The following is a 1,153,433-nucleotide window of genomic DNA, read 5'->3' on the forward strand; positions in this document are numbered from 1 at the left end:
TTAGCAACACTATTAACAATGTCATTGTGGGAAGGTGTACACCCCATGACTTCAGTCTGCAGTCATCTCCCACCCACACTTTGCAATTTTCAAAGAATCATCCTTGAAATAGGAACAAAAGGCAGCCTTACTAGTTGGTCCAGGCAATTTCCAGGCCAGAATTCCCTGAAGTCCATGCTGCCATGTCCTTGGAACCAGCTTTCTTTACTTCCTTGCCCCACTGTGTTGAGGCAGTGTGCCTGTCGTCCTGTTGCTGTAAGTCTCAAACCCTCTGCTGTGAGTGAGCAACAGGGCAATTCTGAAGGACCTCAGTCTCATGGATTATGGGCCTGTGCTCTGCTCATGTCCTGACAGATGTGGATGGCAAGTGGAACTTTAAGCCTATTAGGTTAATCATGGCCTAGCCAGTCAGCACTCACAGTGTGTTCTAATATAGAACTTCTCAGCATTTACTATCTTGGGAAGCGGATTATTTTTGCACGTGCTTATGCTTTTAATTCTGTTCAGACGCCTGCCATATGAAACCTAGAGAAATGAGCCATAATTGCAAAAAAGCTCTGGAAGAGCTTTTTGTGGAAGAGAAAAGAAGGCTCGCCGGCTACAGATCCTGGCAGAGAAGTGACCTTCACAGTTTAATAAGGGCAAACCAGCCAAGTGTGCTCCAACCTGCTATTTTCAAGGAAACCCCAAAACACACAATTGACAGTAATTGAAGCGATGCGTTGTTGTTTGTGTGACTTTATACAAACACCATTTTCTCTAGTGCTAGAGAACTTCTCAAAATAAGACAGTGAATAAAGGCAAGGTGGCTTTCCTTTACACTGGAAAAGTGAGTTTGATAGCAGGGAAGTCATCTTCCCTGGTGTAGAGGGGAAAGCAGAGAAAGCTCACTGCCATATAAAACTCAAGGCTGGTCCCTGTGGAGCAGAGGGGTTTAGGGAGGCAATGTTCTCAAAGAAAGAGGCTTTTAATTAAATCTTACTCATAGGAAAATAAGCCAACCCTAGGTAGTGGGGTGCCATTTGGTCATTAGGAGTAGAATGTAAGGGTAAATTGTATTTTCCTTTTCAAGCGCAGCTTTGACATAATTTAAGCACAGAGCTCTTGTTCATAGTGAAGGGGAGTGTCTGCCCATTTTAAAACTACTTTTAAACTTTTTAAAGCTGTCAGTAGTTTAGAGCAAGGAGTCGAGAGACTTGGGTTTAAATCCTACTCCTTCTCTTTTTAGTTGGGGGAGCTTCCAAAGTTATTTAACTCCTGAGGCTGAGCCCATCTTTGGAGTGGGGGTAATGGTACCTACTTCATGGAACTGTTGTGGGGATTAAGTTGATTAATGCTTAGTAAGTGCTTGGTTCAGTGCCTAGCTAGTGGGAAAGAAGAAAAAGAAGAAAAAAGAAGAAAGAGAAGAAAGAAAGAGAAAGAAAGAAAGAAAGAAAGAAAGAAAGAAAGAAAGAAAAAAGAAAGAAAAAAGAAAGAAAAAAGAAAAAGAAAGAAAGAAAGAAAAAGAAAGAAAGAAAGAAAGAAAGAAAGAAAGAAAGAAAGAAAGAAAGAAAAAGAAAAAAGAGTATAACCACTCTGGTAAACAGTATGGAGTTTCCTCAAGAAGTTAAAAATAGAACTACCCTACAACCCAGCAATTTGTGTTACTAGGTATTTACCCCAATGATACAGATGTAGTGAAATGATGGGACACCTGCACCCCAGTGTTCATAGCAGCAATGTCCACAATAGCCAAACCATGGAAGCAGCCACGATGTCCTTCGACAGATGAATGGATAAAGAAGCTGTGGTCTATATATACCCTGGAATATTACTCAGCCATCAGAAAGGATGAACCTACCATTTACATTGACGTGGATGGAACTGGAGGCTATTATGCTGACTGAAACTAGTCAATCGGAGAAAGATAATTATCATATGGTTTCATATGTGGAATATAAGTAAAAGTGAAGGGGACCATAGGAGAAGGGGGGAACTGAGTGAGGAAAAATTAAAGAGGAAGACAAATCATGAGAGACTTCTGACTCTGGGAAACAAAGAGTTGTGGAAGGGGAGATGGGTGGGGGGATGGGGTAGCTGGGTGATGGGCATTAAGGAGGGCATGTGATGAGATGAGCACTAGGTATTATACTATATGTTAGAAAATCGAATTAAATAGAAAAGTCAATAAAAGGAAAGTCTCCAAATGGAAATAAAATTAAAAAGAAAGAAAGAGAGAGAGAAAGAAAGAAAATGAAGAAGGAAGGAAGGAAGGAAAGAAAGAAGGAAGGAAAAGGAATTCCTTATTCTTTTCCCCCTGGCATCTAAGCCACTTAGAATAATAAAAGTCATAAGAAACTTCAGTAATTAGTCCAGGACCAAGCCTCAATCCTGAATCATCTGGAAAATACTGCCTATAGGAGGGCTTGCAGCTCTGGATGTGGGTTTTGGCACTTCTGTGCCTGCAGAATGGCCCCCTGCCCAGCACATTGTTGCCTCAGGCTTTCCTCATGGTGTCCTTCTTCTCCTCTTAAGCACACAATTCCCATCATCTGCACTAGGAAGAAGGCATTTTATCGAACCATTTCTCATTTTTGCTGGTGGCCAATTTTTAATTTTGCTAATAGAAAAAAAAAAGATCGCATTGAGCATCTCCTGAAGTTTCTGAGATTGGACTTGATATGCTGGCTTTACAGTTTTCATTTTTCTCTTACAGAGCCCTGGACAACTGATAGAAATAATACTATGGGTGTCAGGATGGTTTCAGAACCAGAAAGGACATAACATGCCTCCTGTGCCGTGAGCAAGTTGGAGATGGGCTACTGGAGCTGTGTGCAGAGCCTGAGCTTATCACAGCCCTATGCCCCAGAGTGCATAATTAATAAAGTTATCCGATCTGTTTATTTGAGGCTGAACTCATGGGAAATACAAAGCTGACTCAGTGCCTGGGGGCAAGCTGTGTTAGGCATTGAGAAGTTGTTTCATTTGTCAGGCACTGGACTGGCTTAGTAAACAAGTGTGCCATGTGGGAAGATTCTTCTTTCTTCCATTTAATAGGGTGGAAAGCTCACCTGGAGGGTTCTTTATGTAAATTCTTCTTCTCTTGGGATTTGGGGCCCTGGTCAAGTCATCTTTATGAAAACCGTGATCTAAGGGGCTAAAAACATTTCTAAACTGATGATCAGAATAAAAGTATTTGCCTGATCACTTGCCATCAGGGAAATACAAATCAAAACCACAGTGAGATACCACCTCACACCAGTGAGAATGGGGAAAATTAACAAGGCAGGAAACAACAAATGTTGGAGAGGATGCGGAGAAAAGGGAACCCTCTTACACTGTTGGTGGGAATGTGAACTGGTGCAGCCACTCTGGAAAACTGTGTGGAGGTTCCTCAAAGAATTAAAAATAGACCTGCCCTACGACCCAGCAATTGCACTGTTAGGGATTTACCCCAAAGATTCAGATGCAATGAAACGCCGGGACACCTGCACCCCGATGTTTCTAGCAGCAATGTCCACAATAGCCAAACTGTGGAAGGAGCCTCGGTGCCCATCGAAAGATGAATGGATAAAGAAGATGTGATCTATGTATACAATGGAATATTACTCAGCCATTAGAAACGACAAATACCCACCATTTGCTTCAACGTGGATGGAACTGGAGGGTATTATGCTGAGTGAAGTAAGTCAATCGGAGAAGGACAAACAGTGTATGTTCTCATTCATTTGGGGAATATGAATAATAGTGAAAGGGAATATAAGGGAAGGGAGAAGAAATGTGTGGGAGATATCAGAAAGGGACACAGAACATAAAGACTTCTAACTCTGGGAAATGAACTAGGGGTGGTGGAGGGGGAGGAGGGCGAGGGGTGGGGGTGAATGGGTGACAGGCACTGAGGGGGACACTTGACGGGATGAGCACTGGGTGTTATTCTGTATGTTGGTAAATTGAACACTAATAAAAATTAATTTATTAAAAAAAAAGTATTTTCCTGGAGGATCAGCTGTCAGATAGCTCTGTGCCTTGTAGAATGGTTTTCTTAACTATTCCAAATAATTTAAGAAATTCTTAAATTTATTATTCATTGCCTCTCATTTTTTGTCAAGACTAATTTTTATTTTTCTTTCTTTTCAAACTGAGTTTGCATCAAATGAAAAAAAAGTTACTTTGAGTGGAAATGTAAGATGACCCAATTATTTTAGAAACTTGTGTGACAGTTAAACTTAATACACATCCTACACCCACCTTATGACCCATTAATTCCAGTTCTAAAAATTTACCCAAGTGTATTGAATGGATAGGTCCTCAAAAGGGACTAGCAGAAGAATATTCCTACAGCTTTATTCATAAAACCTTCAAGTTGGAAATAATCCAAATGTTTGTCAATAGAAAAATAAACAAATTAGGCATAATTGTACAATGGAATACTTGCCAGGAATAAAAGGAAGAACCTGCTGAAACATGTAACAACATAAATTTAAAAATTACTATGCTGAGTGAAAGAAGTCAGGCATAAAGGAGTACATGTGAAATTATTCCATTTATATAAAGTTCAATACTATGCAAAACAATCTATAGTTACAGAACTCAGAAAAGTGGTTACCTCTGGGAAGAGTTATTAACTGTATATGGGCATGAGAGAATTTCTGAGCGTAATGGAAATATTCTGTATCTTGACCTGGGCAGTGATTATATATGTGTACAAACTCCTTGAACTGTACACTTAAATTGTGTGCTTCATGTATGTTAACATACACACACCAACTAAAATGCAGTGCTGTATGCTTTACTTTGTGCCCAAGAGAGTCCCAGCTATAATGCTCTTGATCTTGGAGAAAAGCCCCTGTATCGGTTGCCTACTGTTGGATAACAAATTACCACAAAATTTAGGAGCTTAAAACAGCAAACGTGTCTCATTATGAAACACAATGTTTCTGTGGGTTGGGAATTTGGGAGCAGCTCACAGGGTGATTCTAAGGGTTTTTCATGAAGTTGCAGTCAAGACATTAGCCAGGGTTGCAGTCATCTGAGGACTAGACTGGGGCTGGTTGACTTGCTTCCGAGGTAGTAGTTCATTCATATGACTATTGACAGAAAGTCTCCATTCTTTGCGTGATGTTTACAGGAGTTGTCAATTCATCAGGTGGGCCTCTCCATAGGCCTGCTTGAATGTCCTTGCAACATGGCAGCTGGCTTTCCCTACAGTGAATTGTCCAAGAGAAAGCAAGAAGGAGGCCACTCTGTCCTAGTCTCAGGAGCCATATGCTTCCACTTTCTCCACATTTTATTCTTTGGAAGCCAGTCTCTCAGTTCACACTCAAGGAAAGAAAATTAGGCTCAAAAGGTTGCCAAAACCTTAAAAATGGACATATCATTCACAGGTTAAACCATGACATCCAAAACATAACTATGTATAGTAAATAAACATTAACCTACTAAAGGCCATCCTTGCCCTTCAGCATGTTAAATAAATTCTACACCATTTTTAAAATCTTGTGGCTTTGAACTAATTGATCAACAAAAGATGGACCTATCAGGGCATCAATTTTGAACCAATACTGTAGATCATTTAAGCAATCTGATAAGATGTCTTATTTCTCAAGTTCTGTAAGTGTCACTAGTGAGCTCACCTGAACCTAAGAAACATTTCCTACTATCAAAGGCCTTGGGCATATCCGGTCCTTCAGATCTGAAGGGATTATCTTTGCACACAATTCCCTGATCCAAATGTGGGATAAACAGGCAATATGCAACTGTTGTGGTGAGCTATCAGGAAAAAGGGGCTAATGTTTGTGTTGCAGGCATGGTATTAGGAATGTTGCTGAACATGGAGCCCAACCTCAAGAGGGGTCTGCTTGAGATTCCCTTTCCCTCTTCCTCTGCTCCTCTCTCTGCATTCACATGTGCTCTCTCTCAAATAAATATTTTTTTTAAAAAAGAATCAAATCTACGCAATAAAATAGCTTCTCTTATTATGTAAAAAAATGGATAAATTTTTGCCAAAATTTGGAGGATACATTTAGAATACTTTGATTCCAAATATAAGCTACATAGTATAGACGAAATTTATTTTGTTGGATCCTCAGAGACACCTCAAGGAGTTAAGCAATACATCTCCAGAAGTAGCATAAAACATCTGTGTGACTACTGATTTGTAAGCCATGCATATGAAGATTCAGTGAATATAGGGTTTCTGATGTGATCACCAAAAGAGAAGCTACTTAGGGCAGACACTTGAAGGTCACATGGTGATTTCCGATAAAATTGCTAATCATATGGGGGCATCTGGGTAGCACAGTTAAGCATCTGACTCTTGGTTTTGGCTCAAGTGGTGATCTTGGAATGGTGAGATTGAGCCCCGCGTTGGGCTCCACGTTCAGCCATTGTGGGGCTTGATTCCAAGACCCTGAGATCATGACCCGAGCCAAAGCCACGAGCCAGCTGCTTAACCGACTGAGCCACCCAAGTGTCCCATATACACTTAATTTTTACTTAAACAAACAACCTCCAAATCTCAGTGGCAGTGCATGAAAAGTTACTGCTGCCCACACAATGTTAATGTAGAAGTTCTTAGTTGAGTAGCTTTCCTTCAAATGGAGATCCGGGCCCTTCCATGTGGAAATGTCAACAGTTTTCATACATGACCTCTAAGGCAAAAGGGAAAGACTGTGGGGAAGACATACCAGTACTCAACTATCTTTGCTGGCAGTTGAAACCTAGCATTGCTGCTCACAGGTTAATGTCTAGGACATGTCCCATGGCCTCACTTAGATGCGGATAGGCCAGCAACATCTCTATACTGTGGAAGGAGAGCCCCAACATTGGTGACCAAGTAATCTCCTCTGCCACACCCAGGTTTCCAGATGAGGACACAGAGGCTGAAAAGGTTTGGGTAACTTGCTCAGGTCATATAACTAGCATATAGCTGTTGTGGAATTTGGACCCTAATCTCTCTGATTCCAAAGCGAGTGTTATTCCTATGACATTTTTTTGGATAAGATACCAGCATTTCAAGCTTCACTTAGGACTGATGGTTCATCTCACGTTAGACTTTCCAGTCACACGTTCAGATTCTAGTCCACCAGGAAAAGGCTGGTAGGAGTCTATGAGAAGTAACTTTGGATTTGCTCTGCAAACCAAAGAAGCCCTCCAGGTTGCCCTTCTACATCTTCTCTATCTCTGACTAATCCCTTTGGATTGATGACTTGGCTAGATGGTCATTGATTTTAATTTTGTCCCTGGATAGGGACTTTCAGATAACCCCTAGCTCTAAATTCTAGATTCCCACAGGAAGTCCCATGCTCTGCTACCTTTGACCTCAGCCCAGATTCTGGGTCACTGACCCTCGGCTGGTTCATCTCCTAGGATGCCAGCTAGCCAGAGTGGTGGTTGGGACCAGGGAATTGAACACGTAAAATGGCTTCATGTTAACTACTGATTAAAGTTGCTAGCAGAGGAAGATGAAGATTGGACTTCTATTCCCAAAGATGTTTTAAAGTAAGAGATGTTGATTTCAGCAAAAATGCTGGCATTTCATAAACATGCTTGCATTTCACAAGCATTGTAATTTTATTTTTGCTTATTACCTACCACTCTTTTCTTCTACTTGTATATATATTTCGCATCACGCCATTATCCTTGTTCGCTAAAAACACATTATAAACATTTTCCATGATACAATGTTTCAAAAATACTTAAGGGAAAAACTGTTTTGTATATAATCAGGTTAGCAATCTCTTACTTTAACAAAAAGATAAATAGCAGAGTCCATGGGTATAAATCAAAGTAAAATTTATGAATTTGCTAATTGTTCTTCCCCCATGCAGATGTTTCTCAGAGAGAAGACCTTCACAGAAATGCATATAGACATCACCACACATACCTACTCTGTGGCATAGGTGAATTGGAGAAGAGAGAGGGTGACCAAATATACAGGATGTGTCTGAGAAGTCCACGCCTTGCAAAGATGAACATCTTGAAAGTGGGGGAGGTAGGCACTTAAACCTCATATCTGGCTGATTCTCAGGCTCCTTTTTTCCCCTCCATATGTAGGTTATTTCTATTTTAAGTAATACTTAAATATCCTTGCAAATAAATCTTTGATCACATTTGTGATTACTTCTTTTTTTTTTTAAATTTTTATTTATTTATGATAGTCACACACACACAGAGAGAGAGAGAGGCAGAGACACAGGCAGAGGGAGAAGCAGGCTCCATGCACCAGGAGCCCGACGTGGGATTCGATCCTGGGTCTCCAGGATCGCGCCCTGGGCCAAAGGCAGGCGCCAAACCGCTGCGCCACCCAGGGATCCCTGTGATTACTTCTTAAGGATAATTTCTGGATGTGGAATTGCTTAGCCAAAGAATGTAACCATTAAAATAATTTAATTGATTTAATTTTTCTGGAATAGTTTTAAACTTATAGAAAAATTGAGCAGAGAGTTCCCATATATTCCTCGTCAATACAGTTTCCCCTATAATAACATCCTACAATAGTGTAGTATGTAGTATATCTTTTATAATTATTAAACCAATCATAATTATTAGCTAAAGCCCATACTTAGTTTTTACCTAATGTCATTTTTTTTTTCTGCTTTTGGATCCCATCCAAAAGACCACATTACATTTGGTCATCATGACTTCTTAGACTCCTCTTGACTATGACAGTTTCTCAGACTTGCCTTGTTTTTGATGACCTTGACAGTTTTGAGAAGTACCAAACTGTTGGATGTCCCTCAATGGGGATTTGTTTGATGTTTTTCTCATGATTAGACTGAAGTTATGGGGTTTTAGAGGAAAATCATAGAGGTAATGTGCCATTTTTATTACATCATATCAAGAGTACATATTATCAACATGATTTACAACTGCCAATGTTGACCTTGATCACTAGTCTGATGTGGTGCTTGTGAGACTGCTCAGCTGCAAAGTTTTTTCCCCATTCCCTTTCTCTACTGTACTCTTTGGAAGTATGATGGAAAGCCACACTTAGGGAGTGGGGAGTTATACTCCCCCTGAATATAAATATTTTTAAGGCTTTTGGTACAAATTGTGGAATTACTCTCCAGGAAGAGTGATTATACCAGTCTACATTTCTAGCAGCAGTGTGCATATGTATTTACTTTATTGCAAACTTGCCAGCATTGGATATTGTCCTGTAAAAAAAAAATCTGCTGATTTTAAAGAGGAAAAATGGCATCTTGATTCTATTTGCATTCATGAATTTATTGGAGAGTTTGTGTATTTTAAAAACTATATGCTCTGCTGGCCACTTGCATAGGTTCTTTTGGGGATTACCCATACATCCTCTGTTCATTTTTAGAAAATGGGGCATTTATCTTTGTTTTGTTAATTTTCAAGAGATTGGTATTTCATTTGGTCATATATGTTGCCATATTACCAGTATTTTTTTAAGTTTTCCTTTTTTCTCCTAATTTTATTTATGATATGTTTTGGAGTATGAAAGTTTTCATTTCACATGATCCACTCTTTGGTCTTTTTCTTTATAGTTTTTAACTTTGTTGTCATGTTTTAAAAGGTTAAATTTATATCTTGTAAAATACTTGGACAAATTTACATTTGGGAAGTTATTAGTATTATTTTAGGAAGTTATTATTTTTAAATGTTGGGTTCCTGTGAAATGTTTGTCTCGGAACAGTTAACACATTTTAAGGACACATTGGAAATGGATACATTTCAAGATGGATAACTGTTAATCCTAGCCTCTCGAGAATTTCTGGGACTGGTTTTAATGTATTAAAGAATTCTTAAAATGGGAGTAAACTGGCTGATGTGATACCAAGTTCTTTAGGGCCACAAAATGGCAAACTAATGGGGTGACTTGAAAATGGGTTAAGTGAGCATTTTGGTGAGACATGAGCTTTAAATTATATGATGATAAGAAATGTGATTACTGGGGCACCTGGATGGCTCAGTGGTTGAGTGTCTGCCTTTGGCTCAGGTCCTATTCCTGGATCCTGGAATCGAGTCTTGCACTGGGCTCCCCACTGGGAGCTTATTTCTCCCTCTGCCTATGTCTCTGCCTCTCTCTCTGTCTCTTATGAATAAATGAATGAAATCTTAAAAAAAAAACATGATTATTAAGAGGTGACTTTGATCACCATCCTTCAGAAATTTACATATCCAAATTAGTAGTCAGAAATGGGGAGATGGGGGCTTGGGAGTGGTGGGATGCAGGTGGCCAGAAACATGTATTTCCACATATAGCTATTCCACAAAGCCCCCCAATTTTTAGAATAGTCTTGTTTAGAATTTTCTTCTAAGCCAACATTAGTCATGAAAAAAAAATTAGTCTAATTACAGTTAGTTGTGCCTCACAAGGTAAAACAGTACATGGAAATAAAGTAGGCTGAGACGTGGAATGTTACTTGGTGTGCTTTTGTCTCTTATACTCATTAGATCTTTTCAGCACATCTCAGGCCCCTTTCCAGCGAAGCACCAGAGAGCAGGTCAGTGAATCACTGATGTCGAAGTTCAAGGGCTCCACTCAGGTATAGGACAGAAAAGATCTGCAAAGGGGTTGGAGGAGACAGACAGTGCCCCTTCCCCTCTTCCAATAATTAATGAATACCTGGAGCTAGGAAAGGGTAAAAGTTGGGAGAGAAGCCACAGGAATATGTGTGGATGTGGGACTTCTGTACCTGTCTCTGATCTCAAGGTCTCATCTGGAGGCTCTGAGAGAAGAGGTTCTTGTGCCCCCTTCCTGGGCCATAGCTTGATGCCAGGAGATAGCAAGCCAATAAGTCTTGTAGGGAAATGCCTCATATTACCTCAAAATAACAGAATAGGAATGCTGCTGTAACATGTCTAGGTATAAAAGGATGGGAGACTTCCCCACCCCAGGCTCCCACAGGTCAGACTGGCATAAGAGGACCCCTATAATGTCCTGAGGCCTTCCATATGAAACACATTTGCCAGAGAAAGAGAGAAAGCCTGGGAGTCAGCCAGCCCAGGATAAGGATGAGAATTGGGTGAGGATAGAGCTGCCCTCTCAGTGGAGAGAACTAGTGGGAACCCCCTTATGTTCCACAGACCACCCAGATCACCTCTTAAGGGAACACATTTCATCTGCTGGACAGGACAGATTAAGACCAAGAAGAGGGAGGGAGTCCTCGGATAAGCCTTTGAGAGCTGAGACTGGTTCCAGGGAAGAGAAGCAGAGGGAGAAAGAGAGAGTTTTAAACCTAATTGTGACTGAATTATAAACTTGAATTGGCTAAGAAATGACTGAATTTGAATGAGTTTATCTGAGAGCGACTAGATTAAATTTTCTCTGCTTTGAGGCAGAAAGGAGGCACAAGGCAGAAATTACACTCAATTATAGAAGAATAGAGAAAATTACATTTTTGCACACTCGAGTCAGTGACTGTGAAATTTGTACTGGCTCCAATAATTAGAGGCAGCCAGGTGTCAGCAAAATCTCAAGAATAGACCACGGAATCCATAGACTGCTTTTCCAAGTTATTACCTCATCTGTTGCTGCAGCTCAAAAGGTCAGCACAATGACATCTCATCAGAAATCATGACAAAATCCATTCTAATTTCTGTTCAAAATGTTCTCTTTATATCAGAGAGCAGAACTAACACCTGTTAGTGGGAAAAGGAGTTTTTGGAGTTGGTAGAAAAAGAACAGTTTTTGGAGTTCTGAGGAGGTCCAGTCCAGGTTAGAACCCTATGACCCAAAGGGGGAAGATATGAAATTGCAGGTCCTGCAGGATATCTTCTGTTTTCACCCTCCAGATCCGCTCTCCACACTTGTGTGCCCTTGTGGATAGGGAGGTGGATCCCTATTGCTCCAGCCCCAGAGAGGCATTGACCAGCTCTTGGAGGATTAATCATTCTTCTTCCTCTGCCATTGCTGCCAGCAGCCTCAGGGGTAGGCTAAAAGTCTTAACTATTTCTCTGGCCCTTTAAATCTGGTATCCATAGCACCAACAGCACTATCATTATTATGTATTTGCTGCCAGTAGAAAAGCAGGCTGGTGCACTCAAAGGAAGGCTCCACCACAGGGAGTCAAGTCAAAGCAGCCACCACCACCCTGGCTTTCTGTAATTGGAATCTGCATATGGGCCCAAGGGAACCCATTATGAAAACACCTATTTTCATAGACTCCCGACCAACACTCTAAACAATTTGTGCTCTTGCTGAGGAAGATCCATGAGAGATTGAATTTTTTTTTTCTGGGTGCCATTGAGAGGACAGTGTCATGACTGGGTAAGTTTCATTCTAAAATGAATCTCCTGCCCACCCAGGCCTCTGATGAAACCTCATTTGTGCAAAGGCACAGGTGAGCATCCTGAACAAAGCATCCGTTATTTTAACAAATTAACATGGGTTTCAGGAGTTGGACATATGCTGTGAGGCAATTTAGACTAAAACATTTTACAGAAGTGTATCCTTTCCTACATAATGACACCAAAAAGTAAAAAAGTCAGTTCAGTGCTAAAAGCCTGAATGAAGTATTAAAAATGCTTCACAATCCGCTCATTTTTTAAAATTATTTTTTACAGTTGATGAGCCAATACTGATACATTACTGATAACTGAAGTCCATAATTTATATGACAGTCCACTCTTCGTGGCGTATATTCTGTGGCTTTTGACAAATGCATAATGTCACATATCCACCATTACAGCATCATACAGAATGGTTTCACTGCCTTAAAAATCCCTTGTGCTCTACCTTCCTCCCTCCCCAGCCCCTGGCAACCACTGATCTTTTTACTGTCTGTCTTATTTTGCCTTTTCCAAAATGTCATAGAGTTGGAATCATATAGTATGTAGCCCTTTCAGATTGGCTTCTTTCTTTTAACAATATATATTTAAGGGTCCTCCAAGTCTTTTCATGGCTTGATAACTCATTTCTTTTTATCACCTTAATATTCCATTATATAAATGTAGCACAACTTGCATATCCATTCCCTTATTGAAGGGCGTGTTGGTCATTTGCAATTTTGGGTAATTATGAATAACTCTGCTATAAACATTCATGTGCAGGTTTTTGGACGCAAATTTTCAAATCACTTGGGTAAATATCTAGGAATGAGACTGCTGCATCATAAAGTAAGACTATACAGTACTTGGCTTTGTAAGAAACTACCAAACTGTCTTTCAAAGTAGCTCTACCATTTTTCATTCCTATCAGCAGTGAATGAAAGTTCCTTTTGTTCCACATTCTTGCCAGAATTTGGTGTTGTCAGCGTTTAGGATTTTAGCCATTCTAACAGATGTACAGTAGTACCTCACCATTGTTTTAATTTGCAGTTCCCTGATAGCATATGATGTTGAGCATCTTTTTTTTTTAAGCATCTTTTCATATGCTTTACCTCTCATCTTCTTTGGTGAGGTCTGTTCAGATCATTTTCCTAAGGAATTATTTTCTTACTATGGGTTTTAAGAGTTCTTTGGTCTATTTTGGGTACAAGTCCTTCATTAGATATTTGTTTTGCAAAGATTTTTCTCCCAGTCTACGGCTGCTTTTCATTCTTTTAAGAGGGTCTTCTGTAGGGCAGAAATTTTAAGTTCCAATGAAGTCCAACTTGAGTTCCATTTTGGACTTAAGTTCCAATAGGGTGGTGTATCTTATATTTGGTGTTGTGTCTAAAAAGTCATTACCAAATGCAAGGTCATTAGATTGTCTCCTATGTTATTTTCTAGAAGTTTTAAACTTCACATTTTACATATATATCCATGATTCATTTTGAGTTGGTTTTTGTGAGAGATGTAAGATCTGTGTTTAGATTAATTTTTCTGTACATGAATGTCCACTTGTTCCAGCACCATTTATGGAGAATATTATTCTTTTCCCATTGAATTCTCTTTGTTCCTTTGTGGAAGAATGGTTGATTGCATTTGTATGGTATATTTTTGTGTGGGTATATTTTACTCTGTATTCTATTCCACCAGTCTATTTGTCTTTTCTTTCACCAGTACTATACTCCCTTGAAGACTGTAGTTTTATCCTAAGTCTTTAATTCAAATCTTGTCAATCACTTGACTTTGTTTTTCTTCAACATTGGGTTGGTCATTCTGGGCCATATAAACTTTGGAATCAGGTTGTCAATATCCACAAAATAATATACTGGGATTTTGATTGGAATTGCATTTGAATGCATAGATGAAATTGGGTAGAACTGATTTAATCCCGAGTCTTCGTATCCATGGACATGGAATAGCTCTCCATTTATTTAGATGTTCCTTGATTTCTTTGATGAAAGTTTTCTAGTTTTCCTTACATAGATCCTTTACATATTATTAGATGTATACCTAAGTCTCTCTCTTTTGATACTGTTTATGGTGTTGCTTCTAATTTCAAATTCCAATTGTTCATTGCTGATATCCAGGAAAACAATTGGCTTCTGTATATTGGTCCACATTTCAAATATTTTCTTTGGCTTTTCCTTCTTTGCTGCCTTCTGTGCCTTGAAAGAGAGGAAGGAACTCAGGATTTGAAGAAATATATCAAATTATTTATTTATTTATAAAAAATATTTTATTTATTTGGGAGAATGAGCAGGTGGGGGTGGGTGGATGGGAGGCAGATGGAAAGGGAGAAGCAGGCTCCTGGCTGAGCAGCGAGCCCAATGCAGGACTCCATCCCAGGACCCTGGGATCATAACCTGAGCCGAAGGAAGATGCTTAACCCACTGAGCCACCCAGGTGCCACACTTTATTTTTAGAGTAGTTTTTGGTTTACAGAAACTTGGACACAGTACAGAGGGTTCTGTAAGTCCCTTCTGCCCCATTGCAGTTTCCCATATTATTAGCATATTGCATTAGTGTGGTATAATTTTCTATTTTAAATTTAACACAGCAAGGAGGTATGGAGTGCTTTTAGGCACACAAAAGAAATGTTCCCTGCTCTCATGGAGTTTATAGTCTCACTGGAAACTCAGGACAAAATACTTCCATATGAGTGCCTAGTATACAATGTGTGCTTCTTTAGTGAAAGAGAGAGATTAGAGAGCTAGCTCTCCATAGATGAGGGGAGATGTAGGAAGGGCCTGAAGGATAATAGGATTTGGATGGGTGGAGGCAGAAGGAATGGCATCTACAAGGATGCAGAGGTGTAAAATGACCTCAAAGAATATCAGTGTGAGTAATCAGAACTTAATAAAGTGCTTAGAGGTGAGTTTCTAAGCAGATCCTTTGGGTTCAGTTCTTTTACGAACATTGGGTTTTTGGTTTCACATATACCTCAAGGCAGATATTCTGAATAATTTGCTTCTTTGAATACGAATTACAGGTTAATGCTAGGAAGTGTTTCTAAAGAGAAGTTCTCCCCTTCTAGGGAGAAACAACCAAATGAGGCTGCAGGTTTTTCTTTTGCTCCAAGAGTAGAATTTCACATACAAGCACATCAGGAAAAAAACAACCTATTTGGGAAGTCAAAAATAGTGATGCAGATGCCAAGGGAAGTTCCCTGAGTTTCCCCAGGCCCCTTACTGGCTGGCTGTGTTGAACTCACTCTCTTTGAAGAACTCAGGCATTACTGGGGGGCAGGGGAACCCTGTGGGGTCTCTCAGGAGGGAGGAAAGCAAGGAGGGAATTGTATGGAATTCCAAAGCTTTAATCTCTTCTCACAATTTAGGGAAGAGCAAAGAGGGCATTAAATGCCCTAATTTATTTTTTCTTGGTCTGACTTAACTTACTTCATGAGGCCTCTCTAGAGTTACATGTAATTGCTTATTCAGGTCACCAGTAATGGCTCTGCAGGGATTCAAGGAAGTTTTCGTAGTGAAAGGCCACATTCATATTCACAACTCCAGTCATACCTTCTCCACAGACATTACCTTCCTCCATAACTTATCTCTGCATCCAATTTTTTTCCACCCCCATCCCCACCCCCACTCTGAGTATAGCCACCCACCTGACTATCAGGACAGCCACCTAGCAGATCTCCTTGACTATAGAGTCCCTCTCATAGTGACTTGGGGTCAAAACCTCAGATCCATTCTTTTCCTTCCCAAAGGCTCATTCATTCTTTCTCTAAAGCATACCTTCCTTCCCATCCCCACCTTATCCCAGGACCCCAGCACTTTACCTCTAACTGTCCCAGATATTTTGCACCAAACATAGGCTCTTTGGTCTGGATCTTAAGATGTTCCAATTAAAAACTTACAAGATGGGGATCCCTGGGTGGCTCAGTGGTTTGGTGCCTGCCTTTGGCCCAGGGTGCGATCCTGGAGTCCTGGGATTGAGTCCCACGTCGGGCTCCCGGCATGGAGCCTGCTTCTCTCCTTCCTCCTGTGTCTCTGCCTCTCTCTCTCTCTCTCTCTCTCTCTCTCTCTCTCTCTCTATATATATATATATATATATATATATATATATATCATGAATAAATAAATAAATAAATAAATCTTAAAAAAAAACCTTACAAGACTATCCATGATAGTGTTGCTCCTGTCTTGGGTCCACTGCCACTCATGTTTATCCATCTGCCTAGTGTTTTTCTCTTCTTTCTTGCCATTTTAAGCAAATAAAATAACTACATATCCAACTAACTTTGAATTTCAGGTAGACAATAATTTAAAAAAAATTTTGGTACAGGGGGCACTGGGTGGCTCAATTGATTAAGCATCTGCCTTTGGCTCAGGTCATGATCTCAGGGTCCTGGGATCAAGCCCCATGTTGGGCTCCCTGCTCAGTTCGGACTCTGCTTCTACCTCTCCCTCTGCCTCTCACCCCAGCTCAAGCTTTCTCTCTCTCTCTCTCTCTCTCAAAAAAATAAATAAAATCTTAAAAAAATATTTTGGTACAGACTTATATTAAAAAATCACTTGTTATCTGAAATTCAAATTTAACTGGGCAGTATATATTTTATGTGTTAACCTTACCATAGTGGAAACTTTTCTTAATTATCCAATTCTTCCTTATCTGATATTTTTTTAGTTCCTAAAATTCCTAATTGAGCCTTTCATTATATGCTATCTTATAATTATTGATTATGTAAGCAGTATTAACACTTATTGAGCAATGATTCAGCATCAGGCACTGTGCTTAGTACTTTTTATACAATAGCTTATTGAATTCTTGCAAGAAATATGTGATTAGGTGGGTCCTACCATGATACCAATTTTATAAATGAGGAAGCTGAGTCTTTGAGAGGTTACTTTATTTGTTCAAGGTCCCAAAGCTAATTAAATTTGAACTTTGATCTGTCTGTAGGGTGACCAACTTGTTCTGGCATCTCTGGCACTGCCTTGGCTTTTAAAAATGAAAGTGCCATATCCCAGAAACCCTTTCAGTTCCAGGCCAACCCTATATGCTTGACTTTAAAGTCTGGAATTTTACCTAGCTTCCCATTTTTTTTGAGTTTTAATTTCTTTCCTCTCAGGTTAGAAAGTTCCCAAAGACAGGGTGATATCTAATGGTATTTATAGACACTAAGAATTATTTAGTAAGTGCTTGACAAATGAGGACCAGAAGGTCCCCTCAGAGGCCACGCCTCTTTTCTTGAGCCTCTTCAGATTGCAAGAACTGTGGACTGTGCTTGAGGGTGGCTAATTTTAGATGCAGCTGAGACCTGAGCATGACCAGTGGCCTTTGCAATAGAGGCACAAAAGTGATCATGATGTCACTGGCCTTTGCTTACAAAGATACTATGCTATTGTTACCAGCAACATTGCCTCTAAATTAGTGAAAATGCAGCTCCTTGGAGGTGTGAGGTGCCTCTCTTTACAAGCTGAACCTTGAGAGACTCCCTGCTTTGAAGTCTGAGTTAAAGCTTAGATGAGGCTGGAGAAACAGAAATTACAGTGCCAAGAAAAGTGGAGTACAATAGGGTGGGTAGCAAGTCCATCAGCACCTTGCTGGATGGACAGCACCCAAGGACACAAAGTGGCTGGTTTTTTCCTGGGACTGTGCTTTTTTTGTTCAATGCACGCATATCCAAAAGATTATTATGTCATTACATCATTATATAATAACTGAGTTGTTAAAATGGTGATATGTAGCTGTTACTGTTATGTTGCAAAGTGGTTAATGGGGTGCAATGGGAAAGGCAGAAACAATAAATTTCCATCCCCCAAAGACATCTGTATAACTTGTCTCAACTTCGTTTTGAATGCAGGTCATTACTGTGCATACATTACACTAAGTTAAATTAAGCTTTCTGTGGAGATATCATTTGTAAAAATAATTTGCTATTTAAAAGAACTAGTTAGGGATCCCTGGGTGGCGCAGCGGTTTGGCGCCTGCCTTTGGCCCAGGGCGCGTTCCTGGAGACCCGGGATCGAATCCCACGTCGGGCTCCCGGTGCATGGAGCCTGCTTCTCCCTCTGCCTGTGTCTCTGCCTCTCTCTCCTCTCTCTCTGTGTGTGTAACTATCATAAATAAATAAAAATTTAAAAAAATAAATAAAAGAACTAGTTAAATTGAATTCATAAAGGCTAACACTCTTAAGCCAACTTTATTTTTAGTTGCTAAATTTCACTTCGAAATGCTTGAATTTTTAAGTATGCTTTTGTTTTAGCCTTTTTATTAAGAGAGAATAACAGATATGGGAGATAAAGGTTAGATAGGAGTTTCTATTTTGAACAGTGCTGACAGGTTCTATGGAGTTTTTCCCTCATTCCCACAACAGTCTCTTAGCCTCCTGTGTGACATTCGAGACCATTCTTGATCTAGCCTCAATCTCCCTTTCCAGTTCATCTTCTACTGGTCTATACCACAGGCTCTGTGCCAGCTAGACTCTTTACTATCCTTCAAATGTATAGTTAGCTTTTCTGCTTCCAATCCTTTCTCTTGCAAAGGTTCATGCTGAAGGGTTTAATCTCTTGAACTAGACCACCTGGGTTCAAATCCTGATTCTGCAGTTTACTCTGATATTTTTTAAAAAGATTTATTTATTTATTTGAGAGAGAGAGAGAGAGAGAGAGAGAGAGAGAGAGAGAGTAGGGGGAGGTGGGGAGAAGCAGAGGGAGAGAGAGAGAACCTTAATCAGACTGAGCCCCATGTGGGGCTCCCTCTCACAACCCTGAGATCAGGAATCAGCGATCACGACCTGAACAGAAACCAAGATATTTCTCTTTAGGAGTAAAATAATTCATGAAAGTGCTTAGAACAATGCACAGCACTATTAAGACCTCAGTAAATGCTAGCTCCTCATTTATATAACTGGAGCTCATAATGCTCCCTACTTAACTCAAAGTATATCTCTTCCTTGAGGCCTTGCTTGATCACCCCATCTAGCAATGTGTTCTTCCACTTGGGAAATCCCTAATACTAACAGTGTTTCTTTGGCAGGTTGTTGGTGTTCTTTTCTCATGCTCATGTTTCATGGCCACATGCTATAGTTTTCACCTAGGTATTTACTGAGTTCCCTTGGCATCAGGCCTTGTATGCATGACACTTAGACAAAGGTGGTTTTTTTTTTTAAGACTTTATTTATTTTAGAGAGAGAGAGCATATGAGTGGGGGGAGGGGCAGAGGCAAGAATCTCAAGCAGATGACCTGAGATCGTGACCTGAGCCACCCAGGGGCCTTGGAGGCAGGTATTCTTTTTTTTTTTTAATTTTTTTAAGATTTTAGGGGATCCCTGGGTGGCGCAGCGGTTTAGCGCCTGCCTTTGGCCCAGGGTGCGATCCTGGCGACCCGGGATCGAATCCCACGTCGGGCTCCCGATGCATGGAGCCTGCTTCTCCCTCTGCCTGTGTCTCTGCCTCTCTCTCCCTCTCTCGCTGTGACTATCATAAATAAATTAATAAATAATAAATAAAAAATTAAAAAAAAAAGATTTTATTTATTTCTTCATGAGAGACACACAGAGAAGCAGAGACATAGGCAGAGGGAGCAGTGAGCCTGATGTAGGACTTGATCCCAGGACCCCAGGATCATGACTTGAGCCAAAAGCAGATGCTTAAGCACGGAAACACCCACGCATCTCAAGGCAGGTATTTTTGATATCATTTGACAAAGGAGCAAACTAAGGCTCACTCAAGGTTGGACATGATTGCAGCCTCAACTCTCTTTCTCCTATCCTAAAAAACATGGGGTGAGTCTTATACTGTGGTAGAGTCTATACTTCCATTCAGCTGGGAGGCATTCAGTTTATTTCTGGTGATTTGATGGACAATATGCAATTTGGTTGCCTAAGTGTCATTCAGTGCTTATGGTTTTGATTATTTTGATGATAATAATGGTATTGCACATGATTTTTTGATGGGCCCTAAAAAGATAGACTGTAACTTATTCTTCTTGGGTTGAACCCCATGAGAATCTAAAAATACAATTCACATTTATTTTTGCCTTAACTGTTCCCTGCTGTTGCAAATATGGTTAGATGAGGAATGTCAGAACCCACCTTATTATCAATGCAGGTTTTGTCACAAAGGAGACTTTCTCATGACTCAGTACCAGCTAATTGGTCTGCCAATGGCTTTCTTTGTTAGGTAAGTCATTTGCTCCATTGTTGACATGATGCAAACTGTTCTCTACCCAAGAGGGATGCTCCAGTGGGTCTGACATTCTTTCAACCCTTAATCAAGATGCTATTAAGCAGCTGATGGTTTACAGTGAACAGGGATGAAACTGTATTGGTTTTGTAAGCAGCTGGTGGAAAGAACTTGATGGAGCTTTGGTGATGTATGAATGCTTCCTATTTTAGAGTGTGTGCATGCACGTGATACACAGGCAACTTCTGTGATTTCTTTTTTTTTAATTTTTTTTTTATTTATTTATGATAGTCACATAGAATGAGAGAGAGAGAGGCAGAGACACAGGCAGAAGGAGAAGCAGGCTCCATGCACCGGGAGCCCGATGTGGGATTCGATCCCGGGTCTCCAGGATCGCGCCCTGAGCCAAAGGCAGGCGCCAAACCGCTGCGCCACCCAGGGATCCCAACTTCTGTGATTTCTAAACTCCTTGGACATAATAGTTATATCTTTACTGAGACAGAAATCTTAAACAATCAGGCCCTTCTATCAACAAATACTTCTTGAATTTGTATTATGTGCCAAGTATTGTTCTAGGTACTGAGGATACAGCACTGACAGAAATAAACTAAAATTCCTGCCCTCTAAAGCTTTCTCTCTTGAAGCTTTTTATTATGGAGAAAATTTCAAATTTATGCAAAAGAAGAAAGAATAATATACCCATCATTCAGCTTTAATAATGATCAATATTTTGTCATTCTTGTTTCATTTTTCCCTCCCACCATACACATACTTTTTAAATTGAATAAATTTGACATGTAACATTGTGTTAGGTTGTATATTGTATTATTTTGATACATTTATATATTATAATATGATTGCCAATGTAGTGATATTTGTCACATTACATAATTACAGACAATATTATTGTCTAGATTTATTACATTGCATATTAGAACTCTAAGACTTATTTATTATTCATTGTAAGTTTGTGTCTTTAAACACCATCACTCTTATTCCCCCACTCTAGCCCCTGGTAATCTCTAATTTTTATAGTTTTAACTTTTTTAGATTCTACATAAAACTGATATTGTACAGCATTTGTCTTTTTCTGTTTGACTGACTTTGTGTAATTGCTCAAAGTCCATCCATGTTGTTGCAAAGGGGAGGATATCCTTCTTCATGCCTGTATAATATTCTATTGTGTATATGTATCACACCTTTTTTATCCATTCATCCACTGATGGGCATTTGGGTTGTTACCATCCCGTGGCTATTGAGAATAATGCTACAAAAAATATGGATGTGCAGATATCTTGTTGAACTCCTGTTTTCATTTTCTTTGGATAAACCCAGAAGTGGAATTGCTGGATTGTATAGTAAGCCTATTTTAAATTTTTTGAGGAACCTCTATATTGTTTTCCATATTAGTTGGACTAATTTGCTTTTCCATGACATGCTTATTTTTAATGGGCCACTTTAAAGCAAATCCTGGACATTAAACATTTAAAAAATTTTTTTAAAGATTTTATTTATTTATTCATGAGACAGAGAGAGAGAGAGAGAGAGAGAGAGAGAGGCACAGGCAGAGGGAGAAGCAGGCTCTATGCAGGGAGCCTGATGTGGGACTTGATCCTGGGTCTCCAGCATCAGGCCCTGGGCTGAAGGCAGCGCTAAACTGCTGAGCCACCTAGGCTGCCCCTTAAACATTTTATCATAAATACTTCAGTATGAATCTCTAACAGATAAGGACTTCTTAATAAAAATATGATCACAACATTATTTTTATACCTAAAGGAATTAACAAAAATTTCTTGATATAATTTAATGTTCAATTCAGGTTAATTTTCCCCCAATTCTCTCAAGAATTTTTAAAGATTTTATTTATTTATTCATGAGAGACACAGAGAGAGAGAGGCAGAGACATAGGCAGAAGCAAGCTCCCTGCAGGGGGGGGTGGGGTGGGGGTGGGGGGGCGGAGATGGCAGGGGGAGCCTGACGCGGGACTCAATCCCAGGATCCCGGGATCATGACCTGAGTCAAAGGCAGATGCTCAACCACTGAGCCACCCAGGTGCCCCTCTCAAGAATTTTTTTACATTTTGTTGCATTCAGATCCAAATGCTCTACACATTATAGGTTATATATAGCTGTGGATACAGCTCTTTATCTCTCTTGATCTATACCAGTTTCCCTTAGTTACATTTTGATTGTAGGAATAGGTTATTTGCCCTGTAGAAGTTTCTGCATTTTGGATTTGGCTTATCGTATCCTTACGGTGTTGTTTATGATATTCCTTTATGCTTCACATTTTCTATAAAATTATATTTATATCTAGAGGCTTGGTTAAAGTATGTTTCAATGGGGGGTTGGGGACATTGGAACTAACATCTTAGCGGACACTGTCTTCATGCCATTACTGTATGTCAGAGATGGTTCTGGAGGTGTTTTGGTGGCCCAAACTTTGAGCAGCCAGTGTGAAAAATTTAGTTCTTGCACTGACCGTTTTAATACTGAGGCCATGAAGCACTCCCTTTGTCCTTCTTCCTTTATGTTGGCCCATAAGGAAGACTTTTTAAAAATGTGGTTGTGTCATGGGGTGTTTGGGAGTGGCATCAACTGGAGGACCTGCTTCAGGAATGAGTCAAGTTTGAAACCCTCACTTATTAGTGTCTTTTGGGGAATTAGATTAACAAGAGACTCTACATTAGGCCAGTTGAGTTAGAATATATGAGGGAATATCTAGGGTTTATTTTGTGAAAGATATTCAGGACATTCAAACATGCAACTGGAAATGAGAACATGGATTCAGATAATAAGGCTTGTCCCCACCTGAAGCTCTGAGAAAGAAAAAGAACTGGGTCAGAGGGAAGTGACCCTGGGTCACAGCTGTAGGAACTTCCTGGAGTCTCTGGTGACTATTGATTTATAAGGACTTCAGTGGTATTGATAAATTTCTTCATCGGTAAATGATATCAGGGTAGGGACACCTTGCTATCTCAGGAGGTTAAGCATCTGCCTTCTGTCCAGGTCATGATTCTGGGGTCCTGGGATCGAGGCATTGGGTTCCCTCTTAGCAGACAGTTGGCTTCTCCCTGTCCCTCTGCAGCTCCCCTGCTTGTGCTCTCTCGTGCTGTCTGTCAGATAAATAATAAACAAAAATCCTTAAAAATATATAAATAAATAAAAAGAAATGATGTCATGAGCTTTTTTTAAAAAAAAAAAAAAAAAAAAACGGGGAATGGGACTTGGTTTGGGAAATCCAGAACTATGAAGGGAAGGAAGATGACTCCAGTGAGCAAACAGAAGAATCAAGCTGTCATTTACTGACACGGAAAGGTTGTGGGGAAGGGTTCTACTCTAAACATGCTATATTTGAGATGCTTATGATACGCTACAGATTAGATGTGGAATAGGCAGTTGGATACATGTCTGACGTTCAGGGCTAGAGATAGAAATTTTGGAATCATGAAAATAGACACAGCATTTAAAGCCATGGATTGGATGAGATCATCTAGTAAATGAGAGAATGGCTTCCTGGAAGTCACCTGAAGAAGGTTACAAACGGGGCACCTGGGTGCTCAGTCAGCTAAGTGTCCGACTCTTGGTTTCCACTCAGGTCATGATCTCAGGGTTGTGAGATTGAGCCCTGCATTGTGTTGGGCTCTGTGTTCAGCAAGAAGTCTGCTTCTCCCTCTCCCTCTACCCCTCCTCCTGCTTGAGCTCTCTCTCTAAAATAAATAAATGAATCTTTATTTTTTTTAAGATTTTATTTATTTATTCATGAGAGACAGACACATAGGCAGAGGGAGAAATGGGTTCCCTGCAGGGAGCCTGATGCAGGACTCCATCCTAGGATCCCGGGATCATGATCTGAGCCAAAGGCAGATGTTCAACCACTGAGTCAGCCTGGTGCCCCAATAAATTAATCTTTAAAAAAAAAAACCAGAAGATTGCAGTTTCTCTGAGGCATACATATCTCTAGATTGCTGAGTCATAAGGCATGCTGATACTTTTTTTTCTGTAAATACTGCCAGATTGCTCTATGGACTGTATTTACCAGTTTAAATTCCCATCAACGGTGCAGGAGGATTCCCATTTCCCCATATTTTTGCCAATATTTGGGATTATTTTACTAATTTTTGCCAGATGGATGGGTGAAGCAGGGGTTGTTGGAACTGGCTCATGAGAGCAGACTGGACACATTTCTTCTGAACTTCTTGTTCAATGGCCTCATGCTAGTAGCATGGAATCAGGAGGGGTGAGAGTTTTTGCACTACGGAAGTTGGTAAACACTAAAAATTAGCACTGCCCCATCCCCTATCCCCTACCCTGAGAGTGGTTTTTTTCAATATAGCAGCATCCCAGCAGCTATAGGTAGTACCATACTGTTTGCATTTCTATTCTCTCTGGGTTTGGGCATCTCTCCTATGCTTGTCTGCTATTCCAGCTCTTCCTCTGTGAACTGCCAATTTCTATCCTTTTCTCATTTTTAGATTGGATTTTCTGACTTTTTTGTTGACTTGCAAAAGTTCCATTACATATTTCAGAGTTAATCCCTAGCTGCTTTTGAACGTATCATATATCTTCTTCCAAATTGTCAGCTGCTGTTAACTTTTTCTATGGTATGCTTCACAGGAGAAAAGCCTTAATTGTGATGTAGTCAAATCTCCCAGCCTTTTGTTTTAAGGTTTGGGCTTTTGCAATCTTGTATTTTTTTTTTTAAAGATAGATTTATTTATTTATTTATTTATTTATTTATTTATTTATTTATTTATTTAAGCGAGAGAGAGAGAGAGAGAGAGAGAGAGAGAGCAAGCAGAGGGAGAGGGAGAAGTAGACTTCCTGCTGAGCAGGGACCCCAACACAGGACTTGATCCCAGGACCCTGAGATCAAGACCTGAGCCAGAGGCAGACACTTAACCAACTGAGCCATGGAGGTGCCTCATGCAGTCTTGTTTTATGAAGTAAATCTCTACCCTAAATTCATAAAGATATTCACCTACATTTTCTTTTCTTCGTTTCAAATGTAGGCTCTTAATTCACCTGGAGTTTACCTTTGCATATGGTGCACATATAACTAAGCCAGTTTCCACAACATTTTCTAAATAATGTATGTTTTTCTCATTGATGTGTGGTACTACATTTATATGTTGAGGTCTCATGGGTCTGCCTTTGGGTTCTCTATTTCACTGTTATTTGTTCCTGTACTAGAACCACATTATTTTTTATCACTATGTGGTACTAACAATATTTGGCAGGGCAGGTTTCCTCTCTTTCCTCTTTTTGCTGCTTTTCAAAACTGACTTAATTCACTATTAAACACTTTACTTTTTCCTTATATATTTTATATTTATTGAACTTCCATAAAATTTGAGTTTCTGTTGGAATTTTGGTTTATGCAACACTGAATTTAGAAATTAAATGGATTTTTACCTCAAGACGTCCTATCCATGGCATATCTTCACTTATTCAAACTTCTTTTACATCCTTAGAGTTTGAACATTTTCTCCATAAAGTTCTTGCAAGCTGTCAGGTTAATTCCTGGATATTATGCTTTAGAGTTTTATTGCCATTGTGAATCTTATTGTCTATTGTATTTCCTGGTTGCTTACTGCTGACGTAGAGGAAACTACTTTTAGCAATTGATCTTGTACTTGGCAACCTTAGTGAACTCACATATTACTGCTAATAGTTGAGTTTGTTAGCTTTTCTATGCTGATGATCATATCATCTGCAAATATAAAGATTTTAGGGGCTCTACCCAGTGTTCTGATATTTTGCATTTAACTACTTCTGCTAGTTGGGCTCCAATTTGACACCCCAGTTCTGATAGCTGAATGTCTTTTGTGGTCCTCATGCCGTGTATGACCAGATTCTGGAAACTGAGTCCTTGTTTTCTTCTCCTGTGAATGATATAGTATCCTGCCTGATATCTCAGTCCACATAAGCACAGTGACTCGATCTTCTTTTTGCCTATGTCTCCAACTCTTCTCATGGCTTGGGTCCTGTTAGCTGCTGAGAGGCCTTTTTGATGCTGACTTTCTGTCAGTCTGAATTTCTGAATGATCCATGCTGTTTCACACAGCGTTTCTGAGTCCTGAATGCCCAAAAGGACATGCTGTGCAGGTAATACAAAATAGGGGATCAATACAGGACTTTATATCAGACAGAATTAGGTTTGAATCTTTTCCCACCCCAGGGTACATTGAGCAAGTTCACAACCTCCTGGAGTCTGCTTCTTTTGTAAAGTGAATGCAAATAAAATCCCATAGGTAAAGGGCCATGTAGTAGTCAATCAGTAATGCTCCTTATCCACATTGGTGCTGATCATCAATGCTGATCACCTTCTGGGACTGTGGTTTATGCTTCATTGTCTAGGAACATTGCCATGCCTTCAGATATAATTGTGTCTTAGTAGGCCCAGCTGGACCATATCCCCATGTGCCTTCTCATCCCAACAGATGGTTCAAGTTCCAGGTTCTGGTCCTATATCACTGCCCAGTCCAACTCTTGTTAAATGAGCAATACCTGCTCATACCCATATGACCCCATGGGGTATTCTCAGAAGCATTACCCCATAAACCACCTTGATGATGGTTTATGGTGTAAATTCAGTTTTTTGGATAAAGGCAACCAGGTGAGTAGGAGACTCTTTGCCCAGTGGCTTGGTATCCTGGGAAATTACCTCTCTACTATTTTGTATTTGGGTGTAGCAGAAAAAGCTAGTAACTTGGCTGGTTCTAACAGCAGTTAAAAACAACTCACCTACCCACACCCTGTCACCTGCTAATGGTGGTATCTCAGAGGGATAATTTAAATCAGCAATAAAAGTGAACTGTATACCTCTGGAAACTTCACCAATAGTATCTTCTATTACATACAGATCTTTAGTTTTTTTTTTTTTTTTTTTTTTTTTTTTTTTTTGTGGCTCACTGACAATAGGACTCATTTACAGTTGCTGAAAGCCAACCAAAGGCAGATTGCATTTCTTCTTCTAACCAGTTAAAGAGGTGGCAGGGCAAGACAAGAACAGCAAGATGAGAGCAGGGAGAGGGAGGTGGAACTGCCAAAGAGAGGAAGCATCTGTGTCACATTATGATCCCCAAGAGTGCATGAAGATGCTGAACTTGCAGGGACAGCGGAGCTGGCTGCTGACCAGGGACTCTGTGGGATGGTCATGGTGTTTAAATATTGCAAAAGTTCTACAGATTTCAGTTGACAGTGTGCTCCACCTGATTGAACAATGTAATGTGACTGCTGCAAACAACTATTTTGATATTTTGAGCTATGCTAATAGAAGCACAGGACCTAGAAAGAGGTGAAAGTTTCTATCATCTGCATGCAACAGACAGTCTTGTTCATTTGTGAACTCTAGACAAGCTGGGGTGCATCCATAAAGAGTCCTTTAACATGCTGGTGAGTGGGATCTTGATCATGTCTTATAAGGAGCAGTCTAAGAGACAGAGAATGTTTGTCCTGGATACCTTGGTTTGGAGCCAAACATGATCTGGAGATCCCCAGGTTAGAAACTCAGAAAGGAGGAGATGCAGAGAGCTGGATTTAGCTCAAGGTAGGAAAAACTTGTCGATAAGGATGACCGATGATAAAATGACTGCTTTCAAAGGAAGCGAGTTCCTGGTTACAGGGAGCATTCAACTATAGTCATTTGATGAAATGATGTTGTAAGGGAGACCCAAGCAACTGGAAGGGGGCCTTGTAGTCCCTGGAATCAGTGATTTTAACAGGAAATGATGCTCTGGTGTGCCCCCAGCACTTACCTTTGCTCCTGCAGAGACACAGACATTAATTCATTCAATATCTGCTATTGCCAGGCACTGTGCTTGGTGAACACAGAAGTACAGTGTAGTAATCTGTCTATCAGAGCCAGAACAAGAAGGCCTCAGAGAGAGTTGCTACGGTGTAACACTAGTGATTCATTGCTATAAACCTCAGTCGGGAGGAAACAATGGACTCATTAAGTTCCTTCATTAAGGGGACTCATTAAGTGTCAAGTAACACCTTCCCTTCACTTAGATGACAGAGAACCAGGATGTCAGCATTTATGTCTGTTTGTTGTCACAGTGTCATCATCACCTTCTGGCTCTTGGGGGATGGAGACAGGGACCAAGACAGAAGAAGGTGAAAAATGAACAAAGCAGGAGGGGAAATAAAGTTCTGGGATGACTACTTAATCCCGTCTTCTGCCTCTACACTGACACCTTTGGGTGGAATTATTCAGCTTGGGTATATACTATCGACTAGGCATTTTATGGTTTAAGACCCCCAAACAGGTTAACTGGCCGATGAGCTTACTCTGGGACAAGCACCGGGTGAGACCCAGGGAAGTCCGAGCAGGTAAAACGCCAGCCCCGCCCTGGGGAAGTCCGCGGGGCCTCTGCAGCCGCAGGCCCTAGCCAGGGGCTCTCCCGGAGGAGGCCGAGAGCGCGCCCCGGGCTGCTGCCCCCAACCTCCTCGCAGCCCGGGCGCGGCGGGGTTGCTCCCAGGGCCTCCCTCCAGCTGCGGGGGAAATCAGGGGCGTCACTGCCTCCACGCAAGCTTAACCCCTAGACGGTCCTGATCTGGAGGCGCAACCTTGCGTGGGCCCGGGGGCGCAGGCGGAGGCGCGCGAGTGCCGACCGTCCCGGCGCGTGCGCGGGGCTGGGGCCGAGGCTTGCGCGCGGCCGGGCTCCTGCACTGCGCGCGCGCCGACCCGCGTGGGGCCCGGCCCGGCTCGGCGCGCGCGGGGGCGGCCGGCGGGAGGGGCCGGGCGAGGCGGAGGAGCGGCGCGGCGGGAGCTCGGCGGGAGCTCGGCGGCCGCTGGACACGGTCGCGGCGCGGGGCAGCGCGCCTCTCGGCCTGGCCTCCGCGCCTCTGCGCTCGCCGCCCGCCGTCCCGACAGGACCGAGGAGCAGGTGCGGCGGGAGCGCGCGGGGGCTCGGGGCCGGCGGGGCGCGGGGGAGGGGCGCGGGCGCCGGGGGGGGGCGCTGCGCGCGGAGGCCGGTGCCGCGGGCTCCCGCAGGCCTCCCTGGGGCGGCGCGGCCCACCCTCGGGGACGTGGGCTGCCCCCTCCGCCGCTCGCGGGCGGCTTAACTTTCGCAGGAAGCAGGTGCGGCGCCGCGTCGGGGCTGCGGCCCCCGCTCTGCCCTGGCCCCTGGGGGGGGGGTGCCACCCGCGGCCGCCCTGGCACCTGGGGGGTGCGACCCGCGGCCCCCCTGGCACCTGGGGGGGGTGCGACCCGCGGCCGCCCTGGCACCTGGGGGGGGTGCGACCCGCGGCCCCCCTGGCACCTGGGGGGGGTGCGAACCGCGGCCGCCCTGGCACCTGGGGGGGTGCGACCCGCGGCCCCCCTGGCACCTGGGGGGGTGCCCCACGCGCCCCTGCGCTGCGCGCGCTGCGCCGCCCTTGCTCGTCCCGGGGCGAGCCTCCGCACTCCCCTCGTGCCTCCCCCTTGCTTCCGAAATTGTTTGAGACCTTTTGGGTTTCTTAACGTGCCAGGGGGAACGCGACGCTGAACCAGATGACTTTGCTTCCAGGCATTTGCCGTAGTCGGGAGGTTCCTTAATTCCAGATCGTGGGAATTGGGAAGGAAAGTTGGGGGCGGCGGGTGGGGGGGGGCACTTGGCGCCGAGACCTGCCCTAAACACACGTGGTTTTAGACCCTCATCCTTGTAGATTAGATTGATGGGTTTATACGTCAGCTTTCTTTTAGATGTCAGCTTGTTCATTCACCCGGAGACTAGAGAGGCAGTTTGGATTTAAACTGGAGACAATGTTTTGATATGTATCAGAGGATGATAGTCTCATGGGTTACTAACTTACTCCGTGCTCCCAGCTAAGCTGCGCTTTATCAGTTTGCAGCAACATCATAGTATCAATCGGTGCCCTTGAAATATTTCAATAAAGAAACATCCCCCAATTACTTGTACTTCATTTTCACACTGGCGTTTGTCACTTATGAGCCTTCTGCAAAATTTAAAGCAAGTTCGTCCTAATGGCGGAAGATCAAGTGGTGTGGGACGTGGAGCAACTATGGATAGAAAGCAGAGAGCTGTAAATGGCAGAAGTCTAGCTTTCTACATTTTTATTATGGGGAACCCTCCCGGTTCTATCTTATTTTGCTAACGTTGATGCGCATTGTTAATACTTTCGTTTGATAATGGACTACGCGTGCTGTAAGATTAGATCTTGATGTGTAAGGCATATTTTTATCTCAATTTTATAGAAGGTTTAGCAAGTGGTATATTATTTGTAGTATTTATTTCGAATATTTCAGATTTACCGGATACAGTTTTCACTAGCAGGCCTTTTAAAAAAGTGATGTTTATATGGTGTCTTTCATTGTTTATAATGACTCTGTAATTGAAACATGCACTAGTGATCTTTATGTTATAGAATCAACTCTCTCTGTTTAAACCTACAAATATCTGGTGACTTGCAGGCTTATGGTTCCCTTGTTAATTATGTATAATTAACTGTGCTGCTGTTGGCTTGCTTTGTTTGTTAACCTTTGTTTCTTGTTTATTTTCTCTTCCGGAGTTTGAACAGCACTGTTTTCTTTCAGTGATATTCAGTAGAACTTTCTGCAAGGAGGGAAGTATTTCTGCACTGTTTCAGCAGGGTAGCCACTAGCCATGTGTGGCTTTTGAGTACTTGTATGGGGTAGAGAAATGGAGGAACTTATTTTTTTTTTTTAAAGTTTAATGTAAATAGCCACATGTGGCTGGTAGCTACCTGCTTGGACAGTGCAGATATATATTTTTTTACATTCTATTTATTTATGATAGTCACACACACACACAGAGAGAGAGAGAGAGAGAGAGAGAGAGAGAGAGAGAGGCAGAGACACAGGCAGAGGGAGAAGCAGGCTCCATGCACTGGGAGCCCGATGTGGGATTCGATCCCGGGTCTCCAGGATCGCGCCCTGGGTCAAAGGCAGGCGCCAAACCGCTGCACCACCCAGGGATCCCGGACAGTGCAGATATATAAACTCTTAGTCCTTCAGGAAGCTTTCACTGGGCTTCTTGAACCTAGCACTTGTTACAACTATACAGTAAGTGCAGTTTTCTTATAGGAATCCTATACTAGGCCCTAATCCATGTGAGGACAAGGGCATACCATTGCTATACCTAGCCTAGGAGTTAGTATTTGTTGAGTGACTTCATGAATTTCTTGAGGGCAGGTGTCTTTTATAATCTTTCTAGGGCTCAGAGCCAACTAAGCATCAAATACTGTAAATACCTGTTTAGTGATTGAATAGATGTGTGTACGTAACACATAAATGGGGTAACTGGAGATGTGACATTTTCAGATTTTTTTCTTACCTTTTTTTGAAGTAGAATTAACACAGTGTTGTATCAGTTTCAGGTATGCAGTAAAATGACTTAACAATCGCTGTATTACTCAGTGCTCATCATGATAAGTGTATTCTTAATATTCTTTATCCCTTTCACTCACCCCCCCACTCACGTCCCCTCTAACAACCACTAGTGTTCCCTGTTTTTAAGAGTCCGTCCATCCTTTCTTCCCTCTCTCCTTCCTTTCTTCCTTCCTTCCTTCTTTTTGTTTCTTAAATTCCACATATGAGTGAAATCATATGACATTTGTCTTTCTCTGTCTGACTTATTTCACTTAGCATTATACCCTCTAGGCCCGTCCATATTGTTGCAAAGGGCAACAATGACTGAGTAATATTCCCCCTCCCCCACCCCCAAACACATCCCACATCTTCCTCATCCATTCATCTATGGATGAGCTGCTCGGGTTGCTACCACATCTTGGCTATTGTACATAATGTTGCAATAAACATAGGGTGCATATAGCTTTTTGAATTAATGTTTTCATTTTCTTTGAGTAAATACCTAGTAGTGGAATCACTAGGTCATATTGTGATTCTATTTTAAATTTTTTTCTATTTTTAATTTTTAAAGGATACTTAGAGATATGATTTAAATGCTTATTTTGGTTACAGCACTTTTTCCTGGAATCTAATGAACATAAAGACTCCTGGCAAGATATGATATGAAATTGAATGGAAGGGCCTCATGATTTGAACATGTGTGGATACAGCTTAGATATTCTCTTAGTTGAGTAGCTCAAAGATGCTGCCCTTGAACCATATTCCAAATAAAATTGAGACTTTCTCTTGATTTCAGTGAGGTTCCTTAGTGAGGCCTACTAGCCCTGAACCACTTTGAAGAAGTTAGTGGGCATCTACACTCACCACCATTCTGTGTTAGGGCATGGGCTGGGAAGCCTTAAAAAGTCATATATATTAGAGCCATGTTACAAGTTGCATTTTTTTCAGAGCTGATTTGAGGTATAGAGGAGGGTGGGATTCCTGTATAAAACTTTGATTTATTTGATTCTAGTTTGACTGAGTTTGATCAGGATCCTAGGTGTCTTAGATTGTTAGATCCAGATTGCTTTCAGTAAGGATCCTAAAACTTTATCAAAGTTTTTAGAGGTGTGCAGTTTTCCTAAGTGGGGCAAAAGGTAGAATGTTTAGTTTTTCTTTTTTAAAGATTTTATTGATTTTTTTCATTAGAGATACAGAGAGGCAGAGACATACGCAGAAGGAAAAGCAGGTTCCTTGCAGGGAGCTCTATGCGGGACTCGATCCCTGGACCAGGATCACTCCCTGAGCTGAAGGCATACACTCAACTACCCACTGAGGCACCCAGGCATCCCTGTTGAGTTTTTCTTAAAGAAAAGGAAATGGGACTAGGGAAAAATGCAATGGAGGCACAAAGTACAAAGAATGTTCAGTACAGTGATCAGGTAATATTGTAGCTTCTCTGGGCTTGAAGTATTTAGCATGTAAAATGAATTTATTTTATCTTGTTGAATGAATCATCTATCTACCTTGAATCTAGGATTTAATTATTAAATATGTGTAAGACACTAATCTAGCTCCTGTGGCAGGTGACAGTTGTGCAATATACAGTTCTTTAAGGATCTCAACAGCCTACACAGAAATGTCAGGTGGTCTCAGGATCACTTTCAAAAAACATTTTTGGGTGAGAAACTCTGCTCTTTGAAAGGGAGGTTTTTAAAGGTGGCATCCTCTTGACCAGCTCAGAAAGATAGCCACTTAATATAGGGATTAGGAATATAAAAAACATGACTGAGTTCCAAAGTATGATTGTAGGAGAATTAGGAATATGGGCAGTCCGGGTGGCTCAGCAGTTTAGCGCTGCCTTCGGCCCATGGCGTGGTCCTGGAGATCTGGGATTCAGTCCCATGTCAGGCTCCATGCATGGAGCCTGCTTCTCCCTCTGCCTGTGTCTCTGCCTCTCTCTCTCTCTCTCTCTCTCTCTCTCTCTCTCTCTCTCGAATAAATAAAATCTAAAAAAAAAAAAGGAATATAAAAACATGACTGAATTCCAAAGTGTGACTGTCATCAGATTAATCTTCCTAAAACACAGTTTGAATCAGGAAACTCTCCTTTTAAAAAATCAGGGGTTTCCAGTGCTTATGGAGTTAAGTGGTTTGGTCTTTGTTTTTTAAAGATTTTATTTATTCATGAGAGATGCAGAGAGAGGCAGCGATATAGGCAGATGGAGAAGCAGGCTCCCCATGGGGAGCCTAATGTGGGACTCCATCCCAGGCCCCTGGATTCATGACCTGAGCCAAAGGCAGATGCTCAACCACTGAGCCACCCAGGTGACCTAAGTGGTTTGGTCTTTGATCAAGTATATAAAATACTCCCAAGTGTAGTTCTAAAAGAAAAGTTACAGCCTTACCACCTACACTGTGCCTTGATGTGCCCAAGTTCCAGCCTATAGTTCCTCTAACATGCTCTTCTTTTAAATTTCTGCCCTGGTTTCTGCCCATTCATCTTTCAAGACCCATCTCCGGCAAAGCTTTCTTCACTGTACCATTTCTGATCATCAGGAGCGCCCATGGCAAATGTTCCTTGACCTTCTGTTTTGGAATGTGTCCCATTCTCTCTCACCCTCTATGGTTATTTGTGCTATTTTTAATTCACCCTCGTAGATGGTAAGCTACCGAGCAAGCGTGGACTGTTACTTTTGTATTCTCTCAAGTATCTATCTAGAATAGTGTGGTGCCTTGTACATAGTGGTTCTTTAATAGCTATTAAACCTTGTTTCTGTCCCTTGACTTTATCTTTTTTTCTGTGTAAAAAGGTAAGTTTTTAGTAAAGTACTGGGACAGAACCTATGGCAGAAAGCACTGCCTGTGTCCCTCAACTTTGAAGGAAGCTTCATACCGTGTATAGAATATTTTGCCCCAATTCGCTGCCAAGGAAGCAGAGGCCAACAAGTAGAAATCCTGAGTTAACTTTTAGCACTGGGAAGCCATAATATTGAAGAACGGCTGTTTTCAGGATGTGTGTTACTTTTTGGAATTTAAGTATTTGAAGAAGATCACCTTGCTGTGTGGTACTAGTCCCTTGTTATTTTCCTGTTTATGTGGCAGGGTTACTATTAAAATGATTCAAATCATTGGGTGACAAGTAACTTTAGCATCTAGGAGAACCTGAGTACCTTTAACATAGTTAACACTGGATTAGCTTCTTTAATATAGAATATGCATGCATCATATAAGCATGCATTTATGAGAAAAAAAAAAAAGAAATCACTTTACCAGTTCCTGCTGGTCTTCAGAAAACACAAGAATCAAGTTGGACAGAAACCAGTTAGCTCAGAGAGGTGACTGTTTCTTCGGAGGAGGGTCGTTATGGTGGGGGTAAAGATGGTTAAGTTAGAGACAGGACTAGTTAACTAAGTCTAATAGAACACACAGTAATACCTAGCATGGCATTATCTGGTGACATAAGCTATCAGTTAACTATCTTGATTTATTCTTTCTACTAAAATGGCCTAAATTAATTTTTATTTAGTTTTTAATACAGATTTTTGCTTATATTTAAAACAGACATAGAAATTCATAATATTTCAGATTTTAAAGATTTGATACAAAAGAAATTGGATGCTTTTTACCTTTATAGTTCAGTTTTACTAACATTTTCTCCGCCTTCTGTGCCGTTTCTATATGAGCTAGGCTGCAGCAGCAGCCCCTTTTAGAGCACATTTAGTCTAAGCTCTCATGTTTTCTGGGAAAAAGAGGTAATATAATTGATGTGGTTTACAAGGCATGGCCTTCTAACTTCTGCTCGGATAGACTGAATAGGTCTTATACATTGGTAAGAAGTGAACAATGGCAGTAAGCTCTTAGACCCATATTTGTACAAGCTATGTGATTGATTTTTCAGGAAGGTTTTCTGGGATGTCATAAAATAATGAGAACATCCTAAACTAGATTGTTTTCATGTGACGATGAGCACATGACATGAGCTATTGGATGATAGATAATATAACCTGTGTCAGATCCCATGATAGAGATATATCTACAAGGAATGTTATGTCCCTTTGTTAACTGTGAGTAAAGAGAAGTTCATCCATTTAGATTAACTCAGCATTTTAAAAAAGTTTTCATCTATTATTGGGAAATACATAGCTTTTTATATATTGAGACTTCCCAAGCTTTGAGTAAAAGGATTACGTGTCTGTAAGAGCTGTGTGAAGCAACATATATTCTTCAACAACAGTTTGCTGAAAGGAAGTTTTGTTTTCCCCTTCCTCTCTAAAAGAGATTTTTGAAGGTTGAAATTTACAGTGTCAATAGATTGGGGTACCTGGCTGGCTCAGTCAGGGGAGCATGCAACAGTTAATCTTGGGGTAAGTTTGAGTCCCATGTTGGATATAGAGATTCCTTTCAAAAATAAGATGTTAAAAAAAGTTAATAGGTTATATATTAAAAGAAAATAGGCCTTTTTTTTGTGATTGAAGGCAATCATTCTATGTTGCATACAAATATAATAGATACACTTTTTTTCTCCCTCTCTAAAGGTGGCTTTCTAGAAGATGACCATAGAGGACCTTCCAGATTTTCCAGTAGAAGGAAATTCTTTGATTGGAAGATACCCATTTTTATTTCCAGGTTCTGAGACACCAGTTGTTTTTTCCATATCTGCAGCACCCATGCCTTCGGACTGTGGTATGTCAGGTAGCTGTGTGTGATTTCCTGTGACCTGGAGACTTGACTTTTATGGCATTTGCGTTCATAATTTTTCCTAAAACCCTTTGCCATGGTTTTCATAAAATTGCTAGTTTTCCTTTTTCAAAAATACAATTGCATATTGCCTTTTTCTGTGTCTTAAGCTAAATGCCTTATTTTGCTGTCAGCATTTTTATTATGTAAAAACGTTCATTTTAAGCACCATGATGGATTTAGAGGATCTTATTTTTAGAATGCAGTAGTGCTTAGACATCTAGCATTCTTTTGCTATTGATACATTTATTTTGGTTAAATATTCTGACTTGCTTAAATATATTTAAGACAAAACAAAATATTGTGAGCTAGCCATCTCTAAGGGCCCTGCTGTCTCTGAAATGCTAGGACCTAACTTACCAAATAATCACTGCTAAAATGATCCAAATTTGGGTGACAGTGTAACAAGTTATGTGTTTCAGTACATAAGCAAGCGTAATTCAGTACATAATCCTGTCTCAGTTGTCTTCCATTGTAATTACAATGTATACACAAATATAATAAAACTTAAAAAAAAAAAGCCATGTTACTTAGATAGTGTGAGATCTTCCCCTGGAATATGGAGAGGGATTGGGTCATATTTCAATCAGGTCACTTAAATCTCCTTTATAAAATGTAAATTTATAACTACTCTAGTTTTTACCTATTTAGGCTTATTTTCCCACAACTGTATTTTACAGGTAGTTGATAAAGGAATAAAAGAAAACCAGTAGATAAATTTGATAGGTTTGTTACATTTTTAGTTTATTTAGAATTTTTCAAGTCAAGTATTGGGTCATCATTTCAAATTGTCTTTGGAGGCAGAGATTATGCAGTTTCTATTATTTTTTGTTATTTTTTGGTTTGGAAATGCAATTTTTAAATATTAGTAGATACAAAACTATTAGACGGAGAATTTTTCTCTTTAGTCATATCCATTCTAATAATTACTCATTTCCAAGTTCAGATTCTATAGCAGCTTACCTTGCAGTCATCAAAAGTATTACATAAAACCTGTGCCTAGATCATGGGCGTTATTTGCATCTTTTACAAAACGTGGACTGGGTTTGTTTTCACATATAACAAAATCAATTATGTGGGAAAAACCTTAACTAAAGCACTTTGTACCTTGCTTATGGCACTTATTTCATTCTATCCTGAGTCATAATTGTCTTATTTCCTTTCCTAGACTATAGCTCTTTGGGATGGGTTAGCAATCAATCATGCTTTGTTTTTATCTTATTAGATCACTTACATTAGGTCACTAATATAGTGATCTGTTGATTAGCTACTTAGTCAGTGTTTGTTGAATAAATATATTGAATGTAAGATGATAATGGCCATTGACCCCTTTGTATAACTGAAATTAAGCATTACCTGTATGCTTTGAATTATACATTCTTAGAATGTACCTGTAGGTCAACTTTCCCTAGTCACTTCTTAGTCTAGAAATTCTATTTTCAGGATCTCTGACAAATAACCACTCAGCCACTTGGATAACTTCATTAGTGGGAAACTAATAGTCCATTTCATGGTTAAAAGGTTTTAGTTGTGATATAATTGTTTTTGTATCTAGACTCAAAGTATGTCTCTGTGAAACTCTGGCCAACCAGTACTAGTTTTTGATATGTGGAACACACTTCTTTATAGGATAGCCTTCATATTTGGAGATAATTTGAATATTTTTATTTAGCCTATACTTCCTTAGGCTTCATCAGTGCCTCGGTGTCAGGATTTCTGGGTCCTTTCATCCTAGTTGTTGCCTTCTTATAGGACAATATAGTCTGTGTCCCCTTGAAAAGTGGCATCTTGAGTTGTATTTACTAGGTATTTATTGAGGGCCTATTATGTGCTAGGTACTGTCCCGGATGCTGGGGATAGCACAGTGACAAGGCCAACATTTTAGTGGGAAAAGACGATAAGCAAATTAATAAACAAAACATGAATATTATAGATTTTAATGAATTTTGTGGAGAAAAGAAACGAGGTGCTTAGAGGATATTGGAGCAGAGTGTCTATTGTAGATGAGGTGGTCATCTGGAATCAGAAGAACTTGGTCACAAGAGGAGCCTGGAGAGAAGTGTTCCAGGCAGAAGAATCCTAAATTAAAGGCACAGAGTTGGGGGGAAAAACTTTGGTATATCCTAAGAATTAATGGAAGGCCATTGTGGCTGAGAAGCAAAGTGGTTGAGGGGCAGAATGACAGGAGAGGAAGTTGGAGAGGAAGGCAGGGGGCAGATCATGCAGGATTATTTAGGCCTTGGTAAAGAATTTGTATTTTATGCTGAGCCTAATGAGGACCATTGAATGTGAGAGATTAAAACAAGAAACAAGGACAAACCAACCTGCACAAACCAGAGCTTAAACGTGCAGTTCAGTGTTGATTCTCCACGTGGTTACCCTGCAAGGCAATAAAAAGATTTTTGGAATCTTTTGCTTTGAATGTCCTCAGAGCCCGTTTACACAGAACGTATATCAAATACGCTATAATCCCTATGACACGTTGTTACTATTTTTCCTAGAGAATGAGTTCCTTCTTAAAGGGATTGAAGTAATAGTAACACATCCTATTTGCCCATGTAGTTACCATTTTCCAGTATTCTTTATTCTGTTGTGCAGATCTGGATTTCTAGTTGATACCATTTTCTTTCTGCCTGAAGGGCTTCCTTTAACATTTCATGTAGTGTGGATCTGCTTTTGGGGATCGCCTGCAGTTTTCAGATGTCTACGAACATCTTTATGATACCTTCTCTTTTGAGGAATATGTTTACTGAGTATAGAATTCTAGGTTAATAGTTCTTCTTTCAGTGCCTAAAGATGTTCTGTTGTCTTTTTACTTGCATTGTTGCTGATAGGAAATCTGCTATCATTTTTTGTTTCTCTGAATGTAATGCAGCTTTTTCCCCCCTCTGGCTGCTTTTAAGATTTTCTCTTTTATCATTGGTTTTGAGCAATTTTACTATGATGTTTCTTAGTGTAATTTTCTTTGTGTTCTTCTGTGTGAACAGAAGAAGGGTTTATGAAGCTTCTCGGAACTGTGAGTTTCAGTTTTCATCAAGTTTGGGTGATCATTATTTCTTCAAATATTTTTTCTTGCTCCTGGCCCTTTCAGACACTCTGGTTCCATGAACATTAGACCACCTGAAGCTGTCCCACAGCTCACTGATACTTTTGTCATATTTTAAAAATTCTTTTTGTATTTCATTTTGGACAGTTTCTGTTGCTGTGTCTTCAAGTTCATTAATCTTTTCTTCTGCAATGTCTGATCAGCTGATGATCTCATCCAGTGTAGTTTTCATCTTAGATGCTGTTTTCATCTCTCAGGTTTGATTTGGGTTTCATATCATCCATGTCTCTAACCTTTTGAACATTCAGAATAGCTGTTTCAATGTTCCTTTCTGTTAATTATACTTTTGTGTCAACTCTAGGTATGTTTCAGTTGGCTATCCCTCAAAATGGGTCATCTTTTCTCCTTTCTTTGCATGCCTGGCAATCTGTGATTGGATGTCAGACATTGTGAATTTACCTGTTGGGTCTTGGATATTTTCCTATTCCTGGAACTATTCTTGAATTTTATTGTGGGATGCAGTTAAGTTCCTTGGAGAGATTGACCCTTTTAAGTCTTGTTTCATGATTTGTTAGGTGGTTCTGGAGCAGTGCTAATCTGGGACTAATTATTCATCACTCTTCAGTACTCTACCCAGTGCCCTGTGAATGTTTTTTGTCTTTTTTGGTAGGAACTGGCACTATTTTATTTTTTAAATTTTATTTACTTTTAATTTAAATTCAATTTAATTAATATATAGTGTATTATTAGTTTCAGAGGTAGAATTTAGTGATTCATCAGTTACATATAACGCCCAATGCTCATTCCATCAAGTGTCCTCCTTAATGCCTATCACCCAGTTACTGCATCCCCTGCCCACCTCCCCTCAGTGTGTTTCCTATAGCTAAGAGTCTCTTAGGGTTTGTCTCCCTCTCTGTTTTTGTCTTATTTTTCCTTCTCTTCTATGTTTGTCTGTTTTGTTTCTTAAATTCCACATGTGAGTGAGATCATATGATATTTGTCTTTCTCTGACTTATTTTGCTTAGTATAATACCCTCTAGTTCTATCCATATCATTGCAAATGGCAAGATTTCCTTCTTTTTGGTGGGTAATATTCCTGTGTGTGTGTGTGTGTGTGTGTGTGTGTATGTATGTGTGTATACCACATCTTCTATATCCATTCATCTGAACAGACACTATTTTAGACCTTTTATGAGCACTGGGCTCTGATCTTTTTAATCCTTTAGGATGGTTCTTTCTCTTACCTCAGGTGCTCCTCATAAGCATATGTTAAATATTCAAGAAGACCCTCCATAGATTTTTTGGGTTCTCTTGCTGTGTATCTCTCTCCTCTCTGATGCTCGTCCCTTTGCACTGTTGCTCCCCTGATTTCCTTGGCTCTCAGTGTTGTCTCCTCAACTCAGAGAGTCTTCTGCACTTCTCTTGGTTTCCCCCTCTCTGCATTGAGACCTAGAAACTCTCCAGGCAGATACCAGGGGTAATTGTAAGACCCACCGTATTTGTGTCCTGTCTCTTATCATCATTGTCTTTCATTGCCTTGATGTCCAGTATCCTTGAAAACTGAATTTCATCGATTTCCTTTGGTTTTTTGTTGTTTCAGGCAGAAGGGTTTATGTGGTCCTCATTACTCCATCCTGACATGAAGTGGGGCAATCCCCCTCCCCACTTTCTTTGGATTAAAGCTTTTAAAAACTTTCCCCTGTATGGAAGCTTAAACTTTGGATTTAGTAGATTTGTTAATATGTAGTATAGCATTGACTCAAACACTTTTAACAGTTGTGTGATCTTAGGCAAATTACTTATTTTCTCTGTCCCTTATTTGTTCCTTCTATTTCCTTTTTGATAAAATAAGAACAATAATAGTACCTACCTCATGTGGTCATTATGAGGATTAAACTAGGCAAAATATATAAAGTGCATAGAACAGTCCCTGGCTTCTGTTAAGTACTTAACAAGTGTAACATACTGTCATTATTTAGTACCTACTGTTTGCCAACACCTCAGTATATAATTACTGAAACATTATTATATGCTTTATTATTTACTGGGCTACTGTCCCCTCTCCCTATTCAGGTCATTATTATTTTTTTTAGTTCAAATATTCTTGTTTATTTATCTTACATTTACTTTTTAGATTTTTGGTACTCAAAGTGTGGTCCTTAGTTTGGTAGAATTGACATCACTGGGAGCCTGTTATAAATGCAATTCCAGGCCCCACTTGAGATTTACTGGGTCAGAATTTACATTGTAACAAGATTCCTAGGAAATTCTTGTCCACTTTAATATTTGAGAAGCTCTGCTACTGATGAACCATAGAATAATTTTGTATCTCCTCTCACAGATAAATCCTGGTGAGGTTTTTGATTAGAATTGAAATTATTTTAAATAAATACTGTTTGTAAAATTGACAGCTTTAAATATTTTATTTTTTAGTTCAATGACATGATTTCTCACTCCATTTAAATCACTCTCCTCTTCCAATTTTTAAAAAACAAGTCTCACACATTCATTGGCATGTTTGTTACTTTTATTGAGTTGTATGTGGGATGCTTTTCCCATTGTTTGTCATTTCTAAAAAATAGGAAATCATATAAAAATGCACAAAATATAGTAGTAGCAAACATATATGTCACACATACCCACCATCAGAAAGAGTAAGTATTAGCATTTTGTCATTTTTCCTGTAGCTCTTGTTTTTTAGTTACAAGAAAACCTTAAAGTTGAAATTCCTTCTGTTTTCTTTTGGTCCTATTCCCCTTGCTCTCCAGAGGCAACCACTATCTTATATTTAGTATGACTATTCCAGGTTGTATTATTATGTATTTACTACATAGGTGAGCATACTTAAATAATATGTAGTATTGTTTTGTGTATTTGTAATTTTATGTAAATTGTAGAAACTATATTATTTTGCAGCTTATTTTATCAATCACTATGTTTTTTGAGACCTATCATTATCAACTCAAGATTTAGAGATCTAATTCATTTCTTTCATTGTTAAAAAGCAAAAGATGGACTATGCCAATTCTATCCATTCCTTTATGGAGAGATGTTTCAGCCCAGCTTTTTTTTGCCATTATAATTAATGTTAGAGTAAGAATTCTTGAACGTATCTCCTGTGGACACATGCAGAAGAGTTTCTAGGTATATATTTAGAAATTTATCTACTATAAATGCGCAGTGCTTAGAAAAGGGACTAATCCCTAACTATTTATTGAATAGATACTCAGCTAGACACCCCTACCCCATCTAGTCAGCTGCTGTTTATAAGAAATGTACCCAAAGTGATGTTCAAAAAACCATGCAAGGTATTTCTCTATGTTGGATACCAGTTCTTTTCTTAGTCTTCCTTTCTGAACCTAAAGGGCCATTCTGTTATCTAAGGTTTTAGATACTATCTCATTCTAGTTTTTGGTATTTCTGATTCTCTCCCAATGGACTGCTGCTCCTCCTTTATATACACATCCATGGTTTTGTGCTTTTCCACTCACCTTTCAGTTATCCTGGTTCTAAAAGTATGAATTGTCTACATAGTATAATTTTGGAAAATATCTGAAAATGCAAACAGCATAAAAAAACCCCAAAACCATGAATCCCACTACTCATGTATTCTGTTAAAAGCTGACTTCAAAAGTGAATTCTCTTAGGCAGTGTAATAGAGGAAAGAAGATAGACTTTGGGTGCAGATTTGGTTGGTTTTCTATCCTAGATGTGCCACTTACTAGCTGTGTAATTTGGAGCAAGTATTATTTGGTCTGAGCTTTGGTTTCTTTACCTGCAAAATGAGAAGAATAATACCTCCCAGGTAAGGTGTTTGTGAGGACTCGTAAGGTGTTTGGTAAATTGTAAGCATTCAGCAAATGTTCAGTAATGCTTTCCTTCTTTGGGTGCTTCTGGTTTTTTAGACCCCACCCCCCACCGCCCCTGCCTTTTTTTGGATTATTTGAGAGAGAGTAGAATCCATTCTCTTTCGTTCTCTAGCCATAGGATGACCAAAGTTTTTTTGTGAATCTTAGAGAAGTCTTAAGAGATATTTAGATCATGTTCAATTTTGCTAGCATTCCTATGTTTTTACTAATACAAATTCCCAAATGACCAGGCATTCTGTCCCAAGGTTTCACTTCTGTATTGCCAGATGTTGCCTTACCAGTTGGCATGGCAGTTCTCATGCTTTGTCAGCAGGTAAAAAAGTAATGCCTGTTTCTTATGGAAAATTAGGCAAATACAGAGAAGTAAAAAGAGTATTTAAAATTGTACACTACTTGATATTTTGGCATTTTCCCCGTCTTATGTGTGTTTAATTATAGATGTGAATCTACTGTTCATGATATATTTATGTTGAGAACTGAAGATATTGATAAGATTTGATAAATTTTCTGTGCTTTAGAAGTAGTTCTTGGAAAGTTTAGTGTTTGAGATAGGTGAGCTCACATATTTCTTCTGTCTGTAATAAAATGTGGTGTTATACACAGAAATCTTGTTCCCACAACAATTCAGGAATGCTGCATACTTTCTGGATCTCTTGACTTTGGTTTTGAAAATTGCTTAAGGGAAAACCTACTTTTTCTAGCATCTAAAAATATATGTATTATTTGAGCCCTGGTCTTATTGTTTATTATTTTCAACATATTTATTTGGAACTTTTAATAAGTTTAATTTACACCTTTTTTTTTTTTTCAATTTCAAACAGAGTTTTCTTTCTTTGATCCTAATGACACATCATGCCAGGAAATTCTCTTTGATCCTAAAACTTCTGTATCGGAATTATTTGCCATTTTAAGACAATGGGTTCCTCAGGTCCAGCAAAACATTGACATTATTGGAAATGAGGTAAGGAATTCTTCCATTTTGTATTGTTAGAATTGTTAATTGTATAGATGCTCCCCTCTCTACCCTCAAACCCCATCCCTGAATGGAAAGGTGGTGATAAATGAGAAACCTTTTAGAGATTCTGATGGTTGGTCTTTGTATCTCCGGGCTTTGCATGGGGCAGTTGAGTTGGTATTGTACATTCTTTCCACTGTTCCCTCATGCTCTTCTTGGTTATGCCTGGAGTTCCCATGGTAGAGATTCTTGGTGGCAGCAGGCGTTTTTCCATACTTCTTTATTTGTACAAGTTAATTTTGTAGACTTAATTAATTAATTTTAAAAAGATTTTTAAAATTTATCCATTTGAGAGAAAGAAAGAGCATACAAGCAAGGGGGAGGGTCCTAGGGAGAGGGAGAAGCCGACTTCCCGCTGAGCAGAAAGCCCTCATCCCAGGATCTTGGGATCATGATCTGAGCTGAAGGCAAATGCTTAACCAACTGAGCCACCCAGGTGCCCCAATTTTGTAGACTTAAAAAAAATATATTTCATGAGGAGATTTGATTACCAGTATATGTTTTATCTATACTTTTGGGTGGTCTGGTAAATATCTAGGCTTAAATAGAGTTTTAAAAAGTATTTGATTTTTTGAAGGAAGGGAGAAAGAATAACTTTTTTTTTTTTTGACCTGCATATCATCATGTTTTAAGAAGAGAGATATTGTCTCTCATGTAAGAAGATAGAGCTTATGTAGAAAGACAATTTTGCTTATCCTTTGAGAAGTTAGGGACATATTTGTAGTGCCAGATTAGCTTGAAATAGTCTTTAAGAATTCCCTTTAGTCTAGTGACAAATTATTTTCATTATGGCTTTTGGATGCAGAATTTAAAATTTATTTAAGAGAAGCCAGTTCTAGCTACTCATTTTATTGAGAACTAATTCCGATAGGATTGACTAACTTGATTCTCAGCATGGGTTTGAAATCAGTTTTTAATAGTTATATTATCATATTTTCCTGGGTTTCCTCAGATTCTCAAGAGAGGCTGCAATGTGAATGACAGAGATGGATTGACAGACATGACTCTTTTACATTACACTTGCAAATCTGGAGCTCATGGTATTGGTAAGTGTGTGGCGAATCTGCTAGTGGCTTCAGGATCTGTATTTGTGTTTGTATAAGCTATGTTTAGGCCAACCAGAGTCCCTGGGGGGCACCTAGCCGATGATGTAATACCCCCTGAACAGGCAGGCATTCAATTGATTCCTCCTAAAAATCTTGTTCCCTACCTACCTTTTTCTCAGTGTGTGTGTGGGAGTGTCGTTGTAGTCTCCTGATATTTCCCACGTTTTCTAGAGCAGGCTTCTTGGCTGCATTCTCGCTAGGTGAGAGTAAGTGGTAACACCCTAGAACATTCCTGAGAGTTTACAGCAAGATTAGACAATCCAAGCTTTTTCCCAAGCATCCCAGTCCCCACAGACCTCAGTCTTTAGGCCTAAGGAGTAGTCCCTTATATCTAACATATATGCATATATTTTTCCAGATTGGTGTTCGGTGCTTTACCATTGTATAAACCTGCCTCTGTTACTTAACTACATATTATGAATATCTCTCCCTGTTTCAGTAGTCTGATATAGTGCTTCTTAAGCTGTTGATGGTGAGGGACTTTTCCCCCCTACAATCCATAACAGACTGATTCTTTTTGTTAAAAAAAAAAAAGGAATTGTAATAGAAAAATTAAATAAAGACATGAAATACAAGCCCAATTGTTTTTCAAAATGCATGAAATTACATTTCAATTAATATATTCTGAAGAAATGATTTCATGAGGAAAAAGAAAAGGGTTATCAAAAGGACAGAGAAATTACAGTTTGGGACTGGTAGTGGTCCACTGAGTAGCACTGATTTAGTGCATTGCTTTTAATGGTTTTATAGTATTCCACTATGTGGATCACTTACAGTTTAATCAATTTCACATTATTGCACTTTTAGAATAAAATAATTTATTTTTATTTATTTATAGAGTAGTCCAGTTTTTAAATTTTATTCATAGTAAAAAATGCTGTGATGAGCATCCTCACAGCTAAGTGTTTATTTATCCATATCTGTAAGAATGATTATTTTCTTAGAACACATTCCTTATAAGTGAAATTTTTGAGGTGTGTGGGTATATTCCATATGGTATTTGCTTTGGCTCTTTAAATAAAATAGTAGATAGTCACCCATTGGAGCTTCAGTTTGTACTGAAAAAAAAATAATCTAGAAAACTTTCTTTAGGTGATATTGATACAGCTGTAAAATTTGCAACTCAGCTCATTGATCTGGGAGCCGATGTCAGCTTGCGGAGTCGCTGGACCAATATGAATGCTCTGCATTACGCAGCTTATTTTGATGTTCCTGAGCTTATAAAAGTGATTTTGAAGATGTCTAAACCAAAAGGCAAGTACTACAAGATCACCTTTAGACGTTACTGATTGACTATTTTATTAGTGGCATAAAAATTAAAATTCAAAGAGATTTTTGCTTCTGATCCATCTTGTTCCTTATGACCTCTTATCCCATTTTTTCCCCAGGAATAGTTTAGTGTATCTTTATTGAAGATTAATTGCTGTCATTAAACAGAAGACAGTACAGAGAGATACAAAACAAAGTCATGTTCTCTGGGTTTTTTACATCTCTGCAAATTCCCCAGTATCACATGGATTTTATCAAGCGTAATTGAATCTGTATAATTTTGGCATATAATTCTTTTGTCTTGAATAGCCAGAAATAGACTAGGAAAGCTGTCAGAGCTAAGCATTGGAATCATAAAGAGTATTTTAGATTGCATTTGGTTCTGAAATTCCAATTCCATTAAAGGATACAAATTCAGGGTATTTTTCCCCCTTCCCGTTTTGGTAGTGATATCCTAAAATTGAATTCAGACTGTCAAAATTATGGTCCTGGTATTTTGACTTTCTCTCTGGTCCTCTCAGTGGGTCAGTTTTCTTTCTTTTTCTTTTTTTTAATTTTTTTTATTAGAGTTCAATTTGCCAACATATTGCATCACACTCAGTGCTCATCCCGCCAAGTGCCCCGCCTCGGTGCCCATCACCCAATCACCCCAACTCCCCGCCCACCTCCCCTTCCACTACCCCTTGTTCATTTCCCAGAGTTAGGTGTCTCTCATGTTTTGTCACCCTCACTGATACTTTCACTCAAATAGGTCAGTTTTCTATTGAGGAAAAAATGAGACAGTAATATTACTCAGTTAAAGGTGGGCAGTGTACAGGGTTTTCCCCATTTGTATATTTGTTTTAGAGATTCAGTAGCTGAATTTCCCAGAATGTTTGTTTCTTACTCTCATTTGTAATATTGTCCATTTTATCTTTAACTTTTACCTTTTAATTTTTGGTTGATGTTATGAAGAAAGCCTCTTGAAAATACAGTGTCTTTAATAACTCAGGAAGCTTTGTCCTGAGTATGTCTTAGTTGTTTGGGATTGTAGGCAGGACACGTAGGGCAGTATGGTTTAGATTAAGGTAGGATTAATGCAACCAGATATATGAAATCCTTGTTACAAAAAACATGAAAAACAGGATTCCCAGATCTAGGAGATTTCTTGTATCTGAGTATAGCATCATGGTGATTTATTGAAAGTTATTAAAATGTCCTTAGAATTGCAAGATTCTTTTTTCCTACCATGAAGTCCAAATGCCTTTGCTGAATAAAGTATTATGAATGAATATGATTTGTAAGCATTTCTGTATTTAGTCTTTAATTATTCCTGATTTGAAAATTCTGCATTGTTTTACTTACTACTTTTTATGTAAAGGGCCAGATAGGACATACCATAGGCTTTGGGACCACTGCAGCTATTTGATTTTGCAGTTATAGTAGGAGGCTAGCTGTAGAGAACGTGTGAATAAATATTTATGGCCATGTTCCATTAAAACTTTATTTATAAAAATGGATGGTGAATTGTGTTTGGCCCATGGGCCATAGTTTGCTGGTTCTTGACCTAAACCCTACTACTTCATTGTAGCTGTAATGGCATACATGCAAGAGGGTAATGAAAAATTGTATTAAGATCGTTACTTTTACAAATGTGATAGTTGGAAAGTCTATGATAATATCAGTGCATGTTATAATGAAATTTTATTGTACTAAGAAAATAATTGGTAAGCCAGATTGTAATATGAAGATTTAGTTCCATCATGAAATGGTGCTTCTAGTGGGTGGATTTAGGTCTCATAAATGGCTTAATAAAGTTCTCTCCCCCCAACCAAAAACAAAAACAAAAACAAAAACAAAAAAAAAACCCCACAACCAAATCCTGACTGTCTCCTTTTATATATAATAGTTAAATTTAAATTTTTAGTTAATATACTTGTGGTGTTTAATTGTAGATGTAGATGCCACTTGCAGTGACTTTAATTTTGGAACAGCTCTGCATATTGCTGCGTATAACTTGTGTGCAAGTACTGTGAGATGCTTATTAGAGCACGGAGCGAATCCTGCATTTAGGGTAAGAGATTAATTTAAAAGAATTAAAATGTCTAACATCATTTTCCAGTAAAGAGTTGAATCTGGATGTTATTATAGGGCTAATATGAGCAAAGAATTTATGTTTTTGTGCTGCATATAAAGAGTAATGGTGATCAAGTTTATCTCAAATAAATATAAGGCCTAGCAGTGAATTTCAGTCCCCTCATACTGATAAGCTCTATAAAATTTCTTTTCATTCAGTGAAGTAAAATGTTCTTAATGTGTCACCATTCTTGATTTTAAGTCTTTCATGTAGTTTTTTGATAAATTTATAAAAAGTTAGCTATTGAATTAAAATGTGTATGTTAAAGTGATATTTCTGTATTAAATCATATTTTAAATTCTGTTAGAAGTAAATATTATCTCAGAAAAATTTTAAAAATGCACATTTAGAGCAGAGTAAACCCTTAAAAATTAAAGAAAAAATGAATTTTTTCAAGGTAGTCATGTAATTTAGTAAATTTACAGTTAACACACAGGATTGAATTTCATAATCTTCAAGTCTTTTGGTATTTTATTGTCTTCACAGAGTGGCTCTCAATGTTCATTTCCTAAATAGTAATAGCAATGACTTGCTCTGGCAGGGGTTCTTAATTGATATGATATTGTAATAATTGGGTCTGTGCCGTCCCTTCAAGGGACGGGGCTGGGGCTGGGCAGTGTTTGAAAAGGTCTCCCTCCTCCCTCTTTTCCTCTCCCTCTGCCTACTTTCTAGTTCTCCTCTCCTGCCTACTTCTTTCTGCCACTGTTCCCTCTGCTTTACTGCATCATTGGTTAATTAACCCTCTCCCCTTTCCTTCCCCCTGCCCCTCTCCCTCCTTCTCTATTGTGTATTGGGCACGGGGAGAACACAACAATAAATAAAAATCTTTGTCTCCAAAGAGAGTGTAGTCTAGAGGGGGGAGGATGGATGAGTACTTGAACTGTGGTGTGTTGTATTCACTCAGTGGGTTACGATGTGGGAGTGGGCAGAATGCCATGGGCTCTAAGCCTTGGGAGAGCTTTCCGCCAAAGGTGACGTTGAGCACTTACACATAGTTGAGAACTGGCCAGTTAGAGGAGGGAGGTGCAAAAACCTTTTAGGCAAAGAAAAGAGTAGCATTTATGAAAGGCTAGGGGATGATCCTGCAGTTTGGTTGGTATGTGAAGGTGATAGATATGCTTTTGCTTTTCCTAGTAGACTGTTGACAAAACCTCCTTAGTGGAGAGACTATTTTGAATTTAGTAAGATGCAGTGAGGCATGCTATTGAGGTAAATTACCACCTGAAGCCAGAAACAATAATTATTGTATTCTGAAGTTTAATATTTACAAAAAAAAAAAAGCATGTGGGGCAGCAGTTGCCCTTGGTTCATATTCTGGTAACCACAATTTTAGAAGAGAATAGAATTCCATAATTAATCATGATCAAGCCTTCTTTTTTTTAAAAAAAAGATTTTATTTATTTATTCATGAGAGACATAGACTGAGGGGGGGGGGGGACAGAGACACAGACAGAGGGAGAAGCAGGCTCCATGCAGGGAGCCCAAAGTGGGACTCGATCCCTGGTCTCCAAGATCAGGCCCTGGGCTGAAGGCGGTGCTTAAACTGCTGAGCCACCTGGGCTCCCATGAGCAAGCCTTCTTGTGTTAACATGACATCATCATTGTTTTTATTTTATTATTTTTTTTAAACAGAAGTTTTAGTTGCCAAATTTAATAGGAATAAGTGTCATCATCTTTGAGTTTAAGTCTTTCATTTAGTTTTTGATATATTTATAAAAATATATAAATATTTCATTCTAGAAAGGTGAAGACTTAAAAATCTAAAGTAAGGGATGCCTGGGTGGCTCAACAGTTGGGCCTCTGCCCTTGGCTCAGGGCGTGATCCCAGAGTCCCAGGTTCGAGTTCCGCATCAGGCTTCCCGCAGGCATCCTGCTTCTCCCTCTGCCTATGTCTCTGCCCCTCTCTCTGTGTCTCTCACTAATAAATAAAATCTTTTAAAAAAGGGACGCCTGGGTGGCTCAGCAGTTGAGCATCTGCCTTTGGCTCAGGGCGTGATCCCAGAGTTCTGGGATCAAGTCCCATATCAGGCTTCTTGCATGGAGCCTGCTTCTCTCTCTCCCTGTGTCTCTGCTTCTCTCTCTGTGTCTCTGATGAGTAAGTAAATAAAATCTTTTTAAAAAAACTAAAGTGGAATAGTCATTGTAAATATAGCTTGCGACTTATCAGTACAAGGTTTAAAAAAAATTCCTCCCGTCTTTTTATCAAGAATACATAATTGTGCTATACATACCTTCAGTATATTTTGTATATTTTCTTTGAAATCTGAAATTCTTTAAAATAGTCCTGTCGCCATCCCAGAAAGTTGGTAACATGCCTTCTGCCATATTTCTACTTGAGACCAAACTGACTTGAATTTTAAAACAGAAACTGTGAGGCACATGCAAACTAAGTGTGTTCTAAAAGCTTCAGTCTTTCATCCATATGGAGCATTTGAAGATAATTATCAGCAGAGAAAACAAGGAAAAGAAGTTTCTCAGCAAAAGAATCTTGATTCATCATATTAAAGGAAGATTATAGTCTGTAAATTCTCTCATAAAATCTAAGTTTTTTGGTTAGGGATAATAGAGGAGGTATACCATGTTTGAGGGAAGGATAGCCCTAAGTAGGAGAAAGGCTGTGTCTAGTGGGTCATAGACATGGATTCAGATGTCACCTCTGCCAGGAATCATGTAAATGACTTTGAATGAGTCATTAGCCTTTCCTTGCTAAATTTCCCTAATCGGCAAACTGGAAATGTTAGTAGTATTTTATTCGGTTAATTGGTTATTGTCTCTCCTACTACAATATAAACTCTCAGTGGGCATGGATTTTTGTCTGTTTTATTCATAAGCTTTTTCTTGATGGGAGAATCAGATGAGACAATTTATATGATAGGATTTGGTTATATAAACACCACACAAATACTAGTGGAAATATTAGTGGGCTGGTAACAACCATTTTATCTTGTTGCAGGATAAATCCAAGGATGCAGTCTCTCCTTTATAGTGAGACCAGAGCTCTTTTTTTGATTATAGCCCGAATTTTAGAAGTATTGAAACTGTAATTTCTGTTCCTGAAATCTGAGTCACTCCATGAGGGGGCAGGATAGGTCAGGTCCCACAGCCGTGGAGGCAGCTGTGGCAGAGTGGACAGAGTCTTGGATCTGGGTCTGGGAGGCCAGTGAGTGCCATGACCTCTGTCTTTGAACCCGCCTCCTCTGAACCTGTGCAGCCAGGCATGCTGTCCACTCATGACCTCCGCACTTGTCCTTCCCTGAACCTGGGCTGCCTCCCCCGACCCCTCAGCCTGTCTAGTCCTCCCATATTTCCCTGGGCCTCTGCGTACCCGCATCTTAGCTTTGCACCTTCCTGCAGCTGCTCTGCATGCACACACGCCACTCTCCTGGTGTCCCTCCCCCACCCGTCCCTTCCCCCCCGCCACTCTTCACCACTCAATATAATATACCATATATTTTACTTGTTTGATTGTTCGCAGTCTGTCCCTCCTCCCAGAAGGTGTGCTTTCTGAGGACAGGGCTTTTTCTCTTCACCGTGGTGTCATTAGCATTTAGAGTGGTGCCTGGCATGGAGTCGATGTTCAGTAAATTGTTTGACTAGATATACACGACGAACGTATTTAATTCCAAAAAAAATTTTTTTTTTTAAATTTCAAGAATTTTTTTTGACTTTTATTTTTGAAAATGTGTCTGACTGCATCGAGCTGTAGGTGATGCGGATTTCTCTGTATCTGTAGAACGACAAAGGACAGATCCCGGCTGATGTTGTCCCCGACCCTGTGGAGATGCCCCTGGAGATGGCCGACGCCGCGGCAACTGCTAAAGAAATCAAGCAGATGTTGCTGGACGCGGCGCCGCTGTCGTGCGAGATCTCGAAGCCGCTGCTTCCAAACTGTGAGCGCATCACTAGCAGGGCGACGCTCACGTCCCTTGGTCTGAAGTTGGGGGATCGCGTGGTTATCGCGGGACAGAAGGTAGGGGAAGTAACTGTGGTCTCCGAAGCCATGTCCGAGGTCGCAGTGTGGGTGGCCCGTGTGCCACGGCTGCAGACATACCGGTGTGGCCAGAATTTTGAGGTTTTCAAAAAAGGGCAATGCGTAAACAGAAACATACTTAATGAAAATGGGGAAACTGAGGTGCCTGCTCACTGTGAAGTATGACCCAAGAACATAAGCTCCTTGGGCGGAATAATGAGGCCTCTCTGTTGGGGTGGGGAGAGGGGAGGAGGTAGTGCTGCTGAGTGCATTTGGAGGCAGGCGCTGAGCCATTGCTGGGCCTGGAGGGTTTCCCTGCAGCCCCACGGCCACCCTCAGGGGGTTTTTCTGCTAGGACTGCCTGGGAGCATTGGAGCAAAGGAGACTCTTACCATTCATAGATGTTTGGCCTTGAGATCCTATAAATAGAAGAATCTTAGATATTATTTCAACCTATAATAGAAAATGCACATGGAAAAGGGGACCCACCCCCTTGCCCTGGCCTATCGAAGATGCTCCAGATCCATCTATTCTGCCCCCCCCCCCGCTCCCCGTGTTCTTATGGCACTCTTGTTGCCATTCTCTCTTTTTTAATACCTCATATGGAAGGGCCGTTCCATTTTCTTTAATTTTGGGGTTACTAGGGAACTGGGTTCGTCATAGAGAATGGAATGGGGAGTCCTATTTCCTGACACAGTTTAATGTAAATATTTGGGTGGGCTTGTGGGAAGGTGACAAAAGGTTTCTCAGAAAATGCCGAAAACTGGAAGTTTGATTTACTGAGAAAAGTGCTTCAAAGAGGAAGGTAAACTCCAAACAAACGATTGTGTTGAGAATGACATTTACCAGCTTCCAAAAGAATATATTCATAGGACATTTGTTAGCTTTTTTTTTTTGAACTTGGGATTAATATTCACCCTCTCTAGTATTCCTGTGCTGTGTCTAAGAATGGATATTTAGAAGAGTTATTCTGTTGTTTTATTTTACTTTTTATTTTGGATAATTTAAAGCTATACTAAAGTAGAAGCTGAGCATGTATGTCCCATTTCGCTGGGTTTAACTTGATTGTGTCACGGCTAATCATGCTTCTGTTATACTTTCTCTCATTCTGTTGTTTGCCTTTTCATCCTCTTAGGAGTGTCTTTCAAAGAGTAGCAGTTTTAAATTTGATGAAGTCCGTTTTACCAACTTTTCCTTAGACGGATTGTGTGTGTTTAGCATAGCTAAGAAATTTTCTACAGTGTCATAGGACAGTAGAAGATATAGTACATAGATATTCTCCCAGAGGTTTATAGTTTTAGATTTTACATTTAGTTTTATATTTAATTTTGAGTTAACTTTTGTAAAGTACTAGGTATAAAGTTTCTCTCTCTTTTTTGTATCTGATTGTTCCAGCACCATATTTTGAAAAGACTATTCTTTCTCTCTTGAATTGCCCTTACCCTTTTGTCACCTGACCTTAGATGTATGGGTATATTTCTGGATTTTATTCTACTCCAAGGTCCAGTGATTACCCTTTCTTTAGTACTACCCTGTCATGATTGCTGTAGCTTTATAGTAAGTCTTACAATCAGATGTTGTTATGCTTCAGGTTTTTATTTTTCTTAGTTTCTTTGTCTTTCCATGTACACTGTAGAATCAGCTTATGGATTTCAAGTCATACAAAGAAATCCTGCTGGGATTTTGAATGAAGTTGTGTTGACATAGATCAGTTGAGGAGAATGGCTATTTTAAAGATATGGAGTCTTTAAAACACAGGCACAATAGAAATGCCTGCATGGCTCAGTTGGTGAAGTGGCTGTCTCTTGATTTTTGCTCAGGTCATGATCTCAGGGTCATGGGATCAAGCCCCTGCATCAGGTTCTGTGCTCAGTGTGGCATCTGCTTGAAATTCTCTCTCCCTCTCCTCCAGCTCATGCTTTCTCTCTCTCTCTCTAAAATAAATAAATAAAAAACGCCACAAGTGTAACATATCTCTATTTTATAGGTTTTCTATTTATTTTGTTATTTTTATAGTTTTAAGCATTTATTTATTTATTTAAATTTTAGGTAGCTAAGGGTTGCCTGGGTGGCTGAGTTGTTTAAGCATCTGCCTTCGACTCAGGCCATGATCCCATGATCTCTAGGTACTGGGATCTGGTTGAATCAGGCTTCTTGCTCAGTGAGAAGTCAGTTTCTCTCTCTCCCTCTATCCCACCCTTGTGCTTTCTTACTTGCTTTATCTGAAATAAATAAGTAAAATGTAAAAAAAACCCCTTTAGGTATTTAATATACAGTGCAATATTGGTTTCTAAAGTAAAATTCAGTGATTTGTTACTTACATACAACACCCAGTGCTCATCACAATCAAGTACCCTCCTTAATCCCCATCACCCATCTAGCCCATCCCCCACCCACCTCCCTCCATCCTCCTCAATTTGTTCTCTATTGTTAAGAGTCTCTTTGGCTTGTTTCCCTCTCTCTCTTTTTTCTTTCCCCCCTTCCCACATGTTCATCTATTCTCTTTCTAAAATTCCACATATGAGTGAAATCATATGGTATTTGTCTTTCTCTGACTGGCTTATTTCACTTAGCATAATACACGCTATTCACTTAGCATATACACACATAATACACACATCATTGCAAATGGCAAGATTTCATTTTTGATGGCTGAGTAATATTCCACATATATACGTGTGGGATATATATATATATATCCCACCTCTTTTTTCATTAATCAGTCGATGGACATTTGGGCCTTCTCCATAGTTTGGCTGTTGTTGATAATGCTGCTATAAACTTTGGGGTGCACATACCCCTTCATATCTGTATTTTTGTTATCCTTTAGGTAAATACCTAGTAGTGCAATTGCTGGATTGTAGGTTAGTTCTGTCATTAACTTTTTGAGGAACTTCATACTGCTCTCCAGAGTGGCTGCACCAGTTTGCATTCCCACCAACAGTGTAAGAGGGCTCCCCTTTCTCTGCATCCTTGCCAACATCTGTTGTTTCTTGTGTTGTTCATTTTAATTATTCTAATAGGTATGAGGTGGTATCTCATTATGATTTTGATTTGTATTTCTCTGATGATGAATGATATTGAGTATCTTTTTATGTGTCTGTAAGCCATCTGAATGTCTCCTTTGGAAAAATGTCTATTCATGTCTTCTGCCCATTTCTTACCTGGGTTATTTGTTTTTGGGTGTTCAGTTTGATAAGTTCTTCATAGATTTTGGATACTAACCCTTTATTAGATATGTTTTTTTAAAAGATTTTATTTATTTATTCATAGGGATGCAGAGAGAGAGAGAGAGAGGGGGGCAGAGACATGGGCAGAGGGAGAAGCAGGCTCCATGCAGAGAGCCTGACGTGGGACTCGATCCAGGGTCTCCAGGATCATGCCCTGGGCTGCAGGCGGCACTAAACCGCTACACCACCGGGGCTGCCCAGATATGCTGTTTACAAATATCTGCTCCCCTTCAGTGGGCTGCCTTTTGGTTTTGTTGATTTTTTTTCTTTTGCTTTTATCTTGATGAGACCCCAATAGTTCATTTTGCTTTTGTTTCCCTTGCTTATGGTGACATGTCTAGTAAGGAGTTGCTACAGCTGAGGTCAAAGAGGATTCTACCTGTGTTTTCCTCTAGGATATTGATGGTTTCCTGTCTCATATTAAGGACTTTAATCCATTTTGAATTTACTTTTGTGTATGGTGTAAGAATGTGGCCTAGTTTCATTTTTCTGCATGTTGCTATCCAGTTTTTCCAGCACCATTTATTGAGGAGACTGTCTTTTATCCATTGGATATTCTTTCCTGCTTTGTTGAAGATGAGTTGACCATATAGTTGTAGGTACATTTATGGGTTCTGTTCCATTGATCTATGTGTCTGTTTTTGTGCCAGTACTGTACGTCTTGACTATAGCTTTGTAATGTAGCCTGAAATCTGGAATCATGATTCCTTCAGCTTTGTTTTTCTTTTTCAGAATTTCTTTGGCTATTTGGGGTCTTTTGTGGTTCTATATAAATTTTAGAATTGTTTGTTCTAGCTCTGTGAAAAATGTTGGTGGTGTTTTGATAGGGATTGCATTAAATGTGTAGATAGGTTTGGGTGGTATAGACATTTAAACAATATTTATTCTTCTAATCCATGAGCATGGAATGCTTTTGCATTTCTTTGTGTCCTTTTCAATTTCTTTTATAAGTGTTCTATAGTTTTCATAGTACAGATCTTTTATTTCTTTAATTAGATTTATTCCTAGGCATCTTGTTTTTGGTGCAATTACAAATGGGATCAATTCCTTAATTTCTTTTCCTACTGCTTTCCTATTGGTACATAGAAAGGCATCATATTTCTGCACATATGTTTTTATATTCTGCAACTTTACTGAATTCATGTATGAGTTCTAGCTATTTTTTGGTGGATTCTTTTGGGTTTTCTGCATAGAGTATCATGTCTGCAAATAGTGGGAGTTTGACTTCTTCTTTGCCAAACATAGTTTTAAACACTTAGATATTGCTATATTTTGTTAGGTTTATACCTAAGTTTTTCATGATCTTTGGTGCTATTATAAATGGTGGTGTTTTGGAAGTTTCATATATAAATGCAGTTAATTTTTGTATATGGACCACACATTCTGTAACTTTGCTAAATTTATTAATTCTTTTGGCCTTTTTTTTTTTTTTTTGAGTGCTTGTGGATTCTTTGGGATATCCTATGTAAATGATCATATTGTCTGAATAGAGACAGTTTTATTTCTTTCCAATCTGTATGCCTTTCATTTCTCTTTCTTGCCTAATTTCATTGCCTAGGACCTCCAGTATAATGATGAGCATAAGCAGTAAGAACTGATAAACTTGCCCTGCTCCCAATAGTAAGGAGAAAACCCAGCCTTTCGTCATTAAGTATGATAATTGTTAGCTGTAGATTTTGTGGGTATCTTTTATTACGTTGCGGAAGTTCTTGTCTAATCCTGGCTTACTGAGAGTCTTAAAAAATTATTATTATTATTATTTTAAAGATTTTATTTATTTATTCATGAGAGACACAGCCTGACGATGGAGGAGGAGGAGGACAGGCTCCATGCAAGGAGCACAATGCAGAACTTGATCCCAGAACTCTGAGATCATGTCCTGAGCCGAAGGTAGAGACTCAACCACTGAGCCACTCAGGCATCCCTAAAAAAAATTATTATTATCATGAAAGATGTTGAAATTTTCTAAAGCCTTTTTATGTATATGTTGAGAGAGTAAGTTTCTTTCTACTCCCTTCAGTCTGTGAATATGATAAATTATATTGATTACTTCTCAAATGTTGAACTAGACTTGCTTTCTCATGATAAATCTTACTTGGTCATGATGCTGGATTTGATTTGCTGTATGTTACTGGATTCTGTATATTGCTGCGTATGATTTGCTCTTTTGTTGAGGATCCTTGTTTCTGGTTTTGGTATCAAGGTAATGCTGGGAATGAGTTGAGAATTAATCCTTCTGCTTTTATGTACTAGGTTTGTGAGGAATTGATTATTTTTTCTTTAAATTCTTTGGTAGAGTGCAGCCTGGGTGGCTCAGCAGTTTAGCACCACCTTCAGTCCAGGGCCTGATCCTGGAGACCCAGGATGGAGTCCATCGTCAGGCTCCCTGCATGGAGTCTGCTTCTCCCTCTTCCTGTGTCTCTGCCTCTCTCTCTCTCTCTCTCTCTCTCTCTCTCTCTCTCTCTCTCAGGCTCCCTGCATGGAGTCTGCTTCTCCCTCTTCCTGTGTCTCTGTCTCTGTCTCTGTCTCTCTCTCTCTGTGTCTCATGAATAAATAAATAAAATCTTTAAAAAATTCTTTGGTAGAATTCACCATCAGAGTGTTTTTCGTTGTTTTTTGGAAAGTTTTTTTTTTTAAGATTTTATTTATGAGAGAGAGAGAGAGTGTACAAGCAGGGGAGCAGCAGAGGGAAAGGGAGAGACAGGCTCCCTGATGAGCCCCAAGGAGGGGCTTGATCCCAGGACCCTGGGATCATGACCTGAGCTGCAGACAGATGCTTAACTGACTGAGCCACCTAGGTGCCCCTTTATGGCAACTGTTAAACTACAAATTCAATTCAAATGTGAGCTTTGACAGTTTGCATCTTTCAAGAAATTGGGACATTTTATTTAATTTGTTAAATTTACAGGCAAAGGATTGCTCAAAGTATTTTCTTACTATTCTTTTTTTTTTCTTACTATTCTTTAAATGACTGAGGGAATGTAATAATGTCTGCTTTCATTCATGATGTGTGTAGTTTGTGTCTTCTCACTTTCTTTTGTTTCCTTGGTCCCCAGATAGAAGTTTATTAACCTTATATACCTTTACAAAGAACCAGACTTTGGTTTCACTGATTTTTCTCTATTGTTTTTCTGTTCTTAATTTTTTATATTTATTGTTTCTTACCTTCTGCTTGCTTTGGATCTTCACCTTCTAATGTCTAAAAATGGAAGTTTAGATAATTGATTTGAGACCTTTTCTAATACAAGTGTTTAATGCTATAAATTTCCCTCTAAGTACTGCTTTTGCTGCATCCTACAAATTTTGATATATTGTGTTACCATTTTCACTCAATTCAAAAAGTTTTTAAATTTCCCTGTGATTTTCTGTTTAATCATGGGTTATTTGAGAGTGTATTGTTTAATTTCAAAATAGTTAGAGATTTTCCAAAATCAGTTCGTAGGTGCATACAGATTTAGGATTTTTATGTCTTTTTGGTGAACTGACTCTTATTGTTATATAACACTTCTTTTTGTCCTTGGTAATATTCCTATTCTGAAGTCTACTTTGAGAGAATTGTTTTTAAAAACTTCCGTGGTAAAGTTGCAAGAGTAGCACATTTAGAATTACTAGTAATCCTCAAAATTATTGTGATTCGTGTTTTCTTTAGGTTGGAACATTAAGATTTTGTGGAACAACTGAATTTGCAAGTGGGCAGTGGGCTGGCATTGAATTGGATGAACCAGAAGGAAAAAACAATGGAAGCGTTGGGAAAATCCAGTACTTTAAATGTGCCCCCAAATATGGTAAGATAGATACTATCTAACTTAATGATTTAAGATAGTCGAATTACTTTATTTTTATTTATTTACTTTTATTATTTTTTAAAAAAGATTTCATCTATTTATTTAGAGAAAGAGAGCATAAGCAGCAGGGAGGGGCAGTGGGAGAGGAGAGAGAATCCCAAGCAGATTCCTCACAGAGCTTGGAGCCCAGTGTGGAGCTTGAACTCATGACCCTGAGATCATGATCTGAGCTGAGATCAAGAGTCCACTAAATCAATGGGGCCACTCAGGCACCCCTACTCTTTTATTGTTTTTAAGTAAAACTTTCCTCCTCGTTACCTGTGTTGTTAATGAAGGGGCTGCCCTTTTCTTGCTATGAGCAGTGCAGTGATTGGGAGATGGTGTCTCATTAGGAGTACAAATCCTCCTATAAATCCGCTCAGGTGCTTTTATGGCTGAGGGAGGGACTTTGTTATCAAGGAAGTACAGAGCTCTGGGGGTTGACAAACTTGGAACCTTGGAAAAGCAAGTGAGGCCAACTTTATAATGTATTCTTGAGGTGGGATGATTCTTTTTCTGACAGATGTTTGTTTAAATTCATATTCTTTCTTTCTTGTACACACACACACACACACACACACACACACACCTCTTGACATTGAATTAAATTTGTTTGTCACTTGCTATGTTGTAAAGATTTTTCTTTGCCATGAAATATTCTTCTGGAACATTAACTTCCCTGGTTGCACAATATTTCAGTTACAGCTCCACAGGGAGGCACTCTGATCTGGTGCTGAAGTCCTTGCTTGGAGTCTGTCAGCTTTTCTACCTACCAGCTATGTGACCTTAATTCTCTCCTTGTGCTTCAGTTTGTCTTCTATAAAATGGGGCTAATAATACCTCAAGAGTTCATATGAGAATCAAATATGTTGATAAATGTATAAAGCACCTCAAATAGTGCTTGATTCCCTGTAAGCACTCAGCAAATGGTAGCTATTGGTTAGCTGTCATAAATTTATCAAAATTACCACTTTCCTTTTGTGATAAACTGAAAATGGAGCATGATTGTTTGGTCTATTAATTTTTTTGTTTATAAAGATATTTATGGTATAAAATTTGAAAAACATAAAGAAGGTTAAAAGGAGGAAATAAAATCACTTGTATATTTCTTCTGTTTAATTCTTTTCACAAACTTTGGGTTATGTATAGTTATATATTTTGCATTTTTATTTGACATTTTATTAGAGTTCCCCCAAATCATTAAATATTGTTTGAAAATGTGATTTTTAATGGCTCCATTTCCTTTAATTTTTCCAATTTAATGGGTAAAAATTTCTGTTTGAATTCATATTTCTTTGTGGTAAAATAAAACACTTAAAATGTTCTGTTATTTTATATATATTTGTATATGTGTATATATAAGATATGTGTTTTACACAGGATAACACATGTGTATTATATAAAATATTTATTATATATAATATAACACATGTAACATATAATAACATATATTATATATAATACATATATAATTATATAATATATATAATACACACACACGTGTGTGTGTGTGTGTGTTATCCTGGCAATTGCCAAGAAATAGTTGTTCATATTACATATTCATTATATAATTGAGATAGTGGGTTTTAAAAAACTTTAGAAAACAAATACATATTTAAGGTTTTAAACTCTTATAGTTATTACAGATATTTTGCCCAGTTTGTCATTTGCCTTTGAACTTCATTTGAAGTGTTTTGGCATAGAGTTTTATGTAGTTAAAAGACTTTTTCTTTATAACTTCTTTTTTTTTTCTCTATAACTTCTTACATTGGTTGTATGCTTAGATAGTTCTTTCTAATCCAAGGATTAATTTAAAACTATATATTTTATTCTTCTGAGTGTTTTACTTTTTACACTAAATTATTTAACCCATTTGGAACATATTGATTAGTTATGTGGAACTAAGAATTTAATTTTAATTTTCCTCTATTAGCTAATTTTGGCAACTGTCAAGGAGACTGAGGGCAAGATCAAAACTACTAGCAACACACAGGGCAGATGTAAATCAGATTCATGGGAAATGCTTAGATTGTAACAGAATGCATGTTGTCCCCAAAATCTCATCATCCCAAGGAGAAGCATACTTGATGAGGACAAAGCCGGATACCCCAAGGACCCTGCTTCTGTCCCTTTTACATGCTTAAAGGCGAGTTTTGGGGGGCAAGGTTCATGTGTTGGATTATGTAAAAATGGGAGTTGCCTTGACTAAGCAGAAGCCAAAGAATTTGTCTCTTCTCAGCAACAGTTTTGTATTTTCCCTTTCTCTCTCTCTAACTCTGTCATTTTTCCTTGGCTTGCTGTGCTTCCTTTAGTATAAATTAAATTCTTATAAATGCTATAGTCTGTTTCAGGACTATTTTGTTCAACACATATTAGATTTTTTTCAATTGTAGAAATTTTAAAATAATGTTTAAGTTTTTTTTTTTTTTAGAGCAGTTTGTGTTCAAAACACAATTGAGAGAGAGGTGGAGTAATTTCCTGTGTATCCCCTGTTCCCATGCATGCAGAGTGACTCCCATTGTCAGTGTTCCTTCACCGGTGGGAACCTTCCTGCAAATAGAGGAACCTACACTGACTCATCATCATCACTCAGAGTCCATAGTTTACATTGGGGTTCACTCTTGTTTATGTACATTCTGTGGTTTTGGATAAGTGCTTAATGACATGTCTCTCTCATTACAGTGTCATACAGAATCTATTCACTGCCCTGAAAATCCCCTGTGCTCTGCCTGTTCATCCTTTCCCTGCTCAGACCCTAGCAGGCAGGGGGAGGGACAGAGGGACAGGGGGGAGCACACTTCCCACTGAGCAGGGAGCACTACTTGGAGCTTGATCCCAGGACCTTGGGATTGTGACCTGAGCCGAAGGGAGATGCTTAACCAACTGAGTCACCCAGGGTCCCCTAGAAGATTTTATTTTTAAGTAATTTCCTCACCAGACTTGGGGCTTGAACTTGCAACCCCAAGATCAAGAGTCACATGCCTACTGACTGAGCCAGCCAGGCACCCCTGATTTTTCTGATTTTAAACACCTACTGACTTCATACTATGAGGAGAAAGATTGGGTGCTTTCATTATTCTAAGTCAGTTTTTTTCTTGGTTTATTTCTTTGTTTTGGTGGAACACATCCTCTAGTAGCTTTTGACAAAGGACTTGTGGGAGATCAATGTTTTGAAATCTTCCATTCTAAAAATATGCTTATTTCTACCCTTTTACTTCATATGATAGTTTGATGGGAAAAGGAGCATTAGGTTAGAATTCATATTCTCAGTATTTTGAAGGTTATATTCTATTGTCTGATGGAGTTTGGCAAATTTTTCCTGTAAAAGGCAAGAGTAAACATTTTAGGCTTTAAGGGCCACACAGTCTCTTGTTCAATTATCCAGCTCGCCTATTGTAGTGAAGAAGCAGTTGTAGACAGTGTGTAAACATATGGATTCCAGTAGAACTTGACAAAAAGAGGTTGCAGGCAGGATGTGGTTGCTGGGCTCTTAGTTTGCCCACTACTCTCTTGAGCTTCCAGTGTTGCTATATAGAAGTTTTAAAATCTTTCTTCTGTTTTTGACCTTTTACTTCTCTTTGGAAGCTTTTAGTATTTTTTCTCCTGTTTATCATTTTCTTTTTAGAGTTTATATTGTTTTTATTCCTAATTAATATTTTGGTGGTGTTTTGGGAAGAGTTGTGGTATAATAAAATGGACCATGTTTATCTAGAAATTCATTACTCTTCTCTTTAAAAATAATCCTTCTTATGTATTTGTTTTAGTTAAGCTGTACAATTATATGTCAAGATCTGAGAAAAGACCCATTGGTACTTTGATTAGCATGAGTTAATCCATATTAACTTTAATCCATATTCTGCGTGCATTTTGGGCTTTGGTTGTAGCCAGTCATTGCTCCAAATTTAGTTTTGGTTCTCCCAAATGATTCATTTTATTAAAAAAAATAGAAGAATGAGAACTTACATCGGTGAGGTTTCACATACTATTATAAATCCTTTAAAGCCATAGAATTAAATATTTACTTTCTAAAATATTATGTGGAATAAGATTATGTAGAAATTTTCTTAAGACCTTGAAAGAAAAAAAAACACACAACTGTCCTCAGATTAAGAAAAAAACGTTCATTAAACAACAGTATTATGATATTAATGACAAATTTGAAAGATAAATCGAGAGTAGTCCGTTCTCATAAATATGTTTTGGTTTACAGTTTTTGCAGTCTTTCTTATACTCACACAAAATCTTTTCCAGATAAATCATAATGTAATTAGATATATAACTTCATTTTTATTTTCTTGAATTAATTTTCATACTTTGCTATATTTCTCTACAACTTTTATTGTTTTACCTATTGGTGATCCTGTTGCCAGATATTTGTTTTCTCCTACTTATGAATAATATTGCAATGATGACATATTCATGTATACAGTCTTTTCCTCCTGTTTGGGTTATTTTTTCCTGATTAATGTCCAAAGGTATAATTGAGTCATAGTAGTAAACTAGAAATTGTTTTGGCTCTGGAAATTTATCTTTTCCTTATAACATAAAAACATAACTGTGTAACTTTTGTGCACATCTCTAAGCATTTCCTTATAACTGATGCCACAAAGCGGATTCAGTCAGAATTTTTGTCTTCCAATAAGATTGTATGAATTTATATTTCTAGAGTATAAAACAATTTCTGTCTTCCAACCTTTGGCAATTTGTTGTAACTATCATCACACTGTTTTGTGTGTGTGTGTGTGTGTGTGTGTGTCTGTGTGTGTGTGTGTATTTGACAAGGAAAAGAATTAGAGAAAAGAATAGAAACTCAAGGAAAATGTGATAAGTGGGAGAAGAGAGAACATTGTGGATAAGTCAGAAGATGTAGGAAAATCAGGAGAAAGTAATGTAGAATCTGAGGGAGGAAAGCATTTCATGATCAGTAGAGAAAGTCATATAGTTAGCCCTTTTTAGTTATTAACAAGGCACTTTTGTTTGTTGATTATTGAGCATTTCTACAAACTATTTTAAAACAAGTTTTTAATAAAGATTTTATTTATTTATTCATGAGAGACATAGAGAGAGTCAGAGACATAGGCAGAGGGAGAAGCGGGCTCCCTGTAGGAGCCCGATGTGGGACTCGATCCCAGAACCATGGGATCATGACCTGAGCCAAAGGTAGATGCTCAATCACTGAGCCGCCCAGGCATTCCAAAACAAGTTGTTTTTAATGTATATATTACATTCTAGTCATAATGTGTCCTTGTTAAATTGTAAACACCCAATGGAAGAGTGTGATATACACATTATGACTTTTTTTTCTTTTTAAATATCTTAGCCAGATAATCTATGTATTTATAGTCTATATTCACTATCTCTGATGTCTGTGCATACTTATTTATACTGGACATTTTACTGCCTGGATAAACTCCTTTCTTAAATGGAATTTTATACTCCAGCCTGCTGTAGATGGGCAGCCCCCCTCTACAGCCCCCTGGTCTGTATGCCTCCCTTCCCCAGCACACAAACTGTACTGTTTCTGACTGTCAGGAGCTGAGGGCTAGCCCTTTTGGGAGGATTACATTTTATACTCAAGAATATTTGTTTATGTCTTGACTGTGTGTAAGGCACTGAAATTAGGTACAGTGTGGGAAATGCAGACATGAGTAACATTTGAATTTTGTCTTCCAATGGTGTACAGTCTGGAAGAGAGATAGGACATGACATAAAAAACTGTCATGTGGGGAGAATATTGTTAAAGGGGACACAAAGTGACACAGATAAAAGTGCTTATACTGTAAAGTGCTCTGTTATTTGCCAGTAGCTTAGTCAGAAATCATTATGATGGAAAACTGTTACCTTCACTCATTTCTCTTTACCCTGAATTTCATGTAATACCTGATGGTGCATCTTTTATGTGATTCTTAAATTACCGTGTATGTTGTTTATCTTGACAACTAGATTGTAAGCTCTCTGAGGACAAGTACTGCATCTTACTTTTTTCCTGTCTTTACCTACAGGACACCTGGTAGGCATTAAAAAAGAATTTAAAGATCTATATTACTAAATGGTTGTACTTACCCTTTTATTTGATGTACTTTTAATTGCTTAACACTAACTCAAGCTCTGCATCCCTCTCTCAGGTATTTTTGCACCTCTTTCAAAGATAAGTAAAGCAAAAGATCGAAGGAAGAATGTAGGACACACTTCTGGAAAAACTGTGCCTCTCATCAGGTCCCAGAAAATCGATGTAGCTCATGTCACGTCAAAAGTGAACACTGGTAGGTCAAACCAGAGAGTTAAATCTCTTCTTCAGTGTTTTTATTTCATTTGCAGAATGCCTTATATTTAATGTGCTTCACGCTTTTTTTTTTGTTAGGTAACGGTGGAACCTGCATTTAATAAAATCTGCACCTTATGTGTTTTTAAATGTCAGTCTCATGGTTTATGATTTTCATTCCTGACAAGAGTTTTACATTTTCCCTTTCTTTTCTTTCCTATCACATGCATCCCTTCATCACCCCTTAGTCTTACTTCCAAGCTAGATTTTATACCTCCAATAAAGCCTTGTAAACGCAACTAGCTCTAGCTTTAGGTTTCTCACCTATTCAAGAAGTTTAGCGACTTCTTTTTAAATCAGAAGTAGTCCCAACTCTTTAAACTGGCAGTCTGAGTCCTTCCTGTATATAAGGGAGTCTCTGGATACCTTCATAGTTGAATTTGAGTCCTTCTTGTCCTCACTCTTCCCTACATACTTTGTCTCGTGCTATTTCTCTGAGTACAGTAATTTGACTTCTGCCTTTGAAGCCCTAGCTGTGCTTTACCTCCTTATTCATATGCTATTTCTCTAAGAAAACTTCCCTGGTGACCCAGATCACTTCTATGCCTCCATTCTAACTTTTTGTACACTTGTATCCCTACCACAGAATTATTTGTTAGCTTGGGTCTTGTCCTCCAATTGCTTTATTTGTTCAGATCTTTTATTCTCTCAGCAGAATTTTAAAATTTAAATGGACTGTGAGAGTATTTTGTGCTTTTGTATTCACTGGAGTAGTACATAGCATAAAATAGGTGCTCGGGAAGTACTTGCTAACTTATCAGTGGCTGAAGCAGACAGGCTTCCTGCCATGATTCAAGGATTTTGTCCAAGAATTGGTTGGCCTTTCCATTCTCTTCCATTGAGTTATTTAAATAGCTCTGTGTCAGTCTGTACTTCATAACTCCCATAGTTTAAAAAAAATAAATCTTGATGTCTTGTAGAGGAAAGCTTCCTACCTTATTCTTGAATAGTGTTTTAGCTGTTTGGATCCTTGTAAATCCACATTTCCATATAAATTTTGGAATTAGCTTTTAAGTTTATTTTTAAAAATATCTGTTGAAATTTTATTGCATTTAAACCATTAAGTCAGGATGAGCACTGGCTGTTATACTATATGTTGGCAAATTGAATTTAAATTTAAAAAATGTTAAAAAATAAATCATAAGTCAATTTAGGAAGAACTGACATCATTACAATATTCAGTCTTTTAGTTTTAAGCTTGGAATATTGCTTTATTTAATTAGGTCCTTTAAAAATATGTCAATAGGATTTCTGATTTTCTCTACAGCTATTTTATACCAGTTTTTTCAGGTCTGTTCCTAGACACTTCATACTTTTTGATGCAATTGTAAATGGTATCCTTTTAACCTGAAACCCAGAAGTTTACAGCCGTTATGGAAAGAAGGCCCAAAGAGAAGCCCTCTATTTCTGATCTAAGGTTCAGGGAAGAGTCTTCTACTAGATAGAAAATGGAGGAAATCCCTTTTTTTTTTTTTTAAAGATAGCGTCTTTTTTTTTTTTTTTTACCCTTTTGGTCATTCCCACGCCAGTCCTTAGGCAGTCCTGCATGGTGTTATAGCAGCAGTAGATAGCAAGGCACCTGAAATCCCAAGGGAGGGGAACACTTCTCTCTGACCAGAGAAACTGTGGTCCCAGGAATGTGGATGGATTCCCAATAGCTTGTCTTCTCTTTTCTCACTGCTTGTTCCTAGAGGCAGAGTCAGTCCCAGGAGACTATGACAAAGTAGGGATACTAAAGCCTAGGTATCCTGCCCAGATATCAGGAAGGGGTGCCTCTGGACACAGGGAAATGGCAGGGAGACTATGGAGAGGAGGGAGCTCACAAAGCAATCTCAAAATGTTGGGTGTGAACTCCTGGCTTGCTCTCAAGTTGTGCATGTGGATCTGACCATATAGGCTTTGGTCTCTGGTCTCCACTGCCCAGATCCCAGGTACTACTGGATGGCGCAAGTGAGAAAGATCCCAAAAAGCCTTTGGAAACTCAACTGACATTGGAATACAGTGCACAGAAGGTGGGTAGAGATGTCCAGCCTGAACTGGACTGAGTTGACCGCTTGATAATACAAAACAAACATTCTCTATAAGACTTAAATAAGACCACAACATAAAATTCAAAATGTGTAGGATGCAATCCAAAATTATTCAAAATATGAAAAACCAGGAAAATCTCAGTATCTCTGAAGGAAAGAGACAACCAAAGGTTGCCAACCCTGACAGGACACAGACATGACACAGATAAAGACTTTAAAGAATATATTATAACCGTGCTTTAAGAATTAAGGTTAATACTCTTGAAACAAGTGGAAAGAAAGTTCACAGAAATGAGGATATAGAAAAGAACCAAGTGATACATAAGTGCACATGCACATGTGCACGGACACACAAATGAGTATGGTTAAAACTGGGGCATCCGAAGACTGGTGGATTATATCAGTGTTGGTATCCTGGTTGCAATGTTCTATTATAGTCATGTAAAAAGTTACCTTTGGGGAAATTGGGCAAAGTGTGCAAGAGATATCCTTGTATTACTTTATACAACTGCATGTGAATCTCCAGTGACTCAATTAAAAAACTCAAATAAGAAAGGTCCAAATGGATATGTTAAAACTGAAAAATATAACTGAAAAATAAGAGGTGCATTCTGTGGGGTGCCTTCACTGTCTCTCTTACCCATTCCTCTGTTCAGTTCATGCCATTGTCGTTCTGGTCCTCATTCCACCTATTGTAAGAACTTCTCCCTGGTCCATGCTTCTTGCCTCTGCTGCTCTCACTTTCTTCTAAGCTATGCTGTCAGGGTGATGTTACTCCCCGCTCTGTTCATGCCAACCCTCCTTCACCAAGTCCATCAGAGGCCTTCAATTTATCAGAGGCCCATTCCTTCCATCAGAGTTCCATTCCTTCCATCAGAGGCCCATTCCTTCCATCAGAAGCCCAGGTCCTTACCTGGCCCTGTCATCCTCTGAGATTTCATTCTGACCTGTCTATCCAGTTTTACTTCTACCATGTCCCAAAATTATTCTTTATTCCAGCCATGCTACTCATCTGTCTCTAACTCTGTCTTTAAGATTTTTCTTTTATTTTCATCCATCTACAGTGCCTACCTTCAGTTCTTTCTGGCCATAACTCCAAGTATGCTCTGGAAGAAGTCTGGTTTTTTTTTTTTTTTTTTTTTTTTTGGATTTATTTATTTGGGAGAGAGAACAGGAGCGAGAGGGAAAGAAAGGGAGAAGCAGGCTCCCCACTGAGCTGGGAGCCCAACTCGAGGCTCGAACCCAGCACCCCAGGATCATGACCTGAGTTGAAGACGGATGCTTAACTGACTGAGCCACCCAGGCGCCCCTGAAGAAGTCTTATCTGTCCTTCAGAACCCATCTCAGAATTTGATCTCCTTGATGAGGCATTAATTTATCTTTGTAGCCACAACTATTGTCTCTTTCCTCTGTGTTAGTGCTTATCAATAAATGTTCTCATATTTTAGTTATTCATGCTCACATCATTCTACCATTCTGGATTGAAAAGGTGCTTCTTTTGGGCTGGGACCATGTCTTGTTCACACAGGTGATGCTCGGAGTGCCGGGTATCATCCTTCACTCAAAAGCTTCCTAATTGAGAAGAATTGAAATGGGTACTTGATGGAATTTAAAACTGGGTAAAGTCCATTAGGTTTCTGGTTTAAATAATTTGGATCTGCCGAATGGAAACAGAAGCCTTCATAAGGCAAAGTATTACTCATGGACTTTTTCTTTTTTTCAAGTGAGTCTGTTTGTGAGACTTGTGTGTGGTGATACTGGGGCCATCATTTTCAGAGTGTCAGTGGCAGAGAGTGCAAGGCTTCTTACTGTCTCACGTTCACTTTCATGACTAGTGGCTACAATGGTTTGCAAAACTTTTTACCCAGAATTCATTATCTGAATAGAACATCTGCTACAAATGATTTGCACACATATGAGTGAATTCTATATGTTGTCTGCAAGTCCTGGTGAGTGTACGATGGTTGTCCTTCAGTTGTGTGAGGTTTGCTGTACTTGCTGGCATTGTGCAGATACACTAATGAGTGTATAAGGTGTCAAACAACTAGGTAACTAGGCTTTAACTGTTTTATAGTATTTAGAATTCCTTTGTGGATTGTTAAATAGGTCTAAAAGAGACTTGAGTGGTGATGGAGGAAATTGAGGTTTTCAGAGGGGCTAGGAATGCATTTATTTTTATTTTTATTTTTTAATTCATGTGAGAGACAGAGAGGCAGAGAGCTAGGCAGAGGGAGAAGGAGGCTTCCTGTGAGGAGCCTGATGAGGGACTTGATCCTGGGACCCTGAGGGATCATGACCTGAGCCACCAAGGTGCCCCTTCCCCCCCCCCTTTACATATTGAAATATTAGATTGGCCCCTGCTATCTGTGAATTTACTATCCAATGTGTTTCCAGAAATGGATAAGATTTAGATGATGAGGGATGTCTGTGCTTTCAAAAGTAAGCACATTTGTACGTTTAATGTCGAAGTTCTTTCTTGCTGAAAATGTCTTGTTTCTCTCTGCTTAGGATTAATGACTTCAAAAAAAGACAGTGCTTCTGAATCAACACTTTCATTGCCTCCTGGTGACGAATCGAAACCTGTAACAGAGAAAGATGGTAAAATAATTTTATAACTCTCATTCTAAAAATTTAATTTGCCGATGGAACTTTAAAGTAAAATAGTGATAAAGCTTCTATGGGGGCTAAGTTTTAAAGTTTTTAAGAGAAAAATCATTGCAGCAAAAAATTACCCTTGGAAATACCTTAAGCAGCGCATCATAAAGTGTAAACATGACTTTGGTTATAAAATGCTGTGTGGTGCATCTGTGTACACTTAGATTAGAGAGCTACCAGGTTAAATTAAAAGAGAGATGAAAAGAAAACATCACAGTGTAGACAGCTTGGTAAAAATGTTTAAAGTGGTTGTCAGCTCTCAAATCATTCGGTGAATAGAACACGAATAGAACATTGAAGAGTATTCCTGTTTGCCTTCAGGTTGGCTCAAAACATTTTAACACTACCTTTTTGTTATCTTAAAACAAATTAATAGACTTTTTAAGTGTAAATCAGGTTAGATTCCGCTAAGCCATCTAAAGTGGGAGGTGAGAGAGAAAGTGGGTAGAACAGGGAGGTCATCGGTTTCTGTTGGCAATGGGTGCTACTCTCCTGCGTGAGAGTGTCCTCCTCCAACGTGAATCCTTACAATACAATTGCTTGGGATATAAAATCTTCTCTGTATGAATTACGGCACAGTTGGATGAAACCAGGCACTTAAGTCAACACTAGATAATCCACAATGGAGAAAGCTAACTGGATGAGCTTCAGAGGGTTTTACCTGGAAAGCCATCTTTTTGGTTCACTTCTTGTTTTCCAACCTTTGATATGTTCTTTTCCTTTACCTTGTTTTAGTTACTCTGCTTGGATCCATCAGCAGCTCCTCCTCCACATCATCTTTGGAACACAAACCAGGCTACACCAAGAAACTGAATGCACGTAGCAATCACAAGAAGACAATGAGCAAAAGCCCGTCTGTCTCATCTAGAGCCAGTGCTGGTATCTATGGCTTTTTCAACCAGGCTTTCTTGGTGTTTTTTATCTTGGTTTGTTTGTAAGTAGATTTGATCTTTTTAAATGTGTAGAAGGAACATTTTACTTCAGTCAGATTGAACTACTTGCCCTCTTCTGTCTTTCCCTTGCCCCGCCCCCGTCCCCCCTATTCCCCACTGCCCCCCATGAGTGTCCTTGGTCTCCCTGCCTTCCTCCCAGTGCTCCTGCCATGTTCCTTGTCTGGACTCCCCTCTTCCCTTCCACATGCTTGTAATGCCTCTGACCCTTTAAGGTGCATTTTAGAATTTTATGGTAGATCCTTAGATGTGTGGAAACCATGTGGTTATTACCTTTCTTCTTTTCTAATCTAGACCTAATAATAACTAACATGTATTGTATACTTATTATTTCAGGTTCTATTCTAAGCACTTTATAGACCTTATTTCACTTAACTCTCAAAACAAACCTATGGGTAGGTACTATTACTATCATCCTCATTTTATGAATGAGGAAACCGAGGCTTAGGGAGGTAAGTCATTGGTGCCTGACGCCAGTTTCCAAGTGGCACAGCTGGGCTTCACCCTGAGGTCTGTCTGCTGCTTTCTCTGCTGCTGGTATGGTTTTGCCTCCATCCCAAGCACTTTCTGCTCTTCTTCTTGCTCCCGGGTCTCCAGACCCCTCAGGGCCAGCCTGTAGAGAGCCAAACTGATGCCCATGGCACAATTACGGTGTAAGGCTTCTCCTGCAGGGTGGTGACCACACTGTGGACCCGGCCCATATGGAGCCTCATGCCAGCGCTCTTCATGTTGCTGCTTCACATACGACTTTACACACATTCTCACTTAGTTTAACACTCGAGGTTCTATCCCTCTGCATTTTGTTTCTTATATCTTGCATATTAGCTTTTCCACATATTTTTGTATCATCTTCATATTTAAAGTTCAAGTCCTTGTTTAAAGCTAAATAGGAGAGGTTCAGTGGCTCTCCTGACAGGTTGAAGACGGTAACCTGTTTGGATGTGGCTTTTTAATTCACTCTGAGTTCTGCATAACCTTATTCAGTCCCCCTTTCTCCAGTTATGTGTAAGGTTATAGGAAATGCTTCATAGCAGGCATCTTGCCACAATCAACATACATGGAGTACATTGCATTCACTTATTTACCTATGTAGCAGATGTATCCAGAAAAGAAATGGAACCATTTTGACATAAATTGTTTTCAATGAACCTCATAATAATTACCAGGTTCTCTTTCAAATACTTTTAACAGTTGTACTGAAGTAATATTTTATTATAGAAAATGTTCTGATGGGATTATTTTCTCTTTAAAATACATACTGTACAGTGATGGGGAGGAACCCTCAGCAATAGCATTGACATGCCAAACCCACAGGTTGGGAGACTCTAAAAGTAGAGAACCTAGAAGCTTTGCCTCAAACTGTTTACTTATAACTTGTATTCTGAGTAGATGCTTTTTCCTTATCAAGCATTTTCAGGCCTGAGGAACAGAGGTGTGAGGACTGTGACGTAGCACTCCTGCTTATCCTCATTTTATTCACGTTGCAAGGCCTCCTTCACTTGGAACTTGGGCTTTTGACATTTATTTGATTTTAAAATGTGTATGTGGGTGTGGAAATACATTTTTTTTTACTTTTTTATAAAAAGTAGTTTTTAGTGTACCTACATATTTAACTTTTTTCCTTTTTCACAAATTTAGGCCTGATATAGGCTTAGATAGTAGTAGGTGAAGAGACCTGTCAGAGTGAGAAAGCAGACCTCTTAGGAGGGGAAGGAGAGAGAATGGGAGATCCCTGAGAGAAAGTCCATGTCTGGGGCCTCAAAGATGTTTCCCTGGGACACTTTTCTAGAGTGAGTAGATACTTCATTTTCTCATAGGTTTGCATTTGAGGGATGCAGACATATTGGGAGGTTAGGATGAAGAGCAGAAGGAAAAGGTTAGGGGTATGGCAGAGGTAGAGGAGGAGGTCTGTTTTCTCAGCATTGCTGTATCCTGTGATGTTGAATGTGCTGCCCTCGGTCCATTGCATAGCCTGCGAACATGCCTCAGGACTTGTGGCCTGGGGGCCCAGGCTTTAATCCTGGTGTGCTGTCAACTGCCTGCGAGCACCATGCCTTAATTAATTTCTGAGTGTGTATCTTCTCTATAGTTAGAATTCTATGGCAAGCACTTTGTAAACTGTGAAGTGCTATGGAAATATTAGCTATTATGAGGACCTGGGAGTTTTAGTATAGCACTTTATCCAGACATTCTTCTCTCTGGGTTTATGTTCCTCATTTGTTGCCATGGCTTTAGATTCTCTCCCTTTGGTGGTGTCTTATCCTCTGTCCCCTGTCCCCACAGAGGCTTCTTTAGGCCTTTCTAGATGATAACTGTTAAAGTCTGTTTATGGGTTGATGGAAGAAGCATGAAGGGGCCCACTCTTTCTCTGTTAGAATTGAACCGTTTTCTAGACAGTATTTCTCTAGGACTTCTGATGTTTAAATTATTTCAGGGATTAGGCTTGAATCAAGGTGAGGGGGAGTGGTTTGGTTCCTAATAAGGAAATCAGTTTGAGCTCATTGGAAACTTAGAGCAGTTTTCACGTTCAGATCACATTCCTGTATGTATAACTCACACTGAATCCCAGTGAACTACTCTAATTCTAGCATTTTAGTAGATAAGGATTGGTACATTACAGCCATGAGCCAAATCCAACCTGCCACCTATTCTTGTAAAGTTTTACTGGAACATACCATGCTGCCTGTTTTGTTTGTGCATGATTTTGTGCTATGGTAGCAAAGCTGAGTGGTTATGATAGACATGATATGACGTGCATAGCCTGAAGTACTCTCTGGCCCTTTACAGAAGAAGTGTGCTGGCCTCTGTTCTAGTAGAGCGTGCCCCAGGCAATCTGGATAGAATCAATACTTTACCAGGAACCATGTGTCTCAAGTTCTTGTGGCAATAATTTTTTCAGGAAACCCTGCAAAATTTCTTTGAATATCTTGACCTCACATGTGAGAACCACAGCTGTAAGTGATGTATATAATGAAAGGTGTCATACACTGAAATCTCCAACTAGCTAGACTGGTTAGAATACATGGTGAATTTTTGGCTAATATACTTTTTGAGATTGTTTTTTTTTTTTTTCCTTTTGCTTTTTTTCCTTCTCTTTTCCTGTCCTCTTCCCTTCCCCCACCAACCAATTAAACAGGTTTGAATTCTTCAGCAGCATCTGTAGCAAATAACACCCGCTGTGCAGGAGAGCTCCATCTCGGAGATAGAGTACTGGTGGTAGGCCAAAGAATTGGCACCATTAAGTTCTTCGGGACAACAAACTTTGCTCCAGGTAACTCATCTGTATATTCTTTGCTCCATTGGGTGCTTTAGAATGCAAAAGTTTAAAATTTTACATGGAGGTAAAATTTAATTATAGAAAATTCTTGATTGACAGTTCTTGTGGATGTTAGCTATGGCGCTGGAGAAGCGAAATGGTGATGGAAACACTGTACTCAGGTGGACTGTCATCTGTTAAGTTTTCTTGCCAGTTGTGTTTTAAATTGTCTAATGTTAAAATTAGTTGTCATTCCCAACTTCACTCTCACTGACTGCCAAGCATGCTAAATAACAGAAAATATCAAATTTAGATTTTTGCTAAGGATATTCTTTTTTTTTTAAATTTCAAGTTTTATTTAAATTCTCTTTGACTTATATGGTAAAGTTGGTGTTAGGTGTAGACTTTAGTGATTCATCGCTTACATGTAACACCCAGTGCTCATCACAAGTGCCCTCCCTTAATCCCTATCCCCTATTTTGCCCATCCCCCACCCAAGTCCCTCCAGCAACCCTCAGTTTGTTCTCTGCAGTTTAGAGTCTTTTACAGTTTGCTTCCCTCTCTTTTTTTCTTTCCTTCCCCTATATTCATCTGTTTTGTTTCTTAAATTCCATATTTGAGTGAGATCATATGGTATTTGTCTTTCTCTGACTGACTTATTTCACTTAGGATAATACAGTCTGGCTCCATCCACATCATTGCAAATGGCAAGATTTCATTCTTTTGGATGGCTGAGTGATAATCCAGTGGATGTATATGCCTCATCTTCCTTATCCCTTCATCAGCTAATAGATATTTGGGCTTTTTCCATAATTTGGCTATTGTTGATAATGCTGCTGTAAACATTGGGGTGCACGTGCCCCTTTGAATCAGTACTTTTATATTCTTTGGGTAAATTGCTAAGGGTATTCTTTTTTTCTTTTTTTAAGATTTTATTTATTTGTTCATGAGAGACACACACACACACACAGAGAGAGAGAGGCAGAGACACAGGCAGAGGGAGAAGCAGGCTCCATTCAGGGAGCCAGATGTGGGACTCGATTCCTGTATGCCGGGATTACGCCCTGAGCCGAAGGCAGATGCTCAACCACTGAGCCACCCAGGCGTCCCTCTAAGGATATTCTTAAAATGGTTCACAGCATATAGCTTTTATCTGAGTGGCTTGGAGAAAAAAGCCAATAAAAGGATTCAAGAGAAAATGAAAAACTTCTGTGCACCCTGGGACTTTAAAGATATATGTTTGTGTATTTATAAATTCATTCCAATCTAGACTTAATATTGTGTTTCCAAAAGTACAGATTAGCTTTCTTTTGCCTTTTCAGTGATTTTAATTTCAAATATAGAAGCCAGTTGAATGAAACTGTATTTTTCAAATGGCAATATGCTATTTTGACACATGGTGGCATTGTAGCCTTTTAGGAAAAGGTTACTGAGAACATTGATTTTAAATTTGTAGCATTCTGTCAAGAACTATGAAGGATCTGAGATTTTACCCTACTAGTGTAAGCTGACAAGTTGGATTGCCACAGTTTCATAGATGCTGCTGGAAGACGTTAGGCTCCTGACTCAGAGACAGGACTTTTGTATCCACAGCAGTGGCAGAAGCAGAGGGTCAGCATTTTCTTGCAGTTCCTTCCTGAGCCCCAGTTCCCAGGGGGTGATGCCTGCACATCCATGTTTTATGCTGCACAAGAAAAGCCCTGAGCTTAAGGAATCTGAACTTTTTTCCTAGACAGCAAGCATGCCTGTATTTTGTGCTTGGCCTGCCACCTACACTGTCTCTGCCCTCCAAGGCTGTCCTCTGTGCAGACCTCCATGAAAAGACAGGCAGTGCCTCTGTTCATAAGACATGCAGAAACATGAGCGAGCCATGGAGAATTGTCTCCCAGTACAGTCTTGTATCATTATATCACTTATAATTGCAATTCAACTAATTGATTTGAGATGGGCTGTGTGTTGTATAATTCATGTCTCTCACAGGTCTCCAGGTAGTAATTGAGATTAGTTAGACTGGTCTTAATATAGTTCTCAAATAAAAACTTAAGAATCCCAAAGGTAGGGTATTTTTCACAATCTCCATGTCTTCCGAGTTTCCTTTTTCTATATTAAACAAGGTTAGAATGATTTGATTCACTGGATACAATTCATTGTTTTAGGTTGACTTTTAATTTTTAGATTCCTAAGATTATCTAGAAATTTGGGAAGTCATAAGCAAACATAAAGTTGGAAATTTTTCTGTTAAAGTCATTCTGTCCTTTTAGAAAGTAGTAGCATGTATTTCTTGTGGCATCAATATTTAGGTCAGTTCTAGAGAACAATGGTAATATTGAGGCTTTTTAGATAAGATCTAGACCTGAAGGAGGTAATTTTTAAGCCTCTTTTGCCTTTTTATCAGAAAAAATTTCCATTTAAATAGGAGGTGATAAATACCTCAACACTTCCAGAGGATGCATAGTCAAAATTGTTAACTCTTGTCATAATGTCTTTTTCTGTGGTATGTTACATTTTTATAGTCATATGGTAAACATGTAGCTGTTATATGGTACACTGTGACATTGAACATTATAACTGTGGCACTCTGAGAAATAAAAATAGCAACCAGACGACCCTGGTTAATGACATTCAGAAATGTGATGACCTAATTTCAGAGCATTAGTATGGCCAAGCAGTAAGTTTGTGTACCTTACTCTGTACTCCTATGCTGTTTAAGTACAGAAGACTGTAGTCCTGCATTAGTCTTTCAGTGCTAAAGTATCTAGAAATGGGCTCAAATATCATCTTTTTGAACATAAGAAGAAAAGACTGAAGAACTTTAGGTTGCCATTTTTGAAGTTATAGAGAGTCTGAATTAGTAGTCTGAAAGAAACAATATTTTTGTGTTTTGGATCTGTAATTTGCAGTTAAAATTTTCAATATCTATATTCTGATTTTTTATTTGATACTAATTTAAGAGACCAGATGCAATTACTACTTTATTCTCCCTTTAAATAAAAATGAATGGATGATTAGGCCACTTCTAACTGGTCTTGAGGTAACCCCAGTTTGAGAATCCTTATTCCAGGAGTATGTATATACCTATACTAGGAGTAGATGTCCATTTACCTAATTCTCACGATCTCACTGCTTTAATTTTGGCTTTCTAGAAAAGGAAGTCCTCTTATTTTCCTCAGTGTGGGCCCTTTTACATGCTTAAAAGCTTTTAGAAAATTCTTCCAACTGGCTAATCTCAGTCTTTTCACCAAGGTTAAATATGATTTTTCTATTTATCCTGTGTAGGGAAACAAGGAAAAAGAAGAGTCACCCATGAAGTCTAATTGTATTTTCCATATTACTTTTGTCCTTCCTTAATTATTTAAGAACTGTTTGTGATGTTGGAATGCTGGGAGAGTAAAAGGGAAAGATTGCATATGCACTTTATGATTAATACAACTCAGTATTGTATTGTACTTCTCTCACTTAAGCACACCATATCACTGAGTCAAGGACAATTTCTTTTTCATTATGGCTTTTAGATATATTGTGGTCGTAACACTGCTTGCATAATAGCTAATTCATGCCAAATTTATGTATTTTATCTCTCTCCTTTAATGTATAACTCTGTAATTGTGCTTGTAAGATGTTTTTTCCTACTCATTTTTTCAAATTTTCAAATTTTATCATTTGAAAGCTCAATGATCATGATGCTCTTTCATCATTTTGGTCATTTTGTGAAAATGTTAAGCCATCTGGGCTTTGGATTTGTATGGTAGCATAACCATTTTGGAGAAAATGCAGATGCTTTTAAAATCCAATATTCTTTTTCTAGGATATTGGTACGGTATAGAGCTTGAGAAACCCCATGGCAAGAATGATGGTTCAGTTGGAGGTGTGCAGTATTTTAGTTGTTCTCCAAGATATGGAATATTTGCTCCCCCATCCAGGGTACAAAGGTGAGAAAAATGAAATTTATGTTTATTTACAAAGCTTTTCTGTAACTTGCAATGGTTTATAGAGTTCCTCATTTTATATTAAAGACATGCACCGACTATAGCTTGTGTCTTCTTTCAAGGGGTTAACCAACCACCTTCTTCAGAGAGAAGGCTCATGGAAAGCTAAATTTGCTTTGCTGAGGATTTGCAATTTTAAAACCCTCCTTTATTCCTCATTTGCAAACCCTATGAGTATGTGTAGGCTATTAGAAGTGGCGTTTGCTGCTAAGAACAGTGAGAGCAGCAAGCTTAATCTGTCATGCAAACAAAAGTAAAAATGCTCTCTGATTGCTTCAGTCACATCCTAACTACATTAAATTTCCTGCCAGCAGGCACCCCATTCATTCTCCTCCAAACCTAATGGAACCAAAATGGCTTTTTCCTCTGATTTCTTTAGTTTTCAAAAATAGATAGTCAGTAGATCTTTGGGGGAAGTGAAGCTTTAAGGATTTATATATAATGTACCTCCTTGGTGTTTCTCCTTAAGATGGTACACTTCTGTACCAGCACACTCTGGCTTTTAAAAAAAAAAAAAAAGGTTGAGCAGAAACAAGTCCTTGTGAAATTCCAGGTACCATTATGTGAAATGACTTGTCTGCTGAAAGAAGTTGGCTTGGCATGCTTTTCATTGGATGGGAAATGGGATACTCATCTTTAAATAGGAAAGAACATATATGGTGTAATCACACTCATGAGTATGGATCTGCCATCACATCCTAGAGTCCCATCTAGTTGCCTTTTAGCTAGACTGTGTGACTGCCTCCTGGCAGATTTTAGAGTTTTTATATCTGTCTTCTTCCTCACTTTGCTTTTCTTAATAATTACACATAGTTTTATTATTAATTTCCTTTTTCTTTGATGTATTTGATATAATTTTTTCCTCATTATTTATGACAGTATAGTATTGAATATATACAATGCTTTGCAGTTTATGAAGTATCTTCAATTGAATGTTGTTTCATTTGATCCTAATAAATATTGGGTCAGGTAAGCTAGAAAATAAGAATAACTATGACAAACATTTATTGAGTATTTAGTAAATGGTGGGCTCTGTACAGTGTACTTTAGATACATATTTCATCAATCCCCCTCAAACCCAGTGAGTTGTAAGGTATTCTGATTGTTTCATTTTGCCAGTGAAGAAAAGTTTCAAGAGATGAAGTGACTTAGCTGAAGTCATAGAGTTAGCGTAGGGGAGCAAAAAGTTTCCTCTACCCTTTTAGAGTCAGTAAACTGATTAGGAGGTGGTGTGTGTGTGTGTGTGTGTGTGTGTGTGTGTGTGTGTGTGTGTGTGAATTAAATTGACGGCAGATAAATTAACAGGAGAAAAGGCATGCAAGTTTATTACATTTAAATTTGCATGTACCTGGGCATCACAGAAAGAAGTGAATTCCCAAGTAAGTGGTGAGATTGGAATTTTTATAGATCATCTTACTAGGAGAAAGAGAGGGAGAAAAAGGCCACTTATGAGAGGGCAGATGGTTTTTAGGAAAGATAAGTGGATGGGAGATAATAGTTTGTGACTGTGTCTGTCGGGATGTGGTGTCAACTTCCCATCTCCTTGCCTGTGAGAAGAGTCAGTCTTCCCTGCTTGAAGAGACTGCTCCGGAGGGGGATATGTGACAAGAGTTCTTCTTTTGGAGCCCCTGGTCTAGGCAGATAAGGAGAGTTCAGAGAAAGCCTCTTCCTGCATTTGTTGATTCTCAAATGTCTTTAGCTGAAAATAATCCTTATGCCAGAGTGGCTTGTTTTAGAGTGGCATATTTTGCTCTTTCCTACACTAGTTAATGATGGGGTTGGACTCAGCCCAGGTTTGTTATTTTGTTGTTTTTTCCAATCCCTTGGTTTTAGACACTTTGCTGTTTTTGGTAGGCATTTTATAAGTAAAGCAAAAGAGATGCTAGTCAATGAGCAGCACTTACAGGTGCTGGCACAGTGTATAGCTCTCTGTGTATTATTCATGCCTTTGAAGCTCCCTCTGAGTTAGATCCTATAATTATCTCTATTTTACAGGTGGGGAAAGTAAGGCACAAGGAAATGAAGTGAGTTGTGTAGGTGTACACAGCTCCCAAGTGGAGATTTGAACCCAGGTAGTTGCATGTGTGTTCTTAACCAGTACAGTGTAATGACTAAAAGAGGACTTTGTTTAGGATGAATGTCTTATTAATGATTGATTTGGGGTAAAATCCATGTTGAATCCCCAGTCTTCTGGGTTCTCCTATTGCCTTGGACAGATCTTTACTAACATACTGCTACAAGTTTTATTTGTCTCCTGGTCGTGAGGACTGGGGTTCTTCCTTTTAGGTTTGATTATCCAGAGGCCCACTTACCAAATCCAGTGCAGTGTGTCTTTATGTTGTAATAGCTTTTCCCCTTTTGATATTATGAAGCCACTTTCTTTCTCATGGTTTTGTGTTCTTTTTCTTGCTGTTTATTGAACACATGGTTTTTACCTTTGTTTTCTTTGCCTTCTATTTGGTCGTCTTTAAGGTGATTCATTTAAAAGCATCCCCCTCTTAGAAGATACAGGGCTCTCTCTGTAAATGAACTGCTGTCTCGATCCAGCTGTCTTCCTGTCATCTTCTGATTGTCTCATTCATCATCATCAAATACTATTAAGTGTCTTTTAGCACTTTGTGCTGTGCTAGGCATTCTATAAGCAAATAAAACAGACATGGTCCCTGATTTTGAGGAATTTCTAATTTAAACCCGCTTTAGAGCTCTTAAAAGACACCAGTGATCCTCAAGAAGAAAAGAATTTTAAATTAGGGACTGCTTGAGGACAGTCTTAATAAAGTAGTGACCAATCACAGTATCACTCCTCCCAGATTGTAGTTGGCTTACCCCCTCTCTTTTCCATTAAGGAAAAAAATGTGTCTCCTGTCTGAGACTCTGTGCACATGTTATTCCCTCTGCTTGGAGAGCATTTTACTATTGCCCAGCTTTCATTGAGTTCATACCTTTTCTTCTATTACTAAATAAATCATACAATATTTCTTTGCAGAAATTCTAAGAAAACTTACCGACTGGATTTAATCTTATCTTTCTACCTACCTACCTACCTACCTATTTTTTGCCTAAGCTTCATCAGTACAGTAGTAATTTTCTTATTCTTTAGTTCTCATGATTAGGTACTTATTATTAATGAACTGATCACTTTTAGAATTAAGTTCTTCTCAGCTGCCCATTACCACCTAATTATCTGTCCTCTTCATCAAGTCCTATTCTTCTCGTTCATCAGTCTCTCACTGATTGCCATAGTGTGTATATCATGTAAAGACTATGCCCATGAGTTGTAAGATGGAATAGCAAATACTGTGAGAGTTGCAGAATTACTTGGTGGTGACCAAATGTCCTGGAGGAAGCGATTGACAGATGAAGGCTTTGTGGGTTAGGTCAGTAAACAACTGAAAGAAAATTGGCTTTTAACAATGAAGAATTATTTGAATATTAAAAAATAAAGACAGACCTGTTAGGAAAGTTACCTTTATGATTGTGCTGAGAGTCAAATATAAAGTCAAAGATGTTGAATTGTATTTAGCTATGCAATTTCATCAGAAAATCACATGCATACACAGACTGAGTCAGATCTTTTTTCAATTTAAAAATTGTGCTCTTCTGTGTTGTAATTGCCTATTTCTGATGCCAACTAGAAGTTGTTCATTCCTGGCTCCTAATAGATGCTCAATAAATGTTGAATAGGTGAAATAAATAACCATTGGTGTGAAAACCTCAGTTAACAGCCAGTCTCAAATCTGAAGACCTGCTATTTCTTCTTATGAGGTTTGCTAATTAGGTTTGTTTTATTCACAGGGTAACAGATTCCCTGGATACTCTTTCAGAAATTTCTTCGAATAAACAGAATCATTCTTATCCTGGTAGGTTTTATACAGTGTTATGTTCCAATAATTATTCCTTTGCTTTTATTTATCAAAAAAATTTTTATTGTGAAGTATATGTGTATACAAAAGAGTGTATAAATGTGTTTATATAGTCAATTAATGGTAAAGCAAGCATCTGTTACCTGCCCCCTCACTGAAGATGACCTGAATGGTCATATATATAGTATATACTTATATGTAACTATACATACCAGTGTCTTTAGTCATTAAACTTCAGTTTAATATAGTATACATATATAGTATACTACATATACTATATATACTATATGCCATATATACTAGTATACATATGTATACTATAGGTAACATATATATGTATGTAACTTAAAAAAATATATATGTAACTTTTTAAAATATATATATATGTGTATATATATATGTATATATATATGTATATATATATATACACATATATATATATACTGGCTTCAATCAAGAGATTCATTTAGCACATCTGGTCTGCCATAACTTTCCAGAACTGGAAATCTTACTCTTTTTTAGAAACATCTTTTTTTTAAAAAAATGTACCTTTTGTGAAATATATTTTAAAAATAACTATCATTTGGAGATGCCAAGAATCATAAACTCTGAAATTTATTTTTCAATATTTTATAAATGAGATATTTGGTGATAGTGTTTTCTAAGCCATTTTTATCTTCTCATATGATTTATTAAGATTATAATATTTGAGAATAAGAAGATTCAGCCTTATTAGTCTAATTTAGTTTTATTTGGTTTTCAAGAAATTTTATATTAAAAACCTCCAAATGGAATGTCATGATCTTATTTGTACATATGCACAGTTTGATGAGAAACGTAAGATAAAAATCTGTCTAAAAATCTAAACCACTATTATGTTCTGTGTGTACTTTTTTTGCTTTCTGTTTCCAAAGAAACTTTTGACAGGCTAGAACACCTGTAGAAGAAATGATAAAATATAACTTTGAATGAGAACTGCAGATGTGTGATTTATTTTTCCTCTTTTGACCTTAACTTTGACATTTAGGTTTTAGGAGAAGTTTCAGTACGACTTCTGCTTCTTCCCACAAAGAAATTAACAGAAGAAATGCTTTTGCCAAGTAAGTATTCAGAAGATTTAGAAAAACATTTTTCCAGATGAACATGGCAGGGATCTGTGAAGAAATAAAATAGCTTCTGTCCCTTTTTACATTGCTTGGTGGAATTTCTCTGCCTACGAGAAAAGGTGTGATGAGTGTATTAAGAAGAGCCCTCCCTGCCTCCCCGCCTCCCTGTCTCCCCCTCAAGCTCAGTGCAAAATGTCACCAGTGACTAAGTAGTGTGCCACATGGATTTTTGGGGAGATTTAGTACCATTAGTGAAAGTTGGAGGAATTTACATTTTGTCTTACCATTGAATAGGATGGGTTGATTTTCAACTGTTTACTTAATTAATCAAATTTGACTTCATATTTTCGGCAACATGTTAAAAAAAATGTCAGGTCTGTTTGCATGAAGTGATCTTAGTATTATTTAAAAAAAATATTCCCAGCTCCTCCTGTAGAATATACTGCTCAAAATGCTTTTTTTTGGTGGTTGTTTCTTTATAGAATCTTTTTTTTCTTTTTCATTTTTATTTATTTCCCTCAGACCCACTTTACTCCCCCGGATATTTTCCTGACACTTTTGGAAACTTTTTTTTTTTTTTTTTTTTACTTTTAGAAGAATATGAGGCTCTTCTAGATTGATTGGGTTAAGGGGTTCTTTTTTTATTTTAAAACTTCCCAGTTAATCTGAAGACTAATGCCTGGGGCTGTGGAGGGTTGGGTGTGGAAGAAAGGATTAGCTGAGTAAGGAAGCATACATCCTTGCTTATTTGCGGTGTTCTGGAAGCTGCTAGAAAGTGGAGCCCAGGAACTGGAACTGGGCAGTCAGCTGAGCAACAGGTAGGTGGTTTACATAGTCTGGTGAGAAGTTAGTCAGGGCATCACAGGAATCTGAAATTTCACTTGCCAACCATGATTGTCCTAAGACATTGCTAGGTACTGTTTAACAGCAGGGTTGGCTAGGGGGTCTGTTTGTGTTTTCTTTCTTTCCTCCATACCTTCACCATTTTCAGAATGCTGAAACTGGTCTCCTCACTTGCGTAGCTGAGAGCGTTAAGACTCGCTGCTCTGGTTTCTTGAATATATCCAAGAGTTCTTAGGCAGAATGGAAGAAATACCAGGAAGAGACTACTGAAGTACAAAGGAGCCAGGGTGGGTGGGCAGTGTCAAAGGCCGTATGCAATGCTGGGGGTGGGAGAGTGCCACATCCAGGGAACCAAGGGAAGGATAAGAAATGTGAACCATGGGAATGAATTATGCAGCGGGTATAGGTATGCACAAGATCATCTGCTGACATGAGGGAAAATATGGGGATCTTCTCTTAATTTTCTGTAAAAATGAAATGAGGCTTTACTGATATTTGTACAGATTGAGACTAGTACCTGTTTTTTAAAAAAGAAAAATACTTTTATTGAGGGTATAAAATCAATTTTAAAAATAATTGATTTTTGCTTATAGAGTACAGGACTGAAATATTCAGTGGCTGCTGTTCTGAGGAACAAAAGGCAGGCTTTGGTGTTGGCGGGTGCCAGGAGAGCTGTCTGTGATCTTGGGCTAGAGGAGACGTTAGAGTGACAGCTGGCCTTCTGCTGAGGGCACAGAGTGGATCGGATCCTGTGCTGGCCCTAGGTTGGAAGCATGATGTGTTCTGAAGACCACGTGTTGAAAAATGAATTCACTGAGATTCCCCACACACTACCATTTTCTTGTGCATCCACATGGAAATAAATGATCCTTCCAGAAGAAACATGGAAAACATGGAGGTTATGAAAATTCCTGGGGAGGACGCCTGAAGGATTTGGGGGAAAGGACTTGCCTGCCCCACATAAAGGAGGACGTGAGGAAAGGGGAACAGGATCTGGTTTTCTCTGTTGTTTGTCGAGATGACAGTGATGAATGCATTTCCTTCAGAGGATGAAATGATGGCAGGGGGCTTGAAGCAATCCTCCTGTCTTCAGAATTCTGTGTGTATCTAATGTCAAGAATGGGGGTAGAGAGGAAGCAGGCTTGGGATTTGAACCGGGCACCACAGCAACCTGGTAGTCACCAGGGGTCTGTCCTTTCCCACCTGGCATGCAGCCTGCATCTGTATCCTGTCACCACACTCAGCCTGGCCCTTGCCAGCTCCTCTCGGCCCCGCTCTCTGTTATGGCGGCGCATCCCGCCTGTGGAGTCCAGCCTGTTGACACGGTTTACGTGGTCAGCTCAAATCTGAATGTCTTTAGGCAGAACTCACGTAATCCAGTTGGCTGCGTGTTCCGTTATGTCACATCACCTGTTTGCGTTTGCTGCTTGTCCCTTGAAGCTCTCCATTCTCAAGCCCAGAGTGAAGTCCAGATCCCCTGGCACAGAGCATCAAGGCCTGCCTGCGTGCACGGCTCCCGTCTGGGTCCCGTGACTTTGCTCTCCTGTGAGGGCCTCACAAGTGAGGCTGACCTGTCACTTCCTCACTCAAGTTTCTTTTCTGGCCTGAAGGGAGGACGGAGTTCTTCCCCTTCTCATGCTCCTTCAGCACTGTACGCAGTCTGCATGGCAGTGTTTATGACATTTTACTGATTTTAAATCAGCACAAATCTAGAACTAGCCGCAGGCCTGCCATTTCATAGGTGGTCAGTTAACGTTTCTGAATGAGTAAACATAGCTCTGAAATATACCGTAATTCCAAGTTTCTTACTTCCCTGAGCTTTGAGAGCTTTGATGTAACTTGAATCAAATCATTCTCTTTGTTAACTCTTCACCCAAAACATGAATTCGAATGTTAACTCTTCACCCATACCATGAATTTTTTAAAAATATTTTATTTATTTATTTATGAGACACACATACACACACACACACACACACACACAGAGAGAGAGAGAGAGAGAGAGAGAGAGAGAGAGAGAGAGATTGGCAGAGACACAGGCAGAGGGAGAAACAGGGTCCCTGTAGGGAATTTGGTGTGGGACTCGATCCCAGGGTCACAGGATCACACCCTGAGCTGAAGGCAGACACTCATCTGCTGAGCCACCCAGGTGCCTCCCAAACCGTAATTTTTTGGTTTAAATCCTGAATTTATTTATTACTTGTTTCTTTCTTTTAAAACTTTTTTGGTCATGAAAGTTGATTATACAAAACTTGAAAAATTATAAAAAACTAAGTGCAAATAAAGATCTTCTGTAATTTTTATCACCTAGATGGGATTATCACTCCCATTTTGGTAAATACTTTTCCAATTTTTGTCCCAAAGGCATATATTTGAATTTTCAACCAAATTGGACAATTCATACTTTACATACATTTTGAAAGAAAGCTTTTACCCTTAGTAAATCCCATATTCTTTAATAGTTTTCCTTAGTGTGGATTTTGCAGTGTTTAAAAAGACTGTGTGATATGGAAACATTTCTATGGCATAATAATAAATGAAAAAAAATGTAATTTAACGAATAGTTGATGCCAGACTCTTCATACATGTATCTGTTTCCCTCTCTGCCTACGTGTGTGTGTGTGTGTGTGTGTGTGTGTGTGTGTTCAGGCAGATACCCAGCTCTATTTCCTTCTGGTTCTTTCCTGTTTTCCTAGAACGTATTTAGGTATTTAATTTATATGGAATTTATTTTAACATACAGTGAGTGGTAAGAATCACATTCTTTTCCCCCAAATTATTTTTTACAGCACCCCTTGTTGAATGTCCACTCCTGTCCCACTGATTTGAAGTTTTCCTTTTTAATCACATAAAAATATGCATATTTTTCTAGGTTATCTTTTCTCTGTCGTGTAAAAGTACATTCTTATGCCAGAGCCACATTGTTTTAATTATAGTAACTTTAGAATTTAACACAATGGCAATGTAAATCTTTGCTTTACATTTATTGTTATTTTATTTTACAGTATTGTTATTTTTCACTTTTGTCTTAATTACTAATACCCATTTGTGGTTGTAAGCTCCTGGCCTTTGTCCTTGGACTGCCTTGCATGGGAGCCCCATCCCTCCTCTTCACCATCTCTCTGACCATAGGCAAATAGCTTAATTCTTTTGATTCTCAAATTCTTCTTCTGTTTGGAGGGAGAGAATATCTACATCAATGGTTTGGGTGAGGTTGGATAGGATAATAGATGGAAAGTGCTTGGCACAGAGTAGGTGCTCAGGAAATGATAGACGGTGTCATTTTTATGTGAAATTCAGAGTGATTTTGTGAGGTTGCAAACAGTATCCCTCTAGGGGGTGAATTTACACAGAACTGACACATGTATGCTTCTATCCAGAAACAAAGGTTGTATGTGTTTCTTTTGTATGTTCTTCAGTAAAGATCTGTACTTTTCCTAAAAGGTGTTAGATATTCTTTGTTAGCCTTTTATTGTATGGGTGCATTTGTGATAAATAGTACTTTTTTTCCACTATATTTTCTTACTAAAATTCTATCATGTATTGGCAAATGTGGCTTGGGGCAAGTCTTTGGTCCTCAGTTTCCTTGCCCATAAAATTAGAGTGGTCTTCCTTTCTTATGGGATCGTTAATGGAGGGAAATGAGATGTGTGGGTGATAGTGTATTAGGAAATAGAGACGTGAAATAAAATAGAGAAGTAGGACCCAGCTTCTTTCAGGTACCATGCAGCTTTGGTTACAGGTTGGTTCTGCATTGTCTCACCAGGGAGGATGTGAAGGGTTTGTTTTCAGAGGAGAAGTGGTGTGCGGATAGAGCATGAGAGGCTCCATTGGTGGTGGCTTCAGGGGAACTTTTTGGGGAAGTCTCAGGTGATATATGGCAACAAGAACTTGGTGATGTTTTTGTTGTGAGTGACTTTCAGGGTCAGCAACTTCTCAGTGACAGAGGAGGAAGCTCTGGGGCAGTACTGGCATGAGGTCTTGGATGAGTTCCCTGGGTGGATGCTCTGTAGTGTTGTTATCAGGTCAGGTTGGTGGCAGGTGCCAGGAGGAAGTGCCTTGTAAATCACATTTTGTAGAGGAAAGAAGAGGAGTCCTCTTGGAAACTAAGATCCTCCTTACTGTTAGTGGCAGGGAGGGTAGGGAAACCCTTAAGTGTGGCTGGAGTTCACTCATGGTATATGTGTGTGTGTGTGTGTGTGTGTGTGTGTGTATAAATTTATTTTATAAAGTTATAGATTAGGAGTTTTTTACATTGTTTTCAGGTAAATAAGTGTTTAAAAAGTGAACAAAAGGTCATTTTAATTTGCCACAGCCCTAATGCTATGTTTTTGTTTTTGTTTTTTTTTTTTGTTGTTGTTGTTTTGCTTTGATAATTGATAGCAGTTAAACAGGTTATAAGTATATTTTCTATAGTGGATGTTTTACAGAAAATAAAAAGTGTGTGTATATGTGTGTGTGTGTGTGTGTGTGTGTGTGTGTATTTAGAAATTACTAGTGAAATCTTAAATCCAGATTAGGGTACTATTAAAATACCCAAGAGAGAAAAATGTTTCAAATGTTGAATGGAAGTATATCCTAATATTGCTATTTAGAATAAAAGCCATCAGGTTGTGAACATACAGTATTTTTTCTTTGTGAATGAGTTCTGGATCTGGTGGTAGAAATGGATGTGACAAATTGCCTGTGTTGCTTTCATGGTGAAGAGTTCCCCTTGCTCTTCTGCCCAGCAGATCTAAAACTGCCCTGCGCCGCAGCTGGAGCAGCACCACCACCGCTGGAAGTGTTGAAGGGAGCGTGAAGCTGCACGAGGGGTCCCAGGTCCTCCTCACAAGCTCTAATGAGATGGGGACCGTTAGGTACGTGGGCCCCACTGACTTTGCTTCAGGGATCTGGCTTGGACTTGAGCTTCGAAGTGCCAAGGGGAAGAATGATGGAGCAGTGGGTGACACACGCTATTTCACCTGTAAGCCCAACCACGGAGTCTTAGTTAGGCCAAGCAGAGTAACCTATCGGGGAATAAATGGGTCAAAGCTTGTGGATGAGAATTGTTGAGTTACACTTCTGACACACTAAATGAGCTCATATACATACATGAAATATAGAGCCCATCGCAAATGGTTTATTTAGCCATTCTTTTAGATTTGAAAATAGAGCTATCTTCCTAAAAACCATTATAACAATTCAGAGAGACTCCTTTAGAGAGCTGAACTGTGGGAATCATGGTTCTCTTAAAACAAGTTCAAAATAAGCATTTTTAAGAGCTTTTAAAAAAGCTTTTTTTTTTTTTTTTTTTTTTTTTTAAAAAAAGAGCTTTAAAGCCAAGAGAATTCTGAGACTTAGGGGGAAAAAGTGTGCCATTAGGTAGCCAACTGATGTTGCTTACTCTGTTTCATTTTGCACATAATATTGGATTTTTCATAGGCTGTCATAATGAGGGTTTTCACAAGCTCTGGTTTTAACCTATGACATTCACATGACCTTTGTTCTGTCAAGTATTTTTGGAGCTTTTATTTCTGTACTAATAAGTACAGTAAGAGAATAGCATCTCAATGATTAGTGTATTTTTCATATCGTTTTCTTTGTGTGTGCGAAATGATTTGACCTTTCAGGAATGCCTCATCTAGAGATATGTTAAAATCCTGGAGTTGGGTGGGCCTTCTTATGCTGAGCCTCTCAGCCAATAACAGATAGAGAAATGGAAGTTCTAGAGCAGCTCTTCTCTTACCCAGGGGCTTCAATTAGCTGATGAACAGAGCTAAGAATAGAGTGTGGGTCTCCTGACCTGTGGCTCATGCTCTTTCCTCTATACAAAGTGTGTAATCACAGATTTTTCTTGTGTTGGCAACTGCCCCATCTGAATGAACAACAACCCCGTCATTAGGCTTATGAATTCACGTCGTAATTGGATTTTTTTGCACATATTTGTCTAATTCCTTATTGGACATATCTATAATATACATGAAGCACTTTTAAAACAATGCACTTTCATCTTTGTGGAAAATTTGCCATTATTTCTTCCTGAGATATGAAAAACATTTAGAAAAATTATATTTAAGAGAAGAGAGTAAATTAAGATGTTAGGAAGAATATAATAGTTATTCATTTACATGTATATGGTTTCTCAATGTTTTTGCTTCTATTCATAAAACTGGTGTTGTGTTTGCTATCTTTGCTGTTTTTATATTTTCTGTTGTTGCAGAATTCAGCCTGTTACAAAGCTACAGAACTGTATCATGTTTTTGTATTTCTTTTGGAGCACACCTTAACAAACTAGGCTTCAAAATAGAGTGATACAATGTAAAACATTTGTGTTGTGGATATGTATTGATGTTTCTGTCCTATGTGTAAAGATTTATCTTTTATTGTAGATATTTAGACTTTAAACTACACAGAAATATTGGAACAGTTTACTTTATAAGATTAAAAGTATCCTTTAGAACGGAGCTCGCTTTGTGCTTAGAAGTATAATATGTTGAACTATTTTGCAATATACTATTTAAAGTCTAAATTCTGTTGCTTTGCTGCCTTTTTAAAAAGAAGTGTGGTATTTCAAATATTGCCAGAGCTATTTTCCTGATATACATTTGCAAAATATGGCTGCTTTATAATCAAGGAATATTTTTATTGATTGAAGAAAATGCCTGTATTGCAATTCAAGAGTAAACTTATTTTATTATACAGCTTATTTCTTTAAAACTCTGTTTATACCTTAATATGAAATTCATGACTGCTCTGAACTTGGGTGTCCATAATTCTTCTTGTTAAATATGAAACCCTCTCAGAAACAGTAATGCCAACTCTAAGGTCAGGGAAACAATTGTTCTCATATTTAGATTAGGATCATTAAATCCATATAATGTGTATGTTTACATATACTATACTTACAGATTAGGTGTTTTCATTTGTGTTTTGCTTATTAAATGTCATTCACAGTTCAATTCTTGAGCATTAATAAAAAGGGAAGCTGTTTTGGTTTTGAAATGTTATCTTGTCATTACCCTTCCTGCATCTCCCCCTTCTCTCAGTAACTCAGAGTGCATGGGCTTCATGCTTAACTTTTTTGTCTTACCACACACAGTGACTTGGATTTGTCCTATCCTTCTAGAGTCTTAAAAAGTATCACGCTTCCTACTCAACAAGTAAAATTATGTTTTTAGCTACCCTTCTACTATATCATTTTGATAGCCATTTAAGAGAAGAATGGGTTTCTAGAGTTTTCTAAAATTGCTTTGCTTTCTTTTATACCAGTGGGATTTCATTTGTTTATTTCAGATAGAATACTTTGAATTTATTTTTTTATTTTTAGTTTTTAGATTTTTATTTATTTATTCATGAGAGCGAGAGAAAGAGGCAGAGACACAGGCTGAGGGAGAAGCAGGCTCCCCACAAGGAGCCCGATGTGGGACTCGATCCTGGATCCTGGGATCACGTCCTGGGCCAAAGGGAGATGCTCAACTGCTGAGCCACCCAGGTGTCCCAATACTTTGAATTTGGATTAAAGAACATATAAATAATTACCCTCATTTTATCACAAAGCTTTATTTTTTGCTTTAGGGTAACTTGGTGGTAATATTTTTAAGTGCTTAAGAGTGTTCAGATGCAGATGTTTGCCGACTCTGAACCCTGAGACATTGCAGTCTTGGTCTGAGACGCTTGCACCCTCCTCTCCAGAACCGTATATACCCCCTCATGTTTTATTTTTCTCCTTAGTATTTACCATACTTGGTCATGCTAAGCTTTTGCTTATTTCTCTCTTCCCTTACTAGATGGAGGGATGGATATGACTGGTTCATGTTTTATCCCTGACACCTGGAGTGATACTTGGTACCTAGTAGATGCTCAGTGAATGTGGAATGAACAGAGGCAGTGAAGGCCGTTGATGGTTCAAAGTAGGGGTATTATCAGGTGGCCTCAAGAGACCAGGCCATGCAACAGGTAATTGGTGCTCGGTAAGGGAGGGAGGAGGACAAGGAGGAGGACTAGAATCATGTGAGTCCGACTTTCCCCCAGAACAGTGACATGCAGGAGGTAGGAAGGTGCTGGGTGCTGGGTAGGAGGAAGGAAGGAATAGCAGGATCACCGGTGTGTGTGTGTGTGTGTGTGTGTGTGTGTGTGTGTGTGTGTGTTTTCCCTGGGGATGGCTTTGAATTTCTGTTTTGACAGGATGATAATTCAGAGAACATAGTCATATGCATGGTCAAATACTGAACATGCACAGTGTTGGTCTCTGGGGCCAGACATTTTTATTTTGGAGTTTCATTTTGGACCTATCCACTTAGAACATGTGATAATACTATTTAAACCACATAGACCATTGACTAGAGACCCAGTGTGTTAAGAATCATTCTTAAATTTTTTTTTTATTTTTATTTTTTTTTTAATTTTTAATTTTTTTTATCTTATTTTATTTATGATAGTCACAGAGAGAGAGAGAGAGAGGCAGAGACATAGGCAGAGGGAGAAGCAGGCTCCATGCACCGGGAGCCCGACGTGGGATTTGATCCCGGGTCTCCAGGATCGCGCCCTGGGCCAAAGGCAGGCGCTAAACCGCTGCGCCACCTAGGGATCCCAAGAATCATTCTTAATTAAGAAATAAATCTAGTAATTGTAACTACTCACTGGGTAGTTTTTATCTAAATGATTGACTGAGACATATACTATGTATCACCACATTGCAAGCAAGGAAGAGAATTTATTTTTTATTTTTCTTCATGCCCTGTGCTTCACTATACTTATAATACAAATACAGTAGTTAATACAAAACTCACAGTATCACATATATCCTTAGTAATTATTTAATAGTATCCCTTGATACATAGGCCCTTATTTACAAACGATGTCACATATAAGCTGCTCGAATATACAACGGACATTCCTAATGACGCTCGTGTGTAGGCTGATCAAGTTAAATGGGACACATTAAGATTTTATTAGAAGCATGATGCCTTTGCATAGGCAAAAAGGATTTCCTCTGCCAAAAGTTTTGCTAACGCTCCTTTTCACAAGAGGGGGGGAAAGGTTTATGTGAAGGAATTAGGTTGGTGGGCACATGTTACTGACGATACTGTATTTTCATTATGCTTGATAGGAATGAGGCAGAGTTTCTGCTTATGGCCACTCCCTTGTGGAGAAGGGCACGAAAAGGTATGGGAACCTTTCTTCTCTTGTTCCTTTAGAATACCTTACAATGAATAGAATTTTCATGATAAAGCAGCAGCAAGTTTCAACATTTTCATCATTTACTGCACAGGGAAGTGTGGTGGTCATGATGGTGCCAAGGGAGCAGTAAAGTTCTGAGTGATGTTAGCAAAGGTATTTTAGGTGTTTAAATTGAGGCTATTAGCTTAAAATAGAATGTCTTCCTAAAGATCACTAGTGTCATTTTAAAAATGCTCACAAATTTGGCTTAAATTCAGCTCTAAAATCCTAAATGAACCCAGACAGACACATTTGCCACTACTGTAGATACTAGGTATTTCCTTCCATGTACACACCTGTGGGCTTCTTCGTCTGGAGGAATGTGGTCTCAGGATTGTCAGAGTTGTTTGAACTGGATAGGTGACAATAAATAGGGAGTCTCAGAAATCTACTTGTACTGCACTGAATTTGAATTTAAAGCACTTCTAATGCATAGGAAGTGTAAATACCCAGAAGCTGTGTCTTCCTTGGCGGAAGCCAATCTCCTAGAGCCCAAGTTCTTTCCGCTTCAGCCCACCAGAGTTCAGGCTGAATGGACTTACCTTCTTGAGGACTGAACTAATTATTCCTCACATGACAAATCAAACTGATGAAGAAGTGAATCCTGATAAAGTGATACACCGAGCTTCCAACCCTCGTTTTACTCTTTCTCTAATATGACTCCTGAGATTCAGCTTCAGTCTCGGTCTGCAATGTTCCAGATGGTGGTTGTCCCTGACAGTTCTGGTCCTGAAGGAGAGGTGTTACTCTCCAGCATCTTTGGAAAGAATATCCTAAGATGGATTTTAACAAATTTTAATAGGCACAAAAAGCCCTGTATCGATGGCAGGGAAAACGGATTTTTGCATTATAGACAACAAAAGAAGAGTCAGGTGTTAAACCTCAGTTCGCCTTCACCAAACCTGCTAATAAAAGCAAATTTCTAGTAAGAATTCCAATAGGTTACATATATCAGTTAAAAAGAATATAATTTTCTGAAGTGTTCTTTGAATAGAGTTTAGGGAATAATGAAATCACATGAAGTTTCAGGAGGCCTCACTTTACGCTGCCTGGTGTGTGACCAAGGAGAGTCCAGCGTGATGCTCTGCACTAACTTCTGTCTCGTAGGAAACTTCACTAGCTGCTTACTGGTGCGTATGTGTGCAAAACGGACCTGCCTTTACTATCACTCTGTTTCTTCTGAGAACTGTGAACTACTTTATAAATATTATTTGGAATAATGCAAAAGGGCTTAAATTGTCCCCCCACCCCCCAAGTATTAGAAGTACTAAAATGTAAAAAATTTGCCTGCAGTCTTCACAATCTTATCTTTTGGTAGGATATTTGAATTGACTCTCTTTGGGGATTTCCTATTTTTAGATTCACTATAAAGCTATATTATTTACAACATGTTTCAAAAAATTGCCATCCAGTTGCAGTAGGTGTGTCTCTAAGCCTGAAAAGAGGGATTCTCTCCAATCCTATGTAATTGGGAGAGAGGACTCCTGTGATGAATGAATGCCTTCTCATAGTGGGACCGTGACACTTGTTTTAGGGATACCTTACTCTACAGATGCCTCCTGGTGCCAGACTTGTAGCTTATTCTGGGCTTTGTATCTGGCTCTTGGGATGGAGGTGCAAATTGACAAAAGACAGCAAGTGCATCAGACCTATTGTGAAATATCAGGTGTGCCAAACCTTCCGAAGATAAATTTTATGATTTTACTTTGCTGGTAAACATGCAATTGTAGCAGACATAACAGAAGTTAAATGAGAGGTATGACACTGAAGGCATATAAAGTCATTCAACAAACATGATTCTCAGAGTCCTACAGCTTTGCTTCTTTCAGGAAACCATCCAATTAACTTTTTTGCTATGTTGATAATTTTATGATTTTTTAAAGAGATCTTTGAATAGAATAAACAGAGAACCGATACTGCACTTCTTTCTGGTCTACTTCTGTATAAAGACTAAATATGATTTGGCTCACTGGGAAGGCACACTGAATTAATTTGCTTTGGCTCTGAATGCATTAAGACTCAAGAGTCAAGGTGTCAAGATTATGGAAAGGAACACACATGCACCCACACACCAGTCCTGGTTTACAGATTGTGGACCAGGGGTTAGGATTTGCCTTACGTAGAGGTGAAGTCTTACAGAATCATTGACCTCAGGGCAGCCTGGGTGGCTCAGCGGTTTAGCGCCGCCTTCAGCCCAGGGCCTGATCCTGGAGACCTGGGATCCAGTCCTGCGTAGGGCTCCCTGCATGGAGCCTGCTTCTCCCCTCTGCCTGTGTCTCTGCCTCTCTCTCTCTCTGTGTCTCTCATGAATAAATAAATAAAATCTTAAAAAAAAAAAAAATCATTGACCTCAGAGTTGGAATGGGTTTTGAGACCAAATGGCTAGTATTGTTAAATGAGAAAGTGAGAGTTCATGGAACTTGCTGGAGTCTAGTACCTGGGGCGCTCAGCTCCTGCCCCATCTGCATGCTGTCTCTCAAGAAGGGACAGAGTGCTAAACCATCCTAAGTATTGTAATCAGGTGAAGTTCCATCTGATATTCATCTACATTGGCAAATAACATCTCTTAGAGTATAAATATTCTAGAGACTATTAACATACACTATAGTTGCTGAGGCTTAGAGGGAGATAAGACTGCCTTTTAACCTAATAGCAGCAGCTTGTGCCTATGAATGAGCATTTGAGTGATGGCAGGATAAATAATTGTCATTGCTTTCAAGGAGGCAGTAGTCTTGGTAGATGGATGCAGTAGGGAGATAGCTGGAGAGTGTGGAACAGAGGCATCTGAGAAGTGGGCATTGGGCTGGCAATGCATGTGGGCCTCGGTGCTTGCAGCCTTTCTGAGGTTAACCAGGTAGTGCCATCTTTACATGGAAGGGGTACCACACTCATTTTACATTTCCTGAGTACCAAATGGGGGACATCATTGCTTTAACTTTGTGGCTGTAGTTCATGTTCTTTCTCTCGCCGCACCCCCCCCATTGTATGTAATATTCTGTTCTCACACTGAGCTTTTCCAATGTTTTAAAGTTAAGCTAGAGCTAAAAATAATTTTGTACTTGAATAGTTCCTAAAAAATTAAATACACCTACTCAGAATACCAAAAGAAAACAGAATCTTAATAGAAGCCTTACTGTTTGTTCTCAATAATTCTCTTTTATTTTAGGGCATCCTGTGGAGGATTACGGGAATGCTGGGTTTTGTTTTGCATGTTCGCACAACACAGGGAACCATCTGCCGCAATGAACTTAGGAAAGTCAAATTGTATGTTCTTTGGGGACCTATTTAAGAAGTCATTAGCTAAAGACAGATTGACAACACACTTCATGCGGTTTTATCAATCTTGTCATGGGGAGTCTGTTATTGAGAGTGGTCTGAATTCACATGCACCCTGTTTTTAGGTCTACAAGGCTCATATGAACGTTAATCCTGCTATTATTGGAGAACATCTATTAAAGTAGCCTGATCACTTAGAATTTCATGTGGAGTCAAAGTTAATCTGCAGTTATATAATAACTTAGAGAGTTTGCCAAGTATTAATGAAGATGCTGGGAATTTTTTTTTAATTACTCAAGCTGATTAAATACCTTCTTTTCTGTGATGCTTATTTGTTGACATTAAAAAAAAAAACAGTTCTGAGTGTGGGAGAGTCTTTACATTCTTTTGGGCTGGAAAGGACTGGGTACTAGTAGGGTTTTTACTCCTGTTATGAAGTGAGTGACAGATGAAATCAAACATGGCACAAATGAGAGAAACCAGAGGCCCAGAGGGGTGGGTGCTAGCACTCCCACAGAGCTTTAGTGGTTGAGAGACAGGGATGTATAGGCACATTCTGACTTGAAATTCTCCTCACGCCCGGCCCAAATCATTTGGGAATTGAAGAAGTCTGCGAGGGAGTGCTGGTGCTTACACATGGTTTGTAATCTTGTGGGGCACTGAGGAAGAGAATCCATTCTCATTGGAGATGGACACATGGGTACAGGCAGGTCCAATACCCCAAGGAGAGCCAGGATTCATGACCTAACTGGTGGGAGAGAATCCAGTTTTTTGACCACTGAATAGATCATACTCTTTTTAAAAAATTAGGTTTATTCCTGCTATTTTGATTTGCTATAATTTTGAGGTACACATATTAATAATTAATCAGTTAAACTGATCATTCCCTTACAAACTGTTAGTTTCCCAGTGGTATGGGTGTGAGCTTTTGATGAGCTTATTTATGGACATGGAATATAAATACTCTAGCTTACAGTTTAATTAACATGGTTTCTATAAACTCTAATTGTGCCCGTGCTCTAGGTAGGACTCTTCTGTCATAGTTAATAAGTAAGGACATCCACAGAATCTGTACAAATCGCTATAGCCATATGGGTTAAAGCAATACTGAGTGGACAGTAGTCCAGGTTAATTTCATGGTGATACCTGGGGCTTTCAGCAAGTTAAATGACACATCTTGAGGTCATCATGTCTCAGTGTGGAGTTGTTTATTTACTTATCCATGTATACAGGCTTTTAAGACTTGACTATCATTTACATGAAGATTGATACCAGTGAAGACAATTAGAATCAGCAAATCAAACTCAGTGGTAGTAAGGCACAACCTGAAAAATGTAATGGATTTGTAGTTTTTAAGAAGAGAAAGGGATACGATTTTTTTTTTTCTTCCCCATTAAGGACCATAAAGAGTTGGCTATTTAACCATGTAGCATGCTCCCTGTTTAACTGGTTATTGGTGTTACAGATATAAAATGGAGAAATTGTTCTCAGTTCTTGTCAGCTCCTCCATCATTATCTTTTAGGAGAGTGTTTCTCAAAGTATCGTTCTTGGGCCCCTTTAGGTGGTTTATGAATTAATGTTTGTATCATTGGACTATTTACTTCTGTGCCTGGTATGAGCCAAAACTTTACTGATATGGGTATTTAGAGATGAGTTTGTTGATGTTTCAGCATCATCTGTAATCTGGTGAAACTATTTGGGCAGCTAAGATAAAGGAAAAGTGGTGTCCAGGGTAGGAGTGCTTCTACGAGATGTGCAGGACCACCAGCTAGGGCAAGGTATCCACCACAGAAAGAATGGACACTTGGCTAGTATTGTCCTGGAACGGAATGGCTTTCCCACATCCACAGGGAGCCTTGTGATGTAGGTGAAAGTGAGGAGGTGGGGGAAAGGTGGAGATATATATATATATATATATATATATATATATATATATATATATACAGTCCTGTTGCTTGAGAATGCTTAGAGCCTAGCAAATAAAGAAAAATGCTCTCCTGCTCTCCATCCCAAAGTGATGTTTTGGCATAGCCACCAGCAGGAAAGAAGCTGAGCAAAGGAATGGCAGGGAAGCAGAAAGAAAGAATGAAATGAAAATTCACTGATAAAGCATTATTGTGTAAGTACGGGGGTGTAAAACAACACATTTCCAGTTCGCTTTGATGGAAATAAATGTTATTTGTGAAAACCAGGTTCGGAGCCCCCACTATCACATGCCAGCATCCATCTCCACACTCCAGTGCCCGGCTCTTCCTCTGCCACCCAGAGGGAAAATTCTGTTTCCATCTCCATTTGGTAGCTATCTAAACAATGCTGTGTGTATCTGAACAAATCATGACCCCATGTACACTGGGATCGCATGCTGCAGGAGGGCCGAAGGCAGGGGAACACTAGAAGGGCGGACACTGTCCCTCTCAGGACTGCTGAGGGCCTGTTGTTCCAGTGACCCGCCTGCCGCTGCCGGTGGAAATGTCTGTGTGGTTCACCTTCATGATGGAAACTGTTGGAAGATATTGGCCTGGGATGTATTGACACTTAGGCCCATGAAGGGACAAGTTTCTACACTTCGATCTATCACTGCTGCTTAACATTTTTGCTTTTAAATGATCAGAGTTGATTTTAATTAGTGGAAGGTGTTACATGAAGTAAGAATTCAAATCTTGCATTTTCAATCCAGTAGGAAACCTCGCACTCAGTCCCCCTTAGGAGGGTTTTCTTAAGGCATGAGGTATATTGACAGGATGTTCGAATCTCTGGATCTGTAAGTACCGTGTCTTTATCATACTCAAAGTACGCCGAGTATCTGCTTTTCACTCAGATTAGTGTATTTACATTTTCTCTATGGTACCATAACTATTCATCACATTTTTACAATCATCAGTGAATCAACACAATCGAGAGCGTCCCAACGTCATCTAAAGGGACATTTCAGCTAGTCGTCTATGATTTTTTTCCTTTCCCAGTAAAGAGAGTCTTTTCCCCATGCCAGCTCGTTCCAAGTAGCTCCTTTATATCTGTTCCCTGCCCCCTTCAAGTGGTCCGGGTCCACGCCAGCAAGGTCAGGAAACACCTATGACTCCCGACCGGGAGACACGTGAGCAGCTGATGCTGCCACACTGAAGCCAAGCAGACACGATCTGAGAGAAGTGGGAGGAAGTGGCCATCAACCATGCATAAAAACCTTATGCAACCGAACTGGGGCCTTGTAGTCATCACTTGTCTTGATGATATTTTCTTCTTTTGAAACAGTAAGATGAACCCATGCTCAAAACCTTGTTTTCTAAAGCATTTTGAAAATATAGCTGTTTATGTGGCACTTCAAGACAAGTTGGCACAAAATGAAAAGTGACATTTGGTCTCTGGCTGTGGAGGAGCAATTACCTGTCCCTCCTCCGTGGGCTCGGGGCTCCCGAGGAAGAGAAACAGAGTGCCAGGGGGCTCAGGGCCCAGGTGGGTTTTTCAGAATGGCGTCCTCGTAATGGCTGCTTCCGGGCGCAGTGGTGCCCTCTAAGGGTAAGCCCTGTTGCTGGTAGCCATAGTTGACGTTGCCACACGGGAAGTGACGCAGCCTGAACAGAGGCACTTCCTTCATGTTGGCAGTCAGCGAGGATGGTTCTAGGAGCAGAGAGGCACCTGGGAGTCTGCCAGTTGCAACGTTAGGTGGGACAGTACAGCTTCCCTCACGCCCCAGGTTCCCCCTGTCGTGGTGCTCCTTCTTTGCTGGAGGATTGTTCTTTTTGGTGGGTTTCTCTGTAAACCATGAGCCGTAAGTTGGGTTCCATAGGCTGGTCGGTTTGTTTCTGGATCCCTGGACTTTGTGCAGCTCTGACGGTGGGTTGGACTGAGAGAATGCCATATTCACGTGTCCTCCTTCCACAGCTGCTCCTCTAGTGACTCGAACGGAGAGCTCCGCAGCCGTGGGCTTCTTGGCAGCTTTGCCAGAGGAAGTGGAAGGCAGGGGAGGCGGGGCAGCTGGATCTGGCCCTTCCTCCCGTTTAGCTTGTGGAGGAGAGACTAGTAGAGGAGGAATTCCCTCAGGGTCTTGGGGCCTCATGGGCACCTTCTCCTCCTCTTCCATGAGTGGGCCATACTCTATGGGCAAAGCAGTGTTGATCACATCTGGGTCCTACAGGCAGGAGAAACGAACGGATTAAGATGTTGAATCGCAGACCAAAACTGCTGGATCTGGAAGCAGATACCTTACTGATGGTCTCATCCAAACTGATTTTACACGTGAGGAGACCATTCAGTGTTGATTGGGGATATTTTAATTCAGAGGCACCAGGGAATAGGAGATGAATAGGAAATCATCCTCATCCTTAAAGGACGTGGAGGGGAAGCACTCGTCTAGAGGTGCCAGGTGCTGGGATGCAGCCAACCAACCGCCTGGCTTGGGGGAGTGGGATCAGGGAAGACTTTGCAGGGAACCACCTTTGGGAAAATCTGACAGATTCATGGATTTAAAAAGATTATAAATCACTTTAAAAAAAACTTATCCCAGTCTGTTCCCAATAAACTCCCTGCCACTGAAAAGAAAAATCTGGTGTTTGACTTCAGGTCGGTGTGTGTGTACACATGAGGGACGAGGGGAGGGGAGGAGAGACACACACTGTTGGCTCACAAGGTTTCTCTCTTCTCTTCCTAGCTACCTTCCATTTTCATATTTGGATGGGCTACACTTGATTATCATGTTTGCTGTGTTACATCATCGTATCGTTCTGTGTGCGGAAAACACAGTGGTTCTTTATCTGGTCTGGACCTGACCAGGCCCTTTGTGAAGTCCAGGAAGTACTGCAGTGCTATGAGGAAAACCACTTACAAAACCAACTTTGTGCTAGATCATTCTTACAGCAATGGATATATAGAAAAGCAGAAGCAGTTGCCAGAGATATGAAGAAAATCTGTGGAAGGAAACTCAAGCTTGGGGGAATTTAATTCTTTAATATTTTATGCAAATTGGGAAAACCATTGCGTCAGTGTAGCAGAAGAGCACTTTGGTCCAGTATTCATCAGTAAAGAGTATAAGAATAAAAATACCTTCTGCTTCTCTTATTCTTTAGTTCCTTCCCTGTTAATTATTAATCTCTATGGAGACTCATTCGAAATATGCATGTACAGAATTACCTGCTTTTAAGAGGGACGTTATCTACTTGGGAGAAAAATGACTCCAAAGTATATGTATTTAAGTGGGTATATTCTATTAGAATTACAACATAACAAGCTAAGATGCCATTCACTGAAGAGCAAGTTTTCTGAAAGAACCCTACATAACTTGATAAATGAAGTCCATCTAGATAAAGACCCATCTCCGCACTTCTGAGCTGAAGTTGCTGGAAGAGCAGGGCGGGAGTGCTAGGAATGAATGATGTGGCTTGAACACGTATTTGGCTTCAGTCACAACCAGGATGGGGCGATTTGGGGAGGTAGTGGTGCCTGGCCCGACTTCTGAAATACTCTCTGGAGTTAGATATCCTGGCAGAATGAGAGCCAAGGGAGGGAGAGAGGCTGATGTGTGGAGAGGAGATCCTGCCTGCGGAGGGAGGGTCCCCGGGGAAGCTGGTGGTGCAGGTGCAGGGGCTCCTCTGAGGGAGGGGACGGCCCCCTCCACTGACTGGTGGGGAAGAAGGTGAGAACGGGCGTCCATGCATAGACAAGAGGGTAATGAGTTCTCAGGCTCTCCTTTCTTGAGGTGGGAGGCAGGGTCTGCTAAAATGGTGTAGAAAGGGAGAATTTCGAGTTATTTCTGAAGGAAATGGGAGAAGGATCTGCACAGGGACCAGTGGTACTGCTAGGAAACCGTGAGGCTTGGAAAACCTCTCTAATCCTCAACTCATCTGGAAAAGGGGAATCGTTTATGTATCTCCCTGAGGACAAAATGAAATAGATGAAAAGTGATCTGTGTATTTAGATGCTGTACTAATGCTATTGAGAATGTTAAAATTTCTCCAGCTTACTTTGTTCCTTCCTTGAATCCCTCTAATATTTATCGTTGAACCTCCCATTTAACAATTATATACAATTAATTATTTCACATTATTATCTCTGTAGCCACACCATAAGCTATTTGAGAGCACATGTTTCCCATATTTCTCGGAAGCTCCAGTTTTGTCTAAAAAACCATTACCTACCCAGGAGGCATTTAGTTTAAACCTTGTGATTTGAACTGATTCCCTAATGGTATTGGGTGTTCTGCAGCTGTGTCATGTTGTTGGCAAAGGAAGAGGTAGTAATTAGCATTTATTTACAAAATGGGCAAACCGAGGGACCAGTTGTCTTACTATAGATAAGCAATCCTCGTGATTATAACTCACATTTTCTGGCTGGCTTAACTTTCATTTCACAGTTTGGTATTTGCCATCTTTTCCATATAAATGCTCGTCAAGGGGAAAATGTTTATACCTGTGTACAGTATTCAATCCTCTCCAAAATTATGGCAAAGTTGGGCCTATCTTCAGGCTGATGTTGCCAGCACTGGGTCATTATCCGGTATCTAAAAGAAGAGTAAACACGCTAATTAAAACTAGGAGAACAGGGATGCACACATTTTTCCCAGCATTTTTCTAAGGGGGACCAGAGGAGGCCGTCTTTGAGTGACAACTTATCTAGGTCCCATGTGGTTGGCATCTGCTGCCCTCTGCTGATGGGCCAAGGAATCGTGCCCAGGTGTAAAGGTACTAGAACACCAAAGCTCATTAACAGACATCCTGCTGTTCACGTGAAATCTGGCTCCTCTCCTTCCATTTCTGAATTAAAGTCACCTCTGGGGAAGAATATTCTAATTATATTTCCCATCTGCCTTGCTTGTGCGAAGGAGGTGAGTGATGCCAGGCAGGACAGCTAAAAATGCAGAATATTTAAAGGAGACTTAAGACAGATGGTGTTGGGCAGCAGGGGTGGAGTCTGGGACACAGATTCCTAGGAGGTGTTGAGGAGTGTGAGCCTGGTGAGTCCACAGTCTCCAGCCAGACAGTAGATAACTTTACAGACGTGACATTACTGCTTTCGAGGACTCGGAAGACTAACCCGCCTCACAGAAGTCACAGACACACCCCTATCCTGGGGTGTATTAAAAGAGGTCAACCCCTCCATCTTAAAACAAAAAAAGCATATGTGGCTGCAGTATATTTTGAAAAGGAAAACTGTCCCTATTGTAGAAATGTTCCTAAAAGGGTCATACACAGGCCCAGGACAGTTCTTAGGTGGGTCCATCCGTCCTCCGCTGGTGACGAACTCCAGAACTTCCTGGTTGCTTTTGCTAGGGTATGGCATGTATCCAAGAGAAAATATTTCCCACAGCAGCACTCCAAAGGACCTGCGCACAGGACAGAAGATATCATATGGGTACACGTATACACAAGTATGCATGTACACAGATATATACTCATACAGGGACACACATACACACAGATGTAAAATTTAAATTCTATTACATATCTTTCCACAATTGAGAATTCTTAATATATAGAGAAAAAAAAACAAAAAAGAATGAGAAAGTAGCCACATGTGATGCTCCATAAAAAGATAACCCTTGTTAGCATGTTATTTTTTTGTTCCCGTCAAGTTTCTGTACTTCGATTTCTTTTACATAATTGCAGTTATATTTCAAAAGCAATTTTGAACCTTGACTGTTTTTGCAATTTCCATTATAGCATAAGCATTTTCTGTGCTCATAGAAACATCTGAAATGGCCATAAAACATTTCATTGAGTAGTTGTGCCACAATTTGCCTTATCATTTCCATATTGTCTTCAATTTTAAAATTATTTAAAAACTGTAATGAATATCTTTCAAATCTGTGATGTATTTTTTAAAAGGACAATTTCCTTAGGACAAATTCTTCAAATTCAGGATTAGGATAATATAGATAATCTAGGATAATTCTAATTGAATTACTAGATCAAAAGAAATGTAAACACCGAAAAATTCTTGGCACATAATGTCCACTTCCACACTCCAAACATGTCAAGCAGCCAGCATTGTGCATCAGACACTCTCATCAACATTGACTATTCTAAAAAATAAGAACTTTTATAGATTTTAAAGTAAAAAATGGTAGAATCTTTTAAGTTATGTTTATTGACTTGATAATTAACACGGTTGAGTGTTTCTCAAGTACTTATTAATTCACTTCCTTTTTTTCTCTATCAATTGTGTATCTTTTGCCCATTTGTATCTACATATTGTTTGGGTATTTATCAAGTTTCTTTTTGATTTTTAGACATACTTTATCAGAGTTGTGAACCTTTATCCAAAATTGAAATACTTCTATCAATTGCTTTCTAATTCTACCACGTAGTCAAATCTATTTTTTTAAAAATTTTGTGATTTCCTCCCATCTGTTTTATAGATTATGCAATCCTCCCTTCACCAAAGATTAGATGAGTGTTTGCTGTTTTCTTCTAAGTTGTATTTGTTCCTCCTCTCCAGCTGGATCTGAGAACTTAGTTTGCTGTATGGTGTGAAGTAAGGGTTCTAAACTGAATCGTTTTGCAAACAGTCACTCTTCTAATACTATTCATAGAATACTTTTCCCCTTACTATTGACTTGTGAGTAAAAACAGGTTTCCGGGCTCTCTATTCACTTCCATCTGCTTCTTGCATTGACACCATTCTGTGTTATATTTTGTGTGTTTATGTATTAATATCTGGTAGGCACTTTTTTGATATTTCTCTTTTTAAAGAAATATAGTTGAATTCTCATTTATTATTTGTTTTAAATGAGCTTTAAAATGATGCTATCATGTTTCAGAATCGCCTTTCATATTCTGACAAATTTTTATTTTAAACCTTTAATTTCATTATTAGCTTTTTTAGCAAAAAAAAATGCCTATTTTTGTTTTTGTCTTTGGTTGTAGTTTTTGAATGTTAATAAATATTCTATCAAAAACTGTAGAGAACTACACCTCCTCCATCTCCGAAGGAACAAAAAGTACATCAGCTCAGCAAAATTTTAAAGTCTCTTGTGAGGAGCATCGAGCAAAGATATTTTCCATATTTTTCAGGTGAGAAGGCTGAAGCAGAGGTTATTATACAATTAATCTGAGACAGACTGGAATACATTATTAGATCTCTCAGCTCTGCTACCTACAAATTGCCTGGTACATATATAATTATTTTTCTCTGTTTGGTGGTTTGTCTTCCTCCGAGGCAAAACAAAATAAGCAAAATCATGCAAAAGCCTGGCAGCAAGGCCTCAAGAGTTCCAGCTGTTTTCTGCCTGTCTACATAGCTAGAGAAATAGATTGTAGTATCCTTTGAGAGAACCAGCATGGAGACGGCAAATAGATGTTTATTTTCTTGGTTTGGAGTTCAAAGGAGCAAGAAGTACTGTTGGTCGTAGAGCTTTGATAATTTCAGGTAAGGAGAGTTGTCAGATTTAGTGAATAACCATACAGGACATCCAGTTAAATTTGTTCCAGACAAACAAGAAAAACTTTTATTAATTTTTATTTTTTTAAGAAAAGTTTTTAGAATATAAGTACATCCCAAATATTGCATGGGATGTACTTGTACTAAAAAATTATGCACTGTTCATCTGAAATTCAATTTTAACTGGTAAACTTTTATTTTATCTAGCAACCCTACAGATCAAGTAAATCTATATTTTGTGTGCCAGATGGTTCTTTAATCACCTATAAGCCTGTCTTAGAAGGAGCAATAGGGCCCACCGCTTTGCACTAAAGCATTCAAAGTCAAATAAAAACAAGTATTAAAGAAAATCCCACTCTCCTCCTCTTGGCATTAAACTTGCTCTGCCTGAAATTATAGAAACAGGTTAAGTGCTTGCTGATTAAATTATTTTAAAAAATGTGAATCAATGAAGATAATCTGATGAAAACGTTTTAAAATCATGAATTGTGCTGTGCTTAGCAGTCTTTTAAAGTTACATTTTATTTTCCCTTGTTCATAACCTGGAAGATTGTCTTGAGATGTAGTAGAGGGTAGAACACAGATTTTGGAAAAAGGGGAACCAGAGCTGTATGGTTTCCGGTTATGGAATGAGTGAGTCAGGGGGATGAAAGCAGAGGGAGTAGAGTCAACAGTACTGTTGTACTGACGCTGTACAGCAACAGATGGTGGCGATGCTTGTGGTTAGCGCAGCATGGCATGCAGACTTGTCCAACCACTGTGCTGTACATTAGGTGTCAACTATGCTTCAAGAAACGAAAAAAAGATTACAATGTTGGATTCAAATACCCAGCCAGCTGATTCCACTGTCTCTTGTAGTTCTCCTGGGAGCTTCAGACTCACAGATCAGAAGCCCACTCAGCATCTCCACGGGCCTGTCTTACAGGCATCTCACACTGGACTTGTTTAAGAGCTCCTTCCACACCCAGCCCATCTCCTCCGTTCTCTCTAGAGGCAGCCAGCTAAGAGTTGTCCTTGATCTCACTTTTCCACACCTCCCGCTCCACAGCCCATTTTTGTTAGTCCTATCAACCACCACTCAAGACAGAGCTTGAGTCCCACCACTGCAAATGGCTTTCCCTGCTACCACTAAGCCTGGCCTCTCTGTTCTCTTACCTAGAAGTGGGCAGGATTTCCCCATCTTCACCTATCCCACTCTCGTCTCTTTTCATTGGCAGCCAGTGATATATATATATTTAAAGATCCTGTCAAACTCTGGTTCCAACCTTTCAGAGGCATCCCATTGTGCACTAAATAAAGCCCACATGCCCTAACCTGGTTCCCCTGGCCCTCCATGTCTTGCCTCTGCCGGCCCTTCTATCTCAACTACCACTGACCCCCATGCTCACTAACTCTGGCTTTGAAGACTCGTTTTCTTTCTTCAAACAAGTTCATCTTGTTGCTGCCATTGACCTTTTATACTTGACTTTCCCCTCAGCCTGGAAAGCCTTTCAGGTCTTTCCATCTTTTTGCCATCCAGGCATTGGACCGTCACCTCCCCCACGGAGCCTTCTCTACACGAAACTGTATTAAACAGTTTCCTCCCTCGGGCCTTCCACCCCTACACTCTTGATCCTCTGCTTTTTGTTTCCATGGCATTCATCAGTATCTGAGGTTATGCAATTTACCTATGTCTTTAAGGTTATTTCCTAATTGGAAATAATTTAATAATTCCTCTAAGAAAGAAATGCAATTTAATTGATACTTATGTACCTAGATGTTAAACTCTTATTTGTGCCTGTCTCCTTTTCTTTTGGAAGAAATGTAGTAGATACAATCATGTCTCACCCCTCCATTGGAGTGAGAAAAAAGTTAGAAGTTACAATGTATAAAAAGCATAACCAGTAAAGAACCTGTAATACAGACTTGATTTTTGTATTGTAAAATTATATACTATGACATCCCATCCCTTTCTGGAACTTGTCTTTCTTTCACTAAAGCTGGGTAGAGATTTATCCAAGTTGATTACATGTAGATTTAGTGTGTTTGTTTATATTGCTAAGTAGTTTTCCAGGACATCAGTAAACCACAGTTCATTCCATCCCTCATTTGAGGGATACTTAGGTTGCTTTGTGCTTTTTTCTCTATTATAAACTGTGTTGCAAATGAACATCCTTGCCCAAGTCCATTGTTGTCAACCTCTGTCTAATGTAGACACTTGGAAGTAGAATTGCTGGGTCATATGATAGACATGTGTTCAGGACAATTACCTAATTACCTAACTTACTATCCGCAACCTGGTGTGGGGGGAATCACCTGGAGGGCTCCTTAAAACACATTACCGGGCCCCACCCCTCGAGTTCCTGTTCCATTAGGCCTGAGGTGGGGCTAAGAACTTGTGTTTCCAGCATTCCATCATGTCCCGGGTGCTGCTGGTGCTGCTGATCTGAGGACCACACTGAGATCCACTGGGTTTGGGAAAGTCAGATCTCAGTGACTTAAAACAACAAAGGATTCTGCTCACATAGTCCAACATGGGCCAGAAAGGGGGCTCCGATCATTATGGCTCCTCCATCTTGTGATGTTATCTTGACACAGGCTTTCACAATTTGGAGGACTTCTGTCCGTTGTCTTCTTGATTTCCTGTGTTGCTGTTGAGAGATTCAATGCCATTTGGATTCTCTGTTTTTATCTCTGACCATTTTTTACCATGGTTATTTTATTTTTCTCCTTAGAAGCTTACAGAATCTTTATCACCATTGGTCTGAAATTTCATGATGACATGCTTTTGTGTGGTTCTTTTGATCCACTGCACTTGGCACTTGCTGGATGCGTTCATTCTGGAAGTGTATGTCTTTCTGTTCTGGAAAATCTTCTTGAATTATTTCTTTGATGTTTTTATTCCCTTCATTTCTACTGTACATTCTTTCTGGGATTCCTATTTGTCAGCTAATTGGACCTAATGGTCTAATCCTCCTAATTTTTTCCCCTTTCTTTCCTATGTATCCCATCTACTTTTAGTTTATTTTCTAGAAAATTTATTCAACTCTTTCTTCCAAACTTTCTTTTACTTTTACATATCTATCATCATGTTAAAATATACATTTCTTGATGACCATTTTAGATTGTAAATAAATGATGCAGGTAATGCACAGAGTTCCCATATACTCCACATTCAGTTTCCCTATTTTTAGCATCTTATATTCATATGGTACATTTGTTACAATTAATGAGCCACTATTAAGGCATCATTATTAACTAAAACTTACAGGTTTATTCAAATTTCCTTAGCTTTTGCTGAATTTACTTTTCTTGTTCCAGGACTCCATTAGAATATCACATCATATATAGTTGTCATGTTTCCTTAGGCTACTCTTGACTTTGGCAGCTTCTCTGGCTTACCTTGTTTTTGATGATCTTGACAGTTTTGAGGAGTATTGGTCAGGGCTTTAGTAGCATGTCCAGTTGGGATTTTTCTGCTTTCCTTATGAACAGAGTGGAGTTGTTGGGTGTGGGGAGAAAGACCACAGGGGTTATATGTCACTTTCATCACATCAGATCAAGGGCACATGCTATGAACATGATCTATCACTGCTTGACCTTGATCACCTGACCTGATGTTCCTGTGTGCAGCTCACACAAGCTGCAAGAAACTAATGCTCCATCTCTTTAAGGGCTCTCTCTTATTCTTATTTCTAAGAACTTTTTTTTCTCTCTAAAAACTGTGTTTGAAATACTCCTTTGTCCTTACATTATGGTGGCAATAATTTATCTTTCAGAGGTTATTACAGTTTTTAGAAGTTTTCCTAAGCTTTCTGTATTTTTCTTCCTCAAAGTTCCTCTTTATATGATTTTTCCTTCAGATTAGAATCGTTTTTCAAGCATTTGTTGGTTCTTGGCTGGATGTTCATATTTTATGACTGGGACATTGCAAATCCATTGGGAAGCTTTTACAGATCTTGTCCGTTGGGGGGCAACTGGCTTGCATGTTTCACTGGGTATATCCGTTTCCTGTAGCTTCTGTAACAAATTGCCACAAACTTGGTGGCTTAAAACAACAGAAGTTTATTTTTTCACTGCTCTGAAGGCCAGACATCTGAAATCAGTACAGTATCCTGGGATAAAATTAAGGTGGATAAAATCAACGTGTTTGCAGAGCCACACTTCCTCCAGAGGCTCTAGAGGAAAATCTATTCCTTGCCTCTTCTGGCTTCTTGAGTCTTCCAGAATTCTTTGACTTGTGGTCACATGTCTTCCACCTCTGTGTTTACACTGCCTCCTCCTCTCTGTATATGGAATCTCCCTCTACCTGCTTCTTATGAGGACCCTTGTAATGACATTTAGGGCCCACCCAGATAATCTAGGGTGACCATCCCACCTCAAGATCTTCAACTTAACACATCTACAAAGACTCTTTTTTCCTTATAATAACAATTATAGGTTCTTGGGATTAGAACTTGATGTGTTTGGGTGGCCAATACTTAGCCTACTACCACTGGCAGTATCTAGATTTTTCTTTTCATTGGTTAGTTTCTCCAATGAGGAGTTCTCTGATCAGCTCCTACCTGTGGCATGTTCTTGGTGCTGAACGGAAGAAGGGGGCATACATTTTTAAGTAGGTAGACTTAAAATATATATCCCTATTTATAATAGAAAATTCATACTCTATGATGTCTAATGTCCCCAAGACCAGAAAGGCTTTCATTCAAACTCTTCACAGAGGGAACCCCTGGTTTTGTGTGATAGTAGGGGAGAGATGGGGGTGAAGGAATAAGCCAAGGATCTGGTTATTTTGAAAACATATCTATAACTGATTTTCCTGTCTGCAGCACCTCTATTTCCAGCAGTATCTGGCACCTTCAATTTCTGGGCCTTTCTGGGGCTTTCAGGCAGAGTGAACCAGGATGTTTCTGGATCTATATGTCAACTTTCCAGTCTCCTAAGTAAGGTATCACTTGTCCATAAACTTCCCAGTTTCCAAAATTTTGTCATTGTTGTCATCTTTGTCTTTGTGGGTTTCTACACAACTAAAAAGATTCCCTTTAGTGTTGTGTGTGGGTATACATGTATGCATGTGTGTGTGCATGTGTGTGCATATGCACACCTGTGTGCATGCATGTGAGTGTATTTTGGCAGACAGCACAAGTTTAATCTGCCACTTAAAATTATACGTTGCTTTTATAGACATTATGTAATAAAGTATGGAGATTTCCTCAAAAAATTAAAAACAGAACTACCTTAAGATCCAGCTATCCCACTTCTGGGTATACAGGCAATGGAAATAAAATCAGTATCTCGAAGAGATAGCTGCATTCCCAAGTTCACTGCAGCATTATTCATAATAGCCAAGATGTGGAAACAACCTAAATATCCATGGACAGATAAATAGAGAAAGAAAATGTGGCATGTATATATACAGTGGAATATTAGACTTAGAAGAAAATCCTGCTCTTTATGGCAACAGAGATGAACTGTCAGACCTGATGTTAAGTAAAATAAACCAGACATAGAAAGACACATACTGCATGATCTCAATTAGGAGGTGGAATCATAGAAGCAGAAAGTAGAATGGTGGTTGCCAGGGGCAGGAGGAAGGTGGACATGGGAGATGTTGGTCAAGGAGCACAAAGTTCAGTTATTCAGGATGAATAAGTTCTGGAGATCTAATGTACAGTGTTTTCCACCTTATTTTTAACCATGGAATGGGTCTCAACACCACTAAATCTGGAGCGCTTTTGTGCCAATAATTATTTTCTTCTTTCTTCTGTTAATGGAGAGAATTTCATTGATCAATTTTTCTAATCTTAACTCAATGTTTCATTCCTGGGATAACCCCAACTTTGTAGTTAGGTGGAAAAAAAATCAGATGTGTGTCTCAATGTGTAGTCCCCCGCCAGTGGCATCAGCGTCACCTAGAAACTTGTTAGCGATGCAAATTCTCAGTGACTCCTAAACTCCCAGGGTGGGGAGAGCAATCTGTGCTCTCTCAGGCCTTTCTGCTGATTCTGATACATGCCAGCCTCTGACAGTCCCTGTTGTAGAGGTGCATTGACTCATCTCTTACCCTTTCCCAGGAGAGCGTGGGAGCACTGGGCCCAAGAGCAGTAGTGTGAGGCCCACAGTGAGACCCACAGGAGGGCAGCAGAAAGACTCACCAGGTGTCTGTTTTAGAGGTAAAGATCCCTTCCATGAAGGCCTCGGGAGGCATCCATTTGACTGGCAGCATTGCACAGCCTCCTTTTCGGTAGTAGCTCGCTCTGTGGGGGAGAAGAGGAGACCCAAACTTGGTCCTGGAGATGGCTCCGAGTGGGAGCTCTGCCAATAAACAACAAGCTGTAGCCATTACAGGACTGAAATGAATGAGGGGTTCATGTGGTTCAGGAGGAGAGCAGAAGAACACAAGTCATTGTTCTTAAGTTAAGAACTTTGTGTCATTGAATAGGAAGCAGCCTGCTGGAGGAATGAAAAGAAAGATCTATGCAATGACTACAATATCCAGTAGCAGGTGGGTAGATTTTCCCAATGGGTTTCATGTATTTTAACTCACAATGATACCGATACTCCAGCCTGTGCCTGATAATCCACAGTAATGGAAGATCCGACTTGGGGGAACTTGGAGCAGGGCCTATGTCTTGTTTAGATCCTCTGTGACCCTCATGCAGCATTTTGCTCAGTATAGGCACTCAACAAATAATCCTGAGAGCTAGAGGGGCACTGCCTCTACTCTAGCACACCCAGCAGAACACAGGGCTGGTGGCAGAGCTGGCTCCAAAGATATGAGTTTTTATGATTATTAGTTTTTATCATGAGCTGCATTAAAGACATCACTGACAAAAACTAATGAATTAGCTCATACCTTTTTTTTAAAGATTTTATTTATTTATTCATGAGACACACACACACACACACACAGAGAGAGAGAGAGAGAGAGAGAGAGAGGCAGAGACACAGGCAGAGAAGCAGGTTCCATGCAGGGAGCCTGATGTGGGACTCAATCCCGGGTCTCCAGGATCAGGCCCTGGGCTCAAGGGGGTGCTAAACCGCTGAGCCACCCGGGCTGCCCTAGCTCATACCTTTGAAGCCAGCTCTACCCCTAGCCCTGTGTTTTCCTACTAGGGTGTGCTTAGGGAGGCAGCTCCCCACTAGCTGCCTAGATTAATTAATTACTTCAATAAACATGTACAGTGGTCCCCCCTTATCCATGGGGGTATACTCCCAAGACCCCCAGTGGATGCCTGAAGCCACGGATAGTACCAAATCTTATATATACTAGCTTTTACTTACACACAGGTACCTATGATAAAGTTTAATTTATAAATTAGGCACAGTGAGAGATTAATGACAAAACTAATAGAACAATTATAACAATATCATGTGACAAATGTGAATGTGGCCTCTCTCTCAAAATATCTTACTATCCTGCACTCACCCTACTTCTTGTGATGATGTGAGATGATAAAATGCCTATGTGAGGAGATGAAGTGAGCCTAATGACACAGGCATTGGGATGTAAAGTTGGACTGCTATAAAACTTCCGCTGGTATGTCAGAAGGAGGATCATCTGCCTCCAGACTGCAAACAATTGAGACTGGGAAAAGAGAAAACGTGGATGAAGGGGGCCTCCTGTACCGAGTGTTTACTCTGCTAAGTGCTGAGGACATAAATTATACTCTCTCTCACCCCAGCCTACGGTTTAGTGGAAGAAAGGCACACAGACACCTGAGTGTAGAACAGTGCATACAGTGATGCAGGTGAGTACAAAGCTCAGTGACACGGAGGTGGGGCTGAGGTCCAGGAAGAGTTTCTCAGGTGGCGGCTGGTGGGGCTGAGTGGTGAGGAGCTCTCCTGGAAGACCATTCCTGACATGTGAGATCGCACAGGGCAAGTTGGGGTGGTGAAGCTTAGGGCCAGAGAGTGTCAGAGCTGAGGATGGAGAGGAAGGACCCAATCATGGAGGGCTTGCTCGCTAAGTCTTGCTGCAACATTTGTATCTTAAACCAAGGATAAAATAAAATAAAAATAAATAAATTAAAAAAAAAATAAACCAACCAAGGGCAATCTTGCGTATTCTGAGAGAGGAGCCGGAGGGGTGCTGAGACTCTGAGAGGTTAAGAGGAGAGTGGAGCACCCAATCTACCCTAGAGTAATGGGGTGCCATCAGCATTCCTACCTGTGTCAATCGCAATCAGTTCTCTGGGGGCCTCTGGGGCTCCCCCTTACTCTCCAAGGAGTGAAAGCTCCATGTGACCATCTCTCCTCACTCCACGCCTGGATTAGGGGCGGTGGGGGGTGGTGTAAGTAGTGACCATGCAAAAGAGTGATTTGCTTAGCTCATGCAGCAAATCACAGTTGTAAATAATCAGCTGAAAATGAAACTAGGGGTTGGGGTGAGAAGAGTAAGGTACATATAATAGAAGGGTTTTCTTTTTAATTAGAAAAATTATCTTTTTTTTAATGTCTTTGAGAATGGGACAGGGAAAATGAGATGAAGTTGAGCTAAGTACCCATGGGCTTTGAACCACCCTTCCGTGGTTCCTGGTGTAGAGAAGACCGGGGAGCTGGCCCATTATGCTGCTTGTTCATGAGTGCTCCTGCCCAAGTCCATTTAGAATTCCTGAATATTGAGGAGAGGCATTAAGTAAAAGTTTACTGAGAACTTTCTCCATATCAAGTATCCAGGTTACTCTGTGTCTGAGAACATTCTGGGATCAGGAAGTTGGAACCAGAAAGACAATGTACTTGAGAACCTGGTGTCAGTGACTGCAGTGTGATCCTAGAATTAGACCACCAGACATGGGCACTAATTAAGATGTTGTATGTCCCAGAATGGGACTTAAGGAAATGTTAGGTGACAAGTTGACAGCATACCAGAGATGACTTAGGGCATAAGCATCCACATCCCATTCTCTTGAGGGGATGGGGCTTCGCTAGGTGATGGCCACCATTGCTCACCTGTAGATGTCCCGGGCCATTCCAAAGTCTCCAATCTTGGCCACTCTGCCAGGGCCTGGACAGGTTAAGAGGCAGTTTCTGGCAGCAATGTCCCTGGTAAGAAAAAAAGAAAAGAGAAAATACACTTCCTAATTTTATTTCCAGGAGGATAAACATGTAATATTCATCACAAGGATTTTCACCTCTAATCTGATGTTCAAATAGTTCCCTTCTCTGCCCTCTATTTTCTTTACTACATCATACTTCAGTATGAGAGGAATAGCTCGACCAATTCCAGCCCTCAGAACTAATAGGCGAGTGGAAACAGATTAGGGAAGATGATTGAAAATGTTTAATGGGATAATAATAATGAAAGTAATGATAATAGGAACTAGAATGTATTGGCCTTTTATTCTGTGCTAAGCATTGTTCTAAGTGTTTCATGGGTAATTATCACAACAACCCTAGAAGATACAGGGTGCTATTCTCATTTTATTAAAAAACTTTAGCTAAAAGAAGATCATATAGGGGCATAAGAAATGCCATTTGGCCTAGGCTATGGTTTTGTACAGATTGCTGTTGGTTTCTGCCAGTTGCCTGAGGAGTGTTCTGAGACAGCATGACTTGCATGATACTAAGTTCGAGCAGTCAAGGTATTCTCCAATAATTCTAGTTGTCTTTTTAAATAAGCTACTATTATTCTTACATCCATGATTTCACTAAAGCCTTTGCTAGGCTGTATGCATCACAGCTCTGTGGCTGAAGAATGCCTTCTTTCGAGTCATAGGGTTATCATGTCCTCTTTGCTGTTGTACTCTAGATGGCCTGTTTTCCTATAGCATGCCTGGAAGGCATGGTCAAAGCTCTCCAGGACTCATCAACTCATCAACTGCTTACCCATCCTTGACATCCATGTGGGAATAAAGGATGCATCCAGAAGAAGTCTGGAGTGAGTCTCTAATAATATTACAGTCCTGGACAGAAAGAAATAGGAGTACTTCTTAGGGAGTACAGGTGGTGTTTTCATATTTTCATCTGGTTTCCCAAAGATCTTGATCTTTGGTGGAGAAATAAGGACACGGAAAATAAACAAGATCTGGACTGTGGGTCATTAGGACAGTTAAGACACCAGAACAATGAGTCAGAGTGGGAGATGGATGTTGTTAATGTCACTGACCTGATGCAGAAGGTTTCAGTTGAATTTTGAGGAGCAATGGTGCATAAAATGCCCTAATAAAACTACAAAAGCATAACATATATGACATCAAAAAGAAGAAAAATAGTAGGATATATAGCAATTGCTTCTCAAGAGAAATATACTGAAGTAGACCAGAAACAATATTTATATCTCCAGGAAGGTCTTTACGCTGATGTGCACGAAATGGTTGCTTAAAAAAGTGATCTTGAATTTAATGGCAAGAAAGTGAATGTGATATCATAGAGCACACGAAGAATTGGTAGAATGACCCATAATTCTTGAAATGGCAATAAACCATGTCCAAAGGAAACAGGTCTAATAGAAAAATGGGAGCGTGTGAATCTGGGGAAGGAGTTCCACTTTGAATTCAGGAGGTGTGCATGCAGGGGAGCCTGTGAATCTTGAGGCGGATGCCAGGGGAGGAGAGAGGATTAGAGGTCACAGTGCTGTGGGAGTGTGCCACAGAGCTCGCAGCCAGCGAGGAGGTGTAAAAGATGATTTCCTAATGCCAGTTACCCCAGCAGAGAAGCTTTGATTGGGACAGACAATTGCTGCTGGAAGTTGCCTTTTGCTTATAAAGCAGACCATCTGATGCATTCCTGATTTGATCTTTGACAATCTCTAAAAAAGATAAAAGTAGCAACAAACTATTACTCTGGGATCTAATTCTGACCTTTGGTAACTATTTACAGATGTGGAAGTGATAGGAATCTTGAGAGAATGTGATCCTGTTATCTCATTATCTGTAATAACAGAGCACTGGACATAGTCAAAATATGCTCTAGGAAAGCAGATTTCAAAATGTCAGAGGAAAGAAGAATGGGGTCCCTTAGCCGGAGACTCTGGATGCTTGGTGATGAACATGGGGCAGAGATGAGAAAGCAGAAACAATCTCGGTGAGAAGGGAAGGCAGGTGTCCGGAGTCACCAAGGTGACCGCACAGCTTGCTCTCCAGTAGAGGATACAGACAACAGGTGGAAAGATGGCTCTAGCCAAGGATGAATTCCAAGAAGAGCACAACCTTGTCCTGTCTGAGCACCAATAAAGGCCAGAGCTGAGATTTATGGAAAGTTTTGGGCACAACGAAAAGGTCACGAACAAGGACAATGCTACCTGGGGCTTTGAAGCAAGGGCATAGCTTTGGAGGGGAACCTGAAGGATTGGTCTCAGCTCCTTTTATTTCTATTAAGCACAAGACCTACAAGTTGGGCAGAGTCAGGATCAAGAGGAAGATCAGAAAACCAAAGTGATGGAGTCACAGTGAAAGGACATGCTGGCAGGAGTGTTTTTTGCCTTGTTTGAGGAAGGACTTTAGGAGCCTAGGTGAGTGCATTTCTTGGTCTTTAATTTCTCCATTTTTATTAGAGCAGAAAGCATAGCTTGCTCTCTGCTTACATGCTTTTCCATTTCTGAACTCATACAGCTTCTCTCATTTCCTGCTTTGTAGTTACATATTCTAATTATTATGAACATGTCTTACACTCTTTGAGGACATGGGTTAAGAAGTGATTGTTCATTCACCAGGCTGGTATTTACTAACTGTGAAGCATATCATTAGGAGGAGCTTTGCAAAGAGCCTAACAGTCTATTTGACTTTTCAGATTTCAGAATCAAGGTGTCAGCTGAGAAAGTCATCAACATGCACATGGAAAGAAGTATGTATAATCTATCATGTCTGTAGCATTACATGTGGGTTTGATGTCCCAATCAAACACCTATTTAAACATAAGGATCCTATAGAGTAGAAGAAATGAAGTATGGAAGCAAATAAAATAATCATTATGCTTCATTTCAGAACATTTTAGAAAAAAGTTTAATGTATCCAACAGACATTAATTGTGCCCCACAATATACCAGGGATATGAAGATGAATAAAACAGGGTCCTTGCCTTTGAGTTACCCAAAGTCAAATATGTGAAAATATGAACTCCTCTAACTTCCCTTAAAGAGTTTGGTTCTCTAGATGGGAAAAATGTTAACGTGATGGAGGCAAGAATCCCTGAGGCGAAGTGGTCAAGGGCAGCTCATCTAGATCTCCAGCACTGGGATGGATATTTTATGATACCCATTTTACATATGGGGTAAATGAAGCCCCGACAGAGTAAGTAATTATCTTAAGGACAAGTGAAGCCGAGTCATCCCAACAAGTCTGGAGAGAGACCTACCATTCTACTCTGAAGGGTGTGGTGGGGATCTGGGCTCTTGAAACATGCAGGGGAGCGTGCAGAAGGTAGAGGGAAGAGCAGGGTCACGTAGACTCACCGGTGGATGAAGTGATTTTCCTCCAAATACTGACAGCCACAGGCGATGTCCTGAGCCACGTGCAGAAGGTCCAGCATGGCCAGGGAGGAAGGCTGGTTCTGTGGGGAGACAGAAGCGATCCACTGACAAGACGATCACGGGGAGAGAAAATCTGAAACACAGGCTTCAAGCTGAGGTCTCAGCTCTGGCCGCACATCAGAAATCACTCAGCGGCTTTAAACACAGATGCCCGGGCCTTGATCCAGACCAATGAACCCATCTCTCTGGGTGGGCCTAGTGTTTGCAGGGGTCACAGCACCCCCCTGGGTCAGTGCAACATACAGCCAGGGCTGAGAGCCCCAAACTAGAGCAGCCCAGGGTGGGCCAGGATGGGTTGGCTCCTGTCCCCTTTTAATTATTTTGCACATTTTTCCACCTTAATCTTGACATTCAAACCTCCCCAAATTATAAACAAGCCTGTGAAGAAATCAAGGGAGAAAATGCTTTTAAAGTGTTTAAAATTATTTAAAGAAATAGTCTTCAAGAAGACCCAGACCTAAAGTGGGATGAAAAAGAGAAAATTTCAGGAAATGCTGGGCAGGTGAAGAGCTATCTCAAACTTTTCTATCTGAAGTCTCTCTTTTCAGGTTTTTAAAATTTATTTATTTTTCAAAGAGAGAGAGAGCACAAGCAGGAGGAGCAGCAGGTAGAGGCAGTAGCAAGCTCCCCAGTGAGCAAGGAGCCTGATGTGGGACTTGATCCCAGGACCCTGGGATCATGACCTGAGCTGAAGGCAGACACTTAACCATCTGAGCCACCTGAGTGTCCCCATGTGAAGTCTGTTGTGTAAAAGGAGGCATCACCCCGCCCATGGGGGTGGACTTGCCTCAGCTTCCTCGGCAGCCTTGCTAAGCACCTGGAAGTGTTTTCTGAAGGTGACATCCCATCTTGGTGTCTCTCTTAATTCCTAAATCCCTGAAGTCTGCAGCAGCATGTTATCATGCAGTGTCACATCCACTGCTGTTGGGTTTCTTTGACCATATTCCTATGGAAACTGTGAGGTCTCCAAGCAGGGATTTCAGCGTCCACTTCCACGGTATAGAGCACGATGCTCAGCACACTGCAGTGGTTCAGTGAGAACTGAGAGCCAAGCATAGTTGATTATAGTTGAACTATGATTTACCAGAGGCTGCCTGGGAGCTTTCTCTGCCACAGGTCAAGGCCTCCTCAGGACTCCTTGGAGCAATAGTATGGGTCTAGGGGAGGCAGACAGGAGTCGTGCTTCTCTGGGGCATGCTTCAATTCTGAGGAGGACAATTTAGGGAAGGGAATACCTCTGCCCATGGAACATCAGGCAGTGCCTTATATGCAATAGAGCAAGTCCATGCGCATGACCTCCTTTGGTGCAACATCCTGTGTGGACGTAGGGAAGAAAGGGTCTCTCTATATTAAAGAGGAGAAGGCTGAGGGCTCAGAGAAGCTAAGTGACTCACTCCAGAGCCAAAACTGCCCAGAGCTGGGCTTTAAGGATCTGGATTGGGCAGAGGCAAGATTCTAGGAGTTAAAACTGGGCTGCTCAGGACAATGTGTCCTAGAAGGGATGGAGTATATATGGATACAGTGCAGAGTACCCACCTGAATCAGAATACAACACACAAATGCCATGAGCAATATAATTCAGTGGCCAGTTGAGCTGACTGACATGGGCTTCATCTCTGCTCATCCTCTACTGACTGTGACCTGGGACTAACTGCTTTGCCTCTCCCCAAGCCAGTGTCTTTGTCTGAGAAAGGGGCATGACACTCTCACCCTCCCTAGATTGTTATAAGGCACAGAGTGAATCCTTCATGAAGGGACCTGCAGTTATGGTGGGGCTACCGCCTGGAGGCCATGGTAGTCTTGGGAAAAGGGCCCTGTGTTTGGCTTCTCTAGGGAGCTTGTTAGGGTCAGAATCACTGGGCACTGTGAGAGAGATACTACCCATTTCCTGGGAGGAAAAAAGATAATATATTTCCAAGGGAAATATTAATCCATTTTGCTATAGTATTAGGAATATCTTCTTTCTGTCCAGGAAAATGTTTTATAAAAGAGGACCGGTCACAGTTGCCCCTGAGTCTCTTTGTGTCTTAGCGCCCATCACTCAGGGTGCAAGGACCATTGATGTCTTAAATGCCTGGCATGCTGTAGGGACTAAATCTTCCCAGGCACTAACCCATGGGCTGCGTTTATCTGAGCTCCCTGTCTTTGGCTGCTTAGAGCAAATTAACTGCTCCACTAATCAGTCTGCACAGAATTGGAGTGTTGGCAAGCTGTGTGTGTGTGTGTGTGTGTCTGGGGGAGAATTGGGGAAGGTTTAGATGTTGTGTCAAAACTGATAGTTAAAATAACAATGCAGAGCATACCTAGTGTGTGCAATGGCATTTATATCAATCCTGGGCAAAGAAGGAGTTGGAATTTGGTTTTTTTTTGTTGTTGTTGTTGTTTTTTCCCACTGATTTCCCCCTGAGTATGGCATTTCTTTTGGTAACCAGACATTCTTTGGGCAGCCATGGTCATGGACATAAATATCCTGTCCCAAAGCAGGCTTGTCGGATGGAATTTGATCAAACAGGAATGAGAATTTCTGGGCCAAATCGGTTTCTTGAACACAGGAATTATCGGTCTTTGCTATGCTCTGATGTCCATTGCAAATCAGTAAGAGAGCTGTCTGCATGCCTCTGAAAAGTGTTTGATCACACGATTCTTTTAAGCATGAATGTTGAGTGTGTAGCACCTCAGGGCACTGTTATTCCCTTCAGGGACACTGTTTGGACCAAAATCCTATTTTACAATAGAAGAAAACAGGCCCAGTGAAGGAGAATCATTTCTTTGGTCTCAGTTTCTGAGAGGCTCTTCCCAGGCAGTAACATATGTCCTAATAAAATGCAGAGTAATATTGATACCTTTTCTTTCCTTAGGTAAAGAATCACAAGGAGACGGAGTGGACTGTTTCACCAGTAAAAAACAGAATAGGGATATATGTTAAAGATTTTACTTATTTATTTTAGAGAGAGAGAGAGAGAGAGCGAGCAGGGGGACAGGTAGAGGGAAAGAACCTTAAGCAGACTCCCCCTTGAGTGTGGAGCCCGATGTGGGGCTGGATCTCATGATCCTGAGAGCGTGACCTGAGCTGAAATCCAGAGTCAGATTCTTAATCAACTGAGCCATCCAGGCACCCCCCCGAATAGGAATATATTTTAAGTCAATGCAGATAAGGGCAAGAGAGAAAGGAGAATGGAAGAAGCAGATGCAGACAGGGAACACAAGGTCATTGTCATAAGTGATGAGAAGTCACTGCTGCTGGAGACTCGTCTTTCCTGGCTCCTGACGTGGTCGACTTTACAGGGGCACCAAATGCCCCTTCATGCATGTCGGAGCCAACACTGGTCTGGCAACCTTGGAGCCACAGATTTGCCCTTGGGCATGAACCCAAAGCAGAGGCTCTGACCTGTACACTGTGACCTCTGGATCCGAGAGCCTCCTGTGTACTGAGCATCTTCCCCAGAGCTGCTGCCCACAGGCATTGCCATGTTCCAAATAGGTACAGACACTGTTGCGGTTAATGACGGCCACCTGTAATTGATAGACTACTGACCCCTCAATGGCTTCTGTCATTATTGATTAAATCAATGGATACCAAAAGACAGCCCTTGGTCTATATCTGGCATATCTCAAACCCTCGATAAATATTTGTTGAATAAAGATTGGGTCTGTAAAATTATTTTGACATTAAAAAGGGTCTTTCCTCCTTGAGAAGGTGGGGTCCTGGGACCAAATGAGGTTTTCATCTGTACACATGAATTTTGCTTCCATGACAGATGTGGTTGGCCAGGATCATTCTGTCCCTCTGCATCTGTACATCTGTTTTGTCACTTCATGTCCGTGCATATGTCATCCGAAGCCAGAGCCTCTTAGGCGGACCATCTCTGAGGTCCTTCGATCCTGATCATCTATGGAACTGCTGGACCTCAGGGATGGCAGGAAGAGAAGACCATAGACCTTGTCTGATTCCAAATGCCTAGCTAAGCACCTGCACACAGCAGGTCATCAGGTAAGCCCCGAGAGTCTTGGGGGCTTCAAACAAGTGAGCCAGCTGGAACTCAGGCCTTTGAATCCAGAGAGTGTCACAACTCTACCCACCATCTTTTGGTGTGTGTATTTCTCCAGCTGCGATGCCCACCAGCCAGTCCCTCCCTCCTTCATTCCGTGAAGGGTTACTGGTGTAGCCCCCTCTGTCCACCACAATGCATGTTCCTTTCTCACAGTCAACCTGATCCTCACACAGCTAACCTGGATTTTGTGGTTCTGAGAATGCATCGTGCCTAGCAAGTCTCCGGAACACCCAGGGTAGCTGCTGCCATAAACACGTGGGCATGGGCTCACTCTGGAGGGCTATCATCCAGCATTTAAAATCACCTCTTGTGGGCAGGCATCCCCAGAAGGACCAGCTCCCCTGGGATGGGTGGGTGTGCATGAAGGTGAGGAGCAGGATGATTGGGGTGCTACCAGGATTTGGGGGGTGTGGCGGGCAAGGAGAGCCACACAGAAGAAGGGTGGGGTCAAGGGTTAGAAGAGTGGATTTGGTGAGTGGGATCCTGACCCTCAGAAGCGGTTCTTCCAAGGAGAGTCGACCATCTTCTGGCTGTGGGCATCCCCTGGGCAGTGCCTGCAGTTCCAGGTCACAAGTTGGGATCAGGCTCCTCGTTTTGAGTCTCTTTAGGGTGACACAGGGGGTAGGAGGTGGTTGAGGTATGAACGACCTGCTTTTCCTTGCTGGTACTCTGTTCTTTGGGACAATATACAGATCCTCTTTATCATCAAAAGAGAAAGATGTTTTTGCCTCCAAAAGAGAGGGAAAATCCCCACCCACAATGCCCTTGGGCTGACCAGGTATGGGGATTTCCCCTTTATGAGGAAATCTGTCCTTGGCATGCACAGTACTTCCTTCTCAAGCCTCAGGAATGTCCAGTGGGAAACCCAGAGCTAGGGCTCTTCCCAAAGTGTGATGCTATGTGTCCCCATTTGACCTCTGCTACAAGCACTGCCGAGAATCTCAGAGCACAAGAGCTGAAGGCTCTGCTTTGCTGAATGGTGGTGGGAAAACCCATGTCTGTGTCCATACCCTGCAGAGATGTCTGCACGGCTGGTGGTATTGGTTTTCAGTGACCCAACCTCATCTTGGCACTGCATGGTTCCCCAAAGAGCACCATTGGGATAAACAGCATGGTAGGTTGGAGAGAGCCCCGAAATCAGGAATCCCAAGTTCTGAGTTCCAGTCTCAGTTCTGCCGCTTTCTGTGTGGCCTCAGGAAGTCATATAACCTCTCTGAGCCACAGTGTTCTTATCTGTACAATTAAGGTGAGATCTACGCCGTCTACTTCACAGGGTGACTTTCAGAAATGTGGCAACTAGGAGGAAGATGAAGATAATGCGGATGAGGGTTATTATGGTTGGTCCTTCTCCCCCTTCCCCCCATCCTCCTGCCAGGGGTGCTCAGGTGTGCACACACTCTTCTTTTCAGGAAGTTAGACTGGATTCTTCTTAGGTGCTGAGACAGGTCACCCAGGAGCTTGTAGGCATCGTAGGGAGGCTCCCAGGGCTAAGGTATTCTAACTTCAGTCTGAACGACCATGGGGATTAGAGCAGGTGTGATCTTTCATGGTATCCACCTCCCGTCTGAGTCCCAGAGAGCACAGTGTTCAGTTCTGGGCTTTCTGTAGCAAGGCTGCTGTCGTCTTCTTCTGCTTTCCTGGGGGTGGGGAGGGTGCAAGTCTTCCTCATGCTCTTCATGGTCCACAGCTACTTGAGGAAACTTCTGGGTCCTAGCTCAGGGTTCTTCTCTGCTCCAATTCCTGGAGCCCAGAGCCTCCTGAAGACCCCGGCAGTGACAGGAGTGGGCAGCTGGACTCTGGGCATGCCCCATGTGCTATGTCTTATAACTTAGGACCACCTTAGAAAGATTCTAGTCCAGCCCTTGGATTTCACAGTGCCGATCCTGTGGTTATGGGCTTCACAGTCCTAAGCCACATGGTTGTCTAACCAGGGTTGGTGGATGGGGGGGTGGGGTGGGTGGCATTCCTGGGTCTGCCCAGGTTTCTTCACTCCCCCAAGCTCCAGCCCCTTAATCATGACACACATGCGAACCTTCATAAATATTACAGTATTTTATTTTGACAGTAAAGGTACAAGGTCAGGATGTCCCCACTTAAGAAATGAGGTTAGTGGGGTCCAGAATGAGTAGATGTAGAATGTCCTGCCCCCAAATCAGTTGAATTAATGGCATGGCTGGCATGAAAGTCCTCCTCTGTGCTTGTCCCTAATTCTCGGAATCAGCAGGTCGCAAAAAGGGATTCAGGCTGGAGGCCCCATTGCACAAGCCCTGCTCAAGCTCCCCAGGGTGGGCTCAGCCCTCGTCCACCTTCTGTGCAATCTCTCCCGGCCATTCCCCCAGATACAAGCCCCAGGGCTGACTCCCTCGGTCCCACTGAGTAGGTTGCTTCTCAGGCTGCCCACTCTTGCCCCTCCCGCCTTCTGCTCCATTCCCTGGCTCCAACCACTAGGTCAAGACTGGTTCTCACTCACCGGGCGAGGGCGGGTCTCCCGGAGGAAGGACTTGAGGTCTCCTCCTGCCATGAGCTCCAGGAGGATAAATCGAGGCAGGGCTTGCAGACTCACCCCGATACAGCGCACGATGTTCTGGTGGTTGAATTTGCTGCAGAGCAGAGGGGAGTAACCAAATTTAACTGAGCTGAGTCTGGGAAAATCTTAAGGAGGAAGAGCAGGATGCAAAGTTATGTTTTCAGCAGCTGCATTATGTAAATGCCTTCTGTCATGTGGGTAGCCGGGTCCCATGCCCAGCCTAGGCCGGGGGGGATCTCACTCCTAAGCAGGTGCGAGAACCGGAGGGCAGGCCGGGCAGGAGTCCAGTCTGCATGAGAGTGTTTGGTTGGAGGCAGGAGGCTGCTGCACAGGTACTTAGTAAGGAGGTGGGGTCAGAGGGAGGGCGGGACGAGAGAGCGGCCAGGGTCTGGGTCAGTGGGGACAGTGGTGCGTGGACTGCTTGCTAGGATTCATGTGTGAGTTCTTCGAGGACGCGTCAGGCAGAGAAGCTGAAGGAACTGCTTCCTCTGGGGACCGAGGGAACCCTGCCAGGAGACCGTGTGTGAAAGAGAGTGAGGAAGAGGCCTGTGCATGCATCCCCCATGGGTGCTCATGGGGAGGGACTAAGTCTGGCCGAGAGGCCCTACGATTTGGGTTTTCTTGTTAATGTGATCCTGCTAGGACGCGTGGGGCAGGGGGGCGGGTGAACTCCGTCTGGGCACACACACGCAGAGCCGAAGGTCTACATGGCTCTATGCTGAAATAGAGTAGTGGCGGGTTATCAGCAAGAGTGAGATTGAGTGATTTGGGTCTCCTTCCATATCATCTTACACTTCCCAAGTGTTGTTCAATAATCATGTATTACATGTGTAATCAGACAATAGGTTACCCTTAAAGCAAGGCCCTGACCCTGCTTTGCATTCTTCTGTGGACAACACAGGCACCTCACATACTGTCCACTTCCACGCAGGGGTGGGGGGACCCCAGGCCACTCGCATGTGTCTGGATGTTTGAGGCTCTCCAGCATAACAGGAGGCTATGAGTGTGGCGAGATCTCAAGGTCAAGCACCTGTGTCCTCCTTAAGGTGGTCTGCGGCCGGAGCACATGCCCTCCCAAGCCCTGGGCACTGAGATTCCTAGTTAGGGGACGCCAGAGACACACGTTAAAGGGTGCAAGCCAGCTGGTGGGGAACAGGATGCGGTGGCCTCCATCACATCTAGGGGCACACTTCTTTTTTGTTTTTCAAATCAAATTATTTTACTTAAATTCAATCAGCCAATATACAGCACATCATTAGTTTCAGAGGTAGTGTTCAAGAATTCATCAGTTAGGGCCGCGGGTCTTTACACAAGATCTAAGAGCTGGAACTGGGGAGGGGCTTTGTCGAAAAGTTACCTGGGGTGTAAGTGTGTCTTCCACTGGCAACAATTAGCATTCTCTATTCAGAAAAGGGGGGGGGTTGGGGAACATCCCACTGGGTGACACAGGGGTGCTAGTGGAAGGCAGAGGGATATCCCTCGGGTTATTAGGCCACAGAGATCTTTCTTCTCAGACGACCACCTGGGGCTATTTCACTCTGGTAAGACGCGTTAAGAATCTTAGGGAGCCTCCTGGTGGGGAGGAAGGGGATGCTGGAGGACAACACCATTTCCTTTGGAGACAGACAGAAACATCTAACAGGGGGCGTCTCTCTGTGGCTTTATTTACCTGATAATCAGGGCTTCCATGAGGAAATCCAGTTCGTCCTGTTCAGAACACACCTCAGGCAGCGTCTGGGTACAGAAGGGGAGGGTGGAAAGGAGGAGGAGGCTGTGAGCCGCAGGGGTAAGAGGTTGTGGTCCAAGAGCTGAGGCCATAGAGACTGCCGGCCAAGATCAGGGCCATGATGGAGCCGCCTCTTACCTTTACGGCCACTTGCAGGGGGCTCGGGTCGCTGGGCACTCCAGACACCTGACCCTCATACACCTCCCCAAACGCACCGTGGCCCAGTCCCCTGTGCAAAGGAAAAGGCAAGGTCAGGCAGAGGGGGCGGGGTGGGGGCCAGGAGAAAGAGGCACACGAGAGGCAGAGGGTTTCCTGCAAACTGAGGAGTAACACCCTCACCTGGCTTTGCCATACAATGCCAGGCCTCCCCTGCCTTATTATTCAATGAAGACGAACTAGGTCTTTGATATCCGTCAGGGTCATAGGGGTGAAGAGGACAGGGCCCTGACCGGGGAGAGGCTCCCACTTGTTGGGGAGGGACAGATCCCTGGCAGACATTCCTGCCGAGTGTGCTCAGTAAATGATGGAAGAAGGCATGGGGTGCCCTGGAAGCTCAGAGGAGGACACTTTGCTCCACCTGGAGAATGAGGGGCCCAGAAGACTTGGGAGGGGGCGCTTCAGGGGACTTCGAGGAATGTCCTGGTTCCCTGTCTTGCTCTCCATTCATTGTGCAAACCCCGTGAATATATGGGGTGTTAAACAGTTAAATACCTCTCCAAATGGCCCTAAGCATTAAACCTGGGAGGGCTGGAACTGCCCTGAGCGGTGGTTGTGCTGGCCCCTTGTGGCTGGAAAAATCCATGGTGTGGGGATGACCATCCAGCCGGCTGGAACTCGTAGCAGGCCGGCACCACCCCAGAGTACAGTGGGAGGGGGGCACTCACCGGATGAGGGTGATGTTTTTCCGAGGCACCTCCTTCAGGTCACTGATGGACGAGGTCTTGCCAGCAAAGCAGTAGTTGGGGTTGTAGTCAGTCATGATGGTCGAGGTACGGAGCTTGCTCAGCTTATACTCGGGGCTCTGGAGCTCCATCTGCATGGCTTGCAGCTCCTGGTGTTTCCGGCGGTACACTACAGGCAGATGAAGGTTAGCTACAACGTGGCCTGGGCCAGGCAGCCTGGCCCTTGAAGCCCAGCACGGGCTACCTCCTCCAGGAAGCCTTCCTGGATCTCCATCTCCTCCTCTGGGATCTGAACATTTCCATCACACTTAGTGATTCTAACAAATAATGAAATGAATTCACCAACGTAAAATGGCTTTGAAAAACTCTACCGGTGCAAGTGACCATCATTGCTGCTCTTACTATATATCTGTGAGAATATTCCGTGGGGCCAAGTCCGTGGGACACAGGATGAAACTGTGATGCACAGCGTGGATTCTGTTTTGAAAGCCCAGTGCTCCCAGTTATGGGCCAGGGCAAGTAAGTCGATGGCTGTGTACTCAGGCCCCTCCTCTCTCAAATGGACCAAGCATGCTCAGAGGGTCAAGTGAGGATTCAGTGAACTAAATAAAATGTGTAAATCACCTGGCATGTGGTATGCAACAAGCGTTAGCTTTCATCATCCTGTCCCTTTGAAAGATGGCATCATATGGGACCCACGCACCCCTTACCAGCCCCCAACTGCCCTAAAGGGGCTGGTCTGAAAGCGCTGCCGGTACTGAGCCTTCCCCTCTGCCTTCCTTCATGTCCCTGCCCACCTGCCCTGGGCACCTCCCGCAGTAAGAGCCTGGCTGGACAGCGCCGAGACCTCTCCGCTCACCTTGGCTCACAGGCCCAACAGAAATACTGAGAAGCCAACTTTGCATTGCCTGCTTGATGTGGGGACGGGTGAGGCTGGAGGTGTTCCCTGGGGAGTGAGCCAAACCCTATGTCCCCTGAAGCCATTTGCACTATGTCTGGCGGCAGCTGGAAGTGAACTCTGGGGTTGAGGGTAAGCTTTGGCTACTGTGTCCTCCTCAGCAGAGTGCCTCTAGAAGGCTCTACGGGGAGGTCAAGGAGTGGAAGCGGCAGTTCAGCTAGGAAACAGAAGTGGTGCTGGGGGCTGGGGCAGGGGGCTTCTGTTTCAGGCTGGCCTGGGCTGCCCTAATCACCTCCCACCCACAGTGACACCTCTGCCTCCATGGCAAAGCCAGAATGTTGCTCTGTCCCACCAGATCTGCCTTCCTTGGCCCCTTCCACACCCCTCCCGCCCCACCCCTGGAAGCCCCAGGGCTCTGGCACACTCACCAATCATGATGCCGGAGAAAGCCAGGACCAGGGCGGCCACGAGGGCTGAGGTCACGACGGACAGGACCAGTGAGAGTGGCAGGTGGGGCTCTGGGGTGGGGGATACTGCAAGAAAGGTCCCCATGGGGCACCGGTGACCATGCTGGTCATCCTTGGTGCTAGCTCCAAGGCAGAAATACCCTCCCTCTCCAGGACAAACACCACCTGCTCCTTCCAGACCCTGGAGGCCTTCTTTTGCAGAGGGCCAGGGGCAGGAAATGGGCTGTTTCTGGTTAACAAATTTTAATAGCTTCTGGGTGGAGGAAACATGTGACAGGGATAAATGTCAAATTCTGGACATTGATCTCAAACATTAACTGCACAATGGCAGGATGACAGGGGGGCCAGTGGTGGTTATGGAAGAGATTCAGAGGCCTGAGGTGACCAGTACAGACTCCATACGATGCTGGCACAGAGGGGACCCATCAGGAACACTTGGAAGCTGCGTTACTGCCTGGGGCCCCCAGAGCACTGGGCCCAGACTGAGGGAGGGGGGGTCTGGGTGCACTGGGATCCCCTGCCTGGTCCTGGACACGACATCTCGCATGGACACTGGTCACCAGAATACTCGCAGACGTGGGACACAGATAGGGAAGAGGCATAAAACTGTCCTGTGTGAACTGATGGAAGCAAATGGGTTTTTTCATCTGGAGACTTGCAGGAGGAGGACACAGCTCTGTCTTCCAACCCCTGCAGCGCCTGAGAGGTTCTGCAAGTAGCAAACCTCAGGGTGGAAATGGAAAGGAACAGGATGCGACTCTGGCACTCTTGACGGATCAGCGTGCCTTGGGAGTGCGAGGTCCCTGGCACTGGGGGTGTTCCAGTGCAGGCAGGATGGCCCCTTGGTGGGGATGTGAGGGTTGATGCCCTGGGTTAGGGGTGGGATGAGACAAGTGAGGGGTCCTTCATGAGCCACTACCTGCCTTTAACAAACAGGACCATCTGCCCAGTCCTCAGAGCACCCATGTTGGGACAGTCAGACGGGGGTCAGAGCGCTGACAAAACTGCATCTGGGGCGTCCCAGATGGTGAAACTAGCCACAGCCCCTGCAAGTTCACACTCTGGGCCCCTTCCCTGTCACCGCCCTCACGTCCCTCCTACCGATGCAGGAGACGCCATCCTCAGCCAGCACTGTCCCGTGATCACAGAAGCAGATGACCTTGTGGCTTTCTGGGTCCATGTGGCACTCGTCTCCCTCACAGTGGCTGCAGTTTAGATAATGCTTAATATTCACTTCCCCGTGGCCCTCCATCACTGGTGACAAGAAGGGAGGATCAGCTCTGGGTTGAGGCGGAGAAGACCACCCCATACCCTATTCCCGGCCTCTGTGCTCTATCGCCAGCTGGTCAGCGTGGGTTCTCTGGCTCCTGTCCCTACGTCCCACTGCCACTGAAGCACCAATGTGTGGAGGGACATCCCTGATGCATCTGAAAGAGCTCAGACAGAGGACATGTGGCTCATTTTTGTGGGCAGATGGGAGGGTCCAAGTGTGTGACCCTCGGGCCGGCTGGCGCCGGTAAGGGGACTCCTGCGGCAGCGTTTTCTAGAACCAGCCTGCCTCAAAGTCAGTCTTCCGTCTTCACATCCATCTCAGACCACACATCCTGACTCCCAGAAAACTTGCCGAGATGAGCCCTGGGAAGACTTGCCTGTGAGGGACCCATAATCATGCCTTTGGGTCTTGGACTCGCGTCCGTGGCCCTGACGTTCTATCTGGGTGGGAGAACTGGCCTGAGGAGGTCACTCCTGCCGCCTGGCAGAGGGGATACCTTTTAAAGCTGGGGTGTACAGGATGCCCAGCGGACTGATGAAGGAAACCCCGTCCTCCCCGTCCATCTCGGGGTCATTGTTTGAGGCCGCGTTGCCGCCTGTACCAAACCAGAGAAGGGTTTAACCCAGAGAGGCAGGGGGCCCAAGTCTTGACACATTTGCACACCAGCGGGGCATGCAGGGGCCTCGGGGTGGTGAAGGGCCTGGTGGGGGGGTGGTTGGGGAGGGAAGGGAGCCCTGGGGCACAGGGGTGGCACTTGGGGTTTGGCATCGGGTTCCCTCCAGGTCCAGGCTAGCTCCCACTGGGGAGTCCCCAACACTGCACTGGGGCTGCTGGGAAGCAGGTCATGTGAACAAGAATCAGAAGGGGTCTGGTGTCCTCAGGCTGGCCTAGCCCCTTGGTACTTCTTTCAGAACTGGCCAGGCCACTAGCATTGAGGAGTTGCTCTCCAGTCCCATGGGGTCAGGGTGGGACATGGGGGGATGGGCCCCTGTGCCTTCAGGCTCCCGTCCCTCCTTTCAGCTGGACTGGGTATCTTTGGGCTCCCCCCTCAGGCTCCTCCCGCCCACCCAGAGTTTGGAAGAGAAGAGCGTCTGGTTAACACAAGCATCTGACACACAGCGTAAAGCAAAACACAGACAGAACATCACGGTGCGTGCATGCGTCATGTCCTAATCTGTGGGGATGATGGAGCCGCCCAGCCCCCCAGCCTCCAAGCCTCCCAGCCTCTCGGCTTCAGAAGGCTCTTGTGCTCTGCTCTGAAGCTCGGAGGAGGGCTGGGCCAGTGGCTGGTTGCTGGCTGGCGGGCTGGGCTGGGGCTGCCCATCAGCATGGAGAGGGCAAAGTTCTGGAAGCTGGTGGGCTGGGGTAGGGAAGGGAGAGGGAGCTGTGAGGCTGGAGGCCACCAGCCAGGCCCTCAGGGAGGGAGCTGGCTTGGCAAAGACTTAGGCCAGGCCATCCAGAGGGAGGCACAGGCCCGGGGAGCGTGGCCTCCAAGGTTCTCGTGCCAGTGCGACTTCAGGGCTGGCTCAGAGAATAGTCTAGGTAATCAAAGCCCTTTATCATTGGCTTTGGGAGAGGTGGGCATCGAGAACACACGAGATCTTGAGGCTGTTGCTATGGAAGCCTTGAGGCAGGATGCTGGCTCGAGAGCCAACACCCTGCCTCTGGCTGGTCCTGTGGGGCTGAGAGGAAGGCGTGCATGGTGACATCACATTCCACACTTGGGGTGGGCCAGGGGGAGGGCAGGCGAGGGCCAGGGACAGGACGGGGAATGCCTAGGACTAAGAAGGGAGGGAGTGACACCTTGAACACGAATCATCTTTACCTATATATCCTCCGCCTCCTCCACCTGAGGAGCACCCCCCGCCACCCCCTCCGAAACCCCCTCTTGTCTCCCACCCCCACTTCTTCATGGCCTGGGGGCAGGAATGTCCTCCGGTGGCACCCTCCAGCAAAGATTTTCCAGACCAGAGCAAGGAAGTGTTATCATTCCAGCCACCTCCACCACCTGTAGGAAGAGACGGAGAAAACCCTGAGTGAGAGGATTCTGGCTAGATTCGGTCACCAGGGCCAAGTAGGGCCTGGGGGCTTTGGAATCCACAGCTGGAAAAACAGGAGCGTGCCCTTTGCCCTGGTGAGATCTGCTTTGGCCACAGCCGTGTGCATCCAGTTGGGACCATGCTTCAGACCCACTAGGTCTTTGGATCACAAGCTGGGGAGAATGCTTGGTTAGGGATGGAGGAGTTGGGGGCGGGGGGGCAAGCAGCTTGACAACTAAACTCATTCCTCTGTCTTCTTTCCATGCCCCCAACTCCTGAAGTGCTGGGACTTTGTTTCATTAATGCTTTGCATCCCAACAAGAATGGGGACCTGCCAGTCCTTGGACAGCCAACTATCAAAATCCTGCTGGGCTCACTGCAGTGGAGTTCCTTTGCAGGAATCCTGGACTAGGTCGGACAAACTAATGGGCTTCATTTTTACTGGCTCTGAGACCCTGGGCAAGGACTTCCCCATTCCAAGCCTCAGTCTCCTTATCTGTAACTTGGGGATAGTAAGACTTGCCTTATTGGGTCCATGTTGGGATCAAAGGAGACAATGGGCGTGCAAAATGCTTCCCAAACCACACGACATGTAGGGATGTTTGGGCATAGGAGGTAGAACACGTGTGCAGAGGGCTTCACACTCTGAAGCTTCTTCTTGCTTGGCTGCTTCTAAGTTGCTGCTCCAAGGTCAAGGGCAGGGAAGATGGGGGTGGAGAAGGGGCTGGGGAAGGGGTGGGCAGGACCCTTATGATGACAGCCACTGGAGCTGTGCTTCCCAGTGCCTGGGGCTGCTTTGAGCTCTTGCAGAGGAAATGCTATTTACAGAGCTGAGGTTCAATGCAGCTTTATCTTAAGGCCACAGGCTAACTAACCACAATCAACCTCTCCTGCTGGCCCCTTGAGATTCCAGGACTCCTTTTGTCTCCCCCTATGTTGCTTCGTATGACATCGCAACAGGCAGTCTACTCCAAAAGCTGCACAGTACTTTCTGTTCCTGCACTTGGTAGGTGGTGAGGACCTGGAGAAACAGCAGCGCGTGGGTCTGCGGAACCCCGAGGGTTAGCTAGCCTGGAAGGGGCATCTGGAAGAATGGGTGGCAGAGATTCTTCTGGACCCCGAGCGGGCAGCAGAGGGATGTCTAGGTGGGGGAAGCTGAGCATGGAGATCACTATTGTGCTAGAGAGGAGGAGCTGGGTTGTAGGAAAGGAGGCCAAGGTCAGGAACAAGCTCAGTCTAGAAGAGCGACGATCAGAACAGAATGGAAACCCCCAGGCAAATCAGCTTTGGAAGCTGCAGGGCTGTGGCACCTGGCTGGGGTTTCAAGCATCTGGCCTTCCTTCTGCCAGCTGGAGAGCAGCATGTGGGCCTTTCAGGGCTGTTGGTGTCTCGTGGCAAAGGGAAGGCCCCTCAGCAACATTAGGCACCTACAGTGGGCCATGGGCATGGTGAATAAATCAGGATGACCCAGCCCTCTCTCCCCTGTGCCCTGCACGGGTCCGGGCTGAGGGGTTTCTGACCCCCTACTCCGTCTTAACAGCTTCTAAGCAAATGTATGGGAAAGAAAACAATCCGCATAAAGAGAAAAACAAAGCAACCACAATGATGTTTTTTAAAAATGAGTATGAAACAGTACGGCTGCTTTGAGAAAACCATCCACCAACTCTCTGAGCTCGCTGACTCTTCTGTACAATGGGAATAATCACTTGGAAAGCCCCACGGGGCAATACTGAAAAGCAGATGTGGAGGGGCTCCGGGGGTTATTCCCTGCTGTCCCGGCGGGAGGGGTGCCAGGAAGAGCACTGGGTCACCCTCTCCCGGGCCGCACCCCCTGTGTCTACCCTTCCTCCTCTTCTAGCCGACTCTCACTTGAAGGGGAAATTTGAGCATTTGTTTGATTGACCTTGAATCTCAAACGCCTCCAAAGATCCTTGGTCAGATTGTGGAGAAAAGAAAATCCAAAAACGAACTGCATTTTCTCTTCAGACGTGGCTGGCTTCGGAGGAGTCAGAATTCACACCCCTTCAGGGTTGGTCTCTGACTTCTGAGCGGCTGGCTCGCCCTCGCGAGCTCCGATTGCCAAGCTGGGGAGATTCCTGGAAGAGCTTCCCCAGGGAGATGTGCCAACTGGTAGCCCAGCGCCTGGAGGCACCGACCACAGGACCATGACTCTGCCCACACTCCTTCCACCTGCTTGAGTCCAGCTGCACTGGAGGAAGCCCAGGGCAGCTGGGCTGCCGGTCCCAATACGGCCGCCTGGCTCCCTTGCTCAGTGACCTCTGCAGTTCGAACCCCATGTCAGCAAAGATGCCTCCAGGTCCCCAGGCTGCGGCCTGGCCTTCCTCCCTTGATGTGGGTACCGGTATCCAGAGCTCCCGGCTTCTCAGGTCCCAGCACCCGAGACGCAGGCGTGTGAGGGCGCGGGCCGAGGGAGCTCAGGCCATCCCCGGGCCTGTCCTGGGGAGCGCGGCCTCGGCGCCTTACCTGCCGCTCCGGAGTTGCCATTCAGCCCCAGAACCGAGGAGTTATTCTCCAGTCTCTCTGGGTGGAACGTGTCTGTCTTGGCACCGTAGGCCCTGCCGCCCCCGCCGGCTGCAATGATCAGGGGCACTGGCACGCCGTCCTTCATCTGCCCGGGGAGATGGGGAGATGGGAGACTGAGAAGGTGAGCCGGACTCCCACTCTGGGGACCCTGAGCCACTTCGGTGCTTAAAGTGTCTGTGTATTTGCTGGGCTGTGGGGGACCTCCCGGTGGTCTGGAGGCTGCGACCATCTGCCCTCTCCTACCCCAGCTCCCGTGTCCATCGGGGTTCAGTCAGAGGAGCAAAAGCACCAGGAGATCGAAACATCCACCAGGAGGTGGGACGGATCTTACCTGAAGCTTCTGACACTAGCCTCAGAGGACTGGGTGCTGGTGCTTAGAAGCGCATCTCTCTGCTCCCTCTTACCTCCCCACTCTCCGGGGTCTCTGGCTCTGACCTCTACAGCTTCAAGGTTAAGCTCCCAGCATCCCTGTCACAGTGGGAGGACCCAGAAAGAAGCCTTTGCTTGCTTTTGCTCATGTCAGGAAAGCCCAGCTCAGCACAGGGGAGGCACCGTGGGACCCTCTGGAACTCTGAGGTAGCAATGGCAAGGCCTGTGTGGGGACAACGGGCTGGTATGTCAGCAAGAGAAGAACCTGCCTTTTCTCCGACAGACAGGGACCCCTACATTCCTCTGGGCCTCACTTTGCTCATCTTTAGATGGGGCTAAGGACACCTGAGGCATTCCATTCTCAGGGCTGTCATGAGGGTCCCACATGATGGATCCATGACTCACGGAAGTCACTGCCCATGGCGTGCTGGCACAGCTGGCACACTCACCTTAAATACGTAGGTGGCTCCACCGCCTCCTCCGCCCCCTCCTGCCCACTCATGCACACTTCTGTTCACGCGGATTTCTTCTTCTATCACGTTGTTCTCTCCAATGCAGACTTTCTGGATTAATCGGTTTGTCTGTAGAAACAAAAAGCATCTCAGGTTTGTAAGCTCAAGTTTCCTTCCCAGCACACAGACCTCCTATGCTTCATGATAGGCTCTGACCATCTCTCCAATAGCTTACAGTTGAGTTGAAGAGACAAAAATAAATACATATATATATATATATATATGTATATATACACACACAAGCACACACACAGATAAGATATATATATATATATGGACAACTGTCACTAGAGAGTATTAGAGAAAGACCATAGGATAGCGTAGATAGAAAATGCATGGGGATTTGGGGGACACCAAGCAACTTTGTGCTGACTGGTGATCAAGGAGGACTGCCTGTAGGAGGTGGTGTTTAGTTGGGCTTTGAAGCATAGGGAGATTTAAAAAATAGAGAAAGGGGGAGAGTTAGAGCATTCCAGGGGAAGAGAGTAGCATGAACCCAGAGAGAAGCAGATGAGAGGGGAATGTGGGGAAAAGCAGAAGGAGTCTCTTTGGTTTAGAAAAGTCCACTTTAGGACAGAGAGACAGTCCAGGAGGACCTGTTAGGATCCTCTGGACTCTGAAGAGGGGATGACAAAGGCCTTAGATGGTGAGGTAAGGCTGGAGGGAGTGTAAATGTGAATGGGTAGGGGAATTCAACTGGACGGTCAGATAATGGCCAGAAGCCTTGATTACAATCAGACTTAAATCTCTAGGCAGTGGTGATCCACTGAAGGTTTTTTGAGAAGTGGCTGTTTTGAAGGATCAATGGAAGAGAGCACAGCAGTGCGAGGCCAGGCTCAGCTTTATTCCCAGCCCATCTAGGGGAAAATCATTTCTCCATTTTAGACATCTCTTCTCTCCCATCTGGGGTCCCATACCTTGCCTCCAGAAATCCCCCGACGCAGCCCTAAATGGAGCTTTCTGTGTCCATCACAGAGAACAGGATGTGACCCCAAGAATCTGCAGACACCCCTGGGCAACTGAGGAGGAGGTGCTCACCCTCTCTGACTTCCAAGTGTGGAATGGGAATGCAGACACCACAGGCTGTACTTACTCAGGATGGTACAGAGAGGTGTCTAGGATAGCGTCTCATGTGTTAAGGACTGCATAAACAGCTGCTGTTGTTTTACTTAGATTCACTTCTGGGCCCACACATGGTCCTGGTGTGGGCCCAGGCATCTAGGAATCCCTGGGGGTGTGCAGGAAATCCCCATGATACAGGGGATCCCTGAAATAAAGAGGGCAGTCCTTCAGGAAGAGCAGGTCGGCCTGTCAGGCACAACAGCTAAGAACGCTCCAAACATCCACCCGACTTCAGAGGAAAATGGCTTTGCTTTCACTTATTAGAAAAAAGGCCGATAAAACATCACATTTCCATTGAATGCTGCTGTGTAACCAGCCAGTGGACATGGCAATTCATCTTGAGCCACTCCTTATGCTAAAGCACTCAGGGGTGCCGGCAATGAGTACTAGAGAAATTTCCAGATAAATAGCCAAGATGCAATTTGTTTTATGGCATTTTGGATTTAATGATGGAAATAATTTGATATTTTTTAGAGTGGATTTAGTGTGGGTGGAAGGTTCTGAATTGCTATTGTAGAGAGCTGACATTTCTCTTGTGTGTGTGTGCAGTGCTGTCCAGGTTGGGGGGTGGTGCTGGGGAGGAGCAGTGGGAGGAAACCCTGCTAACTGCTGCCTGGGGTGGGCATGAGATGCTGGAGGCATGTCCGGAGGGCTGAGCCCAGGGGCAGGGAACCCAAATACGGTTTGCCCACTGGGCAGGGTCCAATCTGGCTTCTTGACTGGGTGTGCTGGAGATTTGCTGAGCCATGTTGGGTGAGGCACCTCACTTCCCTGGCCCTGCCTCCTCCTGTTTAAATCGAGCAGCTGTCCAGTCTGAACCAGTGGTACCAAGAAGGTCTATCCCTTCAGACCCTGCTCTCTTCCTCCTCTCTGTCCAACAGCAGTGGGGTCTCCACCTTGGGGGATGCCCTCTTCCTGTGAACAGAATCTGCAGATGGCTGAAGAATGTAGGAGTGGGAAGAAGTAAGCCGTCGGGCTGGGGAATGGTCTTTCCTTTAAATAGAGCCCAGGCTCGCACCCATCCCCCGCTGCCCCTGGGCAGCTCCTCTAAATTGGGTGGGAGAGGCGAAGAAGGATGGATTCTCAGTCTGCCTCTTGCTGGACCCAGCAGCAGCATTTGGCAGACTTAATCATGTGTCCATGGCAAGACTTTCTTCACCTGATTTTCAAGAGGCCACATCCTCTGGAATCTCCTCTGACCTCCATGGCTCCTTCTCCTCAGCCTCCTCTGCTCTTCTTTTCCCTGACCTCTAGATGTTGGGGGTCCCTGGGGCTCAGCCCTTCATCTTCCTCTTAATCAGTCCTGCTCCCTAGTCAATCTTATTCCGGCTCAATTTTATGCTGACGTCTCCCAAATTTCTATCTCCACTCTAGACCTCGTTCCTCAAGTCCAGTGGCCCATCTCCATTGGTTACCAGAAATCTCCACCTGGCTGTCCTCCAGATCTCTCCTGAGCTTGCCCCACACCTGCTCCATCCACAGCATTCCCAGCTCAGGTGATGGCAGCTCCTTCGTTGCAATGGCTCAGGTCTCATTCTTGGAGTCATCCTTGATCCTTTCTTTGTCTCAGTTCTTCATCTAGATGGGCGGGAGATTCTTTTTTGATTTTGTGATCCAAATATGCCCAGAATTCGGCCACTGTTGTCATCTTTGTCCCAGCCACCATCATCTCTCTCCTGGACTAATGCAGCAACCACTGAATTCATTGTGCTGCCTCTTCCCTTGGTCCTAAGTGAGCTATTCGCTGTACTGAGGCCAGAGTGAGTCTTACGATATGCAAATCACAGCAGCTCCTTCTCCCACCTTATTCACACTTTTAGGGTCAAAACTGTCCTATGGCTTCAAAATGTCTCTATGGTAGCCTGATCACCTCATCTCTCACCTATTCTTCCTCTTGCTCCACCTCCCTCCCCGGTGTTCAAGAATAAACCAGGAACTCTCCCAGCTCAGTGCCTTGGCTTCTGCTTGGCTAGCATCCCCAGATATTTTCCTGGTTCGATCCCTTTCAGGACTCTGCTCAACTGTCATTTGTTCAATAGGCTTCCCTAGATCACCCTATTTACAATTGCAACCTGCCCTACACACCTGACTCTTGTTACCCTACTTCTGTTCACTAGAACACTTGCACTTCTGGGCATTCTGATGGGCTGATATTTACTAGTCATTGTTCATCCCTCCTCCCCCAGTGGGAATGTTAGCTTCTTCAGAGCAAAGATCTTTCTTTTGTTCATAGATTTATTTCAAGATGCTAGAACAGTGACTGGCGCATAGAAGGCACTTGATAGATATTTGCTGAATACATTCGAATGACTTGGAGGCTGTCTGGGTGTGGGCTGACCGCTCACAATTTTTACCTTGTGAGTGATGGTTGTTGTGAAATTTAACATTTAGACCAGTGGTTTTGCTCACTTGGAGACATCTGGCAATGTCTGGACACATTTTTGATTGTTAATACTTGGGATGCTATTGGCATTGGGTAGACAGAGGCCAGTGGTGCTGCTAGAGAGGCTGCAATACCCATGACAGTCACTCACAACAAAGACTCACCTATTCCAAAATGTCAATAGTGTGGATGTTAAGAAACCCATACCATCAGATCTGGGGGTCATGCCAACAGATGAGGCTTAAGAGGAATTGGAGAAGCTACAGGAGCTGAAGGGGTTTCCAGCAGCTGGAGCCCATCCCAGGCGCAGGTGTAGCCAGGCACATAGACAGAGTGACTCCATGCAGATGTGCCGTTGAACCAGGAAAGCTGCCAAGTCCTGCAGTTTAATTCTTAGAGAGCACTCCATTCTTTAGAGGATCCTCTCTAGGCATCATTCTTCTGCCTATCGAGGACTGGAGGTTGAGGTAGTGCCCCCAAAAGGTCTTTCTTTCTCTCTTTCTCCCAGTGACTCCTGAAGGTCAATGTGTGGAGCTCGGGGAAGACCAGTGCCCAAGTGCCCCCCCTTCCCCTGCTATGCCCGGCCCCACCAGCAGAGGGGGCTGCCCTCCATCCCTGGCTGAGAATGGGCTTCAGAACTCTCCCTGTGCATTCATGAAGTTTGAGAGCAAGTAGGTTGATTAATAAGATGATAAAGTGCAGCAGCCCTGAGGAACAAGTAGATTACAATTGAATTAAAAAAAAAGGACTTGGTCCTGTGAAAAGACATAACTGATTACAATCCAATCAAGTAAAAGTCCCTTGCAGAAGTCAATGCAATCGTTCTGCTTAGATGAAAGAATTACATTAGCACTCAATACATTCCTGTGGAAATTACAGCAGCCTGTAATTTAATGACTTAATATATTATATCAGGTTCGAAAGTCCTGATTATAGTTGCTAAATAAAAGCTGGATTCCAGACATTTCTCATGTGCAAGTGCTAAGCTTACTACTTTTGCTTTGTTTTAACCCGGTGAGGTAGGGATGGGGGGATGGGTGCCATCCTTTTCGCCTTGCTCTCAGACTGGTGCCCAGCTTTCAGGACTCCTAAGTTTATTTTGTGGAATTGTACTGCTTTCTGTGCAGTCCTTGGTCCTACATCTGTCCCCCAAGGCTACTCATGAATAAGTTCTTGGAGAAGGGGCCCTCGGTCCTGGGCACTAGAACCCAGCTCCCCACCCTGGCCCCATCCTAGGTGGAAATTGTGATTCAGGTGAGGGTGGGGCCTCGCCTCACCATGCTGAGTTCCTACCAGGACAGCTCGGACAGCTTACACCGCCAGGATCCTGTCTCCTCCAACACAGACAAGAGGCAAACAACTGGGATGCCCGGTGCCTGCACTGTTAGTCTTCAGTGGCTCATTCTCCTGGCTATTTTATTTTATTTTATTTTTAAAAAGATTTTATTTATTTACTTGAGAGACAGAGAGAGCGCACAAGGAGAGGGAGAGGGAGAAGCAGACTCCTTGATGAGCAGCACCCCCCCTGCAATGTGGGGCTCTATTCCAGGACCCCAGGACCATGACTTGAGGTGAAGGCAGCTGCTTAACCAACTGAGCCACTCAGGTGCCCCTCTCCTGGCCATTTTTGACCACTACTGGCTTTCTTCAGTCCTGTTGTTGGAGCGTGCCCTATTTCACAGGTGGATACCCCAATGGGGCCAGAAACCAGAATGGCAGGTTGTCTCTGGAACTGCAGAGGGTGGCAGTCGGGCTTGTCAGATGATGGGCTCTAAGGGGGAAAGGGGTGAAGGGCATAGGCCCCGAGGCCCAAGCCAGTGTGTGGCACAGCACAAGCAGGAGCTAGAGTCCTTACTCCGTGCTGCCTTGTGAGTGGCTTTGGAAAACTCCCTTCCTTTCTGTACTCTCAATTTTCTCATCTGTAAAATAATAACAGGGCTAAAGATGATGGTGCCCTAGCAAAGAAGTTTAGGAAAATGGGTTCAGCTCGTAGTCTGCTGAGAAGAACAACCATTTGCCCATTCAAGTAGGATCCGGTACTTTAGTTTTAAGGGTCATTCTTGAAACCCATGCCTCAGCCTTTGTCCCTGTGGGGCTGTGAAATCCCAACAGCCATACCATCTTCTTTCTCATACACCCCAATGGGCCTAGAGGGGCATTTGCAGGCAGAAGGAGGGGGTGAGTCCTGCCATCTGTGACTAGGAGCTCCCAGGAAAGTGTCCGGGCATTGATGCCCTCAGGGGGGCTGTGTGGGTCGTGGGTGGTGTGGAGGGGAGGTCCCCACTCCTGGCACTTACGCTGGGGCAGGCGTCTTCCCCCTGCTGCCCAACCAAGATGTACAGTGTGTCGCCTTTCTCAAGATTGAAGATGCCCAGCACAGACACGCCGTGGGACCGCATCATGGTGTTCTTCCCGCCTTTCCCACCAGCAGCTCCATAGCCTGAGATGCTGCAACACAACAGAGCACATGAAGACTGACTCCCCTCCAGCCTGCCCTGCAGCTACCCCTGGGGCTCAGTGTACGACCATTGTGGTCCTGAGGGTTCTCCCCCGCATCAGCCCCTGAGGCCGGCAAGCAGGCTTCTTCTTCTTCCCACAGTCAGGAGAGGACAGTCTGGTTTATAGAGGGATAAGCAATTGCCTCATTCCCAGGGCTAGGGAGGTAAAGAACTAGGACAGGACGCAAGAGAGAAAGAGAGGGGGGAGGAGGAGAGAGGGAAGACAGGGAGAGTCTGTTTAACGTGGAAGGTGTGGGGGTGATGATTTCCTGAACACCCGGGATGTCCCATTATGGTTTCTCTCCCTATCCAAGATCAAAGGACTCATGTGACCTTAGACAAATGACTTAACTTTCCTGTTCCACATCTGTAAAATGGGGACAATAAGAGAATCTACATTCTAGCAAGTGTGTATATGACATTAAAGGATTAAGACATGTAGCCACCTCAATTCTGTGGCTATATGTCTTAATCACTGAGGCTCAGAGAGACTAAGTAACTCATCTGAGGCCACACAGCCAGTCGGTGGAAGACCCTGGTCCAAACCCCCATCCCCTCAAAGAGGTCATTTTCTCTCTGACATGCTGCTGCCAGGCTTATCTGGATGTACGGCGAGGGTGGTCTGAGACGCTGCTGGCTCATCCTTGCTCCTGACGCAGAAATGGAGAAGGTGGCAAGGACTATTAAAAGAATGAGGGAAAAGGAAGGCTTATTGGTGACAGGAAAGCAGCAGAATTATTTTGCTCAGAGGAGGGAAGCCTGGGGCAGGGGTGAGGGGTGGTGGGGTTCCAGGGATGGTCTGTGCAGACTCTAGAGATAGCGTGTGGTCGTACCCGCCACTCCTCCCCTCGCCTTGGTCCTGCTCACTGTTTCTGGGGCTTCATCAGGTTGCATTGGGAAAGGATTTGAGAAAATCCTTTCAACCTGAAGATGTGGTTTGATTGGAAAACTGCTGCCTGAGACAGAGACTTCGTCCTGCCCATTTGTGCTACGGCTGAGAGGTAAGCCGTACCCTGCTCAGCCCTTCTGGCATCATTTGCATATTCATTTGCATCAATCTGCATACATTATGAATCATTCTGAACTCTTGCACATGATTAAATTTAGTGAAATTATATTTTAGAAGTTGTTTGTCCCTGACTCCTTTTTCCTCCTGACCCCTTCTTTCGTTTTTCTCCTGCTACCTCCGTACCCCAATGTGGACCCCAGCCCCCAGCCCCAGCTAGGTCCAGTCCTAGGAAGTCCTAGGAAGTGAGTACTGAATCATATACTGGGTGCTTTGTTGACTGTGTGCTTGGGGCAAGCTGGTAACCTCTCGGAGCCTCAGCTTCCCTACCAAGGGTAAAAATGAGGGCAAGGACCCCTGCCCTCATGAGAGGAGAAGTAATGGATTGGAAAAGACTGCACGCTGGTGCCAAGTGCAAGGTAGGAGTCTGGGCTGGGGCAGCTCTACAGAGTGGCTAGTGGAGCGTGGCCACCAGCTGTCCACAGTTTTACCTTCCTGTGTTGGCCTCGGCACCACATTTCCAGCCTGGACTGGGGACTGACTTAAAGCCAGAGGAGCAGGAAACCGCCTGCCAGGATTAATTGCAGGAGAAGCAGCGCCTCCCCCGTCAGCCCTCTGAGGCCTGAAATCCCACCATAGAGCTGCACTCCTTTGGAAGCTTCTAGTCGCTACTTACAATGCTGATCACCTCTGGAGTGAGCTCTGCCGCAGTGAGAAAAGCATGGGCATGAGTAGAGACAGACTCCGGATCCAATTCCAAGCTGTTACCCAAGGCCAGGAGTGGGTGAGGCACCTCCCTCCCAGGTGCTGACCCCATACCCCACCCTGAGAGCCAGGAACTTCTTAAATTTTGTGCCTGAGGCACTTTGCTTATCTCTCCTGGTCCTGGCCCTGCCAGCATTACTCATTAGCTGTGTGACCTTTGGGTGAATTATTTACCCTCTCTGAGTTCCAATTAGTTTCCTTGTCTGCAAAAGGAAGATGATACTATCTACCTTGAAAAATTGTTGTGATGATTAAATGAGATAATACCTACAAGGGACCTAATTCAGCCCCTGGAGGGTAGTCAGTGAGCAATATAGCGGCTGCTGTTCTGATGCACCCCTGAAGGTAAGCCTGTCTGCTCCTCTTCTGGGGTGACTTCTAGGAGGGGGAAGCGAGTGAGTGAATGAGGCCTGGATTTCTAAGAACAGGGCAATTGTTGGAGTGGGGTGTGGCCAGAGGAGCCTGAGGCCAAGGACCCACCTCTGTAGGGAACCGGCGGGGGCACAGGCGCCTTGGCACTTCTGAGGACCCCCTGAGTCCTACGAATCATGCTATACTAACTCATGCCAGAATAATAACCTCAGCCCGACTCTCCAAAGCGTCTCCCCCATCCCTTGTAAACAATTTATTTTTGATGGTTGACAAATGACAACAAATTAATATACCTGCCACTCAAGTGGGGAAAATGACTTACAGCGCTTCCAATTTACTGGAAATTACAAGATACTGTTCTTGACGAGCTGATGCTGTAAATTTTTTTTTTTTTGTTTTGTTTTTCCTCATCTCAATTCATGCCCCCTGGTCAGAATGGATGTTTATTGGGCTTGCGTTTTGTATTATTGACTGTGAGCCATTGTTACCTGATGTAATTGAGTTGTGAATCTTTTTAAAATAAAGAATTAGCAGCAAATCAAAGTGGCTGCCTGCTGGATTCTGAAATGCAAGGGGGCTAGTGTGCGGCACAGTGTCAGCGCCACTGCGGGGACATTGGAGGAGGACCAATGGGAGTGAGCCAACCCCACTTGGAGATATGTGAAGCACCCCCATTCCTCTCGTGTACCCAACTCTGGGCTCTGCCTCTACTTCCCAGTGGGACCTTGGATGAGTCCCTTCTCTCCTTTGAGTCTGGGTTTTCTCCTCTACAAAATCAGGGTGGTGAGACCTGCTGTGCCCATCCTAGCCCTCGGGGTTATTGTGGGAGGGTGTAAGCATTTGGTCAGTGGGAATTTCTGTTTAGATGCATAGTTGCATTAGCTAGATGGGTCATTGGAGCCATCAGGAGATACTGTTGGGGGTGGGTGGTAAAGGGCCAGTGGTGGAGGCACGTGCTTCTTGCAGGCCCAGCTCTGTTCTGGATCGCTCTAGTGAGCAAGGCTCATGGTTCGCTTCTTCCCCCAACCTTCCTGACCAGCACAGCCCTAAGTGCCTGGAAATATCAGAGCTGGAAAGGATCTCAGTAACCTCTCTCTACAACCCCTCCCTCTACAGGTAGGGCCACTGGAGAGAAGGGGAAGCACGGTTTCAAGGTCACGTGGCGTCAGTGGCAGTATTTGGACCCAAAGACCATGCTGCCCGCAGCCCATCAATCTTTGGGCAATCTCCCTGCCTCTGACTTTCCCTGCTCTGTGCTCCTCATGGTGATGGCTCTCTGCACAATTACTCAGGCAATTGATCATGCCTGTGACTCTCTTCTGCAGTTGTCTAGAACTTTATTGGCATTGTGGACTGTTTAACATCTTTGCAAAGATGGTGAAGCCCCGGAGTCTCCATGCTCTCTGCAAGTCCTGCGGTGCCTGGTCAGTGACCGGCACACAGTAGGAGCTCCACGGCTGTTTGTGGATTGGGTTGAATGACGGTGCCATCCAGCTGCACACACCGGTCCCTGGAGCCAGGTGAGGAAATGAGTGTCAGTGATGGAGACCATCAGGAACAGCTGTGGCCCAGGTCAGCCGGCAGGATTTGGTGGCTCCAGCTGGGACCCGGGACCTCTTGTACACTATGTCTGAGGAACAAGTGAACCATGAGAGAACTGCCATCAGGAGCTGTGGGCCGTGCTTGACAAATATTTTTATAAATGATCTGTGTGTGTGTGTGTGTCTGTGTGTGTGTGTGGCGGTGGACAGGATGGAGGGCTAGGAGGGATGCTGAGCCCTAGGGAGGCGGAACGGCAGGCAGCAGGGAGAAATGGAGGGATGGACAGGAGAAGAAGGCAGGGAAGGTGAGAGGTGGTCGCCGAATCTACCGAGTGGGCGCCATGTGGGGTGTGTCTCAGAGTCGCACAAAGTTCCCAGCAGTCTATCTCCAGCCGGTGGTGAGGCTGAGACTTCCACCTGCCCCAGCATCCCTGCCCTTCCTGTGTACCACTTTGGCCACCACTGCCACGGGCACACTCTAGACATTGCCACTTGGAGCTGTGACCCAGAAATCTCCCTTCGGCAGGTGCTGCTCTGGCTATTGCCCTAATCCTTGTCTGACCTTCTCCACCAAGCTCCTTGAGATGGTAACTGTTGGTCCTGTCCTGATTCCTCAGCTCCCAGGCACGGCTGTCATCAGGGCTCTACCTACACCCACCCCCTCTGCCCAGTCCTGCATTCAGGCTGAGGCCACCTCTCAAATGCTTCTGGGCCCCGTTGGGCCCCTCTGTGTGTGGCTCCCCGCCCTGGCTTAGCTCTTTAGGACTCTGCCCCGGCCGCCTTCCTGGGCTCTCTGGCCTCCAGGCTCGCTTCTCTCCCAAGCTGGCACCAGGGGGAGCCAATGGCATTTGGGATGAGAGGCTCCAGCCCCAGAGGCTGCTTCCTCCTCTTCTTTGTGGGCAACTCTATCACCTTCAAGACTCGAGCTCAAGCTCCATCTCCCTGGGGAAACCATTCGAGAACTCAGGCCCTTCCCCCCATCAGCAGTGCCTGATGTAAACCTCCACTGTAGTTGTTCCTACATCCCCCCGAAATGCTTTGTTTCTATGTCTAAGACCCATCCCCCCGCAAACACACCTCTGTCCTTGGTTGGGGCTCCTCGTAGGCAGAGAGTGGATCTTGTGCACCTTTACATACTTAGCGTCAGGCACAGTGTCCTACGATGTGCTGCATGTGGTCCACTGAGGTCTGGTAAGCAGGAGGGGCTCGGGTCTGGACACTGGGACATGTGTACTTGCAGGGAGGGAGAGCATCACTGTTTTGACAAAGGAAGTGGCAACTCCAGGGCCAGGGGAAGCCCAAGGCAGGAAAGCAGGGAGCTGGGGGCAGATGGGGTTTAGGTGTTGTCCCTGAGCCCCCTGAGCCCCCTTTAAAGGCTGTAACGGCTATTTCTGATGTTGACCCTGGATGAGGCTCAGTGCTTGGACAGCAATGCACATTGATCATATAACTTAGTATCAAAGAAGCAGACTGCTTTATGATTTGCTTTTTAGACCACGTCAAAAGGTCCCCAAGTCAAAATATCCATGTTGAGAAGCCCCTCAAGCCTGCTGTTTCTAGCTCCCCAGCCTCTTTTTCCTCTCCCTTTTTCTGGGTTTCTTCCTTTGTGGTGGTAGGCAAAGGAGTGGAGGGTGGGAGATGGACCCAGGATATCTGACCGGAGAAGAGCACACTTTTCCCTGTGTGCAGTCCTGAGGAAGGCCCCAGGCAATGATGGCCCCACCCTGGCATACAGTAGGCATATGGGAAGTGTCACCTCTCTTTCCTTCGACTCTTTGATCAGTAGTAAAGAAGTCACCTGGAACAGTAATAATGCCAGGCCTCAGGGAGCAGCCAGTCAGCGCTAACTGAGCACTCACACTCTTCCAGGAACAGGGTGAGGTCATAAGAAATGCTCCCACCCTTTCTTACCTTTTTCTCACCTCTTGAGAAAATATGATGTGTTCTCTGTTTTTCTCACTAGATCAACTGCACTTAATAAACAAGAATTAGTCAATATGGAGAAAAGGAGAAAAGGTCTTCCAGAAAGAGGGCTTCTCAACATGGATATTTTGACTTGGGGACCTTTTGATGTGGTCTAAAAAGCAAATCATAAAGCAGTCTGCTTCTTTGATACTAAGTTATATGATCAATGTGCATTGCTGTCCAAGCACTGAGCCTCATCCAGGGTCAACATCAGAAATAGCCATTACAGCCTTTAAAGGGTCAAAAACAAACAAACAAACAAAAACCAAAAAAACCCAACCAACCCTAGGTTTCAAAAACAACAGCAAAAACCCAATGTTTTTCAGTTTTGACTCTTCCCTTTTTGATACGGTGCTATCTCAGGCTAGTTTTAAAAGCTCTGTGGATCAAAATATCACCTTTGCCAACATTGGACACTTTGAAGCGTCCTGCCTCAATAGCAAGATGGCCCCTTGTTCCTGTTTCTAATGAGTATTCACCAGGCAATGCTGGGGGCTGCGAACTCTGTCTCAATATTCCAGAGAGAAATAGAAATAGTTTACTGATTTGGGTCGGGGTTCTAGCAGTGAAGTGTGGCAATATGTGGCAATTCATGCAGATCAGAAACCTGGCTAGGCTTAGATGTGGCTGTGGTTAATAAAAAAAAGGGGAAATGAATTAATCATCATTTAATAAGTACAATTTGTCTGCCAGGTGAAATCTTTCGAAGCATGAAGCCCCTCTGAAGAAGTCAGAAAAAGGTCCTTGGAAACAGAGAAGTCAGGAAGCACACTCTGTGGGATCAGTCTGTCCCTGGAGATGCTTTCTGGCCACTGCCTGATGCTCTCACTGCTCTGGCTGATTTCCTGGCCGGAGGGCCCGGAACACCTCGTGTGTGTAGGTGCTGTGTGAGGCCCTTGCATATAGCCTTCGCAACCAGCTGGGCAGATGCTAGCAAGCCCCGACCCGGCCTTTTACAGATCAAGAAACAGAGTCTCCAGGGATTAAATGACCTGCCTGAGTTGGAAGTGGTTCTGATTCATACTATCTCAGGGGGAGTGCAGCCCAAGAGTAACCCCTTACGTGGCACCTCCTATTTGTGGATCTTTGTGGGAGGGGCAGTAAGGGACTTTCAGCCAGTCTGGCTTGGGACTTGCCCTGAATGGGGATGGGACAGTGGGTCTTGTTGGGGGCTTCTCTGCTTTCTTCTCCACGTATACAAGGGGATCTGCACGGAGAGGTGGGCCGGCCAGTATCCCTTCAGGTGGTGCGTTCCCTCCCAGGCTTTCATTTCCAGACACTTCCAGCAGGTGGGTGGTGCATGATTGCTATGTCTACTTCCCTCCTTCCCTCTCTTGTTCCTCTTGTCCCCTGCCTGCCCCTCAGAGTCCAGGTGTGGGTTTCAGTGGAAATAATACACAGGCTTTGAGCCAGAGGACTCTGGGTCTAAATTCCAGCCTGTCACTGCTTGTGTGGCCTTCGATCTGTTGCTAAGCTGCTAACTCTAGTTTCCCCTATGGAAACGAGGGAATATCAAGAATCATAGCAATGACATCTGCCTCACTGTTATGGGGGAGAAATACTGAGGGTGAGTCCCCAGCAAACATTCATCTCCATCTATCTCTGACCTAGGGAACCTCAGCCAGGCAGAAGGGGAGACCTGGCCTGCTCAGGGTGGCAGGTCCAGGGGTGGCTGGGTCTCTTCCACCATTACTGGGGATGTGCAGGACCTAGAGCAGCTAATCAGATTGTAGCCAAACCTTGTTATTGCATTCCTGCCCAGGATGTCATTTAAAAAGCACTTAGGGCTCTCCCCGAAATGCATTTGCACTGAGGTCCCAGGAGTGGGACTGCCCAGAAACCAGGGCAACCTGAGAAGTTCCTTTCCTTTCTGGGGGGCTGATGATGTGCTGGCAGCTGGGGGCTGGGGGCTGAGGAAGGGGAAAGAGAGCTCACCTCCCACTGCGTTCAGCATCGGGGGGCGGGGGGCATCTGCACCAACACTTTCATGATGGTGCTGCTTCCGGTGTAAGCCTACCGTTTTCCCTGTGCCTCAGAAATCTGGGGTTGAAGGTGCTTTCTGGACTGCTCGTCTGTGGGGAGGCTCCTGACTCCCTGAGTCTCAGTTTCATAATGAAGACTGCAGTACTGGCCTTGCCCACAGAGCTGTGTGAGGACTAGATGCAAGGGTTCCACCTAAGTCCGTCATTCTCTGGGGGCTGCATCAGCATCCCCTGGAAACCCACTAGAAATTCATATTCTCAGTGAAGGAATGCATGAATACAACTAGCATGCATGAACACCCCTTCCCAACCTGGACCCAAGAAATGCCAGTATTTCATCATATTTGCTTCATTCAGATAAAAATGTTTAGCATAAAAATTTTCTTAACATTCCTATTCTTGGACCCCTCTCCAGACCTGCAAAATCAGACACTCTGCAAGAGGGGCCAGTAATCTGCATTAACCCGCCATCCCTGTCATTTTGATGATTGAGAACCACTCATCTGAGCCTTGGTGTCAGCTTCACTTATAAGCTAAGTGGCCCGTTGGAGTCAGGCCTCCCTCCAGCCTGGCCTTGCTCTGTGGAATATCGTGCAGGTAGGGTTGGGTGTGGGACAGGAGTTTGAGAACAGCTATTTTACCTGTGAACAGTGAAGATCCAGGAAAGGAGGCTCAAGGACAAGAGCATCATCTTTCCTGTACATTGTATGTTTGTTTCCCAAACATTTTACATGCACTGATTTGTGTGAACAGCATCAAGTAATATTCAAAGAGTCCACTGAAATTATAATTATTAGTGCTGAAGAATGTTCTGAAGCCAGCTCATTCAAGTACATCATCTCCACAAATAGTCTGTGAGCTCCTTGAGGACAGAGAACGCCTCTTTGCTGCCATATCCCATTAGCCCAAATCTCCCCATTTCCAGCCCTTATGCCCCACTATGGGCCAGTGTAAATGGCCTCTGAGCCTTGGTGTTCCCCAGGCACACTGAGGGCATGCACCCGCAGGCAACACCCCATCATTTCCAGAAGGGTGCATCTCCTCCTTGGCCTCCCCTTCTCCCATACGCACCTGTAGGTGTCGGTGGCTGGCACCTTCCAGGTCTGGATGCCCTTCAGGGGGCCCTCGCTCCCCACCACCACGCTCAGGTTGGAATTCCGGTAGGCGTTGTTACACTGGGCCTGTGTGGGGCCATGGGGCCCACTGGCCCCACACGTGGTGAACAGCCAGTGAACTGTGGCACAAGAGGAAAGGCAATCACTCACTTGGCCTGGCCCTCCCTCCTCCATAGGCTCCCCTGGGCTGCCTCTGAGCTGTCCCCTCCATGGCCCCAGACCCATGTTTCAGGATGGCACCCAGGCCAGGGCAAGAAACACTGATTAGCCATTCAAATTGGAAACTTCTGTCGAGGATCTACTATGTGCCAGGCCCTGGGTCAGGTATGAGGGGAGAGACACAAATGGAGCTGACTGATCCAGCCTTAAGAAGCTTACAGCCTACTAAAGGAGTCCAAAAGGGATGCAACTATCTATACCACAGGACTATAAGGAGAAAAAAAGACAAAAAACAAAAAGCCTCCCAGGGTTTGGCTAACACTGCACTTTGAGAGTTATCAGGAGGGAGAAAGACCCCATCAGGTAAGACAGGCATGGTCAGTGGCTGGGCCCTCTGCTCGTTTCTCACTGAGTCTGGAACAGTGCTGGGCAAACAACAGGTGCTCAATCTATGCTACTGTGACTGCATTTAACCTGCTCCCAAAGGTTGGACATACACATATAAGATCCTCTTAGCTTGGAGAAGCTCAAAAGAGTAAACTGGACATATACGTCGTCAGCTCCATGACACCCACCCTCATTGGCCCAGGGACCCAGCATGGTGGTAGGAGCAGGAAGCCTTGCACTCTTGGCTAGAGGCTCTGGGAAAGTACAAAAAAAATGGGGAAACAGGTCACATTTGTCTCTGGTGCATGCTCTCCTTTCCCAAGCCCCTCACTACTTCCTGGTGCTCTGTCTTCACCCAGAGCACCCAATGTCTTTATGTAGCCTTCTGGGGGTGGCTCAGGATCATTTAGCACACCCTATCCTTCCACTGCCACTGGGCCGTTTCCTTTGAAACTTTCTATCTTTGAGCCAGGCTGGATCTTGACGAATTATCAGATTTCATGTTGGCCGGAATTCTAACATTTTTATAACCTATAAAAACTTCTTAAAAATGTGTTCTTGATAAATCACTTTTACTTAAAATATAAAAATCTCATTATAAGATTGCAGAAATTATTTCCCTCTAAAGTAATTAAGTCAAATTCTACCTATAGAAAATTATGGAAAAATTAATTTGGTATACATAGTTTTGCTCACTAAAATGTTAAAGTGAACAATTTTTGAAGACTTTCAACTAATTTAATGATGTGGAAATGAAACCTTAATTTGGGTTGCTGATTACAAGCAATCAGATTGACATTACACTAGGTAGTTTTGATAATCTGAAAACTTGGCCAGTGTGGTGGGTTTTTGTGATACTTTCCTGACCCCAAGGTCAGGAGACCTAAGTTCTGGTTGAGATTCCAAAGCATATGACTATTCAACACTGCATATTCAACACTTTTCTTGGCTGGCTTTACTGTTTTGAAATGAAAGTGTTGATTTCTACTTGGTTCCTAAAGGTTGTTTCAAGGGCGAGAAGGTGATGAATCCATTCATGTTTGATGTGAATGGCTGGTTGTTAATTTTCTGATCTTTTTGTATTCTAAAGGGGGGTAACCTGTTAATTCAAAGAGCTAACTCTTTGAACTGAGGGCATTTTAGCAGAGCTGTCTTGGCCAGTTGCCCTTTTATCCTCTCCCGCACCCAAATCCTAAAAGTGGACTGTGCCCAAGTGGTGAATGGAAAAGGAAATGGATTTAGGGGCAGCCTTATCAATTATTGGTTGTGGGACTTTGGCAGAGCTCCTTAGTCTGTAAAAAGAGCTGGATTGGCATGAGGATTAAAGAAAGCAAGGGACATAAAAGGCCTTTGTAAAGTCCAAAACTCTAAAAATATGAGTTGTGTCAATGACTACTGCTATACCCATGGCAGGTGCTTTTCTCAACAATGTGAAATGTGGCCAGGGAAATATCTGTGAATATGGATCCTCCATCAGCAGCACCTATGGCGTTAAACTCAGTGACCTGAGGATGAGAATGGGGATGTGGGAAAAGACAATCCTGGAAAGGGAGTTGAAAAGTCCACTTGCTCCACATGATATTCAGCTCTTTGAAGCCTATACTCAGATCCAGTTTATGCCTTAAAGCAAGCATCCTGTGTTTGGGGAGCATACTTCTCAGTTTGGGCAGAAGCATGACAATTCACACAGTTAATTCAGTCCTGGAAATGAAAGAATATGTGTGTGTGTTTTCTTTCTTTTTTCCTCAAGAATGTGCTGAGGAAGAGAGCTAAAGGTATAGGTGTGGTGCCCTACCTGAGCATCTCCTCTCTGTGGAACCTACTTCTAACTTTGGTCTGGGTTAACATTGTTCTAAATGTCCTGAGACATTCCCAGAGATGCTGGACTTCTACTTCTTGGCGAAGTAGAGCATTTGGTGAGGTAGGAAGAGAATCATGGGCTTTGGATCAAGATGGGCTAATTTTTCCTATCCTGGATTTTGCTCCTGATACCTATGATACCTAGGGTAAATCATATACCTCTCTGAGCCTCAGTTTCCTAATCTGAACAAATCAAATTTGGACTTAGTTGAGACTATTAAATGATGACCTAAGCACAGTGCGTAGAATAACATCTGGCATTAGAGATGCATAATGAATACAGTTTAAAATTGCATAACTTCCTGTTCAATTTCTGTCTCTGAAGCAGAGACACTCAATTTCAAGATTTATGTTCCCATTCCACAGAAGGAGGGACATTGGGGCTGTTTCTCAATAAAGGGATTAGTATTTTCCCAACTCAGTGGACATATATTAGTCTCAGGTGGTTTCTGTACACAAAATTTTATTTTTATTTTCAGCCATTTCTGATGGGAAGTTCCAGAGAGAAAATTCTTTCTCGAGTGGATTCCATGGGAACAGGATTTGCCATCCCAGGTCAGACCCATGATTTATACAGCTAGAATTCTCTTGCTTTCAGCAGTCTTCAGGCATGGTGGTCTTCCCTGCTTCCTTGGATGGCCCTGACCCTCATAAATCTGCCCAGAGTTGCTTGGAATCAATTTATGTTTCCCACCAGCTTTACCTATTTGGAGTATGGGCCTGTTCCCAGGGCTGTCCTGCTTCTCAAGTGTGTGGGCTTGTCTTGCTCAAGCTTCATCCAGTTGGTTCCCTTTGCTCATTCTGTCTGGAATCTGACATTATAGAATGTCACAGCAAGATGGTATCTTAGAGATCACTGAATCCAGTGGTCCCCAAACCACCTGAGGACCTTTAAAAGTATGAATTTCAGAGCCCTGGAGCTTCTGATTAGTAGAAACTACGTTGGGCAATGGTGGGGGAGGACAATACTTGCATTTTGCAAAAAATTTCTCAGGATAATCAACCAGATTTGTGAACTAAGTCCCCATCTACTTCAATGTCTAAAAGGAGAAAGAATGTTCTAGAAAAGGGAATAGACTTTTCTGAGTAAATCAGCCTTAGAGAAGGAACTACAAATTGGGAGTTCTTCCTTCTTTGTCCAATGATCCTTTGATGGTGATCAAGCCCTTCCCAGCTTCCTGTCCTGAAGACTTCTAGTCTCTTCAGATTGTCCCTACATGAGTCTCTGATCCTGTGGCCTTCCTAGGACTCTAATGCTAGGATTTATTTTTTGAGTTAAGGTTATCAGAACTGTAGATTCCTGTGGCTTTGTATAATGGGACAGGGACAATTGCTATTCTGCTTTATTTCTACTGTCCCTCTAAAGTGCCTGACACAGTCAGCTGAGCATTGGGTTAAGGCTTGCTGAAGCAGACTATAATAATTTCCAGATCCTTGCTTGAGGGCTGGGTTCACAGATTTAAATGGAAATTACTGTTGCTCTGGGTCTGGTGGTATTAACTGCCATGGGCCTACGAGGGCCCCAGAGGAGGGATCTGGAATGGGACCCTGGGAGCAGGAAAAGTCTAGCCATATGTCAGGCAAGGTAGGCATGAGATCAGTTCTAAGCTAAGGCAGAAAGAGTTAGAGCCATGAGAGGGTAGGCAAACACTAGGTTGATTTTTAGAAGTGTCTTTGGGGAAGTATTAGATACAACCTTATAGATCAAAGCAGGCAGGTCCAGAGGCAAGAGAATTAGTGACAGCAGTTCCAGGGGGCAGGAGAAGTCAAGGTGAGCTTTGATCCTGGGGTAGAAGCCATTGTTTCCCAACTTGTTCTATGCTTCATTCTGTGTGTATGTTGGATGGGGGAAGGGCTGAACCTCAGACACATGAGAAGTAAACTCCTCCATGAAGAGGGCAAAAACCTCTCAATATAGAATGTGTACATTATATGAGTCAGGAATTGTGATGCTATATATGTATTAAATTTAAAAATCAGGAAATTCAAGTTCAGAGAAGCTAGGTGACTAACCTGTGGTACACAGAGTGAATAATCAGTTGAGCCAGGAATTAAGCATTGATTTTCTGAGTTCCAGTTCAAAACTTGAAAAGGTGCTAGACTCACCAGGAAATCCTCATGGAACTTGTCTGAGAGTCTAAGTGTTTTTCAAGTCCATAAGCCGTGGGCTCACTTAAAGCCAGAACAGACCAAACCAATCTTGCTCAGTCCCAGAGAATAAGCAGGCCAGCATGAGGGGAGAGGTGAAAATCTGGTCAGGATACTTGGTGGGTAGACTCTTAGTCCCAGAGGTGTGTCCCTATTGTATCATAGCCTAGCAGAGTGCAGGCTTGAAGATCATGGGAATAAACCAGGGAAAGCAGGTGCTCAGCATCAGGACTCTGGTCCCCAGAGAGGTCATGGGGAGCCAGGATGTGTCAAAAGAAAAATTCAGTAACTGGCATGTTTACAAGGCCAGGAAGAAGAGATATAAGAGAGAAGGAAGGGTCATGAAACAATAATGCAAGACCTTGGTTTTTGGCCAGGAGACCATGGTCACAGACCAGTAGTGAGATAGGCTTGATGCTGAGCTGTCAGTCTGAGAGTACAAGGGTCCTCATATTCCTCTAGATGGGACATTGGTCCCTGAGGCTCTGTGGAGCTATAGGAGGATCAAATGCACCCCAAGGAGGAGCTTGGATTGGGGATTGTGGAAGGAGGAAGCCTGGTTCTTTTCTCTTTAAAAAAAAAAAAAAACCCTAACAGTGCAATTGCTGGGTCATAGGGCAGGTCTATTTTTAACTCTTTGAGGAACCTCCACACAGTTTTCCAGAGTGGCTGCACCAGTTCACATTCCCACCAACAGTGTAAGAGGGTTCCCTTTTCTCCGCATCCTCTCCAACATTTGTGGTTTCCTGCCTTGTTAATTTTCCCCATTCTCACTGGTGTGAGTGGTATCTCATTGTGGTTTTGATTTGTATTTCCCTGATGGCAAGTGATGCAGAGCATTTTCTCATGTGCATGTTGGCCATGTCTATGTCTTCCTCTGTGAGATTTCTCTTCATGTCTTTTGCCCATTTCATGATTGGATTGTTTGTTTCTTTGGTGTTGAGTTTAATAAGTTCTTTATAGACTGTTAGGGATTTACCCCAAAGATTCAGATGCAATGAAACACCGGGACACCTGCACCCTGATGTTTCTAGCAGCCATGTCCACAGTAGCCAAACTGTGGAAGGAGCCTCGGTATCCATCGAAAGATGAATGGATAAAGAAGATGTGGTTTATGTATACAATGGAATATTACTCAGCCATTAGAAACGACAAATATGCACCATTTGCTTCAACGTGGATGGAACTGGAGGGTATTATGCTGAATGAAGTAAGTCAATCGGAGAAGGACAAACAGTGTATGTTCTCATTCATTTGGGGAATATGAATAATAGTGAAAGGGAATATAAGGGAAGGGAGAAGAAATGTGTGGGAAATATCAGAAAGGGAGACAGAACATGAGAGACTCCTAACTCTGGGAAACGAACTAGGGGTGGTGGAAGGGGAGGAGGGCGGGGGGTCAGCGTGAATGGGTGACAGGCACTGAGGGGACACTTGACGGGATGAGCACTGGGTGTTATTCTATATGTTGGTAAATTGAACACCAATAAAAATTAATTTATTAAAAAAAACCTGAAAAAAAAACCCAACAAAAATAAGACCAAAACTATTGTATTAAAAGTCATTTAGGAAAGAAAAAAAAAACAACTGCTTTATCTTGTTCTACTTATACCACACACTAGAAGCCTAGTTTAATACTCATTCACGTCTAAATTGTATAAAGAATCCACAAACATCAAAATACTGATTGGTTATAGACAGCCGAGCAAGAAAAAATCCATTAAACACTGGGTTTCGTTTTAAGTATATTGCAGTACCCTCCAAGAAGAAACAGATCAATTAGTAATATGCTGCACAATGCTAAAAAGTAGGCTAGACAGTGATTGTACTAGTTTTATTACTGTTGCTAAGCTATCTCATCTGCTCAATTGAATGCAAAGAAATAAAGTGTGATACCAAGGAAAATAAGTTTTCACCTATTACTATTAATCACAATAATAAGGATCTGCCTCATGTTGAAGGCCTACGTGGCTATACCACAAAAGAGCACTCAATGGTGCAGATGGATCTTTTGTACCATTTTGATTCTGATCCATGGAGTTAAATTCTATCTGTATCTGTTGACTGAGCTGAACTTCATGGGAGCTGTGGCATATTGAACCATTTTGATGGCCATTGTAGATATCATTAAATAAAATCATGACCAAAATCTAAGTGAATACAATCACTCACCATCCATAAATGTATATGACACCATTCTTTACTATAAATTGAGACAAATAATCCTTTTTTGAGTACATGATGAAAATTAACAAGTTGTTCTTATTAGGGAAAGATAAAAGTAATACACGTATTGTAGCAACTGTGAGGTTAAAGTAGTTCTATCATCTGTCTCACCTCTTTAAATAATGGAGCAGTATCCCCTTCTAGATATATGATCCATGATTATTGCCTTTTTTTTCTCTTTTTTTGGATGTTAGCAGTTATTGAAACTTAATGCTTAGCTCCATTTATTTATTGGGAGGTGCAAAATAATGATATTCAAATGATATCTTTTTCTCTTATTTAATAGTTTGAATATATAAAGAGATGCTCCCTTTCATCTACTATTTGGTTACCAAGTGGTACAGTTCATACAGGAAAGGCAGGATAAATGCTTAATTCTTCCACCTTATTTACAGTTTTCAAGATGATGGATTCATTTTCTATCATCTTCTAAAGTTGACCAATTAGTTGTTTATATATCATTATTAACCCATGAGTTTAAACATATTTTTGAGTTTTAATTAATCACAATTACTATCCTTTTAAGGTTCATATAATCACATTTTTGCTCAGTGATAGCTTCCTGAGTTATTTTGCTTCCTTGCTATCTGTATGAAATGTTTCTTTTGCAGACCTGGTCTCAGCCGTTTTCTCAAAAGCTTTGATTTATTTTAGTGAAAAACCATTCTGTAAGTACACAATCTAGGTGCCATAGACACTGCTACTGGGCTGGTGATTGTTTCTAGGCTTCTTTACAGGACAGACCTAAGATGTGTGTCAGTAAAAACATACATACATATGAAGAAGATACATATGTAAATGACAAAATATCTCATGAGCTCACAATACTTCCAGCTCAAATTCAGGACTACAAGATTTTAAATTTAATCTCTTCTCTTACATCTGCATTTCTTTTTTTGACACTGAGAATCTCGCTTCTCAAGAACATAGGTAATAAAGGGTTTAGAATATTCTATAATTACTCAGTTACTTTATCCTTCATAATATACACAATAGTATCAGAGTTATAACACTACTACCTTACCATCATCAAAATAAAAACTGAGATCAGGGGAAGTCTGGGTGACTCAGTCAGTTAAGTGTCTGACTCTTGATTTTGGCTTAGTTCAGATCTCAGGGTCGTGAGATCAAGCCCTGGGTCTAGAGCCAGTTTGAGATTCTCTCTCCCTCTTCCCACCTCCACCTACCCTCATTCCCCTGCTGGCTAGTGTTCTATCTCTTTCTCTAAAAATAGAATAAAATAAAACCAAAAAATAAAAACCGAGATCAATTAAAATTTTTTTTGGGTGTATGTGCTTTCCTTTCTCCTATAATTTCCTGAACTTGTACTCTAGCTACTCTGTTTGGGCATATCATCTCATTAACCTTTAGTTCATCTCACTTCTGTAAGTGCATATGTTTAATGCTCCTAACCATCATGTTGATATATCTTTAGTCATTTTGGTTGTCTGAAGCTTGATTTCAAGTAGATTCCTTAGGGAGGGCTCATGGGAATAACATTCTTTGAGTTCTTGGATATTGATAATATTTTTTCCTTTGAGTATATTAAATATATTACTCCATTTTTTTTCTGGTTTAAAGTAGTACTATCAAAAACTCTGGGGGCACCTGTATGGCTTAGTCAGTTGAGCATCTATCTGCCTTTGGCTCAGGTCATGATCCCAGGGTCCTGGGATCGAGCCCCACATTGGGCTCCCTGCTCAGCGGGAAGCTTGCTTCTCCCTCTCCCTCTGCTATTCCCCCTGCTTGTGTTCTCAATCTCTCTGTCTGTCAAATGGAATAAAATCTAACCTCCCCTAAAGAACTTTGATGATAATCTAAATTTCATTCTCTAATAAATCACTTGCTGTTTTTTCTTAGATGCCCAAAGTCTTTTTCTTTAATTTCCAGCAATTTTACTAGAATACCTTTTGGTATAACTCACTTGGATTAGTATTCTCAGCAGCACAGTGTGCTTTTTTATTAATTAGATTCAATAAGAATATTTTCCTTCAATTATAGCTTTAAGCATTTGTTTTGTTCCCTTTCTCCAATCTTCTTCTTCAGGCACTCCTGTTATCTGCATGTTGGATCTTCTCTGCCTATCTTGATGGATGTCACCTTTTTTATTTGAAAAATTTTCTCTTTTCACTTTCTATTTTTATAAGGCATTAACTGTCATGTTTATTTGCTCTAATTTAGTCTTCAATTTTGAAATTACTTTTCCTCTTATCTCAAATTATTTTCTGAGTTCTACCACTTAGTTTTTGATCTTTTGTAACACTGGCTTATGCTATTTTTCATGTCTTCTATCATTATTTTAGTATCAGCTCATTTGGAAATAGACTATAATTTTGATCTCTTTTGTGGATATGTCTTTCTGATATTCTTTCAATTTTTTGTGGGGGTGTTGTTTTGTCCTCTATGCTCTTTTAAAATTCTTATTGTAATGTGGATGGGTCTTGATACCTACACATTTTTACATGAAATTAATTTTCTAGGACTTTTAGAGTTCAAGAGCTTTTCTAATTTCACAGAGCTTCCTTTATTCTTTTCTTCATATAGTGTTGAAAAATATGGCAGTTTGCTTTCAAAAGTTTCTGGCTCTATTTCTTTTCTTCATATATACCTGGATATGTATCTATCTATCTATCTATCTATCTATCTATCTATCTTCTATCATTCCTATCCTACTCAATGTTGATTTGACATCTAGAAATTTCTTCTTAGTATGGACTCTTTCCTGGAAAGGAGGCTTGATGGCTAGGTCACCCTAGCGTCTTCAGACATTACCTTAGCCCTTTGCACTCACATACCCCTGGACTGGACAAAACCTCTCCCAGATTCAGCAATCCTTCTCAGATTGGTTGTCAGTCATTTCCAGCATGTATCTGTCAGTGATTTTCCTCCTGTTCTCAGGTTTATAAGACAGCCTGTTGCCTTCAACTCCTTTCTTTTGTTCAGATGCTGATATTAATTAGGCAGGTCTTATAGTTGTACTTTGCCCTCATCGATTTGTATTTTAGGTATTTTTTTAATCAAACAATTTTGTTGTAAATGTTCATAGGTTTTCAGTTTTGATATACAGTTGCTTTGCCTTTAGATTCAGAGAGATAGACAACTATGCTGGTACTGCCATCACTGCCATCTTCTCTTTTCCTTGAGAAAAATTGTAAAATAGGAATCACTTGAGGTCACCTGTTATGATTAGCCCTTTTATATCATCTGTCTGTTCAGGTCTCTCACCTGAATTTCTACTCCTGGGGCTGCAGAGTTTTTCCAATTGCATATCAGGGACATCTCCAATGACCATGGACTAGAATTTGCTGTTACATCATGTCTGCCTTTTTTGGGATACAGCCCACTCAGTATAATTTAACTTTTCCTTTGATAGTGCCACCCAGATGTAGCCAGTTGTTTAGGGACATTTGTCCCTTCATGAATTGGCCCCAGGTATAAATACTTATACTAATTCACTTTCTTCTCTCTCATTGTTACATATGCTTTCCTAGTGCTTCAGCATGTCCTCCTATGTTTAATCTTATTTTATACTCAATGTTGGGTGAGGGCATGAAAGTGGTCCCACATCTCTGTATCAGGTTGAGGGCCAGCTACCTGCAAGAAGCCTGTATTTCACAGTTTCAGAATGTATTGATATTTGGGTACTTCTATTTGGTAGATGATGGAAGGTCCTGGACATCTAACCTTAGGGAGAAAGACGTTACTATGATTTTGAGGGAACAGGGCTAGGACCCTTTAGGCCTCTAATTTCCATGTATTTAATTACAGAGTATTTATGTAGCTGTAGCTCCATCCTCCAGCAAGTTTAGCTCCTGACAACCACGTCAAATCAGTAGACAGGGTAGAATCATTTTTATCTTACCAGAGAGGTGACCATGTAGAAAAATTAAATCTGGGGCTAAGTGAGGAGAGGCAGGTCACATTTACTCTTTCTGCAACACAGTCAGTTTTCAGTTGGTGAATTTCCCATGTTCTAGTTTGCTTCTCAGACTATTTTTGCATGACATATGCACACATATGCACATGCTCTCACACACACACTCACACCCACCACACAAACTCACATGCACACTCTCACATGTACCACACACTCACGCACATCACACAGTCACACCAGACATGACACACTCACATACACCATACACACTCTCACACCACTTATGACACACACACATACACCCCCCACAAAACTCTCATATGCTCACACACACACCACACACACTCCTACACAACACAATGACACCCTCACAAACTCACATACCACACACATTCATACCCACCACACAAACTCTCACACATTCACACACATAACACACACTTTCACACCACACATATGACACATACACCCATCACACAGACCCATACACACTCATACACACACACACCACACTAACACTCATCACACAAACTGTCACGGACCATACCACACTCACCCCCCCCACACACACACACCATGTTCATTTGTGCAAAGCTTTCTGGCCATTTTTCTTTTGTTCTTTTTTGATGATGTGAAGTTAGGAGGTGATAACAATAATGAAAACACCAGCCCTATCTTTTATGCTAGATATTCTCATGCACATGCTCTGTGTTTTACTTTTATATCATTGTCTCCTTTGCCCCTCACACAGTTCCACTAGACTGGAAGGATGCCTAAAAATGCTGAGGTCTCCCAGAGAACAAAGACTAGAAGCCCATGTCCCTCTCTGTTGGGAGGCAGATATTTCTTCATAGAAGGGAACCTCTGAGCAAGCCAGATCCCCATCAACAGGGAAACAAGTCAGGGCTGTTGAGATAAAAGCTGCTTTCAGGACGGAATTACCCTAAACAGCTCTGACACCCGGCAATCTGAGGGAGTTTTTAATGGCTCCTGTGATGGCTACTGTGTTGTGTTCTCAGCCACCCCCTGCTCCCTGAGGGAAAGTCAGTAACACATGAGAGAAGAGAAAGGTCACAGGAAAAACACTCTCCTGAAAGCATAGCTGTAAAAATTAAGTTAAGGGAGTCCTCGGGGCTAATTTTATTATTCCCAAGTTGGCTTCAGGCCAGAGTTGTGTTAATAAAGTATTTGGTAGGGAGAGGGGTGTTGTAGACTCACCCATCTGGGGGTTACACATAGTGGATTTGGTTTTAAGTTTCAAGTGGAAAGTGATGGTGGTTCAAACACCAGTGTTACCACATGCAGGCCTGAAGAGTCATTGATTTCTGCCCTTATATGCTCTTGTCCATGGACTTGGACAGGGGAGAGACAGTCTGGTACTTTGCCATAGGCATTATGTTAACAGGATTCACTGCCTCCAGAGAGAGGGGCAATAGTACAGGAAGCCAGTCTGGTTCCAAGTCATTAAGGGTGAAATCCTTATAAGGCCCTTGTGATTGGAACACTTCTGACAGACGGACAGATAAAGGGCTAGCAGCGCAACTGGCCAAGTGATTTGAAACTAGAAAGAACAAATGTCCTGATTTCTGGGTCTGGGTCTTGGACCCTCTTGGGAATTGGAAAGAAGGATACCTGAGAGGTGGAAAATCCAAATGTCAAGGGCAAAAGGGAAAGTAGTGGTGGAAGAAATAGGACCAAATGGTGGACCAAGAAGAGAAGACAATGTATCTGAGAGGGCTAGAGAGAAGAGGGAGAAGAGACACTTCTTTCTTATTCCTGCCTATGATGCCACCATGGTGGCCTGGGATACTGCCTCTTAAGAAACAAGCATGGAAAAAGGCCAAGAAGATCACAGAGATGTGAATCACCCATCATCAGGCACTCAGTTAACGACACTAGTCATGTATAGGACCACCAAACTAATGTCAGCAATCATCTATAAAGTGCTTTTTGTTATGGGACTGGACCCCTCCTTGGGCTCCCAGCCATTGTCTGGGTCCTACTTCAATCTGAATGAACACTTCGATTTTTTTATAAATTTATTTTTTATTGGTGTTCAATTTGCTAACATATAGAATAACACCCAGTGCTCATCCCATCAAGTGCCCCACTCAGTGTCCATCACCCAGTCACCCCCACCCCCTGCCCACCTCCCTTTCTACCACCCCTAGTTCGTTTCCCAGAGTTAGGAGTCTTTCATGTTCTGTCTTCCTTTCTGATATTTCCCACTCATTTTTTTCTCCTTTCCCCTTTATTCCCTTTCACTATTTTTTATATTCCCCAAATGAATGAGACCATATAATGTTTGTCCTTCTTGAATGGACACTTCTAGAATCAAGATCTCCCACCTGCTTGAGGTAAAAAACCAATGACCTGAGAGAGACTCTTGCTGCTATCCCTCAAATAGCGATGTTGGTGGGGAACCAGGCATCAGGGTCACTCCCTCGTCCTGGCCTGGTCAGCCCTGGCATGCTCCCCTTTCTTCACCCACCCTCAGCTATATCTATACACAGTTCATGGTCAAGGCCTTTAGTGTTTATGAGAGTTGTAGCTACATCATGAGGGCCTTGGAGGTTTTCCCAGGCTGCGTTAGCCTAGGGGTAAAAAGTAGGACCTTAATGTTAGTAACAAATATTATTATCTGGTTCTGCTCTGACACATACTTGAAGGAACCTGAAGTCTTCTCTGTTAACACCCCTATCATGGCACATATGCACATACCACATATGCTCTGCCACTGTCACTTGTCTACTTAAATTGCTTTATTTTCTTCACAAAACATCACTATCTGAAATATATCACCTGTATACTTGTTTGTTGTCTGTCACCCTCTCTGGTGTGTAAACTTTATGAGACTAAGTGAGGCTTAGTTGATTTAGTTCACTGCTTTGTCTCCAGGACCTAAAACAGTGCCAGTCATGAAGAAGGAAGTTAATAAGCCTTTGTTGAGTGAAGAAAAAAACAAGAGAGAAAGAAGAGGGTAGGCCAAATACCAGCCCTCAAACCCACTTGAGGGGTCAGAAGGAGGAAATCATGCATGCTGAGGGTACTGTGTGTGGTTTGGTGGGAACACTATTGGCCCTTTATGTTCTTGTAGTAGAATTAGAGCAATATAGGTTGGAAAAGAGCTAGGGTAGTCCTGGTGGTATAAATAGGTGTTTGTTGAAAGGTTGTTTTTTTTTTTGTTGTTGTTGTTGTTGTTGAAAGGTATTTTGTCTCTTAGCCACAACTGCAAAACAGAAAGGGGTAGGTCTTGAGGAGACATCACACATCTTCACATAGTCATTCACACACATACCAGCACACACTCCTATACATATAACCACATCCACATTACTGAAATGTAGGGAGCCCCACAGTCTTTAAGAGAACACTTGAGGGCAGCCCGGGTGGCTCAGTGGTTTAGCTGCTGGCTTTGGCCCAGGGCCTGATCCTAGAGACCCGGGATAGAGTCCCACGTCGGGCTCTCTGCATGGAGCCTGCTCCTCCTCTGCCTGTGTCTCTGCCTCTCTCTCTCTCTCTCTCTCTCTCTCTCTCTCTCTCTCTCTTTGTCGCTCATGAATAAATAAACAAAATCTTAAAAAAGAAAGAGAACACTTGAATCCTATCCCTTAGCAATGTGGACACTCTACTGACCTGATGACTGATGGAAACTATCAATTGATAGACGGTATGGACTAGTTAGGAGGATCAAAGTCATAAATCCAGTTGAGGAAAAGTTCTAGGAAGCTCATCTGAGGCCCCGGAATGTTTTCCTGATTCTGTTAGGTTGCTGGACAAGCCCAAGCTGTGCTTATTTTCCTCACTTGTTAACATTAATCCTGGAATAGGATCAATTTGTCAGTCACTTAAAAAATAATAACTAAATGTTTAAACTGTGCTCACATTATTATGAAGATACTGTCAATATTCTCTATAAAAACCAAATCAGGCCTTTCAGATCTAATCTCCCAGGATTTGTTTAAAAAGCTGTTCCTGGAGAAAGTTCTGGAGGCCCCATTATGACTGAGATCTTGACAAGCTTTAAAAGACTAAAAATCCTCTTTCAATTTATATCGGTGAGTGGGTCTTCGTGGGGCAATCCTCTATGGCCCCATAAAAGTGATTCATTTCCCCCAAATGAAGTTTCAGGGTTTCATCTGCAAATTGGAGATGAACTGTGTTGATTGAACAAGAGGACCCACAGTGCAAAATACTGCCCCTCCTCTTTTTAGTTTTAAGAATGCAGAGCTGGGATTTGCTTGAAACTTTTGCAAAAGAATTCAAGAAAAAATATATTCAGAACACACACTTACATATTATCAAAGGTGTGTAGCTCATAATTTGGGGAGGATGATGATTATAAATACACTGAAAATTTATAGAAGACAACATATGGAGGGATGAGCGAACTGGCCCAATCTTTTCCCTTATATATTTTAATAATAATGTTAATAACAACATCACAACAACATTTTATATTAGTATATTCTTAAAGCCTGCTAGAAATGAGTGCATTTGTTCACTACAATAGCTGCTCTGAGAAAGAACTGTGGCAGATAACTATTATACCTGCTGTACACATGAAGGAAGAAACTGGGGCCCAGAATGTTTGATTCTACTCAAATTGCAAAGCTAGAACCTTAGTCTTCAGGATTCTTGACCAACCATTTATGATCTTGCTGTGGACTGGCACTTAGTAGGTATTTTGTGAATATTTAAGTGTCTGATAGGCTTGAGAGCACTTTCAGGAACTCTTGCCATCAGCCTCCACCATGAGTTCTCAAAGCTTCCTGGTAGTTGGGTGATCTCTGTCACACAGAAGCCCACTGCAGGTAGGTTCTAAGGAGATTCCCATTGATCTCTGTGTCCTGGTAGTCAGACCTTCCTTAGTCTCCTCCCTGAGTATGGGTGAGACCTGTGTATTGCTTCTAAGCAATAGAATATGGTAATGGTGATGGGATGTCATTTTCATGATTACATTACATAAGATTGTAACTTTCATTTTGCTTGCAGATTGTCCTTCTCTTTCTCCTTCCTCCTCCTCTCTTTCCAGGTGTCTCAATAACTGCCACAATCATGTGAACTTGGGAGGGACACCTTCCCTGGTTGGGCTTTCAGATGAGACCCAGCCTTAGCTAACACCTGGATTGCAACCATATGAGAAATTATAAAGCAGAAAACCCAGCTGAACTGTGCTTAGTTTCCTGACCCACAGAAACTAATATAACACATGTGTGTTGTTTTAAGCTGCTGCATTTATGGTAACTTGTTATAAGGTAATAGATCACTATCTAGCCACCCCAAAACCCCACACCAGGACTTTCTCTGGCTTCCTCATCTTCTGTGTAAGCACCCAGTGTGGAGGGCCCTGGCTAGGCTGTATTCTTCTGGGTGTCTTCTGTCTCCTCCTCGATTCAGTGATGGCTAGGGTGATTCCACCTCTTGTTCCTTTTTCTCTTGAAAATGGAGCAGCAAGTGGGGAGGATCCCTTTATGTAATCTAGAGTTAGTATTTCAGCCTTTCTCCTCATAGTTCCTCTGTCCAGCTCTAGGCCCAGATGAATTAAAACAAAACAAAACAAAACAAAACAAAACAAAACAAACAAAACAAAACAACAGTCTCTCTGCCCAGGACCACTGAAGCTTTGCTGCAACAAGCAGAAATCTGAATAGGCTCCAAGGGGATGCAGGGTTGTTTTGCAGGCTGAACCAGCAAGTCTGGGAGTAGGGTGATAATTAAAAGTGGTCTTCCCCCTCAAACAAATACTTAATGTATTTGCACTGATGGAGGGGCCTTTTGTGTTCTGCTGGTCTTGGAGCTAAATGATCTTAATCAAGCCATGCTGAGACCAGAGTTCTTGGATCATTTGTTGTCTCCCACATATGCAACGTTTCACTGAAACAAATGGGTAAAAGCAACATGTTTTCTTAGGCCATCCAGGAGAGAGAAAGGCAGTGAATCCTCTCTTCTGCTAACAGGAGCCATGGCTTGGTGTTAAGGCATTTTGTCTGTAGCTTTACCATGATTTCAACCAGCATGTAGCATTAGACTGGCTGTTCGTGAGGTGGTTTTGAGTCCATCAGAGCTGGATGATACTGTGCTGTTCTCCAGTGGGACACAAGGTTGGGAGGTTCTGCAGTAACAGCATAGATTCTCTCCTTTCCCAAAGGACACTAGATTTCTTTTAAAAAATAATGATCATTTCAGTAGAATCTGCAATGCACCAATCATGGATGAAGACCTCCTCACCATCCAGCACAGGATGAAGTCAGAGCCATGGAGTGGGGGGAAGTATTCTAATTCCAGATGCAATCAGAGTTAGAAATTGGAAAGGGAACCAGAATCTCCCATGTGCTGAGAGAGCAGTGGTTTCATACCAGGTTTATGTGGACCCAACTCTGGGTGGTGCATTTTTCAAGAGTGGCACTTTGGCTCATTCCCAGTTGCATGTCCTGAGGTACCCAGCACAGGGCATGGCACAGTGCAGGCATATGGCACATGCTCATTAAGCTTGTTGAACTGAACTCAGGCTCCCATGATTTTTTTTTTTTAAGGATTGGGATTCAGGGAATTCTAAAAACACTGACTAGAAAGCAATGATGTTTTCTGTGTTAAATGCTGAGTTGGGTCTCCTGAGTTGGAAAGAGAAAACCGGTTGACCTGGATGCAGCTAGAGCTTCTCCCTTGTCAGTAGCTGGGTGATATTTGGGATTGTTCCCAGTGGGAACGGGGTTACAGTGGTAAGACTTTGGAGTGAGCAGCTTGAGTCTGGATCCTGGCTCTGCACTCAATTGGTGGGACAAGTCACACAACCTTTCTGATACTATCTCCTCACTTCTGAAATGAGGAAAATATTAATGGCTCACACAGCTCACTGTGTTCTGCTCCTCTTTCAGCCTGGGACAGGCATTCACTCATCTAATCCTTTTATCAAGCCTATGCACTGATGATAAAGGCACCATTTTTTTTTTAATGTGGGGAAGGAAAGGCACAAAAAAAAGAAGGAAGTGGCTTAAAGTAAGTGGCATAGCTGGGACTTGAATACAGGTAGTCTGTGCTCTTGAAAAGCATACCAGACTCAGATGGATGAAACAGCATGGGAGGTGCAGGGTTCCAGTCGTGGAATGAATAAGTCATAAGGAGGAGAGAGAGGTATAGCATAGGGAATAGACTTAATAGTATTATGACAGTGTTGTGTGGTGCCAGATAGGAGCTACACTTGTGTGAGCACAGCAGAACGTATATATTTGCTGACTCACTGTGTTGCACGCCTGAAACTAATGTCACATCTATCAACTATACTTCAATAACAAACAAACAAACAAACTGTGATGCCATCGTCACTTTCTGATAGTGATGTCTATCCTCGGGGAGCTTGGGGGTCTGTAAGGACCCAATGAAAGAAGCTGAACATGCTTAGTGACCATGTACAGATCTAAGGGGACAGCCTATAATGTGGTATATTCACCCTAGAAGCTGTTGCTGGTGGGAGCTCTGTCGGGGGAGCGAGCTTCCTACTCGGCCTTCCCCTCCACCCGGTACTGTCACTGGGGACCGTGGATGTGCTTTCTCTCTCTCGGCCACCACGCAGGCCACCTCTTGGGGATGCCAACTGGGTCTCCAATGTATAAAACCTCTCTCCCTGGAAGAGACTCATTAGCGTCAGTAATGGGCATCATGGATCACGACTTAGTTCCATGCACCTCTCTTCCCGGAGCATGGCTGTGTTAGCTCCCAGGGAGGGAAGGGAGACACTCTCAAATGAAGAGTGACATTGTAATTGGGAGGGCACTGGACCTGCCACCAGGACTGGAGGCCCACAAGCCTTGTTAAGGCTGGTGCTTCATGAGTCATCCCTAGTTCTCTTGCTATAAATAGGTGATAATCTAAAATTAGTAAAATAAGAGAGAACACATAACGCTTGGTTAAAAAGCCAGCAGTTGAACAGGAAAAAATGGCCAGCCACCCAAAGGAGTCCCAAGGATTCTATCTGTGGCCTGTGCCTGCTCAAGTCTTAAATTCTTTCCCCCAGTCGAATGGGTGCTGACAAAAGGGTATTCCATGGGCACCCATGAGGATCAGGGTGCACAGAGGGGTGCCAGTTAGCTGCAATTATTAGCTTCCTTATGTGTGTGTGTGTGTGTGTGTGTGTGTGTGTGGTGCATGTGTGCCTGGTGTGCCGTTTTGAATAACAGTGAAGATGCTTTAAGCAAAAACTTTAGAAACGGAGGTATTTTCAGAGACAAGATTCCTCTAGAATCTTGAAGTAGGATTCCTTGAAGATGTATCACAATTTGCCCTTCTAAATGTTACGTGGCTGACAAAGCTTAACTTTTCCATATGATTTCTCAAAAGACCATGTTTTTTAGCCTTATACACAAGTTGTATAACTTCAGGCAAGTTATCCTCTGGGGGCCTGCTCAGCTGTAAAAGAGGGATTGTATTATAGTGCCAACTAGTGAGATCATGAAGACAAAAGAGCCCAGGACAGTTCCTGACACCCAGCATGCCCAGTGACTGGTGGTTTTTAGGTGTGTAAAGAGGGGATGTCTGGGTCGCTCAGTGGCTGAGCATCTGCTTTGGCTCAGGGCTTGATCCCAGGGTTCTAGGATCGAGTCCCGCATCGGGCTCCCCGCAGGGAACCTGCTTCTCCCTGTGCCTATGTCTCTGCCTCTCTCTCTGTGTCTTCCATGAATATATAAATAAAACCTTTAAAAAAATAAAAAAAAGAGGAGATGACAACATGATTTGCTGTTTGAGAGATTAAAACTTAAAAGCATTCCATGTGACTCTGAACCAGTCCCCACCTTCCCCAGGCCTAGGCTCCTCGTCTGTTTTAAAGAGGTCAGGCTGCACTTTGCAGTTGCTAAACTATCTTTTAAACCAGGCTTTCCTTGAGAGTCTCCTAAAAAATGCAGAGTGTGGCCTCTCCTTCCTAGACATTCAGATTCCACTAGGGACTAGGAAGCAGCATTTCTGGCAGGGTCCTCCCTGCCCTAGCAAGGTGACCGGAAGCAGATGGTATGAGGACACATGTGGAGAGAGCTTGGGGTGATCTGGGTCCCTGCTGCATGAGGAAGCCCCAGGTTTTGACAGTGGGCATCTCAGGGGAAAGCTGTTAACGATACACTGAACCCAAGAGTTCAACTGGAGTCCCCCCAGGGTGAGTGGGGCTCCCCGGCACCTCTACCCTTACTTGTTTCCTGCCCTCCCCATGCCATAGGGCTTCCTGCCTCCCAAACTGGCATGCAGCAAAGAGCTCAGGCTAAAGCAGGATCCCAGCTTCCTCAAGCTAGGTAGTTGTCTGAGGTGCCAACAAGTGATAGGTTGCTTTGATTTGTTTGGGATTGGATTAGAATACATTTATTTGTTCAAGAACGAGGTCAATCCTCACTATTTGGTTGTGTCGCTGAAGTGAACCTGGCCAGGTCTGCAGCACCCGAGTGCAGAAGGCTCTGGTAGAAATGAGAAGACAGGTTCAGAGCGAGGGGGCCAGACCCTTGGCAAGCGTGCCTTGCAACAATGCCGTCATCCCCAGAAGGGCATGCTTGGACCATAATGGCTCTAGCTACAAATTCTATTAACTCTAATAGTTGTTCTGTGGTGAATGGATAATGCATTTAGCAGAAATAGACTCAATCAATTTATATGAAACACATAAAACTTTCTCATTGAAATTGGCATCTGTTCTTGAATCATAGGAGCATGTGTGGAAATGGACAGTCTGTCACCCTTTCTCCTGGGCGCATTAGCAGTGTCATGGGTTAATTAGAGAGATGGGCCAAGATAGCTCTGGCTCTCTCACGCCATATCCCTTCAGCCCTTAAAACCATGGGGCTGGTGATTGGGGAGGGACCGGGAGATTATCTACTTTAAACTCGACTACGAAAAGAAGTAATTTCCTTGCCTTTGTCTGTGTTGACATGAGCGCGTCTCCACTGAGCTCTGCTACTTGTGGGTTTGCTGACCTGCCCAGGTGGTCAGAAGAGGAGAGAGAAGACAGGCAGAGGCAGGACCCACCCCAGGACCACAGCTTGCTAGTGCAGGCCTGCCAGGATTGTACACAGGGCTTCTGACTCCTGGTCCAGTGCTCATTCCGTGATCCTACACAGTTTTAACTGTCCCCCCAGCCTTTGGCAAGAGATGTGTACTCAGAGAATAGTAAACCAACTGTCACTAAGCAACTCAGAGGTAAGATTGTGGTTTGATGCCAGGGCTCCATTAGTTCCAGACTCCTGTGGGTTGGGCCCAAGGTCTGGGCTGGTTCTTACATACTCTGAGCTGACTCCGTCTGTCCTCCCTACACAATGTGTGAGCTCACAGGAGAAGAGCGGGGTAAAGAGGCTGAGGAAGGGTCATGGGCCTTCAGGGTCCTGCCTGTCCTTATCTGGGCTTTGTAGGGAGGGTGGCAGAGCTGGCTTGCACATTCATTACTGGAGAGAGAGAGAGAGAGAGAGAGAAAGAGAGAGAGAGAGAGAGAGAGAGAGAACTCTGCATCCTCGTGATTGCATTATCCTAAGCATTTGGTTAGTGTAATTGTATGTGCAAAGCTGACAAATGTAATTTCCCCAGACTTAATACTTGCCCCATTTTCTCTCTGTTTCTTCATCTGATTAGCTAAAGTGACTCAGGCTTCCGAGAATGCTTCACAAAGCACCTGGACAGGCTTCTCCCTGCCTATCTAGGCTCCAGTGGCTCAGGTCTGCCCGGTGGGCTTGGAGGTGAGGGGACCCCCAGACCCGGAGATCACGGCCTCGTCATGGGGCTGACCTAGGGGACATGCAGTGTTTAGGGAGGTCTGGGTGTTTTGTGAGTGACTGTTTTCAAAAGATCTATTGTAACCTTTGGAGCTGCTCTAGCACCTGCCAGGAGGTAAAGCTGAAATGCCACCAGCCGCCCCTGTTCCAGTCCAGCAGAGACTGACAGCGCTGAACTTTGGGAAGGAAATCTTGTTATTTTGTCTCCTCCATCCTTTGTTGGAAGGCTGGGCGCTAATGTGCTTACCGGACATGCACGGCCTTTTGTCTAGGATGCTCCCCTGCTCTTTCCATTTTTCGTGTTTATCTCTGAACCTGGATACCCGAAGTGGCCTAGTTGGCTGAAAGAATGTAGACTTCAGGGTCACATCCTGGCTCCGTTCCCTACCAACTGCGGGACTCATTCCTCTAGACCATCTTCTCATCCTACAGTGGTAATGACAGCAAATATCCCCGGCCAGAGTGAGGTCTGGATGGGTTGTGTGTGAAACACCCCTGCCCAGCGTCAGGCATGCGTGCTCCTTGATAGCTCCTTCCCTTCCCAGCCCCCTCCCACCACAGCCCTCCCTTCTTCTCTAGAGTTCCTCCCAGGCAGAAGCTCTGAGCTAGGTTATGCTTCACCTTGTGGGCCAAGACCTGCTCGTTCACAGGCCACTCCTCTCCTACCTGTGCTCTCCTCTTATAGACTGGGAGTTCTTTGAACACCTGACCTGGGTTTTGTTCAGCTCAGCATCTCTGAGCAGGTGACTGGCCACAGAGGAATTGTGCAAGGACTGTGTGTAGGTCTAGATGAAAGCTAGGTGAGGGAAGGCCTTAGCACAGCTCCAGGGTGGCCTGTTCTCCTGACCATGAGGCTGAGTCCTGGCCAAGTGGAGCCAAGGGGCATGATGGACCATGTCCTGTGGGGGGTGAGGAAAGGCAACCCTGCTCCTCCTTCTGCCGATGAATCAGAAGGTGCTAGGGGTGGGCAGCGTGGTGGGATTGGGACATCTTTCAGCAGGCACAGGAGCTGGGAGCCTGCCTCAACTTCTCTCTCCCCTCTTGCTCCTCTGCAAGAGTGAGATCCTGGGAAAGCCCACTGAGGCTGCTTGGGGGTATATTTGCCTCAGTGTCCTCTTCCCTTGGAGTTGGAGTCCTTTCGGAAGGGGATCTGGAGGCAGAATGCTAACCCACAGCCCCCTGCCTGTCCCTCCTGCTCTGTGGCTGGGTTGGGCAGCCGAGGAAGCTCCAGCCTCTTCAGCAGCCCCTTGCTTCTGATTTTATTGGGTGGGGAGGTGGGGAGGGTCAGCGCTTTCCAGCCACCGCGTGATTTCATTAGTCTAAGTGGCAGACCCTCTTTGATGAGCCTTTTAGGGACAGTGGGAGTTACATGGCAATAAACCGGGAGTCACGGCGGGTGGATGGCTACTCCTGAGTGCTGGTTGCCAGTATCTGAGAACTGAGTTGAAGCCTCAAGCGTCACCCACCCCAACCTGCCTCCCTCCGCCCCCACATCAGTCGATACATGTTTCTGGAGCCCCTGTCATGTAATCAGTGCTGGTGGTGAGGTGGGGCCCGGGCTTGCCACGATGTTTGCTCAGCGTGTCCTGAGTGCATCGCAGGGGGGCAGTGGCTGACCAGGGCCTAGGGAGTCCTGGAGGTCTGACACCAGGGTGGGGTGGTAGGGAGGAGCAGTGACCCTGGATGGAACGCACCTCCCTCACTTTTTCATGAACAATGAGGCAGAGTAGGGAAATAGAGACAGGTGACAGGTTCCCCCTCATGTGGAAAAATGAAAAGGTGTTTTGAGGTTTTAGTTAAAGGTGAAGGGGGGAGAGGTGAGAGGTGAGGGGAAAAGCAATGAACCCTTTGCCCTGGTCTGGCCGCTAGATTGAATCAGGCAGGAATCAGGGACAGAGAGAACTACACCTGGGGCAGCCTTCCAGGCAGAGAGGAAGGGGTTTCTTTCTTCAAAGATAAAGCAAGGCTAATATTTACATAATAAGTTGAGAGTCAATGAATTTAGTGTGAAGGTAAAAGTCTCTCTCTCTCTCTCTCTCTTTTTTTTTGGACTTTTCACTAAACAATGATTTCATATGAAAGTAGAAATTAGACATTTCTCATTTATCTATTGTTATTTTAATAGAGTGATCTTTTATAGAACAGAGTATATGGGAGTTCATTGTATGGGTGGACAGTATTGTACACCTGCTTCTCCAAGTTAATTACTTTACTCCCATACCCAGGTGCCCACGCCCAGTTGGGGATTTGAACCCCTTGACCTGCTGGTTTCAGGCCCCAGCTTCTCTGGGGCCAGTCACACAGGTCTAATAACTGTTAACATCATACTGGCTTTGGGGACTGATTCTAAGAGACTTCCTCCTGGCACAAAGAATAGCTGTGAAGTCACACCATGGTTTAGGGCCAGAGGCTGAAGAAGCCTGTGTTTGAAGCAGCAAGAGTCTCTATGAGAGAAGTCTTTTAGCCTGGAAGATGTGGAGTCAAATAGCTTTGGAAGGGAGCCAAGCTTTGAGGAGATGTGTTGAACCTGAAGCTTTTGTGCCTTTCCTCATGATGGGCTAGTCTGGCTCTGTGCAACAAATAATGCTGGTTTGGGGCCCAACCCTCTTTATGAGAGGAAGAAATCTGACATAAGGTTTGCTCTGTTCAGTAGATGGGGAGTGATATCAAGAGACCAAGTTTGGGGAAAGATCAGCTTGGTTCTCCCGTATTGGTGCCTGGGTATTCCCCAGGCATGGAGGAGAGTTGCTCCTTTGCACAACTTCCAGACACTCCATTTGGCCAGGTAATAAGACACCCCAAACAACCTCCTCTTACAGCCCCATAGCCAGGGTATAGATGATGTTCCTTCTAAAAGTTGACTGTTATAGTCTTTAAACCCAACTCCCCACCACAATCACAGCCCGTATCTTTCTTCTCCCTTTTGCAACCAAAAAAAAGACTTTGCTCAAATTTGTAAGTTGAACCCTTACCTGTAGGGTCAAAGACGGGGGTCTCTCTTGTATTTTCCCAGGGTCTCGGGTCCTTGTTTGGGTTTCTCTCAAATAGATTTCTTGATTTGGGTGCTGTATTCTGTGGCATCTTCTCCTCCCCACTGACTAGAAAAGAGAAGAGCCCATGGGCTGAGTTAAGGGAGACTTGGTCTAAGGGAGAGAGAGGAGGATGCCCCGGGGGAGGTGGGACAGGCAAGTGGGCTTAGGTTACAGAGGGATAGTGGGGCCTGGGGTTGTCTGGGTTGGGGGCAAGTGCCAGGGACAGGGTGAACTCACTGGTGAGGTAGCAGTCCAGGCTGATGGAGATATTGTCAAAAGCCACGGTGGCTCTGGATCCTTGCCCCCACCACGCAACAATCTGCAGCCAGAACCTGTATGTGTGTTAAGAGGAGTGTGTGTAAGGAACAGTGTGGGTTGGTCACCTGTCAGGACGTAGCATGGTGGACATGTACCGATGGCTGGTTCATTGCTGTACTTTGTGTCAGCCTTCCCTGATCCCAGAGCAGTTAGTTGTGAGAGGGGAGCAGTCCACAGCTCCCCCGACTTCACCCACACAGAGCACTTCCCTTCCTGAGGGGTTGTTCCATATGTTAACCCATTTTGCAGTTTCGGGCTTGGCTCCAGGACTCCCTGAAACTCTGAGGAGACCTCTTTCACTTTTTGGCATTGAGGGTAGGCAAAAATGGGTAGGCTTGACAATCAGTGGGCACTCCCTGGCAGAGGCAAAGTCATTATTAAAATATTAGAATGCTTCTGTACCAACTGATAAAGAGCAACTGTCCCTAAGTGTCCCCTGCTTGTTGCCTCAGGCAGCCTGGCTCCTCCCCTGGTACCCCTAGTTTCTCCCATTATTCAGCAACTAAAAGGTCAACCCCTTGCACAGTGAGGGGGATCTCAAGGATCTGGTGTCTCATCCACCATCAGTCTCCATTGGGGCTGCTCCATGCAGCGCCCAACCATTGTTAAATATTAAATAATTCGACTCTGAATTATTTAATATGAGTGGGAGTGTCTGTAACCAACGTAGAGCAGTCTGTAAATATTAACAGCAAACCCACTGAGGTCTCTTCACAGAGAAGGTAGCATTTAAGTTGGTTTTGAAGGAAGGTGAGGACTCAGATATGTGGATGTGAGGAGAGGGCATCTGCAGCGGACGAACTAGAGTGGGGGATAGCTCAGAGCAGGGCAGGGCCCTCGTGGCTCTCATGTGAGGGGTGTGGAAGGATGCAAAGATGGGGAGCGGCATGTGTGTATCACACACAGCATCAGGCTTCTCCATGAGCTTCGGGAAGGTCATGGTTTCCTTAGATTATCCCAGTGGACATGGTCCTTGGATGAGCTCCCAGCTCAAGCCAGTGTAACCTGGGACCCCGCCAGACCTGGGATTCTCGGGAGGCAAACAGGGGCCCTAATGCTGTCATCTTGTTCTGTTTACAGCAGTTGCCAGGGTGAGAGAGATGCTGCTCAGCAGGAGAACAGGTGCACAGGGCCATGTGGGGGACTAGCAAGAATCACATCCCTGGGTGGAAGAGTAGTGGGTAAGAGCCCCACAGCCCACCTTTCTGATTTCTCCACTCTGAGTCACCACCTCCTAATCCATCATCCGCATGCTGAGGGGTCGGGCCAGGTGCTGAGCATCACCAACATACCTTCCAGGCGGCTTGGGGTACCAGAGTGAATGAACTACCCGCGTGTGCCCACTTAGCATGGAGGAGAGGGACAAAAATCCTGTTTTGCCCTGACTGGACCTTTGCAGGGAGACTGCATGGCTCTCTTCCCCTCTCTGCTCTCTCTCCCTCCTCTCTGCCCTCCTTCATTACTGAGAGATTAGGGCTGCAAGGTTCTCAACCCACTACTGGGCCTCTTAGCATGGATGGCATGATGCAGGCTGGGGCTGGAATGGTCTCTAAATAGAAGAGTTTCTAAAGTGCTCTGCAAGGCAACAGCAGTGGCAGCTGCTGTTTAAAAGAGTTTGATTGACACAGGGAATTGCACATAGTTGGAGTCAGGAACACTCCTAACAATCAGGGAAGACTCAATCAGATGTCGAGTCAGATGTAAACATGCACTGCTGCCTCCGTCCACCCCAAAGGCCACCCTGCCAATCCTGACTCAAATGCTCCAGACTCCAGAGGCTGCAAGGAGGGGATGGGTGGCATGAGGGTGGGTCATGCTGTGGGGTGTGGGGAGGGCAGGGGTGAAGCAGAGGCATTCTGTGTATGGGGTCTGGGGATGGCAGGTGTTGGGGCAGGGAGGGGACAGCAGGACCCACCTAGGAGTTTCTGTTCTTTTTTCTTTCTTTGTAAATTTATTTTTTATTGGTGTTCAATTTGCCAACATATAGAATAACACCCAGTGCTTATCCCATCAAGTGCCCCCCTCAGTGCCCGTCACCCCCACCCCCCGCCCACCTCCCCTTAGGAGTTTCTGTTCTGTGGGGGTACTAGCCAAGGGGCTGAGTGGCTATCAGGGCCCCCCACATTCAGGAGATTCAGGATTCTCTGCTTTCAATGGTACTTAGTTGTACGTCTTCAGCTGAACCTTAGGTAAAGAAGAGATTGCTTCTGGCTCTGCTTCCCCCCAACCTGCTGAAGATGGGTGAGACATCCTCGAGGCTCTCAGTCTTTCAGATACAACCAGTCTTTCCTGTTGTGCTCCCCCAAAGGAACAGATACCAAGTCATCTCCAGGGTCAGTTGCAGCCTCGGGTCTTGAGTTCTAATATATACCAGGTGGATTGCTTTGGGATTGAGAGAAAGTTCTGGTATGCACCAGGTGGAGTGCTCTGAGGCTGAGAGAAAGTTCTAGCATGCACCAATTATACTGTTCTAGGATTGGGGAAAGTTCTAGCATGCACCAGTTAGACTGCTCTGGGCCTAAGAGAAGGCAAGGAATCCACATTACTGCCAGGATTATGGGGGTCAGGTGGTTCTAATAAACATATAGGTTATTCTACTGCACTTTATCCTAAAGCCTTAGCTCCATGTGGAGAAAGAAAGCTGAGCCCCTGTAGCTAGAAGAACCTAACCCTCCCTCTCCATGGGCAGCCTGGTCAAGGAGAAGGGAAGAGTGAGCTCTTTGGGGGACTTCCAGCTCCCTCACTGATTTGTGCTATTTAAGAACATGGCAGCTGAGCTCCTCTAGCCTTTAGCAATTGATTTCACTCCCTGCCCCTCAATAGTTCACACCTGCTCAGCTGTTTCCATCTTTCCAAATAAGACACTTTTGATTGCAAGGATTATTGTTGCTTTTTCTCTTTTTTTTTTCCAGCTGGTGGGGTTTGGAACTTGTTGATAAAACAGACTTGGCTAAAGATCGTGGTTGGAGCCTGTCTTCGCACAAAGAATGTACCCCTTGACTCTATCTTGCTCAGCTTTACAGATAGGCCTATTGAAAGCTGGCCCAGGGATTTGGGGGTGTGGTGGCCACTGGGGCAGTGGGCCCAGTTTAGAGGACACAGCCTTGGAATTGGGTGTCTCCCAGACTCACTGGGCAGATCTCTACAAAGGAAGCTCTGATGCTGCTCATGCACAGCTTCAAAAACGTGCAGTCTTGCTCAGGCAACAGACTGTTAATGGACATTGAGTATAATGCCTTATTTGCCACCCTGGCAGCCTTAGGGATTGACAAACCTAATTAAGTTCACTTAATGATTTTAAGTAGCTGACAAAAAGGTGTGTGTCTGAATGTGGACTGAGGGAATAGCAAATGCTTTAGAGAGAGAGAGCAAGAAAGAATGGCTGGCCTGGGTAAAAGGCATTTATTTAACGGATGGGCACCACATCTCAGATTCCTCTGGACCATTTAGTGGGCTCGGGAGGAGGGGGGAGTGTTCTGCATCCCTTTTCGCAGCTGGGGCTTGTCTGGGTTCTGGCCGCTTAGGATAGAACTAGAAGATACTGCTGAGGAAAAATGCTTTCTCCAATTTCTCACTGTGCACTTGATTTGCTCAGCAAAAGTCTTCTAAAATGGACTGTCACAAAGCCCGGGTCGCTGTATGCATTTCTATTAGAATAATGTATGTGATGAAAAAGCCCTGCCGCATCCATCCTATTATCTGCATAATTGACTTCAGTTACCAGTTGAAGAGGAGGGGCCGGTGGCCGGCTTTGGGTTCCCGGGACCAGCCTGGGTGAGATCAACATGACCAGCACTGGACATGGGTGCCCTGCTTGACTCTATAAGTCTGTAAAGTGAGGCTGGACAGTAGAGTGAGGCTGGACATTAAAAACCACTCTCAGTAGTTGGGAACACCCTCTCTTCCTGCTCAGCCCCAACCCTCAGAAGTAATTTACCATCTTCTGACTTGGTTTCCCCTCTGGGCATCATGACACCCAGAGCATGATGGGGAGTCAATACAGAGAGATTCCCAGGTTGCCAAGGCCATGGAAATCTTTCACAATGAACTGGCTTCTGTAACGGAGCCCTTTGGAGTAGATTGGGGAGAAAATGAGTTCTCAGCCAAGCTGAGCAAGCACAGAGAATCCACTCACACTCTTCAACAATCTCAGTCCCAGGCTTCCAGGCACTGGCTGTCTGTGACTAATTGTTCTGGTTCCCACATTTGCCCTGGCAGGCCACCAATTGGCAAGGCCTGCCACAGGAGTGTTCACCAGACTACAGGGTGGGGAGAAGCCTTTCTCTGGCAAATTCCTATTTTGCTATTTCATTTTCTCATTTTGGGTTATGTATATTGAGCTCTCCTGGGCCCTAGGTTTGAGGGGAAAGGTGAAGGGTAGATCTCGCTTCTTTGTAGCCCTGGCCCAGCAGGGGAGGTGCCTGGGTACAAATATACTCACTCAACAGGCTCAAAAGTGTCCAGTACCCAGAGGGAGGAAAAGTAACGCACTTCTTCCAGGGATCTCTTGGAACAACTGGGGGCCTAGAAGGCTGTCCAGAGCTAGATGGCACCTGCATCCATTCTTTTCAAGAGACTGGAATGTCCACTCCACCTTTCTCAGGTGGAGAATGTCTCCATTTCTCCAACACAGAGACATTTCTAACACTGGCCTCTTCTTCTACTCTTTGCTGCTCTGTCAGCCTATGGCTTTGAGAGCTGAGATAGTGCCAGAGATGGAGGCAGTCTCCATGGTGAGAAGACCCAGGAAAGGGGTGGTTGCTGGTTCCTTTCTCTCATAAAGAAATATCTTAATGAGGAGGAATTAGCAGCTTTCTCTGCTTTGTGAGGGCTGAGTCTCAAAAGGTAGAGTGGAGTGGCTACTGGGCTACATTCTTGGCAGGGCCCGGGTAAGTCACTGAAATTTATTAGGCATCATCTTGGTTAAAAAACGAACAACAACTATGTAATGTGGGTATTTTTTTTTTATAATGGAAGCTTTTCTTTAGCGTGGGAGATTCTAGTTCATCGTTCCTGTTTTATATTTTTTATTAGAAATCTGTGCTTCCTCAGGAGTGCTAGAAGTTCCATATATCTCCCCCTCTGCCTTTGAGCAAAGATTTTTTTGAGCTCCTGCTTTGAGATCAGGCATCATCTCTGCAGCTGGGAATATAGAGATGCACAAGACATCAACCTTGACCTTGAGGAATTTAGATGACTTGTGATTTGTATTATTCAGTGGCTAGGAGATTTCTAAACACCTTTTTAGTTCTACATCCACAGAGCTGGAATTGCACAGACTGGGAAAACATTGAATCTGGGCAGTGAGAGAGAAGTCAAGAAAGACTTTGAAGAACTGAATGCCTAGGGTAATGGTAGAGCTCTGGACAGAAGAATCTCATGGGAGCAGGATGTACACAGGGACATACTGAAGGTATGGGCAGTTGGAAATCCAGGTATGGAACTCAGGTGAGATAAAGACTATGCATCACCTGCACAGAGGTGAGGGTGGAAGAGGTGAACACTGATGAGATCCTAGAGAACAAGATGTATATAAATGGATTCTGCTTTACTTCAAATATCAGCATCACAGTTATCTTCTAAATTCCAAACTTTGTGCTTGGGAAGAGAAGGGCCAAGAACTTAAGTCTACATTTTCAGAGGCACTAAGAGTTATAAAAACATGTGCATATGTTGACTTGAATATTGAGCTGTGGATATTACCAAGAAAATCTTTAGCAGATCTGAATATCCTGTTATTCTAAAGGGGTTCACTTATTGCCATTTTGAGCAACTTCTTAAAACCAGGCTCACAGGCAGGATCGGTCTCACTGCTTTGCACTCTTGATTGTGGATACTTAGCAATCGAAAGCAGCAACTTGTCCCAAACGTCACAGTAAATCAGTGTTAGAAATAGGATTTAAAGCTCAGAATTGCTAATCTACTACTTGCTCCAGTGATCTGGGATATTTTCTGAGAAAGAAACAGGGCCAGATCCTTTCAGAGTTATGAATGTTTGATTTGTATGTATCTATGCCTGGCTGCACATTACATTGCTGAGCCACCAGCCACATTTCTCCCCCTCTTCCTAGAGGGCTGGCCCAAGGCTGTACTGGGCCAATGGTGCTATTTGGAAGGTGACAGAAGAGGCATCTTCTCCTCCAGCCCCTCTGCCTCCTTTCTAAGGTCTGCTTCCATGCTCAGAGCATTTCACATTTGGTTTCCCACGGAGCTTTCAACAGTCTCCTTGCTCTGGTTTCCCATCCTCCAGCCTATCACTGTGTTCAATGACTCTCATTACCCATAGTGAAGAGTCCAAATTATGTGTCTTAATATTCATGCTCACCTTCTCCCAAGGAGATGGCTCAGGATTCTCTGACACAACCTAGATGACTCTTCTTGAACCCCCATAAAACATTCCTGCCTATAAGCCTCCATTAATCCCAATGGCCTTCTTTGGAATGCTCTTGCCCCTTTCCTACTTTTGGATGATCTAAATTTTCCTCAAGGTCCATCTTGACTCCTGTTAATAATCCATGTTCTCCATGAGATGCCCCCTGACATGAGGTCACCATGCCATCTGAACACTGGCCATGCTGTTGGACTCTGCACAACACTACATGTGTTGCTGTTTGCCTCTCAGTGCATATGCTGTGTCTCTCCCCACACCCAGCATGCAGGCCCTGTGATGGGCAAGAGCCTGGGTCACATATCCCTTTCCTTCCCCTCTGCTTGATGGGGGCTTAATATATGTTTGCTGACAATGTGGCAATGATACTTCCCTAGTCACTCAATTCCCTGTTTTGCCCACAAGACATTTGAATCTGACATTTTATGCCAGTGACTTCCAAACGTGGTCAAACATCAAAATGACTTATGAAACTTAAAAAAGTATGTATCCTTGGCCTAATATGTGACCTACTGAGTCAGAATTTCTATGTCTGGAGCCCAGGGCTCTGCATTACAAACAAAAGTTAATTTTAAAAATCATGTTTAGCCAAGCTTGTCAACCATTATCCTATGGTATCCTGCTAGTTTTAAGCCTTCTCAAAAACATCTTTTGTTTGTTTATGTTTTGATTTTAGAAAGGAAAAATTCAGTGAGGGAAATTCTAGGGTGATTTCTGCAAGAAAGTCAGGTTTTGCTACATCATAAAATTTGGGAATGAAATATTCATGCTTTAGAATAGGTCCTGGAGTTGATTTCAGCCATGAATTATGAAGGTTCTAGAAAAAGACTAATCAATGCTCAGAGTAGCTAAACAAGAAATTGGTATTCTCAAGTGACACACTGATAGATGCTCAGAGATAGGGGCTATATTCCTTGGCTTATTCATTTTAACATATCTTTTCATTTTCTCCCCATCAAACCCATTTTTCCATCTTCTGGACACACAGCTAGACTATATTCCTCAGCATCCGCTGCAGTTAAGCATAGTCATGTAACTGAGTTCTAGCCAATGGAGAGTGAGTAAAGTGATGACTCACAAAAGTCTTCCTATGTGAGATACTTCCATGCTCTTTCTCCATTGGTTGTCTTAATGCAAAGGATTCTAAAACTGGAGAAAAGGATTGAGCCACAGAAAGAAGGAGGCTGGGACCCGGAATGACCAGATGAAAGGCCACTCTCAACTAGCACACTCATTTTGGATTTCACATGGGCGAGAAATACGTTTCTTTTTGTACATCCCTGAGGATTGGAGATTTAATATTACTTTGGGTAGTGTTACCCAACTAACATATCATGTAGCACAAATCTAGTTACTTAGGTGTTCTCCATGTATCTGACATGGTTGAACTGATGACTAACCCACTGCTGGGGGTAGGATGATGGGTAAAGTTAGCACTTGGCTGGCTGAAGTACACTTCCCTCACACTAGGGTACAGCCATCCCCTAATACACACTCTACATCATGCCAGGACTAGGGATATGCCTGAGTATGGCAAGGTGAATTTAAGGAGTGTGGTCTAGTGCTCTGGGATGCTAGTTCCCTCATCTCTCTGAGAAAGGTAAGGGGAGCAAGGTCAAGCTGTTCATGAAGGGCTTTGAACTTGCCAGCTTGTCAATGCTATTCGCCCCGTTTGGCCTAATATTGCCCGGGAGCCTACCATTTTCTCCCAGTTCAGAGAACTGACTCAGGCTGATGTTAATAAGCACACTGAGATCCCCACCCCTGTAGCTTCAGGAAGGGCCACAGTTGGTTAGGGGCAGAGAACACTTTTTTTCCCTTACCCACTGTGAAGAGGGTCCTGGAAGTGCTGAGTTTTGCCTGTGTACATGGACTCAAGGCAGTCAGACTCACTCAGGAGGGAAAGGTGCCACCTGAGAAAGAGAGCCTTGAGATCTTCCCCTTCCTACTGCCCCCATCTCTGACTGGGAAGCCTGTGGGGCCACTCCCAAGAGAGTCCCTGATATGCATATCTTGATAGTAAATGAATAAACAAATGCAGGCTACCCAGGGTGACACTCATTGCTCTCTGCTTCTGTTAGTGTGGGCATATCTGGCAGAAGGAGAACCCCAAACTGGCTACCAGAGAGAAGCCTGTTTGGCAAGCAAAGAGCTTCAACAGCTGTGGCTTTATTGAGCCTCATGCTGTTCTCTCTGTCTGTGCTTCCCTCTTTCCTGGCCTTCACTGCCCTGTGATGCAAAGGTCTTGGTTTCCTACCAGGCTCCCCCTGTAGATGACAGTCCTAGAGGGCTGAAATACATTGCTTGTCCAGGTAAACCTGTCACCTGGCACTGGTTAGGGCAGTAAGTGTTGGCTGGATAAATACATAGTATCTGGATGACTTTGGAGGTTAGTACCATTTTACACTAGAGCTTTTGTAGGTGTTCTCTGGTGGACTGAAAGGAGATGGAAGGAGCTCTGAGGAAGAGCCTTTATGTTTAACTACCTGTACCTTGATTTAACCCTTTTGTGCCTCCATCTTCTAACCTGAGAATGAGGGATCACATCTGCTCCAGCTATCCAGAATTATGGGACAGAGTGGTCACCTAGAGTTGTGATGGGGTAAAGTACTCAGGGAGGCAGGTGCTTGGTTGCTGTGGGAGCAAGGAACAGTGGGCAGAGTATAAGGAATTCTAGGAGCTGCTATGATGGTTCATGCAGCCTGTCTAGTAGAGGGCAGCAGACACTAGTTTGTGGGATTTGCTGGGGTGATGCCTGCTCCTTTCATAGGCATCTCTCCTTCCTGGAGTGGCAGAGGAAAGCAGCTACAAATGGAAACTTTTGCAGAAGGGAAGGCAGGCAGAAGGTGAAGAACCAGGAAGGGCCTGACCCTCTGCTGACTTCTCCTGGGGACTGTGTAGCCATTGTATGACCTAGATTTTCTATGTCAGTCCTTATGGAAGTGAACTTTACTCTCTAATCGAGGGTGATTTGTTAAATGTATAACTAAATATATTTTATTTTTATGCTTTTGTTAGACATGGTACATTAACACATTTGCAAATGAAAAAAAGGGGCTATTATGATGTATGCTCTAGTTCTGAAGTGGAGATAGTCAGAGACATGCAGGAGGGGTAACTTGAAAAGCCATGTGGAGGAAAGGCCATTGTGTCCCAGGAGAAAAAAAGAGAGACTCTCCCTATGCTGGTGGTGCTGTGCAGGCTGGAGGAGTGAAAGAAGGAGAGCAGGCAAGGGCTGGATGAGGAGTGGTCTTCAGCAGGACCTGGGCTGGGGAAATAGACAATGGATTTCAGTGGTGGAAGATGCAAAGGAAAGACAATAAACTAACTCAAAATGAATAAGAAGTGTGGCCTAAAAAAATCTAAAACCGAAGTATTTTGTTCATAACAATGGCTATCACATTACATTTTCTACTACATGCCAAGCACTTTGCCTTCATTTCCTCAGTCATGTATGCATGAAATAGACTAGCCTAAAGGCTAAGGGAAAATTATTTAACCTCTTTAGAACCCATGTTTCTCTTTTAAAAAGGAGGATTAATTATAGTATCTATTCCAAGGGCTGTTTTAAGGATGAAATGAGATAATGCATGTTAAGTACTTGTGACAGTGACGGGCATGCAGTAAGTACTCAATGAATGCTAGCTCCAATCACTATCATTTATAACTTTGCTCATGGCTCTATGAGGAAGCTGTGATTCAATTTACAAAAATATGAATTAAACATAATTTTTTAGGAGTTTGTCCAGACGTGCAAACTGAGGCTCATTGGAAATTTCTGGATTTATTCTCCCTGGAAGTTACTACTTCTCTACTCAGGCAAGAATTAAGTAATGAAAATATCATTCTCATCACAGAAAGATGCTACACAAAGGAAAAGTATTGTTACTTATAATACCCCATCTCAAGCAGAGGTTCTGTGGATGAGAAACAAGAATGGGATATGAGAGAAATTTTGGCTCTGTGGAGCTTGGCCCAAGTACATAAAGACATAACTCTCAGTGTAACAGATCCCATTCAAAAGATGCATTTGTCAAACACACTACTTGTCATTTAGGACAAAGGATACAAAAGGAACAGAAACCTAAATATCTTCAGATGGAACATTTTTTCTTGTTAGACTATGTATATAGGGTACAGCTAAAAGCCTTTATAATGATAATGCTAGAGAAGAGAGCCTCCACATGCACATTAAGTTATGTACTTTTTATCTGGCTGTATGATTGCAGTGATTTATGGGACAAGGTTTGATCCATGGTATTTCCAAATACATCTGGTAATGAGTTGAACTTAGCACCTGCTTTTGCTCTGTAAGCACGTCAAAGCTTAAGATGGTGTGGGATATATGTGTTTAATTTACTAGGATATATGATTATAAAGAGGAAAACTAGGGGAATGTTCCTATAAGAGACTGACAGATTAAGAGGAGAGGCTGTGCCTTTCTTCCATTTTGAGAAAAGGTAGGATTAATTCCAACAGAAAGAATGGCAACTGAGTGGGGAGGAAATAAAGAAAACTAGTTATATGAGGCGGGTGTAAAGTAATGAGATAACTTTAAGCACATATCAAGCCAATATTTGAATTGGTGATGTCCTTCAAAATTAACTTGAAAGCACATATCTGTATTCCAGGGATGTTGGCACTGCTCAAAACATCATGGGTATTACTTGTGGAGATTTTTCTTGTTAGTCTCTATAGTATGGTGATATCATAGTTGGTTAATATCACTTCATAATGATGACAGACTGTGGCATTAATTCTATCCCTTCACCTGTATGTAAATGGACAGAAGAAATACCATTCCATGGATCAGTGTCTCCTCATAATCAACCTTAATATACTGATGGCATATTCTCTGAGCCTTCACAGAAGGACTACTATGTGGTGGAAACAATGTGAATATAGCTCTTTGCTCTCAAGTGCTCAGCTCTAGATCTCTGCTCACAAGGATTAGGGCGCACAATTAGGATCAAAGTCTTTCTTATAAAGTGACTCTGACAGAACAGTGACCAGAGATAAAGGAAGCACAGGTACCAGGCAAGTCTCTAAAGAAAAGTCCTCGTCATAAGAGTAACAAATGCTGCTTGGGTTCATCTGATGGGACATAGGTGCTGCTTTGATATACAGAACACTTTGTAGCAGTATTTATTGTAACTTGATTTTATCTGTTTTGTTAGACTGAATGCAGTATTCCAGCAGTGAAATTCTCAGTTAATTCAGCTGGAGTTTGGAAATGTATGCAATTTCTCTCAACACATCATTCTGTAAACACACATTTATTGGCATATGATGTGTTAGGCATAGTTCTAGATGCTCAAGGAGGCAGATTTGATCCCTGCCTTGTTAGTATGTATATTCATGTATTGAAAAAAAAAAGGATATCTAGGTGGCTCAGTGGTTGAGCATCTGCCTTTGGTTCAGGGTGTGATCCCGGGTCCAGGGATCGGGTCCTGCATCAGGCTCCCTTTGAGGATCCTGCTTCTCCTTCTGTCTACGTCTCTGCTGTTCTCTGTGTCTCTCATGAATAAATAAATAAAATATTTTAAAAACCCAGATAGTAAACAGTGACAAGTTATTATAGGGATATTTCAGGAGCCATGAGAAAATATTGTATGTAAACTGTTTAGTCTAGAAATCTTTAAAAAGTGAAGGAAGAGTGGTAGTTAGAGAGAAAGAAGGTAGAGAAAGAACATTTTAGGTGGAGAAAATGGAAGGTGCAAAAGTCTCTAAGTAAGAATCTAGCAAGGTACAACTGAATTAAAAGGTTTTTAGAACCTAGGAGCAGTTTAGAGCTAACCTGTAAACCATAATAAAGTTGCTTCCACAAACTTTGTAATGTATGTAACGTAACATAATATTGCAGAACCTAGCAGCGGAGGAGTTTTGGGACAGCATTGGGAATAAAGTTCCTGATCCTTCAAGGTCCGTGGTTGAGGAACTGTCCAGGTGCTGAATAGGGTGCTGAATAGCTGAAGCCAGGACCTGCCTAAGGAACAAGGTACAAGGTGCTAATGCCTACCTCTGAGTGGGGAGAAAGAGAGTTGGTCATTGTCATTTATCCATTTTCTTTCTCTTTCCCTTATATATTTCCTTCCTCTATCTCTCCCTCCTCCCATTTTCATTTTCTAGCAATCTGGCAGCTATAGCTCACTCTCCATGGGAGGAAAAGGAAGAATGTGTTTATTGCTCTTCCTCCATCAGTGACTTCCCCTTATAAGGAGTCTACACAACATTGATGACAGCAAATTCAGAACACTCACCCCTATCTTAGGGTTTCATGACTGGTTACTATTGCTAAATTGGCCATCCCATCTTCCTCTGAGGTTTTAGGTGGGGAGACATTATTATTATTATTATTATTATTATTATTATTACTATTATTATTATTATTAGTAGTAGTAGTAGTAGTAGTTATCACTCACTGAGCACCTACCTACTGTGGGCCAGGCAGTTGACCAAGCACTCTACCTCCCTAAGCCTCAGAGGTAAATATTATTATGTCTGTTTTATAGAACATGGCTTAACTTGGAAGATCAGTGGTTGTGATTGTGCTATTTTTTCAATAAGTTATCTGAGACTATATAATTGAGGGATGAGGATGGAGGATGTGGGAAATAAAATTCATTGACACTTCTATAGATAGATGCTTTTGACAGTTGTTTAGTCTCATAACAATGTGTGAAGTTGTATTGTTATTATATTTACTTTACAGATGTGGGCACCAAGGCCCAGGGAGGTTCAGTGATTGGTTGGGGTCACACCACTACTGAGTGGCCAAGACAGTTTTAAACTTGGGACTATCTGGTACTAAAGCCTATATTCTTTCATCCACAGGGCTTTTTTAGTTTTATGGGCCAGTCATATCTATTGGCAAGTGGCAAGTGTTTTTAGTAACTGAAAGCGGCTATGCCTCATTCTCCTGCAGTTCTATTTTCCTCTGGGTCTTGATGCCTTTTATATAATCTCTAGCTTTGGGTAGGGGGAGTAGCTTCCTATATCAGAGCATGTCAGTGGTGTGCAGGCTCTCGGTGAATGGGGGTACTCGTGTGCTCTGTAATTGCACACTTACTAGGTCACAAAGCATCATCAAACCATGCTGGCCTTTGTCTAAATTCCCACTAGACAGTTTGGTCTCAGTATCAATATTGGAAATGTCAGTCTGGTAAACAGCCTTTAACAGGGAGGATGGAGGCTGAGAACAAAGTCTCCTTCAAATGAAACTCTAGTGGATGGGAGTGAACAGAATCAACATCTTACTTGCTCTAAATCCCCTGGAGTGGTTATGAAAGAGAGAGGACTTGCTGGATTGAGGAGGGAAAAAAACCCTTTGATTCATCTGAATTAATTTAGTGTCTCCCAGGAGGGATGGCTCTGGCATCATCCTCCTGTTCTCCATCCCCTGCATACAACCCCCACAATCCCGAAGGACAAAAGACCGGTCTATGGTAGGGAGTGCCCACACTGCCCCTTCCTCCACTTTAATTAAATCCATTTGTCCTGGGGGCAGCACTGAGCCTCAGGATGTCCAAAGGCTTTGATCTTTAACCCACACGCATCTGAAGGAGTGGGAAGCTGGTGCTCAGTGTGAGGACAATCATTTCTTCCTATGGCAGCATAGCTCAAGTTTTGAGCTTTTGGAAATAGCAGACTGAAGTTTGGGTGAAGAATTTGAGACCTAGCTTTATATTTACAAAGCTACGTGCCAACTGGCATCACCCTTGCCTTGCCTTAAGGCCTTTGTCCTCATTTTTCAAAGGTGGATCCACTGGGATGGTAATTTGAATGGGTTTTAAGAGTTTAATGTAGAAGCTGCTCTGGATTGCTGGGCTTGACATTTAGCCTATTAAAGGTGGCTTTCTCCTCCAGATCCATTTATGTGCCCCCTTTATAGAAATAACTCCTACCCTCTGCCCCCTGCCTTTATTGGTCTGGAACAGATCAGCACGCCAACCATCCGGGATTCTGTATAATGCATCAGGGGGTTACAGGAGCTGCTGTGCTGGGCACTGCTTGATCCAGGCCAACTGCAGGTGGCAGACTGGTGCCATCCTGGAGAGACAAGTGGCAGCTGATCTCAGTGGTTACTGCTTCATTTTAGAGTCACACAGGGTCAATGATCTTCTAGTCCAACCCTCAGTTTAAAGATGAGGAAACTGAGACCGAGAGAGGTTCAAGGTCACAAAGTTACCACTGATAGATTTCAGATAGGAACTAGGGCCTCTGGTAGAAGCACTCCTCTGTTTACTGAAGAATTTGTCATCTCCCTTATCTATCTTCTTTAGAGACTTGACTCCACAAAATCCTGGACTTGTACTAACCTGAGCACCAGTCCTCACTCTGAGGCCAACTTGTTGATGTTGAAACTCTTTGGCTCTTGATGAGAATCTTGCAAAAGGGCAGGAATGGGGAACATGATAAGGTCTTTATTACCCACATCACAGATTTTGTTGTTAATAAGGAATAAATAAAATGTCAAATGGAAAATAAGGCAAAATATATTAATTAAGAGAAAATGAAATATACATAGAAAGCCTGATTATTATTTGGTAGTAATATGAGTTGTTCAGTTTTATTTCTTCCTGCTACAGAAACTGGAGGCAGCCAATAAGGCCAGACCAGATGCAAGAGATGAGTGCTCATTAGCATAGAAATCTCACAGAGAAACTCAGTGCTCCCTCTATGTCTGCAGTGTGTGCATGTGTAATTATGTATGTGTATATACGTATTTGTGTATATGCACATGTATGTGCTTATCTGGATGTGTATCTTGGGTAGAAGTGATGGGGAGAGGGAAGATATGATCCCTTTTGGCATCCTGGCTGACAGAGGAAAAGAGAGTGATAGGAATGGGTTGAGGCTCACCTGTCAGCCACATCGAGAAGAGGCAACACTGTCCACTGCCACAGGCTCAAGCCTTCATTGGTGGCAACATGCCAGACCATTCTGCTTTGTTCCTTCCCAGTTTTGTTCTCCACCAGCACCAAGGAGACATTTCCCCTCAAGACTCCATGGATGAGCCAGGACATTCGGAGCTGCAAGGGGGAGAAGAGCCAGAGGACAGGTGTTAATGTTAAAAGGAAGCCATAGGTCTCCTTCCTGGAATTCTTAAGGATGTTGGAGACTCAGCCAAGGTGTGCCCGGTAAGGAAAGCTGGTGGATGCCTGATGTGGCTCAGTCTCCCCAAACGGCTTTTATGAAGGTTCAAGGAGCTGGGCAGAGGCGATGATGGACAGCTTTGGAGTTTTGTTCAGGTTATTCCTAAGTTTCATAAGATTCTGTGTCAGATGTGATATTAAAATCAATGGGATATTAAATGAACTTCTTAAAGGGGATCCAAAGATTCTTGTTTGTGGCCCCGATTCACTTTGTGACTTGGCACCAGTGACTTTGTGACTCAATTTCTTTAATGCCTTAGGTATCATAGATTTTTATTCCTCCCCCAGACTCTAATAATCTTAATTGAATGATACCATACCATGTATCAGCTAACTTGAGACTCTATGACTTGATACTTATGGCCACTGGTAGGCAAAGGCTAGACAAAAATCTACATATTGAGATACTTCCACAGAGTTGTCTTTCAGAATGAGGGTGTCCATTTTGACAAAAGGAAGCTAGTCATATGTCTTCATTGTGTCTTTATTAAAGGTTTCATAGACATATAAAAGGGACTGTAGCTAACATTTCTAAAAGAGTTTAAGTGCAGTCATGCCAAGTCAGTATATACTATAAACAAGGTCTCTGGTGTTTGTGTTTGATAGGAATAGTCTGTAAACAACATTTAAAACTTAGGACAACTATAGCATAAAATTGCATCAAATATACCTATTTAGATCTTGTAATAAAAAAATGGCTATTGCAGACTAGAAGGTAAATTATGTTCTCTGGAAAGCTAGAGTTTTCTTCCACAATGGTGCCCCCTCTTTTCTTTGATTTTTATTGTTTGAAGACATGCTTTTCTATAAATCACCATTCCTTTGTCTCCCAGTCCCTGAGCTCAAGATTTCCTTACAGTTTGATCAAAAAGGTCACATGTCATGAACTTCCCACTTTGTTGCACATGACCTCTTCACTAACAGGGTCGTACCTGGCACTGGCATGCCCAGGTGCTGTTCTACTTCTGAGAGCCCAAGTCAGGTAAGCCTGGTCTATAACCATAACCTGTTTCCTAATACCTTTCCCATTTCCCAGACCCAGTGTAGCAAGTACTTGTCTCCAATGAGAACGCCCAGGATAATTTAACGAACCTGTTAATTGTTTTTTTCTGACCTCACCTGGCTTTCTTGTTCAGTCTGGATGCCATGACTAGAAATTTTAATTCTACCATTGCTAACTAACCTTTCTCAGCCCTTAGCCCATGCTGCAGTGCCCAGCTTGGGAAATTGCTTGCCACATCTTTTCTCTCCTTTTTCTCCTTGACCACGGAATATTGCTGATTTGGACTTCTGTGAAATCATACTGTTGAACCTCAATCCCCTGGGCAGTTGGTGGTACTTATTCATCCACTGCTGATTTCCATAGTTGATTTCTGAACACACATAGCACAATGGATGTTTCAAACTCTTCCTCAAACACTAATGCTGTTACCTCTTGGTCCCCAACTCCCCTGACCATTATTTTGATTCTTACTTTACTGATAAAAATTTACTATATTAGGTGCAATCTCCTTCAGCCTCTCTGCCTCCGTCCCTCCCTTTCTTTCTTTTCCTCCCTCCCTCCCTCCTTTTTTCCCCCTCCTCTTCCAGCTCTCCTCCTCCTTCTTCACATAGGTGTTTATTTATCCATTTTCTTTTTTTTTTATCCACTTTCTTTCTTCTTTTTCTGTCTTAGAGGAAGATGTAGCCTTCATTTTTTCTATGTTAATCCCTCATGTTTTACCTCCCCCTAGTCTTGATCTCTCAAAAACTGCTTCCAGCACCTTCAGATTCTTTCTGCCTCTGGCTTTTCTGGCTACAAATAAAATCTTTATTTGCATTCTTTATTTGATTCTGCTAGCTTCTCTGATTTGCAACCTATTTCTGTACCTCCATTCAGATGTTAACATCTTGGAAAACTGGCATGTAGCTGCTTTTATTTCCTTGTTGCCCATTCTTTCTTTGAATTCTTTCAACCTGGCTTCTATCCTCATTACTATAACAAAGTAGTACTCACAATGTCCTTTATAACTTACTCTTTCAACTGTCTCCATGGCCTCCTAAAGTGTCTCTCCCTCTCTACTTTCTCCCTTCTAAATTCTTTTGTATATCTTGATCACATCTTTCTGTTTACCACTGCCATCTGTGGCTCTTCAGTGGTTTCTCACTCCCTATCAATTAATATCAAGACATTTGTGTTCCTCTATAACCTAAGAAAATAGACTTTTTTAGTTATTCAATGAAAATTTATTGAGTACTTAGGTTGAACCACATGTATCCTCTACCCTAGAATGGTCTAAGAGTTTGAGTTAGAGAGATCCGGATTCAAAAACCATTCTTGTTACTTTGGTCCTTTTGAAACTCAGTTCTGTATCCTCTGAAATGAGAATAGGTTTCTACCTTATAGAATTATAGTGACAATTTAAAGATAGATAACAAATAGTGTAACAAAATGTTAAAAAGAAATTTTGGCTGAAGCACTGAGGCAATAGACACTACTTCAAAGGGACGTCTGAGAGCACAATGATTCAGGACTTTCATGGGGGGGGTTGGATAAAAACAGGTTACACAATTCTTAATCTCTCATCTGTACTTTGGATTTTAAAAAAAGTTGGTGGTTGACTACTAGAAGAGTTATTGGAATGTGTTTCTACTTGCAAGGAAGATTCCCCCTTCATGCCAAGTCAAGAGAAAGAGCAGTTTTAATGATACCACCTTGGGCATTTGATATTAATCCCCTGCATTTTGGGGAGCTCAATAGAATACTGTCTAGCTCTTACCTGGAAGATCCAAAGTATGAACAAGGGGCTGGTTAGCTGTTCTGGTGGTAGACCAAAGCAAGGTGGAAGCATTGAATGGCCCGCACTCCCAGAGTTTGGTGGTACACAATATGTGTGAACATTACACATAAACTAGAGTGAGCCATGTATAAGGGAGCCCATGTGGGTCATTTTAGATCTTGTCCAAGAGGACTTCTTGAAGGGGTAAATAGAACTCAGAAGAAAGAAGCTGTAGTCATCTTGAGATGCCCAAGGACAGAAGAAAGAGTAAATGACCACCTGGAATGGAGATACATATGCCCTAGTCAAGGTGAAAGACTCCTAGACATAGTGGAGGGGGTGAGGAGAAAGGTAAATCTCCAAAGAAACTACATAATGCCCCCTGGAAAAACAGTCAGACTTAAACATTTGTCACATTCAGAGAATAGCATTGCCAGATCACTACAACAGTTCTGATCAGGTAAGAGTTTTCTTGCTTCCCTGAACTTATTTTCTTCCTTTCCCTGCACTTGAGACCTTGAAGGGTCACAAGTTAGCCAGAGGACTGAAGAGGAGAGCTGAGTGAAGAAGGATAGAGATCAATGACCACTCTTCCCCTGATTTCAGGCTTCTCATCTGCAATAGTGCCAAATGTGGTAGGGGCAGAGGAGGAATGAAATCCTACCTTTAAAGTTCTGACCAGATAGGCATTTTGATTTCTAAATAAGCCTGTGTTTTGTGTTTTGAAGTGACTAAAAACTTGTATTACCTTAGAGCAACCAGATAAGTAGTTTTCACCCAGTAGTCCACATGTGAGAGCCCAACAGATGTTAGTTCCTAGACTCTTTCACATCAGTCTACATGCCAGCTTTGCACCTGACATGTTTTTACTTCTGTGCTTTTGATCCTTCCATTTTCTCTATCCATTCCTTCCTTCTCAACACTTAAAAAATTCAATCTATCAATTTTTAAGGAGACTTTTCTTATCATCTATGTCAGAAATGACTTTCTCCTCTTCTGAAATCTTACAGTTGAGGCTATTGGGATCATCACAGGACATAGCTCTGCTGCCTTGTCTTTCCTCCATCTTTCTTAGACCACAAATTCCTTCAAGGCCGGGACTATCTTATTTTGTATTCACAGTCATTGTCAAGTGACCACACATGATTGAAGGTGATCAATGTCAGAATATATAAAGATGTGTACATTTCCAGGAAGAGCTTCCTGTCTTTACTAGGTCCTCTCTCAGGGACAGAAACCAACTTTTCATCTGTGAAGCTCCTTAGCACTTTCCTGCATTCTAGGGGTCGGGTTCCAGGGAAGGAAGACAATCCACACATTTTTGCAGCTAACTGGCTGTAGTTGAAACGGCCCAGTTCTCAGCTGTTCTTAGGAAACCTTCAGTCTATAGTAGAGTCTGCTAGTGGCCTGAGCATGTCAGTGAGATGTAGCCTTGTCATATCAACAGTGGGGCCACTGGCTAGCTGATTGGAGAAAGCTGATCAGCTTTCTCCACCTTCCTATACAATATTTTAGGTCAATAGGCCTGGGATGTGAGGACAGAACTGGCTGCTAAGAGATGGCAGCCCCAGCTTCTGAGGAGGTCTACCAGGATCCCTCTTGTTACAGTCCTTGAGATGATCATCCATTCATTCGACAAATATTTACTGCATACCTACTCTTACTGCATATTATATATATATTCCCTGCCCTCATGAAGTTTATTATCTGAATTTAAATGAGTAACTGCAATTGTGCTGAGTGTAGCAAAAGGGGAAATAAACAGAGTCACTTGACAATGAAGACATAAAACATAAGATAGTCAAATCAAGGTCCACCTGGGTGGCTCAGTTTGTTGAGTGTTTGGCTCTTGATTTTGGCTCAAGTCATGATCTCAGGGTCCTGGGGTTGAGCCCTGAGTTGGGCTACTGGCTCAGTGGGGAGTCTGCTTGTCTCCCTCTCCCTCTGCCCCTTCCCCCTGCTTGTACTCTCTCTCTCTCTTAAATAGATAAATAAATATTTTTTAAAAAGTCAAGTCAAGACACTTGATATAAGACAAGTGGACTTGAGTCAAGATACCACCTGACCCAGCTGTTTAGAACTATGGATAAATAGAAGAATTGGAAATATGATTTTCCTTTCATCTTACAATACCACCACCTTTGTTTATAGTAGAAAACATATATCTATAGCTACAACTCAAGCCAAGGCATAAACTCTCTGAGTTTCGGCAGTCTATTTCTAGAAACAGACACAAAACGCTTGAAATGAGACCGAAAGGCAAACTACAGCAAGTGAATGGCTATCAAAGAATGTTTTTCTGCCATTCATTTTTTTGTCCTCCACTAAGTGTTTAGTAAGGTGAGGTATCCAGGTAATATTATTCTTCAGATATAAGCAGTCTAGAACTTCTGGTCTTTCATCTGGCCCACTTCTGACCTGTGGTTATTTTTAGTCATTCCAGACTCTGTCTCTATAAGTCAGTGCTTTGCTGATGAGTGTGATGTTCAGGATGGTATCATGGATATATCCTAGGAACTTATCAGAGATGCAGCATCTCTGGCCTGATCTCGGATTCACTGCATCAGAATCTGCAGAGAAGCAGCCTCTGGGTTCCTGCCCCTGTGCCCCATTCCTTTTCCTTCTGGAATGCCCTGGAAGAAACTGCCCTTTGTATCAACATTAATTCTCAGGTGACTTATCAGACTATCCTGTTTCCTTGCCTGTTGATGATGGGATAACTTGGGGCTTGTGCCCCAATATTGAAGTGAATCAATTGTGTGACTTTAAGTCAACCGCCTACCCCCCTCTGAGCATCTGTTTTCTTTTTAAAAGATTTTATTCATTCATGACAGACACAGAGAGAGAGAGAGAGAGTGTCAGAGACACAAGCAGAGGGAGGAGCAGGCTCCATGCAGGAAGCCCAACATGGGACTTGTCTCCAAGGATCACGCCCTGGGCTGAAGGCAGCGCTAAACTGCTGAGCCACCAGGGCTGCCCAAGCCTCTATTTTCTTACAAACTTGTGATAATAACCATACCTTCCCTGCCTATCTTAAAAGGTGGTTTAAAGACTGAGTTAAGAATGTGGAAGGAGAGCCCACATGTTGTGAATGAAATGGTTATACCAGTGCTTTTTAACCTGGGCTGCAAATTAGAATCACCTGGGGAGTTTTCACAACTACTTGTATCTGAGTTCCACCCCAAAGATTCTGACTTAATTGGTCTTGGGTAGGTCCTGGACTTCAGTAGTTTTCAGATCTCTCCAGGTGATTCTAAAGTATAACCTAGGCTAAGACCACTGGGGAGATGGGGCTATTTAGTGCAGGAAGTAGTCTGACCTTCTCAGTGAGGGGTCCATACTTAGAGTAGCAGGTAATTCTTACTAACTAAAAAATGGCTTAAAATGTGCCCACCATCACCAAGGTGTACAAGGAGTGCCTTTCTTGCAAAAGGGAGGACACAGACCCCGGCAGAAGGCCTTTACTCAGTTGCCATGTCATCCCTGGGCCAAGACTGAGGACAGCCCTGAGGGTGAGCAGGGATGATTTTAGGATGTGAATAGGACCAGAACCATCCTTTTGGATCTACAGGGTAAAGTTCTTACCAATTTCTTAATTAGAAGAGCTGAAGGACTTAAGTCAATTGTTTTTGAACATCCCTTATTCATTATTTTTATGTATAGAGCAGCTATTTGTGGTTCCCAGAGCAAACTGCAGGCTCAAGGCCCTCTCAAAGGCTTCTATTTTCCTTATAAATACAGTGCCCCCCAAAAGAACCCCTCTGATACCATTATATGTAGATATCCATTCCTGTTAGACTCAGCTTGATACTGACAGTTAAGTCTCAAGTGCTCAGAGAGGGCAAAAAACGCTCTTGAAATTTGATCTTAATAAGACCAGTGGCTATCTGGTCTATGGGATAATTTGTTAATTGACTATTTGTGGACTACCAGAGAGCTGTGCTAGACACTTGTACAGATGCTGTCTCATTTTATACCCACAACATTCCTTCCTGTAGGTATTATCATGCCCATTTTTCAGATGCGGAATCTGAAGCTTAGGTAGGTGAAGTCACCCGTGGTCACTGAGTGCACGTGCTGCAGACCTGGATTCCACACCATGCTATGATATGATATGATCTGTGCTGTTTCTACCATATCAATAACGCTACATATATGTAACATGTTATGGCAATGCTTAAATCTTTTGGGCTGTATTGCGAAGGTTTTCTAGATCCTTATTGCTCAGAGTGCGGTCTGTAAACCAGCAGTATCGGCATGACCTGGAAGCTTATTAAAACACAGGGTCTCAAGTCCCACCCTAGGTCTGCTGAGTCCGAATTCATATTTTAACAAGATCTTAGCTCAGAAATACCTTCATAATAGAGGGATTAGGGAGATAGTGAGTTTTAAACCATTTACAACCTCTGTCTCAGCCAATTAGTCATTATGTATGTGTGTGTGTATGTATACACACGCACATACATATATGACAACTGTGTTCACACAAATATGAGAAATCTTATACAAGTACTAAATAATGTTTATGAGAAATAACACTTGTTGGAGCCCGTAATGATAAAAATGTTGATCCTTCTGGACACATCTAGTAGATAGAGGTTATAAATGATAGATTTTGACTAATAAACTCTTTTATATGCAGACAGCAAATGAGACAAGTGAAAAGAGACAACGCCAGGAGCGCGCCACCAGCAATTATATTTTCTGGCTCCAGCAGACCCTTTCACAAGGGCTTTTCCCCGCCTTCCTCTCGGTGGGGCCTGATAGACTTTCCAATTATGTGCTACCAGTGTTTGTCGTTTTATTAATTAAAGTTCTGTATGTAAAGCAAGAGCAGCATTGTGGCTAGGCCTAATGCTATTATTTCTCTCATGGCCCTTTCCTCCTCCAGAGGTAATTACTGCAATTTTATGTCGAGAATATGCCCTGTGTTTGCTATGCATACCTTGTGGCAACTTTACAACACTATCTTGAATCCATTAAAAAAATAACGGTGTGGAATTTAGGCTGAAGTTAGACAAAAGAGGCTCAGTGGTATCAAGTAATGTCCATTCTGCATGCTGCATCCCCAAATGTATATCATGCTATCGGGGGAAAGGTGCTACCTTTCTTCTTCTTTCTGAAGGGCTGCGTGAATTCCTGCAGTACAGACAAAACCAGGATGGGTGCTCTCATGTGTATCACTTCAACAGAAAGAAATGATTTTTAACAGAGAGAGATGCTCAAAGATGAGCTTGCTTGCGGGATCTTGTGTGCTCCTCAGATATTCTCCAGCCAGGTGTCATCCAGCAGTGACTGGGCAACCAGGATTGGAGTTGTTGTCAGGGACATCCAAGCTTTGAATGGAGGTTAAGGCTCCTTCCCAACTAAGCTGCCACAGAACTGTGATTCTTGGTGTGAACTGGTAATTTTTAGAGTTCCTTGGTTTCAACATGGTCTCTTATTAACTTAATTGAGAGTATTGACTCACTGCAAAGCCCAGTGTTTTTGTATGCCATCTCCTAATTCACCTGAAAAAAAAAAATACCAGCTCTCTAGCTATAAATAGCCTAATGAAAAATCAACCCAACACAGCAAGAAGCAGACCAGATGCAGATTTTTGATAACAAGCAAATAAAGTACGCTGGCAAATACTTGCAATTATGGAGGCTTAAGAAATGCTGAATTCCTGGCCATGTAGGAGACTTAAAAGATTGAGATCCTTTCTGAAAACAGCACCCCATGTCTCCTTCTTTCTGAGGCATCACATTGAAGCCAGAAACAGCTAGCCAGGAAAACCAACAAGCCACCGTTGTGGCTTTCACCTTTCACCTTTGTGAAAACACAGCAAGAAAACATGAAGGTTTTATATAAAAATAATAACTGTGGGATCCCTGGCTGGTGAGGTTATGGAGTTATAGGTATTTTTTCCTCCTTTGGTCTCTTCTAAATTTTTTTACAATGAACATATATTACTTTTTGATAACTTGAACAAAAGCAATAAAATAAATGTGGTGTACACAGCTATTAAAAGCATGTTTATGAAGAATAACACCGATACAGGAAAACATAATAGTAAGTAAAGAAAGAAGACATAAAATACTTATATGGTCTGATGCCAAATTTGTATAAACCCTTTCACTATGCTCAAATCTACATCTATGTGTCTGGAAGGAAATGTACCAAAGTGGTAAGAGGGGTTACCTTTGGGGGGTAAGACTGTGGGTAATTTCAATTTTCTTCACGCTTTCCTGTATTTTCCTAATGTTCTGCAATGAGCATAGAGTACTTTTGTAATCAGAAAAAACAATAAACACTATATTAAAAATGGCAGCAAGGGAGGGTGCTGTTGATGCCATTTGAAAGTGGGAAAAAAGAGTGCTTTCTTTTCACCTCCTCAGGGGAGGATCAGTTTCTCTTGCCTGCATCCTGTGGGCTTTTTGAGGAAGACCGGGGAAAGTGGGAGCTTCTGGGGAATGAGTGTTGAGGACAGAGCATAAGCTTTGAAATCAAAGAGTGGGGGGATCCCTGGGTGGCGCAGTGGTTTGGCGCCTGCCTTTGGCCCAGGGCGCGATCCTGGAGTCTCGGGATCGAATCCCACATCGGGCTCCCGGTGCATGGAGCCTGCTTCTCCCTCTGCCTGTGTCTCTGCCTCTCTCTCTCTCTCTCTCTCTCTCTCTGTGACTATCATAAATAAATAAATTAAAAAATTAAAAAAAATTGAAATCAAAGAGTGGTTCTGTCTTTATTTGTGGCATAATCAGTGCCTTGGTCTTCATCTATAAAATGGGTCCAACTACATACTCAGCTCCAGAGTTGCTGGGGGACTTTAATAAGGTTATTAAAGAGCCCAGTGCCCAGCTACCAACCACATTCAATCGATGTTAGTTCCCACCTCCTGCATCGGAAAGGGCAGGCAGGGAACACTATGTTAGAGATAAACAGCTCACAAAAAAATAGGAAGAGACAGGGTGAAGGATGCTGTATTTAAAAATTGCAGTTCAGTGTTCTATCTTCCAGTTTCCCCAGAGAGTTATCTTTCCCGTCTTATGGGAAGAAAAGGGTGATATTTCTTTTGAGTTACATTGCGATGGTATGATCTTGAGCTAAAGCTTCCTCTGTACCTCCTCTCTCTGTGTGTGATAGGGACAATACTGCAAAATAACTCTGCAATCCTCTAAGTAGAGAACGGGATCAAGTCTGTGTAATGAAAGTCCAAGAAGCTTTAGTGATGGCCAGTGGAAAGAGAATGGACCCAGGCACATGAGTGTCTGTTGGGCCCAGAGCCACTTGGGGAGTATTTATTCTGACAGTTGGGGAGAGCTTATGCTTTCAAGGGGGTGCCCCCTGTATATAGGCTTTTTGAATGTATCATAAGGATTGCCAGTAGAAGCCACAAGGGTCCATGATTAGCAGGTGGATTCTGAATAGGATCCAGATCTCTGCCCGGGTCTGGGAGGATTTTATTCATAACCAGGAGCCTTGACAGTAATTCTCTCTATGCCTCAGTTTCATCATGTAATAGAGAAGTATTAATTTTGAATGGCTCAGTTATTAAATTAATTATGTCTGACCGCAATTACAATTGCTGTTGATTACTTTAGTTCATTAGCATGTGTCCTGGCATCATCAACTACATCAAAGTAAGCAGTGGCAGTATACTAGGTGCCAGCGGCTTTTCAGCTCTAGGTACTGAGGGGAGAATTTGGCTCAGAAATCTCAGGAAGGCCATATTTGTTGGATTCTTGAGAATCAGGGAGGAGTCTCCTCATTAGCACCTAACCTGGACCAGGGTTATGCTGTGTAATTAATTAAGATTTGATCAAGCATATTCATGGGGCACATCTTCCTGGGGGCTAATCCTAGGCACTATGCAAAATAATGCTCTTAATCTGCCCGCATGCTGCTATTGACTGAAAAGAGAAAGAAGAATACACAAAATGTCTGAAATCATGGTGGACTGACTTTTTCCTCCCTGTACAAAGTAAAAGAGATAATCATAACAATTGTTTCCATCTACAAACACTGTAGAGATCAAGAAGAGCTTTTACATTTTTGTTTGATCTTTGGAGCAAGAACAACAGGTATTTTTATTCCCAGTTGGGGGGAGTGACTTGCTTGAGGTCACATGAATTATAAGGGACAGAGCCGGGATTCCAACCAAGATGACCCAAGTTAAGTCCAGTGACCTCTAAGTGTTTGCAAATTTGGCTTTGGCAGTAGACAGACGTTGGTCTAAATACTAGCTCTGCTTCTTAGCAGCAGGGTGACTTTGGGCAAGTCACTTAACTTGTTCAGGCCCCAGGGTCTCCACTAGTGAATGGAGGTTATGATTCCTCACAAGTCTGTTTTGGTAATGAGATAAAATAAATGACATTCTTAGTATACTCCTAGCCACACATAAGGGATTGATATTTAAAAAACGCTCCCTCAGTTGGCTTACCAGCTATGAAGGGTCCCTTCCTCAGACTCAGACTAAGGAAGGTTTCTTTCTTCCAGGGGTGTGAAGAGTTAGGGTGTTTGGAGGCTCTCGTTAAGAACTTTGGCTTGTTGGGATCCCTGGGTGGCGCAGCGGTTTGGCGCCTGCCTTTGGCTCAGGGCGCGATCCTGGAGACCCGGGATCAAATCCCATATCGGGCTCCCGGTGCATGGAGCCTGCTTCTCCCTCTGCCTGTGTCTCTGCCTCTCTCTCTCTCTCTCTCTCTGTGTGTGTGTGACTATCATAAATAAATAAATTTAAAAAATTAAAAAAAAAAAAGAACTTTGGCTTGTTATTTGACAAAATATGGCATCCGTTCCTGATCAAAACTCTTCAGAGTGTAGGGATAGAGGGAACATTCCTCAGTATCTTAAAAATGATCTATGAAAAGCCCACAGCAAGCATTCTCAATGGAGAAAAACTGAGAGCCTTTCCCCTAAGATCTGGGATGTGACAGGGATGTCCACTCTCCCCACTATTATTCAACATAGTGAATAGTATTAGAAGTCCTAGCCTCAGCAATCAGACAAAAAGAAATAAAAGGCATTCAGATTGGCAAAGAAGAAGTCAAACTCTCCCTCTTCACAGATGACATGCTACTGTACATAAAAAAGACTCCACCCCAAGATTACTAGAACTCATACAGCAATTTGGCAATGCGACAGGATACAAAATCAATGCCCAGAAATCAGTGGCATTTCTATACGCTAACATGAGACTGAAGAAAGAGAAATTAAGGAGTCAATCCCATTTATAATAGCACCCAAAAGCATAAGATACCTAGGAATAAACCTAACCAAAGAGGTAAAGGATCTATACCCTAAAAACTATAGAACACTTCTGAAAGAAATTGTGGGAGACACAAAGAGATGAAAAAGTATTCCATGCTCATGGATTGGAAGAATTAATATTGTGAAAATGTCTATGTTACCCAGGGCAATTTACACATTTAATGCAATCGCTATCAAAATACCATGGGCTTTCTTCAGAGAGTTGGAACAAATAATCTAAAGATTTGTGTGGAATCAGAAAAGACCTTGAATAGCCAGGGGAATATTGAAAAAGAAAACCAAAGCTGGGGGCATCACAATGCCGGATTTCAAGTTGTACTACATAGCTATGGTCATCAAGACAGTGTGGTACTGGCACAAAAACAGACACATAGATCAATGGAACAGAATAGAGAACCCAGAAATGGGCCCTCAACTATGGTCAACGAATATTCGACAAAACAGGAAAGACTCTCCACTGGGAAAAGGACAGTCTCTTCAACAAATGGTGCTGGGAAAATTGGACAGCCACGTGCAGAAGAATGAAACTAGACCATTCTCTTACACCATACACAAAGATAAACTCAAAATGGACTAAATCTTCAAAATGGATTAAAGATCTAAATGTAAGACAAGAATCCATCAAAATCCTAGAGGATGACACAGGCAACACTCTTTCTGAACTTGGCCACAGCAACTTCTTGCAAGATACATCCATGAAGGCAAGGGAAACAAAAGCAAAAATGAACTATTGGGACTTCATCAAGATAAGAAGCTTCTGCACAGCAAAAGAAACACTCAACAAAACTAAAAGACAACCTACAGAATGGGAGAAGATATTTACAAATGACATATCAGATAAAGGGCTAGTATCCAAGACCTATAAAGAACTTATCAAACTCAACAGCAAAGAAACAAACAATCCAATCATGAAATGGGCAAAAGACAAGAACAGAAATTTCACCAAAGAAGACATACACATGGCCAACAAGTACATGAGAAAATGCTCCACATCACTTGCCATCAGGGAAATACAAATCAAAACCACAATGAGATACCACCTCGCACCAGTGAGAATGGGGAAAATTAACAAGGCAGGAAACCACAAATGTTGGAGAGGATGTGGAGAAAGGGGAACCCTCTTGCACTGTTGGTGGGAATGTGAACTGGTGCAGCCACTCTGGAAAACTGTGTGGAGGTTCCTCAAACAGTTAAAAATAGAGCTACCCTATGACCCAGCAATTGCACTACTAGGTATTTACCCCAAAGAAACAGATGCAGTGAAATGCCGGGACACCTGCACCCCAATGTTTCTAGCAGCAATGTCCACAATAGCCAAACTGTGGGAGGAGCCTTGGTGTCCATTGACAGATGGATAAAGAAGCTGTGGTCTAGTATTCAATGAATATTACTCAACCATTAGAAATGACAAATACCCACCATTTGCTTTGATGTGGATAGAACTGGAGGGTATTATGCGGAGTGAAGTAAGTCAATCAGAGAAGGACAATTATCATATAGTTTCACTCATATGGGGAATATAAGAAATAGTGAAAGGGATTATAGGGGAAAGGAGGGAAAATGAATGGGAAAAATGAGAGAGGGTGACAAAACATGAGAGACTCCTAACTCTGGGAAACGAACAAGGGATAGTGGAAGGGGAGGCGGGCAGGGGGATGGGGTGATTGGGTGATGGGCACTGAGGGAGGTAGTTGATGGGATGGGCACTGGGTGTTATACTATATGTTGGCAAGTCAAACTACAATAAGAAAGGAAATAGATTAGTGTAAGTAACAGAGAAATTAAAAGCGTATTAACAGAACAAAACATGGAAATCATATGATCTCAATACATGCAGTAAAAAAAGTATTTGATAAAAGTCAAGCTGCATTCATAATAAAATTATTCAGATATAAGAATAGAAAGGAACTTTCTTAACTCAATAAAGGATACCAATGAGGATACAAAAAAAAAAAAAAAGAACTTTGGCTTGTTTTTTAATGTAATACAGCTGAGTGATCCATAAGTTACCTGGAGACCAGGACTTGTCATACTGAAAGTAAGTATTTTTAACTTTCCTGCTGAATAAACACCCCAAAGAGATCCCAGATTCTTGTGGTCTATCTACAGCATGGCTGGCCACATGGTGGGTTTGAAATGAGTACTTGCTGGTTCACTGCCTGACTGAGAGCCCTCCGTGACCTTCCCTCCCTCACTCCTGCCAGGCATCTGTGTGCCGATCCAACCCTGCCAAGTTCTAAGCTACATCTGTGATCCTGTCTCTGCAACTGTCCACCCTTTGCATCCTGAGGGGTCTACTCCCTGACTACTTTGGGGAACGGTTGAACAGCTACCTTTAAAGTTAGTTAGGAGACTAGTATTTGAGTCCTGGTTTCTGCATGCCTCAGCCTGTGACCTTGGGGCTGTCTCTTAGCCCTCTGAGGCTCTTCCTCTGTAGAATGGGGAAGATTTCATTCACCTCACAGGGTGACTGGGGAGCTGGGTAGGCTTTGTGGTCTTTGACATTATAGAGGATTCTTAATACAGGATGTGGATATAGTGTTATTACAGGTGTATAGAATCGTCCTTAGAGACTGACAGTGAGGTTCAAATCTCTTAGCCATCCAGTGGGTCTGTGGAAGTCTTTTGGCAATGTCTCCAGAACCACTTCCACCCTCCATCCCCTAAGCAAGTGACACATGCTTAGGCCCCAGGTTAAGTCTCTGAAAGTACTGTCTTCATGACATGGAGTGTGAGTGGCTGCCAGAGCTAAGGTCCTTCTAGAGTTTCAGATACAAGGTCAGAGTCAGGGTGACTGGCAGGGTGGGGAGGGGACAGTCATAGTTGAGGCAGACATTAGGGGTGATGAAGGCAGGGTGGATACTCTTCAAAATGCACCATCTATGGGCTTAATGCTGACCACGGGGCATGGAGTGAGGTCACACAGGTGAGGAGACCTCTGGGCTTCAGAGAAAGGCAGTGGGAACTGGAGCTCTTCCTTGGAACTGCTTAAACTGGGGGGCATAAGCCTTTCAGGTCTTCCTGGTGGGGGGGACCCAGAGCCGCAGGATAAACAGGGTGTGCATCTTGAAGTCTTAGCCATTCCACGTTAAGTAGTGAGTCATGTTTTTGAATCCAAACAAACAGGCATGTTAGAGAGTGAAAGATACAGAACTGGCATTTGTTGAAAGATGTTAAAAGTCAGGCATGTGATGTTCTGCTCTGGATCATTTCGCTAGACTCCCCCCACTGCCTTCGTGTCTTCTCTTTTCTCAGGTCATCCCCTTGTACATTGTCTCTTTCCCAGGAGTCCCCCCAGGGGAAGGTGGACATGCCCTTGTGTCTTAAGGACATATGGCCACACTGTTGGCCAGCTGTGCATGATCTCAGGCTCCTTCCTCATTTGTGGAAGTATGACAATACCATCTCTCTTGGGGTCTGCTGCTGGGATGGAAGTGGGGTGGCGATAACTATGGAGCAAGTGGAGAAAAGGAATTTTTGCTAGATTGGAAGAGGGGGTCCCCATGCCCTTGGTGGTGGGGAAAGGAGCTGGTGGGGATGATGGAAGGGGTGAGGGATCTGTCTGTCTCTGAGAGAGCATTAGATTCCCTGGACCACAGTCACCGAGCTGGGCCACATCCTCCTTCTCCTCTTTGCAAGGTCATCCTGGGCAGAGCAGAGGCCAAATTCTCTAGATTCAGGACCCTCAGATAGGGCAGACACCTGCCTCTGATCTTAGAATCACCACAAAAGTCAGGTAATAGAAACAGTAGGAGTAGAGGAGCAGAAACCACACGGACTATTTACTAAGCATCTACTATGTGTCTGGATCCAGGCTGGGCATCAGTATGCCCATCTACTTGTTTCTCCTGACAGTCCTATAGAGGATCCTGAAGCTGAGAAGAGTGAGGTGATTGCATAAGATCCCCTTGCTACAAAGTGGCAGGATCCCACCAATGTCTAAGCAGCCTCAAGGAGCCCCTCTCCCCACCACACTACACTGCCTTGGCAATGGTCCTTTTGCCTTGGTCCCGTGTGACCATCTGGACTCCCTTGCATATGAGTGATGTCACATCTGTTGGGCAGGAGGGAGCCTGAGGGGTGCTATGTCTCATGTGGGGGCCCATCATTATGTCCTTCCAGACAGAGAGTGGATAATCCTGCTGGATGTTACCTAGCTAGCATGGAGTCCTGCCCTGGATCCCCAAAGGTTCCAGAGCGGGAAGGGGATGGGCACAGAGAACAGAGAGTGGAAAACCACTCCTGGAAAATCCATTTGGCTTGCACTGAGGCCCAGAGCTGTCCGAAGGTGAGCTAGCCTTCCTCATGAGCATGCTGTCACTGCAGTGGGTGGCATGGCATTCGGTGAGATGGGGGGGGGGGGGTTGGATCCCAGTTCCAAATACCTGACCCAAGGGGAGCTAAGGCCGATGTCACCCTGGAATGCCCCTCTCTTGGCTCTGATCCGTATTTACAAAGAGGATTTCTGTAGCCAACATAAAGCATCTGTGCAGCATTGCCTGGCCACACAAGGGCAGAGCCTGGGAAGGACCAGCTTGTTCTTTCACTGGTCAGCAGTCGGCCTGGACACAGGGCAGCCTGAGTGAATTGAGAGAGGAGGTTTCCTTCTCCCCAGATGGGCACATGTTCTCCAGAAAGTGGAACGGATCCAGGAGATGACGACCTTATTCAGGACAGGACCATGAGGCTCCTTGGAATAGCTTTTCCTTCCTGATTTGCTAAGACAAATGAGGCCACATGGGGCTAAGAATAAGGCACACATAACGTTGGGATCCTCTAGGTGAGTAAGAACGTCCCTTTGTCCTCTCAGGATTTAGGCCCAGTGACTGGTCTCAGCTTAGTGATAGATTAAGCAGGTAACTTGTCTGCTACAAAATGGGGCAGAGCTTCCTTCCTGCCTCCAGAGACGAGGGGTCTGTGCTGCACTGGTCAGGGGCTCTGAGTGCAACCAGAGCAATGCCAGTCCTCGGGGATGCTGTGGAGACCCACGGCAGTGCCCACAAGCTGACAAGCTACCATCTGCACCCCCATCGCCCCCAAGGGCAGGGCTATGCAACAGAATATGAGGCTCAGACTATAAGGTCTGGGTTGGCTCTTGATTTTGTACTTACTGGCTTTGCATCTCTGGGTACATTTCTTTCCTGCCTTGCTGAGAAGGGCTGCTCCCATCCCTGCGCAGCCCTGTGTGCGCCCCAACCCAGAGCTGCTCCGTAGAGCCAGGGGAACAGAATGCCTTTGTGGAGGGATCAGTGGGGGCTGCAAAAGGAAGAGCCTGCTACTTCTGTTTTCTCCTCTACCCCAAGCCATCCTATAATAAATTTTAGTGCTCATCCTTATTTTTTGCCTTTCCATGGAGGGTTCTGCCTCTGAGGTTAATAAACTCTTAAAGCCTAACTAACGCTCAGAAAAGAACTTCTCCTCATCTTGTCTGAGAGTTCTATTTGTCTGCCCCCTGTGGGGAGAGAGTGGGGTCAGCCCAAATTACACCAGCCGTGGCTCGCCTTATTTTGCTTTTGAGTTCCACGGAGACACTGGAGAACCCGCTGGCAGCCAGATCCCTGGGGGGATGGGCCCCGTGTGCAGAAATGATCACTGCCATCCTGAAAGGTCTCACCAAGTCAACCAGAGAACAGTTTGCTGAGAAATTCCCTGGCCTCCAGCCTTCAGGGCCCTGTCTGCCCTGGGGGGCCCCTTCTCAGTGGGGCTTTGAGCAGGGCCTAACTGATGACAAAGGGGACTGCAGATGCCAGGCTGCTCTCTCAATCCCTCTGGGCCACATTTACTGTTTTTTTGTTTTGTTTTGTTTTGTTTTGGTTTGGTTTTTTGTTTTTATTGAAGTTCGATTTGCCAACATATAGTATAACACCCAGTTCACTGTTTTTTTTTTTAATTATTATTTTTTTATTGGAGTTCAATTTGCCAACATATAGCATATCACTCAGTGCTCATTCCATCAAGTGCACTGGTTTTAATGACACCGAATGGAGGGCTCCTTCCCTGCAGGCCCAGTTAGCCCCTGCGGACTTGAGGGGGCCTGCTGGTGGTCTTCTGTCCCCATCTCAGTAGCCCCCAGGCTAATGGAAGCTGACTCCTTTATCACCACAGGGCTGACATCAGGGCAGAAGGGCCCCAGGGTGCTCTGTGCCCTGGGGGGATGTCTGTGTGCGTGCTTACATATGAGGGGGAAGGCAGAGGTGGCTGCAGGTCCTGCAAGGTCGGAAAATCAGCTGCTGGGAACTCACCTGCCCTTGGGTCAAATGGGTCCCATCCCACTTCCTGGGCCCCTTTCATTCTTGCAGCTCACAGAGGCAGAGCTGCTTCCATGTTTTGGAGAGGGAACGAGAATGAGGGAAGCCCACTTTTCATCTCCCCAGACGTTGTTCTGTCCTGAGAACACGGGCTTAAAATATTCTAGTCACAGGCAGGCTATTCAAATAAAATAGAATTTCAAACCGCACGGGGCTTGGTGAGACATTCAGGCTTCTGGGCTGTGTGAAAGGCAGGGGGAGGGGCGGAGACGGCCCCCTCCCCCACCCCACCCTCCGGTCCCCTTTATTACCAGCAGCTGCGATGCTAGACACATCCGAGGGTGTCTCCCAGCCAAGGCGAGCGGAGCAGATCTGACAGCAAGGGCTCACATGAAAGCCACCCAAGGCTCCCCTCCCCCGGTGGCAACTTTAATTATTTGAACTGGAGCTCAGCAAAATAAAAATAAAAATAAAATAAAATCGGAATATTGTAAGTGGCTCTCCAGTTTCCCTGCAGAGAATAGCTTGGGGAACACACACACACACACACACACACACACACACACACAATACAACACTCTTTCTTCTTTGTGGCTGGGCTCGGCAACAGTCTTTAAATATTCATGCCCCATATGCAAGTGTGCAGAGCGATGGAGGAGCAGGCGGTGTCTGCACAAGGCCAGCCAGCGAGAGGCTCTGGCCAGCCGTGGGCCTTGCAGACATCTGGAGGCAGGAGACTGGAGCCCGTGGGCTTCTGGAACACCCGGGAAGGTGACTGGCACAAAGGCACATCCTGGCTATGTCTCCACGATCGGTAGGCATCTGACCAGTTGTGAGTGTCATGCTTTCCACGCCCCTTCTGTCTCCACCACCTATGTACCCCCCACCACCCTGTGTCATTTCTCACCACGTTGGACTCATTTTTCTAGAAGGCAAGTTACATCACAGGTAGTGGAGGAAAACTCTCTGCATGGACTCAGAATGTATTTTGGACACAACTGGCAGGCACATCTATGGCCAATGACTCAAGTGTCGTTGTACATCCGGATTGCTGAGGGTGGGGTTTGAAATAGCAGATTCCCAGGCCCCGCTCTGGGGTGTCAGCCTGGTGACCCAGGGTGGGGGACCAAGAATCCGTACCGATTGCATTTTCCAAGTGCCTGCGTCTGGAGAAACAGAAGCCTACCGGTCAGCTTGTATCTAGATTTTCAAGGAAATGCATGGAAGGTGATGGCAGTTCCCTTTTGGGAATCCACTGATGACTGTGGGGTTTCTTGAGGGAGCATTTGGAGATATTCTGGAATTACTTCAACTCCCAAGAGTTGGAGGGACTCTAGGGCTCCCTGAACTGTGTCTATGTTTAGAGAAGATGCTCAGTGCTGGGTGTCAGCCTCTTGGTCTCTGTGGGCTTGACCCTCATCAGAGACCTTCACCCCCCTTCACCTTGTGTCACCTTCCCATACCCAGCCCTAAGGCCAATGAAAGCTCCTTTAGAGTTGGTGGGGTTTGAAGGCCCCTGGTTAACCCCACACAATTTCACACAGCAATGCAGCATCCCCTGTCACTGATATTTGCCAACCTGGGAGGAGGAAACCAACTTGCTGCCTTCTGCATTTAGGATCTGAATAAAATAAATGGCAAGGCTTACCAACCCGGAAATGCATATTTCTATTTTGGTTATTTATTTTTCTGATGAAAACATTTCCTCCAACACTGGGAATTCGTAACCCATCAGCACCAGATGAATGGTCTGCAAACCTGAATGTGAACTAGCGTTGTGAGCTGAGAGCAGAATGGACTCACTGCCTCCCCTTCATTACTCCTGCTGAGCCAAGTTCTGGAAAAGGGCAGGAAATAGCAGAAATAGCCCAGAGCAAATTTGACTAGAGGGGAAATAAAACAGGCCAGTAAAACAAAACACCTGTTTAAGCTATTGATCAACCAAAGGTTATCAAGGAAATGATGAAGTATTAGAAAAATAACATTTTTAACCTTGACATTTCTTACACTAAAATTAGGCTCATGTTAAATCCAGTGAAGAATAAGTTTAAAAATCAGAGACTTTTAAGGATCCCCCTGACCTCTCAGGAAGGCCAACCACCTCTCATTTAGATTTGCCTTTTGAGAAGCCTTCCTTCCCAGGTGTCTGCTTGGAGGCATCGCAGAAATGTCAGCGATGACTGTGCAATCCACCATCCGCATCAGTTAGTGGAATTTCTCAAATACGATTTAATGTAATGAATCTACTTCTTTGTGCCCTGACCCCTTCCAAAAGGACTTAAGGTGGCTCACAGAGATACAAAAACTCTAGTAAGGTAACAAACTAACTAGAAAAGGTGAGAAATTGGCTTGGAAAATCGAGCAGGGTGTAAGACCGTTAGGCACTACACATCACGAACCCCCATTTGCTTACTAAGAGGGGAGCCTCAGATTTAATTTGACCATTCTCCTGATTACAAAAAAAAAAAAATCACTGATAAATGTGTTCCATTCTTATTTGGTTTTGCCAGTGAGTTTGCATTGCACGAGAAGCCCGGAGGGCTTGAGTGTGGCTGCCACAGAAAGCCTGTCTCCCGGCACCTCCCTGGGGCTTCTCTGAGCCAGCGCAGAGGAAGCAAGTCCGGTCAGCTTCATGAAGTTCACAGCCTGAAAGGAGGCAAATTGCTCAGGGGGCCACATAGCTATTCCTGAAACAAAGCCAGGAAGGGATTTCTCCTGTGACTTTCCAGAAAGAGGGGATTGGCCAAATCTAGACTATGTGTCGGCTTTCTACTCGGTGCAAGATGTTGATGTGGTGTCATGTGATGATGCAAAGAAGCACAGGCAGGCGGGACCCTCGGAGAACTTGCCATCTGGTTTTTGGCTCATGTCTTTTCCCTCCTTCCCCATTCTCCTTTCTTGTGTTTACTCAGGGTGCCAGGCACTGTTGGCTAACTACTGTCATGCTTACTTTGTGCCAGACGCTGTGATAAGCCCTAAATACATATCAACCTACTGAATCCTTTCCTCTTTGGGGTAGACATTCCTACTGTGCCCACTTTCCAGGTGTTAAAACTGAGGTGCTGAGACCTTAGGTTATTGACTTCCCAAACTGTACAGCCAATCAGTGGGAATCTGCTTGACTCAGGCAATGGATTCCGGAGTCCATGAGCTTAATCACTGGGCCATGTTTGGGTCTGAGCACATTTCTTGTTCTTTGGAGATTACGACCTTATGCTAAGAAACATGGCACAAGACCCTCGGTCCACACATTAAAAACGTTACAGCCACAGGGACCATCTAGGTAAGTGGCTTTGGAGGTACCTCACTGAATGCCATGGATACCTTTGTGAATTTATGTAGATCAGATTGTTGATGCTCTATAAAATTTGAAATGTATTACAAGAGCTTGATATTTATAAAAAAGGATTGTGTTACTCTCCCCTGTTATGCCTTGGAAGTATTTTCTGGGTTTGCTTACATTGAGGCCCCACTGCAAAGAGTTCAGTGCAGCTGGGTACAGGTGTTTAAGGCAAGATTCTCCACAGGTGGGACTTCACCACTCTGGTGCATGCCCTCTGCCTAAAAGATGACAAAAATGTCATCTTGTCCTCCCCCTAGGAGAACGAGGAACCCAACCGTCCAGGCTACTTGGCTTATGTTTGGGCTCATCTGGAAGTGCCCAAGGTGAGGGGTGGGAGGAAAAGTCCAAGAACTATGGGAACAGCAAGACTTGCCTCACATGGAGAGTTCTTCATTGGGGCAGGAAACGTAGCACTGGTCACTGTAGCACTTTCAGAAGTAGGGACGTCAGTGGTGCTGAGCGACAGGGCGTGGCCTGGGGCAGAGAGGAAAAGAGTCAGAAATGCACCATCTTCATGCACTGAAGGGCCTCAGGATGCAGGGTTAATGGGCTCCGCACTCTTCTTCTCTAGGCTTGGAACATCTTTGAGGACACAGCTTTCTGCTGCCTCCAATGGATAGGACAGTCTACTTGTCACTGTCAACAAAACTTGGCTCACGCTAAGGTCTTCCTTCCAAACACCCTGTAATATCCCAGCATCACACATCTGGGCTGCTGCACACCTGATCTTGCCAGGTCTCCAGCTTTAGCGCATAGCCCAGGAGCAGTCTGGAGCACGCTGGACTCCACCACCCCCACCCCTCCTCATTTCCAATCCTGCCAGCCTGTTGACCTCCAGTGGTCTCCATGACCTTCTCTCTCTCCCATAGGTCATCCTGATCCCCATGACCTGATCAGGAAGTCTTATTCTTTGTGTTTTCTCATCGATCAGTCTGCAAACCTGGAAGAACATGAGCCCCCAACCCCACATGGTGAAGAAGAAGGATCTGTAAACCTCCAGCCAACTATAGAGCATTTTGTAGATGGTCAGTGCTATGGAATTGGATACCAGGGTACACTCACAACATTTTAGGTGCACCACAGAACCCCACATAGGGCTTTACTCATTCATTTCTGCTTTTCTTTCTTAGCAAAGTCTGTTATTGGGTTACTACTAAATAGTGAATTCAAATGGATCCAGGACAGAGTAGCCAAGATAGGCCAGAAAGCCTAGAAAACATGTGACCCATCCTTGAGGAAACTCTGTGACCAGGGAGAGAGAGGGCCCCATAGGGTGGGTGGGTCACAACTAAAGTCTTCAAATATCTGAGGGGCTGCTTTGGTGAGAGAGGGGACAGGTTAGTTCTGAGGGGCACCAGGAGACAGTATGATCCTTGAGCAGAATTTACAGAGAGGTGGAGCTTATCTCCGGGAAAGGAAAACTGATCTTGGATTTGCAGCAGTCAGTGCAAAGAACTACTTTAGGAGGCAGTGAAAGCCTCCTATCATTAGAGGTATCCAGCCAGGACTGGACACTTCCTTGCTGTGGGTGCCGTGGGAGGTTACCGAACTGAGAGCAGAGGCAGGAAAATCATGTCATGCTTTGAGTTCCATTTCTGTTCTTTTCTCAACAGGGTGCTGAGGATGATGCAGTATGGTGAGGATTCCAGAGGAGAAGCAGGAGGTCTGGGGTCTCCTCTCTGTCGAGGGGCCCTGCAAAACTCTCCTGTGGCTGCGGTAATGCATCCTGCATCCTCACAGGCCAAAGCCAGCTCACTCAGGACCAAGGACAGGACTGCGTGGGCTCTGGGATCCCCAGTGGTGGATCTGGACATTGTCCTCTCTCACACTTTGATCATCATCACTATTATCATTGATTCTTAAAGGGATCCCTGGGATATATGATCTCTGCTTGGAAAGAGAGGGATTTGGTACAAGGGGCTCTAGCTCCACAAAGATAAGACAAATGCAGGGGAGAGAAGGAGACAGTGAGCCCTCACCCTTAACCCTAGCTCTATGCTGCAGCGAGGTGGGCCACAGGGCCTGCCCAGGCCTAGCTACTGGGTAGAGCCCAAGGCTGGGCCCATGGCTGGGGGTCTGGCCTCTCCAGCAGCCCAAATCTAGCCTCACAGATGCCAGCCTCGTTGCTCCCTCATTCCATGCCCCAGCCATGTCTCCAGTGTGGAGTCAGCTCACCCAGGTGTGGGTGGCCATCTATTGACTGTGTGGAGGCCTTTGTCCCTCTAGCAGCCAAGCATAGGCAGTGGAAGGATGGGCTCTGGCACTGGGAAGGTGGGAGTTGCTAATTAGAACTGGGCAGGAATGGGAGATGTGGCTGAGGAGGCAAGGCTCCAGGAAATGGGCCAGATGTGGGGCAAGGTTCCCTGGGCACAACCTTGGGCCCAACGACATAAGGCCTCCCTGTGCCTCAGCCTCCCTGTAGGGGGCTATGGTTTTCCTGACCTCTCCGTGAGTTCCGTGCCAGACACAAAGTAGGTCCTTAACAAACGCTTAGTGAATAAATGAATGCTTATTATTGTTGCCACCCTTCTTATCTTTTAGCCAATCCATCCAGGCTTTTATTTTAGGGAATAAAAGGTGACATCTATCTTGGCCTGATTTAATTATTCTGAAGCCCAGGAAGTCTGGAGGGAATTTTGAGCGAGTACCCCAGGGCAAGCTCTGGGCAGTCACATTGGTTTGCCCTGCAGGGGTGGGAGGTCCAGCTGTCTTGGGATAGCGCCCTAAGTCTCTGGTTTGGCCAGATGGGCACCAGGGGGGAAGGAAGGAAACAGAGTAGCACTACCTCGATGATCCTGGACCCGGGCATCCTTCAGAGTCCTGACCTGCCACCGGGGGTTGTGGGGTGTGAGTATGGCCTGGCTCCAGCCACAGAAGCCATTCTCGAAGTTGCAGTAAAAGCCAGCAGGGAGTTGACCTGCAGGGAGAGCACAGGGGCACGGTCATTTCTTGCACTGCCAGAAGCAAAATAGGCCAATATAAAGTAACATTAGCCAGGCATGACCCAAGTATCCCCACCAACAACAGCTCCCCAGCCAGACCCTTGATGTCTAATGATAGTGATGATGATGAAAAGAAGCCCAGGCCCCTAACTTCTACATGTGAATATGTACAATTTTCTGATTTTCAGAAAATACTAATAACAATAATAATAGCACAGCAGCATGGGAATAACCCAGTTTTATATGTGACAGAAGAGAGCTCAAAAACGTTAAGCAACCTGACCAAGGTCACACAGCCAGCAGATAACACAGTTGGCCTTGAACCTGGATCTTCTGCTTCTAAATCTGGGCTCCTTATTCGGACCCACAATGAATATGACCCCAGGAGAAGGTACTATAATACATTTCTAATGGTCGACACAGTGACAAGAACATGATGGTGGTGGTGGTAGTGTTGGTGGCACATGGTTGGGTCCCTCAATCACCCCTGTCTGCAGAGACACATATTGCTCACACTTCCCACTTACCCCCCCTTATTTCCCACCTCCCTTCCAGTGAAGGGAAGCCACATGAATAGCTCTGGCCCATGAGATGTAAGTGGAAGTGATGTGTGTCTTCTGGATTGAAGCTGCCAAGAGGCCCTGTGCAATTCTTCAGTCTCCCTCTCCCTGCTGAAGTGGCCAAGGGGAGTTCTTGGTCCTGAGACCACTGCTGTTGGACAGTGGGGCCCCTGCCAGCCTGGGTCCCCAAGAGATCCTGTGGAACCACCCCCCCCACCGCTTTGGTTCATGGGTACTGTAAATGTTATGTTAGGCCCCTGAAATTTGGGGATAGTTTATTACTGCTCTAACCTACCTTATCCTGACCAAGCAATGCCAGCCACGGGGCCTTTTTATATCATCTGTTGGCTCAGCATAAAGGGCCCTGTTACCCTTTTCTCTACATCAGGCTGACCCCAGATCCCAGTGAAAAGGCCACAATCAGCTTTATGACCGTATATTTCCCAAGTGCCCGCAGAAGGAGGAGGAAAGGAGAAGAGGGTCAGAGAGAGCTCACTTTCTGAGGCTTTATCAGGGAACGGCTGCAGGGAAGACACCCAGCCCCAGGAGCTAGTGGGTCATTGCAGGCTATTCTGATAGCACCAGCAGCCCCAGGTCAGGCTGGGGAGAAGCAGCAGGACTATGTCTCCCGGGCAGGAGGAAAGGTGCTCTAGTTGGACCCACCTCTCTCTGTGTCCTTCCTCTGTCTCAGCCTTCCCGGCAATGGCAGGCTGACAAAGAGGGCCCTCACGTTTCCTGGCTGTGACAGCACCTTAGTGAATTATTACTCATTTCCCCCTGATTCTCTGTGCATTTCACACAGAGGCAGAATTATAAATTAAAACCGGCTGTCACTGACTTTGAGCATCTCTTCCCATTTATACCCCCCTGAAGAGAACATTTTCCCCCCAAGCCCCGCATGTTCCTCTGATTAAAAATCCAAAAGCTAAGGAGATCTTTCTGTTTTATTTTTTATGCCCCCTCAAGGGACCCCACATCCACTTCTTTTGCAAAAACTAACTGGTAGCTGGAAGTGACCTTCCATGAAGCGTCCTTTACAAGCATGCTTTAAACCAGGGACCATGATGGAAAATTCTAGCAGGCAATGGCTCCTGGTAGGAGGAGGAGGCAGGACTGGGTTGAAGCCTTCATGGCTTATCACCCCCTCCTTCTTTTATGAGTAGAGGTAGAGAAGTTAGCCTCAACAGTCCTGGAATCCGGACACCTGGCAGTAGCCCTAACCTGCTGCTTTCTGCTGTGTGATGCTAGGCAAGTCACTTCTTTTCCCCAGAGACTTAGCTCCATCATCTGTAACATGGGGGTAATATTAGTGTCTTTCACAGGGCTGTTTTGAGGGTAAATAAGAGTGTGGAATTTTGTAAGCAGAGAGGGTTGAGCAAATACAGAGTGGTAGTGGCATTATTAATCATCGATCACTCCTGGTGCAGGAGACTTCATCAGAGCATGAACCAAAATAGCCAACATTTCCCTGGGGGTAGAGACAGATATCTCCGCTGCCTCTCTGAAAATGCCCATGGTAGCTCTGCCTATGCCTTCTACCTGGGCAGGAATGAGGAAAACCATTGGCATTCTCTACCTTCTGGAAGACCATCCTTGTCTTGGTTCTGCATAAGATCCAGGGTGAGCTGGGATTGGAAACCCCTTTCTTTTTGGCTGATTGAATAAAGGGGGAGGAGATAGGCAAAATAATTAGGTAAACAGAAAATTTATGTGATCCTGAAAGCCTTGTAGGGTGGAAGGGGGTGCAAGAAGAGAGGACCGCTGCTCTTGCCAGCACAGCAGTTGTGTGCTGAACGAGAAGCCATGCCTGAGGAAGCTGGTGGGGTGGTGGTGGTGGCATCAGAACAAAGACCTTTGGTGCATTAGGTCAGGTTTGGGACACTGCTGCCAGGGCCAATGGCTGAGCATGACTTCAACGCACACAGTTGAGTCTAGTGCTTTCAACTCCTTTGATCATGCCTTTCTCCTCTCATTGACCCCAAGCATCTACTCAGCACTGGGCATGCTGTAGGACTAAAATACTTATTTGCTGAATTAAAAAAATTTTTTTATTGGAGCTCAATTTGCCAACATATAGCATAACACCCAGTGCTCATCCCGCCGAGTGCCCCCCTCAGTGCCCACCACCCAGTCACCCCAACCCCCCACCCACTTCCCCTTCCACTACCCCTTGTTCATTTCCCAGAGTTAAGTGTCTTTCATATTTTATCACCCTCACTGATATTTTCACTCATTTTCTCTCCTTTCCCTTTATTCCCTTTCACTAATTTTTATATTCCCCAAACGAATGAGGCCATATAATGTTTGTCCTTTTCCAATTGACTTATTTCATTCAGCATAATACCCTCCAGGTCCCTCCACATCGAATTATTTGCTGAAGTAAATGGGAGTGAGCTCGGTCATCCAACCCCTTATTACTCAAAATGTGCTTCGGGGACCAGACACACCCATCTCACCATTGGTGAAACCGTTGGAAGTGCAGAATCTCAGGCTACCAGCCCCTTCACCACCTACTGAGTGAGAATCTGCATTTCTAACGTTTTCCAGGTGGTTCCTAAGCACCTTCCTGGCTGAGAAGTAATACCCTAAGCGATCCTTTTACTTCATCTTACTTCATCAGCTGGATGGCCAAATCAGGCTATGTGGGGGTCAATCAATCCTGCAAACATTTGGCAATTATGACACCTGATTCCACTGTAAGAGAGACAAATTGGTAGAGTCACAAAGATGTGGCCTCAGCAGGGCCTGCAGGAAGCTGCCAAGTGTAAACTCCAGGCCAAATGACACTACTTCTTTTCCTTCCTGTGTGACAGCTCTGTTAACATTTTTGATAAATATGTGTTATACACTTCCTTGAAAATATAGTCATGGGAAAAAATGCTAGAAGAAATACATCAACATATTACGGTTATCTCTGTATGTCTGAGAGGGAGGATTACGGGCAATAGTTATTTTCTCCTGTGTGCTTTTCTAGATTTTCCAAATATTTTACAACCAATATGTTTTATTTTACAATAAAGAAATAAACTTAAAAAACTGTTTTTTTGCCTGATAGGAAGAGAGTCCCCACCAAACAGATGAGATTATTGAATACATGAAAGGGAAATGAGCTGCCTGTAATACTCAGTGAGTCAATGACCCATTAGGGGAGGAAGTCGAGACATCTGACCCTTTTCTGGGAAGTTACAGGCCATTGAGGCAATGCTTGACACACAGGAAACCCTGAAGACACCCTTTGATGGGTTCCAGCATCCAAGGATATCTCACTTGGATCAGCAATGTTTAACTGGAAAGAGGGAAGGAGGATGGCAGGTGGTGTGTGGCTTGGAGTATGCAATGTGAAGGGACATATTCATGATTGGACGTAGGGAAGCAAGGGCAATGCCACCTCCATTTCAGGTACCCTACTTATCCTGGTTTGAAATGTTGCTCAGGGTTTAGTCTGATAATCTGAATGAATTTGTGTATGGACTTCCTTCCGGAGCAAGTATGGGAGTTGATGGGATACAACCTACTTTCTCATCCAAAGTCCAACCATGGAAGGGCTTACGTAACAACCTTGGCCAGAGATTAGTGACCCTCACTCATGGGGGTTCCTTAGAACTGGACATTCCCAACAAGGCTTGGGTGACCACCTGTTTAGAGAATACATTCTAACAGATTCCAGACTACTTGGGAAGGACCAGGTGATGTCAAGACCATTGTCCTAAATGCATCACAAACATCAACACATCAGCAGGCATCATATTCTAAGTCATGTTACAGTTGAGGAAATAGGCCCAGAGAGGGGAGACAAATGATCTGAGCTCCCCTCTCCTGCAGAGAAATGTAGCAGAGCCCTGGACCTTCCTTAACTTTTCCTTTCCTGCTCTTCTTCTCCAGTAGATATGTACCTAGTGTTGTGCTTGGCACAGCCAACCACTGGAAACTCATATAATAAATGAGACTGGCCAGTAGTGGTTCAGACTGGATCTGAACTGCTGCTCGGCCACTGGCTAACAGTTTCTTGGACTTTAGGTTCCTCATCTCTAAGATGGGTATAATAGCATCCCATAGGATTATTTTGAGGACAAAATAAGTTCATCTGCGAAAAGGGTTTGGACAGTTACTGGCACACAGTGAATGCTCAATAAATGTTAGCCATCATCATCATGATCATCATCACCATCATTATCTTCTTCTTTATGAGAATGTTTTCTAGAATCAACATCAGTCAATGTGATAGGGAAAACTGTAATGATGCCAGACAGGATGGGGCACACTAAAAACAAAAAGGATATTTGCTAAGAGTACTGCCGAGACCAGAGTAGCAAAAAGATTGAAATAACCCTCCTTCTGAATTGAACTTCTCCTCCAAGCAACTGATTTCTTAGCAAAGAACTCAGTGGGAGTGTTCTCCAGGGTGGAGCTGTCATTCTGAGAGCTGGTCAGAGCAGCTTTTCAAGTGTGGCTGGAAAGGCCTCTGGGCCCCAGGAACCTGCCCTCCATACGGGAGACAGGCTGTCCTCAAGCTTAGAGCTGGCCCTGTAAATCCATTAATGGCAACCCCAGGATGGTAAGAAAATGCCCCAAGCCCACAGTAATGGGCTGGATCCCACAGACTAGATGCTCTAATCATGGCTCTGTTCCTGGCATGCTGTGTGACCCTGAACAAATCAATTACCTTCTCTGTGCTTTCATTCTCCCAATTGTAAATCAGGGCATGGCCGGCCTGAACTGTGTCCCAGCTGGGAAGTGGGAATCAAAAAACTTTGAAAAGGCAGAAGCAAAATCACACAGCTCAGATGCACTGCTGGAAATACTGCAGGGGCCGATAACTAGAGAGACATACACAGACCCCTGCCCAGGACAACGTGGGTGGGCTGGCTTCATTTCGGTCCACGTGTACAGTGAGAGCTTTGTACAAAAGACCAGGAACAGTGTGGGATAAACAAAGGGCTTACCTGCAAGTCTATACTGAGTTTTATCTAAACAACCACAATTCCATCATTACTGAAAAACTTCACTGGAAAGTTTTATATAAAAAAGAAGGTTTTCAAATTGAAAAATGGATTTTCTTTATTGCTTCATTTAAAAGAGAATAAATAAAACCTTTTCTCCCCCCAAGGGAAAGTCTGGCCTCCAGATGATGAGGGGGATAATGTTAACTTTTTTTAAAAAAGATTTTATTTATTTATTTGAGAGACAGAGAAAGAGTGCATTAGAGAGAAGTCACACGCAGGGAGGAGGGGTAGACGGAGCAGGAGATTCTCCACTGAGCAGGGAGCCTGATGAAGGACTCAATCCCACGACCCTGGGATCATGATCCTAGACGAAGACAGACGCTCAGTCGACTGAGCCACCCAGGTGCCCTACCATTAACTTTTAAAAGCCATTTTGCAGGCCATAATGTCTTAGGGCCAGTGTATCTGAGAGGCGAGGTACTTGCTCCTGTGTCTGGGCCCCATGGCATCCCAGGCATATATCCCACATCCGTTCCCTACTGTGTCTCACTCCCTGCCTCCCTGCTGGATTTTCAGCACTCTGAAGACAGGTGCTGTGTTATTCATCTCTGCTGTATTCAGGCTCTAGTATATGATATATGGATTTTATAAGTGTTTGTGGTTTCCCTGGCATAGATGTGAAAACTTCTCGAGTGTATACTCGGAGCCAGGCTGCTGCTGAGAACACCAGATTCAGAGAGAGTGAGCACTACTAGGCTGGGAGTCTAACTCTGTCCCCAACTCCCAGTGAGATTTCAAAATAGTAGTTTGTTTTTGTCTATGGGGACCAACTTTCCCAACTCATTTAGTCATTTTATATTTATTTATTTAAAAAGATTTTTATTCATTCATTTGACAGATAGAGAGTGAGAGAGAGAGAGACAGAGAGAGCACACAAGCAGGGGAGCAGCAGGCAGAGGCAGAGAGAAAGAGGGAGAAGCAAATCGCTGCCCTGCTGCAGAGCAGGGAACCTGACTGGACTCGGGGCTCGATCCCAGAACTCTGGGATCATGACCTGAGCCAAAGGCTGATGCTTAACTGACTGAGCCACCCAGGTACCCCACATTTAGTCATTTTAAATCAACAAATAGTTAGTGCACCACCTAGATGGTGCTAGGAGATATTGGTATGGGGGTGAGTACCAGATTTTGTCTGCCCAGAGAGAGGGAGACAGACATGGAAACCACCTTCATGAAATGGAATGGATGCACGCCCACTAGCCGGACAAAAATAAAAAGACATCATTCTAAGTGTTGGCAATGTAGAGAAATTAGAAGCTTTACCCATTCCTAGTGGAATGTCAGATGGTGTAGCTACTTTGGAAAACAGCCTAGAAGTTTTTTAAAAGTTAAATACAGAGCTGACCCAGTAATTTACTCCTAGGTATATAATCCAAGAGAAACGAAAACATCTGTCCATATAAAATTCGTACACGAATGTGCAAAGAGGCATAATTCGTAATACCCAGAAGGTAGAAACAACTCACGTGCGCATCAACTGATGAATAGATGAACAAATGTGCTATTAGCCATACAATGAAATAGTATGTGGCAGTAAAAACGGAATGAAGTATTTCCATGTGACTTAACAGGGGTGGGCCTTGAAAACATTATGACAAGTGAAAGAAGTTAACAGCAAAAGAATACATAATGTATGATTCCATTGATATGAAATGCCCCAAATAGGTAAATCTATAGAAACAGAAAGTAGATTAGGAGTTAGTTGCTGAGGGCTAGTGCTAGTGGTTCGTGGGGGAGGGGGTGCAGGGGATGTGAGATTGGAGGGAAATGAGGAAAGATTACTAGGGGTTATCTTTGGAGTGATAAAAATGTTCTAAAATTGGATTGTAGTGATGGTGGCATGGCCCTGTGACCATACTAAACAACACCAAAGTGTGTACTTTAAATGGGTGAATTGTATGGTATGTGAATTATATTTCTAAAAGCTGTTAATAAAAAATAATAGATATGGTGGATGGATGCACCCATGGGGGAGTCTAGAGGAAGAGGAACTAACTATACTTGTTGGGGTGATACTTGTGGGAGGTTTCTCAGAAGTGTTGACTCTGGGGGATCCCTGGGTGGCGCAGCGGTTTGGCACCTGCCTTTGGCCCAGGGCGTGATCCTGGAGTCCCGGGATCGAGTCCCACGTCAGGCTCCCGGCATGGAGCCTGTTTCTCCCTCCTCCTGTCTCTCTCTCTCTCTCTCTCTCTCTCTCTCTCATAAATAAATAAATAAATCTTAAAAAAAGAAGTGTTGACTCTGGAGGTGAGTCTTTTTAAAATTTTTTTGATTATTTGAGAGAGAGAGAGAGAGTGAGAGAGAGAGGGGAGGTAGGGTGAGAGCATGGCAGAGGGAGAGGGAGAAGCAGATTCCCCACAGAGCAGGGACCCCAACACGGGGCTTGATCACAGGACCCTGAGATCATGACCTGAGCCAAAGGCAGGTGCTTAACTGACTGAGCCACCCAGGAGCCCTGGAGGTGAGTCTTGAAGGAGCAGATGTGACCAGAGAAGCAAAGCCATGGAGAGGTGGTCTGATACAGCTGGCACTGGGGTACATGGAAGCCTGGGAGGATGGGAGGGCCAGGTGGGTGGCGGAAGATAAGGCCCGGAGAGCAAGGGGAGTGTGGGCATACAGGGCTTCTAACGTCATGTTCCTAAATTAGGCTTTACCCTGTACATCTCTGTACCACGAGGATGCTGAGAGCATAGCTTACAAGATCTTGTTTGGTTCTTAACTTAACCCTGTCTCTTGAAAACTGTGTAGCTTTTGGAAGTCACCACTGAGAGGATACATGGTAAGGAAGGGTGTCCAAGCTCGCATGCCTGGAGCGATGGGGGCAAGGGGATGGAGGCACAGGCTGGGTTGGGGTGGGTGGGGCAGGGGGGCTGCATCTACTCACTGCACAGCTGGCCCTCGTCTTCTCCCTGGGTGCAGTCCTGGTGGAAGTCACAGGCCTGGCCTAGCTGGAGCACCGTCCCGTTCCAGCAGGTGAAGGAGCTCTGCAAGGCCATCTTGGAGCCTGGGGATGTTCCTGGAGAGCACACAGACACACATGCCATCGGTCAGTTTGGGTGGCTCTGTGGGAAGGCTCACGGAGAGCATCACTCTGCCCTGTCGCATTCCAAGGTCTGACTGAGATGCACACGTCTCAGTCTGGTTACACGCGGGACCAACACCAAGAGGCTGAGAGGAAGTCGAAGCCTTAACACCCCACCCCCTAGGCCACTGGAGGTTCCTCACTTTCTAGTGATGGCAAATAGCAGAGTGACCCTAGGTTTGGTCCACATTCCTTCAACGCTGTGGGTTCCTCAAGCCCTGGCTTCAATGTGCCCAGTGGAGAGCCTGTGGGTGGAGTCTCATCTCATCTGCACGCAGACAGCTCTACCCACAAGGTCAGATTTGAGGCCCAGTGTATCTCCCACGTGTGCCTGACTCCAGACTCGCCATGGGAGAGATGCTAGAAACCTGCAGCACTATTGTTAGACCAGCTATGTGATGCTGATCCTAGGCTTTGTCTGGCTCCCTGTCCCGCCATCTATGAAAGGAGGGATTCTGAAAATACTTCTGAGGTCCCTTCTGAAATTTGTATATAAACCATAAATCTCATATAAATCAGATTATCCAGTGGCAGAAGGGAGAAGGAGCAATTTAAAATGAACATATTAGTGGCTATTTCAGTGTCGAGAACAATGGGTTATGATGATGAATTCACCTGTGACCCCAGAGAACCAGGCTTACGTTAGCCTGCACCAGCCTGCCCTTCTAAACTGGGGCGTTTGCCTGGGGACCACCCAGCAGGGCCTGGGGTGTGTTTCTGAGTGTGCCTCCTGCCACCCAGCTGCTGGTTTGTGTGGGATGGGTGGAAACTCTGGCTCCTGTGGAGACAAGCAGGCAGGGCCCACCTGGGTCAATCCCTCAAGGCTGTTGGCCTTGTACTCTGTCCTCTTTTCTTTGCTTTCTCCCTGTGATGGCAGGTGTCTCAGCAGTCTCCCCACCCCCATCACACCCCCTCCATGCTCAGCTGGGTTGGGGAAAGTGTAAACCAGGACCCCACTTGGTCGAGTCCCGCAGACTTTCTTAGCTTCACATAAGGGGTGGGTTCTCCAACCCTGGCTATGAGATTAGACTCACTTTTCTTAGGTTTTAATTTGGTAAAAACTCCCAGGTGATTGTCATGTGGGACCCTGCAGCTTAGATCAACTTTACTAACTGAAATTCCACGATTTTCTGGTTCACTTCAGTTCCCACTGAAACTAACATCAAGTCCAGGCTGTTTACTTCTAGAATCCTCTGTGTAACTCAGCACATCTGGGTCGGTGAAGAGGCTTGGCAAGTCTTAACAGTGGGGAAATAGTTTCCCACTGTTTTCCCCAAAATAGTTTCCTAAGTGAGGAAACTGAGGCAGGGCAGCTGAGTGACTTTCTTAAGGCTAGTAAGTGGGGTGCAGACTCAGCCTGTCAGACTGCAAAGCTGCCCTCTCTAGTTCATGGGAGGGGAGCACTGGAAGTGGCCTTGGGCCCTCTTTCACAGGCCAGTCCAGGTAAGGCTCCATTTGTTAGGGGCTGGCACACGGGCATCAACAGTGTCCGATGGGCCCGGCCTGGCTGAGGATTCTGTGTAACTGCTGAGCATGGGAAACACATGCCCTGCTTCCGTCAGGGGATCACATCCAAACTTTTTAACCTGCTCTTCCAGGTTCTCTGTGCTCTGCGCCCCAATTTCCTTTTATATCTCACCTCACCAGACCTATGCTCGAGCCTTACTTGGTGTCAATTCCATACAACCTAGTTCTAGGACATGTATGCGTGGTCCCATCTTCGTCACCAGGTTGTCTGAGGGTCTAGCCAGTGCCTGGCCACTGGGAACATTCCTGAACAGCCTGCACACAAGCTTACCTGCCTGCAGTCACCCCCAGAATAACGGCCCCCCCATATAGCCATACCCTAATCCCCTAAACCTATGATTATTGTACTTTATGTGACAGAGGGACTTGGTGATATGACTAAGTGAAGGGTCTCTAGATGGAAAAGCATCTGGATTACCCAGGTGTGATCACAAGGGTTCTTAGAAGAAGATGGCAAGAAGGTCACAGAAGGAGGCAGGAGATGTGATCATGGAAGCAAGTCTGGAGAAATGTGAGGAAGGGGTCATGAGCTGGGGAATGCAGGCGGCCTCTAGAAGCAGGAAAAGGTGAGACAACTGACTGTCCCATGGAGCCTCTGGAAGGAGCTGGCCCTGCCGCCAATTCTGCTAGCCCCGTGAAACGTGACCCTATCCATCCCTGTGCCTCAAGACAGCCTACGGTGTTTCCTCCAAATCCCTTACGAATTCCAAGTGCGGGGGACCACACGATGGAGAGTCCCTCCACCTCTCTCAGTTCCAAATACTCAACTTTCAGCATCAAAATACACAAGGAAAGACAGGAGATATAACGCTCATTTTCAAAGGTAAAATGCGAAATTCATTTTATAGCTTTAATTGTGCGTGTGAATTTCCCACTTGTCAGTCATGGTGTCTTGGAAGGTGGGGACACGATGCTTCTAAGGAACCGGTGCTGGTCCCCAGAGAGTGCAGTCATCTCGCCCCTGGCAGAGCTGGAGGAGGGGTGTCCTCCCTGAAGCCCTGACTGAGGTGGATTTGCTGAGGGTGGCTGCAGACTTTGTCCCAGGAAGCAGGGGCACAGAGAGGACACCTGGCATCATATATGGCACACCTGCCACTTGCCAAGCACAGTGCCAGGCACTTTCCCTGCTTGTGCACTAAACCTTAAACCACCAGGACAGGGCGGCTCTGTCATTGCCACTTAATAGTGGGGAGTCCGCATTAAGTGCAGGTGGGGGGCAATGGCAGGCAAGTGGCCTCTATCTGGGTGCTGCTCCTGCGGGCAGACAGGTGTGTCCACCGCAGTTGGGGGGCCCTCCTGCTAGTGACTCTGCCTGTCCTTTCTGCCCCACCTTCAGGACAAAGACATTTATGATAATAAGAAAAATTCTTCATCTTTGCTTGGTGATTTCTAGTTTCCAAAACATTTTCTTTTTATGTCCTATATGTGACCATTACCTAGTTAGGACCTTATTACTGTCACTCCCAGCACTACCAAAGAAAACAAGCAAAATAAAAACATCTGTGAAGTCAGCCTCAACCTATGAAACAAATGAAAGTCGTGTTATGTTCACGTGTCATGATTAGGCCTTGTTTTTCACTGCCTGTTTTTGTGAACACATGTGTGTTTCACGCACCAATTACTTGTCATTCCCTGAATATGTCTCCTAATTTCTTTTACATTCCATCATTTGAAGAACACATGCCTATTGTCTAAAGTTTGAAACCAGGGTAAAAACAAAACAAAACAAAAACAATGCCCAGAATTCCACTGCCCAGAGGTCATCATTTAAAAAAAAATTAAATTAAATTTGTCAGCATGTAGTATAACACCCAGTGCTCATCTCATTGTGTGCCCTTTGTAATGCCTGTCCCCCAGTTACCCCATCCCCCACCCCGCCTCCCCCTCTTAACCCTTTGTTTGTTTTCCAGACTTAGGAGTTTCTCATGGTTTGTCTTCCTCTCTAATTTTTCCACACTCAGTTTCCTCCCTTCCCTTATGGTCCCTTTCACTATTTTGTATATTCCACATATGAGTAAAACCTTATGATAATTGTCTTTCTCTGATTGACTTACTTCACTCAGCATAATACCTTCCAGTTCCATCCACATCAATGCAAATGGTGGGTGTTTGTCGTTTCTAATGGCTGAGGAATATTCCATTGTATACATAAACCACATCTTCTTTATCCATTCATCTTTCGATGGACACCGAGGCTCCTTCCACAGTTTGGCTACTGTGGACATTGCTGCTAGAAACATCGGGGTGCAGGTGTCCCGGCGTTTCACCGCATCTGTATCTTTGGGGTAAATTCCGAACAGTGCAATTGCTGGGTCGTAGGGCAGGTCTATTTTCAACTCTTTGAGGAACCTCCACACAGGTTCCCAGAGTGGCTGCACCAGTTCACATTCCCACCAACAGTGTAAGAGTGTTCCCCTTTTGCCACATCCTATCCAACATTTGTGGTTTCCTGCCTTGTTAATTTTCCCCATTCTCACAGGTGTGAGGTGGTATCTCATTGTGGTTTTGATTTATATTTCCCTGACGGCAAGTGATGCGGAGCATTTTCTCATGTGCATGTTGGCCATGTCTATGTCTTCCTCTGTGAGATTTCTCTTCATGTCTTTTGCCCATTCCATGATTGGATTGTTTGTTCCTTTGGTGTTGAGTTTAATAAGTTCTTTATAGATCTTGGAAACTAGCCCTTTATCTGATATGTCACTTGCAAATATCTTCTCCCATTCTGTAGGTTGTCTTTGAGTTTTGTTGACTGTATCCTTTGCTGTGCAAAAGCTTCTTACCTTGATGAAGTCCCAATAGTTCATTTTTGCTTTTGTTTCTTTTGCCTTCGTGGATGTATCTTGCAAGAAGTTACTGTGGCCAAGTTCAAAAAGGGTGTTGCCTGAGTTCTCCTCTGGGATTTTGATGGAGTCTTGTCTCACATTTAGATCTTTCATCCATTTTGAGTTTATCTTTGTGTATGGTGCAAGAGAGTGGTCTAGTTTCATTCTTCTGCATGTGGATGTCCAATTTTCCCAGCACCATTTATTGAAGAGACTGTCTTTCTTCCAGTGGATAGTCTTTCCTCCTTTGCCGAATATTAGTTGACCATAAAGCTGAGGGTCCACTTCTGGATTCTCTATTCTGTGCCATTGATCTATGTGTCTGTTTTTGTGCCAGTATGGGGTGAGGCTATTATTTTTAACATCTTGATAGGTTTCTAGCTAGTGTTTTTGGCCTATGATTGCTTTCTTTCTTTCTTTCTTTCTTTCTTTCTTTCTTTCTTTCTTTCTTTCTTTCATCTTTTAAAGATTTTATTTATTCATGAGAGACGAGAGAGAGAGAGAGAGAGAGAGAGAGAGGCAGAGACATAGGCAGAGGGAGAAGCAGGCTCCTTGAGGAGAACCTGATGCAGGACTCGATCCCAAGATCCTGGGATCATACCCTGAGCCAAAGGCAGACACTCAACCACTAAGCCATGCAGGCACCCCTGGCCTATGGTTTCAAAGTGTGTATAGTTGTATCATATGTATATAGGCCTTAAAATAATTAGGGTTATATCACAAGATTTTCCCAAGGTTTAAAAATTCCCCATGAGAAAAAAATTTCCCATAAGGACACTTTTTAATGGCCACGATCTTTCATGATGTGTACCATCATTTATTTAAACATTATTCAATGACTGGATTGTTAGGCTGTTTATAATAACACTTCGAAAAATATCTTTGAGTATAAACCTTTGCCCGCATTTCAGATTATTTTCATAGGATAGATTCCCAGAAGTGGAATTACTGAATCAAAGAGTATAAACATTTTAAAGGCCCTTGATACATATTGCCAAATTGCTTTCTAGAAGTTAATCCAATTTACACTCTCACCAGCTGTGTTCATACATGCACGCTCCTCTTACTACATCCTGGCCAACCCTGAATATTATCATGGTTTTTATTTTTAACTCAGAGTATCTTCCTGCTGTTTTATTTGTATTTCTTTGATAGTGAGTGAGTCTGGATATGTTCCCATGTGTTACTAGCTTTATTTTACTCTTTTAGGGATTTGCCCACTTCCTTTTGCTGATTTATCTGTTGGGTTCTTCATGTTTTCCTATTGAAGTGTATGAGATTATTAACAAGGAGGTGAAACGATTGGTTATATGTTTGACAATTTCTCCCAGTATTCTATGTGTATTTTCATTCAGTTTATAATGCATCTTGAAACGAAGGAGTTCTAGACTTCTATGTAATCCAGAACTATTCATGTCTTCCTTGGTGATTGTGTCTTTGTCTTTTGTGCTTCCAGAGTTTTCTGTGTGGGGCTGGTAGGCAGTGCATGGGTTGTCCTTGGTAGTCATAGAGTTGTCCTGCCATTGCTAAAGCTGCTCTGGCTTTTGGGAGCATCCTCCACCAACTCACCATCTTTCAGCAACAGGGATCTAGATCTCCCCAGCCTGACTGCGACATCTTCATGGATCGTCCCATTCGCCCTCTTCCATGAAGCGTCCTTTTACTTGGGCTTCTATGGCACATCACTTCTTGCTGGAATGTGGTAGACATTCTGCTTGATGTTGTAATGAGCTGTTTATATGCCTGTCTTCCTCAGCAAACTAAATGACTTGAAGGGAAGCATCAAGTCTTATCTGCATGAGTCTCCAAAGTTGCCCTTGGCAAAGATCTCCCCGCCCCAATATTTGGGAGTTGAATTGAAACTATGTCTTATCTGTGGGAGGTATCCTTGTGTTCATTTTATAGTGGAGAATACAGAGGTTTGAAGTGCTTACATGGCTTGCCCAGGACTTTGACATCTTCTCTGTCCTTTGTACTGTGTCTGTCTGTGGGGTCCCCCTGGGTGATGAGGGTCCTCAGGAGCAGTGACAGTGGGTACAGAAGGGCAGGAAGTCAGTATCCTTCCCTGCGACCATAAACCTCAACAAAGGAGAGGTCCAGTGGCTGGAACGGTGTGCTGCTTTCACTCTCTGGATGCCCCAGAGTTTATCCCCAGGAGCTCTCTGCTGTACCGCTGCAGCCAGAGAAGCTGTCTCCTTAAGCCCTTCTTCTACCAATGCCTCCCCATCTCCCTCCCCTGGCTGGAGACTTCCAGGCTCCCTGGCATAGCCTCCTCCTCTGTACCACAGGGGATTTTATGCCCGTGAGAGATTCAATTAGATGGACGCTGGGTACTCTGATCTCTACTGCCAGCCCAAACTCAAAACTAATGAGGCGCAACAGAAAACAACCGCTCTGTCTTCCCAAGCTCTTCTCTTTATGGGGCCCATAAATTCCAAGGAGGAAAGTACCCTTGGTGAATGGTTTTAATCAAGGGCCTGAGTTTCCTAACAGCATCCCCTCCGTGGCTGTGAAGCCGTTGTTTCGGCTCTTGCAGTAGGGTGACCTGAGGCCCTGGATGGTCATAGCCCGCGGCCGAGCAGGGATGAGGGCCCTTCCGGATCCCTCCAGCCACGATGCCAGTGTTTCCTGGTAACCACTGAAATGCCAAATGCCAAATGCCCTAATCACAGAAAGGTTATGGAGAGTTGAGATCAAGCCACTGTGGGGAGAGCCGGTGCTTGAGGATCTTTTGTTAATAAGCGTCTTCCCTTCCGGGAATTTATTACCTTTGGACAGGCAGTTCTTCCCAGAATAGCATCTAAGGCTCCGGGGGTAGTAAATTGTCATCATCCCTTACCCTTGCAGAGCATTTTAACACCTTACCATGTGCCTTCCTAATCCTTCTTTGCTTGAACCTCATAAACAACTGGCAGAAAAATATTATTATCCCCATCTGATTAGTCAAAAGACTGAAGATTCGGGAGATTGAATAACGTAGAGAGAAATGCTTTCTAAACAGTAAGGCACAACAAAATGCAACCGTTTACTGGAAAGTGCCTTGCCTGAGGTCTCACTGCTAGCAAATCACAGGGGATGGGCTCAGAACTGAGTGACATGATCCCAGATGGAATCCCTCTCCTAGGATGCAGATTACATCACCTTCTGGGGCAGCTCCCTGACTGCCCATGGGAGTCACTTGGGAAGTTAGAAATACTGTTGATGTTCCGGCCCCACCTGGATCAGTGAAATCAGTCTCCCTGGAGGAAGGGTCCATGGGACTGGGGTTTTAGAAGCTTCCCGGGTGATTCTCATGGACCTAGGGTTGAGACCCACTTCCTTGGAGGGCTGGAGGATCTGTGTATCTTAGGTGGGTCCTGTATCTGCATGGTTCTCCAGGGCGCCCTGGTAAAGTGAGGGTGTAACTTCAAATCCAACCTCCGAGACCGCTTCCTTCCTTGACGTCCCGATTCTGGGGTTCTGGCAACGGCTGTTGGTGGCTCTAAGTTCCTAAGTTGATTTGATATAGTTAGTGTCATCTTTATTAATGCTAACCACTTAATGACTCTCCCCCTGAAGCCTGCTGCCCTGCTATGCATCTTTACTGAGCCGCTCACTTGCCCAGCAAGCTTCCCTTGGCTGCCTCATGCTGGCTTTTCCTGTCTCAGTCATCTGTCATCTGCACCCCGCTACATCTCTCCTGAAATAAACAGCATGCCACATTTGTTTGACCATTTATCTCCTCTGTGGGTGCAGTAGAAATGAGTTCAGATCTGCATCAGAGACGTGTGTACTCCAGGTCAGGTTATATGAGGCACTCTTCTGCACCATGCAGGACTTAGTGGGCTTGCTCCCCGGGAGTGACATCTTTTCCCTAATTGTGCTTTCAAAATAGAAACCCACACATGCTCCCCTCCTTCGGTGGAGTCTTGGAGATTTGATGCTATGAAATGGACACAACTCTCTTCACTCAAATTTCTTTTTTAAATGAATGTCAAATTTTAGGGCGGTTAATTAATTTTTAATTAAGGTGATTTATGTGGCATTAAAAAAGGCACATTTGTATCAGCTTTCAGGCCGTCTCCCACCTGCTTGCTCTTGCCTAACTGATGCCCCTCGTTAAAGGGGGAAAAATTGAGTGCTGTGTCAGCGACAAGGGGCTCTTGCTTTTAAATTAAAGAGAAGGGGAGATGACTTGTGGGAAGAGGCTGGCTTCTAGAGAGTGGGGAGGTCAGAAGTGGGGCTGCAGCTGGAGCCCAGAGGAGGCACCAAGCTCCTCACTGCCAGTGGAAACCTCAAATTTTCCAGAACAAGGAGAATCAAGTGCTCAAGTGGAAAGAAGCCCAGAGATGTGAAAATGGATGGTGGCACAGTGAGGGTGTAGTCAAACAGCATGCACAGATTAATAGTGCTGCCACCACGCTGGCATTAATGGGGGTGTTGAAAGGCCTGTGAACTGTGTAAATTATGCCTGGCAGAGACCAGTCCTGCTGAGGGCTTTGGGCTTCGTAAATTGTAGTTGGACAACTTCATTAAAGAACTGACATGTTGGGTTCATACTCAAAATGCAAACTGGTGGGGAGAGGGCCTGCATATGGAGGGCCCCAGTGGGCTGGGTGAGAAAGCAACCTGCTAGGAATCAGGAGAGCTGCTTGTACCACTAGGCCTCAGACTTCACGGGCAAATCACTTCTCTGGGCCTCAGTTTCCTTGTTTGTAGACCCTCTACAGCCACATTTGTGTTTACCATGGGCTTAGGCTACTGCATTGATGGTGTGTCCACAGAGCCTCTGCATCAAAGTCAGATGAACTCAGTAACTATGCTGCTTCCTGGGCCTCACTGTAGACCTGCAGAGTCAGAATTTCTAGGGGTGAGACTCTGGAACCAGCATTTTCCACAAGCTCCCTAGTTGACAACTGGTACACCAAAGTCTGAGAACCTCTGGTGTTGGAGAAATGAATAGATTTTCAGTTCTTTCTCCCCTTGGAAGAATCTTGAGTCTCCTGGCACCACCCACTCTCTCACCATGATGACTTCCTCCTTGGTCCAGGGTTCTCAGAGTTCCCTTCACACCCAGATTCTTGTCTTTGTTATCACTTTAGCAGGCCCAAAGCTAGTGGTATAAACTCTGACAGTTTATAGGGCTTTTCCCTTCTGTAGGGCGTGGATGCTATCTAATTCACAGGGGTTTCATAGGGATCAAGTGAAATTGCATCCATAAAACAATATGTGGCTTTCTTATGAACTAATTTCAGAGAGCATCTCAGGGAATTGGGGAGAATTGGCCATGAAGGGTGGGTGGGAAGGAATCAGTGAAGCAGTCGAACAGGCCCAATCTTAGGGTCAGACAGCACCTTTTGGAATTCCTCTTCCCAAGGAAGGGTCAACATCTACAGGGCCAGATTCTTTCAACAAAGTGATGATAGAAACAAACCCATTAGTAACTGCAACACAAATTAGCTATGAAAAATACTTGCAATAATGAATTTTCAAGATTATTTGTCTCTGGTCGCACTCCATCACTGGAGTTAACTTTCTGAGCCCAGCTCCCTTTAGGTCCTAATCTTCAGTCTTTGCTGGTTTCCATGGCATTCGAACCAAAGTGAGGCTCTGCACACCTGGCATAGCCCACGTTCCCAGCTTCACTTCCTTTACATTTTTAGCCAAATGCCACAACTTGCAGTTTCTTGAACATGCAGTAAGGGGTATAACCTTTGTGCAACCCTATTCTATTATCTAGAATCATCTCCATCTGAGAAATTCTTCCTAACTCATATGTCAGTTTCCCCAATTGCTTGTTGTTCCTCATTGAAGAGAGACACATATCTTCCCCTGGGGTATGCTGGTGATCGCTTCACATCTTAAACTGTGCACTCACCTCCCCTATTGGGTGATTATGTCTACATTGTTAGTTTCCCTTACTAAATTCTAAGTTCTTTGAGGCAGGGGGTCTGTCTTCCTTGTTTTAGCTCCTGGCAAGTGCCTGACACATAGCAAGCACTATGTTGAAGGAATGCATACTAGATCACCAAGTTTAAGCAGAAGAATAGGGTGGGTGGAATTTCCTTGCTTTCTGGAAATTGCTAATTCCTTTAGGCTGCACTGTAGACATCCCCTGGCCCCTCCCTTCAGTCTTTGGTTTATTGAGCAACTATGTTCAAGGCTTCTACTAAAAACCTGGCACTGGGGTTAGGAGTAGTGAATAGGGGATTACGTGGGTGACCTAGTTTGTCAGGTAGACTGCATGAGTTCTCTCTGAGGAGGTGATATTTGAGCTGACACTGAAGGATCATGTATAAAGGCTCTGGAGGAGTAAGAACAGCAATGCCAAGGTTGAGAGAGGTTGCTTATGATCTAGAAACAGAGCAAAGGCCAGTGTGGCTTGAAGGGTCACCAAGGGTCAGGAGGGCCATGGGGGAGGAAGTCAGAGGCCCAATCAGACAGGACCTTGCAGGGTATGGAGGGATATGGATTTTGCTTAGGGAGTTCAGACAAGTCTCAAGTTATTTGAAAACAATTTGATTAGTTTTCTTAAAAGATCATTCCAAGCAAATTAGAGAGAAGAGCTTGGAGAGGCAACAGAAGTGGGAAAACCAGTTTGCAGGCCACTAAAACTGACCAAGCAAGTGAGGAAGGCAGCCTGCATGAGACTGATGATGGTGGAGCTGGAGAGAAGTCAGTGATGTGAGTTTCATGTTGGACGTTTCCCTGACAGGGCAGGCTGATGGCCTGGAGGTATGCAAGGGGGAGACAGAGGGGACACCAAGGATGGCAGTAGGATGAAACCATGGCTGCCAGCTGATTTGACAGAGCCACTGAGGGTTTGCTTCAAGATCCCCATTCCTCAGACAAAGTCAGTCTCCATATAAGCTCAGGAAGAAGCATAAAGATTCCTGTAGGCCAGTGGTAGAAAAGCCGAATGTGCTTTGTTTTCATGGCTGAGCTCTCCTAAGAAATTAAAAATTTTCTCATCCCTCTGTAGCCTCAACAGAACCTTGATTTTGTTGCATGGCCCTTTCCCCAAGGTTTCTCTATGCGACATTTATCTTCATTGCTTTGCTGAAAAAGACCCGGCAATAATTTTATTTTTAATATTATAAATGACCTCTGTGCACATTTACCATTAATCTCCCTGAAAAGCGGTGATATTTAACCATTCTGCACCACAGCTCCCCATATAATATGTCGTTCTCTCTTCTTGTTTGTTCAGTAAACAATGAACAATTCCAGTCATGCCTTGGAGAATTAGTCCTAATCACAAACAAATTACAGCTACAACTGAGACCAAAAGGGGGACAGTGCAGGTAGCATGGTAGAGAAGGCTGCTTGGAACAGAGAGGAGAGGCGAGTAGGGATCATGCAGAGGGAGGGATCAGCAGTCTTAATGGGGGGAATGGCCTTCGGAGGTGACAACTCTACTGAAGGGAGCTGGGTGGATTCCACCCCTTGAAGACAGATGGGAGGTCATCTTGCCTCCATTCGATCCATGGAAGGTGTAGTGGAAGGGATGGCTGCTTGACGAAGAGACAAGAGAACCATTGGGTGCTGACCCAGATATCAATCATTGTAATAATAACTACTACCCCTCACTCTTTATTGAGTGCCTGTCACCTCCTAGGTGTTGTCTTAAAGGCTTTATATACTGGGACCCATGGATTTGTAAAAACATTCCCAAGGTCATAGAGGCAGGATTTTATGTCCACCTAGCACTGAAGCCCATGCTCTTAATTGGCATGCTAGACTCGCCAGGTGGAAAGGCCATGTTAGAAGCCCCCGGGATAAACAAAAGGGAGGATCATGGATTACAAGCAAGCGAGACACCGGAGAAAGAATGTATGCAGCAGGCTGGAGACCAAGGCTGGGCAAGCAAGCTGGCAGTCTCAGAGAACCATTGCAGGGTAGAGAGAGACGCTAGCTGGGATTCTGGACTGGATTCTAGTCCCTCAAAGAGATGCTAATATGTTTTTAGGGAAATTATATACCCAGGTAAGTACTAAGCCAGGATCCAGGCATGGGGGAAGAAGATGGGACCTGAATATCAGAATTCACAGCTTGTCCCCTGAGCCAGGCAAAAATCTCTGTTGGTGGTGATGGGGGTCAAATACCTAAGGAAGAGTGCTTTGTAAACCACTGAGTGCTAGTAAATTAAGATTTTATTTTTATTATTAAACCACCTGACATTTATACAGGATCTCACCAAAACCACAAGAGGCTCACTCCCTCACCTCCCTGTCTTTACTGAAATGTTAACTTCTCAGTAAGGCATTCCCTGGTGACCTTACTTTAGATCTCTCCCCTGCCCCCACCCTAGACAGTTCCTATATCCCTTCTCTGCTGTGTTGTTTCTCCTTCTATTCACAGTTGGGCAATATACGCTTTCCTTATTAGTTTTTTTATTGCTCGTCTCTTTCCCACTCATGTTATGGGGACGGAATCTCCAGTTCCTAGAACACTGCCTGGCATGAGTGGGTGCTTAATAAATGTTGGTTCAAAGAACAGGTAAATATATGTTTTTGATAAGTAACTTTGGACAATGGATTCAAAAGCAGGATTTATGTTTTATTCGCAGTTTACAATCAATATTTCAGAGAGAGGCCTTTCACTGAAGAGGACCTCCACGGAACCCTGCCTTCCATGACTACATGCTTACAGAGTTGGGATTTGTCCATATAAAAAGCAAACCATGTAGAGGCTCATTGTGGGGGCAAGTGTTGCTAACTCTTTCAGGACCATGGCTGCACATGCATAAGCACAGTGGAGCACTCACAGGGGAGGTAATAAAGCTGGAACAGGTACAGGCTGCTGGGAGCACCACACCCTGGGGGGGGAGGTGGATAAATGATGGTCGATTCACAGTGAGGAGTGAAACTGTCAGAAAGTACTTCCCATTCTGGGCTCCAAACCAGGAGGGAGGCAGGGACCAGGCCCCAAGCTCTCAGTGTTCAGTGGATGGGCCGCTTCCAGCCAGAGTCAAGAGGAAGCTTGGTTTCCTTGGGGGGAAATGTGAAGGGTTTCCATGTTACTCAGTTTGATAAGTAAAGAAATCTAGACAGGAGATGGAATCTCCTATGAAAAGGTCAAGGTCATTGCTCTGGATAGGAGTCAAGGATCTTTGCATTTTTTGGGTTTTGGTTTTTTTGTAATACTCTTATCTTAGAGTCTAACCTCAGAACCACAAAATTGAGAGAAACCTAATGAAGGAGGAAAGCTTGGTGACAGGCAGGGAGGAAGGATGGGACATAATCATAAGATGAAATAATATTCAGTGAGTACCTATTGTGTATCAGCCCTGTTTGTGTGTAGGATCTTTCACCTGATTCCTTAAGTAGACACAACTGAAATACACAAGGAGTGAGTGAATTAGAATGATAACTATAAAAAATAAAATGAAAATATCAAGTGATGGTGAGACATGGAGAAGAAATCAAAATTCCTGTACATTGTTGGCAGGAATGGGAAGTGGAGCAGCTGCTGTGGAAAACAGTATTGTGGCTCCTCAAAGAATTAAAAATAAAATCACTATATGATTCAGCAATTCACCTCTAGGTGTACATATCTAAAAAGTTGAAAGTAGGTTTTCAAAAAGAGGTTCACACACCCATGTTCATAGCAGCATTAGTCACAATGACCTGAAGGTGGAACTAACACAAATGTTCATCAGTAAATGAATGGAAAAAGAGTATGGTATACTGAACTCTACCTCTGAAATTAATAACATATTATATGTTAATTAATTGAATTTAAATAAAATAAAATTAAGAAGAAAACTGTGGTGTATACACACAATACAATATATTTTTAATTTAAATTCAATTAGCTAACATAAAGTACACACTCAGTTTCAGATGTAGTGTTCAATGATCTATCAGCTGCATATAACACCCAGTGCTTATCACATCATGTGGTCTCCTTAATGCCCATCTCCCAGTTACCCCATCCCCCCACCCAACTCCCCTCCAGCAACCTTCTTGGTTTCCTAGAGTTAAGAGTTTCTTATGGTTTTTCTCCCTCTCTGATGACTTCCCGTTCAGTTTTCCCTCCCTTATCCTATGATCCTCTGTGCTGTTTCTTATATTCCACATGAGTGAAACCAGATGATAATTGTTTTTCTCTGATTGATTTATTTCACTTAGCATAATACTCTCCAGGTCCATCCATGTCAATATAAGTGGCAAGTATTCATCTTTTCTGATGGCTGAGTAATATTCCAGTGTATAAATAGACCAGAGCTGCTGCTGGTTCTTCTTTTAGACCACATCTTCTTTATCCATTCATCTGCTGATGGACATCTCAGCTCTTTCCACAGTTTGGCTATTGTGGACATTGATGTTATAAAGGTTGTGGTGCAGGTGCCCCTTCGGATCACACAATACAATATTATTTAGCCTTCAGAAGGGAGGAGATCCTGACACCTGCTATAACATGGGTGAACCCTGAGGACATTACATTAAGTGAAATAAACCAGTCACAAAAAAACAAATACTGTGTGATTCCACTTACATGAGCTAACTAGTGTAGTCAAATTTGTAGACAGAGTGTGGAATGTGGGTCTCCAGAGACCGGGGAGAGGCAAAAGTGGGGAATTGTTTCATGAGTACATAGTTTCAATTTTGAAAGGTCAAAAAGTTCTGGAAATTGGTTGCACATTGTGAATATTCTTTTAAAAGATGTATTTATTTATCTGAAAGAGAAAGAGAGCTTGTGCATGAGTGGCGGGAGGGGCAAAGAAACTCAAGTGGACTTCCTATTTAATGTAGAGCTTGAGTGGGGGCTCAATCCCACAACCCTGAGGTCATGACCTGAGTCAAAATCGAGAGTTTGTTGCTTGGAGGAGGGGCAAGATGGCGGAAGAGTAGGGTCCCCAAGTCACCTGTCCCCACCAAATTACCTAGATAACCTTCAAATCATCCTGAAAATCTACGAATTCGGCCTGAGATGTAAAGAGAGACCAGCTGGAACGCTACAGTGAGAAGAGTCCGCGCTTCTATCAAGGTAGGAAGACGGGGAAAAAGAAATAAAGGAACAAAAGGCCTCCGAGGGGGAGGGGCCCCGCGAGGAGCCGGACTGAGGCCGGGGCGAGTGTCCCCAGGACAGGAGAGCCCCGTCCCGGAGGAGCAGGAGCTGCACCAACCTTCCCGGGCGGGCGGAAAGGGGCTCCCAGGGAGTTGGAGCAGGACCCAGGAGGGCGGGGATGCCCTCGGGCTCCCGGGGACACTAACAGACACCTGCGAGCGCAGGAGAGTGCGCCGAGCTCCCTAAGGGCTGCAGCGCGCACGGCGGGACCGGAGCAGCTCGGAGGGGCTCGGGCGGCGGCTCCGCGGAGGGGGCTGCGGGGCGGGAGCGCGAATCCAACAGCGCAGGCCCCGGAGCACAGGGCGCCGGGACACAGCCCAGGATCCGGCCTCCCCCGGGACAGGCAGAGGCCGGGAGGGCCCAGGACAGCGAGGACGCTCCTGCCCCGAGCTGAGCATCCAGGCCCTGCAGACCGAGAGCTCCGGAGCTACTGCGGGGGCTGAATCCAGGCTCCAGAGCTGCCGAAACCACTGTGGCTGTTCCTCCTGGGGCCTCACGGGGTAAACAACCCCCACTGAGCCCTGCAGCAGGCAGGGGCAGAGCAGCTCCCCCAAGTGCTAACACCTGAGAATCAGCACAGCAGGCCCCTCCCCCAGAAGACCAGCTGGACGGACCAGTTCCAGGGGAAGTCAAGGGAGTTCAAGTATACAGAATCAGAAGATACTCCCCCGTGTTTTTTTTTTCTTTTTTTCTTTTTGATTTCTGATTGCTTCCCCCACCCCCTTTTTTCACCTTTCTTTCTTTTTCTTTCTCTTTTTCTTCTCTTTTTTCCTTTTTTCTTCTTTTTCTTTTTCTCTTTTCTTTCCTTCTCTCTCTCTCTTTTGCTCCTTTTCCCAATACAACTTGTTTTTGGCCACTCTGCCCTGAGCAAAATGACTAGAAGGAAAACCTCACCTCAAAAGAAAGAATCAGAAACAGTCCTCTCTCCCACAGAGTTACAAAATCTGGATTACAATTCAATGTCAGAAAGCCAATTCAGAAGCACTATTATACAGCTACTGGTGGCTCTAGAAAAAAGCATTAAGGACTCACGAGACTTCATGACTGCAGAATTTAGATCCAATCAGGCAGAAATTAAAAATCAATTGAATGAGATGCAATCCAAACTAGAAGTCCTAACGACGAGGGTTAACGAGGTGGAAGAACAAGTGAGTGACATAGAAGACAAGTTAATGGCAAAGAGGGAAACTGAGGAAAAAAGAGACAATCAATTAAGGGACCATGAAGACAGATTAAGGCAAATAAATGACACTCTAAGGAAGAAAAACCTACGTTTAATTGGGGTTCCCGAGGGCGCCGAAAGGGACAGAGGGCCAGAATATGTATTTGAACAAATCCTACCTGAAAACTTTCCCAATCTGGGAAGGGAAACAGGCATTCAGATCCAGGAAATAGAGAGATCCCCCCCCAAAAAAATCAATAAAAACCGTTCAACACCTCAACATTTAATAGTGAAGCTTGCAAATTCCAAAGATAAAGAGAAGATCCTTAAAGCAGCAAGAAACAAGAAGTCCCTGACTTTTATGGAGAGGAGTATTAGGGTAACAGCAGACCTCTCCACAGAGACGTGGCAGGCCAGAAAGGGCTGGCAGGATATATTCAGGGTCCTAAATGAGAAGAACTTGCAACCAAGAATACTTTATCCAGCAAGGCTCTCATTCAAAATGGAAGGAGAGATAAAGAGCTTCCAAGACAGGCAGGAACTGAAAGAATATGTGACCTCCAAACCAGCTCTGCAAGAAATTTTAAGGGGGACTCTTAAAATTCCCCTTTAAGAAGAAGTTCAGTGGAACAATCCACAAAAACAAGGTCTGAATAGATATCATGATGACACTAAACTCATATCTGTCAATAGTAACTCTGAACGTGAATGGGCTTAATGACCCCATCAAAAGGCGCAGGGTTTCAGACTGGATAAAAAAGCAGGACCCATCTATTTGCTGTCTACAAGAGACTCATTTTAGACAGAAGGACACCTACAACCTGAAAATAAAAGGTTGGAGAACCATTTACCATTCAAATGGTTCTCAAAAGAAAGCAGGGGTAGCCATCTTTATATCAGATAAACTAAAATTTACCCCGAAGACTACAGTGAGAGATGAAGAGGGACACTATATCATACTTAAAGGATCTATCCACCAAGAGGACTTAACAATCCTCAATATATATGCCCCGAATGTGGGAGCTGCCAAATACTTAAACCAATTATTAACCAAAGTGAAGAAATACTTAGATAATAATACACTTATACTTGGTGACTTCAATCTAGCTCTTTCTACCCTCGATAGGTCTTCTAAGCACAACATCTCCAAAGAAACGAGAGCTTTAAATGATACACTGGACCAGATAGATTTCACAGATATCTACAGAACTTTACATCCAAACTCAACTGAATACACATTCTTCTCAAGTGCACATGGAACTTTCCCCAGAATAGACTACATACTGGGTCACAAATTGGGTCTGAACCAATACCAAAAGATTGGGATCGCCCCCTGCATATTCTCATACCATAATGCCTTGCAATTAGAACTAAGTCACAACAAGAAGTTTGGAAGGACCTCAAACACGTGGAGGTTAAGGACCATCCTGCTAAAAGATGAAAGGGTCAACCAGGAAATTAAGGAAGAATTAAACAGATTCATGGAAACTAATGAAAATTAAGATACAACTGTTCACAATCTTTGGGATGCAGCAAAAGCAGTCCTGAGGGGAAATACATCGCAATACAAGCATGCATTCAAAAACTGGAAAGAACTCAAATACAAAAGCAAACCTTACACGTAAAGGAGCTAGAGAAAAAACAGCAAATGGACCCGACGCCCAGCAGAAGAAGAGAGTTAATTAAGATTCGAGCAGAACTCAAAGAAATCGAGACCAGAAGAACTGTGGAACAGATCAACAGAACCAGGAGCTGGTTCTTTGAAAGAATTAATAAGATAGATAAACCATTAGCCAACCTTATTAAAAAGAAGAGAGAGAAGACTCAAATTAATAAAATCATGAATGAGAAAGGAGGGATCACTACCAACACCAAGGAAATACAAACGATTTTAAAAACATATTATGAACAGCTCTACGCCAATAAATTAGGCAATCTAGAAGAAATGGACGCATTCCTGGAAAGCCACAAACTACCAAAACTGGAACAGGAAGAAATAGAAAACCTGAACAGGCCAATAACCAGGGAGGAAATTGAAGCAGTCATCAAAAACCTCCCAAGACACAAGAGTCCAGGGCCAGATGGCTTCCCAGGGGAATTCTATCAAACGTTTAAAGAAGAAACCATACCTATTCTACTAAAGCTGTTTGGAAAGATAGAAAGAGATGGAGTACTTCCAAATTTGTTCTATGAGACCAGCATCACCTTAATTCCAAAACCAGACAAAGACCCCACCAAAAAGGAGAATTACAGACCAATATCCCTGGTGAACATGGATGCAAAAATTCTCAACAAGATACTAGCCAATAGGATCCAACAACACATTAAGAAAATTATTCACCATGACCAAGTAGGATTTATCCCCGGGACACAAGGCTGGTTCAACACTCGTAAAACAATCAATGTGATTCATCATATCAGCAAGAGAAAAACCAAGAACCATATGATCCTCTCATTAGATGCAGAGAAAGCATTTGACAAAATACAGCATCCATTCCTGATCAAAACTCTTCAGAGTGTAGGGATAGAGGGAACTTTCCTCGACATCTTAAAAGTCATCTACGAAAAGCCCACAGCAAATATCATTCTCAATGGGGAAGCACTGGGAGCCTTTCCCCTAAGATTAGGAACAAGACAGGGATGTCCACTCTCACCACTGCTATTCAACATAGTATTGGAAGTCCTAGCCTCAGCAATCAGACAACAAAAAGACATTAAAGGCATTCAAATTGGCAAAGAAGAAGTCAAACTCTCCCTCTTCGCCGATGACATGATACTCTACATAGAAAACCCAAAAGCCTCCACCCCAAGATTGCTAGAACTCATACAGCAATTTGGTAGCGTGGCTAGATACAAAATCAATGCCCAGAAATCAATGGCATTTCTATACACTAACAATGAGACTGAAGAAAGAGAAATTAAGGAGTCAATCCCATTTACAATAGCATCCAAAAGCATAAGATACCTAGGAATAAACCTAACCAAAGAGGTAAAGGATCTATACCCTAAAAACTATAGAACACTTCTGAAAGAAATTGAGGAAGACACAAAGAGATGGAAAAATATTCCATGCTCATGGATTGGCAGAATTAATATTGTGAAAATGTCAATGTTACCCAGGGCAATTTACACGTTTAATGCAATCCCTATCAAAATACCATGGACTTTCTTCAGAGAGTTAGAACAAATTATTTTAAGATTTGTGTGGAATCAGAAAAGACCCCGAATAGCCAGGGGAATTTTAAAAAAGAAAACCATATCTGGGGGCATCACAATGCCAGATTTCAGGTTGTACTACAAAGCTGTGGTCATCAAGACAGTGTGGTACTGGCACAAAAACAGACACACAGATCAATGGAACAGAACAGAGAACCCAGAAGTGGACCCTGAACTTTATGGTCAACTAATATTCGACAAAGGAGGAAAGACGATCCACTGGAAGAAAGACAGTCTCTTCAATAAATGGTGCTGGGAAAATTGGACATCCACATGCAGAAGAATGAAACTAGACCACTCTCTTGTACCATACACAAAGATAAACTCAAAATGGATGAAAGATCTAAATGTGAGACAAGATTCCATCAAAATCCTAGAGGAGAACACAGGCAACACCCTTTCTGAACTCGGCCACAGTAACTTCTTGCAAGTTACATCCACAAAGGCAAAAGAAACAAAAGCAAAAATGAACTATTGGGACTTCATCAAGATAAGAAGCTTTTGCACAGCAAAGGATACAGTCAACAAAACTAAAAGACAACCTCCAGAATGGGAGAAGATATTTGCAAATGACATATCAGATAAAGGGCTAGTTTCCAAGATCTATAAAGAACTTATTAAACTCAACACCAAAGAAACAAACAATCCAATCATGAAATGGGCAAAAGACATGAAGAGAAATCTCACAGAGGAAGACATAGACATGGCCAACATGCACATGAGAAAATGCTCTGCATCACTTGCCATCAGGGAAATACAAATCAAAACCACAATGAGATACCACCTCACACCAGTGAGAATGGGAAAATTAACAAGGCAGGAAACCACAAATGTTGGAGAGGATGTGGAGAAAGGGGAACCCTCTTGCACTGTTGGTGGGAATGTGAACTGGTGCAGCCACTCTGGAAAACTGTGTGGAGGTTCCTCAAAGAGTTAAAAATAGACCTGCCCTACGACCCAGCAATTGCACTGCTGGGGATTTACCCCAAAGATACAGATGCAATGAAACGCCGGGACACCTGCACCCCGATGTTTCTAGCAGCAATGTCCACAATAGCTAAACTGTGGAAGGAGCCTCGGTGTCCATCGAAGGATGAATGGATAAAGAAGATGTGGTTTATGTATACAATGGAATATTCCTCAGCCATTAGAAACGACAAATACCCACAATTTACTTCAACGTGGATGGAACTGGAGGGTATTATGCTGAGTGAAGTAAGTCAATCGGAGAAGGACAAACAGTGTATGTTCTCATTCATTTGGGGAATATAAATAATAGTGAAGGGGAATATAAGGGAAGGGAGAAGAAATGTGTGGGAAATATCAGAAAGGGAGACAGAACATGAGAGACTCCTAACTCTGGGAAACGAACTAGGGGTGGTGGAAGGAGAGGAGGGCGGGGGGTGGGGGTGAATGGGTGACGGGCACTGAGGGGGACACTTGACGGGATGAGCACTGGGTGTTATTCTGTATGTTGGCAAATTGAACACCAATAAAAAATTAATTTATTAAAAAAAAAAGAGTTGGTTGCTCAACCAACTGAGCCACTCAGGTGCTCCATTGTAAATATTTTTAACACCACTCAACTGTACACTTACAAATGGTTAGGATGGTGAATTTTATGTTTTATTAAAACCAGGTCCTCGTTAAGATGGCAGGGCAAGAGGATACCAGTGTGGCCTAATGGGAAAAGCCTGTTGCTAGGGCCTTGCAAGGAGATCAGGTTCTTCTCTTTCTTATTCCTTTAAATAGCCCTTCTGTTTGGCTTCTAGTGGGATAAGCTGGTGTGTGAGGCACTGGTTGCGGCCAGAGTGTGCTAGCCTGGTGGTGAGGAGGCCTCAGATCTGCGTGGACCCTGTCAGGTGCCAGCCGCGTGACACTGGACCAGGTACGTGGCCTCTCTTAGCCTCAGTCTGGTTAGCTGTGAAATGATGGCTTAGCCCGATGAGCTCTAAGGGGCCTCAATTCCACTTTTCCTGAGGGTTGAGGTCTCGTTAACAACAGGGAAGAGGGGAGAGGAGTTCCATATGTAGGAGTAATCAGCAGGGTGGGTCAGGGTGCAGGAGGACAGTCCGGTAATAGTGATAAATGTGAATGACAACTTGGGAAGCTTACGAGGACACTCCCCACTCAGCTAGAATCCTTTCAGTCCCCGCTCTTGCTATTAAATGTGGGGCATGTCACACAGAGGGCTGCTTCAGGCCCAGCAGGTCCCCAGGCACACAGGGCTCCATTTCCACTTTTATGAGTATTTCCTGAACACCCAGGGGGTTTCTGCAGGTACTGTATGCTCGAGAGTGAGGCACTGCTGAATAGAGTTTACAATTTCATTTCAAGAAAATAGGTGAAAAAGAGACAGGACTTGTTGGGACACGTCTGTGAGGACACCTACAGGGTTGTTCATGCCCACAGGTCTTGGGCAGACCTGCCAAGTTACAGGGGCACAGACACACACGTCCTCTCCATTCAGGAAGGGTCCCCAGAGAAAAATAGTTCTTCCATGGAACTCCTGGGAATACCCGATAGCCTGTTTTAAATGGACACGATGGAAAGTTTTTTTAAATTGTGTGGCTCTCCTGAATCCCCACTGGTCTTTGTAGTTTGCTGAGCATGCACAGAAGCTAAGGAAATAGGCTGGTTTTGGAGACAGATGGGCCAAAATTGAATTCTGACTCCACCATGTGGTCTTGCACCAAGTACTCCATTCCTGAGCTTCAGCATGTATCTGAAGCTCTTTCCAGGCTTAGAAAAACTGCAGCTAAGCCTTAGTGCACAGTACATAGTAGGTACTCAATAAATGGTAAATGATGGAGAAGACACAGTCTCTACTCTTAAGGTCATCTTGTATGTTGGGGCAGGTATGTGAGCAAATAATAATAATAATAATAATAATAATAATAATAATAATAAATAGTAAAGTGCTATAATAGATGTGTGTTGTGATAGTTTTAGATGTATCTGCATTTCTTTAATAATCCTCTTGGGGATATTATTGAGGGGTGGGAAATCTCTGTCTCCTCTCCTTGAATCTACACAGGCTTGTGGCTGCTTGGACTAATAGCAAAAGATAAAAACCACCAGGTGAAATCACAGGAAGCTAGGCACTTCCCACCTTCCTCCTGGACATTTGGCCTTGGAGCCTGGAACTTCCATGAGAGAAGTTTGACTCTCCCAAGGCTACCATGTTGGAGAGGTCAAAGATGGGTACTTGGACAGTCCCAGCTGAGCTCTGCCTCCCAGCCATCTTTGCAAATGCAGCAGATATGTAAGCAAAGCCATCCTGAACTCTGCACGCCAGTTGATCTGCCAGCTGAATACTCCTGCAGGACCTCCATCAATGCCACATGGTACAAAAGAGTCACCTCACTGAGCTCCACCTGAATTATTGTCCCACAACATGTAATAGTTGTTGTTTTAAGCAGCTATACTCAGGAAAATTTGTTAATCAGAAATAGATGACTGAAATGTATGAATGATAGGCACACAGAGGACAGATGTTTATGGGGGCAAAGGAAGGCTCAAGAAAACAGCTGATGCTTGAGTTGTGCTCAAAGAACGGAAAGGAGTTCATCAAACATGGAGAAAGGACAAAGAGTCACCAGGAAGAGAATAGTATGCTTAAAAAACAGCAGGATGTCTGGGTAACCCCCAACATGAGCTTACCATGGGGGCAATCTGGAAAAACAAGCAGGAAGCAATTTTTGAAAGCCTTGAATGGCATACCAAAGAATTCAGGCTTTAGGCTTTATCTTATTTAGACCATTCAGCAATTCCATGAAGTAGCTGTTTTCTCCATTTTGCTGAGAAGGAAACTGGGGCCCAAGGGTTTGTAAAGCCATTCCTCACAGAGTATTGGCAGAACCAGGATTTGAACAGGTCTGTCCAACCCTGAAGCCCATGCTCTTCACCAATATGGTAGACCCACTAGGGGGGAAGAGGTCATTTTTGAAGTCTCAGGAATAAATCAAGAGGGAGGATTGTGGACTGCAAGCCCATAGGTGACAAAAGAATATCTAAAACACTTTTAAAAGGGATAGGACCAGAGCAGGAGACAGGACTAGGACCATGTTCTAGAGGAGTTTGGAGAAAGGTGTGGGGTGGAGAGGGGAGGAGGTTGGAGGTTCTACTGGTCAGAGAGGGCCATTGCAGGAATCCCGGAGGCCTGGGTCAGAACAGGGCTGTGGGTCAAGAGGAGGGGGCTGATAAGAACTATTTCCAAGGTAGAATCACGACTGTAGGATGGTGGAGGAAGTACCAGATGGCGTTGAGGTTTAGGCATCTGGGCAATGGTCGAACTTTATCTGCAGAGGCAGAGATGAGAGAAACAGGTGGCTGCCAGCTGGGACTGCACCAACAGGCAATGACATGGACCACTCCTACTCTGTCCTCTTGCAGGGCCTCCACGGCCTCCAGGGCAGTTGCTGTGGTGTCAAGGAGGCCCAGGAGGCAGGGCTACACTGGGAGCTTGGGGAATGCTGGAAGGACTCTGACCCGGGCTTGGGGAGCATGTCCCAGATGGTCTTGAGGTAAGGTGCATTCTGGGAAGGCACACTGGCTGCAGAAGGGTGAGGTGTGGCCGATCCAGCCAGCTCTGGTCACTTGGCTCCCCCACCTTAAGCTCCACCCTGTTGCCCTCCAGTCCTTGAGGCTCTGAGAACAGATGGCTCAGCAGGCCCTTTCTATCCTGCAGTCACGCAAAGGGTTATGTCTTATAGATTCTTTGAGAAATTGGAACTGGCCTGAAGATGGAGGGATGCCTTCTTCCCTCCCCTCCTCTGCTCCAGGGTCTGCCTCTTCCTCCACACCACTGCACCATATGCCAATGGTTTGTGAAATGAGCCATCCCTAGCATGGCTGTGCCATAGAGTTTCCTCTCCTGTAAAATGGAGACAATGTCTTTTTTCTTTTGCAGGGTAATTGTAAGGATTAAGCAGTGTTTCCTAAACAGGAAAGCAGTCAGAGAGAGGCTGACTGGTAACATTTCCCTATCCAGTCCTTCCACCTGGGACTCCATCTCACCAATGGAGAGACTGGGCAGAAAGCTCTGTTCTGAGCCCGGTTTGGCAGCCACCGGGCCACCTTGTCAGCTGAAGTCTCTGGGCAGATGAGAGTGGCCTCCTCTGCTCGGCACACACCTGCCTCTTGGTGGACGACTGTAGGCCCTGGTTTCAGAGCGGGGTGCTCTGTGCTGGCTTCCCCTTGTGGTTTTCTGTTGAAGTGCTTGGCACAGCAAAGGGGAGAGGGCAGGTGCCAGGGCGGAGGGAGAATACTGGCTCAGTTGCAGAGGTCTGGGCAGTTCTGCAGTCTGATCCTGGAATGTGAAGCAGCAGCAGAGCCATTTCTGGACACCCCCTGGAACACTGCCGACGTGCTGGCAGAGCAGCCTTCTTGCCAATTGCAGACTCTGGGCCAAGGACCAACATGACCAATGTTGATGATTGGAACTCATCCAAGTCATTAACAGGGCCAGATCTGCTGGTCTGGGATGTCTTATGCCAAAAGTCAGCTCAGCAAAAAAGCCCCTCAGGAAGATGCTTGGCCACTGAACATCTTTGAGCAGCAGCCTACTTGCTGCAGTGTTCATGTCAAACCTCTGAGGCCTCCTGCCGATGGAAGGGCAGAAGAGGGAGAGAAGGGGAAAGGGCAGGCATGGCGGGGTGGTGAACTAGTTCAGCATATTCTCGCTCTACTCAGACTTTGGTGCTGGAGGCCTCAGCATGCATCTCTCGGAGTTGAAGTGTCAGAAAGGAAAGGAGGACCATTTGTCAGAACTTCTCATTACATCCACTTTACTGATGGCAAATTTACTCTCTTCAGTGAGAATAAACAAATTTAAATCTTTGCAGGTAAGAGATGAAAACTTAAACTATTTATGCATTATTCAAAAAAGGATTTGAGGTGACATGTAATGACATATAATAAAAGCATATGAATAAATGAATCAGGTTGATCTATTTTAGTGCAAAGGTGCCATCAGATTTCTACTTGATAACCAAAATTTAGCTAAAGTACACTTCTGTGCTTCCTAGCAGCCAAAGCCAAAAGGGGACCAGGACCAATGATAAGATTAAAAATGTTGGGATGCCTGAGCAGCTCAGTGGTTGAGTGTCTGCCTTCGGTTCAGGGTATCATCCCAGGGTCCTGGGATGGTGTGCCGCATCGAGCTCCCTCCAGGGATCCTGCTTCTCCCTCTGCATCTGTCTCTGCCTCTATCTCTCTCTGTGTGTCATGAATAAAAAAATACAATCTTGAAAAAAAGATTCAAAATGTTCATAGGAAAATGAATGTTATACCTTACATTGAGCTTCAAGAGAAATTGTTGTGAGTCCACATGAGGTGACAAATGACAACATCCTCACCTGCATGTGTATAGTCAGTACAATAGCATGTACATAGTCATTTCGTAGAGTGTGATGAAGCACTTAACTGACCTAAGGGTTAGATTTTAAAGTTTGGGGCTCCTGACTCTTAGCGATAGGAAACAAACTGAGGGTCCTGGAAGGGAGTGGGATGGGGTAACAGGATGAAGGGCATTAAGGACAGCACATGAGAACTGGGTGTTACATAAGACAGATAAATCACTGACCTCTACCTCTGAAACTAATAATATACTGTATGTTAATTAGTTGAATTTAAAAAAATAGATAAATGAAAATAATATTCAGTACTAGCAAGGATGATGTAGTGAGTTTGGGACTGTCACAGACTTCTGATGAGAATATGGGCTGACAGGATTTTCCTAGAAATATTTGGCAAAGTGTTTCAAGTAATTTATAATTTTTGTTCAGACTCTTAGACCCCAAATTTCCACTTGTAGGAAACGTCCTTGGGGAAAGAGAGCGTTACATAGATAGTGAGACCCAAAGGTATTAATGGTAGATTATAACACCATAAAAGTAAAAAGAAGAGGGAAAGAAGAAAGAAAGAAAGAAAGAAAGAAAGAAAGAAAGAAAGAAAGAAAGAAAGAAAGAAGAAAAGAAAAAGAAATCTAATGACGGGGGAATGCTCATAGAAGCTGGCATACCTGTATCATTCAAAGATGTTATTGAAGAACTTTTACTAACATGAGAAAATTTTCATGATAAATTAACTAAAACATAAAAGCACCAAAATCTGGGTAGAATTTGGATGTGCTGAACTAGTTCATCACTCTGCCTTGCCTACCACCTATAGGCAAAACCCGTTATATACACAGGAAGGGAAAGTGGAAGGAATATATCAAATTGTTAACCAAAGTTCCCTCTGAGCTGAAGGATTATGAATGCGTTTTCTTTTTCATGCCCTTCTGAATTTATGTGATCAGTAATGGACATACATAATAATAACATAATATGATAATTAGAATAAAGGAAGTACTCTAAAAGCAGCGCGAGCTTGTCAATCTTCTCTCTCTTCCTAGTCTGATGCTTGCATTCTAAGGATACCAATTCACCCGAGTTTCTATTCATGAAACTCTTCAAAGCACTTTCATGTCCATTACCTCATTAGTTTCTCACTATCACTCCAGAAGGCAGGCAGGGCAGTGATTCCTTCCATTTTTAGAGGGGAAAAATGATCCATAGGAAAGTACCATTTAAATGGAGTCTTTGCTTTATTTTTAAGACTACACACCTCGTCCACACCTCCTGACCCACGCCTGAGAACCTCCTGCTGGTACAGTGAGGACATTGGTAGAGATAGGATGATGGACCCTACCGAGGCTGGACTGCCAAAGTGTTGACACTTCTCAGGGCTACCTCATCCCGGAGACACCCATGGTGCTCTTGCAAGGCCTCTAAATCATGGTTTAGACCTGCACTTCTGACAGGGCACAAATTGCTACTTTGCACTGCAGTGAATCTCGACATCTGATTTCCATTGACAGCTAAATTAACACATCAACTAAACTCCGATGTATTTTATGTCTCATCTTACGCCAGATTTAATGTGTTCCAGGCACAATACAGTGCAGAGGAGTTTGGATTTACTGGCTCAGGGGTAAACTGCAAACTATTCACCACGTCCATTTCACTCACTGAACTAGGAGGCAATTCCTGCGTCCATCTGTCAGGATCTCTGAACAGGGAGGGGAGGAATGAATCAGAGGCGGCTGACCTGGCCAGGCAGTCCCCAAGAGCTGGTTATTCACTTTGCAGCACACTTCCTGGGGCTGCATTACAATCAGTGGGATAATTTCACTCACAGTTTTTTGACCTGGTCAGACTTGGTCTACATCAGCTCCCCTGACCTACTTGGCTCCCTTGAGGGTCAGTGGCTCAGAACAATAAAGACCTTCATGTGCACACACCCGCCACTTTTTGATGTTCAACAACATAAATGATTTCATTTGATCCTGACAACAACCCTGTGACATGTTACTGTCACCTCCATCTTATAGATGAGGAAGTTGGTTTAAGGTCAGACACATAGTAAGGGTAGAGAGGGACTAGACTCGTGGTCTCCTGTTTGCCAGTTGTCCAGTGTATCATTATACACAACTGATAAATTGGACAACTGGACCTGGACAACTGGACAACTTTTAGAACATTCTAAGGATAGGGTCTCTGACTTGAAATTAAGAGGAAGGACTCTGACCACTCCTCTGGAGCCCAGGTGCCCACCCTCTGCTAGAACCTGGTCTTCCAAGCAGGCTTCTGTGCTGGTGAGGGGTATGCTGACCAGGCAGCACGACTCCCAGCTAGCTGGCAGGAGGCTCTTTCCTTTTTTATGTTTTAAAAATATTTGAAATTGTGGTTAAAAAACACATAATAAAAAATTTGCCAACTTAACTGTTTATGTGCACAGTTGAGTGGCATTAAGTACATCCCCATTGTTGTGCAATGCTCACCACTATCCATCCACGGAACTCTTGCCATCTTGCAAAGCTGAAATGCTGTGCCCATTAGATACTAACTTCCGATTCCTTCCACTCTCCTCCCTAAAACTCTGGAAAACTATCCTCCTATCTTCTGTCTCTATGACTTGATTACTATATCTATGAATTTGACTACTCTAGGTCTCTCAGATAAGTGGGATCGCAAAATGTGTCCTTCTGTGATTGGTTTTCTTCACTTAGCATGTCTTCAGGATTCATCCTCGTTGCACCATATTGCAGAATGTCCTTCCCTTTTAAGGCATTCATCCTTATTATTCAAATGGTCCATTGTATGCATATACCACATTTTGTTTATCCACTGGTGGACACTTGGGCTGCTTCCGCCTTCTGGCTGTTATGAATAATGTTGCTATGAACAGGCACAGATATCTATTTGAGGCCTGCCTCTTTATAAAAATGGCAGAGCAAGCTTCTAGTCTTCATGAACCAGCCCCATGATAGTTTGGGGGGCCTGAGGCTGCTTGCCTTTTCCTTTTTGTAAACTTTATCGAGGAATATTTTATGTGCAGCAAACCACACACGTTTATTTTTAAATTTTAAAAATTTTTAAATTTTCAGATGCAGTGTTCAATAATTTATCAGTTGTGTATAATATGCAGTGTAAACCATGTACATTTAAAAAGTACAAATCAATGATGGTGATATATACCTTTGTAAACATCACCATAATGAAAAACTCAGAACATCTCTATTACCCCCAGAAATTCTCATGTCCCTTTGCTGTCTATCCTTTCCCTCTATCCCAGGCCTAGGAGGCTACTGATCTGCATTTTGTCACTCTAGATTAGTTAGCATTGTAGACACACGGAACCATATGCTATGGTCTCTTCTCTGTTTCCTTTTCTATTCTTGATCTTGCTACCTATTTGCTCAGAGCCCAGACCCTGGAGGCTTGGGTGGAAACAGCAATGGGGAAAAGTCTGTTTGAGGTTAGTGTCTACATGTGGAGGAACTCATGCCAAACTTCTGACAGGCCACCTCAAATAGCTTGTGGCCACCACCAGCTTTCAGACACAAACTAGCTCCACAGATTGCCATGGCCAGACCATTCCATTTTTAAACTGACTCTGTAAACCCTTCTGCAACTTATTTGGCACCAATTTTCCTCAAATTTTAGGGCTCCAAGATTCCTATGCCCTTGCCCTAAAGTACTGAGTCCAAGAAGGACTGGAGAGAAAAGGTAACCTGTGTGACAAGGTGCTTCACATAAGCTAGCTCACTTGATTCTCACAGTAACCCTGGAATGCAGGGCTTGCTCTCTCCATATTCCAGATAAGAAACACTTTCCAAAGGTCTAATAATGTGTCAAAGATCATCCAATTGTTTATTTCTAGAGTTGTCTTTCAGATGTAGAACCTGGGCTCCTTCCCTTGCCCCCTGTCTCCTAAATGGCACAGGGGTCCTTGTTGATGAAGACAGTGGAATGGCAATGAGTTCTCTACCATAGCCAATGCCGACATTCCCTTGGCAGCAATTCCTCCTTACTCCAGGCCAGTCTCAAGTTCACCCTGATGTGGACTGTGAGTCAGATACACATCTTTGCATGTACTGACTCTACCTAACTGCAACCCTCCCCAGACTTGTTGTCTGTCAGCCACAGGGTCACAGCTGGGCACTACACATTGCTTTTCTTCAATGCAGGCTTTGCTGAGATCCCTCTGGTGAACCCAGGGCAGATTCCCTCAGTCAAAACTATTACAGAGCACCCATCACAGGTAATATGGGAGAGCTTAGATAAATGAGACACTGCATAGAACCCTTGAGGTTCCCAAGTCATATATGCCAATATGCTGGGGAATACCAGACTAAGCAGAAAGTGTGCTTTGCCTGCTGGCTTCTGGTCACATCCTGATTATTCATTAACCTGGAGCTACCTGTCAGAGCAGAGTTCCCTTCTTAGCAATGAGAGGTGGGAACAGTTCCATTAGCACTTGGGAGAAATACTGAGCAGAACCACTATAGGTAATCATTTGGTTTGGATGGGATGGGGAAGAAGTGACTGGGTGGATGCTCTGAGCTGCTGAAGTCTGCCTGCAGCCGAGACCTTGATGCCTTTCTCAGAAGACAGATAGGAGATTTAGGTCTAATTCTCATTCCCCAAGCAAAAGAATCTGGGGAGCCTCTCTCTTCTTACATATTATTAATTATAAAAATAACTGGAATGTGGTCCCATCCACTCCTAAAATGCAGTGGATGCTTGAGTAGTAAGGGGGACAAAAAGGGTCATAATGGTGGTGGGGGGAGGGGGGCTTTAACCTTCATGGCCTTTCAGGCTCCAGCCCTGGGAATAATGACTCCTCAGGAACTGAACCATCATAAAGCTAACCCCACACATCTGCAGAGAGTGCCCTCCATGAGCCATAAATAAACCACCTGGAGCTGGGATTTACTCCAAGAAAGTGGGTTCTCAGACTTTAGCATGCATCAAAATCATGCTTCTTAAAAAATTCCAAATTTCTCATTCACTAGGTCTAAGGTAGAGCCTGATAACTTGAATTTCTTTCTGATGGTGCTGGTCCTATGACATACCTTTGAGAACCTCTGCTATAAGGGTTTGGTCTTGCAAGGGACTGCTGTTGGGGTTTGCTGTGTCACCTTGAAGACTTTCCCATTAACTTGTTGTGGGCTGGCAAACTTGGCCCCTTAGTGGATAAGGGGAGTGAAGTCTACTCCTTTCTCTAGGAGGCATAGTCTGTTCCAGGTTGAACAGGGGTTGAAAGCATGAGTTACAGGATTCCGCCCCCACCCCAGTCAGCCAGAGTCTCTCCATCTCTCTGAGGCTGACTTGGCACATCTACCCAGCCAGATGGTCCCTCAGGGTGGTCCATCTGGGTCTGCTTAAAAGAATGAATGAACTGTGTTGGTTAAGTACTGGCAGCTCTCCGGAGAGGGCATCTTGGTGCAATCACTCTCATAATAAATGCTTTCCCTTCATATGGTGGCTGTGTGTCCTCAGGGCGTTCATGGGCCACAGCTTATTGGGGCTTTTACAACTTGGACAATTAGGTCATTAGGAAGCAAGGTGAGAGGGTGGCCATGTGTCAATCATGTCATTCTGTAGTTGGAAAGCTGAAGCTCCAACGTACCATTCACACAGCCTGATGAGCCACTGCAGTCAGCCAGTTAGTGGCAGACTTCTTCACCCACTGGTTCTTCATATGACACCAAGTACTAATGGTTGACCTGCTCAATATCCTGGTTTCTGAAACGCTTTGACTCACATTATGAGACTAAATCTTTGTAATAATTGTGTGGGGTAGTTATAAAGAACTAAGAGGTTTCGTTCTTGCCTGGATTGTGTAGCAGGAACAAGGCAGAGCTGAAGGCAGCCCCATTTCTCCCATTTACAGCTCCTTCTGTCAGTATAGACAGTGTTCACTGAGATGCTCCATTAGAGGGTCCCCAGTTCAATCAGAACCCCTCAGTGGGTCCTGAATTGGGTGCTGAAGACAGGCAGCCTGAGTTTGACTCTGGCTCTGTACACATTGGCTCTGTAAGCTTGGGCATGTGGCTTCTCCTTGCTAAGAGTCAGTTTCACAAGTGCATAATGGGGATAAATAAAAGTATCTTCTTCATTGGGTCTTTGTGAAGAGCAATGAGTCAGAGTCCATAAAGCTCTCAGGGTGCCTGATCTGGAGCCAACTATGGATGGTGGCTGGATTACTATCACTCCCCCTGATGAAAGGGCTGCAGGCCACCCACTTTGCTGGCTTGGAGAAGACAGTGCAGTGTGCCTTCTTCTATGAGGCTTGCTAGGTCCTAATTACCAGGAAGTAGTAGTTTCCCTGGCCTGGGGCACAGCCTACCCCTTAGTTCTTGACCCTGTTCTGACTGGTGTTTTGACAATAGGCCTGAGCCTGGCTTTTGGCTTCTGTTTGTGGTCTCAGCTAGGCAAAGTCATTTCAGACTGCTTGCTTGTGATTGCTGCCACATAGTCTAAGATTCATGGGGCAACACTGGCTTAACAGTCCATTATGAGTCACAGTAGGGAAATTAGAGTGCATTATGTGGAGACAATTGGCATGGGAAAGCCCACCAGGGCAGGGGCAGTGGTTGAAGAGAGAGGTTTATTTAGACACAAAACATCTCCATATCCAGGAGGCAGGGTTCTACTACACTGAGGCTGTTTTCAACCTTTGGATGCAAACACAGGTTGCAGCCTCTGCCCAGGCTTGTGGCCTCTCCTTATTTCCAGCTCTCGAGGATGAAGCATCTTGTAGGTGCCATGAAGGATAGGTAGAGGTTGGCTAGGTGACAGCTCATGGGGTAGAACCACGTGAGCAGGGAGAAGGATGGAGACATGGTTTACACATTCAACACCTGAGGATATGCCATGCCTAGTGGAGAGCAGCCTGGGACATATGGTGAGGCCTGTAGGGAAGGCTCCAAACTGGACAAATAGAAGCAGTGCCTGCAGGGGCCCTGTCACCATGGCTATGAGACAGGGCCAGTCAGGAGGGCAGTTTGGCCTAAGCAAGGGAGGAATCACTGAGACGGGAACATCACATACTCAGCGTGGAAGTAAGCAGGCCCCAGAGACCTGGAGCGTGACTGAGAATCTGTAAGAGCATGTACAGTAGGCAAAGCTGATGAATCATTGATCTTAAGGCAAAAGCTTGGGCAATTAGCTTATGCTTTCCAAGTCTTGCTTTTTTGATAGGCATAAACAATCCCTGTCCTGTCTATCCTACACTGTTGCTGGGTTAAGAACTATCCTGTTGCACAACTCCAGGGCATTCTGTGTGAGGTCTCCTGGACCTGGTTGAGGTGATAGACAGAAACCTTAGAGGAAAGTTCTTTGTGAATTTGAAGGAACCATGCAAATGTAAATTATTTTATTCGGTGTGCTGGATGAGAGTGGCCCAGAGCCAGTGGGTATTCGTTGTAGCCAGAAATAAGCTGGAAGTCCATCAGAGATCTCTTGTTCTGGTGAGGGGATGGGCAGAGGTGGAGATCCCAGGAGGGTCCCTGTCCTGAACTGAAATGTCTGAGTCTCCCGCAGAGATGGCTGCAGCTGGCTCCTGCCTTGCTGGGTTTCTGTTAGCTATCAGGAGCCTTCCAGATTTTTTCATGTCGCTATGCATCTGAATAGACCCCTCATGAGTGCCTGCCCTAGAGTAAACTCAGCAGTGGGAATCGACAGTGACCATATATTGAGCATCTGTTCAGTACCAGTCAATGTGTAAGTCACTTTGCATACACCATATGTCACTTCATCCTCCCATCAACCCTATGAATCGGTGCTTTTATCTTTGAACAGATGAAGAAACCCAGGCCCAGAGAAATTAAGTGACTCATCCAAGGTCACAGAGCCAAATTTGAACTATGACTTATCCACACCCAAGTCTAAGCAACTTCTGCTAGCTTGGTGTCTCCCAAACCATTTTCTGCAGAAAATACTGGTTCTGGGAGCTGTTTCTGGTACTTCCCAAGAAGGTAATTTCATGGCAGTAAGTAAAGGAAAGCTACATATTTTATTTTCCCATTGGAGTTTACAATGCACATTAGCAAATTAACAGCTCTGAGAAGTTCTGTGCTAGAGAAATTTGGGTAACATTTTAAAACTCAACATTCGTTACATGTATTTGAAGATGTGGGACTTTTTCACCCCAATGATGCTGGGAAAAACTGAATTACATCATAACTTATTCATTTATTAATTTATTTAATCTAATGTAATTTATTTTTAGTTTTTTAAAATATCAATTTATATTTTTAAATTTTTAAATTTTATTTAAATTCAATTAATTAACATTAATGTATTATTGGTTTCAGAGGTAGAGGTCAGTGATTTATCAGTTTTATATAACACCCTGTGGTCATGACATCATGCACCCTCCTTAACGTCCATCACCCAGTTACCCCATCCCCCACAACCCCTCTCCTCTTTAGTGACCCTCAGTTTGTTTCCTATGATTAAGAGTCTCTTAGGGTTTGTCTCCCTCTCTGTTTTTGTCTTGTTTTATTCTTTCCTTTCTTCTCCTATGACCCTCTGTTTTGTTTCTTGAATTCCACATATGAGTGAGATCATATGATAATTGCCTTTCTCTGATTGACTTATATTACTTAGCAAATACCCTCTAGTTCCATCCATGTCATTACAAATGGCAAGATTCACATCATGACTTATTTAAAAAATCATAGTTATTAAAGATAGATGAAAAATACCTTAATTCTTTTGGAATCTTTAAAAAAGTTTTTAAAAAATATTTTATTTACATATATGAGAGGGAGAGTGAATGAGAGAGAGAGCACAAGCAGGGGGAGGAGCAGAAGGACAGGGAGGAACAGGAGAGGGAGAAGTAGACTGCTCACTAAGCAGGGAGCCCAACACAGGACTCCATCCCAGGACCCGGGGATCATGACTGGAGCTGAAGGCAGACACTTAACTGAGCCACCCAGGTGTCCCTGGAATCATATATTCTTGTAGGGGTTAAGACATACATGAAACTGAAGAGAGATGTATGGAAATTTAGAGGGAGGGCTGACATTCTCACTGAAGGCTTCATAAAGGAGCTAACACTTGGGTTGGGCCATGGCGAATCAGTAGGCACACCTGATAAGGACAGAAGGGAAGATGTCCCAGGTGAAGGTCAAGACAAGAGTAACATATCTGCACTGGATGTGCCAGTCCTGCCGCCTTCACTGTCCTAGGTTCCTGTGTCCTGGAAGGCTACTACTCTATCACACAACACTGATTCGAGCCACATCTGACTGAGCCAGAGGCAACCAATTCGTAGGTTGGTTATAACCTGTGACTTATGTGGTTTGACTCAAAGAAATAAGCTAGAGCAATCAGTTACTCAACTGGGGAAATTTGACCACACACATAATAAGATCTGATGATTTATGATGACAGCTGCAGCTGGAAAGTCTTGGAGGGGAGTCAGGCTGGAGCAGCCATGGTGGGTCAGGTGCAATTCGGTTACCTCCATCGGAAGGAGAGGTGGGGGAGGGGACACAGGTACTTATTCCTTAAGTAGAGGGCTCTAGTTGGAAGAAAAAGAGCCAGAGAAAGGACTGATGCTCAACTGAGGCTGATCCACGTGAAGGGCAGATGTTGGCTTTAAGAGCCAAGAACGTTCCTGCCGGGGTCCCTGTAGTCTCAAGTATTCAGAACCTTCTCGGCCCTGGCCACAGCAAAGCCAACTCTGTCATCAGCCCTGACACTGGCAGTTGTCATCTCTTCTTCTAGCTTCCCTTAGCATAAGGAGTTGGAAACAGTGACTAAGAACAGGGAATTAGAGTATTATGGAGACTGTTCCAGGCCAGTAGCTAGTAATCTGGTTCCAGCTGTGCTGTTGGCCACCCACTTCATGTCTGTGCTGTGCCCTCACCTCCCACACTGCTAACCTGGACACAACAAGGATTGTAGGGAAGAGCAAAGGAGACACCGTGTAGGAAAACCCTTGGTAAACTATCACAAGTGGCACAGATTTATTACTGTTACTAGTGGTGGAAATGTAGATAAAGAAGATAGAGATTCCTTTTAAAGGCTGTGGGGGCGGGGGGCAGCTGCCGCTGCTCAGGGGAGCCACGTGAGACAGTCTTCAGCTGAGATGGACTTTGTGGTTCTGAAGGAAGGCCTCTGCTTGAGGCCCACCCAAGTCTCAATCTTCCACATGTCCCCCCAAAGCCAGATGCCTGCCTAGTGGCAGTACTGCATATGTGAAAGTGAAGGCATGGAGGACAGAATGTCAGATGGTACAACTGAGGCCTAGGAGAGGTCATGAGACATTGTGATGTTGACTAATTAATTGGCAATTAGCAAGTTAGGCACTTCCAGATCTATCTATAGAGTAGTGACCTCAAGGTGCCTAGACTGTGATGGGCAAGAGGAAGAAGGGAGGCCCAAGGGTGGTGGCTAGGGGGTGGGTAGTGAGGAATAGGAAGGATGTGGGAAGGGGGCAGAGCCCAATAGTGCCCCATTGGGAGGGGTGTCTGGGAAGGGCACAGAGTGAGAAGGTGTCAAGTGTGTGGTGGGCAATGGGCAGGGATCACACATTCACTCACAGTTGGCACAGGACTCCCTCTGACTGCCCCCTCTCATTCCAGATTACCCGACCATGTGCACTCTTGCCTCAGTGACTGTCGCTGCTGAGCAGGGGTGAGGGCACACCTAACCGAGAGTTTGTTTTGCAGATGAGAAACTGAGCCCCAACCAGGGAAGGGGCTAGTCCTGAGTCCCATGCTGTTGACAGTTCCCAGGCCTGCATCCTCCAGGTTCTGCTCCTCTTTCCCCTGTGGCCCACCTCTTCCATCAGACCCTGGCTGTGCAAGAGCTGCAGGGTTGGCTGAGGGCTGCTCCAAGTGAAGATAATGAGCTGGATGCATTGTTCTTTCTTCTCAATCATCAATTTTTCACTTGCAATGTATTTACAATTGCAATTGCCCCAATTTCCAGGGAAGAGAGAGAGAGAGAGAAAAAAAAAAACCCAACATAATTGAATAGAAGACTCATCTCTGAAGTTTTCCAACCTGAGAGCACAGAGCTTTCATTGCATTGCCAAGTCTCAGTCTGGCACCATGCACAGCAAGTCCCCATCTAGAGGGCTGAGGGCAGAGGTTTACAAGGTGTTGTCTGAGCTAAAGTTCGCTCCTGTCTATACACCAAGGACAGGTGTTTTGTCCATTACACACTTGCTTTGAGGTGGAAATGACCTGAAGGCAGCATATGGCCTTCAATGTTTTCTGGAGGAGGAGGTCATTGTTGAAGTGAGGGGCTGAAGAGAAAGTATTTATTGAAACCTTTTAGATTGAAATTGCTGGCACTGGACCATTTTGGACTCATGAACATGGCAATTTCATATGATTCAACCTAATACGCATGCTAAATTCTTTATAAACACTCCAGGAGGAAAACATCTTTTCCTTCTTTTTGCCTGATTAGGATAATGCAACTCAAAGAGATAAATGGGTAAATATTGAACATTTCAACAAAGGGCTGCCATTTTGGTCCCTACTTACAGGAGAAACTTAACTCTGAGACAGAGGCACTTGGTTCACTACAGCTAAAGTGCCCTAAACCATCTTCCTAACACTTGCATCTTTGGTATGCCCTTCAGGGAGTTTCATGTGTCAGACACAAAGTCTCTAGGAATTTTATTTCTAAGGGCATAAGGGGCCATTAAAGGACTAGAAACATGTCCAAAAAAGGAAGGATGTTCCAGAAAGGCCAACTGTGGTTTGCTCTCTGCCCTGGCTCCCAAAGAACTCTGCTTTGAGTGGCCAGGTTCTCTCTGTGCTATGTGACCCCTTCCTGGCTGGAAAGGAAGGGCAGTCTTTCCCCAGACTGGCCAGCCACCCATGATTTATTTGCTTAAACAGCCAATCTGGGCCTTTCTTTAGAACTGGAAACTGGGATGGTACTGGTTGTCTGTGTTGGCTCAGCTGCAAGATCCTAGTGTGGATTTAGGGGCCAAGGCAGCCCTTCTGAGTCATTCTCCAGCTAAGGTGAAGAAGAAGCTGGTTGGCAGAGCAAGAAAGCAGAACAGTCCCTACTAGAAGCAGAAGCAAGGGACATGATGCTAACTAACTCTTCATCGTACTCTTTCTTCTCACCCAGTTTTATACAAAGAAAATCTAAAATTCAGAGGCTTTAATAATCCCTAACACATAGGAGCAGAGATGAGATGCTCTCACCTCTCCCTTGAGGAGCAAAATGAAGAGTCACTTTCTGGTTCTAGTCCTAGGCTACAAGTACCCTTACGATTTTCCAATATGGGTGGCAATATGAGTGGGTATCTGATACCTCCCCTAGCAAATAACTAATTTCAGAGGCCTTTGGCCAACCCATGGGTGTTTTGCCACTTCTCTGATGAGTCAAGTTTAATCTTGTCCACCTGTATAGAGCCTTCACAGATACTATTTCACTTGATCCTATAATACTGCTGTGGAAAAGGCATGCCAGGCAACATAATTCTCATATTTTCAGAAGGGAAAACAAGTTATACAGGGCTGGACCTAAAATCCAGGCTCCTGGATCCCAGTCCAGGGCTTTTCCATGTGATCTCTCTAGTTCTTGGGTCATCTTCTAGCAGATAGCTCCTGTATTCATAAGTCCAAGACTCTCAGTCCATGCTGGCCTATGCTTTCCCAGCACACACACACACACATACACACACACACACACACACACACACACACACACACCCATTGTCCTTGAGGGTCTTTGCAATGTACGTCATTACGCCACGCTCCCATCCCTCAGCTGAGGCTTTTTGCCCAATGGGCCCTAGAAGTAATTGAATGGCTGCACTCAGAGGGAAAGCCTTTTAGCCACAGGAAGCAGTTCTGCTGATTCAATCTCATCTAATTAAGAGTCACTGAACTGTCAGACACATTGCCTTTTGGATTAGGCATAAAACCAAGACCCTGAACTCTCCAGACTGTTCTTGCTCCATACTCTGCCCATTGCTTTATGCTTGCCCACCACTGGGGGAAGCTTGATGACAAAAGTTGGGTTACCCTGAGTATACTATAGAACACAAAACCAGAGCTGGGAGGGACCTCCAAAGTCTCTGGGTTCCACACTTGATTTCCAGAGTCCGAGGGCTAGTGGTGTGCTAGAGCCAGTTGTAAGAGCTTATCTCTTCTCATGTCTGTGTTCAGTGACCTCATAATGGTATCTTAAAATCAGCCATTATTGCGAGTATGTACACAACAGAAACTGGCAAACACTAAGATCAGAGATTCTTCTCTCTTATCCCTCTGGAGAACAAGTTGTTAAACATGCTAACTCACCACTGCCCAGGGCCCCCAGAGGTAGCATGAGAGCCTGCATGGGGAACATGGGTGGCAGCAGAAGGGACTGGACTGTGTGCCCCTCAGTCCTGATACAACAGCTCTGTTTCTGTCTGTTCCACAGAACAAGAGTAGCTGATCTTTTTTTTTTTTAATTTTTTTTTAATTTTTATTTATTTATGATAGCCACAGAGAGAGAGAGAGAGAGGCAGAGACACAGGCAGAGGGAGAAGCAGGCTCCATGCACCGGAAGCCCAATGTGGGACTCGATCCCGGGTCTCCAGGATCGCGCCCTGGGCCAAAGGCAGGCGCCAAACTGCTGCGCCACCCAGGGATCCCCTAGAGTAGCTGATCTTGACTTCGCACTAAATGTGTGCCAAATTCTGTGCTGAGGCTTTGCAAGTATTAACTTACTTTATCTCCTTAACTGCCTTTTTGCACATGAGAGAACTGAGGCTCAGAGAGGTTAAGTAACCCACCTCAGATCACTCAGCTAGTGAGGGTGACACCAGGATTTCAATTCAGGCAGTCTAACACTTAGCCCTACACTGTCAATTTCTGTGCTCTATTTCTTCTCCATATCAGATTTAACTTGGGAAAAAAATTCCCCGGTTAAAAAAAATGTTAGAAAATCAAGTAACATTTTCACTAAAGTATTAATTGAAGAAATGGGTATTCCCTTCTATTCTCTTGTGCTTTGCTGTTTCTAGCTCTGAAAGTTAGCAAAAACTGCTTGGTCAGAGTTGGCCCAATCAATAGGTACACTTAGGAAACCCCCAAACTGTTTCATTCCTCCTGCCTGAGTTGGGGACAGGAGACTGAGCAGACCCACTAGGGGGGTGGAATCACTCAATCACACTGAAAATGACATCTAAATAAATAAAGAAAATCAAGCACACCATCTGGGCCCTGCACACAGCATGGGCTCCCACACAGCTGCTGGGTGCTGTTTATTCTGGGCTGTCTTGGACAGAGAAGGAGAAACCTGAGTTGAGCTGAGGGTAAAGAAATTTCTAGATTCCTGGGTATATGAACTGAAACCTATTAATGCCCAGAGTTTTCCCTGCCATTTGTAATCCTCCCTGGACTGCCTTAAGTCTACCTTTCCTCAAAACTCCCAATCCTACCTCTGGACCTTTAGCCACCCCATGCTACTCATTGTTTCCTAAGCAACCTTCTCCCCCTGCACCTCCCACCCCCTGCCAGCTTTTTCCCCATGGAATTGAATGAAAAGATCCAGTTAGGCCATGGCTGTCACCTTTGTTCTGACACATTAGCTCTAGGTGCAGCCCCTGAGTCTTAGGTTCTCTGGGTCTAAAATTGGGATAATGAACTACCACATGGGTTATGGTGGGAAGTATGAGATAACCCATCTGAAGTGCTCAGCACAAAGTGTGGCACCTGGCCAGCACTAAATATGAGTCAGCAGTGATAAATGGTGATGATGCGATGCTAGTGCTTTGCCCTTGTCCCCTCTTCGCCACCATTCTCACTGTCCCTTGCGCCTAGATGGCCCTTTCCATCTCTCAGTCCAAGCTTTACCCATGACCAGACCCAGCATGGGCTGTTCTCCTTTGAAGACTTCTGTGGCTCTTCCAGGGAGAGGCAGCCTCTCTGCCTTCAAACAGTATGTTACAATGCTGCCTCTAGCTTCTAAAAAGACCAGTTCCATTACTCCTGAAATCTTAGCTTAGTGTCTTGGCAAGTTTCCATGGCAGACACTTTGCTATTGAGGGTCATGCCAAGGCCATATTCAACAACCATTCTGTCCTCCTCATCATAGGTGAGTGTCATGGCACACCCTTGGCTGCCCTATTCTTTGGGCTGTTTGAGGTCCCCATGTTGAGGACCAAGCTCCAGTCAGGATTCAGCCTGGTGTGTCCTTTCATGTCAGCATCTGCCTTGAGGAATCCATAGGCTGATTTAGCAGGCTCTTCCTGTGGGGTGGGATGGGTGAAAAGAATTCCCTTCTTGCATATGGTGGTCAAGGGTGTATCTCAGAAACTATACCTTCAGTGTCTGAGATGTTTAACGATATCTCATGGGCTTGGCTCTTTCCTGGGCCCTTAAAAAAATAATTTCTAGTTATCAGATCTCCCTCAGCTCTGATCACTGTGATAAACACAGAATGTGACATATTTATTCTCTTCAGCATCTCTATGAAATAGGCATTATTATCATCACTATTTTACAGATGAATAAGTTGAGGCTAAGAGGAGCAAAGGAACTGACCCAATTCACACTGCTGAGAAACAGCAAGATGGAGACTTGAACCCAAAATGTCAGACTCCAGAGCAAGAGTTCTTAATTAATTTTATATCGAGATTGTCAGGGTGCCTCTGAAGTTGTGTGTGTGTGTGTGTGTGTGTGTGTGATAAGCAACTTATGCCAGGAAACATGCAAATGTGGCAAAAGAGAACAATGGTTGAACAATGGAGATAAGTGTGGTTCTTTGAAATAAGCAATGCTGTCCTTAGAAGATATTTTATTTTATTATTTGGAAATTTAAATCTCTGAATGAGGACTGATAGATGGACCAAATTCTATAATTTTAAATAAATATTCTGGTCTTGGATGAAGGATAAAAAGAAAAAGATGGAGAACACACCTTCCTTAGATAAATATTTAGCCTCACACAGAATGTTAGACATTCAGCCTGCTTCTGTGTAGGGCTCTCAGTCTTGTTTGTCTCCAAATAAGAAAAAAGTCTCTGGCATATGGCCCCCAGGAAGCAGTCTGCTTGACAGTGAATTTTTCCAAGGGCTCCCGAGACACTGTTTTGATCTTAAGTTTGCTCAAGTGTTGGGAAAGTCAATTGTTCACCAATTCTACTTGCATATGGATTTCCTCTGCCCGTGGGTGCCCACTTTTCAGTATAGCTTCTCATCTGCATCTCCATAAAACAAACTGTATGTGGTCTCAGCGAGAGACAGGCACCAATGTCATCTCTCCCATTTGGAATCATCTGCTCATTTTCCTGTTTCCACTGCTTTCCCTCCTGGTGGTACTTCACTCCATCATAATTAGTTGTCATATATCCTTCTCCTTGACTATCCTACAAGCTCTGGGAGGATCAGTGATTCCCTACTATGCTGATGATTCATAAATGTTTGGAATTAATAAATAAGTGGTTCCAGCACAGGGCCTTTGCAACTGAGGGATGAACAATTAAGACTACCAATATATATCTAGAAAGATGGGCCACATCAGAATTTAAAAGGAGCCTTTCAAAGCTTGCACTCTAGTATCTGCACACACACCAAGTGGTTCTGTTGTCTTCCTTGGATCATCAACTCAGAGTTTGTACTGCAGCCAGTTCCCAACCTTTGAAGAGGGACTTATTTAGGCTGGCCCAGCACTTCTCTGCACCCCAGTTCCAGACCTCCATCTTCTTCAAGTGTCACTGACTCTGTGCTGTTAGGCTTTCAGATTGTCCTCCACACACAGCAGGGTTCCTGGCAGGCTTGGTGTCTGGGTGTTCTCAGTGAGGAGCTTAGTCAATTAGTCCAGAAATCCCACTCCTTTTTAAGTGGATGCTTTCTTGTGGTTGGGCCAAGTCATGGTATTTCATTAGGATAATAAAAGGGAGAAAGTCAAACTCTTAGAATGTGAAAGTCTCTCACATAATAAAAGCTGATTGGTAATTTATGGCTGTTCCACCTGAGGGTGACTTTGGGATCAATACACTCTCTAGTTGGACTTCCAAAGACTCAATTCAGCGTATCATTAGTGGACTGCGTCAGCCAGCTCTCCTCCAAGAAGGCAACCAGCACCGTCCAGCTCATCTCTGTGAACGGGTGGTCTGGTTGGGTGGTCTCACCACCTGTTTGTTTCCTCTTTCCACCTTGGAGATGATTCTACTTGACCCAGAGCTTATGTAGCTTGGCCAGTTAGTAGTGCCTTCCCATTTTCAGTCTTTGTCCAAATGCTTCCTCATCACTTGTGGGGGAAAAGTTGTGCATTTCAACTCCCTTCTTACATCTAAGGCAGTACGTGTCCACAGTTTGAAAGGTTGATCAGATTCACGAGTCATGAGTTGGGGCTATTCCTGTTGTCTCAAGTAGCTCTGGCTTCCACCCCACTGACCCTCCCTTGCTGGGTGGAGTCTACACAGCCGCAAGGGAGCTTCGGGGTCCCAGGCTTATTTTTCCCCTGATAGGGCTTTGTTTCCTTCCTTTCTGATTAATGAGCTGCTACAGAATTCAGAGTTCACACGTTATTCTGAATGTGGCCAGCCAACCCACCCCATCACAGATCTAGTCTGTGTGGCCTACTGGGCTTTGCAGAGCTGTAAGTACAAAGGGCACATATTATCTAGAGCTTCCTACACAAGGCTCACCCCCGCATGGCTTTTCTCTAAAGCCATGTATTAAACAAGTTTTTGTCAGTTGCTCCATGTTAAGGTTTTATTCATTGGCTCTCTTTCCTGTGGTAGATGTCACATGCCGTGGAAATATAGAAATGATTCATGGACTCTTATCCTCAAAGAGCAGCAATCTTAGGGCAGATGTGACAGGAGCACAAATAGCAAGGAATTGTGGTAAAACATAAGTGCCGTAATGGTGGTAAAAATAAAAGCCTGCAGACATTTAGAGGAGGAGAAGTTATTTCCAGGTTGACGAGGTGAATTAATTATGCTTAATTTATGTGCCTTATAGTCCAGATGCTTGTATATGAGGTTTGTTTAAATAGGGGTGGTGGGAAACCCACTCGTTCTGGCTTCTTCTAAGAATAGAGTATTTCTCTAAAACCCCACACCCTGTGCACGCCCTGGTTTTGAGGCCTTGAACAAAACAGGCTGCCAGGGGCTTTGGTGGGTGATCAAGTGAAGGAGAACAGCCCCATCTGAGGGAGGCCCCCCTAGAGGCTGCGCTGTCAGAAGCAGAGCAGCACCAGCCTCTCCGGATCCTCCTGGCTGGAGAGACTCTCAGGGCCCCTCTGGAAACTGATGAACACGCGTACTGATCTCTGAGGCCATCTCAAATTGATACCTCTTATTGGCAAAACAGGTCCCTATGCTATTAAGAGTGGTGACAGCTTTCAGACGGGGCATAAACCAATTGTTAAAGACCCCTCAGCATTATTCACCAGGCGGGAGAATTAGTTTTGGTATCCGGGAAAAACAGTCGTTTGGGTAATTACATTCTGTTTCCCTGCGTCTCCTCTAACGCATTAGCAGGAGATAATATTCCACATTCTAAGTCCAGAACCATCCCACAGAGCTGCTATTAAACAGCTGTCACCTTCCTTGCCATAACTGGATGCATTTCTCGGCAGGAAGAATGAGTCCCTGTGTGTGCGCGTGTGTCAGCCGCATCAATCCTGGCATGCAGGAAATGTAGCAACCGAGCCAGAGGAGATGCACTGCAGTGGCAAAATCCCTGTTCTGGGTTTAGCTCCACCATGACTTGTTGTGTGACCTTGGGTAAGTCCCTTAATTTCTCTGGTGCATGGGCTCCTAAGCTATAGCTTGAGGAGGCTGGGACTGGTGCCATCTGCATTTTGGGGTCACTATGTGGGCTCTTTGTCAGGAGAGTGTGAACTCTCTATGACTCTGGCTTTGGGCTGAAGACTCAAAACAGATTGGCCACATTATCCTTGGGTACTGTGGCCTATCCGCTGCCACCAACCACATAGAGCAAGGGCTGTGGAGGCACTGGGCCCAGTTCTTTGTTCCTCATTGACTCAAGGGCTAAGAAGACTGGCTGCCTTTGAAACAAATTATATTTGGCTCATCCTTTCCCTCACTTCATTGTTTTTCATGATCCATATCAGACTTCTGAATTCACTAAAGTAATTTAGGGGGAAGTTAAGAGGGAGAAGGATGGAGAAAGGACACAAAGGCTCAGGTGTAGGATCGAAAGTGAGAAGGGGCAGGAAATGGACAAGGAAATGAGGAAGGGGAGAGGGAGGGCCCAGGCATAGATAGGTGAGGAGGGAGGATTGGAAATTCAGAAAATTGAGAAAGTCATTTCTTCTCTTCCTCTCTTCCTTCCCTCCCTCCCATCTTTCTTCTTCCTTCCTTTCTCCTTACCTTCCCTCCCTCCTTCCTTTCTCTCCTTCCTGTCTCCCTCCCTTTTCCCTTCCCTCCCTCCCTCCCTTTCCCTCTCTTCCTTCCTTCCCACAAACATTAATTAGCAATCCACAATCTGACAGACAATACTCTACATCAATATTCTCAGTGCTAAAGATGCAAACATGAATAAAACATAGTCCCTGCATGTGAGGAGTTTACAGCACATTAGAAGGAGGCAGAGTGTTTAATGTGTGACAAGGTATGGAAACATGAGCATAGGAGGGGTGTGTACACAACAAGAAGTGTGGATCGATTCCACTGTGGGGTGGGAAGGAGGGTCAGGCAGGCTTCATGGAACTGAATGGGTCTCATGAGATAAGTAGGATTTCTGTGCTGTTCTATTACACAGCTCCCTCTCTATAGCTTTGTTGAATTATCTTCCTTCACAGAGGCCCTGAGTTAGTCCCTCTGTCCCCCATATTTTCATGGCACTGTGCAAATCTGCATTTACCTTAGTATAGCAATCACTTCCTTACATGTCCTTCTCACTCACCAGACTGAGCTCTTTAAGGCTAGGAAACTTGGTTGAATTGTTTTCATATTTTTATTGTCCAGGACTGAGCACATTGCCAACAAACGGCAGATTCCAAAAACACCAAAACCCGAACCAAAAAGCCCATTGAATGGAAATGTTATGCACATGGAACAACTCTTCTACTGGTTCCCATCTCCATGGGTTACCATGGTGACTAACCCCCAGGACAGTATTTCCATCACATCACATCACCACCATTTTGAAGAAAGATGTTTCTCTGAATGCTTTTTTTGCAACATCCACATCTTCCCTTCCCCCTTTCTCCCATTTCTTCTTCGTTCCCTCCTCTTTCTTGTGCACCTGCCTCTTCTTCCCCTCAGAGATCCTAAGTAGAAGTGCATTAATCTCAGTTTTCCTTTCATACTGGCCATCTAGAACCTTTCTCTAAGGGTGCTGGGTTTCAGGGAATCTCCTCTCAGTCAGTCTTGGGTGTGCCCTTATACAGATCAGTGGCTCCTGGGAGTACCTCTTTCCTGGGAGCATGGATCCCACATTGGCTTCCTTCTTCCTGGGGGCCTATATCAATAGCTGCTGGGGTATTTCTTGAAAAGAGTATATTCAGGGAACTGGGGGCAAGACCTTTCACACAGAGCAGTGGTGCCTCTCAGATCTGAGCCTCAAAAATGTTGGTGTCATGACTTCAAATCATAGGTGGAAGTCACCTGGCCTTATCTCTCACACTTTCATGAAACTTTCACTTCTACCAGGACATATCTCACTGGACCACCACCACTTCTGCATTAGATGGTTAGCTTGGCTTACACATAGGTTACTCAATCTATTTTTCTGAGGGAATTGTGTCTTTTGATCTTTGTACACAAGCCCAGGGACCTCAGTAATGGAAATATTAAAAAAATCAAAATAAAAAAAAAATAAACGAAAAAAAAAATCAAAATAAATAACTCCTCAATTCATCATTCCCACCTCTGAAAACAGGATTCTTAGAAAGCTGGTACAATTTAAGTCAACAATTCAGATTCAGTCATGTCTTCAGAAAAGTTATTAAGAAATGTATAGAGGAAACCAGATTGCAACCTGTTTGTGAAAAGCATCAGGAGAATATAATAGCTTAGCTGGAAACTGGAGTAACACTGGCATGAACTGGCACCCCCCCATCCCCCTCCCCCACCAAGAGACCTCCTTCATCTTCTCTTTTTGGGAATGAGATTATGAAACTCCCTAATAGTCTCATTGAAATAAATCTAAGCCCTTAAAAATGTCACCCAACTTCATAGTCTTTCATTATTATGGGCTATAAACACAAATTCAAAATAGGGAAAACCTAGACATTACTGAGTTATTGTACTCCACTGAATTGGAATCCTTCAGGATTAGAGATTAATTAAAGGGAGATTTTCTATCCAGATACAGCTATCCCACCTCTATGGCAGACACCTGGAGTTTTCAGACCAGGAAAAGAAATGCTCAGCCTGGGTAATAAAAGCTGGCATGGCTGCTGGGCTCTAGGTGTGGGTACATCTCCTTGTTCACTCTGGAAAGGGAAATGGAGCAGTGCGAGGAGCTGCAATGACTTCTCTGAAATGCAGGGCAGTGGATGAACTGGGGAAGGGCCAGAGAATGAGGTTGGTCTGACATGGGCTTCATGCCACTGCTTAGAAAAGCTAGAAGGCCCTAGCACACTTGCAAGAAAAGGGAATCTGGTTCTGAAGGAAATCCTGGCAGTTCTTTGTGAAGGACACACTGTCCTTGAGGAAAGAGTCAGCTATCATTCCTTACATGTGCCCTGGTTTTCACTGTTAAGGAAACTGAAGGCCCACTTATGGATCTTTGCCAGCCTCTCCCTTAGCAAAATGGACAAAGGAGAGTTGGAGCTTGGGGCAGAGGTCAGAGACCTCCCAGAAGCTGAGCAAAGCCACTCTGGTGAAGATGGAATGTGGAACTGAGAGCAAGTGTGGGTAATGGAGCAATCCTAAATGTCATTCCTTCTCATTAATTCATTCATCCATTTATCTTTCACCCATCTAGCACATCCTTACTGAGAGACTTCTTAAGCTACAGATCAGGTCATTATGTTAGTTGATAGGTCCCAATTTGGCAAGTAGGTGTGGGATGGGGAGGAAAGGTAAACTCTAAGGAGAAAGAAAGAAGAAAATCAACTTTTTTTGAAGATTTCTTTTTTTTAAGATTTTATTCAATTATTTATGAGGAAGAGAGAGAGTGAGTGAGCAAGCAGGGGGAGGAGCAAGGGGAGAGGGACAAGCAGACCTCATGCTGAGTGCATAGCCAAATGTAGGGCTTTATCCCATGACCCTGAGATCATGACCAAGAGCCAGGCACTTAACTGAGCCACTCAGGTATCCCTGAAGATTTCTTGTGCCAACCTCAGTGAGGTTGTCTCACTGAGTCTAATCTCGTCCCTGTGAATTGGCATTACAGTGACTCTCATTTTATGACAGGAAATAACCAGGGCTTAGAGGGGTTGAGTTAGGTGCTGTCTGTGGCTCTAAAATCTTTTCAGTGTAGTGCACTGTCCTCAGAGAGCTTTCTATGTTGATAGGCAGAAACACATTCTTGTGTGCTGGATGAATCAAGAGTTGGTAGAGTCTACACAAAACATGGACCAATGCTAAAAATGAAATCACTTTCTATAAGAAGCCATGACTACTGAATGACTTAAGGCTATTTAAGTGCCAAATACGGAGTTTAAATGATGATGCATGGCAAGTGCTTGTGGATGAAATGAGCATTTTGTGGATGAAAGATCTAAATGTGAGACAAGAATCCATCAAATTCCTAGAGGAGAACACAGGCAACACCTTTTCTGAACTTGGCCACAGCAACTTCTTGCAAGATACATCTATGAAGGCAAAAGAAACAAAAGCAAAAATGAACTATTGGGACTTCATAAGATGAAAAGCTTCTGTACAGCAAAAGAAACAGTCAACAAAACTAAAAGACAACCTCCAGAATGGGAGAAGATATTTGCAAATGACATTTCAGATAAAGGACTAGTATCCAAGATCTATAAAGAACTTATCAAACTCAACAGCAAAGAAACAATCAATCCAATCATGAAATGGGCAAAAGACAAGAACAGAAATTTCACCAAATAAGTCATACACATGGGCCAACAAGTACATGAGAAAATGCTCCGCATCTCTTGCCATCAGGGAAATACAAATCAAAACCACAATGAGATACCACCTCACACCAGTGAGAATGGGGAAAATTAACAAGACAGGAAACAACAAATGTTGGAGAGGATGTGGAGAAAGGGGAACCCTCTTGCACTGTTGGTGAGAATGTGAACCGGCACAGCCACTCTGGAAAACTGTGTGGAGGTTCTTCAAAGAGTTAAAAATAGAGCTACCCTATGACCCAGCAATTGCACTACTGGGGATTTTCCCCAAAGATACAGATGCAATGAAACGCCAGGACACCTGCACCCCGATAGCAGCAATGTCCACAATAACCAAACTGTGGAAGGAGCCTCGGTGTCCATTCAAAGATGAATGGATAAAGAAGATGTGGTCTATGTATATGATGGAATATTATTCAGCCATCAGAAGAGACGAATATCCACCATTTGCTTCGACGTGGATGGAACTGGAGGGTATTATGCTGAGTGAAGTAAGTCAATTGGAGAAGGATAAACATATGGTCTCATTCATTTGGGGAATATAAAAAAATAGTGAAAGCGATTATAAGGGAAAGGAGAGAAAATGAGTGGGGAAAATCAGAGAGGGAGACAGAACATGAGAGACTCCTAACTCTGGGAAAAGAACAAGGGGTGGTGGAAAGGGAGGTGGGTGGGGTGATGGGGTGACTGGGTGATGGGCACTGAAGGGGGCACTTGATAGGATGAACACTGGATGTTATACTATATGTTGGCAAATCGAACTCCAATAAAAAATATACAAAAAAATACAATAATATTATCATGATTATGATAATTATGATTCAAAATATGATAATCATCTGAAGTTTCTTTTTTCCCGAACTTTGTAGACCCACTCCTTCCACCTTCTTCCATTCAGAGTCATTATCAATCTCTCTTTGCAGTGCCTTAGATGAGGAAGGGCAGATATACTTGAAAATATAGATTTTCAACAGTAAGATTTGGACTTTTTGAGAATGAAGTAAATCTTGGAGTAAAAAAAAAAATGAGTCTTAAATACCTAGAACCAAGAATTGAGAAGCCCACAAACAGGCCTATAAAAAACACAGAGTGAAGCAGACATTTAAAGGGTATTAAAGAGACCCTATAGATTGGGAACAAAGAGAAAATTAGAAAAAGAGAGCACTTGAGTAGTCCTGCTAGGACAACAGGTTCTGTGCGCTTTCTATATTTGGTGGAACTTGTTTTGATGGCAGTGTGGGAAGGGGATAAGGGGGGATAAAGACCGGAAGGTATGAGAGGACTTGTACGCAAGACACATGAGCTACACAAAAATAGACTCAAAATGGATGCAAGACCTAAATGTGAGATGAATCCATCAAAATCCCAGAGGAAAATACAGGCAGCAACCTCTTTGACCTTGGCCACAGCAACTTCTTGCTAGATGTCTTCAGAGGCAAGGGAGACAAATGCAAAAATAAACTACTGGGACTTCATCAGAATAAAAAAGCTTTTGCACAGCAAAGGAAATAGTCAATAAAACTAAAAGGCAATTGATGGAATGGGAGAAGGTATTCACAAATGACATATTAGATAAAAAGCCAGTATACAAAATCTATAAAAACTTATCAAACTCAGTCCCCCCAAAACATAATTCCAGTAAAGAAATGGGCAGAAAACATGAACTGGCATTTCTCCAAAGAAGGTATACAAATGGCTAACAGACATGTGAAAAAAATGCTCAACACCACTTGGTATCAGGGAAATACAAATCAAAACCACAATGAGATACCACCTCATACTGGTCAGAATGGTTAAAATGAACAACTCAGGAAACAATAGGTGTTGGCAAGGATTTAGAGAAAGGGCAAACCTCTTACACTGTTGGTGGGAATGCAGACTGATGCAGCCACCCTGGAAAACCGTATGGAGATTCCTCAAAAAGTTAAAAATAGAACTACCCTATGACCCAGTAATTGCACTACTAGGTATTTATCCAAAGGATACAAACAGTGATTTGAAGGGGCACCTGCACCCCAATGTTTATAGCAACAGTGTCCACAATAGCCAAACTATCAAAAGAGCCCAGATGTCTATCAATAAATGAATGGCTAAAGAAGATTATATATATATATATATCTCCACATTGAAGATGTGTATACACACACACAGAGACACACACACACAGTGGAATATCACTCAGCCATCAAAAAGAATGAAATCTTATCATTTGCAACAACGTGAATGGAACTAAAAGGACATTAAGTGAAATAAGTCAGAGAAAGACAAATACCATATTATTTCACCCATATGTGGAATTTAAGAAACAAAACAAAAGAATACAGGGGAAGGGAAGGAAAAATAAAGTAAGATAAAAACAGAGAGGGAGGCAAACCATGAGAGATTCTTAACTCTAGGAAACAAATTGAGGGTTGCTGGAGGGGAAGTGGATGGTGGGATGGGGGTAACTGGTGATGGGCCTTAAGGAGAACATTTTTAATGAGCACTGTGTGTTCTATGCAGCTGATGAATCACTATATTCTACCCCTGGAACTAATAGTACACTGTATGTTAACTAAATTGAATTTAAATAAAATTTTTTTAAAAGGTACATAAGTTAGCTCTAGGTTGTTTCAGTGGAGTCAGGAGAGTGGAGGGGAGCAGCTGGGATGTTGTGGGTAGAAAAGGCCTGAACCCAGAGCAGTATGGAAGAGTGTTGAGGATCTCAGTGTCTTCCTAGAAAGGGTGCAGAGGTGGCCAAGAGAGTGTGGGTATATCTGTAGAGGCCTTGTGGATGGAGCTGGGGTGATCTAGGTGGATCAGATGACCTACAAGCAAGGACTCCTTCAGTTGCACTCATAGCACTGGCCTGATGACCAAAGACCAACAGGGGGTGAACATCTTAGGGGAAGCCAGAGTGGATGGCTCTTTCATTACCAGATGGCACAGAAGCCTTCCCATTTTTACTTGTTCCCCAGAGGAATCAGAAGGGGAGTGGAAAAGGGCATAATTCAGAATAGTCTGATTATCTATCCAAAAGGGATTTTAAAATTCCCATTCAGAGTTGTCTTCAATTCTTGACTTGAGATTATGGTGTTTCCCATCAGTGGAAATGAGGTGTTCTCTGAAGAGCCAAGTTTCATTTTAAATTTTTGCATATGGACTATAAAGTTTACGTTCTCTATATGATGTTTAAAATCCTTTCCAATGGGCTGCTTCTCTTATATTACAACTGGTCTGGCTCTTCTTCCCCTATTATAGCTTTCTTCTCAAGAATGCCCTTTTCCTGACTGAGCGTGGGCTGGTCCTCTCTCTGAAAATACAAGCTGAGATACAAGGTTCCAGTACACTTATCATTTATTTAATACTTTATTGGGATGCCATGTATGCCATTTATTTCAATTAAGAACTCTGACTGAGCATCTGGTCTATGCCAGGCTTTATGCTGCATAGTGAGGATCTGGGACATAGCCCCCATGGAATGGGGAACAGAAATGTGTAGGTGTTAAAGACACTTTCTAATCTTTCCAAGGTTAAGAAATAGCAAGAAGAAATTGAAGGAAAAATGGAATAAGAGGTAAAAAGTCACAAATAGGCCATTTAGTAATTATAGAACCTTAACCTCTTTGGGCCTCAGTCTGCTAATCTGTAAAATTAGGGAGGAAAGAAAAAAAATTCCTTCAGGCCTTTTCCAGATGCTAAATTACATGAACCTTGTGATTTTTAAAAGTGACGAATTATATAGTTAACAGAAGCCCCTGAAGGCAAAAGAGTTCATAGAATGTAGCAGACATAAGTACATTTGCTGTTTGATTCTATTATAATGTCTTTGGAGCTGTGGCAAAGTCCTACCTCAAGCAAATCACATGAGGGTGAGTATGTCACTAATCACCAGTCTGGGTCATCCTAGCAGTGTCAGGATCTAAGGAAGAAGTTGCTAGTTGGTATACACTAGAGGTCCCACTCTTGCAATCATTATTATTAATATTAGTATTATTATTTTGGCAGGGGAGAATCTGGAGTTTAAATATGCTACTGGATATGTTTGCCTTTGCCTATACTTACAAAGTAGAATGCCCACCTAAAATGGTTAAGTGGATAACTGAAACCATTTGAAATATTGACATATTTGCCTGTTTACAATTTTTTGCTGTGATCTCAATTTTCCACTCTGCTTTGCATTCATAGACACTTTCTCACACTGCTCCCTCTTGACTCATTTATACACTCACTCATTCAACACTCTACAAAAACTCATGGAGCCCCTATCGTGTGCCAGGCTTTAAGCCAAGTGCTAGGTATACAGAGATGAGATGGAAAGCACACTACTTAGCAGGAGGGAAACATAACAGAAACAGAAGTCAAACAGGCTGCAGTACTGGGATGATCCACTCTAGCCATATGAAGCTTTGCTGGAGCTCTGTGGATAGAGCACTGGGCTACCTCCATACAACACTTAATGAGGTTGTCTGTTGCTGGAACCAAGGGCTGGGGTAGGGATGTGATGAGAGGAGTCCTACATCTGACAAAAGAACCCATCAAATTGGTGCCCATGACTACCTTTCTATTTTTTATCCACGAAAAGCACAAACAATGATGAGAGGTAGTGGCACTTTGTATGTTAATGGGACTTCTGATAAAGTTGCACTACATAATATAATAATGTGGAAATAAAAATTTGATTTTTAAAAAATCCTATGGAGTTTGGGTTATTTAATGAATTTTTCAGCCTTGACTCTGGAAGCATGGAGTCCAGTTACTTAAGGTGATGGGGAAATGGGAAGCCTAGTTTATGCATGGGGAGAGATACCAGTCAGTAGATAGGAAAATTCCACCTTCCTTAATTAATGCAAGCTCAGAACATCCTAGTTTGGTACAAAAGGAGAACTTTATGTTGGGTAGAGTGTTTACACCTCATAGCTTTTTCTACCTCTCTCTTTTCTTCCCTTCCTTCCTCCCTCTTTTTCTGCAATTTGTTATTTCCTCAGAGAATCCTATGGATCACAGCTGTGATGTTTAAACCCTTTAAAACCCCAGCAAAAGCCCAGACAAAACTTTTGGAGTACAACCAAAGTAACCTGGAATGTTCAACATGACTTTATTTTTTTTTCTTTTTTTTTATTTTTATAAATTAATTTTTATTGGTGTTCAATTTACCAACATACAGAATAACACCCAGTGCTCATCCCGTCAAGTGTACCCCTCAGTGCCCGTCACCCATTCACCCACACCCCCCCCTCCTCCCCCTCCACCACCCCTAGTTCATTTCCCAGAGTTAGAAGTCTTTATGTTCTGTCTCCCTTTCTGATATTTCCCACACATTTCTTCTCCCTTCCCTTATATTCCCTTTCGCTATTATTCATATTCCCCAAATGAATGAGAACATACACTGTTTGTCCTTCTCCGGTTACTGTGGCCAAGTTCAAAAAGGGTGTTGCCTGAGTTCTCCTCTGGGATTTTGATGGAATCTTGTCTCACATTTAGATCTTTCATCTATTTTGAGTTTATCTTTGTGTATGGTGCCAGAGAGTGGTCCAGTTTCATTCTTCTGCATGTGGATGTCCAATTTTCCCAGCACCATTTATTGAAGAGACTGTCTTTCTTCCAGTGGATCGTCTTTCCTCCTTTATCGTATATTAGTTGAGCATAAAGTTCAGGGTCCACTTCTGGGTTCTCTGTTCTGTTCCATTGATCTATATGTCTGTTTTTGTGCCAGTACCACACTGTCTTGATGAACACAGCTTTGTAGTACAACCTGAAATCTGGCATTGTGATGCCCCCAGATACGGTTTTCTTTTTTTAAAATTCCCCTGGCTGTTTGGGGTCTTTTCTGATTCCACACAAATCTTAAAATAATTTGTTCTAAATCTCTGAAGAAAGTCCATGGTATTTTGATAGGGATTGCATTATACGTGTAAATTGCCCTGGGTAACATTGACATTTTCACAATATTAATTCTGCCAATCCATGAGCATGGAATATTTTTCCATCTCTTTGTGTCTTCCTCAATTTCTTTCAGAAGTGTTCTGTAGTTTTTAGGGTATATTTTGAGAACCATTTGAATGGTAAATGGTTCTCCAACCTTTTATTTTCAGGTTGTAGGTGTCCTTCTGTCTAAAATGAGTCTCTTGTAGACAGCAAATAGATGGGTCCTGTTTTTTTATCCAGTCTGAAACTCTGTGCCTTTTGATGGGGTCATTAAGCCCATTCACGTTCAGAGTTACTTGAACTTCTTCTTAAAGGGGAGTTTTAAGAGTCCCCCTTAAAATTTCTTGCAGAGCTGGTTTGGAGGTCACATATTCTTTCAGTTCCTGCCTGTCTTGGAAGCTCTTTATCTCTCCTTCCATTTTGAATGAGAGCCTTGCTGGATAAAGTATTCTTGGTTGCATGTTCTTCTCATTTAGGACCCTGAATATATCCTGCCAGCCCTTTCTGGCCTGCCAGGTCTCTGTGGAGAGGTCTGCTGTTACCCTAATATTCCTCCCCATGAAAGTCAGGGACTTCTTGTCTCTTGCTGCTTTAAGGATCTTCTCTTTATCTTTGGAATTTGCAAGCTTCACTATTAGATGTCGAGGTGTTGAACGGTTTTTATTGATTTTAGGGGGGGATCTCTCTATTTCCTGGATCTGAATGCCTGTTTCCCTTCCCAGATTGGGAAAGTTTTCAGCTAGGATTTGTTCAAATACATATTCTGGCCCTCTGGCCCTTTCGGCGCCCTCGGGAACCCCAATTAAATGTAGGTTTTTCTTCCTTAGAGTGTCATTTATTTGCCTTAATCTGTCTTCATGGTCCCTTAATTGATTGTCTCTTTTTTCCTCAGTTTCCCTCTTTGCCATTAACTTGTCTTCTATGTCACTCACTCGTTCTTCCACCTCGTTAACCCTCGTCGTTAGGACTTCTAGTTTGGATTGCATCTCATTCAATTGATTTTTAATTTCTGCCTGATTGGATCTAAATTCTGCAGTCATGAAGTCTCGTGAATCCTTAGTGCTTTTTTCTAGAGCCACCAGTAGCTGTAGAATAGTGCTTCTGAATTGGCTTTCTGACATTGAATTGTAATCCAGATTTTGTAACTCTGTGGGAGAGAGGGCTGTTTCTGATTCTTTCTTTTGAGGTGAGGTTTTCCTTCTAGTCATTTTGCTCAGTGCAGAGTGGCCAAAAACAAGTTGTATTGGAACACGGGGGAGTATCACTGGTCCCTCTAGCTGGTCTTCTGGGGGAGGGGCCTGTTGTGCTGATTTTCAGGTGTTAGCACTTGGGGGAGCTGCTCTGCCCCTGCCTGCTGCAGGGCTCAGCGGGGGTTGTTTACCCGGTGAGGCCCCAGGAGGAACAGCCGCAGTTGCTATGGCAACTCTGGAAGCCTGGATTTAGCCTCCGCAGGAACTACGGGGCTCGGGGCTCTCGGTTCTCCGTCCGCAGGGCCTGGAGGCTCCGGGGCGGGGCCGCTGATCTGCTCAGCTCGGGGCAGGAGCGTCCTTGCTGTCCTGGGCCCTCCCGGCCTCTGCCTGTCCCGGGGGAGGCCGGATCCTGGGCTGTGTCCCGGCGCCCTGTGCTCCGGGGCCTGCGCTGGTGGATTCGCGCTCCCGCCCCGCAGCTCCCTCCCTGGAGCCGCCGCCCGAGCCCCTCCGAGCTGCTCCGGCCCCGCCGTGTGCGCTGCAGCCCTTAGGGAGCTCGGCGCACTCTCCCGGGGCGCAGGTGTCTGTTAGTGTCCCCGGGAGCTCGAGGGCATCCCCGCCCTCCTGGGTCCTGCTCCAACTCCCTGCGAGCCCCTTTCCGCCCGCCCGGGAAGGTTGGTGCAGCTCCTGCTCCTCCGGGACGGGACGGGGCTCTCCTGTCCTGGGGACACTCGCCCCGGCCTCAGCCCGGCTCCTCGCGGGGCCCCTCCCCCTCGGAGGCCTTTTGTTCCTTTATTTCTTTTTCCCCGTCTTCCTACCTTGATAGAAGCGCGGACTCTTCTCACTGCAGCGTTCCAGCTGGTCTCTCTTTACATCTCAGGCCGAATTCGTAAATTTTCAGGATGGTTTGAAGGTTATCTAGGTGATTTGGTGGGGACAGGTGATTTGGGGACCCTGCTCTTCCGCCATCTTGCCCCTCCCTCCTCAACATGACTTTACTAACAACTGGGAAAAACAAGAGGAAAAAAAATCTTCAGTGTGTACCATGAGCTTAGACATTATATTTTGCTGATCCCTGAAGAGAAGAGAAAGTTTTCCCAAGACTCTCCTTCCTAGCTTCGAGCATCTTCTGTTGTAGCGACTGCAACTTCAGCTACCATTACCCAAGAGCTAACTCTAATTTAAGATTCCATCAAAATCCTAGAGGAGAACACAGGCAACACCCTTTTTGAACTCAGCCACAGTAACTTCTTACAAGATACATCCACGAAGGCAAAAGAAACAAAAGCAAAAATGAACTATTGGGACTTCATCAAGATAAGAAGCTTTTGCACAGCAAAGGATACAGTCAACAAAACTAAAAGACAACCTCCAGAATGGGAGAAGATATTTGCAAATGACGTATCAGATAAAGGGCTAGTTTCCAAAATCTATAAGGAACTTATGAAAACTCAACACCAAAGAAACAAACAATCCAATCATGAAATGGGCAAAAGACATGAACAGAAATCTCACAGAGGAAGACATAGACATGGCCAACACGCACATGAGAAAATGTTCCGCATCACTTGCCATCAGGGAAATACAAATCAAAACCACAATGAGACACCACCTCACACCAGTGAGAATGGGGAAAATTAACAAGGCAGGAAACCACAAATGTCGGAGAGGATGCGGAGAAAAGGGAACACTCTTACACTGTTGGTGGGAATGTGAACTGGTGCAGCCACTCTGGAAAACTGTGTGGAGGTTCCTCAAAGAGTTAAAAAGAGACCTGCCCTACGACCCAGCAATTGCACTGTTGGGGATCTACCCCAAAGATACAGATGCAATGAAACGCCGGGACACCTGCACCCCGATGTTTCTAGCAGCAATGTCCACAATAGCCAAAGTGTGGAAGGAGCCTCGGTGTCCATCGAAAGATGAATGGATAAAGAAGATGTGGTTTATGTATGCAATGGAATATTACTCAGCCATTAGAAACGACAAATACCCACCATTTGCTTCAACGTGGATGGAACTGGAGGGTATTATGCTGAGTGAAGTAAGTCAATTGGCGAAGGACAAACATTATATGTTCTCATTCATTTGGGGAATATAAATGATAGTGAAAGGGAATATAAGGGAAGGGAGATGAAATGTGTGGGAAATATCAGAAACGGAGACAGAACATAAAGACTCCTAAGTCTGAGAAACGAACTAGGGGTAGTGGAAGGGGGGTGGAGGTGAATGGGTGACAGGCACTGAGGGGGGCACTTGACGGGATGAGCACTGGGTGTTATTCTGTATGTTGGCAAATTGAACACCAATAAAAAATAAATTTCTTAAAAAAAATTTCTTGACCCCTAGAGGAAACTGCTGGACCCTCTTACCTACCTAGATCCTTGCCTTTGCCCTGTGACTGACACCAGGAAGACCTCTCACTCAAGACTGTGGTCTTACCCTGGAGGCCTTCTTTAGGATCATCATGTCTTAATGCCTTTTAACACCCCTCACTGTTCATACGCATGTATGTGCCTATGTGAACACATGTATGCCTGTGGAGTGAGGTCTCCTAATGACAGAATGATAGGTGCATGAAGGGAAAGGAAGCAAAATAGAGGAAGAGAAAAAGGAAGAGAGGAGAGAATATATGCTTAGAATAGGGAAGAAAAGAGAGGAAGATTCTTTGTGTGCGCATCTCAGATATGGCCCCCGAGCAACCAATCTAGCCATTTCAGTTGCTGTCCATGTGCCTGTGGTAAAAGCAGGGCAGGCTTCACTGATTACCTTTTCTCCCTTCACAAAAAGAGAGGAAGAAAGTTGAGAAGTGAAAATGAATGAATAGACAAACGAAAAGACAAAGGCATCCAGAGTTTGGGAGAGACAGAGGGCAGGGGGGCTGAGGGCAAAGAGATGTAGGAAGGGCCTGTCCACAAGATGCCAAAACAGATAATAACGATGGGTAATGATCTGTCTGCTTCCACGTATTGATTATCATACAGTGTGAGCAAATGCTACGACTCTGAATTGAGTAAATATTTGGTGCTACAAACAACCACATGAGAGGAATGGGGAGAAAGGAAGGCGGGGGAGGGCTGTGCCAGGGGAAGAATGGAAGAGAATGGGCAGCCCTCTAACATTAGTATGCACGCATGCCCAGTGATATGGGAAAGAGAATACGAAATGCAGCAAGCTAGGGCTTTGCACACTGACAAGAAAGGTATCAGACCTGAGATAGTAAGATAAGGAAAACAGAGCATCTCCTTGTCATTTTCTCCTTTCTGTTTTAATCCATGTAATGTAATTCTGTTGCCTCAGCTTTACAACAGATGCTTTGGGCTACTCCCAGGCTCTCCTTGACCTCTGGAAGTAGAGTGCAGAGAGGTTGCTCCAAGCCTAGCCTTCCAGAGACCAAAGTGACCCTTTCCAATGGTCTATTCCACTGCTGTTCTCGGCTGTGACAGCTCCTTCACCCATGTTCCTGAACCATAAACCTACAGACAGGCAGCCCCTGACCCTAGACACGAGTTGCCTGTCCTTGTAGCATGGGGAAAGTAGTCAGTGCCAATGTTTTAATTATATTTACATCTCACAAATGATGGAAAGGATCAGCTTATAAAAGCAAAAGAAAGTTGGGGTATTCAACCTCTCTGGGCCTTTTAAGACAAAGGGTTATTATGTCCATGTGAATTTCCAGGAAGAAACTTCCAATTAAAGCTTATTGCTTCTCAGCTTCCATTGGTTGGCAATGTGGCTCATCCTTCCTGTTCATTAGAGCAGAATAGGGGTTGTAGCCTCACAGAGTCTGTGCCCACCTTCCAGCTCACTCCCCCAGTGATCTTGGGAGGATCCCAGTGCTGCCATGATGGCCCCATCACCCCCCTGTGTGTGACTTGGAAACCAGACTGGATATTGCACCTGTGTTCTTGAAGGAAGTAAGACCCCTGCTCTACCAGTTGCATGAATGATTAATGAGGGGTAATTAGTCAATGTTGTTAAGCATTTTATAGACACAAAATGCTGGCTAAGAGCTAAATGAAGAAACAAAAACAGCAAAAGCCGAAAGACTTTACATCCACCCAACTGCTGCTCATAGAATCCCAGAAATGTTGGAGTGGAGGGAAGGAGGCATGGAAGAGACTATTCGCCCTGTGACTTGCAAACTGAATTGTGGAGCTTTCTGGGCACAAACCAAGCAACTGTTTCCCTGTGTTTCCTCATAAAACAAATCACAACAACAAAAAAAAGGCAAACTGAAGTTCCATGCTAGCAGCATAACTTGAAGACAGAGAATGCCAAAAACTTCAAAATAACCATGAGTAAAAAGAAAGAGCACCACATCCTAGCAGTGGGAGCTCTCATACTCCACTCTGGAGGATGTGGCCATTTGATTCCCATTGTCCCTGGTGTTGAGGAGCTTTGGCCAGGGGTCTGGGCAGAGAGGAAGTAAAATGTCTCCCAGCTCTTCAGATGCAGGATTAGCACCCCTTTCTGTATCTCCCTTTAAACCAAGCCAAAACAAAAACAAAGCCAATTCTGACATCCATTCTGTCTTTGGGGAAATTAAAGGAGCTTTAGGCCAATGCCCAGGGGACTTTAAAACCTAATATTTGGTTAGTCTGGCTCTGACCTGGTATTTGAATTTTAGGAACTGAGTCCCTCTGTGACTCACTTGGTAGGTTAGGGCCTCCCTGCTAGTCTCAGGTGTCACCTTGGGCCTCAGCCTGCCATCCTGCCCACCTATGGCTTACAACTGAAAGGATATATTCCAACTTGGCTCCAGCTTTCCAGACCTGGCTGTACCTCCTTCTCTTACCCATGTCCCTCTGTCCCCTTAAAGTTGTGCTTCTCCAACATCTCCTCTGATGTGCCCCAAATGGCAGAGAAGGGTGAAGTCACCTCCCAGAATCTGGGGGATCACTTCCAGAAGAAAAGATCTTAAAGCTCATGTTTTATCTTGAAATTTATGTGCAGCACTGAAGCCCAATATAAAGCCCTGTCAATTTAAATATAAAAATATCCCTCTATTTCAATATTTTGGTAAAACTGAAGCTCTGGAAAAATGTACCACGTTGGTTGATTCTGTGGGATTGTGCATGCCCACAACACTACTACATATCCTCAGGGTACAAGTGTACAAGTGTCCGAGTGTGAGAAAACCCTACCACACTCACTCACTTTTACCAACTCACTTGTAGGATCCTGGCCCCTCCTAATTTGCTCACAGCCAAGTGCCCTTAGCCATTTCCTGTGTGGATGGGGCTTGGGAGGCAGGACGGGAAGCCTGATCTCAGACCTGTGGGGCAGGGCCCTGAGAGTGGAGCCATCCCGTCCTTCCTCCAGGGGATGTCCTTAGACTTACCAAGCCTCTGAAATTGTACAATTCACTGTTGGTCCAGTTTGTCTTAATGATGCATACCAATTATTTGTCCCATGGTTAATTAAGAGTTGCCAAGTCCATTGGACCAACATTATCATGATATACTCTTTAGACTTAGGGAGGGAAGGAACTAACCCTGTTTGATTTCCCACTAGGTTGCAGGCACTGTGTCACACAAGGTATACACACCACCTGTTTAATCCTCACATGGATTAAATCCTTATATGGAGTAGGTGCTACTGTCTCCTTTTTACATATTAATTATCTAGCACTTCTAGGATGTAATGGACACATAGCACCCAAACAGCTCAGTTAGGATCCAAATCCATGTTTTTCTTATCCAAATCATGTCCCCTTTCCACTGTTCACGATGCAGTGTTGCTTGCTTTTCTTTCTGTTACATCTTATGCCCATTTCCCTCCTTATGGACTCTATCAAAGAATGAAAGAAACAGAGAGGAGGGGAGGTCAGAATGTACGAATTCTGCTGTCAGCTGTTTCAAGAAGATGGAGAGGATGTGGGAGAGGTGGTGGATTGAAACCAGTGTCTAAACTGACATTTCTCTTATCTCTGGAATTTATTTATTTGGGTCTGCCTCACAGGGACAGATTTTAAGGAATGGTTACAGAGGGGCCTTAGAAACCTGGAGAGGGAACATAGCTTCACTCAGCCCCTCATTCATCATCAGCTGGAGCATTGGTCTCATTAATAACTGGGGCTTAATCCTCCACATTCAAAGAGACTCCCATTACCCAAAACAATAATTTTTTTAATTACCCAGGCAGAATGGCAATCGCATATTGAATACCAAGGATGATTTAAAACTAATAAATACTTTTGGAGATTCCTTGAACATTTTAATGAATTAAAAGTTATGAAATATTTATAAGCAGTAACAACGCCATTTAGTACCATTAATAAAATAAATACATTAGTCAGAGAATGAAATTCATTACTATTTTACTACTAGACATTTATGTCAATGACTGAATATTGCTCCAAATTACTTGTAAAATAGACCAATTATTTTAGTGTGATTAATCTTTTCAATTATTTCTTTTATGTAGTTGTAATTTGAAAGTAATTTTCTTCCGGGAGTACAATGACCTCAGCACACTGGTTCCTTATTTATTTATATTTAAAAATCTTTTGTCTCTACCCCCATTTCCGGGTGATTTCCAATGGTCAAATATTTAAAATAGTCACCCAAGCAATCATTGTCCCTATGTACTTTGTGGGGGATTTTTAATTGGCTTTATTAGTGATTATGAATAAGCCATTCCAGTGTAAGAAGTCTCTGCCAACAGCAGCTGGATGTGGGTAGGGAAAGGAGGGGCCAGAAAAACTCTTTCCTGGTTACACCAGCTGGGGGCCTGGCTGAGTTAGACCCCATCCTCAGTCTGCCAGAAGGATGCAGTGTGATAAGTATATCACAAGATGTTTAGGCTCTTCCTTGGCCACTAACCATCCCCACAGGATTAAACTGTCTTACTCCTTTGCATGGCATACTGGATTCTGGGCACTCAGTCACAAAGGGAAAAATGACTTTATCAGAGATAAAAGCATAGATTGTTGGGGGGAAGAGGGGAGAAGCAGATGCCTTCGAAATCAGAAAATAGATCTGGGCTTTCAGTGTTTCTTCTGGAAGTAGGGTAAACCTGACCTTGGCCCAATGGCTGAGAAAAGGCGAAATGGAAAGGGAAAGGTGACTGTGATCCTGCAAACAAACCATGGGTTAGTTATGATGAATTATTCCACCTTGGTTCCAGAATGAGGACATTCAGCTCAGTCTGGGGGTGAGGAAGGAAGAAGGCAATATTAATTTATTGTGCCAACCTCTGTGCCAGGGGTCCTACATGTAATATATTTTTCATTTCCCAACAAACCTATAAGTATGTATCATTAGTCCCATTTAGTGTTGAGAAAACCAAAACTCAAGGATATTTTAAAATTATTTTGAGCTCAGAAGGGTGTTAAGTGATAGACCTGGAATTCCACACTCATTCTGTCTGATTCCAAAGCCTGTAATCTCCTTCCTACATTGTAACCAGAAAACCTTTATTCAGTGCTTACCATGGGAAAAACACTGGTAGTTGCTAATTGGAGTACAGAGATTAAAAAGAAAAAGACACAGTCTTTGATTCTAGGAATTTAGCATCTATTGAGCAAGACACATAAATAACTCTGGAAAGAAGTAGACTGTTATAAAACGGAAATCTATGGAGACTTAATTCTGAGCTGAGACTTCTTGGAGAAGACAGTATCTGAGCTGAGATTTGAAAGAAGTGCAAGGCTTGGGGAGACAGACTTTGGGGAAGGGAGAGGGAGGGTATGCTACAGGGGGATTAGCTGGAATCAAAGCTTGGTATAGGAGGTGTTTGGGAAATGCAACAGAAAATCACAATTTTAATGCTTTTAAACAGTACAATTCACAGATAAACTATGAGTGGGAAGTTTTAGAAACAGATAGTTAAGGAGGACAATAGTATATAATGGGCCTCACCCATCACATGGAGGGCATGATGAGAACTAGTGGACAAAGCTATGGCTGCTACTTCTCCTTGGCTTTCTCTTCCAAGCAATAGATCCCACCTCTGCATAGATAACTGGGTCCCCTGAAGTGACTGACCTAGGTGGGGGCCACCTGGGCACTGGTGGCAGTTTGGCAGTGCTGTGACTCTCAATACCTGCATGGCATTTGGTTGTTGTTAGCATCACATAATTTTGGAGGAGGTATCAGAAAAGCCAATTTGTTTCTGTAAATAGCACTTTCTCCAAAAGAAACTGAGCAGCAGTGAGAGAGTAAGTATATGTTTAGAGGTTTCAGGCTAGGTAAGTTCCAAAAAGGTCGGGTAGCTCAGGGTAGCATGTACAATGCATCTCCATAGCTATCTTCTCATTAGACCCTCATGATTAAGGTCAATGTTGGGACAACCAGTGACATATTTTATTATTATTCCTATTTTAAATAAAAACAATCAATGTGCCAATTCTGATAGAGACCTGTAATGTCCCTACTGATCTGAAGCGTTGGCTAGGCTATGGCAAATAAAAGGTGGAAAGGGGACTTTGATGCCCTGATTGCTGGTTCAGTGCTCATTCCATGGTATTTCTGAGAAAAGCATGAAAAAAAGTTCAGAGGAAGACAATCTCTACAAATGGAGCACTTATTCAATATCTCTGGTGTGAATTAGATGTAAGTCATGGATGCCCTTTGGGGAGCAGTTTTGTGTGAAATAAAACAGAGATTTTAAGGCCACCACACCAAACTTCAATCCTAAGACAGAAGCAAGTTTGTATCGGTTTCACTGTGTGTTCACTTTAGTACGTGCTCAGTAATGTTTGTCAAATGAATGAGCAAATGCATGGATGGGTAGATGGATGATTCTGCTACATAGAGAGTTTTCTCCTGGCAGCCTCAGTAATCTCCATCTTACAAGCACAGACTGAGGATCCTGCTGGGATGTTGCTTGCTGTTGGAACAGAAAATGCCCAGTTTGGGCCTGGCTGCTAGGAGCTACTCCAGAAGTTGATTGGTTCCACATGGCTGGCCAAGATTAGAATACGTTTGTTCAGCTTCTTTCATTTCCTCTTGTCCTCCTCTTGGCCTAAGGAGGGCATCCTTGACTGGCCATCATTGTCTTTGGTAGAGTAGGAGGAGATAGAGGGGACAAGGCTGTGATATACCACACATTTCTTTTTACTAGAAACATTCATACTAGCTCTATAACTAGCATCTTAAAGCTGGGACTCAGTGAGACAAGAACTTGCCTTGTGTAGATGGGCCATAGCCCAAAGTATAATAGCTTTGTTCTTAGTCTTAATTGTTTAAGGATGGTATAGTTAACGTAACAATTTTTTAGCTCTCACATTTTATGTAAAAACAGAATCTTATGAACAAAAAGCTGGAATTAATAAGAGAGTTAAAAATCAGAATGTCCAGTGGTTCTTATACTGTATTTTATGAAACTCCACAGTGTTTGTGGGGGGTGGTTGTCAAGGCCTGTGGAGCAAGTGGGTTCTGGGCCTCCCTACCATCACTTCTCCGAGGGCAACTCTGCGTGTGTAATTTTATATACTGGACTACTATATATGACTTTATTTGAATTAAGCGTTCAGCCTCTAAAAAATGTTTGACGTTCATAGATCCAGTTTAAATGCCATCATTTTAGGCCCAGAGATGTTAAGATATCTGCGCACCCTCAACTCTTTTGGGACATGTGTTTTAAGTTATCTATGGTGGTGGGACAGCTTTTGGATTCCTCTCCCTTCCTGCACTACAGAAGTTAATGAAAGTACCCCTCATGGGTAGCATGAGAATTATGATATCCTCTCTGCTGAATAGATCAGAGGAGATAATATGTTTGAAAGAGTTTCAGTAGGGTAAGGAACCAAGAGTGCTTCTTGTTAAGAAATTTGTTAGTGAGATGAATGTGGTTCTGACTTAGGAAATGTCAGATGTGATTCTTGTAGGTTCCTGAAAGAGAACACGAACCATAAGGGCTGGCAGAAAAATGTATTTAGGCTTACTTAGATGCTATCTGTAGCTCCTTGATGTTCACGGATGGAGGGGGTCCACTGTTGGCCAGTGGGCAGTAGTACACCTAAATTACCTCTGACCAACTGAGGCAGGGAGAGGGAAGCTCTGAATTAGTTTCTTAGAAAAACTGAGAACTTGACAATCATGAGGTGCAGGCAGAAATCACACTGGGCCGGTCAGTAATTTAGTGTGTTGAAGTTCAAGATAAATCATTGGGTGGTTTGTTCATTGAATTTCTACTGTTAGGGAGACAGAATAGATATTTCCTGGGGTGCTTTCCAGCAGGTAGGAGTAACACATGGCAGCAAGAGCATGAATGCTGGAGCAGATGACCTCTGTTCTAATACCTGTTGTGAGACTTGGGATAAATTACTTAAGTCTCTGTGCCTCAATTTTCCCATCCATATAATGGAAATGCTGATAATAATAGTACATACCTCATAGCATTGTTGTAAGGATTAAATGAGTTTATATATGCAACAAGTTTAGAACAGGGCTTGGCACATAGAAGGTATGGGATGGGTGTTTGCAATAATGTATATTCTTCTTTTTGAAAGATTTATTCTTATTTATTTGAGAGAGAGAAAGAGAGCATAAGTGAGCTCAGGGGAAGAAGCAGAGGGAGAGAGAGAGAGTGAAGGAGAGAAGTAGACTCCTTGCAGAGCTCAGAGCCTGACACAGGGCTCGATCTCATGAACCTGAGATTGCTACCTGAGCCAAAATAAAGAATCAGATGCTCAACCAACTGAGCCACCTAGGTCCCCCCAATAATGTATGTTCTTTTTTCTTTTTAAGATTTTATTCATTTATTCATGAGAGACAGAGAGAGAGAGAGAGAGAGAGAGAGAGAGAGAGAGGCAGAGACACAGGCAGAGGGAGAAGCAGGCTCCATGCAAGGAACCCGATATGGGACTCGATCCCAAGACTCCAGAATCACACCCTGGGCTGAAGGCAGGTGCCAAACTGCTGAGCCACCCAGGGATCCCAATAATGTATGTTCTTATGAGATGCTCAGTGTTTTTCAAATCTTTTTCAAGAAGCTAGTCCTGCCCATTCTGACATGTGTTTTTCTGTAGGCAACTCTGAACATGAGGGGTCCTGATGAATGTGCTGCATAATTCTAGTGCTTTGGGCTATCTGCTAAAGACAGGTCTTTGTGAATGGGTGAAGTGTTCCCTGGGAGTCCAGGCATGGGTGTCTCTGGGGACTGATATCCTTCCCATCACTGCCAAATACACAAACTGGCTTTTTTTAGAGATCAGAGTAAAACCTCTTCTAAGCAATTTCCACCTACTGCTACCTTCTTTTGTCAGTACCAGGGTAATAACCCAAAGCTATAAAAGCAGGAGAAACATTTATCAATTGATTGATTAACTAACAATCAGTGAACAAGTATTTAAGTAGTGTTTTCTATGTGTTTAGCGCTGTGCTAACTATCCCCTGGAGAAATAAAAAGAAATATAAAACAGGATCCCAAATCTCACATTAAGGCCCCAAAAATGCCTAACTGGGAAATAATTATAAAACAGATACTAAAAACAAACAAACAAACAAACAAACAAAAAAACAGATACTAAATTTAGATGTAGAGAGCAAAGTATTTGGAGAAGAATTTCTCTAGCTCTGAATGATGTTTTGGAGGGTTTGGGCCCTAAATTGGATCCTAAATGATGAGTCTGCATTCAAAATGGAAGGCCTGGGACCAAGCCGGCCATTCTTGGTGCAATGTACCAAAAACCAGTCTGACTAGAGGGTTGGGGTGTGGAAGAAGAGAGGACATGACATTGGACAGGTACTGAGACCAGATTGTAAAGAAGCTTAGAAATCAGGCAGAGACATTGGGCATTTCCCAGGCAGGACTGAATGGTGGTGAAAGTACCAAGACCAGAGTCAAGATGGCCCTGATGTCACTCTCAGCTCTACGAACAATCAGCTGGGTGATCTCAAGCCCATCATTTTCCTGGACCCAGGAATGAGTGAGATGGCCCAGTCTAGCCTCCATATTTCTGAGGTGGAAGGGAATAAGAAGTTACAGAGGTCTCATGAAAGTGCCACAAGGAAAGGAAATTTGTAGCGATGTGTGAGGGATGGGTAATGGTATCAGGGAGACCAGCTGGCTACTGCCAAAGCCCAAGAATGCATAATGAAGGCCTGTATAAAGTACATTGCTGACAAAATGAAGTCAGAAGGGTAAATTCAAGAGACAGCAACAGTAGCATCTAGATAGCAAAGGCTAGGATGAAAAACAGCCATAGGTCTAGAGCCCAGGGCTTGACTATTTGGATGTAAGAATAAGAGGATGGGTCAAAGATAATTCTAAGGCTTTAGCAATAAATAAAACCCCTGCCTCTACACATTCATAAAGGTGGTAAAATGTTGTGGACAGAAATACTGGCGTGGTAGTCAGACTGACTTGGGATTGAGTTTGGCTCTATCTTTCCCTAACTGAATGACTTGGACGAGTTTTGAAACTTCTATCAGGTTCGGATTCCCCATCCATAAATAAGGATAACCTCAAAGAGTTAAAAATAGAGCTACCCTATGATCCAGCAATTGCACTGCTGGGGATTTACCCCAAAGATACAGTTGCAGTGAAATGGCAGGGCACCTGCACCCCAATGTTTATAGCAGCAATGTCCACAATAGCCAAACTGTGGAAGTACCCCCAGTGTATATCGAAAGATGAATGGATAAAGATGTGGTCTATGTATACAATGGAATATTCCTCAGCCATTAGAAATGACGAATACCCACCATCTGCTTCAATGTGGATGGAACTGGAGGGTATTATGCTGAGTGAAGTAAGTCAATCGGAGAAGGACAAACATTATATGGTCTCATTCATTTGGGGAATATAAAAAATAGTGAAAGGGATTATAGGGGAAAGGAGAGAAAATGAGTGGGAAAAATCAGAGAGGGAGACAGAACATGAGAGACTCCTAACTCTGGGAAACAAACAAGGGGTAGTGGAAGGGGAGGGGGGTGGGGGGTGGGGGTGACTGGGTGACGGGCACTGAGGGGGACGCTTGATGGCATGCGCACTGGGTGTTATGCTATATGTTGGCAAATCAAACTCCAATAAAAAATATACAAGGAAGAAAGAAAGAAGAAAGAAAGAAAGAAAGAAAGAAAGAAGAAAGAAAGAAAGAAAGAAAGAAAGAAAGAAAGAAAGAAAGAAAGAAAGAAAGAAAGAACCTGCTTTATAGAATTATGGTAATGTTCACATGAGATAACACACTTAAAAGGATCAGCACTTGCCTTTGCACATGGTAGGTGCTCTGTTGATGTTAGCTTTTATTGCTTATTAACTGAGCACTTATTAAGTGTTAAACACTGAGATAGATGTCAGGATTCAGAGAACAAAGAGGCATGGCCTCTGCCTTGATGACACCCACAGATAAGTATCATCTCCTATGCAGGAAGAATGGCTCCAACATTCCCTGTAAGCCTTCTGGGTTAACTAAAATGGTGCCTCTCTTCATGTAGGTGAAGGTAGAGCTGTAGAGTTCTACAGATGTGTTTCCTTTCATATTCTATCTGTGCCTTATCAGGAGGGGACCAAGTTATTATCAAAAAATAGGCCAGGCATTCTGTAGACCTGTCTATAACCCTGGCTAACATGCTACCAGCCCTGTTCACCCCTTCAAAGATAATACTTCTCTCTCTTTCTCTCTTTTCTTTCATGACCTAACCAAAGCAATACATCAGAAAACACAGACATTTGTCTACCTCAAATAAGCCTTGAGCATATCTCTGAAATAACTCCTTCCATTTAAAAATGTGAGTGTAGTTTTCGGATGCTTCTTACATTTGCAACGTGTCCACACCAACTGATGTGCAGTGAAATTGCTCCATGATGGGAGGGAGAATTAGAAGTTCTCAGGAAACACAGGAGTCACTATGGCTTTCCTCTACTCTGTGCTTTATACATCCACACTTATCTCTTCATACCTCTTGGTGGCCACAGGAGTCCAAGTCAGAAAAGGAGTGCACAGAACATCTGCTTCCCCATGGAGACCATCTGTTCTTAGACACAGAGCATCTGAAGGAAGGTAGCTGGGACATGAGAACCTTCCTAGGTCTCTTGGCCAATTTACCTTCTCCAGGGAGTTAGAAACAAACTTCTTTTCTCTGTCCTCTAAGAAACTGTCCTGCCAGAAGACATATGTTTGGATCATTAGAGAAAGTTAGGGAGGTCATCTCTCTTGGTATTATAAAGGTAGAGGAGGATACAAGAAACAGGTCTTTTAAACTTCGCAACAAACTCACTGCAAATGCAACATAAGATACAGAGGAAGAATTTTGGAAGTGAAAGGGAGTTGTAGGGATAAGGGAGGAAAAATTTGCATAGTTGAGATCCTTGACTCAGAGGTATGAGGAATTTTTGCAGGAGTATGGGCTGGGCCTGATATCTGGAGTTTTGTAGTCTCTTATTCCCTTCTTCTGACATTGCTCAAATGAGATTAGGCCAATTCTGGGAACTGATACCTTCTCTCTGTCACATTCCTGTTAACTGGCTCCATTTCAACAGATGGCCTCTTTTGGATGGTACGTAGACCCTTGACATCTGTGAGGATTGATAATGTCCAGAACTATCCACAAATTCCCAAGTTTGTGAACGTGGAAACATTTGTATAAGCTTCTGGCTTTCTCCCAAACCACATGTTTCTTATACTTGCCTCACATCACAGGTTAATCACCTTTTCAACTTGAACTGAAGTTCAATCTATCACTTTATGATGATTTTTCTTTTTCTCACACATAAATCAGTTTTCATTAAGGGAAAAAAAAAACACCTTGTGAAAGTTCTTGTAAGACCAGCAATGAATGAAGAACCATAGCAGCATAAGAAACTGGGTCATCAGTGGTCTCCTAAGGGAGTCCCCTTTGTATACCACCTCTAAGAGGTCCAAGATTCAAAGCTGGGCCTCTATATGCAATAGATCACTGTGTGTATGAGTCTTCATGGTTGTTCATGAACAGTCTAAATTGGCAATATAGGTCTGGGAGTATCACAGTCTTTCTTCCTCTCCATACTTCATTCTTGGTCTTCTCAGACCACAGGTTCCATGGCACACATGAAAGCTCCCTCTCACTGAACCTCTGGGCAAAGGCAGGCAGAGAATAGCAGTAACGAAAGCAACTTCTTCCTAAGGCTCTGTATAATTCAAGCCCATCTCCTATACCTTCTACATGTGGGAAACAATAAAGGATGTTTATTGCTATGACCCTAGGTCTTCTGAACAATCAAGAAAAGATCAACCTTACGTATCTCTTGATGATTCATTTCCTCCTGCTTACTAATCAGACTTGAAGCAATGTCAAATGAGAAATACATATGTGATCTTGAAAACAAAAGTAGAAGGTCAAAAACTCTGTGGAGGGAGGGGAAATAAACTTATCAAAAATATATACAGATATAGTTACTGTGATCGAGTACGCATTTAGTTTAGAGTTTACTGGCAATAAAGGCAAAAAAGAAAAAAAAAACCCAACAAATTATTCTTCAGGAGAGATACTTTTTCTTGGTAACAAATCTTGAATGTGGAGACTTATGCAAAAGGAATTCAATGACAAAGTGGACCATGCCCTAATAGTGTTTACAAAATAAACAGAAGATTCCATGTATAACCATTTCCCAAGCTGCCTCTTAATAATAGCAGGAATCCAGTCATTAAAAACACTTAGTCATAAATTTTGCCTCAGGGGAAAAAGAGTAAAACAATCACTATCAAGTTGGTGGAGTAAGGATTGGGTAGAGATATAGGTAAAAAAAAAAAAAAAGGTAGAATGTTGATAATTGTTGAAACTGGGTTGAGGGTATATGGGGATCATTGCACTATTCTATTTATTTGCATACATTTGAAATCTTCCACAACAAAAAGCAAAACAAAAACAAAAGAAAACAACATAGCTGAAAGCATTTGGCAGCCAGGGAAGTTAAGCTGATATGTTCTCTCACAAAGACTGTATTCTGTTTGATGAGATTTTAAGGTAAACAGATATAATGGTATACTCAATTTTTGAAAATTGATCAGGTGGGCTGTGGAGCACTTGGTAATATTTAGAACAAGCCCCAAGGCACTGTAGACTTGACTATATAAGCAAGCACATTCCTAGCTAATTGTAGTGGCAGGTTACTGACACACTTAAGACAGCAAGCTACCAACGAGTGGTGGGGAAAGCCAGATTCAAATACCTTCACTGCAGTTCTTCAGGGCAAAGAAGTCCACTGCAGACAAGCTTCGGTTGCCACTCGAGATGTATTCCAGGGCCACTCGGAAGGGATTCTCTGGGCGCCCAATTCTTCCCTGGAGCACTGTCCAACTGGTTGCATTGAAAAGCAGAGGGGAAGAGCATAGAAAAACAGTGATGAGAAGCAGGCCTAGCTTGCACAAAGATTCTGTTTCTGCAGTGATTTTAGGACCCACACTCTTCATGGGCACCAAGAGATGCAACCCTAAGAGGCCCTGAGAACGATGACTCTGACAGCAACACACAAACATTTATTTCCTTCTTGTCCAGCTAACCCAGAGACCTATTTCTCCAAGCCACTGATGTTTCTTTTGTCATATTCTTTCAGGCAATTGCAGACCTTTGGACATTTTTAGTAGTTAATCTTATAGGAAAAAAATATATGTACTTAAGAATACCTGCCAGTAGGGTGAAGGAGTAGTCTTGAAAAACATTTATCAGTGTGTTCATAATTAGCCCTAGAAAGAATTTTGGCTTTCAGAATTTTTTCTGATCCCAAAGTCTAATCACTCTTGGGTTTGCTGTATGGTTACTTGAGGGAAGCAAGCTAGGGCTATTTATTTACTTGAGGAAAATTAAAGTGCACTGAAGCATGTATTTTGGGGTAAAAGGTACCTAAGATTGGTGTGAACTCTGCAAAAAGGTGCAAACAGAAGAAGATAGAAGTAGGTCGAATGGTGAGCTCTGCAGGCATCTATGATCAAGGACACTGACATCGCTGGAGAACAGAGAATAAGCGAAATGAACATTATTTTACACCTCACTCATGCTATTAACCTCTGGGAATAGCCTCCTGTCACTGATTGGAACATCAGATTTACTTTCAGCCATTGATTCAGGTTTTTTTTTTTTTAATATTTAGTTATGTTGAAAATTTTGCATGGTGAGTGGAAATTACCTGAACTGTTTCATATTTTTCCTTTATTTTTTTAATTTTTATTTATTTATGATAGTCACACACACACAGAGAGAGAGAGAGAGAGAGAGAGAGAGAGAGAGAGAGAGGCAGAGACACAGGCAGAGGGAGAAACAGGCTCCATGCATCGGGAGCCCGACGTGGGATTCGATCCCGGGTCTCCAGGATCGCGCCCTGGGCCAAAGGCAGGCGCTAAACCACTGCGCCACCCAGGGATCCCCCATATTTTTCCTTTAAAAAACAGTTTTATTGAGGTATATTTGACATACAGTTAAATTGCATGTCCTAAAAATGTATAGTTTGGAGAGTTAAAGAGTATAAATTGATGAGGTTTGCCATATATATACACTCATGAACTCATGATGTTTCATATTGTCCTACCACTATGTAGGGCCTCAGGTAGGTTGGCCCATAAAAGCATGAAGGAATTTAGGGAAAGATTAGCTTTCTGTTAAAAAAAAAATGTTTAAAGTACCCCTCGCCCGCAAGGTATAAAGTGATGCTCACTATAAGAAATATTAAAGATCCAACCATTCAGAAAAGTTGGTAAAGGAAACTAAAAGTCACCCAGACACTCATTATCCAGAGAGAACCATGGCCAAAACTAGTGTAGCTTTTTAGCTGTACTTTTATATAAACAAGACCATTTTACTTGTGCTCTCTGTGACTGGACTTTGCCACTCAATGGCATGTCAGGAGACAATAAGTATAGAGTATGTGATGAGTTCAATGATTGCATTTTTAATGATTTGTGCATTGCTTCCGAATTTTCCTCTTCACGATCATGCTGAGGCTAGCCCTGTGCACTTCTGTAAATACTGCCTTCAGACAAATTCTTGGGACCCAAGTCAAAGTGCATGTACATTGAAAACTCTGAGCATATTGTCAGTCTTCCAACAGTGAATCAGAAAGCCCATTTCTCCATCTGCTTGTTAACACTGGACCTCATCAAATCTTTCCTGACTTTACTGCCTTTCGGTGATGAAGGCAACACCTAAGGCAATCAATGGTCTTTCAGCAGGGCGCCCTTGGATGGCAGTTTTGAGTTTCCAGTCCTGCCATGTGGTGGGGCATGCAGTCGGAATCTGCTGAGTGAAGAAGGTAGTTTTGTTCTCTAACTATGCTCTTCTGTACTTAATTCAGATCACTGAAGCCAATGCCTCAGTCATTTAATACAAGTGTATTAAGTTTCCCCACAATAGATGCTGTTGCAGGGATTATTGCTGTTGTAAAGTGTGTTCCCTGTTACTGTACCCAGCAGGATTTCTATCCAAAATAAAACCAGTGCAATTGAATAAGGAAAAGGAGGCCTTTCTGTTTAAATGTGGAGCTGTCAAAGAAATAAATATTTGAAAAGAAAATGTAAACGTGGGGTTCTTAAGAAAAAAACAAACAAGCAAAGAGAGCAGAATTATTCTTGTCCTTCTGAAGAAATAAAGAACCCTATTTTTGAGGAAAGATGGTGGAAAAACGCATGCCTATTCATATTCTGCCAAAATCGTAGCTCTCTGCTGCAAGGAATGATGGATTTTAATTCCAGGTACACTGTGGCCCTTGACAATGATTTCCATTTCTATATTGGCACTAGCCCTCTGGATAAATGTGTCAAGAGTTTTAGGAATTAGTTTCTGAGTTACTGATGCAATAACTTTTGTCTGAAATTCTCTGGCCTCCCATAGTTTACTGCTGCAGCTTTAATAACTTTCAGAGCAGTTGCCAAACATGTATTTTATGACCAGGGAAATTGGGACAAGAAAAGGGCAAGCTTGTACCTAGGGTCAGCTTTGTTTAAAAGACAGCAGGAACCCCAGGAAAAACAAACGCAAGCTCTCTTTTTGGTCTGACTCCATTTTCTTTGCTCATATCCCCGCAGTCATGAAACTCCCTTATTAGGGTTCTGTTTCCCTCTTTGGCTGAAGCAACTCTAGTTGTGCTTGCAGGAGGGAAGGTTATGTTCTGACCTAGATCCTCCTAGAGACCAACGTGCAGCTGTGTCCATGTCCTGGGGACTTGTGGCTATCTTAGCACGAGTCCTTTAATCAATCAACTTGACGGTGTGGGGAGTCCATCTGGATTCTGGGAAGCCAGAAAAACTATATGAGCAGCCTGTCACCATCCATTATCTTCCAGTTGTCTCTCTAGAATTCTTCACTTCCAGTTTTGGCTCTGCCCCTCAAGTGCCTGATGACTTTGAACAAGGCACTTCACTGTGAATGCCTGAAATTTTGGATGTTTTTTGATCAATGTATTCTCAATCAGAGGAAGTTTCTCCAATTTTGTGTGAATTTGCTGAGAAAAAACAAACAAACAAAACCTGACCGCACATTTTTGCTGAATGGCTACATCATATTGAATAAATTGGAATACAACAACAACAACAAAAAGTCAGAAGGGTTGGTTTGTGAATATTAAGGTCCATTTCTGACCTGAAGGTTGGAAATAGGTACGTATAAAGGATGCTCAGTTGGGGGCAATTCCTGGGTTCTGGTTGTGGACCCCCACAGGTTAAGGTAAGTTCCTATACCTCCTTGGGTTTTAGTTTCTTTGTTAGCAAAATGCAAGGGTTGGATCAAAATTTCTCTAAGGTCCCTTACTGATTGGGTGCTTATATTTCTCTAGCAATTTGTAGGAGTCCTAGTGACAAAACACTTGATGAAAGCCCTGAAAGTTGCAATGCACAAACAATATTCCACAGAGAGTGGAAGGAAGAAGTGATTAGTCAAAGAATTACATATTTATATCTGTAAAGAGACTAAGTTCCATCTCCTTAGAAAAATGGAGAGACTTGCCCAAGGTCACACTTTCAGTTACCTGCAGACCTAAGATTAAAATCAAATATATTATTGCTCCCAGACTGCAAGGACAGGAAACAATGCAACCTACAGATCAGTCGGTATACTCAGTCACCACTCTATATCACTGGAATCCCAGAAATAGAAAAGGAGATGTCTACTTTGCATTAATAGAAGAAACACCAGTCTGGGTTTTAAGGACAAACAGGCCAACCAGATAGTAAAATATATTGTCACAAAATTGACACACAAAACAAAAAATTCCTAAAAAGCCCTGTCATGGTCTTAAGAATCTCCAAGGCTCCCACCACTCCATCACTCCATACCAAGTTAGTCTGTACGTGTTTAAAGGAAATCGTCAGCACAACTGATGTAAGGCAAGCTGCTGACTAGATTCAAGGGTTAGCATCCATGACTCAAGGAGGATGAAGGCATGAAGTTGTTTTTTAAGCCTAGGAGGAAGGGGAACTTTTTGATAGCCTGTGAGGTCTATGGATGGCAGTTGACAAGACAGAGGAATGTGTGTTACTTTGCTACTGTGTAGGATTCTAATAGGCATGATGTTGACACAGGATTGGCTCACAAAAGCAAGCCCTCAAACCCCACATGCTATTCAATGGAATGCTTTTCTTTCTTTTTTTAAAGAGTTTTTTTTTATTTACTCATGAGAGACACAGAGAGAGGCAGAGATATAGGCAGAAGGAGAAGCAGGTTCCGTGCAGGGAGCCCAATGTAGGACTCGATCCCAGGACCCTGGTACAACCTGAGCTGAAAGTAAACACTCAACCACTGAGCCACCTGGATGCTCCTCAGTGGAATGCCTTTCTGAGATGACTTTGGTTGCTGCAATATCAGGAGTCCTAGAGTCAGTCCTCAGCTCCACCATCAACTCAGCTAAGTGACTTTGGGCAAATAATTTAACCTCTCTGATCTTTAGCTTCCTTACTTTTAAGATGGAAATCATAATACCTAGCTCACTGGGTTGTTGTGAGGATTTGTCAGAAGGATATATGCAAAGGAACATCCTTTTGGGGGGATTCTCAATAGTGAGAGCTATTTTTACAGAAGACCACAGCTTTCTTCACAGAATGGCACTGGTCCATGAACCTATCAGCATCTCAACTCATTTATGAGATTTGAGGGGGGAAAGGAATGTAGGTAAAAGAAAGAGAGAAAATCATTTGCAATTCATCAATAGCAGACACCTTATTTATTTAAGCCAGAAAAAAAGTCTTCATTTTTAAATGGATCTTCATGTGTTAAGCACAACCCAAAGAAATCATGTTGAAATACTCATACGACAAAATATATTAGTGACTATGATAGGATGTCAACATTCTGCTCAGAGCCCTCCAAAGGTACTCATCTTACTTTAGAGTAAAAGCCTCTCATTTACCTTTGTATCATCTGTGGTATGTGGAAAGATGCCTTGTGTCTAAATCTCGGTTAGAATTTGTTGAATTCCATTTCTCAGGTATTTATTGGTGTGTTGTTGTACACTAAATAAAGCATTAAATACTCAGGGGATCATAAGGGTTTAAGATTTAGCTTGGCATTCCAGGTGCTTACAGACTGGAGAGAAAGAATAAAAGTAAATACCAACATTTATAGTGAATGGCAGTACAGAAAAGTAAGTGGGTGGCGTAGGCTCTATGTACAATTAAAAGTTAGAAGGCAAAATGATGTGTTCGGGTTGGGTGACCACAAGAGGTGTAACTTAAGGGTGGGTTATGAAGAGAAGGAAGGAATTAGGAATAGGGTGATGCAGAAATACCTTGTATCTCTAGACACAATATTTGTTGAATGAGAGAACAAGTACTTGAACACATTTCTGTTAAATCAGACAAGATTCTGACATTCTTGGATAAAATTTATATTCTAGCAGCACTGAGTTCATCTGAAAGTTCATGCCAGTTCATTATTGTTAGCTCTCATCCATTCAGGTAATGGATGCCTTCCCTGTTAGGAGTAACTTAAGGAGTGGGAAAATTTGGAGGTTGAGGGCTGTTTGCAGGTTGGTTCATCACGTAGTTCTTGTCTCCCAATTTGCCCATAGGTCTGTTCTTTAAAGGGGCAGGGCAAGAGAAAGCAGCCATCAAATTAGCTCTTATGCAAGTGCCCAAGAAAGGAATCAGAGAATTGAAGTAATTGAGACATGGAGGGATCTCAGTGCTCAATGAGGAGAGGTCCATCTGATGCGTGAATGTCCTCTACAAGGCAGGTCAACCTTAAACCAAGTCAATATGAATATTAACAAGAGCAACAACAATAGTTAATACTCCTGAAGGCCTACAGTATACCATGCTTCCAGCTAAGTTTCAAATATTTATTTATTTGAGAGGGGGGTGGAGGGGAGAGTGGGAGAGTGGAGCAGACTCTCCACTGAGCAGAGAGCCGGAAGCAGGGCTGGATCTCCCTACCAGGATATCACAACCTGAGCTGAAACCAAGAGTTGAACACTGAACCAACTGAGCCACCCAGGTATCCTTCTGACTCCCTCCACTGAATTTTAAACTCAGATTATGTGACTCCATAGTCCTTAGATACACTATTTTAAACTGCCTTTTTAGAGCTTCCTGAGGTTAGAAACTGTGTCTTCCTGAGGCTTTGTTCTAACTTCTGGTGCTGATGAACAAGGCTGGGGGCCAGAAGCTAAAAGATGTGGTCATCTGCATGTTCTGTAGTTCTAACAAGAGCAAAGTCATTTAGGTGGTGACTAGGCCTCTTGCCAAGACAGCCAAACTCACGGGTTAAGCAGAGGATGATGGAAACCACATAAATTAGACAACCAGTGTGTCCCTGTCTGGTAGAGATGAGTCACACGACTATCATTGTTAGGGAGTGCAACACTGTCGAGGCCCAGGCTCTGCTGCTGACATTCCTTCACATGTCTCTTTGCTAAGACTCTCTTGACAAGTGTCCGGACGTATGTGTGAAGATGTGAAGATTTGTGAGAAACAAGAAACTGAGCCTGTGGGCGTTCGTGTAGATCAATACAGAAAAAAAAAAAAAAAAAGCCAATTGCACTTTTCTCCCTAATCTCATCCTAAAGGAAAAAAAAACACATAACTTTCAAATTTTTCTTAAAATATACCTTGTAGTAATTCTGCAGCAAATACAAACCATTCAGCACTATTTTTTATCGTTTCCATTAAATCAGCCTGCATTTAAAGCACTTTTTTTTTATGGGAGATAGTAGGGAGAAAATGCCAGATCAATGTAAATTTTAGTGTGAAGTCCTTTGTTGCTTGTTAATTTTCTGTAGTAATAATAACACTTGGTATGTAGCATGAGGTCTTTCATCCAGGAACTCTTGGCTTTCTTAGTCCCTTGCCCTTTACAATTTCCCAAAAGTTAGATGGATGTGCCCTGGAGAAGATCAGATCTGAGTAGAAATGAGGTTTCGGATTGATACTGGAATGTGGCTCCCACTGGCCCATGGTGGCAAAGAGCTGCCTGGAGGCTGAGAGTGGCTTCTGGCTCTGCTGGAGCAAAGGGGGCGCTTGCTCTGGCCACAGGTAGACTCGGTTGAAAATTTAACACTGGCAGCTGGAAAGCAATTTAGGTTTATATCAGACATGCTATATAGGTGACAGAGATCTGGAAGGTTGCCTGGCTTTCCTGGAGTGGGGGCTAAGAAAATGTTACCAAACTGTATTTCTCCTAATTTTTCTCTCATGCTTTCGAGCAAAGAAAAAAAAAAATGAACGGGTTCCTTTTCCTGACTTCTCTTTAGCTTCTTCTCATTTTCCTTCCTTACTTCCTCCCTCTCCTTCCCTTTTTCCTTCCTTCAAAGAAACATATTAAGACCTCAAATTCTGGAGCCAGATTTCATGTTTTACAATCTCAATTCTGTCTCCTTTTGGCTGTGACCTTTGACCAGCTACCTAAACTAGCCTGTCTGTGCCAGTGTTCTGTCATTAAAAGTGGAGATAATAATATAACTTTACAGGAGTAAAAGTGGGACTCTGTGAAGAGTGCATGAGTTAGGACACGTAGGGCACTCAGCTGATACTCAGTACTACTCTTATTATGTTCGTGTTTCTTTTCTCTCCTAAACCCAGGGTGGCAGATGGCCTTTCAAGGAGTGACCTTAGAAGAAGGTGGAATAGGAAACTGATCATGTGGTGGGATTTGGGGAATTGGGGGAGAGCCTCCCATCTCAGAATACCAGGATTTTCGAGGCCTCTTTTGTTCCCTCCTGTGGAGATGAAGAGACAAAATGTATGAATGCAGATATCCCAGGGAACGTTGTTCCAAGCACTTTATTGGTCTGGGTCCATGTTTATTGATGATATGCATCTTTCCAGAAGGGATTTAAGGCAGAACATAAATAAAGCTATTTTATCTCATTTAATATTCACAGTAAATGCATGAGACAGATATTATCATCCCCATTTTATAAGCAAGAAAATTGAGGCTCAGGGAGGCTTACACAACTTGCCCATGTAGTAAATGGTAAGAAGTGATACGAACCTGAGACTCTTTATCTAAAATCGCTTATACTTTCTACTATATTGTGCATCGGTTTACACTTATGCTAAATATAAATGATTACTTTTTTAGAAGAGCTTTTTGGTGGGTTGCAGGTGATTAGTATTTGAAGTTTGCAGAAAAGGATGCATCCAAGAAATATTTTGGCTTCTTTTCAATGTTGCCCCAGACTACCTTATTCCTTTCCTCTTTAGATTCCATATCATCCTAATCCAGGTTGGAATATTCAGGCTTGTGGAGGCAGGCATCCACTCAGCCCCTGGTTGAGATGCTTTCCTTCATTCTTTAAAGCAAGCCAGGAATGGGAGATTGAATCTACCTCTACTGATCTAGCTTCTGAATCTTAGGACTGAGGTGGACAGAAGTGGACTCATCATAGCCACAGCTGCCAAGGAAAATAATGTTTGAAGATGTGTTCTTAACTGGCCTCCATGTAACCAATCAGCTTGTGGAGTCAGCCCAATCTCTGCATTGCGCATGTAGTGGAACCTCCTGGATGTTCAGGCTTACCCCCCCACCCCCAGGACTTCTACACTTCCTACTCCTGTCACCTGAGTTAGATGCCTACTGAGAACAAGTTATTCTTGTTCTCAAGCCTGTTTATGCCATTTGTGCTCATTCCAACAATAGCAAGAAACACTTGAATTGCTTTGTAAAGATTAGTAGTGAGAAATCACTAAACATAATTGCTGTTTAATTTGGTATACATGGGGCAACAGAAAAAATCAGGGGGAAAAAATCTTAAAAATCTACAAGTTTTCAGGTTATTTCCCAAGTATTTTAAAATTACTTCTGGTTTAGAGAAACTGAAATTGAAAATCGTGGATGTGGTGTTGTGGTGTCCTGAACTTGGTTTATGGAGAAAGGTAGAGCACAACTCCAGTCACCAGGCCCACACTGGAAGCAAATGTGTTGGTCTTCCATCAAGAGATTAGTGAATAAGCGTGCATCTAGCATCTAGAAGTTATAAGTAAAGACAAATGTTTAAGATGTCAGTTGATTCCCAAGAAACTATTGGTCCCAAGCTTGTTGTCTAGAGGGCTTTTCTTTGCTCTAGGTTGTATAAAGAAATGCCTGGAGGATTCACTGGGTGTTTTGTTTTGTTTTGTTTTGTTTGTTCTTTCTAAAGGAGGTAACACTGATTACCAGGCAAAAAATTAAGTGAGAGAGAGCCTCAAATCGAGAGTAGGGAGCCTGAGAGTCCTGAAGTTCCTTTTTCAGTTCCTCTGCATTTTGGATTAAGTCCCATGCACGCTACCACCTCCTCTAGCATCTGCTGAATATTCCTCATCAAAGAGGGACTCAGCTGAATTCTGGGCAAGGGATGGGAAAGGAGAGAGGGTTTGGTTGTTACCACATTCCAGGAATCACAAAATTATGGAAGTGAGGACCAGAGGGGATCCCGGTGGGGTTCCTGACTCCACAGGCTGATCAGGCAATCTCCCTGGCAGGGTGGGCTGTGGATTTTCTCAGGTTAGAGCCTCAGGTGATCATTTTGCCTTTCAGACTCCTTCTGTTAGGAGATTTGAGCATGTCACCCACCTGCAGACAGTAGGAATCTGGAATTTGGTTTCCTAACTCTGTTCCTTCCAGTAACTTTTTACCACCATCTGTTCTTTCCAAATACAACCTCTTTTTTTCCCCAAGCCAGCTCAGTGCAGTTAGTCCTTTTTAAAAAAATATATCATCACTAAGGGAAAGGATAAAGACAATATTGAAACTTGGAACATGGCCATTTCTGTAGGACCTTTCCTTCAGCATGTCTGCTTCTAGGTTGAGCTCTCTGGTCCTGAACAGAGCTGGGATTGGAGCTTTCATCATGTGCCCCCACCTCAATACCCATGATTTTCCAAGCCTGAAAGCAATTTTCCTTGTCCATGCTCAAATAACAGCCAGTTGCCCATCTTGCTCCCTAGAGAGCTAGCCTAAATGCCATTTAATGTGTTAATGTATTGATTAGTTCAATACAAATGTAAGCCTCTGCCAAGCAAAATGCTGACGCCCAAGCTCAGAGGCTCCATTTCAGTCATGAATCTCTGGCCAAGTCAAGCCACCCTGGGCTGAAACTGCATAAGGTAGGGTAGACCCTGTAAGCAAATTCTGGGGCTGGGATAGTGGCCAACTGGAGAAGGCTTGAGGGTCCTGGACAGGTAGGGTCAGGAGTGCCCACAGACTTGTCCCTCCTGGAGATGATCCCCCATTCCACATGCTGCACTTGCCCTACCCTTTTGCTGAGTGACCATCCAGGGATGCAGAAGTAATTCTGGAGGCACTGATGGATCATGTTGTGAGCTCCTTAGTGCAGAGGGGCTCACTGGCCCTGCTACAGGTATAAAGATATATAAGATACATATCTTATAAAGATATAAGACTGTCATGAATTTGGAAAGCACCATGTGTCTTCCTTTCACGTGGCAGAGAAAGACAGAGGCCTAAACTATGCACCTCCACTCCACAGACAGAGGAGAGTTCCATTCCATCCTTGCATCCTGAATCATTTCTTTAAAACTGAAACATGACCATGTTCCCCAATGCCCTCAGGACCTGCCTATGGTTCCCAGAGCATGCCAGGATTCTTCCCTGCCTTGTACATGTACTCAGGGTGTCCCTTATTCCCTGAATCCCCTTTATATTTTTTCTCTGCTGGGTTATTCTTCACTGATCGAGATTCAACTTGGTATCCCTAAGTCATCTTGACTCTCAGGTTGAACTGGGTGACTGGTAGAAGAGGATAAGGATGACACATGGCTATCTAAGCCTATCAGGGGTTTTTAGAAGAGCTTCTTGAAGGATGTGACATCTATTATTATTGGCTGGTCCACTCTGGTCCAAGAAGGGATGCCAGAAAAGGGTGGTGTTATGTATTGACTCATATCCCCCTCTAAAGATATGTTAAAGTCCTAACCCCCAATGCCTCAGACCGTGACCTTATTTAGAAATAAGGTCTTTATAAAGGTGATTAAGTTAAAGTGAAATTATTAGGGCAGGCCTTAATCCCATGTGACTATATCCTTATAAAAGAGGAAAGTTGGATGTAGAGAAAAACACACAGGGAGAATGCCATGTGCAGAGGAAGACAGAGATCTGGGTGATGTGTCTACAAGCCAAGGAATTTCAAAGATTGCCACAAGCCATCAGAAGCTAGGAGAAGCATGGAATAGATTCTTCCTCACAGCCCTCAGAAGGAACTGACCCTGCTGACACCCTGAGCTCAAATGTCTAGCCTCTACAGTGTGAGACAATCAAGTTCTGTTGATTAAGCTCTTCAGTGTGTGATACTTTGTTATGATCACTGTAGAAAATGAACATAGGTGGATAGTTCAAAACCATCCCAACTAAGTGGAGAAACAAACTTTAAAATATTTTTACCGACTATGTGTGAAGGGTTATCTTTCTATGTGATGAGCAGCCCATGGACATGTAGTCCACAAGCTACTGAAAAAACAACTCATTTCTCACAAGGAAGCCCCATTTTCCTTGGGGCCAGAAAGAGTGCAGGCCATTTTCCCATACACTTACCTCTGCCTTCCAGGTGAATAATATCACCTTTGCCTTTAGAGAGGCCCATTGTAGAATGATACTAGGAAGGGCTTACTAATAAACCCAGGAATAATAGGCCCATTAGATTCACCTGGGTAATGCTCATACCTTTAAGTCATGCTTGAGGAAACTAATGGAATTTGGACTTCAGGTGTCTACCGTGCCAGCCATTTGGGAGCTTTCTGGAACCCAGCGGCCAGAACTGCTTGAGAGACCATGAGATTGTGCCAATGATGTGTTCACCTGGGAGTCAATTTCTGGGCTGAAATTGCCAACACCAATTTTCACATGACATCAGAGGGTCAGCTCAAAATTGTGACCTGGAACTTTTAAGGCATGCCGAATCTGCACTGGAAGCAGAGGTACATGGGAGAGCCAGAAAGATTTGGGCTGGGGTTGAGGTGAGCAGGAATCTACGGGAGTGCAGCCAACCTTTTCTCACCTCTCCTGGTTCATCTCATACTTTGAATATTCACAATTAGAAAGCTCTAAAAACTCAGAATCTTTTGACATTGTCCCCGCTCCTTTACACCGGACCTGCAATATTCTGGAAAGAGCAGGCTCCTGGTTTTTGGCTGGTTCAGCCCTTCAGTGATACATTTAATCAATAAGGGCTTGGGGAATAGTCACCTACAAGACAGGAATAGCCCATCTTCTTTTACTTGCCTCCCAAGAGATATATGCAAAGTGTCTTAGAAAGAGCTGCCTGCATATCCACTGTATTATAAATGTCACTGTAGCCACTGGTAAGCCTGCAATGCAGTTTTGTTAAAACGAAACCAAGCAGAAACCTCCAAAGAGTCAATAAAAACTGACTCCTGGAGATGAGGTTTTAAAACCTGTCTCTTTGCTCAGGCCTTGTACTCATAGATCATGGAAGCTGGAGTCTATCCAGTTGTTTGGTATGTTTCTCATGGAACCAAGAGGGACAGCAGAAACCCTCTTTTCCTCTCCAGTCTAAGGGCAGAGGACTACAGGAATGGACTGTGACAAAGGCTGAGAAGACAGTCTAGCACATGAACTCCTGGCTCATGTGAGCTCTGTGGGTTGGCTCTGCCAACAGCTCATAACAGATTCAGAGGACATCATTTAAAACAGTGCTGATCCTCTGTCATATGGGCTGATGGCCTCTGCACCAAGCAGGTATGGACACTCACAATGGCTCTTCATACTCACAGAGCCAGGATTGTGTGGCTCGTGCTGCCATGGGTGGGGGGTGGGGGGGTGGGGGTCCTGAATGATGCAGAAGGAATCAGTGGTCTGCTAGCATCTCTGGCTTTGGAAACCTGCCAGTAATGTCATCCAAGCAATGTTGGTAATAATTGTTATATTGCTATTAGATGATTATAAGTATCATAATGCCTACCACTCCTTGGACACTAATGCCATGCCAGACTCTGCGAAGGAATCCGTTACAGCTATTTCATTTGATCCTCTTGAAAGCTGTGAAGGGAAGGTGCTATTGTCCCACTGTACAGATGAGGAAACTGAGATCCCAGCAGATGAATTACCCTGTTCTTGACTTAGTAAGTGACAGACCTGAGATTCAAACCTGGGCCTATCAAACTCCAGGCCTATAGCTGTCTTTGTATGCCTCAGCTTCCCATAGAAGCACGATGCAATCTGGGCTGCTATAGGAATGATGGGAGGATGGCCGCAGGCACTTGGAGATCCCACAACTTCAGAGCTGAAGGGTATCCAGATTAGGCTGAGATACAATAGTTTCTTGGGAGCCTACTGTGGCAGAGTACGGTACTTACCATGTGTATCAGGAGATTTAAATTTGAGATGGATTCTCCTTCTAGAATATTCAGGATCATAATGCTAGTGTACCTTGGGATAGCCATGGGACTTCTGCTTCAGCACACTGACTCCCATCTGAGGGGCTTCGTGTGCCTGCACACACTCTCTCATCTGATTCTTACAATCGTAGGTACTCTTCTTTGTCACACAGCCAGGTAGTATGGAATGAAGGGTTGCAAAGCTTGCTCAGAGGACTAGTTAAGAAGTGCTAGAGCTTGGTCTTGTGATTCCAAGGCTGGTGCTCTCCTATTCATCCCCTGAAGGCTACTGGAAACCAGAAGGGCCTCAGAGCATGGACACTGGCCACCATGTTGTCTGCTTGGCACTGGTACATGTAAAGCCTGACTGATGATGTTCTCCTGTTTCTAGAGCCATCCCTTGGCAGGAGATGAGAGGCATGTGTGTTGGGAGGGACTGGAAGCTGGGACAAACCTGAGTTGGGAGTCTCTCCTTCCCTAGCATTTTTGCATGGGTAAAAATAAACATCAGTTCTTATAGGACAAGGAAAATACATGACTCTTTCCATTCTATAGATGAGAAAACTGAGACATGGGAAACAGAAGGAATTGGAACCCAGGTTTTTAGCTAGGAAAAGAGCATAGACACTAGGATCCTTGGGGCCAGCATCTGCTTAATCCTTGTAGTGTCCTACTGAACTGATTGAAGGTAACTGGGGCCCTTTTTTCCTCATCCATGACTTGGCCCTGTGTATATTTATGGGCATGTGCCTGGGGGTGAGCCAGGGGCTGAAGGCCAAGTTGAATTACATCAGATGTCACTGAATCTTTTAGTATCAAGTCACTTAAAGTTATCATCTAACTTAAAAGATTTTATTACTTATTTTCCTCTATTATAAAAATCTTTTGAATAGATATATGTACCCCTATCTGATATTGATATTAATTATCAGTAAAATTTAATATTTTATTTTTAAATGATACATATTTATATTTATATTCATATTCATATTCATATTTATATTACCTCCAAGGAGCCATTTTGCATAGCCATGGAATGAGTGCACTCTGTTTGGAGATGCACCAGCTTAGTCCATTGCCATGTTAGAAGATCAACCCTCTTGAGTAAGGAAGGTTCTTCTTACTTTGGTCCCATCCACTAATCATTTAATAGAACATGTCTCCCAGTATAGATGACCCCTATGTAGCCTGGGAAGAGTTGCCGACAGTTTGGTGGCACCTCCTCACTGAGGTCAGGGAGTCTCATTCCCTCTTGGTTGCCTCCACCCAGGGACAGGACTCAGAATATCAGTGGATGAAGTCAAATCTCTTTGGTGAATTCCCCCTTTCTCAGCCTGAGCTCTGGCCCCCTCTCAGCCCACTCTCTTCCAACAGGAGCAGATGTTTTTAGCCCACAAATAAATTTTCTTTCAGCAATGATGACTCTGGATATAGAATCATGCATTTCCCCTATACAAATTGCTGTCACTAGATATAAAACACTAAATGACATCTCAGAGGTGGCTTCTTTAGTGACTCCAACCCCCAGCATTCTGTCTTAGTAACCTTCACTACACCCTGTCCTGTTGGGCTTTGGGAACAGGGTAAGAGCTTGCTGTGACATAGCTGTCCTTTGCAAGATGTTGTTGCTCCAGTGTCCTCATTCTGTCCTTGGTGGTGGTGGTAGTGGGCGGGGGGGTGGGGGGTGGTGGTGGAGTTGCTTTCCAATACCTCACGACACCACAGATAGTGTTTGCTTTTACTTTCCCAAAAGCATCACAGGGCTCTCTGGGGCTCAGCTGGAGGATATCTCCCCTCCTTGATCATTCTGATGACTCCTTGAATCATATTACTTTAAGCTATTTTCTGTGGAAGCATTCCCACTCTGCATTTGCATGTACTGCTTTCACAATAAGCTTGGCAAACATTCACATCCTAATGCATCAATGTCTTGCTTTCTCTTAGGGGCTGGGAGGGTAGGGGTGGATGGCAGTGTGGTTCCTAACCTCAATTCCATGCTGGGGAGATGCCTTTCCTAAGAACCCAGGCTCTTTGGTGGGACTGCTTGTTAGACCTGGTGTCTTCAACTGTGGCCCATGGCTAACATCTCACATGTGGGCCTCCGGAAGGAAGTGACACAAGTTGAGTATTCAGATCGGCCAAATCCCGGGGGCCACTATGTGGAAATAATTGAAGTCTTTTAACAGAGGTGTCTAAGAGAGCGATTAAAAGAGAATTGCAATTATCGAGCCCAGAGGTAAAATTTCAGAACTGGCCCATAAATCCTGGTCTGACATGAAATTTAAAACTCCCCAATGGTCTCCAATGCCATATTAAAAGGGTTTTAATACTAAGAAGTAGAAATAATGAATGATAACCAGGGTATTGTTTCTGGGAGCAGGGGCAGCTCCCAGAGTGGGCAGGAAATGGTAGGCTTGTGTTTGGTTGCATTTTACATCTTTCACTTCACAAGAGATAGGTGATGGAAGGGAAGGCAGGCTTGGCTGGGGGGTGTTGAGGGAAAACCCTGTGGAGCCATTCCCCCGTGAACTCCAGCTCAAGCTCTGACGAAGGCCAGAGGTGCAAATGGCCCTTGCCTGCTGTATAGCTGCTCTGGGCTAGACCAGGGAGGCAGCAATTGCCTGCTGAGGCGTGGGCCAGGGAGCTGACCTGCAGAAGAGGCATGGCACCAGGAAAGAGCCCTGGATTGAGAGTCCCAAGATCCTGGCTCAAGACCTAGCTTCTTCACTGGCTGTGTGGCTTTGGCAAGTCACTCCACTTCTCTGTTCATGGTTCCTCCATTTTAACAACTCCTTCCTAGGATTGCTGGAAGGGTTAAATGGTAGAATGAATAGGAGAGCACTTTGAAAACATATATTATCACAGGTTTCTATTTTTTTTAAGATTTTATTTATTTATTCATGACACATACACACACACAGAGAGAGAGAGAGAGAGAGAGAGGCAGAGACATAGAGGGAGAAGTAGGCTCCCTATGGAGAGCCTGATGCAGGACTCGATCCCAGGGCTCCAGGATCATGACTTGAGCCAAAGGTAGATGATCAACCACTGAGCCACCCAAATGCCCCTATTGTTTTGGTTTCTGATGTTCACCTCTCTGTGCTCATTTTCCTCTTGGGAATTACTTTAAATTTATTCCTTTAAAATTTGCCAACAAAAACACAGCTAGATGACTCCTAATGCTCTTTCAGCTCCTGGATATTAGGACGATGGCAGTATCTTGCACTAGTTTGGCCAATGTAGGGAATGCTGGTGTCAAATCTCCCTGGGATTTGGACTCTGTGCCTCCAGTTTCTTGGAGCATTGTCTTTTCAGGTGGCTGCAGCACACCATGGCTTCTTGTTACTTTGGGATTAACTGGAATCCCACCCTCCCCGGACCCCCCCCCCCCGCAGGCTACCCCTAATCCTTTTCCCAGAAACTGTTCCCAAACCATATTCTCCAGATCCTATAAATTGTGGCTCAAAGAAGTAGATTATTTTGAACCTGAGTGCAGGACCAAGACATTTCCTGCAGCCAATTTTAACTGGCTTGGTTTCCAGAATTTAGAACCTGTTACCTGTGGTATTAGCTCTCCTACCAAGCTTGGAATCATCAGCAGATGAGGCCTCCTATGAAAGGAGATAATGAACACAGAGCTTTTAGCGCTGTGGTAGGCTTGCAGTAGGTCTGAGCAAATGTTAGATTCTCTTTCTGCCAACCATCTCAGTCATGCATCAAAAACATACAAGAGCCAAGGGTCAAGTCAGAATCCTTTATTATTTTTGTTGGAGATACCTTCCAGATAGACAAGGCTCACTCACTATGCCTCTTTGTATACAAGTGTTCGGTTGCTGCAGACCTGCGTACCAGAATATCAACGGAAACACTGTCAAACACATTGCTTAAATTAAGAGATTCTGTGTCTGTCACATTCCCTCATCCTACGAATCACACAACTCTTTTGAAGGTGTTTTCCAGGTCCTGTTTTAGGTGAGCCTGTGTTGGCTGTTGGAAACACTGTAAACTACTTCTTCAGGAACTTGTTTAGAATTTGACCGGGATTAATATTTTAAAATTTACGAAAAAGGATTGACTCCCGAAGTAAACAGAATCCTAAAAATATAGCATTGAGATCTTTGCATTTAAATCTAAAAATAAAATTGACTATAAAAGGAAATCAACTCAGACTAGCCTAGTTTCATCTTATACTGAGAGCATATAACAATTTTCTCCAATAGGACATTTTATAGTTCATGCTGGGTTGGTATAAAAAAACGGACTTTAAACAACAATCAACATGGCCAGCCAGCATGTGAAGAGCTTATTACGTAAAATCCATAGCAAGTGTTCTAGTGGTAGAACAAAGGTAGAATAAGACAAGAATCCTACCCTCAAGGAATTTTTAGTTGTGAAGACTAAAGAGGTCATACGGAATAAAAAACAAATAAGCCCAAGGCACCTCTAGGCAAGTTCACCAAATTCAACAAAGACTTATGGAGCATGGTACATACTAGGGATGCGGTAAGTTCTGGATATGGATGATAGGACATAGTTCCTGCCTGAAGGGAAGTTATAGTCAATAATTCATGTGTTGAAACTGCTTAAGTGCTGAGATAATTCAAAGTAATTGGGGAAAGAGGGATCTGAAGGAAGTGGAGGCCAGGGAAAGACATCCGGGTAGGCATCAAGACACGACCGCCAAAAGCAGCACTGAAGTCCCTGAATCTAGCTCCCAAGAGCAGGGATGAGTATCCCCCGTATGGGGCACAAAAGTTGGGTTTCTGTCGCCTGATTGCTCTAGATTCTTAAAGTTCAAATCCCCCCCTGATCGCGACAATGGTAAAAATGTCAAGAGAGAGAGAAGCAAAATTCCAATTTAACAAGAAATAGATAATGTTACAGGTCAGGGAACCCGTTCTGAAGTAGGACTTCTTTTTTTGACAGTGTCCCTTTAAATGATGTGACTCTGGGGACTTTTCCTGACACAGCATCTGCCACCCTACACAATAATTAGCCAGCGACACATTTTCTTTGTTGTTCATTAAAGATTAATGAGAGGCAGAGCGTAAGGCCTGGTTAGATAGAGAAACCCAAAGGGTTCATTTGAACCTTTCATATCTGTTCCTTTTGGAAACTCTGATGAACAGGTTTTCAATACAACAGCAGCCGTCTGCCTTCTAACCTACAATATGTCTTTGGTGGAAACTCAGACGTTTCTGGCAGGCTGTCTCCCACCATCAGCTTAAAAGCACATGCACAAAAAGAGGCAGAACAGATGTTTGCAGCTCTGCAGCGGGTGGAGCGCGTTTCGTGCTGGGGTGATGGGCATTCTCAGCAAAGTGTGTCTCCTCACTTTGTGCCGGGCTCCTAAGGTACCATCAGGTAGAAATGCCAGGGGGCAAGGTGCCACCATGCAAACACAGCAAGGTCTGGCCTATTTGGAGGCAACTCCTCCTTTACTTATTTATTTTGTTCTGTTAGATTTCTGCTTTTTTTCTCCCCCTGCAGACAGCGACGTTGCAAGAGGCTGATAGGTGATAAAGGGAAAGTTTATTTAACAGAAAGGATAAAAGGAAATCTAATAGAAGTTTAAATACTTCTGGCTAAAACTAGGCAGCTGAAAATAATGAAGACGGGAATGATAAAGAAGACCCTGGAATAATGAATGCCCTCCTTGAATTTAGGAGCCCTGGCCCTTTAAGATTAGCTCACATCAATGGCTTCAAGCTGATTTAGATCTTGCTTCTCAGAAGGATGCCTGGTTGGGTCCACTTGCTGCTCTTTTCCATTTTTCATTTTATGAATCTGCATTTGGCACTATTTAGCATCTTGTACAATGCCCTGTACCCAGAGGACTTCGAAACCCATTAATAGATGATGTTGATGATGCCAATAATCAGAGCTGGGAGCTGTGATTTTATTCTAAGCAAAGCATTTGAATAATTGCAGAACCAACAAGGCCCAGAGTGACATTTTTCCACTCCTATCACTGATGAGCATGACCTTGGGACAAGTCAATCCCTATTGTTCCCCAGGATGCAATTCAGGGAAGGGTGGGGCAGCTTTTACAGAAAAAACTGGAGGAATGAAGGCATCACATCACCAAATCTGCCATCCCATGTGTTCCCCAGTTCTCCTAGGAACTCTGACCCCCTGAGCCCCCTTTCCCACACCACTCCATTCTTCATTTCTCTCACCCAGAGCCCTAGGTACTGAGTCTCCTTAGGATTTGAGGTTGGAACAAGAATCTCTAAGGCTATGAGTGAAGTATTCCCAGCCTGTCCTCAGATTTGCCTTGAGTAAACATGAGGCCCCTCTTAGATTCAGAAGCCTTAGCCTGGAGGATGACCAGTACCTCTGAAGTCAAGCCCACTGATCACTGATTATACCTCTACTCATTTGCAGAGCCTGGGTAGACCTTAGAGTGCTGCCCAATTCCTGGACCTTCTCCGTGATAAAGTTAAAACAGATAAGCAAACAAAAGTTAAAACAATTTTCAGGAAAGAACTGAAGTGAGAAAAAATCAGGAGACAGGACCTGCTACTCCTTCATTCCATAGCACACTGGTTTTGTCCATGTGTCAGCTGTCCCTGTTAGCAGCACATCTTATTCTGCGCACTGATTCACAAGCATCACTCAAACTCCATGCTCCATCCTGGACAGCGGCACTATTCCTCAGCTCTGCGACCAGTACTTCTAACTGCCTAGGATTCATAACTTTCTGAGCAAGTTCTTTATCTTCTTAGGAGGGCATATTTTTTTTTCACCAGTCTCAATCATAAATGAACCCATGAATCAGCTTTGTCTCCTATGGGTAAAATGCACAACACTCCAGATGAGGGCTTCGGGACACCTGGGTCTCTAATTTTACCTTTGTTGCTCTTCACAGCCAATATTTACTGAGTTCTTTTTAGGCGCTGGACGTTGTGATAAGCACTTCCTGTACATCGTTTTACTTAACCTTCACCACAACCTTATGAGGTAGGACTATCTTGTTGTGGCAACAGAAATTGAGAAAAGTGAGGTGAGTTGTTCAAGATCCCACAGCTAGTCACAGATGTGGAGTTGGGACTGAAGATACAGGTCTGGCTGAGTTTAAGGCCACTGTTCTTAACTGCTACTTGTGCTGCCTCCTAAACCATGTGGAATGAGGCCAGCCCCCACACATCCTCTTTGACCCTGCAGCCTTTTCTATCCACCTGCTAATCAGAGCTGCCCAAGGTTATATCCTCTTCCCACTGGGCTGCTGACATTCTCTCCCCATGTACTGTATCGTGGTGGCCCAGTCATCACATAACCTGGCAAACTCCATCTTCTTCCGCCTCACCTTCTGCATGAGTGTGGATCTGAGAGAGGAAGGGAACCAAATAAAGGCCAACTCCTAGTGGAGTGGTCTGGAAAGTCAAAAAGCCATAGAGACCCTTACAACTGGAGGCAGAGAAAGATATACTACCAGGATCAAAGGAGAAAGAATGAGCAGGCTGCAGGGTGGGGTCTGAAAAGATTCCTAGAGGCAATAGTATCTTTGTATAGTACCTGCCAGGAGCTCAGGATGGCACTGCTTCATGCAGGACAGCAAGCCAACTGCAGCTCAGGCTGCGTGCCTGTGGGAGAGGTATATGCAACATATCTCAGCCAGGTTCTTCAGGAGAAAAGTCTCCACCACCGGTTACCTTGAACTAGACTTTGGATTCTTAACCTGGAGTCTGCAGTTCCCTGGAGGATAAGCATGCATATCCCTTCAGGACTCATTAAATATCCTTTTTTATTTTAAAAGGGGGCTCATACAATACTCCGATTTGAGAAATGCTATTTAGTCCATCATATGCACTAATGACCTTGGGTAAGCCATTTCATCTCTTCTGGAATGTTCTTCACGTTTTTTTTTTTTTTTTAAACACAGAATAGGGGATAGGAGATGAGATCATTTTTAGTTCTACAAATTTCAGGCTGGGAAGAGAGGCAGGGAGACCCTCTGAGATTGCTGGACATTTGACCACCTCAAGGTTGCCAGTTGTGAACATGAATGACAGTGCTCTATTAGAAAACTGGATCAAGAAAAAAAAGCAAGACTTGCTGATATTTTCTCTGGAATGGAATTGCCCAGGGAGAAGGAAGCATGCAAACATCCTCATCAAGGGGCTGATTTATTTCTGTGGCTTCCACATCTCAACCTACACTCTTTGAAGAAAAAGAGAACCAGAGACTTAATTTGTTGTTGTTTGCATTCTGGAGACAATGGAGTTGCCATCTCAAGCAAACAATAACATAAGTGAAGGAGAAGCACAGACAGGTGGATCTGATAATATGCAACTCAAGGAGGAAAGCCTATATTTATTCCTGTGTCCTCTAAAATGCCACTTGTCCTTTTTCCCACCTGTCTTCTATATATACATCACTATTAGCCTCTAGTAAGGTAAGAGGACAGGGCACTTTTTAATTTATTTGTCTTTCTAAAATGGGGGTGTTCTCTAAGATTGTTTTTGACCTTTCTCTTTTTCCCTTTGCTCTCTGCAGAGAGCTTATCCATTCTCACAGGCTCAGTGCCATTATTTTGTGGGAATGACTTTTTAGTTAGTTCCAGCTCTGATCTGAGGGCTCACCTGGGCCACAAGCACTACATTTCTGCTGCTTTGAACCATTTCTACCTGGATGCTCTCTACTGCATGAAGCTCTCTTCAGTCAATCAGCCAGTCCTTCCATTCATTTATCTACATGTTTACATAGGGTAGGAAACAATCCACAGTCCCAGGGCTTCAGAGAGGAGAAGTCTTTGGACCTTCAGTCTTGAAATTATCACTATTGGCTGGGGCAATGGCCTCCCATCAAGCCTCATTCTCTTCTTTGATGGCCCAAGTCTTTTGCTGACTTTTACTTTGCTTTGCCAAGACTCTTATCTGGGTCCTTGATTTCTAGCAGGCTTCCCACCTGCCTGCTCTATTGGTGACCCCAGACTTATTCTGTTCCTTGAGCTCTGGATTCTCTTGCCCACTTCTCTATTCCATTGCTCATTTCTGGCTTCTCTGGTTGCCCATTATCTATGTGCCCTGTGGGCAGCTCATCTGTTCTGCTTGGATCTTGATCTGATTCAAGTTCTTCCAGTCCCACCCTCAAGCATATGTTCAACCTTCATAATTTCTAGGGCTTGGAAACCCTCACAGAGCACAGTATGGTAAGAACCCTTTTCTATCTTCACATGTAAATCAAGAGTTGAATTGGATAATCTCTAGGATTTCTTATAGCTCTGAAACCCTATGATTTAAAAGCACTGAGAGACCATTCTGCTAAACTCTTCATTTGAGAGATGAGAAACTGAGACTCAGAGAGATCAAGGAATGTGACAGTTTGGGGACTGAGCTGGGATTATAATTTAGGTCTCCCAGTCCAGACTCTTTCTAAAACTCTCCGGTTGGCCATGGTTGCCTGCCTCTCTCCCTGCAGGCAGGCCCTAGTTCAACCCTCTGGCCATCTGCTAGATTGTTGTTTACTTGGAAATAAGAAGGAAAATAAAAGACCCTTGCTCCCAGGTCACATCTTGCATTAGCAGCTTCAAGATGACAGTGGGAATGTGCAACCCACTTACGAGAACAAACTGTTTTTAAGGACTCGGGCACATTGATTGTTTGTGTGCAAGTGGCACCACTAATTACAAATAAGTCCTGTCTATTTATTAAAGCAGGCCCCTTTCAGACATTTCCCACATGCAAATGATCTTTCCCCACAATTAGAGTAAATTAGTAAGGTTTTACTGAACTAATGAGACAATGTTTGTGAGGCTTGTCTTTATGTTTTCCAGACTGTTTTGAGACAAGAGTCTATAATTGGGAGTCTTAAACTGCCACATTCAAGGCAGGCTGCATGAGAAGAGAGGTCATCAAAATCCCTGGTTGCTTCAGGAAATGCCTCACAGAGCTATGGCTCCAAGTCCAGGGGCATGCACACATATATGTGTATACACAGGGTATGTATGCACTTACACTTGCACATATATGCACATATCCCCCCATGTATACATACACATAAAACAAAGTCCCATGTTTCTGTTCACAGTTAAGCTCTCCCTTCCCTTACTAACAAGTGACCATCCAGAATGCTTCAGTGCTGACATGCTGAAATCTTGTCTCATTCATGAGGGATAATAAAAATAACCAAAAATAATAGCAGGTACCTTTAATTGCAAACTAGACTTTTGCTCTATGTTAGCAATTCTCTTCACGACCTTCTAAGAGAGCTGTTATTATCCTCATTCAGCAGGGGAATACACGGTGCCTGCTGACCCAAGGTACATGGTTAGTATGCTGAGCTGGCATTGAAACCCACTATCTTTCCACCATGCCCCCAAAGCATGGTTTTTATCCCTAGTTTTATCTTCTTCCAAAGCTCATTCGCTTCTGTCAAGAACTCTTTTTCCTTTTTAGCATAAAATAGAGTCTAAGCTCAGGTCATTAGCCTTCTTCCAGCCCCTATCTTGAACCTTTGGAACCTCCAGATCTCTGCCCTACAGGAGATAGTGAGCAAGGTAACACCTTGGGATAGCACAGCACTGCTTCAAGTTTTGGAAAAAGCAAGCTCCCCAGTTAGAGCCACTGTGTCAAGGACACAGGCCCAAAAGCTGCAGGTCAGAAGTGGGAGGGCGAGATAGGTACAGAAACAATTCTATGGGTCTTCACAATGTCTGCAGGTGCCTAAATGCTGACCTGCAAATCCAACAAGAAGCCAGGGGCCTTGGGAAAGGAGATTAGGGAATGAAGCTCCCACCTTTTAGCTATTTCTTCAAGTACCGGATTTGTGATCTGAAATAGGGCTTCTTAAAGTATCAAACATGGCGCCCAAGGCTAGGCTTCAGAGGTCTGGTATTGAGTTTTCCAGAAGTCATTTTCCAAGGGATTATCATGATTTACAGGAAATGCTTCTGCAAGAATTATTAAGGAAAGTGAGAGATTTTCAGAGACCACTAGACCTTGGGGATAGTGGTAGGAAGCATAAAAAACTGACTGTGGTGGCTCCATTTGAAAGAATACAAAAGATGTCAGATCTGGTCTCAGGGTCTAGACACTAATCCTTTTGATCCTTTTGTCTCAATTCTCAGGATGCAATATGAGGAACTGCCACAGTCAAAGCAGTTCACTCACCAATATCTTTGTGATCTTGTGCCGATTACTTAACCTCTCCAAAGGTCAGCTTTTCCATCTGTAAAATGAGATTAGACTCTAAGTTCCATGTTGCACCTCTGGTACCTGGTTCCATATCTGCCATACAGTACGCAGCCAATAAATATTTGCTCATAAGACAAAGAATTACTCCTGTCTTACTACTGTTTGGTGCATCTTATGCATTCTAAAGCATCAATCAATGTTAGCACCCTTTCTTTGCTTTGCTAATCAACTTTTGAAACACTTTCTCCTTCCTTTCCTAACATTCCTAAATCCATTTTTAAAATATCTCAAGAGGCAAATTTGTACTGCAAAGTGACCATCCTGAAGATGCTTTGAAGAACAAAGGTTCATACGCTCTTATAATTTCATTTACAAGAGGGAGCCCTAGGGTTGAAAGGAGACCTAGAGACCCTCCTTTCTCACGCCGATGAGAAAGGAGACCAATGGAGAGGGAAGTGACTTGATCAAGATCATGCAGCTAGACAGGGTATGTTCATCCCGAGTCAAGGCTGTTACTGCTGTTTAAATAACCTCTGGCATACATCTTGTATTCACCAACTAGATAATTTCCAACCCAAATAAAAAAAAACCCAGATATGACACCAGGAAAGGAGACTCTTCCCCAAGGCTGTTTCCTCATGCTTTAAGTGCATAAGAACCAGAGCTTCTGTGCTCTGTTCTAGCAACTGCTAAATATGATGGTCTCATGTCCTGGAATATATTCGAACACTTAAGACCAAGAATACACTTACTCTAGTGGCTGGGCTTATAAACTATATGCGTCAGGACATGTTTATTTTATGTATCTGTTCCTCATAAACATGGTTGGAATTCTGTTTTTGAAAATCAACAGAAGAGACCTCAATATTTCACAACACAGGGGCATGGCACCCTTCTAAGTTCATGCTTCCTTTTCTTACCCTATACTTATGACCCACAAGAAATGATTTACTTTTAATGGCTGGATTCAATTATCCCTTTAATTTGAGTAAAACCACAGAGAGCTAGATTTCCTAGTTCTTGACCTTTGCGAGCTGAATAAACTCTACAATTGAAAAATATTCACCCAGACCAGAAAGCGGTCAGTCTCTTGTGTGTTCCGGCTGGTCTAATTCTTAATGGGTTCCAATCCCTTCACCTCAGCACTCCTTGGGGATTCCTGGGATCAGAAAACCCAGCTCTTAGTTTCAAGTTTTTATGCTCCACTATCTTAAGGTGTTTTTGCAACCAAGTATTTCAGAGAAAAAAAACATAATTAGTAACAGATATTTTATAAACTTCCTTTTCTTTTTCTTTTTTTTTAAGATTTTTTAAATTTATTCATTCATGAGAGACAGAGAGAGAGAGAGAGAGAGAGAGAAGCAGAGACATAGGCAGAGGGAGAAGCAGACTCCATGCAGGGAGCCCGATGTGGAACTCGATCCCGGGACTCCAGGATCACACCCTGGGCCAAAGGCAGGCGCTAAACCGCTAAGCCACCCCAGGGATCCCTTAATCTTCCTTTTCAAGTCACATTATTAAGGGGTGAGTTTCTTTGTTTTGGATAGCATAGAAAAATAGAGACTGGACGTTAAGGGAAATTATGTCTGCTATTGATTAACAAGTTAATTTGTTGATTATTCATTCATTTATATACTCATTCATCATTAAAAATTATTAAGTATATGTGACACGAAAAGCAGTGGGCTACTAAAAGTGAGGGGGCAGGTTAGAAATACAAAAAATACATGGTCCCTACTCTCAATAACCCCAGTGGGGAAGATGAGATATCTAGTCATCTCATCTTGTATGTTTGTAATACAAGAAGTTCACTAGATTTCCTGACCCTAGGGCATGCGTTGCAATGTGATAGAGATGGGAGGTGAGGGCCTTCCAGGTAGAGGAATAATCCTGAGTAAAGGTTGCAGAGTGAGAAGGTGTGAAGGTCGATTATAAATAAGGAGTGAACCTGCTTGGCTGGAGTGGGGAATGTAGAGGATTATTAATATGATACAAAACAAAAGACCTTATCTGACCTATGAAGGAGTTTAGTTTTTGTTTGAAGGTCAGTGGGGTGCTTATGGAAGTTTATCATCCCCCGGGAAGATATGTAAGTAAAATGGTCCATGGGAAAAATGTTTTGGCATTAGCAATAATGAAGATATTTAGGGGTTGGGGTCCTCCAGGGCTGGAAGCAGTGGCAACATATCCATGATGGGCCCTTCATGCAAGTGTCAAGCTGTGGGGATAAGACTTGAATTGGTGAGGTGATAGTAGGATGAGGTGGGGGCTACAGCAGGAAAGTCTCCACGGCATCATGCTAACATACTTACATTGCATTTCTAAAGAATGGTGATTAAATTCAGATCTCCCCCAATCTCTGTAACATAGGGACCAAAGGTAGTCAGCAGATGGGAATGAATGTATGTGAATAAAATAAACTTTAACCGGTGATTGAAGGTTTTCGATGCTGCTTAGAATTGGTCAGAAAAACACCTGAGCGCCAGGGGCTTCAATTTTGCCCGGCCAGAGCTGCTCCCAGGTTCATTACCATATTTATTCAGTGGTTATTCTCATTTGAGAAATGCATTCCCGCAGAGGGTTGATTTTTCCTTGCAGCCTCCCACTCCAGGCCTGTGAAACCACAGCATCCTAACATAGCTGGTTCAAAGGAGGGAAAAATCCTTTCCTGTTTAACATTCTGCAAAAGACACAGGCGAATCTCCGAAGTCAATCATCATGAATGAAGCCATTTAAGAGTGAGGCCCGCGACTCCTCTGTGCGGATGAATAACCAGGCGGAGTGAATCGCCAGCAGAGGAGACTGCGGGCGACTTTCTTTCTGCTTTGTCACCCTTTATGACCCGCCTTACGGTCCCGGCGCCCTTCACGGGAATGTCTTGCTTTGCACAAAGAAACAGATAATAACCACAGAGAGGAGAGCTGCAGGCCCCGCAGCCTGTGATTTAAAAAGTCTGGAGGAACGGAATGCTCGCCAGACCTTCCGTCTACACTGACCAACCCGCCCCCCTCTGCTTTGTAATTACCCGCCAGGAACCGCAGCAGAAGCAGCAGAAGGGCTGGAGGCTGCACACCGGCCTGCATCACGGAACTCTCAGGGAGAGCCATGGTCAAGGGTGCTGCTGGTCTTAGTTCCTGTTAGGCCAGGGTGGCCCCGGCCGAACCACACTGCTCTTTGGTCCTCCCTGGTATCCGAAGAGGAAACTGGCTCCAATCCACCCCTTAAGTCAATGGACATGCTCTGCTGGTACTGCAGGATGCAGCCCTGCCCATCCAGAGGCCCGCCCAGCAACCAGAGGAAAGGTTATCCAGACTGAGTGCTGGTGGGAGGCCACCTTTTGTGACTCTCTGGCTGACCAAGTAGTCCTGAGTGCTGCCTCAATGACTCATGGGGGTGGGGAAGGGAGTCTTGGGTGCTAATTTAGCTCGACCACTGAGTCACCAGCATAATGTTCACTCACTCATCCCACATTTGTGGAGCACCTAGCATGCCTCAGGAAGCATGCTGGTAGCTGAGAACATTAAGATGAATGGGAGCCCTCATGGCACAGGGAGAGGAGGCACTTAGAAGGCCATTTGATCCCTTTGGCCCTGTTTCCTTTAAAAGCAAAGGTGCTGAGCATGACTTCTAAGGTCCCTTCCCACTCTAATAGCTTGTGAGTGGGTGACTGGGCTCTCAGACCCTGCTAGAGATGAGCAAAGTATAAGCGATGTGGTTCCCTCCTATACTCAAGAAAGCCAGAGCACCAAGTTAGGTAGGAGAATCCTAAGTGCCAGGCAGTGGTCAGGCATATCCAGTAACCTCTGTCCAGGTCATAGTCACGGTGGGGGTAGAGAAGAGCTCTTACATTCAGATCTCCCTGCAAAGCCCACTCCACAAACCACACTCTACGGAATATACTCTTGTAATATCTTGCAGAAGAGCTTTTGTTTGCTAGAAATTCTAGAAAAGCGACTCCCTTTATTGCCAATGTCTCCTTTTTTAACTTCTAAGAATGCTTAGAATTTGTTTTGAGGTAAACTCCATTCTAGAATTTTCCTGGAAAACTTCATTATGATAAAGCCTATATATTGAAGCTCCTTGGACTTTGTCCATGAGGAGAGGCTAAGGAATGAAAACCAGGGTGCTCTACTAGGAGGGCAGAGGTCAGGCAGGTGAGACTCAGTGCCTCTGGGCCAGGATCACAGAAGCAAATGGATGACTAATGATAAGCAAGTTCTTTCAGAAGAAGCTGATGTCCCCCCAGCAAAAATCAGGTGAGAATCAGGAGAGTTAGTGGGTGGGATCTCTTGACTTTCTCACTAATGGAATGCCCAGGCCCCCTTGGCCTGGGGATAGGCTTGTGACTGAATGCAGGCTACAAATTGGTGGGATATACTCACTTAGAGAAAACCTCATCCCTGATCCTATGGGAGGCCTCGGAGTCCCAGGCTTCTTACCGCAAAGGATGAGTATCACCAGGCATTAGTAAGTCTGGGTGATTCCCAAGGTGCCAGTCGAATGTGACACTCATTCTCCCTCTAAGCTTCCAATACTTGCTTTCTGAGGAATAGCTTGATGAAAGCAACATGGCAATCAAGTTTTTATGTTGTTTTTTCTTTTTCTGTCTGTTTGGGACTTGTTAGATATCCTTCACACCAAGTTTATCACATGGAAATAAGAATGCTAGTGACGTCTCCTGTGAGCAGCTGTTTCTCCACCAGAGCCCCTATCTAAAGGATGGGAGCATTTGGCATGGCCTGAGGCTAACCATTCCTTGAGGGCCCGAGTCTTACTTCTCCTACAGATACTGGAAATCTTTCAACTTAGAAGCTTTTTCAGGAACTGCTTCAAAAGTGGTGCCTGGGTCTGTGACAACACCAAACCTCCACCAGAACAGCGTTTGGTACTTTGTTTTTCCCTGTTCAGTCTAAGGTATCTTACCTGTAAGTGGCAGCAACAATGCTGGGGGTAGGGCGAGGAGGGCATGGATGAGGACTGCTCCCCATATTTTTAGGAGAAATAGAGGATACATTAATGCCATAAAAATGAGGATTTTTTTTTCTGTTTTAGCAGAAGGAAAGGAAGTTGGCAGTCAATCACAGAACACCTTCATGTATCCCAGCATTCATGGAATCAGCTCTTTTATGTGTGTCATTTAATTTAATTCTGGAAGGAGGAGGGGAGGGGGAGGCAGAAACTTAAACTTACTTGAAAGGGACCAAAACTTGCCTGTGAGCCTGTCAGTCTGAGATCAAACTAGGATTTGTATCAAGATCAAAACCCCAGAGTCCTTGCCCTCTCCACCACATAGCATTGACCTAACCAACAATCTGCATCCTTTTGTGACTAGCTACATGGGAGCAATCACTGTCAACTGAGGGGATGGTGGAAATGCATGTCTGGACTGTGCCATACCCAGCTGTCTTCCAGGGTCTGCCCCCAGGTCAGTCTCCAAGCGAGGATGTGACGAGCGGCTGGTAACAGAATACGCCTTTCAAAGTACCTCTTCAATTCTCCCTTCTTCTTCATGATCAAGCTGGTGTTTACTGGCAAATAATCTAAGCAATAAAACTGCCATAAACTGCAGCAGACCAAGCTAATAGAAAATGTACGTCGTAGATGAAAAAGGCCCAGACAAGAGGAACGATACCCTGTTTCTCCTACTCAAGAGACAACAATTAGGAAGGGGTGAGTGATTTCTCTGGACCTTCGGGGACCCACTAGGAGGTTTTGGCTGAATTGAATTCATATACATGTAGGGGGTGTACATATTCTCATGTGTTTGCACTAAGATGACAGTGAACAAAGAGAACAGAGGAGGAAGTCATGTTCACCTTGTAAAATAGTAAGACATTACAGATAAGCCTACTGTTCTCTTTGACCAGCAGGCCGTCTTCCTCTGCTTCCCATTCCCATCCCTAGAGATAACCTCTATGTTGTTAGAATAGATCTTTGTGGGCTTCTTTTTATGTGTGTGTGGGTCTCTCTCACACAAATATGTATCCACAGAAATGTTCACAAGGAGAATAAATTCATGTGTTCCTTGGGTAATGAAAATTTAATTCTAAAAAAGAAAAAGGAAGGAAGAAAGAAAAAAATGGAACTTAAAAAGTAAAAGCTCGCTTTTGGAATGAAGCTACGGATTCAACTTTTAGTGCAATATAGGTAGTTGTCAGAAATAGACTGAGGTACAGTCATACCATGAAGGGTATATCTGACTGAATTTCTTAACAATACAACATGGAACATGACCGACCTAATAATAACCAAAGTGACGAATTGTGCAAAAATCTAATAGCACAGAATACTACCACTACAATCTGTCACTGAAATAAACTTTAAGAGGAGACCTTTGGCCAATTCCAGAGAGCTTAGTGTTCTACTTCTGAACACTGTGGCTATATAATACCCATTGATCTCATTTAATGAATTTAGGATTAAGGTTGTTATGGATTATGATTGTCATTAAGGCAGCAGAACTAATTAGCAGAATCGGAGGTTTCTGTGAAGGTGCAACAATAAGCCTGAAAGCAAAATGCAGAAAGAGTAGGGGTAGCCGTGTATTGATACACATTCTTAGGCTTCATTCACTAGTAATTTTTCTCATTCGTTCTGCTAGCCCCTGTATCCTAAGCACCACGCTGAGCACTAGAGACACAAGGGCGGTGTGGGGAGAGACCCTTAGTGAGGGAGACTTGGTTTGGTCTCTTGGCTCCAACACCTGCTATAGTTGAGATCTCAGGCAAGTCACCGGACCCCTTACACCTCAGTTTCCTCACATGTGGAGTGGTGATAATGACCAGCTCATTGTTGAAGGGACTAGAGATAATAATCACAGGGTAGCATGCGCATCACTCTGATGCTAGATTCCTCATGAATCGCCCCATGCCCTGTGCTTCAGAGCACCTCTCTTCAGAGCTTCAGGAGGAAAACAGCCCAGCCAGGGCAGTGCTGATGTGTCCTATCAGTGCTCCAGATGGGGAATGCGGCTGGGCTGAGAGGCACGCTGAGGACAAGGAGGCTCTACTGCAAAGGGAAAGTATTTTTCTCTGATTGGGGGGTAAAAATAACAGTTCTTGGAAATATAATCACTTCCACCAAAGACAGATTTGGAGATGTCAGACACAAGAGAATCACTATAAGCTGTGAGCCAGAAAGGACAACAGTAAGCTAACTGAAAGTGAAGGAAAATTGATTTAGGTGATTCCATCAAATGAATTCTGATATAAGACAGAAAGGGGCCTAGAAGGTTGGAAAATCAAACCAAATGATAAATATGGGAAGATAACACGCTCTTAAGTTGTATCCCCCAAGAGTCATTAATCCACATTTAAGACCACGTCTATAAGAGAAAACAACAATGTGAAAAGCAGCACATTCAGGCTAATGGATTAAGTAGGAGATGGGAGTCGATCCTCTTGACTCTTATAACCAACTGACTCTGAATTTTAGCCAAAACTAAATCACAAATAGAAAACAAAAGTGGGGGATCCCTGGGTGGCTCAGCAGTTTAGCGCCGCCTTGGGCCCAGGGCGTGATCCTGGAGTCCCAGGATCGAGTGCTGCATTGGGCTCCTTGCATGAAGCCTGCTTCTTCTCTGCCTGTGTCTCTCCTCTCTCTCTGTGTCTCTCATGAATCAATAAATAAAATAGTTAAAGAAAATAAAAAGATGAGAAAATAGAAGTGATGTATTTTTTTCCATTCTTTATGATCTACCTATTCTGGGTACCTAAGGACTGACAAATCAATTTGGTAAAACCTTCCTTCTTGCTCAGGATTCCATGCAAATTGCCTACTTGTTCCTTGACCCAAACTGACTGACAGGTGTGTGTATCATGGCAATGGCAAGCAAGATCAGCAACAGGGACTTTGGAGAGGTTCAAGGAGGTGTGCACCCCTGGTGATAGCTGCCAGTAGAAGCTGAAACTCTTGTGGTCAGTCATTCTTGTGATGGAGGCTGAGTCAATCTGTGAATTATGGAAGAGCCCCCTTAAGAGTTCCACCAGGAAAATAGGAATTGAGGGCCTACTAAGTAGTAGGTGCTTTGGGGACCTAGATATAAATTAGATGTGCACTATGTCTTTAGGAGCTTCCAGGCCACTAGAGGAGTGCTCTGTTCCATTCCATTCCATTCCATTCCATTCCATTCCATTCCATTCCATTCCATTCCATTCCATTCCATTCCATTCCATTCCATTCCCATTCATTAAGTGGAGGAGGCAGCATTTTAGCTGACCCTTAAAGGATGGGGCTTGGGGGAGGGCATTCTAGCACAAAAGGAATTTAAGGTGACCTCTCAATCTCTGAGGCCTAGGTTACAAGTAGGTCTGTGACATACTTACTCTCTGGGATTGTCAGGGGATAAATAACCTTATATTGTCTGATAACAAGGTCATTTATTAGATGATTAAACTTGGTCAGTGTGCACACTGTCCCTGACTCATGCCACAGCATGATACAAAATGGCCATATTCCTACAATTCTACTTTCTCCCTTTGAGAATATGACTCTAAGCAATGGATCACCCAATGGTAAATTAAATATAGTTTTACTGACTGATCTGATCCATTGTGCAGCAATTGTTTTGTGATTCATCCAGACATGCCCTGCAGTGGAGGGGGAATGGAGTGAAGTGGAGGTGAATAAGCACTTGCTAATTAACTTTAGAGACCTCAGTTTGAGCCCCAGCTCTCCTACTCACTAGCCATTAGCTGTTGATCATTTCCTGGCTCTGAGTTTCCTTATTTCTATCTGGAGGAAATAGGTAGTCAGTAAGATCCTTCCCAGCTGCACCATCTATGATTTCACATAATCAACAAAAATTTCCTCTTTATCAGACCCATAGAGAAAATCTCTAATTATTTCCCAAGTGACCAGGCAATGTTTAATGACTGTAAGAGGCTGTTATGACAATATTGGATGCGTGGTAGGGACTTCAGGATGTCCCCCGTGAGTACCCTTTGATTGGCTAAGTGATTGTTTCTCAGACTCCTCTGGTCTGCAGCCATGCTTCTTAAACTCTAATGTGCATGTGAGTGACAGGGGGATTTTGTTAAAATGTAGATTCTGATTCCATAGGTCTATAGTGGGGCTGGAGATTCTATATTTCTAACAAGCTCCCAGGTAGTGCAGATGTTGACCACATTTTGAGCAGCAACTTTCTAAAGGATTTTGAGAAGACATGAGATCACAGAGGTATCAAGAGGTTTGCTACTATACCTGAAAAATACCAAATTTCAACTAACTTGTATTCTCCCCAAGTGCTTACCCCAAGGCCTTGCTCAAAGCAAGTGCCTAGTAAGTGTTTGCTCACTGATTGATGGATTTTACCCTTGTTAAAAGTTAGAAGAAAATGTACCTTCCACCTAAGGCAGTAATAACCCAAACGGTTTCACTTACCCAGAGTATCACATGCCATCCTGCTGCCAATTCCTATTAAGCCTTCCTAAATCTGTTAGGCCAAGTTAAATGGAATATCTGTAACAACAGATTTTAAAACTCAGAGCTTCCTTGACCCTAACCTCTCAATAGTTGGAACCAGTCAATGTGTTTTTGTTAAGTATAGGGAAGCAGTGGACATGGGGATACTTGCTTTTGTCTGCAGTTTTATGAAGGATATTTTCCATATCATTTCAATACTTGAACCTGTACAAGAGTCCCTCATGTGTTATCCTTGCTTAGAAAGGGAATGCATAAAGTTTTTAACTGAATTATTTTCAAAAACTTCTAACTTCAATCTTATATATCTTTAAGATATCCTCCAAATAAAAAAGAAGATGGAAGAACATAATGGGTTGATGAAAATGGGATTGGGGCTACTATGGAGTACCAGGGATAGTTTATTCCTTGTCTGAAAGTCAAGAAAGCAGAATCAGACCCAAGGCCCACCTCCATTCTGCTTTGTCTCCTGGGAATATCCAATTCATATTGATTGCTCTCTGATGAATGATTTGCATGGCTAAAATGGAAACATGTTCATCAATTTAAGCCCTTGCTTGTCATAATGTGTTTCTTCCTGAATATAGCTTGCATTACTTGGAAGCAATGCTAGTTGCATCATAAATATTTCAGCTGCCGATGTTTGGGACCTGTTTCTTTGACCTGGCTCTCAATCAGTCAATAAGTAATAACGATAGTTTGGTCTTTAGAATTTGAGGAGCGCTGACAATCCACATGATTAAAATTCATAAGATAGGCATTTATCAGACTAACACTTTACCCACAAAGGAAAGGCACTGATCAGTCCCCAACATGTATGATATCCACTTACAATGGAGACTAGCCTTCCACTTCTAATGCACATTGCTGGCTGAATGATGAGGCAATTGTAACTTTTCCCATTAGATCAGTGGGGAATCCATTTGCAAGGGAACAGTCAATTTTGGATCACAGATCATTAGAACTGGGAAGGAATAATAGAAATCTTCTAGCCCAAAGCTGTCATTTTACAGATAAGAACACTAAGACCCTGAGAACTATTTGCCCAAGGTTATACAGCTATTTTAAGCACCCAGATCTCCTTGGTCCTTAGGTCAGTAGAGTTCAAGAAAGCACCTGCCTTGTATCAAGCAATGTCCTTGGGAGCCCCCAATTTAGTGGGCCATTGCTCTTTATACCAATAGATGTTTGTGGCTTTGCCTCAACAGAGTGGAAATTAGTGGAGGATACAAATAGAGTCTCTTCCACCTGATATCCTATCATTACACAAAATACGCATTGAGCCTACTATCTGCCAGGCATTCAAATGATAAAATCCCGAGGAGTCACTGAACTCTCTTACGTGGAACTTCAAATCTTATTTTGTTTTTGGACAGAAAGACTCAGGAGTGTGGAGGCCCACCAAAATCATTCTGCTGAATCTTCCTCAAGAGTTATATGTTTATGCACCTGTCAGAGGTGGCCCTGTCAGGTACTATACACAAGAGGATAACTGAGAACAATATAACATCAAAAAGTTTTGAAAAAAAAAAAAGCTTTTCAGCCTCCAAGTGCCATGTCAGGTGCTTTCAGACTCATGTTCTCACCTCGTTCTGGCAGTAACACAATGAAGGATTGCCTTCCTCCTTCATATTAGAAACAACAATAACAACATGAATACAGAATTTTGTAAGAAAGATTTTATACAGCCTATCCAAGGTAAGAAAAGGTAAGGTAAGAAAAGCTGGGGCTAAGATTTGAATACAGGTAAAATTGACCCCAAACAGTATATGCTTTGCCCTCTATTTGTCAATTCTGTTGAGGAACTGTGTCAAGAGCAGTCAGCTAGACAGACCTTCATTCTTAGCCTTAAAGTAATGCTAAAGACTGAATGTTTGTGTCCTTCCTGGGTTCATATATTGAAAACCAAATTCCTAACATGGTGATATTTGGAGGCAGGGCTTTGGGGGCTTGATTAGGTCATGAGGGTGGAGCCATTATGATGGGATCCATTAGTTTATAAGGAGATGAAGAGACCAGAGATTCCTTTCTGCTTGGCTTGACGAAATAGTAAGAAAGTAGCTGTCTACAAACCAGGAAGTGGGTCTTCCCCAGACACCACATCTGCTGGCCTCTTGATCTCAGATTTCTCAGTCTCTATAACTGTGAGATGTCTACTGTTTAAGCCATCTAGTCTGTGGTTTTCTTGTTAGAGCAACTCGAATGTACTGAAGTAGCAAAGGTGGGATCCATGTGGCCATTAAGATTCTTTCCTCCTACTTGTTAACCACTTAGTTTTCTACCTTTGTCCTAGGCATCTTTTTTTCTGTATAATGTATAACATATTCTGGTCTGAGTAATGCTAAGATTTGGCTCTGAGTATAACTTCAGTCCCCTCAAAATGATTGGAAGAGACCAAGAAGGCATAGCAAGTATGGCCAGAGAACTTTCCTAGTAATCCCCCCCCCCAAACAAAAAACCAGAATCCATATACTATAAAACCATCAGTAAGACATGAACTCCTTAGAAAAGTGACGGCCATTTAATTTTTTTTTCTTGAGAAATATCAACAAGTTTTGTCACATCTTCCTGTCTGAGGGAAGCATGGTGAACTGACAGAGAGGAGACAGGAACCCCCTTCCTTCCTCTCACTTCCCAGCACCCCGCGGCCTGTTCCCCAGGGGACTAGTTTCATAATCTCATCATCTTTTAGCTGATAACTTCGCATCAAATTATCACCTCCAAACTCTTCTCCTACATCATTTTCATTAGCCCCTCTAAATTAATTTGATTCAACTGAAGCTATTAACTGAGATGTAGCAGGTATCAAGAGTTCATTGTCTATGAGGATCATGAGGTCTTTCAGAAGAGCCCCTACCAACAGACGCCAATTTTGTTGCTATCGTAGTGATGTTCGCTCATCAGCCTGTAACTCTCTATTAGCCCATCGAGTTCAGCTTTTAATGGCCAAACCATATCTGTGACGGCAATTCAATTTCCACTCTGCACTTGTGGTTCCTTGATACCTTGGAATTCTTTAAACCTGCTTGATTAGCCACCTGAGGTAAATGGCTTAGTCATTTTTAGGTTTTATGAAACATCTGTGCACTTGGATCATAGAGCAGCCAGAGGAGAAAATGGCTCTGGAATCCCCCTCAAACCATTTGGGAAGCACAGCCCCCCGGAAATCCATGTGACAGAGTTTCAGGGGAAGTGAGACAGGATGTTAGGGCCAAATCTGAAGCCAGTCCCAGGATTTGATGAAACTGGTGCCCCTTCAAGGGACTCGAGCGGCAGTGCTTTCTAAGCTGACCTTTCGATGCTGCCTGCGGTGGTGGCCTATTAGGAAGTGGAGTCAACCTCAGTACATTGGAGCTCTTCTTCTGCTCCCAGAGTCTCGGTGGATATGCACACAGCAGCCTCACAAATTCTTTCTCCATTAAATTTCTCATTCGTTTCTCCTTGTTTTTTCTCTCCTTTCCTCCATCTCTCTTACCTACCCTGAGTGCATCTATTTTTTAAAACTCCATGTAGGCTCATGGTCCTACAGAGAATCTGTTGGTTTGAACACATGTATTGTGAGAAAGAAGAAAAGAACACCCCTGACATTCAGAAGCTGGCCTGGCACTCACAGTTCAGCCACGTTATTCTCCTATCAGCCATGAACACAGAATACTGAGCTCAGACAAGGTTAGTCTGCGATCATGATAAAAAGAGACAAAGCAAGGCCACTTCTAAGCATAGACTAAAAATAAGATCGCTGTGTTGCATACAAAATACCAAATACCCCCTCTCTCGACCATGAGTAACTCCTGCTTCCTTACCAACTACCATTACAGCTTTATACCCATTCTAGTCTTCCCTTCCAATAAAGAAGAGTTACTGAGATTCCCAACCATAGAATTGCCCCCACTTTCTGATGGCATCGAATTTAGAGCAAACCTCAGCTTCCCTGTACCTCCTCTCAGACCATCCAACCAAAGCTCAAATCCTAGAATAAGTTCCCGCTAAGACTTCCTTACTGAGACACCCCATGGTTCTCCGTGGTGTTTATTCTTTTGTATTATAACTAATAATCGACCCAACTTGTTCAACTATGTTCTTGGTGGTCTCTGCCTGAAGGCTATTGACATGTGGCAAAAATAACTTCCTTGAAACAGCAACTTAAATTTTAAAAAGCTTTCACACTCATTATTGTGTTCAATCTTCATGACAATGAGGAAGGCAGGCAGGTATTGTTAATTATACCCATTTTCCAGATTGGGAAATTGAGGCTCAGCATGGTTAAATGAGCTATGTAAGCTCAAACATTTATTAAGTAGTGTAACCAGGTGTTTTTTTTTAATTGAAGTGTAGTTGATATGCAAGATATTAGTTTCAGGTGTACAGTAAGCACAGTGCCTCAACATTTACAAAAAGTATAAAGTGATCACCAGGATAAATCTAGCTACCATCTGTCACCATACAAAGTCGTTCCCCATTATTAACCTATTTCCTATGCCATACATTGTATTCCCAGGTCTTATTATTCTTTAACTACAAGTTTGTGCCTTTTCATCTCTTCCCCTCTTCTACCCATGCTCCCCCGTCCCTCCTCTCTGGCAAAGACCAGGCTGTTCTCTAAATCTGAGAGACTGTTTCTCTTGTTTTGTTCTTTTGTTCTTTAGGTCCTTCCTATAAGTGAAATCAAACAGTGTGTGTGACTTATTTCACCTAGCACAGCACCGCCGAGGTCTGTCCATGTTGTCACAAATGGCACGGTCTCACACCTCTTTGTGGCTGAGTGATAGGAATCTGGATTTGAGCCAAATGTTCTTGCTCCATATGCTATGTTTTTTCCTCTTGGCCGGTTGCAGAAAAAATGCCCCTCAACTATCTGTTACTTAGTGCAACAGGAGATTGCAGGTGAGAAGGGGACGAGGCTGGAATATTTTTCAGGAGCATCCATTTTATTTATTTATTTTTAAAAGCTTTTATTCATTTATTCATGAGAGACAGAGAGGCAGAGACACAGGCAGAAAGAGAACCAGGCTCCATGCAGGAAGCCCGATGTGGGACTCGATCCCAGGACCCCAGGATCATGCCCTGAGCCGAAGGCAGACTCTCAACTGCCGAGCCGCCCAGGTATCCCTAGAAGCATCCATTTTAATCAAGGAGTTTTAAGGAAACTAGTTTAATATTTTTTTTTTTTAAGAATGAGGTTTAGGGGTGCCTGGATGGCCTCTGCCTTAGGCTCAGGTCATGATCTTAGGAAACTCTGTGATCTAGCAAGGTTCATGCTCCCTGCTCAGCGGGGGACCTGCTTCTCCCTCTCCCTCTGCCCCTCCTCCCACGTGCCCCTGCCTGTGCGCTTATTCTCTCTCTCTCTCTCTCTCTCTCTCTCTCTCTCTCTCTCTCTCTCCCTCTCAAATAAATAACCAAAACCATTAAAGAAAAAAAAAAGAATGAAGTTTTAACATTTTGTAGCTAAGCAAAACTTAGGAAAAATTTAAAGATAAAACAAAAGCAAACACAGTATTTGTTCGAAGGGGCTTAAGGCTATTCTCCCAGAGATTCCTATCCCCACGCTCCTGAGGTCTGCATTTAGGGACACTTAGATGGAGCTGAGAATTCCATCTGATGTTCATCCATCTGTTTCTGGATCACAGAGCATAGCAAACACCTTGGACTGAAATTCAGCCTCTCTTGTTTGAGTGCTGAGGGCAAACCTGTCCTCAGGCAGTGAGGGTCAATAGAGTAGGGTAAAATGTTTCCTGGGGCTCCTGCTGATTCTGCGGAAGGGGAGCTGTGGACTTGTCTGAGATGCCAGTTATTCTCTAGGGTTCCAGGGACCACCCAAAGTTTTGGAGCTTGGCTATCTCCATACCAGCCCTCCCTGTGGGACACAGGGTAGAGTCTGGCTCCTCCCTGGTCTAGATACTACTGCTAAGAGGCATGGGGAAAGGAAAGGTCCCTGACATAATGGACCTTGACTCCACGCTATGTCAAACCCCAACAATGACCTCAGGGGCATACGCTAGGCTGAAGAGGTACACTGTCCTTCAGGGAATTTGAAATCTGACCGTATGCCCAAGAAAACTCCTTTTATTTATTTTTATTTTTATTTTTTTTTGTTCACAGAAATACATATTTATTTTCAAAGAATAGGAAAAAGATAGCGAGGTACAGTGGGTTTAGGAAGGTTCATTATACTTTTTTTTAATAAATTAATTTTTTATTGGTGTTCAATTTACCAACATACAGAATAACACCCAGTGCTCATCCCGTCAAGTGCCCCACTCAGTGCCCGTCACCCATTCACCCCCACCCCCTGCCCTCCTTCCCTTCCACCACCCCTAGTTCGTTTCCCAGAGTTAGGAGTCTTTATGTTCTGTCTCCCTTTCTGATATTTCCCACACATTTAGAAAACTCCTTTTAACAGATCTCCTCACACATACAAGCTTTGGAAAGCACCGTCTCCTGTCACATCTGGAATTCATTGAGACCCCAGGGGCTCTAGTACTGAAACAACATGCAGCTACTTTAAATAGAACAAAGGAAAATTGTCAAGGACTACCTGAGCCGACAAATTATTTGTGTTATAATGTTATTTAAAAATGTACAACATAAAAGTGGGTATAATCTCCTTATGCTTACGGCTCTTATATGACTATTAAAACCAAACAAAATAATCTAATAATTATTTACAAAGTAAATACAAGCAAATGTACAAAACCATGCAATTTGAATGTGCAGATCAATTCAGGGTGATGGCAGGTGCTGTTTGCTGAAACAACAGCATTGCTCATGGGACAATGAGGGCACACACTACTCCTATTCAGCCTCTGTTATGTGTGATTGTTTCTCCCAAAAAGAGACATTGAAGTCCTACCCCCCAGTATCTGTGAATGTGACCTTATACACGGTCTCTGCAGATTCAGTCAAATTGAGATGAGGCCAATTAGGGATGGCCCTAATCCAATATGACTGTGTCCTTATAAGAAGAAAAAAGGAGAGCCACACAGAGAGAAGGTCATGTGACTGGAGGTCGGGGGGGGGGGGAGGGTGGGGGTTGCAGCTGCAAGCCCAGGAAGGCCAAGGATCAACAGCCACCACCAAAAGCTAGGAAGAGGCAAGGAAGGATTCTACCCAGAGTCTCGGAGGGAGCATGGCCAGCTGACACCTTGATTTTGGCTTCCTGAGGGAATAAGCCATCCAATTTCTGGTACTTCCTTAGGGCAGCCTTAGAAAACAAATACAGGTCTTTTCAGGTTGGCACGCCCATACTACATGGGCTGTGTGAGCAATCTCAATTCTCCCGAGAGGTTTTGCTATGCCAACTACAGCAGATCCTTCTCTTGTCAGGATCTCTCATGGTAGATGGACCATGAAGGGCATGAACCCTTACCAAGGGTGCCTTGTTTCCTTTCTCGTGTGTCATGAGAAGAACCACTCTTTGGTGCCAAAGTGATTGAAAACATAAGCCCAAGGTAGAGGCAAAAATGTCCTTCTTTTAGATTATCATCAAAATGAAAACAGATCATTTAAATTATCAGACGGAACTCAGAGCCCCTTGTGCGTCAATGGACTGTGATCAAGGGGCAGAAACATGTAGATTTTGTTCATTTCTCATTCCCTTTTGTCTCCCCTGGTTCTCTGATTCTTGTTTGGCTTTGGGCCCTGGCCAGTAACTCTTGGAGCAAAAGCCTCTGGCTTTAAAAGACATTTTAGATTTCTGCTCCTCACCACATGTGACCGTAGCTTGGCTTTGCAGTCAGGGTCTGGGCAAGCAGCCTCCAGCATCAACCACCTGAACATTGTAGGAGCTAGGTCTTGGCATGCTCTGCTCCAGGGCTTGCCATGTCACCCTTATAGCCAACAAGTGGGCCCCATACCTGCAGAGTTCTCTGTGAAAAACATTGTCCTCCTTGTACACTTCACTAAGAAATCTAAACATACATGTGATATTAAAAGTATTTAGCAACCAGTTGCCAGTTCCTCTGGGAGTGCCATCTGCCTCAGCAGGGACATGCATGAATGAGGCCGACACACAGAAGACATGGGGGTCTGACTGGCAGATTGGTGAGTGGTTGGGTGCTGGGGCAGCTCCTTATTGGTGTTCATCTGGGCTTCCTGAGTCTGGGAATGCTGGAGAAGTGAGGCGGCATTTGCATGGCTCAAGAAGTGGCTATTTTCCAGTTGATCTGGAAAACATCAATGTTTTAATAATCAGTGCACTTGTAGTGGTGTATGCTATGTGAATATCTGTCCTGACTTAACAACTACAGAAGAACCAATTACGTGCTTTCACAAAGTGCTTTGGAAGGGATCAGACATTTCTCAAGACCTTGATTTGGGTGTTATGAATGTACTGAGATTATGGAGCAATGATGACTTTTCTAACACTGGCAGAAACAGGAATATCCACCATTCTGTGGCAGCCCAGCAAGACCCCTCTGATGCATCCATCTGGCCCATTGTGAGAGGAGTAAAAAGTTATGGTCACAGGAAAGAAAAAAAAAACTTTCAGTTATCTGTCTTGTAGAGACACAAATCATTTCTAAACAAGTTAAATTAGCACTAATTGAGAAGCAGATGTCCAACTCCTTGTGTGGAACTCGCTGGTTTCATCATTCAAATCTCCACAGGCAGCAGGCTCATAGGTACACCAAAGTGTACCTAACTAAGATCGCTAATGACAAACCCAAATCATGCCTTCCCTCCACTCTCCTCTGGCAGGTGTCTTTCCCCCTCTATTATAATCCTCATGATAATGCCACTTGACCAGTAAAAGAGCATCTGTCAGGAGAATGTACTGAATCAAAAAACCTTATAGTACTAGTAACTTTGTGGTGTTAATTACACAAATTGCCCATCAACTCCATTGTTACTCTCTTTCCTTTCATAAATTAAAAAAAAAATGTTGAGACTTCTAAGCATGAAATGCAGTTAAGCCAGAAGTTTTTCTTATAAATATGGATGGGAAACCTGGCTCTTTCGGAAGAGCCATGGCCAAGAGCCCTGGATAGTTGGCTCCAAGGCATGTGGTGTCTGGAAGGTCCACTGCCTGAGAGTCAGGAGACTGGGCTTTACACCAGCTCAGCTACAATGACCTGAGTGAACTTGAGTGTTCTTCTTTCCCCATTATAAGCCCCAGGTTCTTCATTGGTAAAAATGGGGAGATATTTCTTGTTTTCCAGGCCTGGTTGCTATAAGGATGCATACAATAATGAAAGCACACCTAGCCTCCTAAGCATTTGGAAATGTGTGTGCATGTTTGTGTAAGTGTGTGTGCGCATGGACACACCTAAAAACTTTATGCACTACAGTGAAACGACACCGGACTGGATATCAGAACACCTGGGTTTTGATCCTGACCTATTTGCCGTGTGAACTTAGGCAAGTCCCTTAAGTTTCTGGGCTTCAAGTTCCTCATCTGTAGAAAGTTAGTGTTGGGCAAACTATTTCTGATGTCCTTATCAGGACAAAGACCTCTGATTCTGAGAACCTGAAATAGACAATGTCATGACCCTGCCACTGGCTAAGGTTAGGTGCCACATGGTGTCTGCAATGTGACAAGGGTGCAGGGGGCTAGGGAGCACTTCCTGTGTGTCCTGCTCAAAGGACGAGCATGCGGTGAAGAGTAAGGGCATAGGCCTGGAGTGACACCGAGGTAGGTAGGGGTGTCCTTTCCCTTTCCTAGGACACCTTTATTTTCCTTTCCTCCTCTTTCTCTTTCCTTCTGACTCTTGTATCCTTACCCCTTGGATTTCAAGCCCACCAGGAGATTGATCAAAGCTTTCCAAAGTGGTTGAGAAAGAGCATTGCTAAGTGCAAGCTAAACTGATTGCTGGCTTGCTCAGCCATTCACAGGTTGTGGGTGTGAACTGAGAGTGGGTATACACTGAAAATCAGGGCCCTTTCAGTAGTGGCAAAATTAATGGATGGTAATTCAGGGAGGAAGTGGAGAAGGACAGTAAGCTCAGTAAACACAGGAAGTCCTTATTCCCTGGGCACTCCGAGAAGCTTGAGCTCACTGATAATCAAGCTAATAATAACTCCTGGTTCAGCTAGAACATTTCTTCTGAAGCCATCTGCACCTTCCCAGCTATAATTTCATTCCTTTTCCCATTGCTCCTCCAAGGCTGCTCTTATTAGCCTCAGTTTGCACATGGAGAAACTGAGGTACAGAAAGCAGAAAGTCATATCATGAATTGACATTGGCTTTCCTATTTCCTCAATGGTTGTGTCAGATAAACTACAGCAAAGAACCATGAGACTGCTTCTGAAATATTTATTTATGCTGCTCAAATGATTTCTGAGTGAAAGAGCAGGGGGGAAATGATGTACCGTGAGACAGGGAGACAGCAGCTTTCTGTTACCAAGCACTTTCTCCCTTCTCTGTCGTGTTGCTTGTTCTTGGAAGTCGGGTGGTTGTAGGCAGGGACTATAGCTATGGGGAAGGTGGAATGACACTGGCTGGAGCAAGATGCAGGGTAAGCAAGTAGATGAGTCTGGATAAGTCAACTGTACTCTAAAATAAATGACCTTCTCAGAAAGGGGCGGGGGGCTCACATCATCTTGAGATGTCAGGGTCTAGGTCACTCATGGCTCCCAATTTGGATGCTCTTTTATAAACAAACATATGAAAACTGAACAGAATAGGTGCCTAGAGGACAAGAGAGGGCCGAGCAGGAGCAGCCAAACCTGCATTATGACTTTCAAGGGCACAGTCACTTTTGCCTTCATGGCATCCTTCTTCCAGGAAAAAAAAAAAAAATTAAAAATTTATTTTATAATTGCATTGGTATACAGATAAATATATTAATATTAACATTAAAGTACTTTATTCAACTTAAAAGCTCATTTTCCCCCTTATGATTTTAAAATAAATTAAAATGTTTTCATGGGGACCTAAAAGCACCCTAGGCACTGTGCCCGCCATGAGTTGGAGACAAGTTGGCCCTGGGAACATTTGCTGCCTCCTAGGGCTGCCAGCTGCACAGCTGACTGACCTCTCAGGTCTGCCCAAGCTTGTCCAGGCTAAGTTTACCCAAACTTACAGGATCATCCTCAAAGCATCAGTATGAGCTTCCAGGAGGTACAGATGTGTCACTACCTTTATGGAAGCTGAAGTTCAAAGAGGCCAGAGTCAAATTATTAAGGTGGAGGAGTTAGGATTTGAACTCAGCTCTCTGCCTGGCCCCAAACCCCATGATCTGACTCCTGATTCCTGCTGTTGAACACCACTCCCCTAGACCAGAGGCCTTCCAGGATTTGCATCAGATATATATAATATATACATATTATATAGCTTAGTAAATATGGAAATCAGTAATTATGTAAGGGTGGACAGGTGATGTGGATCATAGGGAGAAAAGTCTAAAAATAAATTCTACTTAATGCGATGAACAAGGTCCCACAGAGAAGCTCACAGGGAAAAAGAAATCATCCCCAGAGGATTAATGTTCTAGTAAACTCTAAGCTGCTTATATTTCACCCCATTACTGTAACTTTCAAGTATCTGTCTCAAATAATAAAAAGGTAATTAGTTAGGGCCAGATGCATCACAGGCTAGGTGACACCGTCCCTGGGCCATAAGGGGGTTCCCTTGCACGGTTTCCCAAAGGCAGTGTGGTGGCTGAAGAGGAGCCACTGGACTGGCAGTAAGTGGGGACATTTCACCTCTTCTGGAGGGGATTAGATCAGTTATCAGAGCATCAGGCCTCTGGAGGACCAAGAGGCCTGGACTGGGAATGTCCAAGGTCTCTGTCTAGACGTGAACATTTACTGGCGCATCACGAACAAGTCACCTCACCACTGTCATCCTCTTATTAATGAAGTCCATGACAATCCCACCCCTACTGTGCACACAGATTAGCTACCCTGAGGCTTAAATGGGGTTTGGGAACTACCAAGTGCTGTCCTGTTGCCTGAGACTTTACCCTGCCCCCAAAGATTCCTGTTCTCAGACTTTATTGTGTCCATTTGCTCCTGGATACACTGAACCGGGGGTGGTCACAGCTTCCTCAAAGCTACCTCTTTGCTCTCCCAGCCGCTGGCCCCGACACCACCACCATCGTGGAGCTGGGATGCCATACAATGGCAGTAGATTACACTAATTTGTTTTATTTTATTTGACATACTTAGAATTAAGGCTTTTTGAAAGCACCATGCAAATGTATGTAAATGACTACATTTCATGCAAAATAACATGCAAATAGTGTCCCTGTGTTGGCTTAGAAAAATCTGGTGGCCAAAGGCTGTTTATATCGTCACAAAAAATCAGGAAGAATATTTTAAACTTCAGTTACCCTTCCAGATGTTTAAAAAATATAGATATTAGGGAACCTAGAGTTTAGTGTGTGGCTGTCTGGTTATTATGCTTTTTTAGTCTTTATCAGGAGATCTGATAGCAGTTATGCTAAGTCGTTTGTTCATTAATTATTCAATAATGATGGTACCAGATACTAACTCACCAGAAGAGGAGTGAGATGCCAACTCTCCCTTAAGGACCTCCCTAGCAATGTGGATAGCAGAGCTGCCTGTTAAGACACAGCTGGGGCATTAGTTTCTTGGTGGACATTCATTGGGGGTGCTCAATGCCATCTTGAATAAAGCCCAAATACCTGGTCAAGGCTCTCAAGACTCTTTACAACTTGGTCCCAGTCGACTCTTCCACCAGAATCTCTTCCCCTTCCTCTTTTTGGGAGACCTCTACTCTTCCCAGCTGTTCAGCATGTAATATTTTTATTCTTTCAAACGTGTTTATCCCTCCCCCTGCTTTGTGCCTCTGATGTTGCTTATTTCCCAAATACCAACCCCTGGCCTGGGTTTCCTTTCGGTAGACAAGCAGGAGTGTTTTGTTAAGTAAGGCTTCTAAAACCAGAGAAAGTTAAAGCAGGTGACTATTTAGTGATCAATCACATAATCCAACAACCTTGTTCTACAAATGGGTAAACTGAGGCCAAGACATGGGAAGGAATAGAGCCAGAACAAGAATCCAAGTGCCCTGACTCAACTCCAGGATTCTTTATAAGAAAGGGATGGTCATGGCTCACAGCCATAAGCACAAGAAAATAAGTTGATTGGCTTCCTAGGGGTCATTTAAACAAATCAGGCTATGTTTATTGAACACTACCTTGTGTGGAAAGTACTGAGTGGACAGCCAAGTTCTGGGACAAGAACCTCCCCTCCCAGGGATTACAATATAGATGCTACACAGATATGCAACCAGCTTTGTATTGATAATATTAATAGTAATGAAAACAACTCATACATACTATCTGAGAACTCTGTCTAGCCCTCTTCTACTTCCCCAAAGTCTGGACAAGAGGTTCTCAACCCTGGCTACACACTAATAGTACTTAGGTAAAAGTGAAGCCTATCAGTGCTCAGGCTCTACCCCCACCAATTAAATGGGATCTTGGGGGTGAGGCCCAGACATCGATACTTCAAATATACCTGGAGGAGCCAGGCTGCAAGGAGGGGAGGTGAGCTGGCTCCCTCACTCTGCCCATAGACCCTTTCTGTGTTCTCTGACTGCCACCAAGATCCCTGATTTGGTTCATTCCCCATGGTGCTAGCACAGTTGCCACACTGACTGTCCATCTGGCTACCTCCTGCCTCTCACCCTAAGCTGAAGGAGCAAGCACGCACAGATATCACTTAACCCGACTCTCCAGGGGCAAGCCCTATTACTTATCTAGAGGTTATTTGCTGTTGTTCATTAGAGTGGCTCGTTATGAGTTCTTGCAGAAACCTCTCTGGTAGGTACACCAGTACCTGGGCAGGGAGCGTTCAGATGAAGCCACCGCAGCATCTGGGTAGGATCGGGGCAGAGAGTGCACAGAGAATGCGTCTGCTGACATGTGGTGCTTTTGTCAGACTGTGATATTATTTTGAGCAGCACATCACGCAGTGGTTTCAGAAGGGGGCAAAGATCCTACGTGTTCATGATAATGCAGTCCGAGATGATTGACCCGAATGACCAGAATATAATAGAATTGGTCCTGGTTTGTTGAGCACACATAAAGGAAAAGCAAATGGAGTCGGACTCCGTCCTTCCCTCCACAGTCCACTTCTATTAGTCAATGACACAATTCTGGTAAAAAGAGTGTGGCTGGGGGAGAAGTGCAGCGATGTGACCTTGAACGCAGGTGGACACTTTGTATCTCAGGTTCAATGGCGCAGGTCCTCCAGGTAAGCTCCTGGCTTTGCCTTCCTAACTGAAGACTCACCCACACATCTTGTCTTTGGGGTGGATGGCCTTACCACTCTGAACTTTTCCAAATCTCCTTGCTCCTTGAATTTGTGTGAATTTTTCAGTGCAAGTACTCTGCTTTCTGGAGGCTGAGGAGAAACCGATGTTGCTTTTGGTATAATTTCACAATTGGTGAAGTAAAAGGGTGAACAAAAGGTGATGAAGAGTCGAAATGGTTTTTTTTTTTAAGTGACAAAGGAGAGCAACATTTTTGGTTTCTTGCATTATTGTTTTCTTTATAAATTTAAGGCCAGATGCAGCAATTTATGGTTTATTATTCTTTCCTGTGGCGCTTGCTAAAAATTTCAAAGTTATACCATACTGACTTTCTTTCCCTTTGTATTTTATTGCTAGCGGACACAGTTTGAATCAAATCTCTAACAAAGAGAGAAGGCTCAGAGCCTGCTTGTTTGCTGAAACTGCTGGAAACCTTTTTGATTTTCTAGGAAGCCAGAGAAGATGCAGGGGCTTCTGTAGTCCACAGACTTAATATATGAAGCAATTTAGGAGGGAGGCTGGTTTGGTTTTGCTGGTAATGTGAGTTCATTTGCAATTCTCTTCTCTTCTTAGCAGGCTTGAAAATGAGTATTGAAATTCAGAAGAGGGTGTGTGTGCCTCATGGGCGTGTTAAGCCAGAGGGTGTGTGCTCCCTGTCTTTACTCTGGGGAAGGGAGGACTGGCCATGTGTCATTTTTTACAGCTGTATTTGCACAGGTGGGAAATAACAGTGTCATCCTGGAACAGCAGACACAATGATATACGTGTTCGGGGGCAGCTATAGAGCACAGTGAATCATGCAACATGCAAGGCAGCCCCACTATAAGTCAATCCATGCTGCCCACCAAAAGCTCCTTAGGTAAGTGGAGAGGCTGCCTTCAGATTACTTTGGAAGATGAAAAATATCTCCATATATATTCAGGCTAATAAAGCAGCTATGCAGGTGAATAAAAACAAATCCTGAAATCAGAGACTCAAGGTTGGAAGAAACCATAAAGGTGTCTAGACCAGCCACCCATCCAAGCACCAGTGCTTAAATCCTCTTAACATCTTTGCATATTCTCATCTAGCTTCCGGTTTGAACCCCTTCCATGATAGGGATCTCACTGCCTCCAAGCAATTAACACATTCAACTTCTCAGTGTCCAGACAATTAGAAAGCAAAACAAAACAAAATCCGTAGGTTGTTAAAATCATAGCACCTAGTGCTCTATTCTAGTTCTCCCCACTACTGCACGAAGGGTAAACATGATCCCCCTTTGCATGATGGTCTTCCAGTATTTGCAGACAGCTGTCATGCTCTATAATTTGTTCATTTGTTTATTCATTAACTGCACATATTTTGAGCATCTACCATGTGCCAGAAACCAGAGTCTAGGGATATGAGGTAGATAAGACATACAACCCCATCTCTCCAGTATCATAGGGAATCAGACACCTACTCAACTAATTTGAATTCATTGTGCTGAGAAAAGGTCTAAACAATGTTCTCTGGGGTCCTACAGGGAAATACTTATTTGTCTAGTGGGTGGGTAGGTGAGTAGAAGCACCTCCCAGGACGATCTCCCAAGGTGGTAGCTTTGGTCATGGGCCCTGAGGGCCTCATACTCCCCACCTGCTTTCTAAGCTTGGGAAATTCCTCATTAGGAGATTTACATGTTGGTGTCTGCCTAGCCACTGTGTCAGGTTCTCCATTAACACAGGCCCTGACAGTTACTGCTGTGAGGTACTTTTCTGCTCACAGTCCAGACCCTCTGTTTGCCTGGGTATGCAGCTTGGAAGCAGGCAGGGAAGCCTTGGAGGGAGGACAAGACCCCCAAGGGTCTGGCTGTAGGACCTGAGGGCTCATGGATGTCAGGAGCTCCTTCTCCCACCCAGTCACTTCCCTATAGGAACTGTCTAAGCAGATGAGGTTCTTGTGTCAAAACCTTCATCTGTTTTGCAGAGGAAATCTTGAGGCTACTTTTGTGTTTGTCTGCAACATGACCCATTTAGGAGAAAGGGGCCATGTTAAATTGTAAAAGCTCCTTCCTTGTATGGAATTGGAGGAAAGGTCCTTAATTATCACCCTCTGGACTACCCCAAGTACCTGTGAATTGGGAACGCTCCTTTTGACGATGGGCTAATGCAACAGTTGCCCACTGGTGCAGATCATCATATCTGGGCATTTGACATTGGAAAGATAGGAAGAGAAAGTGCCAGAGCTGAAAATGAATGTCAGTGAGCAAAACTCAAAGGGCAAAGGGGAATATGTTCATTTTGCATCCCGCTTGCTCTCTTGCTCCCCCATTGACAATAGGGCTCCTATGACTCCAGGACGTCAGCATCATCACCTACCTTTCCTGGGGCCATGTGGTGAAGAGCAAAACCTATGGGGTGCTGGGCTCAGAGGTCTAAGTTCAAAATCACTCTGATAGCCACTGCATGCCCTTGAAGATGGCACCTAAACCCTCTGAAATTCAGTAACCTCATCTGTGAAGTGGCTTTGGTAATGACTCTAGTTTGGCAAGGTTACTGGAACACTTGTGGTACCAAGTGGGCTACAGCTCTGACAAGGGACATACATGTGCTAGCTGTGGTGATCCCCAGGCACTGGCTGAGCCCTACTATGTTTGTGGAAGTGACTCCAACAAGGTCCTCATCCTCACAGGATTTTTGGTTATGTAGGGCAGACAGGGCAAAGCAAAATGTCAATATAAGGGATATATGCAATGAGGGTAGATAGATCAATCTCCAAAAATGAGCACTTGGAGGAAAGAGGGCAATGAAGGGGTAATTCTTTTCTTTTTCAGTAAAAAAAAAAAATGTTTTTAAAGAAGGGATACTTCTTTAAGCCCTTTTTTAATATTTTATTTTATTATTTTTTTAATAATAAATTTATTTTTTATTGGTGTTCAATTTGCCAACATACAGAATAACACCCAGTGCTCATCCCATCAAGTGCCCCCCTCAGTGCCCGTCACCCATTCACCCCCACCCCCTGCCCTCTTCCCCTTCCACCACCCCTAGTTCGTTTCCCAGAGTTAGGAGTCTTCATGTTTTGTCTCCCTTTCTGATATTTCCTACCCATTTCTTCTCCCTTCCCTTCTATTCCCTTTCACTATTATTTATATGAGACCATATAATGTTTGTCCTTCTCTGATTGACTTATTTCATTAAGCCCTTTTTTTAAAAAAAGTAAACTCTACCCCCAATGTGAGGCTTGAATTCATGACCCCGAGGCCAAGAGTTGCATACTGAGCTAGCTAGGCACCCTTTTAAGTCTATTTTAAGTGGATGAAATAAAAAGAAAAGCGGAGAAATATGTTACAGTTCCCTTAAATCTACATGATGGAGGTAGTAGGGAAAAAGGCTGATGGAGAGGAACATTTTTTTTATATCTGCAAGACTACAGCTTATAAATAATGAGAAGAAGAATTTGTTAACTTGAAGAAAGTAAGCTTATAAAGACTTGGGACTGGTCAGTTTTTCTCAGTGCCTTTTCTCAGATTAGTGCTCCTTTGTTAAAGTGCAGGTTCCTGGGCCCCATCCCACACCTAATCAATCAGAATAGCTGGAGTGGGGCGTGGGGCTATGCATTGTAGCAAGCTCCCCAGGTGATTTTTATGAACACTAAAGTTTAAAAAACTCCGATTTGGGTCAATATGCATGCACAAAAAGCACCTGTTTATCAAATATCCATATCAAATCTTATGGGATTTATGTGTTAATATTAATTTCATGGTTTCAGTATTTATACTACAGCTCTTTTTTTTTTTTAGATTTTATTTATGTATTCATGAGAAATACAGAGAAAAAGGCAGTGACCTAGGCAGAGGGAGAAGCAGGTTCCCTGCAGGGAGCCTAATTCAGGGCTCAATCCCAGGACCCCAGGATCACAACCTGAGCAGTAGGCAGATGATCAACCACTGAGCCATCCAGGCACCCCTCTAAATGTTATTTTTCAAGCAGCCTATCTTTACATGCTTGATAATGCTTTAGGCTTTAGAAAAATATATGCTGGAGTTGTACCAAGCTCACGTTTGCTTGACTGCAAATGTATTTCCAGCCCTCCCCCGTGGTCCGTCTCTCCCAACTACAGTCCGCCTCCTACAGCACAGGCCCACCCATTTCTCTGAAGCACACCTTTGTGTGTGATAAGGTTACTCTTTTGGTAAAAACCATCAATGGCTCCCCACTGTCTGTGGGATGAAGATAAAACTCCTTAGCATGCTCCAGTGCCTTTCACACTGTATCGCCCACCTGCCTGCTCATCCTCCCTTCATATTCTCCTACATACACCCAAGCTCCAGCCAATGTAGAATACTTGTTAGCTTCACCTTACTTTATGTCTCCCTGACCTCAGCTCATACCAAACCTTTCATCAGGAATGACTTCCTCATGTCAACCCATAAGGATCTTACTCTAGGGATTAAAGTGTTACTTCTCCATGAAACGTTTTCTAATCTTCCAGTAGTCAGTGCTTTGTCCAAATCTTACAGTATTTTTTTCTTGTGCCATGCCCATGTTATTGGCATTGTGTTTATTTGCACATTTATCTACCATCATGAAGCTATTGGAGAGCAGGGCTTTTAACTCGGCCAGCTGTCTATTGCCCATAGAAATGAACACGACGAATGACCTCCAGAAGGCATACACAAGAGCACACCATCCAAAAGAATTTCGTGCCCTGATAGAAATGTTCTGTATCTGTGTCATCCAATAGGGCAGCCACTAGCCACAATAGTGACTATGCAACACTTTAAAATGTGGCTAATGTGACTGAAGAACTGAATTCTTTTTTCACTTTATTTCGATCAGTCAAAATTTAAGTATAAGTAGTAGATGTAGCTAGTAAATACCCTATGGGGCAGCACAGATAGAGACCATATTTAATGAAGGAAGTTGCACTGCACTAAGAAAATTTCGAACTCTCTACCCTGCCTAAAGGTCCACCTGAGCTGGTTCTTCCTCCTTGGGCATCCTGAGCTCCCACCACTTTGCCTCTTATTTTTTTTTTAAATTTATTTATTTATTTGAGAGAGAGAGAGAGAAAGAGAGCAAGCATGAGTCAGGGAAAGGGCATAGGGAGAGGGAGAGAGAGAAGCAGACTCTCTGCTGAACAGGGAGCCCGATGTGGGGCTCGATCACAGGACCCCAGGATCATGACACGAACTGAAGGTAGACACTCAACTGACTGAGCCATCCAGGTGTCCTGGCTTTGACCCTTATTCACTCACTCTTGCCATATCTGGTTTGTTCCCTTTTGTCAAACAGGCCTTGTTCATACTAGCTACTGGGCTCTTGCTCTTGTGTGCTTTGTCTGGAATGCGCTTCTCTCAGATCTCACTCAGCTGGTCATTCAAGTCTCAGCTCAAATGTCACTTTCGCAGAGAGGTCTTCCCTGACATGCCATCCAAAGTAGACCTCTCTTCTGTCACTCTACCTTCTTATATTTTCTTTACAACACTTTCACTATTGAAAACCATCTAATTCATTTCATTACTTCTTTGTTACTTCAAATAAAAGGTAAGCTTCTTGAGTAAGAAAGTGCCCAAAAAACAACATGTAATCAAATCAGTGGGTGAAAGGACTATGAGAAAGAGGTTATTTCTATAGTCTCACACCATCTCCCAGCAAGACACTACTTAATTATAAAGGAGAAAATGGTACCTTTGTTACAGAGGAGAAAACTATCAGATACCACCCTGATGAGGTGTTAACTTCTCAAAGTCTAGCCCAGGATTAACATCACCATGTCAAGACATTTTGACATCATGTACCTCCTTGCTATGATACATCTCCACTGTGATACCCTTCCAATATTGTAGAACCTCAGTCTAATCATGAGACAGTGTTAGACAATCCTAAATTGAATAATGTTCTACAGGATACCTTACTAGTTCTATGCAAAAAAGTCAAGGTGACAATGCCTGAAAGCCATGGAGTAGAGAAAACTAAGGAGATATGATAACTAAACATGATACAGGAATCTGGACTGGTTCCTGGATCAGAAAAAAAGGAGTAGGAAAACTGGAAAAACACCCTGATAGTATCTATAGGATTGCTATTATAAATGTATCAATGTTTATTTCCTGGTTTCAGTATTTATGCTATGGTTATATAAGATGTTGGTAGAAGGGAAAGTTAGGTGAAGGGTATATAGGAAATCTCTATCTTTTTTACAACTTTTATGTAAGTCTAAAATTATCTCAAAATAAAAACTTTTTTTCTAAAAAATATAAGCTTCTTGAGAACAGATGCTTATGTGTTTTGTTCTAGAACAGGAGCTATTACATAGTTACTAATTATTTGTGAACAGGGGGAAGGATGAAAAGGAAGAAAGAAGGATGGCATAGAGGAAAGCAGGAACGGGTAAGGATAAGAGGGAGGCAAGGGAGGAAGAAGAGATGAAGGAAGTATGGGTAGAAAGAAGTGTGTGGCTTTGGGAAGACTTGAGGTGTCCCTTGAAGAAGATGTGAAACACATAGTAGATTGTTAAGGTCCTCAAAGAAAAGGCTCATTCACAGCATCTACCACACACATGGACACACAAAGGCTTGAGAATATTCCCCAGGTGGGGACTGTGGTTATTCATTTTTGTGTTCCCCAAACCTAGCACCCACATCACATTCTACATGTTCAACGCATATTTATTGAATTTGATTTAATTAGTTCATGACCTGGATTAAATGCAATGGTTGGATTAACACAGGCAATGCCCACTCAAGAGAATTGTCCAGCTTTTGGTGGACAGGTTAATAATGTCACCTGCTAAATGGAACTGGCACAGTCTAAAGCCTGGATCCTGAGAGCTTGGGTAAGTGAGTCTCCATAGACTATTGGAAACTGGAGCTACATTAATTTTGTGAAACACAACCTATACTGGGATGACCTACAGAACTGAATCTATTTTCAACTCCCGGATATATAAAATTAGATGCTTTGCTGTCCTCAAATACAAGAACATAAGAAGGGCTCAAAATTTGGGTTGTTTTTCTAGTAGAAGGAATGAAATTTCATCAATCAGTATTATTTTAATTCTACATATCAACAATTAATTGTGTGCCTAGCATCTAGTTAGAGATTTACTTAGTTGTTCACAAGAAAGACACCTCAAGATTAATACTTCGGCCTCATGAAGGAGGAAAACGAAGTTCAGAGAGGTGAATCACTGATCATAATTTGTACAGAACCAAAGACATGAGAAAGAACTCAGGTCCAGTTCTCTCTCATCCAAGGTCTTGAAAAGGGTCTTAGACATCATCTAAATTTGACATTGCTTTGCCCCCGTCTTCCATGCTGATAATAATAAGCATTAGCAGGTAAGACAGACTAGATTTTAAGAGAAAGAGGCCCTTGATCATTGTCTCTTTCACAAAGCACTAAAAAAAGTCAGTGAGAACCATGTGCAGAAAGCCCAGGGACCTGCGGACTAGACTCCCTTCTTGCCTCTCATGTTATTTTCACTGTGGGATCTTGGTCAAGGCATTTGCTCTGTCTGAGCTTTAGCTGTGCCATCTGTCAGATGATGAAGATATGGAAGCCTGCTCCTATGCCAGGAGAGCAGCAATGTGGTGTCTTGTGTCTGGTCTCTGTTGGAGACTCCTGCTGCCCTGAATGCCAGGGATACAGAGCTTGTTTGACTGGCTGAAATACTGTGCCATGCTATACACATCAGTCTCACAGTCCTCTCTTTTTTCTCTCCTCTATTGCTTCAATTTTGTCATTTTCTCTCTGTGTGTGTCTCTCTCACTCTGAGTTTTCAAATAAAAGCTGTACGTTAACTGCACGGTCAAAATGATCTAATTGGCTCCAGAAAGGAGCATGCACGATGTCTCCAGGGGGAACCTTAGTCAGGGTGCAAGAGAGAAAAGGTTAGAGACCACTTGACTGACCAAGAGAAGTAAAAGAAACGGGAATTCAAAAGCCTCTATTTATAACTGGAAACCGAAATTCTGAGTTCTGCTCTTGAGCAGGCAATTACATCACAGAAGCAGCCTGTCCATCCTTGGGTGGCTCTTGGAAATGAAAAGAGACTCACCCAGGCTCTTCTCTTAAAGGGACACCTTCCTCTGTGGTTCGTCTGAGGGCTTGTCACTCTTAAACACTGTGCTGGTGCAAGGAGCATGGCAAAGAGCCTGAGAGCTCTGGATTAGAATTGAGCCTCATTTGCTTGCTAACAGACTGACGTTGAATGAGTTACCCCATTTTTGAACTTCAGTTTCCTCTTCAATAAACTGGGAATGCCAATTCACATGCACTAGGATGGCCATTATTACACCACAAACGCAACCAGAAAATAACAAATATTGGTGAGGATGTGGAGAAACTGGAACACTCATTGCTAATGGGAATCTGAAATGGCACAGCTTCTGGGAAACCAGTGTGGTAGTTCCTCAAAAAGTTAAACACAGAACCACCACAGGATCCAGCAAGCCCATTCCTAGGTGTATAGCCAACAGAATTGAAAGGAGGGACCCAAACAGATACTGTATGCCAATGTTTGTAGTGACACTTTCCCAACAACCAAAAAGTGGGAACAACCCAAGAGCCCTTCAATAGATGAATGGGTAAGAAAAATATACATGTAATGGAATATTATTCTACCTTAGAAAGCAGGGAAGTTCTAATATATGCTACAATATACATGAACTCTGAAGATATTATGCTAAGTGAAATGAACCAGACACAAGAGGAGAAGCACTGTGTGATTTCACTTATATGGGGGTCCCAAGAGTAGTCAAATTCATAGAGACAGAAAGTGGAATGGTGGTTGCCAGGGGCTGGGAGGAGGCGAGAATGGGAATTGATGTTTTAATAGGCACAGAGTTTCAGTTCAGGAAGATAAAATGTTCTGGAGATGAATGAGGGTGATGGTTGTCCAAAAGTGGGGATGCCAGTGAACTTCACACTGAAAATGGTTAAAATGGTAAATTTTATGTTATGTATATCTTACCACAATTTAAAAATGGGAATATTACCACCTAACTTGTGATTTTATTTTGAAGACTAAAGGAGATATATGTGTAACAGCTGGAATAATGAGTGTCAGTCACATAGTACTTGTAAAACATGTATTAGTCTCCTCCTCCATACAGCATATACAATTTTGCAGAGCCTCTCCTTGCCTTCACTGAAAAATGACCACAGAAGGAGATGGATACAATAGCATTTCTACAAAGATGATCACACCCAAAGAAAGAAGACATTAATTATAGGTCAGGCTGGAGACCCCTCTTTCTTCCATTTTATTTCCTAAGAATAATTCTCTCCTTGAAGCAAACTAAATGCAGAAAGGAGCACCTGAGGGAGTATTGTAAATTTCTCCTGAATTTAAAATAGGAATGGAGAAAAACATTTCTAGGTCTCAAAAGTGAAGGAAGGGATCCTTACCTTCCTAATTCACTGCCAACAGACAGTTTAGTACATTAGGGTGTGGGAACCAGAATCTCATCCACCATGCTGAATGGAATTTTTAACTGGAAAGTCACCAAACCTGCCAAGCTATGCTTAGGAGGAGGTAAGTTGGAGGTCAGGTCCTGTCTGAGGCAGGAGTGGGGAGGGTTTTAGCAGCTGGGGGGCAAATTGACTTCTAAGGGGTAATGCTAAAGAGCACCTCTTCCAAATACAACTTTTGGTCTCCATGTTGGAGAACAGGTTGCAGCCAGCAGGTCAGAGAGAACTCTTCCATCAGGAGCTCATGCCAGGCCCTGAGCCCTATAGCACACCTGGCTAGGTTGGGCTGAGACTCTGTCACTCCTTCTCAGATGGTACTTTTGAGCACTATGACTCAGGGAGCTTAGGCTCAAATTGTTTCTTCAAACCTGTCACATCTAAATATAGAAGGTAGTAAAAGTAAAAATAACAGTGGTTTATCAAAGCCCTACTAGGTGTCAGGTGCTTTATATACATTATTCCATTTGATCTCAGTAACAATCTTGTGATGTCAGTATTATTACTCCTACCTCATGAATGAGGCAACTAAAGTTGAGAGGGTTTAGGTGCCTGGTCCAAGGCAAAAGAAAATTCTTATCTCCATATACTTTTCCTTCTGCTCCTTGCTAACTCTTTAGCATCTTGGAGGTACTATTGTTAGGAAATTTAGGAAAGTCTCAGAGGCTATGCTTACAAATAGCCTTTGTGCAAGCCCTAGAAGTGTGCTTAGCTTACAGGAAAAAAAGTTCAAAGAATGACAAATGGAGCTATGCAATCTATTTTTTAAACCAATAACCATGTTGACTATGGGGTTCTCATAGTATGTTTATAATGTGTGCATGCATGTATGTATGTGTATATGTATGTGTATTTACATGTATTGTTTATATGTGTATATATACATACACATACACACATATACAATTAAAAATGTGTGTGTCTATATATGTATATATGTAAACATATATTTGAAAGTCAGGTCATGTTCAGATATGTAACTTGGGACACACAGCCTAGAATGATCATCTATAACTTGATTAATTTATTTAAAAATCAACCAGGAAAGTATCTGCTCAATCATGCCCAGATACCTAGCCTCAGACATTCTATGTCATTATGTTATGTATAACTTTCCAGCATTCTACCAAGGGTTTCATAGTAATTTATCATATGCCCTTCCCAACTCCCTGGGCTAAGGAGATGCCACTAATCATTACAGCTTGAGTTTGTTTTAGGCTATCTTTCTTTTGAGGGACTCCATACCCTTTAAAGATATTACATCAGTCTTAAAAATACCTTCAAAACAATCTTGAAGCTTGAAAATTTTAATGACATAGAGAATGTATTAGATGTTTCCTATTGTTCCTGTGGATTGAATTAGGAGACTCAATGGTGCCTACCAATGCAGACTTGGGTGAGAGTGAATTCATTTCACAGACAGTGACTGAACAACTGAACCATAGCTGAGGCATCCATTAAGATCTAGGTCTCCTGGTGCTGGAGAGAATTGTCAATAATAAAAAAAAGTTGCTAGCATTATTGAGTGCTTACATTGTGTTTGGGGCTGAGCTGAAGAGAAAGTATGGTTGCTGTTCAGCATTCTGCTCCTTTGGTGTTCCCCTTTCTCAAGTGCTCATCTATCCAAGAATACCTGCTTCTCTACCTTATTGGGTCATCCCAAGGCCATAGTTCTCCATTTTAAGGGGCATAAGTATTACTTGGGAAATGCTTTAAAATATGAGTTCCTAGAACCCACCTAAAGGTTCATCTTCAGTGGGTCTGTATTTATAGTTTTAACTATCAATCCTCCTGATACCTAGGTGTCGCACAAGCCTTCTTTGATAATCACTGATTAATCCTCCTGATACTTAGGTGTCACACAAGTCTTCTTTGATAATCATTGATTTAGGACTTTCAATACCATTCTTATTCTCTACTGAAAAATCCCCCTTCATTCACTTCTCAAACATTCACCAAAAAGTTAACACAGTGAAGAATCTCATTTGATGGTGCTTTGACAGTTGGAAAATCACTTCCATATACATCTTAACTGAAGCTCATACCAGTCATCTAAACTCCATCAGGCAGGTATGGGGGCAGACATAGAAGACACCAGTGACCACTCGTCTGCTGCTTCTCCTCTGCCAGCGGGACTCATGTGTCAGGTGGGAGATCCCATGAAACCTGGGAACATGGGCCCACATCTCATCCCCCAGGGAAAATGCTTGATTGGCCCAAATTCATTTTTGGCAACTGATTGACAAAGGATGAGCATGTTCTGGCTAATGACATATAAAAAGGAGTATGCTGGGGAGAATTTACCTTTCTAAATTAAAAAAACAGTTAACTTTGTGAGATGGATGTCTGTCCGTTCTTACTTTCTGGGACTTAAAAATTAATGGCCATCTTGTGACTTTGATGCAATGAGCATAAGGATGAAAGTCAAAATGCTAGCTATGGTGAAGCAGCAGAAAGATAAGTAGTAGAAAGATAAACAACCAATAATATAATTGAACTTGTGAAAAAAACCTCAGCAACTGCATATATTTGAACTTGTTCATATGTAAGAAAAATAAACTTCTGTTTTTAAGTTGCTATAAATTATATATTTTTTCTATAACTGTCAGCTAAAAGCATCCCTAATTGATACAGAGGTATTATAATTACTAAAATCCTTATTTTTTAGAAAACAGCTTCAGAGAGGTTAAGAAACTTGCTCAAAATCTCTCAGCAAGTAAATATTGGGTCCTGGACTTGAACCCCGGTGGACTGACTTTAAATCCTGAACCATCTTTTCTGGAGCCTCACTCTACAATGAAGGGGTTCCATGAGCCCCTTGCATTAGAAATAGAAGAAACCCAGTCAGTTGGCAGTCTAGGTTCCTTTTTCTCTCTTCAACCAGGAAAATTCTTATTAATTTATTTTATAAATTGGACTTTCTGTTAAGACATAATTTCAAGAAAGGGTTCTGCTGTTTTAAAAAATAGTTGAAAATTAAGTGGAATCATGCCATACTGCTTTCTTCTTATATGTAAGGCATTGCAGATACAAACAACTGCAATACTTGATTTTTGCTTTTAGCCATTTGTTACCTCGTTGAGGAGATAAGACACATACACATACCATGTTGAGGAGCAATGCAAGAGTTAAACTAAAGCCGTTTAAAGCAAATGCTACTTTTTGCTACAATATGTCCCTGAGAAAAGTGTTATAAAGCAAATCATTATAAAATGATTCCTATTTCTCCCACAGGAATTATGTCATAAAAAGGGTTATATTCCTAACCAAAGACATAGGATCCAATTAATTATAAATATAACCAATAACAAGGCACAAGAGCAAAATGTAACATCATTTGAAATAATAAAATGATGATCCAAGTCCTATAAAATGGGAATAAATATATTGAACATATTATAGCACATTTGGGCTTATGTATAATCAAAGTAGTCATATAATATATAAACATAAAAATCTTCACCATAAATCTGACCTAAAACTAACACACTAACAGCAGTAAACCAAAAACATGTAATGAGTGATAATTTTACTTGCTTATTTGAGACTTCAGATGGAGTTTTACAGGATAATTGAGATGCTCACTTCTCTGATAAGTGTGAAATATCCAAGAAAATTAGTATTTATGCACTGTCTTATTTCTCATTGACTCTTGAAGAAAGCAGAAGTATTCCAAATATTCCATCCAGTTGAAATACCATGGAAAATGATGACTGTTGTTCAGAAATCCACAATGGCAGGTATGGTATTTTTCATACTGCAGAATGTTTTAAATGAAAAGTCTGCTGGGGTTTTTTGTTTGTTTGTTATTCAAAGTTCTTCATGGAGACTACCACTTCTGCCCATGAGGATTAACTGCTACAGGGACTGGCCTCCTATCACAAACAACTAGACAGCTAAAAATCTATATATAAAATGGTGGGTTTCAGACACTTAACAAGAGACAGCACAAGACTGCAATCCATTAAGGAAGGAAAATGAATGAGATGAGTCTTGTAACTTTCCCAGACTATTTCCCAGAGGCAGCTTCCAGGCTGCAAATCAGAGAAAGTAGACCCAACCAGAGCATAGTAACTTCACCAAGTTGAAGAGGCAGAGATGAGAGTTTGAGGAGAACAAATTGCTACAATTTTCATGTAAGATACCAGAGAAAAATCTGGAGAAAATGGAGGGAGGAGTTGTGTGGTGAGGAGAGCATTAGCACTCAGGAAATCTGCAGGGATCCCCTTGAATCTTTGGTTGAGTACTAACTCAAGCATGCATGACAGAAAAACACCACAGGACAAGGAAAGAAGCACTAGGAAGCAATAGACTAAATATTTACTGGAGCCAAAGCTATAAATAGTCTGTCTCAACTGTCCAGAGTGGAGAAATCTAGTAAGACCATTCAGCAGAGTCCTCAAGAGAATCACATTTTAGTAGTAATAGGGTTAGATTCATCTCAGAATAAGAACAACTCTGAATCTGACACAGGAAAACTTAAAAATCAATCCTTGAGAGGATCAAACTGTTACCTAACTAGACACTAGAACAAAATTCAACACTCTTTAAGGGAATATAGCAAATATCCAGCCCCCAACAATGGTGAGCACAATGCCTAGCATTCAACCAAAAATTACCAGGCAATCAAAGAAGAAGAAGATATATCCATAATCAAGAGAAAAATCAGTCATTGAAAAAAGAGCCAGAAATAATAGAAATAATAGACTTAGTAGGCAATGACCTTAAAACAGCCAGCATAAATCTTTCAAATAGGTTCAAGTATGTAAAGCGGGGTGAAACTATCCAAAATGCAGCTCATGGAGAAAAAGACAATAAAAAAAATGAACAGAATATCAGTGAACTATGAGATAGTTATTAAACAGTATAATCTAAAATAAGTGTGATTAGAGTCTTAGAAAAAGGGAGAACAATTTGAAGAAATAACAGCAGAAATATTTATAAATTTGTTGAAAACTATAAATTCACATATCCAAGATGCTCAATGAACTCCAACCTGAGCAAACATAAAGAAAATCATGCTAAGATCTATTATAATCAAATTGCTTAAAACCAGTGATTAAAAAATATTTAAAGCATCCAGAGAAGAAGGATACATTCTGTACAGGAGAGCAAACATAATAATGGCAGCCAACTCATTGTTAGAAGTCATGTAGGCCAGGAGACAATAGAGTAACATCTTTAAAGTGCTGAAAGGAAAAATTTCAACTTAGAATTCTATATTCAGCAAAAATATCTTTTGAATGAAGACAAGAGACTTTCACTATAAGACATGTTAAAGGAGGTTCTTCAGGCAGAAGGAAAATAATACCAGATGGAAATTTGGATCTACACAAAGGAATGAGGAATGCTAGAAGTGGCACATATGTAGGTAAAATGTAAGAGATTTTTGTCTGATTTTTCAATCCCTTTAGAAGATTTGATTGTTTATAGCAAAAATAATAACAATGCATCATAGAGTTTTAACATATGTAGAAGGAAAAGTATAACAATAATAGCACAAAGGTTGGAGGATGAGGGTTGGATTTATACTAATATAACAATCTTACACTGCACATGAAGTGTTATCATTTGAAGATAGATTTGGATAACTTTAAGACAACTAATAAAAACCTTAAAACATGCACTAAGATATAAAACAAGGAGGTTATTTATTTATTTATTTATTTATTTATTTAACAGGGAGGTTTAGCTAATAAACCGAGTGAAGCTAAATTTAATTAAAACAATATTCAAGTAATTTGAAGCTCTTTATGGTCCCAGGGCTGCTTTCTCCCTTATTTTTTAGAAAGCCATGAAAACATTAGTATAGAACTTAGAAAAGAATTTCTAAGCCTAACAGTGTTGATATATTAGTTCTCAGTATTTGTTGTCACTCCGTGTTCAGTGAGTCATGGAAACTACACACACACACACACACACACACACCAAACTTTATTTTGAGTCTGACTGTCAAATATGCCTCACAATATATGTATAACAATGTTCAAATATATGTGGATGCTCTCATGGTGCAAATTTATTTTCAAGTGTAATTAAATTGATAGGACTTGCTCTCATTATGTGTTTTTAATCAATTAATGTTTATGACTAAAGAAGAGTTCTTCTACACGGGAGTCATTAAAAGGGCTTTTATAAAGACCAGGAACCATGGAACCCCTGTGTTGGATTAAAGGGCTTGGCCTTTGGAGTTGGGCCAATGAATTCATAGATAGCAAGAAAAGCTAACAAGAAATCACTTATGGCTTCTGAATGGTGTATATATGACAGCAATGCTCTCACACATTTTACATTTGATGGAAGTGAGGTAGAAAAAAGTTGAATAGAGGAGGGGCAAGACGGCGGAAGAGTAGGGTCCCCAAGTCACCTGTCCCCACCAAATTACCTAGATAACCTTCAAATCATCCTGAAAATCTACGAATTCGGCCTGAGATGTAAAGAGAGACCAGCTGGAACGCTACAGTGAGAAGAGTCCGCGCTTCTATCCAGACGGGGAAAAAGAAATAAAGAAACAAAAGGCCTCCGAGGGGGAGGGGCCCCGCGAGGAGCCGGGCTGAGGCCGGGGCGAGTGTCCCCAGGACAGGAGAGCCCCGTCCCGGAGGAGCAGGAGCTGCACCAACCTTCCCGGGCGGAAAGGGGCTCGCAGGGAGTTGGAGCAGGACCCAGGAGGGCGGGGATGCCCTCGGGCTCCCGGGGACACTAACAGACACCTGCGCCCCGGGAGAGTGCGCCGAGATCCCTAAGGGCTGCAGCGCGCACGGCGGGGCCCGGAGCAGCTCGGAGGGGCTCGGGCGGCGGCTCCGCGGAGGGGGCTGCGGGGCGGGAGCCGGAATCCAACAGCGCAGGCCTCGGAGCACAGGGCGCCGGGACACAGCCCAGGATCCGGCCTCCCCGGGACAGGCAGAGGCCGGGAGGGCCCAGGACAGCGAGGACGCTCCTGCCCCGAGCTGAGCAGATCAGCGGCCCCGCCCCGGAGCCTCCAGGCCCTGCAGACGGAGAGCTTCGGAGTCACTGCGGAGGCTGAATCCAGGGCTCCAGAGCTGCCATAGCAACTGCGGCTGTTCCTCCTGGGGCCTCACGGGGTAAACAACCCCCACTGAGCCCGGCAGCAGGCAGGGGCAGAGCAGCTCCCCCAAGTGCTAACACCTGAGAATCAGCACAGCAGGCCCCTCCCCCAGAAAGCCAGCTGGACGGACCAGGTCCAGGGGAAGTCAAGGGACTTAAAGTCTACAGAATCAGAAGATACTCCCCCGTGTTTTTTGTTTTTTTTTTCTTTTTTCTTTTCTTTTTGATTCTGATTGCTTCCCCCACCCCCCTTTTTTTTACCTTTCTTTCTTTTTCTTTCTCTTTTTCTTCTCTTTTTTCCCTTTTTTTCTTCTTTTTCTTTTTTCTTTTTCTCCTTTGTTTCCTTCTCTCTCTCTTTTTCTCCTTTTCCCAATAAACTTGTTTTTGGCCACTCTGCACTGAGCAAAATGACTAGAAGGAAAACCTCACCTCAAAAGAAAGAGTCAGAAACAGTCCTCTCTCCCACAGAGTGACAAAATCTGGATTACACTTCAATGTCAGAAAGCCAATTCAGAAGCACTACTATACAGCTACTGGTGGCTCTAGAAAAAAGCATTAAGGCCTCACGAGACTTCATGACTGCAGAATTTAGATCCAATCAGGCAGAAATTAAAAATCAATTGAATGAGATGCAATCCAAACTAGAAGTCCTAACGACGAGGGTTAACGAGGTGGAAGAACGAGTGAGTGACATAGAAGACAAGTTAATGGCAAAGAGGGAAACTGAGGAAAAAAGAGATAAACAATTAAAAGACCATGAAGACAGATTAAGGGAAATAAATGACAGCCTAAGGAATAAAAACCTACGTTTAATTGGGGTTCCTGAGGGCGCCGAAAGGGACAGAGGGCCAGAATATGTATTTGAACAAATCCTACCTGAAAACTTTCCCAATCTGGGAAGGGAAACAGGCATTCAGATCCAGGAAATAGAGAGATCCCCCCCTAAAATAAATAAAAACCATTCAACACCTCGACATTTAATAGTGAAGCTTGCAAATTCCAAAGATAAAGAGAAGATCCTTAAAGCAGCAAGAGACAAGAAGTCTCTGACTTTCATGGGGAGGAATATTAGGGTAACAGCAGACCTCTCCACAGAGACCTGGCAGGCCAGAAAGGGCTGGCAGGATATATTCAGGGTCCTAAATGAGAAGAACATGAAACCAAGAATACTTTATCCAGCAAGGCTCTCATTCAAAATGGAAGGAGAGATAAAGAGCTTCCAAGACAGGCAGGAACTGAAAGAATATGTGACCTCCAAACCAGCTCTGCAAGAAATTTTAAGGGGGACTCTTAAAATTCCCCTTTAAGAAGAAGTTCAGTGGAACAATCCACAAAAACAAGGACTGAATAGATATCATGATGACACTAAACTCATATCTCTCAACAGTAACTCTGAACGTGAACGGGCTTAATGACCCCATCAAAAGGCGCAGGGTTTCAGACTGGATAAAAAAGCAGGACCCATCTATTTGCTGTCTACAAGAGACTCATTTTAGACAGAAGGACACCTACAACCTGAAAATAAAAGGTTGGAGAACCATTTACCATTCAAATGGTTCTCAAAAGAAAGCAGGGGTAGCCATCCTTATATCAGATAAACTAAAATTCACTCCGAAGACAGTAGTGAGAGACGAAGAGGGACACTATATCATACTTAAAGGATCTATCCAACAAGAGGACTTAACAATCCTCAATATATATGCCCCGAATGTGGGAGCTGCCAAATACTTAAACCAATTATTAACCAAAGTGAAGAAATACTTAGATAATAATACACTTATACTTGGTGACTTCAATCTAGCTCTTTCTACCCTCGATAGGTCTTCTCAGCACAACATCTCCAAAGAAACGAGAGCTTTAAATGATACACTGGACCAGATAGATTTCACAGATATCTACAGAACTTTACATCCAAACTCAACTGAATACACATTCTTCTCAAGTGCACATGGAACTTTCTCCAGAATAGACCACATACTGGGTCACAAATCGGGTCTGAGCCGACACCAAAAGATTGGGATCGTCCCCTGCATATTCTCAGACCATAACGCCTTGAAATTAGAACTAAGTCACAAAAGAAGTTTGGAAGGACCTCAAGCACGTGGAGGTTAAGGACCATCCTGCTAAAAGATAAAAGGGTCAACCAGGAAATTTAGGAAGAATTAAAAAGATTCATGGAAACTAATGAGAATGAAGATACAACCGTTCAAAATCTTTGGGATGCAGCAAAAGCAGTCCTGAGGGGGAAATACATCGCAATACAAGCATCCATTCAAAAACTGAAAAGAACTCAATTACAAAAGCTAACCTTACACGTAAAGGAGCTAGAGAAGAAGCAGCAAATCGACCCGACGCCCAGCAGAAGAAGAGAGTTAATTAAAATTCGAGCAGAACTCAACGAAATTGAGACCAGAAGAGCTGTGGAACAGATCAATAGAACCAGGAGTTGGTTCTTTGAAAGAATTAATAAGATAGATAAACCATTAGCCAACCTTATTAAAAAGAAGAGAGAGAAGACTCAAATTAATAAAATCATGAATGAGAAAGGAGGGATCACTACCAACACCAAGGAAATACAAACAATTTTAAAAACATATTATGAACAGCTCTACGCCAATAAATTAGGCAATCTAGAAGAAATGGACGCATTCCTGGAAAGCCACAAACTACCAAAACTGGAGCAGGAAGAAATAGAAAACCTGAACAGGCCAATAACCAGGGAGGAAATTGAAGAAGTCATCAAAAACCTCCCAAGACACAAGAGTCCAGGGCCAGATGGCTTCCCAGGGGAATTCTATCAAACGTTTAAAGAAGAAATCATACCTATTCTACTAAAGCTGTTTGGAAAGATAGAAAGAGATGGAGTACTTCCAAATTCATTCTATGAGGCCAGCATCACCTTAATTCCAAAACCAGACAAAGACCCCACCAAAAAGGAGAATTACAGACCAATATCCCTGATGAACATGGATGCAAAAATTCTCAACAAGATACTAGCCAATAGGATCCAACAACACATTAAGAAAATTTTTCACCATGGCCAAGTAGGATTTATCCCCAGGACACAAGGCTGGTTCAACACTCGTAAAGCAATCAATGTGATTCATCATATCAGCAAGAGAAAAACCAAGAACCATATGATCCTCTCATTAGATGCAGAGAAAGCATTTGACAAAATACAGCATTTATTCCTGATCAAAACTCTTCAGAGTGTAGGGATAGAGGGAACTTTCCTCGACATCTTAAAAGCCATCTACGAAAAGCCCACAGCAAATATCATTCTCAATGGGGAAGCACTGGGAGCCTTTCCCCTAAGATCAGGAACAAGACAGGGATGTCCACTCTCACCACTGCTATTCAACATAGTACTGGAAGTCCTAGCCTCAGCAATCAGACAACAAAAAGACATTAAAGGCATTCAAATTGGCAAAGAAGAAGTCAAACTCTCCCTCTTCGCTGATGACATGATACTCTACATAGAAAACCCAAAAGCCTCCACCCCAAGATTGCTAGAACTCATACAGCAATTTGGTAGCGTGGCAGGATACAAAATCAATGCCCAGAAATCAATGGCATTTCTATACACTAACAATGAGACTGAAGAAAGAGAAATTAAGGAGTCAATCCCATTTACAATAGCACCCAAAAGCATAAGATACCTAGGAATAAACCTAACCAAAGAGGTAAAGGATCTATACCCTAAAAACTATAGAACACTTCTGAAAGAAATTGAGGAAGACACAAAGAGATGGAAAAATATTCCATGCTCATGGATTGGCAGAATTAATATTGTGAAAATGTCAATGTTACCCAGGGCAATTTACACGTTTAATGCAATCCCTATCAAAATACCATGGACTTTCTTCAGAGACTTAGAACAAATTATTTTAAGTTTTGTGTGGAATCAGAAAAGACCCCGAATAGCCAGGGGAATTTTAAAAAAGAAAACCATATCTGGGGGCATCACAATGCCAGATTTCAGGTTGTACTACAAAGCTGTGGTCATCAAGACAGTGTGGTACTGGCACAAAAACAGACACATAGATCAATGGAACAGAATAGAGAACCCAGAAGTGGACCCTAAACTTTATGGTCAACTAATATTCGATAAAGGAGGAAAGACGATCCACTGGAAGAAAGACAGTCTCTTCAATAGATGGTTTTGGGAAAATTGGACATCCACATGCAGAAGAATGAAACTAGACCACTCTCTGGCACCATACACAAAGATAAACTCAAAATGGATGAAAGATCTAAATGTGAGACAAGATTCCATCAAAATCCTAGAGGAGAACACAGGCAACACCCTTTTTGAACTCGGACACAGTAACTTCTTGCAAGATACATCCACGAAGGCAAAAGAAACAAAAGCAAAAATGAACTATTGGGACTTCATCAAGGTAAGAAGCTTTTGCACAGCAAAGGATACAGTCAACAAAACTAAAAGACAACCTACAGAATGGGAGAAGATATTTGCAAGTGACATATCAGATAAAGGGCTAATTTCCAAAATCTATAAAGAACTTATTAAACTCAACAGCAAAGAAACAAACAATCCAATCATGAAATGGGCAAAAGACATGAACAGAAATCTCACAGAGGAAGACATAGACATGGCCAACATGCACATGAGAAAATGCTCCGCATACTTGCCGTCAGGGAAATACAAATCAAAACCACAATGAGATACCACTCACACCGGTGAGAATGGGAAAATTAACAAGGCAGGAAACCACAAATGTTGGAGAGGATGTGGAGAAAAGGGAACCCTCTTACACTGTTGGTGGGAATGTGAACTGGTGCAGCCACTCTGGAAAACTGTGTGGAGGTTCCTCAAAGAGTTAAAAATAGACCTGCCCTACGACCCAGCAATTGCACTGCTGGGGATTTACCCCAAAGATTCAGATGCAATGAAACGCCGGGACACCTGCACCCCGATGTTTCTAGCAGCAATGTCCACAATAGCCAAACTGTGGAAGGAGCCTCGGTGTCCATCAAAAGATGAATGGATAAAGAAGATGTGGTCTATGTATACAATGGAATATTACTCAGCCATTAGAAATGACAAATACCCACCATTTGCTTCAACGTGGATGGAACTGGAGGGTATTATGCTGAGTGAAGTAAGTCAATCGGAGAAATACAGTGTATGTTCTCATTCATTTGGGGAATATGAATAATAGTGAAAGGGAATATAAGGGAAGGGAGAAGAAATGTGTGGGAAATATCAGAAAGGGACACAGAACATAAAGACTTCTAACTCTGGGAAATGAACTAGGGGTGGTGGAAGGGGAGGAGGGCGGGGGGTGGGGGTGAATGGGTGACAGGCACTGAGGGGGACACTTGACGGGATGAGCACTGGGTGTTATTCTGTATGTTGGTAAATTGAACATCAATAAAAATTAATTTATTAAAAAAAAGAAAAAAGTTGAATAGCTTGTTCTGAAGCTCAGTGACTAAAATAAATTAAATAATCACAAATCAATCACTCAGCTGTAATTTGGTGGGCCTACAGTTCTCTGTTTGGATTAATGAAATGGCCACACCAGATATTATACATCTGATAATTTGAATTTATACTTCATTAGATAAGCCAGTCATTTGTTGATAGGTTACTATGATATATTCAGTGGAAATTTGTAATTTTGTGTGATGTGTGCTCACTGTTCCTTATTTTTGGGAACTGCTACATTCTTACTTAATTTGATTGTGGTGGGGTTGTTAATAATTTTACCACTCTTCCCCTTCTGATCTGGCAATACCCATTCTCTTCCTGACTATAATTAATTCAGAATGGGCATATGGCCGAAGAAGAGCCAATGATTTTCCCTTCTGAGGAATAATATGGATGCTGTGTAAAGAAAGGGATCACTTTTTCTCTGGGATTATAAGCATAAAGAACCATTTTCTACCAGACTTTCCAGAGGCCATCTTGCTAGGGAGTCTTACTGCTAAGAAAAAAAAAAAAAAAGGCAAAATTTTGAGGAATGGAAACAGAGCCCTGCTGACAATAATTCATCTATTGTATAATTGATTAGAAAATATATATTGAGTACTTATTGTGTTTATCACTGTTGTTGGCCTTATGGATATGGCAGTGAACAAGCCCCATAAATACTTACTTCCTAAATAATTCTTGAGCTCCTTAATAGGGTGGGATCTGAAGCTCAGTCCCATTATTTTAGACTTTCTAGTTATGTGAGCCAATTAATCTTTCTTTTTCACTTAGTTTACCTTCAATTTTCATCATTTGAAAGAATTAAAATACATTAGTAATTCTGATTGAAAAAGCTAAGAGGATCATTTAAAAAGAAGAGCCTGGTTAATGACCAGAACTTGGAATTTGCTCATTTTTTCTGACCTAACAGCTTGTCAGCTAGACCACTGTTTCTCAAAGTATGGCTTAGAGATCCCTGGGGGTTCCTGAGTCTCTTTCAGGGGGTCCACAAGGGCAAAACTATTTTCATAATAGTATTTAGATATATTTGCCTTTTACACTCTCATTTTCTCATGAGTATACAGTAAAATTTCCAGAAGCTACATGACTTCTCTTACATCAGACATTAACAAGGTTAGCAAAAACGAGGTTATAATGCCATTCTTCTCACTAAATTAGTTTTATTTTTGGTAAAAAATAGTTGCTTTTCACTAAAATGTGTTATTCATGCTAATATTTAATGAGTTTACTATTATTTGCAAATTAATTAATAAACATTTAAAAAATTTCTCAGTTTAATATATAATAAAATAAAATCAGTAGATTTAACCCACATGAACAAAACTCTCTGGGATCCTCAATAATTTTCAAGAGCGTGAACTGTTTTTGAGACCAAAAATTTGTGAACTGCTGATTTAGACCAGTGCTGAGCAGTTAGTGGATCAATAGATACATTTTGCTATGAAACTGAGGAGTCATAGATTTACAGATTACAAGTGGTGTGAATGCAATATAATTTTATGAACATACATTTCCCTTTTCTATCTTTCTATATGAAAAGTTCCTGGTTCAAACTGAATTGTCACAAAACGAAGTGCAGTGATTGCCTTACCACTAATGGCACAGACTGATATATCTTAGAAGGAGCCAACCCTAATGAGGCCTAAGAGGTAGAGATGATGCTAAGAAGCTTTCCTAAGGAAGCTACTCTTATCACCAATCTGAATGAAAAAGCAGACATCCTGTCAACAAGATAATGAAGAATGAATATTCAATCTATTCACATATGTGGATATCTTGGGGAAACATAAAAAATTACACAAATTGGTGATCATTAGCATTATCTTATGCAATTGACTTCTCAGTACCCAGAGTCTTTGATTTGACTGGGATAGAGAAAAGCCAGTCTTGTCAATAGGAACATCAAATAAGGGAGCAGCAGGTGGTCTTCAGCGATTGCAGCTTTTATTAGCTTAAGTACCTTGATAAAGTCCCTTTCACATTAATTTTTGACTTTTATTTCAAAGTGTTCTTTCCCAAACTGCTAAAACCAGTGTGTCTAACCAGTCCCAACTTGCTTTCACAAGCATCTTCAACTCTGAGGCAGTCAAATCTCTCCCATTTCTTTCCCAATTTCATCTTCCTTGCAGCTCCCTTAATGGCATCATCCTCTTCATCACTGAAGTTCCCAGATAAGAGTGTTTGATTTCTCTCTTGATTATCCTAACCACCTCCTTTCCTCCAGCCCTGGATTTTCAATAAGTTGGTGACCCCTGCCAATTCTAACCAGTCTTTCTTCGAGACTCCAAAGCCTTGAATCACTTACTCTTTGATTGGATCAATGGGATCTGCCTGCCAAAATAAAATGAAACTTCTTGGAAGAACAATAAAATCATCCAGAGCTTCTGGAATTCAATAAAGTATTACCAGGAATACAGAAAATAGAGTCAAATGGTCCAAAGCTAAGATAAAAACAGAGAGAAAAATAGAATTTGAAGTCTGGTGTTAGAGTTATCAAATATATACTTTAAAATGATTATGTTAAGAATAAGTTCAAGAAAATGAATAAAACATGAAGAATTTTCATAAACATGAATTTAGATCATTCATCGAACATGAATCTATGAAATAAAATCAAATGGAGATTCCAGAAGTGAAAAAACATAGTAACTGAAATCAGTAATTTAGTAGATGGATTTAATAGCACATTTGACACAGCAGAAGATAGAATTAGTAAACTAGAAAAAAGATCAGTAAAAATATCCAGATTGGGGATCCCTGGGTGGCGCAGTGGTTTGGCGCCTGCCTTTGGCCCAGGGTGCGGTCCTGGAGACCCGGGATCGGATCCCACGTCGGGCTCCCGGTGCATGGAGCCTGCTTCTCCCTCTGCCTGTGTCTCTGCCTCTCTCTCTCTCTGTGTGACTATCATAAATAAATAAAAAAATTAAAAAAATATATTTTAAAACAAATATCCAGATTGAAATATAGGGAGAATAAAAAGGAGATGAAAAATACAGAAAAGAGAGACGCATGAGACACAATGAACAGGTCAATAATAGATCTAAGTTGAAGTCTCAGAAAGAGAGGAGAGAGTGGAAAGGAGTGGAGTAATAGTTGAAGAAATACTGGCTTAGAAGAAATATAAAGAAAAACACATTTAGTCACATCATAATAAAGCTACTGAAAGTCAAAGGCAAATAATAAAATCTTTAAAATAGCCAGAGGGAAAAACATATTACCTCCAAAAGAGCATCTATAAAGCTAAAACCTGACTTTTCAACAGAAGCAAAGAAGGCTGGAGGAGAGCAGAATGATATACATAAAGTGCAGAAAGAAAGCGACTGACAGCCAAGAATTATTTACCCAGTGAAAAAAATCTTCAATAAGGAAGGTAAAATAAAGACCTTTTCAGACAAATCTGCTGAGAAGTTTCTTTCTTTTCCCCCCCCAGCAGATCTTTACTAAAAGAAATACTGATGAGAGCACTTGAAGCAAGAGGAAAATGGTCCCAGATAGAAACACAGTAATGCAAGGGAGTAAAGAGCATTGGAGAAGGGAAATATGGGGACATATTTAAATGCATTTTGAGTATTTAGCGTGATGTCCTGAGAGATTTAAAATATGTGAGGCAATAACATATATGACAACAAAAGGACAAGAGATAGGGAAGGTGTAAATGGAATGTAGGTAATCTAAAGTCCTTGCCTTGTTCAGGAATGATAAGCATATTAATTTAAGATACACTTTAAGGATCTCAAGGATAATAACTAACAGCTTATTACAAGAATACATAAGTAACAAGTTAAAAGAATACTTCATTTTTCACAAAGATTATTTTAGGCTAAGATGGCTTTAGCAGGGAATTCTTCCAAATATTTAAAGATGGAGTAAACCCAATTTCACACAAACTCTTAGCACAATATAGAAAAATAAGGAAGACTTCCCATCTTGTTTTATAAGGTTGGAATAACTTTGATAGCAAAAGCTCAGAAGGCTTATAAAAGGAAACGTCACAGGCCAATCTCTCTCATGAACATAAATGCAAAAGTTCTAAAAGTTCTAAAGAAAATATTACCATATCAATGAGTTACATATAAAATGGGTAATCCATTACAAGAAGCTGAGCTTAATCCAAGATATAAGGTTTAATTCTCAAATTCAATCAGTATCATTCAGTACATTGATAGAAGAAAGAATAAATATTATATAAACAACTTGATAGATATGGAAAAAGCACTTGATACAATTCATGGTCTTTTCTTGATTAAAACTCTCCATACACTAGGTACAGGAGTTGTGCTAAACTATTTCCCCAAAACAGACACAATATTTCTGTTCCCACATGCTTTTCTAGAACTTGCAGAAATGTGTTGAATACAATGTAGTAGCAATGATGATGCTGTGAGACTTTTGAGGCTAGACCATCAAAGGCAACATGGCTTCCACTCTGTCTTCTTGCAGGATACCCACTATTGGAACCTATTCATTCCGCTATGAGAAAGCTCAAATTATTATTATTTTTTGTATATTTTTTTTTACTGGAGTTCGATTTGCCAACATATAGTATAACACCCAGTGCTCATCCCACCAAGTGCCCTCCTCAGTGCCTGTCACCCAATCACCCCATCCCCCTGCCCACCTCCCCTTCTACTACCCCTTGTTCGTTTCCCAGAGTTAGAAGTCTCTCACGTTCTGTCTCCCTCTCTGATTTTTCCCACTCAGATTTTCTCCTTTTCCCTTTATTCCCTTTCACTATTTTTTATATTCCCCAAATGAATGAGACAATATAATGTTTGTCCTTCTCCGACTGACTTACTTCACTCAGCATAATACCCTCCAGTTCCATCCACGTTGAAGCAAATGGTGGGTATTTGTCATTTCTGATGGCTGAGTAATATTCCAGTGTATACTTAAACCACATCTTCTTTATCCATTCATCTTTCGATGGACACCAAGGCTCCTTCCACAGTTTGGTTATTGTGGACATTGCTGCTATACACATTGGGGTGAAGGTGTCCTGCTGTTTCACCGCATCTGTATCTTTGGGGTAAATCCCCAGCAGTGCAATTGCTGGGTCGTAGGGTAGCTCTATTTTTAACTCTTTGAGGAACCTCCACACAGTTTTCCAGAGTGGCTGTAGCAGTTCACATTCCCACCAACAGTGCAAGAGGGTTCCCCTTTCTCCACATCCTTTCCAGCATTTGTTGTTTCCTGTCTTGTTACTTTTCACCATTCTCACTGGTGTGAGGTGGTATCTCATTGTGGGTTTGATTTTTATTTCCCTGATGGCAAGTGATACGGAGCATTTTCTCATGTGCTTCTTGGCCATGTGTGTGTCTTATTTGGTGAAATTTCTGTTCTTGTCTTTTGCCCATTTCATGATTGGATTGTTTCTTGGGTGTTGAGTTTGATAAGTTCTTTATATATCTTGGATACTAGCCCTTTATCTGATAGGTCATTTGCAAATATTTTCTCCCATTCTGTAGGTTGTCTTTTGTTGACTGTTTCTTTTGCTGTGCAGAAGCTTTTTATCTTGATGAAGTCCCAATAGTTCATTTTTACTTTTGTTTCCCTTGCCTCTGTAGCTGTATTTTGCAAGAAGTTGCTGTGGCCAAGTTCAAAAAGGGTGTTGCCTGTGTTCTCTTCTAGGATTTTGATGGATTCTTGTCTCACATTTAGATATTTCATCCATTTTGAGTTTATCTTTGTGTATGATGTAAGAGAATGGTCTAGTTTCATTCTTCTGCACGTGGCTGTCCAATTTTCCCAGCACCATTTATTGAAGAGACTGTCCTTTTTCCGGTGGATAGTCTTTCCTGCTTTGTTGAATATTGGTTGACCATAGAGTTGAGGGCCCCTTTTTGGGTTCTCTATTCTGTTCCATTAATCTATGTGTCTGTTTTTGTGCCAGTACCACACTGTCTTGATGATCACAGCTTTGTAGTACAACTTGATGCCGCCACCTGTGGTTTTCTTTCTCAATATTCCCCTGGCTATTCGGGGTCTTTTCTGATTCCACACAAATTTTAAGATTATTTGTTCCAACTCTCTGAAAAAAGTCCATGGTATTTTGACAGGGGTTGCATTAAATGTGTGAATTGCCTTGGGTAGCACTGACATTTTCACAATATTAATTCTTCCAATCCATGAGCATGGAATATTTTTCCATCTCTTTATGTCTTCCCCAATTTCTTTCAGAAGTGTTCTATAGTTTTTAGGGTATAGATTCTTTACCTCTTTGCTTAAGTTTATTCCTAGGTATATTATGCTTTTGGGTGCAATTGTAAATGGGATTGATTCCTTAATTTCTCTTTCTTCAGTCTCATTGTTAATGTATAGAAATGCCACTGATTTCTGGGCATTGATTTTGTATCCTGCCACACTGCTGAATTGCTGTATGAATTCTAACAATCTTGGGGTGGAGTCCTTTGGATTTTCTATGTATCGTGTCATTTGCAAAGAGGGAGAGTTTGACTTCTTTTTTGCCAGTTTGAATGCCTTTTATTTCCTTTTGATGTCTGATTGCTGAGGCTAGGACTTCTAGTACTATGTTGAATAGCAGTGGTGAGAGTGGACATCCCTGTCTTGTTCCTGATCTTAGGGGAACGGCTCTCAGTGTTTCCCCATTGAGAATGATATTTGCTGTGGGTTTTTCATAGATGGTTTTTAAGATGCTGAGGAATGTTCCCTCTATTCCTACACTCTGAAGAGTTTTGATCAGGAATGGGAGAAAGCTCAAATTAGCCTGGAAGAAAAGACTGTAGGAAGAGGCCCAACTAGAGAGACTTTGGGCCAACAACTAGCCTCAAACACTAGATGTATGAGTGAACAAGCTTTCAAATGATTCCATCCCTTCAAATTCAAGTCTTTTAGGTAAGGTCACAAACATTGTGAAACAGAGACAAAACTTCTCTACTATTTTCAGTCTAAATTTCTGACCCACCGAATCTTTGGGGGATAATAAATGGATTTTTTTTGCCACTAAGTTTTAGGATGCAACTACAGGAACTGGAACAGAAGAAAATGCCCTTAATTTGATAAATGACATCTTTGAAAATCGTACAGCTAACATCATACCCAATGGTAAGATAATGAAAGCTTTCCTCTAAGTTAAGTAATGAAACAATGATATTCATTATCACTGCTTCTAAAATACATTTTACTGGCTCTCCTAGCCAATACAATAAAGCAAGAAAAAGAAATGAAAGGCATATTATTTAGAAAAGGAAAAGTAATCCTCAACTTTGACAGATAATCAAGATATAAAGTCCAAAATCATCTATAAACTTTTTAGAATCATAAGTAGATTTGGCATAGTCTTTGGGTACAGAGTAAATGGACAATAAAAAGTATGTATTAAAATACCAGCCACAAAAGAAAAAATGAATTTTTAAAAACAACTTTTACAAAAGCACTTAAAATTAACATAAGACTAAATCTAAACAAAGATTGGCAAGAATGCAAAATATTACTGAAAGAAATAAAGACAAATCTAAATAAATAGAAAGCTGTATTATGCTAATGGATTGGAACACTCAATATTATAAGCATGCCAGCTCTCCTCAAGTTAATCTACAGATTCAATGCAATCCTAATAAAAATCCCAGCAGACTTTCTTTCTTTTTTTTTTAAATATGAGATATTTTAAAATGTACATGGGAAAGAAAGGGTTAAGCATGGCAAAGACAATTGTGGAGGAGAGGATGCAAATATAGATACACAGAGACCAACTGAAGAGTCCAGAAACAAACCCACACTTAACAATTGCCTGAATTATAACAGAGTTACCATTGTAATGCAGCGAGGAAAGGATGATCTTTTCAATAGTGTTGGATATTATATTAAAAACTGAGTATGCATTTGTACTTCATGACATACATAAAAATCCACTTTAAGTGAATTATAGTTCTAAGTATGAAAAGTGAAACAATATACTTTCTAGAAGATAATGTAGGAGAACATGTTTATGATTTTGGGATAGGTAAAGGTTTCTTCAACAGGACACAAATCACATTAATAAAAGAATTGGTAAAAAAAAGAATTGGTAAGCAGAACCTCATAACAATTAAAAACTTCTTATTGGAAGATTCTATTAAGTAAATGGAAAGGCAAGCTGCAAGTGGGGGAAAATATCTGCAATATTCACAATGCACAATCTGATAAAGCACTTTTGTTCAAAATATGTAAAGAACTCCTAAAATCAAGAAATATATAGATAATATAGCAAAACAAAAAGAGCAGAACAAAAGACAACAACAAAAACAACAACAAAAGAGCAGAAGACTTTACAGGTACAATAAGCATATGAAAAGACGTTCAACATCATCATTCATCAGAATAATGCAAATTAAAACCACAGTGAAATACTTCACAACCACCAGAATGGCTAAAGGCAGACAAACAGAACAGAACAACAACAACAACAACAAAAAACAAAAAACAAAAAAGAAAACCCCCCAAAGAACTGACCCTACAAAGCTGCTAAAAATATGGAGCAACTAGAAGTCTCATATATATCTCCCAGTTACCACCTCGGAACTGACTTGATAGCAACAATATCTTTGTTGTCTTTCTGAACAAACTGTGAATTCAGGGTTGTGCCCAAGTGGCACTGCAGCATCGAAACTTACTCCTGAATTCACTTCTTATTCTGTTGGATTTGGGTAAGTTTAGTTCAGTTGGTGGGAGCAGGGAATAAGATGGGTATGGGAGGGGCGATTCATCAGATCAAGTTGAAAGGCAGAGATGGAATGGCACAAAAGCCTGAACTAATTATCTGCTCGAAATGCTTTCCTAGTCGGGCCGTCCACCACTGCTGCCTAGGGTTTGGCATCACTTTGAAGGGAGACCTTAGACCCTTGAAGTTCCTGCAGAAGCAGACGCTGCGCCTCCTCTGTCTAATCTGAAGTCCCCTCCTCACCCCTTCTTGCAGCCATCAATTCTACCTTTGATTCCTTCAGCTCGCCTCCTGGAGTGGCGGTGCCCAACCTCAACTGGGAGGGAGGGAGGGGAGAGGCAAAGAGATGAGGAAGGCAGTGGTGAGGTCAGAAGCCCAGAGAAATCCCCTCCTTGCTGAGCCAGAGGCATCTCTGGAACCAAACATGGACCTCAAGGAACCCAAAAGCATCAATATAGGAACAGAACTTCCCTCTACCAAAGATCTCTTACTGTACTCCACATGATCTCAGGTAACAGTATTTCCATTTGATTGATGGGGAAATAGGCTCAGAAAGGTGAAGTCCCCTGCCTGCGGCCATGGTATGTAGGCGGCCGAATCCGCCTCTCTGGTCTCATTTAGGGCCCCTCCCCGGTCTGCCGGGGTCCTTCAGCTTCCCACACTGCCCAACACTCTGGGCCTCCTGGGTCAGCTGCATGAGACTACATCTCTAGGCCCCCAGAGCCAGCAAGGGAGGGAGGCAGCTTTTCCCCCTTTTGTGAGTGGCTGCCTCCCTGCTGATGCCACAGACGTATCCCCGAACCCTCTGGGCCAGTCTCTCTTTGGCCCTGGCCACTCAGTCAAAGGTTTGGAAAATCTGGCTGGAAATTTAAGACAGCAGAGAGCACAGCTGGCTCCCACTGAGTAAAGAGCAGTGAGCCCCCAATAAAAGCTCATTCATCTCTAGGAGCTTCATGCTTGAAAGGCTCTGAGCGCCTGAAGAGAAATTGTGCAAACTGACATCACAATAAACAGAGAAAGCACGTCTGTAATATCCCAGACAGCCGGCAAATGCCGCTGGTGACATCAAGGCTCACAACTGCAATGAAAAGAGAGTGTCAGTTGTGCCAGGTAGACTGCCTCAGAAAGATCAGCGGGGACAGTGGGACACAGACCCCAGCCAGGGAGCTGTGCACCCCACCAGCGCTTGCTGCAGGCGACAGGGGCCACGAGAATCCCGAGGAACAATTTATTGGTCTACGTTGCCGAGACCAATAGGATTTGTCACTCACTTTCCAGATGATGAACCGAGGCTTGGATCGTGTCATTAGCTGCCAGCTCAACTGCTGTCCTCTTCTACCTTCTAATTCATTCATTCATCTGACATACAACTAGCACACCATAGGTTCTGAGCTTCGAAGACAAAACAAAGGCAACCTGATTTCTGGCTTTGACAATCCTGTGGCAGAGAGGGAGGGACAGACATAAAATAACCACCATGTTTTTTTAAACACTGGCGGTCATTTTTTTCCATTTATGAAGATAATTGTAAGAATGATACATTGTAGGGAAAAAAAATAAAATATCTGAAAACATCAAGAAGAAACTTAAAAGCACACACAATTGTGCTATCCAGGGACAACCACGGTACACATTTAGGTATATAGATATAGCTCATCTACCCAGTGACCAGTGCAGTGGAAGAGGCAGAAAGCGGGTTGGGGATCCGAAGAAAGAGTGAGTGGCTGGCCCAGGCGGTGGGGACACCTTTCCAGGTGGAGAAGGAGAGGCAGCACTTCCCTGGCCGGGAGCAAAGAAGGTGCAAGAAAGCGTGTTGTGTGGGCTGGGACTGGTGGTGTGCGAGCGCTGGGGGACAGCGTGGGAGAAGACACTGAAAAGACAGGCCAGGCAGACTGCAAAGGAGCCCGTGGGCCCTGCAAAGAACTTGAATCCCATCCTTTAGCCTTTCTCCCTGTGGTGTCACTTGGCAGAAATCAGTCATGAGATGGGTTGCTAGTAATTTGTTACTAATGACTGTTCAGATATTGATTCACATGCCTTTTTATAATTAATTTAACAACAGAGCAGATTCAAAGTGGTCACTAAGCACCTCACCTCACTCCCACACTGATTGACTTCCCGAGTGGATGGGGAAGGAGCAGAGCAGAGCAAGGAGGTGACCCCGGGTGCAAGCATCAACATGTCTCTTCCACCCTGTGATAATTACCTGTTGTGTTGTCCCTTTCTACCCCAAGAGGCCAGAGTCCATACCTGTCTTAATGTTTGCTACATCCTCAGCTCCTTGCACATCTCATTTATTCACCCATTTAGTCATTTATTATTTACTGAATGCCAACCATGTGCTGGACAAATGACACACTTCACTAGGGCGCACAGACTTCCCCGCCTCGTGGAGTATACAGCTGGTGGGAGTGGGACTCTAAACAAGTGGGCATGCTGATAAATGTTTCATTATAAACGATAAGAATACTGTGAAAGAATAGTGCGGGGGTTCTGCATGGTGCGGGCAAATGAGACTGGGAGCCATGAAGAAATTGCCGAGGAAATCACATTTCAGTTGGTTCCTAAAGGGGCTGGAACAGAACAGGCACTAAAACATTATGTATTGAATGGAAGAATAGTCACCATCTGCATACGCCGATGGATGTGTGTTGTGCGTGAGAGCGATGCCTGTTGAGCTCTAAGCCCAGCTGCCTGGCCCCTGGCGAGGAAGATCTTGTGGTCTGGGAGCAGCACAGTCAGATCTGTGCTTTAAAAAAATGACAGCTGCCTCTTTTGGACCTTCTTAATTTCTTTCTCATTTCTGGGAACAGACCAAGTTCTAAGAATTCTTCACCTCTCCTGTTCTGGAATCCTTGACAGTCAGTCAGTGAACACTAGGCTTTCAGGCAAACTTGGCCAGAGGCTGTGGGCAACCTTGATGGCCCCGCACCTCAAACTCTTTCTCCCTTTAACTGCTGTTCTTCTCATTGTCCTTGAGCAACTCTATGGACCTCACACTGATTTTTCCGCTTCTTATCAAAACTACTTTCACAAAGTGAAATCAAAGAATGATGCAAATGACCAGTAAGGCTCATTATGCATCATTCTTTCCTGTTACCAAGGATAGACTCTTGAGTCAAAGAAATGAATGTGAGTAGCAGAGTTCCAGCCACGTCCAGGACCACAAATGGGTGTCATCATCAGGCCCATGCTTACGGTGCCCCCTGGGGCCTGCTCGCTCTGCCTGCAGGGGCTCCACCGAGTGATGGGGAGGCAGGCTTTCCAGTCATCCTTTGGTGGGCAGAGGATGCAGCAGGGTCTAGTCTGGGGATAGACTGGACTGGCTGTGGGCACCACAAGAAGAGGTGGTCAAGGAAGGAGGGTTGAGCTGAGTGGTGCAGAGGACATAAGGCTTGGGTAAGTGAAGATAAGCAGTTCTTGGTGTGGAAAACCTGAGTGGATTGCAAAGGCCAGAATGAGCCAGGGGACTGGGACATCACACAGCTGTCATGAACATGCCTAGTGCCGCCTTGTCCCACTAGCCAGAGGCAGCAGCATGCCACAAAGAAAGCTGCTCTGTTACTTACCAACCAGCTGTGTGATTTGGGGCACATGTTTAACAGTTATGAAATTCCATATCATAAGATAAATTGAGATCCTTAGCTCTGTAATTGTGGCAAGGGTTTAGGAATAAGGAAACCATGAAATCGCCCCGGATAGTGCCTGTCACACAATGCATCTTCCACTGATGTTGACTGTTGATTTTCTTTCCTTGCCAGCCAAGTGAGTCAGTAAGTTCCCACCTTCAGGATCAGGCTGTTACACTGGAGGCATCCGATGAATCTCAATAACTCAAGAGTGCTTCCCAGATTTTGAAGGTCACTGACTAAAAAGGATGATCTTCCAAAGGCCTCAGCTTTTCCTGCTCTGGGACACAGCTGTTCTCAGGGTGACATATCCTACCTGGCTACCAGTTTTAGAGGCACAGAGATGGCAGACAAGGGGGTGTGGAGGGCTCTGTGTGGTAAGGGGCAGCAAGAAGTGTGGGCCCTTCAGATGTGGCTGGATGACTTAGGGCAAATTGCTTATTTGTGAGCTGAATTTGAATGTGATTTAGTAGCTTGGGTTTTAGCAGGAGGCGCTGTGCAGGAGCACATAGGCAAGGCAAGTGAAGCTCTTTTGCCAGGAGATAAAACGTTGATTGTAAACAAAAAAGAGAAAAAGACTATTTTCTCCAGTCTGAGTTCAATATTGATAAGCTGTGGAAAGTGCTGCTCTGCTTGATGTATGGTTCTCCATCCATAAGAAATGAAGAAACTGTGTTACTTTTAGCTTCTCAGAGATTCCCAGGCTTCCTGCTTTTGGCTCCAGACAGAATAGATAGAAATATGAATATTAACAAAATCACAAACACGAATAAAACACACGTATGAACATAAATATGTTCATACATATAAAACATATATATATATGACTATGGTACCTGTCTTCTTGTCTTCTTCCTCTGATCTCTGGGGAAAGACAGTTCTCACTCCACATTCTTTATTTAGAGTCAAACTTATACTGAACACATGACTCTAATGATCCTAGTTTCACATAAGATGTGTTGTAGCCTCAAGACAGTGCTCACATCCCTTGTCTGCCATGTGTCAAACAAGCTTCTTCCAGGAAAAGTAGGGCAGGTGCTGTCATCTGGGTGTGCATGTGGAAATAGCCACTGACGGGTGGAGGACTTGCTTCCCCAGTGGCCACTGCCTTTTTTCCCCACTATCCTCTTACTCTGTGATGACCTTTAGAGGATTTATTCTGTGCTCTCAAGGCTCCTGCAGACTGATTAGGAGTGAATCATTTGCATATGCAAATCAGTTTGCACCACCAGGTTTCTTAGGGGCAAGGTTCCACCCTGAGCTCCCTAGGCTCAGGAGCTGCTGAGATTGTGGGATGTGAGCCTTAAGCATAGCCTTGGTCTTTCTTAGTGCACAGTTCTGTTGCCAACACCAAGAACTAGGAGAGAGCTAATAAGCAGGCCCAGGGGATGCTTGAACACACAGGTCTGAAACTCCCTCTTTACCCGCTTGGTGATTTTGGAATTAATTAAATATCCCATTTTACTAAAGCTTTAGGGCGTTTTTGCTCTAGAAAGCTTCTTTTCTCTTAACTAAATTGAGGCCCATAAATGAGAAATACAGTGTATGAAATCTCTGGATGTCACACCATAAATCTCAGGCATGTGGCTTTGCAAATCTCCTTTAGGATAAATTGTAGCAATAAAGTGTTTGCATTTTCTCCTTGTACTGTTTGGTGCGGGAGAACTGGGCCTTCTCCAAGCACTGGCACCTTGACTGCAGACCATGGGGTAAAACAAGGAGATGTGAGGTGGCTTTGTTGTGAACTCTGGGGATTGCCAGTTCTCTACACTTTGACCACCACCTATAGGCATGGGTGCTTCTGCTGGCGGTGAGGTTGGGAGAAGTTAAGAAGGCATAGAGAGTCTTCTCAGGGACAAAAAGCATAGGTTTAGATCAGGAGAAGGGGCATGGGATTCTTGCAATGTGGTACAGAAAATTTTTGACCTAAAACACATTGGACACATAGCTAAAATCTATTTTTTTCCTAAATAGCCTTTCTCATTCTCCTCAACCTGACTATTCCTCAGTGTTTTATTCATTCAGGTAAGTACTAAACAGCAGTTTAAAAAGAATGAATGATTGCGTGGTGGGCATTAAGGAGGGCACGTGATATGATGAGCACTGGGTGTTAATAGGTAACTGATAAATTATTGAACACTACATCTAAAACGAACGATGAACTGTATGTTGGCTAATTGAGTTTAAATAAAAAAATAAGAAGAAAAAATAAAATAAAAAAAATTAAAGAAAATAAAAAGAATGAATGAACTCTATACATTTCAACAAAGAAAAATCCCCAAAGTAATGCCAAGTAAAGCAGCACAAGTTCCAAAAGATATGTACACTGTGATCAAAACAAGACTATGGATTGACTATGTACACATTCATATATAGGAAAAAATATAAAGTCTCATGTGGCATAACACTCAGCAAGTTCAGGAGAATAATGGGGTAGTAGGAGAGGGTAAAGTGGAAATGGACCATGGCTTTACCTTTATTAAAAAAGGGGGGAGCAACCAAAGCAAGTAACGAAAAATGTTAATATCTATTCATTTTAAGTGGTGGGTACCTAGGTGTTTGTCATACTTGGTATATTATTTTCTGTATGTCTGCAACATTTCACAAATAAAAGTAAAATATTATTTTAAAAAGAATAAAAATTATACGAAGAGGTGTGAATGCTATTTTTCCCTTCAATTTGAATTTCCTGAGGTTGGGCATCTTTTCACAAATTTATTGACCTTTCTACCTTCTCTTTTTTTATCATAATAAATTTATTTTTTATTGGTGTTCAATTTGCCAACATACAGAATAACACCCAATGCTCATCCCGTCAAGTGCCCCCCTCAGTGCCCGTCACCCATTCACCCCCACCCCCCGCCCTCCTCCCCTTCCACCACCCCTAATTCATTTCCCAGAGTTAGGAGTCTTCATGTTCTGTCTCCCTTTCTGATATTTCCTACCCATTTCTTCTCCCTTCCCTTTTATTCCCTTTCACTATTGTTTATATTCCCCAAATGAATGAGACCATATAACGTTTGTCCTTCTTCAACTGACTTATTTCACTCAGCATAATACCCTCCAGTTCCATCCACGTTGAAGCAAATGGTGGGTATTTGTCGTTTCTAATGGCTGAGTAATATTCCATTGTATACACAGACCACATCTTCTTTATCCATTCATCTTTCGATGGACACCGAGGCTCCTTCCACAGTTTGGCTATTGTGGACATGGCTGCTAGAAACATCGGGGTGCAGGTGTCCCGGCGTTTCATTGCATCTGAATCTTTGGGGTAAATCCCCAACAGTGCAATTGCTGGGTCGTAGGGCAGGTCTATTTTTAACTCTTTGAGGAACCTCCACACAGTTTTCCAGAGTGGCTGCACCAGTTCACATTCCCACCAACAGTGTAAGAGGGTTCCCTTTTCTCCGCATCCTCTCCAACATTTGTGGTTTCCTGCCTTGTTAATTTTCCCCATTCTCACTGGTGTGAGGTGGTATCTCATTGTGGTTTTGATTTGTATTTCCCTGATGGCAAGTGATGCGGAGCATTTTCTCATGTGCTTGTTGGCCATGTCTATGTCTTCCTCTGTGAGATTTCTCTTCATGTTTTTTGCCCATTTCATGATTGGATTGTTTGTTTCTTTGCTGTTGAGTTTAATAAGTTCTTTATAGATCTACCTTCTCTTTTGTGAACTGCCTCTTTCCCCTTATTTTTCTTTTATTTGTCTTTTGTGCTTTTTATTCTTGGGCTAGAGAAATGCGTTTAACAACTCCTGAAACAGACCTAACTTAACCCCTTTCTTATAAGTATTTTCAGAGTTTGCTGAGTTGTATGGAACTGTTTATCTCTAACCTAACAGGTCCCACCCAGATTGTCTGTGTCTATTTCTTGTCTGCTATTTTCTGTTCCCTTGCCCGAGGGACACGTTGATGTTTCTGGCTATTGCCGGTCAACCTATCCAATTCCTTTATGCAACAGTCCAGAAGAGAGCCCCATCAGAATGAGAAGGAAAGCAGAAGTGGGGGGCTGGCTGGATCAGGCAAAAGCCCCATAGGCACTCTGTCCACACACAGGCGGGTGCAAAAATGGGCAGTGTGGAAGCTCAACGAAAAGCCATCTGCCATCTGGGAAATTGGAGGCATCCTAAGCTAATCGCTTCCCAAACTTAAATGTGTGTATGCGTCTCCTAAAGACCTTGTTAAAGCACAGATTCTGATTTGGCGGGTATGAGCCAGGCCCAAGATGGTGCTTTGCTCATTAGCTCCTAGGTGCTGCTGCTGCTGCTGTCAGGCAAAGACCACACCTTGAGCATCAAGGTCCGAGAGTGGGCAAAAGAGACTCACCGTGGTCCGCTGGGTCACCCCACAGAGCACTCCCACAGGAGAACCAGTTCTCTTATGTTGGAGGATTAGCTCCACATTTAGTGAAGGAGAGGCCTTAGAGATCATTCTAGAATAGCTGCTGAGGAAACAGTGACTCACCATGACTGCACAGCTGGTTAGGGGTAGATCTAGACTGGAACTTGGATTCCTGATCTGTAGTTCAGTATTTTAACTTTTACTATCTCATCATTTTCATCTTTATTGTAAGAAAAAAAAAAAAACAACTCCAATGGTAAGGATTCACTGAATTGCCAGTACGGTTGGTTTGAAGCAACTCCCCTGTAGATTGGCCCATATTTAAAACAGAAGAGCCGTGCAGAAGGGAAAACACTGTTTCAGTCTTTATCATAGCATTCCTACAAACTGCAGGCTCCCACAACAGACTTCATATATAATTTGATTTTACCAAAAATCAATTTATACATACTATTTTATCAGCGCACATTGCACAAAGGCCCACCTTAACTGATTATTCTGTCCCTGCCCAACCCTCAGTCCTTTCTTTAGCTTTCAAGAATGTCTGACTTTGGCAAAGCGACTTCTTTAGGCTTCAATTTCTTTACCTAAAAAATGGTGTTGGACCCACAGCCTCTAAGGTCTTTTCAGTTTTAATAGTTTTTGAATCAAAAATTTCCTTCTTTGTATACCTTAAATATGGTTCTCTGGGACTCTTCCCCAGCTGTCACTTTTCTCTTTACGTGTTTCACAGCTTTCCTGCCCAGAAAAGTGATAAATAAAAGGAAGGACTATTGATAGTCCTTTATAGTACTTTATATTCAGGAAAGAGGGTCAAGGTACTATTTAAAACCCAGCAACAGAATGACTTGTAGATTGATTTTTCAAAGTCTCTTAAGCCTCAGTTCCTCCCACAAAGAAATAAATTAATTGCCCCACCTTCTACCTGCCTTAGAAGATAGAATATGGTCAGGGCAGTGCACCTGTTAAAAAACCTAATTAAGCCAATTGTGGCTTTCCCTTCCTGCCTGTGACCACAGATCTCGAGTGGACAAAGCATCAATCTTTAGAATAACCCCTGGGTAAATTCTAACTGGCCACTGCCTCTTTCCCCTGAGACAGTCCTGGTTTGAGACTGATATTGGAAATGAAAACCCCAGCAACATTAGAACATAAATGCTTTCTCTAGGCTTGGAAATGTATCACTAGTGGTAGGAGATACACAAGTGGAGGGCATGCCTTGAGGGTGGGAAGTTGCCCTATGCTCAGGGCCTTGATTTCATAAAATGGAGGTGTCGGTCTGCAAGATTTTTTAGTTTCTTAACTCCAGAAGTGTAAAGTTCAAGAAATTTTATACCTGAAGGCAGACTTGGAGAGCAGGCATAAATCCTATTTATTTAAGGCCAAGAAGAACTAAGGGAGAAAAATCAAATCAGGGATGATTAGCAAAGGAAGAACAGAGGTCAAAGCTAGAAGAGAATAATGAAGACTGGGGACTCCTAGGAACACTTTATCTAATATTTTAAACCTGTGCCAAGCTATTGGCATGACATGAGGTCATGAACAAAGGCTTTCTTTGGCATGAGATCTCATGGGTTCTTTGCACATAAATGAATGTTGTTGGCACAATGGAACCTCTACAATGTCTTACACTTCAGCTGATGAGAGAGTAGGAGAGTGCTACAGGAGGGAAAGCAAGGCAAAAAACAATCAAAAGAAAAAACTGAAAAACTCTGATATTCAGTCTTTGGAGAAGAAAACTCTTTATTCCTCCATGATAGTCATTTATTCAAATCCATGGCAAGAAGTTCCCTGAGGATGGTTCCATTTGCAAAAGGATGAACAATGTGGGAGGTGGCTGGGAGACCAAAGGCAGCCTGCCTTGACTTTCAACCAGGCATTGGACCTGCCCAGTTCTATTTCACTTGGCCAGGACTACACAGTTGTTAAGAAGAATGAACAAGCAACATGTGCCCTACAGTAGGAAACCTGAGGTCAAGAACTTGAAAGTGACTGAAGTAGAAATTTCCACCTGGAAAGAGAACTGGACTAGGAATTGCAAGAGTAGATTCAAGGGCACAGCAAGCTGTGCTAGGAGAGGTAAGGATCTGCCTCTCCTAGAGTCTTGGTTTCCTTAGCCATAAGGTAACCTCTGCCCAATGGTTTTTTTTTTAAGATTTTATTTATTTATTCATAGAGACACAGAGAGAGAGACAGAGGCAGAGACACAGGCAGAGGGAGAAGCAGGCACCATACAGAGAGGCTGACGTGGGACTCGATCCAGGGTCTCCAGGATCACGCCCTGGGCTGCAGGCGGCGCTAAACCGCTGCGCCACCGGGGCTGCCCTGCCCAATGGTTTTAAACCATGTCTTCAAACTAGCATCACCTGAGGAGCTTTCAAAAAGAACCAATGTCTAGGTACCACCTCAGGCCATTTGAATCAGAATCTCTGGGGCTGGGGTACAGGCATCAGGTTCTTTTTAGAGGTCCCCAGATTATTCTAACGTATGTCTAGGTTTGAGAGCGACTCTCACTACTCAAAGTATGGTCTGTGGGCCTGCAGCATCAGTATCATCTGGGAACTTCTCAAGATGCAGAATTTCAGGTCCTGGCCCAAATACCTACTGAATGGGAATCTGCATTTTAACAAGATTCTCAGGTGATTCACAGGCACATTCAGGTTTGAAATGCCCTAAGACAGCTGATCTCCAAATAACATTTTATTTTTAACAGTGAAATATTTTAAATATATAGAAACACTTAGAGAAGAATGTAACACCCATGTACCCACGCCAGCTGTATCAAATCATTAGTTGTTATCCTTCTTGCTTTAGAGTTTAGTGTAATAACATATATTTTAAGTTGATATCCCTCTATATATTTCTCCTGAATCCCATCTTTTTTCCCCTCTCTTCATAGATGCACTCAATATCCTGACTTTGGTGTTCTTCTATTTCATGAATGCTTTTATATTATTATTATGGGGGTAAATAGAGAGATAGGAAGATAGGTACGTAGATGAATAAAATGGCTTTGCCTACTTAATAAGTTTTCTGTTGTCAATCCATCTTTGTATTCCTGGGACAAATCATAACGGGTCATGATATATCTATAGCTATACCTACATGCTTTTTAAATACACTGCTGGGTTTAGTTGCTTGTATATTTTATTTAGGATTTATGGTATTCAATGAGATTGGCCTAAAGTGTTCCTTTACTATAAGTTTTGTTATCAAAAATATGCTGGCCATAGTGAATAAGAAATAGTTGGTTAAAGGATTATTTATCTATTTCTTGGGGGAATAAAAAAGCTTGCCTATAAAACCATCTAGGTCTCGATATGTCTTATGCAGAATGTCAGAGGGGTTGATTATTGATTCTTTTTCATTAATGTGTATCAGTTTATTTGGAGTTTCTATTTCTTGAGTCAATGTTGGTAATTTATCTGTTCCTATAAAATTATGCATTTCATCTAAGTTTTCAAATTTATTGACATAAAATTGTTTATTGAATTCATTTATTTTTTAAAATCTTACTGTAGCTATAGTTATTGCCTGATTTTCCTTATTCTCTTTTGTCTTAAGTTTTTTATTTTTAAAGAACCAGCTTTGGTTAATTAGTTTTTGTTACTTTTTTCTTATGTGTTCTTTAAATTCAGTTAGATTTTGTAGCTTTAGATTTCTGTAGCTTGTTGAGTGGTATCCTATAACTTTTTTGGAAAGTGTACATAAGGTTATAAACTTGACCTCAAAGTTCACTGTAGCTGCTTTCAAGTTTTGATTAGTACTTTTAATGTCTCTTGATTCTCAGTATCTAGCAATTCCACTGTGATTGTCTCTTTCATCCATGAGTTATTTAGGAGGACATTTTTTATGTTTCTCAACATATGCTGGTTTTGTTTTCAACTATATTTTTTTAATTATTATTACCTCTACTTGCACTGTGGTTAGAGGACATGATTTCTTTTTTTTTTAATTTTTATTTATTTATGATAGTCACAGGGAGAGAGAGAGAGAGGCAGAGACACAGGCAGAGGGAGAAGCAGGTTCCATGCACCAGGAGCCCGACGCGGGATTCGATCCCGGGTCTCCAGGATCGCGCCCTGGGCCAAAGGCAGGTGCCAAACCGCTGAGCCACCCAGGGATCTCCGAGGACATGATTTCTATGGCATCAGTCTTAATATATATTTCTCTGGACATAAAATATGGTATCTTTTTATAATTGGGTTCATAATAAGATGTTGTATGTTAATTTTGTTGTTCAAATCTATACCACTGATTATTTTTCTGTTGATTTTCAAATTTCTGATAGAGTGGCTTTGTTAGTTCATGTTTCTACTTCTTTCTTCTACTTTATACGTAATAAAGCAATATTATTACTGTAGGAAAGCTTACTGCTGCTAGGTCTTCTTGCCAGGTTCTCCCTTTACTATTTTGTTGTGTTCCTTACCATTATTATGAATTTTTTGCTTTAAGTTCTATTTTGACTGATAGTACTTTCTTTTGATAATGTAGTAAATATTCTTCCATCTCCTTATTTTCAACCTTTGTTTTAGGTATGTTTCTTGAAAGAAGTAGGTACTGCTGGTTTTCTTTCTAATTCAATATGAAAATCCGTCTTTCAAATAGGTGAATTTAGTCAATTTACCTTTTTTGTGTGATTACTGATATATATGACTTATTTCTACCAACTGTCATCATTATCTTGATATTTTTACATCTTTTATTTTTCCCTTTACTTCTGTTACATCAATACTATACTATCCTATATTACTATATACTAAATTAATTTTATATGTTATATATTATACTGACTATATATGCTATGTTAACTTTTCCTCAGCTGATTTATATCTGAAGCTATAGATCAGTTTTCTCTTCTTTGAAACAGCCTTAAATTTTTACAAACATACTTAACTATAATTTGTTTTGAAGAGGAACTAAATTGAATTTTTTCAGTGTTTCCACCCTTCTCCCCAAACAACATAGAACTTAGCATGCCTTCTAAGTACCTGCTGAACACTACTTCCCATTTCATTTTGCTTCCTCAAGAGTTTTAGGTTTATGCCTTCAAATATCCTAAATTATTTCCTGTAATCAATGTTAACTGTAACATTATAAAATCTACCAACATAGTTTAATCACTTTTGTGCTATTATTTCTTGTGTCCCGTACTTTCCTTTTTTTTTTTATGAAGTACATCCTTTAATGCTCTTTTTATAGCAGTCTGGATTGTAAACTTTCTTCTTATAATTCTGAAAGTGTCCTGCCTTATTTTTTTCTTTTCTTTTTTCTTTTCTTTTCTTTTCTTTTCTTTTCTTTTCTTTTTTTAAGCAGCCTCCATGCCCAATGTGAGGCTCGAACTCATGACCCTGAGAGCAAGAGTCTCATACTTGACTGACTGAGCCACCAGGCTCACCCTGCCCTGACCTTATTTCTTAATGATACTTCAGATGGCTTTGAAATTCTAGATTGACAACTCCTTTTCCTCAGTACTTCAAAGATACCATGTTTCCTGTTTCCTGGTATCTTTTGTTGCTAATGAGAAGTTTGCTGTTGTGTTGATTATATGTAATCTGTTTAAAAATATTCCACCAGGTTTAAAATTTTTCTCTTTATTATCCTTAATCCCTTCTACTTTCTTCTAACATCCTGGTAGACTATGTAAGACCCTCTCTATTTTTCTTATCTCTAAGTTGCTTTTTTTCAGAAGGGTAGAAAATCTCTGTATCTCTGTCTGCTGTGTGCTGGGTAGATCCTTGAGTGTAACCATCTGATCCCGTAATTCTCCGTGTGAACAAGACCATTCCAGAGTTTGTCCCATCCATTGAGCTGTTACATTTGACTTAAAGATGGATTTTTACTTGATTTTTAATGACTGCCTTTTTAAAATTTCCAGTATTTATAAATCAGTTCCTTTGCATATTCCTGTCTCATTTAATGTCAGCCAGCTTTTGTTTCATGACTTGTGTTTTCTGGCTTTTTAAACAGAAGCTTTTCTTCATGTATCTATTTGAGTAGACCCTAAATGTACTCATTCTAAAGCCCATTCAGACTGGTAGAAAAACTCCTATTAATTTGAATATCCTGATCATTGATTGTAGGCTTTCTTCTTGGCATATTATTACATTTTAGGATTTTGCACTTTAAGGCTAGGCTCAGTCTGTGTGACTGTGTTTGTCTGCATGTGCCCCCTTGCCAGCCAGCCTCACCCTTCCTTGTTGCTTTCATGTTGCCCCTGCTTGCTCTTCCATCAAGGCCAGAAGCAAATCCAGTCACTGGGAAGTTTGGTTCAGTTATATGTCACAAGACGTTGTCCACAGGACTGCAGCTTGCTAAAAACAGTGGCCTCAGTGGCACTTTTTAATCTAATTTTATGATCAGAGGAGCTTTTCTCAAGTCAGCCCTGGCTATAAGCACTGAGCTGAGCACTGGGTTCTCATTTGGGATGGTCACCCTTTAGTACTACTTAGCTATGCAGAACCCAATTCCTAGCTTTACAGACTGCTTTCTTCCCCAGAGCTCTTCAGGCCTGCAGCTCCATCTACTAGTTTCCATTGCTGTTCTGGCTTTAAGAGATGGTGTCTGTATTTTTGAGCTCAGTTATGTCATTTCATACCTATCACTGTGATATATTTAGAAGAGGGGAATGCAAAATACACAATCTTGCTCAGAGTCTTGATTTGCAGAGGATGACCCAGGCACTGTCAGCAGGTTAATGGGGAATCCTGCTTTCTCAGACAGTTGGAGTTAGTATATATTATGTTATCACCTACCCTTTAGAATACAAGTACTAGAAGGACAAGGTCTGTGGTTCTCTATCATTCCATGTATTTCCAGGGCCCTGAGATTGTATGGCATGAAATGAGTGCTTCACAAATGTTATAGAAAAAAAAAAAAGCTTCTCTGGATATTTTTCTGAACCTTTCTGATAATGTTCTTAGACTCAAATTCAAGCATCTACCCCCTGGTCCATAACTTCAGTGTTGCACATAAAATCAGCACATTTTTAAGATCAATGACGTCTTGAAGTCAGCCATTAACTGCAAAAGTCAGAGCTGTATAAGAGAGATATGGACATGCCCTGTTTTATCACAAAGGAGCAACATGGAAAATATTCCCTGATAAATATCCTACCAGTATATTAAAAACAATAAGCAAATACCTTCAAATTGCTTTCACAGTGTGTTTCGTATGTTTTTCTCTTTGAATATTATTTATGAAGGATAATTTACTGATATTGTTGTTACCCCAAATTATATACCAAAGAAAATTAAAAGCACTACATAGGAGGAAATAATGAATAGTAGCATTTAATTAAAACCAAAGTGAGTACAATCAATGCCTGTCTAATACAATAATGAGCTTAATTTAATTTTCATTTAATGGAAAAAAAATGAAGCTTAAATCAACTGCCTATGGAATTAAATGACGGCAATTTTAAAAATGCAAGTTTTTCTGAAGTGGATTCCTAAGAGAATAACAATGACTAGAAACAATGCCAGCTCACAGGTCCATATCCTTCTTCCAGTAGAGTTAGAGGGTATAGTTAATATCAGGATGATGCATTTTGAACTTCTGAAAAGCAGAATTAATTAAAAAGGAGTACTCTAACTTTCTGAACTTTGGAGTCATCAAAAAAGTGGACAAAAATTAGATTTCTAAGGCCTGCCAGTTTGGAATCATGGCCTGAAAGGGACTGAAATAAACAGATTGCCACCAGGCGGAGTGTGAATGGCGGCCTCCCACCAGATCTGTGTGGTGTGCAGGGCAGCAAGTGAGAGATGAGAGATAGGTGGAAAGGCTGGGTGGGAGAGAACTGCTGAACCCCAACAGCTGTCTGAAGCTGTGACTGAATCTGCAGCTGCAGGAACAGGACTCAGGTTAGATAATGAGATGGGGCTGTTTTCCCAAGTCCCAGCTTGGACATTGAGGAAAGGTGGTTTCACTCTATTAAGGCTGTGCTATTTATGAACTCCAGCTTCAGCTAAAGAAAGCACTTTACTTGAGAGGGTTAAGCCACGAAAATGTGAAATGGGAAGCCTTGTGGCATAGTGTTTGGAGCATCAGATTCAAGGTCAAAAGTCCCATCTCTGTGGTTTAACATTCTGTGACCTTGGGCAACTCCCTTAATCTCTTTGAGGCCCAGTTTCCTAATCTGTAAAATGGGGTTAGTGGTAGATGATTCAGGGGATGGGAGACATTTATTTAATGCCTGCTATGTCCCAGTCACATGGGGTATTAAAGATTATTTCGTTTAATTTCCTCCCCACTTACTGATCTAATTGTCATTTTACTGAGATAGAATCAGGGCCATAGAGTCTGTCTGCCCCCATCCCCGCAGGCTGCATGCGATCCTGTTCTTGCTTCTGGAGCTCAGCCCATATTCAAAGGCAAGAGGGGCCCAGTGTGACTGGAGTTATTTTGGTCTTCTCTGCTCAGCTCATTTTCTTGCATTGTTTTTTTTCTCTTGGATGCTTCCACAATAGTTATACACTCATGCACACACACACACAGACACATGCCAACAACCCTCCACATTCTGTCTGCCCTACTTAGACTCAACTTTATAGCAGCAAGAATCATCTCATATGCAGTTCTAGGTAATCCCACGATAGTTCTCTGGATGAAGCAGGTGCTATTAATATATGCCTACGTAAATGATTAAACTAGCATTCTCTTAGTTTTGCAGGCTGCTTTTTAGGCAACTGACAACTTCCTGTTATTTATTTCTTGATAATCTGTCACCTCACCGTGCCTTATTAGGTGCCTAGTTCCTATTACATAAATTGTGTTTCATCCTGCTGTTGTATTCAGCAGAATGCTGGAGTCACTCCCTAACCCCCCAAATTGATACTCAAACAGAGTGACACACCAGCTCTCCTAAACATCTAATTAGTCACAGAAGCACTGGAGCAGAGTGACACTACTTGAGGATACATAAAGCAGTTCCCCCAACACAACTGATCATATCAGAGCTGTGGGTTGGCTTGGGCTAAATAATACTGGTGAGAATCCAGATAGCCTTTATGGTGGTATGTTATAAATTACACTGAAGTTGGATGAAAAAGCAAAGAATGGAAAAAATTATGTCTAACATTCTTTTCTTTATGATTTACTCATGATCTGCACCTCCCATTTAGTAATGATGGTCTATGGGGAGAACTTCAAATTGTTCAGATGCATGGAGTCCCATAACCATAGAATATGTTCAAAGGGGGATGAGGGTAATGAAAGTGGGAATACCAGGTGGGCTTAGTGGGAAAGTGAATTTAGTTGGCTGCTTTTGATCACAACCTGGTTCTCTTCCATCTGGGAAGACGCTTGTCCAAGCTCATCACTTTGGTTTCAGGAAGCAAGGAGAAGAGAATCACTTTATTAGCCAACCCAACCCAAATTATCACTGGGATCACTGAGGTAGTGAATGGAGCTACAGGCTCTGAGAAGAAAGCCATAAGACTAAAGACTTACCAAAGGAGAAGTCATAAATGGTCATCTTCAGGATTTCTTTTTAAGAAAAAAGTCCACTTGAAGAAGATTTAGAGATGAAGTATTAACTAGAGCCAAACTGTGCAAATGTATATGCAAAGGAGATGAAAAAAAGATCATAATTATTTATTCATGTTTATATATCATATTAGTCTGTGCATTTTGTAAAAAAAAAAAAGTCTGTATCTTAGTTTTTTTTTTTCCTTTTCTATTCCTAAGGCTTGACATGATGCCTAGTACTGAATAGATACTCAATAAATGATTAATTGAGCTAAACATTCTGCACATACAACCACCCCCAAAAATGTTATATTAATACAATGTTTGATTCTGCCCAAAACAACAAAGCATGACAAATATGTTATTTGGGTTATGATGGGGTGTGTCACAGTGGATCCGAGAAAGATGGGTTAACTGAAGCAGCTCATTCCAAGGGAGCTGTCTCAGGTGCTGAGACTGGGAAAGGCCCAGGATCTGGTATCTGAAGGACATGCAGATAAGACAGATGGTAATGCAGGTGTTTTCAGAACATGGCCCCACAGAAGACAGAAACATGTCAGAAAGATAAATTACACTGAAATACAGTTATCAAAAACAATAAAAAAGTTATAGTACGGTAATATGTGTGCTTCTTTATTAATGCATTTAATAACAGTATCTCATGACAGATCCAATAACATCTGTACATTTGAAGTAGTGATGAGCTTAAATAGTATTTCATGATGTCTGAAACAACTGTAATGAGATTTGTGTTTGTGACAAAATCACAACTATTACTATCACTGCCATAGCAGATTTATTACCTACATTCACAATGTAAGGAAATGCTAAATTTCCATTATAAGTAGTAAAAATAAAGATGCATTTTTTTCCCATCCAAGTTTATAAACTTTTCGATTCTATCCATAGTCCTCAGGATTAGGACACAGGATTGGGACCTCTGATATAAGTATTTAAGAAACATCATCTAGGGGCGCCTGGGTTCGGCTCAAGGCATGATCCTGGAATCCTGGGATCGAGTCCCACATCAGGCTCCCTGCATGGAGCCTGCTTCTCCCTCTGCCTCTCTCTCTCTGTGTCTCTCAAGAATAAATAAATAAAATCTTTAAAAAAAAGAAACATCTAATTTTATTCTTTTAATCATATTATTTTTAATATTACCATTTTATGGATGGGGAAAGTAATACTCAGAGAACTAAAGAAATATAATCTATGTCTTACACAGCTAGTAAGATATGCAGTGCTGATTCAAAGCCCCACTGGAATCAGGTTTTCCTGAATAATGAGCTAGTTTCTCCCCAGGGCCTAGAATAGGGCCAGGCCCACAGTATGTGCTCATTAAGTATTTGCCAAATGAATGAATGAATGAATGAATGAGAGTGATCTTAACTGGACTAAATGAAAGCCAAACCTGCTTACCTCAAAAGTCTATGCTCTTTCTATTCCCCATCCACTCTGTGCTACTATTAAAATGGGACATTTTTTTTTCTTATTTACCCAGGAGGCAGGAACAAATAAGTTCTGCTAGACCTGATAGTTGAGCTTTGATTCTAACATTCGTGTTGAATATACATATCATGAGCAACATTATTCTATCAAAAGTGGAAAACAATTCGACAAATTGAGGAGACGAGCATCTCAGCAAGGAACACGAGTCCCTCTGGTTTCTCTTGGAAGCACAGAAGCTTGTTTATGAAACAGGTTGTTACTTTCACTCAACATGTGTCCTTTAACTGACAAATTAGTCAGTGCCAGCAGGAGAGGAGAGAGGCAGGGACTACCAGGGGAGGGGATACGGAGGACCCAGGCACTGGAAGAGATACAATGTGAAAAGAATCATAGAAGGCCACCTTCTCATTTGAACAAACCAAATTTTTCTCAGGGGGTTTTCATAGATGTCTAATGTTCTTAACTAAGCACACTTAATTTAATTACCTTAAAGGTGAATTGGATGCTGGAAATTCATTTACATAGCAGCAATTCTAATGCTTATAAATTGCACAAGCAATCAAACCCTTAAGAACGAATGTATAGGCTGTAAATGAAATATCTATCTAATAGGATTAATCAAAAACTAATCATGAAAAATATCACCCTTGGCTGGACTAGAAGAATATGTGCAGTTACCATTCCAAATTATAGTGTTGCAGGGTCTGTTTTAATACTCAATCATATTAATTGGCAATACCATGCTTACTGTGCTTCCATAGCCCCTTCCTTCTGATTCACACATTCATTTTTCTTTGGGTTGTGTCTTCTTGCCCCAACTCATCGTCTACACCGTCTACATCGTCTACACTGTTAATCATTATTGCAATTGTGTATTGAATGTGGCTTTCCATGGAAGACATAGAGCTCACCATTAGGGATGCTTCAAGAAATAAAACACAATCCTTGTCCTTGAGGATAGAAGACACAACAGTGTGAGGTAGAGTTGCTTTAAAGGAGTGGGAGAGAGATATCAGGAATGGGAAGACAGACTCAGGGACATAGGACAAGACTCCACTTTGGCCTGGACTATTTGGCTCTGGGTTTCTTTAGTTTCGGCTCAGTGTGTGGCACATAGTAGGTGCTTAGCAGAAGTTTTATGACTTCACATTGGTCCAGTGGCTATGCCTAATAAGCCTGAAACCAAGAGTGTGGTTGGTGCCTTCAAGATGACTTAAGGTTCTTTTTTTTTTTAAGATTTTATTTATTTATTCATGAGACACACACACACACACACACAGAGGCAGAGAGAGAAGCAGGCTACATGCAGGGAGCCTGATGTGGGACCCGATCCCGGGAGTCCAGTATCACGCCCTGGGCTGAAGGCAGGCACTTAACGGCTGAGCCACCTAGGCGTCCCAATTCAAGGTTCTTCAAGATGATTTTTAAGGGTAAGATGTAACATCGAGAGTGTGCTTGGCCAAGCTATGGAGGTGGCCCAAGGCTGTCTGGTTTTGCAGATGTCTGTTGCAGATGAGATGTAGGTAAGTGTTCTGATTTTAAAAGTCAACCTCGTAATGGTAATACTGGCATAGATCCTTGGCCAAATTTTAAAACAGATTTCTAACCAGATGGTTTGGAAGCATTTAGAAAAGAACACAGGGATGACTGAAAAGACACAGTGGGTTAACTCAGAATGAGGCACATAAGCCAATCTTGTTTTCTCTTCCTTGTAGGCATGGCACAGGGCAGGTTGGAGAATAATGCAGTAGAGAACACGCATCTCATTTTGGCCTTTGGTGTAGTCTCTCCTGCTATCCATTTGAGTAGTAAGATAAATGCAGATTAGTTGATAACAGTATTAAAGTGATTTATAGTTACTTGTGCATCAACAGCAAAGGAGTGCAGATTAATGCCACTCTGTCCATGGCTATGTCCTGCTGCAGGTTTCTTTTGTCCAATACTGGGATGAAGACTGGAAAGCTAGCCCATCAGATTTTCAGATGGCTCCCCCTGTGTGGCTTCCTCCTGAGAATCTGGCAACTCCAGTGGCCTCGAGGACTCCTTTTTTTTTTTAAATTTTTATTTGTTTATTTGAGAGAGAATGAGCATGAAGCAGACTCCCCACTGAGTGGGGAGCCCAATGCAGGGCTTGATCCCAGGCCTCTGGGATCATGACCTGAGCTGAAGGCAGACACTTAACCGACTGAGCCACCCAGGTACCCATGGACTCCTTTGGTCTAGGACCTGGTGTCCCCTCATTCCAAAACTCTGCCCTGGCCAAGGCCAAAGGCATATTTTTTAAAAAAGATTTTATTTATTTAAGAGAGAGAGAGAGAGAGAGAGGCAGAGACACGGGCAGAGGGAGAAGCAGGCTCCATGCAGAGAGCCTGATGCGGGACTCGATCCCAGGTCTCCAGGATGAGGCCCTGGGCTGAAGGTGGTACAAAACCGCTGAGCCACCTGGGCTGCCCCCAAAGGCATATTATATCACAGAGTGAGTGTCTTCTCTAGTCCCATAACCAAATGAGCTGCCTTAGAAGGACAGTGTGCGTCCTACTCAGGACATTTTCTAGGAGGTCCCTGTATCAGTGAGACATGGACTAAGATGTTCTCTGCAGCATTCCTGTTGGCTCTTTTTGTTTATTTGTTTCATTATCCGAGGGAGCAGTGTACGATGCAAAGAACATTAACTTTCAAAACAGAGCCGACTTCACTCTTTACTGCACAAAGCACAGACTAGGCCCTTGAATAAATGTTACTTCCCTTCCATCTTCCAGCACCTATTTGTATATTAAGGGAGCTGAACAAGGCTTCCTGAGAGATGCCTTGCAGAGCCTTTGGGACTTAGTGATGCAGCCCTCAGAGTTCCCCTTTGCAAGGCCATTACTGCCAGGATAAGATGGCCCTTTGGTGAAGTAGCAGGTTCTTTCTACCCTGGCAGAGCAGAGGGGACACAGCGGGGTGAGTGAAGAGAGATACACGGGCTCTCCCACTAAATTGTGGAATTTCAAGCAGGTTTCTCTTGTCTGGCACACTGTCCCAATTATCTTCTTATAAGTAATTAGAAGCCAAATCTCAACCTGACAGATTTGGGGAGGGTTAGTGGAGATAAAGTATGTGAGATTGTCTGGATCAGAGCCTGGCACTGGGGAGACGCTGAATAAATGGCAGGTCTTAAAAATTACTTATAGTAATAATAATATAAAGAACAGCCTAAGCCTTTGGGTCTTCAGACCTGGAATTAGTCCATTCTGGCTCTCTGCTAATGTGAGGGAGAGTACAGCTAAAACAATTTTGGTCAGCCCCTATGGGGGAAATACATGATGACGGGTGAAAGCTAATACTATGGGGAACTTGTAAAGCAGATGGTGTTTAAAGGGCTCTCAAAGTTTGGAGCTCTGGGATCTGAAAAAAATCAGCAACATTTCTCACATTGATGGTGGACTGTGACTTTGGAGTGAGGCAATGAGTCCCAAAGGGGGTGGTGGGGAAGTGGGGGTTGAGCATAGGTGCAGCACAGTCTCTGCCCCATCCAGACCCATCTGTTGTGACTGGGCCACCCTAGAACACAAAGGGGTGGATTGAGCTAGCTGTTTCCTCAAGTCCTTCCCAGACTTGAAATCTCTGGATTCTAGGGAAGACTGGTCTTGTAACATGGCATTACAATGGGCCCTTCGGGGATCTCAATAACTTTGTCTCAAGGCTGAAATTTTAGGATTGAGTCATTACCTAGTAAATTCCATGCTATTTTTAGAAGCTCACAGCTCTTGAGAGAGAGAGAGTATGTGTGTATAGTTCTTTGCTCTTAGACCTCAGTTGGAACTACTTTATCTTTCATGTATTTATTCATTCTGTAAATACATTTTGCTCACCTCCTATGGCAGACTCCATGTTTTATGTCAAATTCTCCTAAGCTTCTAGCACATTTTCTACTTAAAAAAAAAGAAGAAAGAAAATTCTTCTCACACATTTCTATTTTGCATTCTTAATTTAATGTACATCAAATAAGTTCATGTTGCCAAGATGGACTTGGGGGTGTGCTGGGTTTCTCATGCCTACCCCCAGTTCTGCTTTCTACCCTCCTCCTCTGTGCTTCATGCTGCAGGTAGGAGTTGCATGGAATGTTCTCCAGCTCCCTTGCTTTTTGGCTTCTGGTTGAGTTTGGCCAATAGAGAGACTTGCAGGAGATTTGGAGAAGGGGGTGTGGCATTGGGGAATTTATTTCTTGATTTACTCTGCTCTGGCATTGCCAGGCTGTCCCTCAGCAAAGCTCACTGCCCCTCTCAAGGCTGACTTCTGTCTACAACTCTCTCTGGATTAAAAAAACAAAAAATAAAACAAAACAAAAAAAATCCAACTCTCTCTGGATTCTGTTCACCATGCCCCCCTTCTCTTTCAGAACTGGGGTAATTGTGTCCTCTGGTTACTGGCCCCGGGCTACTGCTCTATCTCTGGTGGTTTCCTTACCCTGTCCACACCTTATGTAAAGAATCTCCATTCTTAAACTCACCTCCAATTATCCAGTTTGAATTTGCCACCTCTTTCCTCCTGTGATCCTGAATGACAAAATCATCTGTTCCAAATTCCTTATTTTGACAAAGGGCAAAACTTAGGAAGTAATTTGCCCAAGAGCACTCAACCACAGAAAGCCAGGGCACAAACTGAAGAAGCCCGTGATAGGATATACAGAAAATGAACCCAGATTTTCCTGTTTCTGATGTTTAGTCCTTTTTTCCCCCTGAGTCCCTGGAAAATACTGTCTGGGGTATCACAGTGTAATTAATTATGCTGGCACAGCCAATGAGTGGACTATGATTTAGCAAGTCTTCTAGAGAGGCTGATAAATTAAATATAAAGCTCACATTCCAGTTCCAGTTAAGAGAATCCAAATCCAGTTGAGGAAAAGAACACAATTGCAAGTATACCTTTCTAAAATAAGGAAGCTTTTTGGAACTCCTGCTCTGAGATCCCCTGTCCTGCCAAAGCGCTTGCCAACACGCCCTCCCCACCTACGGATGCCAGTTCCTTGCTGAGAAATCTACTAGAGCTCCCTACATGTAGATCAAATGAAGTGACTTATCTGAAGTATTTTAAAGAGTGAAACATGCTTCACAAAATGCAAAACATTATAGGTACTAAACCTACAAATATCTGATTTAAGGAGAGCATATGCATATAAACAACCCTTTTGCTTATTGCCTATTACATCAGATCCAAGCTCTTTAGGTAAAATTTTAAGGCCCTCTAAAAACTTACTGCCTTTTATCTATAACTCCCTTACTTTTTTGTTAAGGCAGTGTGGGGTAGAACAAATATGACCCATCTCGATTCAATCTTGGTTCAGGGTCATTGCGTACACCTGTGCCCTGCACAAGGAGGCCATGTCTAAGACATTCATATCACTGATGCTGTACATGTTCATGTTTTTTTATGACAGTATTCCAGAAGATGGTAGTAGAGTGGCTTGTTCTGTTAAAATCGGTATATTACAACAATTTTATAGCGGATGAAAGTAAAATATCTTGAGGAACGGATGCCTTTTCCTACTATGACCCTCTCCTAGCTTCACAAAAAGCAACTATGACTTTATAAAAGCTCTGTAACTTAACCCTGATTTCCTAATCTAATCAACTGGCATCCCTTAGAACAGAGATGACAAATATTTGCCAGGGGTATCACAACACCCTGTGCCCATGGCAGATGCCCATTATCCATCCTGACTCCCTTTCTCACCAAACCTCCTAGGCAACCACAACTGACCAAATAGGTTTGGAATCTTGGTTGACACCCATTTACCATCACTGCATTCTAATTCTTCTCAGAGGATTGTAAGGATCTTAAGATGACGAATCTACAGGGTCTGGAATGTGGTGATGATTGTCATTACATGAAGACACAAAACTGCCACCAGAGTTCTGGGAATGTTCTTCACATCCTTGCCATACCATTCTCTCTGTTGACTATGCCTGGCTCCCGCCTCTCCACCAACCTGTGCTTTGCCTCCAACATTGATGGAATGTGAACAGAGCCTTGGTCTGTGTCAGACATTTTGCTTTTGATGGGGGCGACCATGGCTCCCACCTTTACTCACATCCTTGCTAACTCCAGCTCACTCAAGTCCTCTCTCCCCTCTATAGGTTCTGACTAGATCCATGCTCTGTTGTTTTCTATTAATCAGCACTTGGTGGTGATTTGTAAGTTTTTGTAAAACTAATTATAACCCTTTCATGTGTCTAGGCCCTGGATTCACATCAAGAAGTCAAATTCCTCAAAGAAAGAATCTTGTCCTTCATTCAGGTTCAATACCCAGCTCTCATGGGAACTCCACAAACCATATTGTTTTTGTCACGTAAGGGACCTTGACAAATAAAACACCATCATTTGTTATAACTAGTCCCTTGGTCACCTTTTTTCATCAGAGGCTAAGAAAATGAATTTAGTCATAAAAGGATTATTACTCTCTGGTCCAGAAAGTAAATTTAAATTTTTTCTCTCTTCTCAAGTCCAAAAAAACCCACAAAACTAATTGAAGGCTCCTGATATCTTTATAATACTATCGCTTATAATAAGTAATAATAGTATAAGTCAAAATACAATTTCTTATGCTATTACTATTAACTTCTTTAGGATTCATTTCCCTTTCCCCCCCTTCTCATTTGGCCAAATGCATTTCAGTAAGTGCATATGGGAGCTGAGAGGATGATAAAGAATTATGGGTTTCAGTATTTATTCTATGCTCTCCTAATATTGCAGCTATATTCCTTCCAGATGAGATGGCATTTTGACTGTGGGTAATATGATTAATGTCCAAATATGGTTTGAAAAGTGGGATGGGAAGCACAGTGACTGAGCTGTGGGCGGAGGGAGAAGGAGATATTCTCCATTAAGTGTGAAGGTGTATACGCAAGGAAATGCTCATTGATAGAAAACATGCAAAAACCAGAATAGTTTTGAAATGAGACCCTTTCAGGAGTTCGAAGTGAGAAGGGGGTGGGGTATGGGTATAGAGGGCCACTAGATGGAAGAGAGGTTCCTGAGGCTTTCTGCCAATTGATTTCTTCATCCTTTCAATCCTTGGGACATCAGGGTATCGGGGTTGGAGCTGTGAAGGTTGGGGCCTGCACAGGAGTGCCCTGCTAAAGGTAGGACAAGCCACCAGTCTAGCTTGATCCTGTTTGACTCATTTGTCTGCCAAGAGCTGGGTTTTGTTTTGTTTTGTTTTGTTTTTCCTTCTAAGTTGCAAGAAGGAGCTGTTTGTGTTAGCAACGACTGTAAGTATGTAATGACATTATTATTCAGCCAAGGGCTTCCACTTTTTCCTAATGATGCCTACCCCTCCCACCAGTCGAGAAAATGTGGAGTGGGTTATCACTGTGATTTAACAGTCCAGAGGAGTGGCACGAAGAGGCCAAAGACACAGATTCTTAAGATCACAGCACTGGGAAGCTGGAAGATCATCTATCCCAAACACTCCCATTTTGCAGAAGGAGTCTAAGACTCAGAGTAAATCTTCTTGTCTTCAAAAAAAAAAAGGGGGGGGGGGCTTATTACTATGTTCATAAAGCTAGCTGGTGGCAGCTGGCATGAGAACACTGTAAGCCTGCACGTTAGAAGCAGGAGTCCCTTGTTCCCAAGACATATGTGTGTCAACTGGTTATGTGGCACTTTGAGAACCCCATTCCTAATTTCTGCTCTGGACCTCCTTCCCAGGGGTCCTCGACATCAGTGTCACAGACTCTTGGAGTTTGGATGTTTTCCTCCCCACATAACTCCCTGACTCTGCTCCTCCCTCTGGCCTAACTCCTTGTCCAGCTTATTCACAATTCTTGCTCAGGCTATAAATTCCAAATCTGACTTTCTCCTTCCAGCCTTCATGGGTAGTCTCAGCCTTCCCACAGTGAATCATCTTGAGCGGAAGTTGATTCCCTGTCCCACCTGGCTGACAGACTGATAGGGTCTTCCAGGCTCTTCAGGTTCTATGGTGGCATTGCTCTCTTTCAATAAGCTCCTTCTCTTTTTTTCCTTGCTAGCCAAGCAAACCTTTCCCTTCCCACCATCTTCCCACCCCAGTGACTGATTTTCTTATTTATCTAACCTTTGTCTCAACCTCAATACCCTTTCATTATCCCTGAGGGCATTTCAACATTCTACAAATCCTTGGACCTCACGGTTCCTGGACTTATACTTGGTTGGTATCCTTTCCTGGTTAACACCACCTTCCTGGACCTTTGCCTTCCCACACAGTAGCTCCTTGATCATGATTTCAGGTTCAAAATTCGTCCATAGCCTAGATTTTCTCTCTTCCAGAATCATTTCCTAATCCTTATCGTGAACTTGAGTCCCTGACTTCACATCCTTGGATCCTTATTTCTCTACCTCACAGCCTGGACTTCATGAACATCAGTTTTCTCCATGCTGCTCACCCTCCTGAGGAAGCAGGTCTCTCTGGCCTGCCACTGACCCTGTCTCACCCCATCCCCATTGGGCAAATATGCCATTTGCTCTCTTCCTTCAGGTCATCAGGAGCCTTTGGGCTGGGCTTAATGGGGGTCCCTTGAAAGGAGAATAGACCATAGCCAGTTCCTTTGAAGTCCCAAACCTCTAACAGAGCCTTTTGCACAGAACTGGTGCCCAGTAAAAATTTGTTGAATGAGTGAATGAATGAACCCAATAAGCACTTGCGAATAAGATCAGTTTTATCAATACATACCTTGAAATCCTTCTCTTGAAGTTTTGTCCCCAGAGAGTGTTTGCAGTAGAAGCTACCTCCAAATACAGCATGGATCACTCAAGTTTTATTACTGAGAGATTCTTGTTACTCCATAAATCTTGCGCTCCCCAATGTAAATTGCCATTGAACAAGCAGAACAACGACATGAGCATTCTTTTTATCAAGGGCCTAGTATTAAGACAGATTAACTTGGAGGGAACAGCATCAGCCTGGGTATCTGCCCCATCCCTCATTCTTATTGTGATTAATGAGATGGGGCACATATTTTTTTTCTATTCTGCCTGAAAACATATTGAGTTTATGCCTCGTCCCACATTGTTAAATATTGTCTTAGAATTACATTATCTCTTACACAGATGGATGGGCTTGGTGCTGTGTGTATGGTTGATGGTTTTCCTGAAGTGGAACCAGGATTGGTAGGGAATCATTCAACTGTGATTACAGTTGGAAAGCATGCAGAGACCTCTAGTAAAACTAGAATACACAGGTATGCAGTGAATTAAAAAATAAACGAGAGATGCAAAAATGCTGCAGACCAAGAATCAAAACAGTTAGAAGTAGATATGTCTTTATGGTGGGTAGCTAAATAATAATAATGCCTTTGTGAAGAAGTAGAAGCTTTAAGGGACCATGTCTTCATATTTGTAACCCAGGTGCCTCAGCACTAAGGACTTAAAAATATTTTTGAAATTAATGGATTTATATTTTTCAGATTATTTTCATATTTACTATTTTATTCTTTAACCATCTGAAATAGGTAGGTAGTTAATTATTATTCCCAATTTACAGGTGAAGAAACTGAGACACAAAGTGACGTGAGTCACTCAGATTACCTACCAGGGAGCTGGGATTAGTAATCTAGCCTATTGAATTTATATCCATGGCCTGCTCTTCCACTTAATTCATTCACCTTTTCAACAAATGTTTGTTGAACAATGAATGTGTTCCAGGTTCTGTACTTGATTGTGGGTTGAGATTGGAGAGATGGAGATCTTTTTCCTTAGGGATATCACAATTTACAGAGGACACCATTATGGAAATAAACCAAGTGGCCAGCAGCAAGAATAGAAGCATGGGCACCATACTGTGGCATGTGGAGGTCTGGGGGACAAACTGCTTGGTGAGGCTGGAAAGGCTTTGGAGAAGAGAGGGTATTTCAAATAGAGGGGTTTTCTAGATATAAATAGTGGCTTAAGAATTCTAACCCAGGGGCAGGTCAAAGGCACAGAGATGCGAAGCAGCCTGCATCTTCAGGGAGTTCCAGTCAGTGTGGCTGGGATGCAGGTGTTGGGGTCAGGGGATCAGTGAACAAAAACTGTATAAGTAGCAGGGGCTAAATTCATTTAGCATTCAATTGACAAAATTTGTGTGGCATATACCAAGTGCTATGAAAAGCATTTTGTGCCATTGATTCAGTGGATACAATGAGAGAAAGAAGGTCCTTGTCCTCAAGGAGCTTTCTTTCTAGTGAGAAAGCTATACATTAAACAAGGAATCAAGTACGTTAATAACAGATGACGAGTAGTGCTAAAAGGAACTAAATGAAGTGCTGTGATAGAGAAAACAGGCCATGGCAAGCATTCCTGAGGTGGTCATGTTTCAGCTGACTACTAAAAGATGAGCAAGAGATGATGGTGTAGAGCCAAGGAAAGGGTGTTCCATGCTAGGGGAGCAGTAAGTGAAAGAGCCTCATGGTTGGGAGAGACAAATGAAAAGGGATTGTGGGGAGAGTGGTATGAGAGAGGGTCACATATGTGGGCAAAGCCATATGATAATGGCTTTCAGCTAAGATTTCATTCTAAGACCAGTGGGAAGTCATTCTAATGTTTTTATAGTGAAATTACACAGTTTGATTTGTATTTGTAAAACTTATGCCAGCTGCTATGTAAGGAATGAATTAGAAGGGAGAAAAAGAGGAAGAAATAATCCTTCTGTGATTCAGGTGAGAGATGATGATGGCTTGGACCAGCTTGGTGGCAGAGAGAGGTGAATGGGTAAATATATATCTTGGAGGTAGAAGTCATGAAGCTTATTCTCTGAATGAATGTGGGGTGAGTGGTGAAGTAGAAGATGAAGAAGAATCACAGTCTTGAGTAATGTTTGGATAACGGGCCAGTTCCTGAGAGTGGTTGGGGGAAGCATCCAGAGGTCAACTAACATGGAGAAACTGGAGGGACTCTGAGGGTTCGCAGCAAGATTGGGTTTGATCCCATAGGAAATGGGAAGCCATGGAATGATCCTGACCAGTTCAATGTGGCTGGACTGGTACTTTAGAAGGTTTTGACATCTGGCTGGAAAGTAGAGGCAAGGATCCTAGAAGCATACAGGTGAGTCAAGATGACTGACTATAATGGTCAAGACAAGAGGTGATGAGGACCTGAAGCATGGGAGACCCCAGGCTGCTTATGACCTAATGACAGCCCACGTATCCAGTTCTGTTAGGATTATGAAGTAAAGGGATACGTGGGTGGCTCAGTGGTTGAGCATTTGCCTTCTGCTCAGGGTGTAGTCCTGGAGTCCTGGGATCGAGTCCCACATTGGGCTCCCCACAAGGGAGCCTGCTTCTCCCTCTGTCTGTCTCTGCCTCTCTCTGTAGGTCTCTCATGAATAAATAAACAAAATCTCTAAAAAGAAAAAAAAGGATTATGAAGCAAAATGTGGTTTCCATTTGGGAGGAGTCAGTAATTGGATCAGGATAAGGGAAGCCAGCTGGGCTGAGAGTAACTCTAAAACCTTTGGGGCCTCTTGATGGGGCATGACTTGGGAGCTGCTGGGCTGCTTGGAGGTTCTTGGGGTGGGAAGGCTGATGAATTTATTACTGGGAGGGACATCCTGATGGCAGTTTTCCAATCATTTGGGGTGCCCAGGCCTCACGCAGTCCTTAAGACAGCTTCCCAGGGCTATCAGGAAGGGGAAACATGTCCAGGGAGTTTCTGTTACCACAGAGCGAGGAAGGTGGCTTCTCCTCTCTGTTTATATATATGCCAGTTCTTTCTGTAGAATCTTGAGACATCAAAAGCTCCAGAACAAAATGTGCTGTCTAGAGATGATGGAATTTTGGGGCAGTGAATTCCCTGTCATAAAAGTTTAAATAGACAGACAACCACTTGGCAGGAGCTTCGAATACCAGCTGGAAGTTGTACTAAATGTGTGAAAGGTCTCTTTCTTGCCAGAGCTTCTAGTTCCTCTTTGGTTCTGATGGGCTTGGGAGGAGCTCTGTGTTGGATCGAGTGCTCCTGACATGATTGGAATTCCATTTTGAGCAGAAGAACTTGAAAGGACATTCCAACAGGGTCCTCTGCTGCCCACTCCCTGTTTGTGGTGGCTGAGGACTTCAGGGAGTTTCTTCATAAAGACAAATGGGTGCAGGGCAAGACAAGGATGACAGTAGCCATGTCCATACATCAGAGCATTCACATGATAGCAGAGAAATCATCATTCTAAGAGGTCAACTCCAGAACTGCTCAGCTCCTCCTACAACATAAGGCAGCCAAGGGGTACTACAGCATCCCTAAAGAGAACACAATGAGGGACTGAGAAGATATCAAACTCGTAAGAGGGCAGATTAATTGGGAAAAAAAGTAGGGTTTGTTTGGTTCAGCAGCCAGCAGCAGCCCCACTGGGAGTGTTTACTGACATCCACCATGAAGTGAATAGATACAGAAGAAAATTCAGCCCTTGTGTAATGTAAGTGGTTGCAGACATTGTAATAAAACCCCCATGAACTCCCACAGCAATTCCCTGAACTAATGAATTCTTGTTTGCTACAATTTTGTGGTTAGCCGTCCCAGGGCCAGTCCTTCCCCTAGAAATATCTCTCCTTACCAGATAATCTTTAGGGTCAGTATCTCCAAGGTGATGGTGATCTTGGAGGATGACATCCTAGGGGAAAGATGTTTGACTAGGTGGGTGCCGAGGCCCTTAGTAAGTCTCAACTAGAGACCATGTTCTGGTGCAAGAGGATTTCAGTTTCTTTTCTTCATGTACAGAGTTCTTAGAATGGAAACCAAGCTTTGGGCATCTGACTCCTTTTTCAGACTGAGTACTTGTTATATATATATATATATATTATTCTGTCAAACAAGTTACAACAGAGACCAATTGCTTTTACTGCTAGGTAAAACCAAAAAGCGTAGAACATGACCTCTACTTAAGTAACAGGAGACAATTCAAGAACAAGACACTCATTATCAAGGGAAAATAAGAACGGTCTCAGGTGTAGACAAGACAGGTTCCTTAGGGGCTAATGTCATCGGACTTCTTAGAAAACGTGTGACTTGACTTGGCTATAGAGGTTGAGCAGGATTTGAAGAGACAGAGAAGAATGAGTGTTTCAGGTGGGACACTGGGGCAACGGCCCAGCTTACACCTGAGGAAGTTGCTTAAAGCAGGAGTCAGATGTAGTGGCAAGGATAGAGGATTGGAATTCTTGTGCCCTGTTGATGGGAATGTAAAATGGTGCCACCACTATGGAATTAGTAAGGTGGTTCCTCAAACATTAAAAATCAAATTATCATATGACCTAACAATTCCAGAACACTGCAATAAAGCAAATATCACAATAAAGCAAGTCAAATGGATTTTTTGGTTTCTTACTGTATATAAAAGTGATATTTACACTCTACCATAGTCTCTTAAGTGTGCAATGGCATTATGTCTAAAAAAATGTATGTACCTTAACAAAAAAATATTTTATTGCTAAAAAATGCTAGCTATCACCTGAGCTTTCAGTAAGTCATAATCACAGATTACCATAACAAATGTAACAATTACGAAAAAGTTTAAATACTGTGAAAATTACCAAAGTGTGACACAGAGACACAGCATAAGTAAATACTGTCAGAAAAATGGTCCCAACAGACTTGCTTGATGCAGAGTTGCCACATGTGAGGCACAATAGAATAAGTATGCCTGTATCCAAAAGAATTTAAAGTTCGTGACATTTGTACACCCCTGTCCACAGTATTATTATTTACAATAGCCAAAGTATGGAATCATTGACAAAAGAATGGATAAACAAAATGTGGTATGTACATACAATGTTATATTACTCAGGCTTAAAAAGGAATGGGATTTGATACTTGCTACAACATGGATGTCCTTGAGGAGTTGCCTAATGGATATGGAGTTTTGGATGAAGAAAAACTTCTGGAGATGAATAGTAGTAATGGTTGTACAACAGTGTGAACACACTTCACACAGCTGAACTGTACACTTAAAAATGGTTAAGATGGGGGCACTTGGAGGGCTCAGTTAGTTAAGCATTCAACTCTTGATTTTGGCACAGGTCATGCTCTCAGGGTTGTGAGACAGAGCCCCACATTGGGCTCTGTGCCTGATCAGCACAGAGTCTGCTTGAGATTTTCTCTCCCTTGCCCTCTGCTCCTCCCCCACTTCAATAAATAGATAGATAGATAGATAGATAGATAGACAAAGTCTTTAAAAAATGGTTAAGATGGAAAATTTTGTGTATTTCACTGCTATTAAAAGTTTTTAAATAAAAATTATATGTATTAAAAAAGTGAGAGATGGAATGGCTTCCAGACACAGATCAGGGCTCAATTTGCACTAACATTTCTGTGACCTCAGTGCTCTACACAGCACCTGGGGCTTAGGAGGGTTTCATTTTTGACAGATAAAGAAATGATCTGAACCCAAACACTTCAAGAGAAGAAAGGACTTCTTAGAATAGGAGCAGGAAAGGCAGGTCAAGCTGCTTGCCAAGCCACCTGCTGATCTGAATCTGATATTTTGGCTTCCCATGTAGAGCTGATTGTAGGCAGAGAACACACTGGCTGGTCACAGATAGGATTCTCACCAATCATTGTATGTTTTACTGGGCATTTAAAAATTAGCATATATGACTTGCATATGTTTTCTGGGAATGTGGTTAGACTGAATCCTGAACATATCTGGCCCTGCAAAATTAAAGGTCTCATCTAGAACTTGGTGAGTGCCCTGAGAAACTTTTGTCCCACAGGGCCATACTGGCTTTCTCAAAAATTGTTTCTACCATCACACATCATATGAGCCAGGAGAACAGCAGGTGCACTATGTCCTCCTCTAACTATTCCCACCTCTAGCTCCAATTAATATTGGTGTGTGGACATTTGGATGCATTTCCTTTAGACCTTTGCTACACAGAACGGCTGGAGCAGCACCAGCATCATCTGGGACCTTGCTACAAATGCAGATTTTAAGCCCAATCCTGACCTACTGAAAAAGAATCTGCATTTAACTAGATCCCAGGTGATTCACATGCACAACAAACCTTGAGAAACTCTGCTTCAGACCCTCCAATTCCTTTCCCAAGCCGTCCCAGTCAAGAGAGCCATCTGGGGTGTATTATTAAAGATATGCCCAGACTCCTCCCTTGGTGATTCTGACTCAGTAGGTATTTACTTTAATGGGAAGGAAAAAAGGTTAGAAGTGGGACGTGAGTAGTATGTGCAGGTACCCCCAGGTTTGAACAGTCAGGGAAGAAGGATACTCAAGTCATGCTGTAAAAAGTCACTTGTTTGGTAAGTACATGCATGCGTGCGTGCGCGTGCACACACACACACACACACACACAGGCCACAGTGCCAATGTTCATATGTAGGAGGTTTCCTTGTAATAAAAGCTTTTACAGGAAAAGGACACTGACTTTTGTGAATGTTGATAAGCAACTTGTAGAAAATTTTGGGTATTCAATATTTAAATAACAATTCTGTCTTTGACCTTTTCCAGCATTACTGATTTCAGCTTCATCTCTCACTGAAGCATCTTCAACACGTCCCTGGTTTCCTCTGATACATTAAATACATTAAAAGAAGCTTATTTAAAAAAATGTATCCAAGATAGAAAAGCTTAAGGAGAACAGCAATTCCTTCAACCATGGAGAAGGCGGATTTAAGAGTGAATTAGATTAGCAAAAGCTTTCTGCACTTGCTTGTACAATCCCTTTCAGTACCTCTTACTCTTATGCTTTTCATTGAATATAAATTCTGAGATCTGGAAGAAAAGAGCCTTTCTACCTTCCAGGCAAGTGCCTCATCTGGGTCCTCATGAATCTTTGGAAACCATTATTCATGAATGAATTCCTATTCCCCACTGATTCAAAGAACAGTAACTCACTAAATTACGCAAAAATCAAGGACACATAATTGGAATCTAGTTCCAATGTCTTTTTCATAGAATGCTATTTACAGCTAAAAGAACCTTTTACGTAAGCAACTATAATGCAGCCTTTTTGGACATTAGGTAGGCAGAAAGAAAGAAGGAAGGGTTGGAGAGAGACATTTTAAAAAGGAGAGACAGAAAGACGGAGAACTAGAGAGCAGACTTTATGTGCAAGGCAATTGAAAGGTAGTTTTTATGTTTCGCAATTGTGATCTGTTTGTATTTAAAGTTTGGGAGTTGTCATTTTGCAATCAGAAGAAGACCAGCCAGGGCGCCTGGGTGGCTCAATTGGTTAAGGGTCTGACTCTTGGTTTTGGCTCAGGTCATGATCCCAGGGTCCTGGGATGGAGCTGGCGGCAGGCTCCCTGCTCAGCGGGGAGTTTGATTCTGTTTTTTTCCTCTCCCTCTGCAGCCCCCTTCCCCCTGCTCCTGCTATTGTGCGCACGCAAACACACACACACACACACACACACACACAGTCTCAAGTAAATAAAATCTTTAAAAAAGAATTGCATTTAAAAGAAGAAGAAAGGCGAACCAAGCAGTGGTTTTAATCACCACTCTCTGTTCCAGGATTCCCTATGGGGTCATGGCTGTAATGGAAGCTCTTACATTGGGTCTGGGCCAGGGTGATCAGTGGAAGTGGCCACAATTCCCCAACATTCCTGTGGCCTCTTGAAGGGAAGGGGTGAAAAGGTAGTTGGACTGAGCAGAGAGAAGGAAACTGACCTGCCTTTCTCTGCTCCCACCCAGATAGTGGCAAAAAGTCTGGGGACCTTTTAATTAATTTCTTAATCTGCTCTAGCAAGGACAAAATGTACCTAGTAATTGACATTCTTAAAGCCCCTTTAGAGACTCTGGTGGCAGGTGGTTGCTATTTTAAAGAAGCATTAAAATATTAGTTGAAGGAATCAATCAATGAATAAATCAATATTTATCATCTGCAATATGCTCAGCACCATACCCATTGCAAAGGTATACAAAATCAGTATAAAATATGGCCCCAGCTGGAAAAAAGCCATATCTACAAATGCTTATGAGCAGGCTCTAGAACTCAGAAAGAACTGAGAACTCAGAATTCACAAAGACCTAAGTTCAAATCCCCCTTCTACTGCTTATTGCTTAATTTCCCTGAGCCCTTAGTTGTTCCCTTCTCTGTAAACTGAAGTTAATAACATTTACTTCATAAGTTGTTACAAGTATTCAATATGTACCATATTTGTAAAGTGCCTAGCTTATGGCAAAATTTCAATATTTAGTAGCAAAGGAACAGTCTCTGGAGAAACTGTAAACACCTACGCACAACAGTTTGTAAACAAAAATAGCAGTGGATATTGATAGACTAAGGAAATGAGGAACTGAATATAGTAACCTATAGGCATTATCTGATCAGATGGAACACTGGAGTGTTGTTTTGTAGTCTAGACAGTTGTACAGAGCTGAGAAGAGAAGAGAAAAGAGTGGTTGAAGTCTCCTGGGAGGCCTTAATGAGTCAGGGGCTCCATCTTGACTAGTTGTATCTGCGCCACGAAAGTCAGACCAAAGGATAAGTGGGACATGAGTCAGTTGCCTTGAATTCTCTGCCCCTCCAGCTACCATCTCTCACCAACCCTTCACACTTAAGTTCTTCAGCCTGTGTGCACATATACATCCATCTCCCCACCTCCCTTTTGCTACCTTTATTCTCAGATCTTGTCTTCCCATTATTCTCTCTCTAGGTATTTTTTAAAGTCAACTACATTAACTACATTAAGGTATAATTTATGTGCAATAAGTGACATCCATTTAAAGTGCACAGTTGAAAGAGTTTTAACAGTTGTTACATCAGGAAACCATAACTACATTCAAAGCATAGAACATTTCCATTATCCCCCCACCACAGCCTAGATGTTCTCTGCCCCTTTGTAGTAAGTCCTGCTACACTTCTCAGAAAACCACTGTCTTGCCTCTGTCACTGTAGGTTAGTTGATTAGATTGCATTTCCTAAAATTATATATGAGTGGAAGCACACACTATGTGGTCTTTGTGGCTGGTTTCTTTGTCTTGGCATAATTAATTATTTTGAGATCCATCTATGTTGCTGTAAGTATCAGTAGTTCATTTCTTTTTGTTGCTGGGTAGTGTTTCATTGTATACACAAAGCACAGTTTATTTATCCACTCACGTGTTGCTAGACAATTGGGTCATTTCCATTTTGGGACCACTGTGAATAAAGTTGCTATAAATTTTAATGTGCAAGTCTTTGTGTATTTCTATCTTTTTATTCTTTTGGGTAAATATCTAGGATTGAAATGGCTGGGTTGTATGGTAGGTGTATGTCTAATTTTTAGAGAAAATTCCAAATTACTTTCCAAAGTGGTTATACCGTCTTACATTTTCATTAGCAGCCTATGAGAGTTCTAGCTCCTTCTCATTCTTTCTAATTCTTGGTATGGCCAGTCTTTCTAATTTTAACTATTCTAATTTTCCTGATGACTCATGATGTTGAGCATCTTTTTATATGAGTAATGGTAATTTTATTTTATTTTCTTTTTTCTTTTTTTTAATTTTTATTTATTTATTTATGATAGTCACACAGAGAGAGAAAGAGAGGCAGAGACACAGGCAGAGGGAGAAGCAGGCTCCATGCACCGGGAGCCCGACGTGGGATTCGATCCCGGGTCTCCAGGATCGCGCCCTGGGCCAAAGGCAGGCGCCAAACCGCTGCGCCACCCAGGGATCCCTAATGGTAATTTTATATTCCTGTGTAGTGTCTACTAAAATATTTTGCCCATTTCTTAAGGAGGTGGGTATAAGCCTTGTGAAATATATATGTACAATCTCAAATATTTTCTCCAATTCTGTGAGTTGGTTTTATATTTTTAAATTGCAATCCTTTGAAAAGCAAGTTTTAAATTTTGATGAATTCTAATCAAACCGATCAATATTTTGTTTTATAGTTTATGCTTTATGTGTGCCATCTAGAAAATCTTTGCTTATTCCCAGTTTGCAGAGATTTTCTCTTATGTTTCCTTCCAGAAATTCTATAGTTTTAGATTTTACATTTAGGTTTATGATTCATTACCAGTTAATTCCATAAGCATTTAATATGCTCCAATTGGCTCCAAGGTCTTGCCAACATACCAAGAACTCTAAATTTTTTTTCTCTAGCCCAGATCTTTTTTTCTGATCTCCAGACCTCTGTGTCTATCTGCATATTCACTTGGATGTTTATAAGTTACTAAAGACTCAATATCTCCAAACTGCACTTTCTACCTTCCTTTCCATGCATGTGCCTCCTTCATTTTTGCCTGTTCTAGTGAATGGCTCCATCCACCCAACTGGTCAAAACAAAAATACCTTCCTCTCTCCCACCTGTATCCAATCCATCACTAAACCTGCCTATTGCACCTCATACATAGATACATACAAGCCTGTTCTTTACTCAGTATCTGCACTCTCTAGTCAAGGCTACCCTCCCGTCCCTTGGGCTGCTGTGAAAGTCTGGGGTCTCTATACCCACCACTGCTCTACATCCAATTCATTGACAGTCCTATCCTTTAAACTCTACAGCAGCTTTCTATGGCTTAAGATAAAGGTTGCATTCTTGAATGTGCCTAATCCCCCTCTGTGTATCTTTCTCCCCATCCTTTTCTCCAGCCAGTCCTCTTTCACCTACAGGCCCCCATGCATGCGTCTGCCTTGATTTTCTCAGAAATACATCCCATCTCTTTCCCTTCTGAGCATTCATATGCCATTACCACTCCCTGAAAGGATCTTGCCACAGTGTCATATTACCACTCTTCCTTCAGACTTCAGTTCAAATGCCACATCCTTGGGAAGGCTTCACTGATCCCCTAGTCTGGGTCAAGCCTTTCTCTTATAAGTGCTCACAGGAGCCTGTACTCCTCTATCATGTATCACTATGATAACTGCCTGATGATACATGTCATTAGTAATGTAGCATTCATTTCCCCTTCTAGAATGTAACCTTCATGAGGACAGCAGTGGCTTCTGCTTATTCCCAGCTCAATTCCCACTGCTTCACACACTTCTCTGCATGTAGTAGAGGAATACTAAATATACTGAGTATTTATTAAATGAATGCATGCATGCATGCATGAATGAATGAACAAAGACAAAGAGAAAGGCAACCTTGGATGGGAAGAGGGGAAGGGGTGGGTCACGGGGCACAATCTCACCAAGATAGGGGGGTCAGAGTGGAATCATGTGGTTGTGGGAAACGTGTTCGTTGAATTTCTTTTTGAATCGAGAATCAATAAATAATTTTCTTTCCCCAATCATGTAAGCAGACAATCAATTATAGCAAGACTTCACTGGACCTACACTGGTTTTATCAAAATCAACCTATACTCCATTTTATTTTTTTTTAAGATTTTAAATTTATTTATTCATGAGAGATGCAGAGAGGGAAGCAGAGACACAGGCAGAGGGAGAAGCAGGCTCTATGCACCAGGAGCCAGACGTGGGATTCGATCCTGGGTCTCCAGGATCGTTCCCTGGGCCAAAGGCAGGCGCCAAACCGCTGCGCCACCCAGGGATCCCTATACTCCATTTTAGAAGCAGATGGTGAAACAGTTTCAGCACAAAAGATGCAGATGTAATTCTGAAGTCTCTGATCACAGTGGCTTTCTGTTTAAAAGCAATTAAATGCAGGCATCAGAAGGCATTGGCAGGAGGGGAGAGTTCAACTGGAGGAAGTTATTGTCATAAGCCAATTGGAAAAGAGAAATGTTTTTCACTTTTCCTCTAGAGCTTTTGGGAAGCCTCTTTACACCGACATTCAAGGCCAGTTCAAGGCTGGCAGAGCAAGGCTAAAGAGAGAGCAGGGTCCGATGACTTGAGTAGGGCTTCCAGCAGTGAGAGAGCTGGAGTCTGGTCCCAGCTCAGCAGCAGAATGCGTTATTTAATGTGCAAGTCCACATTGGTCCATAGCAGGCTATGTTATTTCCATGTTGCCTCAGTTTCTCCAATAATACATTACATATGTGCCCCTCTGCTGAGTGGTTTGTTACTTCCACCCATGAATGGAAAGACTAAATGACTACTGGAGGTTCAGTTGGACTACAAGTCTGATGTGCTTCCTCCTTCTCTCTACTCATGTCCTTGGGACATTGGGCTGTGCAGCGACCTTCTCTCTTGCTTTCACTGAAAGCCTGCAATGGTTCTGATCTCATTTTCTCCAAACCAGCACCATACCTGAGTCTTTGCATAGCATACTACTCCCAGGGCTAAAGGTAGCTGAATTAAGGGGCCAACTTCTCTCTCCTGTGTGCTATGTCCCTGCGTAGGTGGTTGAGATACCATTTCAGGTGAAACATAGAGAACAGTCTCTTCTCACTGGTGTCTGCCTTGTCAACATGTCACCTGACAGGACCACCTGTGAAATGCCTCAGGGAGGCCTGGGGAGAGCCCCTCTCACATCTCTTTTGGAGAGCTTGCATCATATAGTGTGGTGGTCATGGACCCTGGCGTGAGACCCTGTGGGTTCAAATTCCTGCTCTGGTCGTTTATAGCTGTCGACAGGTTTGGGGTCCTCATCCATAAATGTGGATAAAAATGGTATGTCTACCTCCCAGAACTATTGTGAAGATAAATGAGTGAATATAGGTTAGCGCATTCAGAACAACGCCCACAATATAGTAAGCACTATACAAGCGGTAGCTATTGTTATTTTAAGGCAACGCACTGGTTGGCAGTGGTCTCGATGCATCGTTTTCTATCTCTGGTCAGGGATCTTATGGTTTCAGGCCTGTGTAGCACAAAGGTGTGAGATACCCTTATTCAGCATCTACTGATTCAGCTCAGAAAGCAGCATGACAATATTTTTGAGTTCTCCTTGTTCAGTCAACAAACATATGTTGAATACCAATTCTGTGTCAGACACTGTTTTGGACTGTGAGGACACCAGAGTGAAAGCACAATGTATGCCTGCCTGAAGTTCAGGAAAAAATGGGCAGAAACACACAAAGCTGGTGAGTTTCCATGCAAATGGAGCTGTTCCTTACAAAGGGCCTTCAGGGCTGAGAGAGAAGGGATGCCCAGGGACAGAGGGGTCTGGGAGGAGCACCCTGAGAAAGTGCCACCCTCACAATCTTCAGAGCTAACATCTCTGGGCTTTGGAATCTTAATTATGGCATTCTACAATTGATGCTTTATTTCTCTGGTGGATCTAATGTACCATCATACCTCTGAACATAAAATAGGCTGAACAGATTCGACCCTTTTACTGAGGCATTGTGCTAAGGGCTTTCACACGCATTATATCATTCAGCCAATTCTCTATGAGGACGTCCAGATTTCTTCAGAAACCAGAATGCCAGATGGAATAATTTTTTGATGGATGGAGTCCATTACCAGTTGAGGCTATGAGCCCAGGTGATTGAAAAAGCATAAATCAGGCAATTGTCCTGGTGTTGCCACTCACTCCAATTTTTAAACCTTCTGTTACTAATGGAGATATTACCTGGCTCTCTTGATGATAAAAGAATTAGCTCATTGAATCACCACATGATCATCTGGATTGCAGCTTTTCCTTTTCACTGGCTTTCAAAACATTGTTTAATTTTTACACTAGAGAGGGTTGGCTAGTGTCTCCTTCTCTCTCTCTTTCTCTCTCTCTCCCTCTCTCTTTTTTTCGTGCATGCTTTGTTTTACTGCCAAAGACTTCTGGCCATCTGAATTATACTTAAACCTAGATGTCATGTGTGCACCTGATGTATGACGAGAGAGAAAGAGGATCTCTCCTCTCCATTGTCTCCTACTCTTGGTTGTGCTTTGCTCTGAGATCACCAAGTCAAACCCAGTTGTCAATCAGGTTTCCAAACCTGAGCTCTTAAAAGATCTCACCTAGTTCAAGTCCTCCCTAGAGGGACAGAGAATAAAACAGGGCTGGGATGGGCTTCAGGGCTCCTCAGTTCCCTTCTGTGGAGTCTGACTGCAGAGAATGAGTCAGAATAGTCATGAAGCTATCTCCCTGGCACTAACCCCAGACCCGTTTTAAATAACGCATCTAAATGTTAATGCACACTTAAGACAACAGTGCAGCTCATACGCTTCCCAAATTGATTCATTTTGCAGTGAGCCTGATGCAATTTACTCAGTATAAAAATGTCTCTGGCAATTAGGGGGAACAAAGGGGCAAAGCTGGCAGACCACAAGGATGACAAACAAAGCAAGATGATGTGAAAGCTGGGGATGAAATTAAATTTCTTTTTGAATCAGATATTTTTGGGAATGTCAATAGCAAACAAGAAAGGCCTCCTTTGCCTGCAAGAGAAACTTGAGGATTCTCTACTGGAAAGGAAAGATGCAAATGGGCTTGAAAATGGTTTTGATGAAGTGCTCCAGCAGCCTCCCTGGTTGCTCACTTTAGGGTGCCTGGGGTTGAAACAGCAGGATGCAGCTGGTGGAAGAGTGAGCCAAGCTTATGCTACTTTGATGGGTAGAGATTCCCAGATCCCTAAAGAGCAGGCCTCTGACCCCTTAGCTACTTAGGATCACCTGGGAAGAATGTGGCTCCAGAAAATATGCTGTAGAAGAAACTAAAGTTGTTTAGCCTGGGGGGAAGGAAGTTAAGAAGAAACATGAAAACTATCCTGAAAGGAAGAAAAAACTGCCTTGTTAGGAGAAACTAGGCTTGTTCTATGCGATTCCAGAGAAGAAACAAAAGATCAACTAGATAATGGTGAAAATCTGGTGAAACAGGAGAGGGAACTAACATATATTATCTGTTCAAATGAGTCTAGGTACCTTGTATGCATGTTCACAGTACGACTTCATAGGAAAACTGCAGTACTAAATGCAATCATATACCTCGGCGCTAAGAACACAGTAAGCACTCCACGTATATGAGCTATCATTGCTAAAAGCTCCTCCAAGATAGCTACTACTATTCCCAAATTATGGATGAGATATAGGAGGCTTGAAGAAATTAAACAAATTTTTAGAGCCACTCAATAGCTTTTCAAGATTACAAAGGCAGTGGGTTGCTAAGAAGTTCTTCTAGCTGTGAGAGCCACCCTACAGTGGGGCGGTATGCTTTGCAAGAAGGTGAGCATCCTACTTTTTGGAACCAGGTGAGCTGATGTCAAATGAGCTTTGGAAGAAGCTCTTGCATTAGTTTGTGGTGGGGGCAAAAGGGTTGAATTCAATGACTTTTAAGGTTCTTTTCTGGTTGATGAGTCTATGACTAAAATATTTTTCTAGTTCTGCTGGCTCAACTCTGCCTTTAACTCAAATTAGCATAAATAGTCATGTGGGAATGTGAAGTTGGTGATGCAGTCACAGAGTAAGACCAAGGACTCAAGGACCATGGACGGACAGTGCAACATGAAAGTTTTTATTTTCATCTGGACTCTGGTTTTGCCAATCATCAAATGTCTTGGCTCAACTCCACATACAACAAACTCGATGCCACCAGTACCCTGAACCCGTAGGGGACAGTCTTAAGTTAGGGTGGTAGAAAGTTAATCAAGAAAGTTAATAGACAATTGAGGATTTTTAGAAATGGAAATCAGCTGGGTATATTGAGAGGAGGCCCCACTGGGTACCAAGTGGCTCTCTAGGCAAAGTGACCAGAAAAAGAAAGTCCAGACAAAGGAATCACTCTGAGGATGTCGAGTAAAAATCCAATAGAATAAGGATTAGAATTTCCTGCAGTCAGGGAGCAATTTTAGTCCTGGGAGGGAATATTTAAGGAACAGTTGGAGAGACCACAATTGGAATTCATCTTAGCTCATCAGAAGAGATGAAAATCTCAACGGGAGTCTGTGTGCTTAAGTGAGAATGTAAAGACAAGTAAACTACAGAAAGGGAGAAATTTTGGGGAAAATACCAAGTAGAAGATTCTTGTGGAAAATAACACATAGGAAACATATATGAAATTGCCTGGAAAATCGGAGGAGCTAAGACGATTCCACAGTAGACAATCAGGAAGCATGGGGACCATCTTGTTTCCAAGGCTGATGTATGTCAGCATTTGCCTAGCAGTGTGGGGTGGTTAGGGAGACCAATGGAGATGATGCAGGCTGAGGACAGTTATTTTTCCTGGTGTTGAGTGGAAGGAAGTGAGATGTTATGGAGGAAAAAGATGGAATTTTGGTCAAGAGCTTTCCAGATGCATTTTTTAAATTTTATTTATTTATTCATGAGAGACAGACAGAGAGAGAGAGAGAGAGAGGCACAGACACAGGCAGAGGGAGAAGCACGCTCCATGCAGGGAGCCCGATGTGGGACTCGATCCCAGGTCTCCAGGACCACACCCGGGACTGAAGGTGGTGCTAAGCCACTGAGCCACCCGGGCTGCCCGCATTTTTTTTCTCTTAAAACCATATATTAAATTCTCAAAGAGTTCCTGCTCCAATTTATTTGGGGTTTGTTCATTTAAAAAACATTTCTTGAGCATACACTGCAAGTCAGGTTCCATATAAGGCAATGGAGACGCAGTAATAAATAATGTCCGTCCCAATTCTTAGGGCGCCTCATTGGTGAGAAAGACATGTAAAAGAACAAAGGTGGTGTAGGGCTGAGAACACCAATGGAGATGTGAAACAGGCCACAGAAGTGGGTGCAAGGGATGATATAATCAACACTGCTGGCAGTGGGTCTGGAGTCCCAGGGAAGGCTTGGGTGTTAAGGGATTCTTTTCTGAAGGAGGGGAAGGATTGTACTTGGTGGTCAGAGAGGCGGAGAAGGAATGGGGGCTTGAAATCATTTGCTTCAGTGAGGACAATTGTGAATAGCTTATTATAAACGAATTATGGGTCCAAAGAAATAGGGTAAGTCGAGATGGGGAGGGCCGGATCAGGGTCATGTGTTATGCCTAGAAGGAGCTCGGACTTGATCCACAGGGTTTCCTGGAGGGTCTGAAGCATAAAATTAGCAGCCTGTCATGTTTACCTGCCAGTTCTTTCATCAAGTTCTCCACCAGCTCCTTTTTGGAACTTCCTAATGCCTAGGAGTCGTCACTGAAGTTGTTATTCTCAAAGACTTCAAGGAACATTCCACAGAATTAACAATACGACAGAGAACAAGATCTGAGTCTAGAAGTGGGGCCAGGAGGGAAACAACACAGCTCTTTCCAGATTCCCACTGTATACCTGAAGTTCCCCAGAGGGGTGTGGGGAGGCCCCAGATCCTCAGATAACCTGACGACCTTGGGTTAATGGTCTTATTGGCAGTTCTAATGCCCCGAGCTCAGCCTGCGGCCTTCACTGCGTGCCTTCCCTTTTCTCACCCTCACAAGACTTACCCATTGATAGAGGGAAAGCAATCAGCAATTGGAAAGCAGTGGGAACACACCTTCTTGGAGCTTAGCAATGTGATGTAAGATCCAAATCTATGTGTCGATTTTGTAAAGCCTTTTAAATGCAAAGTCCCATGGTTGATACAGCTCTTAACTAAGGCTCTGAACCATAAGAAAATGCATTTCTGTTATAAAAACAAGGAGTTTAGCTAGACATGTGAGTGTGGTACTAGAAGCAAAACAAAGGGGGAAAAAGGAAGCTCAGAAACAGAGAGGTTTCCGTTGAGGCCTGGAATGAATACAAATATCAGAAAGGGAGACAGAACATGAAAGACTCCTAACTCTGGGAAACGAACTCGGGGTAGTGGAAGGGGAGGTGGGCGGGGGGTGGGGATGACTGGGTGGCGGGCACTGAGGTGGTCATTTGATGGGATGAGCACTGGGTGTTATTCTATATGTTGACAAATTGAACTCCAGTAATTTATTTAAAAAAAAAAATACAAAGCTTGCTGGGCTGTTATGCAGCTCTCAGTGTTTCTGTTTTTTTTTTTTTTTTAAAGACTTTACTTATTCATGAGAGACACACAGAGAGAGACATAAACAGAGAGAGAAGCAAGCTCCTCATGGGGAGCCTGATGAAGAACTCAATCCCAGACCCCAGTATCATGCCCTGAGCTGAAGGCATACGCTCAACAGCTGAGCCACCCAGGCGTCTCTCATGGTGTTTCTTTACTCATGTGCCATCAGGATTGGTGGTGTAGACTCTGCATTACAATGAAAAGAACAGGGAATTCCCTCTCCTGGTTCTGCCTCCTTCACCACCAACAGTGACCTGGTGTCCCCAGGCAAGGGGGCTCTGATTGGCCTAGAGCTTCAGGAAACAGGGAAGCAGGGACCATGTTACCTGGTTGGACTTTCTATAATCTTCTGCAGGCCAGACTTTCTAGTTCCTGTTCTCAAGGCTGCCTGCTTTCCAAAATGTGCTTCTTCAGTAGGCCAAGGTCTTAGAACTTTGCCCTTTATTTTAGATGGGAAGGACCACATATATACTACATGTATGTATACATACATACTCTATGTAGCTAGGTATTTATGAAGAATAAATAGTGGTTAATCCTTATTAGTTGGTGATGGGGGGCCTGGAGCATAGCAAGAAGGAGTGTGGACTGTACAGCTAGACTGCCTGGCTTCAGATCTTGTTTGCTCCTTCCTAGCTGTGTGGCTCTGGGCAAGTTACTTAACCTCACTGAGCTTCAGCTTCTTCACTGTAAAATGCAAGTAATAAAACTACCTCCCTCACTGAGTGGCAGTGGGCATAATATTAAATGATATGACACATGGAAGGCACTTAGAATAAAGCTTGGCACCATGGGGTAAGCACCAAGTAACTCTTCCACTCTCCTTGCTGTGGTCTCTGTGGTGAAGGGGATGGAGGGCAATCCATGAGGAATAACTGCCCTATCTATTCTTTCTGGAAAGGAGGGGGTGGGGTGAGGGTGATAAGAAAGTCCTAGAGTCTGAACCAACTGTGACCAAAAAGTGTAAATAGCTTGTACCCTGAGTCCACTTGTTATGGGGTAGAAATCAGTTGCATACATGGATTGTCTATAGGAATCTGGAGTCCTTGTTGGGGAGGAAGATACTACCACAGAGGGAGAGAAAATCAGAGAAGAGCCCAGAGCCAGGGTGAAATCTTTCCAGCACTTGTAGCAGGACATTTGCTAGAGGTGGGGGAGGGGGCCCAGGGATGAGACTCCTGTTTGGAGACTGGCTTGGTGGGGAGAGGACGGGTACTGTTGCTACACAGGCCGGTGGCACATGTATGCGAAGTGTGAGCACTCTGAGAGACCAGAGGGGGGCAGGGTGGTTGAGGATGGTGCAGGCCCTACTCCTCAAGCTGCCGGGCCCTCACACATGGTCCCTCTGTGCATGGGATGCCTTCATCTCATTTTCCACCTGACTGCTCCCCTCCTTCCTTCAGAGCCAGTTCAGGTTGTCTTCTCTGGGCCAGCTTGCCTACTGGCCACCAGCACACTCAGGATACACTTCTCCACAACCCTCTGCAACACCCTGTGCACAAACCCATCATAACCCTGTTCCCACAGCATCATAGCTGTCCCTTGTTATCCATCACCAAACCTCACTGTGAGCTCCTTGAAGGCAAGATGAACCACCAGAGTCTAACCAGTGCTTGGGACAGAGAAAGGCTCATAAATGTTTGTGGATGGAATCCATGATGGAATGACTGAGTAAATTCCTTGACACTAAATTCCATCACCTCAATTCCTCCACCTAGTTTTAATATCTCCCTCCCCACTGGGAAAAGGTGAGGCTCAATAAACACTTCTTAGATGTGACGTGATTGTTTTTACGTATTTTGACTTCTTTTTGTATACAACAGACATTTATCATTATAGGATTTTCCAAGCTGCCATTTTCACAAGCCAAGGGGTTACAGGTATTCACAATTCTTTAATCTTCCTAGTGCCCAATCCATCAAATATCCAGGGCAAAGTGGGAAAAGGAAAGCAACCAGCTCAAAAAGCCCCACTACAAGCCTTGGGCTGTCAAATCTCGAAGGTCAAAACCGGCAGAAGCCGATGGTCTTTTCATTTATTTTTCTTGACGCCCATCAATGAAAGCAATCGTGAGTAAAAGTTGTACCTGCCAGGAAAGGAATTGTCCTTTGTACTTAGTGGCAACCTTCACAGTTGAGGTGCACTCTGACAGCTGCTTCCTGAGCCCCAGGGAGGATTATACATGTATCCCTAGGCGTAGGGTAAGGGTGGGAAGAAAATACCTTTCATCTTTTCATTGATTGGAGACTCTTCTGTGATCAAGATGGGGCTTTAAGTTTTAGACTCAGAGCTCTGGTTTAAGAAGAGCTGCATCATAGACTACCATAAATTGATCTGGTGTCCATTCACCTACCAAAGAACACCTACCTACTATGTGCTAGGTGCTGTGCCGGGCACTTTGAGGAATAAGAAGACACACAAACCTTAAGTCTCTACCTTCAGGGCTTGTGGCTCAGAATTAGATGACTAAATATGAGATGAGTCTTCTTGAGAACTTTTCCTACCTGTATGAGAATAGGTGTCCGTTTCCTCAGAGCCAGGCATGATGCCAGGGTTCAACTACAAGGCCTCCTTGTGGGAACAACAGGAGTCCCCCCACCAACCCCAAAAAAGAAAAGGCCTCAAAGATATGTGCTTCTCTGTATATTATTTAGGACTAAGGAAAAATCATTGAACCTGAGATATAGATGAAAGCTTCATCTATAAAATGAGGATGGTAATATATATGATACAGATCAGAGTGAAGATGGAATGAATTGATGGACTGGCGGTAGTTGATGCACCTGGTAACCTGAACAAGCACTGTACAGAGATTTGCTATGATTATTAACAGCATAGTATCTACCTCCTGAGAACAAATAGGAGTGCCTCAGCTCTGCTGTGAACCTGGGACCTAGATGAGAGTCAATACATCATATTCTGAAGAACAGAAAAGGATGATGGTTAGATGGATGGATGGATGGATGGATGGATGGATGGATGGTGTGGATGGTGAGGTAGATGGATGGATGGATGGATGGATGGATGGATGGATGGATGAGTGGATGGAGACTCTCTCTGACTCTGGAAAATCCAGCTCTCTCTAGTCCAATCTGTAATCTTCTCAGTCCCCTGTGCCCTTGAAAGCCATATTAATTCTAGAGAGAAAATAACAGATCTTTCTTGAGTAGACCCACTGGTGAAGACCAGTCCCATACATGGCCTTGGATTCACCCCATTGCTCCCTATGGGGCCACGCAGGCAGGATCAGGTCAGGGGTGGTCAACCTTGTTACTAGCATGTCCACTTATGAAAGGGCAATAGGGCTTTCCACCCTGCACACAAGTGTATCTCACTTCTCCAAGCTTTCTTTTTAACTTCTGTCTTTAGTGTTTAAAAGTTACCAGCATAGGTGATCAACAAATTCAAGCTGAAGTGTTAGCCATGATTCTTGATTTTTGAGGTATGCCATAATAATCCTTATGCTCCATTCTAAAAATACTGATGCTCAGAATCACTCTGCATGGGACTAAGCCATACAGATTTTGTAGGTGTGGTTCTGATTTATACCCCCAAAACTTGAGACCTATCATATTAATGGCTTTAAGTCCAGGTGTTCTGGAGAGGACTAGCATTTTAGTAGTTGCTTCAGTAATACTACTCACAGGGATGAGAAATATGGTGAATCCAGGCACAGCCAGTGGGACTAATAATTTGGGACCCACCTTAGGGAACACAGCAGTCACTCTGAGAACACGGGGTATGAAATAGCTAACCTTGGCTGTCCTTGTGCCCACCCTCACATAGCCCAGAGCAGCCTGGGGGAAGGCCGGCCCTAGGCCCCTTTGAGGGGCAGCCAGGAGTGGGGACAAAGCACCATTAATTAGCACCTGCTCTGCATATCATCTAATTTCATCCTCGTGACAACCTCATGAGGTGTGCCAATTATGACCATTTTACAGATGGGAAAGCTGAGGTTCATAGAGATTCAGAGACTTGCCTAAACTCACACTGGGTGGGAGCTACCTCCAAGCACACTTAACACCCAAGTCTCTTGATCATGCTGTGCTCAGAGAACTCCAAACTGCATGACTGTTCCTAGGACCAGGTTACCTGGAAATATGCCCCTGACAAGCCTGGGTGTGAGTTTTAAGGCTTTAAAAAATTATCTTTAAAGCTTCTGAATGGCTCTCTCTTTTTAGTGTAAATCACCCAGACATTAAAGCCCTTATTGTATATTTATTAGTGTGTTATTCAGACCAAGAGGAAAAAGAGAAAAGCCGACACTCTGAATGACTTTGAAAGTGAGAAAATGCTGGGCCTGAAATTAAATCATTGTGGCACTGCCACTCGAGGGCATCAATTTCAATAAATGATCACCTTTTTTTATTCCTGATCCCCTTTATCACTCAGGGAGGATGCAAGGAGAACTTTGGCCGGAGCACGCTGAATGCCACAGGCCCCCACTTGCCCAGTGCTGGTCAGACCTGCCACACTGCCCCTGGGCCGACTGAAGTGAAACCCAGCACAGCTTGGCAGTTGGGCATCTTTGCCCGACCAAATGCCTCGTGGCCTCTTTCCATGTGGCCCTGCCTGGAGCTTCAACCTTGCTCAGCCTGCTGAGACCAGCCGGTCTGTTTACAGGACAAGTCAGGGTTGTATATGCTGGCAACAGAAGCAGTCTATGTCGGGAGAGGGGTACAGTCCCATGAGCCAGACTGGGAAGGTGAGGCCAAGAGCAGGACTCTGGGGTGCAGAACATCATTTCCTGCCCCCCAGTCCTGAGTAATCCCCTGACAGGAGGTGGCTGTCATTGCAGGATTGGGAAGGGTACGGGCTACAGCTGGAGTTCCCACTTTGGAGGGTGAGGAGCTGCAAATACGCAGGGGAGCCGGAACTGACTGGTACCTCCAAGTCCACAAGTCAGTACCCCTTTGGGTTAGATGACTTTGGCAGGTCCTCCCATGAGGATGGTGCTGGCTTTAAAAGCTGGGATCTTTGGTCAGAACTGATTGGTTTAAATAAATGTGGTAGCTGTGTGGGTACCCAGCACAGACATGGGTTTTTCTTCGCCAGAGGAGGGTGGCTGCAGACTCTAAGCCAAGAGCAGTGAGTTTGAGGATTTCTTGATGCAGCTGTTCAGCCAGATAGACAGACGGGAGTACAGAAGGACGGGCTTTGGAGGGCTAACTTGGGCATGGGTCCTGGCTTTGCCAGCAGCGTGTACTTGCTCCCTCATCATATGACGTCATGCCTCTGGGCCTGGGTTCCCCCCAACAGGAAATTGACAGAGGAGAGGGAACTCATGCCTCCTCTGAAGGTTGGAGTTAAGATCCTGCAGAAAGGTGAAGCTTTGTGCTGAGGGGAGCCTTATTTCTCTGCCACCTTCTGGAATGAACCTTGGTTGTGCTGTGAAATGGCTCTGACAGCTTACCTTGGCTCAAGCCCAAGTATCACCAAATCCTTTAGGTTTAAAAAATCTTTTCAAGTATTAGTAATTCAAATAATTGGCAACTTCTATCCCCTCAGGGGCCAATTCTTCTCTCCACACACTGTGTAGTTCTGGTCACACATAATCAAGTCCCTAGATACTGGAGACTGCTGGAGAAACCTGGGTGCTTGGAGAGGAAGGAAGACTTGTGGGTGTCCCAGAAGGAGGTGTGGAGGTACTCCCATAGCCCCAAACAGCCCCCAGCCCCCCGAGTCCAGGAGGACGTCGATCTCACACCACCAACTGCTGCTGCTTTCCTCTTTGAAAACAGCTCTCAGCAGAAAGGCAGGGAAGCACAGGAGGCAGAAGCAGGGGCTCAGCTCAGCTTCTGAATCTTTCTGGGCCCCCATTTAAAGCCATCTGCACAAGCACGTGCTGGGTCTTCCTCACTGGCTCGTATTCTCCTTGAAATCCATGCCCCTGTCATCTTCAACTGTGCATTCCCAACACCTATCACATGGGAGGCACTCGATCCATGGATTGGATGCACTAGAAAGCATCTAGCGAAGCACCTAGCATGTGTTAAGTACCTACTACTAGAGCTGGCACAGTGCAGACCATTTTCCTCATGCCATTTCACAGCTCACCACTTTAAACAGGGATTATCATATTCATTCAATGCATGGGGACTTTGTAACCTCTGACTTCTAGTTAAGATGTCCTATGCCTGCTGGATTCTGTGGCCAGCAGGGCTGGGCTGTTTGACAGAGCATTTCTCTGCTTCCTCACTCCTGTGGCCATTCTGGCAGGGCAGAGGAGCAGATGAATAGACCGGGCACTCATCATGTGTGTCTCCTGGGAGATCCCGGCCAAAGCCAGGCTGTCTTGGCGAGGGGCGGGCGCTCATGGCCTATGATTCACTAGACCTCATGTACGTGGCTGCTTTCCAGGTGACAAGGAAGGGAGCAGCTGCTGGGGCTCCCTGACTGCCTTCCCTGTCTCCAGCATTTCCAGGCAGGCTGCTGCTCCCCCAGTGTTGCACCTTGTGCACACGACTCGGTTTCCAGAGAACTCAGTGGCCTCAGGCTTGTCCTTCCTCAGCCCACTCCTATGAGTCGAGCTCTACCCACCACTGTCATGACAACCTCCTCCCGTGTTACTACAAACGCTGAATGTTGTTTTGCAAATGGCAGTCCCCAAACCATCATGTTCTGTTTTTATCACCACTAGGATTTAACTGTGTCCCTCTTACCACTCGGAGCACTATGTTGTGGGGGCATCTCCAACATTCAAGGGAATGAGCTTCAGTGAGGCAAAATGCCCAAGATCTCGAAACCAAAGGGTTCTTGAGACTGGCACTGACTCCATAATCAGAGAGCAGATAACTCTCAGTCCTTTCTGATCCCCAATTCTGAGCAGAATAGAGCAGACTAGGGTATTAAATCATGGCCTTTCACATTTGTATCCTGCTTAGTGAGCAAAACTCTTTATGTCTTCTATTACCTTGATGCACAGCACCATATAGGCAGGGCTAGCATCCTTATCCCTGCTTCACAGATGGGCAAACTGAGGTGTGGTTGGGGGTGGGATTCACCTGAAGCCATAGAGCTCATTCACGGAACATCCTTCAATTGACCATCAAAGGCTGGCCTTTTGAATGTCATGCCCCTGTATAGTCCTAACAAATAGAAAGTATCCAATGAATCTTGGGTCTCTGAACTGACTACTGGATGGTACACTGGGACCTAAATTCAGGGCTTTGATTCACAGTATACTAGTTTTTCTGTTGCACCACCTCAGCCTGATTGAGCTCTTCTAACAATGGGCATAAATAGTCTGAAGTCAGGCTGGTTGAGTTCAGATCCCCTGCACCCTGTCTAGCTGGTGGCCTTGGGAAGTTTATTTGACCTCATTGAATTTCCTCATCTATGAAATTGAAAACAGTAACAGTACCCATTCCACCACATAGTTGAGTATTAAATAAGAAAATGAATATTCTACCACGTTGTTGAGTATTAAATAAGAAAATGAATATAAGTGTTGACTGGTTAGCACATCTAGGAGGTGTTAATAAGTGTTAGTAGTAATTAGTATTACTCAGGCATAGAGACTAGGCCTTATATATCTTGGTAACCCAGGACCTAGTACAGTGGTTGGCACATAAACATGAGTATAGGGCTCAAGACACTTGTCTACCAACACTGACATTCATCATGTGACATGGAGCACATCACTTCCCCATCCTGGGCTTCATTTCCCATCCCTGTGAATTGATAAATTTGAACCAGGTAAATCTCAGGGTTCCTCCCAGCTTCGAAATGCTAGCTATTTCAGTAGTTCTCAGTTTTTCCTCCCAGGGGACATTTGTCAATGTCTGGAGGCATTTTTGTTGCTATAACCAGGGAAGGTGCTATTAGCATCTAGTGGGTAGACACCTGGGAAGCTGGGGAACCATGCACAGGACGGTGCCCACAAAAAGAATAATCTGGTCCCAGATGTCAACAGTGCTGAGGCTGAGCAACCCAGATACAACTCGACACAGATACTTAGAGCTCTGTGAAGTATTGGACAAGTGCCCGTGCCCTGCAGCTTGCCAAGATGCCTGTGGCGGCAGAGCTTCTCCAGGCAGAGAGCAGTCTATGGCTGCTTCACCTTCAGCTGCCACCTCCTACCCTCACTACGTTGATTTTGTTACAGGTGGAGAGGTTGGCTCAGGAATTTTTACTTTCAGTTTGGAATCACTCCTGCTCATCCTCAAACTCCTAAGATGGCTCTTCCAGGGCTAGGGGAGAATGTGTCTGCACAGAGGTGCATGGAGCCCAGCCTAAGGAAAAGCCCTTGTAGAAGTAGGGCCGTCCCAGGCAAAACCACCCAGTCTTCAGGCTTGCCCCAGTACACCTGCTTCCCTTCTCCTGCCTCAACTCTCACTCTTGAGGGGGCAGGCCAACTCTGGCAATGGGAGAGTCACCTTGGGAATGCAGTGCAATGGCCAGGAGAGGGACCTTGAGACTAATGGCAATGGCAGCCTCAGGGGAGGATCACAGCCTGTCTACACTGTGCTGTCTTCCTTTCCTTATTCTCACTGTCTGTGAAGGGCAGGTTGCCAGGTGTTCATCTGTCTCAAGGCACCAAAGAATCTGGATCATCTCTTTTTGTAAGATTCCTTCACTTTCCATTTCCTCTTTCCTGATCCTACCCTTTTGCCCTGAGTTTCTGCTGAGAGACTATGTGTTTTTTGGAAAGCGCAAGAATGAAGAAAGGGGAGACCTGGAATCCACTTTGGACAATATCACTTCCTATTTCCACTCTCTGCCTCAGTTTTCTCATCTGTTCAATGGGAAATTACAGGGTAGTTGCAAGGATAGGAAGACAAAGAGGGGAAACATATTTGCAAGCCCCCAGGGCTAGTCGTATGGAGGAGCTATGGTCTTCTGCCCATGCTATCCAGGGAACCAGGCCCTGCTACCCAGGAAGTGCTGAAATCCCTCTGGCACCCTTCATTCACATGCATGCACATTCAGGGAGACTCTCAATTCTCCATGTAACATCAATGAGTCCCAGCCCCCAACCACCACACTTTAACAAACTGATGGCCTGAAGTCTTAGCAGCCCCGAGCAGCACCGGTTGTTCTCTGCCAGGCTTGGTGGGGGCAAGAGTACTGAATAAAGTCAGAATAAACAGCTCATGAGGCTGGGTAGACACCTGCAGGATGGCCCTGCAGCCGAGGCCAAGACCTGCCCTGCCCATGGATGGGAGGCCTTACCATCTGGGCTTCTCAGACGAAAGGTGGGCCATGCTGGAGGGAAGTCTGTCAGAGGACAGCTCATCCAAATGGTGGGCAGGCAACACATCCAACATTCCAAACTTCTGGTGGACAGAGTAAGAGTCACTTGGTGCTGGGACCCTGCCATATAGCCCAATGAGACATTGCAGAGGCCAGAAGATGGGTATGAGTTTAAGTATGGGGACAGCATCCTTCTTGAAGTCAAGGCTTCATTCCTGCTCCAGGTATGTAGTTCTTTGCAGCACAACTAAATATAGGTGGGTCAGTAGTAGGAGAGTAGGGTAGAGGCTTTCCAGAACTTAATAAGAAGGCCATAGAGCTTTATTGGAAAAGCAGTAGACAGGCTCTCCCTTCCTAACCCAGCACACCATGAAGGTGAAGGACAGGTAACATCATTGTCCAGATGGGACTCTCCTGAAAGGTACCTTCTTAGAGGGAAGCTAAGTCTAAGCTCGATAGAAATTTGAAAGCTCTCTCATCCTCATTTATTACATAATAAGTATTTAGATGTGGGGCTTCTCAAAACTGGGGTCTTATGATGGTATTTATTCCTATGGAATAAGGGAAAATGTATGCATAGAAATAGGCTGGTTCAAGTTTGCTTTCCAATGCCACGACCTCTGGAGGCTCAGTGGATTGCTGAGTAAACAAGTGAGTATCTCCTGGAAGCTTAAGTTCACTGACATGGGCATCCCGTGTGACTTCAAGATTGTGTCAGCCTTAGAGGTTCTGGAACAAAGCTTGTTCCAATCACCACTGAACTGATACCACTGTGGTGTGCCTGACAAGTTCTGTTCTAAGGTCCTGCACTCCTGCAGGACCTGCTTGGGTGGCTACAATAGTTTGCTCTTTCCCTTACTGCCAAAGTTCTGCTGGTACAACCCAGCTTCCAGCATATTAAATTACTTTCATTTTGGCCTTTTAACACTCCCTTTGGCTGTTTTCTTCTTGGATCCATCTGTACTTTGGGAAATAAATATCTTTAACACCCACTCATTAAATGCCCACTCTGCCAGCTGGTCTTCTGGCCTCTGGAAGGACCACCAGCCTGAGCGGCCAGAGGACCCCACAGATCAGTGCCCGAGACACTACCTGGGGAATATTAGCAGTAATGGCTCAATCTGGACCCTACCTATTAAGGGACAATTGTGAGTTTTAAGTAGATGTCACAGACTCTGGAAATTTGCAGCCCAAAGCCAAGTGGCCTTTTATATAATCAATTTTGGACTTGGGGAAGGACTTACCCATGCTTTCCTGGAGTGGGTACCAGGAGGATCTCTCTTCCAGGCTCGTTGTGGGGCAGCAGCTGGGCGACATACCTCCCAGAAGGTTGCAGATGCCTGTGCACGGAGACAGCCAGCTTGCAGTGCTCACTGCTGCTCCTCATCCATGGGCTCAGGATGGTGTGCTTGGAGTTTGCTGAGGTATTGAGGAGGAGGAAGGAGCCTGGCAAGAGACAGATAAGGTGACTCTGCAGGTGTGTCCAGATAGGAGGGCCAGGCATCTCTGTGGCAGGATATAGAGACCAATGACATCCTAGTCAGCACTGCTAGAGGCCTATCTCACCTTCTTCATATACACCCAGCCTTCTTCCCCCTTTCTTAGATTATCTCTGTGAAAAGCGAAGTGTGAAGCAAGAGAATAGTAATTCAGGACTTGGGCTTTATAGTCAGGCAGACTAAGGCCCTCACCTTAGCTCCCCTACATACTAGCTCTATATCCTTGAGTCTCAGGTTCTTCATCTGTAAAATGGGAATGAAGACACCTACTTCAAAGGGTGGTTGTAAGGGTTCCGTGAGATAAACATGGAAGTACTTTACCCAGTTTTGTATAGAGAGGAAGGACCCACTAAATGATCAATTATTTGATTTGAACTGTCTTCTACATTAGAGATGATAGCTACATACTCTTTTCCAGACAACAGGCACAACTAACGAAATCTCACAAGAAACTAAAAAAAAAAAAAAATAGGGGGTATTATCTAATCCCCAAAGAATAACCAGCATCAGAAACCCGATTTAGAAGCTAAGACATTCTGATGGATTTATAACCTGGTAGAGGGATGGCCTAAACAGTCACTGCCTCTGTAAATGTGCCAAGAATGAAGCAAGGAGATAAGTGCCATCTTGTCAACATCCATGTAAGGTGTTTCCACACCCCACAAGCCAGGGCACACTCCGGGGCATCTCTATCACCCTACATGTCACAGTTTAAACAAAAGCTGACCCGAGTTCTCCATATCACAATAAAGCCAACTTGGCACTCAATTTATGGTTGATTCAGAGTTTCTCAGGACTGTATGGGTTGGCTCTACAATCTCAAATAGTTCTGACCAGTGCAAGGCTTCCCTTGAGAGGTGGGTGGCTTGGAGAGGCAGCATTTGTCCCACATGTTCATGGCTCTTGCTTCTTTGGTTACTAGCTGAGTGATCTTGTGCAGAGCAATAACTTTCTTGGGTTTCAGTTTCCTTGTTTATAAAACAGGGTGAGAAGGGTTGGCTGAACTCAATGATCTCTTAAGATCCATTTCAGCTCTTGAGTCTATGAGTCATGTGAATTTGTAACTGGTCTCCACAAAGAAAGCCTTACAAATCCCCCCTGGTGCCGTGCCTATGGCAGAGTTTCCCTCTGGGGCAAGCCAACCCTAATTCCAGTAGCATAGGCCAAGTGATCTAAAGAAACCTGTATTCATGGGGATTACTGTCAGCATAAAAGTACAGCGCCATTTTATTGTTCCAGGCATTCCTTCGGATGCATTATTTTTACTTGCCATACTTCTGCCTTGAAGTTTCGGACCATTTGATGCTGCTTCTTTTGCAGGGGAAGTCTATTCCAAGATCTCTGACTCCTCCAGTGAGAACCAGCGAATGAGTGCTCTGCTTTTAAATCACTCCTGAGTGCTTCAAACTGGTCTCATTCTACAGACACCCCAATTTACCACATAGGTAAATGAACTAGCAGTCAGGGGTAGAGAATGATGCAGATGAAAAGAAGGGATCCCTACCAGAAGCATTCTTCAAGGAGAAGGCATTATGTCAGGAATTGGAGATTTGCAAAATTCTGGAAGTAGAGAAATGTGACTTCCAGTTAAAATCAGGATGAGGTCAGCATAAGACTTTTTCTGAGCAAGACTGGGGACCTGGGGTCAGCACTGGACACTGAACCCTCTATGATTGCTGGGAAGTTATAGCATGGCAGATGGGCTGGTGAAAAGAGCTCTACAACCCTCAGTAAATAATCTGTATTATGACCCTGTTTTACAATGGTGGAGATATTCTCGTCATGGGCACAGAGGTAGAAGAAAGGGGTTAGAATCAAAGACTCAGAAAGGACTTAAAGATCATCTAACATATCACTTTTCTAGAGAAGCAGATTTCAGGTCAGAATGTGGAAATGACTTGTCCAACATCTTAATCTGAAACTCCCGACCAGACTCCAGGTGTCTGGATTTCTAACCAGGGCTCTTTCCTTTGTACCTTTCTCATTACCCCACTGTACCCCTTATCCTAAAATATGATCAGGGTGCATTGTGGCCAAGCTGTGCAGCTCAGGCACTCAGAGGAGGAAGAAGAGAGAAAGGCAGGCATTTGGGTGCTGGACCAAATCCATTTGTTCACTGGCTCCCTTGCTCACCCTTTCTTGCCTTCAAATTTGATTTACTGGATGCCAACGTTGAGCAAACATCCAAGCACTGGCTCAGCCCTAGGGACACAGACATAAACCAGACACAGTTCTGGCTTTTAAGGAACTCCAGGTCCATAAGGGTGATGAGATTACTGTAATAATTGCTACCAAAAGTAGAGGTTATAAAGTCATAAGACACATACAGGTGAAGCACTTTCAGAGGCTCTGGGAAGGAGACATCAAGCTCAGTTGGGAAGATTCATAAGAAGATGACCTTTGAGCAATATCTTGGAGAGAAAGACAGAGATATTGGCAGAACCAGCCATGTGGGAGTTGAGAGAAGAAGAAAAAAGGCTAAATGTAGGAAGTACATAGAAGCACTGGGTCACAGAGGGGCACCCGAAGACAAGGCTGGGGCCTCAGGAAAGCTAGGGCAGTGGGGGTGGGATCAGACCATACAGGACTTTTAATTCCTGGCTGAAGGTATTCAACTTTACTTTTGGAAAAGTGTTTTGAGGAGGAGAGTGACATCATCAGAGTGGTGCTTCGGGAAGATTAATCTGGTATGTTGGGGGAAAGGTGGGGATCAATTCTGACCCAACCTCATCCTATAGTACCAGTAACACTAAGAAAGAATGTGACTAAATGCAAATGTGATGTTGTTTAGATTGTCACTGTTGTAAGCAAAAGTGCCATATGGGAGACAGACTCTGATCGACTGGGGTTTCCAATCCTAGATTAGTGTGCATCTGTCCAGATCAGGTGAGAATTCTGGAAGTATCTCTGGGGACAGAGTCTTGCTCCAGATACTTTGGGGCATAGTCTGGGGTTAAGATGAAGCCAGCCTGTCTTGCATAACGGTCATAAGGCCTGAGACCCTACTCTGATGTTTTCGAATCGGTGGAAAGTCATACTGAAAGCAGGTTTTTGAGCTACTGAGGGGAAGAACATAGGCAAGAGAAAGATGTTCTCCTTCTTCTCAGAAAGATTATCTGGTGCACATTCATCCCCCAAAGGGTGGGGAGACTCAAGTTCCCAGCGGGAGAAAATCAAGCTGAATCAGGTGCTGTGCTTGGGGCTCCTTCTGCACCACTGTTCCTCCCTCCTGGATGTGGAAACACATGTACATTCTGTCCTTGTAATTCAGTAGCTCAATAACGGGACTCTTTCAAAGTTGACTGGAAGATGGATTATTTTTCCAGTTCTAATATGTGAGGTGATGTTTATATGAATTTTATTTTGTGCAACCGGACTATCAATAAGAGCCCGAGCTTAAAGTATTTTCACTGTCAATGAAACTCTAGTTGAGAGCTATCTCTTCATCAGCAGCTTTCCTCTCTTTCTCTCAAAATAAAAAAAAGGAACAAAAAGGAAAAAATACATTTCATAAGCTCCTTGGGATATTGTCAGTATAAATCTTTTAAAGTCAGTGAGCATTTCTGTCTCCCCTCCCTCTTTTCCGTTTCCTGTTTATTTTCCTCTGAATAGCTTGGGGCTGCTCAGAGGCTCCTGGGGTCCCTTCTAATTAAGAAGGATGGCCTGGCAGCTCACAGACCCCACCCCAGGGTGGACTATGGAGCATTGGAGAAGTGGATCAAAGAGCCCTGCTTAGACAGTGCCAGGAGCGTGTTTCCCTTATTCATGTTCATGCTTATATGTTCAATGACTAAATATGAAATGGTCATTATTTTTACCTCTGGTCACCGATATAGGGATGTATAGCTCTCATCACAGTCAGTGGGGTGCAGATTACAGGCCAGAAACCATGGAGCATGAACGCTGAAGTCAGACAGACTCATTCATATCCAGGCTCTGTGTCTGTCTAGTTCTAAGCTCCTGACAAATTATTTAAGCTCTCTCAACTTTAGTCTGCTCAAATGTAATATGTGTACAGCCTAATCTCACATGGCTGTTGTAGAGATTAAGTTAAATAACGTGCGTGAAGTGGCCACTACAGTGCCTAGCCTTAGCGCGTATGTGATAGATGTTGATTTTGTGCTTGAAGGATGTCTTAATGTGGAGCTCCTTTTTTAGCTATTACTAAACTTGCAATCAGAGGACTGAATCAGTAAGGCTAGCTCTGCCACGACCAAGCCTCCTTTGTTTGTAAAATGAAAGCGTTGGATAGATCTCTCTACGGACCCTTACAGCTCCAAACTGTCAGTAATTCTATCTGCCTGCCTAGAATATTATCAATCTAAAGGAACAATGTCAAGTCTCCAAGCCCCCAAGTCCTAAGGGCTTGTCCTAATTCACCTCTGTGGCAGCTCTGTACCAACTGTTGGAATCGGTTGGCCAAACACGCTGTGAATTGTGATCCCCTGTCCTACTTCCCCTCTTCCCATCGACATAAACACATCCCTGGGAAGGGCTCCTAAACCAGCATCGTTTGTTTCTGTAGCCACTTCTGCTTCAAGGCTAGTACCACCTCTAAATATCTGGTATTTAATACAACCCTTGCCACCTGGCAGGTATTTGGTGACTTTAAAGAATCAAAGTAATATATGCAGATGGCCAGAAGTCAAATAGTTCAACACTGTCATAATAATAATTTTTTAAAGCCATCCCCAAATCCTACTCCTCTCTCTGAGCCCCAGAAACACGTCTAAGGATTTCTCATTTCTTTTGGTGGCCACCTTCCAGATTCTAAATATGGTGATCATCCTGTTCCTTGTTGATGCAACAATTGTAGGCTCCTTTCATCGATTGGATTATTAGAAAAATGGTACTCTTCCCCTTTTAAATCTTGATTGTTTAAATCCTGTTTTACTTTTCTATTACTTACCTTTTTAACTTTCCATGGTAAATGTATTACTTGCTCCATTAGCTTTAGACACTATCCGCTGGCTCCCCTCACTAGATGATAGTTTCTGTCTTTCTCTGCACCTTCCTAACCCACATTCACCTCCCAGGTCAGCTGGGCTTTTCCTTCACATTGTCAACATTGCCTAAGAGTGATTAGGTCAAGTGTTTTGTTTATAGGTTGATGCTAAACCTTGACGATCAGCAAGCAGAGCTTTTGTACCAATGACTATATTTTTCCTGTGCAGTGAAGAAGGGTTATATTTGTGATCTCCTCCATAGGTCCAAACAGCACATTGTACTTGATGAAGAATGTTTCTAGCATCAGGATCAAGTGAATATTCCCTCTTTCTCGGTCTTAATTTGCCTTATATTTGGGTTCAGACTTTCTTGTGCAGTTTGCCTTTCCAGAAATTTCTAATTGCATTTCTCTTTTATATCTGCCATCTTTCTTTTTTTCTATTTATTTTCTATCTGCCTTTTATACCATATCACTAACACCTTTGTATAGTCCTTGAAAAATCTCTTCCTTCTTCCCCAAAACATTGATTTCCTGTTTTAACTTATACCAGTTGCTTTCTGGGCTTCCTGTACAGCCTTCATTTTGGAATTTATTTTCACTGGGATTCTTCTATTAGTCCCACCATCCTCAGGAACCTTCCTTAGGGGGAAACTTCATCATGAATCTTTGAATATCTGAAATATATTTTTATTTGTCATCACACTTGGTCTATAGCTTTTCTGGCTCTAGTCTCTAGATTAGAAATTTTGCTTCAGGAACTTAAAGCCCTCACTTCAGTGTTGTCTAGTATCTTTGTGACTGAGGAGGAATATGAGACTAGTTTTATTGTTGATTTTTTTGTAGTCAATCTGTCTTTTCTTTTCTTGGAGGTTTTCAGGATTTTTTTTTAAAGTAGTCTCCATGTCCAGTACGGAGCCCCACATGAGGTTTGAACTCACCACCATGAGATAGAGAAGATGAGCTGATATCAAGAGCCAGATGCTTAACCCATTGAGCCACCTAGGTGCCCTTCAGGATCTTTTTTTCAACACTGAGTTGCTAAAATTTCAATACAATGTATCTAGGTATGGATCTTAATAAAAATTCCTCCTGGCATTCGGTGGGGTTTTTCAATCAGAGAACATATGCCTCTTTCATCTCTAGTAAATTTGTTTTATTATTTCTCAGATGCCTTCATTCTCTCCTCTTCTCGGTTTTAAATCTTTCTGAAGAGCTTTATCTTTCAAATTAACCTCTGTTACCTAATGTATCCTTGTTTTCTATGGGATCATTTTTTTATGTTGATAGTTCTTTTTCTTTTTTTTAAGATTTATTTTAGAAAGAGATGCATATGTGTATATGGGGGGAGGGGCAGAGACAGAGGGAGAGAGAACCCCAAGCAGATTCCATGTTGAGTGCAGAGCCTGGACTTGGGGCTTGATCCCAGGACTCTGAGATCACAACCTGAGCTGAAACCAAGAGTTGGAGGCTTAACTGACTATGCCACCCAGGTGCCCCAATATTTGTTTTTCGTGCGGCTGGGCTAATTCAGAGGCTGGGTGATCCTGGATTATTTAAACAGGAGAGACTAGGAATGCTGATAGGAGCTTCAGTGCACATAGTACATGGTGCTTGTTGTCTCTGTCAGAACTGACCTGACGGCAGGTGTCAGGGCCCCACCACTTCACTGGTGCCTGCCCCCCAGTGCTGGATGCTGGATACACCACTCAGGGCATGAACACTGCTGATAGCAGGCTTAGCTCTTCCAGTCCACCTGAACTTTAGACATGAGCTCCCTTTTTCCTTACCCTGCAGTTAAGGATCCTGCTACTTTTTTAGTCTAGGAAACTGGGGTTGAATGGCTGTGGAGACATATGGGGTAACCATATTTCAGAGGAATTTCACTCTGCTCCATCCCTCCGGAGGACCCTTATCAGCACTTGGTCATGATGTCTCCCAGTAGATGGGCTCCCTCCTCTGCACTAAACCTTCTTTGCCTCTTTTTAGCTACGACCACTTCAGTTCCTCTATCACCAGTCTTGTGCTCTTAAAATCACTTATGGTTTTCCTCCTGTTCTGTTTGCTAGTCAGAATGTATCCCTCCATTGAAGACTTTATCATCACTTGAGTGGTATTTCAGAAGAGGAGACAAGTGTTGGCGCAACCCACCATCCTGAACCAGAAGCCTCTTAATCATATTCTTTGAATGAGAACATTGGCAAACAGATGTGCAGATGGACAGACTTCCATCTCAATAAATCACACAGGATTCTTCCAACATTGGCTAATTGTCCACATTGCAATTAAACTATTAAATCATTATTATAAGCTATTACTCATTCGATTGATCATGATGCCACTCATATTAGACAGGACCTAAGGAGCAGCAGAAATTTGATGGACTGGAATATGGATAGAGTAAATGTGACACATGCAGGCATCATATGGATACATGCTTCCAGATGCAGCGTCAGGGGATAATGCTGTGCTATCTCTTAGAGTACATTCCACAGAATACCTGCCCCACAGGGGGCTGACAGGTCTCATGGGAAAGCTCTGGGATCAAGCAAGTTGGAAGGGTACTCGTCAAACAAAAGTCAACAGGCTCTTTCACTGCGGGGCTTCTTAGAACCTACATATGCCAAAGAGTCATGACTCTTTAAGAGTAGAATATGCAATCAACCCTACCCAAATCCCTTTGGATGCAGAACTCTTTCACTGTTGTGTATAATATACCATGGAATGTGTTTGGAAACCTGCCTGTCATGTATTTCTACTCTAGAGACTGTCAGCAGGAAGAAAGGGAAAACAATGGAAAAAAAAAAAAAAAAAGAAGGTAGTGTAGAAGGTGAATGATATACCTCTATCTCTAGCATCTCAAATAAATTCTCTTTGTTTTTTTCTGACTTTAAACTGTTGTCTCCTCAAGAACTGAGCTCCCATGGCAGAGTCCTGCTTCTGGAGAGGCTCCACCAAGTTACAGAGTTGGGTCTCTCTACCTGATGAGATTTAAAAGTGCTACATACATCTGGCTTTCAGAATGTCAGAGTTAGAAACAAACATGGTGGTCACAAACCTTCACCCCTTGTTGTACTGGGGAGAAAAACAGGAGGCCAAGAAATGAAGGTCTTGCCCGAGGTCACAGTGAAAATCAGTGGTGGGTCTGGAATTTGGAACTTCAGTCTCCACCTATCTATGATAGAAGCCTCTGATGATGTTTTCAGTGAGACATCCTGTTGCCCCAGGCCTTAATTCCCTTTCTCTGTACCCTGACAACTCTGAGGACCAGGCCCAGCAAATGGTCTCAAGCCCATCATCTGGCTATGCGCAGAGATCACAGACCAAGTCCTGGTTGGTGGGACACAGATAGATGAGATGTCCTTTGGAAACCACTCATGGGGGATTATGGTGGTCTCCAGTCACTGGGAAGTATATGACGGTCTACTCTGTTCATGTGATCTTACAAAGTGGCCAGAACAAATTGGTACCACATTAAGAGTTCCCTTATTGTTTAGTTTTCAAATTCAAATTCAGCTATCCTACCCTCAACTCAGTTTTAGGTTTTAGTGAAGAATTTTGAAATTTAGGGGAAGGAATAGGTGGGATTATCCCCACTGGGGTGCTTGGCCTAGTAATGGGTTAACTTAGGAATTCAGAACTTCAGAGACCTAGAGCTCTTGAGGGTCATTTAGTGCAACCTTCCACCTCACAGGGGAGGACACTCCATCAGTAGGGTGCAGGGGTATGGCTGGGCCCCAGAGAGGGCTGCTGGACCATGCTAGGACCTTGCCCTGTGCACTCTGACCGTTTCTGCTGTGATGGCCCACCACCAGGACTTAAATGTATTGCTTTTACTGCTCCTTCATTGTGAAGCACTCTGAAGAAAAATGGCATCAGTTTTTTGAGATCAAATGATTAGAAAAATCAAGTGTTCTCATTAAGGGAAGGAAGGAAGGTACAGGGAGTTGATTTTCCTTGACAGTATTATTAATTTCAACACCATGAGTTCAGTTGTAGCCTAAAGTAGCAGTATGTTTGCATGTTTTGTGGAGTTCTGCAAATGACTGCTCAGGTCCAAAGTAACTGAGGCAAAAATAATTTATGCTTGTGTGTGTGTACAGTATGTGTGTATTTGTGTGTGCATGTATATAAATAGCTACATAAATATATATATGTATATATGTGTGTGTGTGTGTGTATGTGTGTGTGTGCATGTCTGTGTGTGTGCCTATACAGATCCCTTATTAGATCTCTGGCTCTCTTGAAAAGAATAAATATATTTCTGGGGACACATTTTTTTTTTTTAACCAACAGGTTTCGTATAGGAAAAAGCGAGAAAGCCAATAATCTCTACATACCGCATGTGTGTCCTGGGGTGTCAGCAAAAAAGATAATAAAAGGCAAAGCAAATAAATAGAAGGAACAGAAGCTAAAGTGCTGAGAAACCTTTTTTTCCCTAAGAGCTCATTTTGGTAATCCTCAAGGAAAATAGAAAAGCACTTGATCTGATGAGAGGGAAAAAGGAGAAGCCAAATAAAAACTAAACAATTGATTTAATTCAATGAGAAGCAAGAGGAAGGAGAGAGAAAATTATCTGCTGCAGGCGGGGTAGGAGAGGGAGGCAGTTAGGAGACCAAAGTGCCTTCATTGTAACAAAATCCACTTTGGAGGGAGAGAAGCATGAAATCAGGTTTTCCCTTATCCACATAGGTTCTTAGCTCTGGAATCAGATTATTCAACTTTTGCTTTAAGTCCTAGATGTCAGGGTATAAAAATCACCTATGTTACTTTTAAAATTTTTGCTAAGAGGTAGCAGATTTTATTACTTTTTCTGTGCATTTCATTGATTATTTTTTAAATTAAAATTTTAAAAAGCATTTTTTTACCCATTTCGCTATAGGAGTCTCACAGGATCTTAGTATAAGGAAAGTAAATTCTGACGTTTCATGAGCTATGGCTTTCAGATACTCCTCTGTTGAAGAGAGTACAAAACATAGGCCAACATTGACAACCATGCTACGCAGCCAAAAAGCAAGAAAAGGCCACCATGTCACCTGCAAGCCACTCTGGACATGCTGCACAGAGCACCAAGAGACTATGCTGCCCAAATCTTTGTTTTTCAGAAGAAGAAACTCACATGTAGGAAAGCGAGGGGACTGCCCATGGCAGGATGGCTAGGTTGAGTTCTCAGAGGTTCTAGAACAAGCTGGTTTTTTTTTTTTTTTTTCCAACTGGTCTTCCCACTTCTTGCTTACCTTCCCCCTTATACTCAGCACACAGCAGCCAGAGCCATCTTCTTAAATAGAGTTAGTCACTCCTTTGCTTTAAACTCTCCAATAGCTTCCCACTGACCATGAACTAAAATTCAAATTTCCTACTATGATGGACAAAGAAGGCCAGAGGGGGATTGACCTTAAGCAGATACCGAAGGTTGGCTCACTCAACTCAACTCCCTGACCAACTTCCTTCTCTCTTGCCTTTCACTTTTATTGAGACTGGAAGTTTAAACAATGACTTGATTTCACCAGTCTTCTTTATAGACAAAAGTGGCCATGTGACACTCTGGCCAGTGAACTGTAAGCAGAGCTGTGCTCATAAGGATTACCAGAGTTAGCCAATAAAGATACAGGACACCCAGTTAAATGTGAATTTCATTAGTAAATAGTGAACTTTTTTTCAGTACAAATATGTCTCAAATATTGCATGGGTCATGATAATACTAAAAATCACCTGTTGTTTCTCTGAAACTCACATTTAACTGGACATCCTGTGTTTTATCTGGCAACTCTATGTGCTGGAGAATTTCGGGATAACCTCCCCCGCCCACCCCCTCTGCTCTTGTTTTTTCTTACCTGAAACATCGACCTGCCTGGAGGGGTAGCAGCAGTCTTATGACCATAAAGCGGCAAGTAAACGCATGTGGAACAGAAAGGGAATTGAGTCACTAATGGGGTTGCTGGACATCTGCACTGTTACTTGTCTCTGGTCTTCTTACGGGAAAAATAAAACAAAGCATCCAAGATCTTTATTTGGCTAAGCCACTGTAGCAAGGGCTTTAGCTGTTGTGTAGCTGACTCTGAGCAGGGATCTCATCTGTCTCAGGCCAGCTGTTAGTGCCTAACACAGTGACAGGGACAGTGCTTCCACAATGAATATTTGCTGAATGGATAAAGAAAGAAAAAAGCAGATAATTCACTTATTTCCTTGTATCTTATCTAGACTAGTGTCATTCTTCTTATTTATATTGGGGAGAACATTGTTCCCTTTGAACTGATTGGTGGCTAAAGCAGGATTATTATTTACAACACAAAACAAATCAATTTTTAAGATGCCTGGAAATTTAGACTCTTAAGATCAGTGTTTCTCAAATTGTGGTTTGTAACCCATTAGTGGGCCATGAAATCACTTTAGTGGGTCATGACCAGCATTAAATAAAGAGGGGGGAGAAGGAGAAAGAGGAGGAAATCAGGAGGAGGAAAATGTAGAGTGGAATTTTAAAAGATCCACATTGTAATTTTCCTTTGGGAAATAATGGCTGCTGATCCATATGTACACAGACACAGACACACATACCCACATGCACACACACCCACAGTCACACATACACGTACATAGACACCCATACACATACATACACACACAAAGATATCCCCTCCACAGACACACATACACATACATACATATACACACAGAGATAGCCATATACGTGCACGAATGCACACACATACATAGACAGACAGACACACACACACATAGACACCCATAGACACACAGGCATACATGCATACACACACTTAGATACCCATACACATGCACAAATGCACACACATACATACATAGACACATACACACATACGTTTTTATACCATTTTGTTAGATGAAGTATATTTCTTACTGTGGATCACAGTTAAAAAAATGGAAAGGCTCAAGATGAATTGAGTTCACATTTCAAATGTCCATACATGGAAATTATATTGGCCCGATTCTGGTCCCTGAGCCACCTCCCATTAGCTGAGTGACTTTGGGAGGAGAGGTAATCTGTCATCTCCAATTGTAGCTGCTAGCTAAACCTGACCACCAGTACTCAAAATGTGGCTCATGCAGCTGAGGAACTGAATTCTTCATTTTATTTAATTTTAATTAATTCACATTTGAAGTCATTTGAATCACAGGTGATTCAATTATTGGAAAAATATGTTTGAACAACTTGGGCATGTCAATCTAACTTTTCAACTACAAATTTTAGGAAATACAGATAAAATATTTCAGATGACTATGTAGCTTCCAAGTTTAAATGTGCTGTCAGTATAAAATGCGTACTGGATTTCAAAGATTTAGTAGAGGAGAAGATATACAACATTCCATCAGTAATTTTTATATTGACAACATTTAGGTAATATTGGGCATATTGGGTTAAAGAAAATACATATATTTACTTTTTGTAATGTGTTTTCTAGAAAATCCAAAATTACATTTTGGGCTCATATTATAATTCTCTTGGATAGCACTGCTCCAAGGATTAAGTATCTTGCCCTAGGCCACTAAATGAGTAAGTGCTTCAACCACTATTACAATTCAGGTCATCTGACTCCAAATCCATGGCTCCTTCCACTAAACTACAACAAATCACATCTCCCTAGGCTTCACTGTTATCTTTAAAAACAGTGAGTGAGTGTATAGGAATGCCATTGATTTCTGGGCATTGATTTTGTATCCTGCCACGCTACCAAATTGCTGTATGAGTTCTAGCAATCTTGGGGTGGAGGCTTTTGGGTTTTCTATGTAGAGTATCATGTCATCGGCGAAGAGGGAGAGTTTGACTTCTTCTTTGCCAATTTGAATGCCTTTAATGTCTTTTTGTTGTCTGATTGCTGAGGCTAGGACTTCCAATACTATGTTGAATAGCAGTGGTGAGAGTGGACATCCCTGTCTGGTTCCTGATCTTAGGGGAAAGGCTCCCAGTGCTTCCCCATTGAGAATGATATTTGCTGTGGGCTTTTCGTAGATGGCTTTTAAGATATCGAGGAAAGTTCCCCCTATCCCTACACTCTGAAGAGTTTTGATCAGGAATGGATGCTGTATTTTGTCAAATGCTTTCTCTGCATCTAATGAGAGGATCATATGGTTCTTGGTTTTTCTCTTGCTGATATGATGAATCACATTGATTGTTTTACGAGTGTTGAACCAGCCTTGCATCCCGGGGATAAATCCTACTTGGTCATGGTGAATAAGTTTCTTAATGTGTTGTTGGATCCTATTGGCTAGTATCTTGTTGAGAATTTTTGCATCCATGTTCATCAGGGATATTGGTCTGTAATTCTCCTTTTTGGTGGGGTCTTTGTCTGGTTTTGGAATTAAGGTGATGCTGGCCTCATAGAATGAATTTGGAAGTCAATCCCATTTACAATTGCACCCAAAAGCATAAGATACCTAGGAATAAACCTAACCAAAGAGGTAAAGGATCTATACCCTAAAAACTATAGAACACTTCTGAAAGAAATTGAGGAAGACACAAAGAGATGGAAAAATATTCCATGCTCATGGATTGGCAGAATTAATATTGTGAAAATGTCAATGCTACCCAGGGCAATTTACACGTTCAATGCAATCCCTATCAAAATACCATGGACTTTTTTCAGAGACTTAGAACAAATTATTGTAAGATTTGTGTGGAATCAGAAAAGACCCCGAATAGCCAGGGGAATTTTAAAAAAGAAAACCATAGCTGGGGGCATCACAATGCCAGATTTCCGGTTGTACTACAAAGCTGTGGTCATCAAGACAGTGTGGTACTGGCACAAAAACAGACACATAGACCAATGGAACAGAATAGAGAATCCAGAAATGGACCCTGAACTTTATGGTCAACTAATATTCGACAAAGGAGGAAAGACGATCCACTGGAAGAAAGACAGTCTCTTCAATAAATGGTGCTGGGAAAACTGGACATCCACATGCAGAAGAATGAAACTAGACCACTCTCTTGCACCATACACAAAGATAAACTCAAAATGGATGAAAGATTTAAATGTGAGACAAGACTCCATCAAAATCCTAGAGGAGAACACAGGCAACACCCTTTTTGAACTTGGCCACAGTAACTTCTTGCAAGATACATCCACGAAAACAAAAGAAACAAAAGCAAAAATGAACTATTGGGACTTCATCAAGATAAGAAGCTTTTGCACAACAAAGGATACAGTCAACAAAACTCAAAGACAACCTACAGAATGGGAGAAGATATTTGCAAATAACATATCGGATAAAGGGCTAGTTTCCAAAATCTATAAAGAACTTATTAAACTCAACACCAAAGAAACAAACAATCCAATCATGAAATGGGCAAAAGACATGAAGAGAAATCTCACAGAGGAAGACATAGACATGGCCAACATGCACATGAGAAAATGCTCTGCATCACTTGCCATCAGGGAAATACAAATCAAAACCACAATGAGATACCACCTCACACCAGTGAGAATGGGGAAAATTAATAAGGCAGGAAACCACAAATGTTGGAGAGGATGTGGAGAAAAGGGAACCCTCTTACACTGTTGGTGGGAATGTGAACTGGTGCAGCCACTCTGGAAAACTGTGTGGAGGTTCCTCAAAGAATTAAAAATAGACCTGCCCTACGACCCAGCAATTGCACTGTTAGGGATTTACCCCGAAGATTCAGATGCAATGAAACGCCGGGGCACCTGCACCCCGATGTTTCTAGCAGCCATGTCCACAATAGCCAAACTGTGGAAGGAGCCTCGGTGCCCATCGAAAGATGAATGGATAAAGAAGATGTGGTTTATGTATACAATGGAATATTACTCAGCCATTAGAAACAACAAATACCCACCATTTGCTTCAACGTGGATGGAACTGGAGGGTATTATGCTGAGTGAAGTAAGTCAATTGGAGAAGGACAAACAGTGTATGTTCTCACTCATTTGGGGAATATGAATAATAGTGAAGGGGAATATAAGGGAAGGGAGAAGAAATGTGTGGGAGATATCAGAAAGGGACACAGAACATAAAGACTCCTAACTCTGGGAAACGAACTAGGGGTGGTGGAAGGGGAGGAGGGCGGGGGGTGGGGGTGAATGGGTGACGGGCACGGAGGGGGACACTTGACGGGATGAGCACTGGGTGTTATTCTGTATGTTGGTAAATTGAACACCAATAAAAATTAATTTATAAAAAAAATAAAAATAAAAAAAAATAAAAAATAAATAAATAAAAAAATAAAAAAAAAAAAAAACAGTGAGTGAAATAAAGATGTAGGATGATAATAAGGATAAGTATGGCTAACATTTAATGAGTGCCTAACATGTCTGGGCATTGGATTAACATCTTAAAAGGTTTACTGCATTTGATTTCACAACAGTTCGGTAAGTAAGTACGTGATCATTATATCCATTTTTTAGATGAGGAAACAGAGGCTCAGAGAGATCAACTGACCTGCCTATCAGCTCAACATGGTGCAGACTGAGGTGCACAAAGGTAGGAGGTCCATGCAGAGGATTGAACATTTAGGGCCTTTCCCTGGAACTACAACCCCCACAAAAGCAGCTGGGTTCTGTTTGGATGACATAGAAGCAGCTGTATCTCCCAGAGTCCTGTTAGATTCATTTCCTTTGGGAAATAATGTCTGCTGATCTTGTTGCTGATTCCAATACCATACAGTAGAAATTTCCAAGCACCACAGTCTTTGAATATATAGATAAGGTCAAGAAGGTGACTTTGTATCTGAAAAATTTTCAGCTAGAAAATTGAAATATGGGCTTCATTACTATGAGTGCTTATTTAAAGATCTACTTGTAATGTGAAACTAAATTTCAATAATGGCCTTCAAAGACAGGGACAAATCACATTTCCCAGTGAAATTATTTTTTTGTTATAAACATGGTGTGTGCTCATTAAATGCAATTTAGAAAAAAAAAACTAAGAGAAAACAATTTACCTAGAGCCTTAGTATTAAAAATTTCTATTTTACTTGTTTTTTCTGTTCCTCCATATGCACATGATTTTTAAAATTTATAGTTCTATTAAATATAATTTTTTACTTACTCTTTCACTTAACATTGTGTCATAAGCATTTTATATGCCCTTATGTAGGCTTTGCAAATGTATTTATGATATTCCAGTAAGTGAACATTACATTTAAACTATGTCTTTAGTTTAGACAGTTAGCTTGTCTCCAATTTTTTGCCATTATGGAGAAAGTTGTTCTTCTGCTCCTCAATATATCAGTCTTTCTGGAGGGGTAGTCCATTAACAGGAATCAAAAATCTTAAATTGTGCATGTTCTTTGATCTAACAGTTGCCTTCCTAGGGGTCTTCTTTAAAGAAACAGAGTTTTCTATATACACTTCTTTGCAAAGTTGCTTATCATTATTTATGTGAGCCAATATTTAGAAATAGTAAATGTTGGACATAGGAGATTAGTTAAGTAATGTATGATGCAGCCATGTGATAAAGTACCTCATGAAGCCACTAAAAACACTGTCTTGTAGAACAGACAAGGATTATTAACTACCATTAGCAATATAACTATAGCTTTCTTTATTTAGTGCCAGGCACTGAGCTTATACATATTTAGGAACCAATGTAATCCTTAACAAATGTATGTGCTTGGCACTTCTGTTATCCATGTGCTTTGTACAGAGGAGGAAACAAGCTGGCAGCTGAGTAAGCAATGGCACCAGGATTCAAACCTGGTGGTCAGTCTCCAAGGCTTACCTTCTTAACCTCTACGCTGTATGAATACCTAGGATATTTGCTGTCTATCACTAGGTGGAAAATGCAATGACAAAACAGCAAGGTTAGTGTGACCCCCATAGAGTAAATTATAATAAACATGGGGCTTGATCCTAGGATCCTGGGATCACTACCTGAGCCAAAGGAAGGTGCTTAACCAATTGAGCCACCCAGGCATTCCTAGGTGTCTCCCATTTTAACCATTTTTAAGTGTACAGTTTGGTGGCATTAAGTATACTTACAATGTTGTGCAATCTAATCAAGAAATTCATCATCCCAACAGAAACTCCCAGTCACCCCCTCTCCCCAACCCTTGGTAAGGTCTTTCTATCTCTATGAACTTGACTACTCTAAGTATCTCACGTAAGTGGAATCATATATTTGTCCTTTTGTGATTGGCTTATCTTGTTGAATATAATTTCTTCAAAGTTCATATATGTTGTAGTATGTGTCAGAATTTCATTTCTTCTGAAGGCTGAATAGTATTGTATTGTATGGATATACCACATTTTGTTTATCCATTCATCTGTTGATGGACAATTGGGTTGTTTCTGCATTTTAGCTGCTGTGAATGATATTGTCATGAACGTTCTGTTCCAACAGAACAAGTATCTGTTGGAGTCCCTGCTTTCAGTTCTTTTGGGGATGTACACTAAGTGGAATTGCTGGGTCATAAGGGAATTCTATGTTTAACCTTTGGTGGAACTGCCTCATTGTTTTCTGCAGTGGTCACACCAGTTTATATTCCCACCAGCATTGTACAAGGATTCCAATTTCTCTACATGCTCACCAGTATTTGTTATTTTCTTTTTTTAAAAAATAATAGCCATCCTAATCAGTACAAAGTGGTATTTCATTGTGGTTTTGATTTGCATTTCCCTAATGACTAGTGATGTTGAGCATCTTTTCTTGTGCTTATTGGCCATTTGTATATCTTCTTTGGGAAAATGTCTGTTCAAGTCCTTTGTCCAATTTTTAATCCTGATGTTTGTTTTCATCTGTTCCTTTTTAAATTAGAAAAATAAACCACAGTGACTTTTATGTAGTATTAAAAAAATACATATCTGACTGTGTTCTTTCATGCCTCTCTGCCTTGGGCTGCTTCTGGGATGAAATTCACACTACCAAAGCACAGATGGACTGGACTTTCTCTACAGCCTCCTTCCACACTCAGTGCTACAAGAATTCCAACCCTCCTATAGACACTACACTCATGCCCATGCTCTACTCTCGCAGAGATCTCCTTCCCTTCTCTTCTCCCCTCCCTTCTCATTGCCCTTTTTATCCAGCCAAATTCTCATCACCTTTAAAGATTCATCTCAGGATCATTTCTTCACATAATCCTTCCATAGGCCATCCCTCCAGGGGCTCGGCTCCATTACTCCTGCATTTGCTATATGCTCTGGATGCCTCTGCCATTTACTTCCTAATGATGGAGTCATCTGGTATGTCTCTCACACAGGACATGCTCACGCACTGAGAGTAAGTGTGGGCCCTTATCATCTGCATAAACCAATTTCTAGCACAGAGAAGGAGCTCAGTATTTGCCTAACAGAACTGAACTTTTGGTTTCTTTTTTTTTTTTTTTAAGATTTTGTTTATTTATTCATGAGAGACACACAGAGAGGCAGAGACATAGGTAGAGGGAGAAGCAGACTCCCTGCAGGTAGCCTGATGCGGGACTTGATCCCAGGATCCCCAGGATCATGACCTGAGCCAAAGGCAGTCACTCAACCACTGAACCACCCAGATGCCCAAGAACTGAACTCTTAATTTCTATTAACTAACTGCATACCAACAAGGCATTCTTTGTCTATCAGTAATGCATAGAAATACCTGTTTCATTGCACTCTTGGCTACACTGGGAATGATAATATTTGTTGTTTCAATTTGCATTTCTTTAATTACTAGTGAGGCTGAGTCATCTCCCCATATGTTCTTCAATTAGTTATTTCTTCTCTTTTGTGAATTGTCTGTTCATTTCTTTTGTTCACCTATCTATAGCAGGGTTACTTTTCCTCACCATTTGTAAGAACTCTTTTAAAAACAAGGCTATTTTTAACCCTTTGTCTACTCTATTTGCTAAAAGAAATTGCTCTTATTTGTTCTTTGTCTTTTAATTTTGTTTTTTATGTAAAAATATTTGAACAATTTTATGCTATCAAAATCTTATATATATAGTTTACCAATTCTCCTATTTATGTTGAATGTTCTCTAATGGCATTCCATAGTATCACTTTCACTAATATTTGATAAGAATAATAATTTTATTTAAAGATATACCAATTGCATTCTAAGTCTTTAGATAGAACTTTCAAGTATAATTAGGTTCATAGAAATTAGAAGTCATTAAGTTAAAAAATAAAAAGGAAACCCAAGTGAAGTCACTGAATTTATAGTGAAAATTGAGCATTCCTTAGGGTTTCTTTAGCTATTACAATTAGACAAAGAAAAAAAGCACTAAATTTCAAGTGAGATCTAAATTGCAAAACAATGGTCAGATTTGGAGAAGGTGGCATATGACAAGCATGCTAATCATCAACCCTCAGAGGCCACTGTCCATAGGTGGGCTTTCTTTTGGCCTATGTCTTAGCACTGGCTTTTAAATCGAGATTAGTAGTCAGTGCTTAAAAGTCAGACATTAATCAGATGAATATCTGCATATCCAGCTGCTCTGGGGAAAAAAGTGGGGGGGGGAGATCTGGCAACAATAGGCCTGGTTTTTGATGACAATAATTGGCTGGTGTTGTGTATCTGCTAACCCCCTGATAGCCATGTGCTCTCCTTCTCCACAGTCCTCACCATGCCCTAGTATCCCATCACTGAGGATGAAAGGTCAGTGATCACTTACCACCTTACTCTTGGCCCATTCCACTCATTTACTTTGTCTGTTAGGCTGCTATGGGCATTTGTGTTTTGGTTTGGGATATCAAATCAGGCTCCTGGAATCTGCCTGGTAGTCTTACCAACTATAATGCTATGAGGATTCAATGTGAATCCAGTGCTTCTGAACTGGGAACTGTCAATCTGCAGGTGTTTGACCTATTTCTGTAAGTGGAAATTGCTACCTGCTTCCCACCCCTACCTGCCATCCTCTTCTCCTCTTCCATCCCTTGATTTGGACCTAATGAATATGATTTATATTGACTTCAATTCAGAAATTCTGTAACTAAAGACCACTTGAAAAATAGTAAATGAACTAACCCCCATTGTGACTATGTCTGATGATGCAGTTGGCATCTTGTATCTTATATCCTAATGGCCACGGGTAATGGTAATAAATATCAGACCCTCAGTTTCTTTGGAAAACAAAAAGGTTTTGAGTTTCAAAAATTAGGAGGGAGATAAAAAAAGACCAAAGGCCAGTCAGTTGCCTAGGAATAAAGAAAAAGAAAAGGATAATTGTTATATATTTATAAATACAATTTAGAAAAAAAATTTGGTTGTGGAAGAAAAAAAATGGCTTTCCAGTCTGTTAAAGGTGTAAGTTTGTGCGAAAAAGGCAAAAACAAAAATAAAACAACCCCCCCCCCCCAAAAAAAAAAACAAACCTGCTTTAAGCGCCAGGCTAAAGGATCCTGACACAGGAGAGGGGGACTGGAGCAGCTACATCCTCCTAAGCAGCTGCATCCTCACTGAATGACAAGATGATTCAAAACTGGCCCCAAAGGGAACTTAGCATCAAAGCTCTGTACCTATGTTGGCCCCTGGTATCTAGGCACCTATGTGAGATATGCTGCAACCCAAATATGGCCCCAGAACTTGGAGCTCTGATCACCTGGCTCAAATCCTGGCTCTGTATTAATGTGCTGTGCCATCTCACTACAGAATGAGGTAAATAGGCTTTCTAAGGCACTTGTAAAATAAGACAGCGATAGGACCCTCTTATACCCTTATGGTGAAGATTCATAGAGGAAAACCATGTAAAAGCACTTAGCAGATGCTCTGGTATTCAGTAACTGTTCACTCTCATTATTACTGTCATCACAATCATTTCCATTGCAAACAAGACTGTCCTAAGCACTTGTATTGCTGTCAAGATAACTTTCAATGATGAGGGAGACAAGAAACGCAGCAGGGACAAGATCTCAAGGTCATGGTCACTGTATAGGGGCCTGAAGGGGGTGGGCCAGGCCGGGACATTGGAAAGGCAGTGTGTGACTTCCTAGGTTCACTCTTCTTTAAATACAAAAGTTATTATCAAGGAGTCGTAGGTTTTGCAGGTGATATTAGTGGAACCTACAAGAGCTATTCAAGTTCCACTTAAACCTGGAAATGACATTCAGCTTTGGATTTTCTGATCAATATTCTACCCATGCAGGTTTATACTGATGACATTTCCCAAGTTTCCCCAGGCTTGTTACTAAGCCTCAAGGGGCCTGAGCTAGCCTTCATTTGGAATTTATGATCTTACACAATTTAGCCTATGTTATAAGTTGTAAATATCTCTCATCCAGACAGCTTGCAGTAAATTACACTTCCAATTTTGATTTCTTCCTTCCTTTAATACTAACTGGTTAAATCAGAAAAATCTTTATGAATGCTTCAGTTTTATTATCTGGCTCCCGTCTACAATATTTCATATATCATGTCGTCTACTCCAAGTATAGAAACACGTTATCACCCCAATGTATAATAATATCACATATACTTTGTTCTCTAAGAACTGGTAGGTCCTAGACAGGTAGATGTTCACTGAGTGATTGATGACTGAAAAAAGCAGATGCAACCATTTTCTAATGGAAAGAAGAAAAGAATGAGGGAACTAAGCATAACTCTGAAATTGAGACATATCCTCTAAATTCTGCTTGTAAGTAGCCTAGAGCAGATCATCAAATAGCCTATTTGGAAACACTAAGACATATTGAAAGTGCTTGGTTTTCAGGAACCAAATGGTCATGAGTAATGTAGGTATTTCATATCTAGCCAAGGATGCTGACACTGTCTTAGGGAACTATTTTTTTCTGAGGATTTTTATTTATTTGTGTGTGTGTGTGTGTGTGTGTGTGTGTGTGTGTATGTGAGAGAGAGAGGGAGAGAGAGAGAGAGAAAGCACAAGCAAGGAGTGGGAGGAGGAGCATAGAAGAAGCAGCTGAGCAGGGGACCCCCACCCTCACCCCAAGACCCTGAGCTCCATCCCAGGACTCCAGGATCATGACCTGAGCCAAAGGCAGGTGCTTAAGCAACCAAGCCATCCATGTGCCCTTTAGGGAACTATTTTTGAAATAATTCCAATCAAATTTTCAGGCCTCAGAGCTCACTGGTCTTGGATCCTGGGGCACTGGGCAGGTTGACAGGCAGGGGATAGGCGGTAGAGGCAGGCCAGCAGCATCCTTCACTTTGACCTTTTTACTCACAGCCGGGCATGAGACAAAACTGATGAAGGGCTTCTAAATGAAAGCATTTTCCTTCATCTGAACTACCCACTGGCAGGTTACAAGATAGATTTAAAGCATTTACTATATGTAGCACTATACCGAGTGGGATAAGGATGTCTCCAAAGGATTATATACACCTTCCTGGTCATCAGGGAACATATAGTATAGTGGAAAGAAAAGCAAGAACAAAACCATAGGGATAGATAAGTCATAGGTGCCAAAGAATTGTAAAATAATACATGCTAGGATTTCAGCTTGCAGGTGAAGGCTGGACATTTGCATATGTCATATCCTGCCCCTTGTCTTCAAGGTGACTCAGGGAGTCTGAGCTTGCATGTATGTGCTTTTTTGAAGCCCCGGCAAAGGAGTCTGCTAGGCCAGCAATCCATGGTGCCTTTACAGAGGTAAAAGGCTATTTCTTCCCTCCTTCCATGTCTGGACAATGATATCTACACTGTGTTCTGCCTTTGAATCCTTTTGTTTCCATCACTCTTCTGGTTGCTGGAAAAGAGAGATGCCAACCAAATCAGATCTAAAAAAGTCTTCCTTCTTCATGGCATTTATAAGCACTACATGATTGTCCTTAATAATTTCTTCTTCATTTCAAACAGGTTTGTCTGTTTTTGACATATGTTACATTTCAGTGATCATTCACAAAATCAGAGAACTGTAAACCTACAAGACCTCTTAGAATTGGAGATTTCTGATTCTGCGCTCACATATTCCTGCTCATCTCAGAGTTAGTGCTTGGCTAAATGCTCAGGCTTTGCCTCTCCCAGAAGTCCTTTCCACTCTTAGCTTTGCCTACAGAATGAAGCTCAACCTCTTTAGCCTGGACCACAACCTCTTTACACCTCCTTGCCCTCAGACCCTTCAGATCACTCTAGGACCCAGTCCCCAGTTCACAGAGTTGCTCACTGTGATTTAAGATATCTGGTCTCCTCCATGCCACCAAACCTTTGCATGGACCTCAATGCCTTCCCTCTCCGTCTCCACCTAGAAATCTCCTAATCACCCCTCCAGGCCCCTTCAAAGGTTGTCTCCTCTCATATGCTCATTTCAAGTTCCTCAAGCAAAATTAGTCTTGTTTTTCTTTGCTCCGTTCATAACTTTGTGTATTATACTTTCCCTTAACTTAGTGCATTATTATTACTATGTACCCATGTTTCCAGCTAGTCTGTGTTCTCCCCAAGGGTACAAATAACAATTCATTCATTCATTCACCGTTTATTCATACATTCACTCCTGCTCCCCAGCATTTATCCTAGTCCTGGCATATAGTAGATACTCGTAAGTGACTCCTGAATGAAACTGATAGGGAATTTAGGTTTGAAAATGTGAACTCATGCACTAATTGCTATAATAGATCAGATTTGAAGATTTCAAGAGGAGAACCTATAATTTTCTGTCCATAAACACAACCAGATACAGGCACAGGTGGGAAAGTTTTCTAGTCAACATGTATCCTATACCGGATACACTCTGAAGGATTCAGACAGATCTATCCAGATCTGAAAGCAGAGTTCCTGAACAGTTGGATGGACTTTAGCTTAGCTGCATGATGTGATATAGATGACCTCAAATTGAACTTCAACAGCCTTTCCAAGAATCTCTATTGCAGGGGGATCCATCTGATGGCCTTGGAACCCTTCCTTTGTCAGTTTTAGAGACTCAGAGTTACATCCAAGTCTGTTTGTTAGAGATTCAGAGAGCCAAGAGATAAAACATCTTGAAATCTTGAATAACTAGGTAGAAGTGATGAAGTACATAAAAGAAGTAGCCCCAAACTCCTGCCAATAGAAGCTCACTGGCTGAACACTTGTCATCACTGACAAGCAATAGAGATCTCCAGAATTATGACACAATTTTTAATATGTTCAGCTTTCTAATCTTCGTTGTCTTTCCACATTCTTAATATTTGCCATCAACGCTTAATGAGGTTCTATATCTTCATTTTGGGGGATATACTTCTGTTAATTTATCACCTTCGGTCCCACGAGATATGTATTTCAGCAAGCCATGGATAAATTATTGTAAAGCATATTTATTTAGCACAATCTAATTATTACAACGTTCAGTAAAGGCAAATGAATAAATCATAGATGAAGAGTAATGAGGGTGGAGTTGCTATGCATGTGTTTATGGTGAGTGTATAAATGTGTATGTGTAGTTGCAGGTATGTGTGTGTGTGTGTGTGTGTGCATTAGTATGGAAAACACATTCTCCTGACCTAGTTAGGACTCGAATAGGATGCCTGGGCATACACAATTCTGATCTATACTATCCAATATAGTAGCCCCACACCCCATGCAGCTTTTGAGATTTTGAAATGTGGCTAGTCCAAATTGAAATACTTTATAAGTGTAAAATACACACCAGATTTTGCAGACTATGTTTTTTTAAAAAATGTAAAGTATCTTGATATTTGGACAGCAGTTTTAAAGGCTCTTAAGACGTTAAACATAAAGTTAACATACACCTTGCAATTACATTCTTAGATACTACCTAAGAGAAATGGAAACATGTCTACACAAAGATTTGGACTTGAGTGTTCATAGCAGTTTTATCCATACGTAATAGCCAATGACTAAAAACAAGTCAAATTCTATGAACTGGTGAATGGATAAACAAAATGCGGCATACCTTACAATGGAATATTAATCAGTATAGAAGGATCTCAGTACTGATGAATGCTACAGCATGAATGAACATCAAAAACATGTTCAGTGAAAGAAGTCAAACATAGAGGACCAGGTAACAATTACCTTTAAAGCTGTTGAGACAGGAAATAGATTAGTGGTTGCCTGGGGCTGGGGATAAGAACTAAGAAAAGGACTGAATGCTCCTTTTGGGGGCAATGGAACTGTTTTATTTTTTTAAAATAAACTCTACCCCCATCGTGCGGCTTGAACTCACAACCCTAAGATCAAGAGTTGCATGCTTGATCACAAGAGCCAGGCGCCCTGTGATAGAACTGTTTTAGATTAGATGGTGAGGACAGTTGTACAACTCAATGAAGTTACTGAAAATCATGAATTTTATACCTGCAATGAGGACATTTTATAGTATGTAAATTATACACAATATGTCATTAATATGTAATATTTCTGATGTAATTTTTAATGTAATAATGTTTACATTGTTTACAAGCTAAAATGATAATGTTTTGGATATAGTAGGTTAAATAAAATGCATTATTAAGATTAATAATAATCACCTGTTTATTCTTACTTCGAAATGTGGCTACTAGAAAATTTTGAATTACATACGTTGCTTGCATTATGTTTCTATCAGACAGCACAACTTGTGACGGCCTCATGATGCCAATTAAGCAATCCCCATACTTCCATTCAATTCCCCTCTTCCTGACTCACAGCCCCATACAAGAGTGGATTGTTTTGGTGACTGACTACACGACAGTATCCTGGTGATGGGAAGATGGCTGGGGGGTGGGTGGGGAAAAAGGTGTGACCGTTGCCAGCTAAGGTACAGGCATAAGGAGAAAGCTGGTTCATTGTCAGTAGAGCATCCATCATGCCTGAAGATGGATTATGTTCACTGTACATCCGCAGGCTCACACACCCTATATATCTCTCACTGTTAGTATTACCTGCTAAAACAATTTAAGAATACAAGCTACTAAAGTGATCTAGGAGGATCTAAGCTAAAGTTTTACTTATGTATTAAGACAAAACTAAGTTTTATTTTTTTAAGGAAGTATCTTACAGCATTTTAAAAGGGTAGATGTTAATGGCTTAGGATGGGGGCTGGAGGGGGAGAAAGCAAGGTTAATACCACCTTAGCTCCTTGTCTTGGCCAGTGGTTCCCAATTTAGGCTTCCTGTTAAAATTAACTGAGGGATTTAAAAAATATGTGGAAGCCTGGGCCCCATCCTTAGATATTTTGATTTAACCCCCTGGGACAGGGTCATGATCATGATATTTTGAAAATTTTTCTTTTTAAGATTTTTTTTATTATTATTTGAGAGAGAGAGAGAGAGCACAGGCAGGGGGTGGGAGAGGGGCATGCAGAGAGCTGAGGGAGAAGCAGACTCCCCACTGAACTGGGAGCCAGACACAGGGGCTCTATCCCAGGACCCTGAGATCATGACCTGAGACAAAGGCAGATGCTTAACTGGCTGAGTTACCCAGGTGTCCCTGAAAGGTTTTCAAAGTGATTCTCATATAGGCCAACCTAAAAGTCCACCAGCTCAGGGCCTTGCTCAACATGCATTTAATAATAGAATTTTGGATTAATAGAGGAGGAAGAAGGGATGGACAAGGAGGAATCACAAACTCTCACAGACCTCTCAAACTTCTCAGTCCCCCTCCCATCCAGGCAGGAATAGCCCTCAGCTCTCTCTGGCAGCCATCCAGCTTCTGCTGGAAAACCTCAAGGAGGACGCTGCCTACAGCTAATGAGACTGCTCCTCCTGTGCCGGCCAAGCTTTAATTGCGAGATGTGTCTTTCCTAGTCCAAGCTCAAATCCACTGCTAATGCCCACTTATAGTCTTATCCTGCTGCCTGGACAAGACTGATGAAGTCTACTCTCTCCCTACACAATGGTCTTTCCACTATTTGAAAACAATTATCAGGAGCTCTGGGCTCTCTCTTTTCAATACTATACAGCCCTCATTCTTTGATCTGTTCCAGCATGGCCCCCTCTCCAGACCTGTAACCAACTCTCAGCATGAGTTTGTCAATTTCCCTTTTAAAATGTGGACACTCTGGATGCTCATCCTCCAGATGGTGTCTGCCCAGGGCTGAGTGCAGCAAGACAATTACATTCCTTGATAAGGCCATTGCACTCCTGGTAATGTAACCAGCTTTGGCTAAACAGCAGAACAATGGAAAGAGGAAAGACAAGAGGAAAAAAAAAAAAAAAGAGGAAAGCATGATTCCTGAAATTCTCATTTTGTAAAATTTTAACATTTGAGTGTAGCATGTCACAAAACACTCATCTGAGCGAGCATCAACCCAAGTTAAGAGAATGGAGGGATTATAGGCATAGAAAGGGATTCTCATGGTTTCAACTTATTTCTTAGCTATTTATCTTCCATCGAGGGCTCCAGGGACTAAAATTTGGGGACATGTGCAAAGTGACCATACTCGGCAAAGGGCTTAGCAGATCTGTAAGGCTGGCTCCATCCTGGGTAGGGTGCATTCTGTTTGGAAAAAATGACTTGGTTCCCAAAGATAAGCCCAGATCAAATGCAAATCTCTTACTTGGAGAGGCCATCAAAATCCCATGCTGTGAATTGAAGCCGGACCTTACATGGCTTTGCTCACAAAAACATGCCTTCCCTAAATGCGGCATCCAAGTTAGACTCCTTGGTGATGACCCAAGGCCCAGAATATAGTAGAAGGTATCTGCTTCTTAGCTAGCTTAATTACCCACACATATCTCCAAAGACAATACGTTTCAAATTCAATTTATATATATCTGAAGCTCACCCTGTGCTAGATAGCCAAGTAGGGTGCCTTCACATATGGTTTGTTGTATAAACATCTTCAACTTTTTGCAGTGGGGTAACTGGGACTACAAAGTGGAAGAGAGACAGTGAATGCTATTCAGAAAAGATCACTGGAAGGAGGGAAGGAGGGCAAAGGAGGGTTGATGTTGGAGTTGAAAGAAGACCCAGGTAAGTACCAGAAAAACTCAGGAATAACTAGTCTTCCCACCTGATCTTGAGACTATTTATAGAGTAGGATCGTTTCTCACACTTACCACATTACCTATCACAATGACATGAAATCAGCAAAATTCTAGACAGACACGTCAGAGGCTGCAGGGGATTCCATGGGGAGGGAGGGCTACTGATGATTTTGTCATATACAAGCCAACAGTCTCATTCCAATGTAGGGGGCTGCCTTCCCCACCCACTGGCATAATACATCCTTCCAAGGGAAATTCCTTCTGAACCCTAGGAATGGACCATTCCAACCTGAACCCTGAAAGACCAATCTGAAGAGGGTGATAGGCACTTCCTCTTATCTTTCTTATCTATTTAACTATCAAAATCAAAACAAAGTCAAATCAACAGAGGAACAGATACTGTCAAATAGGAGTTTGAACAAAAATGAGTGAGCATAGAGCACCTGGCCCTGTGCCTAGAACAAAGGATTTCCACCACGACCTCCCATCCCTAGTCAAGGGGAACAGACTGCTGCTTCCTAGCTCTATAGAGACCATATGGCAAAGTGCCCATCTTCTCCAAGATTTCCTGTCACTATTATGGTCATCCTGAGCAGGCACCTGACACAAGGTTGGTCAGCCTATCTTCCCATCCACTTCTTTTCCTTCTCCATTTCCCTCGAAAAAGTAAATGAAAACAATAAAAAGCACCCATATTTGCATAATCCTGGAATGGCAGAGCTCAGTGGATCCATTGAGATCATTGGATCATGAGATCATCATGAATGAGGAATCAGAGGCCCCAAAGGAAGGCCCCATGTAAGTTCCACTCTGAGTCAGAGACAGGGGGAGCCATTCTTGTCACCTGTGGGTTACTGCTTCCTATTTTTGGGGGTATTTGTGCTGCTATAATTTGAGTTTTCCATGGTTTCCTCAGGGTTTGATCTGAGAGGACTCCTGTGTCTTCTTGCTTTATTACAGAGAGACCAGGGGAGGGAGTTCTGTCTCTCAAGCCAATGACTAAAAACTTTTACTCTAGTTTACTTTCTTTTAAGTCTCTGACTACAGTATTTGCAAAGCATCCTCTGAGTTCTTCCCAGGAAAATACAGATTAGATGCTGTGCCCATGATGCATGTGGCCAGGTGGTTTTAGAAAAAGACATGATGGCATCATGATCAATGGAATGAAACAAACCCCACAGCAAATTTCCCAGCAACCTTTACTCAGGAGAGGAAGTACTATGATGGGCAAGCTAACAGCAGGCCAGCTAACGATGCTGGGCTCTGCACAGCCTCGATCTTCTTTCCACTATAAGCTAAACCAATGCTTTCCATGGGAATCACCTAGCACTAAAAAAACCACTGGTATCTGTATCCCACTACCAAAATTGTCACTCACTAGGCTGGCTGGAACCTGGGTTTTCAGAATTTTAAAAAATTTCCAGGTGATTCAAATGTACAGATGAACTGTTAGAAAGCATTGTTTTGAGAAGAGCTCTAAGAACTGCAGTTCGGTTGATCAGTTCCAAACTCTGACCGAGACACCTGACCCAAGGGTGTCTCAGTGACACGCTTATGGTAATTTAGGGCAGCTCAGGCTAGGCAACCTGTTTTATTCTCACAGGTATAAGCAACATTTCTATAAGACTGATTTGCCTGAAAAAGGGGCCTGTGATGGAGCCAGCCCTCAAAGTCACTTTGCTTTCCTTAGGAAAGAGAAGGCTTTGTAAGCCTTCAGGTCTATCATTCATGGATCTCTCCATAGGCAGGATAGCTAACTTCTCACTAGAACCCTCTGCTTGTAGGTCACATGTACCCAGGGACATAATCCTAGAACACCTTCTGGGGTTAACAGTCCAGCCTGATGACTTGAGGCTGTTTTCAGAAAATTACAATAACCATAGTCCCATTTCCTGATCACCTGCGAGGTGCCAGGCATGAAGCCGAGGGAGAAGCAGCTGTATGACACCACTCGAGCTGACGTTGTGAACTGTGTCCTCTGGGGAGCACGTACTGCTGTGGCCCCACATGGCAGGATGACCCAGTACATTCTCATTTAAACCTTACATAAGGGGCAGCTCGGATGGCTCAGGGGCTTAGTGCCTGCCTTCAGCCCAGGGCATGATCCTGGAGTCCTGGGATTGAGTCTCACGTCAGGCTCCCTGCATGGAGCCTGCTTCTCCCTCTGTCTGTGTCTCTACCTCTCTCTCTCTCTCTCTCTGTCTCTCAAGAATAAAATAAAATAAAATAAAATAAAATAAAATAAAATAAAATAAAATAAAATAAAATAAAATAAAATAAAATAAAATCTTTACATAAATCCCTGGGAGAGATTATTACACCAATTTTTGCAGATGGCAAAACAGAGGCAAAGAAGTTTCAGGTATAAAAACAAGAAGACCCTAAGTGATGGCACCAAGATTTAACCATGGGTCTTACTAGCATGTAACTTCCTAATGGTGAGCAGGAAGGATGCAAGGTGCTGGAAGAAGATGGGTAGCGAAGTAGGCAGATGGATATGGATATAGATATAGATACAGATATTCCCAAGACCCTATTTAGCTGCTTAGCAAGCCTAAGGGAAGCTTACAGTTAGTGAGGGGAGGGTAGCAAAAGCGAAAGGAAGAAAAGAAAAATAATGGAGTGTTAGAAACCAAGCATCCAATGAGTGGATTATGGAAAAATAATATCGGATAGCTACTGAATAAACAACAGGAGAGCCGAAATAAATGAAAGGAGCCTGGGGAATCTGTTTCTTGGTAAGATTATTCAGTGAAGAATCCCCAAAGGCAGTGGCCTAGCTCCTATAATCACCAGCAGCCACCTTTCTGGGGGCTTGGCTTATCACATGGAAAAGCAGGGCAATAATAAAAAAGGCAACCAGCCTCACCTCACCCAGCCACTGTTCCCAGTGGTGACCTCTCAGCATCTTGCAAAGTGGACAGATTATTATTCTAAACGTAACCTCTGTTTTCCTCCTAAAAGGGTTTTTATTGCCTTTCACATATGAGTTCAATATTTGGTGAGATTGAATTAGAGAAGAAGGAAAAGAAGAAGAAAGAAGAAGAAGAAGAAGAAGAAGAAAGAAGAAGAAGAAGAAGAAGGAGGAGGAGGAGAGGAAGAAGAAGAGGAAGAAGGAGGAAGAGGAGGAGGAAGAGGAGGAGGAGGAGGAGGAGGAGGAGGAGGAGGAGGAGGAGGAGGAGGGCAGCCCAGTGGCTCAGTGGTTTAGCGCTGACTTCAGCCCAGGGCGTCATCCTGGAGACCGGGATCAAGTCCCACATCGGACTCCCTGCAGGAGCCTGCTTCTCCCTCTGCCTGTGTCTCTGCCTCTCTCTCTGTCTGTCTCTCATGAATAAATAAATAAAATCTTTGAAAAAAAAAGGAAGGAAGGAAGGAAAAAGAAAAGAGAAAAAGAAAGAGAAAAATCTATGAGCAGTAATGGGGACTACTAGTACACTAAACTCAAAATTTCATGCATCAGTACCACATCAGCTTTTACTGTCTTGAGAAACTCTTCCAGTGTGGCTCGTTATAGAGGGTATACTTTCTGGTGAGTTGAACCTGGTGTCTCTTGTGTGCTAGAAGCTTGCAGGAAGGAAAGGTAGGCCAGGTAAACAGGTGAAGGCTGGAGCCAGAGCCACTCTGTTTGGATCACCTTATGATCAATGTACCCCAGCCTGTTGATGATGGCCACTCCCCATGGCTGAATCCTAATCAAAGTCCAAGTGATTTGTGGCCATATCATACTTGGTCTGGACATCTTGAGTTTATACGGAATTCACTAGAGCATCAAGGAAGCACAGCTAACTTGCCTCATTTTATTTAAGAAGCCAGTAGTAGTAGCAAAATCAACTTGCTATATCCGAATATAAGAAATAAGATGCTTTGGGTGTCATGATTTTGGTCTGCATGGAACTTTCTGGTATTTAGGGGCAGGGTATCCCCAAAATGCTTGTGTGTTGTTAGGAAGTTAACCCTAGCAAGAAACCAAGGCAAGGGGATCCCTGGGTAGCTCAGTGGTTTGGCGCCTGCCTTTGGCCCAGGGTGCAATCCTGGAGTCCCGGGATCAAGTCCCGCGTTGGGCTCCCGGCATGGAGCCTGCTTCTCCCTCCTCCTGTGTCTCTGCCTCTCTCTCTTTCTGTCACCAATCAATCAATCAATCAATCTTTAAAAAAAGAAAGAAAGAAAGAAAGAAAGAAAGAAAGAAAGAAAGAAAGAAACCAAGGCAAGAATGTGGAAAACCAGTTGTCACATACATTGTTGATAGGAATATAAATTAGTTGAAGATTTCTTGTGGAAAATTTGTTAAGAACCTTAAAAACCTTACCCTCATCAATTCAAAACTCAAAATTCATTTAATAGAAATGATAGGGAGGTGGGTAAAATTTTAGTTTCCAAAATATTCTAAGAAATATTGATTATAATAGCAAAACAAATTAAAAAAAGAAATAGCCTAGAAAGGAGAATGGTAAAGTGAGATAATTCATGCATGCAGTGGGAATAGGAGATAAGATTAGAGGAGAACAATCAGTAATGACCCAGAAGATGACCATGATCTATTTCTGTGTAATAAAAAAGTCACAAAACAGAATTGTACTATGATATGCGAACTATGTATGTAAGTATATGCATAGAAAGAAAAGAGACTAGAGGGATATGCACCACAATGTGAAATGTGATCATCCTGAAGTCATCAAATTATGAGTAACTTTTCTGCATTTTTATGCTTATCTTTATTTTCTCAAATTTTCACAATGAGTGTGTTAATCAAAATAAATTATAAAGATTTTTTTTTTAAGATGTGAGGAACGCTTGGTGGTGCTTTGTGTAAATGAAGAAGTCACAGCATGGGAGAGGCTGTTTAGAAAAGTCAACAGCCCTATGACCAAAGGCCACAGAAACTAGACACACCACTTGATTGTCTGACTGCCTTCTGTGCTCCTTCAGCAGTAGGGAGTCACTGGATACTCCATACAGCCTTGCTAATGGATGGGATACAATGTCATCATGGGACCAAGCCTTGAAACTCCGGCCTTGCTGGGAGCCAACAAGCGGGATCTGCTGACGTCTTCCATCTCCGTACAGTGGCTCATAACTGGACAGGGGTCAAGCCCATGCTCTTCTCCACCTGCCCAGCACCTGTCCTGTGCCTGGCACCTGGTAGGCATTCAAGTACCCTCTGACTCAACCAAGCTTGGATCAACTCTCTGTTTGTAGCAGGAGTGACATTTCAAAGACTCTTAGCTAAATAGATGTCTTCCGACAGAAGTTTTGCGATCACACAACATTATCAACTTACTGCTATGCTGGAAATCAAGTTCTGAAAACTTTACACGCCTTTTCCTTGTGAAGTGCCACTGCACAGACTTTCTGAAACAAGACACTCGCTGTCCCCTAGGCAAGTCTAGCCAGGTTTCTACTTTCTGAGCGAAGCAGAAAAGATGAAGCAATTATCTAGGGAGTTCAGGTAAAATGTCAGCTTTCTTCTGAATCCCCTTTCTAGTCTAAATCTCATTCCATTTCCAGGAAAGTATTTTCCTGATTCATTCTGCTACATTTTCTCAATTCCTAGTTTAGTTTCAGAGAGAAGGCTTAGCCTATTAGTGTTAAATACTAGGCGCAGAGATGTGTGCACCTCATGCCATCTCTTGGAGGAATATTTTACCATGAAAAATGGGCTTTAATAACAGAATGTTGAGAAAGATGACACAGAGATGATTTACCCACGTATATATTGTGACATATTAAATTGCAGACAGTTTGGGTGAGATTCTGAGTCTTAAATGAAACATCCAATATCCGCACCAGCACACAGCCAAAGAAACTGCAGAAAAACAACAACACGAAAACATCCATATGTCACTGGGAGCAGCAGGGCCAGAGCCAAGTCCCCCACCCCTCCCCCCTCCTCTGAAATGGCTCTGCCTGTGGGTTTATGCTGAGCTGCAGAGCACTGAACTGAAAAAGTGGTTAATTAATGAAAAACTTAAAATTCAGCAATGAAATTACCTTTCCCAGTGACTGACAAAGGCAGTATAAATAATTCAGTCTCTCCCACAGTTGATTGAACAGAGTGACTTTCCTCTTTTGTCAACAGCATAGAGACATTTCTCCCCCCGCTGCCACATTTTGTAGTAGTGACAAAAAGTGTTACTGCCTGAGTCTAGCCAGGGAGATGAGAAGGGGCAGAGAAAATCAAATTGAGAACTGGTCTGGGTCAGGAATTCTGAGTGTGTAGTATGTCTTTCAGGCCAGTGGTGCCTCAGAGCTGAGGGCCTTTCAAGTGGAGTCTCCCAGTGGTTCCTGGGTATTGCAAAGCCATGAGAACTGGATGCTAAATGGCCTCCCTGCCTCCCCTTCTACTTGCTCACTGAAGAAAGAGAAAATGTGGGTTGGGTGCCTGGTCAGCAGAGTTGGTCAAGAGAGGGCAAAGAGCTAACTTGAAGTGTAGGGAAGTCCTTCTTCCCCTCTGGGTACTGACATTGGCCTGTGTCACTGATGTTTTTTTCATTAGGCCTAGGTAAAGGAATTGTTTGGCACTGCTGGGACTGTGGGCAGTGACATCTCGTCCCCCTGATTCTTGGGTACAGTCTGAGGAGGGACCGATGGAGCACTTTCCATCTACACTGGGTCTCTCCATTCTTGCCATGTTGCGGGGTCGGAAGGATGAGTCTTTGTAGAGATTATAGCCTGGGCCCTCAGCAGTATCCCTCCTTCCACCCCAGGGAGGAGCCCAAAGGCTGAGTGCTCAGGAGACTTCTGACCAAGGGGGGCCCTGCTAAGCCCTTCAGATACTGAGTGTTCATTTGCACCTGTATGTGGCTTAAACTCCTGAATTTTGTCCAGTGTGTGAGGCTCCTCATCCTAGCTCAATGAATTCCTCAGGTTTCCTCTTATTCATCCTTAGAGTCTGAGCTTGGAAATCAAATAGCTGGACTTTGTAACCACAGGAGTGGCCCTAGCAGTCATCACTGCCTACTGGGCCCTTTCCTCAGCCTCTCTAGGTCCTGACTCCAAGGAAGCCACTTAATCTCATGTCTATCACTAAAAACTGCATTACTGGGAGAAATCACTTAGCCTCACTACTGTGTCTCAGTTTCCCTTTCTATAAAATGGGATGGATACTAAGATGTACTTTGTGGAGATTAGAGATAATAATAGATGGGAAAGTACTTAACACAGGATGTTACTCACGCTCAATAAATGTGACTTCCTTCCCTAAACCTTTTCTTTCCCCGAATGAGGTCCAGAAACAGTGTCTCCTTTTACAGATGAGGACATGGAAGCAAGAAGAAACTAACAGGGTTCCTTAGCCATTGCTGGTTTAATCAAGGAGACACAAAGAGGCTCCTCTGGGCAGCACAGAATCCTCCCTCTGCCCCAGGGCCTGTGCTAAGGACTTAAGGAGTTCCCTAGTAGGATAAAAAATGATCTTGGCTCTGAAGGAACCTCCTACTTAATTGGGGAGTAACCTACCACTGTTGAAACAATTAGCAAATCTCCTGAACAAGAGCCTCTGGGTAAAGAGTTTATCCTTCATCCCTAAGGAAGTCTATTTAGGATTATTTATTTCTCATTAGACTCCCTAGGGCATGCTAAGAGCTGCACAATTAAACTCCTTATATCAAAGAAACAACTAGTAAGACCTAGGATTCTAACAGATTTCTGAAAAGAAAGTGAAGATAAACGACGAAGATCGATTCTGAAGCTAGAGCGGAAAGCCTAGGCCTGGAAGATGATGTTCAAAGAAAAGAGTTATCGCGTATTATGTGTGGTTATCTATGCAGGTCACTGCGGCTTATCCTTTAGGACCTGTTAGCCCAGGGGGCCTGGTGAGTTTGTTCAGGTCAGACTGCTGGTGCTCAAGGATGTGAAAATTCTGGGAGTGCTGTGTGCCAAGAGGGAGACATGTGAACAGTAAGTATCTGTTTGTGCAAGGGCTCTGGGCTGGGCTGGACTGAAAGGGCCTGGGGGTCACCCAGTCCAGACCTTGAGGTCTCTCCCAGGAGACAGAAATGGTCTCTGCAGAGCAACCTCTGAGGCTGAGTCCTTGCAGAAAGCGCTTTGTCAGAAGCTGGTCAACTCCAGTTCCAGAGCAAGGGTCCTCAGGGCCTCTGACAAGCACAGTTTATGTCTTTTGGACTTTTCACTCTCTCGATGGGAAAGCTAACTGCCTGGGAGTGACTTTGATGAGAACAGAGTTCCCTGCTCTGAGTCCTTGTGCAGGGTTCAGAGAGCAGATGGCAAACATTTTATCCAAAGAGGGTTCATCAACAAAGAAAAAATGTGTATATACCTGTTTCTGAGAGAAGACTTCTACTACTTTCTCTGATCAGCCTTTTAAACTAGAAACAGGAAATATAAAAATCTTTTCAAATGATTAGAACAAAATAATAGAATCCTTTGTTTATATTATGGATAATTATGGGGCAGAGACTCAGGGGGAGGAAAAGGGGAAAAACAGAGGGGAAAGAAACAGTTGGAGGAGAGAAAAGTATAAAAGCGGAGCACAGAGGGTTGATGGGCCCAGCAGGAGTAGGGGAGGCAGCATCACGTGCTGCTGCTTCTCCCGTCAGAGTGATAGATGAAAAGGCTTACTCTGCAGTGGGACTGAGGGGGTCCTCACACTCAGAGGCACCCGGAGCCCCACAGGGCTGTCTGAGGTGGTTTATAAACTAGAACACCAGCCAACACAGAGAAACTCCAGCTGAAGAATGTGCTGGATCTGACCAGAATGAGTGAGAAAAGGCTAATAACTAACGTGAGCGAGGAGATATCATCCTCACTTTCACGGGAGACAACTCTGAAATTTTAATTTCCACTGCAAAGTGGTCAGATTCCATCCTGTTTTAAAGAAAAATAGGCCTGTGTTCAGAGAATCATTTCCCAATTGTGGTTCTCTGTTTAGAATATCTTAGCTGGTGTCACTTACAGCCTTTTGGGGTTTGTTAAGCCCTGAGAATAGATGTGGGTTTTTCTTGGAAACTAGTTGGTGTGGCAGATTTGAGAGGGCTTGAGCTCTTGAGGGAGAGTTCAAGATTTTAGACCATCCCTCATTCATTTGGGGAATATAAAAAATAGTGAAAGGGGGAAGGAGAGAAAATGAGTGGGAAATATCAGAGAGGGAGACAGAACATGAGAGACCCCTAACTCTGGGAAATGAACAAGGGGTGGTGGAAAGGGAGGTGGGCGGGGGGTGGGAGTGACTGGGTGACGGGCACTGAGGGGGGCACTTGATGGGATGAGCACTGGGTGTTATGCTATATGTTGGCAAATTGAACTCCAATAAAAAGAAATTTAAAAAATAAATAAAAAAGAACTAAAATAGAAAATTAAAAAATAAATTTAAAAAAAAGATTTTAGACCATCCAAGGTGGTGGTTGGCTATCATTCAAATGAAAAATTTCAGACCTCAGACTGGAATCCAAATACCTAAGCATAGCACTCAAGGCCTGGGGCTGCTGGGGACGCTCCCCCCCCCCCCGACCCCACCATGGGAAGGTCCTTACCGGACTCCCCAGGATACAGCTCACAGCTCATATACTGATGACTATTTCATGCCTCTGGGCCTTTGCACATGCCACCATGCCTGTCATGCTCCTCTCCACCTTGTCTGCCAGGCAAGCACATACCCTCCCTGGCACCCAGCTCAGGTGCCTATTATATAGTGTCATGGCATCCTCTACTTCATCTCCATAACACCTCCCACTAATTTAATCAAATAATGGTCAAGGTTTATTAACTCCCTACAACTATGAATTCACCAAAGGCAAAGCCCACGTAGTCTGTCTTCACCTCCTGGCCCAGTATCTCTCAACACATGGCAGTTGAACATATTAATGAAGGCTACTTTCAAATATTTCCTGCTAAGAAGGTACCGCTGATCCACCTGCTTCCCCGGGCTGTGGGAGGGGCCTCTTCTCCTTTCCCACAGTGCCCAGTATGTTCCTTCACCCAGGCCTGGCGAGGAGCACAGTGGCTGTCTGTGTGTCTCTGGAGACAAGTGTTTTGCAGTTCTCTCTGAAAAACTAGGCCCGCAAGATGACACTGCTCCCCTCAGTCCCTGTCTTCTAAGCTCATCAGCTTGTCTCTCTGTAGATCCAAAGAGGTTTTTATTAAGGGTACCCAACCTCTGGGTAAGCTTTGGGGGAGATGAGATGGCTCCCTGCCCTCCTCTTGTCCTGATGAAGAGTTCCTACAGCATCCTCCATGCCCTCCCTCCCCTTCCATGTAAAACAGTGCTGTGAGTTGTCTGCATCTAGGGCTGTGTCTGACTTCCAGTGCACTTTAACTGCTTCATAAGCACCTGATGGCTGATAGCTGCTGCTTGATGCATCTGCATGATATAGCTGAGTTATACATTGGTTCAGTCACTCAACCATCTGCATGATATAGCTGAGTTATACATTGGTTCAGTCACCCAACCAATGATGACTTCCGTCATACTTCCTCTAGGCCAGCCACTGATCTAGACCAGAAGTCAGCAAACTATGGCCGGAAGGCCAAATCCAGCCTAACACCTATTTGTATGGCCCACAGGTATGAATGGTTTTCCCATTCTTAAATGGTTGGGGAAAAGAGAAAGAAGAATATTTCATGACGTAAAAATCATATAAAATTCAGACTTCAGAGTCTGTACATAGAATTGTATTGGAACACAGCCATGCCCATTCATATTTGTGTTGTCTAGGGCTGCTTTCATACTACGATGCTACTTTCACAAGACAATGGCAGAGCTGAGTAGCTGCAACAGAGAATGTATGGCCCCTAAAGCCTAAACGGTTCATTATCTGCCCTTTACAGGAGCAGCCACCTCCAAATCTAACTGGGATGGAACAACAAGCACAGAAGAGTCTCACAGCTGGACTCAGAGAAAGGAGACAGGCCATTGACAAATAAAAAGTGGGAAATGCTATGGAGAAAAATTTAAGAGAATAAGGAGAATAAACACGAGGGGCTTGGATGGGTGGCAAGAAAGGACCTCACTGGTGGGCTGGTGTTGCAGCAGAGACCAGAGAGGGCTGTGCAGGATGAGACCAGGATGTATGGGGGAGAGAACTGCAGGCAGTTGGGAGCACCAAGTGCAAAGACTTCAAGGGAGGAGGGTCCTTGGCCAGAACCTTCCATTTGAAAGTGTTCCTGGCAGCATTCATTGCTGCTGGAAGAGAGAGAGCAAGCTCTACAGTCTCTCTCCTTGTCTGGAGAGGGAACATGGTGTCGTGGCTGGAACATTGCTGCAGCATCCAGAGACCTGTGACGGGATTCAGCTGGGCACAAAGACTTGCCCTGGCCACTCCGTCTCCTCCTTACCCGCGAAGCAGGGCGTGACGTCTCTTTCCTGTCCACCTCAGCTTGTTCAGTGAGATCATGAACACGAAGGCTCTTTCTACACTGCACTGTGCACAAAGGGGTTAAGCATCATTACAACGGGCTTCTACCTGCCTGCCTTTGTGGGTGTTCTCTGCTGTAGACTGCAGCCCCCCCCCCCCCCCCGGAGTGGCTACCATTTATCTTGAATTCTCTGGGACAGCTCTGATTTCATAGGGCTGGTCCTGCTGGCCCTATAAACCACTGAAATGTCCCAGAAAGTCTCATATTTCAGCCTCCAAACTCCATCTCCTGACTGCCTCTCACATGACATGCCCTCTTGCAGACCCCTGTTAATGAAGATTTGGTGAGAAAAGCCTGACCTCGGGGCACATGGGCAGGAAAAGGTAAAGACTCTCCAGAATTGCTCTGAGGCCGGTGCTTCCTGAGGGTCAGTGCTTCTGCTCTTTCACTGGCGACGAGAGGGGCTGGCCCTGAATTCCTCTCTCGGCCACCACTGAGGTTCTCGGGAGCTTCTTAGGCACCTGGGATTTCTGCTCTGGAGAGTGGGATGGGCATGGACCTAAGCCAGGCCCTTTCCAACAAGGATACCTTTGGGATGAAGGCAAGCCTGCTGGGGTGCCCCGCTTCTATGAGTAACATCCAGTCTTTGGCCGCTTCAGCAAACCTGGTGGGCGGGACGGGTGGCAGTCCAGCCCGAACACAATTTGGTTTCCCGCTGCCAGGCTCCTCTGAGAGCCTCTGGAAGTCCAGCTCCGGTTCTGGTCACGTCACCTTTGTTGATGAACTCTAATTCACGAGATGGCCACTCTAGGTGAAAATTTTCATAGAACTCAATGAAATTAAATTGATCGTGGTCGGTTCTAAGAGTGGAAATCCATGAGAGGGTGCCAGTAATGTAAAAATCACTCTTAAGAAAACTGCCAAATAATAGCTTTCTACTTCTTGCAAGATTCCATCAAATCGCCTTCTGCAGACTCTTATTTTATGGCAAGCCGTGAATGTCGCAACCAGGTTGTCATCAGTTTTCATTCTCCTTAGTTACCTAAGTGGCAGCTGAGGTGTGAAATCAAACGATGGTCTCCCCACCCCCACCGCACCGCCCTCCCATGTGACCAGGTCTCCGCAAGGATGGCTGTAGCTCTGTGATATTTTAATTTGCTAGAATGAGACAGGATGTAAGCAGGAAGGCTCAGGCCTGGGCATTTATCTTGCTTGGGGGAAATTAGTACTGGCTCGAGAGCACACCCACCATATACACCAATGAAAAAATACAATTCAATTTGTGTTGGCAGCTTTAGGAGAGCAGGGCAACCATTTGTTAAGTGCGGGGTAATTCGACGCCTGTTTTTGCAGAGAAGCAGCACTGAATCCCCAAGTTGGCAATTTTGCCCGCAGATAAGTGAGTTCCCAGCCTTCTGGAAGGTTTCTGGGCAGGAGATTGCTCTTCTGCAGTTGCTGTGGCCCCAGAATGGTGTTTCTGTTGGCCACGTCTGCCTTGTGCCAGGCTTGCCAAACACACAAGCTGGATGAGTACAGGGGGCTTTGTGTCAGGGATGTGGTTGACGTTCTCCTGAAAGGCACAGCCTGACGAGTAGAGTGTTACACCCAAGAACACACTGTGCACTTTTCCAGCCTCCCCATTCAAGTCTGCCTTGGGGCTCCTGCCTGTCTCACTGCTGGGGATGGAGTAAGAACAGACCCCAGGTAAGAGCTGGTAGTGGAGGGCCTGCAAGGACCCCCTTTCCTGTATTACAATACACTTCCCTCTTAGGATGGCCTTTGCTACATCCTGAAGGTTTTGGAGTCTCGTGTTTTCCTTCTCATTTGCTTCCATGTATTTTTTTTATTTCTTTAATTTCTTAATTAACCCATTCATTCTCTAGGAGGATGTTCTTTAACCTCCATGCATTTGTGGTTTTTTTTTTCCAAATGTTTTCTTGTGGTTGACTTCAAGTTTCATAGTGTTGTGGTCTGAAAATATGCATGGTATGATCTTGATCTTTGCACACTTGCTGAGGGCTGATTTGTGACCTAGTGTGTGATCTATTCTGGACAACGTTCCATGTGCACTTGAAATGAATGTGTGTTCTGCTGCTTGAGGATGACATGTTCTGAATATATCTGTGAAGTCCATCTGGTCTAGTATGTCATTCAAAGCCACTGTTTCCTCGTTGATCTTCTGTTTAGATGATCTGTCCATTGTAGTGAGTGGGATGCTAGAGTCTCCTCCTCTTATCATATTATTAGTATTAATGAGTTTCCTTATGTTTATCATTAATTAATATATTTGGGTGCTTCCAAGTTGGGTGCATAAATATTTATAATTGTTAGATCTCCTTGATGGATAGACCTCTTAATTATGACATAATGACCTTTCATGGTAGAGGTGTAGGGGTGTGAGTCAGGGTCTGGGTGACCAATTTGCTGTTCAAAACAGAGGTACATTTTAAAGACTCTGAAATGGATGAAACAGAGAAATATGATGTTCTGGAAAAAAGTAGAGGTTGTGGGGCACCTGGGTGGCTCAGTGGTTGAACCTCTGCCTTTGGCTCAGGTCGTGATCTTGGGGTCCTGGGATGGAGTCCTGCATTAGGCTTCCTGTGGGGAGCTGGCTTCTCCCTCTGCCTGTGTCTCTGCCTCTCTTTTTGTGTCTCTCATGAATAAATAAAATCTTTTAAAAATTAAAAAAAAATAAAGGTAGAGATTGCTTGTAAACCCCCAAATAATCATAGTGCATTCAGAAATGGTTCAGTTTACCTGTATGCTTTGCCCCAAATTCACCTGTCCTTTAAAGTCTCAGAACAGGAGCAAGAGCTCCAAGTCCCTCTTTCCTGCCTCCTCGAGGGCCAGGGCTACGGGCTCCAGTCTTAATAATGCTCTTCATTTTCCTCCCTCAGCTTCCTTCTTAACACTTTGCACAGTACCTTCTGACTACAGGCTAGCTTGGCAGTGCCCCTCTCAACTGGCAATATCAACTTGGTGAGGGGGGGAGGACATGTGTCCTCTCAGCAGGTGCTCTGTCAACATTTGCCCAAGAAATGGACCCAGCCCTCACTCCATCCTGGTTTAGGTCCTTTCTTTGCCTGCATAGGGTCCTCAGGGAAGCTACCTGCTGATTGCATATGCTCCTGACCGCCCCTACTCAAAGTCCTCAGGAAAACTTCCTAGCTGCCTGTCTACCCCTTCACACCCCTCAGGAACCCAAGACCTTATCTGTGTTCTTGTATCAAGTGGCCTTGAAAGTTTGTGAAATAAACTGGTGTGTTTGCGTTCAAATCTTAGGCCCACACTTTATTCTCTTTGAGCGCTTTTACCCCTCTGTGCCTCAGGTTCCTCATTTGGAAAGAAATAAAGATATCCCCTTCACGTGAGCTTGAAGATGACATTTGTAGCAGTCCCCACATGCCCTGGGCTGGCACCCAGTACTCACTGAATAAATCATGCTTTCTTTCTTGAGGTGTGAAAAAAGGCAAGAAGAGATCTGGTGAGCAGTCCAGGGTTGGGAGTGTGTCTAATTGCCTTACGTAACACAGATAATAATACACTGGTGCAAGGAAGGATTGCTAAGACCACACAGAGCAGATCTGGAGCTGAGATGGTGAAGGATTAACAAAGGCAGAGAAAGGAGTCAAGGGTCCAGTCCGTAAGGATGCTGCATCCATGACCCATCATGGGCCATCTTCTAGCCCCCTCCCTCCATCCTAGCTCTGCAAATACAGGAGCTCTTCACAACCTCCTCGTTTCCTTGATGGCCTAAAACACTCATCTGAGAGCAAATCATGTGCTTGGTGAATCTCTGCCCCAATTCTCATGTGAATTGGCAGGTGATGATTCTTTTCCAACAATGTAAACGAATAGTCTAACCTAATTCTCAAGACATTCAAGACCTCTTGCCCTGAGGGACAGGGTCTTCAATTCTTGAAGCCACGATGCCTTCCTGGATCAGGGGAAAGCTGAGAGGAGGTGCTGGGTAGTGTGGATGTGAGCAGGGCAGGACGGCACCCCCTGGCTTGCATGGGCTGTTTCTCCTGGGCAAGAGAGGATCTTGATCTACAACAGCCCAGGGAAGAGATCGCAGGGAGTAGTGCCCGGATTAAAATGCTCTCCATTCAGACACCTGAGTCCCAGCTATTAATAGAATTATAAACTGTCGAAGCTGGAAGGGCCTCTGAGATAGCTCAGGCCAGTGCTCCTCTGACCACTCTCTGGAGAGTCAGTCCTGAGCTCACGGAGGGTCACAGGGCCTGCTAGGAGGTATGGAGGAGACCAAGAAGGCTCCAGTTCTCCCCTGCCTTTGACCAGAACTACTCTTCTCCATCTCTTTCTTAATGCTGGGACATGTAACCAAGGAAGGGTTCACCTGGAATAACAGAGTTTCATCGTAGCCAAACAAACACTGCCACAAAAGCCCCAGAAATTGTTTATTCCATGCCTACATTCATGTCCAGAGAATTGAGGAGCCTTGCCCAAGGTCACCCAGCTGGTTAGAATAGAACCTGGCTGCCTGGTTAGTTGAGCTCTTCTCCCCTAGACCTGCCCTTCAAGCAGTCTTTGTGCTTTGCTATCTCCATGCTTTCTGGGCTGGCCATGCTGGGAAGGGTGGTCCCGGCCAGCTGATTGTGGGAAATGGAGGCAATGTAAGTAGTGCTGCCCACACAGTCTTGGGGAAGCAGCAGCCATGTACAGTGGGACGTCGGAGCAGTTCCTCAGCATCTGGAGGTGGCTCTGCTGAATGGGTCTGGGACTCCACAGGACATGAGGCAGCACTAGAGAGCCCGGAGGCCAGGGGTTCAGTCCTGCCTCTGCAGCCAATTTGCCATGTGACTCTGGGAGAGTTATCATGTCTTTGTGCCTTCTCCTCTATGGACGGGTTAATTCCGTGACCCTTCCAGCTTGAGAATTCTAGGCTTCCTCTAATCTTTAACGATGACCTCAACCTTGCACCAGCATCTGGGTGTTCAGGTAACTTGCTGTTAAAAAATAGGTCTCTGCTCCTCCTTTCTATCCTCATGAGCTTAAGATAGGTGCTTTAAATAGTCTCTTATTTAATCTGACCTTCCAAAAGGTGACATTCTGGTTCATGTGGGAGTGAGATGATAGCAAATGTCAGCCCAGCTTTGATGATGACCCGTATTGCTGTATGCAAAAGCAGCTCCATAGCACACCCCCTGCCCCCCCCACCCCCAGTCCCACATCCTGGGCAATGTCCTCTGTGCTCTTAGCTGGTATTTTGCTCTTCTCCTGTATGGTCTGCCAACTAACTCAGCATACACAAGCCATCCCAAGGCTTGTCCAAGAGCACCTGCTACGTGCCTGACTTGCAAAACTGTGCATATGGCCAACTGGTCAGACTAAGAAACAGTGGCTCTGAGGGATACGTGAGCCCCCTGAAGCTTTTTAGGGGTATGGGGAGAGTGTGTATGGCAGACTGAAGGCAGTTTCATGTGCTCCGGCTGCTGGCTATGGAGAGGAAAGGTTAACAGACCCCTCAGCAGAGCCTTCAGTCTTGGCTAAGCTAAGCACGTGGATATATTGCCCCCAAAGAAGGCATAATTCTAGAAGTCAACAGTTTCAAGTTCTTCACCCACCAGAACCCAGACTCATTGTAGGGAAAAGCAATGACTCACTGTGAGGCTTCAGAACAGTATTAAATTACTTGTCCATTATTATGTGATTTATGCCGGGATTGGGCTGGAGGTCCCAGCGTTGCTTTCTCCTCTTCACCCCACCCACCCCTCCGTTCCAACCAGTGCCCAAACAGCCGCAGAATTTATAACACAGAAATTGGCTCTGAGACCCAGCGCTGTGGCATTTTCTTTCTGCCAGGGGTTTTTGCTACTGTGTGGGTTTTATGCATATGTCCAGATGATTCTCATATTAAGCCACAGGAAGAAAAATTCAATTTGTTTTTTATTAAAGTCCAACCGCTGCCCTGCCAGTCAAACCCATTTATCTCACTGAGCATGGATTGCTCATGTCAAGCCGTGATTACCGTGCGCTACCTCGATAACAGCCTGCTGATTATCCCAACATCTGAAAAGCTGCCTTTTGTAAATTACATTGCGACTAATGAAGCCCAGATGCACTGGCTTCGGTGTCCTCTCTCGCTCTCCCTCTCTCTGTCACGCACAGGAGCCAAACCAAGGCCAGCGCTAGCATCTGAACGTCATTATCACCAGAGCCTGGGCTTTCAGGCTCCGCCACAGCGGAGGCCTCCTTTGCTGCGGCCACGTGGAGATCAGGTTTACATAATTCCCCTCGGATTCAGTACGCTCTCTCCCAAAGTTTGATTGGGAGTCAGATTAGAGCTCCATTATTACAGCCTACGCAGAAAATCCAGACACCAGACAACACTTTAATTTGGGGATAATAAAGAAGATGAACAACATGTGGTGCTGGTCGTGGAGGTGCAAGGGCTGTGATTTTCAAATTATGCTAAACAGATGTGGAGGGGAAAGTTGCCATCCGTATGACAGTTTGGTTCAGCTTGTACAAAGACAGGCCCTGATGTGGTTTGTGGCTGTTTCTGCCGTCCCGCTGCCCAAGTCAGAGCGGATGACCCGCCGGCTCGGGCCACCTGCTCAGCAGTGGTCAGCGCTTATCGTGTCTGCTCAGTGACAGCTGAAATGCCCCTTCTTCGTTTCTGTATATCTCAGGCAGGGAGAAAGAGGCATCAAGGCCAGGACTGAGAGATGAGTCGGTATCGGTGAACATATCGTGCCTCTTTTCCCAAGGTCAAGGTCTTCCACGTGGCTCTAAGGCCTTACCATGTGGTTCCTCCAAGAACCACGTGGAACAGAGCCTGTGCTCCGCAAGAGCTCAAAGGAAGGGTCTTATTTGGTGGGTTCATCCACAGCTTTGGAGCCAAGAGAACACTGGCTAGGACTACTTTTCTGTACCCACTTTCCAGCAGGCTCTGCTTTCCATTTTCTGATGTCAGAGCACTAGAAGAGGCCAGAGACAGGGAGGGAGAAATGTGGTTTGGGGTCCCTTCAAGGTCTAGAGCTTATAAGCCATGGTGGGAGTCATTTGTTTTGTTTTTTTCTAAAGATTTTATTTAAAAATAAATAAATAAAATATTTAATTTATTTATTCATGAGAGACACACACACACAGAGAGAGAGAGAGAGAGGCAGAGACACAGGCAGAGGGAGAAGCAGGCTCCATGCAGGGAGCCCGATGTGGGACTCGATCCCAGGTCTCCAGGATCACGCTCTGGGCCGAAGGCAGGCGCTAAACCGCTGAGCCATCCAGGGATCCCCCAGTGGGAGTCATTTGAACCAAGAGACAGAGCCCCAGGAAGTGACCATCAGAGATGACCAGAGCAGTGAGGGACAGGCAGGGACCCCAGACCCTGGACTCTCAAATCAAGAAAGAGTCTCTTTCCTCTCTCTTCTTCTTTCTTTCCAAATGAGAATCATTCCTGAGCAGACTGGCACTAGGGTCTGCCAATGAGAGCTGAAGTGCCTGTCCTGGTTCATTTCCTATCTCTCAGGCAGAGAGAAAGTTGTGTAAGGCCAGGAGACAGGGAGTGTGTTTGTGGGTGAACATGGGTGCCCTGCAGAGTGGGCTATAGGGTGACAGGCATTGTGCAGCTCTACCCCTCCCCCATCATGAGTGTAGACTCAAGTTGAACATTCACTCAACAGGCATTTATCGGGCCCTCTCCGTTTGGAAGGCACTGGGCCAGTGTGGCAAAGGCACAGCTATATCTCCCACACAGTCCCTGACCTTGTCTCATTTGCACTTTTCAGAGACCAAGAAGATCTGCATAGACAGAACCCGTCTGGAGGAGAAGGTGGGATGAGTGCCTAAGAATGCTAGAAACAAAGCAGCCCACAGCAGAGAAGTGTGATCTTCTTGCTGAGGCAATCCTGAAGGGTTCACAGGGGAGGGAGAGGTTGGAGTAGACCCTAGAAATTCCATCCCAAATCCTAGAAGAGGGGAATCTCAATTTCCTTCTTTGTGTTTTTTTTTTTCTAAATGCAAGATGGATTTTGCCCTGTATTTTTTTTAAAGATTTATTTATTTGAGAAAGAGGAGGGGCAGGGGCAGAGGGATAGAATCTTAAGCAGACTCCCCACTGAGCATGGTGCCCAACACCAGGCTCAATGTAACCACCCATGAGATCACGACCCTAGCAGAAGCCAAGAGTCAGATGCTTTAACTAACTGAGCCTCCCAGGCGCCCTGGATTTTGTCCTGTATTTTAATAAAACCTGGAGAGTTTGAGGCAGCAGCTCATGGGAGCAGTCTGATAACTGGGACCTAAAGTTGGGGCCTTGAGTTTGGTTGGCTGTCAGATTGTTCAAAAACCCTGTCCCGGATATTCTCACCTGTCCTGTATCTGCCCAGCTGTTGCGGGGCTACAAGCCTGGCAAATTAAAGGGACACTGATATGATCTCATCTTGTGTTGATGATCTAAAGAATCTCACTGCAATTTGGGGGAACAAGATTCTCTAATGTCTGGCATCAAGATTCCCTTCCAAGGAGTGTTCAAGTTGATTTCACAGACAGAAATAAAGAGACAGAGTACAAAGACATGGACACAGAGAAAGAAAGAGAGGGGTAGGGTGTTTTAACATCCTCTTCATGCAGGGAAAAGAATGATAAGTCAGAATTGAAGCCCAGCTCCCTTCTTAATTCAGAGAAATTGCTCTTCTCCACTACACATTGCTCCCTGCTATTATTTACATAATATTATAATAAAACTAAACACTTGCATCACGCTTCGCACTATGCAAAGCGTTCCAAGTCTTAAAATTGCTTAGTGATCCTTTCTCCATTCTTAGTCTCTATTTGCAGCTGAAGAAATTAAGTCACAGGGATACGGGATGATTTGCTTAAGGCTATGCCCCTGGCCAGTGGGAAACCCCCGCAGCCTGCCTCTCTGTTAATTCAAGAAAGCTTCCCCCGCTGCAACCAAACCTCCTGCTTTCTGCTAGACCTCCAATTGCAGCAGAGCCCCGAGTGGAGAACATGAGTCAGACACTTCATCCTAATTCCGAGCCCTCATGACCTCCCGTTTCCTGATTTCTAACTCCAAGATAAAAATGCTCCATCTGTCCTCTTCCTTTTCCTGTTCCAATTACCACGGAAAATCTGCTTCCTTCTTCCCTAAAAAAACTCTTTCTTGGGTGCTATTCTCTGATTTCATCTGTGGCCATAAGTGCAAGGACAGACCCTGGTGTGTGCCAGGGACATCTCTTCCTTGCTGCTTGGCACTCATCCCTTCTCTTGCAGACACAACCACCTGATGAGCCAGATAAACCCTTTCACAGAAAATGTGGAATGTTAACAGGGTGAGAGCTGGCATATGCCTCTGGGGGCATTGTACGGCCTCCAGTAGAAATCTCATTATCTGCCTAAATTTGTTTACTAAATAAATGAGACATCCTATTTATTTATCATGTAAATCTAATTAGAAGCCTGATTTATTTACTCTGTGTCTATCAAGGTCTCACCACCTTCTCCAGCTCTGCATCCTGGCTGCTCCAGCCAGGGTGTATAACAGTAAAAATTAGCTGTCATGCTTAGATCTTGGCCCTACGGTAGTAGGGAGCAGAGTGCTAAACGGAAAACCAAGATGAAGGAGGGTGGGAGGGGTGGATGTTCAAGGGACAGAGCATCCTTCCCCCACTTGCCAAACAAAACAAAAAACTCTGAAGAATCACCAAATGTAAGTAGGGTTCCTATGAGAATGAGTCCCTAGGAACCACCTTGGAGTCAAACCTGGTAGGATTTAATGCAAGGGCAAGGATGTAGTGAATCCATAAGAAACCACGTGTACAGGGGCAGCCCGGGTGGCTCAGCGGTTTAGCACCACCTTTAGCCCAGGGCGTGATCCTGGCGACCCGGCATCAAGTCCTGCATCGGGCTCCCTGCGTGGAGCCTGCTTCTCCCTCTGCCTGTGTCTCTGCCTCTCTCTCTCTCTCTGTGTGTCTCTCATGAATAAATAAAATCTTAAAAAAAAAAAAAGAAAGAAACCACGTGTACAGTCACTTCACAATACAGGGAGTTTCCTCTTTTATTATTTAAGTTGTATGTTCCTCTGCCTTTAAAAGTAATACATGTTCCTTAGGAATGTTTCCCAAAGTAAAATCTGAGAAAGACCAGTGGCTGGTTCGTCTGGATCTTAGTAGGAATTTTGGAAAAAAAAAATAGATAAATTTGGGCAAACCTGAACTAAATAAATTTGATTTGGTGGTCATGTACCAGGACTCTCAGAGAGGCACATGGAGTACACAGGCATCCTCATACCCCCAGGACCACAGAAATATTTCCTTTTCTCATGGAGAAAATCGGCAAACAAGGATCTGCAGAATTCAGTCCTAGAGTCTACTCCTGAATGTAGCCAAAGGATCAGAATCGCTTTTCTGATTTACACTTTAATATGGTGAATCAGCTCGTATTTAAGGGTCATTGGAGAAAATGCTGCATAAAATGCATTGCTGTGATTTTATTTAGATGATGCTAAGTATTGGTCTCTTTTTAAGAATCCATATGATGTGGTGCCTGGGTAGCCCAGTCAATGAAGCAGCAACTCTTGGTTTCGGATCTTGGGTTACAGGATTGAGCCCCATATCCAGCCCCACAACAAACTCGGTGTCTAGCTCAACGCTCACCTCAGAGTCTGCTGGAGATTTTCTCTCCCTCTCCCCCTGCTTCTCTCACTCATTCTCTCTCTCTCTCAAATAAATAAAGATCTTTAAAAATTAAAAAAAAAAAAAAAGAACCCATATGAAACACTTCTCTCTGGTCAGTTTCAGACCACACATATTTTTATTAAGTAATTACAGGTTTCATTTTACTTTAGATACACTGTGAATCTTGTAACAGAAATAAGTTCATGCTTCCTAGGGACTGCTAGGAAGCCTACAGGCAAATCTTTGGTTTCCTCCATTGCATGGTTTTTTGTAGTTGGGACATTCTGAGATCCTTTCTACCTTGTCTTCTCCCTCATCTTAATTTCTTAATTATTTTTAGTGTTTTTTTACTTGGCTTAATTTTCTTTCTTTCTTTCTTTCTTTCTTTCTTTCTTTCTTTCTTTCTTCTTCTTCTTCTTCTTCTTCTCTCTCTCTCTCTCTCTCTCTCTCTCTCTCTCTCTCTCATTTTAATAAAGATTTTATTTATTCACGAGAGACACAGGCAGAGGGAGAAGCAGGCTCCATGCAGGGAACCCGACATGGGACTCGATCCAGGGTCTCCAGGATCACACCCTGGGGTGAAGATGGCGCTAAACCGCTGAGCCACCTGGGCTGCCCTGTTTAATTATTTCTATTTTTAAACTCGAAGTTCTTTTTGGAATTAGGCAGGGTATAAATGCATAATTAAAATTTCTTAAATGCTATTTTTAAGTGCTGATGCACAGAAGAAAGTGAAATTTAAGTGTAACGACAACATCTAGAGAAAGTTATAGACTGCTAATATTTTCATGTATTTTCTGTAAATTTTACAAAATTAGAATCATACAATCTAGACAAGTTTGTATCTTGCTTTTTTCACTTATTACATCATAACCATTTTTCTGTTACCCTAAATATTCTCTATATTTAACGCTTTTTTCTTTGAGGGCTGTTAGCATGTTTTCAGGGTTTTTAAATTTTTTAATGTTTATAAATAATACTGCATTAAAATTTTTCCAGAGAGTGTTTTGTTCAAGTTTTAATTGTACTTTTAGGATAGATTCCTAACAGAATCAGTAGTTTGAAGGATTTAATCACTTTTTTAAAAAAGATTTTATTTATTTATCATGAGAGACACAGAGAGAGACAGAGACACAGGTAGAGGGAGAAGCAGGCTCCATGCAGGGAGCCTGATGTGGGACTCAATCCTGGAACTCCAGGATCACGCCCTGAGCTGAAAGCAGACACTCAACCGCTGAGCCACCCTGACATCCCAGGATTTAAACATTTTAAATGCTCTTGATAAATATTGTATGATTATTATCAAAAACCATTGGATCAGTCACCATCCCTGTCAGCAGCACAGGGACTTCACTGCCATGATTGCATTATATTATCATTTAGAGACTTCACTATTTTGTAGTTGAAAACTATTTTTTAATTTACATTTTTTAAGAAAATCCACTACCACACTGTTATAAATTTAACTTGCATTTTCAATCATATGAATCACAATGATTTTTCTTCTCCTTATTGATCATTTTCATGTATTTTTCTTCGAATTACTGCTTTGTATCAGTTGTGCATTTTGGGGTGTATTAATGCTTTTCTTTTTTATTTATATGAGGCTTTTTATGTATGTATATTTTTTACTGAGATTTTTATTTATTTGCGAGAGAGAGAGCATGAACAAGAGGGTGGGTAGAGGGGGAGAGAGAAGCAGACTCCCTGGTGAGCAGGGAACCTATGTGGGACTCGATCCCAGAACCCAGGGATTGTGACCTGAGCCGAAGGCAAACCCTTAACAGACTGAGCCATCCAGGTGCCTGCTTTTTACATGTACTAAATAGATCAACTGTTTTCCTATGAAACTTGGAGCAAATGTTTATGTCCTCATTGTGTTTATTATAATTTTTATTGTAAGATTTTAATTATCTAATCATCTCAACAAATTTGTTTATTTTTTTTAATTTATTTTCTTATCTACATTTGAGGATGAAATAATTATCCAGATATGTTTTCTTTAAAGTTTCCAAAAATGCGTTGATCTTTTAAAGTTAGCTAAATTTAGCTAATATCCAGAATTTATTCTGGTATATTTTGGGGCTTCTGTGCCCATGGGATGATGTATCAACCGCCTCCAATATCCTCTGGGCTAGTGATTTTGCTCTCTCACGTGGGAACAGGAATCTAGCATTCACTTAGGCTGGCCTCTTCGAAGAAAGTAATTCAGGTAACAATTTACATCGTATGATTAGAATTGAATCAGGAAGATATATTCCCTTCATTGCTACATACCAAAAAATATACAGTACTTTTAGCATGTGGCGACAGGTCCCAAATTTCACCATTATACATGAGTCCCTTTTCTTTCTACTAGATTGCAACAAACAAAAAGCAAAAGCTGGGAAAGTAAAAATCCCGGAGTTGGTTGCCAGAATTAGAGGTGATTATTTCCCAAGACGTTTAACTGAAATCCCAGACTCGGTGGGACAAAATCCAGGATGGAGGAGCAGGGGGCGAAGGGAACCATGGGGCTGAGGTGTGACGGTGGGGCCTGATCATAGTTTTGCATCTTCCTGCTCCTGCTTCCCTTAGACTGACCGTCAGCTTAGCTCCTTGGAGGACCTTTTCCAAGGATGTTGAGTGAGGCAGCACCCAGGGCAGCTGAACAACACTGATATATTTCTACTCTAAGTGAAGGAGGGGTTGGATGTTCCTGAGTTTCAGTCCTGGGCACAGACTCCAAGTCCCTGGGCTCATGATACAGCAGATCTGTCATCCCTGGCTGTTGTTTGATGTGCTACGTCTCCGTGTTTGTTTGTTTTTATAACTGGCTTAGTTGGTGAGTTTCTTTTTTTCTTTTTTTCTTTTGGTGAGTTTCTTTTTAAGCACAACTCAAAGCATTGATTTCATAATGAAATGGAAAGCCCAAGGTGATATGGCTCTAACTTTTCCGAGCTATCATTTCTCCTTCTGCCCCTACCAGAGTCCATCAGTTTTGTTTTGTTTTGTTTCTGAGATGAGCAAGTCAAAGGATCCAAAGTTCCCAGCCTTTAAAACCCACTTTCTTTTTCAGTTCCACCTCTTGCCTAATGTGTTGATTCACTGGCCTGGGGCGAATACTTCAGCGTTTTGCTTTTCATTTTCTTGAAAAGAAATACCTATCAGCAGCTTTTCACTTCTTTCTTTGACTTCTTCCAATCCCCATCTCTCATACAAGTAACTAGAGACTGGCATAGTTTTAGTAAATTTCAAAAACAAAGGTGAGACTGTTTATGTTGTGTTGCATATTTTCCTTATTTCTTAAAAAAAAAGTAGCTTAGCCCTTCAAAAACAAGAACATATAGAAATATTGAAATCTTGCCTAAACAATGAGGTGGGGGAAACAGAGAGGGCCAGCCAATGGAGCACTCTAGCAGGCAGGGAGTCAATACTCCTGGATCCAGCCCTCCTCTCCATTCTGGTGCATAGATGCCTTTCCTCGTTCACAATGCTAGAGACTGAATCCCTTACAAGTTCAGACCAACAGAGCTTCCCATCCCCACTCTGCACACACTTGCTTTAGCTTCCTCACACCAAGGGTTGTAAGTAGGGTGACAGGTGTCCCAAGCTTCCCTGATCTGCCCCAGTTTATGCACATTGTCCTTTTCACTCTCTGCCATGGTCTGAATGTTTGCATCCCTCCGAAATTTGAACGTAAACCCCATGAAAAGGTATTAGGAGGTGGGTCTCTGGGAGGTGCTAATCCATGAGGGTGGAGTCCTCTCTGAATGGGATTAGTGCATTAGTAAAAGACCCCACAGAGTTTCCCAGCCCCTTCTAGTTCGTGGGCCAGGAAGATAGCCCTGTCCATGCTGAACTTGATCATGCTGGCACCTTGAACTTGGACTTCTAGAACTGTGAGAAAGAAATTTCTGTTGTTTGTAAGCATCTCAGTCTGTGGTATTTTGTTATATTAGCCTGAAGAAACTAAGACATTTTCAAAAAGTTCCCAATTTGGACAATAAATTATAGTTACCCTGGTTGCAGAGAAAGAGATGAAATGGAAATTTAAACTTTCTTTTTTATCTCTAGATTTGGAGGATTGAGGTAAAGTAAGTCACATGCTATTCCAGAAACTGGCAAACATTTTCTAAAGATGATTAGATAGTAAATATTTTAGGCCTATGGGCCTGTTGCAACTATTCAAAAATGTGGGAAAGTGCCATGGCCATGGACAATACATAAACACATGAGTTTGTGTTCAAATGAAATTTTATTTGTGGACCCAGAAATGTGAATTTCATATAATCTTCACATGTCATAAAATGTGGGAGGTAGACCTTAAGTAATCTGCTACTGATAATAAACTATCAGAGCTTGCAGATATATGCCTATTTATAAACTAAAACAAATTTAGCTATTTCATTATAAGAATGCTGCTCTTCCTCACTTGCATTTTGACCTGCTTTCTTAGGATGTGAGGAGAGGATCTGCTGTGACATGAGTGGCAGGCGAAGTTCAAGAGCAGGACAAACTGTCCTGGGTATCCAAGCTGTGGGAACAGGAGGAGGTGAACTTCTGACCTTGTCTGACCTCATCCTTTGGGGAGAAGGGGAAAGGTCTTCACAACAGCCCCACACAGGAAGAGTTCAGGAATGATATGGTGGTCCTGGGCATCCACATTGAGAAGGCCAAGGGACAGGGACTGAGCAACCTGCTCACGGTAGCACAGCTTATAAGCAGTGGAGCTGGAACTCTCATACAGGTCTTTGGAATCCTAGAATTTGTGGGTATTGCTATACTACACAGTTTTTAATGTCACAGGTGTCAGAGAAAGCTCAAAAACTTACAGCCCATGGTCTTCAGGCTGTGCATATGGCAACAATATCCCAAAGCATTGGGCAAGTCTACCATTGTATACAATGTGAGGGCCTTATCATCCATGATACTAGCCTGGGAAGTTGTACTATCCCCATTTTATAGAAGTAGAGAAATATACTCTATAGAAAATAGAGTAAACTATTTTCAGGACATGACCTCAATCAAAAGAATCCAATCAATATCTAGAGAACTGGCATAAAGAACTTCTGTAAAGACAAAACTGGTGGCCAGGGAGTAGTTATCTCTGTTGCAGGCGGAGGCTCTTTGGCAGAATAGAAAGTAAATAGAGTACCCTGCTTGTCAAGCATGCTTGTCAAATTGCTAGGCTGCAAGGACTCTGGGGGTCATCAAGTCAAACTCTCTATGTGACAGGGAATGAGACATTATTGAACATATTAGGGAAGAGTCATCCGTGGAGTGCCATCCAGCCACAGTCAAAGCTAGCTTCTCTGGCTTGTCATTAAAAGGATTTCATCAGCCCACACATGCCTATATCTACAGGGCAATGAGGACTCATGTGCATAATTATGACCAGTGGGACTCTACGAAGGATGTGTGCATTCTTAATCATGAAACCGTTTAATTATTCTAAACATAATGTTATTGGTAATTTATTATATTTTAACTCCTTGAAAATCGGTCACTAACTTCTATTGCATTCATGAGTCTACAGTGGTATACCCAAATCCCGCAAGATTCCAGAGTTTGTTTCCAGTTGGTCATTCTTTAAGATTAATTTTTTAACATCCAAACTCATGTTCATGTTTAGTAACTTTTTTATTAAAATAGAACACCAAAGCCCTCAAAACCAAACTCATTTATCAGGTCCTTTGGAGCTTCCCATTATGATAAGCTAAATTTCTCCCTTGTTCCTTTTAGTGTCTAGAAAGAAGTTCAAAGCTCCTCTTAAGTTTGAGATCTCAAAGAATAGTTGGATTACCAGCCACAGCCAGTTATGGTAAACAGAGGGAAGCACAGAAAGCAAGACAGAGAAAAGTGTAGGAGGGCTGGAGTCAGGCAAGTGGGAATGGCCCCCTCCTCAATTATACTGCAAAGCTGTGAAACATTAATGTCGTGGCTAGAAAGACAGGAGAATCTAAAACACCAGAGAGGCACAGGTGAGGGCTGGACTTGGCCAGAATTTAAAGAGATGGGAATAAACAGAGAGCTCCAAAGCAACCCCTTGGAGACTGTGTTTTGGATTTTCTTACTAAAGGTCAGAGAGAAGGAGCCAAAGAAGTAGAGGAGCTAAGACAGGGAGGAAGAAAGACAGAGAGAAGAGAGGAGGACGGAGTGGAAGGGCAAAGAGGGAGGGAGAGGTGGAGGGAAAGAAATGAAATGAGAGGAGGAGGAGGTCTGGTAGGAGAAGGAAGAAAAAGAATTTTTTTCCCAGAAATAATCAATCCCCAGAACCTTAGTTGTGTATAACCTCCCCCAGTAATAGCCTGTGCCTTCTCATTTTTGCTATCATAAGAGTTAAAACAAACCTTTTAGGCTGTGGCTAGCATTTTTTAGGGCCTGAATTCATTCTCGGTTTTTTTCTTTCTGTTCTTTCCCTCATTCTTTCATTCATTTTTATCTGTTTGGGCTTAAGATCCCTTTTTGCCTTTTTGCCAATCTTTTTAAGATCTTTCTCAAAAAAAAAAAAAAAAAGATCCTTTTCTATCTCACATACAAAGTCAAGGCTACCAATTGCCAGGGAGATCCAGTCCAGATAAAACTCAGATGACAAGTCCCAGGAATGGGCCTGAGGGAGCAGAATGACAGGGGAAGGAGCTGAAGCCTAGGAGTCACCAAAGCTGATGGCCCTTTGGGCACCAGGAGAGATCCCAGATCACCTAATTCCCATCCTTTTCTCCTGTGGTACCACAGGCACTACCCAGCCTAGCCGAAGCCACCACACCCTGTCCCCTGCTGCTCTGGGATCTTGGTTATGAAGCACCATATATCTTGGGATCCAGTTCCCTGCTTCTCCCAGGTCAGCCTGTAGGCCCACTCTTGAGCCCCCTCTGCCCCTTATCCTGCCCTATCTGGAGTTGGAAATGGTCCCTCCAACCGAGGTGTCAAGGTTATCTCTCCAACATGAAGCTGGTAGGAAAAGGAGGAAGTGCAAGTGGGTTTAATCCCTCTTTATACCTGGAGAGAGGGAGAATCCAGAGGCCCAAAGACTCCTTCTCCTCACCTCCTGGCTAGTTTTAGTGTTGGATGACCTGACAACTTGATTAATCTATGGAGCAGGAGAAATAGCCCTCACTCCTAATCCCCCTGCAGTGAATTGAATAGTTTCTCTCAAAAAGATATGTCTTCATTCTAAGCGCTAGTCCCAATGATGGTGACCTTATTTGGAAATCGAGTCTTTGCAGATCTAATTAAGTTTAGATAAACTCTGAATCCAATGACTGGTGTCTTCACAAAAAAAGGAATTTGAAACACAAGGAAAAAAGACATGTGAAGACAGAGGCAGAGATTGTGGAGTTGTGCTGACGTAAGCCAAGGAGTACCAGGAGCTACCAGAAGCTGTAAGAGATACAGAAGGATTCTCCCTGAGAGCCTCTGAAGGAAACGTGGTCCTGTTGACACCTTGATTTCAGACTTTTGGCCTACAGACCTATGAGAGATAAATTTCTGTTGTTTTAAGCCACCCAGTTTGTGGTAATTCGTTGTGGCAGCCCTAGAAAGCTAATATATCCCCCTAGGCAACTTCTACCAATAATGGAATAAATTCTGTTGACACAATAGAGTTGTGGAGTTATAAATTGGCCCTCACAAGCTGGGATGAATTAGTCCATGGGTTACATTACCCCTGTGCCTGGTTCCATGTGCCACAGGAGCTCTGAATGAAGCCAAAGATAATGACCGTCAGTGAGGGGGCATCGGGCACTTGGTGGGAGCAAAGGTTGAAAGCATCAGGAGGTCAGGAGAGGCCCACAAAAGGAAGTGCTAGATGATCTCAAATCTACAAAGGCTAACCTCATTCTACAGATAAATGAGACAGGAAGTGCCCCCCACGCCCACACCCACAGCTTGGCAGAGCTCTCAACTCACACGTGTCACATTCCAGCTCTCCTTCTCTTGGGACAGAGAGATGGGGACAGGCTAGAATTTCTTGTTTCGAGGGTATATAGTCTCACCAGGGAATGGGAGAGTCCACCTAGATCATTGCCTAATGCTGCCTTAGAGACCCCCTTCCCTTCATTCTCCCCCTCTCACCTCCCACTCCAAAGCTGGCTTCCATGGACAGCACATGCAAGGACCAGGGGGGAAGTCCTTAAGTTTGGCTGAGCAGCTTATCACACTTATTCTAGAGGGAACTCTAGAGCCATGCGCTAAATAAAGCCCACTTTGGGAGGAAATCAGGCAGTCAGCCAAGACACTTTTAATTCAAAGAAAGCCAAAAACATGATGAAAGAAAGATGTTGCTCTGTATATAGGGATGAGACAAACCCAGTGGTCATATGTACAAAAAAAAAAAAAATCCAAAAGTGTGGTTGAGCTTTCTTCTTTCTATTCCCTCTCATTCATGATGTGACCATGGCAAACTATTATATTCTCAGGACAAGCTTCTCTATGGGAAATGTAGTAGTGAGTAAGACCTACCTATTGAATTTTCAGGATTTTGAGAGAAGGTTGTTAAATACAGCCATCATTAAAATTAAAGTATGCAAACTTATAATTAAGTCAGTGCTTCCCACTAGGGGTGATTTTGCGCCCCAGGAGACATGTGGCAATGTTTGGAGAGGTTTTATGGTCGTCGGAACTGGTGAGTGCTACTGATCTCTTGTGGGTAGAGGCCAGGGATGCTCCTGCACCTGCCACAAGGCAGACCCCCAGAACAAAGAATTATCTGACCCAAGAGGTCAACAGTGCCAAGGTTGACAAATTGTGAACTAAATAAATGGAATTAAAAACTAAAGGTAACCAGTCCATCAAAACTCACTGCTTCCTAATTATTTACTAGTATTTATGTTTTCGAGGTTACATACTGAAATAAATATTGAATCAGTATTGTGGAAATACTATGAACTATATATATCTTCCCAGCTCCTCATTCGGTAAAATCACGTCAGTAGCTTAACACTGGCCATGGTGGGAGGATTTACAGCATGGAAAAAGATAAACACTACACATGAGGTGTCTCCTCACTTTTGGAGAGCTAGTTATTAAACACCTAGTAGCATACCACTGCAGGTATAGATATAGTGTGTGGGAACTGGAGTGGGATTTTCTCTTTTTTTACTTTTCTCAAAAGAACATAGTGAAGTGGAGACCTCTTTTTTTCTCAGCAAAAACAGGGAGGGGGCCAAAGAAGACTGGAAGAAGGAAGTCCTTGATAAAAATGCAAAAGGAAGAAACTGAAGGAATAGGATGTTTACATGAAATAATTTTAAATGAAAAGAAAGTCATGCATGTAAATCTACCTTTTTATACTATTGAAACATCTGGATGAAAAATGAAAAATCAGTCCTTTACCCAGATGTCTTTTCTTTGTGATGCCAAGCAGATGAATATTAGAATATTTAGATTATGTGGAGCATAATATCTCAATATTAGCAAATATTAGATAATTTGCCCCTCTTTTCCTTGCCGTTCAGGTATTTGCAAGCAATTTCACTTTCACTAGAGTAGAACTTGATTTCAGAGTGAGCCAAGTTGGAAGCCAGGCTGCCAGATGGTGGCTACCACATTCAGATGTACTTCCTTGTCTTGTGTTGAAACAGATTACTTTGTGATGTGCTAACAGCCTCAAAGAGTCTCTCTTGATGAGAAAACAGGAGCGGAAGGCTGGGAAAGGAAGAGAGAGAGAAAACGAAACATCTCCTAGAAAAAGAAGAATTTTATGAACTTTAGAATTGAATACGTGAATGCAAGTCTGATGAGATAAAGTGGTAGCTTCGAGACTGAAGCAGGATGGAAAGGTTCTCCGAAGCTTCTTCAGAGAACTTCTGAAAATTCTGAACTGAGAGGAGAATACAGGAGAGCCTTGGGCCCTGAGAGGAGTGAAGTGTGGTTTCAGTTGAGGCATCGTGTGCTCTGGGAGCCCACAGCTGGATGGCCAATGAGAAAACAGGCTCCCAAAACTGTTTTTGGGGAGCTGTGAGTCAGAGTGTCCACCCAGGCCAGTCCTCGTTCTCCAGGAGGTGGAGGTGGGTGTGGAGAGTTCACCAGTTATTGCCAGGCTTCCTAGTTTCTGGTTGACATGAAACAATAGTATTTTAGAAGAAAGATGGAAAGGAGGATTCCAAAAGAATAAAACAGGGGATTGCTAATAACTAGGGGTGGGGGAGGGGGTTCTGTTTTATTCTTTCTACAGTTCTGTATTTTCAAAATTTTCTATCATAAACAAGGGCTAATCTATAATCATGAAAAAAAAAGACTTTTTTTTCTAAAAAGATAAAGTGACCAGAAGTAAATATACATGAGTTCTGTGTATCTTTCCAGGTGACAGGATAATCCAAAGTGGTTGGCCCAAAACACAGCACTGATGTCCTTGTTGCATGCAGTTTGGGTTTGTTTTCCCAACTGCATCAACACTCTATCTTAATATCAATATTTCAGATATTTAGCAAGGACTCAGATTGACTTACATCTTTCTGATTTTGATAATTCAAAGGCAGAACAGTTTAAAGCAGTGATCCTCATGCTTCTTTGCCCCACTCAATTTCAACCCTCGTTTCCTACTATTTTGTAACTAGAATGAAACTATATCTAAATATATCAAGAATTTCAGTATTCTCTTCTCCTTCTTCTCTTCTTCTTCTTCTTCTTCTTCTTCTTCTTCTTCTTCTTCTTCTTCGTCTTCTTTTGAGATGTATCCATTTGTTGTAGAGAGAGAGCACTCAAGCAGAGGGAGGGGTATAGGGAGAGGGAGAAGCAGAATTCTCTCTGAGTGGGGAGACCATCTTAGGGCTCAATCCCAGGACCCTGGGATCATGACCTGAGCTGAGGGCACATGCTTAACTGACTAAGCCACCCAGGCACCCACCCTTACCTGTTATTCTTGAAGTTTGATTTTAATATACTGTGTTAAACTCTCTGGCTTCCCAGTATGGCAATATTTTTGCTTTAGGTTAATACAAAATGATCTGAATTTATTTAACAGATATAAATCTAGAGTCTACTATGTTCCAGACACTGTTCTGGGTCCTGTGGACACAACAGTGAACAAAACAGACAATGTTTCTGTCTCACATAGTGGTATGTTAGGTACATATGTTTCTGGCAAAATTTAACTAAGTTAGGATTATGGATTCCAGGAAGAGCTGGGGGATCAGATCCTTTACTATCAAATCCTTTAATAACATATCTCCTTCCATGGTTGTAGAAACTGAGGTCAAATGCATTCATTACTTGACTAACAGAAGGATCAAGAATAGAACCTATGTATTTCTAGTTCAGTCTTTCTTCCACTATATCCCAAAGATGATAAATATTAATAAAAACTAGACCTCATCTCAACAGTATCTCATCTGTTGATAATTATTAGTGATTTCCTTCCTAGATTCAGTAGCTGTTCTCAGTCCTCATCTTATTGATCTCTTGGTAATTTTGGCACTGGATTCATCTCTGGGGTCATATGTTGGAAAGAATATAAGTTAAGGCTTATATTTGAATCTCAGCTACATACTATATACCAATAGCCTAATACAGTGTTGGCACTTAGACCCTCAGTGAATCTCAGTTCCTCTCTCTTACTTTCAGTCACACACTATTGCGATTTTCTTCTTACTTCTGACCTCTCCCAGCTAGACCTGTTTCCATCCCCACCTTTTTCTAAATTTGTCATTTCTAAAACCCCACTAGAGGCTTTGTTCAGGGCTCTATGCATTTCTCCGTGTATTCCAATTGGTGCCTTCAATTGCCCCCTCTCTGAAAATGACTCTTAGGCACATAGCCTCAATCTCTATCTTGCATTTCCCATGTCCTATATTTTTAGTAGCCTCTGGACATCTTGAATGTTAGGCTGTCACCTTCACTCAGTATGGTCCAAACAATTCACTGTCTCTTTTCCCCAAACCATTTTTCTTTACCTAAAAGTGCTCCAGACAGAGGAAGCAGTATGTCTGAAGACTGAAGGCAAGGGGAGAGAGCATGGACCTCTAAAGAAATGATAGAGGGATGCCTGGGTGGCTCAGTGGTTGAGCATCTGCCTTTGGCTTAGGGCATGATCCGGGATCCAGGGATCGAGTCCCACATCAGGCTCCCTGCAAGGAGCCTGCTTCTCCCTCTGCTTATATCTCTGCCTCTTTCAGTGTGTCTCCCATGAATAAATAAATACAATTAAAAAAAAAAAGAAATGACAGAAATTCAGAATGGCTGGGAAGGGGGAGGGGACAGGGGAATCCAAAATGGTGATCAGAGCCAGATTCTTAGAGCCACGGCAAGGATTTATGACTTGATCATGAAACCTAGTGGGTTAAATCTAAAACTAAGGGACTGGCTATCGATGAAAGAAGCTAAGAAAATAGAAGGGAAGAACCTCTGCCCCTTGGGAATTCCCCAGGCACACTGAGGCAGGTCTTGACTTCTAATGAGAAGCACTGAGAGCAGGTGAGGTACCCCTGGGAATACTTCTGGAGTGTGTACTGACCACTATGTCTTGAAAGAGGTCAGACCTCATAAAATGGTCCATGAGGTCTTTCATCATTACCCTTTGTGGTGGGTTCCAAAGGCCCCTTGCCTGGCACTGAATTCCTCCCCAGAGGGAACATTCCAGTGTAGACTATTGGATCTTGAATGTGTGCAACTCTAGGCTAGTCAGTACCTCTATCTCTGAGCATCCCTCAACTTCAAGATGACATGAAAATACCACTCACTCTAAGACTAGAAATGACACTAAATCATTGAAACTCTTTAAGGCCACAATAAAGTTCCTCAGAAACCTAAGGCAATTATTAAGAGTTCAGGGAAGGAAATCTGAAGGAAAGGGACGGTCTTTTGGACATCCAATGCCCTGACTGGCCGTGACTGAGATAGTGGACAGCAAGCCTGGCTGGCATCACAAATCAGACTCTACTTAAGTAGCTACTGTCAACAAGGTGGGGAGGGAAAGGAGATTTAGTGCTCACTCCTACAGCCATCATATCTGTTGTGCTTCCCAGCATGTGAAAGATGATAAATCAAATAAGAATATGACTCGCAACTGCTAATTTGGTGCCGAGTCATTCCATTTGCCGTGGAGTCCTCAGAAATTCCTCAACAAAGCCAGGTGCCCTTCTCTTAAAATTACATAACCAATCAAATAATATAATACATTTATGAATTCCTAACATGAGAGTGACTCATACAGATTTTGCATTAGGAGGAAAGAAATCTGACAGCCGAGGGGTCTCAATTGGTTCTAATGATCTAATGAGTAATTCTGTCCATTAAGGGAAGATGGGGTTTCCTGGTTAACGTGGAATCTTCACAGTGTTTTTAATAAAATTTTTAATATATACTGCTGCTCGGCTGGAGTTATATTTAATTAAAACCTTGAAAGCTCCAGGAGACACCTCTTGTCTGTTCGGCAGGTGAGGAGATGCAGAGCACCTCCACCTCCAGAAAGGAAGGAGACTGCAGGGCAGGTGGGGGCGGAGGGATGAGAAGGGCTAGAGGGAGAGGGGCTGACCACCATTTGCATGAAAAGAGTGCTGTGCCAGTGCCAGCATGCCCTAAGGGGGCTGGGCCCAAGTTGGACTATTTGTTCCATCTCCTCACTTTAGAGAGAAGAAAACAGAGGTTCAGGGAGCACTTTAAAAAGAACACTTGTGGGACACCTGAGTGGCTCAGCGGTTGGGCATCTGCCTTCAGCTTAGGGTGTGATCCTGGTGTCCGGGATTGAGTCCGGCATTGAGCTCCTTGTCGGGAGCCTGCTTCTCCCTCTGCCTGTGTCTCTACCTCTCTCTCTGTGTGTCTCTCATGAATCAATCAATCAATCTTATTAAAAAAAAAAAAGAACATTTGTTTTTTCAAGCATGGACTAGTGTACCAGGACCCAGCATAGAATACCAGGAGTGACACTAAGGCACTGCATGATCCTAAAGCAAACTGTCTCATCCCAATACCTTTTCCTAGGGACACCATGAGAGCTCATGGCTTCACCTTATATAGAAGGCAGGGAGCTGCAATGGATCTAAAGAGGAAAGGGCATCAGACTTTGGGTTTAAATTATAACACATGAAAAAATAAATAAATAAATAAATAAATAAATAAATAAATAATAAATAAATAAAATTATATCACATGGACTCCTGCATGGCTCAGCAGTTGAGTGTCTGCCTTTGGCTCAGGGTGTGATCCTGACTCCTGGGATCAAGTCCTGCATCTGGCTCCCTGCAGAGAACCTACTTCTCCCTCCATCTATGTCTCTGCCTCTTTCTGTGTGTGTGTCTCTCATGAATAAATAAATAAAATCTTTAAAAAAATAAAATTACATCACATTAAGTGAAAATAGTGGTCTATAAAAACTATATATACATGTGCACACACATGCATGCATACATATGCTGATTCCTGTGGTAGAATATATGGTATATATGAGCACTCATATATGTTGAGAGAAGACTGGGAGGAAATGCTCTAAGATCTTAATAGTGATGGATAGCCTCTGATTGAAGAGATTATGAATAATCTTTATTTTCTTATTTTATATATTTATATCTTTGATGAGAATTCTATAAAGGGTATGAATTGCTTTTATAACAAAAATATTATGAATTTATACAAAATAATACTATGTCTTCAATTATAAGGCACCACAGGTCATGTCTTATATTCCCTGTTAGAAAGTATATGGATATCTAAACTACATGTAAAAGGACACACAAAAAATCAAAGACCAAAAAAAAAATTCTCTACTTTAAAATAATGATGTCCAGGCACTTAAGCTGTATGGTGTAGAACCACTGTAAGAAGATATCACTGTGTCATCAATAGATAAGTTATCCTCAGAGGTAGCTAAGAAACAGTGGTTGGCTTTAAAATGACTACAAAGAAAACCCGACAATAAAATTCACTTAAATATCTGACTCTGCAAAAAAACTATTACGCTCTGTCCTAGAGGAGTGCTATGTAATTGCAAAACCTATGGTGTAACAAGAACATCCTTAGTATAAGGGGCAATCCCAGATGTGATGTAATAAAAATGTGAGCTCTTAAGTACTTTTTAATGTTTCAAAGTCAATGAGGGACTGACTGCCAGGAATAGGACAGTGGCTCTCTTACTCGGTAGCACATTTTCAAGCTGAAAAATCCCTTTGCAGGAGTCGAGGAATTGTCATTATTAAGGCAACTGAGGGTTGAGCTTTGGCGTACCAAGGGGACTTTTAGATTAAGCTGCTGAATGAATCTGCTCTTGGGGTAGAAGAATGTGACCAGAACTTTGTCTGCAGGGCCCGCTGGAAAATGCAGATTCTTAGGGACCTGCCTGGACTAAAGGTTAGAATTTGAACTTGAACTTTCTATTCAAGATGGCTAATTGAGCATTAGCTGACTCTTCATTTTCCAAACCAAACACAGGAAAACATAGAAAAATATTTGAGTGATATGAATTAACAAATATATAGCCAAAGCAAGAAAGACATTTCTCACTAGACCACACTAGGGATTCCTTAAACCCCTAAAAGAAAGAGAACAAAGGAAGCCCATCATGGGCAATAGGGGTGATGTGTTTTTGACTGCAGTGAGGCCAAGACCACTCTCCTGAGGCTGGAGGCTGGGTGCCGATGCTCATCGGGGTTGCAGAACTAAGCTGTGTCATTCTTCATCCCTTTCATCTTCTCAAGGTTAGGTAGAGGAGATGTTGAGCTGCTTGCTCAGGCCTAGGTGAGGAAAGCTCCAGCCACACCAGACCAGGACCTGGAGCTGTGTTTTACCAGTGACGGCAGGGCTCAGAACAACACCACCCATCCAGGAAAGGGTCAAATCAAACCAGTGGCCAGCACAGGCCTCTCCAGGAGCCACTTCCCCTCAAGCCTGGGGCTGAGGCTCTGCAAGCCTGTTTCCCTTTTTCCTGGGATATCACCCAGGATACCCAGAGATGAAAACTCTGGTAGAAGATGAGCTCACAAAGCCAAATTCCTCAGACCTGTGTGGAATCAGCATATCACAAGAGGCAGACAACAAATAGGAGAACTATGGAGGATTTAGAGATAGGAGAATAACTTTAAGTAGGCTTTCTAATTAGAAATCTTTAAGAAACTCAAAGAGATAAAGGAAGCAATAGCATCTATTGAAAAGACTAGAAGATATGGAATGAGAAGATGTGGCTCAAAAAAAATCTGTAGAGATTTTGGAAATGAAGACTATAAATGTAGGAGAAGAAATTAAATCATTGTTTTTGAGGGAAACAAAATGCTAAGGCTGAAGACACAGCCCCTTATGTTAGAGGAGAAGCAAATGGAAGACAAGGATGAGAGCGAGAAGTGGACTCTGAATTGTGCTGGGAGATGGACTGGTGGGCCATCCAGACTTAGCCAAGGGAGCTGCTCATGTGCAAGGTGCTGCCTGTGAGTGGTGGTAATGTCACAGTGGGGTGGCCCTGAGAACTCAGAGATTCAGGCAGGCAGGACCTGATGGGAGTGGGAGCAGGAGAAGATGATTCAAAGGGAGGGTTGGGGACACTTTAAGAGCTCAGATAGTAAAGAAACTGTAACACAGAAGTTAGTAGAGCAGAGAGGTATGGTGGTGGGTAGGGGGTGGGTAGGCAGGAACCCAGGTCATATATTTGGAAATAGCTTAGCTTGGAGAACTAAGAAAGGGCTAAGTGTCTCTACTGAAGCTTAGCGGCAAATTCCTTAATAGGCAAGCTCAGGGGAACACCTGTCTGGGTGGAAGGGGAGAGGGCTCTTTGGGTCACTGGCCATCTCTGGTTAAAGGCTTCAGAATTGGTTTGTAACCTATTTTTATAATTCGTTGGCAATCACTCATTCCTGGAGCTCAAATTCACTGTAAAATAGTTCAAAATAACCAGAAATGCATTTGCACACAGTTGTGCTTATATGCACAGAAATTTACTCCGTCCAATGTCCCTTCCAAAAGCAGTTTCAAATTAGCCAATTCAGAGCTTGGCAAATGGCCTCTGTGAACAATACAGAAATATCAGGTGGGAGAACCAAAGGGTTGCAATGAGCCCCAGACTGGTTCTAAGCACTTCACAAATATTAATTTCAAACTCAATCAAGAACTTGGACACCAGGTCTGGCTCCATCCCTTCTTACTAACTCGAGCCTGGTGCCTCAGTTTCCCCATGTGTCATAGGGGATAATCAGGCCTCCTCTGCCAATCTGTTAGGATTATCATCAGTGTCCACTGCAAGGATATGAATGAGAAGACTTTTAAACTGTGATGTGAAAGCTAGGTAGGGGCAGGGGAATCCCCAGAGGCAGGAGGTGTACCCCAATGCCTGGATTCTGACTCTTTCAGTTCATCTCATTGGCAGTGTCAAGAGTACCAGTGGGTCTCTTCTCAGTGTGGAGAGGCCAGGACAGAGTTATGGTGCTCACTCAGCTTGTCTGAGTGCTCCATAGTCAGGATAGCTGTGGGAAGGAAGAAGCAGGCAGAAAAGTCAGATGAATGGGCTTGCAGAGCACATCCAGAGGAGCGATGCTGGGTTCCAGGAGACTCAGAACACAGTTTGGGCAGATTTCAACAGAGTCCAGAACCTTGTCCTGGCCTGTGCTGTCTAGATGCCCCTTACCAGGCTTAGAGGGGAAGCTTAACTGGCCCATCAGGATTGAGAGGGAGACAGTAGCTGTGATGGAAGTGTGTCCAAGGAGGGCACAGAAGGAAGTTGGTCAGAGCCCAGCAGAGGCCGACGCTACCTCCCAAGACACCAGACAGGAGTGTAAGGGGACAGGAGCTCAGCCTGGCTCAGCTGAAAACCTGTCATGGTTGGATGCTGATTTACTGGGAAGTTGAAGGTTTGCCACTTAGTGTATGTCACTAATTGTTGACTGAGGCCATAGAGAGCTGGACCACTTTGATATAAACTGCAATTTTTTTCCCCCTGATACTTTGCCAGCAGAATGGGATTAATCATTTTTTCTGCAGAAAATGGCTTGATCTTCCCCGATTCTCATTGCAGAGGGCTGGGATGGACACTGTCACAATCTATTTGCCCAGGGAGTGCCCAGACCCAGGTCCCCTCCTAACTTGGGATCTGCCATGGACACTCTTGGAGACCCTCACCACAGACTCATGGAGGACCAGGCCTGGGGATTGTCCGGCAGCCACTGGGTCCAGTGAAATTTTATGTACCTCTATGGCTGAATATATGGAAAACAGATACAAATGGGGCTGTTCTGACAGAGCTGGCGTCCCACCATCCAGTCATTGCTAGGCCTGGAAACTGCTGGTATCTAAGAGCTTTTATTTTCCAGTTTAGGAAAGGGGGAGGCAATGTGCTTACGACCACAGGACAAAGGCGTGGCAGAGATGAATCCAGAACCCAGGTGCCCTACATCCCAGCTACATGTAGTGAATTCCTGTCCTGCTTCATGAGGTCCCTGCCCCTCACCTGACTCCCAGGGTAGGAATAATGGTGAGAGAGATCAGGATAGAGGCTCAACTTCTGAAAATCCACAGTGACTTTAAGGCAGGAACAGGGACCTTCCCTCCCTGTGTCACATTTGGAGACAAGATCATTCCCTCACGCTGAGGCGCTGCATTCTCGCTAAATTTCCCAGAGTATTTGCTTACCTGATGGGACTACAAAGAAGGATAAAATCCACTACTTAGTTTTCAGTCTGAGCTGTGAGGCCTCACTGTGTGGAATACTTCCTTTTTAATCCACTCTTTCCTGGCTAAACATCACTCATCCCTAGGTCTCTGCTCTTGTTTCACTTTCAGATTCCCCAATCTAAATAGTTCCCTGTCCTAATTCCTACTTTCACCCTATGCCATTAGTGAAGCCATAAAAGCAATCTAAACGATGTGTTTTATGTCCATCTCTCCCATCGACAGAAAGGCTAGGACCACACCCAACATTATCCCTTCTGCATACCCAAAGTCAATCATAGGGGCTGGCCCACTACAGCCCAAAGGCCACATCTGCCCCCCTGTTTGTTTCTCTGGGACCCAAGAGTAGAGAACCGTTTTTGCATTTTTTAAGGACTGGAAAAAAAATTGAAAGATGAAGAATATTTCGTGACAAGTGAAAACTGTGTAAAATTCAGGTGTTGGTGTCCATAAATAAAGTTTTATTGGAACACAGCCATGCTCATTCGCTTCTGTATTCACTGCTCTCATAATGGCAGAGTTGAGTTGTTACAACAAAGCAAAAAAAGCAGAGAAGGGCCGTGCCGAAGTTCAGACATGTGTCAGGGATTAAACTCAGACCTTTCAAACTCCTGCAGGGTTTCTACTTATTGAATTTCTCCAAACTGGCAACAAGGACTGCAAAAACCATGGCCCTGGAATCTAACCTGGCTCCCCTCAGCAGGTTTTCTAGATATCCCTGATAGGTAAATATCCCCCAGGACCCGGGATAAAAGATGCTTTGTTAAAAGCCATCTTGAACACATCCCTGAGAAAAGACACTTGAAGGGATAAAAGCCTTTCTGGTGAAAAGATGCCCGATGTGTTCTGTTTGTGCTGAAGCTGGGGTTGGTTTCCATTCTATTACAAAATGCAACAGCCCTAGGAGTTTCATGTTCTGATGCTACATTGTTCTGCTTTCAGCTCTTGCTTTTGTTCCTACTCGCATCTCTGACATCCGCACAAAGCCACAGTCCTGTGCAGACAAATGTCCTTGGATTACAGTGCCTTGCTTTAGCTCATCCCGCTCAAACCAGAGCTATGTTAAGGTGGTGACACTGGTGTTAATTCAAGACTCTTGAAAGTTGGCAAACGCTCCCATCAATCATTGTGGTTGGGATAGTCTGACATATTTCATACCAACTAATAAATATGGAAGATGTTTACCGACAGTGGGGGCCAGGGTAGTAGTTGGAGGAAGCTATGGGAAGACAATGATCTGCAGCCCAGAGGGGACGATGTCTGAGTTTATACCTTTGATCTCATAAACACTCAGGATTAGAAGGGGCCTTAAAAGGTTGTCCAGCCATTACAGACTGAACATTTGTGTCCTCCTAAAATTCCCATGTTGAAGCCCTAGCCCCCAGTGTGATACGGTCAGGAGGTGGAGCCTTTGGGAAGTGATTGGGTTTAGATGGGGTCACAAGGGTAGGGCTCCCATGATGGGATCAGTGTCCTTTAAGAAAAGGAAGACAGACCAGCGCCCTTTCTTTCCCTCTATGTCATGGTATCAGAATGTCCCTGCAGAGGAGGAGGCTGTCTATAGGTCAGAAAGAAGGCTGTCAGCTGGAGCTGAATCTGCCACGACCGTGACTTTTTCAGCCTCCACACTTGAGAAAGAAATGTTCACTGTTAAAGCCCCTGAGGCCACAATATTTTGCCATAGTGGCCCAATCTAAGACACCAGCCCATCGGCACACCTTAATTTTGAGTGTCCTCTCCACCACCTCTGTTTGAATGCTCATATGATGACAAGTCCCCACCCCTCACACAAAATAAGAATGACTTCTGATCATTGGTAAAAATGTACTCCCTTGTAAGTCCAACCTGATGGTCTTGGTTCCATCCCACTGGATTTCATAGGAAAGAGCTTCATCTCCCTTCCAGGAAGCAGTTCCACAACCACTCGACCTGTCCCCAACTCCCACCCCCACTATCACCTCCATATAACCTTACTACTTTTCTTTTTCCATACCAATAAGTCGTATTTTTAACCATTCCTCAACTGGCTCCAAGTCTCTTTTTTCTCACTTAAAGCTTTCAACAGAGATGATAAGCAGCCAGTGTGCTAGATACTTCATTTCCCTTCACTGTCTTCCTCACAGGACTGGGGAAATGAGAGATGCAAGTAAGTAAAAGTCCTGCTGGATAAGCCGCAATCTGGACCATTAAGAATTGCTCTCACTGTGGATTCAAACATTTCCTCTGGAAGTGGCAGAAAGAGTGGATGTCACTAATCAATCATAGGGAGCAGGGGAAGGACTCCAGGAAGAAAATGGGAATCTAGATGAGCTGTTTTGGGCCTTTGTGCTGAGCTTCAAAGAATTTAAATGTATTTGAGAGTGCTCCTAAGTGAAAGATAGACACACAGGAGCCCCTGCCACACTGAGGTCACTGGAAACTGGGCATCTCTATGGGCAGTTAGACTAAAGGAGAATGAGTTCACCTCTTGAGGCAGATTATCTGATTCAATGGTTGGTAAATCTGGCTGTTGCCTATTTTTATAAATAAAGTTTTATTAAAACAAAGCTACACTCATTTTATTGAAATGAGCTACACTCATTTACCTATTGTCTGTGGTTACTTTTTTGCAACAACAGTTGAGTAGTTGTGATACAGACTGTGACCCACAAAGCCTAAAACAGTTATTATCTAGCCTTCTCCAAAAAAAGTCTGCCAAGCCCTGATCTAGTGTGCTATTTCCCATGTTGTATGCCTTCTCACACTATTCCTGGGTGATACTCCCCCCAAATACATTGGGGGAAGTTCTTCACATGAGATGCCCCTTTTGGAAAACTCAAGGCTCCAAGAAGTTCCATCACACACATCTATTTATATTTGTTTAACTCAGCATTGCTCAGACTCACTTGACCCTATCAACATTCCATGGTGCACAAGGAGCATACTCGGTGAAACACCAATCTTGTTGCTTATTACTGCTCTTTGAATTGATTTTCCTTCAGTTTTTTTTTTTTTTTCTAAGCCTGTAGACAAGCCATGCTTAGATTTTCCAGTCTGGTGTCAGTTATGCTGATGAGATCTGAGGGAAGGTGTGTGGTACTCCCCTTAGGCCAGAGTCAAACAGGTATGCAGGGCCTTTCTACCCCAGGAGGTGGCTATCTCAGGAATTGAGGGTAATTTCAGTTGGCCAGAGAATTTCTCTAATTCATCATATTTTTCTTCTTTACTGTATCATTTCTATGAGCATATAACATATTCATACAAACAAAACCAAATCCTCTCTGGAGCCCATTCCCACGCAGCTACCATCCATTTCTCTGCTGACATTTACAACAGAACTCCTCTGAAGCATTGTCTATACACAACTCCTTCAATGGCCTCTTTATATTCTCTCTTAAACCCACTCTACTTGGGCATTCTCTCCCAATCATTCCCTGGAAATGGCTCTTGTCAAGGTCACGGTGACTTCCACTGGCTAAGCCCAATGGTCAAGGCTCAGTTGTACTCAAAATATCTGCAGTATTCCACACAGAGAATGACCCTCCTCCCTAAAACACATCCTTCTCCTGGATTCTGGGATCCCACTCTCCTTTGGCTCTTTTACCTCGCCAGCACCCTTCTTCTCAGCTGCTCTGCAGTCACCCTCATCTTCCTGACCTCTAACTGCCTGAATGTTTGCAGACCTCTTGCTGGAATGCTATTCTCTATCTACATTTTTTCTGGGTGATCTCATTCTGTCGCATGGCTTTAAATACAAATGACTCCTACATTTGTATCTCCATCCTCAGGCCAGAATGTTCTTCCCCCAGAAATTTGCTTGGCTTACTTCTTTCATGTTTCTACTACAATATCACATTATCAGTGCAGTCCACTCTGACCACTGTCTATAAACATTTATATAAATCACATCCCTCACCCCTCACCCCTACCTGCCAAGGTTCCCTTACCATGCACCCCCCAGCTTCTTAACACTTCTTACCATCTGATATCTGTATCTACTTATTTGTTAGTTCTGTTAGTTGTTTGTCTCCTGTCACTAGAACATAAGTTTCATGAAAGCAGGTGCTGTTTTTATCTCTGCTATAATTTAGGGTCTAGAACTCTGGAAGGTACACAGTAGGTACTTAGTAAATATTGTAGGATATATGAATAGAGTTGCCTGCACTGGGGTTGTAGAGTTAAACATGATTTCATAGCTGAGGGAGCTAAGTTTAGGTCTTTCTGTTCCCAAATCACATGCTTGCTAGGGACAGAGCTGATACTAGAAACCTGGTCATGTATTGAGTCTCTACTAAGTACCAGACATGTCTTGGTGGACAGTGAGACACAGGCTCCATTTCTGCTCTAATGGACTTTTTAGTGAAAGACAATGGTCACTTGGCCTTTACCCTCCAGGCTAAGTTCTTTCCATGGCTCCTTGTTATCACCACCAAGACCAAGATGTTCATCCTTAGAGCAATCACAATTATTCCTTTTTGTGGCATGAATTTTTGAGTATTCTGCAACAGAAAATGAATTTACACCTCACATACAAGGAAACTCCCTTTGCCCTCAAATTATTACAGTGAACAAGTGGTGAGTATCTGGTATGGTCTGTGAAGTGTCCCAGTATCTACTGGCTGGTCTCTCATATTTGCATTTCCAGTTTTTAATGCTCGTACTTTATTCAGGTGAATGGTTTTAATTTCATTCACCCTTACTGTTGTCTAGCCCAAAGCAACACAACTCTGCCCTTTCATTCTGAGAAGGTAATACTACACAGTAGCAAACAGGGAGGGGTAGAGGCTTTATGAGGTCTTTAACCCATCTTGGTGGCCCACGGAAGAAAAATGATAAGAATTATTATTTCAGAGCTATTCCCTCACTAATTTACACATTCAATGTGAACAACATCTTAGAAGCCAGAATCTTAGATTTGGATGGGATCTCAAATGTCATGTTGTCCCACCATTTTGCACCAATGCAGATACCCCTGAAATATCTGTGACATGTGGGTAACCTTCCCTTGAGCCCTTTTATCAATAAAATATATTCACTGTCCTACAACTTTGCTTAGGTTGAGTCAAAGCCAGCTCTCCAAAGCCTCTACACATTGTCTTTGAGACAAGTTCCACATAAATCTCCCCTTCCACTTATCTGCTGGGTCTTCAAACAGGCCTGTGAGCATTGAAAAAAGGCATTCATTCCATTCATGTTGGATCTAGATACCAGGGTCCTTCTGTTGGCTATTAGAGCAAATATAGATCACTAAATCTTCCTATTTGCCCACCGGCCACAGCAGCAGGAGTATGCAGTGCTGCCATTGCCAGGGTGTGGATGGGTGAACTGAGGCATATGGATGGTGGAAGGCTCATGGTGGACACATGGTTCAGGGCTGCTCGTCCTTTGCTCTGATTCAGATCCCTAATGTACTGCACACTCTTGAGAAAGCTATTACAATAACGATTCCGAGAACATTAGAATTCCTATTATTGAGAAAGATGCACTTTCATTTAAAGGGTTTCATTCTTCTTAGATGAGTTCTACTTTCTGCTTTCCCTTCATTCGAATCCCATGTTTATTATTTCCGCTCCACTGCTGGCCTGATAAAGCTAAAATTCCGCTCACACCAGCCAGCAAATTCGACTCCAGGCAGCAGCCGACAGGAGCACTTGGTCTGCTGGAGACAAAGGTTTCTCTCCAGTTTGGTCAGCAAGCCGAATGTGAACTGACAAGATCATAGCTCTACAAAAATAAGATCTATTAATTGTCCCGTGGAAGGAAAAGGTCATTGGGCAAATGTTACCCTGTATCTCATTTTACAGTGAGAGTCCGGGCATCAGCATCAAATCGTTTCTCTGTAACTAGATTCTGCCTCTCAACAATAATTTAAAAAATGACTAGATAAAAATCACGCTCCAGGTCTGCTTGTGAATTTTGTTACTTGAATACATTTCACTTATACCGAAATCAGTCTGGAGTTGCTGACACTGTGCTTTCTTCCAGACCCCACTAAAAAATTTATTCGAAGTGTCTGGGACCATTAATTGGTTCTCCCAGATTTTTGTTGGCGCCCATTTCTCAGGCTTCAGCTCCTAAAGAAGAGGAAGAGTTTCCTTCGTGTGACCTGGGTCTCTAATAAACAGCAGAGCAGGGGCAGTGGAGCAGTGTTACCGTCAGTCCCACCACGCTTCACCTGACAGTCCTGGGGGCGGATGAACCGCAAGGGAGCGGCAGCAAAGAGCATCACCAGCAGTTACAGGCCTGGGCGTGGGGGGGGGGGGGTGTGGAAGGTGTGGGGCTGTGTGTCTCGCGTAGGCAAAGGAAACTGCTGCCGAAGAAATTCTCTCTACCTCTCCTTGGGGTGTTTGGGAAGAAGCCATAGTGCTTCACCTCCTTGGGCTGGAGTGTGTTTTCAGACTCCACAAACATTTACTGAATATCTAGTGTACGCCCATCCAAAGAGGAAACCTTCTTATAAGCAGGACCTCATTTTGTGGATCAGTACGTCCTCACTCTACCTGTAGAGACGTAGATTTTGAGTATCCAGTTTTTGTTCGTTTGTTTGCCATGAGCCATTCCATTAAATGCTTATGTTAGCAATCTTAGATCTTATCAGGAGGAAGGTAGGGTTTGGGTTAAATAAATAAACAAATAGCAGACAGACAAATAGGTTCCTTCTCCGTGGTGTCAATGCCAGTACCTCCTCATGGGAGCAGATCCGGGCGGGATGACTTGCCCAAATTCACACAGCAGATAGCGGCAGAATTGGGACTGGACAGCAGCCTTCCTCCCTTTGCGACCCCTACACTGCCTTCCGTGGGAACCAGCTATGTGACACCTTGGGCGCTTATAAGACACCTCTGTGGCCACCATCTCAGTGGTGTTCAAACAGTGTCTTTGACTTGAATGTAAAAAAATAATCATAAAATTAAGGCTTTATAAATGGAATTTGCATCCATCCCCTTCATTTTAGCGGCAAGTTTGGTTGTTTTGTTTTATTTTTTTTTATAAATTTATTTTTTATTGGTGTTCAATTTGCCAACATACAGAATAACACCCAGTGCTCATCCCATCAAGTGCCCCCCTCAGTGCCCATCACCCAGTCAACCCCATCCCCCGCCCACCTCCCCTTCCACCACCCCTAGTTCGTTTCCCGGAGTTAGGAGTCTTTCATGTTCTGTCTCCCTTTCTGATATTTCCCACTTATTTTTCCTCCTTTCCCCTTTATTCCCTTTCACTATTTTTTATATTCCCCAAATGATTGAGACCATATAATGTTTGTCCTTCTCCAATTGACTTATTTCACTCAGCATAATACCCTCCAGTTCCATCCAGTTGAAGCAAATGGTGGGTGTTTGTCATTTCTAATGGCTGAGTAATATTCCACTGTATACATAAACCACATCTTCTTTATCCATTCATCTTTTGGGTTGTTTTGTTTTAAATATTTTGTTTATTTATTCATGAGAGACACAGAGAGAGAGAGGCAGAGACATAGGCCAAGGGAGAAGCAGGCTCCATGTGGGAAGCCCGATGTAGGACTCGATCGCAGGACACTGGGATCATGACCTGAGCCAAAGGCAGATGTGCAACCACTGAGCCACCCAGGGGTCCCTTTCTTTTCTTTTTCTTAAATTTTTTTCTCATCTTCACTGGACGATCATTAAAGCCCCTGATAATTTTCCTTTCGCTTTGTTTTCTTGGTGTCTCTCATTCCTGCAGGTCATGTCCACATTTTAGGGCTCCATACTTATAACAAATATAGGAATTATATTCCTGATGTGGTTAATTTCTCTCTGGTTTTCAAAGTTATGAGATGGAGCAGCAATGGGTGAGTGGAGGAGGAATCATCCTGGTCCAGAGGAGAGTTCTCCGTGGTGGCCAATCCCTTTCCAGCCACTGCTCTTCTGACCTTGTCTTCCTTTCTTCCCGGCCCCACACCCTGAAGGCTGACCCCACATGGCATGGAGGAGTCCAAGATGGCAGCTCTCCAGATGATTTAGGTCACAGCAGAGCATGCAGTGGGAAGGGGGAAGAGCCCCGCAATGCTTACTGAGGGGGTGAATCTGAGAACAGGTGGTTTTGCTGTCTTCTGACAAAGACTCCCTCCTTGACCTAACTCTGGTCAGGCTCTGCTAAGCCCTTTGGGCCTCGACCTTCGGTGTACATCCTTGTCAGGCCTGCATGGCCCAATTTTAGTAAAAAAACCATCAAGTCAGGTTAGCCAGGGACTCCCCACCCCAGACATCTGTCCAAATTCCTCATCCCTTACTCTCCTCCAGGGAGTGTCTGATTACCCCAGCCTCCCTTCAGCAAGACTCCTATTAGGTCAGTGTAACCAGACTAACCCATCTCTGTTCTTAATTCTCCATCCACTACCTGCTCTTTGGTGATAAATCCCTACTTTGCTTTGTCATATTTGGAAATGAGCCTAGCTCTCTACTGAGGTTTCTTTTCTCCTGTTGCAACTGGCCCTGAGTAAAATCTCTTGTTACTGCTGTAGCTACTGTCCAGCTCTGATTTTCTTTGTCACTTAAAATACCTTTGGAATTTTAGAGTTCCATATGACACGTTGCCCTCAGAACAACCTCAAGCCAGTGTGGGAAGGGAGGAATCAACACAAATACAACACTTAGGGAGCATGACCTCCTCCCACTCTGGGTTTGCACACACAAAGGGGACTTGGAGTCTTTATGTTAAGGTACGATATCAAACATGAGCTTCATCAGAAAGGAAAAACATTGAGAGCAAATTCATGCATTCTATTCCTATTTTGATTTCAGTCCCCAAGCTCATTGTTTAGTCATAATTATCCTGTCATGATTGTGGTCACTGGTAGCTTTCTGTAAATGAACTTAAAAAAAAAAACTTTATTAACCAAATTATTTTTTAAATAATTTGTGCCAAAAGAAGCCTAGAGCTAAATTTAGTGCTCAACTGAAATCACAATTTTTTTCCCAGATGCCTGGCATTTCTCATTCTCTTCTCCTTTTAATTACTTTTGGCTCCTCCTCCATTTTTAATTGTCAAGGTTTATTTGAGATTTAACATAATAAACTGCTTCTATTCCTTGAATTTCTCCTTAGGAAGTCAAATTAGCTAATATTTTCAGATGTTGACACATCCTTTCAGAGAATAAGCCCTTCCTGTAAAAAACAAAAACAAAACCAGAAAACAAACAAACAGAAAAAAACAGCTTTGAAAAAAGAATGTGGAAACGGAGTCCCCTGGCTTGGAAACTGCTCTTCCCTGCTGTGGACATCAGCTGACTTTTGATCTTTGGCAGGGGCATGTATCACATTGGTTCACAAGCACCTTACAACATCTGTATCTCCTCTGCTAAGAAAATAAAACCCTGTTCTTCATGGATAGGAGATTTTGAACACCAGGTAGTGGGTCTGAATTCAGTGTTTTTCCACAACAAACATTTTATACCATAAAATGAATTTGCACTGTCCAAGTGGAATGGCTTCAAATGCTGCCAAACATGATTACCAAGATTGATTTACTCCTGTCCTGTGATAACCTGGTTACTTAGCTTTGTGCGGATTCAGCTGGACTGGCTTCTCCCTGTGGCTAAGTAGAAACAGATTCACTTTTGGCAAATCAGGGAAAAGGTGAGCTTTGCAGAACAGGGACCACTGGGCAATAAGGCAGAAGCCAGTGTTGGCTGCCTAACCATATCCTGTGTCCAATAAGTGCTGATCCAGCCCAGGCTGTAGGAGACTCACCAGGGTAAAATGGGTAAGTAACAGGGGCAGAGTTATCTTCCCTCTGCCCTACCTATGCTTCCTCCCTAAACCAATGTCCTGCTTTTCTTGGGCCCCTGGGTCCTTAGGTGCCTGCTGACCAGGGCCACCTGTTTCCCTTGCCTTGACAGAAACCTCTGGGTGGTGTCAGTGGGACCTGGTGTCCAATCCCAACTCCACCACATGCCAGCTCTGTATTGTTTGACTTCTTGGAAGTTCAGTTTGTTCAAAAGGGAGAATAATCCCTGCCTCACAATGTTAAACCTATTAAATGCTAACCTATTTCAAAATGAAAACAGGATATTGAAAAGGTACCTGCACTCCCATGTTTACTGCAGCATTACAGAATAGCCAAGATAGGAAAACAACCTACAAGTCCATTGATGGATGAATGGGTAAAGAAGATGTGAGATATATACATATACACATACATGCACACATATGTGCACACACACACACAATGGAACATTATTCAACCATGAGAAAGAAGGACATCTTGGCATGTGCAACAACATGGATGGATCTTGAGGGTGTTATTGTAAGTGAAATCAGTTCGACAGAGAAAGACAAATGCTCTATGATTTCACTTATATATGGAATCTGAAAAAGACAAACTCAGAAAAACAAGGAGTAGAGTGATGGTTGCCAGCAGTTGGGGGATGGGAAAAATGGGGAGCTGTTGCTCAAAGGGCACAAACTTTCAGTTATAAGATGAATAAGTTCTGGGTATTTACTGTACAGCAGGGTGATTATAGTTAACAATACTGTATCATATATTTGAATGTTACTAAGAGTGATCTCATATGTTCTCACTACAAAAAAGAAATGGTAACTATGTGGCCAGATAGAGGGGGTAACTAATATTATGGTGGTAATCATTTTGCAATTTATAAACATATTACGTTGATAAATCAGTGTACCCTAGGAAATAATTAAGAAAAATAATTAAATATGAAAAATTTTTAAAAATATCATTTAAGCCTATTTCAGGTGCCTGGCATGATGGTAGGCCACCAGTAAAGGCTCAGTTATGGCCAATTTCCTACTTTCTCTATTTTCTAGCCTCTATCCCTTTACAGACTTACCTATTTCATCTCTTTTCTGCAAGGTTCCCCCCTCTGCAGATTGACAGCATACTCCATTTACTGCAAATGATTCAGAGACTGACAAATATTCTCTCCTTGCCCTAGCTTTAGTCAGGCTCTTCTGAGCCTATTAGACCTTAACCTTGGCCCCCTGTGCTGTCTTTGGCCTGCCTCGACCCATCTTAGCAGGAATCCTACTAAGTCACTTTAGCAAGAATCCCCTGACCCTTGATGTCTCCTCTGGGTGCTTTTCCATCTGCTGACTCCTTCAACCTGCTCCTTGGCAATAAATCCTCACATGTCCTTGCTGTATTTGGAGGTGAGCTCCATCTTAAGTATGGAAATAGCCTTAAAGAAAGTCTTCATTGCCAGTTTAACAAGCATCATTTCTCTTTAACAGTATATGCCAGTGATTGTTGCCATCATCTTTCCTCTCTTTCAGGAATCAGAAGATCGTGGCATTTGTCTACCTAGTTCCTGGATAAAAAAGCAGCACATCCATAGTCATGTGTTAACTCTTCCTTCCTGGCATTATAATTAGGCTGGGATTACAATATATGCTGTCTACTGGTAGGTGCTTTTTGGGGTCAAATGGGGAGGGATATAGAGTCTGCTCCAGCACATTCCTCAGTTCCCTTCCTCAGGGTGAACGTGATGAACTGCTGGGGAGGGCCTGGACCAGTCCTTTCAAAGCTGCTCTTCATTTCTGACCCACATTCAGCCCAGCTCAGAGCAATCACACCAGCCTTTATTCAGGGGTGGCCTCATCTTAGGAAACCAATGTTTCTGATCAAAGGTCAACCTCAAAACCCAATCCAGAAGCAATTATAGTAGTGTTTTAAGAACCACAGTTGAGGTTCAAAGTCCAACTTTCTTCTTCTGAAACAAGTCGCTTCTGTCCTTTGACAAACAAGGTTAAGTCTCAGGGGGACTATAATACAATTTTGATTTAAAATCTGAAGCTCAAGGCTCCTTTCAAGTTGTCATTGGTTTGTCATGCTGCTTTGTTAAGAAAAAAATAAAACAAAACAAAAAAACAAGGTCGGTGGGCCTGGGCTCTGTCATGTTCTTTCCCCTCCATCTCAGGCTTGCTCTGTTCCTAAGCCCGTTTGTCCTCATTCTGAAGGAAGAAGGTCCCTCCTCCTCTCCAGAGCTAAAGCTTCCCTGGGTGATCCCACCCTGTCCTCCCCTCCTCCCTCCAGGATGTTCCTAAGGCCCTAGTTCTCCTCTATCATGTGTCATCCCCAGTGCACAGTTGTCCAAACTAGGAAACAGGTGGTTAACTCCTGGTTATGTACCAGATGATGAAAAAAATTAAAATGCTTTAAAAATAGTTATGCACTTATTTAAATATGTATTAAGAAAAAATTATATAACTAGCATGTCAAGGCCATAATTTTGCAGATATTATCAATTTGGATGAGGTTATAAATATATTTAATTTTTTTACAAAAACTGATTGACTTAGAGCATTACCAAGTACATAAGAACAGAAGTAATATATAGCTTTGGAAACCACAGATGGAAGTTTGGACAATCTGTCCAGTAGAGAGCCCTGGACTGGCAGACAGGAGTCCCTCCTCTGCCACCCACTCAGCAGTTGTCCTCAGGCCAATGCCATAACCTCTCTAGGTCTCCTCTGGGTTCATTTGTGATTTCATGGGGCTTGCTCTTTTCCTAATTTACAAATATATTTGGTTTTTCCCTGTGCAGTAAAAAACACCTTCCCAAAACTCTTCCTTGGGGTGCTAACCCCTCAAGTTCTAGTTCTCTCACTGCCCTCTCTCTGTTTTGAGGTTGTGAATTGTGAAGTTTCTGCATTTTTTCATCCCTCCTCCCTAGAAAGCCCTGTGATATACCTGCCAGCTTGTCAACCCCACTGGAAGAGCCCTCTTCAATGTCACCATGACTTCCCAAACAGCAAGCAGCACTGCCAGTGTGCAACTTCTAGAACAATATGACTCACATGGGATTTGAGAACATGCCAGGGAAACTACCCTGATGAATGATGGGTGTTATCCAAGAAAAAATGGATTCTGAGCTTCTAGCATCTCATTTACAGGAATACTTTTAGGACATTCATTGTTGAAGACAGCTCCTGGATGGTCAAACAACATGCAATGAGGGTCCCTGGGCTGTTGCTCTCACTCAACACTACTGCTTGCCTTCTGGTGATGGGAAAGATGTTAGAGGAATGCCAGGAAGCAGACTGTAGGGCATGGGTTTATCATTTGGGCTGTGGCAGGTGCCTATATCCTCTGAAGTGAGGACTTCAGAGCATCATCAAATAGAGGCCACCATGTGCAGCAGTCCCAAGAGGAGTTCTGGGGTAAGCAATGACAAGCAGCTGGGTTTCTGGGTTCATTACTTGGCTTTCCAGCCTTGGGCAAAATGGCTCCCTTTCTTCCTGTCTCAATCTCTAAATGGCAATATTTAGAATTAAGGGTAGGAAAGACTGTTGATTTGCTATGGCTACTGTAAAAAAAAGCACCACAAATCAGGTAACTAAAACAATAGAATGTATTGTCTTATAGTTCTAGAGGCTAGTAGTCCCAAATCAAGGCGTTGGCAGGGTTTGCTCCTTTTGAAAGCTCTGAGGGAAGGATCCCTTCCAGGATTCTCTCCTTGGCTTGTAGGTGGCTATCTTCACGCTCACATGGTGATCTCCCTTTTATATGTGCTGGTGCCCAAATCTTCCTCTTTTACAAGGACACCAGCCCTCCTCCCCACCTCTAGTATGATCTCATCTTAATTACATCTGCAACAACACTGTTTCAAAATCAGTCCACATTCCAAGGTGCTAGGGGGTAAGGACTTCAACATTTGAATTTCGGAAGGGGCACACAATTCAATCCATCAGACTTGAAGAACTGAGCAAGGAAATGAGACAGTGGTTTCTAGATCTGGCTCTGCTACTAAGCATCTCTGCTGTGCTGGGGATGGAGTCACTTCTTTAGGCCTCCGGCTCCTCGCCTCGTCAGTCTGAAGGTAAGGCTAGATCATCTCAAAGGTCCCTCCAGCTCGAACAGCCAATAGCTTCATCATCTAATTGAAATGGATCCAAATGTTTGCAAAGCATTTAAAACTTCTTACATGGAAGATACAGTATAAACACTAAGAAATAATAACCCCCAAGCTTCCATAGAAAGAGTGCATACAAATTGAAAGTGGTTTTCAAACATTATTTCATTAATCCTTACAAATCCCCTGTGAAGTAGTATTATTAAAGAGCAAACTGACAATTGTGCTATAATCTGGTCAAGTAAAAGAACAATATCTCAGACAAGATAATAGCAGACTTATCTGCCACAGGGGAGGGCTGAATATGCAAAGGCCACGGAAGTTGGAAACAAATAGGAAATTTCATCTCAGGTGGCTTTGGAACAGGGGTTGGAAATGAGGCTTTGGCTGCCATCCTGGGACTTTCCAAAGGAGGGAGGGAAGATTTACGAGCAGACTTTCCAGAACACATGCATCATTCATGGCCTCTAATTTTTCATGCATAAATGTTTGAGCTGATATTTAAGATCTAGGAAATCTTCTGGGAGGGAATTATAATGTTTTCCTGAGGTGAGAAAAAAAGCACTGTCCTAGATTTTTTTTTTTTTTTTTTGCTATGTACAAGGTGAAAAAATATATCAATTTTGTTCTACTAGAGCAAAAATGTAGGTAACATTGAGATTGTGGAAATGTGGCCATTTCACAGACACCCTCCCCTCTCAGCCAGCCAACTGATCATTTTCATGATTATCACCACCAGCTTGTAGAGACAGCTGGCCACAAGGTGCATTCTCTCCCAGGACACTGATCCCACACTCTGCCTAGAAGGCAAGATGAAGTAGACAATCCAAGGTGAGAGCCAACCCTGGGCAATGGGACAAAAGTTTATATCCAAGTCTGGACCTGCACAAAGACTCTCCACTATGGTGGATGGTAGAAGGGGCCCAGAAGACACTTCTTGCCCACCCCCAGCCTTAAAGAGCTCTCTCATTGGTTATTCTGGCCTCAAGTTCAACCATTGGAGATTTTGAGGGTTATAGGAATTTCTATTTCCAAATGACCTCCTTTAGAATCCAAATGCTCCTGGAGAGGTAAGGGCTGGACCTCTTAACTAGTCACTGGCATCTTAGTAGGAGAGGGCTTGGCCAATCATCCTTCTCTACGGTATTGTGAGATTACTTAGAGGGGAACCGGGTATGGCAGGTCACACCTGTGGAGGGAACCACTTAAGAGAAGTACAAAAAAGGGGGGCAGTGGGAATAGAAGGAAGATCATCTTTGCCAGCCTCACTGTTCTTTCCCCGTGAGTACAGTGTGGGCAAACCTCAGTGAAGCAGCAACATTAATAGGATACAAATTAACTTTATTTAGTGAACCATGATTATGGCTAAATTTCTTTCACATTTTATTTATTTATTTTTATTTTTTTAAAGATGTATTTATTTATTCATGAGACACACACACACAGAGACAGAGACATAGGCAGAGGGAGGAGAAGTAGGTTCCATGCAGGAGCCTGATGTGGGACTCGATCCTAGAACTCCAGGATCACGTCCTGAGCCAAAGGCAGAGATTCAACTGCTGAGCCACCCAGGCATCCCGCTTTTACATTTTAATATTATGACCTAACTGGTAAATCTGATCATATGCAGTGAAAAACTCTCTTGGAGGGTTCTACTGAGGCTGCTTATATTACCAAAAACAGATAACAAACAAGTAACCTTTAAAGACTGTAACTTTATTTTTTTTTTAAGATTTATTTATTTATTCATCAAAGACACAGACAGAGAGGCAGAGACATAGGCAGAGGGAGAAAGAGGCTCCTCTCAGGATGCCTGATGTGGGACTCGATTCTGGATCCAGGGATTATGCCTGAGCTGAAGGCAGACACTCAATTGCTGAGCCACCCAGGTGTCCCTAAAGACTGTAACTTTAAAAGAACCCAGCTTCTCTGCTGACCTAGTCTACCCTCATCTCTCAACATTCCTTCAATCATACCTATGCCTAATTTCTTGTAGTTCCCCAAATGTGCCAGTCCTTCGTAACCTCCTTTGCATATGCTGTTACCTTGGTATGGAATCACCCTCCACCATCTTCCATGGCTAACTATTATTCTTTATTCAAGACTAACTCAAGCCTCCACTTCTAGGAAGGCTTCCCTGACTTTCAAGCACTCTGCGCTTATTCTTCTTGGTTGCAAGTGTTAGCTTGGTTTCCAGTTTCTCCCTCTGGAGCATAGGCAGAACCAATGCTCTCCATCTCAGCATCTCTAGGGTGAGACCCTATCCCTGGCACTTAGGAAACACTCAACCATATTTATCATAAATGAAAAACTTTTTTACCTATTAAATTTGCTGATTAAAAAAATGACAGGACTCAATCTGGAGAGTGAGTCGAAGTGCTTATCTTCTACTTTGAAAATATAAATTGATTCAAGGCCCTTGGAAAGCCATTTGGCAAGCTGTATCATGAGCAATCGCAACTTTATAGCCTTTGACCCTGGTACTCCTCTTCTGGGAATCTATTCTCAAAATAAGATAAACTATGAAAAAACGATATCCATGATGATTTTCAGGACAGTGTTATTTAAAGTAAAAAATACCTGGAGTGAACCTAAATGTCCAACAATAGAATGGTTAAGTTGCAATCTGATGCGATGTTTTGCAGCCACTGAAAATCATGGTTATGGAAAAGCATGCGCAATGTGGAAGAAAATTATGGTAAATATTGAATGAAAAAAGATATAAAATGCATGTAGGATAATTAAGATGCTGTAAAGTAAAAATAATAGCTAACACATATACAGTGGCTCATTCTAACACTTGTATTTATTCTAAGTTCTTACAGTGACTATATGTGATAGGTGTTGATGAAAATTCTCCCCTTGATTAAACTCTAGGCAGGTTCTTCTGAGCTCTCCTTTTGACTACGCCCAATCTGGGGCTCCCATGACCTTCTTTGTAGAGTCCAGTTGTAGCAGGAATCCTATTAAACCAGTTCAGCTAAAAATTCTTAATATCTGTTCTGGGTTCTTAGCCTCCATCAACCTCAGGTAATTTCTGATCCCTCTGGCCTGCCCTTAGCAAGAATCCAGGTAGGTCAGTTTAACTAGAATCTTCCCTTACCTATGATGTTTCCTCCATTCAGTGATCCCCATTCTGCTCCTTGGCCACATAAATCCTCATTTTTCTTTGTTGCATTCAAAGTTGAGCCAAATCTCTCTCTTCTACTACAAACTCATTATAATAGGCCCCTTCTTGAGTAAAATCTGCCTTTCTGTTCTTTAACAAGTGCCATGAGGGGTGCCTGCATGGCTCAGTCAGTTAAGCATCTACCTTCGGCTTAGGTTATGAACTCAGGGTCAAGGATCAAACCCCACATAGGGCTCCCTGCTCAGTGGGGAGTCTACTTCTCCCTCTCTGCCCTTCCCCCTGCTTATGTTCATGGTTTCTCTTAAATAAATAAATAAATAAATAAATAAATAAATAAATAAAATCTTTTTAAAATGTCATGAATAATTTTTCTACCAATGCCATTAATATCTCCATTTTATAGATGGTGGTGGTAGAAGCACAGAGAGGCTAAGTAACTTTCCCTAAATCATACAGCTAGTAAGTGTCAGAGTGTGAATTTGAACTCAATCTCTGTCAAGAGGCTGTGCTCTCCACCACTATGATATAGAATTCATGCAGAGTTTGGAAGAAAACAAACAAAATGCTATTGCTTTAAGGCTATGAAAATAGAAATGAATTTCTTTTTTCACCCCTGTATTTAAAATCCTCTATAGTGTGCTTATACTATCTTTACAAAAGAACAATATTTTAAATAAAAGTATTAATAAAAATTAATCATAATATGTAAGTCTTCAAATGTCTACTTGCAAAGCATGTTTACAACAGTTGTTCAGTTGTTGGGTTAAATATCCTGGAGCTGTCTTGAATTAAAATGTTTAAATACTAAATTACCTGATGTATACACAGATAAGATACCCATAAAGCTAAAACTGTATTTCTGCTCATGCATTTTTTTCTTTTCAATAAAATGTATTCACTATAATGTGTAACATATGGGATTGGATGTTTATACCCTAGCAAGACTCTTCATAGAAAGAAATCAATCCACTAGTCAGGAAAAAAACCCTTTGTCAAACCATGTGTCCTGCTTTCAGATTGCAAAATATGCTCACTGCAGTGTTGGGAGGTGTGGGGGGTATGTGAAGGAGAAAGCGCTCTCCTTCTGCTTGAACCCTAGTCTTGCTCTAGGTAGAGAGAAGGAACCCCAAACCAAGTCCTGTGGGGACTGTTCAGGGGGCTGTGCAAAGGGATACCAGGGTTATGCCTGAATCCTTAAATTACTTTCATGTTCATCTCATTTGGGGTCTCCTATGAAAGTAGAACCAACCCTCTTGAATTTCTAGAGCTCTAATGCAGAAATGTTTCTGTGTTATAAAGGAAGTTTAATGTCCATAGATGAATGCCAGAAATTCCAAGGGGAATTAGGGCAGGGGAGAGAAAGGAGATGTCAGGGGGAGGGTGCTTCTTCCTCTCTGGTGCTCATACCTGCAGAAAAGAAGGGCAGACCTCAGTTTGGAGAAACTGGTTCTGCAGAGCAAAGTGAGGAGGAACATTGAGGATGCCATTACCATTATTTGGTATCTAAGATTCATTGTTCCCATGTTCTGCCCAGGCTCAGCTCCAAGGCACAGTAAATAGAGACATTCATTCACCTGGGATCTATGGGGTGAGTGTTCGCTGTAGGCAGAACCTGGTGCTGGCTGAGGTGGGGGTGCCTCATCTCCAGAAAATACACACACATCGGGGTGATGAGATGAAGTCCATACTGTGTGGGATTCACAGTGGCCAGCCTGAGTGTGGGGCCCAAGGAGCTCTAGGTCGGCATAGCGTGGGGTGTGTGTAAGGATATAAGGACGAGAGCCTGTAGACCCCACAGAGGCTTTATGTGAAGCAATTTCACTACTTTATATTATGTCATCTTCACCTATATCCTCTATTGACTTTCTTGATTTTACACATGAGAAAATTAATCATTCAAGATTACATAGTTAGAAGGGGGCTGGTACTTAACTTCAATATTAACTGTCTGACTTCAAAATCCATAGGTAGAGGGAAGGAAGAATGTCCACACATACGTGTATGTGTGTGTGTGTGTGTGTATGCATGAATATTCCCAGAAACCTTCCCAAACAGTTTCAATCATTTCCCATTTACAAAGCTCTTCCCCTCCAGGTATTTAATTTGATTCTCTCAATAGCTCAGCAAAGTAGCAATTATAATTGCCACAATTTAACAGATTAGAAAACTGATAACCAGGGAGTATGAGAGATAAGTGAACTGGTGAAGGGCGAAGTACGTGTGTGAACCCACGTTTCCTGTCAATCCCATGCTTACTACGTTCACTCATTCATCCAGCAAACCTTCTCTGACTGCTACTGGTAGGCTAGGCCAGGGACAGGCCCTGGAGACACAGAGAGGAAGTCAGTTCCATCTCAGCTTGATGCAGAGAAGGCCCCTGTGTTCAGTATGCTGTGGGGGCAGGGGAGGAAGGTGGTGAGGTTGGGCACGTATGGGGCCTTTATGCCCCATCTGGCAGGTGAAGATAAGGCTGGGAAGGGCTTCAAGGACACCTCGGCCGGCATCTTAAAACATTGGTTTGTCGCAAGACCAAGATTGATGAAGGCATCTCCATCAAAGTAAATGACTCCTACAAAAGCCAAGAAGTGGGAAGAAACACAGGGCTCGGCAGTACTGCTGACAGTGCGTGTTATGGACTCAATCTTTGTGTCCCCATAAAATTCATATGTTGAAGCCCTAAGCCCCAATGTGAAGGTATTAGGAAAAGCCTTTGGGGGACAATCAGGGGTTAGATGAGGTCCTGAGGGTGGTGCTCCCATGATGAGACTAGTATCCTTATAAGAAGAGGAAGAGACCAGTGCTGAGCTCTCCCCATCACTGGAAGACACAGCCAAGAGGCAATTATCTGCAAACCAGGAATAGGGACCTTACCAAACACCTGACCATGCTGGCACCCTGATCTTGGACTTCCCAGCCTCCAGAATTGTGAGAAATAAATGACTGTTAGCCACCCTGACTGTGGTATTTTGTTACAGCAGCCCAAGAAGACAAAGGCAGTATGCATTTTCCACTCTACTTTTCTGCTTTGAATATGGATGCCTTCCAGCAAAACAGGCTGCCACCTCTGCAGAGATCATGATGGAACCCAAAAGTAGGAGAGACTTTCCACGAAAAGGAAGCCACTCTTATCCCTTCCCCAGCTGTCAAATTTGCCGGCACCCAGGTGCTCCTCCAAAGCACCCGCAGTCTACCCAGTCTACCCACTGCAGTTACGAGACCTGCTGCTAGGAGCCTGGCTGCAGTTTCCGAAAGAGAAAGATCTCAGTGTCAGGTAATCATACCCATCATCCCTAATGATGCTTAATGCCAGGCGCCGCTGTGGCTCTGAGGCCTGGCTGACGCAAGGAGGCTCTGCTGGACAAGATTCTCTCTGGAAGGCCAACAGCAGCCTTTTCCAGACCACCACAGCTCTGGCTTATAAAAAGATTTCTCTCTAGCCCAATTATAATGGAAAATTCTCCTCTGTTCTCTGGTGCCCTCCAGCCCCAGCTGCCCTCTGCACAGTACCCAGAGGACAAGAAGACATCATTCCACTAATTCTAAAAGGCAGAGCAGTCTGCAAGGAAGGATGTTTGTGGGCACTCGGATTCCTCTCCCTGCAAACACCACCTGCTGTTGATGCCCTGAATTTCCGCAGTGGATGGCAGGTAGCCTGTTTTCACTCCCTAACTGAGCAAATGAAGATGATTACCGTACCTCTGTTGTATGAACTGCCATGGGCCAGGCAACTGTGAAGCATCTGATCCACCCAACTTAGGGTTCATTTTGCACACGCGTGTCTCTGGCTGGTTTACCACCAAGACCCCCGAGGGAGAGAGAACAGGAAAGCATGAGTCACGTCTTGTTTGTTAAAACAGGAAGATGTCCCAGGACCTTTTGAAGGGGGTGGAATGATGAATATTTCAAGTTCTATGAATGAAATATGAATTGAACTGTAATCGGGGTTTAAAGTAGATGGCTGCATAATAAGTGCTAAACAATTCATCTTTCTGTCAGGTGGCAGAAAGTAATTTATTCATTACCATTTAAGCAAGAAGAGATCTTGTGTGTTTAGAGACAGAAAAGTTTAGTGTGCTCCATTTTACAGGGCACTGCAAAGGGCCCAAGTTGAAAGAAAGTGCTGAAAAGGGAAAAGCAGTGAGATAATCTTTAAAGCATCAAACCTTGATTTGGCTGGGGAAATATCATTAATTCTCTTTCAGCATCCAGTGGAGAAATCAACGGGGCTTAGATTAAGAATTCTTCAGATGAAGAACTGGTAAATTCAGAAAAGCTTGATCTTACTTTATGCATCTCAGGCAGTCCCTGAATAGCTATGTGTAAAGTTAAAAGGTATGTTTTAAGGTACATTCTTTTCCCTTTGACTTCCATTATGATTTCAGAGATATGTGTTTCCTTGAGACCCCCAAATACAATAAAAGCACCATTTAGGCCTCTTATGATTCACTGCAAGCATTCTACCTTTGTCAACATGCAATCTATGATCATTAAATTGTTCCACAAAAACATAAGAAAAATTTACGCTTTTCTATATAATCTTAGCACATTCAGGATAAATTACATGTATTCTCCATTAAAACATGTTATATAGCTAATTTTCATTTTACTGCAATTTTTTTGTGACTCTGTGGGGCTTAAATGTATCAGCAGCCATAGTTGCCAGGAGAATGCTTAAGGATTTCAGCCAAACTTATGAGCTGGAGGGACCATATGGTGGAGTTTTCTTGGACAGAATTCAGTTGTACCACTTTACAAGTATTATACTGTATTCATTTGTTATTGCATAGCAAACACTTACTATGTTGTATTATAAAGAAAACTGGTGTACAATTCTGTTTTAAAACTTAGTGGAATTCTGTTTAAAATGCCTGAGTAAAAAAAAAAAAAATGTCTGTCCACCTTAATAATTAAAACCAAATCTTTGGCAAAAACCAGACCACAAAAGCTGTTTTCTAAAATAGTTCATGTATAATCCCAAGCAACTCAGTGCAAATAACTTTTAAGTTAATGAAGCTTTAAAGGAGAAGCTATTCAAGTACAGAAAAATCTGTAAAAAAAAAACTACCATAAGAAAAGAGTTACATGGTTCAAATTAAGTATGTTCAAGACTCTGTGATTTGTCTTTCCTCAGAAACGGAGCACCACCCCCGCAAACAGAATGATCTCATGCACAGGGACGAGTCATTCTTTCTAACATAGACAGGATGCAAGGAACCAAAATAAAAGTGGAGCCTAAGGCTGCCATGGAAGTATTTAAAAGGCAAAGTTATACACTTCTCATGATAAGCTGCAAGTTTTCATTTAGAGGGTGTGTGGGGTTCTTTCTGGTTATGCGTGCACTAAAGCAATGGCGTCAGACCTGGCATGCACACCCTGAGAGAATTTCCCCTTCACATGTTTCTAGGTGCTTAAGAAGCCCCACACTTGAAGCCAGTCTACAGGGCAACTGCCTATTAACTATGATTAAAATAACCTGTCGGATCAAATAGTTAAACTTTTATTGTATTTTACAAAGTAACTCTGTAGACAAGTGCTAGAAAGTTCAAGAGCCTAAGGAAAGAATGGAGCAAGGAGAAATGCATTTTCTAACCGAAGATTTTGTTTTTGTTTTTGAGAGAGGGAAAGAGTGAGAGAGAGAGAGAGAGAAAGCATGAGCAGAGGGAGGAACAGAGGGAGAGGGAGAGAGAGAATCTTAAGCAGACTCCCCAGGGAGCATGGAACCCAATGAGGGGCTCCATCTTACGATTCTGAGATCATTACCTGAGCAGAAATCAAGAGTCTGACATTCAACCGACTCAGCCACCCAAGCACCCCAAACTGCAAATGTTCTACAAGAGCAGTTTCATTTGTTTTAATCTTTCTCGAAGTGGAATATTGAATTTCCCCACATAGTAGTCAGAGTTTTCTTTTAGGTTTTTTAGAGCTAAGCTTTATAGGAGAATCTTAAATTGAGTAATCTTAAATTGCTTTCATAATTCTTTCTGTTACAGCAAGCACAGATTCCAAGGAACCACAATCCAAGGCACTGCTGTCCACGAAGTGGCCACTATCTATCTTCCGGCAATAGCAACATCGAACATTATTGAGTTGTCAGGCACAGTGGTAAGTCCTTTACATATGTGATCTCAATTAATTCTGGTAACAATGCTCTGAGGTGAGTATTGTTATCATTCCCATTTATAGATCAAAGCTTAGAGCAGCACACCACACTGTGGCAGGTCATGGGTCAGGACTTGAACGAGGGTCAGCCTGATCCACATTCATAGCTTTAACCATTAAGCTAATTGGAAACAAGCTGACCCTGAATAGGTCCCTTCTCATTCTTAGGTTCATAAAATGATGGATGGACTCTAGGGACAGTCAAGGACCCAACAAACACAGTTCCTGTTCTACTCCCCACCACTGCCCATAAAAGCACTTTAATAATAAAGAGTAAAACATGTTTTAGGTAATTCATGCCAGTTGTCTTCCTGAGGCACCACATCTGCAATTCACAATCTAGACAGAAACTTGATTGAATGTTAATGGACACTTGTACCTTACAATCTTGGCAACCAACATGGAAGAAGGTGAGGTAGAAGGCCAGTTGGTTGGAGAAAAACAGAGGTGGAGGCACAAGGGGGTCCCCAGTGTGGTCTATAGATATTTCCCCTCTTCTGGCTTCCTCCAAAGGAAGAATATATTTTCTCCTTTGGAGAAAATAAAAGCCTTTCTTCCTCAAAAAGAAGTAGGAAGGTAAAACAATAGCTAAAAGGTGACCTTAGGGATTTTTCTGGTATTAATAGAACCATCATAAATGAAGAATTTTATTTCATTTTTTTGCAAGCATTATTAAGCCTAACTATAGGTCTCTAATTCCAAGCACCAGAGAGTTATATGGGAGCTTAGGGACTTTGACGCCCAAGCTACTGTGAGAAGAAAATGTTAAGATTTTATGGAAAGCAGAGAAGGAAAGGAGAGACAGATTCAAGGTTGGCAAATATTAAGTACCTGAGTGTGTTAGGGATTTACAATTTTAATACAATATTTTAAATGTTGTTCTTAAAGGTATCACAAAAAATGTTATACAAACCATTAAGTATTAGTGATCCTCCTAGATTAAAACTTTGCTATTTTAATAAAGATATATTTTCACAAGAAATACACTTATACACAGTTATCACAGGTTATATTTTGAAATTTGATTACCTATGTCTTTGAGGAACTTTGGCATTCACACTGTATAACTCATAGTCCAATCACCTATTGATACCCTATTTTTTCTTTTGAACTAATTTTACAAGCCCCAGAGTCACAATGGCCATCATTAATCAAGGATCTACTACTGATCATAGCTCTACAGATAGATGTATTTAAGTGTAATTTGTATACATGGCACCTTAGGTTCTTTCTTTGTGAAAAACGAGGTTATTGAAATGCATATTTTCAATGTATATAAATAAGAATGCCAATTCACAGTTCTAAAGATTAAATGACCAGAGTGAAATGGCACTAAATATATACAAACTAAATAAAATGTAAGTGAACAACAAGCTCTTGCCATTATATACAGAGCTTTACGATTTAGAAACCATTTATGCACTCTCTATGTCATAAATGTTGTTCATTAAGATTCATTGAAGAAAATTTCTCATTAATGGATGTCATTGAACAGTGATGACTTTGGCCCAGGGGCTGTATACTTCATGATGAGGGTGATTCAGGTTAAGTTTCAAACTTTGACGAGCAAAGGAAACTAGCCTTTATCATCAGTCCAGGCAGGAGCTATAGCTTTCCTAATTTTAGGTGAGTTTAGATCAATCAGGGAAATCCTGTTGATGCAAAAGAGCTACTTCAGGCTCTGCTAATATGTAGCAGAACATATGAACATAAAAATTGGCTTTCATTCTAGATCCCATCCATAGATTGGCTGTACATCCTATAGCAACTGGATGGGGCAGTGGACAAAGGACTAGAAATTAGAAATTCCAGCTCTATCAGTGATTACTTACCAAACTTGGGCAAATTCATTAACCTTTCTGAGCTTCATTTTTTTTAAATCTCTAAAACTTAAAAAAATAGTACCTACTCTGTGCAATTCAAAGGACTGTTTGTGCATCAAATGAAAATGGATGCCAAGGTTTTCTGAAAGCTATAAAACAGATATACATTGAACTTCAGAAATAACCTGTCTTAAGAACAAATACTAGATCTTGCAACATAGCCTTCCACATCCTACACCACCCAATCCCATCCTATGCACCCTGCCTCAATTTCTTCTCCACTGATCCACATACCCTGTGCTCCAGCAACATGAATCAAATAAACTACCATTTTCTCCCATGCGTGGTATGCGCTTTATTGTGTTCCACATGCATACTTCATGCATATTCCATTTGATCATGATACCCTTTAAGGCAAACAGAATAGGGACTATCTCTAGTTAGCAGAAAAGGCTGCAAATAAGTGAACTACACAGGTCCTACACAGCTAATAAGTGGTAGAACCAGGTGGTGAGTCCAGGTCTGTCTTTTAGTGCTGCTTTCTGTTGAGTTTCTGTATGTCTCTCCCCGGACTAGATGGTACACTTGTAGAGAGGGCTGACACTGCTTCCTCACCCCCTCTATGCTGTCCAATCCAGAGCTTTGCACAGAATAGGAAGCCAATTAAGGCTAGTGATGCTGAACTGAACCTGTGGTAGCCAAGAGGGGGCCAGGTTCTCCTCTGAAGGTATGGGACTGGTGGGAGTGAAGAGGCTATGGACTGAATTAATTGTTGCTCCCCCTCCCCCATTCATATATTGAAGTCCTAACCCTTACTTTGACTGTATTTGGAGCTATAGCTTTAAGAAGGTAATGAAGGTTAAATTTAAGTAATTTAGGAGGTAAGTCAGGTTACATTGAAGAGGTAATTAACATTAAATATAGGCAACTGAGGAGGTTAATTAATGTTAAAAAATTAAGTTTAAGATTAAATAAGGGTAAGATAAATAGGGTTAAATTAAGGTTAAATAAGGTTAAAAAAGTAATTAAAGGTGAGGCCCTAACTCAATACAATCAGTAGCCTTATGAGAAGAAGAGCTCTCTCTCTCACTCACCCTGATGTGAGAACACAGTGAAAAGGTGTACCTTGGGCTGAAGATGAAGTCAATAAAGACCTACCTCATGAGGTGAATGGGCTTCACTTCTCACTTCTTCCTCTGGCAGAATCTGTTTCACCATAGTTATAACAATGAGCATGTCCAAAACGATCCTTAGGGCACAAAGAGGCTCCCTTTTGCATATGGGCTAAGGAGGTGTGAGATAGCTTTCCTCACATCAAATACTACCAGTGTGTCAAAGAAGTATTCTCAAAGGAAATTTAAAAATACATTGAACTGAATGAAAATGGAAAAAAAATCAAAATGTGTGGAACACAATTAAAAGCAGTGCTGAAAGGGAATATTATAGCACTAAATGCTTACATTAGAAAAGAATGAAATTCTCAAATCGATAATATATACTCCCAACTCAAAAAACTAGAAAAGGAAAGCAAAAAACAAACCCAAATAAGTCCACAGCAAGCATAAAGAATGACCTAATAAATATAAGAGCAGAAATCAATAAAATTGAAAACAGAAAAGTGAAAGAATAATCAATAAAACAAAGCTGATTTTTGAAAAGATCAATAAAACTGACATCTAGCAAGAATAACAAAGGAGAAAGGTAAGACACAGATGATCAACATGAGGACTAAAGTAAGGGATCCCACAGATCCTGCAGTCATCAAGAGGGTAACAAGAGAACACTTTGAACAAATCAATTTAACATATCAGTTTAACAATGTAGATAAAATGGGCCAATTGTCAAAACCACAAACTATTGCAATGTACCCAAAATGAAACAGATAATTTGAACACCCTATAACCAAAAAGGAAATTGAATTTGCCATTTAAAATTCCCCAAAAAGGAATCTCCGGGCCCAGTTAGTTTCATTGGAGAATTCTATCACATACTTAAAGAAGACTTAATGTCAATTCTACACAATCTTTTCAAGAAAACCAAAAAAGAGGTACACTTTCCAATTAATTTTATAAACCTAGAATTGCCTGATACCAAAACAAAACAGAGACAGTATAAAAGAAAAGGGAAACCACAGACCAATATCCCTCCTGCATTTAGATGCAAAAATCCTTAAGAAAATATTGGCAAATAAAATTCAGCAAAAGATAGAAATAATTATGCAACATGACCAAATGGGATTTATTCCAGTGATGCAAGACTGATTCAATACTCAAAAATCAATCAGGATAACCCATCATACTGACAGGAGAAAGAAAAAAAAATCACATAATCATGCCAAATGATGCAGAAAAAGCAATGGACAAACTCAATATCCATTCGTGATAAAAACTCTTAGAAAAACTAAGAAGGGAGGGAAACTCTAAGTTGATTAAAAGAAATCTTAAAAAAAGAAACCCTATAAGTAACATCATACGTAATGGTAAAATAGTCAGTGCTTTCCTCCAGAGATTGAGAACAAGGTGAGATGTCCACTCTAACCAATGCTATTCAGAAAGGAAGAAATAAACTTGTCCTTATTTTCAAATGACCTTATTGTCTACATAAAAATCCCAAGGAAATATATTAAAATATATGTATAGCTAACAAATGAATTCAACAAGGTTGCATGATATAAGATCAATATATAAAAATCAATTGTATTTCTATACACCAGGAATGAACACATGGACATCAAAATAAAAAACATAATACCATTAGATAGTTAGGTATAAATATAACAAAACTTTCTCAGAACTTAGGTACTGAAAACTACAAAATGCTTATAAAAGAAATTAAAGATCTAAATAAATGGAGAGACATGCCAAGTTCATGGATTAGAAGACCCAACTGAGTAAAAGGTGTCAATTTTCCCAAACTGATACATAGTTTTATAGAAGGAATGAATAATGACCACCCAAAGGTATATCATATTCCCTGGAACCTGTAAATTAAATATTACCTTATATGGAAGAAGGTCTTTGCAGATGTGATTAAGAATCTTGGTATGGAGAGATTATTTTTGATAAGCCAGATGATTGGACAAATCCAATCACAAGTGTCCTTATAAGAGACTATCAGAGGGACTCATATACACACAGAGGAGAACGTGATCTAACAACAGGGGCAGAATTTGGAGTGACATGGCCAAAAATGCTGGAAGTCATCAGAAGCTGGAAGAGGCAAGGAAAGGATTCTCTTCTTAGAGCCTTTTGAGAGATAGTGGCCCTATCGACACCTTGATTTGGATTTCTGGCCTCCAGAATTCTGAGAGAACACATTTATGTTATTTTAAGCCACCAAGTTTGTGGCAATTTGATATAGCAGCCACAAGAAACAAATAAAAGGTTTAACACAATTCCTACCAAAATCCCAGAAAGATTTTTGTAGACAAAAACAAAATAATTACTCAACACCAAAGAAACAAACAATCCAATCATGAAATGGGTAAAAGACATGAAGAGAAATCTCACAGAGGAAGACATAGACATGGCCAACACGCACATGAGAAAATGCTCTGCATCACTTGCCATCAGGGAAATACAAATCAAAACCACAATGAGATACCACCTCACACCAGTGAGAATGGGGAAAATTAACAAGGCAGGAAACCACAAATGTTGGAGAGGATGCGGAGAAAGGGGAACCCTCTTACACTGTTGGTGGGAATGTGAACTGGTGCAGCCACTCTGGAAAACTGTGTGGAGGTTCCTCAAAGAGTTAAAAATAGATCTGCCCTACAACCCAGCAATTGCACTGCTGGGGATTTACCCCAAAGATACAGATGCAATGAAACGCCGGGACACCTGCACCCCGATGTTTCTAGCAGCAATGTCCACAATAGCCAAAGTGTGGAAGGAGCCTCGGTGTCCATTGAAAGATGAATGGATAAAGAAGATGTGGTTTATGTATACAATGGAATATTACTCAGCCATTAGAAACGACAATTATCCACCATTTGCTTCAACGTGGATGGAACTGGAGGGTATTATGCTGAGTGAAGTAAGTCAATCGGAGAAGGACAAACATTATATGGTCTCATTCATTTGGGGAATATAAATAATAGTGAAAGGGAATAGAAGGGAAGGGAGAAGAAATGGGTAGGAAATATCAGAAAGGGAGACAGAGAACATGAAGACTCCTAACTCTGGGCAACGAACTAGGGGTGGTGGAAGGGGAGGAGGAAGGGGGGTGGGAGTGACTGTGTGACGGGCACTGAGGGGGGCACTTGACAGGATGAGCACTGGGTGTTATTCTGTATGTTGGCAAATTGAACACCAATAAAAAATAAATTTATTATAAAAAAATAAAAATAATTTAGAAAGGAAAAGAAACTAGAACAGCTAAAACACTTTTGAAAGATAAGAATAAAATGAAAAGAGTTGTTATATCTGGTTTCAAGGTGTCATAGAGCTACAGTATGAAGACTGGGTGGTGTTAGTGGAAGGACAGACACATAGACCAATGAACCAGAAGGAGAGCACAGAAATAGACCCACACAAGTATGCCCATATTTTTGAAAAAAAAAATGCAAAAGCAATTCAATGGAGTGAGGATAGCCTTTGCAAATGGTCCTGGAGCAATGGACATCTAGTAACCTGAAATAGATCATAGACTTAATTAGGCAGAAGATGTAGAACTGTAACATTTTTAGAAAAAAATTAGGATGAAATTTGGGGGATATAGGACAAGTCAAAGTGTTCTTAGACTTAATAGAAAAAGCATTATCTATAAAAAGAAAAATTGAGATATTCTATTTCATCACAATTAAGAACTTTTGCTTTGCAATGGACCCTGTTATGAGGATAAAAACACAAGCCACAGTGTGGGAGAAAATATTTGCAAATCTGAGAAAAAGCTAGCATCTGTAATATATAAAGAACCTCAAAACTTAAATGGGCAAAGACACAAAGATACACTTCACCAAAGAGGATATATAGATAGCAAATAAGCACATAAGTGATGTTACACATCATTAATTGTTAGGGAAATGCAAATTAAAACCACAATGAAATATCACTATGTACTTACCAGAATGGTTGACACTTTTAAAGTGGCAACACCAAATACTAGAAAGGATGCAGAGAAGCTACATCACTTCCACATTACTGGTGGGAATATAAAATGGTATAGCCACTCCAGAAAACAGTTTGGCAATTTCATATAAAAGTAAACATATAATAATCACAGGATTTAGCAATTGCACTCCTGGAAATCTATCCCAGAGGAATGAAGACATTTCATACACAAAAACTTGTACTTGAATGTCTAGGACAGCTTTATACAAAATAGCCTCAAACTGGAAACCCAGTTTTTCAATGAGTGAATAAACTGTGGTACATCTATACCATGGAATACTACTCAGTGACAAAACAACAACAGCAACAACAACAAGCTGAGCTACTGATACATGCAACAATTTGGGTGACTCTCCAGAGAGTCAAAAAGCCAGTCCCCCAAAATTTACATGATATATGACTCCATGTATATACTATTCTTGAAATTTCAAAATTATAGAATTGGAGAACAAATTAGCAGTAACTAGCATTAAGGAAGCTATGACAGTGGAAGTGATGAGGCTATAAAAGGGCAATATGAGGCAACCTTGTGGCACTTGAACTCTTCTGTATCTTAATTCTATGAATGCCAGTATCCTGGTTGTGATTTTATACATAAGCTTTACAAGATGACATCAGTAGCAGAAACTAGGTAAAGGATAAATGGAATCTCCTATATTATTTTTTACAACTGTGTTGTGAATCTATAATTATCTCAAATAAAAAGTTCAGTTAAAAATATGTATAGTTGCTATTAAAACTAAAGCTGGGAATGAAACCCATCACAGAATTTTGTTTTCAAACAAATCACTGTGCATGTCAATGAAGTGAGTGAAGAGAACCAGAGTTCAAATGAGAACTTGGTGGAAGTCTGTGAAATACATTCCTCTTTATTGATTCTGTTCTCCCCAAGAGGTACCTCAGACTTAATCCTTAAAGAACTCTCTCGACTGTGGCTGGCATTTCAGCAATGATGGGAAGTGGAAGCAGGAACGTGGGGCACCAGTACTTGCTAAGAGCACGACCACAGGCAACCTCTGTGAGCTTCGGCTTTCTTACCTGTACTGAAGAGAAAATCATACCAAGCTAGTCTTTTGTGAAGCTTAAATGAGATAATACCTCCAAAGGATCCAGGATATGACAGGATCTCAATACATAGGAACTGTTGCCAATATCCATATTCAGTAATTAGTATTCACTGTCAAGAAGTAACTACCACCCAAAAGGATGCTGTGGAGATATCTATCTCTCTGCATCTTATTTCTGAGTTGCAAGAACGATGACTCCAGGATCACCTACAGTGTCACAGAACTTGTTTGTGGCAACAACAGAATACCAAAGATGACAGGATGGGGGAAGGAGGGGAAGTGTGTTGGGGCAGGGGCATGTTCATTGAGGACAGGGGCTGAGTTCTTACGAGGGTCTCCTCCTTTCTCTTCTGTTTGCCTTGGAATCCTTGCCCAGCTCCAAGGTGACTGCTCTTCACCTCACTACTCATTGAGCAGCCTGATTTTTGCCCTATCAGTTTCCCCCGCTCTCACATGATCTTCTCAGTGAGCTGCAGACCATCAGCCTCACTGGGGCCAAGAGATCCGGATGTAACCCTGGCACTATATCTCCTTAACCAGGTGACCTTGGGCAAGTCTCTCTCCCTGAGCCTTGCTTTATCCATATACAGAAAGCAGAGAATGAACCTGCTAAAGCAGGTACCCGCGGAGTGGGTACCGAACTAAATCAGCCCATGCGAGAGAGGTACACGGCATCCAGTACACAGTACATGTGGAACACAAGATTATTCTTGTTCCCCTTATAGACAGAAGTGAAAGCCAGCTTTTCAAAGGAAATAGGGTTTCCACTGTGATGTGGGATACTTAAAAAAAATCAGAAAATAGCTGTTAGTCTTGCTTACAAAATCACTCTAATACTGACTTTATAATAGAAGACCTCATGCCAATGGAAATCCAGCTTTCACAGAGAATTTGAGGGCAGATTACACGGCTCACTCTATTTCACCACTCCCCAGAAAAGGATTCAGGCCCCAAAGAGAGATCAGAGTCATTCATACTTCTGGGTCACCTGAAGGTAGCTTTGGCAAGAGATCAGAAATGAAGGCATCTCGATAAGCTGTTCCAAAAGGTTCTCTCTCCTAGAAGCTCTGCCCTGTCTTTGCATGGCTAAGGAACACCTGGTAGGCACAGCTCCCCTCGGTTCATCATTCTTGCCAAGTATTGGTCCCAGAAAGTAAACTTCTGTACTTTAAAGGGAATGTGTCTCAGAGCCTCATGAATTTCTTCCTTTCATGTATCTCCCTGCCTCATTCCACTATGGATCTGAAGAAGCTTACGAGATTTCATACTCTAAAATAGAAAACGATAAATAATTTAATAAACCAAGAGCAGAGAAGTACATTTAGAATAGAAAATCAAGACCAGGGCAAAGTTACATTGCAACTATTTGGAGCCATAGGCCTCCACGATGAACAGAGTTGAGCTGAGAATGTGGCTCTGAGCTTCCTGGCAGCCTAAGCTAAGACAGAAAAGTATGATTCACAAACTCAGTGGTATAAGGAAAGCACTCAACAGTTTCCAAAGGAAGCAAAGCTCTTCCTGGCATTCAAATTGAAATGAGGCATTTCTTGGGTGGGCCTTTCCATAGACGACACAGAGTGGCAAACAGCATCTTCCACAGCATGTCTACAAAAATATGGTTCTGGGCTCTGTGCCTTCCCCATTTACCCTCCTAGGCTAACACTATAGCAGCAGTACAATTCACTGGGTGTCAATGTCCAATTTTAGGATAAAATATTTTAATCACTTAAAGTTTTATAAAACAATTTTGGGGAAGGAGGATGGGGAGATGTGGATACTGGGAAGAGGAAGGCAGCACCTAACTCAGGGAATTAGGGAGAGGCCCAGTGCCTTATTTCCTCTTAGATCCTTATGATTCTGTATGGTCAGTTCAGGTGCCTCGTGGATTTTTACACTCATTTCTCCAACATATAAACAACTATTAAGCCAGGTATGTGTTGGACAATGAAGAATTAGCTTCAAAATGACAGCCACATCCTTTTGGGACTCATCATAAGTGAGGAAAGAAATATATTGAGCAAGTAATTACTGGTATAGTCAATTGTTACCAAAGGACAAGCATCAAGTGTTCTGGAGGGATTGACCAGGGGTCAATCTCTTCCATGTTAGTCTGGTGGCCAGGGAAGGCTCCTTGAGAAACACAAATGTAAGCTGAGAGCTGAAGGATGAGGAGGACATAGCTGGGGAAAGAATCTTATAAACAGGGAGAAGAACATGTACAAAGTCCCTAAGTCAGAACATTCTAGAAATTATAGATATGAGAACATCCCAGAAGCCCAAAACAGTATGTGAGAGGGAGAGAATGAATGGCTGATAGCAAAGCTGATGAAAATACTAAGGGCTTGAGAATCTTGCCAAAGATTTTTATTTTATGCCAAAAGAAACAGGCAGCCATTAGCAGGTTTTAAGCAAGGGAATTATAATGCCAGTTCATAGTCTTGTTCATCATTAGCAGCTGTGTGAAATAAGAGATGAGGGAACAAGAGTGGAGGCAGGGAGATCACAGCCTTCCTAAGATTAGGTTATTTGGGGAAGGGGGTGGGTTTGGGGGGAAAGGTGAGAGCCTTGAGAGAACAATAGGTCAGCACCAGGAAAGAAAAGATGACTGCATTAGACTCTGGAAGCCAATGCAACGGCTTGCAAGTTTAGCACTGTAAGTACGGTACACCGTGAATCATGTCTGCTGACGCAACAGCCCCTGGGAAAGGCAGGGGCCCCGAGACAGACACTAATAACAATGCAAAGTCATTCATGCTTTTATTGTTCAATTATAATGAGTCCACTCATCACGGTAATAATAATAATGATGTGTTTGAATAACATAATTGCTTAATAGCCATTCCTTACCACCACCACCACCACTACCCCCTACCATTAGGATGAAACTAAAATAATCTAGAGTATTTATCATTCTAAAAGAGGATGAAAAAATTGGTTTTCTGTATTAGCAGCTTTTAAGAATTAAATTATATACGGGATCCAGTTACTTCTGCAGGTTTAAAGGGGTGCTTTCACCTAAGGTAGCAAAATGCATAGGGATTTTTTTTTTTTTTCAGGAAAATCCCTTCATGGAATTCAAGTGGTCTCTGGGCCTCAGTTTTGACATTCCTGGTGGGCAGTCAGATGACATTTGTGGTTCTCAAATCCAGCTGCACAACAGAATGAGGTAGGGAGCTTCCCGAAAACTTATTTGTTGGGGTTTCATCCAAGACTCTGGGTGTAGAGCCTGGGTCTCTGTATTCTAAGACGTTCCCGGGGTGATTCTAATGATCACTTGGGGCTGTGAACAACTGGCTTGGCTGAATTCTAAGATTCCTTCTGTCTCCAAAAGTCCAGGACTCTGCTCTTCATTGTAGTCGACCTGGGAGCTTGTTAGACACACAGAGACTCAGGCCCCACCCCAGACTTGGTGAAACAGAATCTAGTTTTTTAACAAGAGTCCCAGAAGACTGAATGTACAGTAAAATTTGAGAAGCTTTAGTCTAGGGCTCTACCTTTCACACATGGTCTTCATTTCCTAGAGTTCAGGAAAACTTGGCAGCTGGGAAGAAACCAACTTTCTAGGAGTTGCACAGCAACTTGGCAGCTGAGCCTAAAATACAGTTTGGTGTCCTTTATCAGCAAGGACACAATGCCTCTCTCACAACCATAAATAAGCTCAGAGAAAAGAAGCCGAATCAGCAAAGGTAAATCAAGTCCTGAATTGTGCTGGCTCATGCATATATTGGGAGACAAGCAAAAAACGAAGCACTAAAATCTTGTGCATATTTCTTTAAAATATATAAATAGTAGATAATCAGAAGTTGACTTCAAATCTGGGCCTGCATAAATTTCTCCTCAAGGATATTGTATATCCTCCTTCTTTTCAATTTCCTTTTCTACTGGGTCCTCCTGAACCTGGGCTATGTCCTGCATGCAGTTTCCCTCATCTTAGACCTGGATCTCACCATTTCAGCTACTCTTAAAAAAGGGGAGAAAGGGAAAACAAAATAAGCAACAATAACAACAAAACCCTGCTGTAACTCTATCATCGGAAAAAGGATAAATTCCAAATCCTCACCTCTCTATTCGCATTCAAACCTCATCTGCTTATTGTCTTCAGGAATTTACTCATTAATGTTCATTCAATCATTCATTCGACTAACATGTGTTGAGCACCTACCTGATGCCCAGGTATTACACTAGGTAAGAGTAAATTAAACCTACTTTATCCTTTGGGAGTTCATAGATTATTAGGGATTTAAACTTCAGGAATAAAATACCTAATAGGAAGTGAAAAGTGAAGATTTGGAAAGAGATAAAATAGTTTGGGAGAAAGTCAAAGGAGAGTATCCTTTTAGCTGGGGAAAAATAAAGCTTCCTTGGGGGGTCATGGTGGGGTTTGAAATGTGCACTGAAAAGTGAAAATATAGGTAGGTTTAAAATTCTCCGGGGTTGGCACTGGAAAGAAATAAAACTAAGAAAGAGAACAGCATATGTACATGCAAAGACCAGGTGGTTACCACATATAGGGCTAGCCGACAGCCGAATCTAGCAAAATTGACTGGAATTACCCCTGCACAAAGATAAGTAATGGAAAAATAGGTTGGGAGATGAGTGGGGGGTTTTCAATTTTAGACTAAGAAATTTTAACTTTATTCTATATAAGCAATAGGAGCCACTGAAGGCTTTCTCAATAGAAGAGTGACAGCCAAGTCTGAGATTTTGGAGGAAAATACTGATAAAAGACTATTGGACACTGAAAGTCCAGAGGAAGAGCAAGAGCATCATAAAAAGTTTTGTATAGGGCAACGAGGGCCCAAACTGAGAGCATGTAGAGGAGAGGGGGTGGGGGCAAGAGATGCAATGGTGATAAAGGAGACAACAGCTGATGTTCAAATAGATTGCAATTCATTAGGGATTTGCAAGGAAGAGAAAGGAGTAAAAGTAATGTTAAAAGTTTGGATCTGGATGTCTGGGAGGATGACGATACTAATAGGGAACCAATATAGTCATTTTGAAGTAAAGGCAGTAAATCAGTGTGAGCGTCCTCAATCTGTCATGCCAGTGGGAACAGAGGAGGCAATTAGAAGTATATAATGGGAGACTGGAAGAAATTGAAGGTAATGATTTGGGGAATCATCTATCTAGAGATGATAAGTGAGGCCATGGGACTGAATATGGCAGAAGGAAGAGGAAGGCACCAGAGGTGTTTAGTTGGATGTTCTAAAATCAATATGGCAGAGCTGAAGATTCTATCTATCTACCTAGCCTCCCTTGACTTGCACATCCTTCACAGCAGCTTTCTCTGTTCCCATCTATCAAAGCTCCTTATTCAGAAATGCCTCTTAAATCTTACATTTCACAGAGGTTTAAAGAAGTATTGGGAAGAATGCTAGTGTGGGAGACATAGATTCTAGTATAGACTTCGGGTAGCTAATCCTTTCTCTCTAGCCTCAAGTTTACATCTAAAGTGGTGAGGAGTAGACCAGAGGACCCACAGTCTAACTCTGAGTTTTTTCACTCTGATGTGAAGGAGACTATGAAGACTAGCTATTTCACTCTCTATGACACCACTCAAATATGCCACATGTCCTCCTTTCCCAAGCCAAATCATTGATTATTTGGCACCTCTACTGCTAAATTCCCTTGGCCTGTTGGATGCTTTGACTAAGATCATTTCAGGCTCCTAATTACCCCTTCTGTCTTATGTCAAAAAGTTGGATCATAATATGTACAGGTCTCCATCATTCGTTGTGTCCTATCCATTTCTTGTCATTTTCTGCCATGAATAGTAAAATTGACACCCCAACATCAAGTAGTACAATTTTAAATCTTTATACATTTATATAGAACTATTTCAAGAAATAAACATCTAGGTAGAGTTATTCTTTAAAATTATCTTAATTTGTGTGATATTTAATCATTTTCTTTACTAAAAGAAATGCCAATATCTATCATCCTCATTGGACATGGTGTTGAATTCTTTGGTTGTTCAGGGCAATGATATAGACTTCTTTGGGGGAAAATCTCTCATCTCCTTGGTATCATTCATTACTCTGACTCTCTCTGTATTATAACTCAGACCCTGAGCTGGCTCAGGAAAATCAGGGGAGGAGTAGGGATGGGGTCTATAATGATAGAAATCTGGAAGTTTCCTGTTATCTTTTATTATTCCTTGTTTAGAGCTGCTTCCAACTTTCCCTGCAGTTTCAGAAACACAAAGAAAGTATAGTCATATCAGTACATTTTCGCATTAGCAGAATAAATCCCAGTAACTATCTTTTTTCAAATTAAATTTTTCTTTCTCTCTCTTTTTTTTTTTTTTTTTGGTTTTGCTTTGTTTTTTACTCTCCAGGGTAGCAAAATCTTCTCTATTCATGTAGGAATCCAGTTGTTAGCTATTGTGTTTGCTGATAATTTAAAGAAGTTTATATCCCTTAGCAACCAGATATGCTCACAGTTTGTCTCTGACACAGATGGAAGACCTTACAAATACAAAAAAAAAAAAAAACCCCAGCCTCTACTAAAAAGGTAATTTTAAATTTCACTTTTCTGAAAGAACGTCTTCAAAAAAATACTTTTAAAAACAATGCTTTCATAGATAATTTCTTAAACAGAAAGTTAAAGTGATTTCAGAAAATTAGGTTTAATTGTAATGGCCCTCACTTATTTGGTCCATTCCCCTAGAAATATTTGGTAAATAGTCAGTGTGTTTGGATTTCATTGGCTTTGGATATAAGGACCCCAGGCTAAGCCCCAGATGTCAGATCTCCATGGGGTCATGCACAACTCATAGCCTAAGTGGCCTTGGAGACCTCACAAAATCAATATTTCTCATAAAGATCCAGGACCAATCCTTAGGAGCAACAAACCAAGAAAGGCTCCTTCTTTGCTTTTCCTCTTTTGCTCAATTTTGTAATATTTTTGCTACCACCAGATGGTAGTAGGTAGGTGCATCCATGGGAAAGGTGGAGTTACTAAAATAAAAAGATTCACTTTCAGGAAATTATCAAAACAAACTCTGTTTAATGAGTCTGGAAATCTTAATTAAATAGGATCTATATTATGCACAGAACAAAAACAAAAAATCAAATATAATTGAAGTGTCTTTCCTTGTGGGAAAAGTCAGAAAGTGCATGTGTGTGCATGCCCATTCTTGTGCGCATGTGTATATTAAACTGTCTTAGAACAAACAATGAACTAACTTGGCTTCTTTCACATAAGACCCAAAAGTCAGCTTGCTGAATGTCCTGTATTTCCACATCCATTTTCCTCACTCTGGGAAAAGAGAAGTCTCACATTCCAGTTTCAGATTCCAAATGCTTTTGTGTCTCAGTTTCATGAAAAAAAGAAACCCCCCAAAAACCTGATCTATTAAAATGATCATAAAATCTTATAATTTCAGGGCTAGAGGAGCTGTGAGATCTAATTCAAACCCTCTCACTTTCCAAATGAGGAAACTGACTCCAGAGAAATTGTGTGATTTATCTTGTCGCCCTACATGTTGTAGTATGGTTGGAAGCCCAGTGATTATGACTTTAATCAGGCTTTTGTCCCTTCTTCCACCAAACTGCTCCTGTTAACATTACCAGTCCTCTCCATGTTTTCAAATCCAGTGATCAATCGTCACCCCTCAGATGCTCTTCCTGGACTATCTTCAGCATTTATCTATAACCAATCACTCCCACTCCCACTCCCACTCCCACTCCCACATTTTCTTTGCCTGACTTCCAGAATACGGGACTTTTGGGATTCTCCTCCCACCTCATTGTCTTCTCTTCAATCTCTTTTGCTGGTTGCTTTTCATTTCCCCAATTTGCTAATGCTGGTGTTCCCTGGGGCTCAGCCTTTGGACCTCTGCTCTTTTTTAGGTATGCTCATTCCCTTAAGAAACCTCCTCCAGTCTCATGGATTTAAATGGCATCTCCCTAGTGAAGACACCCCTCCATTTTTCTAAGAATAAAATTCTAAGTCTTTATAAGACCCTGTTCAGCCTTTCCTAAACCCTCCCTGACTTTATACCTCCTATGCACTTCCCCGGCTTACTCTGCTCCAGCCATATGGCCTCCTAACTACTCCTGAATATTCCAGGCATTCTCCTGCTTCAAAACCTTTGTGCTTGTTTCTCCCTCTGTTTGGATGCTCTTCTCCAAGAAGTCTGCATGGCTCATTATCTTACTTCCTTCAAGTCTTTGCTCAAATGTTAATCCTCACATAAGGCTCTAAATAATGACCCCTAAAAAAATGATACCTCACCATTTCCACCTGTCCAGCCTTATTATTTTTATAGCACTTATTCTCTTCCAACATACTGTATATTTCACTTATTTATTTTTTTCTGTCTCTTTCCATACGGACATAATTACCAGGAAAGCAGGAATTTGTGTTAGCTCTGTTCCCTGATGAATCACTAGTGTTTAGAACAGTTCACATCAGTGGGTTGTGTGTTGAATGAATAGTTGTGGTATGAATGAATGAATGGCTGGTTCCACGTCCAGCTCTTTTTCTAGTTTCATACTCTTCTGGCTTTGGAAAAATCAGTTTCCAATACCACTACTCTGAATAATGTAACTACAATGTTGGTGAATTTAATATGGCAATGAACTTCTACCATCACTTCTTTATTTGGGCATATAAGGCTTGTTCTCTAAGATCTGTTTATTTCTTCATGAACACTCTACAGTTCAGATGTGCTGCCACCAGCTAGAACACTAGGCTTGTAGTCAGGAGCTCTTTGCTTCTAATCTGTCTCTTTCCCTCCCTCTACACTGTCCCAGGCCAGTGTCCTGTTGGGTCACTTACAGAAGCTTCTCTATTCTCCTACCCATTCTCAGTCTTTCCTCTATAATCTTCCCTCCCACTTGCAAACCAGAATGATCTATCTCAGTGGTCTTTTACTTTTTAGTGGCTTTTTTTTTTTTTTTTTTTTTTTACTCATAGGCAGAGTCATGGAACAGAGAATCTTCATCTGAAGTTCCATCTCTCACCTCAAAGCAGCCTCTGAAAGAAGTCTCCAGGTCTCAGGGAGCTGTAGAATGCAATTAACATTCCCCTGACCAATATGGGACTCAAACTTGGCCTGAACATTCTGCCTTACATAAACAGTCAAAGGCTCCCTTTTACCTGGATGAGTATTTTCTGTACCTTGATCATCCATTTACCACCTTGATGAATTTTTGCCATAACTGTGTGCCTATCCCAACTAAAATTTAGTTTTAGGTTTGTTCTTTTTTGATTATTAAAATATTACACAGACAAGTTTAAAAAGTCAGTTAGTGATCTGGGCTTACAATAGAAAACAGTTGCCCCACCATCCTAATTCCCACCCCACCCCTCAAAGTAAACACTTCCAATTTTTTCCTGTTTTGAAATATATATATATATATATATATATAATTTTAACCTAAATTTTAAATGTAGAGATCCATGGCATTAAATACATTCACATTGGTATACAATCATCACTATTACCATCTCCAGAACTTCTTTCTTCTTTCCAAACTGAAACTTCATATCCATTAACAATAATTCACATTTACCCCTTCTCTCAGTTCCTGGCAGGCACCACTCTATTTCTGTCTCTATGAATCTGACTACTCAGGCTCTCTCATATAAGGGGAATCATGGAGTATTTATCCTTTTATGACTAGATTATTTCACTCAGTACAGTGACTCCAAGGTTTATACATGTTGCAACATATAATACTTTCAATTTACCCCGAGATTTCTTTTCACCATTATGTTAAGAATTCCCTTTGCCTCTCTTCTGGATTGATCTCCTGTTTCCTGGTTCCCATGTTTTCCTATTTCTTGTTTTTATTCCAATATTTTAATATAGCATATCCTCCAGTGTCTTTTTAAGAAGAAAGGGTATATATAAGGTACATTTTTTTAGACTTTTCCCTTATGAAAGTATCTTTATTTTAACTTCACATTTAATGATACTTTGGCTGGGTATGAAATTCTAGGTTGGAAATTATTTTCCTTTGGGATTTTGAAGGTTTCTAGATCTGTAAATTGCAGATATCATTCTGATTCCCTATTATCTGTATGTGATTTACATTTTTCATTTAAAAGATGCACAATATTTTCTTATTTTCTAGTGTTCTAAAATTTCACAAGTATGTATTATTGTGCACAACTTTTATATTTTGGAATTACTTGTACATGATACTTTCTGATATTGTGTGTGTGTGTGTGTGTGTGTGTGTGTGTGTTTAAAATTTATTCCTGTTCTCTTCATTAAATCTGAGAACACTTTCCTCATCTTTGTTTTGATTTGCTTCTTGGTTTTGGTTTTGGTCTGTTTTTTTCTGTTAGAACTATACATTTCTATTAGAGTTATCATCAAATGTCTGGTGTTCTTTGTCCTTTCTTATTTAAGATTGAGAGGAACTAAAAGCCAATTGGGATCTCTGTGTGCAAGATCAGGGCTGTTGTCTTGTAAATTTCAAAGAGGGTGACTGGGTCAGGACCTAACCATTGTGTAAAGGGTCTCCTATGTCATTATCAATAGATCTTTCTCTTGGGTTTTCCAATATTTTCAGGGAGGAACTTTTTTTCATTCTTGGCTAGGAGGTTATAAGCCTGATGCCACTCTTCTGAAGCCTGATGTGGAAGGAATATTCTAGGGAATATCACTGTTCAGGATAAAGACTCTCCCTTAATCCCCTAGTAGGCAGTATAGTGCAAACCCATGCTCTCACCTTTGCCTGTCTTCTGGGCTGTATCCTTAAATTCTATTTCGGATTCCTCTATTCTTTTTTTTTAAGATTTTTTTATTTTTTTATAATAATTTTTTTTTGGTGTTCAATTTGCCAACATACAGAATAACACCCAGTGCTCATCCTGTCAAGTGCCCCCCTCAGTGCCTGTCACCCATTCACCCCCACCCCCCGCCCTTCTCCCCTTCCACCACCCCTAGTTCATTTCGCAGAGTTAGGAATCTTTATGTTTTATCTCCCTTTCTGATATTTCCCACACACTTCTTCTCCCTTCCCTTATATTACTTTTCACTATTATTTATATTCCCCAAATGAATGAGAACATATAATGTTTGTCCTTCTCTGATTGACTTACTTCACTCAGCATAATACCCTCCAGTTCCATCCATGTTGAAGCAAATGGTGGGTATTTGTCATTTCTAATGGCTGAGCAATATTCCATTTTATACATAAACCACATCTTCTTTATCCATTCATCTTTCGATGGACACCGAGGCTCCTTCCACACTTTGGCTATTGTGGACATTGCTGTTATAAACATCGGGGTGCAGGTGTCCCGGCATTTCATTGCATCTGTATCTTTGGGGTAAATCCCTAACAGTGCAATTGCTGGGTCATAGGGCAGGTCTCTTTTTAACTCTTTGAGGAACCTCCACACAGTTTTCCAGAGTGGCTGCACCAGTTCACATTCCCATCAACAGTGCAAGAGGGTTCCCTTTTCTCCGCATCCTCTCCAACATTTGTGGTTTCCTGCCTTGTTAATTTTCCCCATTCTCACTGGTGTGAGGTGGTATCTCATTGTGGTTTTGATTTGTATTTCCCTGATGGCAAGAGATGCAGAGCATTTTCTCATGTGCGTGTTGGCCATGTCTATGTCTTCCTCTGTGATATTTCTATTCATGTCTTTTACCCATTTCGTGATTGGATTGTTTGTTTCTTTGGTGTTGAGTTTAATAAGTTCTTTATAGATCTTGGAAACAAGCCCTTTATCTGATACGTCATTTGCAAATATCTTCTCCCATTCCGTAGGTTGTCTTTTAGTTTTGTTGACTGTATCTTTTGCTGTGCAAAAGCTTCTTATCTTGATGAAGTCCCAATAGTTCATTTTTTCTTTTGTTTCTTTTGCCTTCGTGGATGTATTTTGCAAGAAGTTACTGTGGCTGAGTTCAAAAAGGGTGTTGCCTGTGTTCTCCTCTAGGATTTTGATGGAATCTTGTCTCATATTTAGATCTTTCATCCATTTTGAGTTTATCTTTGTGTATGGTGCAAGAGAGTGGTCTAGTTTCATTCTTCTGCATGTGGATGTCCAATTTTCCCAGCACCATTTATTGAAGAGACTGTCTTTCTTCCAGTGGATAGTCTTTCCTCCTTTATCGAATATTAGTTGACCATAAAGTTCCTCTGTTCTTTTCTTCAGTTGGCTCACTGGCATCATTCAGCCTTTGATATGGCTTTCCCTGGTCTGCTTTCCTCCCCTGCCAGCCTTAAGTTCAGATATAATATCCCTGATATTTTTTAATGAACTCATAATTTTTGTCTTTCAGGTAAGAAATAGAGTATATGTGTAGATCCCTACTTCTAGGCACAGGACTGAGGCTCTTTTGGAATCAAATTCCACATCCCGTGAACCATAAGGAAGAAATGGGAAGTGCCCAATCTATGCCTTTTGAGTTTCAGATTCTTGAATTTAAGAAACCAAGTAAAACAGATTAAAGATGAACATCAGGAAATATTTTAGACTATGAGCCTTCACTTGAGTATGCACATAGTAGATACTCTATGGAAACATGTTAAGGTAAATTTAACATATGAGTAGGGTGGCAGGTATACAGTTGCTTCTAAATAGAACTAAGATTTGGAAATCTTTAAATGTCTGTATGCCTCATAGGCAATTGGCTCCCTGGTACTTTTTTTGTTGATGGACTGCCTCTCCTTAAACTGGGCCTTTAGTTTCTAACCTAATCTTATTTGTCATGGTTCTCTGAGACATGCCAAACAGAGCTTTCAGGTCTCTGTGTATTTTGGTATCTGGATATGTCTGGTATACTTAGGGGCTTTCATCCAGTGACAATAACCATACCCGATGAGGTCTCCATGTTAACAGGGTTTAAATGTTTTCTATCCCCTCAGGCTCTTTGGGTGATGATTCAACCAAAGAGAAAATGGGAAGTGAAAGTTTGCACTCCCTCCCCTTCTTACTCCAGTGCATTGCAATAGGGCTACTTTTAATGTGCTTAGCAACAATTAGCTCTTGAAGCTGCAACAGCTGCACAATGCTGATGCTCTCCAGATGCAGCCAACGAATTAAATCATGCGATAATTCAATTGGAAAATTGGGTGTAATTATGGAGAATGCAGAGTCTGCTAGTCGCCTCACAGTGACTTGGAGCTCTTGAAACAACAGTGGTGTGGGTTGTTCAGAAAGTGTGTGGCACACACAGAAACTGATATGGGTGTTTGCAGGAATCTCAGCCCCTTCTCTGACAATGACAGTATTACCTAGCCCAAACTCAGTTAAGAGCTAGCTGAGTGCCACCAAAACAAATCTCCTTTGTAACTTCAAAACCTTTTACAGACCACCATGACATGATGGTGGCTGTACTTTGAGTATCTGCCGGTTGAGAACATGTAACACAAGTAAAGGCTAGAGTCCCCAGGGACTAGCAATTTGTGTTAATCAATCAAACAAACAAAAACAGGTCAGAGAATTATAAGATAGGATACCTTGAACATTCTATTTTAACTAGAAAACACACATACACATATTCATACCCAATTTTTTGTTTAGGGTCAAAGGCAAGGACTTGGGTCTTCTGTTTGTGAGTTACCTTTATTACATTCACCAAATCTTTAGTGCATTATCTATAATTTCCCATTTGGGAAATTTGGGTTTCTGTAAAGGAGAGTAAAAACCTAAAAAAGATTTGTAGAGCATTCTGAATCAAAACTTCTTAGAGATAGTAATGCTTTTCTTTCTAAACTTTTATAGTCATCTTACTCCCAATGCAGAGGCTCTGTGTACTGCTTGCAGTTGTGCCCTATACAACTCGAGGGGGCATCATCCATAGCACGCTCCTCAGAGCTGTGTGGCTACAACCTGCAGAGCCTTTCTCAGTGGCCTGTCTTATTCAGCACTAAGTTCTTCTTTAGTGGCTTGTCTTTATTGAATCTGTCCAAAGCATTCAACTGAATTTTCATAGAAACAATAGCTCTCTTCTTGCATTATAATTGAATTTTGTAATTACCATAAGTATCTTTGAGAATGAATATAACAATGGACTCTTGGAAAGCTAACATCTTAACTGATGGCAGGAGAAGTATGCAGGTGTATTAGAGAATAGCCTGCTGACCTCGAGTGTTCAGGGTGCTGTGGGCATCAATCAGGATGCTTTACAGAGGGAGAAGTTATTATAGCATGTTGGTGAAGGGGAGGTTAATTAAGAGAGCTTCTACTGTCCTAAAATTTAGTGATATGCTTAAATGAATTTGTATTTTGTTCTTCACTGTTGCTTCTACATATTTTTGAAACCATCAACCAGAGGGGTGAGGCATTTTATTATTTTTAGTTCACAGGCAGATTTTGGGATCCTTTATCAGAGATCCCCAGACATATTTGTTCTCAGGTTGGGAAGCTCAAGCTTAGTATTTCTTACCCATAGTAGAGTAAAAAATATTGAAGGTGGTTAATAAAGAGCTTAATAAAATTCTCTTTGTATAACAGTGGTTTAAAATCAAAGGGGACAATGATAAAAGTGTTCTACTGAGAGCCACTCTTCCATAATAAACACTCCTAAACAGTTTAAAGGCCACAAGAAACATCAATGTTGAAAAGTAAGAAAGCCACCAGTTTGCCCATTTAGGACTTTCTCCAATTTGTGTTCTTTTGGCTCTGTCTTTGAGTGCATCACATCTTGTCTTAATTAGACCAGGCCGGGAAATAGCAACCTCTTTAGACTTGAGAAGCACCCTATTGAAGAAAGTGCCCCTGAAGCAGATGGTCTTTGATTCAAATCATAACTTCACCACTTGCTTATTTAAGTTCACTTAATTCAAATACCAGTCTCTTGTTTGTAAAAGGCCATGGAAATAAGTATTCCACAGAGTTATTATGAGAAAGAAATGCTTCAAGATATCCCAAAACTCTAGGCATATATAGGTATTCAAGAAATATTAGGCATGAGTAAAGGATAACCAAGTTCTATGAGAAGGCAAAAGAATTGGGAAAAAAATATAAGGAGGGAGGGACAGAAGATGCAAAATAGGGAGAGAAAGAATATTAGAAGTAGTTAAAATAATATAGGGAATTTCATAGTTACAAATGAAACTTACACACATGGTATCATTGGCATAGCCTAAGAACCTGTGAAACAGGTTGGGTGTTAGTATTCATTTGACAGATGAAGAAGCTGAAGCCCCAAAGATTAAAAGTTGGTCAAGATAATAGAACAGAGTTGAGACCACACCCAATGTCTTATTTCCAGCCCTGTACTTTTTCATAAGGCCATAAGATCTTCAAATTTCTGTCATTATCACACCACATTGGGTACTCTGTGATGAATCCCATCCCCTAGATGATCTACTTTTGGTCTACAGTGAATTTGTATAAGCAGAGTCAGTGCTCTAGGAAGCTGCTTTGGGTCTTCCAAATCTAGCATGCCTTCCAACAAATATCTCAAGAAAATAAGGATGGAGAAAATCTATGAAAACAAAAGGCTTTGTCATGAGGTTTTGCACAGGGGAACACTGAATATGAAAACTGCAACTGAAGATCACCACTGAAATTAAGAGCCAGGGAAAAGTGGTGTTTTGAGCCCTGAATTGTTTTATTAGTGGATAGAAAATTACAGGAAGTGATATGTTTTGAGGACAAAAATTTTAAAGGTCTAATGTAACTCTCCAGGCATATTAAAAGACATTATTTCCATATTCTTCTTGGACAATCAATCATGCCATAGCAAATTAAGAGTTCTTATTTTTAGCCCTATTAGCTACACAATGATAATGAAAATTGATTACAGTCACATTCTACTCCTTAAGACACTGTCAGTAAATGAACTGAAATGCCCCAGAATCAATCCATTTAAAAAATATACTAAAGGTTGAAAAAAAAAAAAGCCCTCATCAATTACTCTGACATCTGTTAATAAAGAATAGATGATAAACTGGCTGCTTCTGTCATTGCTAGCTCACTGTAGGCCAGTAAAACTAGTTCTTTTGTTCCATCAACTAGAGACATCTTCAAGAAGCTTAATAGATCCAGACTGCTGAAGACCATATATTGGTTTCCAGAAACAGAATTCATAGAAATGTTAAAAAATACTAACAGGTATGTGCAAGAACTAAAGAGAACAGCCTGTTTGTCTCTGATTTATCAACCTTCAAAGTCTAAGAGAGTTCTCCTTGTCTAGATTATAGAAAAGACATCTCAGGATGCTCTTGCAGATGAAAAGGTGGCAACTTTGGAATATTGTAGAAGAAACTGGGAACTGTACATTTTATGGACCTAATTGAGTGGTTTTAGGCTTCATGGTTTTGGAAAGATATCAAGATGTCCAATGGAATAGTGAATGACAGTATGTCAGCTCCCCATGGTGTTTCTACAAGCTGATCTCCTGGGTTCTTGAAAAGGTATTAAACATAGTATCTTAGGGTATCTATGCTAGTAATAAAATCTTACTAACAACAGATTCCAAGAGAAGCTCATTGAGTCCTTCCTCTGGTTATTCCAAGCTGTGTACCCAGAGGCCTGGAATGATCACATAGGGCAAAAAGACAGTTCTCTGGGTTCTAGGCCCATGGTATCTATCACCATCACTTTGTGTTGTAAAGTCTCAATTACTTTCAAAGATCAAGATCATTAAAAAACAAGCTGACATACATGCATTGCTTTTAATTATAATTATAAACAAGTCTAGATACTCTTTGTAAAGACATTGAAAATACAAAAATTCATTTGTTTTCTGAGGGACTGAGTTTAGATAACTTAGAGAAATGCTGGGTTAAATATCAAGTTTCTCAATACTTCTTGCACTTTTCTACTGATTGGCATATGATAGCTGGAGCCTGGGTCAGAAGAGTTGACTCTCCACCCTGTTAAATGCCTATATCTATATCTACATCGACATTGACATCTATCTATATCTATCTATCTATCTATCTATCTATCTATCTATCTATCTATCTCCATAGACTTCTTCTTCCAAAAAAATATATAGTTCTGCCTGAGGATCAAAAGCATATGTGTATATACAAATTCAAATGGACAGAGGAAGTATGACTGAAATTTTTTTCATGACTTGTGGTGGTTTCATGGCTGTCTGTGTTTATCAAAACTCTTGGGAAAAAAACAAAAACAAATAAACAAACAAAAACAAAAAAACTCTTGGGACTGCACACTACAAAGGGTGAAATTTTACAAATGTAAATCTGTACATTAAACTCTTCAATAAATCCCAGTAGGGTTGTTGTGGAAACTACAGATGTCTTTGAAACTGGTACGCACATTCTAAAGTGCACTGCCAATAAGGATGAAATGGCAGGGCACCAGCCAAAGGAGGCTGGGTAAAGAAGTGGGGGGAACAAACATGAAAAATCAGAATTACTCTTTTCTCAACAAATACCCAGGTCAACAAACTAGCTCAGCTGCTAAGAAAAAACAAAACAAAACAAAACAACAACAACAACAAAAACAAACCCACAACCACAACCAACCAATCAAAAAAATAATAATAAAATAAAAACCTTCTAAGTAGTATGTTTGAAAGTCACTTCTGAAAGAGACCTTGAAGAACGGATGGAGACTGTTGGGGGTGGAAGGAAACTCCTCCTAGCAAGACAATGAAAGATGACAAGTCAGGTCACGGTGGCTGAAGAGGAGACAATGATTTGTTGTCTAACCCTCCAGCCACGATGGGACTATAACTAATGAGGTTATTCTGGTTACAAAGGAAGCATTCAGCCCCCTAATGAAAAACTCTTTGGCGACTGGTGTTAGGGAAAGAAAAAACAAACCAGCAGCTTATTATTAGTTCCGCTGCAAGTTAATTAATTTTTGCCAGTCACTTCAGGTCACTTGCCGGCCAGAGCATCTGTCTCACTCAGCTGAACAGCTGGAGTGATGGTGGGTGTGTCTCCTGGCCACGCGTTTGTCCATGGTTCTGGGAGCAGGAGTGGGGCCAAATACCAGGCTGAAAAAATATGAGCTTCCGGTGCTCTTCCTGTTCCTTTCCCCTCATGAACCACTTGAGCCAGGCCAAAGAGCCTCAATGCCACGAGATATCAAGGAAACACAAATACTTAGGATGAGGTTATTTCTGCCTCTGTACACCATTCACAGAAGCATCAAAGTGCTCTGGCACAATGAACACTGTAGCAGCCTACAGAAATCCTGGTCCAGATCACAGGCCCACCTCTCCCACTGAAGAGCTCTGGAGCCATGATATGTTGTTCGACTTCTCCAGGCTTTTGCGGCTCACTTGAACTGCCTATCTGCATGGGAAGGCACTAATTTGGCATCTCTCCTATCATTAGGAAATTTGAGTCAATAAGTGTATATCCATTCCCAGAGAAATGCAAGCATTGGCCAGATACTATGGAACCCCCTTTCAGAAAGATATCAGGGTAAGACTTGGTCAAGCCCTTCTTCAGTGATGGGAGCACCAGGACCAAGAAAGGGCTCAAATAAAACACCTATGCATTTGTACAGAGGTGGCGTTGGACTCAAAATATACCAGCATTTCTTCTAAAGATGGGTAATATGCAAGCACAATGAATGCTATTTTGTTTATGCATATTCACGCTAATATATTTACTTTCTAGGCTAGATTAAGTGATACAAATTTTCTTAATTATGTGTGTGGCATAATATACAATACACATACGTAATATTTATTACATACTCACCCCCAGAAAAGACTAAGACAAAGAGACTCATAAACTACACTGGAGCAGGGATCATAAGTTTAATCCCCTCTTTGGGCCAGTTTAAGCTACTGTTCAACTGCTGTGGTTTTTAAACTGTATTTTATTCAAAATTATAAGGTTTTCAGCAAAAAGAAAGAAAGCTGGGGAGGGGCTCATTATCTCCAGCTACCACATCCATCTTACCGGGCTTTCAGAATTGTCTTCCCTCTACCTCCTCCTGAATAAGAAACTATGAAGTTAAAGCCCAAGTTCTAATGCCCAGCCAGGCACTCAATAACTGTGGCTTCCTCTCTTCCCACCTCCCCAGCATGCATATTTACCATCAAGCCTGTTGTAGGTAGTTAGTAGGAATGATTGGGATCCTCTAAACCCATTCAAACAAAAGAATTAGTGGCTGATAGGGACATTTGCTGTCTCACCAGGCACAATGCTACTTAATGAAATAAGCATTGCATTTATAGATAGCACTTCATGTACTGTGACAAATTGTCAGTCCCAGGTAGGCAAGTATGTGTGACTAACATTGCTAATCCTGGGGTAGGCTCCTCTGCCCTGGAAATGTGAACCGAGGAGATGCGACAGGATCCCCACTCTGAGCTCCTAGCTACTATGACTTAAGCAGTTCCCAGCACCTGGACTGCTCCCAAACCTGGCCACACACTATTTGAACAGCCCCTTGGGGAGGGTGAGACATCCTAGCCACTGTGTTATACATCAGGAGGCTGAAAGTTCAGAGAGACGAGATGAGTTACCTTGTCTCTCAGAGCTGAGACTAGACGTAAGATGTTTAAAGAGCAAGCAAACAAACTCTACCAGCCTATCAGCTGAACAAAGCCCCAGATAAAACCAACCCATCTTTACATTTACAGTATCTCTCCTCAGAGATTAGGCATTTCTGACACTTCACTCTGACTCAATATCCATTTGTGAGTAGATGTGAATATTAGTTTTTAAAAATATAATTTATGTATGTATGTATGAATGAATCTATGTATCTATTTTGGGGAGAGTCTTGATCTTCATAAAATATTTAACACAAGCTATTTAATCAGTTTCTTAGAATATTCTTCCTCCCTCTGTCTTCCTCTTCCTACCTGTGTTCTTTACATTCTTTCTCATCTTCTCACTTTGTCTCATCTCTTCCCTCCTCTACTCTGTCTCGCTTTTCTTTGCTTTAATAGCCTCTTCTTACATATCCTCATTTTCTGTATTATTAACTAGAATATATCTTTGGAAAAGATCAACGCTCCTATCCAAAGGCATCATAAAATACACAGCCCTTTAATATATACAATTTTGGAAGAAAGCCTTGACCTTAGCAAGCAAGTCCCTGATGTGCTGTGGAAAATGGAGGCATTGAGAGTTGGCCGAGAATGATCCTTCTGGGGCCCAGGGCCCAGGCAGGGCTCCACACCCACAGACCCACAGACATGTTTGCTGACTGGTTGTGTGATTAAACTCTGATCCAGGAGACGCTGTAGCAGCTGAATAAGAAAAGTACGTGGACTGACTATGAACACAGACCAAAGAGCATTTTAAAGCCTGAGTCATCTGTGCCCAATTTGTTCAGAGGAATTGGAAACAAACAGCTCAAGAAGAGTGGCCAAGGCAGGTCTCAGCTGCTCCCTCCAGAGGCCACTCTCATCCAGAAGTCAGTTGTGGGGGTGGGGCCTCCCTCTGGATGCTAGCCACTAGGCTCTGCCAACCCTCAGACCAATGCTTAATGCTGTCCCCTCTATCCTTTCCATGGGATGGAGTGTGATGAGGAAGGAAGGAAACACAGGAGGAAGTGAGGCTGAATGGGGAATGAGGGAAATCAGAAGACTGGGAAGAGGAAAAGTAAGGGAAATAAATAGGGCCAAAGGAGAGGGCAGAAGGAGGGCAAAATGGAGTGGTAAGAAGGGCGAGAGAAGCAGCAGGCAGGAAGCCAGGGAAAGCTGGAGCTCTCCATTTGGTCAAGCACATGCACAGCTACACCAAAGTACACATTTCTTTTCTTTGGGATCTTCTCCCTTTCCATTATGTTCTATATTTCTTCTTTTTTAAAAAAGTTTTAAAATCAATTAATTAACATATACTGTATTATTAGTCTCAGGGGTAGAGTTTAGTGATTTATCAGCTGTATAACACCCAGTGTTCATTCCATCAAGTGCCCTCCTTAATGTCCATCACCCAACTACCCTATCCCTCACCACCCATCTCCTCTCCAGTGACCCTCAGTTTGTTTCCTAGAGCTAAGACTCTCTTACAGTTTGTCTCCTTCTCTGATTCTGTCCTATTTTATTTTTCCCTTCCTTCCCCTATGTTCATCTGTTTTGTTTCTTAAGTTCCACATATGAGTGAGATCATATGGTATTTGTCTTTCTCTGACTCACTTATTTCACAAATAATGTTCTGTATTTCTTGTCTCTTGGAATGTGATTACACAGCCCTCCCCTGCCTCCACCTTGAAGTACTGTGTTTAGCTTAAAGACAGATATATGAGACCACATGTTGCCCTAACGGAAAGTGTGGTGCTCAGCCTACTTCTCATCTGGTTGACTTCTTCCAGGAAGTGCTCATGTTGGATGTCTTCCCATGCAGTCAGAAGCATTTACTGCTGCTCTGCTCCTCTCAGCTCCTTGCAGCATAGTTATGGAAATCAAGGGAAGACACCAACATTTATTGAGTAGTAAGCACTGTTCTAGGGATTTTATATATACACTGGCTCATTTAAAACTCATCATAGGTCTGTAAGAAAGTATTATTATTCCTATTTTATAGATGATAAAGTAATTTTGCACTAATGCTGTGATATCCCCCAGACCCACCACATGGGCTAACTCATTACATTTTCATTAAATAAAAAAAATAAGTGTTTTCACTTTTACAGTTGAAATATGAATTACTTATGGCAGGCAATGTCATGAGGACACATGAGTGTGAAATACCTTTGACTGGAAGAAGAGAAAGAACAATGATTGTTTAGGTTTTACAGGTGCTGTTCTAACACCTTGCCATGTATTAATCATTCAGTCCTCACAAAAATCCTACAAGGTACACGACACTTCATTTGCATTGTACAGATGAGAATAAAGTAATTTTCCAAGGTCATAGGGAGCCAAGATCTGAACTCATGCACCCTGACTCTGTGGTCCTGGTAACCTGTATATTCCACTAGCACGCTACTGAAATGGCTGGTTGGCATCACTTAGAATTTACCTAGTAGAAAACTGCAATTTGACAGAGGCCAATGTAAGAAATGCCTCATCTGCTGAGCTCCACATATTTAGCAAATTTCACCCTGTTGTTGTTTTTTTTTAAAGTAATCTCTACACCCAGTGTGGGGCTCAAGCTCATGACCCTGAGATCAAGAGCAAAATGCTCCACTGTCTAAGCCAGCCAGGAATCCCCATACTGTGTCTTTTATTGATATCTTTTTTTTAATGCATATGCAACTCAAAAGTCTACTAGGGCCTGCCTCTCTGCCCTGTGAATTCTAGACAAGATGAGTTTGAACTTCTAATTCTATACTTTGTGGTAGTCTAAAATTCTCATTAAGATTTCCAAAATCTCCAGGTACTCATGGCCATTTCTGGCTCCAAACTCACAGACTCATTTGTGCCAGTGTCATATCTGTTTCATAAGAAGTTGGTCCTGAAGAGAAACTTGACCCATTTCTGGAGTTCCATTGAAAAGATCACTTATACAAGACAATTTATATGTTTACTACAAGACTCATAGGAGGGGGGACAATAATATACATAGAGAAAGAATTTAAATTGGAAGAATCCAAACAGCTTCAAAACAAACATCAGGCTTGCCAGCTCCTACAGTTCTTCAACCGCCTCTCCAGGAAGGAGCTATCAAAGATGGATGGTCCTGCTATTATTTTCATGCAGAACAGATGGACATTTATAACTTCAGATCTGATATCTACCCCTTAAGCAATTCATATGAAGATATTTTTCTAAATACAGTTTCTTCCCAAGAGGAATTCATGTGCCAGCCTTTATAATACAGCTTTTAACCCTTACGACATATTTGTGACTTATCACTTTGACGAAAGTATAAGGTCCTTAGGACAAGTACCATATCTTACACAGCTATGTGTTTCCCACCAGGCCTAATAAAGTGCCTAGGAGATACTAGCTGCTTACGGGCTGTATGATGATTAATAAGAAACCATAGCTTTGAACACTCATTCATCGACTCATAGAAAGTTTGACAGTTAGACTAAAACTCTCTCCACTGAACACATTCTCTGAACAACACTGACTTTCTATAAACCCATGCACAACTACCACTATATTTCCTTAAAGGGCAATTCATAAATCAGAGCAGACTAAACCGTGGACCTAATTTCCCCATTGAAACTCATAATATTCAACTTCCTGAGGAACTGTAAAACATGATTCCAAAATGACCTAGTGATTATGTCTTGGGGACACAGAAAAAAGTTTAAGTAAAAATGTCTTGATTACTCTGGCACAAAATTCTTTCATGAAGCCATGCTCTTATTAATCACTTCAGGTGAGTTAAAGTAAACATAATCAGTCAAAGCTTTAAAGGAAGAGGTTGAAAGAAAATTCTTGGTCCAAAATGATTGCTTTCCCTCCCTTCTCCTTCCCATTGTCCTCCTTCACCCCCCCCCCCCATTCTCTCAGCAACTTTTAACCCAAGAAAGAACATGAGCAGTGATGACATCTGTGCAATCCTGGAACAACTTCCCTCCATTGAGTATAACCCCATGAGGACCATTTCTGGAGGACTGGGTTGTATCTGGGGTGACTCACAGCTTTGCCAGGTATCTAGGACACATGGAATATCTTCTCTTAAGAGGTTTCAATGAATCAGACAATACCTTTATTTTTCATTTTCTTTTGTTGAATATACTTAAAGGAAAACATAGGATAAAATCTAACTTCAGACATGAGGGGCCATGAAAGTTTATCTTTGGTTCCATGTCATGGCAGGAATTTCACAGCAAACGGGTCTCGTTTCTAACCTGGTATGTCTCAGGTTAGAGTATTTATAATGCTTCTCTCTCATATTTGCCTATACGCCAATTAGAAAAAAAAGGAAATGTTTGGCTCCATGCTGGACACACTTGAGAAGGACTTTTGAAAAATGTTTCTTTGTTAAACTGAACCAATAAAATGAAAGGGGAAAGAAAGGAGGGTTATCTCCAGGAACTGCCTTGTTTTCTTGGTTCCTCGTTTACTTCTTCCTGATTAGCATAAGATTTCCTCTTCTCCCCCAGGGGAAACTTCCAGAAATGTTTCTCTTACAAATAGTGCTTCTGCTGCCAATGTTTCTGAATGCTGGGAGAGAGAGCTCAGGGTCAGCTTAATAAGACTTCACTTTTATAGACAAAGATAGCAGTGGTGAGAATGGCCTTCCTGATGTACTTCAGACACTTGATTTGTGTAAGTCCAGAGAAACTTTCTGTAGGATGATAAGAACCCAAACTTACGATCTGCTATTTCTGTTTCTGAGCTCTATTTCTGAGATACTGGCATTACTGAATATACAGTTGCTGAAACTATACAATTAAGTTGATATTGGTTCTCTTTTCTTCAGCTACCAAGACTCATTTCATATTCACAGCCTAATTTCTATTCCCAAGGTGACTGCCCTGGTTTGGGTCTTCTGCATTTGAGTAGCCTCTTCATTGGCCTGGTTTTGGCAGCTCTTTCCACATATTTTTCCTTCATCACTATCAGAATGGTCTTGGTAAAACAAGAGCTGGCCAAGTTACCCCTCTGTTTATAAACCCATTGATGTCCTCCTATGGTGCGCCTTATAAAGTCTGGATTCCTTAATGTGACTTTTAAGGCCTTTATTCACAAGTTGACTTAAACCTGTCTTTCTGTCCTCCTGTCCCACCACAACCCCTCCCACCTCACCCCTTGTCTCCACCATCTGCGGCAGCAGCATCATGGCTTCTGGCTGTTGAACCTCTACTCTGTGCTCTACACAGGTCTATATTCTATACAGACAATACTGCATCCTCACAACACTGTTTAGGGCTGATATGATGACTGTTAGAGTTTTGCGGATCATTTACAGAGCTTCAGTAACTTTTTCAGGGTTGTGCAGTAGCCTCCATCCTTGGCTCTGGACTGTCCTTTCCTTCCCCGTCCTATACAAAAACTCTACCTTTCCTTTCAGCCCTTGGTCAAATATCACCTTGTCTTTAAAGCTGGCTCTCCCAAACACCCCTTATCTCCCATCTAATGCTACTCAGTCTCTTCTGTTTTTCCACAGAATGTTGTTTGAGCTTGACTACAACAATGATCACTACCAGTTCACTACCTACTCTAAACCAGGAGCTGTATGTCTCATGTATTTAGGACATCTTATATCTTTTATATCAGGTGTGGGCCTGGCACATAGTAGGTACTAACTAGTTAACTACAGGGTTGAGTGTTGGAGGGCTCCCAGGCATTGGAGGTTTCAAGGGGACCTAGGCAGGCTAAGGGCATGATGACAAGAATAGGTGAGACTCTTGACTAAGGTGATTACATCCACCTCATTGTTCAGAATTAGAGTTCAAGTTCATTTGGGACCACATGATATTGTTTGCCTCCATACAGCTTCTCTTAGGACCCAGAACAAGGCTATACCTGGGACTGGAAACCAGGTAGATGTGCTGGCCTTTCCAGGATTTTTTTCATCAAAGCACACAGATAAGCTATACTATGAATTTCACTCACGTAAGAGCAGCCTCCTCTTCTTCCTGAGAAGTAATGAAATAATTAAATAGAACTGATCCCTGACCTGAACCTCCCTGCCCCACATCTCCCCACTATGATGCATCGCCGTTTCTCATTCCCTTCTGCTATCTTGCCACCATGCTGAAGTTCACGCAACAGTGCTCATCTCTAGGCCATTTTCAATTAATTTCCTGAGTAAAATTTCATGAGACACTATCAAACCTTTTGCTAAAATAAAGATATATTACATCTACTCTATTCCCTTAGTCTACTAATCAAAAAAGCAATCAACTTTGTCTGGCATGATTTGTTCTTTTAAAACCCATAATGCTTATTGCTCATAATTCCATTATCCTAGATAGTATTTTTTTCCTCTTAATATTTGTTCCACTATTTTAACAGGAATTGAATTACTAGATGGTCGTTTCTAGGATTCCTTTTTCCACGACTGCTTTGAAAGTTTGCTACCTAATTTGATGCTATCAACGGAACGGTATTTCCTTATTTTGTCAAATCACAGAAGAATCAGCAAGGGGCTGCCAGGAGTCACTTCTAAAGGCTTCTTCTAAAGGCTCTATCACCTTCCTGAACCATTTCAGACCATGATGCACTATTTAAAGTCTCCCATAACAGGAAAGTCTGAGACTTCTTTTGATAACTGACTCAGTGATTCACAGCATTATGCTTAAGAAATGCTTTCTAATTTCTCATCTGAAGGATGATGATATTGATGATATATATTTTTTTGATATTGATGATATGATGGAGAAGGCACAGATCTGAGTTCAAATCCTAAACATGCCATTTACTAGCTGTATGACTTTAAGTAAGTCACCTTATTTTTTTTAATGGAAAGCAAATAGGACTTTTAAATAAAAACATATTAAAATGTTATATTTCTTTTCTTTAGTTTTTAATTACAAAAGAAATATGTGAAAAAAAATTCTGATAAAAATGTGCATTCTCCTTTTGCCTCTCCAGCCAAATTCCACTCTCCAGAAATAACTGGTAATACTGGTTTGATCTATTTGCTTCCAGAATATTTTCCATGTCTAAATAAACACATACAAAACAAAATGAGGCCATAACATGCATAACATGCATACTGTCTTACAACCTACATTTTTCATTTGACTATATATCAATAGCTTTCCATGTCATTACTTAATCTGCCTAAAATTTTTTCACAATAAGAATGTATTACTTGTGTAATTAAATTCTAGTTAATTTGGCCAGTCCCTGTTAATGGGTATCTAAAGTAGTTTGCATATTTTTCTCTATTCCAAACAATGTCAACAAGAATAACGTCTAAATACTAATGAAAATCAAGAGAGAGGAGAACTGTAAGACCATAAAAGTTGCCCCTAAAGGAAGACTGCTTCTCCCTCTCCCTCTCCCCCAGCCTCCCTTACCAGCAGAATCTGATGGAACAGGAGCACAGTGGAAGCCCCATCCCTTTGAATGAAGAGATGTCCCAGAGAAGCACCTTTCACTAGCCCAGTGCAATTTTCTAAAACCTCCTTGGGCATTGCAAGCTGCAGCCTGAGTGTCCTGAAGTAAGTTCTTCACCTTCTCCAGAATTCAGCTGGTTCATTTACAAAATAGTAATAACTGGGTTTTTTTTTTTTTAGTTTTTATTTAAATTCCCATTAGTTAATATATGTGTAATATTAGTTTCAGGTGTATAATATAGTGATGCAACACTTCCATACATCACTTCATGCTCATCACAAGTGCCCTCCTTAATCTCTCTCACCTGTTTTGCCCATCTCCCCCACCCTTTCTCTCTGGTGACCATCAGTGTGTTCTCTATAGTTAATAGTCTGTTTCTTGGTTTATCTCTCTCCCTCTTTATTTCCCCTTTGCTCATCTGTTGTTTCCTAAATTCCACATATGAATGAAATCATATGGTGTTTGTCTTTCTCTCACTGACTTGTTTCGCTTAGCATAATACTCTCTAACTCCATTCAGGTCATGGCAAATGGCGAGATTTCATTCTTTTGATGGCTCAGTAATATTCCATTGTATGTATATAACACATTTTCTTTATCCATTCATTTGTTGATGGACACTTGGTCTATTTCCATAATTCAGCTATTGCAGATAATGCTGCTATAAACTTTGGGATGCATGTGACTCCTCAAATTAGTATTTTTTTTATCATAGCTATCACTGCCATTTACTGAGTACTTATTACATGCCAGATGCTGTGCCAAAGAGAGCTGTAGTACATTATCTTACTTCTTACTAAGATGTTATGACTCACAATTTTAATTGGGCTTTAATCATTATTGAATTATAAGAATTATTTATATATTCCAGATATAAATCCTTTATATAATATGTGATTGCAAATATTTTTTCCCAGTCTGTGGTTTGTTCTTTCATTTTCTCAATGATGTCTTTTAGTAGAAAAGTTTAGATCTCTATCTTCTTTTATTGATTATGATTTTAGTATCATATCTAAGAACTATTTTTCCAACCAAAGTCACAAGGATTTCTATTTTTTTTCCTAGAAACTGTATAGTTTTAGCTCTTACATTTAGGTCTCTGACTCATTTTGAGTTCATTTTTTGTATACAGAGTTTATTTGTTGTATACAGAGTGTCTAAGTTTAGTTTTTTGTATAGGGATATCCAATTATTCCCAGCACTATTTGCTGAAAGGCTATCTTTTCCCCCATTAGATTGTCTAGGCACCTTTGTTAAAAATCAACTGATGATAAATGTAAGGATTTATTTCTGTACTCTCCATTCTGTTCTACTGATATATAGCCTTTCCTTGACCCAATATTACATTATGTTTATTAATTTGGTCTTATAATAAGTTCTGAAATCAGATAGCAGAAATCCTCCAAATTTTCCCACTTTTTCCCTACTTTATAAATTGTTTTGTCTATTCTAGGTCCTTTGCATTTTCTTTTTTTTAATAAATTAATTTTTTATTGGTGTTCAATTTACCAACATACAGAATAACACCCAGTGCTCCTTTGCATTTTCATATAAATTTTAGGCTACCAAAAAAGTAAAAAAAAAAAAAAAAAAAAAAAAAAAAGAGGCTGTTGGGACTTAGGGATTTCACTGACTTTACAGATAAATTTGGTGAGAAACGCCATCTCAACACTATTGAGTTTTTCAATCCATGAAAATCTAGTATCTTCCTTTTTGTTTATATTATCCATGATTTCTTTCAGCAACATGCTATAATTTTTAGTGTGCAAAGTTGACACTTCCTTTGTTAAATTTAGCCCTGAGTATTTTCTTCTTTTTTGATGCTTTCATTGTTTGAGTTGTTTTCTTAATTTCCTTCTGAGAATTTTATTTTTGTTTGTTGTTATACAATAGATATAACTGATTTATATTGATTTTGTATCATGTAATCTTGCTCAATTCATTTATTTGTTCTATTACTTTTTGTTTTTTGTGTGAATTATTTTGGATTTTCTAAATAAAAGATTATGTAACCTGCTAATAAAGAAAATTACACTTTTTCCTTTTCAAGCGGTATACCTTTCATTTCTCCCTCCTTTCCTCCCTTCCTTCCTTCATATTTCTCTTTTTCTTTTTTTTATTGTGCTGGCTAGGTGCATTGTTGAACAGAAGTAATGAAAGCAGACATCCTTACCTTGCTCCCAATCTTAAGGGAAAGCTTTCAATATTTTATTATATATGTTGTTAGGTGTGGATTTTTCCATAGATATTATTTATCAGGTTTGGGAAATTCCCTTTTTTCCTTGTTTGTAAAGAGATTTTATCATCAGTGGATGTTGGATTTTGCCAAATGCCTTTTCTGTGTCTACTGAGGTGGTCTTATGGTTGATTTTCTTAGTCTTATTAATATGGTATATGTATTATACTGATTGTTTTATGGATATTAAGCCAACTTTGCATTCCTGGATAAGTTCCAATTGATCACAGTACCATCCTTTCCATTTGCTGAATTTTGTTTGCTAGTATTTTTTTATGGACTCCATATCTATGTTCATGAGGGATATTGGTAAATGGCTTTCTCTCCTTATGATGTCTTATTCTAGCTTTGTTGTTGCTATTGTTGTTCTTGCCATTGTTTCAGTGTTTTGCTTTTAATTTTAAGCCTGGCTTCCTATGCTTCATCCATGTATAGCTTAGTGGTCTGCAAATATTCAGACAGAGGATGTGCTCAAACACCTTGAACCAGTAAAACTTCTAAGGTCTTGAGATCTTATAAGATGAGATCATATAAGGCAATGCATGATAAGTGCTTGGCATAAAGTAAGCCTTTAATAAACATTAACAGGGTCATTATACACACTTGGGTGATTTGTGCCCTACACAAATATGTTGAGTGAGTGAACAAGTATTTTTCCAGTGTGTGGGTATGGGAGTGCATTAAATGCTCAGGATGCTGATGTATCTTCTGCACTGCATGTATGTAGATTCTAAGGAGGAGCTAGAAGGCTATGGATAGCTTGGACCTTTCCCCACCTCCATTGGGAATACACATAGTCTTAATCATGAATATACCTGCCCTGACCATGATAGAGTCTTCAGCTAGCTGCATCACAGATTATGACTTTAACCTACAATACTGCTCCAAATATAGCGAGTCACCTTCCATGGCAGCATAGAATTTGTTGGTCTTCATGGTTTATCCTGCTTTGGCAGGAGCTCTCTATAGACAGAGTTGGTGACAGGAGAAAGCACCAGATCAGAATGCCACTGATTCCCATGGTTCTCACCTGGGTCTTATCTGCAACCACACTTTGCAGGGAAGACAGAAGTTCATCAGTTTCTTAAACACAAATGCTTCTCAGATCGTTACATTCAAATTTTCAGAGCATTCAAATGGTTGTTTTCATCAATTTTGTCCATCTTTATCATTGCTTTTTGGGGAAATAATTTGCCAGTCTCTTCACTTAGCCATGGCTGGAAGTCTTGCCTTACCTTACTTCTGTAAGTCTATAGTCTGAAACATGGATATTCATGTTTCTGAAACTTTTTTACAGGGTTATTGTGAGATCATATAAGGCAAAGCATGATAAGTGCTTGGCATAAAGTAAGTCTTTAATAAACATTAACAGGGTCATTATACACACTTGGGTGATTTGTGCCCTACACAAATATGTTGAGTGAGTGAACAAGTAGGGCTGAAATTCAGCTTATGCTCTCTTCTCAAACTATGCGTTCTAGCACTCACTGGATCTATCCAGAGGAGGCATCTTTTCCTAATTCTTCACCCAGAGAAAGCAAGTTTTTTCTAATTCACATAGAAATGTCATATAGTCTAGCTGGAACCTGAACATGGACTCCTATTGCCTTTCCTTCTCTCAATTCTAGATCATCTAAGTGAAGGCCAAATCGTTAATCTTGAGCTGATCCAATAAATATGCTCACACAAAAGCTCATTATCAATTTCATGTCCTTTGGTTGTTTCTCCTCTATGTTCACATTATTTTTTCTTTCCCCTTTCAGAGTAAATGGGCTCATTGATTTTACTCATGCATTTATGGAAGCATGAATTAAAAATAAGTTGTAGGCTGCTGCTGCTGCTGCTGTTAGTGAGAATGTTGGGAAGAGTATTACTAATTAGATTTCCTGCAGAAACTCAATTTCTAAATCCCTCTAAAAGACTCAGGACTCCTTCAGAATCCTTCTTTCACTTGATCTAGGCATCTAGTTCCTTTCTGAAGGACACTGATTTCTTGTCTTGCCTTTGACCCCAGGGATAAAGAAGTCAATTGACTCAGTTGATTTTTCTAGCATGCAGGGTTTTTATTTTATTTATTTCCTCATGGAGCAGAGGACTTCAAGAATTTGTCTAACTTTCTTGTTTCTCTAAAAAGCAATGTTTCTCAAATTTTTCCTTATATCTGTGTCACGCAAAAGGCCAACATGTCTGAATCTGTCTTTATTGGTAGGGGAAGCCTTCTTCCAGTCCATGTGACAGCCAATCCTGCTGATCCTCCCTATTCTGCTTCCAGAGTTGTAGATGATGTGAAGAAAAAAAGAATTCTTGGAGCATCTGGGTGGCTCAGTGGTTGAGTATCTGCCTTTGACTCAGGTCTTGATTCCGAGGTCCTGGGATTGAGTCCTGCATTGGTTTCCCTGCAGGGAGCCTGCTTCTCCCTCTGGCTATGTCTCTGCCCCTCTCTCTGTATCTCTCATGAATAAATAAATAAAAGTCTTTAAAAAAAAAGAATTCTTAAGAGAGGGGTAATATATAATCCAATGAATAACGTCTTTTCAAAAAATTATTATTAGTTTCAGAGGTAGAATTCAGTGATTCATCAGTTGCATACAACACCCACTGCTCATTACATCATGTGCCCTCCTTAATGCCCATCACCCAGTTACCCCATTCCCCCTTCCACCTTGCCTCTAACAACCCAAAGTTTGTTTCCTAGAATTAAAAGCAATGACTGATATCTTAATAATACTTTGTATTTGTGCAGTCCAAGCAATATTGCAGATGAGGGTATTAAGAAGGAGCATCTTATGCCATTGTTACAGAAGTGAATTTAATGCCTATCTACTTTATGAGAAGACCGTTCCCATTTTAGGCACTCTCAGTTTTGATCACCCTCATTTCATTTATAAAGAATAAATCATTCCTTATTGCCAGCATAATATCTCAAATGCCCTTTCCATTGCTTCCAGTTTGGAGAATGCTGATCATATCAGAGAGAAGATAGTTGCCAAAGAGAATACAGCTATGAGCCAGGGTGCCCTGTAACAGAGAAACAGAGGGCTGCCACACTGTGCATGCATGCAGCCAGTTTCATTAACAAAACAAACCTGGCATCAAGCATATTTCTAAATAATAAAATCAACTAAGAAAGACCTGATACCCAACAAGTGTGTTTTGATCAAGCATGACTACTAATTAGTACTAAAAATCCTAAAGCAAAAAGTGGAAAGAATCAAAATAGATCATAATGCTTTAGAAGGAAACAATCTGGACTACTATTGTAGTCACCCATCTTAAAGATTCTTAATAATCCTTAAGTGGGGAGATTTGGACACTGAAATCTGAACCCCCATGCATTCTGCAGAATCTACTGCAATTCCATTTGCAAATGTGCATGGTTATCATTGCTAGAGAGGGCTCAGTCATTCTTAGCACATTTGTTTTCATGTCCCAAAAGTCCTAAGTTTAAAAATACCCCTAGAGATGTTATACATGGATACCTGGGATGAATAAACATCCTGTTTTTTAGGGTCAAGATTCTTAAATCAAGACAGAGCTGAACCCTTTATTTCAGGCTGTGTGGCTGGGATAACTACTGTCAGACTGGGCTATATATTACTTTCCTATGTCATTTTCCTGTTTAGAGAGTTTCTCATGCATTATTTCCATTGATTTTTTTTCCATTGATTTTTTATAACAAGTCAGGAAAGACGGCCACAGGGGTATGATGACCCCCAGATCTCTCTACAACTTACATTGAACCAGTCTTTCTCCATCTTGGATGAGTAAAGATAATCTTTCCACTCTAAGTAGAATTACACTGTTGTTATCCCCATTCAAGAGAATTTTATTTTATTTCTCTTTGCAAGGCCCTGGCTTTCTTTCAATTCTTTTCAAGCATAAATTCAGAGCGGTTCATGCCTTTTCTTAAGCAGAGCCCATATTTCTTTAAGATGTATCTTATCTGAATCATTTGATATATAGAAATCAGTGAGGCTAAAAACTCCACTAATAAAAGGTTCTTAAGAAGAAGAAATAAGGAAGTCAGAAAGACAGGTTCCCATACTGTTAGAGATTATCTTGTCCTACCTACTCGATTTACCAGTTAAAAAACTGAAGCAGGAGCTCACATGTTAGCCAAGGGCAAGCCTCCCACTCCTGACACCCAGCACAGTGCTCCTTCCATTTCTAAAGGGCAGCACTGGTGCAATAACCTGATTCCACTTTCTTACACTAATTGCATCACCGTGTAGCCTGGACAGCAAGCTTTGTGCTGTGCTGGCCTCAGGCAGCACCCCTCACTCTGGCCACCTGCAGAGAAGATAGAGAGAGAGAGAGAGTGGGCTTCCCAAGACCCTTGTGAAGATGCTGCCTTTATCAGACACCACAGTGAGCATAACCTAGTTGTGTCATAGAACTGAGAGTTCATCCCCAGAATCACTGGCATGTGGTCAATGACCACCAGACCTTTAATGAGAGTGAATCTCACACAGTAGTAGGCCCTGGGAAACATTGTGTTTTAGGACCAGTTGGGTATAATGGAAAAGACATAGGATTTGATGTTCAAAAATTGGAATTCCAGATCTGGCTCTGCCATGTACCAGCTTTGTAGACTTGAGCAATTCACTTAATTTCTCTAAGCTCCCATTTGTGGGTCAAGAAATGCTTAATGAACATCTATTTTATATTGGGCCTTGGGCCACGTTCTTGGGACATCACAGTGAATGAGAAAGACCTCATTTCCTCTCTATGAAGCTTACTATTTAGCCTCAATACCAATCTATATACACTTAGTCATGCTAACAGTGTCCATCTTGCCATGTTGTGAGAATCAGATGTGATGATGGGTGAGAAAGTACTTTGCAGACTGTAGCTCTTGCCATTTCATATGGGGCAGAGCTAAGGGCTGGTCTCTGGAGTGTGCCTTCACTGCCTCCTCCAGCCACCTCACACAGGAGTTTCGCAGAAACTGTCCTGGGAAACATCACAGCTTCCTTCCATGGGTAAGGCAGCCTCATCTCAGCTCATTCCATTTTGAAAAATGAGCCTCTCCAGGCTCCTGCCCCAGGTACCCTCAGTCCTTCTTACCCACAGGAGCCAGACTCGTAGAACATCTGCCACGTCAGGCTGCCACTTCTAGCCTCAGCTCCTGCTGCTGCTATTTCTGTTCCATTTCTGGTGCACAGAGATGTCTGTTCTATCTCCAGTGGAGGGGAGCAGTTTGCAGACTGCCCTCCAATGATTACTCATTGGAAAACATCTACAGTCTCTAGAAGGAAATGTGTCTCTAAGACCTGTCTTTCAGTCCTCTGAGCCTTGTCCTCCCTAGAATCATATCCCAAGACCATCACTTTTCCTCCAAACGTGGTTAAGACTAGTGATACTAGTTTCTTACTGCTGCTGTATCAAGTTACCAGAAACTTAGAGGCTTAAAATAATACACATTTATTATCCTACAGTTCTGGAGGTCAGAAGCTTAACATGGGTTGGTGAGCTGCCTTCCTTCTAGATGAGAGTCAAGGGAGGATTCACTTTCTTGCCTTTTCTGCTTCTAGAAGCTGGTAGCATTCCTTCTCTCATGACCTCTTCCTCTACCGTCAGGGCCAGTACCAGCTGTATTGCTGCTTTACATGGAACTGAACCCCCCTTGATTTTAGACATCGCCCTGACTTCGATTTTAATCTGCAGTGCCCTGAATTCAGTAGGGGTTTACCAATTGTTGGCTTAAGAAATGAAGAAATATATGTTTCAAAAAATTGAAAAATTGATACACATTAACACATAGTGATCTTCAAATCTCTGTCTCTCTCTGGCCACAGCCTCCATCATCACATGTGCTCTGATTCTGATCCTCTTGCCTCCCTTTTTCACATATAAGGACCCCTGTGATTCCATTAAGCCCACACATATAATCCAGAATAATCTCATCTGCAAAGTCCCTTTTGCCCTATAAGATAACATATTCACAGGTTCCAGGAATTAGGACTTCTCTGGGTGGTCATCATTTTATGTTACACTAGCCCAAAGTCCTATGCTGTGAATACTCCTCAGGATCACCAGCCCCAAGGAGCCAACCTGACAAATTCATCTAATTGCTAATAGATACAGGAGGTACTCTTTCTTCCCTCCATTGTGCCACAAAAGTTTCTAGGGTCAGTACTCCCATCTTGATGCCATGGCCCAAAGAATGACTTGAGCCATGGAGCTGTATAGCTTCCAGGAGCCATGACTAAATTTTGGATAATGGGGATATCTGTGGCTCACAGATTTGTACCAGGTACATGGCCATCATTTGCAGTGGATATGCTTACTCCCCAGTCTCATATCAGAGCAAGAATAGCCTTAGTGACTGTCCAGTCCAAGACCTTTACCTTACAGATTAGGAACCCAAGGGGTGCAGAGATAAAGTGACATCCATTGGAGCTGAGATGGAGAGCCCTTCTCCCTCCAACACTTGTCCTTCTTTCTTACTCTTCATGCCCTGTAGGCAGGGCTATTAAGCTCAAGTAAAGGGATGCATAATCTTCACCAACCACAATCCATTTCTTCCCAATAAAGGCTCTTTAAAAGGCAGAGGTACTACTGTGGGAGAGGCTTGTCCTGACAGAGAGGACTTTACAGACACCCTGAAAGTATTCTGGCTCACTAAGGCAAGTCCCCCTCTGGAGCTCAAGTGCTGCTAGGTTGACACCAGAATCTCATTAAAATGAAAGAATCACAAGTCACAGCTTGTTGAAGGGTTTTCTCAAGGGTCAGAATTCAAGGCCCTGTGACCTCATTGCTCAGGAGATGAGGGACACATTTCTGCAAGCAGCACCAGAAAACTAATGTGGCCTCTCATGATGAGTTCCAGAAAAGGGGTATGGACAAGAGGCTACAAATCCCCCCAGCAAATTACTATGATGAGAAGTTAGCTCAAATGAAAGGAATGACTACCCTGAACCCTTCTCATATGTCTGAACAGACAAAAATTCAACAGAAATAGAATATGCCACTCCTGCTTACAATGATGCACTTGTTACCCATTCTTGAACCTGATGCACATTTGGTTTCCATGGTTATCCTTATCCACCCTTCAATGATAAGTCAAGCAGAAAAAGGGTAGTGTGGGGGTGCCCTATATTTGTAGGATAATGTGAATGTATGCTACCTAGGCAGGCAGAAAAGCAACCTCTTTGTCTGTCTACTTGTCTATCCCACCATAGTCAACAGTGTTGGCTTTTTTGATGGTTGTTGTGGCAGAAAATGCTTAACATGCTTTTTATTCTTCCTCCCAAAAATCTAAAATAATTCAATAGAACATAGCCTCAAATGAGAATTTTTGATCCCCTTGTATTAAAAAAAAAAGCATGTTTTATCTTATCATAAAGGTAATGCATGTTCATGAACTCAAGTTTGAAAAACACCAAAGCAAACAGAAGAAAATATAAACCATTGACAATTCAGTCATCTAGAAATAACATGTTTTATTTAACTAATTCCTCATTGTTTGAGTGTTTAAATGATTTCCAGTTTTTCGCCATCATAAACAACACCACCAAGATAGTTTTTTAGATAACCCAATAGGAAACATTTAGTTGCAACTCTGTTCCTTAAGTCTGTCAGGTCGTCTATAGAGAAAGGTATCTTTTGATTCTTGAGGGTTGAGTTTGTATTATTAGTAGCACTTGGCCCAAGAAAGTTATTTTCTTCTTCTCTAAACCATAGAGAGTCTGAGAAAGACCCTAAAGGATCTTTGAAACATGAATCAGAGATACTATAAGAGCTAGGCCTGCCTAGCTTGAATATATTGTATATATCAAATATATACGTTAGTAGGGGTGCATGGTCAGAAATATTTTACTGATGAGGCATATAATAAAGTTTAGAGACCACTGCCTTATAAAAGTAACTTCATAGTAGACAGAGCAAGTAGCATAGGAAGGGAGCTCTTGAGGGCTGGAGGCCAAGAATGCTTTGCATAGACAATCTCCTTTTAGATCATCCTGTTTGAAACAAATGAAAAGAAAAAAATCATTGTTCTGTCCTGGGGGATGTGTGTACCTGTGTGCATGTGTGTATGTGTATGTGTATCTGTCACTCCAATTGTATTTCTTTTCTATCCCAGTTTGCCTTTCTCTCCTGACCACTCTTTCAGCTTCAACACCCTAAAACTAGAGGTCTTTGCTAGAGGCTGCTTATCCAAAGTGAGGTGAGTAATTACTGACTGTCCCATGAACCAGGTCACCTTAAAGGTGACCACTAAACCCTGTGGGCAGGAAGCAGCTGACTTTAAGCATGCATTAGCACATTTCACCTCTACAACACCACACACCGGGGATAGGAGGGGTGCTTCCAGGGTGTGCTATCAATGATGCTCCAGGGCTGGAGCTCCTCCCAGCTCTATCTCCCTGACAGCCTGTCCTTCCAGCTCCTCCCTGTCTTCACCTGTGGAACTTCCTCTTTGGAAAGAGCTGTAAACCACGCACATGTAGGTTATCAACCACTGAAGAGGCTAATTTATGAGGTCCCACTTGGTTAGCCAACAAAGCCCGAGAGCAGTAGAAATGGGTGGCTAATGACAAGTTCCGCTGGGTGAAAGAGGAAGTGCTGGGCAGACTTTCATCCCTCCAGTTGCTTGGCAATACCACAAAGGGTTCAAGTCAGAGCATGAGACTCCTAGCCAGCTCAGTCCACCAGCTGCAGCCCCCCAGTGACTATGGGTGCAGAGGGGGATGTACCCTGAGAGAAACTGTCCATCAGCATGGTGCCTGCAGCTCAAAATGTGGTTCAGTTACCAGGTTCCAGCTACTCCTAGGATAGAGCCAATCTGAGAAGTGCTCAGACTTTTAAGAACAGACTTTTGCAAACCCTTGGGGCAGGGGGAGGAATTAAAGGAAGGAGAAGAAATGCTGGTATTAATCTGGGCTTCTCTGAAATCACCTAATCTAAGTTCTGAAAGGGTCTAAAAGCCCACAAGCACAGGGAGAGACACATAAGATCCACAAGCCAATCCATACACATGGGGAGAAAAATCAGTGTGTAGTAGGTTCAACCATGGTCCCCAAAAGATGCATCCAGGCCCTAATCTCTGGTACCTGTGAAAGTGATCTTATTTGGAAACAAGGTCTTTGCAAATGTAATTAAGGATCCTGAGATGAGATTACGCTGCTTTTACAGTGGGTCCTAAATCCAGTGACATATGAGCTTATAAGTGACAGATTTGAGACTTGAGGAGAATACCATGTGGAGTTGGAGGCAGGGATTGGACTGACGTATCTACAGGCAAAGGAGCACTGATATACCAGCAGCCACCAGAAGCTAGGTAACCAGGCATCGAATGCATACTCCTGCAGAGCCTCCAGAAGGTACCAACCCTGATCACACCTTGATTCCACACTGCTAGCTTCTGGAACTGGGATAAAAGTAAATTTATGTTGTTTTAAGCCACCCAAATTTATGTTGTATTTATTCGTTACAACAGCTAAAAGAAACTAATGCAAAAGGCCTATAACAGGAGTGGACTCAAAATCTGAATGACCCCACTTTGGGCTTACAGTACCCTTGTTAGCTATGGCAGCATCATTAGCCATTTCAGAACTCTAGGACAATGTTTCTCAGCCTTCTGAAAACCAAGCCATCTGGTTTTTTGTTTGTTTTGTTTTGTTTTAGTTTCAGTATAGTTAAGGCACAGTGTTATATTAGTTTCAGGTGTATGATATGGTGATTCAACACTTCCATACATCACCTAGTGCTCCTCGCAAGTGCCTTCCTTCATCCCCATCACCTTTTTCACCCATTCCCCCATCAGCCTCCCCTCTGGTGACCATCAGTGTGTTCTCTATAGTTAAGGGTCTATTTCTTGGTTTGTTTCTCTTTTATTTTCCTTTGCTTGTTTGTTTTGTTTCTTAAATTTCACATATGAACAAAATCGTATGGCTAGAGAGTATAATACTAAACCAAATAAGTCAGTCAGAGAAGACAAAAACCAAACCAAAACAATGACTTGAAAATCAGTTCTCTGGAAGAGGGTTGGTGGAGGGGTTTAGGGGAAGAGCTGCTGCTAATCTGTTTTCCATTTGAAAGCAAGTGTTTCTGTTGGAGACTAGGATCTTATCTTGCTGGAAAAGAAAAATGTGACTATATTCCAAAACATCGGAAGTAGTAGATGTCAAACAGGCCCCTGGCACTTCTTAAAAAGTCACAGAATGCCTCAACCTGATGATTCCTCAAGATTTTATTAATTTATAATATTGTGTTCCATCAGATCATCACTTTTTATTATCTTGCTGCTCTGAATTGTATCTTCCTTATTATTCTCAGCTACAGGGGCTATAAATTAAAATCATTCAGAATTTATACTCTTACAGTTCATTATCTGTGATTGGTATTATCTCACTGCCTTTTTCTAGTCTTTCTGTATTCCCTGACAAGAAATATTGCAGTAGAGTCTAAATACCATCCAACCAATAAATGTTGAGTTTTAAAAAAATCTCTATTGACTACACTACCCTAAAGGGCACCCCCATTACTCCTTCTTATCTCTACCACTAGCATCCCTCTGCCGAAATGACAGAGTAAGTGAGACTCCAAAGAGTTGGCAGTTAGAACTGAGATGTAGGTCCTTGCTTTGGTGCTATGCAAATTGGGCATGTCATCTCTCCTTTCACCCTCACCTCATTCCCCGATGATCAAGAAACATTAAGATACATCATCTTGCTTCATAAGGAGCAACCCTACTTCAGGGAACAGGTAAGGATATAATTAGTTGAAGCAAAAAGCAATGAGCAGCCCATTACTAGAAGCTCTGAGCACCTCTCCATGAATTGCCAGAAGTGTTCCTACAAAGGTTGGGAGGCTAGTCCCTTGTTTCTCAGACCGATGTGAGTACAGATCTCTCTTTTAGACTTCAGGAAAAAGAAATACCAGTTTCTAACAGCGGTGAGATTCCCTCAAGTGGTGTTTGCATGTGTTTCTTCACTAAAGAACTTGATGAAGTGGGCTGGTGTATCTACAGTGGCTTCTGTCATGGCTGCTCACATCATCATTCTTAGTGATGTGACAAATGACCATGCTAGACAGAATGTTTTTCAGGCAGACGGAAGTTGGCAGTGCTCACTACAATATGAGTATTCCAGTCCTGACTGATTCAACTAATGGGAAAAGGTTTATATTCAGGGCAGGTACTGGCCCTTGGGACTCAGCTTTGCAAAAACATAAAGGCATGGATAGATTTCCACACTCAGGAATACTGAGAAGTGAGTGTTTATTTTTTAATTCCCTCATGTTCTTCTTCGCTTTGTTTTTCTCCTAGTATTCAGGGTAATATGCAGATGCCAGAGATCACAAGATAGCAGATCAAGGAGGAGAAACAGGTCAGAGAGTGGCAATGTGCAATCTATTGGCACTCTTTTCAAAATTGTTTAAAAATGTAAAAAGCACCAACTTTCAAATTTATAAAGCCTGACTCCTATAAAGTATGTGAACAATTGCTACTTGTCCTTCTTTTCTGATCTCGCTGAACCATACTCACAGGTCAACAGTCATCAAATAAAAAACCTACAAAGACCAAAAGTGCAGGTACTGCCAGGACTGCCTCTTGAGGCTGGGGATTGGGCTCTGGAGCCATCCCTAGGGAGAATGGGATTAAGTGTGCAAGGAGATCTACATCAAGAGTATAACAAACCTAGCTATGCCTCAGGATCACCTGAGAAGCTTCTAAAAACATTTAAAAAAAAGGGGGGGGGGAGTGATAGAGTCTCATGGAAATTAAAGGTCTGAAGAAATACTGAATTGTATCCACCAAATGGACAAAAATGACCGAGTCTGACAATATCCGGTACTAGTGAAGATGTAAAGTCCCAGGGACGAATGCTAACACCTCACTAGTGGGGGTATAACTTAGTGCCACCATTTGGAAAATAGGTTGGCACTATCTATTGAAATGGAAGCTTTACCCTATGGCCCAGCAATTCTACTCCTACTCTCTACTCTAGGGAAACTCTTGGACAAGCACAGGCACCAAAAGCCATGTGCCAAAATGCTTATAGGAGTGCTGTTGGTAACAGCAAAACCATAGAAACAATCCAAATGTCTAAGGACAGTAGGAGAGATAAATTGTTGTATTTTCACACAGTGATCGAAAACCAAATGAACCGCAGCTATGTACGTCAAAATGGACAAATCACAAATCAAAGGCACTATCTCATTTATGTAGCAGATTACAAACCTCAATGATAAGTTGTTTGGGGCTACATATGTAAGTAGCCTCTCATGAGGCCATGAGAAAAAGCAAATGAACAATGAACATAGAATAGTGGTTACCTCTGAGGGAAGGAAGAGATTCTGGACCTAGGCGGGCGACAGAAGAGGTTGTAAATGGGCTGACAGCATGCAAATTCTTCCTCTTGGTGATGAGAACACAAATGTTGATTTTGCTGTAATCATTAACCCATGCACACATGGTCTATCTTGCACACAGATTAATGCTACGTTTTATAATAAAATTTAAAAATATACAGATTTCAGGGTTCCATCTTAGATCCATCAAATCATCATCTCAGTACTGTGTATAAATTCTCCAGAAGATTCAGATGCAGTATAAGGTTAAGAGCCACTCACCTACACACATCACTAACCCCCTACCCAGGGCAATATGCATCAGTATCCAGGTGAAAACAGCTCAAAATATAAAACAAGGTCAAGCAATTCCAAAATGTCATAAAAACAGAAAGAAGGTCAGCCTGGGAGAGTCTCAGAGTTCGGGGTTTGAGGCAGCCTGAGGGCATCAGCTATTTCTGTGCCACTTCCAACCTCACCCAGAACTTAATTGAGCTCAGTCCCCATTTGATTCGCAGTAGCCTGAGCCTGAGATAATTGCCCCCTAGACCCAGGCCCAAGGTAGGCTGTCACCATAGCTTTCACTGCAAAAACAGAAACACAATGTGGTAGAAAGTATCCTCATCTAGCACTCATCACGGCAGACATCAAGACCTAAACTGGCACAGACAAACTGTGTGATCTTTAGCAAGAGGCTTCCCCTCTCTGGAGCCCTCACCTTCTCATCTGGCCTGCCTTTCTCACAAAATTGGAATCCAATGAAACAGTGTAGGTGAAAGGGCTTTGCAAAATGGAAGCATGACTCTGAATGTTCGGGTAAGTCCATTACCAAGCCAACGGTTATTTCTTCCTACAAGTCAGAAACGTAGGCTGTCAATTCTGGGTAAGTAGAGTTTTCTGGGTCCAAGGATTGTGAAGCTTTAAGATTGCCACAGTGAGACCCTAAGGCAAGACTAGGACTTAGTGCCTCCACCTCTATCTCTAAATACTCAGCAAATACTTAACAAGCACCCACAACTTATCCAGTCCTACTTTCTCTGGTCCCTACTAATTCAGAAAGGGATGTTCATTAATAGCTCAGGACTACTGGAAGTACCTTGCAAAGCTACAATGCAGTCTGGATATTTATTAATGGCTGTGAAACTAACTTTTAACCCAGTTATACAATACCTTCCAAATTAAAAATGCCAGATTTAGCAAGTAAAAATGCAAGATGCTGAATTATATTTAAGTTTTTTAATATAATTAGAAATTGGAATAGTTTTTAAAGTGTAAGTATGCCCCAACTACTGCATGAGATATACTTATACTAACAAACCATTTATTGTTCACCAGAAACTCAGATTTAAATGGATGTCCTGAATTTTACCTGGCAACTCTATTCCCAATAGATAAACAGATCAGCACTTTCTCCTACACCTGTGTGAAAGACAGTTATAAAATCCTATTTCCTTTACTTGGTGAGAGAGAGAGAGTAAAGGATCTGCTTGATCCCTGTATCCTATAGATGGTGCAGATATTAAAAGCAGGTTTCAAAGGAAGCAGATGAAAACAGGGCCAGGCAAGCCTTAAAACTGCAAACAGAAATGGACATTCAAGCCCCAGCCAGGCCCAGCCAGGACACTTTGTGGTGGCCTCTATCCTTACCTCTGGGCATCTCCTTGGAGTGCTCTGTCTCAGGCCCGTCCAACAGGTCCATCTGGGAGGCCTCCTCAGAGGGGACGCGGCGCCAGGACCAGCTCTGGTTGCCAAGGTCGTGTAGGGGCGGGGAATACTCCAGCTCACAGGGAAAGTCAAAGCTGCATTCCAGACCTGCAATGACAGCCAGTGGTCAGTGGAGCAAACATCTCCCCTAGGAGACCTTCCAGCCCCACCCCTCTGCCCCAGCGAGGCAGCTTTCATCTCATCCACAACCCTTGCTCTGTCCAGGATGGTGAGCTGTCAGGTTCACAGCTGGCCTGGTTCCATAGGGCTGAAAAGGGGACCAAGAGAGAGAGAAAAAAAGAGTTCTTTGTATTAATTCAGGTTAAGGGAGGTATCTTCAGAGAAGGCAGGTGAAACAAGAGCTAACAGGTGGGACTTGGAGAGGTTCTGCATCCTGTAAGTTTACCTGGTGACATGAGAGGGTCTGACGCCAAATGGCCGGATCCTGACTTTGCATAAGATGCAGATAAGTCTGCATCTAAGTCTGGGTTGACTCCAGGCAAGAAAATCAGCCTGTGTGGCCTCAAATTTCCTTACCTATACACTGGGGATGGTAACACTTACCTCTAGAGTTTGCGGTAAGAACTAATAGGAGAATTCGTTATCTGTATACATTAGCCTGTCTATAGTAAGTAGATGCTCAGGAAAAATCCTGGCCAGGTTAAGCCCTACCTGAGAAGAGAAGGCCAAAGGGAATGCAGGCCTTACAGTCCTGTCTGTCAGCCAATTATCTACCCTTCGGACTCTCCACACCAGGAGGCCAAGGCTATGACTGAGTCCAGCTCATTCTCTCTTGGGGAGAAGGTGGGGGAGGACATGGGGTAAAGAGAGGGAGGTAGGAAGAGGCCATGCCCTGGGAGTTTTTATAACCTTTGACTAGGGCTTCCTGTGTACACACCATTTCATGTTTGCCCTACGTCTAAGATACACTCACCTTCTTCCCCTCCTCAGTGTGCGTTACTCAAAGTAGCTAAAGTGCTTTGTACCCAGGAGGCTCCCAAAGCTTGCTGATGGGTGGAGTGTGTGCCAAAGTGCAAATTATTCATCGACCTTTTACTTCATTGTCTGCCCCCAGCCATGGGGATGTGAAGAAAGGAAGAATGTGATGTGAAGGTCAGACCACTGGACTAGAATATGGGGACTTTGGTTGGTATCCAGACTTGGACAGTCTCTTCTCACATGTGGCACTTCATGCCCTCAACTGCAAAACAGGGCTTTAGACCAGGTGATTGGGTCTAAACAAATGCCCAGTGAGGCCTGGGTTCCAACTCCAGCTCTGCCACTGATTTGTTGGTTCCCTTGAACAAGACACTTAACCCCTCTGGGCCTTAAGTTCCTCAAATACGAAATGAGACCTACAGTAGATGTTTTCTAAAGCTCTTTCTTGATCTGACTTTTTAAAGATTCCTAAGTCCTTGTTCTCAGAAAGGTTATAGTGAATTTGATAAATCCATCTGTGTGGTGGTGCTAATGGGTGCTGACTCCCAATTATCATTTTGCATTTTAACAGCTGCTTCTGGGGCTCCTGCTCTCTTGACCTCCAAAATGAGCCTGGTGTTGAGAATTTCTGAACACAGAGGAGAAGGGGGGGTCAATTCTAGTGTGGGCAGCTGATTGTAACTGGATTCCCTTTATCACACACACAGGCAGCTAAGTGCTGTCCCAGAGTAGGAGTAAAATAATTCCCATTGACACTAGCCAAACTAAGTTTAGGTGGTGATAGTGGGGGGAAATCCTTCAATTACACTTCTATTAAGTATCTTTCTGCTTCTCAGCCCCTAGAGATTTATGTACCAGCTGCTCTCCACGAGCTGCCATCTCTCTGGTCCTCAGGTTAATACCACTCGCCCTTTCACAATATAGACAATTCACCTTTATAATGGCAATCTGAAATGGGCAGAGCTAGCCTTGTTTGAGTCGACATGCCACTTGCTGACTACATATTTTATCAGCTTTGAAGCCATTCTACCTGCCACTGGGGGCTGAGCTGCTGCTATGTCCATGAATTGGTGTCTATGAATTGCAGGCTGCCTTAATCTTCAAGACTTGCTTGCCAGTCACCTGGTTTTGATTGCAGAATACAAGGAGAAAACTGATCCAACATTTTACACTTTGTAGCACAATTATCCATATAATGAAAAGTGTAGCCACTAACCTTGGCTCTTCTGAAGAGGGTCAAAAGGATCCAACCATGTTAGCTAATGATCAAGTCACAAGATGGGGGAGAAAGTTACTGGCTGTCCCCATCCCACACAGAAAACTATTGGTCACTTTCCCAAAGCTTCTACTTTTGTGGCCCATCCTCTACCTTGATTTTTCTCCTCCAATTAAAGACATCCTATCTCTATTTGGAACAGAGGTGTGCCATGTGAGGTCTTATCTCTATTTGGGTCAGGTGTGCCATGCCTGGTGCATATTAGACAAACAGACCACAGAATATAGAATCCCAGCAACAAGCAGAATCCATCCTGGGATCTTTGACTCTGAACAGTTGGAGAACTGGCTGTGTTTGAACCAAGCCTGCCTAGTGATACAAGCTAGGCACGTGCTCTAATTATCAAACAGGTTCATTTTGAAATTCTTGCTCCAAGGCAGCCTCCTTTTAGCTGTCAAAGCCACTATCTTGGCTTTAAATAGAAAGGGAGTTAACATTACTGTTCATCATGGGTGAAACTGAACGGGGCTTTCCTACATTCCAGTTTAATGCCTCATAAAATATCAAGAGAGGTTTCTCTCTCCTGCTCTAGCCCCAGATCCTTTCAAGCAATAACACCTGGTACGCATCATTTCTAAAAACACCAGGTTAAGGATCATTTTCCTTGGGCCTTTTCTGAGGTTGTAGAACTAGGATGCTTCTTGCATCTTTATCCTTAACCGTTTTCTGACCCAATCCTTACAGGATAGGGACTACAGAGTCTGTTTTACAGACCAGACTCAGAGGGATCCAGGGTTTCAGTGAAGGCTTTAGCCTTATGCTATCCAACAGCAGAAGCAGGTCTACACCCAAGGGAAGGTGTGGAAAATTATATTCACTGAATCCCAGGGGTCTGCCAGAGACTGCAAGGTATTTTTCTTATGTCATTATATTTAATCCACAGAAAAACACTGAAAAGTAGATGATGAGGAAATGGGAGCTCACAGAGTTTACTTTACTTGTCCAAAGATCAAAGGATCACCCTAAGGCAGAACCAGAATATGAGCCAGGCCTGGATAATGATGAAGATCCAGGCATTTTTCATCAGACCTCCACAGTTTCAAAATCTCAACCAGGGCCAACAGAGTAAATTAAATAATGTATGAGAAACCTGCAAGGTGTTATGTTTTGGTTACTATTAGACTCAAAGTCTTCAGCCTCTTCATATCTGCAAAGGCTTGTCCTCTACCCTAAGGAACAAATCTAGACTTCCTCTCTGTCAGGCCTATTTTGCAAAGTGTCTATGACCTTCAAAGGCTCCAGAGTTCTCAACCTTACTATACCTATCAGGACCAGGAGACTAACCATTGAAAAACAGCAATGAGGAAAAGACATACTTCCCAGACATACTTTCCTACGTGCTGATCACATAGTTGAATGAGCAAAGAGAAACAATGAGAAAAAAAAAAAAAAACAGTAATGAGAAAAGGACATACTTTCCAGAGCCTCCTGATCATTGCCATGCACTTTCTAGTTACTTTCATCATGAAAGAAAAATAAAGTAAGGGGAGTCTGGATGGCTCAGTCGGTTAAGCATCTATCTGCCTTCGGCTTAAGTCATAATCTCAGGGTCCTGGGATTGAGACCCACATTAGACTCCCTGCTCTGCCCCACTTGTGCTCTTTCTTTCACTCTCTTTCTCTCAAGTAAATAAATAAATAAAAATTTTTAAAAAAGAAAGATAAGGTAATGGAATCTTCTGGAGACAGTTCTGCTGAGAGGGATGTCAAGTGTTATGAAGGGAAAGGTCTCGGTAGAGCAGTGAGGATGGTTCCAGGCTTGATCCTGCACATAGCAGCTCAGAGACCTCAGCAAGTCTGCTCACCTCTCTGTGTGTAGTTCTCTGCATTTGAAAAATGAAAGAAAATGGAGCATACAACTTCTATAGTGCCCTCCCTCTCTGACTGTCGGTGATCCCACAGAGCCAATACAACCAAAAACCAAACCTGGGCCAACACAACCACACCTACAGACCATCAGTTATTTCCACTCTGCCTACTTCTAATGGGGGCTTGTTGTCATCCCTAGAAGCAGATTCCCCATGAAATGAGGCTGAAAGTGCATCATACTCAATGGGGATTTAGTTTACTTCAAGAATCTCAAAAAATTAAGAAGAAAATCTCAAATAAAACTGTTTCTGGGTGAGTAAGTGTGAATGTGAGTGTGTGTGTGCGTGTGTGCGTGTGTGTGTGATCATGAATTTTTATTGGTTTGTGCCTATATCTTGAAACCTTATAGGGTATGAGTCACATTTCAAAAACTAAATTCATTAACAGTTAGCTTTAAGGCATTGTTCTGGTATTAAAGGCAGCCATTCAGAAGACTATTACAGAAACTGATCAGAAAACCCTGTGGTGTCCCTGCTCAGAGAGATGCCCAGTTCCCTTATCACATGCCCTTGACTGTAGAGGAGTTGGCAATGACCACATGCTGAGTCTGAGGGGGGCTATCTAGCCTCTAGGAATGTGTGAGACTACCCAAGCAGTCATACCAAGGCCTGTGCCAAGGAAGCCACCTTGGCTAATCAACAGAGATGGGGGTCTTCCCAAGCTGAGCAGCGTGAAGGAGATTCCATGAAAGTTCTGGACACCATCTATAGCACCACACAAAGGTGATAGGGAAACACGGTGTCCTTTGGACACTCAGGTCTTTCCTTGGGTGGGCTTAGAAAATCCAATAGTCCTTTTTTGTAAACTGACCCAGATTCACCTCAGGCACCACAAAACTTCTTTGGATCAAGGCCTTTTGTGCCTCCTTGATCCCGACCCTGGAAATCCAGAGACCTTGCACTAGTTTCCTCAGTCACCTCGAGTCAATTTCATTAGGGAACCAGCAGTCTCTAGTTTTTGAGACTTTCTTTCCAAGGCTGGCTGGTTTCCAGGATCACTAAGAGCGGCTGTCCTGGGGCAGGTCCACAGGAACCCACCGGCTGATGTCTCTCAGTGTTAGCCCTCCATGAAGTTTAGAAACAAATATTGCAGAGTGAAAAGCAGAGTAATGCAAAAGAGAAGAACATGTTTGTCAATCTTATGATGCTTCACCCTTCTTTACTCTTTTCTTTTATTATGAGTGTTCTTTCAATCAAGCCTGGGGAGACTTCTTATGTTCTTGGTGCTGGCAGCACTGGGTATTTGTTTATAGAGGAGCCCTGAGGGGAGGAACTCTGTGAAGGCCCATGGGAAGTATTTTCATAATTGACAATATTTACTAAGGGCTTACTGTATGCCGGGCCCCTTATATCATTATCTTATTTGATCCCTATGAAGTAGGCAGGAGTCTTACCTCCATTTAATAGATGAAGACACTGAGCTCAGAGCAGTGAAGTTACATCTAAGTTACACATGAAGTGACTCAGTGAGCTTTCATAGACCTGATTCCCTCCTGGGACCCTGAGGCTTTGATGTCAGTATCTCACAAACAGGGAACTGTGAGCTAAAAAGGAAGCAGAAATAGCTGTCCTCATTCAGAGACACGGATACCAGTAAAGGTCAAGACCTGCAGTGAGGCAGGTCAGGAACTGGACCCATGGAGAGACAAACAGGGCCAGGCTAGAGGCAGGACAGGAGCTGGAGCATCTGACCTGCCCTTGAAGGAGATGGAACCGGGATTTCCTAAATGCAGACTGAGTCAAAGTTCATATTTCTAAAATCCAAGCCTTGCCCCCTGTGGGTGTGTTGACTCAGGAAGCCAAGGCTACGTGTGCAGTCAGAACTGGGGCTCAAAATTCCATCTAGGTTTCCTAATATCTTCTAGGATATCTGCTGTGTTTCTTGGATGGGGTGAGGAGGTCACAGTTGGGGGAACTAAAGGTGGGAGGGGCAAGGTTTCTATGACCATCAGGGGCCCATGAGAGAGTTTACCCAACTGGATACTCAGCCACGGAATCTGCATCTGAAAGCAGAATCATCAAGTTTGCTGCTAGTTTAAAATATGGCAATATGATTGTTATTTTGCCTTGGTTTTTCCTGTTTGATGGCCAGGATGCACATGGCCTTGACTTTGGAACTGACAGTCCTCATTTGTTGAATGGTGGTCTTTGGTCCCACCCAGCCCTACAATCTTCTTCTATGTATCTATACCCACATGTCTTACTCATTAAGTGACCTTAGTATCATCAGGGTTGTTTCTCAGGGATAGAGCACAAGACACGAGTGACTCCAATTACATCATCTGCCAGATGTGCAGTACAGGGTACTCTCCCCCTTTCTCTGAGCATCGGTCATCTCAGTGATCAGACTAACTCCCCATCACTGCTAGAAGGATTGAGGATGTGCTTCAAATGGAGAAATTTACAACACACATTAACTGATTCAGAATTTGCACAGCCATGGGACACTTGGGTGGCTCAGTGGTTGAGCATCTGCCTTCAGGTCATGATCCCGGGGTCCCGGGATCAAGTCCTGCATCGGGCTATGGGGGGCGGGGAGCCTGCTTCTCCCTCTGCCTGTGCCTCTGCCTCTCTCTCTGTGTCTCTCATGAATAAATAAATTAAAAACCTTAAAAAAAAAGAATTTGCATAGCCATACCCTTTCTGAACACAGTTTCTCATTTACTATGAGAAATAGTATTTATAGGAGACATTCTACCCAGTGGCAGATGACTACCTCCTTGGTATTAGGTTGTCCACTGGGAAGGTTGGGCCTAACAACCTTCAGGTGATATTCACAGTGTCAAAGCCTATTAGAACTTGAAGTGACGTTTAAGGTCAACTGCTTGTCCCACTGGCCAGGTGAAAACACCAACACCCAGGCAAGGGAAAAGATTATCCCAGGAACATGTGGCTGGTCAAGAGGGTCCTTCACACAGTGTTAAGGGTACTTCTGGCTATGGAGGCCTTTTTGAATGCCATCTTCTCTGCATAGCACCAGGCATGGGCCAAGCTGAACATCAGACTTACCGAATCACCAGCTCTCACTTCCTCATGCTTGGCTTACTGGTACAGTTAAGCCGAGGTTAGGTTGCTTTAAGGGTGGCATATACAGATGTCTGAGGATTCCTGACAAGCCTGATTTGTGTATTCAACAAGGAATCATATGAAGCATCATGCACATGCCACAATTCTCTTACAAGTGACGTCTTTACACGTCATAGATTAGGGCTTCATGTTTGAAGCTGCAGGTCATAATATAGAGCTCCAGAAACCAACATTCTCAAAACACTGGCAATCCTTCTTAAGGACTGTACCCAGCTCAAGGGAACTCCCTTGGCTGCCACCAATCCTGAGGCGCAATGCAAGGGCATCTCCTTTTCTCAAAGAATTCTCCAGAACCTCTCAATCATTGACCTTCTAGGTGATGAGGGACATTTGGGACCATCTGACATGAAGAAACTGAGGTCCAGAGCTATAATGGATGAAAGTGCATGGGTTGCAAAATTGGTACTAAAGTTTAGTTCCTAACTGTGTGATATTTATTATTATTATTCTCAGCTATAACAAAAAAACAAAATAATACCATCAACAATTAGGAAAATTCTCAAAAATCTAGCCTGTGTTTTTCTGGAATAAGCTAGCAAAAGCATACATGGCTAGGTTTCAAATATCTCCCAATGATTCGATGGCTCAGATCACTTCCGGTAAGGCTTCCTGGCTTCTCTCATTCTCAGTGTACTCTTCTGCCAACAAGCTGCTTTTTTGATGCTTGCTGGAAGCTCCCTGCCAGACAGTAGGGCTGTGCATAGGCCAGAAGCTATGATAAGAACAAAGGGAGAAAAGGCAGGGGCCTAGGACTGAAAGGGGAAGACCCCTAGAGAATTCTTGGAAATTTCCAAGCTCTGGGTTTATCAGCCTTGTGCTTTTGCCATAACTCATTTAACCACCTGAGTCTTGGTTTCCTCCTGTATGAACGTGAGAGATTTATCACAATAATGATGCTGATAAACATAATAATACCTGCAGTGATGATCAAACAAGGGAATGGATGTGGGCGTGTTTTCTTAATTAGGAAGTACTATATATGCACATCTTTCTGCCTTGGTTGAGCCCTGCCTCAGATCTACCACCAGGAGCCTCAGAATGAGGTGGACTGATTTGCCCTTGGAGGACCCAGGGAGACACTGACTAGAACAGGCATCTTCCTACCTTGTTCTGATTTATATCAAAACCTCAGGGGACCCTGGGGTATCTGGGGAATACACAGGAGCACAGATGCTGCGCAAAATCAGTCTGCTTAAGGTGAAAGCTTGGCTCTGCCACTTTACTCGCTGCATACCTGGGATCAAATTATTTAGTCCCTCTGTGCCTCAATTCTTTCATCTGTAAAATGGGGATTAAAGCAGGGGCCACTTCAGGGGGCTGTGAGGAGGATTAAGTGCAATATGCATATCAAGCTCCCCATGTGGCAGTGACTGGCACAAAGTTTATTATTATTTTTTAAAGATTTTATTTATTTATTCATGAGAGACACACAGAGAGAGACGCAGGGACACAGGCAGAGGGAGAAGCAGGCTCCATGCAGGGAGCCCAACATGGGACTTGATCCCGGGACTCCAGGATCAGGCCCTGGGCAGAAGGTGGCCCTAAACCACTGAGCCACCCAGGCTGCCCAGTTTATTATTAAATTTGGCAGTCCCTGCTGTTATTCTTCAGGTGGCCACAGGGCTTTGCCAAGGCAGAGGAGAGCTGAATAGGTGTGTGACCAGCGCGGAAGGCAGGAAGCTGTGGTTGTGGCTTGTGGAAGCTCCTTACTCAATCTTTGCTCTTTCACCCACTGATCTAACTTCCCTTTGGAAGCGAAGTCACACTAGACCTTGAGTGGAAGAACTGCATTCTAGATCCTGGCTCTGCTGTGGCTACAGGCAAATCATTTAACTTCCCAAGGCCTCAATGTCCTCATCTGAAAAATGAGGTGGTGGAATGAAATGATTCTCAGGCCTCTTCCATCTCTACCATTTTAAGACCAATTTCCCTTTTTGGGCAGATGGCCAAAACCAGCTTTCTAACTTGGCATTAGCAGCTGGTCAGCAGAATCCCAAGAGTCCTGACTTCTAGCCCAGGCTTGGATGATGAAGGACTTCTCCTACCCCTTGCTGGGTTATCTCCTAAAGGGGCACTTAGCCCACCAGCTACCTTTGATATTAATCTTCCAGCTGCCACCAACATATGGCCACTTACTTCATAAGACTAAGTATCAAACCTAGTATCAAACCCTGCCTCCCCGCCCCGCCCACAACCGCTACTCATTTGTCAAAGGGCCCCAGAACTGAAATCATTCACTTGCTTCCCACCAGCTCACTCCCTAGAACGCATCTGGGAACCAATCACCCAATTCAAGACATCTGTTTACTTCACTTATAATCAAGCTGCAGCGAAGAAGGGCTAAGTCTCCTTCAATCAATCAATTATATAAACACAGTCGCAAAAGAGTCTCAGAGAGGGTGTGTGTGCAAGCATGCCCAGGATGGTGGCAGATAGGCATAGAAAGCTTAATTCTCATTTATCTTATCTGTGGCCAAAGCAATGTTATGGATGGAAGAAATGGTACCCTGCTCTTCGACCCAGAACAGAAAATCGAAAATAATTAAAATCCCAGGCATTCTGAAATTAACCAGCCCAGCCTCTTCACTTTACAGGTGGAAAAAAACCAAGGGCCAGGAGGGTGATGTGACTTGGCCAGAGTAGCAAAGCTAAGGGTCTGGAGAAATAAGAGAGCTGAGACCAGAACCCAGATTGGACTTCCAATCTAGTTTTTTGCCTGTCATTTCCAGGAATCATTCATGTAGAACATGGAGTCTCTAACAATATGAAGCTGACCCCACAGAACATGGTGAAAACCTTAGTAGTTTATACACTGCTCAGCATGACATCCATATGACTGGGATCATCCCTAAAACCAGAAGGTTAGAGAAGAGCTCCGAGCAATGTGGCATCCTTGATAACCAGAGGAGGCAGATGGTCATGGGAGCTCTCAACCTCAGAACATGCAAAATGATCCTTCCCACTTACTCTTCTTGTCCATAATAGTGAGGATCTGCTGGGTGTTGCAGGTTACCAACCACAGAGTTCTTCCCTGATACCAATCTCAAAACACAGACAGACACCAGGCTGTCCTAGCACAGACCCTGTGCCCTTCGGGGACTCCCAGTCCAGGGTGGGGAGACGGACTTCTCACACCTAACTCTCACAGTTAGCAGACATGGTGAGGCCACGGGGACACAGAATGAGAGAGGGTTTCCGCTTGGGAGGACCAGAGACCCGCAGAGGAGGCAATTTTAGGACTGCATCTTGGAAAATGAAAAGATTTTTACATGGTTTAGGTTTACACTAGATAGTCCATTAAGAACAGATGAAGGAATAAGATTATTCCAGATAGGTGAGGAATTAGTATTGCTTATTCTTGTGTAGTTGTATGAATTTTGAAGCTGGGATGCAGAGGATTAAATCTTAGCATGGATAGTATTATGGTTAAACGTAAAGTACTTTCAGGTTCCAGAGGGCAAAATTAGGGACTCAAAGAGTTTTAAGGAAAACCTTTCTAGCAGAGTAGAACCAGGCCGCTAAAATTGTAGGCCATTGGCCTCTCACTGGAATGGCTCTCACTCCTCTTAAGAAGGTGATAGTGAAGCACCTGTGTTCTGTCTCATGGAAGCCTTTCCTCGAAATCAGTCCTTACAGTGAGGCTGTCAATTAGGAATCATGATCATTCCCATTTTTCAGATGACCAACAGAACTAGGGAGTGGTTTATTGGCTGAAGGTAGTGAAACTTAACAGGAATCAGAGCTGGAAATTAATTCTACCTCTTAGATCACAACTCGAGTTTCCTCCCCACCATTCTGTGATTTGCTGTCAGACAGGGGCTGGCAGACAGCTCACCTGGATGTTACAGAGGATATTTAAATAGGCAACAAGGAGGTATTTGGAAGACCTGTGGTTCACAAACCTAGTCGACTGTTCCTGGGCCCCAGATCCTGTTTTTAAGTTGCTATTCATAGTGATCGTGTGTTAACTAGACTGGGCCTGGCTGCAGGTCCTTCCACACCAGGATGTATTGACGCTACATTGATGCAACCTTTGGGACATCATCAACTTGCTGGATTGATGGAGACTTGAGGACTTAAAGTGATGACATGAATATAGCAATAGATAGGAGTGACATGTGAGGAAATGCTTTGCAGTCCAAGTACTGAGAAAATATGAACCATCACCCATGCATCTGCTATGAAAGATTAGATGTGGGCTCTCCCAAGCAGATGGCCTGGGTTTGAATCTAAGCTTTGCCCCTAGCTCTGGGCAGATCACTGACTTCTCTGGGCCTAACTTCCTTGTCTTAAGATGAGGCTATTTGACCAGACCATTGTGGGCCCTGATAGCTTACGATTTCTAGCAAACCAAATTATTCTAGGTATCTACTCAAATGGACTGGGTAAAGTTCTATTAATCTGAGGTCTTTTCTGGCATAAATAATTGCATCTGAGGTTGCTCTTGACAAAACATTTCATTTTCAGAGGATTTCCTCTCATTTTTCTCACTCTTGATCAGTCATTTTCCTGCATATGTTTTGGACACACATCTTTCTGGGCTGTTTAGGAATGCTCTGTATACAATATCTCAGATGTCCCAAAGCTGTCAAAATAAAAATTCCTCAGCTCACTCATATTTGCTGATCATGCTTTTTTTTTTTAGAATGAGTAAAGAAAAAATAAGCCTGCCCAAAGTACTTAATGTCATAGCTTTTAATTCTAAACCAAAGTATGTCCAGCCCAGAAACTGTTCTCCCCTTAGACCTATGTTTTTCCTGAAACCAATTAATATATGACTTTAGGAACAAGAGGGCTGGTGAGAACACCCCTACCCTTTACTAGAACAGAGATCCTGAGGGGCTGAAAAGCTCTGGGTTGGGAACGAGAGACCTGAATAAACTCTTAGTTTGCCCCTGAATTGTTCAGCAGATGTTTCTATTTCATCTAATGTATATTTATCAAGAACTCAACTGAGAACAAAACACTGGCCCAATCACTAGAAATGCAAAAGGAAACAAAATGTGGATTCCTTGGGGCAGCCCAGGTAGTTCAGCAGTGCCGCCTTCAGCCCAGGGCCTGATCCTGGAGACCTGGGGTCGAGTCCCACGTCAGGTTCCCTGCACGGAGCCTGCTTCTCCCTCTGCCTGTGTCTCTGCCTCTCTGTCTCTCTCTCTCTCTTTCTCTCTGTGTGTGTGTGTGTGTGTGTGTATCTCTCATGAATGAATAAATAAAATCTTTAAAAGAAATGTGGATTCCTTGACCTCTAAGAGCTTATAGTTGCAGAATAATTATGACTTAGGACCACAAATTACTAAGATAAGTCACCCTAAAAAGTGTGACATCAGAAATATAAAGTACTGCAGAAAGACATTACACAACTTTTCTTGGTGAAAAAATGGGGACATGGTAAGGTCTATGACCTTGCAGGCTTTTCTAATTAGGGGTTAATGTGGTAACCAGCTGCTAGGAGGGAATGCTTACTATATGGTTTCTAAAAGGAAGCTCTACTAATCTAATAGACATACTATGTCTTTGCTAACACTGAAAAGTCTTATTTCCCAAGTAAGCCTTCCTATTAGGTTTGTAGGATCATCAGTCCCTAGGGTATTGCACACATATACCAAACAATCATGCAAGAGTATTTAAGAAGCACCTTTCAGGTGGATATTTGGGACTATCTTAGACCTACAATAAAAGTGAACTAAGGTAGAATCTCTAGGAAGGGCAAGAGCAAAGAGCTTGGCAAATTGTAGACACTTGGTGGGTGAGTAAGTGCATGAGAGATACATTCATATATACATATTTACATATATTTATATATGTATAATAGATAAAAGCAATTTATTGTTGTCTTACATATCTCCAGTTGGGTAAATTAGACTCGTCTATGACTACATCAGCTGACCTAGTTTATACATCCCATAAAAAGGGATGAAATATAACCTAGGAAAGTTACTTGGTTGAAAAGAAACATCAGGGAAGTCCCAGGTCTTGATGATAGATATCATACAATGGAGTTTCTTAGAAAATTTGGGATGTTCAAGAAATAACCATTTCCTGTACAGGTTGGAATCTTCTCAGATTTCAAGAAGGGGGAGATTATACCAACCCAATGTTATCAAAAAACTCTGTCAATTTTTCCATAAAAAAATTCCAAGGAGAAAGAGACATCAGTGTAGCCTGGGTATCAGGGAAAGCTCTGATGTGAAGGCAGGGGCTAACTGGGGCCTTACAAGCTGGAGCAGGTGGGCTCTGGGGATACAGGTTCAAAGGAAGGAAAAAAAAAGCAGTTGGGAGCAAAATGGAATAAGAAAGTAGGAAACATAGGGTATAGGAAGAACGTAAAACATCAGTAGTGTTTACGTAAGGGTGAGAAAAGGCCCTCAACAGTCCTTGTTCCACTTTATCCTTCAGTGGTTTCAACATTGTTGATTATTTCTGTATCTAAAATTTTCATTGCCTTGGCTTCTGTGACTCTACCACATTCTGGTTCTCCTCCTATATTTCTTATTTCTCCATTTATGTGTGTCATGCTTCTATTCCTCTGCTAATTTCTTACAACCCAACATCTAGAATCTCCATCCTCCAATCATCATCCCCAACCACAGCCTCTATGCTAATGACTCTCCATCTCACCTCTCTCCTCAAAGCCAAGACCTAAATTTACGACTTCCTGTCATCTTCACCTGGATGTCCTGAAGACATTCAAATATAACTTGCTCAGCATAGATCTCTCCATCTTCTCCTCTCTAGATGTTTTGGTCACCATCTTTCCTTGCCAGTTGTTTCTCCTCCTCCCAGTTCAGTTAATATAATGTCTATCTACTCAACTACTACTCAAGCTGGACTCTCCTGGATGGACAACTATGTCATGCTCACCCTATAGCCAGAATCTCTCCTGGATTTCCATCCTTCCATTCCTTTGCCAACCTATATGTAGGATCATCTCTAAATCCTGAGTATATCCAGAAGTAATTATTTCTCCAGACTCATCCCTGCTGCTTCCTCCCAGATCCTCCACATCCTGTGTCACTGAGCTTGACCTGGTCCTGAATATGAAATTGCACATTCCTTCCCTCTGCCTGGAATGCCCTTTTCATTGGTTTAGAGTCTCATTGATCTGACCTGTCCTCATCTCCAGAACATCTAACTTCCTAAGTCTTTCCCTATGTTTCAGAGAGCTTTGAAGATGCCTCTGTTTCTGTACCTGTCATCTGTGCCTGCCTCTTCCTTGAGAGTTCTTGAGGGAAAGGAGTGTGCCCTATTTGTCTTTATCACTGCTATGCCTAGAACAGAACCAGACATACAGTTGGTATTCAAAGAATGTTTATACCCATCCTCCCATTCTCTGTGGCATCAGAGACACACTAAGGGGAAAATGATGCAGGCAGGTAGGAATACAGAAACAACCCTCAGTGAAGAGGTCAAGTTTAGACTGGGCATCAGAGAACCACCTGCCTAGGTAGGATTGCTGCAACCACATTAGCAGGAGAAAGAATATGAGGACAGGAGATCAGACAGGCCTGAGTGATCCTTTCCAGATTCATCTGTCTCTATCTCTGTGTGTCTCTGTCTCTGTCCTCTCATTTGTCTCTCTCTGTTTTTTTTTTCCTTTTGTCAATGCCTTTCCCCAGGTCTGTGACTATTTATTTATTTATTCATTCATTCATTCATTTATTCATTTATTTATTTTTGAGGGAGAGAGGAACCGGGAGCAGCAGAGAGAGAGAGAGAGAGAATCCTAAATGGGCTCTGTGCTGGGCTCCATGACATGCTCTATGCAGGGCTTGATCTCAAGACCTGAGCCAAAATCAAGAGTTGAACATTGAAGGGACTAAGCCACCTAGGCAGCCCTGTGACAAATGTTTTAAATGGTTCTCTTTTGACTTGCTTTTCTTGCCTTTGTGTCAGTTGGTCAATCACTCTTTTATCTTTTAATCTGTTTCCTTTCAGCTTCTCTTTGCTCAATCTGCCACTAATGGAGAGAGAAGTTGTTGGTATTAATTGAGTGGACCTATGTGTTTTCATTTTAAAGGTAAGATATATGATGACGTGCAGCATTTAAACAACTCTTTTCTTGAAACACCTAAGCCATCTGCTTTTCATGTAATTTTCGTGGATTGGGTTCATTGGCCCCTAGCAGGTTAGCAGTCCTCAGGGTGACTGCCGTACCCTGTTCTTGGTGGTGTATGATTGTCAGCATTGCTGTATACCTTGGGACTCAGTCTTTTGGTGAATATATCCAAAGGCCTCATGCTTACCATGTTGTAGATTAAAATACAAGAGTATGGACTAGGAAAGAACTTGAACTTGACTTCTCAGTTCAGTGGAGCAGGGTGGAAAGAGAACACAAAAAGGCCTGGCCTGTCAGGGCAGAGGAATTTTTAAGAAAGCTTTCAACCCTGACAGTGATCCCCAAGGGAAGTGGAAGTTGCTTTTCACTAACACCACATACTTGAGGGCGGAATAGGTGATCACATCCAGCCACATTAGATATGTAATTTCAGAAATGTCATCAAACTGACTTGCTGCCAGACCTATGAAGCAAATCCCATAAGGGGTTTGTGGGCCTTTTTGTTTTCCATTTTTGATTCTGTGGTAGTTTTTTTTTAATATGTTTAATTTACCCAGTCTTTTCAATCAAAGAAATTGATACACTAATAGGACTAGTGGATGATGGTAGTGGTATCAAGGAGAGTAATTAAAAAGTCTAATTTTTCTTTCTTTCCAATAGTACCAGTCCTTAAATTGTATGGATCCCATGGGCTTGAAAGTAGAAAAAGTTTTAACAGAACTTTTATTTAAAGTCCAACAATGGCTTCTTGTGCTCTGATGTTGAATGTTAGGAGGAATCTTTCTTTTTCCAGGCATCGATGTTGTAGCCATTGGGGAGCTGGAGGGACAAAGGACTGTATTACTTTATTAGGGCTGACATAACAGAGTACTACAAACTTGGTGGCTTGAAATGACAGTAATTTATTCTATCACAGTTCTGGAGGCCAGAAGCCCCAAACCAAGGCATTTTCAGGACTATGCTCTCTCTGTCCATGTTAAGGGGCATCTGTTCCATGCTTTTCTCCCAGCTTTTGGTGGTTGCTGGCAATACTTGGCATTCCTTGGCTTGTAGATATATCACTCTAATCTCTGCCCCCATCATTATATACTGTTCATCCTGTATGTCTGTGTCTATGTCTCTGTTTTCTCTTCTCATAAGGATCCAGTTATATTGGATTAAGGCCTTCTCTAATGCATTATGGACTCAAGTTAATTATATCTGCAAAAATCCTATTTCCAAATAAAGTCACATTCCCAGGTACGAGGGGCGAGGACTTCAATATATTTTTTGTTGAGGGCACACAATTCAATCTACAACAGGGAACATAGTCTATGGTGGGGAATACAAGACTGCCCATAGCACCCATGTATGCGAAGAGATGAATTAGCTAGACTGCCTGGGATAGTCTCAATTTGGGGACATCAAGCCTTGGTTCTACAGTTGCCTAGATCTTGGGTATCAGACTGTTCATTCAGTCCAAACTCCAGGTTGTCCAGGAAATGAGAGCCCTCTCCATGGAGGGAAGACTTCATCTTTGAATTAACTTTGTGTTGTAGTAGAAAGAACACTCTAACTTGGAGCCAGACAATCTGGGTTCAATCTTTTCTACTTGTCATCCTACTCCATAATGGGAGCATGTTAATAAACTTCTTTGACCCTCAATTTACACTCCTATAGACATGGGATATAAAATTATTTCATAACAAGCTTAAGTGAAAAAGAGGTGTGAGAGTTTTGCAAAGTAGCGACATTTTTGTTTTTTTAATACATAAGAACTCTCTTTCTCCTCCTCATCTGGAGCAGAACCTTTGGTTATATTATGTTTTACATGTTGATATGATTCTTCCCACACCCAGAGTGGGCCAAAGTGAATTAAATTGGGCAGGACACCATCTGCTTCTGCAGCTCTAGAACTGAAGGTGATCACAGCCCCCAGGGGCCTCAATCTCTTAGCACCTGAAGCTACAGGACGGAACAGATTTTTATCTGGGTGGTAGAGAGAGCCCAGCCCTCTAGCCAAGCCTATAAATAAGTCTTAAGGCTTCAGAGCTGATGATAAAAGGAGGAAAAAAACGTATTTCTTTTGATGCCCCCCCCCCCCCCGCCTCCTTCGAAGCCTTGGGGAGGAATGTGTAGCTCTCTGCTTGTCAATGATGAAATTAGCAGGCTGCTGTCCTTCAAGACAAGAAGTGAGAAAGAGCTGGAATCTGATACCAAATGCCGCCGAAGAGAATATATTTTGCACAACATAAAAGGCCGCAACGTAAATTAGAAGAAATATGGGAAGACTTCAAAAAGGTAGGTCAAACTTTTTCCTCAAGCAGATAATTACAAGCTGGGGGTGAGTAAATCTTGTTAGCCTCTCTCCACCTCGTCCCTTCTCATAAAACACCAGTGAAAAGAAAGCCACACTCAATTCAGGATTGGACAGATGCCTGGGAGGGCTGGCCGGCTGCTGTCCATCACGATGCCTGTGGGCAGGGTGTTGCCACCCCCATTGTTGACCCCTTGTTGGTCCCACCCTCCAGGACACCCCTTCCCATCTCCTCCCCAGAATGCAGGCGCTAGGCTCCCCCACTCAAACACCCCCGTCAACTTGCTGAGACTCAGTTACTTCTCAGTGTCTGAAGAACTATCCCTTCAGGCGGCAATTTTCCAGTCAAATTTCTCTGCCCAAGTTTGAGGCCTTAAAATTAATGAAGTTGTTAACATTTCTTAAAATGTCTTTCACGACAGTTGAAAGGTGTGGATTTATCGCCAGTGAGCCTGCTGGCCTGTCTGGTTCATAGAGATGTGTGGGCTGAGCCTCCCCCAACACCCTTCACGGGACAGGAGTCTTGGCCTTCAGTTTGCTCTGCACTGTGGGATCAGCCTCCAGAGGCTGTTGTCGTGGCTGCCAGTCTAACTAGCTGCGTATGAAATTATGTCTCTGGCCTCTGAGCCTTGAGAGATCAGGACTTGGTCTTACCTACCTTTGTGTTTGTATCCCCTCTGGCTGTCTGGTCTTGGACCAGACACACAAAGGTGATGGTGGAGGCAGGTGGGTCACAGCTGAATTAAATACACTTAAGATAGACTCTGAAATGACCACTGCACTCAGTTAGGGAGCCACCAATCCAGGATCAGTTCTTCCCACTGTGAATCAACAGCAATAATGGTACTGCCTTTGGCATTTTCATCCAGCATTTGGGCAATGTTTGGCCAATGGTTTGGGTCCTCTCCTCTGCCTAGAAGGCAATTTTCAAGGATTCTAGGCCAGAAAAAGAGTTTGAAAAGGATCCTGGGAATAGTCCTGATCTATACTTTTGCCCCAAGGCAGCATGCCACTCTACCTCATTTTATAGATCAGAAGGGTGAGGCCCAGCAAGAGAAAGTAGGTGTATGAGGGCCAAGCAGCGGTAGGTAGCAGTTTAATAAACTCCGGTGGCTCTCTCCTTTCAACCTGCAACCTCTTTCTGGATGTTCTACAGAGGACAAATGGAATGCCCTCTGTGTCATGCAGAAGGTATACCTGCCTTTTTTGGATGCCTTGCATTTTATAAAAGTTGTCATCCTGTGGAGATACTGAATGACTTTGAGAGCAAATTCCAAATGTTATCCAAAGACCGGTTGTATCACAAATCTGGTTACAAAGCAATAACGATACAAAGGACCAGATTTCAATTATTTATAGACACTTGCCCTTATCACAAAATGACACTCAATGTCTGGCTTAAATAAAATCAAGAAGTAATTCTTATCTAGAATCTTCTGACAACTACTGATCTTCCTCTCCCACTGGGGAGGCTTCCCCTCCCACTAGAAGTGGCAGAAACATCCCAGCAGAGTATAATCCTATACTGCCCTAGGGTTTTGGATGCATTTGTTTTTTTAAGTTTGAAATGAAAGGTACAGTTAATATGAACCAGGACCAGCTGCATTTATGCATGAGGGATAGAAGTGAGTAGAAGAGCTCTGTTAGATTCATTTTTAAAAACTCAGGTTCGATGGCAGAGACTGAGTATCAGGAATAGGTAAATATGCCCAGAGGGGAATCTAGAACTTAGTGCTCTACCCGTTTCATAAATACTTAATTGGATCAGACCTCATGAGTTAAGTTCCATCCCTGGAAACCTTTTGTGTTCATTCATCATGCACAAGCCTTTATGAATACCTTTTGTGTGATATGATAAAGTGGGGAACAAATTCAGCCTAGTGCCTGCCCTTGTGGGGTTAACTCCAGAGAAGTTCAAGAGAAAAAGAAAATTGTCCACCTGGAAATACATCAGCTCTTTTCCAAACCTGCTCTTTCCTCTGCAGAGACCCGGTTTCTATGAGCTGTTAGAACGTTAGGTGTTAGCACAGAGAATGAGGAATTCTGTACCATATAAATTCAGAAGCCTCCTAATGGCTCCTAGACCATGACGCAGCAGGCTGAGCAGGTGGCCCCCTGGGAGGAAAAGTGAATGTAAGGGAAGAATTCTGGTTTTGTAGTTAGAGGATCCACTCTGTGCCATCTTCTAAGCTCAATTTCTACATCTGTGAAAATGGAAGGAGACCTGGCCTCCTTACTTCTGAGGCGGTTGCAGAACCACATGAGCTGAACTAATATCTAAGAACATGTCCGAATAACTTTAAAGAGCTACCCAAATCTAAGTGAGTCACTTCTGGGGCCCCGAAGGCCCTTGACCTTCAGAACAATAATACTTTCTCAAGAGATCTCCCTCATTAGAAACACACATGAGTTAGAACCCTCTAATTAGAAACCACAGTCGAAATGCAAATGAGTGTGGCATCTAGTGATTGGTCCGGGGTGTCAGGAAGATGATTCACCATAAAGGCTAGGGGATGAGATACAGCAGCAACAAAGCTGTCGTCTTCCTCTACAATAAGGAAAGCACCTGTGGGTCTGGAGGGGCCAGGCCTGGCTGGAATGTGTGCCAGGAGAAGATGGAGGACACTAAAACTCACAGCTCCTCTAATTAGGAGACGGTGATTGTACATCACAAATAACTATGAAAAAAAACACTTATCAAAAAAAAAAGGAAAAAACCACTTACCATATCGACTGCGATGAGACAGGAAAGGGAAGGAATCTTTCATTATCCAGGTCAGATTCCATGCAAAAGGATCAGGAGGAGGAGAAGGCAGGCTTGTTGGGGATTCCAAGGAGCTGTGACCTGGACATCAAAAACAGAGAGAACAGTGATCCACGTGCTCAGGTACATCTTCTAGCTGTCACTCTTAAGGCTTATAGGAAAAAGTGTGTAAGGGGCTTTTGCGTCATCCACTGGAAAAGCATGGGAAAAGACTGAGCCACTAGTAGATTGAACCGACCTCAGCACCTCCGTGCCCGTTTCCTATCAAGGCAGCCAAATCTAAGAAGTCTGAATCTCGTGACCAATGCCCTGCCAGAAACCTCTGGGAGACGAACTAGAACTAGCCACGCTACTTAATGGCTTGGTCTAACTGCTCTATTCAAAGTCTGTTCTGCCTAATAAGAATTTGTACAACTTTATAGAGAACTTCAATTCATCTCCTTCAGATAACTGCCTCTACTCTATGTTCAGACTTGTTATTTCATCTAACGTTGTTTGCTTGGATTATTATTGTCTTATCAATGAGAGGGTTGAAATCGCACTCAGAAGTTACGAAATTTTGACAATTATGCTATTTTCGGGGACAAAAAAAGCTAGGTGATGGGTTTTCCCACAGCCAACAGTCCAGGGAGGCACAAAAGATTAACGTTCTGATTTGCATGAAAGAAAGAAGGGTTGAGAGAAAAGGAGCAAAAGCAGCATTATTCCTTCGCTTAACAGTACCTCAAGTGGGTTTTGTGTGGTGAAAAGTAATTATAATATATCTACAAATCAAATGAACACATGTTACACGCTCTTATGCAGTTCTTCCCAGAAAATCCCCAACTCAATCACAATTTGCTAATGTTTTATGGCAGGCAAAGCTTTCGCTAAAGAAGGAACAGCCTTTTTGTTAAAGATGAGAATCAGCCCTGGTTCGCAGATAGATGTGTAGCAAGACCAAGTGAAGGGAAGTTGGAAGGAAGGGGACTAGGATTTCTTCCGTAGCTTCTGTGGGCCAGGTGATGCTGGGCTCTTAGCCCATGATCCCACAGAGATATTCACTGTGACTCTGTGAGATAAGCACCAGCACCCCCATCTTATAGATAGAACAACTGGGGCAAATGAAGGAATCAGGAGCTGAACCCTGGTTTGCCCAGTATCAAAAGGCCATGTTCCACCACGAGCTGGCTGGTTTGCTTCTCAAAACAGAACTCCTCAGCTACCTGGAGGGACTTGGTGAAGAGAAAGAGGTGGAAGAAAAGAAAGAATAGGAAGCAGCAGTCAAAGCCTTTTTCCAGTCTGTCTGCTTTGCACTTTCTTTCAGATCACCTCCCGCAGCAGCTCCTCTGGGCCTGTTCTCCTGCTTCCAGCCCCTTGTGAGCAGCAAGCCCTTTTCAGATGCCTTAAGGAAATAGCTGTGTTGGGTGATCGTGGCAGCCTCATGCTTCCAGACCCCTCCACTGCTTGGCCTGCTGGTACCATACCTGGGAGCACGTGCCCCTGTAGCTAGAACAGGATGGACATCCTGCAGTCACCCTCCTAAAGGAGACATCCTCATCTCTGACTCCCAAAGATTTGAGTAGGAAGTGCTGGCTTCTTCTGGACCTAGGAAGAGTTTTTTACTTTTCTCCTCCATGTGATATAAAGAAATCGAAATGGAATTAGTTGGTGCCCAGATCCATCTTTCTGCTAACATTTCTACATATGGCTCAGGGGACATGGGCTGAAAGGGGACAGGAAGGAGCTCTGCCAATATATTTCAGGGAGAAGCTGTCTGATGTTACTTTTACATCAGCCCTGTTTTATAGATGGGTAATGGGGTCTAGAAGACATCGGGCCCAAAACCACACAGGTCTACTTGGGGGCAGGACTGGGGTTTATTGGACTGAAAAAAATAATAATAATATGAACTGAACACATACGGACCAGGCACTATGCTAAGCATTTTAAACGAGCAATTACATTCATTTCTCACAAGAACCTTGTGAATGGCACTTTTATTAGTCCTCATCTTGCAGCCAGGGAAACCACTGAGGCTAAGGAAAGTTTGACACCTGGACTGTGGCCACATGGCCAGCAGGCAGGAGAACCGAGTCAGCAGAGCAGGTGAGCCTGATGCTATAGCCTACACTCCTTCCGCCACCCTTTTGGACCCCCACAAACCAATGCAGGGGGTCCTGCAACTCTCGAACTGGGCTTTGGACCTCCACAGGGCAATGGCTAAGGCCAGATGTCACCACTGAGCATGCCCCAAAACAGGGCAACTGCGTGAGGGCTCTTTGAATTCATGACAGCCAAACCCCAGCAACGACCTCCATGTGAATAAGTTTGCGTCTCTAGGTCTGAGTCATAAACATAGCTCAGATTCATGTAGTTTAGAAGTGGGAGGAAGATCAAATCTCGGCAATATTTCCGTGCTTCCAAGTAAGGTCATTTTTCTTAACCACACAGTTTGAGAATGGTACTGACTTTTTCCTGGATAAGAAGCACCAAGTGGATGGTGCTAGACTTCAGGATGCACTTATGAATCTATGTGTGGGCACAGAATGGCAGATGATTTTCAGTATGACCAAGGGCCAGGTTATATATTGAGACAAAAAATATCTGAAATTATTCAAAAGAAAGAGCTGTGAGGGCTGAGTCATGGCCTTGCAAGTAGTGACGGGCATCACTGTGGGTCATCCCTAAAATTGGCTTAAAGCCTTTTCAATCCAAAAATGTCAACAAATTATTGGGCATCTTCAAAGATGAACACCAGGTAAAATGCAGAAATATGGATTTTGCCCTTAACCCCTGGAATTTTTGCCAGGAGGCTGGGCTTACGTGGCTCCCAGAGGGAGACAGGTAGTGATTTGCTGCATGCGAGGTCAACCAAAAGGATGGGCCTCCTCACCTGAAGAAGTTAAAGACCAAGAATAATACAGCCCACGTAAATGAAGCTGTTTGCCAAAATCTGAAGCATTGAGATAGATATGAATTCTAGCCAAAGTTCACAGAATCTGCATAAATTTAAAATGTAAAGAAGAAAGTACCTCTGCATCTAACAAGTGCAGGGAAGAGGATCTCGGTTTCCTTCATGTCCTCTTTCCTCCTCTTCCTCACCCTTGGTGGCAAGGGGGGTTTCCAGCACAGAGAAGCACAGATGCCACGAGATGCAATCCATTTAAGCAAGAGAATGTCTTGACTTTTTGGTGCTTGCCTCTAAAAATATGAGGATCCAGAGTGAAATGAGCCTCATGAGCATGTATGTATGGGGTGGAGGTATGAAGTAAGGCCTACTGGCTCAAGAATAGTATATCTTGGACCCTGGAAAGAAGGCTGGAAAGGAAAGGAGAGGGGAAAGCAGGAGCAAGAAGCTTCCAGGTGCCCAAGGGAGGCTGGCCCGTGATGGCCGAGATCACCAGAGGTGGGTAAGATTGTTTTAGGGTTTTTTTTTTGTTTGTTTGTTTGTTTTTCCTGGTGGCATCCTGAGCCTTTTCCACAGGGTGTCCGGTTAGAGTGAAACCCCCAACCTCTCAAGGCTCCTCTGTCTACTACAGATGCCAGGTCCATCACTGTAATAACTCCCTTGCAAACAATCCCTCTGCCTCATTCTTCCTTCACAATTGTCATGAGCAGCTGAGCATGGTGGTGGGAGAGGAGGGAAGCAAAAGGGAAGAGGGACACACCATTATGCTGACAAGTTTCACTTTGAATTCATGACAGCAAACCTCCAGAGGACCCTCAGTTCTCCCCAGGAATCCTCCTGCATTCCCTGCTGAGATCAATGCACCCTCCCCCTCTCCAGCACCACCTACCCCTCAAGCCCCTAATTCCCTTATTCCACTACATTCTCATGCAGTGGCCTTGTTTCTCATTCCACTGGGAAAAGAGAAGCAAATCTACCAACTTGTAGGTGTCAGTTCCTGTATACACTACTGCCCTCCTGTTACAATGGACATACCGTCTACACTCACAAGCAGCAGCAACCTCTCCACTTAGGTGCTCAACCTACCTTCCTCCAGGAATCTGCTGCTGCAACAGCCACCCCCACCCCCCGCGGTCTCCTACCTCAACAATGTCCCTCTACCAACTCAATCTCATCCATAGCAAACATATGACATCTTTAAAGAAAAAAGAAAAAACCTTCCTAGACCTCCACACTCTTCTTCACCCATTATCCTGCTATTCTGTTCTCCTTTACAGCTAAATTTCTTAAATGATTTGTCTGTGCTCCTGTTTCCATTTTCTCCTTCCCCCTTTCTCTTTAACTTAACAAAATGAAGGTTGTCTTCACTACCCCAGGCCAAGGTCACTGGGGATCTAAGCTGCTGATACAATGGACAGTCCTGGTTCTCTTCTTACTACACCTCTTGGCAGCACATGAGCCCGCTGACCTCTCCCTGCTTCTTGGATTCCTCACATCCTGGTGACCACATAGACGTTGGATGCCCTCAGTCCTCACCTCCTACTCCTATGGCAGGTCCTCTCTATTGTTCTTTGCCAGATCCTCCCCATGTTCCAGGCTGTACAAAAACAAACAACCGCCTCCACCCCGCTACACACACACACACAAAAACAGAAAACCAAAACAAAACCCCAAAGCCAAAAAAACCAAAACCCCAAAACTAGTCTCAACTTTCCAGCAGCAACTGTGTAGAAAATTTCATGCTGAATACTGAATTTCATCACAGTGGTTTTATCCAGCTGATAGTGATCAACGGCAATGAATTTCAAGTGACCCCAGGACACTAGAACTTCCTATACCTTACTAGAGACTCTTGACCAATGAACAGGGAATTTGTTTTAACACAACACTTGCATACTTAGAAACTCATTCTCTCCCATCCAAAGTGCTGATTCCTAATTCTGACTTGTCAATGACCACCAAAGAACCCTGTTCCTAAAGATTTAAAAACTGTGATTTTTCTTCGTTACAGAACTACTCAGTGAATTTTTCCTTGCCTGATATATTAAATATGCTCAGTGTTTATTTTTGTTTTTAACACAGATGGTCAGGGGATGGGATTATCTTTGTTTTATTATTCGACCATTGTTAAAAGTAGGGGAGTTTGGGCCTTTTCTCTTCTCCATCTAAACTTACTCCCAAAGTTATCTCACCCAGTATTATTCCTTTAAAGATCACCTAACCCAACTTCCCTAAGCAGCAACATATATGTCCAACTGCCAGTCTGAAATCTCCATTTTGTTGCCTGATAAGTATCTCAAACTTAACATGTGCCAAACTAAACACTTGTCCTCTGCATAAACTCGGGTGTTCCCATCCCAAAAAGTGATCAGAACCCTTCTGATTGCTTAGGGCAAAACCAAGAGGGATCCCAGACTTCTTTCTTTTCCCACCCTCACATCAATTAATCACCAAATCTTGCTGGCTCTACCTGGAATTTTAGCCCTTCCATTTCTCTCCCATCACCACTCACCCTGATTACTGCGCTACCCTCCAAACTGGCCTCCTACTTCTGTGATTATTCACTTTCAGGGTGTTTTCCACCAGCGTGTAGACTATCCCTTCAGCCCTGAAATGGCTTTCACATTTCTTGCCATGGCCTACCCGTTGATAGCCCCACATAATCTAGCCCCTGATTTTCTTTCTGACCTCATTTCCAGCCATGTTTCCCTTGCCTGTGGAGCTCTGGTTCTACAGGCCTCATTGCCAACCCTCAAACTTACCAAGCAAACCCCTTACTTCAGGGCCTTTGCATTGATAGTTCTCTCAGCCTGGAGCTCCTCCTTCCCAGAGGCACATGGCCATTCCCTCTCCACCAGGTATCTGCCCAAATGTTACTTCCTCAGAAAGATCTTCCTGATTAACCTTCCAGAAACATTACACCCTGTAAAGGCACTCCCTATGCCCTTTAGCTGCATTTATTATTTCTCACATTTACATCTACTCATTATAGTGTATCTCCTGCACAAGCCACTGACAACTCCCCATGCCTGGCACATAGTATGCACTTAGTAGATATATTTCATTTTTTTTAAATTTTTTTTTATTTATTATTTATTTATGATAGGCACACAGTGAGAGAGAGAGAGAGGCAGAGACATAGGCAGAGGGAGAAGCAGGCTCCATGCACCGGGAGCCCGATGTGGGATCCGATCCCGGGTCTCCAGGATCGCGCCCTGGGCCAAAGGCAGGCGCCAAACTGCTGCGCCACCCAGGGATCCCTAGTAGATATATTTCAAATGAATGAAACCAGCGCCCACAAAAAAGTATTAGCTCTGGTGCTTACCAGCTGCTGGGCTTCATGCTAATCACATACTCTGTGGAACCTCAATGTCCCCAGAAAGATAAGACCAAGGATAACGTATGTTGTACCAACCCCCAGGGTTTTGTAAGGGCCAGATGAGCTAATGCACGCATGATCTACTCTTTAAATATCAGTTATGCTGGTCTTTTAGTTTTATGCTTCTATTTCTGCTTCAGAATCCAAAATGAATAGGAGTCTTGGTTCTTTTCCTATGTCCAGGGGTTTCAGATACAATGTCCAGAAATTAAAAGTGCTCCCAAAAAGCTGTTTCTGTGTTATTCATCAGTTAATTATTAACTCCACCAACTGTCCACAAACTCAACTACCCCAGATCCAGTCAATTGCCAATATCTTTATTTCCAGCCTTTATTTCACATGTCTCACTGTGGGTCCACTTATTCTTAAGCCAATGTACATAATAAAGTAAATATATCATACTCACCTCAGTATAAATAATCAAGAGCTATTTGCGTGTGATGGTTATTTATATAAATGCCCTGGGGTCACTAGCAAGCATGTTTTACAAATCTACATCAATAAAATGTAAAAAAAAGCTTCTATTCCAAATACTCCTTGGAACTATTCCTGCCTTGCCTCCATACACATTGTACTTATTCATTTTCCTTCTGACAATAAAACAATCAGTGACAGCCTGCTAGTTTTCCTCCCTTCTTTGAAAACACACTTAATAATGTATTCTTTTACAATGATTTTGTGTCACACAAAGCAAAGCTTAATGTGGTCAAATAAATAGTGGCCCGAATGTCGAATGGTGGTGGTGAGCAGACACACAGGGCAGGCCTCCTTGACTGGTTTCCAGCAGCCCGAGGAAGCCAATTCTGTATGCAGCAGGTTGAGCCCACACCTGCTCAGCCAAAGAAACCCTCCCAGTGAATTTACATGTCTACTAGTGTCGGCAGTGATGGTGGCATTGTAACAGGCAATTCATCTAGGCTGAAAAATAGAGATGCGATTTTCAGAGAAAAGACAGGGAGAGATGTGCAGATGTGTCCTTTGTTCTAAACCCACAGACCTTCCACACCTTCGCTAGGCCTGGAAAATGAGGGGGTTGGATCAGCTGTTCACGATAGGTCCTCTCTGGTTCCCATGGAGTTGATTCACCATGCTTTGCTTTTCCATTTCCTTCCAGCTGGCTCATTCAGAGAGGGGCTATTAGTGTCAGGGTGGGGTGGGGGGAATGTGAATGGAACCCAAAGGCCTGCACTCCACCTTGGCTTTCTCCAAGCTCCACTCCCACACTGCCAGTAAGGTCTGTGCTCTTTCTTTGCAGCTCAGGTCCTGAAGCAAAAATTATTTCCCATAATAGTCCCTTGTACTATTGAAAGTCATAGTTGCAATATGTTTTTTTGTCTCTCCCCAACCCCAAAAGGATTCGTGTATATGAATGAACTGCTGAGTTCATTCAGCGGTGAACCATATTTGTCAGTCAGGAAAAGCAGGCATTAAGGAATATTGAGGGAATGTGAAAGAAATTATTAGCCTGGTGCCTGCCCTTGAGGAGACGGTTATCTGCAGGGTATACGAGACCCACACCAAAAAAGGCATCACAAAGGGGTTTCTGCAAAAATGGCTGAAATGTGTAAAGTTGAAGCCTTCGTGCTTCTGCCACAACTTACTTTCTCGGCCTGTATTTCCAACTCAGAATCCTTTCACATTCTGTGATCTCTAGTACACATGTCTCCAAACTTTTGCCTAAATTGATCTCTGCCTAGAACATCCTTCTTTAACCACTACTTTCCTAAACCCTGTCCTTCCTTAAAGTTCTAGACCAAATCCCTCCCTCTCTGATGTTCTCCATCCTCCCTGAGCTTGGGCCCCATCAAAGAAGATCCCCAAGCTTGGATTCAGAATGGACTGACACAAAACTCAACTGAAGGCACCTGGGTGGCTCAGTCAGTTAGATGTCTGCCCTCAGCTCAAGTCATGATCCCAGTGTCCTGGGATGGAGCCCCACATCAGACTCCCTGCTCAGTGGGGAGTCTGCTTCTCCCTCTCCCTCTGTCCCTTCCCCCAACTTGTGCATTCTCTCACTGTCTCTCTCTCTCAAATAAATAAATAAAATCCTAAAAAACAAAACAAAACAAACAAAAAAACCTCCACTAGGCCCTCCTGCTCATTGATTCCCAAGACTTATCATTACTTGGGATAGTGGTGTTTAGGTCCTTTATCAAATGTTGTTCAAACTATCTTGGTTGTTCATGACAACAGATATGTTAATGTCACTCACAGATCTCAAGCTCACAAATTTAGAAGAAATTAGAGAAAACTTCTCATAGGGGCTGTTGTTCTGTCTCGTGTAGGACATTCTTCCTACGGTCAAGATCAAGGTCAAATCAGGGACTTAGACTTCATGCAGCTCCCAATCAGTTGGGATACCATGCTTACATAGTCCACCAATGACTCCTAATTCACAGCCAAAGCCAGATGATGAAGGCACTATGACATTTGATGTTGCCCCCTTCAGAATTTGTGTTCTAAGCTGCTACATTTTGACTTACCTAGAGATGATCTCAGTGTCCCAAACAAGGGCTCATGACTGGCCTGTGACCCTTGCAATGCCTTCTCTTGTCCTGCAATCCTTGTTCCAGGTATACTTAGTCACTGGTTCTACCTGTCTATCCAGGGTGAACTCAACTGTCACTTATACTAATTTACAAGAGCAACAGAGAATGTATCATTCCCTAGGTAGCCTGATTCTTCACACTCATACACACACACACACACACACACACACACACACACACACACCCCAAACCTGACAGGGAAACATGATTATCTGTTCCAGGTCCATTTCTGTGGATTGCTTGTATTCTACTCTTTATGAACTGCTCTGTGATCTCAAACCTATTTTCTTCCCCCCCCCAAATACGCTGAGTAGAATAATATTCAAAAGGAAGACTTTGAACTGCCACCAGGCCTTTCATCTTGTGATCTCAGAGAGCTTTACCAGGCACTAAATAATTAATGTATTGCAAGTGACACAAAGACCACGCAGTCTAGAAAACCAAGTCCATCAGTGGAAGACCTTGTGAAATGAGAAAGTGCCTAGAGGGACAATCACCAACCAATGGGCCCAGTAGTTTCTGAGTGGGTTGAAGAAGATCCAAACTATCCAGGAACAACTGGCTCTTGTCTTGACCTGATGTTTCAAGCTGGGAAGGAATAGTTTCCAGGGTAAACTCTGGAGAGGGGATGTCCTCCTTTCACAAGAAGAAGTTCCAGTACAGGAGAGTGGGTATGTCATAAAATTTTTTAAAGATCTATTTATTTATTTGAGAGAGAGAGAGAAAGAGAGAGAGAGAGAATGAGGGAGGGGCAGAGGCAGAGGGAGAGAAACAGACTCTGCTGAGTGTGGAGCCTGATGACATGGGCTTCAATCTCACAACCCCAAGATCATAACCTGAGCTAAAATCAAGAGTCAGATGCTTAACCAACTGAGCCACCCAGGCACCCTCAGGAGAGTAGATATTAACTACTTACATAATCACCATGATTTTTGACTCATTGATGCCTTTTGGAGTCATTCATCTCATAATCCTGAAAATAATCCTATTAGTTATCCTTTTTTACAGATGAGAAGATTCAGGCTCAGAAAACACAACTTTCCTATGTGAGGTCATATAGCTAGTATTAGGACAGAACATATGACTGAGGACCCCTGTATATGGATTAACCAGAAATGCCACTCTCCAACACAGACCTCCTGCAGATGATGCTGACTGCCCTAGAGAACAGTGACATTGAGTTAAACATGGCAGAAAGATTGATCAGATCACAGATGTCTGTAGCATTCTCCTGGGGATGACAGATTCACTTCAGGTCAACCAGGAGGTGACCTGGAAATATACACCTTCAATCAGGGCAGCTGGCTATCCAGGGCCTCAAGCTGCACCTGCACTGTTCCCATGGCAACCACCACCAGGTCTGATCCTTGGCCCTTGAGACGGGCCTTGGCTGGTCCAGGGAGAGGATGCTTGGGATGGGGGAAGGAGAGGGGCAGAACACTTTCCACTAACTTCCAGTCCTTTCAATCTCTCTTTATCTTCTTGTCACCCTCTCATTTCAGGAAAGGGTCTATCCTTCAGGAAACTGCACTTCAAATACTATTTCTGAGAACAAACACCTCTCACCCATGGCTGGACTCATTTCCAGAAAATGGAAGCAGAATGTGTGAACAGGCTGGTGTGCGAAATAGAGACCCAGGTTCCTGGGAGCAGTGATGTTACTGCGTGACCTTGGGTAAGCTACTTAACCTTTTTGAAGCTTTGTTTCTCTGTATATAAAACAGAACTCATCATGCTTTTCCATCCGACTTTAGGGATGTTCTGAGAATCAATGAGACAGTGTATACAAAGCCCTCAGGCTCTTTTGAAGAAAGATACACTAGAAATCCTTGGGCTGTTACCAAGGGGCATTGTCATGATGACACATTTTAAAACATTCTTCACCTGTATTACTAAAATAAGCTCAGCTTGTATTAAAATAGGCCAATAGCCAAATTTGTTTCTCCATATTCTAATGCTGCACTGCCTTTTGGCTTCCTTTCACCTTGCACTGTGAACAACCATGGTCAGTGTTACTCTTGACTGACCCCTGTGCTGAAACCCAGGTGAGAGTTGGGTAGGGCTCTAAAGACCATTTGTCTATGTCTTTCTATCACATATACTAGGAAGCTGAAACACAGGAAGGGCCATTGCTTTACCCAGGATCATCTCACTAGTGAAAAAATAAGAATCTGATCTTGTGACCCTTCATTCTATGCCTCACCCAACCACAGAAGAAGGTAATAAAGAAAGAAGGAAGGAAAAGAAACAGGGAGACAGGTACTTTTGCTCTTCAAACCTTTAAGCTACTCTGCTGTGCAGTACTCTGGGATGATAAGGAAACTAAGAAAAAAAGCAGTACTTCATGTATATACCTATTACATATGCCAGCCCCACACTGGGTGCTTTATAACCATTGTCCCACATAAATCCTATAATTTTCTGAGTGGGGGATTATTATCCCCATTTCTAATGAGGGACCTGATGCTCACAGAAATTAAGAAACTTTCCCAAAGTCCTGGACTAAAAAAGAATGGAACTAAGATTAATTAATTCAATGAATATTAATGGAGAGCATCTCCTCTGTGCCAAACTCTGTCCTTGGCAGATAGGATGCATTAGGGAGCAGAATTAGATGTTACCCTCTTAGAGCTTATAGGCTGAGGACCTTAGAGGATGGTGAGGCAGCAGAAAGCAGTCCAACCATCTCACAAATCCTTGTAATGTCTCAACATTGACATGTGTTGTGAAGGAGAGTTACATGGCCCTACGAGAATGTATAAAAGAGAGACTAGGCTTCGTCCTTAAGGCCAAGGTAGAACTGCCTGAGAAATTGATGCTTGAGCTGGGACCTAAAGTGGATAAGCTGAGTTAGCCAGTTCAAGGGAGTGGCATGGGGAGGGAGGCCAAATAAGGAAGGGGTCTATTCAAGCCTAAGTCTGTCTCAGTCTAGAGTATCTGCTCTTTGTTCACCACCAAGACGGGTGAAGTGTTACTGAGGACCCCTGCTGTAAGGACCAATCAGTAATGCCACAGTCTAGCTTAGAACCTTTTGGAGATGATGTCAGTTGCCCTGGAGAACAGGGACATTGAGTTACACACAAAAGAGAGATTGATCAGATCACAGATACCTGTATCATCTTCCTAACTGAGGGTGAGATTCCCTTCAGGTCAACCAGGAAGGTCACCGGAAACATATGCTTTCAGTCAGGGCAGCAGGCTCTTCATGACCTGAAGCTCAGCCGGCACTGTTTCCATGGAGATCACCACCCAGCCTGGTGCCTTTCCCATAGATGGGGATTTGGCTGAACCAGGGGAAGGACACAGACAGTGAAATTTGCCAGAAGCCTAGCAGTCTGATGGAGGATGCGCTGAGGAGGAAAGCCCAGGGGATTAGATCCACAGAATACAAGCACATAGTCATACACCAAAGGGAAGGACTGAGCCCTGGCATCTGGATTCCAGGCCTTCTCCCTACAGGAAGCTTAGTCAACAGGCTGAGCATCAGAGAAAAGGCAGAAGGATGACCAACAGGACAGAACTGTCCTGCCTGTGACAGTTCCAGGTGACCTGTCAGGTTGACCCAAAAGAAGCTCTGCCCTCAGGAAGATGCTACAGGTATCTGTGATCTGATCAACCTCTTTTGTGTGTAACTCAGTATCTCTGTTCTCCAGGGCAACAGACATAATCTATAAGAGGTTCTAAGTTGGACTGTGGCATTACTGGTCGGTCCTTATGGCAGGGGTCCTCTGTAACACTTCTCCCCTCTTTTGGTGAATAAGGAGCAGATACTCTGGATTGAGATAGATTTGGGCTCAAATAGACTCCTTTCCTGTCTGGCCTCCCCACCTTCCCCCACCCCCCCATCCCACTCCCTTGAACTGACTAACTCTACTCATCCACTTTAGGTCAAGCATCAATTTCTCAGCCAGTTCTAACCCTGGCCTTAAGGATGAAGTCAAATGAAGACACATCAAGTTGTTAGAGGTCTGAAAACTGAATTACCTTCTGGAAAACGAAGGGATGAAGCTGCCCATGCAACACTCTAGCAGTCATCTAGCTCCTGATGATAAGCCTGTATTTGCTTTCCCCCCTCCAGGGCCCAGGCCAACACAACCAAAGCCTTCCTTTCTCACCACCACGTTTTATTTTGCTTTAAATATTAGGTGGAGAGAGAAGTGGGGGCAGCAGGAGGAAAGAGAAAAGGAGAGGGAGAAAGGTGAGGGAAGAGGCGGTGAAGAGACTAACAATGAGGAGTGAGCAGAAACAAAGAGAAGAGTGCAGAGGGAGAAGGGAAATCATCTGATATTTCTCACCATTTGGAAGTTACTGAGAGAAAGTTATTCAAAGTACCACTGTAAAAAGGCCATAAAACACCTTGGGGAAAACATGAAAGTCATGCCACCACCATACAGATGAGCACCCTGGAATTAGCTGCCAGAGAAACGTCGGAAAAGAGGAAATTCAATGGCCCACAAGGCTGCCTCCACCCTCTCCCTCCGGCTTCCACCCCTTCCGAACTGCCTGGCTCTGAAAGCAGAGGCAGTAATTTGGAGCCAGCAAGTGTGAAGGAATGTCGGAGCTGCTATTTGCCTTCACGAAGCACATCTTGAGTGCATCTATTAGAGATATATTTTAAAATACACTTTCTGTTTCACTACAGAAAATCTGAAAAAGCCAGGAAGTTTGAAGGAAGAAAATAAGTATGACTCCTACCCCCGGCACCCAGAAACCAGTGTTGACATTTTATGGTCTGTTATTCTATAACTCGGTTTTCACACACTTGGTTTTCATACTTAGAGCATCTGGCTTAAGGTATGTTGAGAAGGGCTAGAGAGATCTCCTTTCCACCCATGAGATCTCTGTTTGCAGGGCTTAGAAAAGCCATTCTCTGGAACCACCTGGGGAGGCCAACACCAGGCAGCTAACACTTTGAAGCACAAATGTGAAAACCACGGATCAGAAACTCAGAAACTCGAGAAGTTCTCAGCCCAGGGCATGAGCCTACAGCCCAAGGCAACGCAGGCTTCAAAGGAGGAAGAGCTTCAGCAGGAGACGAGGCTTTGGTCTGGGCAGAGTTGGGAGCAGCTAGGATGTCAATGCAGGGAGACTGGGAGAGGCAGGTACACTGCTGTGTGCCCTCAGCATCAGTGGGCAGAGGGGTGAGGAACTTCTGTCCTGGCAGATGCCTTAAAGAAGTCACAAGAACCAAAGACTGTAGAAATTGTGTTATGTCAGTGCTCAAACCTAAGTAATAGGTGCAGTACATTGATTTCACGGCTTGGGAAAGATTTAAAAGTAAGTGGAATAACAAAAAAAAAAAGTGGACTTCTATCCCCATCTCAAAAGGACAGCCAATGAGGGTCAACTGGAGACAGAGTCCTATCTCTCTGTGGCCCAGTGATACATCAACAAATGTATGGCAGCTCATAAAATCTCCTTCATGTGCATTCAAGCCTTTGATCCTCACAATGGTCTTATAAGATAATTTTTTTGGAAAAAAAAAACAATTTACAGAGGAGGAAAATAAAAATCAAATGCTTCTAAACCTTTTTACACATTGTGACACACGAGAAAATGACATTTATATGGCCCACTGGGGTATACAAGAGAAGAAGGTATCAGCAATTAGGGGCAAGTGGTCCAAGGGCTTCAGCCTCTCCTTATCTCAGCCTTCCTGAGTGCTCAGGAGTCAATAGTTTGGTATCTCTGCACAAATGTTGGCTATTTGCAGCATATGCATGACCATGGGCACTACTAGGAAAGGAAGTTCTGGGCCAAGAGATGTGGCCAGAGTCACATTGTGAGAAGCAACAGAGAATGCCATCACTCTACATCTTACCCCCAGGGCATCTCAGAGTAGCAACAGAGATGTTAGCCACAGAAGGAATCCTGGGGCTTACTCTGTGGGTAGTCAAGAAAAGAACAGGTGTGTCCAACCCTGTGTCATCATCACATAAAGTAGGTGATTCAAGTGAATAAGGGTCTTGAAGTTGGATCTGATGGAGCCATACAAAGTTCCCTTCAAGTGTTTTTAACTGAAGAGATGCTTCCAAAAAAAAAAAAAAAAAAAAAGGAGGTAAACTCAGCTCCTTTCTCTACTCTGGGAAATTCAGAAAATAATTTCACGGGATGGTTATTGAATGGCCAAAAAGTAATGATTACAAATGATGGAGTTAACTGCTGTATGTGGCCTCATCTGTCATCATTCCAGCGCCTTATCAGAAGCCTCATCAGGATTAGTGGCTCATCATGACTGATGGTATTTGCCGGCCAAGACGGCTTGGCTCCATCCCTTGCCCCTTCAATCATAGTGGCAGGAGGAGCCTCCTAAGGTTTGAGCACAAACCCTGAGAAATTGCTTTCAGCAATGACTCCAAGAGTGGCTTCCAAGATAATGGACTCTTTTTTCTACAAGTGATAGTCAATCTCTCCCAAACCTCCCAGGTCTTGCTGTTGCTGGGGAATTTGGGCAGCACCAGGACATGATGGCTGCTAGTACTAGGGGTATGAGAAACTAAACCTTCTAGCCTGCTGGGTAAAAGGTCATACTCAATATAAATGGTTTACACTCATGCAGCGTCTACACAACATTAAACCCCCTGGATGGAAAATGATAATATTTCCTCAGTTCTCTGAATATCTCTAAATGTTAACCAAAGGTTTCCATTCTTGTCAAGACAATGTACATGCCCTATATCAAGCAGCCCAAGAGAAGCGGTCAGGACTGAGCTTTAGAAATATTTGGAGCAGGTGAATGAAACATGAGCTAATTGGATAAAACTACTTAAATCACTTATAAGTGTGTATAAAGAATGATCCTGACTTCTAGGGAGGTCCTGTCAGGGACTAGGAAAGGTGTTGTAGGAAGGTGAAGTCAATCCCCTGCTAACTGCTTATGCTCAGCAACAGATCAGCAGTGGGTGGGGAGCAGAGACATAACTTTCCCCTGGGCCTTGCAACAGAATAGATCTCTCTCTCTCTCTCTCTCTCTCTCTCTCTCTCCAAGATGCATCCAGAGACTTCTGGAATACTCACATCCATGAATACTGCTGAAGCATATTATTACTTCTGTAAAATGCATTGCCACAATATGTGGAAAACATCAAATCATTCACTAAGTGACTGGGGACCACACCCAGCCTAATAGTGTGAGACTTTCAAATTCTTATCTCAGCAAAATGACAATTTATTATATACCATGGAATTTGGAATCACTTGCAAATTGTGGAAACAGTGACTATTTCATTTGCCACTACTAAGAAGTTGCTTCAGTCAGAATATGAAAGTGAAGGAATACAACCAGATACAAAAATTACCTTTCCGGGTACAGTGGGGTTCTCTGGGAGGGGCGTGGGGTGGAGGCAGGTAATACTTGGGTTCCAGACTCTGCAACGGGCATTGGGGGGGAGGAGAGAACTGTTACCACACATGCTGGGGAATCTATCTGTGGCTTCCCCACTTCCCACATCTGTGGATCCGTGCAGTTTTCCTGTCCATGGTGAGTAGCAATTTTATCCACAATAGGTTGAACTCACCTTTGAGGTGAAAGGGCTTGAGGAAGGCATGTTTATAGGTTGCTAATTGTCAAGGGGGTGTTAAAGATAAAGACACTGAGATCGTTACCCTGTGGAGAGGAAGTAAGTGGAGCAGATTTAAGACTAAGCTAAGAAAAACTCCAGAATGTGACACATTCTGCTGGCAAGAGCAAGAGGGAAGCTCGAAGTCGGTAGAAGGACATCCACTCCAAGAGCAAATAGGAGAGTGTCACTCCAAAGAGAAAAACACACAGCCAAATGTGTCCTACAAGGGGAGCACTGAAGAAGAGGAACCTAGCCCAGCTCTCTGGAAGTCATGTGGGAATTACAAGAAGGATCAGGGAAGAGAAAACCTGAAGTCACCCCAACAGAATGAAATGGCAGCCAGAGCTTCCTCCTGTTTGCATTATCCTTGTTTATAGAGATATGTGGTAGAAGATAAGGGTTTCAAAAAGGGGCTGAACATGAGATTAGGAAAAGGAAGCCAGATGGAGAATCCCAGATGGTGCCCTATCATCTTGGAATTTAGATCCTGGGCTTAGACATGAGGCTGACTTGAAATCAACTCACAGCTCCTACACCTACTACCACCATAGTGACCTCGGGCATGCTATTTGACTTCTCTAAGCTTCACTTTTGTTGTCTTTGATGTGGAGAGAGTAATAGAACCAATGTTATGTGCTTGTCTTGAAGATGCCACAACAGAGTGCTTCTGAACCACTTGGCACTATGCATAGCATACAGTATGTGTTCGGTAAATGTTATTTGTGTCACCATATATAATAATGTATTATTATTATTATTATTATTATTATTATAAATCAAGGAAATGCAGGACAAAATTTGGGCCCAACCATTAAGAGGTCTGAGTTCTGAAATTTCAGAGAAGAGTCCATACCACTCCTATGAGGAAAAATAAGAGTTTTGTGGGGAGCTGGAAAAGATCTGGAATCCAGACACAACCTCAGGGCTGGTTGTTTTCAGAGCTGTGTCGTCAATGACAAGAGGGGCTGAAGGGGCTGCCTCAGGGAAAAGTGGCATTGGGAGCGGGGGCGTGCAGATCCTGGCAGCCCACTAGCCAGTATCAGGCCAGCAGTAGAGGCCTGAGCTTTGAGTTCCAAGCCTTACAAAAGTGGAGAGTGCCTGATACATTGTCAGTCTGGGAGCCAATGAAACACTAATTAGGTTATCAAAGCAAGAAATTAAGTACCCAGTTGGGAGGGAGACATGGAGAACAAGCAGAGGAATGGGGCCCAGATCTAACACTGGACCCAGGTGTCAGCCTCCTTTTGACCCAGTCCTAGACTCATTGGCTGTGCTCTTTATCTTCACATCCCACACCCACATTTGAGCCCAGACAAAAGGTGTTGCAGACAATCTCTATCACCTCCTGGAAGTTCTGATCAATCCTGGAGAGACTTCACATTGTGCCAGAGATAGGAGGATGGCTAATGTTTCCAGATTTTTTTTTATGGGAAAAAGGAATGGAGTTCGGGGACCTTATTAGACTTGTAAGCTTAATAATTCTCTCTGGCCCAATTCGAAAATGGACAATTAGCCAGATGGCTTGGAAACCTTTAGAAACATTTACTGATCATAGGGAGATAAAACCAGTTCAGTAGGAATAAGTCAGGATCAGACTAAGGATAATATATTTACTATCAAAAGAGTAACACAGTTCCCCTCCCCCCACCAAAAGGAAAATGAGTACAAAACAAAGACCCGTGTAAAATAAATAGATCCTAATTTTGCTCTTCCCCCACTACACCCTCCCACACACACTCACACGCAGAAATTCAAATAGCTAATAAATATTTGACAGAAATTCAACTCCAACAGTAATCAAAGGGAAGCAAATTAAAATACTGAAATATGGGACACCTGGGTGGCTTAGTCGGTTAAGCATCTGCCTTTGGCTCAGGTCATGATATTGGGGTCCCAGGAAGGAGCCCTGCAGTGGGCTCCCTGTTCAGTGGGGAGTCTGCTTCTCCCTCTCCCTCTGCCCCTCTCCTCTCCTGTTTGAGCTCTTTCAAATAAGTAAATAAAATCTTTCATTAAAAAATACCGAAATACCACTTTTCACTTATTGAATTAGAAAATATTTTAAAATAATTTTAATAATGTAGATGGTTTAAATTCATTTTAAGTAGATGCCAAAATGATCATGCTCAACAATGATGAGGGGCAATGAGAGATAATTTTATACACCCCTGGCAGGAGTATAAATTATCAATTATTATTTGTAATGATAATATTATGATGGCTAACGAGTGCTTACTGTGTGTGTAAAGCCCTATAAACATGTGTCATTTTATTTATCACAGCAACCCTATGAAATAGATACTGATGTCCTTGTTTTTGCATATAAGAAATTAAAAGGATGAAAGTTTCAAATTCTGATGCTCACATGTCAACTGATTGAGGGGAGATGCTCAGAGAGAGGATGAGAGGAAAGGTGATAATATCCTACAGGTGACTCTGGTCTGGGCATAACTATCTCCCTGCTGAGAATAACAACACTGCACCATGCTGCAGATACGTGTAGATTAGCAATCTGGGTAATATTTAGAATCTTATGAGTGTGCATGCCACTGACTTTGATTCTATTCTAAGAAAATTTATATATATATATATATATATATATATATATATATATATATATGATTTTATTTATTCATGAGAAACACAGAGAGAGAAAGAGAGGCAGAGACAGGCAGAGGGAGAAGCAGGCTCCATGCAGGGAGCCTGATGCGGAACTCGATCCTGGGACTCCAGGACCATGCCCTGGGCCAAAGGCAGGAGCCAAACCACTGAGCCACCTAGGGATCCCTCTATTCTAAGAAAATGTTCTAATGTTATAAAAAATGTTTGTGAACAACTATACCCTACAGTAATTTTATAGCAGTAAATGTTACCTCAGTTGGAAACAGATGATCTAGCATTAGGTGGAATGATTAAGAAAATAATAGTGGTAATAGTAATAATAATAACTTTTATTGCTTGCTCATTACATGCCAGGTACTAGTTTAACCTTCCTTGAATTCCCATGTATTCCTTATAGAAACTTGAGAATATAGTGATTTTAATTATCCTGTTTCACAAGTAAGGAAACTGAGCCACAGAGTAGCAAAGTAATTTGCCTGGGATCACAAGCTAACCCATGGCAGCATTTGGACTAGAACCCACACAATCTTACTCCAGAGTATTCACTATTAATCATCAAACTCTATATATTTAATTGATTTCCATGATAGACTATTATGGAGCCATTAGAGGTAATGTTTTCAAATAGCTGCTCATAACATGGAGAAATATTTACATTATATGCTTGGAAAATTGCATATATAGTATGATCTCAGCTATGTAGAAAGTATGCAAAGAAAATGCCTGGAAGGAAAACACCAATTAACAGTAATTGTCTTTGAATGGTCCAGTCATGAGTCATTTATTTTCTTTACACTTTTCCGAATTTTTCTAATTTACTGAAATAAGAATGTGTCTTTTTTTTTTTTTTCAAATCCAGAGTGGAAAAAAAAAGGAAATCATACTCAGCCCAAATTATTTTATTAAAATTACTTCCTTTGTGACAATGTACTTTAAAATTTGACAAAGTAACTTACATTTAGAGCATTAAGAAGGGGAACACATTTAACATAACATGTCTAGAATTGTTTATTAATGGAACAATGCTTCTTGTATTAAGTAAATAAAAGAGGACTGAGATTAGAGCTTATGTAATCTTGAATTTCTATTCCCTTTACCCCAGTATCTAACACAGTGCCTTGTCCAGTGTTAACTTTGGGCAAATATTTTCAAAATGAGTGATCTTATCTTGTTTAAAAATCAGTAAGACATGGGAGGATTCATTATTGAATTTGTAGTGATAATTGGTGCAACAGAAAACAGAGTCAAAATTTGAAATACCTAAGCCAAATTCAGATTAAATGTAATATTCATTAAACTTTCAAAAATATCAATTGTTCATGTATCAAAAGTTTTAAAATAAGTTATCTATTAATTTGCTGATGTGATTCTAAAAACATCCCAAAGAAATACCTAAGAATATGCACAAGGACTTATCACCCAGTGATGCTCCTGGTAACAACTAAAGATTAGGAACAATTAGATCTGTAACAGTGCATGATAGGTGCGCATCCTTAAAATAGAATATTATCCAGTAAAAGGATGTTGTAGGAATTTGTTTATTGATGTAGATATTTTCATGAAGGTAAAACAGTTTAGTGCTACTTTGGTTAAAATACCTAACTGGTAAATAGCTAGATATAAATGCATGGAACATAGACTGGAAGGCTATAAAGTAAAATGTTAGCAGCAGATATCTTTGCATGGTGTAATTATAGGTAGCTATGTGTGTTTGTATTTTTTTCATTATTCTCTATCAAATTTTTTTAAATGTAAAAATATCTTCTATACAACTATAGAATGTGTTTTGGGGTATTGGTGCCAATTTTACAACATTTCACATAAAAAAAGATGGGGGGTTCTGGATGTATGATTGCCCTAAGTTCTTATATAACTAGCAGTGCACTGTGGCAGCTAAAAAGACGTTAATTCCAATCTTAAGTGACACCACTAGTAGCAAAATCTCCAGACTATAGGTAGCAGTGACTCCCTTGGGCTCTCTGCATTGGGCAAAGCACATTGATAATACTGCATTCACTTCTTGCATTATTTTAGGGAAAGAACTGACAAACCAGGGAGTCCAGAACAAAACAAGCAGGTGGCAGGGACATCTGCCATGAGCAAGGTTTGCCTGGAAAAGAAGAGTCTACTGGGAGACATACCTCTCCCATCCTTCCCAACTTGGTGTCTGTTTTCTTTTACATAATCCTCCCTGTGTATCTACCACCAGGAAACATCCTGGGATAGTTCCCCAGAATGACAGTATGTCTGCATGGAGGCTGGGAAATGGTGGAGCTGGAGTTGGAGTGCAATCCAGGAGGAACAGGATGGTCATGACAAGAGTAACTGAGTTAAAGTACTAAGGAGGAAGATAAGCACAAGAAAGAGAAAGAGGAAAACTGCAAGCCTGGTGGGCCTACTAAGAGCCTCAAAACCTTGCTCCGGGCATGAAAATGGTTGAGAAGCAGAGAGATGGCTGGCAATGGCAAGAAAGCTTCCACGGTAGCTTTTAAAGTGGCTCCAGTCAGGGAGGAGCTCATGTTAAATTATACTCATCCTTTTATTCATCAAATACTATCAGAACACTTGGGCACTGTAGACATAAAACTGAGTTTCACACCTAAGTGACCTTGGCCCTCATGGAGATTGGAGCCTGTATCAACAGAAAAAGAACAACTGGTCTGGTGAAGACGGCAAGGCAGGAGGACCCTAAGCTCCTTTTGTCTCATGGATACACCTAGATAACACCCATATCAGTGTCAATAACCCAGAAAATGAGCCAAAGACTGGCAGAACAGACTCTGCACAGCTAAATGTAAAGAAGAGGCCATAACTAAGAGGGTAGGAAGGGCAGAGACATGGTCAGGAGCCAGATGGACCCATGGGGCTGTCATAGAATGGAGGGATGCTGCAGGCAAAGAGTGAGGAAAAAAACCAGACCTCACACCAGGCACCAGACCTCACACTAGGCACAGGGATCCCGCATAAGGAAGACAAAACCTTATAACATTGGGGACCACAGAGGCCAAATTTCATAACTTCTTACAATCAGCAGTGCTTAATACCTGGAACTTTCAAAATCAGCTGGCTCCACTCTGAGAGAGCTGGGAGGGCAAGAGGATAATGAGTCCCTACCCTTAAAAAGACAGCACAACAAACAACCCCACTGAAATACAGCAAGGAAGCAGCAGTTTGAAAAATGCCTGGATTAGGGATCCCTGGGTGGCACAGCGGTTTAGCGCCTGCCTTTGGCCCAGGGCGCAATCCTGGAGACCCGGGATCAAATCCCACGTCGGGCTCCCAGTGCATGGAGCCTGCTTCTCCCTCTGCCTGTGTCTCTGCTTCTCTCTTTCTCTCTCTGTGTGACTATTATAAATAAAATTTAAAAAAAAAATAAAAAAAAGAAAAATGCCTGGATTATATGGAAGAAGGTTATTAACTAATCTCAGAGCATGTGCTAGAGGGGCAGGGATCATTGGGAGACCTCTCCAGGAACAAAAGAGACGTCAGGAACCATTTCCTATCCCTGTGCCCCAGCCTAGGCACACAGATACCTGCAGGAACAAGTGAGGCCCCAACACTCACTACCTAACTTGCTATAACAGCACACCCCACCCCCTCCAGCCAATCCTCTGCTCTAGATCTCCTCCCACTGCAGACCTGAATGAGCTTTGGTAATATTGCTGTCCCCCCACTTCATTCACCTATAGACCTGCCCCCTCCAATATGCCCTTGACTGAAGCCCATCCAAAGCACTCCCACAGCTTGGCAATGTGCAAGCAACCCCAAAAAGGGGACAGCACCACTCCAAAGTGACTCTTGCCCTGGGGGAGAGGAAAGATAACTATACACCCAGTCAGACTGTGACCCCCAGTAGTGGGCTGGAGACAGACATATCTAATCTGATTGCAGCCCTGCCCACCAACGAAAGCTTCTCAGGGGACAACACAGTGGAAGCTCCCTGAAGTTTGGTGCCACAGCATCTCTATCAAATATCTGGTCTGATTCAACCTAGACTGGCCCAGTAACAAAACAGGAACCAAATTCTGCCCACAACAGGCAAAGAAAACCATGCAGATGATTGGACTGAAGGCAAAAGCCACTCAGCCACAATAGTAGGGTGCACAAAACACATATAGGAGACACCCCTGAAGTGCCAGGTTCTGGTGAACGGGGAACATAAAAAATGAAAATAGACTTAGGGAACTCAGTGACACTGTCAAGCATAGTAATATTTGCACTACAGGGAGCCCAGAAAAAGAACAGGGAGAAAGACAGCAGAAAACTTATGTGAAGAAATAATAGTGGATAACTTCCAAAATCTGGAAAAGGAAACAGAAATATAGACCCAAGAGGCACAAAGAGCCACCAATAAAATTATACCCAAAAGATCCAAACCAAGGCATACTGTAATTAAAATGGCAAAAGGAGTGATAGAGAACAGTAAATGCAGCAAGAGAAAGAAAACAGTTATATACAAAGGAAAACCCATAAGGCTATCAGCAGATTTTTCTTTTTTCCTTTTTCTTTCTTTTTCCAAAGATTTTTATTTATTGATTCATGAGAGACACAGGCAGAGGGAGACGCAGACTCCCTCTGGGGAGCCCGATGGGGTACTCTATCCCAGGATTCTGAGATTACGACCTGAGCCAGAGACAGATGCTCAACCGCTGAGCCACCCAGGTGCTCCTATGGGCAGATTTTTCAGCAGAAACTTTGCAGACCAGAAGGGAGTGTCATCATATTTTAAAAATTCTGAAATAAAAGAGACCTGCAGCTAAAGATACTCTATCCATTAAAGCTATTATTCAGAAGAGAAGGAGAGATAAAGAGTTTTCCAGACAAACAAAAGTTAAAGGAATTCATGACCACTAAGCCGGCCCTACAAGATATTAAAGGGAATTCTTTGAGTGGAAATGAAAGACCATAAGCAGGAATAAGAAAAGTAGGCAGCACAAAATCAGTAAAAATGAGTATATCTATAAAAATCAGTCAAGGGATTCACAAAATAAAAGGATGTAAAGTATACCTAAAATGTGGGGCATAGAGGAGTAAAGAATGGGTTCAAATTTAAATGATCATCAACCTAACAGGCTGCTATATGCATAAGATATTATATACAATCCTAATGGTGACCAAAAATCAAATACTGGTAATAGAAATGCAAAAAATAAAGACAAAGAAATACAAGTATATCAATAAAGAGAGCCAACAAACCATGGCAAGAGAAGAGAGCAAGAGAAGAAAGGAACTACAAAATATAAAACAAGTAACGAAATGGCAATAATACATACCTGCCAATAACTTTACTTTAAATATAAGTAGACTAAACACTCCAATCAAAAGAGTAATGGAATGGATTAGAAAAGAAAAAGAAAAGAAAAGAAAAGAAAAGAAAAGGGCAAGACCCAATCTATACACTGCATACAAAAGACTCATTTCAAACCTAAAGACATATGCAGATGGGGCACCTGAGTGGCTCAGTAGTTGAATATCTGCCTTTGGCTCAGGTCATGATCCCAGGGTCCTGTGATCAAGTCCCACATTGGGCTCCCACAGGGAGCCTGCTTCTCCCTCTGCCTATGTCTCTGCCTCTCTCTGTGTCTCTCATGAATAAATAAATAAAATCTTAAAAAAAAAGACATATGCAGATTGAAAGTGAAGGGATGGAAAAGCATTTGTCATGCAAATGAAGGTGAAAAGAAAACCACAACAGCAATACTTATAACAGACAATATTGACTTTAAAACAAAGACTTTAACAAGACACAAAAAAGGACACTATATAATCATAAAGGGAACAATCTAACAAGAAGACATAACAACTGTAAATTTTTATGCATCTAGCATGGGAGCACCCAAATACACAGGTGTGAAAATACATAGGTAAATAAAGCAACTAATAACAAACATCAGAGAAATAATCAATAGTAACACAATAATATGGGACTTTAACGTCCCACTTATATCAATGGATATATCATCCAAACAGAAAATCAACAAGGAAATAGTAGCTTTGAATGACACATTAGACCATATGGATCTACCAGATATATTCAGAACATTCCATCCTAAAACAGCAGAACACACATTCAAAACCACAGAGAACATTCTCCAGAATGGGTTATATATTAGGTCACACAATAAGTGTCAACAAATTCAAAAAGATAAAGTTATACATGCATCTTTTCCAATCACAATACTATAAAAGTAGAAATCAACCAGAAGAAAAAAATCGGGAGAGAACAGAAAATCTGGAAAGAACACGTTACTGAGCAGTGAATGGGTCAACCAATAAATCAAAAAGGAAATAGAAAAACATGGAGACAAATGAAAATGAAAATAAAACAGTCCAAAGTCTTTGGGATGCAGCAAAAACTGTTCTAAAAGGGAAGTTTGTAGCAATACAGGCCTATCTCAAGAAGCAAAACTAATCTTAAATAAACAACCTAACCTTACACCTAAAGGATCTAGTAAAAGAAGAACAAACAAAACCCAAAACAGTATAAGGACAGAAGTAATAAAAATTAGAGTAGAAATAAATAAAATAGAAACTGAAAAAACAATAGAACAAATCAATGAAACCAGAAGCTAGTTCTTTGATAAGAATCAACAAAATTGATAAATCTTCACCCAGACCCATCCAAAAAAAAAAAAAAAAAAGAGCAACAGAGAAAGAAAGGACCCAAATAAACAAAATCAGAAATGAAAGAGACAGCACCTGGGTGGCTCAGTTGGTTATGCATCTACCTTTGGTTCAGGTCATGATCCCAGGGTCCTGGGATCCAGGCCAGCATCAGGCTCCCTGCTCAGCAAGGAGTCTGCTTCTCCCTCTTCCACTCCCCCTGCTTGTGCTCTCTCTCTCTCTGTCAAAGAAATAAATAAAATCCTTTAAAAAAAAAAAAGTGGTGTTGAGTCCCAGTCTTTAAAGAAAGAAAAGAGGATAAATAAGAACCAACACCACAGAAATACAAAAGATTATAAGAGATTATGGAAGATTATATGGAGATTATATGACAAGAAATTGGACAACCTAGAAGAAATGGATAAATTCCTAGAAACATATAATCTCCCAAAAACTTATTCAGGAAGAAATAAAGAATTTCAACAGATTTATTACCAGCAATGCAATTGAATCAATAATCAAAAAAATCCTGACAAACAAAAATCCAAGATACACAGCTTCACAAGTGATTTCTTACCAAACATTTAAAGCAGAGTTAATACCTATTCTTCTCAAACTATTCCAAAAAATAAAAGAACAACTTCCAAATTCATTCTATGAGGCCAGCATTACCCTGATACTAAAACCAGATACACTACAAAAGAGAGAGAGAGAGAGAGAGAGAGAGAGAGAGAACTATGAGCCAGTATCTCTGATGAACATAGATTCAAAAATCTTCAACAAAATATTAGCAAACCATTTGTAACCAACAATACATTAAGCACATCATTCACTATGATCAAGTAGAATGTATTCCCAGGATGCAAGGGTGGTTCAATATTTGCAAATCAGTCAATCTGATACATCACATCACCAAGAAAAAGGATAAAAACCATATGATCATTTCAATAGATGCAGAAAAAGCATTTGACAAAGCACAACATCAACTTATGATAAAATCCTTTAATAAGTTAAGTTTAGAGGGAACATAACTCAAAATAATAAAGGCCATATATGAAAAACCTGCAGTATAGTTTCACCATACTCAATGCCGAAAAACTGAGTTTCCCCTAAAGTCAGGAATAAGAAAAGGATGTCCACTCTTACCATTTTTATTCAACATAATATTGAAGTCCTAGCCACTGAAATCAGAAAATAAAAAGAAATGGTATCCAAATTGTAAGGAAGAAGTATAACTCACCGTTTGAAGATAACATGATAAAATATTTAGAAAACCCTAAAGACTCCACCAAAAACCAACTAGAACTAATAAATGAATTCAGTAAAGTTGCAGGATATAAAATCAATGTACAGAAGTCTGTTACATTCCTATACACTAATAATGAAGCAATAGAAAGTGAAATTAAGAAAACCATCCCATTTACAATCGCATCAAAACCAATAAAATATCTAGGAATAAACTTAACCAAAGAGGTGAAAGACCTGTACTCTGAAAATTATAAAACACTGATGAAAAAAATTCAGGATGACACAAAGAAATGGATTGACATTCCATGCTCATGAGTTGAAAGAACAAATATTGTTAAAATGTTTATACTACCCAGAGTGGCTATACCAGCTTGCATTCCCACCAACAGTGTAAGAGGGATCCTCTTTCTCTGTACCCTCACCAACATTTTTTATTTCCGTCTTGTTAATTTCAGTCATTCTGACTGCTGTAAGGTGGTATCTCATTGTGGTTTTGATTTGTATTTCCCCGATGTCAAGTGATGTGGATCATTTTTTCATGTGTCTGTTGGCCATTTGTATGTCTTCTTTGGAAAAATGTCTGGTAATGTCTTACGCCGATTTCCTGACTGGATTGTTTGTTTTTTTGGGTGTTGAGATTGATCAATTCTTTATAGATCTTGGATACTAGCCCTTTATCTGATACGTCATTTGCAAATATTTTCTCCTATTCTGTAGGTTGCCTTTTAGTTTTGTTGTTTAGTTTTGTTGACTATTTCCTTTTCTGTGCAGAAGCTTTTAATCGTGATGAAGTCCCAATAGTTCATTTTTGCTTTTGTTTCCTTTACCTTTGGAGAGTGTCTAGCAAGAAGTTGCTGCAGCCGAGATTGAAGAGGTTGCTGCCTGTGTTCTCCTCTAGGATTTTGATGGATTCCTGTCTCACCTTTAAGTCTTTCATCCATTTTGAGTTTATCTTTGTGTATGGTGTAAGAAAATGGCCCAGTTTCATTCTACATGTGGCTGTCCAATTTTCCCAGCACCATTTATTGAAGAGACTATCTTTCTTCCACTGAATATCCGTTCTTGCTTTGTCAAAGATGAGTTGACCATAGAGTGAAGGGTCCATTTCTGGGTTCTCTATTCTGTTCCATTGATCTGTGTGTCTGTTTTGTATCAGTACCATACTATCTTGATATTTCAGCTTTGTAATATCGCTTGGCATCTGGCATTGTGATGCCCCCAGCTTTGATTTTCTTTTTCAAAATTCCTCTGGCTATTTGGGATCTTTTCTGGTTCCATACAAATTTTAGGATTATTTGTTCCAGCTCTGTGAAAAATATACATGGTATTTTGATAAGGATTGCACTGAATATGTAGATTGTTCTAGGTAGCATAGACATTTTAACAATATTTATTCTTCCAATCCACACTCATGGAATATTTTTCCACTTCTTTACGTCTTCCTCAATTTTTTTCATAAGTGATCTGTAGTTTATAGAGTACAGATCCATTACCTCCTTGGATAGGTTTATTCCTATGTATCTTATAGGTTTTGGTGCAATTGTAAATGGGATAGATTCCTTAATTTTTCTTTCTTCTGTCTTGTTGGTAGTGTACAGAAATGCAACGGGTTTCTGTGCATTGATTTTATATCCTGCCATGTTGCTCTGGAAAATGGTATAGAGAGTTTCCTCAAGAAGTTAAAAATAGAGCTACCCTATGATCCAGCAATTGCACTACTAGGTATTTACAACAAGGATGTATGTAGTGATCTGAAGGAGTGTAGTGATTTGAAGGAGCACCTGGATTCCAATGTTCATCGCCGCAATGTCCACAATAGCCAAACTGTGGAAAGAGCTGAGATGTCCATTGACAAATGAATGGATAAAGAAGATGTAGTCTATTTACACAATAGAATATTACTCAGCTATCAGAAAGGAGGAATACTTACCATTTACATTGAAATGGATGAAACTAGAGAGTATTATGCTGAGTGAAATACGTCAATCAGAGAAATATAATTATCATATGGTTTCACTCATATGTGGAATACAAGAAACAGGCCAGAGGATCATAGAGTAAGGGAGGGAAAACTGAGAAGTCATTAGAGAGGGGAAAAAACCATGAGAGACTCAACTAGCCACTGAGGGTTGATGGAAGAGAGATGGTGGAGAGATGGGGTAATTTGGTGATGGGCATTAAGGAGAGCATGTGATGTGGTGAGCACTGGGTGTCATACCAACTGATAAATCATTGCTCACTACATCTGAAATTAAGTATGTACTTTATGTTGGCTAATTGAATTTAAATTTAAGAAAAATGTCTTACCACCCAAAGCAATCTACACATTTAACACAATCTCTATCAAACTACCAACAGCCTTTTTCACAGAACTAGAACAAATTATTCTAAAATTTGTATGGAACTACAAAGACCCTAAATAGCCCAAACAATCTTGAAAAACAAACTGGAGGTATCACAATTCCAGACTTCTAGTTATATTACAAAGTGGTAGTAATTAGTACGGTACAGGCATAAAAATAGACACATAGATCAATGGAATAGAATGGAAATCCCAGAAATAAACTCTCAATTATATAGTCAATTAATCTTTCACAAAGGAGGAATGAAGACACAACCAGAAAAAGATAGTCCTTTCAACAAATGGTGTTAGCTACATGCAAAAGTTTGAAACTGGACCAATTTCTTACACCATACACAAAGATAAACTCAAAATGGATGAAAACCCTAAATGTGAGACCTGAACCATAAAAATCCTAGAAGAGAGTACAGGCAGTAATTTCTCTTACATTGGATGTAGCAATACTTTTCTAGATGTGTCTCCTGAGGCAAGGGAAACAAAAACAAAAATGAGCTATTGGGACTACAACAAAATAAAAAGCTTCTGCACAGGTAGGGAAACAATCAACAAAATTAAGACAACCTACTGAATGGTAGAAGATATTTGCAAATGACATATCCAATAAAGGGTTAGTATCTAAAATATATAAAGAACTTATACAACTCAAAACCCCCAATAATCCAATTAAAAATGGGCAGAAGACATGAACAGACATTTTGCCAAAGAAGACATATAGATGGAAAACAGACACATAAGGAGATGCTCAAGATCACTAATCATCAGAGAAATGCAAATCAAACCACAATGAGTTATCACCTCACACCTGTCAGAGTGGCTAAAATCAAAAACACAAGAAACAACACATGTTGGTGAGGAAGCAAAGAAAAAGGAACCATCTTGGACTGTTGGTAGGAATGCAAATTGGTATAGCCACTGTGGAAAAGAGTATAGAGGTTCCTCCAAAAATTAAAAATACAACAACAAAATGATCCAACAATTCCACTCCTGGGTATTTAACCAAAGAATATGAAAAAACTAATTCAAAAGGATTTATGCACCCCTATGTTTACTGCATCATTATTTATAATAACCAACTTATGGAAGCAGCCCAAATATCCATTGATAGAGGAATGGATAAAGAAAATGTGGTATATATACAGTTGAATCATATTCAGCCCTAGAAAAAGAATGAAGTCTTGCCATTTGCAACAAAATGGATGGATCTAGAATGTATTCTGCTTCAGTGAAATAAGTCAGTCAGAGAAAGATAAATACCATATGATTTCATTCATATGTGGAATTCAAGAAACAAAACAAACACAGAAAAAAAAGAGATAAACCACAAAACTGATTCTTAACTATAGAGAACAAATCTGATGGTGTCCAGAGGGGAAGTGGGTGGGAGATGGATGAAATAGGTAAAAGGGATTAAGAGGACATTCATCATGATGATCACTGAGTAATGTATAGAATTGCTGAATCACTATACTGTATACCCAAAACTAATATAACACTGTATGTTAACTATTAACACAGTTAACACTGTTAACTGTATGTGGAATTACATTTTTTAAAAAAGACAAAGAACAATCAAATGGAGTTTGTTGAAAAAGAAGTGATACGTTATAAATTTTCACTTTTTTTTCTGCAGAGGAATCATGCTTAAATTCCATGTATCATTATTTTTTTTTTCATAAAATAGGGTTTTTGTCTTGACAACATAATTTGCTTACAAGCCCATTGGGCAAATTCTTTAACTTGTGCAGTCATCTACTATTTTGTTATCACTCCAGAATTACAGGTTGGTGATGATGCAGCTCATGTATCAAGGTCTGCTCATGTTTAGAGGAATTTGCCCAGATTTTTAAGACCAACATTTTGAAGCATGTGTTGAGTATATAGATCTTAGGACTTTTCAACATGGAGAAGGATAACAAATGATAAAATCGGAACTACTGAAAGGAAACTCATTTATCCTCCAGTGGGACTGAATTCATTAAAATGTGACCTGGACTTAGAGCTAAAGCGTGGTAAAAACACCACAAGCCATTTGCCCTATCTAACCATTTGAAGCTTTATGCTTAAAGTTTCATGAAACTCAAAATGGTCATAAGTTAGAACACAGAAGGGCACTTGCTATTGATAACCTAAGTCCAAAAATAGCTAAAAAGTAAGCTCTGTGATGTGACTTCAAGGGTGTGCAGGAAAGGTGGAAAGAACATGGTTACATATTTTGTAAAATTTGATAACTCTGGATTTACATGTCCACCATAGTACTTACTAGGTATGTGATAAGGGTAGATTCATGAACAGATTTGCATTTCAACTTTTGCATCTGTTAAAAACTTCAAGGCGGGGGCATCTGGATGGTTCAGTCTGTTAAATGTCTACCTTTGGCTCAGGTCATGATCCCAGGGTCCAGAGATCCGGCCCCATGTGGGGCTCCTTGCTCAGCTGGGAGCCTGCTTCTCTCTCTCCTTCAACCGCCCCCCACCCCAACCCCACTTGTGTGCTTGCTTGCTTTCACTCTCAAATACATAAATAAAATCCAATAAATAAATAAAGTCTTAAGTTTTAAAATTCAATGGAGATGAAAATTCTGCCTTGTGATTATTGATTATGAGATGTGTATTGTGAATGTCAAGCACATATCAATGTTGACTATAATGTGAGTGCCTCCTCCCATCAGAACCAAAGTATTAGAGGCCAGCTTGGGTTTTGACGCTGCAACCAGTGATTCACAACACGGTGGTATAAGGAACTCTACCATCATATGTGCCAGGCCCTAGAAATGTAACCAGGAATATAAATAAAATGTCAAAAACATCCTTCAGTACATGCAACGTAGTTTTAAAAATGCATTTGTAATGTCTCCTTTATCATGTTTATTGCATTCAATTCAGCAAACATTTATTGAATGCCTACACCATCCATATTCATTGTCTACTTTAGTAGAACTTCAGAGAGCTATTGAATTTTGATGTGAGGTCAGACGCTGGTATTTCAAGTCTGTCGTTCTGACACTGAGAAGTCTTCTGTCCTCAACACTACAGGGCCAGTATACTTTCCTGTCAGGCTCCACACTGGTACAGAGGAAGTTCTATCAGCTTCATGAATTAATAAAAAATGATGCTTTCCATATAGTAGGAGATCAAATACTTATTCAATTGAAAAAGGAAGAAAAAAGGAAGGAATGGAAGAAGGAAAAACAGAAAGAAGAGGTGAGAAAGAAGGACAATCAGTCACATAGACACACAGAGGATGGTCCAAATATAGACAAAGGAATGGTCAGACAGGGACAGTCAGGCTGAAAGAAATACTGTTTTTATCTTTAAGATTTTATTTATTTATTCATGACAGACAGAGAGAGAGAGAGAGAGAGAGAGGCAGAGACACAGGCAGAGGGAGAAGCAGGCTCCATGCAGGGAGCCCAACATGGGACACTCGATCCCAGGTCTCCAGGATCACACCCCAGTCCGAAGGTGGTGCTAAACCACTGAGCCACCGGGGCTGCCCGAAAGACTGTTTTCTTACATACTTCATACAGTTTGTCATAAAACATAAATCATACTGACATAAGTATATTTGATTGTTAAAAAATTCCTATAATCTGCGTAGTAAAGCCAATTATTCAGTCTTCACACACACACACACACACACACACACACAGACACACACCCACCCACACACACACACGCTGAAAAACAGGTTAGATCCATCATGAGCTCTTAAGTAGGGCTGCTTGGTTATTAAAGCCAATCCAGCCCTGTCTTCCCCAATGGCATTCATCAAGTCATTGAGAAACTCACAGGAACCAAACTCGACCCTCCCTGAATAATACGAAATTGCTGACTCTTCCAAGACAAAAGTCTCCTTGGCCTCCATTTCCTTAGAAGAGTCTTCGAGACAAGTTGAAGGCACTGTCCAGACAGAGTGAATCAGAATCAAGCTGCACAGTTCCCACATAGCTTTGGAGGGACTCCAGCCAGTAAGGCCTGGCTCTTACATGACTGGGTTCAAAGGGGGTTTGGAGGAGAAGCCAGGGTGACAAGAAGAACCACTTACCCAAAGTGCTAGGATTCAGAAGTTTTCAGTCCCCCATGGAAAAGAAACCTCTAAATATTTTTGCAACAAAGCTTGAACTCTGCCTCCTCACACCAACTAGTATATCGGCTTCCTTCACACCAACAACTTCAGTGTCACAGGGTTCCCCTGGGACTTGGAGATGGTCTCTACCACATGACAGGACCTGTGCTTCCACTCAGCCTCAGCTCAGGCAGGGCCTACATGACTATGGATGAACTGGGCAGGGAGGCTATTTTGCCCAGGGCTCTCCTGCTGAAGGGGCCTACAGGGCCAGGTTCATTATGTGAGGTGCCATCTCTAACCCTAAGGTGGCACTGCTGACAAATACCCGTAGGGCAAATGCTCTAAATTGTTTTTCTCACAGCAGGTATGGGCTAATGGTGCTAACCTCTCCTTGGGTCACCTCTGTGATCAAGGGCTGGCATTTGCAGGCTGCCTGCCCCAGACTGAAATCTGGGCTGGGCCTGACAAGATAAAGGAAGCTTTGCTTCTGTTACAGACTGTGGGCAAATCCCTGCCTGGCTCTAGGTCTCCGTTTCTGCATTTGTAACACAAAAGGGCTAGACTAACTGATGGTCAAGGTCCTTCTGGTCTCTGATTTTACCTACAGCCTTTGTATCCATATCTTAGGGTCCTCAACCGGCTAGGGATCCAACACTGGATGTTGGCTCTTTAGTGCCCTAATCAACAGAAGTGAAGCACCACATCTCAGAGACAGGGACCACCAGACAGAACACCTCTGGCATGTCAAACCTGATCTACCTTCTCATCCTAGTCAGGTGAGTGAAAATCTTTCTACTAAAATTCCAACCCAAAACCATATTCCCTCCCCAGAGTAAGTGCCAACCCTACTCACAGCTTCAGATACCATCTGGGTGACAACTGCAAAGCCTAGCTGATGAATAGGACCCTTCATGCTGGCCATCCTTCAATGAAGGACTTAAAACACCAAGCATCTCTTGCACTTTGACAATATCCCTCCAATATCACAATAATGGCCAAGCTCCAGGCGGTAGAAGGAGAGAAAACCCAATATCTCAGGGATATAATCCAATCTTAGCAGCCTTAAGCAGACCAAGGAAAACAAGTTTTATTCTTGCTGGACTCTTGTATTAACTTTTTCTGACATTGAGTTTCATGATCTGCCTATTTATGGGTGGGGGTAGGGAATAGAAAAACAAACAAATTGCTTTTTCCATATTGATATTCCATAAGCTAGAAAAGATCTCTAAAGCTTCTATGATCTTTTTCTCTCCCTCCTCTCTCCAAAGTTCACCCAGAAGTTTCCTTTAATTTGAAGTGTTTCTTCTGTTTCATTTAGAGATGTGATGTTCGACATGGGACCTGGTTTTCAAAGCAACCTGTTTCAGGCTTGCTTTTGTTCATCAGAGAAACCTAGCCCAGACCCAAGACTGAACAGACTCACCTCAGTGTAATGAAATTGAAGAATAAATGAAGGAGGGAACAGACTTCAAAAGAAAAGTCTGCCCCTCGGCAAAGGAAGGGGATGAGAACAATGATACTCGGAATAGCCCAGATCATTTTCCCTTTGTCATTAGAGAGCCCCTGAGGAACAATTCCTGTTTGACTTGGAGCCTGTAGTTTTGACAAAGTTCCTGAACATGACCCCTAAATTGATTTTAAATCCTTCTTCAGAAGAAACTGAAATGATAAAACACACAGCACCCTTTAGAGACCATCTGCCAGAAACCACTCAACAGATGGGGGCTTAAAACTCAGTTAGCCTACAGCCTTACCAGTCTTTGTTTCAACTTTAAGAGAATTTGCAGTTGTTAAATGGAGCTCCAGGATTGCAGACCTCTTCAGGGCATAGGTTTTAAGGAGAACTCCATGATAATTACTAGACAAGTGGATCAGAACAGGCCTACAAGGCTCCAGCCAAGCCCATTTCATGGCTCATGTAGAGGTCTCAAAACATGCAAAAACACCTTCTCCAATCACAGGTACTTAGGCTATGTTTTCTTTAGTTGAAAATTCATAAAGAAAGCTCTCAGAGAACAATAAACTCCTATACAACAGCCCACAAAATTTAGGCTTACAGTCCAAAATACCTAAATCTTGCAACTTTTCCTATTTCCATATCAGTTTCCTACATGACCTTGAGACTAGCAAATGCCAAAGAGAGTTTCTAATCCCAGAGGCCCACAGAAGAGAAGCTACTTGGCCAAAACTTTGCAGGGTGTTGGTAGAAGAAAGAAGACCTCACCAAAGGACAGTGTCCTTCCTGATCTCTCTGCTACTCTAGGCCCAGTGTGATGGGAGGACCAGGTAGAGGGCAGGTAGGTAGAGGGCAGGCAGGTAGAGGGCAGGATGGACTAAGACAGGGAAGTGTGCTAATCTGGTTATTTGTTGCTGTGTAATGAACTCTAGTACTTAGGTTAAAACAATGATATCAATAGCTCATCCCTGTTCCACTCGGGGTCAGCTGGAGCATTTGAAGACTGGGGCCTTTGGAATCATCTGAAAGCTCATTCACTCACATGTCTGGTAGTTGATGCTGGCTCTTGGCTGGGCCCTCATCCAGGGCAGTAGCTGGAGCACCTACCTAAAGTGCCCATCCATGTGGCTGCTTGGCTTCTTCACAGTGTGTTGGTTGGGTTCCAAGGTCAGGGGTGGGAGGAATCTCAAGAGAGAGATAGAGAGCCAGATGGAAGCTATTTCCTTTTCCACTGTAGCCTCAAAAGCCACTCAGTGTCACTTCTGTTGCATTCGATTATGTGTACACCAGTCAGGTAAGACCACTCTTGAGGTAAAGGTAGGGCTGTCAAAGAATTTGCAGACATGTTTTCAAACTACCATACAGCCAAAGACTTCTTTTTCTGTCACATGAGATAGAAAGTAGGAGTGGGCCACAGGAACACTTGCTTGACTCCGTGCTTGCTCTGTAAAAGCACTATAATGAACATTTTCTGTGCTTTTCTCATTTCAATTTTGGTCCTAACAACAGAAACCATACTTGCATTTTGCAGATGAAGAAACTGAGACTCAGATAGGTAACTCGTCTACACTCACTCAACTAGGAAATGGCAGAGAAAGGTGGTATCATAGGTCTGGATCTAAAGCCCATTTTCTTCTGACAAGTTACACTTCTTCAGCAGTGGACAGGAACTGGATCCTGGTGATGTGCGATGGTTAACTTTATGTGTCAACTTGACTGGGCCAAGAGATGCCCAGTTAAACATTATTTAACTGAGTTAAAGGCAGTTAAATACCTGGGTTGTCTATACAGGTATTTCCAGAAGGTATTAGCACTTGAATTGGTGGACTGGAATAAATAAAGCAGATGGCCTTCCCCAATGTGAGTGGACATTATCCAAACCCGTGGGGTCTGAATAGAATGAAAAGAGGGAACTAGGTGGAATTTCCTCTCTCATCCTGACTGCATGAACTGAGACATCAGTCTTCTCCTGCCCTGGGACTAGAAATTAGACCATCAGTGGTATTTCTGTTTCTCAGGCCTTCAGACTCAAACTGGAGTTGTCACCACTGGCTCTCCTGGGTCTTCAGCTTGCAGATAGCAGTCCATGGAAATTTTCAGCTTCCACAAATGCATGAGCCAATTCCTTATCATAAATCATATATATCTGTATCTATATATTCTATTGGTTTTGTTTCTCTGGAGACCCCTACATGGTGCAACATCCTAAGAAATGCTGAGCCCTAGAGAATTGTGTTATGATTGAACTCTCCCTCATATGCAATAAAATGAGCAAAATTCTCTCTCCTAGTTGCTGGCAAAGTCTACCTATACAGATGGGGAAAAGGCTGGTGCCCTCACCTTGCATGGAGTACTCCTGTTGAGATAATGCGTATCTGATGTGCTAATGGAGGAATCAGGGGTTCTTTGCTTGGCTAGATCTTTTTCATCCTTCAGGTCCAGGCTAAATTTCACCTTTTCAAGGCATCCTTCCTTAATCACTATCAGAGGAGGTTCCTACACACCAATCTGTTCCATCACTGCCCATTGTTTGCTTCCTTCACACTACTTAGATACTTGTTCATTGTCTGCCTCCTGTCCCAGATTGTAAGGTCCATAAGGGCAGAGACACCTCTATTTTATTCATCTATACCAAGTGCTTAAAATAGTGGCTAGCAGGGAGTATGTGCTAAATAAATATTTGTTGGATGAACAAATGAATGAATAAAAGGATAATCTAGACTGTGAAAATGCTGAGATCAATTTTTGACCTCCAGGATTCTAGGACTATAGGTCCATACCCTGAAGCCCCACTATGGAAGAATCAGATCTTAATGAAGCACTTACTTTGAATCAGATACTCTGCTAAAATTCCCACTGAGGTCTGTCTGATTCCACAGCTTTATCTCTCTGCTATTAGGCAATACTGCCAACTATGGGTTTCTTTAAAGGTCTAATAAAAAAGCAACTGGAGATCAGCTTTGAACAATCAATTTTTGTGAAAAATGAGAATTGTGTGGCAAAATCTCTAACAATGTATTCCTTATGTAAACCTAGTATTTGGATCAGGTCTCTGCTACCTGGTGAGGGGTGCCCAAATGGTATGAGCAGTATTTGTGAGCCCCTGGAATCCTGGATCTTCAGAAGACACATAGGAAGAGGTGTGATAAGTGTCGGCTTTGCTTACGCTTTAAATACAAGGACGACTTGCTGTAAATTATACTAAGCTCTCAATTTTCTACACAGGCTAAGGTTTGATGCAGAACATGGCCCCTGTACCACCTCCAGCATCCCCTAGTTGTGTCTTGTGATGCGCTTAGGTAACTCAGAGACCTATTGGTGAGAGACGCTTGATGTTTTCTGGGAACCTCCACGACTCTAGGACTTCAGGCTAGTTTAGGAGAAGTTCCTATAACTGTTCCTAGTTACTAGCTTTGAGATATTTATTGCAATCTAAGCTCTTTATGTTTGCTACTCAGTCTACTGCATTTGAGCCAAATTCCCAGTGTCTTCTCACCTGAGAGAGAGAAATAGAATCTAGCTTGCATTTGCCAGCCCTTCTATTCATCCTGTGGAAACATAATGGAATAAACCATGTAGATGTTGTTATGCTAAAAGAACCATAGTCCCTGAGATGAATATCATGCCCTCCTATACTTCTCACAGAATCTCAGGGTTGGAAGGCTGTCAAGTCCATGTCCCATCTCAAAACCTTTGGCAACGATAGCTGATTCTTCTGCCTCTCCTCCACCAGTGCCAAGTGTGTGTGTGTGTGTGTGTGTGTGTGTGTGTGTGTGTGTGTGTGTGTGTTGGAGGGGAGAGGGTATCACTCTAATTTATAAGTGATCAATAATGACTGATGGAAAGGTCTTCCTTACTTAGAACTCCAACTTGACCTCCCTCATACTGCCTTTGGAAATTGGGGGGAAAAGAGCCATTTCTTCTCTTCTAATCAGTACACTATTGATGATAGTATGTTCCAACTAGTATGAAATTTTAAAAACTTATCTTTGGAAGCAGGTACTCTTAAGAAAAATTGCTTCCACAATCAAACCTAAAAACAAATCTCAGGAACAATTATCTATAGGTAGTAGATACTTGAAAAAAACTATGAACGAATGAATGAATGGGCAGGTTTCTTCACACCAATAAAAATGGAGGTTTCCATAATATTCTTTATAGATATTATTGGGCCACCATCCAGGTACTTCAGTTTTGGAGGGAGAACCTCAGAGACAGAGCAGATGTTTTCTGTCTCTAGCCCTGACCCCAGCCTGGGAAAACAGAAGAAGCATTATCTGAAATTTCCTGTCCCCTCAATGTCTAGCACAGGGACTAACACAGACTGAATGCTCATCAAATCCTCAGAGGATTTCCAAAAATGGAAAAAGCACCAGAGAAGGTATAACCCAAACACTTTCCTCCCAGAAATATAAAACAGAAGCAAACAGTAACATTCAGAGTTGAGGCCCAGCTATCCTAAGACATGACCTAGGGAGCTCCTGGAAGACTTAGGATTTGCATACCATCAGCCCTAAACACCTTTGCATCTGCTACAGTTGCCTGAAGTTCCTCTATGAAAGACTAGAGTCTATCACAGCTCATACTGTCAACTTTTCCCTTCCAAAGAAGCAAGACCCAAAGAAAAGATAAATTAACTTCAACTCACGTGAAGGTGTAAAGGATTGTTAGCAGGCCCTTTCTGGAAACCAGCTACAAACAAAAGACTGAGTCAAGTAAATCCTTAATCTCTGCTTCTTTGGAACTAGTGTTAAGAATTAACTGACAATGCTTCTCTACTCTGGGTAAGGTGGAGGTGGGGAGGTAGTTTAGAAGGACATTTGGGTAGACTTTCCTTCTTAAACGATGCAAGTCCCACAACAAGGGATCTGCACGGTGCTCTTTGACTCTGTACTCTTTAAGTGTTGGCCAGCTCTCCAGTGCTTTGCAAGGGTATCTAGTTTCATATTACACACTGGGGCTCTAAGATGTCTGAGTGAGGAGCCACACAACACTGGTATTTTTTAAGAGTCCTTAGTCTACTCTGGAATGATACTTTGTACTCCTAGCTGTATGAATTAGCGCCCACATATAACAGGTGCTTCAAGCACAAGGTCTAAGGTGATGCTTCTCAAATGTTAATATGTAAACAAATCACCCGGGATTCAGGTTGGAAATGCAGATTCCAATTCAGTAGGTCTGGCAGAGCCTGGGGTTCTGCATTTCTAACAAGCTCCCAGGCAATGTCCATGCTGCTGATCCACAGACCATACTTTGGGCTATAAAGATCTATTCAGTAAGGTAAGTCCTAAAATTTACTGAGTTGTATTAAGCCTCTTGGAAGCATGTTAAGTAGGCACTATCCCCAGGCCCCCAACTTCAAAGATTTTGATTCAACAGATCTGAAGTAAGGCCTAGGAATCTGCAAATTTAAATAATAAGCACATCAAAGTGATTCATAGAAGTAGTTAGTGAATAGTACTTTAAAAGATACTGACAGAGAAGATTTCAGGGAGGGTGTGTCCCCTGGCTTGTCCAGAGCAGAAACAACACACTGGCATCCACTCCTCCTGACCACCAAGAACAGTGGCTCTCAAACTTTAGAGGGCATCAAAATTACCTAGAATACCTGTTAAAGCACTGACTGCAGGGCCACCCTCAGAGTTCCTGATTCAGTAGGTTGGGAATGGGGTCTGAGAATCAACATTGCTAACAAGTTTCCAGGTAATGCTGATGTGGTCTGGCTGCCAACTTTAAAAGTCAACCTAGTTGAAAAGTAATCTTATTAAAATCAAATCACCAGCTTTTCAACCCAGCCTTGCATTCCCACCCCCATTTTAACATATCTTGGGGGTGTGAGCTTGGTAGTGTGTCTTTTAAAACAACTCCTCAGATGCCAAGTACCCTTCAGGGGACAAGCCCTCCAAACGAAAGACCTTTAATCCTGAATAAATAATAGGGCTAAATACACATCCTCAGGGCTCCAGAAGGACCTGTAGGGCCACTTGCTAATTGGCGTGGGGTCTAGTCGGGGCTGTGTTTTCTTATCTCTGAAGGATGTTCTTAGGCCCAAGCTCAAGGAAAGACCCAGCCATGCTAAGCAGGAGGGAAGCTCCTACACGGGGGACTCCATTCTCTCTCCCAGTCTCCAAAGAAAAGGAGGTCATGGCTTCCTCCATGGCCCAGAAAAATCCCTAAGCCTGATGAGTTCAATCATTTATTAGCTCACATGAAGGGAGTATTGGTGTAGCTCTATAGCTTGTCCATATGGAAATGAGGGTAACACCTTTTAGTTCATTGGATCCTTCTTCAGACTCCAACAAGACAGGGAGAAATGAGTCCTCTTGTTTCATGAGATGGGAACACATTCTCTCTGGGGACCTATGTTAACTAGAGCTGTGACCCCCTCCCTTAAAACAACCCCAGACTCTGGAAAGCAGGTTCATGTCAACATCTTAAGGGCAGGCTTAGCCTGAAGAAATGAGGCTTTCTTGTCAGGAAGGAACAGCCTCAAGAAGTATCTCAGGGAGGGAGTGAGAGCCAGAAAACATCCATCCTAGATAAACAGCATCTTAGCTGAGTGTGTGTACATAGATCTGGGACATGAAAAGTAGTTTTGTTTGGGCTTGGCTTGCCCCATGGTCTCAGCAGAGGTAAAAGTGCTGGGTCTCATGCTTGTTGGGTTTGAGCATTGCATCTTCTTTGTTTATTTCTACGTAATGATTCCACCCCCTTTGCCTTCTGGCACTCTGAGCAAGTGACTCACACCAGATAACTGATTTCTGAGGCAGCAGCACAGGATCCCAAGTGTCAGGACCCTACCTGTACCAGGCTCCAATCTGCCAACGCTTAGGGACAGTTTTCAGGCAGGCACTACCTTCCTTGAGGTGACACGTAGCCAGGTAATGTTGAGGCACAGGGAGCATTCATCATGTTCTAGATTCTTTGGGACAGTTTCTGGTTCAAATATCCTGTCTTCTTGCTGGACACAAATCCTGACTTTTGGGGTTGAAAATATACATAATCCCTAGAAATGCTATTAATAATAGCAGTACAATAACAATGGTGACAATTGTAACTAACCTTTTTGAGACTCATGTTGTTCCCATTTTAGAGATGAAGACACAGACTCAGAAGCTAGCTATGGTAATTACACAAAGCTACCACTGTCTAACCTGGATCTGTCTGTCGTCAAAGACCTTACCTGTCCCCTATACCCTGCTGCTTCTCCCCTCACATACTACCCCAACCCTGTAAAATAACTCTGGAAGGTAGGAAGAAGGAAAAACAGTCTTGTCATCGGAGCCAACTGTGCCAACGTCACTCCTCAAAAAGTTGAAAGATGTACCTCAAGGCCGAGCAAGGGGATTCAGAGCTGGAACAGGGAGTAGGGCATGGCTGGATGGATGCCCCCACTCCGGGACAGCTGCCTCAGTACCTGCCAGGGCCTGCAAGTGGAGTCAATGGGGACAGCCCCTGAGCCACATGTGTGGACACGTGTCCAGCTGCCACTGGGTCCTGGCTAGAGGGAGCGCATTCCAGCCCTCCCATTCATACCAAGCCCAGGAAAAGGTGCCCGTCTCCTCTACCAGGCCCATTAAGGCTTATTCCTCCTCTCCTGGACACCCTGCTGAGGGTCTGCCAGCTCAGAAAAGGCCTTTGAAGCTAACATCGCTCTGCTCGTGGCAGAGACCCGCAAAGCAGGAGAAACGGACTGAGAATTTCAGAATGTGCAATAAAATGGAAACCCCTTCAATGTTCCCAGCACCAAAGCATTAAAATAAAATCATTTGACAATTATTTGCCTGGATCGAGAAAGCGAAGTCATTTTGGAAGTGGCCACTAATCTTCAAAAATAACGAGTGTGATTTGATCCATGGAAAGAACCCGAGTGCTTGAAGATTTCCCTGCCTGAGGCCCTGCACTTTCATGAGGTATCGACAAACCCTGGAGGGTGAGTTATGGGGGGCGCACGACCACTGTGAGCATTTGCAGAAGTGGTAGGCGTCAACTAAGTTAAGATCAATGATTTCCTTGATTACCTTGTTTCCCCCTCTTGCAAGCCGGGTCTCCGTCTCAATTTCTATTCCTATCGGCCAGAAAAATAAAGATTGTTTACAGAGCTGAAATAATACCTGCTTGGTTTATCTTATTTTAGAAACAATAAAAGCTGGGGAGTTGGAGGGATTAAGGAGGAAAAAATCAATTGTGTTCTTTCATGTTGGAGACATTAAAAAATAAGTCACTGGGCTACCTGCTCTAAGGCCCAATTTGGCTCTCCATTACCCAGGGCGATTTCCAATTTCATCCTGCAGCTTTTCAAGATTTAAACTCAACTGAACTATAACAGGGTGCCCTTGACGGACTCCAAGAAACTTTCTCTGGTCAGTTTTTGGCTCTTCCAGGCCACGAACCTGATGTTAAAAATGCCAAAAGAAACAGAGATGTTTGCTTTTGTCATAAACACCTAAGCACAGTCGGTAGTCTAAATCTGGCTGAATTGCTTTAAATGTTTTCAAAGTGTTTCCTATCTTCTTACTTTGTAGTATCTTTCTAAAAATTGGTTTTTTGTTTGTTTTAAAGATTTTATTTATTTATTCATGAGAGACACACAGAGAGAGGCAGAAACATGGGCAGAGGGAGAAGCGGGCTCCCTGTGGGGAACCTGATGCGGGACTCGATCCCAGGACTCCAGGATCATGACCCGAGCCAAAGGGAGACGCTCAACTGCTGAGCCATCCAGGCGACCTGACTTCGTAGGATCTTTCCTACGGGAAAGAGGCACCAAGTTGGTGGCCAACACCACTGTCTGAGGGCTGTCAGTTTCTTGGCCCTTCTCCTCTCAGAGGACCAGCTGCTCCCTCCAAAACACCTCAACCTTGCACTCACAGACCTTGACTCTCCATGAGTGAGTGGCCTCCACATGAGGACCTAGGCTACATCACCAAATGATTTTGCCAGGAAACTCCAGTGTGTCAAACAGCCAGCCAGCCTCAACTCTGTGTCAAGACAAATCCATTGGCAGGTGCTTGGAGAAGGAACCCCAGGGCCTGGGTGGAGGAATTCTCCAGGGACGTATTTTACCACAGCTCCTGTTTCTGCAGACCATCTCAGGGGACCAGGATTCAAAGGGAACACAATGAAAAATGCTTCCTTCACCTCCGAATGGATCATGCCAAGTGGGAGAGGGCTGGGTTTGAGAAGGGGAAGCGGGAGACAGGAGCTCAGCACTCCTGGGAGTCCTGCCTGTGCCAGGCAATAAGCCAGGCAGCATGACATCCTTTCCCATGTGGTTCTCAATGTATTGGCTTCATAAGGCGCACAGAAATAGCCACCTCCCCATTTTGCACATGGGGAGACCGAGGCTCTGAAGGGGTAGGTAAATTGCCTGAGGTCAGAGCTTGTCAGCAGAAGAACACACAGGGCTGGCAGGGAGTCCAAGCTCTTCTTACTGGCTGTCCCCACTGACAAGGGAACAGCAACAGAGGGCGTGTGGCCCCTTGGGGTCTCCAAGCCACCCTGTGGATCCACCCATCTGTCTTCAGACCTGTCAGTTCATCCCTTCCCACCAGTGCTAAAATGACTCGATAATAATAATAAACACAAGTTTTGAAAAGTATGTGCCAGGAGGGTGCGGTGAGCTCAGATCCATCTCAGGAGTGCTGACACAAGCATCAAGCCGGAACACAGAAATATCTGAATGCCACACGCAGGACGGATAGGCTGCCAAATACAGAGGCAGTGCACCCCCATGCTTCGGTGTCCTAGACTCTTCTGTGCTCCGGTGATATGTTGGGCTGCCCCACCTCTAAGCCCCTGCACCCGCGGCTCCCTCCGCTCCAGAGCTCTCCTTCCCTTCTTTACTTTCTGGTCTTGCTTCACAGCCAGCTGCAAGTGCCCCTGTTGGGAGAAGCTTTCCCTGACCTCCCTGTCAAGTGCTCTCAAGGCCCCTAGGACTTCTCATTGATGGCCCTCTCCTACTTCATTGTTCCTAAGTACCTGTGCCATACTGCCTTCCCATCCAGGCTGCAAAGCTATAAGGCTATAACCTCGAATGAGACCCAAGATCCCATCTGTTTACCCCCCATGCTATCACCGGCTTTAGTCAAAAATACAGCTGCCTGCTTTACAACTGCCTCAGGGCTCTGAGCTAAGCCCCTTGAAGAGGTACAGTCCATCACATATTCATTCATTTATCTTTTTAAAAAATATTTAATTTATTTATTTGACACAGAGAGAGCACAAGCAGGGGGAGTAGCAGAAGGACAGGCAGACACCCCACGGAGTGGGGACCCCAAATTGGGGCTGGATCCCAGGACCTCGGGGTCATGACCTGAGTCAAAGGCAGACGCTTAACCTACTGAGCCACCCAGGCACCCTCACTCCTTTATTCTTCAAATAAGTGCCAGACACTGTGCGGGGAATTAGGAACATAACAGTGAACAAGCCCAAGAGTAAAGAACACGGATGTACAATGTCAGGGTGAGGTAAAAGCTATGATGACAAAGTAAAGCAGAATAGGGTACTAGAGAGTGAGAGCATAGCCAGGGATGGCCTTGGAGGAGACAGCAGTCGAGGAGTCTCCTCCATGTGTGGAAGGAATGAACACCAGGGGATACTGGGAGAAGAGAGTTCGGGCAGAGGACGCATCGAATGCAGAGACTGTAAGGCAGGTGCCCATGTGGTAGGTCCAGGAAAGGCCAGGCAGCCACAGTGGCTGGAGTGAAGTCTGGGAGAGGAGAATAGCGGGAGGTGAGGTCAGAGGGGCAGGCTGGAGCAAGATGATATGGTAACAATAGCTGGTACCAGGCACCATTCTAGGTGCCCTCTGAGAGCCCATCGTCCCCATTTCCTAATGACAAGGCTTCGCAAAGAAAGGCCAACTGTCTGCTTCATTACACAAGTGGCTGAGGCAGGATCCGAATGAAGGCAGTCTGATTCCAACCCATGCTCTTGCTATATGCCACCCCTTTAAGCCTAGTACATAAGGCTGCCAGATAAAACAAAGGATGCCTAGCTACATTTTAATTTCAGATAAACAGGAAGTCTTTTTTTTAGTTTACATACATCCCCAAATATTGTGTGGGCATCATGTTTTTGTTTTTGTTGCTTTGTGGCTTTATGGGTCAGATCTGTCAGCACAACCTGTAAGCTATAATAAACTTTGGATTTTTCCTAAATGTGCTGGAATCCTTTAGAGCAGAAGTCAGCATACTTCTACAAAGCATCAGATAGTAAATATTTGGGGCTATGAAAGCTACATTCAGTCTTTGTCATATATTTTTCTTTGTTTTTGGTTGCTGTTGTTTTCAACAACCCTTTGACATCTAAAAGCCAATCTTAGCCTGTGGGGCATGCCAGCCACAGATTCTGATCCTTGATCTAGAAGGTTCTAAGCGTTGGACAGACATGGTTAGACTTATGTCTTGTTGCTCTGCATTTGAGAAAACTCTCAATGGTTACTCCTTACCCACAATACTCTTATTTAGGGAGCAAGAAGGAGTTGGTTGATTTTGGTTTAACATTGGCTAGAAGAATAGCTCCCTGCTGGCCTCAGAATTGGCACCACTTTGGCATTATGGTTCAACCATGGTTTCCAATTAGCAAGGGTAAGCCTTTTCTGAGGATGAGGCTAATCCCAGTTTTGTCTGGGAGGGTGATCTGGCCCCAGGGCTCCCATGCTCATAAGATGTATCAGAGATGAGCAAGTTTTGCATTATGTGTACCATGCCTCCTTGGGCTCCTTTCTGCTCCCTGTCCTGTATGTTTGCATCAGGGCCCCTGGCACTCTCCTTGCCTTCTTCCTCTCCCCTCAGGCTCTACTGCTGCCTTATTCATCATTTGTCCCCATGGGTGACTGCCGCCTGGCCTCTACTGCTTCTTGCTCTTTCTTCTCCTAATTAAAGAGACTTCAGGCAAAATGCATTCCTTTCTCCATCAGACCTTCAAGTTCCCCATTTTCAGGACATTTCAGACTTGCCTGGAAGAGTCTCAGAGGCAAAGTTTGTTTTCCTTTTGTTCTTACTATGCTCTACAAGGCCCTTTCCTTGCCTAAGAAGGCAAGGAAACCACTGCCTTTTTATACACACTTGGTGTGCATCATCCTACGATTTGCCTTCACAAGGCACACTCCACTTTGCACATAATGAATATTTGCCAGGTGGAACCCTTTCATGTCCAGTCTCCTCCTCTGTGTGTCTAAGCTATCGCCTCACTGCTTGCCGGCCTCATCTCTTTTCTGAAGTTAGCCAATTTGCATGCAAGTCTACAGGATCCTCACACAAGACTTCTTTCTTCATTATTGTGTCTTCCCGATCTTTAAAAATATCCATCATCCTTTACCTAACTTAGGTTTTCTGTCTGCCTTTCCATTTAGAAAATTTAGTGGGTAATTTAGCTAACTATACAGTACCTGGTGTACAAAAGATGGTAGTAATAATAAAACAGTTAAGCAATACCATTTATTGAGCCCTCTACTTAGAAAGTTCTAGAGAAATAGAAGGTCTCTGTATAAGTATGTGTGCATGGGCATGGGCATGTAAGCATGTGCATATATGTGTGAGTGTGTAGGTGGAAGGAGAGGAATGTCATTTTGATTTAGTCTTCCAGGGATGGATAGAGTGCAGGAGTCTTCTCTTTGACATCCACCCTAGGGAGTTTCCAATGCCTGGGTTTGACCAATCTGACTGTTTTAAATCAGAAGCGCTCTGGCTTTTGGACAGGATTCAAAATCATAATAAGAGAGATATCTATAATTTCTCTCTCCCTTTTCTATAATCTGGTCCTTTGGGTTGCACAGTCTTGTGGAATTTGTAGCTGGAGAAACCCATTAGTGATAGGTACATGATGAACAGATCCGAGTATTTATTTAACAACATTGCAGATGAAAGTATTAATAAGTCACTGCTTCCAAAGTCAAAAGCCATTGTCACATTAATTCATTTGTGCACACAAGATGTCCACTGCTCCTAAGAGTACAAATAATAGCTTTGCCAATATGAAAGCAAAATATAATTACTCAACAATAAACACACTGTACACTGGTAACAGCTGTTATCAACAGCATGTTTGAAGCCAAAACAAAGGAAGTATTACAGGATTTTTTTAAACCCCTGCCTGTCATTCTTGTGGAGGTAAAGTCATTTTTTTTTCCTGTCACAGGAAGGGTGACTAAGCTAGAAGTATTTTACTCAGTCACCATTCTACTCCTACTTTCAGACCAGACAAGATGCTTGGCCTCATTTTGTCTAACCAGAAAATTCTAAAGGAGAGTTACTTAAGTCTTCAGAACAGATCTATTCGTTGAACATGTATGAAATTTAATTTTTCTTCCTTGGTATTGGAAAACTAGCTTTGATAGTTGCTTTATTCTAGCTGTGAATTTTATATCAGACTTCCAGTAAACAGAAGCCACACAGCAATGACCAATGGCCAGTCACCATTTATACTGAGAATCTTGTCTGATAGTCTTAGCCATGGGATGAAAGTGATGGTAAATATAGTCAGTCTATTTTGGGAATACATATATATATATATATATATATATATATATATATATATATATATATATATGTCTTTTTCCATATAGTCATAAGAATGCCAGCACAACTCAAGGCAAATGTATAATGGACAAAATCTCCTCTCCTTTCTTCACCCCCTACCACCTACCTGGCCACACACACTTTCCATTTGCTCAGCCTGTCTCTGGAGTCTGAGTGACCAACCTGGGTGAGGATCTTGGTTCCAGCACTTTCTATCTTGGTGACCTCAGGCAAGCTATTAACTCTGTAAAGCCACAGTTCTTCATTTGAATATGGGGATAATAATAGCACTTGCATCTTTAATGGGTAAGGAGGAAGCAAAAAAATGCACATCAAAGTCCTAGCTGCCTGCCCTACCTGACACAGAGTAAGGGATTGCTAAATGTCAGCAAGTATTAGTATTAGTATTATTAACCCAGCTCCCCCAGTGCCAAACAACAGGACCCAGTCTTGTCATGGATGTTGCAAGTACTGGACTCCAGCAGCAAAACGGACCTGTCAGATTCCTTAAAGCCCACCCCCCCCCGCCCCCCGCCCTGATTTTTGCTAAGTAGTTTGACCAGTTAGCACCTGTTCAAGTGAGTGCCAGTGGATTCCTGGGTTACCCTATTTGGCTGGCACTGGCCTCCCTGAAGTAAGCATTGCAGACACTAATGTTGGGATCCCTGCTCCTTTTTGTTTAGGGTGGAAGGAGTATTTGGAAGCCCATAATCCAACCATGCAGAGAACATTGCAGACAACTCACTAATCAACAGTAAGATTGGGTGAGTTGTCCTCAACATACATCAACATGCCCTGCCTCCTTCTCTGGACCCTGAAGTTCAGAGCCTCTGGCTGTTTTCATACCTACTTCCCTCTGGAATCTCAGGTGCCCCCTCTTTCCCTTCTGCCCTAAGGAAAACAAACAAACAAACCTGTGGGTGGCTGTAGGTTTTCTAGACAGCTCTGCTAAATTACCTCTGCAGCTCTGATCACGCCTGCCAGGGGACACAGGGCCCATCCACCCAGGGACAACACATCCCCTGTCTTAAGAACTTTGTTGCTACACTGCAGAATCTGGCAGCTGCAGGGGCCTTATGACCCCTTACCCACTAACAGAGAATGAACTTGAGCAGACATGGACTTCCACTGTGAAGAAAACAAGGTTTTAGGCCCCATTTATAAACATGAGAGGTAGCAGAATAGAGAGTAAGAATGAACAGACTTTAAGTGGAGCATGTTTCTTAACCCTTTAGCCTTAGCCCATCTGCGCCAAATGAGTGCAATAGTAGGGATGAAGAAGATGCTTTGTCCAGAGAAGCAAGCAGTACTGAGAATTAGCCCCCTGTTTTTCTGCCTGAAGGGCAGTTGTACCTGGGGGCATACAGTTACACTCTTTCTGGAGAAGTAAGTCCTTTAAAATCAGGACCCAGCTCTGTCAAGCAAAGCAAAGTGGATTGGAAATGATTTCTGGTAGAATTTAAGCAAAGAATACAGAGCAGCTTTCCCCTTCTGCTGTCTGCTGGGGAGGCTCCTGGTGTCCCCATTAAAGAGCCCACTGGCTTGTTCCCTGGCTTCCCACAACCGCAGATAGGGGTCACGTTTGTGAAACAGATTGTCTTCTATGGATGAGAGCCACCTTCCTGGACAAAGACTTCTGAATGGGGTGAGCAATTACTCCCATTGGGTTCCAGTAATGAGTCCAGAAGTTTAGAAGGACTTTAAGCAGGAGGCAAGGAGAATACAATGTATATTTAGTATCTAATTTAGACGGTTCATTTAAAAATCAGAAAGCATTCACCTCTACTCAAAAATGGCCCATTCTAGGTTAAATTCTTAATTATTCTGGAAAATGCAAATGAGAAGCTATAAATACAGAGTCGGGGAATAATCACGGTCTGCACAGTGTAAATTCAAGTCAATCGGTAAAGGGGGAAAGAAAATCATTTGCCTTTGACATTAAATCCAGCTGTTCTTTAAAGTCGGTTTTCCCTAGCGGAGGATTTTGTGTTTGCTATGACCAAACCATCTCCAAAACCTTCCGGGTTTAGACAATACTTTAATCTGAACGTCTAATGGTTCATTCTTCTCTAACATCATTGAACATTTCCATTAAACCACAGTTACTATTATCAACATTATGAGGCCTGTCAGAAGTAAGCCCATTGTTCAAATGAATTGACCTCCACTACAATTGACCTTAACATTGCTCAACTGTCTGACAGTCAATTATCTCATGATCTCCCTTCAAATGGGCCTCATTGCTGAAATAACTAATCCATTATGGAGGGAAGGTTATTTTAATAGCTGAGCAGAGGTTTGCTTTTTTCAGTTGCCTGGTGAGGATATGTTGTGAAGCAACTCATAGTCCTCGTTCTATCTGACAAGGGAAAAGCATCCTGCTATATCCATGTTTCAAGAGAGACAGAGAGAGAGAGCGATGAGGGAAAGATTCGTAAGGACTCCGGTATGGTTGTGATGATGTTAGTCCTTAAAATACAGCAGTTCTTGAGACATGCTCTACTGTACCTCTAAACAATAAAATAGAAGAGGAATGGGGGACTCCCCTAAGGGGGACTTAGTCTGGCTAAGGTATCCAGCCACACGAGGAGGCTGGGGAGAGAGCCATCAGCCTTTTCCTACTCCAAGAATCGATGGCAGGGCCTCAGTAATGGACTCTGGAGTCATTCAATCTGAGTATGGATCTTACACCACTACTTTCTAGCTGTATGGCATGAGACAGGGTGCAAAACTTTGCCAAACCTAGTTTTCTTCTTCATAGGTATAATGGGGTAATGGTATCTACCACATATGGTTGCTTTCAGAATCAGATGATATACAAGGTACCAATTCAGGACCAGCTCCATAGCAGCCACCAAAATAGTGTTATTACAATTTTTATAAATGCCATCATCCTTCTAGGCGCTTTGAGGGTCAGCTTTTCTCCCAGAGATATGACCCCTATATAATGTGATCTCTTTGCTTAGACAGAGGTCTTGGCTTTGAAAGCCACAAGGATAGGATTTTCCCAGGCCACTAATGAGGCCTAATAAAATAGGACAGTTAATAAAACTGAGTGCTTCATAAATCAGGAAATTAGGTGTTTTCCCACCAAACCAGGATCAGCCCCCATGTTTATCAGCTGCTGGAGACTCAGCTGCCCCTGGAGGAGGAGCCCATATATGGTAGGCCTTGCCTGACAGGCTGTGGAAGAAGGGATAAGGGCATTGTGCTACTGTCTCTTTCTAATTGGTTTTGAGGACTGTGCTCTACAACTTATTTATGATTTGTCTCAGCCCCCTGAGATCCCTGAAACTTTTAGTGCCCAAACCCTAGGGCACTAAAAAGGTAGTCTTGGCTCCTATTCTTATATAATAAGGTTCAGGCCAATTTGGGGAGGATAGTGCAATGAGAGAGGAGAAAGAAAGAGGAGAGAGAGAAATGGATTCCTTTAGGGTTCCATGCCTACTTTCAAGGATTCTGAAAACCTCCACCAGTAACAGTCTCTCAGCCCCCTTGGTAGGTAGAGCACACTAATCTACAGAAGATAGGCAAAGGGACAGGAACCAGGGATATCCTGGGATTCCCTTGTGGTCAGCCATGAATAGAATACAGATTTCCCTCAACCCTAATCCAATGTTCCAATAACTCCCATATTCAGGGTCAATTCCTTGACTTATGGACACAGCATTCATCATAAGGGTCCACAGGTCAAGAAGAGGCCTTGGGGTGACTGCAGGACTGGGCAAAGCAGAAGGGGGAGGGTAGGTCCAGCCAGAGAGGCATCTGGCAATAGTCACTAGAAGCCTGAATACCACATGGGCTGGTGGTGTGCTGGAGCCTGCTCTGAAGAATCTCCTTGTGCTAATATTTTCCCAACCCCAACTTCAGCAACTTCACTCTTACAGACTGAAATTGGCCATGATGAGAGTATTTAAACCACAAATTTTAGCCAATGCCACCAATTAGGAAGTTTTTCCTTTGGAAAATTGGTTGTTCAACATTTACCAGTACACCATAGGGGAAGCCCCATCTTTTACTCATGCATTTACTTCAGGTCAGGCGCCATGCAAGGCACCATGGATACATAAAAATAAATAATGGATCTTGTCTGCTTATGTCTTCTGCTCTATCACTGGCTTGATCTATCTCCTCAGGAACCACAGGGATTCACAGGAGCAAAGACATTCAAGTCCAGCCATTTTGCCTTTTGTCATCAGTTTCAATAATAATGATGTTGGGAAAAAATTAGAAATTCTGCCCTAGAATGAAGGTTGGCAATCATGTTCAAACCCATGGATACTCCATTTTCATGATATTTCCTTCTAGTTTTCCTTAGGTTGGTTGTATAAAATTATTGCCCAAATATCCATTCTCCAGGAGTTTTTCATTTGAAAATGACTGACAGGTTTTGAAGTTCGAGGGTGGCCTCTTCTAGAAATCTTATACAATGCTCCTCTCTCCCTGCTTCAGCATCACCCAATTCCAGGGCCTCAAGTGTGCTCACAAGTTGGTCAGAAAAACCTTGAAATTGGTCTGCCTATTCTCATCCCTTATCGTGAAAATGCTGCCAGACTGAGCTCTCCTTTTCTTAAACTGAAACAAAAATTACCAAAGTAATGCATGTAAATTTTAAAAACTTAGAAAATACAGATAAGCAAAGAAATCACTAATCTCACCACCCAGTGGTGACCAGGCCTTTCTCTGCACCTTTACATATGCACAGCAGAGAGCAGGTAAATGTTTAACAAGTGGATCTCTGTTAATAAAAACAAAAAGCCTTGACTTACAGTATTTGCCAATTTCCATGATAAATACTTCCATTTGGCTGATTTCAAGCTACCAACATGAGGTCACTGAACATGAACTTGAGAAGAGATACTAACAATTAGTTCTTCCGAGCTCATATGAGTTGGCTCTGGCATACCACTGTAAAATACACATATAATTTTTAATGAAATGTAGAAATACTACATTCTTTTTTGTAACCTCTTCTTTAACACATATTCAGGGGAAAGGGAGGGCATCTTTATTGTCAGCCTCTGAGTATAGCTCCTGACTTGTTTGTGGTTCAGCCTCCAGAAGATTCTACTAGAAGCCATTGTGCACACCAGCTTTCTGAGACTCATCGCTCCTGGATAAGGGCAACCCAACACAAAGAGGGCAGAACCAACTTTCATAAATCCAAGGATTCTTCTAGTAATAGGGACATCGATGTAGTCTACTTTTGACAATGTTCTACTACACCGGTAATAAGAGCCATAGCTATCATTTCAGAGGGACTACTATGTCCCAGGTACTGCAATCAGGAATTTACATTTAATTCTTCTTTTTCAATTGATTCTCACAGTAATCTGATAAGGAGTTCACTAGTATTACCCTACTATAAAGGCCAAAAAGTAAGATCAAGTTTAAAGAGCTAAGAAATTTGATCAAGGTCACACAACTCACAAACCATTCTGCTTCCCAATACCTTGGTGACCCTCACTCAACTCTTGAAGGGCAGAGCAGGGGTAGATGTCAGGAGACAGTGACTCAACAAGATAAATGATATGGTCAAAGCCACAGAGCTAGATAAGGAGACCAACCATCCTGGCCCAGGACTACCGCAATTTTGAAATGAAATATCCAAAGTCCTGGGCAGCCCATTAGTCCCAGGCAAACCAGGACCACTGGTCACTCTGTGAAGGATTAGAACCCAAGACCTCCTAGCACAATGCTCTTTCTACCACAAACTATACTCTCTTTCTTCATAATGGAAGATGAAGTCATTAAGATGCACATGTTCATTTTTCCTGGCCCTTCATAAAATAGGCATTTCAGAATCTGTTTAGAACATTAATCACTCAGGCTCTCAAGAAGAGACAGACCCCAGCTGGAGCTGTTCTTTCTATATACTCCAGTGATGAAATGCTCAGTTTCTCCCCTGCCTCTTCCCCCCACCCCACGGCACACCTGGACTCCTGCCACTCATCTGTGTAATGTGCCTAGCACCATCTGGCCCGGCATCTCGTGCCCTGTCAACAAGGATGTCAAACAGGCAAGATGAAAGGACATAACTCCAAGGAACACCGCTCATCTTCTAGCCCCAGTATGGAGGAAGTCATGACAATTACTCATTAGGTAGCTACAAGGAGAGAAAAATGACTCATTGCTGTCTGGCTGTCGGTTGGTGCCTGGAGCAGTCTTTGCAATTTCTTGTTTCAGCAAGTCTTCTGGGGAGGATCCTAAGTCTTTCAAATTACGGTGGATATAGGCTAGAATATCTCAAGAAGCTACCAGGAATTTTCACGGTTTAGAGATCCGATGACTACTTTGGCAATGTCCGTGGCAACATTCTGTCAACATGTTCTCTGTGTGAAAAGTGGCAGAGGGGAGAATGAACACATTTAGCAAAGGGAACCAGAGCTCTGAAAGGCCTAATCTACCCATCCAGTATCTGAGCCAGCCTTAAGTTCCAAGTAAATGTGGGCCTAATAAGTGGCAATTGAGCAACTGCTGGAAAAGCTCATGGCTTTTTGATAGATAAACTTACTCATGCCCTGTTCTGAAACTCTACTAATACCTTCTTAGTATAAAGCAAGAAGAAATTTCAAAGAAAGAAAGGTAGCTTTGATTACATAAATTTCTATTAATTTCTCTGTCAGAAGATGTCAAAACAAAAGTAAAAAAAGGAAACAAACAGTAGGCAAAGATAAAACAAAAGGTTGATTACGTTGATATATAGAGTTCTTGATAATCAAAAATAATAAATCTCAAAATATTAAATTGAGCCATTTATCAAAAAGAAAAATTTTAAAGTTACTTCATATATAAAATAAATAAGGGGAATCATTTAACCAAATACAGAAATGCAAATTTTAAAAATGAAATTTGCTTGTAAAATACACACACACCCAAACACACACACTGTGTAAGGGACTAGAGAAATAGTCTATCTGTCTTCTGCTGGTGGTACCATATATGAGAGCAACTTTTTTATTTGGCAATTTGATAATATGCATTAAGATCTTTGGGAAAAGTTTTCAATTAGCAATAATCGCGCCTCGGATAAACCTCATTGGCTACGATACTGTCACTGCGCAAAGCTGCATTAAGATCTTTGGGGATGGGGCCAAAAGATCTTGAGCACCTGAGTGGCTCAGTCAGTTAAGTGTCCGACTCTTGATTTTGGCCCAGATCATGATCTTGGGTCAAAGATCGAACCTTGTGTGGGCACTGCACTGAACATAGAGCCTGGTTAAGATTCTCTCTCTCCCTCTCGCTCTGCCCTTCCTCCCACTCACTTGCATGCTCCCTTTCTCTCATAAATAAATAAATAAATACATAAATACATAAATAAATAAAATCTTTAAAAAAAGATCTTTAGTGATGTCTGTTTTCTATAAACTAGTAAATCTATTCCTATAAATTCTAAAAGAACAATAAGAAATGGGTTAAAATGGTATTGCATATAAGAGATTATCAATTAAAGCATTATTTATAATAATGAAAAATTAAAAGTGCCAAAATAATTTAAAATACAAATTATATAGTAAAATTTTGCAATCATTAATAATCATGTTTTCAAAAGATTTAATGATATAAGAAAAGTTCACAATGTAATTTTGAGTATAAAAGCATATACTATACTGTATTCATTATGATTCCAATGTTATTAAATTACTTGTGTATATATATATATATATATATAAATTATACACACAATTATAACAGATTATTTAAAGGTGATGGATCATAAGCTTAGTTTTTTTTCTTTAGCTTCTCTTTATTTCTCAAATTTCCACATTGTGTTTGAATTACTTTATAGTCAGGAAGTCATCTTTCATAGAAAAGAGGGCAAAGAAGAATATGGCAAAGGGTTGGAGACTCTTGACTTTCAACCTCGCCCCAGCCCTTCCTTTGCCTTCCATCTGTAGAGTACTGTGTCCTTTTGTTTCTGCACCATCTTTCACCTCTCTCCATGTCTTTATTCTGATAAAGAGGGCAAAGAAAGCTCGTGATTATAGCCATCACTTCTTTCTTTAGCTACTGAGATGCCAACAGTCAGAACCAGACTCTCTATAGCTGGAGAGAGGAAAACAACACCCAACCACAAGCTCCCTGAGGGCAAGCTGAGCCCACTGATATCTGAGCCCAGAACCCCCACTAGCCAGCCTCCAGCCTGACCTCAGGGTGGGTACCCTTCAGCACACAGCTATCTCTCACTGCTGAGGACCAAGGGCTATTAAGTGTGCAGGATGCGTCTCTTCCTTCAGAGGAGCTCCCTCTTCAGAGGATTGGGTAGACAGATTTACAATGAACTATAACACTCAAAAAGAGGAGCCATGAAATAAATGTGCACCAAAATGCCATGGGAGAAAAAGAGGGTATAAACACACAAGGACAAAGAGAATGGGAAGGCAGACTACAGTGCCTGCATTTCGGGAACAGGGCAGCGAGTGGATAACTACACTGATAGCCAACTGATTTAACAGATCTGAGAAAGCTGTATCCTCAATTCACAGGGCATGAGGGCCTAGAAAGCAGCTCTGTGTTCCCAGCAGAACCCCTTAGAAGTAGGAGGAGGGAAAATGAGCTATGCAAAGAAGCTTGACCAAAATCCATAAACCCCTTCCCCACCCCCAGCTCTGGACTGGAAGAAGTGGAGACTCCCTGATGCAGAGGACATAAGGCAGAACTTGAGGCTGAGGGCAAGGAGGAAAGGAGACAGCATTTGCATCCTAAAGACCCATACCACCAATCTTTTTTTTATTTGGTTCCTATAAATATGGCCACCAGGCTTATTCCTAAAAGCAGGAAACCGGGAGAGCTTTCCCAGGGAGGTTTGAACAGTGTAAAAGGAAAGATCTAAAGACACTGACATCAAGGTTCTCCAACAAAAGAGCCCAGCCACACTCAAAATTGAAGCCCACAGGTAGCAAACCCCAATGACAAACTCAGAGCTTGCAGACAGCATTTGAGCACTCTGCTCTTAATAAGAGCAGAAACTAGAGCTCATAGACATCTGAAGAAAATCTATAATGTGAAAGATAGAAATCAAATCAAAGAAACAGGATAAAGGCAACCTAATAGGAATTATGCAAGGAAAATATTTATATTCAGAATATAGTTAATATCCTGAGAGATATAAAAGAAGATAGATTGCATTTATGAAAACAAGAACTGGATAATACAAAAAAAGAGCATTAAAAGAGCAAAACAGAACTGGTGAAATTAAAAATACTATAATAGAAATGGAAAAAGTCAACAGAGGGTTATAAGATAAAGAGATAGAAAACAGGACAGGAAAGATAAGAAAAGTAAATGACAAATCCAGGATGCTCAACATGCAAATAATAAAAGTTCCAGAAACAGGAAACAAAATACACACGCACACAAAGAAGGGAAAGAAATTAACCACAGAATAATTCAAGGAAATGTCCCTCAATAGAAAGACTTGAATTCCCAGATTAAAGGGATCCTTTTATCTGGAATATAAATTAAATATTGTTTAATATTAAAATAAACTCAAAAGTCACAGTACCATGAAATTTTAGAACATAGAGGAAAAACACACAATCAAGTAAACTTCCAGAGAGGAAAAAATAATAATAATAAAACAGATCCATTCCAAAGATTATGAATCTGAATGACTTTGAACTTTTCAATTGCAATGCTAGAAGCCAGAAAGAAATGGAGCAATGTGTGTCTCTCATGGATAAATAAATAAAATATTTTTAAAAAAATGCCTTCAAATTTCTGAAGAAAAATAACTTTCAACCTAGAATTCTATATTCAGAGAAACTACCAAACAAATATGAAGGTAGAATTATGGTTTTGTCAGATAACCAGGGTCTCCAATGTTTTATCTCCCTGTTCTCATTCTCAGGAAGCTGTCTGGATGTGCACTCCACCAGTATCAGTGGGACACTGGAAGAGGGGCAAAGGAAAGGCCTGGATATCAGAGAGTAACCCCTCATCCAGGTCAGAGCAGAGGGCTCTAGAAAAGATTTTTCAAAAACGGTGAAATTGATGGAAGAGTGGAGGCATCTCACATGTGGGGACAACATTTGGACACCTGGCAGAGAGTCTAAGGTTGAAACAGTGATAAATTTAGAGGAAGCTAGGCCAATATAAAAGGATATAACGTAATCTAAATGTAAATATAAAACCAAAACCAAAGCAAAACAAACCTCTAGGAAAAAAAAAAAAAAGATTGTGCATGAAAGGAAAAGTAAAGACTTAGCCATGAATACCATGTGCATTACCATATAGTATAAACTCTGAATATTCAGCCGAACAAAATTAAAATGTAACACTATTGGAAGAGTGGAGGGAAAGAAAGGCCTGTCTTGGCATGTCTGATAGGGTTTGGGGTGGGAGGCAGTGGGATGATGGAGCATGCAAGAGCCCATTCCACACCTACCATAGTGGGAAGTCAATAGTGTTTAAAACCCCAAATCAAGAAATAACCATTTACGGCTATTATTTAGAGGTATGGAGCTATATGCCCCCTAAATCAGCTAAATGGGTTGAAGGTAATCTCTCTAGTGAGAGGAAACGGACAGTAAGAGCCAGAGGACTGCCGTGCTGCATTACAAGTCTTATGCACCATTTGTTTTTTTAAACTATGGGCACATTTGACAAATTTCAATTCTTCCCATGTTCTTTCCTCTCTCAGGTCATAATAATGTTTTCTTATCTGTTCTCATGTTCAAAGCAGAGGACTGGCTGAACATGCAACCTGAGGACTTTGGGACTGACATGACATGTCCTAGAGTTCCAACACATATCTTTTTTGTTTCGTGTTTGTCTTACTTGTTAATGTAAATAAAAATACCAACCAACACTGATATCAGAACTATACTCATTTGTTCATTACAACCATATGTTAGCTACAGATAAAAATTTTGGCAAAAATCATCAAAAAAGCATTCTGTGTGAATCAATTTGGATTTAAAGAGAAAAAGAATATTTATTATTATATGGTAAATTGTGCACTGCACCTCTTTTATATCAGTAAAATATTCAGTAAGTGTGTGTATATACACACACAAACCCACATGTTTTTCTTTTTAGAGAACTGGTTGTGAAACATTCACTGGTCCTACTGTTACTGCTCTGGAAGAGTGAGGAATGAGGAAGCCTGACTTAGAAGCAGAGAATTGGCCAAAATAATCCCTCAGGGGCCTAGGTTCTTGAAAGCAGCTTCTACCCTCTCCTCTTTACTTTCTACTACTTGGGGAGAGGATGCTTCTGCTGTCTGGAGAGTCTCAGCAACAATTTCACCCATTAGCAACTTGGTGGGTTTCCTCAAAGGGCACTAGCATTGATGACGACAGAGGGAAGAGATCACTACATAGTAAGAGATTTCTTTCCAAAATTAAGATGTATTGGTAACTGAAAGACCATGTTCCTCCTTGAATGAAAACATTCATCCTTTGGACTATTTATTACATTATTTAAGCACAATGCATGATTTTTGACTGAATTTTGTTTCATGAATTTCCTATGAAATTTCATTCTTTTCAAAAAGCATCATAAAAAATAGGATCTCCTAATTCTGGGAAATGAACAAGGGGCAGTGGAACGGGAGGTGGGCAGGGCGTTGGGGTGACTGGGTGATGGTCACCCAAGGGGGGCACTTGACGGGATGAGCACTGGGTGATATGCTATATGTTGGCAAATTGAACTCCAATAAAAATAAATAAATAAATAAAATAAAGCTGGCAGGTTGCCCCCCATCTCTTCTAGCCAGCTGCTGTCACACTAATATACACACACTTTTATTTGGGGGAGGGGATCTCTGTTTCTTGTTCTGTTGAAAAATGAGTAACAGCTGACCTCCTCAGCTCCCTTCCTTCCCAAATAAAAGCATGAAGATTAAAAAAAAAAAAAAGGATTTCAAAGGAAGAATAAACTAATTTTGAGTCTTACAGGGAACAAAGAGAGAATCTGTGAAGACTTCTTTAAAGGAAAGATCTTAGAACTAGGATGGAACCAGATTTATAAAATTCCTAGGAAAAACATATTTTGGTAGGATATTATCCAACTGAGGGCTAGTCCTATCATGGAAAATCCCTAAAAGATACAAATAAGGTGTCTGGCAGTGTTCAGAGCCATTGGAGGCAATGCACAGTGGTGGCTGCAGTCATATACCTCTTTCTGAAATGGTCCAGGTAAGGTTTATGTTATACTATCTTTGGTGCTATTTACAAACTGGATGCTTAATTAGTGTTCACAAATTTGTACAAATGACTGTCAGTTGATTTTCTGCCCCCTGTTGCTCTGAAGTTCCCTGACTGACACATTTCTGACTGACAGGAATGCTCAGCTCTGAGGTAATTTAATCTCAACCCCTCCCAGACATCTGCAGACACACACTCTAGATAGACAAGAATTAACTATCAGATTGAGAGTTTGGGGTTCTCTTGCTCTCTGGCTCCCCATCTCCAAATGCATCCACTTCATAGCCATTTTGGGCACTCAGAAAGTTGGCCTTATATTTGCCATCTTGTATTACAGTCTACTAAGTGCTTTCACATACATTTCCTATGTGAGCTTCTCAACAGTCCTGTAACAAGGGCAAGGCTGGCAGGATGCCCAATTTCCTGAGGATGAAACCAGGATTCCCAAGGTCCCAGGGCAGAAGCCAACCTAGGACTCACTCAGTTGTTTGGCTCCTGGCCCAGCTCTCCCTCCATAAAATGCTGACATTTGGACTCTGAGGTGGGCCTAAGAGGTAAAAATAGAATGCCATGCATCTGAGAAATTTCCTCCAAAAGAGTGCAAAAGACACTATTCTGTGGGCTGTAAACGCATAAAAAGCAGAGGCAGCAATTAAACAACTCTAGTCGTGTATAAATGGCGTTTCTTTGAAGATGAATGGTGTGACGGTACTCCCAAGGAAAATTAGTTGATGGAATGATATTCACCAAAGAACTGAAGAAAAAGATGATTTCAGAATTCTAACTTTGGGAAGAGTTAATTCAAATTTACATAGTTAATCATTCTATAAATGAAAGAAGGGATTTCCTTCTGGATGTAATTAACCTGGATGTTCACGTGGAGCAAAAAGGTTCTAAGAGGAGAAAAGATGGAGACAAGAAAAGAAAGCCAGTTTGAAGATTCAGAACAAGGCAAAAAAAAAAAAAGAGAGAGAGAGAGAGAGAAAGAGATTTCTTATTTTAATCATCGGAAGTGTCAACAATCACAGGGCCACCTTTGACTGGTTAAAAGATAAACCAAAATACATGATGCTTTGCAGGAGCTTATAAAAGGGAGCTGTAAATTAGATGGGGATTTGGACAAAAGGGCCTTTAAAAATCCCTTCTATCCCTGGGGTTTTGATTAACTTTGAGCAAAACCATTCTCTAACTTCGAAGCCAGAGTAGTGTTTCACTATTCTGTTACTAAAATACCTTGACCTAAAGGAAAGTAAGTCTTATTATTTTGCTAACCAAAGGAGCTGGAGATAGTCATGTCACTTGGAGAGAAGGAAACCCTTCCTAGACAACTAAATTTCACTTGGAAGGAAGAGAGGAAGGACTAGGATATTATACCCCAAACCTCTTCCTCACACTCAGAAATATGTTCCACCATGTAAGAGAGGAGTCTCCCTCTCCTGCAAAAAAGCCAAAACAGAGGTAAAAAGAGAGACAAAGACAGAACAGCTCCATATACCTGTAGCAGAAAAACAGTGGCTAATAGCTTGGCTTCCAGACAGACTTCTCTGGGTCCAAATCTCTGCTTCCCCACTTACTTGCAGGGTGACCTTAACACAAGTACTTAATCTGTAAAATGGGGATAACAATACTACCAACTCCTAGGCTATTATGAGATTAAATTAATTAATCAAAGTAGAATAGCCAAGCAGGAATGTAGTTACAGCTTCCTGGCTGGAATGTAGTAACCATCCAATGAATATTAGAATGAGAAATTGCTTTAGTTCAAAGTTTTAGTGTGAAAGTGTTGCCTTGAAGGAGAACCATGAAGGTTATGGAAAGAGAGTCTTATAATCGTACAGTACTGCACAACTTCTTGGTCATTTTGAAAAAGTCACGTGACTTTTAAAGGCTCAGGAGACTCCTAGGTCAACTACAGTAACATCTGTAAGGCAATGGAGAGGGAGATTTTTGAATTTCTACTTTTGACGCAGTGAATCATATGATTTGATGAGATTACAAATCCTTCACTGAATAGATATATATTGATCTGATCATCTCTTTTCCAGATATGGTGTGAGGCATAGCACAAAACATGGATATACTCTTACATCTATTTTCAAATGTGTGTGTGCATACACATGTGCGCATGCACACACACACACACCTTAGTTGTAACTAAACTAAAAATACAAATTAAAAAAAGCAATGGAATTTGGGGAAAAGAGAGCATACTTCCAGCAAGAGTTTGTGATTATTAAGCTGGCCCTTTAAGCGTGGGCAAGAAGGATGTTCATCAAAAACTGATTGACAAGTCGAAAGCAGCCATGGTTTTTAACCGCATTCCTCAGTCCTTCCAATCCCAATCCCACTTCCCCCCCCCCCACCCCCTTGGTCCTGAGCAAGAAGTAGCTGTGGAGGAAAAATTGAGGACTACCTTTAGGAGGGTGACTTCTCCTTTTTCCTCCTGGCTGTGTTGACTTTCTGAATGGGTTTGTCAGGGACCCATTCCTTAGGATAGGCCTCCTGCGGGTCTGTCAGGGAGCCAATATGTCCACCTGACCTCTGGAAAGCACAAGTGAAATGGTGCTGGTGGTTGAATGACTAGCTGGCTTTTTTTAAAGTCTGAGTCAGGTCTGCTTTTCATCAGCATGTAGACACGAAGATGTGGATAAACTCAAAGCAAGTCATAGTTTGTGTCAAGCCCGGGAAGCCAAGATTATTTTCATGATTCCTTCAGGGCACAAGCTGTGCTGAGATGGATCTAGCATTACTTGAGACCCAAGTAGAAGTACCTTAACAGGTAGAACCCCAGAAACCAGGTCTGGACCCCACCTACTGGTGAGTGACTCTGTCACCAAGAGGGGTCACAGAGCTGGGATCTTAGTCTCCTCATCCAGGGTCTCCTCAAACTGCACTGAGGACAGGACAAGGGTGCATTGGGCAGGATCTGATGCCCCAGTGATGTGCTCAGGGTGCCAGGAAAGCTGGGAATTGCACATGAAAATCATATTTGCTATTTTAAAGCAAGAATTAAAGTATTTAAGGGGAGAATTAGAATTTTATTATACTTTTTATACCTGTTTTATAGTTCACAGTTATTTAATTTTTCACTTCACAGCAGGAATAGGGAAATGGGCATACCATAAACTTTGTAGGGACCTGGGGTCTCTTAAAATCATCACCCAGCCTAGAAGGGGGCACCCGTGAGATCAGTGGCAGCCAGGTTTTGGGGGAAGGAAAAGGGAAGGAAGGGATGTCAAGGAAGTGTGTGTCTACTCAGACCTTCCTGGTATCCCCTCTCATGCCACTGTCTATCCTGTTGCCTACTGCTGGGCTCCTTGGTCTTTCTGCCACCTAGAGACATCAGAGTCAGAAATCTATGCTACAAATTTCTGCTATCATGCTTCCTTTCCATTCACCATGCGGACATTTTCTCCATATGATATATCTCAGAGGGAAGAATTTTTAGAAAAGCCTTTAAGGTAAGGGAACTGACTGGCTGTTTTCTCTTACATAGCTTCAGGTCACCTGGAGCTCTTGTTAAAATGTGGATTCTGACTCAGCATGTCCAGGCCGTGGTCAGAGACTCTGCATGCTACCAAGCTCCTGGATGATGGGGATGTCTCTGGTCTTGGGCCACACTTTGAGTAGCATGGGACTAGAGACTCCATCATTCTGACTGCCCCAAATCTGTGAACTCACCCCAGAACCACTGAAGCCAGAAGTTCCCAGAACAATGGAGTCTCAGGAGTCATTCCCAAAAGGCCTTTGCTTTCTGTGTTGTCCCCATGTCATCAGCCCTGTCTTATACCTGTTGAAGACAGTCAAGCTCAGATGGGCCAGGACTCCAATAGCAGGAGGACACCTCCAGGCAGGGTAGTCTTGCTGGGGAAGCTTATAGACATTGCCAGAATGACTATAGCATGTCTTCAATAGCTCCAGTTATCCTCCCCAGGGGAGTCCTCAGGGAAGGAGACCAAGTCTGGAAGAAACCCCCTTAATCATTTGCATTCACAGTACAGGAAGTACAAACACATTAGGATGCATCCCACAGTCCTTGGTGTCAGGTGGCAAAGCTAATCACCCCGCGGTGAATCAGATCAGGTTGGTGGCAGTAATTTAGCCTCCCTTAAGCATCACTCTGGACTCATATATGAGAATAAAAGACTGAAAATGAAAACACTCTCAAACCAATAAAGAATACCTCATGTGGTTGGGCCAGGTTCCCAGGTAGCACCTCCATCTCTGAGTAAACTTAGGTTCAAATGCTAGACTCAAAGAAGAAACTGTCTCCCCACCAGGGTGGAAACAGACCAGATGACAACACTGTGTGCACACCGAGGCAGCTCAGACTCATCAGCTTTGCAGATGCAAGACTGTGTCTATGTGTGTGTGTGTGTGTGTGTGTACATGTGTGTACACACGTGTTCATGTTCATGTGTTGGGAAGGCAACAGGAGGAAGGCAGGGAGGATTCTTTTTCTGTAAAATAGCTGCTGTCTCCTTCACATCCTTCCTTCTCTGGCAGTATGAGGTCACTCAACCACCTGTTCTTTATTTCCTCTGAAAATGCAGTGCTAAACTGTCCTTCCAAAACCTAGCAAACCTGAACAGGACACAGAATCTACTCTTATGAGGTATGGGGAGGGGTCATGCTTACAACCCTGGCACCCCCTCCAGTACCTGCATGTTGTGCCACAGGCTTTCCTGTGGGGGAGGACACAAAATAAAGAAAAACCTCATGGTGTTTTGACAAGGCTCTCAAGAAGGACGAACCGGAGATAAATGGCACCTGATGTCTTAACTAGTCCAACTGGGAAGCTCTGTGTATCCCAAGCTCCTCCAGCATCCTGCCCATCAAGCACTATGTAAGCCAGCACGGGCCCAGGCCTACAGGGCTCAGTGCCCACTGCAATGGTGGCTGCAGGCCAGCTTCTCCACCAGCATCTGCCACACCTCTTTGGCTTGACTGATAAGCACGGATAAAGAGGTAGTTTTAGAAGAATGGCCCCCTTTCGGGATTAAATCAGATCTCCTGATTCCCAACTCAAGCCAAGGTTCTCCCATCCGAGCTCTATGGACTCCTGAATTGAATCCATACAATTCTATCTGCAGATTCCTTGGTGGGTGTTCAGGGTAGCCACTTAAACATGAAATTCTTCAAGAGAAGCTCTCCAAGGAAGCCGATTCTTGGTTCTGCAGATAATATATCATGTGCTAAATCACTCAGGGAAGTGCCACCCAGTTGTTAGAATAAAGAAGGCTTAATTGTCAAATATTGGGCTTTAAAAACCAATCAAGTATAAAAGGTAACTTTAATTAGACAGAGGAATCAGATAAACAGAGTGTAAAGCTTAGTGTTTGAACAGCATGTATCTCCCTGTGCCTTTATCCTCCAAGGACCCAGAGTAACAACAGAGAATAGGCCTCTGCCATTCACATTAGGACAATTACAGCAAACAGGACAAGTGTGTTACTTCATTCACATCCAGGAAATAGTCTTTCATTTATGCATTTTGATCTCAGGAATGCTAAGAAGCAAATAACTAGCCTCAATTGTGCATCAAGCATCCTGGCCCTGAAAACAATGGGTATCGACTTCTGATCTTCACATGCACACTCAAAAACACAGACTGAAGATCATCAATTGACTTGCAGTCGATACTGTCTACACACTACATCCATCTTGGAAAAGAAAAAAAAAATTGAGACATGTCAAAGCCATTTCGACCCAGGGATCTCAGCAACTTCCAGGGTCATGGTGCCCTCCTGCTTTCTACTGCCAGGTGACACAATGCTCACATTCCTACTCTGTGTTGGGTGAAGCCCACTCCCTACAGGTATGATGTTGCTAAATTCACCTGAGTCAGCTCACTGCAAGCCCTGGAGACCCTCACCTACTGGAACAGCTTTTAACTGCCCAGCCTAGGCCTCCCATTCATGTGGGTATTTTTAGAACTGAGCACAGAATCAAACTGAACTTTTCAAACAGAAAAGGAATGCAATGTGCTTAGGGCTGATTTTCAAAGCACAAATCTTATTTAAAAACACTATTGATCGGGCCTAGATGCAACATGACAGGATCACTTGGGGTCTAGACATGCAGGAGGAAGCCCATTGGGGAAAGCTAATCTGTGGACGGCTGAGGGCAGTCCAGACAGCAGCATCTACTGCTGCTGATGGGCCTCATTAGCCCAGCCCATGCACTGTAGCCAGTGATGGACACTACAGGGAAGAGCCCCTGTTGTCTGAGAAAGGAGATGTGGGCAGAAAGCTCTTCAGATTTTACCCAGCACCCTTTCAGTTGACTAAGCTTTGGCCTTATCATCATATGGTAGCCTAAGTTCCAATTTTTTTGTTTTGTTTCTGCTGCCTGAACAGGGACATGAACACTGGACCCTCAGATCTAAGTTCTAATTCTTAAGATCTGTTTCTCATCTACTCAGCGAAATGTTCTTTGATGATTTTCTGGATGCTTCCGTGTAGTTTGAAGAGCACATTGGTAGAAACTGACTGAGAATATGCTATGGCAGTCAAGTAACATTTTCGGAAAGGTAAAACTACCTGAGTTCTGTTCTCCTTGTCCCTCATTCTTTTTTTTTTAAATAAGATTTTATTTATTTATTTATTTGAGATATAGAGAGAGTGAACGAGCATGTACAGGGAGAGGAGACAGAGGAAAGGGAGAAGCAGACTCCTCGCTGAGCAGGTAGCCCAATGCAGGGCTCTGTCCCAGGACCCTGGGATCATGACCTGAGCCAAAGGCAGGTGCTTCACTGACTGAGCCACCCAGGCACCCCTTCACTCATTCCTATAACAAATATTTTCTGCTCCCCTACTATGTGTATGGCAGCTGGTGGGAATGACAGCAACAAAGATGGTTCAGACACTGTCTCCAGGGAGTACAAGGTGTAGTAAGGGGGAACCTTACACACACACAAAAAAAAAAACCATCTAAAACATACACACCTCCTTCTGAAGTACTGCAAATGCAGCAGCTGGTTTCCAAGAACATCACCTCTGTTTTCCATATCACCCTCTCCCCCTGCCTTGGCAGGGCCACTCACTCAAAGAACTGTATCCTAGAGTTGAGGTTTTTCCAGAGACATATGGAAACCACTCCCGAGCTTCTCCTAAGCTTAAAGAAAGCTCTAGCCCGCCAGCCTCCCCTTCCTCCTGTGGGCTTTCCAAGTCAGAAGCCAGGCTCTCCACCTCCAAGGGGAGAGAGAACATGCCTGCAACCATATAGTTGACACGCTAGGCAAACTTTCTGGAAACATCATTTGCAAAGTGGCATAAAATCATGACAATATGCAAACAAATAAATTATCTCACCTATGCAGAAATGACATTGACTAGCTATTACAATAGGTGGTGAGCTATATTGAGTTTTCCTCTCACATCTCCCATCCTGTGACTGAAAGGTTGTAAAGCCATAAATTATTAGACCGTACCTGGTTTCTCCTAGTCTCTTTCCTCTGTCTCTGGTCCTCTGTCCCCTTTTTCACTCTACAAAATAGACCTGCACAGGGTTTTTGGACTTGTGAATTGCCCACAGGGAGAATTTCTTCTTGACAAGAAGCTGATGGATCCATAGGCAGATCCATTGGCTTAACTGGGCAGAGGCTTCAAAAGCCCAGGGATAGGGTACGTGTCAAAAAAAACACATGAAATTAAATGGGGCAGGGTGATAGTTGGAGAGAATAACCAATGGGCTTTTTCTCCTGTATGTTTCCTCGGACCTAGTGACGTGCCCCCTCCCCCCTTCACTGAGTCAAGAGAGGGCTGACAATAGCAGAAAAACCAAGAAAAGTGGCTGAACTCTAAAAGCCAAAGCTTTTGCTTTGCAAGAGCCTGAGCTTTACAATAACCTAAGAGCTAAAGGGATTAAACAAAGCATAAGGAAGCCAGCTCACAAATCATGCTCCCCTGCCCAGATGCTGGATTAGGACTAGAGTTGGGGTAGGGGGCGGGGTGGGGGGCGGCTAGAGGCAAAGAGCTGGTGGATCTAAAGTGAGTTTCTTCATGGGACCCAGTCCAAGTCTCTGTCCAATGTCCCCACGCTGGTCTGCTTGCAGGCTGGCATCAGGATCCCTGCCACTCTCACGTGTTCAGGGGTGAGAGGAATCAAGCACACTTTTCCTCCATCCTCGGAACTGCCTTTCCTCTGGGCACCTGCCTAGCATTTATCTCCCTCCCTCCCTCCCTCCCTCCCTCCCTCCCAGCAGAGTCCCCTCCTGGACTCAGAACAGTTTTGTCCCTGTTGCCCTCCCCAGTCTTCAGCAGCCTTCCAGGAAGGGAAACCAATTACAGCGAGTGGGTTTAGGAAGCCAGCGGAGAGCTGGGACCTCATTTCCCATCAGCCATCAAGCTGTAACAATTTCCAGCAGTTAAGAGTCTGAACTGAACCAGTGACCTGCACCGAAGTGAAAGACTCCAAACACCATTATGGCTCCCCAGGGGCAGCCTTCCCTGTGCTTTCGCCTCTCACCTCACCTTTCTGAGAGCACAAAGGAACCTTCTGGAGTATGTGTGTCACTTCTGCTCCCCCCAGTCCTTCTTTGCAGGACTTTTGGGAAGTGCCCTGCAACCACATTCCAGACGGATGTCCTGTCGGGGGTACAGTTCTGCCCCACATTAACACTACTCAGGACAGTTTTCTTTGACATCACTCCTGCTGCCTTAGGATGGTAGAGGCATTGGGTTCCATTTTCAGGCTGATTCAAAGAAATCTGAGCCAGAGCAAGATATTTGTCATTACTCAGGGCAGTGACTTAAAGACAGCTGCTGTATTATAGGCTCCTCATTTTCTCCTGCCTTTTTCTCTGGGATGTGTTTTTCTCTCTTCAGCCTCATAATCAATAGTTCTTCTCTCCTTTGTGATGGATCATATCAGGCACCACTATGCTAAACTGTCATCTGACATTTAGTTTGGATGCTATTCTCCCAAACGGAAAATACACAATTTTCTCTCTCTTCAATGCCTGGAATATTGAAAGGGCCTAAGTAACAATACCCAATTATGTGTCAAGTCACAGTTTTGCTATAGGACTAAGAAAGAGAACACATTCTCAGCTGCTCCCAACTCACCATGGACCAATGAAAAGCAAACTCAGTAAGTGTCAACCTGTCTCACAACAAAAGCCCATTTATTATTGAGAAAGAAGACACACATAAAAATTAGATCAAAGGCCCACTACTGTTCATTCATGATGTACTATCCATGCTGAGTGACTGTAGATTTTTTTTTACAACAGAAAAAAAAAAAAAAAAAAACCTTCAATAGCCCCAATCCAAAGGCAAGAGAGTTTCAGGAGACATCTCAGCTGAGTTCTGCTGCCCCAGGAGACAAGCTAGTTTAGCTGTTTTATCAAAGAGTTTTGAAATATCAAATGCTCTTGAGAGGATAGAAAAGAAAGAGGAAAAAAAAAAAACACTATCTATTAGAGAGCCTGAGAACTGTAATTTATCCCTGTCCTCGCCAGGTTCCATGGGGATAAACGTCCCTCAGATGGTCACCCCCGGGGACAGAGAGTCATAAAGGAGCAGGCAGACTGAGAATCCACCTGAGTTCTCCAAGATTCCACTACCTAGTACCCTTGTGCAGATGTACATTTCTTCAGGTTTTGGGTTTTGGTTGTCTCAACTGATATACAAGGGCTGGACCTAAGAATTTCCAAGGACCATTTTAGCTTTGAAAATGTTATGATTCTTAGATGGAAGAAAGAATGGGCATACAATAACATTATATGTGAAAGAAAGCAAGAGGGGGCAGGGGAAAATTAGGGAGCAAAGAAACAGAAAACAAAATGTCTCTAGGCAACCATAAGAGGAGTGTTATGAAAAATGGAAGAATAGACAAAGTGGGGAGGTGAGGACAAAATAAAATAAGTTCAAAATCACTTTTAGGGGCATCTGGGTGGCTCAGTGGTTGAGTGTCTGCTTTAGGCTCAGGTCATGATCCCAGAATCTTAGAAGTCCCACATTGGGCTCCCTCTGCCTATGACTCTGCCTCTCTTTGTGTCTCTCATGAATAAATAAATAAAATCTTTTAAAAAAACCACTTTCATGCTAATAAACACTACTGATAATAGCAGTTCCTATTTATGCAGTACCTACCTTGCTGCACGTACATTTTTCTCTAATATCCACAGCTGTCCGAGGATGATATTAATATATCCATCTTACAGATGAAGAAATTGAGGCTCAGAGAGGTGAAGAAACTGGTCCAAGTTCACACTTCTAATAGTTAATCCATGATTGAATCCAGGAACTCAAGCCAGCCGGGCTCTCTACCTCCAGGGGGAGAGAGAACATTCCTGCAACCATACTCTTACTGCAACCAATCTTGACACGCTAGGCAAACTTCCTAGGAACCTCATTTGCAAAGTGGCATAAAATCATGACAATATGCAAACAAATAAATTATCTCACCTATGTAAAAATGACATTGACTAGCTATTACGATGGTTGATGAGCTACATTGAGTTTTCCTCTCACATCTCCCATCCTGTGACTGAAAGGTTGTAAGCCATAAATTATACCTTGCCAGTCTGCAAAAAGTAGTTCAAGTAGAGGATGTGTGAAAAATCCATGAAGGGACCATCTTCATCTATCAGCAGGATATAAATGTGCCTCTAATGTAGAAGGGGAGGGTCAAGGTGAGGATGCCCTTGATCACCAGCAAGAAGTATCATGTTTCAGGATGAATCTCACTATGGGGGTATGGTGTGGCAAAGAGAGGGACAGGCACTCACATAGACATCAGGAGAGCAGGGTCTAGACTATTGCCACATATTTCTCACATGGCTCTGCATGGGCCCTACCTGTCCTACCTCTATCTCCAGTTACTGTAGAAAACTCTGGGTGTACACCTGTGCCAGTAGCTATAAGGTGTTAGATAGAAGCAAGGGACAGTTCTGTCCCAGGTATTTCCTGGTGGTAAGTGAGGGGAAAAGAGAGATCAGAGCTGTTTCATCAGAGCACACCACCGTCCTGCAAACTGCAGTCACCTCTTTGTTGCTTCAGGAAACTCAGGGTCACCTTTAAGAAAACTGGTGATTAAAAAAAATTACCTTTCAGAAAAGACAAAGTGGTATGTGAGTGGGATTGCTAAAGTCTTTTTCATTTTGTGCAAGACTCAAAATGAAAGCCTGGCTTCCGTTAAACAGAAAGCTCCTGAGTACATCTGAGAGATGATTAGACTTACAAAAGTTCCGTTTGTCCACAACCTTTCACACAGCCTTGCACTAACAAAGGAGTGTTATATGGGTATGAGTCCATGTGATACGGGAAAATGTGTAAAGCAAGAAACAAAGCATGAAAATTTGTGCAGGCCACAAGGCTAAGACCCAGAAACAAAAGCAGATGGGATTGTAAAGAAATCTTGCAGCAGGAAAAAAACTTTAGTATGAACTGCATGAACCACTATTGGCCCTGCCCTGGTTCCCCGGCAACACATCCCTGCAGGTTTGGACTACTCCTTATCTTCCATTCCCTTGATATTAAGAAGCACAAGAAAGGTTCAGAAGAATTTCATCCACCTGGGGACAACGTTTTACAGTTGATAGATTTTTTTTTTTACCCTATCTGCAAGGTTGGAACTAAATATCTTTCTTATTCACTGTTCCTGGATAAAGTGGCTTTTAAAAGTTATTCACCATTGTCATTTCCACCTGCGCTTTTATTCACATACACAATGAAAATAAAGTAATGCTGAGAATGACTGATGCTCCTCTTTTTAATGATGAATTCCACCGATTTTTGCGTCCTTTGGAGAAATTTTTTCAAATTCATTTTCTTTGCCTCGCTTGAGTCCCCCCGCCCTTCTTCCAACCAGTCTTTTATTTCTTTCTTTCCCATTATTTGAAACTTTATAGAACTCTAAAAGGACAGGGTGCCTGAGTGGCTCAGTTGGTTAAGCATCTGATTCTTGGTTTTGGCTCAGGTCATGATCTCACGGGTCCTAGGACTGAGCCCTGAGTCTGGCTTCATGCTCAGTGGGGAGTCTGCTTCAGATTCTCTCCCTCTGCCCCTCCTGCTGCTCATGCTCTCTTTCTCCCTCTCTCCTTAAACAAGTAAATAAATCTTTAAAAAAAAATAAATCCTAGAAGGACAAGCCCTAACCACAATCCATGAACCAACACAAGCGGCAGTTTCCAACTATATGAAAATGGAAACCACTTGATTCCGTTTAAATAATGCATCAACATGACCACCAGGGATTCTTTTGAGAACAGTGCAAAGACAAATGAATTGCACTTGAACAAGTAACTTTGCCTGGAGAGGAAATGGCATCCATAATGATCAATGTTAAACCAAAATGTGTGCTAGGCAGATGGTGCTAAAGGGCTTCCTGCGTAAAGCAGAGGTCACCATGTGGTCACTCACTTTAAAGCACTGAATGTGTGCCAGGCACTGGACTCAGAAATGAGAGGTGGAGGAGAATAACACACAGTCCCTGAACTAAAGGAAGTCCTACTCATAGCAGTGGGACCCCAAAGTCTAGGTGAAAACTAAATGCAAATGAAGTTTCTCTTTCTTCCCTCTGCTTCTTGAAGTTGCACAGACAAATGTCCCAAGGATTGCCCCAGGAGTTTTCCAGAGGGAGTGGAAAACCACTCAACAGAAAGAAAAAAGAAATGTCTTCTTTTTTAAAGATTTTATTTATTTATTCATGAGAGACACATAAAAGAGAGAGGCAGAGATGTAGGCAGAGGGAGAAGCAGGCTCCATGCAGGGAGCCTGATGTGGGACTTGATTCTGGGACTCCAGGATCACACCCTAAGCCGAAGGCAGATGCTCAGCTCAACCCCTGAGCCACCCAGGTGTCCCAAAGAAATGTCTCCTACAGTACAATTTCACATTCCATGTCAGGTTCAGTCCAACCCAAACAAATACAACTTTAAGTAGGGCATAACAGTAGCACAGTAATCTATTTGGCAATGGTTCACTCATCTAGAAAACATGTACTAGCACCTACTGTGTACCAGACACAGTGCTAGATGCTGGGTGAAGGATACAAAGGTGAATGAATCAGGGCTTCATTCCTTACACCACTTAACATTTATCCATATTTGAGCCAATAAAAAAAAAAAACAGATGGCAATCCAAAGCCCCGTGTTTGTTACTTTGCACTTAAATTTATTCACTTTATTCACCAAAACACTTACTGTGCTCATACTGTACACATCGTGTATGTGAAACTTAATCATGCCCAGGCTTCTCCTCAAAGAGCTCAAAGAAATATAGTAAGATGTCCGCCAGATGTACACATGTAAAAAGTACTTGGACGTAGAGGATAATAGCTCAGGGAAGGCTACCAGAGAGTTGACATGTGGGTCGAATTTTGAGAGTTAGAATTAGCCAGGAAGAGAATGGGACAAGGACTCCAGGGAAAGGGAGCTGTAAGTGTAAGAGTGGAGCTGTAACAGAGTAGGGTGGGTTCCATCAGGGAGGACAGGCAGGGAGATGATGCTGAAAAAGTGGGTGGGACTAGATGACCAACCACACTCCATACCGAAGAAAAATAGGATCAAGGTGACCAGTGGCCCTCTTCAGTATTGATCAGTAAACATGAATCCCATGAAAGAAAGATCAGAATCTATGCCTTTATTCAAAGTGTTGTTATATGAAAACATTGGTTAGGTGTGGCATGGCATGTAAGCATAGCTGTGGAAATAGAAACACATCATTGTTTGCTGCAGACATTAAGGATTTCCAGGAAAGCAAGAGAAGGTTTCTTGAAAGCAAGCAGTGATTACAGTTGATGAGAGATCTGCTTCGTAGACTCTGTCTGGTCTTCAGGCTGTGACCTGTCTTTAGGGACAACAAATAGAGTTGTCTTAGCTCATCCAGCTGTCTGATGATGGAGCAGCTGTTTAGATTAAAAGGCCTAGTGATAACTTGCTGAGTGCCTCAGTGACGTGGCTCATGACCTGGCCACATTGCCACAGCACCTGTCATGACAGGTTTTGACACAAGAGGAGTTCAAGTGTCAAGGGAGGTAGGCAGTGAGGGGATGTTTTGGTGGATGAATTAGTGTACCATTGTGCATCAGGAAAGGAAGAGTCTAGCTGCTGAAACCAGATAGGTCCTCAATAGCTTGCCATGGGGATTGGGAGCATTGATTACTTCCTTTCCATTTTTATTGCTTGTGTGATGCAAATGCAGGATTCCTGGGCCTGGGAGAACAGAGAGGTTATTATTCAGGGATCCCGGGACTCACAAAAAAGGAAAAGAGATAAGGGCCCAGCTCCTGAATAAGAGACAGGGGATGGTTAACAGACAACCAGTGTGCCTTGAGTCACTGGGAACAGAGCACAGGTCCAGGCACGACCTCAATGAGAGGTCAATATTCTTACTGTAAAAAAGAATTAAATGGAAAGGGACATGCAGAGCTATTGAGCTAGGGGACAGGGATGATCCCAGATTCCAGGGTCAAGGAGCTTTAGCTTTAGCAGCCAGAGAGCTAATCAGCAAAGGTGGAGGTATAGTATAGTTGCACCTTCTATGAAGCTAAGGAGAGGAATCACATTTTCTTCTTCAGACATAGCTTTATAATATCTGTGCTTCCAGTGACCCACCAATGCCACTTTCTGCACTGCCAGGTTTTTTTCTGGAGGTGAAGGAGTTAATGGACTGATTGTTTCTTCCTCTTAATCTCAACTTTTGCCAACTTTTACAAATAGCCAAATTTAAAAACATGTGCCATTCTGGCACACTGTGTGTGTATGTGCACGTACATGGGCACACATGTGCTGAATCTGGATCTGGGTCTAGGTCACTGCAATATACCAAGGCAATGTGAGCATAATAATTGCTACCATTTATTGGGCAGCTACTATGGGCACTGTGATGAACTCTTGAATCTCTAATCCCTATAGTTTCAGAGGACAGGACTTCATTTCTTCTTTTACAGGGCTAATGCTGAGACTCCTCTATGCTCCCAAGAACTGAGCTTATGACAGAAACTAATGTAATATATGAAAAATAGATCATCACATCTCCTTGTAAAAAGCAAGGTCTAGAAAAGTAATGTTCACACTTAGACAACGAGGCAGACCACTTTATCTGAAATGGCTAAGTCAGCCAACCGACTGATCTGACTGATTGTGTCCAGCGAACTGACTCGTTGATTGACCGGTGCTGCGGAGTGACACAGTTACTTTGGCATCACGTTGCCACTGTTTTGCAGTGTGCCTCTCCTGGCAAAATGAAGTGAAAAGCTAAGAAATTACTATACTATAAATGTTTCCTGTTTCAAAGATTCCAGCCTGGATTGTTAAAACCTCAAAAACCCCATAAGCCAAGCCGTATGACTTGGAGTGACAATGGGAAGCCCTGGCCAGATCTCAGGATTGTAGTGTATTAGGCAGAGTTTCTCCCCCTGGGTTTGCCTTTGTCTGGCTAAACTTAAATCCTGGCTACTCATTAGAATAATCTAAGAAGCATTTTTTAATTAAAGTTTTTATTCAAATTCCATTTGGTTAACATACTGTAATATTAGTTTCAGGTGTACAATATAGCGATTCCACACTTCCATGCAACACTTGGTGCTCATCACAACAAGTGCACTCCTTAATCCTCTCATCTATGAAGCTTTTAAAATTGATGGAGGGAGATCCCAGAGATGATGACTAAATGGGTCTGAGGTGGAACCTGGACAATAGTATACATTTTTAAAGCTTCCCAGGTGATAATAACGCATAGCCCTTATTGAGAATCCAAGATTTTAGTGATATGGATCCTCTGGGCCTCAGTTTCCAGTTTATTTAATGAGGGTGTTGGACCAGGTGATATCTAGGGCCCTGTATAGTTTTATTATTCCCTATTAATCTTGGTCCCATCCCCAGCTGGCAGGCAGCTCTGAAAAGACCACTTTTTCTTTGCATAATTCAATTCTCAAATGCCGCCAAGACGGCTGACCTACCACAAAGGGTTGGCATGTGGGTTAATGAGATCATATTTGCAAAGTGTTTGGGGCTCTGGGGAAGGAATCTCTAATATATGCAGCTAAAGAATGATTACAGCAACATTAATGTCATTTTTTTTAAGGAAGAGTAAACCACAGTTCACAACCCTGCATCTGCCATAATTAGACTATCTTGCCTGGATGGAGAGCAGCAAAGTGGAAAGTAGATTAAAGCAGGTCTGCTCTTGTTAAGACTAGATGCCAAGTCAAGTCTGCATGAGATATATCTATGCAATCACAAATGAAATGGACTGGACTTCCCATGCAGAATCCTCTGGTGTTCAAGCACACATCAGTAGACTCCTTTGTGGCCCAAGTCTTTGTAGACTTCCTTCCACATAATGGGGACAATAGATGAATCTTGTGGGTCTTTTCCAAGAACAAATAATCATCAGTGACACTCAGTTTCTAAAATGTTACTATCTCTGCTATTTCTGATCCACTGAAATTGGAATCTGTGAAATAATTTTCTTTCTTTAAGAATCTATATATTAGACCTGCGCATACACAGGCTATAGAAAAGGCTTGCAAAGACCCTAGAGACCAAGAGATATGAATGTGTACCTGGTTCCACAGCTTACAACTTCTATAACCTCTAAGCAAGTCTTTTCATTTCTTCTACCTTATTTTCTTCTGTCAGATAACACATGAAAAGCACCTAGCAAAATGCCTGGCATAGTTCAATAAATATTTAGTTTCCATCTCTTTACTGTACATGGGGAACTATTGGTTGATACCATCAGTTTTGATGTCAGTAATTTCCAAGTAACAGTCACTGTGCCCAGATGACACTAAAGGCCTCTATCTAGCCAGGTCTTTTGTTTTCCATGGCCTATCTGTAATCTCATTCATTCATTCATTGACTTAAATTCAACTAGTTTTTATGTTTTGTCCAGTATAGACCCAGAGACAAACTCTGTCATTAATGATCAATCAATAATTGAAATTCTAGAGACTCTGAAACATTCCATTTCAGAATTCTCTTCAAATAATCAGGATGATTCATAGGCACCAAATGATGTGAAAATGAGTATTTAGTGTTTTATTTAGGAATCACTAATTCTGATAATAACATGAGCTGATGAAATAAAAATTAACTTGGGATCTTGAGGAAGGCTGGGTTCATGTAGAGGTTTAAAGATTCCACCTAAAATGCCAACAGGTTTTCTCTGGAACTTGGAAAATTGATTATAAAATTCCTATGTTAAATAGTTTAAAATGGTTTTAAGCCTTTTTTATAAAAGAGAATTAATGGAGGGATGGGGGGATTCTCTTGCCATATATTAAGGTATTTTATCAAGTTTGAATTCTTAAAAAGTATGGTGCTGACACAAAAAAAGATCAGTGGAACTGAATGGAGACTCCAGGTAAAGACCCAGATTTATGCAAGAATTTGACACATGATAAATGGAGTATCTCAGTTTAGTTGGAAGGGTAGAATTAACTAATAAATACTGCTGGAGCTACTGGTTAAATATTTGGGGAAAAGTTCATTTACGTCTCTATTCAAATCATCCACCACAATAAAAGGCAGATAGAATAAAGTAAAATAACTTAAAAAAAAACTAGTCCATAATAAACCTCAGTGGAAATAAAAAGTAATATTTCATGCATCTCTAAATAAGAGAGGATTCCTATGATTAAAAATAATAATAAAGTTAAAAGAAAAAAGAAAATTTGACCATATGAAATTTGAGACTTCAAAAAATTATATAAAAATCTTTCAAACTGGGAAAAATTTATAACACATATGGGTTCCTCCTGATATCATCCAAATAATTTAGAAAAACATTACTGGTAGGTAAAAAGGCTGTGGACATTAACTGAAAATTCACACACACACACACACACACACAGAGCTAACAAACATGAAAAATTGTTCAAACTCACTAGTAAGCAAAAAATTGCAATTTAAAAGGAGATAGCATTTTTTCTATACCTATTAGATTAAAATATATTTTTTAAAGTAATATTCAGTTCTGACAAGTGTTCAGTAAGATAAGCATTCTTATGCACTGCTACTCGGAGTATAAATTGTTCTAGCAGAGCATTTTATAAAACTCTCTGAAGGCAAATATAGTCTTTACAATGAGCCTACCTTTTGACCCATTCATTTAACTTACTGAAATCTATCCCAAGAAAATGATCTGATATACACATAAAAGCTTTTTGCATAAGGATATTCATTGCCCCAATCTCTATAGGAAAAACAAAACAAACCAGAACAACTAGGAGAGAACCAACTGCCTGAAATAAGAAATGATAAAGTAGATTATGGATATTTACAAGATATGATATTATGTAGCCTCTAAAAATGTTTATTAAGAGTTTATTTAAAAAGAGCTTATGCAATGTTTATGTAATGAAAATATCTCCAAAATATCAAATGTAATATATTTTCAACTCTATTTAAGATTCACAAAGTAACGACTGAAAAGAAATATTAAATTATTAAAAGTACATTTGACCTTTGAACAACATGGATTTGAACTGTGTGGGTCTGCTTATATGCAGATTTTTTTCAGTAAATACATTGGAATATTTTTTTGGAGATTTGTAACAATTTGAAGAAACTCACAAGTGAAGTACATAGCCTAGAAATACCCAAAAAGTTCAGAGAAAGCTAGGGATTATTGTAAGGATGAAGTATATAGTACATCTAACATGTGAAATATGTATTGACTGTTTATGTTATCAGTAAAGCTTCTGGTCAACAGTAGGCTATTAGCAGTTAAGTTTTGGAGGAGACAAAGTTATAGGTGGATTTTCAACAAGGCAAGGGGCAGGCAGGGGTTCTAACCCCTACATTGTTCAAGGGTCAACTGAAGTTATTTTTGGTTGGAAGAATTTTTTTTAAGATTTTATTTATCCATTCATGAGAGATACAGTGAGAGAGACAGAGACATAGACAGAGGGAGAAGCATGATCTCTGTGGGGAGCCCAATGCAGGACTGATCCCAGGACCCCAGGATCATGAGCCAAAGGCAGACTTCCACCCAGGTGCCCCTGGTTGGACAAATTATGGACATTTACTTCATTCTGCATTAATTAATTATTAAAGATTAATACATTTGTATAATTAAGATTTTAAAAAATATTTTATATGTTAAGATACAATTTAGGTAATAATTGTATAAACAGAACAGATATAAATTCCAATTATTACTTTGCAATACAAGATGAATTAAATTGAGTCTTCAAACTCAGCCTTTTTTCTACCCTTCACTTCCTTCCTAGTCTCTATGAAGCCCACACATGTGGCCTTAAATGAGGAATAAAAGAATCACTTGTTGCAGGTCTGATTCTTCTCTTTTATCCCAGCAGCCAAATGGGAGGACTTCCTCTAAACAGGAGACCTAAGGTATTATGCAAGAAGAAAAATAGATAAGTGCTTGACAAAGGTTCTCTCTGGTGGGGTAGAGCTCCTGGAATGACCAGCAATTTTGTAATAAAGCATCTAGTCTCCACAACTGTCTTCCTAATAAGCCAGAAGTGCATTTACTGTAGCCTGGCGGGTGATGATCAGCAAAACTTACAAAAAAATACAGCACGAATTTCCTCCGAATGTTAGCAGCCAATTTCACTCTGGGAGGTAAAATTACTGGAACTGATAAGCCAATATTAAGGGACCAGAAAAGCTCCTTAAATATTCCAAAGACCAATTTGAGCCATCGTACCTGCATCTGAACAAACGGGAAGATGGCAATCTGAAAATTATAATAACAATGAATTGATTTTGTACCTCTTCTCCAGTTTCATTATGATCTCTGACAGCAGAATGGATTCATTTTATGTCATTTTCTCCCAAGCCTCATAGAATATTTTCTTTCAGGCCCTGAGAGATGAGCAGAAAGCACAGATGGCCCTGTCTGCTTAAACCCAGCAGAGACGGTGAACGACTTTGGAGTTGTTTAAACTTGTTCCTTTTCTCCAAGCAACCTGGCTATTCAGCAGCTGTTCACCACAAGGCTTGGAAAGATGCAGGTGGAGATGCAACTACCTTAAAGGAAACTCGGGGCTAGCATGGGGCAGCCTGGAGACTGTCTATGATGAATGTCAGAGGGGAGGAAAGGGTGATGGAGCGGTCTTTTTTTTTTTTTTTAAGATTTTATTTATTTATTCATGAAAGACACACAGAGAAAAAGGCAGAGATGTGGGCCGAGGGAGAAGCAGGCTCCAGGCAGGAAGCCTGATGAGGGACTCGATCCTGAGACCGCGGATCATGCCCTGAGTGAGGGGCAGGTGCTCAACCGCTGAGCCACCCAGGTGTCCCTGGAATGGTCTTTTAATGCAATTTTTAAATGTAAAATAATTAAGTGCAAATAAAATCCTATTTGTTTGATATTTGGAGATGTGCACAGGATCATGATGTTTACAATTCACTGTCAGATGGTTCTATGACAACAATAACAAAACTATATAGAGATGTCTATATACTTACAATATGCAAGTACGTATACATCGATGTATTTTTTTACATCGATGTATTTATGTACATAATTGGAAAATGTAACAGAAGTGTACATGAAGACTAGCAACTTTTCTTTAGATTTGAGTCACTTTTAAGAGATTTTAAAAATAAACTGAATTTTAAAAAATGATTTGTTCTGTAACTTTTTTTTGCCAGTCCTAGCTCCACAACTGGGTAGACACTCCACATTTTTAACCAGTCCAGGTAACTCTGTTTCTTGAGCACGTTTTCTGCTTTCCTTTCTCCACATCCCTGACTGTGTTTATGCTATTACCTTCTCCAAAAGTGCTCTCCTCCTACCACTATTCACTGATCTCTCAAAGATTTGTTTTCAAACGCTTTTCTTTGAAGCATCCCCTGATCTCTGCCCCTCCCAACCCCAATAATATTTGATTTCCTGCCTTTGAATCTCTCTTGAGACTTAGTAGATGAGAGTAGTCACCCCAGCTATGGGACCCCAGAGCACCCTCTCCTTCTCCCATCAAATCACTAATTTACTCCTTACTATCATTGATTGTTTAACTGTGTCTCTCCCTTTCTGGACTGTCTCTTCCTCTGGACTGCCTCTGCCTACAGGCAGGGGACATCTCTGTCTCATTCATCAGGATAGCCCAAATGCCCAGGACAGTGTTTGGCAGAGAAGTACTCACCAAATATTTGTTGAATAAATGAACAACCTTTGAACTGACTGTCTACTCTTAGATTTTTTTTTTTTTGCTTTATTTGGTATAAGCTACTTGCTTTCCATGATTTCCTCTCATTTTAGTATCTTATTCTCCTTTCAGGAATAAGGTGGAAAAGGCTCTCTGGAATAAATGGGAAAATTAGCATGCCATGTAACAGAGGTTGCCTCAAAATAACTCTCACAGAAATCCTGTGAATCCCTGATCTTTTGTATATCTGTCCTATTATCTATTGCTGTGTAACAAACTACTCCCAAACTTATTGGATTAAAACAATGACTATTTTATGCTGTCTCATCAGTTTGTGGTCATGAATTCAGGTAGGCTGACTCTTCCATAAGTTTTTAACAGATGTCACTAAGTGTTTTTCAGCTGGGAGTAGGGCTGATCTGGAGGACCCAAGGTAGTTGGCTCCATGTTCTGTGCCTCAGCAGGGAGAGCTGAAAGGCTAGACTCAACTGGAATTGTTCATCAGAGTACCTACAAGAAGCCTCACCAGTATTGTAGTCTGACATGACCACACAAAGATCCCTGAGATAGTAAATGTTCTCTGGGGAAGCTGGAGAGATTCTTTTTTTTTTTTAAATAAATTAAATAATTTATTTTTTAAAAAAGGAAAACAAAACCAAAAAATCCAATATCAACAAAAAGCATTTCACCCATTTCTTGCCCCCCACCCCAACTCCTACCTCTGGCAACCACCAATCTCTTCTCTGTATCTATGATACACTAGTTACTAGCTGTTTGCCTACACTTAAATTTTAAATCTCCTTAAGATCAGGGACTCTTTCTTACTCGTGTCCATATCCATGCACAAAGTAGGTGCTCAACTTGTTGAATTAAATATTAACAGAGAAATAGAGGAGTATTTCACTTTCACCAAAGGCCCAGAGTTATTCACTCATGCAATTACTGGCCTAAGTGTTTGGTTCAAGTGAAGCTTTAGCTCTGGCCATCTAGGAGTTGGAGGGGAAGGCAAAAATGAGTGGGCAGGACCATCTGCAGAAGACAGTGAGGTGGTGAGCTTCAGATCTCCCTCTTCAGTAAGCAAGTCTTATAGCTAGGAAAAGCTGCCTGAAGATTAACAGTCATGGATCTTCCCTGGGTGGCGCAGCGGTTTGGCGCCTGCCTTTGGCCCAGGGTGCGATCCTGGAGACCCGGGATCAAGTCCCACGTCGGGCTCCGGATGCATGGAGCCTGCTTCTCCCTCTGCCTATGTCTCTGCCTCTCTCTCTCTCTCTCTCTCTCTCTCTCTCTCTCTCTGTGTGTGACTATCATAAATAAATAAAAATTAAAAAAAAAAAAAGAAAAAAAAAACCAGTCATGGATCTTAAGAGTGAGCACTATATGGATATCACCATCAAATACCAATGAGGGTGTAGGAAAGGTGAAGGTGAGCAGACAGGTTTCCTGAATATGCCAGTAACCTTTATTATATTAGCTAATCAGGAAACAAGCTCAGAAGTCTAAATCCAATACGGAGATATTTGCCTCAATTTTGGCAATTACACATGGCCAAATCTTCCCTTTTTTAAAAGATTTTATTTATTTGAGACAGAGAGAGAGAGCAAGAAAGGGAGCACAAGCCGGTGGGGAGAGGCAGAGGGAGAAGCAGACTCTCCACTGAGCAGGGAGCCCAAGGCAGGGTTCAATCTCAGGACCCCAGGATCATGACCCAAATTGAAGGTAGATAGTGAACCGAGCCACTCAGGCACCCCCAAAGCTTCCTTTTCTGTGCACATGTGTACAAGTATTTTGGGTGCTTTTTCAGTACCTTCACCAACTTCCTTCCATTTGGGGACAGCCAAGTACTCTTAGCCATAGGTTCACTCACAGGGACAAAATTATCCACATAAGTCTCATTAAAAAAAAAAAAATCTAAGGAATTAGAATTCTTTTTTTTTTATCATAGTTGGGAAATGTGGTTTCTTTTTTTTAATTATTTATTTATTTATTATAGTCACACAGAGGGAGAGAGAGAGAAGCAGGGACATAGGAAGAGGGAGAAGCAGGCTCCATGCACCGGGAGCCCGACGTGGGATTTGATCTCGGGTCTCCAGGATCGCTCCCTGGGCCAAAGGCAGGCGCTAAACTGCTGCTCCACCCAGGGATCCCCGGGAAATGTGGTTTCAAGCATTGCTGGAATGAGAATTATTGGACAGGATTTAGAAATCATACATGACATAGAGAGATTCTGTGTTGGATAGAGAATATGTAGAGTTTGGTACTGCCATCACAAACAATGAAATTCCCTGCTCCTGGTGTCACAAAGTTCCTTTTGTGTGCATTGAAGGAATATCGAAGCTCATGAGAAGCAAGAGGTAATCCTTGACCATCCCCTATAATTTGCCACCACTACTATATCTCCATGAACATCCAAAAGTAGGATAATTACTCCAACAACTCCATTCATCCCTCAAACCCCACTTAGGTAGAGGAGCTTATCCTCACACCTGAGGAGAATGTTCACAGAGAGCTTGGTTCTAGAGAGGGAAGGATGCTGACTTCTCTGCAGAGTTTTCCTGGGAAGAACAAAAAGAGAAAGAAAATGGGTCCAGTCTAGTGGCTGGGACCATACATTCAGTCAGGAGCCCTGGCTCTGGTCCTGCCTTTGAGCTCAGTGTCCATGAAAATTTGAATAAGACATTGAGTCTTTCTAAGTTTCAGTTTTACCACCTTCAGATTGGAAATATAAAGCTTTACCTCATCTACCTCCCAGAGCTATGGTAAGGAATAAGTGAGTTGAGGGAAATGGGAAAATGTCTGAATCCTGAACCCATGGCCACCACCAGCTGGCTATTTTTTTAATAACAAATTTATTTTTATTGATGTTCAATTTGCCAACATACAGAATAACACCCAGTGCTCATCCCGTCAAGTGCCCCCCTCAGTGCCCGCCACCCAGTCACCCCCACCCCCCACCCTCCTCCCCTTCCACCACCCCTAGTTCATTTCCCAGAGTTAGGAGTCTATTTTTGATGTGACTTTTCTCGTCAGCCAGATTGCAACAAAACCGAAAAAGTTTCCATAGCATCTTCTCCATATGAATTTTTCACTTCATTTCTCTTTCAGCTAAAGAAGAAACATTTTCAGAAACTTGTGTTTTTTTCAGATTTTATTTATTTATTCATGAGAGAGACACATGGGGTGGGCGGGTGGGGGGGGGACAGAAACAGAACCAGGCTCCATGCAGAGAATCTGACATGGGACTCAATCCTGGGTCTCCGGGATCACACCCGGGGCTGAAGACAGCACTAAACCACTGAGCCACCCAGGCTGCCCAGAAACTTTTTTTCTAAACAAAAGCATTTTTAGATCTCCTGGCTGATCCACTGAGATCCAGCCAGGCCAGTAAGGAGGATAGTTGAGTGGTTCTGGATATCTAAAGGACATAGGGAAGTTATGGGTTGGGAAGAATGACCTTGCATCACCTTAAGGATTTCAGTATTTTTTAAATAGACAATAGTTGACCAAAATGCAAAAGATAAAGATAGACAATAGTTGACCAAAATGCAAAAGAGAGAGAAATGGGGAAAAAGTCATTAAAAAAATCTCAAAATGAGAAAGAGACATTCTATGGTACTATCATTAACAAGTTTCATTTGACTGAACGAGAAATGCAAAAGTGGACCCCCAAAAAGCATGATGCCAATGGTTGTGGCTAGGGCCAGCCACTGTGCCCATGTTCAAAATGTTCTGTGTCAGGCACTGTGCAGGATGAGGGTTCAGAAGAGGAGAAAGGCCTTAGCCTCCAAACAGAAGTGAATGTGTAAAATAACAACTGTATATACTGTGATGGGTTCAATACTCTAAGAATGCTGGCACCCCAGAATAGGGACACCCACATTGTTCAGAAGTGAGGGTTAGGAGGAACATGGAAGGGGCAGATCCCTCTGAGAAGATGATGCCTGAACTGAGTCTAACAGGGCGAGAGGTGGGGCAGGGCATTCATGGCTACGAGTCAAGAGAATCAACTTCTCAGAGAAAACAGGCTCGGGTTCAACTGCCACCATGCTCGCCAAAGAAAAGGCCCCAACTCAGTCAGCCCTGAGCCTTCATCTGGGCAGACCAATAAACCCTTGCATATACCTACACCATTCCCAGCCTTTCCTGAGCCTCAGAAAGGGAAGCTGAACCATTCATTCATTTCATTTATTTGTTATTTATATCTGCCTTCTTTACAAAGCAATCTAGGGTGGTTTCATAACAGGTAGAAGGGAGAGGTTTAGGACTACACAGAGCTTAAGTTGCTATGGAAGAGGATTCCTCTTAGGAGCACCTAGCCAATAAGGACAGAGGGCTCACAACCCTCTATAACCGCCCCCCCCCACACACACACACCAAAAAACCTTGAAATCCTTGAAATTAGAGCCCCCAGAGTTTCCAGTGGGAAGTGCTGGCAACTGGAAATCTTCCAGAAGGACCAGGGCCCTGAGGGCATTCAGATTTCTTCCATGTTGGACTTAGCAGCAGGTTTTTCTCTTTGAGACCCAAAAAGAATTCTTTTGGGTCAAATAAATCTACTTCCATCCACACCCATCACCAAGGAATACAGGCAGAAGGAAAGAACCACAACTTCCCCAAGGGGCCTCCAGGTTTTGAGCAAGACAATTTGAGGAGCTAAGTCACAGCTTAGCCATTTTTTGACTCTGACCTATGGTAACAGAGTACAGCCTTGCAGCTGGGAACATCCATGCTGTTGGCTCCCATATACAGAGGCCCTCTTCATCTAGATTCAAAAGGGTGCTACTCACAGAAGGATAGAATAGCCCTTAAAGGCATGTGTAGCCTCTCCTGCCCCAGGAAGGGACAGACACTAAAGAAACCCCGTCAGCTCTCATGAACACACAGATGCCAAGACAGGTACACCCTTTAACCCAGAGAAGACCAAGGAGCTGAGGGAGAGCCTCCCGCAACCTAGCTGATGGTGGAAAAAGAACATCATATATAATAACTAGCAGCATTAGAAATGTCTCCCACCAGGAGTATGAGGAAGAAAAAAAAACAAGAAACATGGGAAACAATAAACCATTTGCTTTCCCAATTTGTAGTTCCCCTTCATTGCACCTAATTTGAAAACACATAGAATTTTTTAAGCTCAATGACTAGTCATCTATTGCTTGGTCCCAGAGACTGTTAAGTTTAAAAAAAAAAAAAAAGGAGCTAGGAAAAGTGGAATGTCACTACCTATACTCAGCTGTGCTTCAGTTTTCTCATTTACTTTTTAATGACTGTGAATTCAGCTCCAAGACGTATAGGCTTGGCCTGCATCGAGCATTTTGCATATGCTGCTGCTGTGTGACCTGCAGCTTTCAAGGATCAGGGAGCCAGCCGGCCTCTCCAACAGAAATTGGTTTCTATTCTGGTTTTTGCCTTTTTTGCTTTCCTTCACTTTTTCATTTTTTGTTTTCTTTCTTCTTTCTTTTTTTCCAGGAGGAAAAAAATACATCACTCTATTTGCCGGGAGTGTACAAACCATTCAAAGAGTCTCTAGAAATCTTCCAGTAACTCATCATCTCATATTAAGAAAATCAAGATCAATAAATCACAGCCCACAGTCTCAGTTGTTTACTGAGTCAGCTCTGGGACCCCAGGTCACTGGACTGGCATGTTAGTGTTCTCTCTACCCCAGCACTGCAATGCAGGTGCAGAGCAGATCAGCTTGGGACATGACAGAGTTAACAACTTCTTAAGCCCTAAGTCTAGAATGGCATTAATAATAATAATATTAATGACAATAATATTATCCAAAAGAAAATCTGCTTGTAGTTTTGTAAGATAAACTCTGCTATAAAACAGAATAGTTCTTGCTTCAAATGTTGACTTGGTTTAAATGTCAAAACAAAATAAAATAAAATCTCCCAAGCCTAATTAAGATCAAATATGTTTTGCTCAGTCACATAAGAAACCCACGCATGTCTCCCAAAATAGTCAGCCACTTAAGCTCAGTCAAGTATGGAGATTAAATGAGAGAAAAAAGCTTAGCAGTTGATTTGGATAGGATGACTCCATGGTCTTGCTTATCATCAGAAGCAGGGAGACCCTCTGTAGCTGACTCCGTATTCACCAGCTGATTATCAAGTCGGTAGATTATTCAGGATCTTTGCTTTTCCCCCTCCCTCTGCTGACATGATTTTTAGGTCATTGGTCTATTCCCTGTACCTATATTGGAAAAGGGAAAGGAAAACATGAAACCAATTTGTTTGGTTAGCAGTTGTGATTTATAACAACAACAACAAAAGAGAAGGTTGAAAACCAAAAAGAAAGTCCAAGACATATTTAGACAACTGTAGCCATCCCCTCTATAATGACCCCCAAACCACGCATGCTGGCTTAAGTCCAGTCCCTCTGTTTCCCCTTGAGGGCACAAATAACCTAAATAGGGCTTTTTTTAAATAAGAGAATTTTTTTAAAAAACACTTCAGACGTATTCAAAGGAATTCTTTCTTAATTATCTAAATGGCTTGAACTGTAATGCAAGTAAGGAATTGCTTTTATTAAATGCCAAATCTTTTTTTAAAGCAACCTCAGGGAGATACTCTCAATGAGCTGCATCCATGCCAGCAAAACAAAGTGGCAATTTGGGCAACTGTCCACATAATTCAGACCAAAGAAATCTGCCATCGCCAAAACTCAACTATCATGAGGTTCTGAACAACTTAGACCATCAGGCAGCAGACTTGGGCTGGGAATGGGCCAGAGGAGTTGGAGCTCCCACAAGCCATTATTGAAAAGCTGAATATAGTCGAGAAAACCCTTGTTTGCTTGAGTTCCACTGGTTGTTTAATAATAATCAAACGACGAGCAACTGGTTATTAACTTCTTAAAACAGTAATTGGTTGTTTGCACTGGTCCACTACCCCACTAGCATGTTTGGAGTATTCTTCATGGTCAAGATGCAGAAAATTGAATAGAGAGATTTAACTGTCTCTGCTCTGTTTAGAGAGAAAAATAACAATGGGCTGTCAGGGTGCTGGTCTTTCCCTTCTTAGCCATTAATTCAGATTGCTGTAGGTTTGATTAGATCTATAATGTGGAAATTGTCTTTTTATTCTACCAAGAGAAATAAATTGACTGCACCAGGGTTGATTTATTCATGTAGAATAAACATTGTCTCAGGTTATCTACATAGTGAAATGTCGATTTAAAGACAGTTATGCATACGGACAATGGCATCCCAAGCCTAGAGGTCCAGTGTTGGGGATGGGTCCCATCCGTCCTGTGGATCTGTGCCTCAGTAAATCACACAGCTCTCCATTCCCCCATACATGCATATGGCTAAGCCTTGGTGTCTCTTCGAGGCAGCAATTTTAGGGAACAAACAGCTTAGACTGGGAGGAAATTAACCTTCCCCAAGCAACAGTGGTAAATAGATAAGTAAGCTGGCAGACATAATATATGTATGCTTAGTATTAGAAGCTGAGGAAGAAACACCAAGTCAATTGTTTTTCAAGACAATTAGGCAATACTCAGAGGCAAACCAGGAAAACGAAATCTCTTTTTTTCTCATTACTGTCTTGCAAAATGTAAAAGACTGCCTATCTGTGAAGCCAGCAGTTAGAACATTTTCAGAACAGTAATCTCACCCTCCAAGAGCTAACTACTGTATTTACAAGCAGATTTCCAAAGGAATGTGAAAGATATACCTGCCTGCTGCCCCTGCCCCTACAGACAGGTGGAGCAAGGGTCACAGGTGGAGTACAAGGCAGGGGAGCTAGAGCTCTGTCCCCTCTGATGTCATTTCATTCCATTTGGAGCTAATGAGTTCTGAGCAGGCCTGGATGCAAGGTATGAATCAGTCCCTGAAGCCTTACGTTTGCACAGCATTCTTTAGGTCACAAAAAACTTCCATACCCTCAACTCCTCTGCAGCTATGACCATAACCAGAAGGTAAGTAAGGCCAGGAAGACTGTCTGCATTCAGCAGAGAAGGCAACAGAAGTTCATAGAGGTTATTGAACTAATAATAATTCCTTACTTGGAGGTAGGGTCCATGGCTCCCACCAGACCTCTGCTGCTTTCCACCTTCTGGAGGCATACCAGCATTAGTGTAAGGTGCTGACCCAGGGCGGGGGTGTTAGCCCATTGGCCCCACCTCTGAGCTTCCACAATATCTTCACTCTTTCTGTTTCTTAAATCTGTCACTTATAAAATGAGAACAACCTCCCAACCTCACAGAGTGATTGAAGAGAGCAGCTGAGAGAAAACACAAGAGGCTTCGCACACATGGAGGGCTATCAGACAGGAACACTATACACAGGCATAAACCCCAGGGAGCACTTTTTCCCAATACCATCACCCCTTCCTGCCACTGTTTATGTGTACCAGGCTGCAAGTTTCTCCCACCTGTCAGTACTAGTCTTTACCCCCTGCTTTACTCCTCATCTGAACACCCTCTTGACATTGCTAGGCCAGATAGACAAAAGACACCAGCTGAGGAGAACAGAGTCTAGTCTATGAGGAGTAGAGTGGTTTGGGCAAGCCCATACATGTGAGTGAGGAGGTGAAAAGAGGGATCTTGTGTGTGTCCTCACATGCACATGTGCATGCGTGCACACACACACATCCATACTCACAATGACAGCATGAGCAAACTAAAGATGAATCTGTATAATGCCAAGCCTCATTAGGTGAATAACTTCCTGGAGCTTTCAAATATGTAGATGTTTATTTAAAAATCTCAATGTGCTGCTGTATTTTTCCATAGTTTTCTAGCTGTGGTATCTAATGGAAAGACCTGAGCGCTTTAGGGCTGAGGACAAAAGTCAGGGAGCAAGGGAGAGTGAAGAGCTCTAAAGCACACTGTCTGCATGTTTGCTGTGTGTCTGTTGTCATTGCTGTTGTGGGGAGGGATGTGGTATGACAAAGGCCTGAGACTCACTTTTTAACAGTATGTGAGAAACACTAACAATGTTATATACTGAAAGGAATGGGACCCGTGGGGTAGAAGAGGAAGGGAATAGGTCAGAAAAGGGTGAGTTAGAAAGGTAGGGACATCCCAGCAAATTGATAGGAGAGCTGTGGACCCTACTGTGGTTACACAACTGGAATTTAGAGAGGAAGAGCTGCAAGACCACGTGGGCAAAGACAAGTCTCCCTGATGATGGCGCTGGCGAACCTGGGCAGACCGAGGGCCAGCTGAGGCCATCCTCTCCAGCACTCAACCGGCAAGATTTTCTAGTTGGGCAATGTAAATGTTTCCAGAATGGTGGAACTGGGAGAAAGAAAGAGGTGAGCACTGAGGGGAATATTGAGGAATTGGTGACACCACAGGGAAGTCAGGTGGTGAAATAACTGACTCATGACAACTCTCCCCAGCCCACAGGGAGTATCCAGACCTGGACAGTGTCCCATTTCTACATGGCTAAGGGACAGGACACTAAAAGAGAAAGTCACAGAAGAAGGTCCCGAGTTAGACAGTGGTAAGAAGAACAAACAGGGGGTGTTGAACAGAAAAACCATCATTCTGTGTTAGACAATTGTCAAGGAAAACACAGACACACACATAGACTCACACACAAGTTCATTAAAGGGATCTCAGACAACCCAACCCCTAAAGTACTTTCAAACTCCACTCGGGAGCCATCCACAGCAAGGATTACAATCTGTGCAGATTGAAATGACAATTAAAACGTTAATTTTTTTAAAACCCATGAACGGCACTTTGAGTCTTTATGGCAAGTTGTCAGGTGCTACAAAGAGCTTATCTTTCCTATCTCTCCCTTGACAAACCAAAAATATCTGTCACTCGTCCCTGTGGCTACAACACTGATACAATAAGAAACAAGGGAGGAGATGAATCTCTCCCCAGACTCTCATCCAGGGAAGCCAGGGAGGCTCAATGAAAAAGAATGGAAGATAACCAGAGTGGTGTGCGTCTAGTACTATCGATTGTGCATCTGTCTCAAGCATTACTCATCGGAATGGCAGCAGCCCTGAGGACGGGAGCACGGAGGAGGCTTCCCTGCACTAGGGAGGACTCAACGCTTAAGGGCCCTATGCATGCCAAGTGTGGTGGGCAGAGGGAATCTCAGGGACTCGTTCCTTGGCCTGATTACAGATTCCAGTAATTCGCTGAGTTTAAGTGTCAATGGTTTTTAATTAGCACCTGGAACTTCTTTGAATGAGCAAAGTGCCGGGTGGGCAGTTCAAATAAATACCAGCTTAATACAGCCCAGTAAGCAAGCAGAAGTGAAAGTGGAAATAGAAATAGTTAATTAGGTAATCATTAGGGGTAATAGATGGAAGTAATAAAAATTTGGAGTTGAAAGGAACTAAAGATTTCTAGTACAGTTTTCCCCAAAGTATAGGATTCATCCCCCTGTTAGGATGACATACAATGTTAGATGGTCCAGAAAATGCTGTAGATGACACAAAGACAGGTTATTAAATGTTAAATTACACTGTGAGAAAGTTAGTCCTGCTTCAATCTCTCTTATTAACTCTTCTGAGCACATCAAAGAAAAAGTCTTAGTTGGGTGCTACTATGTTTTGAACACTTCCTAACATTTGCCAATCTCCCTTTTTAACAAAAAGAGACCAAGCTTCAGGTGGAGCAACAGCATTTAGAAAGAATTTCATCTCATTGTTTGTTTTTCATTTTAGCTATTCTTTCACCCATTTTCAACATCCACTTGTTATATGATCTCAAGCTTCTTTAAAAATAAATTTATTAAAATAAAAACAGCCCATTGGGGAAAAAATGCTAAGAACATGTCACACGAATAAGACACAGCTGATGAAGGTGGCATGAATGTGACTGGAGTTTGGAGAATAAAAACTTGGGCCAGGAGCAGTAAATAACTTGCTCAAAGTGGCACACTTGGTTGATGTCTTCCACTCCTGATGCTGGGCCCCTATGGAGAAGGAGAGAAGGGAAAATCATCCTCATGCAAAAAAGCATGTGGAACTCAGAGTGACCACATGACTTCTCTAAAGCTCTAGATCCCAAGATTCTCAGTAGGACTTGGTCCCTCCCCCTCAGGCCAAGAAACCTACAACCAAGACTCAATTGACCCCCACTGGGATGCATCACATGGCAATCACAGAATTAGTCACATTGCCTCATTTTCTTTTCCTTCTCCATCAATTTCCTAGATCCCTGAGAAATAACAAGTGAGCTCAAGCCAAGAGAGCTCCCAGATGGAAAAACAGACGCCATTACCCTACACTCGCTGATCCATTCTCCAAACCCCTGGTGTTCTGAATGTTCCACCATGGGAGGTAGTAGCTGCAAAGAATGGTGTAAGCACAGAATTTGGGGGCCTCCAGAGGGCTAATCACCACCTTTCCACATGGCAGCAGTATGTGACCTGAATACGAAGTGGAAAGTAAAAGTCCACCCTCTTGCGGCCTGCCATGCATCACATCCATATACAACTGCACCTTGATGGATGTGGCAAACACAACCTTATATGTCTGCCACGGCCCCAGTGACCTTTCAGATCCCTGAGTTAAAGGGACCATTAGTTATCTTTATGTACAGCTTCCTATGACAGGTCTGCATGATAAAGCCAGAGACATTTTGATGAAGCAAATAATTTAGCTCCATCCATAATCACCTGCCATTCCCAAATCCTAATGCCTTTCCAAGGATGGCTTCACCAAACCAATGAAATAATGAGTTCCTTATTGATGATGCCAGGGCAGCATAAACTTTATGCGGAAACTAAACTGCATCCAAGAGTCTATGAATTCTAAAGAAGAATATGGAGGAGGGACATTTTCTTATACAAGGCTTTGCAAACATAAGCCTGTCACACATTTCCATTTTTTAAATAATGGCTATTGTTCACTGGTCACCTACTACGTGCCACGTGTACTTGGAACTTACACACATTATTTTGTTTAACCCTCCACACAACCTTGCAAAATGGCTGTCAGTATCTCCATTATACTGAGAGTCAGAAATCCGCTAAGGGACTTGCCGAATGGTCACCTCAATTGCAAGTAGCAAGGCAGCAAGCTATTCTAAAATTTTGCTGGAACCAGGGAATAAGAATAAAAGAGAGACAGAATGAATGATCACATGGCAGAGTTGGGGTGTAAACTATAGTTAGTATCACTTATCCATACTCTTTTTACTGGACCTCACTACTACTCTCTCAGTGAGAAAAACTGCTTAAAAGGGTAGAGGTTGCTTCTTCTTGATAAATTTGCCTGGCATCTTGTTTTCTCACAGCCTCTTTTCCTGATGTTGGGGGGGAGTGCAGGACATTTGAAAGAGTATGTGAAATCCCAATGACACCCACTTCCTGTCTTGAGGTATGGTCAGAGTGTAGGCTTCATGAGAATCTCAATATGTCTTCCACTGCTGCATCTTGAACTCAAATGATTACTTCCCAGAGACATACATAAGGCCAGGAAATTTCAGAAGGCAAACAGTATTGCCTAATTGATTTGCAAAGAGAGCAGCAAGGTAGCACTGGACAGTTCAGTCTGTCTGAGACCAGTCTGAGACCAGTTTCTACCTGATGGGTGTATATCTGCCCATGGCTTTGGCGTCGCCCAAGCCATCAATTTGAAAAGCTTCATAAGCCCATGAATTTCCTGAGCCATCTTACTCAGTACAACTAATGAATACATATGGATAAAATTTGAAAGGTGTCATGGACAAAAAAGAATAGTGATGGTGTCAAGACAGTGGTAGCTAGGTAGAATTTTCTCCCTTACAACTTAGTTGAGCTATCATAATTTTAAAATTATATAATTATATAGTCATTAAATGCTGTCAAAGAGATAAGAACTGTGAAGAGACAGCTGCTGTTTTTCAGTTGGGAATGACTTGTGTTGGGGACCTGGAAGAAAAGAGGAAGAGATTAGGGGCACAGTCAAAAAATTCAGGTTCCCCTCCCCAGCTTCCAGAGTGACCAGCCTGGCACACTTGGGTAAGTCGCCTGACCCTACTGTCAACTTTCTGAGCCTCAGATCTTATGCTAATAAAATGGCAATCACAATGCTTGTCCTCTCTCCTGGCCTTATATGAAGGGCCTGTTCATGATTAAATTGTGTTTCCCCAGAATCCATAGGTTAAAGCACTAATTCCCAATGTGACTGTGTCTGGACAGAGGGCCTTTAGGGAGGTAATTAAGGTTAAGTGAGGTCATAAAGGTGAGATGCTAGCCTGATAGGCCTTGTGTCCTTCTAAGAAGAGGAAAACACACCAGAGAACTCCCTCTCCATGCATGCACAGAGAGAAGGCCATGTGAGGACACAGTGAGTGAGAAGGTGGCCATCCACAAACCAGGAAGAAAAGCCCTACCAGAAACCAACGCTGATGGAACCTTGATCTTGGACTTCTAGTCTCCAAGACTGTGAGAAAATATATTTCTTTTGTTTAAACCACCCAGTCTGTGGTATATACTATATACTACTAGCTTAAGCATACTAATATAGGGTCCAAAGAGATGAGGTATGAAAACAAATGTAAAGTGACCTACAAATGAAGAACATTCAGGTAGTGTTGGGTGTCTGGTGTCTAAGGCCAGGTTGCAAGGGAGCAAAGGGGAGGTGAAGAGGCAGAGAGGGCACATTTCAACTCCTTTGGAATTGAAGAGCATGAGACAGGGGAGTAGCTTGAGTATTTAGCACAGTGGAGAGATATTTGGTAGAATGTGGTCAAGGTACTTCCTATGAGTACCTGTAAGAGATGTAGACATTACCAGCCCATCTGAAAATAGTATTTATGTTGGGGTGCCATGAGTTTGAGTCATTTCTCAAGAGAAGGGGATTAGACCAAATTAACAGTCCTTCTAAACTAGGTGTTCCCTGAATTCAAAGGCTACGCGAGGCTAGTCTCCCCGCTTGAACTCACCAACAGGGCGTGAGATTGGATTAATTATTTGCTTCACACAAGAAATATCTTCTTTTCTTAACATAAACTGATTTCACACAAGGAGGTAATCTGAAGCACAAAAGCAGGAAGACCAAGCACAGAATGATAGACTGAGTTGTAAGATCACTAACCTCTTGGTTTCTCCAATTCCCGGTTCTGAGCTGGATTTAACATTCATGATGGTGATGATTCTCTTCTCCTCCCTCAAGGCTACATGTCTCACCTCATAAATGAAGTCCAGGGGAAGGTGATGAAGGAAAGATTGTGTCTGAATTTTAGCTTATGAACTTATGAGGTGTGTGACCCTGGCAAGTCATTTAACCCTTTCGATCCTCAGTTTTCTTACCTATATCATGAGGTAGATTGAGACAGGATGGTGCCACTATGGGGTATATGCTAAGCCAGTCTGGCTTCCCAGGCCCACACCCAAGGGAGACATAATCAGTCCTAGCTCTCATTCCCACTGAGCTATGGACAGCATAGGGAAGCCTCAAACGGTGGGTTCAATTGGCACAAGAAATAAAATCTATTTAACTTCCTGGGTGCTAGATGATGTCTAAGTCCTTTCCAGTTCAAATGCTTCCAGATTCTGTGATACAAAAGTGGTAAAGCTATGGCACAGAGTAAAGGCCTGGGAAAATTTTAGAGGATGCAAGAAAAAGTAATCTGAAGGTGGTAGGGGGAGATGCAGACAAATATGAAAGATCACAAGGCAATTCTCTGCATTTAAATAGCCATAATTTGGGTCCTCCACGCCTTCTTGTACCTGCCAGGTGTTAGCCAGGATGGGTGCAAGTGCATGAAGGAAGGAGAAGGCGTGTGACCCAGAAAACTGCCATATGATCCCCACTCACCTGGCTCCCCTCTCACCACTGGGCCCATCGGAGCTACACATGACAGTACTAAGCACATGTGGGCAAAGCCTCCAAGGGGGAGGGAGCACGACAGTCAGGGGTGTGCTGGTAAATGTGAGGCAACTGGCTTTCACAGAAAGAGAGCAGATAAGCTCTGATTTGTAGCATTTGTTGATTTATGTGGCATAACTATTCCCACCATTGTCAATTTCTAGCCACCAACAAGAAGTCATGGAACAGAGTTTGGAAGAGATGCAAATAACTGGCTTTCAGGGGCATGTATGAGCTGAGCTCCAACACAGCACTAGAGGAGAGAAATGAAAGACCACTGACACCTACTGAGTATCTTCTATGCCTCACTTACCCTAAGAATTTTACATTTTTATTCCATACATAGGTTTATACATAAATATCCCATTCCTGTTTTTATGGGGTTTCAGATTAAATTTCATTTGCCTTCTACCAAATGTAAGTGTAATGGTATCACCAGAACGACACTGGGCTCTAAGAAGCAGAAGCCCAATGAGGCACAGAGAACTGACTGGCTGATGTGGCTCAGCCAATTCCGAAGAATGGTGTCACATGAAGGGGAAGGAGGCCATCTGTTGGGAGACCTCCACCCCTGAGGTCTTTCAGAGCCTACCACCGCTCCCTCTATCCCTGGTTGGTTTTGCTCCCATAACAACTGCTGCCTGGCTTCATGTACTTAGCACATATGTATGCATCACTTACCATGTGTTGGGCACCAAGCTGGCATGGAGCTGCACTCACACACACAGAGAAACACATACACACACAAGCTAGGAGAGGAGACAGACATAAATGTGACAATGCAATAAGTGCACAGTAGATCTGGTCTCCTTCTCAGGTCCCATCATATACTCAGGGGATATTTATAAAGTGTCAGTCCTGTGATTTATCCACCAATCTCTTTGCCCAGCCACAATCAGCCAGGCTCTCTATTAGGTAGAGCACACATAAAGGAGGAATCAACTTTTCTTCAGTGAACTTCTTCAGGTGGGAGTTGAGCAAGGTGTTGAAAGTTGAGTAGAATCCTTGGTAAAGAGATTACAAGCACAGCTGCATACAGAGGTTACAAGCATGGCTACGGGAGGGGCACAGAATGCTGCCATGGGCTAAGGAAGCAAACAATCTCTGGCCTGGAGGAGCTTGCGGTCTTTTTGGAGAGATAGATTTCCAGTTATAATCACAGAGCACCCTCACAGAGAAAATGTTTTCTAGTTCTCAATACACACACACACACACACAAACACACACGCATGCACGCTTCTCACTAATGGGCTCATGCTAGGTACCATACAGAGAATAAATATTGGGTCAACTTGGTCCTGATTTGAATCCTGCCAGGGAACCAGAAATTATATATGACACAACGTAAAGCATGTAGCTCTCTTAAGAGGTAGAGACAAACTTTGTGGGACTTCAGATTGGAAGACATTATTTCTAGATGAAGACATAATCAGGGAAAATTTCATGGAGGAGGAGATAGAAGATTGAGGAGCAGCCCAATAAACATGGCTGATTCTGAGCACAGTGCATGCAAGCTTTCCTCCAGCCACCACTTGCTGGGCACCTTCTAAGAGTTACACACTGTGCCAGATGTCTAAGGAGACACAAAGATGTCTCTTCTAGGCTCCCTCGTCCTTTGGTCTGTATACTCTTTGCCTTTAGGTGAAGGTGCCAATCATCCCTTTCAGTCTCGCTAGCAAGCTCCAAAGAGGGCCACAGCAGAGATGTCACAAACTGGAATCTCTGGGTTCTAAAGGTAGGGGGTTAAGAAGAATTAGGGAGTGGAGAGAGTAGAAAGAGCAACAGGTCAAAGGAGTGACCCTGTCAAGGGCTCAAGGTTGAATTCATATTCTTGTTACACCAGAGGCAGGTCAACAATGTCTCTCGCAACACAGTCTACTGGATTCATTAGTTAGATGAAAAACAAGTGTAAAAATAAACCTCCCAGAGGCACCTGGCTGGTTCTGTCAGTAGAGCACGCAACTCTTGACCTCAGGGTTGTGAGTTCAAACCCCACATTGGGCATGGAGCTCACTTAAACAACAACAACAGCAACAACAAAACAAAACAAAAAAATCCCTTCCTTAAAAATAAATACATGCATACATACATACATACACCTCCTAGATCTTGCAGATGAATGGGCATATGTTTCCTCACAAAACAGAAGAAACCCTGCCCCTGCACAGATAATGCCCCACTGTAGCAAGACCAACTTGTAGCACAGATCGGATCCTGAACCCTGTAGCATGTTCTCATGGCACCTGCACCTGCTCACCCCACGTCTCCCATCTGAACTAGCTGAGCATGTTCTCCTCATGGAACCTTTAATACATAATTGTGTGGCAAATAGCTGTTATATTGCCAGTCCCATAAGCAGCTGCCTGGGAAAGCTCCTTCTATAACTCATATCCAGAAATAATAGAACTTTAGTGAATTGAATTCTATTACATCCAAGGCTTTCACGGTTGAAAGAAACTTAAGGAAAGAAGGAAAGGAAAAGTTAATGTTTCCAGAATATCAGAGTGGCCTCTCTAAGCATCTCTCTAGAAGCCTAGGGCTGCACTTCTGCCACTGTGGTGCAAGGGAGGAACAAGCATGCAGCTGAAGCTCCCCTCAGAGCTATAGCACAGGCTCAATGTCATGAGCAAAGAAACACAAGACAACAGCTCCCACTTTGATGAGTATCAGGCATGGCTCCAATCTCACTACATATGTTAACTCAACAACAACCCTAGGAAGGAGATGTGCTACTATCATCCCATTTTACAGATGAGGTACTGAGGCTCAGCAAGGCTAAGTGCCTCAGACATGTTACACTGTGCTTTCTGTAAGTGGAGGAGCTGTGATTCCAACCCAGGCACCTCTGCTTTGGTGTTAAGAGTCAGACATGCCTGAGCCTCAATCCTGGGTCTGCCTTAGTAGCTACAGGAACTTGAATTAGTTATTCTTGGAGCCTCCTCTGTGAAATGGGACCAATACTATGCCATAGGATTGGCCTAAGAGTCACAAGCAATTAAATGTACATAACAGCACCTGGCACCTAGTAAGCTGTCAATGCAGGGAAAGGTTAGTAGCTGTAGGGGCACTAGTTGTGCCTCAGAATCACAGAATGTCAAGCCATAGAGACTCTCTAATCCAATCTGGAATAAATTAAAGGATAAATGATAGATTAGTAGGTCCAACCTACTCATAGTTTCTGGTGCGTTGCAGGCTATTAGTGGAAAACAATAAAAACCTAGAGTATTTTCTGAGTTGTGTCTAGAACCTCAGATATTCCTAATGCAGCAGTCTCAATTGAAGTCACCTAAAATTGTGTGACTTTGGATGAGTTACTTAGGCTTTATATATATATATATAAATATATATACAATTGTATATATATATACAATTGAATATTACTCAGCCATCAGAAAGGATAAATACCTACCATATACATCAATGTGGATGGAACTGAGGGGTATTATGCAGAGTGAAATAAGTCAATCAGATAAAGACAATTATCAAATGGTTTCACTCATGTGGAATATAAGAAATAGCACAGGGGATCATAAAGTAAGGGAGAGAAAACTAAATGGGAAGAAATCAGAGAGGAAGAAAAAACAATGAGAGACTCTTAACTCTGGGAAACAAACTAAGAGTCACTGGAGGGAAGGTGGATGAGGGTAACTGGGTAACAGGCATTAAGGAGGGCACGTGATGTAATGAGCACTGGGTTTTATATGCAACTGATGGTACTGAAAACTATGTATATCTGAAACTAATGATGTATTATATGTGGCAAATTGAATTTAAATTTTAAAAAATTAAAAATAAATAAAATTATCCATGTTTCTACAGATTTTTTTCTAATGTATTTAAAAACAAAAGGGAGGAGGCAAGGGCTATGCATCCAAGTCTTTGAATGACCCCACTATTCCTGGTCCACCATCTGTTTAATTCAAACAGTTCTCTTTGTTGGGACGCAGAAGGCTAGGGAGGCACCTGGACACTTCCAGATCCTCTTATGCTGGTCCCTCTCCAAGACAGGTTTGTTCTTGGAAGCCTTCTGCTGCTAGATTGTGGAGAGGTCTTTCTTGCACAACTCACAGAGGAGCCCACGCAGAGTTGCATGGAATCAATTGCTTTAATGAATAATATTAATTCAGTAGAGCCACCATTAATTCATTAAATAAAGATGTAATTAAGATTGAGGAAATAGGGTACAGGAGTAGGTTGGCCTCCCTCCCACTTCCTGTCCATGTTCCCCTAAACTTTTTCTTCTGTCCCCAGACTGAGCCTTGGAAGCACCCATATGATGCACTCTTTCTCCTGGCTTTGTGTTGGAAAAGTCTGAGCAGTCCACAAATGTTTAGCTGCCAGCCTGCTATCAAAGCATCACCAAGAATTTGAAAGAAAGTCAATAGCTTTAACCACACTGTACAAAGGAAGAAAGAGAAACACAGTCTGGGAAGTAGGCGGATGAAGGCCACACAGCCAATAATATTTGTGTCTGGACAGACCCTATCTCTTCAGGGTTGGAGGCAACAGGAAAAAACTGTTACTAATTTCATCAACAAACACATATTGTGAGCCTGCTGTGATTACTGTAGATTCTTTGAGAATATAAAGAATTCTTAACACATGGCCCAGGCCTAGTGAAGAAAACAAGACAAATCCACATGAAACATTAAGTAACAGATTCATTCATTCAGGCAAACAGGAATAGCAGGGCTATTTGCAGACAGATGGGTCCCTTCCATGTGGCTGGGTGGCCCTGAGCAATTTTCTTCCTGTCTCTAAACCTGTTTCCCCCTCTCTAGCAGAGATAAAAATAATCCCTGCCTCTTGGGATTGTTGCATTAATGAGATAGTAATATATTTAAAGCATTTTGTAAATAGCAACTTTCTAATCCAATATACCTTAGTAGTAGTAGTAGTAGTAGTAGTAGACAAAAGAACATATTCAGCATATGGGGAATGTAAGATTAATCAAAGAAAGACTATTTTAAAGGTGATTACTATCTATACCTAGTAAAAGGCTTTCCCAGAGAGTAATCACCAAAGAAAAGATTCTGACAAGAGCTCTGAGTTCCAAAGAGGAAGGTTGCATGGTGTCAGGAGGAAGACCCCGGCCACAAGGTCTGTCGCCCTGGGTTTGTGGCCTGTGCTATACCAGCTGGCTCTGCGACCTTGAGCAACTGGCTGTGCCTCTCTGTGCCTCTGACTTTTCATCTGTAAAATGAGGGGGTTGGATTCAATTATCTGTAGGGCTCCTCCCAGCCTGACAGGCTGTGATGTATGGTCTATGAGGGGCTGGGCCTTGAAAGCTGAATCAGATTTCAGTAGAGGAGTGGGAGCTCATAAATAAAGGCACAAGGGCAGAGATAGGAATATACAAGAGAGAGGGAGTAATAAAAGGAGCTGACATTTATTGAATGCCTACTTTGGGCCCTGTTTTAAGTGCTATGTGTATTAACTCATTAAGTCCTCACAACAACCCTACAAGGTAGGAAAAAATTATCAACCCTTTTCCACGGGGGATAAGACAGAGGCACAGGAAGGATAAGCAGTAACTTGCCCAAGGTCACAGAGCAAGGTCTGGGGTTTGAGCCAGCAGTAAGACCCCAGAGCCTTCATATAAAACACCCAACCACTAGAACAGATTACACAGCATGGAATGTGATAGGGGGACAAAGTGTGAAATGAACGCACCATGTGAGTGTAAGATGGTATCTTTTCTAGGGGTCCTTTCTGCTCCCCTAAGCAACAAGGCTAGGGACAATGTCTTCTACCATTGGTCTACCTTGCCAAGCACTGTCCCCACAGAGCAGACTGTGAGGCCAGATAAACTAACCCTTTCATAATGGAGAGTCAGAAAGGAAACTCTTCTCCACCAACATTTTACTGATTTGGGCACAGAAGCCTTGGAATATAAGTGACTTTCCCAGGGATTGACTCATTCATTCATTCATTCATTCATTCATTCATTCATTCATTTATACTACGTATCTCCTAAGTGGCTTGTATTGTGCAAGGTCATGGAATTGAGGGCTGAGCTAAACACAGATTAAACAAAAGTAATAAAGAGAAATAAGTCCCCTGATGGGGAAATAGGGCACTGGGAACTTGGAGCTGGAGACTTTAACTTAAGGCCAGGGGACAAAAGGATGCCTTGCTTTCTACAGGGAGTTAAGTTTAAGCTGAGCTCTTAGAGGTAGGTTGTTTAATTATAGAGAAAGCAAAGAATGAAACCAAAAACCAAGTGCCCATGGCCAGTCTTCCTCAGGCTTTGTGTGAGAACAAACTGTTTCCTCTCACTATCTGGCTTTTTGCTGCAGAGAACAAAGTGCATTACAGATACTCTCTTGGCTCACCAAACCACAAGGCGCAAGAGGCAGGGAGTAAGACTTATTATTCCTCTTATTATCTCCTATTACTGTTTGCTTCCATTTTTCCCAGGGTTCTGAATTTGTAAAACAGACTGGAGTTTTGATGTGACCTGGATTATACAAACACCTGCGTGGATGTCACTGCTGTTTTCTCTCTCCAAGAGAAATTACTGCAAGTGTGTGTGTTTGAACCAACTTGGTCATTATACCATTTGAGTTTTTCTCTTTTCCATGGCCTATTTTTAGATTTCTTCTCCCATTTCCCAGGCTCTATTAGAATAAGGTTTTCATTTTAATCACGCTCTCTGGGCAGGCCAAATTTAGGCATAATGAAAACAAAAAGTGTTATGCAAAATGAGACGTTAGAGGAAGCCCGGCCAGGCGCGTGCGCTGCATCTGTAACACATGCTGGCCGGAACAGCGTGCAGGTTTTCCAGGCTGGCTGAGCTCAGGAGCCTGACGCTGCGCCTGCTGTTCTCCCCCAAAGCAAGACAGCCTGTTAGCACTCCAAGAATATTCTGTTGCATAAGTAATGCAGCTCTGAGCTGCTCTGTCCCCAGTCTCTCCAGCAGCCCTGCAGCAGATAAAGGGTTTGGTAGTGCCTAGCCCAGTGTGCGGTGGCCCTTGCCACAAGGGACTCAATGTCGCAGCTTCTGCAAAGGGAAATAAAGCAGGTCTGGTCCTGGGCCAGCTAGGGCCTCAAGATGTCCCTAGGAAACTGCAGATTTACCCCTAGGGTCTTGGTCTATACACCCAGACAGGACATAAGAATCACCCATAAGAATTAAAGCCACTGCTTCCCCAAGAAGACATTGGAGACTAAGTGAATCTGAATATCTGAGGGTGGAAGGTTCTGTTTCTGGTTTTGTTTTCTTTAGCATCTCCACCCTCTGCTCCACCCCCACCACAGAACACTAAAGTCCAGCCGAAGTGGAGAACCTCTGCTCCAGGACAAGGAGAATGGGGAAAGGGGAGGGACATCTTGTCATCCAGAATGCAGTCTCTTACCCCATCAGTGCCTCCAGGAAGCCTGTTAAAAATGCAGAATCTTCACCCCCAACCAGAACCCATAGGATCAGAATCTGCATTTTAACAGGTTCCCAGGGACTCCAGGAAATTCACATTCATATTATGAACTGAGAGACATTGCCTCATTCCTCTGTGTCTTCATCCAGGGCTGTGTGCAGCCACTAGGACTCATGTCCAAGAGCCTGGATTCTGCAGTCAGACTCTGTTGGAATTAGGACCACAGTGCTGCTCACTTGGCTTTGCATGTGCTGCATAACCTCTTTGTGTTTCCGTTCCTTCATCTGTAAGATGAATTCCGGCACTTAATTCACAGAACAGTTGTGTGAAAGGAATGAGTTAATACTGCTTGACACAGTGCCTGGCTCACTGTAAGGATTCTTCACGTGTTACAAACTATTACCTTAAGGCAGATGACTGGCACAAGATTGAGACTCTCACTCACCCAGGAGTTTGTGCACCCCCCTCTTGTGGAGAAAAATTATGCATACTGGAGAAAAATGCATTGTCATAGCAAACTGATGCTACCCATTGGATGGCAGCATTTATGTCAGGGCATTAGCAAAGTGATGAAACATGTTGCCCCTGCATGAGGGTGGATGTAATTTTGTGCCTTTTTGCTCCAGTGACTAGACTCCCCACAGTCAACAGGGCACTGAATGATGCTACCAGAAGTGACAGCTTGCCTTATATCATTGACCACACTCCCTATGACGTTGCTCTTCATGGACCAGAAGGCACCGTGTCTTCCTTGGGCTGGGGTCCTGTTGCAGATGAGGAACAGGCAGTTCTAGTCCTCCATTCGCCTTGCATGAGGATGGGAAACACCTGTCCCTATGAGTGGGGGCCTTGGGTGATGGCTGTGGTAGTTTTCAATCCATCTGCAAGTTCTTTGACACTGCTTTCTTTAAGAGATGGAACTTGATTCCTCTCTCCTTGAAAGTGAGCAGGAATTAGTAACTCACTTCTAATGAACAGAATGTGGTGGAAGTGACAATATTTGACTTGGAAGATTAGACTGAAGAAGGCATTGGAGTTTCCTCCCTGCTGTCTCTTAGACCACTTGCTCTGGGGGAAGACAGCTATCACACCATGAGCTTGGTCAAGCCATCCTGTGAGAAGGTCCACTCAGGGAGGAACTGAGGCCAAGTGACTAGGCCATCACAGAAGAAGATTCTCCAGCTCCAGTCAAGCCTTCCGGTGACTGCAGCCTTGACCAACAACCTGCCTGCAACCTCAGGCAGGACCCTAAGACTACAGCACACAGCCAAGCCATTGCTAGACATCTGGCCTGTAGTATAGGAAATGTTCATGGCCCCACAGGGAACCATGTGGAAGCTACCTATGTCCTTCCACCCACTGGTGCTAGAGGAAGGTGGTGACAGGTTGTGACAGTAATGGAGGACACTCTCCTCCACTCCATGCTCCACCTTCTCCTTCTTCCTTCATTTCTCTGTTCCACCCTTGCCTTGAGAATCCACCTCTTGGGAAAACTGTGAAAGGACCAGCACTGACCTTGACAAATTTATCTTACAGGGGACAAAGAGTGAAGAGGGCCTGACCTGAACTTCTGGATCGAGGTCAGCCTCTTGGTAAAAAGTTCTAATCCCTGAGACTTAGTCCTCCTTCCCTGACAGACCCAAAACCAATCCCACGAATGTGAATGAAAAGGAAGCCAGCTGCGGTCCCGGCCCCCCACACTGATGAAAGTATATCTGGGGGATACAGGGGTGCTCAACTCCTCAGGCCACTTGGCTCCTGACAGGCCTAACTGGAAGACTCCTTGAATGCATTTCACACACTGGATTGCCCCGGCCTCCCTCTGTTCTTCTCATTCCTCAAACCCAAGAGAAGAGAAGGGAACTCAATCTCCCACTGCCGGTCATGATTCTGTCTCAAAAAGAAACTGAACTTCCCTGAACTGCCTCTCCTCACAGTCACCCTCCTAAGATGAGCACAGACAGGGGACTTGGGGACTGACAGTCCATTGTAAGGTAGCTGTCCCCCCACATGTTCTCCTGACATTCTTCATGGCCTCTTAGGAAGTCAAAGGGTCTCAGGAAGTTTCCTTAGTCCCTTTTTACTTAGCTTCTAAGCCTCAAATCAAGCCTTCTTCTCCAGGGAGAAATAACGATAATGTCTGAAATTTACACTGTCATTTTCCCCAAGAGGTCCATGGGATTTTATGCACATTTTCCCAGTAATCTAGTAAAGTCAACTTCTAGGCCTTAAATGCCTTTGATTCAGCCAAGACAGGAACTAATGTGCAGAAAGGTGAGTGGTTCCCTGTCTCCCCACTGCCAAAGGAGGAGATCTGGAACTCCACCTGCTTAGTCTCAGACAACTACCTCGAATCTCCTGGTAGGTTACAGAATCAATCCAGGGAGCTAAAGTACTAGGGCAGTTAGTCAGAGGGAAGACACAGGTAGAACCAGCTCTCGACCAGGAAAGGGCAGAGGAAATGTGAGGCTGGCAAGGTAGAATCTAGACTCCAGCCCTTTGCTGGGGAGCACCGTCCTGGCCTCATGAGTGACCAACAGGTTACCTCACTGCAGCTTGGCCAGAGCTACGATCAAGTGGCTGATGCCCATCTTGTTCTCTAGGACTTGGGCAGTTTGCAAAACTTAACCTGGAGCAAGTCCCTCAGTCTCTCTGAGCTTCAGGGAGGTTCCTCACTCGTAAGATGAAAAAGAGATTTCTCCCATCTCCAAGGCTCTAGAAGTTGACAAATAAGAAATCTTTGGAGACATAGCAATGGATACAGGATTATCAGAGCAGGCAATAAAAGACCTAGATTCTAGCCTCAGCATACTAGCTGCCTGTGTGATGGTGGGTGAATCGTTTGATTTGTCAGAGCCTTGATTTCCCTGTTTACAAAATGAGGTAATTGGTTATGTTCTACCTAAGATCCCTCTTCAGTTTTGGCCTCCCACCTCTGAATTCAATGATTGTATATGGAAGAAGCTATAGTAGAAAGAGACTTTTCCAGGTATTGACTCCTTTCTTTGCCTCATTTCTTTGTCTATCCAATCATTCTTTTGTCATATATTTATTGGGTGCCTATTATGTGGCCAGATCCTCTGCTAGGTACCCTGGGGCATAACAATGAGAAAGATGGGCATGGTCTGGTCCATGACTTAATTATAGTTAGGAAAGAGAGGCAGGGAGCTAAATAAATATTGCAGAGTGTGTATATAAAGAGCTAGAGGAACACGAGATCTAATATTTCAATGAATGTAAAGAAAGTCAATAGGGTTGGACCATGAAGAGCAAGGTAGGAAATAGTGGCCATAAAAGCTGAAGGAGGGCCAGATCTGAATAGTCTGATACTCCAGCTGAAGAATGTTTTCTATCTAAAAGAATCCTAGAAGGAATCATTGAGTAATGTTAAGCATGGTTGTGATACAACTAGGTTTCTGTCTTGAGAAGATAATTTTGTGTCAAATGACAGACAAAAACATTACCACTATCACATGGCAGGGACTGGATAAATAAAGATATAGGAAATGAGCTCTGAAGCCAGTGCAGTGATCTAGGCAGAGGATGACTTGAACTTGGACCAGGATGGAGATGAAGACGAACAGAAACATCTGAGAAAAGTTTAGAGGCTAGAATCAAAACATCAGAAAAGGAAATTAGATGTAGAAATGGTGGGGACTTGGGAGAGAGTGATCATAGGAAAGATGTTCTAGAGGCTGGGGCATATAGACTAAGATGCCAGGTAGTCCACAGCTTGATCCTGTGACTCCCTGAATGCTAAAACCCAACAAAGTAAGTTTTCCCTACACAAATGCCCTCCCTGGGGCCCTTTCAGCTGAGATGTGCCCATGTGGGACTGGCCTGTCCTGTGCTGCCCTACCACCCTCTCCCCGACAGCTCTGTCAGGGCCCTACAGTTCTATAGGAAGAACACAGACCATCATTCTGAAATCTACAGAGAGCCTACCTCTCTATCTGGAGTAGTGGGAATCTAACTGCAAAACTCCAAAGTCTTAGGGGAAAAGGAAGACAGAGTGGCTGTGATTTTATAAGAATTTTTGTGTATGAAAAATCAAGAAAAAACAGGAAATATCCCTGTACATTTTGGCATTTGGGCTTGATTTACAATAGACCATGATATAACACCATGACAAAATTCTATAATGAGAATGATCAAAACATTCTGAGTTACTACAGATAGCCTTTCTAGTTGATAAAAAAACAAAACAAAACCAAACCACAATTTTAGGTCCTTACCAGGGTCTCTCTTTTTTCCCTCTCTTTCTGTCTCTTTATGTGTCAGGGTTTACCACTCACATATTCAGTCAGTCTTATACAAGCCTCATGCAATATTAAAATGTTTATGCAACCCTTTCTGTGCTTGAAGCAGCAGCAAATGTTCCTGGGGTGCAAGAATGAGGAGAATAATGTTCTCATACTCTCTAGAGAAAGTCCGACACCAGCCTGTCTTGCCCTCCATGATTAATTGGAGCAATAAATCAGATCTTGTTCTCCCCAGTCACTTGCACTGGGGACCACCAAGCATTGAGCACTGAAGGGAGGGCATCGCTTGGTTTCTTTGCCGTAAGGAACAGAGAATTGGACTGGCACTCACAATGCTTTTATCTAAGCTCATGGCTGCAATTCTACAGGCACATGTTATTCTGGTATTAGGCAGGTGTCAAACTTAAAACCCATTTAAGGGGGCTTGTTAATAGTGTGACATTTCAAAAGGTTTGCTTTCAGCTGCTGTACTCTTATAGGAGATTGATTTCAAAATATATGAACTGAAATCCAAGTTTTGGAGACTAACAGAAAAATCAGTCTCACTCCAGTATCTTTCAGCCAATGATCATAAGATATCTGATGGCACAAATATTGCTAGAAGGAAAAGAAAGGTTTAGAGATCTTAAGTAATGGTCTCAGAATAGCACACAGCTCAGAAGCAGCTCTGGATGCATAGTTTTCCCCAAGCCCAGGAAAATTAGAATATCAGAGCTAGAAGAAAAGACCTCCAAGGTCATTTTATATGTGAGGAGTCAAGGTCCAAAGAGGCTAAGGAATTTATTCAAAATCCCTAATTTGTGGTTCACTATCTAATGCAAAACCCCACTGACCTTCTGAGAAGAAGAGGCAAGTCAAACATTTCTAAAAAGAAACACACTTGCTCCCTGTGGTTTGTTGTGATGATGTTTAATGCACAGGTCTTCTCTGCTTACAAGCTGGTATCCAACGAGTTCTTTGCGGAGTTTACATATTAGAAATGCTTTCTGGGTTTTTTTCCCCCTTAGTCCAATCTGTTTAGCAAATTCTGTTGGCTGAGGGCAGGGTCAGGGACTTCACTGGTAGGTTCAAACCCCATCTCAGGTGATTTAATGTCCCCACTAGGAAACCAGTTCTACAACATGAGAAAACTTTCTACCACTGGCTTTGCAAAGGGCCCTGGGATGAAGGATGGATATGGCTAAACTAACCCAGCTCTACTCTTAGAGCTGGCTGGAGCTGAACTTGTAGATTCTGGCATTCCTCCCTAAATCAGGGAGCTCAGTGGGAAGCAGTCCAGGTCATTGTTTATAAGGGAAGAGAACAAGGACGTCTCTTACTCTCAGTTCGACTGCATGGAGTCTAAGATTATCCAAGCAAGGTTGTACATGCTTTAGGCTTGTCACAGTTGTCCTGAGGACAGGTAATTAGATAGAATAAGATTACAGGTCTGTACTCATATGAGTGATATGGATCCACTACTAAGATAATTTTCATCTACAAAGGAAAGTATATCATTCATTAAATTAATTCTCAGTGAAGAGTGAACCTATCCTAATACCACTGAGTTCTGTTGTTAAAAAAAACTCAGGGTACCAGTGCAAGACTGTCCCAGATTCTCTGAAGCCTGTAGCCCTAAGCTGTGGGTATATGCATCTACCTCTCAGCCTGCTATGACCCTGATCTGTGAGGCTCTCTCCTCCTATTGAACTTTGATCTCTTCTCAGTAGCTACAAGTCACAGCAAACATTCTGGGCTGATGGGAACACAAGAGCTGTCAGCCTCTGGGTGAAAAGTTGAGATTTCCATTAAGTTGGTGCCATAATTTGCTCTCTCTCCTAAGGTTTTGCTTTCCAATCTGGGCATCCTTCATCATTCTTTTGGCAAACTAAAGTGGCATCAAGCCACTGGCTGCTGAGAAGTTTAACATTGACTTGGTTCCAACTTGCTGAAGACAGAGTGTTTGTGTCACCCCTCTATTCACCCCTCTATCACCCCTCTATTCAATGTGGGGTGGATGTTTTAGTAAGGTTCTTGGCTGTAAATACCTTCAGGAAAACTTACTTTCAATCATTTCTTACAATTCTGTGAACAAATACCTGCTTTGTCCTTCACAAAGATACCAATGGCAAAGAGTTCTCTCTCCTTTCAACTTTCACCTGAATTAGTCACTGTAGAGGGAAAACAACTCCCAATCTTCAGAAAGTATGGTTGCGGCTAATGTCACTTTCTAGGATGTGGGCATAGCCCAGTATGTCCCACTGATAGTCATTACCTTGCCAACCATGGGGTGGAAGAAGACCCCACTGGAGAAAGAGATCTAGCACTTTTAAAAGAGATGTCAGCTAAGATGAGTCCCAACCCAGGCCTCCTGAGACCCTGGCCATTCAAGGTGATCCAGTGACCAATAACTTTAACATTGGCTTGGAGCTTATGCAGTGTCTTAGGCCTGACCCTGACCTCCTGAATCAGAATCTTCATTTTAACAAGATCTCCAGGATATCTGTATGTATATTAAACTCTGAGAAGTGTACTTTAGATCTTCTTTCCCCTATGCCCTTTGGTATGATGACTCCACAACAGGCTGAACTCCCACTTCCTAATCAGCTACTCCCGTGTTGACCCAGTCCCAACACTACTGACCAGGTCAGTTTATACTTTTAGCTTCTCATCTCACCTTCACTCTAATTGACAGCTTTTATGGCAACAAATCCACTGAATGCAATGCCTTCCCAAGGTTCAACATCTAATAGTTAGTCTTAGTTATTAATAAAAATCATTTAACCTGCCTAGGCTACCATTACCCTGGATGCTAAATGGCCATATACATATGTGTCACTCTCTATGGGACACACATGCCAGAAGGACAAATGAGGTCATTCATAGTTAATAGTGCTCTTTATTATACAGCAAGTGCAAGGCATTATTTGTGAGCATCTGTCTGGGTTAATGGCCACTATCTCCTGAATAGGTTAACCATTTTCATTGCATGCTTAATTCTGAGACTATCAGAAAAGTTGAGGTTTCACAGCATTCTCCAACTGAGTAGGGCCTTATCTTTGAAATATCTCACTGTAGTAGTTAACAAGACTTATGAAAAATCTCTAGCAATAGGAAAAGAATCTTGAGAAAGGGTAAATTTTCACTGCTACCCTGTGAGGTAAGATTCCTTAACTGCATGATCATCTCTATGGAAATGGATAAGCAAGGATGGTAATGTGGAATATCTTAATGCCACAGATAGACTAGATTGGAATTCTGGATGTTCAAAAGCCAATTCCATAGGACTCCCAACTAATGATAGGAAGGGAGAGGGTGGAGGACCCATAAAGCAAAATATCTGGCAAATTCAGATAGCAATTTCAGAAAGGTGAGAATGGAGACTCTCACAAGTCCCTAGCAGGAAGTCTTACAAGCAGGAGTATGTCCAAGAGGCAGACAGGGCCCAAATGTACCAGAACCGGGAAATTAAGGTGAAGAGTAAGGGGTGGATCTCTCAAAGGGGCACACCAAGGAACAACAACAAAGAAACTCAAAATAGATTTTCTTTGGAGGGATAAAATATGTAGAATGCACATGAGAGTGAAGGTGTGTTACACACTGGGGTCTACACAAATGCCCTAGCTTTCCTGGTCATGTCTCACTGTGCTACACGTGTGGGCGTTTTGCCCCAGGATCTAAGTTTCTGAACTCAGCTTCTTTCAGCCAGTGAGAAAATTAGAACCCTTGCTTCTTCAGCATATTGGGCTAGCTATTGACCATTGTGCCTTCTTCCTAATATTCACCCATCTACTTGTTTATCCACCTAGGCTACACATATTTATGGAACACCTACTATGCGCCAGGCTCTGAGTAAAGCAGTAATCTGCTCTATAAGAGCAGATCTCTTATAGATCTCTTATAGATCTTATAGATCTCAAAGACTAGTAGACATAGGTTAAGTAAGCACACAAATGAATGCAAAATTGTCATTCCACTATGAGACCTTGTAATGGAAGTTAGGAAGTCAGGAGAGGCTCATTTCCCTGAGGAAGTGGCAGTCAAGATGAACTCTGAAGAATGTGTACAATCTGACTTGGCAAAGAAGGGTAGGAAAATTGTGTTCAGTAGAAGCAGGAAGAGGGCAAGAAGAAAGATAAGAGAAGACACATGTGGGTGGGGGAAAGCCTGGAAAGCACTTGAGATGGGGAGGTGGAATCATACTGCACAGGTCAGAGAGGTCTGATAGAGGACAGGACCTCCCAGGCAGTTCCCAGAGTTTGACCACTTGAATGAAAGTCCTTATGCCCAGGAGGTCAGTGAGCACAAGGCCCTTGTTCTCTCCTATGTCAAAATCTCTGTAATTGTCTGATGAACAGATTGATGAAAAGGTAGTACTGCTCTGTACTTCTGTACCCCTGCAAGAATGGCTTGCCCTAAATCTGGAAGACACTGAACAAAATAGGAAACCTAGCTGCTTTCACATTATCATGTCAGTCTTTGGACAAAGTGGCCTCCCATACTCTATGGTCTGAATTTTTACTAGTTGGGTTGAAGAGTTGAATCACTTATTTTCCATATTCTGAGTTCTCCAAAAGAGACTAACGTTAAATATAATGAAAGACTTTCCATATCAAGGACCATTCAGTACACACAGAATGATAGTTGGCATTTTCTGAGCACTTAATATATGCCAGGCACCATCCACGTGCTTCACATGTATTGCTTGACTTAATCTTCACAACATTGCTGCACATTGAAGGCACTTTAACCCTCATTTTACAAATGAGGAAACAGACTCAATGATGTAGAATTTACCTAAGGTACATTGTTAGTAAGTGGTGGATTCAGGATTGCAGCCCAGGTCTATTTGATTCTAAAGACTTTGCCTACAGGGAAGGGATATTCAACATCTCCTTTCTTAAAAAAATTATAAAGACAACGGACAACCTCCAATTTCGGTGCTTTGTCTTTGGAAGCCTAGTCACATGGCTTCTGGAGACCCCTTATAGATTTTGTCATTAGCAATATCAACTACATTCCTTAGCCCAACCTAGATCTCATTTTCTCAAGCCAGGGAGCACAGTTTAATCATAGAAAGTCAACAGAACACAGTTGGTCAGACAATATGGAGGCAGACATACAAAAGCACTTTATAAACTGCAGAGAACCATACAAATGTCTGATAGATTATTAAAATTATCCTAAGATATACAACAAGAATGTGAGACTCCAAAATGCTAATGAAATCAGAGAATGTGTCTAGCAAGGTCACACATCTGTTAAGGTCAAAATCACTCTACTTCTCAGCCAATGCTGTTTGGGGACATTGAGAAGAATGCTTCTTTCTGACTGGGAGCTCCAATCACATGATATGCTTATTGTCTACTTGGTATACCCACCCAATTAGTAAAAAATTGGAAAATTCAGCTGAGTTAGTCAGGTTTTGTGGGCCTGCCACGATGCTAAATAGCCCATCTCATCCATTACCTCAACCGACTTGACAGGTTATTTTTGTAAATGGTTGGCAGAGCTGGAGGCAGAAAATTTCTAGGGAAAGAATCAACTCTAAACAACTAGGGCAATGCTAACATGTAGAAACTAGATAGAGAGGGAGGGAACAGTAAAAATTTCCCAAAGCGAATAGTGAAGTTAGTTTAGACATCAGCTTATAGTAACAATATAATAGACATTCTATCAGGTTAAAAGTCAAGATGAAGAACTGAGATTGCAAAAAGAAATACTTTGTCCAAAAATGTCAACAACTAAAACAGGTAAGTATGAGAAGAGATGAGGAAAAAAAATTATATCCCTCTTTATAGAGGGATATAATTCTATATTCCCAAATTATCACTTGGTCCTCAACCACTTTACTGCACCTAATTTAGAAGTCTTTCCAACATTTCTCACACCAAAACACACAAAGAGCAGAGTTCCTGTAGCATTAACTGCAGTAAAAGAAACATACACCTCATTTCAAATTGTGGCAGGCAAAATTTAATTTGCTCCACCTTTGAAGAGCACAAAAACAGTATAACTCATTCAGCAATCTTAATAAAGACAATCTCCTCATTTGATAAGTTCCCCCAAAGTCTTGTGATCTAAGCCCAATAAGAAGGCAGCCAACACTCAGGTTGGGCTGATGATGGGGTAAATCCAGTAGTGACAAGAAAACAAGCAATTGTGACCCATGTCTTTTTGTATAGCAAAAAGTCTGAATACCCTGACGGCAGTCAACAAATAAGCAATAACAAGAGTTGAAGGCAAATTTTGAAGCTCTCTTTTACTCTAAATTCATTCAGAAGCTGAAGAAGTAGAAGAAAATACTAATAGGAGATTTGTATGAAAATTCAGTGACTTTACTGTGGAGTGTTTATAGACAATCAAGACATACTGACATGAGGGAGAAAAGGTCTTTCTATATGAGACTTCTAAAACCACCAGCATTTCTATCTTTGAGAAATATTACAGTGAATTTCTTCCATGCCATTTTTATGAGATAAGAAATTATGAGTCTTCCTGTTGTACAGAACTAAAAATGAAGGGCTTTTTTTACCACCCCCTCACAGTAGTGAACCATGCTGTTGCTTCACCTACATCCCCCTGTACTGCCTCCTACTTATTCTGTGTGCAGCAGCCTCCCCTCCCTAACCATGGTAGTATATGATCATAAGAAAGCCAGACTCCAAAAAAAAAAGAAAGAAAGAAAGAAAGAAAGAAAGAAAGAAAGAAAGAAAGAAAGCCAGACTCCCTTGCCTTGAGTTGAAAGAACACCAAGGCAAAACTTAAGTTCCAGAATTCCTCTGTAATATCAGACTGAAGCACACCATCCGATGAGGAGCAGGGGTGGATGAAGTAGGTAAAGGAGATTAAGAGTACATGTATCTTGAACACTGAATAATATAGAGAACTGTTTAATCACTATATTGTACATCTGAAACTAATATAACTGTATGTTAAGTACACTGGAATTTAAAAAAAGTAACTTGTATACTAATTTTCATCTCAGTGTCTGCTTCTGGAAAACCAACCTAAGACAATCAAGTTTTATCAAGATTCTATCATTTAGGATAGGCTATATTACACAATGAAAATATATAATCCATCAAATCATGGCTTAAGACATTTACGAAGGACTATTTTTTGTTCATGCTACTTGTCTACTAAGAGTTCAGAAGCAGTTGGTCTCTGCTTACCTTAGTCACTCAAACCCCAGGATAACAGAGCCATCATCTTAAACAATGCCAGTTACCATGCCATAATGAATAGGAAACTGAATGACTCAACCAGAAATAAGTGTTCACTCAGAATTAGCACATATCACTTCTGCTAACGACTCACTGTCTTTGACTAGTTTTATAATCCCACCCAACTAAAAGTAGGCCAGGGACAAACTTCACTAATGACTACTATAGTAAATCAGAGCTTAGAACCTTGAGATCTATTGATTCTCCACAAAATATTATTTGGCTTCCAAGAATATCAATTTATCTCCTCAATCTGCTTATGACTTTTTTTTTCAATATACCGTGCTGTTGGTTAGAGAAACCAATAACTTAAAACTTGCTATTATTCAAGTTTCACCATGGGTTGGTAATATCAGGATCCTAGATCATCTATGGTCAATATCTTGGTTTCTCCACATGCAAAATGAGCTAACAGAATTAATTTATGTGGTCTTTCACCTTAGTCAAGATAGAATAACTGGCATAGAGCTAAATAAATGTCCTAATGAAAATAGTTATATAACCAGAAAATTCATATTAGATCACTATTTTCTGACATTGGACAGCAAGCAACAAAATACTGTTATTCTTGAGAAAGGGGAAACAGATGAGATGAGCCATATAATTGATTCAGTTTTCTATCTGGAGACACCTGATGGACCATAGTACAATAAAAGGGATCACAAACATGGCCTTGCTGAGCCCAGGAGACAAATACTGGGGCTCAGGGCTACTGAAGTGGCTAAAATTCCTTGGATATGGTATCAGAAAGAAAGGAGTGGTACATAGAAGGAGATCCACACATCGGCACTGATATTCCCTTGAGTCTTTGGCTGAACATTATATTGCATATGTGGAGGGCATGACTTCACAGGGCTAGGAAAATAACATATACCAAAGAAAGAAAAATTACCAGAGGATAATTGTTTCTTTTTCTACTAGAGACGTATCCCAAACTACTGGAGAGCCTAAGCTAGCCCTAAGTAAGGGTGCTCTAGGTGGTTCCTAAGGAAGTTTAAAAACAAGCCTCAAAAACTTTAAACTGACTCACAAGTAAATAAATTGCCTGACAGAGAAAAATCCAACTATTTAGAAGACAAAGAAATCTAAACAGTCAACTCTGTAGTATCAATAATGTCCAATATACAATAAAAAATCATCAGACAGGCAAAAGAACAAGAAAATATGATTCATTACCATTAGAAGCATCACTTAATAGAAACAGTCCAGAAATGATAAAGAAGAACAAATTAGTAGTCAGTAACTTTAAAAGAGGTATTATAGATATGTTCAGAGATTTATTTTTTTTTAATTTTTTTATTTATTTATGATAGTCACAGAGAGAGAGAGAGGCAGAGACACAGGCAGAGGGAGAAGCAGGCTCCATGCACCAGAAGCCCGATGTGGGATTCGATCCCGGGTCTCCAGGATCGCGCCCTGGGCCAAAGGCAGGCGCCAAACCGCTGCGCCACCCAGGGATCTGATGTTCAGAGATTTAAAAGAAAATATGAACTTAATAAACAAACAAGGAATCATGGTAGAGTCATGGTAAGTAACGGGATGAGCACTGGGTGTTATTCTATATGATGGCAAATTGAACACCAATAAAAAATAAATTAAAAAAGAGTCAAATAGCAATTCTAGAATAAAGAAATCCAATATCTGAAATGAAAACTTCACTCGATAGGCTTAAACAACAGATAACACTACAGAAGGAAAGATCAGTGAACTTGAAAACCAGGCAATAGGAACTATCCAAACTAGAAGGAATAGAGAATTAAAGAAAGAAGCACGACAAGAAAAAAATGAACAGAGCTTCAGTCATCTATGGGATTATCTATAATAGCTTCAAACTGAAAATAACCCAAAAGTCCATCAACAGGAGAAGGTATAAATAGCTTGTAATTTGATTATACAGTAGAATACTATTCATAAAAAACCACCTAATACACACAGCATGTATGAATATCACAGATATTATGCTAAGTAGAAGAAGCCAAACACAAAACAATACTTTTCTCAATGTACACCAATTGAAAGAAGCCAAACACAAAAGAACATACGCTGTATCATTCCATTTATATGAAATTCTAGCAAAATGAATCAATGTTGAAAGAAATAACAGTGGTTGCTTTCTGTAAGGGGTGAATTACTGGCAAGGGGCATAAGAGGTATTTCTGTAATGGTGAAAATGTACATCCTGATAGGAATGAGGGTATGCAGGTGCATTCAATTGTCAAAACCTCCAACTGTACACTAAAGATACGTGCATCTCATGATATACATATATATGTATTTCTCAATAAAACGTTTTAAAAAGTAAAAAAAATCAACTTCTATGTGTAAGTGGCCAATAATATACTTTTATTTTCTAAGTACATAGGGTTATCATCTTTACCACCCAAAATGACTTCCCTGTGTGCCTACAGATGCCTGAAATTCCAATTCATTTACATTGAAGCACTATGCCTGTTCATAAAGCAAAAGGCCCTTAAATGAGGTAACACTGAAAACCATTTGTATCTTTATAAATTAGTGTATCAGCTCCTTTTCCAAGAATTTTTTTGGGGGATATGATTGGGTAAATACCATGAGAGTCATAGGAAGTAGTTTTTATTCTGTGTTCTAATTTCTCCTCAATAAACATACACTAGGTATGTATTAAGAAAAATAAATAAAGGTTTTTTTTAAGTACACAGAGATCCTGGATGACTGGGTTAGGTGAAAGACCCTAGTAAGATGGAAAGCTGGCAGAGGGAAAAGTAGCTGAGAATTCCAAAAGACAAGTTTCATCATCTTTAAGATTCAACATAACTGCCTTCCAATTCAGATCAGCAGAGCATTAGGATAATTGAGGCAATTTCCTACACAGAGAGACATGGCAAGGTATCTGCATGGAAGTTTCAAAATCAGAATGAATGTATTAAGTAGATCACAACATGAGCATTTTGTTATGGCAAAAAAAAAAATCTCGTCATTCTTACCACATGCCATGCTCTCTCCTGCTTCCCTCCTTTGCTCATATCTCTCCCTCTGTCTCTCTAACATGACCTGTCCCTGACATCTGCCAATGGGAAATCCCCGCTTCCTTTAAGTGGTCTAAGGGTCATTCCTGACAAAGCCTTGTTGAGTGCACCATCCTCTGAACTTACGTGATGCTCAGTATGACTTGTGAGATCTAGCATGGCTTGGTATTGTGGCTCTCTATAATAATGACAATGATGCCAATAATAACCACCATGTATTGTAGATTTACTAGGTGTTGCTCACTGTACTTGATACACATCAGCTCATTTGCTCCCAACAGCCACTCTTCAAGGTAGATAGCACTAATTCAATTTACAGGAGACCAAGGTGTAGACAAGCCAAATAACTTGCTCAAGAACAAAGCTAGTCTACCTAGCAGATATAGGATTAAACCCAAGGCTGTCTGACTCCAAAACTTTTGTTCTTAACCACTATACTAGTTCTGTGACATTCGTCTCATTTATCCTAAAACAAAAACAAAAATTGATCTCTACCTCCATCTCAATATACTTATTATGTGACAGGCAGTGTGCTCAGGGTGCTTTGAAGGGAGGTATCATAGTTTTCACATCTTTACATTTCCTCCTGTATCAACATGGTGCCTGGCAAATAGGTATATCTCAACAAATGCCTGAAGGGGTAAATAGACACACAATCCCATTGCAAGACCCTAGTTCTTCCTGAAATTCCAAAATTTGTATTCTTAGAACCTCAAGCAATTGAAATAAATGAATAAATGAACAAATAAATCGATACAAACACATATAAGTTCCTACTTCAAACACAATCTCAAATATTAGCTACAAAACACCTGGTTTTGCTCCATCTCTTGAATTCCCTTCCAGTTCTAAGTTCTGCAAATCTAGTTCCTATTCCTCTACACTTCAGAAATATTTCTTTTTTTTCTCAGAAATATTTCTTTCCTAATTTATTTTCTATTGAAAGGAGATTTCAAACTGCCATAATGCAGTTTATATGAGATCTTAAGTTCAAGAAAGAAAGAATTCAGGGCATTCACATTCTATGTCCCTAAATTTGAACCATGCAAGTTAGTGCATCTATTAATAGCTGAACATTTACTTGAAGGACACAATGAAGTAGCCAAAGGACTTCCACTACCTTATCTTGTCTGAGCTTTACACTTGGGAGTAGGCACGGAAAGTTAGATTACCCCAATTTTACAGGTGAAGAAACTGAGACCAGAGACATGAAGGGATTAGCTAGTAAATAATATCAAGGTATCAGTTGAAGTCTTTCCACTCTAGTTAATGCCACTGACACCCACATCATAGTGTCCTAGCTCATTGGTCATTAAAGATTGCTCTCCCTATTCTAATTATCACTTTAAGTGTACAATAGAACCATTTTGTTAGTCTTGTATTCAGGAGCAAGATTAACCCTCTTTCTGTTGAGTAAACCATGCTTTGCCACACTGTGCCTGAATGTGATTGCTAAGTTGGAATAATAGAAGGTTAAAGCTTAAAAAGTCTTAGAAAGCCAGGTTCTCACTATCTCAGTATCAAATTTTTAAAAATATATATTTATTTATTTGAGAGAGAGAGAGAGAGAAAGTAGGGGGAGGAGAACTTCAAGCAGATTCCCTGCTGAGCACCAGGCCCTACACACCGCTGGTTCTCAAGATCCATCATATCGGGACCTGAGCCAAAATCAAGAGTCAGATACTCAACTCACTGAGCCATCCAGGCGCCCCTCACATTTTTTTTTTTTAAGTAGGGCCAACTGAGGCCTAGAGAAATTAAGTAATTTTCCTCCCAAGATAACAGTGCACAGAATTAAGGCTTTAACATATCCAGCATACTGTATATGAACTACTCTGAGATTCCTCCAATGCAGCAACTTCTATTTCATTCATGGTAGTTGCGCCCTGTTCATGCCTTTACCATCTGAATCCAGTTCTATCCCTTAGCTTGTTAGGTCACCATGATAAGCACTGCCATTATAGTTGAACCTCTCCGTGGTGGCAGCCACCCAATTTTGCTCAGTGTTCTTGGGAGCCCTCTATTGGCCTTCTGGGTAATAGCAGGAAGCTTCTGCTGGGGGCTGTGCTTGGTGAGTCCAGGGAGCTATGAATAACCAACCAGCAGTCAGTACAGCCCAGCAAGCGCTGCTCATTTCAGCGCCATCTGAAACACAAAATGGGGTGAAGAAATCTGCGTTTGCCAAATTGAAACAGGCAGGATTGGCGGTGAGATAAACTTCCATTTTCTCAGCTCCCAAAAATATCCATCAAAAATAATTTATCCAAAAACAAAACTCTGCTCTGAATGAAGGGCTTCTCCAGCCTTTCTTCATGAAAAATTCATCCTCATCCCACATTTTACCTATTTCCTCCCCACTCTTACCCCAGGCACGGTGTACACAGCGATGATGACAGGCAAGTCGCGCACATCACATACCTCCTAAAAACCGAACTTTCCCTCCTCCCTTCCTCCCTGGAGCCTTCTCTTAACCCCTCTGTCCTTCTTATTGCCCCTCCTTCTTTCCCTCCTTCCACCTTCCTTCCTCTCACCTCCTCCTCCCTCCTTCCCTTTCTCTTTTTAGTCTAACAATTTTAATCAGAAGCTAAAAAGGTGACTTGAATTGGAACCTACCTCAAGGAATTTATAATCTGATAAGCAAGACATGATAGATTATATTCATGACTATTTAAAAAAGAAAAAAATATATATTAAGGACCCCAGGGAAGTTCTAGCTAGATGGACTCTCATGGTTACAGTGAGTTACCTCAAGTAACAAGAGATTTATTGGAAGGATACCTGAGCACAGGCACTCAAGAGCCTCATCATCAAACCTCAGAACAAGCAAGAACTGGAGGGTGAATCTAGACCTAGGAGTGTTTCAGAAACTCACTGACCATCATTTGAATGCTCCACCAGGATACAAAGATATGTTCTGTGTGTCTGTGGTGTTGTGTTGTGTTGTGGTGTTTTGATTTGATATTTAATCACTTAACAATGGACTTTCTCACCACATGGTTACTCCACTCTCCAAGAAAGACCTTCATGCTCTGGATTAAGGGCAGGTGGGGTTAAGGGGCAATAAGGACTCTGGACATATCTAATGGCAATAAAGTGGCAGCTGAGGACTGCCATCTTCCATACTTTCATGGCATGGACCAGACTCTGGGCCTGGATGGCAGCAGAAGGGAAGAAGGTAAGGAGGTATTAAGCAGGCAGAGCTCATTTCCAACAGAGCAGCTTTGCCAGTTGCTATATTTGACTGTGTCATCTCAACAACAAAAACAGTATGCCTGGAGCATCTGGAGCTGTGGAAATATCCCTTTCACACCTCATTCCATCCAAATTCCTCTCTTGCAAGTAGGGAGGTAACTGCATCTGGGGAACATTGGGTTCAGTTGACTTAGATATTTGGATGGCAGGATGCTGCAGCAAAAAGGAAGTTTTAGTGAATGATCCAGCATAAGGGCACAGGAAATGAGACAGGGGGAAGGCCTCTGGCTTCTCATCTTTTATGAGGCTAAGTTCCTGATTTCTCCTCCCCACTGTGAATTCCCCAAGACATAGGTTGACCAAGTGGCAAAGGCAGGGTAAGCAGGTAAGGGTGATTGAGTGAGAAAGATATTAGGGCTTGAGATTTGAGTAATACTGACATTATGAGGTTATACTGATGAAGAGGAGGGAATGGGAACAGGGGGAAGGAAGTGGATCAGCTAGAAAGAGTCTTGGTTCCCTACCACCATGCAGACTTGGTCTCGACTATAAACTGGAATTATTAGTAGTGAAATTTTGCCTTACTTTGTACCCACTCCCACCTACCAGGTACATGCATACACATGAGATTTCCTCCAATACACACACACACACACACACACACACACACACACACACTGCCCATCTTAAAGAAAGGCCTCTTACAAGCTATGGATATAGACCCTTGCAGAAGACTGGGGTTCACAGGGCTTCCATCTAAAGCCCAAGAGTGTTTTCATTACTAGCTCAGTCACAGCAGCCAAATCTGGGCATTTATGAATCCACGTCTACTCACTTCCTTTCTCCCAGCCCTCCCTTGTGCTAGCAAAGTGAAAATAAAACAAGTGGATCAGAGCCAACAAAGGCATAGTTGACACTCAATGATTTGAGTCACTGGAGGGGATCATCAGTGTGAACAATCTGCACACAAGTCGTGAATCATTCACCCTGAGATCCTGGAGCTGAAGCTACTAGTCCCTTGGGCCCACACAAAGTCTAGATTTTCCTTTAGCAGTGATTCCCAAAGGCTGTTTCTTTGTATCTTAATTCTAAGTTATATTAATAGGAGTTCTGAAAATAAATAAGTCAAGTGAACTTTGGATCCTTTGTATTACAGAAGGTAAAATAGGTAACTTTGCTGCCAGACTTCCCCAGTTCTTTCTGGTAGTTTTTAACCTCGAAGAAGGAAATTCAGCTTACAAATTCCCCAAACTTTTTAAAGGCCTCTCCCCAGAGGCTTTGATTGAGGAACATCTCTCAACATCCACGCTCCAAGGAGTATTTAGGGAAATGTAGCTCTCCAAAGTGCCCTCGTTCATGCCAGGGCTCTCTTTAGTGTAATATAGATTCCTCATTTCCCATGCAAGGCTAATATTAAATCTTGCTTTGTGAAGATCTCCAGTGGTCAAGTCTACATTTAGTTCTTATAGGCTAGGCCATATGTTTTGACCCATGATCATAAGAAATTTAATTTTGGACTTGGGAACATAATGTCATGTTTTGTAGGCTCTTTGTCGTCTGGCCTTCACCTCACCCCATTAAATAATCCTCTCCTAGCCAGTCACCATGGCCTCCATCTGCTTCTTCTCAAGTTCATTCCTGCCTCCTTGTAACTTGCCTACTTCTCTGTCTCACAGCCAGTTCATGCTGGTGGTTCTTTCTCATCAGCCACTAGAACTCAACAGCCCTCCTCTCCAAAATGCCTATGGTTCCATTGCCCTGTTTTACGTTCTTCACAATGCTTACTGCTTTGTAAAATTGCCTTGTTCATTTACTTATACATTCATTTATCATCTCTCTTCCCCTCTGGAATATAATTCCATGAGATTAGTAACTTGTCTCTTGCATTCATCCATCACCCAGAACGTGGCACACAGTAGGGATGTAGACACTCATTGAATGAATGAGTGCTCTCAACGAGTTATCACTAATACCATTTGTCCCATAAAAAGTATCAATCCTCTTGAAGGCAGAGATTACAGTCAGTGCAGTTCAGCAGAAAGGGTGCTAGAGTAAGCAGGAAGAGCCCTGGGTCAATCATAATCCTGTCACTGTGATCCCTTAGTGAAGGCTCTTGACCTCTGTGCTTCATTTCCTCCTTCTGCACAGCAGCTCAACTCATTCAGCTTTGTACACCTACCTCCAACTCAGAGCAGGTACATGAAAGGTTATTGAGGGATGAAAATCATTTGCCACATCTACTAGATATTCCGTGAGTGCCTAATAAGTACCTATTGAAATAAAACAGTAATACATTGGGTTTCTTATTTATATAGGTGCGGGGATATAATCCTCTGTCAAAAATAAAAAGATATGGGATCCCTGGGTGGCTCAGCGGTTCAGCACCTGCCTTTGGCCCAGAGCCTGATCCTGGAGTCCCGGGATCTAATTCCATGTCGGGCTCCCGGCATGGAGCCTGCTTCTCCCTCTGCCTGTGTCTCTGTCTCTCTGTCTCTCTGTCTCTCTGTCTCTCTCTATGTCTATCATGAATAAATAAATAAAAATCCTTAAAAATTAAGAGATATTTATTTTAAGTATTAGTAAAATTTATTGGCACATATGTTGGTGTTCAAAGATCGATATTGCTCCTTAAACTTTCTCAATCTGTACAGCCTGTTCCATCTATCTTGGTGAAGGTCTTCCTTTCTCTATCTATGGTCTTCTGACTGGTCCAAGACTCACCCCCCTTTTCTTGGCACTGAACCACTGAACACTGCAAGAGAGGGAGGCCATCTTCCTCTGGAGGCCATCTCGGGTTAGGTAACCTCCTTGCTGGATAGTTGTTACGATGTACTACTACTTCTACCACTGTTGGGGTTAAGAGGAGGGGGCTGGGAGGAGCAGTAATAATACTTGACACCCCTTACTGAGAGTTTACTACATGCCAGAAACTATGTAAAACTCTTTACATCTATCATTTACTCCTCACAAAAATCCCAAGAGATAGGTTCTATTATTATTTCCATTTCAGAGATGAAAAAACCAAGCTCAGAAAAATCATTTACCTCAGGATTTGTAAACAGGAAGACTAGACTCTTGCTGAGCTACAGAATCTGTAAATAGATGTGAAAGGAATAGGAGAAATAGTACTGGCAGTCTTGCCAACTCCTCTGCATGGAACCATGGGAAGAGAGGCAGAGTGGCCCCACCATCTTCCACATAGGGAGGAATCTCACTGCAGGTTGGATGTGGTTTAGGAACCACCCAGAAAGGCTCTGGTTCCAGGGGTTCCTTTCCCCCTCTGTAGGGTGTAAGCATTCTCCTGTCCCTAGATAGGCAACATATCCCCTTTCTGAGGTGACTATGGTGAGCTGCTCACCACACAGTTGAAAAAATACTACTAGGGAAGCTGGAGGAAGGAGTGTGTGGTGGGGAGGAAATGTTGACCTAGAACCTCTAGATCTGCTCCTATTCCCCTGGAGCTGAAAGTGTGCCAGCAGCCCTAGGAGTTGAACAAATACTCCAGGAGCCCTGAGGTGCTAGGAAACCAACAGGGAGTTTTAATTAAAAGCAACTTGCTGATCAGGTACATACTTAATGTTATAATTACCCAGTGATGACAGCACCATGAAGTACAGGCAAGCAGGAAGTACTGACCAAGCAATTTCGAAAGGTTGGTCTAATGCTCTTCATTTTTCACTAAAGCCTAAATTGAGTTTGTGCTTTCAGGGAATAATGAAAAAGACAGAAAGGTGAACATGACAATCCAGTTCCAAGGACCTGAGACTTGAAGGGGAAAAAAGTAAATTTTCCTCTGAAGCCAAATAATGGCATTCGTTTGCTCAATTATCAAACTTTTATAGAACGGTTGCTCTGTGCCAGGCATTGTGCTCAACGGTGGAAATATGGAGGAGGGACAGTGGAAGAGGAGAAGGAGGAGAAATGGAAGGAATAGAAAGAGAGAGGAGGGGGAGAGAGGAGGAGGGCAAAGAGATGTGGAGAAGAGGAAACAGTCTTGCCTTTGATGAGCTCATTGTCTAGGAGGAGAGACAGACTCTTGGCTACAAAAGTATGGGCTCAGTTCAGGAGCCAACTGGACTTAAATCTCTCCCTAAGTGGCAAGGATTTCCAAGTCTCTGAGAAGTGTCCTCTTGGCTGCTGCCAAGGCTGGGTACGCAGCTGCCTGGTGCCTGGGGGCTCAGGACAGCAGGCCTTGAGTGTGTCTTAGTCCTCCCAGGAGGGCGCAGGAGGAAGGCTTTTCTTCCCCACCAACTTGCCAGTACAGTGGGACTTCTGCTCTGAAATCAGCACAAAAGGTAAAAGTCACACAGAATCAAAAACCATGCTCAAAAATCCCTTAAATTGCCTATAAAGTGCAATATGTGTGCTTCACCTACCACCTGGCTCAGAAAGGCTTTTTCACAAGCAATTTGGAGAACCACTGAGCTAGCCTTAAAGGGGAGGAAGGAAAGGAACACCTTTACTGTCTTCAAGATAATTATCAAATTGCTGGTGGTGAAAGGGGGATGAATAGAGAATTCTAAAGTGTTTCTGCTAGCCTGCAGAGCTTCCTGCACTGTATTTTAATATCTAGCCTCTAAAACCTTCATAAATGTTAATGGATTTGTTTTTTGTCCAGAGGGTTCCCTAGGATGGGGAACGCAGGCATGTAGGGAGGGAGAGACTCAGGCAGGGCTCCATTCTGAGCTCTCTGCAACTGGATCCTGCCATCAGGGGCAGGACAAAGTGGAGGTAACCTCACTCTGAGGGCCTAGGTGAAGGCCCCAAGCAAGGTTGGGCCTTGGGGGCAGCAGGCAGCAGCCAACTTAGGAGGCTAGGCAGGGAAGCAAACTGAGCTCACAGGAAATGCAGAAGTCAAGGCCATGAAGCTTTGGCACCAGACAGCCCCAAACTGAACACGCCATGGAGACCCTGGCCTGGGCTGCACTGACTCAGGCAGCATTTGTGGATGGACCTGCCTTGATATCTTCCTAGCAGTTGCATTCTGAAGCCATCCAGGAAGTGCCCCTTCTCTCCCCCTGTTCTGCATCCCCTTGCAACCTCCCTGGGCAGCCTCCCTAGCATCTCCCCCAGCAGGGTACTCACGTGGTCCCCCATCCCACAGGACCCACGTGCTTTTTCTCTTGTCTGTAAGCCTTACCCTGTCGTCAAGGTCCCACTCAATCTCCACCTCCCCTGAGAATCTGGGCCTCCTATGGGAGGGAGTGGCTTCCCCAGTACCCTTCTTCCCATATGCTCCCTGCCAGCTGTGCACACTTGACACCAACTGCTTGGTGGTGAAGAATATGGATCTGAACTGACTGGATGACTTTGAGTGTAGTTACCTGTGACTGAGTATGGGTTGTGCCTCAGCAGATGGGGATAAGACAAGTCATCACCCCACGGAGCTGGGTGAGGATTAAAGGAAGTGACAGATGTAAAGGCCCTAGAAGGTATCTGCCATGGGCAGAGTGCTTAACAAACATTTTCTTTTTTTTTTTAAGACTTTATTCATTTATTCATGAGAGACACACACAGAGAGAGGCAGAAACATAGGCAGAGGGAGAAGCAGGCTCCCTGTAGGGATCCTGATGTGGGACTTGATCCCAGGATCACACCTTGAGCCGAAGGCAGAGATTCAACCACTGAGCCACCCAGGTACCTCCTAATAAACACTTTCCAAAAGATCCTCAAAAGAAGAATTTCATACCTCGTGGTCCTCTCAGGCCTACCTGGCATATCACAGATCCACAGCCACTTGTACACTTTGTTTTATTAGAAACTCATCCATTCAAGACACATCTACCAAGTGTCTACACCAAGCCATTTATAAAAATGAACAAGCTATATTTCCTGCCCTCTGCAGGCCTCTGAGAGCGATCCACATGGCCCTGTCTTGAGGGGCCCCTGCTGGAAGCACCTCAGAGCCAGCTGTAGCATCTTCCCTTCACCTGAGTTCCCTGAAGAAGAGGAGGAGGTAGGGAGTTGAGGTGGGGATGTGGTTTTCTCAAACCATGAATTTCTTACCACACATTTTTTATTTAGTATTATTTTCTATTTATTTCCTGCCAAACACATACACAACAAGCATTTAGTTTAGAGGAGATGATTTTAGTGACAATACGGAGAATCTGAGCCCACTGAAGAGGAAGACACAGATCAAATGCAACCCTCCAATAGCCCCAAACTGGAAATTACCTAAATGCCCATCAAGGGTGGAATGGATAAGTAAACTGTCATGTAGTCTCACAATGGCATATCCTTCGGCAACAGGAAGAAATAATTTACAGCTACAGGCAGTGATACAGACAGGTCTCAGGAATGTGATGTTGGGAAGCAGCGACTGAGAGCCCATAAGGTATAAAAAGAAACAAGTGAGCTGTCAGAACAATGACTCTCCAGAGGAAGAGGAATGGCTGGGGTCGGGGGCTTCAGGTACTGAAATGTCCCCTTTCCCTGATCAGGGTCAGGTTAACGAAGGTGGTTCACTTGGGGAGATTCTGTATGCTATTGGCTTAAGATCTGCGAGCCTTTTTTTCTATGATTAGCAAATTGTAGTAAAATGATTTAAAAAACAAGTGCAAAGCAGTCAACTACCAGGGATGCCCCAGGAGAGCCTGGGAAAGAGACAGAGAAGAAATTCTCAGCGGTGACTGCACTAAGTGGCCCCCGTTACCCTAGCTGGAGGCCTCCCAGTAGTGCCCTGACCCGGTACCCCAAGGATGGCTTCATTTGGGGTCAGGATCATGGACAGCCTTTGCCTCCCTGATCTCTGCCTATATGCTTTCTTCCACCAAGCCATACTTGTGCCCCACCTCTTCCAGGAAGCCTGGCTTGACTCCTAGGCACTTTAATGACCCAGTCCCTGGAATCCTCAAGGCGATCGCAATTTAAAGGGGAAATGTCTGGAATCCTTGACTGGGAGTTGTGTGTGTACTTGCATCTCATCTCCTAACCTAGGTACTCAATCTTCCTCGTGGAGAGAAGGAGTCGCTTCTTTTTCCGCATGCTTTACTGTGCCTTGTACAGTGCCAAACACTCAATTAGTGGTGATTAGATAGTCATAGATTGGCCCACTAGTTATATTGTGCCTTTTCCTCAATTAGAGCATAAGCTCTAATTAAGACAATTAACCGTCTTTATTGGATTGTAAGGAAATGTTTTAAAATTACAATAGCATGATATTGACCAGAAAAAGCCCTTGCCTGCTCCAAACCCGTTAATGGCTTCCCATTGACCTGAGCATAAACAGAAGAATCTTTCCCAAGATTTACAAGGCCCCTTCCACTGGGTGGCTTCAGTCTATTCACTCCTACACCTGCTCTGCCCTTCTTCCCATCACACTGGCTTCACTTTAGTCTTTCAGAAGGATGACATTCTCTTGTTGCAAGACCTTCCTCTGGAATAATATGCTTAACCCTACACTCCCCTCCCCTGTGACTAAATTTTAATTATTTCTCCTTATTTCATTAAAGTCATTTCCTCAGGAAGGCCTTCTTCTGATTTGGTAGGTTTGGAGTAGGAGCTGTAAATATACATGTTTAACCAGCTCTACGTAATGCTGCTGCATGTCTGGGGACCACACTTTGAGAAACACTGGTCAAAACCAAGCAGCACCCCCTTGTTACAGTCCCCAAAGACACATCTTCTTACCCATTTCCTGGCCACACTTTTGTCACCGTTTGATATTTATCCTCCTCACCAGACTTACTTCCACAAGGACAGTGGCGTGCCTACATACAGTAAAACATGTATCTCACACTTTTATGGCACTTTGATGTTGCCAAAGCACCTTCACACCTATTGTCTCATTTGATCTTCAAAATAAGTCTGGAAGAAAGGCAGGGCAGGCATAGATGGCTCCTATTCCTCAATGGACCTGCTGTGATTCACAGTGCTCAGAGGACCTGCAAAAAAGTCTGATAGGCAGGAAACAGCAGAAGGGGAGCTAGAATCTGCATTTTCTTATGCTTCTGCCCAAGAGAACTTTTTCATAGTATTACTCTGTTCTGGCCACATCAGCCTATAGGGGAAGATAGAGGACAGAACAAAAACTGTTATCCATTTTTCTCTTCTGTTCCCTTACATGCCTCCACAAGAATAAGGACTCTAGCCTGTTATGCAGCATTTGTCCCATGACCTGTGGCACAAAGTTTGATTCCTTGAGAGGGACTATGCTAAGGTAGCTAAGATAGCAATGGATTGATAATACAAACAGTGTCTTACCTTCCCACAGACATCACAGCCTTCCACCCAGGTGATAATTAGACAAGCACAAGGGGTGTACAGTACAGACATTGTGAACTTTGTCTGCAGTGACAGCTACATGACTCTCGCCAGCCCCTCCAGACTCAAAAAACAGGCCAGTTGCCTCACTGACTATCACCCAGGCTCACCAAAAAGGGCCACCCCAGAGAGGCCTTGGAGTTTGACAGCTACTGCTGATGCATTCCAGAACGTCGAGAAGGTGTCATGCCATAGGGCAGATCTCTCAAATCCTGGCTGTAGGAGCTGGAACTGGAGGAACAGCCTGCCCATCAGGGAAGTCCTAACAGTTCTGAACAACTTCACAATCCTCGCTTTACCCTACATCACTCAAGTGAAGAACAACACAGAGAAAACTCATAAACTACAAGTTGCTGTTATTACCATTCGGGGATAGAATGACTTCCAAATTTGGAGCTCCGATCCCAACTTCTCCACAGCCTGTTTGATCTCTCCATTTGGATATTCTGTAGATACTTCATATCCGACATATCCAGAGCTGAACTCTTTGGTTCTCCCCATCACAGTGAACAACACCTCGACTCTTCCTACTATTACACCAAAAATCTAGGCTATGTCCTTAATCCTTTACCTTTCTCTCTCCTGGGTACCCAATCTCTCAGCCAATCCTGTTGGTTCTGATGCCACACCATCTTCCAGAGTCACCCACCGTGCTCCCCACACTTTGACCACACCAGTCACGCGGCCATCATCTCCCTACAATGCTGGGTCCAGCAGCCTCTCGACCAGCCTCCCAGCCTCCTTGTCCATCTCCCTCCCCGTGAATTCTCCAGAGAGCCATCTGAGCAGTCTTCTTGATGTGTCAATCAGATCACACCATCTTTCCACTTACACCTGCTCAAAGGCTTCCTATCACACATGGAATAAAATCTAAACTCACCCTCATGGTCCAGGAGACCCAGCAGCACCAGACACTGCCTGGCTGCCCAGCTTCTCCTTCCTTCTCTCCTTTAGGACTCATCTTTCAGACTTGACAAGCCCCTCCTCCCCATCAGCCTTCCCATTTATGGGTCCAGCAGGTCAGGCAGGAATGTTCTCCTCTGACTGCATGCCCCTCATCCCACACAGGAGGGTCTTTCTCATCCTTCACTGGTCAGTTTGTCACCTCCTCAAGGACACCTTCACTGTCCACACTATTGTATTAACTCCCTGGGTTCTCTTATTTATTCTCTCTGGGTTACTCTCATTTGCTCAATCATCCACTGTTGGACATTTAGGTTGTTTCCAACTTCAAATTAACAATCCCAGGGGGGTAACATCCTAGCAATTAAGTCTTTGGGCATTCCACAATTATTTTCTTAGAATAAAGCCCTAATATTTGAGCTTACATATTGTAGCCGTCACATACTTAAATAGCACTTCCTCTGTATCAGGCAATGTTCCAAATGCTTTACTAATATCAAGTCAGTTAAAAGCATGTACAACTTCTGTTTGTAGGTTTGTAGTCCATAGTTAAATATACTGGTCTATGCAATAACTTATTGTGCTAAAATGCTTAACATGAGATCTACCCCCTTAACAAATGTTTCAGTGCACAACACAGTCTTGCTAACCACAGGCATGATGCTGTACAGCAGATCTCTGTAACTCATTCATCTTGCACAACTCAAACTCTGTGTGCATTGAACAGCAGCTTCCCATGTCCTTCTCTCTGCCCCTGACATATTCTCTCTTATATCCTGTTCTTTTCCATGCCCTTCATCACATTTTGTAATTCTACATCTTATCTTTGACCTTTTGTTGTTCTTTCTTCTCCATTAGACTGTGAGCTCCTTGAGGACAGAAACAACCTGCCTTATTTTTCATGGCAGACAACATAACCCATTGTACTCCTGGTGCATGACACAGGCCTGGCACACAGAGGATCTCAATCAATATTTTTTGGATGCACTGATGAAGGGGCAGGCACCACAGCCCTCTACATATGATATCTCATTTAATTTTCACCGCTGCTCTGTAATAGCATTATTATTATTTCATTTCTAGATTTGAATGTACCAAGGCTCATAGGTTAAAAGACAGACACCTGAGTCAGTTTAAATGTCGGGCTCCTAGATGCACAAGTGACCTATCCCTTTAAACACAGCCATCCTCCCCTCTTGGGAATGACACTGGAAGGGTTATTCCCTTCTTCCTTTTACCAAAAAATTGCTGCCTTGTGCCCTTGGGGAAATGGAAATGTAAAGATGAGATCCTTGATTAATTGGCACATATATAACCTTTAATTAATTGGTCAATATTCAAGGATTACACCCTTGAACTTCAGGAAAAATTAACAGAAGAGCTCCTAAAAATTAATTAGTAGAAATCAACACACTGACGAAAGCCTCCATGCCTCTATTAAATAAGTGGTTACAAGAATTTATGAGTCCTCATTCTCTCTTTAGAACCATCAGGTCAGAGAGGATTGGATGACAGAGGCCCTGCCCATTTTGTTTTAGTACAGCCATGGCTATGCGGTTCCTAGAAAATCCTGATCAATCCTGTTTAGTCTTCCCGATTATTCAATTATTTAGTTGTTTATTTCCCTGTGATTTGCTATGTGTATAGAATCATCAAATTTTAAAACCAAAAAAGTACCTTAAAGATCATGTTTTGATTCTTTAATGTGTGACCCCATTAATTCAGATGACATTAATTTGAAATTCATGATAATTATATAAACATTGAGTGAGAGGTATTGTGTTTCCTTCCAGTTAAAATATGCATATTCTCTTTACTGATACAGCGTCTCTTACCAAGAAAGATGTGAAGTGACTGCCTGATAAATGTACTGAGGTTCTTAGAGGGAGGAAGGGGATAAAGGAATGACTTGGAATCATGGGTTAGGACTCTTTCCTTTAGTGCCAGAAAGATCTGAGCTTGTTTTGGCTCTGCCATTTTCCAGCTATGTAGCCTTGAGCAAGTGACTTCTCCTGGCCCCAGATCTCTCATCTAGAAAGTGGTAAATGATAACAGGGCCTTTATTATAGGGTCGTTGCAAGGATTAAAAAAAAATACTGCATGTGAAGTCCTCAATGAAATATCTAGAAATTAGTATAGCTACTACTAGTAATGTAAGTCATCATACTGAAAGCACCTGCTACATACCAAGTATTTTATACATAGGACCTCATTTACTTCTCACCTCAACCTTTTGAGATTGGTTTTTAATGTGAAGAAACAGTCTGAGAGTGAGTTAGTAATCTGCTTGAAGTCACCCATTTAGTAGGTGCAGGAACAGATATTTGAACCCAGATCTATGGAACTCCACCATCAGACTGCTTTCACCAAATACCACCTCCATGGAGATACTCATACATAAGTGAGTAAAAAAGAGTGTCATCCACCCCTTGTTAGCCAAGCCATCTTAGTTGTCCTTGTAGAACTATGTGGTCTGGGCAGGGCACTGTGGGAATGGGATTAGGCAAAAAACAAAACAAAACAAAACAAAAAGGACCTGAGCTAGAAGTAGAAAATATCCAGAAGGGGTGGATGCCCATGTTTAAGGAATCAGAACTGGACTCAAATTTATTTACCTTATTTATAAATTACCCAGAGTATGGAACAAATAGTGTGCTTTCAGATTTTGCAGGTGACACTAAGTGTTGTCAGAGATTGAATTCGCAAATTGATGGGAAGAAGCCACAAACTCCTATGGGAAGGGAAAGCCTACAGAGCTTTCTCCAACCTAACAGGATTCAAAGCTCTGAGTTCTCAGTGAAGATCTGGGGAATTCACCTAGGAATCTTTCCCAGACTGGACTCTAGGATTGCATTTAGGGTGTCCTATAGTCAAAAAATATTGGAAAGGAGAGGGGGGAGGAGGAAGAGAAAAAACAAAAACCAAAGAGAAGATCCCATTGTGACTGTACCGAATCACCATGAAAGTATGGTTGGGCTGTGGCTGAGCACAGTTCTGGCCTTTAGAAAGCAAAAATCACAGGGCCCAGAGAAGGAAAGCTTGAACAGTCAAAGGGACACTGAGGTTGCACGACAATAATGGGGACTCTTCAGTCCAGAGGCAAGAGCACCAAGGAGGTGTAAGTGATGTCTACAAAATTATAAATATAAGAATAAGCAGAATGCTGGAGAAGTTAAAGCTAGAGGTTCATTTTGGAAAGTTAGTGGAAACATTCTCTTAGTAAGTGAACACAAATCCCATGAAATCTATTACTCCCAAGGGGCATGCAACTGGCTGAAAGAATTAATGGTTCAGCTCAACAAATACCACTGAGTATTATATCTAGGAATACTAACATTTTTAATTAAGTTTTTTATCTTGACATAAGTATCAAATACACATGCAGTTACAAGAAATAATACAGTGAGATCCTAGGTGCACCTTTTACCCAGTTTCCCCCAAAAGTAACATCTTGCATAAGTAGGGGACAATAACACAATGAGGATATTCACAATGATACAATCCAACTATCTTAAATCAGATTTCCTCAGTTTTACCTGTATGCGTGCACACCCTCACATGCATTCCTAATTCTGTGCAATTTTATCATGTGTTCATTCCTATATCCAGCAGCACAGTCAAGATACAGAACATTTCTAACACAAGGATGTCTCATGTCACCTTTTGTTAACCACACCCACCTCCCACCCACCCCCATCGCCCAACATCCAGTAACCTTCGTCTGTCCTCCAGCTCTATAGTTTTGTCATTTTAATAATGTTATGCAAGTGAAATCATATGAGCTTTAACATTTATGGATAACAGCACGTAATTAAGGATGAGGCACATCCCTTGAGGTAATAATTGAGACCTGAAAGTTGAACTACCCTCGTTCACAAAGTATCTCTTATGATCTAACAGTGGGCTACACAGATATTGGGTCTGATGAAACTAAACTTTCTGACATTCTCAGGAAACAGCCACTTTGTCATATTTAATATACTGAGTGGGTAGGGGAGGATACAGAAATGGGGCTGAGGCTAGGAACTGGATTTGCCCCACTAGAGGGACCACGTACTGTAGAAGAACCCCTTGCAGTTGATCAGGGAAGTGATAAGAAGATACCATGTCTGAAAGGTCAGACAAATCACAGTGGTTCAGCAAGTGGTCAGGTCTGGGATGGAGGGCAGGCGGGGCCAGAAAGAAAGGCTTTCGAGTTGGACTTGGCCTCTGTTCTCTCTCAAGAGCCAGACCCATGCACAAGTGATGTGAGCAGAGGAGGTTGCAAGCAGCTGAAGTTGTTGAGAATAAATCCTTTTCAAGAAATTTAAAAACACCTTGAGCTCACCCATGTGTATTAGATAAGCAATAGATGGATCCAAATAAATAGAGGGATTGAGGGCAGGTAGCAAAAACACCAATGAACACAGCACAGCAAAACCACCGGAGCCAGGAGAATATCTGAGTTAAGATAATGGTGGAGAAGCAGAGGAGAAGAAAATGATCACTTGTGAAAAAATAAACAGAAGCCTCAGGAGTGGCTGGAAGTGGAGGGGAAGGAAAGGAAAACATCACACGTGTCCCCCAGATTCCCAGCATGGGTGAGAGGGAAACCAGGGGTGGGAAAAGGCAGGAGTAGAGAAGTTGGTTTGGTCATGATGGCACTGTGTTACCAGGAAGACTCCCAGGAGAAATGACCACGGCAAAGTTGAGAGATGCATTATGGAGGCTGGAAGAGGAATCAATTAGACAGCCTGTCTTGTCAGGCATGCTTCTGGCCCCATCATTGTAGATTACTGAGGGAAAGAACATTAAGGGAGCCTTAGGGTTCCCAAAGGATGGAAGGAAGAAGAGATTCTGCAAATAATATAGACATGAACCAAAGAAAGAGGGAGGAGGTGGAATAATCAGTATAGCAGGGATCCATGAAAGAAAGGAGGAGAATTTTAAGAAGTTAAGCAGAGTTGAGTGCTTCCAAATAGTTGAAGAAAACAAAGATAAAAATCTACAAAGAGTCTTTGAAATCTTCCCTTGGGGAGCTGTGGTTTGAGGCTTATCCCGAAGGAAGAAATTCTTAATGATAGAACTTCTAGTAGTATGACAAGTTTCTTTTTAAGAAAGAGTGATTTTAGGAGTATCTCTCCCAGCCCACCACATGGCACCTATCTCTTCTCTCTTGCTAGCTGACTCCCTGACTCAACCATGAGTATGGGTGATGTCAGGGGTTCTAGCAGCTATCTAGGGAACAGCCAAATCAGGGGAGAAAGAAAAGCAATTAGGAAAACAAGGATAAGATCACAAAAGTAATTATTAAGATTGCCTTGGTAATATTGATGACAAAAGCCGCACTTGAATTTTAACACCTGTTATGTACCAGAGGGTCAGTGAAGCACGTACTGCTGACAGCCATGAAAATGCGCTGCTCAGATTGCACTGAGATCTGAAGACCCTCTCACCCTTTCTGGCTTTCTCCCCTTCACCCCTCAAAACACTTCTCCCAATACATCTATTGCATTGATCCTGTCTTGGCATCTGCTTCTCAGAAGACTTGAATTAACACACCGCTTTACCCCACTTCATAATTATGACAACACAGTGTATATATACCATTACCCCCATTTTCCAGATAAGGCAGAGAGTTTAAGTGCTGTATTCCATGTACTGAACACACTCGGGTCTTTCTGCCATGGGCCTTTTCCCCACACAGTTTCTTCTATTTAGAATGCTCTTTCCTTGAAGGGTTGGCTCCTTCTCCTCTTATGGGTCTTGGCAGAGGAGTACTCCATTCCCTGGCCTTCCTGCCTAAGTAGAGCCTTTGTTTTTCCTTACCTCTGGCCCTGGTTTATTTCCTTCACAGTGCTCACTTTGGTACAAGATTATGTCCTTTATATTTCTGCTGAGTTTTTTTTGGGGGGAGGGGGGTGGGCTGTTTGTTTGTTTTTGTGCATGTGTCTGTTTCTGTCCCTTAGGTCCTACAAAACTAAGAATCATGTCTTTCCACTATATTGATAAATCCTAGTACAGTGCCTGGCACACAGTCAACAGACATTTGTAGAATAAATGAATGGGTGAATAAATGAATGTATTGCATGTTATTGTCCCACATATATTATTTTATTTAATGATGAGGAAGGGAACACAAAGGAAAGAAAAGAGAAAGGCTAAATCCATTGGATGGAGGGAAAGATTGCTCCTCACAACTCCAAAATGGCTTCAGGTCCCAGAGTGTCTCTAATGGTGGGAGAGTCTGCAGCCTGCAAGGACACATTCCATCTTTGGAGCAAAGGCAGTGTTTTTCCCAGAAAAAAAAAAGGTGTATAGAGCTAGCAGTTCAATATGCAAGTCACATCATGATGACAAACACCTCCTGTCCTCTCCCCTGAAGGACACGGGAGATCAAGCAGGGCTGATATCCATCAAAGGTGTCAGAGATGTCATCCAAGTCCTCTCAGACACACTCTGGCCTGATGCTACTGAGCTCAATGGGTTTGCCCCTGACAGCCCAAGACAGAACTCTGCTGCTGAGAAATTAATAGAGGTGGTGGCAGGGTGAACTGTCTCCATGACATCCTCCCAACATACCCATGACCTCCTCGCCATGCTAAAGTGACCTGCTTAGGGCATAGGCACTCCATGTGACTGCAATTCACCCACCTCACACCCCTTACTGAGTAGCTGGCCAGACCTAGTTCAAGATAGTAGGGTTAGAGCTAGGGTCAGCAGTTCTGAGGATCAGGAGAAGGAAATAGATCCTTTCCTTGGAGGTGAGGAAGACCCTTTCCAGCAAATCTAAGGCAACAGTGAGGTTCTTTCAAGAAGGAACCCAGCTGCTCTATTGGCCCAAGTCCTATCCTCACTGAGCTCAAACTTTTAGATCAGCTCCTAAGTCACCATGGAAGCCACCTGGTCCAACACCAAGGCCAGATCTACTCCACTTCAAACCAGGTAATACCATGGTCCTTTGAGGCCTACTGACAAATTCTCCTTATCTCACATCTTATAGCTTAACTTGCCCACTGTTGTGTGATACTCATCATCATCACCAACATTGTTGCCATCACCATTGCCAGCCAATAATCTCCTGCATCTTAAATAAATCCTTACAGCTTACACAGCATCTTCAGACGCATGGGCTCATTTAATTCTATCAATTCCCCTTTGCACAGAAGAAATATGCTATTTAGCACTTTTTGTTACAATAACTAGAAAGTCATTTCACACTAGCTCCAGCCAAGAAGGGAAGACTTTGCTAGGACTCACACTGTCTCACAGAGCCCAAGACCAGGCAAAGAGCTCGGTATCCAGAGCACACCAATACCTGGGCCTTAAGAGGACCTGGGGCTCCTCTCACCTTCTTCCATCTCGGCCTTTCTGCTAATCTGCTTTATTTATTTCTCACGTGTGGACCAAATTCCTCAGTGGCTCCTCAATTTGATATGTAACAATCCACACACCCAGAGACTCACAGATTCACCTTCTTCCCCCCCCCCCCCTTACACAATCCACTCCTGTCCTCAATTCCAGGATAAAGACGGTTGGCCCTCCTTGCTCACACAACCATGGCCATGGGGCCTGGGGGAGGGGACTACAGTGGAGAAAGAGCTGAGCTGACAAAACATCTGCCTAATACAAAGAAACTGGAAGTACAAAAAGCAGACTTACTTTAATAGATAATATGTGTGAAATCACCTAACTTTCTGCTTAGCACATAGTGCTCCAAAATAGACATTATTAACATTATTATTGGCCAGACTCATATTGTCAGCAAGACAGAGGATTCAGAACTGCAATCAGATCTCTGGATGCCCATGGTCTTTCTCTTAGGGCCCAAGGGCCTCTGGGAGCAAGAACCAGTCCATTCAGCATCATATCCTCAGCATCTAGTCTGGTACCTGGCAGAGTGGGTTCTTTAATTTTTTTAAACACCAAACTAGTAGTTGTTTCCACTGTTTCTAGAATCACAGCAACATAAGTGACTTTGTCTAGAAGGTAGAAAAAGAAAGGGCATGAAGGAAAGCAAGGAGAAACTGCAGATGGACCCTGACCAGCCCAGAGGCAGCAGAGGGGCTCTTTTAGCCCCACAGGAAGTAGAACTGGACAGAGGCCACCTCACTCCTCAGGAGATGGATCTTCCTCCTCCCCATCATCTCTCATATCCAGCTCAGCTCCAGGAACTAAACTCACTCCCACTGACTCTCAGGTAAGTGGGATGAAAGGAAGGGCCAGAAAACCCATTCATGTTTACAGAGCAGCATTTGAGAGTGTGACACACAATGCACTAGGGGCATTGTGCAGTGGGAACTCTCAGTGTCTGGTGCCTTCCTCAGGAAAGCACCAGCTCAGCGTGTGGCAAGTGCAAGGCTCTCAGAGCCCTCTAGGAGTTGGCAGGCTTAGCAGACCCCATCTAAAGACTAAACCTACATGTGAGTGGAAAAATTTTTAATTTCTATGGTAATAAGGAGCTTCAACTCCCATTCTATTTACAGGCTAAATGTATGAGCTACATCTCTACACCCCAGGCTGCTCACTATGATATGCAGCAATGACTGAAGAGAACCTATAGGTGGAGGAATTGGAGTTAACAGATGAAAAGAACTACATGGTTAAAAGGGTTGAGAGAGCCTGAAACAGAGAAGGGGAAAAGTCCTAAAAGGCCTATTGAAAATATGTCATGTAGAGTGCAAGTCAGCTGTCTGAAACTCCAAACAAAACTCTTGCAAACAGCCATGTGAGCAAGGCAAGTGCACCAAGCAGTATGCCCCAGTGAGGCTCCTCCGGGCTCCCGGTTCCTGCTGGCTCTGATCTGTGGTTCTTAGATGGCTGTGTGCTCGCAAATCCTGGGACACCTATCAAAAATGCACATTTCCGGGCCTTTCTGCCACTTAACAAACACGCCAGATTCTACCTTTTAGCTGAAATATATACACTGGCTCAATATTTGAAGGGCAAAATTCATTATCTGGCTTGCACTGCCTCGCAGCTTCCGGGGCAGTAGTAGGATTAATATATTTACATAAAGTAAGCCTCCAGCCCACTCCACATTCCACAGGACACCACTACATAACAACAGAATGACAGTTTGAAGGGGAACCTTCTAAAAAATAGTCCCCATTTATCGAGGCCCAGATCTCAAATGAGTGTGTCAAAGAAGGTGAAATAAAGTTATTTTCTTGAGTCTTCACATCCCTTCAAGGAAATTTAGTTCTTAAAGAAAAGAGAGAGATTGTCAAAATGTTCTCCAGACTGACGGTAGTGGGAAGTACCATAACTAAAATAGTCATTTGCTCAGTATGTAACTTCTGTATTAAAAATAGTCAAAATGGTATTTCTGGAAGGTGATTGATCAAATTACAAGGTTCACTAAAGAGATGTCCTAAGAAACATTCAACCATTTTCTTGCTACATTCACTCTATTCAACTGATTCATGAATTGCAACAAGGCTGTTTTGTCCCTGACAGCTTGTCCCTTACAATTGCCTACTTACAACTTGGGATGTTTTAAATCTCCTTTGGGGGAAACTGAAACACAAAGAGACTGAGAAGCGGTCCAGAGTCACAAATTAAGATAGCCAACACATCAGAAAGGACTGAAGCGTATAAATTGAGATCCATGTACTCCAAGTCAGGAGCATCTCAGCTCTAGCTGCTGTTCTTCATAATTTCAGGAAAGCTCCTTCACTATGCAGCTCTTCAGTGTCATCAGCAAACAGATACTCCCATATTTGGCCTGCCTGCTTCCCAGGGTTGTCTTAAGGCCCCCCACATGTCCTTGTCCTGGATGAGTGAGGAATGTGATGAAAAGAAGTGACACAGCCATGGGCTGGGGAGGGAGCATTGTCCTCGCTTCCCATTGGTGAGGACAGAAAAGGCCCTGCAGAGTCAGGTGGAGAACAAGAGTGGCTGGAGCAGGTGGGAGTGGCCTGGGAGGCTCAGAGGCAGAGGAATACTCCCCATGCTTCAGCTGGGACAGAGTGACGGCCAGCCATTAAAGAGGGAGTGGCAGTTTTGATTTGTATTTCCCTGATGGCAAATGATGTGGAGCATTTTCCCATGTGCTTGTTGGCCATGTCTATGTCTTCTTTGGTAAAATTTCTGTTCTTGTCTTTTGCCCATTTCATGATTGGATTGTTTGTTTCTTGGGTGTTGAGTTTAATAAGTTCTTTATAGATCTTGGATACTAGCCCATTATCTGATATGTTATTTGCAAATATCTTCTCCTATTCTGTAGGTTGTTTTTTAGTTTTGTTGACTGTTTCTTTTGCTGTGCAGAAGCTTTTCATCTTGATGAAGTCCCAATAGTTCATTTTTGCTTTTGTTTCCCTTGCCTTCGTAGATATACCTTGCAAGAAGTTGCTATGGCCAAGTTCAAAAAGGTTGTTGCCGGTGTTCTCATCTAGTATTTTGATGGATTCTTGTCTCACATTTAGATCTTTCATCCATTTTGAGTTTATCTTTGTGTATGGTGTAAGAGAATGGTCCAGTTTCATTCTTCTGCACGTGGCTGTCCAATTTTCCCAGCAACATTTATTGAAGAGACTGTCCTTTTTCCAGTGGATATTCTTTCCTGCTTTGTCGAATATTAGTTGACCATAAAGTTGAGGGTCCACTTCTGGGTTCTTTATTCTGTTCCATTGATCTATGTGTCTGTTTTTGTGCCAGTACCACACTGTCTTGATGACCATAGCTTTGTAGTACAACTTGATGCCCCCAGCTTTGGTTTTTCTTTCTCAATATTCCCCTGGCTATTTGGGGTCTTTTCTGATTCCACACAAATCTTAAGATTATTTGTTCCAACTCTGTGAAGAAAGTCCATAGTATTATTGATAATGATTACACTGAATGTGTAAATTGCCCTGGGTAGCATAGATATTTTCACAATATTAATTCTTCCAATCCATGTGCATGGAATATTTTTCCATCTCTTTGTGTCTTCCTCAATTTCTTTCAGAAGTGTCCCGTAGTTTTTAGGGTATAGATCCTTTACCTCTTGGGTTAGGTTTATTCCTAGGCATCTTAAGTTTTTGGGTGCAATTGTAAATGGGATTGACTCCTTAATTTCTCTTTCTTCAGTATCATTGTTAGTGTATAGAAATGCCACTGATTTCTGGGCATTGATCTTGTATCCTGCCACACTGCTGAATTGCTGTGTGGGTTCTAGCAGTCTTGGGGTAGAGTCTTTTGGGTTTTCTATGTACAGTACCATGTCATCTGTGAAGAGGGGGTGTTTGACTTCTTCTTTGCCAATTTGAATGCCTTTTATTTATTTTTTTGCCATCTGATTGCTGAGGATGGGCTTCTAGTACTATGTTGAATAATAGTCGTGAGAGTGGACATCCCTGTCATGTTCCTGATCTTAGGGGAGAGGCTCTCAGTTTTTCCCCATTGAGAATGATATTTGCTGTGGGATTTACATAGATGGTTTTTAAGATACTGAGGAATGTTACCTCTATCCCTACACTCTGAAGAGTTTTGATCAGGAATACATGCTGTATTTTGTCATATGCTTTCTCTGCATCTTTTGAGAGGATCATATGGTTCTTGTTTTTTCTCTTGTTGATGTCATCTATCATGTTGACTGTTTTCTGAGTGTTGAACCAACCTTGCATCCTGGGGATAAATCCTACTTGGTCATGATGAATAGTCTTCTTAATGTACTGTTGCATCCTATTGGCTAGTATCTTATTGAGAAGTTTTGCATCCATGTTCATCAGGGATATTGATCTATAATTCTCCTTTTTGGTGGGGTCTTTGGTTTTGGAATCAAGGTGATGCTGGCCTCATAAAATGAGCTTGATAGTATTCTATCCCTTTCTATCCTTCAGAATAGCTTTAGTAGAATAGGTATTAGTTCTTCTTTAAATGTTTGATATAATTCCCCTGGGAAGCCTTCTGGCCCTGGACTTTTGTGTCTTGGGAGGTTTTTGATGACTGCTTCAATTTCCTCACTGGTTATTGTCCTGTGCAGGTTTTCTATTTCTTATTGTTCCAGTTTTGGTAATTTGCGGTTTTTGAGAAATGCAGTCATTTCTTCTATATTGTCTAATTTGTTTGGCATATAGCTGCTCATAATACGTTTTTAAAATGTTTGAATTTCCTTGGTATGGGTTATGATCTCTCTTCTTTCATTCATAATTTTACTAATTTGAAATACAAATCAAAACCACAATGAGATACCACCTCACCCCAGTGAGAATGGTGAAAATTAACAAGACAGGAAATAACAAATGTTAGAGAGGATGTGGAGAAGGGGAAACCCTCTTGCACTGTTGCTGGAAATGCGAACTGGTACAGCCACTCAGGAAAACTGTATGGAAATTCCTCAAAGAGTTAAAAATAGAGCTACCCTATGACCCAGCAATTGCACTACTGGGTGTTTACTCCAAAGATACAGATGTAGTGAAAAGCCGGGACACCTGCACCCCAATGTTTATAGCAGCAATGTCCTCAATAGCCAAACTGTGGAAGGAGCTCTATGTCCATTGACAGATGAACGGATTAAGAAGATGTGGTCTATATATACAATGGAATATTACTCAGCCATTAGAAAGGACGAATACCCATCATTTGCTTTGATGGGGTGGAACTAGAGGGTATTATGCTGAGTGAAGTAAGCCAATCAGAGAAGGACAATCATTACATGGTTTCACTCATACAGGGAATATAAGAAATAGTGAAAGGGATCATAGGGGAAAGGAGGAAAATGAGTGGGAAAAATTAGAGAGGGTGACAAAACATGAGAGACTCCTGACTCTGGGAAATGAACAAGGGGAAGTGGAAGGGGAGGTGGGCGGGGGGATGGGGTGACTGAGTGACGGTGAGCACTGACAAGGGCACTTGACGGGATGAGCACTGGGTGTTATACTATATGATGTTGGCAAATTGAACTTTAATTAAAAAATAAATAAATAGGTTCAGTCGGATCCCGGCGGCAGCTGCAGCGGCTCTCCTCTCTTCTGACCCTTTTTGCTATCTCCCTTTCGCTTCCGGAAACATGGCCTCTGGCGTGGCGGTTTCTGATGGCGTCATCAAAGTGTTCAATGACATGAAGGTGCGTAAGTCTTCAACACCCGAGGAGGTGAAGAAGCGCAAGAAGGCAGTTCTTTTCTGCCTGAGCGAGGACAAGAAGAACATCATCCTCGAGGAGGGCAAGGAGATCCTGGTAGGTGATGTGGGCCAGACTGTAGATGACCCCTACGCCACCTTTGTCAAGATGCTACCAGACAAGGACTGCCGCTATGCCCTCTATGACGCAACCTAGGAGACCAAGGAGAGCAAGAAGGAGGACCTGGTGTTTATCTTCTGGGCACCTGAGTCTGCACCCCTTAAGAGCAAAATGATTTATGCCAGCTCCAAGGATGCCATCAAGAAAAAGCTGACTGGGATCAAGCATGAGTTACAAGCAAACTGCTACGAGGAGGTCAAGGATCGCTGCACCCTGGCAGAGAAACTGGGGGGCAGTGCCGTCATCTCTCTGGAGGGCAAGCCTTTGTGAGCCCCCTCCAGCCCCCTGCCTGGAGCATCTGGCAGCCCCAGACCTGCCCATGGGGGTTGCAGGCTGCCCCCTTCCTGCCAGACCGGAGGGGCTGGGGGGATCCCAGCAGGGGGAGGGCAATCCCTTCACCCCAGTTGCCAAACAGCCCCCTCACCCCCTGGACCTTCCTCCTCCCTCTATCCCTGACGGTTCTGGCGTTCCCAAACCGCTTTTGATCTTCTGATTCCTCTTGGGTTGAAGCAGACCAAGTTCCCCCCAGGCACCCCAGTTTGGGGAGGGCCTGTATTTTTTTTAACGACACCCTAGTTCCTCACCTGTTCCTCCCTTTTCCCATGTTGCCAACTTCTAACCGCAATAGTGACTCTGTGCTTGTCTGTTTAGTTCTGTGTATAAATGGAATGTTGTGGAGATGACCCTTCCTTGCGCCACCTGGTTCCCCTCCCCTTTTCCCCTGGTCTTAGCACTCATGGAAACAGGACCAGTAAGGGACCTTCAATTAAAAAAAAAAAAAAAAAAAAAAAACAACACACACAACAATAAAAAAAAATAAATAAAAATAAATAAATAAAGAGGGAATGGTGGGTGGAAACACTATAGAGCTGGAGCAAGAAAGTGGAGAGGGGTTCCAGGAGCCAGGAAAAGAACCAGGAAGGAAAGCATATGAGCTAGCTGTCTATTTGGCTTCTGAAGGGGCCCCAAGAAAGAAAGTGGCCAGGAGAAAGAAGGAAGTGAGGGCCCCCTGCCCTTCAAGCATCTATTTGCTCATTCAATAATTGTGAGCACCTATGAGGCAACTGAGAGACAACCATGAACTTTAAGAGACAAAGATTCTGCTTTCATGGAGACTGAATTCTACAGAGGAGAGAGAGAGAGATAGACACTAAATAATAACATAATCAATCAATAGATCAGTGAGATTGCATGCTTGATGATGATACGTGTTCCTGTAGAAAAAATAAAGCAAAGAGAGATAATAGAGAGTTCTGGGGAATGAGTGGGGACAAATTTAAATAGTGATCAGGGTGAGATCTCACTAAGAAGGGGCAACCTCACCAAGAAGGGATGATCAGGGGAGACCTCACTAATAAGGTGGCTTTGAGCAAAGATTTGAAGCTAGTGAGGCAGTGAACCATGTGATATTTGGGGAAAGAGACTACCAAGCAAGAGAAACAGTCTAAGCTTCATGTTCTAGCCCAGCTTATCAAAGTTCCACTCTGACAATTGGACTTCATCCCAAAATAGCCACAATAGTATCCCCCACCCCCCATGCTCTCCTTGTAATCTAACCTGGGTACTCCTTCTAACATCTTGAATCTGGACAGGTATGAGACTTTGGCAGAAGTGATCCTATATAACTCCTGTGGTTGAGCCATAAAATATAGTGAAGTTTCTGCCTGGTTTTCTTGGGACACTCACTCTTGGAACCCAGCCACCACACTGTGAGGAAGCCCAAGCAGCCACATGGAGGGTCCACAAGTATGTATTCTAGCTGACTGTTCCAGCTGAGGTCCCAGCTGACAGCCTTCAAGTCATTCCCTGTTGAGGTCCTACACATCACAGAGTAGAAACAAGATATCCTTGCTATGCACCTTTCAATTCCTGACCCATATAATCCATGGACATAATAAAATGGTTGTTTTAAGCCTCTAAGTTGGAGTGGTTTCCTATGCTGCAAGAGATAACTGGAGCATCCATAATAAAGGATAGAGCCCTACCCCAGCTAATAATAAATATTGTATTGATTTGTTTGTCCCTTGCACATATACTTTCATTAAGCCTCTCACAAGGAGTAGAGGTGGTTATGTTAAGATAAGATTAATGTTTTTCTTTGCCCCTTGACCTAATAGCCACCTAATAGTCTCAACATTACCCTAACACAGGTCAGCAAAAAAGAACAAATAGGCCAGAAACAAATCTTAATAAATGTTAAAGGAAGTATCACAAATTAGTAAAGAAGGGAAGATTGCTTAAAAATTGATACTGGAACACTTGGTTAACTACTTGAAAGAAAATCAATTTAGATCCTGCACTTAAATAAATTCAGTATAAATCAAAGGGCTTAATGAAAAAAAAACAAATAATAAAAAAATATAGATAAAGATATATTTCATTTCTTGGAGAAAAAGACTTTCTAAATTTAAAAGCAAAGGAATTACAAAGGAAAATGCCAATGGATTGGACTGCATGCCACAAAATTATAAGGAGTATTAAAAGACCATGAACAAGGAACAATACCTGCAACAAGGAAGCAAATAACAAATACCAAACAAACAAACAAACAAAAAACACTAAGATCCCAGTTGATTAACAAAGGACACAAACATAAAAATTCTAAATGAGAAAATCTAAATGGTAAATATCCAAACCAATGGGTTATCAAATAATTTCAAATTAAAATAATAATGAGGCACTAACGATCTTCATTTATAATAATAGCAAATGATGATAATGGTTCATTGCGAGCTTAGTATTCCCACATACTGCTGGTGGAAGCATACATTATATAACCTTTGGCAAAGTAAGTCAGAGATATGCATAATGGCAAAAAAAAAAAAAGAAAGAAAAGAAAAAAGACTTGAAACCAATGTAAGGTAAATTTCCAGCACTGGGAAAATAGTTAAATATGATACAACCGTTTTAGAAAATATTAGGTATTTATAAAAATCATGTTCACAAAGAGTTCTTAAAGCTGTGGAAAATGTAATCACAATTTAAATTTTAAAATATGCAAATGAATGTATGTTTCTGCAAAGAGAAAAGTCTAAGATGTATCTTAAACTAATAGTGCTGGTTATCTTGAGGGATTACCGGCCAATTTCCTTATCTACTTTACACATTTCTGTTTCAGTAGAATTTTTTAGGGGAAAAAAAATCAGGGCAAGACTGATCAAGGCTAGAGTCCCAATTTCCCTGTAAGAGAAGTTAAGTGCTGTAGATCTCTGTTGAAGACCGATTCTCTTGCCCACAGGAAACACAGGGCTATGTAAGATCATTGTGAAATTCAAATGACTACCTTTGCAGGAAAGGAGACTAGATGTGATGACTTGCACATTAGCCCTCAGTTTGTAGATGGTTATATTTCATGTTCCTTTCTCAGTCCATTGTAGGAACAGAGAAGTCTGGCTGGTCAACATATGTGAACCTTGGTATCGACCCCCCACTAGCTTTAGGGAACAGTTGGGAGAAGCCAAGTGTTGAGGGATAGGATGCCCGACTGCAGAAGAGAAATCCATATAAGACCAAGCCTACAACCAATCAGCAGCATAGGCATCTTCTGGCCAAGTGGAAGTTTGTTTCTAGACTATTCCAGGCTCCTCTGGGTTATTTCCAATTAGTACTCAGGCCATAATATATCCATGCAACTATCCTGCACTGACCCCTTAAATTACATTGGATCGAATGTCCTGGACAGGCTTCATGGGATTGGCTACTACATTCCTTTATCAGGTCTTCCCACCTTTGTCCACCTAGTCCTCCGCAAGTAGAAATCCAAGCTGGTCACTTGCTAAGCATGAGGCAGTGGGAGGCTCAGACCTATTAGGCACAAGGAGTATGAAAAGTGGAAAAACAAATCAGGGCTGGCTCAGCAAGCACCCAAGAGCAACAAAACCTCCTACAAAGAGCAACAAAACCAGCTCTCAACCAATGATTTCAACTATATTCCCAACCATAAGAAGCCTTCAAGAAATGCAGCAAAAGAGAGAGCCTTGGGATCATTCTTCAATGAATCCTACCAATATGGCATGGGTCATACAATGACGGGCCCTTAAAAGTCTTAGATATAAGAAACTCCTTTTGTTTTACAGATGAGAAAAACTGGAGCTGAGAAAGGGAAGATGAGTGGTCCAAGGTCACACAGCTGGTTATGGCATATCCTAGACCAATTCTAGTTAGAAGTCTGGCATTAGCTTTGAAGAAACAATCACAAATTGAGAGCAATGATAGTACCTGCCTCATTGGGTTGGAGAGAAACCACCCATATCTAGTAAAGTAGCCTTTTAACCTACCCTCCTGGCCAAAGAAACTATGCAGCCTATTGCCCTTCAAACTCTAGATTAGGTATCATTAAGTCTCAGGCTGATAATGGTCTCACAGGTCTTCCAGATACACAGACCCTCAGATCCAAGCTTCAGGAAACTTCACAGCCTCCACCTTCCTCTCTACCTCTCTCTCTCTCTGATTGCTTCAGGCTTTCAGAGAAGAGATTCCAGAATATTTAATGATAGGGAGTTGACTGAACTAACCTCTGGAACATTCTTAATTCAGAGAACTGAGGGCTTTGTAAGTCCAAGAAATTTAAGAACAAAGCCAAATGGTGGGGGGCGGGGGCAACTGGCTGGTGGAGAATAGTGTGGCATTTAGGACATCACTGCGATCTTCCCCGGTCTCAGTTTCCTCATCTGGTGAAGAGACAAAACAGCTAGATAAACTAGATAGTCACCAAGGTCTCCTACAGCTATTTGTTTCTTTAAATTTCTTCAACTCCGCTATAGATATGCTCAAAAGCAGCTCTACTCATTTTCAAGTTGGCACACACATTTACCCATCAAAAAGTAAGCAGCATCTCTCCTTGGAAGAAGCCCAGGGAATTCCCAAAGGCTTCCTTAGAAGTGGCTTAGACTGAGTGGGCTCCTTAGTGCACTGTGCCCCCATCCACACTCTCTCAAGGAAGCAGGGGCACTGATGGTGTCTACCCCAGGCCATGGCTCTGCCACTGACTCCAGTGGTTTATCAAAGTGACAGCTCAGTGCTGTGGGCTCCCAATGCAAACAGGCAGGAGAGCCAAGTATTATTTCTCATGATAGGGATAAAAAGTCAAGAATCTGATGGCTTGAGTTCAGATGCCTCTTTCCCCCAATGCTCCCAAAGATCACATCCAGAGCCAGAATGATATCTGAGGGGGTGGAGGGAGCAGCTGGAGGAAAAGTGTGCACTGGGATGCAGAGAGTCCCAGAAGCCAGGTCAGCACAGGCCAAGGGAGCAACAGAAACTGAGACGGGACCAAAACATGAGCATTTGGGATTGAGAAACCTAGTGGTGACACAGGGGCGGGGGCTGGGGGGCAGCAGGTGGGGGGGGGCTGTCAATTGTAACCACCCTACTCAGAAATCAGTTCCAGGTCAGACAGGAGGTAGGAGGGTCATTAAAATCAGTGGAGCAAAACAAGATGCTAAAAATCTGCCCAGAGACAGGTTCCCAAAGGCGTGTAGAGCCAAGTCCTAGGGAGAGAATTCAGCATCAGGAGTTCAAAGCAGAATCTTAAAGGAAGTAGTAGAGCCCTCACAGGAAGAGCAGGGACCTCTTCCTGGGCAAAGCAGTGGCCAGTGGAGCTGGGGTCATCCTTCCCAGCCCCTCTGTGACATGGAAATGCTGCCAGAACAATCAGAACCCCAGTTACTTCCTCACTGCACAGACACAGTTGCCAGAAAAATACTCCTACTCTGAGGCTGGGCCTCAAAAGCCTGACTCTTTTAATGTCTTGGACAAAGCAATGGCATCTGGCCAATAAAGCAGGTATTTCCCCATGTGTATGGGAAACTGGTTTGTTCTGAAAGCTCTCTCGTCCAGCATGGCCCAAATTTAGCAATGGACAAATACAGTTTCCATAAAGGGCCATTCTTACAATGACCTCCCCAAATGTGAATAGAAATTGCTCTGCTATCAAAGCGTCCACTAACTCCTGACCAAATCTACTGAGTCCAAGAAATGTATGCACACATCCCCTTGTCCCGCTGCACCAGGATTTATGTTTCCCAAAGCATGTGTTGGTATGACTGCTGTTGTGGCTTTAAAAGATTGTAAGATTATTTCCTTATCTGTGGCCTCCTTCACTGGTCCTCACCCCACCCCCACCACTCAGAACCAAGCAACACTTGACACCAGTCTACTGAAGCCCAGTACAAAAAATGCTCTGTTGGAGTGACAAAGGCTGACATACTTGAAAGGAACCTTGGCAATGACAAGCTGCATCCAAAGGGACTAAGTGTAATATCAGATACATCAGATCAGACATTTTCCTCCCTCTTGAGAGGAACTCAGAAATCAATGAGAAAATTCATATGTTTCAAGTGAGGGACACTGTTGAAACAGCTACAGCATCATGGACAGGACCTCTCAGACCACATGCATCCAGAGAAAAGCTCACCATATTGCCCAAGCATACTTCAGATATCCTGTCTCCACATCACCAATGTCATTTCTCAGCAGGCCAGGAGGATCAAAGGGAGTGGGCATCATGTGGCTTTCACATGGGGAAACTGAGATGTATATGGGGAAATCATTTGCAGGAAATCCTACAGGAAGCCAAAAGGGAAGCCAAATGTATGCATTCTAGACTTTCACACGGTTTCTTCCCATATCAGAGGGGTCTTCACAAAAAAATATCGGAGACGAGTTTACACAGATAGGAACACCTGCAACTGAATTGCGTGTGCCTTGACAAGGAGTGCCCTCCTTCCTCAGCCATCCGATGATCCTCCTTAGCAGTCCTCACCCATAAGTCAGTCCTCCCCATCTTGGCTGCATGTTAGAACTACCTAAGGAGCTTTTTAAAACATACCTGTATCGGTCAGCTCCTTGAAAAGTAAAACCCGGAATTACTCTGTGATCCAGCAATTCTACTTCTGTGTTTATATCGCCCAAACTGAAAGCATGACACAAACAGATACCTGTACACCTATGTTCAGAGCAGCACTATTCACAAGGGCCAAAAAGTTGAAACAACGCAAATGTGTTCATTCACAGATGAATGGATAAACCAAATGTGGTAGAAACACACAACAGAGGACGCCTCGGTGGCTAGGTGGTTGAGCATCACCTTCAGCCCTGGGTGTGATCCCAGGATCCTGGGATTGAGTTCCGCATCCAGCTCCCCACAGGGAGCCTGCTTCTCCCTCTGCCTATGTCTCTGCCTCTCTCTGTGTGTCTCTCATGAATAAATAAATAAAATCCTTAAAAAAAAAAAAAGAAAAAGAAACACACAACAGAATATTATCCAGCCTGAAAAAAGAATGAAATTGTGGCACACGCTACAACACGGATGAACCTTGAAAATACTATGCTAAGTGAAATAAGCCAGACACAATATATGATTTCATTTATATATGATATTCCATATCATATATATAATATATGATTCCATTTATAGGAATAACCCTCATAAGGCAAATTCATAGAATCAGAAAGCAGAATAGGTAGTACCAGGGATTACAGGAATGGGAGGTTATTGTTTAATAGGTGTAGAGTTTCTGTTTGGGGTAATGAACAAGTTCCAGAAATACAGTGATGACAGGTGCATAACACTGTGAATGTACTTAATGTCAGTGTATGCGTAAAACTGTTTAAAACGTTAAACTGTATGTTATGGGTATTTTACCACAATAAGAAATATATAAAAAGATCATTTTAAATAAGCACAGAGAACTTTTTTTAAAAAAATCATACCTGTGTTCAAATCTTACCTAAGGCCAACTGAATCAGAATTTCTTGGGTGTAGCCCACGTGTTTTTAATATCTGACCACCCTCTTGGCCTTTTGTCCACCTGTTCTTGCCTTTTTTCCTAGCTAAATGAATAAACATTAACAGAAAGCTTTGCATGTTTTAAGCAGTATGCTAAGAGCCAGAAATTAGCACCTGAGGATCAATGTTAATGATCTGATGAGGTTCCCACAGCTAAAAAAGTGGACACAGTGATTTTTAAAAGTCTACAAAGTCTTGGGTGCCTGAATGGTTCCGTGGGTTAACCATCTGCCTTCCACCCAGGTCGTGATCCTAGGATCCTGGGATTGAGCCCTGTGTCAGGTTCCCTTCTCAGTGGGGAATCTGCTTCTCCCTCTCCCCCCTCTGCCCCTACCTCTGCTTGTGCTCTCTCTCTACCTTTCTCTCTCTCTCTCCCTCTCTCTCTCAAATAAATAAATAGAATTAAAAAAAAGTCTACAAAGCCTTTTCCTACTTTTTCCTTCAAGTGGAGTCTGTCACCTCCCCTAGAAAATGAGCTGGACCTAAGGACTGGCTTCTAAGACACAGAATAAAGCTGGTTCTGGCTTGCTCTGTCACTTGGGTCACTCACCCTGTGGGAGGCGAGCTACCATATGGCAGGGCACAGAGCCAGAACTTGCCTCGTCCTAGTCCCTGGGTGCTAGTCCTGTGAGGATACTCCAGGAGCCCTGTGGGGAGGCCCTCCTGCCAACAGTAGTGTGGGTGAGCCACCTGGGAGGCAATCCTCCAGGCTGGGGCCGGCTGTGGGGTGCCCAATAGCCTCAGGAAACACCCTGAGCCCCAGCTCAGTCGTTCCTGGAGTCCCAACCCTCAGAAACTCTGGGAGATAATAATGTTTTAAGCTGCTGCTAAAATTGGGGATAATCTGATAGGCGGTGAAACCTGTATTCAAGCACTGGAGTTGAATTCTCCTCAGGACCAAAAGTGACAAGTGACCTGAGAGGTCACCAAATCTAACAACCCAACCCCTTCGCTCTCAAGCACCCCCTCCATTCCTGACTTTAGCTTTTCCCCCTGGCCCTCATTCATCTGATGGACTTCTAGGTCATTCACTCAGCAAGCATTAATGGAGCCCCTCTTTGCCAGGTATGAATGCTAAAGGGCTGAAATGCACAAAAACACCACAGGTAAGTAAAGTGCTTTGGTCCCGGCTTCTCCCCATTTTCATGGCCTACCTGAAATAAAAATCAGTGTCCAAGCCCTGTACTACAGAGGGGAGCTCAGAGCAAATCTAATACCATGCGTTTATATTTAGATATAGCTCTATAGGGTCACACTTGCATATCAGAAATAAACATGTAATTTTTTTATTTTATTTTTTTTTCTCTTTTTTTTTTGCCTATTTATCAGCTAAAGTTGGAGGCTGATATGGGCTTACATGCACTCTCACCACAGATGCTTCCTGCTTGCTGCTCCCTCTGCCTGGAGCGCTGCTCAGGTCTCCAGGTGGCTATCTTTCACATCATTCCTGCTCTAACATCAGTCTGTCCCAGAGGCTTCCCAGACCCTATGTAAATCTATGTAAATCAGCTGCCGCCCCCTCCTCAGGCTCCATTTTCTCCCAGAGACTTCTTACCCTCTGATGTGCTATGTATTTCTTGGCTATTGTCTGCTCTCCCTTCTAGAATGGGAAGAGATGGAGAACTTTCATCCACTTCTGTTCACAGTTCACTGCTATATTCTTAGCGCCTGGAATGGTGTCTGCCACACAGGAGGTATTCAATAATCATTCATTCACTCATTCATTCAGTTAATTAGTCAGTTATTTACTGAATGAACTCCAGAGGCCCCCATCTACCTCTGATTTAATTGATTTAAAATTTCACAGAATGCAGAGGCAAATTATGGGCAAGACCCCCCCCCCCCCATTTCCCCACTCCCATACAGAGGCCGTGCCCATCTGAAGTTCGGGAACCAGTGCTTCAGGGATGGAGAGTCTCAGGGCTCCTCCTTGTGGTTGCCCCTGGCTCCACGGTGGCAGAAGGCAGCAGATGCCCCAGGGGGCTGCCACCTGGCTCCCAGAGGAACAGAAACAAGGAAGGCTCTCTTCCCCCTGCCCAGCACCAAGACACTGGCTCTTTCCGAGCCCCAGGAGAGAGACATGACCACCAGATCAGAGGGGGGGGGGGGGGGGCACCTGCTTACTGCAGCCTGTAGGGGTCATTACCCTATCTACCCCAACTTGAGAGACAAATTGAAGAGTGTATTGTTCGGTAAGAATGGGTTTTCTGCTATTGTACAGAATGAAAAGCCGTCTCTTTCATTTTGTTGGATTGTAGGATAAATCAAGTACACAGCTTTTTGTTTACAAAGAAACCACCTGTTTATGATTTGTAAAAAGGACTTGATTGCCTCTGAGAAATATTGGTGTGGAGCTCCAGTACTCTACCCACTGAGGAGCACAGGAGGTGCACAAATGGAAGAAAAAGGCAAGGAAGAATGTTATGGGTCTTCAGGGAAATTCGGTCTTTAGGAGGAGGAGTGATAATAATGGAAACTATGATAAGCCCAGCCTTGTGTTAAGTGCATGTTCAATGCATCTACTGTCCTCACACATCCCTGTAATTATCTGTATTTTACAGATTGAGAAACTGAGGCTTCATGGTCACATGACTTGTCTGAACTCTACCAGCTGGTAAACCATCAACCACAGATTTAATCCCAAGCCTGTTTCATTCTCTGACCATCATTCCTAGGCAAATACACTGCACTGTCCTGCTGAGGCATTTTCTAACACAACTTCACCCAACCCAGATCTGGGTGTTATCAGCAGGCCCAGGTCACTACAAAGGCCTTGGAATTCCCAGTCCACCCTGGAAGATGACTGGTTGCCAATCACTATGATGAAGGAACTCCCCTGCCATGGGATTAGGGAGCAAAGGGAAGTACAGAGCTGGGCAGAGGGACAGGGGCACATTACAGCTGGCAAGTGTCTGGCACAGGGTCACTGGGTCTATGAGGACAGTGGCATCAGGAGATAATGTCAGCCAGGAATGCAACATCCAGAAGTCAAGGCTGGTAGATGGGGCAGGGAAAGAGGCCAGGGCATGGGGCTGTTCAGTAGGCATCTGAGGCAGAGCCCAGGTGTAGGGCCTGAGCACTGAGCAGGCAAGAAATAGGACCGGTGCCAGAGACATTGCCTTGGTGGGCCCCAGTGGCCCAGGGAATGCAATTCTGCTCAGTATCCTTTGCCAACAAGCCCAGAACCATGAGATCCTAATAAACTAGGGTACTCAGCTCCCCCATGCATGGTCCTAAAGAACTACTAGCCAAAGTCTGTATGGCAGCACCAGTACACACAGGGCTGACCCACGGGACGAAAATCCCTCCTCCAATCAATTCTCCTAGATTCTGAAAGCATCAGGCCTGACAAACTTCCAAACTTAAGAAGCTTAAGAAAATATTTTCATTTTCAACCAGTGCTTCCCAAAGTGCCAGCCGTGGCAAAATAAGGAGCGAACACCAAACATGAAGGAATACACTACATCCTCCTTTGAGAAGGCCTTTCAATGAAAGCGATGTCAACTGAACTTGTGAACTCACTGACTCTGGTACAAGATCCACGTCTCATCCATGACCGGTAACAGGGCATGAACAGGTGTGTGCTGTGTTAAACCATCCTGCTCCAGCCTCTTGGTCTAACGTCCTCTCTCTCCCAAATCAATGCTGCAATGTCATGTGTGTCCCAGCAGACTGACAACAAAGGGAACTGGGTCCTCAAGGACTGGCCTCCTAAGCAATGATCTATTTATCTGGATTCAAAAGAGGAGGCGGCCATAATGTACCAGCTTCTTCTGTCCCTTTGCTTTCAAGAGCAACAGAGCCATTGTTCCTTGGAAACAAAGATAGTGTTCCCACTTACGAACCAGAAAAGAAAGAAAGATTCCACGCCAAAGTCTTTTAGGGAGAAATTTCTCTTCCCTTCGGTAAGAAGCAGCCAGTAAGTTTCCTGTAAATCTGATAACTAACAAGGCTGAAACTCCATGGGCTGAATCTGTCAGAGAGAAGAAAGGCTGCCTGAATTATTTCAAAGGGACAAATTATTACTTCATACTCATCTGATGCTAATCCAACTCTTTATCACCTGAGATGATGCTCTCTGACTGCCAGTATCCCATGGCAGATTTACAGCAGATCCAAGAAACCCCATCCGACAGATGTCTTCTGCATCCATTAAAGGCTGCGTCTTGTCAGAAAAGGGATTGGGAAAATGCCATCTTTTCTTCAGACCCATCCTTGGAGAGATGTCCGCCTCATTAATGACAAGGCCACTTTGTCATCTCGCAGAGCAAATCTCCCCCTGGAAGCCTTGGGGAAGAACCTGCTCTTCTCCTTTCTACTTCACGCCTTTGCTACCTGTCAGGTTCCATCTTCACTGGGGCTATGGTCACATGGAATTAGCAGTGAAGTAGAAAGAATCAGCTGGGAAGGCTGATGTGCCCCAAGGCAGAAGAGTGTGCCAATCTGATTTGGAAAAGAAGCAGAAGCTTGGGGTTTGTCAGAGCCCTTCAATGATTTGCTGAGTAACCTCTGACAATGGTTCTTAAATACTGGAGGTCATGAATCCTGCCAAAATCTGATGAAAATTATGAATTCTCTTCTCAACAATGGGGGAAAAAAACCTACACATGCTACCTACCTACACACACACACACACACACACACACACACACCACTTACGGACCACAGATGAATATCACTGACTTAGAGGTTGTCCCCAACCCCAAGACCTTACCTATGTTTCTCTTGTCCTCTGCTATAGATCCTTTGGGATCTATGGACAGATAGATTGGGGTTTTCTGCACTGAAAGAATAACCTAAGTGGGCTTATTATAATGGCATATATCTGGAAGGGAGGTCTGGGTTTTAATTCTTCCAGTCTCTAACTGCTTGGGTATAAGAAAGCTGTATTTCCTCTAGTCACCTCACTTTTTAAAAAGAGGTGATTAACAACTTCTCCAAGGAGTCTTAAGAGTTCCTTAAGGAACAACCATGTGGTTCAAGCCAGGAGCAAGTTGGAGGCTGAGTGAGCAGAGAGGTTTGTGAGCATTCTCTCACTCTTCCCTTCAATTGGAGAAGCTCTTCTGGCCTTCAAGAGTTTGAGCATCTGGATTAGAGGATCTCTAAGGTCCTCCCCTGGGCCAACTTCCTAGGATTCTAAATCTGACCAGGACAGAGATGAACCAAAGAAGAACAGATCAGAAGGGGACTCAATGGGATCTGCATACCCCAGACCTTGCCTCTACCCCAAAAGAATGTAGGTCTGTCTTCAGCCTTGTAGCCCCAGAGGTCCTTGATTCAAAGTCAGATGCACCTGACATGAGATGCAAAAGAAATGGAAGAAAGACTTTGCCGGTGCAGGGGGAAGATGCACACGCTAAGCTCTCGTTGACAACCCCTCCAGTTACAGGGAGCTGAACCTTGCAGAGTTCCAGGCGCACCAAGTGAATGCTGAGAGAAACAGCAGGCTGCTCCCGACCCATTCAGTGTGGAGCTGTGTTACTGGTATTGTTCTGCTAACTTGCTAAATAGCTATAATTAAAACAGGGCTATTATCATTAATTATGATCTTCCCTCTTCTGATTGGCAGGTCGGTGCTTTTACCAAGTTTCAAAGAGCAGCATTTCTGTATCTTACAGGAAGCAAGAGAGATAGATGGGGCCGATCAGGGTTCTGACTCTGGAGCAAGGGGCACGGCAGCACTGCGGGCACAGCAAACCTCTGGACCTGGGGGGCGGGGTCCCTGACTCCTCCACTCCCTATCACGTATTCAGCCCTTGTACTCCACAGAAAGTCATGTGAGGAGACCAGGAGAGGGGACGAGACTCCTCAGGCAAAAACAAGACAAAAATTCTACTCGACTTTTTTAAGCTTTGCTGAAATGTCACCTCTTCCATGAAACTTTCCCTAACTCCTCACCCTCCCACAGCCCCTTCACCCTCTCCAGGTCAGAATGAGTCACTCTGTCATCATTATCTTCACTGTATACACGCCTCCCTTTTCCCTTGTCTTACACCTCCAATCTTCGATGATGTCTACTGCCAGCAAATTGGAGCGCATTGGAAGCTCCTCAATCCAGGGAGTCCTAGGAAGGGGGCTCACCCCATTGTGTGACACGCTCCTTTCCTGAGCCCCAGCTCTTTAGCAGCCTGCTGAAGACCCCCACCAGCACCACCCAGTGTGTGCATCTGCAAACACGGACACCATTTGAGGTTGTCAAAATAAATACCATCATTTCCAAGCCTGCTCTGAAATGCAAAAGGTTGTGAAGGATTAGAAGTATGAGATCCTTGGTGTCTCCTCATGGCAAATTTTGGCTTGACCCAGAACACCTTTCAGAACTATGGCTGTCAGACTTGAAAGTGTCAAAATCAGGAGAATAAAGGCTGACAGGAAGAAACCAAGTGAAAATCACATACAAGTCTTTTGGAAAATAAGAAAAATAATATATAAGTGTAACACGATGTCTTGACATAAACTATTACACTGGGTTAAATTGAAACTTCATTCATTTATAAAAACTAGACAATACCAAGTAGCTCTCACCTCCCCTATGGAATAGACATGAGCAATCAGAGGAGCTGTTTATGTCTTCATAATACTAGAGTTACTTCATAAAATACAGGACACCAAATTAAATTTGAATTGCAAATAAAGAATGAATACATTTGGGATAGCACATGACTATCCCAAATATTGTATGAAACATGTTTATCTGAAATTTGAATTTAACTGGGCATCCTGAATATTTATCTGCTAAATCTAGCAACTCTACCTAATACCCAAACATTTTTACTTGGTCATAAATGGAAAAACAAGTAAGTTTACCCTTGATATTGACAGAGAATTTTTTTCTTAAAAATAAAAAAAGAGCATTAAAGAGTCTCTTGACTCCCCTTTCAAGAAGGTCAACAGGATGGGGACCCCCACCCCAAATCCACTCCTTCTACACACACAGCACAAAGCTGGAGTGACTCCAGCCACTGAGCTCTGTTTGCCATTAGGATTTGCCATTACCATTTTCCTTACTCTAGGCCTTCGCTTTTAGTACTCCCTGTCTGAATGCTCTTAACCCTATCTCTGTGAAATCCCCAAGGTCCACCTTTTCCCATCTTATCTAGGGAACATTTTCCACCCCTTCCAGACTGTCCATCCTCTGGCCTCTGCCCAGTGATATTGATCAACACCTGACGATGAGGTCCCGAGGTGGGTGTTGAATCTTTTCACCTAAAGCCCTTCCCACCCCCTCGAACAGTGGTGACACTGAACAGGCATACAATGACATTTGGTAAAAAATGCTGAAATGAAATGGATTTCTCTTTCATGAGATAAATACAGAACTGAGTAACATGAGATAAAAACTAGGCTCAAATCTGTTCACTCCTTGAAGAATGAGACAGAATTTCCTCTTAGACCAATTAATTACAGTTGAGCTTGCTGCCTAAGAAAAATATATCACAGGTGTGCGATACATGTGCCCCTGGTCCTGTACCTCTTTGGCCACCTGCATCTTGGTCTCTGTCAGTCCTCCATCAGAGACTGGAAAAAAGAAAAAAGATGAAACTCCCCAACTCAGGCCCGTGATACCAGCCACATCTGTTTTTCCCCAGAAGAGAAGGATGGAAGAGTGCTTTTAGCTGACAGCAACTTGTTTGGCCTGAGGGTAAGTGAATCTCAACTTTGTGCCATCAAAATATGGTATGACCTGAGGAAAGGAGGCATTCAAGGCAGAGAGACCTACATTTAACTTCTAGTTTGGTGTACCCTGGGCAAGTCCTATAATCTCTTTGGCTTTAGTTCTATCATTTATAACACAAGAATAGTTATAATAATTATACCTAACTTGGGGATCCCTGGGTGGCACAGCAGTTTGGTGCTTGCCTTTGGCCCAGGGTGCGATCCTGGAGACCCGGGATCGAATCCCACGTCGGGCTCCCAGTGCATGGAGCCTGCTTCTCCCTCTGCCTGTGTCTCTGCCTCTCTCTCTCTCTCTCACTGTGTGACTATCATAAATAAATAAAAATTAAAAAAAATAATTATACCTAACTCATACAATTGTTATGAAGAGTAGCAGATATGATGATGAACTTAGCTCAATGCTTGGCAGAGCAGACAATTAATAGATGTTGGTTTTCAAATTCATATTGTTAAGACTTGCCATGGTTTACACAGTAAACATAAAAGAAAGGTTGAAAGAGGATAGTCTCACCTGAAATCAGGAAAATACCTTCACACACCCCCCCAGCACTTTGACTACTTCTGCACATTTCTTTCAGTGCCTCCTTGAATGATGTTATTTTGTGCAATGCTTCTAAATTTTTACTGGCATATAGTTCACTGGGTACAGATACTTTTCAGGTATCTTGCTGCCTAACAAAGTACCATCAAAATATAGTGGCTTAAAACAACACCATTTTATTATATCTCATGAATTTTATGGTTCATAAATTCTAGCAGGGCTTGGCTAGGCAATTCTTCTGCTCCATGTGGCATCAACTGGGGTCATCTGGTGGTTTTCAGCTGGCGAATGGGCTGACCTCGAGGACTCACAGTGGCTTCATTCACCCATCTGGCACTTTCACAAGGATGGCTGGAAGTCGAGGGTTAGGAGGGACGGGTTATCAAGGTGTTTTTCTGGCTATCTGTGGATGCTCAGAGTTCTCACATTGCAGCTGATTTCTCCCACAGTGAGCATCTCAAGAGAATTGGAAGAAAGCTACTTGGCCATTTCTGATCTATTCTCAGAAGGTCACATAGAGTATTCCTGCCATATGCTTTTGGATAAAACAGTCATAAACCTAACCAGATTCAAAGAGAAGGGACATAGGCTCCTCACCTCTCAATGACAGGAGTATCAAAGAACTGGGGCCTAATTTTTAAACTGTCACCCTGGGAGTCTTGTTAAAATGCAGATTCTTAAAAATAAAGATTCTGGTTCAGCAGTTCTGGCATGGGACCTGGGATTCTACATTCTTTAAAAACTCCCCAGTGGTTCTGCTACTGCTATTCCATAGATCACACTGAGTAGGAAAGGCTTCGACAGCCCATTACTGGGCTGAACCCAAATCCTGTCTGTTCCTGTTTCTGTTGTCTCATTTCCTGGTAGCTTCATTTAATTTAGAACTCAGCCAGACAATCTTTTCTTGGGCTCACTGGAAGGACGGCTACATTCAAAGACCTTTATTTCAAAAGAAAGAAACAACCCTATATTTAGATGTCACAAGGGAGCTTAAAATGGCTGAAGGGGAAAATCTTTGGCAAATAAGCATGTCAAGTCAGGTAACCATAAAGCCTTCTGGGCATCTTTTTCTCTACCATCCATTTGAGGAGAGACACATCCAAGAAGAAACTTGTGAGAAGAGGGCTCACTAGCTATGTATCACCTCTGAATCCTCAGACAAGGTCATGACTCAGCTACTTGCCAACCAGTAAATACTTATGCTATGGGTTCTAGTCAACCACCCAGTTATCATAGCTGTTCCTGGGTGTGGAGGATTGGGCCTGAAGGCACTGAACAGAGAGTTCAGTCAATTATATTTTCTATAAAAGAGGACTATGGGGCAGCCCAGGTGGCTCAGTGGTTTAGTGCCACCTTCAGCCCAGGGCATGATTCTGGAGACTAGGGATCGAGTCCCACGTCAGGCTCCCTGCATAAAGCCTGCTTCTCCCTCTGCCTGTGTCTCTGCCTCTCTCTCTCTGTGTGTCTCTCATGAATAAATAAATAAAATCTTTAAAAAAAAAAGAGGACTATGTACTAGCTAGTGATCAAGGTTAACACAACTTCATTTACTAACATTTCAATTGCTTATTTAAGGAATGATACAATTTAGGGGTACCTGGGTGGCTAAGTTGGTTAAGTGTCCAACTCTTGATTGCAGCCCAGGTCATGATCTTGGGGTTGTGAAATCAAGCCCCATGTCAGACTCTCTGCTGGCCATGGAGCCTGCCTGAGATTTTCTCTTTCCCTTTCTCTCTGCCCCTCCCCTCTCCCATCCAAAAAATAAAAAATAAAAACGAATGATACAAATCAAAGCAAGTTTCAGAGAAATAGAAACCCCTGAATATAACAGGGTAATTTCTGGATTAATTATTAACTGCTCCAAATCACTCTCTCCATTGCATCTATTTTCTTTAAAGGGACTTTTCCCTTTGTTCATCCAAAACAAGTACAGATTTTTTTTTCCTGTGTAGAACTTCCAGGGGCTGTGTTGCTCCAACCATGGAGCCTCCTTCAGAACTCAGAGACACATGGGCATCAGTGACCTTGAAGTATACCATGTAATTCACCACCACCACCAGAAAAAAACTTCCCTAATGCTTCTTTTCAGTATATTATATGAGCTCTGGGGAACTCAAAGTTCACAAAAGTCAAGATCAAGATGTGTATATAATTTCCTATCAACTTCTCAAAAACAGTTTCTTTTTACTACATGCACAGTCTTCATAATTTTTACACTTTCATTCAAAACTACTTGGAGAAAAATACTGAGTTATGGGATCCCTGGGTGGCGCAGCAGTTTAGCGCCTGCCTTTGGCCCAGGGCACGATCCTGGAGACCCGGGATCGAATCCCACGTCCTGCTTCTCCCTCTGCCTATGTCTCTGCCTCTCTCTCTCTCTCTCTCTCTGTGTGTGTGTGTGTGTGTGACTATCATAAATAAATAAAAATTTTAAAAAATTGAAAAAAAATACTGAGTTACATGCCAGTTTCTAAGACTGTTTCTTTACTATTTGAAAAATCTTCCTCTACCATCCACTATGCCTTCCTCTGACTCTTGGGAAACCTACTGTTGGTATAAAACAGGGACTTCCATGTTGTTTGTTTGTATCAGAACATTTCATCAAGTGAGGTCCTAAAAGAATCCCAATGTATAAAATTCATGAAGCTATTGTGGAATCATGAATGGGGGGATCTCCATCTCTGGGCACAGTCTGAACACTGGATAGGAGTTCAAAACTAAAAAATGACTGTGAATAGAATACTAGCCTGGCAGCTTCCTCTTTAAAAGTTATGTCTTTTTCTTTGATAACATTTAAAAGCACATTTGAAAGGAAAAAAATGTTTCCAGAGCTCTACAATGGTTTCTCCACAGAAGGGAGAGAGAGGGAAAGAAGGAAAGAGATTTCAATCTATGGATCTATTGAGAGAGAGACAAAGAGGGAGAGAGAGAGAATAAGAGAGAAATAAAGAATGAAAGTGAAGTGGGGGGTAGTAGATGGTCAGGTGAGGTAGATGAAGACTCTGATGATGGTCTCAAGTATTCCTAGCCCTAGATGAGTGACCAAGCAGTCACTTCATTTATGATGCAGCTTGTCAAGTGAAAAGGAAAACAACCAGTTAGCCAGCTATTGCTAGATTCTACTGAGAGTTAAGCTGATAAAACAAGACAACAAGGCGCTTTACATATGCAACATGGATAAATGCTTCAAAAAGTGTGCATGTCCTGAGGGTTTCAGTCCCCTAAATGAGTATTTCCAGGCCATTTACACTTTCTGTTGAAGACGCAGGAGAGAAGGAAGCTATGCATTAGCTTATGCTTTATTATGCATTATGCCTGTCTTAGCTCGGCATTCATTTTGGCAATAGACCCTACCTATACCCCATACCACTTGCCCTGGGATTTAGCTGTTCTGTGGAACTGCCTTTCCCCCATGCCAAACAGACTGTATGTCACTAGAGTAAAGAGATATAGTCTTCTATTTGGTAAACTCTGTTAGTACCTAGCCAACTTTCATCCTGTTTTAGGATGAAAGCGTGGGAGTTTCCAAGGTCAAATCAGCCTGGATCTAAATCCCCGAATGCCTTTGATGGAAATCTGGATTTCTGTGCACTGGGATTTCTAAAGGTGAATTTGAAATTCTGTCTTTTGTTCTCTCTGCTACAAAGGAGCTACAGACTTGAGAGTCCTTCTCCTGTCTCCTGGAACCTTCAAAATAAACATTTGAGTGAGGGGGGTAGGAATTCTATTTTTTTTTTTTTTGGCAGAACCTATCTTTAAGAGGAGAAGTGGCAGTTAGCATCTTTTTCCTTCTAGATAGAACCACTTATGTTTGAATAATATTAAACAGTTTGCAAAGCATTTTCATATTTATTTTTTCTCTGTGCTCAGAGTCTCTGGGAGTGGGCAGGGTAGATATCGTAAGTCCTGTTTCATATATGTGATTAACCTAAAGTCACTGAATTCATAAACTGTGAACTTGGATCTAAAAATAAAGATCTCGGGGTGCCTGGGTGGTCCAGTGGTTGAGCGTCTGCCTTTGGCTCAGGTTGTGATACCAGGGTGGTCCTAGGATCAAGTCCTGCATCAGGCTCTTTCATGGGGAGCCTGCTTCTCCCTCTGCCTATGTCTCTGTCTCTCTCTGTCTCTCTGTCTCTCTCTCTTTCTGTGTCTCTCATGAATAATAAATAAAATCTTTTAAAAAGATAAAAAATAAATAACAATAAAAATAAAGATCTCCTAGCAGCTAAATGCTCCCTTGCCTCAATTCCACATAGCCAGAGACTTGCCTTCTGAGGGCCACATGGGCCAGAAGCAGGTTCAAGTCTTGGATGGAGGCCCCCAACTCTGAGCTCAGTGCACATTTCATCAAAATGTAACAAAAGAAGGAGGTGCCTGGGGGCTCAGTAGATTAAGCATCCAACTCTTGATTTTGGCTCAGGTCATGATCTCAGGGTTGTGGGATCAAGCCTGGCTCCATGCTGTGTGTGGAGCCTGCTTAAGATTCTCTCTCTCTCTCTCCCTCTCCCTCTCCCTTTGCCCTTCCCCCACTCCTCTTTCCCTCTTCTTCTTTCTAAAAAAAAATAATATGAAGAAATAGCAAAAGGGGAACAGAAATTGCAGTGAAAGAGGCTTAAGTTTGCATCCTAGATCATCCATTCCTGACTATATAACTTTGGGTAAGTTAATTTCTTTGGGATTCAGTTTCTTCATCTATAAAATGGGGATGCTAATAATTCCTTCAAGGGAATTTGTAAGGATTAAGTAAACCAATATAAATGAAAGCACAGGGCTTGGTGAGAAACATAATAGGTGCTCTATAAACATTTGTCAAATTGGAATAAAGGAAGAAAAGGGGCCTTCTTGCCCTAAAATGTTCTCTTCAACTGTTACATCATGGTATTTAAAAATCATTCTTTGGAGGTAAAGACTCATCTCTTCCAAAAATGGAAATAATGACCAGTCATGCACATGTCAGTGACACCTTGCAGCAGATTTTTTGAAAGAGGGGGATGTAAGAAAACAAACACCCTGGGGTAACAGGAGACCTCGAGACAGTCATGCTTTTATAGTTATGTGGGCAATGCAGTGCAACTTTAATGAATGTAATGTTGCAATTAACACTTATCTACATTAGGAAGTTTCAAATCAAGTATGTCATTCATGCCTCCCAAGCACTTGTCAAATCATCGTGTTCATAGACCATAGAAACTGGAAATGGCCTGAGAGATCACTCTACCACATCTCATTTAAAAACGACAAGTCTGAGGCCCATAAAGAAGAATATTTTATGATCTGGAGAGAACTGTAAGAAAGTGCTAAATTCTGATACTTCCTGGGAATCAGCATTAACACTTACATCATCTACCTGTTTAGGGAGACACCGTCTCAGCATCCACTCACACAGACCTGGAACTGCCACCAAAATACTGAGAGCTCAGGTTGAGGTACAGATGCAGCAAGAACTGAGTGCCACAGTGCTGGGGAGAACTCAGGCACAGCACCCCAGCCCCTGCCCAACATTCAGCCTCTCTCCACACAGTGCCAGAGCTAAGAGCAAGATTCAGCAAAAGACCATTGTCTGACCATGTGACCACTGCTCAGCTAAACAGTGGCTGAACTGAGTTCAGCCTGATCCATCAAACGACTTTGCTTACAACCATGGCCTTGATAATGAAGGGGACTCCATTACTGTCCTGCAAATATTGTCTCTCCTTCCCACCCTCCATGGGAGGATATACTTCCCTTCCTGGGGGCCTGGACCTCAGGACTGCTTTTAGTAACTGGAATGTATATAGATGTGGCAAGATACCAGCTCCAAGCAGAGGCTTTCTCATACTAGTTTCCTCTACCATGAGAATATTGAGGCTTAGAGAAATGGTGTCCCTTCATCCTGAATCCCAGAATAAAAAGGTTCACAGAGCAGACTTGAATGGGCTGACAGCCTAGGATAGAGGAACAGCAGCCATCCCATGACACCAACCAGCAGCATGAATGAGAGAACTATAAATGGGGTAAAGCAGTAAGAGTTTGAGGTTATTTACCAGCATAACCCAGAGAAAATTTTCTCCTATGTTCTTCATCTGTTGAATTGTGATTTCTGGGTAAAGAGATACAGCAATTACCACCCCCCCTCAATAATTGCTTCTGACTGCTTACTCTGCACCAGACCCTGTGTTACATGCTTTACAGTCATGAGCTCATTTGATCCTCACAATGAGCTATCACTGAGATATCACTGTCCCCATTTTACAGATGATAAAACTTAACCTGAGAGAACCTGAAGGCTGAGAGCTGAAGGGATTGGTCCATGGTAGGTGGTCGATCTGGAACTTGACACCAACACCACCCATGCTAGAGCCCCAGGCCTCAACCACACCACCCCAGACTGCTTCTGTGGGCAGTGATGGAACTGGTAAACACAGAGGCCAGGACACACAGAACCTCTCCCCTGTTCCAGCACACATACTCTTTCCAAAAGAATATCATTTTTTTATTTTAAATAGGTTCTTGAAAGAGGTGGAAAATTGACTTGTGGATCTTCAGAATGATCTAAGCACCCCCTAAGCCCATTTTTAAAAGCAAGTTGAATTCTGAGCCTCCCCAAGGTTGACATGGTCAATTCCATCATGCCCAGAGCCTGGGACACCCAGCTTTATAAAGCCGTCCAGCCCATTCTCCATTAGGGCACAGCAGCACCTTGCAATGGCCATAATGCTTCTCCCCTTGATTTATAGCCCCATCTATTCTGGGCCACTCCTGATGGGCCGTTGTCATCCCCTGCTGCTTTTATAGTTATGCTTTTAGGGATTCTTCTCTGGCCATAATTTCTGAATATTTCCACCCCTCCTCTTCCCTAGCCATGGGATTTCAGCTACTTTCCATTCAGAAAAGGATTGCTCCATTTATTCTCAGCTTCATGATCCTTTTTTACATTTATCTACTACTCAGCCGCCTTCCTGATCAGGTATTTAAAGATAAGCCAGTCTACTTCTGATGAGTGACCCTGCTCCTTTTTCTCATTGCTCTGAGTTTCTCCCTGGCAGACTCAATATCATTTTATATATTTGCAGGCTTCGAACTCATTCCATTATTCTTTTCCTCTTATCAAATGAGATAATGGATGTGGAAGGGCCTATGAAACTAAAAAGCAGTATATAAATATTAGTTCTTTGTTCTTGTTGTTGTTTCTATACCTAACAACTTTCCAAGTTCAATTCATTGTGGTGAAATGTTAGCTTCCACTGTTGTGAAGGTTCCCAGACTCATTCTCGCTTCAAACAAACCTAACACCTAGGTTGAGGCTGTCTGGGTCTGAATTCCTGGTATCCAATGCTGCCTATAATAAACAGACTTCTGCTTGGTTTCAACACTGCTTGGTTACCTAGATTCCTGTTTCCACTATATCTATAGTTAGAGCAATTAGCTTGTTTAAATGAACGGAGCTTATTAAATCTCAAGTGCTGTGGCTCAAGAAGTTGCTTACATAGGAAAAGCATGGGGCTGACAGCACTGGGTTCAATTCCCACTCTGCCATTTATAAACTGAATGACCTTGGCCAAGGTCACCTCTCTGAGCCTCCATTTCCTCATTTGCAGGCTCTCCCTGCACTGGCATAAAAGCTAAATACAATAGTCCTATAAAAACCCTCAGCAGAGTACCTGGCACATGACAGTCATCCAATATTAGTATGTGACTAATATTAATAAAGAAATGGAAGACCAGAAGTCATTGCAAATAATTTAAATGCTCATAAGTTTTCAAGTTGAAAGGGATGCCAAGGATCTGAAAACTTATATTAAACTAGAAAAAAGATCAAGAAGCCAAGAGAGAACTTAGTCATCCTGCTCTGTAAGCTCTGAGGGCAGGGACCACACTTGTCTCCATCCTGTTCCCAAGACCTGGGCTCACTTGGTAGGCGCTTAGTGACTATTTGCCACCATTGTGGACCGTGTTGTTGGACTCAAGACAGGCAGTATATCAAGGTGGCTAATGGCAGGTGTTAGGAGTCTGTGAGCCCTAAGAAAGAGCTTGGGCAGGTGCCTTAACCTCTCTAAGCCCTTGTGAAATGGGAAAGCAATCATACTTTCTTTGTGAGGCTCCTAGGATAGTTATATAAGAAATGGAGGCAAAACCCAACTCAAAAAAACCAATAAAGTGTTAGCTCTTAAAACTCGCAATAACTTATCTAAGATCACCTAGCTAACTAGTGGGAGAGCAACAAGAACCCAATAATATGATTTCTAGCTAGGATATTTTCTTCTACAGTAGAAAAACGAAATTTTAAGACATCAGGGTGCTCTCATGTTATCTAATATTTCATTCTTGCTCCCAAGCACTTTTCTTCAATGTAGTACATTCTTTGACTCTGAATTCTCTTCAAATTCTTAAGGATCTTGCTTTTCCATTAGGAGGAAGACAAGGGGAAAAGCCTAAGAATGTTGATGCTTTAAACACACACACACACACACACACACACACACACACACACACACCTACACATATTCCCCTTAAAATGGACTTTGGGGTTCAACCTTTCCTATAGAAAGATGTAGCATTTGCTTAACAATCAATGGAAACCATAAAATCCCTAACAATACTATCAGTGGTAAAACCTCAATATGTCAAATCAAATGGCCAGGCTCCTTTCTGAAGAATTCATATCAAGGTGTCATCATTATCTGTAATGCGTTTTTGAATCAGGTCTTAAAACTTAATGTGGCTTTTATGCCTGGAGATAAGGCAGGATTTGGGGTTGACAAGTTACAGTGGCACACATGAAGGCCTCCGGTTGTTCCTAATTCTCTGGGATGATTTAAAACCATCATTAGCTCTGAACACTGGAACTCCTCCTCCTCCCTGCCATTTTGCTCTGTGAATGGGTGACAACCTGCGAAGGCAGAGCCACACCGGAGTGAATCAAGATTCCACTAGGAAATCTTTTCTTCATTCTGAAAGACAGTGGAATTGAACAAGGGTTAAAAGACAAAGTCCTTCTCTAAAAGGGAATGGCCTGTGAGTTGAAAGTTATAGAACTAAAAGTCTTGGCAGAAAGACAAAAATTTCTGAGAATGGAAACGGGAAGCTGAGGCTCTGACCACCCCCAGGCTGTGGCTGTCAGCCCGGCTAAAGCACCATCCCACACCTGTGCTGCTCCCTCAGAAACCTACGGGGTAACCAGTTCAGTAATGTAGAAAAGAATTCATGGTCTTAGTAAATGAGTATTGCACAATTAGCCATAGTTGCTTATTTTATTCTTTCTAGATAACCTTGCATTTCAACAGTCCTTTTAGTGGCTTCATTCAGGACACCCCTGACCATCAAAACTCAATAGTTAATTGAGGGCTTCATTCTGGTCAGTTGCTGGCCAGATTATAGGCTCCTTGGACTCTCTTTTGGCCAATGGGCATTGGAAGGGAGGGCCACAGGAGTGAGCTCATGGCACTCCCACATGTTCAATGGCCCACAGCAAAGAATGGGGACTGGCTCAAGTTATGGGTCTGTCTCTCCCTGGCCTTCTACACATCTCCCAGGTATGGCATTTGGTGCCAGAAGATTCAGGTACATGTCTCTTCAACCCAATGTATAGAACATACACCAAAGGTCTCCATGGGGTCCACAAACTATTCTCTGCAATGGGAGGAGGAAAGGGGATGGGGGTGCAAGAAGACTCAGAAATAGCCACAGAAATGGCCAGAAAAGGCATGGGGTCACAAGATTATGGGGAAGAAAAAGAAGCCAATGAGTCTCTCTTGTAGAAGCAGGGAGGGGGCTACAGAGGCTATATGCCGTGGAAGAGTTGACATTTGGGTGGAGACACGAGGTATGAAGAGCATTTCCCAGGACAGAAAGGAACAAAAGGGCACCCTAGAAGAGGGAACCACTTGATAAAAGCACAGAGCTGTGAGGATAAATTGGATGTTGCTATGGACTGAATCCATATATGGGCACCTTACCCACTGTCCTGCTTCCATATGATCAAAAAGAAAAGGAAAAAGGAGAAGAGTGAAGGGTAAGGCCAGTAGAGACCCAGGTCCCAGGTCCCCGACTCCCAGCAACACCCCCACAGAGGACCTTGCCCCACCTCCAGCCCAGGCACGTCGACCTCTGACTGTCACCAGTAGCAGAGCAAGTGTGTTTTTTGCAGTGAGCCCATTCTGATTTCTGCTTCCACATTCCAGGCTTAAAAGCACCAAGGAAAGGCCACATTCCTAACCAAAAATGGAAGAGAAAAGGGTTTCTTTGAAACTGATCAAATGCAATTAAGGCAGAATATCCAACTCCTCTACCTTTGATTAACCTTTATCTGGAGAGAAATGATTGGTGATTAAGAATTAGATGAGGTGACTAATTATATCAGGAATTTGCCTTCGAAGAAATCTCTTTCGGTACCAGAGAAAAAGCTGATAAAAAACAATCATGGCTGTAATGGTGCCTTTTAAGGAGAATAATTAACCTGTAATAACAATTTTGGCCTCAACTTAAGCCCTGTAAAATAATCCTTTTTCATTAACTTCAAGTTCAATTAGCATCAATAATGAGTGTTCAGTTAGGAGTAACCGCAGCATGGAACTCCCTGATGGCGGATTCTGTGCCACGCAGCCTCCAGCTCAAAGGCCCTCAAGCCCTTTGCTGCCACAGGAGCTGCGCATCCCCAAAGCGGGAAGCTCTGAGTGTGCTCACTGCAGGGCCACAAAGAATTCCGTCTTCTGATAAGCAGAAGTTTCATACGACCCTGAAATCTGTAGGGAGGAAGAGGAAGAGGAGGAAGCAGAGGAGGAGAAAGAGGGGGAAGAAGATGCTGCCTCCACCAGCGCCAGTGTTTAATCTAAATGTTTGATATGCACAAGCCTTGGTGCCAGAACGATAGTGAGACTTTCTCCAATCTTTAGCAGAGTTGGATTTGCAATCCAGGTAGTCTCCTGGATTGTCTCACGTGAAGGGAAGCCCCCAACAGGATACAACCCAGAGGGAACTGAGAGCCTTATTTGGAACTATCTGCTCGTTCTAGAACTCTCAAAGTTAAAAATGATGATGTCGACATTCAGCAGGCATTCCCTCTCCCTTCTTGCCAAGAGAAACTCGACTGTGGTCACGTTTGGGGCATCTGTGTAGGTCAAGGGCTACCTCAGACCTGCGAAATGACTGATGAAAAGTTTAAGACAATGGTTCTCGGAGTGTGGTCTCTGCACCAACAGAGGATGTGATAGAAAGGCAAATTCTCGGGCTCTGCTCAACATCTGCTGAACCAGAATCTCTAAGGATGGGGCCCAGTAGAGGCTGTTTTAATAAGCCCTGCCAAGGGGTTTGATGCATGTTCAGGTTTGAGACCAAGTGAGCCATGTTATTTCCTCTGGATATCCTCTTGATTTGGGTATGGTCATAACGAGGCAGCCCTACAAATGGGACACAGGAGAATTCCACTAGGGGTCTTTGGAAAAGTTTTCCTTCTTCTTACGAAGGAACGAAAAACACACATTTGCTCTTTTCAGCTGTGTGTGAAGGAGCTTCTGCAGCCACCAACTCTGAAGAAGGCAGAGTGGAAAGACAGGAAGGACCTGGGTCCTTAACTTTGTCCTGTGCCATGAATTATGAATTAACCAACCCTGGAGCCACACGAACTCTCGACCTCTTATTATAGAAGACTGCTTAGCTACTTTCTGTGGAGGCTTCATTACTTGTAGCCAAAAGCATCTTAACTGATCTCAATGAAAATAAATACGATCACAGTACAAATAATGTCTATGACGCACTTGTTGCATGGTGCATGGACTATGATGGCCTTGTGCCACGTGCTATGGTGACTGTCTCATGTCCATCATCTGCGTCATCTTCCCAGCTGGCCTCACTTCCTCACTGATCTGAAATCCTCACAATGAGCAACGCTTCTCTGGAAGGCTGTGCTAACCTGCACTGGCTGACCTGAGAGTGCTCTGTGGGGCATTGGCCCACTCCATTTTCCCAGTCCTGCCCAGATTAATGCGTTTTAGAAAGTATCCACACGTCTACCCTGAGGGTAGGCTGACATCCATTCATGCACGTGTTAGATTCCAGAGCAGGAGGAAAAGGTGAGGTGATTAGCAAGTCTGCATGGAGGACCACCTGAAGGACGTCAGTGGAAACAGGCCTCCAAATAGAGAGTCTGGACCCATGAGGGCTGTGGACTGAGCAGTGGCCACTTAGTATACCGGGCCGGGTTGGCAGGGCCACACATCGTACTGTCCTTGTCTTTCATTCCCAGGAATTTGGGGATTGTTGTCTGCTTCTCTCCTTTCCCCAATCTTTCTCCTTGGCCCATTGTTCTTAAATCTGTACAACAATAGCACACTTTTTTTTTCTTGATTCTAAAGAAATTCCAGTTTAGTCACTTCATCATTATTTTTTCTAGCACCCACTGTGGTGCCTTGTACATAACAGGTACTTCTCTCAAAGTCTGTCCATAATCGAAATGAAAATCAGGAGCTATAATGCAGCCAAACTCTAGTATCCACCTGTCCTTGGCCACGCTCCACAAAAGATCACTTGTAAGTGCATAAAATGCCCTGAAAAATGAAATACTTGGTGCTCTACTGCCTCCTCACCGTGCCTCATCCCTTTAACCCACACACCAAGGGAAAGATGTGAGAAGAGACAGGGGCCTCCCGCAATGATAGACAGTGCAAAGCGTTAGAGAAGGCAGGAAGGAAAGAGGGACAAGGGACAGAAATGACACAGCTGAGGAGGACATGGAGATGAGTGCTCCTGGATTCCCATCTTCCTCCACCGGCTTGTAGAAAATTATAATCAAGTGTCTTTCTTAAAAATAATTTTTCCTTATAATAGGGATGGGAAAGAAGCACAGCTTGGAACAAGCAAGGAATCTTTAGGCTTAGAAGTCTAATCCCAGTTAAGGGAACCAAATCTTATGATCTAGGCAAGCCACATAACCCCCAGAAGTCTCATCTGCGAAACAGATTAAAATACCCATCTTTTGTGGCTGTAAAGGTTAAATGAGAGAATGTCTGTAAAGTGCCTAGCATATAATAAATGTTCAATAAATGTTAGCACCTGCGTCTTAATTCTCCTTCCCCATCGTTACCTCATCTAAAGTCAATCCTGCTACCCTGTGCCAGGTAATTCTTGAGAATGTCTAAGTAAATTGCTGGGGAAATGTTCCCTTTGAAGGAGAGGAAGAAGAGGATGAGACTAAAGAAAATTCAACTTCTGAGAGGCACACCTGCTGTTTGTGCTAACTCAGTTCAAACCACTAATGAAAGCTTGGTGCCAGGAAAAGAGTCCCGGCTTCAAGCCCATCCACCAGCTCTGAAACCCCTACTTCATCTGATCACATTATCTGCCAAGCAGCTCATCTCTTGTTGAGAATCAGTGCTTTACTTAAGAAAAGCTGTAAATCAAACAACGGAGCTGTCCAGGGAACTGAGAATTTAGCTCTTTAAACATTTCCTCCTATAAATATAAATGGTTGCTTTCCTCTAGAGAAAGCTTCTATGCCTCTGATCTCTGAAGGACTGGAGAGAGTGCCAAGAGGATCACTATATCTTCTGGTGAACATTCCCGATCACCTTAATCTCTTCACTGACAATCTTCTGATCTGACAGAAATAGAGGTTATTTTGCCCCCCCACCCCACCCCCAGTTTATGAAGTATTAGGGAGGAGAGAGTGGATCAGAGGGAAGAACAGAACACCAAAATCCCCAGGGAGGTAGACAGGAGGGGGAGAAGGAGAATTACTTTTAATACAGTTGCATAATCCATAATTCAGCAAGCTTTTCATTTCTCTTATCTTCTGAAAAACATGAAATTAAGTTCTAAGCAAAGTGCATAATTTATAAGAAGGCTCTGTGCTGATGATTCCCAAATCCCCATGCCCAGCCCTGACTTCTTACAGGAGTTCTAGTCCCACATTTCCAATCGCCTAGAGGATGTTGCTGCCTGGAGCCAGCTATTATCTCAGCTTCCCATGTGTAAGTAGAACTCCACTCTCCCTCCCCTCCTCAAATCTTTGCTTCCCCAATTCTTCCTTTCTATCAAAGATACTTTAATCTTACTGGTGGAAAGTTCCAGAATAGCTTTGATTCATCCCTCTTCTGCCTCTGACAACAGGGTCTGCAAAGTTTCTCTGCAGTAGTCCTTCTCTCTGCCATCCCACTTTCCAACCCCTCCCCCGCACTCTACCTCACATTACCAACTCTAGTCCCTACATTCTAATCTGAACTTCACACCTCTACCAATGTCATCACCGTAAAATTCTATTATGATCAGACCTGTTGACAACCGCCCATTTCTTCCTACAAGATGATTAAACACTCCTGCATACTCTCCAAGGCCCTCCTGTCACATCCTGATCCCATCCTGCCCATCCAACACAAAACCTCTCCTCCAGAGAAGTGTCAGCAGAGCATGAGATTCATATTAGCTACTCCAGGAAGACAAGTTGGCTTAGTCAAACTGAATTTGGCACCCCTCACTCATGCTCCATGTCTGGAATGCTTTCCTCTCATCCTGATTATCCAAACCCCACTCATCTTCCAGAACCCATCAAGGCTCAGCTCCACCAGGAAGTCCATACTCATGACCCCTACTCAGTGTTCTTTGCCCCAATACACTTAGACTTTAAGCCCGCACCCTTTTTTATTATTTCTATTAGCTAGTGTAATGCTTATAGTGCTTTCAATTTTACAGAGCACTATTCTACATATATAATCTTATTTGATCCTCTCAACAATCCTGTGAGGTTGGATTCATCCTCTATATATCAGCAGGACTCAAGACTGTTTAAATTAAGATCATGAAGCTAATTGATGCTGGTGTCAAGTCTTGAATCCCCAAGTTTTGACTCCAAATCTTGTATTTATGGTCTTCCTTAAAGACTCTAAGTTCTTTAAAGTCAGGAATCACATTTTGTAACTACTGTATTTATAATTTTACAAAGTTCTGAACACACAGGGGTCTCTATGATTATTTGTTAAATGGAGAATTGAAGTGAAGGAAAGAGTCAATGAGCCATTAAGAAGTGAGCAAATGAACTTGTAAGACACACTGTGTTCACCATGGCAGGTGGTTATTAAAGATGGAGAGGGCTGGACCTATATCCATTTTCATATGTCACATTTTTATTCCTCATTTATTCTTTGTTCTTTTCTTCGTTGATTCAGCAAATATTTACTGAGCACCCCGTATGTCCCTCATACTGAGACAAATGAGTCAAGTACTCCCATATCCCAGTATCCTACCCCAACCTAAATCCTACTCAAATAAGATAGAGGAAGTACAGTTTTCATGTACGTAGGTAAGTAAGGAGATAAGAATTTATCTATCTATCTGCCTACCTATCTATTGCCTCTGTCTAAACAATTGGTCCCTGACTAGCTATAATGATTAGAACAGAAAATCAGAACAGAGCATCTTGGGTGAGTTCACTATATAGCCAGAAAAGAACCAAAATAACTTGAGTTTTCCTTTGGAGTAGAAATGAAAATACATGTAATCTTATCATAGTCTCTGAGGCATATTAGTTAGAAGTAAACAGCTCTTGTCATAATCTGCTAGTTACCAAATGTGTAAGAATCAGAGAAGGCTACCATTTCTTTTTACTGCTCTGTGAAATTCTGACTGACCTTGCAACTATTCACAGAAATAGCATCTTCCCAGTAATGCTTCAGCACCAGGCCTGGAAATAGGTTAGAATCACAGAATTTTAACATGAAAGGGAGAGCAGAGATTAGAACTCACTTATTTCATATGACAGAAACTAAGACTCAGAAAGCTTAAGTGATTTTCCCAGGTTCAAACAGGACAACTAGGCATATCCTAAAATGGAAACTTACTCTCACAATTCCAGAAGTCCCTTCCCTCCTTCCATGCCTTAACTGACATTGTCATTGTTCAAACTTCATAGTTAATTATTGAAATAAGGACTTTTCCTGCTATGAAAGTAAAATATCTTATAATGAATATCTTAAGGGTTTAGAAATCATCTTTATGACTTAAAGTTCTTTGACATTAAAAAATAAATAAATAAAAGATTTGCTATTTCCATGTGGAATTCTTAGGCAATACACAATGGGATGACACTGACTTTCTGATGACTTTAGCTGTGATCAAATAGGTTGCTTTAGTCCATAATATGTACAGATTTCTTTCAGTCCCTTCTTTTATTTAATTGTATTTCCTACAAGATAAACTCTAATTTTGAGTGCAGTTAGATTTCAGCAAGGATGACATGGGGAAAAAAATCAGAGAAAGTTACTTTATTAATAAAACAACATAATAATAAAATTGAAGATAATGTATAATATTTTCAATGCTTTAACCATGTGCCAGGTGCTATACTAAACTCTTTTTTTAATTATCTCATTTATTCCTCCTAAGAACCCTATAAAGCAAGTGTTATAATAATCTCCACCTTATAGATGAAGAGGCCAGGAGCAGAAAAATTAAGTTATTGTCTTGCTAACTTAAGATTTTGTAACTATAGTAAGTTCTGAAGCTGGCCACCAAACCAAGAACAAAATCCACATTCTATTTTCTTAACATAATGCAGTGTTGCCTCCTTTCAGAAGTAAATGGGTTAACTAATGTTCACCATTCTTAAAAAAAAAGAAAGAAAGAAAGAAAAAGAAAAGAAAAGAAAGAAAAGAAAAAAAAAAGAAAAACCTTTCAGAGCCTCCACTCTGAAAAGGACACTGCTGCTTCAGATGATAATTGAGTATGAGATTGAGTACAGAATTACACTCCAGGCTGGAGGATTATACTTCTATCAGGATTTACACAGCTGGAGCAAGATAATTCTCCCTCTTTCTGTTTTAACAATAAAATGTCTTTAGTAAAATAGGGTAACTGATACAGGTAAACCTGCATATATAAAATATTTTGTTTTTCACCAAAGGAGAAGTCATGCTGATTGTGGGTCCTTCTCTGGAATGCCACCACACCATATGAAAAACCCAAACATACTTTTGTGTTGCAAAATACTTCTTTGATGTTACCAAAAGTTCTCATTACCTATCAGGGATTGTTTACCACTTCATTCCTTTCTGAATTTTCACATTTTCTGTGGACTGAAATGTAAACATCACTGCTTATACTGGTTCCTTAAAAGTACTTAGTTTTCTCCTCAGTCAGAATCTTCACGAAAATTACACTTAATTCTGAACTACATTTCTTCCCTAAATATTTAAGCACATAAATGATCTCTAGCCATCCTGGCTGTCATTTTAAACTATTTGACATTTATTGTTTTGAAGAGAAAAAAGGTCAGATACATCAAATCTGTATTTGTACTTCTTGACATTATTCTCCAACTAGATTCTTCCAAATTATGGTATTGAGACTGATAGAAAGAGAGAGGGAGAGGGACAGAGAGAGAGAGAGAGAGATGGGGAGGGGGAGAGGATGAGAGAGGGGGAGGAGAGGGAAGGGCAGGGCAGGGGAAAGGAGGGGAGGGAAATAAAAGGAAGGGAAGGAAAATAAAGGAAAATGAAGGGCAGGGGAGAGGAGAGGAAAGGAGAGGAGAGGAGAGGAGAGGAGAGGAGAGGAGAGGAGAGGAGAGGAGAGGAGAGAGGGAAGGAGAAGAGAAGGCAGGCAGAGGAGGTGTGGGAACAAGAGGGGCTGGAACATGAAAGGAAAGACAGGATTTGTGGAATGGAAGGGAATGCATGACATGGTGATCTATTTAGCATGATCTCTAGTCACTCTTCATGGGATGGATGGAGATCATCTGACCCTACTCCTGGGCTCTCCATCCTTTGCCTCTGCCTGGCCCTCTACACATTTGTCTCCTTATCTCAGAGAAGGGAGAAGTTTTCTTTCTCCCTAGTCACTCCTGCCTGTGGTTCTTCCCATTCCTACCTCAAAGCTGCAATAACACAAGTTTTCTCAGTTAAGAACCTCATTGTGCTCCAAGATCAGACCACAGGGATGGAAACTTGGCCTCATTTAAAGTCTACCTCTTTTTTTTTTATGATAGTCACAGAGAGAGAGAGAGAGAGAGAGAGGCAGAGACACAGGCAGAGGGAGAAGCAGGCTCCATGCACCGGGGGCCGGACGTGGGATTCGATCCCGGGTCTCCAGGATCGCGCCCTGGGCCAAAGGCAGGCGCTAAACCGCTGCGCCACCCAGGTATCCCTAAAGTCTACCTCTTAAAAGGAGAGGCATCCAGAGGAAAGAAGCAAGCATGGTGTGTCCTCTGAAACCCAGAGTTTATGAGAAAGAGTGCCACAGGTAGCTAGAAATATTTATTCCTTCACAGTACTCCTCATAGTTTCTTATAGATTTCTGCATTAATCTGCACATTTAATATGCCTGCCTCACCAGTCTGCAAACCCTATGAGGGCAAAGTGTTGGTCTGTTTTGTTCAACATCACCCATGAAGCACCTAGCACAGTGACTTATAAACCAAACTACTCAATAATTATCTGTTGAATTAACAATAAAAAGGAAAAAAAGAGCAAGCAAGAAAGAGGAGGAAAAAGAGAAAGAGGAGGAGATACAGGAAATTATCTAGGGTATGTGGGATAACTGACTTCATATATCTGAAGGGCCTTCATGTTGGAGAATAGATAATACATGGAGGCAGAATGACATACCACAAGCAGGAACAAGAAGACCAAGGGATAACAGATATAGAGTTAAACAGGCTAGGATTCAAATACTGGATCCTTCTCTTACTAGCAATGTGACCATGGCCAGTTACTTAACCTTTCTGAGCCTCAACTTATCTGGAAAATGGGAGTAATACTAAAATCAACCTTACCATGTTAGAGGAAATAGAATGTGTAATACTATTCAGTAGTAGTTACTACTAGTATTAAGTCAGAGAGGAGTAGAATGTAGCCACTATCAAACATTCTTCCAACAGTTCTGTCCTTCAAGTCCGGGGCAGCTTCATAAAATAATGATCCCTACCTCCCCAGAAGTATTTAAAAGGATAAGGTGGCAAAAACTCTATCTTAAGAAGCAGACATGGCCTGGATGGAATGCATCTAAGACTTGTAGCAGAGTCCACACTGTCCAGATTGAGTGGTCCTGCTACACAATTATCCCCTGCCTTACTGTTCCTGAACTTCCTTTCTCTTCAGTGTTTTCCTTCCAGATTTTATGAAAAGTCATCCTTAACACATATTTTCTTCATTCTGCTAAACCTTCTAACATCATTGACATTTCATTCTCTTTGTCTTCTCTTCTTCCTTTCACAAACTGAACAACTACATAAGTACATTTTGCTTCCATTTCTTCAGTACTCCCTCTAAACTTCCTTCTGCCTACACCTGCTCCCCAGAAGGCTCTGGGCCAAACACAAGGCCTTTCCACACCTTCTTTGGAACATCTGTCTCCCTTAGTTTCCATGACACCACAATCCAGTGGCTTCTCTTCCTTCTTATAAGTTCTTTCTAGTAATGCCATTGACTCTATTCCATTGTCAAATTATGAACTTTCCTAAATCCAAGATGTGACGTTCCTTCCTTTCTTCTTCCTCAGGAAAATGCATCTGTTCTCAAGAATTAAACCACCAGACCCATATAAACAGCACCCATATTGCATCTTCCACCTGGACCTCTTACCTGTCCCTACTTATAGAAGTTTCCTATCTTCATGTACATTCCAGGTGACCTGATCTTCAGATGTCCATGAAACTCATCGTGTCAGGCACTTTCCTCCCCAAACCAATGCTCTTCCCAACTGTCTTCTTTTCAGTAATACCACCAGACTGCAGGGTCTCCACGCCAAAACCTTAGACCTTTGACCCTTTCTTCTTGTTCCTCTTATACCTGGGTGTCTTTTGGCCCAGTTCTGAGTCCCTTACTCCTGAGCCAGTGCAATAGCCTTTCAAGGCTCCAATCCAACTATCAGCAATCTGTGTAGTCCAGGATCCTGTAGTCCAGGATCTCAATCCACCACCAAGTAATATTTCTTGAAGAATCTGCAGTCAACACATATTCCCATAGTCAAAAACAAAAAACTTTCTGATTTGTTCAGCATCAAATGTAAATTTCTGGTTCAATAAACCAGCCCTACCTCTAACTCAGATTATCTGACTCAGCACCCAGCCTTTCAACTCCCAGGATTCCTTAGATTTCTCTGTTCTGGCTAGTCCTACTTTGTTACATACACAGACACACACACACAGTGTCTGTGTGTCTGTCTCTCTCTTACTCCCTGTCTCCCTGTCTCTCTCTCACCAATAATTGTTCCTCCTCTGGGTGGTATTTTGTGTTATCACGCTAATTTGTAAGGTCCTTTGCCCTTTTCTTCTAATTCTATACTCTCTCCAAGATGCTGTTTCTCAAATCACCTCCTTCTGGAAGTTTTTATCTAACTCACTTCTAGCACAATCACAAAAGAAAACCATCATTCTTAGTAGATGTCCTGCGACCTGACCCCCTGCCAAAAGGCAGGAAGTTTATTCTTTCTGAAATTCCAGACCTATAATTTTCTGTCTTGGAGGAACTTCACCCCTCCTTCCAGGCACTGAGCAAGTAGAATTATCAGCCTTTCCGGATATGGTTTTTGAGACCTAGAGGAATGGAATGAAGCTATCTCTAATTGCCCTAGCAGGAACTGACATCTCCAAGCCTCCCCTGAACCACTATAACCATTTGCATCCTTTCTTCAGCATCAAGTACTGCCATTCCCTGGAATTATTTATTAGCATTCCTTGTCTGCCTCCTCTCCCCCACCTAGTTTGTGAACTCCTGGGAGAAACACACTTTGCTCCATTCAACTTGGTAAGTGCTCAGTTAAAAAAAAAAAAGTGAACCAATAAATAAGCATTTCTTCAGGCAGAAGTCCAGATTTATAGATACTCATACAGAGGATTCCCCTGTCTAACTTCCATTTGGTGAGCACCTCTCACACAGATCTAGATGGTGTATATGGAGAGAAGCCAACATGGCCATGATCTCAAAGTTCATTTTGTAAGCTTTCAGCCATGATAAAGTAACAAGCCCTTGACTAGCCCTTTTGTAATAAACAACTGTGAAACTGGACAAAATATGTGGGAAAAAAAAAACTGTTCTCATGGGATAATCAGTAGAACAGGAGAGAAGGAAAATAAATGTGGTAGGCCCCAGCCCTGTCCTGATTTTCTCCCTGGAAACAGTTACCACACCCTGACATGGGAAGGAGGGAATAAAAGAAAAATATTGTTGATGGAAACTCTGATTCCAAAAAGGAATGAGGGACTTCCAGTGCAGCATGATGGAGTAAGCCCACTAAATTGTATTTATCCTCCTGCTTACAACCAAGAACTCTGGACAAAATACAATAAAAGAAAGCAGGGGTGGGGGGGACTCTGAAAAATAAATAGAACCAGGAATATTGAGGAAGAGAGTCAAAATCTGGAAGAGCAATTGATATGAAGGTGAGTCTTCTGTTTTTACCTCTTTTCTCTTGCATCTGTGAACTAAATGTGGGCACCCAGCAAAGCTAGGGTGATGGTACCAAGGATGGGTAAAATGCCCACAGAAATCTTTTCTTTTTGGCCACAAGGCCAAAAAAAGAGAACCCTGTGATCCAGAGAGTACAAAGGGAAGTCTCTACTTCTTTGTTTTTTTCCTCCTTTTTTCTCCCTCTCATCTCATGATAGTGAGCTCTCAGCAGAGTCAGCATGTGTGGCAATGTCAGCAGCCACAACTCAGAGAGCCTATTAGAAACCACATCTTTCAGGCCAGGGGATTGGGAAGAGAGGGCACTTCAGGCCAGAGTATCAAGAGAATTCCTGATTTGTTTCTCTTTATTATCTCCCTATTTCCCCCGAGAATAGCCCCTGTTGCACAAATTGTGCATAAGTAATACAGATAGGTAAAATTGAGCTTAAGGAAGAATTCCATAGGGAAGAGACAGAAATATGCTAATTCTGTGAAGAAACTGGCCTAGGGTCCCAGCTCATCTCTGAGCAGCACATGTATGGACAGACTCAAAGCAGCATAATAAAGGCTTTAAGAAAAAAACAGATTTAAAATACACCCAGGTCTCAGATCAAACAACATGATGTTCGATCATGAATATGATGCAAAATCACTCAACATACAAAAGCAAAACAAAACAAATGACCAGTTGTGGTGTTTTTTTTTTTTAATTTAAATTTTGCAATAAATAAATAAATAAATAAATAAATAAGTTTTGCTAGTTACCAAACAGTGCAATATTGGTTTCTGGAGAAGAATGCAGTGATTCATCACTTAATACAACACCCAGTGCTCATCACAAGTGCCCTCCTTAATCCCCATCACCCATCTAGCCCATCACCTGCCCACCTCCCTCCATCTACCCTCAGTTTGTTCTCTATCATTAAGAGTCATTTATGGCTTGTTTCCATCTATCCTTTTTTTCTTTCCCCTTCCCATAAGTTCATCTGTTTTCTTTTTTAAGTTGCACAATGAAGTAAGATCATATGCTATTTGTCTTTCTCTGACTGATTTATTTCACTTAGAATAATACACTCTAAAAAAAAAAGAATAATACACTCTAGCTCCATTCAAGTCATTGCAACTGGCAAGATTTCATTATTTTTGATGGCTGAATAACTATAGAAAGAGCCCAAATGTCATTGGCTGAGAATGGATAAAGAAGATGTGGTATGTATACACAATGGAATATCATTCAGCCATTATTATTATTCAGCCAATTCTTAAAGGTAAATATAATCAACAAATGCTAATAACAAGATGATCCATATGTTAAAATGATCAAAGAGTTTAAGAAGCTATCTGTTGTAACTGTTCCAAGAGGGAAAAGTAAAAATTCTGGAAAATTGATGAAAAGGTGATTCTAAGTAGGGAAATAGAAATTATTTTTAGGAGAACCTGGGTGGCTCAGTTGTTGAGCATCTGCCTTTGGCTCAGGTTATGATTCCAGGGTTCTGGGATCAAGTTCCAGATCAGGCTCCCCACAGGGAGCCTGCTTCTCCCTCTGACTATGTCTCTGCCACTCTCTCTGTGACTCTCATGAATAAATAAATACAATCTTTCAAAAAAATATTTTTTAAAATAGAAAACTTTAACTGAAAAATATATCTAGTAATAATAAAAATTACAGCAAAATGGAAACAGAGGAAGAGTCAGTAAACTCAAAGAAAAAATCTTAGAAACTGTCCATTCTACAGAACAGAGAGATAAATGTTGAAAAAAGAAATCAGCAGAGTCTCAAAAGAATGTGAGACAGTAGCAAAAGATCTAAAAGTTGTGTAACTAGAGTCCCAGAGGAGGGGAGGAAAGTATTACTGCAGAAAAAAAATGAGGAAATAATAGCTGAAAACTCACCAGGTTTCATAAAAGATGTAAACTTACAGATTCAAGAATCTCAACAGACTACAAACAGCATATGGTCAAATAAAACCATTCACAGAGTCATCATAATCAAATAATCAAACTTCTGAAAACGAAAGAAAAAATCTTGAAAACAGCTACATACAGGGAAGAACAATTTAATGGCAGAATGCTTATCAGAAACTATGAGGGACAGAAGAACAGCATTCTTAAAGTGTAAAAAGAAAAGACCTGTCAAGCCACAATTCAGAAATAAAGGTGAAATAAGGACATCTTCAGATAAAGGAAAATTAAGCAAATTTGTTGTCAGCAGAACTGCTCTAAAAGAAATGAAAAAGCAAGTTCTTTAGGTTGAAGGAAAATGACAAAACAGGAGATTGGAACTTCAGAAACCAAGGAAGAGTAAGAAAGTGTTATATATCTGGATAAATATAAAGGACTAGTTTACCCCTCTTAAATTATATAAGTTATATAAAATATGTATAACTGCTAAAAGTTATATATACACATAGTTTATATATATATATATATATATATATATATATATATATATATATCAGAGTTTTAAATTATGTAGATACAGCACATATGAAAACTATAACAAAGAGGGAGGGCAAAGGGACCTATATGGTTATAAGCCTCTATATTTTACTTGAAGTACTAAAATGTCAACTTGAAGTAAACTATGAGAGTTTATATATACATATATATGATGTATAGGAATGTGTATATATATATATATATAGCTTACATATATAACACATATATGTAATCTCTAGAGCAACCATTAAAATAATAATACAGAGATATAGCTGAAAAACTAATACATAAGTTGAAACTGAAATACTAAAAAATACTCAAATAACTCAAAAGATGTCAAGAGAGCAAAAAGAGGAACAAAAACATAGAGACAAACAAGAACAAAAACAAAATGGTAGACATAAATCCAACCATATCAATTATAACATTAAATACAAGTGGCCTAAAAGACCAAGTAAAAGGCAAAGACTATCAGATTAAATGTTTAAAAATCACACAATATCCAATAATATCTTTTCTTGAAGAAACTCACTGTAAATATAAAGATATAGGTTAAAAGTAAGAGGATGGAAAAGATATACCACAGAAGCAATAATCAAAAGAAACCTGAGAGGCTATATTAATAACAATCAAAATAAATTTCAAAATATGAGTATCACCAGGAATAAGAAGACATATTGTACAATAATAAAGGAGTCAAATCATCAAGAAATGAGTCAATCCTAAATGTGTAGGCACCTAATAATAGGGCTTCAAAATACATGAAGTAAAAAAATGATAGAATTGAAAGGAAAAGTAGACAAAACAAAATGTAGAGACATTAGGAGTCCTCTTTTGGTAACAAAAATAGCAAATAGACAAAAATAAGTAAGGGTACCAAAGACCCGAACAACTCTTAACCAAATTGATCTAATTGACATTGATGAACACTACACCAAATAATAGCAGAAAACATGTTCTTTTGAAGTGTGGAACATGGAACATTCAACAAGATACACCATAGTCTGAGGCATAAAACAAACCTTAACAAATTTTAAATAACTCAAATCAAACCCGTGATATGTTCTCAGACTATAGCAGAATTAGACTAGAAATCAAGAAGAGAAAGATATCTGGAAAATCTCCAAATATCGAAAATAAAAGACACATATATAACTATGAGTCAAAAGAACACCAAATGGAAAATTTTAAAATATTTGAATTGAATAGAAAGTAAATTTCATTACAACATAATAAAATTTATATGATGTTACTAAACTGAATTATTAGGGAAAATTTTTCCATTACATACTCACAATAGAAAAAGAAGGTCTCAAATCAATGATATAAGCTTTCACCATAAGAAACTAGAAACAGGAAGAAAATTTAAATCCAAGGCAAACAAAATGAAGGAAAAATAATAAAATAGGAGTAGAAATCAATGAAAATGAAATAAAGATAGCATAGGAAATAAATATCACAAAAAATGTTTTTTGGGGGAAAGAAGTCAATAAAATTGGTAAGCCTCTAGCCAGAATGACCAGGAAGAAAAAAGAGTTGATATAAATTACCAATATCAAGCATGAAAGAGAGGACATCACTACAAACCCTACAGACATAAAAAAATAATAAGGAGAATGTTGTGAACAATTTAACTTTCATTAATTCAGCAATATAGATAAAATGAACCAATTTCCTGATGAATACAAACTGCTAAAGTTGATTCAAAAAGAAATAGATAATCAGAATAATCATATAATTATTATTTTAAAAATATAATTAGTAATTTAAAACTTTCCAGCAATGACCATACCAAGCCAAGATGGCCTCACTGGCAAATTTTACTAAACAAAAATTCATGAAAGAAAAAATTACAATTCTCTTCCAGGAAAAATTGAAGGAGCACTTCACAACTCATTTTATGTACCCAGCATTACCCAAGCCTGTCAGAAACAAGAAAACTACAGACCAATAATCTTCATGAACACAGATGCAGAAATCGGCAACAAGGTATTAGTGAACTGATCCAGCAATACATAAAAAGGATAATACATCATGACCATGTGGGGTTTATCCTGAGAATATGAAACTAATTCAACATTTGAAAATCAAACACTCTGATTCATATTTACACCTAAAAAAGATCATATTATCTCAATAGATGCTCACTGTCAGGGAAGATAGACACCAGGTTACAAGGTTGCTCCAGCAGCCCTACAGACAGGAACTCCTGGAGAAGAAATGAGACCTCCCACCCCTAGCCAGCATCAGCTTGCTAGCCTTTTGTGTAAGGCGCCACATAAGAAGATGTTACAGCTCCAGTCAAGATTTTAGAGGACTGGGACGCCTGGGTGGCTCAGCAGTTAAGCGTCTGCCTTCAGCTCCCAGCGTGTCCTGGGGTCCTGGGATCCAATCCCACCTCGGGCTCCCTGCAGGGAGCCTACTTCTCCCTCTGCCTGTGTCTCTGTCTGTCTCTCTCTGTGTCTCTCATGAATAAATAAGTAAAATCTTAAAAAAAAAAAAAGATTTCAGAGGACTGCATCTTTGGTTGTTACTGATTGCTATCTCATGAGAGACTCCAAGCAAAAAACACCTAGTCAAGCCACTCTCAAATTCCTAACTCACAGGAACTATGAAGGATAAATTGTTATTATTATTTTGAACCACTAATTTTTGAGCTAACTTCCTATGCAATATTAGATAACCAACACTAAATAAAGTATACACTAAAACCACAAGATACTGCCACAAGTTGACAGTATCAAGTATTCTCAAGAATTCCCAGACATTACTGGTGGGAGTATAAAGTGGTATAACTGCTTGTAAAAATAGTTTGTCAATTTCCTATAAAGTTAAACATACATTTACCAAAAAATCCAGCAATTCCAAAATCAATTTAAGAGAACTGACAACATATGTCTACACAACGGCTTATACAGGGACTTCTTGGGACATTAGAAATGTTCTGAATCTTTATCTGGATAGTGATTATATGAAAGCTTCATATGTGAATTATAATCAAGCTATACATGAGATTAAGACATTCAATGAACATCATTGTATTAAAAAATACAATTAAAAATTAAAAAAATAATTCTCTGATGTTGTAATGTGAATTACTATGTCCCACAACCAGAGATTCATTTTCAGGAAAGTTTGGAATTGGGAAAAATTACAATGAAAGGACCTCATTTTGAGAAACCATGGGAAGAGGCCACATAACCACTTTTCAGGACTACTGACCTCTTAAATGAAGCCCAATGCCTACCTCAAAATCTGGGACCTGGCACTACTGCTCCCTAATGCCAAGGATTGGTTGACATTGTGAATTGATAAAGTAGAATCTCAGCACTTTTTATGATCTTGTACACATTTGTTTTTCTACTGACTTACGTATTTCTTTCTGAATAATCCAGACTAGAATCTTTCACGTAGGTTATTTTATATAATGTTCACAGAGACTCCATGAGGTAGTCAGGACAAGTTCTGTATTTCCTCCTTTTAGAATGAAAGTCCCAGAGGTTTGACGAGCTTAAGGAAGTTGTACAAGATGTCAAAGCCAACCAAAGGCCATCATAATAGGATCTAAGTCTTCTAGCTCCTAATCTAGTGTTCCCTCTACCACAGAACACTTCCTTTAATTACATGGTCTGAAAATGTGGAGACCTTCCCGTGCCCACCCTCATGAACCATATTCCAATGAAAATGGAATAAAAGATAAATAAGAAGAAAAACAGAGTCAATGGTTTAATGTTTCCTTTTGACTTCATCTGGCTAGTTGCCTGATTTCCTTTAAGCTTGCTTAGATTTTCTTTGTTTTTGTTTTTAGATCTTCTCTTTAGCCTTTTCCTTACTCCAGGGAGTTCTCACTGCCCACCTCTCCATGTACCTGTTGCTATGTCACCACAAAAGTAGAGTTCAAGAAACAAAGACTCTTAATTAACCAAGTGGTTGGCTATATCTGCCCCAATGGAGCTCTCCTCCTGCCCAGTTCTGGGACTTCCCACATTCTGGAATGCTTATGTTCATCAAGTGAATCTGAGAGAATTTTCCTGGGAAAGGATCCAAGATTGTAACAACCCAGCTAGAAAGCTCGTCACAAAATTTACTGAATAAGAAAAGTTGTTTTGTGAGAAATCTGACTCAGCCAGAAAGGTATTAAGATACCTTGTATCTCCTCCCCACCTCCCCACCAGGAAAACACTCTTTTATACAGCTCCCTTCTCACACCTTGGCCCATGTGAAAAAACCTAGGCCATCACTAGGTTAAGAAACACTGGCCACACCCTTTAAGAAAGAAGATACCCCTAGTGCACCTCTTATCACATAAACTCTGGACCTATAGCCATCCTCACAAAAATGCCCTATTCTCCTCCTACTCCCAGGCAGAAATAATGTCCACATGCATCTTTTGAAAGCAATGGCTCAGCCATGGCTCACAAAAAGAAAAAAAAAACTATAAAATGCTATATGGGTGCTTCACAGCCTCTTTTAGGTTGAGGCACTTTCTGGAGGCAGCCTCCTACTCAAGTCCCTGGGCTATGTGTCTCCATGGAATCTGAAAGGTCTAAATGCTCTTAATGGGCTCATGTCCATGAACCAGTTGGCACCTTCCATCTTTCTCCTGCCTTCCACTCAACAAGGAATGGTGAAGCCAGAAATGTAAGGAAAGGGCACAACTCCAGCTAATTATAACAAATAAATTACCAGATGTCAGTGAACCAGCACCTTTCTCACACAGAGGGGCTTGAACTGCACACATCACTCTCAGTTAAAAAAGATCCACCATCTGAAAACTACTGTTCTGTAATGCTTCTTTTTTCTTCATCATTAAACTTCATACTTTCATAAAGGTAGGGCTTGCTTTAAATGTGTAAAAAGACAAAATAACTGGATTATGAATATGCTGCTTGAATCTTTGAACCAAATCCAAGGTCAAAAGACCTTTGAGGATATAATTGATAGAAATGAAATAAATACCACACCTCAATTCTCCTTATCCACATTTCTGGGTAAGACAATAGGAACTATCTATCACCCTGGTCACTCTCCCCATTTCCACTGGATCCCACTTCTTATCTCAGAAATTAGAAGTTAGTTGCATAGGAGCCCACAATATTACAACTGCTGCTGCCAGGGTCACCACATGTGGCCATACATAAGGAGTGCACAACCCCAGATGGCACCATTTAGATAAACTAAAATGTATATGAAATTCTTGGAGTTATAGAGTATACAACCTGCACAACCAGACACTGGAGTGTTGCTGCTGCCAGGAAAAAATTAATGGTTCATATCGATGGAGCACTTTATTATGTCGGACACTGCGTTACAGATTTACATGTATCTTCTAATTTAATATATATGACATCTTGAGATAAGAACTATTACTATCACTATTTTGCTAATGATGAAACTGGGACTCAAAGATTTTAAGAAAATAAAAGATTTTAGAGAACTTTCTCAAGTTATGGGTATTGAACAACAAGTATTCATTGCATGGGCTTCTGACAAGGATAATGTAAAGCTTTTCATCTATTTAGATGTCTTTGTTATTTATAATCTGCATCTTGGGATGATTCCTTTAGTGAAAAGAGCCATAATTTGAAGGCAAAAAAAAAAAAAAAGTAGTACTAGTCAGTATCTAGCACAGCATCTAGCATCTCATAACCTCTCAATACATACGTGACGTTTCTAGGTGTGCCACTTTTACCTTGAAAAAACGTTATCAGGGCATCTGGTGGCTCAGTTGGTTTAGTATCTGACTTCTGATTTTGGCTCAGGTCATGATTTCACAGGTTGTGGGATCAAGGCCTGCATCAGCCTCCACACTCAGCACGGAATCTGCTTGACATTCTCTCTCCCTCTCTCCTTCTGCCCCTCCCTATTTGTGCTCTCTGTCTCTGTCTCTGTCCCTGTCTCTCTTTCTCTAAAATAAATAAATTTTTAAAAAGAAAAAGAAAAACTTATCAAATAGCTGGCTTCCAGTTACTCCATTTATAAAATAAAACAAATACTTGCCTTCTAAAAGATTGGGGAAAAAATAAATTTGGAAGTTTTTTATAAAGTCCCATTCAACTGTAACAGAATATTAATAATGGTTATAAAGAAAGTCAAAATGTCTTTTATGAATCAGACTGGGCCAGTGCCCACTAAGTGAGGTTATCAGGCAATAATCCTAAGAATGGCAGGGGCTACAACTTCTGCTGACATAACGCTCCCTCTTTTCCTCTCCCGCTCGTAGGCCAGTCACCCTTGTCCTTCAGAAGACACACTTTCTTATAAGAGCATTCATGTTTATTAATGATAACACATTAATCATGCACACATGCACACAAAGCCCTCATGGGCTTTTCTTCTTTTTCTTTGGTAAATTTGTGAAAAGATCAAATGGATTTAGATGAGTTTCATCTCTCTAACAGCCATATATATTCTCAGCATGTCAAAGGGTTTTCAAGTAGCCAGTAGGAATCCACCAAATCCAGAAATGTTCTTATCTTCTCAAGATCCAGGTACCTTCCGCCCCGCCCAATGGCTTGATGAACACACACTAGAGATGCACCTTAGGTGCATAATACCCTATGTGAGCACCTCCTCCCCAGTGGATAGACAGACAACACCCTAGAGAAACACTCAGTGTCAGTTTGGGAGCAGAGATAAATAAACCCAGTAATTTCAAAATATTTTTTTCACTTAGCAATCTTCTTGTAAGCATGTGTCATCCAATTGCAAAGATACATGTGCAATTCTTGTCTTTTCCAACTAGAAACACCAACATCCAAAGTCTCCTGAGGGTTGAATTCTGAAAGATCTGATTCCTGCTGTGGTTCCCCATCCCAGCTCCCCTGCCTGTTGCAGCTTCACAACATTTCCAAATACAAAACTGATTAATTATAAATGCTGTGGCTTATCTGACCCATATCTCACCTGACTCTCTGCTCCCCTGGAATTCCATTCCATAGTCAGAGGAATATCAATTTCAGAAAATAAGGTTTCCCTGATATCTACCCTCAAGTTTCCTTCTGCAAGTCTCATCTTATTACTTCTCTGGGCCACACTATATAACTCTTCTCCTTCATGGCCTCTCCCTCTTCAGAGCTTTGTAGATTGTTACCATGGCTTTCCCTTCATTGCCACTTTGCTCAGCCATATATATTTAATTCTTTTTTTTTTTATAAATTAATTTTTATTGGTGTTCAATTTACCAACATACAGAATAACACCCAGTGCTCATCCCGTCAAGTGTCCCCCTCCGTGCCCGTCACCCATTCACCCCCACCCCCCGCCCTCCTCCCCTTCCACCACCCCTAGTTCATTTCCCAGAGTTAGAAGTCTTTATGTTCTGTGTCCCTTTCTGATATCTCCCACACATTTCTTCTCCCTTCCCTTATATTCCCCTTCACTATTATTCATATTCCCCAAATGAGTGAGAACATACACTGTTTGTCCTTCTCCGATTGGGTTACTTCACTCAGCATAAAATTCTTTTCATCTTTCACCATAAATCGGTCCCTTCAACTCTTAAATCAGCTTTCTGCTCTTCTCTGGACTAGTTCCAACTCTCCCAATTCACCTCCAATAACTGATATCCCTTCTGGGAGCTCAAATTTCTTTTCTATCTTCCTTGGCTCTCTTTGCCCTCTCCAGAAATGAAATCGGAAAGGACTGACAGATATGTGAGGTGAAGGGTCAGGTGGATTAAATTGCATACATCTACTTTAAGTTTCTCAGGCCTCTCCATGGTACATGTAAAATCCCCAGTCATATCCCCCTTTCCTGGAGTGAGGGGGGGGAGGGGGGGTTGGTGCTTAAAGAGAAACAGGTCCTCTTATCCCACAAGTAAATATTACCTGGGGGATGGCAGAAGCAAGATGACAAAACAGGTTACAAGTTGAGGCTGTGACCAATGTGGCAGCCTCCAGGCAGACATCTTTTCTGAGGTTTGGACTATTCCAGAATGGTGCACCAAAATTCACATGGTCCTAGCAATGGTCTTTCTACCTTTCTACCCCTTCTACTCTCCATGAATGAGTGCTGTGGGGAGCTGTCTCAGCCTTTGAAATACTGATCAAAAATACTTTATGAATTCAAAGCAACCCACAAAGAAAAAAACATTAGCATGTCATGCTTTATGAGGGCTCTCAGGCCTCCTCTCATCCTCTCGGATGTCCCAAACCACAAGCAATACAAAGTTACTGCTTTATCCTGAACTGGGTGCTTTTCCATTTCTATCACATCCCTAGTCAGAGTCCTGTTCAGATTCAGGAAGCTATCTTCAGTCTAAAACAAATGGGTTGCTGCAGGCCACTCACCACAGGGGCAACTGGCAGTACACCCTTCCTCTCCTCTACCTTCCTCACAGTTAGCCCTATCAACATGCTTGTGCCCCCTCTAGACCAGGCCACCAGTCATTTGGACAGAAGCAGAGAGAAATTAGGTGAGTTGTGCCTCTTTTCCCTTTGTATATTTGAAGATCTTACAGCACAAAAGAGTTAAATGCCTTTTCTACAACACAAAACTATATAAAAAAGAATAAACCCATTTCCTTAAACACAATAAACAGTAAAATCAATCCAAGTGTAAGAACCTAAGCTTGAATTTTCATACAGAAAAAAAAATGAATGGAGCCACATGATTTATGTTGTCCCAAACATGGCACATGATATAGCAGGGTATGTCCACTCCCTCCATGGGGAGGTCTGCAGTGGAAACCATATCTGAATGAGGCTGAGGGCAATACAGTGGTAAGGGAAGAGACTAGTCCTGCATGGACTAGTCACCTAACTGAAAACAGTATATGCCTCAGAGCCGGAGAGACCAGCCTGTTCCAAGTGTGATCACCACAAGGCCCGAAGTGCTTTTCAATAAGCTGTCTGTCTCTCTGGAGGTCATGGGGAGCTCATCCAGTTACACTTAGTGTCTTATTTGATCCCATCAATAACCATTTGATCCCAATGCTGCTGAAAAATACTTGGCCAAAATCTCTAGCCTTTTAATGACAGAATCCTGGCTCTTTCTGAAAACAGCATTGCTGGATGTGTCAAATGATGCATAAGGCCTTGGTCCAACTGCCAAATGGACTAGGATGCTGAGGGAGGACTTGAGACACTCAGAGCTTCCCTACTGTCAGTAGCAAAGCACCTCTTGAAGTACACTCCTCTCTACACGAAACTCCCCTGCTCAGCAGCTTCGACTCCTTACCTAAGGCTTGAGTGGAGTATATTCTTCAAATGCACTAAGCAGGTGACTCTTCAGAGACACCCACTGATAACTTCATGCAATCTGCCTGTTTATAGTAGGAAAGTTCAGGGTTATAGAAAGGACCCCTTTTATCTGTCACCAACATCTCACAATAGCCGATCTAGACTGCTGGGCCTATGGTCATCAGACAAGAGGTGACAGGAAAGCTCCAGAGATGCTCATAGACATGAAAGGAGAAGAAAATCCACATTTCCAGAGAAGTAATTTTTATATCCATTATAAGTACACGAGGCGCTAAAAGAGAATGTGGCATGTATAAACCACAGAACGTGGGATGACATTAAAGCACAGCTGTTCTTCACAAAAGTATCTGTGGTGAGACAATAGTATTGGTCTCCTATCTCAGTTCACAGAAGGCACCATCAAACTCATCAGACCCCGTCTCTTACTATGAATTCTGCCTCTTAATATAAATTCCAGCACTGAACACGAAAGAGTCGTTCTAGGTGCCAATGCCACCAATGCTAATGCTGAAATATGCATCCAGACTCTGTTTTCCTTGGGGACCCACATACCAGTATGTTTTTTTTTTTTTTGTGCAAAGACTGAAGAACCTCAGCTCCTAAATATCCCTGCTGCAGGAGAGAGAGTACTGGGTGTGTGTGGGAGTATATATGTGTGCTGGGACAAGCACAGCAGATACTTGTAGCTCTACAGTGGGCTCTTTTCAGTGCTTCCCATCCAATTAATACTAGACACTAGTAACCAACAGAGCATAAAAATTTCATTTATTTCTGATGATGAGAATGATAGAAAAGATGCTGGGTTTGCTCAATGGAATTAGTGTAGGCTTTCAAAAGGCACGATTTCTTTTCTGTGCTTTCTCATTCATTTACATTGTACATTTTATTCACTAAGCCTTTCCCCAGTGGTCTTAGGAGAGAAACATCCATTCAAAACCACCTGGTTTTCCAGTCAAAGAACACTATGGAAAGAGTTAGAAGTAAGTGCCTACACACACACCCCCAACTCAGTGAATGGAGAAGAAAATAAGAGTAAATGAAACAGAAACCTCATTTCAGGAGTCTCCAGCAGAGAGATCTGCAGTGAAACAGGCCTGCCAGAGACTGTCATCCAGGACTGCTGCTGCTGCAGACATTCTAGCTAAGAGTTAGAGGGAAGGGGAAGTGGAGGGCAGGAGGAAAAAAGCGAATTCAACTACTGCCTCTCCTGCCTTCACGGAATTTTGGCAACTTTGCTCTCTCTCTTCACATCTCCCTCCTGTCCCATGTTCCTTAGTTCCTCTGGGGCTCTCCCAACAGCATCTAAGAGGAAAAACAAGGGTCTGAGAGCGGATAGCAGACTGGGGTTGGAGAAAGGGGACAAAATGAATTCATGAAGAAGAGGCAACCCCTAGGTAAGCCAATATTTGAAAGGGACAGCTAGGTAGGATTCAACAATAGGAAGAAGAGTTCTACATTCACTGAGAAAGTGTACCACGTTCCTCACCTCTGTGGCGGCCAGGAAGAAGAACTAGGGGAAGGGAAGAGGGACAGCAGTATTGGATCTAGAACTGAGCTTGGAACACGGAAATAATAAGGCCATTTCAACTGTCCCGGAAAGAGGGGGGGGGCATTAGAAGTGCATCCAATTTTGGCTAGGACCTGGTGTAAGCTGGTAGAAGAAAAGGCGTTCTGCCAAGAACAGAAAACTTTTCTCCCAACTTGGTTGCCGGAGGAGAAATAAAACCCTTGGGGAGTGACTGTGTCCAAGAAGAAAATAAAATCTAGTCTAATTGGTAGGGTAGTTTGTGGAAGGAAGAAAGAGCCAAGGACCAGAGGCTGCGGTTTTGGAAACAGGGATTCGTTGATAAGTGGTTGCAAACTGATGTGCCCAAAAATACAAATTCCGCCACACTCAGGCGGGAGCTGCTCACCGGTCCCCAAGATCTGGAAGAGAAGGCGGGGCTGGGAGGCGCGGATCGCCGCGGACAGCCTTCCCTCTCTGCCCACGTCCGAAGCCTTCTTCTCCGGCATCAAGCGGATCCTCAGCCGTCCTTCGCCGTGGCGAATCCACCAGCTGAACAGCTCGCTGAGGTTGAACTGGAGCAGTCCCGCAGTCACCTCCTCGGGCGGGGGCCCGACGCAGCCCTCAAGGATCGCCTCCTCTCCCAGCTCCAGCACCAGCTGCTGGGCGCGTCGGAGCTTGCGGACCGAGCCGCCCTTCAGCACCCTGGTCAGCGTCCGAGCCTGGGCCGGGGCCGGCGAGCTGGCGCCTTCAGCCCAGGAGGCCCGGGGCGGTGGCCCCACCAGCCGAAGCAGCGGGGCGCAGTCGAGGGCCAGGGAGCCGCGCGCCTCCGTCCAGCCAGCCCTGGGCTCCGAGGAGGACGAAGGCGGCAGCAGCAGGTCCCGGGCGTAGACGCGGAAGAGCGAGGGCACGACAAAGTCCACCGCCAGGCTCTTCCTCTGCAGACGTGAGTAGCTGAGCGGCTCCCGAGGCTGCAGAGACGGCCCCGTGGCGGCTGAACCCACGAGCTGGCCGGTCCCGGTCCCGGCCCCGGCCCCAGAGCCCGAGGCTGTCACGGAGAGCCGCAGCAGCAGCAGCCCTAGGAGCCCTGCGGATCCCATCCCGCCACAGAAGGGGTGTTTACACTAGTGTCCCCACTAGCTGGGGTCCAGCCTCGCCCGTCACTCCCCCTCAAATGAGAAGGGTCTCCAAATAGTCCTTAGTCCGGAACGGCTCCTTCCAGCTGATCTCTGGGGTATTGCGCGTGCACTCGATCCTCCCGCTTTCCTCCAACTGCAAGGAGGCAATCAGGAGTCTCAGTACAATGGGGCTGGAAGCCCAGGGGCGTGTCGAGAGACCCTGAGCGCCTGGGGCTCCGCAGCTGGGACTCTGTGCCTCTGGCGCGCGGCGACGAGCCCCGCGCCTCCGTCTGTAGCTCGCTGCGCTCCGGAACCGGAGAAACTACTATGGTTGAAGGGAGGCGGCGGTGGGGGCCCGTCCTCTCCTGCCCCCGCGGTCTGAGCCGTGGTCTGTCCGCTTTCCAGCAGCAGCCTCCAATCCTCCGCAACTTTCCAGCTGGGGACGATGGCTCCAAGCGCTCTGCTGTCCCAGCCCCTTGCTCTGCGCTCCGTTGGGCTCCTGAGCTTCTGTCCCCTGTGGAGGGGAAAGCGGCGGGCAGGGGTTGCTCTCTGGGGCGCCCTCCTGCAACCCTCCGCAGCCGCAAGTCTGCGGATGGACCTGCTCGCTGAACTTCTGGGCTTGAATCGAGCCCCCGCGCTGTGAAGCGGAGGCTCGCGCCGCCGACGTGCCAAGTTTGCAGCGTCCCTGCTCTCCCGCGTCTCGTGTGCTCAGAGTTCTCGGGCACCGAAGCGGCCCCGGCCGCAGCAGCCGAGTGGAAGCATTCCGGGCAAAAGAGCCCCAAATCTCGCTGCCCCCTCCTCACTCACCGGCAGCCGCCCCCCCCCCCCCCGGCTTCAGGTGGCTGGGCAGAGGGCGGCCGAAAGGCGCCTCTGCGCTGTGCGGCCCTCCGGACAGCAGCGCCGGGATGTGCCAGCTGCCTCCTCCGCTGCCGCCCCCGGAGCCGCTGGATCGCATCTGCCTGGGCGCCCGCCACTTGCAGCTGGCGGAGGCGCGAGCTCGCGCGGGGGGCGGGGCCGCGGCGGGGGCGGGGCGGGGGCGGAGCCCCGACGCCAACCCCCCCCGCGCCCCGCCCCGCCCGCACCCGCCAGCCAATGGCGCGGCGAGATAGGCTCCTATGCAAATCTGCAGAGGCCTCGGCATTCATTGAGAAAAGCACAGGGCCCGCCCCGCCCTCGCTCCACCCTCCATCCCTCTCGCCTCTCTCTCCTTCCTCCCCTTCCTCCAGATTCCCTGCCCTATTTCTCTGCTGTGTGAACAGGAGCGTGTTTTGGATTAAATGGGAGGATTGGAAGAGGCCTTTGCAATCAAGCACTCTCCCTAATTATGCATTTAAGGGATTATATGGGTCCGACTTCAGAAAAGCTGGTTCGGAATAAAAGTGGAGGCAAGGGGAAGGGAGGAGTGGGAGGAGGGGCAGCACGAGATTGCCAAATCCGAGAACAGCCTGGATTAAGGCCCTGAGACCCGAATCTTCTCTGACCCTTCCATTATTTAAACGCATCCCTGGGAAGCTGGCGGTTCCCCCATCTACACGAGAAAAGTTAGCAGCGTGGGGGTAGAGAGTGGCGGTGATCTCTAAGAGTTCTTCAGCTGCAGCAAGTACATTTCAGACCTGTCAGTCATCCTGCGTTTTCTCAGAATAGTGCTTGAACGTGTGTCACCTCCTTTAGTCTCTGCAAGGTAAATATTTTACATTTCAGCTTTAGAGTTGAGATAACTGAGTCGCTGAGATGGTAACTGATTCTCCTTGGGTCGCATAGTCCTACGTGCATCCCAGGCCCTCACTCAAGGGCTCGTATTCATACTGATCTACTTATTCCTCCATAAGTAACAGGCCAAGAAGATCTAGGGGTGATTTAGCTGGAAGGAATAATGACGGAACAATTGCTCACAGCCTTGGGAATGAGAGTTCATTACCAAGCGCATTTTTTATTCATCTGTAAAGCCTGTATCTCTGGTCTCTCTTTCCCTTCATCCCTCCTGAGCTGCCAACACGGAACTCAGATAATGGCTGTGTTTATAACAAGTGGTGCGCTAGAACAAGAGACAAAACTATAGTCATAAGTTCACACAAATCCATTCTGTTCCTTCTAATCAAAGGTTGATTGTCAGGTCTTGTGCTATCCGAGCAGAACAATAAGGCAAGATCCTCCCTTGAGGAGCTCACACCTGGAAGACAGCAGGAAAAGTTCCTCATAGAATCAAAGCACAGAGTGGAGCTGAATCTCTCTCCCAGAGCTGCAGAGTGCTGCAGTAACTTGTCCCTTGCCTCATAGGAGGCGGTGACCAAGCAGGGCCTCTGCTCTCCCTGGCCGGGCTTCTTAGAGCATTATGGTATTGCCTTTGGCAACCGGAAGACCCAATAACAAAAGAAAATTAATTCGAGGAATGATTTGTTTCCTGCAGTGTGTTTGGCAACTCACTTAATTTGACAGGTAACTGGCTTCTCCCTGGAACTCAAACTGACTTTACACTGACTTTACAAGTTTAAGGACAAAGAATGATCTGACCCAAGAAGAGAAAGGATGCTCCTACCATGGTACAGGCAAAGACGGAGGGATAAAGAGAAGAGGAAGGAAAGGGTGTGGAAGTTAATACTTGGAAAGGAATTGTTGGTTAATACTTTCCATGTGACCATATACGTTTGGATTTTCATTAGATTTCACTGGCATGCACACTAATAGAAGAATAATTTTCTATTTGAAATATTAAAAAGACTCAAATGTAGGCCCTTTTCCTCCTCACTCCATTCCTTATTCTCTACATAATTCTTATCCAAAGTCAAACTGATTGAAGTAATTTGTCAAGAGCTATGAATCTTCTGCTACAATCAGTGGCCACTAGGGGGCTGCAGAGACTTGAAACTTCAGATGAGCCACCAGGGTTCAACCTTCTCCCAGATAATATCTGAGACCATGGCTTTGCACCTAGTGCACACAGGGGTTTCAATTAATTCTCGTGCTTTTATGAATTCTTTAAAATTTCCCCTGAAGGAGGAAAAGTGCTTCTCCCTGTACATTAAATCACACCAAACCTCAAAAATGCTGTTCCCTTTTTGTTAATTTTAAAAGGGAGGCAAGAATGACTATTGATAGTCTATTGGTCACTATACATATGCATCTGTAGGAGTGTGTGTGTGTGTGTGTGTGTGTGTCACATCACACAGTGGCTTTTGGGGGGAAGGCATATATTATTATTTCCACCACAGAGACAAAAACACTTAAGGATTAGAGAGGCAAATAATTTGCTCAAGGTCAAATAGCAAGCAAATAACAGCACTGGAATTCAAACCAATGAGTCTTTTGCTCTGAAATTTACACATCCCTGTGGAACAAATTAGGCCTCTTCCTCATGCCTACAGCTATAATGTTGACACCTCTATCCTCTATCTTTGCCATCTAGAGGAAGGGAGATGAGAAAGTGCAGTTAAGAACAAGTAGAGGAAATACAGACAGAGATAAAAAGCATGAGCAAGACAGATAGCTAACATGTCTTGCACACTTATATGGGCCAGCATATTTCAAAATAATTCTCATGCATTATCTCACTTAAGATTCACAGTAACACTATGAAGGGAAATAATAGTATCTATTTTTTTACAGATTACAAATGGAAGCTCAGAGAGAGTGACTCTCTCCCAACAACAAGACTACACAGGAAACAAAATTTGTTAAAGGATTTGAACTTGGTCTCAAACCCTGGGCAATCTCACAAGAGAGAAATGGACCAAGCAAGAAAAGACTGAGGTGGGCAGAGGTGAACAAAGGAGAAAACTGAAAGCTCAACTCAAAATGGAGAAGCAGGGGGCAGGGTTCGGGGAGGGGGGCAGACTGAGGATTCTGGAAGCCTGGAGGACACGGTTACTGAGGTGGGCTGCTGCGAGTCACCTTGCCACTGACTTGACCAGTTAAGATGGGAAGGAGGAAAGTAAGTAGACCATATACCAAGAGAGGAAAAAGCCTAGCTGAACAGTGAGAGCACCAGAACTCTCTTCAGGAAACTCCCAATTTCTGAAAATGGAGAAGTGGACAACTCAGAGAGGGGTTTGAATGCCCTATAAGAGAAGCAGTAATAAAACCTCATCTTAAATCCAGGCAATGTGACTTAAGGCAAAACATATTTCGCAACTGCAAAACCTGACTGTGACCTACAGGGTTAAGTAAGTCAGGCATCCAGTTGATCAAGGAGGAAGAGAAGGAGAGGGAGGATGACAGAGGGAAAGAAGGAAAACAGGAAGAGGAACAGGAGAAATAAGGAGGAGAGGAGAAAAAAGGTGGGAGAAAAATCAGGAAGTCAAGCTAAAGCTAGGCCTTATAAGATACTTGGGCTAAAACATTTGGAACCCACAACTGGAATAGCTTACCCTGGACCAAGATCAGGAATTGGGACTCAGAATAAACATTCAAATGAGCTGTGGATTTGTAGTTAGGAAACTTGCTTTCAATCGAAGCCTTGCTTAAGAGGCTCTAGGACCTTAGGAAAACCCTTGATTTCTCTGGGCTCATGTACCCATCAGAAGGACCAGGTATAGTCTTTACGATACACATCTACTCTGAAATTCTGTGTGAAATTCCCCAAGTGTCCAAAGGGTCTTATCCAAGACTGGGGACCAGAGTTGGCAGGTACTAGAAGAAGACTATGAACTTGCAGGGGAACCAGGAAAAGAGCTTGGACCTAACGTTAGTCAGAAAAAAATTAAAACAAAAACTTATTGGAGGGGATCCCTGGGTGGCTCAGTGGTTTGGTGCCTGCCTTTGGCCCAGGGCGTGATCCTGGAGTCCCGGGATTGAGTCCCACGTCTAGCTCCCTGCATGGAGCCTGCTTCTCCCTCTGCCTGTGTCTCTGCCACTCTCTCTCTCTATGTCTATCATGAATAAATAAATAAATAAATAAATAAATAAATAAATAAATAAATAAATCTTAAAAAAAAAAAAAAACTTATTGGAACCCCAGGGTGGCTCAGCAGTTGAGCATCTACCTTTGGCTCAAGGTGTGATCCCAGGGTCCTGCGATAAAGCTCCACATCACAGTCCCCACACGGAGCCTGCTTCTCCCTCTGCCTATGGCTCTACCTCTCTCTGTGTGTCTCTCATGAAAAATAAATAAAATCTTAAAAATAAACACCTTATTTTTAAAAATGTCTCTGCCATTAGACAAAGCTGAGCTTTGAGTCAATAGCCTGCAATTGCTGACCAGTCATACATAAGGTATGAATCGTCATGCTAAGAGGAAAGTAAAGTTATTAATTCAACCATTACTTATTAGGTACTTACTCTGTGGTTGGATTTTCATGAGGTGCTAAGGAGAGACTGTGGTAAATAAAACAGTCAATGTTCCTACCATCATGAAGCCATGACAAAATTAATTTTTTAAGATTTATTTATTTATTTATTTAGAGTGCATAAGTAGGGGAAGGGGGGAGGGAGAGAGAGAATTTCAAGCAAATTCCCCACTGAGCATGCAACCCCACACAAGGCTGGATCTCAGGTCCCTGACATCATCTGGACTTAACCTGAAATCAAGAGTTGGACACTTAACCAACTGAGCCATCCAGGTGCCCTGATAAAATTAAATTTAAAAAAATACAAAATTGAATTCATGCCTATGCTACAACTAAGCAAAAATTAGAAATACAAAAAACAAACAAACAAACATACAAAAAAGAAAAATCCTGGAAGAAAACATTGAAAAATAGACTTACTGGGGTAGCAGAATTGTGTTTTTTTTTTCTTTTTACAAATGACTTTTAATGGTTTTGTATAACAAATAATAGTAGCATTTGATTCCTATTTTAAAGAACTATATCCGGGATCCCTGGGTGGCGCAGCGGTTTAGCGCCTGCCTTTGGCCCGGGGCACAATCCTGGAGACCCGGGATTGAATCCCACGTCGGGCTCCCGGTGCATGGAGCCTGCTTCTCTCTCTGCCTGTGTCTCTGCCTCTCTCTCTCTCTCTCTCTCTCTCTCTCTCTGTGTGTGTGTGTGTGTGTGTGTGTGTGACTATCATAAATAAATTTAAAAAAAAGAACTATATCCGTCAGGATACTCAGGTTATATTGTAACAACAACACATCGCAGTACCCTAAAACAATGAAAATCTATTCCCATATTCTATGTCCATTTCAGGTGAGCAGAGGGCTCTGATCATCATAATCAGTTAGGGATCCAGGCTGATAGAGCCATCACTATTGTGAACTTGTAGGGTCCTGCACCTGATAAGGAAATACTCCAGCCTGGAAATGGCATAGGCCGTGTCCACTCACAGCTCTAGACGGAGATATATGTATGGTTTTACCTACCATGAGAGGCCCCACAAGGTAGTGTCAGAAATACCTTGCAAACGGCCTTACTGGCTCCCAAAGAAGGAGAAAACCTGCAAGTGTTGCATTATTTGACTTAGATCAGGAGGGATCTAAAAGATTACCCAGAGGAAAATGACCTAATTCTCTTGGGATCCACAGCCAAATGAGTAGCCCTGCTAGCATCAGAGAGCACAGCTCTGAGTCTGCACATACGTCATTATGGAAACAACAAAAGAGCTCAGCCTGCTCTTACCCATCCCAAGGCATGATATGAGAAGCCACAGAAAAAGCCCTTCTCAACCACGAGAGAGTAACAGCGCTCTCCTGGAAACTATAAACAATCTCACATTTACCGACAACAGAGATCAAAGCACATAGTTCACTACTATGTATTTCACAGCAGTCCCCATGTTTGCTGAAGCACAGTACATTAGGGAGAGAGGGTGTGAGCTATTACTGTAACTAACACATGTTGGTCTTATCACCTGCTGCTATCCTAATATCTTCTCTTTAAAAAAAAAGATTTTATTTATTTGAGAGAGAAAGACAGAGATAATGAGAAGATAGCAAGAGAGAGCATGAGCCGGGAGGCGAGGGAGAAGCAGGCTCTTGGCTGAGCAGGGAGCCCGATGCAGGGCTCAATCCCAGGACCCTGGGATCAGGACCTGCGCCAAAGGCAGACGCTCAATGGATTGAGCCCCCCAGGCACCCCATTTTCTCATTTTTTTAAATAACCTTTTTGGCTGAGAAATAGGAAAATAAAATTGGGGGTGGGGGTAATTTGGCTATCAATATGGCCTTTTAAAAAGCTCCAAACTGACGCACAATAGCTATTCCATTTAGCTCTAATTTTCAGCCAACACAGGTTAGCACCCTGGCCTGTGACTTCTAGTGGCATCAAGAAAGATTTGGTATCTAAAAAAAAGAAAGAAGAAGAAGAAGAAGAAAAAGGAGGAGGAGGAGGAGGAGGAGGAGGAGGAAAGAAGAGAAGGATTTGGTATCTTAGAGCCTAGTCATGTCCATGCGCTAGATCAAATGGACTGTAGGCAAGATAATCTCTGAGTAATGGGTTACATCTAATTGAATTATCACAGTAACAGTTCCCACTGGCTAGTCCTATCTGATCATCATTTCACATCTCCATTGTCCTGCCTGGGCCTGTGTCCCTGCTCTCCTTTCTTATCCAGATCCAGGGCTGACTGAACCCCTTTGACTAAGCCCTACCCAGTTTAGTGACCAATCTTGGTTCCACTTAGGAAGAATTGAGATCAAAACTGCCCTTGAATCCTATTTCAAATAAATGCTATTTTTGTCTTGCTCCTGTGACCAACCCATACTTTATCCCTAATTTCTTAAAGGGCTGGGCTCAGCCCTGTTCTTCCAGGCAATGTCCTTTCTCTGAAATCTGTCCATTGTTTGGCTTCCCCAGTGCCAGTCCCATGCCAACTCAGCTGTGTCCCAGTACTCTCTCCCAGGGATATGAACTAGGAATCACACCTTTCCTCACTGTTCCCCTTCTTCTGATGAGTCCACAGCCCAGACGGAGCATGACTAATTATCACAGGATGCAGGCCATGGCCGTGACTATTAGAAGAGAGTCAAACATCTGACTCTAGAGAGGTCAGTGCCCAGGCTCAGTTAAACCAATCAGCTTCCCTCTCCAAAATCTGAACTATGTAGCAGGGGTTGTGTGAAGCTGAATTTGAATCATATGATTAGTGGGGCACCAGAATGCTGCCCTCTTTCTTGAGACTGATAGTTTCCAATAAACCTTCACTTTTTGAGCAAATTTGGGATGGACTTTGCTCCTGGCCAATCAAACTAAGACAGGTTGGGACATTTGCATTTTCCCTCTCACTGGTCTTTCCCAGCACTAACTCTCTGCCTAGGTTGTGTGAAGACACTGTTCTCTCAGCCCAGAAGCACCGACCCCTGCATCCTGCAGCCTCAGTTGCCATCTTGACCATAACCCCCTAAAAGGCTCTGAGCCAGGACCACTTAGCTAAGTCAAATCTTGACTCACATTAACTTGTGACATGACAATATTTATTGCTATTTTAGGTTTCTAAGTTTTGCATTAATGTGTTATGCAAGTTACAAATACACCACCCCTTTCTATTCATTAGGTTCACTCTGTCTCTCCCTTCACCAGCTTTCCCAGCCAAGCCATGGAGGCCAGTCTTCCACAGCTGAGGCTACATGTGCACAAACATCCACCAAGGCAAATTCACCTAGCACCTAGCAGGGGTAAGATGTCCCTCAAATATACTTCACTGTTCAATCAGCACTGCAAGAAAAGCTATGCATCCCCTCGCAGCCCTGGGAATGAATCCTTTCCATTTCCTTCTTTCTTTTATAATACTTTCTTTCTGTTTATAAAAGTGATACATATTAATTATAGGAAATTTGTAAAATTCAGAAGTTTAAATAACCCATAGTCTCACCACCCAAAAATAATGACTCAAAATTTGGATATATTTCCTTCCAGTATTGTTTTAAATTACTACAATTTGGCTCATGCAGAGTTATATCCTGCATTACTTTTTTTTATCTTAACATTATATTGTGAGCATTTTCCCATATTACAGAACATTCTAGGGATTTATGCTTTTTAATGACTGCATAGAATTACAATGTGTAGATGTACCATAATTTGTTTAACCAATCTCTATCTTTGAACTTGTGGGATTTCTCCAAGTTTCTACTGTTATAAATAATGCTGTGACAAATATTCATGTACATCAATCTCAGCCCATGACTCTGATTAATTCTATAGCTCATAAATCTGTTTGCATTTCAGTTCATTTCTTTAGATCCTTTAAGTTTCTTTGTAAAAAAAAAAAAGTAACCATTAACACATGCATAGAATTTAAAAGTTACAAAACTTATGCAGTGGCAGGGTGTCTGGGTAGCTCAGGCCGTTGAGTGTCTAACTCTTGATTGCGGCTGGGGCCATGATCTCACTGTCACGGGGTCGAGCCCCACATCAAACTCCATGCTTGGAGGGGAGTCTGCTTGAGATTCTCTCTCTCTGTCTGCCTCTGCCCCTCCGCACCATGCTTGCGTTGCTTTCTCACACACTCTTTCTCAAACGGATGAATAAATCTTAAAAAAAAAAAAGAAAAAAGTTATGCAGTGAAAGTACATCTTTCTCCCACCAGGGCTCCCTGGTCTGCCCAGTGTCCTTTCTCCAGAGGTGACGGTTTTTATCTATTCTGAGGTATTCTTGCAAAACTCCCCTATGTATATGCAATCACATATGTGTAGATCAATGGTTCTCAAAGTGTGGCCCATAGACCCCTGGGGATCCTCAAGACCCTCTCAGAGAGCCCACAAAATCAAAACTATTCTCATAATAATACCAAAGCATTATTCACCTGCTTCACTTTTATTCTCTCACAAATATACAGTGGAAGTTTTCCAGAGGTTGCATGACATGTGATTGCATCATCACTTTGACAGCTAATGAAATGTATGCTTGTGTATTCTTGGGCTTTCTAGAATTTTCTAAGACAAGTGAGAACCCTTGATTAAATCCGCAATAATTTTTAAGAATATAAAGCCTTCTGGAGACCAAAATGTTTGAGATTTGTTGATACAGACTTCAAAACACATACACACACACACACACACACACACACACACACAAACTGGTAACATGCCATATATATATATATATATATATATATATATGAATATATATATGAATGTATATATACATCCTGTAGCTTTTTTTTAATATGACAATATATCTGTGATATTATTTCATCTCAGCACCTATAAAACAGCCTTAGGTATTTTTAAGTGACTGTTTTTAATTCTACTTTATGGTTGTTCCATATATATTCAGCCAGTTCCTATTGATGGAATTTAGGGGTTTTATTTTCAAATCTTTGCCTTCATTATTACTATTATATAACAATAAATACTGCAGAGAATAACCCTATATGCTCTTTATTTTGTACAAATGCAAGTTCTATATTTAATCCACAGTGGTGGAACTGCTGGCTCAAATGGTATGCACATTTAAAATGGGTACTGCCAAATTGCCTCACAAAAAATAGATCAATTTTTATACCCAAAATAGTTGAGAGTGATTGTTTCCTCACAGCTTCATCATCAATCACAGTGTGTTATCAAACTTTTGATCACTAAAATCAGATAATAAAAATATGGCATCCCACTGTAGTTTTAAATTCCATTTCTCCCATTCTGAGTAGATCAAGTATATTTTCCTATTTTGAAAAGTCTTCTTATTATCTACTTTGGAAAGTCTCTGCTTATGGAGTTTGCCTATTTGTCATTTGATTTATTAGTTCTTATTGATTAGTGAGATATCTTTATATATTAAGGAAATTACCACATTTGGGTCCTTTTGTCACTTGATTATCTTATCTTACCATGAAAAATTTTGCAACTATCAAATTAATAATCTCTTTTATAGGTTCTGGGTTATAAAAACCTCATCCAAAATACATGTAATTTACAATTTATCCTATATTTTATCTTAGTATTTTTATGAGTTTTTATGGTTTGATCTTTTTAAACCATTTGGATTTTTTGGTAAAGAATTGAAGTCCAACTTTTATCTTTTAATTTTCTTCCTACATGGGATTCATTGAATTAATTCAATTTTTATTTCATGAGTAATATTTTCCTCCACTGGTAAGAAATGCCAACTTTATTATAAAATAATTTTTGCCTGTATTTGGTTCTCTTCCCAATTCCCCATTCTGTTCATGAATCCATTTGTCTACCCCTCCCCAAAAGTATAATACGTAGAAAGCTATACCCTCCTTGCAATTATTCTTTCTTTATAGAATTTACCTACCCATGCTCCTTTATTTTGCCATATGAATTTTAGAATTGATTCAACTAGTTTTAAAAATTCCTGTTATTTATTGAGATCACTTAAAATTTACAGATTAACATAGGGAGATCCTGTATCTTTATAATGTTGAGTCTTTCTATCAAGAACACAGGAACTTCTTTTTTTAACCATATTCTTAGTAACAATTAACAATGTCTTCACATAGTTCTCCCATATTCCTTGTAATATTTATTCCTATCGTTTCTTTTGTTATTGTAAATGGGGATTTATTATCCTTCAGATACAATTTCTAACTGGTTATTGTGACATGTGTTGGGATGTTATTGATTTTTCCATATTCATTTTGTATCTAGCCTTAGCAGATACACTTCTTGCTTCTAACAGTTTCTCAGTTGATCTTCTTGGATTTTCCAAATACACAACTCTCTCACCTGCAAATGATGATAATCGTGCTCCTTTCTCTCCAATCTTAAACTATATTTCATTACTTTATCAAATTTTATTGACCAGCTCCTCCAAAAATAAACTTAAATCACAGTGAACTTGATGTAGAACTATGTGTCTGTCGTTCCTGACTGTATAAGAATGATTCTAATACCTCACCATTAAGACTGATGCTGGGATTTGCCTTGAAAAATACATCTTTTATTGAATTATAACTCATATATCCAAACTCCATGACCCCATGAACATTTTGGATTCCCCAATCACTGTGGCCCCTGCACCTGCCAGACAATGTGTGTGTGTACATCTCAAACTGGAGGAATGAGCTTGTTGTCCAGAATCAGGTGGTAAACTCTACCTTGAGGACCAGGATTAGATATTTTTAAAGATTTTCTTCTAAAGAGGATTACCCAAAGGAGGCACCACACAAATTTAATTTTAGGGTGCTGAGTGAGAACTTACTATTGGGGCCTAATTTTCAAGGAACATTTAAGGAAAGGAGACTGTTCCTGCAAAATCCTCAAACCCAAACCTATTCATACCACTGATATTCCTGAGTTCTTTCTCCTGAGTTTCCTAAGTCCTTGCCTGTCTCTGACTCACAGAGTATACCTCAGGCCGGCCCCAGAGTCATTTCAGACACACTCTCTCTCCTGACCCCAAACCAGCTAACAACACCTTTGTACAGGCTATACAACCAAATTTCACAGCAGTGTTTCCCAACGATCATTCCCAAAGAATAGTCCAAGATACTGGCTCAAAACTTCAGAAACCTGGGCTCCACACAAGACCTGCTGATGTTTATGCATACCCAAAACTGAGAAGAAGCACTGTCTTACAGTTTCATCATCATTGTAATAGCCAATGAAATTCCAATGGCCCCAGAGGTCCCACCCTTCTTCCTCAACTCTTCCAAGTCCAAGTTAAACCATCAGGCTATCCCTAGAATTATCTATGTTCCAACCACCCTGGAAGGAACAAACACTATTTCTGAACTATCTTTCCCCAGAGTTTCCAAGGGTTCTCATGCATTTACAGGAAGATGGAAACGCACGTGAATCATTCCTGGGTAGATTCTCAGGGAGGTTCTGAAAGAAGTGCATAAGTAAAATATATCAGTTAAGCCAGAAAAAGATGAGGCAACTTGCAAACTTCTTTAGGGAAATCAGCCTTTACTGGGATGGACCATGAGAGCCTATGACAATGAGATCTTTCCAGTCATAGAGAGCAGGTGAACAAGACTGGCTCTGTACCCCATATCCATGGATCAAGCTTGCCTCTAATTCCTCAGTGTATCAGAACACATGCTTGCTCCCTGAGTTACCTTAGTTATTAAGGCTAGCAAGAACCAAGATGACATGGACTGTACTCCCTGATTGCAACATCACTGATCTGCTGGCTTCCATTTTTGTGGGAGAGGGTTGGTTGCCCCATACCCATCTCTGACCTCCTCCTGACTCTGCCTTTTCCCCACAGCTGCTGACACAGTACAGGTAGCCCTAGTCCACTTGAGTAATGGCCACAGGTAAGTACAACAATTCCTGGAGATGACCAGCCATATTGACAAACTGTCTACTGCTCACATGCATCTAGTCAGGGTCACTTTGGAAAGGAGTCTTAGAACACTGAGGAGACCCACAGTCAGCTCCTGTGGTTAGAGTCAAGGGTGGTGAGAAGTAGCAGAACTACTGCTTTTAAATTGGTCTTTAAGCAAAAAAATAAATTGGTCTTTTAGCAAAAGAGTAAAGCAGCTCAGCCCATTAGGGAACCCTTACTCAGAAGCTGTCCCATTGACATGCCTCCCTGGGGCCTTCGAAGACTCTGCTAATGAACCTCCAGCACTGCTGGCAGTTACTTCCCTGAAAGTCACACCACATCAAGGTGAGTTCGCAGGAACATGAATGTACGCCTTGTCCATCGAAGGAGCCCATCTGGTGAGTTTAGCTTCTGTCTCCAGCAGCATGACATAATGAAGGAAGCTCCTTTGAGGGAAGCAAAGCATTTTTCCATCCTGTCTCTCCTCCTTTACAGCAGTGATTTTCAAAGCCTGATGAAAACAAGAGATCTCCCTTTCTTCCACGGAATGATGAGCCGTTCTGTAGACTTTCATCAGGACACAGTACTATGGGCCACTTAGTAACAACTTAAATTGAGTTATCAAGGCCATTAAATGTTGGCATTCATAAATTAAAAGTAGCTCATTATTAGAGTTTGCAGAGGAGTTTAATTCAGTATCCACTAAAGCGTGAGGATGCCTCACAAAGCCTGGCCGTGTTTCCCAACTCCTACTTCCTGTTTACTCAATGTCTTATTGGTGGTTGTACTCCAACGATTTGAAGAAGTCAGCTTTCTTATCACTGGGTCTCCACTGCTATTGTGACTGGCACTCACAAGCTGAATAATATTATGTATGATTTCTTAAAAGCAACAGGATTACTGCAACTTCTCTGAGTCCGTGAGGTTTTCGAGAGCTGCTACTTTTGACTTTCTTTTTAAACATAAATTGCTGTTCATTTAGCTTCATTATTATCAATGTAGAGTATCATCAATTATTTGGTTAACCCCATGGTGTGTAATGATATATAGTTACATTAACAGTATTTCAGGCCTATAATTTTTTCAGTAATTACAGTTTAATATTAATCATTGATATCCCTGTGCTTTTATAAGGACACTTCATTTGTAATGGACTGCCAGTGAGCTTGTGCCATTGGAATACCTTGAACCTTCCACCAAAGACAGTGTAATTAAATCAGTGAGTTGTTTTAGGATCACAAGGCACTGTTTTAGCACATACAGACTTGCCTATGTTCACTTTCCTCTTTTACAATGTGAGTAATAGGCAGTATGTGTTTCTTACTAGCAAAGAGTTTGTCACAGTTTGTTGACTTTCTTTGTTTATTATACTCAGCAATCCTCTTCATCACTGACAGAGGGAATGGGTGGGTCATGGGAACTTTGGCTTCATGCAAGTGGACTATGGAAAAAACCAGTAAGGACTCTGAAGGCTGGGAGGGGCTCTGCTCGAGGAGCCCAGCACTAGGGATTCAAGCCCCTCCATGCTTCATTAAAGCACAGCAGCTTGCCTCAAATCTGAGCACCCACTGAGTTCCTATGTTTGCAGAAAGAACCCTGCTGCCAAAAAGTGTTTGAAATCTCTGCACTACATTTTTCAATTTATTCAAATACCACAGTCATTTAAAAAAATGTTAGGAAAATCCAGAAAGAAAACACTAACTACCTCGTTAGTTATGGGAGTTGTTTTAAGAAAAGGAACACGGAAATAAAGAGTGAAAGCAACCTAAAAAACAAAGGTGGAACCAGGTATAGGAGGTTTCATTCCACTCAATTTAACCGAGCAAAGCACCCAGCTGGGTGTTGGCAGGGAACAGGATGGGAATGGTGCTGAGATGAATGAGATAAGGTCATAGACTTTTGGGTCCAAGAGAACAATGAGAGAAGTTCAAAACTGGTGGTGATATAGAAAACAGAGATGCAAAAGGCACCGAGAGGGGCAGGGAGTTGTCCAGAGGAAAGGGGGAGGGTCACTCTGATTGTGAGGGATTAGGGACGATACTTCTTTCCCAGCCCTGGGTTGGCACGACCCATTCTGTCATCCAACAGTAAACTTACCAGTGGAAAGGCACCAGGCAAAACCAAGAAAGGATATCACACAAGCCAGAGATTCCCTTCTTCGTCTTGACACCAGGAAAGTGATGGAACTCAGGGCTTCTCAAACTTGATTATGCATACAAATTACCTGATTGCAGGAGGTTGTTAAAAAGCAAATTCTGATTCAGCCAGTCTAGCGTTGGCCTGAAAACTGCATTTCTAACAAGTTCCCAGGTGATGCCAATGCCAAGTAGCAAGTCAGATACTTTGAGTAGCATGCATCTAATAAGCTCATGCCACACTCAGGTATTAGTAATATGTTATAAGGCAACAACTTCTGTGAGAAATATTGCTACTTGCCTAATCCAATATCCATTCTCCTTTTACTCTACAATGAGCGCCCAAATTTTGCTTGGCAGGGTAACATGTCAACTAAAACTGTTCAGTTGCCTAGTATCCAATGGAATGGGAGTAGGAGTGACCTAATTCTGACAGAAAAATCTAGGTAGAACACAACTGAGAAGACATCCCTTCCTGTTTAAAATGGCAAAACCTCTGATAAAAAAAGGTTTTGGTCTCCGTGTTGGCTGTTAGTGTTTTCTCCTTTCTCCTGCCTGAAACACAGGGCTGTCACCATGATGCTGAAAACCATACACTGGACATGGTGGAGGTGGAAGGCAACCGGGGTCTTTCATGTCTCATGGATTGTGCCTACCTGTGGTTACCTGGCGTCTAGGTTTGGGTTTTCCTAGAAGCTGTCCTCAGACAAAAATTCAACTGTAGTTTATTTGGGAAGTAGTCCCAGGAGATACCAGTAGGGGGATGGGAAGTGACATAGTGGCAGGAGGGAAGCCAAGAACTGTGTGTCATCCAGCCAGTTATCACAGTGGGAAACTGGAACTCAGTCCCACTGGGGAAATCTGGTAGACTGTGTAAAAACATATATAAGAATTATGCCACCAAAGGGTAAAGGGCTGAGGCATTCACGAAATCCCGTCCAATCCTGGGGGACCCACTTCTGTAGGGCATTAATTCTCCAATTCTTGCCCTGTGCACAAGCCAAAACATGCTCCCACAGCCTGAAAAAACCCTAGAACCAAGACTGGGGGCATCTGCAAAATCAGTGAGAACCTTGTAGACAGACATGGGTGGGGTACTAATAGCATCTGCCTACAACCGGTAAAACTCAATCCAGACTGTTACCAGAGTCAGGCACAATTCTAGCCGAAAAACACCTTAGGAGTTTTCTGATTTTAAAAGAGGTTCTCACCCTTCTCACGCAAACACAGAGGGCAATATTTAATGCTAAGCCATATATCTATAATGGTAGAATCCAAGGCAATATGTTTAGAGGCAGGAAGCTTTTTCCAGCAAACTTTAAAACACACGATACAGGCAACCACCTACTCTGCCAATGGGACCAGCCAGCAGGCCTCTCCACAATGTGGGGATTTTGATATAACACCCAGAGCTTATAAATATGTTATTCACACAGAATATTTTCCCACTTAGTCTAGATTTTATTTTCTTAGTTCTTGGGCAAATCAAAGAGACTTTCAATGAGTTCAGGAAAAAGCATTCTCCAGGTAGGGGAAGCTCCCATCCTTCTAAATGATTAACACCCTTATGAATGACCTAGAAGATGAAATAAGAAGAAAGTTACTCAGAAGGGCACATGGTACCAAGCTGAGACAAGGCAGACATGTGAAGAAAGATTAAAAGAATGAGTTCATAAAGTTCTTGAATGTAGAAACTGGAAACTAGCATACTGAGATCATCTTTATTCTTGTCTGAGCCCTCTGGCTGACCTTGGGGAAAATGCAGGGCGCTTGTCTTAGACTCCACTCCCCTGCCCATGGCCCCACTCTGCACACTGCCTGGGTTAAGAGTTGGCCTTGGCCACGACCAAGGCAACACAGACTGGAGATTAAGCAAGACTAGAATTCCAAAGGTCAATGATTTCAAAAAGAAAATCAGCAGAAGAAGCAGCCATCACCAAGAGCCAGAGAGCAGCAGAAGTTGCAATGATACTGCACACCCCCCTTCACTGACCCCAGGCAAGAGCTGGTCCACCAGGACAGAAAAACAGGAAACTTGGGGTCTTGGAGGAGAAAGGAAACCACTTCACTTTAAAGGAATTTGGGAACTTTTCACTCTCAACTACATCCCTATCAGGTTTCAACATAGCCAAAGGGCATGCAATTAAGGAAATGCTTTTCAACACTAGAGTAAACACTCCGTTTTCTCTGTTACACAAGACGCAGTGGCAGAACTGTCCTTACTGAATCCTCAGTGGGGTCTCCCTGAAGGGACTCATCAGCTCTTTCTCGGTGTTTGTCAGCCTGCTGCTTGGCTCCGTGAGTCTCAACTTCCTTATCTAGGACGTAAGACACAGCCAGCCCTTGCATGTTGCAGGACTGCCACCGAAGTCAGAACAGAAACAGTATCAGAGACGAGCAGCGGCTTCCAGGGGGGAGTAAATGGAAAGTGCTGGTATTACAATCATGACTATTGGCTCCTCAGCAAGTCTGGTTTATTGTCCATATGATGTCATTGTTCACACATTGTTGGGACTTAAGCTAACTAATACTTGGTGGCTCTGAGGATTAAATGAAATGGTACTTATAGGGACTTAGCCCAGGTGCTCACACACCGTGTGTTATCTCTGTATGTGCTGGTTGTTCTCATCATTCTCACCACCCTTCCTCCTCCACCACCACCTCCACTGCCTCCATCCCCACTTCCAGCACCACCTCCACCTCTACCACTACTTCCACCACCACCTTCACTACCCTCCTCCTCCCCACCACCATCCTCTTTGTAACTATCATGTATTGTTCACTTTAAGTTATAAATGCCTATAATTGGTGAACATTCTCTTCCCTTGATTCATGGGCATTTGGCTGCTTGTGCTTCCTTTTTAAGCCAATGCCTGAACCATGGAGCAGCATTAGAAAAGTGAGCAGTAGGCTTTCTCTGATACCCTGAGAGGTTTTTCTCCCCTGAAAGAGGAGTAGTGACTAGATGTGAGATGGCTCTGAAAACCAATGTGCCCTCCGTCTTGTTTTTGCTTCTGTCTAATCTTCATTTTTGTGAGCAGCACTCACACAGGTGTTGTCCCCACCAAGCCTGCAGATTTGCAGGCTGAAATTTTCAGCCAAACAGTCATGGAGCAGATTTTCATTAGCCCTGAAGCTATTCAAAGGTTGCTTATCCACCTGTAGACAAATGAGACACATGCCCCCCATCTCCCTTCCAAAGATTCATAGCAGCAGAGAACGTGAATGCTGAAAAAGCTCTCCCCAGTCTATGTACCTTGCATTGTACAGCCTGAAAACCAAGACACAGAAAAATAAAGGCCTTATGCAAGAATACTTAAATAAGGAGAGGTGGGAATAGGACCAGAATCCATGTCTGCTTAACTTTCAACCCAGTGTTCTTTTACTACCTGCTGCCCCCTCTTCTCAGACTCAGGTGGCAGTGTCAGAGCCTTGGCAGGAGGGGTGGCAGAAAGACAGTTCATGCAGGTTGATGAAGCCAGGAGCAGCTGGAAATTAGCTGGCTGGAATCAAGATGAAACAAACACAGAAACAAGCCCCAGGACCAGAGAGACACAGCCATGAGAAAAGGCAGGGACAGAGTGGGAATGTCTGAGCAGTAGGCCGAACAGATGGAGGCCCAAAGCCAACTGATGGTGATATCTAGCCAAACTGCTTAGAGGCAATTACCTGGGACCCAGAGTCATGGCACTCATTGCATTGCTGGTTACACATCTCCAGGAAGTCCAGCTCTAACCTATAGTGGCCAGGGATGGGGGCTGGACTATCGAAACATTAAGGGTTGCCTTTTATTTCAGATGTTATTTTAGTGATGATTGTTCCAACCCTAGCCTTCTGAAAGGTCTCATGTGATGAGAGCTTAGGTCAAGGGGGGAAACCACTGGCTAGGAGTAAGGGGTATCCAAATCTTGAACCTAAGAGTCTGGAAAAATGAGGCAGGAAGTTCATCCCAACCCCTGATTCTGAGAGCCTTCACCAGGGACTGGGTTTCTGCAAGAGCTGATGATCAGGAGAATCAGAAGAAACTGGACTTTACTGAAAAGACATCTTCATGTGTCCCATGTGTGCCTTAAAAAATAAACCTGACAAGCCAAACCTTTTATTCTGAGCCAAATATACAGATTGTGTGGAAGACCAGGTTTCCTACCTATTGGCATGCCTGGAGCTCAATAATAGTTTCTCTTTCTGAGAATAAAGAGGATGTTCTAGGCAGAAAATAGTGTGTATAATGGCAGAGAGGCAAGAAATAGTATTTCTTTTGATGATCAGAGAACAGCAAGGATGGCTGGAAAATGCAGTTTGTTTTGGGGGGCAGCCACAGAAGGGCCTGACTTTAAGGTAGGCAGGAGGTAGATCATGGAGGGCTTTGTGCACGAGATGGGGTCCCTTGGATTTTATCACAATAGATCCTCATGATGATTCTCACATACAGACTATCCTCATTATTCACACATGTGATATGTGCAAATTCTCCTAGTCACTAAAATCTACTTGTGACCCCCAAGTCAGTACTTGCAGTGCTTTTGCAGTCATTCATACACATGGGCAAAGCAGCAAAAATTTTGTTGCATGATCCCAGCTGAGGTCAGACAAAGTGATGCTCTTTCTGTTTCAGCTCTCATTCTATAAGCACGTGCCTTTTTTGCCATTTAGCACACATTTTATACATTTTTGCACTTTGCATTGGCAATCTCACATTTCACAGAGTCCCCAAGCATAGTGCTGGAGAGCTGCAGAGCAAGGACATAGAGGAAATGCATGTAGATAGGCTTCATGCAGACACCGGTTATAGTGCACCTGGCCGTGAGTTTAATGTTAGCAAATCGACCATACATCTAAAATAAGACGTCTTTAAACAGAAACACACATACAATAGAGTTATGAATTGACATATTAATTAAACTTTTGTGACCCAGAGGCTCAGAGGAACCTGACTCTGTATTTCCCCTAAGAGCACTGGTTCAGTGTTTGCTGATGCAGTACTCACAGGGGCTTTACAGAACATGACTACTGCAAAGTAAAGAGAATACACTGTACTTGGCATGGCTTTATTTCACTTTTAAATTTCCTTCTCACAAATTAGGAACCTAGTTGCACAAAGCTAAGTCTTTCCCAAGGCCCTGTTACCTACTAAGCAATGAAGTCAGGACTTTAACCCAAATGGTCTGACTCCCACTTTCTTCATATTTCTACTCTGAAATGCTACAGATTCTAAAATACAAGCAATGTCAGTGTTCCCAAGGCCTCACAAGACTACAGGCAGCCAGGCCATCAGGCTGAAGGATAATATAATGCATCTGCAAGGATGCCTCATTGGCTTTTGGTTGGATGGAATGCCCAGGGAAAGACACAGAATCCTGCCTGGCTCCACCTGAGCTGGGCTTCATAAGGACCCGACCTATCAGTGGCCTGTTAGAGGACCCACAGTGAGCTGCCGTGGCCACCCCCAGTGTCTGAGTCACATCACAGCAGTCCGGTGTCTGCATGCTTGATATTCCCTCCAGCAAGCCCAAAGCCCTCCTCCTGCTTCCAAGCCCTGCTGTATTTTTGAGAAAGACTGAATGGATTATGGAAGAAACCGAAAGAGGGCATGGTGTCCTGGGAGGGGCAAACCATGAAGATGAGGGCATGGGGGTGAGACAGAGCTGCAGTTTTCTACTCAAACTGTGTTTTCTTTTGAGTTCTTAAATACCTGTTCTGTATTTAGCTGATCTGCATGAAAATATAAACATCACTACTGAGTTGTGAAATGCATGTTTATCTTATGAACCCAACTCTCCTTCCAAGAGCTTCTGCCCACATTCAGACACTCAGAGCCCCATGGGCTTGCCCTATGTCCTTTTTCTAAGAAGTGTAGGATTTAGTGCTAAAAGGAACCCCACAGGCCAGTGAATCAGAACCTCTACCTAAGACAGAGACATATACTTTGATGCTAGTAAGAGGGTCTTTCCTCCTCTACTAGAACACTGTTCCTCCTGAGGTGGGGGGTGCAGGGAGAGGTAGTCCTTACTACTCACTTCTAATAGCCACTGAGTCCTACACATGCTCCTCGAATGCCAGGACCAGCAAATCTGTCCTGCTTCTTGCTTTTATAAATCACACTCATGGTCACCACGCTCACTGTGTATTGTCTATGGCTGCCTTCCCACTACAAGCAGAGCCAAGCAAATGTGAGACAAAGACTGGGTGGCCCACAAAGCCTAAAATACCTACTACCTAGCCCTCTACAGTAAAAGTTTCCCAACTCCTGCTTTTAATGAAATGGATGAGTTTTCTTACATTACACTGAAATCTGAAATCTGCCCTGTGGGTTATCATTCTTCCCTGGAGTGCCAAAGGAGGCTCTGCTCTCCTCCATCAAACAACCCTTTAGTTTTATATAATCAATCACTGTGGCCTGCTCTTGGTTCTCCTTTCCCTGAGATGGAAACCCCTACCTTATCCAGCCATGGCTTGTATTTCAGAGGAGTACCCATGCTCATCCATGCCTAATTACACTCTGCATTCAGAGGAAGCTCTGTATTTCTCATGCCCACTCCCACCCCACCCCTACTTCCACCCCAGAAATCGCTGGGTTCTTAAATATAGGTACTTAAACATAGATTGCTAGATATAACCCGTATTTATTCAGCCTTTACAAAGACCCTGCCTGGTGAGGTTTGCTTTGCCTATTAATCAATCTATAGCCCCCAGTCAAGAGGGAGATAGGGTAGCAAGCAATTGTAGATAGGAAGGGGAAAAAATGTTTCAACCCAGTTTGGCTAGATATTAAAACCACTGATTGTTGTACCAAAAAAAAAAAAAGGGAGCTTACAGACCAATTTTTTTATTTGACAGATGAGGGAGCAGAGGCCCAGAGAGTTCATGAACTTGCCCAAGGTCACAAAGAATTTAGACCAGAACTCAGGTGTCCTGACTCCAGGATCATTCTTCCCACTGTTGTTTTTATTTTTCTCTCTCCCTAATGCTAATTCCCTTAGAGCTACAGTAAATATGTTTTGAGCATCCCAGTGAACATAAACTGCCAGAGAAAGAGATATTTTCTATGTCATAATATTCTATATCCAAGGATTCCCCTTCATCCATCCCACTCCTATAGCTTTCTAAGATTCTGGAATCAGACCCAGGACATATAGAGAAAAAAAAAAAAGTATTGACACAGAACTGATACCATTTACTGAGTACTTCCTATGTACCAAGCATTCCAACAACTGCTTCTACACTGATCATCTCATTTAATCCCTACCACCACACAAAAGAGATATTATTGTTATCCCCACTCTGTGGCTCAGAAAATAGGGTTTTAAAGAGCCCATTAGGGCCATTTGGTGCAACTGGGATTCCAAAAGGATAATCTAACTCCAGAGCTGGAGCCTGGGGCCCCCACATGCACCTCTTTCTGCTGTTGAAACATCACTGGAGCTCATCTACTGCATGTCCAGAGCCGGGCCTGCCCACAGAGGTGCAAGTCAATGAGGCATTCCTTGCTTATCCTCTCCTCTCTCTGATACTCTTCTCTTTCTCTTCTGTTATTTTCAAGTTCAATGATTTTTTTTTTCTTAACCATCAAAGATCTACCATGGACCCTTTACAAGTCTTGGTTTCTTCTTCCTGTTTCTTGTTTTTCTCTCCTCTCAACTTTTTCTTTTCCCTTTAATGGCTTACATCTGCCTAAAGCCTCCAGAAGTATTTCCAGCTCTGACAAGGAATGCAGGAATAAGAATTTCCTCCCCTCTGGATCCTGTTCTGTGAGAGGCAGGATTGTTGCCATCAAGCCTGACTCATCCAGCAGGCACCTGACCTTGACCTGTAGAAAGGGACAATCTTGGCCCCTGAATCCAATTCCTCTCATATTGGACCTTTCTACACCACATGCTGGGAGCAATGCTGGAATACAGAGGAAAATATAGTTCCTGCCCTCCTGGAGTTTACCACATAACAAGATAGAGAAACACATACACAGATCACGCCAAAACAGTGTGAGACATGAGGCAAATTATGAAGTCCAGGGAGGGACATCTGACTCAGCCTAGTGGGGGTCAGGAAAAGTTTGAGACAGAGAGAAACCCTTAAGCTGAGTATTTTGGAGTCAATAAAACCCACTCAAACCCAGGAAAGGGAAGAAAGTGTGGGTTCACGCAGTGGGTTTAACATACATGGACCTCAGTTGGAGGCCCACTGAGGACAGAGGACTAAGGGTCCTTGACTCATGTCACAGCCACCACTCAGTGAGCACTTGCCTTTTAAATGTTATCTTGTGAAATTTTCAAATTACTAGGTAGGCAGATTTAGTCCCATTATAGAGATTTCTGGGGCTTAGAGACACTAAATTCTCTGCCAGGCTTGTAAAAAACGAGAAGGGACAGGGGTGGCGGTGGAAAAGTGCTTGCTCTCATTTTCAGGCCCACCTCTACATTCATTCCTATCCCCCTGCAGCAGCGTGAGTTCTTCTCTTCCACTGAGACAGTATTCAAGAAAGGTGAAGGTGGGGACTGAATGTGCTCAAGACGGTTCCATGAGTTCTCAGGAAGGGCATGAGCAGCTGTGCCCTCCCAGCAGCATTCCCCTCCAGAGGTGCTCAATGGCCCAACAAGAAAAGCAAGTGGTGCTTTTGTACCCCCCACCTCTCTCTGGTCCCCTTAGAATAGCACTTGGGGCCTGTGTCTCCCTCCCCGTCACTGCTGGGCTCCTGCCTTCTGCCTGAGTGTCTGGATGCCTGCTGACCAGTAGCAACAGTGGCCCTCTCCTCTTGCCTGTGTCTCCAGCCTCCTCTGTCCTCGAGCCAAGCTGCGCTCCAGATTGGTCCCAGCACAACCTTCGCGCCTGGAAACTGCCAACTACTTTTTGGTAATGACATCACCAGTGATGAATAAATGTTTTACCCCTTCTTCCAGTCCCCTTGCTGTACTAAAGCATCCAGTACTTAAAACAAAAACAAAAACAGTGTCAGCAGGTTTATGACAATTAAACAAAGCCCTGCAGGCGGAGCTGCTGCAGAGTCCAGCTCCAGAGCAGCTGGGTGAGCTGCAGGCTGGAGCCTGAATATGCACCTCCCTTTGGGCCCAGCAGCCAGGGCCCAGCCACGAGGGTCTGAGGGCCAGGTGCAAGACAACAAAACCAGACCTCCTTGGAACAGAAGCCAGCTGCTGAGGCTAAAAGAGTCTTGTGAGGCCAATAAACAATGGGTTTGTTTTCACCTAAAAGCCCCAAGGGTGTTAGTTATAGTCAGAACAATCTTCTTAAATCAAACCCTGTGTCTTCTGGCCTCCAATCCTATGTCTGAGCAGTGTTAAGCTCTGGGAGGAGTTACCTGTGGCAGGTACCCAACACTCGAGAAAGCAGCAGGGCTTCTAGTCAGAAGAGTCAGATGGCCCTAGTTACTCACTGGCTGTGGGATTTGGGGCTCAGCATGAATCTCCCTGAGCCTGTTTCCTCACCTGTAAGATGAACAAAGGATGTATAATACAGACCACAAAAACCTCACTCTGAGAATCAACTGAGTGAATCTATGCAGAGGGCATATACATAGTAAGAGCTAAATCTTTCTTCCCTTTTGGTGAAGACGTCCTGTTTATGTTTTGGATTCTCTTTTACTTTCAGAGAACTATCAGAACACAATATTTAATGTATCATAATATGTAATAAATGCTCTTTTCCCATTTGATTGAGAATTCCTTAAGAGGAAAGGTTGTAGACACACCTGGGTGTCTCAACGGTTGAGCATCTGCCTTTGGCTCAGGGCATGATCCCGGGGTCCGGTGATCAAATACCTCATCAGGCTCCCTGTGAGGAGTCTGCTTCTCTCTCTGCCTATGTCTCTGCCTCGCTCTCATTCTGTGTCTCTTATGAATAAATAAATAAAATCTTAAAAAAAAAAGAAGACAAAGGGCTGTATCTTATCTTTCTTTGTATATCTTACACTTAATACACAGCAAATGTGCACCCCCCCCAAAAAAGTACTGATGATAAATCCATGCATTCATGTTCTTAGTGGAATAAATAATAACTAGAAAGAAAATTTTTATGTATTTAAAATCTGTTTTAATTTATGTATTTAAAATCTGTTCACTGCTCTCTCCTTTTCTTGCCCTTCCAGCTTTTCATGTACTGATTCAACAAACATTTGGTGATGGGTTCTTACGTGTCATCCCCACTCCAGGCACATTGGAGGACTTAATGGTGCACAAGCCATGATCCTCACACTCTTCTAATCCTGTAGAAGTAAGAGTACAGTTCTAAAAGCCAAAAACATAGGCATGGGCCATATCTTGTAAGGAATCTCTATAGTGTTCAAAGTGCTCTGTGAGTTGAGAGGAAAGAGCAATCAATCCCTGGGGTTGCTATTGTAGCTTCATCGAGTACACAGCCTTTGAACAGCACCTCTGGGTTTGTTTCACTCTAGCCTGGGCTCTAAAACTTCCTTACAGTACCCCAAGCAAAAAGAGGCTAACAATTAGAATGCAGACAAGATGAAGGAAAAAAAGACTCCTAGCCATTAGCCAAACCTCACTATAATCGGGAAAAGCCTTCCAGCGTGACTTCATACAGAGAACAGCCTCATGGCACAACCCACCTAATGGAGCGTGAGGCCAGATGAAGGCTACTTGGGGCCCAAGGCACTGCCAGCAACTGCCTTCTCCTTTTGTCACTCATTGATGCCCCGCCATTAATGTGATTGCATCTGTGTCTGCTTCATTTCAAGTGTTTCAGACTCTGTACACTTTCTACCCTCTCAACGACACCTAACAGCTAATACAATGTCATGGATCCAATTTAGTCTCCACCAATCTGATAAGGTAAAACAAGGCAAAAATTGCCTGAAAGGCTGTTGTCATCTCTATAGATTGGTTTTCTGTGGGTCATGGCCAAGCCTCATATAATCAGCTGTGATGGGGGAGCAGGAGGGTTGCACAGTACACATGGTACATGTTATTGAAGGAACCTCCAGTGTTCACCTCCCACAGCAGGCCTCTAGTCAGACTTTCCTAGAAAGAGAATACTGATAAGATAAAGCACTCTGAATCGCATGCCTAATCTAGCCCCATAGCTTGGGTGGGGTTTGTATTGTAGTAGAGAATAGGTCGGGCACAGGAAAATGGAGGGAACATTCCAGCAGAAAAAAACAGCAGAAGCTTGGGGATAGCAATGCTCAGGACAAAGCTATCACTCTAGATTTTGTGATTCTGGCTAAGCCTTTGGAAATTCAGGATTTGGAGAAGTTCCAGACAGACAAGATTTTTATCACATGGTAAATACTGATCCTTGGTAAAAGGAGAAATATTAATTCAGAAATGAGTAAGTTCATACCTAGGAAAGTTCAAAAAAGCAGAATATATTAATAGTCTGGAAAAAAATTTTTTTTCTTTCAAAATGCCATGTCTAAATTTAAGATAAAATTTAGTCCAAACTGCCTGGGACAATACAAGGGTGGCACAGCCTAGAGGCAAACAGCTTGGCAATTACCCTGTTGACAAAATTGTTGGAATTAAAATGTTTTCCCAAAGACAGTGGACCGAACACATGTCTTATTCCTCCCAACACCTCATTAAAGATCAAACAGGACAGGAGGGGGTTCATCAGCAGACCAGAGTGCTCAACAAAGGGAAAAGGAAATCATTTGATGTGTATTGGCTGATAACAGAAAAAACTGCATTCTAGAATACACACAGAGTTGGCCAGAAATGAGGAAGGAGTGAAGTCATCTGGCAAACGCCAAGGATAGCAAGTACAGTGGGGCCTGGAGTCAGAATGGAGACAAGCAGTTTCCCATCAGCCTGCTCCCAGCCTCAATCGAACACAGAGGGGACAAAGCCGGCAGGCGCCCAATGAATAAACACCAAGATTAAAAGAAAATGTACTAGGTGGAATTAGAGAAAATGCTGCACTAACCAAACACAACCAGGGTGCCACTTTTTTTTTTAATATCCGAGGATGTTAAAGAGATCTCTTGGAAATCAAAAGTATAATTTCTACAAAGGAAAAATAAATACATAGAATCATCAGAAGATAAAGTTGAGGGCCACCTTCAGAATATAGAACAACAAAACAAAAAGCCAAAGTGATACAAACTATAAAAGAAAGGAGACACAGCGGCCAATTCAGAAAGTCTAGATTCAACCAACAGGGTTCCTAAAAGAGAAAACATAGTGTCAAGGAGAATGAAAGAAACTGTACCACATCCAGACACGTGAACACCAAACCTCAGTACAAGCTCATAAAACTATTGGAGAGGCCCCAGAGGCGGTGGAGAGCGGGGGAGGGGATGCTTACTTACAGAAGAAAGAAATTTCAGGTTGACAATGTATTTCTCTTCAGGAACACTGGATGCTGGAATATAACAAGCATATCTTAAAGGCTGAGGAAAAACTATTTTCATCCAGGATTTTATAATCAAGAAATTGATGAATCAAGTGTGAAAGGAGAATGAAAGTATTTTGGACCTGTAAAAACTCAGAAAGTTAATATTCCATGTATCCTCTCCTAAAAGTTGCTTTTGGATGTACTTCAACAAATTAGGGATGGGGAAAAAAGCAAAGAGGCAGTGAAGGGATCCGGGAAATAATGGATGCAATGATGACAATACAAAAACCATCCTAGTGTGAGAGCCCAGTGAAGAATGAACCAGAAAGCCTTAGCCCTCTCAAAAAGAAGTTCAAAGTGAAAAAACAAAACAAAACAAAAACAAAAACAAAAAACAAAGAGAAAATGAGTGGGAGGAAAGAGGGAGAAGAGACTCAATAGAATGGAGTGTGAAATCACATTGAGGAGGATAAAAGCCCAGAAAAGCCTGGCAGTAAATAAAGGAAGGCACTTAGATACTCCAAGAAAAACGAAAAGCTCTCAAGGAAGCTAGAGTCCAAATATGAAGCAGCCGGCTCAATACAGGACAGAACAGGAGATCATCATCCTTGAAGAAAAAAATGAAATGGATTTGGAACAATGGAGAGACTGAGTGGTAAAGGAACGAAGTGAAAAGTAGTGCATTTCTCCCCTTAACAAGTTAAGTGTAATGTCATCTGTAATTTCAGGATGGAAGTTGAGGAGAGGCCAGTAATAAAGGCAAAGTCCAAATATGAAATAAGCTTGAGTATGACATGATTTTGAGCAATTGGTGGAATGTAAGAAAGAATATCCATTTACGATTTTTTTTTCCTTTGAGTGGCACAAGAGTGAGGATATGCAGCCATAGTGAAAGAAATATAATCATAGCGTAGATCTTGGCCATGCAATAGACAGCATCTCCTCATGATAACTGGAAAGTTTTGTGTCAGTTTCCACTTTTGGAATCGATTAGAGTAAATGCAAAGAAAATTTAATTATAATTCCAAAATATAATGTAGACATTCTCAACTTTAGCAATCTAAAGATTTAGTTCATAGAAATTGAGAGTTGAAGAAGTAAAGGGAAGGGTGGAGTCTCAGTGTTTTCATTTTACAAAGTGGAAGTTATGTTCTTTACTTGCTATCAGAGATACAGTGGTTTAGGTACAATATTTAAGTGGCACCTGGGTGGCTCAGGGGTTGAGCATCTGCCTTCGGCTCAGGTCATGATCCTGGAGTCCTGGGATCGAGTCCCACATCAGGATCCCTATAGGGAGCCTGCTTCTTCCTCTGCCTCTCTCTATGTTTCTCTCATCAATAAATAGATAAAATATTTTTAAAAATAAGTACAATATTTAAATTTTTAAAGCTAGGAACACAGAGCAGAATGGTTGCCAGGGGTGGAGGGGGAAGGGGCCAGGGAGGGCAGGATGAGAGGATATTGGTCAAAAAATGCAAACTTCCAGTTTATAAGAATACATTCTAGGGATCTAAAGTACAGCATGCTGACTACAGTTAACAGTATTGTATTACATAATTTTTGTTTTTAAAGGTTTTATTTATTTATTCATGACAGACACAGAGAGAGAGAGAGGCAGAGACATAGGGAGAGGGAGAAGTAGGCTCCATGCAAAACCCTGATGTGGGACTCAATCCCAGGACTCAGGAATCATGCACTGAGCCAAAGGCAGACATTCAACCGCTGAGCCACCCAGGAGTCCCTGTGTATTATACAGTTAAAAGTTGTTAAGGGAGTAGATCTTAAGTGTTCTCAGTGTGCGCACACACGTAAGTAATTATGTGATTTGATGGATGTGCTAACTAACCTTATTGTGGTAATCATTTCACAATACACATATCTACAAAATCATCATGTTATACAAATTAAATTTACATAATGTTCTGTGTCAGTTATATTTCAATAAACCTGGTGGGGGAAAAAAAGCCAAAGGAACTGTAAGTAGTGACATCATTCTTCTAGAAGAACGGAAAGGAAGGATGAGAGTATAAATAAACTACATCCTCCTTTACCACAGGAGGAAGTCAACTGACACTCTCTCAAGTTGAGAGCGGTATTAATGTGCCATATGACACATATAGTGGGAGCCAGACTAAATCCAGGAAGGATTCAAAGATATTACTTCTGAAAAAAACAGCCAAAGTTGAGGATGGGAAGGGCAGGGAGTGGGCTGGGGGGAATTGGTTTCATTATAAATCATATGTGTATATTAGTTTAGTTACTGCTTTATTTAAAAGAAAAAGATTATTTCCAAAAGGCTTATTAAAAATCTTAAAATCCAGAATCCATGAAAAATGTAGTGTATCCCTATATTTTTTACTAAAGGGCAATCTAATTCTCTAATTCACACGGTGCAGGGCTTATAGAGCTTTGGATATTATTCTTAGCCACATTAATTTTGTTCTCAATTTTGCATTTTCATATGATTTCAGGCTTACAGAAAAGTTGTAAGAACAGCAACAAAAACTTCAATACAATCTCTACGCATACTTTTAACATTGTGGCATATTTGTTTTATAATTTTATATAACATATATATATAACAGATGTATAACAGATATATTATTAAAGTATTATAATTAATGCCCTATAAATACATAATTATTATATATTTCACATATTAAATAATTTTTCCTGAACCATCTGAGGGTGGGTTATATATGTCATGTTCCTTTACCCTTAATAGTTCAATGTACCTTTCCTAAGAACAAGGACGTCCTCTTATAAAACCATAGTACAGTTATCGAGTCCAGGAAATTCAATCTTAATTTGTTTTTATCTAACTACAGATTCTCTAATTTCATCAATTGTCCTAATAATACCTTTTGCAGTAGATTCCTCCCCCACCCCAGAAAAGGATCCAGTCCAGGATTACACTGCATTCAGTTGTCATTATTTCTTTAGTGTATTCCTTAACCTAAAACAGTTCCTCAGTTTTTCTTTGTCATTCATTACACCAGTAGTTTGAAGATTACAGGTCGGTTGTTTTACAAAATTTGTCTCAATTTGGGTTTGTTTGATGCTTCTTCATAATTAGACTCATGTTATGTAGATACACATAGTTTTGTTAGATATTACCAAATTCCCTCTATGGGGAGTCTACCACTCACATTTCCTACCATCAATGAATGAGACTTCCTATTTTTCAATCCTGTTTCTGAAGATGAGAAACAATATTTCAGTATAATTTTAATTTTTCTTAATTATAGAGAAAGTTGCATGTGTTTTTTTTTTCTTTTTATGATTTAAAACTTTTTTTTTTTTATTTTGAGGTAGTCAAATTTTGAAAGTCAAACTTTCCTTTTTGTAGATTTGGATTTTACAGCCAAAGTTCAAAGCAGAATTAATAAGGATATACCCAGGTCATAGCTATATTGAACCATAATTTATCCTAGCACTTGCATGGTTTTATTGTTCACATTCAAGTCTCAGATCCATTTAGATTCCTTGGGTAAATCCCATGTGGTCACTGTCCATAATCCTTTTCACATGTGGCTGGATTCAGTTTAAGGATTTTTGCCTTTATTTTCATGAGGAATAACGTGCTTGCCTTGTGATGTCATTGCCTCCCTTTGGTGTCAGGGTCACAGTGGCCTCAAAGAATGAGTTGCAAAGTTCCTTTCAACTTTATTTTCTGTAAGAGTTTGTGCAAGATTGGCATGTATTTGATTGAATTCATCTAGGTCTGGGTTTTTCTTGTTGATTTTTAATTACTAATTCAACATTCTTTACTCCTTGCATTCCTGTTCAAAGTTTCTATTTATCCTTTAGTCAGTCTGGGTAATTTGTATCTCTCCAGGAATTTGTTCATTTCATCTAAATTGTTGAATTTATTGACCTAAAGATTTATATCTCCTTATAATTCCTTTAAATTTCTGATTTTTTGGCAGTTGTCTTTTTTTTCCTTTTCTCTTTTTCTTTCTTTTAATCAATCTAGCTGAAGGTTAATTTTTATTTAAAAAAATATTTTCAAGGGATGCCTGGGTGACTCAGTCAGTTAAACATCTGCCTTTGGCTCAGGTCATGATCTCAAGGTCCTGGGATCAAGCCCTGAGTTTGGCTTCTTGCTCCTTGGGGAGTCTGTTACTCCCTCTCCCTCTGCCATTCCCCCTGCTCATGCTCACTCTCTCTCTCTGTCTCTCTCTCTCTCTATGTCTGTCTCAAGTAAATAAAATCTTTTATTAAAAGTATTTAAAAAGTATTTAAAAAGTATTTTAAAAGCATTTTAAAAGTATTAAGTATTTAAAAATAAATATTTTCAAGAAATATTCAGTTTCATTGATTTTCTCTAATGTTTTTGTTTTCTATTTCATTGAAAATATATTATTTCTTTCCCTATACTTACTTTAAGTTGATTTGTTCTCTAACTTTTTGAAGTAGAAATTTAGATTGCTGATTTTGGATTTTTCTTCCTTTCTCATATAAGCATTTTAGAACTGTATGTTTTCCTGTAAGTATGGCTTTGACTTCAGCTTAAAACTTTTAATATGTTGTGTTTTATTTTCATTCTCTTCAAGGTATTTTCCTATTTGCCCTGTGATTTCTTCTTCAACCCATGAATTATTCAGAAGTGTGCTTAATTTTCAAAATTGGAGGATTTAAAATTTTTCTTTTTGTTATAGATTTCTAATTTATTTCTGTTGTGATTAGAGAATGTATTCCATATGATTTCAATCATTGTAAGTTTATTAAGATTTGTTTTATAGCCTAGCATAAATTCTAACCCAGAGAATATTCCATGTGCACTTGAAAATAATCTGTATTCTGCTGTTGCTGCGTGGGCTATATAAATATATGCCTAAGTCTTCTATAGAATTATTAATATTCCATCTAGTTCTATTTATAATTGATCGTGAGGTACTGAAATCTGCAACTATTATTATTATCTGTTCTTCCATTCATTCCTACTTTACTTTATGTATTTGGGGCTCTGTTGTTAGCTGTTTATAATTGCACTATCTTCTTGATATTCATTCTTGTATCATTATGAAATTTCTCTCTCTAGTTATAGTTCTTGTCTGCAAGTCTAAATCCAGTCATATCAATATTTATATTATTATATAAATAATATGTTATTTATAGCCATTCCACTTTTCTTGTTGTTTTCTTGGTATATCCTTTCCAGTTTGTGTGTTTGAGTCTAACATAGCTCTCTTGTAAATAGCATAGAATTGAACCATAATTGAGCCCAAGCTCATTCTCATGTCATGCAATGGACCATTAAGTCAAGAGGCAAGAAGTTGGGACAAGTAAAGTGACTTTATTTGGAAAGCCAGGAAACTGAAGAGATGGTACACTACTGTCCCAAAGAATCGCTCTCCCAGCATGATATTTGAGCTTCCTTTATGTTAAGAAGAGAGGGATGTGGGAGGGGGTTGAAGTCAAAAGGTGACTGACCTTTACAGACATCTGAAGGAGTTTGCATAACTTCTTTTGTCTTTAATCAGTTGATCTTTGCATACAGGAATCTGGTTGTGTTGTTCCTATAAATCTTAAACATAGCATAGCATAATCACTTCTGTTCATACTTCTTTATCTCCTTGAGTAAGATAAGTTTGGGGTTAAAAAAAAAAAGGCAGGTTTTTGTTTTTGTTTTTGTTTTGTTTTTGTTTTACAAATATCAGCTATAACATTCCCAGATGCAGGCCTAAGAAGTTTCTAATTTGTAGGTCACAGCAGCAAGGGAAATAGAAGCAATATGGAGTTAGATATGCTAAGTTTTTCCCTGTTACAGAATCTTGCTTTTAAATTTAGTCTGCCTTTTAACCTCTGCCTTTTAAGTGGGGTGTAGTATCCATTTACATTTAATGTAATTATTGATATGACTGGATTTATGTCTGCCATTTTGCTATTTATTTTCCATATGATCTCCTGTTTCCATTTGTTTCTCTGTTCCACCTTTAGTGGCTCTTATATTAAACAAATAGTTTTTAATGAACCATTTTAGTCGCTCAATTTATTTTTCACTATGCTTTTTGAGTTATTTTCTTAGTGACTACTTTAAGGAATGCATTATATGCCTTCTATTTATCATAATCCAATTCAAGTTAATATTGTCTTAACTCCAATAAAATGTAACAAGTTTGTTCAGGCATAGCTCAATTTCTTTTTTTTTAAGATTATATTTTTTGAAAAGAAAAAGATTATATTTTTTGTTTATTCAGAGAGAGAGACAGAGACAGAGACAGAGAGACAGAGTCACAGGGAGAAGGAGAAGCAGGTTCCAAGCAGGGAGCCTGACGGGGGACTCGATCCCGGGTCTCCAGGATCACACCCTGGGCTGCAGGCAGCACTAAACTGCTGCACCACCAGGGCTGCCCTCAATTTCTTCTACTCTTCTTTAAAGATTGATTGATTGATTTATTTATTGACTGATTTGAGAGAGAAAGAATGTGAATGATGGGGGGAGAGACAGAGGGACAGGGAGAGAGAGAATCCTCAAGCAGACTCCCCACTGAATGCAGAGCCCAATGTGGAGCTCTATCCCAGGACCCTGAGATCAGGACCTGAGCTGAAATCAAGAGTCAACTATTCAACAGACTGAATCATCCAGGCGCCCCTCCTCCACTCTTCTTTTATACTTTACCCATACATTCACCATTTCTGGAATTTGTCATTTCCTCTAATATATTCATTAACATCTTGTATCATTTTCTTTCATTCAAAGGGTCTTTTTTCAGAATTTTCTGCTAGCAATGAATTCTCTCGGTTTTTGTTTTTCTGGGAAAACTTTACTTTTATCTTCATAGTTGAATGTTAGTATTGCTGGATATGGAATTCCTGGTTGACATTTCTTTTTTCCCTCAGCATTTTTGTGGTATGCCATTACACTACATTACAACCTTCATTTGCTCTGAAGAGAAGTCAACCAACTGAATTATTGTTCCCTTGCATATGACAAATAATTTTTCTTTTGCTACTTAAAAGATGTTATTTGTCTTTGGATTTTATCATTGACTGGTGAGTTTAGCTATGATTCTCTCTGTGTTAATTCTACCTGGGGTTGTTACACCTCTTGAATCTGTAGATTCATCTTTAAAATCTGATTTGGAAAAAAAAATAAAATAAAATCTGATTCTGGGAAGTTTTCATCTGTTTTTTCTTTAAATGTTTGTTCTATTCTTTTCTCTCTTCTTATTTTGGGACTCCATCTACAGATATGTTGTATGTTTGATATTGTCCCAATGGTCTGGGAGGCTCTGGTTAAGTTCTCTTCAATAATTTCTGTTCCTGCTCTTTAGTTTAATTTTATTGAATTTTTCTTTTATTTCATTGGTTCTCCTGTTATCTCAAATCTGCTATTGAGCAAGTCTAGTGTGTTATTTATTGTATTTTTCAATTCTGAAAATTACATTTGGTTCTTTTTACATTTTTCTTCTTTATTAAAATTTTGTATTTGTTAAGTCATCACCATATTTTCCTTATTTCTTTGGAAACAGTTTCATTTAATATTTTGAACATATTTATAATTGTTCTTTAAAGTTTTCTTTGCTACATCTTAACATTCTGGGTCCACTCAGAATCCACTTCTATTGGCTTTTTTTTTTTTTTGCTTGAGTATGAATCAGACTTTCCTATTTCTCTGTCTCATTTTTATTGAAAAGATTTAAAATAACATTTTATAGCAATTCTGTATTCTTTTTAGGTTTTATTGTTTCTTTCTTTCTTTTTTTTTTTTTTTTAGTGGCAGGGGGAGTAACATGCCTGGACTTAAGTTGCAGAATCTCTCTACTGCTGTGAGCAAACACTAACGTCTCTCATCAGTTTTTTATTCTGATCTTTATTTTTAAACCAGGATTTCTGGGATTATATAGCTTAGTGGGCAGCAAACAAGTTGAATAGAGATTGTTCTCAAACACCTTGATCCCTTAAGACTTCCACTCACCCCTCTGCTGACCTATCTATGTATAGATATGTAGATATCTACTATGTATCTATGAACTACTTAAAGAGTTCAAAGTCCAGCCAGTGCTCAAGTCTGTGTTGACTTTCACTTTCTCTGGGTTCTTGTGAGTCTCTCCTGAGCATGCATCTAGTTTCATACTCAGTCAAGGGTGGGTGGAGAGCTTATGTAGCCCTTCTATATTGTCACTTCCAGGCTCTCCCTCTTAAATATATGACTGATCCATTGCTTTCCCAAACTTTCCCTAGAACCACAACCTCAGGTAGTCCTGAGTTGTAGGTTTTCCCTATTCATTTTACACTGAATTTTGTACTTCTACTGACAATACTCTGAGTTTTTGCACTCTGCCCTATGTGAAGTCCAAACCTCTTGGTAGCAGAGCTGCTGTTTTTCTTGGCCAATTCTGCAAAAGTAAAATTATAATTCTCGCCAATAGATCTGTGTGTAGAGATGGGGATAATGGTCAAAGAATTATAGCAGCCCCAGGAAGTGGGTTGAAGACCCTGGTGTTCCCAAAGCTCTAGTAGTTATTTATAAATAAATTCTTCTCAATTTTCTGTCTTTGGTCAATTTCTACATCCCTTAAATGATTTTTCCTTTTAATTTTGTCCAGTTTTATACATATTTATGGTGGGGTGGAGAATACCCCAACTTCTTGATATCATCATAGGCAGAACTCCCACTCTCCCCCTGATCCATTTCAACTTTATTCTTGCATATTGTGTGGATCTATTATCTTTTGCTATATGGCTATTATGCTGTCTCACACTACTTATTAAAGTATCTATCTTTTCCCCAGTGATTTTAGATGTCACCTTTATTATATGCACTAAATTTTTGTATATATTTGGTCTGTTTCTATTTAGGATTTCCTATTTTATTCCACTGGTCTATCAAACTATGTCCCAGTGCCATGCTAGTTTAATTATGGAGATGTATAGTATGTGTTAATATCTGGTAGGCCTGGCCCCTTCTTCTACCCACCCCAACCCATCCATCACCCCATACATACACATAGCTATTCTTTCATGTTTATTTTTCCACAAGAATTTTCAGTATCATCTTGTCTAACTACAGTAGTGGGGAGGGGGAAGCATGTTAGCATTTTTATGTGATTACATCAAATTTATAAATTTACTTAAAGTATACCAACATACTGATGATATTGAGATGTCCTATCCAAAAACAAGGGATATGTTTCTACTTATCCGAGTCTACTTTTGTGTCAGAAGTGTTTTAGGGTTTTCCTCACACAGGATTTGCATATTTTTGTTAAACTTATTTCAAAATGTTTTATCTATTTTGCTGTCCTAACCACATTTAAAAGTCTAATAACACTGACCGTTAGCCTTGGATTAGAATCCATGAATAATGAAATAAAAAAGAATGCACATCTCAGAACCAATGATATCTGGATTCAAATTTTGACTCTTCCTCACCACGCGATCATAAATAAGTTATAACCTCTCTCTCAGTTTCTTCACCTGTACAATGAAATGATGATACCCACCTCTAAAGGCTACTGCAAGGGTATAATAAGATAACCCATTTAAAATGCACCCAAGGGGGCCACCTGTGTGGCTCAGTCAGCTAAGCATCTGCTTTCGGCTCAAGTTGTGATTTCAGGGTCCTGGGACTGAGCTACATAGGGCTCCCTGCTCAGGGGGAGTCTGCTTCTCCCTCTCCCTCTGCCCCTCTCCCCACTTCATGCTCTCTCTCAAATAAATAAAATCTCTAAAAAATATATAAATTTTAAAAATAAAATGCATATGAGATTGCTACCACCTCCTCCCTTTTTATGATGTGATCATTGATTCTTGGACTTTGAGTTTTCATTTTTATATATTTCAGATTTGTTGCTCACAGGTATATCTGCTGTATCTCTTGCTGATGCTTTATCAATAAATTGTGGGGTTAGAATTGGTGCCTAAACAATGAAGCACGGTATGTATGGTTTTTACTCTTTTATTTCAGGAACTACTCAAAGGATGTAGTGTGCTTGCTTTTCAGGTTTCTTAATAATAATCTAAACCCTACTCTGGGATTATTTCATTGATGGTATTTTGAGGAATGAAAAATGAAATTCAAATCCAAATGCACATAATCACCTTTCTTTTAGTTCCAAGCTCCACAAGAGAGGGAGGGAAAAAAAGGGAAGAAATCCTATCAAATTTCCAACAGCATTTTAAGGATTTATTTGCGATTTATCATCCCCTCACTATCTCATCCTGCAGGCTCTGTTCTTTCTCCTGTCTCTGTTTTCTCTCTACAGAGCTGAAGTAATCATCCTTAATGCCAGGTAAGGTGCTTTGAGATCCTAAGATGAAAGGATTTGGGCCCATAAACGTGGAGTTTGGGACTGCTTGATGCTATATGTCTCTGAACCCTCCATTCAGCCCTGAACATCTCTGTAATCTTGCTCCCTTTCAAAGTGAATGAACCACGTGGGGAGCTGGGAGTATACTGCCTTTAAAGACACCAAATGTCCTATTTTCAGAAAACAGCCTGTTCCTTTCTGAGGCAGCCCTTGGCTGCTGCTCCAGATTCCTGGAGCCAAACAGAACCTCCCAGAGCAGCTGGGAAAGACAGGTGCTTCCTGGCTCCTCCAGATTCACACCTGGAATGAGAACACGTGCAGTCCTATCCTTTGCCGGCCTCTCTGCCTCCCTTCATGTGAACGCCACTGCCCCACCCTTCACTACCCACCCTTGACCTCCACGACCCTAACCTGACAATCCAAGAGGGATATTTTCCTCTCAGTGGTGTTTTCATATTCTTTTTTCTTTTCTTTTTCTTTTTTTCTTTTTTTTCTTTTTTTTTTTCTTTTTCCTTTTTTTTTTTGGCAGTGGAATTCTCTTTTCAAATTCATTTCTTTTTTCTGAAATCCATTCTAACTGACAAATAGTAATGGAGGAGTTCTGAATAAGGGGGACTGAGGATGAAGGACCCTGCTGATTCACTACCACTTTCTACCCTCAGTGCTTACAGGCTCGTGGTGAAGTCACATTCACAGAATCCTTCCTGAAACATAATCTGAAACTAATGAGGGGCAGAGGGAGAAATACATTTAGCTCTATAAATGAGATTTAAGAAGATTTTTTAAAAAGGAGATTATAGCACCAGATGACTTCCCTAACAAAAACTAATAGTGAAAAGCAGCATTTAAACATTAGAGACCAATCAATGCAGAAGCTCAGAAATCAGGACACTTGGGCTGCACAATCCCCTCTGTTGACTGGCAGTGTGACCTTGGGTGGGTTACTTAGGTTCTCCAGGCTTCATTTCCTCATTCAGGTAGGGGCTAATGATGCTGACCTATCCCCTTAGTTCCTTCCAGTTACTGGCAAAGATCTTTCTTCCTCTAAAAATATTCTTTGAGAAATAATGGGAACTGATGACAAAATACTGCATAAAAATCATGTTTTATAGTATTTTTGTGTAAGCCAAAAGATAATCTCAATTATCTCTATATTTAAAATAATTATTCACTCACATATAATTATTCTCCTTTATTGGAGTCTAAACTTACACTCACAGTTGATTAAGGTTTCTGTATTTTACAACGTTCTATATGATGCATTTATTCCCTCTGCCTTGCAATATATCCCCACTAAGTCTTGTTTGAGGTAAGTCTGACATTTTTAGGACGTGATTTTTAAGTGGTATCTGCGTGCAAATTACATTAGCACATCTGAATGAAATTGTTTTTCTTTTAATGCATCGTGTCAAACAGATGAATACCTAATTTGTATTCTTGGGAGTAGAGAGAGTGGTATTAAAAATGCCAATATAATAGCATGCTTAAAATCTAAAATTCAAGGAAAGTGAGGAATACACATTGGAGTTTTACCTCATAAAATCATTTTCATCTTAGAGCCGGTCTTGGGGTTTCTGGGTCAAAAACAATATGTAGGCCCCTCCCACACAGAACAGACAGCTTGCAGGTGGAAGATGTGAGGAGACAAGCAAGGGGAACCAGCCCTGTTCTGACGATCGCCTTTCTTCTTATTTTGTTTTCCTCTGTGAGTTTTCCCAACCTTGCTCTTTGCCTCTGAGTTAATGATGCTACTCATTTTAAGACTGTTTACAATTTACAACACACTATCTCACTCATCTCATTTCATTTTATTCTCACAACAGTTCCAGAATATGTGGGGGCCAGCTCTCTTTGTACCCATTCTGCAGGAGATGAAGCAGGCTCTGGGGAGTACCTGACCGCCCCAGCTGGCTGGCTGAGTGAGGAAATCAGAGCCCTTTTTGCTCCCCCAGTGCTTGTATCACAGGTGCTGACATCTGGGTCCAGCTGTCTCTTAGGACCTCTCTGAGGACACCTTCCCAGGAGCGGAGGACGCCTCTGGTGGGCCAGCCTAAAGCAGCCTGTGCCCTTACAAAGAGCAATGACCTGAGTCAAAAGACCTCAAAATTCTGGTTCTAACATTAGCCTTGCCTGTTTCACTGGGCAGCCTCCAGCATTCCACTTGTCTTCTCTACACCTCAGTTTCCCCATCCATAAACCAGGGATGGAGATGTGCCCTACCGGCCTCTTAGGCACTCTGTGTAACTCAACATGATGCATGAATAACACCTACAGCAATGGTTTGCAAGGCAGTGGTTTCACCTCACTGTGTCTCCTCAGCCCCTGGAGATGCCCTCTTTGAAAGTCGCCCCAAGCCTCCAGGGGCCCAGACAGCCACAAGACCCTCCTCTCTGGGACTGGATGGGCCAGGGAGGCTGCTATTGCAGGAGCCCCTCCTGCCCTATTGTTCAGCTTTATCAGTGGCTCTTCAATCATACTATTCCTTTGGGGCCCAATCTCCCCATAGATCAGGGTAGGGTGGGGTGGAGCTCTGACATCTGATGTTCAGGGAGCCAACCCAAGGCACACCCCGTTGGAGCCTGCTGGAGTGGCAAAGCCTGAGAGGAGAAGGAGGGATGTAGTGCGTAATATTCAGGTCTAGCTCTAGGGGGTAGGAGCGGGCTGTTCCTCTCCCTCATGAGACCCTCAGAACAGAGTCCACCCTACTCCACTCTCATTAAATGTTTATCTGAGGGGATCCCTGGGTGGCTCAGCAGTTTAGCGTCTGCCTTTGGCCCAGGGTGTGATCCTGGAGTTCCGAGATCGAGTCCCACGTCGGGCTCCCTCCATGGAGCCTGCTTCTCCCTCTGTCTGTGTCTCTGCCTCTCTTTCTCTGTATCTCTCGTGAATAAATAAATAAAAATCTTTTAAAAAAGTGTTTATCTGAGTAAAGCCGAATCCTGGATTAGGCAGGTCCTGGCTGGGAAAATCTGCAAAACTAACCAGGGGTTGGGGTGAAGTGCAGGAGTGGTCCTGGCTCCAGTGCTGTGGCAGCAGTCCTGGTGGCAGAGGCCCACTGTGGGGGGATGGGGAGGGGACAGGACCCTGCATTTGGTTTAACCATTGTGCTACTGTTACATACATAGTTTCAGACATGCTCCTAAGCCATTTGCAGGCCTAGGACTGGCCACATCCAGAGAGAGGCAGCTGCCACAAGGCCTCTCCATTTTCATCATGGCTGGGGGTTGAGCCCAGAGACAGGAGGTGTCTACAGGGTGCAGCAGGCCTGGCAGGAGAGCTGGAACCAAAGGGAAGTTGGGAGTCCACTGCAGTGAGCTCCAGCTTTGGGATGATTCTCAGTGACATCTGTCTGAATTGTTTTAATGGGTAGTAACACCACCAGTGATGGTCAGCATTGACTGGTACCAAGCGCTGAGCTGCTAAACTGTTTGCATGCAGTATTGCATTTGATCTTCTCAATGGTTCTGTAACAGAGGGGCAGTGTGGAAACTGAGGCTCACCATGCAAGTTCACCCAGCAAACTGCAGCAGGACCGCTGTTGACTCCAGAGCCCATATGCCTGCACCTGCTCTTCTGAACTGCCTCTCAGGCAGGAATGGGCTCTATTCAATGATATCTCAGGGCTCTTTTTAGGGAAAAGGCAAAAATGTGTCTACTGAACATCTACTTTGTGCCAGGCACTTTGCATTCATTATCTCTCATGTTCCTTATGAAGATTCTATGAGGTAAATACTCTTGTCTCTGTCCTCTTTTCACTAGGTGACCTGATTGTGTATCTTTGTGACTCTCACTCAACTTTGGGGGCTCCTATAGCCCCCTAGCCAAACTATTGAGAGAGAGAGAGAGAGAGAGAGAGAAAAGAAGAAGAAGAAGAAGAAGAAGAAGAAGAAGAAGAAGAAGAAGAAGAAGCTGCCCCTGGGGAATACAATGGGACTAAGTGGGAGAGGGGTCCTAAGTTGAGGTTGGGCAGTGACATTCCAGAGAAGTTTCTACAAATCCTCCAAACCCAGGAGTTACTGGTCCACATTTTGAGAATCTTGCTTTCAGTACTATTAACCAGAGTGCCCTGAGATACAAAGCCCTGAGAACTGCTGAAGGAGAAAACATCAGACCAAGAGCTAGGAAAAGTTTGCCTCGGTTCTCCCCTGAATTCTCTGGGTAAGTGAATTACCCACTCTGGGCCTCAGTTTCCTAATGACTGTGTTAAAAAAATATATTTAAATCCAATTTAATATACACTATATTATTAGTTTCAGAGGTAGAATTCAGTGATTTATCAGTTGCCTATAATACCCAGTGCCCATTATACCATGTGCCCTCCTTAATGCCCATCACCCTATTACCCTATCCCCCACCCACTTCCCCTCCAGTGACCTTATTTGTTTCCTAGAGTTAAGAATGTCTTACAGTTTGCTTCCCTCTTTGTTTTCATTTTATTTTATTTTTTTCTTCCCTTCCCTATATTCATCTCTTTGGTCTCTTAAATTCCACATACCTGTGCAGTCATATGGTATTTGTCTTTCTCTGACTGACTTATTTCACTTAGCATAATACCCTTCAGGTCCAACCATGCCATTGCAAATGGCAAAATTTCATTCTTTCTGATGGATGAGCAATATTCCATTGTATATATACACCACATCTTCTTTTTTCATCTGTTGATGGACATCTGGGCTCTTTCCATATTTTGGCAATTGTGGACATTGCTGCTATAAACATTGGGGTGCAGGTGCCCCTTCAAATCACTATGTTTCTATCCCTTGGAGAAATACCTAGTAGTGCAATTGCTGAGTTGTAGAATACAACCTATTTTTAACTTTTTGAGGAACCTCCACACTGTTTTCCAGAGTGGCTGCACCAGTTTGCATTCCCATTGATTGTGTAAGAGGTTCCCTTTTCTCTGCATCCTTCCCAACATCTGTTTTTACCGGAGTTGTTCATTTTAGCCATTCTGACCAGTGTGAGCTGGTATCTCATTGTGGCTTTGATTTGTATTTTCCTGATGCTGAGTGATGTTGAGCATTTTTTCATGTGTCTGGTGGCCATTTGTATATCTTCTTTGGAGAAATGTCTGTTCATGTCCTCTGCCAATTTCTTGACCAGATTTTTTTTTGTTTTTTGGGTATTGAGTTTGATAACTTCTTTATAGATTTTAGATACTAGCTCTTTACCTGATCAGACATTTGCAAATATCTGCTCCCATTCTGCAAAAGTTTTTTTTTATCTTGATGAACTAGAGAACACTTATGAAAGAAATTGAGGAAGGCACAAAGAAATGGAAAAATATTCTTGATCATGGATTGGAAAAACAAATATTGCTAAAATGTCTATTGTTACCCAAAGCAATCTACACATTCAATGCAATCCGTATCAAAATATCATCAACATTTCTCACAGAGCTGGAAAAAACAATCCTAAAATTTGTGTGTAACCAGAAAAGACTGAAAATAGCCACAGGAATATTGAAAAAGAAAACCAAAGCTGGAGGCATCACAATTCTGGACTTCAAGCTGTATTACAAAGCTGTAATCATCAAGACAGTATGATACTGGCACAGAAACAGACACATAGATCAATGGAACAGAATAGAGAACCCAGAAATGTACCCTCAACTCTGTGGTCAACTCTTCAACAAAGCAGGAAAGAATATCCAATGGAAAAAAAAGACAGTCTCTTCAACAAATGGTATTGAGAAAATTGGACAGCCATGTGCAGAAGCATGAAACTGGACCACTTTCTTATACCATTCACCAAAATAAACTCAAAATGGATGAAAGACCTAAATGTGAGACAGGAATCCTTCAAAATCCTTGAGAACGCAGGTAGCAACTTCTTTCACCTCAGCCACAGCAACCTCTTGCTAGACACATCTCCAAATGCAAGCGAAACAAAAGGTAATAAAACCTCTTAATGACACTTCAATATTCTATTCACTGGTCCTACAGTCAAATCTATCTTAGCCTGTGAAAGCGGTTCCCATCAGAGGTAGCCTAGCATGTTCATTGTGAAGCATAATTACAAACTGTCATTCATATTAGGTGTGCCAAATTAGAGACTGAATCAAGTAACATCACTCTTACTCATGATAATGAATGAGCAGAGGAGAAAGGACTGGATTTCAAGCAGCCCTAGTGGCACAGATACAAACTGTTGGTGCTCCAAGGTGGATGCTGGTGAAAAGTCAGAGATTTGCAGAACTGAGGAATCAGGAAGATGGCACAGAAGAAGTGCCATTTGCACTGGGTCTTAAAGAACCAGGAGTTTTCCAGGAGAAACGGCCTTCCAAACAGAGGACACATTAGATTCAAATGGTCTTTTCCAACCAGGAAGGCAGTACTCTGTTCAGTGCATGATAATTGAGCCAGTAACTTCAGGGGAGGTCTCTTGAGTCTGTGCTACTCTTGCCGAGTACACAATCCACACTGAAAACAGGGCAGGCAGCCTCCTGATAATGCAGGGAGGATGAATTCTGGGATTGCAGTCTCTAGGAACTGCTGGGAACAGAGAACATTCTCTTTCCTTCAATAGCTCCTTCCACAGTCCAAGGCCCTGTCAGGCTATGCTTTGTTTCCCCTGCCCAGGCCTGCCCAGTCTTGTCCAGTCCTACTAGCCCCATCCAGTTGTGCCCTGGATTGCCCAGTCCTGCTGAGCCTTCCCAGTTCTGATGATCTATGCTGTCCAGACCTTGCCCAGACTGGTTCAGCCATGCTTTGCTCTGCCCAGTGCCGTCTATTCCTGTCCAATCCTTCCTTACCAAGCTAAACCCTGCTCAAACCAGTTCATGCCCTGCTCAACCCTATCCACCTGCCTGGCCATGTCCCACCCTGCCCTGCCCCGCCCCATCATCCCTCCCTTGATCTAGTTCAGGACCACCCCCTCCATCACCCAGGCTGGAAGGAAGCTTCTTTCTTACAAGACATCTTACTCCCAATATATTTGGGGATTTTAAAAGAAACAGCCTTAATAAGTGAAATAAATCAGAGAGGGTAAGACAAATAGTGTATAATTTTGTTTATATGTGGAGTCTAAATTTTAAAAAGAAGGAAAAAAGGCCAGACTCAAAGAAAAAGAGATTAGACTGTAGTTACCAGAGGTATGTGTTGGGGGGGGTGGACATTGGATAAGTGTGGTTAAAAGGCACAATCTTCTAGTTATAAGAAGTATATACTGGAGGGCATCTAGGTGGCTCAGTGGGCTGACCTTCAGCTCAGGTCATGATCCCAGAGACCCTGGATTGGGCCCCACATCACATTGGGTTCCCTGCTCAGTGGGGGTCTGCTTCTCCCTCTGCCCCTCAGCCTGCTTGTGCTCTCTCACTCTCTCTCAAATAAATAATCTTAAAAAAAGAAATAGTCACTAGAGTTATAATGACTGACATGATTATAGCTAACACTGCTGTGTGATATATAGCAAAGTTGTTACAAGAGTAAATTCTAAGAGTTCTGATCACAGGAAGATTTTTTTCTTTTTCTTTTCTCTGTTGTTTCCTTTTTTACTCTATGTGAGTTGATGGATGCTAACTGAACCTATTGTGGTAATTGTCTCACAATATTTGTAAACCAAACCATTATGCCTTAAACTTACACAGTGATGTGTGTCAATTATTTCTCAATAAAATTGGGGAAAATATACATTTTTTTTAAAAAGAAAAGAAACCCTCTACTGCATCTCTCATGAAAACATTGTTGAGGACACTGTTTACTATATGGATTATTTATGGAAATCTTTGGAAGAAGTTCTCTCTGGACTCAATAATAGGAATTATGCTTCTCTCGATTGACAGCATTCTTTTAACCTCAAGTCACTGTGATGCTAGGGTACTTCCAACTGCAGGGTATGCAAAGCAAGCCAGGAGCAAATATCTGACCTGCCTTTAAAAGTGTAGAGGTTTGCATGGTAGGCAATTTTTTCACTAATTTTTTTGTGTCTTATGAGTTTGAAATTTTTTTTCTCTTTGCCTCTTCTTTTTTCTTATGGTTATTTTTCTTTGTAAACTACACAAATTATTCTTAGGAAGAAGCTGGGCATAGATAATAAGAAACATTTATTAAACTCCCACTCCGTGCAGTGTCACATGGATGGGAGGCCCCCGCCCTGCCCCGTTCTGTAATTGAGCCAGTAACCTCAGAGGAGGTCTCTTGAGTCTGTGCTACCCTTGTAGCACCCTTGTGTCCACCTGGACAGGGCACATGGAAATGCCCTCCTGATGCATGTAGTGTTCCATTCCACACACAGTTCCTCTAATCAGAAAAAGCAAAGCAGGGAGCAATTGCTCCCATGCAGGAGATCAACCTTGTAAATGCTTAGTAACTGTTTGTACCTGCTCTAGGGACTTTAGGAGAATTGGGTTTGAAAAGAAGATCTGCAAAAGATAAATGATTGACAGCTTTAGGTTCCTAGAAGCAGAGCTTACAACATGAGTAATCATTGTCAGATCATTAATTATATTAAGACAGGCATAGGGAAAAGCTGTGTGGACACAGCAGGGAAAAGCAGAGCCAAGTGAGCATCAATTTGCATGCAGTGGGCAAATTGTACACTTCAGTGTCATCCTCCTTATTAATGGAAAGGACCAGAATTCATGGAGATCCCACAATGGGAAGAGTCTATGAGGATACAGAGGGCAGAGAAGTGATTTTTACCTCAAATTCTGGCTAGTGGGAAAGCCAGAGAGATAGAAAGTTACAAAGCTGTCTGTGTTGTGTCCACTTGACAATGGAGCAACATATGGAAGGCTTTAAATCAAAGAGGTTTGGGAAGTGGGTGGGGGGATGCGGTGCCTGGGTGATGGGCACTGAAGGGGGCACTTGACAGGATGAGCACTGGATATATAAAGTTTTAGGAGCTTCCTGACTCTAGAGCTGAGAACGGATGGAGATGTTCAGAAAGCAAAATAGGAGGCCAGCTATCCAGAACTCTAACGGCTATCGAGGAATCCAAAGCAGGGTGGTGACAGCAGTGGGCATAGAGATAAATGCCAATGTGGCCAGGGACAAAATAGAAGGGAGTCTCGTCGTGCATGCCTTTCATCTATACAGATTCAACTGCAGGAATGTGTGTGCACACATAGAAGGAAGAGCAATTTAAAATGTGCAGACTCATCTGCCTGCTACTTCTCTCAGTGGTCATGTTTCAGGGAGTGAACATGCACCAGACAGAAGCTATGAATCTGATTCCTCTGCTTAGTCTCAACTCCTGTGTATGTATAATGTTCAAAGACCTGTTTTTACACATAACATGTAGCCCCAAATCAAGTCTCTGTAAAAATATACATATTGTGCTTTATGGATTATCTAAGGAGTTTTCAGAGGGAAATATAACCCCAAGTACTCTTCTACCTTAGCCACTTTAGACTTTTGAGCCCCACCCATCAGGAAGATGCAACTCTCCAAAAATGACTAACAGGTGCTTGATACAAAGTTGACGAATGAACGTATGGCTAAAAAGGAGAAGCCAGATATGAGAATAAGGTTCAGGTTGTGATCTGGAGTGAATGAGGGGGTCACTGAGATAGTCAGAAAAGCCCAGAGTTGGAGCTGGTTTTGACGAAATGTCTGCAGGTTTCACTCTGTGGCCTCATGTCATCAACCTGTTATTTCCTTACCTGAAAGCTCCTCTTCTCTTTTTCCCACCTGAACCATTGCTACTATCCTTGAGGATCAGCCTCAATGTCCTTAGTTAAATCTTTTCTGAACCCAATGTAAAGATTTAGTTACTGCACTTCTTTGGCATGTAGTATGTACTTCTATCGCAAGATTTATTGATGATAAGGGCTTTATGACAATTTATTGCAGTGTATCTAGCTTGTACTGATCTAGGAACATGTCAGGAGCCAAATCTTATTTATTGTTTATTACTTATTTGCCCAAACAGAGCCTCAAAGACAATGTAAATTAAGCAAGTGAGTTCGGTTAAAGACAAGCTAAGACTGATGCGACACCCATCATGGAAGTTTGACTTATTGGTCCTAATTCTTCACCTTCCTGCAGTAGCACCTTTTACAGTATGACCTCAAAGAAGGCCTTGAGTATGGCCTCAAAAGGACCTTCCCTTCCACTTGATTTTGACCTTGGCCAGAAATTTTCAGTGTGGAATGCAAATATCTAAAAGGTGTGGTCCCTGAGATACTTGCAGCAGGGGCTATGAGACCAAAACAGTTTTCATAATAACCCTACAACATTGTTTGCTTTTTACACTCAGGTGATATTTTTTACTGGTGATGCAAAGGCAACATTGGATAAAACTGCTAGGGCCTAAGCATGAATCAAAGCCATGCCACCAAACTGTACCAGCAGCAGTCATTGTGCTCTTCACAGCCATGCATTTCGTGTATAAGCAAATGCCAGTTTCCCTACAAATTTCCTTGATGAAACAATAAACGAGATTGATTTTATTAAATCTTGATGCCTGCGTAAATGCCTTTTTAATAGTCTGCATGAGGAAATGGGAAGGAAGCATAAAGCAATTGTGCCACATACCTAAGCAGTGTATGCATCTGAAGGAAAAGCACTTGTGTGATTGAGTTGCAAGCTTGCCAGCTACTTTTGCCACAAAACACTGTTTTTACTCAAAAGAATGACTAACAAGCTATGGTTATTCAGACTTATGTGTTTAGCAGACATTTTGTCAAAAGCAAACAAAATGAGACTCTCACTTCTTGGAAAACACCTGACAATACTCAGCTGCCAATGATACATTTAGAGCTTTTAAGCCAAAATTAGAATTTTGTTAAACATTTTATATCAGTTTAATAAAGTCCTTGACCCTATTTTTTTAATATTTGAAAGCACCCCCCCTTTCCTCTTGCCTCACATTTGGGCAAACTGATAAGAAAGTCCCAGTGCTCTCTCCCTGGGTGAAGGGAGAGAAGTTCAGCAGAGAAGTTCAAACCACACAAGCCCTGACTATGCACAGAAATGCTCACTCTGCTCCTGCCCCTGCCTCTAAACCATGATTAAAACCAAAGCCACTATCACCTTGTTTCACTCAAGCCATTTCAGACCAGCTTGGTACATGCCTTGCTCTCTCCAGAAAGCCTCAATATGTAAGTAATGAATTCTTTTCATACTCTCTTGGTGCAGGTGTGGCATCATCAGTCTTGACATCCAAGCAAATGTTTGGTGAGCAATTGACCCCCACCCTCCATGGACAACCATAAGACAACACACACTATCAGCATGATGGTCTAGGAAATCACCACCATCACCTGGGAATCTTTCTCTTGGTATTGGCTTGTTAACCAGCTCAGCTGCCTATTGGCAAGTACGCACTTAGAGCTGCTGCCTGCTGGCCAGCTTGCACTCTTGGCTGTGAGTCCTACTGAGACTGTTATACACTTCACTGATCTAAATCAGAGGCTTCCACATTTGTCATTTAGAAAGAATCCCTAAATATGATTAGGGCCCTCCTTAAAGTCACCCTGAGTAGTGCATTATGGCCTACATCTTTTTGTGTGTCTCAGATGGAATCATATATCTTGATTTTACTGTAAGCCAGGATGGACTGACTCTAAGCTCAGGGAAGGACTCTTTCCCTGTGACTGTTCTTTGTGGATAACACCCACCGTTGGTGGGTCAACTAACTGTTGACCCCTGTTCTATGGAACACTCAGGGACAAAATGATACCATGTGCAATATACATACAGCCATCAAGTGGTCGCTTAAATGAGGAAAGCAGCTATTATATGAGGTACAAGTTCCATAGGGCACCTGGCTCCCCAGGTCTCTGAGGCTGAAAGTGCCACTGCCATTGCTGTCACTTTGTTTCTATTACACACACACACACACACACACACACACACACACTATCCTGATCTTCAGCATTACATGCCTGATGCCCCAAGGCAAAGATCCTGATGACAGTGGACCAAAGTGTTTCACCCAAATTTCCCCAAAGGGGCCAGAGGGAACTATACATTTACTGGAAAATTGACAAAGTGATCACCAAAGACTGGGTGCTACTACTTATGAGAATGCTGAGTGGCCATTTCAACTCCACTGTGGCTACAAATGAGATAGTATTGTGGGTGACATTATGGTGGCAGGGGGACATGCAGGGGTGGAATTACTGACCCTGGTGACACTGACTGATTCCCTAGACAAAGAAGCTTAAAGACAGGACAGGGTAAGAGCTCCCCTGATGTGTACCTCATCGCTACTCAAAAAATTTTTTTTCAGGAGGAGACAGAAACTAAAAGAGGTCCATGGTTTTACCTGACTTGAAATTCAAAATTTATTAAAAGAACTTAATGAGAAGATGAAAAGGGAACCAGCTGATTTTTGCACCTCTGCCACACTAGTTTGGAATGAATTTTAAGATCTATTGAGATGTGCCAATTGGCAGTCATATTTCATGATCTCCAAATTAATAACTTATTAAGAAACCCATTTAATCTATCAAAATAAACCCATAATAATGCACCCACTGCAGCATTCTAGAGCTCATCTCCCTGTCTTTCTTCTCACCTATTGGGTGTTCATGGCATGGAAAACAGCCCATCCCACTGCCATCACTGCGAATGCTCCTGCCTTCAATTGTAGGAAGGACAACAGCTATTGAGGAAAACTGGTATAGTACAATAGATTTATTGTTATTGGATGTCCCAATGGACCAGAGGCCCTAAGTATCCCCATACAGAAACTTTTGATGTTGACACAAGCTAATTATTCTTAAGAAGGGCACTTCCAAATTACAAGCAGCCTTACTTCCCCTTATTAGCCAGGTTGCCACTATTAAGAAAGCATTAAATGGGGGATCCCTGGGTGGCTCAGCGGTTTGGCGCCTGCCTTTGGCCCAGGGCACGATCCTGGAGTCCCGGGATCGAGTCCCGCATCAGGCTCCCGGCATGGAGCCTGCTTCTCCCTCCTCCTAAATCTCTGCCTCTCTTTCTCTATGCCTATCATAAATAAATAAATAAATCTTTTTTAAAAAAAAAGAAAGCATTAAATGGCCTAGAGTTATTAGTTGCCACTGAAGAACAAGACGATGAAACTCAAATAAATGTTTGACTATTAAGAAAATAATCAAGAGAATAAGAATTATAAGGGAAGAAATGGTCCTCAAGAAGGACATCCAGGTAACCAACCTCCCCAAAACCAAGATCCCTATCAAAAGGCCTGATATTGGAGACTCTAAAATCTGGGTTTCCCAAATCATTTAATTTGGGTCATAACCCCTGAAGAATTATAAGTTTTATTATAGCAAACAATGGGGGAGCTACAAGGCCCCCAGTGACAGGCCACACCAGGTATATAGCCAGTTGCCTCCAGACCTCTGTGACTCTCATGCCACTGCCACCTCAAGGATTCCACCACCATAACCCTGATTTTAGGCAACCATCACATGCTAGCAACAGCATCTCCCAGAGGCAGCAGCCCCCATCTGGGGACAATTGCCCCTATCCCTCTCTGATGGCTCACTGTTCTTCATACATTTGGTAAAACTTCATGGCCTTAATACTGGGATAGGTTATGATTATACCCGGGATTCCACAAAATTTAAACAAAGTATCCATGTAATCTTAGGGAAGTTATGAAACATAAATAGAGGGAAAACAGGTATGCCTCACCTTAACCATATGCACTATTACCTTACCTAAATTCACCATGGTCATAGCACTCACTGCCCTAAAATATCCTATAGTGGGTATGGATACCCTGATACAATAAGCCGTAAATGTGAATCAAATGAACTATTTGGCACTTACAGTGTATTTTGCAAAATGAGATCTCATAGACCTTCTCCACACCTCCCTTCCATCTAGTTAAAATACTTCAGATGGCTCAATATATTTTGAAACAAGATCTACAGGAATTAAGAGCCATTATACAAGACTTACTGAAAGAAGAAATCATTGTTCCTACTGTCTCTCTCTTTAATAACTCAATTTGCCAGTGCTCTCTGAAACCTGGTGAAAATAAAAGATACCTAACAGTGGTTTACCAGTAACTTTAATGCCACAATATCCTCAGTTAAAGTCCCCATATCAAATATTGACATTACCGACTCCATCCATTCAGCAACTGAAAATTATTTATTTGTTATAAATTTGGCTCATATATTCTCTTTGGTACCTATTTCGACAGAATCTCAGTGAAATTTATTACCACTTTTGAATGAACACAATAATTGCCTCCCCGTAGGGTATTTCAACAGCCCTGCCATGTCACTCAGTCTTTGCAGGCAACATCTTCCCTGCATTCAATTTTCTCCAGGAACACAAGCATGACATCACACTGATGATATCTTCTTCTGAGGGGATTCAAAGGAAACACCCACACAGGATGTATAAACACTCATCATAGCATTTTTCCAGTTAGGGCTGAGCCACTGTTCCCCATAGGATTCAAGGCTCTACCACTTTGATGACATTTCTGGGCACTATTTGATCAAGGAATCAACTCCTCACCTTATCAGCACCACTGCTTTAAGGAAAGCCCAACTACTTACTGGATCTATCTGGATTTGGAGACAACATATTCCTTACTTGTAAATTCTACTTAAGTCCGTTTTGTTGTTACGCATAAATCAGTCCACTTTAAAATGCACCCCCCACACACACAAACACAATAAAGGTCTCTAAAATCTATCCAAATTGCAATGCAACAGGCAATCCTATTAGTACTCCCTAGAGACTCCTTCACTGTAGAACTGTAGCAACCACGTTCCATGCCTCCTGAAGTCTCTGGACCCACCTTTGATGGCTATAAATTGCTCATGGGCTTCCAGTGTTTGGTATACACCATTAAAGCAGCAACTTCTGGCCACATATTGAGCTCCCTGGAGATGGACAGAAGCTCTCACAGTCCCTAAGGCCAGTCCTTACCCAGTTTTCCAACTCCAGTTTTTATCCAGCTGCCCGCTACACGTTGGGTCATGGAGACAGCAATCAACAGGCTCAGTATGGCCACTTATTAGGATGGAATAGTTACAGCCAAACCCGGGCCTTTTTACATATCTTGCCTACAGGAGGAAATGGCTTCCCCATCCTCAATCTCCTGCTAGAATTAATAGTGTCAGAGGTGGTCACCCCTCTCTCAGACCCACAGGCCACCTGGAGAGCCCCTTGGAATCAACTGAGTTGACCAGAAAAGGGAGTCTGTATGTATACGTATGGTAATGGCACCACCACACATAATAAAGCCCACTAGAGAGCTGATGTTTGCCGTTTCCTAACCAGCACATCTCTGATCAAGGAGGGACCCAAGGTAAGCACAAATGGACAAACATCCCATGGTCATCTTAGCCCTGGATAGATGTCCCAGCCAATAACCAGTTTCATCTGCACATTTTTACAGAATCTTGGACCACTGCCAATGATATGTATGGTCATCTGATACAACCAATAGCAACAATTCCTAATCCAAGTTACACTTCTTGTGGTTAAAAAAAATCAGGAAATTTCTTTCCTCACAGACATCCAAAATACAAATCAAGATCACACATGTCCCTGTACATATTAGAGACACAAAACAGGTCCCCACTATAACTTTCCTCATCACATTCAAAGTTCCAGACATTGCAGATGATTACCAAGGCACTCATTCCACTTTCTAAAATACATAATTCCAGGTCCATAACTATGTTTTTATATACTACTAATTCATTTATTCTTTAGTTATTCATTGAGCATATTCTATGAGCCAGACACTATGTTAGGTTCTAGGAATACGATGAATAAGGAAGACATGGCCTTTGTCTGCCATGAGTTCCTAATTCCAAAGGGAACTGGTCAAGTCAACAGTAAACAAGTTATTGATAAAAGTGAGCATGGAGTGTTATGGCAGAGGGCACTTATCTCATCTACACTGAGAACTGCAGAATGAATAGAAGTCAGTCACATTTAGGTGGAAAGAGAGACAACTGTTTCAGACCTACAAGAGAACATGGCTTAGTCCAAGAAAAGATATTCACTGTGGCTGAGAGTAGGATGCTAGGTGGATGTAAGTCAGGAAAACAGAAACTTCTCAAGATATCTCAAACAGAGAAAATTTAATAGAGGAAATTTTTTACAACTGTTATGGAATAATTAAGAAGATTAACAAGATGAGGAAGAAACTCAGCCATCAGTAACAACAGTAACCTCTGGGGTTACCAGAGGTCAGAGCTGGAGCCATCTGGCAGGGCATCAGCTTGGCAGTGACCACCTGGCAAGTGTAGGGCTACAGAAGACACAGCAGCCTGGTAGGAGCTATAGCCACAGGAGACAGAGAAAATAACCATTTTGGGGACATCATCTGAGGCAGAGCAGTGGAGAGTAAAAATACCCTCTCACCCTTCATCCCCCACCAGGGCCTTCAGTGGGCCAAACCTAGGTTAAATCCAGCCAATATGGGAGCCCTGGAATGCATTCTTTCTGTCCTACTGTGATGTAGAGCACAGGAATGGATCAGAAGGAAAACAGAAATGACTAACATAAGGATGTCTGGAAAAGACAAAATTGGAAAAGTAGGCTATGGTTGGATCACTCAAGGTCTCATAAGCACTTTATCCTAAACATACTAGACAGTTATCTAAGGACTTTAAGCAGGACGTATAAGATTGAATTTGTCTTAAAAGATAACTAAATCTTTATGTATATATTTTTAGTTTTAAATACCTGGACATTAAAAAAATAGAGGTTTCATTGTAGTAGATGTGGTCATAAAACATCTGAAACTATGATTTCCCCATATAAAAGCTACACTGTTAAGTTAGGGCATATCTAGAGACTGAAAACAAGAATAATGAGGCATCTGGGAACCATGTCATCAAAGAATCAGTTTGAGGGTATCAGTCACATTCCTCCTGGAGAAGAGAGCTCTGAGGGGAGAAATGACAGCTGTCATATTATATGAAAAGCAGTCATGTAGAAGGAGATGTAGGTGTCTCCCTTGATATTCCAGAAGGAAAAATGTGGATTCAGAGGGAATCATGAGAAAGCAGATTTTATTTCCATTTTGAAGGAAGAACTTCCCAACAATTAGAACTTTCTAGTGATGAAATGGATTCCCCTCCAAGATGCAAAATGCCTCCACAAGACGGCAAGCTCCCAGTGAGGAAAAGTGATCAGACAACCTCATATTAGCTGGCAGCAGTTGATGAAGCAGTTATAACACCACAAAATTCAGTAGTTTAATATGGCAAAATTTTAATTTCTTACACTACACATCCAACATAAAACAGGAGGGGTCTCTGCTCACTGAGGTTCCTCAGCAAGCTCTTGATGGGGACATGAGCACTCATCTGCCACAAATGGAAAAGGGAATGGTCCTCTTAGAGTCTCTGATCTTTGGTGACATGATCCTTCCTCTTCATAGTTCACTGGCCAGAGTATGTCACATGGTACAACTACCTATAAGGGTCGTGTTCAGAAAACAGAAAGCCAGAACTACATAGAGAATAGTACTAATGGCAATCCACACATTCCAATGCCTTGACTATACTTGTACTGCCAACTCTGTAGGATGGCTGAAAGGAAAAAAATCGCATGCATGGAAGTTCTTCATTAACAATAAGGTACTATGAAACTGTGGGCATCACAATGCCAGATTTCAGGTTGTACTACAAAGCTGTGGTCATCAAAACAGTGTGGTACTGGCACAAAAACAGACACATAGATCACTGGAACAGAATAGAGAATCCAGAAGTGGACCCTCAACTTTATGGTCAACTAATATTCGATAAAGGAGGAAAGACTACCAACTGGAAGAAAGTCTCTTCAATAAATGGTGCTGGGAAAATTGGACATCCACATGCAGAAGAATGAAACTAGACCACTCTCTGGCACCATACACAAAGATAAACTCAAAATAGATGAAAGATCTAAATGTGAGACAAGATTCCATCAAAATCCTAGAGGAGAACACAGGCAACATGCTTTTTGAACTCGGCCACAGTAACTTCTTGCAGGATACATCCACGAAGGCAAAAGAAACAAAAGCAAAAATGAACTATTGGGACTTCATCAAGATAAGAAGCTTTTGCACAGCAAAGGATACAGTCAACAAAACTAAAAGACAACCTACAGAATGGGAGAAGATATTTGCAAATGACGTATCAGATAAAGGGTTAGTTTCCAAGATCTATAAAGAATTTCTTAAACTCAACACCAAAGAAACAAACAATCCAATCATGAAATGGGCAAAAGACATGAACAGAAATCTCACAGAGGAAGACATAGATATGGCCAACACGCACATGCGAAAATGCTCCGCATCACTAGCCATCAGGGAAATACAAATCAAAACCACAATGAGATACCACCTCACACCAGTGAGAATGGGGAAAATTAACAAGGCAGGAAACCACAAATGTTGGAGAGGATGCGGAGAAAAGGGAACCCTCTTACACTGTTGGTGGGAATGTGAACTAGTGCAGCCACTCTGGAAAACTGTGTGGAGGTTCCTCAAAGAGTTAAAAATAGACCTGCCCTACGACCCAGCAATTGCACTGTTAGGGATTTACCCCAAAGATACAGATGCAATGAAACGCCGGGACACCTGCACCCCGATGTTTATAGCAGCAATGTCCACAATAGCCAAACTGTGGAAGGAGCCTTGGTGTCCATCGAAAGATGAATGGATAAAGAAGATGTGGTTTATGTATACAATGGGATATTACTCAGCCATTAGAAATGACAAATACCCACCATTTGCTTCCACATGGATGGAACTGGCGGGTATTATGCTGAGTGAAGTAAGTCAGTCGGAGAAGGACAAACATTATATGGTCACATTCATTTGGAGAATATAAATAATAGTGAAAGGGAATAGAAGGGAAGGGAGAAGAAATGGGTAGGAAATATCAGAAAGGGAGACAGAACATGAAGACTCCTAACTCTGGGAAACGAACTAGGAGTGGTGGAAGCGGAGGAGGGCGGGGGGGGGGGGGGTTGTGAATGGGTGATATGCACTGAGGGGGGTACTTGACGGGATGAGCAATGGGTGTTATTCTGTATGTTGGCAAATTGAACACCAATAAAAAATAAATTTATTATTAAAAAAACATTCTTTAAAACCAAACAACAACAAAACAATAAGGTGCTATGGAAATGAATGGTGTGCTGCTGATATACTGCACCTTGTACACCGCTCTCTCCCCAGGGCCTCACACATGCCTGGTACAGAGTAGAGGCTCCATAAATGGTTACTGAAAACTCTGGATTAACAAAATTTAAGTCAATATGACTTCTTCCTGGGGCAACAAAAGTTGAGTCTAGATGTTTTCAGGAAAAGGTGATTAGTCCACTATCATTTTTGAGTTGTTGGGAAACAAGACTCCTGTGCTTAGATGGGAGATGAATGAAATGATCTTAAAAATCCTTTTAAACAACAACAACAAAAATGCTAGCTTCACACTTTCCCCTGGAGTCACAAAAATACAATGGCGGTCCTGAAATAAGAGCCTAGTTTTCACGACTTGTGAAAGAGATTTTATTCCTTCTAATAAACCCCTTCTCCACCTACTCTTTACTTTGTGGCTTGGCTTTATTACCTTCATAGTATGAAACACTTTCTGAACTTTATGTGCCCCAATCTACCTAAAAGCCACATGAAGCAGGCACAATATTTTGCTCTTGGTGGTAACCTCAGTGTCAAGAGTGATGGCCACGTAGTAGACATCCAGGATTTGTTGAATGGATGTTGTTGCACACGATACAATAAGAGAAATTTAATGCTTAGAAAACTAAACCAAAAGTCAGGGCTTCTGACTTAGAGAAGTATACAGTAGAAGAGTTTCTCTGAGCCTCTTGGACTGTAAGAGAGAGCCTCCAACCTCCAAACACCAAAAGGTGTCCTGGACAAGGAAGCTTCGCTCTCAAGCCATGCTATTTCACTCACCAAAGGAAAAGAAGAATCTCACTGGTAAACACAACCCCTTTGGGGAAGGAACCTTGGCCCTCACAATAGCTGTTTTCTGCCAAGGTGGCATTTTTCCCAACACATTATGCAAAAGCCAGTTGGAGAAGATGCTGAGGACTGTTATTTCCTAATTTGATTCTGCCATTTCCAGTAATGGAAAGCTGCACTCCAGCCATCCATCTTAATAAGTGACAGATGCATTTCATTAAAACTTCCTTAAATAATTTCTTGTGGTTTAGAAGGAGGGAAAAACAAGAAAGAGTGCTGTTTTGTGCTCCCATGCATGTCAACATTTTGAAAGCCATTAAACGAAGCAAGAGCTCATCTCAGGTTGAGAATTAAGTGGTCAACTGATGCCAACCCAAGTATGTTTTGAAAGTGCAGTTGCTCATTGGACAAAGGCATCCAAGGTTGTTAGACTTTGTTGGTGAATGAGTAATAATAGTAATTACACATGATCTGACAATTCGTATTGCACTGTCTGTCCCTAAACACACTGCAGAATGGAGATGGGTAATTCTGGAAATGGGGTCTTCTCAACTTTGCAGCTCTCTGCAGGTAAATAGGTATATAAAAATCCAGTAGAGTGAAAACAGCATTACATTGGATTCAGAGAATTTCAATTCTCAGCTTGTTTCTACTGCTTAGGAGCTCTGTGACCTTGGCCAAGTCAACAAATTAATGTCTCTGTGTCTCCAACTCCTCTTTTGTATGGCAAAGATGAACACTTGTCAAGCAACCCCACAGGATTATTGTGAGGATTAAATGAGAGAACAGAGAGCAAGAGTTTACTAATTAAGAAGAAATTTTCACACAAAAAAAATTCCTTATAGAAAATCTGTTGATAAATCTATATAACTATAGAAAGATATGGACAGGTATCTAGATATCTGTATCTATATCCTATCAGTTGTGCTTCTTTAGGCAACCCTGACTAAAATATAGTGAGTAAAGCACAATAAAATGGACTATGTTAATAAGCCACTGTAGTTAACTTGACCTTCTAAGAAACAGACACAAAAAACTTAAAGTGAGCAAGCCTAAGAAAGAAAATTGTGACAAGAAAGCTCAATTATGACTCAGGACATGTCATTTGATCCTTGAAATCCCAGGCAGGACCCTTCAAGGTTGTTAATGTCAGCACTGTTGTGCTATTCTCTTCTGAGCTCTCATTATGTGCTTAGCAGTGTATACACATTATCTCATTTAATCCTCAAAAGCCTATTATCTTTCCTTACTCTACATCTGAGCAACACTGAGTCTCAGAAAGTGCAAACTATTCACCCAGTGTCGGAGCTGGTGAAGGAGCAGCAGAGCCAAACACCTGAATTCCTAACCACCATACCCCTCTCAGTTTCCAACTTTAATGGCTCAAGTACAGTTGCATCAATTAACATGCATTGCGTTACTAATATTAATAAAATCTAAACCAGATTGGCTTCTTTTCTTTAAAACTTGGAGCAGACCAATAAGCTTCACTTTGATTTAGATCAACCTGAAAAAAACAGTGGCCAAGATATATCCCTGTGCTGATTAGCTTAGCTCCAGGTCATCACCTGGTCCTAGACCAACACCCAGGCAAGGAAGATACACTGATCGGCTGAGGGTGGGGTCATACCCACCTCAGCCACTGAAAGGAAACTGTGTGCTGTCAGAAAGAGGAAGGAAGCAGTGGATGCTAGGTGAGCAACTAACAGAAGTCCACCACGACCTCCAAACAGTTACCCTCCCTGCTAATGTGTCAAAACACTTTTTTTGATTAGTGACAAACAGCCTGCACTTTCTCATTCCTCTGAGCCAGCTGTGGCCAGCTCACTGTACATCCATCCTGCCTCTCAGTCACTCAACAGTCCCACAAACATGCAGTGAGTGGGCACTTGACTGACATTCAGAGTTAAGTGTGATTCTTGTTCTCAGAGGACTCAAGGTCTGATAAAGCTGGAAACAGACCACAAAGGATGGGAAGGGAAGAGGAACAAACAGCTGAGGGGAGGACCTATGGACATGCGTGTAATGGACAGTCAGACTCTCATAAACCTGAACCTGCACTTTTGCAGAGGAGTCGACCCAAAGTATTTAACCATCCTTCAGAGCTCATGTTGTCACTTTCACGGCTTTCTTTTGGACCAGATACCCTTGTCTCTTCTTAAACTTTGAGCCCCATGGCACATATAGTGCTCAGAGGGTCTCCTGATTCATGAGTCTAATCCTACCCACTTCTCCCCCTAGTACATCTCTCATTTATTCATGCTTTGCTTTTTTTTAAGTCTCCTTTAATTGTAGACATTGGGGAGAGGCTATGTTTACATATTCTTATTTATAGCTTGCCTAGAGCATGGCTGTGAATATTCAATACATGTCTATTAACCATACTATGTTGATAAAAAAAATTTTCAATTCCTGGAGCTATTAATCAAATGCATTTTGACCAATTCTAAATCCATTTCATCCTGAAATATTTACAGTTTTCCACTATTGGCAAGTTACTCTGGTTGCTTATTTTCTATTCACTAGTACAGTAATATTAGAAGCTGAGCCTCTTCTTTTCTCATTGTTCTATATTTTTGAAATGTATTCTTCTATAAATTTAATAGATCTATTGTTATATAGATTTTTCAGTCCTAGAAGCTTGGTACCTTTGCCAAGCCTCGTGAGATTAGGAGTGTAGGCTTGATTATCCACATTTTTATGGATGCAAAAGAGCAATATATAGAATTAGGCTGTATCTTATCCAGGGCAAGACCAGAACCAAGAGTATCATTTCAGTTACCAGGTATACCTTAACTAACCTTAGTGTCTTCTTCAGGGACACCATTGAGCAGTAGGTCAATGCACTACAGACAGGAAGGACAGAAGTGGGTACTTACTGAACACTTGTGCTCATATACTTGGTCACATGTTTTCATATGATATATATATATATATATATATATATATATATATATATATCTTCACATGTTTTAGAAAGACAGTATCATTATTCTCATTACACAAAGAAGATGGTAAGGTTCAAAATTATTTAACTTATTTGCACAGACCCGATAATTTCTAGAGCTGGGATTCAAACCCCAATCTCACTCCAAGCTCTTCCCTTCCCTCTGTTCTCTGATGTCTCCCAGTCAACAAACCTCTAAACTTGAAAATGCTCAGAAAATAGCTTCTGAGAACTGATGGAGATTAGCAGCCCTGATAGCCTGACCATGCCATCTTGACATGCAGTTGTCTATGAATGGGTTGATAATGATGATGGGTATAGCTGAGGCCAGTACACTGGGTTCTAATCTCATCTCTGCTACTAATTGACTGAGATATCCCAAACAATTTAATTTCTCCAAATATGGCCATAAATATGTTTAAATACCTAAATGGATGGTTAAATCAGTGAATGCTCAACTGAGAGAGCTGTTGGTGACTGGCTCTCTCTGCCTAGGGCAACCCTAAAGGACCCTTGGAAGTTTGATCACGTCTAGAGACTAAGTTCAGACTTCATCATCTATTGCCAATCCAAATACACTGGTACAGAAGCATGGAAGTGTCTGCATGCAGTAGAGGACAGGGAGATAAAAAGCTCATGTGGCTGCTTTTGTTAGATTTCCTTGGCTGGTCCCTGAGAATGTCCCAAAACATGGAGTTTCATATAAAGAACATACTGGAAATTAAATCATAGGACAGAGTGAGTAAAATAGAAATCTTCTAGGCCAGGAAAGAAAGAAAAGGGGAAGACAGAAGCAAACATAAAATTTTGACACAAGAAGGAAATGTATCCTCCCAGGAAGAAGCTAAGGAGATGCTGGGGCATCAGAATGGATAAGAAAAAAGTATTGGATTTGTAAACATCAGACAGACCTTATAGTGACTCCTGGGTGACTTCAGAGAGGTCATTCATCCTCCTGAGATTTCCTTTCCCATCTGTAAAATGTGGGTAACAGACCTATCCCACCCACTTCACAAAGTCATGCTGAGTTCAATGAGACAAACCAGAACAAGAAGAGCAGATTAATGCATCCCAAATGGGTTTCCGAATGCTCTGCAAGTCATCTTTGTTATTCTTTCTCCATAGAACAATGCAATTGATATGTGAATATACTCACTTCCTCTACTTGCACTTTTTTTTTGAGACTGTCAACAAATATTTACTGTACAAAGTTTGCAGAGAGATACAAAAGCGTGTGAAATATACTCTCAACCAGTTTAGGGAATGGAAATACCTACCAAAACTCCTATCCCATAATTGGTAATAAAGCTAGTTTGGAACTTTAATGGGCTGAATAATGACCCCCAAAGATGTCTGCATGTCCTAAACCCCAGAACCTGTGAATATGTAAAGTAATATAGCAAAGGAGAATTAAACTTCCAGATGGAATTAAGATTGCTAATCAGCTGACTCTGAAATGGGAAGATTATCCTGAATTACATGGGAGTGGGGGGGGGGCGCATTGTAATCACAAGGATCCTTTATAAGTGCAGAGGGGCCAAAGAGGGAGGAGAACCAGGGAGAAGTTAGCATGGAAAAGACTTGGCCTGATGTTGCTGGCTTTGAAGATCGAAGAATGAGGTCATGAGCAGAGGGATGGGGGTAGGGGTAGCCTTGAAAAGCTAGAAAAAGACAAGAAAACAGAATTTCCCCTAGAGCCTCCAGAAGGAATTCAGCCAGCCTAGTGAGACATAATTCAGACTTCAGATATCCAGAACTCAAGCTTATAAATTGGCTCTGTTCTAAGACACTGGGTTTTTTATAATTTCGTACAAGAATCACAGGAAACTAATACAGGAATTCAGTTCGTTTGGTTTTTGGTAAACAAATGAAGTCCAAAACAAGCATTTATAATGCTCATGAACTCTGGGAGTCAAGAGTTCAGGCAAAGAACAGTGGGGATGGTTGCTCGTGATATCTGGGTCCTCAGCTGGAAGGCCACAAGGCTGAGGGCATTTTGACAGCTAAGTGCTAGAATTATCTGAAGGTTCATGTACTCATATGTCTAGCAGTTGATACTGTCATCTAGGACATTAGCTGGCATTGCTGGTTGGAACACCATCATATGACATCTCCAAGTAGCTGGGACTTCCTTAGAATACTTTTCCAGAATGTCATATAGTTGGAATCATACAGTATGTAGCCTTTTCAGACTGGCTTCTTTCACTAAGCAATATGCTTAGTTTCTTTCATGTTTCTTTCATGTTTTTTTGTAGCTTGATAGCTCATTTATTTTTATCACCAAATAACATTTCATTATATGGATGTACCACAAACTGTTTGCATTCACCTTCTGAAGGACATCTTGGTCACTTCCAGTTTGGGGCAATCACGAATAAAATTGGTGCAAACATTTGTATGCAGGTTTTCATTGTGGACATAAGATTTCAATATATTTGGGTAAATGCCTAGGAGCATAATTATTGGATCATATGGCAAGACTATGTTTAGCTCTGTAAGAAACTGCCAAACTGCCTTCCAAAGTGAGTGCCATTTTGCATTCCCACCAGCAATGAACAAGAGTTCCTGCTTTTCCATATCCTCGTCAGCATTTGGTGTTGTCAGTTTTTCATGTTAGCCAATCTAATAGGTGTATAGTGAGATCTCATTGTTGTTTTGATTTGTAATCCTCTACTGACATGTGATGTTGAGTATCTTCTCACACATGCCAGGTACTAGACTGCTGCTAGAATCACATAAGGATGTCTGTTCTCCACCCACCATGATCCTTGGGAAATAGAGAATTCTCTTACCAGGGAGTAGGTGATATCAGTCTCTGATGTTTCTCTATTCTAGAAAAAGGTTAAATTTTGTTTTTAAAAATAAAATCAGAGATAGGGCCTTAAGTTTCTCCTCTGTGAGTCTAAAATGTCACTATCCTTTCCTTGGGGATGTCAGAAAAATTAATATTGTCAGTGTAATCTAACAAAGCTACACTTGTGTTTTCTTCCTTCCAGTACTGCATAAGCCACCTGTATCAACACAGAAGTTTAAAGCATTCTATTGTACTCTCTCAAATTCAGTTTCATCAGCAGCTCATGGTGCTCCCCAAATCAGCTGTGACTTCTGAGAGTTCAGACTCATCTCTGCTCACCAGTTTTCCAATAGAAAAACAGTCATTTCCTCAAAACCAATTGTTCCCATCACTAGGATGGTAATAAATCCATGGACAGATGTTTTGCACTGGATTCCTAGTAGTCCTAGGTGAGGTCCCCACATGTAACAGATGTGAACCTTATTCTATAACATTTAACATAATAAATTTCACATTGTTTTTATTTCTTGAAGTAAAGTTTAATCTTTTCTGATCCCCCATTCCACTGGGTTGGTAACACATTTAACTTTAGTCACAGCTGGAGTGTACTTTCCTGACTCACGGTTGGCAAATTTCCCAGGGACCTGGCACAGTATGTGCCATTCAGGAACGGCTCTCTGATCCGTGATCCATCACTAATACAGTATTGTCCAAATCCATGAAATCCCACAAAGATGAGCATCTTCTTTGTTCTGGATTCACAGTCAAGGCTGAGTGTACAGGGTGCCAAGTCCAGCTTCCTTGGGGTACCCGAGAAGACATTTTTTCCTGAGATTCTGTCACTACCCCACAGTTATCTTTAGGGGTCAGTCACTTGTGTCCATAACCTGATGAATCCAAGAACCTTTCCTTTCCTCCAACTCTTAGAGAATACTCTAAATCCTCCTTCTCCTATGGCACCCTCAACACCTTGAGCCTCTTGGACACCAAACATTTGCCTCCACCTTCTCTTCTCTTGCAGCTCAGCACTATCTCCTCCAGAGCACAGACTTTGGCAAAATAAAATCCAAGAGAGGCATTGTCTTCTGAGAGTGCTGAGAACTTCTGCTTCCTACAGAAGCTTCCCTCTAAGGGAATGGAGGCCTGAGTGGAAAATGAAAAGTGTCAACTCTATTGCATTAACAACAATGCCTCAATTGCTATTTCAGTAAATCATGCTACCACAGTTAAATTAGTGTCATTATAGGAAAGAACCTCTTCTAGAAGGGTTCTTATCACCTATACATCCCAAAATACACTTAAAGAGGCCCTCTAACTCCTATAATTTCAACCATTTCACCTTCTTCCTCTGCCCATCAGCATATTGCCTTCAATCTGCCTGATTGTTTTTCCAGTGGTTTTGGATAGAGCGGTATTGTCTGGAACTCTCTCTCCTGTTACATTGTGAGTTTCTTAAGGGCAAGGCCTGATTCTTCTGTAATGGTCAGGTCCCAGTAGGAAACAGATGACACATAGAAACTGGGTAATGTCAAGAGGATTTCTTTACCAAGGGACTAATTTACCAAGCTGTAGACAAGATCCAGGGAACATCAAAGGACAGTGTGGGAATCTAGAGCTAGTAAAAACTCAAAGAGATGAGTGAGGGTCAGGTAAATGGATCCCTGCAGGAAACAGTAGGGTAGAGTCAGTAGCCAAACTGAAGTGACCACAGACAGAGGGGCATGGAATGCCAATATCCCAGCCTCACTCTCCTCTGACTAGGTTCTCCATTGGTCAAACCCAACCAGAAACCAGAGCATCAACACCATTAAGGTAATTCATACAGCTCAACCTTGGGGCTGGCAACAAGGTGGCTTCTGTGGGCTCTAAATACTGTGACTAGTTCTATCAGATTGAATCAACTCTAGTCTGTACCCTCAAGAGTCTTAGGGTCTAGTGATAGAGAAGGGACTCAAACACAGGTCTTTGGGCCCTAAGTCCACAATTGTTCCATTCCTCTTTGCTGTACTGAATCCCCCCATGCTTCTGAACCCTACAAGTACTCAGCCTGAGATACTCAATCCATCACTTGATTATAAGCTGTTTTGTAATTCACATGAGTTATTTTCTTACCTCCAGTTCAACTTTGGGAGAACAAAACTTTCATCTTGTACCTTTCTTACAGCTGTGAAGGTAGCGCACTGTCCATAGGAGTTCCCTGATATCAGACGAGTGAGCCATTGAAAGGATCTTAAAAGTGTCCACATAGAGCCAAGCTCCAGGAGTGGGGAGAGGACTTTCTTTGAATGATTGCCGTACTGTTTCTATATAGATTCTTGGGCAAAGAATTACCCAGAATCAGGAATAGTTTCCAATCATCCCCACCCCCTCTCAGGACCTAAACTAAAGCCCCAGGGGCAGTCCCAGACATGCCCCCAAAATAGAAATGTGATTCAGGGGCACTGAGTCATTCAGTCAGTTGGCCACTCAATTAACAAATAATTATTGAGTATCTCCTAGGTTTCAGGCACTGAGCTAGATACTGGGTATACAGTAAGAAATAAGACATTAGACCTATAAACTTGCAAATTAATGTAAAATTGGAAAATGTGATAGGTACAGTAATTAAAAAAAAAAGAGTGGCTTAGGAGACTAGCAGAGACATGACCAAGGTGATCAGTGCCCTGCCCACACCCCCAGCTTGCCCTGGAGGTCACCGCACACAGCTCCATCCTGCAAATGGCTTCCTGCACTGTCTTCAGGGCATTCTCCACCCTGCAGTCTATTCTGGGTGAAGTCAGTTGTCCCAGAGAGTTGGTGTCCCAGGATCAACCGCTGTCTAATCAGAGATGAGAGTTGGTGGGTAAACACTCGAGTTTTCTCACCCTTCACGGACAGTTCTGAAGCCTGCTGCACACAGGCTTTCTCAGTGGAGGAACAGCGCCCCTGATGCCCACAGCAGTAACCTGCTCATTAACCCAAGCTTGGCTAGCTTTGTTCCCTTTCCTCTATCACTTCCTCATCCCCATACTGGCACTTCCTGGAACTCCCCCCCCCCCAAAAAAAAATTGTCTCAGGGTTTTCTTTTGGGAGAATCAAAAGTAAGACAATAGAAAACTCACTCACAGTAAGGTCAATGCCCACTTACACTGAGACCCCTCCAAACTCAGGAGTCTGCAACATCAGTCAAATGTATTCTGAGGCCAGTCGTTGAACTTTTGGAAAACAGGTGAGTCAAAGGCTGGTAGTACTTCTTTATTGGGGATGAAGGGAAGATGGAGAACAGATGCTGGGAGGGGAGTGGGATGGGGGAGGGAGGGACACAGGGTGTGACCGTATGGCAGGACCAGCTGGCAGCCACAGGGAAGAGGACAATTGTCCCAACCATTCCACAGAAAGACAGAACTCAGTTCCTTTTCACCACCTCATGGTGATTTGGATCATACAAGGCCAAGATAGGAGCATTACTATAGCAAGCAACACCACATGGATTTTCTTCCAGACAAAGGACAGAAAAAAGGTACTTTGCAGCCTTACTGACTGCATGACTTAAAATTCACATTTAATAGTCCCTCCTCTTCCCATCTCAAACTTCAGGGAAAAGACTCTTCACTACTAAGGTATTTCCTTCTGTGATTACCAGGACATCTTGAAATCCTCATCATTTAGCAGAGAGAAAGAGAAGATGCTCAAAAATATGTGTGATGAACAAATAAACAAGCATGAAAGGTGAGTTCTGGGGTGAGTCTCCTTCCCTCTCCTGGTGTTTCTCCCTCTTGAGGGGAGCTCAGGAACAGCACCCCTGATTCCGCCCCTCTTCCCACTTCATGTGGCCTTTCTTGCTTCCCACATGTAAAAGACAAAGCTGGAGAAGGTAGCCCAGCCCTTTCCTTTCCTTTCCTCTTCCTCTCCAGAGTGAGCTGTCCACAGGGGCAAGAGTTCCCCTGGCTCTAGCACCACTGAGACAAGGTAGGCAGATCTGCCTAATCCTGGGGTTCAGCCCTTGCTGAAGACCATTGCCATAGTCTCCAGTATCAGCTACATGACTAATAACAGCAAATTTTGGTCCCCAACAACTCTTTCATCTATGCCTTAAGAGTTCAATTCATTAACGTGCAACATTATGGAAAGAGAATTACATAAATTCAGTGGGACAGAATGATAGTCTGAACTAAAGTGGCCTGAGTTCAGCTGGTCTTTCACTTACCAGCTGTACGAACTTGGCATTTTATTTTATCTCTATGGGATTTGATTTCTTCATTGTCATGAATAGTGGATGAGATGAATTCTAAGGTCCCTTCCATGATTCTAAGAAGTAGGATGCACAGGGTCTTGCACCTCTGGGAAGGTTTCTCTGTGCCACTTGGTCTGGGTGCGATGTCCCTTTTTCCAAGAAGCCCTGACTCCCTGCTTTTTCCTTCATGACAACATGTAGCAAATTGTTTACAGTTGCACACATCCTCAACTCATCAGTGAGCACTGGGGCAGGCTCCATGTTTGTCTTGTTCCCTGCTGTATCCCCAGCACCAGTCACATCTCACAGTAGGTATTTACAAAAGAGTTGCTGAATTTATAACTGTGATATAATCCAAGGGGCCAGAGGCCCCTGTGGCACAGTTAGCCACTGCTCCCTGTGTGGTAGGAGGAGAAGCATGACTGTGGTACATCTAACCACCTCTCTTATGCTACATAATCCAGAGAATCTACCTGGGAAGTAGAACTGATGCAAGAGAGCAAATCTGGATTTTGTGTTTATTTCTGAAAAGACAAATATCTTTCTATATTGTTTTGCAGACAAATTTATTAATGCTGGGGAAACTGCAAGCCACCTTTAGGGGACAGGCAACCTCCTCTCCCATTGAGTCATCCATATTTATGGGCATCTGGGTTGGGGCCATTGCCGTGTATGTGCTCAGATTGTCAGTGAAGCTTTTAGCCATTTGGAAAAGCACAATAAACTCCTCTCTGTTCCCATCTGCACAAGCCCATGCTGCAATCATTCCCCTCTGCAAGCCCTACCTGCTGTCATGAGACTTCTCTCTGGGATTGGAGGAAATGAGCAAATCAACCCTGAGCACACTTCAGGTGGCTCTATGACCTTGCATTCCTCCCCCCGTGACCTTTCTCATGTTGCTCTTTGCATGGGCGGCTCTAGCCATTACATTAGCAACACACAATTACACCTTCAAGGTAGATTCAAGTTCAGGCTCTACCAGGACATAAATACCTTAATGAGGTGACAGCCATGCAAAACTTGTAAGTGACATAAATCAGGGCTCTGGTAGACTGCAAAAGATATGTTGGCAGGTTCATGCCCCAGCAGAAAGAAAAAGAGAAAAAGAGAGAGAGAGAAAGAGAGAGAGAGAGAGAGGCTGGTAGTTGCCTGAAGCACAGTATTTTTCCAAGCGATTTCTAATGTTTTCATCCAAAATTTGCACCCTTGTCCCTACTGCTCTGATTCCTCTTCTGGTTAAAATTCCCACTGACACATCCAGGATTCAGCTCTCATGTTCAGCAAGTGCCACCACTTGACAGAGGAATACTCTGGTTCTAGGTTTTCTTTGCCTCTGGTATCTGGTATCTTAAGATATACCCCTTGACCCATGTAGTGGGGAGCGGTGGGGTCTCAACTTCACAGATTCCTACATTTCTGTCAGGGGTCTAAGGGAATATGAATCTCTCATCTAAAGGCAGAGTGGTTGGGGGGCCACTATCCAGCCTGCACCACAGCCAGGAAAGGGGACTCTATGGTTGGTGGTCTGGCCATGAGGTGACAGAAGGACGTCTTGTCCCTGAGCCTGCTCACCCACACTCTAACAGCCTTCCACTCCGTTCAGTATTGACTGCAGTTCAGAAGAGCTATTACTCAAAATGCCCCTGGCCATTCCCTCAAGTCCAGACATGTAGGGTTGTGACTAAGGCCAGTTCGTGAGAGAGCAGTGAAAGCTAAACTCCAGGGTCAGAGGTCAAAATAAAAGAAAATAACAAGTAGCAGACCCTTGGAGATGGGCTCAGCCTATAGTTATCCCCACCAATTGCCATTTCCTTGAAGAGTTCAGTGGCCACTTAAGCACAGCTGTTTAGAGTGACGCCCAACATTGTGAGGCCTGGTTACCCCTCACAACAGCTCCACCAGCTCTCATGAACTTCAGAGTAGCTGTGCCCACAATGATGAGAACAGAATGAGCAGCCATGTTTTCCCAATTTAGTCTCAGAATGGCGGGGCTTAGTACAGCGTTGTCCAATGCAAATATAATGTGACATGTGCCATTTTTAATTTTCTAGTAGCTACATTAAAGTAAATGTAAAAGCAAACAGACAAAATAATTTTAATAATATATTTTACATAAGCCGATCCATCCAAAATGTCATCTCAACATGTGATATAAAAAATTAGTTGAGATATCTTACTTTCTTTTTCTATAGCAAGGGCTCTGAAATATTATATTCATTATACATTTACAGCTCCCCTCAATTTGAACCAGCCACATTTCAATTGTTCAACAGTCACAAACACCCAGTGGCTACCATTTGAACAGCATAGTTCTGGTGGGATTCCCAGAGATTCACACTCTTGTATGTTCTCCAGTCATTCTAGAGATGCCTGCTTCAGGTGTACATGTAAGAAACAAGGGGCACTAGGGAAGCCAGAAGCATAAAGTATGGCATGCCACAGGAATCAGCAATAGCAAGTAAGAGCATGTCAGTCTGACCCCAGATAGAAGGAATGACCAACCACTCTGCACATATGCTCTCCTGCTCCCTAAGGGGTAGAAGTATCCCAGATTCCTACCTGCTTTGAAATGGGTTCCCCAAAGTCAGAAATGACTGGATCTTGGCTGCAAAATGATTTGATGAGAGCTGCTACTAGTGGCAGGCAGATTTATTAGGTTTGGCCTACAGATCAATGCCCACCTAAACTTTAAAAAAAATTTTTGAATTGAGTGCACACACTTAGAAATTGAGTGATTTCACTTAAAAATCTAGTTTCCCAGCTTCTCTTGAAAAATCAGATTTGGGAAAACTGGGCCCATATGTCTACATGACAACACACTGAGCCAATACACCTGCCAACCTAAGTGGGGCACCTGCTGTCCCATCACTACAGACTCCACCTCTTTCTATTATCTTTCCTGCAACAGCAGCCAGGTATTAGTTGCCATTTATCATTGTACCTGATCTCTTAATTATTTAGAGAAAAAAAGATTTCTGGCCCCCTTAATTATTTAGAGAAAAAAAGATTTCATGTGTATAACCAAAGTGGGAAAACCAAGATTGGTCAAGTGTGCCACATGTTTTCTGTATCTTGCCTGAGTTTCTTATTGTGACCTACCTTAGGGGCATTTGAGTTTGTGACCCTGTAATGGCTCTGTGCCCACTATCCACCATGGAGAAGTCAGGTCCAGCAAGTTCCTCTATCTTTTTGAAAGTCTGAAAGTCTATTTTTGTCTAAAATGCACCAGCCCTCCTTCCAGCAATGAAATTCTGCAATACTCTACATTGAGCTCCTGGAACAGAGACAGAGGAAATTGAGCTCAAACTGTCCTTCCCTTTTTTCAAACCAAAAAAAGAAGGAAGGAGTCATGACCCTCACAGACAGGAGAGGGGAAAGTTTACATCAAACTTATCTAGGCACAATGATCACTAGGCCAACCCTGGCATACCTATTTTCCTGGTAAAACCCAGATCCTGTTGACAGCACCTAACAGGGTGAATTTCCCCCTTTTTCCACATTCTTCACCCCATCTCTGCACCCCAAATGTCCCAGGACAAGTATGTAGGTCTAAACCTGTACTATCCCATCTCATTTCTTTACATGCCTCTTCCCCTTTCTAATGTGTTAGCTCTTTAAGACCAGAGTCCATCGACCTTATTTATCATATTTCTTTGCACCTTTTGCATCTGTGGCATAGTCTCTTCTAAAACAAAAAGTGACAAAAAGAAATAAGCAAGAATAAAGTAAGTCAACCCTAGAATTACTACCTTGCTACTTTTCTTTTTATTCATTGTATGACCTTGGGCAAATAAAAATCTTTCTAAGCCTGAGTTTCCTCATCCATAAAGTGAGAACAATGATTCTCATCTCTCAGGGTTAATGTGGAGATTTGCTGGGGAATACTCTTGGAGTGCCTTAGCCCAACATCCGACCTATAGTGGAGGCTGGGGAAAAGTGAGTTCACCTTGCCCCTGAGCTAAGGCAGAGAGGTGATAGATACTGGGCTGACCTCACCACTGGGCCTCACCCAACTACCTATCAGCAAGAATGCAAGTCTCTGCTCAGACCCTTAGATCCAGGCTGCTGTGACTCTCAGAATAATCTTATCCTGGCCAGATAGGCAAGTAGGAAGAGATGTCCCCCTAATCTATGCCTTGTTCCAGAAAAGACTTACAATTGAAAACATGAACAGCAATGTACTCAAGGGGTACAGATGAGAATACTACTCCCTTGATTTCATTTCTTAATGCATGTTAATTAGCTTGTTTGTCTCTCTTGCTCCGTTTTACTAAAAACCAGCCAGGCCCCTCTCTTTCCTCAGGTGGTTTGTCTCTGAATCAGGGCAGCTGAGTCCTCTGGAACCTTCTCACTCCCATCTTTTTCACTCCATATCCCCAGAGTCACAATTTCTACTGGAACCACCCCAACTTGGATGACTGTCTTTCAGGACTTCCTTCTCTTGCCCCTCTGGACAGAAGAGGAAGCCAATGTGGAGTGAGCTAAAGATGACATATAAGGCAAGAGATATTAGTCTTTCTTTCTTTTTTTTTTCTTTTTATTTTATTTATTTATTTATTTATTTATTTATTTGATATTAGTCTTTCAAGAAGTATATGTGAGAGAAGAGAAATACGGAATAGTAACTGGAAGGAGATATACAGCATCATGGAGATTTTTGTTTTAAGGATGGGAACATATTTTCAAGATGACAAGTTTAGCCATCATTCTCCAGATGACCATCATTCTCCCCATTTTAGGAGCCGGGGAGCCTGACTGCCTTTCCAATCACATGAAAACTCCCTCTCTTTTTCTATCTAGGTATAAGCCTTCCCTCTTAAAATTTGTTTAAGGCATCTCACACACTAACCCCCTCCTGAACTATAACCATTTCTTCCTTGTGGTATACTCCTTGGAACTCATCATCACTGTACTTACTTCCACCTTATGAAAAAACCATCTGGTGATGTCTGTAAATTTGGCAGAGGAAGGACCTCTGAAAATCCTCTCCTCCATAAAATTAACTGGAATACTGGCAAAAGTTATCAAAATTAACTTCTTCAGGGTTCTGAAAATGAACCAAAGGTTTGAAACATTCCAGGGAACACTTATTCAGGAAAAAAAGATCAAACCTCAATAAGAACAGTGAACATTATGGCATTTTAACTTGCCCTATTCCCAGCTGCCATCCCACCCCAGCTCAACAATATCTCTGTCCACAAACCCAACAGCCTACAATCACAATGAAAACCAGCATCCTGGCAGCCACCAGAGGGGGCAGGGCAACAGGGAGCACCTCCAAAGCTTAATTTCCAGAGAACTGCAAATATCTGACCTGCCTTGTAATTCCCTGGAAGATCCCATTAAAAGGCCTATCATTATTTGACCTGACTTGGAGCTTGTCCAAGTGCCTTAATGGAATAGAATTGAAAATCCACAAATAAACTCTTACATTTACAGTCAATTGATTTTTGACAAGGGGGCTAAGACAATTCAATGCGGGAAAGAATGGTCTTTTCAATAAATGGTGTTGGGACAACCGGATGGTAACATGCAAAAAAATGAAGTTACACCTCAGTCCCAAATCATGTCTAACAGTTAACATAAAGTGAATCAAAAACCTAAATGTAAGAGCCAAAACTACAAAGCTCTTAGAAGAAAATATGGGTGTAAAGCCTCCTGACCTCGGATTAGGTAACAGTGTCTTAGCTAGGACACTGGAAGCACAAGCAATCAAAGAAAACAGAGAAACTGAACTCCATCAAAATTAAAGACTTGTGCTTCTAACGACATAATCCAGCAGTGGAAAGACACCTACAAAACTGCAAAAAATATTTGCAAATCATGTCTGATGAAGATCTAATTTCACAGACATATAACAACTCAACAATATAAAAACAAATAATTAAAAAATGAACAGACTATTTGCATAGACATTTCTAAAGAGAAGATATACAAATGCCAATAAGCACATGAAAAGATGTTCAATATCATCAGCCATCAGAGAAATGCAAATAAAATCAGCAATGAGATACAACTTCATAGCCACTAAGATGGTTATAAAAAAAATAACAACAAGTTTGGTAAAGATATAGAGAAACTGACACCCTCTATTGCTGATGGGAATATAAAATGGTACAGGGAAAGAGTTTCCCTGTCCCTCAATAAGTTAAACATAAATATTATATAACCAAGCATTTCCACTCCTCAGTATATGCCCGAGAGAATTTAAAACCTGTCCACACAAAACTTGTTCATAAATAAATGTTCGTAGAGCATTAGTCATAATAGCCCCAAAGTGAAACAAATCAAATATCTATCAGTGATGAATGGATAAAGAAAACGTGGTATATCTATTCAAAGGACTATTACTCAGCAAAAATAAGGATTACAGTATAATGCAGCCTACAACATGGATGTATCTTGAAAATATTATAGGAAGTGAAAGAGGTTAGTAACAAAGAGGACCACATATTGAATGATTTCATTTACCTAGAATGTCCAGAAGAGGCAAATCTATAGAGAAATTATTATTGTCATCAGGGGCTGGAAGAAGGGGGAAATGGGTAATGACTGCTAATGGGTATGGGATTTATTTGGAGTATGATTAACATGTTCTAAAACTGGGGAGTGGTGATGAATGCACAATTTTGTGAATATACTAAAAAAACACTTTTAAAAGATGAATTTTATAGTATATACATTATATCTCAATGAAAGAAAAGGCCACCTGCCTTTGGGCCGTGTGATTTTCAGCTACATACCCTTTCTTATTATTTTCCACTCCTCATCAATCGGATGGTGTCCACCAAAAAATAAGCTATCTGGTGTTACTGTCTCAACTTCCCAAACTTGCCCTCCTCCCACCACTCTTATCTCCTACTTCTATGAAGCTGAGCTATACTGTGTGTTCTTCCTGAAAATTCCTCCCACCCAATTACTGAAATTTATACCTATTCCAAAAACCTTCCTCCCATTACTGGAACATGAAATACCCAACTCCTTTCCAAGGCCAGTCTGTCCCTGATTCCCTTTACCACACTCCCTCCAGGCTTGAAGGTCCTGCTGCATCTCCAAATCTTCTCATTTTATATCTTTGATTTCCCCCTTTTTGGTAAATCTGTCTTAACTGTTATCCTGAAAATATGCTTACATGGCTCCCATCCTTAAGAAGAAACTTTCCTTGGTACTGGGTTCATTTCCATTTACTATCCCATCTTTCTCTTCTTTTTTTCAGGTAAACTTCTCCAAGAGTGGTCACAGTTATTCTGGCAACTCCAACTCACTTCACTTTGGTTCCCCTTCCTATCCTTCATCTACTGACCCCACTCTATGATCACTAGATAATTTCCTAACTCTCAAATACTATAGGTAGTTTGGGTACCATTTTTCTCCTATACTGCGCTGCATGTGATACTGATGATCACTTCTTCCCTTTTGACATTCTAGCCCCTTGACTTCCAGGACTCCATACACTCCTGGCTCTTCTCCTGTTATTCAAACCATTCTTTCAGGCATCTTTGGAGGGCTCTTTCTACCCCAGCACAATCCTTCAGTATTGGTATACTCAAGGCTCTTCCTAAATGCTCTGCTCTTTATATTCTGCTTTTCTCCATAAATGATATCATGATTTTAACTATATGTGTTGATGATTCCTAGGTTTCTCTTTCCAACCTAGACACCTCTATCAAGATATATGCAACAGCCTTCTGTATGTGTCTAGTCATCTCTTATGTACCTTAAATTGAGCAGGCCCAAAACAAAACTCATCATTTCAGTTGGCCATCTATCTTCACTAGTCACACAAGCCAAAAAAAAAAAAAAACTTAATTCTTTTCTGTTTGACTTTTTAACTCCCGTATTTAGGCAACAATACTATAAATATTACCTGTAAACTATTTCTTTAATCTGTATTTCTCTTTCCAGATTTAATTAGGCTTTCCATCAAGGTTAGGGCAAGAACCCCAAGAAACCTCTTCACTGGCTCCCTTCCTTCCATGCATATGTTCTCAAGTCCATTCTTTATATAGCTGTTAGCATGACCTTTCAAAACATTCTCCTGGTTCACACATTTCAAGGCTGACCTACAGGATGAAATCAAAACTCAGGAGAAGTCCATGGCTAAAAGGACTCCTTCCCATCCTGATTCCTTTCATTATTAACTCATCACTTTCACGGTCTTTTGCCCTCACTATTCTGTCAATGAGATCTTGTATTTTCATTCCAGAAACTTGGACCTGCTTATAGTTCCCCTATAGTCCCCAGCCCTTATAACACACACACACACGCACACACACACACACACACACACACAGAGAGAGAGAGAGAGAGAGAGAGAGAGAGAGACAACTATTCTCTATGTCTCAGAGGAGAGAACAAACATATATCTTCTTTCATCTCCATTACTTCCTGGATTATTTCTACTCAGCCCTTAAGTAGCCTCTAAAGGTTTACTTCCTCAAGGTACAAATCCTGCCCAGATCCTTCACACTTGACCTACTCTTAGATTAGTTAAAGTTTTCATGTTGTTTAATGCCTCAAACATATATCACTTATTATATTTACTGTATTATGTTTTAATAATCTGTGTCTCAGGATGCCTGGGTGGCTCAGTGTTTAAGCGCCTACATTCCGCTCAGACGTGATCCCGGAGTCCCAGGATTGAGTCCCACCTTGGGCTCCCTGCATAGAGCCGCATCTCCCTCTGCCTGTGTCTTTGCATCTGTGTGTGTGTGTGTGTGTGTCTCATGAATAAATAAATAAAATCTTAAAAAAAAAAAAGGCCTGAGTTTGTGCCCACTTCTACGAAGAGGAAGCTGAAGTCAGCCTCACCCATATTCCATAGCGGTAAGAGTTGGATAAGAGTGGATAACAAAAGGAAAATTGAGATTTTCCTACCAGAAGAAGCAAAATGATGACTAGAGGAGCAGAAACAACAGTCATCCACATTAGGATCTCTTGGTTTGTAAGCTCTTTAGGACAATGTTTATTCTCCCCTCTCCAGTGGCCTATAGATCCCGTAAGCTGCTCCCTTCATACTAGCTACCTACTCCAGATTGTTGACTGACTGATGGGTGAGTCACTATAGACAACATCAGCAGTGAATGAGTTTGTCAGCTTGTGTACAGGGCAAGCATTACAGTGCAGGTGGAGGCTCTGGGTGGGGAAAATTTTGCCTTGCAGAGTGCTGAGTATTTATTTGAATTAATGGCTTTCAAGGTTGCCAGATTTTAAATGTAAACCAAATATTTATTGGTGATAAATGGTAAAGAGAAAAAGTATACTTTGGGGGTAATCATTCATGTGTTCCCACTCATCTGTCACTGAGGCAATTGAATTTCAATCCCATCAACTGGGGACCCAAGCAATAACAATCATATTTATAATTCCCCACACTTATATAGTACTTTAGCATTTGCAAGGTCTTCCCACATGTTATTCATTATGGCTTTAAATCACATGCCTTTGCAAGTGGGATTTGTTATCCCCATTTTATGGATGAGGAATATGTGACTTTAGGTGTTAAGTGATTTACCTATGGGTGACAGAGCAGGGGTTATTACCCATGCTGCCTGATGCCAAAACCACAGATTTCACCAAGATATCACACTGTATCCTCACCCCCTTTCCTTGTCAGTCCCCCTAAAACATAGTAATGGCATTAGCTGAGGGCTTTTCAAGTTGCCATGCCTTTTCATGCACATAATCTTATCTTGACAACAATCTGTAAGATGGATATTATCCCACTTTTTTTGGTGAGTGCTTCCAGATCAAGAGTGTGACTACCAGTCCTAGGGAGGTGAGCCAGAGATAGAAAGTACTGCTTGACCAGTTACTTTTTTCCTCGAAAATTCTTCACTGTGTCCAGCTTCCCTTGAGAGAGCCAGATGAATGCCAAGTCCTGGCTGTGTCTGATCATTAATCAAATGCAGGGCACACTCCTCACAGAAACTTTCCCCCTGAAGTGTTCTCTCAAAATGAATCTGTTCTTTCATCTCAATTTAAGTTCTCAACCATCATTCTCAAAGACAATTGTCTATTTGTACAAACCAAATTTCTGACCTTTTCAAATTTTCATCAGTCTTACAGATGAAAGATCCCCACCTCATGCATCTATCTGACCTCCATGAATCCTTCAGTGTCAGCCAACAGCCCCTTTTCTTGACCCGCTTGGGCTTCCTTTTACATGTCAAGTGTCTCATTTGAAGATTTGTTTAACCTCACAGAGAAATTGATATGAGCTCTTTGCTCTTGATAATGGTCAATCACCTTCCACAATCATGAAATCAAGTTCTTCTCTTTCCTGCAGCTGTAGGACTGGGTAACTCAATGACCTTGGACACACTACCTTATAAGATCAGCCATGTTGCTGCATGACTCTACTGTGACCATTCCTGAGTCAATACATGGCAAGGGAAGATATTCTCCTTACTTTATACCATGTATTATGACTAGCTTTTTAGATCAGAGAATGTTGGGGTTACAAAGCTCTGATCATAATCCAACATTTCCTAACTTTATTTTTTTTAAGATTTTATTTACTTATTCATGAAAGACACAGAGAGAGAAAGGCAGAGACATAAGCAGAGGGAGAGGCAGGCTCCAGGCAGGAAGCCCAATATGGGAGTCTATCCTGAGACTATGGATCACACCCTGAGCCAAGGGCAGGTGCTCAACCGCTGAGCCACCCAGGTGGCCCCAACATTTCCTAACTTTAGATAAAAAATTAAAAGTCTCTTGAAGTATCTGATAGAAAATGAAAAATAAAAACAAGGCCTCCTGTAACAAGGTTATAGACAGCATCCTTCTTCCCTAAGTTCTCTTGGAAAATAAAATTAGGTGCTATCTTGATCTATTTTGAGCTCTGGGTCCTCCTGTCTTGTACATCCTCACACTAATTTCTCCTTTACCAGTGCAGTAATCTATTTTAATGAGATATACATTTGTGATGTTCTCTTCCATTTTAATACCATAGAAAGAGCTCTAGGCCTGAACTCCTCAGATCTGGGTTCTAATCCTGACTCAACCACACTTGACCTTGTGAAAACCAGAAAGCCCCTATGAGTCTCTACTTCCTGATCTCTAAAACAGGGAATATACCATTATTGTTGTGGCATCAGATGAGTTCATGTATGTAGATGAAAGAGCCCACTGCTGCCACCATCACCATCATTTCTGGAGGACTGCTGTACACTGTGGGACAAAGACATCATGCTAACAATTTGTTTGGTCCAAAGGTAAATAAAAATGATTATTTTTTAAATGCCCAGGGTCTTTAACCATCTTTCTTTTTAGAGCAATGAGCCTGGGGCACACAGAAGAATGAAAAAAAAAAAAAACAGTATGACACTGCATGCTCTCTGCTCCTGGCAGCATAATCTATGCAGATGCTATTGCAGAAAAGATCATGCTTTTCTCCTATAAACCACTGTTTCAGAGAAATACAGCTGACCCTTGAACAATGCAGGTTTGAACTGTGTGGGTCCACTTACATGTGGATATTTTTAAATAAATACAGTACAGCACTGAAAATGTATTTTCTCTTCCTTATGATTTTCTTAACATTTTCTTTTCTCTAGCTTACCTTATTGTAAGAATACAGTATATAATTCATACAAAACACAAAATATGTGTTAATCAACTATCTGGGTTACCAGTGAAGCTTCTTGTCAACAGTAGGCCATTAGTAGGTAAATTTTGGGGGAATCAAGAGTTATACACAATTTTTTATTGCACAGTGGGTTGGCGCCCCTCACCCTCATATTGTTCAAGTGTCAACTGTACTGTCTTTGTGAGAGAGGTGTGTGTGTGTGTGCGCGCACGCATAGATTTGAGGAACAGGAATAAAATAAAGAACGGACTTATCTTCACAGAGACAGAGAGATCCCCAAAAGGCATCAGGCCTTGGAGTGCCAAAGTCCACCATGGACTATCCCATCTAAGTACCTCTCTCCCTCTCCTTGATGTTGTTAGGGATATAGTCTTAGTTTGAGGTGTGGTGAAAAGAGTAGATTCTGGTGTGAGATCAACCAATGTGATAGCAGTATGAGTTTTCTTTTTTTTTTTTTAAAGATGGAGGTTCTTCTGTGTTGGATAATTGACAAAGTCCCTCATAAAGGAGGTGAAGAAGAGACTTCAAACCTTGCACAAAGAGGTTAGGTTTTAGGGTGTATAAAAGGGGGATCCCTGTGGAGAATTTATTTGGTTGGGTTTTCCCCCCTTGGACTATAGAAAAAGTAAGCACACATGAATTCACCTTTTTTCCCTCCAACTCTGTAATTACCTCTGGTTGCTGCCCTCAGTTATTGAGTCCTCTGCAGAGGTGGATGGAGAACAGAAGGTGCAGGGCAGGGTAAGTGTGTGTGGCCCCTCTACTGAGGCTGACAGGGCTGCCCCATTATCACTTGGTGTGTGATGGGGTCTCCATGTTCCAGGTGGTAAAAGCATTAAGGTGAGGAGAACCCATGATGGAACTGGGAGAGAGGACACTCGTATCATAGAGAAGTGGATGCCAATGGGTATTCAGTATCAGCTATTAATCAAACCTCCCCCTTTCTCTAAAGATGCTGGGAAAGTGAACCTTGAGAGGGGTAAAGGTTGATGCAAGTGACATGCATGTGACAGAGTTTTCTGTGAACTACCAGGCCCACCCCAGTAAGAAAGATGATCAGAGGGTCAAGGTCATCCTCTCTGTAGCTCTCACTCCTCATAGACCTCCAGCATTGCAACCTGTCAGACAGCAGTCACCTGCTCCCAGCCCCCATCCACAGTCCCTGCCCTGAAAGGTTCTAAATGGTACTCTCCTGGTCGCCAGTAGGTTGGAGGCAATTTGCCCTGCTGTGATGCTGTGATAACATAGTTCACTTCCCAAATTTTCCTATGCCCATTGCTGGGCATGGCCAGAGGACTTCTAGGGGCTCAGCTATTCCTGTCTCAGGTGACCTTGCTATTTGCCACTGCCTGGAATAACAGCAGACATCAATTATAGTAAAATAGCTCCTATTCTTTGGTTCCCCAATGCCACAAGGCCCTCTTGGGAGAAATAAACTGTGTGCTGATCTGAGACAATCACTGTACTCCCTGTTGATTAACCTCTTTAAAAACCAAGCCACTGTTTCCAGAGTAGAAAACCCTTCCTCAGAGTACAGACACGAGCTGTCTCCAGTGCCTCTCAGTGCTACCATCTTCAACTTGACCTGAATAAGGCTCTCCCCATACCAGAGCAGCCCTCTTCGGGCAAGTTCCACCTTGCAGAGGGCACTGCTTCTGGGATTTAGCTGAGATCACAGAGCTGGGGCCAGGGCTTGCACCCCTATACCATAATAAGTGAGCTATCTCCTCATCCTTCAAAGCAGGGCCCAATGGACAATGTCTGGAGCTCATAAATCAAGTACTAGCAATACATACATTATTTAGAGGTATGGAAATAACCCCCAATACAACTAAAACTGGAGAGAGCCATAAGCGATTGTCTTCAGGGAGTAATACTTGGGAGGAGAAGAGGTAGAAAGGAGGATGTTGTTTTTCATTTTGAGCATTTGTGTATTATTCCATTTTTTAACTACGCGTATTAATGTAAGTATTTCAGACGGACTCAAATGAAAAAGCAAAGTAAATAAGAGAGATACATACGAGCCAAAGTACAGTGAAAGAAAATGAGGAAATTATGATCCTGTGTGGAATATAGATGTAGAGAATCCACAGAGCTAGGGAAGAAAAAAATCTAAAGATTCCCTCTTCCAGTTTCCTCTCAGCCCTCCACTTATTTACAGGCGGGGAAAGCAGAAGACATTACTTGCCCAAAATCTCAAAGGGAATTTATTCCTACAGTCATCTTACTTCAACAACACAGTCCTGGAGGAAGGGTGGTTGAAGCAGGGAGACAAAACAGAAGGGAACAAGGTCCAAAATCCAATCTGTCATGGTGCCCCAAAGGTCACACGGGTAGTATTAGCAGATTAATTGCCACTCTTGGATTCCCAGCCTGTTTGGCTGCAGGCTTTAACGTGAATGATAGGATGTTGCCCTGGAGAGTCAAGGCTACAGAAGCTGGGCCCACTACCTGATAAAGAGGGGAGTGCAAGGAGAAGTTTTAGAACTGATTTAAAAGACCATGGTTCAGCAATACTCTTGTTCTGTGACCTTAGGGAAGCCACTTAAAATCTGTGCACCTCACTCCCCTGATCTAAAGATTGAGGATAAGGAATGGTACCTACCTCATAGTAATGTTGTAAGGAATAAATAGGTTAATATACATTAAGCACTTAGAACAGTGCACAGCATGTATTAAGAGTCCTATCAGTGTTCCCTTTCCTATCCTACTTACCCCAAACTTCTTAAACTTTAATAAATACATATAAATGGAGAAAATTTTGGTGTATCTGTAGTTGTGAGGCATACTGGAAAAAAAAGTAGATACGAAGGCCTGTTTTATACAAGCTAAGATTCCAAAGGATCTCATGACACTCCATGGGAAGAAAATGTAAGGGAAACTGTTAGTCCCCATGCCAGGAAGCACAGGAACCTGTCTCACCTGCCAGGCCAAGCAATAACTAATGACACCACCCAAGAGGACATTCAGCCACCTGGAAAGAAACTAGCATGTCCCAGGGTCACTGGAGAGAATGCTGTCACTGAAAAGAAATGCAGAACCAAGAATTACATAAATGTCAGATGAAAGTGAACATAAGAGGTAGAGGTAACTCTCCAATAAAATAACTTCCATATGGGGGAAGTAGTAATAAAACCAAATTTTAAAGGACTTTTCAAAGGTATTATTGAAATCCTCTGAAAAATGAGTACAAAATTTTATCAGTAAGAATAAGACATTTTTAAATGGGTAATTTCTTTGAAGAACCAATTAGAGACTTCAAAATTTAAAATATAATTGATGTACTTAGCAACAGAGTAGACATAACTAGAGAGAAAATTAGAGAACTGGAAGGTTAATCTACAACAATTTTCCAGAATTCAGCATAGAAAGATAAAAAGCAGAAAACATGAAATGAGTATGGGAGAGTAAAAGATATGATGAGAAACAGGAGCATATCTCTCCACAAGACTGTTATTAATCACAAATTAATAAGTTAATTCTTATCAATTATAAGGGTAAAATAGTGATTTTTTTACATTGGATAATCCTAGAAGGAACCATCCTAATTATGTGGTCAAAGTTAATATTACCAGTAATAAAACATATCAACACTATGTCTCCTAGATACGCACTAAGAAGGGCAAAACGTGACTTTTGTGGTATTTTTTTAAAAGATATGTATTTATTTATTTAAGAGAGAGAGAGAAAGAACATGAGTGGCATCGGGAGGCAGCAGTAACAGAGGGAGACAGAGAAGCAGCTTCCCCACTGAGCACCGAGCCCAATGCTGGGCTCAAACCCAAGACCTTGAGATCATGACCTGAGCCAGTCAGCTGCTTCACCAACTGAGCCATCCAGGCACCTGACTTCTGTGGTATTTGACAAAGATGTTTAATTTCAATCTACTGAAGAAAAAACACCAGAAAAATCCAAATTGAAAGATTCTTTACAGAATAATTGACCTGGTTTCTTCCGAAGTGTTGAGGTCCTGAAAGGCAAAGAAAATCCAAGGAACTGTCAGATTGAAGGAGTCGAGGAGGTGTGCCAATTCAATGTGAAATCCTATAATTCCCATAATTAGATCCTGGACCAGAAAAAGGACATTGGTGGGAAAACTGATGAAATTCAAATAAGGGCTATAGATTAGTTAATAGTAGCATTAGTGTCAATTTCCTGATTTTGGGAATTGTAATATCATTGCATAAGATGTTAATATATAGAGAAAGCAGGATAAAGAGTATAATAAAATTATGTTACTATTTTTTGCAACTTTTCTGTACATCTAAAATTATATCAAAGTAAAAAGTTTTTAAAAAATTACTTGGAATAGTACCTAATACAGAATGAGCACTCAATAGATGGTTTTTGTCATGGTGGTTATTTTTGAAAGTCACATTTGAGAGCATCCCCTACAACTATTGTTCCTAAGCTGTGGGTAATTTTCTGAAAATCCACGTGCACATCAAATGTTGTCTTTAAGGTGGGGGGGGGGAATAAAAAAAATGTCTTTAAATAGAATGTTTTCTACATTACACAATATTTTTCAAAGGCATATAAGTGCATTTATAGACTAATAAAATGTACACTCATCAAAAAAATATAGGTACAAGTCAATGGACACTTGAGCTGTTTCCATAATTGGCTTTTGTAGATAATGCTGCCATAAACATCATGGTGCATGTACCCCTTTCAATCATTATTTTTGTTGTCTTTAGGTAAATACCTAGTAGTACAATTGCTGGATTGCATAATAGTTCTATTTTTAAATTTTTAAGGAACTTCCATACTGTTTTCTAGAGTGGCTGCACCAGTCTGCATTCCTATCAACAGTGCAAGAGGATTCTCCTTTCTGCACATCCTTGCCAACACCTGTTGTTTCTCGTGTTGTTGATTTTAGCCACTCTGACAGGTGTGAAGTAGTTTTTGTTTATATTTCCCTGATGATAAGTGATGTTGAGCACCTTTTCATGTTTCTGTTGGCCATCTGTATGACTGATAAATGGATAAAGACGTAGTGTATATACCACACCGTGTGTGTATGTATGTATGTATATATATGTGTGTGTGTGCATGTGTGTGTGTATATATATATATATACTATAATGCTACTATTAACTAATCTATAGCCCTTATTTGAATTTCTTTTTTTTGTATATTTTTTATTGGAGTTCAATTTGCCAACATATAGCATAACACCCAATGCTCATCCCGTCAAGTGTCCCCCTCAGTGCCCGTCACCCAGTCACACCATCCCCCCGCCCACCTACCCTTCCACTACCCCTAGTTCATTTCCCAGAGTTAGGAGTCTCTCATGTTCTGTCACCTCTCTGATATATATATATATATATATATATATATATATATATATATATATATATACTCAGCAATCGAAAATAATGAAAACTTGTCATTTACAATGACATGGATGGAGCTAGAGAGTATTATGCTAAGCAAAATAAGTCAATTAGAGAAAGACAAATACTATGTGATTTCATTTCATTTATATGTGGAATTTAAGAAACAAATGAGCAAAGGGAAAAAAGAGAGAGAAAGGCAAACCAAAAAAAAAGACACTTAACTACAGAGAACTGATGGTTACCAGAGGGAAGGTGGGTGGGTGGATAGGTTAAATAGGTGGTAAGGATTAAGGAGGGCCCTTGTTGTGATGAGTACTAGATGATGTATAGATGTGTTGAATCACTACATTGTACACTGAAACGAATACTACACTGTATGTTAACTAACTGAAAATTAAATAAAAACTTTTTAAAAATATGTAATATATATATATATATATATATATATATATATATATATATAAATCTTATAATTTTCCCATCAAGAGTGGATGTTTTTCCCAACCTCTTGAATCTGGGCTGGTCCCATTACTTGCTTTGACCAATAAATATATCATAATAAAATGGAAACTGCCAAAAATTTAAAAATCCTAAAAGCCACCAGAGACAGATTGATAGGAAAGGAATGACAATTAGTCTGACAGTTAATTTCCAAATAGCAATAATGTAAATCTGAAAGCAGTGAAATAGTATCTTCATCAGGCTAAAAAAAAAAAATCTGTTAACTTAGAAAATAACTGAAAACATCTTTCTGAAACAGGGAAAAACAGACATTTTAACACAAATAAAGGATGAGAGTTTGACACAATGCACCATCACTAAGTGAAATTCAAAAGGATGTACTTCAGATGAAGGAAAGTGATATCAATGTGAGAAGGAACAAAGAGCACAATGTAGTAAGTATACAGAGAAATCTAAAAAAAATGGTGCATCTGATACAATAATAACATCTTGTATTAAAAATAAATAAGAAAAATTCATAGCAAAACAAATAAGTCAAGGGAGAGGTGAGCAAAGTTAAAGTGTTCTAAGACCCTCTTATTTTGTTCTCAATGAGATTAAAGATCTTGATATGCTTTAGATTTGGTAAGTTAGGTATGTATGTTAACATTTCTAGTGAAATGACTAAAAATAGAAAAGAAAAAGTGGAATGAGAAATTACATTCAATCCAAAGGAATGCAAAAGGAGAAAAAAATAATAAGGGCAAGGCAAGTACTATCATAGTAGTAAACTGAGATTGTAGAAATATATCCAAATAAATTGGTGCTTACAATAAATGCAAATGGGCTAAAACATTACAGTAAAAAATGAGAGAATCTCAAACTCATTAAGATAGCTTATTTATAACACTGTATATCAGTAAAGAAGGGTTGAATTTTTCAATAAATATTGCTAAAATAATCATCTATATGAGAAAAAAATGAAATTGAAACTCAAACCTCCTACCACATAGAAATTCAATTCAAGATAGGTTAAAGACGGGATCCCTGGGTGGCGCAGCGGTTTGGCGCCTGCCTTTGGCCCAGGGCGCGATCCTGGAGACCCAGGATCGAATCCCACGTCGGGCTCCCGGTGCATGGAGCCTGCTTCTCCCTCTGCCTGTGTCTCTGCCTCTCTCTCTCATTCTGTGTGACTATCATAAATAATAATAAAAAAAAAAAGAAAAAACTTTAAAAAAAAAAAAAGATAGGTTAAAGACATTATAATAAAAAGCAAAGTTTTCAGTGACAGTACAGGAGATTATTTGTGTGTTCTCAGGGTGAGGAAAGAATTCTTGAAAATGACACAAAAAGCAAAATCATAAAAGACAAAATTTATAAATCAACTACATAAAATTAAATAACTTTTGATCACCAAAGCAGACTGTAGAGGAAGTGAAAAGATAAACCTGAAATTTATAACACATATAAATTGAACAAAAGATTAGGATGCCATATATATTTAATTTTAAACAGCAATAAGAGATAAGAATAGAGTAGAAAAATGAAGAAACTATTGACTAGGCACTGCATAAAAGAAAGCACATTGCAATGGCTAACAAATAAAAAGATGGTCAACTATATACTAGTAACCAGAAAGGTATAAAATAAATCCTAACAAGATACCATTTCACAGCCACCTTGTTGGAAAGGATTTAAAAAACTTTAAATTACATGTATAATGAAGATGTGGAGCAAACAGAATGCTTTCATAGTGCTAGTTGAGGTGTAAATTATTACAACTACCACAGAAAGCAATTTGGCATTATATGGTTAAAGATGTTCATACCCTATGATTTAGTGTATGCCTGTGGTCCAGGCTATATGTACTCAAATAGTCAAAAAAGCACTGTTTGAGATAGTAAAAAAAATCCATAAGCCATTAAATAAATAAGTGAAGTATGGTATATTTTTAAATAATAGATGATATTTATGTTGTGTTTACAACATACTAGGTACTGTGCTAAACACTATTAGACTTTTAAGTCATTCATAATATCCCTGTGAGGTAGGTGTTGTTATACTTGTGTTACAGATAAGGAAACTGAGGTATGAAGAGTCCAAATAATTTCCCCACTGTCATACAGTTAATAAATAGCATATTCAGAATTGGAAGAAAGACAGCAGGATGCTAGCAAGCTATGTGTTCTTTCCTTTACACTAGATTTGGGGTACTTATGTGCTCACTGTATTTTTATTTTGTATCTTATACATATTTTATAAATATGATTTTGTACACACTCAATATCTAAGAAAGACCATTTTAAATATATTTATAAATAAGATACAGACAGGAAAAAGGTCAGAAAAACATATTGTTAAGTCTAAGTACTAACTATAAAAGAAAAAAGTTAATAAAAATATGGAAACAAAATTCTTGCCAATAGCAACATGTGGTTTAGATAAAGGAGTGGCAAATAAAGAAATACTTTTTAGTCATATTCAGAGAAAGAACCTAAATACTAATTAACTTTACAGTTCCCTAGAAAAATATGCATTTATGTATTATGTCAGAATGGAAGAAGGACCTAGAAACCTTGAAATAAACTGCATAACTTGCTTTCAATCAGTGGAGGAAACTTCCCAAGAATTAAATGTACAACATAATCATGTGATTAAACTTGGAGGTAAATAACCAGAAGAGAGAACTGAAATGACTCAGGGAAGCAGAAAGTAAGAAGGACAAGCTTTAAAAAAGATAATTTCCTATTAGATTCCTTACAGACTATCTTTCTTTTTAACATGTGTACATGTATAACTTCAATAAAAATTAAAGAATATGATTATTTCCAAAGCTACTGAAAAGACAATTCAACATCTTGATACATCTTGATACAATTCAACATCTATTTATTATTCTTAAGGCTTTCAGCAAATAAGAAATAGACATTTAAGTCCTGAACTTGGTGGAAATACCTGTCAATATCACTCAAGACAAGAATATTCATCGTCACTGATATTATACAACAGTGCCAGAAAGAAAAACTACAAAAAAGAAATAGAAGTTATTGAAAAATTGGAAAGGAAATAAAACTGTCATTACTCAGAGATGAGATTATATACCTAGAAAACTGATGAAAATCAAGTAAAAAGCAATTGGAACTCAGAGAATTCAGCAAAGTATCTAGATACAAAACCACATAAAAATCAATGGCTTTTGGGCAGCCTGGGTGGCTCAGCGGTTTGGCACCACTTCAGCCCAGGAAGCGATCCTGGAGACCCGGATCGAGTCCCACATCAGGCTCCCTGCGTGGAGCCTGTGTCTCCCTCTACCTGTGTCTCTGCCTTTCTCTCTGTGTGTCTCTCATGAATAAATAAATAAAATCTTTTTTTAAAAATCAATTGCTAAAAAAAAAAATAAATAAATAATAAAAAATAAAACAAAATAAAAATCAATTGCTTTTCTATAAATTAGCATTTATCAATTAAAAATACTTTAGAAAAGAGACCTTTTTCATGAAAGAAACAAAAGCTGCCCATTAATAAATCTAACAAAATATGGAAAACCTTTTATGAAAAACATAATAAAACCTTACTCAAAGACTTTTTTTAAAAAAGACTTTTTAAAAAAGACATTAATAAGTAGACCAATCATGTTTATGGATGAGGGATTTAATATTGTATTTCATCTCTCCCCAAAACAATCTATTTATTCAATTCAATCCCAGAGAATTTCAATGTTACTGTATCATTCAGGGACCCAGCAGGAAACAACACATTCAGATTAGGATGATTTTGGAAGCCTTTAATAAAAAGAGCTATTTTTACACATGATATAGGTAGAGTCTAGGGAAATCATAAGGAAAAGTGCCATTCATATACCAGAGCAAATAACAATGGGGCTATTACCACCCCCAGACCTGAAGAAACAAAGACTGACAGCAATTACCAGAATCCAGAAGACAGAAAAAAAGAAGAGAACCCGGAACCCAAAATCCAGAAGGGAGGAGTTGGGAGAAGAGGAATTTATATGGGAATTTAATAAATAATAGAGGTAGCATTTTAAATAAGAGAAAAAATGGATTATTCAAAGAATGGTGTTAGAGAAGTAGGTTTTCTTTTTAGGGAGGAAGGACAGTTAGATACCTATGTCATACTGCAATAAAAATAACTTCTAAATGGAATAAATACCTAAAAGTAAAATAAAAAGCTATAAAAGAAGTATAAGGAAGTATATTTACTATCTTTAGAGGTAAGGATGCTAAAAGTAAAAATCATATAGATAAATGAGTTTTCCAAATGCTATATATTAAAATAGAACATTAAATAAGTACAAGAAATGGAGATAAAATATCTGCAAATATTAACAAAGGAATAGTACCCAGAATATACAAAAAAACTTCTAGAAATCAATAAGAAAAGGACAAACCAATAGAAAAATAGTCTGGAATAGGAACAGTTCATAGAAGATTCACAAATGAGGAATAAATAGAAAATACTCAATCTTGCTAATAGGCAGGAAAACATAAACTTAAATGATGCTATTTTTCATTCATGAGATAATCCAAATGTTGAATATTATAGTATCAAGTGACAGCAAAACTGTAGGAAACAGGCACTCTTTTGCATTGCTGGTGGGATTAAAAATCAACACAATAATATTAGTGATCAATTGACAGTATGTATTAAATTAAAAACATGCCTATCTACTAACCCTTCTTATTCCATTATGTGTCTTAGACATTATTTATGAGATTTGTTTTTGTAAGAAACATTTATGAAACACTTACCAAAAAAAAAAAAAGGAAGCAAGCACAAAGATATCCCTTATGGCATTGTTGTACATGCAAAAACCTGAGAACAAACAAACCTCGCTGTATATACATCTATCAATGGGAGAATGATCAGATAATCAACCAGTCATACAGTCATATAGGAGTATCACACAGCAATTAAAAGGGACACTCCAGCTCTGTATGCCAGAACATGAGTAGATTCTAAGACATGTAGTTGGGTTTTTTAAAAAGGAAATTACAGAAAAATACAAATAATATACAATCTGTATTAAAAACACACTTTTATAAAATAACAAACACGTAAGAAATGTTCATGGGGAATACAAACCAAACTTAAAACAACATCTGACACGGTTTTGGCCAATCAGAGACAAACTGCAGTCTGCTGGGGAATTAGGAATGGTATTTATTTTTATATTATTGGTATCACTTCCTCTTGACTCTTCCCCATTCCTTAGCTGCAAGGGAAGCTGGACAATGTAGTTTTCAGCTGGACATGTGGCTGTTGTTAGGAGGAATGTCACTGTATTTCTCAAATACCTGCAATCCCAAGCAGCCAAAGCAGATAACTTGTTAGCCTCCTTCACACTGTTCCTCTCCTGGGCTCTCCTTCCTCGCCACCCCGATTTCCATGCATGGATCTCATCCCTGACTCCTTCTCAACTCTCACACAGGAAGTCATCTTGTCTTTCCAAACACATTTTATACTTGTCCCTGTGCTGCCAGGCCCATCATCCTCTACCTAGACTGCAGTCAGACTGCTCTACAGTCTCCTGACTGCTCTAAGCTAGTCTCTGTAATCAGCCAGAGTGATCTTTCTAAAAGGCAAAACAGATCATGAAGTGGTCTCCCATTGGCTTTAGAATAAAGAGCAAATTTCCAACTGTGGCTTAAATCCCTTCATGATGTGACCCCTAACTTTCTCCCCAGCATCACTTTATTTAACATTCTCCCCTCTTCATTCCACAGCCATTCTGAACTTCTCTTCCATTCCTTCTCATGAATTCAAGAATGTTTACAGGGTTTTTTTTACCCTCACCTGGAATACTTCCCACTCACATCCCCTGTGTCTGAATTGTATTAAAACCATCTTCAGTGCTCAACCTAGAAATACTTTCCTCCAAAGAGTCTTCCCTACTTCGTGTATCCTATGAGAGGATGATGACATTATTAGTCAGCTTTCCTGCAGTAACAAACAGCCATAAAATCTCAGCTTACGACAACCAGCAACAACCTCTACTCAGACTTGGTACACATCACGTCCTCCCACATTCTGTTTTTTTTTTTTTTTTTTAGAGGCAGGGAGGAGCAGAGGGATGGAAGGAGAGAACCCTAAGCATGCTCTATGCCCACCAAGGATCCCAAGCCAGGGGTCAATCACATGACCCTGAGATCATGACCTGAGCAGAAACCAAGGGTTGGATGCTTAACCGACTGCCACCCAGGCGCCCCTCCTCTTGCATTCTGTTGATAAAAACATGTCACATGGCCAAGTTTGCCATCATTGGACTAAGGATGTATGCTGCTCCCCCAGAGAGACACAATAAATCACATGGAAATGGGAAGGGATGCTGAATCCTCTTATAGAGAAGTGAGAAGAAAATTATACAATCTATCACAACAATAATGATGATAGCCATAATAGTTATCCTTTATTATGTTTACTCTTTGCTGGCTTCCTGCTAAATGCATTAATATAAAGTTGTCATTGTATCCCCAAAACAACAATAGGCATTATCTTTGTCCCCATTGTGTAGATGAGAAAAATGTGAGAAAGGGAGTTTGGGTAACTTGCTCATGATCATGTAGTGAATAGTGAAAGCCTAAATTTAAAACCAATTCCAATGCTGTCTGATCAGAATCCTTACTTTAAGTCACTATATATGTTTCTCCCATAGCTCCCGGCCCACTCTCAAAGCTTTGCCCTTTCTATATAATTGTAATCTCCTAGGTAGCCTCTAAAAGAAGAAGATAAAAGACTAGCACAGTGCCTGGCTTACAATAGGGCTCAGTCAGTGTTCATAGAGTGACCACATCAGTTTCTGCACCTCCTTCTCCTACTCTCCAATTACTTCCACTCAAAGTTTTAGTTTCGTTGTGGATGTCAACACCTTCTAAGCTTCCTCTGACCACACAGGTTGGGCTAGACACACCCTTTCTCTAAGATAGAACTCACTATATCCACTATCTTCTCTTACCTCCTCACCCTCAGAACCTACTATTTCCTCCTTGTCCTCAAATACACAATACCTTCCACACCTCCTGCTCTTTTCAGTTGTTAAGACAGGGTGCTTTTTCTTGGGTGAATATTCCAGGCATAAGGGAGGTGGACTGATGGAGGAGAAATGGGTACTACTTCAGTGGCCGCCTACTTCACACAAGCATATCTTTACCACAAGGAAGGTCTTCCTTCCCCAAATACATCCAAAGGCACAGATCTGAGCATGGACCTAATTACTGCCAATCCCCTGCAGACTCCAAGAGAAGCCATTGAGATGATCAGGGGAGAATAAGAACATCAGAAGTAGGTCTGTGAAATGCTCCAGGCAGGCTCCTAACTAGCCTGGACCTTGTACTCCAGGAAATCTGGTCTAAAATAGAACTGTGAGCCTAGCATCAGTTGTTTCCAATGCCCACAGCTCCCCATGTCTGAGACCTTCTTTCTCTTCCTCTGTCACTCTTCTTCCTTCTTACCCATGGTTGGTAGCCCTGAGCAGGGATATTATACTATCCAGATGGCAGCAATTATATTCACTCACTTTCTCAAGGGTCTGCTCTGCACACCAGGCAATGAAGTCAGTCTCCTTCCCACCGTCAACACGCTGCCCTTATATGGCCCATAGCCCAATGTGGGAGTGAGACAAGACACAAGACATCAGACTAGAAGCAGAAGATAATTACAGACTATAAGGTCAAAGACAAAGACCAACAGGATGCTGGATGAAAAACAAAAAGTTATAAAGCACCTACTTACAATGGAACAGTCAGAGAAGGAAAACTTAATAGCCATAATGTTTAAGCTGAAACCTGAAGTATGAAAGGGAACCAGCCACGCCAACACAGGGAAAGAACACATACACATTCCAAGCTGAAGAAACAATACATACAAAGGTCTGGCAAAGTCTGTTGTGTTCCAGAAACTGAAAGAAAGCAGGTAGCTGGAGCACGTGGGCTGCAGGGAGACATGGTGGGAGATGAGGCTATGGGGATAAGCAGAGCTGGGTCTTGGATAACCTTGTGGGTGAGGAATGTGGATAGGGAGGCTCTAAATGTTTTTTCAGGATGGTAGAGCCTGTCTGCCTTCCATTTCAAGACTGTCATCTGGGGGCACCTCAATGGCTCAGTCAGCTAAGCATCTGTCTTTGGCTTGGATCATGATCCCGGGGTCCTGGCATCAAGACCCACATCAGGCTTCCTGCTCAGCTGGGAGCCTATTTCTCCCTCTCCCTCTGCCTCTCTCCTGCTCATGCTTTCTCTCTCTCTCTCTCTCTCTCTCTCTCTCAAATAAATAAATAAAATCTTTAAAAAATAAAAGAAAGAAAGACCATCATCTGGCCACTGTGGAATACAGTAGGAGGAGATCACTGTATTGTCAAAAAGGTAAATGGTGGTGGCAGCCAAGACTAGGGAAGGGAACATGGAGACAGAAAAATGGATAGATGTCATGTGTATTATAGCCTTAGACATGTTTCATGTGTGGAATCTGCAGACATCCAAGTGAAGCTGTCAGGTAGGCAGCTAAGCTTAGAGGAGTTCATGCTCTAGGTATTATCTGAGAGTCACCAGTATATTGATGGGGTTTTAAACTAAGGGGACAGATGACATCTCCCAGGGAGACAGAGCCCAGGACTGAGCCCTAAAAACACCAATACTAAGAAGTCAGGAAGAGGAGGAGCTAGTGAAGAGCATCGGGAAGGATGGCGAGGGAGGTAGGAAGAAAATCAGGAGACTCTTGCACTGCAGACACTAAGATTAAGAGGTTTTAGGTACAAATGACTGGGTAAAGCTTATATTTTTGCTCTTATGACAAGTGGAACAAAAGAGGCTCTGAATAAATGTTAGAGTTTTTTTCCTTCTCCTACCCATAGAGATCTATATGTTAATGAAATGAAACTTTTACATCAAAACAATTACTCTCCATTTGTGGGGTTTGAAGTATTATCCTACACGAAGGCACACGTAGGGGAAGGGGAAACAGTGATGATGTAAAGCTGTATCTATTTGTTTATAAGTAAAATTTTTGTTGCTAGGAGAGCCCTTAGAAATTATCTAGTACCCTGCTTAATACAGTTAGCGCATCCTGGGGACATCAATAATGAGTGTCATATGACAAAGTCACTCAAGTGCTCATAATATATCAATCTGTGGTTGCTCTGGGGGATGGGGCCAGCCAACTGAGCTTTGACAAGCCCTCCAGGTGAGTCTGCCACATGCTCCAGTATGAGAACCACTGTATTACAAGAACCTTCTAACCTGGTTCTCCTTTCCTAGATAATTGATAATGCAATGGGCACCCTGAAATATACAAATAAAATCTAGTGTTGATAATCAGGCATAGTCTGGCAAGTCTTAGCAGCCAATGGCAACAGAACAAAGAGAGCCATGCTAGGATATGTCCCAGGGCCTCAGGAGGGACCCTGGAGGTAGCAGAGCAGCCCAGGGTCCTGACTCAGTTGAACCCCAGCCCCTGGATTGTAACCCCTTCTCAAGGGTTCTCTGCCTCAGTAATGCTGCCGCCTCCCAGGGACTATGACCAAATGGAAATGCATTAAATTATAAATTGCTTCCCCTACCTGGGCCAAGAGAAGCTCTGAAAGATTTCATGAAAGTCTGATGACACCTGTATTTGTCATTGCTGCACACCTCACTCAAGACCACAGAATACAGATTATTCACCCCAAATATGGCCACTCCATAATGAGCTCCTCCAGGGTTCCCTCCTAGTAGGGAGTTGAAAGAGCAAGGCAGCTACATACAGCATATGTTTCCAAGAATAGCAAGGATGCAGGACTGGAAGCCTTATGCTCTCTCTGTGTGTCCGTGGGCAGACTGCTTCCATTCTGACCCCCATCTCCTCAACTGGGGAATGAACTATTTCCAGTGCCTCTCAAACTTTAGCTTGCCTAAAATTTCCTTGAAAGGGGACCAGTTCATCCTGGTGTTTCCAGGACTGAGGAAGGCCCTGGAACATTGGAGTTCCAGAACTAATACCAGGACAGTCCCAGGAAAATCAGGATGCATTGATCAGTCCTACACCTAGAAGGCTTGTTAAAACCCTACCCTGGAGATCTGCATTTCTAATAAGCTCCCTGAACGTGCTGTTAAGTCTAGATGGCGGGTGGCTCCTAAATGCCTTTCTGCAGACCAGCTACATGAGACATACCTGTGGAGCTTGTTACAAATACAGACTTCTAGGTTCCAGCACCAGAGTTTCTTATTCAGTAAAGCTGGAGCTGAGCCCAGGAATATGTATTTTAACAAGCTTCCCGGTGATGCACCTGCAGGGCTTTTGAATCACTGAACCACACCATCGTACAATTCAAACATTCTATTGCATTTTAAGTGTCTAAGTCCACCCCATTTAGTAAAGTCTTTCCATAAGAGGGACAACCCTCTAGTCATCTTCTGGTGTTTGGATCTATCACGCCAGGCATTTCCATTTTTTGCCGAGAGCAAATGCAGCTGTTAGAAACAGCCCAGGGGTCCCTGGGAGACAGGCATGCACATTAAGAGTGGGCGAACACAGGCGCTTACTCACGGATGCAGCCCTCACTTGCCCTAGGGGAGACCCAAGCCTGCGTCACGGAGCTCCAGTAACAGAGCTCCAACAAGCTGCCCGGATATGAGCTGGTCACTGGGGACTCATTGTGGATGAGTGTGCCCTGGTCTGCATGTGTCATGCCAGGTGAAGTCAGATGCAGGCAGTGGGGGAGCAGTAAGTGCTTCCTGTACCCAGGGCTTGGTCCTCCTGCTGGCAGTCATGACCCAGCAGATTACAAACGTAACTAAAAAGTCCAAACAGGAGTACAGCTGGGTGTCCACCCCAGCCCTACAGCAGGGACAGCCCGGACCCTGGGCTCTGAACAGCGCAGGTGGTGCCATCTCCTGGCCCCTGGCTCAGACTGAGCTACAGCAGTCTTTTCAGATGGATCTGGAATATCAAATCAGCAATTCTGGAGAGTTCGATCTAGAAAAGACCCAAGAGATCTGTGCAAAAGAGGAAACTGAGTCCTTCAGATGATGGCAGGTCCCCCTTCACACCCCAGTGTGGCAGAGCCTGAGTTAAGTCCAACCTGAGCCTCTTTCCCTAGTGCCTTGCTCACTTTCTGCTTTTTAAAGCTAAACCACTATGTCCAGAAATCTTGGCTGCAGACGGAGGAATCTTAGCAAGGAAAGGGATTTGGCTGCTATTCATTGCTGTGCTCCCCTGCTTCCTTCATGCTTATCCCTCCCTTGGAGATAAGCAGAGAAACTGGCCAGGAAAGAGCACTTGCTGCTTCCCAGAGAAGAGAAGGGAACGTTCCATGAATGCATAGTCTCATGTGGTGATCCACAAAGCAAATAAGTATCATATGGGAAGGGGACCCTATATCCCTGATACCAGACCATGTTGAGTTTGCAGCTTCTGTGTTGTTCCTACTTCAGAGTTACAAACTCCCTCCGTAGCACGAGTCAGCCCCTGAAGACAGGGGGTATGCCCAGTGGAACTATTTAGAGACCAAGGCTTGGGAACGAGTGAAATGAAGAAGAGGAAAGGGAGGAAGGGAGGTAAAGAAAGAAGAGGGAAAAGCAAAAGGGAGAAACAGAAAGAAGGAAAGGAAGGGACAGATGCAACCATTGAGCACCAACATAGGCCAGAGACGGCGGACCCCTACACCTCAAGAAACCTCTCACTCATTCACACATTGAGCATTCTTGGATGTCTGCTTTGCCCAAAGCATCCTGCCTGACTCCAGACTACACAAAACTACTTATCCCTGTTTTCAAAGACTGTGAGGGAAGGCAGGCAGAAAAAAAAAAAAAAAAAAACACCAAGCAACTAGCAAAGTAGGTGAGGGGTATTATGATCAACAAGACACAATACTGTGGCCACCCAGAACACAAAGGGGTGTCTAGTTGGGAGAGAGAAATCAAAGAAGGAGGTGTCAGCTCAGCAGGGATCTAAAACCATGGGAAGAATGGGGGCACACAAAGATGGGATTTAGGGCACATGGAGAAGGAAAGAAAGGTAAAGCATGAATGGCAAAAGGAGGAAGAGTGGGTGTGGGAAGCAGGGTGCTTCCATCTGGCTGAGATGCATGGTACAAGCAGGGCAGCATGAGCAGCAGGTGGACGGAGCAGGAGAGGATGAGTCAAGGGGCAGAATGGTAGAACAAACTCGAATGCCGAATGCTGAATGCCGAATGCCAGGTCTGCTCAGCAGACAGGAGGGAGCCCCTGCGGGTTCCTAAACAGGAGGGGAAAGTCCTATGGTAGCAGGGTAAGAGAACTCTCATGTGCACTGCAGTGTGAGGAAGGAGAGGGCATGTGTTCATGGGAAGAGAGGTTCCCCATCCACCAGGATTTTATTTTGCAGTTCGGCTGAAAGCTCTGAACAATACGTCCCAGTGTTCATATTGCCAGGATTATATCCGCCAGTTACTGCTTCCTGTGTACTCACTGCCAGGTTTTCTCCTCCATGAGCTGCCCAAGAGAACAATAACAATATCCTCTGCTTCCTACTCTCCTCCATTCTGTTCTACTGTCTAAAGGATGTGTTTGCCTTTGCTCCTGACTGGTTAAGGGTTAGGTTTCAGACTGATAGCCACCATCAAAGTCAAAAGTAACTGTGCTGGACTGGGTGATGTATGGAAGTGTGGAATCACTACATTGTACACCCGAAACTAGCATTACACTGTGTGTTAACTACACTGGAATTAAAACAAAAATTAAATTTTAAAAAGAAAAAATAATAACCATGAGCTCAAGGAGGGCGGTCTTGGACACAGAACATAAAGACTCCTAACTCTGGGAAACGAACTAGGGGTGGTGGAAGGGGAGGAGGGCGGGGGGTGGGGGTGAATGGGTGACGGGCACGGAGGGGGACACTTGACGGGATGAGCACTGGGTGTTATTCTGTATGTTGGTAAATTGAACACCAATAAAAATTAATTTATAAAAAAAAAAAAAAAAAAAAGGAGGGCGGTCTCAAGGTCAACCATTGGGAGAGAAACCCAGGGTTCCCTTGCTCAACGAAAAGCCTTTTTCAAATTATACACTAAGGACATGGATTTCTCGAACTCTGGCCCTTCCCCAGCCCTTGTAAAATGATGACATTGGACCATTAGGGCAATTAGGAAGCACCTCAGAATGTAGAGGGATGACAAAGGAAGCCTCACAGTGCCATCACTCAGGGCTCCACCCAGAATAACTGATTCGTCAAACAAACTTGCTAAATATCCAAAATTTAATTGTAAATGACTAGGTTCACAACCAGATAAGCAAATCCAACATACTGGAAATACGTTTCAGTCTTTTTCTTTTTTTTTTTTTTTTTTTTTTTAGATTTTATTTATTTATTCACGAGAGACACAGAGAGAGAGGCAGAGGGAGAAGCAGGCTCCATGCAGGGAGCCTGACGTGGGACTCAATCCCAGGTCTCCAGGATCATGCCCTGGGCTGCAGGTGGCGCTAAACTGCTGAGCCACCCGGGCTGCCCTGTTTCAGTCTTTTCTGACAGGGTTGTTCAGGTTTATTTGTTTTTTTTTTTTTTTCCAATTTTAAATAAGTAAGAGTTCTTTCCAAGGCAGTTTTTCATTCCCTTTGCTTCACAGCCTGACTAATGATAGGCTTAGCTCCACAAAAAGCCAAAGATAGGGAAGAAAACAAATGGGAAAGCCCAGCCATGTCAGGGAGGCTCAGCACCCACCACTGCCCCTAGAGATGATCGGCCTTGGACCTGGGCCATGGGGGTAGGCAGATGCAGGGTAAGCCCACACTGGTGGCTGAGCCCACCATTCTCTCCCATCTGGGCTAAACACTATCTTGAAAAACCAAGTGGTAGTCATAAACCTCTCACCCTTCAGTTTGAATTTCCACCACATGGTGGTACAAGGAGCAATGGATTTGGAGATGGAAAGCCTGGTTTGAGACTTGGGCCTATTCTTTCCTGGTGGTGGGACTTTAGCCAAATCACTAACCTCTCTAAACTTCAGTTTCCTCTTCTTTAAAAGTGGGTTATTCACACATGAGGTGTTACTTGCAGGCTTCAGTAACATAAAGTGGGCAAAAGCACAATGCACGGTGTGGTATAAAGGCTGACAAAGTGCACCATCTTCCCACCTGATCATGGGAGATGTCCTATAGGTAAAGGGCTTTGTAGTCCTTACAAGGGGCCCTTAAAACCACCATGGAGTAGCAGAAACAGCATGGCACCTGGAGTCAAGCAACCTCATTTAGGATCCTGGCCCTGTTGTATTAACTCAAGCAACTCCCTAATTCTTTCCAGGCCTCAGGCTCCACAAGTGTAAAATGGGGGTAATGATGCCCACTTCAAAATGTTTAAAAGGAGCTGATACCAAGTGTCTTCAGGAGAGACTCCTTTGCAGGAAAACCTCCCTGAGAAGCTCACCTGAGATATGTGTGACCCGTAGGGCATGGACATAGCTGGTACCAAGGGCTAAGGAAAGAGGGGAGACTTCTCTGCATGAGGCAAGCTGTTTCTTTTTTTTTTTTTTTAATTTTTATTTATTTATGATAGTCACACAGAGAGAGAGAGAGAGAGAGGCAGAGACACAGGCAGAGGGAGAAGCAGGCTCCATGCACCGGGAGCCCGACGTGGGATTCGATCCCGGGTCTCCAGGATCGCGCCCTGGGCCAAAGGCAGGCGCCAAACCGCTGCGCCACCCAGGGATCCCTCGAGTGCGGTTTAGAACCAACCACAAGAGAGTAAGCACTCAGGAATCTGCTTCTCTGCAGAAATTGGGAGGACAAGCTTCTTGGGCCTTCTGCAGGCTCCAGAGGCTCTAGCTGCATCCATGTGGTCTTGCCAGCGTTGCAATAAGAAATCAAGATGGGCAAATTGGGGACATTGCATTCAAAGAGTCAAACTTCCAAAGAAGGGGTTTAAACCAGGCAGAATTTTGATATACGATTCCATTCTACACCATATTCTGGTGAACACAGCGTGGTTGGCCCACCTGACCTGGATATGCAAGAAGAAGCCCCCTTTCCATTTTCAGCCTACTATTAAAATCCAGGTGGGGAGACATGGAAAATATCTGTTTCAGGGTCTTGGACAGAGCGTCCACATTGAGGGAAAGAAAACATTAAATCCACTTCAAGAGGAAACAATCACCTGGAAGGTTAGTTTTATGTTGCACCTGTTCTACAAGCCTCCTTACTTCTGCCTTCGTGGCATTTTGCATATTTTACCCACAGTGCCCTGCAACAGTTTAGCTTTCAATAGGTTGTTTCTTGGCATTTCTCCTAACCTAATTAAGTACCTGCCCACGCCAAGGGAGTGACACTTTTTCTGGCTGAAAAAAAACATGCCTTTCCGGCTTGTGAGTGCACCCAGCACACACAAGGCCAGCGGTTATGGTGGACATCACTCATGTAGCTCGACAGTAAGGCCCCGATCTTTCCTCTTTGCCTAACGTCTATAGTCTACTTGACTTCATTTGGAGAACATTATCCATGGTATTGCCTGGCAAATTATTTATCCATTGGGTCATTGTAGCAAACTTGTAAGCAGATGGGGTTTTAGATTTTCTATCCTGTCTCAAAGAAAAATGAACAAGGAGCACAAAATACCTAAAACCTCTCATTTATCATTACCCACCAGCAGGTGATCTGCTTCAGCTATCCGTGCTGTGCACATCTCCTGCATTTCTCTCTTCTAGGCTGCTACAACAGGGAGATGTCAATCCACAGCAACCATGATGTCAGCAATACCCGGAAGTGGGGGGCCCCACTCTCTCTCCTGTGTAGGCCACGTGTTCTGGCCTCCCCTGGCTTCCTTGATAGAGCCTCCAACACTGACATTTATTTATAAATCCTAGCTCTGGATCCCGTTTGCCTTTCCTCTCACGTCCCCAATCCTGGCCTCACCTTCAAAGCTTCTTAGCACTCTGCTCTGACAGACCAAAATTCCCTTATTTCCATCAGGATCTGTCTATACTGGGTCGCTAATTAACTTCCTGGCTCTCCAAGTTACAGAGCTCATTTGCTGACTCACAAGAGACAACCAAAGGAAGCCCTTCATTAGCATTCCTGAGCTGCTCATTAGCCACTGGGAGAATCACACCATACAAACTGTCAAACCTACCTGACTGCAGGAAGGAAAAATGACTCTACCTAGATTAATAACACTTTGCCTCCACAAGAATTCACTGGGATGTCCCAAATCTGTGCAAAGTAAGCCCTGTCCTCGAGGTGATGGGGGCAAGACCCACATGCATGAAACAACAAAATACAGTATACAACAGGAGTATAGAATACGAAGATAAAGATAGTTTTATTTCAAAAAGAAAGATTGGCTTAACATTTTTAAAATCTATCAGTGTAATTTTCCAATTTAATAGAAATATAATTTTAAAAACCAGTTTAATAAATGAGGAAAAATCATCTGATAAACATTAATTCATGATTTAAAAAAAAAAACTAGCTTATTAGCCCACAAGGAATAGAAAGGGATTTTCTTCATCTGATCTAGGATTGCTATCAAAAATCTTAATGCAAACATTGCATTTAACTTTGAATTGTTGTAAGTTTCTCCTCTGAGACTGGAAGTAAAACCAAAATTGTTATATCATCACTTTACAGTTACTGGGTAAACTGGATATTAAAAAAAAAAAGTCAACTCCTATTCATATCATTCATAAAAATCAATTCCAGGTGGATTACAGATCTAAATACAAAAAGCAAAACAGTAGTTTCTAGACAATAAACATAGGAGAATTAACCTTAGTGGTAGGCAAAGATTTCTTATGCAAGACACAACACTAGCTGATAATGAAAACATTAATTGATCTGCATTAAAGTTAAAAACTGCTGTGCTTCAAAACACACTTATTTTATTTTATTTATTTGAGGTAGAGCAAGAGAAAGAAAGAAAGAGAGAGAGCACAGGAGTGTGAGGAGGGGCAGAGGAAGAGGGAGAAGCTCCCTCCTGAATAGAGAGCCTGACGTGGGGCTTGATCCCAGGACCCTTGGATCATGACCTAACCTGAAGGCAGACACTTAACCAACTGAGCCACACAGGTGCCCCAAAATACAACACTGATAGAGGAGAGACATTATATATAACAGGAAAGGAAAGGGCTTATCCAGACTATATAAATAACTTTTGCAAATCAATTTTACAGACAACTCAATTAAAAATGAAGCAAAAGCCTTGAATAGGCATTTCACAAAGAAGGTATCCAAATAGCCAATAAACATATAAAAGTCTCTAAAATTCATTAAGGACCAAAGACATGCACATTTAAGCCACAATATGAGACAAATTCTTCCTTGCATAAGAATTCCAGATAATTTATGTAGATACTCTGCCCTCAAAGAAGGGGAAGAGTAACTCACCATTTCTTAAGTATAGTCTGCTTGTAGGGACTTCCTTTCAAAGAGTACAATATGGAAGGGGTTGTGGAGGCAAGGCTAATTTACAGTTCAGAAACCTGACAAACACCACTTTGGCTGGATGGCCATGGTGAATACCTGTGATGAATTACACTGACATTATGTAACCTCAACACAATGTGATGAAAATGACACTTGCCTCTATAGTCCTCCTCCCAATGCCTTTCATTCCCCCCTTCTAAGCATGAGAAAAACATTAGATGGATTCTGACAGCAGGGCATCCCACAAAAGACTCATCAAAACTACCAGAGTTATCAAAAACGAGGACAGTATGCAAAACAATCAGAGTCAAGAGGAGGCTAAGGAGACATAATGTTATAACTTAATGTAATATGGCATTCTGGATGGGACTCTGGAATGGAAAAAAAAAGGATAAAAGGAAAAACCTAAGGAAATATAAATAAAGTATAGAATTTAGTTAATAATGTGTCAAGGGGCACCTGGGTGGCTCAGTGGTTGAGCATCTGCTTTTGACTCAGGTCGTGATCCGAGGAACCTGGGATTGAGTCCCGCATCAGGCTCCCCATAGCCTGCTTATGTCTGCCTCTGCCTATGTCTATGCTCTCTCTGTGTCTCTCATGTATAAATAAATAAATCTTTTTAAAAAAAATAATAATAATAACGTGTCAATATTTTCTCATTAAGTATGGCAATTGTACTGTACTAATGTAAGAAGTTAACAATGAGGGAAACTGAACACAGGATACATTGAAACTCTTCGTGTTATTTTCTCAATTTTTTTCCCGTCAATCTAAAACTGTTCTAAAAATTAAATCTATTTTTAAATACACACACACACACACACATACACAATACACCACTACATTTCTTCCAGAATGGTTAAAATTTCAGGATCTGAGTCAAGGAGACATTACTGATGGTTGGCAAAGATCCTTTATGCTCTATTTCATTTCTGCTGCAGTAATGTCCACCCCTCACGTGGACCCTTTCCCTTTGGCTGTCCTGATTTCAGCATCAATTATTCCACCAAAGTCCTAAGGAATCTAGAGGCACTTCCCCACCACTTCCGCCCTCAGGGCATTTTTTGCCTCCTGTATGAGCTCTGACCCTGCTGGACAGAAGTAGCAAGCGTCAGTCCTTCCTCACATTTGTTGCCTGAACTTGACCTCTGCACGTGCCCTGGCCCTTTAGACTCTGAGGGAGGATGAAAGAATTGGGCACTGCAGGCATTTGTCATTGACCTTCTTCTCTTATATGTCTTCAGATGAAATCTTTACTTTGGCAAACACTAAAACAGGCAAAAAAAAAAAAAAACAGGCAGTACAGGCACAAAGAAAAGGCTTCATCCAAAAACCTTCAACTAATAACCTTGAGCTTTGGGAACTCGAGAATAGAGGGCTTGGCAGAGCAAAGGAGACACTCCCCCACATACACACCCTGAACCATGTCATTTCAAATCCACAGGGTAAATAAATCCTGGCAATTCCAATCTTCGTGGCACGATGCAGTCCTCAAAGTACACTCGAATATAACCTTTTATTTATTTCCTGAGTCACTCTGTAGAACTAACAGAGATTATGGTTTTTTTTTCTTTTTTCTCATAATAAAAACAATGAACACTTATTCATAAAATTTGGAAAATCGAGGAAGGAAAAAAAACTATCTGTAGATTTTCATGCTTAACATTTTTTTAAAGATTTACTTATTTGAGTGGGGGAGGGGTGTCACGGGACTTAGGGAGGTCAGAGGGAGAGAATCTTGAGCAGACTCTCTACAAAGCATGGAGCCCAAGTGGGAAGGGCTGGTCTCTGGATCTCATGACCCTGAGATCACGACCTGAGCCAAAACCAAGAGTCGGACACTGTGTCACCCAGGCGTCCCTCACGCTTAACATTTTTAAATAGTGCATCACATACTATGAGTCAGTTAATTCTATTGAGGTTTTTTCCTCTCCATTACATTGTAATCATGCTAAACAATAAAATTTGCATAGCAGGGATTATTAGACCCCTTCTAAAGATAAGTAATCTGAGGCTTAAAGAAGTTAAATAACGAGTCCAAAGACACAGGGCTGTTGAGGGAAAAGGCTGGGTTTGGAACCGAAAAATTCTCACACTCTGTTCCAGTTTTTTACAAATTTGAGAAATAAGTAGAATCTCTCACTTCCTTGTCAACCTACCACTTCAGGCAGATCATTTCCTCTTTAATCTACCCTACCTGGCAGGAAAAGAAGTGAAAACACGAAGTCTCAACCAAAAGTGGTTGCTGGAGACTTGGGATCACTGGCGGTTGTAGATGGGGAATGGTGGAGGGCCCAGTCGGCTCCCACTACTCACTCCTTCCCCTGGACAGTACAGGGTTCAGGGGCCTGGCAGGGAACAGATGGCCCCTTCTAAAATGAGTAAGAAAAGCCAGTTTAATGAAGGCATGGTTTATAAAAGTGTGAGAAGAGCTAAGAGAACACACAAAAATAAAAAATAACAAATTGATCAAGTGTCCTGGGTCTAGACACAGTGGGCCTGGAAGCTGCAAAGAACTGAGCTATGGGAAAGGAATTCACTCTCTCCAAGCCACTGCCAGCAGAGAGGGAGCTGGGAAATAAGTCCTGAATTCCTGCCATTGCCTCTAAGACCTCAACCAGGAGGCAGAGGGCAATGGGACTGGATAAAGCCTTCCCGGCTCAGCCTCCTAGGACAGAGGCAGCATGTGGAGGCAAGAGTGTATCTGGGCCAGAGAGGTGATCCAGGGTGGGCTTTCCTCCTTCCTCACCACAGACAGGAGGCCAAATGGGGGGGGGGGGGCAGGGAGCTGTTTTTGAATTAATTAGTTACAAGGATGACACATGACAATTTAGAACCCCTGAAAGCATCTACCGCAGGGAGAGGCAAACTAAAGCTTGCAGACTGAATCCAGCTCCGGCCCTGTTTTTTGGGAAATGAAATTCTGTAGCAACACAGACACAGTCATCTGTTTATATCTTGTCTTCGGGGCTGCTTTCAGGCTGCACAACCAAATTGAGTCATTCTGACAGGAACTGTATGGCCTGCAAAGCTTAAAATATTTACTATCTGGTCCTTTACAGAAAAAGTCTGCTGACTTTTCTTTTTCTTCTCTACAAAAATCACATCCATTTAACATTCTTCTACAAGTATTTACAGAATGCTTATGTTTTAGGCATTAGGAATTAGCAGTGAACGAAACGAACAAAAAAACTGCCCTCTTGGTATTGTGGCAGGAGCTAGATACTAAAAATAAGTAGGTGATACAGGATCTAAAAAATGATGAATGCTGGGGGAAAAACAGATGAGTAAGAGGGACAGGACATGCTAGGGTGTAGGGGAGAGGTATTGCACTGCATGCAATATGGTGTATATCATACTTCATCTTAATCACCTCACTGAACCCCAAAATAATGCAATAAGGCAATGCTCTATTTCTCAGAAGAAAAGGATAATGAGACTCACAACCTGGCCCAAGAACACACAGCTAACCAATGTTGTTGGGATTTGAATCCATGTCTGTCTGCTCCAAAGCCCTTGTTTATATAAACCATGCCAAGTCCTGAAAACGAGGGCACTACCTCAGAAAAAGTGACTTTCGATTAAGTCTTCTCTTTTGACGCCAGGAGAGAGCCAGGGCTAAGGATGACTTGCCCAGGCTCATACTGAGTTACCAGCCAAACAAGTCTTAGAACCCAGACCTTCTGAAGTCAAACTCAGACATTTAATCTACAGTAACAAACTGAACTCTTAGCCAGAAACGTTCTGAGGAGTTGATTATAATTGAGAAAAGTTAAGACAAATGTGAAACAGAAAGCAAAGAAACTTTTGACACCATACTTGGCTGCTTAGTGATACACTTGAGCAAGCAAGCATACAATGACAAAGTTACTAAGCACATACTTCTCCAAGGACAGGGTGAAGAGTCTAACATCATAGCTATTAGCTTGCCAAAGTAGACTTTCTTAAATATCTGTAATCAATTGTTCTCCCATCTTCCAAAGGCCAGATTACAATTACTTTGACATTACCAAAGATGTAGGTCTGGGATATGGAGAGGAGAAACAAATATCTAGGGAAGCATAACAATAAAAAGAAAGCTTTATCTCTCAAATGTCCATTCCAAGATGGCAGCAGCTCTTGTTCTTGGATGGTATGACCTAGGGAGCTTTAAATAGGAAGCCCTGGGTTATAAAGAGCCTATCATTGATTTTCCAGTTAATTAAGTCCCTAGGCTGGGAGAGCTACTAAATTTCAGTGCCAATTATTAGTGCCTCCTCGCAATTACAGTGATTCAACAGCCCCCAGTAGAGGGCTGAATGTGGCCCTTGAACCCAGGCAGTTGTTACATACATGGACATCACCTGGCTCTTACTTCAGCCAAGCAGCTGGGCCCTTGGAACATATCACCAGCATCATCCCATCTGGTCACCATCATTCCAGCCATGGCTATTTGGTCTTCGCCCTCAAAGGTAGGACACATCAAGTTTGCAGCTGCTTTTTGAACAGATGAAGAAAGGGAAGGTTCCAGCAATCATGCTGAATCATGAAATATGTTTCTGAAACCTCCCCTGCTCCAACCTGGATATTCTAATCCAAAGAGGAGAGACAAAAGCATCAATGAGAAAGGACTAAAGGATGAAAGAGCTGAATTAAAGATTCAATGACAAAGAAAATGACATAAATGGCCACTGGACTAACAGGATTTATAAAGAATAGGAAGGAGAAGAATGAGATCTTTACAATATGGTGTATCTTGCCTGGGCAGAGGCAGTTTCTTAAAAGAGCTGCACCACGCCAGGCAACAGCCACCCTCACTTGGCACTTGTAGTAGTGATTTCCATGAAATACTTCTTAAAGACCCCACCCACAGGCCAGGAATGGACACCTGTGTCCAGGTGCCTCAATGTACCCCCCCAAGCGACCAGCAATACCAAATCAGACAGTCAGAGGCTGATTCAGTTGCCCATGTTGCCAGGCCTCAGTTGCCCTTGAGAAGTCAAGCTAGCAGTTGGTTAAGTTCAGAGGCTCCACCTTATGGAAGCCAAGATATGCTCTGGGCAAACGGATATAGGAACAGATGCTCAGAAGGACAGGGAAGGGGCCCATGCTGTCCTGGAGGCAGAGAACAGAGTAGGCTGACAGCACTAGGTTCTTCTGAGCCCAAGGAGAAGCCAGGTTCTGTTATCAGGAGCTCCCTAGGACTTGAGCTTGTTTGAATGAGTTTCTATTTCTTGAAACAGAATAAATCTGGAAACAAAGCTTTATGTTCTGTTAAAGTAACCAAATTGAGGCCAAGATGGAGTCACTCACACTAAGTCCTATGTCAGCAAACCAAAATTTAACTAAGTTTCTATGCTCTGTTCTCCCAGAGAAAAGAAAGATAGGTCAAGCAGTCTGCACCTCCTGCTCAGCGCCAGTTACCTGACCAGCTCCGAGACTTCTCTTTGTTCCATATAAGGACACTAACCATGTTTCAACCTATTAGCAAATGCCCAGTGTAACTTCCCTGTTCCTGCTCACTTTGACAATCTCTCACCTGGTATAGTTCCTCAGAGCTCTCGTCTATCTGCTAGATTAGATGGTGCCTGATTCATGGAATCACTGAAGAAAAGCCTACTACAGCAGTAAAGTGTGGGGATTTTTCTTTTAGTCCTCTGCTCTCCTTTGCAGCTTTATAGATGAGGGGAAGAGATTGGCTTCTTTTTTTAGGAAAAGGAAGGGGGAGAGGGAGGGGAGAGGAGAGGAGAGTAGTGAAGCAGAAGAAATGCCATCCTGGAATCAATGGGTCTGAGTTCTCAAACAAGTGCTGAATTATTCCACAGCGGAACTTTGGGCAAATCATAATAACCCCTGTTCTGGTGTTGGTTTCCTCACCAGTGTAAGGAGCAATAGTTCCTAGGCTGAAGTCTATGAACTCATCCTAGAGGTCCTTGCAGGTGATGTTAGGGTTTCATAATGTCACACATCACCCAAATTCTACAAGAACACATACACTTTTCCACCAGGAGGATGCAGAGGACACCCCTTCCTTCCATTGCACAGCTCTGAATGGCGCCCTACATGTGCCAGCATCATGTACCTGCTGCTCTCTTCCCCTCATCAGGCTGCTGAGCTCTTTGAATGCACACCCTATGAGTAATGAAAATGCTCTGCTAGAAAAGTCCCCAGGGGAGGGAGAGTTTGATGTTAGGGAGAGTTTGATGTTAAAACTATTGAATCTTTAGGTTGGAAGTGGCCAAGTGGCCTCAGAGACCCTCTAAGACACTCACATTAGGCAAACCAAAGACTTCACTTCCTTCGTTGGTCAAATGAGAGGCCTGGTGGCTTTTCAGTTCTGTTTTTCAGTTTTCTATTGCTTTATAACAAATTGGCACCAATTTAGCAGCTTAAAACAAGACTCACAGTTCTGCAGGTCCTAAGACCAGGCCAGCATGGCCACGTTCTCAGCTCGGGATATCACAGGCTGAACCAAGGTGTTAGCCAGAGAAAACTCTGCTTGTAAAAGGGTGATACAGTGAGGCCCACCCAAATAATTTCCTTAGCTTAAGGTAAACTGGCTAGTAATGTTAACTACACCTACAAAATCCCTTCCATGGGGATAAAGTTAGGGAGGAAGGTCATGGGGGCCACCTTAGAATTCTGACTGCCACATTCCATTGTGATTATTATTATTTCAATGAGTTCTTCTCTTCCAGCATTTTTTCATCTGTTACATGTAGGTGAGGATATCGCCTCTCTCACTCATTTGGTCTTAACATCATTATGGGGTAATGTCAGCATGTTTTAAGCACCAGTAGAGTTGGTTGTTAAATGAGTATGAAGTATTATTACTTGAAGACAAAGGAGAGAAGAAATAAATATCTCTGAACTTTATGAAAAAGAAGTTCTTACCCTCCTAAGCCCCTGAATAACAATAACAACAGTAAGAAACCCACTTGGTCTTAAGATTCTGGAGCTACACTTGTCAAACTATTTTCTGCAGATCACGAATCCTGCCAGAACCTCCTTAATAAAGAAGCTCCATATCCAATTGGTTTTGAAAGTGCTACATTGCGGATTTTCAACCTCTGCCCATCCCACCCCTTCCACCCCCGTGGTAACTTACGAAGTACAATAATATATTCAAGCATGTGAGAAACTCTGCAGCTAATAATTATATGTGGCCACAAATCCCTCTCATCTCCCATTTTTTTAACCTGTTCATACCTTTTATAACTAGATCATAAGCCCCATGAGAGCACAGACTTTGTGCAGCTTCCTGCTGTAACTCCAGTGCCTGTAACAGAGCTGGGCAGACGTGGTTTAATACATGGTTATAGAAAAAATTAAGGAACCAGAGTTCCATGGACACATTTTGGGAACTACTGATCTTAGAATCATGCATATGAGCTAGTCCAGATGATAAAAGCTGGTCTGGTCTGAAGATGGAAGAAAACAGTGTCTTGAACTCCGTTAATGTTGTTTTCACTGAAACTAACTTCCAAATCAGCAAATCAAGAAATGCAATTGCTCACAAAACCAAGGGCACAAGTGACGCTACAGTTCTCCGTGGGCATCCAAAGTTGTGGTCTGTGCAGCCCTCACAGAATCAGGTTAAAGACAGGCTTCTTTCACTTTATGTGCATAGGAACCACCTGGGGCTCTTGCTAAAATGCAAATTCTGATTCAGTAGGTCTACCATGGGGAACAATACTCTGTCTGTGTAGCAAGCCACAGGGGACAGGATGCTATTGATGCATGGATCCCACTTGTAAAAGCGAGTGGTGGACTACTGGCTTTGGGAGCTGCCTCATGGATCCATCCTAAACTACATAAGGAAATTCTTTGCTACATCACGGTGACAGATTTGGTCTTCTGTTTCTTAGAGGGTTATTGGTCCCACAGTAGACCTGCCAAGGGCCCACTACAATCACAAAAGCAAACTCAATCTTGTGCTAAGCACAGTAACATTTATCCATCTACTGTAAATATTCATCTATAAGAATGGCTTTTTAATGGCCACATGCTAGTCCATTGTATAAAATCACCGTAGTTTATTAAATAAAACCCCAATGTGACATTTAGATTGTTTACAGTTTTCTGCTATTACTTGCAAAAATGAGATGGCAAAGCCTTACAGCTTAAACTTTGTTCATGTATTAATTTTCCCTTAGGATAAAATCCTGGAAGTAGGAACACTTCATTTAAAGTTATGCCTTTGGTTTTTGTGGGTTTTGTTTTTGTTTTTGTTTTTTACTTCTACTTGCTCTCTTCAATTCTGGCTCCAAATGTCACACCTGTGATAAAGGGATTTTGTGTGGGGTGTGTGTGTGTGTGTGTGTGTGTGTGTGTGTGTGTAGAAGACAGGAAGAAAGTGAGAGAAAGAAAAAGAAGAAGATTCAAGGAAATCAAGATAAAAATTACTATTTCTCATAAGTATTAATCCAACTCCTATTTTATTCCAACTCTTCCTTGCCCAAAACACAAAAGTTTACTATTTCTTCCCAATGATGAGCCTCTAGAATATTCTCTAAACATAACCATCAATTATAGAGTAGCCAAAATATTGATATTCAATAAAGAACATGTATACTCTCATCATGTATTGTCCAGAAGCTTAAAATGTGGCCACTTGTAGAAACAAATGGGAGTCATTCTCTTCACCAACACATTAACCAAAAGCATGAGAGGAAGAAGGCATTACATAACCTACAAAGATGAACATAAACAAGTATGTAATTTTGCTGGAGAGAACGGTGGTCAAAATTTCAGATACATTTTTGTGACATAAACTGAAGTATTTTTAAAATATTTCTTAAAATAATCAAGTCTGATCTGAATTTAACTTTTCAATCCCCATTTTACCCCAATATCACCAGGACATGTTTGCTCAATTCCATTTAAGAGTTCACATGCACAAATATTGGAAGTTCTATAAATTAGCCACAAAAATTCATGCCACCACATACAGCCACCATGATGCAGGAAAAACAATTAGAGCATTTTAAAACACTTCTCTAAGAGTCTGAGGGGGGAAAACACTATTTGCATAATTGGCTTTCTGCAATAATATTTTTCTATATTCTACTGGAGTATAAATTACTTACAATTTCTCTATTTTGAGTGTGCAGTTCAAAAAATTTCCTTGTATCTATTTGTAGTCAATCCTGGGTACTGGAGTACTAGGCAACCACAGATCTTTCTGCAACCATAGTTTTGCTGTTTCCAGAATCTCATCTAAATAGAATTATACGTGATGGAGTCTTTTGCGTCTGACATCTTTTATTCACCGTGATGGTTCTAAGATTCCTTCATGTTGTTGTGTCTATCAGTAGTTCTTTCCTTTTTATTGCTGAGTTGTAGCTGATTGCATGGATATCTCATCTTGTTTCTCCATGCACCAGTTGGTTGACATTAGATTATTTCTGATCTTAGGCTATTATGAATAATGCCTCCCTGTGTGGTCATATGTTTTTGTTTCTTGAATAGACAGCAAACTGTAGAATTGTTGGGTCATATGATAAGTGTATGTTCAACTTGATTTAAAGAAAAAACTGCCAAACTTGCTTCAAAGGCTATACCATTTTTCATTTCCAATAGCAACATGAGAATTTCAGTGGATTCACATTATTTTCAACATTTTACTACCGTCAATCTTTTCAGCTACTCTTGGGAGCAATAGTGGTTTTATTTGCATTTCCCTAACAACTAATGATATTGAGCATCTTTTCATATTATTGCTAGTAATTTCTGTATGTTCTTTTGTGAAATGTCTCAGTCTTTTTGCTCATTTTTAAAATTTTATTAAGTTCTAAGTGTTCTTTGCACTTTTGTACTTTGTACGTTTATCAAATGTTTTGCAAATATTTTTCCCAAGCTGTGGCTTTCTATTCATTTATTCTTGTTTTTATATGAGCAGAAGTTTTTAATTTTGATGAAATCCAATTTATAATCTCTGACTCTTATGGTTTATACTTTTTTATGTCCTAAGAAATCTTTGCCTAACTCAAGTTAAGATTTTTTTGTTTGCCCATAAAAATGTTATGATTTAATACCTAACTCATTTTTAATTAATTTCTGTGTATGGCATGAAGGAAGAGTCAAAGTTCATTTTTTCCATATAAAATAACCAATTCTTCATGTATCACATTGAAGAGATAATCCTTTTACTATTGAACTACCTTGACACCTTTACTGAAAATCAATTGACCACATAAGGGTGATCTGTTCCAGGACTCTCAATTCTGTGCCAAGATCTATAATTCTATCCTTATGCCAAAACCATACTGATTAGATCACTGCAATTTTACAGTAATTCTTTTTTTTTTTAAAGTAAACTCTATGGCCAACGTGGGACTTGAACTTACAACCCCAAGGTCAAGAGTTACATGCTATACCAACTAAGCTAGCCAAACACCCCTTAGAGTAATTCTTGAAATTAGGAAGTGTAAGTCTTTAAATTCATTTTTAATTGTTTTATTTTTCTGGGTCCTCCTTTGTATTTCCATGTAAATTTTAAAATGAGTTTGTCAATTAAAAAAAATAAGGAAAAAAGCTTACTGGGATTTTGAATGGGATTATGCTGAAATTACAAGTCAATTTTGGAAGTAGAGTCATCTTAACAATACTGGATATTCCAATATATGAACCTGCTATAGCTCTCCATTCATTTAGATATTCTCTAATTTCTCTCTGCAATGTTTTATGTATTTCAGTGTAGAGGTTACAAATCTTTTGTTAAATTTATTTCTGAGGGGGACACTTGATGGGATGAGCACTGGGTGTTATTCTGTATGTTGGTAAATTGAACACCAATAAAAATTAATTTATTAAAAAAAAGAATATTGTTCAGGGATTAGAGGACTCAAATTCAAACCTTGGTTCTAAAAAAAAATTTAAAAATAAAAAAATAAAAAAAAAATAAAAAAAGACCTTGGTTCTGCCAATTACCAGTTGTACGAAATTGAACAGATTAGTTTAACTCCCCAAGACTCAAGTTCTCTGTTTGCAAAGTGGAAATTAAAATGATAACTACTTCAAAAAAAAAATTTATTTCTGAGCATTCTGTGCTACTACTGTGAATGGTATTTCTATCATTTTATTTCTGGTTTGTTATTTGCCCATTTTTAGAAATATAGCTAGTTTGGGTTTTTGTGGATCTCACATCATCTAATCTTATTAAACTAGCTTGTTAGTTTTAGTGAATTTTTTTTCCGGAGATTCCTTAGAACATTCTACATACATGCTCATATTGTTTAAAAATAAAGTTTTATTTCTTTCTTTCCAATCTTTATACCTTTTGTTTCTTTTTCTTGCCTTACTGCACTAGCTAAGTCCTCAATTACAGTGTTGAATTAACAGTCATGAGAGCAGATTACTGCCCTTATTCCTGATCTTTGGTGAAATATATTCACCATTAAGTGTGATGCTAGCTGTAGGTTTTTCATAGATGTCTTTTCTCAAATTGAAGAGGTTCCCTTCTATTCCCGGTTTGCTGAGAGTTTTTGTCATAAATATGTGTTGAATTTTCTCAAAGGCATTTTCTGCCTCTACTTAGATGATTAAATAAGTTTTACCTTTTATTAACATGGTATATTTAATAATGTTAAACCAACTTTGAATTCTTAGGATGAACCTCACTTGTCATGGTATACTATAATTTTTACATATTGCTAGATTCAGTTTATTAATACTTCAAGATTTTTAAATCTACATTCATGAGGAATATTAGTCTGGAGTTTTCTATTCTTATGTTGTCTTATCTAAGTTTGGCATCAAAGTAATATTGACCTCATAAGATGAGTTGGGTAGTGGTCCTTCCTCCTTAATTTTCTGAAAAAGTTTGTGTAGGATTGGTATTATTTATCCATTAAATATTTGATGTAATTCACCAATAAAACTATCTGGGCTTGGAGGTTTTGTTGTTTTTCATTAAGAATTCAATGTATTCAACAGATATGGGACAATTCATTTTATTTCTTCATGAGTGAACTTTGACAATTTGTGTCTTTCAAGAAAGGTATCCATTTTATCTAAGTTGTTGAGTTTGTTGCCATAAAATTTTTCATACCGTTACTTCATTATCTTTTCAATGTTGGTGAAATCTATAGTGGTGTCCCTATTTCATTTCTTTTTTTTTTCCTATTTCATTTCTGATACTAATAATTTTACCCTCTCTTTCTCTCTCTCTTACAAGCTCTCTCTCTTTCAATCTCCTTTTCCCTGTCTCTGAAGTTTTACTAACTTTATTCATCTTTTCACAGAATAAGATTTTTATTTCAATGATTTTCACTATTATTTGTCTGTCTTACATTTCATTGATTTCTTATCTGATCTTTATTCTTTTCTTCCTTCTGTTTTTCTTTTGGTTTAATTTTCCCTTTATTTCTTATTTATTTATTTATTTATTTATTTATTTATTTATTTATTTGAGAGAGAGAGCATAAGCAGGAGGGGCAGAGAGGGAGAGAGAATCCCAAGCAGACTCCATGCTGAGCAGGGACCCCACGACCCTGAGATTACAACCTGAGCCCAAATCAAGAGTCAGATGCTTAACCAACTGAGCTACCCTCCAGGCACTCCTGTCCTTTATTTCTTAAAGTAGATTAGCTCACTAATTTTGGACCCTCCTGCTTTTCTATTGGAAGCATTTAAAGATATTAACTTTTCTCTAATCATTGCTTTAGGTGCATTTTATAAATTTTGATACACTGCATTTCCATTTTAATTCAGTTCAAAATACTCTCTAATTTCCCTTGTGATTTCTTGTTTGATTCACACATTATTTAGAAGTGTGTTATTTATATTTTCACATATTTGGGAGTTTTTCAAATTTCCTCAGTGTTGATTTCCAATTTAATTCCATTGTGGTCCTGTAATTTTAAGTTTCTAAGTAGTGAGTCATTTCTTTTATGAAAATCAAAAATGGCTTTATTATAAACAATGAGAAAAAGAAAGAACACCAGCAAGAATAACCAGTGGTTCAAGCACCACATATGGAAAACTCTATCCTTTCACCACTGAACTACCTTGACATCTTTACTAAAAATCAATTGGCCATCTAAGGATCATCTGTTACAGGGCTCTCAATTCCATGCCAGTGCTCTATAAGTCTATTTTTATTCCAATACCATGCTGACTTGGTCACTGTAACTCTACCATACAGTGCTTTTAAGTTTCTAAGCAGTCATTCCTCACATGGAAATCAAGAATATCTCTATGTACAATGAAGAACAGAAACAGTGCCAGCAAGTCCTCCACTTCCTACAAATACACATTCCTTCTAAAACACTGAGAGGCCTGCAAATAGCCCTAAGTAAGTGCTGCACCATAAGCTATGAACTGTTACCCAGCCTAGATGTCCCTTTTTGATAAACCTTTCCCCAGACATCCCAGACAGATGGTACCCTCGGACCTCTCAGCGTTCTTCCAAGGCACTTGGTTCCTGTGCTTAGCTTGCTGGCTAAAACCAAGATGGATCCACAGGAGTTCTATTCCTGGCTCTGACTCTCACCTGCTCTGGGTATTTTGGTGAGTTACAGCAGCTGATATTACTGCCTTTATGCCTTCCACTCTTGAACTCAAGACATTTGCAGCACAGAAAGCAAACTGCTTGTCTGTCATGCCTTACTGAAAACATCAACTTTACTTTCTTCCATACTTTTGGAATAGCTATTTGGCCATTCCACAGTTAGAATGTAGTCAGAATCCAGAAGACATCATGCCACAAAATATTGCTTTTCATTTCAGGGCCCAATCAATTTTTGTTCAAATTGAGTAAAAATCTTTTTTAATATCCCACAGCCGTTTAAGCTGACATAAAACAACCTATAAAAAAATTCTTCCTCAGAACTTTGAAGAAATCAAAATGAGAATGCAATAAGTAAAATTCCAATCCTAACTGCAATCTTATCCCCAGGTATAAGTGTAAGTTTTTAAGCCACAACTACCACAAATGACTAAATTATTTGAAGTGACCTTGTTTTTATCATAAGTGGTTGATATAAATATATATGTTTACATATGCATGTATATATTTAAAAGAAGTATGTAGCATGAGAAGTAAAATCCTCTCTCCTCATTCCTATCTGATTTCCCCTTTCTCAGAGGAAGCCACTGATTGAAGCTCTATTGCTATTGGTTATTTTTTAAATTGCTATTTAGTGTCTCTCAGAAGCTTTTGACAAGTTATGGATGGGATTTTCTAAGGAGATGAAATCCTGTCATTTATTTCTGATTCCATCTCAAACCACACTAAAAATGACAATAAAGGGATAAAAAGGAGACAGGCCCACAAAGACAAATAAAACAGTATCAACCAAGTTTTCTCAAGATGAAAAGCAAGTCAACAAGTTAAGAAGAGCCCTTCAATGCTGACCTGGACTTCAGATTTATCTACTTTCCCTGCTTGGGACATAAACTGAGTCCACTCTCTATGGCTTCACTCAATGCGGTCAAGAGTCACCAGACATTTGAGTCAAGAGAGGAAAAGAGAGACTGTGTGAAATGGAAAACTCACTAAGAGCAAAATATTGTATGTTAGTAGAAATAGAAGATAAACATAACAGTAGAAGTAAAGAGCTTAAAAAGTCTTTCCCTGTGGTGAGTAGAACTCTAAGATGAATGGAGTGAATGGGGACACAAAGTTTCTCAACATGAACTTTGTAGTATTAGCTGACTTTTTAAATTATACATAAGTATTCATTTGACAAAAATTAAAATTATGCTTCTAAGAAGCCACTAAGTTGTTTGTTGGTTTAACAGAACTTTTTCTTTCTACTTCACCCTTGACAATGCTTTCACTCTGACATTAGCAAAACAGTTTCAAGTTGTTGACTAACAGTTTTACATGTTTGTGATATTCTCTGCTCATCTGTACATCATTTGGACAGTTTCCAACTTCATGATGTCATAAAAAAACACATTTACACTAGGATATGAACACCTTGCTGCAGTCATGCATGAATATATAGCTATTATAACCCCCCATCTGGCTACAAATATGGTGATACTTTATCAATTGGCCTAGCAAATGCTCTAGCCTCACTATCTTCAGATCTTCAGGATGACCTGATTCATGTTTTTCGAGTGCTTATAATGGACCCATGCCCTGTGCCAAAGCCCGCTCCATTCATTATTGCATTCATCCTTATAACAACTCTATGAGATTATCCTCCATTTCACAACTAAGGGAACTCTGGCATACAGATGTTAAGTATCTCACCCCAAATCATCTTACTAGTAAGTGGCAGAACAAGTTTTATCAAAATCTATGTTGCTATACACAACACTGTTTTGCTTTTCATGTGTTTTATAGTGAAATTGTGCTACAGCCTATCTAGCCTCTGGTTCAGTGCAGCTTGCTGGACAACACTGGCTGAAGTATTGTCAACAAGGCAGACTCCTTTAGTCCAGCTATCTGTGAGTGCTATGAGATAAAAGCACGATTGTTCTTCCTTTGCTCCAATGCCATTTCCCACTCGGCATGACAGAGAAAAGATTCACTCAAAGAGAGACTGCAGGGAAAATGAGATGTTTTTCATAATTCAAACGTTCCCCTTAAGGATCTTTTAAAGTCATTCACTAGGCCATTCATGAATAGGCAGCTCTAGAGAAAGCTTGGCCAAAGTGTTTACTGATACCAGGTGTCATTCTGTTTACATACGATGAGAGACAGAGAGGTGGGAATTTCATTTCCCGAAATATTTGATTTAGCATCCTGAATACTGGAGAATTTCAAGGTGACTGTGCTGGAGGTCCTAAGAGCAACACAGCAAAACATCTGGGTTGAGAACATAGATAGAGCACCTGGCACACACATCCCCATGGCCCTCTCATTCACAGCCATGCACTGCCACCAGACAATCCTCACACACCGAGACATGCTTGGTTCTGCTTGTAGCCTTTGGAAAGAAACATTTCCTTGACAGCATTTGCAAATCATGTTTTGTTTTTCTCCTCCAGAATAATTTGCACCACAGAAATTCTTCCATATGTCAAAGTTGGTCTCATCATTTTGCTTGGAGGAGGGAGGCAGGAAAGAAGACTATAGTTAAGGAGCTAGTTTAAACCAGAGCATGTATTAAATATTGTAATGGCATCCTCTTGGCATAATGCTCAAGAACTTTCATTCCTTCAGGCTTCACCTTATTTCTAAAGTGTAGGTGATTTTGCATTAAACATCAGGTTCTGACATGAAAAATATGGCAATACACCTGAAATATAGCTTAATAGCCTGAATTTTGATAATACTAACACCTTAACTGTTATTGCACATTATACTTATGTTAGCTAACTGATTCTCATAACAACATGGTGAGAATGCAGGCAGAAGAATTACCTTGCCTGACAGACCTGCACTGTCCTCTAGATGATTGTGTATATTATCTATTCACTTCACTTGGTCCTGGGCTTCTTGAGGAGAGGGACTGTTAAGGGAGTCTGTTAAGAGACACCCAGTGAGCTCTGGTGATGTGGTGATGACAGATGGGACCATGTCGAGAAATGATAATGGGGTCTGTCTTACCCTCTCTGGCCCTCTCAGACCTGGAAGTTTCCAAGACGGCAAGTGCTAAAATGGCCAGTCTCCATTAATACACACAATGGGCCCAACAACATGTCTGTACTCCATTCCAGCTCCTTTGTCTGTGATTGCTTGAAGGAGCCACAAGTCTACAAGATGAAAGGTCAAAGTTCAGCAATGGAGGTGTTTTTCCTTCCTGTTTTTCCTCTAGAAGCCTTGGAACTTTGGCCTCCTCTTGGGCTTAAACTCTGGGCTAGTTACAATGCACTGCTAGCCTTGTTAGGGGGTGAGAATGTAGGATGGGGATTGTACAAAAACAAATTATAAAGAGCACACAAATAAACATTTTGAATACCACATCTTCACAATGTCCTCGCTTTGCTATCATTGCTTGCACATGAATAGTTTAAAATGTTCCTAACGGATGCTTCTCTAAGTAAAGCAGTTCACATTGCAAACATCAAAAGGCAGCATTCAACATGGATTCTGATAGGACAGACATCTTTATACCTGTCTGACCTTCCTGGAAGCCCATGAGGCTTGGGCTTCCTGCTCTTTCCTAGCGTCATATCCACTGCTCCTGGTCTGTGACTGCTGCCACCACCCTTTGTGTCCCCAAGGCCCATGATCTTGCTCAATGAAGCTGCCACAATTCCAAGAGCTGCTCTACCCTTATGTGCCTGCACTCCTACATCCCCAAACCTTCACACAATGACACCACCAATTCTGCTACTTGGCTGGGGCTACATCCACCTGACTCCATCCCCTGCAGTCTCAGCCAGTTATTCTACCAGAGTTCAAGTCTGCTGCAGCGCTGTCAGCCAGACAATCATTTTATCCCTCATTTTCTACCATTCCCTTACCTTGCTTCCACAAAGCTATCATTGTGGGCAACCCCACTGCCGCCACCAAGACCTCTTCCCAGCTGGTCAATTGAATTGCATACTAATGCTCAAGCTCCCGCACATATCATAGTTTACTTAGGACACGGTTTATTAGCACAGTTTCACAGTTGACTTAGCTTTTATCCAATGGTTCTCAGCCCTGGATACATTAGAATCACCTAGAGAGCTTTGAAAGCACACTGATGCTTGGACCTCACACCCAGAGATGCTGATTTAATTGGTCTGGGGTAGGGCTCAGGCATTGCTATGCTTTACAAGTGATTCTAATGTGCATCCAGGGTTGAGAACTACTTTATTACCTTTCTGTCTCTACCTAAATGTGAGGCATGGGTGGTGCTTATCCACTTAACAGGGCACATCAAACATATACAAGCTAATAGGATACTGATTCAACTTAATGGAGTACATCTGTAACATCTTAACATTTTTGTAGCATTGAAGAGCTGCTCTTGTGATGCTCATGGTCTAAGCACCCAGGGGATGCAAAGCAGGGTGCTTCTTTCCAATACCGGTTACAACACTCCCAGGACTCTGAGTTCTAAGCAGCTACAACTAAAAATCTATTCAAATAATTTTGGTCAACATGAGGCAAGAGGTAATCCACAAGTCCAATAAGGTAATGAATCATCTTCTTTCTATCATGAAGTGCTCTTTGCAGGTCAATGTGGATCCTTCTCTTACATCTAAGATTCCTCTTTTATCACCTGTTCTCAGTCAATGGGGCATGTCATATGGGATAGTAAAAAGTTAGAAATGAACTTGCTGCAAATCTGGGAGTTTGCCTGGTTCTGAGAGCTTATTCTGATCACTGTGATGGCCCTACAATAAAACCTTGGCTGGGGTGGGAGGGGGTGCCACTGTACCACGAAGCCAGACCCCCACAGAAGGCTCATTAGTTACATCTTCACCCTCAGTGAGCTGGGAGGTAACATAACTTCATGGTAAAGATCATGGGACCTTAAAGTCCTAGGCAATATGCCTCTGTTTGAATTCAAGTTTCAACACTTCCCAGCTATGTAAATAGAAGGTAATTATGATAACCTAATTCATAAAGTGCTTTTGAGGACTAAATGAAGTAATGCATGTAAAGCTACTTAGCACAGGGCTATGCTAGGTCATTACTGTTTGCCAAGAGTGCACATAAAAGTTTTCATTTTGCATAACTTAAAAATCATTTAGAGGAACAAAAATCAAAGAGGGCCATGTGAAGACATCCTAAGCATGATTTTCACTACTAATTTTTAAACAATTTGGAAATGGAAATTGAGAGAGTCCCTGAGGAAGAAAAAACTGAGGGAGGAAAAACATGGTTTCCTCTTCCTTATCTAATACTTCCTTCTTGTGAGGGAGGAAAGCTGTCTTTCTCCTGGATTCAACAGAAACCAACCCTTCACATTCTCCCTCCTGATGAAAGATTGGAGCCCAGGGAGGGAAGGAAGATTCAAAATCAGACAATTCCCAAAGATCCTGAACCAAGAGAGTGGCCTTTGCAGTCCCACACCATGATCTCAGGAGTACCTGTGAGACTCTCAGACCTCCACTGAACATTGGTTATAGAGGCTGGTAAGATCTCCCAATGACCACTCCAGCCAGGGACATAAAGAAAAAGTGGATTTTACCCTTTAGATATCAGAGTGAAGTCACTCTTTGCCTCCACAACACAGTTTCCCAAGCATTTATGTGCCAGGGCAGCAAAGTCAGTCTGGTGAAGGTTCCAAATCAACTCTACCCAAACCTCCTCATGTCCTTAGCTTTACTCGAAGCTGAACAACACTCAGAGAAGAGAAATTCACTCTCACCTTTGGTAAATAAAAAAGGAAAAAAATCAATAAAATAATTTCCAATCTGTTCCTTACAACTCGATGCCCCACTGATCAGAATGAGTCAGAAACAAACGTATTAGTTCTGAAAGAAAACAGCTTTTAGAAATAAGATTTGAGCTAGTTGGCTGAGCAATCATTATGCTTGAAATTCTCCGTGCCATATTTGCCAGTCAATAGAGCACATGGGGATATAGACTGCGGGACACAGCTCCTTTCATCTGGCACCAGCTTCTAGACCACATCTATAATTACTATGAAGATCATCAAACCATTCAGTGACTTCAGGGAAAAGCTTAATTCTCACCAAAATGAAGCAACAACTAGCTTGTAACAAAATAATAGTGTTCCCCTTGGGACCTAGCTCTTCATCTGACCTTCTCAAATTGGAAATACTATCTTTTATTAAAGCTTTGAAACAAAGGTTAGTTGCTGTTTGCCCCTGCCTTAGCCAGTCCTGTTCAACAAAATCTTTGATTGACACTGTCACTGAGCCAACCGTGAACAACACAGAGCCTATCAGGAGTCCCATCCTGCTCAGCGGATAGAGTCTACTTAAGGTGTTTTGACACAGGTCCAGAGTTTGGACTCTTTGTGTCTGATTGCAGAAATACTCTATTACCCACCTGACTGCAAGAATGCCATTTTCCAGAGACCCTACTATTACATCTGACTCACTGGAACAGAGTCTTTTGGACATTGACAGGCTACCCTCACTGATCAGCTCTAGTAGGGCAAATCCAGTCCAAAGTGTCTGGCCACCAAGTCTGTCTGAATTCTAAGACATATCTGGAGGGTTTTTTTTCCCCCTCACTCCACCCCCAAAAAACTTAGTCTCAGATTATGCATTTGAACTATAAATTAGGGACTTGGGCAAATCACCAAATACCATATAAGCTAAGCTAAACTTTAAAGCTCATCAGCAAAGCACTGGATATGTGCCCCTAAGCAAGGTCGCTTACCAGCTGTCTGCATCAAATGTGCATGTCAGGTGGTTTATCTAGTGTAACATGCTGGTGCCCAGCCCAGGTCATGTTTACTAGCACAGCACCCATTCCCCAGTGTTGAAGACTGGGTGTTAATGCTCACAGCTGTCCCCTTCCTTGAAGAATCATCCTTATCCCACTCTCCTCTAGTCTGGGGACCCATAATCAATGACTGGTTAATATGGAGTACAAAGGGTTGGCACCTTTGCCCCAAGGTGAGAATACCCACGTGGTGCCATTCCACTCCAGGGCATCTCATGGGATTATGCTAAAGCTGAGCTCTAGCTGTGACCTTGTCCTTGCGTTTTTCCCCTGCTGTGTCCTGCTTCCCTCATTCCTCTTCTCTCAAGAACACTCTCTCAGGGTGCATCAGTGGCTCAGTCGGTTAAGCATCTGCCTTTGGCTCAGGTCATGATCCCAGGGTCCTGGGATGGAGCCCCGTATCGGGCTCCCTGCTCAGTGAGGAGTCTGCTTCTCCCTTTCCCTCTGCCTGCTGTTCCCTTTACTCATGCTCTCTCTTTCTCTCTCTCAAATAAATTTTTAAAATCTTAAAAAAAAAAAAACTTTCTCAATAAATCATTTGCACCAGCATCCCCAAACCCCATTCAGTCTCTGCTTCTAGGGAACCCAACAGAAGGCAACTATGCTCCGTGTGGAAAATAGATTGGACCAGGTGAAGAATGACAGCAGGAAAACAAGGTGGGAGGCTCATGCACAATCCAGCTAAGCCACACTGGCTTTTTCCTCTTCGACTCTGAAATTCCATGACTCTCTCGGTAGGTTCCTGCTAGCAGTCATAACAAGCTCATTAAATCTGCTCCATATGTTAGAACAGACACAGGTCAAACTGGCACAGTGAGTTGTTTAATCCACTGGGGCTGGTGGTCAGAGAAATAACAAACAGAGCAAAAACTGAAGCATTTGATTTACCAGGCAACCAGATGGAAAAAAAAACAGATCATCTTCCAGTCTATCAATGGGAATTTACAATACAATTCCACTGGGCATCCAAAGACAGGTCTCTTGACTCGTAGATTATCCGGGAACAATTTGCAACCCACTGAGTTATCCACCTACTGCCCCCCAGCACAGTTTCGTCTGGAGTCAACAGGTGTTACAAGAATGTGATGTCAACATCACTAGAAGCTAGATCTACTTTGAGTATATCAAGCTGCATCTTTGTTTTTATTTATTTTTTATTGGTGTTCAATTTGCCAACATATAGAATAACACCCAGTGCTCATCCCATCAAGTGCCCCCCCCCAGTGCCCGTCACCGAGTCACCCCCACCCCCCGCCCACCTCCCCTTCCACCACCCCTAGTTCGTTTCCCAGAGTTAGGAGTCTCTCATGTTCTGTCTCCCTTTCTGATATTTCCCACTCATTTTTTTTCCTTTCCCCTTTATTCCCTTTCACTATTTTTTATATTCCCCAAATGAATGAGACCGGCCATGCATTTATCTAGAATTCCAGTCAACATGGGAATGCATGCCTTTCCTTTGACAGAATACATCACTGTTCCTTAAACTGGTGTCTACAGAGATACATCCTCAGGAATTCAAAGATCTCTGTAAGAATTTTTTTCTACTTTGATTTTTATGATAACCTCTGAAAAATTAATCTAACTTTATTCTGTAGCTCACAGATGGTCACTGATCACTGAATACTGTCATTAGATTTCAATGGTGGTATTATAATTGGCTGTTGGTCATATTGACACTAAGTGATTATCCAGAACTACAAGTGCTTAACTTTTAATAAAAAGTCTCTCAGTGGAATACAAGCAGATGTATTCTCAGGAGCCTATAAATTTTCAAGTTTGAGAAACACTGACAATAAATTTATTTCTTAAGATGAACTATATCTACAAAGTCCAACTGTCAACATGATAGCATGTAGTCAAAGTGAGGAGCTGGTGTCCTGGGTGCTCTGCTATCCATCGCAAAACAGCAAAGGACAACCTTACCAGGAGGGGTGAAGGTCCACCTGCAAAAAGTCAAAGGACATCCAGTATTTGCATGCCAAGGCTGTTGAGGGTCACTGTTGCTGTTAGTGTTGTTTATGTCTAATTTTAAAATCATACAAATTATTAAATCAGTGACCGTGAGGTTGTTCCAACTTGGAGTCAGGACCTATTTTTATTTCTAGCTCTTCAGAATCCAGCTGCTGGGCTCCTGGGAGATGGTCACTAAACACTTAACAAGAGAATAATTATGCATTAAGCCACAAAGATAGTTCCTCAAGGAACTTTCAGGCTAATAGAAAAATGCCCATATTATAAATGATTATTTGCTTGATGAAAAAACAAGTCTGCGTTCTTAGGTGCTACCATTATAAAGAAAAGCAACGAGCCAATTACCATACAAGTCAAGATAATATTACCTCAGAAGGAGGGAAGCTGTTGCGACCTGATTGGGAAACATAAGGACTTCCTGCAATAGCTGGTAATGTTTGTACTGCTTAACCTAGGTGACAGTTACTTGGCTGTTTTGTTTTTTGTTTTTTGTTTTTTTAATTATTCAGCTTACTATGAATTTGTTTCTGCAAAAACAAAATTCAGTGAAGCACTATACTATCCAAAGTCCTAGCATGAATCCCAGGTTTGCAGCTTATTAGCTGAGTAACCTTGGTAAATCCTGTAACCTCTCTAAGCTTCGGTTTTCTTACCTGTAAAATGGAGACCTCACCAACTTTGCCAGGTACAGTGATTCTTCAGTGAGATAATACATGTGAAAGTGTTTCATTGCCTTGTACAGTGGAAAGCATTATAAAAATGTAAACTTGATTGATATTATCTAGGACTTGTGTTGCAAATGAGACATTATGTCTTAGAAAATGTGGGTCTGGGGCCTAGGTGACACTGAAAGGAGTGGATCCCTTTGGTGTCCTCGGGAAGCACATATTCCACAATCTCACTGGTCCCTGGCCTGCCTCCTCTCTGGTCTCTTCTCTCTGACACAGGCGCTGGGCCCTTGCTACACTATGACCTGACAGTTGCCCCAGTATGTGTCGGAGGCTCCCTAGGCCACGTGCTTCCCATACTCTGTTTCTTCTCTCTAGAATTCATCACTCCCTTGGCCTACCCTTCCAGTTTCTTACTCATTTATTCACTCAACAAATGTTTACTGAGTACCTATCATGTGATGGGCACTGTGCTAGGCCTGGGGGTAAATTCCTGCCCTCATATTACTTACATTCTGGTGGTAACTAACTCATTCTTTACCCATTATTCTCAAGTCAAGGATCTCCACTGCTCTAGAATAATTTCCTAAATGTTTCCTCCATACTCCCCTTCCTCAACCATGAGTCTACAATCCCCACTGAGTTAATGACTGTCTCTTTCTGCCCTCAGAGCATCCTTTGCACTCAAATAGTAGTCTGCCTTCTTACAGGCAGCAAACTCTTTGAGTATAATGACTTTCAACTCCATTTGTAAAGACAAGCACGTAGTAAAAATAACAGCTAATGTGCAATAAGTGCTCAATTGGTGGCTGGCACAGTTCTAAGTACTTTTACACACTAATACCTTTGATTCTCAAAAAAAGCACATGAAGTGAGCATTACTATCAGCCCAGTTTGAAGACAAGGAAGATGAGGCACGGGGAAATAAAGTGACTCACCCAAGGTCACAGAGCTGGGAAGGGGAGGAGGCATTATTTGAATGCAGGCATTGCCCCACCTGATCCCTGCACTCCTCCGGAGACACTATAGATGTGTGCGTGCAAAAGAAAGGCCAGAGGAGGCTAGGGATGAGAGCCTTTCACTCAGAAAATTACAGGACAAGGAGACCTTTTCATCACATGCTTGCAGTGAGGATGAGCTTGAGGGAAAGAGAAAGAGTTTTTTTATCTCAATTTCTGCCTCTATTCCCATTTCCTTAATCCCTTCCCTCCATAAACTTAAACTACCTAGGGATTATCCAATCAATTAGAATGTGCTTTAATTAATGGCATTGTTCAAACTGCTCTGTGTTCCTTCAATCCCCAGAAGACAGTCTCATGGATGAAGTGGGGGGTTGGGGATTTGAGGATTGCAATCTCCTTCCTGTCACTCAGCCCAGGATCCTACAGCGTGGAACACCATCTGGGAGGCAATGTGAAGACAGGCTATCAAGACTGGATTGAGCCCCAGAGATCACCTGGTCTAGCAGCAGCAAACTCAACTGCTGGTGTGGGAGAGCTGCTACGAGAACTGCGGGAGCAGAGTGTGGGGTGTTAAGTGGCTTGGATAGGAATAAACAAAACAAACACTGTCTAGTGACTTTGCTGTTTTGTGACTTTGTGCAGAACTTCCAGCTAAACGTGGCAGATTAAGCCCATGCATTTATCTCTACTTCCTCCTCCAACCCCACTAAAATGACAGTAGAAGAAGTCTGAAGCGTGAATCCATAAGGGCAAAATGGAGAGAGGATGACAGCAGACAAAAGACATCCATGAGAATCCCGCAAGACAAAAGCGATAGCTGATGTAGTAACACAAAGGAAGCTGAAAACTAACATGAAGATGGGGGAGTCATCAAGAAGCAAAGCAATTTTCACCTCGGAACCACAGAAAATCTCTGAATTTGAAGGAACCAGAAAAACCAATGGCCAGGGTAAGGGATGAAAAGAGGACTGGAAGCCACTAAGGCCACTCTCCAGTGGCCCAGTGACTGAACTTCCCTACTCTGGGAGGGGACGAGAGGGTTGCCACTGGTGTAACAGAACTAGCAAGGCTCTCTTGGGCACATCAGACTTGTCAGAAAACAAGAGTAAAGTACTTCAGTGTAAATAGTGGTATAAAATGATTTTCTACACTTTGAAAAGGGATACTCAATGCAGCAGTTCTGCATGTCTCTCTTTAAACTTATTCCTCATATTTGAGGTTTTTGACATTATTGCAAATGGCTGTTTTAATTTTTTTGTTTTTATTTTTTTAAGATTTTATTTACTTAGAGAAAGAGAGTGAGAGAGAGAGAGAGAGAGAGAGAGCAAGCAGGCAAGCCAAGTGGAGGGAGGGGCAGAGGGACAGGGAGAAAGAGGATCTTAAGCAATCTTAAGAATCTTAAGCCCCAATGCGGGGCTCCATCTCACAGCCCTGAGATCACAACGCAAGGTGAAATCAAGAATCAGATGCTCAACTGACTGACCATCAAGCACCCCTGAATATTTCATTTTCTGTTTGTAGGAATTGCCCATTGACCTTGTATCTGGGGACCTTACCAACCTCAACTAGTAATCTGAATCCTATACCTGTGGAATCTTCTGAACTTTCTGTTCAGAAAATATGAACTTTCATATCATCTGTGAATAATAAGAGTTTTATTTCTTCCTTTCTATTCATTTTGCCTTCCCACCCCCCACCCCCAATTTATTTCCCTAGCTAGGATTCTAGTACAATGTTGGAGCAAAGTGGTATTGAGAGTATCACTGTCTCTTCTCTGATCATCTCATGAAAACTTTCAAAATTTCACCATTATGTTTACTGTAGATTTTTATTATTATTTTGTAAGTTCCTATTATCAGAATAAGGAATATTCCTTTTACTCCTAGATAACTATGAGTTTTCTTATCACAAATCAATATCAAACTTGAGGTGCCTGGGTGGCTTAGTCAGTTAAGTGTCCAACTCTTCGTTTCATGATCTCAGAGTCCTGAGATCAGTCCTACGTTGGGCTCTGTGCTCAGAGAAGAATCTGCTTGAGATTTTTCCTTCTCCCTGCTTGCTCACTCTTTCTCTCAAATAAAATCTTTTTTAAAAATGAATACTAAACTTTATCAAATGTTGTAGTTCATCTATGAAAGTCATCGTATGACTTCCATATATTAAACTAAGAGTTCAATTTTCATTATTGTATTAATTAGGCAAACTGAACTAAATTTTGAATGTTAAACCAACCTTGACTTCCTATATAAATTGGACTTGGTCATGATAAATCATCTTTTCCATATATTGCTGGATCATTTTGCTAATACTTCACTGGGAATTTTGTAACATTATCCAAGGGAAAGATTCACCTATAATTTTGCTTTCTTGTAATGGTCCTTAATAGATCTGGGTGTGTCACTCAATATCTGACCCTATATTGCCTTTTCTGTAAAATGGAGACAATTTGTCATAATGTATAGGATTGCTCTGGAGATTGAATGAAAAAAATACGTGAAAACACTTAGCTTATTTCCTGGCATATAGTATATATTCAACCAGTACTTACTGAAAGAATGGAATGGACTTTGGCTCTAATCAATTTAAACTTGAGAATAAAATGAATACAAAACAATCCCAAGAATAAATCAATGAAAATAACAAAGGCTTTATTTCTAAAATCAGTAAGCAGGATTTGACACGCAACAATCTAATTTATAGAACCACAGCTGACTTCAGACTCTTGCTTAAGATCTAAAGCCCAGTGAAAGCAAATTCCAAAGAGTAGAAGAGAGTGGCTATGATCCACCATAACCACTCTTTCACCCCACCGCAATAATTTCCAACACCACCATCTCTGTAAAAAGTGGACTGGTAAGACCCCATCTGAGCTGGCATTCAGGAGATTGTCCTTCATGCTTGATCTATGACCTTTCACAAATCACCTAAACTTTCTGGGCCACAGTTTCTTCATGTGTAAAAAAAACCAATAATCCCCAACCAGCTTATTCAATAGAATATTTGTAAGAATGAAATGAAAGAGCTTTTAAAGAGTTAAAACCAGTTAAAATCTAGGTGACTCAAGTGGTTAAGCATCCAATTCTTGACATCGGTTCAGGTTATGATCTCAGAGTCATGGGATCAAGCCCTCTGTCAGGCTCCACACTCAGCAGGGAATCTACTTAAGATTCTCTCATTCTCTCCCTCTCCCTTTGCCCCACTCCTTGCTTGCATGTGCATGCATGTACACTCTCTCTCTCTCAAATAAATAAATAAATAAATAAATATAAAAAGTTAAAACCAGCTACATGCAAACATGAGGCATTTTCACTATATTATTATTTATAATATTATGCTAAGTGATTTCTATTGAATATATCAATTAATACTTAAGTAAGTTTATGAATTAGGAGCAGAACAGCACAGAATAAATAGGCAAATTGCCCAAGGTCCTATAGCTCTAAACGATGCAGCCAGGTTTGAATTAAGGGCAGCCTCAAGCGAGTCTGTGCTCTTAACCTCTACACTATATCAGCTAAGAAAACTGCCAGTCTTCTACTCAAAACAAAAAATTCCTATGTTTCATGTTGTGATAAGATTGAATATTTGGTAGTGGTCCTAAGTGGCTCAGTCACCTGGATGTCAGACTCTTGAATTCAGCTCTGGTCTTGATCTTAGGGTCATAGGATTGAGCCCCACTCCAGGTTCTACACTCTGTGCAAAGTCTGCTTGGGATTCCCTCTCTCCTCTCCCTCAGCCCATCCATTCACTCATGCACATATATGTGTGGTCTCTCTTTCTCAATAAACAAATAAAATACTTTTAAAATAATAAGAAATAAAAAAAGATTGATAGCAAGGTATTAAGACTCAACATCATTTAACACAAGAACATCGATTAAAAAAAATAAAAGTGCTCCCTTTTATAGTGATCTTTTTCCCCTTTTGAGAAAGATTTATTTTCTCTTTCACTGGAAAAAAATAACAGCACTATCATAAGAAATGTTTCATCTCATAAAGCTCCAGCTAATCAAAAGTTTCCTTGGCTAATTGCCTCAGCTGTGCAACTGGAAGACATTATGACTTTGGGAAACTCACAGTTCTCCTGTTAATCTAATATTTAAATTGTCCTAACATTTCATTGACTCAAAGATTGCCCTCCAACCTACAGTAGCTTCCTCCACTGGGTGTTCTTTGTCAAGTCTCTCTTGTCTCATTGTAAGATCTGCAAATAGCCACAGGCTTTCTGGAATACATCATCTCTAAACCTACCTGATATTGGCAACTTAGCCCAAGTGCACACCGTAGAGATGGATTCTATAACAGGAAGAATGCCAGTTCTATGACATGAACAAGTCAGCCAGGCTCCCTAAGCCTCCCATTCCTCACTGGTTCCATGGGATTCACCATATCAACTCCACCTGCTTCCAGGGTTGGTGTGCAGATACAATGAGACAAGTTTTGGAAAAGTACTATGACAACTTCAGGACACTGTACACAGTCTAAAACATCATTTGTGACCAGCCCAGTTGAGTGATGTCAAAAGAGCTCTCTGGGACTCTCTGGGACTTGGTAGTCTTGCTAGCTCACGCAGAAACCTAAGGATAGATTCTTAACTCATTTGTATTGTTTCTGCCACAGTCCAGGCTCTCTTTCCCTCTTGACTTTCCCTACTTAAAGTCATTTTTAATTCTTTGCTAAAAAACAGAGAAGGTACTCCTCTCCTCAGTTAGACACTTTCACTACTAGAACCAGAGTTCCAGACATTTGAATATGGCTTCTCATACTTCCTTTGTGTACTCTCCTCAACAACTCCCACCCTTATGTTTCTCCTGCCATGACAGGTGGACTAACCTATGACTGAGGCATAAAATGGGGCACTTGTTTCTCACACCAGGTTTTCCAGACTCTCACCTATCTCCACATGAAGTTCTAGATCTCTCCCCATTCTACCTTAATCACTCAGGAAATATTCACTGGATGCCAACTATGTGCCTGGCTCTGTGCTAAGAACAGAGGATATGAAGTCAAACAGAATGCAAACTCCTCAGGAACTTAAGAGTCTAGTGGGAGACATAGATTAATAACTCAACAATAAACTGATACAGTCTGATATAACTGATGATAAATATAATAGCAAAGGAACATTGAACCCAGTCCAGGGCTGGTAGCTAGGGGGAGCACTGCAGAAGAAGTCATATAAAAAAAAAAAAAAAAAAAGAAGAAGTCATATGGGTTGGCTCGTAAAGAATGAGTAGGAGGGGCACCTGGGTGGCTCAGTCAGTTAAGCATCTGACTCTTGGTTTTGGCTCAGGTTATGATCTCAGGGTCATGGGATTAAGTCCCGTGTCAGGCTCCTGCTCAGCATGGAGTCTGCTTAGGATTCTTTTTCTCCCTCTCTCTCTGCTCCTCCTGCTTGTGCTATGTCTGTCTGTCTGTCTGTCTCTCTCTCTCCCTCCCCTTCTCTCTCTCAAATAAATAAGTAAAATATTTTTTAAAAAAGGGGGGGTGAGTTGGAGTCATTAGATGACGGAAAAGGAAAAGAATATCCCAGGTCAAGGGATGAGTGAGCATGGCCCTTGCAAGAAAATCCCAAGGAATGGCCAAGCATTGGCTGGATTTGAGGAAGTTCTGGAAAATAAAATATAGCTGTAGGCAGAAATAAATCAAATCATGAAGATGGCATTTGCTAGACTAAGAAGCCATGGGGAACCACTGACATAAGGGAGTGGCAGGATAAGCTTTGTGTTTTAGAAGTTCACACTGGTGATTGTGAGAAGGGTAGGCTGAAGAGGTCCTGGTGGAAGGTACAAAGGCCAGTAAGAGAGGCAAGCAGTAAATGAAGCCTCAATTAAGTCAGTGACCTTGAGAATGAAGAGAAAGGCAGACCCAGAGATAGAGAAGAGAAAGAAGCTCTAGGACTCTCTGACTAATTGCAAATGGCAGAGTATTATAAAGGGAATAATAAGTGAGAGGAAGGGACCTGGGTAAGATGACACCCAGGTTTCTGACTTTGATATTAGGGTGAATAAATAGAGGCACCATCACAAGCGAAGCTTAGAGAAAAAGAGATGTGCTTGTTTTGTGCACATGTCAAAAGTGATGATTAGGTTTAGTGAAAGAAGTCAAACACAAAAGACTATATGCCACTTGATTGTATTTTCATGAACTTCTCAAGAAGGCAAAACAATGTAATGACAGAAAGCAGATCAGTGGCTGCCAGGGCCTAAGGGTAGGGCAGGGGACCAACTGCAAAGGACCACAGTAAAACTTTTCAGGGTGACCAAATACTAAGATATGAAAAAGCAAGTTTACAAGTTAGAAACACTACATTTCTAAGGCCCCTATCTTCACTGAGGTGGTTGTTACTAAAATTCATGAAAAGTATACACCCAAAATGAATGAGTTCTATTGTGTGCAAATACCTCAATAGAACTACTTTTTTTTTTTTTTTTTAATAAAGTTGCTTTTTAAAGCAATGTCCTTGGGGACGGCCAGGTAGAGATGGCAGTGAGCAGAGGTCTAAATATACAACGTGGATTTGGAACTTGTATGGGTGAGGAGTTGATATAATGTAGAAAGGTACAAAGGAGCCCAGGAGATAGCTTGGAAGAAACAACCAAAGACCTAGAAAGTACAGCAGCAGACAAATCAACACAAGTGAAGAAAGAGATTTTAAAAGAGGAGAGTAATCAACAGAGTAGCACCCCCAGAGAGTTCCAGAAAGACAGAAGCTAAACAAGAGCATCACTGGCTTTGTCCACCTGGAAGAGTTGGTTGGAGGCAAAGTCAGAGATTTCCCTCCCCTGTTCTACTATTAAAATAACTAGGTCATCCTGAAGCAGTAGTTTTAAAACATTTTTTCCACAGCAAAATAGTTGAAGAAGATGGCAGGGTACTTCCTATGACCAATCCCAAAGGTGCTGACTTTCAAAATTTTGCTGATTTGGGTCCTGAAATCCAATTTACAAACACTTTGGCCATGGGTATACCTTTCTGGTCACATGCCTGCTAGGTGAAAATCAAAATAAATTAGAATCGCCCAAGCACCCTCTACCCAAGAGCAAAGGCCCAAATGGGTGTCAGGTGATAGCCCCAAAGGTTGCTGCCAGGAAATGAAAAGCCGTAAAGGTCACTGACTGGAAATACACAGAACATATGAGACTTGCCACACTCAACACCCAGAACCAAGTCGACAGGAAAAGGAAAATTTAGAGGACAAGGGATTATACATATTTTAAGGCCAAGAGTGACACCCAGTGTTCATAGAGATCATTCCAGGCTCCCAGGCTCCCAGACTCCCAACAACTCCCCATTTTGTTCAGGGCACAGAAGACGAGTGAGCTGGGTCCCAGGTATGACCCAGATGGAGCTGCCCTCTGGCTTCCCAGGTCAGGAGGACAAGCCAGGCTGAGGAGTGGCAGGAATTAGGTGAGAGTGGGTGATTTAGCTGGACCCTAAGAAGCAAAGTGATCTGCAGTTCCGTCTCATGATGACAGCTGTGAAGAGAGAACTTGACCATCTCTAAAGCATTTTTGCATTTATTACCTGTTCTCACTGAAACCTTAGTAGGCAGGCAGAGCAAGCTGTCAGCCCCATTTTATGGAAAGAAGATGAAGCTGCAGAGAAGTCAACAGGTATATCTACAAACCCAGGTCTCCTGTCCTAAGTGCTCATTCCTTAACACTCTGCAACCAGGACTTAGCCAGGGAGGTCCCTGAGATGCGGGAGGGGGATCTGAAGTCCACATCTGGAGCCCCAAACACTAAAGAGGATGCAGCCTCTGAGCATTCCCAAGGTCATTCAGTACACAAAGACCTCTGGAGTGCTCATACATGCCAGGCACTACCTGTCTGAAAACAAAAAGACAGTCTTTTCTTTTCTAAAGAAGTTTGTAATCTATCCAGGGAGGCAGATAAACACCATGAGATGGGACGGGACAGGACTGTGATGAGCAGGCCCAAGTCCAGCAAGAGGACAGCTTTCCAGAGAAGGATGAAAAACTGTACAAGTCCTTTCTGCTCCGGACACAAGGCCTGAGCCCTTGGCCACAGGCAGCTCAGCAAGTGCTTTCACCTGTGCACCAGACCCCCTCTACACACCCATCTCCTTTCCAAAAAGGAGAGAAAGTGAAGAAAATTCACCTTCCAGTGAAACTAGGGAACAGCCCAAAACCCAAAGCCCACTGGATGGTAAGTAACAGCAGTTTGGGCCAAGTCAGGAGGGGAGGCAGAGAATGGCCTTGGGAAGTGAGTGCACAGTTCTAGAGAAATCTGCACATACCATGAACGGCCAAACCAGCAACCATTAAGTTAAGCGAGATCAGGACATCTCAGAACTCAGTTGGCACCACCAAGGGATAAGTGAAACAGGAAGCCAGGTGAGAAATCTTTATAAAAAATCAAGCCCTTGGTGAGGCCAGGTAGTAAACAGCTCTGCCACTTCTGATTGAAGACAGTGGAAAAGAAATAAATGCTAAAATGCTTCCAAAAACCCTGTGACAATGCAGGATTTTATGATGACTAAGCAGACTTGCTGCTCACTCCGAAAATAGGAATATGGAGAATGGAAAACATGAACCAGAGATATACTCTCCACAGAACACAGAGCAGAGTCTGTGAAAAAGTATTTCAAGGACTTGTATTTATTTTGGGCAAAAAGGTGACCAGAGATTGCTGGTGAGGGCCCTGGGGGGTGGGGGCAGAGGGGTGTTCATGCTAAAAAGATCTAAAAAGTACAGGCTAGAAATAAAAAACATTTTTGGGGGGGTACCTGGGTGGCTCAGTTGGTTAAGCATCTGTCTTTGGCTCAGGTCGTGGTCCTGGGGTCCTGTGATCGAAACCCTCCCCCCAAATTGGGCTCCCTGCTCTCCCTCTCCCCCTTCCCCTGCTTGTGCTCTCGCATGAGCTCTCTCCCCTCTTTCTCTTTCTCTGTCAAATAGATAAAATCTTTTTTTAAAAAAATCTTTTTGATGCACAGCTAAGCTTACAGGAAAGTAAGGGAAATCCACTAGGTCTCAAAATGAAATGGGAATAGAAAGTAGAATGGAGGAGAATTGAAGGTTATTCTGAAATTCTCTACCCAGGACCCAGACATCCTGTTTAAATGGTCCCATGAAAAGATCCAAGATCAGATGCCGAGAGGCCCAAGGTAGAGGCTGGAGGTAGAAACTCTGCATGCATCCAGGAACCCCACAGAGCTACACCCTTGGAGAAGGGTGAGCTGGGGGAAATGTCCACTTGAGAGCTGGGAGGGAAATCTGCCGTGGGCTATAGGTGCGGGGAGCAGTGAGGGGGACTCACTGGGAATTTAGAAGCACAAGCCTTCCCTCCATTAGGAGAGGTTTGAAAATACACTATCTATATGCAGGGAACTCCAAAGGGAAAATTAATTTCGAGTGCTTCTCAGTCAAAATCACCCTAGGTACCTGGCAGATGCAAAGGCAAAATCACTCAAACCCTGCAGGATTCCTACAGTTAGCAAAATATGATCAAATCACAAATTACCAAAAACTTAAGAAACAAACCACCAGGAAAGGATTAACAACAAAGTAAAGATTTGGAACCCAAATAACTCGCATATTAAAATTATCAGATACAAAATATAAAATACGTAGAAAGAGAAGACACATGTCAACAAAAACATTTGTCCAAGGATATTCATGGCAGCTTTTTTCAAAATTTATTTATAGTGACTAACATCTGGAAACAGCTCAAATGTTCATCCATAAGAATGGATAAACCGATTATGATATAACTCACTCAAGGAAAAAGGCCTCAACAATAAAAAGGAAATGAGTTAAGGAATGAACTACAAGGTGAATAAATCTCAAAAACATTAGGCTGAGAAAAAGAAAGCAGATTCAGAAGCCACACATACATACTGTTTGATTCTATTTACATAAAGTTCAGAAACAGGTAAAACTAATCTGTGGGTGATAAATAGAACACTTGAGGAGTAGGAGGAGAACGACTGGAAAGATACGGGGGAGCTTTCTGGAATTATGGACATATCCATAGGCCAATTACGATAATGGTTTCAAAGGACACACAGTTATCAAAATTCATCAAACTGCAATGTTACGATTTCCGCATTTTTTTGTACGTTCATTAGTTATATCTTGATAAAATACACACACACATAATTTAATGAAAGAGAAAATGGAAATCATGTTCCAGCCCATAAAAAGTGATCACGAATACCTGAAAAAGATTCAGAAAGAAATTCTAGAAATAAAAATAGATAATCACTGGGGTGCCTGGGTGGCTCAGTCAGTTAAGCGTCTGCCTTCAGCTCAGGTCATGACCTCAGGGTCCTGGGATCCAGCTCTGCATTGGGCTTCCTGCTCAGTGAGGAGCCCACTTCTCCCTCTGCCTTTCCCTCTACGCTTGTGCTCTCTTACTTGCTCACTCTCTCTCTCAAATGAATATATAAAAATTTTAAAATAAAAAAGAATTAATAAACACGGGACAACTACCAAAGCAGTGAGAACTGGACCCTAAGACCTCAAAGAGAAGAGACATGGAGAGATGAGAGTCAGATATTTAGCTGTGCTTTTTCCTTCTTACAGTATTTGCTGAAAGAGACCAAATGAGAACATGGGAGGTTGTGAAGAACATGGCAACAAAGAAGGCGCAAAATGAAGCTGAACTCCTGGTAGCCTTGAGGGCTGGGAAGATAAACAGGGGAGTTCAGAACCCTATAATGTACCCCCAGGCCCTCAGGTGGGAGCCTGGTAGAGTTAAACCCTCATAGTAAGAGCGGCAGTCCCCATAAAGACCAAAACCAGAATCAAATCAACTAAATTTCAAAATGAATTAAATCTTCCCCTAGTGCAACTGCCTGACTGAAGCAAGTGTCATTCATTTTTGGAGGAAGGTATCCTCCATAGTGTCAAATTATTTCTACAATGTCTCTCATTCAATGAAAAACCATGAAAGGGCTCCAGAGGGCATCTAAAACCCAGGAAGTAGGGTTGCCATCACTGCAACGCCAGCACCCTGGCCATGTTCCAGAAGATGACCACGGTCTGGGAAATGGTCACATTTCTTTACTCAGGCAGCAGCTGACTTCAGTTGGCAGTTTTCTAGCTCTAGCAAAATAAGCCTGTTTCATATCCTTGGGGACGCCAGCATCAGTCAGCTGGGCCCCCTCCTTGGAGGTGTGGATCTCAGACCCAGGAGGCCCTTCACAGAGCTCACTGACACCAGCATCAGATGAGTAGTAGTGAGTACCCAGTCCCAATGGGTCTACACTTCTGCTTTGTGAGGTCCCACCTTGCAGGTTCTAGTTATCCTAGCCCCTTACCTTTGCTCCCCTAGCTTTAGGGATGGGTATCTATATTTGCTACCTCTTTAGCACTGGAGACTCCTTTCTGTTGTTGTTTTTTGTTTTTTGTTTTCAGAAACCTAGCCAACAAATTTATACCTGCTTAACAATTCTTTATAGTAAAGTTTCTCTGTTAAGATAACTGATGTATCTCACCAGTCAGGTCATCTTTGATTCCTCCCTTCACTGCCTTATAGTTTACAGCAGACAAATCTTGTACACAGGTTTAATAGATTCAGACCTAATTACCTAATTTTCTTAGTGTTATCTTAAATGGCACTTTAAAAAATGAGTTGGGGGATCCCTGGGTGGCGCAGTGGTTTGGCGCCTGCCTTTGGCCCAGGGCGCCATCCTGGAGACCCGGGATCGAATCCCATGTCGGGCTCCCAGTGCATGGAGCCTGCTTCTCCCTCTGCCTATGTCTCTGCCTTGTCTCTGCCTCTCTCTCTCTCTCTGTATGACTATCATAAATAAATAATTTAAAAATTTTTTAAAAAAATGAGTTGTAAGTTTCATTATAGTTAAGATGTCAAGTGTCTCCAGATTCATCTATAAGTTCAGTACAATCCAAATCAAAATTCTAGAAGACTTTTTTCCAGAAATTAATAAGCTAATTCTAAAATTTATTTAGAAAAGCGAAAGGAATCAAATTAACCAAAACAATTTTTAAAAGGAGGAAAAAAGTTGGAGGACCCACACTATCTGATTTCAAAACTTAATATAAAGCTATACTAATCAGGGCGCCTGGGTGGCTCAGTGGTTGAGCGTCTGAGTTTGGCTCAGGTCGTGATGCCAGGGTCCTGGGATTGAGTCCCACATCAGGCTCCCTTTTCTTCCTCTGCTTATGTCTCTGCCTCTCTCTCTGTATCTCTCATGAATAAATAAATAATCTTTTTTTTTAAAAAAAAGCTATACTAATCAAGACAACTTGATATTAGTGAAAGGACAGACATACAGATGAGAGGAACACAATTAAGAGACATAATAGAGCCTCATTTATGTCATCAATTGATTTCCCACAGAGATGTCAAGGCAATGGAGAAAAGATAGCCTTTTCAACAAGTGGTATTGGAGCAGCAAGACAAATACAAAAACATACCCCCCCCAAAAAAAATCTGATCCATATCACACACCATATACATTTTCAAAAAAATAAATAGTAGCAGTTTTATCATTGACTATCTTCACTGAAGAAACTTCTAAAAACACTTCAGGAAGAAAAAAACATCTGTCTCACAAAAACGAAAAATGAGAAAGGAAATTGACAAACATGTGGGTAAATTTATACAATTATTATCTATATAAAAAATAGTAATAATGTCTCATTTTTAGAACTTTAAAATTATTTTAAAATACTACATAAATCACCTAATATAAGAAAGGGCAACTGGAGTTTAGATAAAACACCTTTGCATTTTTCAGGAAAATCATAAAAATGCTTGATGATTTTAGATTTTAAGTTAAACATTTGTATTAAAAAATGAAGAGCAACTGTTAAAAATGTAAATCTTTAAAAATTTTTTAATAGCAAAGCATACAACTTCTAAAACAGTGTAGACAAATTGAATTAAACAAAATGTAAGTGAATCCTAAGTTTGCTAAGAAAGGAGAGGCAAAAGCATTGAAAACCTGGGCAAATACAAAGCCCAAAAATGATACAGAAATATAATACATACTAGTGATCATAAGGAAGAAAACTTGATGACATTCAGCAGTTAAAATAAAGAGATCATCATTTTGGAGGGCAAACAAACTTCAACTCTATGCTACTTATAAAATATGGACCTAAACTTGGCCACAGAATATTGGAAAATAAAAGACTGAGAACCCACCGTGACTGTGGCATACCATGTATACAGGAACTGACAGCTGACTCCATAGTAACATCACACAAAGCACAAGTCAGCAGAAAACATTATTACAGATAAAGAAGGTTACGAGTAACAAAAAATTTGATTCACAGAAAGAGGAAACAATTCTACACTTGTAGCTAATAACCTACCTTAAAAATATATAAAGCAACAATTGACTGGATTAATAACTTCACCAGCATAGTAAATTCTTTTAATGCATCTTTCTCAGTTATTGAAAAGATCCAACAGTCAAATATTAGTAAAGCTATAGATGTGAACAGTGCATTCATAAGCTAGATTTAATGGACAATAATAGGACTCTTCTCCCAGTAATTAGAGACCATGCATTCTTCTCAATTCTGTATTGAACTATTACAAAAATAGACCAGGGATTAGAGAGGCCATAAAGCAAGTCTCTCCAAAGTTCAAACAATATATATGAAATAGCTCACATTTTCTGATCACAGTGAAATTAATTCAAAAACACCCAAAGCAAACAAACAAAAACACTTTTAAAATGCACATTACCAAATAGCTGATATCCCCAGTGGAGCCTGAGCTCAGAAGCTAAAATAACTAGACTCCTGAGAGTTAGAACCACCTCAGAAGAAAGTCAACAAACTGAAGAAACATATACCCATCTGAAAAAAAATATTAAAACAGGTAAACTAAGGTTTTTTTCTTAAGTATGCATAGAAAATATAATAAGATGTTAGTAATGTGAAACAAAAATTTGAAATGATTTTTTAAAAATAAATATTAGATTTGATGATTATAATAGTTGAAATAAAAATCACGATAGACTATATGGAAGGATGAATTCAATTGAAAAAATAAATTGGTTAGTTTGAAAATTAGATTGAGAAACTGTCCCAAAATTAAGCAGGAAAACATTAAAGAGATAAAGATTTACTTTTTCTTAGGATTTTTAAAGTTTATTCATCTGAGAGAGAGAGAGAGACAGAGAGAGCACAAGCAGGGAGAGAGGTGGAGGAAGAGGGAGAAGCAGACTCCCTGCTGAGCTGAGATCTGGATGAAGGGCTCCATGTGGGGCTCAATCCCAGGATCCTGAGATCATGACCTGAGCCAAAGGCAGACACTTAACCATCTGAGCCACCCAGGTGCCCCTGGAGACAAAGATTTACATTTTAAAAAATCTTATCTACTAAGTAAATAATAATTGTAGGCCGACATCTGAAAAATAGGGTCCTCAGAAGATGAAGAAATATTTGAAGAAATAATGGAAATAAATTTCCTATAATGAAAGAAAATGAACAAATTTTAAAGGGTTTAAGGAGTATCTAACACTATAGTAGAGTAAAAGAATGTCAAAATAGGGAGAATAAATTAACATTTGCCATTGAATATTTTAATATGCCCCTCTCAGAAGCTGATAAATCAAGCAGACAGAAATAAGCAAAGATAATGAAAATTAGAACAATTCAATGAATAAGTATGAGCTATCATTGGAATGACTCTATTGCCCCCATATGTCCCAGATAGTACTAGTTAATGCCCATTGCCCTGGCCAATTATTCATTATGGCCCCTTTTACTCTCAAGCATGTCATAGTTTAGACAATAAATTATATGGTCCTGTTGGCTATTGGATGCATTTAGAATTTTACACTCAACAGCAGAGAGGGTAATTTTTTTTACCAGATATGTAACATTTACAAAAGTAGACCTGTATTAGACTATAAAAGAAAGCTCAATAAATCCATTCATTTAGTCATTCTTTCATTGAGCAAATATTTTTGAGCACCTACCATATGACTTAGCATTTTTCTAGCCTAGCCTCAGAATGCAGCCAAGATGCTACATGGCACAAGTTCTATGGCAACTGTTCACACTATGTTCTAACTATGTTCTAGTATAGCCAGGAATGCCACATCGTATCACACAAGGGCTTGGTAGTCTATCATGACAGCTACCTGAAAGCTTTACAGTACACAGCCTACATGCCATAACAACAGTCTCAGGTACACTAGTGAACAAATCAGACCAAGTCTTGCTCTCCTGGAGCTTATATTCTAATAGAGACAGAAGGTGAACAAAATAAGGGATGTGTTTAGTATTATAACAGGTAAGCAACATGAATAAGAATAAAGCAGATAGTGGAGATAGGAGTACCAGAAATCAGGGTTGAGGAAGAAGTGGAAATTTTAAATAGCATGGTCAGAATAAGCTTACTGAGAAGATGACATTTGAGCAAAGGGTTAAGTAAGGAAAGTCAGCCACATGGGTATCTGGGGAAAAGTACATAAGGGAGTGGGAACAGCTATTGCAAAGCCTGATGTGGAAGCTTACCTGGCACATTTAAGTCAAAACCAAAAATGCCAAAATGGCTAAGTTTAGAGAAAAAGAGGGAAAGCACTAAGTGACAAGGTCAGGAAGGTAAAATTAGCCAGATGGTGTTGACTTTCAGGATGTTGGCTTTTACACTGAAGGACCTGGGGGTCCGGGGGTGGGGGTGGGGGCAGGCCCTCTAGTGAACTTTAAACAGTAATGACATCATCTGACTCATGTTTTAAAGGATCATGCAGGCTGCTAAGTTGAAAGTAAGAAAAAAGAAAAAAAAAAAGAAAGAAAGTTGTAGGGTCACAAGGTCACCCAAAGAGAAACCTGTCAGGAGGCTGTTAAATTAATCCAGATAAGAGATGAAGGTATTTAGATCAAGGTGGTTGCTGCAGAATTTAAGAAACAAAACAGATGAAGAGGGATGCCTGGGTGGGTCAGTGGTTGAGCATCTGACTTTGGCTCAGGTGGTGATCCCAGGGTTCTGGGATCGAGGCCCACATCAGGCTCACCTCAAGGAGCCTGCTTCTCCCTCAGCCTGTGTCTCTGCCTGTCTTCTATTTCCTAGAGTTGAGTCTCTTTTGGTCTGCTTCCCTCTCTGTTTTTTTTTAAATATTTAATTTATTTATTCATGAGAGAGAGAGAGACAGACAGAGACAGAGACAGAGACACAGAGACACAGGCAGAGGGAGAAGTAGGCTCCATGCAGGAAGCCTGACTCGGGACTCCATCCCTGGTCTCCAGGATCAGGCCCTGGGCTGAAGGCAGGTGCTAAACTGCTGAGCCACCCAGGGATCCCCATCCCTATCTGTCTTTACCTTATTTTTCCTTGCCTTCCCCTATGTTCATCTGTTTTGTTTCTTAAATTCCACATATGAATGAAAACATATGGTATTTGTCTTTCTCTGACTGACTTATTTCACTTAGCATAATACCCTCTAATTCCATCCATGTTGTTGCAAATGGCAAGATTTCATCCTTTTTGATGGCTGAGTAATATTCCAGTGTGTGTGTGTGTGTGTGTGTGTGTGTGTGTGTGTGTGTACACACACACTACATCTTCTTTATCCATTCATCTGTCGATGGACATATGGGCTTTTTCCATAGTTTGGCTATTGTGGACATTGCTGCTATAAACATTGGGGTGCAGGTGCCCCTTTGAATCACTAGGTTTGTATCCTCTGGATAAATACCTACTAGTGCAACTGCTAGGTGGTAGGATAGTTCTATTTTTTATTTTTTTGAGGAAACTCCACACAGTCTTCCAGACTGGCTGCACCAGCTTGCATTCCCCACCAACAGTTAAGATGTGAGACTGGCACAGTGAATATATCCAGCCCTTGGAAGAGTTTCCTTGTGCCCCTTTGTAATACCTCCCTCTTCCCTTTCCATCTTCCCCCTACCCTTCAGGCAGCCACTGATTTACATGCTGACGCTGTAGATTGCTATGCATTTTCTACAATTTTATAGAAATAGAATCGTACGGTGTTTACTCCTTACTATCTGGCTTCTGCCACTCTGCATGATTACCTTGAGGTTCATTCATGTTCTTGCACATGTTAATATTTCATTCCTCTTGTCTGTAAGTAAGTAGTGTTTCATTTGTATGAATGCACCACATTTTATTTACTTACTGGTGGATATATTATTTTGGCTCTTTCCAGTTTGGGCTATTACAAATAAAGCTGCTATGAATATTCTTTAATAATAATAACAATGGAAAATATGAATAAAATATTGCCTACAAAAGTGAGAGACACAGAACAGACTATGAAACATTATGAAAACATGATAGGATTACAGAGTAGGGACAACAATAATGAATTTAGAATGAGACCAATCAGCATGGTTTTGTGTATTTTTCCAGCTGTCTTCAACTGCAGGAGTACAAGCATAGAGAAGACAGAGGGGCACCTGGGTGGCTCAGTAGGTTAAGCAGTTAAGTTCCTGCCTTTGGGCCAGGGCATGATCCCAGGGTCCTGGGATGGAGCCCAATGTCAGTCTCCCTGCTCGGCGGGGAGTCTGCTTCTCCCCCTCCCTCTGCCTGCTACTCCCGCTACTTGTGTGCTCCCTGTCAAATAAGGAAATAAAAATCTTTTAAAAAAAAAAAAGAGAGAGAGAGAATTACATTCAAGTTGGAGTTTTACTCTGAGTAAAACACAAAGCAAAAGAGGGGCAAGATAGGAGAGTGTGTGCAAGAGAGGATGCTAATGAGCCATGAAGTTTGGAGAAGGTAAGAGAGTCCGCTAACATTCATGTTTGCATCTGAGTGTATATGTAAACATACAGGTAATTCTGTAATGATAATATCAGGAAATATAGCTGATAAGTGAATTCTTTTCCCCTTATGGTTTCAATCCTTTTCTGTACTAAACTGCCAGCTTAAGGAACTCCCAGCTCCCAGCGAAAGAGAGAAAGGAAAAGGAGGGAACAGGTGGTTTATTTGCAGGACTCTGGGACTCTTCAGAAAGGCTACTTGAAAATAGTTGAAGGGAATAAAAATAGAATATAAATGGTGAAGACATTCAGATGCGGATTCACATCCAAAACAGACTCAAACAACAATAGTCTTCACAGAACACGAGAAGGAGCACTGGTCCCCGGAGCAAGTAAGCCTAGGTGCAGGTTCCAATTTAGCTGCACTGGCAGGGAGGTCACCAACGTTGTTTTCTCATTTGGACGGTGGATCATACTTGATGTACCCACGTCACAATATTGTAATGAAGACTGGAAGCTCTGGGAGAGCAGAGGGTGTGTCTATCCCAACCCTGTTCACAGGGTTTCAGAGCTAATTCTCTCACATATCAACATACACTGATGGTTAAATGGTATCTTGAGTGATCAGCGTTAAAGAACTTCTTTAAACTAGCAAGTGGGATCTGAATGTTAAAGTCTTCGTTTCTTTTCCAACTGATGTTCCTCCCTTCCCCATGCTATTATTGCTCCAGCAATGACCCTGAACCAAGGCCATCCTTCAACCTAAAAGTTTCCCCCAGGTCTCCATGGCCAGTGTGATGTCCCAACCGTGTAGGGTCAACCAACCCACAGTCAAGGACAATACTGGTTCCAACATCCCCCAGTACAGTTAAGATCTCCTAGACCACCGACATCACAACACTCCCAACATTTCTCATGTACCAGTATCCCCCAGGGCCACTCCCAGCATGGAAGCAGGTCTCTGGGAATATCTAACAGCCCTAATCTCCAAAAGGCCTCCCCATTCAGACAAGTCTCACTCCCCATCTCACCTTCTCTGCTGTCTCCAGCTCAACCCAGCCCCTCAGCCCAGGGCACACCTTCCACTCCTTCCTATTCCATCCCAGACTCACTGGGCAACCCTTATTAGACAACCTTTTCAGACAACCCTTACTTCATCCTCCTAGCAGATGCTGGAGGAAGAAGTAGAACATGGTGGACAGCAACCATCTTATGAGCCCCTTCATCTCTACTTATTTATAGACTCTAAAATTGATGTATGTGGTAGCCTGAAAGTTAAGCCAGGATGAATCCAACAGACTACTACCCTTGTCAATTCATTAGACGAATGTAACAAAGTGGAGGTGGTAGGGAGGCAGACTTTGAGTTAAAAACCTGACAAGCTTGCTGTACCACCTATAAAGTAAAGATAATGGGACCTTTGGCTCAAGGTCATTGGAGGGATAAAGGAAATCATTTAAGTACCTAGCTTAGTACCTGGCACTTGGCACCTCAGCAAATGCCAGTCCCCCACCTCCTTTGACCCAGCACATCCAGCTGCAGCCATGATCCCCAGAACCACAAAAAAACCTTTCTCTTAATGCGCTTTCATCACCACGTGAAGGAAATGAACATTTCCCAGGCATTTCCCCTTTACCTGGCCCTTCTTAGAATCCCTCTGGGATGACCCCCCTTTTTTACAGAGGCTCAGAGATATCAGGTGACTTTCTCAAGGTCACATAGCTCCTATGAGGCTTAGCTGAGTTTGAAACCTAATTCTTTGGAACTCCAAAGTCTACTTTTTATGCTTCCCACAGCACTCTCCTTCAAAAGGACATATGTGAATCAGAAGCACAAACTGGTTGAAATTATTATACAACATCAAGGAAAGGAAGTCATGAGACAGGAAGGGCAGTTTACTCAGGGGACATACTGTCCTATAGTTAAATATCCTTCTATCTTGGAGTCTCCTCCTCTCATCTGGCTTTCCCTCTCGCTCCACAAGGTGGCGATATTCCACAAAGTTAGGGGTACAGCAGCTCTGTGTAGCTGGGATCCAAGGGTCTCAACACAGCAACCTCATGTACTACCTGCTAGGAAAGACACCCATTGCTAAGTACTCTGAAACACACCGGACAGAATGGACATGAGCATCACAACAGAAAAACCTCCTTACCACCCCCCCCCCACACACACACACACACGCCGGAGACAAACAGGTGCACTCTCTCAAGGCCTTGGCTGACGCTCTGTTTCCACATTACAAGTCAGAAAAACAAGAAAAAAAAAGAATGAAGAGAGGGTAATAAGACAAGAGGGGAAGGCAACAAAACAGAAGTGAAAATAATAAGGAACAGGGCCAAGGGTCAAGTGAAGGAAAGCAGGAAGGAAAAGGAATAGAATGCTCTGAATTGGAAGACTCTATTTCTAGCAACCCAGGTCAGGGCACACAGGAAATTAGGGTCAGAAAGAGGCAGTCACTTGGCTAGGGTTACAGAGCAGGTCAGGGCAGAGCCCTCCTTTGGGCTGAACTATCTTCAGCCACTGGGCACCACTGACACACCAAATCTGACTCCTGGCTGCAGACATGTGCCTCAAGGGGCAAGGGATTTCTGGGGAATCTTCACACTCTGGGCTTCTAGAGCAGATTCATCCCAGAGCTGATGACAAGCTGCAGGGCTCCCCACTGGCAGGGTCCTCCTGAACACCTTGTTCCTTCTTTATTTTTTTTTATTTTATTTTTTAAAGATTTATTTATTTATTTATTCATGATAGAGAGAAAGAGGCAGAGACACAGGCAGAGGGAGAAGCAGGCTCCATGCCAGATCACAGATTGCAAGAGTTAAAACTGACCCTAAGACTACCACTTACAGAAGAATGGAGTAGACCTACTTTTCCCTTTTTCCTGCTAAGTATGGATAAAACCCCTTAACCTTAAAATAAACTTAGCAGGAGTCTAAAAGTTAGAATGAAGACAGACAGACTAGGGACCTCAGGACCCAAGAAGTGAGTTCTCTGAGAGTTTTTTGTTTTTTTGTTTTGTTTTGTTTTGGGGTTTTTTTTGTTTTGTTTTGTTTTTTGTTTTTTGTTTTTTTTTTTTTTTGCCTTCAGTCTGAGTGCTGGAGAATCCAGCAACCTAGCAATGCCAGTAAACACAGACACTCTGCCCCCGAAGAGAAAAGCTCCAAGAAAATCCTGTCCCCACGAAAGGGACAGCCTAGCAAACAGAAAACTTTTGAGCAAAAACTACTCAGCTCCAGCCAAATATCCCCAAAACATTGCAGCTTCACCCCACTTTCACCAGTAAAGGTCAAATGGAAAGCCTAGAGTTTTACTTTTGCCAGGCTTTAACAAGACACCCTTAACTCCCTTCTTGCTGTGGTGCCAGAGAAGGTCAAGTGAGAAGCTGGGATTTCATTCTTGCCAGTCAGTAACAAGCACCTCTGACCAGGTGGAGTGGTCAGTGGAGACCACATGGGGTTCCTGGACTTCTGTCTCCACCAGGAGGTAGCAAAGCACTCCTTCTTTTCCCTGCAGGGGTGCTATTGGAGGATCAGGCCCAGGGGAGAGTTGGGACTTACACCACCACTCAGCAATAATGAGGCTTAACCACCCAAATCTCCACCCCACAGTACTAGAAGCCGAGTGAAGAGCTTAATTCCCACCACTGTCCAGAGGTAACAAGGAGTCTGCACCGCCCCCACCCCCCACCCCCACCAACGCCCAGGTATCTACTGAGGCCAGGAGGAGAAAAAACCCCTTACTTCCATTCCACCTGGCAGCAATAGGCAATGTCCCTTTGCTCCACCAAAGCAGCATCAACAAAGACCTGCTAAAACAGAAAATATAAATAAGATCCAGAGTCTCAGAACATAATACTCAAGATGTCTACGTTTCAATTAAAAAAAAATTACTCAACTTGATTGAGAAAAGTCAACAGAAACTGACACCAAGACAGATGCCTAACAAGGATTTTAAAGCAGCCATTGTGAAAACCCAGTTAGTGTTGGAGCTGAATTAGAACCTACCTCTGCTGCCTTTGCCTGAATAAGGGAACAAAACCAAAAGTTCTCTTACTAGGGAAAAGCTGACTTACCAAAAAGGCTACTGTTCTATTCCTTTACTTTGTTTTTATGGAAATAGAAAGAAGGAAGTAGTGCTTTTCACCCACAAGCTTATTTTACAAATAATTTGTACGAGCTAAATTGGCACCTAGAGTAATAAATGCCTTAGTCTGTAGGACTTTGAATTGATTTGGAGTTAAAAAAAATAAAATAGGCAACCTATGTAGAAATGCTTTCCCTCCTGGAAAAAAAAAAAAAAAAAAAGAAATGTAAAGTGTCTTTGGCCTAATCCAATCTAAACTTTCCCCTGAATCATTTTCTGTGAAACAGCTATGATTAAAAACATTGTTTCCTTAATCTGCTTCACTGCCTCAAGAGTAGTCTCTTTTCCCTAACAAAGGGAAAAGAGTATCCAAAAGCCTCAAATTTAATACTTATTTTTAATGTGGTTTAGCTTCCTCTAGGTATACATTTGTAGTTTAAAACGAGTAAAAATACAAGTATACACAAATGTTTTTAGAAGACAATGATTACCTGATTTTTATCTTATACAATTAAAAATATGACAATTTAAAGGACACCAAAACCTAAAATTACATTACAAATTGGAGGTCTCTGACTTACCAATTTCCATTTCCAATTAGGTTGGCCCTTGAGAAAATCTCTTTCTATATTTCTGTCTCCTCATCTATAAAACACAGCTAAGGGGATCCTGAGTGGCTCAGTCAGTTAAGCATCTGTCTTCAGCTCAAGTCATGATCTCAGTGCCCTGGATCGAGCCCTACATCGGGCTCTCTGCTCAGTGGGAGTCTACTTCTCACTTTCATTCCCCCTCTGTGCTCGCTCTCTCTTTCTCTCTCTCTCTCAAATAAATAAACAAAATCTTTTTTTAAAAAAGTGCAGCTAAAAATGCCCCCTAATTGGCATGAGAAAACTTCCAGGGATAATATATATGTTCATTATGTTGATTGTGGTAATGATTGTGTGTGTGTCTGTGTGTGTGTGTGTGTATACCATATACATACCATATATGTAAAACCAGTATATACACACATATAGCAAAACCTCAAATTGTACACTTTAAATATGTACAATCTATTGTTCATCAATTATACTCCAATAAAGCTGGTTTGTTTTTAATTAAACACTCTCTAATCATTGCTGCAGTTTGCCATACACTGATCCACGCAGAGAATGCTGGATGGCGGGGGAAGGAAGAGGTTGGAGGGGGGCAGGGTATTGTCCAAAAAGCAGGATAAAATGTGCACAAGTTAAAAGGAGACTGTCAGCATTTTGCAACCCGTGCTGAAAGGCACAAAACTCCCAGGGAAAATGACTGATCAAGACTGCAGTTAGAGTAAATGCAGAGTCATTTTTATATGGGTTTCAAGGCCTTGAAAAGCAAGAGGCCACCCTCCCACAGAATGGAACAGAAATGACATGGGACACACCAAGTCCTTCCAAGGTCTCCATCACCTCTCCCGCATACTGTTGTTAGAAACAGCTTTCTTGGGGATTGTTTCCATAAGAGTGCTTGCTCTGCCATTTTCTGTCATCTTCCATGACTTACATGGGCAAATACAATACTCATCTCTTCTTCTCCCTGACTTTGTCCTCTGCAGTCCACCTAACCGGCCGGTTGGCTGTTCTCCCAGCATGATCTCAGCTCTCCTCAGGCTACATGGTTCCTTTCCACCCCCTAGGCTGCCCTGCCTGTTTCTCCCCTAGAATCCATACCCTGCCCATCCTTTTAGAGCCAGCTTCATTCTACATCCTCTGCAAAACCTTTCTTGGCTTCACACTAGATGATAATTTATCTTTCCTTTCATTAAAAACCTATCTATAGAGGCTATATTTTGGAACCCAAAATTGGGGCATGTGAATGTAGAGTTTTGTGCTGTTGACAGATGTGAAAGAGTCTGGGAAATATGGCTTGAATGATCAAAAATTGATCATTGGAGGAAGTCTTGCAAGTATATGGGGCAAGAGAATAAAATATTCAAAATGATGAGAATGTAAGATGTCCAGGATACATGACTGTATCTGTCATTTGGTTTTTGGCATGAGTTACCTACAGTGCATTATTAAATTCTTTCGTTCGAATCACGTTTCCAAAGTTACACTTTAATTACCCTAGGGAAAGGAGCTGTGTCAATACCTAGATGTACTTCCAACAACTAGGTAGGGCCTGGCAAATTCTATACAGCAAATGAATGGTTATGAATGAACAATTTCAAATGCATAGTATCTGTGGGAAAATTATTTTCATGCAGTGTCACCAACAGCTACACTTCCTTATTCATTCCCCTGGGAGCAGTGCCCCACACTGAAGTGATAGGGTGGAGAGACAGAGTCAGGAGTTTACCTTTAGGATCTGATGTCATTTGCATCATCCTCTAACCACTACTTTAGGAGAGTAAGAAAAAAATGAGACACTGCTAGAATGTAGAGTGAGTCTCTCAGACTTGAACCTGCATAAGAATTCCCTGGAAACTTGTTAAAATTATTCCAGCCCCCACCCCCAAAAGAATCAATGGACTTGGGATGGTACCTAGAAATTTGCATGTCTCACAATCTCCCAGGTGAGACCAACTCTGCTAACAGGTCTTCACACCATGCCCTAAGTAGAAATGATGTAGAGCACATTCTGAGGGGAAGAGGCATTATGAAGATCTCTGCACAAAAGTAATGGTGGAAACCTAAACCAAACTATCTTCAGCAAGCAAATGGATTTGTTGGAAGGAAACAAGTAGGTAGCTCACAGCATGAGCAGGAAAGGAGCAGAAGCAGATGAAGATTCAAGGATCTCGGGGACTGAGTATGGAGATGCAATTGTCATTGGAACTCTGTAATCTCTTTTTTCACTTTTATCTCTGCTTGGCATTGTTCTCTCCTACTGCCGGTACATTTTCTTCTGATGGTGGGCACTGCTCTTGAAAATTCTAAATTCTTATAATCAAATTCCATGTTTCAATTTTTTATTGCTATATTATAAACCATCCCAAACTTGGTGGCTTAATACACCAACAGTCATATATTTTGCTGACAAATCTATAATAACTATAACTATTATAAACTCTAGCTTCAGCAAGGCTCTCATCTTTAGTCTTTGTGGCATCAGCTGGGTGTCAAAGGTTAGGGGTGATGACAGCTGGGATCTGGAATCATCTGAGATTACCTACTGTCTGATGATTGATGTTAGCAGTTGATTGGGACATTAGCTGGAGCTATCAGCCAGAACATATATTCATGACCTCTCCATATGGCTGCTTGGGCTTCATCACAGCATGATGGCTACGTTCCAAGAGCAGGTACCTCGAGAGAACCAGGTGGAAAGTGCATTATCTTCAATTGCATAGCCTCGGATATCACAAAACATTATTTACACCATAGTCTTAAACTTACCCAGATCCAAAGAGAGGAAACATAAACCCAGTTCTCAATAGGCGAAGTGATCAAGTCACACTACAAGAAGAGCTATAGTCTGGGAGACATTGTTGTGAGCATCTTCGAAAATACAATCTACCATAATTTATAATTTGAGATACCAGATTTTCTTAATTATGTATGAAAAATCCCGGTCAATAATTTTGATTGACCTGGCCTTGGTCAGTGCTCATTCCATTGACCAATCATTATGGCCAAGAGGATGAAATACAACGACAAGTCTAGCCTGGCTCAATCCTCATCTTGTGGCTGGCTAGAGGGAACAGCCAACGATATACATTCACTATAAAATAGAATGACCTTCCAGAATGACTTTCCAAGTTTGGGTCATTCTGGACACCAGTCTTGACTATAATAATCAGGAAGGGTTCATAGAGTTCAGATATCTATATGTGAAAACATCTGGAGGAGACTGTTCTCAGAAATGCATAGGAGTTATGGACTATACGTTTGTGCCCACCCCTATCAAATTTAAATCTTGAAATCTAATCCTCAAAGGACAAGATGTTGGGTTTACCTTACATGGTTGCCCTGAGAGTAACAAAATATCAATTATATGGACATGTAATTGGCTTTGCAACCTATCTTCCTGCCCTATCTCTTGCCCCACCTTGAAGTCACTACTTTCCTTACTCTAAATTGCTTAAAATATATAAATTTTGGTCACTTAATAACAATTAAGTGTGTCTTTTGCCAGCTGTGTTATATGTGAGTGATCTGCCTATGTTGTTACCCTACCTCCCAATTATATCATAAACATTCAAGGCAGATGCAGGCATAGTGCCCTATCAATGTTAATGCACCCCTAGTGACTAGGATGGGAGCTCTACAGAAGCTAAAAAGCTCTAAAAGCTCTAAAAAGCATTCTTTTTAAGCTGACGTTTGCAGGCACTTAGTAAGTATTTTGCTAAGTGTTTTATATGCATTATCTCATTTAATCTATACAACCACAATCCTGGAAGCGGAGAATTACCTTGATGAAACTGAAACTCAGAGGAGTGAAGTGACCCATTCAGCATCACACATAGCTGGGAACTAGTGGAGGCAGGCCTAAATCCAGCCCTGTGTGATACCAAAGTCCCTGCTCTTATGCTAGAACAGCATAGGACTCCTACGTTCCTTGTGTTAAGACATGATTACTTCTTACAGGTCCTTCCGTGAAAAGTGGCTATGTAAGAGTATCCTTAACATAGCGCTTAAAAGCTAACAGCTATTCTTTTTTTAAGATTTACTTATTTATTTGAGAGAGAGAGAGCATGAGAGAGAGCAAGCGGGGGTAGGAGTGGAGGGAGAGAATCTTCAAGCAAACCCCCCTCACTGAGCCCAGAGCCCAGCATAGGCTCGATCCCATGACCCTGAGATCATGCCCTAAGCCAAAACCAAGAGTTGGACGTTTCACAGCTATCAGCCACTTCTAATATGTGTTTTAAAACACCTGATCTCAAGGATGCCTGGGTGGCTCTGCGGTTGAGCCTCTGCCTTCAGCTCAGGGTGCAATCCTAGAATCTGGGCTTGAGTTCCACAGAGAGAGCCTGCTTCTCCCTCTGCCTGTGTCTCTGCCTCTCTCTCTGAGTCTGTTATGAATAAATAAATCTTTTTAAAAACTTCATTTAAATAAATAAATAAATAAATAAATAAATAAATAAATAAATAAATAAAATACCTGGTCACAGTTATCATTTTGCCTGTTTCTCCAAGCAGCCCTAAGTGGTACGCAGAACCCCTGTTACAACCTCTAACGTTACAGGTGAGGGGCCTAAGACTCTTCAGAGGCCCACGAATCTCCCCTGCTCAGGGCTCCTCCCACACTGCTCCTTCCACCCCCCACCCCCACCCCCGGTCCCATTCCCACCAGCCTGGCAGTTCAGGGCTGTCCTCAGCTCTTGCGCCATCACTCTCTCATGCTGAGGCCACGAGACTGGAAAATCTTCCTCCCCGGATGAAAAGAAAAAGCAGATGAACTTCTCCAGCCATCGGGTTCCTGCTCTGTGAAGGATGGCGAGCAGCTCCTGCATCTGAGCTGAAGCATCTTCCGTGATGCCTCTCTGAAGCTTTCTTCTCAAAAAAGTCCTCATCTCTTACTGCTGACTCTACCCCAGGCTCCCAACCTTGGAGCTCTCTTTTGACTTGCTCCCTGGGATCCAGGACAGGAACACTGTGTCTTCTGACTGGCCTCTGCCAGGACCAGCTGTATCCACGTGGGTTTAATCATCCAGCGTGTTTGACTCCACCACTCTGGGCCTAAAAAAATTGATCTGTGGGCTTCAAACTTCTATTTTTTAATAAGGGATATTTTTTCCAGACCAAATTTTTCCAGAGCCTATAATAAAAGAGATGCAAGTGATAACTGTTTCCTCTGACCTTTTAAAATTATTGTTTGTGCAGAATCAAATACATCACTGTTTAAGGAAGCCCTAGCACAACTCTGCAGAGCTAGGACTCTCCAACAGTTCAAAAGCCTCTGGACCACCAGGCCAACTGGGACCCATCCAGCTCCACTAATGTCTGGGTTAACAAGCATGGCTTAGGGAGGACAGTGTGTTCATTTTTAATTCAAATAAGATTTTGAAAGGTGGGGCATGGTGGAGAAGTCAGTAGCATAATCTGCATGTCTCATGCATTCAATATTTGTTAGTACTTACTGAGATTTAAGGTGGGGGATGCTTATAGAAAAAACTAGACTTGCTCATATACTACTTTCTCATGAAAAAAAAAAAAATCCCTCAGGCTTATTCCCAAAGCCCTTATGATGTGAATCCATTTAAAGCCAACAAAGACCCACCCCAAGAGAATGCCACCTCCTCCCAGCTCCCTCCTGCCAGCTCCAGCACCACAATGTTCTTTTCTCAGAATATAAATTTAGCTCCTCGAGGAGGATGAGCAAAGCTCATGGCAACTGTGCTCTCTACAGGCGGTATGAGTCATTCAGCCTCCAGAGGGGCCTCTCTCCCCAAGCTTGTCAGCTTGTCTGCAGCCAGCCAGCAGGGTCCGGTTAAACACACCTGAAGGGATGTCTCCTGCATTGTGCTGTTCACTCACCCAGAGAACCAAAGCAGTAATTAATTCAATCCTGAAGACGTCCCTGCATTTGGCTTCCCTAACTCCAGTTAGCTTTTCTTTCCTCTTTTATGCAATTTGTTCACATAGACATGTGATTTGGATCAGATGGTGAAAGCAGACCCACTCCGCTGTGAAACAGCATGTCTTTCTTCCCACCCTAAATTCTAAATGCTTACAAGATTTTATGCTGAATCTGACTTTTTTTGCTTTTTACTATTTGCCATTTTGCACTAATCTGCTCGTTCCAGTCTGTCCTATTAACATATGTATTTCACTTCTCTGTCTCTTTCTCTCTCTCCCTTAATCCTCTGGCCCATGGTTGTCCCAGATGGCCTGCATTTCCAAGCGGTCTGGTAAGTGAGATCTGCAGTCTTTCTTTAAACAAAGGGGGTGAGGCTGCCATCTAGTGTCCAAAAGGGCACGTGCGTCATGAAAGAAGTCCGCTATGTCTGCAGAAGTCTATTGCTTCTAACCTACTAAGTTCTGGAAACAAGGATGAAAGTTTGTCACACAATCAGACAAGATTTATACATTAGGGGCTAAGGAAATGGCATGTGGATGAGAAAACGCAACCTTCTGCCTTCCCCTGGTATAAAGTGACCACTCATCCCAGTTTATTTAGGACTGAATGGAAACCTAAGATGAAAGACTTTACGTGCCCAAACCAGGAAAGTCCCGGGCAAACCGGGACAATAAGACAGAAGAGACCTCAGGCATCTGGCTGGGAGCAGAAGACTCAGCTTGAGAAAGAGAAGTTTTGCTTTTTTAGAAGAGATTGGGCTTTGTGGGTATCAGATGGAGGAGGCTCAGCTAGGGAACAGAGAAAGTACTTGGAGCACCAGCCAAAAATATCTTGGATTAAGATACCAGACTAAGCTCAGAGGATTCTCTGGAGGCCTCCAGATTGAGGGATCTCAGTTAAAATCATGTGTATCCTACTGGGGCAAAAGTGGGTTCTGCATCTGCCCTCACAAACTTGGACTTGCCGACTTGGGCAGTATATTGTTTATATAAATTCCTAATATAGGGGTGCCTGGGTAGCTCAGTGGTTGAGCATCTGCCTTTGGCTCAGGACGTGATCCTGGAGTCCTGGGATCGAGTCCCACATTGGGGTCGCCTCAGGGAGCCTGCTCCTCCCACTGCCTGCCTCTGCCTCTTTCTCTCTGTGTCTCTCATGAATAAATAAATGTAATCTTTTTTTTAAATTCCTAATACAGCCTCAATGCTCCAAGTAAACACACTGAGCTATACTCAAGAAGTGAACCAGAATAAACTGTCTCATTGAGCACCTGGGAACCTTCCAGTTAGCCAGCGGATCCCAGGGCTGTTAAGCATCAAATGTTTGTATCTCACTAGGATTCAAATGTGGGAGACCAAATCCCCAGTGTGCTGGTATTTGGAGGTGAGGCCTTTAGGAAGTGATTAGGTTCCGATGAGGTCATGAAGATGAAGCCCCTTAATGGGACTAGTGCCCTTATAAAAAGAGGAAGAGGCCGGTGCTCAGTCATGTGTTCTCTCTCTCTCTCTCTCTCTCTCTCTCTGTCTCTCTGTCTCTCTCTCTCTCTCCCATGTGATGACACAGCAAGGAGGCAGGGGTCTGCAAGCTAGGACAAGGGCTCTCCACAAAACTTAACCATGCTGACATCCTGATCTCAATCTTCTCAGCCTCCAGAACCATGAAAAATAAATGTCTGTAATTTAAGCCACCTACAGTCTTAACCTACAGTCTTTTCTTATAGCAGTCCTAGCTGATGAAGACAGAAGCCAATTGAGGCTAAAATGACAGCTCTGCCATCTACCAGCTGTGTGACATTGAACAGGTGACTTAACTTTCTAAAGTTCCTTTTCCTCAGTGGACTCTTGGGCACATTGGATAAAGATTGCATAGAAAGTACTCCTAACCCGGTCCTAGCAATTGGCTAGGATCACATAAACCCAGTGTATTGTTGACCAGGCAAGCCAGAGCCACTTCCCAGCCTTAAAGCCAGAGTCTTGGGGCTTCTTCCCTTTCTTAGAGCAGATGGTAGATTGAGCCTATTTTCCTTTCTATTTAATGTTGTCCACCTAGTACTTATGGCCCACCTCTCCCAACCAAGACTAACTGCAGAGTAGAAATAATATAGGTATTGTGTTAATTAAATGAGCTAATTCATGTAAATTCATGTAAAGAGCCTAGAGCAGAGCCCAACAGGTCCACTCCTGTTATTACTGTTACCCTGCCTTCCTCTTCCTAGGCACAGGCCCCGTTCATCTCAACAATTGCCAAAGAAACAAAAGTTCAAGAGGTCACCCAAATTTCACCCTAATAGCTAAGCAATGCTGAAAAGTTTCAAAGGCCTTCCTGGTTTATTTGTTCATCTATTCAACAAAGATTTGTAGCCCCTGTGCCCGACATTGGGCGAGGCAGGAAGGCCACCATGTGAGCCAGTCAATATAGCCCCTGCCCTCCGGGAGGCTGGGCATTATCAGTGAATTACAATGTGGTCCAGGAGACCAGGGCCCTGGAGGGCTATGGGAATGGACTAGAAGAGCCTGTGGCCCAGGCAGGACCTCTGCAGGCAGTCATGTTTGGCCAGACACACAAGGCACGAGGATAGGAATGAGTTCATTCACCAACAAAAGGAACAAAAGGAAAGATGGAGAGAATTCCCTGCCATGGAAGAGAGATTGGGATGGTCAATACCAGGGACTAAGAGAAGTGAAAAGACAGAGAGAGAAAAAGAAACAGAATGGTGTGAGGTGAGGCTGTGAGGGGGGGGTAAGAGCTAGAATTTATGGGACCTTAAAAGTCTTTGTAAGGACATCGAACTCCCTTCTGGGGGTAATGGGGAGCCCCAGCAGAGCTAGGAGTAAATGATCAGTTTTGGATTTGGAAAGTTTACTCTTTCATTCCTGAGGTTGAAACTGAGCAAACATCATCTATCCCTCTCTTTACTAAACTCTTCGAAGAAGGTATAGTTGGGATGGAGACATAGGTGTGAAACATGAACTATTCAGGTAGGTAAATCTCATTCCTAAAAGACTTCCAGAGTAGAAGGCCTGACTTCCAAAGGACCTGTCAGTCAAGATGGCACATTTCTTCCCAGCAAGGCACCCACCTCTGAGTGAGGAAGAGGATTGGAGAGTGGGGCTCTCCCCACAGGCCCGGGATGGTGAAGACTGTTGGGAGCTAGCTGCAAGCCAGCTGCAATGCCTACACAGGCCTCCTTTTTCTTTTTATAGCTAATTTTATTGCTAGTTTTTACAGTTGGTCAACAAATCCAGCTTATTCTAACCCCTGTGTATTTCTTAAATCCCTCCCTTCTGTAGTAGTTGATCTGTCATGATTTAACAAAAATGGCCTCAATGTTTTTGGGTTTGGGTGGATGGATGGGTTTGGATGTGGAGAAACTAGGTATAAAACAAAGACCTCATTCCAGTTTTCACAGAGCTTATAACCTTGTGAGAAAGGAGGCAGGGGAATGACTTCAGTAGGAGATAAGGACAGTGATAACCTCCTTACTTCATGGTTAGGAAAACTGAGGCTGGGAATGCAGGGAGCCATTTGCCAAAGATGAGATGGTGGCAGCGCCAGGGCCACGCTGGAACCCACCAGACCACACTGACCACAGCTCACACAAAAGCCTCAGGGAAGAGCCTGAACCCCATCCCTGCTCCGTAAGAGGCTGATAATAAGTTGCACACCAAATGCTTAGCTATCATATACCAGCCTTAAAGAGTCCCCACCCTAGTCTCACAGACCTTTCTCTGGTCTGCAAACAAACCAAGTCTATTCCTACTACCCCCAGGATGTTTGCTTTTCTGATTCTCTCTTACAGGAATGCCCCCTCAATAATTTAGCTTCCTCCTCCTACAAGGGAGAAGACCCTTCCTGAAGTGACCCCACATCCACACACCTTGGTGTCATGCTTGTCATCTTCATCATACTTAGCCACCACCTGACATGATGCTGTTCAGTTAATTCCCTCTCCTACACCTCCAGGCCCAGACTCTAAATTCTATGAGACTAGAATCGTGTCTACCTTGTACACCGCCATGTCCCCAGTCAAGGGAAGAGGTACTCAGTAATTTTAGAATGAGCTAATGAAAAAAATGCTGAATAAACAGATTCATATCAAGTAGACATGGAAATCATTGTTTGTATGTAACTAAATTCAAGTAAGTAACTAAATTCAAGGAATTTAGTAAGTAATTAAATTCCAATTAGTGGGAAGAAGCCAGGTTGAGTGGGCATAAGACATAAATTTGGGCAGCCTGGGTGGCTCAGCAGTTTAATGCTGCCTTCAGCTCAGGGCATGATCCTGGAGACCCGGGATCAAGTCTCGCATCAGGCTCCCTGCATGGAGCCTGCTTCTCCCTCTGCCTGTGTCTCTGCCTCTCTCTATCTCTCTCTCTGTCTCTCATGAATAAATAAATAAAGTCTTTTAAAAAAATACATGAATTTAAGCCCTAAATGGATTGTTTTCTAGTGGTGATTATATATGTACTGAAAATTCTGAGTTTCAGACAGGTTTGGTGCCTGCAAAAGAAAAAAGAGCAGCACCTCACACATTGTTATTGAGAGGGTCAAACTAGACAATATATACTAACATGCTTTGTAAACAGGAAAGCTGATATAAATGTATTATTGTAACTATACAAAGGGAATTACTACAATATTTACTTATATAAGCACTTTCCCTATCCTATCTAAAGTAGGCCTCAACTTAGAAAAAACCGATTTAGAGTCAACATTTCAGAAATTCATCTAGTACATAAATGGAATCATTTCTCCAAATCAGGGCAGAGTTTATAAATTGTGTCTATTCTCAGACTCTGTTGTGTTTTTTTCACACTTTGCCCACTGACATCTGGTTTCACTTTTGAACAGTCTTTTCTATCTGACTGTTTATTTTCTTTTTTCAAAGGCTCATTCCCATTTACAATGTCATATACATTCTTATAAAACTTTTAGAAGACATTGCAAAGTATAGAAGAAAACAAAATCACCTATAACCCTACAGGTAGTCATCTATAATCTAGAGATAACCAAAGTAAATATTTTGAAATATTTTCCTCCAAATGATTCTTTTATTTTATTATTTTTTAAAAGATTTTATTTATTTATTCATGAGAGACAGAGAAAGAGAGGCAGAGACATAGGCAGAGGGAGAAGCAGACTCCCTACAGGGAGCCTGATGACGGGACTCAATCCCAGGACCCAGGGATCACAACCTGAGCCAGAAGCAGAGGCTCAACCACTGAGCCACCCAGGTGCTCCCCAAATGATTTTTTTAAAAACTGGAGGTGTATATGAGAGTTTCATATTGTACAGAGCGTGGTGAACAGGGGCCACGGAATAATGGCTCTGTTAAGCTGCCTGAGACCCTGGTACACAAGAGGTAGATGGCACAGTATGGTGGGAAAAGCAAAAGAAAATGAGGAATGATAATTCTCACCACTGAGAGCAGTTGGAAGCACTCAAAATAAAATACGTGAATTGATAGAAACAGTGTTGCACAATAAATTATCGTCATATTAGTAATACTGTTCACAATATGTGTTTAGAGGTGGTAGCTCAGTCTTGAAGAAAGAGAGTTTAACTTTTTTTAAGATTTTGTTTATTTGAGATAGAGAGAGCGGGGGGGGGGGAAGGGCATGAGTGGGGGCTGAGGAGGAGGAGTAGAGGTCGAAAGAGAGGCAGGATCTCCACTGAGCAGGGAGCCCAATGCAGGGCTCCAAACCCAGGAGTCTGGGATCACAACCTGAGCCAAAGGAGACACTTAACCAACTGAGTCACCCAGGTGACCCAAGAGATTTTAATTTGAAGCAAAGTTGGCTGGAGCCAGACACAATAGGACAGGACAGGTAAAGAACCCTACTCTCATTGCTAGGATTTAGCCTTGTGTAGCTGGAGAAAATTTCCCATATCTGGGGCATACCCTTTCCTTGAAAATAGTTATCAAAAACACAGAAGACCAATGGAAAGCAATGACCCCCAGTTCAGGCCACAACTTAAGGCTAGTGACTGGAGCTCTGTGTCACCAGCCCATCATAGAAAGTCAAGTGTGACAAAAGCTGTGATGTATCTATCACCCAGAGCACCCTTCAAGATGACAGACTTAATTTCCCAGCTACCAGAAGCACTGCCAGCAGCTTCCTCCAGGGATGACCTCAATGAAGAAGACTGCCCTGCCAAAGGTCACATCCTTTGACCAACGATGTGGGAGTCTAAAGGCCTGATCCTCTCTGCCCAACTTGGGATATCTTCCAAATGCCCTATAAGGTCAGCTGATGGTTCCATGGAGACTGGACATCTTCCTTCTACAAAATCCCGCTTCCTTCTCTTCCCTCCTTCTCCAGGTGTTGATCCCAAAGTGTCCCTACTGAGCATCCTGCATGCTGGCTCCATCTCAGAGTCTGCTCCAGGGAGAAGCCAGCCTGTGAGAAGAGCCTCCCCTTTTGGTGCAGTCAGTGTTGCAGACCCTGGAGTTCCTCTTGAAAAAAACAAGCATTGAGATTTTATTTTTACATTGTATCTTTTAAAAATGTCACAAAAGGATTTATGCCTCCAGGAGGATGGAATAGGTATACTTCTCCCTATTTGTCCTGCTAAACACAACTAAACACTGGACATAGTATACACTCAAGCAAAAGAAGACTCTGAAGATGGACAGAGGAAGGAACACATGCTAGGGATCTTGGGACACAAGGAATAACACAGTGCTGAGCTCCTTGGGTTTTCTCTTTCTCTCGTAGACCTCAGACGCAGAGCTGAAGAATCAGGAACTCAGAAATGGTGACCAGAACACATGAAAACCCAGGCACAAAAGCCTGCTTTCTCTAGCCACAGAACCAAGAAAAGTGCAGTCTAGCCAAGGAGAAACCTTTAAACAATAAACACTCAACTCTGGCCAAATACCAGAGAAATACCTGTGGCCCCATGCCCCCACTCAACAAAGAAGGCCAAGCAGGAAGCCTCGACCTCCACCCTCATCTGCAAATGCGAGAGGTGGACAGAATTTCCAGGTCCCTTCAGCTGATAGTGCCACAGAGAATTCATGAAGATTTCACATTGCTGGGTGTGATCTTTATCATCAAAGAGAAAGATGGATTTTCTTTAATAACATTAAACACAGGGTGAGTCTTTCTCGTGAATTGCTGTTATTAATCCCAGGCAGACAGGAGCAGGAACAAAATGGATACGGTGCCTCCCCTTCCTGCTGGAAGCAGAGGTGGTGCAGAGACCACAGGCCCCACCCCCCCCTTACTTTCATGGACTTCTCTTTGAAACTACAAAGGTTTCCGGGCTCTTTATTTAATTAAAAAGGTCCAATCAATACATACGTGTACAAGTTAAGCTGCTTACGGATGATAATGTTGTTCACTATGGTGTGTTTCTCTTTCCAGACCTTTCTCTCTTTTACACAAATTCATTTCTTTTGCACTTAAACACATTTTCTCTGCTGCATTTGAAAAATTATCAGAAAACAAAAAAATGAAAAACAACCCTAGAAGCTTAGTGCAAAAAAGACATTTTTTTAGCAGATGCAGGGCTTACAAAGGAAAAGTGTAAGTTCCACTTCACCGGTGCCAGTCAACTCCCCAGAGGTAACTCATGCATATGGATATGCAACCATCACTTCACATCTTGACTTGTATTCCAAATAAGCAGCTTGAATTTAGTAAGTCCAGGATGGGCCTCTTGACTACTGGCCCAACTCCACGTCCCAGAGTTTCCCTACAGAGCCCCAGATTTCATCTTGCTGTCCAGGCTAAAATCGGGGAGTTGGCCTTGGTTTCTCTCTTTCCCTCACTCCCGTAGCCAGGGCACCAGGAAGTCCTATTGACTGTTTTCAAAATACACCCCGAATCCTGCCATATCTCACAGTGTCTATGACCTCGGATCTCACAGTGTCTATGACCTCGGACGTAGTGTAAGCCATCACTCTCACCTAAATGACTACATTTGCTTTCTGACTGATCTCCAGGCTTCCCACAGCAGCCAGATGCACAATTAAAATGAGGCTTGAACAATGGCTCTGACTTTCCATTGCTCTTGAAATAAAATCCACCCCTTTGGCCCTGCATGGACTGCCCCCCTTCCTTTCCCTCCCCATGCTCCTGGCTCACTAGACTTTTTGGCTGTGCAGAGCTCCTTTCACACAGGGACCTTCAATTTTAGGTCTCCTGTCTGGGACGTTCTTCTCTGGCATTTTTACATGGTGCTCCTTCTCTAATCTCCCTTCTTACAAAACCTCAAAAAGCCACCCCACCCATCCCCTAGATAGTGCTTAGTGTTTTTTAAGGCAATGAAAATAATCTGCAAGCAATTATTTACTTGGTTCCATCCCTTTCTCAGCAGAGCTCATGGTCTGTGAGGGACACGGACTTGGTCTGACTTAGCACAGCATCCCTAGTTTCTAAAGCAGTCTCCGTACATGGTAAGAGCTTAGTAAATATTTATTGAATATGTTACAGGATTTTCTTTTCCTTTGGTGCCTGCGGTTCTTGGTCACACCACTTCAAAGAATGAATAGGTAGACCAGACGGAGTGGTGGGCAGCAAAGCAAAGTTTATTGAGCTATAGTAAAGTTTATTGAATGCTAGAGTACAAAGCTCCCAAAGAGGGAGGGGACCCAAGAGGGTTGGCACTTAGATCTAGGGGTTTTAATGGGCTTGTTGGCAGGCTGTTCTAATCTGATTAACACTCCATGGTCTCTGGCTTCCAATCAGGTTTTTGTCACATGGGAAAGGATGGAGGGCTCCTTCTTGGGTGGTGTAAAGTCCTTTTAAGGGTGGTTTCCTCTCAGGGCAGAGTGTCCCTGCCTGCCTTTCTTCCAACTATCCTTCATCAGTTAAAAACGAAAAACATACATATGTATCTGTGATTTTCAAAATAATGGTTTCATGCTATATCTACTCTTATCAATTTGTTCTATTCACTTAATATTACACAAACACCATTCTAAGTCCATGCATAGAAGCCCACACACACATAAGATATACTATGCTTATACCATAATTTATCAAAGCATTTCTCTGATAGACAACTAGATCATTTCCAGGTTCTTTGTTTAAGTGTATAAGCATCTTCTAGGATGCAAAGTTCTGCACAAATGGGAAAATGATTAGTAAGGTAGTGTGGCATAGTCATTACAAGCCCCAGCTCTGGAGCCACGCTGCCTGAGTGCTAATGCAGACTGCTGATGTATCATTGTATCGTCACACAGCAGAAAGAGAACGAGCTAGCTCTCTGGCTTCTTCTTGTGAGGGCACCAATCCCATTCACAAAGGCCATAATGTGGGCTTCACTGTTTCCTGTGTATTATGGGCAGATGGCTTATCCTTCCATACCTACTATTGCCATCCTTAGAAGATGGGGATACTAATGATAACCATCCCATGGAGCTGTGAGGATTACATAAACTATGCATAAAATACTTAGAATACTGAGTAGCTCCTGGTAAACACTGTGTAGGTACTGTCATTACTATTATTGTTGTGATTTATTTCATAGCACATAAAGTGTTACTTTATGACCAAGAGAGCCACCTACCTTTTGATACTTCTTTTGGTTTCCAAAAACTTCTTCATGTCTTCATAAATTATAAAAATTTCTCTCATCATTTTATCCCTTTTTCCTACATTTTCTTACCATTTATTAAATTTGTCATCCTTTTCAACTTGTTCACATGTCACACAGAATAATACATGTAGTCTATTCTATATTCTATGTATGTCACTCAAAAACTGGATTTAGAAGAAAAAAAGAACCTAATATCTTTCAATGATTTTTAGGAAATAAACACAATTACACAGTGCTGTTCTGGGGGGATAAAAGGCTGCCAGTGTATTGAATTGCCATGTACCATCATCAAAAGGCGCTGGTTAATATTCATGATGTGTTCGTCTGGAAATTCAGACAGCACATCCATGAAAGACAAAGCTCAGCCCCACTTGATGTCTTTCTGCAGAATTCTCATTGAGCTAAAATGCACAAGTGAAACAGAGCTGTTACAGTGCGTACAGCTAACCCTCCTTGCCTGGTGTGTGCTAAATGACACGAGGCTTCCCAGGACACAATAGGACACAATGGCCATGGCACTGGGGAAAGAGAAAGCTAGTCACAATTGATAAACAAACACTGACTTATTATATGATCGTTATCTTTGTATTTTTGAAATTCTGTATCTCTGTCTCTCTTTCTACTTTTTTCCATGAAGTGATCAGTGTGCCCATTCTCCAAAGTCCATTTTGCAACCAGAGAACCTGTCTACAGAGGTGAAAATGTGCTAGCCTTGAGCCACTTCTCAGATTACCTTTGTGAAAACAAAGGGCTTTCCATGAATTCGATACAATGACATCTCTGCAGATCAAAGCTTATTCAGCTGGTAGCAGTTAAAATTCAAAAGTATAGTAAGGATGGCAAGATATCCTAATAGTTAATTTTCGGCCTCAACTTGACTGGATCATGGGATTCCCAGATATCTGGTTAACATTATTTCTGGGTGTGTCTGTAGGAGTGTTTCTGGAAAAGATTAGCATTTGATAATCAGAAGAGTGAGTAAATCAGATTGCCCTCCCCATTGTGAGTGGGCATCATCCAATCCACTGAGGGGTTGAAAAGAACAAAAAGGCAGAGGAAGGATGGATTCAATCTCTCTCTGCCAGACTGAGCTGAGACGTCAATCTTCCCCTGCCCCCTTGGTACTCCTTGATCACAGGACTTCAGATGCAGACAAATCTGCACTATCAGTTCTCTGGCTCTCAGGCCCTGGAACTAACTACACCACCAGCTTTCCTGGGTCTCCAGCTGCCAGACAGCAAGTGTGGAACTTATCAGCCTCCATAATCGTTTGGGCCCTTACTTTATAATATCTATCTATCTATCTATCTATCTATCTATCTATCTATCTATCATCTATCTATCTCCTATTGATTCTGCTTCTGTGGAGAACCCTAATACAGATATCTTTATAGGACTTCTAAATCCAGGGGTACCTGGGTGACTCAGTCGGTTAAGCATCTGCCTTTGGCTCAGGTCATGATCCTGGGGTCCTGGGACGGAGCCTTGCCTCAGGCTCCCTGCTCAATGGGAAGCCTGTTTCTTCTCCCTCTGCTCTGCCCCTCCTTCTCCACTTGTGTTTTCTCTCTCTCTCTAATAAATAAACTCTTTAAAAAAAAAAAAAAACTCCAAAATCCATCAGTCCTGTCACTTATATGTTTAACAGACTCATTTAATTGACATTTAATAAAAATTTACGTATAGGATGCCTTTTCCAATAGTGAGGTTTCTAGTCTCGAAAATGTAGGTTTTGAAAAACTTGAAATTGGATATCTTAAGACTTTAAAACCTTTGGAATTAAAAATAAACTTACCTGTAAAAAAGAAAAAACTTTAATACAAAACTTTAATGCAACACCTTGTATTAAAGGTATTGTTTTGGCCAAATTTCTTAGACTGGCACTGAGGTGCTATCTTCTATCTATTCTCAACCCAGGTTTCTGATCTTGTCTCTGGACACTGCCCTCTACAGATGCTACTCTGTTAAACAGAGTCTCTCTGTTCAAAAAGAGTCTTCTTTTCACCCAAGCATACTGATACTTCCTGTCTCTGAGCCTTTGCTTAAGGGCAAATTAGTCACCAATAAACTTTTACAACAGATGCTGGAATGCATCTTGGCAATGTCTTTAGTAATAAAAATGTACAGCTGTCAGCCCAGAACAGAACCACTCTTCTTTTGGGGAACCCCATTGTTATGGACTGAATGCTTGTGTACCCTCTCCAAAATTCATATGTTGAAGCCCTAATCCCCAATATCATGGTAGTTGGATGTGGGGTCTTTGAGAGGTAATTAGGTCATGAGAATGGAACCCTTATGAGTAGGAGTAGTGTCCTAAGAAGAGACCAGAGAGCTAGCTTGCTCTCTTTCTGCCATGTGAGGATATAGCAGCCTACAGCCCAGGAAAGAGCCATCACCAGAACCTGACTATGCTGGTGCCTCGATCTTGGACTTCCAACCTCCAAAACTGTGAGAAATAAATTTCTGTTGTTTATAAGCCACCTGTCTATGGGACTTTGTTATAGTAGCCCATACTGACTAAGATAGCCATTGCCCCAACTCTGTATCTATGGTACTAGGGAAGGATGGGGGCTGCCATTCACAAGACTTCACCCATTTGACCATGGTGACAGGTTCCCTGATCCACTTAGCCTATTAGAATCCATCTCTGGAACTTTCCTAACTGGAGTTTACTTTCCTTTCTGGTCAGGAAGCCGTAATGATGCAAGCATGGTGCTGCTTGAGGACGGCCATGGCAGGAAAGTACAGATAGTCGATTGACAAAGAGAAACAGAATCAGCCAGTCTTGACTGAATCTAAGTTCCCTAAGGCTATATCAAACCACTCTTCCTGTACTTTGGTGATGTGGGCCAGTACATTTCCTTCTTATGCTTCAGCTACTTGAAGTTGGATTTCTGCTCTTCACAACCTACCAGAATTGAGTGATACTACTAGAAGATGCAAATTCTTAACATGATCACTTTTTGTATCAACCCTCAATAAAAGTTGAGTACAAACTAAATTTTAAAATTCTGGCAGCAATAAAATTTATCCTTATCAGTTTTCTGATTGCTGAAGTTAAATACAGACATTGTGAAATAGGTTTATGAAAATTAGGACCTAGTATAAAATGGTTATCTCAGATTTTGATCTGTACCTATATAAATACATTTAACTATCTTATTATTTTACAAAAATTGGATAAGGCTATGCTTGTAATCCTGTAGCTTCATCTTCCACTTAATAATGTATTTTGGACACTATAATGTAGCAGTTCATGTACCTCTGCTTGGTGTTTTCAGTGTTTATGTTCAAAGTGTGTCCTCCTAAATGTCTATCATTTGTAATGGCAGTCACTAAGAGGGCACGTTATTTCATTGATGGAATTCTAGCTTAGAGCCCAGAGAGACCTCTGCTATTGACTTTGTGGGCAGGTAGGTTTTGAAAGAAGTTGAATGGCTCGTATTTCACCTCCGTGATATAAATCATGTCATACTGTTGGCAGTATTTCAAGAGCTCTCTCAATTCAGGGTTGAACCACACAAGAGAGCCAGCAGGTATTTGCCTGGCCATCTGCCAGGTGACCTTAACATTCTGTAATGTGGTCAGTACAGGCGAAACAGTAAAGCCTGCTCATTCGGGACTTCTAGACTAGCTTCATAATCAAGAATCATGAAAATAATAAGAACTAACACAATAGCAAGTTTCACTGAGCATTTGATAGGTGCCAGGGACATTGGCTAAGCATTTGACATTAGTTATATTCTTTAATGTTTATAATAACCCTAAGACTATCACTACTTTAGTAATTAAATTGAAGTTCTCACCCACGGTCAGATAGCTAGCAAGTGGCTGTGCTGGGGTTTGACCTCAGCCTAAATAACCCTAAAGCCCCTATTCTTCACCAGCATTTATTCTGCTCTCCAATTTGACTCAGCTGACTTGTGACATGTATCTATCCTTACCCCAGGACTTGGGTTTTGAGGTGTAAAAGTTTTTAGTATTGGGAAATTTTGTGGAAATTTGACTAAAACCTTTGTTGTTGGTTTATAAGAAATTTAGGGGCGATATTACAAGATCCTTTTGGTTGGTACAATCTGATGCAAGAAAGGGTTAGAGGTTTGTGGGCTGGAGTTCTGTTCCCTGACACCTCTGACATTTGCTGAGTCAGACTTCCTAAAATCATACATATTAGAAAGAATATAGTTATGTGCAGTAACAAAATCTACACTAATTGTAAACAGCACCAAGTCATTAATAAGAAAACTCAATATAAAATATGACTTTAGGAAAATTGGGTGATGTATTAATTTCCTATGGCTCCTGTAACAAATCACCATAGACCTTGTGGCCTATAACAACATAGCTTTATTAACTTACAGTCCTGGAGGTCATGAATCTAAGATAGGTCCCACAAGGCTGAAATCCAGGTGTCGGTGGAGGTGGGTTCCTTTTGGAAGCTCTAGGGAGGATCCATTTCCTTGCCTTTCTTAACCTCCAGAGGTGTGTGCATTCCTAGCCTGAGATCCTGCTCACTCCGACCTCTACTTCTGTCATCACATCTCCTTCTCTGATTCTGACTCTCCTACCTCCCTTTTTTCAGTTGGTTGTTATTGCTGTTATTTTTGTTAGAAAACCTAATTTTTTAATTGTGGTAAAATACACAAAACAAAGTTTAGCATCTTAACCATTTTTGAGCATACAGTTTAGTGTTATTAAGTACATTCACACTCTATACCCATGGAACAACTCCTCCTCCTAGCCCCTAGCAGGCATAATTCTATTTTGTGTTTCTATACATATGGATGATTCTATACACTGCATATAACTGGAGTCATACAATGCTTGTCCTTTTGTATCTGGTTTATTTCATTTAGCACAATATCTTGAAAGTTCATGTCATAGCACATGCCAGAATTTCTTCCTCTTTAAGGCTGAACAATATTCTAGTATAATAATATTCTATGTTTTGCTTATTCATTGAAGGCTATTCAGGTTACTTCTAGCTTTTGGCTATTTTTTTTTAGGTTCCCAGACCCAACTCCCCTCTCCCGCACAACACCAAGCAATTCTTGGACACTAGTGGGCTGAATAATCAAATATTTCTTATAAATTGTTATATTGTACTATTGTGAATAATGCTGCTAGGAACATGGGTGTACAAATATCTCTTTGAGACCCTGCTTTCAATTATTTGGGGCACATACCCAGAAGTGGAATTGTTGTATCACACAGTGATTTTATTTTTAATTTTTTGGGAACTGTCATACTGTTTTACATAGCAGCTGGACCATTTTACATCTCCATTAGCAGTACATTGGGCTCCAGTTTCTCCACATTCTTGCCAACACTTTTGTTTATTTTGATAGTAATCAGCCTTGTATGTATGAAGTGGCATCTCACTGTGGTTTTGTTTTATAATTCTCTGATGGTTGATGTTGAATATTTTCATGTGCTTATTGGCCATCCTACCTCTCATTTATAAAGACCCTTGTAATTACATCAGTTTACTTGGATGGTCGCAAATTCTCTCCCCATTTAAGGATCCTTAAATTAATCCCATCTGCAAAGTCCCTTTTGTCATATAAAATATAATGTTAACATGTTCCGGAGATTAGGACATGGACATCTTGAGTAATGATGGGGGTAACGGGGGGAGGTCATTATTCTGTCTACCACAGGGAACTACTATACTGCTAAAGCCAAGAGAATTAAAAGTTTGAAGAATGAATGTTCGGTTGATGATTTCAAGCACTGCACAGTGTCCGTGCAATCCAAAAAGATTAAGCTGAATTTTATGATCAGCTAAATTGAGCTATGAGACAGCCTTTGGTAAAGTGGCAGGGCTGCAACTCAGAAGTTACTAATATTTGTATGTAAACTATTAATTTGTGATTGTATTTTACATATATATGTTTCTCCCTAAAGGAGCTAGTCTGTTTGATTTACCCAGAGTTCTCACAGGTTCAGGTTAAAGTAAAAAACATGCAGTCTCCCCCATCCTGGAACTCACAAAAAACAAAAAAACCTAACATGCAGTTCCAGACTAGTATGGCAGCTCTACTCTGCAGCATTCAGGGTACTTCCAGCTGTCTGTTCCACCATCCCTCTGGTGAGGTCCTGGTCCTTGTGGTGCAAGTGTCATCCACATTCCAGGCAGCAGGATGGAGGGGCAAAAATGAAGGTGATGCCAATATACAGCAAGGGGAAAGATAGACAAGTTACTTAAGAGGTCACTTGGGTTTAAAACTAAGGTGTTTGATGTGAGGGCAGATTACTTGTATGGAGAGTCCAAACAAGAGAGAGATGGTAAGTACTTACAGTGATTGAAGGAGCCATGGAGATCATGGTTTACTGGCAGACAGACACAAGAGGGGGAGTGACAACCCTAGGCCTAAGGAAATATGTGTTGTTTGTGCTGTTAAGACAAGATGCGGATTCTTTTAAAGACTGACTGAGTCTCAAGATCCAACATGTTCTCCAGGTATAGGTGCCCATCGGGCTTTGGGAAGGAAAAGAGATGGTTTTCCTTCTAACACTGGAGAAAGTGCCAAGAAAATAGGTGATAGAGGAAGAAATATGGAGACTGAGAAACTTTGAGGTAGGTCATCTCTGGCAGTCTTAATCTGACTCTAAATTATGAGGCATGATTATCTGCAGAGAGTAACACAGGTGGGTAGAGGCCCAAGTGTTTCAGGGTTTATTGAGCAAAGAGATTCACAAGGCCATGGGAGGTGTGAAGAGGCAATGGAGACTTATAGCTGTGCATGAAGCACTCACTTGAAAGGCGGCTTACCTCTAAGGGCACAGCTCCAGTGGAAGAGTCCTTTAAAGCAAGAGAAAGAAAATCAGAGCAAAGGAGAAGTCCGTGGAAGTACCAAGAGAAAGGCATTCTGAAAGTCTGATGCAGGGTTTGTAGTTATTATACTGAATTACCTATTGGGAGCATATCAGATAGTTTCAGCCAGAAAGTATAGTCAGCAACCAGAATAAAGCACCATGGTATATCGGTATTTGTTGATACACTCATGGTTCTGATTTTACACATGAAGAATGTCAGAGTTAGCACTTATCAAGTGATAAAAGTGCTTTTAACCCAGGGTGCCTAGATGGCTCAGTCAGTTAAGTGTCTGCCATTGGCTCAGGTCCTGATCCCAGAGTCCTGGGATTGAGCCCCACAGCGGGCTTCCTGCTTGACGGGGAGACTGCTTCTCCCTCTCCTACTCCCCTTGCTTGCGCGCTCTCTCTCTGTCAAATAAATAAGTAAAATCTTTAAAAAAAAAAAATAAACCAAAGGAGCTTTTATCCTCAAATGCAAAGCTGATTTAATGTTGGAGGTAGGCTACTGTACTATATCATACAATGAAATAGAGTAAGAAAAAAATATTATCTTAATAGACACCAAGAAGGTATTTGATAAAATTGCATACCTAGTTTTTACTTTAAAAAAAAGGAACCTTACAAACTAGCAATAAAGGAATTTTTTGACAGAAATATCCACACGTGTACTCAAAGATACTTAAACATAAATAAAAGGCAAATGACTTGAAAGAAATAGGCAAAATGAATATCATTTGAAGACAGAATAATCTAGAAAATTCAGGAAAATAAGCTACAAAATCATTATTTTTCCTACAAAGTAACCAAGAAGAGTTGTAATATATAATAGAAGTTCCGCTCACAGTAACCCCCTCTGTTAGTTTCCTAGCCTGATCCAACAAAATCCCATAGACTAGTTGGCTTACACAACAGAAATTTATTTCTCACAGTCCTGGAGGCTGAAAGTCCAAATTCAAGGAGTCAGCAGGTTTGGTTTCTACTGAGGCCTGGCTCCTTGGCTTGCAGGTGGCCTCTCTGTGTCCTCACATGGTCTTTTCCAGGGATACCCCTGGTATTCCTTTGTATGTAGTAATCTCAATCTCTCTTTTTTTAAAAAAAAGCAAACTTCCAATATTCTATACATCATTTGGACTTGTCTGGAGTCTTGGAAACTTGACTACCCTACATTCTAACAATGGACCTTGAGAGCTTGTTTGGGGGTTCTAGCAGAGGAGTGCAGCTACTTGTATACCCTTGCCTGAAGAACAGTCCTTCCCTGTATCAGGGAAGGTCATCTTCTTCCATCAAGCATGTAGCTTCAGGGGGGGACGCAGGAACATGGAGCAGTAAGGGAGGAAGGGGACACCTCCCTAGCCAGCCAGATCAGCCAAATCAACCCTGCCGATCAATGGAGTGACAAATGTCACAGCCAGATTGCCCATGTATCCCTAATCTTCTCCTTTTATAAGGACACCTGTCAGATTGTTTTAGGGCCCACTGTAACAACCTCATTTTAATCACTTAAAGTCAGATCTCAAAATATAGTCACATTCTGAGATACTGGGAGTTAGGATTTCAACATATGAATGAGGAGAGTGCACAGTTCAGCCCACACCTCCAGCAAATATACAATACTTAAATATAACCCTAAGAAGATCTATGAACAACCCAAAGGAAGGCATCCATATCATGAAAATATACAGAAATACATAAAGAATGGATAAATGGTGTGGGGGGGGATGGATAAATGGGTACATACCATGTCTTAGTTGGAAAGTCTCTGTATTATAAAGTGCCAATTTATCCTCGATTTAATTAAACTAAAAGGTAACACAATTGTAAGCAAAAGCCCAACAAGATCTTTACATCTCTCTTCCTTTTTCATTTTTCTTCCATATTTGTTATATTACCTTCAACAGTATATTCTTTATTTCTAATGGGTGTGCCACCATCAGCTGGATTCATTGTCTTCCACCCCAAACTCACCTTCCCCACTGCCCTCTGCCTAGCAATGGGAGGTCATCACCCTATCAGTCACCTAGGAGAAAATCTCTGGCTTATTTGGGAAAATTCTTTTTAGTTCACCTATAAACAATCAATCAGTCACGTGCAGCCATTTTTGTTAAAGTTAAACCCATTCCTCCCATTCCATTCCTAATTGCCCTCCTTACCTCACATTTGGATTTTAACTCTGCACATCACCATCACCTAGATTAATCTTTCTAAAATATGATTTTTTTCATCATTCTCTTCCAATTTACAAATACCCAGTTTAATAACTCTACTGGGCAACCTTGGGCACGTTAATCACTGTGCTTCAGTTTGCTCATCTGTAAAATGGGGATAATAGTACCTACCTCATAGAGTTTTCATGAAAATTAAATGTCACAAAGTATTAATCTGTAGGGCACTTAGAACAGTTAGCACTTTCTACATATTTGCTTAGTAAATATCTTCCCCATTGTTTTACCTGCCACTTAAAAGTGCTCACTTTGGGACACCTGGGGGGCTCAGTGGTTGAGTGTCTGCCTTTGGCTTACATCGTGGTCCTGGGGTTCTGGGATCAAGTCCCGCATCAGGCTCCCTGCAGGGAGCCTGCTTCTCCCTCTACCTATATTTCTGCCTTTCTCTCTATGTCTTTCATGAATAATTAGTCTTTTAAAAAATAAAAGTTTAAAAAAAAAAAAGAGGGAACACTTAGAACAAAGTCTGATGTAAAAAGGAAAGTTGTAGGGCAGCCTAGGTGGCTCAGCAGTTAAGCGCCACCTTCAGCCCAGGGTGTGATCCTGGAGACCCAGGATCGAGTCCCACATCGGGCTCCCTGCATGGAGCCTGCTTCTCCCTCTGCCTGTGTCTCTGCCTCTCTGTCTTTCATGAATGAATAAATAAATAAAACCTTGAATAAAAATAAAAGGGCTCACTGAGGAAAACTCATTCCTGAGGGGCTAGACACTGTATGCCCTTTCCAAATGGTTATTTTCAGAAATCCTTGACAAATAGGTTATCAGTGACCATAGGTGTTCCTTACAGCAGTATATTTAATAGAAAAATATTGAAGTATGTCTTTAGAAAAAATATTTAATAAAAGATGGTGAAGTCATAAGTCATACTATGGAAAACTGTGGAGAGAGACAAAGATAAATTTGTAAATAAAAGTCGTATTTGCTATGGAGGGATGGCCGTAATACACTGAGTGAAAAAAAAAAAAAGTCAGCTGATGAGTAAGAGGCGCAATATGCTCTTGTAAACATTTGTTTCCAGATGACTAGGATGCACATGAAGCTGTACGCAGAGGACAGAGGTTTCTGTTATGAAACGAGGCTGTATGACCTTCCTACAGTGAACAGGTTTCACTTTTATAATTAAGGCTAAGCAAAAAGAAATAATGAAAAGGAAACTAAAAACCGTTTAAAATCTCATCTCTAGACCTTTTGCCTTTGATTATTGTTTTTTTTTTATGTGAACTGCATGAAAATACTGGTGATTTTGAGGTTGATGAGAGGTCAGATTGCCAGGATTTGCTTCAAAACCTCTATCCCACTAAAAGGTGGCTGTAAACGCCTTGCAGATGAACCTCAAATGCTAGTCTTTATTTTTTGCCCTAGCGTCATCAAATAGTGATGCTTCATCCTGAAAGTCAGGCAAAGATTTTATCTAATTACCTGGGAAATTCAAAGGAGAGGAGACGCAAAACCTTCTAAGTGAAGCATTGATGAGGGTTGGGGGACCAGCTACCCTCTTCAACAACAACAACAACAACAAAAATCTCAAGACTTTCAGAGGTAGAAAATCCTCATGTAGAATTTTCTCATCTTCTTGATAATCACTTCCAGCACCAAGAGAAAATTCAGAGTTGTAGATTAAGTCGGGCACACCTGAAAAACGCCTTTTTCCATAGATGTTCTTCAGGATTTCCTCCATGCCGAGACTCAAAAGAGTTTGGGGTTCGTAAATAAAAGGTGGCCCTGTGTAAGGCGTGACAGCAAGTAAGCAATCTCAAAGAAACTAATGACACGGTAGGGTCTTAACTACTTAGGCACCTGCTTTGCCTAGAAAAACAGTCCGTTTTCATTTGTCATCCCCGGGCCTCAAAAGCTAGGCCTTAGCCACCACCTGGTGACGCCGATGACGCGCGAGGTCTCACAGCTGCCGCAATTAGAAAGGCTGAGCCTGCTCCTTTAAGAAGCTGACTCACGTGGATGCTGTGTTGTGTGCGCTCAGCTGGGGAGGAGGTGGATCCTAAGTCTCTCCGCATTGGCCGCCTCGGGAGAAGGGGCAGAGTTGGCCTCGCCGATTGGCTGCGCGAGTACGAGGCGTCGAGTCAGGGGCGGGGCGAGCGCGGGAGCCCGCCCGGGGTCTGCGGCCGCTGGGAGGGGTGGGCGGCTACGCGGGGGGGAGAGGGCGCGGGGGGAGGGTGCGGCAGGGAAGGGGCGGGGCCCGGCGGAAGGGGCCGGGTGCCGCGGCCGGGGGCGGGGCCTGGAAGTGAAGGGCGTCCTGGGCCAACCGGGAGAGCCGACGGCTCGGGGGGGCGGGGCCGCGCCGAGTGATTGACGCTGAGGCCCAACCGGGGAGAGGCGGGGCCAAGGCCGGGGCCTGACTAAACCCGGAGACTCGGGCGGCTGAGGGGCTTCATCCCGGCTGAGGAGCTACAGCCGCTGGCGGCCGCGGGTCTCACAGCCGCTCTGGGTGAGTGCGGCGGGCGCGGGAGGGCCGAGCTCGGAGCCTGGGGGCGCCGGGGAGCCCTCCGGGGCCGACGGCTTCGGGGCGCTCCGGGATCGGCCCGGGGCGCCGAGGGCGGGGGGCCCAGGCAGGAAGTGCCTCCTCTTCGCCGCGCTGCCCCCGGGGTCCCCGCGCGGCCGCCCCGGGGGGGGCCAGGGCGTCGGGGCTGCGGCCGCCAGGCGGGTCGGTTTCCTCTTTGTGAGGCCCAGGCGCGGCGGCCGCCGTCGGCCCGCCCCCGCCGCGCAGCCGGGGCGACCCCTCGCGACCCCTCAGCCCGGCGGCCGCGCCCCCGCCCCGCACCCCGGGAGGCCCTTCCGCGGGCAGTTGGGCCGGCGGCGCCCCCCGCCCCGCGCCCCGGCTCCGGCCGCGGCCGCCCCGCCCCCACGGGCCGCGTCCCCGCCGCCGTGTCGGGGGCGCGCCGGGGTTGGGCCCGGGGTTGGGCGCCGCCGCCGCCTCACCGCGGCCTCGCCGCGCCCTCGCCGCGCCCCCGGCCGGGCGTCGAGGCCGAGCTCCGGGGCCGCGGTCCCGCCGCGGCGCGCCCCGTCCTCTCAGGGTCACCGCCGCGGGCCGCGGGCCGCCGGCTTTGTGTCTGCCGCGCCGGGTGACCGCCGGCCGCCCGGGCCCCAGGGGCGGGCGCGGGGCCCCGCCGGCGCGGCGGAGGGTGGGGCGCGCCTGCTGGGCCGCCCCCGGGCGCGCCGGGACCCCGCGCCGCCGCCCGCTCAGCTGTTTCCGGCCCGAGCCTGTGGTGCGGGAGGAGGCCGCGCGGCGCTCGGCCCGGCCCCTCCCGATTGGCCCGCGGCGTCACGTGCCCGCAATCAGCTGGGGCCAGCTGGGGCGGCTCGGGCGGCCTCGCCGGGCGGGGTGGGCGTGCGCCCGCCCGCACCCCCTTGACGCTGCCCGCCGTCCGGGTAGCCGCGCCGCGCACTGCGGACTGGGAGCCGCTCGGGAGCCGCGAAGATCTGTTGAGTCCTGACGCCTAGTAACCTCCCCCTCCGAGGGAGAGCCCGGGAAGGTGGAAAAGCTCATGTATTTTTGAACTTTTCTTTTTTTTTTTTTTTTTTTTCTGTTTGCAGAGCCCTGTCGGTAATCTGAGGATTTTTATTCCAGGTCTCCTTGACAGATGGAAAACCTGAAGCGACCTCAGGCTAGCTAACCTCCTTCTGTTTTTGGAAAACTAGACTTGCTGGTGAAGTCACTGAGGGGGGGGGGGTGTAATAGGATATTAGCTCACTTGGTCGTGGCCGTGTATACGGTGTTGCCGCGGCGTTCCGACGCAGCCGAACCAAAATACACACCAAGTGCTCCCCAGGGTAAATATTTCTGCCAGATGTGAAGCGACCTGGTGGATTCTTTTCCTTAAACTTTATTGCGTTATTTGTGCTGTGATAGATAAGAAGCCTGTAGCTTAGTGAAAAGTCCTAGGCAAATGAAGTCGAGTAACAGTGCGAACTTAATGGTTAGTAAAGTAGGGAATGAGTGTCGCCGGAGTTGAAAAATAGGGCAGTGAAGAAGAAATAGGTAACTGTGAAGTGGATCGGGATTGCCCAGACCTACAAAATGGGAGAGCTTTTGGGCAGACAAGCCTAGGAGGAAAAACCGGCCTGGAGCATTTACAAAATAGAAGGTGTATTTTGGCACACAATGTATGTTTCCGCTTTTATCTGTCATCTTTCTGGGTATGTACTGGAACACCAGGTAGAACGTGCCTCCTTGGAAAGGACTGATGCCTAACTTTATCATGCCCTCACCCAGCTCAGTGCCCAACAATACAGGCCTACTGGTTGATTTTCTTTTTAAGTCGATCACTAGCAACTATCTTACCTATAGGAGAGGGAGATAATAAAATGTGCTCAAGTAAATTATTTAACTCTGTACAGGGGAACTTAGGAAATCAGATTTTGAGAAAACAGTTTTTCTAAAAAGGTTAGTAAGATGTGACTTTTAAAAATAATATCTGGTTGGGTCATCAAGGACTTTTCTCTGGACTTCATTTGCCTTTTGCTCTACTTAAGTGGTAGGAGAGAGAAAAAGGGTTAGAAACCATTAAAAGGGAAGGGAAATAAAGCCAAAATTAAGTCTAAAAAGAAGATATTAAATTAGACACTACCCTCCAACATAGTCCTAACATAGCCCTAAATTATGTGCATGAGATGTGAAAGCTAGTTCTAAATATATTCATGGATGTGAAGATAGTCCTAAGTACATTTGTGCCCAAAATACCATTTTAGGTTTTGGAGAGCCTAAATGGCTATATAAATCATTATCCATTTTTCTGGTAATCCGGTGTGCTAATACCTGGGTAATGCAGAAACTGAACCTTAGCTATGACATGAACTTCACCTGAATTAGGAAACCAGACGGTTAATATTTACTCCAGTCCACCCAGTAAGGTTTTTTTGACTCATGGTATTTCATCATAACAAATGACAGATCTCGAATTTGTCTTGCCAATGGGTGTTTGGGGGAGATTACCAACTCGGATTGTTTAGCTGACTCACTGAGTTACATGATTACTCTTATTTTCTAGTGATGACTAAACAATAAGTATTATAGAAATAATAGTAAACCTGGAAAGCATTCAGCAACAACAAAGGCAATTATTTGAAGAACCAAAACAAAAATATAGAAGCCACTGCCCATTGAAGACCTGATTCCACAACCAGAACATCATTTGATACAGCAAAGGAAACTAGTCGGGTATTGCAAGAGAATTAACAAGAGGAAAAGAGAGCTTTGTCTTGTCACTGAAACCTTGGCGTGGTAAATATTTTGTACAAAAATTGGCAAATTGGTTTTATGGATTGAACTCAATTTATTTTCTCCCTTGTAGGTTTTCAAGAGTTTAGTCACAAGTCAGTATGAAAATAGTTGATGAGAGAATAATGGCATTAAATGTTAATTATAGTAATCAACCCAGCACGATTAAAAGTCTTTAGGTTTTATGACTTCCTTTGTCTTGGAGAGAGGAGAGACTGAAAAACAGATAAACAAACATGCTTCAGCATGTTTTCATTTTACCAGAACCATTACAAAACACAGTCTTCTCTGGAAGGGCAGATTTCTTGAACCCTTTCTGCCCTAGGCCTCGGCACGTTCAGTTCTCTGCTGTAGAGCGTCTTTGTGGGTTACATCTGCCAACCACCTCCTGGCATCAGAAAAGCCCTGCTCGCTTGTCCAGCAATAGGTAGTGAACCAGTATTATCTGTTCTGTGGAAGTGCCCTGAGGAAACAATTGCTTTACAGAGGAAAAGTCTGTGAACAGGCGTTTTTCTCATCAGTGGATCCTTAGAGATGCAAATCAATACCTGCTATTCTCCCTGGTATTTTTAGGGCTGGACTGTGTGATGGTTTCTTTGGCCAATTCTACTTGCCAGGGTTGGATCCCAACTGGATTGTTAATTACAGGAAGGGCTAGAACTATGACACTGAGAATCTGAGATGCTTCAGAAGGTTTCTAACTTTTGCTTGTTATTTCTGTCACCTCATTGCTTAGCTTTGCAGTAATTAACAGGAGGTGAAGTGGGTTAATTGTTTGTTTCATATTTTTTGTTTTCTTTAATAGGATGGGGAAGTTAAGATGGGGAACGTGGAAGAAGGAAATCTACTTTTATTGCATTTGTTTAATATTTGTGGTGTGCCAGGCACTATTCTCATAATGGATTATCTGCATTGAATTCTTACAACTCAGAGATGGATATTGTTGAAGAAGCAGAGGATACCTTATCCAGAGTTTACACAGCTTTAAAGGGCCAGAGCTGAGATTTGAACCCAGGCTGTCTGACTCCAGAATTCAAATATTTGGGCCACATTGTTTAAATCCTGGGGATAGGGAGAGAAGGAGGCAGCAGCTTGGTATATATTATTGATTTTTGTAATCTTTTTAGAGCTGATCTGATTATAGAAAGTTAAAGATTTTAGCTAGAAAAACCTGTGAAGAAAAGGGGAGCAGGATTAAATTGATCCTCTGCAAAATACTCCTGTTAATCCTTAAACCTGAGTGCCAACTAAGTTTACTTTTTTACTGAGAAAGACTGTCTACTTCCCCCCCCCCCCAAAGATTTTCTTTATTCATGAGAGAGGCAGAGAGATAGGCAGAGGGAGAAGCAGGTTCCCTGCAGGAAGCCCGATGCAGGACTTGATCCCAGGACCTTGGGATCAGGCCCTGAGCCAGAGGCAGAAGCTCAACCACTGAGCCACCTAGGTGTCCCGACTGTCTACTTTCTAAGTGAAAAGCCCTTTTCACTATCTGAGAGATTTTTTTTTTTTTTAAGATTTTAATTTATTTATTCACAAGAGACGGGGGGGGGGGGGGGGGGACAGAGAGGCAGAGACACAAGCAGAGGGAGAAGTAGGCTGCAGGGAGCCAGATGCAGGCTTGATCCTGGATTCCAGGATCACGCCCTGAGCCTAAGGCAGATGCTCAACCACTGAGCCACCCAGGCATCCTTCAGAGATTTTTTTTTTTTTTTTCTTCTTCAGAGAGTTTTTAACAGGGGTCAGCATACTGTCAGAGGCCAGATAGTGAATTTTGTGAATTTAACAAGCCATAAGATTTCAGCCACAACTATTCAAACTCTGCCATGGCAGTGAGAGAGCTGTCCAGTATAAACAAATGGGTGTGGTTATGTCCCAATAAAACTTTATCAATGGACACTGAAATTTGAATTTCACGTAGTTCTTATGTGTTACTAATAATCTTTTGATGTCTTTTTTCCTACCATTTAAAGGCATAAAAACCATTCTTAGCTTGTGGGTCATACAAAAATCAGTGGTGAGCTGAATTTTGTCCACAGGCCTTAGTTGGCTGACCCCTCCTTTTAAGGAAAATATATAGCAATGAACCAAAGAACAAGGTACCTTATTTGTCATTGATTGTGTGTGTGTGTGTGTGTACATGTATGTCTATGTGATATGTATATGTGTTTGCATATATATTAGCTGTGAACAAGTAGAATTTGAAATTAAAAACAATAGTGTCTAGCATCCCCCAAAAATGAAATACTTAGGTATAAGTCTGACAATGTTACAAGATCTATATGAAGAAAATAAACTCTGAATGAAATCAAGAATGAAATGTAGTCTTCATGTTCATGGGTAGGCATTGTCGAGATACCAGTTCTTCCCAGCTTTAGATTAAGTGCAGCACCAATCAAAATCCCAATAAGTTACTCTATGAATATCAACAAGCTGATTCTAAAGTTTCTATAGAGAGGTGAAAGAATAGCCAATACAATATTGAAGGAGAAAAATAAAGTCAGAAGACTGACCACCTGACTTTAAGACTTAATATAAAGGTTCAGTAATCAAGGCAATATGATATTGACCAAAGAATAGACAAATAGATCAGTGGAACAGAATAGAGAACTCAGAAATAGATCCACATAATTATCAGCTGATATTTGACAGAGGTGCAAAGGCAATACAGTAGAACTGAAATAGTATTTTCAATAAGCGGTGCTAAAACAACTGGACCTCCACATCAAGAAAAATCTAGACACAGACCTTATACCTCATTCACAAAAATTAACTCAAAATCACAGACCTACCTGTAAAATGCAAAATTATAAAACTCCTAGAAAATAACATAGGAAAAAATCTAGATGACATTGTATATGGCAGTGACTTTCTAAATACAACACCAAAGGCATGACCCGTGAAAGAGAGAATTGGTAAGATGGACTTCATTGAAATTAAAAACCTCTGTGCAAAAGACATCAGGAAACTGAGAAAATAAGCCACAGGTTAAGAGAAAATATTTGCAAAGCCATCTGATAAACTTCTTATCCATTATATCCAAAGAACTCTTAAAAACGCAACATAATGGCAAATAGCATATGATAAGATGCTCCATATCAGATGTTCCATATCGGATGCCATTACGGAAATGTAAACTAAAACAATGAGATACCACTGCACACCCACCTATTGAAATGGCCAAAATCCTGAATACTGACAGCACCAAATGCTCAAGATGATGTAGAGTAACGGGAACTTTCATTCCTTATTGGTGAGAATGTAAATTGCTACAGCCACTTTGGAAGATGTAGTAGTTTCTTAAAAAACCAAACCTAAAAAAAAAAAAACAAACCAACCAACCTAGCTTATGATCCAGTAATGTACTCCTTGGTATTTACCCAGAGGAACTGAAAACTTATACCCATGCAAAAACCTGTCTTTTATGAATTTCTGAAAGAAAAATCTTGTTTTTATACTGTAAACCTAAACTTAAAAAAAAAGTTAAATCTCAATTAAAATGTAGTCCACATTGTCTGATTTTTTAAATAGTTGACCTAGAACACAGGTTTGAACTGCATGGGTCAGCTTATACGTGAATTTTTTCGATAAATCTAGTACTGTGGATGTGTTTATTCATAAAGTTTTCTGTTCTAGCTTTATTGTAAGAATACTGTAATGCATTCAACATACAAAAGGTGTTATTTGACATATATTTTGTCAGTATGTCACTCGGGTCAACCATAGGCTATTAAGTTTTGGGGGAGTCAGTGGTTATATGCAGATTTTTGACTGCAAGGTTGGGGGCGTGGTTGGCATCCCTAACCTCACCTCCCACATTGTTCGAGCATCATCTGAAATACATTCCTGGAGATACTGTATTTCATGGATTATTCAAAGCAAAACTTTTTCCCTCTTACATATTCTGTAAATCCTGTAAATTTTTAAAAGATTGTATTAAAAGGTAGATGTTCAAAAATGTGATTGCTTCACCAGAGTCTCCTATTAAAATAGAAATTTAAAGTTCTAGGTAGCTAAGTGTACTATTGAAGGGGAAGGAAACTGAAACAATTACTAAAATGGGATCTTTAGGTCATCTGTGAATTCACTTATATTTTTAACTTTAGCCCTTCAGTTTCCATTAATTTCAGATAAACTGGTAATAGGCTCCTAGTAAACAACCACGTTTGGTATTTATTTGAAGCTTTTAAGGATTTTAATAATCTGGAACCAAGAAAAGTTAGTATGAAAGAGGCCTTATTTATAAAACCTGGGAAATGATATTTACTAGAATTAAGATTATTAAATGACTGGGATTTGCTTGAAATGTTAAAAAGGAAGAAAGCATCTTAAAGCTTTAGCTATAATGAGTTTAGCCCTAGTTTTGGTTAGAAACTTGAACATCAGCACTGACAGATCCCAAAGCATTCATTTTATTACTGAGAGACACAGTAAGGTACCCCTAGGAACCACAGAGAGCATTAGTCATCTGTAAAGGCAGCTCAGTTTTAAGGTGTTTTTAAAATATGTGACTGAAGAGATCTGGATGTCTACTAAGTCTAACATATCTGGGAAATATTTTGGATCTAAAAACAAAAATAGAAAATAGATCGCTGGTTGCCTGTGACTGTAGAGGGCTTTGTGGGAATTTGGGGGAGGTGATAGAAATATTCTAAAGCTGGATTCTGGTGATATAAAGTGGCACAACCTTATAAAATCTAAAAATTATTCAACCGTATACTTACAGTAGCTAAACTTTATGGTATATAAATTATTCCTTTAAAAAGTCTGGGGACTTTTTTGTTAAAAGAATGAGCTATACTCTGGCAGAAAAAAAGTTTCAAAGTTTGTAGAGGAGTGGTCTTAGAGAGCTCTTAGAGATGGTGGGGTGCCTGGGTGGCTCAATCGGTTTGGGCTCAAGTGTGTTCTCAGTTGTGAGATCAAGCCCTGAGTCGGTTCCATGCTAGGCATGGAGACTGCTTGGGATTCTCCCTCTGCCCCTCCCTCTCCTTCTCTCTTTCTCCCTCTCTTTAAAAAAAAAAAAAAGAAAAAGCACATGCCTTTGACCTTATCTTTATAGCGCTATTCAGTTTAACACAAAAGTAGGGACACCTTGTGAATGTGCGTTGCATTTAATACACATTCTCTGCCCACAAGAGGTTTATCTGGAAGGGATGAGGATTTGAATTAAGACATTGACAGGGAAGGAGGAAAGACCTCTGAGAATGGATTTAGGAAGTATTGTTAGTTTTGCAATTTCTGTGAGAGGTTGCCAAGTTTTACTAGTTTAGGAGACTGTGTAATTCGAACTGGCCACCAACCAGGAAAGGAAATATAGGAAGGAACAGCATAGAGGCAGAAAGGGTACATGATAAATCTGAGGGAGAAAGACCATGAATCTAGTAACCCTGTAGTCACTATAGAATGAGTAGAGGGAAAAGAACTGGAGCAAGGTTTTATTCAGGCCCCGTCACATAGACTTTATTTCTTCCTCTACAAAAGTAGGGTGACCCTTGAAAAACTGTCGAGATTAAATGTGGTATATGAAGTACCAAATGCAGTGTCCCATACAGTGTAGACACTAAATAATTACTAGGTCTAAGGCAGAGTTTAGTATATCCTCCAGATCCAAAGAAACCTGATTCAGAAGCTTAGCTTTTTAATGACCTTCCTCCTTAAATAATAAAGTGGCATTCTGATTGATATCAGCCTCTTGAGAATTTGGATAGTGTGAGTCAGTAGTAGGTTGAGTTTCTAGCCCTGCAAAACTAAGGCTTAACACCTAGAACCCAATGACCTTGCAGAGATTTTTCCACTTCCTAAAGACTAGACCTCTGACAGAAAGGGATGTTTTGCTTGCTTTTTCTAGATTCCATGGTATTCTAGCCTATCTTTTTTGGCAAATAACTAATTTTACAGTTTTATATACATATATAGTACTCTATAAATGGAAACCACAACTAGGAATAGTGATTCTGCACAGATATTTTTGGTCTTGGTAATGAGTCATATAATTGAATCCAGTAAAAATACTTGGGTAAAAGTAAAAAATAGACTGAATTTGAGGCGAGGAAGAGAAAGCATATTAAATCTGTTTACCCCATTTAGGAATAAAGAGCTTACTTGTATCCAGTAGCAAATGGTCACAGCTATATTGTAATTTTGAGTCAAAGATAGAATGATGCAGGCAGAGGGTACAGGGAGAGTTCATTTTGAAGTCCAGTAGTACGTTTTCCACAGCAGCATTGTCTGCCGTGGCCAGTTCAAAGACCTCTAGTTATTCCTGCATTATGGTTGAAGTTATGATACAAACTTTTTGAAGGAAAATTGGTTTTAAAGTAATGAGTCCCAGAAGCCCAAGCAGGAGGCTGAATCACTGCACTTTCCTGGTTTTCAGAGAAATACAGAATCTGAGGACTGCATCTTGAGAGGTGAGACTGTAAAACCTTGCTGTTGATTACTTTCTGTAGTTGAGGAGCAGTAAGAAACATGACCCAGATCACCTGTTTACAGGTGTTGTATGCTGTGGTTATATGAAGAGTCATAAACTCAAGTGTCTTACAAGGTGGAAGATAATTATGTGATGCAGAGTGTGGTGACTGAGCAGACCCAGTGTGACCTTGGCGGAGTCCTAGCTACCACTCTCCTCCAGGCATTGTTGCCATATGAGAACACGTGACCCATGGGCCAAATCTCCCCATTGTTTAAAAAAAAAAAAAGGCTTTTCAATGAATTCTCTCATGTTTAATGGTGGCCCACATGTTTTTTATTGATAAAAAACCACGGGCCAAATTCTATGTTTTGTAACAGAAGAGTGGTTTTGTTGATTGCTGTCTCCCTGTGCCACCAAATGAGTTCAGCCTGCAGGCCTAAAATTTGCAATCTCTGACCTTTAACAAATACTGTGCTCTTAAGTATCTGAAAAACCGGAATGCTATCATTTTAAAGTCTGGGAAACAATTAGAACTCTTAACCTTTTGTCATTTTGCAGAAATGTAATCAAAAAGCTAAATATCATTTCTTAAGTCTTGTTTTCACCCAGGTTTTATTCATTGACATGTTTGTTAACGTGCAGTGGTTTTCCTTTCAGTAGCCGCAAATTTTAATTGTATTTACCATTTGTTTTTCATTCTCATTGAACTTCCATATTGGAATGTTTAATGAAAGTCATAATGATCTTTGTTATAATGACTTTTCTGGTATTAGAACTGCCTAACAACTTATTAGAACTGCCTAACAACTAAGTTCACAGATGTACGAAGGAATGATGAAATTTCCTTTTTAATTTGTAATGAAATTTTCCCAAATTTAAAATGACAGTGGATTCTTATTACAGACATAGATTGTAGGGTTTTTTTTTTTCATAGTGGCAGCTATATCAGCTCTGCATGCCGTTTTAAGGATATGTGATATAAATATTTGAAACTCAGGGCTAATACTATACCAGGAATAAATTTTTTTTTAATGAGAACTATAGTATATTCTTGACTATATCTACATCTTTAAAAAATAGTGTTTAAGAGGATTAACTGCTGTGAATTCTAGGAGTTGCACATATTAACTCTTTTGAAATACTGAAGTGATTATCCTTGTTTCAGAATTTGGTTTCAAAGCTTCTTTTTTCAGTGTTTCAGCACTCCCATGATTTATTAAATCAGTATGATCTCTGAAATATAAGTTATATAATAATGGCTTATCTTTCCCTTTTCTGTGCTTGTTTTCCTAGTCTTATATCAGGGTAATGGGAGAATTTGGGCTTTCGGGTGGGTAAACTGCATTCCAGTCATGATTGTACTTGAAAGCGGTGTGACCTTTGATCAGTTAATAACTTTGGATAATTTATGAAATGTGGGTGATAACCTCACCGAGTTGTGACAGTTTTGAAGTGAGAAAGGCACCGAGTTCAGTGCTCCACAGACTCCAACTTAACTGAAGTTAGTACCAATGCCCCTAAGTGGTTGGGAGTGTACCTGATGACCAGAGCTGTGTGCTCCTAACCACAACTACCCTCTTCTTCTTTTCTGATTGCCCCTTTTTCTACTCTTGTGATCATACCACGCATGCCCCACAAGTCTTTCCTCAAATTAATATGCTCAGAATGTATACTTAACACTTTGGTGAAGCCTTTTTTTCTCCCATCTCTGCCTGTGCTTCTCATTATTTGGTTTCTGATTCTGTATTTTCTTCCTGCGTTTTTCACACCAACCAAAAGAGAAGTGATATTGTTCTGGCCTTGCCTAAACATGTTTGCTTCCTTGGCTCACTGCTTCTAAACAGCTCTTAGCTTGATATGCCTGTTTATTTGTTCAGTACATGAACCTTGGATCCTTTAGTATAGAGTGAGCTACTTCCTAAACGGAGTCCCAAAGCTGAAATCGCATATATTTTGTTTATATATATATATAGTTGTCTATTACCCCCACCAAGTAAATATCAACAATTTTTTTCTTAATCATAATGTTTTCTTGTCCTTTTCTGTTTGCTTCTAGGTTTTTAGAACTTCAGCTAAAAAAATGGGCAGAATTTTCCTTGATCATATCGGTGGTACCCGTCTGTTTTCTTGTGCAAACTGTGACACAATCCTGACCAACCGCTCAGAACTCATCTCTACTCGGTTCACCGGCGCCACTGGCAGAGCATTTCTTTTTAACAAGGTTGGTGTTGGTGGGAAAACCAGTTGCATTTCCCTAGTGGGTTCAGTGGATACGTTTGACAGCAGTACCAGAATATCCCTCAGAGCTTGAAGATACCAGAAAGAGTCAGAAGGAGAGCTACAATCTGCACGTAGAAATGGGATCTCAGGAAGACATTACTAGAATGTGATTTTTCTCTTTTTTATTTCTTTTTCTTTTTTTTTTTTTTTTTTTACTGTGGAAGTTTAAAGACTGTGTTACAATAAGTAGGGTAGTCTCTATTGCTTCAGAACATTTAGAATAATTTAGTAGTGACTTCACAGACTATGGAAGGAGGGGCAGAAATACCCCTCTTCCCATATCACTGATTTATCCTTTTAGGGAGATAGCTGCATTAAGCTTTCATAGCTTGACAGTGCAAGTGAATAAAGATCATCTAACCAACTTCCCTTGCTCTAATTTATGTTCACCAATCATCCTGATTATGTTGTGGTTTATTGCATGCCAACAGGAAAAGTGTTTCCTGATTTACAAATTAATGACTAGTCTGCCTGCCTCTCTAATTTCTGGCTTGCTTTTAAAATTGGTTGATGTGATTCTGCCTCCTGGAGTCTAATGTGTACTAGTAGAGTTGAATTTCCCAATCTTTTAGGCTGAGAGACAACTAGTCTAGGATACTGCTCTTAAAAGTTCAGCTAAACTTCCCCAGTGGACCACCCCTTTTTTCCATTTAGAAATCAGCTTGTCTCTCAAAGAATTGATAGTGTATACTTATTGATCTTTCTTTACGAATAGAGCAGGAATTGGTACACTATGGCAGGCCAGCTACCCTTTGTTGTAAATGAAGTTTAATAAAGCACAGCATGCTCATTCATTTATGTATTGCCTATGACTGCTTTTGTGCTACAATATTAGAGCTAAATATAATTAGTTAAAGATTATATAGCCCTCGAAGCCAGAAATACTATATGGCCCTTTACGGAAATGTAAAGCTTAGAGGATCGTTGGACATTCAGAACCATTGGAAATTTTTCACAGATTATTTGACCTCAGTTGAAAACTATATATCAAAAAAAAAAAAAACTGTATATCACAATTTAGTAGGCCTAGTGTGACCTAGCTGGTTTATATATAAAATATATTTCCAGAAACAAATTTGGCAAACTTTTTTTTTTGTGGAATACCTATTGTATACCAGGTTCTCTTTCATTGGTAGCCTTATTTGAACTCCTCATTTAATGGTGAATAACAGTTGGACCCAAATCAACATTTTATGGTGCCAGGTTGAGGACTCTTCACTGCAACAGAAATGTAACTAGTGTGTGTAAAGAGTGTGGCTTGGACCAGTACATGCATGGTACAGTAGTGCAAGATTGTATTAGATGACAGTGCAGTACAATTTCCAGATGTTTGCCTCTCAGGGCAGCTTCCTAAAATGGCTCTGGGAAAGGGTATGGTAGGTTTGACTAAAGTGACGACTGCTCTTTGCCTTTCTGACATTGCACCAACCAAAACAACATGTGCTTTTTTGGCACAGAACTTACAGGGCTTGGCAATTTTGTGTTCTTGTGTTTCTTAGGTAGTTAATCTACAATACAGTGAAGTTCAAGACCGGGTCATGCTCACTGGCCGCCACATGGTTCGAGATGTGAGCTGCAAGAACTGCAATAGCAAACTCGGATGGATCTATGAGTTTGCCACTGAAGACAGCCAGCGCTATAAGGAAGGCCGTGTGATCCTGGAACGTGCTCTAGTACGAGAGAGTGAGGGCTTCGAGGAGCATGTACCATCAGATAACTCTTGAAGAAAAAGAGATAACTCCATCTTTTCCCAGGTCTCCTTCACTGAAAACAAAAATCTACTTACATACACTGTCACCTTAGCATCAGGGTCGGATTCATGAACTGCGGAACAAGAGGTTGTGAGAATCTAAGATGGAACCTTTCTTTCTTTCTTTTCTTTTTTTTTTTTTTTTTTAATTTCCAATTTTCCATCCAGCAGCAGTGTGTAGAGAGAGTATTATGCAGATGCCGTTAATTTTTTTTTTCCCTGTGTTTACATCTTGAGGCAGAATAGTCTGTCTGCAGCTACCTGATGGGCTATGTGAGGGGAAAAAAAAATCTGGGCTATCGGAGTGAAAAAGTGTGTTTTGTGTAAATTTTGAAAGGAAAATGTGTCAAGAGCATGGTTTTTAAACTTACTTGGGCTTCGTTTAAAACATTCTTTTTTAAACCCAGTTATTTCACTTGACTTGCTAGCTTCAGGGAAGAGGTCCAGATTTGCGACCAGCGCTAAAGGTTCAGTGTTAGATGGCTTGTGCTGGCCGCTGTGCCATGTTCTTGTCAGAGATGAACCGTGGCACCAGAGCCCATCCTTCCTTGTCAGTCTTGACCCATAGACGTCACCATTCCTAGTTATTTGTCACCATATAATCGGTGTTGATTGGAAACTTTTCCTGAAATGGGGCAGAACTGCTTGGTTGTCTTTTCCATGTAACTTAAGCATAGTAATATAAATAAAGTAATAGTTGGATGTTTTTGGTCCTGTGTTGCTTTTAAAAACACCTTTTAAAAGAAAAGTGGAGTATTTGATAAGTAATTTTCATAATAGTGTTTCTTTTCCTCTCTTGAGCTAAATTGACTGTGTATAAGAGATTACTTTGTTTAAATTAAAGCATACTGTTTAAATTCATAGTACCGTGTTTAGAAAAGAGTTGAACAGAATGCCAGTGTGCGTTCATGCAGAAAGCCTCTCATCTGCATCTGTTTTAAACGAAGGGGAAATTGAAGGAGGCTATCTAAAAATAATGCTTTGCAAAGCGTTTTCAGCCTCTCAGTTTTGTGTTGATTTTGACAAGTCTGTAGAACTTAATAGTTTCATCAAAGGGCTAGATCTGTCATTAGCATTATTTTCTCAGATCTTCCCTCCGAAGTTCGGCTATTGAAATTAAAACTGTACTTGGTCCCTTCAGGGATCAAATTTGACTCAGGGTGTTATTTTAGCCCCAAACTTACAACATTATGAAATATTAAAATAAAAATGTTTCTTTCTCCAATCTATTTCTAGATACTCTAGTATTTGTTTCTGATGGAATAAATGGCATTAAAATTGGCTCATTATTTAAATGTATGAATGGATGTTTGAGTGCTCAATCTCTAGGTCTTTGTCTAGAAAGGATGTTTGCCTCAACTAGCAAAATCTTTTTGTCATTGATATTAGAAGTGACTTCTGAGTACAGTTAAGTTTCTCCTCTTTGCCTTTGGCTCTTGGTTAGAGGCACAGGTCTCTGATTAAGTAGGTGTATAATATTGCATTTGAGATAAGTGGACATGAATGAGCTTTCCTTTACCATGGAATAAATCTTCAAGCTTTAAGAAACAGCTTTCATTCCCATTCATTTTCCATACTGGCCTTTGATGATATGCAGATCCCTGGTAGCATGCCTTACCTGCAGCACTATGTGCATTTGCTGTCACAATAAAGTATATTTTGTCTTGCATTGGTGCAATACTACTTATTTTCCACTGACCCTGGTCTAGTAATCATCTTGTCTTAGTTTTTTTTTTCTTTTATTTATTTATGATAGTCACAGAGAGAGAGAGAGAGAGAGAGAGAGAGAGAGAGGCAGAGACACAGGCAGAGGAAGAAGCAGGCTCCATGCACCGGGAGCCCAACGTGGGATTCAATCCTGGGTCTCCAGGATCACGCCCTGGGCCAAAGGCAGGCGCCAAACCGCTACACCACCCAGGGATCCCTTGTCTTAGTTTTAACGTAAACACAGGTCATATCTTTGAGTAGCTATGGCTTTCTTCACTTAGCACTGATGAGGTGACATTCTGGCTTAGTTAACTTGACCAGATCTACACCAGGAGATAACTGAATTCACCAGTAGAAACTTCTTTGTGATGATTTTGCCTCAGACACTGACAAATGACAGTTTAGTATATATGAAAAAAGAATGTCCTATCACTAGGTTAACTTAGGTAACTGGCAGGTACCACAACGAACAACGAGGTCCTCTATCCCTGCCTTTTAAAAACTGGTATTTGCAAAACTGAAAAAAAAGCAACATGGACGGATTGGATTGTTTGCAGAAAAGCGAACACACTGTTCACTGGAGATGGGAACCCATTAACGGCAATGATTTTGCTTTGGGATGAGGAGGTTGACCAGACATAGGGGAGAGCATACTACATAATAAGTTACTGGGGTGGGTGGGTGGTGTACAAGTTAAGCTTTAATCTCTGAAGACTTCAGAACCCTTCCTCTTAATTTTAGGTGCAGTGGCCATATTTGTTTTGATTTTAAACAACAGGAGTGCTTTAATTTAAAGAGAGAACCCTTAAAGTGAGTATCATTGGGATTAAGGACTTGTTAGTAATTACTGCAATGATTTAAGTTACCCTAGTGAGTGGCTACTTTTGGATTGGAGGTGAAAAATAGTACCATATCTGTTCTGTAAATTTATTCATAAAAGTCCTGTGGGATGTTTCAATTACAGGGTGGCCCCAGCTAGGGGCCGAGATCAATCCGTAGGTAGTTTGGATACGACAGTATTGGGCAACTACCAATCATAAAATATTCAGAGACATGTTTGTGATGGTTCATTTCCACACCAGTTATAAAAATATCTCACAGTTTAAATAGACATCTACTATTGCATCCCTGTTCTTAACACCAGCTTCCCACCAAGAGCCATAGAAAAGCTTCGAGGGAAGGTGTGAATTAGGAGTAGAGCAAGATTAAACTGCAAAACTCCTGTTAGGCTGGCACTTTGCACTGATATGAAAATTCCAGAAATAAAGCATAACTAAAAGGAAAAATCAGGATGCATACCCATCTAAAATTGAGTCTGAATTGTATGGTTTATTTTAGAATAATGGAACTTACCAAATTGAAACTTACATATAATGGCATAAAATCATGTTCCAAAGCACCACTAAGGGTTTTGTCATCCTGGACAACATTCTACATATGTAGGCTTTTAACCTCTGTAATCTGACCATCTGGGAGCCTTGTGACAGTGAATTATGCCTCTCCCAATCCTGGATTGGTCTTTGAGGTGGAGAGGAGAGATCCAGATTTCTTACCCAACTACAAAACTAACTTTGCCCAAATACATGACAGTCACTGTTCAAAGGGTTATTCAAGCTCAAAGTACGGTAGTCTCCCCTTTCCCACAGTCTCCCTTTCTGAGGTTTCAGACACCTGCGGTCAACCATGATCAGGAAGCAGGTAATCCTGCTGATGTACTGTCAGAAGGTCAGTAGTAGCCTGACCTAAATCACGATGCCTATGTCATCCACCTTGCTTCTCGTCTCAACTTATCATCTCAAGCAGCACAAGAAGAGGGAAGGGTGAGTACGGTACAATATGCTTTGAGAGAAACCACATTCATGTAACTTTTATTATATTGTTAAAATTGTTCTGTTTTGTTGCTGATGTCTGTGCCTAATTTATAAACTTTATATATATAGGAAAAAACATGTATAGGGTTTGGTACTATCTGCAATTCCAAGCACTGCCTGGGCCCTGGGATGTATTTCCCTGCGGGTAGGGGGGAGCTACCATGATGTATGGTTATGGTATGTTAACACCTGATACAAACAGGTGTTTCTCAAGAAGAGGCCAAAAGACTTAGAAGCATGAACAAGAAAAAGAGATCATTAATAGGATTTCCAACTGCTTAGAAATAGTGACCCTTTAAAATGAGTAAGTACAGTTAAACTTTTTATTTTTTTTAAGATTTTATTTGACAGCACAAGGAGGGGGAATAGCAGGCAGAGGGACAGGGAGAAGCAGGCTCCCTGCTAAGCAGGGAGCCCCATAGGGGGCTCGATCCTAGGACCCTGGGATCATCACCTGAGCCGAAGGCAGATGCTTAACCGACTGAGCCACCCAAGCACCCAAAGTTTTTTTCAGATAAACTTTAAAGGAGAGGAAGTCTCTGGGAAAGTTTCTAGAAAGATCACTAGACTTTAAAGACCTGTCTTCAATGCCAAGTGTGACTTACTGTGTGACTTTGGGAAGTGTGTGACTGAATCTCTTAACCTTCGTTTTCTCAAGTATGAATTATAAAAACAAGTCCTACCTTAAATTATTTTGTTAAAACAGTGAATTACATGGCTTAAAAACTTAAGTATATTATGTAAATGTATGGAGCAACTACGCTTTTTTCCAGTAAACCTTCACAATCCTTAACAATTTAATTTTACTCTAATGAATGACCAGAATGCTCTCAAAGTTTTTAAAATCCTCCCTGGGCTTGATATGCCTTTATAACAAATTAGGGTAGGAAATCTGTTTATCAAATGTTACCATCTTGACCTATTGCCATAAGGAACCTTTCATAATCTGCTACAAAAGACGTTTTACTTTGCTTTCAAAAATTATCAAAGCTCCTATTTTTCTCCTACCACGGAACAAAAGGAAGAAAAAGGTAAAAGGTTCATTGAATACAATCTCAATGATAAAGTAAATTTTAAAAAGCCTCCATTTCCCCCCAGCCAGACCCGGTAACTTGAAGAGAATCCTGTAAGAATTTTCACTAACAGGTATTGACTAGTTCTTTTCCAAAACTAATTTTCTTTCTCCTGTGTTTGTTTTAGCTTATTTCACACTAGTGCTATAATGGGATTAGTCCAATTTTTAAAGAGTCCTAAGTTTATGAGAAAAATGGTTTTATATACCAAATCATCTCATTTTAATCCTCTTCTAGCTTTACAAGTTATCTCTTGTCCCTGGATTTAAAGCAAAGTGCAAAACCCAATTCCATCTGATTAAAAAAACATACCCAGAGCAAAGCCCAGCTTTGAAAAAGGAGGTATTTATGTTCCTGAGGATTGGCCAGAGATTTTCATGGACTGATGCTGTTGAGAAACCTCATCAGGTGTGCCCCTGGGTCGGGGGGTGGGGGGGTTGACTTCAGCTGTTTCCAGTATTTCACTTCCACCAACTGCTGAGGTTCCATGGAGTGAGCTGTCAGCACCTGGCTAGGTTGTGTGCCCCCCACTGCCCCTCAGCACTACCTTCTCAGCTAACAGACTCTACCTGTAGCCATCCTAGAAAACAACAGGAGTGTTTTCTCCCTTAGCTAAGCCATCTCCCTTCCTCCAGGTTCTAAACCAATTGGAAGGTGCTCAGAGGCATTTCTAAAACCTGCCAAAATGCCAAAAGGATTCTGAAGCTTTTCAGTACTTTTCCTGAGTAAATTGTAAGTCCTGTTTTAAAGTAGGTTCCTTAGAAAACAAGTCTCGGGACTCCTGGGTGGCTCAGTGGTTGATCTGCCTTTGGGTCAGGGTGTGATCCTGGGATCCCGGGTTCGAGCTTCTCCCTCTGCCTCTCTCTGCATCTCTCATGAATAAACAAAATCTAGAAAGAAAGAGAAAAAAGAAGAGAAAGAAAAGTCTTAAGGATTGAGAGGAGGGCAGTATTTTCAAGGACTTGACCAATAAGGAGTAAAACATCTGAGCAGCCCTGCCAAAGTTTACACTGAAGAAAAAAAGTTTTTAATATAGCATCAGGTGAAACTCCTGCTACCAGTAAAGCACCAGTAGATGGCACGAGCACGCAAGAAGTTGTTAACTGTCATTCGGACCTGTCTTTTGGAAAGAACACCTGGGGTGTCTCTTACAGTGGGCTCACCTGAATGAGAGAGGATTTTACTCCAACAGGAGAGTTGTGGGGGCCAAATGAAATCAGATATGAGAATATGCTTGGAAATGACAAAGATTATATAGTATTGTTTCCAGTGTTTGTGATAAGTGATTTTTCTTCTGTGTTTTAGAATCTAAAAGCTTTATCTTCTACAGCTTTAAGCAATAGTTTTTCAGCAACTTTTTAAATACTAGCTTTTATTTTGAAAATGATAACCCAAGTCCTAGAAAGCTGAACACCACAGTGTGACTTGGCAGCTAGTTAACCTCCTGAAGTCTCGTTTCCTCAACTTTATAGGGAAAATAATTTATGGAGAATGTGTGTGAAAATTCTTTATAAGCCATACGGTATTCTAAAAATAAAATACATTCCTATAAATTGAGTTAGATTCAGTGAGTTACTTTGCATAGCCTCCAGTTGCTAGAAAGTGTGCGTTCATTTCTCCACTCAGCAATGTTTGAGTGCCTATCCCCTGTAAGACATTATGCTAACAGTCAGCAACACCTGGCCTCCACTCCCCAGCAGCCAGACGAAGGATCTATGCAAAGCCTGATAAAAATGCTGCTTTATCAATACTAAATATATCCCTGCTGTGAAATGAAAGGTGTCTGACACAAGAGGCGCAAAAGCTCATGAAGTGCCTTCATTCTTCCAGCAATTGATTCATATATATATATATAAGTTTGAACAGAGGGAACCTTCCAGATTAAATGAAAATAACAGAAATCATCTCTGTAAGTGCAGTGGATTCTGAAATTGGATTAAACTTCCCTTCTAAAACAAGCTTCATCTGTCTCCCAGAAGCAAATATAAATCAGCATTTCCAGCGTATGTGGCAATACGAAAGGACCTAGCTCACACCTGACAGCACCCCAAGTAGAGGACATTCATAAAGTCGCAAGCCAAGGCTCAGGGACTTCTTTGCACAAGAAACATCCCAGGTAAAGTGTTCTTTAAGTTGGAGAAGCACGGCCTGGTGGGGCAGGGGTTTTAAATTCACAGGCCCTCAGATTTAGGCATTTTCTGATGCATGATCTCAAAACTCTAGTGCCTTTGGAAGCCAGGTTCATTAAGGTGAGGCCACAGAAGGAAGGTGGGGGCTGCAGATTGGAGAGGCAAAGCATCTACCACTTCAAGACTGTCACTTTCGACTCAGATCAAGAGAGCTGGACAAACACAGCTTATTTGGGGCCTTGAGGCTCCAGCTCACATCCCTAATCTATCCCAACCACACATTTTAAATATTTGGAAACTACGGTAGGGTGAAGTGAAATGACTAAGCCGAGTTCTCATTATACGTAGCAGAGAAACTATGTTCAGGGTAAAGTGTTTCAACAGAGAGTCCAATGGGAGTAGGCTAAAGGCTGGACACACCAACATTTTCGAAAGCAGCCTTGGGAGGCAGACTGGTTAAGAGCTTGGGCTCTGCCGACCAAAGGGCCTGTGCCTGAATCCCAGCTCTAACACTTACCTGTGTGCCCTTAGGCAAGTTACTTAGGCTTTCTGTGCCTTGACTCCATCTTTAAAATGGTGGTGATAATCATCTCTGATGATTTAGCTTCTCTGGTGTTTTAGCTTCATGGGACTGTTGTAAGGATAAAATGAGTTCATGTGTGGAAAGTGCTTAGACCAAGGACTAAGCCTGTAATACTATTCCTCCCATTTACGGACAAGGAAACACATCTTAAGCGGTCAAAAGTCTGCCAGCACACATGTACACAGGCACACACAGCTGGTATGGCACTCCCCCTCAGACATGCTGTTTTGAACGCCTGGCCTCCAGAGCCTCACATCTGCAATGACCAACTTGGGAAGATTTGCAAAAGGAGGGGCTAAAATAGGCCAGTGCTGGTTGGCAGGGTGGGTTTTTCCACTTTTCAGGAGTGGTGTAGGCTTCCAGAAGAGCAAACCCAGAGGTCAAGCTGCTTCCATACACTGGTGTTTCTCAAACTTTAGCTTGCATTAGAATCAGCTGGAGGTTGTGCTCAAACACAACCTTGCGGGCCCTATGGGCAAAGTTTCTGGTTCAGCAGGTTTTGGGTAAGGCCTGAGAATTTGTATTTCTAACAAATTCCCAGCTAAAGCTGTAGCTTCTGTTCTGGGAACTCCACATACTTTTTTTCTAGTTCTCCAAATAACCATATGAGTTTGTCATTTCCTCCATTTTCTAGTGGAGCAAACCAAGACCTGAGAATGGGGCTGACTTACTCAACATCGCACCTACTATACGGAGTGGAACTGGGTCTTAAATCAAGTTGGTCTGACTTTGGAGCCTGTTCCTTTTCTACGTTACCTTGTGGTGTGAGGCATGAGCCATTATTCTCTGCCAGGCAGCTCGCTGTGGGCCAGGGGCACAAAGACAGGCTGTCTGCTGTCCACTGTCCACTGTCCTCTGTGGGCTGCAGTGTGCAGGTGGAAATGTAAAGGAGACTTCCTGAAGAGGGGAAGGCCTTCTTACTGGTTCCTACTGTCTCGCCTTCCACTTCACTCTTTCATCCACCTATGAAAGTGACCTGCTCTCTCTAGCTCACTGTGCTGTGATCAGTTTTCTCTCTGATTAAGGTACACACCCCCTTCTTGGGCTGGAACACCCCTTCTTGTCCTTGAAGACTCAGCAGCTCCTGCCACCCATCCCTCAATATCACCGGTGTGGGTTACGTGTACTTCCTATGCTGTCTTGAGAACACCACGGCTAACCTCTTTCATCACACTTGCATATGTTTTGGGTAATTACATATTCATTGTTGTATTTCTCCTTCTACACTAAATATCTAGCCTAAACCAACTTTTACCTCTAAGTCACCAAAGGCTATTACAGTATCTGGTACAGAGTGGGGCGGTGGTCCCCAAACTGGTCTGCACTTTACAAGTACCTGGGAGTACCTGGGATCTTTGAAAAATTCAAGCCAAGGCCATACTCCAGATCAATAAAGTCACAGCCCCCGAAGGTGGGACACGGGGCATCAGCATATTTTTCAAATCTTCCCAGGTGATCCAATGTGCAGACAAGTTTGGGAAGCACTGAAATAGAGTTTTAGAGTGCAGGGTGGTTGGATAATTGGAAGAGTGGTTGGATAATCAGGGTGAAGTTTGAAAAGGAAAGTACCATGCAGAGAAAGGGAGAAGAATTTCTAATAAAAAAAAATAACAGCATAAACAAAAGCCCAAAGGTAACAAAGTATGTAGGAACTCACAGAAGATCAAGCTAGAAAGGTAGCAGGCAGGTTGACTAGGAATGACCCAACTTGCCATGCTTAGGAATTTAAAGTCTGCTGTAAGTAGATGAAAAGCATTAGAAGAGTATAAGCAGAAGGGTAAAATAAACATCTATTTTTTTGAGGGGAAGGGGGGCCCTGGGTGGCCCAGTCGGTTAACCATCTACCTTCAGCTTAGGTCGTGATCCCAGGGTCCAGGGATCAAGCTCCACATTGGGGATCCCTACTCAGTGGGGAGTCCGCTCCTACCACACACACTCCCTCTCCCCCTGCTTGTGCGCATTCTCCCTCTCAAATCTTAAAAAAATAAACATCTGTTTTTGGAAAACCAGTTAGCAACTCTAAGATCTTATTGGAGTGGGGAGAGGCTGGGAGGCAGGAAAAAAGTGCTTTTCTGTTTCCCTCTCCTGCCAGGGACTGGCCTCTCCGGGAGGCTGCTGAACTTTGCGGAGAGGCAGCCCAAGGGAAGCTTGATTGCAGGAGCACTCGAGACTGTTGGGGGCGGGGGAATCCCTCATCTCTAGCTTCTGCTAAAACTAGGACTCACATCTATGACTTTCTGCCTCCAAGTCTCATAACCTTTATACTTCCAGTGATCAGCAACTCTGGGTGGGTTCTGACTCCATGTCCTGGTATGAAAGTCCTCTTTGACAAATCCAAACACAAAGGTAAACAGACATTACTTGATCAGTGGCCACTAACAAAGTTGAACCTCCAATTAAACAAGTAGTTCTGGGGATCAAACCACAGAGGGAAGCACAATGGTGAAGCCCCAATGATACCTCACAGTTTTATCTCTAGTTAATCTGTCAATCAGCTCTCTGGTACTCCAAGCATTATATCTGGTTCAGGGCTCCCTGGTTCAGGGCTCCCGGAGGCGGCTTACCCTGCTGCCACCCCATTTTTCTGTTAACAAGGTTTTCCTCAGGCCAGTTACATGCTTTCTCCTCCCCATTCCTTCACCTAGTGACGGAAGTGGGGAAGGAGATGAGAAGCTTGTGAACTGTAGTCCAAGGACCCCACGCACTTGATCTTCTGCTTCCCCAGCTAAGTCATGCTGGAGCTCCCGGCCACTCAATGAGAAGGTTCCCAACATCTGCCTAGGATGACTAATCAGACCCCATGTACTTGGTCTGGTTTTCCTTTGCCATTTCTTTTCCCCTTTCTTCATCTCCTAATTTTTTCTCTCTCTTCTTTTCTCTATTTTTTTTACCCTCTTTTTCTAGCCCCTATAACCACCCTTGTACACTATAACCACATCTCTCCCATTTGTCTATCTGTTATCTAACCCTGTGCCAGGGTTGCCACACTCAGATTCTGTGAACCAGGAAGAAAGTAGGGAGAGCTTGCCAAGCCCAGAAGCATCTAGAGAGCTATAGTCGCCCAGAGGGGAGCATCCTTTCTGAAAAGCACAGAGGCACTGGATGGGCTACTGATCCTATTCTTTGTGTTCTTCCCTCATTTCTGTGTCCCTCTCCCCAGTGCAGAGCAGTGGAGTGGGCTGGACAGAGCATGGGCTCTGGAGTCAGGCCTCTATTGCAACCCTGGCTCTGACATTTGCTGATCCAGTAACCTTGACCATGTTATTTGACCTCTCTGTGCCCACCTCCTTGGCAGTTGGCTCTAAATGCCTAGGGAGGCATCCCAGCATAGTGAATACAGACCAAAGTCTTAAATGCTCAATCAGCTACTTACTGGCTATGTGACCATCCCAAAGCCCTAATTTCCTCCTCTCTCAAATGGGTAACAGAAGACCAAATTTGTCAGGTTGTGGTGAAGATCAATGAGCTAATTCAGAGCATGTACTTAGCATAAAATAATCGTCAACTGTATGGTATGGTTGTTTTATATTATTTATATACTACCTAGCACATGGTAGGTACTGATTCTAGCCAGCGTCCAAGATGGTCCTCAGAGAGCCTCACTTTCTAGAAGTCATTCCCTTGTATCATTTCCTCCTACACCAAATCACGGCTTGTGTAAATTAGCATGAATACAGTGCAAGTGACTTGTGACTTGCAAGGCCAAGTCAGAAAAGCCATTGCAGCTGCCACTTTAGCTTCTTGAATCATTTGCTCTGGGTAAAGTTAGCTGCCATATCATGAGGTTGCACAAACAATAGAAAGATCCTAGTGGAAAGGTGCTGCAGCCTCCTGCCAACAGCTAGCACCGATGTGCCAACCACAAAAGTCTACCACCTTGGAAATGGAGCTCCCAGGGCCTGGTCAATCTGTGAGATGGCTGCAGGCCTGGTTAACATCTGATGGGAGCCTTGTGGGAGACCTGGAGCCCAGCCAAACCAAATTCCTAACCCCTAGAAACAGGGGGAGATAATAAATTGTTTGTTGTAGGCCACACTTTTGTTACACAGCAACAGTTAACTAACATAGTGCTTAAAAAAAGGGGGGGGGGGGGCTCTTCTGAGTCCAAAACAGATTGGCATTTCCATTGCAAATCCATACAACCTAGCATGTGAACAGCAGGGAGCGCCATTGGACCATCTTCTGGTCTGGCCAGGCCAGCATTTTTCTCCCTCAAGCAGCAGGCACATGCAGATTAGGTAAAAGGAATGGCCTAGACTGGCCAGGAAACAAGTCAGCCACCTCAGGCCCCCTGTTCCTCCTGGGCAGAACTGATGATGGTCCCAGGAGAATAGCCAGTCTCAGGAATGAGCTCAGAGCCGGCCCCTTACCCCTGTAGCCAGGAAGCCCAGAAAGTGGCTCAGAGTCCTGCTTCACTGCTTTAGAGCAAGTTTCCAGGCAGGCATGGATACAGCTCCTCAGTGGCCCTCCTGTTCTTGGGCTTAAGGCAGAGACCCTGGTCAGGGTGCTGTGGTTGTGGGGTACTGTTCAGGGAAGGGTTTCTATGTGTCTTCCAAATGACCTATTTGCCACTGAGGAGAAAGGGAACCTGACACAAGTGATGGCTTGGTCCTTCTGCTGTCCTGGTAACCCCAGTCCACCCTGTCAGCAGTACCCTTGTGATTCTCATGGTCAGCAGGTTGGGGGGTGGGGGTGGGGGCGGTCTTGTTGCAGGAGGGCCATTGACCTCACCCATCTTGTACCTGAGGCTTTGGAGCCCCTCAGCACATACAAGGAGTGAGGACCTGTCAACTGGGTCTGCCCCAATTTTAGGAGAGCTGAGCATACCTCAGGACCAGATACCAGCCCTAAAGATGGCCACACAGCAAGCTGGAAACAGCTGGAGTCGGAGTGCAGGGCCATATTGGGAGGTGAGCAAGATGGCTGAACACACCTCCTTCTTCTCCTTCTATTTTCTCCAAAAAGAATAGCCCTCATCTCCTCTGAGCCAGAGACTCAAGGTATCAAAAGCCTCTGGAGTCCTGCTATACCTCTTCCTGACCCAGGAAAAGCAGGGCTTTGTGGGGGAGGGAGAAGAGGGATAGAACACATCTGGGTGCAGCCCAGGTGGCTCAGTGGTTTAGCGCTGCCTTCAGCCCAGGGCCTGATCCTGGAGACCCGTGATCGAGTCCCACATCAGGCTCCCTGCATGGGGCCTTCTTCTCCCTCTGCCTGTGTCTCTGCCTCTCTCTCTCTCCCTCTGTGTGTGTCTCTCATGAATAAATAAATTTTCAAAATATTTAAAAAAAACCACACACATCTGGACACTTCATCCCATTCCTTGTTGGTGAATGAGGTCAGAGTAGGGGCTGATGGGGAGAGGTCCTCTGATGGGGTGAGAAGGTAAAGATCAATGCACTGCGAGTTTGTTGGCCTCTGGGCCCAGGAATGATCCTTGGTACCTTCTTCTTTTGCCAGAAAAACTGGAGAGGATGCAAGACCACACTACTCTAGAGGATTGGAGAAATGTAGGGAAGGCACATTTTTCTTTCTGATGTGGTGTGCTTATGCACCACATCCACCAGTGCCTCGATCTTGGACTTCCCATGCTCCAGAACTGTGAGCAATAAATGTTAGTTGTTGAATGCACTCCCCCTCCCCCAGTCTATGACATTGTTGTGATAACAGCCTGAACCACCTCAGGTTATAGCTTTCTGGGGAAGCCCCCAGTTGACAAGTCTGATAGTCTAAATCTGCAGTTATGATCATAAAATACCCCACAGCCAGTCTCCGTCCAGTGTATTGCACGGGGACCCTCCTCTTTCCCAAATCCAGGTCCTAGCAGTGAGGTAAACTCCAGTCCCTGAGAGGATCTGTCGTCGGATGACTGCACCTGCTCTTGTCTGCCCTGCAGGTCACTTTCCTTCTCCAGACTCACCATATTGTTATTGTATTTGTTAATATCTGATAGAGTTAATTGTGTTCATTCCTTTTGTTTTTGCAACTTTCCTGTCACATGGCAGGCACTCAACAACTATTTCTATAAACGAATGCTTCGAGGGGCCTTTGGTCTCAATGACATGCAAAAACTAAATAGATAAAAGAAATGGTGTCATAGGAATATATCCATTCAACTAATAATGATTGAGCACCTACCATGTGTAGGGTGCTGGGCACCATGCTGTGGAGGAGTCTAAAGGAAACTGGGGACAGTCCCAGGAGTGACCACAAGCACGTGTACTTGAGAAAATAAGCCACGTGGCTGTCTCCCACCTTCCGGGCACACAGAATGAAGTAGAGACCTGGGTCTACCAGCTGGAGGAGGTGTGTCGCGACTGTGAAGTTCGAGACATTTCCCAGTTGGTCAGGCAGAAATGTTTGGCAGTGAACAGAATGAAAAGTGCACTGAAACCATTGAGGAGGGCGGGCAGTCCCGTGTGGCCTAGGGGAGAGAGTGGGGAGCTGTGAGCATCAGTGGGGGCCTTGAGGAGAAGCCGGGTGCTGATACATTAAAAACAAAACAACTCCACAAAAGTGCTCCCTGGAAGACCCAGGTGAGTTGGAAAAATACCTCCACCTCAGGGACACTTACCTTTCCAGTCTCCAGCCTACTAGGGGTGTTCTCACCTGTAGGAGGTTAAGAACTAAGAAAATCAGCAGAGGCTCCATCCGTCCACGATGAGGAGGATGCCCAAAGGAGAAAACCATATGCCACCCCCGCCATGTGAAGTCTCTGCCAGAAATGTCTTCACCTCCTCACAAAGAAATGAGCGACTCCCAACAGGTTGGAATAGCTTTACCCCACTTCTCCACGGTCAGAAAATTGATTTTCTGTTCTCTCTTGACTCCCTGTGGACAGTGGAACTCAGTTATGAAGCTTTACTTCCTGTTCTCCCGGTAACCCTATTTGGAGAAATTAGAATTAGGACTTTAATTCAATGTAGGACAAAACCCAATGAGATTAGCTTTATGGTTTCAAGACCTCTGCTTGGAAACAGAATCCCGCGTTCTCTATTCCTCTTCCAAAAATTGACAGACATCTAAAGTGTGGGGGCAGGTAGGCACTCTGGCCTGGGGGGTGGTGTCATTCTCCTGGGTTCTGTGCCCAGCTCTGCCTGGACCGTTGTGACTTTGAACTCTTTCAGTGCTAGATAGCTACGAAACCTATTCTGTGAAGCTTGGCCTGTACCTATCTTCAAAACAAAATTTTTAGATTTCTTTTCCAAGCTGTGTAAAGATCAGGTGGCAGACAGCCAGAACCCAAATAGTGAACATTCTTCAGGCCCCTCCCAAGTGGGACACAGTTTACATGTGGCATTTCATGTGATCCTTACCTGTGGCTGGCTTCGTGGGCAGAAGATACAGGCGGTTCAGAGGGGCCCACTCTCAGAAGGGCCCCCACACTTGGTTTACTGCTCCATGGTTGCTGTCTTGACATTTTTAACAACTTTCGAGCAAAGGACACTGCATTTTCATTTTCCACTATACTCTGCAAACCATACCCAGTTCTGCTCTCACTACAACTCCATTACCTGGTAGACATTGTCAATCACACTTATGAAATGGGAAATAGATATTCAGAGTGGGTTCAGTAACTTGGCCCAGGTCATAGGGGCAGGAAATGGTAGATGTGGGATTTGACGCCAGGACCCTGCTACCAACCCTACAGACACGTTCCATGGACTCTGCGATGGCTTATTTCTACTTTTAGTCAATCCACCTCTCCGAATTAGAATATTAATTATGGATACTGCGTGTTCAAGTGCATCAACAGGTGAATTTTGTCCCTTTAACCTCATGATCATTGCTTTAGACCTCCGGATAGTTCTGCGCTGTAATCTTTATTTTCTGACAAAATGGTTTCCAGCAAAATGCAACAAATTTTCTCTTTGAAACCTTGGCAATCTTTTTCATCCTTAGACACTTTCAAAATGGCATTACAGATGTTGACGTGAAGAACATTTGCCCTGTGACAAAATTACATTTCTCCCTAAGATGTAGTGATTTAATAATTAAAACAATATCCATGAAATATAAATACAAGGTATTCATAAATAAATTAAATTAGGCTGTGGCTGCTAAGAGCCAATTATCACATAAGATATCTTCGATGGCTGAAATAATAAGGGGGCAGAATGTGAATTCTGACATTCTCTATAGGCCATGATTATAAATTGCTAAAATGGTTTAATAGGTTATGGAATTTTATTGAGATTTCAGATGGCCCTTAAAATATTCATTGTATGTTAGAAATTAGTTGCCTTGATTGATTTTAGTTATAATTCCGTTATAAGTTTACAAGATGGGAACAGGAGGGGGGCTCTAGCACTGAGAAGAAAAGTCTACTCTCCTTATGAAATAATAATGTGACTAAGAGAGCAGCACCACGATTAAGAGGCTCAGACAAACCTAGATCTGAATCCCAGTTTCACTACCTTCGCCTCTGCGACCTTGAGCAACTTACTTCTCAAATGTCCTCATTGTCAGGGAAGGGCTGTGATGAGACCTGAGTTCGATGATGCATAAAGCCCATAGCACAAAGCCTGGCACCTAGCAAGCACCAAATAAATGTTCCTTCTTAGGAACATTCCCTTCAAAGGGGGAACTTGAAGGATTTGGGAAGACAGCCTTTCCTCCCTTAGTGATTATGCTTTAACTTCTATCTCAAGGGCCATAACATTTCCCTGAGCACCAACCTGAAACATGATTGGGACATTCTCACCGGTGTGCTGGTAGAGGTTTCACAGCCAGCTCTTGGTGGCAGGGGGAGCAGGGGAGCCTGGACACGTTTGCTGATTTCCAGGGTGTAAATACTCTCACTGTGACTGGAGGTGGGGAGAGAGGCACACACCTCTGAAGAGCTGATGTGACACAAGCCCCCACATGCCACTGGGAACCTGTGGGTTCTTCCTCATTCCAGCAAAGCACACAGTTGGAAGAAAGGGGCCCCCGCCCTAAGGGGAAACCACTCTCACAAGGCTTGTACACCACCCTGGAAGGGGCCCTCCACCCTTTCCCACGTGATACGTAGAAGACAAACCCCCCAAAAAAAACAAATTTGAGGACAGGTGCAGGGAGGGTTAGCCAGATTAAAACAGCCCGCCAACAAGCCCATAAAAACCGCTGGATCGAAGGACCAAAATCGGCAACCCTCTCGGGTCCCCTCCCTCTTCGGGAGCGTTGTAGCATAGCTCAATAAACTTGGCTTTGGGGACGCCTGGGAAGCTCAGCGGCTGAGCGGCTGCCTTCGGGTCAGGGTGTGATCCTGGCATCCTGGGATCGAGTCCCACGTCAGGCTCCCTGCATGGGGCCTGCTTCTCCCTCTGCCTGTGTCTCTGCCTCTCTCAGTGTCTCTCATGAATAAAATAAGTAAAATCTTTAAAAAAAATAAAAATAAATTTGGCTTTGCTGCCCACCAGTCTGCGTTGGGTCTACCTCTGTTCTTGGAAGCGGCTTGACGGAGAACCGCGCGTGCAAAGAGCCTGCAGCAGTTCTTGCTGAGAGGTCCTCTGGTTCTCAGACTCTGGGCAAGCCCTAGGTCCCCTGGGCCTCAGCCCCTTCATCTGAAGTATGCAGATAGTGATACCTGTTTAGCCAGCCTCGTGGCATTGATGTGACAGATGAGTAGAGGACAGGAGAAACTGTTGAAACTGTGAAACACAATGGAAGTTCAATTGGCAGCAGTGCGGCTGCACCGTGTAGTTACAGAGGTGGCTTTGTCTGATCCGAAGTCCCAAGGCTTGCAATCCCTTTGTCTCTGATCTGCTGTTCAGCTGGGCCCTGGAGCTCCTGGTTTATTTACCCTAATCTTTTTTTCTTCTTTCTGACCATTTAGCTCTTAATGATTATCTGCACAATTAACATAACAAAGCAAGTCAGTTAGGCTCTTTCAGGCCCCGGGAAACAAAGGCTGGCTGCTTTTACTTGAGGCCCATCAGCAGCGAGCTGGGCTGAGCTCTGAAAACCCTCAGCGCTATGCTCCCCCAGCCACCCCTGGAGCACGGAACAAGGGCTCCCTGTCCTGCGGGGGGGGGGGGGGGGGGAACCGATGCTGTCCTGGTGACCTGGGCTTCCTGCTTTCCCTTCCCAACTGGGTCCCCTATGGTTCCCCATTCTAGTCTCACAGATGGTCACAAAACTCTGCTCCCTACTGCTTCTGCTCCCACTATGGTGAAACCAGCCAGTGTCAGGACAGGAGCTTGAGTCAGACGGCAGGGTTCAGATCTAGTGCCGCCAGGTGCTTACTTGGGCTGTCACGTAACATTCCTGTTGCTTCCTTCTCTGCTTTGGTAGAATGGGGACAGTAGTGCTTGCCTCAGACGGCTGCTGCCAGATAAAAGGAGTGAGAGCACGTAAAGTGCTCCAGAAGAGTATCTGGCACAGAGCAGCCACTGCTGACGGCTGCCCCGCTCCTGTGCCATCTCTCGGTGGCCTCTCCATCCAGCCTGGGCTCTTTGTCACCGTCCAGCACACGGCTTCCCTCCAGGACGGACAGTGTTCATGGGCCTCTGCCTTCCCTCCTGTCTGCCTAAAGGCAGCTGTCTTTGGCTATCAGGTGGGGTGAGCAGCCTGCTACGGCCAGGAGGGGTGCGGCCCTGCAGGCCCTGAGTCCCTTGGTTCCCCTCCTGTATAGCTAGCAGTCCTTCCTGACCTTGAAGAAGAGGCAACATCAGCCACAAGCATCTCCGGCAGGACCTATTCCACGGGTGGGTAAAGCCGGGTTCTGAGCATCATAATCAGAGGAAAATACAAGGAAGCTCGGTAACTTTTCCATGAGCGGATGTTTCATAACTTTGTCCTGTACTTTCCTTGATTTAAAAATTCATTCCTCAAAGGCTGTGCGGGTTGTCAGCCTTTCCCCCACCCCAGCACCCTCGAGTGGCCCAGTCCCATCAGTAACCATCTCTGAGGACGCCAGGGAGTCTCAGGCTGGGGTGTAATTATCTCCAAGGGCACGGTTAGCTCAATAAGAAACAGCTTCTTCATTTTCCTCAGAGGGAAAGCATTTAAGAGTGTGTTTCCAAGGTTCAGCTGCTCGTCTAATAACAATAATAATTACCTTAATGTTCTTTAATAGAGGGTTAGTTAAACAAATTATGGTACATCCTTGGTACATGATGCAGCCATTAAATTAAATGAAGTAGAACAATACACTGTACCTGTTTCCTCGGCTATCCGAAAGCAGTGTTCCTAAGAAACCTGAAATGACATTCGATGAAGAAGCAATCACCATTAATTCATATGAAAAATTTTTTTGAGAATTCACATACTCCCCCCAAAACCCCCAAAATAACCTCTTTTAGGCTCTTCTGTTACCTTAGGATTCATCCTGCCCACCACGGGCAGAGTCAATGAAAGCTCAGGCCGCGGCAGGCGGAGGCTCTGAGTGCAGTTCCCAGGCACGGCGCTTGGTGGCGCCACTCACACCAGGGGGCGCGCTGCCTCTATCGGTGCTGCTGCCGTGCAAACCCTGGAGGCCACTTTTGCTTTTCGCCTTTTTTTCCCTTAAAAGTGAAAATCCTCTTTGGATTTCTTTTGGTTAACGAAACGGGTCCTAGTGTGGGTCTTTCGTAAAAGTGGAGTGGCGGGGGGCGACCTTTCAACAAGGGGGGGGGGATATCTGTATCTTTTCATCGTTCTGTGGCTCTACACCTGTATACCCTTGCAGGTGGCTTTGGGAGTGGTGCATCCTGGATGGGGGGGGGGGGCTTTCTACTCCGGATTTTGGACCTGCAGGGCAGTGCGCAGTGGCGTCTCTTGAATTCGAGTCATGCCCCTGGATGTTGAGCCGACAGTGCCTTTTCATCCTGGCCACCTGTACCGGAGGGAGAAAGGTCTGGCTTGAGCAAGTTTCCTGGAACACCGCGGCAAAGCCAAAGGGGTGTTGCAGAGAAGAGGCCGAGGCTGGAATTACAATTTCTGGGAGCAAGCACGGCTCGGAACTAGATGTTCCAAGTGGAGAGCGATTGTGTGAGTCACTAAATTGAGGAAGTCTCTGAGACTCCCTAGCGGAATCAGAGGAGGCTGGTTCAGGGCCAGCAAGCTGTTCGCCCACCGGCCCTGCCTTGGGGACTGAACATCTGGGAAACACCGGAACAGACTGCTTTCCACTGGAAAGATGTGCAGCGAGCTCTGTGCTGGGGAGCGCAGGAAAGGTTTGAGAAGGGGTCGGAGCACGCCGCGGAAACAGCACAAGGCTGAATCGGGAGATGCGCCTGTGTGAGCCTTTTCAGGGCCCCACCCAAACGGGACTTGGCAGGAGGGCACTTCTGGGCAGGATGCCCTCGGTGCTCTCAAATGAGCATATGGCAGGGCCGATAGCAACTGGATGGGTATGTTGAATTTATGACCTTAAAGCAGGGACTTGGGGAATGTTGATGTCTCCCGAAATTATTGCAGTGTGCTTTCTGCCTGGGACCCAAAGAACAAGGCATGGGGGGCCATGCATGCTCTCACTGAGTTCCTGCTGCCATGATATGCAGCTAAAAATCAATAAGCCACAGGCTATTGGCCCTTATTTGTTACCCTGGGGTATTATCCGATGTGAGTGCCAATGTGCTGAGGAAGAAAGAGAAGCTGCTCTAGCAGCCAGAAAGAAGCAGGAGGGACAAATGGAGCTCCGATCTAAGAAGTCCAGGTAGGCCTCAGTCAGAGCCAGGGTAGGTGTGGTTCCACCCTTTGAAGACAGATCTCTGACTTTCCAGGTGTCCTGGGGGGAGACAAGCAAGGACCCAGGTCCAGGACTCTCCAGCAATGGGAAGGAGTCTGATTTGCTTCCCATGCGGCAGGCTAGTCAGTCAGTGAGGACATTATATTCTAGTCATTTCCCCCTCTGACATTTCACTGTGTGAATTCCATAACCCTAAAAATGAGGGGATTGGGAATGGCTTTGTATTAGGTGTCTATTGCTGAGTAACAAATTAGCCCAATAACTAGTACCTTAAGACAATAATAATTTATTATTTCTCATCGTCACTGTGGCTCAGAAACTCAGACCGAGCACTGTGGGGATGACTTGCGTCTGCCCCACTGAAGCGGGAGAACTTGGTTCTTGTCTCATGGAGTTGAAGAATGAATCTCGAGGATGAAAGAGTGAGCAAAGCAATAGAGGTTTATTAAGCAAGGATACAGAGAAAGCTCTCAGGAGTGAGAGGCGTCCCGACAGGGTTGCTACTGGGGGCTTGTAGGGTTGGTCTTTTGTTGAAAGCCAACCAGGGAAACCGAAATCCTTTTAACATCGTGGTATTACCATTGAGTAAGGACCATGATAACATCTGTAATGGCTTACTTCCTTTTTAGGGTCCTGTAGGTAATTCTTTGTTGGTCCTTAGTAGCTGTTACAGCAAGATTCCACCTCTGGCAGCGGGGTGAGACAGGATGTTCTGGTTTATTTCTGGTTTCCTTCCATCTCTGCATTTTTGGGATTTTGTGAACCTGATTCCATGGCTCCCTACCTATCCCTCCCCACCTAGCCCTGCCTGTCCCTTACTCACCACTATGTCTAGGGCCTTAGCTGGATTCATCAGGAGGCTCATCTCCTCATGTGGCTAACTCTTGACTCTTGATGCTGACTGTAGGCTGAAAGTCTAGCTGGGTTGTTGGTCAGAAAACTGACACATGGCCTCTCCATGTGGCCTGGGCTTCCCCAGAATATGGTGGCTAGGTACCAAGGACTAGGCTCCTAAGAGAAAGAGAGCCAAGCAGACATTGTATCGTTTATATGTACTACCCTCAAAAGTCACATAGTATTGCTTCACTATACTGCATTTGTTAGAAGTCACTAACCCATATTTAAAGGAAAGATTAGGCTCCATTTTACTGCGGGCCTATTTTAAAACTACCGTAGGCCTCAGGATTCCTGGGTGGTATAGTTGGTTAAGCATCCAACTCCTGGTTTCAGTTGGGGTCGTGATCTCTGGATTGTGAGACCAAGCGTGCTCTTTCTCTCTCTCTCTCTCTCTCTCTCTCTCTCTCTCTCAAATGAATGAATAAACCATTAAAAAAAAACCACACACACACACACACAAAATTACCATAGGCCTCATAGTTACATGGATAATGGCAAATAGAAACATTTAAAGGCTGTTGCTCCCCACATTCTCTCTTCTCCACTGTAACTAAGATGTTGAAGCTCAAAGGTGGTGGTGGTAGGGGTTGGAGGTATCATTAAGTTTGGCTCTCATGGTACCATTCCAACCCTAGCCTAGTAATGAAGGATAGCTGGAAAAAAGGCAGGCAGGGACAAGCCTCCCCCACCCCCGGAGGAAGCCACCCTTAAAAGGCTTTTACACCACCCTAGAGGGAGCCCTCCACCCTTTCCCCATGTGAACAGCTCCCTGATAGGTAGATGAGCCCATGGACAAAAGCCTGAGTAGATGACAGGTGCATGGAGGGCGATTCAGATTAAAATAGCCCCAACAATCTCATAAAAACCCCTAGACTTAGAAATTCCCAGGGCAACTCTTTCGGGTCCCCTCCCTCCCTCTTTGGGAGTTTTGTACTATCGCTCAATAAACATTGCTTTGCTGCCTACCGCTCTTCGACTGGTCTACCTCTTCATTCTTTGAAGTGGTGTGACCAAGAACTGCGGACACTGAAGAACTGCGGACAAAGAAGCCTTGCAACACTAGTAAGAAGGAGATTCAGAAGGACTCACTCAGGCTCTAGCCAGTAGTAGCCACAGAATTCCCAGAAAGAAATTAGATATGGTCCTAAGAAGATCATGATGTGAGGAAGGGAAGTTTTAGCTTATAAATGGGGACACTTCATAGGAAGCATCATTAGATTCTGGGCATCTCTTTGAAAAAAAGAAAAGAAAAGAAAAGGTCCCCAAAGTCAGCCTTTCCCCTCTCCCACCTCTAAAAAAGACTCTGTTTCTTTCTCTTTCTGAAGCTCTGAAGGGTCCTGCCTTACCTGGTATGTTTCTATGAGCTCTTCTTATGTGAGAGAAGGTTCAAGAGAAGAGGAAGAGAAACCAGGACTCATGCTGAGGGAATTCTGAAAAACAAAAATGCAGAATAGCTCAGGTATGTGAGCCAAGTGGATGGGAGAGAGATTTTCTAAGACAAACATTTCATCTGGATAAACAATGCAATTATGAGCTTCAGTTTATTTTTAACTTTTGGTCGTTGAGGATTTTTTTTTTTTTTTTTGGTCAGGCACTGCTAAGAGTCTGGACCATGTGGAGACAGTCTTATGAGTTACATATTTTATATATGTTACATATTTTTAAGTAAAACTAAGGCTGTTGGTACAGCATTCTTACATGCGTGCATATTTTTGCATAGAAAATTTCTAGAAGAAATACAAGCAACCATTGGCAGTTTTCTCTGGGCTGCGAAAGACTATTTTTCATTTTATAACCTTTGGTTCTACTAAATTTTTCTTCAACCTGGGTATGTACCACCTTCCCAACCTACTTACCATAAATTAAGTGCTTTATGTTTTAAATAATAATTTATTAAATAGCCATTAAATATTGGTGTTAGGAATTTTTTAAAGTAGGCTCCACATCCAGCGTGGAGCCCAGTGCTGGGCTTGAACTCACAATCCTGAGATAGACACCTGAGCTGAGATCAAGAGTCAGATGCTTAACTAACTGAACCACCAGGTGCCCCTTTCCAACAACTTTTCTTTTTTTAAAAAAAAAAAAATACTTTTTCTTTATTTATTCATGAGAGACACAGGGAGAAGGCAGAGACAGAGGCAGAGAGAGAAGCAGACTCCTCATAAGAGCCTGATGTAAGACTCGATCCTGGGACTCCAGGATCACACCCTGAGCCAAAGGCAGACAGACGCTCAACCACTGAGCCACCCAGGCATCCCTCCAACAACTTTTCAAGATTGGTTTCCTTATATCCTATTTTGTAGATAAGCAAACTCTATATAGAGAGATTTTAAGAGATAAAGATATTTTAAGGAATTGACTTATGTGGTTGTGGAAACTAACAAATCTGAAATCCATATGGCAGGCCAGCAGATTGGAAATTGGGGTAAGAGCTGATGTTGCAGTCTTGAGTCTGAATTCAGCATGGCAGCAGGCTAGAAACTCAGTCAAGGTTTCTATGCTGCAGTCCCAAGGAGAATTTCTTCTGGAAATCTCAGACATTGCTTTTAAGGCTGTCAACTGATTGGATGATGCCCATTCACATTATAGAATACAATCTGCTTTAGTCGAAGTCTACTGATTGTAAATATCAATCACATCTAAAAATATATCTACAACATCTAGAATGGTTTTGACCAAACAACTGGACATCATAGTCTCCCCAAGTTGATACAGAATTAATCATCACAGTGAGTTGGACATAATTTCACAGCTAATAAATGGATAAGCCAGGAAGCTATATATATATCTGGGGTCAAAGGACAGAAGTGGGTGGGCAAACTGTAGACAGAGAATACACAGATGGCTGGCTGTCTTGGATAGGGTTGGGCCAATGACAGGGTAAAGTAGCACTCTATAGAAATAATTTCTGGGCCAGATGGAGCTCTTCTAAGCTTCTAGACTGAGTTCTGAACTAACTATGGATACTGGGAAAGTAATACCTTTTTGGGTCCATTTTGTTTATTATTTCTCTTCTGAAAGGAGGAATTGGAGTAGATAGTCTTTAGGTTCTTTCACGCCATACATGCTAGTATTCAAGGCTACTAAAGAGGAAATGCAAATTTATACTATAACAGTGTATCACTACATACCCACCAGAATGCATAAACTTAACAAGACTGAAAATACCAAATGTTGGAGAGGATGTGGAACAACTGGAACTCTCATAAAATAGCAGTGGGAGTACACATTGGTACAACTACTTGGACATCCATCTGAAGTACTATAAGAGCTAAATATATTCCTACTCTGTCACTTAGCAATTACATTCTTGGGTACAGCAGACCCAAAAGAAACAAGCATATTAGTCCCAAAATGACATGCATAAGAATGTGCGTAGAAAAAAAAAAAGCAAAAGTAGGGGGAAGGTAACTAAGGTTAAATGAAGTCATAAGGATAGAACCTAATTCAATAGGACTAGTGTTCTTATAAGAAGAGGAAGAGACACCACACACACACACACACACACACACACACACACACACACAGGAAAGACCATGTGAGGACTTAGGGAAAAAGCAACCAACTATCTGCAAACCAGGAAGAGAACCTTCATCAGAAACCAATCCTGATGACACCTTGATCTTGGACTCCTAGCCTCCAGAACTGTGAGAAAATAAATTTCTGTTATTTAAACTAAAAAAGAAAAGAAGAAGAAGAAGAAGAAGAAGAAGAAGAAGAAGAAGAAGAAGAAGAATAGAAGCTTTACTCGTATTTATTTATAATACTTAAAACCTTGGAAACAACTCACTGTTTATCAGTAGAATGGATAAATATTGGGGAACATATTTATACAATGAAATATTACACCACAATAAAAAAGAACCAACTACTATTACATGCAACAACATGGGAGAGTCTCAGGTATTATTGAATGTGGGGGAAAAAACAGACTCCAAGTACAAGTTTCCATTTATGTTAAGTTTAAAAAACAGATAAAACTTATCAGAATGGTAGTTGCCTTTGGGGAGTATTGGCTGAGGATGGTCACAAAAGAGTCTGCTAGAGTGCTAGAAATGTTCTTAAGTTGGGTAGTGATTACACAGGTATATTCTTATGCAAAAGTTCAGCAAGATTTGTGCATTTTCCTATATGTTATAGCTTGGTAAGAAAGGGCCAAATTTAAAATATATATATATTTTTTGAGCAAAAGTTATTATTTTAATGCACGGAGGTAATTCTCATGAAAGTCAGGACACTGCTGCCTCTGGGGAGGAGGTAAGGGGTTATAACCAGAGATGGGCAGGAGGAGGCTCCTGGAATGCAGATAATATTCTGTTTCTTGACCTGGAAGTAGTCACACAGTTGATCACTTATAGTAATTTATTAAGTTCATTATAACATTTATGTTTTATACACTTTTACGTATATGGCTATGTTTCGCAATTTAAAAAGTTTTCAACAAACAAGCAACTGGGTTGTTACTCTCTTGATGCAGCTGAAGACTGGAGCTCTGAGAAGGATCCCCAGGCAGAGTGACTTCAAATCAGAAGGCCAGCTTCCAGGTCAGGTTCTGTCCCTCCCTTATTTCAGGGCACCTGATCAACAGGAGGTGTGTTTGATTGTAGACAACTCATTCCATTTCCCTCAAAAAAATAGCATTTTCTTCTCTTGTCTGATGTGATTACATTTCAGACAAGATTAGTGGGGTTGATGCCATTAAGTAAAAAGTCATCTCTTTTGGAAACAGCCCAGAATGTCTGGATTCCATTTTTAAAAGCCTCAGATCCTATTAAGATGAAATAGAACTATGTGGATTCAGATTCAATGGGAGAAGACAGAACTCTGAGTACCAGCTGGGCTCATGTGGACACCTGGGGGGAGAGAGGGGAGGAAGGTGGTAAATGAGGACAATATAATTTGGCAGTAAGATCAGAGAATTCTCAGCATCTCTTTGTCAAGAGCAAGGGATCAGCAAATCAAATACTGTCCATCTGCCATGGAATGGCTAAATAAATTACAGGTGCAGTATACCTACACCATGAAACAGTGTGCATCCAATGAAAATTACAGTTAGGGTCACCACCAATGAACTTGGGTAGATTTCTACCAGCAAGATATTTTAGCTTTTCAAGTATCTAAAATATGATCCTATCATATAAGACAATGACAAACAACCTCCCTATTTATGTGCATGAGTACTTATGTACATTGCCTGTATATGAGTCTACATATATGGAAAGAAACACACCAAGTTGTTAATATAGTTACCCCTAGAAGGATATGGAGTGCTAGTGAGGACTGAAAAGGGTGGGGGAGAAAGGAAACCATAACAAAAAACACCCAACAAGTATGATGTGATTGTTTGTGTGTGTGTGTTTATGTAAAAATGAATAAGGAGGTAGGGAATTAAACCATGTATTGCATCTCTGGTTCCAGCATTGCAAAGAACAGAGGAAGAATCTCCTCACCAGAGGATATATTCCTTTCGGGGAAATAAGGCACAAACCCATAGAGCACTTGGTGAGCATGTCAACATAATTCAATGTTCTCATCTTCTGTCTCCTGTATTCCTACCACTCTATCACACTGTTCATTTAATAAGCATTTCCTGAGCCCACATTAGGTTCTAGGCACAATCACGGCTCAAAGGAACACTTCTAGTTGTGGAAAATATGATATAATTAGAGATGAGTACATAGAAGTACTAAGAAAATATTTATTGAATTGGGTTAAAATCGCTGTAATCTGGACAAAGAGAGGTGCTACTTAAAATTTTGTCGTTAGTGTCTTTGCAGCCCATCACATCAGACTCTAATGAGACCTTGATACTTATCTAGTCTGTCATCCTCTATATCTATGGAAGCTGAGGCTCAGGGTAGGGCAGAGCTGTGATCCCAACCCACAGCCCAAGAACCAGTCTTGTTTCCACCATATTGTGAAGTCTTCAAGCAGAAATGAGAGCAAATAATGCCTGAGAGCAAAGCCTTTGCCATTTTAGTCATGTTTCATATGAGGCAGCTGATAAAATGGGGGAAAACGTGGTGTTATGGGTTGAATTGTGTCCCCCCCCCAAAGGTATGTCCAAATCTTAGCCTCCAGAACCTATGAATGTGACCTTATTTAGAAGTAGTCTTTGCAGATATAATCAAGTCAAGAAGAGGTCATACAGGATAATCTCTAAATCTAATGTGATCTCTAAATCCAATATGACTGGTGTCCTTATAAGAAGAGGGCAATGTGGACACAGAGATACAGACACACACAGGGGAGAAGGCCAAATGAAGATGGAGTCAGAGATTGGAGTGATGTATCTGTAAACCAAGGAGCACCAAGGATTATTGGCAATCACCAGAAGCTAGAAGAGGCAAGGAAGGATTCTTCTCTAGAGCCTCAGAGGGAGATGGCCCTGCTGACACCTTGATTTTGGACTCATACCTTCCAGAACTACAGAAGAATATATGTCTACTGTTTTAAGCCACCCAGTTTGTGATACTTTGTTATTGCAGCCACGGGACAGTAACACACATGGGTTTGAATTTGTTAGATCTGGGGTAAAATCTGGTTTTTGCTATTTACAAGTTGGATGATCTTGGGCAAATCAAACTGGATCTTTGGATTTTTTTTTTTTAATCTGTGAAACAGGGCAACAGCAACATCTCACCCGATGTAAGACTAAACTAGGTAATTCAGGTATGGCACCCAGCTTTCTAATCCCTTAGCTGCAGTATGAGAAAGGGAATGGGGCAGGCTGGGCAACAGGCTTGGAGCCCCTCTGCTCCACCTTACAGTGCTTTGTGCGGCAAGGCTGGCCAGTCCTTCATCTTTTCAGCTACAATTAACCTACAGTAGTAGCTGGCACACTGCAGAATAATGATGCTATTGGCTGAAGTTTGTCCCTCTCTGATATTATAACAACTTCACTCTTTGTCTAAAGAGTGACTGCTCCAGAGAGATTGGGCTCAAGTTAATGACAGAGCAGATTGCTTTGAGACAGAAGACCCCGGTTCTATTCCTGGCTTAGGAACATGTTCTGTGACTTTGGAATTTGCAAGCCAGGGGAAAAACAATACCACCTTCTGCCTAGCAAGCCATCAATAAAAATGGATGAGTTTTCTTTTTTTACAAGCCCTTTGAATACTGGGGCAAAAGAGTTAATAAAACACAAACCAATTCAGCTATAGGTACAGGTGGAAATTTGGATTCAGCTTCTAGAGTAGAAGACAGAATTTCCTCCTTTCTGTATGCATCCATGAAATATTTTTGGAGTAATCGCTAGGATCCGAGGACACAAAGATGAATAAGGCACAGTCCTCTATGCTCGAGTCCTCACGATCTGGTATGGAAAATGGAATGTTGTAAGTTATGGGCTCATGAGAACTTTCAGAAGCTGTGAGCCTGCCGAGAGAGAGCTGGGGTTTCTGGAGCTGAAGATAGAAGGAAGGAAGTTCAGAGAAAGCCTTTTAGAGGAGGAAATCCTATGTCATCTTTCCATTGCTGGTTGTCAAAAGTGATTCCAGTCTCAAGATGTCACAAGGTATGAAGTCACCTCCAATTCACCCACAATCTATGAAAAACCCTTGACCTCCCTCTGCTTTATACTTTCTTAAAAACGAGGTGCCTAGAAAACATGGCCACAGAAAAACCTGTACATGGACGCATGAGATAATAGAAGAATATATATTGGTCTTTGCTTCCCACCCCCTGCATTTCTGACATAGGGCTCCTGAAGACCTTGAAATTCTCTGGATACTAAGGGCATTAGGAACATCTTTTTTTCAATCTGATATTTGGTCTTTGATCTTGGTTCCTGACACAGAGCTTCTGAAAACCTGGCAAATTCCTGGATGATAGAAATGTGTTTGTTCTAATGAGGCTCCTGGATGGGTCCTGGGGAGGGCTGATCACAGAAAGACCAAGTCATGACTAGAAGCTTGGAATTTGCAGCCCTGTCCCCCATTCTCTTGAGAAGGGAGAAGAACTGAAAATGGAGTTACTGATTGATCATGCCTACATAAAATCCCAATATGTTTTAGTGTTTGAGGAACTTCCAGGTTAGTGAACACATCCACACCAGGAAGGTGACGTACCCCAGATCCACAACAATAGAAGCTCCTGTGCTTGGACCCTCCCAGACCTCACCCTACCTGGCTGTTCATCTTTATCCTTTAACTTTTTTTTTTTTTTTACAGAGTATAATGCTTTATATTCACCAATAAACCAGAAGTCCATTTCTAGATATTTCTTTGTTTTGCATGCTACATTTGTTTTCTTAGGAAGCAAAACCCTGGAAGGGACAGCTTCACTAGTCTTCAGACTCAGATTCATCTTCATCTTGACTAATGTGGAAATAACGAAGTTCATAAGTCTCCTTGTCAGATGCAACCACACGAAGCCAGTCACAAAGATTGTTTTTCTTAAGGTGTTTCTTGGTAAGCTATTTCAAATACCTTTTAGAGAACTGTTTCTCAGAAACGACTGTGATTTTATTCCTGAAACATTCAACGTGAACAACATTCCCCAGATTTCCAGTTTTTCCATTGACTTTAAATTTCTCCAGAAGAAACTGTTCAAAATTACCAGAATCGAAAACTCCATCTTCTACTGGATGAGTGAGGTCCAAGTTAAACTTCAAGGTTGACTTCTTAGGCTTCTTGTCTTTCAGCGTCATCTTGAAGGCTGGCTGGGTGATCAGAGAGCCTTTAACATATCTTTTGATAAACTGGTAAATGTCAAGTGTTTCCTTGGGTTCTGTAGCCACTCTAGCAAATTAATCAAACCTGAGGAGGGAATCGTGCAAACCTCTGATTTGTAGCCCAACCAGACAAAAGTTGTGAGTAACCTAGGAACCTACAGTTTGTGATTGGCATCTGACGTGGGGTGGAAGCAGTCTTGTGGGACTGAGCCCTTAGCCAGTGTAGCCAGTGGGATCTGACACTGTCATCAAGTTGATAGTGTTAGAAGTGAGTTAAATTGTAGGACCCCCACCTGGTGTCATGGATAATTGCTTCATGTAGGGAAAAATTTCCACACATTGGGTGATCTGAAGTATCAGAAGTGAAGTGTTGTCTGTGAAGGTAAAGGAGACACACATGAAAATGACACAGTGTAGGGGTGGGAGGGGGGGAAGCAGAGAGAAAAGCTGAGTTTTTCCTATTACAGCATGTGTGTAGCAGCTTTGTCCATAATTGCCAAAATGATGTCCTTCAGTAGGTGAATGGATCAGTAAACTGTGGTACACCCAGACAATAGAATATTTTTCAGAGCTAAAAAGAAATGAGCTATCGAGCCATGAAAAGACATGAAGGAAATTTAAATGCATATTACTAAGTGAAAGAAGCCAACCTGAAAAGTCTACATGCTGTATGATTCCAACTGCATGATATTCTAGAAAAGGTAAAACTATATAGACAGTTAAAAAAAAAAGCAGTTTTCAGGGACTGGAAGGAGAGGGGAAGATGAACAGGCAAAGCACAGAAGATTTTTTAGGGTAATGAAAATATTCTGGGGCAGCCCGGGTGGCTCAGTGGTTTAGTGCCACCTTCGGCCTGGGGCATGATCCTGTGGACCGGGGATCGAGTCCCACATCGGGCTCCCTGCATGGAGCCTGCTTCTCCCTCTGCCTATGTCTCTGCCTCTTTCTCTCTGTCTCTCATGAATAAATAAGTAAAACTTTAAAAATATATATTCTGTGTGATACCATAATGCTGGAAATACGTCGTTACATGTTTGTCCAAACCCACAGAATATCCAACACCAAGAGTGAATCCTAATGTAAACTAGACTCTGGATGACTATGATGCTTCAAATAGCCTTTTTTGATTTTAACCAACCTACTAGTCTAGAAGGGGTGTTAATATGGGGGAAGTTATTTGTGAGTGGAGGTAGGTAGATATAGGAACTCTCTGTACTTTCTGCTCAATTTTGCTGCAAACCTAAAACTGCAAAACAAGAATCTATTTTTAAAAAGAGATGCCAGGGCTCATCTCTTGATAAACTGAAGAATGCCTCTCCTAGCTCTCCCTTCTCTGGTCACCAAACTGTCTCCTATGAACAGTGGCCATTGGATGGGACTACCCCGAGTTCCAGGCGTAGGGGAAGAGATGTCCATATGCAAAGGAAGAAGAAATGCTGGCTGCAATCTGGAGCTTGTTAGCTTGACGACATGAAGGTGCTCTTCTCTTCATGAGTCTTGTTTGAGGAGGGGTCAGTAGGGGGCACCTTTGGTGGCACGAGCTCCTACCACTGTATGCTTCCCCTGAAATAGGAGTGCAGATGGGTTCCTCAATGTCACCCTGAAATGAAAGTGCCTGGATGGTGGCAGGGCACCATCCAGGTAAGAGGGTAATTCCAGGGCTGTGGGGTGGCCGGCAAAGAGGGACTCTGAGATGAGGAAGGGGCAATGTCACAGTGGCCCTGGTACAGAACACAGTCTTGAAGGCGGTGAAACCAGAGGAAAAGGAGGGAGGCAGCTGTGGCCAGAGGGGGTTGTCCCCTCCCTTCCCCCCATCTTCCGGGCCTCCTTATTGATGGAGCTGTTGTGCTAAGCACTTCATGCGGGCTTCTTAATCTTCCACTGAGAGTCTGGGGATGAACCTACTCTTATGAGCCGTGGAATCCCCAACCTTCGTGCCCACATGTGAAATGGGGACATTAGCACCTGCTCCAGACCACCTTCCTTCCTTTCTAATTTAATTTTTATTTTCCATAGAAATCAGAGGACTAACTTATTCCAGAGGATGGCAGAGATAAGAAATTCACCCTGAAAAAAATACTTTGATGTAATTCTGTTAGCATGCCCGCCTGTTGAGTGCCCCACCAGTGGTGTCTTATGGTCTTGTGACAGTTTTTGAGCACTTTGCTGATTCCTACCTTAGGAGTAGACAGGAGCCACTTCAGAATCCCCAGATTTCAAGGCAGGAGTAAGATTATTTCTTAGGAGAATAGCACCTCCTATCTCAAAAGACTGCATATGCTTGTTATGGAGTTGGACAGAGTTTAGGTTAAGTAAGCACATGATTCATCAGCGTTAAAAAAAAAAAAGGTAACGGGGAAAAATGCTGCCTTATGGACTAAAGTATTCAGATGTGGTGTGAATGTTTGAGGCAGCGGGTGGCCATAGTGGGCAAGTCGAGGCCCATGGCCCCAGTGACTGAGGGCATGGCCAAGCACAAGCAGCCTGGCTCCACGTGTGGCTACCGGGTGTGACTCCTGACGTTTCTACTTATCAGGCACAACGCCCGAAAACTACAGACGAGAGATTCAATTTTCCCATTTGACAGACAAGGAAACTGAGGATCAAAGAGGTTAGGTCCCAGAACTGGGACTCACAGCCAGGCCTGTGGGTGCACTTTTAGGATCAATGGACATAGCATAACAGGCACTCAGCCCCCTCAGCTCACAAGGCTACTGTAAGAACCAATGACTGGGCATTTCTGAACAACAACATGAGAACAGGGCTTTGTAAGTGTAGGCAGCTTAAAAATAAAAGTACTTCAATTTTTAAGTTGACACTGAAAACTAGGAAAATGTCACGAGTCTTGTATTCTTGCATATAGTCTTGTTTAGACTAGCATTACAACAAGGTGTTCACCAACAAAAGCATTGCCACAGCTCCCCAAAAATCGTTTATTTACAAGCAATTTGTCCCTATGCTACTGATGTAGTTTTGAATGTCAAATGACAGTCTGCAGAAAATCAAAGTAAGAGTTTTGTTGGGGGAAAAAAAAACAGCAATAGGACATCATTTCGCTTGTGGGGAAGGCTTTGTTTGTTCTGGTGGCTGTATCTGTGGCCTGTGTTCTGTGTCTGCCCCGAACCCCACCCCAAGTGTTGCCTCCTCTGTGCACATCTGTACCAGCTTCCGGTTTCACTCCTTTTGTTTTCTCTCCCATGGGCATGGATGCTGTTAAACTGTGCCTTCCAGAAGCTGGGGATGAAGGTCTCGAGGGTGGAGGAGAGGGCTGCAGGTGGGGTCCCCTGGGCAGGGAGGGCCGGCTTCGTGCTCAGGTGACCAGTGCAGTCGCACAGGACGCCATGGCTCCTAAGGGGGCCCCTGCTCTGGGATCCAATGCTCTGCCCTTGCTGTCCTAAAATTCTTAGTCTTTTTGTCTTTGGTAAGTGAAGTCTGGCAGGACAGTGGAGCCTCGTCTCACCCTCTTCTCTGAGCCCTGGGGCTCCAGTCCTCTGTGGCCTGCCCCATCCCCACCCTGGAACTGCAGCCACAGCTGTCCTCTGCCCTGGGGTGGCTCCTACGTCATTTGGGACAGACTCGAGGTGTTAAGTACAGGCATGGGGAGGGTCAGGGTGGGACCCACATCTCATGACATGAGATGGGGGTCAGCAGTTGTCCACTTTCAGGGCTGGCACAGGCGACCTGGCCAGAACATCCTGCCTCCCCCTCTGGGAGTACAGGTACATTCTGGTGCAGAGCCCATAATCCCTGGGGGTCACCTGGCCTCTGATTTGAGGTGAGGGCCAGCAGCCGGTGGGAAGGGGAGCATGACTGTTTTATTTTGCATGGAGCCCACAGATTATGTAGCAGGCCCTTTCCCTGGCCAAGAGTGGTCCCCAGGTCACGTGACATTCTTTCCCTGCCTCCTGGATGCCCCCTCCCACTGTCTTCCTTTGCTACCTCCTTTTTCTCCAGAGCTCTATTCAGATGCCCCCTCGGCCTACCGTACACTAGCCCTCACTGGTGTCCCCCTTTCCTTTCTCTGCCTTGAGCACTTGATGCTGCTGGGCCACCACCTCTGGCTTTTGTGTAGGTCACCCCCCAGAGGACGGGACCTGGAGTTACTCTCATTTATATTCAGCACATTGCAAGGATTTAATAAACGTGCATGGAATTGGATTGTGCAAGTCTGTAAAACACTTAGCCCTTTCACACTCCTGCCAGGGGTCTCTTCGGCTGTGTGGCCCCATGCAGCTTCAGGCTTTCACATCCATCCTGTGTCTCCCAGTTCTTCCCACCATTCCCAGTGGACTCAGCTGATCACAATGGGAAGCCTGGCTCAACTCAGAAATGGTCTTTCCTTTCCTGTCCAGTGGTCCCAATGCGGGGCCCTGTGTGAGCTCCCCCATGCACTGGGAGCCTTCTACTCAAGTAGGGCACGCATTCAACATTTTCCCCAGCCCAAGTCAGCAGCTCTTTGTCACCCCATGGCCAACGGGCAGACACCTGGCCAGACACCGCAGGGGATGAGAGCTTGACGGCAGGCAGCCAGCCTGGAGCTCCGGCCTTGAGATGTCAGCCCATTCCAGGGGCAGCAGCATGGGCCATGATGCTGGGAATAAAAGTAAGAGATAAGCACGTCCTCCAGAGTGTGCATGTCTGAGACAACTCAGGTTTAACACATACGGTGGGGAAAGGAAGACCAACTCTACTCCCTTGGGTTTCTCAAATTTCAGAGCACAGAGGAACCACTTAGGGAGAGTCTTTGACCTCTGCATCCCCAAACCTTACTCTCCAGCAAGTACAACTCAACAGGTCTAGGGTAGGGCCTCTGGTGGTTCAGCTGATGGGTGAGCAGCAGGCCCTGGGACTCCACCTGTCTAGGCCATGGCATCCACACGCTGCCCCCTGAGTAGTGAAGCTTGATCAAACAACTGAGCCTAAATACCGGACAGAAAGGCAACTTACCAGCTGGAGTGGGCCCTATGCTAGAAGGTCATGGAGACTCCAGGGGTGGGGTAGCTGGGTTGGGCCACATTGAGATGAAAAACAGAAGAGGTAAATGGAACAGATGGCTGAAGAGAAGTGATGATGCTGAGAGAGAGTGAAGGAGAAGGGGTCAGGAGGAAGGGGAGAGTGGGAGAAGGGAGAGGGGGAGGGCAGTGAAGGAGGCCAAGGGAGGGGGAGGAGGGAGAAGAGAGGGGAAAGGAGGAGGTAGAGGGAGCAGGGAGAGGGAGCAGAAAGGGAGAGAGAAGGAAGGAAGGAGAGGGAGAGAGCGAGCGAGGGAAGGAGGAAATTCTCTCTATCTCCTGCATTGCCTCTTCCCTTCCTCTGCTGTGTGAGACCTGAGGCCTCATCCCCATTTCCATGGATTTCTATGCTGCTGCATCCATTCACAGTGCCCTCTGTTTCCAGGGTGATGGAGTGACGGGGTTTTGACCCAGAGGGTCATAGCACACAGGGTGAGCCTGATGGCAGGCAGGGGCAGGCCCCCCTGCCTGGGAGTGGTGGAGAGAGCCTGTCCCCCAAAGCCTGCAAGGCCCTGGGCCCTGGTGCCTTCCTGGGCCTTCCGAGTCCCTATTTCCTCAGCTGGCTATCTGGAAAGGGCATTATTGAATCTGAGAGTGTGGATTTGTTCTCTCGTGTTCTGGCGTGTTGCCTGCCGATTATCCAGAAACCCTGGAGGAGCACCTGCCCTGCGGTGAGGCAGCAGGAAGCGAAGCCCCATTCCTGCAGAGGCCGAGGGGATGGGAGTCCAGCATGTGTGCAAGATGCTGGGGATGACTCTCTTCCGTGTCCAGCTGACTCTCTGTAGGTTCTGTTTCCTTCAAAGGAAGCAGACTCCAGCTCCAGCTCTGACCATTCCAAGCATTGTGACAACGCGAGTCAGGGGTTTCAGTGGCAGAGCTGACCCTTGACCAACACGAGTTTGAACCACGGGGGTCCACTTGCATGTGGATTGTCGCCAATAAATACAGTACGGTACCATAAATGTATATTCTCTTTCTCGTGATTTTCTTAACAGCATTTTCTTTTCTCTAGCTTACTTTACCATAAGAACATAGTATGTGATACAGGAAATGTGTAAATCCACTGTTACTGGTAAGACTTCCAGTCAACAGTGGGCTATAGTTAAATTATTAGGGAATCAAAAGTTATATGTGTATTTTCATATGTGCAGGAAATCAGCACACCTAACCCCATGTTGTTCAGGGGTCAATGGTAATTGAAACCGTTCTTGGTTTTCTGAAACAGGTTGAGAATTTATTGGAGGGTGTGATCAGCCAAATAATGGTACTTGGCAGACATCCAGGTCCTAATCCCTGGAACCTGTGAATATGTTACCTTACATGGAAAATCAGGCTTTGCAGATGTGAGTAAATGACGATACTGAGATGGGGAGGTTATCCTGGATTATCTAGGTGGGCCTGATGTCATCTTAAAGGTCCTTCAAGGAGGGAAGCAGGAAGGTCAGAGTCTGAGAAAGAGATGTGACATTGGAAGGAGAGGTCAGAAAGAGATTTGAAGGTACTCTGCTGCTGGCTTTGAAGACAGATGAAGGGGCCATGAGTCAAGGAATGCAAGAGAAGGCCTTGTCTAGAAGCTGGGAAGGACAAGGAAATGGATCCTTCCCAGAGCCTCCAGAAGGAACCAGTTTGGCCAACACCCTGAATTTATCCCTGTTAGACTTGTCTCAGACTTCTGATCTCCAGAGTTATAAGATAGTCATTTTGTGTTGTTTGAAGTCACTACATTCGTGGTAACTTGTTACAGCAGCGAAAGGAAACCAACCCAGCAAGGAAGAAGGCCTTCTCAGGACGCCATCCCTACTGGCCACTGGCCACTAGCTTTGTGGGCACCACTGCCTATGTGCTACTGCCGCCCCCCTGCTGCCTCATTTCACACCTTTATCTTACCCCTTACGATTCAGGCAGCAGCGTTGACCACCGAGAAGTGAGCTCCCAGGGCTGGGAGCCCATTCCCTACCTGCCAGGGCTGAGGTGCAAAGTATCTGACGTTCCTTAGCTTCCAGTTTCCAAGGAGGGGGAGCCCTGCTTCCCAGCAATCTCAGGAGACCTCCCCCACCTCAACAGAGGAAAGTTTTTAGATGGCAGCTGGCCCAAATGGCAAATTCCCACCAGAGTGACTCTGGGCAGGTCCCCACACTTCTCTGGCCCTTTGTGTTTTCCATCTTTAAGATGGGGAGTTACCATTTCTCTAAGTTTACTTCCAGCCCTTGTGAATATGTATTTGTTAATTGGTGAGGCAGAGGTGACCAGAAGTGGACCAGAACCCAGAGTTTCTGCACGAGAGCCTCTCATCGTCCTGGTACAGGGCACCCACCTCCGGCACTGGCCCTTACCACAGTGGACATAGACAAATTCATAGACTCTTGGTATTTGTCCGTGTGCCTCTGGGCTCCTCACTCTATCCAGTGGGTTTGATGGGAGAGCCAGAACCTCTGTGCGTGATACAAAATAAAGACCTTTGGGGGATTAGACCTCAGGCAACTGTGGGTGCTGGTCGAGCAGTCTACATAAAGTGGTTGTTGTGCATCCAGTGTTGGGCCTGGAGTCCCCAGGTGAGGAGGGAAGATTGGCCTCCCTTTCTTTCAATGATGCAGGTGACATGCAGGACTCGTTGGTGGCCCGCAGAGCCGCACACACTGCTGGCTCAGACTTGGAGAAGCAAAAGACGGCCTGGCAGGGTTAGGAGGGTGATGGACTCAGGAGGAGGGCGGTGGACTCAGCTGTGCCCCCACTAAGGAGGTGAGCCAGGCCCATGGGCCACCAACACCCTGGGGACTGATGGTAGCGGGGAGTAAAGAGAACCCTTTGCCTTCCCCTAGAACACATTTTTAAATTTTTACAAGAAAATGTGAAAAATATAGAAAAGATTCAATAAGGAAACAAGTAGGGGTGCCTGTGTGGCTGAGTTGGTCAAGTGTCTGCCTTCGGGTCAGGTCATGATCCTGGAGTCCTGGGATTGAGCCCCACGTTGTCCCCACCTTCTCCCTCTCCCTCAGCTGCTCCCCCTGCTTGTGCTCTCTCTTTCTCTTAAACTAATAAAATAATAAGAAAAAAAGAAAACAAGTAGACAAATAAAGCCATAATTTAAAAATCCACAGATAGGTACTATTAATATTTAGGATTTAGTCTTTTTTACATTTTATGTATACACACACAGATATACACATCTATATTATATATAGTTTCACAGATGTAATTAATTTTTTATACAGTTCTGAATCCCACTTTTTTCTATTAACGTGATTCTTATATATTCCCCAGTCATTAAAATTCTTGGAAAGCATTACTTTTAATGGGTATCACTGTCCACCATAAAACCATGTCATAATTTATTTAACCATATTCTTGTCATTGAACATTCATGCCAGCTACTTGCATTGACCATTTTTGCTAGCTTGTTGAACACTATGCTATCTTAGGTGGCAATGTCGTGGACATCTGGGTGGCCCTGTGCTTTTGATATGTCCTCAGGAAGATGGAATTACTGGTTAAAGAACACCAACATTTAAAGTTTTATGCCTCAGTAAACCATAACTTGAACATCTAGAAAAAAATATCCAGAGAAAGAAAGTATTTCTTTTCCACTCTTAAACTGCAAGTCGGGAATGTGTCCACGTTTGTTTGTTTGGCTGGTACTGGGTCAGAAGTGAATAGTTGCTTGATAATACCCAGTTCTGCTTCTTAAGTAATTAAGGCACAAACCCAGGCAGCGATGAGCATCCAGCTCAGGGCCTCTCAGTCCCAAATTGCTCCCAGCCTCCTCTACCTTCGTGGAGAGGAGCTGCGGGGTGAGGAGGACACGGCATGGCATAGCACAGCACCCGTTCTGACCCTCTTCCCCAATGCCCTCCCCATAGGAGCCCTCCAGGAGGAATTGATGTTCCTGAGGCCAGAGAATCTGAGGCTCACTCTTGGCCAGAATCTAGAACAAGGAAAGGGAAATTGCATCTGAGCCAAGGTTAGCCTGTCTGGTTGGAGGTCCATGGCTATGGGAAGGATGGGCATGCACAGCTGCGAGCCAAGTGTGGTGGTGAAGGGGAACAAAGATACACGGGCACTTTGCCCTATAGAACAGATTACCCTGAGGGTGGAAAGTTAAAAGAGGAGGGACACACTGGGAGAGTGTGAGGAGCCCTGATGGGGATGCCCGTCCAGGTATGGATTACAGGGCTTTCTGGGAGAGCAAATCTCTGAAACTAATCCCCTCACTCCTCCAACCCCCATATTTGTCCCCAGCCCAGTTTGCTGGCTGCTCTGTTACTGTCTAACACTCTGGCTTTTCTCTTGGAAAAACCACTTAACAAGAGCAGCAGAAAGAAGGCTTGAGACTCTATGTTACTTTCTAAACAGACCTGATCCCCAGACAGAGGAAGGACAAGGCACTGGCACAGAGCTAGGGGTGAGGAGGAGGTAAGTGGCCTATTACCTGTACAGAGTGTCCTATACCCAGGGGCTATTTCATCCTACTCCTTCTTGAAGGCCTCCAATGAGCAGAGGAGTTGCCGGTGACCCGCCCTGCTGGTGCCTACGCCTTGGCAGATCTGCCTCAAGTTCCCCCCAGGAGCTTGGCTGAGCATTCTTGCTGCCCCAGCAAGGGCAGCCCTGGGATTCCCTCTAAAGGCTCTGGATGGAGCCCAGCCACCTCCAATGGGACCACAGAGGGTCAGCCACGCACCCGAGATCTCTTCCCAGCCCGCCTGGGAAACATCTCATTTTCTATTTGCAGAATCACAGATGTTGACTTCTGATCTCTTCCTCTCTCCCTCTGGGCCTCAGATCAGTGATGACAGCTATTTCCTTTCTTTTTTCTTTTCCCTATAGACAGAAAAAAAAACAGGAGGGCTCAGAAAGGTTGTTCAAATATTGGAAGAGTTACATACTGGCTACTGGGGCGAATAAGGAGAGATGAAGCCTCTCCATGAGAGGTCAGGGGCAGTCTTCAGAAGGGGCATCCTTCAAGGCAATGTTTCTTAACCTTTCACATGTTTGTCAGTCACCCAGGAATTGTTATGAGGCAGATGCAGATCAGGAGTTCCAGGGATGAGCAGAGGAGGTCCATGCTGCTGATTCAGGACCATGCTTAGAGGAACAGGTGTCAAGTGCTTCCTGTCCCTACCTTGGTCTAGTCCTGAAGTGCTATGATCAGCAAAGCCTCTTCCATCTTCATGCATCTGGGTCTGTATAAGCAAGGTGCTCATGCAAGCTTCTCTGAGCAGATACTTCAATATAACTAAGACCCACACTTAGATTTGTATCACTTCTGCTCCAACATAAAGACCTTCAGATATGTACATATTTCCAAAGAAAGTGTCTACGGACGAGAATCTACCCCAACAGGTCACGCAATGACTCTTACTGGAAGGTGGGTGTTTTCTTTCTCTGACTCCATTCCATCCCCAGCCTTATTTGTCTCCTTTAAAAAAGAAAAAAAGACAGCTCAAGCATTATATTATACTGAATCTTTTGCCATTCCACGAATGGGCAAGTCTCTGAATACCCAGTGAAAATTACCTTTTTCCTTTTATTTCCTACTTCCTTTTTAAAAATTTCAATTTCTATATATTTTGTGTATATGGGCTCCACTTTAAGAAAATGCATTACAAGATAACTCAAACATAATACAATGGATAATTTTCATGCATTAGAAAGTGATCTCAGTTTTATAAAAGGATTCACTGCATCCTGCCTTCAGGTAATGAGCTCTTTCTGGGCATTTAAACTATGAAAATCTTGCTATCAAGGTTCCGATTTAATTGGTCCAAGTAGGGACCAGGGCACTAATATTTTTTTTTAAAGCTCCCAAGATAATTCTAATGCACATCCAGGTTTGAGAACTACTAAACTAAATGATGTCAAGTTTCCAACTTTAAATGACTCAGATGCCTTGCTGGCCATTTAAATTCAACAGACATTTTTTTGTGCACCTGCTGTATGCCCGGTACTCTGAGAGGCTCCAGAGACATGAGTAAATCAGTCCCAGGTCCTACTCTGAAAGCACCCACTATCTAGCAGGGGAGATAAAACATGCAGAATTAATTTTATCTAAAGACCCCACAAGTAGTGAAACAGGGAGACATTGCTGTAATGAACAAATAAAAAAGGAGAGACAGGAATGAGGGGACCTGGTCCTCCATGGTCATTCTTTTCCCTTCCCCTTCCTCCCAGATGTTACAAACTCAGGTTCAATAAGAATGCAAGGAACTGTGTAGCCTTCCAGACTGGGTGATTTTTATGGTTCCCACCATGGCCAAAGCTGAGTATGAGATGATTTTCAGCATCTCCTCTGCTAAATTGTCCAATGACTGCTGCCACCTTCTCCACTGTTCTCTTACACCTCTTCTGGATACTTCTCCAACCCCTGGCTTTGGGTGCTCTTCTTCCCAGATATTCTCAACTGGTCCGCTCACCTCTCCTCCCAGGTATGGACTCCACACTGAGCTATGAATGGCCAAGAGACCTACTCAAGAACTCCTGCTTTCTGAGGCAGAAGTCTATTACTCCAAAAGCCACTTCACAGAGGGGAAATTCATGAATGAGATATTTTAATAAAGGGGAAGCCAGGTAGCCCCCAACTTAAATTAAACCATCAAAGAGTAAAGTAAATGGATTTGGGCAGAAAAATAGCATAGCCCCCAGCCTTCCCTTTGACCTCACTTCTGGGACTCTACAAGTGTAGTCAAGTGCCGTCCTCACCCACCAGGGAGAGAGCACCTCCTCCCAGGCAGAGCTGCTCAAGGAGGAAATGGACTGCTTCTTGAGAGGTGAGTTTTGTACTAGAAACTTTTTTCCAGTGGATACGAGGTGAGGATTTGGAACAGGAGTATTTGAGCAATGCTTGAGGTGTTTGCTACTTTTAATGAGCCTTACAGGGAACCTCTGAAGACTGCCTTGCGGCCTGCCTTTCACTGCCTTCCAATTCTACAACTCTTTGAAATACTTGAATTGAGTTCAGGAGTCTCTGACAAGTGCAGGGGCAACAATCCTGCAGAGCAATGAGGATGAGCAAATAATAACTTGTACTGTCCTGGAGCCCCGCTCTGTGACACTCAGGCACATCCTGCCGCTCAACCCTCACAATCCTTCCAGGATGTAGGCAGCATTCCCACTTTACAAATAAGAGAAATGAGGCTCAAAGATTTGTCCAATATCCCACAAAAGACAAGTGGCTTGAGTCCAGGTTTCCTGACTTTTCATCTGAGGCTCATAGTATGAGATCATGATTTGTATTCTGTTCAGATATAGTAAAAACTGAAAAATCCCTCGGAGTCTTTATCTTTAAGAAAGAAACTGATCTCAAAGAAGAAGGCATGGGTTTGGTGGAATTGGGCAATGGGTTAGCTGCCAGGGCAATGCTCAGGAGTCACCAGGAGGCAGCAGAAACCTGCCATTCTGGATGCGTACATCCTTTAAAACCCAGGTGGGCCCCGGGACTAAGTACAGTAAGATCTTTTCACTGAGAGACAACCCAGAGGAAAAGCAGGACCGTACCTGCATGGACCACTGGGAAGGCCCATTTCAGGCAGCGTACACCTGAAGGTCAGGGCACGGGGAGAAGAGCCCTCCCAGCTGTGGCCTCCACCCAGAAGGCTCACGGCAGCACAGGACACCAGAACATGCACAGGACTGGAATATAAACAATCCCAGACTTGGGGCATCGGTGTACTGTGTCATCTTTCCTCTCTCAGCCTGCTCCCACATGGAGGAAAAGAAGATCCTGATGACCGCCTCATGGGACTATTGGAATCATCGGGTAAAAGCACTTTGCAAACTATAAAGTGTACTTGCAAGTTGCACACAGGTTAGTTGAAGTGAGTTGGCAGGCTGCTCCCCTAATATCATCCCTCACTAGCATGTGAGCTGGTGACAAGGTGGCCACGCAGACACCTGTGCTGGGGAGTTGGGGTGAGGCCGCTGGCTGGCCCTGAGGTGATACACGGAGGGAGAGGGGAGTGCCCTGATGTTAGGACACTCCATCCCAGTGCGGTGTGCTTCTGAAGGGCTCTCTATCCCCTGGGGTCCTATGTCCTCAGACAAAAGCCCTGAACCTCAGCTGAGAAGCGTAAGGGTCAGTGATGTGACCCACCTCCCTCTGCCCCAGGGGCCACGGACAGAGTCCCCTCCAGGCCAAATAGCTCAGAACTGAAAGGCAAGAGGGAGCCACAGAGCCCAAAGCCCTGTGACTGCTTACCCTGGCCGGCAGTCATCACAGGAACAACCCTTTATACTTCTGCCCGGGGTGCAACTTGAGGTCACATTCATAATTTTATTCATCAGGCCACCAATCCTGAGGCAGGTAGGACAGACATGCCTTTAACCTCATTTAACCTCATTCAAGATGAAGAAATGTCACCAGCTTGACTGATCTGTTCAGTCATGCAGTGGTTAAAAAACAAACTCAGAACCTAGTCTTAGGGCTCTAAAGACACTACCTTGCACTAATGTGTCAGCATCAGAGATCTTCCATCCCTCTCCATCTGATCCTTCTCTCTTTTTAAATTTCTGGTATAGAAATGTAAGGTCATCATTCTCAACATAGAATATATCACCATTATCAGGCTGTGCAAAGACCCTCTCTGGCTGCTTTAATTTCTTCTATTTCATCTTCCCACCATCTCCAATTTGTATTCCCACTCCCTCACACCCTTTCTCTGCCCTCTATTTGGCACCACCTCCAATTTGTTTGGTTGAGTTATTAGTTCATTCATTCATTCATTCATTTGGGATCTAGATCCAGATACATTTCTGGCTACTATTGTGTGATGCTTTCAACAAGTGTTTCTCTTTTTGACATTGTTGTTTTCAACTCATAGAGCCTAACTAACCTCTGGTCCTTCTTCTGCTATATTCCTAGTGGTTTCTCATCTTATATTGATAAGCTTTACTCATCCCCCGCCTCCTGCCATCCTGAAATATATAACTTGCTACTTGTACCTATTTTATTTGCTTTATTCTTACTGGCTTCTGATTTGTCTTATATTGCTCTGGACTTTATTTTTTATTTATTTTTATTTTTTATTTTGCTCTGGACTTTAATTCTCACCTTGGAGGTGTTTCCCAGGTCATTTTATATTATTTGCTTATTTGCTGTACATGCTTTTGACTCCTGGATAAACACAGTGATGGTGATGTTTAGAATTAACTGAGGTTCAGGGCTTTCCTCTGATAGTTAGGTCAGTCCTCAACCATCACCTAAAAGTCCAAGTTAACTCGTTGTAAGATTTACAGTAAATCACTGCTGCTCTTGCTTTGATCTTGATCCTCTCTATGAGTTTTGCATATTCTAATAGTTCAATGATAGAGCAGTGGAGTCCAATGGAACATTCCATAATAATTGAAATGTTCTATATTTTTGTGCTGTTCAGTACAGTAGCCACTAGTGACATGTGGCTATTGAGCAGTTGCAATGTGGCTTGTGTGACAGAGGAGCTCAATTCTAGGTTTGATTAATGTAAAATAAAATTGAAATATCCTCATATGGCTAGTGGTTGCTACTAGACAGTGCAGATCTACTTATTTCTACTCACAATGTGGTCCCCAGACCAGCAACATTGCCATCACTTGGGAACAGAATATCAGGCACATCTAGTTCTAGTGTATTCGATCTGCATTTTAATAAGACCTCCAGGTGATTTCTATGCACACTCAAGTTTTTCCCCCCAGATTTATTGAGATATAACTGACATAATAGCATTATGTAAGTTTGAGGTGTACAGGGGTGTTGATCTGATATACTTCTATATTGCAAAATGATACCACCATAGTGTTAGCTAACAACTCCCTCATATCACATAATTACTATCTCTTTTTTTTGTGGTAAAAAAAAACATTTAAATTTTATCCTCTTAGCAATTTTCAAGTATATAATACAGTATTATTAACTATAATCACCATGCTGCAGATTCCCCAGGACTTACTCATCTTGCAACTAGAAGTTTATACTCTTGGACCAACATTTCTCCGTTTCCCCCACCCTCCAGCCCCTGGTAAACACCCATTTGTCTATTTCCATGAGTTACCTTTTTTAGGTTTCACATATAAGTGGTATCATACAGTGTTTGTCCTTCTCTCTGACTTGTTTGCCTTAGTATAATGTGCTCAAGTTCTATCCATGTTATCACAAATGGCAGGATGTCCTTCTCTCATGGCTGGGTAATATTCCAGTGTGTATGTGTGTATATACCACATCTTCTTCTTCTTTTTTTTTTCTTCACATCTTCTTTATCCATTCATCTGTTGATGGACACTTAGGTTGTTTCCAATTTTGGCTATTGTGATTAATGCTGCAATGAACGTGGGGAGGGTAGATTTCTTTTTGAGAACTTGTTTTCATTTCCTTTGACAATATACCCAGAAGTGGGATTGCTGGATCATATGGTAGTTCTATTTTTAATCTTTTAAGGAACTTCCATACTGTTTTCCATAGTGGTGCACCATTTTACATTCCCACCAACTGTGCATGAACATTCCTGTTTCTCCTCATCCTCACCAATGCTTGTTGTCTTGTTGATCATGGACATTCGAACAGGTGTGAGCTGATAACTCATTGTGGTTTTGATTTTAATTGCCCTATTTGGGATGTTGATAGGTATATCCCTATCCCTAGATGGGGATATCTAGGGATGTTGCACCTTTTCACCTATTGGCTTTTATTTTATTTATTTATTTATTTATTTATTTATTTATTTATTTATTTATTTATTTATTTATTGAGAGAGAGAGAGAGAGAGATCGTGCACATGAGTGGAGGGACAGAGGGAGAAGGAGAATCCCAAGCAGTCTCCATGCCCAGCATTGAGCCCTATGTGGGGCTCAATTTCATGACTCTGAGATCATGACCTGAGAAATCAAGAGTCAGATGCTCAACCAACTGAGCCACTCAGGCACCCCCCTACAGGCCATTTGTATATCTTCTTTAGGAAAATGTCTCTTTAAAAAATTTTAAAAAAAATTTTTTTTGCTACTGAGTTGTATGAATTCTTTATATATTTTGGATATTAAACTCCTTATCAGGGATCCCTGGGTGGCTCAGCAGTTGAGCGTCTGCCTTGGGTCCAGGGCGTGATCCTGGATTGCCAGAATCGAGTCCCACATCGAGCTCCCTGCATGCAGACTGCTTCTCTCTCTATGTATGTCTCTGCCTCTCCCTCTGTGTCTCTCATGAATAAATACATAAGCTCTTTAAAAAAAATAAAAATAAAGTCATCATATATATGATTTGCAAACATTTACTTCCATTCTGTAGGTTTAAATCATTTCTGTTAAAAGGTATGATGCTTCTTTGTAAGAATGATTCTCAAAGACTTCATAGTTTGTAAAAACAAATTTTGTTTTTACTATTCTGAAAAAATGTACACTTTTAATATATTTCCTATTTTAACATACTTTCCATTGCTGATGTAGAGGAAAGACATTCATCTTAGGAGTATTATCTTTATTCAGCAAACTTGCTGAGCTTTCTTACTAGCGCTAATAATTTGTTGATTATTTGTTTTCAGTTCTCTTTCCTTTCTGTAGCTCTCCTTTGTTCTAATTATATTGCTTTGGCTAAGCCTTGAGTACCTGTGCTGATCCACAGCAGTGATAGCAAGCACCTATACTAGTAGGGAATGCAGGTAAACTTTCTCCATATATGATATTTGCTACAAATATTCAATAAATAGGCTTCATCAAGTTGAGAAAATATACATTTACTCTAGTTCTGTGAGATTTTTTTAAATTCAAAGGTGTTTATCAAATGCTTTAAATACATAAAATGCACGACATTTTTCTTCTTTAGTTCGTTAATGGTAAAAATTACCTTAATAACTTTTCCCCTTTAAAGTTTCCCATATTCTAGAATAAACCTTAATCGGTCATAACTCTTTAAATACATTGTGGGATACAGTTAACTAATATTTTATTTATGATTTTTATATCTATATTCAAACATGAACTAGCCTGATAGTTTGGGGTTTTTTTTTACGATCCTTATCTGACTTTGTAATAAAGGTTACACCAGTCTTACGACAAAGGAGAAACTGATCTCTAGTTTCTAGAACAATTTATATATCTCATGTGATGATCTCCTCCTTAGAAGTTGGTGGAACTTTCCTGTAAAACCATCTGAGCCTAGGGCTTTTCAGGAAGAGGGGAGGTCTTTGATTGTGTCATAATTCTTAGCTGAGTACTTATAACTCAGTGTGCTCTTTATTCTTGTTCTAATTTTGGAAATCACATTTTGCCAAAATCACATCAATTTCATTGGCTCCTAAGACTTCCTGTTGTGTTTGTGGTTTCTTTCAGTGTTTATTCCATGTTTACATCTTCTCTTTTTTCCCCTCATTAATTTTGTCTTGTATTTGTATATTTTATAATCTTTTCAAAATACCAATTAGTTTAATGTCTTGTTGCTACATTCTGTCTCTGATTTTTTACCTTACCTATACGTTTTTCCCTCCCTCCTTCTATCTCCCTTTCTTCCTTCCTTCCTCCCTCCCTCTCTCTCTTTATTTCTTTCCCTTCTCTCCTTCCTTCCTTCTTTCCTTCCTTCCTTTTCTTCTCTTTCTGTACTCCTCTTCTCCTCTTTCTTCTTCTTCTTCTTCTTCTTCTTCTTCTTCTTCTTCTGGTTTATTCTGGAGCTTTTTTCTAGCTTCCTTCCTGCACTAAAAGATTAGCTCCAAATATGTTTCAAAAAGGGCTTTGGGGATAAGCTATCTGAAAGCCTTATATACCTGATACTATTTTTATTTTACTTACATTTTATTTTTATTTTTTAAACGATTTTATTTATTTATTCATGAGAGACACAGAGAGAGACAGAGGGAGAAGCAGGCTCCATGCAGGGAGCCCGATGTGGGACTCGATCCCAGGACTCCGGGATCAGGCCCTGGGCTGAAGGCAGATGCTCAACCGCTGAGCCAATGGTATTTTATCTGGATATAAAATTCTAGATTTGAATTCTTTTTCCATCAACACTTTAAAATTTTACTTCATTGTCTTGTATCCAGTTCTGTTATTGAAGTTTCATGTCATTCTGGTTCTTCCTTTCCTTTCCTTTCTTCCTTCCCTTTTCTTTCTTTCTTTCTTTCTTTCTTTCTTTCTTTCTTTCTTTCTTTCTTTCTTTCTTTCTTTCTTTTGTTCTTTCCAGATTTATTTATTCACTTTGGCAGGGCAGGGGCAGAAGGAGAGGTAGAGAGAGTCCCAAGCAGACTCCACATGAAGCACAGAGCTTGACTTGGGGCTTTATCCCACTACCCCAAGATCACAACCTGAGCCAAAACCAAGTGCCAGATGTTTAACTAAGTGAACCATCCAGGTGTTCTGATTCTTTTTCCTTTTTAGTTGATCTACTTTTTCTTTATAGATGAGAATTTTCTGTCATAAATGTTCTTAAATTTCATTACAATGTATCTAGGTGTGTTTCTTTTTATGTATCTTATTTAACACTATGTACTTTCAATCTGAAGTTTTATATTTTCTTTATTTCTAAGAAATTCTCAGTCATTATACCTTCAAATATATCCTATCTCCGTAATTTATTTTCCCATTCTGGCTCCAAAATCTGTGATCCTAATCAATTCACTGCCCACCCTCTCTGAAAAGAGATTCAACATTTTGTTGTCCTTGTCTATTTAGGTACTACCTCCCTCCACCACACTCTGAAAGGCAATGATACTGAAGATTTTCTGTCTGTATTCCTAGTGCATCAGTGCCCACTGTGTGAATGAATGAATGAATGAACTAAAAGAATGGGGGACTGAGAAAGGCCACAGACCCAGGGCATGTGGTGCTCTAGGGCTAGGATGGCAACCAAGATTCATGACAATACTGTGTGCCCACACCCAGAAGCACAACTTCTATCAGGGTGGCAGCCCACCCTTTGGCAGATCACTCCCTGTGGGAATAAGCACCTGGGGCAGCCAGCCTAGCCCAGCAATGCTCTTGAGATAATGCCTGCCATATCCTCAACCATTTTTGGACTCTAGCTCTATTCTGACAGTAGTGGGGATTCAGAAGTGAAGCTGGCCTGACTTTTTCCTGTCCAGCTGTGTGACCTCTGACAAGTTGTCCTGCTCTTTGACCCTCAGTTTTCTCTTCAATAACTTGTAGATAATGACATTGCCTTGTTCAACTGGTAAGGGTATAAAGAGCAGCAAAAGAGATGTTTAAGGGCTCTGTAAGTGTGAAGAACTGCACATAAAAAGGTGCGACTATCATCGGGGACACATCACAATGTACCTAAGAATCTCTAGCTCTTGCATTTGAGTTCTGAAGGGAGATTCCCCCATGGTGATATGGAGTCCTTGATTTAAATCCCGCCTCCTCAGAAGGAAGTCTGTGGTCAAGACACCCTACAGGACTGCGGCTCTCCAGGTAATTGGGAATAAACTTCTGAGAGCCATAGCCAGCTTCTATCCAGAGCAGCATGTCCAGGCTGGTGATTCTGCCCATGCTTCACTCTCCCCTCCCACATGCTCAGCCAAATACTCTATACTGTATTTCCCCACTCCATCTCCCCACCCTCCTCTCCTTTGGTTTCATTGAGTTCCCATTCTGGTCTCCTCTGCTAAAAGAGGGCCCCACACTCGTAAGCATTTCCCTTCCCCTCTACCCAGCAGAACTTCCTTCACTACATCTGTACCTTATGAACTTGCTCTCGGCTAGGCCTATGCTGAGGAATTCAATCTAAGGATCTCCTAGCTGATATAGGTTTACTCCTCAATATATATACTCCTCTCTCTCTCTCTCTCTCTCTCTCTCTCTCTATATATATATATATATATATAGATATAGATATAGATATAGATATAGATATAGATATAGATATAGATAGATAGATATAGATATAGATATAGATATGTTTCTCCTTATCCTCACCAATGCTGATTGTCTTGTTGATCATGGACATTCTAACAGGTGTGAGCTGATAACTCATTGTGGTTTTGATTTTAATCACCCTACCTAGGGATGTTGATAGGGATATCCTTATCCCTAGATGGGGATATCTAGGGATGTTGCACCTTTTCACCTACTGGCCTTTTTTTTTTTTTTTTTTTTTTTGAGAGAGAGAGAGAGAGAGTGCGCATGCACATGAGTAGAGGGGCAGAGGGAGAAGGAGAATCCCAAGCAGTCTCCATGCCCAGCATGGAGCCCTATGTGGGGCTCGATATATATATATATATATATATATATATATATATATATATATACCCAGAGTCTTAACCCAAAGATGGTACCAGTGGTAAGAAATGTCAGGGGCCATGGCAGCCTGATGGCAGGGAGGGGGAAGGACATCTTGACATCTTCCAAACCCTCAAATAGTCCACTTAGGCAGTAATTTGAATCTTGACAAAAATTCCAAGGGTATTGGAGTATACTCAATTGTAGTATTTGTATCCAGATATTTTTTTGGATAAGACTCTTTCTCCTAGACCTAGGCTATCAGCTCCTAGAAAACACCCTTTCACTTTTGGCTTCTCTTAATGACCACTTCAAGCAACCTTTGAAACCTTTATCAATTCATGTGATTTTCTATCATCTCCTCTTTTTTATTTTTAAAATAGTTTTGATGTCCTTTCAATATTCTTGCTTTTCTGATCTTTTATGAAAGTCTGACTCTGGTATAGCTTTATTTTAAAGGCTTCAAGTATGAGGTGGGAAATTGAATTGGATTATCTTGGGCACCATCCAACTCTACACTCATTGATACTGTGAAATTTATGACATAGTTAACACTAAACTAGCACCACTGAGGATCACTAATGATTAAACCTTCAATTATGTGGATGGTGCCCTTCTATTTACTAAAAAGAGACAATGTTAACCAGCAACTTCTTTGTTCCCTGTTAAGCTTAATGAGTTACTCTGACATTGTCTAGTTGGAACATTCAAACTGGCCGTATTCCCAATGTGCTTTGGAAATCCTATCTTAGTAAGGACAATAATAGATAACACAGAGTATAGGCACTGTCCCAACTTTAAATACATTAACTTGTTTATTTCTCATAATAATATTATGAGATAATTAATATTTTTATCCCTACATTATAGAAGGGAGAACTGAAGCATAGAGATACTAAGTAATTTGCCCAAGACTAGAGTCAGTAAATGATAGAGCTAGGAATCAAACTTAGCAGTCTGGCCTTTTAACTACTACCCATGCTACCTCCTGAAGCTCAGAAAAGATTATTGTACACTCCCTCATATGTAATTATGCCATCATATCTCCTCCCCCAGAGACTATGAGAACCCCCTCTTTTACCTCCTTATCATTATAATGTGTGTCTGGATTTTACCTGTTACACACTGAAAAGAGAAGAATTAGGAGACCTTTGAAATAGGTGAGTACTGGAAGTAAAAATACTGAAGCTATAATAAGAAACAGGATGTAAGCAATGTTTGAGTCAAGGTCAGAAGGGAAGGAGAGGGGAGCCGAGAAGGAAATGAGAGTCTATTGAGGGCTGCAAAATTATAAGCACATGCCATACAAAAGAATATGAATAGGAACGCTCAAAATCATAAAGTTGTCAAATTCATCAATAGAATTTTATTTGAAGTCTAACAGGGTGTTTTGTTTTGTTTTGTTTTGTTTGGAACTAGACAATCTGATTTGGAAGAAATTGATTTCTCAAAATGGATTTGGAAGAGCAAAGAGCCAAGAATAACTGAGAAGCAATTTTGAAAAAGTAGAACGTGGAAGAACTTGCCTTACCAGATATCAAGATTTATTATCAAAATATTTTGTAATGAAGACAACAGACTTTGGGCAAAAGGATAAACCTTGGAACCGAACAGAAAGCCTAGCCACCGGCCCACCCATGTTTGGAAACAATACCAGGCAGAGATGATGTTACAAATCCATGTGGAAAGGGTGGTCTATTTAATAAATGAATCTTAGGAACAGCTTTTATCCATATGGAAAATACAAAATTAAAGATTTCTTACTTTGATCAACCCTATGTAGCTTAAAGAACTAAAGACAAAAAGCAGACCTTTTAAGCATAAGGTGAAAATACAGAAAAATTCTTCATGACCTTAAGAACAATTTCTCTTCAAGAAAGCAAATGAACAAAAGAGAGAACATAAGAAATCAATAATTTTGACTTTATTGAAATTAATTTCTTCATAACAAAAGGCCATTATAACAAAGTGAAAAACAAGCCATAGCCTGAGAGAAGGCACTTGCAATGAGTGTAACATGTAAGGAAATCTCTCAAATGAATTAGAAAGAGATAAATAGCACTTGGGAAGAAATGAGCAAAGAATATAAACTACCAATTTGTAGAAGAGGAATCCCAGAAGGTCAATAGAAATACAAAAAGATGCTTGCTTCCCCTATTAAGCAAAGAAATACAAATCAAAACAATAAAATATTATTCACACCTACAAGATCACCAAAAATTTATGTCAGCCAATGCCAAGTGTTGGCAGAGCTGTTAAATCATGGAAACTCACTCCCTGCTAGTGGGATTGTAAGTTGGTACAAGTACTTTGGAGAGCAATATGGCAATAACTAGTAAAGTTGTTAGGTGGTCATGTGCAGAAGTTCTACTCCTAGGCATCTAGACATGTATTAAGATGTTTGCTATTGCTTGGAAACAACCTAAATGTCCATCAACAAGAAAATGGTTAACTAAATCTTATTATAGTTATTTAGTGGAGTACAGGACAGCATGTGTCAACATAGATAAAAATCTCACAATTGTAATGCCAAGGGAGAAATGAACATTGCAGAAAATAAGGATACACACACACACACACATACACACACACACATATGTAACTTCATAGCTTTTAGGGCATAATAAGTTCTACTTTTTGATGTTTATGGAAACATTTAAAAATGCAATAAAATAATAAAAAATATAAAAACACACATGAGGATGACTAACACTGAATTCAAAACAATGTTTAGCTCTGGGAAATGAGGGAGGAGACGGGCTGGAGAAGAGTACAGAGGGGAACTCCATTGTATCTCTAATATTTACTTTCTTTGAAGTAGACAGACCTGAAGCAAATAAGGCAATATGCTAATATTTGCTAAAGCTGATGTGGCCATCATTAGCGCTGCCCACCAACCGAATATATCTGGCTCTCTGCCTTCCAGGCCCATGGTAGGACTGCATTTCCCATCTGCTCTGAAGTTAGAGGTGGCCTTGAGACTGACTTTGGCCAATGAACTGGAGTGGAAGTGACTTCTATTTCTGGCCTCATGAACCAGTGCACAAAAATTTTGTCAAACATGGCAGCACAGAGTCAAATCTCACTTCCTTGGTCCCTGAGCAGACACCATGTCTCCAAGCAGCCCATGGAGGATGGGTGGATTGGTAAGACGAACCTTTGTTGCTCTCAGCCACTGAGATTTGGGATGTTTGTTAGCACAGCACAACCAAGTCTTTTCCTGACTGATACAGCCAGGAAGTTGGTCTACGGGGGTTTCCTGTATTGTTAGTCTCTGACTTTATCTACATATTGAAAAATTACAAATAAAATTTGTAAAATTATGTTATATTTGTGAAATCTGAAACAATTACAAGTAAAATTTTTGAAGTTCTTAATCTGGACTGGATGAATCATATTTCTCAGTCCATAGCACATTATCTTTACTGGTCTGTGCAAGGCCCTGCTCTTATTTTATTAATTCTTAGTTCCTTTTTCTTTTTTAAGATTTTACTTATTTATTTGAGAGAGAGACTGAGAAATGAAGCATGAGCAGGAGGAGGTGCCAGAGGCAGAGGGAGAAGCCAAATCCCCACTGAGCAGGGAGCCTGATGTGGGGCTCCACCCCAGGACCCTGGATCATGACCTGCACCAAAGGTAGACACTTAACCAACTGAGCCACTCAGTTGCCCCACTTGTATTTTCTTAATAAGTACCTCTGACCTGGGATGGAAGCAATGTTGATCTTCAGGAGACCTTGATAAGGGGAATGAATGATGGGTTCCCCTCCCCTTGCCTGGATCCAGATGGCCTCCAGCGCTGTGTGCTAGCCTACAGCATCTCTCAGTGGCTTGTGGGAACCAGAGACCCAATTAGAAAATCTCAGCTCTTGTCCAGAGAAGTGTAAATAAGAATTGTGATGAAAAAAAAGAATTGTGATAAATGCAGTGGCTGCCAACCGTTGCTGACCATTTGTGTGGCTTGTAGAAAAATTGTTCTGCTCTTCGTTCCCAATTCCCTGATGTGTCTGAGACCAGCAGCCTTTGCTTCCAGGGAGTCCTTTTCCTGCCCCTTTAAGCAAGCACCTGCCCTCCATCCACACCAGCCAGCAACTGTGTCCCCAGATGCAGGTCACCTCTGCAAGAAAGGCCAGGAAAACTCTCTCACCCACCTCTTGGCTTCTAGGTTCCTTTCCAGGGCTGCCTGCAAAACCCAAGGGGAAGTCAAAACCCCAGAGAGAGGTGTGGGGGGCAAGGGGGCAGAGAGCTTTGGAGAAGGAAGAGAAACTTCCTGGCCAGTTCTGTTCCACACTGTGCAGCAAAACGCACACGGTGCCTGGAAGTCACCGTGAAATGCAATGCCTTTGAGAAGTTCCGTGGAAAGAATGATATCATGGCCAACCACTCCCTGCACCCCCCCCCAACCTTTTTTCCAGTGGGAGTGAGAAGTAAATAGACTGACACATTTTCCAGTCAGGGAGCAATTCTGGAGAGCAAGTTTACCTTGGCACCAGCACTCAGGTGGGGCTGTGAGAAACCTTATCTGTGCTTGCCCAGTAAACAAGGAGCCCTCATCTCCCCGGAGCCTTGGCCACCGCACAGGTGACCGCAGGAGGCAGGTGAGCGGGACAAGCGGCAGGCTGGCCAGCGCCACCACCAGCAGAGCCAGACTGGCCCAGGGGCAGCCGTGTTAGGTAAATATTGCCCAGATTTGATTGACAGACTCATTACTCTGTCGGTTGCCAGGAGAAATGCCATCAAATCCACCAGATTCAGAAGTAAAATCAAGGTCCCTTAATTCGATGATTCTCAAACCGTAATGTGCACAAAGTCACCTGGGGAGCTTGTGAAAATGCAACTTCTGACTGGGCAGGTTGGGGCAGGGCTGAAAGATTGCGTTTCCTACCAGCTGCCGGGGCCTTGCTGTTGGTGCTGCTGGTCCACAGACCACACTGAGTTAACAAAGTCTCAACGTCCAGATGACTGTGTGCCTTTTACGTGGTCGAAATAGTAACCATTTAAGGAGTTCTGTCTTGACTCTGCCTTGACAGGTTCTGTCACAGGTGTTTTTATCATCTGGCTCTTACCCTTCACACCAGCTCTGCAAGGTGGGTACTTTTATTCCCACCCCTCCTTGACAGGCAAGGAAATAGAGGCTTAAGAGAGGCTAATTCATACGATATACGTGTCATTTCCAAGAGATTTCATTACTAACCCTCCCCCACACCTTCCCAGTGGTCTGAAATAACCCAAAGACAAAGGATAATAAACAGTCTGTAGTCGGGCGGGGTGATTCTGCTTGTGGCGCTTTGCCCTCTTGATGCCCGGGAATGAGCAATTCCTTTTGTACAGAATCACCAGGGCCAAGCACAGGAATTCCGGAATCCTCCAATCAATATCCAGTCCAGTAAGTCCTAGCCTCAGTAGAGACAGCTCTTCAGAAAGGTGGACAAGCCTTGTGTTAAATCCCTCTGGTGCTGATGTGTTCACCCAAAGGACATGCCCTTTGAAAGTCTTAATACCTGGAGCAGATGCTTTGATGCATCAGCTTGGAAAGAATGTCTTTCAGGGCCATCCAGGATTGCAAGAAGAAAAAAATGCCCCAGTCTGTGGAAACAGCAAAGTGAAGGCAATTATAACCTGGACTGACCGACCTGGAGATATTTAAATACCTCGAAGAACTGTGATGTGCCCTTGCAAAACCCAGCCTGCCTCCAGCAATGAACTTGCATCATGTCCGGATCTTAAGGAGCAAGGTAGCTCTACTGGCTGGTCCTGGCCAGGCACCAACACACAGGGCCAAGCAGGAGCAATGAGAGACTCCCCTGCAGACTCTCGGAAGACCTGATTTTGCATGGCCACTCAACTAGTTGGGCTCCCCCAGGACACTATTAGCATTTGAGCCTTACCTGATCTGCACTGCAGGCTGGGGAAGGGAAGAAAAAAGGGACCAGAAGACAAAAGGGCCCGATGGATCTCTCAGGCCCTCCTGGAGATCCATTACAACTCCACCCTAGGAAGTTGTTACATAGAAGAAAACACTCAGAGCAGCAAGTCCCTAGACACAATGGAGGCCTCCAAAGAAGTCATATTAATATTGTTGTTTACATATAACATCGTCCTAGGAAGCATTTGAGAGGATTTACAGATACCACGTAAAATAGAACAAAGTTTTTAAAAATGAGAGAATATGGAGGAAAGGAAAATGAAGGGAAAAGAGGATAAAGCCTAATTGGGGTTAATACTTTCTCATATACCATAAGGTCTCATATACTTGGGCTAAGGTATCTTCGAATCAAGTTCTGACTCCCTAACCCAAAGAGTGACAGTGTAGAGGAAAGCACACCCAGCACTCACTGCACCCACCGTGTACAAATAAGAAGCAGTAGCTTCAGAGATGTGCATCCATTCCATTCCTGGTGCTGAGGCTCCCCATGGGGGCGAATCAGAAGACACAGTGGAACGTCATGAAGAGCATCGGCAGCACTACTCTATGGGAAACCCCACGGGCTGTTTCCTGGGGACATCTCCTGTAACACCCCACTGCAAGCTGATGGCCATGGTGCCTTGTTCACAAAGAGCAGTTATGGAAGAAGACTCCAGAATGACCCCTGCTTAGCTAGCTTAATCCCAGGATAGAAAGCAGAGGCTAGGAATTGCTTTAGGCTGATTTCTAAGGATCTCTAGGCGCTGCTTCTCTGGAAATCTCAATGCAGTCTTTTCCCTGGGTCTGGGGTCACCTTCACTCAGTGCTGTGGGGAGTGAGCCCCTCGTGCCCCCAGCAAACCTGCAGACACTGATGGGCAAGTTGGGGAGGGCACAACATGCCGCCTGTCCACAGTGGTCTTCCTGCCATGAGCCATTGGGTGTGGAGCAGGCTCCTTTCATGGGACAAGCACAGGCCAGGAGCCAGAGGGCCTGGTCAAGTGCTGGTCCCGAGTTCACCCTTCCCTGACTGTTGGAGCTGAGGAAAGGCAACTCCTCTCTTGGGGCCTTTGTTCTGTTGCCTGCAAAATGAAGGGCATGGGCTAGCATTCAGTCTGTCCCCTCCCTGAGGATTCTCCAAGCTATAGCCCTCTGCAGTGCATGGTTAAGTGAAGAGAGGTCACAAAGTGGAGTTGCAAGCTTTGGGGTCTGTGGCAAAACTAGAAGTGTGCCACCCAGATCCCCTGTCAGAGGAAGACCTGCTGCCCAGCTGTGGTGAGTGGGGTCAACAGATGGCCTCCAGCTGTCAGCTCCAGCCAAAGAGAGCCACCTCTCCTGAGACCACATCCTTCTCCAGGACAACCCACGCTGTGACCTGAGCAAGGCAAGGGAAGGCAGACCCTGGAATCTTGTCCCAACACAGGCCACTCTGATAGGTAATATTTGCTCCAAAGTTCCCTGTAGAATTGGCCGAGACTTGGGGAGCCTGCATCTCCATTAGCCTTCCTTCTGGGCCTACTCCTACTTCATCCCCTGCCTTTCCTTGGTGTTGGTCCCAAACCCTGTTTCTCCATCTGCCTCTGAAGAACCATCTGCAATAGCATCGAAGCACCCAAGGCACCCAGAAAGGCCAGGCACCAACCTTCAGAACAGAAGCCGTGGCCACCACGGACCTGAGAGCGAGAGAAATGACTGGCGTGTGGACACCAGGACAGCACATGCAGCCATAGCTACAGCTCAGGACAGTCATCTTGTGGGAGCCCCACCCACCTAAAAAGTAGGACCGCCTGCTCCCCAGACCAGCCCCTTCTGCAATTAGGTTTTCCTGCAGGTGGTTTGCAGTCCCTCAAGCTCAAGAAATCCAAGCCTTGTCCAGTTCCCTTTCTCTCCTGCTCCTGCATCTAAACAAGTCCTGAGTTCTGAAGTCTCCACCTCGGCACTGCCTCCCGCCATCACCTGCACCTCCCCTGAGTGCCACCCCCTCCTTGGGCCATCACAGCAGCCCCCTGCAGACCTCCCTCCCCAGTTCACCCCTCCTTTCTGTCAGCTGACTCTCCTCGAGCAAGCTCCTATCACTGTGATGCTCGACTCTGCTCCCCATCATTGCTCTGTAGGAGGAAGAGAGTGCTGGAAGTGTTGGAATCACACCGGTCCCTCACACCTGTTTCCCCCGAAGTCACTGGGAGGTGTTCGTTGCTGTTTATAAGAAAAACACAAAGGTGATAAAACAATGTAAATTGGAGAAGTTTTTGTTGCTATTTGGATTCAGGTCAGTGTTATTTCCTTCCCTTAGACCTAGAAGACAGAGCACTTGTTCAGCTGCTGAGATGTCGCTGGCACGTAAGTGCATGTGCTTGTGTGGACATGTAGAGTCTCAAGAACAACGAAAGAGCTGGGTGACTTGCTAGCACTTGATACCAGGGTATTGAGAAATACTCTGTGACACAAATAGCTACGTCCCCTTGTTTAGACGGGCAGGCCGTGCATGTGGGAGACAGTATACCTGCCGGCGAAGCTGGTAGCTGGTATAACCAACCTGGACTGCCACGGGAAAGCAGTGGCTCACACACCTGTATGCTTCTAGCGAGGGTGTCGGCAAGTGCAAAAGCCAGTGCAGATACTCCAAGAATGTGCTGGAAAGAGGGAGAGATGGGATAGCACCTGTTGGATTCAGCATCCTTCTCTTCTAAGAGAACTGGCTTGGCCTTTCTTTCTCAGAAACCAAGAGAGGGTTGCTGCCTTTGCTATGTTTTCCTGTTAACAAGCAACAAAATGAAGTAATTAATGTGAGTTTCACTTTCCCTTCCTTTGACTATTCATTTTCAAGCAGATCCAATGGAGGATAATTTGATACTGCATTTTTCTGCCAAGGAAGCGGAGTGCTTGCTACTCTTGCATCCTTACTGTGCAGTGAGCTGAGGACAGGGATCATGAGGCCCATTATACAGATGAGTAGTGTGAGGCCAATTGAAGAGACCTGTTCATTCTCTAGTTAAGAATGTCAGACAAGGGCAGCCTGGGTGGCTCAGCAGTTTAGCGCCGCCTCCAGCCTAGGACCTGATCCTGGAGACCCGAGATCGAGTCCCACGTCGGCTCCCTGCATGGAGCCTGCTTCTCCCTCTGCCTGTGTCTCTGCCCCCCACCCCTGTCTTTCATGAATAAATAAATTTAAAATCTTTTAAAAATATTTTTAAAAAGGAATCAGACAAAATCGTAATCTGGAGTATAATTCATTAGTCTTTATGTGTCCTTCTTTTTAAATTGAGAATTTAGTAAGCATTGTGGAAGATTATGTCCTGCAGATGAAGGCAATAAGGATAACCCTGGGGAGTATGTGTGAAGGGGACCCTCCCTGGGGTAGAACTGGAAACAAAGTGAGTCAAAGCTCTCATTGGCTCACTCTCCAACCACTCTGAAATTCAAAAGAGCCCGTGGCTAGGAGCAAGGAACACCCACACCCTCCTCCCCTTCCAGAAAGACTCCAGTGCAGGTAATGCTGGCTTTTGTCAATAGTAACACCAGGACAGTAAAGCATAAAGCTAGAAAGCAGCCTCAGGAGAATCTCCTTCCGTCTTTCTGGTTTTTGGTTCCTAAGAGGAGGCCTGGATGAACAGGTAGGAGAGAGACAAGGGCCGACTCTTGGGGCAGGCAGGGAGTGCAAGGCAAGGTTCTGCAGTAGTGTAGGCTTCAGAAGTGCCCAGCCGTCCCCCTGTCCCCAGTAGCTGCGATGCTCCCACCTGAAGCCACATTGTACCACTCCATTTGTTACTAGGCCTCGAAGCCCCGTGTGGGAGCCTCTGCTACCCCGAGAGCCTCATTAAGCATGTCATCGGCTTCACTCAGGCTGGTGCAGGTTTTCTCCCCTGGTCCACACCTGGGCTGCTCAGCCTGGCCTGGGCTTGGGCAGGGGCCCCGGGGGGCCTGGGGCCCACCTAGAGGAGTCGCCTTTGGTCTGAAGTTCTGCCCCTTAGCAAAAAGGGTCTGCTAAGACCCTCCCCCAGCCTCCCATTGACCAGCAGATTTAATCCACAGGAGGGCTGTTGCCAGATTACAGCGGGGGGGGGGGGGGCAAGGATTCCAATCTGATCCCTCCAGAAGGAAAGCCCATGGGTTGCACCCACCCCAGCCCTTCTGAGGGGTTCACTTGCTGCTCCGTCTTGCCATGGCATGGTTTCCCCCCGCCCCCCAGACTCCTGTAATCAACCATCATCGGCCTCTGTGATCACAGAGCTCTTTCCTCTCACTCACTTACCCTGCCTGAAATGCCATTGTTCGGCAGAAGCCGTGGATGTATCATGAGTGAGCGTGCCTCTCTCACCACGTGTGTGAACCTATTCGGCAGATCAAGTGTGCTTGCCTAGCAGCTGCCTGGGATTAGGGTGCTGAAGGATGGACTCTCCCACAGAAAAGAAAAGCGTGGTTTCGCAGCTTTGCAAGGCTGTTATGAAGGGAGCACGGGTTTCTTGAGATGGGTGCACAGGTCAGAGAGAGGTGTGAAATGAGAGGGAGTGGAAAGGGCAAGTCTCAGAAGACACAGTTCACATAAACTCAATTTGACCTACTTAACACTTCTGCTTGGGCGCTGCCTCACTGGAAAAGAAATGCTGATATTCACTCCAACGATGGAGCGGTGAGGGAACCTGCATGGGTTTGGCTGATGGAGGTGACGGGCTTTTTTTTTTTTCCTGCGAGGAATTCTGTGCACAGTCCATTCTGCAGAGTACAGGGGCCTTTTCTAACAAATAGGTATCCCACCCAGCATGCAAACTTGGAGTTGCGGGAGGTGCCGGTGCCCACGACCAAGATCGGGATTCCTCTGCTCACCCCTAGTTCCCAGCATGCTCCTGGCATTTTCTCACCCCTAAGCCTTTGCTCTCGCTATTCTTGTAGGATTACCATTCTCTGGCTTCTACCCAAACTTTGAGGCCAGCTCAATGGCACCCTTTCTCTTTAGCTTTCCCTGATGCCATTCATTTGCTCATTCATTCATTCAACAAAGGTTTCTTGAGTGTCTACTATGTGCAAGGCACTCTTCCAGGCGATGAAGTCCAGCAGTAAGCAAAACATACTCAGTCCTTACCCTCACAGAGAGTATATTCTGAACAAGAGTGATCCCATGCACCACCCCCCCACCCTCATGGTCACATGTCTCTACTGCAGTGGTTATCACACTGTCTTGGAAGGGGTTGGTGTCTGGGGTTCTCTCAGTCTCCTCAATGATGGACCCCTTGCCAAGCACCAGAGGCAGCCCCTGATTTCTTTATACAAGGAACTCAGTGCAGCAAATCTGTAGGAAAGGCAGAGACAAGGGGTCTTATATGCAAACTCCACAAAACTTGCACGCATGGAGTGTGTGCCTTTTTTACGCAGATTGTGTGAGGGATCATGAAAGCAACTTAGGGAATTTATCCTAAAGCTGTGTTGGCCTGGTAGACACACTGTTACCCCCAGGAGCGTGTTTATTTGGAATGGCTTTGGGGGGTGTGATGGATACAGTTCCCCTAAAGCAATTCCTTGGAGCCACCCCCATCTGGCCCATAGAAGGTGCCTAAGACCTGGTCAAATTGTTGTTGAAAGGGCAAGAAAGTGTAATATGGACCTAGCTATCGGATCCCAAGGCTGGGCACTGTGCGGGTGTGAAGCACACCTGGGACTCCAGCAAGCTGGTGTGAGCTCGGGTTACACTTGGCAGAGGCGGTCTGAAGGAGCTGCTCCCTGGTGCATAATTCACTGCTCACTCCTCCAAGGAGGAGGGGTGGGTATGAAGCCAGGAGGGACGCAGCTGGCCCTGGAGGAAGCAGGGCGACATCCTGTATACTTGAAAAGAAAACTGAAAGTGCCTTTCTTCACAAGAAATTATTGTGTTTTCCTCTTTTTTTCATAACCCACAGGTATGACAGGGTTTCTCTGGTCCGGAGCTGTGGGTGAAACACAGGGTTGGGGGGAGGGGGAGACAGCGGTATGAAGGGAATTTGGATTGTTCCGTGGTGCGTGTTCTTTGTCTAATTCAGGGAAGATATCAGCCTGCTGGAGCCCACCCCGAGGAGCCCCGTGCTATATGATATGGGTCCTGGTGATAGGAACCTCTCTTCTGGCTGTTAAAGTGCATTCCTGTGTAGATGTGGAAAGAGAGAAAGCATGCTGGAGCCGGAGCTAGGATAGGAATGTGAGTATTTCCTTAATTGGACATGAGGGCCTTGAACTGGTTCCAGTTTTGGTGTTTTCTTTCAAGAGCCTGGACCCTAAAGATTCCATAGAGTTTTCTTTCTCTAAAAATCCCTTTGGTTCAAAGGCCCCTTGATAGAAATAAAGAAAAGGCCAGAGCTGAATCTCTTTGATATTTGGGAAGGCAAGAGTTTGTGGGCTGCCAGATATCTGGCTTCTTTTAGGGGGTGAGTGGGTTCTGGGTGGGAAGGAAGGAGGTTCCTCCTAAGATGGCACATGGCAAGAGTACCCACAGGCGTTTACTTCGGGTCTCGGAGCCCGGATGATAGGATGCAAAGCACTTCCCTTAAGCATTTATAGAAGCAATTTCTCTTAGCCTTATTAGCCTTCCAAGAGCTGAAAAGATGCCTGTTGCCTGCCTTATCGCTTTAGGAGTCTGGGACACGGAGAAACCATGCAACGTGCCTGAGAACTTACAGCAAAGTAAGTCGAAGGCTAGAGGATTTTGTCTGGTGGGTTCGGGTGGTTTTGTATGAAGACTAGCTTCCTGACGGCTGACGTGGGAAAGCATAAGCATGCCCACACTCAGGCCTCGGGCATTCATCGTGTGTCCAGAACCCAGCTGGACACTTGCTGTGAGGCATCAAAGACTGGTGGAGCTCGCGGGGTATGAGGGGGTGATGTGGGGACACTGGCACCACAGCAGTGCCCACTGGGCAGAGCTTCACTACTTTCCTCTCATGTCTGCCCCCACCCTGCAGCGCGCTGGAAACTTCAGTCAAAGGACTCCAGGGGAAAATGGGGCGGTCCGTGGTTGAAATGAGTGAAAAACCAAAGCAGATGCAATCGACTCTGCTGAACCCCATCTTTTCCCCCAAACACCTTAAAAACAAGCCCTGCGTCTGCTCAGTGCTTTCCAGCTTACCAACTGTTTTCATAACACTATCTCATTTCATCCTCACATCAACCCACACACATTCTTGCCTTTCAGATTTCTTATGTACTCAAATGAGTTTCACTGAAAAAATTGGCTAGAAACTCCCCTTCTTCTACTCAGTTTTTTTAAAAACCCCAAGCCTTTGACTGATATCTTTAAGAAACTCCCAGATTCCCAGGGTGGGAAATGTATTTATACTGCCAGTCCTACCCCACTGGATGGACTCCAGTAGTCCTGGTCTTTGCTATTGGGACTAACATTTTTTAAAAGAGATTGATTTATTTATTTGAGAGAGAGAGAGAGCGAGCAGGGAGAGGGGCAGAGGGAGAAGGAGAGGGAGAGAAGCAGGCTCCCTACTAAGCACGAAGCCTGATGTTTGGGGGTGGGGGTGGGGGTCTCAATCTCCCAGCCCCAAGATCATGACCTGATCCAAATCAAGAGTTGGGCACTTAACCGACTGAGCCACCCAGGTGCCCCTGGAACTAACATTTTCTATTCAGTCTGTAGTTTATCTGTTTAAACAAATAAATCCACAAGGACCAGGTTAAGTGTAATATTGTAGGGAAAACATAGGCTTTAGAAGCAACAAGGCCCAGGGTCAAATTCTGGTTCAGTCTATTTGAGAACTTTGGGCCATGGCCCAGTTACTTAACCTCTCAAGGCCTCTCTTTCTTAGTCTGACAAATGGGACAATAGTGCGTATGTTATAAAGTCATCGTGAGGCATAAACATGCTAGCAGACACAAGTGCACATTAGCCAACAGCTGCTTCATGAAGTCCCTTAGAGCTAAACAAAATACCAGCTTCACCACTACTAAGCAAATTAAATGCATTATTGTCTTTTTGCAAGGCAGGAGGCAGATAAAGCATGGGAATGTATCACTAAGTGAATTTAGATGGAGACTTTTGTACTCAATGAATAATTTGCTACAGGGCCTACAGACTCGGAACACCGGTGCCACAGGCAACTCAGTACCTGTATTCTTTTTATGATTCTTATTTTAGGCGTGAGAGAAAAGGAGCTGGGACACTGGATTTATGCGATGCTGGAAAGCAAGCCAGTTCTGATTACGGGTGGATTTTTATTAAAGCAGAAATTGCAGTTCAACTCTTGAGTTTCTGAAGACAAAGGTGGCAGAAGGAGGGAGTGCAGAGGGCTGTTTAGTTCACTGAGCTGCACATTGTAGGTGCTCAGTAAATGTCAGCAGTGGGCCAACTGGGTTCGGAGGGTCCAGATCATGTGCTTGACTTCTGCTGCTGACTTGGCAGAAGCATAGGATGGTGGTGGAAAGAACATTTGCCCAGTGGTCTGAAGGCCTGCGTTCAGGTTCCATCTACACCACTTAATAGCCTGGTGACCTTGGACATGCCATTTAATCTCTTCGGTGTCTTCTCACCTGTAAAATGAGGAGACCAGACTCGGTGATTTGGAAGGTCTCCCTTTCAGCTCTAGGGTTCTGGGGCTGTAAGTTAACTTCATTCACTGGTATTTCTGTTTCTTTATTCGAAGGAGGTAGGGATAGAAACCTAGCTCATGGGATGTTGGGAAGCAATGGCCAGACTGCATGTTCAAGGACCCTGCGTCTTTACAGATATGATCAGAGCAATGTAGCAGAGTAGCTCTGTGATCTTTGGCAAGTGCCCTAACTTATTTCAGACTCGGTTTGTACCCTGTAAGCTAGGGACTGTATGTTGTGCTATGGTAATCTTACTACATTCTTTTGAAAACCGAGATCATGAAAATGCTTTGAAGACCTTCAAGGCACTACATAAAGTATTATGATTGAGAAACGGCATAGTTGTTATAGTTACACCAAAGTTTAGCCCCTGTGCCTCCCATATTTTCATATGAATGAATGCGTCGCCATGGTTTCCGAGAGGAAACAGTGTAGTTTTGGGGAGGTGAATTTTAGCTAAAATGGGCATTAATGCAGTTTCCTCAAGAGCAGGCATCAGTTTCTCGTTTCTCTCCAATGTAGGGGATTTTTCAGGAGGCCAGACATCTGTTGTTGGAGATCTTACATCCTACCTTCTTCAAAATGAGGCCATTTTGACATTTTAAGGGTGTGTGTGTTGCAGGGGGTGAGGGGGGGGTAGCTTTCTGAGTTTAGAAAGTTTCACAAGCGATAATAAAAAATACATAACGTGTTGATGTGTAAACGTGGTGAGTCAGCCTTTCATCCCAGGCCTTGCCAGGGATTGCTTCTGGGGACAAATGGCAGAGGACATGAGTCCTATTCTCCCAGGGCCTACCTTTCCAGTCTCTGGAAAGTCACAGTCTGGAAACTAGCTCTCCAAGCAGCAGCTTCTCCTTTGACTATGTAGATGACAAGATGTCACACCCCCTCTCCCCCCTGTGCAAAAGGCACAAACAGCTCCCTCTGCTAGCAGCAATCCCATCCTGGAGCATCTCCCCTTATCACCTGCCCGCAGAAGCATTGATCTCCATCAGGGCGCTACCTCCAGAGGAGCCGCATGGAGGTGGTACTTGGCAGCATGAATCAATTTCTGATTTATTTTACGGAGTGGGATGGGGGTGGGGAGAAGCTCCTGAATTTCTCTGGTTGGAAGGAACACCTGGGAACTGGGGGAGCGGGGAGAGGCAGGGTGTGAGGGTTTGTCTCAAAGCTATGTTTTCAAAGGAAGTGCACTGTTTATTACCCAGGTTGTGTATGTGGATGACTAAACATAGCAAAGTTGTTTTTATTTAGTTTTCTCGTTATTTTTATTTGGGTGAGCTTGGGAGGGCTGATGAAAATTATGAGGGCCTGCCACTGTTAATAAACCCCCACCATTAATCCCATCACCCTTCACCCGAGATAAGTTTATGTATTTCCACTTGTAAGTGTATATATATATATATATATGGATTTAATACATGCCCTACCTTTCAAAGAGCTGACTGACTTCAAAGCGCCTTTAATTTTGCCAAGTTTTTGAAGGCTCCCCCTTTCTCTCCTGCACACACACACACACACACACACACACACACTCCCTGGACCCCCCAGTACACCTATAGATCAGGGTCATAAAGCCATTTTACAGGAGTCTCTGAAGCAGAGGTGTGAAGCAACGCGCTCCAGCCACAGAGGGGCAGACTCCCATCCTGGCTCTGGGGGCTGCGGAGCCTGACCACCTGGACAGCTCCCCCCCCCCCCCCAGAGCTGTAATTCCCGGGCCTTGTGGGAGGGGTTTGGCTGAAGCTCTTTGTTTCTCCTCCTCGCAGCAGATGCGGAGCCAAGGCCAGTGGGGTGTGCTTGTGCGGCGCCCACCCGCACCCCCTGCCCCATGCCGCCGCGCGCGCGCGTGTGCGTGTGTGTGTGTAGGTGTCCAGTGGAAAAACCCTACGAAGACACCACATCCTTTCTCACACAGATAAAACCCTCCACGGATCTGCGGGCCGCGGACCGGCCCCTCGCAAGCGAGCGCGACCCCCGTCCACCGGCGCTGGGCCGCCAAGCTCCCTGCATCCCACCGCCTCCTCCCTGGCGCTGCTCTCCTTTCCAAGCAGCTTGCGGGAGCTGGAAGGACGCGCCTCGGGCGCAGCGACCCCGGTGTCCGCGGGCGAGGCCTACTGTGGGGGATGGACGCTGAAGGGGGTCGCGCGTCCCGGCTGGGGGCGCGAGCGGGTGCAAAGGAGCGAGCCGGCGCCGGGCATCCCGGGCCGCGTCGAGGGATGGCGCCCTCCCACCGCGCACCGTCACGTCCGGAGCGGGCCCAGCGCCCCCCGCCCCGGCCCACGCTCCGCCGCCGCGAGCGCCGGGGGGGTGCGCGGGGCAGGGCCGCGGACCCGGGCGCCGCCGTGGAGCCGCTGCGCGCGCGCGAGTCGGCGGGAGGGAGCCCGGCTAGAAGCGGAGCGCGGCGGGCGGGGAGCCGAGCCGCGCGCGCCCCCGAGCCGCCACCCGCGGGGCTGCGAGCGCCGGAGCCATTCATGATTTTGGTGACGTTATTCCAGGAGTGGGCGAGGGGGCGGGGCCTCCGGGGCCGGGCCCCGCCCCCGCCCCTATAAGTACGGCTTCCCGGGCTCTTTGTGGGGCCGCGAGCTCGGTGGAGGAGCGGGAGCTCGGAGCGCTCCGCCGACGCGGCTGGCAGCCGGGCAGCCCCCGGAAGGCGGACGGGCGGTCGCCTGGTGCCCGCGCTCCGCACCCTCCCTCGGGACGCTGTGGCCGTTTTTAAATCACAAGGGCGTGGGTCAGCCTCCCCTAGGACTTCATGTCCGTATATTTCCCCATTCACTGGTGAGTACCGCGCGCCCTCGGCGGGCATCCGTCTCGCGCCATGGCTGCGGGGCCCGGGCGCCTGCCCCTGCGGGCTCGGGGGCCCGCACCCACCCACCCGCCGCCCGGCCCCGGCAGGAGGCAGCGTCAAGGTTGCAAGGTGGGGGCGGGGGGCGGTGGTGCCGGGAGCATCCAGACAAAGGGAGCGAACTCAAGCCCCCGCTGAAGTGACGGCCGGGAGGGTGTGTTGGTGCTGGTGACGAGGTGGGGGTGGGGGACAGAATCGGGGGCCAAGCGCGGATCCCGCTCAGGAAACCCCCAATGCGGAGGGCTGCGGGAGGCACGCGCCCAGGCTGGCGCAGGGGGCTCCTGCTCCCCCCCGCCCCGCCCCGCCCCGCCCCTCCCCTCCTTTTTGTTTGCATGCAAGTCTCGGCGTCGAGGCCGGCGGCCGCGGGGCTGAGCCGGTGCAGCGGCGCTTTCGCAGAGCTTCGAGGGGTGGGGAGAAGCGCTCTCCCCACACGGAACCCGATCGAAGCCGCAAGCAGCAGCACCAGCACGCTGCACCTTCTCGAGCTCATTCCTCTCCAGAACCCGTAAAACCCGATGCGCCTCTGTAGCGGCCCGGGCTGGGGTGGGGGCCGGGGAGCCGCCCTCGCCGGCCGTGCTGGAAGATTCCGGGACCCCGGGCCCGGCGGGCAGAGAAGGCTCGCACGGACCCAGGATCCGGGCCGGGAGGGATGCGCGGCGGGCGCGGCGCTGGCTGCGGAGCGAGGCCCCCCGGCCGCGGCCCGGGAAGAGGAGGAGCGGCCGGGGGAGCCCTCGGGTGCGGGTGCGGGTGCGGGTGCGGGTGCGGGTGCGGGTCGGCGGCCGGACCCACGGGTTCCAGCGCCGAGCGGTCGGGCTCAGCCCAGGAACCGGAAAGTTCGTGCTTCTCGCTGCAACTTCTGGGGCCCGCGCCGCAGCCCCGAGCGAGGAGCGAGCGCCCTACCCCGGGCGAAGCGCCTGGCCGGAGCCCCGGGGGCGCTCTCCTGGCCCGTTTCCTTGGGGGTCGGCAGCAGCCTTTCCACGACCCGCGGTGAATCCGCCTTGGAGCCCCCCCCCCTTCCTGACCCTAACCATTGCCCGGAAGCCCGGCATCTTCTGTCTCTCCTCCCCCACTGTGGCTCTGTTTAGAGAAATGAACTCTCAGAACAAAGTAAAAATTCCCCTACCCGTGAGGCTTGCGTACCCCCTCCTTGCACGCGCCCCTTCCCTCCCACCTCCGTGGTGTGTGAACAGCCAGGTGCCGTGTGGGTGAGACTGACGGCTGGTGGAGGCTTCGTGCCCCTGGCCCCTCAGAACTGGCCAAGGGGGGTGTGAGGGCCCCTTGGGGTTATAATGCCCTGAGAAATTAAGGAAGATAAAATCATTGGGAACTGTTTTATAGCTGATTAGCACTTCATAGTTTGCAATACCCGACCTCCCCCCCACCCCCTCCAGAGATTAGCCATTTAGCATAACTGTAATAATAGGCATTATTAGCATCGTGGTAAGAAACGGCACCTGTGGCTCAGAGAGGTTCTACTGCTTGTTCAAGATCACACAGCTCTTCAGTGGCAGAACATGGACCAGACCTAATGCTTCTGTTTCCAAACCCAATAAATACTATTTCTACTCTGTAGTGATCCTAAGTGAAGAAGAACCTTAAGGAAACCCGTTTCCTTAGATGCAATCAGTCTAAAGCCTTGCCCACTTTGTTGTTGCTGCTGCTGCTGCTGCTGTCGTTGTTACTATGTGTAAAGACATGGTGGTGAAAATACTGGATGTTGTGTAGAGAGTACACTGACATCGGTATGTACTATTTGGCATTATGCATTCGGGACCCTGTATGTGCCCGGGGTTTGTGTGAGGATAATGGAACATTTGTATCCTGCTTACACAGTACAAAGCACTTTCACATGTCAGCCATTGGTGGGCCAGCTTGGCCCCTCTGGAAATTTCCTTTGCAATCAGAGTCCGGGCATCCTTAAGGCTTTTAATCCAGGGGATGTTTTTCAAGCTATGAGCTTGCAGCTGCTGTGGCCAGACTAGAGAAGGGGGTTGGATGGCAGATGTGAAGCTTGCAGAAAGCTGACCCCTTGGGGCTTTAAGTGGGACATTTTACAAAAAGGAACACCAGAGAGAGAGAGAGAGAGAGAAATTTAGGAAGAGAGAGTTATTGGACTTGGTTTCCCTACGGTTGACCGGTTATCATTATGTAATAATAATATGCAGTTCCCCTAGAGATGGGTTGAATTGATTTTAAAATAGATAGACTCAGCTACCTATTGTTTTGGTTTTTTCTAGTCCTGTCACTTAAAAGAAAATCGAGTTGCGCCTGGCCAGTGGGGACTTTTACAGGAAAGGAGGGAAGAGGGGTTTGCCCGAGAGGCTTTCAGGCAGTTTCAGGGCTCTGTTGGTGAGGCTGAGTGCCCTGATGCCCTGGGCTTATAAGGGACTTCCTTAGGGTGTGAGCTTGTTTTTCTGTGATTTCTGTTTTGAACACCTCTCATCCTGCCTCCAGACAGTCCCCTGATCTAACAGCAGAAAGCACCAAGGATAGGAATGTGAAAGCGCGTGTGTTTGTTGACTTTTGGTCTGGGTTTCTTGGCAGCCCCGACTATCTGAGATCTGCCGAGATGACTGAAGTGATGATGAACACCCCATCCATGGAGGAGATTGGCCTCAACCCCCGAAAGGATGGCCTCTCTTATCAGGTGAGTTCAGTCCTGGGTTCCTCTGGCGCTTCAGAGCCTGGTGACTTTTGCTGGGGTTGGAGGCAGATGTGGTTTTGCATCCCAGTGCTACTTGGAACAGCTCTGTGACCTTGGGAAAAATCCCCTCATGCCTGTAAGCCTCAGTTTCTTTCTCTGTAAAATGGGGCAATAACAGTCCTTACCTCAGAGAACTGTAGTAAAGATTCAACTTGATGAGTTGGTGTGTAGAAGGCATTCATGGTGCCCGGGACACGGTACCGGTTCAGCAAGTGTGAGCCGATGTCATTAATTAGTCATCCTGGCTACAGGGGATTCTCATGTTCACAGCAGCAAGGGGGAGACATAATTTGTACAGTCAGTTCAGACCAACGCTTCCCTTCTCGTCCCCAGGGGCAGGCTATCTCAGGAATGTGATTTCTGGCATTTAGATTCGAGATTTGGATCCTGTGTGATGGATCCAAAATACACGAGGACCTCAAAAAGTGGCCTGTCACCTTCAGATTCTTAACACAGTGCTCTTCCTCGCCTGCCATGCCCACTGCCCCCGGCTGGCTACACAGCTTCTAGATGTCTCTGGGGCAGCCAACTGTTTTCATATTTCCAAGGAGCATTCCGAGGTTATTACATGGGGGAGACGAAGGACTCTAGTTTTGAGGGAAGACCTTGGAGCTAGGGAGATTGTGTACATATGGTGCTTGGCCTGGGGAAGATGAATGGGGTGTGATGAGCCCATCCAGTGGATGTTAACTGAATGTCTGCCGTGAGCTGTGCACCTTACAGACGTTACTCATTTGCTCTTGACCATTGCTCTTGACCGTAGCTCTTGGCTCTGTTTAACAGATGAAGAAACAGGCTCAGACTGTAGTAGAGCCAAACTCCAAAGTCTGGCTCTTCTGATATGTCTGTCATGTGTCTGGACCTCGAGCTGGTTCTTGCTGAAAATCTCGACTTGCTCTGGCTGGTCATTCTATGGAACCATTCCAGGGCATTGATTTTGTTAAGGAAGAAACCAATCGAGAACTCCAGGCATGTGATGGGGAGGGTGGGGTGAGGATTGATCAAAGAGCTGAGATGAAAGCTGATTTCAGGTAAGGTAATTCGGTAGGTGACAGCAGAGTCACCTGAGACACGCTGAGAGGCTCAGGAAGGCCCCTTTGTTTTGTGTCAGGCTCTGGCCAAGCCCCTTTTGCTGGCTGGAAAGGAGTATTCATGTAGCCCAAGGAGATGAGGAAAGTGAGGGGGAATACCCTTTCCTGGTTGGTTTTGTACCCTCCACCCCCAGCATGGGTCTGAAAGAGACCATCAAAAGCCCCACTGCCAGTGGGAGGGTAGAATTTTCCTGGCCCACCGGCTGGGCTGTTTTTGGATTCCAGTTTCCAAGCCGCTGAATCAGACCGAATCTCTTTGTGGTTATAGGTGAGATTTTCTTTCAGTTTTGGGTTTGAGAGTTCCATCACAGAACCTTTCCAAACAGTCATCAGTACGTCTTGTGTGTGCATTTTATATTCCTTCTTGAAACGTGTCCCAGGATCAGGGGGCTGTGCCCTCCCGGGTCCTGGTCTCCACCTTCAGGCCCCTCTGCTGGAGCCTGGGGGGCCAACACCGCTGACCGGGGCAGAACCAGCAGTGCTGAGGGAGGGAGGTGGAATGGGCGTTGCAATGGCAGGGGGATATCAGATTGCTTCTGGGCTCCCGAGATGTCATGATGCTGTCTGAGAAAAGGGCCCTAAATCTTCCCAGTGGTGCTGGCCTATAGGATCCATTCCCATGAGTCCTCAGGAAATCTGTTCCTGCTATCTGGGTGGGGGCTACTGTCTAGTTCCAAAATCTCTTACCTGGAACTTCAAAGCACTCTTGTCACCAGATTTCAGAAAGTTCCTCTGGTGGCACAATGAAGAGAAAGAGAAGAGGTTGTAATCTTTAACCAAGCAACATGTTTACAGGGCACTTGCTGTATGCATTGTGCTATGGTGGGCACTCTAGAGGGGGCCCGGGGCTCCTATGGGAAAGTGGTATGTGCATAATACCTGGAGGGTAGGTAGTCTGGGGCAGCAGTGCAAAGCCATGGGCACTCCAGATATGGATGGCCACGAGAAGGCTTGGCCAGTCAGACAGGGGCTGGGCCTGAAAGAATATTAGGACTGGGAGAGAGCATCTCCATGTCTAATTTAATTTTGTTGTGCGCCCAGATGCCCCCTCTGGCTTGCCCCTGTTTATGCCAGGTGCGGGGCTCTGCAGCCAGCTGATCTGACAATTTTCATATGACCAATATCCTCTGGGCCCACTCAGAGCCAATGTCATGCAATTAAACACATTCCCGCCAGAGCTCTGGGGACTGGCCGGGACCACACTGGCCGAAGCCCATCGGCTGTGCATGCTCAGGCTGGGCTCAGATCTGGGGCGGGATATCTCAGAGCTCTGTTCTTGGCATCCTTCCTGAGGATAATAATAGTACATGGCTTTTACCAGGACCTGCTTTTCCAAGGAACTGAAAGTGGGAAGGAGACATCAATCCCTACTTGGCAGATGAAATAGAGTCTCAGGCTTGTGATCTGACCTTGAAAGAAGGTCGTAAAATAGGTAGGCACGCTGGACTTCGGCAATCATTCCCCCCACCTTCCAGACCTCCCCAAGAATGAAGCTTTCCTAATTTCTCTACCCCAGATGTGACCTCTTCCTTCTTTCAACACTTGTGGCATTTGTGCTCTGAAGTGATGCTGCCCCGGGCCTCTAGGTGCCCATCAGCCACTCCAGACCTTCCCAGAGCAGGTGCCAAGTAAATGGTGCTGGTTTTGGTGAAGTTGAGGCTCCTGATCCCAAAGCTGGCCATTTTCACTTCTACTTTGGGTTTTTTAAAGGGCCTCCTCAGCAAATGCACACCAAGGTTTCAGATAAATATCTTTTTATCCCCTGAAAAATTGAGGTGAGCCCTGTTTGGGGGCTTATGAAGTTAGTGTCACTTTTGTGGGCATGTATAAAAAGCAGCAGAGCCAGTGCCTTGTTTCACCTTAACATTTATGTAGAGAGTCCGCTCAATCAGTACGTGAACTTCATGTCTGCACACCCACTCGGCATGTATTATGGCACCTTGCTGGGTGGGTGAGGACACGGTTCCTCGAAAGTCTGAGTACCTTCTGGGCAGGTTGCGGGGAACAGCTGGTCCACTGGGGCTGAGTGGGAGGGTCCCCATGAGGACATTTAAGGTCCCCGATGGCTGCAGCTCCCTCCCCACCCTGCGTCCATCTGTGGGCCTCCTGTTCTCAGATCCACCCACAGCACAGGAATGTCCACCGCCTACACCTTCATACTTGCCCCAAGTCAAGGAAGCAGGTCAGGGGCTGCCTCGTGGGCCCCTCCATCAGCTCCAGGGGCTCTAAGTATGTGGCATTTTTGGAATGCCTCTCTGACTGGGTCTCCTTTCCTGCTGTACCTGAAGCGGCCTGGGTCCTGCGTGGGGAAGGGTCTTGAGCATTGTCTGTAGACGCTGGCACTGCTCCCACCTCCAGGCTCTGGGCATCCTGGCCACAACACGGTGTGCTGAGGCTTCCACACTCTTACTGCCCTCACTGAGTCCAAGACAGAGGTCTGGCTCCTTGACTTACATTTAAAATTGCCCCTTCTCAAGCATCTGGACCAAGGTCTGATACCTCTGCCCTTCCCCAGGCTCTGTAAATTCTTCTCTGACCGGCACGCATGTCTCTGACCAGCTGCCCCTTGCACTCCTGCCGCTGTTCTTGGTCACGTACTCCTACCATCTGATGTCCATCCACCGGTCCAACAGGCAGCGGGCTGTCTGCAGGGAAGCCAGGGAGGATGCATCTTAAAGCAGAAGGAGCTAGCTCTTCACTCGCCGCAGTGTTCTGTGTGTCCTATGCCTTCCCTGTGAGCCACAGAGCTCAGGGCTTCCCTGCATCTTCCCCTTCGCTGCCTGAGACAGGAGGCGGGGAGAGCCTGGGTTTTGCACCAGAGGGAGGAGGGAGAGCAGGGGGTGGGAGGAGGACTCTTCCCACAGTCTGAGTTTCAGCTCAGTATCAAGGACAGGAGTAAAGCACTATGCTGGCTGAGAGCTTGCCCCTCCCTGGACAGGATCACTCAGTCTCTCCTCCCTGCAAAGGCCCAACAGCAGTGGGCTCCCCTAACCCCACTCCCGCTGCTTCCCATTATCGAGAGCAGCAAGTTCCGTCTCAGGGAGTGGGCTCAGGTTAACCTCTAAGTTCAGGCAGCAGTTCTGAAACCCTTTCTGTGCGGAACCTTTCTTTGTGAAGATCTGCTGAGCCTGCCCCCCCCCCCCCCCGCCCCACGCGTTCCCACCTGTGCAAAGGCACGTGTTGAAATAAGTGATGGGCTGAGCTTCCCCCTCAGGGTCAGCCCTCAGAGAGCTTCAAGCTCCTGGTCCCTGCCTCCGTCCCCCACCAGCCCTGCTGGGGAGGCCATTCCAAGTGTAGCTCATCCACCACTTGCCTCCTCCTCCTCCTCATGGTTACCCCCGGTTGTGGTACCCCCACGTGTTCTCAAGAGTTTTGGAGGCCCCACTGAGTGGCCTCACGGAGTCCCATGGTCACTAGGAAATCATCTTTCACAGCACCAGACTTAAAAAGCCTCTGTTGTCCCTGGAGAGAAATAAAGCTAAAATTGCAGAGCATTTGGCAGGAGCCGTCCAGCCACGGACACGACATGTTACTGGAATCACAGCAAGTTTTCTTTCTCCGCTCCCTGCCCCCTCCACTTTGCTCCCTCCTTGCTACAAAGCATAATGATATGAGGCAAGACAGGCAGTTAGGGCCACCGGCTGCACAAGCACCAGGAGCGCGCCGTTTCTGAGTGCGCTTGTGTCTACACACCTCTTGTTAAGTCAGTACCCACCTTGTTCAGATCAACTCTACTTTGCATGAGGGATCCAGCACCTTCCTTCTTAGGCCCGAAGCCTTGACACAAACATCGTGTTCACTGTTTTGGAATGCCCCCGGGGTGAGGGCCTGCAGAAGGCTGGAATCGTTCCACTGGGGGACCCCCTCCCTCACCCCCCAAACACACACCCACACTGTGGTCACAACAGTGAGTCTGTAGCATGGCCAGGGAGAGAACAAGCTTTCTTCACTTTCCTGGCCAACACGTTGCACACTAGAACCAAGCAACCCAGCTTTCTCTCAAAGGGCCTGTGTTAGGCCCGACGCCTCTCACAGGCGGTGTGGTTAGGGCCCGGTGTGTTCCTCACTCCCCGGAGGCAGGGGCTGTGTCTTAGATGGTTCTTTGTTCCTGAGGTGCCAGCCACTGTGTCCTGCGTGGTGCTGCGTAATGAGTGCGGGCAGATCGACCTGACCCTTCTTCTCTCCCTTTCCTGCGCTGAGAACTATCCCTCTACCTTGGCCATCCCATGGCATAGATTTTTATAGCATCAGCATCTTCTTGACATCAGCCCAGTCTTCCAAGTTGAATAGAAAGAAGGATTGTACCGTGAGGGGAAGGGATGAGTTTGGGTGGCAAATCTTGTGACCGGAGCCAAGAGCTATTCCTGGGTGTCTAGTGAATGTCCTGAAATAATCTTTCAGGTCCGAATCCTGAAATAATCCTCGGAGGATGTGAAAACAGGCCCTCATTCACATTGGGCTCAGAGTTGTCAGGGCTTCACTCCGTTCCAGTTCAGAGATGCTGGACACCCCCACCCCCACCCCGGCTACCTCTCGCCTCACCACCTGGCCTTCCCTTGTCCCTGAGCCCACCCAAGGAGGATTCTTGATCAACAAATCAAATCTGATCCAATGTCTGCTGCTTCATTCCTCGGCTGGGGGAGGGCCCCCTATTGCACAGATCTGCGTTAGAAAGAAATTACAATTTGTCAGAAGTTTCTCCAGATTATTATTCAGCTAGCATTTTGATTTTAAAGGAAGTTTGGGAGCCTCTTTGGCCCTCTGACTGCTAGAATTAGTTGCCTTGTACTGTCAGAAACTCCTTTTTCAGGTGAACTTTAGAGAAGAGGCACCTGAGCATTTAGCTGAAGCAGCATTGACTACTTGCCTCTCAGCCACAAATTTTACTGGAGCCAATGGGAAGGAAGGTTCTCGATCTCTCATCCAAAGTAGAATAGACCTGAGCACGGAGGGCATTCACAGATCTCAATTCAGAGGTGGTTGGTTTCTAGGTGTGACCTTATCCTAACTTGAATCTCAAGCTGGCTCCCAGATAGAATTAATAGCATACTTTGAACTCACCTCCTGCCTTCACTTTGTAGAACACTTGTCCATCCTAGATTTGAGAGGCATCCTTGGCTTTCCCAAATTCCTAAATGTTTTTTCCAGACAAAGCCTTGTGTACAAGCTCTAATTTAGTAGGTCACCATTAGCCCAAAGTGTGTGGGCAGCGCTGAGCTCAGCCATTGATCTCTGGACAGAGCCTGAGATACCTGCTAAGACTCATACTCACACACACACACACACACTCACTCACAACACCCACACATGCATGCACACACACACACATATACTCACACACACTAACTTATGACCAAAGGACAGCCAGTGGGATATTAATATTAATAGTGGTTGTTTTAGATTGGAGTGTTGAGATGATAGGAAAATTTTCTCTTCCTTTTCTCCTTTCCAGTAATTTCATGTTTTTACTGATAAAGTATGTATTTTATTGCTCTCATGCTAATTTCTCAAATTTTAAAAGTAACCTCTGCCCATGATGGAATTTTAATTTTCTTTAACCTTTTTGTCTTCTAAATCACCATAATCTCACAATGCCTAAATCATAGCTGTTCACATTTTAGCATCTTTTCTCTTCTTTTCCAGTGCACTTAATAGCCGAAATCACAGTTGTGTTCTGCTTTTTTCACTTAACAGAGTGTAAGTCATCACCATCACATCATTACAACTTATCTTAAAAATGCTTCAAAGCCAGCATTTATAATAAGTGCACAGTATTAGATCCTAAAGTTATGACATGATTCTTTTTACCATTCTCCAGTTGTTGAAAACTTTTAGATTATATACATATAATATGTATATATTTTCCTCTTATAATAATTTATATATTACATTATATATCAGTCTTTGTCCATAGTTGACACCGTTTCCTCAGAGTAGAGTCTTAGGACAGAGTTTCTAAGTAAAAGTCGTTAAGTATCTGAGGGTGTGTGTGTGTGTGTGTGTGTGTGTGTGTGTGTGTGTGTTATAATTATAAAGGTAATAGTTATTCCTTTTAGAAATTTAGAAAAATTTAAAATTAAAAGACCCACCCATATTTCTATCAGTGAAACATCTTGATATGTTTGCTTCCAGTATTTTTGTATGCATTTGTTTAAAAAAATAAAATTGAGATAAATATGTATGCTCTAGTGAATCGTTTTTTCACTTACTGTAATTTTGTGACTATGTCCATTTGCTTTTCTTTGTAAAAAAAGCATTTCATTTTGTTACATGCCACTTCTTACTGCTGAATATTTAGGTAGTGGCATATTTTGCTCCTACAAAGAACACTGCTCTGAACATCATTTTACATAAATCTCTGCACAGACCTGATTTCTTTCCTTGGAATAAATTCTTGGAAGCACAATTACTAATTCATAGAGATTCAACATCATTAAGCCTCTTGATTATATATTACCTTAAAGATAGAAAACAAATAGAGGGATCCCTGGGTGGCTCAGAGGTTTAGCGCCTGCCTTCAGCTCAGGGCGTGATCCTGGAGTCCTGGGATTGAGTCCCACGTCGGGCTCCCTGCATGGAGCCTGCTTCTCCCTCTGCCTGTGTCTGCCTCGCTCTCTCTCTCTGTGTGTGTCTCTCATGAATAAATAAAATCTTTATATAAAAAAACAAATAGAAGAGTTAATCAAAATATAAGCTCCTGGCATGGAAAGCTCTAGCACATAGAATTTCAGGGGTGTAAACTCTACAGAGATGAGATAATGGGAGAACTCTATGGATAGAGTCAGAAAGGTGTTTGGTTATTTCAGAGTGTTTGGGAGTTGTACATCTTCTAGTTTGTTAATCGCTTATTTTGAGCAGAGATGATAACAATTAATGATGTTTAGGCAGCATTACGCCAGCATTGCAAAATAGCTGGTGATCATATTTTCATCCCATCATGGGTATAATGACATACTGGATTACAAATGCATATGGGTGGATCATTGGCCTACTTGTCTCCTTTATCCTATTAATGACATTGGAGCACCATGTAACCTTGAGAGAAACCAGTGAATTCACCTTCACTGAAGACCCACAAAGTTTGGACTGATGTACATGTAGTCTCCTAAGCCATCTTGGTCTCTTGGGGTTCCCGGTCTGGCTCATGGAATGGTCATAGTCTAGAAATGTTGCTTCTCTGGAATCCAGAATGGACTGAGCTCTTAGAAGTAGATCTGAACATAATAGAAGTTTTGGGCTCAGAGCGCAGGGGTCTTTTGCCCAACAGCTGTGCAAGCCTCAGGTTCTTTGCAACAAGTAAACAGCCCACACCAATGTTCCAGTAGGGTCCACACACTCCTGGTGTTTTTACAAAGTCAGTTGAGATGTTACACAAACTTTAGAAATGTTAGTGTCTTTTTATGGTTACTATCTATGACAAATAATGCTAGTTTTCCATCTGTGTAGTGCTATAAAGTTTCATTTTTATATGTCTTTAAAAAAATGAGTAAAGAAAAAATATAATTGAACCATACTGTGTGTGTGTATACTGTGTATTTGGACGTGGAGGATTAGTTACGGTAGTGTTCAACTTCCTGAGGCTGGCATCACTATTGTTACGTGAAGGAATTTCTTTTCTTCAACTCTTGTATCCCCTTAGATGAAAGCATTCTTAAAGATCAGCTAACACCAAATCATGATTTTCATATTTCTTTGGTCATTTGCCCCCTCACATGTGGCAGTTGAAGCATTAGGATCCTTCCTGGCAGTTTCCCTTGGCAGCCTAATATTAGAGATTTTCATACCAAATTACTTCTTAATAATGCTCCATGTATATACTACTTGATGTTTTAACAAAGTGTTAAAAGCAGAGGACAGCTGCCCCTGGGGTTCACAGAAACTTTCCAAGGGATATGACAGCAGAGAACATTTTCAGAAACCTAGTTCCACATCTTCAGCTTCTCTGTATTGTTTTTTTTAAATCGCATTTCCTGAAGCCAGTCCTCACCAATTTCTTTGCCTACCTTTCCTGTCAAGCTTGCCGTCCTCCCCCTTTATAAGAGAATGACCTACTTCTTGCCACCCCCACCCCCCGACTCTTTTAACGTGACTTTCCCAGGGTATAGAAACCATAGGGGCATTCAACAAATGGGCCATTCAGAATGTTATTGTCTAGGAAGCTCCATAAATCCCACCTGTCTATCACACTAAGAAACCAATAAAAAGATTATATTTGGGTGTAACAATTATTTGTGGTATGTTTATTGATCAGTTACATACTAATAACTGCAATGAGCCAGTCCAGATTTGTTGTTGTTGTTGTTGCTGCTACGGGGCCTTAGGGCCATTGACAAAAAAATATGAACTGTCAAATTATATACATAAACACATCTCTTTATTGCAGAGAAGTATGAAAAAAAAACTAATGACTAAAAAGTTATATTAAATTTAAATTCTGTAGAACAGTAGGCTGGAGATACAGTTTCAAACAGAGAAAAGAATAAGATTTTAGAACTTGTTGATGAGTTTTTTAATGGGTGATGGTTGAGGGGCACCTGGGTGGCTCAGTGGTTGAGCATCTGCCTTTGGCTCAGGTAGTGATCCCAGGGTCCTGGGATCGAGTCCCACATCGGGCACCCCACAGGGAGCCTGCTCCTCCCTCTACCTATGTCTCTGCCTCTCCCTGTGTTTCTCATGAATAAATAAATAAAATATTTTTTAAAAATGGATGATGGTTGATACCAAGTTGCTTTGGTATTTATAAGGCATTTGGTACATTTAAAAGAGTAGTATTAAAGTTTTATTTTAAAATGTTAATGTTTGTAATAGATCAGAAGTTTTCAATGTCAAGTTAAAAACACGTGGAAGGACATGGAGTTTTTCAAAATTCTTTTAAGGAGTAGACAAACATGTGGAGTCAAACTGTGGCACTATAGCATCTCAGATGTGGGAGTGCACATAACAGCAGCATGGCATTGGGTCACTTAGGTGCTCTTTGGACATAACCAGTGATGTGGATTTCAGAACCTCTCAGCACATGGGATTGTGGACTACAAATCTGGATAACTGGTTTCTGATCTTGGCTTTGCTCCTACCTGTGTCACCGATGGAAACTCACATCACTTCTTTTGGCCATGATGTCCCCATCTAAAGGGAAGAGAATTGATCCTATCATTTTTGTTAGAACGTTGTATAATGAGGTGAAATCCTCCATCCTGATCCTAGATCCTCCCACTGGAGTTAAAAAAAAATCTGCTCTCTTTTCTTCAAGTCAGCCTTTCAGCTGTTTAAAGGCAAATTTATGGTCCCCCCAAATCTTTTCCAGTTTTAAAACATGCCCTCCTTCTACCTTGACTTAATGTGGTCATTCCTCTGGAGGGTGTTTTTTTTTTTTTTCCTGTAGGCCAGCAGCTCTCAAATGTTTTGATCTCAGCCCCTTTTACATTCTCAAAAATTATTTAGGACCCCCAGAGATATTTGTTTATGTAGGTTACATCTTTTGATATTAAAACGGAGTGTTTAGATTTTTCATGTGTTAATTTCTTTAAAATAACAGTAAAAACATTACATGTTAATATAAATAACAGTTTTTAATAAAGATAAATATGTTTTTCAAAACCAAGTCCAAACCAAAATTTGTGAGAGAAAGGCATTGTTCCACATTTTTTTGCAAATCTGTTTAATATCTGGCTTAATAGAAAATGGCCAGACTCTCAAATTTGCTTCTGCATTCAATTTGTTGCAATATGCGTTGGTTGACTTAAATGAAGAAAATCTGGCCTATGAAAGATCTGTTAGGAAAGTTAAGAAAAGGAAGAAATATCTTAATAGCCTTCTTCAGATATTTTTCTTTGCTATTTCACCAAAACTCAACAAGTGGTAGTTTCTTAAAGGTTAGCAACGTGGAATCTGAAACATTATGAATGAAGTTTTTGTGCTCTTACATTCAAATCCAGCAGTCTGACTGTCTAGCACTTTGAATGAGTCTTTCACCCACATTTGGTTTTATAATGCGGTGCATTGATCATTTGGAAAATACATGTTCATTGAGTAAAATAGATCTTCCAAATATGGATGCATTGCATCATAAAACATCAGAAAGTCACATTTATTAATGTCTTTATCAGTCTCATCAGAAAGCCCTCAATAGAGGGTGGACAAGTTCATGGTGGGTGATACAATTTATGCTTGTAAGTTTGATTTTTATCATTGGTAACAAATATTATTAGTCATTTTCCATAAAGCGGTGGGCTTGTTTGGTTCACGTTTGAGGACATGTCTCCCAGACACCCAAGTCAAAACAAACTTGGTTTGTTGGGTAATCATGTTTTCAAGTAAAAATGGTGTTCTACCAGAAAAGTGGTTAGTTCAGCTGGCAACTCCTTCCCACGAGTGCTTTTCTCAAGATGACCTTTGTACTTTGAGATGCAGCAGAGTGCTGTCTGCTAGTTTTCCTTTTTATCACGTGGAATACTAAAGCAAAATGTACTTAAAAGTTAATACTTAATAAAACTTAATTTTAACTACCTTATCAAGGATATTACGTTTTTTTTTTCATTGTGTGAGATGGTAAAGAATAAAATGACCACAAGTCCAGTTTGCTGCTGCGGCATTCATTAATTCCCTGCTAAGGGGCCAGCAATTTCAGCCATCAGTGCTTCATATGCCATTAGTGCAAGTGTCAACACAGGGAGAAAGGCAAATAACATCTTAGTATTATTAAGAAAGTATTTCAACTCCATAGACACTCCTTTCATGAGAGGGCCTTGGGATTTGAGCTTTGAGAACCGCTGCTCTATACCAAACAGAAAGAAGTCTTCTCAGAGGCCAGCAGGGCCATTACCTTCCTATTGGTGTAGACTGCTTCTAGGAATTCAGCCCTGTTCATTTCAGTGTTGTAGCATCAATACTGCAGTTCTGACCAACTAAAATCTCCAGGCCTCTTTTATGGCACCTACTGTCAAGCAAGGTTTCCTGTTTGAGAGGGGAAAAATGTTTTCAGCTTAAAGAAAGATGGGTCTATTAGCTGATGACCCCACTTTGGGACAAGATGAGTTGGAGATGATGGATGTCATCCAAAAGGAGACATTTCATGGAAGGTGGGAAGGTGGAAGTGCAGCTATAGATAGGGGAATCCTTCACCTGTGATCGACAGGTGAAGCCAGGAAGCTGAGTCTGAAGAAAAGCCTAGGATGACACTTAGTCTAGGGAGGGCACAGGGAAGATGAAGATAGTGGGTCAAGTGAATCAGGGCAGGGGCATAAGAATCAGGAGAGACCATGAAGCCTGAAATAGGCGGAATGGCCTGGTAGTGTGCTGCAGAGGTGGTGGTGAGTGAAGGTTGAGCAAAGGCAATGCGGCAGGGCTGTAAGGGAATCCTCGGAGACTTGAAAGAGTTGTTTCCATGCAGGGATGTGTTTGGAAGCCACGTGGTAGGGGTTAGGAAGGTGGACTCCAGCCAAGGATGGGAAGGCTATGGGACTAGGCCAAACATTCAAGATTTGTGGCTCCAGAACAAAGAATGAGAGAATGATTGGAAATGGCAGCCGTGCCATTCTGGGCTTTCTGAGAGAGGGAGAGGGGAGGTGTGGCTGTGGGATGTTTGGCTAGTACCAATGGAGGAGGATGGAGAAAGGGATCTGTCATCCCCAGAGTCCCAAAGGGGATGGGAAGCATGTCTTCTTTCTAAAGGGCAATAATATAGTCCATAGGATTGGGGTATTTTAAATCACCTATGCCAGATAACTACTCTTTTTCTCATTGCCCCAGAGAACTTTAAGAAATGTTATTTAACATTCCAAAAGCTCCATCAGCATACTGGGCCCAGAGTTATCAGTAGCAATTAGTGCTAATTAATTGGAATTTGGAACTCTTGACTTGCAGGATGGGTGTGTGTTTGAGAGATGTTTATGAAGGATGGTGTTTATCTGGAGGATTTCCTTTTCTTTTAAGTTTCAGGGCTGGAGGCTTAAGCATCTTTAATCCAGAGGAAGGAGATCCAACAGTTGTTACAAAGCCTTAAATCTCTCCTCAAGTCTCCTATAGGATTAGAGACACCAGAGAAGGGTAGGAGAGGGCGAGGTGGATATTCCAGAGCCCCAGGCCAGAGGGATTTGAGTAGAGTGAGAGTGTCAGGAATGGAGAATGAGGTGACTGGCACTGGACTGAAGATGCCACTCTTCTTCCTCCCTGAATCCAGATAGGAGTCTCTCTTCCCCTTTGCTCTAATTATTTCTATTCTTACTAGCCACATTTCACTTTGAAAAGTCAGTAAAATACAATAGCGATGATGATTGTGATGGTGATGATGATGATGATGATAAATTAGCAGGAGACAAGTTGTTTTCTTGTTTTTTTTTTTTTTGTTTCCTTTTTTTTTTTTTTTTGAGGCAAGTATTTTGAAGAACATATATTCCTTGCTTTCACATATTGTTAGGGGACAAAAAGCAGGATGACTTTTCATTTAGATTAGCTGCAGCTCATTCGTTCCGCCCTTGGCAGAGCAGGATGCTGGTAGAGATCTGCCCATTGTTAGAAACCAGCCCCTCCTAGGAAGGAATAAATACACAAGGCCAATCCATTGTTGTTCTGCAGGAAAAATAAGAAACCCAGACTTTGGGAAGCTGAGGGGCAGGAGGGGTCTGATTGCCCCAGTAGCAGGCCCTTGGAGTGGGCTACGGGGTGGGGGTGGGGTGGTGCATAATGGGAAGATTGCTAGTGCAGGGGCTTCCACTGAAGACCAGGATCTGGACAAGACAGTGGCTTTCGTTCCTCCGGGCCTATCCCATGCCCTAGGAAAACAGAAACACGGGGGAGAAGTGATGAAGTCAAACCCATTTCTCCAAAGAACCTGGTCTAGAATTGTTGAGTGCAAGCCCAGGAGCGCTGCTCACTTATTCCTGTCCCAAGCCATTGGGACTTTTGACTTTTCAGTCCCTCACTCTAAATGCTCCTTGGGCACCCCAGATTTACCTAATAAGAACCATCATTAGGAATTCAAAGTTGTTTTTTTTTTAAGATTTTATTTTATTTATTCATGAGAGACAGAGAGAGAGAGAGGCAGAGACACAGGCAGAGGGAGAAGCAGGCTCAATGCAGGGAGCCCGACGTGGGGACTCCATCGCAGGTCTCTAGGATCACATCCCGGGATGAAGGTGGCACTAAACCACTGAGCCACCGGGGCTGCTCAGGAATTCAAAGTTTACAGAACATGTTCACACATTCTTGTGTTTGATTCTCTCTAAAGCCCTATAAAATGGGAATTAACGTTAATCCCAATCTATAGATGAATACAGGAGGGAAATGGGCCACCACAGTTTCAAGCCCGTTGGGTACTGTGCTGGTACTCGACATGCAGCAGCATATAATCCTTCCAACAATTCTAAAGTATAAATCTTTTCCTAGTTTTACTCAGGAAGCAACTGAAGCTCAGAGAAGTTAAAATGACTTGACCAAAATCACAGAGATAAGACATAGGGACAAAGTAAAAGCCAAATCTTTCAGACTCCTGGTCTACCACCTGTGGGAGTGGCAAGTTTCCATTGCAGGCTTGAGGTTGATTATTCCTCCTCTGGAACCAGAGAGTGGAGAAGTAGATCCCTCTCAGTGCCTTGGGGACTGCCTGGTTATTCATCTCAGGCCCTCTGCCCTAGGTCCCCTCTCCACCCCACCCCAGCACCCCTCATCCCCCTGTTACAGCCCAGCAAAGAGGAGCAAGATGCCCACGCTCTGGAGGTCTCATCTTGCAGAGCTGGTAATTAGCCCTTTGTGTGTCCAGTTAGCCACCTTTCATCTCCTGCTCCGGGTGGTATCAGCTTTCCCTATTAGCATCTCCCAGCTCCTTGCTAAGCCCTCCACCCTCTTTGTGGCCAGCTGAGTTGTTTGTCAGGAATGATGGCTGAGGGATACATGCACTCAGGGGAGGGCTGCTCCAACCAGAATTGCTCACATTTTCCATCCCAGGTGCCAGACATCTCTCTTCTCTCCCCACCGCAGAGGCAGCCAGGTTTAGGTCACCTGGCTTAAAGGCAGACAGTTGATAGCTAGGCCCCCAAATTTCAGGCCTTTGGAGATCTGATATTACCTTTCAGTTCCTCTCCAAGGGTGAAATGGGAGCTGACTGACCAGCAATTCTTATACTTAAGCAAAAAGCCTTCTGACTAATCCCCCAACCCAAGACTTCTCTGCTGGGAGGCTGTCCATGTTGGTCCATCAGCCAAACCTCCTGACCGTTTTCCTGGACAGCCTGCTTACATGGTCCTCATATTTATATATGTTTGTGCTGTCCAGTGCAGCAGCCACTAGCCACATGCAACTATTTAAAGTTATATCACATTTACATATGTCAGATACATTTATATGAATACATGTGAGAGAAAACAATTTAGCCTCATTTCAAGTGCTCATTAGCCATATGTGGCCACTGGCTACTGCTTGTGCAGATAGAGAACATTTCCACTCTCACAGAAAGTTCTAAGGGACAGCTCTAATCCAGACAGCGAGAAATTCCAGTATATTGGCATCCAAAGTTCATCTCATAGACCGTTTCTTCCTCATAGAAGGTCCTAGGGCCTCCTTGACCTTTGAAGTGAACCCATTTGAGTTCCCAACATGTCAGGGCCTGTTGGGGTTAGAAGCCACCTGGCAAAGGATGCCTCTGAAGAAGTGTCTTCTGTGAGACTCACTACTGCCAAGTTTGCATGCCTGCTGTTCCTACACAGTGGGACACACAGGACCCAGCCGGGATGCTGTGTGTGATCTTCAAGACCTCACTCCATTTGCAAAGGAAGGAACTTGGTGTCTATTCGTGTCATCCAAGCCATCAGCCCTGGCAGCGAGTGTGGCAGCTGGATAGCTGGAGTAGAAGTCCAGTGTTGGCAGAGGGAGGGCAGGGCAAGGCTGAGAGAATCACAGCTGGGGATGGATGCTTCTAGATCTGCCCTGCCCTGGGTGGCTCTGTGGGGGTCAGGGTGAGAGATGACTATCAGAGCCTCCCATCTTCCTTTCTGGACCTCTTGGAGATGAGTCTTTGGTGCAGAGGGAAGAGAAAAGAACATTCATTCATTCATTCATTCATTCATTTCTGTTTCCCAGTCCAGAGAGAAGGGGCACATTGGAACAAGAGGTTTAAGCAAAAGCAGTTTCTTTTTGGAGCAGGGGCAGTTCTTTATTCCCTGCCAGCTCCTGCAGGCAAACAGCACGCCGGGCTGGCCTCCCGCCCCAGCCCTACCTGTCATGTGCTTGGCAACTCTGACCTGAGTCCTTCTTTCCACTGCCCTCCCTACCCTGTCACACTGCAGTTGCAACCTCTCATTTTTCTGCTGCCTGGATGATTAAAAAGCATGACTTAGTGGAAAAATCTCAACCTCCTTAGGGTCAGCCTCTTAAGCAGCTGTTGGAGATAAGATTGTGCTCGCAGAATGCTCAGCAACACTTTGCAAGGCTGTCTGTCTGCATGTGAGGAAATGAGAAGCTGATTGGTGCTGGGTGCATCTTGTTTGTCTTTGGAGAGAGCTACAACTTTCAGAGGCATAAATTGGCATTATTTGAAAATAATATAAAATATTTGATGGAAAGGTGAGATTATTGTGGTGATTTAAAAAAAAATGCTATGAGCAGGCTTTTTTTTTTTTCTTCTTTATAATGGCTCCTGCTTTGAGTGATCCAGGGAGCAAAGTTCTCTGGCAACTGAGCAGTATCAGAAGTTCAATGTGCAGACTTCTCCCCAAGGACTTAAAAGACTTAATTGTGCAGCTCCTGGTATGAAAGGCATTGTTTGGAGTTATTTTGATTACCGTGTGAGTATTACCACCTCTCGCTTGGAGATTGAATACTTACTGTCATCCTATCGAAACAGCTCCAAAGAGGACGTTCCGATTTTAATTCAGCATATGTCCTCAAAGCGTTTTATCTTCTTTGTGTTTGCCAAGAACTTGTACCCATCAGTGAGACACAAAGGTCACTTTGCTTTTCAAAGGGAGAAACTGAGTCATGGGCAGTCGAGAGGACTTGGTCGGGGTTATGGAGATGACGTCAAGGACAGTGAGAATATGGAGTCTGTGGCTCTACACGATGTGTTATCAGATGAACGCCTCATTTGAAGTCCTACAGGTCTGAGTTCAAGTCCCCATTCTGTCACTTTCTAGCTGTGTGGCCTTGAGTAAGTCGCTTGCTTTTTCTGTGCTTCAGTCTCCCCCTCTATAGAATAGGGCTCATCCTACTACATACTTAGTAGGATTATTGTGAAGGTTGAGATTCTGAACAGCAAATCTAGCCTGGCTTCTCTTCCATTACTACCATCATCAAAAATCAGTTTTCTCTCCTAATTTTAGTTAAGACTTATTCCCAGCCTGAAACTAAAGTCCACTCTAACTGTCCTCCTCCTCTGGCCTCACTGCAGCTGGCCTCACTATATCTTGTCCCTTTCACTCTTACCTGATATGGGTGATCATAATTATGGTCCAGTTGCTGGGCCATCACAGGTACGCCCCACCCTGGGAATGAGGGCAGAGGGTAGAGGCAGGGGCCCAGGTCTGCACCAAGCCAAATGTCCATTTCCTTGTGATATTTCATAGCTCTGTCTCAAGTCCTGATGATTTAGGACAACTGTCCAGACTGGGAAGCTCATCTTCTAGACCCAGCTGCCCAGAGGTCATGCCAGGCACCTGAACTGGATGGGCTGTTGAAGTCCAGAATCTTGCCCGCCCTCCCTGGTCAGTTTTCAGACTGTAAAATGGGCATCCATTCACTTTTCAAAAGGCATAGGCACTGGAAAGAGCAGATCTAGGTCAGAACCCTGGCCCTTACAGGTGTCCCTCAGAGCCCAGGATCTCACTGTTCCTTGGGTGTGGGAAGGCCTGAATGAGGCCATGTCTGAAAGAGGTTTGCAAACTGGAGTGTGCTTTCCACTTGCTGGGCTTCCCCTTGCTCACTCCCAAAGCCCGTGCGTGGAAAGCACCTGTGTTTCACCCCCATGGAGGGGCCCCAGCTCCACGTGAGAAGTGAGGAAGAGCCCACATAGACTCCTTGAGCCTCTCCCTGCTCAGAAACTCAGGCCTGTGTGCAGAGCATGGTCCAAGGACTCCACGGGGTGGGCCACAGCAGGAAGAGAAAACCTGGAGTGGGGGCCATTCTCCCACTGTGTCCTGTCGCCCCAACTAGTCTAGCCCCTCCTCTGGCTTGTTTTCCTCCTGGCTGCCATTACGATACTTTTTATGAGCCTGTTAAGTCTTTAATGATGCCTGGTTGTGCAGCTGGCTTAAGGCTTAATCCTCAGCAATAGGGCTTTATTGGATAAATGGTTAATAATCACTTGTCTGCAGGGATTGGGGAGGTTTTGTTGAAGCCCATGATTCCCGAAAGCCCCACATGGCTTTGACGTGGCCTGTGACGTGGCCTGTGATGTGGCCTGTGACTGAGCACTCTTAAGGGCTGCGGTGCAGTCAGATTGGGCACCCCAGAAGCGGGGAAGGCCTGAGTTAGTAGGAGAGCATTTCTTCCACCTCCCGAGAATAGAGGATACTTGCCGGCTGCTGCTGGCCTATCCTGCTCTGTGCCTGGCTCAGGCAATGCCCAGGCTCTCTCCAAATGTTGTCTCCACCCACTCCCAATTTTGCCTGCCTTTCTCTTGCCATTAACAAGCTGTGTGACCTTGAGCAAGTCCCTCAACCCCTCTGGCCCTTGGTGTCCTCATCTACCAAATGGAGAGATTGAAAGAGGTGGCCTCTAGGTGCCATGTGGCTCTCAACATCTGTGCTCTGTGAGCCTCAGTGTCCCAGACAGAGGCTCCTTTCTCTGGCTCTTGGGTGTGTCACCAAGGGCTGCGGATGGCAAGGGACCCATCGGATTAAGTACTTAAGCTGCCTGGCCAGGAATTAGGTCAGCTGTAGTCACAGGGCAGTGTACAGGGAATCCGCAGGGCCCCCGAGGCCCTCGATTTTATAGCCTGGTGTGGGTTTCTCCCAGGTCCGGGCAGGACACACAGTGAGCATTTAAAAAAAGGAACCTCACTGATGGGATGCTGAAAAGACTCTTGCAGGTATAGAACCATCGAGGAGCACAGAGCAGCTCACAGGTGAAACAGGAGTCTAGAATTCTGTTCGTGGCTTGCCTGTGATTGGGGCCATGCCAGCAAATGTCCCAAATCCACCCTGATTTGGTCTTGACTTTACAGTTGCAGCAAGATCAGGACCCATCTATTTGAGGGGCAAGGTGTTATTGGGGCATGGGCATGGGGGTCAGACGGATCTGGGTTTGAATCTCATTCCACCACCACTCATTTCCAGGCTGTATGGTTTAGGCAACCTCTCCCTTCAAACCTGAGATTCTTTCAGGTAGTATTAGCAACACCTGTTTTCCAGCACGACCGTACTGGTACAAAACGATATATGTGAAGCACCTGGGAGCTGGCTACTAGGCGCCGACCGTTGCCCTGGAAGGAATTCAGTGGTACGGGACGTATGGCGTGCTTCGGACTGCCAGGGTAAAGTGCTGGCTGCAGGCAGGTGTGGCTTACCATGAATGATGTGACGTTAAGTTCTTTTATGTGAAAATAAAAGACGAGGAAATGTACTAACAGAGCGACACCACAATTTTGGGGGCACTGCCCTGAAAACTTGCAGCTTCAGGATTAAAGTCTGCGGAGGGACCGGTTTCCTTAGAATTTGCTCTGTGGGCTTGGGCTTACTTAGGGCTCCCTCCCGGTGTCCTGAGAGCCTGGCACTTGGCAGGGGCTCAGTTCTCCACGTGCAATGGAGAACGGGATTTCTCTTCTCTTGTACTGTAGGTGACCGGGGACTTGCTCTGCTTCTCTTTCAGATCTTTCCTGACCCTTCAGACTTCGACCGTTGCTGCAAGCTCAAAGACCGTCTGCCCTCCATCGTGGTGGAGCCCACGGAGGGCGAGGTGGAGAGTGGGGAGCTCCGGTGGCCCCCGGAGGAGTTCTTGGTCCAGGAGGATGAGCAGGACAACTGTGAAGAGACAGAGAAAGACAACAAGGAGCAATAGAGCCCCCGGTCGACTCCCTTGGGGGGGGCCACACCAGAAGGCATCTGTCCCTGAACTGTGTTCTTTCCCATTGTGATGGAAGAAGGGAGTGAGCCACAGTAGTTCCGAACATGTCAAATGATGGCTTCCGTTTTGCACCTGCAAATCACCGAGTTGGTTTTCTTTTCTTTTCTTTTCTTTTTTTGAAATGTGCTGGGCAGTGGAGCCCTCTGCGACAATTTGCAAGGCCTTCTGAGAAAGGAAGCTGCTTGGAGCAGGGGTGGGGGGGCGGGGAAGTGGTGCATCTTCGCAATTGGTATCCGAACCCGAGCAGGCTAGAGGCAGCGGTGGGATTCCAGTGGGCTCCGGGGGGGTGGGGGAAATGGGGGGGTGCAGCGCGAGCAAGGAACATTCGGGGTAAGAGAACAGACAGGAGACAGGAGTCGGAAGAGAGAATACGCGCTTGAAAGGAAGCATCGAGCAGAGGAGTGCAGCCAGGAAGTTGCCTGCCAGCGGCTGCTGGGGCATCAGACAGCAAGCAGCGTGTTCATCTCTCTCTCCGGTTCTGCCCACCACCTTTGCTTTTATTCAGCTGTGTGGGTCTGTTAACAGGAGGCCGGGAAAGGAGAGCAGTACAAACTGGCTGCCTGCAAAGCTGGCTGGAGGCAGGTGTGGGAAAGGACTCCCTGCTCCTCCTCCACCCTGCTCCTCCTCCACCCTCCACTCTAGCTGTGGCAGGTTCATGTACCCTCCATAATCTGGAGGTTTCTTAAGAGGCAGGGCTCTTGAGCTTCTCTCTCCTGATTTATCTTTTTACCCCTCACCCCCACCCTTTGGGAGTAGAGGGAGCACTTCCTACCCCCATGGGAGAACTGCGCAGTGGATGCTTGGACATGAAGATCCCTCCCCACTGCTCCCCCAGGCTTGCTCTGTTCTGAGCAGAGGCACAGAGCTCTGGCGCTACCAGGCCGGCTCTCCTTCTCCACAGCCCCTGGGTGGAGCAGTCAGGAGGTGCCTACTTCCACGTGGGCCCCTGGCCAGTTTTTCTGGTGGGAGCTGAGTGGAGAGAAGAGGAGGCTCTGTTTCTTGTGATGGGGAGGTGAACTTTAATGGAGGTCCTAGTTCTGGGAATTATCAGAGGGGGATAACAGATATCTCCTGCAGAAGTCTGAAGATCAAGTTTGAAACTGAAGATGTCATGAGATCCCTGGCTTCTCCTTGTGTTCTGAAGGGTGAATGGCATGGTGAGGTGAGGGAGCACTAAGCCTCCGTCCTCATCCCTCCCCACCTCTCACCTGTCCCCTGCAAGGGCACAGTTGAGGAGAAAGCTAGCCTTGGACTTAGAGCTTCTTATAGTTAAGAACCATCTGGAGCAGCAGGTTGCAGGACACACTTTTCAAACCTTCTCTAGCTCACAGCACGTGTGTGCAGCCAAGAGATGAGCTCAAGATCCTCCTGGAGGCCAAACTGGGCCAACAGAGGCACCCTTGGAGTTCTCCAGGGGGTCTCGGTTGACCCCAGTTTGGGTCTTGTGTATAGATCTGTATTTAATACCTCAAGGTTAGTGTGGTTCTGGGGAGCTGGGGCAGGAAGATGAAGGTGCGCGGTTGACATCTCAGCAGGATTTGGTTCTGGGAAGCTGACGCTCACCTCCCTCCCCCAACTCCCTCCCCCTATGTTGTCTGCTTGTGTTCCACACACTGATGGCAATAACTTCTTCCAGCTCCCCGGGAATGGGAGAGGCCTGAAGCCTGCACTGCCAGGGCATCTCTCTTGTACCCCCGCTGGTTCTGTTCTGGCTGCAGAGAATCCTCCCTCCTTCCTTATTCCCTCGCAGCAGCATTTCTCATCCCACACCTGCCTCCCTTGGTGGATGGGGTCTTGCCTTTTAAAATCCTGTGTTTCTGTGTCCCTTTCATCTGTCTTGGTCTTGCCGTGTGATGGGAACGTGCTTGTAAACTGCATAACAAATCTACTTTGTGTATATGTGTGTTTATGGGGGTGACTTATTATTTTGCTGGTCGCTAGACACCTTTGTGCGACCCTTTGGAGTCTGAGCAGGCTGGGGGCTGACCACTCAAGTCAGGACCTGCAGCGGCGAGCCTGTTGGAGGGACCCAGCCACTCTTGGACAAGTGGCTGAGCTCCTGTCTGGCCTCCTTTTCTTTTTTTTTTTTAAAGTAACTTGTGTGTATTTCTAACTGATCGTATTAAAAAAAAACAAACCCTAGTATTTCAGTAAAAATGCCTGTTGTAAGATGAACCTCCTGTAACTTCTATCTGTTCTTTTTTGAGGCTCAGGGAGAAACTAGCATTTTTTTTTTCCGAACTACTTTTTGTCACTGTGACAGTTGTAAATAAAGTTTGAAAATGCTTTCCACCCTGGTCTGGTTTCCTTCTTCCTTCCACCTCCAGTGGAACTGGCACAGCAGAGCACCAAGATGCAACTTTCATGGAAGGCTGAGTCAGGACTTCCAAGCAAGGTTCCTGATGTGTCTTGGCTGCTGGCCCTTCCAGGTGAACCCATCCATGGTTTTTCATCACCCAGCTGAGTGAAAGCAGCCTTTCCTTCTGTGCCAGTGGCTCTCAACTCTGGATGCACATCAGAATCACCAGGAAAGCTTTTTTAAATTACAACTTCTTGGGTTCCACCCCCAGAAACTTGGATTTCAGTGGGCTAGGATGAGGACCAAGCACTAATTTTTTTTAGAATCATGGGGAGCTTTTAACACACAGCCACAGTTTTAAACCACCTTTCTAAGGGAAGAGAAACACCCACAATATCATGTAAGGTCATTCACAGAGACTGGGGGTGAATGGATGGGCGTGTGTACAGCTAAAAAGAACTCTGGAAGTCACTCAAAACATTTACCGAATGCCTACGATTTGTCAGGCATCGTTAAGAGTTTGGTATAAACACCATAGCAGTGGTCCCAGCCCTCACTGCACTGCTTTAGTGGAAAATCAAATAGCAAGTATGGTGAGTGCAACACAGGAAAACGAGATGCCTTGAGAATATCTGTTGGAAGGGCCAAGATAGACATCTGAGGAAGGGAGTGAGGTAGGTGGAAAGAGTGCTTCCAGCAGATGGAAGGCTGCGAATAGTTAAGGCTGTCCTTTAACTAGTAAGGGCAGGGAAATAATGACAGGAGGGCTGCTAATGCCTGGGTGAAGAGTTTGGATTTTATTCTACATGCAGGGTATAGAACAGTATCGTTTACATTTTTACACAATCTGACCCTATGGAGATGGGATTGGAAGGGACCAGGTGGAAGGCCCAGAGATCAAGAAGGAAGCTTCAGGGAGGTGGAGGAGGATGCTTTGTGGAAGGGGTTTTCTGACATTTTCCAACGTAAGGCTGGATATTTTTTGCCTTCACTCAGCCCACATCTGTGCTCATAACCATGGTGAGTACAGATAATCAACTGATCGACACTGAGGATATTTCCCAGTATTGATAGTATATGAATCCATTTTAACATTAGCCTAAATAAAACCATTAGATTTATGGACCTGCTGCCCTGAGAACAACTTGCAGCCCTCAACCATCCTCATCTTGGATTGTTTCTCTATTTCCTTCCAACAACCTGAGGACAGAGTTTACTAGAACGCAGCCTTCTTGAAGATAGCCCCTAATAAAATGGTCTTTATTCACATATAATGTCATCTACATGGAAAAATCTTACTAAATCCACACACACACACACACACACACACACACACACCCTAACACAAAAACCTACTAAAACTGAGGGTGGAGTTCAGCATGGCTGCAGGATCTAAGATTGTTATACAAAACTCAACTATAGTTCCACATACTAGGAATGAATAATTAGAAATTGACATTTAAAATATCACTTATATTAGCATTAAAGAATGCAAAGTATAGGGATAAATCTGACAACAGATGTGCAAAACCTGTTCAATGAAACTACAAAACCCTGCTGAGAAAAATTAGACCTACAAAAACAGAGAGGTATACCATGTTCATGGATCTGAAGATTCAATGTTAAGTTGGCAGTTATCTCCAAATCGACCTATAAATTTAACAGTCAAAATCCAGCAAGCTTTTTTGGCAGAAATTAACAATCTGATGCTAAAAATGCTGTGGAAATACAAAGGATCTAGAATATCCAAAACAACTTTGAAAAAAAAACAAAGTTAGAGGACCCAAATCTCAAATTCAAACCTTATTACAAAGCTACAGTAATCAGAACAGTATGGTATTGGCATCAAGATAGGCAAATAGATCCATGGAACAGACGAAGGAGTCCAAAAATAGACACAAATATAGTCCATTGATTTTTGACAAAATTGCCAAGGCAACTCAGTGAAGAAAGGAGTCATTTATACATATGGTGCTAAAACAGTTGTGTAGCCATATGCAAATATCCCTTGGGGATAGAAACAAAGTCTTCACTTCTGTTTCCCATTGTCTCCATGTAAGTTTCTAAATAGAATAATCATTTAGAAAAAAATTTTTTCTATACTTGGCCAATTGTTTCAATACTGTCCTCACTTTATCCCAGTTCACCTCCTCTCTCCCTAAAGGAAGAGCAACTTCACTATGTTATTCAGGCTGACTTGCATTCAAGGCCTACTCAGCCCCTCCATATGTAATTTGGGACCAATTTCTTAATGCCAATTTCTTAATGTCCAACATCTGCAGCATTGTTTTCCTAGTACCTCTTTTTTTTTAAGATTTTATTTATTCATGAGAGATACACACACACACACACAGAGAGAGAGGCAGAGAAATAGGCAGAGGGAGAAGCAGGCACCATGCAGGGAGCCGATGCAGGACTTGATTCTAGGACCCCTGGGACCACTACCTGAGGCAAAGGCAGATGCTCAACTGCTGAGCCACCCAGGCATCCTTTCCTAGTATCTCTTGCACAGGGATGTGAAGACTGAGTACTCAGGATGTGCTCCATAAGTCAAGATTTATTCCCTCTTCTCCTTAAAGATCTGGCAGTTAAGAAACCAACTCTTGATTTCCCGTCCCCTGCTTTTAGCTCAGGATCACTTGTACACGTATAGTCAAGGGAAACTTCAAGGTGAAGACACCTCCCTACCTGCAGATATAACTCCTGCAGTCTGCCCCTCATCACCATGAGGGAGGGAAAGCAGGGAAAAGAAGAGAATGTTAATATCTTCTTTCCACCAAAGTATTGGAGAGAAAAGAGGGAGACACCTCCTATCAAGGTAGGCCTGATGCCTGGCTCATTGTTAAAGAGATGATCCTTGGTCAGAAGCCTGTTTGAAGTGACGCTTGAATTTTGTGTAGACTAGGGAGAGATTCCAGGTGGGAGTGACAGCAAGTACAAAGGCCCTGTGGCAAAAATTGACTTGATTTTTCTGAGGAATGTCTCAGAAAAACATGGCTGGAGTAGAGGGAAAGAGAAGTAACTGAGGTCAGATACCACAGAGCAGAGTTTAGAATCACTATTGCCCATTGTGAGAAGCCCACCGGGGAAGGAAGTTGACTTATCAGACATCCTACCCCCTTGAAATCCACTGGGTCAGCCCACCCAAAGCTGTCTAACCCCGTGGCAAATTGCAGTCAGTATCAATTGACCTGAGGCACTGCCACATCGTGTGGGGGCAGCTGGACCATCAAGTGAGGGTTAAATTAAGTAGAGTTCTACTTGTATGTCTGTCCTTCAGTTCCTAAAAAGTGTGGTTATGGCTTAAGAGAAAGGGCTGGGAAACTAGACTCCTGAATCTGTAGCTCAGCCGTGACTCTTACTAGCTGTGTGACCTTGGACAATTTACATTTCCTCTCTGTGCTTCACCTTCCTCCTCTATGAAGTGGATTCCTACTTTACAGGGTTGTGGTGAGACTTAAACACCTCTCTCCGAGTAACATGCTTAGAACCATACCAGGTACATAGTAGGTGCTCAAAACATTAACCATTGTGGTAGACAGAATAAAGATGTCCACATCCTAATCTCAGGAACCTATGAATGTGCTGGTCCCATGGTAAAAGGGGCATTTAAGTAAGGTTGCAGGTGGAATGAAGGCTGCTAATCAGCTGACTGGCGTGGGAGGCCCTGGGTTATCCAGGTGAGCCCAATCTAATCACAAGGGTTGTTACCACAAAACCGGGAAGCAGAAGAGTAAGTGCCAGAGTCAGAGAGAAATTCGAAGGTGAAATGTTGCTGGCTTTGAAGATGGAGGAAGATCTACTAACCAAGAAATGCAAGGGGCCCTAGAAACTGGGAAAGACCTGGAAATCATTCTCCCTGAAGCCTTCAGAAGGGATACAGCCCTGCCAACACCTTGATTTTAGCCCAGAGTCACCTATTCTAGACTTCTGACTTCTAATGAGTTAAGATAATAAGTTTAAGTCATAAAATTTGTGGTAATTTGTGACAGCCTCCATGGGAAACTAATACAGCTGTTATTGTAAATATGATGAGGATACAGACTCCTGCAGGATGGCAATGAACGGGAGAAGGTCCTAGCCAGGCTAAGGCCACTGTCTGGCCCTGGAGCCCATAGAGTCCTAGGCTCAGAGTCTACTCTGGGTGTCACCAGGCAGAGGAATCTGTCAGATGGGAGGCAGGAGGCACCACTGCACCAGACTGGATAAATGTGAAGCTGTAAAGCCCTTATTTCTACAATTTTGAAAATCAGTGATTAATATAGGAGATATTTGTCAGTATAGTCTATGAAGCAGAATTATTTACCAAAATAGTCCCTTCCCTTCTGTCTGCATGGAAGGTTCCACTTTGAAATGCAATCCATTTGGAATACTTGCTTTGCCATTTCCAATTAGAAAAACATGAATTCTCTCTTGTCTGGTACTGGCTACGATTTACACAGCTCACAACTGGGCTACAGGTTGCCTTCATTTCTTCAAATTCTCAACAGTTTTTGCAAAGTGTGGGTTTTTATAGAGCTGGGTTTGTTTGTTTTTTCTGTAAAAACTCCGTTTAGCAGTGATGGATATTACACAAGATGGTGGAGTTTGGGATCTCATTTCAGATCCCATCACAGAGGCAAATAATTATTTGCATTTTTGTTTCCTTCCAGTCATTGTCCTTCTTACTTACCAGAATATACTCAGTGAATATAATTTTCCCCATGAAGTGGGTGTTTTTAATATTGACAAATAAGGAAGCTGAGGTCAGAAGGCTTTGAAACATACCTACTATGGAACCAGAAAAAGCAGAAAGAATGCCCACTATTCCCACTGTGGGAATCAACAGTGTGCTGGTAAGTAAGAGCTGGCTTTCCAAAGGGTTGGAGGGAAAGCCCTGAGTTGCAGCATTTGCCATCTCCCATGCTGTAAATGTTCTCCTGTGGCTGATTCATGAGCAAGCTACTCAGGCTGGTGGAGTCTCAGCTTCCTTTTCTGCAAAATGAACAGAACTCCAAACCGGGGCAGTGCCGAGTTCAGAGGACCTCCTGAAACCCCAGTGTCCTTCATCCAGAAAAGAGAACCAGCTCCAGAAAGAGGTATCTGGTATAGTATTTTTCAAACTGAATCATGAATCCTGATTGGGTTGTGAAATGGATTTACTTGTGGATTGCAACCAGAATCTTAAAACAGGGAAAACGAGAATAGAATAGGAAAAAAAAAAAAAATCAGTGTGCAGTAGACATGGCAAGATTGTTATTCTCTGAAACCTTTCATTCTGATGTAGGTATGGATGTGTATACCGGGTCATTTAAAAAAAAAAAAAAAGACCTTTTTCTTGCCACCAGTCACAGTCTAAGCAGTTTGAGAGCCACTGACTTGGAGAAGCTGGCTTGCTAGAAAGCAGTGCTTTTATCTCCTAGAGCTGTGGGGTGTGAGAGAGGCTGCTAGAACTAGCTTTCCCTCTTCCCTGCACACGGAGTGGGGTGGAGGAGTAGGGATGAGCCCGGGAAGGTCTCAAGGCCCTTGACTGCCTCCAGGGCCAGGGGCAGGCTCCAGGAGCCCCAGTTGCCTGCTTGTGAGCACTGGCGGAAGGAGGGAACCTCACAAGAGGGAGGAGGAGGAAGCCGTACAGGAAACCGTCCCTGTGAGCTCAAGGCTGCTGGAACCCACCGCAGCAGCAGCAGCAGCAGCAGCAGCTCAACTACCAACAATAGCACCATCAGATAAAAATAACCCGTGGGGTCTGCAGCCTTGCTGTGCAGGGCAGGGGCATGCTGTCTAGAGGGTGGAGATGTCACCGGCTACGGCTGGGGTCGTGCTGCTCGGCGTCCTGCTCTGCCTTGATTTTCTGATTGCTAATTAGAAGGCAGTTTTCCAGCTGGCGGTCACTTGTGCTGGTGCCAGGAACAGGGCTCCTTGCCCCAAGGGTCTCTGTCCCCTGCACTCTTGCATGGGGTGATATTAAAAAAAAAAAAAATCACTCCTGCTAATCTCTCCTGCTTGAGGTCTGACTGTACCACCTCTCTCACTTTACAAGAGAAGGGTTTACCTGGAGCTTGTCTTCCACAGGGGGATGTTCAAGGAATCCTAAGGGCAGAGGCTTTCCCAGCAGCCCTCGAAGCCTCTCTGTGGGCCAGGGGGTGGGCTGACCTGGGGCTGATCCCCAAAGGCCACGCTCCGGGCTGCAGAGACAGGCTCCCCAGGTCCCCCCCAGGCCACACTCTGCCAGCCGGCTGACCTCCCACACATGGGAATGGAGGGAGGAGGCCAGGGTCATGCCAAATGTTATTTTTACTACCACAAAGCCTATTGAGAACCCATAGCCAGCTCTGAAATACAGAGGTCAGGCTCTCTTGCTTGCTTTGGCCTCACGGCTTAGGAGGCTCCCCTGCCCATTCCAGAAGCACCCACGTCCCTCACGGACTAACCTTCACAGGCACCGGCTCTACGGTTTTACCTGACTTTCCTTCACTTCCGCAGTACTTTTTAACCTGAAGTATATAGGTAGAATTCAGGGGTGTGGGTGAACTCGAATTCACCCTATATCTTAGGTGTGAAAATTAGCCCTATGTCTTCATTAACTACCAAGAGGAACTTCGCATTCCCTGCTAGAGGGTGCAAGGGCCTGTGCAGGGATCCCAGGGGGGCCCACTCAGCCATGGTTGCTGCAGGCCTCGCAGTCGACCACTTGTCCTCGTGGCTACTCAACAACCCACCTGCTGCTGGATTTCGGTAGGTCAAGCGTTAATGAAAGAGGGCGTCCATGACTGGATCACGAATGCATTCCAAGAAAACCTTTTGATAGCAATCTCTCTGCATGATGCATGTTCTTTCGGACTCTCCACGTCTTATTTACATGCAGAAAGCCGCCTTCTGATACGAGCATTAAAACTTCAAGCTGGGGCAGTCCAGGTGGCTCAGCGGTTTAGCGCTGCCTGCAGCCCCGGGGTGTGACCCTGGAGTCCCAGGATCAAGTCCCACATCGGGCTCCCTGCATGGAGCCTGCTTCTCCCTCTGCCTGTGTCTCTGCCTCTCTATTTCTATCTCCCATGAATAAATAAATAAAATCTTTTAAAAAATAAAACAAAACTTCAAACTGAACGATCTGTGGCACAAAAGGATCAGGAACCCCCAGAGACACTGCTGCAGCCCCCCCCCCCCGGCCCCCAGCAGAGCTAGAAGAGTGTGCAAAGGCAAGGAAGCCTCACCCATACCTTGGCTCAGGGCCAAGAAAAATACCAATAAGCAACTAAAAATTGCAAGCTAACCTGATGGGCGCTGTGAAGGTGGAGACTGTTTAGCCCGAAGGCAGTTGGCGAAACTGCGAGGACCTCGAAGGAGGTGGCCACTACCTTCTCTCAGGCTCTCAGGGGATTCTCAGCTACTTCTGGCTGAAGAGGAGCGCACCCACCTACCTAACCTATCATGGGCTCCTCCTGGGCACCTCGGGGGCTCTGGGTGCAGGTGGCTTCTCCCGAGGCCTGCTCCATTCCCCCAGCCAGCCCAGTGTCAGGCCTGGGAGCCGGCTGCTGAGCTGTCCCCACTGCCTTGGCCCAGGATATTTCCCAGAATACAGAACTTCTGGTGGCAAAACTGGGAGTCCTAGGCAAACCGGTCACCCTACTTGGAAGCCAAACTCTACCCTTTTCTCCTAGGACTACTTCAACTGCCTGGAACTTGGGTCCACTTCTCACAAGCACCTTCTCTGTTTGTCCACCTCGATCTGTGCCTATCTATCTGGGTCACTGGCTCTCCTTCTCTCCCCCTCGACCCCATTTCTGCCTCAGCTCCCAAGCTTGCTGATGTCCCCAGCTCCTGAGGGCCAAGTGACTTGAACTTTTCAATCCCCTGGGGCCTGCTGCGAGCACCACTTGCTCTTTGTGTTTAATTGGGGTATAATTTACATAAAGAGCTCAATTCCCAGGTGAATAGCTCAGTGAAGGTTTATACACCCATAAAACCACTGCCCAGGTCTAGATCTTGAGTGCTATCACACCCCAGAAGGCTTCTGAGTGCCCCTTCACTGTCACTCCAATGGGTAGCCGCTATTCTGACCCCTGCCACCTTCATGTCAAGGGAGTCGTGCACTCTGTACCCTTTAGGGGCACACCTGTCCTGAAGCTGCTGATGGTGTCAGTGCTGGGAGAGGCCCCCTTCAGCAGGACCCCAAAGCCAGGGTGAGGGGGTGGGGGGGGTAGGACGGAGCATGCAGGGGAAACACTAGGTCTTATGGCCTGAGGGAATAAGTAGCCTCATTTTCCAGTAAGGACACCAGGAATTCGAGAGAGATGGTTCACTTAGTCCTTCATTAGGAACATAGCCTTTAGAAAAGAGGCCAAATTGGGGTAAGAACCCAGAATCCCAGGGCAACTTCCTTCCTCTAAGCCACACGGCTGCCTTCAGAGGGGGAAAGCCAGGACCAACCCCCGCTGGCTAGACGGTTGTTCCCTGGGAAAGAGTGAGTGTGCATCCTCTGTTTCTGCTTCTCCCCCTGCCCAGATGCCCCTCACACCTGAACACCTCAGTGCTTGCTGCACATTAGAATCACCAGGGGAGCTTAAAAAACAAAAAACAAAAAAAAAACACCTCTCAATGCCCAGGGTTCACACCCCACCCCACACCCCCACTAATGAAATCAGCGTGGCTGGGAATGAGACCCAGGTGCCAGTATTTTTAGAAAACCCTCAGGCAATTCTAATATTCTCAGCCAAATTTGTGAGGAAGAAGCTCTTCTCAGACTTTTACAGTGTGTATGAATTTTGAGGGGGCTCTTGTTAAAATGCAGATTCTGATTCAGGAGGCCTGGGGTGGCCTGAGATTCTGCATTTCAAACAAGCTGCTGAGTGAGGCCAATGTTACCAGTCCAGGGAAATGGTCTGGAGGAGCAAAATATAGAGGACCATTCTGCATCCCAATTTTTCTTCATAGAAATCTATTTCTCAGTGATTCATTTTCTAGTTTGTCTTTTAAACAAAAGCGCCCCCTCCTCCCCGCCAAAGTAACTATGTTTACCCACCTTTACCAGGGAAAGGGTGCAATGATTCCTCATGTGCCAAACATCGTCCTCAACAACTTTCAGGATAAAGAGGTGAAAAATATGAAACTAAGGAGCAGAGACATATCAGAAATGGAATATCTAGTCTGCATCCAGTTGGGACTTCGGAAGCACACAGGGAAAAAAATGAGAGGGGTACAATGTTCAAAGAAGTGGATGAGAATTTGTCATAAATGATTAACTACGGCCTCCCATGGATTTGAGAAGGCCACTGAATTCCTCCCTCTCAAAAGAAGGAGATACACACCCAGACACAACAAATTAAAATATAGAACAACTGAGACAAAGAGGAAATCCTAAAAGCAGCTGGAAAGAAAAAGAGCATTAACTTCCAGGGATTTAATGCTAAAGTGACTCCTGAACTCCCTCCCCACACCCAAAACAAAACCAACTCTGAGGAGTGATAGCCCACATTTTAATGAGAAAGTAGCTCTCAGTCCCATAAGATTTTTCTTTAAAGATTTTACTTATTCATGAGAGACACAGACAGAGAGGCAGAGACATGGGCAGAGGGAGAAGCAGGCTCCCTGTAGGGAGCCTGATGTGGAACTCAATCCCAGGACCCCAGGATCATGTCCTGAGCCACCCAGGCGCCCCTCAAGTCCCATAGTATTAGTGGCAGTTTTAAATCCAAGGCACCAAGGCTCTTTTGGGTGAAGTATCTATCCCTCTCTCCCCACCTCTTTTTAAAATTGTGACTTCTAAGCTTTGAATCTAAATGAAATTTGCCTTGGGGTGCAAACCTCACTCAGTCTCCAGTACAAACTGAACCAGAAAAAAGTCCATGTTAAAAATCTCACCTCCCGTCTCTTGCTCACATGCAGAGCTCTGATTCCTTGCCCTGCCCAGTCAGACCTTCACCAGAACTTCCTTCCCAAACACCCCTTCCATCTCTCAGCGCTGTTACTGCCCTACCCCACCCCAGCCTGGCCCCACCATCACACCCGGGGACTATGGTAGGGCTTCTCACCAAAATGAGAACGACTTTTTAAATTTATTTTTATTTTTTTATTTAGTCATGAGGGAGAAGAGAGAGAGGCAGAGACACAGGCAGAGAGAGAAGCAGGCTCTATGCAGTGAGCCTGACATGGGACTTGATCCTGGGTCTCCAGGATAAGGCCCTGGGCTGAAGGCAGCGCTAAACCGCTGAGCCACCCGGGCTGCCCAATGAGAATGGCTTTAAACAGCCCACAAAAGAACCACCCAGTCTTGCTATGTGTTTCTGTCCTTCCCCCAATACCACCAGCTAGGCTTAGATTCTGGGATCCTGCCACCTAAGAGAGTTTCCCCCCAGAGGTGAGGGCAATGCCACAGTGTAATGCCAATCTGAGGGTCTGTCCTCCTGTCCCCTTACCTGAAGGAAGGCAGATTTTTCCATCAGGCAGCAGTGACACCCAGCAGGCCCCTCCCCCTCCCAGCTCCTCTTGACCATTGTCATTTCCTGGCAGGAACTGGTTGACCAGTAAAGTGAGTTCGCTTTGGAAGCTTGTGTCTCTACAGCTGGTGAGGAGGAAACCAGGAGCCGCTACATGTGAAATCCATGGGAAGTTCTACTCCATTGCTACAGCTGGGCATACAGGGCCACCGGGAGGATTGAGCAGTGACCCTTCCTGAAGCATCATATCTCTCCTACCAAATGTGTGCAGCCCATTGCACCTGTAAAGATTGGGTATGCATAGCACCTGGCATTCCATATGCATTCAGGTTCAAGTAGCTTTTACTGTTGTGAGGATTCCATGAAATGATATACGTGGAAGGAAGGGGACAGTTGGCTCGGCTCTAGGCCCATAGACAGAGCTCACCAAATGTTATGTTTCTTACCCGTTCTGGATGACCATTTCTCTGATGCACAATGAGCCATTTCCCTGCTCTTTCTTCATACCAGGTGGCAGAGGAGTGGAGGGTGGGACGGGTGGTGGTTAGGCCTGAGCCTACAAGCTTCCAACCTCTCCATGGGACCACCCTTCCCAGACAACCCCCTGTGACCATTTGTGCCTGCATCTTTGCTACAATTCCTGGGACGGAGAAGCCTCTGACCTTAGCCTTGGGTTGGTTATCTTAGCTGTTGGGGGTGGGAGAGAGAAAAATGGTGGCATGCGGAGTTGTTCACGATGACCCTAGCTTGCAGGCTGCCACGGATAATCACCGTTCATCAGCTCATTGGAAAAAATGACTACAGTTGCATTTCACACATCAACAAAAAGGAAAAATAAAAACCCCATTGGAATGTCTGAGTCACTCTTCAGAGCCTTGAAATTACCCATTCGTTATGACCCTTTTCCTTACTGGCTCCCGTGTGGGGAAGCATAGGGCCCTGCAAGCTGCCATCTGCCTGATGCTTGCCAGCCTGGCCTGAAGTCCCTGCAGATCGCCTACAACTCTATTTGGGGCTTAAAATAGACTGGGATCAGTAGGGCTTGGGGTGGGGGTGGGGCGTCATTCTTTTATGAGCTTGGTTCTCTGGGCTCAGTGGTGACTTGGGTGTGCCATTTACACGCACAGAAGCTGGGAGGAAGGGGAGGGATCACAGTCAACAAGTCGATGTGCTGTCACTTGGTGCGAGCATCAGTGCACAGATGCAAAGCTTGCTTGCTTAAAAACCAATTGTTTCACTTAAGGAGGATTGAGCAGTGACCCTTCCTGAAGCATCATATCTCTCCTGCCAAATGTGTGCAGTTCAATACACAATTCGAAGCATTCTGTACACGTACTGGAAACTGGGTATAGGTCAAATACTGGTCCCTAAATTCACAGGAACAATGGTTCTAAGAGCATTTGGCGGGGTTGGGGTGTGGGGGGTGTTATGCACTGCTTTGAGAATCCAATGGGACCTGTAAACTTTTCCCCTACAAATACCAGCATGTGGCTTGCCATTTCCAGGGAATTCACAGGCTCCCCTAAGAGACATGGTGTCCCTAGAAACATGCTTGTCATCCAAGGAAACCATGTGGCAAGTTTGTCAAGTGTCCTTCTGTCCTGGGACTCCCTCATCCCACCCCTGTTGTATGTTTTGTAAGATTCATCTTGACAAATAGGGTTTGCTCATGGAAGGAGAAGGAGCTCCCACACTGAGGCCCGTGGGCCCCCATTCCAGGCCGTTGTGCCCCCAGAGCTCTCCTTTCATACAAAAACTTTCTTTCCAAACCAGGCAACCGGATCGGGCCGAGCTCAGCACAAAGTGCCCACTGTCAGGGCCTGGTGGGTAACCCGACCTCTCACAGGTCATTCCTCGTGCCACCAACATTAAGAACATCTAAGTTCCCTCAGCCAAGCCCATAGCCCTGGTCCCCCAAAGGAAATGCTATTAGAAGGCAGGGAATGGCAGGTTTCCAGGGTGAAAGTGCACGCTCCGTGATACTCAAGGCTTTGAGAATCTTGGCTACCATCCATGCAATCTGCGGCTACCGTGGGTGGTGAGCAGCAGGTCTGGGCTGGAGAGGGCTGTGTTTACAAAGCACTTTTATGCCTGCCTGCCTGCCTGTCTGTGAACTTCGGAATGCTCATCTACCGCAGCCATTGCAGTAATTGTCAGCAATGACAATAAAACGATGTCTTACTTCTGTAGGACATTTTGCCCCATGTAAAGTGCTTATGTATATATTCTCTTATTGTGGTAGAGTCATAAAATGTGCCATTTTAACCATTTTTAAGTGTCTCGCTCAATGGCACTAATACATTCACAGTATTGTGCAACCATCACTGCCATACATTTCCGGAACTTTCTCACCATCCCACGCAAAAGCTCTGAATGACCTTCCGTATCTACAGACTTGCCTATTCCAGGTACCTCGTATAAGGGGAGTCCTTCAATATTTGTCCTTTTTGTGTCTGGTTTATTTCACTGAGCCAGATGTTTTCAGATTCATCCCTCTAGCCCGTGTCAGCATTTCCCTCCACTTTATGGCTGAATAATATTCCATGGTGCCGCGTTTTGTGTGTCCATCTGCCTCCAGATGTTGACCTGGTTTCCGCTGACGGTGCTGTGAATGTGAGCGAATAAGTATCAGTGTGAGTCACTGCTTGCAGTCCTTTGGGGTATTACCTGGGAGTGGAATTGTGGGCCACATGGTGATTTTATTGATTTTTCCTATTTATGTTGCAATAAACAACTCTTACTTGATTCTACCTATTTGAGACATGAGGCTACTGAAGCTCAGAGAAGGGGAGGAAATAAAATCACTCGAAAGAGGTTTTAACTTCAGGACTGTAAATACTTCCGCTGCCTGGGGCTGGGACTGGGGGAGGCAAGTGAGGCATCTGAGGTGCAGAATTCAGCAGGACTCGGTCTCAGGCACGCATAACCCCTCATCATGAGCAGCTTTGCCACTCAGCACTGTGCCTAGGGCCCAGGGCAGTTTTAGGGGCCATTAAAATGTTTTATTTTAAAATCAGAAGAAAAATGTGAGTATAATCTAGTGTGGATCATAGTGGTCTTTTGGTAAACTCAGTTTGAAAATATAATTTTAATATATAGATTTTAAGAACAAAGGCAAAAACAGTGCCTAGGGCCCTGAAAGCCCTCACGGTTCCCATCCTGAGAGCTACTCTCCTATTCAGAGCACAGGATTTAAGGAGACTCTCATCGCTAGAATCCTGCAAGGACCAACCCTCCACTGTCACTAATCCCAGAGTGTATGCCTCCCGAAATTTTGTGCCCAAAGCACCTGGCTTCCCTCACCAGAAGCCTTGCCCTCCCCCTGGGTCTTGACCAAGCTGGGTGGTTCCTCCTGGCACTCTGGACAACAATGTCTCTGGCCAAGTTTTCCTCACTTGGTAGCACATTCTGTGTTACTTAGGGTAGGATCGAAGCCAAGGGAAGCCAGGCTTAGTCATTTAAAGGCTAGATGTGTGCCCATTGGCCATCACCAGGAGGGATCATGGTGAACCCTACACCATGACCACCTTCACTAACAGCATTTACAATACTCCCTCCATTTCATCGAGTTTGTCACATCTGTAGTTGTTTTACCTAGAAAGCTGCTGTCCGTGCTCAATCCCAAACCGTTAGCTCATTCTGCCAAATCATAAGCACTAGACAAGGAAAGCTTTCCTTCGTAAAGTTCAACTCTGGGTTCACAGTCTTGGTTTTTCATCCATTCAAGGGAGCCCATCACCCCCCATTCACGAGACCATCATTTCATGTTCACTGGTGTGGGCAGAGGGCATTTGGGAAGACAGGATATATTTTGCTGATTAATGAGTACATTTGGCAAGTCTTCATGGAGCACCCATTCTATGCTTCAGCCCTGGGGATGCAAAAGTGGACAAGACAGTAAAAACTCCCTGCCTCAGTGGCGCTCACATTGTAGGAGGAGGATAGAGACCGCAAAAAGTAAATGACAAACCTCTAATGAGCCCAGTGGTGATGTATAATGGAGGGAAATAAAGCCGGGGTAAGGAATGTGAGAAGGGGCTGGGAATGCATTGTAGATTAGGTGGTCCGGAGACATCTCAGGGACCAGTTCCGTTTCAGCAAAGACCCCGGCCACATGAAGGACCAAGCCATATGGATACCTGGGAAGTGTGGTCCAGGGAGCAAAAACTGCAGGTGTGAAGGCCCTGAGGCTGGAGCATGCCTGGTTGAGGACAGTCACTGTCGCGGCCCCACGAGTTGTTTCCTTGGTACAGCATCAAACTGGAGTCCCTGCTAAGGACCCCCAGCTCATAAGGACCCCCTTTTCTAAAAGTCACAGGGCTGGCCATATTGGATCCTTTGTTCCAGGAGGTTCCGTTAGTGGTCTGGTCTGTTCTCAAGGGGAGCTGTGGCATGGCCTCAAGAGCCACGGGGTGGGCCCACTGGCACCCTCCTACACACACAAACACAGAGGCAGAGAAAACAGTTGGTGAAGAGATGGTAAAGCAGATGTGTAGGTGGGAGGAAAGGGGTAAGGCTCTGAGACAGGGGTCCCCGCGGGCAGAGAGAAAGACCAGATAGAGGGACACAAGGGCGGGAGGCTAGGGACCGAGAGAGAGGGAGAGAGACTGCCTTTTGGGGTTCTAACAGCTGTGGGGTTCTGATTCCCATACATCCTGGAGAGCATGCCCCTCCGGTTTCCACCCTTGGAATCCACCTGTTTCTCTGTAATTACTACCATCTCTTCCTCATTTCTCCTAAGTGAACCCCAGAGCCCAAACTCTGGGACCCTTCATGCTGCTCTTTTGCCCTGCCTTTGGCCATCAGCATCCCTACAGGGGTGGGACCTTCTGTGTGGGCTCCCCAAGGACTTTAGGCAGCACGGTGAGGCAGAGGGCTCTGGGCCTGGACTCGGCAGCCCAGCTTTGCCCTCCAGATCGGCCACGTCCTAGCTGCATCATCTCGAACTAATCATCCAAAGGCCCCAAGGCTCGTTCTCTCTCCACTCTTCATGCGGAGACTACCCTCCTGCCCTGCCTGCCGCTCCACACTGTTGTGAAATGACAGTGGAGGCCACGTGCAAGTGTCCTGCTGGTTGGAAATGCCACGGATGCGCGTGTAGTTATGACCCTGCCTCAGGAGGCAGGGCTCCCTTAGCTGTGACTTAGTGGCTTTCCTGGCCCGGTGCCTTGTCACTCAGCTTGGTAGCTGAGCCTCCACCTCGGTCCGCCCAGCCTGGGTTCCACCCAGCAGCTCTCCTTCCTGTCTCCTCCTTCTTTTACCCTGTACGTTGTTCTCTTCAGTTGGCTACTCTGAATCAGCGCACCCTCCTCTGGCTTCTCAAAAATCTGCATTTTTCCTAAAGCTCCCTTGCTCTATGATAGTCCCCACCCTCCCTGAACGACTTGGCTCACCTACAGCCCCACCTACTCACTTGGAGGCTACCTCACCCCTGTGCACGTTCATGTCACCAAGATGTGAACAGCTAGCATCTCACGCTGGGAAGATTCCCCACTGTCCTGCCTCCCAATGTTTAAAGAACTCCTTGACTCCTCATCAGGGGCAACCCCTTGGGCCACAATCAGTTGGGCTGGCTGAGAACCACATAATATCACTCAGCTGCTCCCTGGAATCCATCTTTTCCTTCCCATAACCACTCTCCGCCTTCCGTTGAAGTCCCCATCCTCTCAGGTGATTGCCACTGGCTCCTGGCTCTTCTTCCTGAACCTCTTCTATCATCCCCCCATCCTCAGAGAAGACCTTTGAAAAACTGGTCTAAACCCTTTCTGCCTCAGAACTGCCCATGACTCCAAATAGTTTGTGGGATGAAACTCTAGTTTCTTAGTCTGGCACCCACAGCCCTAAGTGACTTGACCAAAGCCCTTCCCCCAGCCTCATCCCCTGTTTGGCATGCTCCGCGCAATGTGGCAGGCGGCCTCTGAGATGGCCCCAGTCAGCCCAGTTCCTGACTTGTGTGTAATCCCCTCGAGAGTTGCCAGCTTGGGTGATTGGCTTCTACCATCAAAGTAAGGCAGAAACAATGGGGTATCAGTTCTGAGATTAAGTCACAAGAGACAATGGCTTCTATCCTGCACATCTTCCCTCTCTCTCGCCCTGAGGGAGGCCAGCTGCCATGTTGTGAGCTGCTCTCCAGAGAAACCCACAGGTTAAGAACAAAGGGAGGCTGCAGGCCCAGTGCCAGGGAGAAGCTAAGGCCCTCAGCTCAAGAGCCTGTGAGAAACGAGAATCCCCCCCAGTCACTACACAAGTGAGCTTGAAAGTGGATCTTTCCCTAGTGGAGCTTTCAGAAGAGACCCCAGCCCCAGGCTGCATGCGGGCTGCAGCCATGTGAGACGCTTCAAAGCAGAGTCGCCCAGCGGAGCTGTACTCAAATTCCTAACCCAAAACCGAGGTAGTAAAGGTTGGTTGTTCTAAAATTTGAGATAACTTGTTAAACAGTAATAAAGAATAGAATACCCTCTCCCTAGGTCTCAGAAAAGCACTCTAGAACTTAATACTACCATAAATTCTTGACCAGCATTTTCCACAGAACTGTCCTACAACCTCACATTCTGTTTCTCTGGCCACCTCAACCTTCATGTCTCCCCAATAAATACTGCTGATCATCCCAACTCTCTTCAGCGTTCTAGGCCTCTTACCACCTACCCTTGAAGACTCCTTCCCAATAAGCACACCCCTTGCTCCCAGTAGACAGCCTTGTAGAGACTTCGAGAGTTATCGGATGGGATATCTCTGCTGTTTCCACCCTAAAGGGACAAAGCTATTTACCTCAGCACCCAACCATTCATTTCTCAATCTTCTTACGATGCAGGGTGACTCCCTATCACTGACCCCAATCACTCTCCTATATTTGCAATTCTCCCATCTTTCTCCTGTATCTGCAACCCCTCCTTCTCCTTCCCAGTAACATTTCGGGTCACTCGGTTCTATCCCATCTTAGCAAATATCCATTTGATCCCACAAACCCCTCCAGCAACCACCATCCTCTCCCTCTTCCTTATACAACTAAACTCTTGTGGTGACCTCTCAGTTTCCTTCCTTCCCATTCTCTCCAGTCTGGTTTTGCCCTAATTGCTCCACCAAAACATCTCTCTCCAAAGTCACCCATGACCCTGAGGTTGATAAATCCAATCAACATTTTCCAGATCTCATTGTTTTTGGTCTTCAGGAACATTGGACTTCTCTGGACTTCAAGACTCTCTCTAGCCTCTTATTTATAGATTCTGTTGCCACTCCTCAACCTCCAGCTGAGGACTACCTCATCCTTGGTCGCAGGCCCTCTTGTCTCCTCCCATCATACACATTTTCCTTTTGCTAGGCAATCCCAACCACATCTCAAATACTACCTCTATGTCCCTAACACTCAAATTTGCAGCCCAGCCCAGACTTCTCTGAGCTGCAGGTCTATGTATCCAAATGCCTGCCATCCACTCAGGTAGCTTCCATCCAACACATCCAAACTCGAATTTATGTCATGACCCCACAGTTGGCTCTTCTCCAACTTGTTTTAGTTCTCAGAGAATTGCCCAAACCAAAAATCTGGTAGGTTGTACTTCTTGGTTACTGCTCTCTATTCAGCCTCCTAAAAGTACCCATCGTTTGCTTTCCATCACCGCTGGGCCAAGCCACCATCTTCAGTCACCTGCAGTGGAGTGAGAGCTTCCTTCTCCTCCTCTTCTTCAAAGGGATATCCTCATACTGCAGGCTTCTCACCCTAGATATGCCTGCAGTACTTTAACGAGCCACTAATGCCAGGCGCCTGGATGGCTCAGTCGGTCAAGCATCTGCTTTCCTCACTTCTGCCTTCTGCTCTGGTCCTGGGATTGAGTCCTGCATGGGGCTCCATCCTCAGTGAGGAGTCTGCTGCTCCCTCTCCCTCTGCCCTCCCCCAACTCGTGCATGCTCTCACTCATGCTCTCTCTTGCAAAAATAAATAAATGAAAAATCTTTAAAAAAAAATAAAAATTCACTAATGCTAAAAACTCATCCCAGACTAATTAAATACAAGAAGGCCCCACACCATCCTTATTAAAAATGTCACAGGTAACTCTAATCTACAGTTATGATTGAGACTCACTGGTTTAACTGGTTTAACCACATCCATTACTGGTCCACTCCATTTTCCATGGGGTGGTCAGGGACAGAAAAATCTCATTATGCCACCCTGTCTCCCCCTTGCTTTTAGGATGAAGAATGAAGCCTTCTGGTCCTGTGTTCTCTCACTCTGCCTGCATCCTATAGGCCAGGATGCTTTACTGTCCAGTGTCCTGTTCGGCACTACTCTCAGATATTCTGGAGACTATGCTTTTTCTACTCCAGAACTGTCATGCATTCCGTTGTCTTTTCCTGGATTGTTTTGCCTGACAGTCAGCTCAACTGTATCTTCCACAGGGAACCCTTTCCTGATTCCCAGATGGATGGGGCTCCTCTCACTCCAATTATCCCCCTATAGCTCCTCTTCTCCTTCACACTCCTATTATCCTCCTATAGCTCCTCTTCTCCTTCATATACTTCTGTGTGTGGATTTTGCTTGTTTAGTTTCTGTTTTTCCACTAGAAAGGGAGAAGGATCCTTTCTGACTTATTGTTTTTTAGACTCTTGACACTGAACCCAATGACCTGGAACCCAATAAGTTTCAGGTAAAAAATTCACAAAAGGATAATAAATACGTGTTCCTTCATATGCCCCTAGTTTAGTACAGTTTTCTGAGTCTCTGGAATGCACCAATCCTGTCCACAGCCTCCTCACTTTTTCTTCCTGACCCGGTTTAAAAAAAATCCTTCTTGACAATTCCTTCCTGGTTCCCTAAGGCAATTCGTTTCCCCTTCTCTGTAGCTAATAGCCTTTTTCCTTTGTCATAATTTAATTAACTTGCTTGTGGACCTTCTTCTTCCTGCTGCAGCTGGACTTCACCATCACGTCCCTTGCTCTCGTGTTAATTACTCATTTGCCGGATGAATGAACAAATAAGCTAATGAGATCACATCATTTAATTGTATCTCTAAAGTGAGGAACATACATATGAATTGCCCCCCGCCATATGTGCTCCACTCTTGGGTCACATGGCGAGTTCGTGTGCTGCAACCATCCGGCAGAGCTTTCTGGATTTCCCTCTTATGCCTCTCTGGGCCAGGTCCGGAGTAATTCTTGGAAGCAGGCTACCAGGTGGGCTTCTAGAAGTGGGAGGAACATGGGACTCTGCTGGGATGGAGAGAGGAGATACAGTCCTAGCCCATCCCCTCCCCGCATTACGAGTGAGCTGTAATGGGAAAGCCTGGCTCTGCTTTTTGGTGCCTCTTGGAGCCACGGCTTTGCTCAAAGGCAGCAGGCCTTAGTTCCAGACTAAGAGTGATGAGGAGAGACCACAACCAGGATGGAGAGAGGAGAGAGTCTGCATCAGGATGAGGAAATGAGGAAGAGATGCTTCATGGCCAGGCTCTCACCACCTTAAAATGGGAGTTCCTGGTTTGTTCCAGTGGCTGCTCCCTCCTGCCCAAGGTGCTCAGCCTAGGAAAGAGCCTCTGCACCCGCGGAAGTGCCCCAGTGCATCCGTGGCCCCTGGCCGTGGGCAGCTGGGTAGAGGGCCTGCTGTGTTGGTTCATGTCGGCTGACCAAGTGGAGAGAAGCAGAAGCAGGGCTGGGCAGGGCCAGGGGAAGTCATGTGGGGAAAGGAAGCTGAGGGACCCCTCCCAGTAGAGCCCCGCCCTGCCCGCCCTCAGGCCCACTTTCTCTTCTCTTGTCCAGCTCCACTGCCCGAATTCCCTCTGTGATGTTGGGGAACAACCTTTATGAAAGGCCCATCGGCCACGTGTTAGGAACACTGCCAATGGAGTGGGCAAGAAACACCTTTTCCAGGTCACAGAGTTGGAACATGGTTGATATTATGGATGATGCTAGAAATAATAGGAGCTAATTTTTCCTGAGCATTTCCAAAGTACCAGGCCGGGCAAGCACTTTACACAAATTGTTACAGTAGTTATATTGAAGCACCTACTGCTCTTCAGACGTTCTCCGAGAACCCTCTGCATGTGGTGGATACAGGACTAACATGCCCTTGAGACACCACCTTGACCCTCTCGGCCTCTTGGCTACTGCCTGTGCCCCAGCTGCTTCTGTACAACCAGCCAGCTTCCAGGCGACATTACCTGCCAGCCCCTCACCTCATCCAAGCACAGTGTGCCTCTTCTGACCTCTGGGCTTCCATGTTGCCTCTGAAGCATGAGGTGCCGCTAATGGGCCTCATACACACAACCCCGAAGCATGAGGTTGGGCAGATCTGTGGCCAGTGGAGACAGTGCAAACATCCCCTCCCCCCCGCTCCCGCCCCGGATGGGCTGTCCTGAGACTCAGAGCTTCACACAGCCTCTTGGAAGATGGCCCCATGATACCAAACAATTGGTTTATTTCACATAAGTGAGGGCCAGCTCAGTAGCGCACTGCATCTTGGCTCCCCTGGTTTCCTGCCTCACCCCTTTTTCATTTGGTCTTGTTTCCCAAGAACTGCACACCCTAATAAAGCAGTAGCATATCTGGTTATGCCTCAAGCTCTGCTTTGTGGGGTACCCAGGCTAAGGCAAGCTAGTGGGGAAACAGATGCAAATGCACATCAGTTCTACTAAGGAAAAATAACAATTGTGGAGAATGTCAGGCTGGAGGTTGTGGATTTTGTTCTGTGATAAGAGAAGGCTGTGGTTTGCAGAAAGATAACTCTTGCAGCCAGGTGGAGGGGGAAATTGAAAAAATTTCCAGGCTCAGACAGTCTGTTTGGTGGCTGAGGCACAGGTCTTAGAAGTGCTGGGCTGACCTCAGGCAACTTTGGTGTGCTTACCTGACTGGTGGCTTGTCGGTGACCATTCTTTCTTTGGAAGAAACAGTGGGTGAGGGAGAGATGGGGCCCTGCTGTGGAGCCTGACTTATCCTTTGAGAGAGTGTCTCTGATCCTCTTGAGCCCCATTATCAGTCACCTATATGGAGATGGCCAGGCTTTGTTAAGTGCAAGACATTAGAGACAAGAGTCTGATTTGTGACCCTGACATTCAATTCTGGGAAAACATTGCCTGAAATGGCTAAACACTTTGGAGGTGCTGCTCTGAGACCTGAGCTCTTTGCCCCCAAGACAGAACAATCTCGGGGCCCGTTATTCCTCTCTGATGGAAGGATCTTCCCATGGGACCACCTATTACTCTGAGCCTGGTGGAGCTTCCTTGGTTCAACCCTGTACCACTGACCTTGACTTAATCCCTCAGGTATTTAGCTGTCCAGCTTCCCCATCTATCTGACTCTACTCAAGTGTTCATCAACAAGCACCATGGATGCTCCCTTCACAGTCATGGTGGTTTCTACTGACCCAAAGATAATCACGAGAAGCCATGGTAGGGAGTTCCAGGGAGTATATTTTGACTTTGCATGAAGAGAGAAATTGTACTGGAAAAAAAAAAAGCTAACTCAGGGATCCCTGGGTGGCGCAGCGGTTTGGCGCCTGCCTTTGGCCCAGGGCGCGATCCTGGAGACCCGGGATCGAGTCCCATGTCGGGCTCCCGGTGCATGGAGCCTGCTTCTCCCTCTACCTGTGTCTCTGCCTCTCTCTCTCTCTGTGTGACTATCATAAAAAAAAAAAAAAAAGGGTAACTCAGTTTGAATGAAGTAGGCAGATTGCACTCCATTGGAGCTGAGCTCACCCAGGACCTGAGGATACCCCAGCATTCCTAACTTGCTAGCATCCTTCACCCAACAGTATAAACAAAGTCTGATAAGTAAAAAATAACACCAACACCCTTGTCACTTGAGACCGCCCTACCTTTTACTCAGCTCCCATGTCTGCCCCTGGCTTGGCACTCAAAGTTGTCCAACATGATGCCCTGGCACCATTTCCAGTCACTCCACCCACAGCTCTTCCTGTGGGTACTTTCTAGCAGCCAGTCCTGTCTGGACACAAAGACAAAACCAGTCTCTCACCCAAATGCCTTCTCTCCACCACTTTCCCCATTGTCTGCCCACAGTGACTACTGGGGGTGACAGTGACTACTGATGCCCACCTGACAGCAGTTCAGAGAGGAGGAGATTCAGCTTGCCAGCAAGGGAAGGCATGGGAGAAACAGTGCTGAGGTCTTTCTCTGTTTACCCTCTTCCCAACCCCCAGGCTTCTTACCCCCATGGTTATAGGAGAGGCTATTCTGATGCATGTGACTATGACATGTCTTCTTCTATCCTTTTTCTTTTAACCTATGTGTGTCTTTATATTTAAATTTGGTTTCTGGGGCAGCCCCCGTGGTGCAGTGGTTTAGAGCCGCCTGCAGCCTGGTGTGATCCTGGAGACCTGGGATCGAGTCCCACATCGGGCTCCCTGCATGGAGCCTGCTTCTCCCTCTGCCTCTGTGTGTGTGTGTGTGTGTGTGTGTGTGTGTGTGTGTGTGTGTCTATGAATAAATAAATAAAAATCTTTAAAAAAATAAAATCAAATAAATAAATAAATTTGGTTTCTGATACATGAAATGTGATTAGAACTTGCCTTTTTAAAAATCTAGTCTGACAATTTCTGCCTTTGAAATGGAACTGTATGTATAATTTGCATTTAATGTCATTATTGTCATGATTAGTTTTAAATGTGAACGATCTTTCCCTTTATTTGCCATTTGCCCATCTGGTTTTTTCCCTGCCTTCTGTGTTTTCATTTTTAGATTAGATTATTTTTTATAATTCTATTTTATTTCTCCTATTGGCATATTACTTATACCTTTTTGGTTTGGTTTTGATAGTTTCCTTAAGGCTTTTAATATATATCTTTAATTTATCACAGTTTACCTTTCAGTAATATTATTCCAGTCCACATATAACATAAGTTTACAGTATACTTCTATTTTCATACCTCTCCCCAAATTTTTGTATTATTCTTGTCAAATAACTTACTTGTACATATAATATAAACCCCACAATACATATTTTACTTTAAACAACCAAGTGTCTTTTAAAGATCTGTTAAATATATTAAAATATCTTAAAGTCAAAATCTTAAATATCTTAAATTCAAAAATTTTTTTAATGTTTACTCACAAATTTACCATGTACCATCTCTTCATTCCTTTGTGTGGAATTAGATTTCTATTTTATTTCACTTTCCTTCTGCACAGAGGTCCTCCTTTAACTTTCTTGTAGGACAGTGATCAGTTCTTTTGGCTGTTGGATGTCTGAAAAAAATGTTTATTTCGCTTCAGTTTTGCAATATATTTTTGCTATATATAGCACTCTGGGTTCCCAGTGCTTTCAGTTCTTAAAAGAAGTTGCTCCACTGTCCTCAGGATGGCATCGTCTCCAACGATAGATCTGCTGTCATTCTTCTCTTTGTTTTTCATGGCTGGTCTCTGGCTGCTTTCAAAATTTTTCTCTTGGTCATGTCTTAAGCAATTTGGTTATGTGGATGGGTGTCATTTTCTTTACGTTTCCTGTGCTTGGGGTCCATTGAGCTTCTTGGTTCCTTTTATCAAATTAGGAAAAAAATTCAGGTCTTTCTTCTCTTTATCTCTCCACTCTCCTTTTGGGGCTGCAATTATTCCTTTATTATGCACTCAAAGTTGTCCAACAGTTCATTGTCCTATATGCTCTGTTTTATCCTTCAGCTACAGTGTCTGATCTATGGTGAGTCCTATCTAGTATATTTTCCATCTTAAACATTGAGTTTTCTTATCCCTAGACATTTGATTTGGGTCTTTAAAAAATAGATATAGATATAGATATACATATACATATACATATAGATGATATAGATATAGATACAGAAATAGATATAGATATATATTTTTCATGTTTTTTCTAACGTATTCATGCTTTCCTCTATCCTCTTGAACATGCAGAGTATATTTATAATAACTTTTTTAAAAATGTCTTGTATATATATTATTTCTATCATCTGTGTCATTTCTGCATCTGTTTCTTCAATCGATTTTTCCCCATTATGGATTTTATTTTCCTGGCTCTTTTTTTTAAAGAGTTTATTTATTTATGTGTGTGTGTGTGTGTGTGTGTGTGTGAGAATTGAGAGAGATTGAGAGAGAGAGAGAGAGAGAAAGAAAGAGAGAGAGAAAGAAAGAGAGAGAGAAAGAGAGCAGACAAGTGGTGGAGGAGGAGCAGAGGGAGAGGGAGAGGCAGACTCCTAGCTGAGCAGGAAGCCTAATACCAGGCTCAATCCCAGGACCCCGGGATCATGACCTGAGCTGAAGGCAGATGCTTAACCAGCTGAGCCACCCTGATGCCCCTATTTTCCTAGTTATTCTTTGATGCCTGATAATTTTTTTTGATGCCTGATAATTTTTAATTGAATGAGAGACAATGTGAATTTTATATTGTTGAATGCTGGATTCTTTTTAATTTAAATATTTTTGAGCTTTTTTTCTGAGACTGAGTTAGGTTACCTGGAAGCTATTTGATCTTTAGAGATTTGCTTTCAAGCTTCTTAGGTAGAATATAAACCTCTAGTTAAGGGCCAAATTTTCCCATTACTGGGGCAGGCAGTGATTTGTAGGCAAGAGAGGGTCACAATAGGATTTGCAGTTAAGGAAACCACTCTGGCAGAATGAAGAAAATAGGATGGGAAGGCAGAGAGACCCAAAACAGAATACTGCTTATTCAGACAAGGGAATGGAGAAGACTATTGTTCAGGCAGCAGTCAATGCAGCAGCTGGAAATAGGGTTAGAGTCAGTGGTAGTTCATGTGGGCAGAGTAAGAGGGAGAAGGAAAGTCTGAAATGATCCAAAGTTTCTCATCTGAGCTTCTGGTAGATTCAAAGGAGATGAGATCCACGTGAAGTTGTTAGTAGGGTTTTCAAAGGCCAAGAATTTCCCATCACTCCTGCTTGAATTTCTCTATCACAGCCAGAAAGCCAGTTCCAAGAAGAAGGCAGTGTTAGGACCCAAACGTCCTAGCACCCACTCTGGGTATCTGCTGGGCTTTTTCCTCTGGTGGCTCAAAAGAATATCAGTATCCAAATCAAGATCCTAAGCATCCATGACTTCTCTGCCTATAACATCACAGACTTTCTCCTCTTTAAAGAAAATATTTCTCTGTGTAAGTGTACCATATGGTACCTAGTAGAGCTTGGCAAATTAGAGGCTTTTATAGTACTGAATTTTTATAATGTGATATTTAAATTACATTAATATCTCTTGTGCTGCAATTATATTAGTCTAGGATTTAGTCTGCCTCTCTCTAATGAAAAAATGTTAATGAAGAATTTCATTCATAAAATGTTGAAATGGCCTCCCTGGTTCTCCCTGACTATTCAGAGAAATGTCCTCAAGGCCCACACGTCTATGTTTAGTCCCAATCTGTGATCCATCCTCTATGCCTATTTTCAAAAACGTTCCTCCATAAGCTACGTACCACATGTATAATTTCCCCTCTTTCTTTGATGCAGCAACATGTTTTCTGGCAGGACATCTGAGAACCTTAATCAAGTGTACTGTTGGAATCATGACTTTGAGGATTAAAATGTACTTGTCCACACCAGGGCAAAGTAAGAGTTAAGTTCTAAAAAAAAAGTTAAGAAGTGAGACCTATTCACTTCCTCTCTCTCTCCTTCCTCCCCTGGCTATAAATTTGACCAAGAGTAAATGAAGTGTCTCTAATTAGCTTGTCCAAGTAATAAAGTACCTCCCACCCTGTGAGGGGCCCAGGAAAGCCATGAACTTGGGCTGCCTGCAAAGGCTCTTGTTTCCCCCAGGATAATCATTGTTTGGGGCCTAAACTTGACAGCCAAAGAAAACGGAAATTATAAACATAAGTATCACAGTTCATACACTTTACAAGTTGTTGGGGCATTCTCATTTCCTCTATCTCCTGTGTTTCACACGTACATGCACACCCAAATAAGCCAGCTAAATATATTGACAAAGTCATTCAGAGTTTGTCTAGTTCTTAATTAAAGCCATTAAAAACAACAACAACAAAAACCAAAATGTTAACCGAAAGCCATTTAAAAAAAAAAAAACACAAAACACAAAACAGAAACTAAAGGTAACAGAAATCACTCTCAATATTATATCCCTTCTATTGTAAGGTGAAAAAAAAATCTGAAATGAAGGGTTAAATTATTTGCATAGTTAATGTCATACAAATTATCTGAAAAGATGCAGGCCCCAACTCTGCCTTCTAAAGCTAAGAAAATGCTAACTATGGTCTCTGTCTCCTGGCACCAAATAGGCAGCTCTTAAATGATCCCAAATACCAAAACATGCCCAGGCTGTGTTTCTAAAGCAATGAAGTTGAAATTTCCAACATAACAAACCCCAAAAACATTTGGTTTCCAGCAGTGCCTGGATATGTTCAAGCCTGATTCTGCACAAGTCCAGGGTAAAAGAATATAAGACTCTAGAAAGAGAAATACATGGGATGGGGTAGGGAGGGGGTGTTGGGTTAATTGGCGAGGATAGAAGAGCCCTGAAGTGAAACCAAATTCAAATAATAGGCTAAAGATAGAAACAGTCTCCTAAAAGATTAGGAAGAGACAATGTGTTACCAAAAAGATAATTTTCACAAGAAGGTAAAATCATGCCTTGCACACAGATATAAAAGTGTACATGGTGAGGAATTTATTTTCCTCATGATATGAGGGAACCAGGCAGATGTTTAAAGGAAAAGTCAAAGCGGGACACCTGGGTGGCTCAGCTGTTGAGCGTCTGCCTTTGGCTCTGGGCATGATCCTGGAGTCCTGGGATCAGGTCCCATATCGGGCTCCCTGCATGGAGCCTGCTTCTCCCTCTGCCTGTGTCTCTGCCTCTCTCTGTGTCTCTCATGAATAAGCAAATAAAATCTTAAAAAAAAAAAAAAAGGAAAAGTCAAAAGCACAGAAATGTTTACTGAGTAAAGGATGTTAAGATGAATTGGAGATAAATGGAGATAAAACTGGGTTGAAGAAGTCAGTTAAATTTCTATCAGGACAGAATTTACATATCTATCAGAATTTACATATCTAATCTATCAGTTATAATTTACAGGGCATTGCAAAATTGCTCAAAGACAGTAGAATAGTAGAATCTGATAACCAGGAAGGGTGTGTTCTAGACATGCATAGTTTTCACAGAAACAAAAAATTGTTTCTATAATATTCATACGAGTTTGTTAAGGGGAGTTGGTTTTTTTTGGAGGGGGGGACACCCCTTCCCAGAGAGGACGATATCATGGAAAGGTTAAACCCATACAGAGGCAGGGCAGGGTGTTGGTGGAGACTTCTACAGCAAGGGGTGAGTCATAAAACAACAGACACAAACTAGTAATTTTATTATTTATTACATTTGGTCACTTCATACACACACACACACACACTAGCACTAGTGTGGAATCAGAATATGAAGGCTAGGAAAGACCTTTTTGATTTTGTTGTCTAGGCTCCACATTTCGCAGATGAGAAGCCTGAGACCCTAAGCTGAGATGTGCTTGAGGTCACTTAGCTTCTTAGTGGCTGTGAGCTTGGTTCTTAAAGTTTGTGAGCCTAGTGATCCTAACTCAGTGGCTGTGCAGTACGCAAGACCCACCCCTCACCCCACAAATGCAAAATTTTCATGCATCATCAAAGTGTATTTTTCTGGGGAAGAGTTTAGAATGTTCATCCCTGGCTTTACATTATACTCAGCAAATATACGTCTAAACTTAGTTATAATAAACATAATTGAAATGTGGCTACCTTCGTAGAACTTTCAAAAGGCTTATTTTGGAGGAAACATTTTAATAGCCTACATCTCTTAAAAAAAAAAGAGCTAAGAAATTTGAACAATGTGTTCCTTTCCCCCGTAATAAGTGGAAGCATTCCAAATAACTCCGTTGTTCCTTCTAAAGTTAACTGTTTCAGCATCTGAGAGCCTCAAGGTTGACAGAAGTGTTCAGCTGTGAGAATGTGAAGATGGTCTAACTCCTCAGTTTCTTGTGGGCTTTCTCTTCCTCCCCCCCACCACTCCCCTCCCCAGCACTAATGGGTCTCTATGGTAGGAGGGAAGAGAGGAGGACGGATGGGAGAAGAAGAAAGTTTCCCTTTCCCTTAGCACCCTAGCCGGGGACTTCAACAGGATCAAATGGACATGAGACGGAAAGTTGTTGTTTAGGATTCTAGCTGTCGCCAGTGCCCCTTGCCTCCCTAGTTTTTGTTCCCTCCCTGAATCCAGGGCTGGCAATGGAGAGCCTGTTGTAGACGCTAAGTCAGTGAGTAGAAGAATTTGACAGGGAGAAAAATGAGAATGAATTGCGGGCATTGTGGTCAAGATGAAGGACTTGGAATATAGTCTAAGGTAACTATTCTGCATCTCAGTTCATCCCAAAACTTGTGCCAGGTGACTCTTCTATCTTGGCATTTAAGATAAGGCCTTGATCTACAAACCACACAGAGTTTCCCTCAGAAAGAAGCAAGTCAGGGCCCAGGCAACTGGGAACAACCAATCAGAGGGCAGTGGACATTCTTGGGGCCAAACATGGCAAGGCAGCTGCCAAGGATGTCCTGGGTGTCCTTCACAGAGTGTCCCCCACTTTATGACTGCTAGCAGCTTTCAGGGTGAATTTCACATTAGAATGTGCACCTTGGGTCCTCTCTGAGCCTCTGGCTTGGGTGCTCAGTGGATGCTATCATCAAGACAGTGAAGACACAAGAAAGAACAAACTTATGGGGGGAGAGGGTGTGGCAAGGAGGTTTGGACATGGTGAATCTGAGTAGAATGGGAGACTCCCAAGTAGATATGTCTCCTAAACCATGGGACAGAAGAGTCTGGAATTCAGGGGAGCGATCAGGCTGCCAATTTGAAGTGGGAGTCATCCATTTAGAAACACATTGAGTGCCAGGCAGGGGTCAGAGTTGCCTTTCCAGCAAATGAGTGGTTGGGCTGACCCTATACCCTGCTTCCACTGATCTTCCTAAGCATTTAATGCATGGCAACTGACCGCAGTTAGAACTGGGGGATACAAAGACCTCCCCGCGATCCCTACTGATGCTGATCCCTACTTCTTGTGGAACATTGTGTTCAGAGTGGGTGAGTGGGATGCTCTGATTCATCCTGTGGAGGGTTGCAGTGTGTGCTGATGCTGTAGTCCAGTAGCTGGATTTTCTGTCCATATTAGGCTGGGAGTAGGGGTGTCCTCCGGTGCTGCGTAAACCATCAGTGGGTGATCCATTTGCACCTGTCACATCACTCACTGATGACTTCAATCAGTTACAACAGCCAAGAGAAAAGAGGGAATGTGTGGGCAAGACACTGAATCACCCTGTGTATCTGCCCTCTGAAGACACAAAATGCCCACTCCGAGCATCCTGAGTAATTCCTTGCCAGGTTCCCAAACATCCTCCTAGAGCCTCCTGTTCCTTCTCTCAGCCCCTCCCACTCTCAGCTAATTATGTGTGCACTTAGCCTTAAAGATCCCATCATCTTCTCCCAGGGCTTAGAGTTTAAAGAAAGGGGACCAGGCTCCAGGAAGCAGTGAGACCTAATTTGTTATGAGCCCTAACTATGAGCCAGAAAACCTGAGTTCAGATCCTAGCTTGGGTTGTGATTAGATGCATGGTGTCCTTCGTCTTTCTGACCCTGTGTTCTCCCATTTGTAAAATGAAGATGTTGGAAATGATGCTATTAATTTCTAAAGATCTTTTGAAACTAAATGAGAGGATATATCTTAAGTCCAGCACGTACTGAGACCTGACATTTTTGAGTGTTTACATTTCATCAGGAAGTCTTCTAAACACTCATTTACTAACTCATTAATCTTTCCAACCTCCTACAATGATCCTGAGGTACAACTCTCATTATTTTATAGGTGAAGAACTGAGATACAGCTAGCTGTTCAAAGTCCAGAGCTAGAAAGTGGTGAAACCAGAATTTCCTACCACTCAAAAGTGTGTGTGGCTCAAGAGCACACAAACTCAGTGTTTATATCAATGATTCTCAAAGTGTGATCTCCAGGCCAACAATCCCAGCAACATCTGGGAACTTGTTAGGAATGCAAATTCTCGGAACCCACCCCAGAGCTACAGACTCAGAAATTCCATGGGTGGGAAGCAGCAAACTGGTTTGTCAAGCCCCCCCACGTGATTCTCTGATGCTCAGTCAAGTTTGAGAATCACTAGTCTACACTATTTATTCTACCAAGGCATAGGCTGTGGAATCCCAAAGAGGAGTTAGAAGCCTGGTCCAGTTGCTTTCCTAGCCATGGGACTCAGGCAAGTCACTTAATCTCCCTAGGGCTCATTTACGTCACCTCTTTATAGAGGAGAAGTACCTGTTTATAAGATTGTTGAGGGCTCAAGGAATTACACGTGAACAGTGACTAGAGTGCCACCTGGTATAACTCATTGTTGCTTACCCACCACTACTTTTGTTCATTCACCTACTCTCTCTTGCTCTTTACATTACTACCCCTCAATCTACCTCTATGCATATTTGAGTTGATTTTAATCATGAGAAGAAGGGGAAACTCACAGCAGAAGTGGTGTGAACCAGAGAATGTGGGCTATGCCAAAGGGGGTCTCTTTTCTCTGTTGGAAAAGTTGGGCCTGATGCTGCCCCTATAGTAGGCAGCCTGGGCCATCTGAGTACCAGATACCTGGAAATGCTGCTCTTGCCAGGTTTCTTGCTGCCTGTGCAGCATCCCAGGGCCCAGGAGTTGCCCTCACAGAGACCATAGCACTTGCCCCAGGAGAGGCGACTTTTCCCCAGGGAAGGCAGAACTGAGAAGGAAGTTTACAGGTTCATAGGCAAGGTCCTCTTCAGAATTGCCAACTGGCTCTCTGAGGCCAAGACTTTGCCTGTACCTAGAAAAATGCTCATAGCAATGGCCCAAAAATAGTTCCTAAAGAATCTATCCCTTCTTTGAAAGTGCTATTGTATCCACTACTGGGTTGTTAAGAGACTCAGATGAGTTAATGATACAGAAGTGCCTTGTCACTTTTGCTTTTTATATTTTTAATTTACATACAGTTACCTGAGTTTAACACATGCACATTCTTATACCAGTCACCACTGACAAGATAAAACAATTCCAACACTATAAAGAATTCCCTTATGTTACCTCTTTGCACTCAGACCCTTCCTTCATCCCAAGCCCTTGGCAACCTTTGATCTGTTCTCTGTCTCTGTGGTGTTGCCTTTTCCAGAATATTGTATAATGAAATTACACAATATATAATGAAGTGTATGCCACTCCAAAATATGCCTCTTTGGCACAAGAATTGCTTTGAGCTATTTTAAGAAAACGCGGACACAGAAGTTCTAAAAAAACAGAGTAGAAGTCACCTTTTTTGTAAGGGATATTTACATTCATAAAGGAAGTCTTCATTTGCAAAGATGTCTCCTTTTTACCAGGAAAAGAAGGGAGACTCTAAATTTCTAGAAACATGTATCAGGGGAGAAGGCACAGACCTACATGTGCATGACACACCTTACAATGTTTACAATGTTTCTCCTGATAACTTTCCAGAGTCAGCCACCCCCCATGCCCCAAACTTCTTTCCTTTGTCTTTAGCTGAAGATGGTATTTAAGGTGGTAGCTTGGACCACCTCAGAGAGTTACCCATTTTTTCTGGGTATCTCCCATATATATATATATATGAATACACATCAGTAAACTTCTGTTCATTTTTTTTCTTGCTAATCTGTCTTTTATCATGGGGGGTGGTCTCAGCCAAGAACTCAGGAGGGTGGAGGGAAAATTATTTTTCCTTCCCTACAGTAACCTTGGAGACTGGCTTCTTTCATCTAACATCATACATGTGAGATTCAGTCAAGGTGTGTGTATTGGTGTTTGTTGCTCTTTATTACCCAGTAGTATCATATTACATTGCATCGATGTACCACAGTCTATCCATTCACCCAACGAAGGACATTTGAATTGTTTTTAGATTTTGGCGACTGTAAATAATGCTGTTATATATATTCATGTAAGGTTTTTGTATGAACATAGATTTTCATTTCTCTAGGATAAATACCTAGGAATAGGATTGCCAATCATATGGTAAATATATGTTTACCTTCATAAGAAATAGCCACATTGCTTTCCAGAATGGTTGTACTGTTTTGCATTCCCATCAGCAATGTCTAATAAGAGTTCCAGTTTTTTAATTTGGTATTGTCAATATTTGTAGTCATTCTCATAGGTATGTCATGGTATCTCACTCTGGTTTTAATTTGCATTACCTTAATGACTAATGATGCTGGACATCTTTTCACGTATTTATTTGTTACCTGTCTGTCCTACTTGGTGAAGCACCTTTTCAAATCTTTGCCCATTCAAAAACTTTGGTTGTGTCTTCTTGAATTTCAAGAGGGTGTGTGTGTGTGTATTCTGGATATAAGCCTGGTGTCTGATCAGTGATTTGCAAACATTTTCTCACAATCAGTTTGGTTTTTCCTCATTCTCTTTAAAGTATCTTTCACAAGAGTAAATGTCTTCAATTTTGATCAAATGTAGTTATTTTTTTCCTCTATAGATCATACATTATTGTGTCTAATAACTCTCTGACTAACCCACAATCACAAAGAATTTCTAGTTTTCTTCCTTTTTTAAAAGAGATTTTATTTATTTATTCATGAGAGACACAGAGAGAGGCAGAGACATAGGCAGAGGGAGAAGCAGACTCCCTGTAGGGAGCCTGATTTGGGACTTGATCCCAGGACCCCAGGACCATGACCTGAGCCAAAGGCAGATGCTCAACCACTGAGCCACCCAGGCATCCCTCTATGTTTTCTTCTAGGGGTTTTATAGTTATATGGTTTTACATTTAGGTCTATGACCTACTTTTAGTTGATCTTTGTAAGAGATAAGAAGTATAGGTCAGGGTTTATTGTCTTTGTGTGAGTTGTCTACTTGTTCTGGTACCATTTGTTGAAAGGACTCTCTTTCTCCATTGAATTGCTTGCTCTTTCATCTTTTCCAGAAATCAAGTGCCCATCTTTCTATGGGCCTCCTTCCAGGTTCTTCTCACCAAAACCACACTTTCTTGATTCCTGTTGCTTTATAGCGTGTCTAAATGCCAGGTACTGTGAGTCTCCAAATTTGTTCTTCTTCAAAATTGCTTTGGATTACCCTCCTGTATAAATTTTAGAGTCTACCTATCCATATCCCCAAAGACTCCTTCTGTGGTTTTGATTGGGAAGGTATTATTTTTTTAAGATTTTATTTATTTATTCATGAGAGACACAGAGCAAAAGAGAGGCTGAAATACATAGGCAGAGGGAGAAGCAGGCTCCATGCAGGGAGCCTGATGTGGGACTCAATCCTGGGACTCCAGAATCACACCCTGGGCAGAAGGCAGGCACTCAACCGCTGAGCCACCCAGGGGTCCCAATTGGGAAGGTATTAAATCTGTAGGTCAATCTGTAGAGAATTGACATACTAACTACGGTGAGTAGACCAATCCATAGACATGCTTCAGTGGGGAGGCTGGAGGATGCTAAGGCCCAGCCTGGTTATGAGGAGCCTCCTGGCCCCTGATCCAGGTTTGCCAAGGTAGGTGATCTTGGGAAAGTAACTGCCTCTCTCTGGCCCTAAATTTCCTCAGCCATAAAATGGAAAGGTTGGATTAGACAAGCTGAAGGTCCCCTTTTCAACTCAGACATTCTGTGATTCCCAGTGTAATCTTGAACTGACCTTCCCGGAGCATAAGCAATGTGTTACCACGTCTTCCTTCAGGGCCTTCTGATGAGATGATGCAACAGTTACTGTACCTGAAAGACTAGGTCCAAAGCAGAGTTCAATGTGGGAGACCTGCTGATTCAAGAGCCCAGAGCTGAGTACACTTTCTCATTCCTGGAATACCACAGGCCAGGTAAGAAGTCCCCTTATAATAGCCTGAGACCCCAGCATGTCTGGGACAGAGCATCAGATGTGGGTCTCTGTGACCACCCCCACCCCCCAGTCCAGGGAAGGAGTATGAAGAGTAGGCCTTTCCAGGAATGCACAAGAGAAGAGGTTCCCACCCCCGTTCTACCCCCTTCTCACATCCAGGTGATGAGGAGAAAAGCCAGGTGACCTAACAGCACTATTTATAGTGTTCAAACATTGGAGGCAACCCAATTGCCCAGCCATCAGGGAATGCTTAAACAAAGTATGGGACATCGAGACCCTGGAATCCAGTGTAGCCATTAACAATGACAAGTATGTGGATTATGCATTGAAGTGTGCAATAGATAAAATAATGTCAAATAAAAAATGTTGGGAATCAAATACCACTTGCATACCATTATAGTAATGCTAACATGTTTAGAAATTACATCGACAGGATTTGGAAAGAAATGACTGGTAATGCAAACAGTCTGTGATTGATAATATGAGGATAATTGAGGAGCTGTTCAGCTGAGGCACCGCAGTAAGCGCTCTGGGAGATTCAAAGAGGCCTTGGCCTGAGGCTTGCCCCAGGAGGACCTCACAGGAGAGTTGGGAATCCATCACCGACAGAGTGAACTCTGACTAGCTGCTTTCACAGTTACTCCACCTCAAGATTCCAAGTTAAAGCATCAAGAGTCTGGCTTGGAAGGGCTTCTACAAAACAGCTCTCCCAGGCATCCCGAGGATGCCAGAAGGACATGATACAACAAAGCTGTGTGTTAGCCAGAACCTCACTGCGCTCTGGCCCCAGTCCAGATTCAATGGCCTTGGCCTTCAAGGCTGAACCCCCTTCATGGTGCCTTCTTGAGTTGCCCCAGACTCCTGCTGGGGGCTCTTTGACTTCTGGAGCTCCTGGTCCACCACCTTCAGAAGTTGGGGTATGAGGAGTGTAGACTCACACCTCTCTAGTGGGTCAGCAGCCCTGAGGGCACCAGCGAGCTAGAGGCTCCCTCTTTGGGGAGCTGCCACACGCAAGGCTGGTTGGACTCAGGGCCCTGGATTCAGACCCAGAAGCCACTTGTCTACTAGTGGTCCCAGGCAAGAGACTTAATGCTCTGGAGCTCAGTTCATCCAGAGAGGGGGGCCTAGTGCATCTTTCACATTCACTAAAATAAAAGCTTTTGTTATGTCTGTTTATTGATGAGGGACAGAAGCTCAAGGAGCCTTAGTGACAAACCCTGGGCCACAGCAGTGGGCACTTCCTAAAGGCAGAGTGGCTGATAGCTAACCAGTTTGTCGAGAGTCTGGTGTTCACCCTCAGGGCAGCCCCAGCTCCAGCTTAGCCTCTGGAACCAAGGAAGGGAGTGGCCTTGAACACTGGCTGAGTGACCAATGCTGGGGCCTGAGGACATCCTGTTTGACTCAAGCCAGCACCTTTTGATTCTCGAGGGCACAGGGGGGTTCTCTGGGTGAGAAGCCGAGGAGCCAGGCTTTGTGTCATAACTGCCTCACCCCTTCTTGATAATTAATTAGATAATTACCGTGGAGAGGCAGAACCAGAGCAGAAATGCCAACTCTAGGTCAGAAACAGCACTTAAACCATGAGTAACTCTCATTAACTCTGATAACAGGCCTACTCTGCTGGGAACAGTGAGGGAGGGAGCTGGCCTTCCAGGAGGCCTTTGGTTCAGGGAATCTGAACACTGGCCAGTTTCTAGGGTGAGCAGACAGGAGAACAGGCCTGAGCATCCCCCACACAGCCAACTACCACCCAACAACCACTGGGGGCTAGGGGTTTGGGTGGCGCCTAACTAGGTTAGGTGGTTTTAGACACCTGTCCTCCCCCAACCTGAGCTGAAGGAAGACCCAGCTTGCTTTCCACTTCTCTCCAGAAGGAAGTGCTGCTCTATTCTCTCCTGGCACTGGGGTGCTTCCTCACCGACCCCTTAGAGGCAAGCGATTCCATCCTCAAACTTCTATGGGTGACCAATAGAGCTGCTGGGAGTCACAAAGAAAACTGTGAGACTGAGTAAGAATTCAATAATTTCTTTTGGTATTTAAGAAATAGTTACTTTAGAGGTGCCTGGGTGGCTCAGTCAGTTGAGAGTCCAACTCTTGGTTTTGGCTCAGGTCATGATCTCAGGGTAGTAAGATAGAGCCCTATGTCAGGCTCTGCACTCAGCAGGGAGTCAGCTTGAGTATCTCCCTTTGCCCCTCGCCTCACTATCTCTCTCTCAAATAAAATAAATAAATCAAAAAAAAAATTGAAGTCTTCCCAGTAACGTTTTGAGACATGTCAGTCTATGCCCACACTCTCCCAAATCATGGAAAGGAGCTGAATGTCTTCTGTCCCCATACTTTCCCAGTCATTGCCCCCTACTACCTCCTCCAAGGCAAAAGGCATCAGCCTTGACCGTCCCTGACAAAACTGGTCATGTGCCTAAGGACAGAGTCCAAACTGCTTTCCACAGTGCATAAGATCATTGGTGACAGGCCCCTCCTGGCTCCACATTTCTTTTTCTCTCTTCCCTCTGCACCTTCACATATGCTGTTCCCTCTGCCAGGAACCTCTCCAGCCCACCCCAACCCTATACAACTAATTCCAACTCATCATCTGGCTAACAGCTTCAACAGTACTTCTTCCCCAAAGTGTTTCACAACCCCCACTCCCATCCCTGAGTCTGGATGGGAGGTGCCTGCCTGGTGCATCCATGCTCCCCTGACCACCCCTTCACTGCACTTACCCCTCTAGTGCTAGTTCAACATCTCAGGTCTCCACTGGGCAGTGCTCCATGAGTGCAGGGGACATGCTGTCTTGACCACCATCATTTTCCCAGATGGAGTATCTTCCCAACACAGAGTAGACACTTGTCGAATGAATCCCCTCATCAGAACTTGTGCTCAAGATTATAAATTCATTCTCACCGAACTGAAGTATTTTCATTCAACAATGACAAAACCTCATTTAGCTTAACCCCAAATGATGACATTCTGATTATAGATTTCAAGTGCCAGCAGCCAGTTTGGAAATCACCCCCATGTAAGTGGTGGCAAATTTCACTGAGAACTGCCCCTGGTCTTGTTGAATGCTGTGGCTGGAAAACCGCCCTAATATTTTTGACATGGATACACTTGAGTACACTCGTCACTATATGAAAACCCTAGTACTTGGGAGTCCTAAGGAAACTAATATCACACTTGGAACATTTTATTTTTTTAAATATTGATCTTTTATCTCAAACATAATAACAATCTTTTGGTGCTATTTACAGTTTGCAAAATTTTTCATGTATGTTAACTCATCTGTCTCAAAACAACCAGCAAGAAAGCAAAACAAACCCTTTTGCAGATGAAGAACCCAAGACTCAGAAAGGTTAAGACACTTGCTTGAGGCTCCTAATAGCCGAGCCTGGAACCCCTCAGGGTGGGCTAAGTCCAAACCCAGAGCTGTCTCCACCACACATCCTTGTCAGCACAGATGATGGAACCAGAGGCCGTGTTCTTCCCAACAGCAAAGGAGTTGGCTGGCTGGATATTGACCATGGCATACATATTGCTGACTGATCACCACATTTTATTTTCTCTACTTGATTATAACTCCTTATGGCTAGGGTACTCATTCTTTTCATGTTTATATATTTTATATCCTTATAGTTTCACAGGCTATTAGAATGTAAGCCCAAAGAGGTCAAGGACTTGCCTCTTGTTGACAGCCACATTCTCTGCATATGGTAAGTGCATCATAAATATTTATTGAAAGAAAGTATTTTTATATTGTGTGGGGCCTGCTATAGAGCTTTGGGCATAGCAGGTGCTCAGTCAATTCTTAGAATCCTACAAAGGTAAACACTGGCTCATTCTTTAGAAGGGTGATTCGGTGAGGCAGATGTTCTGGAAAAAAGGTTGGCTACTGAGACCAATTAAGGAGCACCGATGTATGCAAGACAGCTGTGCCTTCAGCTATATGTCCTTTCTATTGAGAGAGGGGGTGTTTATAACAGCAAATGGTAGGAACACAAAGGAAGAAAAGCCCAGGGCTCAAGCTCAGAAGCATTTCAGATGCCACCTTCCAGAGCGGAACAATTCATTTCACACCAAGATCCCGGCTCAAAACCATCCTGCTATGAAAGTCTGCTATGGAAGGGATAGCAGGTCTTTTTGTACTTGGAGCTGGGTAGGAGAGGGCAAATCCGTGACTATGAATCAAGGATGAAAGGCACATGTGCTGGCACTTGAGAGTCTGAGGGGAGGGGGATCTGATCTGGGCCAGGCCCACTGTTTGCAAGATAATCTGAGATATGATACTTCCCTTCTGTAAGTCTCGGTATTCTATGATTATGTCATCTTGGCTCCATCAGAAGAAAGTGCCGAGCTGGTAGGTTAGCACAGGCACAAAGTTCCACACATGGCTGGTTTGGAAAAGGAGGGAAGAAAGAACAACATGAACAACAAACATGCCTGAAATGTTTTTCTGCAGAGAAAGTGCCCACAGCACCTATTCCTGGGGTGCTATATGTCAATAATAGACTCTAGGCCTATAACATAGAGAAAGCAAAGTCTGGTGGCAGCCAGCAACCCTCTCTCGTGTGGCCTATGATCATCTATTGGCAAGGAAATAAGTCTTGGCCCTCATGACCGGGAAGTAGCCAGTTCACTCAAGTGGATCTGAGCCTGGGCCAGGCACTGGGAATCCTAGATTTCCTCTGCTTCCACAAGTGACACAGGGTGAATCTGTCATTTGGACCTCAGATGTGAGTGAAGTAGACCTAAGTCATTCAAGGTCAGGAGTCAGTGGATTATGACCCAGGATGGAACTGGGCCCTGAGCACACCTAGTGAGGGGGATACCTGATAGAAAGCAGTGACATGTCAGTGGAATAAAGTAGGTTTACCATGAATGAGGTCCAGGAGAGGAGAGGGGGAAGAAACAGTGAGCTTACTAGAAAACTCAGGGCAATGCTACCAGCCACCCCTTCCCCTTCTATTCTGACTCCATGCTGGAAAGTTGGGCTCAGCTCATACAGTACCTAAGGTTAGAAGGACCTCAAATAGCACCTAACTCTACCCTTTCTTCTACAAAAGGTAGAAAATGAGGCCCCCTGGCATTAGGTGACTTATCCAAGGACTTGCTTCCAGGCACGTGACGAGCCCCCTGGCTCCCTAGACTGGTCTCAGGCCCCTACCTTTCCCCACTCAGACCTGCCAGGATGTTGTGTAGCCAGTGTTAAATAGAGCTGGAGGACAACCAAGTCTAGAAGGACAAGAAAAAGCATGTCAGGGGGTATCAGATGAAGTCACAAACAGACGTCAGCATCCTGGAAGATAACAAAAGATGTGGAAAGAGGGATTGGACAAGGAAGGGCATACTCTCAGGAGTTTTTACCATCGAGGGCAAGATGAAGAAGTTGCTTGGGCTTCAACTGTAGTACTCATAGTGATACAGTTAGGAGTATTTAAGTGCTTCCCTAGCCGATAAGTTCCTGGGGGGCAAGAGGTACGTATTATTTATCTTTAGATCCTTGGTTCAGTCCCTGACTCTGTAAATGGCTAGTGAATGAATGAAAGAATGAATGTCAGCAGAGCCTGCAGGACCTTTGGAGATCTGTCCTCAGCTCTACCACTCACCAGCTACAAACCCAGAACACGAAACTGAAAAGCAGGAGTACCAACAGTACTCACTTCATAGGGTAGTGTGAGGATTAAATGAGATCAAGCATCCGAAGTGCTCAATAAATATTAGCTATTTTTTGTGATGACTATTTTCAGGAAGCAGAACCAAGGGGGGAGTTAAATTCCACGAGCCTGGAGAATGGGGTATAGCTCGGTGAGAATTTTAGGCATTCGTACGCTGTGTATCTCCACTTCCCTTGTCATCCTCCCTTTCCTCTCCCCTCAGCACTGTCAGCTCTGGAATTCACCTGCTCTTTGTTGGAATCCACTTGATCTTATTTAGGAAGATCTTTATCTGAGGATAAGGGCCACCTTGCCTGTTTCTGGCCTATACTGTCCTACAAGTCCTTGCTTTAGAGGACAGCAGAGACAATTAGCACCCCTGCCTTTATGGTTCTGCAAATGATGCCATTCCAGACTCCACGGCACCCGGAAGGTGCAGGTCATTTGAGGCCTTGGCCTTCTCGAATCAAGTCACACAAAGGCGGTGGCCAGCCATGCCATGCACCTGCTCCTAAGGCCATCTTGAACAGGGTGACAGGGTAGGCCAATGAAGATCAGTCTGGCTCTTCTGACCACCTCTCCTTCTAAACTCTGGAGAACCCTAGCTAATTCACAGGGAAGGAATATGCCCCCTTTTGTCCAGGTATAATGAGATGAGAGCAAGTCACCAGGCAGAAAGTAAGAGAGATTCGTTAGAAGTAAATCGTGCAGGGCCTCATATGCCAGGCTATAGGCTTTTAGGCTTTCTCTTACATCTTATGGGGAGTTGTTGAACATTTCAGAGAAGGGATATAACCTGATGAAAACTCTATTTCTTTTCTTTCTTTCTTTTTTTTTTTTTTAACTCTATTTCTGAGAGGTGATCTGGTCGATATGCTCAGGAGAGAATTCACCTGGAGCCATAGGGGTGGGAGGGCATTGAGAACAGCAAGAAGAGCCTCTAGTGGCAGAGGACAACTGAGAAGTGGGAGGAAAATCATTGCAGAAGACGTCCCCTGCTACCTGATTGGCCACAACCAGGTCACATGGCCATGCCTACCTGCAAGGGAAGCTGGGAAAGTAGCTGCTGGATTTTCTGTCTCTATCATGATAAGTAGAGTCTACTGGTGGAGAAGGGGGCTGCTGGGGAAGGGCCGTGGGTGAGGCAGCCAGTAGAATTGGCAGGACTCGGTAACTGGTGAGAGCTTAGGGAAAGGGAGGGGCCGCAGGCCATCCTGGGGGGCTTTGAGCCTGGGCAACTAGGAAAGTGTGATGTGTAAGCAGAAATGGGGAAGTCAAAGGGAAAGGGGGCCACAGGGGATAACAGGTGATGAACTCTGGGGTCATATGGAGTTTGAGGTGCCTGTGGAACATTCAGATGGAGACTTCCAGGTTGGAAACATGGAGCTTGGGCAGGGGGTAGGGGCTCAGGAGACAGTCCCTATGTCACAATCTATCTGCGTAAGTGCTGAGGTCTCCAAAGAAAAGACTGGATGGGCTTCTTTCAAGAGGTGAGCTGGAAAGAGAGCCTTCAAACAGGAAACACCATGAAAAGGAACAAGGAGGGTCATGCAGAATGGGAAATGTACGAGCAAAGTCCAGAGAGGGACAGAGGACAGACTTGCGGTGGCCAGGGAGAACTAACCTGAAGAAGGTTACAGAGAAGAAGACAAACTTACGGATGAGGCTCGGCCAACATCGGGATGGAAACGATGCTGGCAAAAGGGCTTTGGACATGGAATGAGGAGCCTGGATCTCCTAAAATAGGAAAGAGAGAGTCAGTGACTTTTCTTGACCTGGAGAGGATGACGAAGTGATATCTGAGAAAAACCAACCTTGTATTTCCAGAGCCTATTGCAAAAATATAAGGAGTTCCTCCCTTGGGAGAGCTAGAATCTTCTCCCATTATGTTAATCTTCAAAGTTAAAAACAAAACAAAACAAACAAACAAACAAAAAAACCCAACCTTCTCAATTCCACCACTATCACTCTTTGGAGGAGGGTTAGAAAGATTCATCCCCATTTCGGACAAGGAAACTGAGACCCAGAGAAGTTAAAAATAACCCCCTTGATGTATAAACAGCCAGATAAGCACAGGAAAGGACAGTCAACATTATTAGTCATTATGGAAATGCAACGGATAACCATAATCAGCTACCATGACACCGCACTAAAACGGCTAAAATTTAAAAGATTGACAACACCAAATGCCAATGAGGATGTTCAGCGAGTGGACCGCTCGTGCTATAAATGGTGAAGTGTGAAATGATACCGTCACTTTGGAAAGGTGGGGCAGGTTTTTGTTATTTGGGCTCTTCAGATATAAAGTTAACAGGCTCTTACCAAGTGAGTCGGGAATTCTACTCCTAGGTATTCACCTATGAGAAATGAAAACATATGTCTCTACAAAAACAAATGCACATGCATTCATCACAGCTTTATTTATAATAGCCCTACAGTAGAAAAAGAAACAAATGTCCCTCAATGGGTGAGTAGATAAAAATTCTGTGGCACATGCATACGATGACTTACTACTCAGTAGTGAAAAGGTGCAAAGTATGGATATTTGCAGTAACACAGATCGATCTCTAGGGAAGTGGGAGGAATGCTGAGAAAAAGAAGCCAGACCCAAAAAGGAACATGTCGTTTAACTCCTTTCATATGAAATTCTAGAACACGTAAAATTAATGTATTGTGCGAGAAAGCACATCAGCAGTTTCCTGGGAGTTGGTGGGGGAAGGGCCTGGGGGGATAGAAGGGCTCTACTGACGGGGTGGTATCTGCACAGGTGCACGTACATTTCTGAGGACACCTTGCGCTGAACACTTAAAATGGGGGCCCTTTTTGTATGTAACTTCTATCACCATGAAATTGATTTTAAAAGAGAAGGAAATGGGACTTGCTTGCAGTCACCCAAGTAGGGAGTGTAAGAGTCAGAAATAAAATCCGACCAATGCTGCTCCGGGCTGGCCAGGCGGGGGCTTTAAAGAGAGGTTTGCAGGGTGCAGAAACCAAGGTGCATCAGCGCAGGATGGGCTGACTGAAGTAAGGGAATGGTTGGTTGGGCCCTAAGCAGGAACCTCAGGGTCCCCATGGGCCACAGGAGAGCAGAAAGAGGAATCAAGCAGAAGGTAACAGCCCAAGCAAGTGGCTGCAGAAGGGAGCAGGAGAGAGAGGGAGGTGGGAGTTCATGGGGCAAGTGGGTGATGAGTAGAGGCCCCTATCAAAGAGCTCCACAGGGAATTGGACTTCAGGGAGTACCCCTACTGAGGCAGCAGCTTGTCTTTCCAGAGGCTAAATCCAAAATGCTACCCAGTGTCCTCTAAGAAAGGTTCTGGGAGAAAGGACCTGACAGACCAAGGTCCTTGTGAACTGGATCTTTATAACGAGCTCAAGGGAAACAGAAGCGTGATTTTCACCCAGGGAGGCAGGGTGAGCCAGAGGTGCCCCCTTTCTGGTCCAGCCCATGCATGCTTGCTTGATTCCCTTAGGTTCTGGGTAGGCAGCTGATATTGGGGTGTCCCCACCCCAAAAGGGGCCTTACTAGAAGACGTCATCCTATAAGAGCTAAGCTGATTCAGTTTTGTAAAGAAGCACAACTACACAGCTTTTACACTCCTTGGTGTTTCTCAGTGTCACGATCATTACAGAGGCATCAACGTGTCCTTCCTTAGTTGAAACAGATCTTCCTTCCACTGAAATGGACGTGAATAATCTCAACCTTATTAACTTCTCTGCACGATTAGAGTTGGATCCTAGGAATGGAGGAATGCAAGACACCTTTGTGCCCCTGGATTCCTCCCACTGCCTACAGTTAGCCAACCGTGCAAAAAGGTTGGTCCTTTCGATTTTTTCATTGGGCATGGTTCACTGGAGTAGGATACTAACGATCTAGAGCCACAGACTTTACGTTGTTGGAGCCACACACAGAGAGAAAAAAAATACATATTTCAAATCGTTTAACACAGTCTCTCACCACGCAGCCAAACTTCATAAAAAGCTCCTTTCAATGTCTCTGTTCTTTCCCCCACAGTCCTTGGCTTATTCTCATTATTGTCCCCAGAAATTCAGCCCTGGCCCTCAACTTACAAACCCAACTCAACCATGGAGTTAGCCAGCCCTGCCCAACTTTGCAAACAGGTGAGTGATGATTGCACACTGTAGGCGGTGTGCCCTGGAAGTTTCACACCTACATGCACCCACAAAGTATTCACCCCACAAAGCACGATTCTTTCTAGGCAGGATGTGGCAAACATTGTTGGTGCCTATTTGGCCATCATTCCCCAGACTTTCTGGCCAAAAGAAATACCCCCAGGGCCTGGCAATGAATTGTAATTGGTCCGGGTCAGTGGTTCTCTCTTTTTTTTTTTTTTTTAAGACTATATTTTTAGAGCAGTCTTAGGTTCAAAGCAACATTGAGTGGAAGATACAGAGATTTCCCAGATTCCCCCACCCCCACACATGTACAGTAACCACCCCCCTCATTTTCTCCATCACTCACCAGGATGGTATATATGTTACCAAGGATGAACCTAAGCTGACACATCATCACCCAGAGTCCAGAGTTTATATCAGGGTTTGCTCTTGGTGTTGAACATTCTACTGGTTTGGATGAAGGTATAATGACAAGTTTCCAGCATTAAAATGTCATAGCATTATAATATATCCTATTATATATATCATATAATATATATAATATAATTTCACTAATCTAAAAATCCTCTGTGCTCTGATTATACATTGTTCCCTCCCCACTAACTGCTGGCAACCACTGATCTTTTTACCATCTTATAGTTTTACCTTTTCCAGAATGTCATATAGATGGAATCGTACAATGTGTAGCATTTTCAAATTGGCTTTTTTCCCTTCATAACATCCATTTAAGTTTCCTCCATGTCTATTCATGGCTTGCTAGCTCATTTCTTTTTAATGCGAATGAAATTCCATTGTATGGATGGACCATGGTTTATCTATCCATTCACCTACTGAAGGGCATCATGGTTGCTTCCAAGTTTTGGCAATTTGAGTAAAACTGCCATAAACATCCCTGTATGGGCACCTGTGTTGATCAACCTTTTTTAAAATTATTATTTTTATCACCCTAAGGAATCTCTCTAGACATTTTCCCCCAATTGCCTCCCATGAAATTTTAACACCATAGATATACTGAATATGTTTATATACCATATGTGTATCTGTGCTTTATATGTAAAAAGAAAGATTTTTTTTCTCCCCAAAACCAATTTTCACCCCCTTGAGGGTGATAACACCCCCTTTGAAAATGCACTGTCTTATTAGTCAACAAAGAATTACTTTTGCCAATGACTGGTCTGGAGTGGGCATCTGACCCAATTCTGGTCAATGAAGGAATCCTGTTTGGCAAAGACTTTTCTCCTTGATTAGAGACGTGTGATGTGAAATGGCCTTTAGCCACTGTCCACTTCCAACTATGGTTTCTCATGTGAGAATCTGTCACTGGGAACTAGGGCTGCCATCTTGTAACCATGAGAGCAGTAGAGAGAAAGGACAGAAAAAACCTAGGCTCTGCTGAAATCATTGGACCATTAAATGGTCATAACGCCTGCCTGCTTCCAGATGTCTTATTAAATACAATAGTAGATGTCTGTATGCTTTAAGCCACTATCAATAGGATGTTCTGGGACTTGTAGCCTAAAACCTCCTAACTGATAAATAGGGTTTCTATTGCTATGAAAGAAGTTATTTCTCTTCATGACACATTGTTTTGGAGGCAGACTTGAGCAAGAAGGAAACAAGGGAGGTTAGTTTGGTGGCGTTGCAAGCAACTGGACATGAAGAAGAGGTGTGGTCTAGACATCTGAAAGGGTACTGTGCTGAAGGGAAAGCTGTGCTGAAGAGTCAGCCACTTAGCCACATGGTGAGGTCTCCTTCAGGCCAGTGGTCCATAGGAAAGTGCTAGAATTTGTCTGAACCCTTGTTTCATATAAAACAGATGAGGGATGATGATAACTGTTTTCAATTTCAGAGTTTTCTTCTGAGAGTGCTTCCCCCAAATAAAAGTATTTTAGTTCTCGCTCTCTGCGTGTCTTACACAGTGAATCAGGCCCTGAGGCTGCATGTTCCCAGGGCAGAAAACCCCCACATTGAGCTCCCCTGACCCTGCTTCTCCCTGGCCCACCGGCTGTCCAGTGTGAGGAGAGGACCACTTCCCCTGGAGTGGGAGGGTGAGATGTGATGACAGGCTACGCTGTGTGTCTGCCACCATAAGCCTGGTCACAGTCCTGAACAGAGGTAGTAGGTACTCCAAGACCCACAAAACAGGAAGGTGACGCCAACCTAGAAAATGAGCACCTAGTCCCACCATATTTATAGAATAAGGAGACTGGGGCCTGGAGGGGTAAACACAGGGAGTTAGGAGTCCAGGTCAACCACTCACTTCCCAAAAGGTCAAAATTTACTCAGGTAACAAGATGTTGGTTGTGCTAGGAGCCAAGCCCTCATCTCCTGACCCCCACCCAGTGGCCTTTCCTAGCACCCTGGGACTATAGGTTATTGCTCTTCACCCTGAGCTGAGCTATCTCGAACTGTCAGTCATTCGGATCTCTGTCACTGAACTATTCACCTGTTCATAACTTATTTTCCCAACTAAATTGCAAGCTTCTCAAAAGCTGGGATCCTGATATACTTGTGTTGAGTCCCATTATACACACTGGACACCTCACAACCAACCAACTTGATTTCTAAGCAACTGATGTAGTGAAGGGACCAGAAAGAATGTCATGACTGTTGATGTTTGGGGAACTTTTGCACCCTGTTCTATATTCTTTTATGTAATGGTCAGTCAGGTGCTGCCACAAGAGGAGACAAAGGCTCGAGAAAAAACAAGAGTTATACTCACAGGTGCTAAAGACTGAAGGCATGGCACTCCATGCAGAGTCACGTGGAGAAGGCACCGGGATGGTCAGGAAGCAAAAGGCAGGAGCAAGGAGAAGGTTTAGGTTAAAGTGATGCTCTAGGCATAATTTAAATTCTTTTTAATGACTAAACACCTTCAAAACTTTTAAAGAAAAATACGCATGTTCCTTTCTGTGCCATTCGGTAAGCATGATCACTTTCTAGTCCACAAAGATCAAAAGATGACAACGTACTGTGGTGTTAGAAAATGATCCTTTAAAAAAGCACAAGAATCTTGAAAGCTCTGCGGTTTGATGGTTCTCACTGGGACATTTTATATTTCCACATAAGTCGTTTGTCCAAGTTCTGCATTCTCATCAAGCCGACTTCCCTTTAAGGAGGGATCAGAGGTTGCCTTGTGTATAGATGAAGCTAAAACAATGTTTTGGTTTTGTACTGTCCCATCCACCTCAATAAAACTTCTTTCCATAATGAAAAAAAAAACCAAAGCTTTTATTGGGATTTCTGAGGGAAAAGTGAGGCAGAGCGGAGTCAACAGCTTAGCATTGGACAAGTTTGAATAATTTCAATGGATTTGGGGCTGTAGGGATGGTCTCTAGGGCCTGATACCTGACCCTGTGTGATTAAAGCAGAGGGATATTGCCTTTTGGAGTGGATAGGCCGATAGAGGAGGTGTAGCTATAGGCTGGTTAGTTTGTACCACAAAGGCAAGCACTTGACTGAGTCCTCTGTGATCCCTAATAATTGATTAGCCCTGGGTGGAGCATTCACACTGCAGTCAGAAAGGTCTTTTAAGGTATCAAAACATAAATAGTATACAGAAAAAAAAATAAACTATTTACATGTATATGTATGTATACACACACACACACACACACACACCTCCTTCTAGAAGGGCTACTCCTAAATCGTTCAGATCAGTAGATGAGAATGTTCACAAATACCCCCAGAACTTGGGTTCCCTACCTCTTATTCACTGGTTGGAAACTATTATTCACTGCTGAGTATTAACATAAATAAATGTCAGAATCATTGATTGCAGAGCTGTAAAGTGTCTATGTCTTCTGACTTACTCAAACCTCCTCTTATAAATACCTCCTTTGAAGCAATCACCTGTGTAGCCAAAAGAGACATTAAGGTGTTGTCTTAAATCTGGGTTGGGAGCATGGTCCCACTGCTCTGGGACTGCCCTATGCCACCGCATCATGGAGTTCTCTTCCAAGCAACTCCTCTTCAGGCTTCTGTCTACGTGGCTGCATCACAGACACTGAGCCAAGCAAGCAAGCTACATGCGTGGCTTCTCTTCTCTGGACATGAGCAAGGCAAGACAGGCCATGACAATGACAATGACATGGAGTTTATGGGACACATTTGTAAACAATGATAATATGAAATACTTTTGTGCAAGCATGTGGTGGGCTTAAGAGAGAGGAAGGGGTGGCCCAAGCAATGGCAATGTAGAGAGGGCACCACATCCTTGCTCTGGCTCTGCACCTAACTGGGAAACTTCAAGAAAGCCACTTCCACTACATTTTTTCATTTTCAAATTATGTGATGGGTAAGAGGATCTAAGGGTCTGTTTTTTGCTATTGTATTCTATCACAGCCTAAATTTGGGGAAAGGAATGGAGCACAAAGAGGCAAGAGCACTACTAGGAACAGTAGCAGTTGTAATGGACAATGTATGTCGAGTTCTGTGGACACGGGCCCTGCTCTATATGCTTTCCATGTTCATTTCATCTCACAATGACACCAAGATGTACAAAATGTTACCTATGCCCAATTTACAGATGAGGAAGCTGAGACCAGAAAAAATAAAGCACTTAAGTTTATACAACTAGTAAGTGGTGCAGCCAGGATTTGAGCCCAGACAGTCCAAATGTGCCATTGGGAAAGCTGGGGCTGGTGTTCCAACTGCTCTGGAGGAGCTGTGGTGCTGTTCCACCCAGCAATCTCCCTAGGGAGTGGAGGCCCAGCTCCTGGGTTCCCAAGGCTGGGGAGCAGCTCCAGTGCCAGCAACAGTGGAAAGAGGTGGGGAGAAAAAAGGAGGAGGAGGAGGAGGAGGCGGCGGCTGGCTGGCTACTCTTCTGTTTGGGGCACACACATACCTTGCTGATTAGCAACGATGGGAAAGGAAACACACACTGAGGGCCTTTGACAGCTTAATGGGGTTTTAGAAAAATACACATCTATATTTTTAAACTTTTTTTTTTCCATTCGAACATTTTTAGCTTCAAGTTCTGGACTGAAATAGCAACTGTCTTAGATAACTCTTCATCCTTAGGCTCCCACGTTTGCAAAAGGTCTTGGCCCAGCCTCGGGGAGAGAATGAGAGATTAAAAAGGAGAGATTGAGAGAGGGGTGGAGAAGGGGACAAGCTTAGCACAGAATCTGACACATAGATAGTAAATGCTTCATTGCTACTGGGTGGATGGATGGATGGACAGATGGGAAAAAGAAGGGATTTGATGGGAACAAGAAAGCATGTTTATCCATAAGGTTCTCCTGAGAATTAAGAATAGACTCTCTTGGAAAGATATATTCAATGACCAATTTGTCAATGACCAAACCCTGGGTCACAACTAAAGGAATGATAGTCCACTGGGGTCTGGACTCTTCCAAATAGTTTAAGCTAAGCTTGGAAAGAAAGGACACACAATTCAGTTCCCTCTCCAGTCACTTCTTACTGACTAATCTGGACCACTCATAATTTTGCTAAACACACTGTGGCTGAGCCCCAGTTTGACCTGATCAACATCCACTCCAATACCCTTCTGTTTTGCTTTCCTATAGTACAGAGGGTGGAAAGAGAAATACTCAAATTCCCACTCTGTCTTGCAGGTAAGGTACCAGATTGGTTACACTGTTCTAGCTGGTCCAAGGTGGACAGGAGTCCTGGAAAATGGCTTCCTACCAACATAAATGAGTAGATTTTGTCCATCATTTCCCCCTTCTTCCTTCCTAGAACTCTGACACAACGTTTGGAGGTGTGGCAACCCTTTTGTGAGGAACAAGACAGAAGCTTTGAGTTGAGGATGTCAGAGCAGGAGGACAGAAGTTGGGTCCCCAAGGGCCTCATTAAACAGCCACACCAGCCCTGGGCTGTCTCCCTCTGGTCTTTTAGTTATATGAGAAAGACAAAACCCTTACTTGTTTAAGCCGCTAGGTTAGGGTTTTCTGCTACTCCCTGCCAAACACAATCTTACCTGATAACCAGTTCATGCACTGTAGGCCTCCACATTCTGTCCATTTGATTTCCCCTGGCTTAAATGTCTTTCTCTGTATTTTCTTCTAGTGAACTCTTATTTTTCATTTGTCTCCAATTTCTGCAGACTTCCCTGAGCCCCTCACCTTCTCCTCTAGGACGTTCTCTTTGTATGCCCACATTACCTGTAGAGTCCCTTTCTCTTAAATGCCACTCTCCCCCCCCCACCATATCCCACCCAGGGTCTTTCATTTCTTCCAATATTGGTGTTCCATCCACTTTGTCTAAAGGGCTGCTCAGCCTCCCCAATCTTGAACAAATTTAAGTTTGTTCTTGCTTCCCCTTTGAGCTACTAATCCTCTCTACCCTTGCACTCTGACCAACTGTACTTGGTTTTCTTCTTATAGGGAATATGGTGAAAGGTAAAAAAAGGGTCAAAAAGGCTGGGATCACATCTGATCTCTACTACTTCCTGCCTGTGGGCCTTTGGGTACCTGTCTCTGAAATGCTGGACCTTCATCTGAAACATGAGAATAAGTGAATAATTGAGCATGGTGACATATTCAAAGTATATGACATGGAGAAGGTGCTGGATATTAGTTCCCTTGCCATTCTGATGGCCTATGCCCTTCCTCCCTCTTTCCTTCCTTAAACACATTCTAGGCACAAGAATGATTTAAGAAACACAAAGTTGGTTTAAGCATGCTTTTGTCCCTCCTTTCTTCACACCTTCACCTCAAGGTGACATACCCCGGACTTTAATCCTTACTTGAATTTTCACCTTCAATATTCTGTTTTATCAAAGATCTCATCCACAACTTCAATTTTCAACTAAGATTGAAGTTGTGAATCATTCACTCCCAAATTGCAAATCAAGGGTGGGCTTTTCTCCTAAATGTCCATGCCCCAGCCCCAAGTCCCTGGAGACATCTCCTTCCTAGAGGTCCTACAACCAGCCAGCTGCTCTTTTTACTAAAGTATGTTAATAAACAAAATTATCTGTCCAATATACCTGGAGGGTATGGTAAAGAATGGGTGTGATGAATCGCACCACTGTCATCAAATAACGACAGTTATTATGCCACAAGATGCTCTCTCTTTCTTAACAAAATTGACCTAAATTGGGAAGGTGTTGGGTTGCAATGCTGAGCAGAAGTCTCTTGTCAATGTTGCAAATCTTGGCTCCCAGAAAGAAGTAAGGTGGAAACTAGGAGCTGAACTGTTATTTGTGGCCTTAGCACCTATTTGGGGAATGCTGGGATGCGAATTTTGGAGAACTCAGTCCTTGTGCACACAGGGAACACATTCATCCCTTCCATTAAGGGTGAACCTTAGGCCTTGGCAGTCCTCAGAAGCACGTCACCCACATCTCCACTTTTTTTTTTTTTTTTCTAAATGCCCAGTTTGCTCCAATCAGTGGCAGTTCTCTGTAGTAGTAACCCCGGAGTCCCCACAAAGCCCTTGGTGGAGACTCCCTATGAAAGGCCCCACCCCACCCCCATAGCCTTTCTTTCTTCTTGGAGGACTGGACCCTGTGCCACCAGTCAGGCCCCTTGCTTAGCTCCCCCAGCTGACCCACTGCAGAAGGGCAGAGGGCAGAGGGCAGAGGACAGAAAATAACTCATGAGAACCAAAAACAAAACCCCATTGGAACCACAAATGGAACTGGCTTAGGGAAAAAGGATTCTGGGATGCTTGGGCTATTAATAAAGCCATATATGCCTCAGCCCTCTTATCCCAGAAAGCAAGCCAGGCCAGCTCATGGCCAAGCATGTTCCTTCTTGGGAAGGCCCCAATTTACCAAATAAAATGTCCCCAGACCCTATTCATTTTGCAAACTTTTCCCAACGTACACATATGCACACACACAGGCACACATAGTTATACATGCACACACATGATTTTTTGTCTATTAGGTCTTATAGGCACCTTTAACTCCTTGTTGGCCCCAGTAAGGGAAGAATGAGCAAGAACAAATGGTAATGTGTATGGTCTTAGAGACTTCTGAGGACTTGGTCAGAGGGAACTATATTTTTGAATTTATCCTCTATGACCCCTTGGAGATTAAACCACCAGGACTTGTGTTTAATCCCATCAGGGACAAACAGATAGATACATACACTTGCTCACAAATTGGTGGGGAAAAATCCCTGGAACTTTCATTCCTTGAAGTCATCTCCTGTCTTCAACCTATATAATTTTGGTAGCCAACGGATTTATCACTTCTACTCCTTGATCGAGTTTTCCAGCACTTCTCAGCTCTTCACCACCCCTCCCCCATGTCCTGCCCCAGGATCATGGAGAGCCCTAGGGAATACTCTGGAATGGGCTGTGCCAAAATAGCTAGCTAGCCCTTCTCAGTTCACATCTTGGAAAACAGCATGTGAACCAATTAGCACCTCTCAGCTGTGAAGAAGCTCTGAGTCACAAACTCATAATTGAGGTTCAGAGAATGAGTTGGGACCACAGAGGGCCTTCCCACCCAGACCCCTGCCTTCAGGCAGAGAAGGCATCAAGCCCATTGCATCAATGAGCCTAGTGATATAGCAGAAGCCTCCATGTGGGCCAAAGCTAAGTTGGTCTGCACATTTGCTAGATCTACTTGCTTCCTGAGAGTGTCATAGCCTTGGGCTTTGTCCTGGCTCCTCACCCTTCTGACACCCACTGAACCAACCTAGTGAGGGAAATAGAGGCACAGCATCTTAACTATTCCAACAACATTTGTTTTGCTCAGGAACCCCAGAGTAGGCTATTGTCAATTTGACTCAGGAATAGCATATTTTTTATTAGCACATAGGTAAGAGATTATGTTCTATCCAAACCACCCTACACAGTGTGGAGAGGCAGTACAACGTAGTAGAAGCAGTGCTTTACTGACCTGGGTAACAATTTCTGCTCTGCTCCTTTAAAGTGGAACAGTTGACCTTGGGCCACACACACAACCTCTTGGAGGCTTAGTTTCCTAATCTACATAATGGGAGTGATAATGGCTCCTCACAGGTTTTGTAGTGAAAATTTCTTGAAAACTCCTGAGTGCCATGCAGATATTATTGTTAAGCTCTGTATGCCTCCGACTGCCAAACAGAAGCGGTAGCAACTAACAATGGTAGCAATTGCTCTGATTCACACATGGCAAATGTCTGTTTCTCTCATTCCTGGATCTCCAGCATCTAGAACAACTCTAAGCATGCAGTTGGCATAGAAAATCATTTGTCATGTGAATAGACGAGTTCATATCATCCTATTATTTTGATAGTGAAATGCTTTCAACATAGCCCCTTTTCATTTTATTTTTTATTTATTATGTTTTAAAGATTTTGTTTATTCATGAGAGACACACACAGAGAGAGAGAGAGAGGCAGAGACACAGGCAGAGGGAGAAGCAGGCTCCACGCCCGGAGCCCGACGTGGGACTCCATCCTGGGTCTGCAGGATCGCGCCCTGGGCTGAAGGCGGCGCTAAACCGCTGAGCCACCGGGGCTACCCAGCCCCCTTTCATTTTAAAGCTAATGATTTGTGGGCACCTGGGAGGCATAGTTGGTAAGCATCTGACTCTTGGTTTCAGCTCAGGTAGTGATCTCAGGATTGTGAGATCGAGCCCCAGGTTGAGCTCTATGTTCATTGAGATCCTCTCCCTCAGCTCCTCCCGGGTCATGCTCTCTCTCTCTCCCTAAAATAAGTAAATAAATCTTTTCTTTTTTTTTAAGACTGCTTAAAAAAAAAAAAAAAACGGTGATGATTTGTCTTAGTGTTGGTTGGGCTTCCTTGGACTGGAGCATAAGAAGGTTTTAGCTTTGGCTCCATCAGCTAGGGGGGGGCTGTTTAAATCAGCAACATCAGACTAGGCTGCTTGGTGTTAGGGTGAGTTGAAACCACTTGTGATGTGGCAGCAGTATGTGTCAGCAGGGCACCTCTCACACCTGTCATAGCAGACATCAGAAGACAACAGAGCATGTTGGCCAGGTGAGGCGCAAGTCCCTGGTGGTGGGCAGGGCCAGGTAGCAATGAATATTTAATAGGTGCCAGGATCCCTGCGTCCCTTGTCTTATTCAATGTGTACCAATACCCTATCAGGTGAGTGCTTTTTTTATCCTCCTATTACAGATGAAACCACTGAGCCTCAGATAGGTTAAGTTACTTGCAAAAGTAACCAGCTATTAAGTGGAAGAGCAGGATTCAGAGTCCAGACTGATGTTAAAGCATCTCTCTCTCTCTCTCTCTCTCTCTCTCTCAAGATTATATTTTTAGGGATGCTGGGTGGCTCAGCATTTGAGCATCTGCCTTTGGCTCAGGGCATGATCCTGGAGACCTGGGATCCAGTCCCACATCAGATTTCCTGCATGGAGCCTGCTTCTCCCTCTGCCTATGTCTCCGCCTCTCTGTGTGTGTGTCTGTCATGAATAAATAAAATCTTTTTTAAAAAGATTATATTTTTATTTATTTGATAGAGTATGAAATAGGGGAGGAACAGAGAGAGAGGGAGAAGCAGACTCTCCTACTGAGCAGGGAGCCCAATGCCAGGCTCTATCCCAGGACCCCGGAATCATGACCTGAGTTGAAGGCAGACACTTAACCAACTGAGCCACCCAGACACTCCTAAAGCACATCTCTTTAACTTCTACACCTACTCTGAGCCATTCTGTAGAACTGAAGAACCAGAGTCATAGATTGCCACCACTGGATGGACACAGCCCAGATTTTGTGTACAAGACCCAGAGCCATTCCCAGATTATTGGCCACCCAGAAGCTACAACCCAGACTCCTATCTTCATTGTGTGTTCTGTCTCCAGCCCTCCCAGGCCTTCTCCCTTCCTGCTGATTGTAGCTAAGTTCCCACTGGCCCTAGGTCCTTCCCAAGGCAAGAAAAGTAATCTTGAAAGGACTGAAATTCAGCATGGTCCCAAGCACAGCATCATCATTTCTCCAGGAGACTGAACAGATGATTCCCTCACTCCACAGGGACTTGCAACATTAATAATTTAATAAATGGGTTGCCGTGGAGCATAGTAAAAACTCTTAATCTTGAAAGCTTTAAAATTTCAATAGGTTTGTAATCCATCAGGGACAGCTGAGACCAAAGCTGAGGGGATGGACTAGCTCTAGGTTTCTTAAACCTCAACAGACTCCATGATCCCCTTTTGTAACAAGTGTAACACTCCCTTATATTACCTGAAATGAAATTCAAAAAAAAAAAAAAATGTAAACCACCTACACAATTTCAAGATTTAATTTAAATTCAATTTAATGCCTTAATAGTTACACAAAAGGAGAAGTTAAAGGATAGGCACATACATACATGCATTCAATTACCTATTCAATATGGAAGTGCCCAACCCCCATTACACTGAAAGACAATGAGAAATGTTTGGGTCACCACGACGATTCACCATGACAGCCATAGCTACCCATGCAAACTGATACCTATCTTCTTAGCGACTCTACTATCAAGAGCAGAGCCACCATCAGTGAAGTGATTTTCCAAAGCAGTGAACAACTCTTAGTAAAGTGCTGGCTAAAATCAAGTGCAATTTCCCCTCAATGTTCAGAGAAGTTGTATTTCTGGAATATTCAACATATGCTAAAAACCACACAAAAGGATTTTGTGTTTATAGGTCATGTGGAGTTAGAGTTTCCATGCTCAGAAAACTATAACCAGGGTTTTCAGTACCTGAATGTCCACAGAAACATTGGAAAGACAGGTGGGATAGAGAAGAATTCATTGTACAGGACTGCCCCATGCGCTGCAGGACATCTAGGACCTGAAGCCCCCTCCTCCCCCCCCCCCCCCGCCAGCAAACAAGTGTTCCACAATTTTTCAAACTACTTCTGAAGGGAGGTGATATAATCCTTTTGAGAACCACTGGGTTAGATAACCTTTCAGGTCCCCGCCTTCCAGACCTGCTTGTCAAACACCTATGGAGGATTATTTTAGCTGGGCAATGGGACCATTGTGAGGTGGGGTGGGGGGGGTGCGGTTCGTAGAAAGGTAAAACCCGGGATCCCTGGGTGGCGCAGAGGTTTGGCGCCTGCCTTTGGCCCAGGGCGTGATCCTGGAGACCCAGGATCGAATCCCACATCGGGCTCCCGGTGCATGGAGCCTGCTTCTCCCTCTGCCTGTGTCTCTGCCTCTCTCTCTCTCTCTCTGTGACTATCATAAATAAATAAATAAATAATTTTTAAAAAAGAAGAAGAAAGGTATAACCCTGTGCCTTCCCTGAAGTGTGGTGGCAGACAGGGAGGAGAGTGCAGCGAGAAAATGAATTGTGGAGGTCCCCCCCAAACTCTGAGCATTCGTGGGCACTGGACCTGTGACTTTTACTCACCTTTTTAACCTAGCACAGGCCTCAGAACTGGGCAGGGGAGGGGCAGTTCCTTGTTGCACGTTGCATGAGGGAAAGGCAGTACATTGGAGGCTGCAAATGTTTGTATGATATACAGAACTGACTGAAATGAAAGGATTTTGGGGGGTAAACATTCTTTCAGTGACAACTAGACCAAGAACACAGTACAGCCTTACATGCCAAGAACAAAAGGAGGGCCAGAAATCACCTCAGTGACTGGAAGAGCCAGTGGGTCAAGGAGACCAGAAAAGGGCTCTAAGATACCCTCTTCAACACAAAACACACACACATACACACACACACTGGTGGCAGCCCCCTTCATCCCCAGGAGCATTCTTCTGAATTCACACATTGTTGTCCTCCAGGGCAACTAGCCTCCTACCATTTATAGGCAGGTTCTACTGGATTGGCAACTGTCTCCTGCCATTTACAGACCGGGGCCAAAGTCAATCCCATTCCAGCCAAGAAGCACCTTCCGGGCCTCCCAATGGGCAACAACCAATCCCAGGCTTGACCAATCTCGAACTTTTCAGGTAGAAGCCATTCCAGCCAGAGGGAGGAGAAAGCAATGGTCGAATTATCTGCTGGGCAGAGCAACACATGCTTAGGGCACCAGCCGAGCTTGGGGGGGGGGATAGTGTATGCCTGGAAAGACTATTTTTTAAAAATCATTAAAGTAGACTTTAGGGAAAACAATCAGAACTCTGCTGTACTTTCTCCCATTCTTTAATGATACAGTCCTAGTTTTGTTTTGAACTGCTCATGTGAGTAGGGGTTGGGAGGTGCAACACACCTTTCAGGGCTTGAAGCCGAGGATCTTGCAGTAGTTAATGGTTCAGCACTGGGGGACAGACTGGCTGCTTTTAACTGCCTGATCTTGGCAAGCCCCCGCTTCTTTGTAATTCAGTTTCCCCATCTGAAAAATGGAATGATGATTATAGCACTTATCTTTTAGTAAGATTGTAAAGATCTTTTAGTAAGATTAAAAAGAGTTACTGTACAAAAAATATATAGAGCAGTACTAAGCATGTTATAAGTACGCCAAAAGTCTTCATCAGTAGCAGTAGTAGGAATAGTAGTAGTAGCAGTAGCATTGTCACTAAAAGTCTTCTTCTGGCCCAAGGAAAGGAGGTGGGACAAGGGCACAGCTGTCACTCCTGGACCTGCAGAGGAGTCAACAGCTCTGGAGTTTCTGAATTCTGTGTTAGGAATGTTGAGAAGAGAAAGCAAGAAGGTTTACGGGCAAGGGGAGTTTAAGAATGCTGGGTTTTCCAGGTCCTCTTTCCCTCTTCCAGGAGGGCCTGGGTGTTGGACCAGTACTGAGGGTTTAGGAATGGATTGTAGGCTAAGAAAAATGACTAGAGGGATCCCTGGGTGGTGCAGCGGTTTGGCGCCTGCCTTTGGCCCAGGGCGCGATCCTGGAGACCCGGGATCGAATCCCACATCGGGCTCCCGGTGCATGGAGCCTGCTTCTCCCTCTGCCTATGTCTCTGCCTCTCTCTCTCTCTCTTTGTGACTATCATAAATAAATAAAAAAAATTAAAAAAAAAAAGAAAAAGAAAAATGACTAGAGGAATACCAGGCCTGGGAAAGTAGGTCAAGGTGGTGAGGAGTTGCTGGAGATGTAAGGAAGGTGCTGGGTATCCAAGGCTGGGCTGTCTGAGGCTGGTGTCCTGTGAGTCTGTGTGTGCATGCCTGTGAGTATGTGTGTCTACACCACGGGCCTGCTGCAGGGCTCCTGGGGTGATGGACTTTAGAACAGGTTACCTTTCTGGTTTTAAGGAGCAGACATTTATCTGGGGCCCTCCCAGACTATGATGACCTTGTTCTTCCTGACTTCCTGGTTCCATTCAGGAAATCTTTGGAGACCTGGATCCTTTATTCAACAGGTCAGAAGATCCAGCTTTGTTCCAGGCACCACCCAGAGGAACTAAAACATGTATTGAGATCCTACTCTGTGCCAGGCCTGTCCGAACACATTTTATTTATAATTCATTTAATCTTTTTTTAAAGGATGGATTTATTTATTTGAGAGAAAGAGAGAGAGAGAGAGAGAGAGAGAGAGAGAACCAGAGGGGAGGGGCAGAGGAAGTGGGCGAGAGAGTCTTAAGCAAATTCAGCACTGAGCATGGAGCCCGATGGGGGCTCAATCTCACCACCCTGAGATCATGACCTGAGCCAAAACCAAGGGTCAGATGGCCAACCAACTGAGCTACCCAGGCCCCCTGACTCATTTAATCTTCATAATAATCTAATGAGGTAGCTTTTGCTATTTTTACCATTCTAAGGGAGGAAAATGAGGCACAGTCATTTAATAACTTGCCCAAATATACCCAGCTTGTGACAGAGCTAGAATTTGGACCCAGGAAGTGTGTCTTCAGAGTCCAGAGTCACGATCTCAACCCCCAGTCTCTACTACCTGTCTTTGACCCTCCAGGCACTTGGGAGGTGGGGGCCGGGATAGGGGTGGAGGAGGGGCAAACAATTAACTAGGAAACTCCAAGAACCGTCTCCCAAGTCCAACTGTGAAGCTGAAGGCCTCCTAGGAAAGCAACCAGCTGCACAGCCAGGTTTCTCCCCTTTACTGCTCCAACAGAGGAGACTCCTCGTGCCCCTGCTCAGCTTCTGCTAGATTCTTGCCCTATGGAAGTTTTTACCTTCTGCCATTTTCTGCTAGAGGCAAAGGGGGAGGGTGTAGTAATTACCTCTGCAGCAAGGGGGACTCTCCCTACCCACAGATTCCATGGCAACAATGCTAGCCCTTCTTTTGCTGCAGCTTTGTTGATCAGGGAGGAGGGAACGACCCAGGCATTGGTGTGGTTGCTTTTTTAAGTTCAAAGAAGCACTTGTTTTCTGGAGCTGGCAGCGACAAGTGTAGAGGTATCTGTCCGTTTACCCCTACCTGGTGAGGAAAGGGGCATCATGGGTGGTGAGCACTGCCCCTGTGGGAAGGAATTCCCAGTCTTGAACAAGTCACTGGCATGGTCGCCATCAAGAAAAATTGCCTTGGTGGCCCCCTGGATCCTGTCAGCTTTTGATTCCAAACTGCCTTTTCCAAGTGCCTTGAGACTTGGAAACATCCCACTTAGGGGGGTTTTCCATCCTGCTTAGATTCCCCACTCCCAGCGTATTAGTGAGAGGTTTGGTTGCAAGCAATGGGAACCAACTCTGGTTAACTTAGTAGGGAAAATTATTTATTGGAAGGGTACTGGGTCACTCACAGAATCAACAGGAAGGCTGAAGGACAGGGCAGAGGCAGGAACCAATGATGGGAAAGGCTCAGCTAAGGTCATTACTGGAACAGTGAGCCTGGGATGCTGCTGCAGCCACCACCACCACTGGACCTGCTGCTGCCCTGCTGGAGCCCACCACCCCTCGGTGTCTAGCAACCCCCCACTCTCAACTCCATCACCATTGCCACAAATTATCCCTGATGGACCCTTGAGCCTCTGTGTAGCCTATCAAATTCTAAGTCCCAGGCAGGCACCTGCAATTGGCTGTGCTTAAGCCCTTGCTAGTATTCTAGATGTCACAGGTGAGAAAAGCAGCTCTCTCTCCCCCATCCAGCTTCCAGAGTTGGAAGGGACTTGCGGCCCATCTGTTTTGTTATTTTCCCTGAAAGAGAAAGGGGGTGGGAGAGGCAAACATATAGAAAAGTTTACCCTACTACAGATTTCCTTGAAGGGGAGATCTTTGTTGGATGGAGAAAGATAGTCCAAACCCCTCCCATGGTTTCTCTGTCACATAAACAAATAGATTTCTGTTTTAGCTAAACTACTTTAAGTGTAGTCTTTGTCACTTGCAGCCAAAAGCATCCCGATTGTTATTTCTACTTCCCTGCCTGTGGTTGTCAACCAGCAATGGTGTAGCCATCCACCCCCCAGTGGATGTTTGGAGATGTGTGGAGTGTTTGCCATTTAGCAAATGTTGACTAAGGACATTGAGCACCCTGAAAGCCATGGCACAGTTAAACACAGTGAAGACTGTCATCGCCTGAATGCAGCAGTGCCACTTTGGGAAACATGACAACTGCATCAACTATGACCGACATCCTGGATCAACCTCTGCAACTCAGTGTTCCCACTGAAGTTGGCATTCCCACTGAATGGTCTCTGGCATCTTGACCAGAGCCATGACCAGTTCATCACATTTGGCAAAACCACACATTTGCCATTCCAACTCCTTTTTTACAGCTGAGGAAACAGACAAGGAGAGAAAGCATAATTTAGCCCAGGCCACACCAGCTCAGTCTAGAATCCATTCTCTGGCCCCAGCTAAGGGCTCTTTGCATGACACTTGGTTGCCTTTGCTCTTTTCACTGAAGCAGGCTTAGGAAAGTCTAGACTTGCTCTGAAGTGTTTCCAGGAACCTCCCTGAGAGCTTCTTGGTGATGGCTCACAGGCTCAAGGCAGGGCCCTGGGCACCAGGATACCACCTGCAGACCCTTGGGTGAGAGAGAGCGAGGCATGTGCAAAAGGGCTGAACTTTGTGGGCAGAGCTGGCACCCAGCAAAAGGAATAAACAGAGAGCTGAAACTTCACCCAGGGGAGGGGAGGGCCGAAGATGATTTGCAGAGACTTGGAGCAGTTGCTTCAACCAGATAATCACACAGGAACTAATTAGCACCTTGCTTCCGAGCACAGCCCTCTTGGGGCAGGAGGATGCTCAGTGGAGAAGAGAAACCCATTAATTATTTTATCAGGATACGCTGATAAGCACCCAAAAAAGGTATTGTTCTAAGGCTCTCTGTTAATTAAAGAGGCCTGCAGGGTGCAGGAATGTGTGTCTTGCCCTGGAGAACAGAGCACTTGACTTTGATCCTGAGCCTGGGCCCACAGCCCCAGACCAAGAGCAACTATGGGCTGCTGGCCCCTGAGGGACATCCGCCCTCACAACGCAGAAGCCCCAAACCTGGAGTCTTTGGGAATCAAGGAGTCTGGTGGCTATAGTGCCTGCTCCTCCAACTGGGGGTACAAGAGGTCCTGAGGGAGGATCTCCGGTCTATTTCCCCAAGATTCCACACAAATAGCACCACTCAGGTCTGATGTACTATGTGCATCTTCTCCCTGGGCTTATTATCATGCCCATTTTGTGGAGGAGGAAAATGAGGCTCAGAAAACATTAAGTGTCTAATCAGTGACCTCTTGGGTAGGGAGAGGCAGAAGCCCAACTTGAACCCAGATCTCTACCTGGAAGTCCTGTGTTATTTGCACACTTTATTATTTGGCAGGACCTGGCTGGAGGCATTGGCTTCCAGCCAAGCAGACTAGGTTCTGGGCCTGGACTCCTTCCTTCCTCAGCTTTCTCTGAGCCTTGATTTCCCTCCCAGTGAAATGGGGCCACCACCACCTACTGAAATGGTTATAAGGAGTATTTGTCACAAGGTGACGTGCATAGATCACAGAGAACAGAGCCTGGCACTCATAATTTTAAATCTCTAATGCAATGGTTTTCAAACTGGCTTTTAGCTGCAAGAGTTTTAGTTCAAATGCAATCTTACAAAGATGCCCAATGTGCAAATAGCTAAAAGCAAGACTTCTCTGGAGGGAGGTTGGTGGGTGACTGGGCCCCTCTTCCACCAAAACACCTGATGAACACCCAGAATTCCTTGGAGCACAGATGGACAACCTCGATTTGAGAGAAGCAAGACACTGAGATCTCAGGGGCCTCTGAATAAATGTCCCACATTGGAATAAATGGGTGTCCTTTATCCCACAGAGGGAGTTAATGACCAACCATCAATGGCCCATGCATTGAAGCTTTTCTCCCAGAAGGACTGATGGATTTATACAAGCCCCTCTTACCTTGTTCCCAGATGGTTACCTGCTTAGGGAAGGGGGTGAGGTGTGGGGGCGGAGGGAGAGCATAATCTGCATAAAAGGGACCTAACCCAGGACCCTACATCCATTGCTATACTCTTAACTCCCCAGGCTAAGTAGCCAGGCATCCATTTAAGCAATAGTAACATTTTGTGTAGACACATTTGTTTCAAGCCTTCCAGAAAAGTAGAGAATTACATTCATAATAGCATTACTCTACTGGATACTTATAAAATGGCCTAGAGAGGCTGGAATGCCTTTCTTATAGACAGTTCCAAGGGCAAGACCAACATCAGAAAATACTGAAGCCTGGATCCCAGGAAGTAAAATGTCATGAGAACACACCCTGACTCCTCAAAGGACATGCAGAGGAGAGACCATCACCTTCACAGCTCCTGAGCAGGAAGTTTTCCCCTAGCAGGAGTTAAATGCTTGTGCATTTCTTTGTTGTTGTTGTTGTTTGTTTAGTAAACGTGGCCCGGAATCGCTAGCCATATCAGCCTTCTGGGAGATGAGGATTGAGGAGATGGGAAAGGGCCTTCATTGTGGATTCTTCCTTCTGCAAATTTATTATTATAGAGGCTGTTGTTAAGCCATAGATAGTTGAACTCCTGTGTCTGCCCTCTCCTCTGCCAAGCGAGGCTGCTCAAAATTCAAGTAGCATCTATTGAACGCCCACACGTCTACTATGTGTCTGCCACTCGTTAAGTATACTTTGGGTGTTATTCCATTGAATCCTCAAAACTGCTCAGCAATGCAGGGACTCTTGTCCCAATTTATGGATGTAGAACTGAGGCTCAAAGAGGTTTGGGGCCTTCACCATGGCATCACAGCTTTTGGGTGGCCAGGATTCGGGCCCAGGTCCATCCGAGGTTAAGTCCAGTGCTCTTTCAAGCCTTTTCCGCAAAAGCCTTCCTGAGAAATCCTGTGTCCAGCCATTCTAGACACTGCCCAGTAAAACAGCCTGGCAGCACCAAATAGCCTAGAAGATTCAGCCCAGAGGGAACAAGGAGACCTGAGTTCTAGTTGGTTCTAATTTTAGCTAGCTCCCTTCTCTAGATCTCAGTGTTCTGGTGTGTAAAGTAGAGGGAGTGGCCCTCTGAGCCACTTCCTGCCCTGCCCCCTCCACCCCATGACTGCCTGTGCGTATCTGAAGCCAGCTGTGCTTGGTTCTGGGTCTCAGTCTGGTGTGTTGACATGTCCATGGCTTTTCCTGCCCATGCTCAGCCTGTCCCAATGAAGAACACCAGGCCTGCTTCCTCTATCACCCTGAGCTGCTGCTGCTTGCCGGGATCCCCAGCTCAGAGCAGCCTGTTGCACCTGTCTGCAGCAGTTAGGACAGAATCAGGAGGCTGGAAGGTGGCACAGCCCCCTGGTGGCTGCGGAGAAGGCAACCACCAGTGCCTCTGCGGAGGACTTCCTCCAGCTGCCCTCCTGGGTAGGTGTCCCCAACAAAGAGCCTCTCAGGCCGTTTGCTCTTTTAAAAGATTGTATTTATTTATTCATGAAAGACACAGAGAGGCAGAGACATAGGCAGAGGGAAAAGCAGGCTCCACGCAGGAAGCCCGATGTGGGACTCAATCCCAGGACCCCAGGATCTCAACCTGAGCCAAAGGCAGATGCTCAACCAACTGAGCCACCCAGGTGCCCCACCTCTCAGGCTGTTTTAATGAAAAGGTAAATCCACAGTGCCTTGTGCTCACTTTTTATTTTCTGATGTGTGTAGAACAGCATGGAAATTGTAGAGTTGTTAAAAAAGAAATCACACCGTAAGGTGGTATCACAACTCCCCAGATGGGTGAGAATTGTCAGGAATTCCAACACCATTGCTCAGACCTAACACACAAGTGTTCTCTGGAAGCATCGTCCACCCCCAAGCTGTTCTCAGCAGCAGCAGAATTGCTGGATCAATGCAGACTGGGGTGGTGATGAGGAGGGTGGGAACCACTCCAAAGGAGTCGTCTATTCCAGTAGTTTATTAGCAAAAGTAGGCGCCTAGAGGCGCTAGGGGTACAAAACAAAGAAAATGGCCATGGCCCTCACCCTCATGGAGCTTAGCATTAAAAAAGGCAGGAAAGGGACCATAAACTAGTAAAATAATAAATGTGTGATCTCCACTTGGGAAAGAACTAGAAAGGCAAGAGTAGAGTGGGATGTTGGAGAATAAAGGGGTGTGTGGTGGGAGTGGGATTCATGGAGAAGCTTCTATTAAGAGCAAGATTGTCAAGGAAGCTTTATTTGAGTTAAAAGTCAATGAACCAGCTGGGCAAAAAGCTGAGGAAAGAGCCCGAGGCAAGGTCAAAGGCTTTAAAACAGGGCTCAGTAGACTTTTTTGTAAAGGGTCAGAAGGTAAATACATAAGGCTTCAGTGTCCATAAATCTCTGCATTGCTGATGTTCCAATAAAACTTTATTTACAAAATAGAGGCAGGCAGTATTCTGCAATCTGTGCCCTAAAACAGGAAAGCACTGGGTGTGTCAGGAAAGAATGATGCTGGCTACCAAGGAGCCAGGGGGAAGTGTCTCCAGGTGAGGAGATGACAAAACAGGGGCTGGTATGGAGGGCTTATAGATCAAGATAAGGAGTTGGGCTGGATTCGAAACACACTGGAAAGCCAGGCAAGGTTTCAAAGCAGCCAAGAGACACGATTCGATTTACACTTTTACAAGATTACTTGAGCTGCTGTATGGAGAAGGAATTGGAGAGAAGGAAGACAGGAATCAGGAAGACCCATTTCCCATTTACTGCAATTGTCGAGGGAGAGATCCTTTTGGCCGGGCCCCAGCTGGGGGTGAAGAAACATGGATGACTTTGACATGTGATTTGGAGGTAAAATCAACAGGATTTGCTGATGGAGGTATGTGGGGCTGGGGAGCTGGAAGACCTGTAGTGATCAAGTTTCACGCCAGAGCAAGTGGGTGAATCTACCGAGCTGTAGAAGATGGCATGCGGAGGTCTAGGGTCAAAGGATGGATCCAAGGATGAAGACCAAGAGTTTAATCTCAAATGTGCAACTTGAGATGCTTGTGAGCCTTCCCAGGTGGGAAGACCAATAGCAGGCATGTCAGGATCTCAGAGTTCTGGGTCGAGACAACACACCTCTCTCCCTGGTTCCACTTGCTCCCCTCCATCCTGTGCTTTGGTTCTTGCCCTGACTCCCAGCTGGCTCAGCCTAACCACAGGATGACCTCCCCAACATCATAAAGCTTTATTTACTGCCACTGTTGTTGCCCTATCGGACATGGCTGGATGACCCTCCAGGGATAAGGGTTGGGCTCCATCAAGACTAATTTCCATGACACCTGCCATGTCAGGGATTCTAGTGACTCCAGAGTCTAGGTCCAGCCCACATAGACCCCTGGACTCTCCAACTTCCCCACTACTGCCTAGAAGGGCCCAGTGACATAACCAAAGAGCAGAGGACTTTGTACCATAAGGGGCAAACTTTGACCCATGTGAAATAGGAGCTGGGAAGGAACTGGCGGACACATTGTTTACCTTCCCCTCTGACAACATTTCTGAGATGTGGCTAGCTCCACAACAATACAATACACCACCTTGCACTTCCTTCCTCCCCTGCTTCATTCCTCATTTCCCTCAGTCCAGCTTCCCTGGGAGTACATCCTCCAATAAAACATTAGTCCCTGAGCTTTGTCTCAAATTCTGCTTTTTAGAGGACTGGGCTAATATAAGAGGTTTAGGTGCTAAATATGGTAAACATCACTTATTTATTTCATGGACATTTACAAAGCACTTGTTTTATGCCAGGTATGATTCTATGCATCTTATAGATGTTAACCTATTTTATCCTCGTAACAATCCTATGAGTACGGTATTATTGCTATCCCCATTTCACAGATGAAAAAACTGTGACAGAGTTTGAGTAGCTGTATGGATTAGTGCTTTCCAGCAGAAATGTAATGCAAGTCTAAATTTTCTGGCAACTGCACTGAAAAAGTAAGAAGAAACAGGTGAAATTAACTTTAATAATATTTTTATTGATGAATGGAGCTTAATATATATAAAGTACTGCCAATTTTAACATGTAATTAATATTAAAAATTTTCGTGGTATATTTCACAATCTTGTTTTCACATTAAGTCCTTGAAATCTAGTGTGTATTTTATACTTACAGCATATCTTAATCTGCTTTGGCCATTGCTTAATAGCCACTTGTGGCCAGTGGCTACCCTATTGACGGTGGAGAAATAGATGGCATGTTGCCTTGGGAGCAAATGAAACTATAGAGAAAGAAAAGAGTGCTCTCGAAACTTGGCTGGCATTCCTCAAGCTGAACAAAAATATGAATAAAGACTCAGTAAGAAGACAGAATAAGTAAGTGGTGGTCATTTCCTCATTTGTTTCAGTTCTTTGATAATTACTGTGATATATCTGTTAACAAGAGCTGACCAAAATACAGTGAATATGTCACAAACAAATGTTATAGAAAATACCTCACAAATAGGTGTTTATAACCAGCTTGTATTTTGCACATACACACTAATGCTTGAGGGTTTTATACTGCACACAAATAAAATGTGGGTATTTTCTACTGTTGAAATTGTTCCCCTCATTTGGGTGGTTGAAATAAACCTTCAGTTAAATTCAGTTTCAGTTTAAGTGATTACTTGCTGAATCCATGCCAGGTACATGCTGAGTGTTGGGACTATAGCAGTAGACAAAATGGATGAGGTCTCCATTCTCAGGGAGCCTGCAGTCTGGTTAGAGAGCAAGACCAGTAGTTCGTGTGCAATGACAAAGCAGTATGATGGGAAGGGTGGGGCACTGGGAGAGCAGGTAGGTAGGACACCTGGAATTGAAGGTTAGGGAAGGCAACAGGGAAGAAGTGATGCCGAACTAGGACCCAAACCATGAATAAGAGTTAATTAAGTGACAAGGGGATGAGTCCAAGTGTGGTACAGACAGAAGCAAAGCCTATTCAAAACCAGGTGAAGAGGGCATGGTATGTTTCATTTATATGTGGTATTAGAAAAACAAAGTGAACAAACTGGTGATAGCCAGAAAGGAGGGATGGGGGGATGGGCAAAAGGGGTGAAGGGGTGGGGGAGGTGCAGGCTTCCAGTTATGGAGTGAATGTCACGGGGATGAGAGGTACAGCATTGGGAATATAGTCAATGGTATTGTAATAGTGTTGCATGGTGACAGACAATAGAAGCTACGCTTGTGAACATGGCATAAGGTATAGAGCTGTCGAATCACTGCTGTACACTTGAAATTAATCTAACATATTTTGTCAACTGTACTTCAGTAAAAAGGAAGAATAGTGGTGCATAATCTAGAGAGAGAGAGAGAGAGAGAGAGCGCAGGACACATTCAAAGACCTGAAATAAATCCAGGGCAAGTGGATCAGAATACAAGGTGGGGCACAGTGAGAGGTGAATTAAACAAGAGATGGAGAGGACAGAAACTTCCACTGACTTAGATAGCATTTCTCCAAGGGCAGTTCCACTGAGCACATCAAATGCACAGGAGATGCATCTTCAAAATGAGAGTTTCCGGGCTCTTTCTAGGGTTGGGTGGGGTTTGGGAAGCACGATGCTATTTACTTCTGTATTTGTTTGAAACCTTCCATTATAAGATGTTGTTTTAATGAATCTCCATGGCATTCATTCATTCATTTCACATTTGCATTCACATTTGCAGAGCACCTGGTATGTGACTGGAGAGGATATATCATGTGGAGTAGGGATCTTTGTCCCTCAAAGGCAGGGACAAAGGGTTCTTTGGAGGTGATTTACAGTGACCTATCACAGAGGCCAAAATTAAGATCTCTTTTTAGTCAACTTTGTTTCTTTCATTTTTAAATTTTTTTAAAGATTTTTTTTTATTTTTAAATAATCTCTACACCCAATGTGGGGCTTGAAGTTACAACCCCAAGATCAAGAGTCACACGCTCCAACTGAGCCAGCCAGGTTAAATGGTAAGGAATACAGAGTGATGTCTCCAAATCTAGGGAGGCCAATAGGTCCTCTGGACAATGATCAGTCAAACCAATCAAGGAGAATCGCAGAAAATGTTCACAAAGCTGTGGAGGGAAAAAAAAAAAAAAAAGAAAAACACCATCAGATGAAGTTCTGTGTCCTCACAGTTAGGACTGGTGGCCCTAGAGAAGATGGACCCACAAAACTTACAAGCTGATGAGCTCTGAGTTATCATGACAAACCAGGCAAGGCTCCAGGAGGAATTCCACACTGTTGCAGAAGGATTGGCTCCCAGAACCCATAAGGCCATTTGGAACACTATCAGGTAAAGCCCTGGCAACCCAAAAGAAGTAAGGCTGAGAACAAGCTGGAAGGACATAAACTGCCCCATATCTTTAATTCTGAGTGGCCATCAATTGCAAGACATACATTAATTTTAGGAGAGACTTGGGGGAAACCCTACACCAGCAAATGTACACCCTGATTATAAATACATTCTAATTTCATCTATATATATATATATACATATCTATATCTCTATGTATTTATTTACATACATACAGATAGATAGAATAGATCTCCTGAGAACCCATGTTATTTATCGAGACCCTACTTTGTAGCCCAATTTCTTTTTTTTAATATTTTATTTATTTATTCATCAAAGACACACAGAAAGAGGCAGAGACATAGGCAGAGGGAGAAGCAGGCTCCCTGTCAGAGAGCCTGATGAGGGACTCGATCCCAGGACCCCAGGATCACAACCTGAGCCATAAGGCACTCAACCACTGAGCCATCCAGGTGCCCTGTAGCCCAATTTCTTTTAACCTCATTTTAATCACACAGGTCTGATAACCAGCCTAACGTTCCCTGACCCTAATAAGTGACAAAGCTGAGTTTCAAATTCAAACTTAGCTGCTGACTAACTGGGATACACAGGACATTCCAGACGGTAATCAGGCAAAAATAGTAATCAGGAAACCACTTTACAGACCCTCAACTTCCACAGGCTCTCTTTCCGAAAATGGAGTTGCTTGGGAACAAGAGAACTCACATGCTAGGGCTCTCCCCACTTTAGAAAAGAAGGAAGACCCAACCTTGGTAAGAGTTTCCTGGAGGATTCCATACCCACAGGGTCTGCTGCACTTCTGTACTGATGCTGGAAGGAATAACAATCTTCATCTAATAACTTCTACTTATTCTCCTATGTTCATCAAAGAACGCATACTCTTGAGGAAGAATCCTATGAGAGCAAAGAGAAAAAGTATTCAGTGCAAAAATGCCTTTCTCCATTTATTTAAATGTAATCAAGAAAATACTTTGAAGCATTAAAAATATATTGGAATAGAAATCTGCAGAGGAAGTAGGAATAGTAACACATGTTCAAGGAGATAAAAGGATGTAAAGGTTCTAAAAGATAAATGAGATTTTTTTCAACCATTTTTCAATGGATCATAGTGGATATGAAATCATAGATGTTATATTCATTAGATGTTGTATTTCATTGGATAAATTTAAGAGTGTGATGTAACAGTTAATTTTAAATATCAATATTTACAATATGCCAGAAATCACACTCTGCAGCTATTTAAACTTAGATAAACAATTTTTAGATTTCATTTTTAAAATGTGCGGGAGGCAAGGAGTGGATAGTTTTAGGAAATTATGCTGGGGTGCATAGATGAGCAAGCAAAGCTGAAGGCTGCTGCCCTTTGCCAGTCTGATGAAATTTTGTGCTTTTTTTCACTTCTCTAAACTGGACCTTGGGATCTTCTCAATACTTGGGTAATAATTACATCAAAAGGCTAAATGAAGATGAGGGCCTAGTGGGGAGAACGGGGAGACACTGGTAAGTTTTTCAGTTATGAGTAAGTCCTGGGGATCCAATGTACATACAGCATAGTGACTATAGTTAATAATATGGTATTGTATACTTAAAATTTGCTTAAAAAGAGCTTAAATATTCTCACTAGTGAAAGAAAAATGTTTAAAAAAAGAAAAGACAACGAAGGGGTGCCTGGTTACGTATCTATCTTTTGCTCAGATCATAATCTTCAGGTCCTAGCAAGAGCCCCAAGTCAGGCTTTCTGCTCCCTGCCCAGTGGGGAGTGTGCTTCTCTCTCTCCCACTCCCCCTAACTCATTCTCTTTCTTTCACTCTCTCAAATAAATAAATAAAATCTAAAATAAATAAAGACCATGAAGAAGTAACTTTTCCCCCCTGAACTCCAGAAAGCAGGTAAGGGACTAATCTATATTAATTGAATACCTACCAAAGGCCTGGCCCTATTGGGGGCTTTGCATATATTAGTCTTTATTGCTCATGGTGGGCACTATTATCTCCATTTTACTGATGAGGAATTAGAGGCTCAGAGTGGCAAAGGAGTTGCTAATGCAACTTATAGCTGCTTTATGCCTTACAGCTGGTGAGCTTGAGCACCAGGATTCAGCTCTGTCTTAAGGCAAAGCCGGGGTTTCTCCATTACACCATGCTGCCTCCAGGAATCAGAGGAGAATCTGGGTCCATGTTGATTTTTCCTTTCTCTGCTTAAAACAATGTAGGCCACACGACCCTGCCCAATTCTTTCCTCCAGTCCTCATCACATTTCCCCAGGCCAGGGGCATGGCCACCCTCTTAGCATTGGGGCAGAAGTCTGGAGCGTCAATTGGTCAGCTTCCAAGAGAGCTTGGCCAGACCCCCCTCCCCTCCTCCCACTTCCTTCTCTGTCCAGTCTCCACAGTGAGCCCCAGACTTACTCCTCCGGAGCCACAGTGATCAAAGGAAGTGAGAACACAGTGGCAAGCCAGAATCAGACTTGCTGCTGAATGGGGATTTTGGTCGGATGTTGAGTTTACCTGGAATGCCCCGGTGCTATTTTGGGAAAGCAGACATCCTATGGAAACAATGAAGTGGAAAAGAAAATAGCTAAAGCAAAATCCAGAAGCCCAGTTTTTGCCAAACCAGCCCCACACTGCCTGGGCAGACCTTGGAAGCCCAGGTCAGTCATGCGAAGGGCTGAGGCTGCAGGTGTCTGGTCTACCAGTGGGAAATGTGAGCTCCAAGAAAGGGTCCCTTTGAAGTTCCCAACAAGTTGGTGACAAGATGGCAAGACCCCGTCAACAGCCTTCGGGTAAAAGAGGAACACAATGTAGCCTGAGTTGGAGGTTCTGCTCTACCATTCATTAGCTGGGTGACCATACCAAGTAGCCTCATCCAGAAGATGGACAGACTCATCATGGTTGCCCAGGGTTTCTGTAAGAAGGCAAATAATAGAACCATAATATGTTGTGCCATCTTGGCTATTTCTGCATGATCTCTGAGGAGACTAGTTAGTGCCATATAACCAGTGATTGTCCTTCTTAAAATTTCTTAAAGGAACAAGGAACATACCCACCTCCTGCATGTTACTTCTCTAGGAACCCAGAGAAGAAGCATGCTCCATATTATTGTCTTTCCCACAGAGGCTGGGGGAAACTCCTTTCTGAAGTAGGTCTGAGTCTGTGCATGGCTGGAACAAATGGGATTCACAGTTGACATGGACTTCAGTTGAAAATTTTTCCACTACTGGCTTCTGTGATAATCCTTTGGTCAAAGGCCAGAGAGGGGGAGGAAACAAGAGGAAAGCAACTTTTAAAGGAGATGTGGAGCTAAAAAAGAAAAGCCAGACAGTAACAAACGTTGGTGAAGATGTAGAGCTATCAGAACTGTCCTATGCTGCAGATGGGAATGTAAACTGGTACAGCCACTTGGACAAACAGTCTGGCAGTTTCTCGAAATGTGACACGTGGAGTTACCATTTTTCCCTCCAATTCCACTCCAGGCACCTACACACAAGAAATAAAAATGTATGATTACATGAAGACTTTTCTGTGAATGTCTGTAGCAGCCTTATTCCTAATGGATAAGTGAGAATAAACCCCAATGTCCATCAACTGATGAACAGATAAACAAAAGTGGTCCATCCACACAATGGAATATTATTCATTCAACAAAAAAAAAGAAAGTGCCGGTATATACCACAACATGGATGATTTAGGTCAAATGTCCCAAATAAGCAAATCCATAGAGACAGAAAAGTAGGTAAGTGGTTTCTAGAGGCTCAGGGTACAGGAGATGGGGAATGACTCCCGATGGGTGTGGGCTTTTCATCTGGGACCAATGAAAACATCTTGGATTTATATAGTGGTGACTGTTGCACAATTCTAAAAAGTCTGAAAACCACTGAAATGTACACTTTAAAAGGCTGAATTTTGGGGTAGGTAAATCATATCTCAATAAAGCTGTTGAGAGAGAAAGAGAGCATGAGTGAGAAATCTCAAGTCCAGGACACAGAAAGTCATAGAATTTGCTTTAAAGGAATAGAAGAAATCAAAGATGGCTTTTGCTTGATGAGAATTCTAGAGTGTAACGAACAACCATCCAGGGAAAAAAAGAAAGTTTACAGATTGACTCACTGGGGACAATTCGTTTGGGAAAGAGAAAAAGACAAATTCCACAGAGCCAGGAAGGACTGAACGAAGGCCACATCCCTGTAAGATCCCCATGCATAGTTTGATCTGGCTTTGTTGCCTGGGAGCTCCCCATGCATATTAAATAGTATTCTGCTTCTGGATGGACCCGGCAAGATGTGTTTAGAGAGGTTTATTGACAATCTATTGTATGCTACACGCCTTGCTAGCTCTGTGGGGGGGAAGGAGCTTGTCAAACATAGGTCCCAAGAGCTGCCTCCTGGCTGTCCCTGAGACCTCCAGCTCACCTTTCCCTCCAATGTCCAGAGCACCTGCCTGCCTCTCCCGGCCCGGCCCACCGGCAGTCAGAATTCCAGGCCCTCCTCCATCCTCTCTACCCAATCCCTGGGAATTCTGCAGTTACATTTCTCTTAATCCAGTTTGTTTCCAATGAATTCTGTTTTTTTTTTTTTTAAGATTTTTTTTTTTTATTCATGAGAGACACAGAGAGAGAGGCAGAGAGAGAGGCAGAGACATAGGCAGAGGGAGAAGCAGGCTCCCCGAAGGGAGCCTGATGTGGGACTTGGTCCTAGGACCCTGGATCACAACCTGAGCCAAAGGCAGGTACTCAACCACTGAGCCATCCAGGTGCACCTGTTTCTGATGAATTTTTGATCAACATCCTCATAGGTCTGCTCCCTGTAGCCACCATCTGCTGTGAGGCTTCACCTCACACATGGCACGCCCCTCTCCCTGTGTTCCCCAAGTAAGCTCTGACGCCAAATTGCTGGCATAATTGGCTTTTACTGTTTGGTAGAAATAGGGGGGAGGACGACAGAGGAGAAGCCATCACAGTGCAAACTTTCCTTGGCCAACCAGGCTTCAGGGAGCTTCTCACTCCTGTCCTCATGGCTCCACCCACTGCGCTATTTTGCCGGAGAACTCTCTACTCCCTCTCCCTTCTCCCCGCTTCCAGACTGCCAGCTTTCCAGAGGAAAGACCCGAGTGTCTTTTCTTTGGAGTTTCCAAGGATCCTTCACACATTATTGTTACTGTATTATATGGAATCCTTTGGCCTACTTTTTCTCCCATCCTCTCCTCCCCAGCCCAGGTACAGGCTGGGCCTGATTTGGGGGGTGAGGGAAAGTGAGAGAGAGAGACCGCTGTGTTCCGAGCACACCACTGTTTTCCAGGGCACTTCAACTGTGGTCGAACTGTTCAAGCACCACTTTCCAGCCATCAATCCTAGTACCTGTCCTCAAAGGTGCAGGAGCCAGACAATAAATATACCCAAGCAGCTGACTGTGGGCTAAGCATGACGCCTTGGTCAGACTCCAATCCCCAACTGGCATATTTCTGTCACAGAGGACGGGCACTGCTCTACGGGTCCCTCCCAGTGACCTGGACGATGACAGAAAGTCTTGCCTTGGTATGTGAGTTTCCTAGGGCTGCCATAACAAATGGCCACAAACTGACTGGCTTAAAAACAACCAAACTGAATCCTCTAGCAGTTCTATGGAGGCTAGAAGTTCAAAATCAAGGTGTCCTGCTGGGCTATATCCCCTCTGACGGCTCCAGAGGAGAATCCTTCCTCCCCTTGTCCAGCTTCTGCTGGTTCCTGGCATTCCCTGGCCTGTGGTGGCATATCTCAAGTTTCTGTCTCCCTGCCTTCATAGGTGTGACACGTCCTCTCTCATCCTGTGTGTCTCTGTGTCGCAAGTCTTCCTCCCCTTTCTTTCATAAAGACGCCCTCATTGGAGGTAGGGTCCACCCTTGAGATCCGTAACTTAATTAAATCTGCAAAGACCCTATTTCCAAGTAAGGTCACATTCGTAGATATCAGGACTTAGGACACATACATATCTTTTGAGGGGACTCAATTCAACCTACTACACTTGGCCTGGGGCTACTCTAAAATTCTGGCTTGCCAGCTCTATGGTTTTCAACATGCTAGGAAGGAAGGTCAAAGAGAAAGTAAGGGGGGAAAGTAGCAGACCCCAGGGTCAGGGCAGTAGAAAAACAATGAATAGCAGCATGCAGGAAAGTCTTCCGTCTGGAGTCCCTTGCTCCCACCCTGCCTCATGTCTCACCCCTTCCCTCTTTGCAGTGTCCTAGACTCTTATGTTTTGGGTGAAAACAGAACGAGCCATCTCTTTCCTAAAGCATCCAGTGGGACTGGCTAGAGAACATGCAGGAGTCTGTAAGCCCAGGAGCTTAGCTCCCTGTCCCAGAAACAGACATCTGTCTATGCCTCTGTCTCCCAAGGCCCTCTGAACCTCTCACCATCACTGTAGTGGGGATGATATGGCACCTTGTCCCTCCACAGCCCTTCTATTATTCAGCAGCAGGTGTGCACAGGCTGCTGGGGTGGAGTAGGTTCAAAGGTATAAACAAGAAGCTTGAGGTGTTTGACATGTTTTCCCAATACCTATTTCCAGGTCCGCAGCACTGAGTCCCAATTCCAAGCTAAAGGGTAGGCCCTGGGGCCTGACTACCTGGGCTTGAATCCCAGCACAATCATCTTGCCACTGTGCAATCTCTGGCAGGAGAAGGAGCTTACCCTCTCTAAGCCTCAGCGCCCTCCTCTGTAAAATGGGAGTAGCAAATGTACCTGCCTCACACTGTTGCAAGGCTTCACAGCACCTGGCACAGGGTAGACGCTCAATAAACACCGACTCCTATCATGAAAGAAAAAACAATCAGATTGATGTTGATTTAAAAAAATAATAATAATAAACCCCAGCTGCCGTGGTCAACGAGGCACTCCCAGGGGCGAAGTTTTAAGAGTTTGAAAAGAGATCGGTATCTTGAATCATGCCAGCTCTGCAGCCTGCAGAAGTGCCGACAAGGCACCAGACTCTCTCCCCTTCTTGATTTGCAAGAGCACACTCCTCTCCCGTCTGAGGGCTGGCGCTCCAGCAGAGAGATAAACAGAATGGACTCGGAGCAGGACATTGTTCTCCAACAGGCCTGGCCCCAGCCCAGCTGGGGCGAGCATTTTCCTTCCAGAGTTCCAAGAGGCGACAGTACCGAAAGATAATTAAAAATCAGCTGGCAGTGGTTACCGAGAAAAAGGCGCTGGGCTCCCTGAGCGTGGAGCAGACAGGGCATCCCAGGTTATTAATTAAGCATACTCACATTTGCATGGCGTCGAGGACAATTGTCAAGTTGGTAGCTGTCAGCTTTGAATAGCGTTTGTGCATCTCCATGACTCGTTGGCAACGGGGGTCAGAGAGACTCTCCAGAGTCAATTTTCAGGAGTCCGGAGGAGTGACTGACAAACAACTTGCACTTCACCTCGTCCTACCCTGCAACCCCACAAAGATTCCAGAAAGTCTTGGCTTCAATAGTTTCTCACCTAGGCCCGTGACACGGGTCGTATGCACATTCCCCCTTCCATCGCTGGGCAGACTGAGGGGCAGAGAAACAAAGCATGAGACACAGTGTGGCGGGGATCCGGAGGTGTGCAACTGTGTGTGGTCAGCCCAACACACCTCCCCACACACCAGTCTCTGTGACCAGATGGAGGGATGACTTAGGTGTAGGCCAGAGGTCGGGAATGAGGGTGTGATTTACTTGCACCCCTGGGAGCCTCCAGAGTCAAGGCTGACAGAGAGGGCCCAGGCTGTTGCAGGTGGAGTAGCTGGCTGAGATGACCCACACCAGGGTCAGCACCAGGGTCAGAAGATGACCAGCATGATGCCTGGATCTGCTCCAGGTGAGCTTGCCCTTCTCATCTGCCTTTTAAAAGCCATTCTTTCCAGTTACTGCTCCTAATAAGGGGTATTTCATACACTGGCACACTAGAGTGGACCCTGCCTAGCACCCTGTTCTAGGCATGGACTAACCCCCTCCCCTCTGCCCCCTACTTCTGCCTACATGGTCAGAACGGAAGCTGCCATGTTTGTAGTGTGGCACTGTTGCTATGGTTACATTGGTCCAGATATAGAACTTGACCTAAGACAGGGATCAAATTGAGAGGGGATTTATTATTTTCTTTCCAGGTGTTCTAATAACAGGTAAAACTTGGACGCTGTGGGCAGTCATCCTCGGCCACAAAGACTGGGAGCAGAGAAAGCAAAGTGATAATAACGTCAAATCATTCTGAAGTATAATCCCAGCTCCACTACTCACTGGCTGTGTGTCTTTGGGCAAATTACTTAGCCTCTCTGAGCCTGATAAGAACACTGATAGCTACCACATGGGGTTGCTGCAAAGTTTCCATGAGGATGTACATTAGAAGCCAAATCCTGAAAGGCGATCAATAAACGGTAATCCTCCCTGCCTCTTCCTTCCTTAGCTCCCAAGATGGGGCAAGATATGGGCAGCCAGGGTGATGTGGTCCTAATCCACTGTCTACACACAAGAAAGGGGCTTAATAGAGCCCAAACATAGGCCTTGCTAGTGCACATGATAAGTGCCAGTGCACTTTTCTATTTGTAGAAAGATTTTAATGTGATTCAGTTGCAAAAGCACTTATCAAGGACCACGGAGGTGAGTGTGATGAGGGCTATCTTCTCACAGTAGCTGCATGTGGCACACAAATCCCAGACCGCCAGCAGGGCCCAGGCCCAGGATAGTGTCAAGACACAGTGTCTTACCCACCAATGAGGACCTCCTTGGACAGGGTCATGAAAAATGTGTCACCCCACCTCTGCTGGAGTGGGTTGTGCTATTCCTAGTGGGCTGTTGGCACAGTTTGCCTATAATCACCAGAGGAGAACCATTGTCTCTCAACCCTTCTGATGCCCTAAAAGCAAGAGAAGTTACTAGAATGTGCTAGAGAAGAAAGGTCATGTAAAGGCCTGTAAACAGAGATAGTAGTGCCATCATGCTGGGAGGAAAGAGGTCTGGGGGCAGCAGTCAGTTATGGAAGTGAAGGTGGTAGCACCTACAGGTCAGGACAGACTCATGGATTTTTTTTTTTTTTTAAGATTTATTTATCTGAGAGAAAAAAAAATGCATGGGGTGGGGGGAGGGGCAGAGGGAGACAGAGTCTGAAGCAAACTCTGTCCCGAGCAGGGAGCCAGACTTGGGGCTCAATCTCATGACCCTGAGATCATGACTGGAGCTAAAACCAAGAGTCAGATGCCCAAGCGCCTGCACCACCCAGGCGCCCATCATAGAATCGTAGACTCTAATTAATGACGGCTAGGATATAGTTTGTTCCTATCACGGGTTAGGCCTGGCACCACATGTTTTATTTGAACAGTCTTTATTTGATCCTCAAATAATCCTATGGAGCAGGTACTATTTATATCAAAATTTCACAGATGAGAGAACTAATGCTGTTTGGTAGAGAGCCTTGTGCAAGGTCACATTGCTGCTAAGGCATAGGGCCAGGACCCTAACCCAGGTCTCTATGAGTCCAGGGTCCCTGAATCCCCATTTCTGCATGGCTTCCAAGACTGAAGCTGAAAAATCCTTAGGAATCTGCCCTCAGGAACTCAATAGGTGGCATATGTCACCTGGGAGCTCGCTGGCTTAAAGCCTCACCACACCTGCTGAGTTAGAATCTGCATTTCAACATGAGCCCCCTCGCCCGCCACCCCACAGGTGCTTTGTATGTACCTTCAAGTTTGAGAAGCCTCTGGGTTAGACCACCATTTCTCACGTGGTTTTCTCTAATCACTAGTGCTCCAGGATGCTCACAGGAATGACAAAGTCTCATGGTCAAAGGAATTTAGGAAAAGTGAGTTGAATAAAGCCAAACTGGCCTCTTTGTTACTGCTTCTCTCTATGCCTTTAACAGCATTATGATGTGCTAACTGGGAAGGGGAGTTTACAGTGTTCCTCAAACTTATTTGACCTTTGAGACTTTTTTTTTTTTGAGAGGAAACTTGAAAAACTAGTGTACCAACTAATTCATTTTGGGAATGGCTGATGGCTGATTTAAACCAACTGCCTTATAGCACAGCTGTGTAAATGAGGTCAAAAGAAGCTGATGATTTGCCCAAGGTAGCAGTCAGCTGGTGGCTGGACTGGCCCTGTGGTCAGGCTTGCAGACTGTGTGCCGTGCTATTTCCAAGGTCCTAGGCTGGGAGGGCCAGAGATGAAACTCCAGTCATGACCCATTTGCCTCCTCTGCTCTTTTTCCCAGTCATGAGGAAGTCCCCATGCTCCATGATGAAGCACAACAGGAGGAGGACAGCATCAAACAGGGTAACGTGTTCAGAGTCCCCTCGAGAGGCAAAACCACAGGCCTCAGATCACAGAGCTGACAAGTGGTGAAGCAAGGGAGGAAACGCAGGTGCATCTGGTTCCAGTGTTTGGGGCACCCTCCCTCTCTGGAGGCGGAGATCCTTCTACACCAGGCAGACCTGAGTCCAGAGATTTTTCGAAGGGTAAGTCCTGAAGAAGGAGCCAGGTCTCCCCAGCAGACAAGCCTTGGAAAACCCAATCACTGAGTCACAACCCAACCCTTGGGAGAAAAAGAAGGCAGTGTGTGAGGGGTGAGAGGGTGGACAAGAGGACTTTTCTGGGGGGCAGAAGCTGTTTCGGTGGAGGAGCTGCCGGCTACCAGGCTGAAGAGCTCAGATGCTAAAGGACTTCTTTGGGTCTTGAAGAGGGAACTCCTCCAGCTTCTGCCAAAGGTTGGGTGGCTGGGCAGGGCAAGCCCATTTCCTTGTTACAAAGCAAGCCCTGCATCTGGGCATTTCAGGTAGAGATCCCCTGAGGATAGGTAAGTTCACAGAAGTACCCCCCTGCCCCCCACTCCCCACAGCAGCCAAAGAATGGGTTCATCTCCGTCAAGGACTTCTGCTCGCCTTCCCTCTGGACCTTTTGCTTTCTCTTCATTGGGACATTCAAGATCCTTTAGTGTGATCCTTTGCACTCAGACCTTATAGTTAGAGAGGATGGAGGTCATTCCGTTGAGCCGCAGTACCAGGCCTGCTGAGAGGCACTTGGCTCATATCCTCCACCCTCCTGAAAGTCCTGTGAGGCAAGCAGTATTTTCTTCCTCATTTTACAGGTTAGGAAATGAGACACAGAGAGGTTAACAGTCTGCTTGAGGTCACTATGTGAGGGAACTGAGACGTGAACCTACAGCTTTTGGACTCTAACACCGTCTTAGGCAGGAGCATTTTGAGTCTGAGGAACCAGACCTAGGGAAAGAAAATAAAGTGGGGGTTAGCAACACCCATGCAGCCATGAAGGGCAGTCCAATTCTGGCTCTGCCACCCTGAAGGGACCACAGAAAGTGAGATTCTCAGACCCCATCCTGCACGGATGACTGAATCCCCAGGTGGAGCCCAGGCATCAGTTTGTTAAAGACTCTCAGATGCTTCCAATGCACGGTCAACATTGAGCACCAACCTCCTTGCTTTACAGATGGGGACACTGAGTCCAGGGCGGTAAAGCGGCTTTCCCCCGGCTGTGCAGCCCGTAACACCAGTGAGGACCCCAAGCAAGGTCTTCTAATTCTCCATCAGTCAGGACTGGCTCTCAACACCACCTTTCTTGCCGACCTAGCTGCATAACCATGAGTCATTTAACCTCATGATGAAAGACTTGAACGTATTTCAACACTTTAGGTGGCATGGATGTTCTAGGAACTCGAGTGTTCTCCCGACCAGCCCTAACCTCCAGCCCAGCCCATTTCCTACCATAGAACAATGGACAGAGAAATTTGTGAGCAAAGGTAGGGTGGAGAATCTGACCATCCTTGAGCCTGGAGGACAGGCCAGGACTTGGGGTGCCGTGGAGGTGTTGCCTGCCCTGGGGAGTCCTGGGGAGGGACCCAGGTGCCCTACCAATCAGCAGGGAGGGAGAGGGAGAGGAGGCTGGAGGAGGTGGCTGCAGCTGAACTGGAAAGGCAGCCCAGAGCTGGTTCCTCCTACTGGGAAAGCAGGTGGTGCCACCAGGTGGACAGAGGTGCTTTGAGAACCCTGGCAAGGTGCTCCCCAGACAGGGACAGCTGAAAGGCAACTTCAAACACGTGCCCTTGCTGTATAAATCATTGGTTGACTAAAACCCTAGTATACGTATCCTAAGCTGCTAACAGTGCTTGTTGCCAGCACAGTTGAGCTCTGGGAGACTTTCACTCTCCCGGCATCCGTCTCCTCAGCAGTTAGCCTTCCCGTAACAACCATCGCACTACCTTTGTTATAAAAAATAGCGAAGTTTTATTTTATTTTTAAAGATTTTATTTCTGTTTTATATATTCATGAGAGACACACAGGGAGAGAGAGAGGCAGGCTCCATGCCAGGAGCCCGATGTGGGACTCGATCCCGGGACTCCAGGATCACGCCCTGGGCCCAAGGCAGGCCACCCAGGCGTCCCAATAGCAAAGTTTTCAATGCTGGTGAAGTATCCCCCACTTTTCGAAAGCTCACCTTACGCCACTTGACTTTTACGAAAGCCCCGTGCTAGTAACTGAAAGAACGGTTTTTCCTAACTGAAAGAACTTCGAAGAGGCTTTTTGCTCTTACAAAATTGGTAATGGCTTCTTTGCTTTCCGCCAGCTTAGATTTCATGGGAAGGCTCTACTTTTGTTGGGGGGGGTGCTGTATTGATATTTGCAAAACACCAGTTTCCCACACTTTCAAATGGACTTCAGGGAACAGCAGTCCTTTGGAGAAAGGTTTTTTTTTTTTTATGTTTTGTTTTTTTTTAAATTATTGCAACCTAGGCGCGATTTGGTGCCCTCTCTCTTAGCCTAGCTGTTTTAAAGGACAGCTTCCTTAGCCCTGGGGACCCTTTCCTCTCCCAGGGGAATGTTGGCAACAAATTGAGCACGAGCTCAAATGGAAGCATTTTAGATCTAATTAGCTTCTGCCCCTACTATTGCTCTGCCGTGGAAAGCACCCCCTGCCTTCCTCCCCGCCCCATACCCCAGTGCTCTATCAGCTCCAGGCACACGGGAGACTCACACCTTTCACCTCTCATGCCTCAAGAGCAAGAAGACACCTGCCTCAGGTGTGTAGGATTAATCACTCTCTTCCCAAGTGATGACTCTCAGGGCAGGAGGGGGAAGAAGGAAGAGGCTCTAAAAATAGGATCGTACTGGAGACACGTTATGGTTCTGTACGCTAAAGTGGCCCCAAGCCAGGCTGTCCCCAGAGGTGATGTTGTGAGGTGACAGCAACAGGGAACACTTCAAAATTGCAACTTCCTGAAAAGCAAAGTGAACGTGGCCTCTGTACTCAGAGGTCAAGCCTCTGGGGTGGTGTCCCAGCTTCTCAGAGTTGTTCATTCTGATCCTGCTGCTTTACCCAACCAGATACAGCCACGCATGGAAATGCTTAGCAGGACGCTGTGGGATCACGTCACGTTAGTTTAGGGGCAGTCGCGGAGGCACTGGACCATCCGTCCATTTAGAGAGCATACACCCTGGGCACCAGAAGGTGTAAGTCTTCCTAAGTCTCTTGTGAGCATGAGTCCAGTGCCCAAAGTACACACTTTTCACACAACATGGTCCCTAAATATAAGCCAGTCACCTTGGTGGCACATTCAGCCAAAGTCCCATCTGCTCCCGAGCTGATGGAAACGGCAGCTGGGAAAACTAAATGAGAGACCATTTGACAGGGTCTCTGACGTGGTACCTTCAGAAGGAGGCAGCAAGTGGAGTTTGACCATACACAGTCTCTCCTTGTGCCCCAATTTTAAAGAGTGATCCTTTCTAAAATGTGACTCCCCATAAGTGTAGGGTCCCCCAGCTCCTGCTCAATTTGCTGTCAACATTCCTTTGTTCTTTCTCTGTCCAGCTCCAGATCCTTGCCCCAAGTTTTGACCCTACCCCAGGCCTTGGCCTGGGATGGAAAGCCAAGTGCTCCAACTCAGGTGACCCCTGGAGTGTCTGGGTTGGATCGCAGGCCACCAGAATTTGGGGGTGGGGGTCTTCTAATCCCATAATAGCTGA

General features: G+C 42.9%; 5 protein-coding genes, 1 long non-coding RNA gene and 3 pseudogenes across 13 annotated transcripts in view; 5 read left to right on the forward strand and 4 right to left on the reverse strand.

Annotated features, from left to right (window-relative positions):
* PCARE (photoreceptor cilium actin regulator) overlaps positions 1-47 on the reverse strand; it is a 9,650-nt gene extending 9,603 nt beyond the window's left edge. The window contains exon 1 of the mRNA XM_055327455.1: positions 1-47. This exon is cut by the window's left edge and continues 3,621 nt beyond it. Coding sequence (XP_055183430.1) covers positions 1-47 — 47 coding nt within the window.
* A 29,118-nt stretch (positions 48-29,165) lies between these two features.
* On the forward strand, positions 29,166-91,891 carry CLIP4 (CAP-Gly domain containing linker protein family member 4). 4 transcript variants are annotated; one of them, XM_055327370.1, is made up of 16 exons: positions 29,166-29,289; positions 36,250-36,406; positions 44,188-44,327; positions 45,334-45,427; positions 46,580-46,741; positions 48,691-48,809; positions 52,606-52,842; positions 59,722-59,857; positions 66,022-66,159; positions 70,757-70,846; positions 71,639-71,782; positions 74,990-75,124; positions 78,915-79,038; positions 82,891-82,955; positions 83,986-84,058; positions 89,638-91,891. In XM_055327370.1, exons 2-16 carry the CDS (start codon positions 36,265-36,267, stop codon positions 89,960-89,962), a joined length of 2,124 nt encoding a protein of 707 aa, XP_055183345.1. In that variant the 5' UTR covers positions 29,166-29,289; positions 36,250-36,264; the 3' UTR covers positions 89,963-91,891. The 4 variants fall into 4 exon arrangements, with proteins under 4 accessions (XP_055183345.1, XP_055183346.1, XP_055183347.1 ...); XM_055327371.1 differs by having other exon boundaries at positions 89,641-91,891; XM_055327372.1 differs by having other exon boundaries at positions 36,250-36,397.
* A 7,474-nt stretch (positions 91,892-99,365) lies between these two features.
* Positions 99,366-790,181, reverse strand: ALK (ALK receptor tyrosine kinase). Its single transcript, XM_055327701.1, has 29 exons — positions 789,491-790,181; positions 594,886-595,005; positions 574,583-574,747; positions 432,032-432,233; positions 297,038-297,165; positions 224,537-224,668; positions 215,934-216,065; positions 213,522-213,622; positions 191,257-191,426; positions 175,926-176,020; positions 175,629-175,754; positions 151,217-151,379; positions 142,314-142,464; positions 136,449-136,580; positions 135,571-135,715; positions 132,873-133,055; positions 131,544-131,642; positions 130,876-131,028; positions 129,736-129,840; positions 128,392-128,578; positions 127,646-127,736; positions 127,451-127,515; positions 125,725-125,854; positions 119,125-119,222; positions 115,686-115,778; positions 112,889-112,990; positions 104,563-104,697; positions 103,785-103,875; positions 99,366-101,511 (listed from the first exon to the last, which is right to left on the reverse strand). The coding sequence occupies exons 1-29, from the start codon at positions 790,179-790,181 to the stop codon at positions 100,825-100,827; spliced, it is 4,872 nt and encodes a 1,623-aa protein (XP_055183676.1). The 3' UTR covers positions 99,366-100,824.
* LOC129511224 (U4 spliceosomal RNA) lies at positions 650,118-650,249 on the reverse strand (annotated as a pseudogene).
* On the forward strand, positions 738,275-739,073 carry LOC129511168 (cofilin-1-like; annotated as a pseudogene).
* A 175,311-nt stretch (positions 790,182-965,492) lies between the features above and the next one.
* On the forward strand, positions 965,493-980,541 carry YPEL5 (yippee like 5). Of its 5 annotated transcripts, none has more exons than XM_055327402.1 (4): positions 966,531-966,688; positions 966,784-968,436; positions 976,899-977,063; positions 978,622-980,541. In XM_055327402.1, exons 3-4 carry the CDS (start codon positions 976,923-976,925, stop codon positions 978,844-978,846), a joined length of 366 nt encoding a protein of 121 aa, XP_055183377.1. In that variant the 5' UTR covers positions 966,531-966,688; positions 966,784-968,436; positions 976,899-976,922; the 3' UTR covers positions 978,847-980,541. The 5 variants fall into 5 exon arrangements, with proteins under 5 accessions (XP_055183375.1, XP_055183379.1, XP_055183377.1 ...); XM_055327403.1 differs by lacking the exon at positions 966,531-966,688 and having other exon boundaries at positions 966,759-966,986; positions 968,204-968,436; XM_055327400.1 differs by lacking the exons at positions 966,531-966,688; positions 966,784-968,436 and adding an exon at positions 965,493-965,643.
* Positions 980,542-1,008,065: 27,524 nt separating this feature from the next.
* On the reverse strand, positions 1,008,066-1,008,431 carry LOC129511194 (60S ribosomal protein L22-like 1; annotated as a pseudogene).
* Positions 1,008,432-1,040,334: 31,903 nt separating this feature from the next.
* LOC129510736 (uncharacterized) lies at positions 1,040,335-1,042,773 on the forward strand. Its single transcript, XR_008664682.1, has 4 exons — positions 1,040,335-1,040,417; positions 1,040,538-1,040,692; positions 1,041,124-1,041,174; positions 1,042,634-1,042,773. It is a non-coding gene; the product is annotated as an uncharacterized LOC129510736 (long non-coding RNA).
* A 2,893-nt stretch (positions 1,042,774-1,045,666) lies between these two features.
* Positions 1,045,667-1,071,070, forward strand: LBH (LBH regulator of WNT signaling pathway). The gene is made up of 3 exons (XM_055327468.1): positions 1,045,667-1,045,866; positions 1,048,478-1,048,580; positions 1,068,524-1,071,070. The coding sequence occupies exons 1-3, from the start codon at positions 1,045,841-1,045,843 to the stop codon at positions 1,068,710-1,068,712; spliced, it is 318 nt and encodes a 105-aa protein (XP_055183443.1). The 5' UTR covers positions 1,045,667-1,045,840; the 3' UTR covers positions 1,068,713-1,071,070.
* Positions 1,071,071-1,153,433: the final 82,363 nt, after the last annotated feature.

This window comes from Nyctereutes procyonoides, unplaced genomic scaffold, assembly GCF_905146905.1.
Source record: "Nyctereutes procyonoides isolate TBG_1078 unplaced genomic scaffold, NYPRO_anot_genome, whole genome shotgun sequence".
Classification (NCBI taxonomy): domain Eukaryota; kingdom Metazoa; phylum Chordata; class Mammalia; order Carnivora; family Canidae; genus Nyctereutes; species Nyctereutes procyonoides.

Excerpts from the sequence above, each read along its gene's own strand:
- YPEL5 (XM_055327400.1), top strand. The coding sequence starts at position 976,923 with ATGGGCAGAATTTTCCTTGATCATATCGGTGGTACCCGTCTGTTTTCT. Across the intron at positions 977,064-978,621 it reads GAGCATTTCTTTTTAACAAG|GTAGTTAATCTACAATACAG; the intron begins GTTGGTGTTGGT and ends TGTGTTTCTTAG.
- LBH (XM_055327468.1), top strand. The coding sequence starts at position 1,045,841 with ATGTCCGTATATTTCCCCATTCACTG. Across the intron at positions 1,045,867-1,048,477 it reads GTATATTTCCCCATTCACTG|CCCCGACTATCTGAGATCTG; the intron begins GTGAGTACCGCG and ends GTTTCTTGGCAG. Across the intron at positions 1,048,581-1,068,523 it reads AGGATGGCCTCTCTTATCAG|ATCTTTCCTGACCCTTCAGA; the intron begins GTGAGTTCAGTC and ends CTTCTCTTTCAG.
- CLIP4 (XM_055327370.1), top strand. The coding sequence starts at position 36,265 with ATGACCATAGAGGACCTTCCAGATTTTCCAGTAGAAGGAAATTCTTTG. Across the intron at positions 52,843-59,721 it reads TGGTTATCGCGGGACAGAAG|GTTGGAACATTAAGATTTTG; the intron begins GTAGGGGAAGTA and ends TGTTTTCTTTAG. Across the intron at positions 82,956-83,985 it reads ACAGAATCATTCTTATCCTG|GTTTTAGGAGAAGTTTCAGT; the intron begins GTAGGTTTTATA and ends TTTGACATTTAG.
- ALK (XM_055327701.1), bottom strand. The coding sequence starts at position 790,181 with ATGGGATCCGCAGGGCTCCTAGGGCTGCTGCTGCTGCGGCTCTCCGTG. Across the intron at positions 297,166-432,031 it reads CCCACTCCAGGAAAGCATGG|TTGGACAGTGCTCCAGGGAA; the intron begins GTAAGTCCTTCC and ends CAATGCAACCAG. Across the intron at positions 213,623-215,933 it reads CCGGGTCCAGGATCATCGAG|GCCACGCCCTGTCGCTCAGC; the intron begins GTAGTGCTACTC and ends TCTCTGCCCCAG.